The 1,153,433-nt window shown below is 41.3% G+C and overlaps 10 protein-coding genes, 5 long non-coding RNA genes and 1 pseudogene across 53 annotated transcripts in view; 9 read left to right on the top strand and 7 right to left on the bottom strand.

Annotated features, from left to right (window-relative positions):
- Positions 1-270,136: 270,136 nt before the first annotated feature.
- LOC309639110 (uncharacterized protein) lies at positions 270,137-461,927 on the bottom strand. 7 transcript variants are annotated; one of them, XR_014251476.1, is made up of 4 exons: positions 461,660-461,927; positions 460,358-460,461; positions 455,828-455,870; positions 270,137-270,173 (listed from the first exon to the last, which is right to left on the bottom strand). XR_014251476.1 is itself a non-coding variant. In XM_082415957.1 (4 exons), the coding sequence occupies exons 1-4, from the start codon at positions 461,808-461,810 to the stop codon at positions 330,344-330,346; spliced, it is 315 nt and encodes a 104-aa protein (XP_082272083.1). In that variant the 5' UTR covers positions 461,811-461,927; the 3' UTR covers positions 307,281-330,343. The 7 variants fall into 7 exon arrangements, 6 of the variants coding, with proteins under 6 accessions (XP_082272083.1, XP_082272082.1, XP_082272080.1 ...); XM_082415957.1 differs by lacking the exon at positions 270,137-270,173 and adding an exon at positions 307,281-330,360; XM_082415956.1 differs by lacking the exon at positions 270,137-270,173 and adding an exon at positions 368,388-368,898.
- LOC309639131 lies at positions 398,470-652,194 on the top strand. Its single transcript, XR_014251493.1, has 2 exons — positions 398,470-403,277; positions 651,919-652,194. It is a non-coding gene; the product is annotated as an uncharacterized lncRNA (long non-coding RNA).
- LOC309639482 lies at positions 462,265-463,982 on the top strand. The gene is made up of 2 exons (XR_014251679.1): positions 462,265-462,946; positions 463,275-463,982. It is a non-coding gene; the product is annotated as an uncharacterized lncRNA (long non-coding RNA).
- On the bottom strand, positions 476,310-491,505 carry LOC309639111 (ubiquitin-conjugating enzyme E2 D3 pseudogene; annotated as a pseudogene). Its single transcript has one exon. The product of its transcript is annotated as a ubiquitin-conjugating enzyme E2 D3 pseudogene (transcript).
- On the bottom strand, positions 498,398-808,504 carry FBXO15 (F-box protein 15). Of its 16 annotated transcripts, none has more exons than XM_082415903.1 (11): positions 807,809-808,032; positions 800,627-800,737; positions 795,842-795,946; positions 792,095-792,337; positions 791,321-791,530; positions 787,807-787,933; positions 786,577-786,659; positions 785,464-785,606; positions 767,558-767,682; positions 608,289-608,351; positions 498,398-498,486 (listed from the first exon to the last, which is right to left on the bottom strand). In XM_082415903.1, the coding sequence occupies exons 1-11, from the start codon at positions 807,949-807,951 to the stop codon at positions 498,481-498,483; spliced, it is 1,359 nt and encodes a 452-aa protein (XP_082272029.1). In that variant the 5' UTR covers positions 807,952-808,032; the 3' UTR covers positions 498,398-498,480. The 16 variants fall into 16 exon arrangements, with proteins under 16 accessions (XP_082272029.1, XP_082272037.1, XP_082272039.1 ...); XM_082415911.1 differs by having other exon boundaries at positions 498,405-504,083; positions 807,809-808,504; XM_082415913.1 differs by lacking the exon at positions 498,398-498,486 and adding an exon at positions 536,769-536,946 and having other exon boundaries at positions 807,809-808,504.
- Positions 808,505-808,647: 143 nt separating this feature from the next.
- TIMM21 (translocase of inner mitochondrial membrane 21) lies at positions 808,648-816,159 on the top strand. 2 transcript variants are annotated; one of them, XM_082415944.1, is made up of 6 exons: positions 808,648-809,269; positions 812,766-812,828; positions 812,925-813,022; positions 815,269-815,342; positions 815,429-815,534; positions 815,631-816,159. In XM_082415944.1, exons 1-6 carry the CDS (start codon positions 808,969-808,971, stop codon positions 815,724-815,726), a joined length of 738 nt encoding a protein of 245 aa, XP_082272070.1. In that variant the 5' UTR covers positions 808,648-808,968; the 3' UTR covers positions 815,727-816,159. The 2 variants fall into 2 exon arrangements, with proteins under 2 accessions (XP_082272070.1, XP_082272071.1); XM_082415945.1 differs by lacking the exon at positions 812,766-812,828 and having other exon boundaries at positions 808,675-809,269.
- Positions 816,160-828,290: 12,131 nt separating this feature from the next.
- On the bottom strand, positions 828,291-908,758 carry CYB5A (cytochrome b5 type A). 4 transcript variants are annotated; one of them, XM_082415949.1, is made up of 6 exons: positions 908,492-908,758; positions 888,391-888,519; positions 886,623-886,652; positions 883,108-883,142; positions 863,926-864,055; positions 828,291-829,677 (listed from the first exon to the last, which is right to left on the bottom strand). In XM_082415949.1, the coding sequence occupies exons 1-6, from the start codon at positions 908,618-908,620 to the stop codon at positions 829,561-829,563; spliced, it is 570 nt and encodes a 189-aa protein (XP_082272075.1). In that variant the 5' UTR covers positions 908,621-908,758; the 3' UTR covers positions 828,291-829,560. The 4 variants fall into 4 exon arrangements, with proteins under 4 accessions (XP_082272075.1, XP_082272076.1, XP_082272077.1 ...); XM_082415950.1 differs by lacking the exon at positions 828,291-829,677 and adding an exon at positions 861,539-863,027; XM_082415951.1 differs by lacking the exon at positions 828,291-829,677 and adding an exon at positions 862,278-862,334.
- On the bottom strand, positions 888,526-906,032 carry LOC309639112 (uncharacterized protein). Its single transcript, XM_082415959.1, has 4 exons — positions 902,509-906,032; positions 893,232-898,751; positions 891,959-892,059; positions 888,526-890,821 (listed from the first exon to the last, which is right to left on the bottom strand). The coding sequence occupies exons 2-3, from the start codon at positions 893,523-893,525 to the stop codon at positions 891,961-891,963; spliced, it is 393 nt and encodes a 130-aa protein (XP_082272085.1). The 5' UTR covers positions 893,526-898,751; positions 902,509-906,032; the 3' UTR covers positions 888,526-890,821; positions 891,959-891,960.
- Positions 908,759-908,921: 163 nt separating the features above from the next.
- Positions 908,922-918,667, top strand: LOC309640141. 4 transcript variants are annotated; one of them, XR_014252064.1, is made up of 3 exons: positions 908,922-909,441; positions 915,359-915,466; positions 915,768-918,667. It is a non-coding gene; the product is annotated as an uncharacterized lncRNA (long non-coding RNA). The 4 variants fall into 4 exon arrangements; XR_014252065.1 differs by having other exon boundaries at positions 915,359-915,621; positions 915,771-918,667; XR_014252066.1 differs by having other exon boundaries at positions 915,359-915,621.
- A 5,708-nt stretch (positions 918,668-924,375) lies between these two features.
- On the top strand, positions 924,376-974,283 carry LOC309639919 (uncharacterized protein C18orf63). The gene is given in 15 exon segments (XM_082417812.1): positions 924,376-924,557; positions 926,593-926,671; positions 928,616-928,672; positions 930,459-930,570; positions 931,535-931,576; positions 933,035-933,111; positions 935,104-935,130; positions 935,134-935,169; positions 935,171-935,203; positions 940,412-940,521; positions 943,165-943,261; positions 943,373-943,458; positions 944,655-944,838; positions 952,521-953,513; positions 953,702-974,283. Coding segments are annotated over 15 exon segments (2,124 nt in total). The 5' UTR covers positions 924,376-924,423; the 3' UTR covers positions 953,759-974,283.
- Positions 974,284-1,010,206: 35,923 nt separating this feature from the next.
- On the bottom strand, positions 1,010,207-1,029,240 carry DIPK1C (divergent protein kinase domain 1C). 2 transcript variants are annotated; one of them, XM_082417810.1, is made up of 4 exons: positions 1,028,791-1,029,240; positions 1,019,122-1,019,796; positions 1,015,627-1,015,791; positions 1,010,207-1,010,929 (listed from the first exon to the last, which is right to left on the bottom strand). In XM_082417810.1, the coding sequence occupies exons 1-4, from the start codon at positions 1,028,974-1,028,976 to the stop codon at positions 1,010,729-1,010,731; spliced, it is 1,227 nt and encodes a 408-aa protein (XP_082273936.1). In that variant the 5' UTR covers positions 1,028,977-1,029,240; the 3' UTR covers positions 1,010,207-1,010,728. The 2 variants fall into 2 exon arrangements, with proteins under 2 accessions (XP_082273936.1, XP_082273937.1); XM_082417811.1 differs by lacking the exon at positions 1,010,207-1,010,929 and adding an exon at positions 1,010,952-1,011,312.
- Positions 1,029,241-1,029,371: 131 nt separating this feature from the next.
- Positions 1,029,372-1,041,736, top strand: LOC309639920. The gene is made up of 5 exons (XR_014251923.1): positions 1,029,372-1,029,484; positions 1,029,733-1,033,185; positions 1,033,502-1,040,535; positions 1,040,682-1,040,767; positions 1,041,260-1,041,736. It is a non-coding gene; the product is annotated as an uncharacterized lncRNA (long non-coding RNA).
- Positions 1,041,737-1,057,321: 15,585 nt separating this feature from the next.
- On the top strand, positions 1,057,322-1,074,584 carry CNDP2 (carnosine dipeptidase 2). 2 transcript variants are annotated; one of them, XM_082417808.1, is made up of 12 exons: positions 1,057,322-1,057,411; positions 1,060,139-1,060,229; positions 1,061,303-1,061,446; positions 1,064,849-1,065,011; positions 1,067,115-1,067,203; positions 1,068,661-1,068,861; positions 1,069,116-1,069,200; positions 1,069,939-1,070,099; positions 1,071,925-1,072,089; positions 1,073,058-1,073,199; positions 1,073,412-1,073,559; positions 1,073,949-1,074,584. In XM_082417808.1, exons 2-12 carry the CDS (start codon positions 1,060,170-1,060,172, stop codon positions 1,074,016-1,074,018), a joined length of 1,428 nt encoding a protein of 475 aa, XP_082273934.1. In that variant the 5' UTR covers positions 1,057,322-1,057,411; positions 1,060,139-1,060,169; the 3' UTR covers positions 1,074,019-1,074,584. The 2 variants fall into 2 exon arrangements, with proteins under 2 accessions (XP_082273934.1, XP_082273935.1); XM_082417809.1 differs by lacking the exon at positions 1,057,322-1,057,411 and adding an exon at positions 1,057,492-1,057,982.
- Positions 1,074,585-1,084,867: 10,283 nt separating this feature from the next.
- CNDP1 (carnosine dipeptidase 1) lies at positions 1,084,868-1,130,357 on the top strand. 4 transcript variants are annotated; one of them, XM_082417051.1, is made up of 14 exons: positions 1,086,000-1,086,459; positions 1,086,628-1,086,740; positions 1,090,235-1,090,364; positions 1,092,930-1,093,079; positions 1,093,624-1,093,786; positions 1,094,475-1,094,563; positions 1,098,124-1,098,324; positions 1,100,716-1,100,800; positions 1,104,961-1,105,121; positions 1,106,242-1,106,406; positions 1,107,851-1,107,992; positions 1,111,097-1,111,244; positions 1,111,432-1,118,526; positions 1,129,794-1,130,357. In XM_082417051.1, the coding sequence occupies exons 2-13, from the start codon at positions 1,086,658-1,086,660 to the stop codon at positions 1,111,496-1,111,498; spliced, it is 1,584 nt and encodes a 527-aa protein (XP_082273177.1). In that variant the 5' UTR covers positions 1,086,000-1,086,459; positions 1,086,628-1,086,657; the 3' UTR covers positions 1,111,499-1,118,526; positions 1,129,794-1,130,357. The 4 variants fall into 4 exon arrangements, with proteins under 4 accessions (XP_082273179.1, XP_082273177.1, XP_082273178.1 ...); XM_082417052.1 differs by having other exon boundaries at positions 1,129,739-1,130,357; XM_082417053.1 differs by lacking the exons at positions 1,086,000-1,086,459; positions 1,086,628-1,086,740 and adding an exon at positions 1,084,868-1,085,089.
- On the bottom strand, positions 1,110,194-1,113,502 carry LOC309639640. The gene is made up of 2 exons (XR_014251779.1): positions 1,113,362-1,113,502; positions 1,110,194-1,110,517 (listed from the first exon to the last, which is right to left on the bottom strand). It is a non-coding gene; the product is annotated as an uncharacterized lncRNA (long non-coding RNA).
- The window catches only part of ZNF407 (zinc finger protein 407), a 519,604-nt gene continuing 484,629 nt past the window's right edge, over positions 1,118,459-1,153,433 (top strand). For all 5 annotated transcript variants that reach the window (XM_082417046.1, XM_082417047.1, XM_082417044.1 and 2 more), the window contains exons 1-2: positions 1,118,459-1,118,526; positions 1,143,525-1,148,259. In XM_082417046.1, coding sequence (XP_082273172.1) covers positions 1,143,585-1,148,259 — 4,675 coding nt within the window. In that variant the 5' untranslated portion in view covers positions 1,118,459-1,118,526; positions 1,143,525-1,143,584. The remainder of the gene's footprint in view (positions 1,118,527-1,143,524; positions 1,148,260-1,153,433) is intronic.

Here is a 1,153,433-nt window from a genome sequence, read left to right as displayed (position 1 = left end):
CAAGAACATACAATGGAGAAAAGACAGTCTCTTCAATAAGTGGTGTTGGGAAAACTGGACAGCTACATGTAAAAGAATGAAATTAGAACACTACCTAACACCATACACAAAAATAAACTCCTAATGGATTAAAGACCTAAATGTAACACCAGACACTATAAAACTCTTAGAGGAAAACATTGGAAAAACACTCTTTGACATAAACCACAGCAAGATCTTTTTTGACCCACCTCCTAGAGTAATAAAAATAAAAACAAAAATAAACAAATGGGACCTAATTAAACCTAAAAGCTTTTGCACAGCAAAGGAAACCATAAACAAGATGAAAAGACACCCTCAGAATGGGAGAAACTATGGACAAAGGATTAATCTCCAAAATATACAAACAACCATGGAACTCAATATCAAAAAAACAATCCAATTAAAAAATGTGCAGAAGACCTAAACAGATATTTCACCAAAGAAGACATAAAGATGCTCAACATCACTAATTATTAGAGAAATGCAAATCAAAACTACAATGAGGTATCACCTCACACTGGTCAGAATGGCCATCATCAACAAATCTAGAAACAATAAATGCTGGAAAGGGTGTGGTGAAAAGGAAACCCTCTTGCACTGTTGGTGGGAATATAAATTGATACAACCACTATGGAGAACAGTATGGAGGTTCCTTAAAAAAACCAAAAATAGAACTACCATATGACCCAGCAATTCCACTACTGGGCATATACCCTGAGAAAACCATAATTCAAAAAGAGACATGTACCCCAATGTTCATTGCAGCTCTATTTACAATAGTCAGGACATGGAAGCAACCTAAGTGTCCATCGACAGATGAATGGATAAAGAAGATGTGGCACGTATATACAATGGAATATTACTCAGCCATAAAAAGAAATGAAATCGAGCTATTTGTAGTGAGGTGGATGGACCTAGAGTCTGTCATACAGAGTGAAGTAAGTCAGAAAGAGAAAAACAAATACCGTATGCTGACGCATACATATGGAATCTAAAAAAAAAAAAAAAAGGTACTGATGAACCTAGCATCAGGGCAGGAATAATGACGTAGACATAGAGAATGGACTTGAGGGCACTGGGGGGAGGGGGAAGCTGGGGTGAAGTGAGAGTAGCATCGACATATATACACTACCAAATGTAAAATTTTTAGCTAGTGGGAAGCAGCATCATAACACAGGGAGATCAGTTCGGTGCTTTGTGACCACCTAGAGGGGTGGGATAGGGAGGGTGGGAGGGAGGGAGACACAAGAGGGAGGGGATATGGGGATGTATGTATGCATATGGCTGATATCTCCCCAAGGAGATATATACACACACACACATACACACAGTCATACTATAGCATAGCATATATTATTTTTAAACCTTTTTTTAGAAAAAAGCATATTTCCAGGGAGTCTTTTGTACTTGAATTTTTGTATGTACTCCTGAATTTTTATTTTTTTGTCTGTTTGTTTATATATGTAGGCGTCATCTGTCACCTTCCTCTGCTCTATGTCATTATGGGTGTTTTATGAGGTTTCAACTCTGATGTTACTACTTTTCTCTACCTATGCTTTGAGGTTCATAGTCAGTTGCTGGATGGCCTGAGCTGACAATGTCATTTGGAAATTCCAATGTCATCTGCCATTGAGGTCTGATTATGGAGCAGCTGGCCATCAGGGAACTGTCAGTTCACTGTCCAAGCACCAAGAGTGAGTCTATGCGTCCTGGTCTCCTGGTCAACTCCAGGCTCAGGAGAAGAGAAGTCTCAGCCCACTTGGTCACTGTCATCTCTTGCACATGTGGTCAGGGAATCCAGACAAATCGCAGTGGAAACAAGTGTTTCACTACATTTAGTAGATACACAGATATACTCAGTCCCACCAGGGACTCTAATCCGTCTGAGGTTCTCTAATGCCTGCCTCTGCCTTCCGCACAGAGTGGGGAAAGTCCTAGACTCAGGCTGGAAGGGAATCGTTAGTCCTGGGACTTGCCTTTCTCTCCTCCATTCTACCAGAATGCAGAAATACCAGTGATCCATCTTCCACTACACAGAGATGGGTGTCTTCCTTGGAGATAAAAGAACAGTTTAATTGAATAAACCTGGATCCCTTGATGAACTCGGGAAGAAGAGTTGCACAGCTCCCTGAAATGGGTGGACATTGACATGATAGAAAAATAAACATCTATTTTAGACCACTGTGTTTTGTGGTCTTCTTGTTTGTTTGTTTGTTTTTAATTATCTCTTAGTAAATGATAGGGAATATGAAAATGCCTCTTTCCTCAGACTTTTGCCAACAGTTATCAAACCTTTTGATTTTTGCTAACTGCTAGATAAAAGTGACATCTTAATGTCCTTTTCATCTTCTTTCTTCTTATAAGGAATGAGGTGAATAATATTTTATGTTGATTAAAAGTCAATCTTGTTTGAAGAGAACACTGACATTTCCTTTCCTCATTTTTCTATTGGTTTATTATTATTATTATTATTGATATATAGTAATATAAAGCTTACAGTGCCATATTTGTCACAAGTGTTTTTCTTCATTTTCATCCTAACTTTTTCTTATATTTGTGGTAATTTTTTGCCATGCAGAATATCACAATATTTAAGGTAATAACTTTTACCTGTCTTTTAAAAATGATTCTTGATTTCTGTTTCATGCTTACAAAGATCTTCCATACTGCAACTTTTTTCCTAATCTATATTTCTTCTAGTATTTCATGATTTTTTTTTCATGTGATTAATCCCTCTCCAATTTATTTTGGTAAAAGTGTTTTTTTTTAATTAATTTATTTTTGGCTGTGTTCGGTGTTCGTTGCTGTGCGCAGGCTTTTCTCTAGTTGCGGCGAGCGGGGCTACTCTTCTTTGGGGTGTGCAGCCTTCTCACTGCAATGGCTTCTCTTGTTGCGGAGCACGGGATCTAGGCACATGGGCTTCAGTAGGTGTGGCTCGCAGGCTCTAGAGTGCAGGCTCAGTAGTTGTGGTGCACAGGCTTAGTTGCTCCGCGGCATGTGGGATCTTCCTGGACCAGGGCTCGAACCTGTGTTCCCTGCATTGGCAGGCGAGTTCTCAACCACTGCGCCACTAGGCAAGCCCTATTTTGGTAAAAGCTTAAAACTTGTGATTCATTAGTCTCCTTCTCCAACTGGCTGCCTAATTATCACACTGTTTATTGAATAATCCATCTTTTAAATAGATTTAAATGACCATGGCATGGTATTAATAGCAAAACTTATTAATCAAATAAATATGACCCTGTAGACCAAGCATCAGAATCTAATATTATTTACACTGATAGTATAGAATGTCAGTTTAGGTTTTATTCCCCCAGGAAATACTTCTCATTTTTAGCTCAAACTTTACTGGGAGTGGATATTAGGATGCTGTTGAGAGCAATGAATAGAAAACAACTAAAGTAATAATTAAATATCTAGACCTAATAAAATTTTATTATAGAAGGTATTTTGCATTATCACTTTTCTCCTCACTTTTAGGAAATATTTGTAAGATATCTAAAATTTTCTTTGAATTTCTATTTTACTAGCAAAGGTCTAGATGTTTATTTCTTGGATATTAATTTCACAGTGTGAATTCACTGTGAATTATGTACCTGCAATACATATAGCACTAGTTGTTTTTTTTTTAACATCTTTATGGAGTATAATTGCTTTACAATGGTGTGTTAGTTTCTGCTTTATAACAAAGTGAATCAGCTATACATATACAAATATCCCCATATCTCCTCCCTGTTGCCTCTCCCTCCCACCCTCCTTATCCCACCCCTCTAGGTGGTCACAAAGCACCGAGTTGATCTCCCTGTGGCACGGACATATATACACTACCAAATGTAAAATAGATAGCTAGTGGAAAGCAGCTGTATAGCAGTAGTTTTGATTTAAAATATAGTTTGCTACTTTCATACAAATTTTAAAAATTGAGACAGAAATAAATTATGATTGGCAGGTGTTTACATCTTTATTTGTGTTAACTTCCCATGAATGGTTCATACAGGATAATCTACCTAAAGGACCTTCTCAAGTTTTTGGAAACTGTGTCAACTTTTCTTGGATGAATCTCTTTTATTCAGCATCATCAATGGAGTGTGATTGCTACTTGCTTAGAAATGAAAGGATGTAGTATCAATTCAAATTATTCTTTTCCAGACGCATAAGGATTCTCAAACCAGAAGAAAGTGAGAATAAATAATATTGTTAACAAAGCTTGCTACATTCAAGGAATCTGCCAGTCAAAACACTATTTAAATTGAATTGAAGGATCTGACATTGAGAAGGCTGTATAAAATTTCTGTAAGAAAATACAATTCATGGATGGAAGTGTGTGTAATAAGACTTTTGTAGGCAACGGATGAGTCTGTGAAGGTCAGAGGTCACATTGTGCAAACCCAGCTTGTGTTTTCTAAGTGAGGGGATGATTTAGGGTAATATAATGTCCACACCGTAATCAAACACAAGATTTTGTCCAAGCAAAGCGATGTGGCAGGGCTCCCTAATTAGGACTTCTAAATAATAATATATAATTTATGGTCTTACCAGTAAACCCAGTGGCTCAGGCAGTGGGTTGGATAACCTACCTCAGGAAGCCCATGCCCCTGACCTCTGACCTTGATGATCTGACTCGTCCTCCAAATTCCGCAGTAAGATCCTTGGTGATACAGAAACCTGTGAACAATGACCCCAGAGATGTCTGTCCCACCCCCAAATACCTCTCATTCCAGTCATTTTAAGGATATGAACACAAATGACATTCTTGAAAATAATAGAAACCAGGAATAAAATAACTTAAGTGCCAAATTCTACATAACCCATGTTAAGCAGAAATGAATATTAATCTCCCATTGCTCCTTTCTTGACATAAAATCAGAAAGCTCATGCCTTTATTTTCTCCTAATTTTTTCCTTTAAAATAGTTTTGACTTTTCTCAACCTGCAGAGCCATAAATCTAATCCTTTATATTTTCTTCTTTCTTGAGTTACTTGACTGCGGTGGCAGGTTTTGGTTGTTTTTTCAAGAAATCTCTCATGAATACGTCGTCAATAAGCCAATGATCTACGTTTACCCCAGTGTCCCTGCATGGCAGAGTCCCTCACACCACCCGCCTTCAGGGGTTTCTAGTTCTTGGGTCCTGTCCTACTGAGCTCTGTATTCTTCCCTTTTTTGTTCTTGGTATTCCTGACCATTCTGTCAGAGAGGTTGTAAAAGCAAATTGATGTCTCACTTTTTTCTATGCAGTTTCTTCAAGTCAATTTTTGTCCTACAAGATCTGTGGATTGCTGACTATTTTTATTATTCCAAATAGAGATTTACTGTAGAAAACTGAGCAATTGTCTTCTCCTGTATTTTCATGTGGCATCATGTACTTTTAATTTTTAAATGTTGAATATTAAAGTAAAAGGATCATATGAAAACAAAGGCATATTCCTTAGGTTGCCATTTTGCAGTGCTTCAAATAAAAAGGGAAAGTGGGCTACAGTGTTGAGTTCTAATAAAGGACTCAACTTTTCAGCATACAGGAATGATAGGTTTCTGATAATGTAAAATTTTTGAACTTGTTTCTCAAAATGGAGAGAATTTCGTTTCTAATGAAAAGCTGTATCTTGAAAATTATATATTGAAGATTATATACTAATGAAAATAGCAAAGAGACAACCTTATTCATTCAACAAATATTTATTGAACAGATGCTATGTTCAGACACACTTCTAAGTACAGGGGATACAGTCATGAACAAGCACGTAGAATCCTTTCATTGTAAAGACAATGAGCATACGTGAAGAGTAGTGGATATTAAATATTTAGGACACATTAAACACCCATCTATCTGAGAAGAGGCAGCCCAGCTCAAGTGAACTCAAAAACTGAATCACACTGAAATGTAAACTGAAGTAATGTTCCTGATCTGATGTAGACAACAATGATATCAACTTGCCTGTCTCCTTCTGCCAAATTGGGTAGATCCTCTTACCCTTGAGGTCTTGTGTGTGACACTCCATGTTACTTTCAGAGAATGCACCTGCCCTGTTGGGAAGACGCACCACAATCAATTTTAGGCAAATTATTAGCCCTTTAGCATGGGTGGGTGTGTTGGTGGCATTTGGTAGAGAGCAGCCACGAGGAATACTTTTCTTTCTCAGAATATCTGTGCAGTTATACATCTGATTCTGCTAACAGAATGTCTTCTGTCCTAGGCTTGAAATCTTTTCCCTTCTCACCATCTGCCTCTACGGCACTGCTAGTTTCGGTGATTTAGGAGCAATCCATGCATTCTGAGAGGGTGTTTTACCCTCATCGTCTCTAAAGAACATCATCTCAGTTGATATTGTCTCCAATTTATAGATGACGAAACTAAAACTGAGAGATGTTAAGTAAATGAGAAGATGCTATATGCATCGTAAGTGTCGGAACTGGGATTAAAATTCAGGGCTTGATCACTCCAAAGAGGATGGACGTTCCTCCAGACCAGAGGTTCCCAGATCTTACTGTGCATCAGAATCACTTGGAGAGCTTGTTCAAACACAGACTTCTGGGCCCCTCCCCAGAGATTCTGACTCAGTAGGTTTGGGTTGGGGCCCAAGAATTTATATTTCTAACAAGTCCCAGGTGATACTGACGCAGCCGGTCCAGGGACCTCACTTTGAGACACTGATGGATTCCATGCTGGCCCAGAGACTCTCTTCTGCTTTTAGAAAGTTTGAAATTTGAACTTTGAAGTTTTCGTTTCTGTTATTGTTTTTCCCTAGGGTTACCTGGTAGGTGTGAAAAAAGAAAAAAGACAAGGTCTCTGGGAACCATCTCCATTCTCTGAGGATTTGCCCCCCTCCATCTGCCACAGGGTGGGGTTGAAGGAACAATGGTAGACAAAGTTTTCCACTGTTGAAAAGCAACAATTACTTCTTTTATAGTTACAATATAAAGGGAATTCACCAGCTCTGTCACATTGATAGTGGCTTGTAGAGTGTACTTAACTCTCATGAGGAGTTTCAAATAATTAGCATTATTGAGTCACTCTGGGTTAGCTCTTTCTGCATAACCTGTTTTCATCTGAATTTGGAATACTACGCTGGCAGCTTGCCAGGCCATAGACATATAGCTCTTAAAAATCTCAGAAGATACATTGCCAAATACTTTTTATTTCACAACAGTTGAACTTAAGTGAAAATGAAAAGGAGAACAAATCTCTTGGGTCTCTTCTTTCTAAAAAATTATTTGGTGAAATATCCCATCTGCAGACACATGTCATTTCTAAGACTCCGAAAGACTCATCAAGTTGTGTCTTGCAAAGATACAGACGTCCAAAACATTTTGTAATCTAAAAACATTATAAGTTAATTTCTCATACCCTGTATATTAAGAATTTAATCAGTAACTCATGAGTAATTTATTTTCTCCTAATACCCTCCGGGTGGTTATTTGTGACCTTCTCTTGGATGGGGCCAAATTGAAGGTTATCTCATTTTCCTTCAGTGTGATGGGAAGGAGGTAAGATGAATAAAATTTCTAGATTTTGGAGGGAAAACAGATCCTTTCACTAAGTGCTTGAGCATTATCCTCTCACATTTAAATTGGCATCTTATGTTTTTCATCTCAAGTTTAAATAGTTATAAAGGACGTATTTTGCTATATTGGAAATATTGACATATGAACTACAACTATTTTCTCTCACTTAAATATACACCATAGATTATAGACACCAATGCCACTCAATACTCACCATAGCCCTTTCAAAACACACAGAAAAATTTCTTCTTTAACAGTTGTGAATTTTACATTGTTGCATTTTCCTTTTTGAATTTCTAATTGCATATTACCGTCCCTCCAGTGTCCCACCCTAAAATAATATGCTTTAATTTTGAAAATATTTTACTAAACACATATATATGTAGATATATATGTATTTGTTTGTATACTACACACACATATATAAATTTATATATATATATAACTTAAAATGTTCTTGTGACACTAAATTGTTGTCAATTTTTTTCTTCTTAATTATAATTATTATTGGTAAACAGATAATCAAAACAGTATAAATATATGAAACTTTTGTAAATTGCATAAGAAGCAAAATGTTATTGGAAATGTACCTTTTAATGAGACAGGAGGGATATATGTGTATCTTGATTAAAGACTTTTTTGACACCTCAGAGAGGCTTTCGCCTTTGGACAATGGCCATAGTAAGACTCAGGAGACAGATTACCTGGTGCCAGTAATTATTAGCTGTGTGATTGGGGGAAGTTAATTAACATCTCTGGGCTTCAACTTCCTTATCTACAATATGGAAATAGTAATATTACCTATCTCACAAGGCTCTTACGAATACTACATGAGTTAATTTAAGAAAAGTACTTAGAACAATGCCTAGTATATATTATAGGTGATACATACTTTACCTATTATTTTGATTAATGTCATTCTGAAACTTCTACCTGGTTCAAGCCCCATCCTTATCCCCTTCACTGGGCTAATAACAACCCTTCATTAATATTCTGTCTTAAAGTTAATTTTCTTTAGGAAGCATTCTCTTATTTATATCTTCTGAAGCCTGTATTGTCCATCCCACAGCCTTGATCACAGCTTTGTAATGGCATGATTCAAAAGTGCTTTCTTTTATAGGCGCTATGTCTTGAGAACTCTTGCATCTCCCTTACCTAAAGGTAGAAGACCCTCAATGTAAATTATTTTCCATGTATTTTAGTGATATGTAATCCACTAAGAACACTTGATATTGACTTGTTCTAGCATTTTCTTCACCGTGTTCCTTTTTGGTGTCATGACTAGAATAGTATTGTAACATAACTCAGTGTATTTTATGGCATTCTCACAAAAAATGATGGATTCAGTGGCTTTGAATATATAAACTTCTGCAAAGTGATGATGTTTCTGGAAGAAAAGAAATAGGCATTCATTAGCTTTCTGCTCTGTTTTTATCCGGTATGGTTGCAAATGGAATTGTGGCCAGTGGCAGCTGTCATTCTGTCATCATTCTGCAGCTACACGGACATCACCATAGGCAAAGCTCTCAAAGGCACTCACTTGCTATGTGGTTAGTGCAGAGAAAGCTGAGGACAGATTCAAAGTCCTACCACCCAAAATCAGCCTCGATAAAAGCTCTTTAATGACTGATTGAAATCTACATCTCCGTGAAACCATCCATTCACTTTTCTAATAGATTAAGCTAGACCTCTTATTTATTATTATTTTTACACTGGACTATTATGAGGTCTACAAAACGACTCTTTTTGATTAGAAGAAATGATAGCTTACTCAGAATCCTTCAACAAGCATTTCAAGGACATAATTTCAAAGTGTTTGGATATGATTTTAGTTGGACAAATAAAAAAAGTTTTAGCATGCACTCAAGACATTGAATATACTGCCTTATATGTATCAAGAATCCTCGCTGAATATTTCTGTATATATTTAAAGATTTCCACACCTCTTCAATTTCAATTTAAAATATCACAACTTGAAGAATAATCCTGTTAGCATTCTGAAAGCAAGACAATGTGTATCCTTCCTGTTATAATTGATCATGGATCATTTTGGATAGCTGTCCTCCATATGGATACATATTTATGTTAAAATGTAACAGTTTAATTTGTTCAGAGATTCCCCCAAATGAAATTCAGCATGAAATAAACCCATCCATAAATAAGTATAATAAATGTAAAATTGACTCCACAAATCACTAGAATTAGATTTTATGAGCTAATGATAGTCACTTTAATGATTGCTGTTCTTACTAGGACTGAAAAATAATACTGAGTTTTTCTCTTAAACCTATGGAAAGAGAAAATATGTTTATGTGAAATGGGGAATAAAATGTAACAAAACAATAGAAAAATTCTAATTTTATGATTAAAGTGAGGTATGTAAAATAAATTTTGTGGGTTTTTTTTTTTCATAAGTTGCTTTGGCTTAGAGTTCCCAGATACACTGGAGGTACCCATTCAGAATTTTGAGAAGCAGTGGCTCTATATTTTATCCCACCTCAAATTAAATTTAATGTATTTAAGGAATATATGGTATCTCTTTTTCTCTTTGTATGAAATCTCACACACACACACACACACACACAAACTTTCTATAGAGAATTTGAAATCTTTAAATAAAGGAGTGAGGTTTTAGTCTTTAGGGATATCCAAGAACAAGAAGAAAGGCAAGATATTTTTGGTTAGTAAGGTCCCTGAAATATCATACAAGATATGTTACCACACATTCTGCGACGATGCATGATAAATAAATAAGCAAAGGAGGAATTTCCACCCTTCTTCTGGAAGTGTAGAAATCCATCATTTATGCCTCGTTCTACAACAGCTACTAAGAAGTTTCGTTTATGACATTAAACAATAGTCAAAGCAGATCCATGGGAGGGCAGCTTTTTATTTGATTGGGCCAAGTCAAGCTCTTGCTTATTTTTCACTATCATGGTTGTTTCTCTCAATGCCTAGCAAAAAAATTGATAGCATATCATGGGAAAATAGCATTTTATTCATATTATAAGCAGTCAGGAATAACGGACAGTGAAGTGCCACAACCTCTAACTGACGTTCACTGGATACCTGTTAAAATTGGTTTATGAGCACAAGGGCCTCGACATGAGAAATCTGGTAATAGGCTAACGTTAACAGCATTTTTATCTTGATTTTCTTTACTCATCACTATTTTCAGTGGATAGGATATTTAATACCTGAAATTGTAACTTGTGATTGTAATTACAAACTTATAGGCCTCTAGAAAACCACAGTTTATATGTGTGGTAAGCTACAGAACTACCTATCCAGATTCAGGAGCACAGAGGTGAGTTTGACCATGAAAGGGAAGTAACAAAAATCTGGTCAGGCAAATCCAGATTGTCCACACAGAGGTGGGACCTTCACAGCCTGAAACCCCTACTAGGAGCAGAGCTTGGCACTAAAATGCTGTGAGATGAAGGAAGGGAGGCACCAAGAGGGAACATCCATACTCTTCCATCCCATTTGCCTTTAGTAAATATTAGAAATCTGTGCCATGCCTGACATTCCGTAAGCTATTGATTGGGCCTTTTTAGAATGACAATAAATCATCCTTGACAGAGTTTCAGGATACAGCTACCTTACCAAGTAATTAAATTTTTTTCTCAGACAAAAACTCTATTATTGAAAATTGTAAAGATAGAAAAAATCATTTTTAATTTTATTAAAAGTATCTTTAATTTAGTTATCTAACAAATCGGAAACAATAGTAGTAAAGATTCTACTTCCCATACAAAGCACCTCCATGTTAGTCAAATATAAAGGCATGATGTAAATTTTCTACATAGAGTAGAAAATAAAGAATGGGATGAGAAATGATATTAATTTTATTGATTTCAAATTGTTTAGTTGACAATCACTGAAACTGACAAATTAACCTTTTCCTAGTAATATCAGTTTAGATTATTTAAGAACTAATTCAGCACAATACTACGGAATTTCATTTTAAAGTTGATAAGGCACTTATTCTGAAAGCTATGATTTCAGAGGTATTATCATGAGTGTAGCTCAGAATGGACTTGTGCATATATTTATATTTTTTTTTGCCAATTTTAAATACAGTTTTCTTTAAGACATTGCATTTTCCACTTACAATATAGTGCTTGTAAAGTGCAATGCTATTTTCTTTCCCTGTGCCCACTTTCCATGCTCAAGTATCAAGAATGCCCAGTTTACCACAGCAGCTCAACTTTAAAACTGCCGTGGAATTTGCTGCAAATTTGGGTCCTTCAACGTTTTACGGAACAATGTGCATATATTTCTTAAACCTCCAGAGCCTCTTGTAGTCCTCATTTTGTCAGCTTGCTTCTCCAGGATTCTATAACCTTTTCCACGTTCGCATGAACTTTCATGGCTATTTAGTTTCGTTTTTTCATGATCCTTTTTATTTTGTAAGGTACGATCCCACTCGAGATGTTTTAAAGGCATCACTAGAATTCATTTTTATTCAAAGGACAGTAGATGATACTTCGCTGTTGACAGCATCACCAACTTATTTATTTATTTTAAACCTCTGCTCTTTTTGGCCCTCAGGTATTTCACATGTTAATTACAGACTTAAAATTCAACAAACCCATGAGAGTGTCATTGTAAACTCATAAGGATGCTGTGACAGGCGTGGAGTAAATCGTTCCTGTCTTTAGTCGTCGCTTTTAATCAGTGATGACTAAATCATGGAAACAGCATGTTAATATCTTCCACTGTGATTTTACATGTCAGGTGCTCTTTTTAATTCTGTTTTTCTTTTAACCTTGGATATTTTGAGGCTATTTTATTAGGCGCAAACATATTTAGACTTTTTATATATTCCCAATGCATTGATTTTTTTCTTATTATGAAATGTTTCTATCTCAGTAATCTTTTCTTAAAGAACACTGAGTCTGGTGGGGTTTTTTTTTGTATATTGTTCCCAGCTTTCCTTTGTTTCATATTTGCAACATATATCTTTTGCAATGTTTTTATTTTCACCCTCTAGCTGTAGCTTTATATTTAAAGGCTATGTCTTATAAGAAGCTTATAGTAGATTTATTGTAAAATCTAATTTGATAAGTTAGAGTTTTAATTGGATAATTTTACTCATTTATCTAATGTCATTACAGGTATATGTGCATACATCTACCATCTTCTTTGCACTGTTTTGTCCCAACTCTTTATACTCCTTTATTTCTTTTCTCCTATTTTTCAAATAACCAAATTTTATTGTATTTCATTTTCTTCCTCTATTATATATTATCTTACTAATTTTTAGGGTTTGATATGGAAAGTATAAAATCCATCATTAACATTAAAATCCAAATAGTAGACTTTTAACACTTAGTCTTTGCAAGGACCTTAAAACAATTTAACTCTTGGTTTACTCTCTGACCAACTCGTATTTTTTCGTTCAATTGTTGTCAGTTATTTTACTGTTCTATACATTCATATACCCAAGTCTTTATCATTAATGTTTTATTCAGTCAATAACCATTTAGATGTATCCACATATTTACTTGCAGTGGGCTCTGTATTCCTTGTGGCATATCCATGTCTCCATCTGGGATCATTTTCCTTCTGTCTGAAGAATCCTCTAATTATTTCCTTTCATGCAGATATGCTGTTCACTAATCTTCTAAATTTTCATTTATCTGAAAATGTACTCATTTGCCTCTCTTTTTCTGAGGACATTTTTGCTCCATATAGATTTCTGGATCAGCACTATGTTTGTTTGTTTTTTTACTTTGAAGGTAATTATACATTTTCTTAAACCTTCTACCTTTACTTGTTGAGAAGTCCATGTTTCTCTGGATGCTTTTAAGATTCTTTGTCTTAAATTTTAAGTTTTGCTGTGATATGCTTGTGTGGCGTTCTTTATATTTACCCTGTTTGGGGTTATAGAGCACTGTGAATATTTTTGTTTTTGTTTTTTTTTCATATTTGGGGGTGAGAGGGATTTTGTCCAATGCTTCTTCAAATATGCTTTTATCCCATTTTTTCCCTCCCTCCTCTTTTCTCAGATTCCAATCACAGTTGTTTCAAGACCTTTTCTTTATATTCTATTTGTATCTTCCATGTGTGTATATTTCATGTTTTTATCTCTATGCCTTTATGTGTATATTTTCTTCTAGCCTATTTCTAGCTTACCGTTCCTCTATCCATGTGTGTATAAACTAGTGTTAAAACCATTTATTGTCTTGTTTCAGTTTTTATATTTTTTCACAATTTCTCTTGATTACTTCTTGTAGTGTTTTATTTTCCCTTAATATTCTATATTACTCATGGTTATTTTAAAGTTCTTATTGGTGAATTGCAATATTGTCATGTCCCACGTGTCTATTTCTACACTTATTTTTATCTCTTGATTTTCGTCATTTCTTGTCTTTCTTATGCATTATTATTTCTGATTGAATAATGAGCCGTGTCTGAAAAATTATAAAGATAATTTAAGAATCTAGATGACTTTATTTTCCCCAAGAGAGGAATTATACTCCCAGCAACGGAGTTAAGATGAGGTCAGATAATTTTGAACCAAGTAAGGACTGAGGTACTGGAACCTGGCTTTGAGGTTTTTTTTATAACTGGCTTACCAGGTTTGCTTTTATTCCTACATTGTGGGCATTATTGGGTCCAATATAAAATCCTGGTGTGCTTACCTAGGCACATGCTCCTTGAAGAATCCCGAATTCAATCATTTTTCACTCCCACTACAGTTCCTTGAAACCACTGAAAGCTCTACTCAGTGTCAGCTGCTCCTTAAAATGGGCAAATGCGTCAATTGCAAAAGTATTGCCAAAGACCAAAGACAGGACTCCCGTCCCTGGGCCTCCTTTTTCTCTAAAACGGTGGGCCTTAATGTCAGTGCTGCTTTGGTTGCTCTGATGCATTTCAACAGATTCTTAAAATCACTTTTACAGCTCTTCTAGTTGTTATTGGTGTGAAGGCTGGTCTTCTAGAGCCAGATGTAAAATTTTTAAATATTTATTTTATAAAACAATCTAAAAGAGGTCAATTAGCCACTATTCTCAGTCTTTTCTAGTTTACTATGTATAATAACCTGACTTTTGCGTTAGAATGTATAAGCAAGTAATAATATAGAAACAAATCCAGTGTTGTATTAAGTCCCCATTTGACTAGCAAATTTTAGAAGTCTTGAGTAGGATTTTGATCAGTATTCCCAGGGAAATCATTGGCTCTCAACTGCTGAATACTGATTAACGCAGAAGGATGCCAAAGACTTTAAATATTGTATTCAATTAGTGAGTGTTAGGAAAACAGAAATTGATAATCATTTCCAGAACAATTTATCTCGAATCATATAATGTATGTTAGTCTGGCAATCTTTTATAGACCATTATACAATGTAAATTAGATGTTATGTAAAGAAATATGAGAAAATAAAAATAACTTGTTTTCATGAAATCAAATAACTGAGAATGATTATATTCTTTATTGAAATTGTAGGCACATAAGAACAAGTTAAGAATTTAGAAAACCTGAATTTACTAAGCATATTTCTTTTGGGTGATTGCTTTAATTATAAATTATTTTCCTTATTAAAAGAAAAGTCATTTATATATATAAGATTGCTTCGTACATGTAAGTGATTGCTTAAGTATTACTAATTACTTGAAGTGAATATGAAGAAGAGGATGCTTAAATTATTGTCTTTTTTACAATAAATGGCTAATATTTATTCAGTGTTTCCAATGTGTTACACAATGTGTTATTTATACGAAAGCACTTCATGGAACAATGAGGTCAGTTCCCTAATTTTACAAGTTTGTAGACAGATGCTCACAAATACTATCTGATTTTAAAGGGTATTGATATTTCTTTTTGATAGAAGCAAGATTTAATTCCAGTTCTTAGGAATACTAAACATTTTTTCTCTCCCTTTGACTAGGCTGTACCAAATTTAAGCGTGTTGATAATCATTACTAATAAATTATTAATCAAAAGTGAAGATAGTACAATACTCATTTCATTAAATGAAGAAATTCTACTTGGTAATTTTTTTCTTAATGGATAGGATGTGTTATTATATGGTAATAATTGCTTTCTAAATTTATGGAAAAATAATAATTGTTCATAAAAATTTCAGGATAAATAGGTAAACATATAGTTTTTACTTTGAAAGAAAAATTGTGTATTTTGAGGCTTTGTGAGATGGGCCAAGACAGGAAAAAAGAAAAGAATATGATACAACATTACATTTTCAGAAATACGTTACTTCTCAGAAAATGTGTGGGGACATCATATCCAAAGAGCGTAAATAACATTTTCTTCCACAAACTGATATTCGTGAATGTCATTCATTCATATTTGTCATTTACACAAGTATTGGTTACTGTTTGTATTTGTCGAAACACAATTGCTAAGCGAACATTTTATTATTCACCTCCATTTTCTGACAACAGATTTTTAAAAATAATTTGTACAAAATTACCTGAAATTTATGGTTTTAGGTAAAATAAAAATTTTACACAGTAGGAGATCAAATATAATATCAACAGATATATTAATCTTTGACTCTATACTCGTTCTTCCGACAGAATGTATTTCTCTGACCTCTGAAGTAGCTAAAATTTCTTTCTCAGACTAAATGCACTCACTGCTACAAGCATTCAGTATCGCACTGAAGTTCTATGAGCTTTATAGCACTGTATCAAGACAGATAAATAACACTACTCTTTCTAATCTCATGAGAACTAAATCTTACGTAATGAACAAAGCACGAAAATAGTCACTTTAATACTTAAGGTTTCTATTTCTCTGGAAGATCAGAAAAGTAGTCTAGGATTTGGGTGTTTTCAGCTTTAAGTCGCACATAATGATTGCACTTCAAGTAATACTGTCGGGAACACTGTTAACACGCAGTGGTTATGAGACACTTGAACAACAGTAACAGCTTCCGCTCACTAGCCAATAGCATGCGGATGTTCTGTGTTCGGCATTTAGCACGCGTATCTCTGTTGTTGTTTACAAAACACGTAAAATCACCATTTGTAGAAAGAAATAATGAAATTTAGAGAAGCTAAAGCATTTGCTTAAAATCACACAGCTCCGCGACAGGCTTAGAATGCCAACCCTAGTGGTCTGAACCCGAACGAAGGCTGAGTTACGATGTTATGATGCATCCACACTCGTTCCTAAACGGCTTTCAGTTTAATTACTGATCATTTTACATGATAATATTCACCCTTACTGATGTCTTTTAATTCTCACAAAAACCTGAGAAGGGGGTGGTATTACTCTTATTTTATGGGTAGACATGAGAGCTACAGGTCCAAGTGTCTCCTATGCAGTGAAGCCAAATTCAGATCTACCGTCCTCACGTCTGCCCCCATGCCTGTGCCCCTCACTCCTGCACAGATAATTCATTTCCCAGGCCCTGTCATTTCCTGTCCAAGCTACTTTACCATGCACACATTTTTGGAACAATTAACAGAGGAATCTGATAAAGCAAGGTTTGTGATCACCCTTTTTATCAATGCTCCTCAGGCTTGGCTATATGTCCCCAGAACCTGGAGAAATTTTATAGATGCTTATACTTAGGCCTCAGAATTCCATCAGAATTCTGAATCAGCCTGGAAGTAGAGGTGAGCATCAGTATTAACTAATATTTCAAGGGCATCTAGTGGTCAGAACCCCTGGTCTACCACCTTCAGCCCCTAAGGCTGGCTGAGGTGTGGGTAAGTCCTGAGAAACCAAACTGCACCCAGTCTGGGGTCTCAGTGAGATTCCCAAAGTCCTAGAGCTGAACCCAGCACGTTTGTTCTGCTTGGGTAAGGGCTGTACCAAGATAGAGTAGAATAGTCCTTGCCAAATTCAAGAAACAGCCCAGAGTTGCTGATTTGATTGAACACTAATAAGTCAACCTGGAAATGCAGAAAGCAAGGTACCTGAGAAACAAACTCAGGATACAAGAAATTTGCAGGGGGACTTGCCTGGTGGTGCAGTGGTTAAGAATCCACCTGCCAATGCAGGGGACACAGGTTCGATCCCTGGTCCGGGAAGATCCCACATGCCACGGAGCAACTAAGCCCATGCGCCACAACTACTGAGCCCGCGTGCCACAACTACTGAAGCCCGGGCGCCTAGAGCACTTGCTCCGCAACAAGAGAAACCACCGCAATGAGAAGCCCACGCACTGCATGGAAAAGTAGCCCCCGCTTGCCACAACTAGAGAAAGCCCGCACACAGCAACAAAGACCCAACGTAGCCAAAAATAAATAAATAAATAAATTAATTAATTAATTTAAAAGAAAAAAGAAATTTGCAGTGGTCTTGAAGATTGAGGCTAATAACTAAAACGATAATGTTTCCTTCTACCAACCAGGTCCTGTCCATCTACGTTACTCTTATAAGAGACTGTCGGACTCTACAAGGCTGGGCTCCTGTTCTCAAAATGGGCTGCTCTACGTGAGTGCCCTTCTATCTAATTTGTTACAGTCAACAGGTCTTATGGAACATGTGATAAGAAAAGCTACTACTAGAATAATAATCTAAAATATTGAGTATTATTAATTTAATTCTGGATGATAAAAAATGAATAGATCAAAGTTCTTCATTTAAGGAACTTACCAGCTGAAATGCAAATAAACAGTAGATAACATACGATTAATAACAATTAAACATGTATAAAGACATTATAATGTGGAGTAGGTTTGGAGCAATCATATTAGGTCTTGGTACCTTTACCCTGAAAATGTGGTTATAGAGATAATTATAAGTAACGCCTTTTTTGTTAATTATTTTACCATATGATATTTCCTCTCTCAATCATCCAATAGTCAAAGTTCAAATTTGTAGGTTATAGCTAAATAAGGCCTAAAAATGTGCCATAGCATTTGTCAAAGTAGTAGTTCTTTTGATTTAAAGGAATTTTTAGTACACTTAATAAGTTGATCATAGAACATGTAATATAAGAGGTGGAATGGGCAAAATAAAAGCCTAGAAATTGCATGCATACTTGAGGATATTTTGAAAATGAATCATAAATCAGCCCATGTGCTTATGTTATTTAAAGAAAATATTTTTTTCAGTAGAGCAATCGCTTGTAGAATTATAAAACAACAAATTGACATATGAAATAAGACATTTATGCTTATTTTAGAAACAGATTCTAAGCTGGGCCCTAACCATGATTTTTATTCATTGTTTTGACACATCCTATTTTTTGAGAAATCAAATTAATTATGTTTCATTTTTCTGTAGAAATTTGATTTTCTGTTCACAGAGTTTTCATATATTTCCAACTAAGCAGGTGCATAAGAACTTGCATGAATGTACTGCATGTGAAAACAGGCTCATAAAGACAAGTATCTGCAGACAAATGCATAATTTTAGTAATTTTTGTTACCGTGTCAGGGGTCTCCAAGACCACCTCCACCTTTGATGATCCCTTGGACTCAGCATATATTCATACGCACAGTTATGATTTACTACAGTGAAAGGACACAAAGCAAAGTCAGCCAAGGAGAAAAGGGCACATAGGCAAAATCAGGGGAATCCAGGTGCAAGGCAACAAGAGTTTTCGCCTGGTGGAGAGACTACACAGGATGCCCTCAGTCCCTCAGCAACAAGATGGGTTGACACATGTAAAAGTCTACAAGGAAACTCATTAGAGACTCAGCACCCACGGTTTTTACTGGGGGCTGGTCGCATAAGCACCCTCTGTCTAGCATGTACCAAACTCCCAGACTCTCAGAAGGAAAGCAGCTTCAGTCTAAACTATATTATTTGCACAAAAAGTTTAGGCACAGTGAGTTACTCTTATCAAGGAATGGTGGGAACTGTTCTGCAATCCAAGTTCCCAGACATCATCCAAGGGACAACCTTATAAGCAGGACTTTCTAAGGATCCAGTCTCAGGCCGGCTGTGTTAACTTTTTCTACACAGTCCCTTTGATTCTGTGGTCTTGTTTTACTTGTGATTTAAGGTCAATTCACATGGGATACTCATATTTAGCAATTACAGGTACATCAATTAACATAATGGTGAAGAAACAATAGTAATTTCCTTATAGCATTTTAAAGATTTTCTTAATATACCTCAGAGAACAGGTTTTGGATTTTTTTGGTGATTAGCAAAATGACATTAAAACTTTCCTTCACACAGCACTAATCACTGAGTTTTTCTCAAAAGCAAGTCTTTTACTCAAAAGTAGTTCAGCTGCATTAGTAATATTCTTCAGTTTTAAGAAATAATTCCTTCTCTGTATATATTTGCAAGAACTATTTAAAGGGTCCAAGTCAAATGTGATAGTTCTTCTATTTAAGGACTTTGTAAAAAAAAGGTAGTGACAGATATTATAGATAATGGCTAAATTTATATCAATAAAAATATTTTGAACACTCTTCAACTAAATCAACCACAATTTCTGCGATGATGAATTTTTGAAGTACTGATTTATTTGTTATTTACTTATGTGACATGTCACTCTAGAGTATTAGAAGTTCAAACTCTCAAATTATCCCTATGATATCGGCTGCATGATCTTCCTGTAAATGTCTCCTTGGGTGAGGTGTTTTTTTATTACCTTGACCTTTAAATTCAGAATAACTTTGATTATAATTATTCTCTCAGGCAGTTGAAGTTGAGGTGGTACTTAAAAACTCAATATTAATTTCTCCAGCAATATTAAATTTTAGCAAACCATTCTTTTGACCCTAAATAGGGCTAAACATTCTTAAGGAAGCATGAGCGACAAGCCTTAAGTTAGTTAGAAACATGTGTATTTCTTTCAGAATCATTTACACCAGCTGCTGTAACACTTAAATCACAAAATCTCATCGGTTAAACACAACAGTGCTTATTTCTCACCCTCACAACACCCCACGTGAGTCCGGCAATTTTCACAGATATTTGGGTTATTTTCATTTTAAGTTGCATCATCACCTCGCCCTGAGACCTCTTACAAGCACTGCCTAGTGAGAAAAGAGAAACGTGCAAGCACACTGGATTTTGAATCCCTCAGCTCCAAAATGACAGTATCACCATGAACAATCCATTCCTCAAATTGGCCACGTGGCTGAAGCCCAACTTCAAGGAAGGATGGGGAAATGTATGGGAGCAAATGAAATATTTGGTCAGCATGGTCTTTCCTACACCTGCTTTTAATGTCCCTTTTCTTCTTTCCAAATGTTGAGCAAAAATTCCCTTTCCTTCTTTTTCAGATCACTTACACTTTGTGATTTTGTATTCAGTAGACATCCAGGAAGAAACACAGACAAGGAAAAAGACAATTACCCAGTCTACTGGGGTGACTGTCACAATACAAGTTCCAACAGTGAGCATAGAAATAGAGTCAATGGTGCGGCTGACAAATAGAGAAGTTTGCCCAGGAAAAATGTCATTTAGACGAAAGTCCCATAAAAATATCTCCTCTTCCGACATTGATTCTCTGACGTGAGAGATAGTTTGCCCACAGCTCAGCCCAGCCATGCTTCTGTTGCTGTTCTTTGCACCAACCCTACTGTTACTTATGAACAAATACAGGAACAGTAAAGGCTGAGGGGTTGAGAGACAAAGTGCTTTCATTTTAGCCCCCAGAATGACCTTAAAACTCTTGAGAGAATAAGCTGTTTGATACATTCCAGGAGAATCCCCCTATAATTAAATATAACAGTATATGAGATAACTTTCCAGGTTCCTTCCTCTCTACTCTCCTAAGTGAAATCTATTTTCTAGCCAAACAGGTTTTCCAGATGTGCCAGACAGCTATGCTCTCTTTTACATCCATATGTTCCTCAAACAACTGCACTGTCCTGGAGTTGGCTTTCTCTTCCTCTTCTATCCAAATTTTAGTTTTCTTTAAGATGCAATTCAAGTCCTACGTTGTCATATATGGTTTCCTTGCTGTGAAATTTTTCTCAGCTCTCGTGACTTCTAAATATCACCTTTTGGATTTTCTTTCCAGCCTAAACTCTGTTTTCTCCATATTAGATTAAGACAGAGTATGAGAACGTTATACAAAACAGCCCTTCAATAGGTATTGAATAAATAGTTGTTTTTAAAATGCAGCTATATATTTCAAACAGTGTCTAATTTAGATCAAAAGTTAGATTCTGGCTCAGTAATTGTATTATACTTTTATCTCTCTCTGTATAGAAAACCTTAAAATGAATAACCAGTTTTATAATTTAGTATTTTAGTATTAATATTTTGATACAATGCTACACGTGATATTTTATTGACATATTAATTATTCTTTGAAGAGTTCTATGTATTTATTAATGTTATTAGTTTTTGCAATGGTCAGCGTCATTCACCATACACAAAGTTATAAATCTGAGAGAGAAATATAAAATCAATATTTTTAGTGGTGTAGAAGATTAAGAAGTCGTACAAGAAATTACAATTTCAGGAAAAATATAATTGAAATGTAAAGAAAGCTGGCATTTCAGTTTATAGGTGGAGTTTCAGCACTGGTGAATTATTAACTCAAGAACAAATAACGCATCAATCGCTATACTTTGAAATGATTTTAAACTCCCTTTTATTCACACTTTTTAAGATCAAGCCTGATATTTAACTTGTATAATTCAGAATGGTAATGAGGACAGGAAATAGGGAAGAAAACTTCATGTTTTTATTCTTACTTGATTCTGCACAACATTTGCAATCTATGATGCATTTATAATAAATGTCTTACATTTACAGCACTACTTTGTTGGGGCTCAGGAAGGGCTGCCCTAAAATGTGCCACAATGACATATTGATTATTTTTAAAGTTACTCAAGAAATGGCCAATGCAAGAGGGACACTCTGACCCTCCATACTGTCTCCCTGAAAGCAAGAAATAAATTTCTCATGTGAAAGGTGCCCTCCATGCATCTGGGAGTAGATCTGATACCCAGATCACCAGAAATAGGGAATTCAGGCTAAGAAGCCTGTAGTATAAACAAACCTTGTTACTTCTTTTACTACCTCAAGCCCAAACTCTGTTTAGATTCTTCACAAACTGAACACCCCAAACCTAAGTTTCTTTTGTCTTGTCACATCCTCACAAATGCATTGTTTCTTTATCTAAAATTATTAAAGCTGCCTGCTTTGACCACTTCTTAGGTCCCATTTCTATGAAACTCCTGTGCGCACAAATTAAAATTTGTTCTTTTTTCTCCTCTTCATCTGTCGTGTGTCAATTTTATTATTAGTCCAGCCACAAAAACTCAAGAGGTGTAGAGGGGGAAATTCCCCTCTCCTCAACAGTGTTATCCTTAGAAAGTTTTCATCTTTATTATTTTAGTTAAACTGATTGTATAAAAATAGCTTCTCCATCTCTATGTTAGAGAAGAATGTATTTAGATGGGTTCTTCTCATAACCTATTTCAGGAGCACACACCAGGGCATACCCACAGTCAGTGAGTGGGGAGTTTTAGGCTTCCATTCAGTTTGTGTGGGGCTGAGACATGATGAGTGGCCTTGGTATCTTCTCAAGTATAGGGAAGTCTCTTCCCTGCTTCCTACTCCCTTTCCCATTCTGAGTTATAACACAAATTAAATATCTTGCTTGGGCTTGAAAAATGTGAATAAAAGGGAGTTAAAGTGACTATCAAATCATTTAACTGTATGAAGACTGATGGGTTATTTGTCCTTGAGTTAATAATTCACCATTGCCTAAATCCCATCTATAGACAAAAGTGCCAGCTCTCTCTGCATTTCGTCGAATTCAGATGGATAGATGCATATGACGATGTCTCTAAGTCCGCCTCTTCTTCTTTTGCAGCGGCGAAGAACAGAATGATGAGGTGAAAGTTTACATGGAACTTGACACGTGAGTATGAATTATGCAGAGATTTAATCTATTGGAAATTTCAGTCAAGACCAGATAACATCAGCTCCAGATGCATGAAGCGACTTATGTGAGCTGAGGAGATGGGTCACTTGATCCATGTGTCAATTATGCCTATTGAGCAATTTCCAGTGAGTTATGGTCATTTTGGTCTGTTCTGCTATTGCATATTTTATACTTGGCCAGAGCTGACTTTGGTCCCCAAATAGAAGCTTCTTGGAATAGGGATTCCTCTATGTAAGGTGCCTTCTATGCTAAATTTTGATTTCTCCTCTTTCTTACCATTTTTAAAAGCAAAAGTAAAGACAAAAGGCTAAGGATATAGGATTCCAATAGTGTTAGCTGAATTAGACTGTCAGGACTCAGGCTGTCCTGTACCACTAACTGGTGTTGGTGTTGACTAAACAAGCTGATGGGGCTGTTTTCTAGGATGTAAGTCTTCAAGGATGGAGAGATTCCATCCAACATGAAGTCCACTTGCTTCCAGTAGAGAGCGGTCAACTCATGAGTCCACCATAAAAGGAAAATATGATGGGCAGTGTATCTTGAAAAATTAAATGCAATTAAAAGAACTTCAAATATTTGATGTCAAGGAAATGTCCTTATATTAGAACACTTTTCAGTTAAAGTATAAAATGTTATATTTATTGAATGTCTAGTCAATCTGTCAGGCACCAGGCATGGCTCCCTCCTTCAATCAGCAAAGTTTGGTAAAGTCTTTGAAGGTTTGTGTGTGGCCTCTGGGGAAGATGACTTCAGTTGAGTCCCCTTTTGTGTCTCCCAGGGTCTGCTTTGTGATCTTGGGCAACAGTTACTTAAAATGTTAATACCTCATAATCCTCACCTGTAATAAAAACACCTACCTCTGGAGTAGATTGTTATGGTTGTAATATGCCCTGAGCAGTGCCTGACTTCAGATAGAACACTTTTGCTTGTACGATTGTTTCAGATGAGGCTTGAAATTACTCACAACATGGGCGGCTGTGCGATTCTACTACTGTTGCCCTAGCTGCCCACTTCGATGTTCTTTATTCAAAACTGCATTTAAAATAGGTTTTCAATTTATAAGACATTCTGATTTTACAGACTAGTTGCTTTTGTAATTAGTTTCTGTGGCCACCTGAAAATAATATTAAATACTTAAAAATAAACGTGGATGACTAATAGAATTATTTAAATAACAGAAGGGGAAAAATTTAATTCTAATATATTCATACAATGCTGATCAGATTTAGCTTTTATGATACATAGCTAAATTGTTTGTATATCGATTCAGCTGCTATAACCAAGTGGCCCAAATAATAGTGCCATAAAAAAGAAGAGTCGTATCTGCTCCAAAGAAAAGAAAAACATATGCCCACACAAAGACTTGGAGTAAAAAGATGAAAGCAGTTTTGTTCATGACAGCCCCAAACTGGAAACAACACAGATGTCCATCAACACTTGAAGAGACAATCAACCCATACAACTGAGTAATACTCAGCCATAAAAAGGAACCAACTAATGATATGTGAAGCAAGATGGCTGAAGCTCAAAATCATTATGCTGCGTGAAAGAAACCAGTGACCAAGTGGTGTACCTATAATGTATGTGTACGTGCACCATGCATGCCAGATGATTCTATTTATATGAAACACAAACTAATCTATACTAACAGTGAAGCAGTGGTTGCCTGTGTCTGGAGGGTAGACTACAAAGGAGCTTGAGGAATCTTTTGGGGCTGATGAAACTATTCAGCATCTTGCTCGCAGCGGTGGTCTGCTGGGTGAAACAACGGTCAGAACTCATTGAATTGAATACTATAAATGGCTGTTCTCTTTGCCTGGTGCACATTCCTTCTGTCTTGGGTGCAGGTGGATGGTTTTGCCCTTGCAGGTAGTATTTAGTACAGGGTCCTTTGCATTTCCACGCCTCTCTTCCTGGTGAGACTCTAAGGAAGAATGGGAGCTGCTGTCCTTTGAACACTAATGTTTAATCCAGATCCTTATAACATACTGTTTGGATAACGCTTATCAAAGCAAACTAGATATTCATAGATAAACAAGGCAAAGCTCCTGACCTGGAGGAACTCAGAGACTGATGGAGAGATAGCTAACATGGCGAGGAGTGGGGAGCTATTAGGTGCTGATAAAGTGTTTGGCACAGGTGGTAAGTGAGAGCAGAAAGCAATGATTCTTCAAGGTCGAGCTCAACTTCCACTTCATTCTCGAAATCTTCCCTGAGTCTCACAGGGAATTTCTTTCTCTCTTTCAATTTTTATTGTACTTATAGATTGTAGCATATATTCGGTTCTGATGAGATGTTGTGAGTAATGTAGTTTTCCTGTATGCTTGGCTTGTCTTCTACAGAAATTCCAGTTCAGCTTGAGCTGAGAGCTTCTTTGTAGTTCCTTGTGTCTCCAGAAGCTCATTATGCATGTAGGTGGAGACCAGTGGCCATTTCTTACTGATCTCTATGTGTTCTTGACGACAGTTATAATCACTCCTTTCACTAAATAGGCTCCTATACATTTGAAAGGCTAATCTGCCAAAAACCATTATAAATAGCATGATATATAAAAAAGATAATATATGTATAACTGAATCACTTTGCTGTACACCTGAAACTAACACAACATTGTAAATCAACTATACTTCAATAAAAATTTTACAACAAAAACAAAAACAAACAAAAAAGGTATATGTGGCTTAAGGTCAGAGTAATTACACTGTGATTAACCCTCCTGTCTAGATTCAAGACAACTGTGAAAATCTCTGAATGGAGCCTGGCATTTGAATAAGCTTTTGTGGTATAATTATGCTTAAGTAAATATTTTATGTAAGTTTGCAGCAGAGGAACTATATTTACTCATGGGTCTATGATAAAAATACCAACACTCCTGCACTAATTTCAAAACACAAATTAAAATTAACTATCATTTTATAAATAAAAATTTAACGTGAATCGTATATCAACTACGTTCTGAATTCTTTTTGGTAAATTATGGCATTTGGGGAACAAAATACTTAATAGCAGCCCCTGATACTAGTTAATTTCAGTAATGGTGGTAACTTATAACTAGTTGTACCTATGAGAAGAATTTCTAAAAGAATCAAATAGGGCATCTGGGTTTCTGGAAATGCAGCCTCAATGAGCATGATGGTTCTTAAACTACTATCTCCTAGCTTCAAATTCATCCTGGCATATTTTGCTTTGTTAGGCAAGAGCTTGCTTCTACAAACCACATTACTCCTTTGACAGATACACAGACCCTTTCTCTGAGCTCCTGAGTGAGGGTCCTATTGAGATAGGGCTCTCCTCAGACATCTACATCCCAACTCAAAGGCCCACATTTCAAATGTCTAAATTCTAATGCTGTCACTTCCTGCCCTTTATTCTTTCAACCTTTTAAGAAGTAGCTGCTTCTGGCACTGCCCCGTGGTATCTGAGTTGCTTTTTTGTCTTCTCAGATTTCAAAAACTAGCTAATGATTATATGTATGTTAAATTCTTCCCAAATTCTGTTAAAACAACTGGTGTGGCTTCAGTGTCCTAATTGGACCCTAACTGATACATCTAAACAAACATCTTATAGATGGACTTAGTGTATGGTACTTGGGCTATACTGAATAGCTTTGGTGGTTGCCAAGAATGTGGTTCCACGACAAGGAAGTCAACACTAGGCTCACTCAGACGTGGGTTCAAATCCTTTTTCTTCCTGCCAACTGACCTTGGGAAAATTATCTGACTTCTTGTTCCTTTCATGTGGAACTATAACAAATGTGTTTAATGATAACCAGATAGCAGATTAGTGCAATAAGCACATGTACCTGAAAGCTCTGTGCACACAATACTTGGCAAATAGTAGGCTGTCCAGTCATCCCTTCTGCAACTGGGAATTACTACTTCCTGAAGTAGTAATCTATGTATTGTCCTGTGTTATTTCTACAAGCAGTTCTAATCCCTCCGTGCTAATAAGTTACAGACATATGCTTGAACTCAGGTAGAAGCCCAAGCACATCTCACGAGACCGTTCACTTCTGTGTTGCGTAGCCTTTAGGAATGTTGCCATAATCTTAATGTATTGTGAACATTTAATGTATTTCTTGTATGCACTGTGAGGTCCTTGAGGGCAGAGCCATGTGTCATTGGTGTATCTGCCATTTGTAATCAGACTTTATCACGTTGGTTAACACCCACCCTAAATTAGCTGATGCCTCCAGGCCTTAAATTAAAAGCAGACACTTGACTGTGATGTGCCAGTTTAATTTGATGCCACACTTTCTGTTTGAAATGATAGTTTGGTTAATTTGAGCTCCTGGCTTGTTGTTCAGACTCTTTTGTGCCTTGGGCCTCTGCCCTGTCTTTACCAGGTTGGTACAAGCCCTTTATAATCTCTTGGGCCAAGGACATTCCTCCAACTTGTCCAGGAAGTTTCAGGGAATAAAAGGTAACATTAAATGTGGATTTCATGGTGTTCATCCTTTAACAGTCACTATATTCACCAGACACTTGAGGAGTGACGAGTTATGCTTTACCTCCAGCTTGTGGAGTGTCTACAGACATAATTTGGAATTCTCCTTAAATTCAGAGGTTTTTCAAGCATGAGAGATTCTCGGACTGTTCTTCACCTTTAGTCAATTTCCAGAACGCTAAGTTGTTGCTATCAATTAGCATATAAGTAGGTGAAACTGTGTGGAATTCTTTTTTCATATCAATGCCCAAGAGAGCAGCCACTGCAGGGGACACACTGAGCAACTGGGTAGATTGGATAACTCGCTGAGTGGAAGTCAACCAACTTCCAAACTCACCCACCTCTCTACTTCCACGAGCTGCTCATCCTCAGAGCGACCATGGTGGCAGGTATGGAGCTTCATGAGCAACGTCTTAGTAGATTCTATCTACACTTCAATCTGCCAGCCAGTAGGAGGTGGCAGAAGCTCCTTTGGGTAATTTGTGCATCGTATCCTCTCCACTTTACGCTCTGCTTGAACAAGTCCTGGTCCCAAGGGGAGATGCTGGTACCAGGGACATAGTAAGTGATCACAAAATTCAAAGTCATGGCTGGCATCTGGTCACGTTGGGTTCCTCATCCCAGTAGGCCATTAGACAGTGAAAAGAGTTAACATACCGCTGGGGTAATTGACTCAGGTCATCAGGAGAAGAGAGGTTTCCTCCTTCGTGGTGGGCACAGGGAGAAGAATATCTGGAACTCAGCAGATTCATTGGGGTGCCTATTGGGGCTTTCATGTTCAAAAATAAATGTTGATGTGTAATTTCTGTAACAGTGGCCCCAGACACAACAAACAGGTACCTTGAGGTATGGAGACCTTAGTCATTCGGCTGGTCATTTGGCTGGGCGACCAGCACAAACCAACAAAGGTTAAGGGTGATGTAGAAAGGGTGGAAGAGGAAGGGGAAGGTGGACCTGGAATCAACTGAAGCACTGGGACATGCAGCTTGATCCACTAACCTTCTCTTGGGAGGCCCTTCTTTTTGTGTCCCCAGCAAAGACCATTTGGAAGAATCAGTGACATGACTGAGCAAATATAGCCTGAGCAAAACTGGGTCTGCATGGTGCAAGAGATGGGCAGAAGCAGACATTTTCTTGTGCTCTGTGCTCTGTCTCAGATTGTTCTTCACCTTTAATCAATTTCCAGAGCACTGACTTGTTGCTATCAGCTAGCATATAAGTAGGCAAAAGTGTGTGGAATGTTTTTTTCATATCAATGCCCAGGAGAGAGCAGCCACTGCAGAGGACACACTGAGCAACCGGGTAGATCGGATAACTCGTTGAGTGAAAGTCAGCCAACTTCCAAACTCACCCACCTCTCTACTTCCACAAATGTTCATCCTCAGAGCACCATGGCGTCAGGGATGGAGCCCGGGTACGAGCCCAGCAACACGGTCCCCTCAGCCAATACGCAGAGGTTTCAGTTGACACTGAACCACGCACAGTGAGGTCTCCCTGTATGGGCTAAATATTTTTAAAATATCGTATCTATTTAAGGTACACCTTTCATAAATTTCCATGGGTGTTTATAATTAAATGATTTTTTTAATGAGCCGAAAAGTTAAAACTGGCAAATATCATGCCTTTTATGTATTTGTCTGACGTTGCATTGTCCATATATCCGTGTTGTGTGCTTCCTCTTAGATTGTAAGATTCTGGATAGCCTAGATCAATTTGGTTTTTAAAAGAAATAATCTTTAAACGAGCACTTGAGAAATTATTTTCTATGGTGACTTTTCTAAAATCAAAATACAGCCACTTCTGGCATGTGATTCATGGTCTGCTTTGTAAGACTGAATCTTCATGCTAGCTCATCCTAGAGTAAACATTAGAAAATCAAATACCTTTCTGTGTCTGTAAACATCAGTCAAACAACCAAAGCAGTTTATGTGTCGTCAAATATGTCTTTGCTAACAGTGCTTGTGTATTACTGGAGAGATAAGATAAAGTTGAACAACATAAAAGTGAAGAGCAGCATAAAAATGAGTCCTGTGAGTGACAAGGCAATACAGGGAAGGTGTACAGTAGGCTGGGAGGTGAGTTAAACCTTTCTGTTATTAAGGAGTGGGACCAGCCTAAAGGTAGGTAAGAGATATAGCAGAGAATATTGACGGAAACACTAGATGTGAAGAGGCAACATGAGAACCATTTGCAGGTCACAATTCACTAATAAGATATCCATTCATTCAACTAATGTGCATTGAACATCTTCTGTGGAGGAAATAGTGTATGGATTGGACAAATTATTACAGGTGAGTTCAGCCTGTTTGGTGTCTGTTTGCAGAGGTCCTAAGAGTCTGAATTCCCTCTTGTATATCTTAAAATGTAGTTACAAATAGCAGTTAATTGTCCAAACAACCCCCATTGTTTACTGCTGCTATTATTTCCATTTCTAAAAAATTGCTTTGAGTTATGCTTTGAAGCCATGAAAGTTGACCCTTATATTTGGTTCAACTCTCGTAATGAATGTGATAAGAAAATTCAGTTAAACATTATAGATTTCAAATACTCATTTTCCACAGTTGTAAATGTATGTTTTATTAAAAAATCAGTTCATTCTAAATGATTATTTTACCATAAAATGTGTAATTAATTATTTTATTGATACGACAAATTTCTATCATGTACCTAGTGCATACATCATAAATCATTGCTTTATCTAGACAGTCTACAAAAAAAAATAAAACTTTAAAATATTATTTATTGGCATATAACTTTGAACACCTAAACGTTTATCCTGGAAAATCTATAGACTTTTAAAATGGGGAAAAATAATCACCTAGCTTAATATAACATATATTTAATATATATACTTTTTCTACTTATTTATCCGTTTTAAAGGAGATTTAAATAAAATTTTGTGCTTATCCATTCAGAAAAAATTCCAACCAGGAAAAAAACATGTGATCTTAATGAACTTTAACATCCTATTTAAAATATACTTGCTAATCATTAATGAGAATAATGAATATACATAGAATGGTATGCTTTGTTAATAATAAGTTATTTTGCAAATAATATCTTAGACCCAAAAATAATTTATGGAATTATATGATTTTAGCATTGCAAGAGACCTTTTGGTTTGTCTTTTGTTTGTTTTTGTTTTTGTTTTTATCCAGCTATATCTATGTTAAGTGTTTGGGCATTATTTGAAAGATTATAAAACTCTGGATTTTTTTGATGTTACCATTTCAGCAGTATTGTATATTTTCTGGAAACACACACTTCCCAATTTTGTTTAAAAAAATCAAGATATGAGTGTAGAGGCAACATATGCCGTATATGATGTGCTACTTGAACCCAGGCACAGAGTAACCCACAGGTTGCTCCCTCTGAGTGGGGCGCAGAGGAAGAGAAGGCTCTGCAGGAAGTTCAGGCTGCACTATGGGCTGCTCTGCCCTTCAGCAGTGCCAAGGTCCCTCCAAGTGTCTTCGGCCAATAGGGCCGTTGTGCAGAGCCTCTGGCAATTGCCAGTACCAGAATCACTGCACGCACCTCTCAGATTCTGGAACATCTGTGCCCTCTTCTGCAGATAACTTTTCCTTTTTGAGAAACTGCTTTCGGCCTTGTAGAAACTGAACACTTAACCATGGGCTATCAGGTGACCACGTGAGCTGAGCATCCATAATAAACTAGCTGTTGTCTGACCCACATACTTATATGGTTGGGTGTGTACAGAAACACTCTACCATCAAATAGAAAAGTTTGTAAGACACTGAGCTCAGACAGGTTGGAAGGTACAAATAAGTGGTAAGAACAGGTGACCCAGAGTCCTTCAACCAACCACTGTTGCATCACCTCCTCTCTCTCAATCCAGGCCTGCAGCCACCTGTGGTGTCTTTACCACCAACTTATTAAGAAACAAACTTGAGCCTGATTTACAGATGGGTCTCCCTGATATACTGGCACCACTTGAGTACAGAAGGTTACAACACTGCCGAACCATTCAGGGGGACCCCGGAGGAGAGTGATGAAGGAGCATCTTCCCAGCGGGAGGAACTTGAGCATCATGTTTGATTGTCCACTACTACTGAAGTGGGAGGCGGACGGAAGCACTGATTCTATTAGTTCATAAGCCATTACTAATGACTTGACTTGCAAGGAATAAGATTAGACTACTGGTGACAGGGAATTTGGGGGAAGAACTATGTGGCTGGAACTTTCAGAATGGGAACGGAGTGTGAAAATATTTCTGTCATCTGTGAGCTCTCACCAAAGAGGCGTCAACTGGAGAAGAGACTCTTAAAAATCAGGAGGACAAAATAATGCCCTCTGGGGGTGTAAGTCAGCCTCTTTCCGCAGTCATCCAGTGCTTGCTCAGTGTGTCCATGGATACTGTGGCCACGGTGGCAGGGGTGGAGGCCATTCATGGACTTTCCCGCCACCAAGACTGATCTGGCTACTGCTGGGTGCCTTATCTGCCCCCTCTATGAAACCATTCCCCAGGTAGACTAGCCTGACACCTGGTGACAGGTAGAATACATTGGTCATCTTTCACCATGGGGAGGGCCACAGTTTTCATCACCAAAATAGACACATATTCTGGATATAGATTCCCCACCACACCGTGCATGATGTTTTTTCTGGCACCACGATCTGTGGACGCACAAAAGCTGGATCCACCACCACGGCATTCCACACAACACTGTGTTGACTCACGTAACTTATTTCACACTGAAAGAAATGCATCTTTAGAGCTGTACTGTTTCAGTTTGAACCTCAGTGAAGACCTGAATAAAATAAGTAAGATAATAAAAACCGGTGAAGGTCCAGGAGGAAAACTTTCCAGACAGAGAAATGAGCAAGTTCAAGGAATGAGATTGACGTGTTCAAACACAAACTAAGATGGGAGCCATTGGGTCTGGAGTGGACGGAGTACAAGTGGTTTAGAAATGAGTTTAGAAGGGAAGATAGGAGCTAAATCATGTAGAGATTTTTAGATCATCGTAAGGTGTGTGGATTTTATTATTCCAAGCAATTACATGTTTTTGTTTTGTTCTGTTTTGTTTAGGTTAACCCTACAGCTCTTTCTGTGCCCGCATCCTTTCATGGGATAAAAATTTCCAATTATTTCCCCCCAAAAACAATATAATGGCTGATTACCCTCCAGGGAGATCATATTCTAATTGTCAGCATGCAATTCTACACATACAGTTCTTCTCCTCTGTAGTTATGAGAAGATATTCTGCCCTTGCGTTCCCTAAAGAAAACAAAATTTAAAATAGCATAATGCTCACTAATTTGGAGGCATAAGCTCATAAGAGAAAAGAGAGTAAACATTTCTTAAATCTCTAGTCCTAAGCTTCCAGATAGAGGAGGTATATGGGGTTTTCTAATATTTCACTCATTTTTACATTTCTTTTGAGACAATACAGTGGGTGGTAAATTATTTAAAGGAATATAGCTACATTATGCATGGATTCCACGGTTCAGTCAAACATCAGATAAGTGTTGGAATTTGCAGCAGTACTCAAAATCGTGCAAATATCTGCATTCTGAGTAACAGTGGGAGCAGCAACTCCAATTGGGCACGTAAACTCCCATATCTCTCCAAACAGGTTTGTTGATGCCAAAGAGTATTTGACATGTATAAGGAGCACTTCTCTGGTGGTTACTATGTGGTAGGTCTTTTCTGAGTGTTTTACCTTTGTTACCATTGATTCCTCACAACAAACTAATGTGGCCATTATGATTATGATCTTCTTCTCATAGATGGGGAAACTGAGGCACAAAGATGTTAAGTAACTAGCCCAAAGCCACACAGATTACAAGTGGATGATTCAGATCTCTTTGATTTCTCCAAATCCAGCAAAGAGAATGCAGACTTCCCCTTGATTGTTTTCAAGTATAGCTTTGATGTTTAAAAAAATAAGCATGAGTAGTGACAGATGGCTTTAGAATTTTAATGCTTTGGTGACTTTATTGAAAACATAATTCAGCCTAACGAAGATGTGAGAAGCAGCATGGTTGAAAGAGAATTGGTCAGAGAATCTTATTCAGGAGAATTTACTTTGAAAAACACCACTGATTGCTTTTTTTCACTGAAAAAGTCACTGACTGGTTATCTTCAGGAAATTATTACTCCTCATTTTCTTCTCTCAGAAAATAAAGTGCGCTCCTCACTCATGAACCAACAGTCATCTTTTATGGGGTTTTCTTTTTTGTTTCTGTCATTTGAATTTTGCTTGCTTTCCCTGTTTCTCCTCAGGTTGACCTTTAAGCTTTAGTATAAAGATAACTGAAATGTAATGTTAATCTATGCATTTCATGGGATTTAACCTTGGAGAATGCTATGAATGTTAACCATTAATTCATCAATTAATTGCAATCAATTTACAGATTATGGCATGACCGCATACTCCTGTGAGGATGAACTAAGCTGGGGTGGTCGGTGATACAGAGGACTAACTAGTCCTGGTCAGCAAGGCCCAGGAGTTAGGGTGCCTTGGACTCTTCTATTTCCTTTCTGAGCTCATCCCCTTAGAATTTTACTTTATGCTGCCTTTGAGCTGCCCACGTGCAATTGCTCTAACATTAGAACCTACCCTTTTTTTTTTTTGGCCATGCCACGTGGCATGGGATCTTAGTTCCCTGGCCAGTGATCGAACCCGCACCCCCTGCAGTGCAAGCGCGGAGTCTTAACCACTGGACCGCCAGGGAAGTCCCCAACCTACCCTTCTGATAACACAGAACTTACTGCTTTATTCCCTACCTCCCCGCCTTGCAAATCCCCTATACAAAGGTGCCCTAAAGATACACTTCCTCTAGACGGTACAATGCAGTGACAGCAGGACATGACAGCGAGATGGACATTATTGAATTTCAGACAAAACTCTTTGGGGAAATAACTTGAGTATACCAATGTTGTAAGTACCCTTTAAAATAAGGCTTGTAGGTAGACATCAGTACACATAGGTAAACTTCTTGGAAATAGATGTTAGCATAGACCAGTTAGACCAAGTTAGTAATTCACTAAACAAGGAATCCACAGACCTGAATGTCTTCTAGGTCTTACCTCTTGTTTGTATGATCTTGGGCAAGTCATGTAAGTCCTCTAAAAATCATTTTCTTTATTTACAAAAAGTATCGCTTTCCCTGCTAATTTCCCCAGTTTCTTTTAGAGATAAAAATATATTTTAAACTATTTCAAAAACAAGAGAGTACTATCATGTATGATTTAAAAGCAAGTAAAAATCTTTTGTGTTTTAATATAAAACAATTATTTGCACCAATGACATTAATAGCTGGAGATTTAACATTAACACAACTGAAATTTTGCAAAGTCCAAGAGTGTTTAATCAAGTAACTCCTAGGGCAGGAACCCGTCAAATTAAGTATGTTCGCTGGAATAATATTGAATTAGAATAAGTAAATTGCTTAAATAAAATGAATTTTAAAAAATGTTAGGTCAATGAGTTACACCCCTTTCCAGCCCTGTTATAATAGCTAGCTATTCTTATAACACCCTAAAAACCCTCACACACTCTACCCCATCACCACACAGTTTTTATTTTACTCATTGATGATAATGTATTAAATCTGCTAGTAGATACATATGCAACACAAATATATTTTGAAGTCTTCATGACATTTTAGATGTAAGCAGCCTAAAATACTAGGACATAAAAATGGCCCTGGGAGATATATAGAAAGAAGCGAGTTTGACTTTTACAAAAAAAGCACAAGGGCATCAGCACTCTTGCAAGTTTCGTTAAGTCCCTCTGAAGTAGATCAGTCTAGCCCTGCTTGTTCATAAAACCTTAGAAGGTGAATTTAGAAGAAAGAGCTTAGTCCTTTGGCGTGCATTAATCTTGGCTGAAGCTGAGGAAAGACATGAACCCAATGTGTTCTTTCCTAAAATAATAATATATATTTAACACAACAGTGAGGACAGAAATTTGAACTCTTTCACTGACCAAGATTTAACATTAAAACTTTTACAACAGGGGGCTTCCCTGGTGGCGCAGTGGTTGAGAGTCCGCCTGCCAATTCAGGGGACACGGGTTCGAGCCCTGGTCTGGGAGGATCCCACATGCCGTGGAGCAATTAAGCCCGTGTGCCACAACTACTGAGCCTGCGCGTCTGGAGCCTGTGCTCCGCAACAAGAGAGGCCGCAATAGTGAGAGGCCCGCACACCGCGATGAAGAGTGGCCCCCGCTCGCCGCAACTAGAGAAAGCCCTCGCACAGAAACGAAGACCCAACACAGCCATTAATAAATAAATAAATAATTAATTTAAAAAAAAAAACTTTTACAACAGAAAATTATATTTAACAATATATTAATAATTCCATTAACAAGAGTATAGTGTTTGTCAAATTGTGGATCTCCAGTCCTCTGCCCCAGGACTACTACCTGAGTTGTATGTTCGAGAATTAAGGTCCTGAACCACCCCCCTCAGAACTTCTGACCCAGTAGGTCTGAAGTGTTGTTCTAGGCATCTGCAGTTTAACAATGCCCCTAGTACCTTTCATGCAATGCAATTTAAGAACTATTGACTGCTCTGCTATCTTCAAACATGGATCCAAGTAATAAAATTCAAATACCAGCTCTGCCATACAAATGGCAGAACCTTAGGAAATATATTTGACTTCCTTAGATCTCAATTTATTCACTGGGAAAATGAAAGAGGATATCTTATTCACAGGACTGTAGTGATGTTTACATGTGTAATGCCTGTAAATCCTTGGTCTTATTGCCTGCTACACATTGTGTACTCGATAAGTATAGCCATTATTATTATTAATTCTATTTTTGTATTGTCAACTAAAGTAAGTATTAAATAAAATCAATTTACTCCTTGGGAAAACAATTTAAATATAATGCAATAGCTTCCAGTGCAAAACTCTTTGGAAAATGCCAAAGTAAAATTGGCATTGTTTCTACTGTAATTTTGCAGAGTTCCATTAATGACACAATATATGCACAATTGAGTGTTAAAATGCAGAAAACTTGTGTTTATTGTTTATTTTTTAATTTTTAAATTTTCAAAAAAATTATATGTCCCTTAAAACATTCTTATAAAAATTATGTATGCTTCTTTTTAATATTTTCCATATACATTTTATTGACTTTTGGTTCAATAATAATTTTTTCAACACTGATTACTCATCACAGCAGCCAAATAATTCATCCATAGTAGGTAGAATGTTGGATTTGTGTACATAGACCCTTATATCCCTATGCTTAATTGAGGATAAAATCATACAACATTTTCCTGGTTTCCATTGATGTTAAAAGCACAATAATCTACACAGGTTATCAGTGGCATAATAATGAAATAATATACGAAAGTTCTTTAAAATGTTAAGTGAGTCAAATCAGTGTAAGGTGTTATTATCTCTTCTGCCGTTATTACCACTTGTACTATTAACAGTCATGGCAGCCACATAATGCCCTTTGAGTGGGAGACAGTAATAATAACACTGTCATTATTAAGAGCTCACTTTGAGCCCGGTTCACCACTAAATACTTTATATGCATTATGATATTTAATGTTCTCAAGGACCGAATGAGATTAGTCACATGCCTATTTTTAAGTGAAGAACCCAAAACCTAGAGTGTTTAAGTAGTGTTTCCAAAGGGCAGAGCGGTGGCAAAGTTGGGCAGGGACCTCATCTTCCTCTTCCCTCCTGTTGTACCCCCAGGGCCCTAACCAAGCTCTGACACATGGCAGGAGCTCAATAATAAAGGAACACAATTCGGGGTAAGGTTTTTCCACCGTCTCCAGGCACCTCTTATCTGCAGTCTACCAAAGACCTCATGTTAGGGTTCTCCAGAGAAACACAACCAACATGATGGAATATACATAGCTGACCCTCAGACAACACAGGTTTGAACTGTGGGTGCCCACTTATACCTGGAAGTTTTCTCAATAGTAAATACTACAGTACTACGCGATCCAATGTTGGGTGGACCAAAGAATGCGGAACCTTGGATACTGAGGGTGGACATAAGTTACATGTGGATTTTTGACTGTGTGGAGGGTCTGCTGTATACATAAAGAGAGAGATTTCTTTCAAGGAATTGGTTCACATGACTGTGGAGGTTGGCAAGTCCAAAATCTGCAGGGTGGGTAGGCTGCAGACCTGGAGGAGTAGCAGTTCAAGCTGAAGGCCACCTGCTGGAAGAATTCCCTCTTCTTTAGGAGAGGTCAACTGATTGGATAAAGTCCACTACATTTTAGAGTGTTATCACCTTTACACAAAGCTGACAGATTAAATGTTAATCTCATCTAAAAAATAACCTTCACTGAAATATCTGGACTAAGGTTTGACAAAATTATCTGAGCATGGCGACTGAGCCAAACAGATATATAACATTAACCATCACACCCTGGCAGCAAATCCATCAGATCAGAGCAACACCATTCAATCATAACCTTACCTGCAGCAAGCCACTTGCTTTTGGGTTGAGTTTTGTATGGCAATGATACATTTTCCAAAATCTAACCACTCCTCTCCACCTCAATTGCTACCATCATCGTCCAATTCCCCCCAAACCTCTTCTACCTGCTTCTACTAGCGCTCCTGTAAATACAAAGTCAGTTATGACATTTCTCTACTTAAAAGTCATGCATTAATTTCCCATTTCACCCAGTGAAAATCCAAAATCCTTACAAAGACCACCCAGCTCTGTGTGATCTGCTCCCCGATCCATGTTTGCTCTCATCTCCCCTATGTCCCCCTTTCTCACTTTATTCCAGCCTTCTGGGCCTCCACACTGCCCCCAGCTCCCAGATTTTGCCCTATATTCATGCACTGGCTACTTCTCTGCCTAAAACACTCACACCTCAGATATTCACCTGATTCCTTCACCTTTAGGAATGCTTGTTCTGATGGCACCCTCTTAATGAGCCCTACCCCAGCCATGTCTTTAAAAACCACAATCCATCCTTGTCTCTATTAGCTTTTTTTTTTTTTTTTGGTGGCTGTTTAACAAATTACCACAAACTTAGCAGCTTAAAACAACACCGATTTATTATCCCACAGTTTTGTAGGTCAGAAGTCCAGGTGGGCTCAACAGGGTTCTCCCTTAGAGTCTCACAAGGCAAATCAAGGTGGGTCTCCTTTTAGGAGACAGCAAGTAGAGTGAAACCTCTCATGGATTTTTCTGCACATGGGAGCCAGTGGAGTGGTCATGGGAGAAGGGTTAAGTGTCAAAAGAGATGTTATTTTTAATGGTATGAGTTTCCATATCATGTTTTTGTATTGATAAAAATAATACAAAAAAAAAAAAAAGAAATTTTCCAATGATGCTACAGAAGAGAAAGGAGGATACTATAAGGGCAAAGTGATTGAGTAATCATGAGTGGGTAGGGTCTAGTGCAAGAGAGAGGTTACCCCCGGTGGACGCTGGGAGAGGTGAGACAGAGCACAGGGGTACAGAGGTAGGGTGGTGGTGGGATTGCCAGAGAATCCCTTGGAAATTCTCTCTGGATTCCTTCTTTTTTTCTCAGTTGATAGTGAGGAGTGGGTAGCATTGTTAGAGTATGGTAGAGAGAAGAGAAGATGTAAAATTCTCTTCCTGTTAAGAAGGGATTAGGGGTGTGTTGTAAGATTGTCAGACAGTGATGAGGGTCTATGTGAAGTTGGTGGCTATGAATTTAAAGTGAAACCATTTAATATGGTTTTTCTCTAGCCATAGTTGCTGGGGTACAGGTGAGGAAAGTTAGATTTAAAAGTGATAGAGATAATTGAAGGAAATTTCACCAGAAAAAGAAGTGGAAATCACTCAGAACCAGCCTAAACAACCAACCAAACAAACAAAAAAACAAGCAAATATTACCCCTCATATATGACTATATTTCAGCAAAAGAATATGCATATGTATACATTCATTGGACCCAAATTCTCAACTCTTTACAACTCTGCCAACTGTGCCTTGTAAAATTCACAGTTTGTCTGCTACCAACAATATTTTCTATTTGCTATTTAGAAGAAAAGTTTTTTGTGGTCAACTACACAGGATTAGAAGGGAATGTTCCTTAACAGAATTTTTTACATTGTTTACTATATATGTATACTGTGATTCTCTAAGCAGTTTGCATAATATACAGAATTTCTTACACCAATTTGAGCAAATTAAAACTTTTTTTTTCCCTCACAGACATCAGGGGATGCTAATATTCCAGGATATATCATTTAGAAGGTATTACTCTTTGTTTCTCACAGATTAATATCAGATCACTGCTCTGGATCTCCCAGTATCTAAAATCTTCCCCCTTTTAAAAAATAGTAATATTTCTTATTCTTCAGTTATTTGTCATATTAATAGTTTCCTAAGTTCTCTCAAAGATTTATCATTCTCAGACTATTGATATATGCAACAGCATAGATAAATCCCCAAATCATTATGCTGAGTGAAGGAAACTAGACACAAAAGAATACATACTGTATGCTTGCATTTATGTAAAATTCTAGAAAGGAAAGAAATCGATAGCAGGTGGAATTGAGAGTGGAGGTGAGGATTAATTCCAAAAGGGCATGAGGGGCCTTTCCTTACATCTTGATTGTACCGATGGTTACATGGGGTATACATCTGTCAAAACTCATCTAAAGGCATCCCTAAAGTAGTGTATTTATTGTATATAAATTATACCCCAATAGAATTGAAAAACTGAAATGCAAAAAAAAAAAAAAAAAAGAAAGAGAGATTGATCATTCCCGTGGTGATGACTGAACATTTTTTCCCAGTAATCTGGAACTAAATTATATTTATTTAAGAGAGCAAAGAATTATCTTAATAGTTCCCCATTGTGTTAGCTCAGGCTGCTACAACAAACTACAATACACTGGTCACTTAAACAACAAATATTCATTTCTCATAGTTCTGGAGAGTGAGAAGTTCAGAATTAAGCAAGGAGTTCGGGGTTCCAGCAGATTCATGGTCTGGTGAACCTGTTTCCTCCTTTGCAGCCGGTCACCTTCTAGTTGTCCTCATGTGATGAAGAGAGAGCTTTGGTCTCTTCCTCTTCTTATAAGGGCACTAATCCTATCATCAGCCCATAACATAACCTGATTACCTCCCAAGGGACATCAAATGTCCTCACGCAGGGGATTGGGCTTCAACATATAAATTTTGGGGAAGCATAAGCATTCAGTCCATTGTACACATCTTTCTTGAGCTTCAACAAATATGCTCATCCTGCTCTTTCTAAGTCAGTATTCTTTAATAAATTGTTGAAAGGAAATTGAAACATTTATTCACTTATTCATTTCTCTAGCTTTTTCTTCTGGGTAAAATTAAATGAAACTTTCAAATCAGATTGTTTTCCTTCTTGCACAAGTCATGAATATGATAATATCCTTTGAGTTTGAAAGGAGTTATTTCCAAACAAGTTGATCTAATTCTCTTTGAAAAGCAAGCTCACTGTTTAGTTGTATATGTCATCATTTATTGCATAATCATGTTTTTTTGGGTAACATGATAGTTTCTAAATAAACATCAAAGCCTCTGTAGTATTAAGTATACATTTTATCATTTAGGCACTTCTAACTACCAACATTTATTTTATGTGGTCAAAAAAAATCTTTGCTTTTAGAAATTTTATACTTAAGGTATCTTTTCACAGTTTTTATGAGACCATTAAAGATGTTTAAAATAAGATGTAGACTTTTGTAGCAGGAATGCAAACATAAAGTATTAAATTATGGTACTCTCTACAGTAGGGTACCTTGCTATAAAGACTAAGCACTGAGTCAGAAATCAGAAAACTCCGAGTCCAGTCATGGTATCTGTCAGTAAATAGGAAGGAATTTTAGAAAATCTAAACTATGTTGGGTCAGGTAGATTTTATGTCTTGATGCACTTTGTAAGTTGATGAAGTGGCAACAATGAACACCATTGCCTCCATTATTTTTTTACAGGCTTTAAAATTCTCAGATTTTAAAATTTTATAATAAATTTAAAACATGTCAGAATTCTACAGAAAGTCTATTGAAGATTATATTGTGATAGTACTTTGAACTAATAAAGCACAGACTTTACAAAGAATTGTAGATTAACAGTTCCCTTAACTTATCCTGGCAGTCACTATTTTGTATTTATTAAAATGAGGAATTCTCTCTCTCCCTCTCTCGATAGATAGATACATACACACACAGATAAATAGATACATGGATAGAACGGTGGGGGATCTGGGCAATGGGACAGGCTATGCACTTGTAGGGGAAGGAGGCATATGGAAAATCTGCTCAGTTTTGCTGTGACCCTAACACCATTGTCAATAATAAAGTCTATTTTTTTAAAAAAACGTCTCTGGAAAAGGCCGCTGGACATCGGAGACTCCTGGTCGTGCTCGTGGGTGAGCCTTTCAAAGAGATACTCACCCAGCCCAGCCTGCGGACCAGCCAGCCTACAGAGGTTGGTCAGGTGGTTGACCATCTTCTTGATGAGTTATACCTGCTTGTCCACGAAGCAGCTCTTCAGGGAAGTCACAGAGGTGGGAGTCTATGTGAACCCAGGGCACACAGATCCAAAAGGGCCTGGTTCAGGTTCTTCTCCATGAGAATGGAGGCCTCCACAGCGTCCTGGGTTTTACCCCATCATCTTGAGAAGGCTTCCACATGTCTTGGAAAAGGATGCAGCCACAGCACTGGTTTTGCATTTTCAAGAGAAGCTGGGCAACCTCACACTTTTCCTCAGCCAATTCCCGAAAAAAGTGGCCAATGCCGTGCAGAGCCACATCATCGTGGTTAAAATAGGAGCCCAGAGAGAGCTTTGTGGCTGACAGGGTCTTGGTGCTCCAGCCGGGTGTCAGGCCTGTGCCTCTGAGGTGGGAAAGCCAAGTTCAGGGCATTGGTCAACCAGAGACCTCCCAGCTCCACATAATATCAAATGGCAAAAGCTCTCCCAGAGATCTCCATCTTAACATTAAGACCCAGCTCAACTCAACGACCAGCAAGTTACAGTGCTGGACACCTTATGCAAAACAACTAGCAAGACAGGAGAACACAGCCCCACCCATTAGCAGAGAGACTGCCTAAAATCATAATAAGGTCACAAACACCGCAAAACAAACCACTGGACGTGGTCAGCCCACCAGAAAGATAAGATCCAGCCTCATCCACCAGAACACAGGCACCAGTCCCCTCCATCAGGAAGCCTAAACAACCCACTGAACCAACCTTAGCTGCTGGGGGCAGACACCAAAAACAATGGGAACTACAAACCTGTAGCCTGCAAAAAGGAGACCCCCAAAACAGTAAGTTAAGCAAAATGAGAAGACATAGAAACACACAGCAGATGAAGGAGCAAGGTAAAACCCCACCAGACCTAACAAATGAAGAGGAAATAGGCAGTCTACCTGAAAAAGAATTCAGAATAATGATAGTAAAGATGATCCAAAATCTTGGAAATAGAATAGAGAAAATACAAGAAACGTTTAACAAGGACCTAGAAGAACTAAAGAGCAAACAAACAGTGATGAACAACACAATAAATGAAATTAAAAATTCTCTAGAAGGGATCAATAGCAGAATAACTGAGGCAGAAGAATGGATAAGTGATCTGGAAGATAAAATGGTGGAAATAACTACCACAGAGCTGAATAAAGAAAAAAAATGAAAAGAATTGAGGACAGTCTCAAGACCTCTGGGACAACATTAAACACACCAACATTCGAATTATAGGGGTCCCAGAAGAAGAAGAGAAAAAGAAAGGAACTGAGAAAATATTTGAAGAGATTATAGTTGAAAACTTCCCTAATATGGGAAAGGAAATAGTCAATCAAGTCCAGGAAGCACAGAGAGTCCCATACAGGATAAATCCAAGGAGAAACACGTCAAGACACATATGAATCAAACTTTCAAAAATTAAATACAAAGAAAAAATATTAAAAGCAGCAAGGGAAAAACAACAAATAACACACAAGGGAATCCCCATAAGGTTAACAGCTGATCTTTCAGCACAAACTCTGCAAGCCAGAAGGGAGTGGCAGGACATATTTAAAGTGATGAAAGGGAGAAACCTACAACCAAGATTACTCTACCCAGCAAGGATCTCATTCAGATTTGATGGAGAAATTAAAACCTTTACAGACAAGCAAAAGCTAAAAGAATTCAGCACAACAAACCAGCTTTACAACAAATGATAAAGGAAATTCTCTGACAGGAAACACAAGAGAAGGAAAAGACCTACAATAACAAACCTAAAACAATTAAGAAAATGGTAATAGGAGCATACATATTGATAATTACCTTAAATGTAAATGGATTAAATGCACCAATGAGAAGGTATAGACTGACTGAATGGATACAAAATCAAGACCCATATATATGCTGTCTACAAGAGACCCACTTCAGACATACGGACACATATAGACTGAAAGTGAGGGGCTGGAAAAAGATATTCCATGCAAATGGAAATCAAAAGAAAGATGGAGTAGCAATTCTCATATCAGACAAAATAGACTTTAAAACAAAGACTATTACAAGAGACAAAGAAGGACACTACATAACGATCAAGGGATCAATCCAAGAAGAAGATATAACAATTGTAAATATTTATGCACCCAATATAGGTGCACCTCAATGCATAAGGCAAATGCTAACAGCCATAAAAGAGGAAATTGACAGTAACCCAGTAATAGTAGTGTACTTTAACACCCCACTTTCACCTACGGACAGATCAACCAAAATGAAAATAAATAAGGAAACACAAACTTCAAATGATACATTAAACAAGATGGACTTAATTGATATCTATAGGACATTCCATCCAAAAACAACCAAATATACTTTCTTCTCAAGTGCTCATGGAACATTCTCCAGGATAGATCATATCTTGGGTCACAAATCAAGCCTTGGTAAGTCTAAGAAAATTGAAATCGTATCAAGTATCTTTTCCAACCACAACGCTGTGAGACTGGATATCAATTACAGGAAAAAATCTGTAAAAAATACAAACACATGGAAACTAAACAATACACTACTAAATAACCAAGAGATCACTGAAGAAATCAAACAGGAAATCACAACATACCTAGAAACTAATGACAATGAAAACACGACCACCCAAAACCTATGGGATGCAGCAAAACAAGTTCTAAGAGGGAAGTTTATAGCAATACAATCCTACCTCAAGAAACAACAAACATCTCAAATAAACAACTTAACCTTACACCTAAAGCAATTAGAGAAAGAAGAACAAAAAACACCCAACGTTAGCAGAAGGAAAGAAATCATAAAGATCAGATCAGAAATAAATGAAAAAGAAATGAAGGAAATGATATCAAAGATCAATAAAACTAAAAGCTGGTTCTTTGAGCAAATAAACAAAATTGATAAACCATTAGCCAGACTCATCAAGAAAAAAAAAGGAGAAGACTCAAATCAATAGAATTAGAAATGAAAAAGGAGAAGTAACAACTGACACTGCAGAAAAACAAAGGATCATGAGAGATTACTACAAGCAACTCTTTGCCAATAAAATGGACAACCTGGAAGAAATGGACCCATTCTTAGAAAAGCACAACCTTCTGAGACTTAACCATGAAGAAATAGAAAATATAAACAGATGAATCACAAGCACTGAAATTGAGACTGTGATTAAAAATCTTCCAACAAACAAAAGCCCGGGACCAGATGGCTTCACAGGCAAATTCTATCAAACGTTTAGAGAAGAGCTAACACCCATCCTTCTCAAACTGTTCCAAAATATAGCAGAGGGAGGAACACTCCCAAACTCATTCTACGAGGCCACCATCACCCTGACACCAAAACGAGAGAAAGATGTCACAAAGAAAGAAAACTACAGGCCAATATCACTGATGAACATAAATACAAAACTCCTAAACAAAATACTAGCAAACAGAATCCAACAGCACATTAAAAGTATCATACACCGTGATCAAGTGAGGTTTATCCCAGGAGTGCAAGGATTCATCAATATATGTAAATCAATCAATGTAATACACCATATTAACAAATTAAAGGATAAAAACCATATGATCATCTCAATAGTTGCAAAAAAAGATTTTGACAAAATTCCACACCGACTTATGATAAAAACCCTCCAGAAAGTAGGCATAGAGGGAACTTACCTCAACATAATAAAGGCCATATATGACAAACCCACAGCCAACATCATTCTCAATGGTGAAAAACGGAAACCATTTCCTCTAAGATCAGGAGCAAGACAAGGTTGTCCACTCTCACCACCATTATTCAACATAGTTTTGGAAGTTTTAGCCACAGCAGTCAGAGAAGAAAAAGAAATAAAAGGAATCCAAATCAGAAAAGAAGAAGTAAAGCTGTCACTGTTTGCAGATGACATGACACTGTATATAGAGAATCCTAAAGATGCTCCCAGAAAACTACTAGAGCTAATCAATGAATTTGGTAAAGTAGCAGGATACAAAATTAATGCACAGAAATCTCTTGCATTCCTATACTAATGATGAAAAATCTGAAAGCGAAATTAAGGAAACACTCCCATTTACCATTGCAACAAAAAGAATAAAATACCTAGGAATAAACCTACCTAAGGAGACAAAAAACCTGTATGCAGAAAATTATAAGACATTGACAAAAGAAATTAAAGATGATACAAACAGATGGAGAGATATACCATGTTCTTGGATTGGAAGAATCAACATTGTGAAAATGACTATACTACCCACAGCAATCTACAGATTCAATGCAATCCCTATCAAACTACCAATGGCATTTTTTACAGAACTAGAACAAAAAATTTCACAATTTGTATGGAAACACAAAAGACTGCTAATAGCCAAAGCAATCGTGAGAAAGGAAAACGGAGCTGGAGGAATCAGGCTCCCGGACTTCAGACTATACTATAAAGCTATAGTAATCAAGACAGTATGGTACTGGGACAAAAGCAGAACTGTAGATCAATGGGACAGGACAGAAAGCCCAGAGATAAACCCACGCACATGTGGTCCCCTTATTTTGATAAAGGAGGCAAGACTATACATTGGAGAAAAGACAGCCTCTTCAATAAGTGGTGCTGGGAAAACTGGACAGCTACATGTAAAAGAATGAAATTAGAACACTCCCTAACACCATACACAACAATAAACTCAAAATGGATTAAAGACCTAAATGTAAGGCCAGACACTATAAAACCCTTAGAGGAAAACATAGGCAGAACACTCTATGACATAAATCACAGCAAGATCCTTTTTGGCCCTCCTCCTAGAGAAATGGAAATAAAAATAAAAATAAACAAATGGGACCTAATGAAAGTTCAAAGCTTTTGCACAGCAAAGGAAACCATAAACAAGATGAAAACCTTCAGAATGGGAGGAAATATTTGCAATTGAAGCAATTGACAAAGGATTAATCTCCAAAATATACAAGCAGCTCATGCAGCTCAATATGAAAAAAACAAACAACCCAATCCAAAAATGGGCAGAAGACCTAAATAGACATTTCTCCAAAGAAGATATACAGATTGCCAACAAACACATGAAAGGATGCTCAACATCACTAATCATTAGAGAAATGCAAATCAAAATTACAATGAGGTATTACCTCACACTAGTCAGAATGGCCATCATCAAAAAATCTACAAACAATAAATGCTGGAGAGGGTGTGGAGAAAAGGGAACCCTCTTGCACTGTTGGTGGGAATGTAAATTGATACAGCCACTATGGAGAACAGTATGGAGGTTCCTTAAAAAACTAAAAATAGAACTACCATATGACCCAGAAATCCCACTCCTGGGCATATACCCTGAGAAAACCATAATTCAAAAAGAGTCATGTACCCCAATGTTCCTTGCAGCTCTATTTACAATAGCCAGGACATGGAAGCAACCTAAGTGTCCATCGACAGATGAATGGATAAAGAAGATGTGGCACTTATATACAATGGAATATTACTCAGCCATGTAAAGAAACGAAATTGAGTTATTTGTAGTGAGGTGGATGGACCTAGAGTCTGTCATACAGAGTGAAGTAAGTCAGAAAGAGAAAAACAAATACCGTATGCTAACACATATATATGGAATCTAAAAAAAAAAAAAATAAACCAAAAAAACCCATCGTTCTGAAGAACTTAGGAGCAGGACAGGAATAAAAACGCAGACATAGAGAATGGACATGAGGACATGGGGAGGGGGGAAGGGTAAGCTGGGATGAAGTGAGAGAGTGGCTTGGACATATATACACTACCAAATGTAAAATAGATAGCTAGTGGGAGGCAGCCACATTGCACAGGGAGATCAGGTTGGTGCTTTGTGACCACCTAGAGGTGTGGTATAGGGAGGGTGGGCAGGAGACACAAGAGGGAGGGGATGTGGGGATATATGTATATGTATAGCTGATTCACTTTGTTATAAAGCAGAAAGTAACACACCATTGTAAAGCAATTATACTCCAATAAAGATGTGAAAAGAAAAAAGAAATACAAATACTACTACTACTACTACAAAAAAAAAAAAAAAAAAAGCTCTCTGAACAGACTCCCATGTTAGTGTCAGCTGCAATTCAGTATGAAAGGCCGACCTCTTTTCTGGATTGTATAGTACCTCCTGCAGTGGAAAAACACTCAGCTGTAAGGAACAGAAATTTGGTCTTATTAAATGACTTCCTGGGGGCTCCCATTTGCTTATGACAGTGAGCACATTTTATGGTTCAGCGATGTGAAAACTTGAGTTCTGTTTTTCCTGTAGCCACATTTAATGCTGTTTAAAAAGGACGTTTTCTACTATGTAATTTTATTTTACAGATTCAGTGAAAATGAGTAGAAATAAACTCTGGCATTTGATAAAACAATTCAATTTTTCTTTTCCTACATATAAAATATGCTCATATGTTATGCTATGTTATATTTGTAAAATACACATTGTATGCTATAGTAATGTGCAAAAAATTATGTTTATCATCTCCTGCTGACCACATCTGTATTCTTTTATACAGTGAGAGGCTAAATGGCTGTGCACTTATGTAGTGACTCTTACGGTGATATTTTTGTCATATCAGCATTAGCATTGCTTAATCTCCTTTTACTGTCTTTGTTGGACTTTACATATATGCTGAGAAACTCACATGGGCATATTATCTACCCAAAGTGGTTTGGATATACCAGTCTGTGACAATCTTTGGCGCTGCTTAAAGCAGTGTTGAGATATCTTTGGAGATTTCCTTCTGATCATCAGCTCACTTAGCTATGTCTTATTGGACCATGTTGCTGTGCTTCGCTATTTCAGGGATATCTATAAGTTTTATATATATTTTGCACATTTACACAACTACTGTAAATGGTAGTCAAAATATTTTTAATATTAATTCTGAAAGAGTACATAATTTGAAATGTTTCATCAATCATGAAAGACAAATTAATTTATAAGCAGTATAGGGAAAGTAGCATATTTAGTTGACAATACACATAGCCTAAAATTACCCATTTTCTAAACATGCTGAATGACGAGGTTTCTATTTAGTACTTATGCATGGTTTAGCACAGATTAAACCAAAGCTACTTAAATAAGTAAGAGAAAAGGAAATTTCGGGAATTCCCTGGTGGCACATTTGTTAAGAATCCGCCTGCCAATGCAGGGGACACGGGTTTGAGCCCTGGCCCGGGAAGATCCCACATGCCTCCGAGCAGCTAAGCCCGTGTGCCATAACTACTGAGCCTGTGCTATAGAGCCCACAAACCACAACTACTGAGCACGCGTGCCACAACTACTGAAGCCCATGCGCCTAGAGCCCGTGCTCCGCAACAAGAGAAGCCACAGCAATGAGAAGCCCGTGCAGCGCAACAAAGACCCAATGCAGCCAAAAATAAAAATAAATAAATAAATAAATAAATAAATAAATAAATAAATAAAATAAAATAAATTTATTAAAAAACAAGGAAACTTTTCTTCAAAAGAAATTTCATAACTAAACAGTGAGATAACATAAAATTTAGGGGATAATGAAAATGTTTATGACTCAACCATAACGATCTCTATTTAAGATGGCTGTGGCTGTTTGTGATAATCATCCTTCACTGCTGTGAAGCTCAGAGCTACAGATTCCATTCCATTGAGTTAGCAGATTTGTAAACCTTCTATGCCCAAACCAACTATTTTTCTTCAGAGCTAAGCTACTCAATGGAATGATTGACTATGAATATAGAAATAAACAAAGACCACTCAAATGAGATGAAGCAGAGGCCGTTTATTCAGAGTTTGCTATAGCAAGGGGATCAGCCACCATTACGATTAGCAGAGACTCAAAGGCAGGTGGGGCAGTGGGAAAGCTTCATAGTGAAGACTTAAGGAAGTGTTAAAGTCTGTGCTGATCGGAGTTTCTTGGCATGGGGAAGTAAGAAGCAGGTTGAGTAGAAGCAGGGTATCTTGTGTTGGGTTTGGGAGCATAGCTGGCTTTCCTGACTTGGAAGCTGGGTGAAAGATAAGGTAGCTGGCATTGACCAAAACCTGACTATTCTGGGCTAATTACTGAAGAAGTTGTGGCTGGGCTTTCTGGACTAACTGCTACTGATTGTGGGTCAGAATTCTACTGTCATGTACGGTCTGGTCAACGTCCATTTGTATATTCAGTCTCTCACAGATGCCATAACTATTCAACCAATATTGATTTTACGCCTAAAATATGCAACACTTTTTCCCTCAAAATAATGTATCTCTTTTCTTTTTTAAGACAGCTTGTCTTGAAGTATTCTTGGCATCTCTTCTCAATAGTCTGAGTGTATTAAATATGGTCTACTGCTGTCAGTGATTTGTAAATAATGAATTGTTCTTCCTAAATTGGTCCTGGGTAAATTTATTCTCTGGTTTAGATATCTTTCTCTAACACTGCTTAAAAATGTTCTTTAATCACTAAATGTATAAAGTATTTTCAGAGGTTTGGTTTTAAGCTTTCAGCTGATCTTCCCAGCAAAACTTTATAAAAAAGTCCTCATCCAAAGAAAAATATTTTTTTTAAATATCACTTGGAATTTCTTCCACAATCTTTTATTTTCCCAAAAATGGGGATTGGTGGCTGTGGGAGGAAAGAGAGTCAAAGACACAGTAGACACATTAATTTAGCAGAAGTGATAACTTGTGTTTATACGACTTATTATTCAAACTTGGTTGGTTAACCACAAGAGTGTAGAATATCCATGAGCTTGAATTTCAGACTGACTTTGCTACTTGTGATTCCCTTGCTCTCATTACATGTCTTGTTTTGAGAGTAAGTTCTGCTACAGTCTATTAACCTATGGCAATCAACTGGGAAAGGAGGATGTGACCAAGATATAAAGCTCCAGCTGCTTTAAAGAAGATATTTGAAACAAAACTGTAAAGTTTTGTGGTTGTTTCTTAACCACTCTTTTGCTTATGAAACTGGTTTTGCTTGTATGCACAGGGAACATTTTATAAAGATGATACAATAGTTGATTACAATGAAGCTAAGTAGAATTATGCTTAGGGTTATTTAGAGGGAGTCAACAATTGAATTGAGGAATAACCATTCAGATTAATGTCACTTTCTGTTGCATCAATGCAACTTACAGCAAACCGAGTTTACCATAAGATTAGAGTATAGACTCATCATCAGAATGACTAATATGCCTCATGACACATGAGCAAGAAACGAGCTAATCATAGAATCAACAGAAGGCTGAAGTGTATTCGTTATTCTTGGACATTATAAAAAGTTTCCGAAATTCCGAAGCTTTGTTTGTAAACAGAAAATACCTGGTTGATTTTTCTAAAGTTAAGTATCACATATTTGAATTAAGATCGAGGGTAATTTAGTGAAAAAGTATAACATTTTCTATTCTTTACAAGACAATAAGACTTGTTTTAAACCAGAAATATCAGTTTCATGGACAAGATTTTACACTCCCAAATAAAAAAATAAATGCATCATTTTTGTCAGTTGCTTCAACTGCATATTGATGTCTCCCATTGAAATGCAGGGAATTTCCATATTATTGTTCATCTCAGACAGGAATAAAATTTTTTCATTTTTTTCTTTATTAAACAAAACTTTGGATGCATTGTATGTTTTTTCTATTAAAATTATATACAGTAAACATCTTCTAAGTGTATATTTCTTGTGTATAAATATAGCTCATATAGTTTTATCCAAGATAATTGTAGTGCCCAGATAATTCACAATACTAGGTAATTAAAATCCTTTTGTATTTGGATCTGCAAAGCATGTTTCTATAGAATTGAAGAAGAATGCTGATATATTTTCAACCAAATAAATTCACACTTTACCCATGTTTTTTTTCCAGTTATAAAAAGGCAAGTTCATACTCAAATTTTGATAAACTAAAAAACTTTTTTTCCTTTTTCCCCGTTCCATCTCTGGCTTTCCCTTTTGTCACACTACCAATAAATTATTAAAATATCCATTAACATGCTCATTGTACAAAATCGGTGAAATGAGTACAATTCAGAAACTAGTTTGTTTGTGTGATGGAAATGTTATACAGACCAGTTCATGTGCTAATATCCTAATTTATTGTTTTATATCTAATGAACTTAAAGCAGATACCAGTATATTTTAGTCCTTGTTTATCAATTTTACTCTAGGAAAAAAAACTATAATATAGGTATGCTTAACATCACAAAAATCATTTCTTATCAGACTACTGCAAAATACTAATTGGGAAAAAAAACCCTAAATATTCTTTAAGTTCCTCACAGACTGAAGCACATGTGAAACTAGTGTAATGACATAAGTACACAGAAAACAACCGAATGATATATCTTAAAAAGATTTTGTTAGAAGACCTGCTTGAATATCTGAACAAACACTTTATTTCAGAACAACTTTTGTGCTCTTTTTAGCAAACTGTAGATACAGGATATTCAATTAAAATGAGTCAGCCAATTAGCCAAGTAAATAATAACCAAAAGGTCAGAATTCTGCAAGAGTCCCCCCCCCATATATAACATGAGTATTAAAAAGTTAAAACTACAAGATACTGAAAAATGGAAGATATTTAAAAAGAAAAACAGCAACAAGAAAAAAAATCACAAAAACAACAGTGTATGAATTTAGATGAACCGCTGATGAATTTGGACTATAAACTGTCATTTAAAAAATAGGAAGAAAAAGCAATGGTCCTTGGATTCAACAAGTAATTAAATGAAAAAAATCTCTGTGCTTCCCTTATTTTTTATCTGGGATAATTGTCTTCATTAATAATCAAATAATCAAACCAAAATGAAAAATGTATATAGAAATTGCAGTCTAAAGTAATATAAGGAGATATCAAGAATATATTCAACTTTGGCAAATGGGTTTAACGTCTTAGATTTAGACTAATTATATGTCATGGTGGCAAGCAAAATTGAAGATTTAATCAGATCCACCAGTATATTTGCAAATTTTTGAAGAATAGTAGATTTGCTCATAGACTGGAAAAAAATTAACTCCCAAGTATTAAGAGGGAGAAAAAATATTTCTGCAAATATAAGTTGATGCCAAATTATGGAAAATTTCTAGAACTTATCAGGCAGTGTGAGAATATTTTAACAATATTTACTAGTTAATAATAACTATTACTAGTTATTATTATTAGTTATTTGGGAGAGAAAAAAGGGAGTTGAAACAATTAGATTTCTTTATAAACATGCTAATGTTTATAAACATGCTAACACTGACAAATACACTAAAAATACCAAAGTAACTTAAATATATGAAGTATACACATGTATAGATATATATGTATTGATATATATAGAGAGATATGTATATATAGAGATATGTATATATAGAGAGATATGTATAAAGAGAGATATATGTATAGAGAGAGATATGACAAAAGTAGAACTAATTGATTACTGAAGGTATAATCAATAGAGGAGTGTCCTTTCTAGGTCATCACATCACAACCTCTCTATTCTCATCTCAGGGGAGAACAAATTCTAAACTACTGATGTCATGAAAAGACTTTATGCTTTGCAGTAAAGTAGAAAAGACTTGAATCGGGATCTTCAGTCTGCCACTTACTGAGACTTCCTAGAAAGATATCTTAAATTCTGTGAACTTACCATTTGTAAATTGTAGTTAATACTGGAGTTGCTGTGTGGTTAAAACGTAGGCATTGGGAATATGCCTGGCACATAGAAAAGCAAGGCTTGGAACAAGTGTCCAGCTGGAATGCCTGCGGATTTGTCTTCGATCAAGTTTTATTTCATATTTTCTTTGATATCTTAGATCAAGGTATAGTACTATTAGAATTTTAGAACTTAAAATATCAATATCATATAGATGATTGGATTATAAAAATTCACATGGTAGAAAGCTTGAGAGAAAGACTAATGTAATGGATGACAGGCAGACTCAAGATTTGGGAAGGAAGTCTTGGGAAGGCCACCTTTGGGGAATAAAATTATAGGCTCCATGGAAAATCTCAGAGTTTGAGAGTTTTAAGAAACCATAAAATTTATCTATTTATTCTAAAATCTCTTCTACTGGTGAGGAAGGCAAATTCAGGGAGGAAAGACTAAATAGAATTTAATATGAAATATAATGTGGAAGAACTTTTACTTCTACACTTATGCTAAGGGGCATGGATTACTGAGTCATAAAAAGGTGTTGTCAGGTGGCTGATACATGTTATATAAGATCAACTTTTTGATGTGATTTGTTGAAACATTGACTGGAAAATTCTCCCTTTCTAAAAATGCATATATTTCTACTCATTGCCCCTATAGAGAGGAAACTCATAATTCAATTGGTAAGGATTACTCTAGTTTTTAAGATGGCTACAATAGTCTTTAAATATATATATATATATATATATATATATATACACATACATATATATATATATATATATATATATATATATATATATTTAAATCCACTAGAGGGCTAATACAGTAAGCTATCGACTAGTAACATCATTTTGTCAAAGAGTACAAGCCCTAAGAACAGTTAAGAACAAGGAACTTTAAAAAATGAAATACATACCAGGTAAATTTTATTGTTGGGAATAGAGACAGAATAATTTTAAAACATCAGATAGTAGCAGAGCTTCAACTGCCTCACTTTTTTTTTCTTTCCTCTACGAGAGCTGGAGAAAAATCTGAGTTGGGGTCTAGTATTATGACTATAAAATGACATCCATACCTTTGTGCATATTCTAGGACTTATATTTACTGTTCAATAAATATGTGCAGATGTGGTCACTGAGATGGAAAGTAGAAACCCGAACACTTGAAGAATTCCAAAATTGTGAGAAGAAAATTACAGAGCTCTGTCCATTACAATTCTCCCATGGATACCAATGTGGATCTTGACATTCTCTACATTGCAGAGTCTAAGGCAACTGGGCAAAATTATCCAGATATGATTGTCAGATTAATTTACATCTTCCCTTTTCCAGATTCTATACCAAACCTTTTATAAATGTGGACTCAATTGTTTTCTACACGTTCTGTTCTTTGGTCATTTTTCATAAAGTACCACTTTAAACAGCCCCTTTGGGGATTTGAACAGAAATCTGAAATGAGTGGAAAGTGCCTGACTACTGTAGTCAACTCTATTTCACAAAATGATTAAAGTGAGGAAACCATCCATAGAGAATATCATTTTCAGACACCTTAGTGATAGGTATGCTATGGTTTTTAATAGCAAGTAGCACAGAGACTCACCTTATATTCTCAGGTTATGCTTAGGGCAGATCTGAGGCCATGTTACTCTTCCATCTAAAGACATGTAAATTCCATAATGAGCACTTGATTATTTCACAGTTATCTTGTCAATGTCTCTAGAATCTCAAATCTGTAGGAAGTCTTCAACACAGAAACTCCCAGAGAACAGTCATCCTTCCTAAAGACTAGCAGCTCTACCTGCTAGTTCTCTCTTTTATTGTTATTTTGTTTTGTAAAGATTCAGAGTAATTTCTTTGCTCCCTAGATGGCAGCCATTGTGCTTTCAAATAGACCAAGGTATTTATTACCCCTTGGTCCCCTTCTACTTTCCAGCATCAGGCATACTTTAGTATTAACAAACTAGCAAAAAAAGCAGGCTTTTCACTTGATTTTAAAACGAATAGACTCTATTTACTCATTTATTCAACAAATATTTTTGTCCCAAGCAAAGTACTTCTCTTTAGATGTAACATCAAAAGAAGTCTTTGAAAATTTCCTCTAGCTTGTAGTGTATTGAATAAAGCCTACAATGAAAAGAAGTACATAATAGTTAGAGGTGTGTAGTTTCATAGCATTCAACTTACTTATTTAAAATAAACTACTTCAAACATGGCAAGGCTCTAACTACAGTGCATTTGTTGTAAGAATGGTGGCCTGTGAGTGAATGATGATTGCGTTGTGGTGACTATAATCTCGTTTCCTGAATAACATGTTTATGTCACACATTTTACAGTCATTTCTTCTCTTTGACTCTATAGCCGCTGACTAAATAGAAGCTGGATCATGAAAACCTATAACTGTAATAAATCCAGCTAGTAATTCCCTTGTCAAGCATGCTTTCTGACAGTGGATAGATGGGACGAGGTGGAGAAAACTGCTGGAAGCATTTCACTTGTATGCAGGAGATGCCATTGGCTATAATCAACTAGGTAAGGACAGAAATGATTACACTTCTCAAAGCAGGCATTAAATATCTCCTATTCACCAGGCGTTTTGAAGACATTGTGCCATAACTCTTTTTAAAAGTGCCGAAATGCAGATAATTATTTCTTTTAAAATATTGTGTGGCCAGTATACATCTATTCCACTCTTGGAAATTAATTTTCATCTCCGCTATAGAACAGCAGTAATGTTTATGAAATTTCATTGACAGAGAACATTACATGGACCTCAGTAAATAAACTGTACAATGAAAAGCACTGACACATAACATGCTTTGTATTTTGTTTTATTTTGGCTATAAATGAATCTCAGCCAGACAGAATACATTTATAGCCTATAAAGGCACAAGATAAAGTAAATTGTGAAAAAGGTTAAGCCATTAAGGGAGCTTTTTATCGAATGTAAAATATGCTGAAACCTACACTTACTGTGTACTTACAAGAGTGAATGATCAATTTTAGGAGAGAAATAATGAATTTCTTCAAAGTTTTTCAGTACAACTTCTGAACAAAAGATGTAACAAAAAATGGTATATTTCTTATGTTTAATGTACATAAAAAACCCTAGAAATGTAACTTAATCTGTGTATTTGTGTATATTTATTTTCAGATGCCACTGCAAAAAGTAAGCAAACATTGTAGAGGTGAAAAGTGGTGCCAGACAGGATAGTTCCGCCTCCATAACAATATAGAACTTTCCTCAGTGAAGTGCAGTTTAGCCTGTGATTATGGCAGGGGCGCTGTTTTCCTTCATCACAGCTTGTACTGCAGACGCCCCTGGCTCTCATACTGGTCTGACTGCAGACTCTACACATCCACCCAGTTTCCGCTAGGACATCTTCATGAACTTCAAATGAGATTTCCTTAACCATGAGCCACTTTCCCCTTTCCTGTTCCTTTTGGAATTGCCTTCAGAATTCTTCATTTCTTCCTCCCCAAGATTCAGTTATCAAACAATGTCCCAGAAAGTAGTTATTTCTCAATCTAGTGATTAAACACTGTTCCTAGGCTTGTTTCTGTTCCTTAAATGTACCTCTTCCAGAGTTTCTCAGAGGATACATTCCCTCAAAATTGCCTCTTCTAAGAAGCATTTGATTCTCACTTCTAAGAGATCACTACTTAATTGTATTTTTTTTCCTTCTTCAGAAAATAATATAGTACAAGTTTTGAAATCCCTGAAGACAGTGTGTAGCAAACTAACAACAAAAGAATATAAATTAACAAAACAAAAGGAACAATCCTCCCTAAAACAAAACAAATTAAAATTTGCAATAATTGTCCCTAAACTGAGCATTACTTTATAATACAAGGTGTTTTGTTGTCAACTGATGTCTAAAAAAGTCTCCCAAACTTGCTGCTTTGAATAACAGCCATGTATTGTCTCTCCGTTCTGAAGATCCACCAGGCATTTCTTCTGCTTTGCTTGGCGGGGACTACAGCACTGGGATGACTTAGAAGGACCAAAGTTACCTCCTCAGATGCCTGGACGCTGATGCTGGCTGCTGGGTGGGAATTTGCAGGAAGTGCCTCTGCTCAGCTGTTCTATCCTGTGCTCTGCACAATGAGGAGGTTGGGTTCTAAGAAGGAGCTTTCCAAGAGTCAGGAACTACATTCTGCCAATCATCATAAGCCTTGGGATCCAGAATCTTTGAAAGCCACTTCTGCAGTATTCTATTTGTCAAAGCAAACACAGGGCCAGCACACAGGAGAGGGGAGATCTCCATCTTTGAAGAGGGAGCAGCATGTATGTGCAGAATGAAGCAAGTTGTGGCCGCCATGTTGGAGACCGTCTACCACAAAGAGCCTGAGAAACACAATTTTCCACACCACTCCTCTGAGAAAGTATAGTTTTTCCCCCTCTGACATATTTTATAGTCTAAATTATCCTACAGTTTCCTTCGGAATCAAACCTAAACTTTCTTCCAAGGAACTCTGACTCATGGAATGTGGTTAATTCCTCTCATGCCTGACAAAGCAACGCCTCTCCTTTGGTTTCAGTAAGTAAAACCTACCCAAGAAATACATTTCCTTGGGCTATTAAAATACTATCATGCTACGGAATATAAAGCAAATACAGCATGTGCTGATTCTCTTGTCATCAGAATGCCTCATTATGTCTTTCTCTTAATGAGGACCTTATTTGTGAGATTACTGAGCTGTGAAATACATTCTAATTAATTTTGGAATATTAATTGGTTTTAAATATTTTATACTTATAACAGGAAGAATACAGTTCTTTATTTGGCATAATCAATTCCATGTTGTAAGTGATTTATAGTTAATATGTTAGCTGACCATGCCTATAAATATGGAGGCATCCAAAATTAAAATGACAATACAGATATTTGAGAAACTTGATTTTATACCAAATTAAGTTTTAATGGGAAAAAACTATTTTTTTCTATTATTTCTATTTTTTTCAAAATTAAAAATGTATCTACATACATATGGTAAAATCGTTTTGTAGCAAATTTATATTAAAGGTTTCTATTAAAGGTTGTTAAATCATTAATGCTTATATACTTTGAAATATTCGTTTAAATGTTAGGTCTATCATCTCTCTCTCTCTCTCTCTCTCTCTCCATAGATTTTTTTTCTGTGACCGTGTATCATGGGGCCTCTTAGTGATAAGCTCTTAGTTGTTATTAAACCCAATATTCTCTTATTCATGGACATTTAGACTTTCCTGATCAGGACTCAATCACCACTTTTTCTCCCCGGCATCATAATACCAACATACTCAGCTGACATCAGGCATAATCATAACTTGAGAAAATACAAACACAAACAAGCACGCATAGGTGAACAATGAGCTTTTAGTAAGTCAACACCGATTTATAAACTAAGTTAGTGAAGGTTAAAAAAAAAAGTCCTTAAATTTTTTGATCTGATGCAAATACACATAGAGGTATTGTAACCCATGAAAGATGTAAGATAGCATTATTGAACAAAGAGATATATTTTTTAGAAATACATCTTATTGATAGTTCAAGAACTTCTTTTATGAAAGTATAAACATACACCAAAATTGGATATCTGTGGCCTTATAAAGTTGCTTAAATCTTCAACAAAGTCTGCTCCCCAACAAGCATGAATAAATATAGAGGCTAAGTACTTTTCATTGAAAAATGGAAAGTCGCTAAACAGTATGTTTACTTCCCCAAAAGAACAGAAGTCCAGTGGTCACTCTGCCTCCAATAAGAATTACCACATAAACCTTACTGAGCTATAATAAACATAATTATTGAATGCTTTAAGAGCAGATGTTGACATTTACAGGTTACATATTAGGAATAATCTGCACAAACTGCACATTCCAAATCTCACATTTGTTTGGGAAACCAAAGATTTCCATTGTTTTAGCGCTCTAGAGCTTCTTCCCTTGTACCTGATGTTAAACAGTTTCTTCCTGAAGTCACCCCTCCACCTCTTAAGAGCAGATTATTACAAGAAACTATTACCAGTTTGATTAAATGTGTAAACCTTGATCTCCGCAAATAAAAGACTTTTGAAAAGTTATTATCTGAAATCCAAATGAATGGACAGATGCCTCCATTATAGAATTAAACAGATTTTTTAAATATTGACAAATGCTTTTGGATAGTTATGTTTTGTGATTAAAAAAAAAAAAAATGCAAATAGGGCTTCCCTGGTGGCGCAGTGGTTGAGAATCTGCCTGCCAATGCAGGGGACACGGGTTCGAGCCCTGGTCTGGGAAGATCCCACATCCCACATGCTGCGGAGCAACTAGGCCCGTGAGCCACAACTACTGAGCCTGCGTGTCTGGAGCCTGTGCTCCGCAACAAGAGAGGCCACGATAGTGAGAGGCCCGCGCACCGCGATGAAGAGTGGCCCCCGCTTGCCACAACTAGAGAAAGCCCTCGCGCAGAAACGAAGACCCAACACCGCCAAAAATAAATAAATTAATTTTAAAAAATGCAGATAATATCAAACTCTACTGATTTTTCTTGAGAAGCCTGTTAACAACGTAAATGGAACAGGGACCAATGAATGATTGGCTCAGGAGGAACTCATGCAGATGGCATCAATGAAACATTGAGCCAAAATCTGCCCTGAGTCACACATCATCGTTTAAGGCTCATTTTAATGATAAATTTGCAGCCTTCTCATCACAAGATCAGTTTAATTTTTCCTATCATACGTATTTTTTTTATGTTCTCTCCATATCGCTACCTCTCCATATATAAAAAAGAAAAGAATGTCCTTTTGAAAGCAAGTTCTATAGCTGCACCAGTGTGTTTGTGATGTGGATAAACGAGAGTGTTCTGTCATAATAAGTGACAATAACGTCAGCAGGCATCTATTAACCAACCATGATGAAGCAGCGTCGCCAAGAGGAGGAAACAACTTCTGACCTCTTTCCAAGTGGGGTCTGTGACAAAATGACAGACTAAGCTGCTGCAATCATTCCGCTCAGCCTGACTGTAGAGACTAGTATTTATGGTAGACACTGTGTGCAATATTAAAACAAATTATCATTTTATTGAAGAAAAATATAAGCACACCGTAGCCTGGCAAAAATAGTGAGGACTCAATATATACACGTAGTTCTCGATCTTTCTCTCTTCAGTGGCTGAGAAAGACATGGAATTCAGGTGAATAGATTTTATGTATCAATTATTTTGAGTTATTAAAATATAGCTAGAATGCCCTACATCTTCAGAATGGGAAGCAAGCACATTCATATCTCTTTATAACATTCAAATAATGTTTTATGTCCTCTGTATGCCCAGAGTAAGCAGAAAGTTCACATTTTCTTCCTCAATGTCTTTCCAAACCACTGCACTGAATTGTCCAAAAAATGGGGGACTTGCTCAGTCCAAAGGGACAAGGCATAATGTAAAACAAGAGCAATGCCTTAGTCCATTTTGCCTGCTGTAACAAAACACCATAGACTGGGTGGCTTTTAAATGACAGAAATTTATTTCTCACACTTCTGGAGGCTGGAAGGCCAAGATCAGGGTGTCAGTGTCGTCAGGTTCTGGTGAAAGTCCACCAGAAAGTCCAATGATCTTATTGCTGTGTCCTCACATGGGAAAAGGGCTAGGGAGTTCTGTGAGGTCCCTTTTATTGTTTTTTTTAACAATTTTTAAAAATTAAAGTGTAGTTAATTTACAATGTTCTGTTAGTTTCAGGTGTACAACAAAGTGTTTGTCTGTAACCACCTTGGAACTGATTTGTAGTTTTATTGTCTCTTTAAATTCCAGATACTGAATAAGACTTAGCTTTGAAATATTCATAATATCCAACAAAGCTTTTAAATATTCATAATATACAACAAAGTAAATCATATAACAGATTTTCTGATAAACTGAATGGGAATAAACAGAAACAGTTTCTGGAGAAATTTGAAAATAGGAAACCTTTGTCACACTAAAACATGCTCAACTTTATGTATGAAAACTATTCTCTTTATAGCCAACATGCATTTCACCTTACAGTGAAGAAACTTTACCAGTATCTTCTTCTAATTCAAGGAGTAAACATTTGTCATATCTATTTAAAATATTGTTATCTTCCTACACACACCAGATCAATATAAAATTCATTTGAAGTGGAAAGGGAAATTGTTGAAATGCACACAACGGGTGCTTAGCTATCAGACTTGACACGATTCTGTTGACAATTTTTATAAATAAAGGTGGTCCTTTAATCATTTCATTAAAAATACAGAAATGAATCAAAAAATATTATGAGGTCACGACACAATTTATGATAGAGAGATTCTACATTTTTCACTTCTTGACATATACCACATATATGACTAGGCATTTCTAAATTTGAGACATGAATTTCTGCTTTAATTATTTAAACAGTAAACAAAGTACGATCAGCATACATTCAATGAAGTTTCCAAAGCAAAGAATTATGGTGAATTATATATCAACATTTTATTTTAAATAGATTCATTTAAACATCATTGAAGACATTTTTAAGATTATTATTTTTTACCCAAAAGTTCATTTGTTGAAATAAATAGAAAATCCATGTTTGCAAAATCACTCTGAGTGAAAAATTGAAAAATAGAGATATTCTTCTATATTAAAATAATTGCTGTTTTGCATTTTTTGGTCTCCTGCTTTTGGTTAAATATCTCAGACTCGAACACTTTTATTACATTTTCCTTAAATTTTCAAGTTTAGTCAATATTTTTAGAAAATTAACTGTGCTATCCTCCATATAAAGTCTTAAATTGATTCAGGGCCAATTTACTTTCCTGCATGGAGAAATTGGAAGAGCTGTAATTCAACAAAATGAAAAACAGCTGTAGAACAAAAATAATTTTTCTCTTTCCGTGTGATTTCTCAAAGTTCTTTTTAACTTAAGACTTTGGCACCTGTGACAATGGAACTACTATGGTGACAGTATCGATTGCCATGCCTTTCATATTGTAAGTGCAGATTATGGAGAGATTTAGATGAAAGGGTTGTGATTATTTCAGAGATTGGTTGTAAAAGAGGAGTAGCTCATTGAGTACCAGTCATTCAGCCTCATGGCAAAAGATAAAGAGGGCAGAATTAGGAAAGCAGGGTCTTAATGATAAGCATCATTTAATGTGCAATTCTTCCTAAGTTAGTCTGGAGTCTCTGAGTATTTTGATTACTTGAGCTTTCTGTGATTTAATCTTTGAACTGTTTTGCTTGGTAGATTTTTGCTTTACATTAATCTATTAAAAAGAGACTGTTGGTTCTGAAAAATAATGGGGCTATGAATGTGATGTGAGATGAAAAATTTTGCTGGCATTTTAAATCAGAAGTCATATAAACTATATGTAATATTTTAAAAAAGGTATACGAGGCTGACACGGAAAAAAGAATTGCTCTCAAGAAAATCATACAAATTTAAATACAAAATAGAAGGATTATGTTTATCAACCAAATTTATTGTATTTCCTAAAGTATATTAAGGCATCGTTATTGATAACTGAAAATTAAAAGAAGAAAAAATATTCGTGATATGTATCAATATATGTCTAAGCCTGTTTATAATGGAAAAGAACCATACAAAATATTCTACCTAATTAGTTTAAGAAATAATGTTGAAAATTAAAAATTTAGAATGATTTAGAATGTATTTAGAATGATTCTGGCAGGTCAGAAGCCATATTGACTAGTGATAGTTTAGATAGAAAACTAAAATATATAACCATCGTTTCTTTCTAGGTCTATGCTTATAAATCCTGTCAATGAAAAAATGACACAATGAACAGACTCTCCTAAGTTACCATCAACTTCTTGAATACTCCATTAAGGAAAATCTCTAATAATAATATCCCATGTTTATCCTGTTTTATGCTCTGAAGTTTCAAGAGACTTCATACATAATCCTATGGTAATTGTCATCAATATTTTAGAAGTAGCAAGCATTATTATTATTATTTTTATTTTCATTTTTACTACAACTACAGTTTTTGGGAGGGTATAATATATGAAAGTTTGAAAAACTAATTACACAGCACCTGTCATGATTCAGGTTAAGGATTAACTCTGTTATCTGGATTCAATGTCATAAATACAAGAAGAAGCATTTTCCTACCTCTAGCTAAGAACTTTGCTTCTTTCTCCATCTGAATTAGCAGAGAATGTTAAAATGCAAATAAAACGTTCATGTTAGGAGTTTTCAGTATTTCAACCAGGGTAAAAGGAAGCATTTCTGGGACCCAATGTTCTCTAATATGCTTTGAAATAATTGATAACAGAAGAAGTCATATTAACAATGCATGCTTCCATATAGAAACCCAATGATAGTCTAAATAGGACAATCATGCAGTTGTTTTTTTTTAACTCTGTGTAGCAATTGGCCAAAATTAACTTAAAGGAATCACTTTTTCTGCACATACACACCCTCTTGGGTGGAATATTAACTACCATATTTGTCCTAACATCAGTAGCTATGTTCCCTTCATGTTAGCTGTAGCATAACAGTAAAGATAAACAATAGATTCCTCAGGAAAATACATGTTTTCTCAAATGGCTTAAATGAATATTCAACATTTATTCTATGAATATTTATAGATAACATTTCATATGACAACAATCTTGTTCTTGCAATGCAAATGCTCCATGTAGCTTCGTCACTATTTGGGAAAATATGATATATTTATTCTCTGATTAGAAAATACATTATTCTTCAATAATCCCAGGGAGCATGCTTCTACATCAGAGATAAATTGATTTATCCAAATTTTCTCTGAGGACAGATGGAAAAATAACCATGTCTGAGGTTAAGCAATAGCTGCCTCAGTCCAGACAGCAAAATGAGAATAAGGGACAGGAACATCAAAGGTGTTGGTCCAGCAGATGAGTCAATAGCAACTATTTGAATACTCTAGGGTTAGGGTTAGGGGAAAATGTTAGGACATTTTTCTATTTACTATATAAGAGAGAATACATACTGAAAATATTTTAATGTAGCCACTTTCCGTGTTTCTAGTAAGAAATTAATGTAACCAGTCCATATGGTAGAGCTGTATTATTATTTCATACAGCTTTGTTCTAGCTTAGTTAGTGGCTTCAGCAAAATACTTTCCTTTGGAAGGTTTTAAGAATCTATTTAAGAAAGTAATATATAGGGTTTTTTTTTTTTTTTTTGCAGTCTGTTTTCTTCAAATAACATTTTAAGGCTGCTTTAGTTGGTCATTAGGACAGATAAGCTCCACCATTTTTCCCAATTCTTTCTGACACTGCTTGAATTCTAATACAACAAATCTATATGTTTGCTGGGTTACATAGCATCTCAAATTGCTAATTTTGCTATTTTTACTAGTTCACATGACCTTTAAAATGTGAAGAATGAGTCGGCATATATTAACAAATTCTGCCAGCAAATTCTAATCTTGTAATGTAAAACATATTCTATACCCTGCAAAGTCATTGGTATATTTGAAGACAATTTTCTTAGACTGGATCCCTAGAAAATAGCCTGAGGCAAGACTTTTTACTAATACTTTACTGGGATGCACAACCCCGGGGTAGCCAGAGGGAGAGAAATGAGGCCAGGAAAGTTGGGAAGCAAATGCAGGGTCATATGTCACCATGTTGGCCCCTAGTTCGTGAGGCACTACAGAGCAACCTGTTGTGTGCCCAGCAAGTACACCTGTGCTGCCGTCAGCAGCGTCTTGAGAATGGTGACGCTGTCCTCTAAGGTGGGCCTTAATCCAGTGAGGGTGTGGGAAGATGAGCTAGGGACTTGGCAAAGAAGCTGGCCAGCCTCAGGTAATGGAGCTACATGGGTTGAGCAAAGTTGGTCAGTTTTAGCATCAGTTAAGGCTGAGCAAGGTGAACAAGGGCCAGGGAGAGAGGTGTGGCCAAAAGAAGCTCTGGAGGTACCCAAGATAAGTCTGATACAGACACCACATTAGATCTGGAGCTTCTTGGTCCTCACATTCCAAGTCCTTTTCCTGAATGTCCAGGGCCCTCCTTCCACTTTTGCTGTGGGTTTGCTCTGTGATCTATACTCCAGATGCATCCCCAGCAGGGTTTCTCAGCCTGACCTTGGGCCGGATAATCCTGTATTGCAGGGGTTGTCCTATGTATTGCAGAATGTTCAGCAGAATACTTGGCTTCTTCCCACTGGCTGCTGGGAGCTCCCTTGACCCAGTTGTGACAACCCAAAAGGTCTACAGGCGCTGCCGAATACTTCATGGTTGGCAAAAGTGCCCTAATTGAAAATCTGTGATGTATACAACCCACATACACGTTCGAATCTACTTGTCCCATCTCCCAATTCCCTAGGTTTACCTTTACTTTCCAAAAAGCTGATCTATACATTAGTCAGTGAGCTTACACACAAGCTGGCTATAATTATCAAAAGGACATTTTGGTTTTCAAGGCATTGTACTTCCCTTGTTTTCCTTCCTCTTCCCTGAGCAGCCCTTCTCTAACTTCTGATTTTTCATCTTCAAGGACCTAAATAATTGGTGAGTACAGAGGCCCTGTTTCCAGTCCTGCAGCAAACTAACTCAGTAAACTGAATCCTTCTCCTCTTTTTTTTTTTTAAATTGGAGTAAAATTGCTTTACAATGTTGTGTTAGTTCCTGCTGTACAATGAAGTGAATCAGCTACATGTATACATATATCCCTTCCCTCTTGGACCTCCCTCCCCCCTCCCCATCCCACCCATCTAGGTCATCACAGAGCACCGAGCCGAGCTCCCTGTGCTATACAGCAGGTTCCCACTAGCTCTCTATTTTACACACGGTAGCATATTTATGTCAAACCTAATCCTTCTACTCTTTTAATCATCGATTATTTTGCATGGAGAGACATATGCGTAGGCTCCGAATCAAACTGGCTAGTTATGAATCCTGAGGTCACCACTTAGGGCTGCTGTGAAATTTATTATCAGCACATCCCCACTTAGGGGAGGTGTTGTTAATAAATAATATCTACCTTGGAGAGTTGTGGGAGAACTACATGACATTATTAACATAATATGGTTGTCATGCTACTTGGCTTATCTCAGACAATGAACATCAGCTATTATTGCCATCTGCATTTATATTCTGATCTCTCATGTAAACTTCACCCCTTAAGGCATCTTCACATGAGATTTAAATAATTCAGGAATATACTCAGTATTCTTCTAAGAACTTCCTCTTTGTGCTACTTTGCAAGGACATGTGCTTTTTCTACTCCCAGTTTTTAAATCTTGGAGGTGCCTTTCACTTTATCCGCATCTGGTCTTCTCATTCTTCCTCTCATACAGTAGCACCTCATATTTGGATTGTGCTTTCTGATTGGAAAGCATTTTCAATTTGTTTCTTTCAAAATTCCAGTGAGTCAGGAAGGACAAGTGCATTCAATATCAATTCAAAAGAAAAAATGTTATTTAGAAGCTGTTATGAAGCAGACACTATTTAAGTTTCCAGACAATGAAAATAAGAATCAGGTCCATGGATTACTGTAAGGTACCTAACTTGTTACCTTGACTGTGGGTAATGCCCTCTTTCCTCTCCTTCTTCCTGTCCCTGCTAGACAATCTGCCAAAACACGATGGCTTAAAGATCTAAAATCACCTCCGGTGTCGACCTAAGTGTTCTGCATCAGCTTCGAATACGGCTGGTCCCTCCCTATTTTTTTAAAGCATTCTTAACTCCTAAACTCCATTCTAATGAGGTAGACCTGCCCACTTTCTTTCATCCCATCTGTGTTTATTTCATTATTTTCCTCCCACTGTTATTTCTTTTTCCTGGAGCTGTGTACATCCTACATATTATTTAACAATGCAGTCCCCTCTGCCTACTCGAGGGTGGAATGGTATTTCGTGCGTCTTAACTCTTTACAGTGGGGAATTTCACCCAGTGTAACATTTAATTGTCCTCAGATCATTTCAAATGCTGTAGTTCTGTCTCCTGTGCTAGATTGTAAACCTGTGAAGATTGGGGCCATATGGATGAGTACGTATGTTTACCAGATACTTAGAATATGATTTCTAGTCTATACCTACTTGCAGGATGAGCATTTGATCTTTCCAGACATCAAGGATAGTGACTTAGTCCAAAGAGAAGCTATCATAGAGGGAATTTCATGTATGTTGATAATCTGGGGATTTCAGTGTCTCTAGAGACATAACATATGCCATCCACTTCTTCCATTTAACACTCAGATCATGCTCACTTTAGACATGTATTTTTGCCCTTCAACGTAGCTAATCACAGCAAAACCACTCCCAGGAAGTACTCTCACTACGGTCTCGGCAGCAACTCCTCTTCCTTTGCCAAGCCAGGAGTTACATCAGAATTCCAGGACTGTGTGACTCACTGATATCTAGTGATTGGTGCTGATGCACTATGTTTTCAAATGTAACAAATGAAAGTTGTGTTAGGACACATACATATGTCTAGGACATCCTTTTAGCTTCACTTGAATGATAATTTTTGGGAGAACTGGAAAATAAAGAGATTTACATTCTTGTAAAGTTGGTCTTAACATAAACAAACAGGTATATTTGTATTTTTCCTGTCTGTAACAATCACACCTGGCTGTACCTGTTATTCTCAGAAAGAGATTAGAAATGACAGTGGCAGTTAAAAATTGGTGTTACTGCAATTTCAGTCTTCACTTACAGTATTCTTTTGTACCAATCTCAAGCATTTTGACTTCCAGATCAGCTTCCTATTACCTGCATTTCGTTGTAGTACACAAAAAGAACGTCAGTGTTGATAGGGTTTATAAAGATAAAGACTTATTTTTTGTCTTTGATAAAGAATTTGTAATATTGCTCTGCTCTTAAAATGCATCCTTTTAGCTGATAAAAAAAATGCATGGTTTACGTGGGGTAAGTTTTAGTGTTATGAAAATAAATTACTAGCATTTAGATATTTTCCCAGGGTGCTTTAGAAATCGAACTGTATTTATACTATGAAAAGTCCAAAAGTACACTCTTTCTTTCAGCAGTGTGTTACTGAGATATTTTGTTGATTTGTCACCAAGAATGTTACCTCACTGTGGACTTTTGGAAAAAGTGAAGTCTATTTCCAGGGCTACTTTACGTGGTTCCTCAGAATACCAAAATCAAATTTCTTGATGATTTCCTCTTTCGTATTTTAATGTAAATATCAAGTATTCAGTTTCAGAGATAAAAAGTGAGTGAATGTAGAAGAAGTTGAAAGAGCTCTTCTTTTATGTGTGAGGGAACCAAAGGGTTATCTCGCTGAGTAAAAAGCAAAGGGAAGCTGGAGCCGCAGCAGGATTAATATAAGACTCTCCTCACTAGACACCATCTTAAATTGAAAGTGTTCTCAGGTCACCATGGTTAATGAGTCTTATTTACAGGAAGCAATTTAAGTACCGACTTAACTTCCCCATCATGCAGAACTGTGCCTTGACCTACAAAGGTAATAAATAAGAGTTGTCTCGATCTATAATAGAAACTGAGGTTACAATGCATGTCTTCTGAACTCATCAAAGGAACTGGTGGATGAGTAATTATTTCCTCCCCAGCGAACAAAAGGATGCCAGCCAGGAAAACCTACTCAGGAAGAAAAATAACATTTTTGGGTGCACCGCGGCTGGTTCCTTAACATGTGTTAACTGAGCCAAAAATACATTCAAGTGACTTTGACAGCTGAACAACTGGTTGAAAAGTGAAAAATAGATTAACTAGCTAAAGGTTTTAGTTCTAAGAAATCAGTTTGATTTTACTGTCAGATTACTGAGAGTGCTTCTCGCTTTGGGAAGCTGTTGAGTAGCGGTGACCACCGGCCAGTGACTCCTAAAGAAAAGAAAAGAGTAAGTAACAGGTACGAAAGTGACGCATCTCCAGGATCCAGGCTTTAACTTCCATGTGGGTTATGATTAATGTGCTTCCACCAACTACTCAGAACTTGAGCTCTCACTGGCAGCAGGAAGGGGGACATGGCGACTGACAATCTTTGTGTCATCTGAAGTGACAATGTGCAGGTAATTTCCATGGGTTACGGGAGCATCATTAAATATTTATCATAGTGGTTATTTGGAATTTTCTAAGTTTCTCAAAACTTGATTAGTGGTCACAGGAGTGACTGCAAATATTCTCGATAAACTAGTTTTTTAATAATTGAACTGAATTCCTTGTTTTGCACACAATATAACCTAGAATAGCATTTCTCTCTTGTCCAATAAGTGACCCTCACTCACTGTTAAACTCTCAAAACTCTTCGAGCATCATCTCCTTGACAAAATCTTGCCTCTCACTTCCTCTACTTCTTCAACAGATTAAGACGGTTTCCCTCATCCTCTATCTCCTTGCAAGAGAGATCGCCTCTATCTCCTATCTATTAGCAAAATTTATGACAATATAATGCAGTGAATTTGCTTGTTTTCTCTTCTTGACAAGCACTTTTCCTTGCAAGCTTGCTCCACAAGTGCTGGTGAGATAAACTTTGTGCTTAGCAGAGCAAATGATTTTTTAAATCCATGAGCCGATTGGTAGAGAAAGTTTAATCATTTCCTTTTAATTCCACATTTTCTCAACATCTTGAGTTTAAACTTCCCAACTCCAGTTTTCGTCCTTATTGGAAGTCATACTCCCGGGGATGTGGCACGTGTGCGTGTGCCCCTGTGGCACGTGCGTGTGGCACGTGTGCGTGTGTTGTGAATACATGCTTGCGCGTGCACGTGTAGACCAAAGGAACTCTTTCCTGTGCCTGGAAGTCTAGGAAATCAGTCCACCAAGTAATATTTCTGAGTGCACAACACCTCCGCTGTGCACGTAAAAAGCTTGTTGGACTTGGATTCAACAGCTGGGTAATTGTATCACAGCTTTTGCATTCACTAGGTATATAACCTCGGAAGCAACTTAATTGCTCTGAATGTTCATTCCTTCACCTGTAAGCAAGTGATGAAAGCAATGCCCACTGTAATATTAAGTAAGATAACTTTTGTGGAAATTCTTTATAAAATGAATCACTCAATTAAAATGAGGATTGTTTTCAGGTGCATGCCTTTAGACTTTCTCTTTCATTAATAATATCACTGCATTTTAATTAGTGTTTTCATTGCTATATCACCCCTTATATTGAGACCTTTTCAAGGGCAAACACTTTGTTTCTCTAACATTGCAATGGTATGTGACACATAGTAGATAATAAATATTTGTTGATTAACAGATGTACCCAGGATTATAGAGAAAGAAAATTAAAGCAGAATATTGTATTCTAAACTAGATCATGTCGCAAGGGCTCTGTAGCACTAGCTTCACTTAGGCTCAGTGAAAAGACTCTTGGAAAAGGAAGTCATCCTTTGAACACACAGATGCCCATTGCCTGTGACTACTAAAGCACAACCATGTGACCTCGGTCAAGTGGGAAGATCAACCTGAAAGTAACATTTATTTTATTTCCAATCTACTTGATTTAATTCTATTCAGTTATATTATTTGTAGTTCATTAAAATATATTTAACTAGTTTCATAACTCAATTAGTTTGCACCCAATTTACAGTGCCCTTTGTTGTATTTTGTGTGAATTTTAGAAACAACTTTGAGGATGGTCACACTAGATGATTAAAAAAAAAACTTTACAAATTAAACTACGCAGATCAGATGATTTGGTAACAGCTGGGGAAACAGTTGTAATGAGGACATAAAGTGAGACTTGACTAGAAAGAGGTGTTACAAGAAAACTGAGAAGTAACAGAAGTCTGGGCTTATAAGGAATGATTAAAGAAGTAGGTCATCTTGAGTATGTGGATCAAAGACTCTACAGTTTAAGGCAAAGAATGTTGTTAAAGGAGGGAGGAGACAAATCTTGAAATTGATGAAAATCTGAAGATTAAGTAAATCCTTGTAAATTCAACCCCAGATATTTGAGGTTACACTGTATGTTTTACTTAAATATTTGAAAATCTGAGCTCCAACTGTTGTTTCTGGACTCAGTTATGTATATATGTACCCACAGTCTGACTCTATTAAGTACATAATTATTTAATATCTACCATATGTAGGGGACTGTGCTTTTAATAAGTTAGGGATAAAACAATAGATAAGAACATCTTGTTCTAGCCCTAAAGAAACTTACTAATTTATCAGAAGGTGATAACAACAACAAAAAAATACCCTCATACGTGTGTTGCATTTTTGCTACAAAATGACTTTTACTGCAGTGGTTTTTAAATGAACTGATCATATGAATCAACTCAGTGTTTTATCAAAAATATGGATTTCTTTGGTCACAAAAAATATGCTGAAATTTTATAGGAAAGTAGACATTAAGATGCAAGTAAACTTTTAAAAAGCAAACATCAGCCATCACAAGGTGAGACAGAGCCATGAAAGAAATTGCGAAGCCTTTCTGCATGATGTCCAACATAAGTACTAATGACAAAATGTAGTGGGAAGTGGGGAATTTAAGTAGACAATAAATAGATGATAAAAAGGTTTATAAGGCCATGCCCAGATATTTGGAATCTAAGGCAACATGGAGCCATTGAAGACTTGGTGACAGTGAGTACCTGGGACAAGACTGTGTCTTAGCAAAATCACAGTAATGACAGCAGGAGGATGATCAAAGCTTTGAGAGTTGGCATGACAATTCAATGGTTCCAATCAAACTGCGAGAGCTGGAATTTGTTTAAATGCGCTGTAGACATGATAGGAGAGATTCACAAAAATTATATCAGGAATGGTGGATAGGATGAGGGGTGGGAAAGAGTCTATGATTTTAACTTTCTAGCTTGCAACTTGTATTATTGCATTAAGTCCACTAAGACATAGGCATGAATGATAAATTCAGATTTGAGCATTTTATGTGTCTAATACTCACATAACCACATGGAAATGTGCAGCAAAAAGCCATGTTGGTTAGACACTCGAGACAGAGGTGAAGACTGGAAATAGAATTTGGATATCATGTTTATTAAGATACAAGATGAAACAATGGGGATAAATGAGATAAGTGATAGAGATGTGGAAGAAAATCAAAGGAGAGAGAATCAGGGCAAAATTGAGTTAGAAGAAGAATAAGCAGGACCATCAGAAGTGTGCATTTACATGCACAACAAAGTGAAAAGCACTAAGAAAAATTTTAAAGGAATGAAGAATAAGAAGCCACAGGATTTGATAGTTAGGAGGTAAATAAAGTGCTTTTTTTTCCAGCTTCATTGAGATATTGACAAGTAACATGGTATAAGTCTAAGATGTACAGTGTGATGATTTGATACTGTAGACCTTGGAAAGTGTTTACCACAATAACGTTAGTTAATACATCCTTCACCTGATACAATTACCATTTTGTGGTGGTTGTTATGGTGAGAACATTTATACTCTGTTCTCATAGCAACTGTCAAGTACATAATACAGTGTTTTTGACTGTCATCACCATACTGTACATTATATCTCCAGATCTTATTCATCTTATAACTGGAAGTCTGTACCCTTGACCTTCATGTCCCCATTTTCCCTACTCCCCAGCCCCTGGAAACCCCCATTCTACATTCTACTTCTATGAGTTTGGTTTTGCAGATTCTACATACATATAAGTGAGATCATACAGCATTTGTCTTTTTCTGACTTATTTCACTTGAAGCGAATAACGATAAATGTCGTTGTGATAAATGTTGGTGCTTTTGCCTAATCAGAGTCCAATCCTCTTTCTTTAGGGACATAACTAATCTTTCTTCACTGTAACTGCTGGTGGTACCAGGGATGGAGGTGTTAAATGATGGAGAGGTACCAAAATTTGACCTATCAGAATCTCTCTGAAATGTGATTCTTGAGTCAAAGGGATCAAAATGATTGGAGAAGATTCACCCTTAAAAAGATTTCATGTGGAGATTGCCTCTTCATTTTAGCTGCTTTCTCCTTAAAGCTATCTCTTCTCAATTTTTTTTTATATTTTATTTATTTATTTTTGGCTGCATTGGGTCTTCGTTGCTGCGCGCAGGCTTTCTCTAGTTGCAGTGAGCGGGGGCTACTCTTCGTTGTGGTGCACGGGCTTCTCACTGCGGTGGCTTCTCTTGTTGTGGAGCACGGGCTCTAGGCGCACGGGCTTCAGTAGTTGTGGCACATGGGCTCAGTAGTTATGGCTCACAGGCTCTAGAGCACAGGCTCAGTAGTTGCGGCGCATGGGCTTAGTTGCTCCGCAGCATGTGGGATCTTCTTGGACCGGGGATCGAACCCATGTCCCCTGCATTTGCAGGCAGATTCTTAACCACTGCACCACGAGGGAAGTCCTAAAGCCATCTCTTTTTCTGAGGCCTTCTCCTTTGATATGCTCAGCTATCTCATTTTCTTCCAATATCTTTCTCTTTTACTTAAGCTTGTCAGAGTTAGTTTCTGTTGCTTGCCTTCACAAAATTCTAAGTGATACAGAAATTAATATAAGTGAGGGCTGATACATAGCAGAACACAGATGCTAAATGAGTTGAGGTAGGTGAGAGAACTGAGGACGGTTCTATTCTGATCTGGAAGTTGGCTGCTGCCTTTTGTATTTTAAGAAACTATGTGCCTACCAGGATTCTAGTTATAAAACTTCAACCTATTGAACTATGTTGGCTAATTATTGCAACTTCAGAAAACGTCCAACATCAAAGAGACAAGATTCAGTTGAAGTGGTCAGTATGATAATAAATAAGAAAATTAAAGTTAGGAATTCCTGCCTATTGCCAATGATCCAAGATTCTTGAGAGTCAGATATGAAAATTTGTAAAGTAGAAAAAGTGAATCATCCGTCCCAAGTTAAAGTCAGGGACTGAAAACCAGGGAGGGAGAAGATACGGGGCGTCCGGGTAAAGCCTTCCCTGCCTGCCGTCCACCCTCTGCACATCTGTGCAGCTCAAGAGAGCTGACCTCGCTGGGGTGTAGATACCTATATAGTGATACTGCCTTTCTGTGTTTCAAGGAGTAAATGGAATATGTGTGAATGAAGGAAAAAACAGGTTACTCTTAAGATAGATTTCGGTAAAGACACGGAGCAGAACTGTGGTCCAGGGAGTTATTGGTTTTCAGGCATAGAGAAGACATGAATATGCTTGTAAGCCTAAAGAAGGAAGCTGTGGAGAGGAAAAGACCAAAGCAAGAAAAGAGAAATAAAGGCATCAGCCCACAAAGGCAGAGGGAGATGAGGAGAAGAAAGGCACAGTGCTCGTTACGCAGGCGTCACTGAGGTGAGTGGAGCATCAGATAGACCGCGGGGGGTTTCCCCTCCTCGCAATCTCCATCCATCCTTGGAAGCTGACCCTGCACACCAGGATGCTTTTCAAAGTGTGTTCGGTATTCTAGTGTCTCTTCTAGAAAAGCTGGGCGCCTTCTCACTTCAAGAGCTTTATTGATTTCGGCCCCTCTTACGTAGCACTTTTGGAATCGCTGCCGGGGTGGCTGATCTGTGTGAGGCTGCAGGGGGCTGGGGGCCCCACGGTGAAGGCACCACGCTTGGCCTTGCAGGGCTTGGTGTTGGGGAGCGGGGATGGGGTCTGTGCACTGATAAATGCAGAGCTGCATTGCAGTATGATGTGGTCCTATACCGAACCCAGAGTTGGGGCAAATTAAAAACTTCTTGGAAGAATTGACATCTAAGGTAAGATGTAAAGGATGTGTTGAAATTATTCAAGGAGAGGATCTGGGAGAAGAGAAGCATGTTCAAGGCAAAAGAATGGCAGGTATGGAAGAAAACATAAAGGTCACTGAGAAAATGAGAACAAACCTGTACAAAGTAACAATGTGTAATCTAAATGGCAAAATTATTTAAAAATCTCTGTTTTTCTAAGTATAGTAAGTTCATATAAAAAGACTAAATAATTTAAGGAACATAACATGACCAGGTACAGCAGATAAACTGGAAAGTTTATCGTATTAGAAAATGTTAAATTGAATTATTTCAACATCATGAAATAAGTTATGTTCATCCTGCAAGAATGTTATTTAAAATTGTGTAAAGTAATATTATTTCCTTACTACAGACAGTTATTCTGTGACATAAAATGATCAAATTCTATATACACATAATCATTATTTTCCCCTTGTCTGTTATGTTTTATGTGTTTATTACTATGCATTATTTTTATATTTTATACTTATGATCATTTAAGCTTGACTTTGATCTAGAATATGGATGGAAGTACAGTTTGTAGTTTATTGTGTTTAAATAAATGCATTTACAACTCATTTCCAGGTTAGGATTCTGAATTGTATATGGACACTACTCATTCTTTTTTTTTTTTTTTTGGAAACCCTGTATCAATGTATTTTTAGTGTATTACTTCATTGTATTTTTCTAGTCAGGCTTTAATATTTTAAATTCCTTCTCCTTTAAGTTCTTGGTGTCTTATCAGTGTATGTAAATTTTTGTACCCTTTTATCTTTCAGAGAAGGTCACTTCAGTTTATTGAAAAGAGCAACAGCTTTGGAGCTAGAGAGACATTGGTTACTTTCCTGTCTCTGCCTCTTATTGGTTGATCCTAGGGAATAATACTTAAGTTATCTCAACTTTAGTCTCCTCAACTCCCACATGGAAAACACTTTTTCTCCCCTGAAATAATCTGGCACTTTCTGCTTGGATTAAAAATTTGCACATCCAGTTGAGAAATTCAACTATGGAGAAGATAACCTACAGAAATAAAAGCACCAAGAGATCATAAGTATGAGCAAATATGTTTGCTTCAAAAGCTTTCAAAGAACAAGAAATGGAAACAACATAAATGTTTACTACAGTGGAATGACTGAAAAAATATATTTCATATTTATGATGTAGTTATTATAGACATGTATGATGTAAAAGCAATTAGTTAGACTTACAGTTATTGATGTGGAGGCATAAGCATAATACATTGAGTGAAAATAGTAAAAAGAAGGTCACCATCAAATAGTTGTTGATTGAAATAGCCAAAGAAATGAATGCATGGATGGACTGAGCTGTGTGCGTGGATAGTAGAGCACAGCCTCTGGAGCAGCCCCAGGAGGGGTCACAAAGTTCAGGGTCATGGTGGTCATACTCAGGGTTGGGGGATGTGCTTTCCCAGGTTTGGTGGGGCAGAAAAGAAACGTGAAATCCACTGCCCCATCGCAGTGATCCCTGAGTGTACAGATTGCATGTCCAGGAAAATTTAAACAAATATTGGGCATTATCGCAAAATTTTTATTTTATTTTGTATTTTACCAGAGATGATTTTAAAAAGCACCCTGCAACCTACTCTTACATCAAAGAACACAAGAAATCACATTTTACTTCAAAATTAGCAAGAATCATGAACTACATGGTATTCCTACAAATAGTACATATACACTTTGTGAAAACATTCCTCTTCTGTTGTAATTTTCATCTTTTGGACTCAGACTGCTGAATACCTCTCATAATCCCAAACCAGCCCAGAGGCATGAGTCTAGGAGCCCCTGTCATGATGTGACCATTGCAGATCTGAAGAACGGACAGAAGTAGAGGAGAAGACTTCAGTGGGGAGTTATTTTGTTTGCTTTTAATAGATGATTTGACCCAAAGAATTTAAAAGGAGGATCTAGAAAACAAGCCCAGTTTCTACAGTCAAACTAAAACCACCATCAAAGCTATAGATTCTTGGCTGATCAATTAAATGTTGTGTGTTCTTTATATTAATCTAACCCAAATAAAGACTCAGGGTCAGAGGATGGTATGGACTGAAGTAAAAGGTGAGAGTGAATTGCCTCGGCTACAAAGATAACGGATCGAAAGGCAAGAATATAAACAGGTTATTATACTGGAGCTCAATCTAATGTATTAAAACAAAACAACAATTACAACTCCACCACAAAAGCAGGGCTAAGGGGACACAAAGCAGATGTCCTTGCCTGAGAGCATAGTACACACTACATGAATACGCCATGTGGAAATAGATGACAGTGGACACCTGACATTTGTTAAACTTAACCACGAGTGAGGTAATTATTTTTTTTAATTTAATTGTAAGCTGAATACTTCAGAGAGAAGCACATTCCTCATAAACACTGCTACATCTCTGCTTATGACTTTAGAAGCATCATTAACAGCCTTTACGTTTTAATTAACTTTTGATTGGATAGCTGAAAACCAAAAATGATATATATATATTTTTTCAGAATCTCAGGTCAGATTTGTTTTGATCCTATCTTTATGAATTTATTTTATTTATTAACTTCCCTGGGGGTGGGCACACTTTCTTTTAGAATATCATCACTACTGGGAAGTAAAAAAGAATAGCCTCTTTCCCTTTTCATAATTCAAGAGTATTTACTGACTCTTATAGTATTCTGCTTGGGCTGCCATAGCAAAATACCACAGCCTGGGTGGCTTAAATAACAGAAATTTATTTTTTCACAGTTCTGGAGGCTAAAGTCCAAGATGAAGGTACCAACACATTTGATTTCTGATGAGGGCTTCTTCCTGGCTTGCACCTTCTCCCTGTGTCCTCACATGGCGTTTCCTCTGAGCTCATGTGGAGGGAGAGAGAGCTCTGGTGTCTCTTCATCTTCTTATATAAGAACACCAATTCTGTGGGATTAGGGACCTACACTTATAATCTTATTTAACCTTAATCACCTCCATAAAAGCCCAACTCTAAATATAGTCATGTTGGGGGCTGAAGCTTAAACATATGAATTTGGGGGAGATACAGTTTCATCTATAATGAGATGTTTGTATTATTCATTGTTTCTTGTATCGAAAACTTTTTAAAAATTTTAATTAAACTTCTAAAATTTTGGTGAAAACTTGTGAGATCTCTGGTTTGGGTAAATAGCATGAAAATTCCTAAGGCTTGAATTTTGGGGCAAAAATCCCCTGAAACTAATCCTGTATAACCTGTTTGTGATATGTTGTGTATTTGGCAGCATTAAAATATTTAGAAATAAAGCAAGCTTAGCACAATTTATAAATACATCTTGTAAAACAGAGGAATCATTCACCATAAAGGACAAGTACTAAGTGTGAAAACTTAGAAATAAATGACAAAGAGATGGCTTATAGTAGGTTAGTCCCCAAAAAAGGTCCCAAGATGGCTTTGGTAAAGAGAAATGAAGGGCTGTTTGAGCAGATAAGGTGATGTGAGGGGAATGAAGTCTCATTTATTTTGTTTCTTTGTACAGTAAAGGGAAAGTCTAGAAGAGATAAACCAAGAATCAGAAAAGTTGCAAATACAGTCTTCATAAGAGTTCGAGTACGAAAAACTTTTCAGATAAAAGTCAGGAAATTTCATTTTCTTTCAACTGTTTTACTGAACTATTTTGTTGTGTAAAATTTAAAACCTGGAAAAAGTGTTCTTATGTATTTCATAAGAACAAATTACATTTTAGGAGAAAGCACAAAAGAGACTGGGTGTTCTACTCATGATGACGATTATAAATACCTAAGAACATTCCCACAATTTTGTCCCAAATACACTAAACAGAAATTAATGGCAGTCAAAGAACAATCCAGGAAAGTGCCCAGGAGGAGCTCTCTCATTTTCATAAAACTAGATTATACCCCTTGACCTATAATTACAGAAATTTTACACCTGTCAAGTTGTGGCCATCAGTACATTGTTTCACTGTGAAACCCAGCTCATTTCTCACACACAGTGGCAGGTTCAAACAAACCTGCAATCTGAATTTGTCCTTCTCACTTTTAACACACTTGCTGCAACTTTCCCCCTAGATTCGTGACATCTGTTTCTAGCCTGTAGTATCCTCAAAACATGGGTTATTTCAAGGGAAAACTTTTTAACATTTTTCTTAGAATATTTTTTGAGAGATGGCAAAGTGAATTTTATCTATGTTGCCTAGGCTGTGTGTTCCATTTGTGTTTTCTGGGTCCTAGATACCGGTCAAAGACCACCCCAGGGGACATAAAAAGGAATGGGAATAGTAGCAAAGGAATCAGCTTCTCAAAACGTCCACTGGCCTCTTGGTGAGAGCACTTCTCCCTGATGACTATATAAACATATTTTAATTTTGACCTCTAACACTCTGGGCCCCTGAAACAATGTACAGAGCTGTTCCCAACCACACAAACTCATTCAGGTCTTGCCCAATCATTTACCTCCTGAGCTGCTGGAGGGCATAATCCTAAAATCAGGAAAAGGCACGGATGTCCCCTCTCACTACTTATTTTCAACATCATACTGGACGTCCTCGATAATGCAAGAGAGCAAGAAAATGAAATACAAGGTATACGGGTTGGGTAGGAAGAGATAAAATTGTCTTTGTTTGCAGATGACATGATTGCCTATGTAGAGATTCTGAAAGAAGTGATCAAAAAATTCTTGGAACTAATAAATGATTATAGAAATGTGCAGGATGCAAGGGTAATTGAAAAATCAATTGTTTTCTTATCAACAATAAACAAGTAGAATTTGAAATTAAAAATGCATTACCACTTACAGTAGCATTCTAAAAATTAAATTTTAGGTATAAATCTAACATAATGCATATAAGATCTTTATAAGGAAGACTATAAAACTGTGGATGAAAGATATCAAGGAAGGATTAAACAAATGGAGAGATATTCCATGTTCATGGATAACAAGACTCAATATTGTCAAGATGTCAGTTCTTCCCAACTTGATCTATACATTCAACACAACAAAAATCCCAGAAAGCTATTTTGTGGATATCCACAAACTGACTCTAGAGTTTATATAGAGAGACCAAAGACCCAGAAGAGCCAAAATTATATTGAAAGAGAAGAACAAAGTTGGCAGACTTACACTACTTAAATTCAAGACTTACTATGGAGCTACAGTAATAAAGGCAATGCCGTATTGGTGAAAGAAAAGAAAATAGATCAATGAGACAGAATGAGGGCCCAGAAATAAACTGGCATAAGTAGAGTCAACTTGTTAAAGTAGAGATCTGTAACAGTAGCAAGGCAATAAAATGGAGCAAAGATAGTCTTTTCAACAAATGTTGCTGGAATGACTGGACATTCACATTCAAAACAAATAAACAAAAAAATGTAAAGACCTTTCACCCTTCACAAAAACTAACTCAAATGGATCACACACCTAAATGTAAAATCAAAAGTATAAAACTCCTAGAAGACAGGACAAAAACTTAGATAACCTTGGATATGGTGATGACATCTTAAACAAAACAAAGGTAAAATTCCTGAAAAAAACAAATGGCAAATTGCATTTTACTAAAATTAAAAATTTCTGCTCTGTGAAAGACAATTATCAAGAGAATGGGAAGAGAAAAAAGAACTGTTAAAACTCAGCAATAAGAAAACAAACAGCCTGAGTAAAAAATAAGCCAATGGCTTAAATAGATTCTTCACCAAAGAAGATATACAGATGAAAATTATGTATAAGAAAAGATGTTCAATATTAGATGTCGTTATGGAATTCTAAATTAAAACAACAATAAAATATCACTACATAAGTATTTCAATGGCCAAAAATCCAGAAAACTGACAAAATCAAATGCTAGCGAGGACGTAGAGCAACAGAAAGTCTCATTCACTGTGGTGGGAATGCAAAATGGTGCAGCCACTTTGGAAGACAGTTTGGCAGTTTCTTATAAAACGAAACAAACTCTTATCGTAAGATCCAGTCATAACATTCTTCAGTGTTTATCCAAAATTGAAAACTTATGTTCACAACAATACCTGCACATGAATGCTTACAACAGCTATATTCATAATTACCAAAACTTAGAAGCAACTAAGCTGTCCTTCAGTAGATGAATGGATCAATGAACTGTGGTCCATCCAGACAAGGAAATATTATTCAGTGCTAAAAATAAGTGAGCTATCAAGCCACGAAAAGATGTGGAGGAATCTTAACTGCATGTTGTTTAGTGAACAAGCCAATCTGAAAAGGCTACATACTGTATGATTCCAAAGATATGACATTTTAGAAAAGGCAAAATTATCACTCTTTCACATTTTGGGATTACTTATCTCCTACTTTATTGAAGATGCCATCAATTGTTGTGTCTTTTTTCACTATATTAATTGCTTTTTCTGTTTTGAATGGATAAGAAGACAAAATAATATATATGTTACTGCTAAGAACTTGCCATTTGACGACTGAAGATTTCACATTTTTTTCTAACATACAACTCAGAGGCTGACAGGATGACACTGTTTGTAAGGGGACTGTGAGAGCCTTAATATTCCGCTCTGAGTAAACTTCGCACAGGCTTCTTCCCAATTCTAGCCCCTGACCTCCCCTTTCTTAGAGCATTTTATTTAGAAAACTTGCAATTGTAAACTATCCCTTTGCCCCTTGGAGATGCAAATCTTCTTCCAGCGTCTCATCAGTTTTATAAACCAGGAGTGTCATTCTCAAGGACCCAGGAGCAATCCCTTTGAAACGCAATCATGTAGAAAGATAAGACCCTTATCTCCCAGTCTCTGCGGGAGGGCAGGAAAATAACCCTGATAAGTTCCAATCAGCAAAAGAAGATGGTTAATAACACTACCTGACCCTCCCTATAAAACTTACAGCAATTTTCCACCAGCTCACTCTTGCACTTTTAATCTCCCCAACTTTTGTTTCAGGGAGTTGAGTTCAACCTCTTTCCCCCATTGCAACAGTGTTGAATAAAGTCCTCCTTGCCTGTATCAGTGAAAAAGTGTTGCCTGCCATATCAGTAAACAAAGGATGTTGCAGCCATTAAAGACACCCCAACGGTGATCCCTGAGGGAACTCAGAATAGAAACAGGATGCCTGCCATCTAGCAGTCACCGCTGTAGCAACCACCCCACCCCTACCCTCTCCACCCCCCACCCCCCACCCCCATGCCCCAGTGCACCCTGAGGAGACACAGGATGAGAAAGCACAGGATACTGGCCCCAAAGAGCCGAGGTGCCTATCAAAGGAATGATGTTAGTGAGCTCAGACTCTTGCATCTTCCCATACACAGAAAAGCGTTAAATTCCTTAAGTTGAGGTGCCTGGTTTTCTTTAATTAACAGTAATCTTTTGTCGTTTCCCAACTACCTGGTCTTTGTTGCAGAAACTCCTATATATACTGGCTCCTCCTCTGCCTCTTGGGAGCTGTCTTTCAGAGCTATCCGAGGCTGTCTCCCAGGCTTAAGTCCTCAGTTTTGTTCACCAAATAAAACATAATTCTCAACTTTCAGGTTGTGTTCTTTTTTCAGTCTACACCTGTTTACCTTGTCTGGGACAATTTTCCTTTGACAAAGATAATCTTTCACAGGTTTAGAAATCATAACATGGAGGACTTTTATCTCTGCCTGACCTTAGAGGAATGTTTTTGCTTTCATGAATTTCTGATTCATTTTCAGAAGATAAAATTTCGCTTAAATTTGGAAGTCTGTATTTCTCTTGGATAAAGACCACACCAAAGTCCTTTAGTTTTCTCAGACTCTTAAATACATAGAAAGTCAGGCGAAATCACGTGTCAAAATAACTGGGAATCACACTAGGTGGATCAAAATCATTTTTTTAGAGATGAAATATCTTAATGAGATTGATTTGAACTATGGGGCAGGAAATAAAATGATTGAATTCTCTAAATTGAGGTACTTGTAGCTAAGCAATTCCTTTCATGCATGTCTTGTATTTTTCATGTGTTAAAAGGGATCAGCCAACAATATTAATAACAGTAAACACACACACACACACACACACACACTTTCTCTGAAATAAAATGAAAAGTGTACTTAAAGAGTTTCTGTTTATCTTTCGGAAATCTTTCATGAGATTCCAATCACCAGATCACACCTGGAAGGCAGTTTTATTTAAATTAGCTTTCCAAGTCCATCTTGACAAGGATAACTACTTTTATAGCTTTAGAAAGAGGTATACTGCAATTGCCATTTTAATGTAAAAAATAAAGAAGCTCCTTTTGAGAGGCGGCTGCTAGGTAAAGTAGTAAGTGATCCATTTTTTTCTGTCTTTTTTTTTTCTACTTCTTTCCAGAACTTTCTCAAAGTATTTACTTTACTTTACTCTCAATTTAGAAAAGTATGTGCTTTCAGATTTTGTGTGAGTGTTTATGACTCCAGGGCCAATTTGGGGCAATAGGCAGGATTTCCTTAAATCTATTTATGACATGGTCAGACAATTGTTTCCTTTCTAATGGGAAGGAATCGCAGTAATATAGCTAGCAGCCACTTTCGTTTGGGGGATGTAATAAAAGAGACTCTGTAGAATGTCTTTTGCATCTCATTATCAGACATTCTTCTAAAGTAGCTCTTTATAATGGAAAAAAAGGAGTCTTTCTCCTGGGACTATCTAAAGCTCCATGCTGTTCATTAATAGGGCTGAACAGAGAGGTCTCACATCTTTATTCAAAACCAACATTGGACAAGTCTTTAAAGAAATTATTAGGGCCCTCTTTGTTACCAGGGCTACCTTGTTTCTTTAACCTCGTTCTCTGGCTGTGCACAGATCACTCCAAAGAGGGCACATCCAATTCCCTTTACTGCAAATGAAGATGGACTCGCTACTGTGCCACATGAATATTAACCAGTCAGTGGGCACTGGCAATCTGGAAGTGTGTGCTGAGTTTATTTCTTTCCATTTCTAAAAGAAGTAAATGAATTAAAAAAAAAAAAGAATTCTTGACTGGGGCATCTGGGCCCAGGAACTCAAATTATGAGAGCTGTAAAGAGAAAATTAGTATGAGGTGTTGAAACTAAAGATATTCTAATCCTACCTGGCTGTGATGAGAGCAAGGTGTCAGGTGACAGGTTGGCTTAGGCCAAACTCATCGTTCAGAACAAAGTAATGCCATCTCTTTCTGTTCTGAAAATGAAACGTTTTCTTAATAAACAGTTGAAATTAACAATGCATTTTTAGATTCACCAGAGGATGGATAATCGACTTCATCTTCACCCGGGTGAACCAGTCTCCTTGGCCTTTTCCCTTATGCCTGGAACAGCATCCACGGCCATGAATTTAAAAAAGCAGCTGAAGAGAATATATTTCATGTAATTACCATCGACACGGCAGAAAATCCCACCTGGGAAAGGTTCTAAACCCTTAAAAAGACTACAAAGTGTTCACGTGCCGCCAGCATGCCAGCGGCAATCATCTGAAGCTCTACCGTTAAATTTAGAGAATGCCAAGGCACAGCGTCCGTGCATAATGAGAGAGAAAACTCCATCTAAAAGATGGTTTGTTTGTAATACTCCGTGTTAATGTGGACACACACGGGGCAGGGAATTGTCTTGCAAACTCTGCTGCTTGTGGTCTGTGCCTGGGAGCAGTCACACAGGCTCTAAATACAGCCTGCCAAGGGTCAAAGCCTGATTACCCTCCTTATTAACCTTCTGTGACTCACCTTCCTCATCTGTAAAAGGGGCTCAGTAGCAGTTTGTATCTCACAGAGATGTGGAGGTAAAATGAGTTATAGAATGTGCAGCACTTAGAATGGTGCCTGGCGCACTACAGCCCTCTGTAAACCGTAGTTATTATTTCTATCAGCTTGGTTCTACAAGGACACTTTTTCTCCTTGCCCCCCCCTTTACCTTTATTAAGCAAGTAACAATCATTGCAAAATTTTAAAAATGCAAGAAGTAAAAAGAGAATAAGATTACTCCTATTCCTGTTCCCACCATCAAAAATATACACTGGTATATAGTATCCCTATCATTTTTCACTGCCACTGTGTAATTTCATTGATTTGATATATATTGGGGGGCTTATACACACATTATTCTATGTGATGTTCTACATAAATAATCAAGCAAATACCGTGCCTTCAAAGACTTGACATTTTAGTGGATAAGAAAGACTGTTTAAAGCATACATGCCTACACGCATGAGTGAATACATCCTTAGATACATACATACACACATAAAATATTAAGTTAGGGAAGAGGACTGGAGAAGAATGCTTATTAAATGAATAGTGACTAATGGACAATGTTCTTTTAGGTAAGGTGGTCAGGAAAATGCTTTCTGTGGTGACACTGGAATAGAGACCAGAATTAACTGAGAGGGAATATCATGTAGGTATCTAGGGAAATAATTCTGTAGGCAGAGGGAATTGGAGGTAGAACAGTCTGTCTGCATGCTGGGAGTCTTTTAGGCACAGTAGAATTAGTGTGCCTGGAATTCTGTGAGAGGGGAGAAAAGAGAGATGCACTCTAGAAGTGGTCAGTTATCAGATCATCTCTGGGTTGTAGCTCATTGTAGGGACATCGAATTGTGTTTAAGCAGAAGAGATTCCATTGGTGGATTTAGAGTGGGAGAATATAAATATTTGTAAATATTTTAAAAGAACATCCTGTATGGCTCTGTAACAAGTGTATGCTATTTTGTAACTTACTTTATACTTCAGTAATATATACAAACATACATATAGTTAGGCATCAAAGCCAAGGCAATATTGTCCCAGCCTAATTACTATTAGTCTGGGACAATGTGTAAGGTGAAAACTTCCTGGGCACAGAAGGACCCAATACCTAAATAAGTCGATTCTCCTGTGGTGTTCCCTGCAGGATTTCCTTTCATGAAGTTGTGGCAATTCAAGTGACAAGAAAGCCAATATGGCTTTATAGGCACGTGCCTCGCTTATGTGGCTAAGCTAGGGGAGAAAAGATAGCAAGATATTATGAGTCAGAGGCTCTCAAGTCCACAAGCTCAGTAGATATACATCCAAGATGTATCCTTTAGGATGGATGAGACTGTGTGTTCTTCCTTTCTAAGTAATTATTTTTCATTATATTATTATTTATTTATATTTTACTTTTTATGAACATATATTGTTAATTATGTAGGCAGACAGTTGTCACTGTGATAAACACCGCCCTGTTGATGATTTTCATTTTACTTAATTTCCTACTTCAATTATAAAAATATTTTTATTTATAGCCCATTTTTATAATCTATATTTTTAAGTCTTAGTCAAGTCAATATACCTATAAAGAATTTGTATTTGTTCACTCCTGAAAAATCTACTTGTCTCTTGCACATTTTCAAAAGCCTTATTTACTTAATTCCTTTTGATTTCTCAGGTACTATTTGTATATCATAGATACTATTTTAAATATGTTCTAATTGTGTGTGCACCCAATCTGTTTTATTACGCTTTGTTTTTAAATTATCTGTTCAAAAATACATTTATTTGTGGCTTAATACTTCGAGCTATGTTCAGAAAACCTATCCTCCATCTCAAGATTATACAAATACATATTCTTTCATATTTTTAAATACTCCTCTCAAATTACCTTTGCATTTAGGTCTTGAACCATTTGGATTTCTTCTGTGACATGAAGTAATATTAGGATTTAGCTTTTACCTTAAAACACATAGTTTCCTGTCTCAGCGATGTTTCTGGGGATTCCGCCCCAGTTCATCAGCATCCTTCTCCAGGCCAAGAGATGAGGAAGCCTGGGTCCTGTTCCCCAGACCCCTTGCCAGATGGCTTCTGGGTAGGCTCTGTGCATGAGAGGCTCTGGCAGGCACCTGGAAGGTGCAGGAAGGAAGCAGTCATCTATTATCCTGCTCTCATCAGGCGCCTAGAGCAGCCGTGGCAGAGGGGAGGCTGCAGACCAAGAAACTTGGTGCTGGTTTCAGCAACACAATCAGCTGGACTGCCCGGGCGCTGGCCCCTCTGTTGGGCATCTCCTAGAGGTGACGGAAGCTGCTCCCCAGCAGATCTGGGGTCAGTGGGGTCAGGTGGGAGCCACTCCAGGAATGCAGCACTTTCCTGATCTGTTTTGCTCATCCAGTACCTGTCTTTCTAAACTGTTCAACCAGTGCTACGAATAGTTTTTGATCAGTTCTTTATATTAAGTATGTGTTTCAAACACCTGAAGCAGCTTCGATTATTTTTTGCCTGGGCCTTGACTAGTTGGACTAACTATTTCCCAAGCTGTCACTTTTATCTTCTATTAAATCACCTCCACTCTCCCTTACACCCCTCCTCAATGCTTGGGTTCCCTTTCATGTGTCCTACTGCAAACACCCTCCATCTCAAAACTCTCTAGTAAACCTCTCTGCAGCAAAGGGATCTTTCCCAAGTACAAATCTCATATTGTCATTCTCAGCTTTGCTGAAAACTTTCAGTGAATGACCATTTTTTTTTTCCACCAAAGACAAAACCCGTGAAAGCCTCTGCATGATGCTAAGCAAATGGTCTTTTGACTCCACTTCCTGACTCATCTTGAACTGTGTTCATTCTAACTTTCTCACTGTTCATACAAACCCGAGACAGGTTTTCTTCTAATTGTCATGCTGCCAAGCTTCTCTCCACCCCAGGACCTGTGTTCATGATGTTTCCTCTCCCTTGAAAGCTGTTTCTTCCCTTTGTTCATTTTGTTCAGTCATATGATGTGTATCACTTATTAAATCAAGACTTCTCATACCTCTCTGATTAGTCTAATCCTCTATTAGAGTTTATTTTATTACTGTGTACATCTCCTACATTACACTTGGCAAAATTACAAATTTAATATTTGCTGTGGAGATTATTGGATTAATATCTGGTATCTTTCACTCCAACCAGACTTAAAGTCTCATGCATGCAAAGGATGTGTCTGCTTTTGTTCATTCTTTAATTCCAGAAACTAGCACAGTGCCTGATATATTGGGTTCTATGATTACTTACTGTGGCCATTATTCCTAGATTCTGTGCTGGACTCATGTGCTGTTCCATTTCTATACTAGGCTATCTTATATAATTAGAGGAGTGTTGTAATGTCTTTTGCTCTATGATATAGCAAGCCTTCCTGCATCATTCTGCTCTTTTTTCATGATTTTATTGACTATTCTTGCGTACCTTTTTCCAGGTGACCTTTATAATTTTTTTTCTGATACAAAAACAATAACTAAAACAATAACCACAATGATAGAAATGATAATAATTAGGATTTTAATAAGAGCTGATGTTTTAATCTGTTTGTTTAGGAAAGATAATGTTTTCAAACAACCCTTAGCAGTGGGTATTGGGTTCGTTTGCAGTTGTTTTATATTATAAATAGCTTGTGTCCATATGCATGTATCTATCTTTTCAAAAGATAAGTTTAAATTTTATGCATTTTATTGTATGTGAATTTTACCTAAGAAGGGGAAAAAAGTGTAAGCACATGTTGAACCCTAGATTATATGCTTAACAAAAAATTTAAGGTATGTACTGGTGTCTCTCACTTACTTTTTTTTCTTTTTCTTTTATATTGGAGTATAGTTGATTAACAATGTTGTGTTAGTTTCAGGTGTACAACAAAGTGACTCAGTTTACATTACATGTATCTATTCTTTTTCAAATTATTTCCCCATTTTTATTAAAGAATATCAGAAAATGAGATGAGTTAATAAATGAATAGAGGGATGGATGGATTCAAACATGATAAAGTGAATTTTAGAAAAATAGTAACTATAAAATCTAGATGGTTGGTATATGAGAATTTACTATAAAATTATTTTAGTGTTTATGTATGTTTGAAAATATTCCTAATAAAATATTGGAGAAAAATAAATGAGAATTATAAACATCATAATCAGGATAATGATATTTGCCATGATTTTGTTTCTGGTACCTAAATTATATTTTTGAGGAAATATTAACGCATCATAGTGAATTTATAGAAAAATGACATAAAGCTAAAATTTTATATTTGACCAAATTTCCATTAATATATTTAAATAAAACTTTCATACAGTTTATTTTCCATTGACTACCAGTCTCCTATTCATGGGTTTTTCATGGATTCCAGCAAGATTCTGTTAATTCATGTTTATTTTAAAATAAATTTTCCTAAATAATTAAATGCATTATGTATTTTCTTATAATCATATATATATCAGCTTTATTCCTGTATTGACCTTTAATATAATTTTTTGTTTTACTATAATATTTTTGCTCATGTTTTCCATGTGAAGCTAATAATATATACTCTACAATTATTATTAAATAAATGGATACTTTCAAATATGGTTCACTTAAATATTTACATAACTTTAGTAGCCAAAGTAGTGATTTAAACATTTCTGGCAACACAATTGCTATATGGGCTGAATTGTGACCCCCTTCCATATGTTGAAGTCCTAACCTGAGCACTTCAGAATGTGACAATATTTGCAGATAGGGTCTTTAAAGAAGTAAGTAAGGTAAAATGAGGTCATTGGCGTGGGCTCCAATAGGAGTCATATTCAGTATGACTGGAGTCCTTATAAAAAGAGGAGATTAAGACACAGACACACAAGAGGGAAGACCATGGGAGGACACAGGGAGAAGACGGCCATCAGCAACCCCAGGAGAGAGTCATCAGAAGAAACCAACCCCACTGATGTCTGGATCTTGAACTTCTAATCTCTAGAATTGTGATAAAATAAACGTCTGTTGTTTAAGCCTCCCAGTCTGTGGTACTTTGTTATGACAGCCTTGGAAAACCAGTGTCGTGACTATCATTTCTCAAATTATTCTGCGGAACAAAATGTTCTTAAAATGTTTTAAAAGTTTCTCAAATTTGAATATGTATGAATATATATTATTTCTTTTGGAGAAGATCAAAGTATTCTTTGGAGAAGATACAGTTTCAAATGGCATTAATACATGGTCATTTTTGATGCTCATATAGGACTCCTGACAGAATGGGTTAAAAAGAAAACAAAAAACTCAATCTAGATTTATTTATTTTTTATTCTTGCTACAACATATCTATTGCAAAATTTTAAAAATTAATTAAAAAGACGGAACAGTAGGTGGTAATACTTTGTAAACTCCTACTGTCCTTATGGGTATAGTATCTGGATATTAAAATATCCAGTGACAACGTCATACACAAATTTGAAAAGTGCTGTAAATCAAGCAACCTGGATGGAATGGAGGAAAAGGTACTCTCAAAAAAATGTGTTAGATTACTCACACTGATGCCATAGATGTGTGTGAATAGCTTGAATAAAATTATTTTATGTAAGAGAGGACATATGTTTTAGATCTAAATTAATATGCCATTTATATGATATGTTAGTTAAATATATGACAAAGTAAATGAACCTTAAAATTAGACATTTAACTATTTCACTTATACCCTTAGAATTTAGATATCTATGTTCACCAAAAACTTTCTGTGTGTTAATGTACATTCAGTTTAAGCATTTGAAATAGGCCAGCAAAAAACAAACAAAAGAAAACAACAAATATAAGTAGAAATATGAATATAACTATACGTGTATATATATATATACACATATATATATGCAAAACATCTGTCATTCTAAATGTCTGATGCATTCTTTTGCCTTTATAACTAAAGAAATTGTCTAGATTATTTTTTTTTTGGAGTGGTTGAGGAAATATTTCAGCAAAAGATTAAAAACTGCCTGAAAACAGTTTAACTTGTGTTATCTTAAAGCCTTGCCTCTCTGTCATGTTTGCAATTTCCATGAGCTTTGCAATGGCAACAAACAATTCTAGCTTTTCCCCTTGTGCAAGTCTAGACAATAGTGACTTCACTTTCTGCTCCTTGCTTGCTAGTGTAGCACAAAGGTAATGGGGAAAAATAATGGATGTCCATTGTTTCTGCTATTTATTTGCTTTGCTCATCACACTTTTCCATTTTCACCTAGACTTTGAAATCCCCTGACTCAGGAAAGGGAGCTGGTGGCAGAAATGAGAAGGGAAACAGAAGTTAGTGCTCCTTTTTAGCTTTCAAGAGTCAAGGAGAGGACCGAAAGCAGCTTGGAAAACCAACTTCTTTAGACACTCCCTGACACTTTCCTTGGTCCTCCCCAACCAACAGGGATAAGGGATCAAATGATGTCTTCGTCAGGGTAGAAAAAGTATGCATAATTATCGAGGCAGCTGAGCAGTTTGCCCCTTGGAGAAGGGACCTTGAGTCTTAGGTGTCATGAGCCAGGATGAGCTGAGAGGGAATGATAAAACTACCAGAGAAATTTGGTACTCTAGGTCATTGAAGACCTGTCATTTTCTTTGCTGGGATTTGGGAAAGGGCTTAGCTGACTGTCCTTCATGTGACACCAGCATCTTGCAACAGCTGTGGAATTCAAGAGGCATCACTGTCTACAGCCAGATGCAGGGATGCAGGAGTGGCTTGGGCAGGAAATAGAGCCCACGGGGCTTCATGCGGTGAGGATGCGGGAGTAGACCCAGAGCCTACAGACCTGTGAACAGAAAATTATGGGACGTAACAGTGCTGCAGGTTGAGCGGAGGGGGCACTACTACCACAAAGGCAAATGAAAAATAAGACAAACTCCTTTTTGGTCTGCCCTAGAGAAAGAAAAGCAACAGGAGCAACAAGAAACAGTTGGACCTCAACCACAAAACTGATATAACAAAGACAATGCTGAAGTTAGCAGGACCAAGGACTACAGAACCACGTGTCGGCCCATCATCACACCACCATCCTTTGCACTCCTGTTTCTTGACTCACGCATCAGTAGCTGCACACACACTGCCTGATGCACGTGGGAGGGATGTTCACCCAGAGCACGGCCAGCGTGAAGTCACAACTCACTGGGATTCATTCCTACTGAGTCGGACCTTGTTGCTTGATCATTTCTCATTGGTTAAGAAGAGCACGGCTCTTGTCTAAATGAAAGGTTGTAATCATTAATCACTCTTACAGCAAAACCATGTAAGACTGAATTGAGGAGTTGCTCAAATACTGACATTTGGTCTTAATTATTTAACAGCCAGGCCACAAACAAAGGCGAAACCATGTATAAACCGCAACTATTAAGTAGCTAGCTTGTTTTTATGCATACGAACCCAACCAGCTAAAACCATATCAATCAGGCAGTTTTTTAAAGTAAACTTGTTAGACTTTTAAAAAAATTTTTTTAATTAAAAAATTTTTAAAAATTATATGTGTTTGAGAGCCAAATGTGTTTGTGTTGTAGAAACAGTGGGAATCATATTCTGCCCACCAAGCATAAGTTTTTAAAATTACTATGTAGTAGAAAATCCACATATGATCCTTATAAAAGTCGTAAAATTTCATTTTCTTTTTATTTTATGACCATGGAACAGACTTCTGAGGTAGTTAAAATTCTACACAAAACACTTGAGCAATGCTTCCTCCTAAACATGCTCTCCTTGATGTATCAGATGAGTGGTGTCCCAGAATTATTTAAAGGACAGATTAGGAATCTTTGATGAGCTACGTCCTGCTTCCTCATCTCAGATCACCACCCGCAGTTTCCTTCTCTGTCCTCCCCAAACCCAAAACATAGGCCTTTTTTTTTAAGTTTTTCAAAAGTGCCTTGTTTTTTTCCCACTTGTGAGTGTTTGCATCTGCTGTTGCATCTGCTGGAATCCCTGAGTCCCTGCGCAGTGATTCCCAGGTGACTTCTTTTCCTTTTGTAGATCCCAGAAAAGCATCACCTTTATCTGCTCTTTGTCTTTCTACCTCCCCACCCACACTGCCTCAGATCCCAACGCCACTCTTTCCCTCCGCCCATCACCAGACCAATTCACATGTTCTCACACCACTCACTGACTTTTTTCACAACATGTATCTGATTTTGCGATTTTAGTGTTTGCAGAATGATTATTTGATTAACACCTTTTACCTTCTCCCTAATTTGTAAGATTCTCGGTGGATCTTAGTGTTCCTTCTGTTATCATCATGTCTTAAGTGTGAGACATATGGTAGATGCACAATAAACATTTTTCCATATTGTCTGAGTCAGTCTGGGCTTCCAGAACAGATTGCCGTAGCAGGGTGGCTTAAACAACAAACATTTATTTCCCAAGATCAAGGTTCTGGCAGGTCTCTGTCTGGTGAGGGCATTCCCCCTGGTGTGCAAACATTCTTCCTCTCCTTGTGCCCTCACTTGTTGGTGAGCAGAGAATGGTCCTCTCTCTCTCATTTCTTTAATAAGGAGGGCTCCACCCGCATGACCAAATTACCTCCCAAGGACCCCACGTCCATCACCCTGGAGATTTAAGCTTTTACATATGAATTTCTGAGGTTGGAGGGTGGATAATACAAACATCTAGTCCCTAGCACATATATTTACCATATAATGCCAAATGGCAAACAATATAAATAATCTTAGATGTTTCCATAAATCTCTGAGTTTATTATCATCTTTGAAAAGGTGAAGAGCAAAGTAGATATTGATAATTATCCTAAAAGCATTTTGAAGTGCTAAAATCTGACCAAGTAACTGGTAGAGAGAATAAAGCACTAATGGAAATCTCTCATGGGGGTTTCTTCCCTTCAGCCTCTTAACCTCTGCATATCTAAAGATTCTGGAGAGTCACTTAACCTGAGGCATCTCCCACTACACAGGGCCCATGAAGGAGATAGTAGGTCTATCCCTCTCAAGTTGCCTTTGGGTATGAGAACAACAATGGCTTTCATTCTTCCAAGGGAAAACCCAAATGCCAAGACAAGGTCCTGAGTCCCATCCTGAGATGAGGAAGAGAGAAACACATAACATTCTTGAAATATTCTTCAGGTTCTAAAGAGGTATTAAGTAACTTGCCTCAGGCCATCATGGAAAAGCTACTTTTCTTTTTTGGCCACACCATGCAGCTTGCAGGATCTTAGTTCCCTGAGGAGGGATTGAACCCACGCCCTCCACAGTGAGAGCACAGAGTCCTAACCACTGGACCACCAGGGAATTCCAAGCTACATTTTTAGAATTTAAATCTAGGAGTTCACCCTGTCATCCAATTTTTGCCAAATGCTTTTCTTTTTTAGACAAGTATCATTCTGTTTTCCTTATTTTCTGAAAACCTGACATTAGTTCATGTGTTATGTCCATGATTATGTGATTTTCCCTCCTTGTAGTCCACACTCAATTACCCACAGTATTGGTCTGTCAAAATCGGTTTGTAAATAGAGAAAACAGATAAATTGCAATGGTAGTTTCCAAATGATACAGTTCCTAAAAATAAAACCAAACAATGAAGATGGAGACCAAGATGTCATATCAAGGGACAAATGTTGATTTGCATTTTGCCTTTTACCTATACCTTGTTCATCTTAATGAAATTGTTACACAGGAAGAGAGGGGGTGCCTAAAATAGTAGGCGGGGGATTACCGGAAGAAACAACCTCATGTGTTAAAGTCAATATGTAAACAAAATATAGACAATGCAGTTTTCAGAAATTATATTTTGTACTCCTCCTTTGCTTTTCCTTCATATTTTTAACACTACTCTCTTTCATTTATGAGTATTTTCTCTAGCCCTCATGATGATTCTTGCTACCCTATGTGTCAGGGTCACCTCTTCTGGGACTATAATCTAATCTTCTTAGTGTCTCATCAACTTACTAATTCACAAAAATCAGCATAGCCTTCCAACCACAATTCTTATAACACGACAATAGATCATTTTGTGCAAGGATGTGTCGTCCTATGATTCAACGTGAAATACATTAGGGGGAAGTAAAATTTGTCTGTAGCAAGATCGCCATAAAGCATTTCCATTAAATCCCCTCTCCTGCTCTCACTCACATCTGTTTGACATAAGAACACTTCTTAGGTAATAGGGGTTTTTTAAATGAGGGCATTGTCACCATCATCACCGTTGTTTATTTCATTTATGAATTTTCTACTCTGAAGAGGTCTAGGAAGTAACCTCAGAGGGTGGCATTGAGAATGTAAGGGTAGGAAACATGTTAAAAGGACTTGAAAAGACTTGCAAGAGCTATAGAAATATAAAATATTATCCTAGTAAAGCAATTCTTAGTTTTTAAACAATATCTGTAAAGATAACCACAGAAGTCAGAATAATGCCAGAAAGCAAGATAAAGCACACTTGTACAGGCAAGAGTTTCTGCATAAAGGAGTAAGTTTAGGATAAAAAGTTAAATAGCCAAGCAGACACAAGGCAACCACAAAAGAGAGAAAGAGATCAAGGAAGAGGAATTAACGGGAAAATCATTTAATGTAGCTCAGGTTAAAACCAGCTATGCAAACAGTTGTGGACACACCCTTGCGTGGATGAGGCCAAAGGGCTTATACAAGGGAATGTGTAATGAGATGCTTAGTTTTATTGTTGCTGTTTAACTTAGCTTTGGGTACCACAAGTTTGCGTTGGTCTTTTGGCCCTATGTGCCGCCAAGAGGAACAAACACTGCCACCATCCAGTATGGGCTAAGCCTGGATGCATGTGCAAGGTTTTAGCGGGGAGATCAAACTCTCCCATATCTCTCCAGGAAAGAAGAACACACAATTATTTTTACCTTTTCCCACATGAGATCTGGCAGTGGTATGGAAAATGCTTTTTTCCCACTTGGATTCGAAACTCTCAGGCAAAATTCCATCTTTCTTATGTTTTGAGCAGCCAAGTAGACAGTGGAACTTAGCAAGTAATAACTGCAAATGAAACAAAAACAATTCTGTTTGTGTTCTGCAGAGATAACAAAATATGCAGAAAAGAAGAAAGGGGTAAATGCCTCATGACCAGAGAACATTTTTTACAAACCTTGAATTGACTTTTTTTGTCTCCTTCCAAGAACAAGGAAAGCAAAAATGCTGTGATTAAGGACTCAGCAGTGGGCGGTGGATAAATAACATCCAGAAGGACCTACTAATGACCGTGTCTTACAATAAGTAAAAGCAATGTTTTGTTGGCCAGAAGCCATACCCTATAATTTATTACATTCTATCCAAAAACTATGTGGCATGATTCATTAAAAACAGTGAGAATGAGATGTGACGTCTGAAGGTATTCATGTTGAATAGTAAAACCAAAGCTAATTATTTGATAGTAAAATCAGGCGAGTAATGCCCACTCATTTTCTACTTGAGGCCATGAACCAACTTCATGGCAAGATCTCCGTCACTCCCTTGTTTCTTAAATAAGGATAAGGAGACACATTCAAAAACATTTGTAAAATGAGTGTTATTATAACAAATAGGACTTCTGGTCATTAAGTTATATTTATTTATTTATTTACTTTTTAGTTTATTTGGTCATTAACTTTTAGATATTATGTTTACTAATAGTAATTACTAATAGATTTAGTTTAACAGACAAGAATCAGAATGGCCTACAAAATTTCTTAGAGGACTGGGAGGAAAAAATCTCAGCAATTTTGGATACAAGAGAGAAAATAATCGGACTTTAAGGATATTCTCAACATCTTAGTTTTAAAAAGGCAATGATTCTTTATTTCACTAAAGTTTGGCAATCTTTTTAAAGAAGCAATACCTTGAATGAAGTAACAAGAGGCAAATAAAGAAAAATAAATATTTGTACAATGCAGTACTTATACTTTGCTACAATAATACACATAATAATTTTGAAAAAATTGAATTGTTTTTCAACAAGTATTTTTCTGTAGATCTTGTACTCGGACATGTCAGAAAAAAAAAAAAAAAAAACTACCTAAAAATTCTCAGCTACCAAAAATATCTTGATTCTTTGTAAACTGCCTACTTAAAATATAGCAAACTATTTACAAATGTTTTAAAGAAAGAAATTATACATTCTGGGTAACATTTCTCCTGTTGTTAAATTTTCTGTTATTTTCTGGGAAGCACTAAGCCTTATTTAAAGGAATTAATTACAGCTTGTATTTAAAAAAAAAAAAAAAGAAAAGAAAGGATTAAGGGAATGTTCTAACTTATACTTTAAGATTTCAGGGCAATACTCAGTGAGGTTGGCCTATCAGCTTCATATGTCAAATAACCTTCCATCCAATGATGAAAATACCAAATTATTCACTCACTGTTGTTTCATGTGAATGGAGCCTGGGCAAATTATAAAGGGAATGGGGCAATAGGTGGACTTTGTACTTTGACAACCATGATGTGACATTTGAAGTCCACAGAAAGTGCTGACAGTAGATAAGAATCAATAGTAAGAAAAATAATTCAGAGTTTCCAAACACCTTAGCATTGTTGACACATGAACGGGTTTGACTCCTGACAGACGTGATCACTAAAAATGTTATCATAGTGCTATGGACTCAAGATTTGTGTCTCCCCCAAATTCCTGTGTTGAAGCCCTAACGTGATGGTGTGAGGAGCACTTCCTGCTGCCAGAGGCCACCTGCATTTCTTGGCTTATACTCCGCCCCCCTCCATCTGCAAAGCCAGCACAACATCATAGCGTAGTTTCTGTTGAGTCTAACCTTTCTGCCTTCCTCTAATAAGGACCTTTGTGATTACATCAGGTTCACCCATATAATCCAGCATAACCTCCCATCGCTTCATTCTTAATTTAAACACATCTGCAAAGTCTCTTTTGCCATAGAAGGTAACATATTCCAAAGTTCCACGAATCAGGAAGTGGACATATATGGCAGGCATTATTCAGCCTGCCATAGCTCCCAAACCTAAACTGAGTCCAAACTTGTCATTTGGGTTGAACGATGGTCAATATGATGATGAGAATATTAGCTGATGGCAGTGCTGATATGCAAAATTTTATCGTAAGTAAGGCAGTGATATCAACCGACTCAGCCATGCACTGAGGCAGTACGTAATGAGTAATTAATGAATGTTATAATTAATTAGCTTAAAATAAAATACATGTAGCCTACCTCCAGTAAATGCAATTCACATTTAGATCTAGATTGTGATTTAGACGACGGTTGTTATTTACCATTTAGGTTTTATTTTCAATTGAAACATTGTTAAGAAAAATGTTTGGGTTCCCAAACTGGCCTAAAAGTCTAGATACCATGTAACATAGCCTTTTCAATCCTGATGACAGAATATCGGCTTGAAAGACTCACATCGTTGAAGATTGTGAAAAGGCAGAACTTGCTTTCATCAAGCCATAAATGGGGTTGGAGAATTCGGGGTTCTTTTTAATTTTCCTCTGTGCCAATGCTCTTTTACAATACCACCATATAAACACTTAATCTAATGTTTCTACATGAAGAATAGATTCTACTATCAAGTCAGTCAGTCTTTTATAAGTGCTAAATTGCCCTAACATTGTAAAGCCATTCCAAGCCCAAATATTTATTTCATTATTCAAATTTGCAAATGAGATTTAGGCTAAGAGAGGTTTCAAACTTCTGTCCTTAATAAGAACATATGAAGATAGAAATGTGCTATACTTTTTCTGCAAATCTTTAAAGAAAAAGCATACATAAAATGTACAGAAATGATTGCTGACAGGTGTGGGAGGCACCTAGATGCACCTACATAATTCATAATATCACGTCTTGGATTTGTTCCTATTCAACCCCACTGCATTTTATAAATTGTTTTGAATCTTGAAACAGCTACAAAGAAGGGTTTGCTAAGCAATTTAATGTTGTTAAATGGTTATTATTCCTATCGATATCAAGCGTGGTTTTTTATTTTTTTTCAAGATTTGCATTGTTCTTGACTGTTGTTTTCCTTTCTCTCACACAGATTGTTATACAGTAGGAACCTAATCCTTCAGTGCCCCAGGCAGAGGGAAAAATAAAGCCTGATACTTGGCTTTGTTCACTTACATTTTCAGCTAATTAAAAAAATAAAAACACAAACAAAAAGAAGAGTGAAAATCCTTTATTTTAATGTTCAGACTAATTATTTGACTCAATGATTAAATGCACATTTGCCAGTGAGGCTTCCAGATATTTAAGCAGCTGTGAAAGAACTCACAAAAATTCCAAACTAGAACGGCAAATAGAGCATTTGGGCGCTTTGCAATCTGCAAACAGGGACAGTCGAGTCTGACTGAAAACAAATTGAATACTGTTCTCTAATCTTTCATTTGTGTAAAGCCCAGACAGTCCCCAAACATCAGCTGATCACAGTGTAAGTGATTCAATGCTCAGGTTCTTGGGTGGCATCCATTGTGCAAAAACTCTTATTTGCACACATAACATTGCTTGAGTAAAGTGTACAATATCAAGCCATCTGCATTAAAAAAAACACTGTCATTTTAATTTCAAATATGTAAATCTTCAATACTAATAGATACTTAAAATTTTACAATATATTTTAGATAACTTAAAATACCTTTCTTCTAAACGTGCTCTGGTTGTACTACATTGTCTATTACACAGAGCGTGTCCAGACTTTTTTCACTTTCCTGGCTTTCTAATTTTTGCCCCTGGAGAGATCTGTACAAACCTTTGTAGTAAAAATAATCAATTGATTGTGACCAAACCAATTATAAAACAAGGAGGACATCAATCAAAAGCTTAGTGGTAATGAATACTGGTGTGTGTATGTGTGTGTGTGTTTGCACACATGCATGTTCATTGGCAAAAAGGCTAAAGCTGAATGAGAAAATAACTTGAAACCATCTAACCTCTAACGTGTTCCAAGGACAAGAAAGCCCTCATCTTCCCACATCCAAACCCAACATCCTAGATTCCGTACTGCCTTCCTTCTTGCTGATTCAGTACAAGGGCCCCTGCTTTCCTTTTTGGCAAACCACTGCTTCTGAGATCTGAATTCCAACATATCTCACTCTCTCAGAAACTTTGTTTCCACCTTTCCTTCCTCCTAGGACTTTACTATGAGCACATAAAACATGCTCTAGTATCTACTACATTAAGACTACCTTTGACTCCAAATGTTTCTGAACTATCAACTGCTCTGCTTACAGGAAAGTCTGTCCACACAAGTTGTGTCTGTCTCCCTCTTTCCACCCTCTCCTCAGCCATCTCTGATCTGGTTCCTGACCTTTGCAAGTCACAGAAACTCCGTAATCGATTCATCAATTCTCTCCTGGCTGCCCACACAAGGACCCTTTGGTAGTTCTGGTTTCAGATTCTCAGCACCTCCTACTGGACCAGTCCGTCCTTCTCAAAATGCTTATGCTTCTGAGAGATTACATTTTGCTGTATTTCTTTTCCCTTTGATTTTTCTCCTCCACACTCCTTTTAGTCACTTTGGAGACTTTATCAAGCTATTTTTATCAAACTCGAAATATTAGAGTATCCTGTACTTTTTATCTGAGGTTTTTCCTCTTTTCTACTTATATTTTTCCCACAAGTGATAGCATCGAGATGCATGGCTTTACAGACCATGAGACTAGTGCTAAATATTCCCAAAATATCTACTTGACATTTCCACTTCAGTGGTTAAGAAGAGTCTCGCATTTAATCTACCCAAAACAGAGCTCTTGCTTTCTACTATTCTTACTCCCTGTGCCCCTCACTGCTGTAGACATTCCCTGTTTTAAAAAGCACCAGCAACATTTTGCTCAAGCCAGAAACCTACACGTATGCTCTCCTTTCCCACATCACTCATAGCCAATTGAATAACACATTTTATTCCATTTCTCTCCATTTTCTCTGCTACCACCATCAAAGCTACCATGTTTCTTCTCAAGGACTGTTACATTACCTTTGCAACTGGTCTCCCTGCTCCCGTTCTTGCCCATTACAAACAACTCCCCAGGAGCTTCAAGATGGCGGCAGATAAGACGCAGAGATCACCTTCCTCCCCACAAATACGTCAGAAATACATCTACACAGGGAACAACTCCTACAGAACACCTACTGAACACTGGCAGAAGACCTCGGACCTCTCAAAAGGCAAGAAACTCCCCACATACCTGGGTAGGGCAAAAGAAAAAAGAAATAACAGAGACAAAAGAATAGGGACGGGACCTGCACCAGTGGGAGGGAGCTGTGAAGGAGGAAAGGTTTCCACGCACTAGGAGCCCCTTCGCGGGCGGAGACTGCGGGTGGTGGAGGGGGGAAGCTTCGGAGCCGTGGAGGAGAGCGCAGCCACAGGGGTGCGGAGGGCAAAGCGGAGAGATTCCCGCACGGAGGCTCGGCGCCGAGCAGCACTCACCAGCCCGAGAGGCTTGTCTGCTCCCCCGCCGGGGCGGGCGGGGCTGGGAGCTGAGGCTCGGGCTGCGGTCGGATCGCAGGGAGAGGACTGGGGTTGGCGGCGTGAACACAGCCTGAAGGGGTTAGCGCGCCACAGCTGGCTGGGAGGGAGTCCGGGAAAAGTCTGCAGCTGCCGAAGAGGCAAGAGACTTTTTCTTGCCTCTTTGTTTCCTGGTGCGCGAGGAGAGGGGATTCAGAGCGCCGCCTAAACGAGCTCCAGGGACGGGTGCGAGCCGCGGCCATCAGCGCGGACCCCAGAGACGGGCGTGAGACGCTAAGGCTGCTGCTGCCGCCACCAAGAAGCCTGTGTGCGAGCACAGGTCACTCTCCACACCGCCCCTCCCGGGAGCCGGTGCAGCCCGCCACGGCCAGGGTCCCGTGAGCCAGGGACAACTTCCCCGGGAGAACGCACAGTGCGCCTCGGGCTCGTGCAACGTCACGACGCCTCTGACGCCGCAGTCTCGCCCCGCCTCCTCCATACCCCTCCCTCCCCCCCGCCTGAGTGAGCCAGAGCCCCCGAAGCAGCTGCTCCTTTAACCCCGTCCTGTGTGAGCGAAGAACAGACGCCCTCAGACGACCTACACACAGAGGCGGGTCCAGATCCAAAGCTGAACCCCGGGAGCTGTGCGAACAAAGAAGAGAAAGGGAAATCTCTCCCAGCAGCCTCGGGAGCAGCGGATTAAAGCTCCACAATCACCTTGATGTACCTGCATCTGTGGAATACCTGAATACACAACAAATCATCCCAAATTGAGGGAGTGGACTTTTGGAGCAATGATATATATATTCTTTCCCCTTTTTCTCTTTTTGTGAGTGTGTATGTGTATGCTTCTCTGTGCGATTTTGTCTGTATAGCTTTGCTTTTACCGTTTGTCCTAGGGTTCTGTCTGTCCGTGTTTTTTTTTTATTACTTAAAAAATTTTTTTCTTAATAATTATTTTTTACTTTAATAACTTTATTTTATTTTACTTTATTTTATTTTATCTTCCTCTTTCTTTTTTTTCTCCCTTTTATTCTGAGCTGTGTGGAGGACAGGCTCTTGGTGCTCCAGCCAGGCATCATGACTGTGCCACTGAGGTGGGAGAGTTGTGTCCAAGTTCAGGACACTGGTCCACAAGAGACCTCCCAGCTCCACATAATATCAAATGGCGAAAATCTCCCAGAGATCTCCATCTCAATGCCAAGACCCAGCTCCACTCAACGACCAGCAAGCTCCAGTGCTGGACACCCTATGCCAAACAACTAGCAAGACAGGAACACAACCCCATCCATTAGCAGAAAGGCTGCCTAAAATCATAATAAGGCCACAGACACCCCAAAATACACCACCAGACATGGACCTGCCCACCAGAAAGACAAGATCCAGCCTCATCCACGAGAACACAGGCACCAGTCCCCTCCACCAGGAAGCCTACACAACCCACTGAAGAAACCTTACCCACTGGAGGCAGACACGAAAAACAACGGGACTATGAACCTGCAGCCTGCGAAAAGGAGACTCCAAACACACTAAGTTAAGCAAAATGAGAAAACAGAAACACACAGCAGATGAAGGAGTAAGGCAAAAAACCCACCAGACCCAAGAAATGAAGAGGAAATAGGCAGTCTACCTGAAAAAGAACTCAGAATAATGATAGTAAAGATGATCCAAAATCTTGGAAATAGAATAGAGAAAATACAAGAAACATTTAACAAGGATGTAGAAGAACTAAAGAGCAAACAAACAGTGATGAACAACACAATAAATGAAATTAAAAATTCTCTAGAAGGGATCAATAGCAGAATAACTGAGGCAGAAAAATAGATAAGTGACCTGGAAGATACAAGAGTGGAAATAACTACTGCAGAGCAGAATAAAGAAAAAAGAATGAAAAGAATTGAGGACAGTCTCAGAGACCTCTGGGACATTAAATGCACCAACATTCTAATTATAAGCGTCCCAGAAGAAGAAGAGAAAAAGAAAGTGACTGAGAAAATATTTGAAGAGATTATAGTTGAAAACTTCCCTAATATGGAAAAGGAAATAGTTAATCAAGTCCAGGAAGAACAGAGAGTCCCATACAGGATAAATCCAAGGAGAAACATGCCAAGACACATATTAATCAAACTATCAAAAATTAAATAAAAAGAAAAAAATATTAAAAGCAACAAGGGATAAACAACAAATAACACACAAGGGAATCCCCATAAGTTTAACAGCTGATTGTTCAGCACAAACTCTGCAAGCCAGAAAGGAGTGACAGGACATATTTAAAGTGATGAAAGTGAGAAACCTACAACCAAGATTACTCTACCCAGCAAGGATTTCATTTAGATTTGATGGAGAAATTAAAACCTTTACAGACAAGCAAAACCTACGAGAATTCAACACCACCAAACAAGCTTTACAACAAATGCTAAAGGAACTTCTCTAGACAGGAAACAAAAGAGAAGGAAAAGACCTACAATAACAAACCCAAAACAATTAAGAAAATGATAATAGGAACATACATATCGATAATTACCTTGAATGTAAATGGATTAAATGCTCCAACCAGAAGACATAGACTGGCTGAATGAATACAAAAACAAGACCCATATATATTCTGTCTACAAGAGACACACTTCAGACCTAGGCCACATACAGACTGATGGTGAGGGGATGGAAAAAGATACCCCATGCAAATGGAAATCAAAAGAAAGCTGGAGTAGCAATTCTCATATCAGACAAAATAGACTAAAATAAAGACTATCACAAGAGACAAAGAAGGACACTACATAATGATCAAGGGATCGATCCAAGAAGAAGATATAACAATTGTAAATATTTTGCACCCAACATAGGAGCACCTCAATACATGAGGCAAATACTAACAGCCATAAAAGGGGAAATCGACAGTAACACAAGCATATTAGGGGACTTTAACACCCCACTTTCACCAATGGACAGATCATCCAAAATAAAAATAAATAAGGAAACACAAGCGTTAAATGATACATTAAACAAGATGGACTTAATTGATATTTATAGGACATTCCATCCAAAAACAACAAAATACACATTCTTCTCAAGTGCTCATGGAACATTCTCCAGGATAGATCATATACTGGGTCACAAATGAAGCCTTGGTAAATTTAAGAAAATTGAAATCATATCAAGTATCTTTTCCGACTGCAATGCTGTGAGACTAGATATCAATTACAGGAAAAAATCTGTAAAAAAATACAAACACATGGAGGCTAAACAATACACAACTTAATAACCAAGAGATCACTGAAGAAATCAAAGAGGAAATCCAAAAACACCTAGAAACAAATGACAATGAATACAGGATGACCCAAAACTTATGGGATGCAGCAAAAGCAGTTCTAAGAGAGAAGTTTATAGCAATAAAATCCTACCTTAAGAAACAAGAAACATCTCAAATAAACAACCTAACCTCACACCTACAGAAACTAGAGAAAGAAGAACAAAAAAACCCCAAAGTTAGCAGAAGGAAAGAAATCATAAAGATCAGATCAGAAATAAATGAAAAAGCAATGAAGGAAATGGTAGCAAAGATCAATAAAACTAAAAGCTGGTTCTTTGAGCAGATAAACAAAATTGATAAACCATTAGCCAGACTCATCAAGAAAAAAAAGAAGAAGACTCAAATCAATAGAATTAGAAATGAAAAAGGAGAAGTAACAAGTGACACTGCAGAAATACAAAGGATCATGAGAGATTACTACAAGCAACTCTATGCCAATAAAATGGACAACCTGGAAGAAATGGACAAATTCTGAGAAATGCGCAACCTTCCGAGACTGAACCAGGAAGAAATAGAAAATATGAATAGACCAGTCACAGCACTGAAATTGAGACTGTGATTAAAAATCTTCCACCAAACAAAAGCCCAGGACCAAATGGCTTCACAGGCAAATTCTATGAAACATTTAGAGAAGAGATAACACCTATCCTTCTCAAACTCTTCCAAAGTATAGCAGAGGGAGGAACACTCCCAAACTTATTCTACGAGGCCACCATCACCCTGATACCAAAACCAGACAAAGATGTCACAAAGAAAGAAAACTACAGGCCAATATCACTGATGAATATAGATGCAAAAATCCTCAACAAAATACTAGCAAACAGAATCCAACAGCACATTAAAAGGATCATACACCATGATCAAGTGGGGTTTATCATAGGAATGCAAGGATTCTTCAATATATGCAAATCAATCAATGTTATTCACCATATTAACAAATTTCAGGAGAAAAACCATATGATCATCTCAATAGATGCAGAGAAAGCTTTCGACAAAAGTCAACACCCACTTATGATAAAAACCCTGCAGAAAGTAGGCATAGAGGGAACTTTCCTCAACATAATAAAGGCCATATATGACAAACCCACAGCCAACATCGTCCTCAGTGGTGATAAACTGAAACCATTTCCACTAAGATCAGGAACAAGACAAGGTTGCCCACTCTCACCACTCTTATTCAACATAGTTTTGGAAGTTTTAGCCACAGCAATCAAGGAAGAAAAAGAAATAAAAGGAATCCAAATCAGAAAAGAAGAAGTAAAGCTGTCACTGTTTGCAGATGACATGATACTATACATAGAGAATCCTAAAGATGCTACCAGAAAACTACTAGAGCTAATCAATGAATTTGGTAAGGTAGCAGGATACAAAATTAATGCACAGAAATCTCTAGCATTCCTATACACTAATGATGAAAAATCTGAAAGTGAAATTAAGAAAACACTCCCATTTACCATTGCAACAAAAAGAATAAAATACCTAGGAATAAACCTACCTAAGGAGACAAAAGACCTGTATGCCAAAAATTATAAGACACTGATCAAAGAAATTAAAGATGATACAAACAGATGGAGAGATATACCATGTTCTTGGATTGGAAGAATCAACATTGTGAAAATGACTCTACTACCGAAAGCAATCTACAGATTCAGTGCAATCCCTATCAAGCTACCAATGGCATTTTTCACAGAACTAGAAGAAAAAATTTCACAATTTGTATGGGAACACAAAAGACCCCGAATAGCCAAAGCAATCTTGAGAAAGCAAAGCGGAGCTTGAGGAAGCAGGCTCCCTGACTTCAGACTATACTACAAAGCTAAAGTAATCAAGACAGTATGATACTGGCACAAAAACAGAAATATAGATCAATGGAACAGGATAGAAAGCCCAGAGATAAACCCACGCACATATGGTCACCTTATCTTTGATAAAGGAGATAAAAATATACAGTGGAGAAAAGACAGCCTCTTCAATAAGTGGTGCTGGGAAAACTGGACAGCTACATGTAAAAGTATGAAATTAGAGCACTCCCTAACACCATACACAAAAATAAACTCAAAATGGATTATAGACCTAAATGTAAGGCCAGACACTATAAATCTCTTAGAGGAAAACATAAGCACAACACTCTATGAAATAAATCACAGCAAGATCCTTTTTGACCCACCTCCTAGAGAAATGGAAATAAAAATAAAAATAAACAAATTGGACCTAATGAAACTTAAAAGCTTTTGCACAGCAAAGGAAACCATAAACAAGACGAAAAGGCAACCCTCAGAATGGGAGAAAATATTTGCAAATGAAGCAAGTGACAAAGGATTAATCTCCAAAATTTACAAGCAGCTCTTGCAGCTCAATATGAAAAAAACAAACAACCCAATCCAAAAATGGGCAGAAGACCTAAATAGACATTTCTCCAAAGAAGATATACAGATTGCCAACAAACACTTGAAAGCATGCTCAACATCATTAATCATTAGAGAAATGCAAATCAAAACTACAATGAGATATCATCTCACACCGGTCAGAATGGCCATCATCAAAAAACCTACATACAATAAATACTGGAGAGGGTGTGGAGAAAAGGGAACCCTCTTGCACTTTTGGGGGGAATGTAAATTGATACAGCCACTATGGAGAACAGTATGGAGGTTCCTTAAAAAACTAAAAATAGAACTACCATAAGACCCATCAATCCCACCACTGGGCATATACCCTAAGAAAACCATAATTCAAAAAGAGTCATGTACCAAAATATTCCTTGCAGCTCTGTTTACGATAGCCAGGACATGGAAGCAACCTAAGTGTCCATCAACAGATGAATGGATAAAGAAGATGTGGCACATATATACAATGGAATATTACTCAGCCATTAAAAGAAACGAAATTGAGTTATTTGTAGTGAGGTGGATGGACCTAGAGTTTGTCATACAGAGTGAAGTAAGTCAGAAAGAGAAAAACAAATACCGTATGCTAACACATATATATGGAATGCAAGAAAAAATAAAAATGGTCATGAAGAACCTAAGGGCAAGACAGGAATAAAGACACAGACCTACTAGAGAATGGACTTGAGGATATGGGGAGGGGGAAGGGTAAGCTGTGACAAAGTAAGAGAGTGGCATGGACATATATACACTACCAAACATAAAATAGATAGCTAGTGGGAAGCAGCCGCATAGCACAGGGAGATCAGCTCGGTGCTTTGTGACCACCTAGAGAGGTGGGATAGGGAGGGTGGGAGGGAGGGAGATGCAAGAGGGAAGAGATATGGGAACATATGTATATGTATAAGTGATTCACTTTGTTATAAAGCAGAAACTAACACACCATTGTAAAGCAATTATACTCCAATAAAGACGTTAAAAAATAAAAAATAAAAAAAACTCCCCACACAGCACCAACTAGACTTTTGTACTTAAAAGTTTCTTGTGACTCTCCTTTGCACAAATGAAACGTAAACCCCTTTTTATAATGTGAAATAAAATTCATATTTTGTGGCAAAACAAGAAAAATTTAAACATAAAAATTTGGCCTCCCGTCTCCCTGCACTACGCATTGTTGTACCTGCCTTATACATCGACCAAACCTCCCCCATCAGCGGGAAAACCTGTTCAACCATAAACAGCAACATTCTCCCAGCATCAACAAGGCAACTCCTTAACAGATAACATTCCTTCTTGATCATGTAAGGGGTCACATGACCCACCAGGATGACGCTTAGATCTGGATTATGTAAATTGTCAATACTATGTCATTTTTTTTTTTATTTTTTATAATTGACTACAGGAGACAAATGCTCCCTGCTTTTTAAGTTTTATTTATTTATTTATTTATTTATTTATTTATTTATTTATGGCTGTGTTGGGTCTTCGTTTCTGTGCGAGGGCTTTCTCTACTTGTGGCAAGCGGGGGCCACTCTTCATCGCGGTGCGCGGGCCTCTCAGTATCGCGGCCTCTCTTGTTGCGGAGCACAGGCTCCAGACGCGCAGGCTCAGTAATTGTGGCTCACGGGCCCAGTTGCTCTGCGGCATGTAGGATCTTCCTGGACCAGGGCTCGAACCTGTGTCCCCTGCATTTGCAAGCGGATTCTCAACCACTGCGCCACCGGGGAAGCACCAATAGTATGTCATTTGATGTACAGCCCTCTGTCTCAAAAAAAAACTTCTGTAACTGTGCCTTGATCTCTAACCAGCAGAACAGTTCTCAGAGCTTTCTGAGATGCTCTGAGGGTTCTAATCCTCAAATTTGGCTTGAATAAATATTTCCAACTCTTTCTTAGATCGACTGATTAATTTTTCATCGACAATAGCAGGTGAAACTTCTCCCTCTGTTGTCATCATTTTGTTCTGTCCTCATTGTTCCCTGTACTCCTGACCCCCTGAATATTCTTTTATTCCTCAAAGAAACCAACTTTTGTTTTTCCTTTGGAGATTTTGCACTGGCTGTTTTGGCCTTCCTTTTCCCCAAATCTTTTCCTGACCTGCTCTTTGAACATGTCTGACTCAAATTTCATCTTTAAGGGACTTGCAATTATCTCCTCCAAGTGTGAATGTAGCTTTTCTTTGTCTGACAACCTATATTCTAAAAGACAAGTGATTCTGACCTCCAAACACCTTAATAGACAAACGCAAAAAAGCCAGGATAACCATAATAAAAACTGCCCCTCAGAAGATGGAATATGTCAATCACGTGTCAGTCTACAGCATCTGTCAAATCTCACTGGACTGATAAGGGGAAGACTCACTGGCCCTTTAGCCCATCTTTTATCCCGGACTGTGCTCTTCCCTTCAATTAATTATAACAAAAGATCTTAAGTAAACCTAATCTCTTAGGTCTTAAACTTGGCTTTTGTGCTCTGCTGTACCTCTTTCTCTCTCGAAGTTAAACTTAATGGGTAATTAAACCAATGGGTTTAGATGAAAAGGCCACACCCTTAATCTGAATTTTGCCAGGAGGTAAACTTTCATCTCTTCCTAATGGCCACTTTTCAGGCTGCTTCAGTTTGGTGAGAGTGGGAATATTTTTCTGGTTTGTTTATTGTTTTATATCAATTGCTTAGACTAATGCCTGATACAAAGGAGACATACAATATACATATGCTGAGTAAATGAACAGATTTATAATCTAATTTATAAAAACATTATACATTATTTATGGATATACTCATATGTAATAATATTACAAAATATACACAGAAATCATAAGCAGCAACTTCAGGAATGGTTACCACTCTGCAAGATGGGTAAAGAAAGGATTTAGGGAAATGGAGCTTTAGCTGTGTTTGTTACTATTTCCAATTTATTGAAAATTTCCATTTTCAAAACTAATATTTCAATTTATTAAACATACATTTAAAGGAAATATGGAAAAATAAGAATATACTAATATCTATTATCTGAAGATAACTGGTTACTTCATATATCATTTTTTAAGAATCCAAATTTAATCTTTCTTTTCCCTTTTTCAATTGAAGTATAGTTGATGTACAATATTACATAAGTTACAGATGTATAACTTAGTGATTCACAATTTTAAAGGTTATATAGTTCATTTATGGTTACTACAAAATATTAGCTATATTCCCTGTGTTGTACAGTACATCCTTGTAGCTTATTTATTTTATACATAATAGTTTGTACCTCTTAATCCCGTACCCCTATCTTGCCTCTCCCTCTTCCCTCTCCCTGCTGGTAACCACTAGTTTGTTCTCTATATCTGTGAGTCTGTTTCTTTTTCGTTATATTCATTAGTTTGTTTTATTTTTTAGATTCCACATAAAGTGACATCATACAATATTTTTCTTTCTCTGTCTGACTTAATTTAATCTTTAAAGCAGAGTTAATGAGAGTTAATTGACATAACTGCACCTATTAACATACACAACTTGATAAGCTTTGACTTAGGAAGGCACTTGTGAAACCATTATTACAGCAACCAAGATAATGAACATTTACATCAGTAGCAAAAGTTTCCTCTTACCCTTTTCTCCCCTTTATTTATGTCACTTTCTATGATATTAAAATAATTTACAGGAGCAGAAAAGGAAGCCATAGATATGTGAAATTAAAATGCTGGAAACGTACCTCACTGAACATCTATGCCTGCTGAGCAGGGATGGGTTTAGCTTGCCCAGCTTCTTGAGGACCTTCTTCATAATTGAGGCTTTAATGCCACTTGGAGGATAAGATGCTATTGGATCACTCTCCTCACTTCTTTTAAATCTGTCACCATTTCCCCACTTTTGATCTGCTTCCTTGTCCACAGTGGGGAGGATGGCTGTGTGTTAATCACCTCTCTTGGAGAAAGTTACCTATTGGACTTTCCATACAAAATACTACTCTTCCAGGCTTCCCTGGTGGCACAGCGATTAAGAATCCGCCTGCCAATGCAGGGGACACGGGTCCAAGCCCTGGGCCGTGTCCACATGCCGCAGAGCAGCTAAGCCCGTGGCCACAACTACTGAGCCTGCGTTCTAGAGCCCACAAGCCACAACTACTGAGCCTGCGTGCCACAACTACTGAAGCCCATGAGCCTACAGCCTGTGCTCTGCAACAAGAGAAGCCACCACAATGAGAAACCCCTGCTCACCACAATTAGAGAAAAGCCCACGTGCAGCAACGAAAACCCAACGCAGCCAAAAATAAAAATAAATAAAACTAATAAATTAAAAAAAATACTACTCTTCCTAATTGGACCTGGGTTTTCTGGATTTAGCTTTCATAAAATGTCTTTAAAACAAAAACAAAATCAAACCAAAAAAAAAAAAAAAACTCTTTGAGGTGTTTTAGACAGAAACAATTTCTCCATTTGACATTTTCTTAGCTTGGTTTTCCCATTAAGCAGAACCTGAGACAGGTATAGACAGGTATGTCAGGAAATGGGGAAGAACAAAACCCAGAAGGAGAGACAGCCCATCCAGGTGTGCTGGGGAGCTGTAGGTAAGGGTTTTTGGGCTCCTGATAAGCCCCAGGAGAGTTGACTCCTCTGCTCCCAAATCTGTGCATGTGGCTGAAATGCTCTCCCAGGCAGCCCATCCAAACAGTGTAAGTAGAGAAGCAGTAGGTCAGAAACCAAGAGATATGCAGTGCAGCAGTGGTGGCAGGAATGGTCAGGACAAAAAAGGAGCTCAGGGATAAACATGGTCCAGCAAAAGTATTAAGGTCCCTTGAGAATGCATGTGATTATATTTTATTTATTCCATAAACAAATACAGACTGGACACTTAGTGAATGACTATGCAAATATTTTATCACCTTCTAGGGACTGATATGTTATCTCACATAAAAGTCATGTCTAGCTAGTTTAATCCTTCCTAATATGTATTAAAATGTGCATTTATTATACAGACTGATTAATTACAATTAATTATATTAATTAAATATTTATAAAAGATTAGGTAATTAGTGTTCAATTAAATGAAACATTTTGTCATACTATCAAAAAGGAATCAGCTTAACAAAAGTAAATAGATAATAGATTCTTCAAGAAACAATAGCAATTACAATAATACTAATACTAGCAAACACCAATGCAGTGCTTAATTTGTACCGTTTTTAGATCTCTACATAGATTAACTCATTTAATACTAACAATGTCCTATGAGTTAAGTAGTGTTGATATCATTATTTTCAAGATAGTAAACTGAAGTACAGAGTGATTAGTAATTAACATTTTAGGAATAAAATAAAATAAAATGGTATCTCATAAACGATTACACAATCTTTTTTTTTTTTTCCTTTCCTTTTTTTCTTTCCTTTTAGGCAGCAGAATCTGGTGGTTAGATGGTAAACACACAAGCCTGTCTAGTGGCTCAGTTCATATCCTAACTGTACCCCTTACTAGCTCTGCAACTTTGGGCAAGTTATTCATTACTTTAAAAGTAGTACTAAAAACTATGTGTGAATATAATAACATTTTATGAAAAATAGATTCCCCAAAACAAAGAAATTAGCAAGAACATTGACATTGTTTTATAGTTTTTGCAAATGTGTTTAATGTCTGCTTAATAGAAAATAGCTATAATCTTATATTGGCTTCTGTACCTAATCTGTTGTGATAGTAGGTCATTGGTTTCTAGAAAATGTCACCGTACACACATAAGAGAATGAGCGAAAAGGCAACTAAAGTCTTATAGTTATTATAAAAATAACTGTGACCACATGAGCCCTGAAGGTGTCTGAGGGACTCTCCCATGGAATCCCCAGGACACACTCTAAAAACTGCCACTAAAACACCAACATATATAGTCAATTTAGACAATTCACTCAAAAGTAAAATTCCCTAGGAGAAAACTATCAAACAGTTCATAAGATATTATCTAGACAAATCTGACAACTGATTGGCTACACTTTTCAATTTTCCAGGGACTTCTGCTTATTTATACCTATGTATTTAAATTTTGTATAAAGACGTAATATGGCTCGTCTGATTTTCAAAAATTAATCTAGAGGATTAGTAATATTTCTAGAAGAAAGTTATCTTCCTATGGGATATCAAGATTCAAAAGCAAGAAATTTTCCAAATGCTTTAGAATTTCAATATCCTTGGCTTACTGATTTAAAAAAAACTTAGATATTTCTTTTGCTGTGGGGCAGAAGGAAGGTGGGTGTCAGAATTTCATGTCTCATAATACATGTGCAATAGTTCATTAGGTTGTACGTGCGACAGCCAATTAAATACTTACTATTAAAGGTCAACAGCCGCGTACAAGCTGCAGATCCTCTTTCCTGCTCTGTGGAAAGAACATAAAGAGCCTCATTTATAAACTCGTACTATTACCCAAGAAGTCGGTATTCTTTAAAAATCTAGTGTATTTTATTTTAAAATAACAGATAAGATATCAATTTGCCTCTTTGGTATATGTTTCTTTCTCTTAAAATGCTTAACATTTCAGAGTAAAAACATTTTCCAAAAGATCCTATTTAAAAATCAAAGGGTTTTTTTGTGTGTGTGTGTTGTTGGTAGTGGTAATACCCTCCACCCCAATTTTCAACCATTGTTAATTTTAAAAAGTTCAACTCATTTTAACAGATTTAACTCAATGGATTGATTCTTAAATTGTATTAATCAATTGATTCAATAGCTCTTGCTGAACTCACTTTAGTTCTGAATCACTTACGCAGAGAAACTGCCCTCAGGGCTATTTTGCCTGCATTCGAAAACAAGGAAAGTCATAGTAGCTTTATCTGCTTTCCATCATAATCCATCCCTTAAAGAACCAATCGCACATTGAACCGCATTATCACTGCGTGAGAAAATCTCGGATTTCCTCCGTAGTCTCATTCCACTGAACACTCTGGCCATTCTCATTATCAGCCTAAAATCCTGCAGTTCATAATTCTCTTGTATGATCATGCACCAAAACACTTCTTTCTGCATCCCGCAGCTGACTAAAGATTCTTCTTAAGCTGTGTCCCATTGGATCTCAATTTTCAGCCTTGCTCTCACTTTTAGTCTGGATTTCCTCACACATTTCTTCCTCTGTGGCCTCCACTTTTCCAACAGTTTGCTTGATATTGCCGATACGTTTTGTTAAAATCTTGTTTGTAGGATGCGTCAGTTTCTGCCGTGCATTAAAGCCATTAGACAGTCATCTCATTCCCTTGATTAAAAATATAAAATCTGGGCTTCCCTGGTGGCGCAGTGGTTGAGAGTCTGCCTGCCAATGCAGGGGACGCGGGTTCGAGCCCTGGTCTGGGAAGATCCCACATGCCGCAGAGCAACTGGGCCCGTGAGCCACAGCTACTGAGCCTGCGCGTCTGGAGCCTGTGCTCCGCAACAAGAGAGGCCGCGATAGTGAGAGGCCCGTGCACCGCGATGAAGAGTGGCCCCCGCTTGCCACAACTGGAGAAGGCCCTTGCACAGAAACGAAGACCCAACACAGCCATACATACATACATACATACATAAAAAAAAAGAATGTAAGCAGACAAGAATATCATTTAAAAAAAAAAAAAAAGAGATCATCTCTCAACTGGATACCTTGTTATTAAAAAAAATAAAATAAAATAAAATCTATGACAACAGGGTGTACTTTACTCTTTGTTATTTCCTGATTCATATATTGTTTTTTGCACTCAATAAGCAGCCAATGAATATTTGTTGACTTCAATATCTTACCCATATATATGTATTAAAAATATACTGCAACGTATGCTTTGTTTTGGCGCAGACCGAAATTTGAGAAAGAAAATATTTTTTACTAGATCTTTTAGTATCAAAAAGATTCTGAAGGTATAATACTATCAGTAATTTACCACATAAAACGTTTTTAGTCCATGAGAGCCATGGAAACTAGATCAAAGTGAATGGAATGAATATTCAAATGTGAAGCATCTCATAAGCTCTTGTACAGACTGGACCACATCACATCTACTCAAGCCGCCCTCTCTCTTTATATTCATATGCCTTAATTGACCCAATTGTCAATAATTTTTCAAGAAAAAAATCCCATTTTAAAACTATAAAAGATCATTAAAGTAAGAAAAGATTATAAATGTAATTGTGATTTTTTTAAAGATAGTCAATTTTGTTCACCTTTGATTTATCTAGGAATTATAAACTCAAAATTGAAATAAGAGTTAGAAAATCAGAATAAACCAAATGTTTTTCTTAGGGTAAATTGAAAACACTGTCAAATAATGACCACCTATCAAGAAATAAGACAAAGATAATTCTATAGACAAGTTCTTTTCAATCTTTAAGAACAGACAACACTATAATAATTAAATTGTCCTTGAGCATAGGAATATCAATGGCTTCAAAATTTGTTATTAGTGTAATCTTGATAGGGAAATCTTAAAACCTTAGGAAAATTTATAGGTGTCATATCTATTTTTAAAAGGAGATACAAACCCATCGAATATAATACCATCAAATAAAATAGGGTACTACATTAGAAGAACTACTAATGAATACATAAGATTTATTATAAGAATGTAATGATGATACAATTCTAAGAAATCTTTAAAGGGAGAGAGGGGTGAGTGAAATAGGTGAGGGAGATTAAGAGGTACAAACTTTCAGTTACAAAATAAATGAATCATGGGGATGAAATATAGAAAGAAAGAAAGAAAGAAAGAAAAAGAAAGAAAGAAGGGAGGGAGGGAGGGAGAGAGGAAGAAAGGAAGGAAGGAAGGAGGAAAGAAAGAGCTCTTTAAAGGAGAAAAACTTTATTTTCATTCTGAAAGGGAATTTAATGAAATGCAATATATATTACTGACTCAAATACTTTAATAAAATAGGAAGAGATATATGCTTCCTTGAATTATCCATCTGAAACAAGGTGCCAGCATTACAGATAGTAGTAAAAATTTGACAGCATTCTACTCACATTTCAAAAGAGGTATTTTTGCTGTTATTTCTGCTATTATTCATAAGGTATAATAAAATAATAGATGTTAATATCCATCTTGCCATTTACATTTTACAAGCATTCTGCTAAGCATTTCTTTAAATTCATTTGACCAATATTCATTGAGTGTCTCTGTTGCCGCTGTAGGTACTAGGGATTCATCAGTGCAAAGAGACAAAACACACACCCTGTGGGGTTGGCAACAGGCCTATCAGGGAGTTATTATGCAGTGGCCACATTTAACAGATGAAGAGACAGGCCTGAAGATGCTAATTAATTTTCTCAAAGTTACACAGTAAGTGGCAGAAGGGATTCAACCCCAAGGCCATTTAGCTCCAGATTCCAATCTCTTATTTATTCCCTATATTTTGTTTCCTCCATTCTTTGTAAATTTCTAGTCAATTCTGCACCCGAGAAAATAATAACATGTATAAACCTTATAAAGCAGGGGTGTGACCTTCCGTCACTCACTTCATTTCCTCCCATCAAAGAAAAGGAAAAAAATAGACCCCAGATTTCAGGACTGGCTGTGAAACACATTAAAGACAGGACAAAAAGTTTGCAGGGGGAAGTTTCTCAAAGAAAGACCAGTCTTACAACTCTTTCACTTCAGTCCTAAAAAAGACTTTTAGATTGACCACGTTGACCTGCCAGATATTTCTCCAGCAAGGATGTGTTTATTCAGGATCAGCAGAGAATTGCAATGCTGGGTCTGCCACCATGGTGAGCTGCATGCGTCCCCACATGGCAAGGGAAGGAGAGCCTTCTTATATAGGGCAAAGGAAGATGGGAGGGCTACAGTAAACAAAGAGCTCATGGCTCTTCACCTGCTCAGTCTTTGCCAGGAAACAAGAGGAGTCTTTCATCTTCCTGTTGGGCTCTGCTACCGTTAGGGCATGAGAGCGCCTCCTTCTGGCTCCCAACTCTATTTAACTGAGGTTTCTGTTTATTAATATTTTACAGCCACATTTAACAATATTTTTTTAGGTCATAGTGATAGTATTTCTTTCTTGGGAGAAAGAAGAGTCGTTTATCTACAGCTCTCTGATCTTTCCGTCTTTGTAAATTATTTCCTTTGATGCAGATGTTGATGTGAACTTTGCCTCCGACTGAGAAGGTCCAGGCTAGGCTAACGATGACAAGGGACACATTTTCTCTAATGATACTCATGTTTCGTGGGTCGCGTTTAGAGGCAAATCTGCCTCTGGTTTGCGCTAAAGAACTTGGTGGCAGAATCTAGGCTAGCTCACCGACTTTCTACATGGAGGCCAGATCCTATTAGCAAAGAAGAGTATTGACGGGCTGAATCTTCTAATCTGTTAATATAATTCTCTTTCAGAACTTTCAGAGATAAACGAAGATTTAAGGACAGGATTCTGGTCTTGTTGGGTTGCCCTGGATAAATATTATCTCTATATCAACACATTTGTTTACCAAAAAAATCTAGTAATTACATTCACAAGTTTTAGTATTTTAGATAACAGAATATTTCATTTGATTATATTCGGATATTTCACTTACCTTATAATGAATCTAAAATGCTGCTACTACAGCAAATTTTCTCAACTCCATAAGCTCCCCCAGGCTCCATCTCTTCAATTGTTTTGTATTGACTACAGAATTAATTTGCAAACCCTTAGTCTGATATGTACGGCCATTCCCAACCTGGTTCTGACCTGCCTTTACTGCATTTCCTTCTGTCATTTTAATTCAGTAAGATTTTTTTTTTGAAAGCCTTAATTATATATGCAAATATATATGTATATACATACATTAATTCACAAATATTTTATATATCTAATATATAAATAAATAACGCAGGTTGATATATGGTACAATAAGCTAACTGATGTACTTCTTTTTTTTTAAACATCTTTATTGGAGTATAATTGTTTTACATTGTTGTGTTAGTTTCTGCTGTAAAACAAAGTGAATCAGCTATATGTATACATGTATCCCCATATCCCCTCCCTCTTGTGTCTCCCTCCCTCCCACCTTCCCTATCCCACCCCTCTAGGTGGTCACAAAGTACCGAGCTGACCTCCCTGTGCCTTACAGCTGCTTCCCACTAGCAACCTATTTTACATTTAGTAGTGTACGTATGTTAATGTCACTCCCTCACTTCTTCCCAGCTTACCCTTCCCCCTCCCCGTGTCCTCAAGTCCATTCTCTACATCTGCGTCTTTATTCCTGTCCTGCCCCTAAGTTCTTCAGAACCTTTTTTTTTTTTAGGTTCCATATATATGTGTTAGCATGTGGTATTTGTTTTTCTCTTTCTGACTTACTTCACTCTGTAAGAGTCTGACAGACTCTAGGTCCATCCACCTCACTACAAATAACTCAGCTTCATTTCTTTTTATGGCTGAGTAATATTCCATTGTATATATGTGCCACATCTTCTTTATCCATTCATCTGTCGATGGACACTTAGGTTGCTTCCATGTCCTGGCTATTGTAAATAGTGCTGCAGTGAACATTGTGGTACATGACTCTTTTTGAATTACAGTTTTCTCAGGGTATATGCCCAGGAGTGGGACGCTGGGTCATATGGTAGTTCTATTTTTAGTTTTTTAAGGAACCTCCATACTGTTCTCCATAGTGGCTGTATCAATTCACATTCCCACCAAAAGTGCAAGAGGGTTCCCTTTTCTCCACACCCTCTCCAGCATTTATTGTTTGTAGATTTTTTGATGATGGCCATTCTGACTGGTGTGAGGTGACACTTCATTGTAGTTTTGATTTGAATTTCTCTAATGATTAGTGATGTTGAGCATCCTTTCATATGTTTGTTGGCAATCTGTATATCTTCTTTGAAAAAATGTCTATTTAGGTCTTCTGCCCATTTTTGGATTGGGTTGTTTGTTTTTTGATACTGAGCTGCATGAACTGCTTGTATATTTTGGAGATTAATCCTTTGTCACTTGCTTTGTTTGTAAATAGTTTCTCCCATTCTGAGGGTTGTCTTTTCATCTTGTTTCCTTTGCTTTGGTTTCCTTTGCTGTGCAAAAGCTTTGAAGTTTCATTAGGTCCCATTTGTTTATTTTTGTTTTTATTTCCCTTACTCTAGGAGGTGGATCAGAAAGGATCTTGCTGTGATTTATGTCATAGAGCGTTCTGCCTATGTTTTCCTCTAAGAGTTTTATAGTGTCTGGCCTTACATTTAGGTCTTAGATCCATTTTGAGTTTATTTTCATGTATGGTGTTAGGAAGTGTTCTAATTTCATTCTTTTACATGTAGCTGTCCAGTTTTCCCAGCATCATTTATTGAAGAGACTGTCTTTTCTCCATTGTATACTCTTGCCTCCTTTATCAAAGATAAGGTGACCATATGTGCATGGGTTTATCTCTGGGCTTTCTATCCTGTTCCATTGATCTATATTTCTGTTTTTGTGCCAGTACCATACTGTCTTATTACTGTAGCTTTGTAGTATAGTCTGAAGTCCAGGAGCCTGATTCCTCCAACTCTGTTTTTTTTTTTCTCAAGATTGTTCTGGCTATTCAGGGTCTTTTGTGTTTCCATACAAATTGTGAAAATTTTTGTTCTAGTCTTGTGAAGAATACCCTTGGTAGTTTGATAGGGATTGCACTGAATCTGTAGATTGCTTTGGGTAGCATAGTTATTTTCACAATGTTGATTCCTCCAATCCAAGAACATGGTATATCTCTGCATCTGTTTGTATCATCTTTAATTTCTTTCATCAGTGTCTTATAGTTTTCTGCATATGGGTCTTTTGTCTCCTTAGGTAGGTTTATTCCTAGGTATTTTATTCTTTTTGTTGCAATGGTAAATGGTTTCCTTAAATTCTCTTTCAGATTTTTCATCATTATTGTATAGGAATACAAGAGATTTCTGTGCATTAATTTTGTATCCTGCTACTTTACCAAATTCATTGATTAGCTCTAGTAGTTTTCTGGTAGCATCTTTAGGATTCTCTACGTATAGTATCATGTCATCTGAAAATAATGACAGTTTTACTTCTTTTCCGATTTGGATTGCTTTTATTTCTATTTTCATCTCTGATTGCTGTGGCTAAAACTTCCAAAACTATGTTTAATAACAGTGGTGAGAGTGGGCAACCTTGTCTTGTTCCTGATCTTAGTGGAAAGGTTTCAGATTTTCACCATTGAGAACGATGCTGGCTATGGGTTTGTCATATATGGCCTTTATTATGTTGAGGTACGTTCCCTCTATGCCCACTTTCTGGAGAGTTTTTATCATAAATGGGTGTTGAATTTATCAACAGCTTTTTCTGCATCTATTGAGATTATCATATGGTTTTTATCCTTCAGTTTGGTAATATGGTGTATCACATTGACTGATTTGCATATATTGAAGAACCCTTGCATTCCTGGGGTAAACCCCACTTGATCATGGTGTATGATTCTTTTAATGTGCTGTTGGATTCTGTTTGCTAGTATTTTGTTGAGGATTTTTGCATCTATGTTCATCAGTGATATTGGCCTGTAGTTTTCTTTCTTTGTGACATCTTTGTCTGGTTTTGGTATCAGGGTGATGGTGGCCTCATAGAATGAGTCTGGGAGTGTTCCTCTCTCTGCTATATTTTGGAAGAGTTTGAGAAAGATAAGTGTTAGCTCTTCTCTAAATGTTTGATAGAATTCGCCTGTGAATCCATCTAGTCCTGGGCTTCTGTTGGAAGATTTTTAATCACAGTTTCAATTTCAGTGCTTGTAATTGGTCTGTTTGTATTTGCTAGTTCTTCCTGGTTCAGTCTTGGAACTTTTCTAAGACTTTGTCCATTTCTTCCAGGTTGTGCATTTTATTGACATATAGTTGTGTGTAGTAATCTCTCATGATCCTTTGTATTTCTGCAGTGTCAGTTGTTACTTCTCCTTTTTCATTTCTAATTCTGTTGACTTGAGTCTTCTCCCATTTTTTCTTGATGAGTCTGGTTAATGGTTTATCAATTTTGTTTATCTTCTCAAAGAACCAGCTGTTAGTTTTATTGATCTTTGCTATCATATCCTTCATTTCTTTTTCATTTATTTCTGATCTGGTCTTTATGATTTCTTTCCTTCTGCTAACTTTGGAGTTTTTTTGTTCTTCTTTCTCTAATTGCTTTAGGTGTAAGGTTAGGGTTTTTATTTGAGATGTTTCTTGTTTCCTGAGGTAGGATTGTATTGCTATAAACTCCCTTCTCAGAACTTCTTTTGCTGCATCCCATAGGTTTGGGGCCATCATGTTTACGTTGTCATTTGTTTCTAGGAAATTTTTGATTTCCTTTTTGATTTCTTCAGTGATCTCTTGGTTATTTAGTAGTTTATTGTTTAGCCTCCGTGTGTTTTTTTTTTTTTTTTACAGTTTTTTTTCCTGTAATTGATATGTAGTCTCATAGCGTTGTGGTCAGAAAAGATACTTGATACGATTTCAATTTCCTTGACTATTTCCTTTCCCATATTAGGGAAGTTTTCAGCTATAATCTCTTCAAATATTTTCTCAGTCACTTTCTTTTTCTCTTCTTCTTCTGGGACCCCTATAATTCGAATGTTGGTACGTTTAATGTTGTCCCAGAGGTCTCTGAGACTATCCTCAATTCTTTTCATTCTTTTTTCTTTATTCTGCTCTGTGGTAGTTATTTCCACAATTTTATCTTCCAGGTCACTTATCCGTTCTTCTGCCTCAGTTATTCTGCTATTCATTCCTTTTAGAGAATTTTAAATTTCATTTATTGTGTTGTTCATCACTGTTTGTTTGCTCTTTAGTTCTTCTAGGTCCTTGTTAAACATTTCTTGTATTTTCTCCATTCTATTTCCAAGATTTTGGATCATCTTTACTATCATTACTCTGAATTCTTTTTCAGGTAGACTGCCTATTTCCTCTTCATTTGTTTGGTCTGGTGGGTTTTTACCTTGCTCCTTCATCTGCTGCATATTTCTCTGTCTTCTCATTTTGCTTAACTTACTGTTTTTGGAGTCTCCTTTTTGCAGGCTGCAGGTTCGTAGTCCTGTTGTTTTTGGTGTCTGCCTCCCATGGGTAAGGTTTGTTCAGTGGGTTGTGTAGGCTTCCTGGTGTAGGGGACTGGTGCCTGTGTTCTGGTGGATGAGGCTGGATCTTGTCTTTCTGGTGGGCAGGCCTGAGTCCAGTGGTGTGTTTTGGGGTATCTTTGAACTTAGTATGATTTTAGGCAGCCTTTCTGCTAATGGGTGGGTTTGTGTTCCTGTCTTGCTAGTTGTTTGGCATAAGGTGTCCAGCACTGGACCTTGCTGGTCGTTGAGTGGAGTTGGGTCTCAGGTTTGAGATGGAGATCTCTGGGAGAGCTCTCACTGATTGATATTACATGGGATCAGGTAGTCTCTGGTGGTCCAATGTCCTGAACTTGGCTCTCCCACCTCTAAGGCTCAGGCCTGACACCTGGCCAGGGCAGCAAGACCATGTCATCCACACGGCTGCTAGTGCTGGAGGGTCTTCTGCAGAGGTGGGAGGTGGCTGTGGCTCACCACGGGGAGAAGGACACTGGCAGCAGAAGTTCTGGGTAGTACTTCTTGGCGTGAGCGTTCCCGGAGTCTGCCATTAGCCCCACTGAAGAGCCTCTCAGTAAGATTTTATTTTTGTTTCTTGACCATGTCTAATGTACACCAAACTTTGTTCTTTGCTTAAATTGTTATCTTGATTTGCTGTGTTCATGCTTCTTTTCTTTCATCTCATTCCACCTATACTCCAAGACACAGTTGAGCACTCTTACATTCAAACTAGAAAGCGTCGATTTTCCCTAATTTTTAAAATTAATTTGATTTTGAACTCTGTATTTTCTTATATTATTTTAGTGCACATACATCATTACCCTATATAAATTGTGGGGGTCACGAGCATTATCCTAGATCTACTTATATTCCCTGAATGTGGGACAGTGCCTTGAATATATTAGGGCCTCATAATTTTTCATTAAAATTAATTACTATAAATTTATGATGGTAGTGTAAAATACAATATTGATAAATACAAATTATGTAGAAGAATGTTCCTTATAAAGACCCAGAAGTTACTGTCACATTTAGACAAAGGACAATTTATGGTGGTGCTATCAATATTTCAGAGAGAAAGATTTCTATTTATTTGAGTGCTCCAGATAATCAGAGAAAATTCATCTTTTATAAACTGAAGTGAGTGATCTTTTAGATGAGGTATCAAAAAAATAAATGCCACTTGTCCAGAAGGTGACTGAATTTAAAAGTTTGGGTTGCCAACCAGAATGTGGTATTTTCACAGAAATTTCACCAAGCATGTCCTTTGTGAAGCATGCCACTAATTAGGCATCTGTGAGCACCTTATGCTTGATGCATTAAGCAAAAAACAACTTCTCTTTCTTACAGAAAATACACCCACAACTTCCAAGGAAAAATTATCCACATCTGAAGGTTTCAAGACTGTCACAGTAATGAATTTTATTTATTATATTTAAACTGCTAAAGATGTTTCTGAATTAATAAAATCCATTGTAATAAGTAATGATGTCTAACATTTACTAAATGCCTCGTGTTGTTCTCAACATGAGAACGAACTCTTCACATTGTAAGATGGATGCAGGTATTATACTTACAGGTCCCCAAAGCTAGTACATGACAGAGTTGGGGTTTGAACCTAGGCATTCTATTTGCAGATTCTGTGTACTTAACCATGGTACTATATTATTCAATACGAAAAGGCTATATACATTCAATAGAACATTTATAGCAGACTGATGAACATGAGGCCTGAAAACTAACTTACCATGGAAAATTTAGAGAAAACATAGTATACCTTAAAACCAGGTACTAATAAAATTCCATTAAGCAAGACAGTCTTGTGGAAGGAGAGTAGTGAAATATTTGGAGTTCTTATATTTTACATTCTGTAAAGATTATACAATAAAGCTTGGAATTTAAGACAGCTGGAAGGATTAAAAACAAATATATTACATTTTATTGGGTACTTATAATGAATAGAGCATTGAGCTAAGTATTTTATATGCTATTTTACCTAATCCTCCCAAACCTTTAGAAGTAGTTACTACATTGAAGTCATATTTTATGCAAATTTTATGTTTTTAAAAACTTCTCATTGAGTTATAACATATGACATGCAATAGCACAGACCATAATATAAAGCTCAAACAGTTTTGACAAAATGAATACACCCATGTAACCAACGGCCATATGAAGAAATAGAATATAAACTACCTTTCATTAGAATATCTTGTGACCACACTTGCTAAACACCTGCCTTTAAATGTAAATACTATCCTGTTTTTCAGCGTCACAGGTGAGCTTTACTTGTTCTTGAATATTATATCAGCAGAATCATCTTTTATAAACATACATTACATCATATATTCTGTTGAATATAACGTTTATGGGATTCATCCATATATTGATGGCTAGAAGTAGTTAACGATTTCTTATTGAAGAATATTCCATTGTATGAACTTACTATAATTTATTAATTCATTCTAACATTGATGAACCATTTAGTTGTTTCTAGTCTGGGGCTATTATGCATAATGCTGCTGTGAAGACAGTTGTACATGTCTTTTAGTGCACATATATAAGCCCTTGGAGAGAAGCATACACTTAGCTGTAGAATTTCTGGCTTGTATGGTATATACATGTTCAGTTCAGTAGATTTTGACAACTATTTTACCAAAGTGACTATATCAATTTACAATCCCTTCGTCACTACAAGGGACTTCCAAATGCTCCACATCCTAGCTAAATGCTTACTTACTTTCCATCTTGTTTTCAAGTATTGTGGCTTACTATATGCACAGCTTTCCCTTGCTTTAGCAAATAATATATTCAGCTTTTTGATTCAGATGTTAAGTCATGGATTCTTTGAAAAATGGAGCTTCCACTGAGATATTTTTTTGCAGACCCTCATTTAGTAGCATTTGGTGGGACCCATACAGCAGCAGGTGCATTCTTCAGGTCCCTTGTTCCCACAGTTCAAATGTGCTGCCAATATGTTGTCAGGAACATCTCTCAACAACAATAAGGGTTCTGCCTTATTTTATTGAATCCTAGTTGTTGAATTTATTTTGTTATCTGAGAAGTTGTTAATTACACTCTTTGATTTGAAAGTGCACGATTTGGTAAATACTCTAACCATTATCCTATGAAGCCTTCCACTGCTCCCTTTGTTCTTTCTGCATGTTTGTCTGTCTATATTGTCTTGTTTCATATGTTTTTCTTTGTTCTTTGAAGGTCTTGAGTCTGATGAATCTATAAAGAAGTGCTCCGTAGGGAACAATGGCATCATAGGCCCCGTAAGTCTCCTATTCAAGCCAACTCCAAGAACTACTAGCTATGAACTCATTAAATGGGCACGCAAATTATACAAAGGTAATTGGTCAGAGGTTGGGTTGGGTCTCTCATAAAATCTATAGTTATTTTTTCCTTATTCTCTGGTTGCCTCTAAGAGTTTTTCTCTGTCATTGCTTTCCAATATCTTGAATATAATGTATATTAACCCAACTTGGGTTTCTCTGCATTCCTTTTACTTGTGATTTGCTGTTTTTAATTATATTTGAAAATTATCAGCCATTATCTCTTCAAATATTCCTTTTTATCCATTCTCTCTCTCTTCTCCTTCTAGTATTTCAATTTACATGTATGTTAAATCATTTGATATTGTCCCATAGCTCATGAACACTCTGTCTTTACCCCTTTTTATTCTCTTCCTGGTTTTCTCTTTAGTTTGTGTAATTTCTACAGATTTATCTTCACATTCACTCATCCTTACCTCCGTTGTGTCTAGTCTGGTGATGTTAGATTTATCATTAAATGTGCCCAGTGAATATTTTGAAAACTTTTTATTTCTGCTACCATTTATTTTTACCTCTAAATTATCCATTTGATTCCTTTTTATAATTTCAATTCTTCTGCTGAAATCTGTTAATGCATATTGTCCAATTTTCCACTACAGTATTTAACAAAGTATTCATAGTTATTTTAAATCTTTCTGTTTCTAAGACCTGAGTCATCATTTGGTCTAGTTTTGTTGATTGTTTTCTCTTGTTACAGTGGGTTGCTTTTGTTTTATTTTTCCCTCTAGACTTGCATTACATAATTGACCTGATTTAAGGCTGAGTGACAGTTTAGGTAATTTTAGCTTAACTTGAAATTATCTCTGTAGCTAAGGTGTACCCCACCAAGGTTGTCAACTTAGAGCCAGTTGTGATCAATATAACATTCCCTGTAGAGTTGTGAGCACTAATCTTTTTCTTTTAGCCACAATTAGACTGATGAATATATCTCTCTATCTCAGGGGTTTTCAGCAAAGATCTTTAGGCTCTCACTCCAAACGGCTTCAGAATTCAGTAAATGTCTGAAAATGTAAACTGATCATGCTTTGGGTGCCTTTTTTTTGCCATTCAAATACCCAAATATTGCATGTGTTGGGTGGACTTCTCTGTCCTCCAGCAGGAGTTTTCTTCTTAAAGGAACAACATAATTGCAGCCACTTGCTCATGCCCAGAATTGTCAGATATGCACAAGGACAAATCAATTGCAAAATGTCAACTTAATCCTTAAATTTCCTCTTCTCTGATTGTTAGGTCTTCTTTTCTTGTTATTTTAGCTACTGACTGATGCCTTCAAGCAAACGAGTTTTGTGTTTCAACAAAGTTTACAAACTTTTGTCAGTGGGACCATTGGAATGCCATAAAGTACTCAATTCTCTCCTGAAGCAGAAATTCATAGTGCTATTTTGAAATAGGGTGACATTAATGGTCTCATTTGTATGAGAAGATTGTTTTAATCATAATATCATCCCCCAAATTTTAGTCTTAATAAATCCTCATTTATAAGTTGGTACATCTTCCTTGGGAGTTGTAATTTGTTTATATTTTTGCCATATAATTGGGCTTCTTTAATTAGTAAGCATAAGTTATTTTTAGACCACCTGTTTATTTGTACAAATCTTCTATTAGGGTTTTGGTTTTTATGGTAGCTATTAGTATTGAAATTATTTTAATCAATATGAAATGTCATCCAAATATTTTCTTTGTTTGCAATTCTAATGTTAAAATTTGTACTCAAAAGTTGATAATATTGGAACAGAAACTGTATGTAATAAAGTGCAACAATATGTCCCGACAACCCCAATATTATTTTTTACTATTGTTCTTTAGGAGTGAACTTAAACATCTATAAGAGATAATGTCAAAAAATAAAAAGCAACATTAAAGTATGATATGTAGCATGTTTATAGATTTACACGCTCTGTTAATTTTCTCATTTACAACAAACCTGAACAAATTTGAATTACATAGTATTTTCAGAAATGTGTATCATGGAAAGAAAAGCAAGTAGATGTTTTCTTTCTTTTATAGGTAAGAAAAATAAAGTTCATTGAAATTAAATAACTTGCCAAAAATACCTATCTTGCAAATGGGGATATATTTGACTTCAATATCCATGCTTTTAATCATTATAATATACCAGGTTTCTAACCATTTTAATGGTTATGCTCCCTTGGTGTATGCAAAGAAATTTACTGAGCATCTACAAAGTTCCAGAACATATGGCATATCTGGGGATACAAAGATGACTAAGACCCATTTTCTGCCTATATTGAGCCAGGAGGCTATTAGAGAAATTCAGAGTCTAATAAGATGTCAAGATTTGATACTACTCAAAGGACCATTAAATAAAAAGTTGGATAATTTGATTTTTTTCTAAAAATTATTCTTTGGGACTTGGAAACCAACCAACGCTGCTGCAAAGGTGAAAGTGGTCACATTTATATGATGATTTAAACTATTTAAAAGATTAAGCATATGATCACTCCATTTTAGCATTAAAAGTAAATTGTTTTCCAGAATATTTACAAGCAAAAATATTTCTACTTCCATTCCATTTTTGTCATGTCACCAAATCCAGATTCTTTAAATTGGATGCAGTCAAAGCATTTGGAGTCCTCTCAGTTTACTGTGTTAATTCATACTTCTGTGCATTTGTTTCTCCTTCCTCTTCCAGGAATGCATTTTATGTTTTGTCCATCTGGAAAATAGCTACTCATCTTTCAAGGCTCAATACACAAGTCACTTACAGGAAGACTTTGACTCAATCCCACATGATTGCCAATGCCACAGAATTGACTCTTTGCTATTTTAGCATATTTACCACTTAATTGTACTAATTTGTTTTCAAGTCTTCAAGTTTCACATTTCATAAGTGTGAAAGCTCCAGGAAGAATATCTCCTTCAGTTTTATATTTCTAGCACATTAAACAGTTGCATTCTCCATTCAAGGCTAATTCATCAGCATTGTGTAGTTTGTAGCAAGTAAGTCCTCAGTAAGTTTTGTTAGATTTACAACTAAGTATTTCATTTTTTGAGTGATCGAAAATGGAATTATAGTTCTATTTTCAGTGTGTATGTGTTCATTACTAGCTTATAGAAAGACAGTTGATTTTGTCTGCTTATCTTTTATATGCAAACTTGCTGAACTCATTTATTAGTTCTAGAAGGGTATTTTTTGTAGGTGTCTTGGGATTTTCTATTTAGATAATCATGATATCTGTAAATAAGGACAGTTTTCTTTTTCCTTTTTGTTTCATTTTCTTCTCTTGCCTTATTCGATTGGCCAGAAAATCCAACACTTTTGAATGAGTAGTGAAAGCAAATATTCTTGCCATTTTTCTCAATCTTAGGGGAAAACATTCAGTCTTTCAACATTAAATACAGTGTTAACTATATTTTTGTGTGTGTGGATGCTCTTTATCCAGCTGAGGAAGTACCCCTCTATTCTTATTAGAAATATACACACAGAGAATTTTTATCAGAAATGGGTGTTGACTTTTGCCAAAGATTTTTCTGCATTAATTGATATAATCATATAATATGATCAGGTTTTCTTTGTTACCCTGTTAATAGGATGGATTACACTAATATATTTTCAAATATTGAACAATCTTTTCAAATCTGGAATAAAACCTTCTTGGTCAGGGTAGAAAAATAAATTGGGTTGCGTTCTCTCTTCTATTCTGGAGAGAGATACTGTGCAGAATTAATGTTAATCCTTCTTTAAATTCTTTGGAAGAACTCTCCAGTGAAACTATCTGGGCCTGAAGATTTCTTTTTTGAGAGCTTTAAAATTATTAATTCCATTTTCTTAACAGTAATGGGACTATTAAGACCATCTATTTCATACTGGTGAGCTGTGGAGGCTTGTGTTTTTCAAGGAATTGGTCCATTTAATCTGAGTTGTCAAATTTCTATGTGCAGAGTTGTTCTTAGTATTATTATTTCTCCTTTGGATGTCTGCAGGGTCTGTGGTGATACCCCTTGTTTCATTCCTGATATTAAAAATTGTATTTATTTCTTTTCTTTTATCAGTGTTGTTAAAGTTTTGTCAATCATATTGATCATTTCAAAGAGCCAACTCTATATTTCATTGGATATTTCTATTTTTTTCTGTTTTAAATTTCATTGATTTTACTTGTATCATTATTATTTCCTTCCTTTAACTTTCTCTGTGTTTTTTTTTTTTTTTTTGCTCTTCTTATGGCAGACTCTTGAGTTCTTGAGTGGAAGTTTAGATTAGTGATTTGAGACTGTACTTTCCTAATATACTCATTTAGTGCTATAAATGTCCTTCTCAGCATTACTTTATCTGTGCCCTACAATTTTTTATACAGTGTATTTTCTTTTTCATTCATGTCAATGTGTTCTTTTTAAAAATATTCCTTGAGAGTTTTCTTTTACCTGATATATTAGCAGCTCTTTATTTAGTTTCCAAGAAATCAAAAGTTTTCTGTTTTCTGTAATTGATTTCTATACTAATCCCACTGTGGTCAGAGAAAATACATTGTATGATTTAAATTCTTTTAATTTGCTGAGATTTGTTTATATCCTGGGATGTAGTCTATCTTAGTGTATGTTCCATGGGCACTTAAAAAGAATGTGTATACTGCTGACTTTTAATAGAGTATTCTACAAATGCTTATTATGACGCTGCTGGTTGATGGCAGTATTAAATTCTTCTATATACTTGCTGGATTTTTGCCTAGTTATTCCACCAATTGCTGAGAGGCAGATGTTCACATAACTAACTATAGTTATGGTTTTGTCAATTTTTCCATTTAGTTCTATCAGTTTTGCATCACATATTTTGCAGCTTTTTGGGGGGACACATACACATTATAATTACTATATCTTCTCCATGAATTGCCTTTTTATCATTACTTATGACTTTTATTTCTTTGCTCTGATGTCTACTTTACCTGATATTAATACAGCCACTTATTTCTTTTGATTAATATTTATACATTTTTCCATCATTTTACTTTCACCTTACCTATATCCTTATAACTGAAAGGATTTCTTGTATATAGTATATGCTTAGGTTATTGTCACTATTCTAATCTGCCAATCTCTGTCATTCAATCAGTACATTTAGATCATTTACATTTAATGTAATTATTGATATGTTAATGCTTAAGTCTGTCATTTATTTTTTCTGTTCTCTCCGTTTTTCATTTGCTGTTCCCCTTTTCCTGCCTTCTTGTGTGTTATTTGAGTCATTTTTAAAATTTCATTTTAATTTTTCTATAGTGTTTTTGAGTGTATCTCCTTATATAGTTTGTTTTGCAGTTTGTTCTATGTATTACATTATATTTGCACAACTTATTACAGCCTACTAGTATCATCATTTTATAATAAAAGTTCCAGAAGAGACGTGTAGAGACTTTTGTGAGTGGAAATTATTTATAAAAGTAAAGTCTGATGATTTACTAGAATTAAAGAAAACATGAGTTATAGAATCAAAACGTCCATTAAATTGACAGTAGGAAGAATAAAACTAAAACTACTCTCAGCCACATCTTGGTAAAAATTCAGAGCATACAAAACTAACACAATGTCTGAAAAGTACCTGAGAGAAAGGACAAATGACCTGCAAGGAAACAATATTTAGCCTGGTGGTCATTTCATCAGCAATGGCATATGCAATAAGAAGATGGAATACATATTTAAAATGCTGAGGAAACATAACTGTCAATCTAGAAATCAATATCCAGCCAACTTATAATTAAAGACTGAGGGCAAGATAAGGACACTGAGAAACACAGAGGTGAAGAAAGCTCTGTGTGGGTGCCTAGTTTAAAGCAACTAAAGCTTAAATTATGCAGGAAAAAATTCTGATAGATGATACTAGTGAAACATAGATAGTTAGATAACACCTTAATTATTCAAATTACATAAGATCTTTAAACTACCTTTTTTATGCACATAGAAATAATTTTGAAAAATATGTATCTCTTCACAATAAAGACCCATACATCGTTTTCTATTTTTTTATACATTCTATGCTATCTAGCAGAACATTGATGCTTCTCTTCTCAAGATATTATAAAATTATTCCTTTAGCTTTTGTAATCTTTATGATAAGAAGTAGAACTATAGATGCAGTTTCTATTAAGCCTGGTTTAAATAAAACTTGTAGAAATTCACTGCAGTACTATCTCCAAGGAGTGAAAGATGCTTTTTGATATTAATTTAGCAACACTTTATAAATCCATTAAAAATCCTTTATTTGAAGGTTATGCTTTGTATTTTAATCCTCACATACACAGGTAAGGAACTGCTTGAAGTAAAGGATAATGGAATAATGGAATTGGCATAGCCTTACACAGCTTCTGCAGCAATCTCCTGTTTTCTCTCTTTTTTTTTTTAAGTATCCATGTCTCATAAAATATGACATTGAAGTTGTGTCAATCAACCTTGGTGGTGCGCATATATGTTGGGGTTTAATCAAGAGAAATAGAGTGTCTAAGTGCGCTAAGTACTAAGTACACTACACATACTTGGGCCAGAGTTCTTAGGACTAAACTGAACTATATAAAGCTATATAAAACTTGCTTTAAATTGTTTTCTGTGGCTCAGTTTTTTCTTTAACTAAATGGGAAATTAGAATAGTATTTTTCTTAAACATATAGTGTATGTGTGTGTTTACATACATACACATAATGTAAATACTAGAATCACACCCAGTTAGAACATAATAAATATTAGAAATATTATTTATTATCATGAAAACATACAATGTCTATGTAGATCAAGAAGAAGAAAACAGAAAAAACAAAATACATATTTCTTTTACTTTCTCGACTAGCTTTCTATTCCCTTTAGCATGAACGCAGCAGTGCTCCACTGTGTTAATTCCTGAAGCATACTCTCAATTCCAATATTCCATCTCATGACTGATACTTTTAATGGAGGGGGCAGACAGTGGATATTACTCCAAGCTGACATCCTCCCTTTTGTTTAAGCAGAGTATATAACCTGCACAGAAGAAAGGTCAGGTGGAGAGCTGTACAGAGAAACCTAAATCAGTAATGTTGTACAATAAAGATCTCATAAGAAGCATTATCACTAGCAACTCCACCGCCACTCTTGACATCAGCCCTTCCGTGGCCATCTCCCACTTGTTTGGAAAGAGTTCCTAGTGCTTTTCATTTCCCATTAGGAGGTCAGATCGGCACTTAACTGTCATCATATTTACATTAGTTAAATGATGCAGTTTCAAAATGGCTCAGTTAGTACATTCAACTTTCAGTAGCGCTGAGCCAAGTGTTAATTTGATGTTGGTGACTGCTGGTGGCTCTCATCTTTCCCTTGGCATTCAGGTTGCTCAGTTCATAGTAGGAATCCCAGTCTTAGAAGAGTTCACTTTCTCCTCCTGCAATCAGAGTCCTAACAATTTTCCTCTTTACTATGATGTACCATTAACAGAGGTACTCAGTTGGTTCTTCCCAGGAACTGAGGGTAAGATTAGCTGTAGAGCGTATTCTATATGGCTTATATTTCAGGCTTCCATGAAACAAAGTCACCACTCAACAGAACGTTAAATTAGCATACTCAGGAAATCAAGAGCTCCCAGTGTAATTAGCATACAGCTGCTAATTATCAAGTGAAATGCTGCATTGAAGAGGGACGGGAGTTTACTGTCGATTTGGGTGTTAACATGAAGAGAGAATTATTTCAAGCCACTTTACTTCAACATTTTGGTTATTGAACATATGTTTCTAATTTCCCAGGATGCAAAATTTTATTGGAAAGATATACAAGGCAACTATTTCTTAAAGCACATCTTAGAATTGTTCAATAAGTTCATTTGAACGTTCTATTGTTATATACCCTTGCAGACAGCAATATGTTAAAATGGTGTTCTCTCATAAAAATTAACTATAATATTTTAAAGATGTTGTATAAGTTACAATGCTTTACTATGTATAGTACACACATATACAAATAACTTCTTGATAATGTATTTTAATATAGCCAGCTTCTCCAAATAAGTGACCAAGAGTTACATCTATTTCATTTTTCCAATTTATTACTTTAACATGTATCACCTTTGTCCTTAGAAAGTGAGTATTTTACTTTTCAGTGTCCCTGGCTGGCTCTTTGAAACAGTAAATTTCCAACAATTTCTGGGCTTTATTCTATTAAAAGGGTAACAGATTTATTTCCAAATTATGTTTTTGGAGAAAAATTAACATCTGGTCAGTTGAGGGCTGCCTTTGCTCCACTCTGCCCCACGTGTTGCTGTTGACAAGCCGTCTTTCATAAGGAGGCAGATAACTTTCCAGTCTGCAGCTATGCCTTTGATTGGGCACATCCTTGTGCAGGGTACAGAGGAACTGCATGCTTGGTTTCCAAGCAACAGTTGTCTTTTTCATATTCACATGGTCAACCACTGTTCACAAAAGCATGGGTCTCCAGGTGGTGTGAATGGGATATAAAAAAATCTAGAAGGAAGTAATAATTGTCCATTTTAGGTATGGCTGAAATATAAAGTTTAAGAAAAAGTATGTGGGTCTAAGAGAGTAATGGAGGTTTTATGTCATGATTGATCCTTTTAAGCCGATAATAATTTTGTATATTATTCTGTGAGAATATGTCTTGTGGGATGGGGTAAAAACACAAGGTGGAAACAAAAGACTAGGAAGAAAGTAGGTGTTCGAGTTAGTGTTGTTTTCATTTGAAAAATTTTATTTTTATTTTGGTAACATTAAGAAAATGAAATAGATCAAAGGTCTAAAAAGTTATTTGAATTTCCTTTTTACAAAGAGGGGAATATTTGTCACTTATTATTTAATATGTATTTTCTATTTCTAAAAGGTGGGGAGGAGGAGATAAAGGAGAAAGAACCATATGGAAGATGATGATGTTATACTGTTTCGGTATAACAGGAGAGAGATTTGACTCTCTTGGCCAAAAAGGACAACCGTGTAAAGAAAGTGGGGACAAAGGAGCTGACCCAACCCTGGAAATAGATGGAGTCTGTGAGACCAAAGACAAAAGGAACCACACAAAACAAAAACACAATGCACTGTGGTTGATACGATTGCTTCCTATGGGGATATAGGTTAAGAATTCTGAGACAGCTCTATGCGTATACTGAGGCTGAGCAATTAAGTAGATGAATAGCTCTGGTGGGAGCCAGATTTCTCACTACTGGAGGCAGAATTATAGATAAGCAGGGAAGGAGGTTACAAAGACCCATGTGGTCATTAGTGTTGCAGACTTCCATACGGACTCACGTTTAGCTTAATAGATACAGATGCTTACATACAGATATAGGTATAGATATGCATATATACACGGTTCACTATATACACATATGTTTATTTTTGTCAGCTGACAGCCTAGAAGCAACGATTAACTATGACATAGGTTATTTCTAACAACACTTCCCTTACCCTAAATCTCAGAATGTGCCGTATTTGATTTGCATATAGATTTTTGTTTAATTTGGGGCATTGTTTTTGAGATATATGACTTCAGCACATTGTAACCTTGAGTTTAATGTGTAATGTGTGTGTGTGAGAGAGAGACAGAGAGGAAAGAGAGAGAGAGAGTTTAATGGGACCTCTTTGCATTTACAGGGTTCAGTTCTGTGAATGGTTCAGTCCAGGACCTAGACCACTCTGATAGAATTGACTGAATGATAAAAAATATATAAAATAAATATTAGCACCTCCTAGAGTCATTTGTCAGGGATGATTAAATCCTGAAAAATGTAGTCTGTTTGAATAAGTCATCCTATCTACAAACCTAAATAAAAGCTTGGAGGGATACAATTTCAACCGTGGCTGCAAAACTCTGGGAAAAATAGCATTCTACAGTGAGTGTATAAAAGTCCAGGAGAAAGCAACTACTATGTTGACAGTAATCTAAAAATATAGATGAAATCTTTTTAGAGAGGTATTCTATCCTCTTTTACATCTTTGCACAGAAAAATAAAGAAAAATACTTTAAGACACAATTCAACATCGCCAGGCCTCAAACTTGTACCTTCCTGTTTGCTTGCATTTACCTAAAATATATCACAGGTATGTTTTCTTGCTTTAAAATGAGCATTTTATTAGTATTTCTTCTCCAAATATGCTTATCTTCCAACCTACAGCCCACACATGTGTAACGCTGCAATTACAATCCTCTTATATCACAAATTTAAGCTGTTTCCAGTCTGTACAATACAAATGAAATTATATTGTAGAAAACTGCTTGGGGTGTGACTTTTTTATAGGAACTTTTGGTCTGAGATAGAGGAGGATTCTGCTCCCTAATTAATTGGTCCTGACTGTGAAGCAGTGAGTTCTTTTGAACTCAGTAAGATGGGTAGCTGTCGAGAAAGGTCTTACATAAAATCCTCTTTTTCTTTTCTATTCAAGGCAATATTAAGTAATAATCAACTTTAAGTGCAATGGTTTTTCAGCCCTCTGAGGTTCTTTGCAATATTTTAAAAGTACAAGCAAGGAAAAACTCCCCTAAACTTTTCTTCATTCCTATCTTAAGAAGTACAGTAAACACAAAACCTCACCCTCAGTTAAATCGTGGGTTTCCGACATACCATTCCCATCGGCGGCAAGATATTCAGTCTCCTTTTTAAAATAATTGTTCTGATAGTGATGTCTTCCAATTCCAATGATTCCCATCTCATTTGGGGTCCTGAGGGGCACAAAATCTCTCTACTTACATACATAATGAAGGTATAAATTAGCATGCACACAATTTTCTCAGCATAAAGCATACTACAAAAATCTTTGCAGAGCTACTCATGGTTTTGTTCCCCTTGTTTTTGTAACTTAAACAGTTTTTTTCTTCTGGTTAATGAAACAATCCACACTTAACAATTCCTTGTGAATTATTCTCAAATCAGCATTTCCCCCAGATAAAGAACCAGTTGCCATAAGGCATATAGTAAAGGAACTATTTTGGTTTATGAGGTAAAAATCCTCCAAGAATCCCCTGGACCAGTATTTTAATTAATCCTGGAATCTATATAAAGCTAAACTAAGATGACAAAATGTTTAAAATGCTAAAAATAAGTTTCCGCTGATTTTGATCATTGCTACATTTTAAGATTTTATTTACTTATGCCAATCTCCAAATCATATTTCAAAGTCCCCTTCAGATCTAGCCCCAGTGATTTAAGTTGCCTATTGAGACTTGGTTACAAATGCCCAAGCAAGGAGTTTCATAATAGAATCAATATTGCAACTTTGCAAGCTCTATGTTTTAGCTGTCTTCGATGGAGACAATAAACGTATAAGAATGTGCTATTCACCTTGAAAGATATTAGTGAGTTGCACTCTTAATCAAAACTAATTATCATACCAGAGGTCACTATGGTGAAAAGTTATTTACAGACTGACAAACAGAAGAAGACAAATGTAGTGTTTGACAAAGACTTAAAAAAAATCAGCATAAAATTGTCAGAATACTAAATTTCTATTTCTCATTTTCTTGTTTATGAATAAAAATGTAGAACTATTACTTTTGATTTTGCAATAAAATTATAAAATCCCTTTCTTTTTGTTTTCTCCCCTAAGTTCCCTAGAACAAAAGCCAAAATTTGTGTTCACTGCTCCATAAATGTTCCATACGAGACTATGCCATCAATAAGCATCCTATCCCACACAGCAACTCCTCTGATGGAGGAACATATTTATCCATCAAATAATGACATTTCTTTGGGAATTAAGCTTTGAAAGAACTCTGCTCCATGCTGCCCTCTCTGGTACAAGAGTGGCCCAACGAAAGCTGTTAACTTCTCAAGGTGCCCCCCCTGAGGAGGCATGGGGTTAGGGCATAGGCTTGTTAAAATGCCACAAACCTCAGTCTTCTTACAGATATTCAGACATTTTTCTTAAATAAATGTTCTCTGGGTTGCTGCAAGCCTTTAGTTAATTTCCAGGGTTCTGAAATTGTTGATATTGACCATAGTTGCCAGTTTTTTGGCCGCTTTTATGGAAGAGTGGATGTTCAGAGGTCCATACTCTGCCCTTTGGCTGATGTTGGCTGAAGCTCTTATACAGAAAGAGCCAGCTCCCAGTTCCGCCGGGGGGCGGGGGGTGGTGGAGTAACTTCCCACTTTTGCTAGTTTCTTAATACATCACGATTCCATGATGGCTTTCTCAACCTAAACCACACCTCTGTAAATAATCTCTTTTTAAAATTATTTTTGTTTAAACCCTTTTCATTGCATCAAATCTTTCCTAACTGAACCATGACCAATACAGTAATAAAATTCAATAGAACCCAAACAGTTTAAGCAACAAATATGTACATACAACACAGAGTGCTAATTCTAGAGTTATTTTAAAGAGGACCACGATAGATTTTCTATGACAAAATAATTTTAAAACTTTGCCTTCTGATAAAATATTTCCTTTAAATCCACTTTGCTTTAGATATAATCCATTCAACAGGCATTTATTTTCCTTTAAGAAACTGCTACAGATTTAAAAAATAAACATACCAAAACAAAAAGAGAATAGCCTGTATTTCTCTAGTTATTATTGAGGTTAATATTTTTCATTAGTGTTTTGAAGGACATATCTATAAACATTTGAGGAGTGCCAATTATAAATGTTATTCTAATTTCCTCAAGTGATTTTACTTTTGAGATATAATATTTAGATAATAAATATTGTTTCATTTTCCTTAATTGAATACTGTTTATGTAACAGAAACATTTTGTTTGGGGATTTAATGTAGATGAAATAACTTTTTTAAAGATGCAGAGATTTCTATGTAAACAAACTTGAAAGGATTTTAATTGTTTCATTGTGTATAAATGCAATTATATAATGGAAGTCTGTTTCTACAGGTACAGAAGGGATGCATGGTACTTTAAATATCATTTACATGAAATAAATTATTTTCATGTTGTAATAATTTTTAAATAACAGTATGAATATGTGAATATGTGAAATAATAACGCATGAGTTTTCACTGGATGACCTTGCTGAGGATTTACTGTTTAATGGGAACAGAGTTTCAGTTTTGGAAGATGAAAATGTTTATGGAGATGGGTGGTGGTGACGTTTGCACAACATTCTGAATATAGTTAATACCACTGAACTGTACTTTTAGAAATGGTTAAGATGGTAAATTTTTGTATACTTTCCCAAAATAAAAAAAAATGAAGGAAAAAAGCATGGGAAAATGCATTCATGTAAAAGAAACAATGTAAGATTCATAAAGGGAGCTTTCAAATGAAAAACATAATTATCAAAATATAAAATCCAGTAGAGAGTGAAAAATGAATAGCCTCTAAAGAAAACTGGATTAGTAATATAAAGATCAGACCAGGAATTTTTTTGAGAACTAATTGAAAATAAAAAGAAACAATAAAAGAGACATGTATTATAGATCCTCAAGGCTCAATCTGCACATAATATGAATTCTATTAGGACTTTATGGGAGCAAAAATCAAGGAAATGAAAGTAGATACTCTGAAAAATAACTTGACTCTTGAGATGCAAATGATTCATCAAGTACCTGGGTAAAATTTTTAACAAATAGACTCATATATGGGCATGTCTTAATACTTTTCTTTTTAATTCCAGGTTATATAGGCAAAAAAAAATCAGGTATGTACAGAGACACACAAAACATACGCATACAAATATAGAGTTGGCTACAATGGAATCAAAAAAGCTGGAGTGTTGTTCTTCCTTTTGGTTTCTGGTATTTCTTTATATTCTTCAAGACATCCACACAATTTCTAAATCTTACACACTGGGTGTTCTTTCCGTACAGTGTGGGGTCAAGTGCATGACCCCTGCATCAGGCCGTCTTGGGCTTGTTTCTAGTGAGGATACTATTATGGCCCCAGACAAAGTCCATGTTTCTTGGGAGCTTCGGTTTATTCACCATCAAAAATAGCTTAAGTGTTATAAGGCTGTTATCAAAATTAATGGAGATGACACGTATCAGGAGCTCAGATGAGCTGGTGAGGGAGAGCTGAGCGTTTACAGGTCAGAGTACGAGTCCGTTAAAACAACGGGCCAAAAATGAAAGAGTACAGCCTTGAATCACTTACTGCAACGGTAGAAGGAAAAAAGCATGGGAAAATGCATTCATTTCGGTAGAAATCCGAGAAAGCACTGATCATCCTGGTCCATCTCCCCCCTCGGGATGGTGCACCAGGTGTATGAGTACAGACATAGGGGGCGTGGTCTCACGGTGGTGGGAGCTCGAACAAAAGCCTCTGCAGTTTTATGGAACCTGGGGTGGAGGGAGAGGATGAGGGGGAAGGGCTAAGAGTGGAAAAGCTTTGGGACTGAGTCAGAGTGGGGAAAAGTGACTTTGTTTTTCCAGAAAACCAACACTAAGTTTTGTCTTAACAGACGGATGAGGCTGGCCAGAGATTCTGGATGCCTTGCAAACCTTGGTGCTCATCCAAGTGGCCATGTTTGTTCTAAACAGCTCCCGGGAGATTCGGGTGTGACAAGTCCTGTCAGCCTCTCGAGGTGGGGTAAATGTGCTCCCACACATTCAGCCCCCAGGAGGACTACTAGTTACCTGCCCCATCTGCTTCCAGATGAAGGTGAGTTAGAATTAGAATTAGCCCAGCCCTCGGGTGGCAGTGGTGAAAGCTTGCATTTAAACCTCTCCAGGGAGAAACTGGGACCTCAGCCTTTTCTCATGGCCCCTCTGTGCTGAGCCCACGGGGATGGCAGCGGGAAGCACTCAAGCCTGTTCAAAACCTGCCTCTTTTTTCTGTGGTCCTGGGGGTCTCGGGAATGCTGAGGCCCATTGGCTTTAGAGCTGGGTGAGTTGATAGAAGTTGGGGTGCTAGATGTATGTTTCAAACTCTTTGGTCCTGAGGGAGAAGCTAGGGTTTGGGGGTTCCCTCTCAACTGTGAAGTGCTGTGAGGTTTATGTAGTTGAGTGTATGTCACCTTTTCCTGCCCATTTAGATGTGGTACTTTCTCAGTCACCTGATGTGCAGCTGTCTCTCAACTAATTTCTGGATTTCTCCCAGAGGGGATTGATCTGCGTGTAGCTGCATACTCAGTGTGCCTGTAGGAAGAGGGAAAGTCAGGAGTTTCCCAGTCTCCATCTTGCTGATGTCACTCTGTCTTCTTCTCCTAAGACCTTCAACTGATTGGACAAGGTCTACCTACCTCATGGAGGATAATATGCTTTACTCAATGTGTACTGATTTAAATGTTAATCACATCTGAAAAATACCTTCACGGCACATCTCGCGGTATTTGACCAAATATCTAGGTACTGTGACTTAGCCAAGTGGACACACCTAATTAAACAGCATGGTGAGGAAGTCTGTATTGGAACTCTGCTTGTTATCAGAGCTCCTACTAGTATTTGTTATTCTTTAAATTCATTGCACTTCCATCAACAAAGTAGTGAACTATTCTGTCTGTTAGGGACGTAAGTGAACCAGTCAGAATATATACATATATATCTGTGTGTATATATATATATATATATATATATATATGAATATGATGAAACTGTATGGAGAAAATGTTTCTTGTGATAATAGAAAGCTGCCATCTTTGTAGCTGTATTGTCATTAATGAAGTCAAGTAACTGTGAGGCCACCTGTGAACATCCCTGGTGAGGTCACACTGGCACATAGCAAATCAGGCAAAATTAAACACAAAGTTTGAGAAAAAGCAAGTAATTGAAATGTCAATTCCTTTTACTCCAAGTTTCTCAAGAGCTAAAATGCAGTATGTTCTTTTGCATTATTAATTTGAGGGAAGTGAATATATACAAGCCTTAGAAGTCAAGCTACACATATTAAATATATAGTTTTAAGATATTTTACAGTATTCATGAGTTGCAATTATTTTACAAATGATGCAAACCTACTCTACAAAATGGCCTGGGGATCCTGCAGTTACCAAAGAGAAGACTTTGCTTAGTGGTTTAAAGAACATCGTAATAAACTCCTGGGCGTAGTAGCCTTTGCTTCTTTCCCCTGTTGACAAGTTGATGAACACAAGGAGCCCTCTGGGATGTGGTTCACAGAATAAGCTGTATGGTAAGAAGACAGGGAGTCCAAGGGAAATGAGAAAAGGTCCAAGTTGTCCTGAGTGGACCCCAAACACTTTTAATGTCATAATCTGAATGAGACTCCAAACTCCCGCACTTTGTATTTGATGACTGAGTTTGTCTGGAAAGGATGGCTTCCATTTGTTTCTGGTGTGAGTTTTCTTGTTGGCTGGATTTCATCCTCCTTCTGTCCTCCAGGATACCTCTGAAATTTGTACACTGCTGCTGGATCCTTTATTATATTCATGGCAATTTATGGCTCTATTATGTTCTCTCTATTTCTCTCACTCTGTCTCTCTTCCTACACACACACACACACACACACACACACACACACACACTTCAACATGAGCTTTGTAAAGGAAAAAGGAACACAGTACCAAGTGTTCCACCCGCTAATCTGAACCATGTAATTTCAGTTTTGACTTATTCAAATATATACAACATAAAGATCTCATACCATACTTATTTCTTATTGGCAAAATGAAGTCAATGTGCCAATTCTTCTATGCATTGATCGACTGGGGAAAAATTTTCAGACACTATAAATTCTAATCTCATCTCCCTCCAAATGAGTCTACATCACGTAATGTATGCTTTACTGGAACTGAACAATATTATCCAGGCAAATAAGCAAACAAACATAAATCAAAATAGCTAGAGAGAGAGAAATAGAGGGAAAGGGTAATTGCAGTGGTGGAGTGAGTTGATCGACCCTGTCAGTCAATATGCATCAGTCCACAGAAGATGATGGCCTTCAAGACCAAAACAGTGGAGGCTTTTTGGTGAAACCTAAGAAGGATATATGAATAATTTTAGGCGTTTCTCATTATTGGCCAAGAGGTGAAGCATACTGTCAGGAGGGCAGGGAAGTAGATTGAAATGGCTTCAGGAAGAAACTGAAGAATTAATTAGGGGCCGTGGAGATCCCTAGATTAAAGGAGGGTTAGGGGAATTGACACAAAGAGCTGCAGAACAAGAATACCTCTAACAGGATAAACCTTAAATTGGAATCTTTATAAGTCTGATGTTATATTCTAAGCATCCAAAATTTGAAAATTTTAATTTTGAATAGTAATCTAGTAATCCTCTATAGAATCACAAAAATACCTATTTCTTTGTTCATTAAATACCATACACACATATTTACTATATTGGACTTGAGGAACAATAAAATATGTACTGTACTTTGAAAGTTTATTAATGTTCTATAGAGTTTTATAATGTTTTATAAAACATAGACTGTTCAATTCTAAAGCTATAAAAAAAAAGAACGTTATTTTTCAGTTTTGGAGAAATTACCTCTTTGTTGCATGTTAATATGTTAGAAATACCCTGTATCAAGATAAAGTTAACTTCTTGTTACTTAAAAAAAAAAAAGTTAAAAAAATAAGGAAAAAGGAACTTTTGCAGTACAAAAGTCTTTACAGTAAATAATGTAAATCCCTCTTCAGGCTCTCTGTCCTGCTCTACTTCTTTTTCTTTTGGAAACAGTGTGTATCCCTCCAGATTTTTTAAAAAGATCATTTTGAACTTGCACATTTCTTCTTCTATGTATAATTTAGCACCAAATCCCATCGTGTCCTAACACCATTCTAGCTTACACATTTAGCAGTTATACTTTTATGACTAATTAGTGAGGGGGAGGTATTGATATCTTCTTATTCTTATGATAGAGAATAATAAAATCACTTTTTTTTTTTAATTTTATTTATTTGTTCATTTATTTATTTATTTTTAGCTGTGTTGGCTCTTCGTTTCTGTGCGAGGGCCTTCTCTAGTTGCGGCAAGCGGGGGCCACTCTTCATCGCGGTGCGCGGGCCTCTCACTGTTGTGGCCTCTCTTGTTGCAGAGCACAAGCTCCAGATGCGCAGGCTCAGTAGTTGTGACTCACGGGCCTAGTTGCTCCACGGCATGTGGGATCTTCCCAGACCAGGGCTGGAACCCGTGTCCCCTGCATGGCAGGCGGACTCTCAACCACTGTGCCACCAGGGAAGCCCTAAAATCACTTTTAAGGAAGAGTTCACAATGGGTGATAGCAATTCTGCTCAGTACCAAATGATACATAAGTATTAGTAACTATAAATTAGGAACTCATATCTTTCTTAATAATATTTTAAACCAAGGCTGCATCTGTCCCATGCCAAGCTGTGACTGATAACTTAAAAGTCAAGTAATTTAGGCTTAATATTTTAAGCAGTCAAACCATTCACAGATCAGTTCAATCTTAAGAGTTGATTTTGTGATTCTAAATGGAGGGGAAAAAATTAGCCACCATTTTAAGAAGATTCTAAAGTTCTTCTCACTGATATATTTAACATTTGCATGATTTTTTTAAACGTAAAAGGAAAAGCATTTCAGAAATTTGAAATACTTAATATTTTTTGATATATAAAGCCCTACATTTTGGTATTTGTTCTATATCAATTATTCATTAACTAACTATAATCATATTGTAATACTATGAACCATTAAATCAATAGTAATTGATTGGTGTTTTATTTAAACATTTCTATCAGTAGTCACAATAAGTTCTCCTGACATTTATATGTAAGATTTCCTTCTTTGGTACTTCTAAGCTGATTTACGTTGCTCTTGTTTGGAGGGTATTTATTTTATTTTATTTTAAATGGCTCTAACCTTTTATTTAAATACTCTGAATACAGTGGAACATGCAGACAGATAAAGAGTTTTGTCCCAGCACTCACTGGTATCCACTGAAATTAGCATCTTTTAGTATCAGTATAAGACACAGTATCTGTATAATTATATGTCATCCTAATTGATTTTCTTCTATAAAATAACTCATTTTTCTGGCATACATGAATCCAAAATGCCTAAATTGAAACTAAGTATTCAAAGACGTGTAATTTCAGAATGATCACAGGAAGAGACTGAGAGGAGGTGGAAGTTGGCTTCAGGGGTCTTCTGCTGTCATTTGTCTAATTATGCAGTTCCCTACTGAAATTTAATCTAAAGAGCAGTGACTTGATGGTGCTGATTACTTAAGCAGATTTGGGATTCATGTGGCTAGAAAATTAGTATTATGTGTTAGATGTTACCTGGGAGATAAAGAGTTAAAAATAAGTTAATTCACAGCTACTCAAAGTTTATCTGATAATCGAGTCAGTCACTTTTTTAATTTTATTACTGTATGAGTTTGCTTTTCAGTGTGATTCTACACATTACGGTAAAAGAAATTGAAAGAATAATGAAAAAATGCATTCAAGTACATATCAGTCAAAGAATAAGGTAAAAAAGAAAGCTTGTAATGAGTCATGCTCATCAGGGCTATGAAAATATTTTTTAAAAGGTAAGATCTACCAGATATTCTGAAACAATACACAGAAGAAAACCTTCAAAACATGGAAGTGTGTTCAATGATATACATACATTCATGGAATTTAAGTTTTCCCCAGTGAAATTTGAAATAGGACAGATGCGTTAGATTTATAGATAATTTATATTTGCTTATTTATGTTTCAGAGAAATATCATTATAATAAGATAGCTCTGTTAACGGACATTTACCGAGCATCAAGATGACCAGTTAGTCAACCTGGCTGACTAGATTTTTTGTCACCTGTTATTGCATAATCTTTGAGAAAGTTTATTAATATTCCATAAAACATAGACTGTTCAATTCTAAAGCTATGAAAAAAAAAGAATGTTATTTTTCAGTTTTGGAGAAATTACCTCTTTGTTGCATGTTAATCTGTTAGAAATACCCTGTAACAAGATAAAGTTAATTTCTTGTTACCTAAAAAATAAACGTTAAAAAATAAGGAGAAAGAACTTCTGCAATACAAAAGTCTTTACAGTAAATAATTTAAATCCCTCTTCGGTCTTTCTGTCCTGCTCTACTTCTTTTTCTTTTGGAAACAGTGTGTATCCCTCCAGATTTCATACTGTACATTTACACTTAGAAACGGTAAGTTCAAAAATATGATTTAGATAAGTTTTTTTATTTACATAAATAAGGTCACTCATTTAATATGTCTCTGAAACACTTATTCTTCACTTAATACATTTTGGAATCTTTCTTTGGTCTTGCATACCAATCAACTCCATTCTATTTAATTTCAGCAGTTTCTTTACCACAATTTATGAAACTATTCCTCTACTGATAGATATTTTTGCTGTTAATGTTGCACCATTAGAAAAATGCTGCAAACATTCTGTGAGCGTCTCTGTGTTCATGTAAGTTAGTGTTTCTAGAATCTTACAGAAATACTAAGTTACATGCATAGATTTGTAATTGCTGAGCAAATTTTTATAAATACAACTAGATTGCTTTTCCAAAAGGCTTTCTGCAATGTTCATTCCCAAAATAATTTTTGAATATAGGCTTTCCCCACATTTTTGCCAATATTTTATTTGATCAGTTTGCTGCATAAAACATGGGAATTTTTAATTTTCCCATGCTCCTGGTTACTAGTGAGTTCTAACATCAGTTTATGGTTTATTAGCCAACAGTAAATTTAGTGAATTGGCTTTTCATGAACTTTATCCACTTTTCCTTTACTTGGCTTTCTTTTTTTGTGTTTATTTGTGAGAACTATTTATAAGTTAAGGATATTAACCTCTTGTCTGAAAAACATTTCCAAAATCTGAGAAGTGTTTAAAATTTTGAATATTTGTAATTCAAATACTTAAAATTTTTATAGTTATATTTTTCCTATCACCTTTTTTTGGTCTCCTGATATTGTTTTCTAATCTCCTAGGTTGGGCATGAGAAAATTAAAGGACGTTATAAAATAGTCTCTGGACCACATTGTTGCTTAAGAAAGACATTGATGCAGGGATCTTGTCCAGAGTTGTTTCTGACCAGAATCTGTCTTTGGGGCAGGACTGCCCTAGTTGAAATTTGATCTAAGTTTCTTTTGTAACCACAACTGGTTTGTATCGAAGAATCGTCTTTCTTGATATTATATAAGTCTAAGTATCAGTATGTTGGTATGGTACTTCAACTATATTATGAAAACATTTTTGTTGACATATAAAGTAAGTAATTTTCTACAACATTATTTCTATAAGAAAATGAATTCTAAGTTCCAAATAAGCTCATAATAAAAATACATTTTTTGAGTGCACTTCACTGTAAGTAAATACTTGGAGAGGTTAATGTAAATTAAGTGTGTGGTTTTTTTCAAAAAACAACTTCGTTGGCTATACAATTTTATTTAGGGTTCTTCTTAACAGGGGCAATAAGGCTGTGATAACTTTTTCTCACCATCTAGTGGCAGAGCATATACTTCCTAGAAGGAAACAGCCTAGAGGAAGAGACGTTGAAAATTCAAACTAACCATGACCGTGGCGATTTCATGACAGTCTGTTTTATTTTCTTTGAAAGGAACTCTCCAAATATCAGGCATATGCATATTCAGAAACAGAAATTGGGGCTTGGTCATGCTCTGGTTTAGGGTTTTTTTCCCTTTTAGTACAGAGAATAAATAGCAGAGCACCAACAAATGTATTCCTTTTCATTTATTTTACATTCACCATCTATTATATCTTAAATTTTAACATTTAAAGGACATTTAAAAAAAATAGAAATGTTCTACTGAGCAGGAAAAAACTATTTCTACTGTGTCCTTGTCTTTGGAATTCTGATGGTAATTAAAAAATAATTTTCGCTCATAGAGCCATGTTAATTCAGTGTTTCCTTCCTAATCACATTGCTGGAAGCATTAGGAGGAAAGAAAATAAACACAATAAGCTTATGAGTTATACTAATAATTAAGTTTCTAGTGTATTTTAAGAATGAAACAAAATAAGTTTTAAATACAGGGGTTTTTCCCTCCATAAAATATGACTGAGCTAGTTAACAAGTGACATTCTTATGTTGGCTTCTAATTTTGGAAGCCGACATTTGTTTATCATTTTCAAATGCTAACTTCTCGGTTCTCTTCTACTAACCTTGTTTTATCTCACTATCTTATGATAAACAGAGCAGATTTGCCCAGGTTTTGTTTGGCTTGGTTTTAGTTTTGGGAACTCTATCAGCAATGTAAGTAGTGTTCATTTTACGGTTCATAGTGACATCATTTTGTGGTTCTAGAAACACTCTGCTCTAGAGCTCCTGGGATGCCATCCCTACTTGGATCTTTATTTCTTTCTCTATCAAAAAGGAAGTACAAGCTGCTAAAATGATGCACCATGGAGAGACCCTCATTGGATGCAGCGGGGAAGTCTTCCCCCGGCTCCGTGTATAGCATCCAGCACTGTCCTGGGAGTCAGGTGACACCTTAGTGACAAATCCTGGAGCAAAACATTGTAACATGAAAAGGTTGGCAGGTTTGGAAAGCCTTCTAGGAGTGACACCAAATTAACGAAGTAATGTATGCTGCGATTTGCTAATGACTCCTTGCTGAGATAGACACTTTGAGTTGAAGCTCAAACAGCTATTTTCAAAGTGGAATTTTATTAAACAGACATAAGTTGCAATTATGCTAACATTATAATTATTCTACCTGCTAATTCACTTTCAGATATAAATACAATATAGTCGTCTGTCAGAATCATATTCATAAATCATGGGACCCAGCAGGTTCCATAGATAAATGTGCACTTTAATAAGGAAAAAGTGCTGTGAAAGTAAAATAAATTTCATGGTGCAGCCAGTAAATGCATTACAGACTCAGTCGAAAAGAAGAATTGTCACAGCAAACTCATTATATAGACAATAGGAAAGGACTTCACATAATAACAGTATGAATTTGGAAGAAAAGTGAAACCGTAAGGCACAATTATTGCCTTATTTTGTAGAACTGCAGGCAATGTCTCAACAGACTAAAATCTATTTGATGGCATTTTCCACATGCCTTCCTGCCTTGATAAAATACATTTAGGCATCACTTAAATAGATATATTATTTTAACCATATTATGGGGATAAGTTGGCAAAACAGTATATGGATATTGGCGAAGTTTTTTCTCACATTATTCACATGTTTATTTTCAGTTTTCTTGATCAATTCTAGTCTTTGTAATCTTCATATTTTACATTATTTCTAATGTTAATATCAGTAGTAACTGAATACCGCATTGTCTGTAATACGGTTTATGTATTTTATACATATATAAAATACTTATAGTTAAATATATATTTAAATAAACTTTATTTTTAAGCTGTTATCATATGTGCATGGGCATAAATATATGTTTTTTTATTTTATTGGATTATAGTTGATTTACAATGTTGTGTTAGTTTCAGGTGTACGGCAAAGTGATTCAGTTACACATATACATAAAAATATATGTGTTTATGAGCATGTGGGTCCATCCATTTATTTGACAAAATGTTTGTGTACCTAATATATGACAAGGCTTAGTCTCAGTATATTCTTTTTAGCTTTTTTCTTTAAGCTTCCTACACCACAATAGCTGCTATTTTATTCTTTTCTCCTGTATGAAAGAGGTTGATTGGCAGTGGTTGGCACATCTGAGGAGTGGCATTAAATGCTGAACCCAGGGTAACTATCTGAACAGTTAAATGCTTTAGACCTGTTCTGTGGTTTTGGGTGACTTACCTCGTTGGTGTGTGCATCTGTAAATTCCAATTTAACATTTATTATCAACATGGGAAATGACAACATTCAGTCATGATTATAAAATGTTTAGAAGATAAATGGAGCTGAATAAATGTTGCATATAATCATTAGACCCTGTGACTGAGAGTTCTAAGAGTCAGATAGGAATGTGTGACTGACTCAAGATCTAAGATGCATGCAATTTTTCGTAACAACTTTAATAATAAACTTTAATTTAATCCACTTAACATAATAAATTTTAACACAATTTTTCAAGGCACTGTCTTTTTGTCCCTCCTTCTTACATCTTTCCTACACTGCAGGGCATTCTTTTTTGTATAAAGGTAAAGACATGATTCTTGCCTTCCAAGAACTTAGCTTGGTTGATGAAACAGTATAGTTATAGCGTCAGTTAGTGATGTAAACCTTGGAACTGAGGGAAGAACCAAGTTAGAGAAAGAAAATTATGAGGAAACAAGCCAGGAGTTTATTGAAGTTCCCTGCAAGTGGAGTCAGCTATTGAATTATGCATAAGAAATGAGAAAGAAAATGCAAAAAGAAATATTGTGGTTAGAAAATAAAGAAAAATGATAGTGAAGTGTTTGTGTAAATTTGAGTAATGTATCCACAAGAACCTAGTTTGAAGCAGACACCTCAGAAGAAGAGTGCTGTCCACTAAGAGAAACGTTGAAATAAGGAGACATCACACATCTGGTGAAAGGTGTGTATTTGGCTCAGAAAACATTTGGGGTAGAACACCTCGTGGACATTTTAACTATGAAGTCGAATACTCTGGGATTGGGCTTAGGAGAGGTGCTGGGTTTGAAGGTAGAATTTCATGGGTAACTGTTACTATTTGCAGAAGCTTGAGGAGGGCTTCCTCGAGGTGACCGGCTTGCCTTTTTTCCAGGCACAAACGCCCAGGATGGCATGTCACAGGAAAGTCACCCTTGCAGGGGCCTCTAGCGCTTCGCGTTTGGAAACTAGATTGTTTATTACCCTTATGTGACCCTACCTGGGAGGTCAAGAAGGTCAATTATGTCATTTATAATGAGAATATCTGACACCAATGTTCTCCTTAAGGGAAAAAAAAAAAGAGCGAAACACCTATTATGGAATTAATAAACAGGAATTCAGAACAACAGAAAATGAGTAATTTAAATTATGAATGAAAATAAGCTATATAATCTGACACACCTATTCTGAATTGGAGAAAAAATATTGTAAGGACAAAGTCAATCCTTCCGGTCTTAGCACCCAGGATGTAAACCAAGAGCAGATTTGGTTTTATATCCGGTTCGTTGAACTCAATGTTATTTGGAATTTTAGGTGTTCTTAATTGAATGGCTTGTATTTTCAAATATAAAGTATTAAGTTCACACAATGGTAAAAACAACTTAATTCACTTTTCAGTAACAATATTTCTATTTCTTCCTTTCAGAAATGTCCTTCACACATCCATTCTTTCTTAACTTGGATACAATTTGCTTTTTAGCTACTATCTTTAAGAATATTTAGCAAATAAATTTTATTCTTTATGAATAATTAGTTTCCATGTAAATGTGCGGCTCTATGTGTTTTACAGTTTTGACGCTCAGACCCTCTCTTGAAAAAATGAGTTTCCATTCTTGAGTTCTTGGTTTTTATTCACATCTCAGGCAGCTGTAAACCACACTTTTCAGGAAGTACTCGTGCAAACCTGCAGAGCTGAAAAGCCTGTCTCACCCTGAGATTGCAAACATCGGCGTGGCTGGGTACAGCGTGGGAGGTTAGAGCATAACATGGTAATGGTTCAAAGTCACAAAATGTAGTGGTTTAAAACGCAGACCCTAGGGCTGAAAGATAAGATTTGAAATCCAACTCTGCTATTACTAATTGTGTGACTTTGGAAAACTATTTAACCCTGTGCTTCAATTTCCGCAGTGGTTAAAAAGTGATTCAATCATAGTTCAAACCTCATAAGATTTTTGTGAGGATTATGTGAATCGAGGTATCCAGAGCACTTACAGATGTGTCCAAGACATAGCACATTCTCAGTAAAGGCTAACTATTTAGTTCACAGAACTTTAAAATCATAACCATCACTCTCAAAGCCTGGTGTTGCTTTGTTGCCTTCTGTCAACTATTTCTAGCAAGGACCTTAAGGAGAAAAAGAACGAATCTTTACCGCCTTTGGTGCACACACACACAGTTTTTCTTCTTTTATCTTTAAAAGTTTGGGGCATGTCTAATTGTTTTCCTTTCTTTTAAATCATTTTCATCCAGTACTTGAGAAGTCCTTTTGATTTTGATAATACCCTAGTATTATTAGGCAATATTAGGTATCATTTTTTTATTTCTCACTATGGACTACTATATGTATTATTTCATTTAATTCTTACAAACACATAGTGACTGACAATCTATTTTCCAGAAGAGAAAGTTAGGGCTTAGAGGAGTTAGGTAACTTGCCCAAGCCCATACACAGAGAAAATAACAGAACTAAAATGTGAATGTAAGACTATATGATGTTGAAACCCAAGCTCTCATCCACAATGATAAGCTATCTCTCAGGAAAATATTTATGCATTTTGGGTTTTCTTCTTTTCCTATTTCTGTTAGTAATCTATCATCTATTTATCCATCTATCTACCTATTATCTATCTAGCCCATTGATTTCTGCTTCTTCTTATTCTGGTTTTCTTCCTTTTAATATATTATTTCTATTGCATGCCATTGTCTTCTTACACCTTGATTTAAAAATCAATGTATCTCTTTAATTTCACCTGTCTTATAAAAATAATAGATACATCTACCTTGGTATTATCATGGTACTACGTATATATTCACAATGTGATTATGGTTATTATTCTGTAACATAAATTTTGAAGGGAGAGAAATGAATCCAGAATCCTCTAAATATATAGAGATCTAAGTTTTCATCTCCAGTTTTTCTTTTGGTTTTTATTGCTGTGAAATATAAAAACAAGCACTATAGTTTTATTGCATTTTTTACCTATGTAAATATATTCTTACAAAGATTTTGGTCATTTATATTTCATTTAAGGCTACATTTTCACTGTATACTTATCTATGTGTTTAATTGATTTCAACTTTTACTATCAGTGTTTTTCTAGCATCCCATTCTTGATTTATTAATTTGATTTAGTATTTATTGAACTGGAACTGATCTTTGAGTAATGATTTTCAGGTTGGTTACAAAGTTCGCACATTTTCATATGTGAAAAAAATATTTTCAATAATATGTGTTAGCATATGGTATTTGTTTTTCTCTTTCTGACTTACTTCACTGTGTATGACAGACTCTAGGTCCATCCACCTCACTACAAATAACTCAATTTCGTTTCTTTTTATGGCTGAGTAATATTCCATTGTATATATGTGCCACATCTTCTTTATCCATTCATCTGTCGATGGACACTTAGGTTGCTTCCATGTCCTGCCTATTGTAAATAGAGCTGCAATGAACATTGTGGTACATGACTCTTTTTGAATTATGGTTTTCTCAGGGTATATGCCCAGGAGTGGGATTGCTGGGTCGTATGGTAGTTCTATTTTTAGTTTTTTAAGGAACCTCCGTACTGTTCTCAATAGTAGCTGTATCAATTTTCATTCTCACCAACAGTGCAAGAGGTTTCCCTTTTCTCCACACCCTCTCCAACAATTATTGTTTGTAGATTTTTTGATGATGGCCATTCTGACTGGTGTGAGGTGATACCTTATTGTGGTTTTCATTTGCATTTCTCTAATGATTAGTGATGTTGAGCATCCTTTCATGTGTCTGTTGGCAATCTGTATATCTTCTTTGGAGAAATGTCTGTTTAGGTCTTCTGCCCATTTTTGGACTGGGTTGTTTGTTTTTTTGCTATTGAGCTGCATGAGCTGCTTGTATATTTTGGAGATTAATCCTTTGTCAGTTGCTTCATTTGCAAATATTTTCTCCCATTCTGAAGGTTGTCTTTTTGTCTTGTTTATGTTTTCCTTTACTGTGCAAAAGCTTTTAAGTTTCATTAGGTCTCATCTGTTTAGTTTTGTTTTTATTTCCATTACTCTAGGAGGTGGGTCAAAAGGATCTTGCTGTGATTTATGTCATAGAGTGTTCTCCCTATGTATTCCTCTAAGAGTTTTATAGTGTCTGGCCTTATATTAAGATCTTTAATCCATTTTGAGTTTATTTTCATGTATTGTGTTAGGAAGTGTTCTAGTTTCATTCTTTTTCTTGTAGCTGTCCAGTTTTCCCAGCACCACTTATTGAAGAGGCTGTCTTTTCTCCATTGTATATTCTTGCCTCCTTTATCAAAAGTAAGGTGAACATATGTGCGTGGGTTTACCTCTGGGCTTTCTCTCCTGTTCCATTGATCTATATTTCTGTTTTTGTGCCAGTACCATGCTGTCTTGGTTACTGTAGCTTTGTAGTATAGTCTGAAGTCTACAAGAGGGTTCAGCTTTGGATTTGGACCCACCTCTGCATGTAGGTCACCCTCAGGCCTCTGTTCCCCACCCAGACAGGATGGGGTTAAAGCAGCAGCTGATTAGGGGGCCCTGGCTCACTCAGTCGGGGGGGAGAGAGGGGTATGGTAGTTATAATTGGAATGCAGGGCCAGCCTGCAGCAGCAGAGGCCAGCGTGACGTTGCACCAGCCTGAGGCGCGCCGTGCGTTCTCCCGGGGAAGTTGTCCCTGGATCACGGGACCCTGGCAGTGGCAAGCTGCACAGGCTCCCGGGAGGGAGGTGTGGAGAGTGACCTGTGCTCGCACACAGGCTTCTTGGTGGCGGCAGCAGCAGCCTTAGCATCTCATGTCTGTCTCTGGGGTCCGCGCTGATGGCCGCGGCTCGCGCCTGTCTCTGGAGCTCGTTTAGGTGGTGCTCTGAACCCCTTCTCCTCGTGCACCAGGAAACAATGGTCTCTTGCCTCTTCGGCAGCTCCAGACTTTTCCCCGGACTCCCTCCCAGCTAGCTGTGGCGCACTAGCCCCCTTCAGGCTGTGTTCACGCCGCCAACCCCAGTCCTCTCCCTGGGATCAGACCGAAGCCCGAGCCTCAGCTCCCAGCCCCGCCCGCCCCGGCGGCTGGGCAGACAAGCCTCTCGGGCTGGTGAGTGCTGCTCGGCGCCGAGCCTCTGTGCGGGAATCTCTCCGCTTTGCCCTCCGCACCCCTGTGGCTGCGCTCTCCTCCGCGGCTCCGAACCTTCTCCCTCTGGCCACCTCCTGTCTCCGCCCGCGAAGGGGCTTCCTAGGGTGTGGAAACTTTTCGTCCTTCACAGCTCCCTCCCAGAGGTGCAAGTCCTGTCCGTATTGTTTGTCTCTGTTTTTTCTTTTTTCTTTTCCCTACCCAGGTACATGGGGAGTTTCTTGCCTTTTGGGAGGTCTGAGGTCTTCTGCCAGCGTTCAGTGGGTGTTCTGTAGGAGTTGTTCCACATGTAGATGTAGTTTTGCTGTATTTGTGGGGAGGAAGGTGATCTCCACGTCTTACTCCTCTGCCATCTTGAAGGTCTCTCTATCCTATCTTTTTGAAAATAACTTGACTTGATGTGCAATAGTACTCATTTATTTATATATCTGTTACTTTCAACAATATTACTGATTATCTACTACATTCTAAGAACTCTGCTAAGTATTAGAAATATCAAAGGTAAGTAAAAAATTCCAAATATCAAATAGCTCAAAGTGTAGTTGCAGATATAGGCAATTTCGTTTACTGTTAGTTCTTCAGGAGAGAATAGGTAAGTACTTTGGGGAAATAAAGAGGAAACTAAAAACTCCCTTTGTTCTTTTTCTTCGCTTAAAACCACAGGGAGTTAAGTCATCAATATATTTTGAGTCATGATAAATTATCATATAGCAAATTTATGTTTAATAATGTTTCATGATTTAGGCATAATTCAAGGAATCACTGATTTGGGGAGAAGTATAATTGAGATATTATGTGTGTATCATCTGTGATTGTTACTAAAATTGATGTTATATAATCTCTGTAAACGTGGACTTGATATTTATTCCACAGACTGATGAATAAATAATGATGATATAATGATGACACAAGCATTTTGATTTCTTAAAATAGCATGTTAACAAAAAAAGTTTGAACTTCATATGGGGATATTTTTAGGATTAATGAGACACTTCCTCAGAAGCGGTTTATAAAACAACATTGAGAAACACTACATAAACAAAGTTGTCACCATTATTCTCTATCAAGATATTTGATAAAATCTGGAAAAGATTCAATTCTGCAGTTGGCTCTTAGACGTGGGAACACTTCCTTACTCAGCACTGCATCAAAGGATGAGATTGACTCCAAATGTTTGCCTTAAGGGTCTGGAGAGGAGCCAGAAATACACAGTCAGTCCTAAATGCAAAGCAGAATCCATTACATAAAGAAATTTCCAAAAAAAAGAAATAGTGAGAGAAAACGAGCATGCAGACAAAAATAGTGCATCAGAGAACTGTTGATAGATGATCCCATAGGTTTTTCTCCCACGCATACCAGTCATGTTTGCCCTTCCGCCCTGTGGTCATCCACACATACCCAGACCTCAGGGAGGGTTATGATGACAGTGCAGGGAAGGACAAAAGACACATATTCTTAGTTGTTTGGTTTTCTTTTTTAATTTCAAAAGTTAAGACTTCGATATAAGGTGTAAAGTTTGGGAGAACACACCCAAACCTGCTGTCTCTCAGAGAGGGATGAAAGATGAAGCAGAGGCTTCCAGGGGTCCATAAACTAGCAAATGACAGCACAAGGACCAAACTCAGCCTGCAGATTGTTTTTGTCAATAAAGTTTTATTGGAAAACTTTTATTCCTTTACGTGTTGCCCATGGCTTCCTTAGTTATGGCAGGGTCTATATGGTCTGCAAAGCTAAAAATATTTATTAGCAGGCCATTTAAAAAAAGTTTACCACTCACTGACCTAGACTTTGGTGCATTCTTGAGAAATTCCCCTTTGCTTTCTCTGCCCCACCTGCCTTCTGGCTAATCCTTAAAGGAAGGCTATAGGTGCAGGCCTCGGAGAGGTCTAAAGGTTTAATAGTCAAGGTAACAGGTCAGGAGATACAAATATAGATATAGATGATATAAATATCGATATATTTATATAAAATCACATACCTGGTTGCCAGTCATGAGATGACTCACGTATTGTTACATTATTCAGCAAATACAGGGAGCTATAATAAAATTACCTGTGTATGCACCTCCAAAGAAGGCATAAGGACCTGAGTCCTCTTAGGTATAAATTGTCACAGGAAAGCAGTCAGATGTTTCCTGGTAACCCAAGAAGGATGCAAATGTACTTAAGATAAAATCCTATTGTAGGAACTAGAAAGAAAGGACAAGCATGTTGATTTGGCAAGTTGAACCCCAATATCCATAGGATACAGGTGTCCACATGATTAGTTCAAGCAGCTGACACCCAATGACCACTTGTCCTCATCTAATATAGTCACAGGACAGCTCTCCTCTGTTTTCATCCCCACTGCAGGGACCTTACGTGCAAACCCAGAGGACTGTAAGACCCAGACATGACTGAAGGGATCCCGATTTGGCTGAGATGACCTAGAAATTTCCCTATCATTTAGAAGCTGTTTTAGCTTTAAACAAGGCTCGTTGGTGCTTTCAGGGTCTGGGGTACCACAAGTCATCTTAAAATTGCCATAGTTCATTCCAATGCTCACATCCTGCTCTTTCCAAACACGTGTCCTATATTCACGTGGGACCAGGCAAAGTTGTGATTTGAACTTACATGGGGATATGGCAACCCACGGGATCAATGTTTGCTTTGATTATCTACCATCTGACCTGTGTTCTAGAACTGACAGTTTGTTTAACACGAACATCTAAATATTGTTGTTGTTTTCTCTGTGTGCCTTGAGCAAAGACTAGGGGTTTGGGCTTGCTGTTTTTTCTTTAAGTTTCTCCATCACAGTCAGAACCAAGCAGTTAAGAAACTTTATAATCTAGTGATGAGGGCCTGGACTAAGGCAGTGCCAGGGAGATGGAAAAGAAAATGGATGAAAAAAATGATTTTGGAGATAAAACCTACTAAAGATGTGAATAATTTCAAGTGTGAATGTGGCCCATAGAAGTCACCCAGGATGACTCCAAGGTTTCTGACTTGAGTGGTATGGTCTTGCCATTAGTTGAGGTACTACAAAACTAAATCAGGCTCTGGATAATAGGATATAAAAATGATTTCAGTTTTGGAATTGTTGAGACAGGGTCCCTGTGGGATTCACAGACAGAAATTTGATTCTTACCTATATATATTTGTGGATTTTAAGGGAACCATTAACCCTAGAGATAAAGATTTGGTAATTAGCATAAGACTAGAAATTAAGCCTCTGTAATTAGAGGATGGATCAGTCTATAAAGTTCTGATGTTATCAGTTGAGCAGTGATTATTATTACTTTAACAATCAGTGGGTAAACACATCTCAGAGTTCCTTTGTGGTTGCTTCATTACTCCAGTGTTCTAATCACAATGATGCATACATCATTAACCATAGGTTAATTATGTGGTTGTACCTTGCAAATATAGGTAATGTATTTTATATGCATTTCAATAAAAAGGCTTTTAAACAAATAAATGCAGTTTTAAATTCTTCTTAATGGGAGAGGCAGTGTGATATAATGTAAAAGTCAGGTAGATGGGTTCACAAATCAGGTAGATTTGTAATTTCTATTAATTTAGAGCCTTCTCTTTAATTTCCTAATAAAGAGTGACAGGATGATTATTCCTGTACACCTAAAAGAATTGTTGTGAGACATAAATAAAAATGTAAAAGACTATTTCCAAGATATAAAATCTTATAATAGTGAAAGGCAATATGACTATTCATAACATGTCAATTCTCTGACATTTGGTATCTTAGACCATTGGGCCTGCTGTAACAAAATACCATAGACAGGATACTTATAAACAACAGACATTTATCCCTCACAGTTTTGGAGGCTAGAAGTCCGAGATCAGGGTGCCATCATGGTTGGATGAGGGCCCCCTCCCTGGTCCTGTCCTCACATGGTGGGGGGAGGAGAGGGAGCTCTCCAGAATCTCTTCTAAGGGCACTAATCCCATTTATGGGGCTCCACCCCTATGACCTAATGACTTCTGAAAGCCCTCCCCGCCTAATACCATCTCCCTGTGGGGTTAGGATTTCAACATACGAATGTGGAGTAGACAGAAGCATTCAGACCTTAGCATTTGGGTAACTGATGTTTGATTCTATATCTTTTAATTTAATACTTTAGCAAAATGCATAATTCTGCAAAGACTTGGGGAAAAAATCAAGCATTTAGTCTTTGTACATAGGCAGACATGCTCACAGGTTTGCTACTCCATCAGATATATAATAATTAAAGAGCTGAAATACATAGACTTAATTATAGTTTCTATTATTAAGACATTTACATTTGGTTGGCTTTGTGGTATTGTGATAACCATTAAAACATTTTTACTTATCATTTTAATTCTGATAAAACATTGCATTTGTTTTTCCCAAAGTAGTTATCCGTAATAATGTTAGGGTTTTTGTTTGGTTTTATTATCAAAGCAATATGGAATCAAAATCATTCATTTTGCTAATGCAAGTCAGACATTTGCATGCATAATTCCTGAGAGCCTAGCTTAATATGACCATTCATTCAACACAATGGAAGTGAGAGAAATAAAATGCCAGATGGATAAATAGGCAGGAACAAATTAAATTTACAATAATTTGACAATGGTTTGAAGCAAAAGGGAAGAAAAATACATTTTTAACATATCATATCTCAAAAAGTTATTCAGTTTTTATGGTATGTTAAACCAGTGTTCACAACCAGTGAAATTTAAATTTATCCTCTGAAACAAAATACATTTGTCATGATGACAAAACATTTATCAAAATAAAGCACTGCAAGGAACAATAAGAAGTGTGCTAAAATTAATGTCTAAACTCGACATCTAATTTGTGCAAGGCACAATGCTAAGTGATTTACATGCATCATCTCATTTAGTTCTAATGACAACTTTGAGGTTAAATATTAACGCTATTCTCATTTTAAGGTTGATGACCCTAAGGCTCAGAGAGGTTGATTAACTTGGCCAAAGACAAACAGCTCTTATGTGGTGGAATCGGGATTCAACTACACCCGCATGACTCCAGAGCCCCAGCTCTCTAATCACCACTTCTCAAAATATATGGAAAATTCTTCTTTCTTTCTTCTAAAAATTACGTCTTAAATGTAAAACATCTTAGAAACTTAACAAGAGTAGTAGAACGTTAACATGGATTGTAAAGATATTAAAGACCACAAATCTTCTGTTGATTGGTATCTGACTCTGTGGGCAGAGAAGTGATGTAATGACTTCGTATATTTTTTTATCTATTGATGTGCATTTATTCATTGTGTTAATCAGTCATTCACCATATATTTATTCAGTGTTTGCTATGAAGCAAGCATTTGTTCTTAATGAATTTGTTAAAACTGCCTTTGAATAACATTTGACAATTCAGAAGAATCCCCTGATAGATCTAAACACTGATAATTTGGTTGTATTATCACAAACAAAATATGTCCTTAATAGGCAGTTAGGCTTGGTATTTAATTATTTTCTCAAAAATGGCTCCGTGTGAACTATTCTAAAACTAAAATTATTATCTTTGGTTGAAAGTTAACAAAATGTAATTGGTTTCTATCAAATAATTCCATACAGCATGTTAATTTGTTTAGGTAGCTGTGGGGTACACTTTGTTCCTAATGCATCCTGGCAGGTTCACCAGGAAACCATGTTGATCTGTATTAGATGCTTCATGGGGAAATTACCGAGGATTTTGACATCTGCTATGAAAATTTTATAGGCTATTCTGCTTTGCTTTATGGAAAAAAAAAAAAAAAACTTTGGACATTCAAACAAGCAGCTGTTTTCATATTGGAACACTCTTAAAATTATTCCTAAGCAAAGTTTTTCCCTCAAGCAACATTGATGCAAATAGTGAGTTTTTCTGCCTTGTGGCATTCTTGAGAGAAAAATGAAGACAAATAAACAGATGCACCTCCGTTATTTTCTTTTAGCTTTAAATTTCCTTTATGGTTCCCTTTACATAAAAGATTCAAGCTAGTTAAAAGGAATATACCTTCTACTCATGGTGGTGTAGAAGAAAAAGAGGCATGAAATGATTATATCACGAGTTTCCTCAACTATATTCAATATCTGTTCTATGTGGCATGCAGTATTTATGTGGCAAAATACTTTATACATACTTTAAGGCATTTATTATATTTGTATATTTGAAAATAAAACCAAAACTTTGTGTCCTGGGAGTGTAGAAATTTGAAAGATATCAACTATAGCCTGTATAACTTACCAGAAGTATATGATCCAATTTTAATTTTGGGAAAAAAAGTTTCTTCCATAAGAAAACTGGCTGAAAGCACTCTAAATTAATGGGAATCACACACACAACCATTTTTCTTGTGGAAACAGAAAAACTGTGAAGTCACTTGACCTATTTGGGGTAATGTGGCCTGAGCAGATGAACATTTTATTTAGCACCATGTTGTGTTTTGAAGTTTGATTCGGGGTTTGTCTCTGAAGAATCTGTTGTTATTTTTCTCGGTATGATGCAAGAGGATTTTTTTCCTTTGCAAAAATGCAGATGCAGGACTCATTTGAATATTAACTATTTTTGTGGCATTGATTGAAAGGTCTTTGTTTTAAGAAATACTAGAGGGCTTCCCAGGGCTTCCCTGGTGGTGCAGTGGTTAAGAATCTGCCTGCCAATGCAGGGAACACGGGTTCGAGCCCTGGTCCGGGAAGATCCCACATGCCGCGGAGCAACTAAGCCTGTGGGCCACAACTACTGAGCCCACACGCCACAACTACTGAAGCCCATGCACCTGGAGCCCGTGCTCCACAAAGAGAGCCACCGCAATGTGAAGCCTGCACACTGCAACAAAGAGTAGCCCCCGCTCGCCGCAACTAGAGAAGCCCTGCGTGCAGCAACGAAGATCCAACACAGCCAAAAATAAATAAATAAATTTATTTTAAAAAAGAAAAAGAAATACTAGAAACTGCAAAACGTGATGTTGATTGGGTGAAAATGACCATACTAACCAAATTAATCTACATATTCAACAAAACCACTATCACAATTTCAAATGGCTTTGCTTGCAGACATTGACAAGCTGATCTTTAAATTCATATGAAAATGTGAGAGATCCAGAATAGACAAAACAATCTCTCCAAAAAGAACAAAGCTGGAGAACTTATACTACCCTATTTCAAAACTGCATACAAAGCCAGAGGAATCAAGACCGTGGGGATATATTGACCAGTGGAATAGGTTTAAGATTCCACAAATAAACCCTTACATTTATGGTCAATTGATGTTTGACCCAGTTGCCAAGAAAATGCAAAGGGGGAAAGTCTTAGCTATTTGGGATCACTTGGGGCCTTGATAAGACCTCTTTCATTTGAGTGGGAGAGACATAAATGTGATTGGTGGGTTTAACAGGAGGAGAGAAATTGGAGATAGCAAATACAAAGGACTGTTTTAAGGCATTTTTCTATAAAGAGAAAGACAACTAGGGCAATGCTAGAAAAAAATAGGGTCCAAATATAGATAGGTAGGTAGGAAGGTTGGTAGATAGATAGATAGATAGATAGATAGATAGATAGATAGATAGATTGATAGATAGATAGAGAGGAGAAACATGTTTTTGGAAAGTTCCTTTAGAAAGAGAAAAATAGAAATAGGAGGGACAGAGTTGTTTCCTGGAGCAGTGCTCTGAGTAGTTTAGAAGACCTGGCACCAATGCTCAGTAGGTACCTGGCTTTAGAGAGGAGCTCCTTCAGAGCTTGGAGATGGCAAGAGGTGGAGTGGAATCTGTGGGGATACCCCTCTGATTACTTCCTCTTCTCAGTGCAGTAGGAAGTTGGATCATAGGTGGCTGAGAATGAAAATGGGGAGAAGTAATCGAATGCCAAAGCAAAGAAAGGGCAATGGGTAATAGGACTAGCGATGGTTACTAGACTGCAGTAAGAACTAAACACAGTTTATATCATTACAAACAACCAGCCCAGATAAAGAATTAACACAATTTCCTAATTTCCTCACTTGTTACCAGTGAATGACTCGTGTAGAGAAGAATAAAGTATTAAGATATTTGAAATGAGAATATTCCATGTTACTGGATTGTTTTGTTTGTGAAAGTTTCCAGCCTGGTAGTCAAGAAATTCATGAGAAAACGTGGGCTAGGTATAATAGAAAGTTTCGAGAATTTTCTGAGGGACTGTCATACTTCCTCTCTTTCTGCAAAACTAAACTAGTAAATCTGACTACCAGTGATTGAGAAATGAGGAAGGAACAAAAAGACAAAAGAGGAACAAAAAATAATAATTATAAAAATTAGGGTCTAAGATGAAAGGGTTTCAGGCTTAGGTAACTTTTCCAGGGTCTAATGACTTGATTTTTGAAAGTGTCTTGTTTAGGGATTGGTGGATATTTCTTTTATCACCTTGAAGTCTCCTGGTCTCTTTTGCTTCTCGGGATACAATTAATATCATTGACGTCATCAAATAATACTTACTGAGTGATAAATATATAGCAAGTACTGTGCTAAGTCCTTCATAATTCTTATTTTACTTTGTTTGCATGATAGCACAATAATGTACAGAATATTTCACAGAAGAAGGCCAGTGAGGCTTCGAGACCTTAATTAAGTCAGTTGCTCTAGATCACAGAATTTCCTGTCTTGAGAGGCTCTGTCTTGGACAGTGTTGGAGTTCCATGTGGAGGGCCCTGGAGTCTCTGTACCAGCACCCATTCTGCCTGCACTCACAAGGCTGAAATGAAATATGCAACACCCACAGATGGGAGGGCTTCAAGACACACATGTTCAAAGGAAAACATGTTTGTGCAGTAGTCAGCAGTCTCTTCACTGCACAAGTAGAAGATGCTTTGTAGGCCTAGAGTGGGGCAAACATAAGTGGGGAAAAGTGTCGAAAATACTTTAGGAGCTCACAGAAGCACATGCTAAGTAATTAAGCAAATCTAGGCATTGCTAAGAAACCGTAGCTAAGACAGGCGGGAAGCCAGGCTGCCAGATACTGAGGCTAGTAACAGACTTCTGGAGCGAAGACACGGAGGAAGTCAGGCACGAATGGCAACTGCAGATCAGAGGGTTTGCTTTGCTTTCTCTTTGTTCAGTGTGAGAGATTGGGTCTGTGTTCCTACTCATATTTGAAATAAAATCTTCTCCATAGAAAAGACTAACATGTACTCAGAAGTGGAATTGCTGGATCAGATGGTAGTTCTATTTTTAATTTTTTAAGGAACCTCCATAGTGTTTTCAATAGTGGCTGCATCAATTTACATTCCCATCAACATAAGTACACAAGGGTTCCCTTTTCTCAGCATCCTACCAACACTTGTTGTCTTTTATCTTAATTATTCTTGCAGATGTGAGGTGATATATCATTGTGATTTGAATTTGCATTTTCCTGGTGATTAGCGATGTTGAGCATCTTTTTACATACTTGTTGGCCATGTATGTCTTCTTTGGAGAAATGTCTATTCAAGTATTTTGCCCATTTTGAATATTATGCATATATTTGTAATATATATTATATATATTTGTAATATATTTTTAAATAATATATATAATATATAGCACAGATATGTAATTGAATTGTAGGAGTTCCTTATATATTTTAGATATTAACTGCTTATCAGATGTACAGCTGGTTTTCAGGATCTCAAAGAGATATCTGTACACCTATGTTTGTTGCAGCATTATTCACAGTAGCCAAGATATGGAAACAAAGTGTCAGATGAATGTGGACAGATGAATGAATAAAGAAAATATGGTATAAACATGCAGTGGAATACTACTCAGCCTTAAGAAAGAAGGAAACCCTACCGTATTCAACAGCATGGATGAATCTGGAAGACATTGTGCTAAATTAAATAAGCCAGTCACAGAAGGACAAATGCTGCATGATTCCACTTATAAGAGGTGTCTAAAGTAGTCAAGCTAAAAGAAACGGAGACTTCCCTGGTGGCACAATGGTTAAGAATCCACCTGCCGATGCAAGGAACACAGGTTTGAGCCCTGGTCCGGGAAGATCCCACATGCCGCGGAGCAACTAAGCCCGTGTGCCACAACTACTGAGCCTGCGCTCTAGAGCCCGCGAGCCACAACTACTGAAGCCCGGGTGCTTAGAGCCCGTGCTCCGCAACAAAGAAGACACCGCAGTGAGAGGCCCGCGCACCGCAACGAAGAGTAGCCCCACTCGCTGCAACTAGAGAAAGCCCGCGCACAGCAACAAAGACCCAACGAAGCCAAAAATAAATATATAAAATAAATAAATTTTAAAAATAAGTAAAAAATAAAATAAAAGAAACAGAGAAGAGAATGGTGTTGCCAGGGGCTGGGGACAGGGACAAATGGGGAGTTGTTCAATGGGTATAGTTTCAGTTATAAAAAATGAATAAGTTCTAGAGATCTGCTGTACAACCTTGAGCCTAAAGTTAACCATATTGAGTTGTATACTTGAAAATGTGTTAAGAGGTTAGATCTCAAGTTGTGTTCTTACCAAGACCAACCAACCAACACAAACACACACACATACACACACACACACACACACAGGGGCAGGAGGAAAATTTTGCAGGGCATGCGTGTTTATTACATTGATTGTGGTGATGGTTTACTGGGTATATGCATATCTTTAAACTCATCAAATAATATAAACAGTAAATATGTTCAGTTTTTTAACATATCAATTATACCTCAATAAAACAGTTTTTTAAGCTACAGTAATCAAGACAGCATATTGGTAAAGAGAACAACATGCAGAGGAGAATATGAAGTCCCGAAATAGGCCCACACAAATAGGACAGATCAGTGATTCAGTTTTATATATATACATTCCTTTTCAGATTCTTTTCCATTATAGGTTATTAAAAGATAGTGAATATAGTTCCCTGTGGTATATAGTAAGTCCTTGTTGGTTATTTTATATATAGTACTGTGTATCTGTTAATCCCAAACTCCTAATTTATTCCTCCCCCTCTATGTGTCTTTATCTTAATAAGACTCCCATATCAACACTTTTCCACTGGACCTTGTACTTTCATGCTATGCCCATGTTAACAGTGTTAAGTGAATGATATGTGATACTATTAATGTGTCTATTTAAAATCCAGACTTTGGTTGGATTACATGTCCGCCATCCATATCCTAAATTTTATACACGACCTGTCTCAAATCTCAAACTTCAAACCAAATTTTCCAGCCTGCCTCAAACGATGCCAAACAGTCTCCATAATTACAGTTTTGTCTTTTTGACAAAGGCAGATATATGCCATATTTTTAAATGGAGAAAGAATATAGTGCTTCAATAAATGGCGTTGAAACAATTGGCTATTCATATGCAAAAAAATCTAAAAAGAACCTTGACCTAAATGGAGAATATATCTGAATGTAAAATGTAAAACTATAATATTTTTAGAAGAAGGCACAAGAGAAGATCTTTGTGTGCACCTGAAACTAACACAACAGTGTAAATCAACCACACGTCAATTTAAAAACAGATAAAGACACATAGACATAAGGAACTACTGTGAGGTGTGTACAATAAAAGGGCAGGCAGAAAATAGAGCACAAATTATAGTGTTCTACATGGAAGAAATTTTAAATCCATATGGTACACTAAGCCTTTAAATGTTCCCATCGTAAATTACATATTGTGTTGTCTCATTTATTTAGAAAATCTCATTCAGAGTGCTTGCTATATACACAAAGGTAATATTTTGGGAGAATTAACCAGTTTATTAGAAGTTAAATTTGTATGGTCCTAGATATTCCAAATGGAAATGTAAAATAAGAGGGCATAGGACAGAAAGGATCATTTCTCTTGTAAGAAAATCTTCTAGCATGGAGTTCAAGCTATACAAGATTAGTTTAATTCACTTCCAAATTATTTTCTGAAATAATTTTTTTAGAATACCTCTGCAGTTAAGCTGAATTCTGCACCTTTCCCTGAAAAGCTATAATATTTTTTAAAAGATGTCTAAATCAGTTTTTAAAATAAAAGATAGGTATTTGAATAACATTTTTAAAATAATGTAGCTATTAATGATTTGGTTATTTCTTGAATAATTCAGGTCAAATATTTAAATTTGAAAAGAATATCTTATTGTTTTAATGGCAACATTAGCCATATTATAAAAATATGGGTGATACTATGTTGTTTAAATTGAAAAAAAGAGCTTTTTGAAAATGAAGCCATGTTTGTTTCTTTTCATAGAAAGAAGTAGCTGGTTGTGAGTAAAGTATACAAACAATATTAAAAATTATATAATTATATTTGCTTGTTAAAAAAAAACACAGCTCTTCTGTGAAAATCTGGGTCTAAACAGCACTAAAAAAGCAAATCAAAACAAAAACTATGGAGCCAGAGAGGGTGGGGTGGAAACAGTAAAAAAGAAGAAACTCCTTTTATTGGGGATCAGTTTTATTTATACTGACTTTTTTTCTCCCTCTTCACCCTGAATATTTTATTATCTTTTCACTGCCTAATAATAGAAACAGATTCTTAGAATAACTGCATTAGCTCTGTTATTAGCTCTGCAGAGCTAATAACTGCATTAGCTCTGTCTTAAAAGTATATAAATATACTTTTATATTTTAATGGTAATCAGTGCCACATTAACATTGTTGGATTATTAAGGTGAATGTAGCCATGTAAAGAGATGTGGTCCTTGCATGCATGATGCAAATGCTATGTACACACATTTACTTTAATGTTATAACTTTGATGCCATCACTTTGATATTTTAGTACTTTTATGCCCATTTATACACTGTGTTCTTCCAACAATTTCTTCTGAGATATCAGAAGAGGTATATAATTACACAATATTAAAAGCAATATTTATTGAGCACTTACTTTGTACTACATTCTTTTATCAGCCCTTCATATGCCTTTAATCCTTATTACAAGCTTATTATTTAATTATCTTAATGATACACATTTTTGCAAGAAAGGACACTGAGGTGTTGAGAAACTAACTCATGGTGAAATGGCTAAGAAATGGAAAAGATGACACTGAATCCAGGCTGTCTGGCCACAGAACCTGTGCTCATTCAACGAAAGATGGGAAAATAGAAGTCTAGATTATTGAGACAGCTTAGAGGAACTCAGGTTATACTTTCTGAAAATCTAATGATGTCTTAGTAGAAGGAAACCAGTATTAAAGAGGAAAGTGCCAAAATATGTTATGAGTAATTTTCTTTATTAAGTAGTGTTAGGAATTTGAAAGTATATGAATAGAATAATGATTTAAAACTTTTAATATGATATGATGAAATTGAAGATAATGCTAAAGCATTGATTTAAAAAGTAGAAGTATAAAAAGCTGATAATGTTTATTTTTATCAGTATGTATTACCTAAGGGAAAGTTTATGATACAATCTTTGTGTGTGTGTTGGTGTAATATATTGAACTGTAGTTCACTGGCATTATGAAAAACAGGAGAATTAAACAGACTATCCTGATAAGTCTGATAATACCCTGATAAGTCTGTAATAAACAAACTGATTATTTGAAGTCTTAAGACAAGTCATCGAGTTTTAACTCAATCTTGTTCAAGGAATAGAAATTGCGCATTGTACAGGAATGAATTTTGGCCACAAAGGACTTTTGAAGGACTCTATTTAATGAATCCAAAGACATAGTAACTGTTAAATTTCTAAAATACTTCTTTATCAAGTCCTCCTCACATTCATCCAACCCAGTGGCTTGCCTGTTCCCTCCTACTCCCACTTCTGAGTACCTGGAACTTTGTTGGGAACAGAGTGGGAGAATAGGTAAGTAAACAGAGCCTCTGAAATTAGAACACTCATAGTCTAGTTGGGAAGAAAGCCTTGTAAAAATAATTGAAGTGCAACTCACTTGACAAATATGTAGGTGCTATTATTTTTCAGGAAGTCTTGCAGATGTGGGGCATATAGAATTAAATGTGAGTGACAATTTCTCTGCCCTCATGGAGTTTACATCTTAGAGGACGGGGCCGTAAAAATTTTTTTAATAAGCAAATTAAAGATAAAAATAACTTCAGATAGTGGTATGGTCTACAAGTGAAAAGTACAGAGCATACAGTACCTAGGAGAATGTTGCATTTCTGTTACTTATGATGGAAATATTTCCAACCAGTATAAACTCCTGGAACTATCCCTAAATTAATGTTGCATTATCAAGGAGACCTGAAAATCCAAAGGCTATGGGACATCATCATCTCTTTCTATAAAAATAGGCACTGCTAATCTTTGTCACTGTGATTCCTCTTAGTCAATAAAAAAAAAATTGCATTATGTAGATTGTGATACAATAATTACATATGTATATATTTCAATGACTGCTTAATGTCTCCCAATATTCATTTTCCATTCCATTGGGTAACAGAATTCTGATTTGAGCTGGGCATTCATGCTTAAGAGGAAGGCAATATTTACCAACCTTCCTTTTAGTGAACTGTGGGCATGTAACTAAGTTCTAGCCAATGGAATTTCAACAGTTGTGTCCTATAAGTCATAAGATCATGCCACAAGTAAAGGTATGTGTATTTCTGCACTCCTTCTTTACTTTCTGTTGGTTAATGTGTAGATGTAATGGCTGGATCTAGAGCAGCCATCTTGGGCCATGAAGAGATATTGAGAATGGAGGTCTGTATAGAAATTAACAAAGATGGAGAGGCTGAGTCTTTGACACCATGGCATGCTGTACCAACACTGGATCACCTAACTGAAATTCTTTGTAAACAGAAATAAGCTTCTACATTATATAAGCCACTTCTGTTTTGTTCTTATTTTCTATTATTTACAGCTAAGCCTAAGCCTAATAATACATTATCTTCTTAAAGACAAACACTAAACCATATCTCTATGTTTATTTCATATATCACTATTCTAATAAATTGTACATAAATGACATACATTAACTTTCAAATTATATTGTCATTAATTTATTTATAGATTCTTCTGGCCAAGGATTAATAAATGTACGATGTAATAGGCATTCTTATAGATTCTATTGATATTAAATATAAAGAAAAATAGAGTAGCTTTCACTCTGGTAAAGTAATTGTCAGTGGGTGCTTCTTGTACTTCTTGTGTTTTACCTAAATTATTTTTGTAACAAGAAAAACTCTACAAGGTTTCACTTTCCCCATTTCTCAAATGAGAAAACTGAGACATAAGATTTCAAGTATGTCAGCTAAGAATTTTAACTTAGGTCTCTTCAAAGCAAATGTCATATGCTATTCAATGCAAATATTCTTTTAAGAGGCAAGTCATAAGAATAAATAACTGTTGTACAAGGTATAAATTAGTATGTGCTACAAGAAAAGCACAAAGTGCAATGGCAATTCAAAAAAAAAAAAACCAAAACCAAAACAAAAGATCTAGTCCCAAGGAACAACTATTAACTTCTAACCATTTTCTAATGAATTTTCCTCCTTGAAGTAGTTCAACTTATTTCTCATACACAGAACACTGTTATATATTTTGGGCTTGCTGTAAAATCAATTTTATTGTAAAATTTCTCTTTTTGACAGAATGTTTCCTATTTTTTAAAGAAGACATTTTTAGTGTTCAAAAATGATTGATATATATTTTCATTCTTTACGATTCCAATGTTTCAGAGGTTGATGCCTAGAAATATGGATAAAATATACATGATACATTCTTAGCTAATTGTCAGTGTATTATTAAATCACATTGCTTCCCTCAAGGCTATCTAAATTTCATTAAATCATGAAATTCTCTACATAATTAATAATACTAGATTGAATGGCTTGTAGTCAAGTAATTGCCTATTCTCATTCTAAAGAAGGAACATTTATCATTGTTCCATAAGAAAGGAATTGCTGTTGAGGCAAGTGCCTAAGTGTCTTTCCTATTTATGGTGGCATGTAATACATTTGCTTGACTATAGAAAATGAGAAACAGCAGTTTTAATTTATATCACACTTAACAGGCTGAAACCAACCAAAAATATAGTAAAATGTTTACTGTTTTGGAGGTTCATTAACTCTTTCACGACAATAAGTTGAGATAGGAAAGATCTCTTTATAGGCATACTAGCCCCAAAGTAGTTGCTATTACTTTGGACACTTTTGGAAACATTTCAACATGTGAATTGTGTTTATTCCTCAATTCTCTCACTTCTTTTAGAAGAGGTTCATGTTAGTTTCCTTGACCAGTTTTGGAAAGTCAATTTAAATTTCCAGCTAAAGCTACCATTTGAAAGAGTTAACACAATAAGTCTCTCACGATACTGAGAAAAATTGAAATGATTTACCTTGACAACCAGCATCAAAGAAAACTATCAGTAAAGTCCATCAGAAGGAGAGGCAATGATCGGTGAAACAATAGAATTGGTGGAATGACCTTTTACACTTGCAAAGCTGTAGATTATTCAAAAACATGAATTCCACACAGAAGCAAAACGCTATTAACATTTTAATGCATGTTCTCACAATCCAATCTCAATGTATTTTTATAGCGTTTACATTATATTGATTATTTAAAACAACCAGTTCAATTCATGGCCACTGCAGAGTCAATAACAAAAACATTGATATTCTTTATTGCTAAGTGAGACCGGTACAGGAAAATTGTTTAGGTAATACAGATATCAACTCTTTACCACTCGTAGAACTGGATGCAATGGGCATGAATCCTAACTCTGTATCTTCTATAGATCCTCTAATGACTGTAAATACCTGCATAGGATTTCTGTATGTGTCTATGTGCTTCTACAGGTCTGACACATGAGCCGTTCTCAGAGCTTCAAGGTGGTCAGAGGCTGTATGTACTCAGTCCTTCCTTCCTTCCCTCTGTTGACAATTGGAAGACCTGCACTGCTATCCGAAGACATTCCCTGCCTACTCTCACTGATTCCTCCTTTATCCAAAACATCTCAGGTCCATCTACGCCTATCTTGGTGTCTGCTTCTTAGGCACGACTTTTACAGGTCCTTTCCAGCCCGGCCATCTCAGAATATCTAGCTTTGTACGTGGCCACAGGCTTTCCCTGGGTGAGCTCCCTGGGAGAACAAGGTGGGAACTGCATTGCCCTTGATGAATTAGTCTCAGACATTCTATAACATCATTTCTATCATGATTCATGGATTGAATCAGTCACATGATCACCCAAATTGAAATGAGACGTTCCAAAGAATTTGTAACATTTATTTAATGACTACAATGGTGTTCTTGTTTCTCTATACAATTTTAATGCTTTTCACCACAATTTCAATCAGATGTATTTAAACCATTTTATACTTCTGATATTAAGTTTTACTTATATTACATTGTGTCAGAAAATACAAATTACACAATCTATTTAGTGAAAATTTAGAAGTAAAGTTAGAGGTGAATACACCATCAATTTTTAAAATATTTCATGGAAACTTTAAGTTGTATATTTTGATTTCTTTTGCTATTGATTGGTTAATGTAATCTATAGTATGTTAATAATTCAAAGCCTTTTTTGCCAGACTTGCATTTCGTCTATTGTATCTGATATATATGGAGCCATGGTATGTAAACTTTCCATACTATAACTTGATTTTTAATGCTATAATTTAATGTTATGTAATTTGGCCTATGAACATTCATATTTTAACACTTTTCATTACTTTACCTTTTATTGGTCTAATAATATTTTAAATGACTATTTCTTAAATTATATATAGTTTGAAATTATATTGCTGTTTATACTTTGTGAGTTTGCCAATCACTTTAAAAACTTGGGATATATCTGATGAACAGAGAACAGCTTGACAAAGAAGAGACTGGATTTAGAGGGCTACTATCTGGCAGATAAAGGATTAAGCAAATAAAGGGAAAGTATAGGCAGGAGGGTGAGGAATTTAAAAAGCTAAAGACTTTATAAGGTTCTGCTATGTGAAATGGTGAAGTCAATGAATAAACAAGAGAGCCAGGAATGTAGGTGGTCAGAAAAAGGGTAGAAGATGGAAGCATAAAGGAAAATGAGGTTGGAAGATTCAGAATATTAAAACTGGAACACTTGGATGAGAGAAGGATACTGTTTTCATGTTGACAATTGAGGCTGTGCATGTCTCTACGTGACTTAGATAAGAGGTCGACCACCAGTGGCAACCTGGCCTAGTTGCTTGTTACAAGAAAACTTTACCTGGGAAAGATAAGACTGGAAACCAACAAATAACTTCACTGTTTGCTTCAGGAAATCCTACCAATCCATTTGTCAAAGACAGTGTAGTCCACCAACTTGGCCAAACAATTCTGTTATCAAGATCAGCTTCAGGACCCTTGCTTAGCAGTTTCCACCAATCTTAAACTATGTGTCATGAATTTGCCAAATTCTAAGTAGTTCCTTGTCTGATAGAAATGACTTAAAACTCTCATTCTTCCCACATGCAACACTGTTAAAATTGTCAAGATGGTATTCTTGTTAAAAAGAGTAAATTCTAATATACTCAGCTTCGATTTATTAACAGATTTCTTAGTGATATTTTTGAGAGTTCAGCAATCTGGTGGTTTCACCAATGCCTACTCAAGACCCCTTTGAAACCTGTAAATAGCGTGTTCCCCTGAGGCCCCTAGAGCTTCAACTGGAGATCTCTGTCTTGGTGAAGAGAATCAGACATTGCGTCTGTGCATCAATCTCTCAAATGCTATGTTTAGTTTGTCTCCTAGGAAAGAAAAGCCCTTTTAGCAATCCTTTGATTATCAGATCAGATTGGAAAGCTTTAATTCTCAGTAGAAACCTGTCTGCTATTTGTATCTATTGATCCTCAGCATGATTTTGGAACCCTATGAAGGATTTTCATAAGAAAGAGGGATGGGCACAGGACTTGATAAATCTGTTCCTTGATTTTGCCTTGGGACCTGAGGTATTCACAAAGTTTCTCCTTGGACTAGTGTCCTTTTCACAAATTGTATTTCAAGCCAATCATTAACACTCTATGCAAGCTGTTTTAGTGTTGTTGTATTTTGTTCACGAGAGTCTGGCTTGGGGAGATACATCTTTCCTTTTGCCAGGAAGCACAGACATAAGCCTGGGGACCCAAGACACAAGTGCAAAAGCAAAACTTTCAACTGACCATTGCCAGACTCGTGAGTTTTTCTCAATCTAACCCAAAGTCCATGACTCTTCTGTCCCAGACTCTTGCCCTTTACATATATTTACACTATAACTCCAATTCAGATGACAATCTGCCTCTTTGTTAACTTTGATTATGAACAAAATTGTTCATTTGAGAGAATTCTTAAAATAGAAAGTAAATTTTCGAATACAGTATACAATGGTCTGCAAAGGCAAAATCCTCTAAATCTACATTCTCTCATAAAATTAAATCCTCTTAAGAATATGAGAAGATTCTTAATTTTGGTTGTAAGCTCTGATCCCATCCTGAGCTGAGAACCATTGTCAAATACTTTACAAACCCTGTACAAGATAGACTAAAATTTACAGAATAATTTAAAATAATTTTAGGAACATGTAAATCTGGTCTTATAAATTTAAATCAGTTTCTTCATATGTTGGTAGAAAACTCCAATGCAAAAAAAAAAATTGAATAAAAAAGGCAGAGCAGGAACTTCCATGGAAAGATGATGATGATTTTTTAAGAGAAGAGATATACTAATGAGATTTATTTGTTTGTTTTTATATGATTTTTAAATTTTTTTATTGTTTCCCTTGGGACAGTCACTTAAACTTTCTGGGCATCAGTTTTCTCATCTGTAAGATGTATGCACCTTATAACGGCATTGTGAGTATTAGATATTGATGAATGTGAACTCCTCAAAGCAATGCTAGTAGTAAAATCCTCAATAAATATCCACCACTCCTTCTACTACTACTACTATTTCTTCTATGAAATCTTCATTAAAGATTACATTTTCTCATGATGTTTTTAGGCAATAGATTATTTTTCCACAAATCCAAAGAATGAGCATGTTTTCATCTTTGTGGATACTGGGTAAAAGTAGTGATAACTCATAAACATTAGCCAACCATTCAGACTGAGGTATAGTGGATGGCTCAGCAAAATCATGCTTCCTTTTTTTTCTGTTTTATCTTCCTTCTTTAACTTTCTCCTCCTGTTTCTTGTTGACTCTGTGCTCATCTAGTTCTCTAATTACCCACAGGACAAATTTTCCATTCATTCTCCTTTTGTACCTTTTACCAGCTCTCCCATATCTATTCCTTCTTGCTGTTACTTTTGGGATTATCCTTTATCCATGAATTTAACTATACTGTTGTATCACAAACTTTTGTGAAGCGGAAAAAGCATGGGATCTACAATTACTAGTCAGTGGCCTTGATGAAATTACTTACCCATACACCTTCAAATTTCTAATCTTTGGGAAAAAAAAAACAATATTAATAAATACCACGTAAGATCAATTTGAGAGCTAGCAGTGATGGATGTAATACTGGATGAATGTTATGCACCCAATAAATGGTAGTTCTGAGATTGATTTTTCTTAAGATTAATCTTAAATTTCTAAATGAATGTTTATCATACTCTCTACCTGAATATCTGTTTAGAATCTCAAATGCAACACTAATCCCCATTACCAGCTCTATTCTTTTTGCTTTTTTTCTTATTTATATAAATGCATCATGATATTAAAATTATGCCAGTTCAAAAGCTTGGAATAGTTTTATACTTTTTTTTTTTTGTCCCTTGAATTCAACCAATTACCAAATATAATTCATTAAAGAAAGAACAGTGATGCTACTATTCTAGTGTCTCTATTCTAATTCTTATGCCTTATATATTTTATTTACATTATTTCCTTCTACACACAGCTGCCATAATGCCTATTGGTAGAACTTTCTGATAATAATGACGGTCTCTGCTCAACATTTGCAAAAAGTCATCATTGTCTACAGAATAAAGTTCATACTAGTAAGCCTGGAATTTCAATTAATCCAGGACCAGAGCTCAACTATTCTTCTTCTTTTTAAAAAAATAATTAATTAATTTTTAGATATTTATTTTATTTATTTCTTGTATTTATTTATTTATATATGTTTGGCTGCATCGGGTCTTCGTTGTCAAGCATTCTTCTTTTACAGCACTCTTACTTTGTGCAACTTATATCAAGTGACAATGACAGTATCCTATAGCGTCTAACTTGTCTATTTGTCTATTTGTGTGCCTGATAATTCAATAAGTGTTTAATGTCTATCTACTTAAATTTAGACTCTCCACAAAACCTATCAGTGATTTAAATATAAAAGGCAGAATAATCAATTTCCGTTGACTCTTTAAGTACATCTACAAACAAAAGTGCAACATAATCAGAAGGATTAAATTAGAAACAAGCATTCCAAGGATTAAGAAAACAAGTAGATTGAATTACTCAGAGCAGTCATAAGTAAGGGAATAGAACTTAAAAACTAAAAATAATAAATGAAGGACCAGGCTAAATTTGAATTGATAATTTTGTATATTTAATCATATGAAAATATGAACATTACCCTACCCACAAGGTTAACTAGAGGTTTAAAGTACGTTAAATTCACCTATATAATACCCCAGAATCTTTGTTATAGAAAAGTCATAAAAAGGCAAGCGTGAGAGATGGTATGTGCCAGGATTTATTCAATTTATTTTAAGCTAAATTCTTTCTATTTTTAGATTACATACAATATCACAGTTAAATACACAGGGATGAGTGGTACAATTGAGTAGGATAAATAAAGTGAAGGCAAAAACTTAAGAAGAAAATATGGATAGAAAACATGTTATATGATCAGATTCTAAACGTGGAATCAGCTGGGCATATTGATCCTTTATTAAGTCCTTGAGGCTACCAGGGATTTATAGATGGTTTCTGTCTCTAAAGTTTACACAGAATTCCCTACTCTTTTTAAACCAACACTTTCACTCAAACCACAGACTGCAATTTCAATAAGTGCTGAACTTCACTATTTTGAGATCATTTAAAAACTTCATGATTTCCTCAAATCGTCCAGTGTCTACACAGTCTGCTGCTCTCTAGAAAATACTCCTCACACACACTTGATTTTTATGTGTAATCACTGAAGAAGCTACACACCTACTTCTCATGAAAAATGGGTTTGTTTGTTCTATTAGCGAGATCAGCAGAGCAGTGACGTACTGCTGGAACATGCACGGGGCTCAGGGGACAAATCTACACCCACTTGGTGTTTGTCAGGGTGAGAGAAGGTTGAAGTCAGTGGCTCCAGTAAGTAAGTATCTTTAATTTCACATGTACACTAAAAAAACAAGTTAGATTCCACTGACTAAAACATAACCAACTAACATGTATGAAAATTTCAAAAATGCTTAGGGATAAATGGCCAAGCAACCATTAAAACTAGCACGTTATTTACAATAAATGTATAATTATAAATCTTACTGATACAGATTCATTTAAAGATTCACATTTGAAAATTTAGAGCAACTTTATAAAGTTTGGCAAGGTTTCTTCAATAAAGGTGGCATTTAAATGATTTGGTGACTTGCATTCAATTCTCCTGGTGAACAATAATTACTCTGACAATTGATGTACAATAATCACATTGAGGAAAATTGTTTCATCAACTTCATTGTCTCTCCTGGTTTTTGTTTGTTATCCAGTCTTTCTGACCCCTTTAAAAGTGTGTCTCTGGCTGAGTGATCATTTATATATGTTCTTTCCCTAAACAAAAGGCAGTCTAGTGAATCCATTTATTTATTAATTAATTCATTAGATACCGAGTGCCTCTTCATGCTGATAATACAAAGATAAAGTGAAATGTAGCTTTGCCTTTCTGTCGCCCATATTCCAATGGGGAATGACAGTTCAGTTACTGAATCACCAGTATAACACGTTAAGTAGTATGATACATATATGTCCTGAATAATGAGAATTAGAAACAAAGAAGTTTCTATTTATCCTCATCAGTTTCCTCCCATATAGGTTATTTCCTCCCATACAGGTTCTTTCCTCCCATACACGGTTCTTTAAGCAAAAAGCTATGTGTTTTAATAGTGAAGCAGGGAAATTGTTGACATTTCTTTTAAAACGTGAGAACCTAAGGTCAAAACCAATCCAAAACACTTTCAGCTTGCTCCAGCAAAGGCTAATGGGGCAATTCAGGACCAAAAAATATCAAAGTAAATATTACAAATAAGGATCACAGTTATTTTTTAAAAGCTTAATTAAATAAATATAAAATAAATATATTTAAATAATGTAATTTCCTGATAAATTCAATAAAATCTTTACCTTTCTTTTTCATTTTTGTAAGTAATCCTAGCTCCTGAATCTTTAAATAAGTTGACGTATGTTATAAGGTTGTTAATCATAGACTAAACTTTTGGTTTACCAGATAAGGAATATGACTGATTTTTAAAAGTTAATTTCAAGCCAGTCTATTTGTCAAGAAATGAGAAATAATGACAGATGTCTGTTAGCTACCTACCTATATATAGGATAATGTTTAATATCTTATTCTATGACACCATGTTGGTGGTGGTGATAGTAGGGTTTTGTGGAGAAGAGAATGTAATTACAAATTAAAAAGAGAGGATAAATGGTATCTTTGATTTAACCAGATTGAATTTTATTACCCGTTCAGGAGTTCTTACCACAAAATTTAATTTTTAAGATATTATTAATAGATTATATTAATAGCATAGATAACAGAAACTCTATGTATTGTTTAATTAGTATCAGATTGGACCCATTGAAATAACAACTAAGGACAATTATAAATTACCTTATATTTATCCTAACATATTTCTCAATAGTGTATTAAGTGATCTAACTGAGTACTGCAATGAAAGTCACAACCAAGAATTATATAAAATTCCTCTTTGTGATAGATTATTGTTCTGAGAAGCTTAAACTTACAATATTCAAAAGAAAATAGCATAAGTTTAAGTGGCATGTTTAATAAGGTAAATCACGTAATCATATCCAGAAAGTCAATAAATATAAACAGTTTAGAAAGTAGAGGAGTGGAATTTCAGGAAGAAGGTAGAATGTCTGTCGAAGGGGCTTTCACTTTACTTGAGCATTTAGTACACCATATGCTGTCAAGGGGTGTCAATCAGGATCCTTTAAGATCTCAGCTGGAATCTACCAAATCCAGGACAGTCGATTTTGTTTGCAAAGACAGAATCTGGCTGGCAACGAGAATCTGAGCTATTATAGACTAACTTAGCAAATTCATGTTTTGTCATAAGTGCAATGTGGAATCTGATTGATTGTCTGACCTAATCCCAAACAGTGGTTTTCTTACATGACATCACCAACAGCAGCAATACCTAACCATGGAGAACTTCGTGCAGATCAGGATTGTTCCTTACCTTTGGTATATAATTTATTTAATCCTCACAGTGAGTCTAAGATAACTACTATTATTTTTCCCTTTTAACAATTGATAAGATAAATAAAAGAGGGTAATTGCTTAATATCACCCTTTAAGCTGTGGGGCTAGAATTCAGGTTCCAGCAGCCAGGCTTCAAAGGCTTGCTCTCAGCCACTGTGCAATTTTTTTTTTTTTTTTTTTTTCCACTGTGCAATTTTAAATTAAATGTATTACATATGGCATCTGTCTCTTCTTTTTCCCCTCTCTCTTTGCTCACTGTTCCTTTTTGCATATTATTTGAACCCTGCCTATAACTATCTATCTATTTATCTATATCTATTTATCTCTCTATCTATTTGTATGTATATTCAAAACTATTGGTTGGTGAAACAAAAAATTCATATACATTAAGATTAAAATTTACCTTGCATTTAAATTAAATTATATTAAAATATAAATGCTGTTCTGTCTATCACCCAATGTATCTACTGGGAATACCTGCAGGGGAAAACATACCATGTTTGGCCAATACCACATTATGAACCCAAGAATCTCAGCAAAATTATCATTCATTCTGTAAAATAGCCAATCCATGTGTGCTTTTCCTGAAATATAGCTGATCATCCTAATTTCTCAGGTAATTATACTTGTTAATTTTAACAATCTCTCAGGTTTGCAAGAGATCTCTATAGACACCAGGAATGTAAGAGTTGTTTATGATCATGCATATCTGAATGAGAATTCAGCTGGTAAAAATATTCATATGACTCATTATTATAAGTTTCTATTTTGAATGTGTGTACCTTGAAAGGAACAATCAAAACAGGTGGGCTAAGCAGGGTATGAAGTCACTGTGCCGGCAGCAAGGGCAGATTCACAAGCTGTGGTGTTGGGTCCTCTACCCTCTGCAAATGCGATCTGGACCCGGGTTAGAAAGCTAACTAAACTTCCCCTGGGACAACTAACTCAAGAAAGAGGAGGTAGAATTAGAGACAAGAGTAAAAATGCAAGTATTTATCCATTTTTAAATCATATTTCTCCACTGATTACATTTACTCCAAATAATCATCATGCTTTCACAGCAATGCCTGGACTAATATTATTGTATTCATAATTTTACTTCATCGTTCACGGGTTTGCTTGATATGAAACTTAGTGTATTTGAGTATTTAGTGAGGGATAAGTGCACCCCAGGGCTGACAGTTGCATTGATCCAACATCTCAATTCAGGGCACATTACAATCCTACAGGTGCAGAAAGCTTGCCAGGCAGAACTGGCTGACTGTTCATACAACTCATTTCTCTTCTTGCTGAGCTCACAATTTGATTAGCCATCCCCAGCCTTTCTTGCCCTGTTCACAACCTGCAGTGCACAGCCAAGTGTTGGGAGCTAAGATGATGGGTGTGCCTTCCATACGTGGTCCTTGAGAACCCCCCACTCTTATTCCTATCCCACTGACTGGGATGGAAATGGCTGGTGAGCGACCTCATGAGTCACTGGCTGTAGGTGGATGGAATCCCTGAATCACCTTGCCTGCCCATAAAAGTGTTCATTGAACTGCAATGTGAATCAAAAATAAAACTTTCATGTGTTAAACCACTGAGATTTCCAGGATTTTTCTCTACGGAAGTTAGTATTAACTGAACCAATTAAGCGCTTTGAAAACAATCCTTTTCTAATCTTTAACAATGACTCCCTTGTTCCCCAGAGGCAGCCATTCTAATGAATTTAGTAGTCTATATTTTTTCATATGTTTTCTTATAAATGCACATGTTTGAGGATATCTTGATTTCCTTCAGGGCGCTATATGTACAAAATTGTGTTTCTTAATTGTTTTTACTCAGCACTTAAAAAAAAATCCACCCATGTAACTAATATGCACGGCTGGAGCGTCACTCCTGAGTATTGCTTAGTCCTCCGTAACATGCACCCTTCACGTTTGCCTAGCCACACCTCAACCAGATTTCCTGCACCACAAACAACACTGGAAAGAGCATCTCCTTTGTGTCCTGTTACAGAACTATGTTAGGGTTTCCCCTGGGCTTTGCACCCAGGAACAGGATTACCGGCCATACGGTATGTGACTTGAACTTAATCTGTGTGGTGTCAAGTTGCTTCTCAGAGGCTGCAGCAGGAACTTTCTTTCCACTGTGCAAGTAGGTTTGTACATTCCTCCCATTTCCTAGTGTATAATGTATTTATCAGTGTAAGAAGTCCAAAGCAATATTACATCGTTCTTTTAATTCGCATTTTTTCTAAATACTAATGAAGTTTGAGCATCTTGGCATATGCTTGCTATTCTTCTGGGGGTTCCCTTATATAAAGTGCCTGTTTACATCTTCTTTTGACAATTTCCCCATTGAGGTTTTTGTCTTTTTAGCTTAACATTTTCTAGGATTCTCTTATATAAGATATTTGTTCATATCTAATTTTAGACCTTGCAAATATCTTTCCCCAGGTTATCTGATGGTTGTGAACAAACTCAACGCATAATCTGAGAATATTACACACATCAAAAATTCTCCTGTGTTAGAAACAAGCTAATGTAATTATAATTATGAAAAGAAGTATTGCCTGGACTCACTTTTTTGTCCTGAAGTTGTGTTTTCTTTTAGTAAATAGAGATACTTTCGTTAAGCAAATTTCCTTGATATCTCATGTAGTGAAATGGTATCTTATGATACCACCTTGCCAAAACTAAAGTTAAAAAAAAGCCTTATGCCACAAAGATTATTTATGTTTAGTAATATTTTATGCATATGATACATAATAGGCATAAAATAATATAATTCTAATAATAATATTTTTCTGCCACAGAAAATATTGAAATAAAAAGTAATTTGCTTTATAAATGTTATTCTAGTAAGACTATAGTAACTGTATGATTTTAGGAAAGTTGTATCTTGTAGATCCAAAGTTTTAAAGTGTTTAGATATTATTTATGTTTAGTAGATTAGGTAGTTAACCAGTTTCATTTTGCTTTTGAAAATATCAGTTGGTTTTGGCCTAATAATCATTCCATTTCAGGACTGAAATTTATCATCACCGAAGTGTTGTTTTTAAGTTGCATATTGAGACAACATGGGTGGTTCAGTTCAACAGTCACTACTTCTAAAAACATAGTTACAGTATATGAACTCTTGGCAATGAGCTAATACACACAGCATCGGTGCCCCTCAGCTCATGCTTTTCTTTGTCAAAACTCTAGTAGCACAAGGGTAAGAACCCTGGATGCAAATAGAAGCTCTGATCTTAGCAGCCGTGGTGCCCTATCTTGCTTTTCTGTGCTTCACTTCCTTCTCTTGTTAAATGGGTACAAGAAATCTTCACGTAATGTTTATAAAGAACCAATTATGGAACGGACAAAATATACTTAGAACACTTGGTAACTATTCGACAAATGACAATTATTAATATTTTCAAAAATTTCTCCCATTTCATGGCCAGAAATTTCCCACCTTCCTAAAGAATTCCTCCTTGATCATTTTAGTTTATAAAGATCTCTCCTTCCTCAAAACTTCTGTGCATAGATATGGTTCACAAAGAGTTTAGCATTTGATTATACTCTATATTGTATTCTTTAAAAAATATTATATGACCATTAATTCTATTTCTTTAAACACATCACAAGTTGCTAAAGATAGAGATCATTTTTTGTACTTTTCTTGTCTGTGCATAGATATGATTCAAAAAATTTTAACATTTGATTATACTCTATAGTGTATTCTTTAAAAAATATTTTATGGCCATTAATTCTATTTCATTAAACACATCACAAGTTGCTAAAGATCGAGATCATCTTTTGTACTTTTCTTGTCCTGTATTAGCCACAGTAGAGGTGAGGTAGTGACAGTTTCTGAGAAGCTAACAAAGAACAGCAATTAAGAAATAATTTAAGGGAGTATGTGTGTGTGTTGCAATAATTCTTATTTCATGGAGATTTTTTAAGTGACTAGTTTGCAATCTTTTATAAGTGTGAATATTAAGTCCCATGCCTGTGATCAAGTAAATATTTCTAAGGCAGCATTATAATCTCTTATCTTGATCTTAAGACAGCTAAAAGTGAAGGGTGTATTGATTCTGACCCTCTCCTTGATCTGTATGACAATCTCCTATGATGAAGGCACACATTCATGTGCAAATTAAAGGTTCAATAGAACACTCAAGAAGGATTTTGGTTCCAATGTACTTAAACAAATGTGGTATTGATTTTATTCAGTGTAAGATCAATTCTATATGCTGTCTCTGAACTGCCCCGTGTATAGGGCTTCAATGGCCTAAACTGAAAATCAACAAAATTTCTTACAAATCTTCTCTCTTTGGAAAAAAGAGTTTCTTTCAACAGAATCCTTGGGATCGAAGGGCGAGCAATATGGAGAGACAAGAAAAGGGAAAACTATTAAATTGGAAAGCAGGGTTTGATCTTGAAATGACTCAGTGATTTCCCATAATGATGCTTTCTGCCTTAAGACCAATTCTTTTCCCACACAGCTTTTCAAATATTCTAACAAGCGGAACAGACAATTTGAGTCCTTTGATTAAGATCTGTCAAAAGTGCCATGTGCCTATCTTAATGCAAACTCCTCAGCGTGGTGTCCAAGGCCCTTCATGAATATACTCTGCTCACAATTCATGTTTTGCCTCCACCCGAAAAGAACATGACGTAACACCAGGTGGCTCAGCCCGCAGGTCTCAGAACAGGACTGTCTCTAGGATTGCTGCGTTTTGCACACATTTGTTCCTCTGCCTGGGACATCCTTGCCTCTTTTCTCCAAGATTTATTCCCAATTTGTTCTTTAATGGTCAGGTAATCAGCTCTGCTTAAAATCCTCTTCTAATAACTAGGACCACTCCTTCCCAAAGACCCCCTTCAAATCCTCCCCCCAAGTTTCATGGGTATATTCACCAATACCCATGTTTCGTCGTGGTACCTATCAAACAGTGTTGTAGTTATTTGTGGGTCTCTCACACCTCTTTTAGACAGGGACTCTCTTCTTTCATACCTTAATTTACAAGTCCTAACCTTACTCCAGAGTCATAATAAATGTTCAGTAGATGCTAGTTGATTAAATGACTTAACTAAATAGCTTTGCATAAAACCGGTGACTTGTACGGAGATGAAAGAGATGAATGATAATACTGTACACTTTTATACCCTTGCTTAATCTTAAACTATTTAAACCACATTACAGAGAAAAAAGAAAAGAGCACCATCAGGCCTTATATGTAGTATAAAAACAAAGAAATATGTACCCAAGACCATGTCAGTGTAGAGAAGGGAAAATAATGTTCCTCTACCTTTCTAGGTTCATGGCTGAGATCCCCTTGTAATAAAAGACTGATTAACAGGAGAAAAGCAAACAGAAATTTAATAACATGTATACCTCCAGTATAAATGAGCGATACTGAAGTATACTCATGAAAGCTGAATAACTCTCCAAAATAACCCAAGCCACCACCTTAAATACCACATCCGGCTAAAGGCAAAAGATGTAGGGGGCTTGGGTAGGGAGCCAGTTTGGGGAGGTTATCAAAAAAGCAGAGCAAACAAGCATAAGGTTGTTGTATACATTTAAGCCATTGCCTTCTTAACTGATAAGAGTTTCTAGAGACTTAGTCATCTTCTTCCTGGTACGAAGAAGGAGAGACCCTTACAAATGAAGATTTCTCTTATAAATATAAATGAGTCATACAAAAAGGGTAATTTCTACTGTTTTCAGAGCTTCTCCTGTCTGTTGTTTCCTAAAAATAACCAGCTCCAAATAATCCTTATGCCAAAGAGGCATATTTTGGGGTGGCATATTCTGCTCCCCTTTGTCAGTAAGCAATGACAATCAGCTACCCCTATTCCAGAAGAGCCCTTTCACCTCTCCCATACACTGGAGCCTTAGATATCAATTTCCTAAAGCTCTTAATAACTGAAAAACACAAACATAAAAAGTTGATAGAACTCCATAAGTTTTTGGCACCAAATCCATTTAAATGAGGACTGATGAGAAAAAGTAATGCAAAGATATCAATGAATGAAAAAGAGTAGGCCACACACAAAAATGAAAATAGTCAAACTTCCTGTGAGAATTCAAGATGAATAAATTACAGTATTTACATAAAGAGCTAGTATCCTTCAAAAATTTTTGAATAAAAATAAAAGCTCTGGGAACATATATATATGTATAACTGATTCACTTTGTTATAAAGCAGAAACTAACACACCATTGTAAAGCAATTATACTTCAATAAAGATGTTTAAAAAAAAAGAGCAGCAGCATTCCATGAGATGTTAAGTGGTGTTCTTTGGGGGGTGGGGGTGGGGGAGGGGAGTAAAGAGGTTTTTTTTTTTAAAGGTTATATTCCATTTATAATTATAAAATATTGGTTATATTCCCCATGTTGTACAATATATCCTTGTAGCTTATTCTATGCACAATAGTTTGTACCTCTGAATTCCCTACCCCTATCTTGCCCCTCCCCTCTTCCTTCTCCCCCCTGGTAACCATTAGTCTGTTCTCTATATCTGTGATTCTGCTTCTTTTTTGTTATATTCACTAGTTTGTTGTTGTATGTTTTAGATTACACATATGAGTGATATCATACGGTATTTGTCTTTCCCTGACCGACTCATTTCACTTCTCATAGTACCCTCTGAATTAACTTTCTTGATCAAATAAGTTTGGAAAACACTGGGTTAAGCAACATCAAACAGAATCTTGTAAGACTTTTAAAAAATAAAAAAATAAAAGCTTTAAAAAATAAAGATAAAAGCTTTATGTATAATACTGGGGAATGGTACGCTGTCATGAAAACTATATCTATGCGTGTAACATAGTTGGGGACAAAACATTAATTAGGTGGAAGCAAGACTGCTCATCTTAGAATACTGAATGGCAGAGGAAGTGAGAAAATGCCACAAGTCTCATTTAGAAATGTGAGTTTTAATTTTTGTTCACTCGTTTGATTTTTAATGATTACCAGTGAAATTTTATCATAACTACAATTATTATCCTTATCTACTTGATGTAATTCTAATGGCTCTGAAATATACAGCAACAATAGCAGCTTTATTGTGACATCCTTTTCCCCAGTTACTACATTTAGAACTGTAGTGAATTACAGAGACTAAATTACAAATCGCACTTAGGAATCTATGTATTCAGCAATGAAACTTAGTTATATCCAGATAAGAATATATTATAGCAGATTATCTTAATGGTCAAAGGGGTCTAGAATTAATAAAATGCTAAAATAAAGATTCCATGTTTAGCCTAACATGATTTTTAGCATTTTATTTGGAATTTATTAGATCTATGTTCCTTTCCTAATCATATTCAAAATAAAATCAGTGTGCAAATTTTGATGTGATAATACACTTCATCTCAAATTCATCTCTTGATATTTCTGAAACTAGAGAATGTGGCAAATAGCTAACTAAAAGTGTGAGTAGTGAACCTACATACATGAATATTAAACATTCTCTTTGGGTCCCTAAAACCAGCCTAAATTAAATACTACATAAGAAAACAATGGTGCCCAATGAAGGCATTATGTTGGTTAAATCATACACACAGGTGAAAGGCAGGGAAATTTATTTAGAAAACTGGAACATAGACAAAAAATATGAGTATTTCAAGGTCAGCTGTCTCTCTTTTAACAAAATTGGTCAAGTTATCCTTCTTTGCCCCACTTCTGCTCACTTTTTTCAGTGTCCACTTTGAGGGTTTTCTTACAACCTGCAACTAGGTCCCCGGAACCCTGTCACCGACCTTTGACACCCTTTTGCCTTTGACACCCTATGTCCTGGTGACACAGACCCCCCCCCCCGCCCTCAGCAGTATATTACCAAGTCCATTTTCTGTGTATGTTACAATTCTCTCCAGATCCATTTCCTCTCCTTCAAATGCCTGCCCTCCGCTTAGCTAACCTGACAACTACATTCAGAGTTAATCTTCTCCTTTCTTTTTATTAGTGTTAGTGCCTTTGACGTCATCTTTTTCTTTCCTATATTCCCCTTTCCTTAGTCCCTTCCTTTAAGACTTCCTTCTCTCTTTCTTCCAACCAATTCTATCATCCCTCAGAGAATATGTGATGGGTAGCAATTATGTAGCCCATCCACTAACTCCTGGAGATACAAGGGGATTGCTTAGATGTGGTTTCTGTGCACACGGAACTTAGAGTCTGCTGAGAAAGACCCATGACAAGCTGGTAAACAAGCATAATCAAATGATAGAGTGATAAAATCTACACAAATTAAGACGTACGATTAGACAATAAAGAAAGCTTCTTTTAGACGTCAGAAAGTTGCTTTCGTTACTCAGCTCCTATGAAGCGCTCTGTCTGGGGTCCCCCGCACCTACACCTACACCAGTTTTCATCTGACTACTGTTTGTTTCCCATTATAATGAATCTCAAGGTGGGCCTCATTCACTTACTTAATAAAAGAAATATTAAGAAGTTATTATGTTTCAGAAATTTTGCTACAATTAGAAAATAAAAGAGCCATTGACCCTGCATCAAGAATTCAAGATTCAAGAATGCACAGGGGTCAATCAGGCAGGGAGGTACCAGTCAGAAGGAGTAGTGAAATTGGAATCTTAGAGCCAAAAATAAGCATGGTAAAAATGAGAAAGTCAAAAATGTTTTATGTGTAAGAGTGGGTATAAGAGGGAGAATTGCTTGATATGAGGAGATTCAGTTCTTTAGGGAAGTCTCATGTTTCTGCATGTCTATGCTTACAGGATACCATATTTTTCCAGACTATCTTTTCAAGGATGCTTGTATAGCAAAGGCCTCAGAAGATAGAGGCAGTGTCTCCCCTTGGAGCAAAAGGTAACTAATCCTACTCTTCAGTATAAACGATAAGGGTTCTTGACAAGCAGAGACAGATGTAGCCAACTCACGTGGGACTTGAGAAATGTGTAAAAGATGTTGGAATTTATTTAGGACTGAGGAAGCATCAATATGTTGCACTGAAGCATCATAATAAGACTTGTGTCTTTTAAAGAGCAAATATTGAGTAAATATTGAGAGGAGTTGGGAAAGAGGGAAAGTTTGGGATATTTGTGGTCTCCCACTGGAAAAATTGAGGGGGAGATGAATGAAAGACTATCAAGCTGAAGAGAGAGATTTAAGAAGGACAAATAGTTTGATGAATTAATAAAAATAAAGCTAAGGAAGTAGATACACTTTCTGAGAGAGAGAGAGAGTGAGGCCCGAGCAGAGCTGTGAATAATTCTAATACTGGATCTAAAGTTCTTATAAAGGGCAGTCCGCTTTGAGCTTTCACAGCAACTGTGAGGACTTTCTTCTTGGGGTTCAGAGCATTGTGGTCTTTAAAGTACGTGCTAATGTATCTTTTTTCTCCGTGAATAGACTGCAAGCTCTTCCACCGTATCTCATTTATCTTTCTATCTTGCACAATATCTTAACATAGTAGGCATTCATTTAGTTCCTACTGAAATTTACTGAAATAACATCCATGCTTTTTCTGCAGATAAGTTTTGGAGATATGATTCTTTATGCCAAAATGTGCGCTAAGTTGGTGGAGGATATTTAGTGTTGTGTGCTTTGAATCATGTCATTCTGAATACAGAGACAATAACTTATTGTGCCCACATTCAGGACTACCCCTCTTAGGTTCCTAAATTTCTTTTGCTTTTATGATTCTCGTTCAATTATCTCAATAATTTCCCATGATGTATTTAGACACAGCTGTAGTTCTAGACAGGAATAAAATGTGCCTCTAAGGACCCATATAAAAGGAAAGCTTTGAAAAATGACAGTTAACAAAAATACCCTTTTTCTAATTTTACAATTTATTCACAAACTGTTATTTCTTTTTGTGTAATTGTACAATGTTATTGTGATGTGAGTGAAATTCAGGTACAATAGATAGCATTTTATTTTATGTGTTTTGGTTAGTTTTTAATCCTATCATGCTTTTAAAATCACTTCAAATTATATTTTAATATTCAACCTGCTTCTCTGAGTTTCGTATTTTTAATATGTCCTAAATGGCGTCCTTGTATACTATTCTTTATCCGAGTACTGGGTTAGAAATGCAAAATTCTATACGTCAAGAGAACTATAGAAAATAATAATTATCTGTGCAAAATATGGGGCAATTTGAAGGTTGGTAGATACAAATAGGAAGAAGGAATAGAGAAAGTAAGAATTAAATCACCAAAAATGGTGTTAATCTATCAATGATAATTTTATCTATAATAATCCTTATTTTGACCATTATGACCTATTTTACCCTCTTGAGGTTTAACAAACTTCTTCTCTATAGCTTGACGGGTTTCTGTAACCGTTTATATCAAGGATGTTACCAGAACCTCAGAAGCTCTTGTATGTTCCCACTGAATCACTAACTCTGCCTTCAAAACACATAGTATGTTTTTGTCTCCAGTTCTAGTTCACACTTTTTTAACATTTAAAGGTATAATATTTTATTTTTAAATTCATTATCATTTCTATTTAGGGCCTCAAAATTTTTTCTTGAATAAATGTGGGTAGGTCAGTTATATTTGCTATGAATTCTATATCAGGATACATATTTATTATATCAAGGGGCTGTTGACTGACAAAGTTGAGGCTCACTGTTCCGGTTCTGGGTTTTGAGCTGATCCAGATTCTTCCTTTACTTGTAGTGAGCAGCTTTTTAACAGCATTCCTTACTATTGAATTTCCCAACATATCAAAGATGGATCTCAAACACATCTTCCTAGGAATGGTCCATGTTCCAATGCAAGTTTGACAATTTTTTCCCTAGGCACAGTCTTTTAACCCAAGAAGTTACAAAGGGCAATATTTGTAAAGCTACATAGACAAGTTCCCTTAAACCCCTTTTCCCATGGAATTTATTTACATTTAATATCAAAGATGGCCACTCAAGTGATATACCTTCTTGAACTCAAGCTTATTCTTCTGACAAATATTTTTATGCCTGACTATGGATATATTCTAGTAATCAAAAACAGACACAGTACCTGCCCTTACAGAGGACATGATTAATAAGATAGGAGCCTGACATCAATCAGGTAATTATATCAATAATTATAAGTTGCATTTATAGCTAATGCTAAATACAAAAGCTTCAAATGAAATCAGGAGGCAGAGCAAGCAAGGCCTCCCAGGGAAATTTACATTTGAGTTGTTAACTGAAACTTGAGGTAAAGTTAACATATGTGGAAATGAATGACAGGAGGTTGGGGTAAGGAGAGAGCACATTCCAGAAAGAGAAAAGCATATGTAAAGGCCCTGGGGTATGATGGAGCATAGACACAAATATTCTTAACCTGAATTATTCTCCCTTGACAAACAGTTTACCCTTAATTTATATAAATTTTTGTAGAACAAAATATATTTGTTCTAAAATGATATGGTTATCTTTTATATGCTGCTTCTTTAATTCAAGTGTTGTGTAACCAGACATCTGGCTAAAATGATTTCCATTTACCACATTTCTCAAACTTGTGAAAGTTCTCTGCCCCCGTATTAAAAATTTTAAAGAAAAAATGCAGTCTATTGTGGACAATTGTGTTTATAAGATACTACAACTGTTATAATTGTATGTCCCAATTTCAAGGTCAGAATATTCCTAAGCCCCAACTCTGTATTGTATCGGCCGCAGAAATAGAGTCAAGGGAAGCCCACTGGAGTTGGATAAACATTGCATCAGGAGCTAGGTAGTGACTGGAGTTCTTCAAGTGGCAAGTAACATTTAATCTTAATTAGTAAAACAAGACAAAAGACTTGATAGATTTGCATTTAATATTAAATAAGAATTAGGAGTTAAATTTTTTTTTTTAAGAGCTCCTGACTTATTTATTTAATTTTTTTTTTTTTTTTTTTTTTTTTTTTGGCTGTGTCTGGTCATCGTTTCTGTGCGAGGGCTTTCTCTAGTTGCGGCAAGCGGGGGCCACTCTTCATCGCGGTGCGTGGGCCTCTCACTGTCGCGGCCTCTCTTGTTGCGGAGCACAGGCTCCAGACGCGCAGGCTCAGTAGCTGTGGCTCACGGGCCCAGCCGCTCCGCGGCATGTGGGATCTTCCCAGACCAGGGCTCGAACCCGTGTCCCCTGCATTGGCAGGCAGACTCTCAACCGCTGCGCCACCAGGGAAGCCCAGGAGTTAAATTTTTGAATTTTATGATATAGAAGGGCCTTCATCATATCTTTATAAATGTTCCAAAAATACATTTTGTTGGAGTCAAAGTCAAGTATATTTGTTTTCAACACAAAATATCATGACCTGTACCAAGGAAAATACTATTTTTTTCTGTCCTCTTATCCTCTCTGCGTACAGGAGATAGATGGTTATGATCATATTACATTTAGACTGAATATCAACTTCTCTTTCTCTCACTGACTTGTAATCTGCTGACTACAGCATATTTTGAAAGGATATAAGGCTGCACGACCACCATCTGGCTATTTGAATTTTTCAGCAAAGATATTTTGGGCAATGAATTATTTTTCTGTTGAGATTGTCCTGGTTCATGAATAAATATCATCAAGAATTTTTGTCTTCAGGGAAGAATGACCTCTGTCTACTCAATGAGAGCGTTTGACCTTCCTAAATCCTTGACACAAAATACAATACGGATGCAAATGAGCTCTGAATTTCCGAAATAAGTTCCCTCCATGACATCCTCTATTACATTTTACAAAACCAGCCAAAGAGAGAAGTTCAAAGCACTCCATATAGCGAACTGAATTCCATTCTGTTTCCAGCTGCTCACAAATGCAGAGGCTAAATAGAATCTTTTAGAAAGCACAGGTCAGAGAGAAAGAAAAAGAGAGAAACTATTATGTAATTGAGTAATGAGACATATAGAGGGGCCAAAAACATGAAGTGAGAGAGTTAATACCTTCCACAAAATAATGCGTTGTTTCTTGTGCATGGAGAAATGCAAATTCTGTGAGATGGACTCAACACTTGGAAAAACGAAACTCTAGACTGAAGCCTGCGCTCAACAGTGATGTGGATAAACAGTAGATTTGTGCTACGAAGAAGCACATGGACTTGTGCAAACTGTTGGGACGAACAGGGGAAAGTTCAAAGCTGTGCCATGCCTAGATGAAAGGCAACCATGGTTCCACCCAGAAAAGGCTTCCTGAAAATGGGGGCTTGCTGCTGCTTCAATGGAAATCATGGCACTGTTAAGATAATTAGTGCAATATCAAGAGCAAACGCTTTTAGTTTTTGAATGAAAATAATCAGGTGAAATGATATTAAGAGGTGCAATGATGGTACACTAGAAATCAGGAACATGGAAAGGAAGGGTAATTTTGAGGCAAAACGGTAACAGGGATCAATGGGATAAATGCATCTCAAGAAGACAATGCATCTATGTGCCTAACAGTTCTTCCCTATGTTGCCCTTTTTAAAAATAAATCCCTAAAACTGTCATGATTTAAGCCATCAATACAATTTCCCTACTCATCGTTGCATTGTATTTGTTTAATGTCATACTGCTCAAAACACAACTTCACCACAGCCGAATGGTATTAGCAGTTAGCTAGAACACAGGAGCATGATTTTTTTATTAACACATATTTTTAAAATAAATGTTTTCTTCAACATGAATTTCTTCATCATTTTAAAGACACAGGATTTTATTATTTCATTTCTTCTAATACTCTTTTCAGTTTAGCTTGATTACCTTGAAAAACTTTTATACATAAAGTACAATTAAAAGTCTTGGAGTGAACACAAAGGCACATAAGAACATTTTTTCCTATTGGAAGCAAAAAGATACCTGTCAAAGATGGTTATATTTGTCTCTGAAATAATCAAATATACCAAAGAATATGAGCACATGAGACAGTCAACACATACCCAACACCATACGTCAAAAATTTGTGGGCTGGTTTTCTTAAATTAACTGAACTAATGAGAGGCACAGCTCACCCAATAAAACAGCAGTCTCCAAACAGTTTGTATTTGACCCTGAAAACTTAGTGGTATTTGAGTATGCTTATATCCAGTGATTTGTGAAGATCAAGTTGCAAAGCAAAATGATATATTCGTATTCCCAATTTTAACTCAAGAGGATCTGGAAAATCATTTCTTTATATCGCATTACCCTGCACCTTAAAATTAATCTTTATTAATTTGAATTCAATAAACATTGACATAATGAGGTCTCTTATAGTCCAGACTCCTCTGAACCCCATACTGGTGACACAAAATTTAAGAAGGCTTTGTGATTGATGAGATTGTAGCAAGCCATAGGACCCTCCACTTGCTCCTTTATTGCCAGTCTTTGCTCTGCCCCCCTCCATTCCAAAATCCTGCAATAAATCACAAAAGACAAAATCTTGGCTTAGCAGAATATGGTTTTGTGCTCTCCATCTGCATCTCTCAATAAAAGAGAACAGTGTAATTTTACTCACTTGTCTTAAAGAAATTGATCTTGTTAAAGATGTTATAGGTTCCTCAATTACACCACCTCTAGCCAAAGTTTTAATCTAACACATATTTTTTGAGCTTTACACCAAATGCTGAGATACTCTTGGAATTCAGTGATAAACAAAATAGATAAGGCTCCTCCCCTTTTGTAGTGTATATTCTAGTGTGGGGAGAGAAACGTAGAAAGCTGATGCAATAATTAAATAAAATCACAACAGAATGTGGAAAGACCCATTAGGAAGACATAATATGATATAAGGAATGTCAGGTCATAATGGACACCGCTTCACTATGAGAACTGAAATCTCAAGGATGAGAAAAAAGAAGAGGTATGGCCGGTGAGGCTTTGAGCAGAGCTGCTGGTGAGGAGCTTATGGGCCGGCCCCCAACCCTGAGTCAATGACTTCATCCCTGGATTGAACGTACCCAGGGTGGGAGTATTCATACAACAGACCTCAGCAACCTCCAGGTGTCAGAGAGATTTTCTTTCTTTCCTTTTCTTTTTTTTTCCCCAGAGAATCAGTTAAGAAATATTTCCTAGCACAAGAGCAAATACAAGCCAAGGGAAAGATACAAAGATGCTGATCTAAGAGGTGCATTTTGAGGGAAAAATATACATAGAAAGCTATTGTTTCAAACATGAAGAGATAAATGTATATTTATTATTAATAATGCATTTTTCTCTGATCCAACTAAATGAGTATTGAATAAAGTACATTTATTTAAAGGATACCAAATTATTACCTTGATCTTATTTACTCCTTAATCATTACTTCTTGGTAAAATGAGGATAATATATCACAGAAGTTTGTTATGAAGAATAAGTTTAATGCAGCATGTCGTACACACAACTTAAAGTCCCCAGCACATACTAAAGCTTTGGTCAAGGTTGGCCATTAGAATTAATCCTATTATTTTGAATTGCTCAATACACCTGGTACTATATCATATCAAACTCTTCACAGTCTCCCAAATGCAAAATACTATTTCCTTCTTTAGAATATCTTGGCTCTTTGGTTTTCTCTTAGGCGTGAAAATCCTTCTGCCTGGAAAACTTCTATTCACCAATTATTCCTTGACTCAGATTTCACATACTTTCTTTCCTCCGTTTCCCTTCTTCATCTCTCCTTTCATGATACCTCACATAAATGGCCCTGTTGTTATCACAGGAGCTGAGGCTGTAACTTACACCTTTTATTTACATCGTGTTATACTCAGTAGATTGAGTTCTGGAAAGAAGTAAGCATGTCCTATTTATCCTTCTAGTACAAGGCGAGGTGAAGTACTTGGTCCATGTTAAGTGGTTAATAAATGGTTTTTAAGTCATAATCAATTATAAAGTCATGTAATAAATGTTACATCACTCGTACACAGGAAATTTTTTTTTTTTGGCCTGGGAATGGAGTGTATGTATTAAAAAAGGTCTTTAAAAAGACCTCTTCTTTTTAAAATTGGCTGGAAAGAATAAGCAGGATATTATAGGTAGAGAAGAGGCAGGGATGGGAAAACCCCAGTTAGAGGCAATAGCATAAGTACAGGAGAAGAGTTACAAAAGTTGCATGACCTATGGGAATAGATAGTCTTGTGTAACTAAAGGACAGAGTCCATAGTAAGAAGGAAGTGAGGAAGAAGGGGCAGGAAGTGAGATTGCAATGATAAAAGTGGACCCAGGTTGTGAAAGATGCTGTATGCCATGTTAAAGATGTGAACTCCCGTATAAGCAACTGGAGAGCCTTCAATAGCTTTGGTAAGAGCTATGTTTTTTTCAATACACCTATGCATGATGGCAGTATAAAAATGAGATGTTCTTCTACTAGAGTGCATAAATGGGCAGTACTTGTTTGTGAATTCCTTCAAATTGTAAACTATGGCACGGGTGTGCGTCTCTGAGTTTTGCTGGGGAGAAGATCCAAAGATTTGATTGAGCTAAGGAACCATTGCCTTAAGGGCAGCTGGAGGGTGAGTAAAGCAAAACCTAGTTTTAAGGTGGGGACATCTTTCTCCAACATTCATTTCTTCCCAAGGTTCCCAAGAGTCTCAATCCATTTCAGCATCAGCTCAAAGTCCAAGATGCACCATCTAAACCAAAATCTAATCATCTCATTAACAGCAAGTGCAAAATTTTATGTAAATCTCATCAGCTCAAAGTCCAAACCTAAATCAGATCGAGGTACCCATGAGACTCCTGTGTATAATCCATTCAGTGGCGCTTCTGGAGCTCACTTCCTCTCTGACTGTGGGCTTGTGAAACTAAACAGATAAGTTACCTGCTCCCAACACTCCCGAAATACGATTGTGGAAGAGCCCGAGGATAAAAGCTACGGACATTCCTGTTCTGAAAGGGGCACGACGGAAGGTAAATGGGGCCCTTCTCTTCCTCCTCCTCCCTTGGAAAAACTTTATTGCCTTTGGAAGAGAAACAAAATCATTCTTATGGTACCATGTATTTTCTTTATCTATTTTTGTGGCAAAAATATTATGCATTAAATCCTTCGAAGCTAAAACTCCATAATTATTTTAAATCAACGTCCTGTTTGTTCCATGAGTTTGATAACCTATATTAAAACATTAAATCAGTGAACTGACTTTTTAATTTTGTCCAGATCTTCCCTTCCCTAATGTTAAGTCCAGAAATCCATTCATAGCTACTGTTTGAATAGGTGTGAAGGATCCAGGGTAAAAAAATCAGCAAGAATCAAAAACACTTCAATGTTGATCAAACAATGTTTGATCAAACATTTTTATATCTCTTTATCTCTACTTCTTGTTTTCTGTTAGATTGATTTTTCTAATTATCGTTTTGTTTTTCCCTTCTGTTGGGGTCCTTTTTTATTTTTAATTTGCCTAAGGGTTTTGTGACATTTGTTATAATGATTGGTGTGGCAAAATACAAAATTCATTTTTAATCTAGTTATCAGATGTGAAAATGTTACTTAATAGCTATAGAAATTATAGTGTTTTCCAAATTTTATTGCTTTGCATGTCTGGTGCTGTATAGAATACTCTAAACACTCTTTTCTTGCATATTTATATGTACACATTAATTTTATTACTTTATTAATTTGTTTATGATCTCTGTTGCATATTATATATATACACATCTTATTCTGTAATTCATTAAATTAACCTATATTTTGTATCCTAATCCTGTTTTGTATTCCTATCCTAATTTACCACAAAATTCATCCCTGAATTAGCCATCTAATGTAAATTCTTACTTAATCATTTTTAATAATGCTAGGACCTTTGAACATTTTATTTTCAATTACTCTCTCTCTTTTTGTGTTATCATTTTTAATATGACTTTGTTAATATCCCAAAGAAATTATTATTTTCATGTTCAGATGACTCAATTATAAATTGTTTGAAGACTGAATAATCAGAAATTTCTTACACATGACACTTAACAATATGTTACACAATACAAATTATTATTTAAAGTGTTACAAAGCTTTTCTGAAATCACTTTCTGTATAACATTATACTTAACATTAGTCATACAAATATCATTGCCACTTTGCAATTTTATAAAGAAAATTGTATTTATTTTTCCATTCTTAAGGAACACAAATGCATCTAAACACAGAACTACCCATCCTAGAAAACCCAGCTGTAGTTTTTAACAACGAAAAACAAAGTTCTAAAAATCAAATTTAAATTAGGATAAAATAAGATTGCCCTTCATTTCTTTTAGAGGTCTTGCTGATTCTTCTATATTCATTCCTTTATTTCACTTAAATCCATATGATTTCTTTTGAATTTACATAACAAAACTCCTAATCTCAATACTATATTTTATAAAATTTGAAGTTTTTACATGGAAGTTTTTTTTATCTTCAGCAGTACACTACACTACAGATTTTATTTCCAGAGCTCTCTCCCAATATTCTTAGTAGAACAGTAGCTTAATTTGATTATCCAGTGATCTTGGGTCACTTATTTATTCTCCCCAAAGCTGGCATATTTAGGGAACTCAAATAAAAGGGGGCAGGATAAAAACCACTTTCCTGTATATTCTTGTGACATCTGTCTGCACCTGCTTTCTTTCTTTACTCCTGGATGAAAAAAGTTTGCATTAATGAAAAAGTGTTTTTTTCTTTTTATAAGTACTTCTAATATACATTGTAGCTCAAAATCTATACAATGGTTGAAAGCAATAATCAAGAATATAGTTTCTGTGCTTATACACTATTCTTTAAAAAGTATTTATTCTTTAGGTTGTCTCATTTCTCCAATAATAGCCGGAGACTTCCTGTTAACTTCATAGACTAAATAGATAGATCATAGGTGTATATATAGATATATAGCTGTAGATAACCATAAACTTCTGAAAACTATTTATGAGTTTTTATTAAAGAAACTAACTTAAGAACTGAATTTCAAAATATTATTAATATTCCTTAACTCCTCCTTGAAACTAGTATACCAAATGGTAGAATTTAGTTATATTTTTTTCTTTCACTGTATATTAAGATTGGCGTTAAGGAGGATGGTGATAGGAGCAAGGTTAAGTGCTAGTTTCACAGAGGAACAAAGAAACTCCTCAAGGCCACAAAAGATTACGATGTGATCCAAGATCAGTAGTCTCTAAATTCTATTGCTTATTAGACCACGTGCTAAATGGAAACAGTCACGGAAAAGCCTCTCTAAAGAATGTTCTTTCCAGGGATTTAAGAGTACACGGCAACGTCAGAAGCAGTTTTTCTCCAAGCTGTCACTGTGGAACCCAGCATTCGAAAATGATGACAAATGCTCTGAAACACGTTGTCCTGCAGAGATGGGATTTGAGTAAGTGTCAGTTTCTTTCAGCATCAGCAATTACTCTGCTCTGGGAGACACAAGCTAAAATTTAAACATTTATTTATATTAAGAGATTTCAAAATTGCCCTTTAAATTGTTTAAGCTATTGATACATTCAAATTGCTTGTTTAAGGTTCTTTCAGATCCTCTGGTCTATTATTCAGAAATGTGTGTATAACGTTATTCAGATTCAATGTTCATGTGCCTTATTATCCTGGTTTCACCTGTAACAAGAATAAGAGTTAAATGAACAATCTAAGAAAACATCAGGGATCAGCAGGAAAAAAATCAAATACAAATGCAGAAGTGGACGAATATCACATACCCTGCCTGCTTTTGTGGCTCAAGCTCTTTTTACCCAACTGCAAATTTCTTAAGGTAGCACTGCTTCTGCCCCTTTTAGCTCTTTGCCTTTGGATTGACTTTTGGACGGAATTGTTGATGGCAAGAGAGACCTTCAAGTATTTGAACCAGTAAAAGTCTCCTCCTTAGAGATGGATGTCCCAGTAGCACCTCTTTGGGTTGAGTTTCCCCTTGGGAGACTTTATTGCTGGACGTCTTCTCTCAGCCCACACTCTTACATCCCTGGTGCTGAGTCTCAGTACTACCTGCAGATGATCCAGGAGGTCCTCCATCTGCCTTGTTTGTGGATGTTGTGGTCCTTGAGGCTGTGGCTGTGAACATCCTCCAGGAGGAGTGGGCTTTGCTGGATCCCAATCAAAGTCACCTCTACGGGGGTGTAAAGCTTGAAAATTCCAGGAACCAGGCACCAAAAGATGGTGAGACTCAACTTATAGCCAATAAGTAAGTTTCTCAGCATCATATTCATGAAGAAAAATTCCAATGAACAGAAAATAGAAAAAATCACAAGGAATTATTCCTAGTCCTCCAATTAAGAGAAACGTGGAATGCTATGGCACTCAAGTCCATCACAAGAACAAGAGGCATCGAGAAGTCATGTGATGGGTAGCCTCGATGAAAGTAAAGATCATCAATGCAGGACAACCTTCATCTAGATTTCAAATCTTATTATACTGCAAGAAAGTCCTACAGGGATAAAACCCTGTGAATGTTGTGAAAAATGCTCTCATGGATCCTTCATCCCATAGAGTCATAGCAGATCCCACCTGGACACAACTCCTATTACTATAAGGGACAACCCTACAAGTGGCCCTCATATTTGAGGACTTCTGTAATCACCTTAGATGGACAGGACCTTAGAAATGTAAGGACTGTGGGAATACGACTGTACATCATCCTTTAGGGCACACGTCAGAGGTCACACTGGAAAGGTTCAATATACACGTAAAGAAGGTGGGGAAAACCTTTGTTCGTTCCTCATCCCTCACTAAACCTATGAAAACCCCCAGTGGAGGGAAGCCTTATGAAAGTGTGGAATGTGGGAAAGCCTAGTTGTTCCTACCAACTTGGAGTATCTATAAGAACTCACAATGGAGAAAAGACTTATGAATGCAGGAACTGTGGGAAAGTTCTCAGTGAGTTTTCAAACTTATTGTACATGTAAGAACACACCAGAGAGAAACGTGATCTAAATGTAAGGCATGTGAGAAAGTCTTTAATTCACAACTAAAGAAGACATATAAAGATAAGTTATGTAGAAAAGCCTTTGCTAATTACTCAAATCTCATTGTGCATGCATCTCACATTGGAGAGATACCTTAAAATGTAAGAAACGTGGGAGCATTTACACATCTTTACTTTTACTTTAAAATTCGACTAAGATTATTTGAGCTCACACCCAGCATAATATGGGAATCCAAGGATCATTTTTACATACAATATCTCTGCATATTCCCAATGGATTTATATTTCCCTTGGATCCTACTAACCTTTATTTCTTTCTTCCAGGGAACCACTGCCTTCTTCTTACTTTTGTCTGCCATGGATGTCATTTTCTCTCTGTACCACTTCGAATCAAGCTAATCACTGCCTCCCTTCCTGTATTCCACAAAACCAAAACTAACACATAGTAAGGAACAGATGTTTACTGATGGTTAAATTAATAGGGATATTTTACAGTACATGCCAGTAGAGGAAAGAAAGCTAAAATTGAAAGCTTCATTGCTGGTGGGTATGCAAAACAGTACCATTTTGGAAGCTACTTTGGAAGGCAGTTTGGCAGTTTCTCACAAAACTAAACATACTCTTACTATATGATCCAAAAATCAAGCTCCTTGGTATTCACCCACATGAGCTGAAAATTTATGTCCAAAAAAAACTACACACAGATGTTTATAGCAGTTTTATTGATAATTGGCAAAACACAGAAGTCACCAAGATGTCCTTCAGTAGGTGAACAGATAAATAAACTGTGGTACATCCAGACAATGAAATATTATTCAGGGCTAAAAAGAAATAAGCTATCCAGCCACGAAAAGAAGTGGAGGAACTTTAAATACTTATTACTAAGTAAAAGAAGACAATCTGAAAAGGCTACATACTGTATGATTCCAACTATAAAACATTCTGGAAAAGGCAAAACTATGGTGACAATAAAAAGATCAGTGTTTTCCAGGGACTGGAGGGACAAAGGATAAATAGCTGGAGAACAGAGGAGTTTAAGAACAGTGAAACTGGCCTTCCCTGGTGGCGCAGTGGTTGAGAATCTGCCTGCCGATGCAGGGGACACGGGTTCGAGCCCTGGTCTGGGAAGATCCCACATGCCGTGGAGCAACTGGGCCCGTGAGCCACAATTACTGACCCTGCGCGTCTGGAGCCTGTGCTCCGCAACAAGAGAGGCCGCGACAGTGAGAGGCCCGCGCACCGCGATGAAGAGTGGCCCTTGCTCGCCGCAGCTAGAGAAAGCCCTCGCACAGAAACGAAGACCTGACACAGCCAAAAATAAATAAATAAATAAAAATTTTAAAAAAAGAACAGTGGAACTATTCTGAATGATTCTAATATGGAGGATACGTGCCATTATACATTTGCCCAAACCCATAGAACCTATAACAGCAAGACTGAAATTTAATGAAAACCATGGATTCTGAGTAATAATGATGTTTCGGTGTAGGTTCATCCATTGTAACAAGGGTACCACTCTGGTGAGGGGATGTTGATAATGGGGGAGACTGGGGAGAGGGGGTATATGGGAAATCTCTGCAATTTCCAATTTTTCTGTGAACCTGAAATTGCCCTTAAAAAATAAAAGCTTGTGTAAAAAAAAAATTGAATGCTACACATCAGATTTACTCAAGTTGCTTGGTCAGCACTGTCATGTGAAATTCTTTTTGCCTAGATCATCTTCAGGACACCTAGCTGCCCCAATCTGACAAGGTCTCTCTATGTCATGACTTTTTGATTTGTCTCTCATCTCCTCCTTGTAGAATGATACCTTAAAATCCAGGTGTGCACACACCACCTTATGTTGTGTAACAGTAAATTATGCCATAAAAAATCTAAAGTAGGCCCCAAAAGAGCTTCATATTCTCAAATTCTCAAATGAAAAGACTCAGTAAGACATCTTCTTTAGTAAATTTCCCAACTCTATAAAGAATATGCTCTTGCCTTAGAAGAAATCTCTTTTCTTTTTCTTCAAAATACCATATTTTCCTTCCAATTACCTCAGCATCCATGTAGACCTGAAATAAACTTCATTAACAACTTTTTCACAAATTTTTATACCTACTATATACACGATATATTAAGAGCAAGAACTTAAAACTCTACTTTTGTTAGACTAAATTTCATATGCTTTCTACCACAAAAAGATGCCTGTCCCTCCAAACCAATACCCATGGGATCTATGAATCTTAAAGAGATTTACCTTTTTCCCTTTGGGATAAACATGTACACTTGAATTTTAGATTATCATTGCGTGAAATTTAAGAGAATTAAAAATAATATCACTTAAAATGGGTTAAAATCATTCTAGAGGCATATCAATGCTAGCACAGCATGTAAATACTATGATCCTCAGTTTTTGTGACAAGCATAACAGAAATATTAACAATTATGAGATATAAACAAAGGCATCCATCTTTCCAACTGTCCCACTTTGTATGACGATTTCTGAAATATCTCTTCCTATATGCTAAAAAAATAGAAAAATAAAGTTAAGGATAAGAAATGTTACTGAAGCAACTCATTCTTTGCAAATTTTAAGTGAAGTGGAACTGGTTTAACCAAACACAGTTCTACATAATAGTTAGTTACAGTCACTTAAAATATCCATTGGGAATGCCCAGTGCTTATTTTAACGCAAAGCACTTTGGTTTGGTTAGTAGAAGGCTGCTGCATTCTTCCCACTTCATATGTTTTTAACCTTTCAGCGAAGTGCCATGTGGCGGAGGGTCTGTAGTGCTGCAGAACTGTCCCTGCTACCCCACCTGATGAGCGATCACCAGCATTGTTGGGTGTGGAAAATTCCTTCCCACACCCAGAGCACACACCCTCCGTGACGCACAGGGATAAGCCACCCCTGCAGAATAAACTGCTGGTTGGTCTCTGCATCCCCCCAAGTACCTGCCAGTTTGAAAACACACACATATGCAAACACACACACACATATTTTTAAGATTTTCATTTTAGAGGGACCAACCCCAGATTTCAGTCTTAATTGTGAGTCACTCATAACCAATAATGTATTTGATTAAATCAATGGAAGGACATAAAGATATGAAAGTCACATCTTTACATAATAGTCTTCTTTGATTTCATATATTCTGAGGATATATATACATGCACATATGTGCATTTTTCTCATATATCTGTATAATAATGTGACTACTAGACTACAGTATATATATATTTTTTCAAATGCCTTTAAAGTAAATTTCTGAACCTGAAAAGAACCATGACCACAATACTTTAGAGCCACTGAGTTACTTAACTGAAAAACCAGCTAGCTGTATTTGTGGGATTTGCTTGGGAAATATCTGGAGACAACTGTCAGAATTTTTTTTTCAATCTGAAACACACTAGACTTATTTGTATATGTAAGTTCTAAAAGAAAACAAGTATATAAATAAATTTTACCCTACATTACAGTAAGACACACACAGACACACAAACACACAAAGAGTTATATTTTATTCTCATCCTTCAACCACTCACACCAAACCATCACGGGATTCTGTCCGCTCCCCTCCAGACCACGTCCAAACTCCATCACCTGCACGACCCTCTCGCTCTCACCATCCGAGTGCAACCACCACTGTCTCTACCAGGCACGTGCATTTTACTCACAGCAGTTCTTTTCAAGTCTCCCACAGTACTGTTCACAAAGCAGGAACAATGACGGTTTTCCAGCTGTGAACATGATCCCATGATCCCCTCACCTGAAAACCTCTAATAGCTTCCCATCCGGCCAGATGTGTGACTCTGACTCCATTGCTTGGCTTATATGTGCCATCTGGTCACCCTGGTATTGTCCCATTCTCACCATGGTCCTATAGACTCCAGCCACACGTGCTTTCTGTTCCTTTATAACCCAAGTTTTTCCCTCAGCAAGTCTTGCAGTAGCTCCTCCTGTGCTTGATCCGCTCTCACGATTCATATTTGCCCAACTGGTTTCTTCTTGTCCCGCAGATTTTACTAAAATGTCAGCTCCTAAAAGTGTCTCCCTGACCTCCCAGTCTGAAGTATTCATCCAGTCATTGGCTAAGCAAGGCCCTTCTGTTACTCCTCACGTGAACTTACCAGTATCGGATATTTTTCTCATTTATTATTAATTTTTGTAGAACGTAAGCTTTATTTTTTTTAATTTTTAAATTTTTTCATAAATTTATTTTTGGCTGTGTTGGGTCTTTGTTGCTGTGCGCGGGCTTTCTCTAGTTGCGGCGAGCGGGGGCTACTCTTCGTTGCGGTGCGCGGGCTTCTCACTGCGGTGGCTTCTCTTGTTGCAGAGTACGGGCTCCAGGCACCCGGGCTTCAGTAGTTGTGGCTCGCGGGCTCTAGAGCACAGGCTCAGTAGTTGTGGCGCACGGGCTTAGTTGCTCCGCGGCATGTGGGATCTTCCCGAACCAGGACTCGAACCCGTATCCCCAGCATTGGAAGGTGGATTCTTAACCACTGTGCCACCAGGGAAGTCCCTAGAATGAAAACTTTATGACATAGGGATTATTTCCACCTTGGTCACGACCGTGTCTCTAGTGTCCATAATACTCTCTGGCACAGAGTAAAGTTTGCAATGTACTTTTAATTTATTTGGTGAAAGTATGAATGAAAGAACATGTGAACTGACTGAATAAAAAACATAATAAACAAACAATGACATAAACTAAATCTACCTCTTTCCTTTCTTTCCTATTTTAAATAAAGAGTAAAGTAGAAGAGAGAAGAGCCTTAAGGCTATATTCTAAACTTACCTTTAACGATTTTTGTTATAAATAGCATAATATAGATTATTCAGCCTTAAGTTATATGTTGACGCACTGGTTTGAAAAATACATCATTTACTCTGACTCACTGAAAAAGTAAAAAAAAAATGTTTACTTAAAAATACACAAATATATAGCAAAATTACTCACTTGTAGTAGGGGCTCAGTAAAATGCTATTACGTTTTTCTCTGTTTTCAGTTACATATATTATTAAAATATTCTTATCCATTTATGTGAATGTATTTGAGTAAACCAACATGTGAATATGATTCATTTTGTTTTCTCCTCTTTTGTTGATTATTTTATTTTTGCTATGTATAAACTGTCAGCTGTCTTCTTAGTTGGATTGTTGTTACTTATTCTATGCTAGTGATTTGCAACCCTAGCCGCTCAATAGAATTGCACCTAGGTAAGTTCTATGACTCTTTCTCTAAAAAAGCGTATTCAGGAATTTTGGCATAAGTCCAAGGAATCTGTACTTCTTCATAGGTGCCTAAGGTGATTCTGATGTATAGTAGATTCTGAGGCTTGAACATTGGTACCAAAATTTTATTTCATAACACTCCATCCTAACACTTTCTCTCTCTACAGAAAAGAAAGCATCTAATTAATCAAAATACTACAAATGAGGTTGATTTGGTTTTGCATCTTTAAGGCTTTCAAAGAGAATGTCTGTTCATTGTGATTAAATCCATGAGCATCTTTTAGGGAAGAAAATAAAAGTTATCAAAATTTCCTTCCTTCAGCTAGTAAAATCACATTTATCAGAAACAAATGAATGGGTAAAGCTGCTAAATGAACACAGTTTTGAGTATAATACAACTGCAAATGATGAGCTGAGAACTTAGAACTTGGCAAAATAGTGCATTGATGAATTTGTTATTTTAACATTCATCATCCAGATTATTTTTGTCACCCATTTTGTTAGAAATATCTAAAATCTAAATTTTAAACTTGGGAACAGTTTAAAGCCATAACAATGTATTTTCTTTTTTATACTAACATGATTCTAACAGTAAATTACATAAAAATTTAAAATTGGGTAGCTTTTCTTAAGTATTTTCTGCAAATTTTATGATTGGAAAAATGACACAGAAAATGATGCAAATGGAGAAAGTGTGCCTCTTTCTTGGCTCATTTCCTTATGCTGAGAGCTGTGACCTTGCTGGGTGGCATTTCAGGGATTCTCCATAAGCACTTTGGTGCTCTGTGAGACACGGCATCAGATAATGTAGGTGATTGCGAGTGGTCCGGAGAAGTAAGGGTAAACATGCAGTGGAGGGCACATGATGGGAACCTTCCAAGAGTTTATTTGGAAGGTTTAAAGATCTCTCACTTGCCCTCCCTTGCAATCCTGGGCACTTTAATGCAACTCAGGCACTGTGCATTCACAGGGGAGCAAAAGCGGCCCGAGGCGCATGTTCAGGACAAGTTCGGGCTATGCTCGTCGGTATACTCTCTATGCAGAGTGCGGTTCTAGGAGGACCCCAGGTGAGTCAGCACTCTCCATCACTGGTCCAAACCCCTCTCCCCACTTAACTGCCCATGGTGGTTATTGCTTCCCTGGGGCCTTCTGTGTAAATTGAGGAGTAAAGTATAACCTGTAACAGAGAAACCCAAGTAAACATTGACTTTAGTATTGTGGTAGTTGGTTTTCTTGACATCTCACTTGTGATCTATAAAGGAATATTATTTTTCCTCAAAGCTTATATAGTTGAGGGGACTTTTCATACAGTGTGGCATTTTCTCCTATCCCAAACATGGAACTAAGAAGTCACCATCAGGACGGCCCTGGTGGTCCAGTGGTTAAGACACCAGTCTTCCACTGCAGGGGGCATGGGTTCGATCCCTGGTCAGGAGCTAAGATCCCGCATGCCACGTGGCATGGCCAAAAAAAAAAAAGTCACCTCCTTACCACTGTATGCCATATCCCATAATAAACAGACCAAGCCACAGACCAGACAGTAAAGGGTGAGAATTACTTAGGTCTAGAAATGCCATCATCCAAGCTCTCTTCTTCCTGAGGTTACCACGATGCCCCGGTACATACTCAACCCAATATTATTCAACACTTGAAGGAAGACCCAGGGCAAACTTCAATTTGCTACCTGTTAGGCCTAGTATTTTCCTCATTCTCTTGATATTTTTAAAGCAAATATTGTATTTTCCATATTTTGTGGGAGAAGGTGCCCTTGATTTATTAAGGTATCAGATTTGTAAAGACTTTTTAGTCATTTGCATTTTTAAGAGGAGAAACAAATCCCTTAAACAGTGTTGGCTAGTCGAATCACTTTGTGATCACATAGAAGTATATAAATTGGGAGCATATTGTCTGAAAGAAGAATGGTTAATAACATAAGTATTTTGGAAAGGTCTTGCTAGCAGCTGAGGAGTGGTTCTGGGGGGATATTGTATGGTATAACGGCCAGGGACCCAGAGTGTATCCGCCCTACTCTGACAATCACCATCTTCTCCTGATGCTCCCAAGGCAAGGACAAGAGCTACTAAGGAGAGAAAAATAATCATACTCTGGTAAAGCTGATCTGACTTTGTGGCTTAGGTTGGAAATCTAAGTAGGGCTTCCATGTCCCCTACATCTATGTACTGGTGTTGATCCTGCACACCTTTTCAGGCATGGTGCAGGGGATGGGTCTAGTGGCCAGAACATTTAGTTCTGCATGATGGGGAAAGGTCAGTAGACAGCATCATTATTATTTTAAAATTTAGGGCCCTGCAGATTAGTAAATATCATCCAATTGATGTTCTAGATGCTGACTTCAGACAAGTCACTGCCCTGTGGAGTCAAAGGAGGACAGGTTGGGTAGAGATGGAATCAGCAATGGTGGGCTTAGCATGGAGAGAGGAAGAGAAGCATTTCCTCCTAACAAATATCTTGTGTTTTACATGATAAAACAAAGACCAAGAGAGAATTAAAGGCTTTGCCCAGATCATAAAGCTGCTATGACTTCCCAATTAAATAAAGAACAAATATACACGTTTTAACTCTTCTTCACAGTTCCATCCAGCCCAACAATTAATTCCTCAAATATTTATTGAGTACCAATAAATATTTATTGAGTAATATTGGCAATGTTTATTGCCAAAGTCTATATACCAAAGACTATGCTGGGTGTTAAAGGTATAGCCGTGAACAAAACAGACAAAAATCCCTCTTTCATGGAATGTATAGTCAACTGGCAGGAAAGACAACAAAATTGTATAAGAGTAAACTATACTGGACATTAGACATTGAAAAGCACTTAGCAGGAAAGTAAAAAGAGGAAATGATAGTATTAAAGATGGAAAAGGACTGCATCCTTGTGAGATCCTGAGATGTGGAACCAGCCAAGCCATAACCTGAGATAATAATTGGGTGTTGTTTTCAGCAACTCAGTTTGTGGCTATTTGTTATGCAGCAATAGCTAACTAGTACACACATTCATATGCAAATTCCTTTTGAAGACTTACATATTCCAATTCTATTTTCCCAGTTGAAATACAACGTGGTTTCCCTTTTTCTTCAACCTATTTCTCCAAATACTATGCTTTAGTAATACAAGAGCACAAGAAATAATAGATTCTCTTAAATGCATAGTTTCATCTATGTAAGGAGGGGATAGATAGAGAGAGAGAGAGATACTCAAGATTTTCTCTTCTAAATTAAAAATTATATGAATTGAATTTGGGGTCCTTTCAATAGCCTTGCTTATTTCTCCCCAAAGTTAGTTCACTTGAATTTTACAGCATTATGTCTCCTCCATGCACAATTCCAAATCTAGTAGTGTTTTCTGTGCATCAGGCTGAAAATACGCTCTTTCCTTGTTGTAGCAGCAGACAGCTCTTAGCTCATTGAAAACCAAATCTGGTAACATGTTTTCCTTTCTTCTGGAATGGTCTGAACACCACCTCATTTGGTATTTATAATATTACATTGTCATTATCTTTGCTGTCCTATTTCCTTTACCTTCTCAAATTGTACACATTTTAAAAATATCATCATTGCTTTGGTGACTGCCATGGGAACCTCACTTTTGCTTGGTGATGATGTAGTGCCTGCCAGCTGTCTTCCACTTCCCAGGCAGTTGGCTCTGCCATCCTTTACCATGAACCCTGAAATAGGTTGTTTCTTTTTCTCATGTTGCAAGTAACACAAAATTTCACGAAATCCTAAATTCAAAAGGCACATTTTCCTTCTTGTTTTGTTTTGTTTTTTTGTATTTCCCCCTTTTGGGGCAGTGTATATTTTTAGTCTATTATGTTTTGTATAGACTAGATCAAACCAGAGTGAAATCTCTATAAATCTCTCTAATAACTGCATAGCAACGTTGAATATTTCAACTCCAGTTGCCTCAGAATCATTTCATCATCATTAGCATTTTAGTCCTTTTTGTTTCTTTTTCCTTTTGCAGTTGACGCTTCTCCTAGATTGATTGCTTCCACCTGGACTTTTAAAATTTCCTTCTCATAAAAAGTGATTTAAAAGGAAATCTTATGATGGTATTAATAACATAGACATCGAAAATAATGTCCAGAATATATTGATCTACTTTATGGTTTGCAGAACACTGAATGACAAACACTAGAAATACTCTCTTTTAAGTGAATTTACATTTTGTGTTCATGTATCTTTCAATACCTCTTTCCTCCTGGGGTGCCCGTCTGAAAGCTACAGCTTCTAGCACCATACCTGCCGACAGAGGCTGAAGGAGGTCTTTACATTGTGGAATTGACATTTAAGATAAAGCCTCCAAGCCCCACCTGAACATAACTAAACGAGGCTGAGTTTCAGGCACTGAGAGAGGTCATGGGGAGAGAATTGAAAGCAGGGTGCTTGACCTGCATCCCTCTGTAAAAATAAGTGTAGCACAGCATGAGGACCGGACCCGTTCGGACAGAGACAGTCAAATCTCCTGTACTATCAGCCACTTGTGAGACTATGAACAAGTTCATTAACATTTTGATGCTCAGTTGCTCCATCTACAAGTACATCTGTAATGTGTATATATCACTATTATAGATTCAAAACAATTCTCTGAATATTTATTGATTCCCTGGCAACTTCCAAAAATTTACATTTGCTTAAAAAAACACACATAAAGCTGAGCAAATAAAAGTAAAAAACAATAAAATAGAAATATGTAAAATGATTTAAAGGAAGGAGAAAATAGTATTAGGAGCCAAAGAGAAAAAAACGATTCGCTTTTCCAAGAAGATAAGATAAACCAAAACACAGGTTTATGTAGGTTTCATTCAAAAAACAAACCTGAAAGCCAGACTCTGTGTGTTTGTGTGTGTGTGTGTGTGTGTGTGTGTGTGTGTACACATACATATACAACATGCTAAGTAGATACATATGGTATTCAATGTTAAAAAAAATATTGTGTAAAATCTCAAAAGAGACTAACTATGATAATGAGTAATATCCATCTGCAATTTTGCTGAAGATAAGAAAATTTTCTTCATGTGGCTATTTCTATATAGTAACCTTTGATAAAAGACAAGGGCACAGCCTTCCACTGCAACTCAATTAAGGCACTATTGTGGAGCACCAAGCCACGGTAGCCCAGACATGAGGTTTCAACTGTCTGTAGGAATAGTTTAGTAGACCTATAGTGATGGAGTAATATGTCTCAATATCTGTCTGTGTCCCTTTGATTCTGTTCTGCAATCAGAGCTTCACCTCCTTTTCAGTTTCTGTCCTTGCCACCTGGGCAGGAAGTGCAATCTCCTACCCCTGCGTCACTTATAAGTAAATCATTCATTTTCTATCACCCATTTCCTTCATGACAATAAAAACTTTATTTACTTTTTCATTTTCCTATAAATGTTTAAACAATCAACTCTAAGATTATGGAATCCCATATTTAAGACAAATATTAAAACTTTGTGACCACCATCCTTGCAAATTTTGGAAATCAGTAGTTTATATTAACACACCTATTAACACCAAAATGTAGGCAGATACGTGAAACTGACATATAGGTAGACAGGCAGGTACTTGAGTTTGCTGGTGAGGGAGCCAGTTTGTGTAAGAACTTCCTGGACCTATTGGTCTCACAGTTCCTGCTGCAAAGACCTAGCAAGTTCATTGCCTTGTTAATGCCCTTCTTCCCCTGATGTCCCATGCCACATTAAGAGCCCCTTTTGAAATCATAATACAGAGGCAATTCCTTGATCCCCAGCCCAGAAGTTTGGAGGAGTAGAGAGAATTCAAGAAGGAAACAAATGTAAACCCTTTCTTCCTAGAGGAAACAGAGAAAGATGTCTTCCCTCAATCCCTGATAGGCTTAATGAAGGAACATTTGAATTGTAACCTCTAGCTTCACTTTATGTATATATAGAAGTCGTCTGGACACATTTCCTTGGAGGCTGCTTGACAGCTTGTTCAAATGGTGACATTTTTCTGACCTTGGCTTTTATTTTTTCCACTTCAGAATCACTTGGGAGACTACCATGAGACATTTTAATTTGGGCTATAAGCGTTCTCATTCTGTCACACCCCGACACATGGCAGATGCACCGCCAAATGACCTAGCTTTTGGTTCTATCTTTCTAAGAAGAAAAAGTAGAAATTGTTACATTCACAGCTAATCTATCTGTCAATAACAGAGAAGTCACGTTATGTTTTTTAGAGGATACTTTCAAGCAAAAAAATCTAACCTTTATTTTTTCATGTAATTGAAATAGTCTGTCAATGAGAGATAGTTCTCTAAACCAGTTTAGTGTATGGTATATTAAAAATATCATAAAGATATTATTAAGGTTAAAATCTGATGGTGCTTGAATTTCAAAATACTATTATCTTTTAGAAATTTGTATTTAATATCTTCCATAAAAATTATCCATGAGTATCATTTAAATTTTGTTTTAATTATTATGGATACTGCTAACTATGGAATTCACAAGACTACTGGATAAAATTGTAAGCAATTGATTCTAGGTTTATTAGACTTATTACAGTATGGGAGAATGCCACCTTGATGGCCTTAGCGTTTTCTCAATACAAGGAAATTTGGAGAAAGTATTCATGTGATTTGGGGGCCTGAGCTGAGTGGTTCTGAGGTGGACATTGCAGGGTGGGGGACTGCTTGGAACTGGCAGAGTTCATTATGTGCTGGTAAGGCACAGAATGACGTCCTGAAGGGAATCTTGATGACACACTATTAGCTTACTTAATTTTAATATACTTGATATGTGTGTATTTAGACCCACCCAAGTATAATATAAAAAATCTGCTAGACGAGAATTTAACTTTGAACTTTAGCTTAAAATATTAACTTTCTTTGCATATTAAATAAATATGAGTCTCATTGAATTTACTACTTTAATAAACTGTAATAATTTTCTTAAGGAACCCATGATATTGATTTTTTATATACATATTCATAGTGTATAACCATTGTATCTAATATTGTTTTAACCATTTATATTATATTTTATAAAATATAAAATATTTTATATTTTACCAACTTTAACCAAAATATACAACTTTTGTTTATATGGTCACAGAACAAAACTATAATAGAAGACAGGAAACAGAAATTGTCTAGCTAACTGCTTTTCTATGAGTATACATTTTATATCACTTTAACAAATTTCAAGGCTGCCAATAAACATGTGTGCATGTCTGTGTGTGTGAGAATGGCACCTTTCCCCATGCATAAGAATTTTTATACCGGTTCAGGTAACCAAAATTTCCTTTGAAAAAAGGAATTTACGTTTGAGAACTTGGAAAAGGAAATTTAAGTTCAGACACAATGCAGGGCATGTATTACCATTGTGATCAGGGAAACACCACAGGGAGTGTCCAGACACCTCCAGGAAATGAGCAGTTTCCGAGCAAACGGTCTGAGCCGTGGCCCTGAGAATGACTCTATCTGATCTTAGTGGAACATCCAGAGTGCCTGACCATCAAGTTTTCAAAAGATCACAGAAAAACCTGTTGATCAAGCAAATTTTACTAGATTTACCGCAGTAAGGAAGAATACCTCTTTGCTGGAATCCTAGTAATACCTCAAAACAGGAAAATTTGGGGAGGATATTCATAGGGTTTTGCGTCTCACCTGGATGAGTTTAAACCAGATCGGGATGGGTCAGCGTTCAGGATGTTGTAGCTTTGGACTGGTGGACACAGGAAGGCAAATTTCTTGAAAGCAGCTGTGTTGGTTCCTTCACACGCTAATTTTCTAGGAGAAAGTATCTCCCAGAGCCACCGGCTCAGCGTTTCACCCGGGCCCAGTATGTTCAACAGAAGGACAGGAAAACAGGCCAGGACCCAGGATTGCTTAGTCGTATCAGTAAGCATTCATTGTGCACCAACTACATACTAGATATGGTGGTATCCAAAGCTAAACAAAACACCATTTAGTGATCGGTTGACAATCTAGTAAATGATTATCTAAATGACGTATCTAAAAATGATACGTGAACAGAAATAATGATAGTTCAGGGCAATCACTATAGTACCTGCCAAACGTGGTAGGTAAACTAAATGGTGAGGTGTCTTATTTCCCTTTATTAAATTTCTGTACATTAGCACAAATACTGCTTGTAAATGTATTTTAGGGTGGTAACAGAACATTGATGAGACTTGGTGATGCTTACCTCAAAATGAAAGTCTGTAATACTAAGGGGCAAACTAAACTGATTGTCATTGAGAAAAATTTCTTAAAAATCACGGTTTTTTTCATAAATATATTTGTGTGAGTCATTGCTTTATATTATTTTGGTATCATTGGCATATCAATTTTGTTCCTGATCTTATAGAAATACAATAAATAAAATTTAAATTTATTGTGTCTCATTAATTTTGCTAGGGTGACCCAATACGAATGATAAAAGTGATAATTTTATGTGACTTAAGGCAAATTATCACCTACCAAGGGAAACAACTGTGTTTTCTCTTTTTGAAAAATTACATTTTATGGTTCAAGGAGATCCTAACAGCTTTTGAAAAATGGTAATGAGCACTTCCTCCTGGGAAATTTTACCTTTGAGAACATTAAACTTCCTCATGGACCCATGGGGGAAAAACTGGTCCTCTGCAGCAATCTCAATAATTTCCATTTTATGCCAATGAGTAGCAGAAAATCTTATACGAAAGATAGCTCCATCAGTTGCTACGCCAAAGTATGCTATAATTTAAGTTGAAAATTAAGATACAAAGTATGGGGGGGGACATATTCAAAGAGCACTAGAAATAATGCATTTCTAGAATATTAAACTGTGAAGTCTCTGATATAATCCCATCTAATCCTTATCTCTATTTAACAGTCCTGTGGTGTCTCAAGGTTAAAAGACTTGTCAAACTCTAGCATCTAGTTCTTCCAAAGCCTAAAAGAGCCCCTGGCCCTCCTGAATGGGATAGTCACCTGTTCTTTTCCAAAACAAAGTTGTTTTTGTTTCTATTCCTCAAAAGATTGTTATTAGGCCTCTAATTCTGCTCTATACTTCTCAGACATTTGGGCCATGGGATTATTTAACTAAAAACATTCTTCAGTGAACGTTTTTGTTCCCATATTTGCATGTGACCTAAGATTACAGGCTTCCAGATAGAGGAATATCACTTTTGATCAAGTGCATGTCACTCTCCTTCTAGAAACTCCATTAAACAATGAACATAAACAGGCCTATAAACTGCACGAATATGAGATATGTCTATTTTAAAAACCTAGACATCATCTCCGAGTTCCACACTCAGGTATCCAACATCCTAGTTGAAGTCCCTCTCCTCTGAATGCCCCCAACCACGATCTTCGCTCCCTCTACTGCAAAACTGGTTCTCCTCCAGTCCTCCATATAAATAATGGACCCAAGAATCTTTTCATTCCATAAGACTAAGCTTAAGGTCATCCCCCGCCATTTCTAATTCACCAAAGCTGGGTCCATTTTATCAAATAAAAATCCTGAAGTTTAATTCATATCATTTCCTTCATCATAATGTTGAACTTCCAAACAGTTCTTTATAATGGAGCCAAATGATTATTTTAATATTAAATCTGTGGTCATGGCTGGCTCTGCTCACCTGAACCCATTCTATTGCATGTCTTCCTTTTTTTCAAGAACTTCACCGTGGCACACACAGATCTGTATGTTCTGGCTGTTGCTAACTTTTCCCCCGTCTCAAGCCAAGCTCTCCATGGGCCTCTGCACTCCAGACATTCCGGCCTTCATTTTCTTCGTCACTGACACTATTCTTCCTATTTTCATTTGCCTTTGCACGCATCAGAACTCTCACTGCACTTTAGTTAGTTTGAAATTATTTTTAAAATATTACTTGAAATTTTAAGATAAAAATTTCTGGTTATGTAAAAGTCCTGTTTATATCATAAGAAAACTGCATATATGGGGGCAAATAGACTCCCATGAAAACCCTAATGAGGTATGTAATTATTTGAATGTAAAAGAAAATTCATAATCTCTTAAAATAGCATATTTTTAAAGGAAGAATTAGACTGTGATTTTCTCATCTCTAAAAAGACTATGTGAAAGCACTAATGAGGAAGCAGAGACAGATTCCCTTTGAGCATGTAAATTATAGGCCACTTTCTGTCTGTTTAGATTACCAAATTGACCAAATATTTTAACAGAAGGCAAATATTTTCATTACTGCCATTGAGTACACCCAAAGATAGGTGTAAATGTAAACAGATGTGTAGTTGGCTACAGAGACAGAAAGGGGAAAAGAGGCAGTTAGGAGATGCATGAATATTGTCAAAACACCAGTTGCACGGAGCAAATTTAAAGAGGCAAGGAAGACCTTATTCAAGGTTATAGCCATAGAAAAGCGAGAACTCAGTCTGAGCTCAAATTTACTGAAAAAGAAAAGGGCTGGAGAATTTTTAAGAGCTAGGGTCGGTGGGGAATCTTAGGCCATCATGTTTCCTACCTAAAGGAAAAGCAAACTGTCTCAACACTCCATCATAGAAGGTAGTTTCACAAGTTGGCAAGAGGTGCCCATCAGAGGCAGGCTTACCCTGTCCCACAAAGACTGGGAGAGGGTGGCATCTTTCTTCTTGAGGATTGCATTTCAATGGGATGGCTCCCAAGTCACTGAGAAAGACATTCCCTGGGTCTTGAAGCTAGTAAAAGATTTTCTTTTATAGATTTATATCTCAAAGGGGCAGAGAAAGAATTTACAAGTTCTCTAAAGTAAATGCTCTCAGAAAAGGGAGGGGGGTCTGGGTCCTAGAATCAGGAAGACATTTGTCTAAAGTTTAGTCAAGCTGAAAGGAACATGGAGGGCTGGTGGAGAGATGGGAAGTTAAGTGGGGTGGAGGGCAATACTTATACTTGTTCCAGCACAATCTACTTCTCAGATTCTGTCCATGTTGCCAATGGCACTGGATATACTCCAGGGCATTAAGAGAATAACCGGTACAAAGACGTTGATGACAGTTATTCTCTTATTTTCATACTTTATCTTAATTGGTAGTCATGCTCCTTGAATTTGTCTTCAAGGACTCTTCTGTAACATCTTGTCCAGAGGTAATGTAGTTAAAGGTTTTATTTCTTGGCATTAATGGGCAAAGTTGCATAAAATTTATGAGGTAGTGTGTTAGAAACATCTTTTAAAACCATTTGTAGGATGGTTTATAATAACATTATAAATGATCTAACAAATATAGACAAAATATATCATTTAAATGGATAATAAGACATTATTTTGATTTTAGCTATGATCTCACTAGTTTCAACATCCTAAGTGGTATGAGGTTTATCCAATATTCCCAGAGTAAATTTCCAAAGAAAATCCTGGAAATCAAGATTCCAGGTAGTGTCATTAGTTTGTTTACAAATCAAACACATATAAAGAAGTAATGACTTGTTTTCATTACCTGAAAATACAGGACCTTATAAAAATTATTCACAGTCCTATTACAATCCCTATCAAACAAGTATGTGAAAATATACAATATAATTACTACACATACTACTAAAGATTGTAAAAACAACACCTAAGCATATAGAGTGAGGGCATGCACCAAACATTTTCCTCGGTGTGCTGATGTGTAATTTCATTTAATAGTAATTAAAAAATTATAATAGGTATCTTTTTAATGCCATTTCATAGGTGATAACTATTAGTCAGTGAGAAGGTATAACTTGTAAAAATCATGCCTAATAAGTGAAGATACCAGTAGGGTAATTACAATCATTTATATACCTTTGAGGAAAATGAGTCATTTATGCAAACACATGTTTACAAATGTAATTTGCCTTATGAACACGCATATTGTGTAATTTCCTCATGCTGTTTTCTAAGAGAAAAAGTATGATTAATTAACAGGAACCTAGATACTAAGAAGTTCCTCCATACAGAACAAAAATATGCATCCCTAATATCAATAAATAAATACGATTTTTATTGATTTGTCTCTTTTCAATGAAATTGATACAAAGCCAAGTTATTTCATTAGAAAATTATGAAATTATAAGCATTAATGGATGATTGTAAGTGAAAGCATTTGGTTAGAACATGTGAAGCATTTTTGACTGTAAATTGAGCAGTGAAACAATTGAATTTTACTTGATAAATTTTATGGCAAGATCTTTAAGGAAATTATAAATAACAAATCTAATGTTTCTGTAAGTTTGTATAACACATATTAGTTTACAAAATCCCACTTAACTGTGGAAATATCTATAAGAAATTCTCTTTGAAACGTAATTCTACTCCTTTTGTGAAATAGCTAAATGAAACGAAACCAAAATGAACATGAAACCAACTGAAAATTAAAACAAAAAATTAACAACTCACTGTTTGCCCAAGTCAGTTAGGAAATGAAAGATAACCTTTCAAAATCAAGGTTAAAAGAGAGATTTATTTTATTTTATTTTATTTGCATTTTGAAAATTGAGCAGCGTCTGTATTATAGCTAAAAAATACAGGAAAAATTATAAAATAGACACGGAAATATGTTTAATGATCAAATTGTATGATAAAAATAAAAAATTCTAGGATGCAATAACATACTAGAATCAATAATCTGCTGAAAATGTTATTATCAATTTTCATAGCTTTAAAGTAAAGGTAACAACAGCAGCTTTGTAATAATTAAATAATTAAGTGAATTCATATAAGTAAACGGCTAAAAATAATGCCTGTCATATTAAAAGTCAATAACTATTTTCTATTATTCTTATCTTCATCATCTTTACTAACAGGTATAACCTGAACTGACTATAGTTCATAGAGTTCAATAAATTAAAAAAAAGCATTGTTTGTTAGAGTGTATATAGGTCTAAACTATAGAAAGTAGTTTATTTAACTACTTATGTGTTATTGCACCGCAACTCTGGACATTAGATCCATTTAGTGACCTGCAAAAACAAACTAACAAACAACAACAAAAAACCATCAACTCAGCAAAACATAAAGTCAGCCATACTACTGTTTCATATTACCATCAAGATAAATTTTTCTGTGGCAAGAAATTTTGACAAGAAACATGCAAAATTGTAAAAACATTTTTTAAAGTTCTACCTTATGTGGCCATCCCAGCAAACACCCTCTCATAATGATCTAAATTCCTATAAATTTATCTCATGCTGGTTCAGATTTGAAGCACTGTTTGTTGACAATGCTACTATGACTAGCCCCTCAACTAAATTGCATGTTCCTAAAAAGGCAAAGATGACTGTATGTATTTCTTTGTATCCTCCACAGCACTTATTTTCACAATATTTTGATATTTTAATACATGTACAAATTAATTAATAAAAGTAGATCAATAATTAACGAAGTGCAATAGCTATAAATACATTAAAATTTGTTCCAAGTTATGCTCTATTTTTATAAGAAGAGGAGGAATAATATGGCATTTGGATGCTAGAGACAATCAGTAGTTTAAGTTGATATCCACTCTAGGTAAGAAAAGAATGTACACATAAGGAAGCAATTCACTTAAAGGTACACAGAGAAGCAGAGATAACGGCTATAAATCAATCATGTGCTTAATAGAAAGCTACTCTCCAAATCCTGACATTTGGATTCAGAAGATTTTACGTAAAAGGTATATGTGAATCTTAGTTCTGCGGTGGAGAAAGGAACAAAGATATTTTAAAATAAAAACATTCCAAAAGACTGGCAAAAGTAAAATGAGGCATTCGATGGGGTATTTTTTCCCACTGAATATATAAAAGACGAGTTGTTGTTATGTCACACTTTAGAATCAGGAATGAAACCACTCAGAGCCAGAAATGAAACCACCCCTAACCATCTTTACCATATCTATTGCAGCAACATAGCTTTGCTTCCTTGCAAATCGTTTTGGAAACCTCTTTTCTCCCCTTCTGAATCATTGTTTAGATTGCGCTGTTCTCACTCCCAATGTCCCAAGGCTGAGCCCAATCACTTCAGTGATTGAATCAGCAGTTGGCATGTGACACATTGTAGATTAAAGAGAATTTTATCAGAGGACTTTGCAACTGCTATTTAGAAAGAGAGGCTTTGTTGATCCTGTATCGCTGGTGAGAAGGAGGTAAGATGGGAATTGCCAGTGGCCATTCTTATATCACTCTGGAGGAGCCTGTCTGAGAATAATGCCAGATCCTAAGAGAGCAACGACATCTAAAGCAAGGAGAGGGGAGAAGAGGAGAGAAGGGAGAGGAGGAAGGGAGGGGAGAAAGAAAGAGAAAGAGAGAGAGCTCGGGAGGTGGAGGAAGGAACAGAGAGAGAGAGAAAATACATGAGAGATGATAGATACATAGATAGATGATAGATAGAAAAATGATAGATAATAGATAGACAGATAGATGGTAGACATTAAATTTTTTATCACATGTCACATTGTTTGGATCTCCTTGTACAGATCTTACCAGAGTCAACCTTATCCTTGTATTTCTTGGTTTCATGACTCAGTAGATCCCATTGTATCACTTGAGCAAAACTGCCCATCATTTGCAATTGAAAATGCCTTGGCTTTTATAACAAGGGCTATATATAAGTACATGTGCAAGTCCTTTTATTGATGTACACTGGGGTCAAAATTAATCTCACAAGAAGGGCACAATTTGAAAAGCTGAAATGGAAAATCATTTATTTTCATTCTTCTCAGATTATTGGAAATGTTCTTTGACTTAGAGATTAAATATGCTTGAATCATACTATCTGCCCCTTACAAGATTGATATCTACAAAATAATACCTTCAAAAATATGTTGTATTGATCCATTTAGTTAAAAATTTTTGTCAAGGGGCTAGTGTATTGAGGCTTCACTAATACAAGTACACTGACAGTCAAATATTGATATGTCTTTTACCCTTATAGATTTTATAGTTCAGTAGATGGGATAAACATGATAAAATAATGACATGTATTAATGAAAAACTGCAGCTATGCTTAGGATATAAGGATTTAATCTAATCATGAAGGTCAGGAAAACTTCAGTTTCCCTGATGGGTACATTTAAGAGCTAACTTAATTATAACTGATCTAAAGAAAGAAACACAGCAACACCCTCTCTGATGACATAAAACTGTCAAAATATAAATATTCAATGCAGCAACCAAAGCATTAAGGACATAAAAACTCTTAAAACACTGCAGTTAGCCATTTGTAAATATGCCCTACAAGCAAAATCTGTATGATTTCAAAGCATCTGTGTTTATTTTCTTTGACTTTTTTCAGCCTCATTGACTATGGTCAATGTAAATAACTGAAACTTATTTATATTAAATCCTGTTTGCTAAGAAATCGAAACCTTTCCTACCAATGTTTCAAAAAGTACGTGTTGAAATAATTTGTTCAAAAGTATGTTCTAGAATCAGAGGGAAAGCAAACTAAGTTTCCCTATTAATTCCCAAACTCTTAGAATCTATAGAATACACACACACACACATGCTTTTAAACACATTGCATTACAACTAGAAAATATGGTGTGAATCTTATCAAGCAGGATTACAAGTAAAAGAATGGAAAGAATGCAGTTTATAGATTTCAAGCTTAAGCAAGAAATAAGTTCTTGTTATAAGGGCTGAGATTTTCTTAACCACAATATAACTAAACCTATCATAGTATCATATATCTATGGCTGAAATAATCCTAATTTGGGTTTCAAAGGTCTAGGCAAGTTTGGAATTTATGGGATTAAATATAATGTGGAAAAAATGAAAAGAAATTCATTGAAAAATCATTAGTGTTTTGAAGCATTAAATAGAGAGCACCTCACAGACTGTGAAAGTTTGCACAGCACAAAGAATGTGAGGTTGAAAGAAAGAGACTCCTAACAAAGCTTATAAGAGATAGGAAATTTGAATAAAATTTATTTGGATTTTTGTCCTGCTAAGAATTACGTATCAGAGGGACATTCAGGTGATTTTCTCTGGCAATTCAGAATTTGAGAAAATCCACATTAGAGACAAATAAGATATTTATCTCATCTGGATTTTCTAAACACCTGCAAAGAGATCATCATTAAAGAAGGGGTGGAGGGAAGTATAACTGAAAGGGGGTGTTTAAAAGAGTGGAGAACTCAGAAAATGGCACCGAGAGGAGTGTCAGTGAGGCATTAGGTGAGGCCTCGGTGCTTATTCACCGTCAGAGTCAAGTTCTGTGTGGTGAGAGTATGACTGAACCAGCAAGAAGCAGATCTGTGCAATCAGGGTGACTGAACCATGACAATTAGACACTGAAGCTTTGCCTGGTCCATCAATTAGCTTCAGGAAATGTCCAAAATGAAGCCCATGCTTCTGAACAAGGAAAATAGCACCACAGATGAAGCACGAGGACAGAATGTTTAGGGGGAGGAAGATAATTAGGTAATCAATGTGCAGTTTTCAAGGATGCAGCTACTCTGTTTTAACCTGGGAGGGAGTTGTAACTGGACATCTATATGCTTTTCAGGATACAAGCCGCAGATTATAGAGTAGCCAATAATCCTTGAAGAAATTGTTAGGATGACAATTCTGGCATGTAAAGAATTACAGCCATGTCACCCTTTTAAAAGTTGTATTCACCTGTGAGTCTAGATCAATCTCACAAGGCAATTGCCTGTCTAGAGATATTTCTTATACAATAGCATGGTAATGCAGTAATCAATCAAAAATGCATAACTGTTGACAGCCCAACACCTGTGCTTTTAAGGTTTGCATTCAAAATCAGTGGCACACTGTCAGTAAAGATATCTTGAGTGGATTACTCTTAACCCTTGGGTTACTTTACATATATCTATGTTACTAGTCACAGTATGGGGTATGGAAATGCTTACAAGCTACAGTATGGCTAATAAAAATAGAAGTCATTACACATTCAACTCTATGCCATTTTATGCTTTGAATCTTATATGAATATAGCTTGAGATTTCACTTGAAACTCAGATTATCATGAATTTTTCAGAACTGAGTGCCTTACAGTGCCTTGTGACATGGAAATATTTCAGTAAATATAAGATGACAATTAAAAGAAAAGTTTTATGTGCATCTTAGCATCATTTCAGCAATTAAAAATCAAGTTCAATTGCCTTCTTATAGAAAAAGGATTGAGACTGCCAAAATACAGAAACAACACTAGAATGAAATAAAACAACTTCCACTAGCCTTAATTAGAAAAAGAAAAAGAAAAAAAAAAAAGACATAAATGTGATAATTGAGACATGAGTTTCCATGGATGACAGCATTTCTAAATTGCAACTAAATCTAATTTTGTGCATCTTGTAATCTCTGCTCTAGATGTATGCATGCAGCAGAGAAAAAAAATTGGTGATTTGATAGATTTAAATATGAGATAACCTGATTGCTGATAGTGTCAGAATTTACACGGATATTCTAGGAAATAACAAATACCTCTGGACATTAGCAATGTTGACTTAGATCTTCCCATTACAGTAAGCAATCACTGTGTTTAAGTAGGCCTGACCCCTTATATTCAATGAGAGAGCAACTGAGAGAGAGAGAGAGAGAGAGAGAGAGAGAGGGAGGATCAAAGAGAGACCTAAAGTCTATTGATCCACCAGCTACAGAGAATCTATACTCATGGGCTCACATATTTGGTCTTCCCCAAGCTTGTAGACTCTGCCTGGGTCTGACTACCTCTAAAACTAAGACGGAATAAGAAAGATGAGTTTGGGTTTTTAAGACAGAATGACATCAACCACCAATAATTATTCCAAAACATTGTCTGGAGCTCTAAATAGTCAAGTTTGAATTTTAAATGACCCTCTATTGGAGGACAACCAGGATGGAGTAATAGAAGCGTCTGTTCGTAAAAATGAGCCGAAATGTCCTTTCCCCCTATAATAAGTACTATTATTCCATTTACTAGATGAGGAATCAGAGGCTCAAATTGTTAATGCAACATTCCGAAGATCAAAGAGCAAACAGCAGAATCACATTCAAACAAAGACCTTCTTAACTCTTGATTTTTCTATGCCATAGAAAGATCTCCTGTAAAAGGGATAGAAAGATGTTTCCTACCACCTCTCTAAATGGATTATACTATTTCTAATACTAAAATACCAATTTAGAAAATAACAACATATGGAAGTAGGCAGGACAGAAATAAAATGAATAATAAGAATAATAGCCAGAACAAAATGGCATGAAAAGGAAATAAAAGGAATACAGAGGGAAAAGGAAGAAACAGAACAGCTCCTATTTGCTGATGATGTCTGGCTATAGAAAATCCCAAGAAACCTAAAAAAAAAAAATCCCAGAATGAACAAGTTAGTTAAACAAGGTCACAGGATACAAAATCAACACACAAGGAATCTTTAGGGGCAAGAGAGTGTGGCGTGAGCCTCTCTGCTCCCCCAGAACTCACTTTTCCTGCGTGGGAATCCAGCCTTCCTCATTAACCAGCTGGAACCTGGGACAAGTTACCCAATCTCTCAACCCTTCACTTTCCTCAACTGAGAAATGGGTTTAATAACAGTATCTACTTCTTGATTGTTGTATGAATCCAAAGAAATCCTGCCCTTAAAGTGCTGACCCCAGAAAGCACCTAATAGACTGAGAACATTATAAAAACAAGCAAGGACATTTACTCTAGGGACATAAAAATAATCAGTGGTGAAATAAAATGTGAGCAGAGTCACAATTTTATAAGCAATACGTTTACTTGATTTACGCTTTGTAAAAACCTGAAAGAAGACAATTAAATGTAGATTCGTGCTTTCTGGATTACACGGACTGTGTCAGAGGGCAAGGAGGAAGCGCTTGAACAAAGCTGCAGAGAGCCAGCCCTGCTGTATCTGCTTGTGACCCTAAGGTGCGAGACTGTCATCGCAGGTCAGCTGGACAGGACTGGCGCTGACACCGCTGGATGGCGGGGCTGTGGCTCCCAGGTGCCGGGATCACCTGGTCCTCTCCTTCTATTAGTAGCACAGTAGTGAGGCGATGCAGCAGTTTGCTGGTGTTATGGAAGATCACCTCTGTCTAACTCCGCCTCACAGGTGGACCGGAGAATTTTGTGAGCGGTTGTTTCAATGGACCAGGAAGAGCTCTGCGGGCAGCTGATGGCGTGGTCCAGGAGCGCACCACACCTGTGTGCCGGGCATCCTGGGTCCTTGCAGGCTCCTCCTAGCTCCCGCTAGATTTTCAGAGCCACTGAAAGCACCACGGTATACATATCACTCTGCCTCACTGTTATCACTCTTGGCATTACTAGCAAAGAGATCCGGACTGGAAAACAATGAGCTTTTATTGCAGGAGGCTTGTGAAGGTTGAGATCCTTGTGCTTTTAGCAAGTCCTGCTGCATGGAACGCTCCTTCTGCCCTGCGTTACTGCCAAGAGGCTGGAGACAGTAATGAGAATAAAAATATTGTTTGCAGGATAGGAACAGATAGATACCTGTTTTTTTTTTAAAGAATAACTTATTGGCTTACATGTCTTCACTGAATAACTAAAAACCCCAGAAAGCATCATCTAAAATCTTATAAATGGAAAGTGAATGTAATGAAGTAACTAGTAATAAAATTAATATGCAGAAATCAATGGTAAAAATGAAATAAGCATTTTAAGATATCAATATAATTGAATTAAAAATCCCCTTACAACAGTAAAAGAACACATTGAAAATAAAGATTGCCTTACAAATAAGAAAAAAAAAAGCCACAAACCTACCACAATAGCTAAATTTATTGAGTACCCATTGCCAGGAAATAGTCTATATCAAAACAACCTACACAAGTAAAATTTTAAAAGCTTTTGTTTGAATCAAAATAAAGATGTAAATAAATTTTAAAGCATAGCTTGCTCTTGGAGCTGATGAAATGAAACTCACAATTATCTCCTAATTGTGCTTAACATTTAATGGGATAACAATTTAACCAAACAGGGTTTATTTGTTTGGTTGTTCTTCTTTTTTTTTTTTTGCTTGAGGGTATTAAATTAATTTGCTTTTCTGAAAGAAAGAACAAACAAGAAGAGACAGAAAAAGTCCAAGAAATTTTCAGTAAAACAGAAAATTTTTTTCTACCACATTTTATTTTTTAAAGGTACAGAAACTTTAAAAATCTGATAGCTATGGAGGAATAAAAAGTAAATCAGTGAGTTATAGCAGAATAGATGAAATGAAAGCTCTGTGGGAATTATTCCAGTTATTTATTGCTGTAAAACACTCCACCTCAAAACTTCATATAGCAAATCTGCAATTTGGGCGGGGTTTAGAGGGGCAGCTAGCTCCTCTCTCTCCTTTTGCTGTCACCCACATGTCTGTAAGGCTGGTGGCTGAAGCATCTAAAGGTACCCTTGCTCACCTGCCTGGCCTCAGACTGGGAAGACTCAAACTGCTGGGGGCTGGAACACCTGAGTCCCCTCAGATATTTCTCTCAGTTTATCTGTGATCTCACCACTCAGCTTCTCCATTGGTGGGTGTAGGATGGTTGGACTTACTTTGGAGGTTCAGGACTCCCAAGGTGCATTAGCCTAGGAAGAAGCTCTAGTGTATTTTATGACCAAGCTTCAGAAGTCACAGAGTATCACTCCTGCCATATTCTATTAGCCAAATTGGATACAAAGTTGTTCCCATGTTGAAGGGGAGGGAACAAAGACCCATCTCTCAATGGAGGAGTGTCACTGCCATGTAGAAAGAAAAGAATGGAGAGTGGGATCATATTGGTGTGATTGCCATTGAAAAATCTGTCACAGACACGTATTCTAGACCACAGTATCATTTCAAGTCAGTGCAGAAAGGTAGGTATACAATAACCGATATTTCTAGCTACAGAAAAAAAAAACAAATATGAAGCTCTTCATTTACAAATAAATATAAACAAGATGAGCTCACCTTACAGCAGAATAATGTTCATATCAATCGAATAGCTAAAATTAAATAAAATGAAACCTTCAACATACAAGAAGTAACTTGGATAAGTTTGTTTCTAGTTCCGAAGTGTCAATGGCTTTCCTAGGAAGACATGAAATCCATAAAAGAAAAAAATAAAATTGTCTCCATATAAATTTAATCTCATATAGAGAAAATTGCAATAACTAAAACAAAAAGAAACAAGACACTGAGAGAGGTTTGAAAAACATAAGACAAACATAAGACAAATTGAGGTTTATATCCTCATTTTACAAAGATTTCACAGAAAAAAAACTCTACCAAGTAAAAAAATTTGTAAGGGATATGAACAATTATTTCACAGAAAATAGAAAAAAATTGGAAATTGTCCAGAAAACATAGGGAAAGTACTGAAAACCATTCATAATTTAAGAAATGCATGTCAAAATCAAAGGCTGCATTTAGCTACAGAGATGTTTTTAAAGATATCCACATATTTTTTAAACAGCAGAAATAATTTCAGGGCTGGTGTATAATATCTGTTCATCTATTTATAAGACCAAGGTTTTCTTTTACGCTCTTCTGCCTAGGTGAAATATTATTCCACACCAAAAGGTCACTGAATATTGCCACACTTGATACATGAATTTAATGCTATTTAAATAATAGAGGAGGAGATCCTGAATACTTAAATTTAAAAAATTCTGGAATGCATAATCTGAGAAAAATATTTAGGTGTGTATAGAAAATGTTCAGAACAATAAAACCTTCAGGCAGTTTCAAACCTTAGGACTTCAAGGTTTTCGTCCTTGTGGCAATAAATGGAAAGCACAGAGAAGAATAAATCTGAGTTTGCTCAAGAGACTGAAATGCTGTGATTTCAATAGCAAATGTAGATTAACAATAAGAGCAGATTCCTTGTCAACTGAGGTTGAAAACATCTGCTTTGTTGTTACCCTGAATATCTGGTATTGAAGAGTGTCTTTTGTTATTCATTTCTGTCATGTGTACATTCTTGGATTTAAATAACAAAAATGGATAGATGATTATGATGATAGATGGATAGATAGATAGATAGATGATAGATAGATAGATAGATAGATAGATAGATAGATAGATAGATAGATAGATAGATGTGCCTCTCCCACACACACTCCTGTGGGTGATAAAATTAAACCTGGAATGAACTGTCATTGTACCAAATAATCAATTTCTTTTCATTCTTTATGTTAAAAACAGAATTAGTAGCTGGAATCAGGAAAAAGATCTAATGAAACCAGGAGAAGATCTAGTGATAAACAAGGCATCATAAAAGCTTTGCCAATATGAATTTTGTGTTTCTTTTCAGTATAAAAGGAGAAAAATTCTAAAAGGAAGAAACATATGCTTTCTGCCCTCTCTTATTTCTATCTGTAGAGACTGACTCCATTCTCTAAGAAGAGAAATTCAATTTTGTATTTTAAAAATGTCCTAGACAGGCTGCCATTGAAGGATGATTAAACTTATCTAAAAGGTTCACATCAGGCTAACTGGCTTCAGCTCCTTTTATCATATTTTTTTATATGTGACTTGATTATCAATTTGTAATAAGTAAAATTGTCTACTTTTAAAACATTTTAGTGCTTGCAAAGGGCCATCTTTTGAGCCCCTTTAATATATCTTTTGATTTCTAATACACTTCTTTTTTCTCTTTATCATTTACTTCCCTTTGTCCAATGAGTGTATTCTGTGTCTTTTGCATCTGTCCCTGACTTCTTCATTTGGATGTTTGCATCATTATTCTTAAGTCTGAGCTATTGCTTATTTAAACTCTGTATCTAAAGCTCTAAATTTCCATAGTACCATCTTTAACTACATCACTGAATTTTGATAGGTAGCATTTTTGTTACCGTTCAGTTCTATTTTGCGGAAGAAAGACTTGAGCTCCTTGTCTTGAACATAGGCAGAAAAATACTAGCTGTGAGACCTTTATTCATCCCAATTCAGCGAAAACACAGAAATCCAGGTCTTCGCTAATGCTCATCTATTAAGGTGCCTTAATGTAATTCCAGATGAAATGCCTTCTGTCAAATGCTGACTCCCCAGAAGCCTTCAGAAAAACATGTTAATCAAGAAAAAAGAAGCTTATTAGATTTGGTGCGTAAGAGAGAACAGTACTTTGACAGAATCTTAATAATGTCTCAAATTGAGGAAATTAAGGAAGAGAATTTACAAGGATTTAGGATCCAGGCTGGACAATTCTTTCAAGCCTGGTATCTAGATGGGCTTGGGCAGAGTTTATGAGGTAATTCCCTGTAATTTCGAAGTTATTTCTTATTTGATTCATGAAATACTCTGAAGTTTGGTTTTCTTTTGGTGTTCAGTTGTAACTTTATCTTTTGGTATTGATTTCTGACCAATTGCATTCTAATCAAAGAACCTATCTTGTATAACCCTTATTTTTTTAAATGTGTTAACCTGTGGCCTATTGTGTATGCAATTTGTAATGTTTCACGCCTTGGAAAAATTCACATCCTCTAACTTGGCAGTATACAATTCTATGTATGTTTGTTCAAATCAGTTTGCATGTTGTTTAAATCTTCTCTAACCTTAAGTACTTTTTGCCAACTTAAAAAAATTATCTATAATAATGGTGAATTTGTCAGTCTCTTCTTTTGGAAATGACAGTTCTGTGTATATATGTTAGTGATATCTTTATTTTCATTATTTTGTCTACTTTCTCATTTCCCCCACAATATTTTATATTCTTATTATATGTTTCCCTACAATGCTTGTAACTTATAAACTCTGCCTTGCTTCTTAACAGACTTCCTCTTGAAATTTTGCTATGCATGCTTAAATTACTGAAGGCTAAAATGATTCATTATTTCTACTCCCCTTTTAAATAATATGAGAATATTAAAATTATCTTACTCTAATTCCCCCCAATATATCTTATATTATTGTTGGTATAGATTCAAAAATTGGGCAAAAATATTAACGTTTATACAGAAAAATATGTACTGCTGTCACTACCAATCTTTACCAATTTCTAAGTTCACCATCCCAAAAGTGTTGTGAACATTCTACTGGCTTTTTTCTCAGGGCAGTACTGGCTGTAACATTCCTTGTGTTATCTAGAGTGGAATATTTTTGTAGTGCTTTGATTTGAAATATGAAACATGATTCATCTACTAAGTACAGGCTTTTCTCATTCCAGATATTTTGATAGGTAATGTTTACATTGTCATTATTTTATAACTAGGAGTTTCTGAGGAGGGTCATTTTTAATTTTAAAGGGTTGACTTAAATATATGCATTTATGTACGTATAACGTTGTTGTTATTTCCTAGTAGTCATAAGTATTTCACTTTTAGGAATTTAGTTAGATATTTTTTATTTTATTTATTTTTAATTTATTTTTTATTTTTTTGGCCGCACCATGAGGCTTGTGGAATCTTAGTTCCCCGACCAGGGATTGAACCTGGGCCCTCAACAGTGAGAGCATGGAGTCCTAACCACTGGACAGCCAGGGAATTCCCTGATATTTTTTCTTTCTTTATCAATGATCTTTTTTTTGCCTCATAATAAATCAATGACCCATGCTCACTAGTCAAGAATATTTTTTCTCAACGCACTAAGCCTTTTATTTTCATATACATGGAAAATTTTTCATAGTCATGCATAAATTAAATAAAACTTATTCACTGGACAGTGTTCATTGCAGAGCTTCAAACCTCTTAATCCTTTTCCCCCAGGTAACAATCTGTTAAATTGAAAATTTGTTATGATTTCTATCAATATTCCTTTGCATTCTTTCACTCTTGCTCTGCAATATTAAACATCTATGTCTCAATTTGTTTGTTTATAACTACATAGCAATTAGGCCAAGCCAGGTGTTAATCTTCAGATGCAGGGGAAGGTTCTCCTGCATCCTGGTACCTGCACATTGTGCTGTGATACTAGACCACTCTGATCCACATCTGCAGGCAGGTCCCTTTAAGTAGACCCCCTTTCTATTCCCCAACTATCATGTCTTTCTCTAGTGCACCTCATTTTGCTTTGGGAAGAACACTTTTCCTTAAATCTCTGCTGCTTAATTAGGTCATGATACTGATAATTTCGTTAGAAAGAATAAAACTCAACTTGCAGCTGGCATTTTCCCTTTTTTGCCCCACCTGTAATGTTTTCTTACAGACGAACAGAAGAAAGCACTGCTAACTCCATTACCATTTACAAGGATTTAGAATTTCTGCTTAAAAGCATGAATATTGACAAATGGAATGGAGGTGAGAAAGCTAACAGGAAACACAGTGGATCCCCTTTCACAGGGCAGGACGGTAAGAGCTGAGTACCCCTGCGCCCCAGATCTTCCCTGTCAGACCTACCTATGAACTGAGACGCTTGTGTCCACATGACCATTCTGTTCTAGAAAATACTTGTTCAGGAAGAAAAACCTGTAAACCTTTGATTAACTTCACTGTTCACTTCAGGAAGTTTCTGCAAAACAATTTACCCAAACACCTGGGCAAATAGATTTCTTACCAAGGACACTTTCCTTATGAAGGAAACTCCAAAACTGCTGAAACCCTAAAACTATCATCCCTTTATCCCCGTTTCTGCTAAGATTCTGTTAAGGGGTTTCTCTGTCACTATAGTAAGGCTAATAAACCCAACACTGTTTTATCAACACTCTTCGTGGGTGTTAGGGAAATGAAAGTTAAAAGAAGAAGGGTGAAGGGGGAAATTAGTATATTTTAGGTGAGGGGATAGATAGGAGAAAGAGGTAGAAAACATCTTTCTACTTACTTCCAATTACTGTTTTTATGAAGCCAAATCTCAGTTCAATGGGTGATGAAATCTTTGTAAATTTCTCATTCCAGGCCCACCTACCTTAAAATTAGGATGAGGTCCTTCTAAATTCTAACACTTAATTATTAGTGCAGTGTTTGATATTATAATGTATTTTCTTTTTTAAAATTTATTTATTTATTTATTTACTTTTGGCTGCGTTGGGTCTTCGTTGCTGCGCGCGGGCTTTCTCTAGTTGCGGTGAGCGGGGGCTACTCTTCGTTGCGGTGCACGGGCTTCTCATTGCAGTGGCTTCTCTTGTTGCGGAGCACGGGCTCTAGGCGCGTGGGCTTCAGTAGTTGTGGCGTGTGGGCTCAGTAGTTATGGCTCACGGGCTCTAGAGCGCAGACTCAGTAGCTGTGGCCCACGGGCTTAGTTGCTCCGCGGGATGTGGGATCTTCCCGGACCAGGGCTCGAACCCGTGTCCCCTGCATTGGCAGGTGGATTCTTAACCACTGCGCCACCCGGGAAGTCCTATAATGTATTTTCTTCCTTTCAATTTTTTTTTCACATGTATTATAAGAACCAGTTGGGTGAGACTGCATTGGGGAATGTCACCCAGTTCTCATACTGAAATAAAAGTCACTAATTTAAAATCTTTCTCCTTGTCTCCAAAGACACAACATCATAAATATCCATGTCCCTTGGCATATCATAGGTGTGTTGTGGTTGCAACTGATACCAAGTCCAGAAAAGAACGGGGTTTGTTGTCTTTAAGAGTTCAAATCTATACTGCCACTTTTTAAATTTGATTTTAAAATTTTAAAGAGTGTGAAGTGTGAGGTGTAATGATTTGTACTTGGTACAATTTATATACAATCTTTGACGAATTTGAATATTTTCAAACTTGAAATTTATTTTTCTATTTTAATATTGAGATGCTCTCTTTACAAGAAATGAATGACTCAGAACATAAACATTAGTGGCACAATCTATTAGATGCCAAACGTATAACTTTTGATGACATTTTGCTTTTAGTAAATAAAACTACCAATTACTTGCCATTTATTTATATAAACGAATGTAATAGCTCAAGGAAACCAAAGAATCAAAGTACAAAATTTTAGGCAGATCTAGAAACTGTTGAATAAAAAATCATACTTTTTATCCTGCAGGGATTTTGAGGAACTTGTAGTTATTTCTATATATTTGTGAAACCAGCCACTAGCTCCTGATTATTCTGAATTACATAAGAATTTCAAGTGAGATGCCCTTGCCAACATGAAAAATATTGATCTATTAATTAATTAATAGGGTAAAAGTGGAGACAATTAAAGCAACGCCTGTACCTCTTTTGAAATGTGACACATTTTATGATTATTACCAAAACAAGTTTGTCATATAGAGCAGAAGATATTCAAAATAATCGGTTCTAGATGTCAACAGGCTAGGTTTGCTTTTGCTGGGGTTCAAAATACAGTCTAGTGATTTTATTTTTCCCAAGCATGATTAGCCTTACAAATGTCAGCTGTTAGGAATTAAGAGAGTTATTCGATATCCAGATGTAACCTTTGGCATCACATTCTAGAAATTAGTAAAAATTTTCACTTGGACTAAAAGGAAACATTTGTAACAACGTTTGAAGGCCCAAAAGGTTTTAATATCAACAGATGGACTGAGAAACATCTTTCAGGGATGGAGGATGGTTTATTCATTGTGTATTGACCTTTCTGTTAATTAGTGGCTTAAATGGTTTCACTTCATGGAGCAAATGAACTCAAGGGTGTGTGTTATTTTGTACAAGAAAACAGTAAAGTCTTTAAAATATATTAATTGTTGGAAGTAGTATTTGAGCATCATTATTCAAAATCTATTTGCGTGGCAATCAATATTCCATTAGATTATTTCAAATACAGATATCAGGATGTCTAATAAAGCACTTATTAACATATTTTTCTCTTAAAACTATCTTCATACTAATGAGTGATATTTTGATGCATTTAGTGACATTGTCTCATTTTCACAAGCATGTGTGTTTGAAGAATATATATCCAGAACAGAGCTTCAGCTTTTTGAAAGGCAATATTCACTCCATGGCAATATAGACATTATGATAACATGAACTGTTTAAGTAGAGAAACGTTTTGAATAGTTTTAGCGAGGTGTAAATGAGGCATTTTTAATGAAATTTCTCTCTCACTACATCCATACATTTCTTCTATAATAAAATTTGTTCTCATCTTGAATTCCATTCAAAAATTAACTAGCCTAAAATGATAATGCTGGTAATACTACTACAAGTAATAACCATGGTAACCTTATAAAGTGACTTCTGTGTTCCATTTATTCTTCTATGCCCTTTACATGTGTTTATCCATTTGATCTTCTCAGCAAGACTATGAGGTAGATACTATGTCGCTTCCAATATCACAGATGAAGAAACTGAAGTACAGAGTATGTGAGTACTTGCCCAAGTCAAACAGCCAGTGGGATTCAAATCAGAGCCTAGGATATATTATTCAGAATTGCACAATATTATTTCCTCATCAACTTCTTAATTATTGTTCACAGGTTAGAGATGGACAGATTTACAGCTGAAAGCAGCCATTCCTGTGTTAAGCAAATTCTCTTGTTTTAAAAATAAGAAAATTTCCTTAGAATCCAATTCATGATGGCAATTTATAGAGAACTTTGAGTGAATCTAAGCATAGAGTTCTTTAGGATTCCTGTATTGAAAAATACAGTCAATCCAAGCAGAGATGGAATCAACAGTGTGGGGGGATGAACAGTAAGCTACAGAATGTGACGCGGTCAAACAGGGGAGAAGATGAGTCTGGAGTAGGTTAACATAGACACTTGGCCACTTGGGATCAAGGTGCTGACTCATTTCTGGTGAGGGAAAACTAGCACTTTATTTCAGAATCTTAATCTATGCTATTTACAATAGACATACATTTATGTAAGTGTTAATGTAAAGCAAAATGCACATGCCTTCTATTTCATCATGGAAGTTTACTCATTTTCAACAAAACCTTAAGGAATCTTCAGAAAATCTGTAGCTACAGAACACCTTTAGCTCTTGTTATATATATAAACACCTACTAGTAGTGAACTACAATGTATCAGATACGTGCAAAACACTTAAGCCAGGGCTCAGCACATTACTTTGTTCACAATAACGCTAACGTAATTATAATTATAATCAATACTCTGATCTCCAGAAAAGATAAAATAAGAGTGTTTCATATTATAATGCAAATCAGCTTCTAAAAATTTCAAAGTAAAGGATTCTAACATACAGTCTCTAGAGATCACCATACTGGAATATACAATAGATTAAGGCACAGAAGATTGGAGAATACATCTAGGCTAGGGAAGGAGAACATGGAGAATAACTGTCAAATTGGTCATTTTCTCTTTTCCAATTTTGCTATTAATGTAGATAATGTTTTAATCCATGAAGAGATCAGCCATGTAGTTTGTAGACACAGACATACAGTCATAAAAATGAATCTTAAGATTTAGATAGACGTAGATATGAATATGTAGATACACGTTGGTCTATATATCTTTATATATAAAGAGGTGGTAGTGATAGATATGTAGATACATAGATACATGCTTATGTTCAAATTGATTATATTTATAAATAAAAACATATAGTGTGTGTGTGTGTGTGTGTGTGTGTGTGTGTGTGTAACCCAATATAGGGTATAATTATTTGAACGTAGGTTACAGACATACATACTTCAGCATGCATCTCTTAAACATAAAGACATTCTCTGCATAAATTCAGTGCCATTACCAGATCTGACACAATCAACAATAATTGTAAAATATGAGCTACAATCAATCCATGTTCAAGTTTCCTCTATGGCCCAATATATTTGTATAACTCTCTTGATTTGATCCAAGATATAATTAAGGTTTGCATGCTATATTTGGTTTTGATGTTTGGTCATTTAGTGAGTTTTAATGTACAAAAGTCACCCAATGTTTGATTTTTGTGACATCTTTTTTTTGAAAGTCAGGGTCATGCTAAATTGTTGATTTTATTCCCATATTCTGGGTTTGTCTATGTACCTCAGGATTGAGTTTCAGAGAAACAATGCTTCCTCAGCAATACTAGGTTATTGTTTGCTCTTTTTAAGTGTTATATTAGGAAGAATATCATCTTGAAAATGTTGGCCATGCCAAGTTTGCTCACTTGGTGACTGTGGTGACCACCAGCTCTTTCCAAGTACAGGTAAATGTTTCCCTTTGTTATTATTATTATTATTTTAATTAATTAATTTATTTATTTATTTCTGGCTGTGTTGGGTCTTCGTTTCTGTGCGAGGGCTTTCGCTAGCTGCGGCAAGCGGGGGCCACTCTTCATAGCGGTGCGCGGGCCTCTCACTGTCGCGGCCTCTCTTGTTGCGGAGCACAGGCTCCAGACGCACAGGCTCAGTAGTTGTGGCTCACGGGCCCAGTTGCTCCGCGGCATGTGGGATCTTCCCAGACCAGGGCCCGAATCCGTGTCCCCTGCATTGGCAGGCAGATTCTCAACCACTGCGCCACCAGGGAAGCCCCCTATCCCTTTGTTATTAATGAGTAAGCTTTGGGGGTTTTGGGGCCCCACTTGAATAACTTCTTCAAACGTCTCTCTTCCTGTCTTTTAGTATCTGCTGACAATCTCCACCAGAATCAGTTATTATATGGGCGGTTCCAAGATGATTTCTCTAATCTATCATTACTTCTATTTTCAATAGCTGAAATTAGTTTTATAAAGAATTGTTTTCTTCTCCCTTTCTCCTTTTTCATGTTGCAATAATTTCATGAATGATCTAAATTATATTCTACTCTGAATAAACATGCTTTTTATTGTTCCAGATAAAGAGTAGGGTTTTTCAAAACTCAAGTGATTTTACTTGAAATATCCCCACTGAGGTGACCATGCGGCACCTGACAATATGACCCAGGAGAGTCAATTTTTAAAAAAATCACAAATTACTGGTCATATATGGTAATTTATGGGAAATTTTTAAACAGATTTACTTAGACAAACAGATCCTTTAAAATGGTTGTGACTCATGAGTTGTTAAAATGAGAACAAACATTACTTAATTCAAAACGTTCACTTAATTGCTCATTATGTAGAAATATACTTATAGGGACATCTCACCCACTGTGTTACCTCCATTATCTTCAACAATGAACTTCCTGAATTTGAGTTTTCCCAATTAATGGTGCAAAATCCTGAAAGTTTCTGAAAAGTTTCAAATTGAACAAATACTGAAGTGATTTCCATACATTTAACAACAAAATTGATACAACAAAAATACATGAAATATCTTTACTTCATTGTCTTAATTTGTATTTTTGCTTTTGCAATAATATTAAAATAAGTTTTAATTATTTTGATAACACAATACATTATATTGGCACAAAATTAAATAGAAAATCTCCTTCTCACCTCCTTCCATGTACACTTGGCCACTCATTTATCTTTCCAGGGACAACTTTTCTTGGTTATCTTGAGTACTGTGTACACAAATCTAAATGTATTTGTATGAATGTGTATAAACACACACACACACACCCCTCTGTTATTTTTCACAAATTACAGCAAACTCTACGTAATTTCCTGTGTCTCACTTGCTCAGTTATCAGTATATTTTAGAAATTCTATGAGAGGTTATGCATGGATCTGACATAAATTTTAAGAGCTGCATGGCATTTTATTATATTAAAGCATCATAATTCATTTAACTACTTTTTATGAGGTATTTAGATATTTATACAATTCCTAATCCTTTAATATTTTAAAGAGTGCTGCAATAAATATCCTAAAAATAAATTCTGAGAAATGTGATGCCTGCGTGAAAGAATTTGCCTTTTAATTGTGCTGGATGTCTTCAAATTCCTTCCCATAGAAGCTGTATTATGTTATCCTTTTACCATTAAACATGAGTCTCCTTGCTAATCGTTTTTATATATTACACTCTTCTCCTTTAAACAATTATTAAATTACCATCTGTGTTTATTAGCATACATTAAAGGTTATTAAAATTTTACCAAATACCATTTGACTATTACCTTGTGCCCAGCATTGAGGTAGGTACTGGGAACAGTGCTGACCACCTCAATTAACCAAACACACATTGGTATTATGAGAAGAAGAGCACAAACAACCATGTTCATATTATGATTGACTCCATCAGTTTTCTTTGTCAGAGTGACACCAGTGAAATTGGGCAATAGAAGTCGGTGGAGGTGAAAGGGTCTCACAAAAAAACAGTTCCTAAAGCAAGTGCTTGTTCTCTGAGTGAAACGGATACAGCTCAAATTCCCCTATATTAATTTTCTTCCCTTCCAGCAAGAATAGAAGGGCCAGATTTGTGTTCCCCATTCTTCTCTGACCCCTAGAGACATCTCTTGGGAAATCATGCAAAACTTCATGAAAGGTTTGAAATGAATCTCTGTCACTACCAAGCAATTTTCCTGTACAAACAAAAGCTCTTTGCTCCCTGGGGCCAATCCTACCATTTAATAGTAAAGTTACAATATCTCAGTTTTCATTTCTGTGGCAGAATGGCTGCCAGCTGGTCTTACTGCAAGGGCTTACAAGGTTTTAAATTCCTCAATGTATATCATGTTCCCTGATAGCTTGACAATAAGAAAATAGTATTTTTTGAATTATTGGACACCATCTCTGAAATAACATGTAATGTTAAATAGTGGTCTGTTTGCATATAATCGGTAGTCACGGTTAATTAAGAAATAATCATAGAAAATAACAAATCTGTTAAGTTGTACCTGTAACCAAGGTTACTTGGAAAAACTGGCAACATCACACAGTGAGCACTGTAGTCTTTGTTTAGGTATTGATGACTTGAAAGATCGGGAAAATAACTAAGCAATTAAAAACAAACACATATTCTGTGCTAATCAGCAAATCAATAAATTTTCTTCCACAGAACAGAATGCAAAATTTATAATGTCGGTGATATCTGTTTTAAGCACACACATATTTCCAAATAGGTGGGACTTAGTATTTCCTTGTGAATCAGTAAATTAATAGTGAAAATGAAGAAATACTCTAGCAAACATGTCGATAAGATGAGGGGACAGCTTTCTTGCTCCTTGATCTACACTCAATTTCCAAATGGAAACAAGAATAAAATACATATGCATATTTTGAAATAATTTTTCTGCTTGATCTCAGCTCACTTCCTATACTGGTGAAAAGAAAAAGATGACACCCATAATTAAGTGGTTTGTTTTTATTTTTTGGTCATCTGATCACAAGTTTTTGAAAGCTTATAAAACTTCAAATTGAATAATAATACCACTTCACAAAGGGACGAGGGACTGTTTCTGGAAATTACCAAGTTTCCTTATTCTATTTCATTTTGACTCCTCTTTGCTCTCAAGTTATGATGGAAAAGGGTAGACTCAATTTTGGACTGGCTGGTGATCAAAATACTCATCTACATCCCAAATTTTCAATCTATTGTAAGTCAGTTCTGTGCTATGATCACTGTGTCAGGAAGAAGTTAGGAACACATACTAAAGCTGTGGATTTATACACTTTTATTCAGTAGAGTCTTTTTTTAGTGAGAATTCTGTGACTGCAATTCAGAAATTAATTTCAATAAATTAAGATAACAAAAGATGAAAAGTTAAAGTAGATTTGTTCTTTGACTAAAGAATATTTTGAAAGCCAAAGGAAACACACACATAAAATGCCTCTGAGTCTGGACATAGAACTAACATACTCTGAAATTCAAGGCTAAGAATGATAATTCCACCCCATAAAACAACAATAAGAGAACACTATCCATTATAACATTCTTGCATTAGTATTTGTCACATCTGCTATATAATTTTTTCACATTGTCTCACCTGTTAAAGTAAAATACAAAATGGAGACCACACCTGGGAATTTCCTGAGCAGGGAAAACCATTTAAGCTATGTAAGCAAAACTCATTGTAGCTTGATTCATGAACATAAGCAAAACTTAACTTAGGTTATTTCTTGTAAATGCCTCTGATCATCATAAAAGAAATGCAAGTCATTTTCATAAAATGCTATAAGATAACCACTTTAACCAATCTCCTGCCGTCTGGAAATCCCCATTGGAATAACCAATCATGGTAGATATTAAATAGCCTCCTCACTTTCACTTTAAAAACCATCTTGTGGGGCTTTCCTGGTGGCGCAGTGGTTGAGAATCTGCCTGCCAATGCAGGGGACACGGGTTCGAGCCCTGCTCTGGGAAGATCCCACATGCCACGGAGCAACTAAGCCCGTGAGCCACAACTACTGAGCCTGCGCGTCTGGAGCCTGTGCTCCGCAACAAGAGAGGCCGCGACAGTGAGAGGCCCGTGCACCGCGATGAAGAGTGGCCCCCGCTCGCCGCAACTAGAGAAAGCCCTCGCACAGAAACGAAGACCCAACACAGCCAAAAATAAATAAATAAATTAAATTAAATTTTAAAAAAAAGAACCCATCTCATAATTTGTTTAAAAAAAAAACAAAAAAACATCTTGTGACGTCATGCCTCTGAACTTCATAGCAGTTTGGGTTTGAGAACTCCCAGTTCACAAACTGCTCTTTTATGCCCAATAAACTCTGACTAAATATGATTTTACTGATCTGGTGGCTTTAATTTTGCTATTTCTAGATTTTTGGCACACCTATGAAGGCCAGTAGTTAACAAGTAGCTTGTATTCAGTTAAGGTTTTATTTAAAGACACATTTGTGCTTTCAAACCTATGAAAATACAGTTATTGTCATTATTCCTGGATTGTGATTCAGTATTTGCGAATCTGCGGGCTCGCCAAAATGCACTTTAACCTCAAACAATGTGTGTGTCACTTTCCAGATCATTTGCAGACACGTGCAGAGGGGCAAAAAAATTGAGTAGCCGCACGTGCCCTTTCCCACGTGGCGTTTCAGCTCATACTGTACATGTCCTTTTCTCGGTATGTTTTGTGCCAGTATTTTTCCCGTTTTGTGGTTTATGTTGGTGATTTCGCTATTTTAAATGGCCCAGGAGTGTCCTGATGAAGTGCTGTGTTGGGTTGCTAAGCACAAGAAAACTGTGATGAACCTCAGGGAGAAAACAGTTGGGTTAGATAAGCTCCCCGCAGGCATGAGTTACTCTCCTGCTGTCCGTGAGTTCAGTGTACGTGAATCAACAATAAATACTAAATGAGGTGTCTTTAAACAGCAGTACACATAAAGCAGGTTATGGATTGTATTGATTGATTGTCAAAGATATGTTGTGACCAGAGGCTGACAGAAACTTAATTCTGTATTGCTGAGGAACGATGGTTCAATATTTGCTAATTCAGTGTTTAAGGTGACTCTATAGAATAGAAGTACAGTGGATAACAAGAATCGCTGCATTTAGATATATTCAGATTATTTTTCAGGTCTTATAAAGAAAGTTTTTACACTCTTTATTCTTTTAAACTTGTTTTTTGTCTCTGACTTATCTAGCGTTTTAAAGCCTTGTCTAGAAGAAGTTCATGTTTGTTTTCTCCCCCATCTCGTGTCCACCTTAGTGCCTGACACATGGGGGTGTGGGCTGAATGAATGAATGTCTTGAAAGCACAAAGTTTTAAAACGATTAGCTATACGATGTTTCAGAAAACACAGATACTGAGAAGGTCAGCTATTTGCACTTGCAACGAATGCAATTCTTAGTTTGAATCATGGGGCAAAGTTGAATCTTGGGCAAAATTATGATATACACAAAATGTATGCTTCTACCTCAGTTGATATGTGTCCTAGCTCATTCTTAGAATGAAAACCATTATGAAAATCCTACTTGAGCTAAAATACTCATGATGAGTAACTCTTTGAAGGTCACATATTTGTGTTTTAATCATAAGCTTAACTTTCAAAGAAATAATGTGGGAATGTTTAGCTCATGAGTTGAAGGCAACTTTGGATGTCAAATAGAACCCGGAACCAAAGCTCTCACCAGGTATTTCCCAAAAGAGGATGTACAAACTGCTGATAATTAGAGGACTCCATGTTCAACTTCATTACTAATCAAAGAAATACTAGTAAAGTCAAATCATTGGCCATGTGTTATTGATTAACCTGGTTGTTGGTTACACATTTGTTTTTAAAGCATTTTTAAATCAACACCAATACATATTTTAAATATTCCGCATTTATGAAATATTTCACAACCAAAAAGTTAATAAAGAAATTCAGGAAGAGAAGCTGTTTCTTTAGAAAAACAGATTCTGTAGGAAGCTTTATCTTTTATAACTCCATATTCCACATAAACCAATAACTATGTGACTTCCCTCCTAATATTCAGAATTCTGCTGCATGGAACCAAATACAAAATGAAAACAAGCAATCAAAGAGTAGTAGAGCTTGGTTCCAAGATGTAAACTGAAACGTTAAGAGCTCTACCAATAGGAGAAAGATAAAGTAATGAAATTATTCCAAACACTTAAATTGTGTAACCAGTAAGTTTTACAAAAATATTACATATACAGATTAAAAAGTAAAAAATAAAATATTGCTTTTAATAAAAGGAAATGTTCTCTGGCCACAATGTTTTGCACTTGTCCTGCTTCTAGAGAGAATCACTTTATCTTTCAGGATGATTTTTGTTTTGAACATGTGTCATAAATGTGTCCAAGTCTCTAACTTGTATTTTTTTCACTATTCCTTCCATTACCAGCACACATGGGCATTTTGCTGTGAAGGCTAGACCCGCACTGTCACTAAACCACCTCCCTTCTCCTTGTCTTATCATTTCTGTTATCACCATGTTTATTTCCTCTACTGATTATGCATTTAAACTAAGTGATAGACCTACAGTATAATTTTCCATTCATCAAGTATAGATTCTATACCTTGGTGAACACTTTGTAAACTGGGAATATTAGTTCTCATTCCAATCTCTTAATTCTTTTATCTCATCTTCCTTTCTTTACTTTGACCCAATTTTTTTAGATCTGCTGTGACGTCTTCCTTATTCTTTGTTATCAAGGGATGTATGAGAGCAAAATTTATGGCCTCGTATGTCAAAAATTTGATTTTTTACTTAGACTTGATGAACATATACTTATGCTTTTAAAATGTTTCTCCAACTATATAAGGGCACTGAGATTTAAGATGAACTTTTGAAAAATAATAAAAAGAAGAGAAAGAGAAGAATGCAGACACTCACTCAAATGAAACCAATTGAATCTAAGGTTTATAAAATATTTTTTCCTATGTCCTATTACAGGAGTTATATATATATATATAATAATGATAATATATTTATATATTACAGGATATATATATATATATATTCCATAGACGCTAGAGAATAGGGATGGCAAATCTATGTTTAATGTAAAAGCCATACAGTTGTGTGACAAGAGAGGAAGTGAAAGCTGTGTCCACTATTTCTAAAAAAGTTAGAAATAAAGCCTAAACATCTCAAGGAAATATTTTCTAAACTTTTACTTATTTTTTTTTCTTTCCTTGCATTATTCACATCCTGTCTCTGAATGATAAGGTCTATTATAGATAGTTCTTGAATGAAATGAAAATTTCAGAGTGTGGAATTGGTGTACAGTGACCTATCTGCTAGTATCACTTAATTTTCTCAATAACAATGAAGAGAGAAATAAGAGAAAAGAATAACGAAGAAAGAGGGAAAAAAAGAAGGAAGAAAGCAAGGGAGGAATGAGGAAAGAAAGAAGGAAAGCGGAAGGAAGAGGTGGAAATGCCCAAGAAGGTAGCAGGCAACTCTCCAAATGAAGGGTTTCCAGTATGAATCAATGGCTCCGGTTCAAATTGTAGAAAATAATGTGCACAGACAAGACCATGTAGTGGTTCTCGGCCTTGAATGGGCATTAGAATCTGCTCGGGAGGTTTGAACTTACCTCTACTCAATTAAATCAGTCTTTAGATGTCAGGCTCAGCAACAGGTATTTTTTTTAAAGCCCCTGAACTGATTCTAATCTGCTGAAAGGCTTGAGAACTGCCTTAGTAGGATGGCTGAAAGAATACATACAATTAAAAAATAAAATTAAAATGATACGACACCTAAATGGAGGAAACTAAAGAGACACTGACATACTTTCAACCTCACAATTCAAATTTGCATTTTTCTGACCTAATCTGGTCTTGACAAATGAGTATAGTTTCAACATGAACATGGGCAGAGACAGAGGAGGGATTTGGGGGTAGTTTTATTAGACGTGGCTTTCTTTGTGTCCCAGGGAACGTGGCTGAATCTACAGGGCTGGGTTTTAGTGAAGAAAATTTCCATTGCTCCCTCTGAAAAGGTACCGGTCTCCACGAGGCAATATCAGTTTTGAGAAATTTTAGCTAAATCTTTCTCCTGTTCTTTGCAGAGGGAAAATCCGAACACGGAAGTTAAGAGCAGAGGAGAAATGTGATTGCTCCCACTCACCTTGCAGTAGTATGTTTTATGGGGTTTAGAATGACTACATATACCTTCCAGGTTTTTATCAACATGTGGTATAATTTTCCTCTAATTATAGTGATTTTTGCATAAAACAGTAAGCTTCTTACTTGAATAGCTCCATAGCTTAAGGTTTGTCCACATACCCGTGGGTCTACTGAAAAAACTTAGTCATCTAAGGTAAAATCACCTTGGTTTTGGACGCTGCATGTACACTGAGCTGTGAGTTTACTCCAAGGCTGCCATAGCACAGGGGCAGAAAAGAAAAGCTTGTGATTAATAAAGAAAGTTAGCTTCTGCTGCTGTCTGCCATTAGTAAGCAATTTACTGGTTAAATTGTGCTCATAAAATCATGACTTTATTATACATGCTCCATACAGCACTGGGGAGAGAAACTACATTGCTGGGGCACAGAGGTACCAACAAGTTCCTGGGTTCGTGGATTAGCTCATTTTCTGTTACAGTGATGGGATGTTAGTAATTAAAAATCAGGGGTATATTTTGTTTTCAAACGAAAGAAATAGCCACATTTCTTTTTTCCTAAAAATTAACATACTAAATAGGGTTCCTATTTTAAAACAAAATATATTATTTTGTACAGAATCAAGGAAATATTTCTGAACTTCTTAGTTATGTCATTTTTTTTTCTTTGAATTATCCACACCCTATGTCTGTGAATATGTGTGTATTAGAGATACTTCTTTGAATCAAATGAAAATTTCAGAGTGTGGAATCAGTGTACAAGTGACCTAACTACTGAATATCAATTTAATTTCCTCAATAACAATGAAGAAGGGAAAAAAAGGAAACAGAAGAAAGATGGAAGAAAGAGAGGAAGGAATCTTTGTATGGGTCTTTTAAAAACTCAAGGTAAAAAGTGGACATAATTTCTCTGGCACTAGTAAGTTGTGAAAGAAAATTCGTGTTTTCTCTGCTGCTGGGAAAGTTAAAGGGAGTTGCCAGGGAACATCTAGCCAAGACTCACAAGACCAAACTTCACACGTGCTCACAACGCCTAACAGTCAAATGTGTTCATGTAAACAATGTCCAACACACGTATAATGAAAACAAGCTACCAAATGAGTGGGCATCCTAAGACATTACTGTAATCTTAACCTGATAATTTATCTGTGAATGAGAAACAATTGATTACAGTTTAGAAATAACAGTTTTTCATGAGTGATTTACACAAATCCTTAAGGGTATGCCTATAATGTTTACTTTTATAAATGCTACAAGGAGAGTTGCACCACCTCAGGAATAATGTAATGTGAGACTGGTTTTATTCATTTTTATTTTAATATTTAACTAATACCTTTGTGGTTTTTTTTTTTTGGTTTGTTTTGTTTTGTTTTGTTTTTTTATTTAAAATACTTTCCACAGATTTATTAGACAAATGTATTATTCTTCCTTAAAGAAGAAGACATAGGTATAGAGAACAAACTAGTGGTCACCAGTGGGGAGTGGGGGAGGGGCAATATAGGGTTAGGGGAGTAAGAGGTACAAACTACTAGACATAAAATAAGCTACAAGGATATATTGTATAACACTGGGAAATAGCCAATATTTTACAATAACTATAAAAGGAGTATAACCGTTAAATATTGTGAATCACTATATAGTAAATCTGTAACATATAATATCATACAGCAACTATACTTCAATAAAAAAAAATTAGGTTTTGATGCTCCATTTTGCTCTGTTTTGTCATGTGCACCACGAATACCTTTGTTTTAATAGCATAGCAACTGATACAATTATAAAAGTACTAAGAAATGGAATAACTAGAAGTAGGAAATTAATATTCAAGTGTATTAAATTTTATTTCTTCATGCAAGCATTAATTTATGAAAACTTATAGAAATTTTTTAAACTTTTAAAGAAATTTGGAAACAATTTGGAATCAGCTGACTCTATGGAAAAAAGACATTTTACAATGCTTTCATGTAAATAATTTTTTACATTAAATATATATTCCAATGGCTAGTTGGAAGTAGGGATTTAGTTTAATGTCTCTTGATTGTCAAGATTATTACCTGTCTTCCTTAAAAAAAGTCATCTGTCAGCTGTTGTTGGTTTTTTAAAAATAAGAACAGATGGAATTTGCCCTTTCATTCCTCATTATTGATGTCTAATATTTAAAAAGTGGAAAGAAAAGAGATAGTGGGTATGAGAAAATTTGGCTTCTGCATGCATTTCCTGAAATCTGGACAGAGGCCTGAAGGTTAGTTAGTGCTGAGCAGTGCAGAGCAGCACACACCACAGACTGCACAGTTATATCATAGCCAGAGAACAGGGAGGTTTGTCTGAGCAGGTCAAAAGCTCTGGGCTTTGGCTTTACCTCCCTTTGGAAATCACAAGGCATGTAGAATCGGTAGACCTGGCCTTCCACTATAAACCATAATGGAATCCTTGACCATGTCCTAGGTGAGATGGGTCCTGGTCATCAGAGATAGGTCTAGAATGTATTAAGATAACAAGTAAGCATGAAGGACTACAGCAGATGAGAAAAGTGCTGAAAATAAAGGTGTCCCCACCATTGGGCACCCTAAGCTAGACCAGGACTCAAGAGGAAACGATTCACAGCAGTACTCATCCAGGTTTTTCTTCCTGGCCTGCTAAAAGAATTTTGTAAAACGCTATGCCATGTCCTCAAATTTTTGACAGCTTTACTAGAAAATAATTTGACATTAGTAAAGTGCACAATTCTTTGGTTGTTAGTATATTCATGAAGATGTATGACTATCAACACAAACAATTTTTGAAGAATTCATTATCTCATAAAGAAACTGTACCCACTGGGGCTCCCACTCCTCCCCCCAGCCTTAGGCCTAGAGGCACTAAAATATGTTCTATTTCTATAGATTTGCTTATTCTGGATATTTCGTGGAAGTGAAATCAACCAATATGTGGTCTTTTGTGACTAGCCTCTTTCACTTAGCATAATGTTTTCGAGGTTCATCCATGCTGTATCATATAGCAATATGCTATTTAATTTTATTACCAAATAATATTCGATTTTGTGGATATGCCTGCCACGTTTTGCTTATTCATTGTTGAAGGATGTTTGGACTGTTTCTGCTTTTTGGCTAGTACGTTGCTCTTGGGAGAACATTGTGGCCCTAGAATGAGGGCGGGTGGTAAGAGGGAGCCCTGTGAATTGGGCTGCATGTGACTGGCTTCTTGTTGATGAGCTGGGGATGGGGAGAGAGAAGACGAGGTGATCGTATTGTTATCACAGATTTTTCGTAGATGTTCTTGAACAAATGTTTCTTCATTTGGTGTATGCTTTTTGGATAATTTCCAGAGACTTTAAATGGTTATATAAATCTATATTAGTCGGGGTTACCCAGAGATACAGAACCAATGGGATGTGTCTCTCCTATCTATCTATCTATTTATCTATCTATCTATCTATCTGTATCGAGATTAATTGATTGATTTAAAGGAGCTGGCTCACATAATTGTAGAGGCTGGCAATTCCCAATTCTGCAGGATAGGCCAACAGGTTAGAGATTGAGAGAAGGGTTGCAGTTAGGGTCTGAAGGCCATCTGCTGGAAGAATTCCCTCTTCCTCCAGGAAAGTCAGGTTTTTGTTGTGGTTTTTTGATGGGGCTTTTTTGCGGTTTTTATTTTTAATCAAGTAAGGTCTTCAGCTGATTGAATGAGGCCCACCCACATTACAGAGAACAATCAACATCACTCAAAATCTACTGGTTTCAATGTTATCCTCATCTAAAATATATATTCAAAGAAACATCGAGAATAACATTTGATCAAATACCTGGGTACCACGGGCTAGCCAAGTTGATACATAAAATTCACCATAGATATTTATGATGAATTACATACATGTAATTTTCACTAGACGGTTTGTCATTCACATGTTTGGCATCTTGGAAGAGATGGCTGGAACGCCTGTGGGCTTAGTATCTTCTTACAGCCTCTCTCTCTCTCTCCACGTCCTTTCTATGTGGCTGGTTTGGACATCCCCACACCATGACTGTATTTGTTGGGCTGCTTACATGGCATCTATCTTTAGTGGGCTTTCCATGAAAACAAAGCAGACGTTGCCAGTCATCTCAGAGACTAAGCCCAGAACTAGCCCGGTACAATTTCTGCCATATTCTATTGGTCAACAAGCCAGCTTAGAATCCAGGCCTGGAGGAGTAGACTCTACCTCTCAGTGGGGAGAGGGAGATACTTTAGCACACTTTGAGGAAAAGCCACCACCGAGGTTTCTAGGGCGCTGTGGGGAGCAACAATTCCAGGTCACATTTCGATGAAACAAGATTAATGAGTCCATATCAACAAGCAGAAATAATCTGTTTCAGAAGAACTGGTACCTGCTTTTGGCAGGCGGATTAAAGACATTCTGAGGAATCCAAATTTCTTCTTGCCTTCTTCACTGGTTACAGAATCTAGCCATGAAGAACATCCAAAAAGAAGGTTCAAAGCTAATGTTATTTTGCACTAAATTATAGAAAAATATACCCAATGATCACAACATCCAACCTCGTTCCCCAGGGTATCTTAGTTATTTATGCAGAACTGGAAACTTGCGTTGACAATGACTCCTGAAGATTTCCATTTTTTAGTCCAAACATGCGATAAAATTGACCCTTTCGTCAGACAAGCCATCGGTGCACCGAGGAGACAGCAGGTGGTGTCTGGGACTGCAAACGCTGTTTGCAGTATTGGTTGGCATTTCAAGAGAGCACAGGAGTAGAAACCGAACACAAGAGATTTTAGAGGAATCATGTTACACCACTGTTACTGAGACATTCTCCTGACAACATATTGTAAGGAGAAGCAGAGCTTTTATTCCTAAATACATGGCAGGGCATATTATGTTAGTCATGTCAAATGGCAGGGGACGAGACTCTTTGTGTGTGTAGACGTATTTGTGCTCTATTTACATTTGAAAAGGGCCTTGAGAACAGCCACAAAGCCTGTGACACCTAGTAATTGCATATTCAAGTTTTATAATTACTGAAAATGTTGCTTGCAGACAACAATTAAAGTAACCACTACATGTGGTAGCGGAATCCAAGTGGAATGACTCTCTGACATGCATTCTCTTCTATTATTTATTTCTTTCAACGCGTCCTTTCATATTTTTGAAGAGTGAAAAATTAGCCAGCCAAGTTCACTTATGAAATCCCTGGGAGAAATATGTCCTACAGTGCAACATGATTTTTAACAATCTCTTCAAGTAACAAAAGGATAGATATTAAATAAATGTTAAATATGGTGGTTGAAGCTCAAATTTAGTGAACATGAATTTATTTTGTTATATTTTATTTCCCAACCATCCATGCATTTATCATTGTATGAGCCTGAATCACTTGGAATAATGTACATGTAAAGGGAAAGGGGACTTACACAGAACTGCTCGATGGAAGTAGGCAGACCTGGCTTTCAATCAAGCTCTGATATTAGCTATGAAATCTGAATTAACCATCTTTCTTAGCTTCGTTTTCCACAAAATGAGAATAATACTAACAATATCTCAGTGCTTTGGATAAAGTATATAAATCACTTGTGACATATTACAGATACTCAAAAAAGAATATTTAACTATTTGGGGTAGAAATTTTTCAGTTTTTCAAACTTTCGAAGTACACATCACAAATACCTTGAAATGTTTGGTAACACTTTGACTCTCTCAAGCTTGACTTTCTCCAGCTTGCCAATATTTGCTGAAATAAATAAATAAATGAAATACTTTTCACTGCCTTTGTGCTCTTTTTTATTTCATTTTAGAAGTTGGGATTTTAAAGTATACAGTCAAGTACTATTGATTTCATTATAAAAATTGCACCTGACCTAGACCACCATTTACGCTACTTTTTTTTTTTTTCCTGTAGAAATCACTGTCTTTCAGTATGCTGGCTATTTTTCATCTGTACCAGCCCCCAGCCCATTCCTTCTGTACACCCTCACTTTGGGTCCCAGAGACTGACCTGAGGACCCCTTTGATAGCTGTCTTCTAGCTGAATTTGGCCAGTGGGATGCAAAGGTAGAGCATCTGAGCACGAGAGAAGAAAGAGGACAAGGGGTATCTCTTCAGGCCCCTGCTAGCTTCACTCACACCTCTGCTGCAGGAACTGGGTCTCTGACAAGGGTTTTTCTCTCCTCCTCTGGTCCAGCCCTAACTGGGTTCATCACACAACTTCTTCTCCTGTCCTCTATGAATTTCATATGAAATTCATATTTCCATGTGCCATGAAGTGTTTTTCTGTATATTTATAGCTATTAAAAATTGCTGACAACATTTTTAGCTCACAGTTTGTATAAAAGCATTTGGTGGACTGCACTGTAGTTTGTTCATCCCTGGATTTTAAAAAAATAGAGAAAATATAAGATTCCGTGAGTCTACAATAATATGATAAAGAGAGCAAGAGACCAAGGGACCAAGAAAATAAAAGATAGAAAGGAGAAAATGAAAAAGTCTTATTTCTAGAAAAATGCATTCAAGAACATAGAAAGAATTATTAAAATAAAAGATCATAACACCAACACCAAAATTAATAGTTTAGTCCACAAAGCATCACCCTGAGTGCCAAAGACATACATACAACATATTCATATCATCTCAAAGCCTCAATCACATTATTACTTATAATTATGAAGGGAAAAATTTAGCTTTATCATTAAAGTAACCAGGTGACCAAGCTTAGCATAAGCATTAATTAGCAGGACAAGTGATATTATTTACTTTGTAATGGGAATAAAAATTATTATCTGTGAAACATATTTGCAAAAAGAAAAAAGTTAACTAAATCTAATAACCACGTGGAAACAATTAGAAAAATCATGCTACCAGAAAACTGCCTTAGACTATTCAAAAATGTCAGTGTCACGAAAGACCAAAACAAGATGTGGAGACTCTACCGGATTAAAAGAAAATGAAGAGACATGATGATCAAACACAATCCATGAACATTTTGGATTTGGCTTGAAAATTAGCAGCTATGAATATAATTTTTTGAAAAAATGGGTAAATTATTTATGAACAATATATTAGATAATATATTGAACTAATATTATGTGTCCTTCATGGGATCAAGGTCTTGTGGTCATGTAAGAGAATGTTCTTATTCTTAGGCAACACTTGCCAAATTATTAGGTGTTCAATGCCAAAATGTCTGCAAATTACTTTTAATTGGTTCAACAACAACATAGCAGATGGACAGAAATGGGAAAATATGTGAATATGTCATTCACTCAAAAATTAAGTTAGAGATACATAAAGAGCCTTAAATAATATGAAGCCCATAATAGAAAGAAACTGCTTTGTCCTCATCTCATTGTTAATTTCTACTCGCTATGTGATCTGAAGAACACTGCAATAGCTTTGCATCCATTCATTGAAAAGTGTCATATTGCAGATTGGAATCCCAGAACACGGAGTGGCGTGTACTTACTTCTCCTGATTGAATTCGAGTACATATCTGGTTAAGCATTGCTGTGGGTTGAATTGTGGCCCCCAAAGGATATGGTGTTGAAGTCCTAACCCTGGGTACCTAAGAATGTGTCCCTATTTGGAAGTAGGATCTTTGCTAATGTGATGAAGTTACAATGAGATCATATGCTATTAGTAATCCATAATGGGGAGTAATCCATTATGACTGGTGTCCTTGTAAGACTAGAGCACCGAATGAAGATGCAGAGACACTCAGGAGAAGATGGCCATGTGACAACAGAGGCAGAGATAGGAGTGATGCCTCCACAAGCTAAAGAAGGCCAAGGATTGCCGGCCCCCTCTAGAAGCTAGAAGAAGCAAGGAAGGATTCTCCTGTCCATGTTAGAGGAAGCGTGGTCCTGCAACACCTTGATTTTGGACATGTTGTCCCAACAATAGTCATAAAGATCAGTATAAAAGTATATAATTCATATAAAGGTAATAACAAAGTGGAGATTCATGTGCCATTCGTTTGTTATCTCTATAACGTTTGCAGCCGTTAACATTTGCTTTGGAAGACAAAAGGGATAACAGTTAAAAGCACCAGAAGAAAACATAAGAACAGTTCTATTCTTCATGGTTTTTAATATATTTAACAAAAAGTTTTGCTATTTTCAAATTCTCTTTTAAAAATCTATAGCCACCATGGGGAGTGACGTAAGTAAAAAACAAATCTAAATTTAGAACTGCTTCTATTATTCAGTGATAGCATGTCTTAATCACCCCCAGTTGCCTCAATCATACTAAGATTCATGAGCACTTATAATAAAATCCATCCGTCTCTGTATCTATCAATCTTACACTTCACTGTTATGTGGGCGATATACTTAAAATGGAATAGTTCAAAAGACAATGCTGTTTCATCCTTTATTAGAAAAAAACTACATAGCTGATGGTCATATATCTATCTTCATAACTATAAAGTGATAATCACATAGAAATATTTTCCTCGATGTCTATTTTTAGTTGTATTTGTGTCATTCTCTTAAAGCTTCCTATACTTTGGAAATTGCCACATTTATTTATTCACATAGAAAATCTGTAGCCCAAAAACATTATGGAAACTGGTAAAGAGGCATGATTGATTGTTGACAATAGGTAACCACAAGGGTCATATGCAAATGTGAACCTAGTACTAATGATTCTGCTAAATATCAGAGATTAACATATCCATTGCATACAAGTGTGTTGATTTAGTTGTCAGACAGACTGCAGGGTTTCGGTTCTGGCTGTGCCACTTACGAGTTTTGTGACCTTGAACAAGTTGCCAAACCTGTAAAAGGATTGTAGTATAATTCCCATACTGGGAGCAATAATGGCACTTTCAGAAGATTAAATAAGACCGAGGCATATATATTACTCAGCACTAAGCTGCACATAGTAAGTACTCACTTAATATTATAGTGTTATTTACATGCTTAACAGAACATCTGATTTCATTACTGATATAAGGCTTGCTATATTCCCAGCACCGTGTAAGCATGAGGACAACAGTGGTGGGCCAGATTGCAAACCCCTTTCATCAGGGTGTTTACAGTGGGGTTGGGAAGACAGACAGCCAAGCAGAAGTTATAATTCAGAGTGATAAGTACCATAACCCAGTAGTATATGGTGATATGAAATTTTACAGCAGGGACATCAAACTTAACCTAAATGTGTCAAAAAAGTATCAGGTGAAGTTAACAAGGGTATCTGAAGGACCAGAGGAGAAGTAAAAATTTCCTGAATGTGAAAAGAATGTGTGCTCCTGGAGAAGACAGCCACACGTTTAAAATCATGAAAGGCCAAGTCTTATTCAAAGAATTTTAAAAGTTCAGAAAAACAGGGGCATACGTATGGTTAGGGACATGGTATTGGACATGTCTTAATGCTAAATTATACTATTCCACCTCTACTGTAGTGAATAGAGCCAGTGTAGTACGGAGATCAAGAAAGGAAAACTTAAAATTATAATAACAAAAATAAAGAGCATTCCTGCTTAAAAAGAGGTCCATCATATCACTATGATTCTGATAAAATAATGTAGCAATACTGAATTGATGGAAAAATAGAATGTTTATTATCTTTTTCTCTAATGACAACCTTCTCTAAACCACTTTGCATTCTAAAATGTTAAATTCTATTTCTCTCTTTCACGACTTCCTTAAGATTGGTGGTATTGCTAATTATCTTTAAATTTCCAGAGACTATGTGGAGGCACTTATTACATACTTTAGTTATTAAATAAGTGAATGGATGATGATTTTTAACTAATCTGAGTAGTAATCATGATAGAGGTCCATAAGGCTATATGTGTTTAAGTGTGATTATTGAGTGTGTTATGAACATTGGAAATCATTTCAATAGGGAATATGTAATGATTGGTTACAGAATGGTTTCCATCCTCACCTTTCAGTTTTAACACAAAGTCCTCCTGATAAGACACGTGTCATTCACCCAGTACAAGAAGTAGCCATAGTAGACTCGTGCATGAAATTGACAAGGCTGGCCAAGTATTTAAACACATATATGGTCACAACTCAGAGAGTGCCCAAAAGATAATGCAAGAATTTTCAATTATTTACATTTTTAGGGACAGAATTTTCAAAAGCCAGATAAAAGAAATCTTATTTTCTACCTCCCGTGAAGCCGTCCATGATCAGGAGAATGGCTCTATTTATTCCCCTAGAGTTGTTCTGAAGGAAGAAACCCAATCTGGAATGAGCCAGCGGAGACACAAATGCTAAAGCACTCAAGAGTCTACAGACACTATTGTCAATTGAAGCCATAAATAAATGATTCCCCAGAGAGGAAACCTTCAGGCGAGACATGTAGTTTATTAATGAATGCTTAATGATATAAAGTAGAAAATTGTTTATCATCGTAATACAAGTACTTTGACTTCCTAGGGCATCTTAAGTAACTGAACTCTGTTAGACAAAAATAGTCTATCATTCCAAAAAATTAACTTTAGAGTATTTGAATATGCCTATATTCGTGATAATTGAATAATTTCAGTTTATTTAAAGCAAAATGCCTAGCTGTAAATCCAGTTAATTTCCAATAGGCAGCTTAGAGGAGAAATGCATACGATAATAAAATATACGTGAAGGTAATTAGGAGATCCTTTAGGAAAAAAACCCTAATGCTCACATTCATACACTCCATCACTCATGATTCACCACAACTGAATATTTACTTTGTGCTAACTAACCACTGCTCTGCACAAACAAATAAAAACTAAGAGAAAAACAGCCAACGAGTCTTTAGTATTTACTGTATACCTGGTCTTAATTTAGGTACTTTACATGTATTATTTTTTAATCCCCTCAATAACCATATGAAGTAGATATTATCATTATCTACTATCTATCTATCATATATATATATATATATATTATATATATATATATATATATATATATATATATATATATGTTAGATAGTTGCCACCAGCTTTTTGTCATGGATTTCACTGTGTGATTAACTTTTGAGCGTTTGACCCTTTGTGCTTTATAGCCCAGTTCTTAGAATTCTCTATATCTATACAAAATAATTTTGGACCAAGATTAAAACATTATTAAGTTCCATTTCTGTATTGGAATAAGGGGAATAATTAGCTCAAGACATATCTTTTATTGAAGATTTTTTATTAAAACAAATGTGTTTTTTATAATACAATACTTAACATTATATAGAGTGTGAGCTTTTAAAAAGCAAGGTCACATTTTCTTATTTAATCCATACAATGATCTTTTGAAGAAAATATTGTTACCACCACTTTATAAGTGATAAAACTGACTTTCTAAGATTTTATATTATATAATTTTTTTCCAAAGTTAACCAGCTAATAAGCAGAGGGCTAGGCCAGTATTTCATTTGGGTATTTTGATAATAAATTCTATACTTTTTTCCAATGCATATATTACTTTGATAAAATTAAAGACATTGGCTTCCTAAAAAAAGCAAAGCCTATTGTTCCCTACACATTTTTCTCCATTTCTTTGATCTGGCAATATCTATTGCTTTCCAACTTTGAAAGATAAACATTTCACAAAGAGAATAAGCGGTTCAAAATTTTTAAAGAATTTTAAACTATTTGAGTCAGAACACAAGTCCAGCTTTTTAGACTGATGTTCTTTGTTCAATGATCTTCATGAATCCAAGTAATCTTTGACCTCATTGCATTGCATAATGTCCTTTGCATTGTCTTTTTTATATTCTTCTACTAACAAAATACAGAAGAAGCCAAGGTAATTAAAATAAACAGAAATGGAGAAACAAACAAAAGCAGCAGCTGAGGCTACGGTGCCCACAGGGGTTGGAAGGATTTTTATGCCAAGGCTAGACTGGGTCTAGTGCCAGCACTCAGACCTCAAAGACTGGTAGGTTTGCACACATGATATGAATGATCAGAAAAAATAGTCTGAGCCAATCAGCCTAGAAGCATGCTTTGGTTTAGAACTTGTTGTGCTTTGTCGATTTTTTTTTATATTACATTGAAAGTGACTTTGGAAAAAGGGAACGATCCAAAGGTGCATTCAGCAAATATTCATTTAAGATGACTATGTGCCAGGCATTCTTTTATGAACTGGGAAAACCTCAGTGACCACAGCAGGTAAAGATCCTGCCTTTGTAATGAATCAGAAAGAACGAAGTCCGTTCTTAGATTACTTGAATACAGAGTCAAATTGTCACAGTCAAATTGTTGTGTCTTTATTGGATTATCACAGATAGACGTTCATGCATTATGCAGACATAATATGGAACAAAGAATTAACACTGCTTAAAAAGCACAAACCACAATTGATAAAACCAGAGTGTAAAGGTAGCATAAGATTCTCAAAAGATTAGGAATGGAACCATGACCTGATGTTAATGTGAGTCAGAACAGCCACTTACTATGAACTAAGGTAAGAATAGAATAGGAAGAGAAAATACAGATGTTCTATCAATATAGGAAATGGCTCAATATCCTACATATTAAGGAAATATATATTTAAAAAGCAGTTAAGAACCACCATATGACCCAGCAATCCCACTACTGGGGATATACCCTGAGAAAACCATAATTCAAAAAGAGTCATGTACCACAATGTTCATTGCAGCACTATTTACAATTGCCAGGACATGGAAGCAACCTAAATGTCCACTGACAGATGAATGGATAAAGAAGATGTGACACATATATACAATGGCATATTACTCAGCCATAAAAAGGAACGAAATTGGGTTATTTGTAATGAAGTGAATGGACCTAGAGTCTGTCACACAGAGTGAAGTAAGCCAGAAAGAGAAAAACAAATACCGTATGCTAATGCATATATATATGGAATCTAAAAAAACGGTACTGATGAACCTAGTGGCAGGGCAGGAATAGAGATGCAGATGTAGAGAATGGACTTGAGGACACGGGGAGGGGGGGAGGGTAAGCTGGACGAAGTGAGAGAGTGGCATGAACATATATACACTACCAACTGTAAATAGATAGCTAGTGAGAAGCAGCCGCATAGCACAGGGAGATCAGCTCGGTGCTTTGTGACCACCTAGTGGGGTGGGATAGGGAGGGTGGGAGGGAGATGCAAGAGGGAGGAGATATGGGGATATATGTATACATATAGCTGATTCACTTCATTGTACAACAGAAACTAACACAACATTGTAAAGCAATTATACTCCAATAAAGATATTAAAAAAAAACTTACTCCCTCATTCCAGATGAGACATGATGTAATACAGCAGTTAAGAGCATAAACCAGAATACAAATCCTTTATGTTTAATGACCTTTCTGCTTCTCAGTTCTCTCAACTAAATGTTTCTGGTATAGAGAAGACTACTTATATTGGCAGTTAAGCTCATTAATAAAGTGAGAATTATTAATGTCAAAAAAAAGCAATTAGATGGCAAAATTTATACATTTATAGTTTTAAAAGTTCTTTAACAAACACAGATCTCTCATATGATGCCAGGCACAACTTAAACACTTTACCAATATTACTATGACATTAATCCTTGTAACATTCTGAGGATGGGGTACTATTATCATCCCCACATTACAGATGAAATAATTTAGACACAGGGCTTAGAAAACTTAACCAAAGTACCCATCTAGTAAATGGTGGAGCTGAGATTTGACCCAGATAGTTTAATTCCAGCATGTTTTAGGCTCCGCCCTGTGCTAGGAGGAAAACTAGACTGATACTTGCTGTTAGGAGAATAAAATGCCACACTTTATAACGGAATCTCACCGTGTATACTAACATTCAAAATGCACACATCTTTTGGTCCAAAAATATTATTATATACAGGAGTTTATTTCGACAGAAATTATAGACCATATACAAGGATATTCATGCAACATTGAGTGTAGTGGCAAAAAATAAAAAATAAAAATAAAACAAACTAAACAAAAACACACACATCCCATCTCAAAAATAAACAGAATGATTAAGAGCAGGTAAAGTTTGGATGAATGATAACATGTTCATTTCAGACAACTAATATGATAGAATATTCATTTCAGACAACTAATAGATATTAAAATAAACCAGTTTGACGGAAATGTGTTTCCAAGAGATTATTAATAATACATTTCAGCAAACATAAAAGTAAACAAGATGCTGCAAAGTATCAATTTTATCCCAGATTTTTTATAGAAAATAAAATACAATTCGTGTGCGCATGTACACTTGTGCTTGTGCTGCACATGACTGTGTGTGTGTGTGTGTGTGTGTGTGTCAATATACACCAGTCTGTTAACACTGATTACTTTGAAAGTCAGGTTGGAGGAAAGGAGATTAGCCAATAACAACAGCAACTAACGGGCATTAAGCGCTTACCATGGGCCAGACACTGTTCCAAGAGTCCAGGTTAAATAATAAATATAAGGGCAATAAGTGATTATTGAGGGAAAAAAACAACAAATATTGGTACAATAGAGACAATTGACAAAAATAAAAGTGGTTTTTGTGAAATAGGTAACAAAACAGAATACCCTATGCCAAGACTTGATTTGTAAAAGACAAAAAACAAACAAGCAAAACACACAATGGATTAGGGGAAGTGAATCCAAACATAATGGCAATTTATTGTAAAATAATTTGGGCACCGATAAATACTAACAAATTCTAGTTTACATAATAAAATATGATTTTTATAAATAAAAATTTGAGGAGACTAACAATAAAAAAGTGGTAATAAGAGATCTCTCCTCAAAATAATCCAAGTCCAGATTGTTTTACAAGTTGTCTTATCAAACTTTCAAGAAACAGGTAATATCTATTTCTTTTATAATTTGATGTAAAATCAGAGAAAGTTGTCCAATTAATTTTAGGAAGACAGTATAAACTTAATGTCTAAATCAGATGGGGCAATACAACCAAAGATACACTTACAGACATTTTAAAAAGCTCATATAATATAACCTATATGAAAACCACCAAGGGCTGCCAATGATGCCTGGCTCACTATATTTGAAAACATGAATATCAACCAGGATGTTTGTTAAACTATTAAATAAATTATCTAGAGGCAGGGAGAAAACACAAGGCTACCAGAAATCTATTTTCAATTCTTTACACTCAGTAGATTTGAGTATTATGTAATAAACATGCAGAGGGAATTTTTCAGAATTATTTAGTCTGGTTTTCTGTCTCATCATAATGATTTTGAAATCCCAGAATATACCTAGTTTATCTGAGATTTTTACAATAACCACTTCCCATTTCAAATACAGCTTGCTACTGTATTAAGCCAAGTTGAGTAAAATACTTCCAATTGACCCTACGTTAATGCACAGTTAGGTCAGAGGGGAGCTGTTGAACAATTATGCTATTAGACGACCATTTCACCAAATAGTGGAAAAGAAATTGGAATTGTTCTCTGTCTCAGTGGCTACCCGAGGCTACTTGGTCTTCTGGGAGGTCTACTGAGAGACTGGGGAAGGCTGTGTTTGGGAGTATGAATTTGGTATCGGCATGAGCTCTGGTGAACCCTAGCTTTACCACTTAGTAATACAACATGGGTCACATTATTTAAAAATTTTTATTGTCATCTATAAAATGAGTTACTACTACGTGAGACTGTAGTGAGGACTAATGAAGTGAATGTAGGTAAAGCCTGGCATAGAGTAAACTAAATGAACGCACCTCCTCCCCTTCCTCCTCCTCCCCCTCCTCCTCCTCCCCCTCCCCTCCCCCTCCTCCTCTTTCTTCCCCTCCTTCCCCCTCAATCCATCACCTTCACCATCAAAATCGGTTTGAAGACCCACTCACAGAGGAGGAAGTCCTTCTTTGGGAGTCCCCCACCTCCCTGCAAGTGACTTGGTAGCTGTCATCTCTTCTAGTTTGTTCCCAAGATAATACAAAACATAGAAGATTCAGAAATAGACATCGAAAATTGGTAACAAATGGCCTGTGTAAGCTGGGCTCTGATTGAGTGGCTCTGATTAGTCAAGCAGTGGAAGCAGTCTATCATTTCTTTCTAATGCTTCAATTTTCCAAACTGTAAACCTTAAACTCACACTACCTTTCTCACATTTAGTTTTAGAATGCAAGAAATAATGGCCCAGATTTTGTTTGTTTGTTTGTTTGTTTGTTTTTCATTTGGAGAACAGGACCGTCTAGGACATTTCTTATGGGAAAAGTTCTGTTTTTGTTTGAATTTTGAGAAACAGAAGACAGTTCTCCCTACTAAGGAGAGAAAAGAGAAAAATGACAGAGGGCTTGGGCAGGTCCGCTGAAGGGTATTTTTATTTCTAAAGTGGTCATACCTTAAACAAAGAAGCCTCATGCTTAAATAGAACTGTAGTAACAAGACAAAAGATAACCTAGAAAAGCAAACAGAAAAATGTGACCTTCTTTACAAAATCATAAAGCGAGAGCCTATGCAATGCTGAGCTTTATAAATATAATTTTATTTTTTTTAATTCTAGCTTTGCTAGGTTAGCACCAAAGTCTGTATACTCCTGTTATAGAAACGTTTTTCAGACTAAGCATCTATTAAATAGGATATATATCAATACATCCATATTCTACCTTGACATCTTTATGTCATATGTGTATATGTTTGTGTATTTACCTATCACTAAAATAGACCTTGTTTTACCATAGTGGACTCTATCAAGATTTTGAAGCAGGTTAAATAATTTTTCTTTCTTTGAAATTTTCATTATAGTTGAATATCATTAATCTTACAGCATTTCGTAGTTTTAGGTAAGATACTAATCCAAGATTAATTTGATTTTATATTTAATTATTTCACTTACATAATAAATCATATTGCAAATGACTAAACTGTTTAAAATAAATGCTAATAATAGGTATACCAATATTATGTAGGTAGTCATTTGTCCACATTTACAGCATAGGAATTGAGTAGGTTGGGACATCGACTTTTAATTAATGAGAAATCAAGAATTAATCAGCTCTGATGCAGAAATACAAAGTAATCATCTGCTTTCTTTTGACTAGTAATTTTTCTTCATCCTCAATTTCTTTCTCTCACAATACTCTCACTTTTCATTTCTATTAGGAAAGCCCCTAAGTGATGATCTATATTGTAGGCTCTCACAGAATATTTATGCAGGATCATTAGCATCTAATTTAGGTTTTCATAAAACAGTCACAATGTTAACAAGAGCATTTTTTAAATAGAAAACTTATGAGAAAAAGTGTAAAGTTATATACCCTTAAGTAAGTTTTTCCTTTCTTTGCCAAGAAGAGAAATTCCAACGTGAATAATCACTAAAGTATCTTAGAGTATAACCCATTTGAATAAAATAAAAAGTGTTTTTCTAAATACAAAATCTCCACTCAAAACAAGCACTGATTTTATAAAAAACTGGGTGATTTCTTCCTTCAAGATTTTGCATATACAATTATTCCCAAAGGAATGCCTTTTCTTTTCAGCCAATTTATATTTTCTTTGTTCATAACCTCCCTCAAACACCCCATTAAAAAAGAAAAAAAGCTTTCCATCTTTTACACTGAATTTTACTACTCTTCTGCCCACCTTCCTCTCAATGTTATTTATGTCCCTTTTTGGCTGTTGACATTAGTACTAGCTTGGAACTCTAGCATTCAAGAAATATTTGTTGAAAGAATGAATGAAAGAATATAGGATTGTTGTGCGTGTGTAACTATATTCTACCTTATTTTTCAATCAAGAGGGTAATTATCTTACATCATTACTTTCTAAACTGATGATGAATTTATAAACCACATGGCTTTGTTTAGCACCAAATGGTAAAGCTACTTCATTCCTCCGACCAGCTGCCTCCTGAACTCATTGCCCTGATAACAGGCTCTGCAGGGGTCAAATCTGTTACAGTGTGAAGCCCAGGAAAGTTATCTTAATTTGCTACACCCATGAGACTAACAGATTTTAGTACAATAAAGTCGGTTTAACATATAGCTTCAAAAAATATGCCCACACAATGAAAGCACTTTAGTCAAGATTTTGTAATTACATTGAAATCTCTTTTATGGAGGTATTCAAGATTTAATAATTCTTAGGCATTTTGTATTTAATTGCTTCCAGCCTTCAAATATGACTTCTGAAACTTTTCAGAAAATGTACATGTGATTCTAATATTGCGGAGGCTACTGCAAACCTTTATTCACTTCTTTGTGAAAACTCAAGTTAATCCCGAAGGTTGTCTTTAAATGTCTTACAAAATGGCACTTATGTTTCATACAAAATTATAATTAAATAATCAAGATGCCTGCAACAAACCTTTTATACTGTCTTTATTTTCATTTTCTATTTCTCATAATCTTTCCTAATTTAAACTGGCAGTGATTCTGTTTCTCTAGAGCATAGGGATAATACTCTTGAGCATAATCTTTTAAATCCTGTTTATAACATTTCCCAATAGACACATTGTTGCAGAAATACCAATGACTAATAACTCTGAGGATTATGTTGCTAGGATAAATTGGATCAAGATACCAATTCTGAAGGTTGTAACAACCAGAAGTAATTTTTCTAATGCTGACGAATGAAAAAGAAAGTAAAAGATGGATTAACTGTGGCAAATTCTCTGATTTCTATCTATCTCATAACTGACCACAAATGTGAGCATTTTGGGGCTGATTAAACAGCCTTTCTGTGATAACAGAACAAGATTCTCCTCAGGACAAGAGCTCTTATGTTTTAGTTCCATATTATCCGCTTAAATACAAAATCTTGAGGAATGTATAATTTAGTATTAAAAGAAGCTTAACTACAAATGTTGAATCAATTACAGATATGAACTTGATTATTGAAAATCTAGGATAATAAATCATTAATGCATAGTTCATGTCTTCAAACTTTACATTCTTTCTCTTGGATATCCCATACCCTCCCACAGCTTTAAATCTCTTCTCTATGAGGACATTGCCCTAATTTTTACCTACAAACACAAGCTTACTTTGGAAATCTAGTGTTGCATTTCTACGTGCTTAGTGGATGTATCTCAAGTTCCACTGAAATCCCACGGTCAGCATGTCCCTCATCTCTCATCTCTAAAAACACGAAATATTGACTACATTCATTTAGGGCCCTTTATTCATTGAAATTAAAATACTGAAATTGTAATCAGTGGTAATAGGTAGGCTCTCTGCTGAGTGCCCAAACTATTGAGATTAAAATACTACTTTCTCCCTTCATGACTACATGCAGATGTGTCTGGGCTAGTAGAAGGAGCTCTTCGCTTGCAGGAGTTAGCAAAGCCTTCGAGGAGACCTAGAGATTGGATAGGTAAGTACAGGTGTGCTAGGTGCCAGTGTGTGGATTCATGCGAAGGCATAGATACCTGAGCGAGCACATACAACCTGGTGACTGTAAGTCTGTCTGCATTAGTTATCGGGAAGGGAGGGTGAGGAGAAAGGGATGAGGCTGGAGAGGTCCCCTGGAGCCAGTTTGTAAAGGGTCTTGTGTCATCTCAGTGTGGAGATCATCATCCCAGAAAATCAGAGTGACTTCTTCATGGGTCCCTCCATTTTCAGGGTTCCCTCTTCAATCCACTTATACGCACACCTGCTAATATAAACTTCCCGATGCACAGCTTTGATAACTCAGCTCCTCCATTTGTAAATCTTTAAGAGCCCATAATGCTTAATTAAAACCATAAAATATTGTGTTTTCTAGGTCCTAGCTTTTTCTTTCACTTCCCCCTACGTGATTTATGCATGTGTTACCTACAGTCCAAATGGCCAGAGATGCTCTCCTTGCTTCCACTTCCTAAGACATTCCTGCTAAGGCTGTTCTCCCCTCTCACGACAAATTCTGTACCTTTGTTGGCCTCATTCACCATCATCATAGTAATAACTTAATAATAAGAACTAACGTTAAATCATACCTAAAATTCATCTGTGAAACCCTTCCTTCATGACCCCTTTCTTAACTACCACCCCCAAAAGGTGTCACAATGTTCTTGTCTGAGCTCACATGAATAAACTGACTAAACATCTTAGGACTCTGTCATATCTTACTTCATTTTTACTCATTTATGTTATACTCTGAACTCTAAAATCTGAGACTTTGGCTTACACATTTTAAAAGATGCCTTAATGCATCCAATGTAGGTCACCTTATATAACATGTTCACTGTATATTTATTGAATGCATTTGAATTGATACTCAATTGAACCCAATCAATAGTCCATGCGAAGCCCTGAAGAATGTGTGCTTTCTGGGAGAACTGTTTTCTAGGTTTTTGGTACTGTGTTTGGGATTTCTCTAGGATTTGGATCAGGGGACCCCTAAGAAAAAGAATTAAAAAGAAAACAGGAGAAAAAGATAATACCAGCATACGATTTTAAACAGATTTATTATGTAACAGTTTTAACAGTACACATGCATGCACACAGTACAATTTGTAAATGATGTTACATATGTATGTATGTATGTGTGTATATGTATGTACATATCTATACCTATATTTTTAGAGAGTAAACAAACTCAATCTAATTGCCTTAGATTTGCTGGGTAATCATAAGTGATTGAAATGAGCAGATAATTGTTCCACCAATCACTGAAAGCCCTGCAGCACTTTATCAGCTATATTAACTTTATACTATGCTTGTGGAATGCAGAAGCCCTTTTGAGAACAACTAATTCCATCCTATCACTGGAAATACCCTAGGATGATCAGTGCTGAAATATGCATTGTCCACTCTCCTTGATTGCACTACCTAAGAAGACTTAGTCGGGGTTAGAAAGGAAGTGGACTTTTCCAAGTTTAAATTACAATAGGTAGTTTGCAGACAAGCATGGAAGGATTTGTTATCAGAATCTGGTTGTATGCTTGTGAAAATAGGAAGGAATAGAGTATATTTATGCTGTAAGAATCATTAGTCATTCTGAGAAGTCATATGGACCCTTCTGCTGCTTCTCCAATACATTTGAGAATTTTTCCCCCATAAACTTTCAGATGCTCCATTTTTAAGTCATTTTGGGCAGGATGTTATATAGCTAAGAAAACAAGAATGGGATGGAGAAAGCGGGAAAAGAGGAGGCATCGACAGATGAGAAAAATATTGCAAGTATAATTTAGTAAGAAGCTCTGCCCTCAGGAGACCTGCTGAATTCTCAGTAAAAGGTTTTTTATGACTAACAGAGGGAATAAAATAACTCTATCATCACCACTATCTCACTCACCAGCCCAAATAAATAAAAACTCTTAATCCGCCCTTCCTAAAATTCAGATAGGAAAGGCAAAGCATATCACCTGGACTCAGGTGAGTGGATCATATTGTTAACAAACTGCTTTTCTTCTAGTGATGGAAAAAATAAACAAATCCCTAAATAACTGGAGAGCTAGGCCATGTCCATGGAAAGGAAGACTCAATATTTGTGAGGAGATTTGCCCTACCCAACTTAATCTATTGACTTATCACTATCCCAGTAAAAATCTCAAAAAGTTTTTTTTTTTTGCAGACATTAGTGAGCTGCTTTTAAAATATATTCAGAAGGCAAATGAACAAGAATAACCAAAATAATTCTGAAAAAGAGCAAATTTGGCAGGTCCACAGTGCACGGTTTTAAGACTTGTTCTGAAAAAGACAGAATGGTACTGAGAATAGGAAATATGTAGACAATGGAATGTGTAGATAAATGGAAAAGAATGAAAATCCCAGAAATAGACCTACTAAAGCATTTTCAACTAAGATCGACAAATGTGCAAAGGAAATTTATTACAAAACGGACAGTCTCTTCAACAAATGATACTGGAAAAATTGGACATCCATTTGCAAAAACAAAAATAACATAGATACATACCTCAGACCTGCTGCTACAAAATCTAAATTTAAATGGATTATAAACTTGAATGTAAAACAGAAAACTTCTGGTAATATAGAAGAAAATCTGTGTGACCTTGGGTTTGGTGATAAATTTTTATATGCAATATAAGGCCAAAATCAAGAACCATAAAAAAGCAAATTGATAAATTGGGCTGCCCCAAAATGCAAAACTTTGCTCTTAAAAAACAAACAAACAAACAAAAACACTGGTAAGAGTTTAGAAATAAAAGCTTTCTACTGGGAGAAAAATCTTTGAAAACCTCATATCTGATAAAAGACTTGAATCCAGAGTGCATAAAGAAATCTCAAAACTCAATAATATGAAAGAAAAAGCCAAATTAATAAATGAGCCAAAGATATGAACAAATCTTTCATCAAAGAAGATATGTGAATGGCAAATGAGCATAGGAAAAGATGCTTCACATTATTTGTTATTATGGAAACTATATATTCTTAATAGTACCACTTGAGCTACAGCCTTCAGCAAGAATTTTTATCCTGGCTCTCATTTAAATTCATATTTATTTCTGGTCACTTGATCTATAATAGCTAACAAAAAACCCAGGTGAGGCATATATGTCCTTCAAAACCCAGATAACCTCATAAGGCATTGCACATCTTTCTTATTGGTAGGGTTTAGCAAAGACAGTCATTTGTCCTGTGCTGTCTGTGGAATGTCTCTTGGCTCTTTAACTCAAGTTGTATCTAAGAATTTAACAGATTAGGCTGGCCCTATATATTATCTGACCAAATAAACCAACCTCACCTAGTAATATGTGCTGTAGCAGTTCTCACAAACCCTTTGGCTTTTGCCATGATATTATCAATGTAATAAATTAAATTGTTTTGATGATGAGTCATAACTAAATCTTATCTCACCGGGTGATTGCAGTACACTGGAGAATTTAAATATTCTCAAGAAAGATAATGAGTCTTTTCTGTAGTCTTGCCTATGAAAAACAAATTGTGCCTATCTTCCTTCCATATTTACAATAGCAAAGAAGGAATTAGCCAAATCTCTCAAAGCGCATTAGTCACTTTTAGCCAGTTGAATTTTTTGAGTAGTGAAAGTTACATCTGTCTCAGCAGAACCACCAATGAACCACTTTATTTGTTACAGAACCAAATTTGGGTCCACTCGCCTGTGTGCAGTAAAGCCAATCTACTGACACCAGGTTATGGTGAAGGAAAGTACAGCACTTACTGCAGGGCACCAAGCAAGGAGAATGGGCAGCTCATGCTCAAAAGACCCAAACTCCCCAATGGCTTTCAGGGAAGGGGTTTTAAAAAGCCAGTGTGAAGAAGGGGACTGCCAGGTGCATGATCAACACATGCACAGTTCTCAGATTGGTTGGCATTGATTCTTTTGGGTATACACTCAGAAACTGAATTGCTGGATCATATAGTAATTCTGGGTTTTTTTAGGAACCGTCATACTATTTTCCATATCAGCTGCACCATTTTACATTGCCACCAACAGTGCACAAGTGTTCCAATTTCTCCACCTGCCCACCAACACTTGTGACTTTCATTTTTTTTTAAATAGTATTTATCCTAATAGGTATGAGGTGGCATCTCATTGTGGTTTTGATTTGCATTTCCCAATGATTAGTGACTATCTTTTACCCATTAAATGCTCTCAGCAACATTGTCAGTGTATATATATGTATATATATTCATTATATATTCATTATATAATGCATAAGAAAAAGTACAAATAGGTAAAGTATATGCATAGGCTATCTCAGAAGAAATATAAATGGCTAGTAAAAATATTAAAATAGGTTCATCCTCAGTACTAAACTGTACAATGAAAAAAAATCAAAATGTGCAAGATTAATAATATCAAATTATGAAAAAATGTGGAAAAAGGGGCACTCTACATATTTGTTTAAGATGGTTCTTTAAAGCATTATGGAGGGGAGGGATAAATTGGGAGATTGGGATTGACATATACACACTACTATATATAAAATAGATAACTAATAAGAACCTGCTGTATAGCACAGGGAACCTTACTCAGTACTCTGTAATGGCCTATATGGAAAAAGAATCTAAAAAAAGAGTGAATATATGTATATGTATAACTGAATCACTTTCCTGTACACCTGAAACTAATATAGCATTGTAAATCAACTATACTCCAATAAAAATTTTTTGAAAAGCATTATGTTAGCTAATAATTTAAAAACTGAATATTTGTCACTGAGCAAAGGCTACATATATTGTAATATATCATGTTATAAATACAAAGTGGCTATAAAATGAATAAGTTAAAATACATTAATGGATATATAGCTATATATATGAAAAAATATCTGTCTCATTGCTGAAAGAGAACACAATATATTTAATCCCATTCATAAAAGACAATATAAAAATGATATGTGTATATATGCATATATGGATGTAAAAGCACTAAAGGATTTTGAAATTGGGTCACTTTACTCTTGACAGTGGTGAGCCAGAAGGGAGGACCAAGGGCCTGAGCGTGTGAAGGGTAGGTAAGAGTGATTTCTACTCGTTGTATTGTCTTCTTTTACAGTTGGAATTCATTAAACTGTAATTTGTTTAATAAAATACAATAAAACCCTTTCCTACTATTATCTGAATAAAATTTTACTTGAGTATATATGTTCATGGTATTTCAAAATGTTAACAGAAGCACTGTTCTTTTCTTCCATCTGTTAGAAAATTAATCAGTGGAAGGCACTGCTCTGCAGAATGTTTTATATTCATATGCTCTTTGTAAATGAGGAGGTGAAAAAACTAGGTACTCATTTCTGAATTATGCATCTTACTTATGTCTAGATAATCTCCATATTCATATTTATTCAAAATTCAGGAAAACTGAATATTAATCATTCAGACTTCTATCTCAGACTTTATGATTGTTTCATCTACACTGAATGAATTTTAGTATCACAGCTGAAGGAATGGCTTAAAGTATAAACTACATTTCTCTACCAAATTACAAAATAACGCCCTTACCACTGGGATAGCTACATCTTAAAGGCTCCGTTTTTATGAGATAATATTTGTGGTTAACTGCAAATGGATCTTATCTCTCATAGATCTGTTTGCATTTGGATTTTATTCAGTTAGTCTGTAGACCTCTGAGTACCTGCTATGCAAAGCACCCCGAGAACACAGCTCCGAGAACACAGCTCTTAGAGGTAAATACGATTCTGGGCACAGTGTCTATAGTCTGTAGGTATGGGAAACAGAATGAAAATGATAACACTGGAAAATTATAATTTTGATACATTCTATGATACGTGATGCTAAAGAGAATAATTGAGTGGGAATGTACAATTCTAGATAAATTCATAGGAGGCCCTGATTAGGGGCAGGACATATAAGCCAATCTGAAAACCGAGTAGGAGCCAGTTCTGCCAAGAACAGGGAAGGTAATTCTCATGAGAAGGAACAGCAATCAAGAGGCTCTGAGGATGGGAAGAGCTTGGTACACTTGGAGAAGGAAGGGTAGTCCAAAGTACCTGGAGGGTCAAGACTAAGGAAGAGAGTGGTAGAGATTAACTTGGAGAGCAAAGACCAGACACACCAGAGCAGAAAGAGAATTCTGCAGCTGACACCTTACTTTCAAAATCACTTTGTATCTGGCTTCCCTCTGATCACTGAATTAGAAAATTCTACAATAGCTCCATTTTAAAACAACAGAGAGGAAGTAAGTAGCATTCACTCATATTATTATGGTTTTAATAATTATTCTAATCAACATGACTTTATTTAATCGCTCGATTAACAAAAGTTCATGAAATACTTGATTTAAGCTCTAAACGTACAATTCTAAAAATGGTATTATGATTAGGTTCCTGTCAAATAAAATGAAAACCAAAATATACCACCTCCTTCTTTATAGCATTTTAAGGAAAGCCTCATTAGAGGAAAATTACTGGTCTACATTATCTCACATTACAAGGCTTATTTTTCTCTGAAATTTCATTAAAATATTTAATTATTTGAATAATATATGGCATAGGGACTTCCCTGTTGGTCCAGTGGTTAAGGCGCTGCATTCCCAATGCAGGGGACCTGGGTTCAATCCCTGGTCAGGGAACTAGATCCTGCATGCGGCAACTAAGTGTCCACATGCTGCAACTAAAGACCCCGCATGCCGCAATGAGATCCTGCATGCCACAACTAAGACCCGGCGCAGCCAAATAAATAAATTTTTAAAAAAAATAATATATGGCATAAAACATTACTATTAAAATATTTAGGTATGTTATTAATATAAATCTTCAACTCCGAAATACACAGATATTGATAAACATTTAAATGGAACATTTAGATTTAGATGAAAACCCAATGTATCCAAATCGTGTATTTAACATTCTGTAGCTCACTGGCTAAGTGTCACTTTTACACTTCTTGTCAGGCATACCATGATGTGCCTCAATTATGCACCTGAAATTTAAAAAAGAAGAAAAATTTGTGAATATTGATATTTAGGATAACATGTAGAGGCTAAACAAACAAACAAACCAAAAGAAAAACAGTAGTGTACTTGGCACTATGAATGTTTTGTTGCATAGCGAAGATTTAAAAGTGTCAATGTTTTTCAAAATATATCATTAATTTAAATATTTGTATAGTTGATATCAATGAATAATCTAACTTTGAAACACAATCTGTACTATTTGCCTCTGATATGAGAGCACGTGAGTATTTCAGTAAATTTCAGTAAACACATGCCTACTTTAAACCTCACTCCCCAAATTCTTTGCCCCATTTGTCATAGTCCGTAAAATAAATGTTGCTTACTATTCAGTGACATTTCAGTAAAGGGCTCAAAACTTTGAATTCCTCTATTAGCGTAAAAGAAAAATACATTTTAACAGCTAGGGTTGAATTGATGAAATTGGAAAATAATTATTCTGTATTAGATATTTCAGAATATTTTAAGTGAACAATGGAAAATATCATACAATTACTGGAAAGTCATTCTTAATAGCCAACCTTTAATTAATATGGAAAGATACATTTCTAAATTTATATGATACATAATTTTTGAAAATTATCAGTGTGTATGTATATAGGAAAGGGAATTAATTGTATAAGCCATTCTGAATTGTATGAAGGATAGCAAGTAAAAATTTAATTAATTGCACAAGTCATATATTTGTCAGACATGATAATTACAACATTGCAATTACCCTTTCAAGTCCCCTCTGTCCTGAATACTTGCTGCTGGTCATCCCAGAATGAAGCTGATTTATATGGAAACAGAAGTCCACCTACCTCATTACATTTTCATCCTACCTGACCTTTTCCTAATGTTGAAATTTTAATCAAATCCCCTTAAATTGTGACCCTTTGAGGGTCAGATCCTGCTAATTGCCCACCCACTACCTAATCTCTCTTTTTTCCTTGTTAAAAGATACCTGGGTGTATTTGAAATTGCAATAAGTCCAGCTAAAATACTCAGTTTCCTAGGCACCAACACAGCTAGTGGAGCCTTGTGACAGAGTTCTGGCCAATGAGATTAAAGTGCAGGCTCCTTCCTCACAGGGCCGCTAGGAATGTTCAAGATCCGGCAGGCAACTTTGCCTTTCTCCTTTCTATGTTGGTTAATGTTATGCATCAACTTATCTAGGCCATAAGGTGCCCAGTTATTATATTACTTTATTCTGGATGTTTCTGTGAAGGTGTTTTGGGGAGGAGATTAGCATTTTAATCAGTAATGTACAGCAGATTGTCTTCAATGAAGGTAGGCCTCATCCAATCACTTGAAGACATGAAAAGAACAAAACGATGCACCCTCCTCCAATTCAGAGAACTGTCTTCAGACTTCCTCTGTACCGTCAGTTTTCCTGGGTCTCCAGTCTGCTGGTCCACTCTGCAGATTCAGACTTGCCAGTCTCCATAATCATGTGAACCAACTTCTTATAATAAATCTCTTCATATATCTATATATAATATCTATATCTACATATCTATTCTATATGTTAGATATATAGATATAGATACAGATATATCAGGAATTAAGGATGCCAATGGGAAGGTATATTAATCAAAGTTCTCCAGAAAGGGACTTCCCTGGTGGTTCCAGTGGGTAAGACTCCGCGCTCCCAATGCAGGGGGCCTGGGTTCGATCCTTGGCAGGGGAAATAGATCCCATATGCATGCCGCAACTGAGTCCGCATGCCGCAACGAAGATCCCGTGCGTTGCAACTGAGACCCGGCACAGCCTAAATAAATAAATATCTAAAAAAAAAAAGTTCTCCAGAAAAACAGAAACAATAGGATACATACAAACAACAGTATACATTCTATCAAGACATTTTACCCTGAGAATTTTGCACCAGGATCGTATTATTTTGACACTTACCAAGCTATGCTTTGGTGTTTTTCCATCAGTTCACAAGGAGGAAAATTCTAAGAAAAACTTCTAGAACATTCATTACTTTTCTTCAAGTAAGGATAAAACTTATTATTGATAATGTTATTTACAGGTCACTAAGATTCTTCTTGATGTGAACTCGTGGAGCATTTTCTTTCGGATTTCAGTGACAGAAATAGCCGTGCTTCTCCCGACCAAACCTTCTCTTAAGGTAGCTCATGAACTTGCGGTGAATTAGGTAACTGGATTGTTTAACGCCTTGCCTTCACTGGCTTCTAAGAAGCTAAATGTAAATTTCTACAAGCCATTTGAATGCTAAACTTACAAACGATTTCATCCTATTTTCTCAACCCTTAATATTATCTTTCCTAAGTTTGCTCATCTGCTTATTTTAACCTGTTCTGTTATATAGAGGATATACCTTTCCATAGACACCCTTTGAAGCAGGGCTATTTTTAAAGGCCAATTATAAAGAGAAGATAATGATTAGCATGAAGGAATAATTATTAAGACCATACTTTAGTCACTGAATAGAGGAAGGGGAAAGGATGGTCCCCACATCTTGTAATTCACATGTCGCTGATCGGTGTGTATGTACAACGTGTTCAACATTGTCTGAGATAATTGGCAATACCATTGCGCGAAGCAGTTGTGATAGGTAAAATTTGCATTGTATGATGGAAAAAACTTTACGTTCTAGAGCTGCCCAGCACACCGTGGCAAATATAAGTTTTCTATAATTTTAATTTTCTTGTGAAAGCTGGAATTTTATCATTTGTAACAAATACTCCTTTAAGTAGCAGGTTCACTTGGATCATTTTTGAGAAAATGTTTGCAGACCACCCGAGTCTGAAAAAACACAGTTTGTCTGCCAGTCATTCCTTCAAATAAAAATAGTGTCCAGGAGACAAGCGGCTGCTCAAAACTCGAAGAAAAACACAGATGCTCTTCCCAAAGGCAATTGTCGTCTTTCCTTAAGAAAAGGAAAGAAGTGCTTTTGGGTGCTTCCCATTTCACGTGTTATGAAGACACGTAAACAGGGTCAAGATTTATTCACACACACACACACATAGGGCACACACTGCCTCACCAAGTATGTTCTTATGTAAAAATTGGCCTTTCCCCCCACCCCCCCATGAGTGTGTCCTATGGAGGAATAAAATGACAGAAGTACGGTCCGCTATCACTCTCCTGTTTGTGCTAGCGCTCTAGTAATTCAATGATCATTGCTTTTGCAATATCAGTGTAAGTGTCAACACAGTTAAAAAGGCAAATATTATCTTACAATTATTCTGAAAATAGTTTTGACCGTGAAGACATCCTGAAAGTGTCTCAAGAACCCCAAGGGATCAACAGACCACACCTTGGGGACACCGAGTATGAAAAATGATGTCTTAGCATGCAAATTTCCTTCTCAGTTACCTGGAAGTATCTTTTGCTTGATAAGGTTTTTTTTTATTTAAATTTTTTAATTTTAAATTTTAAGGAACTTAAATGTATACTTTTTTCTCTTAGTTATTTTGGTGTTCTGTTTAAGAGTCTATTGTCTACTCAAATTCATGGAGATATTAATTCATCTCTTCTTATTGGAGATTATAATTTGAGTTTTCACATTTATGATTATGATCTACCTCAAATTACTTTGTGTGGGCTTTGAGATATCTAATGTGGATATACAATAGTTTCAGCATCATTTATTGAACAGGATATATTTCTCCCCCCTGAATTACACAGCACCAGTTTTTGTAAATCAGGTAACCATGTATGTATGCGTGGGTTGATCTCTGGATTCTCAATTGGTCCATTTGTCTTTTCAAATGCCAATACTTCATGGTGTTACTTATTTCACTCTATAGTATTTCTTAATAACTAGTAGAGTAAATCTTCCATCTTTATTCTTCAAGATAGTTTTGTTATTTCTGGCCCATTAAATTACTAAATTGGAGAAGATCATTTTTCATAAATCCCATGCATATGAATTCCCACAGGCATAAGAATCTGTCTGAGGCAACATAGTTGGGATGGGAAGAAAGGTAATGGGTTAAGAGGTCAAAATTTCTGGCAGAATGTTAAAATAGATAATATTTTAATTTTATTTATTTAATTTTCATTTTTTTTAAAGTTATGATTTTAAAATAAACATTCGTTAAATTTGAAATAAGGAAAGAGTCGTGAAAAAGGAACCGTATTTCCCTTTCTAAAAACATCCCTTGCGGAGACATTATCCTTTATTCCTAAATGGCTGTGGGTAAAGCTCCATTACGTCTTTTTCATTCCTGGCATTAAGTTCCTAGAAGTGATTAGCTCTATGATATGGCATACAGAAATAAACTGTAAACGACTCTGCAGTTGAGATCATGTATCCAAACATGCCATTGTACTTTTTGGCAAGGAACACATAAATGTTAATCATCACATCCAGTTTGCCAAGCAAATAGATCAAAATAGTATGAATATAATTACATATTTGTGAGTTAGATAACATCGTAGCCATCCCCTCTAGATTGAAGGAGGTAAATGTGGCCAATCCGGGTTCATCTCTGCCAATGTTTATTTATTTGTTGATTGATTCTCTGGCGGTCAATAGGTAAATGGCATAAAATCAGGAAAAAGAGATAAATATTCCAACGTCTCTTGCATGCCCAGTGAAATTAAAACACCTGATAAATAAAACAAAACACCCTGAGAGAAATAAGAGGAAAAACCAACTGGCCAGCTTCCATGAAAGGAATATTTGCCATGGGCACGACATGCCAGGTTGCCTACCTGTTCATCAAACTGTCTCTTTTGTTCTAACTGCCTGGCTGGCTTGGCACCCATAACAGCATCAACGTCCTACGAAATAAGAATGACCTCAGCTGTCAGGTCAAGCCCATCCAGAAATGGAATCAACAAGAGGATACTTAGTTAATCCTAGCTGAAAGAGCGTTATAGTTGACGAATGCCTGGACACATACATTGCCGCTGAAATAACTGTAAGAGAGCGAAGGAGAATTCTCAACATCTGCAATGAGTTGGCCTTGGCAGGTGGGGGCAGAGGAGAAAGGAGGAAAAGATGGCAATATCTCACAAGTCCAGCACTTCCACAGGACAAAATTAAGGCAGAGACCTCTATCAGAAGCTGCGTGAATGGTGAAAGAAAATGTCACTTAATTATTGCACATGTCCCCTCATGAAAAAGAAAACCTCTTTTGTTGGAGCCAGAAGGACATTTTGGGACACATAGGGGTCGGGAATCCTAAATGGAATGGAATTAGGGTACAACCTGGTAGATATCTAAACGCCAGTTTTATGGTAACTGCATTTTTATCTAACATAGTGTCACACTTTTAAACTGTAGATTCTGGGAAAAGAGTACAACAGCCCACTCTAGCTACGTCACGAAGACTTTGAAGTGAAGCTTGGGCTACATGGATAAATGGGCAGTCTATGGATGGTACTCTGAAATAAAAAGAGGTCCTCGCCTTCTCTGTTAGATCTGTCTTTCTAAGGCAGTTTGAATTGCCAAACAGAGAAACTGATGCACTAAAACAATCAGTGAAATCAATATGAAAAGGAACACTTAAACTTGTTTTAAAAATTCTGCTTTGGTGCACAGAAAACTCAAAAAAAAATTAAAAAAGTAAACACTCCTTCTTGGAGTAATATGTAATATATGCTATTTGGTCGAACATGTCTGGATGTTGCTGTGAAGATTGTTTTTAGATGAGATTATGATTTAAATCAGTAAGGCAGATTACCCTCCATAATGTGTGTGGTCCTCACCTAATCAGTTGAAGGCCTTAAGGAAAAGAGAGGTCCCTGAGGAAGATGGGACTCTGCCAGCAGATCACCTTCAGACTCCAGCTGCAGCGTCAACTCTTCCCTGGGTTTCTCTGCCAGCCACCACAACTGCATGACCAATTACTTAAATCTCTCTCTCTCTCTCTCTCTCTTTCTCCACACATACATCTCACTGGTTTTATTTCTCTGGAGAACCCTAACTACTACTAATATATACATATACATTATATTATAGTATAAATCTCTCTCTCTCTAAATATATGACTCCTAACCCAGTCAATTTATAGATTCAGTGTGACTCCAATAAAATTCTTAAGATGCATGTGTGTGTATATGTTTGTGTGTGCATAATTTTATGTAAAGTAATAAGCCTATTTTAAAATTTATGGGGAAGTTCAAAGGACTTGGAAAAAGAGGACAAGGTTAAGGGATTTCTCTTAATCTATATCAAGAATTAGTGTGTGGAACCCTCCTGTACTGTTGGTGGGAATGTAAATTGATACAACCGCTATGGAGAACAGTATGGAGGTTCCTTAAAAAAATAAAAATAGAACCACCATATGACCCAGCAATCCCACTACTGGCATATACCCTGAGAAAACCATAATTCAAAAAGAGACATGTACCACAATGTTCACTGCAGCGCTATTTACAATAGCCAGGACATGGAAGCAACCAAAATGTCTATCAACAGATGAATGGATAAAGAAGATGTGGCACATATATACAATGGAATATTACTCAGCCATAAAAAGAAATGAAATTGAGTTATTTGTAGTGAGGTGGATGGACCTAGAGTCTATCATACTGAGTGAAGTAAGTCAGAAAAAGAAAAACAAATACCGTATGCTAACGCATATATATGGAATCTAAAAAAAAAAAAAAGGTACTGATGAACCTGGTGGCAGGGCAGGAATAAAGACGTAGACATAGAGAATGGACTTGAGGATGGGGGGGAGGGAGAGGGGGAAGCTGGGGTGAAGTGAGAGTAGCAGCAACATATATACACTACCGAATATAAAATAGCTAGTGGGAAGCAGCCGCATAGCACAGGGAGATCAGCTCGGTGCTTTGCGACGACCTAGAGGGATGGGATAGGGAGGGTGGGAGGGAGACGCAAGAGGGAGGGGATATGGGGATATATGTACACGTATAGCTGATTCACTTTGTTGTACAACAGAAACTAACACAGTATTGTGAAGCAATTATACTCCAATAAAGATCTATTTAAAAAAAAAGAATTACTGTGTCATTTTTTTATGAATTAGGATAATGTGATATTAGAACAGGGAAGGCAAACTGATGAAAAAATAAAGAACCCCCAAAGAGACAAACCCCAAATAGAAATTTGACTAATGGCAAAGCTGGGGTAGCGAGTGAGTAGGGATATGTAGTCTGTAAATGAATGATACTGGGTCAATTCAGGAACCACATGGACAAACTAAAATTGAACGTAAACCGATGCCAAAATTATTGCCTGGTATATGAAAATTCCATTATAAAAAGCACATTTTCAAAGGCAATACAGAGCCAGATCTTTATGACTTATGATAGGAAAGGACTTCTTAATTAAAAGACAATAAATGTGATCCATATGAAAAGACGTTGACATAAATTCAACTATATTAAAATTAAGAGCTTTGGCTTCTGAAGAACCCAGAAATAACATCTTTTGATAGAGCCATTGTCACTGTTAACCAAGAAAATATATAGTGTACCTGACAAATAAGCAATGTTTTGTCTTTTTATTTTGAAGTCCGTTCCTTCTCCTTGCCCAGTCCGTGAAGACCAGTTGTTCAGGAAGGAGACTGGGAAGAGCCGGTGGTGAGGACGAGACGGTAGTGCCAGCAGGACAGTGAAGCCCTCCCGACCACTTCAGGGCTTCCAGGTGCCTCACAGACCTGAGCTGGGTGAAGGAGAGACATCTTTTGGAGTAGATGGAAGAGAGAAGTTCTGAAATGCACTGAACTGGATTTTCTAGATCTTGACATTGAAAAGAAAGCTTTGGTTCTGCCCAAACTACAGCGAAGTGGATATAAAGGACACTCAGAAAGAGCAAATTTAAGGAAGCGATTATAGAAAAATGAAGAGACGTGCCCTGCTGGTCCTTGGTACTCCGCCCCATCAAATAATTAGTTACATATATTGGCAAATTCATTTCCAGAGACAGAAGTTCCTGTGAGTAAGGAGAGGGGGCGCTATAATCCCAAATGAAGTAAAACAGGTTCCTATGCTCAATGGTCCGTAAGTCAACCACAGATACATTAATTAATCAGCACAAAAATCTCTTCTTCTAAAAGCACATACTGAGGTTGAGATTTAAGACGTATAAAATTAAAACATAAATACTGGCCTATGGGGATTCGTTCTTTCAAACATCTATCTGTTTTTTATGTTTTTATTATTGCTGAGTTTGTTGCTGGTTTATGGCACTGGAACCATAACCTAACACCTGACTAACTCAACAATTTAATTCCTCTGGCGTGACCCTCCGGAAGCATCACCAGGTCCGGGGTTAGACACCAGATCGCAGAGCCGAGATATGCGACGGAAGCAGGCTTAGACGTCACCTGATTTCCGGTTTGTTGAGGGGGAATGTTCCTTCAGAGAATTTAGCAAACGTCCACCGAGCATTGGCCAAAAGAACAAGTGCAGGTGGATTAAGTACAAAAGAGAATTCTGTAAACACATTTACAGTGGTGCAAACTTTGTTGTTCTGTATATTTAATTATAAGGAATTAACTGGTAAATATAAGCTACTGTTACTAGGAACACTCATATTGCTCAGGTGTTTGTCATGTATTTCTCTTTACTAGCACTAACACTTAGATTTCAGTGAGTCTATTTTATACACCAGAAGACCAGGCAAAAAGGCATTAAACATTGCTTGGCATTTCACACTTGAATATCATACAAATCTCCGTTAAAGAAGAAAATATGTACCTCAGATATCCTAGGGAGCTCGTGGGGTTCATGCTTCATTCCCTAGTTCGAGAAATGCTGCCCTAAAAAAGTAAATTATTATTTTTAAAATATCTTTCTACAGGAAATTATCATTAAAAATAACTTTAAAACATAAAATAGCTTATCTTTTATTGAAACCAACTTTTAAAACATTCTCAAAGACTTCATGAACCATTTATAAATTCCATGAAGCTTAGCTTCAGAAAATTAGTTTGTCTTATTTTCCATTTGACAGTTTTCCGCAAACAGTATTAGGCATCCAATCGCATCTCAGGGAGTTAGAAGGATAGCAAGGACCCAGACAAGTCAGACCTACCTTCTATCCATTGCACAGGTGCGTATTTCAGCCTGTAACTGCTTCATTATAAATTAAAGGGTACATTTTTGGTAGCAAATGAAAGCCTCAATTTTAATTCACCTAATACTTTCCTTAATGATATCTAATTAGAACATCTGTTAAGGGTTCACAATGTTACATCCTTCATTTGGTTTTTCCCATTAAATTAGCATGATGGTTATTTCGCTCTTTTATTAAAAGTTCATTATTAATGAGAATATATATATATATATATATATATATAGATGTGTCTGTAGTTCATATATATGTATATACATATATATGCAACTTTTATGTTGCTAGAATATACTTCCTAAGTAGGCTGAATGAACGTGTTCTTTTTTTAGTTAATAATTGGATTAATTTTATTAAGGATTTAGAATCTCCTTTCCCCTTTCTCAGAAAATTTCTAAATTGGAGTCGCTCCATAGAAGTTCTAGCATTAACTAGACATATTAGTTGACAATGACTCAATGATCAAAGTGATGATGTAATGAGGACACAAATATCTGAAGGGTTTTTTTCTTTTAAAATTCTGTTCTGCATTAGTATTACAGTAATGCAGCTTTGAAATATCTTCTTAAATGAAAAAAAAATAGAAATCATTTTTACCTCCAACTTATAAAGTTTATAGGGCCTAAAGTTTCTTTATAAATTACACACAATGGATCTTTGAAAACATCAATGGAAAGATATTCCTCTAAGATAATATATTTTCAGTCCTTATAGTGATTTTCTTTAGTCTTACAGATCATTATCAAACGAAAGGATTCAAATTAAAGTTCTGATTTTTTTTCACATAAAACTACCATGAAATATTTTCCCTTTTAAAGATATATCTAACTTCAATGTGTATCTGGTTTTACTATGGAACATTGATTATAAATTCAGCCTTAATCCATTCTACGTACGTATTTAATTCTCCCCATTAATTTTATAGGCATTCTGAATTATTATATTCTATTAATTACCCTCTAGTATTTAAGTTCACTGGGCAACTCTCTAACTCATTCTGGTCACTTACCATGTTCTTTGAATTAATATTATCATTCACATTTCACATAATCCTGTATTATCAGTTTCTATATAAGTCTATAGAAACAAAACAAGATCTCAATGAAAATGATGCAAGAAATGGTATTTTTTTGAAACATCTATTTTTGTATAAAACATGACAAATAAACCCAGGAAATAAACTATATTTCAAAGAATCAAAACACAGAGACCACTCATAGATCACTCAGAAAATAAGTAGATCACATTTAAATTACTGTTCAAAACAATCAGGAAGGAATTATTATACTTTCTAAAATAATGGCTTTGAACTGATTATAGTAATAACTCAATGGTACTCCTCCTGTTGGTATGCATTTAGAGAAAGTGTTTTCAAATAATGAGAAAATGCAAAAGTGTACATTTGTTTTCATTAGTAGTTTTAGAAATAATGTTAATTTTTTGGGACGTACAACCACTCAAACTTTAAATTTTAACTCAAAGCTTTAATTTTTTAAATCATAAGTATAGATGAAGAGAGGATAATATATAAAGACAGTTCAGACTTGAGACTGGTAAAGATGGTTACAATTTATTTGACACTCCTCTTATTGAAAAGTGGAATCTGTTTCCACTCTCCTTTAACCTGGGCTAGCCTGTGACTTCTTTGACATAAAAGTACAGTGGAAGGGGTGCTACAGCATTTCTGGAAATAGCCTTTAAGAGGAGTGCCAGCTCCCACCTTGGCCTCTTGAGCCCAGAGGTCCCGTGTAAGAAGTATGGCTGCTCTATTAAGAAACCCTCATGAAGTAGTCCAGAGACCACATGGAAGGAACACGGTTCCCATCTGAGTCCTGCCTCCCACATCCCCCCCAAGGTACCAGTCATCTTAGACAACCTGGTCCAGCCCCACAGCTGTCAGCTGAATACCACTTAACAGCAGAAGAACAAGGGAATTGCCAAGACCTGCCTGAATTTCAGACCCGCACTATCATGAGATTTAATACGTTGGTCACTATATTTAACCTCTAAACTCAGGATAGTCTGATAAGTGGTAACAGGTAACTGGACCAAAACCTTTCTGTAAAGGCAAGATTTTTAAAATGAAGTGATGCATGCTGTTAGTTTTCATTCAAATTGTTAATTATGAAAAATCTGCTGTGGAAAAATTAGCAAGAATTTTCACGCAGGTGATCTTTGAGCCACATACTGAGAAGCACTACTCCAGAAAGTGCTAGATCCCTGTTCTCAAGGGGATAGTGTTACTGAGAACTAGACCTAACAAATATAAGGTCCGATATATGGCAGATTTTAATTATTCATTGTTATGTAAAAATGTCTATGTCAGTGATCTGTGCTGTTTCTATTAATTAATCTTAGTAAAAGGGATTTTTTTTCTATTGAAAATAACAACTGATTAAAACCTTTCTGACAAGTGGAAAGATTTCCTCCACTAGATATTTACTGTAAGAATATGGTGAGGGATCTAAAGAAACTAATTATAAAGGAATAAATCCTCTATGGCAGGCAGACTACTATATAGAGTAATAAATATTTTTCAACCATAGAATATAATCTATTGTACCTAAAATAACATAAGATTCCAAGATAAATGGAACACTCCAAAAAATCAATGAACTTGACAAATTTTGAAGACTTTCCAGGAACCAATATTTTTCAAGTTGACAGATTGTTTTTTATAAAGTGGAGAAATTAGCAAACTTCTAGACATATACATGTCTCCTGTATGTGTCCTGAGGAATATATGTAAATAAAGAATTATTTTTAGGGGAGAAATTATGGTAATTCTCTTTATGAACTGAAAATTTCAAATATTGTTTGATACAAGTAGCTCTAATTCAAAATACTCATGTTAATTTTCTTTATGAAACTGAGAAATACATTTTTACAAATAGCAGCTAAAAGGAGAAAAGCTGGTTAGAGATTTAGGCAGTGACATAGTGTTAGAAAGACAAAAATTAGAATTCATGACTCCTCAGGAAGTTAGCATTGAGAATCAAAGTGATACCAAGCAGGACCCCGTGGGACTCCTGGGCACAAAAGCCTTTCCGTGTCCCCCATTTCTTGATTATAAGAAATAGGCTTCATGCAGCCTCAATGACCTTCCCTGAGCTCCAACGGGTAATTCAAACAGATGCTAATTAGGGAAGGGAGGAGATGTGGAGACAAGGGAGGAGCAGTCAAGAGAAACAAAAGTGCAGCCTTGGGGCAGGGTCCAGGTTCCCCCTCAAGCAATACACAGAACAATATCTTTGAGCTGTTCTGCAGATAGTGAAACCCCCGCCAGGTGGGAGAAGTTAACCGTATGCTGCCCACAAGCACGTAGACCCCAGACCGGTTGGAACCACAAGGTTGATGATGCTGACTCCCCATTACCTCACCACCGACCAATCAGAAGCATGTCCTCTAGCTGATCACACCCTCTTTGAACCATGACTATAGAGCTTCTCACTATCCCCTTCACATTAGGACACAGAGTTTTGAGAGCATTAGCCCACTGTGGTCCCCTTTGCCTGGCAAAGCAATAAAGTTATTTTTTCTACTTCACCCAAAACTCTGTCTCCAAGATTTAATTCAGTGTTGGGGTACAGAGGTCAAATGCAAAAGTGCCAAAGTCAGTAAGTACTTTGGTTCCACTTTTCCCTCAATGTAGATATATATCCCTAGGGCCTAGCGTCTGAGAAGTCTGGCAAAAAGCAATAGCTATGAGTTTGAAAAGCTATTCAGTGTTTTCAGTAGGCTCATGGTGCATGGAAAGAAAAAAAAGAATGTTCAACATACCTGAAAAGGAGTAAATCATGAAGAGTAGAGAAGAAAGAAAATATTTAAAAAGACAGAGAGGTACATGGAACAGAGTGTAAATTTGGAGTCCAGGAAAGGCAAATGGAACAGAAACACTCTCTGAAGGGATCATGATTGATAATTTTCTAAAATTGATGAACAACGTCACACTTCAGATTCAACAAGTACCACAAACTTAAAGCAGGGCCAGCAAATCTATAGGAATGAAAAGGTTGGTGGTTGCCTGGGATTGGGGCCAAGAATGAGGATTGACTGCAAATGAGGGATTTCTTTGAGGTGATGGCAATGGTCTAAAACTGAGATGTGGTAATGGTTGCACAACTCTATAAGTGTACAAAATATCATTGAATCGTACTCTTAACATCAGTAAAATTTGTATTATATAAATTATACATCAATAAACCTGTTAAAATAACCAAAAGTAGGATTCAATATGAAGAAAACGGTACCTAGAAATATGAGAGGGATGATGGAAAAGTATTAATGGATAATTAATATGTAAAATGTCTGAATCATTTTATACACCTGAAGGATGAGTTATAAATGTTGCTCAGATCATGTGGGCATTTTCATGGCTATTTATGTAGGAGTTAAAAAACTATGTTTGGTTGAAAGACGTGAGCTTATCAATTGAATTACACACTGAATTTTGCGTGGAAGAGCCTCAGTTTAGAATTTTAAAACCCAGTAAATTACATCATCTTTCGAGATTCTATATTCATGATGGTTACGACCTTGCCATTTCTGGAACCGCAAAATATATGTAGATAACACATTGAGCATCTGATCTTTTTTCCTAATTAATTCATTCTCAAGCAGAGCCACAAAAGTTGCAAATTAGTGCCAAGAAAGTACCTCCTGAAATAACATTTTGCCTCCAGAATATATTAAATACCTGTAAGAATTTGACTTTACAGTTCCTCAGATGACTAAACTTAAAATTCTAAATATCGTATTTAGCAAGTATATCAAACTTTTAAATTTTATTTAAAATTTTAATTAGAAAAGAGTAATTTTTTACCATAATTCCAGTCAGTTGTCACCATGATTGATTCAGGGATGGGCAGTAATCCTAGGTCTAGACCAATTAGGATGTGTCACTCCCTAGCCACAGGGGCGGGGGTCGGAGCATGGTTCAGTTAATCCAAGGAGCTGTCTCTTAGGGAATCCAACCAATCCTTTGATGGGCCTGGAAACCTCACAAAGAAATGCTTTGGAGATGCCCAATCTGGGCTGAAACACAAAAAGGCTATTCACTCTCCACCCCACCTCCATCCCAGGCCAGAACTTTCTGGGGAGGGAGGAAAGGCCAAAAACGAACAAATAAGACACAGGATAATTTCCAAGTTATATCATCAATAACCGACTTGTAAAAGTCACGGTTTTGCTGCCTCAAAGAGAGCTTTGTAGGTGACTACAGGTACATCACAAGCTCTTGGTTCCCCTAAGGAGTAGTTTACATATTAGAAGAACCTGGGCATTTAGGAGGCTGAATTCCTGGGGAAACAGGGATCTGGGAGTCATCAGCATGTCCCCGTGAAGAGTGGGGGGACCCCAGGGGAGCATTTGAGGTTGTCCAGGAAGAGCTGTAAGTTGAGTCAAAGTGAGAAGACCTGGTACAAACCCGGGAGGAGCAATAATGCCTGGAATGGACAGAGGAAAGAGTAGTAAGAGAGAAGACCGCCATCACCACACTTGTCCTGTTGCATCGTGGTGACACAAATGGGAGCAAATTGTCCCTCCTGCCCTCTCTCGCAGCCTGCCAACGTCTGGTCCACATTCACCTGTCAGATTCCCAGGGCTTTGGGGATAGAGATCTGGGTACTAGTCAGAGACATGGAAGGAAGAGGATGAAAAGGAACACACCACATTTTTAGAGATTTCAATAGAATCCTTCCGACACCATTAAATTTTTTCTTTTGAACTAAAAATAAGTAAATAAAAATTTAAAAAATTAAAAAACAGGCATTTTTGAAGCATGATCCACTATGATGTATAATAAGTGAAACACAGAGACAATAGAGGTGTTTTTATATCCATTCATCTGTTGTGAACAATTAATCTTTTCAAGATAAAGTAAAGGGGGAAAGTCCCATCTTGTATTATCAGGAAGTTTTTGTTGCAAATGACCAGTATCCAACACATTTTGGCCAAAAGGAGAAATTATTAGAAGAATATAATTAAAGATAGGCTTAAACTATCAAGGCAGTAGGGCTGCAGTTGGAATCAGGGGATCAAATATTACCAGATTTTGTTTTTGTTTGCTCTCTCTTCTGTTACTTGACAATCTATCACCTTCATTTTAATTATCTTTCTATCAATTCTGTTATCTCTATATATATCATATCATCCCTCTCTACCATCCTTCTTATATATTTGATCTTTTTCTCTCTTCCTTATCTCATCTCTTTCTCATACATATTTCTCAAAACTTGTTCTCATCCATGACATATAAATATAACTATTATATGTGTCTATATACACACATAATATATTATATATATGTATATCTCTCCATTTCTTTCTCATTTTTCCCTCTCCCCTTATCTGTTTCTTATTTTTCTCTATCATCCCTCCTCTAAGCTCTTTCCAACATTCTACTCCATATTTTCTCTTTATCTCCTCTCTTTGTCATTCGTTCCTATTTCCCTCTTATCCCTCTCTCTCACATCTCTCTATTTTCACTTTTTCTCTACCTCCCTCCTCACCTCTCCTCTCCCTTTCTCTTTTCCTCCCTCCTGTCTCAGTTGACTTAGATACTGAGCTCCAGACCTATGTCCAGAGGGGCAGGGCCTTATCAGTAGATGTGGCTTGCATGGCTGTCCCCTGAACCATGAATTGTGATTCCCAGGCATCGGGGGTGGGGGGCGGTGAACACTTGAAAACATCACAACTTTGGATAGATCCCAGATTGGTGGGGCATCAGTGAGGTGGGGTGGGCATGGGTGGGAGATGATAGTTCTTAGATGCTGGTTAAATAAACCCCAGACTGTCCAATGGAATCTCCAAAAATAAAATATCTCTTGGGTAAACTTACATGATATATTGGAACATCAATGGCATATCAATGGTAAAGTGAAACCTGAGGACAGTGTAGAATCAGAGATATGGGAGTTGACATAGCCATTACTTGATTAACAGTGTACATTAGAACAGTTCAAGGGACCTAGGAAACTCTGGCTTAATTCAAATAGCTATGGAATCCAGGAGATTTCAGCTAGTAGGGGACATGAGAACACAGCTGTCAATTAGCAATGAGACTGACATCAAAGAGGTGAGGACACACGATGCTCACAGTGAAGTTGCTGTGTAGATACTGGAGGCCACATTAAGTGGTGCTCTCAGAACAATACAATTAATTCCAGGGGAGGAGAATCCTTGAGTGTAACAAAGCTTGGTTATTATTTTTTTTAAATTGAAGTATAGTTGATTTACAATGTTGTGTTAATTTCTGCTGTATAGCAAAGTGATTCAGTTATACATATGTACATTTTAAAAAATATTCTTTTCCATTAAGGTTTATCATAGGATATTGAATATAGTTTTCTGTGCTATGCAGTAGGACCTTGTTGTTTATCCATGCTCTATATAAAAACGTACATTTGCTAACCCTAACCTCTCACTCCATCCTTCCCCCAGCCCCCTCTCCCTTGGCAACCACCAGTCTGTTCTCTATGTCCCTGATTCTGTTTCTGTTTCATAGATAGGTTCATTTGTGTCATATTTTAGATTCCACACGTAAGTGATATCATAGAGTATTTGTCTTTCTCTGACTTACTTCACTTAGTATGATAATCTCTAGTTGCAAAAGCTTGGGAACTGGGAGAAGCTGAATGTTTAATCAAGGTACACAGTACCTACAGCTGGAAAAAGGGAAGGAAACCAATGATGACAACAACAATTTTCTACATCCCATTGACAGAAAAAATATATATCTAACTGATAATAAATTATGGGGAAGTGCATATAATAGTATTTCAAAGCATACAGATAAGAATTTTTACGAACTGTTCCCAATGCCTTGGAGCTAGTGTTCCTTTCGAAATTGCCCTTGATGGTTTACCAACTTTGAATGCATATGCTTTATTGTAACTTTATTGATGCCCAGGTAGGCCTCAATGACAAGAGTAATTACACTGCATGTCCATTTATTTTTTAATTTTTTATTTTTTTTAACATCTTTATTGGAGTATAATTGCTTTACAATGGTGTGTTAGCTTCTGCTTTATAACAAAGTGAATCAGCTATACATATGCATATGTCCCCATATCTTCGTGCTCTTGCATCTCCCTCCCACCCTCCCTATCCCACCCTGCTAGGTGGTCACAAAGCACGGAGCTGATCTCCCTGTGCTATGTGCCTGCTTCCCACTAGTTATCTATTTTACATTCGGTAGTGTATATATGTCAATGCTACTCTCTCACTTCGTCCCAGCTTACCCTTCCCCCTCACCGTGTCCTCAAATCCATTCTCTACGTCTGCATCTTTATTCCTGTCTTGCCCCTAGGTTTTTCAGAACATTTTTTTTTTTTTTTTTAGATTCCATATATATGTGTTAGCATACGGTATTTGTTTTTCTCTTTCTGACTTAACTTCACTCTGTATGACAGACTCTATGTCCATCCACCTCACTACAAATAACTCAATTTCACTTCTTTTTATGGCTGAGCAATATTCCATTATATATATATGCCACATCTTCTTTATCCATTCATCTGTCAATGGACACTTAGGTTGCTTCCATGTCCTGGCTACTATAAATAGAGCTGCAATGAACATTCTAGTACCTTACTCTTTTTGAATTATGGTTTTCTCAGGGTATATGCCCAGTAGTGGGATTGCTGGGTCATGTGGTAGTTCTATATTTAGTTTTTTAAGGAACTTCCATACTGTTCTCCCTAGTGGCTATATCAATTTACATTCTCACCAACAGGGCAAGAGGTTTCCCTTTTCTCCACACCCTCTCCACCATTTATTGTTTGTAGATTTTTTGATGATGGCCATTCTGACTGGTATGAGATGATACCTCACTGTAGTTTTGATTTGCATTTCTCTAATGATTAATGATGTTGAGCATCCTTTCAAGTGTTGGTTGGCAATCTGTATATCTTCTTTGGAGAAATGTCTATTTAGGTCTTCTGCCCATTTTTGGATTGCATTGTTTGCTTTTTTGGTATTGAGTTGCATGAGCTGCTTGTAAAGTTTGGAGATTAATCCTTTGTCAGTTGCTTCATTTGCAAATATTTTCTCCCATTCTGAGGGTTGTCTTTTCGTCTTGTTTAAGGTTTCCTTTGCTGTGCAAAAGCTTTGAAGTTTCACTAGGTCCCATTTGTTTATTTTTGTTTTTATTTTCATTTCTCTAGGAGGTGGGTCAAAAAGGATCTTGCTGTGATTTATGCCATAGAGTGTTCTGCCTATGTTTTCCTCTAAGAGTTTTATAGTGTCTGGCCTTACATTTAGGTCTTTAATCCATTTTGAGTTTATTTTTGTGTATGGTGTTAGGGAGTATCCTAATTTCATTCTTTTTCTTGTAGCTGTCCAGTTTTCCCAGCACAACTTATTGAAGAGGCTGTCTGTTCTCCATGGTATATTCTTGCCTCCTTTATCAAAAATAAGGTGATGATATGTGCATGGGTTTATCTCTGGGCTTTCTATCCTGGTCCATTGATCTATATTTCTGTTTTTGTGCCAGTATCATAATGTCTTGATTATTGTAGCTTTGTAGTATAGTCTGAAGTCTGGGAGCCTGATTCCTCCAGCTCTGTTTTTCTTTCTCAAGATTGTTTTGGCTATTAGCGGTCTTTTGTGTTTCCATACAAATTGTGGAATACTTTGTTCTAGTCCTGTGAAAAATGCCATCGGTAGTTTGATAGGGATTGCATTGAATCTGTAGATTGCTTTGGGTAGTAGAGTCATTTTCACAATGTTGATTCTTCCAATCCAAGAACATGGTATATCTCTCCATCTGTTTGTATCATCTTTAATTTCTTTCATCAGCTTCTTATCGTTTTCTGCATACAGGTCTTTTGTCTCCTTAGGTAGGTTTATTCCTAGGTACTTTATTCTTTTTGTTGCAATGGTAAATGGGAGTGTTTCCTTAATTTCTCTTTCAGATTTTTCATCGTTAGTGTATAGGAATGCAAGAGATTTCTGTGCATTAATTTTGTATCCTGCTACTTTACCAAGTTCATTGATTAGCTCTAGTAGCTTTCTGGTAGCATCTTTAGGATTCTCTGTGTATAGTATCATGTCATCTGCAAACAGTGTGCATGTCCATTTATTGAAGGGATTGTCAAGCGAAACATCAATACATCTGTGATTACATTCCTTATCCAAAGATTTTCAAGCTTGTTGATTAGATTAATAATGAAAGGAGGCAGCTTCACCAAAAAAAGTCTCCTGACTCCAGGGCACTATCACTATCCAGAATAATTCAGATTCTCAAGAGAATGATAAAGGAAGGTAGGATACGATTTTTAAGCTGTTTGAACAAACTTTTACTCCGCTTTTTTCATGTTCTCCATAGTTTTGGATTTTCTTTTGTTGTCTAAAAATATGGGGGGAAACATTTTTCTCCTTTAGCTTTTGTGGGTTTTTTTAATACAATTTACTTCCTTAACATTGATTTTAAAAATATTAATTGAGATTGTTCTCTGTGCCAGGCCTGTCTGAGATATATTTACCAGGAAAATCCAAACCCAGTTGGGGATCATTTGTGAGGCAGCTGAGGATGTCTGCCTATCTCACTCCGGGGGGGGGGATAGACGTCAGTCAAGGGCATACGCCCCAGAGTGAGCAAAACTGCAATTACACTGGAGAGATCACAGGCAATGAATTCAAATTAACAAAATGTCAGAAAAGTCACCAAGAAGAAGGACTATGGAAATTGAAAAGTGAAAGGGCCCTGATAGGGAGTGAAAAAATAGGGTGACACTAGAGCTTGTCAATACAAATGCTTCCAGACATCAGCTTCAGATACTTCAAAATCCCCACTGGCCATTCTCTGTGTGTATTAGGGCTTCTCTGCTTCCATTCACACCCACCTCCAGAAGGGGTCTAATGACCCAGTCCAAAGACCCCAGAAGGAGTGAATGGAAAAAGAGTTGCTCAAAAGAAGGCAGCTAACTATGAGTTGTGACCTGGAGGATATACAATTGCCCCAATTTACTGAAATATTTCTGCAAGCCAGAAAGAGGCCAACTTTCTCAGTTTTGATACCCTTTCTTTGGTTGCACGTTACAATCCTCTTGAGAGATTTTAACAAATACGTGACTGAGCCTCACCCCAGAACTGCTGGCTCTGATTCCCCAGGAGTGGGGATGGGCAATCTGTTTAAGGAAAAATGCCTAACTACGTTTGACACAACACTTGAAACTAGGCTTTGAGGCAACCATTTGACATACTAACTAGAGAAATCATATGTTAAATACAATACTATCTAATATCTAATGGAAAACTGAGGCAATATAATTTAAAAAGCAACCAAATCTACTTATCACAATGTGGTTTGAAATAGGGGAAAACATGGAAATTACCTCAATGTAAAGGGGATTCATTACATCCATGTGGTTCAGCCATACAACCAAATATGACGTGGTCATTATACGACAAAGGTGATTCAAATGTACTGATGTAAAAGTTATCTACAAGGCTTCCCTGGTGGCACAGTGGTTAAGAATCCGCCTGCCAATGCAGAGGACACGGGTTCGAGTCCTGGTCCGGGAAGATCCCACATGCCGTGGAGCAACTAAGCCCATGTGCTGCAACTACTGAGCCCACGAGCTGCAGTACTGAGCCCGCATGCCACAACTACTGAAGCCCGCACACCTGGAGCCCATGCTCTGCAACAAGAGAAGGCCCCACTCGCCGCAACTAGAGAAAGCCCACGCGCAGCAACAAAGATCCAACACAGCCAAAAATAAATAAATTAATTAATTTTAAAAAATTATCTACAATATAACATGCTATGCAAAAAACAAAATGCTAGGGAACAGTATGCATGGTAGGGGCCCATTCTGAAACAAAGAAAGAAAGAAAAATAGCCTTATTTGTATATATGCATAACAAATGAAAAAGTCTTGGAAAATACATCATAATGGTAATGTGGTTTTTCTCCGGGTGATGCAATTATGGGAACTTTTCATTTCCTTCACATTTTTACTTTTTATGTAATGACTCATTTTTGTTTATATAATATTTTATTTAAAAATCCAGGACCCATTAGTAAACTATAATTGGTATCAGAGAAATATTCAGAAAAGTAAGAAAAAGTGTCTGGGGATCTAGGGTCGCTGTTGTCAGAGAGCACCAAGGTAGTAAATTGTCTAGTCATTCTGTAATTTCCACTGTTAGGAGCGCCTAATTCACTCCAAGAGGATCACTTTATGGTACAAGGAGAATTGGATCGGTATGGCCGCTTGTTTTGCCTGCTTCCTGATGCAAAGATTACATCCTGCTGTCTGGATTTGCCATGATCCTTAATAACAGCAAACAGAAGATGCACATAGAATAATTAACAACAAAGATATGTGACCTATCGTGTATGGGAAAGTTAAGAAAATCTTCACTAACCAATACATTTCCCCCACTCAATAACTGTTAGGAGTAGCCAATTATCGCAAGTAATTAGGCTACATTAATGTTTACCATATGCTTTTAATGGCCTTCTCAATGAACACAAGCTTTCATACAGTTCAATTTCAAATGTCTGGTTACATAATTAATGAGGTTATTCATTTTTGTCAGATCAGTGACCTGGGTCCATTATTTGCTTAAAAGGGATTGAGTGATCTGTTAACTCCAATAGCATCTCCAACAAGGAAATGTGCAATTGAAATCTAACATTGTGTATGTAGGAGTAGTGTCTCAACAGGCAGAAATCTGTAGTGAACAACGCTGGGGACCAGCAAAGCTGGAAGGGGAGCCATAGTTGCATTACAGTTTGCTGAGGAAGTAAACTTTCCATCTATCAAGTTTGGTTCTAAACTCTGAAAGGTCTTGATTTCTAGATCAATTCCAAGGTAGAGAAGACTTAACTTCATGCTAAGGCATCAATGAAGGTTTTTTCTTGGGAAAATAATATGATTAGAGTTGTGCTTTGAGGAGTTTAGTCTGGTTTGGTCATAGAATAAAGAAGAAAAAAATGATAAAAGGGATTGGCTAGGAAATTATTACAGAAGTGCAGTCATATTTAAGAATGTTCCAATATCAAGAAAAAAATAATTATGAACTGCACAACTTGTGTAAACCAGTTCTTGGGGTTTTTTTTTATGGTAAGGATAAGAGAACAAGATTGCCAAAACTTAATTAATGGTAAATTTCTCTTTGAGTTAATCTTATTGATAGAAACTTAGGGAGCAAACCATGGGAAGTCTGATCCCATGTTTGATTTTTAATGTTTCTGAAAGTTATATTTCTTCTCCTATAAAGAAATAATAAATATATTCAAACAAATGAATGTCCTGCTTATTTTCTCATGTACTGGCTTATTTCTATCAAAAAATTAACTACTGTTAATGGGACATCACCTTTGTTACAATTTTTATTTATTACACTCATCGTGAAATGCAAAAGAAAGGTAGTTCATACCAACAAGTTTTACAAAAAGACTAAATAATTAATCCTCAGAGAATTCTAAGAGAATGCTATTAGATCTTCGTTTTAGTTATTCATTGTGCCGTTGATACTGTTGTCTTTGAAGTAGAATTTAAAGATATGTCCTCAAATTTTATCAAGGGTTGCTAAAAGAAATAGCTACATAAACTTTTTAAAATTTTTTCCATCAAAATATAACTTACGTTTTGGGGAATTCCCTGGCGGTCCAGTGGTTAGGACTCAGCGCTTTCACTTCCAGGGCCCAGGTTTGATTCCTGGTCAGAGACCTAAGATCCCACAAGCCATGCAGCACAGCCAAAAAGATAAGAAAATAAATAAAAATAAAATTATAATAAAAACTAACTTTAAAAAAAATACATATATAACTTAAGTTTGGGTTATCCTTTGTATTCTAATAAGGACTCTTAGAATTCAGTAACAAAGGGAAAAGTTAGTTTCTTCCATAAAAGAAGTGATAAATTTTATCTAACAGGCAGTGTGATCCATGACAAAGTTACATTTCTGCATTTGTCAGAGCTATCGAAAAGTAGGAATAAATGACGTCACCCAATAGATGAGACATTTTCAGTATACTTTCTTGTAAAATGATCCATGTCAATTCTCTATTTTTCCTTACCTCTAAGGAACTCTGCATTCACTTTCTGATTTTAATGCTAACTGTCCTATCGCCTCTGTATTTTAAGTGTGCTATAACTTGTTTATTTCAAAGAACGTGAGACTTGGAGTCAGGAGACATCAAGGAATGAGAAGAGAAGTGGGTTTAGATGTGCGACATTCCAAATATAATGCAAAACTTATCATGATCTTTAGGGTGGGAGAGAGATGGAGCTTTGAAAGATGATAGGAAAGAATACTTTGAACTACATTGCTGGAAGTAGCAAATGTATAAAGCATGAATATATGGAAATTTGAATAATACATTAAGTAGATAAACTACTTTGGGAAGGTTACATAGCTCACACTTCATTGTTCCTTCTCTATTCCACACAGTTTAATTCACCTTACGAGTTCAATGACTGGTTAAATAACTGAAGGAAACATTAGCACATTCCTTTGTATTAAAGCTACATTTAGCTAGGACCATCCACTTCCAGTAATATTAAAACATATATTCTGTCGTTACTGTCTGTTAATATTTTCTTTTTCACTGTACAAGAAAGAATGCTTATATTGATTAGGTTTCATAAATTTCCCATGAACTGTCATTTCAAAGCATGCATGAATTTGGGGTAGTAATCTCATTATTTACAAATTCCTATGTCCTGCATTATCAATTCAATGGAATATTCTTGAGGACTCCAAAAGTATATAGAACAATGGTGTTGTTTAATATTGGAACTTCTTTCTCTGAATAAAAAGAATGACGTGCAGATGCTGATACTTTTTTCTCTTATTAAAAGCAAATTAAGAAATTCCTACTGAAAACTTTATGTTTAAATGCCTAGTTCTTTGGAGAGGCATCTGAGTCAGCCTGAATTAAGAAGTGGAGCACGACATTCATAGACCTAAGAACTAGGCAATGGTTCCTAAATTCGTGATTAACAGAAAATATAATAATTCTCTAAGGAGAAGAAATCATTCAAAACCAATTTTTAATTCCCTAAATGTGTTATTCAAAAAAGGCTCAATGAGCCATGTTGAATACTTAATTATTTTATCATAAAGTACACAATTATGATACATTCTGAGATAATTTAGAGAAGTGTTTTATCTTTCAGATGGAATAAAATTACCCATTCATTTAACCTCTAGCTGTGTAAACATTATTAAGTCACTTTATCAAATGATTAAATAGTTATCTTGTGTGGAGGTGTGATAAATGGAAAAATTAAATATAAAGAGTAAAAATATGCCTTAAACCTTGAAATTGCTATTCCCTTTTGGACTGGTGTAATTAAAGCCTGTAACCAAAAAAAAAAAAAAAAAAAAACTTCTGGTAAGAGGATGATAGAAGCTAATTCAGAACTCACGTTTCTAATGATTTTTGCCCTTACAGCAAGTCCCCTACATACGAACCTTCAAGCTGAGAACTTTCAAAGATGTGAACGTGTGTCCACTGGCTCCATGTCAGGCCCTGGATACCAGCTGCTGTACTATACTACTGTACTTTTCAAGGTACTGTACTGTAAGTTTAAAAATGTTTTCTTTATTTTTTGTGTTTATTTTTTATGTATTATTTGTGTGAAAAGTATTATAAACCTATTATAGTACAGTACTATATAGCCGATTGTGTTAGCTGGGTACCTAGGCTAACTTTGTTGGACTTACAAACTAATTGGACTTACGAACGCGCTCTCAGAACGGAACTCGTTCGTATGTAGGGGACTTACTGTTTTTTTAAAGAGAGGATCTAGTTCATTTACATTAGAGTATCTGTATCATAAAATACCCCTTTTCTAATAAAGTCTTATTAAAAGACCTAATGCTTTCTAGAGTGCTTCTGTGAAAAAAGTTAAGTGGCTGTGTTCCATGTAGACACACAAGCAGCACTCAGCCTGCAGATACCAGTATACAATAATGGTTGTCCAGGCCGCCTATCTGCTCTTGTTTGGCTGCTCATACTCTGAAACATTTTGATTATTACCCTTGTGTATTAACATTTTGAGATAATTATCTTCCATAAGACATTTTGGTAGCATGAAATGACTCACGTGAAAACATTTTCCCCCCAAGACTTTATTTACACAATTGACTATATGTTCAAAAATCAATAACACTTTATTGAAAAATCTGTGTGCCAGACACAGATAATACAAGGCATATAAGACATTTTCTCTGCTGTCAACAAGGACTTTATAATCTAGTACAGGTTTTCTCAAAGCAGCACTACTGACATTCTTCACCATAGAGGTCTATCCTAATTGCTGTAGGATGTTTAGAAGCATCTATGGCCTGTACCCACCAGATGCCAGCAGAATCCCTCATCTCCAGCTGTGATAAGCAAAAATATCTCCAGCTGTGATAAGCAAAAATATCTCCAGACCTTGCCAACGTTCCCTGGGGAGGCATTACAGCCTACAATTGTGAACCTCTAGTCTATCATGTGAAATAAGGAAGAAACAAACTATTAAAACGTTCCAGAGAGAAATTGCTAAGTGCTGCGGGAAGAGGGGTGTGGGTACAGAGGGGAAGGTTCTCTGTACAGCTACAGAGAACCTCAAAGTGGAATGAAAACATGAGTTGAATTTTGACGGCGGGTGGCGGGGGGAAGCTAGGGCATCAAAGTTGCTTTAAAAACTTTCAGCGAGGAAGGCATGCAGTCTAAGTCCACCTTTGTCACGCAGAGTCTTCAAGTACAAGTACGATTTAAAGGTTTTATCCTACATCTTAACTTACTATGCCATCATTTCTATCTTCCGTTTTATAACCATCACAGGAGCATTTCTTTAACATTTGTGTTTCCCAATCCAACTCTAATCCTGTATTTAATAATGTTATTTATAAGGTATTGATAATAACAATATTTACTATGCATCTATCATAGTTCTAAGTACTTCATGTGATTTAGTGCTTATAATAACTATATGCAGAAAGTTTTAATATTAACTTCATTTTATGGATAAGGAAAATGAATTACCAAATTCAAATTGTCCACATAGGTAACAAGTACTGAGTTGGGATTTGAACCCAGGCCACCAGGCTCTATCACCCATATCCTCCATCACTGTGATACCCAAATAAATAAATGTTCCTACTTTCTTTGAAGTCATCACTGATCAACACATGGCTTAATCCAGCCTCACAATCACCCCCTAGAGTGGTTTCAAATCTATGGCTTGACTATCCTATTAAATCAACTTGTGAAGGCAAATTTATTTCAAACAATATTTTTAAAATCATTAAAACTAATTTACTAGCCTTCAATAACCTGTAAAATATTTTCTTAACCTTTGAAACAGTTTTGTGCATAGGATACCACAAGCCCCACTAAGCTCGTTTTGCATACTGTCAAACTAAAGGAAAGGGAATGCATTTTCAGAGACCAGGTGTGGCAGGAGGATTAGGACACAAATCTTGTAAATGACGTTTCCTTGATTAGCTTCACGCCACACTGCCTCTTGCACTTACCCAACATGCTTCTATCACCTTAAGATTTTAGCATCCAGGGTAGATTTTATTGATCTGTCTTTTCTAATTTTAGTCCTGCAATCATTTTCTCTTTCACTACAATTTTCTTTAGTTACTCAGCTTTGTTTCAGAGCCTTATGAAATTCCTTCCTTAGCAAAAAAGCCTTCTTTCAACCTATTCTAACTTCCCAATGAGGATTTCCTTTCCAGATTTTACTGTTGTTTCTTTGAAGGACACCACCTTTGAAGACCTTGTTCCACTATTCGGACATATCTTTGAAGAAATCTTATATACCAAACATTTTAAAGAGCTACAGATTTTATTTCTATTTTTGTTGAACATATATTAGGTGATCACCATACTTTATCTTAAGTGGTAAAAATGCCAGCAACGCTGAATTTGCTTAAGTAACTTGAAGTTCCATTTTTCACATTGCTATTTTCACTTTTTTTCTCTCGTAGAGACCTGAGGTAGTGAAACAAGCCTTCTTAAATTTTCCCACAATTTCACCCAAAAATGCAAGAAATATTTTCACTGATATGGTGTGCAAACACATATCTGTTGTTATTATTAGTATGTGTGTGTAGTGTCTAAATGTATGTAATGTTACATTTTTATTTACAGATGAAATTATCTACATAAAATTGTTTAAAGTTAACTGGCATTCTTTAAACTATTTTTTAATCTATAGATAAAATTATTATTTGTGAGGAGTTTTATGTCCATCATTATGGAAGACAAGATTACCTGAAAAACTTTCCAGTAACAAACAACTAAAATCCTGAAGTGTGTGTGTGTGTGTGTGTGTGTGTGTGTGCACATGCAAAGGTATCTGTCTGTCTGGGAGAAAAGTAAGGAAGTCCTAAGAATCCATTTGCCTGAAAAAGATTCTGAAGCATGACTCCAGAGCCACATACACGAAGCGAGGAAGCTTACGTCAGTTCTAAATGCCTCTGCTCATCCTCTGTGGCTTAAAGCTTTCATTTTAATGGAGATAGGAGCAAAGTCTGGTTGGAGTTTCCAACAGAAACATCTGCGTGAAGTTGTGAAGACTGTAAAAAACTGTAAAAACAACAAACAAGCAAACAAACCCAAAACACCTCAAAGACAGACAGCATGAAAACTACTATCTCAAAATTGCGTCTAAGTGTGTATGGGTGGAGGGAATCTTGCATGGCCCCAAACCTTGCTTTCAAGTGGATTTTTCATCTGAATTAACACTATCCACATATATAAAAGCAAAAAATAAAGCAGGTAAAATTTTAACGTCATTGGGTAAGTCTGGGGAAGTAGCATGGTCCTGGTTATGTAATGATTTGTAGACAGTGATAAAGACCATTTTAATCTGCCTGGGAAGGTTTCTAAGTAAGGATTTAACATGATTCATTAAAGCTTAGAGTAATTTTTCTGGCTGCTGCATGAAGAATAGATTAGAACAGAACACATGTGAAACTTTGAAACCACTAATGAGGTTCTTTGCAACGTGGTTCTTTATAGTTGAATAGCAGAGAGCTGGTGACATTTCTATTTAGAGTGGTGGAAGTGAAAAGGTAGAAGAAGCTTAAAAATTTCGAGGAATAAATTCTATTATTTGCTCACAGATGAAATTTAGATAGTGAGGAAGAAATAAGACAAAGATAAGTCTCACATTTCAGGCTAGACCAGGTAGATGCAGGTTAGTGCCACTGTTAGAAATCATATTTGGATGGTGTTGAAAGGGAGATGAGGATTTCAGTGAGAAGGCAAGTAAGTAGAAGCTTGAAGCTTTGGAAGATCCCAGGAAAGTTCCTCTTGGAGAATTAATTACTGCATTTTTTATAATACTCCTTGCTCTCTTCCAGAGAATATTATCTTCCGTGTTGCCATTTACCCGTGTTTTCTTGGATATTCTTCAACCTCTGGTCTCCTATGAATTCCAGATTCCTTTTTTAAAGTTTTTTGAAAAGTCCTGTTGTAAACTTATTAGAACAGCACTTAATTCAGATATTAATTTGTGGAGAAGTCCCATATTTACAATATCTACTTCTACCATCACGACCACTTGTATCTCTCCTTTCGTTCAGATTTTATTTTCTATTTTTCAGCCATAAATAACTTGCACATATTTTTATTGACTTATTCATACATAGGAACCTTATAGTTTTGGTTTCTCCTATGGATATAAACATTATTCATCTTGCATTTCCTATTTGGCCATTGCTGTGGTTGGAAATACTAGTTATTTGCTTTATTTTCTACTCACCAAATTTATTAAACTCTCTTACTGTTCTAAGAGTTAGTCAGTAAATTATTTTGGAGTTTTCCATTGTTTTCATATGGCACATCATATAATTAAATAAATTTTAAATTCTTTCTTCTAATCTTTATCTCTTGGTGATTTTTATATAGTTTTGCAAATGGCATTGCCAGGAACCACAAGCCTCTGAAACCAGCTAAAACTCCCTCTGCTGCCTGCCCCTTGGTCAGCATGAAAACAGACAATCACTGGAGAGGTAAGATCAGGGCATGTGCCATCCACCAAATCCTCTGTTTATGAACCAAGGGGTGTGGTAGGTGGCACAATGTCAGTTTATATATTCTTCCTGACTGTATAGATGTGTCTTTTTCATTAGACAAAACCAAAAGTTACCCAAAATCTGGCAGATAACCAATCTGAGACCTGGTTTGTAATCTGAGTGACAGCCCTCGACCAGAAATGAAGAAATGGAGTCACATTTATACCCAGCACTTTTCCTGATGTCAGGCTGACAGGGAGCAGAGAATCAAGGCTTGCAGGGAATGCAGGGTAACCATGAGATTACATGGGCAGTTCCAAAACAAAGCACATATAGATACATGAAAACAGGATGAAAGGAAGAATTAAGTACAATGTTGAAGCAAATATAAGTTAACGACAAAAACAAAACTGGTATATGGGGAATGGAAGAAAGGGAGAAGTATGGGCAAATGGACCAAACCCATGTAAAGTATATGATAGATTAGCTTCTCTAGAGCAAAACAGAATAGTCATTTTATTTAATTAATTTCAACAACCATGACTGATTTATATTTGTATTGAAAGTCACTTTCAGTCTGTTTAGAAGTAGATGATTTTATGTCATGAAAAAATAAAATGCCATCATTAACAATAAAGTCCTCTGTGGTGGTGTTTTTTGACAACCAATTTTTGACAAGTTTAACCGCTCCAAAAGAGGCCCATGACACATTATAGAAAACTGTAGGAGCAATATGTAATATAAATCCGCTCTTTAAATAGTAAACAGAAACTTTGTGCTCAGAAGGTCAGCAAAATCAGAAATCTCATGATCCACAGTATCCTTGGATCAGGCAAGATTAACCAGTTTCCACTCAGGCAGCTCAAGGTTTGCTGGAACACAGCTCAAAGATTTCACAAAGGGAAAAAGGATCCTGCATTAGAAAAGGCTAACTCAAATTAGAATGAATATTCAGTCTTACAAAATTTCCATGGACCCGACGACAAGTACAATATTTATTACTCATATAACTTTTGATAAAACAGTTTGGTGACATTTATTACATTCACAGTGTTGTGTAAACACTGCTCTATTTAGTTTCCAAATGTTTTTATCACCCCCAAAGAAAAATGCAGACCAGCTAAGCAAACATTCCATTCCCCCTCTTTCAGCCCTTGGCGGCCACCAATCTTTCTCCTCTTAATTTACCTGTTTGAGATAATTTCATAAAAATGGGGTCATATAACACCTGACCTTTTGTATCAGATCTCCATCATTTAGCATAATATTTTAAAGGTTCATCCACATTGTAGAATGTATCGGTCCTCCCAACACCTTTTTGGCTGACTAGTATACTATTGCACATACATTTCATTTATCCATTAATCCATTGATGAATATTGGAATATTTCCACATTTTTGGCTACTGGAAATAGTGCTGCTATGAACAAATGTGCATAAATATTTGTTTGAGAACCTGTTTCCAATTCTTCGGGGTTTACACCTAAAAGTAGTGTTGCTGGGTCATGTGCTAATTCTCTGTTTAACGTTTTGAGGAACTACCAAAGTGTTTTCCATAGTAACTATATCATTTTACAATCCAAGAATTTATGAGGGTTTCATTTTGTCCACATCCTCACAAATTTGTTATTTTATTTGTTTTTTTAAAAAATAATAGCCATCCAAGTGGATGTGAAGTTTAAACAGAGCAGGACCCTATGGTCCTTGCCCCTCATGTCCTCAGCCTGACTTTTGTCTGTGGAGAAACTGTAGCCAAAAAATAAGTTTAATCAGAGAAGTGTAAAAATGCATAAACAAAAGAAAACAGTCTAACAAGACTAAATAATAATAGTTTAGTCATTAAGCATAGTCAAGGACATTTAGTTCCTTTTTTAGGGCTATAGATAATATTCTGAGCCATGTCCTGTGAGCTGTCTTGTAGATACTGAAAACCCCACCAGGTGGAAGAAGTTAACTACATGATGACCAGACTGTAGCCATGACGTAAGCTGCCACAATTCCGAGAACTGGCCTCAGGGAAAAGGGAACAAACCGACTCTGGAACTGAAGATTAACTGTACTTAAAACAATCAAGATGACACTGATCAGACCACTGCATGACCGATTTCAAGACGACTGTCAGAGCTGACTGTGCTGTTTCTGCACGTAGCCCCCTCCCTCCGTCTATAAAAGCTCTTGCCCCCTGATTGTCAGTGTCGGGGTGAGGGGAATCCGTCTTTGGACAGGAGGCTGTGTGCCCCGCCCACCCCGGTTGCCAGCCTCCAAGATAAAGCAAACTTTCCTTTCCACCAACTTGCCTCTTTATTGGTTTCTGAGTGGTGAGCAGCCAGACCCCCACTTTCAGTAACAAAGTGATATCACATTGTGGTTTTGATTTTCATTTTTCTAATAATTAATGAAGATGAGCATCTTTTCATGCATTGAATGACTGTATATTTTTTTGGAGAGCTGCCTATTCCACTTACATGTAAATGAATTACTGATAAGGAAGAACTTCTGCCATTTTGCTATTTGTTTTCTATATATATTTTATCTCTCATGTTTTTCATTTCCTCCAGTACTTCCTTCTTTTGTGTTTGATTTTTTGTAGTGCACCATTTTGATTCACTTTTCATATCCTTTTCTGAATAGTTTTCAGATATTTTCCTAGAGTGTCCCATGGGGTTTACTATTAATATCCTAAATTTATAAGAAGTTAGTTTGAATTGATACCAACTTAGATTCAATGGCATATAAAAATCTGCTCCTATACAGATATGGTTCCCCATTATGTTGTTATCAACACAAATTATATCTTAATACATTACATAGCCATTAACATAAATACACAATTATTGTTTTATGCATTTGTCTTTTAAATCATATGGGTAACAGAACAAGGGGTTAGAAACCAAAAAATTCAATAATGCTGGTTTTATATTTAACTTTATAGTTATCTGTACCAGAGTTCTTTATTTCTTCATATAGCTTTGAGTTACTGTCTAGTGTCATATTTCATTTCAGGCTGATGGACTGACTCCTTTTAGCATTACTCATGGGGTAAGTCTACTAATGATGAACTCCCTCAGCTTTTATTTATCTGAGAACATCTCCATTTTTTTCTTCACTTTTGAAGAATTTTGATGGATACAAACTCTTTGGTTGACAGGCTTTTTCATTTCAGCACTTCAAAACTGTCATGCCACTTCCTTCAAGCCTCAGTAGTTTCTGATGAGAAATTTCCTGTTGATCCTATTGGGGATCCTTTGTATATGATGAGTCACTACTCTCTTGCTGGTTTCAAAAGTCTCTCTTTGTCTTTTGACAAGTTGATCATATCTCTCAGTATGTGTCTCTTTGTGTTTACCCTTCTTGGAATTCACTGAGATTTTTTGACATGTAGATTCATGTATTTATAAAATTTGGGAGGTTTCAGCCTTTATTTCTTCAGATATTCTTCCTGCCCCATTCTCTCTTTCCTCTCCTTCTAGGAGTCCAATTATGAATATGTTGATATTCTTGTTGGTGTCCCATAGATCTCATAGGCTCTGTTAAATTTTCCTCATTCTTTTTCTTTCAGTTCCTCAGACTGGATCATATCAATTGATCTATCTCAAGTTCACTGATTCTTTCTTCTGCCTGCTCAAATATTCTGTCAAAAATCTCTAGTGAATTTTCCATTTCAGTTATTGTAATTTTCAGCTCCAGAATTTCTATTTGCTTCTTTTTTGTAATGTCTATCTCTACTGATATTCTCTATCTGATCATTTATTATTCTCCTTGTTTTCTTTAGCTCTTTGTCCATAGCTTCCTTTCTCTCTGAGGATATTTAAGAAGTTGATTTAAAGTTTTTGCCTAGTAAGTCCAATGTCTGTGCTTCTTCAGGAACAGTTTCTATTATTTTTTTGTGATTGGGTCATATCTTCTTTTTTTTTTAACATCTTTATTGGAGTATAATTGTTTTACAATGTTGTGTTAGTTTCTGCTGTGTAACAAAGTGAATCAGCTATACATATACATATATCCCCTCCCTCTTGCATCTCCCTCTCTCCTTGGGTCATATCTTCTTGTTCTTTTGCTTGCTACCTAATTTTGATGGAAAACTGGACATTTTGAATACTATAATATGGTACCTATGAAAATCACATTCTTCCCCTTCCTAAGGGTTTGGGGGTTTTTTGTTGTTGTTGTTTTGTTTTGTTTTGCTTTGTTTTGTTTTGGTTTCTGTGGGCTGTATATTTGTTTACTGAATTTTCTAAGATATTTTTGTAAAGTCTGTATTCTTTGTCATGTGAGATCTCCGAAGTCTCTGCTCCTTTACGTATGTTTAGCTAATGTTTTGACAGAGATTCCATTGAGTGCCAGGAGAAGGAAGGAAGGAAGGAAGGAAGGAAGGAAGGAAGGAAGGAAGGAAGGAAGGAGGAAGAGAGGAGGGAAAAAGAAAAGAAAAGAAGGAAAGAAAGGAAGACATAAAGAAAGAGTAAAAAAGGAAAAGAAAAAGTCTCCCAGTCTTTGTGACTTTGTGACTTAGTTTTGGGCACTCCATCAGCACGTGGTCAGACTTTTTATAATTCTACTTCTGTCTTTACTTTCTGCTTGCATCATGCCTAGTGATAAACTGCAGGTGGAAGCTTAGAGTCATTTAAGGTCTTATCTGAGCATGCGTCCTCTGCACAGGCATGAGCATACTCTCCAAATTCCTCAGTGTACATGTACACTTTTCAGTGCCTTAATCTCACCAAAGAATGCTTTCCCCAGATTTTCCTTCCAAGTTTCAGTTAATCTATTGTTCGTCTCAACTGTAATCTTTTGTTCCAGGAATCTGTGTGTTTTTCATTCACTCTATAATGTTCTCAAAGAATGCCTACTACTTTTGCGTCCTAAATAAGTTCCTAGTTAGATGAAACAAAGGCAAGTACCTTGCATCCTTTCTTCAGGTAGCCCTGGACAGATTAGAACAGACAAACACAACTCTTTGAGAGTGAGGTCTGTTCTGTTCCCTCTGAACCCAGAATCAGGGTCCCACACTGGGAACAAGGGCCGCCATCTTCAAGACTGACACCACACCAGGGAGGGGTTGAGTCAAGAGCCAACAAAACTTCCATGAGCTTTTCTACCATTTGTAAGTTACTTTTTTCTATTATTCAGTGTTTGCTTTGTGCCTATAAACCTTTGATTATTTTCCAGAGTTCTGAAAACATTGATTCTCACAACTTTTTCCCCAGTATTTTGGTGCTCTGTGCCAGGGTGGACCCTGGGAAGTTTACTCTGCTATTTTCACTTGATATAACTGGCTTATAGGACTTTTAAGTCCAGAGTCAAGATGCTGAGTCAGCACTCTCCATATAGCAAGATGACCCAGTGCCCTGCATTATTTGAAAGATAAACAAAATTACTCAGTGGACATCAGTTCTGTTCTGATAGCTCAATAAAGTAGATGTCACATTATTTCGAAGACCTTTTGCCAAATTGGTTGATTATACTGTATGCAAGATTTAAATGACTAAATAGAGAAATATTCCTTACAGAGCCTTTGTGAAGACACAGCATGCATCCTACAGAGAAGGTGTCATACATAGTCACTAATGGAGCATGGAAACCTAAGAATTAGTGAATTTATTCTAATAACTAAAAAGCTGTGTTCAAGGCATGCAAAGACCAGGAGAGTTCCAACAGAGCAATTATCAAGAAAATATTGTCAGATGAACAATGAGCTTGATGAAAAAAGAACTGAATATTATTCCATCTCTACTTTGCTTTTCCTCAATACACACAGTTATTGATGGCTTTTACATAAGTAAACCATACTATCTATTCTTCACAGCAACTAAACTAGGTGGCAACAGAGTAAACTGAGGTTCAAAGAGTTTAGGTAACTCCTCAGTAAGATGCAGACCTTTCATGTAATCCCAGGTCAGATGACTCTAAAGTCAATTTCTATTACATTTTGATGGCCCTTTATATTTTATAAATGTACCTTCTTTCTTAAGAAACAAAATGGATGAAGAGTTTAAGAATCTTCTTGCACTAGGTGCTTTCAAGCTACTGCATCCTTCTAGGAGGCTGCACCACTGCACTGCTGACTAATGGTGACTATGGTGACTGCAGTCTCACTGTGATTCACACACTTTGGCTGTGTCTCAGCGCAGTAGCAGCAATCAGTCCCACCCTCGCTGCTCTTGTGGGGTGAAGGTCCTGGCAGAGTTTGACCTTGACTCAGCTCATGCACAATTGACCATGGATGGTGCTGCATAGGTGCTCGAGCAGTCCTCACTCACTGACACATGTTCTAAGCCCTGTGTCTTCAGTTCAGAATTTCTATTGCCACTGAAAATTTCCAATGATTCATGAAGATCATATTCTTCTGAATTCTAGAAATGGTATCATTTTTCAGTTAAATCTCATTGTTGAGATTCGTAAGAAGTGAACTCACAGAAATGTTTCAGAAACTTTTGGATGACTCTGATAATTTAAATAACTAAATACAAAAGAAAGATAGAAGTACAGATCAAGAACTTTCAATGTTCATATTTTTTTACTATTCATTCAAATTTTATTAAGTGTCTATTATACATCAAGCTTTGTATGACACGCATATTTGAATTACATGATGATATTCTGAAATAACTTACCATTTGAACAATTTGAATAGTTCTCCTTACTCATGTAATACTATATTCGATCTTTTCATAATGAATTAGTGACATGATCTAAATTCATTTCTTTATCATATGTAATCAGTAGTCAGTAGATATTCTTAATAAATTAGCATATAGTCGGAGGAGTTGAGAACTCAGAAATGACCTTCAACATATCATTTTTGAATTTTCTTAAAATAGCATTAAATTGTATCACCCCTTTGGAGAGACAGTGACAGAGTGAGGGTGAGAATGAGAACAAGTGGGGGGGGATTCCTTAGCAATTTTAATTGAGACTTTAAAATCCAATTTCATGAGTAGACATTTGATTAACTACTACTGATGTGCTCTGATAGAAATACTGACTATATCTTCTCATATAAGAGGATTCTTAGAGTGTAAGTCTCCTCACCTCCCTTCAAGTCTTATAAAGGCCCAAGTTGAGGTTGACTAAGCCAATAGGGTTTTTAGCTACATTTTACTAGGATAAACCAATGAACTTCTGGTAGACACTTTGTGTTTATTTAGAATTCAGGAATCTCAGAAACAGAGTGTGTGTGTTGTTTCCATCGCTATAAAAAACTAAAATTGTATACTAAAATTGAAGTATATATGTACTAAAATTTTAAAATAGGACAAATCACCCAATACAAAATTGGCAAAATATTTCACCAGAAACTTCAAAAAAGATATGAATGGCCGTTAGCACATGAAAAGGTCATAATTCATGAGGGAAATGCAAATTAAATCTGTAATGATTTACAAACACATACAATAGTATGGCAAAAGGTTTTGTCAGGGGAGTCGGGTAACTGAAGTTCATCAGGGAGTGTAAAATAGTCTATATACTTTGGAGAACTCTTGGGCAGTTTTATAATATATGAACTAGAAATTTTACTCCTTGGTATTTAGCCAAAGAAATGAAAAAAGTCCACAAAAAGACATATAGATGCGTGTTTTATAGCAGCTGTGACCACGATAGTTTAAAAAAAAATCTTGAAACAATGTAAATGGCCATCCACAAGTGAGTGGATAAACCAACTGTGGCATGTCTCTACACTGGAAAACTACACAAATAAAATTTACACGTTTTAAAATGAATTAATCTCAGAAACGTGATGAGCAAAAGAAGTCAAACACCAAAGAGAACACAATCTATGATTCCGTGTATATGAAGGTCCAGAACAGGCCATACTGAGGTATAGTGAGAGAAAGTAGAGCAGGATGTCCAGGATGTAGGCGTGGAGGTGGAAGACTGGATGCAAAGGGCCTGAGAGAAGGTTTTATGAGTTGATATGGTGACTGGGAAGTTACATGGTTCTGTGTGTTTATGAACTTATACCTTTAAAATGGGTATATTTTCTTGAACATAAATAATATGGTAAAAATGTTGATTTCAAAATATACAGGAAAAACTTAAGGGTATATTTTCAGATGAATTACATTCTCACTTTTACATGATAGCATTCTCATATTAGAAATAAATAACTACTGGCAATGTGAACATGAAATGGCTTAGAGAGAGCCTGGCATTTTTCCTACCAACAAAAAGAAATGCTGCAGTTGAGTAACAAAAAATTCAAAGAAGCAAATTTGCTACTCAAAAGGAAAGCATATAGTTTCAAAACCCAAAGAGTAAAAAGCAAATAGATGGTCTTTAAAATATGAGTGGATTAATTATTTCTGTAGAAGCACATGTATCATTGAGGAAGCACATTGGAGAGGATAATATCAAACCTCAGTCATTTTTACAAGTGACAATCCTACATTGGAATCTCCTTATGCCCTACTTTCCATCAACCTTTTCCCAATTATAATAAAAAATTATCCTATTGTGGGGTTTGGGGGCCCGAATTTGAGAGGTTTTCTTTGACTTAATAATTTGTTATGTTTCCCAAAGATCAAAAGTGCATATATTCCCTTGGATATGTTCAGCTTTCTAAAGACTTATTTTTTTAAATCCTGTATATTTATTTCATTACAGTTGTAGGTAACATTTCATATATGTTACTGCCTGTGTGGAACATCTCTCTAATGTGAAGCAAAAGCAAAATTATACCCCATTCTCTCTCCAATTCAGTGGAAGACATCATAGTATAAATAAATTTTATATTAACTTTCATTGAAAATCATGTTACTAATGTATGTTTTAGTTGAGAATATTCTAAAATACCTCTTGAAAAATTATTTACAAATTAGATTCAAATCACTTGGAATCAACTTGAGAATTAAAAGCCAAATTATAGTATATTACTTTTGGATAGATTAATGATGAATCTTTGCAAAGCCAAAGTCCTACCCTTAAAGAGTAACAAATGTAAGGAAAACATAATGCAAATAAGTGATGAGAATCAAAATTTGCTCCAGGAATAATTGCTTATGGAATAAAATCATTTCTTGGAAAAGTATTATTTTATATAAACTAATATGTATTCTTCTTTTGATTTGTAATTTAAATGCTAATAATAATAGCCACCACTTTTGAGAACCTGCTGTTTTCAAAATAGTTCATCTGAGTAAGGAATATTGTCCATAATATCTCTATATTCAGATAAAGAAGCTGAAGACATAAGTCTAAATGACTAGCCCTAGGATACGGGGTTTGTCAACAGTGGAAGTAAAATTTGATCCTATATGTGTTTGATTCCATTGCCTTTTTCACCAAGCCGGACAAATTTACTGTAATTTTGAAAAGTTCATCGAGTGACATCCAGTATGTTTTAGTCTCTTTAGTTCTTTAATATTATACTGCTTATCGAAGGAACTATTTAGGAGGCATTTTATTTGTTCATTACAAGTCATTTAATTAAATTAATTTATTGTAACACATTTTTAAATGGTTTTTACAGAAATTTCCTAGAAATAACAACAAGAACAAAGAAGAGTTTGTTTGCCAGTACATGAGATTAATTGCTGCCCATAATTTTAAAAAGGCATGGTGACTATCAGAAACTCTCTAAACTGTACCTACCTATCTGACAAGAGATTGTGGAATAGCACATGTGAAAATGATGAACCTGTGAAAAGGTATTCAAGACATCACAGAAATGTGCAAACGGAGTCGACAAACTACTTCCTTCCCCTGTATTAACTGCATAGAATAATTACACATATTCCCAAGACCCTTTAGAACTTGAGCACATTTTTCTAAAGAAATGTCTTTACAGTTTATTTCTACAGTTACATTCTTTCTCTATTATAGTCCAATATATGTGCATGTATATGTGTGTATATAGTTATACATGCACATAGTTTTTTATATATATATATATAAAATTTCATCCTCAGAGCCCTTCTATGAGGTAGTTACCATTATTTTCCCCAGTTCAGCGTTTTTATAGCCACTGCCGTTGCCTGAGTTCCTGTATTTCAGTCTCCATCATTAAATAAACCCCTTAAATTTGTTGCCAACCCAGGTTAGACCTAAGCTAGCCATTGTCTCCTTGGACGTAACAATTTTTGTGATGTTCTATGTGACACATTCCTTGTCAGTGGCCAACCAAGAAGGCTAGCTGGGATGAAGTTGACTTCACTTGCTCTTGATTAGCCATGCCCCTTCTCCATAGCATCTCAGTATATGCCTTGCTGGAAAACTCAACCATCTTAAGCCAAATTAAAATTGGCTTTATAAAATTTGTAATCAAAGTCCAGGGTGAAATATTTAATTTACCAATAAGTAATGATATACTTCTTTATGTGTTCTGATAAAAATGATAATTAGTTCTGTCTCTGAATCTCTGCTCTTATATAATTTAAATATTTAAATTCAACTGTTCTCATCAAAAGAAAGGTTATCAAAATCTGAAAATAGATTTCTGGTTTTTTCCATAATGATTACATGAATCAAAATATTATATAAGATTCCAGAGTACATAACAGTAACGGAGAAAGAAAGGAGAATTCAGAAATCTTCCATAAATTGCTAATACATCTAAGTACATTTTCTACAAGTTAAGACTATTATAAAAGCATCATTTTGACATTAAATGCAATTTGAGGGCAAAGGGATATAAAACTGTCTATAATTTTGAGAACCACGTTAAGATTCCAAAATGTCTACATCTATCACTGCTGAGTTTTTATTATATACTCATTTATATATTTCACTGTAAAAACTGTCTAAGATCACTTCAGTCTTTGAAAATATCATATTTATTATCAGGAAAGGAAGAACAAGGAAATGGAAGGAATAGAAAAAATTTTCTCCAAATAAGACTTTTAGTTGAAAATGAGAAATATATGTTCTTTATTCCCTTAGGAGTGTTAAACAGCATAAAGTGAGAAAATGGTTGATAGCTAAATATCTTTCTGGTATACTGTCATCCTCTGGGCCATTTAATTCCGAAGACGGCAATGTAATTCTAAGCTGATATCACTGAGTTTTGCTTAGATTTGTAGCGAGTTGAAAAAAAGATTTCTTCCATTTTGTATGTAAAACTTTATGTAACATTATATATGTCATAATGATATGGCAGACATGAATTATTGTACAACATAGAGAGGAGGACAATAAATCCATAGCAGTTTCAGAAATTTCATGATAGTGCAAATATTCTGAAATCTTCACTATCCAATACAAAAGTTATACACATTTGGCTACTGAGCATCAGAAAAGTGGCTGGTGCAAGTGAAAAGCTGAATTTTTAATTTAGTTTTAATTGAAATAGCTATATATGGCTAATGTCTGCCTTACTGAATAGCACACTTGAAGTGTAACACTTGCATTTTAGATACAAAGAAGTTGAAATACATGGATAACTTGCTCAAAAATACAGCAAACTTAGCAGAAACAACAGCAGTCACCCCCATCTTATTATGAGCTTGATGTCCTTTCTTCCTTTAAAAACAGAATTGCTTACTAGAGCTCTCTGTAAAGATAAGAGTATATTGCAGGTTAATAAACTCTACAAAATGTATTAAAAAGTGACCCACTGACTCAAGGATGGGTGTGTTAGCTCATGCTATGGTGGTAATCATTTTGATATATATATATGCATCAAATCAACTTATTGTACACCTTAAACTTACACAATGTTATGTCAATTATATCTCAAAAAAAGCTGGAAAAAATAGAAGGAAAAAATAAAGCTGAAAAAAAATAAGTTGAATCTGTTTTTCATGTATATATTTTTTTAATGGCACCATGTTATCAGGATACCTTGAAGAGAGGGTACCAAATGAAAGTCAAAGAGATTCAACTGATGTCTCTGTATCAGCATTGGGCTTGGCCTCATAAGCTCATTATTGAGGTGAATAGGAATCTATACCATTAAAAGGCTCTTCTTTATTGCAGCTTTACTAGAAATATTTAACCCTATGCAATATACTGACCCAACAGCAGAAGCAATGGCAAAGTCTCTACTGAATGACAGGCTGTACTCAGTGCAGGTAAGATTCACACAGATAACTATTAAAAACTGCAGACGCTGGATGAGAGGAGACCTCCTAACCTCAGCTCAACATTCAGTAGACCATGGTAGAAAACTAAGAATTAACATTTCAACGGTTTCACAGGTAACTCAGCTAGAGGTGTCCTACTTTAAAAATTCAGCTCGGTGATTACAGCCCAGGCTCCATATTGACTGAGTTTGATTCTTGCCTTAAGTAGCTGTCTCACCTGGAGCAAGCTGTGGAATTAGACTCACCAAACCTCTGTTTACCCAGCTGTGAAATGAATACAAATGACATGGCAAAACTAAGTCAGCTCATAGAAATCACTGAGAAATTAAATGAGAATCCGTAGTGAATGTGCTCAGTGCAGTACTCTGGACACATGGCAGTTGTTTGATAAACATTTGATAGCTGCTTTCAAGAGCTTTGTTGAGAAATAATTGGCATAAAATAAACTGCACAGGTTTAGAGTATACAACTTGGTGAGTTTGACACCATGACATTGAAATTCTAGGTCAGTAAGTGAGGGCAATTAATTACAGGGTTCCCTTCGTTTTGGGTTTTCCTTTTCTCACGTACTGTCATCCCCAGTTGCCTGATGTCAAAATGGCTTGAAAACCATTGTTTCTTATATCTTGTCCCAGTTTTTACTTATTTTAGGCAGGAGGGTAAATCCAGTCCTCTCTTAATCCAACTTGGCCTGAAGTAGATGTCTGATTGTAATTATTGATCCATCTCAAATGCTTATATGGCAGCAATTTTCAAATCCTAAACACAGGTACTAAGCAAGAACAAACAAGTATGTCAAACAGTTCTAGATATAGCAAGAGTATAGCATTGAAATTTAGTACCTGTCTACACTACAAAGTGAGCACCACCACAAGTCTAGTTACCACCCATCCCCATAGAGTTGATCCCCTTCACCCATTTTGCCCGCCTCCCAACACCCTTCCCCTCTGGTAACCACTAATTTGATCTTTGTATCTATGAGTTTTTAACAATGTAACTTAATGCTACTTAGATATCACTCACTCTTATTTCTTTCACAAAATTTTGAAATTCTGATGTTTCATATGAGACAATTCAGAAAGCACTTTAGAAGAAGGAAAGGGACTAATATAACATTGTAAGGCAACTATACTCCAATAAAAATTAATTTAAAAATAAATTAAAAAAGAGGGAAAGAGAGATGGAGAGAAAGATGGCTCTTCTTGGAGAATTAGCTTTGAGGTTATTTTACCAAGGGCAAAACCGCATTTAATAGATTATAACATCCCACATGAGGTTATGATACTATGATTGCGTTTACTCTATAACTAAATGCTGAAATCTTCACCGTAGTGTGATAAGATTTCCCCAAATGCCCAAGACCTAATCTTAGGTCAACGAATATTTGTATGATGACCTGATTGGTATGAATATGAGGATGTTTATACAACTATAACCTGTAGCACGGGTACTATGTGACCAAGAAACAGAGAACGCAAGTCTGCAGAGAAAGAAAATGAGGCTTATGTGCAGAGACTGAAGGGGAAATGCAACGGGTGGTGCAAGGTACAACCTGGGTCCTGGGATGCTCTCTAGTTCCCCGATTCAGAAAATCCCTAGGGTGTTTGGATTTGGTGAGACATCGCTACTTTCCATAAGCATAATAAAAATAAGTAATTTATTTTCTTATTCATTTAACTGAAATTTATTAGTTTATTTTACACACATTTATTTTCAATAAAAGACTCCTAATTAATTCATGGCAGTAATGCCCACTCTCATTTCCTCCAGAAGTTAAAACCCTCAGTATCCTCCATTAGTTTTCTGACCCCGTTTACTTTACAATGCTTTCCCCAGTATTAGGTTCTCATTAATATCTTCTTCCTCTGCACATCAGAGGAATTACTGGCTTCATTATTGATGTTGACACTGAATTACACTTTCTTCAGAGTATGCTTTAATTCTGTGACGGGCTACTTTTTGGTCTCCTCAATTGGACTACAAACTCTTAAATGTCATATAATGTATTTGAAATATTCTTATACTCCTACAACCCATAATACCTTTTATATACATACTGAAGAACTTGGAACTATTTGTTGATTATGATACAGATGTGACTATAATAACAGTTAAGCAATTTGCCAGTGCTACTTTCTACTTAAGAAATAGTAGTATTTCTGGTACTAGTAGTAGCAGAGCTATTAGAAAACTGAAATTTTGCTGCTCCCAAGTACCTAGTGCTTAAATAGGAACATGTAATAATCCTCCAGAATATTACTGAGTACAATACATTTCTTATGAAAAATAAGATATAAAACTCCAAACTCTGAATTTATCAGATTATCCTAGTACACATGAATTTTTAAATTATTTGGAGCACATTTGGGTAGGTAATGCAGCTGCCTAAATCTGAATCCCTCTATATATCCTCCAAAACATGATAGAGAACAAACACAGTAACAAATAAATCACGTCTTCAGATTGACTGGAACACAGAGAACACAATAAAAAATCGTGAGCAGAAAAATACACTTTAATTTTCACTGGCATTCTCTCTCAATTTTTCACAACAGTCTTTGCAAAGAATGGGTGAGGGTCCAGAATATTTGCATGAAAGAGAGAATTAAGGAGCCTAAGTGCGTGTTGAAATGACCCAGCAGAAAATGTGAAAAATTTTGTATAGATAAGATCACCAACTACGGGGAATTGGCTGGAGGCATACGCAAAGTAATTGTCCTGGAAAGTGAAAATTATGAGGAAGAATGAGGTTAGAAGGAAAGGAGAGGCATCCTTTGGATTCTTGGGTGTATAGGGGGAAGAAAAGAAAGAGAAAGGGTGATGTCAGCAAAATGGCAGAGTAAGCAGCTCCAAGCTCTCATTTCCCCCCAAAAACATCAAAAAAACAAGCAGGGACCATCAGAATCAACTTTGTCAGAACTCTGAAAAACAGTCAAAGATTTACATCACCAACTAAACGTTGAGTCAAGAAAAAAAGACATCTTGAAAATAGGATAGTGCTGTAGCAGAAACTAGCTGAGGCACCCCTTTTAAGTTGGCCCTTATTCAGCCCTTATTCTTTCCGCCCATTCAACCGGTCTCCTTAGATGGTTTTCTTTTTTTCCTCTTCTCTTTCTGGCTTAATTGCACTCTGAAAATGATTGCCCTGTAGCTAAAGTTGTATTATGCACCTGAAGTTTACTTCTCCAAGACAACACTCCTTAACACTTTCCTTTGTGAGCATTCTTCATTCCACAAAGAAGGTCATGGAATGATAACCTCAAGGACCACCAGAACCTGTTCTGGAACCATCTGACGCCAGCCCTAATGATCTCAATGTTTCCAGGAGGAAAGAAGAATGCAAGACAACATCAGCCCCCATCCTTATCTACAGCCCTGTTTTCCACCCTGAAACTATAAGACCCCTTCCTATTTCCCAGGAAAGGCACAGTCTTGAGGGCATTAACCCACTGTGGCCCCCTTTGCCTGACAAAGTAAAAAAGCTACTCTTGTCTACTCCTCCAAAGCTCTGTCTCCGTGTTTCTATTTGGCACCAGTGAACAGAGGCTGGGTTTTTGGCAACAATAGGACGGAAGGCTTTGAGGTGTTTTACTCTAGAATTAAAAGTGTGGTGCTTATAGACAGAAAACCAGTAAAATAGAACAGAAAGTCAAGAAATAGTACATATGAAACTAAGAATAGAAAAAAGTTGGCATCTCAAACCATTCAGGGAAAGAGACTATACATAAAAATAATCTGCAAATGTATCAGATACTGAAATGTAGAAACAAAAAAAAACCTGAAGTCACACAATTACTAGGATAAAATACAGATGATTTCGCCAATAACCTGTTGAGAAAATCTCTTTCTACTGTCACCTACAAATTGGCACTTGCCATCCACCTCTACAAGGATCAAATTATGAGTCACGGCAGCTGCTGACCTTCAACATCTCCTGAAAGGAATTCATTGTGGAGATGAGGAACGAGGCACTCAGTGCTCTGGGAAAAACTGGCAGAACAGGTCTTCAGATAGATACTTTCAGGAGAAGATTTTATGAGCCCGATTCTTGCATCTCCGCGTATATAGAAAAGCACTAAAATCCTTCATGGTGACATCTGCTCCACGTGACTAGCAGTAACCTTCACGAGACTAGCAGAAACCTCTGCAAAATACATGTGCTTGATTGCATGTACTCCCCCTTCACCAAAGTCACATATATGATGACATTTCCCCCTACCTCTTCAGAGCAGTTTCTCAGCTATCTGAAATTCTGTCTCCCAGGCTATAGTCCTAATTTTGCCCCAAATAAAACTTACCTCACAAGTCTCAGGTTGTGCATTTTTTTTCAATCGACAGTAACTAAGACTGAAAATCTAGGTGCGATAAAATAAATAATTGATAAATTTGACCACATAATTATTTTTAAAGGCATGGTAAATTACATCATAAACAAAGTCAAAAGACAAATTGGGAGAAATTTTTTCACCATATATTACAGATGACATGCTTATCCCTAGTATCCAAAGAACTCTTAAAAACTGAAAGGACAACAAACAAAAATCCAATAGAAAAATGTGCGATTAATAAAAATGGCCCTTAAACATATAGAAATAAGTTGAATTTTATTCATGATGTCGACTAAAAAAATGTATTCACAGCCTAAAAGTTGAGAGTTATCTTTTATTCGGCGGACATACTGAGGACTTCAAACCCAGGAGGCAGCATCTCAAGTAACGCTGAGAGAACTGCTCCAAGGAGGCGAGAGGAGGGAGCCAGGATATACAGGAGTTTTGCAACAAAGGGCTGGTAGTCTGAATGTCAAAGAATTATTGTGAATTAAGAAACCAAGATATCTCAAGTTAAGGAATTGAGTGCTTTTCTATGTATGGGAAGATGCAAGAGTCTGGGCTCACTGAAATCATTCCTTTGATGTGCACCTCTGCTATCTGGGGCCAGTATCCTGTGTTTTCTCATCCTGAGTTTCTTCAGAGCTCACCTTGGGGAGTGGCTGCAGTCTGACGGCTGCTAGATGGCAGGTATTCTTTGTTTCCCTCCTGAGTTCCCTCAGGGCTCACCAGCTCACCATCAGTGGTGGCTGCAATGGCTGATGACTGTGGAAGGGAGGGGGCAGGTGGGCGATATTTTCCTGAACACACGTTTTTCTAAAGTTTTGACATTTGGAACATCGTTAATATTGTACATACACAAAAATAATAAAATAATAAAATCAAGGAGGATGGGGATAAAATCTAAAATAGAATTCAAGCAGAAACAAATCAGCCTAGCTGATTTTCTAATAAATAACAAAACTAAACCTAAGGGGGAAAGCAAAGCACTAACAAAAACACAAAAATGAAAAAGAAAAGAAACTAACTCAAATAACATTTGAATGTAGTATTTTAACTCTGTGCCCTCAAGGTAAATACAAAAATAACCTTAGTTATCAAAATATTGAAGCTTAGTACATTATTTTTCCACAGTAGTATGAGGTCAGAATTCAAAAACTACTTTCTGTGCATTCTAGGATTAAACGAACGAGTACGTGTGGAGGATATTTGGAGATCGGAATTTTTTACTCTTTTAGAAATAAGTTACAAATATGGAAAGGAAGACTAGAATAAACCTGGTGGTTTGAATTGGAATTTTATGGATTAGTGCAAATTCTTGTTTTCTAATGTTGTAACTTAATAGAGTGCAATTAATAAATGAATTCTTTTTTTCCAGTTTTTACATATATTAAGATTTTTTTACCTGCCCAAAATATAAACTTTGATTATTATTGTTTTTTACTGTTGGATTTCCACACTTTTCAACTTTCAGCATGATTAACTGGATTGTTGCAGCTAAGAAACCAGGACTAAAATAAAAATTCAGCCCCCAACTTGGTGAGTAATTTAAATGCTTAAATTTATTTCCTTTATATCTATAAATATATATGTATATATATATTTAACATGTCTAAGTGTTTAAAACTTATTCCTGCATACACTATATGAAAGTATACACAAATACAGGATTCCATTGGAACAATTAAAGTGTTTTCACATTCCACAATTTCTCAATTATTTTATTGTAGTGGAGGAAAATTTTCTGCTACCCTTCTGAATTCTTAGCTGAGACCCCTGTAATAAAAGCCAGGTTAACAAGAGAAAAACAAACAAGTTTATTAACCTGTCTGCCTCGTGTATACATGGGAGATACCCAGGGCAGAATGAGTAATTCCCCCAGGTGGTTTAGCATTCAGGATTAAATACCATCTTAATAAGGATGTAGGACTCTTAGGGGAGGGTAAATGATTTTTAGGAAAGATGAATGGGCCTATCATACCTCCATCTATTAGAATAGATGGAAGTATGATAATTTGTGAATTTGTTTGGGTGTGGTGTCCACTTCTAATCTCTTCTCAGCGAAAAAATCTTCCCTGGTTGATGAAACTCATCAACAGCATTGCACTTGGCCCAGTTAATCCAGGATAGACGTGGGGTCACTGGGAATTTCCTGGAGGCTAGCAGTCCAGCATTCTAAAAAAATGTTTCTTAAAGACCTCATCCTTTAATATTCCCCATTTAATTTTCCTTACATTTAGAAACGTAACTCTGGTGTGATATATGCATATGAGAGAAGGAGAGAGAAAAAGAGTGATGTGTGTGTGTGTAAGGGACAGAGACAGAGACAGTGAAGAAGGCACAGATTTTGCTAAACTCTTTTTCTAAACGGATCAAGGAATTGATGACTTCAGAATCTGCTATAAAGAAAAATGAGATTATTCACTTCCAGGTCAGTAGTTTGATTCAGCTCAGCTCGGTATTAACTCTAAGTATGAAATATGTGTTGTTTAGGTTGGTTCCAGAATAAAAATAGAATAGCCGCCCTATTCAGAGCTGAAAGCCATCCATATTCTCCAAATCAGCAGCACACCACTCATGACAAGTGAGGCTATACAAAACAGGGTGCAGTAAGCTGGCTAAATACATCACCTTACTCAGGCAATATGTAAATGGATTCTAAATCTTCTCGAGGCTCTTTTTATTCAAAATAGGAATTAGGTTCCATTCTGCCGTCGTGTCAATAGCGGAATGTATGACTCTATGCTTTACTAAGATTATAGAATGAAGGGAAAGACCTTATTTAGGCTGTAAAACTGTACTATTAAGTAGTAAGCTTTCTTCGGGGATGCACAATATACCCTAAAATTCAGTATATTTTTTCACTTTAATTTTCTATAATTATATTCTACTCTGGCATAATGCCTGGGTTCAAGGTAGATGTTCCTTAACATTTTTGTAATGGATGGATGAAGAGTCCGTCAGCTAAAAATGGAAATAGAATCCATGGAATATCCAGTTATTTTTATATAGCTTGAAAATGTATCCAAAAAAGCCTGAATTAAAAAGGACAGTTACCTTGGACACCAGCTGTCAGAGAAAGCACAAAAGTGGGGCAACAACATCATACCCTTCACCCATATTCTTCCTCTGAAAAGGCTGCATTCTCTTTTCTACTCTGTGTATTGACGCTAGAAGCGATATCTTTTGTCCAAATCAGATGCAACACGTCCTTCCTTCTTGCTTCGTCTTTCTTTGCAAACGTTTATACACATCCGATTGGTCCTAAGTCAGGATGCACTGAGTCCTTTCATGTACAGAAATGGAGTGTGGTGCTGAGTAAATGTTGATTGAAATACGTTGAATGAGTTGGTCCTATTTTCCATTCATTTTTTCCAAAACTACTTGAGTCTAGGGTATCGTAAGCACTGTTCTTGGTGTTAGAGTGGTGAACAAACCCGAGAAAAATCCCTGCCTGAACAGTGGAGGAGACCGATAATAAGCAAAATAAATAGGTAAGATCTTGGACGTATCCTGGAAGGGACTGTGTTGGAGTCGGGGTGGGGAGGAGATAGTTATAATTTTAGATAAAAAGATGAGAAAATGCCTCACTGATAATGTGACATTTGAATCAAGACCAGAGAGTGGTGAGGAAGCCAGCAATAGGATATCTCGATGAGAATTCCAGGCAGACTAAATGGCAAGTCCTAGGGCCTTGAGGTGGAAACAGGTTTAGGATGCAGGAGAAATTGCAGGAGGATTTGTGTAGCTGGGACAGAGTCTCTGAGGAGGATATTGCGTGCTACAAGGTCACAGGACCTTGTAAGTCAGGAAAACGGACTTGTCCTTGGAGGCAGATTGGAAGCCATTAAAAGGCACTGAGCAGAGAAACCTCATGATCTGACTTACATTTTCAAAAGATGCTCTGTTCTGTTGACAAGAGACTCAACAGTACCATCATGGGAGCAGGAAAACAGTGCAGATACCACTGCTGTAACCCAGAGGAAATCTGTCACCAACTTGGAGCAGGAGATGCAAAAAAAGACCAGCAGTGAAGATGGCAAAAAGTGATCGGAATATGAATGTATTTGGAAGTCGACTCAACAGTGATTTTCTGACTGTATCAGTCAGTGCTTAGTCAGGAATTTCAGAGAGAAAAAGATATACACTGCAGGCAATTATGTACTTGATGAAACCATCTGAGAACCTGGAAGACTGAAAGTCGGGAGGACGCTGTGGCTACCAGTGAAGTTTGTGTTCTGAGAATCAGGAAGTTGCTAATTAATGCCTTCCTGTCAGGACCTGCAGGAAACCACACTGATGTCAAAGCCTTGAATGAGGCGGTGAGAAGTTTGCTTCTCTCTCTTGTGAGGGAGAATGGTATGGCATTTGTGCCTCTTCCACCTTCCAAATAGAACCTGGGTATATCCCATTCACTGGGCTTGAGAAACGGTAAAACGAGGGGGGTCAAAGATTATTGGGATTGGAGTCACGGGGAATGAGCAGGAAAGATACGAGGCGGTGAGATGCTCGGAGCTGAGATTAAGGAGGGCTTAAGGGTATTGGTACTGACAAGACTCACGTGTGACTGTGGAGCTGAGTGATGGAGAGAAAAGAAACAGTCCTTGGGGGAGAACAGGTCACCACCCAGAAGGCCAGATGATTAGAGAGACGAGCTATGTAGATACTGAAATAAAAAATTATGGCAAAAATCATGCAGGAATTCACCAGAGGAATGTGTCCTGACAAGCAAAAGTGTCTAAATGTTTAAAACGTTTTTAAACCATTAGCATAGTGTTGGCACATTATAGACTTTTAATAAATGTTTGTGGAATAAATGCTATAACACTGATTTGTGTATGCAGAATGATACCAAATACAAAGGTTGGGGACACCACCTGACCACGCACTTTGAGTTTAGGTTACATTATGTCACATAAGAAAATGTGACTGGTGTGTGTGTGTGTGTCCCTGGCTGCTATTCCTGTGTCTTCCTGGTTGCTATGCTAGAAACTTCTTAACTAGCCTAACACATGCTGGTTGTACATTTATTCTAAGTATTTCTGATCTGAAGGATCTGATAGTTCTAGCTCTTAGACAGTAATACTTCCCAATTGCACTGACTCTTAGATAAATAAACACCCATAATGACTTGGGGAGGTGTACTACAATTAAGGCATTAAGATTCATCAAAGGAGAGTATACTGATGCCTGCTTGAAAAAATAAATTAGAGAAATATTTTAAAGTGTGGATGTACACAATCCTCTCTACCTTACTTTAAAACGCATTTACTCAACTTTTTATATTATATAAAATGAGCAAAGTCTTAATTGAAGCACTCTGTAGCAGATGAGCAATGAAATCATATATGTACTTTGTATTCAGTATAGAGTATAGTATTTAACATTCTATGTTTACAATAGAACTTTCACAGATGTATTTTGATTAAAAAGAGGTATTTAAAGAACTCAGAACAGTGCTTAACAGAGTCCGTGTTCAATAGGTATTAAGCAAGAAATAAATTGTACAGATAATCTTCTAAACATATGTTGTTTTAAAATAAACAAATTTTTTTTTTAATGTATCAGAAGCTGAATCTGCAAGCTGTTTCTTGGTTATTTTGATTCCATTCAGTTATGTAACACCTGAAGCATAGAAAACAGTGGTCAATTTCAGAAGAGACTTACCAGGCAATAAATGAAACAATTCATGTCCTCACATCTGAAGTTGAAAAAAGGGCAAAACCCAGAAACATGAAAAAAGCTGAATTATTGATGTTAAGATGAGAGCTTGACAAAATTGTCATTTAAGTAGTCCAGGTCCTTTGTCTGGTTTAAGAAACCTCCAATGAACAGAAAGATATCTGCAAAAAGTTCTCACTATAGTAAGATTATCACAGTGGGGCACCTTAATGAGACAGTTGCAAGAGCTGAAGAAAGAATTACATTCTCTTCTTGCTGTGAAGCCAAAGGTCAAGGAAGACATTTGAAAGGAGTTGTAAATTGCAGATTAGGCTAAAACCCCTTATCAAGTTTTCTTTGATGAATCCTGTGCTATCCGCTTTTAAATGTTACTGCATTTAGAGTCTTTTTTAAAAAAAAGAAAAAAAAAAAGACAGAAAAAAAAGAAAGAAAGAAAGAAAAAGAAAAAAAAAACCCATAATATAGCTGCTGTTGCTATAGAAAATGTTGGGAAAAAAATACCCAGCAATCATTGACTCTAGTTTAGTTATTTTGAAAAACAGACTTTTCACTGTAAAGAGGTGTGATCACTATACAATGAAACACCCGCTCAAGTTTCCCAGCCACTGGCTAATCATGATTAAGATGTGACTTAAGACCAAGCTTCTCCAATCAAACCACCTACTTTTATATGAGAGTTGAGCATGGGCCATGACTGTGTTTCCAAATTGAATAAGTAGTAGAGGGAAGATCAAGACGGGATTATCACAAGGGAAAAGGAAGAAATAGGCAGAGATGGATGAGGACAGGGAGACTACTTTTCTGAGCAATAGAATTGCTTGGTCTTCAAGACCACTTATTTTATCATTACATTTTCCACGTCTATCTAATGTACACCTGTAATTCTTGATGCTTTTATAAAAAAAAAAACCCTACTCACACAAAAACACGGAAAGCAGGAGGTGGAGAAGGTCATGTTGTTTTGTTTATATACATACTGTATTGCTGCTGTATTTTTCTGAGTGCCGCTATAACAAATCACCACAAACTTACTGACTTAAAACCACACAAATTGATTAACTTACAGTTCCGGAGGTCAGAATTCTTAAACGGGTCTTGGGGGGCCAAAATCAAGCTGTTGGTGGGGCAGCATTCCCTTTTAGAGTTTCCAGGGAAGGGTTTTCTTTAGAGGCTGGCTGCCTTGTCTCATGGCCGTGACCATGAGTCTTTGTCACATTACAACACTCTAAGGGGGCGGGGGGTCTTAGGCCTTCCTGCCCCCCAATTTAAAACTCTTGTGATTTATTAGCCCCACTTGGATAAACCAGGATAACCTCCTTAAGGCCAGCTGAGGAGCGACCTTAATTCCATCTGCAACCTTAATTCTCTTTTGCTATGTTAAATAACAAAATCACAAGTTCTGGGTCTCCTGGGTCAAAGGCCATTATTACTCACACCAATAGTGGATCCAATTTTTTTTTTTTTTTTTTTTTTTTTTAGGGCTGCCATAACAAAGGGCCACAGACTAGGTAGCTTAAACAACAGAAATTTATTTTCTTATAGTTAAGGTGGCTAGGAATTCAAGATCAATTTGTCAGTAAGACTGGTTTCTTCTAAAGCATCTCTCCTTAGCTTGTGGATGGCGTCATTCTCTCTGTGTCTTCACATGGTCTCTCTGTCTGTGTTCTAATCTCCTCTTTTTATAAGGACACCAGTCATATTGGATTAGGCCCACCCATATGATCCCATTTTAACTTCCTTAACCTCTATAAAGGCTCTATCTCCAAATACAGTAGAGGCACTGGTTAATACTTCAATATATGAAATTGGGAGGGGCACAATTCAGCCTGTACCACCAAAGTACAAGAATTTTCTTGCTCCAGTTCCTACAAGAAGCCATGAGGAGGGTCAAAGGACATCTGTCCACAACAAGGACTGTGTTACAGAGAAGGAGCCCTGAACTTAGGGAGCGCAGACCTTGTATAAAAGGCAGGAAGCATGCTTGCCTTGTATTCTGGAGGGAGACTCCTCCTCTATCTTCTGAAGCTGTTTATTAAACAAGCATCCTTAAGAGATAGTCCTGAAAAGAGGCAGTTGGTGACATAATGCTACGTGCAAGATGCTGAGAAATGAGAGCGCCCAGGAGAATTATCCCACAACAATATTCAACTCTGGGTGAATTCCATTGACCCGACAGAAGCAGATACCACATCCCCTAAATTTCTCTCATGTTGAAATTTTTAAACTATCAATAGCACTCCAAGCAGCCCAGTGAGGCCACCTTGCAGTGTTGACCTCAACCTTGTCCCTAGGGTCCCAGACCTAACCCACTGGAAAAATCCCATAATCTAATTCTACTTTAGAAAGCCAGGCAACTTTCTCCTTAAATTTCTGTGTTGAGAATTGCACTTGGCCTGAGACATCAATCAGATAATGTTAGATTATTAGATAATATTATTAATCAGTCAGGAATCTTAGAGATTGCACAAACCTGTCCTTGGGCTGCAAGGCGCAAATCTAGCACAATTCCATCCTCAGAACCACGCTGGCCAGTGAGTTGTGGCTGACTCGAACTTCTTCAAGACTGAGGTGGTGTCACTTCAGCTAAAGTTAGGTACAAATTCCACGTCACCTATTCCAATTGGATGACAGCCATTGTAGGTAAAACTGGATACAGGAAGGAGGAGCCAGTTATCTCTCTGGGATATTCCCGGAGCATCTAAGGGTGGCCTCGTTTTGGCGAGATCTCTGCCATCATTAATCAGCCTACAATGCCCCCATTCTTTCTTTTCCAGAAAGCCACGTCTTTGTCACCATCCTGTCATCATCTGCAAAACTGTCAAGAACTCTGAAGGGACTGGGGTTCTACTCTACTTTCAGGCTAACAAGTGAGCCTGCCACAGCTTCGCAGATGCTGGCAGGAGACATGAGATTTGCTGGGTAAGAGAGAAAGGACTTTCTCTGCAGTAACAGTGTCCAGAGTACAAGCATTTCCTTGTAACAGTTCCCTCTGCCTCAGTCCCCACAGGGTTTCATGAAGAACACCAATGACACTTTCACCCACAGAAGAGGAACCCCAAGCTCAGGAAGCCAAGAGCTAATGAGCAGGAGGTATATGCTTGACTTCTGCTTTGGAGGGAGACATTCTCTTTACCTCCCAAGGCTGGTCAACATTCAAAAATCTTTGAAAGAAGAGTCCGGGGCAAAGAGAACACAGCACCTCACCCACAAGACGTGCACAAATGTTGTAAGGATCCACGAGCACTACCGCCCAACACTTTCTTTGTTGCCAGGTATTAACAAGTGAGTAAAGGTTGACCAGTAGGCTGTAAAGATGTGTGTGAACCTCACTTTAAGTCCATAAGAATCTGCATGTTCTCGCCTTCCATGGTCCTTTTAACCTCTCTCTGGTTGGAATGTAGACATTGATGAGAGACCTTTGAGGACACCTGGGGCAGTTGCTTTAGATGCAGAGACGGACACTTGCCAGAGCTTCCCTGCAGAGAGGGTGCCTGTCTGACTGGACACCTCATAAGGATGCCCCCTAGACCATTATGAGGGAGAAAAACAAGCTTGTCTATTCTGTGGTCTGTGTGCTTCAGCAGCTTGGCCTCAAGCCTACCTAATACAAGCATAATCCTTATTCAGGGTATAATATCCATCGGTTATATTGGAAGAAAAATATCTATTTTTAAATAATATGTACTAGACAGTTTAAACTAACATATTGTGGTAGAGATTTGGATTCCTTAAACATTAACCAAAGAACCACTGGACTTTTTTTCTACTCTATGTTCAATTCAGTTTACTTCAAGTACATCTGGAATATACAAGAAAATCTTAAAAAGCAAAGGCAAGATGTACTTACAAAACATAAATCTTAAAATCAGAAATGTCAGCTTTTCTTAATGGTAACCACAGAAGGTAGGAGTGTTGGTGTAGCAGCTGCTATATTAAGTGGTTTATATCATTTAGATTTGTAGGAACTGGCCGAAAAAAGATTGGGTCATCATAACAAAGTGTCAATATACGAACAAGCAAATAAATTTGAAATGTGTGATGAGAGCCTCAAAAAGTAACATCTAGAGATAGTTGAGAGTAATCCACAAAAAAGTAATAACTTAAACTTCAAAAGTAGAAGACTAAAATAAAATAAATTTCAGAGAGATATTTTAGGTTAATGTGAAGAATCAATAATTAGAGATTAAGCTACCTAAGGAAAGAAGCCAGGGGTAAATATAGAGACAAATGATTAGAAAAGTAGACGTGCATTCAATTTTAATAGTTGTAGAAGGCAGGAGGTATTTTATATTCTAAGGCAGTGGTTGTCAAAAAGTGATCCCCAACCAGCAGCTTCTGCATTCCTGAGAACCTGTTGGAGATGCAAGTTCTCAGTCCTTACCTCAGACCCACTAAAGCAGAATTTCTGGGAATGAGAGAAGAGACTGACATCTGGAATTAATAATCCCTTCTGTGAATCTGACAACGGCCAGTTTGACAGCAACGGGTCTAAGGTGTTTATGTGATATATACTGATAAAAGGAGATAAATGACATTTATTTCTCCTCTCTGATAAATTATATGATGTTCTTGCAACTTCATTGGTCAACTGGTCCTAATGTGTTTTTCAAGATAAAGAGGGGGACCAATATTATCATTACTGTCACATTTAAATCATTAATTTTATCTCAACTCCAACTTCGCAGAAATATAAAGGCCTAAGATATACATTTACTCTGTATGGGCTCAAAATGTTTACTTTTTAATCATAGTATTTCCCCCTTTGGGGAAATTTAAACTTCAAAAAATAAATAATTAAGTATTAACATTAATTTGGGTTCAAAGATTCCTATACACGTCTATTATTTTTGTAAATATATTGAGTAGCTGTAATGGATTAGCATCAATTGGTTTCTTGTCTAATGTATGTTTTTACATATCCAATTGCTCAGAAAACTATAAAGAGATCAATACTGTTTTTCAATTAAATTCACAGCGGGTGATTCTAAATTTGACCTTTTTAATGACTCTATAAATTTCATATATTTGATTGTCTTGTATTTATTGTAATCATTTTCCTTTCACTCTGTCTTCAGCAAATTAATTTTTCAGAAGCTTATCTCAAACACAGTTGCTAGCAAGATTCTTTATTTGGTTCAGTAATTTGCTAGCACAAAATATTAACAAAAAGCCTAGGGTATTCTTAATCTAAAACAAAACAAGCAAACAAAAAAAAAAGTGGTATGGGAAAAACAGACTGTTATGCTATGATAGTTGCTATGGATACTAAGCTCCTTCACGGATTTGTAGGAGCATAAATATTTGCTATTTGATTAACTTGTGATTTTATTCAGAAATACTGCAATTCACATGCCTTATACGTTCTACCATAGATTAATGTCATTCACAGATAAGACAACTTTGAGAAGAAAACTCTCCCTCTCTGATTTACAGTTTATTTGGAAGAATGATTAGAAACACATCAAGAATATATGAAACTTTAAATAATAAATCCCATTCATGAAAACTTAACATCGGCAACATATTTTTTTTCCTTTACTATTTTGAAGTGGGAAATAAAGAATAAGGTTAAAGAAACCTTACAATATACCTTAGCAAAATAGTTTGAATATAGTAGTTTATAGTAAGGATTGTGAATAACAATATTCTTAGCAGAATTGTTTATAATACACAATGTTACCTTAAACAAGTTTCACTTATGTTTCATCTCTTTCAGTCATATTGTCAGTAAGATATTTGCAGTTTTCTTTTTTCACTCCCAGGCAGCATAACATTTTCTTTTATCCTTCATTTATTTAAAGAAATACAATCAAACAAATGTACAGAGTTATATTTAACAACAATTAATGCTCTGAGCTTCAACTATTTTAACCATCTAATGACAGATATAAATGAGTCATTACATTGATGTGTCTGACAGCACTGTTTTCTATCACTTCTGAGATTGTCCTGTCTTATATTAGAAACATCTCATTTCCCTGGCAAAGGGATGTGTATTACCTAACAGATTTCAATCTTTAAAAACAGATTGATAACCAACTTCAATCTTCCCCTCCATCTCCAAATCCATCCTAACTGTAGATTACAGATAAAACTGTCCAATTAAATACTTACAGTGGTCCTTTCTTGCTTAATCAGTTTACTTATCGCCACCATCATTTTCAAACTCTTTATTCTTCTTTAGCATTTCAGTATTCCACTCAGTTTATGCCATTTTAGATCAAAACACATTATCTGCGTATCTCAGCAAATTATGGTAGCTCTTGCTCATTTTGTGTTTAGGCAACTGCTAAATGAAAGAAACTTTTTTCTATTATTACCTTTTTTACTTTTCTTAATGTATCTTTTAAAAGTGTATTTTCTAATGTTAAAAACCAGAATCCTTGCAGATAGGTCTCAGAAGCTAGGATTGAGAAATAATTAGTGTGGAAGAAAAATAAATTATTTAGACTACTTTTCTTTCTTTAGTGTTAATTTTTGTACATTACAAATATATTAAATGAATATTCTAAAATAAGCTTTTCTCTCATTTTCACATATTTTAGTGGCACATAGACTATATAAGAAAGTAGTACATTGGGTCTGGTATAACATTTAAATTATTTAAGACTAGTTTTTTAAGATTAATTTGAAGTACTGTTTCAAACAAAAAAGGAAGAAATCTTTTGGCAAATAATTATTTTTCTACAAACTTCTAAAGAAATTTGTATTCTTTACAAATGTTTAGAAGTAAACATTATGAGAATTGGAAGGGAATAAAGATTATTCACTGTTTTGAAATTATAACATCTAATACCTAGAACATCTAAAAAATGTATAGCAAATTATAAGAATAAACAAGCTTACAAAACTATTAGGTACAAGATCCATATGCAAATACCAGTTGTATTTCCATATATCAGCAACAAAATTTAGAACGTGAAATAAAAAGATACCATGTACAAGAACATTACAATTACCATGTGGCCAGAAATAAATCTAACAAATGATGCCCAAGATCTCTACACAGAAAATTACAACACATTACTAAGAACAATTAAAGGTTCAATAAATAAGCAGAGGAAAATATAAGCTCATAGATGGTGAAATATGTATGACTGTGGTTGCATTGTAATGTATCAAGTTGTATTGGGTGACACATTGCTCCTCAGAATTCCTTTCCGTGTATGGTTTCCAGTTAGTATTGGTAACAGGAAATATGCTGCATGAGACACAGGGGGTAGAATTAAAGATGTCATTGTACATCTCTTTGTATCTATCTGCCTGTCAACTACCTATCTATCTATCTATCTACCTACCTATCTCTCCATCTACGAAAGATCCGTGCAAGACTCCAGGCATTGTAGTAGTTCCTGCTTACTGTGGCTTATTTGTGCCATGAAGCATCACTCAGACTCACAGCCCCTTCAGCTCCTTGGATTTCCTAGTTTGGGGTCAAGGGTGTGTGCAGCTCTATAGCAATGCAATCCAGCTTTCCCCGCAGGTCACCTTATAACCCTGGAGTTGGAGACAGCAAGAGACCAACACAGGTTCCAGGTTTTATCAACAGGTTCCACTTGTCCTTATGGGATCCAGTTTGGCCTCCACCTTAGGTTTCCTCCTCTGTTGCCAGTCTGGCTGACCCCATGCAAATTAAGGCTCACTATTAGATACAGAAGCAACTCCCCACATAGACCCCTCCTCTGGCTCCCACCACTGCATCATGTTTAATGCCTATAATAAATCCCTTATTTCGTATCCCTCATGGCATTAATCCTTATAATAAATCCCTAATTTTGTATCCCTCATAGCATGTCTGCCACTTTGATTGAACCTTGACTGATATAAAGTTCAGATATCAGTTCTCTTCCAAATTGTTTCTATAAGTTCAGCAATGTGAATCAAAATCCCAAAATAGATACTTTTCAAGATATTAGCAAATTATTTTATGGAATTGCGAGCAATCAAGGTTAATTTAAATGTCCTTGAAGAAGAACAAGGTGCAGAGGCTTTGCCACAGTAGCTGACACTTGGTCACTGCAGAAAGAGACAAGTAGACCTATGGAACATAACAGAGAGCCCAGAAACTTTACATATATCTACAAACATATGTCATCTGTGGAGAATGAATTTCTTTGCATGGTGTGGGTTGAATGCATATTCTTTTGGGGGAAAAATGAAAAAAGGGACTGTTCTCAAGATGGATATGAGTCCGCCCAGAACCAGTGTCATACTGTGCAGTTAAACATTTATAAATGCTTAAACATGAAACATGTGTGTGTGTATGTAAGTATTTCATAAGAGGGGACTGATAGTGGAAACTCTTAATTTGACAGAGGAAATAAAGCTTTTCTCTATAATGCCAAGTTAACTTAAAAATGTGGTAAAATTTCATTAAAATGCATAAAATTAACAGTTTAGCCACACATACTATAAAAAACCCATGTAATTTGAAATAAGAATTTCATGCCACCAGTTACTCAGTAAAAGAATGTCATTGTATAATGTTTTCTTAAAAGCAACTAAGAATGAAACTGAGGATAATGTTTTGGACATTGTAAGGGAGGAGGCTATAGGTAAAATAGAAAATATTTTAGGAAGGTATGTACAAAGTTATAATATAAATGAATTTGAAATGCTGTATATAAGTAACATCAGAAAATGACATGGCAAGTTTTATAAAGTGAATAAATACCAAATTGATCCAAACATGATATGAGATTGCTAATACAAAAAAGACTAAGTAAATGAAAAATTTTTTCAGACCCCTTTAGGGGATGATAATCAGTATTTAAAACCACAAAGGGCATAATTAATGTTGTTTTCTTTAATAAATCCCAGGAAGTTAATTTTGAAATGTGAGATTAACAGTTTAGAAAAATTAAAATTAAAAACTCATCTTTATGTATCATGTATTAACTTTCACAAATATTACTCTGTTGAATGGTATTATTTAAATACTTTTAGCTTCAGATACAATTTGGATAAATTCATTATCAAGAATTGGTATGTTAGTGATGGATATTGATGTACTTTAGCTTCCATTTTAGGTCCTGTGTGATTAATACTTGGGACATACCTGTGACATATACCACATACGAGCTGTTGTCTTTTAGAGATAAAATTTTGGCCTCGTTAAAAATTATTTCTTGATTTTTTCCAAATATATCTATACTCTAATAAACACAAAGTAGAATTCCTTAGGACTTGATGAAAATATCTAGAACAAACACAATTTCCTTTTAAAAGGAAGACGGATAGTTTCAGATTTATGTACAAAAATGAAAAAAGGACGTATATTTAACTTTAGAAAATAAAGAATTACTGGTATTAAATTTGAACATTAACTTCTTAGAAAAACTGGCAACATGTTTAGATATTTGTTACTTCATTTTATTTAAGACAGGAGGCAGACAACTAAAATTTATAATTGACCTTTAAATGAAGCGTTTATAAAATAAAACAAGTTTGGCAAGGTGTAAATGATAGAGCAAATTCCAAAAATCCTTTCGAAAACTAACATGTAACATTTAGAGAACATTTTCCGATGTTCCTAAGTTTAATTACACCTCATTAATAAAATCTTGAAAAGAAAATATGTACAGTGAACTTTTCAGTTTGTTTCTTTCCGTTGTTTTAATGAAATCGTTATTTTAAGTGATAAAGTCTGATTTTTGACCCGTATTATAGAGAGTCTGTATTATAAACAACCTCACTCATAGTCAGGTTATAATAAAAACATAAAGCAATTGATATTTCCTCTTGTTTTCTTATGATAACCACATTTAAAGATAATATTTGCCAAGGGAAATACATAGATGTAGTATATGAGGATCTCTCCAGGACTATTAAAAGGATAGGGCTAAGAAGTTTTGCATTTCAGAGGCTCTTGGTTCAATTTTCACAAAACAAACAGGAGAAAATATGCTGAAAACTAGATATATTTTCCCAAACTGAATATATAATATTGAGACTTTGCCACTTCAACAGAGCAGAAAATTAAACAATTGCATTAATTAAAATTGACAAAGCGCAAGCAAACCTGATAAATTATTACTACAGGTTATGAACGTAGCAAAAACAAATTTAGTAAAAGTTATTTTTTAGACTAGCAATAATACCTTGGAATTTCTTCCAAGTTCTAGGAAAATAATAAATCTTACATTTAATGTATCTCATAATACCCCACTGAAAGATGTAAAAAAGTATCTTTTTAGAAAATTATAAATCTATGATATGGGATGGATTTTTGATATGACTAAAGTACTAAGAAATAGAATTTCCAAGTGCTTTCTTAAAGTTGTTTTCATATAATTAATTGTTTGGCCCATATACAGGCAGCACCATTCAATGTATTCAACCAAAAATGAAGACTTAAGATGTCTATTTCCTAACATCAGCAACTCTGCTAAATTTTGGGCATTAGGCATTGCAAACTCCATCCTAATTGTCATGGAAAGAAAGCTTCCTGGAAGGTTTCAGTTTGGGGACATTTCTTTTCCAGGACTTAACAACAAATCTGCAGCAAAAACATGGCACCCTTGCAATTGAATCTTTCATACGGTTAGACATCACCAGCATCTTTCCGTCTTCTTCACCTAAACAGTCCCCATTTCTCCTAAAATGTTAACATGTTTCACTCAGGATCACTTTCACAATTAAGGAAAAGTACTCCAGATAACAGTAAATCCTAATTTCCATGTAAATGCTCCTCATCCCCCATATTTCTAAAATCATTAAAACCCAGAAATTTCAAAAAAAGGAACATTCTGGAGGTGGAATCCTCATAAGTAAAACGGTGTAAGGAATCATGGTCACGTTGAGTGTTGGATTCCACTTTCTCAGAGCAGATCAGGAAAAGATTCCAGCTCTACAGGACTTCACTGCACCTAATGAACGCCTGGAACAATGTGAAGTTAGCTTGCCCTCACTCCTGTAAAAATAAGATTTTATGTTGTTTTCCTAGTAAACAGACAATGGGACCAAATGCAATTTACATTGTTATACAGGGAAATGTGAATTCTAACCAATCTATGCATGTTTCAACCCAGCTCAAGAGTGGAAAAATTAATCTTGAGTCTCACCAAAATTCCTGGAAAACAGGAAAAGAGACCATAAACCCAAAGTTAGTAAGTCACTTAATTTCTGCATACATGGTGCCTCCCATGTCCTGACACCTCACTTATTTGACCTTCTTTTCTTCAGTCGCTGATTCCAGGGTCATTCCCTGGAATTTGTCATCGTTAAAAACTGAACACCCGGGCTTCCCTGGTGGCGCAGTGGTTAAGAATCCGCCTGCCAGTGCAGGGGACACTGGTTCGAGCCTTGGTCCGGGAAGATCCCACATGCCACGGAGCAACTAAGCCCGTGCGCCACAACTACTGAGCCTGCGTTCTAAAGCCTACATGCCACAACTACTGAAGCCCGCGCGCCTAGAGCCCGTGCTCCACAACAAGAGAAGCCACTGCAATGAGAAGCCCGCGCACTGCAACAAAGAGTAGCCCCCGCTCGCCGCAACTAGAGAAAGCCCGCGCGAAGCAACAAAGACCCAACGCGGCCAAAAATAAATAAATAAAATAAAAATAAATAAAACATTAAAAAAAAAAAACTGAGCACCCTATCAAAACGATCATTTCAAATACCCTCCTTCCAACCACAACCTCCTATTTTTCCAGCTCATGCCTTCTAACACTCTGATTCCCAAAACCCTGCATCCCAACCAGAATCCACAATCACTTATCCTACCGCCTCTGGATCATCCCTCACCCCCATCTATATGCTTTTGCTCCTCTCTAGCCTCCTTCAATTTCAAGGTCAAGCACTGTAATCATTACAGTGTATATGCCACCAACCCTGCTGCCTTATCCTACCCTCATCTTACTCGGGGGCAAAACCACATATCTGGTAAAAACCAAATTTGCTTCATCCATGCCTACACTTGAAAAGCTGAATATATTTGGAGATAAATACAACTACATTGACTTAATTTAAAGTCTTTTACTCTTTTAAATACACTGTTAAAAGAAGGAAAAGATAAGTCACAAATGGGGTGAAAACATTTGTATTTGCACCATTTATTACATGACATAGGTGTATAATAATGAGTCCATAAAATTCAGTCAAATTAAGTTTTGCATTGTTGTTAGTGATTATGTGTATGTTTTTATTTTCATACAGTTTTGATCAACTAGGATGTCTAAAACTTTCTACAAAGACACGATAGCCCAGCTCTACCACTTAATTGCTTCAGCACTGAAACATTTGTATGTGTGAAATACAAATAATAAAATTTAACAGGTGCTGTAATATCTTCATTTGAGTAACTCTAACCACGGCATACACTACTTTTCACCCCTACAATTAACACTGAGTAATAAGGATTGAATATTTATTATGCATTTTAACATAAAGAATATATTTGGATTCCTTACATTACATGGAAGTATTCTGGGCAATGCTCTGATAAAATAGATACTAATGATCCTGTTTATTAGTACATAAAATCCTAACTGAAATTTAATGTGGGGATAAGGCTGAATGAAGCTGTGTAGTTAAAAATGTACAGAGTCACAAAAGAAGTATATTTTGTTGAGTACCATATAATAATATATAGTATGTATTAGCCAAATTAAATGCTTTCTGGCAAATATGCTAAAAAGAGGCTCATAGCCTCAAAGGAGTTAATTTTTACTAAATTCAGAAAAACATTTTGTTCATTCACCTAACAGAGATGCGAACAACACCCTTAAAGAGTGTCACGTCAGTGAAAGTGATAAAGATGCAGTTTGATTTGTGGTAAGGAGAATTCACCAAACTCTGATCTACATCAGCTACTCTAAAAAATTCAAGCTAGTCAATGGAAAAAAAAAACATAAAAAAAAAAAAATATATATGTATATGTATATACACGCACAATAAAAAGAGGAACATTATATCTGTGAGGGTGACCTAGTTAAAATTATTATTAAATTTTGAGGGAATTTTTTATTAAATAAGGATTAGCAGTGTGCCTCATCCTAATCATAAAATAGCTGATGACTATCAGCTATCAATGGACTTGACGTCTTCTAACCTTACCACACTCACATCATAGCTGATCTAATTTACCTTCTCAAGATCAATCAGTGAAGCAAGAATATCAGAAAAGTAATGTTTTGTGAATGGTTATTATGTAAGGGCAGTTTATTTAAATTATCGCAATTAATCTTTACAGTACCCTGTGCAATCGATATTAACTGCAATTTACATATGCAAACAAGCTCAAAAAGGTTAAGTAACTTATCGATTTCAATCCACTCAGATTTTTTTCCTTAACTGATGTCATAATATACAAATGCTTATCTTGAAGAATCGCTGTTTTTGTGTCTTCCAAGAAAAAGGGCTGACTTCTTTATACCCCAGGTGAGTAGAAAGAAATATTATAATGAAGACAGTCAATTTTGGATAGTGAGGGGTGCTATCTTTTACTCATTTCATCAGAGCATACTATAAACAATTAAAAGATCGAGAATGGACTACACGGCCACTTGCTCTACTCTTGAGTACCCTCAATTCTGTCTGCAGGAGCCACCAAGTGTAATGTTTTGGATGTTTGGTGGTTCTGGGTAGTAACTGCCATGCCTTTACATATTCTTTACAACGTCACTTGCTTTTCAGCTTTATACAATATCTACTGATGGCTGTCATTGAAAGATGAGCATTTGGCTCATTCAAATGATTTCTACCTTCCCTCACTCTTTTCCCCCAGTGGATACTATTATTATTTTACACTGATCTACGTTTGCTTTTAAATTGGATGCACAATCTTCCATGTCACTTTCAGTTTTAGTTATTTCTTGTCTCCCCACTGTGTCAAATAAAGATACTATGACTTACTACATCTTTCTAACACTGCCCACCCCAAGATTTTCCTCTTTATAACTTTACTTTTTCAATGTCAAGATCACTGATATCACTTACATTCTGTTCTATAAAAAAACCACTAAATAAATGATTGTATACTCAATTATATGTCTCTGAAATGTCTAAAAATTTTTAAATCATTATTTTAAATAGAAATTACTAAGAAAATATTTGTCATTTTTGAGCCAAGCAGTAAGTTAAATTACATTTTATTACATTTTTAAGTATTTTATTATATTAAATCATGTTATCTTTAATCACATTTTTTTACCACTACTATGCCACACAAATAAGTCTGTTTATTGTGTCAGGGAAAATAATATTATCATTTTTACACTCCTTTAATTGCTGAAAATCATACCACATTTAATTTTGCATTCAACCGAAGATAATAAAATGGGTTGAAGAAGATTTATAGGATACTTCACAGTACAATGATTGATTATCTAAGATAACACTGAAGAATATTATATTAAGAAGAGGACTAAAATTAATGCTTACAGCAGCTCTCTGAAGTAGATATCAATATTGTTGTTATAAGGCTGAAAAATTCGGAGACTCATCCAACAGGCATAACTAAAGATGATAAAGCTGAGCTCCTTGAAGAGACCATAATTTACACTGTATTTTTTGCCCAATAATCAACACAAGACATAAAAGGTAGTCATAATTTACTGAATTTATCTTTTCACTTGTGTATGTCTTATTTTCATAGAATTGACTATATTACAATGATACAACATAAACTGGATACAAAAAATCACGAAAATGATAGTGTAGCTAGGGTAGTCCATTAAACTATTCAGTTTATTTTATAATTTATTGATATTTATTCAAGGAGCACTGAATGTAACAGAGCCCATATTTTCGAGGACCTCACAGTCTAATGGAAAATTTATAAACTAAAAAATTCAGTATAGTATAACACATACAGTAATAGAGGACCACAAAGGAGCAGTAGACATACAATGAGAGTTCAGGGAAGATCTTATGGAGGATCTTGCACTGAATTTGAAGTGTAAATGTATGTTGCTCAATCTGTCTAGGGAAAGAAACATGTTTCAGAAAAAAGAAACAGTATGTACCAAAGCAGATTCAAGAAAAACGATGGAGCATGTTTAAATATCTATGTACAAAAGCCAGGGAATAGAGGGAGTGAACAGAGATTATGGCAGGCTGTGAATGTGGTGGGTAGCCTCTAAGATAACCCTGCTGGTGCGAATGCCTTTTTGACCCCCTCCTCCTTATTGTGGTTAGACCTAGTGACTCTTTTCTAACAGGTAGAGTATGGCAAAAGTGACAGTGTGTCGTTCCTGAGATTGGGATCCAAACATAGCCTGACTTCCATCTTGCTTGTCCTTTCTCATTCTTTCTTAGAGCCTTAATTTTCAGGGAAAAAGCTGTCATTTTGTGAGTAGTCTTAACGAGACCAAAGTGGCAGAAACTATTGGTATCTGCTCAATTGCTAGGGAGGATCTGAGCTCTTTAAGACGACTCCACGCTGGTAGAAACTTGACTGCAACTTTGTGGTGCCAGAGGCACCAGCTGAGCTGTGACTAGATTCTTGCCACAGAAACTGGGAGCAGGTCTGTTGCTTTAATCTGCTGATCTTTGCTATAATATTTTATACAGTAGTAGATAACTATTACTATTGGATAGGGACAGATGATAAAGACCCCATAGAGCTCACACTGAGAACATTGGAATCTAACTCAAAAACAACAGGATATGATAAAAATTTCAGAAAGAGTGGCTGGATGAGTCCATTTGTATTTAACAAACATTACTTAAATGTCAATGATTATGAATATATATTAGCGGCAGGGGTGTCAGATGGAAGAGCCTAATAAGAGAAGAACTGGTCTTAGGCAAGAGCAATGAAGTTGAAGAGGAGGGCATGGTGCTCAGAAATATGCAGGATGTAGATGTAGCACAACTTGTCATCATCAATTCAGGGGAGACAAGTGAGGAGGAAGCGTCTAGGTTGATGCCAGTGTTTTCAATTTCAACGATCGGCTTGATGAAGGGGCCACTATTAATCTCTTCCGCCAGAAGGAGTAAGTCTGGGTTGAGTGAGAAAGGACAGAGCAGAGTGAGTTCCGTTTTACACCAGTCAGACGTGGGGTGCTTAAGGCACCCTAAAGTCGACTCGTGAATGAATGAAAGAATCTAAAGGACCAAAATGAGTCACCTACAGAGAACACCAACGTCTACAGGGTGGAAGGAAGACCAGGATAAGGCAAAAAGGACAGAGGGAGCGTCTGAAAGGGTCAGAAAGGGCTAGGGGGGCCCAGTGACATGGAAATCAGGGAGGAAAGAGCTGCAGAAGATGGGAGGAAATTGCCAAATGCAGCAATAAAAATAGTTGCGGGATGCCTGGCAAATGGATACTGAGAACCGGAAGCATCTGGCCAGCAGACCTGTAGCATCCTGTAGACACGCTTTCACAACTGCTAGAGATACACCTCCAATTGCTATCCTGTCTGTCTTCTTTGTCCAGACCCAGTGTTTTAAGAGTTCATTAACTCGTATTCCCCTTTATATTCTAAGATGTGTGCTACCAGAATGCTATGTGCCATAAGTCTATGGACTGTATTCGAAATTTTCCATGCTTTATATCAATGAGAAGAAACAAAACCCTGTCACCAAAAGTCTCTTCCTGGAAAGTTGTCAATTAAATCTGATATTAGTGCTATCGTACGGTTAAGAGGAGAGAGAAACTTTACTCTGGGAAAACTAGGGAATAAAATTTTTATGACCTACCCCGTAAGGAAAACACTTAGAAGAAAGGGCAAAACACACCAATGTGTATCTTCTTAATTCCTCCCTCAGACATTTTCCCTCCACCATTCTTCTAATTTATTAATCAAATAAAATATCTTCCCAATTGTTAATTAGAAAAATTATATTAAAGCCACACTGTTTCCTACTTGACCATCAGCTGATGCAAAAATTCCACTTGCAAAGTAGACCATTCTTTCTCAAGCTGAGTAATGCCCTCCTCCCATTTAGTGATACCAGGGTAAGGAAGATAATGTTCTCTTTAGGCCTTTCCATTTTCTCTTTCATCTGTTTTGTCTCTTTAGTTTTGTGAAATACTAAGGCAGAGGAAAAGTTTGACAACTCGCTCATGTGACCCAAGTAACAAGTTGCTATGTTTACCCTGGAGGTTGGAAGATAAGTTACAACAGATGCTGGAGCATATGGGCCTTAAGGCATGACCACCCTTGGGGTAGCGTTTTATGGGTATTTGGTATACCGATTGGCAAGTTAGATAGTTTTCCGTTTTCATTTATCCAGGGAGCATAAGTGCTCCAAAATCCATGAGGGGCTACAGTTGCCAAGTCCTGTGGTTCACGACCATAAGTTGTGCCCTGATGGTCCTGTACACTGCGTTCCTACTTAATAAAAGGGAAAAACATTCAGCTTTCCAGCAGGGTAGAAGCATATGATCAATGTGTTTTCCCTTGCAACTGAGGAGAAGATCTTTTACTTCTGCAATACCAGATGGATCCAAATCTAATTTTAAGTAAAACCCTGTGAGTGAACAGTCCTAAAGTGAGAATTCTGAAACACAGGCTCATTCCTCAAACGTTTTACAAAAGGAGGTATGTGATGGAAGTAAATGAAAAGTTTCACATATAAGTCACTATTCTCTTATTTTAGTTTGGTGAAAGATATTCAGATTTTTATTCCTTTCTTTTAAAGAAAACAGAGGCAACTTGAGGAGGGAGATTTATGTACAATAGACAGGCATTTTTAAATCCCCTGACATGCTGTTGTTTCCAGCTACTATTACCCAGATATGAAAATTACTTCTCCCATCAGCCCAGGACCTTGAAAATAAATGAGCAAGAGATTTGCTGGATATTCCTGAGCTAAAGTGCTTACCTCTCAAGAGCAAGTTTATGTTTTTTGGTTTGTTTTTAATATATTCTGATACCTCGGTCAAGACTTTTCCCCTCTTATTCCATTTGGGTTTTACACCACAATATTCTAAATGAAAGTTTTCAATTTATATTTATGTTTTAATTGTAAATTCTTGTAGACTTTTAAAAAAAATTTTTAATAAATATGTGTATTTATTTATTTATTTATCTATCCTTTTTTTAGCTGCATTGGGTCTTCGTTGCTGTGTGCGAGCTTTCTCTAGTTGTGGCTAGCAAGGGCTACTCTTTGTTGCGGTGGCTTCTCTTGTTGCAGAGCATGGGCTCTAGGCACGCAGGCTTCATTAGTTGTGGCACGTGGGCTCAGTAGTTGTGGCTCGTGCTCTCTAGAGCACAGGCTCAGTAGTTGTGGTACACGGGCTTAGTTGCTCCATGGCATGTGGGATCTTCCCAGACCAGGGATCGAACCCGTGTCCCCTGCATTGGCGGGCAGATTCTTAACCACTGCACCACCAGGGAAGTCCCTTTTTTATATTTTTAAATGAATGTTAGTAAACCAAACAAACAAAGCAAAACCTTAGGTATCACTTGTAATTAGAGTCCTGTCTATACAGATGGGATTAGACAATTTACTACCTTAATCATATTTTTAATAAAAACTTTAATTTTTTGAGAAGATTCAGGTTCACAGCAAAATTAAGAGGCAGTTGCATAGATTTCCCAAGGTACAGAGATAGCATTCTCCTGGACCTTGAAATCACCCAGACTTGGCAAAGCAGAGTGTGATATGGGTGCCAAAGTCTTGAATTAATGAGTGAAAACAATGAAAAAGTTAGTGAATGAGAATGGTCACAGGCATATGGCAAATCCACCCCTTATCCAATCCACGAAATTATGAATATTTTACCTCATATGGCAAAAGAGGCTTTGTGTAGGTGGTTAAAGTTACTCATCAGTGGACTTTAAGGATTTTCCAGGTGGGCCCCAGTAATCACATGAGCCCTTAAAAATGGAAGGCTCTGAGAAATTCAAAGCTCAAGGGGGATTCCATACACCATCACCAACTTTGAAGAAGGAGGAGGCTACATGTCAAGGAGTGTGGGCAGTCTTTAGGATCTGAGGGTGACACTATGCTGACAGCCAGCATATAAATGGGGACCTCATAACCAAAGAACTAGATTCCATTAGCTGAATGATGCTGGAAACAGATTCTCCCCAGACCGCCAAATAAGAGTCCAGGCCGATGGACCCCTGATTTTGGCCTTCTGATACACTAAGCAGAGTACTCAGCTGAGCTCACCAGACTTCTGATACTCCTGATCTCCAGAATTATGAGATAATAAATGGGTATTGTTTTACACTGCTAAATTTGTGGCACCTGGTTACGGTAGCAATAGAAAAGTAATTTCTGCCCCGTTGTAGGATCATTATGCCTTTTTATAAGGTGGTAAAGTGACAATAATATGGAATCAAAAGTGTGAACCACAGCTATACTCCAATAAAACTTAATTTTAAAAAATATGAACTAGAAAGGACAGTGACCCTCAGGAACATGGGACATACAACGAGATTTTAAAGAGGTAGAGGAAATTTGACATCCACAGGGAAAGAGAGGATTCCGTTAAGGTGGAATAGAGAGAGACCTTCTTAGAAAAGATTCAGGATACCGGAGACCATGAGAAGTCTGCCAGGTGGGTAGGTTCAGAGGCTGAGCTAGGAGTGATATAGAGCTTCCGTGCTATGATGGAAAGTCATTTTCTTTATGTGGCTTGGGAAGAGCAACGGTGAGCAGCATACATCTTTCGTGGGAAGATTTTACGACCTATTCGTGAAGAACGTAAAAGCCAGTGGTTCCATGCTAGGTGAGAGTGGGAGAGTTCACATGTGATGTAAATTTGATGTAAAAAAAACTCATTAAAAAAAAAAACAACAACCCAACATTGAGCTACAGAAGAAATGGACTTAGATATTTCTGTATCCCCTGTCCAGATACCATCTTAATCTTACCCTTTTCAACTTTGACCTTTGACCTTTTCCAAAAGTCAGAATGTTTGCGAAGCTTCTCTCTTATTTATTGTTGCTCTTTTTAAAATTTCTATTTTAATAATTTGTCATTCTCCTTTGCCACCATAACTTCCCTTTTTGATAGTCAAGGCACCAATGCATAAGTATTTTCAATGAAATTGCAATTCATATTTACATAGCAAGTTAAATTAAACATTGATCTCTAGCCAAGCAAATTTGTACTGTCAAATCTAGTCACTAGGGCTTCCCTGGTGGCGCAGTGGTTGAGAGTCCCCCTGCCAATGCAAGGGACACGGGTTCAAGCCCTGGTCCGAGAAGGTCCCACATTCTGCGGAGCAACTAAGCCTGTGTGCCACAACTACTGAGCCTGTGCTCTAGAGCCCACGAGCCACAACTACTGAGCCTGCGCACCACAACTACTGAGCCCACGTGCCTAGAGCCCATGCTCCGCAACAAGAGAAGCCACCGCAATGAGAGGCCCACTCACTGCAACGAGGAGTGGCCCCCGCTCGCTGCAACTGGAGAAAGCTCGCATGCAGCAGCGAAGACCCAACTCAGCCAAAAATAAATTAGTAAAATAAATTTCAAAAAAAAATCTAGTCACTAAATTATTTTAAATAAATATAATACCCTCAAAATTGTGAGAAGAAAAGTATATATTACAACATATCTGAAGAGGCTGTGTCACAGAATAGTGTATTATTAAAAAATGATTATGCAATATATGATTTTTGTTTCAAGGGAGAAGTGCTAAAATTTAGGTAAGAAAAGATTGTTTCTCCCTATGGACCACGTTTGGCTATTGGAGTCCATTTTAAACATTTTACTAGCCCATAAAACACTGCTAATGGCTGAATTTAGTGTTGTAAAATTCTGGTTAGTGAGATTTACTGTCTCTTTTGTAAGAGGTAGTTCAGTATTGGAAGTATTTTATAACGTTAAACCTTGTTGGTGGAGAAAAAGTACTTTATCAGTTAAGAGCTTTACACATTGTAGTGAGTGAACACACACTATAATTCAGATCATAGCTTTTTAAAATTTCTGTTATTTTCAAGCTGAAACATAAATGGCATTGTTTACATAAACTTCAATATCTTATCTATCTGCAAAAGGGAGCTTTGGGAGATAGATCATGTTTAATATATGTATATAAATTAATGCAGCAGAACTACATACATTAGTAATCATATTTTATCACAATTATATTTGTGCATAGCCTTATTAAAATATTTCTTTTAAAGAAGATATAGCCTGTGCTATTAGAAACATCTGTGTTCAAGTTACATTTCCATTTCCTCTTACCCTGGCATTCATCACAGTCATTACAAGTGTTGTTGAATATAGACACCTACCCAAAGTTTAAGAAAGGGATCAAGTTATAGGTTACTGCTCCTAAGCCGTTTACACATGACACTTGAGTCCCACCAGTCTTTGATTTATTGCCACTATAATGCAAAATATGATTTAATAAGTATTCAGCTGTCTGAGACCAGGTAAATGTCTATCCGCTTTATATGCAAGGTCACAGCTCACTAACTCAAGCAATTACATTTTATTCTAGATTACCCTAAATAAACATATTCCACATTTATTATACTAGAGGTTAGACCACAGATGTTCTTTGCAGACTAACATTTTATAATTCAGAATCACTACAAGTAACTCCAATTTTGTGAAGCCAGCTTAGACTTGGCAACTAAAGAGAATGCAGATTTTGAATGCCATTTGTACTTTGCAGTTAAATTTTTACACATGCCTTTTGGTCAGATGGAATTATCCACATGCTTTTTCTTTTGGCCCCGTGGACATTTTCCTCTTGTTAGCACTATGCAGGAGTCCTCTATTCAACCTTTAACCTATGCATCAAGAACTTTCAGGAATGGTATGACTGCTGATTGAGGGAAAATATTTTGCTGAATATATTGCCAACATTTCAGAAAATTTCTACAGAAATTTGTAATTGAATTTGTGCACATTTTTTAGCATGTCTTTCCAGAATTGCTCCAATCAAATCATATTTATTAAGCAAATAATACTCCCTCAGAACAATAGTACAGACTCTGGAGGAATCTTTATTATTTAAGGCATAGTCCATTTCTTTGATGAGATTCTAACCAATCAGACAAATAAAATTAAAACACATGGGAATTAGTGCTTATAAAGCAGTATATAGGCAAGTTCTGATCTGTGCCATAATGTTATCAGTGGTGGAAATTTTAGAGAAACATGAGGATAATGAAAAAGGAGATGAGAAATGCATATAGATTGAGAAGTTATAGCATAGAAATAAAATCCATGGACTTTGACCATAAAGTCTGGGGTATAACTCAGGCTAAAATACTTACAAGATGTGTGACCTTGAGCAACTTAATTAAAATTGCTAAATCTCAGGAGATTTTCATCTCAAAAAATGGAAAAGTGTAATTACTAACTCATAGGGTTTTGATAAAGTTAAATGAGATAATGGTAATTAGCAATTACAAAACACTATGTGCCCATCATTCTTCAAAATGTTGTACATTTATTAAGTCATTGAATCTTCCCAACAACCCTGTGAGATAGATACTATCATTTGCCCCCTTTTATAAAATAGAAAACAGAGATACAGAAAGTATAAATAACTAGTTTAAGGTCACATCTATTAATGGAGGAGCTGGGATTCTGATTCCAGATCTCATGTCCTTGGTAATGCTTTAACATATATATCCACATATTAGGTCTATGAGATCTGATGTGTGCATAAAATTATAACCATACCTTAAAACATTTTTTTCCAAAGGTTAGTCATTTTTCTTATAGATTTCTGCCCACATAAATGATATTTCTGAGAATAGGATACAGATGATACCCATCACAATTTATGCAACCACAAAGAAATCAACCAGATTGGTAATCCATTACAAAGTCTGTAAGAATTTAATTGTTTTGCTACTCCAGTTTGAGTGAATAGGTGTACGGGAGCTATCCAATCAAAGATAACTATTCGTGAAGCTTAAATTTTAGCAGTTGTTATTCTCAATGAAGTAATATTTTGTTGAAACATTGCAAGAGTACAAAATTAATTGCAGAGTCACGATTGATAGATTTCAAAGGGCGAACCCATATACAAGTTGAGTTTTCTCTTAGAGACATGGTAATCATCAACACTTGCTTCTTAACAACATACATGAAACTAAGAGTTTTAATATTCTCTGTTTGTTATTCATACTGTGCTGGACAAATTACTTTTCTCTCCATTTCATAACATAAAAAAAGGGAAATATTCTACTGCTTTTGTGTTTTAAGTAGTTTGCTACCTAACATTTTTATTTCAAGAGAGGAGAAACGATTGATTATATCAATCATGTAAATCTATTTATTCAAGTGAGAAATATAAAGTTGCCTCAGTCTTCTTACTTACTCTGGGAATTGAGTAACATTATATTGAGAAAGCACACATTTATATATAATTTTCGACATGACAGATTACTTACAGATGTGTCACCACTTCCGATGGATCAGTTTATTTCTAACGTAAATCGTAAAAGCTATAACTGCTCAGAAATGCAGATATTGTGCTAAAAATGTCAGATGTCAGTCTCAATTCTAGTAAATAGTATCTTCTGTAGAATGTCAAGCATCTTTAATTTTTGGAATACTAACTGGATATTCCTAGAGACGACATAGAGCTATCAGAAACACCATGATAATAGAATTGCTGTGTCAAGAAATTTGAAATTAATAGCATACAGAAGTGGCTTTAAAAATGTATTATTAATAGAGAAGCTCCACTTCTCAAATGCTTTTTTACAGTTACTCTTGCATTATAGAGAAGTAGAGACTTAATCATCTATAGCTTAATAATGCCTTGTAATTGGACATTTCCACATTCACCAACCTCAGAGTTGCAAAGTCCAGAATATTATCCCTGAATGAGGCATTAATCGATCTTTAAATACACGAACATCACGAAGTTTAATGTATTTTACTCCAAAGGTATTGAGAGTAACCCTAAGAGAGGTGAAGGTGAAGTCGTGACGACCTCCCCACCCACAGGACCATCAAGATGTGGTAACTCTTCCCCAGCTTTACATACACATAAAGGAAAAGTACCCGTCTACGGTCAAAAGAAATAGATAATAGTGCACAATCTTCTGGTTAATTCTGGAAAAAAAATTTTTTTCACCTTCCATCCTATCCTGTTTGTAAAATGAGTTCTGAGTGATAAGAGCAAGTCTAGTTGACATCATTAGAGATGGCAGCCTCGAAAGTGACAAATACTGTCGAATAGCAAAAGAACACGTGCAGGGCATGCTCAGTACAGACGCTGAAGGACAGATTCTATTGCAGCTTTGATAGCTGGAAATTAAACCTTTCTCAACATGTTGATGGGACTCATACTCTCCTTTGACAGGTTGGGTCACAAGAACTGCTAAGTAAAACCCAAGTAGCAACCTCAATTAACTGTTTCTTAAATATGCAAATTGAACAGTAGAGCCATGTATGTTTAAATCTTGAATTGGAGTGTTGTTTGTGCAGATGAAAGAAATTTCAAGACAAAATCAGTATTAATCATGGTAAGATTTTCTTCCAGACCCATGTCTGAATAAGAGCGAAAAATAAGATTGTTTAAACTTTCTGCCTTGCAAACAGTTTGCAATAGTTGTATTCAGATGGCTACAAATTGTGAACTATTAGTGATATTTATTTCTATATCCTACTTGATTTATGCACTTTGTAATGACTGTAAATGCACCAGGGGGTATTTAGTCTGTATCAGGTAAGAATATTTGATTACTCTTCTATAATTTTGATTTACATGGGAAGTGTTTACCTTACATATAAAACAACATAAAATCTATGGCATTTTTAAGTTTTTTCACCTGAGTGCAGATTCAAGAAAAGAAATAAGTACTCCACGTGTAATTTGAGTGTTACTTTTTTTTCTGCTCTTAGGTAAAGTAAATACATATACAAATATAACAGTCTACAAATGTGCAAATAAATCCTCAACTATTTTGAAAAAAAAGAATTTTAATCTTAGGATATCACTCTGAGCAAATCAGGAAGAAAAAGCCACTACAAGTTGCAGAAGTAAGAAAGCTTATATACAAGGACCAGAGAATGAAGGAAAATATAAGCGGCACCATGCCCAGGAGGGCTGCAAAGTGAAAGCTTGTGGAGACGCCCGCAGATCGCTTTGACAGTGGCCTGGTAGCCCCTGGGGACATGTGCGCAGCATCGGGCCTGTTGCAACCCCTGTACTAGTAGAAACAACCTCCTGTGTAAACATCTCTGAATCTTAGTATCAAGAAGCTTTCTGTTTAACTTACTGATAAAAAGATATATCATTAACTACAGCCCAGATGTCAGTGCTTCTGTAAAAGAAAAGGAATGAAATTAATGTAAAGATAAGCAGGTTGGGCCCAGAATAGTTTTTTCATCCACCAGGTATTTGAAGTTAGTGGAAAAATCCTATTCTCAGAGTGGCAATCTGACCTACGTCCTCACTCGTAATTGCCGTCTTGCACTTAATTCACAGGAGTGCTCAGATCAAAGCTTGGGCTCAGCTGAATCACCCTTCCAGGGATGCAATTTCCGGGAGAATTGTCACTTTCCCTGAAGCTTACATTTCTGGACATTGTAATAGACAATAATTTGCAGTTTACTAAAGGGTGTTTATGGGTGACTTTTTCATGTCGTTTTTCAAGACAGACTTATTTCTATAAGTGTATTTCAGCAATGATGGGGCACATTCAAGCTTTTTACCATTAAAGTTGAAACAAACAGAGATCAAAATCACCATAAGCAGCTGCTCTTTCTTCTAGTGATCAAGACCAGAAATTGTTAATTCAATAATAGAGTTTTGAGAGTATAAGACATTTAATTTGTTATCACAACTGTCAAATATAGCTTGACTGTGATTTCAGCATAAATAAGATATTAGAAGAAGGTAACTTTGAATTAAATAAAGACATAGACCCCATGCATACATGTCTGTATATGTACATATATGTTCTGCATGTTCTTTTGAGTGATGTGCAGACTCCCTGATTCATACCCTTGAATTACAGGTACCCATGACTCTAGCACTGCACATCTTCAGTAACAAAAACAGAAACAAAACAAACAAATAACTAAAAGTAATAAAAACCCAAGCGCCTCCTAACACCTCACATTCTCATGATAACCACTGTATATGAAAACATACTCTATTATATAAATAAACCATAATTGAAATAGTTCATTTCAATTTTTCATATGCTATGAAGCCATGGAAAACATGAAGAAATATGATGATGATAGATAGATAGATATAGATAGATAAAATAGGACAGTTTGAAAGGATATATACTGTATGATTTCAATTATATGACATCCCAGAAAAGGCAAAATCATAGAGACAGTAAGAAGATGAGTGGTTGCTAGGGGTCTGTGGGGAGATAGGGAGGATGAATAAGTAAAGCACGGGGGATTTTTTAGGGAATTTATACTATTCTGTATGACACTGTGATGGCAGATACGTGACATTATACATTTGCCAAAATCTATTGAACTTAACCAAAAGCATGCAAGTTAGAAAGTCATTGGACAGTTAGGGCATCCTGGGAAAGATTGTGACAAGAGAATCTAACTGTATTACAAATGCATGAAACATCCTCACGCCAAGGGATGGGGGTGAGGTGCTCATCCTAGAAACGTTGGAAATAGGTGGAGTCTGTAAGACTAAAGGCAAAATGTACTGTGTACAAGCACTGTCTTCTAGTTGATAAAGTGATTTCCAAGGGGATATACAGGTTCACAATTCTGATGCTGCTATGACAATTCTGGTGCATGCATACTGGCATTAAACACGTAAGGACAAAGAGATTTTTCACTGTTGGAGCAGGACTTCACAGACAAACAAGGAGAGGAGGCTAGAACGATTCACGTGGTCATGCATCAGAGTTGGAGACCTCAGTGTGAACTCATGTTTCACTCAATATGGGTACCGATGGTTACAGATACAAATATGTATGGATACTCACGGATTAGTACACACACAAATATATCCTTGCTCAGTCAGGTGAGATGATCTCAAAGAAATTATGCATCAGTAGCAATAAGCATATTCAGCTCCCAGATCTTGATTAATAATACTGTTCTCCAAAAATGGGAACCAGAGCTCCTTGGAGAAATGGCCGATTCCAGGATTGAGATGGGAAAGATACAAGATGAACTTGCAACATCTTGTAGAGTCAGAAAGTAAGAAAGGGCCAAACGTGCACACAAACACACATCCGTGGGGGATGGGAGTATGTCAAAGGACACAGGAGTCAACTGAAAGAGCTCCCAGGAGCCAAAACAAGAACAATTTAAGCAACAAAATAAATAAAATTGCATTGGATTATGACCCACCCAAAATATAAATAAATAACCACAAGCACCTATTGATAAACAAATGACTGAATAAATTAACAACTGGTGGAGAATTCCCGTGCCAAAGAATTCAAAATAATATACGTACGTTTTCCACCCAACAGGAAGGGTAGCCCAACTCTCTACTTTTTATGTGCAGGTTGCGCATAGTGATTTCCTTCCAAAGAATACAGCACAGTATAGAAGGGGTGAGGCTGGGAGTGGGGGACTATGCAATAGAGAAACCTGAGAAACTCAGCCAGGTGACCAGGTCAATATTAACAATGATAAGGTATTTTGACAGTCGATAGCCTTGATATGATGTGATGAAAATAGCATTTTACCTCTGTGCTTTTCATTCCCCAAACCCATAAGAGCAGTCTATTCATGAGACTAATTCCAATAGAGGAACATCCTACAATATACCTGACCAGTTCCTGGTATATACCCGACCTCAAAACTGTCAAGGTCATCAAAAACAAGGAAAGTCTGAGAAACAGTCACACTGAAGAAGAAATTAAGGAGACAGGACAACAAAATGTAATGTTGGGTCCTTGATGGGGTCCTGGAACAGAAATAGGACATTAGATAAAAACTAAGAAAATCCAAATAAACTATGGACTTTCGTTAATTATGTATTGATACTGGTTTGTTAATTTTAATAAATGTATCATAATAATGTATGATGTCAATAAGGGAAACTCTGTGTAGGGGTACGTGGGGGCTATCATCATCTCAATTTTTCTGTAAATCTAAAATGGTTTATAAAAAACACATAGATGAGGAAGAGAGGATCTCTGTTCTCTAGGAGCTCACAGTCGAAAGAGGAGACATACCCGAGAAATTATAGTCGAGTGTGGTAAGTTTTGTGATAAAAGGAAGCATGGGGCTTATGAGAGTTCAGTGGAGGTGCACAGAACCACGGGCTGCAGACCTATAGAATCTTGGAGGAGAGAATGATTCTGAACTGAATATTACAAGAATCAAGGAGTTAGGAGGAAATGAAAAAATGCAAGACGCAATGAAGTCTAACCTTGAATGCTTAACTTCCTTTATCACCAGAATCAAGAGCAAATTCCCTCGGCTTTTACAGTCATCCCAACTTTGATTGAAAGTTTCCTTTACTGCTCTCTGACTCTGCATCATTTTTAACTCTCTGCTCCTATCAAATGTGGGTGCATCGATCTCTTAAATAAGTCTTGCGCTGTCTGGCCTCTTCTGTACGTGTTCTCACTTTGGAGATGGTGAACACATTTTTACCTCTTTAAAAAGGCTATGCAGCCTTCAATATCTGACCTGTCTCCCTACTCCTGGAAAATTCCCAAAACTCTTCAGTTCATAAGTTCCAAACTTTTTCAAACGCAAAGCATTCTTACCATACTCTGAATCCAATTTGAATAATTCTATTATTTTTCTTAAAATATTGCATTTTGGAATCATTTGCATTTCCATTTACTTATATATTTTATCATCAGTTATATTCCTGAATTCTCCAAATCCTCAACTTGTCTTGGAATCATTGTTTTAGAATTATAAGACTCCTTGGATATCATCTTTCTATTATTTGACAGAAGGAAAGAATAGGAACTCATACTTATTGATAGCCAGTGTATCAGGAACCCTGTAAAGCTTGTAAAATATGTTAACTTTTCAAATCCTCCAAAATGCCTGTAAGTGTTGTTACCTCCATTTTCTGTGCAATAAAGCTATTGAGGGATACTGTAGCTGTAAAACCTACCCAGACATGTAGCCAGAATCCTGAGTGCAGACTCCAACCAGCAACAAAGCCCAGGCTGTCTCCGCTCTAGCATTTACTGCCTCCTCTGTGCAAGCTCAGGAATTGAGACCCATATAAGCAAACGTATTTCTCAACAGTGTAAAGCTGTTTAGTGTCAGAGCCAGACTGCTTCTCACTTCTGTGTAGCGGCTGCATTCCTTGCTAGACATATGACCTGAGGCAGTTTTTCAGCACCCTGGTTCACCAGTTTCCTCAATTTTAAAATGAGGCTTAAAATAGCACCTACCTCCTAAGGATGCTCTACAGAATGAATGAGATGATGTAAGTGAAGTGCTGAGTCGGCAGACACCTAGCAAACTCTGGTGCCATCATTGTTACTATCACTATACCTAGATGTCATGCTATTTCCTTTTTTCCCTTCAGTGCTCTGTGGCACAGAAAACATTCAGTAGTTGTTTATTTGCTTTATGGTTTCCGCTTTTACTTCTACCACAGTCCTCTCATTTTCCAGAATACAAAAACTGAAACAGTATTTGACTTCAGTTCAAGAGCTTGACAGTTTAGTCACATGTAAGTGCCGAAAGAAAAAGAAGGATGTAGTTAAGGCTGTCAAGAAAATACGGGGATTGTCACACAGCTTCGGGCAGGTAGTGACAGGGGCAAAGCTGGTGCATGTAACATTTCTCCCCCTTTCCAAACATCTCAGTGTACTAAGAAAGGGAACTTTGACATCGAGAGCATGCCGAGAAGAGATACTATTTCAAATGAAACAATAAAATGTGTGATAGATGTTAGTAATTAGAGAAACTGCTTAGTTCTTGTCTCACGTTTACTAGCTTCTCAAAGATTGTGAATAAGTTAAGGGAGTTTTTAATATTCCTCTGAAGTATGAACCCATGTACTACCTTGCATTACATAATTAAAAATGTCTTTGGTCTGAAGGGCTTAGATTTATCCTAGCGAATTAAGTGATGAATAGCTCATCTCTAGTAGGTTTTATTCATAAGGCAAACAAGCAAAGCAATCAATGCCAACTTTCGGGTGATGTTCCCTCCCCCGCCCCACAGAGGGGAAACTGAAGTTTCGTTCATCTCAAATATCATCCCACGTCAACCAAGAAGAAAGGCTGATTGGTATCACGAGGGTTATCTTAATTTTATTCATATCAGAACTGTAAATATGACTCAACTGATGTTGGGGTGAAAGTACACAACCAAAGACTCAGATAGACCCATAATGAGGGAGGACTCACCAGACACATCGCTTGATTTTGTCATTACCTCATGCAAACCCGAATTCATGTCACTAATGTCTCCCCAGAAAAAGACGGAACACTCTTCAAAATAGAATAATACTTCAGAGTAGAAAGTAAACAATAAATGCACGCGTCCGTATGACCATCGACGATGTCCTCCGTGGCATGCAGAAAATCGACCACCTCCAGTTGCTCGTGTTAGCTGTGTCCGGGGTCAATAGGTTTCGCTTGTGTAGGTGGGGAAAACCCAAAACTTAGCCTGAGGTTTGAGTCAACTTCCTCTCCCCCAAAGATATACAGGAGCTTTTTAAAAAGCTTTTATTCTATACACCTTTATACATGGAGATCGAAACTGAGATAGCTGCAAAATGCTTGATCTCAAGGAATCTACTTTAATTCCATGAATTACACTGTAGCTAAATCATGTAATTCTCTAGGATAATAAAGCATAGCGTTAAAATGTGTGAATCCTAAGAGGCAGTCCTGGCACCGTTATCATATGTAACTTTGCTGTGAATACTAAAACGACATTACAGGTGCTGATACTTTAGGAATGACTGCTATATATTTGTTGTATTTTTACTCTTTAAGTGGGCCATGCCCATAGCAGAGCAGGTAATTTCAGTCTGACCATTCATATGGTTTTATTAGAAGAACTTGGATGTTAGCAGAGACATATATGAATCCAATAGAGTAGTAAAGATTTGTTAGAAAGGCTAGGTTTCTATTTTGGATTAATAAAAAATGTTATTAATACTGAAAGAAAATATTACCACATCATTAGCTTTTCACACAGTTCATTTAAAATAGTAAGATGTTACCTGTAATTTATATTAATGTGTAACTGACATGCCCTATTGTGAAGTCACGATATTTAATAAATGAAACTAAAGAACAAATCAAAGCTGTTGGTTGAAGGATGTGGAGATGCCAGGGATTGAACCCAGGGCCTCACGCATGCAAAGCATATATGCTCTACCACTGAGCTACATCCCCAGCCCTGAGAGGAAGTTGATAGGATGATGAGTCAGTACATTTACTTCTCTTTAGACAATCCCTCCCTAGGGAATGAAAGAGCCCTGGATTCTTATAGTTTCAAATTCCCATCACAGAGACTTCTTAAGCATTCCTGGTGGGCCTATAAACTTTGTACCTTTAGTGCAGAATGCTCTTCTGCTTTATAGCTCAACATGTTGCTAGTTTCCCAAGCCTTATTTATAAAGCTGATGAAACCCCATCTCCCTTCAAAATTCGTCTTATTTATATGGTCTCCTACTCATAGATGCAAGAAAATCTTTTAGTGATAGTCCGTAGTTTCCCCGTTACTTTTATAGGAAATGGAAAAAAAAAAAACCTTTCTCCTCTCCTCCTGCAAGCTCTGTGACGGGGTACTGCAAATTAGACAGACAAAAGGCAGATGAACAAGAGAAAAACAGAGTTTATTAGCATGTGCGCCAGGTATACATGAGGAAGAAACCCAGTGATGAGTAACTCAAAGGGGTGATTAGAACTTGGGACTGTATAGCACCTTAACAAAGGACAATATATTGGTAGAAGACGTAAGAAAAGGGGTTTAGGCTTTTAGGGGTGCAAGACTATGGGAAGGTAAATATATGGAGGAGACTAACAGAAGATGAGTAAGGTTTGCGTGTGCAGACGCTTCTCCATGCACTATTGTCCCAGTGTAGGGTCGTTATCTCCTTTCCAGTACAGGGAGGGCGGGGTGGGGGGCCTCCACAAGGGGAATTTATGGTCCGCTTCCGGGCAGACAGGGGAGGGCAGAGAATTCACCCTTTGTCTACTTTTTCTCTGTTGTCTCCAGCTCAGAATAATCGTTATGCCAGAGTGGCGTAGTTGTGGGTAGCCTATTCGGAACCACTTTCATTTCTTGCCTGGTGTGAAGGTGAGAAGAGGGGATTTTGTTATGGAAAAAAAAAATGAGGAGCTTACTTGTTGCAGTGACAACACTTTCCTCAGGACAGGGAAATGTCATTCTGTTCACCAATAGACCTAAGAGTCCCCCTGAGTTCCATGGCATTGTAGTGGCCAGAAGAATCAGCATTACTATTCTCGGAGACGTCTAAGTCCAAGACATAGGAAACTGCCAGCACTTGATTTTTACTGGCTGTGATGATAAAGATGAAATAGTTATTTGATAAGTAACATTTTCACAATAAAAGGACAAAAAATACTAGAAGTAGATTGAAGAGCTCTTCTTTGGTTTCATCTACTTGATTACCGGAACCCAAAACACTGAACGCAGCATATCCTTGATCTGACCATTCACGCAGGACCTTGTAAATATTTGATGAGCTCATCAGAGCCTTACAGAAAATCTAATTTCCTAGTTATCACCAACAGCATATTCTGGCTCTGACACTGCTTCTCTTCCCCAGGAAGAGGCAAACTTTAAAGTACACCCTTGCCCTATCTTAACAACATTGGATGTTCTTGCCTAAGACAAAATACTAAGAACAACAAATTCATTTATGAACCAACCCAATGATACAGGGTATACTGATGTTAATGAAACTAATAGGAGTCAAGGTCCGAAATAATTCAGAATTACCAAGAAAAAAAAAAATCACCTCTTCTCTTTTCAGCTCTGGTTCCAATACAATGATGGCTTTAGAAAACCCTTATCCTAATATTATGTTTTCTATAATCTTAGATATAATTAATTTGAGAAATATATGCTGATATTCCTTTGGAAAAATATGAAAGTACAGAATAATTTAAATTTTGATTAAAATACATCCAAAATATTGGTAATCCCTCTTGAGCAAGTAGTAAATTACATTGCCATGGTAATCTTTACATCTTTTATTTTAATAATGTTGGGTTCTCATACATCAGTGAAATCAAAGCTGGTAAAAACAGATGTGAGGGGCTTCCCTGGTGGCGCAGTGGTTGAGAGTCTGCCTGCCAATGCAGGGGACACGGGTTCGGGCCCTGGTCTGGGAAGATCCCACATGCCGCGGAGCAACTAGGCCCGTGAGCCACAATTACTGAGCCTGCGCGTCTGGAGCCTGTGCTCCGCAACAAGAGAGGCCGCGATAGTGAAAGGCCCGCGCACCGCGATGAACAGTGGCCCCCGCTTGCCGCAGCTGGAGAAAGCCCTCGCACAGAAACGAAGACCGAACACAGCCAAAAAATAAAAATAATAAATAAATAAATAATAAAAATAAAATATTAAAAAAAAAAAAAACAGATGTGAGTGAGGTGTAAATTACTAATCTATATCCAGAACTCAAGCCTATATTATACTTTAAGAGACACTATACTAGTGATTGAGGGAACAGAACAGTTCCTCAAACTTTATCCTATCACTGTGGCCAGGAGGGGGCATGCAGAATAAACTTAAGCTATTATTAATGCTTCAGGATATTCATAGAAAAATCCATTTGTCTTAAAAGAACTTTGAGCCTGAAATGAAATGAGCAAGGACAGCAACATTCTGAACGTTTCACAGCTTCTTTCAGTCCATAAACATCATACACTTTCTGTAAAGTTATGTCTTGAGATTTATGCTTGTTTTGTTCCATATCTACTTAATTTAAATTCCAGAATCTCCGTACATGAGACATTCACCCTAGAAAGAGTGGGTTTCACTAGACTTTTCTGCTGAAAGATTATGGGATCTTCTCCAGAGTTAGACCCTGAATTGAGTTTCGTATTCTCCTCGCAGCGACACCCAGAGACTGGAAACACAACATCTCTTGCTGAGAGGACAAAAGCGCTCACACCTATATGTTCACATTCTTTCTCCCTCATCTTGCCTTGGGTTTGCTTCTCCCTCTGCCACCCGTTCCTACGTTAAGTACTCATACAAACCTTGTGACATGAAAATTAGCTTTCAAGACCTCTTCTTTTTCTTATCAGAGGGTTTGCAGTTTGAAAATTTCTGAGGAAGGTAGCAATTTAACTCTTGTTTTTGTTAAAAGTTATTGGATGGAATAATAATATTTTAGAGTTAGCATGCACTGATAAAATTTGATTGTAAAAAATGTATAGAAATATTTCAAACATCACATTTTGCAAAATATGCTCAACCTTCCTTTTGGAAGAGAACAGAGGTACTTGATGAACAGAACAATTGAGGGCACTACGTCAGCAAAAAGATGCTGTTTTGTTCATTCTTTTACTCTTTCAAATACCACAAGTGAGCCAAATATTCTTTTATCACTAAGAATATAATGAAAAGAACTACTGTTCTTTCTCTCAAAAGCTTACTGTCTGATAGAAAGAAAAAACATCGTTCATTTAAAATGGTAAGGCTCCCAGAAGTATAAAATAATAAATTTGTTTTGTTTTAAGCCACAAATCTGTGGTAATTTGTTATAGCAGCAATAATAAACTAATACACGCTGCCACCTCTATTGATTCTGGATTCTCTTTACCAGGGTGTCTGTGGGACAGGCTGTGATCTGCTTGGGGTGACAGGGTAGAGGGAAAAGGAGAAATCTCTCCCTGAGTCTGTTCTCCCATTCATGGTGCTGGTCCCCTTTGGATCTAAAATCTCCCATTTCCCTATGTTATGGGTTGAAGAGTGTCCCCCAAAATTCATATATTGAAGTCCTAAACTCCAGTGCCTCAAAATGTGACTTGTTTGAAAACACGGTGATTGCAGGAGTAATTTATTAAGATGAGGTCATCCTGGAGTAGGGTGGGTCCCTATTCCAATATGACTGGTGTCCTTATAAAAAGAGGTCATTTGGACACAGACACATAGGGTGATGTATCTACCAGCCAAGGAAAGCCAAAGGCTGCCAGGAAGCCACCGGAAGCTCCGGAAGAAGCACGGATTCTCCCTTACAAACCACAGAAGGAACCAACTCTGTTAACACCTTAGTCTTGGACTTCTGGCCTCCAGAAGCATAAGACAATAAGCATGTGTTGTGTAAGCCACCTAGTTTGCGTTGCTGTGTTGTGGAAGCCCTCGTACATCAGTGCACCCCTGACCCAGGACTCAGCCTTCTTGCTCCCCAGTGGATTCTCATACTTCTTAGGTTAGCCATCAGAATCCATTAAACTCTGTGTCCTTTCACAGTCTCCCCAGGGCTGTGTTAATGGGGAGTCACCCTCGCACTGCATGTTCTTCTCATTTCTGCAGAAACTGCCTATTTGGATTTTCAGCATGTACAGCTTTTCAGCGAGTAAACACGCACTCACGTACTAGTTCTCAGCGTTGAACACAAAGCTCCTTTAAGGACTGATCTCATTTATTATCAATGAAGTTTTCCTCTTATACTCTTTTGTTGTTGTTAATAATTTATCCCAGTATTAGAAATGGTTGTATCCTCTCTGACCCATTCGCCTTTAGTTTGTATTTTTATTAATAACTGTAAAGTCAGCTAATCCTGTCTCGTGTCAAAGTGAGTTCACGACAGTTACATCAGTTCCTATTTTCCCATGTCCCTTGGCATATGTGATTGTATAAGAGCATCAAAACAAAGGAAATCTTTCCTCCCCAGACATTTCTAGTCTTAAAAAGGAAACTGGCAAAAACTCATAATGGAACCAAAAAAAAAAAAAAATTGTTCTGAAGAACCTAGGGGCAGGACAGGAATAAAGACGCAGACGTAGAGAATGGACTTGAGCACACGGGGAGGGGGAAGGCTAAGCTGAGACAAAGTGAGAGAGTGGCATGGACATATATACACTACCAAATGTAAAATAGATAGCTAGTGGGAAGCAGCCGCATAGCACAGGGAGATCAGCTCCGTGCTTTGTGACCACCTAGAGGGGTGGGATAGGGAGGGTGGGAGGGAGACTCAAGAGAGAGGAGATATGGGGATATATGAATATGTATAGCTGATTCACTCTGTTATAAAGCAGAAACTAACATGCCATTGTAAAGCAATTATACTCCAATAAAGATGTTAAAAAATTTTTTTTAATAATTAATTAAATTTTTAAAAAAACCTCATAACAAGAAACCAAAAGGATTCAAGTGTGGCAAAGGATACTTTTCACACAGGCAAACTGGATGACATAAAAATAATTTGTGTCCACATTATTTTATGTATGAAAATGTTTATGACCAGGTGAAATAGGCAGAAGGAGCTAAATAAACCTTCTCAGTGTATTTTAGTGGTAACCATTATATCATTGTGAATTACATGAATTGCCTTTAGTTGGAACTAAACAGACAAAATCAAATTAATTTTCTTTTGCTTGTATGCATTAGAGAGCCAACTCTTATAACCATAATTTTGTTTATAACGAGTGTTATGATATTTTATGATTATTATGATTTTTTTGTTTTAGTTCTTAGATGCTCTAAATAACTAATGCTTTGTCTCTAGTCAGCATGTGTGGTTGAATTTTTTCACGTGTTTTGTAGACTTTCATCCAAATCTTAGCACTTCCTCGGGGTCTCTATTAAGCACAAAATCCTCCATACATACTTCTCAAACAATTTTAATGAATCTTAAAAACTGTAATGTGTATCCTTAAGTAGTTTACAGATTATTTCCTCACACATTTTATGTTCAGCCTTTTTCTTTTGAAATATTTTTTATTGTTTGAGTGCAAGATCATTGACTATGGAAATCAGCACTTCTATTTTCTTTGTGATAATGCCTTGAACAGGGGAAAGGCACATGTTGGAACGTAAGTATACATTTTCTAATTAACTTACCATATCAATCATATATATATGTGTATATATATATATTTATATATATATATTTTTTTAAAGTGATACTTCACAAAATGGAACTGTTTTATAAAAGTTTCATTTCTAAAAATATAAAATCCCACAGGAAAGTTAAAATTCCATTTCAAATTTCATATTCAGCTGCAGAGTATCAGAATACTTTATGAACATAGAATATTGTATCCTAGCATCAAGATTACAGAGATGTTTTTCTACAATTGTCATATATTTACATTTCTTAAAAAGTACTTTTGCATAAAAACTGGCATCTGTTAGTCCATCAAGAAGCATTTATTGAACATATACAGTAGAGGCAAGGATGTTATAAATCATTTTAGTATTTTCTAAAGTAGTTTTCTTGACATGACACGTTTTCCTGTGAGAATAAATGGCATGCCTCTTCCGTAATTAGCTAACCCTGATACATGTGACTGGTGTCACGGTTTTATTGAGCTATAAATGTTGGTTGGTTTTTCGTTTTGTTTTGTTTCTGAGAACATCATTTTTCTCTCTTACCGTGAAATGAAATGACATCTCAGAGCATGACTGATGGGACAGCAGGAATAATCAACCGGTGACATTTTTAGTGTCAAATTGAAATCGTAATTCTCTAAGTTCACAGATAATTCTGTAGAACTGTTTTTATACAAATACAGTAATTTTCTGCTTATGTAAGTATAAAGCGGCAAAAATGAGTTGAATATGAAGAGTATTATTAGTATCACATGAGTCACACATATCATCAAAATGTCACTTAAGGAAAAAAAAATGCAAAGGTCTGTCACGTGGAAGAGATTGGCTGGCACACACTGATCATCAACAGCCAGATGCAGAAGAAGAGGGAGGAAGCAGAGGCTTGGAAAGAAACTATTATTGTCCCTGAAAAGGAATTTTGTACTTCAGAGTGACTACAGTAGGGTTTGATTGTGTTAATTTTACCCTCTAGCATGATGGATGGTAAGTCTACAGCTGCGGTCAAAACATCAGCAAACAAGAGCATTGAACAGTTTTTACTATTGACATAATGCAAGATAGAAGGAGGCAAATACCAAGAGGCCAGGACCATCAGGTCACTGCTTCGAGGCTTTTTTTCAGGTAGAAAAAGGAAAGGCAGTGATTTTTTACCCCACTTTAATTGCACTCAGGAAATGTTTGACAACAGTCTTCATAACATAAAGTAGCTGCATCAGGAGGACACTAAGTGTGCATCTAACTGTAACAGGGAGACACCAGGGGGAGGCAACAGGTGGGGAAAGCATCAAACTTAAGATCAGAGAACTCTTCTAGTTTTTATGCTGTCACCTCAAGTGTTGGTTTGACTACCAAGCCAGACGTTAACATCACGAACCATTGGATTAGTCACAATAGCCAAGATACGGAAACAACCTGAAAGTCCATCCATGGATGAATGGATAAAGAAAATGTGATATCTATATCTGTATATGTAAATTGGGCTATTATTCAGCCACATGGAAGAAGGAAATCCTGTCATTTGCAACAACTTGGATGAACCTGGAGGACATTATGCTCAGTGAAATAAGCCAGACACAGAAAGACAATACTGTATGATCTCATATATATGTGGAATCTAAAACAATAGAACTTCAAGAAGCAGAGTATAATAAAAGTGACTAGGGACTGAGGGGCGGGGGAATTGGGGAGATATGATTAAAATGTTCAAACTTCCAGTTATAAAAGTTCTAAGGATCTAATGCACAGCATGGTGAGTACAGTTAATAATATATATTGTATACTTGAAACTTGCTAAGAGAGTAGATTTCGTGTTCTTACCACCAAAAGAGAATAAAAAGAAGGTAACTATGTGAGGTGATAGATGTGTTCATAGCTCGATTGTGATAATCATTTTACAATGTATACATTTATCCAACCATCATGTTGTATACCTTAAATAAATACAATTTTTATCTGTCAATTGTATCTCAGTAAAACTAGAGAAATGCATAATAGGGTAAATTATTTAACTCTTGTACACCTCTTGGCTTAGAAGATTAGAAAAGTCAGAAATATTTTTTAAAATATTTATTTCATTATTATCACCATCATTTGTCACCACATAAGATACAGAAATTTCAACAATGGAGCACGAACTTACACATAAAGAATGAACACCTCCTAGATAACTGCTTCCCATAGAACTTTCTGTGATGATGAAAATGTTCCATATCTACATTGTCCAGAACAGTAGTCACTGAACCCACGTGAATACTGAACACTTGAAATGCAGCTAGTGTGACTGATGAACGGAAGTTTTTATTTTATTAATTTAAGTAGAAATAGCCGCATGCGGCTACTGGCTGCTGTATCAACCCTTGCAGTTCTGGAGTCTTCACTCATTTTACACGCTCTACCTGCATGATCTTACCTACATCTGCAGCCTGCATGACCACCCGTATCCCGGAATCCCCAATCTCCATCTCACCAAAACATAGTATCTAACATGCATGAGACACTTCTTAGGTGCCAGGTGTTACCCTAAGAGCTCTGCATACAGCATCTCATTCCAGCCCTCCAGCATCCTTGTGCCATAAATACAATTGTTCCAGTTATGTTACAGACAAGAAGAACAAGAACAAGCTGATTCATGTTTGAATGAGAAGTGAGACAAAATAACCTTCATAATGCCATGATCTTGGCATATGAACCTGAGTTAAATGCTTTGCCTAAGGGCGTGGCTATTTCTGACAAAGCCAGGGCTAGAGCGCTCTCAGATTTCCTGCTCATTCTGATTTCCACACTGTTACACTGTAGAATGGATGCCTCCTGTATAAGCAAAAATGCAACAACAACAAAAAACCTCCACCGAGAAACTACAGATCCAGGCAAAGCTTACTGAGGAAATGGGGTGGACGTGAAAACAAGATGTTTTAAAAAATGATCCAAGTTTGTTAGGGAAAGTGCTGGTAAAATAAATTCTGAGTTTATAGAGGGTAAAACACTCTCTCTCTCCGAACCTCTTGTGCTGCACACAATCACACACACACATTTTAAAATAATAATAAAATGGGACTTTTCAACACCAACTTGAAGGGAATCAGATTAGAAATCAGTCTTTAGATTGTCCAGCTGTGGGTTGGAGTGTTATTCCATGGGACCATTGAAGACTCCTACCTCTCTGACTGTACGGGATGTCAGACATTAATTTGACTTTAATTTGAAGGGCTTGAAAAGCACGTTTGAAAAGAAGTCAGAGAAACTCAAAGTGAGACAGGAGAGAGAGAAACAATGTTTATGCTTCCTTTTGTTCAGTTTCAGAGAATCGAATATCTCTTGAAGCTATTAGAAAGAACATGAAAAAGGTCTTTTCTCAGCCAGTATGACAAGAATATATTTAATCTCCAAAACTTCATAGAAGAGAATTTTCTTCTAAGAGCTTATGCCTCCTCTTATTCTAATACGAGAGCACTACATTTAAGAGGTTAAATGTAATAAAACTAATGAGACATTTTACAAGTGACTTGACGGGGTACCATAGCCATCTGAAATACACAAAGAAGCAATTTAATTGGCTGGATTTATCAACAGGAAAATACTGGATTTCTTGTCTGGCAAACTATTAATTTATTTTAATATTTTTTCAAATTTCACCCAATCTCTTAATTAGTATTGAACTTAAAAATATTCAGTTGTTACTTTCATAAACCTCAAGGTAGAAATTTGATAACTCTGCCTAGACATAGATCTTCAGAAAGAGAGAAAATATTCATATTCTGGAGAGGAAAGCATGCCTTGCTACTGCAGAAATATAAGAATTTTCTGTTTTTTATGCAAATTTACAAACTTGTTTATAGTGCCTATACAGTTTTAAAATATCATGTCATAATTTACATTTTCACAAATACATTAGCCAAAATGAGCAGTAATCTTTATTACCTTTGAACGAGGTGTGGCTCTATTTTATAAACGGCAAAAGCTAGTTGGCATCCCTTCACAGGCTGAACGGAATCCTGTGATCCAGTGGCAGAAAGAATCAAGGCACAAAGAAGTTTCCAGAATCCAGGTGTTCTGACTCAATGAACAGAGTTCATTATTTGGGATCACACCTAATAAAACTCAGAGGATGTGCTATTACTACGCCATGTTAAGAATTTGAAAGACACCCAGAATTAGATCATTCTAATGCCTCTCCCTTCACAAATGTTGTTACTTTTATATTTCCCTTTGCTTAAAGTAAGCACACCAAAAGTAACACATAACATCTTCTTTCAGAAAGGCTTTTTGACTATGTCCATCAATTTGGGGAATCAGACCCTCCATATGCCCTTATGACCAACTAGCTATATGTCTGTCACTGCCTTTTCCATATAATAATAATAATAACAGTCTTTTTATGTATCTGCGTCTCTCACCAAACTTGGAGATTTTTAACGACAGAGACTGAACGTTACTTATCTTCTAATCCCTGATACCTAAAAAACTAATTTGACACTTAGTAACTGCTTAATTAAATTTCGCTCAGAAAAACAATAGGCAGGTGGAAGAATGAATGCATGAATAAATATAAATTTGATTGGCATAAAGACTAATGTAACTTCAGCTTTATGTGGAAAAATTGGAAACCAAAATAGTTTATAATCTCTCTTCTACCAAGAGTTTTAGATCCTTCTGTCAGAGACAGTTTAGAAATTTACATGCATTTATGTTTTCAACTTTCCTTTTAGGAAAATCTGTATTACTCCATTAGAAATTATTTTTGTTCCTCCAGCTGGTCTCCATCACCCCATCAAAGGGAGCAATTGTCAGGACTTCTCAGGCCATAATCAATTAAATTTTGATGATCAATTAGGAAGACATGGGTGCTGGGAATACAACTACAGCATCGCCTGAGCATGAGAAAGTGAACGGTGGGTATTGGGAGAACCGAGGTCTGAGGGTGAGAAGATGGTAATGAGATTGGCTGATTGAAGAATGACTATAAAAGGGAATAAAAGATCAGAGAAGGAATACTGCTTCCTGCCCGAAGAGCAGTAAAAACATGGAAGAAATTCCTCTCTTCTTTTAGTTTCTCCTTCCTTACTTTGCTTGGGATAACACGAGTTGCAGATGCAGAGAGCCTGAGAATTCTGACTTTAACATCTTATTTTCGAGTACCTTGCAGTGCAGTGATGGCACATCATGGAATGAACTTGATTCTAAGGATTACGTCATACCACAGAGTACATTTCTGCAAAATTAAAGGACTTCGTATTAACCCATAGTTTTTAAAAGACAAAAATTGAAGCAGACATTTTCTGTGGATGGGGAATGACTCTCTAAGCATGTCGATACAAGAAATCTTAGAAGAGTTGACCATTTTTAAAATTTTTAACATTGAAGATAATCATAAAATTGTAAAAGGAAACAAAAACTGGAGAAATATAATTTAGTCAAGTATAATTGACAAATTGTCACAAATAGAGGTCATAAAATCGATAAAAGAAATCCAGCATCTACTCATTAGTTTCTCCAGAGTAAAATCCAGAAGTCATACTTAATCGTCCTCTGGTTTAGCCTGCCACAGCCTATGCTTATAAGCAGGCCCCTTCTGACTCCATCTTTCTGGGTCCGATGGAGTAGGTGCTATGAAGATTCCCTCTTTCAGGACCCAGGCACACATCTCGAGGATCCCAGGAGCTTTAACATCATTTTGACATCACTGTGGAATGCATCTCTGAGAATCAGCTAAAGGGAACTTCCTCACCCGTTTGCTCTCTCCCGCTGGGTCAGGCACCTTGCCTTTCCTGGTGGACTTCTTTCCCTCTTTCACATACAAGACCCAGCAGCTCTGAATTCCGCAGTGCAGAGTGTGACACCCTCTTCGGATAGTGCCCGGGACTCATCGCCTACTCGGGGAGGTCTCACACACTCTGGAGGATTTTCACTTCCCTGTGAAAGCAATCATGTCACTCTATCAAAAGCAACATGTACAGTGTCCTTTGCAGACATGACCCTTCCGAATGCATCCTGTTCAGGTTCGTGTTCACTACTGGCCGTCTTCTTCCCCTAGACTATAATCTCCCTTATGCAGGGGTTGAATTGTCCTTTTCCTATACTCTCTGCAGCCCCTCTGTGGCAACGTGGAAGTGATGCTTGGATGTCCCTTCAAGAAAAGACTTCCCATTTCCCTGTGATGAGGGCAGAGAGGTGACACCCTCCAGTGATGGTCCCCAGGGTCTGCCTTAGCTTCAGGACAGAGCCGGGCTCTTCTACAGAAGCTCCTAACCAGTGACAGCATGTGGCTGATGGCAGGACCCGGCCATTTCTGCCCAGCCTGTGACACTTCCAACAGCAGTCTGTGTCCTGGAGCTCGGTGTTGGCTTGGCCAAGGCTGTCGCCTCTGGAATCGTGGTCGGAGCCCTTCCCTGCCCAATCCAGCTCCTGCCCTGCCCCGCCCCTTCCTTTTACGGGGATGTCAGATCAGCATCACGGTCTGCAGGCTTCTCTGACAACTAGAGCCAATTCCCATTTGTATTTCTCACAGGTTTGCTCCCTGATGCCCAGCAAACCCACAAAACTGCTGGCTCTCCTCACCCGTCTCAGCATCTGCTCCCTGGAGAACAGAGCAGGCAAAGCCTAGTGCAGCATCAGGCAAATAATAAGAATTTAATGGTGTTTGTGGCCTGAAGAAATCAAAAACCATTAAAACCACAGTAAAAAAAAAAAATGCAAAGAATGAAAAGAAAATTCACAGATGAAGAGACATGTACAGCCTTACTAGGAATCAAAATAGCATAACTTTGAAATAACCAAATTAGCAAAATCGCAAAGAGATTCCACTGTTGTTTTCCTGTTGTGGATGAGGAAGCTAAGTTCGTACATTTCGCTGTTATTCACAAATAAATTGTTCTTGTCACACTGCATTTCACCCTCGGGACACAGTAGTCACAGGCTCGGATGTGGGACCCGTGAGAATCTCACAAAAAATGATGGAGAGGTTTCAGTTCCCTTTCCCTCTGTCTCTCTGTCTCTTTCTGTGTCTCTGTCTCTGTGTGTGGGGGGTGTCTTTTTCAATTTTTTTCAGACACTTTGCATTTAGTCTTGCAGTTTAAAAACAAAATAAAGAAACAAAAACTTTGATGATGGACTGAAAAGAAAAAAAAACTTTACATTTCATTCAATGTTTAAGACTAACCCTTGAAATTCACTTAAACAACATCCCTAACTTTAAAGTTCTCAGGAGTCTTATGTAGCTCAATTTTCCACGTTGAAAACATGCCCAAAGATCTTCCCCACTGTGAGGAACAGCAACCTCATTTTCACCAACTTCAGTGACCAGAAGGACTTAATGCGTCTTTCTGAGCATCTTGGTAGATTTAGTGGTAAGAAAATCTGATTTTAAAATAAGAAGGCTTTAATTTAGAAATCTCAGATCTATTATTTAAGTAATCATTTAAATTTTAAAGTTGCTTTTATGAAATACTGTTGATCACAATTATAATTTAATTTAGATCAATCGTTTTTCAGACATGGAAAATGGGATATTAGCCTTGACAGAGCAAAATTTAACTGATTTAAAGTTATATCAAGTTTGAGGTGCTTTCCACTCACACATTATGGGGTGCGTGTATGTGTATGTGTTGGCGCATGTGGGAAAAGTGTTTTTTGAGAATCCGTTTGTCTTCATCAGCTCAGGCTGATGGTCTGTGTGGCTTAAACAACAGACATTTATTTCTCACAGTTCTGAAGGCTGGGAAATCCAAGGCCAAGGTGCTAGCAGACAAGATTCACTGTCTGGTGAGGGCCCTCTTCCTGGTTTGGAGGTGACCACCTTCTTGCTCTGTCCTCACAGGGCAGAGATGGTCTCTTTCAAGTCTCTTCTTATAAGAGCACTAAACCCATAACAAGGGCTCCACCCTCATGACCTAATTTTCTCCCCAAAGGCTCCATCTTCAAATACCATCGCATTGGGAGTTAAGGCTTCAGTATATAAATCTGGGGGGACCCAATTCAGTCCATAGCAATATATTTATTTAGTTTTTGAAAAACTCCCCTATCTAGATAAGTGAATGTATCATTGATTCTGATTGTCTAAATGTATGGCTTTACAATTCTAGATAAAGATAATGCTATATGAAATATTACCATGAAATGCATTCAAAATGAGAATTTTTAACTTAAAAGTTCTTAACAGTGAAATTAATAATGTTAATAACAGGCTGAATATTTGAACTATGAATGTGTCTGTTACTTGAATATAAAATATGTTTTTGTACTCAGTATTTTTTAGAAGAGAAATAGGTGCCTACTTTTTTGAGGCAATAAGTCATTTGTTATTGATTCAAAAATGCATCCACAGAAAATGTCTATAATCATAAGAAACAATATTGTAAGATACTATATAACACTCACTAGAATTATACATTTTTCTTTCTTTGTCAGGGTACTTGTTTGATGTTCTCAATAATATCACCATTAAATCGGTATTATTTTTAACACATATTGTGACAGTCATAAATAAACTTTAGAATCTGTACTTTTAATTATAAGTTCCTAATTAAAATCATAAAATCTAAGAATACTTTCTTAAAAGAAATTCTACTTTGTGATAAGGGCTCCCTTTGTTACTTAAACTCAAAAAACTCAGTGTTATTTTTTTTTTTTTACAAATGTTAATCCATAAAATTTATATCTATTTTATCATTTTATTTTCTTTTTTTTATCTGGGAATTATGAAGTATAAATGGTAAAATCAGTAATTTAACAACATTGAAATTATTATTATATAAGATGCTTGAAGGATGCATTCTAAATAAAAATTCTACCCTTGAAGTTGAAGAGCTAAGCCTACACATAACACCTAAATAGTTTATGAGCAAGTTCTGCCAAATGTTCAAAGAACAGATAATTCCCAACTTATACAAAGCATTCCAGAGAAAACAATGGAAAAATACCCAAATTATTTCCTGAGACCTAACTAACCATGGTATTGTGCCAGAAAATGATAGAAAAAGAAAGAAAATGATAATTCAATGTTAGTAATAAACAGGGATGTACAACACTATGTATTTTATCAAAATGCATTAAAATTAAAAAACACTCCATGATCAACTAGGATTTAGCTCTGTAATCCAAGACTGTTCAAAGTAGATCATATGATATTGTAATTTTCTACATTAAACTGAGGAGCATCCATGATCATTTTAGGTACAAAAAGAAAACAAATAAAACATTCAATAATGTTCAATATATATCACATGTAAGAAGGATTATTTAGGAAATATGACAAAATAATAAACTTAATAATTGAATGAAAGAATGAAAGTTTATGACAATTCGAATAAAGAGCAAAGGATGAGGTTATGTCTTTCCAAATACTAAAAAATATATATACTTAAATCTGTATGAATTACCTATTAATTAATTATGGTGTTGGTGTAGGAATAAACAATAGAATGGAAACAGAGAGAGAGGTTAAAAACAAGCAAATACATTCAAATTTGATTTGTATTTCTAAGAGTTAAAATTGCATTTGGTTGCATTTAACAGAAATCCTAACTAACACAAGAGTAAATAAATTATAGTTAATATTTCAGCCCTGAAAACAATGGTTTAGTGATGCCGTCAGAGACTTGGCTCTTTTCTTCCTTCCATTACACGGTTCTTTATACATCTTTGTCACACGTGGCTTCAAGATGTTTGCACCTTCAAACTCACTTTCATATTCTAAGCTCGAAGAACCCGGCAGAGCAAAGGCCAAAAGGGGCATGTTAGTTTGACCGGTAGATATACCTTTTGTAGAAACCCCCATTCACTAACTTCTGCAAACATCACCTTGGCGAGAACTAAATCACATGACTACTTCTACCTGCAAGGGAATCCAGCTTAGTGCATGTATAAGCCTTCCAACATCTACCATAAAGTGAAGCAAAGTGAGAAGGAGGTCTTAGCTGGCTTCTGTGTGGACAACCCTTTGACAAACTTAGCTAAGTGAGGCATTCTAATCAATGGGGGAATACTTTAAATGATGGTATTTATACAATTGTCTATTCATATGTAAAATATAAGATTAAAGTCACTCATCACACCATTAAAAAAAATTACAGATCAATTTAAAGGATCACAAAACGAAAATATGAAGATATAGAGAGTCATACTGGGTGAAGTAAGCCAGACACAGAAAGACAAATATCATATGCTATCGCTTATATATGGAATCTAAAAAAAGGTACAAATGAACTTACCTACAAAAGAGAAATAGATTCACAGATGTAGAAAACAAACTTATGGTTACCAGGGGGGAAAAAGGGGGGAGGGATAAATTGGAGATTGGGACTGACATATACACACTATTATATATAAAATAGATAACTAATAAGGACCCGCTGTATAGCACAGGGAACTCTATTCAATATTCTGTAATGACCTATATGGGAAAAGAATCTAAAAAAGAGTGGATATATGTACATGTATAACTGATTCACTCTGCTGTACAGCAGAAGCTAACACAACATTGCAAAGCAACTATACCCCAATAAAAATTTAAAAGAAAAGATACAGGGAGAAAATACTGACATGCTTGTTTAGGTGCTTAGACTAAACAGATCCTCTAAAGCAAAACACAAATCTAAAAATCCACAAAGACAAAGATTAATGCAATTTATTGCTTCAAATTTTAAAATTGCTTGACAACAAAATATATTATAAATATATTTAAAAGTAAAATGACAGATTAGGGAAATTATTTTAAAATAAATATCAAAGAATTCATATGCAGAATATTTTCAAAACCCTGTATATCTTTATGCAAAACCAATCCAGTAAAAGGAATAGGCAAAGGAACTGAATAATTGATTCACTAACACATCGCTGAGAACCCTAGAAAAAGAAGCTCAATCTTAGTAATAATAAAATGAAAAGTAAATAATGGGATATAATTTTCCTTAACTGCCAGATTAGAAAAATTAGGAAGTTTGAAGATAAAAATTTGTTGTGACAATGTGATAAATTTTTAAATGTTACATATCTTTTAGTGGGAAATTTTTCCTAGCCTAGTAAAAGTTTCCCGAAACAACATAGTATTCACATATCCCATGAAGATTCAAAAATTGCGAAATTTTGTATCTATTGGGGAAAAAATACTTGCACAGATACAAAAAATGTTTATAATGATGTACGTTGCATGATTGTTTGAAGCAGAAAAGTTGCAAATTACCTGAATTTCTACCAAGAGAGGGGTACACGTATCTAAAATATATGAGATTCTATACATAGAAATAGAAAAGCCCTCTACAACATGTTATTTGTTAAGTGAAAATAAGCAAGAATATTTGATAGTATCATTTATATTTAAAAAGTAAAATGACAGATTATACAGACAGGTACTTAGATGATTGATAGATACAGAAATATCTGTTGTTATGTATATATTTATATTATTCATATATATACACACACTATATATGTATATATATAGTGTGTGTGTGTATATATATATATAGAGAGAGAGAGAGAGAGAGAGAGAGGATTATAATTCACCGTGGCAATAGTGGCTCTTTCCAGGAAGAAGACTGAGATTACAGCAGATGACTGAGCGTCATTCTCAATCATTGAAAAAAGATCACTGAATCTTTTTTCAATGAAAATGCATCTACTTGCATAAAGGAGCAAGGTTAGAAAAAAATGTAAGAGAAGCTGGCACGAACACAAAATAATTTTCAAGACACCATTTTCTCTGGCACTGTCATAATGATAGAACGAAAGGTGAATAACAATTTACAATTTACATTCCCACATTTAAGACCGTCACTACCGCAGAGTTATGAAATTAAAGTCCAGAAACATGAGCAGAAAGGCAAACATACTGTGGACATTAAACAAGGACTTTGTTCTTAAAATCAGGTGACATCAAATACCAGAATGGCAAGAATGTTTCTACTCATTTAACGAAAAAACAAGAACTTTTCCCTCTCACATTATAAATGTTCATTTGTCATGAGAATCAGACAAAAACAAAGGCAAACAACTTAGATCACTGACCTACGGAATCCAGGCTGTTCCAGAAATGAGGTCACCGTACAAATCTGTCGTAACGTATGTTTTACTGAACCAGTATGGACGCACTGAAACCCCAGCTTCAACCACGGGCAGCCTCAGCTGACGTACCCTGATGCATCTGGGCAAACAAGAAACAAGGAAGGAAACCCATGTGCTAGGCTTTCCTAGAATCATTAAAAGGGTGAAAATGATACTGTTCAACCCCATTTGACATTGTGAACACTGGAGTAACGAGGCAAATGCCTAACTGCCAGCACTGAATAAAATGTAAATGTTGTTAGCGTACATGTTAACTAGGCAGAATTTTCCTTAATTACTCTAAGTTGATGACACAAAGGTTAATTTTTCAAACTTCTCCATGACACAGGCTAAACTTGAGCATGTATTCAAGTAATTAAAACTTCTTGGAGCTTCAGAACAGGTCATAAAATTACGGAAAATTCAAAGAGAAGTGCTGTCAACCAGTGTTTAAAAGGCGTATGCCTCAGGCTGAGGTTGGACCAGTCCTCAAAGCCCTGTTAGAGGTATCGTCTCTGCTGAGGTCACATCACTTAGCTCTCCTTCGGCATTTGATTGCATTTTGTTGATTGACTGACCAGAGTCTGAGGGTTGCCTTTATTTCTCCCACTTGTTAGCTGTAATCAACCCAAATAAATTATTATTTGGAGAAAAGAAACCCCACAAAAGTTGTAACATAGGAGGAGACGCATCACAGTATTGCTGCACAGGAATTTCCCAGTAGCTCTTGCGGTTCCGTAGTGGAGGCGGACTGGGGTTTCACAGTGATGCCCAGCTACGTAAGAGCAACCACTGCTTCCGCTAGAGCAGTCATCCTCAAAAGATAACTTCCCCTTCTCTTGCCTTTTCCATCTGCCTCCAGCTGAGGCATTCTATGTATTCTGCTCTATCATTCTGTAGAGAATGTTGCTTTTCCAATATATTGGTTCAGACATGTTGAGATTGCTGGAGAATTCCAAAATGCTCTAAGGAATAGACAGGGGAGACTCAGGAAGCCTTGCAAATGTGACCAGACGTTATGTCTGTGTCACAGTGATTTCACATAAGGTAATTATTTACTTCTTGGGATTTTTATTTGTTTCATTGAAATATCATTGACGTACAATATTATGTTAGTTTCAGGTGTACTGCATAGTGATTCCACACATAATATACATTATGAAATGATCACCACAGTAAGTCTATTGACCTTCTGTCCCCGTGAAGTTTTTACAATATTATTGACCCTATTCCTTATGCTGTATAAGCCATCCCCATGGCTTATTTATTTCATAACTGGAAGTGTGCACCTCTTGGAATTTTTAAATGTGTGCAGATTAATGACTTATAGATGCTCAAAGAATCATCAAGCATCATGCCCATGATATAGCCTCAAGTGTGACCCAAACATTTTCCATAGAGCCAAATGTTTGCTCTCTGATGCAGGAGTTGGTATTTTGGACCACGTACACAGTGTAATGGGGATCTATTTCCAACTTCAGCATTCATATCATCTCCTGCAACGGCATTTGACACCATACTTTCTCCTACTGGTAGATTAGAAGGCAATCCTCCCATCTCAACATTTATTCGTACTAGGTTCATAGTGATTTTGTTTTCCCTTCATTGTCTCTTCTAGAATTTCTTAACTTCCAAGGTTAAGGTAATAGGAGTATGCTGGGGAAAAGACAGACATACTTTTGGAATAATGAACTATGAGGTCTATGCTGGCTGGAGAATAAAACTTCCCTCCTCCCTCCCTTCCTTCCTTCCTTCCCTCCTTCCTGTTTGTGGTCTCATGCTCACATGTCATTCCCAATGGAGCTCCTGAAGTTTGGTGGTCATCACTATCAATGCATATGATATTGATCATCTTCAGTACTTTCCTTGCATGGCTCATTTCAAACTGTTTGAACAAAAATGCATCCTAAAAAATGTTAATGGCTTAAGTAGTTTATACAAGCTAGTATGTTTATCATTATGATTTTTTAATAATATGACAAATATAATAAACACAAATCCATAAATTAGGAAGAACAGTGAATGCTTAGTCAATGTTAAAAAGAAAAAAATCGGTGAACATATAACTAGACATAGCTTTTTCTTTGTCTCAGGGTAATATTACAATGGAGATAATAATAAAAGTGGGATTTGTTGATGCAAAAATAAACTTCCTACTTTTATTAAATGGAGTTTGGCAGAAATTTAATAAAAGTTATACAATGCTTTTATACTGTACTTAAAGAACTAGTCTGATAAGATACGTATTAGTCAATTTTATGATCTTGAGAATAATGAAATTGAAGAGGATTCACCCATGAAATAAGAGCATTGTCAACACAGCCTGTTTCTTAACTAATTAGCAAATCAGTCCTAAGTGGTATTTCAGCTTCAAATGAGCTTCTTATGGCTTATTTACTTCGGCCTTCCTGCATAATTAATCAAATTCATGATAATAGGAAACAATTAGAATGTCAATCTATTTAGAAGAATAATTTAATGCTGTTTTTCCTATTTTACATTATTCCATAGTGTTGAAAGCAAAGATTCCATAAGGTGAAAAACATTTACTTGGCATGTGGGGAGATCACGAGTCCCATGTGATCTTTACATTCCTTTCCTACACAAAAGTGGAACTCACCACAGGAGAAAATGGACACCAGGACCTACTCTGTTACTGTTACTCTAAGCAGGACATCTGGCAAATACACTCATGATATGAGCATGTCACCTTTCAACGTATTCCATGTGCCAAGGTTAAGTTACCGAATATACTTGGGGAGCTACAAAAATAACTTTGTTCCTGTTCAAATTTCATTAAATATCCAAATCAGGTCTTGCTGGAAGTTACTAATATATTAAAAATAGGAAAATATGTTATTTATCTACAGACCAGTAAATCGACCACATAGAAAAGTAGTCAGATAATCTCTTCCCTCAAAAAAAAAAAAAAAAAGAATGTTCCATTTTCCCTCCAGTTTATTTGTTAACTCTCTCTGCCTCAGGCCACATTAACTAACTGTATGGCAAGGGTTACTTAATCTACAGAGAGAAGAAAAAAAAAAATCAAATGTTCCTTCTGCATTTGCTTTTCTCTGATTCTCTAGCACTTACTCTGGAACCCTTTGTACTTTCATTTAATCATTTCATAATCATTCATCAATCCCTGCCATTGAGGAATGCATTGAATAGACTGAGGAAACAAAGTTTTCTGAGGTCCAGACTTACTTTATTCAAATCAAATCAAGCCCTCTGAATCAACCCTGTAGTCTCTTTAAGCACCTATTGAAGTTATCAATATATACACAGCAACTGGGCATTGCCTATACAAATTGTTCTTGGACCCTTTAAGATTTCGAATGACATTCAGAAAATATGTTCCCAGGTGAGCTGGCAAAAACAATTTGGGTATAAAAATCAGTAACTTTCTGTTTCACGCCTTTTGATCAGAACGGTACTTATTACTTGCACAGAAGCACACCTTGGGGCATGCTGGTTTATAGTAAAACGACAAGTGATCTACAAATGCATTTTGGAAATCATTCGTTTGCATGCAGCAGAGATGCCAAATAAAATTTATTTAAAACCTAAAGGACATTTATTGGTTCCCAGAACTGGAAAGGCGGCAATGTTCTCAAGCACAGCTTGATCCAGGACCCGGGCCCTCAGACTCCGGGTCATGACTGGTTCCCTCCTGTAGGTTCATCCCGGGGATTTAAACGGCCCCAGGCTCTCCCCATGGGGTGCTTGCTCTTAGAAGCCCCACTGTGTCCTTACTGACCAAGACCCTTCTAGACCTAATTGTGGTGCAATGCAAATGGGATACTATGATTGTTTTAAATCAGAAAAATCCAAAATGACATGAACAGATGTGGGGACGGTTGGTTACCAAAAGAAATTTGGGGCTCCATCCCCAGGAAAGATGGGAGGTGAGTTTGGAGGCAGTAATAAAAACATGTATCTATTAAAAAGTGTTCCATGACAGTTCTTTTATTAGAGCACGACACACACTGTCATATGGTTATCTAGTGATATGTCCTTTCTGCTTGAAGGTGATGTGTTGGAGGAGAGATACATCTCACTTTGAACTCTCTCTCTCTCCTCTGAGGATGGTACCTGATGGTGAGAATAAAATGGTCATTTATGAAATGAACAGATGGATGGATGAAAGAAATAGTGAATGAACAAGTATAACATGGACCAAGCTTGGATGAGGGATTTTGTAAGAAAATAGAGAACTATAGGAGTCTTAAGGCTGCATTTGAGGAAATAATACAACCCATTCAGTAGGGCTTCTCTTAGCCCAGCTTGTGTTTTTTCAAATACTTCCAGCCAAAGGCAGCATACACCCTTAAGGTTCTCAGGGCGGACCTCCACCTCTTCTGTAACAATGGCCCCAGGACTTCAGGGAAACACAGATGAAAATAGAGATAACTTAGTCACAGAATTATTGGCCTTAAGACATTCCCTGCAGCTTTGGAGTCACTTAAAAACTGGATTAAATCTCTCTCAGAGATATAAACTGTCACAGAAAAGTAATAAAATCTACAACTCTTATAACTTATCAATCTTCCTTAATTATCTCTCCTTAAATGTGAACCTCTAAGTATGTGGGTGGAGGAGGGGCAGTTAATGAGAAAAACAAACAAAACTGCTTTTTCCTGCAACTTTCACCCAGGTTAATTCCATTCTTACCTCTCTGATGACCACCTTCTCTTCTTTTTATACCCCAGCTTAGCCATTACCGAACTCATTGGCTACTGACGGCAAGCCCCTGAAATCCTACCTAATTCTACCTGATGTAGGTATGTACCATTTTGAGGAAAATACATACTCTTCCTTTTTCACATCTATAATCTTGTTGTAATCTTGTTGACAGGGGTTCTGCAATCTGGCACTAATAAAAAAAAAATGAAACCTGGCTCTTCTAAACAATTAGCGGGGAATAAAAAGAAAAGGAAAACTATTTTAACATTGTCAAAAACATCAATAAATTGGGTTCGAGCAGTTTTTCCAGAGTTCTTAGACTCTTCATTCTCAATATTCAGTTTGCACCTCAGAAATTCTAAAGTGAGGCCAAATGAGCTGTATTTTTTTGTTAGTTTGTTTTGGCATTTTATTTTATTGATTTAAATTTTTATTCATGAACATAATTTTTAAAAACTAAATGGTGCTGAAGACTCATGCTAACAGGCAGTGGTCCCTTGCTCTCATTCTTTTACTCCACGGCCCCTCCCCATCCCAAGCCCAAGGCGATTGCTTTCGACTCTTTCGTCCATTTCTTCCCTATTTCTAAATACTGTGCTTATTTTCCTATCTCTCCATTCATCAACCTGTCACAATATTGACTGACTTCTCATGTTAAACGAGGGTCTTCAGCCCTCCCTTCAAATGAGCTGTATTTTTAACAAAAACTTCAGGAGGTGCACTTTGAGAAATGTTGACCTATAAACAAAGTTAAAGGCAGACCTAGGACATACTGCAGCTTGGGCTCCAGACCATTTTAATAAAGTGAATATCACATAAGGCAAGCCACATGAGTTTTTTGGCTTCCCGGTAAATATAAAAGTTGTTTGGTTTCACAGGGCATATAAAAAGTGTGCTCTATTAAATGTGTGATAGGCTTATGTCTAAAAAAACCAATGTACATACCTTAATTTAAAAGTATGTTATTGCTAAAAAATGCTGACCATCGTCAGAGCCTTCAGTGAGCTGTAATCTTTTTTCAATAGTAACATCAAAGACTACTGATCACAGATCACCATAACAAATACAGTAATGATGAAAAAGTTTGAAACATTGTGACAATTCCCAAAATGTGACACAGAGAAATGAAGTGAACAAATGCTGTTGGGAAAATGGCACTGATCAACTTGCTCAATGCAGAGTTGCCACAAAACTACAACTTGTTTAAAAAAACAAACAAACAAAAAACCAGTATCTGGGAAGCACAAGAAAGCAAAGCTCAATAAAATGAGGTACGCCTGTACATAGTTATAAACATTGCTGATCATTTAAGATCATTTAGTAATCTAGCAATACGGGCCAAATCTATCATGTGATACAGTAAGACTGGATTGCATCTTATCAAGATCCTGGTGATTCTGGGACAAATACTGACATTAGTTGTAGACTGGTGACCCATCATGACAAGTTCCTACCCTTTTAATGACTCTTTTTATAAAAAGAAACCTACTAATAGAAAGTCACCACCACAGAGCAAAAATCATATGCAGCTTTTTTAGAGATTGACTCAAAATTATACCTGGAATAATCTAAAAAGATGACTTCGTGTCATTCTCACTTTAACACTCAGCCTCTCTTAACTAAGAAATTGGTGAGGCCACTTGCCAGACAAAACCAAAAGAGAAGTCTCTAGACTGAGCTGTTTTGTAACATCCTCCTTTTTCTAACCTGGTCCGTCTTCAGTGACCGTGCTATTTGTGTCATGCACCATCTGTATTGAATTGATCTTTTTCACAGATTGGAACTATCGGTTTGGTTTGCGCAAAATTCTCACTTTCTCCATTATTATTGAAAGGTCATACTTTTAAGTTCACAGTCTCCCTGACCTGTGTTTACAGTCATCTTCTTTCCCATTTGCACAGATATGGTCAATTTTCTCCTTTAAGGTCTTCTTGGTCTCCTTTAAGATACTTCTTGGCATACTAGTATCTTGAGCACCGGCGACATGCCCATGCTTGTAGCTCAGTCATTCCAACGCTGTGTGCAGCAGCTCTGATTTGTCCTGTCTCCTCAAGGTGCACAATCACAACAGAAGCGGCCGTGGAGCACCTGGACGTGGGTGGGGAGGAACAACGAGTAGGTTGAATGTGATTCAGACAAAGGTCCCCCGTCGTGCAGAAAAAAGGAATTTGGAATACCTCTTGAGTCAAAAATTATCATTCATACTTCCTCAATACAGCAGCTTACAGTTTTATCATTTTACCATGTTACGCTCCCGATTGACAAAAATACTTTTTCTGCTTCAAAAGGCTCTATTGAAAAAACAGTGTCTGTGCTCGAATTTATGTTCACCACAAAGCCAAAGTCTGGAGTGATGTACAAACTTATTCTAAATAATATTTGATTAGAAAATTAAAAGGAAGAACAAGCTGAGGGTGACCTCTTTTGACAACATCTGGGGGGGTGTGTGCGTGTACACATCTGTGTAATTGGCTTAGTGCCAGGAGGCTGAAGAAAGATTGAGGCCTAAAGAAATTATTAAAAATAAAATGAGGAATAAGTGCTTTTTTCTTCCTAAGCATACTAGTATCTTGAGCATTATGATCACTAGAATCTGTGTAATATTTTAATTAAATGTGTGTATTTATGAGTTAGATAAGTCATCCTCTGGAGTTCTGTCTTCCCTCTACAAGTCTAAGATTATGTAAAATTAAGCATGGAGTTTTAGCAATGAAGGAAATGTTCACAGTTAACTAAGTCTGATATCTTCATTTTATGGTGGGAAAAAAGCAAGGAACCAAAAGATTAGCTGTTAAATGTCACATCTGGGACATCTGGGTTGAGAACCCACACTTCTTTTCACTTCAAGAATGGTATTCTTTCCTCTCTCTTTTGACTTCTTTACCCACAGATACAAATACATGTTTTGAGTTTTTCTTTGTTTGAGTAAAGATAAAAGTGAAGCAAAATAACATGATTGTTCATCTCAAAGATATACAGTAAAAATTTCTTCTCCTTGGTGAGAGCTACCAGATATTAACTAATTCTACTTTGGAAGTTCAAAGCCCCAGACTCTTGTGTATTAACATATTTAACTAATCATCAGACCTCATTGTAGAGACAAAAGACAAATTTGTAATAAAGTGTGCAGGATGGTCAACTGCATTCAAACAAGCTGAAACAAGTTAATTCACTCCTGTTCAGTAGCTGGACTCCAAAGATTCCCTCCAACGAACCGGAGATCCCACTGTTCACATGCTGGAGTGGTCCCTCCCACGTGGGAGCTGAATTTGTCTGTTACTCAGGTCAGTGAATCAAATGTGGAAGAAGTGGACCAGTTCCAAGCTAACCTTTAAGTGGACTGACACCTTATGTTCTGTCCCTTTTGGAACACTGGTGTTTTGGGAGCCATGAACCACCCTGTAGGATGGTTCAGCCACTCTGCTAGGTAAGCCACGGAGCGACCATGGGGGACACTGTAGTTTTCCATTATAAAACAATAACATCCAAACCCTTTACTCTTAGTAAATCAGTGAAAGGCAGAGCAGCATATTCCACAAACGAAAGACACTCAAGTGAGGCAAAGAGGAAATTGAGCTATTTGATAGGTTTTACAGTAAGTGTACTCAACACCTTCCAGGAGAAACCGAAGGAATAGCACTGGGTTACAAGACAGGAACGCAAGAAAGGGAGGTTAAGAATTATAAAAGAACTGAGAAAAGAAAATGATTAATTTTTTATAATTTTCTAAGATAAAGAAACCATAGTAGATATATTGAATACAAAACTAGTCACCACTGAAGCATGAACTACTAAACTGGTAGATTTAATTGAGAATGCAGCTGAACACAGAAAAGAGATGAAAAATTTTTGAAAACAAATTTAAGCTATGAAGGCTCGATCCTTTAGCTCTAACATATACCTAATAGATAGAAGGTTGGGGAGGGAATTCTGAAGAGCTAATGGCTCAGAACTTCTCAGAACGGAAAGTTACAAGTCCTCCTTTTGGAAAAATCAGTGAGGATGCAAGCCAAATTAATGTAAAAATTACAGCAGACAGAATGAAATAATCTAAAGAAGGAGAGAGAGAAAAATTTACATCAACTAGAGAGAAAAAGCAAGTTGACCACCAATAGATGAGAGTGAGGTGGATGTCAGAATTCTCATCAACAACATCAGAATCTTGAAGACATCTATGATTATCTCTCTGCTTCTATCTATCGATAATTTATCTGCCCATCTATACCTTTATGTATCAATATATAGTTAGAAACAAGCTGAATTACATTTCTAGACAAAAATACCTTGGGAGATGGAAGTGGAGATATTCAGGGATATTAAAAAATAAGATTTTTGTCTTATTTGGAAAGCGGTTAGAGATAATAATTTGCTTTAACTCTGGTAATAAAAATGTGTATTAAATATTTAAGAGAAACCACAAAAAATAATGGTAGAATGTATAATTTCCAAATCACTAAAGAAAAAAATTAACAACAAAACATTTTTTTAAATAAAATAAAACATAGAAGCACACCATCAATCCATCTGAAGCTGAAAAAAAGAGAAAAAGCAGAAATAGGACATGGTAAATAGAGAAGATAAATATATAGGATGACAGAAATAAATTCAAATACATTTGTAATAAAAATAAGTAAAAATGGTAAACCACCCTAATAAAGACAGTAATTAATCAGTTAGATAAAAGCAACTACAGTATCAACAAGAGAAACAAAATTTATATGCTATAACCCAGTGACCAAAAAACAATAATACCAAAACATTGGGAAAAAAATCTGAATTGATACATGAAATATACACAAAACAGCTGTTATGACAGACTATTTGAAGAATAGAGAAAATTTGAAGGAAACTTTAGATGGATACATACATACATATACACATACACACATACATGCATATGTATATAGATGATAGATGGAAAGAAAGAAAGAAGGAAAGAAAGAAAAGAAAAAAAAGAAAGATAGGTATCAGATAGATGGGTAGGTACATATACAAAAAATGGAAACAAGTATATCACTAATTCTGAATATGGCTATAGTTCCTTATTTGAATTTTTCTGTATTTTTTAAGTTGATCAAAATTAAAAACATTACTTCATCATGTTTGTCTGTGTCTCTAATCAGTAAAAAGGCGACATTTTTAGATGCTTTGCTTAAGTAGGTTCAAAATCCCTCCATTTTTACTGTGTCAGTTCTGGAATAGCTCATTTTGCAAACACTGAGGAATCAGGATAAAAGAATTCGAGTGAGAAGCAGAAGATTTTTGTATGTCTTAGCTTAGGATGCTGTATCACTCAATTCTACCATAATTAGAGTGAGGCTACTAACTGTCCTTGGTCTGAGGACCAAGGCAGATAGTGGAAGGAAGACTTGACCATGAATTAGTCATAGGCTGTTTCATTATCCTGCCGGTTTCTCCCTTCCTGCTTCTGCCATACAACAAAACTATCCCTTCATTTCAAAAAGTAATGTGAGAGACCTAGAGAACAGCCTTGTGGTTTCCAAGGGGGAAAGGAGGTGGGGGAGGGCTGGATTGGGAGTGTGAGATTAGCAGATGCAGACTATTATATATAGGATGGATAAGCAACAAGGTCCCACTGTAGAGCACAGGGAACCATATTCAATATCCTGTGATAAACCAGAATGGAAAAGAATATGAAAAAGAATATATATATGAATAACTGAATCACTTTGCTGTACAGAAGAAACTAAACACAACATCGTAAATCAGCTATACTTCAATAAAATTTTTAAAAAATAATGTGAGAAAAGAGCAAACATATAATAACTTCACTCAAAATAAAGTATCTGGATGAGGTTCAACAAATCTAACCCCGTGAGGCTCCTTCACACCCACAGGTTAATGATGTGTGAAAAAGCAGACACGTTCATACTCTTACTTTCACACCCACTTCCTCTAGGTGAAGGTACAGGACTATTCAGTTCTTTCAACACAATTTAATTGGTCACTCACCATTGATTTTAATCCTTTAACAATTCTCTCCACCCTCTTTGGCTTACAAGAAGTCTAATGTAATTTTTATCCTGTTCCTCTCAATTCTGAACTGTCATGGCAACCCATGCGGCCATTTAGGTTTCTGCGGCTTGGCTGTTGCTGTTTTCCTTCTGATGGGTTCCTTCTGCAGGTGGCAAGTAGGGTATTCTGCTCATGCCCTGACCCAGAAAATCTCCTCAGGTGAGAAAATGGTCACTGGTGTCAGCTCACCTAAGAGTGACTGCTCACACTTTGGAATTTTAATTCATCTAATCATCTTTGCTCAAAGCTCTCTGGTATCTTTAAAAGCTGTAACTTTTATAATTTTCTTTATTTTGTTGATGAGGTAGCAGTGATGGCTTGCTGCTACCTGCTACCTACTATATCCCATTTATAAGTGGCAGATTATATACATATATATGAGGTTAAATGATTTTGCCACTTTACACATTTAATAAATGAAACAGTAAATAACTTAAAAGGCCATGTGGAGATGACCTTTAGTGATATTGCCACTAACGCTATGCATTCAACTTGGCTTGGGACGCTCTGCCTACATAACTGATTTAGAGTATACAGCCTGCAATCAAATGGACCAGAAGTACTACATCTTTCAGCAATTTTGCAAGAATGTATTTGTAGCGTGTAGAACAGGAAGCAGCTGCGCCCGTCTGCGGCTGTGTAACGTTAATGCAATTCCCTGATCTGAGCATGTTACTCTTGCCATTTAATGTAGACATCCGATTACAAAGAATGGCAAACAGCTGGAATCAGCGATGGTCTTTCTATCCTCACATACACTTAACTTTTAATTAAGGTATTTTAAATTTTTTTTCCTAGTAATGACATTAATACATAAAAGCATTTAGATCTGATTAGCAAAAATCTTCCCATCATTTAGGGAGGAGTTGTAATTACGTTCCAGTCTCATAGCTGTCGTTTAGGAAATTGCAAACACAGTTCATTAAAGGGCATTTTCATCAAGTGACTTGCTTTCCATCCAAGTGATTATTCACAGCAAAGACAGGTCTCTGACGTAAGTTTACCAAGGAAACCAGAATATCTTATTATTGCATGGTCAAGCTACCGTTCATAACACGTTCACCAGAACTGGTTCAGAGAATATTAAATCTCTACAATGAAAAACTGCTTGTTTTTTTGTTTGTTTGTTTTTGGTTTTTGATAGTAGCCATTCTAATGGATATGAGGTGATATCTCATTGGTGGCTTCGATTTGCACTTCCCTAATGATTAGTGATGATGGACATCTTTTCATATGATTGTTGGCCATTTTTATATCTTTTTTGGAGAAATGTCTATTCGAGTCCTTTGTCCATTTTTGAATTGTGTTACTTCGTCTTTTTGTTGTTGAGTTGTAGAAATTCTTTATATATTTGAGATATTAGCTCTAATCAGATATACGACTTTCAAATATTTTCTCCCATTCCATAGCTTGCCTTTTCATTTTCTTGATTGTGTCCTTTTATAAACAGAAGTTTTTAAATGATGTCTCATTTATCTACTTTTGCTTTTGTTACCTGTGCTTTTGATATCATATCTAAGAAATCATTGTTAAAGCCAATGTCATGAAACTTTTCCTGTTTTCTTCTAGGAGCTTTATAGACTTAGGTTTTATGTTTAGGTCTTTGATCCATTTGGTTAATTTTTATATGGTGTCAGGCAGGGTACAACTTTGTTTTGCATGTGGATATCCAGTTTTCCCAGTACCATTTGTTGGAGAGACTGTTTTTTTCCCCACTGAATGGCCTTGGCACCTTTATTAAAGATCATTTGTCCATATATGTAAGAATTTATTTCTGAGCTTTCTGTATGATTTCATTACATGAGGTATCCAAAGTAGTTGAATTCATAGAATCGGAAAGTGTACTAGTCATTGCCAGGGTGGGGAGAAGGAGGAAATGGGGAGTTGTATAGAGTTTTAGTTTTGCAAGGTGGAAAAGTCCTGTCACTCTGTTACATAACATTGTGAAGATACTTAACGCTACTGAACTCTACACTTAAATATGATTAAGATGGTAAATTTTGTGATGTGTTTTTGCCACAATTAGAAATAATAACAAAACAAACAACAAAAATAAAGTGCAAAAACTTACATATAGTATGATTTTTATTTGATAAAACAGTGACCTAACATTTGGTGTGTGAATGCATATATGTGAACTACATGTGGGGTGAATTGGAAGTGATAAGAGATAGAACAGAGAGATAAATATTGATAAAAGAGAGAATGTGAGGTATGATCCTGGAGGTAAGTGTGGCTTGCTGTACGCCTGGTGATTAAGACAAGGAAACACGTACAAGGGTACTTGCAGCACCATTTTTTTAATTTATTGTATTGAAGTATAGTTGATTTACAATGTTGTGTTAGTTTCTGGTGTACAGCAAAGTGATTCAATTATACATATAATAGCTTGCATTTGCTAACCCTAAACTCCCAATCTACCCCTCTCCCACCCCCTCTCCCCCTAGGTAACCACAGTCTGTTCTCTATGTCTCTGAGTCTGTTTCTGTTTCATAGATAAGTTCATTTGTGTCATATTTTAGAGTCCACATATAAGTGATATCATATGGTATTTGTCTTTCTCTGTCTGACTTACTTCACTGCGTACGATAATCCCTAGGTCCATCCGTGTTGCTGCAACTGGCATTATTTCATTTTTTTTATGGCTGAGTAGTATTCCATTGTATATATATACCATATCTTCTTTATCCATTCTTCTGTCAATGGATATTTAGATGGTTTCCATGTCTTGGTTATTGTAAACAGTGCTGCAATGAACATAGGGGTGCGTGTATCTTTTCAAATTATACTTTTGTCTGGGTATATGCCCAGCAGTAGGATTGCTGGGTCACATGGCAATTCTATTTTTAGTTTTTTGAGGGACTGCCATACTGTTTTCCACAGTGGCTGTGCCAATTTACATTCCCACCAACAGTGTAGGAGGGTTCCCTTTTCTCCACACTCTCTCCAGCATTTGTTATTTGTAGACTTTTTAGTGATGGCCATTCTGACCCATGTGAGGTGATAGCTCATTGTAGTTTTGATTTGCATTTCTCTAATAATTAGCAATGTCGAGCATCTTTTCATGCATGGCACCATTTTTAAAATAGGTAAGCTTCTGTGAACCACTTAAATTTTTATTAATAGGGAACAATTATCTAAAAACTTTGTAAAAAATGAATTAGAGCTATAACAATGTAGTATATCTCAAAAATATATTGATTAGTGAAAAAGCAAATTATCAGATAAGAACAATGAATAGAGGATGATACCATTTTAGATCATCTGAATGACTATTCTCTATCAAAATTCTATCAGATATTTTTGTTGTTCTTGATTCCATTTGTGTTTATGAATTCTTTGGATCCTCTTGTAAAGAGAAGAGAACTGTAATACGATTGATTTAAGCCAACTGAAAGTCAAATAATGTCATGGCATGCTGTGCTGATCCTATTTCTCTGAAGTTCATGGAGAAATAAGTGGCAGAATTCAGTCATCACACAGAGAACATGGCACTATGCCCAGATGCATTTTTTTTTCTTTTCTTTTTTTTTTTTTTAAAGTTTGCTGTTCTTTCTTTCTTTCTTTCTTTCTTTCTTTATATTTATGGCTGTGTTAGGTCTTCGTTTCTGTGCGAGGGCTTTCTCTAATTGTGGCAAGTGGGGGCCGCTCTTCATCGCGGCGCGCGGGCCTCTCACCATCGCGGCCTCTCTTGTTGCGGAGCACAGGCTCCAGACGCACAGGCTCAGTAGTTGTGGCTCACGGGCTTAGCTGCTCCGCGGCATGTGGGATCTTCCCAGACCAGGGCTCGAACCCATGTGCCCTGCATTGGCAGGCAGATTCTCAACCACTGCGCCACCAGGGAAGCCCCCCAGATGCATTTTTTGAAGAGAAAATTTATTTCAGCATTTCTCACACTAAATACATTTGTTAATTTAATTTTGGGTTTTTAAAAAATTTACTGTTTTCATAATTATATAAATTTAAGAAGTTTATTTCTCCTTTTGTATTAACATATTTAATTAAGATTATTAAAAAAAACCCTACACTGGGTGTCAATGAGGCCATTTCCCTTAAAACAGGTACATAGATTATTCTGTAATAATACTACTAAGAAAAACTAAATTTATTCAAATTTAATTCAAAGACAGCCACTGAATTAAGTGCTTAATTATCTCACTTAAACTTCACCCCATTCCAGTGGGAGAGCTGAATCTTAAATCGGTTGTGTCAGATAGTCCCATTGCCAACTTGGTTAAGCTGGGTTTGAAATGGCCAAAAACATGCTTGTGTGAGATTTAGGAGGTGGAATTGTTTGCTCCCAAAGTTTACTACTGTTAATATAGTATATAATCTAAATGATAAAAATAGGAGTTTTCTAATATATTTTTATGCATGTCTCTCAAAGATGGAAAACGTCAGTTCTCCTGAACATATAGGAGGAGGAAAGAGAGGAGGGGGAAGAGAAGAGAGTGTGGTTGATGGTGGTGGCAGTAGGTGGTGCTCGGGTTGGTTAAAGGAGCCTGGGGAAGAAAGAAGTGTGTAGAATCTGTCCTCACTACTACCAAGCCTCTTCTTTTTGATACTGACAATGGGACTGGAAACAATATGGAGAAACATGAAGAAGAGAGAGCCTGCTTCTTTTGCTTTTGATGTTGTGGGGAAGAATTCCACAATTACTAGTAATCCAACGCAAAATGCAATAATTGAAGAGGAAGTCACGAATTATAGAATTGTGGATAGGAAAGAATCAAGACCTACTGAGAGAATTAGGGAAAGCTTTTTGCAATGAATTGTGATCGAGATTGTTTTCAAGGATGGTGGTAGCCAGGAATTAGGGAGTGGGGGAAATGGGGAGGTATTTTAAATGATAGCTCATATTTAAAATTTGAAAGTATACAACCTTTCCAGCATTTTAATCTCACTTTTGACTCTGTGCATAGCTATTTTGTTATTATCTTCTCTATATTTATTTCTTATTACTCAAGTAATGCTTCTGCCTAACTATAGCATCATACTTTACTCACCACATAAATGCATTTTGTTACCAATTCTAACCCGGAAAATATCAGGTGCTCAATAAATAGTTGCAAAATATTAGCAACGTATCTAGTTCATTCATAGGGAGGGCGTTTGACACTTAAAAAGATAGTAAGATCACTTGCATTTGATAAAAGTGGAATGTAGTTATTTTATTGTTATTTTACAAACCTCCTAAGATAAATGGAGCGCCTGGTACCAGGCTAAGCATTCCTTATTTCTACATTATCCTTTGTCACCTTTCTTCTGATGTCTTTATCCACTTCCTAGCAAAACTATACCTCTCAACTCTGACGACGCAATGGAATCCCATATTTTAAGAAAGGATTATAGTTTCATGGCTCCAGAATCTTCCTTGCTTCAGTGAGCTGTTTACTTTCAGCTTAAATCCCTAACACTGCTGGCTTTGATCAGTGACATCTGTAGGATTGGTGAAGTGCTTAGTTAAAAGAAATTGTTTGCTTTATCAAGTGTTGAAGCACTTTTAGTGTCAACATTTTGGGGGATACTAATATATACCCTAATAAAAAGTCATTATTTGGGTTTATCGTTCTAATGCAAATCAGGGTTATAAAATTATATAAATCCAATTTTAAGAAACAAAGCAACTTTTGTGTACAATGAGTCTTACTTACCTCAAAGAGGTCACATAGAGAAGGTACATACTTAACCCATCATGATCCCACTACACAAAACGTTTTTTGAAAACCTTTTGCTTTTGGAATGACTCAACTGAGCCCTCAATGACACTCACCGATCTCTTCAATCATCTTGAGTTGACTTTCTCCAATTCTCCACAGCAGCTGTTCTAATCTCTTTCCACTTTTTTCTGCCTCCGTAATGCACTCATTTGGTTCACTTTCAAATGACATTGCTTCCTATTTTACTAAAAAAAAGAGCTCTCTTTACATACAATTTCTTTCACCTTCTGTCTACTTCAAATAACATGATTTAGTAATTCTTAAACTATTGAATCATGGACCACACTGAGACTCTAATAAAAAGCTTTCCAGAAAAAATTTTGTGTATAATGTCAACCCATCATGTTAAGCCAGCTGCTCTAGGGTCCCCTTCACCCTGCCCTCCTTCTGTGCCATCTGAAAGAATTAAGCGCTGCTCAGAATTTTAAAGCCAACCTCTCTGTGTCTTTAGTCCTAATCCTTCACACTTAGAAAGCACAAGGTCCAACCTAAATCCACGATCTTCACACTCAAGCATGCCCTCCCTTGATCCTGCCTTTATATTGTTTCCTGAGTTCCTGATGCCCCCTGAAATCTTACGCCTGTCTCTCCCTAGTTCTCGCCCTGCTTCCTACATTTCATCACTCAAGCACCGGGCAGCGTTTTACCAACGTGGGAGCCGCCCAAACGCCTCCCTTTCCTCCACTTAAACGTCCAATCAATTGTCAAGCCCGTTAAGTGTCGTCCAAACATTCTGCCTCTTGCAATCCACACGGCCACTTCTCCCCTGAGGTTCTCACCATTTCTCCTGTGGGCTTTGCTTAGAGCTCGATAATTGTTCTCCAAGTTTCCACTGGAGTTCCCTCCCTGAAATGTGTAATTTACTGGAGTACAACTCAGTTTCAAATACTCCCGTGTACCTCCAGCACCACAAGGATAAAATCTAAATGACCTGGTTTATTAATCCATCTATTAAGGCATTCAGGGTCGTACCGTTGCCAATTTTTCTGACTATATTTATGGAAATTTTATCATTTTTAATTATTATATAATTGGCATATAATAAAATGCATACTTTTTAGATGCATTTCTATGAACCTTGACAAATGATACACACATATACCACCATCCCAGTGAAGAGATAGAACCTTCCCATCATTCCAGAAATTTCCCTTATATCTCATTCTAATCAATTCTTATCTCACCAGCCAGCATTTTGTCATCCCTCCTCTCATCCCCTCCTCATCATCCCTCCTCTCCAGGGCAACTATTGTTCTGATTTCTATTACTGGAGATTAGATTTATTATTTCTAGAACTTTGTATGTACGTGTCTATCTTTCTTCTCTGACAAAGTGTCAGGATAGGAACAGATCCGCAGAGACCTAGGAGGGACATCCTCTTCTGACCCGCAGATGGACACAGGTAGGCCCCACCAGCCACAGCAGCAGTGAGTAGGTACCCATCCCACCTGGGGTAGTGGTGGCGGGATCTGCCAGCAGCAGAGCCTGGGACACGTCAGCAGCAGGCCCACCCTCAGTGGTGTGGGTGCCCCATCTACTAGCACCTGAAACACCAGCTGGCCTGATGTCCCAAGGCCCTTCACTCAACAGAGGAAATTGTTCAGGGCCAGCATCTCTTTGGCCTGCATGTAGCGTCTGAAAAGCGACCTGGATGAGAGTTCTTGAACCTCCCACACATATGTGCCTGCAGAGATTCAAATGGGAGACTCAGGGGCGCCAGAAGAAAGAAGCACAACAGACTAGTATTCCAAGGGCTCTGAAAACTAAATTGACGCTGGATATGAAACCAGGTATGAAGCCCATAAAAATATGCCAAGACCTACAAGCTAAACATGAACAGAGTGATGGTCTGCTAAAATAGATTGAAACAGATCAAGAGTCTCGTAACATCCTATCCAGAGTACAATCGAAAAGTGAACATCATACTCAGACCCAGGAAATAGCACACCATGAATGATAAAAGACAACTGTTGCCAATATCAAAACGAATCCCATGTTGGAGTCATCGAACAAGGATTTTAAATCAGTGAAATCGGTGAGATGCTTGAACAATTCTGAGTTCTCTTGAAACAGATGAAGAAGTAGAACGTCTCCACAACGAAACTAAAGTTACAAGAAAGGCCCAAAGATATGACCTATTAGTGTCTGTGTGCAAAGGGGTCTTCTTGTCAATCTCGGGGTGAGAGCTCTGAGACAGAGGCCAAGGCCACAGACATTCAGAAACGTGTCACGTGTGACACGTGGCTACACGGTTAGGTCAGCCTCTCGGGCAGGTGTCTCATCAGGGAGTGAGGCTTTCTTGCCAGGTGGCAGGTGCTGTAAGCCACCCTCTGTTTCCAGGTAAGAGGTGGGGAATTTTCAGACCTTGTTGTGGGGACAGAGACCTACTCGTGAACGTGGCTGAGGCCTCGGGGAGAAAAGGCTTGACCTCCAGTTCTGTCTTGTTTCCTTTCCACGATGGAAATTTCTTGGACTCTTCTCACGTGATGACCGATTGCAAGATGAGCATGTCAGGCCTGAGGGTCTCAATTTACCCCTACGTGAGACAAAGTGTTTGCACTCAGGCTGAGTACACACAAAAACTGCACTCAGAAGGGAAAAAGCCTTTAGGAGTGGGGAGAAGTCCTGAAGTCCAAATGTCTAAGGGCCAGTAAAATGCCAGATAAGTGTCATCACCAAAGGCTCTAATCAGATTTCAGGCTGATGCCAGTCACTTACAGCTCCGCATGAAAGTTTAAGAAGATAGAGTTTGTTGTGAAGTTGTATGTGGCTTCATTTGGATGTCTAAGCTTTGTGACATATTTTTTCTAATTCTTTAAATCCTCTTTTAAAATACAAGTGGGAACACATTACACTTACACTAACGTGTTACTAAGAGGATATTTCAACTCTTCGTCTCTATATTGTCAAGTCTTTATACGTCATAAAATATGTAAATATATTTTTTAGTGTTCTACCAACATAACTACGAGGTATGATTAAATTATTTATTGTCATTAATTGTAGTTAAGTAAGGCATTTAATTTTTAATTATTTTTCTAAAATCCTGGAATTGTTTTCTTTTCCAGCTTCCTAATTATTAAAGGTGAAATTATTTCAGTTATGATGAAGTTATGATGAAGCAGTGACTACACAAACAGTCCATTTTCTACTGATTTCTATCTGTTCTGGCATTTTATTCAGAAAAGATGCTTTTCTATTTTTAGCACTTCTTAGTCCTAACTAAAACAAGGATTTGGGGAAAAAATAGTCTTTTGTTTTCATTGCACCTCACTTGCTTTAAGGCATGATCAAAGTCAGAAATATGAGTCTAGAAAAAGTTAACCTGAATTATAATGTGTCCAACAATAAAAAGTTTTATTATTTTTTTATCAACTAATTTCCCTATGTAAAAATCCACTTGGAAAATCTGTTCATTAAAACATTTTGGGGTACTTTTTTCTTAAATTAGGAAAACAGATTTTATTTTTATTACTCTAATGAGATTAGTCAAGATTGAATTTCCCTACTTTAAATAAGTTACCTCCCCAAAATTTATTTTAACCAGGCATTCTAAAATTTAACTAGAGTCCATTTTTCTTTTGGATAATCTTAACTTGATGCCATGTTTAAAAACCTAATTAAACATCCAAGTCACTCTTTCAGTTACTTAAAACTGCCAGCCCAAAAGTATGACCTTAATTGACATCCAAGAGATTATATCAGAGTTTAAAATAAAATGTATACTGTCCTTGCTATACAGCTAAAGGTCAGCGTTGTGAGCATTTTTATCTCAGCTGTAGGAAAGTAAAAATACAATCAGGCTAAGTGGTTTCAAAAGCTCTAAACGCAAAATGAAGCCATGTCTTCCTGGAGTTTACTGGGATTGCACATACCATGATGTAATTAAGAGCTAGTCCAGAGATACTGAAGAAAATGATAGATATAACATTTAAAAACGCCAGTAAAAAATTGGCTCTTTAGCATTTACATCTGCAATAAACCCAAGGAGCTCAGAATTAGAAAGGAACTTAATTATCTTTTAATCCAGTGGTTCTCAAGGTTCATGGTGTGCATCCGAATCACCTTGGGTGAGCAGAAAACATATATTGTTGGGTCTCATTCCTAGGGTTTCTTCATTGGTAGGGCTTAGGTAGGACCCAAGATTTGCATTTCTAGCAAGTTCCCAGGTGAGGCCAATGCTTCAGGTCCATCCAGGGAGCACACTTTGAGAACTATCATTCTAGAGAATTAAATGTGATAACGTCTATTAGTTCTAAGATAAATGTAAGGCTCCGAGTAAGCCCTCAATAAATCCTACCTAGCTAATAAAAGTAGTCAAAGTAGAAGCAGCAGCATGGGGAGAAATAGCACGCATCCTTTATCCTAATACTACAGAAAAAAGTGGGATCTCTCTTCTGTAGACCTTTTCTCTGAGCAGGATGGTTTTGTCAGGCACTGGTATTTTCTACAATAATAGAAATTTCCTCTCACTCGCCAAGCTTATGGCTTCATATTCTCCCTTAACCATCCATAAGAAGGGTTATAGGCTAGGAGAACAGGGAGAATTTGAGTTTCTAATATTTCAATAAATTTAAAAATGTACTAAAAGTAAAATAGGAGGATGAGAAGAACGAGAGGTTATAGTTAGAAACCTATGTATTCTAGTCCAAAATTATGTAACTGGCCGAATTTTTGGTGATGACAAGACTCAGGAAATGGGCAGAGCAGGAGTTCCAGGCAGGAATGGGCTATATTTTCTTAAGCCATCACTATAAACAGCATTAATTTATAGAATGAATGAATTCAGGCAACCAAAGTTGATTGAAATTGACAAACATTGAATTCTAGAAGGTTAGGTGGAGGAACATCTGTGTGCTGACTGAGAACACTATAGCGAGCTAGGTACAGCGTCACTGCCACATGAAGAGAAGTGACCAGGTGTGTTACGAATAGCCCCAAAAAGAACGCTAAATGGAAGTGCCCCCAGATGGTCAGATCAGTGAATTGGAAGACTAGATGAGCCATTGCCTAAGAGAGGAAATGTACAATTAAATCAATAAGGACATCTGTAAAGGCTCACACTAGCCGTATGAACAGAGTGTTATGAGAGGGAGCCATCAATGTAACACCCATTGAATTGGGGAATATTTTAAAGAAGTGCAAACACTTGAGGGAGATCTCTACAAATGGGTAGGGATTTCATAGGTGGAGAAAGAAATACAATTATGCATGTTGGAGGGAATAGTGCTTGAAAATACATGAAAGCACAAAATAATAATTGCTGACCCAGAGGGAAATTAGAAATCATTCATCACAATAGAACAACAAAAATATATGTGTGTGGGTGTGCCCCTTGAATAAATTATAGTTTTATTGTAGGTGGGAATCATTCCCAGTTCCAATTACACAGGATGCAATCATCCAAAAGCCTGGCTTCTCTATTCCTTTGCCTACTCCAAGCCTATCCTCATAAGACTGAGTGTAGTTGAGTAAAAACACAGAACCACGCTGATGTGTCCCTTTTTAAATTATGGACACACAGTTCCAGTGATTCCTCTGCACTTCCCGGTAGCCCTAGGACAATTCCATAGTCAACTATATTTCTGCTCACTGAGATGAAAATTTCCCAGCCTGTCCTTCTCTCCTCCCCTCAGCTGGTGTCCTCACTTACCGTTTCACTGAGAGCAGCAATGATATAAGAAGATTATCTTGTTTTTCTGGCATTAAATCTAACAACCAACCTGTGATGGAACTCTGGGCAGGCTGAACACACGTAAGTGATGCTGAGAGCAGAGAAAGCAATTCCAGAAACACGCTCTTCCTTGAAGTCCAAATCCTAACCCAGGGCACTAGCAAGGCGACCTCTACCTTAACCAGAGCAAAGCTCTGATTGATACTTTTTGAAGTCAAACAGGCAGAATGAACAGGAGAAACAAAATTCACCCAGAATCTTTCTAGAAGTACACGCTTAAACCAACTCCTTAAAAAATTAATTCATAGCCTCCCACTCATGACACTATTCTTGACTCTAAGCCCCTCTTAACTTCTCACCTAACCTCCCAAAATGAAGCTAAGTGGACCCTAGGTGGCCCTGCTTCTGATGAACCCTTCCTACCTTTACATGAGATTTTAATTTATTAAATGCCACTGACGTACATTGAGACACAATATGGTTGGAACAACAGTGCATTTTTGACCAAGACTTTTAAAAGCAACTTTAACGGGACATCATTTATAAAAAATAAAATGAGCACAATTTAAGAGTACAGTTCATTTTTGACAAATGCCACCACCAACAACACCTTCAGTGCTAGAATATTTGCATCACCCTCAAAAGTTCTCCCTTTAGAATTTGTGTCTGATCAGTGACATAATGAAAGATAAGGGCTTTGGGGCTGAGACAGGATATCCTTTTAAACCTAGTAAGTTTCTCTGTAGTCACACAGGATAAAAGCAGTGTAAGGACCAGCATAACGATAATAAATGAGATGGATGTTATTTACCAAACAACACATGAAGTAAAAGGAAAAGAAGACAATTAAGTATCCAGCATTGCTAGAGACTGAATGTTTGTACACCACCCCCTGCCCCAACCCAAGGCCAAATGCACGTGTCAAATCCGAATGTGATGGTATTAGGAGGTGGGGCCTTTGGGAGGTGATTAGTTCAAGAAGGTAGAGCCTTCACAAATGGGATTAGTGCCCTTAAAAAAGAGATCCCTTCTTCTCTTGCCCCTTCTGCCCTGTGAGGTTACATCAAGAAGACAGTGTCGGACTTCTCTTGTGGAGCAGTGGTTAAGAATCCACCTGCCAATGCAGGGGACACGGGTTCAAGCCCTGGTCCGAGAAGATCCCACATGCCATGGAGCAACTAAGCCCATGCTCCACAATTACTGAGCCTACACTCTAGAGCCCGCGAGCCACAACTACTGAGCCTGAGTGCCACAACTACTGAAGCCCATGAGCCTAGAGCCCGTGTTCTGCAACAAGAGAAGCCACCGCAATGAGAAGCCCGTGCACCAGAACGAGGAGTAGCCCCTGCTCGCCACAACTAGAGAAAGCCCGCGAGCAGCAACGAAGACCCAATGCAGCCAAAAATTAATTAATTAATAAAAAAAAAAAGAAGACGGTGTCTATGAACCAGAAACTGAGTTCTCACCAGACACCAGATCTGCTGGCTCCTTGATCTTGTACTTACAGCCTCCAGAACTGTGAGAAATAAGTTTTTGTTGTTTATAAGCCATGCAGTCAGTGGACTAAAAGAAGCATGGTCTTAGAAATAAAATTTTTCAGCAGTTACCATTTTAAATTTGTTTCCCTGAAACATAAGGCGCTGACAGGGCACACAGTGTTGTAAATCAAGCCACATCAATATTTATTGAGTAAATGCTTCACACAAGACTTTTCTCACTGAGCTTAGCCAACATTGAAATGTATCACAACATAAAAATGAAACAAATTGCTCTAATCTAAAATGTAGCTCTTAAATTTTCCTACCAGCCATTTGAAAAGCTAAACTATCTGCTTTGGGAGAAGATAAAGCCAGAATTTGAAGTATCATCCAATGAACTCAAGTTGACTTTTTAAAGAAATGTTTTAAATCTTTTTAAACAAATTTATTCCATTGATTGCTACTTCAGAACAGTGAAATACCACTGTTTTTCTTTGTTTCTGTATTTCATTCTGATGCGGAGAGGTCCTTCCTCTATTAGGAAAATCTCAATCTCTTCTTGAGATGGTTGATCAAAGATGTAATTAGTGCTGAAATTCAGATGTGCTTTGAGTGATAAGTAATCAAAAATGACATGAGAAATTAGGCTAAAGTTAACTCAGAGAAAACATGTAAAATACAAATTACTGAAAGTCCTCTCTTTAATTTTAATGATATGTCTTAGAAATGGTCCAACTCATATAAATTCAGGCAAGACCAGCAGAAAAATCTGAAATATAAAGAGATATATTTGAACTTAGTTTAAAAAAGAAATCATCAAACTCTAAATGTTGAACGAAGCACTGACAAAATGACAAAAACTACTGGATGGTGATGGCGGGCAGGGACTCCATGCTCCTAAGTGTCTGAAATTGCTTTTGCAACTAGTATGTCGTTAGATATTCGTAAGTATCCTGGAGTAGAGGTAAGGGACAGATAAGGTGTGGGACAGATAACAGTTTCCCATTTTATAGATCGAAATATGTGACAGTGATTAATTCAGTGGCTTTCCAGTGTTGACAATGCTATTTATTGCCGGAGAGAGGACTAATATTCTTCTCATGATACAATACTCCTAGGACGTTTTTCTCTTTGTGATAATGATGAAACATTTAGCACTTATCATGGGCTCAGGCTCTGCTTTCCATGCAACACACGACCAACTATGTGTTTAATTCTATACTGCGTGTTCACCTGCCAAGCTTTGCACAAGATCTTGAGGAAGCCAAGATAACAAGGAAAATAAGAAATCGTCTTTCACTGGAATTTCATTCTACTAAGGTGACAGGCATCAAACAAGTAATCATTCCAAGATGTGTTTAATCTACTTAGTATTTGTGCATATTTACAAATAATTCAGGTGTAATTCTAGATCTATCTTTCACCAGCCGTGTACCTGGGCCACGTCTCAAAACCTCTCTGTGCCTTAATGTGTTCACCTGCACAATGAGGTTAATAACAGTGTCCACCATTTCTTTCTTTCTTTTTTTATAAATTTATTTATTTCATTTATTTATTTTTGGCTGCACAGATTCTTTGTTGCTGCACACGGGCTTTCTCTAGTTGCGGCGAGCGGGGGCTACTCTTCGTTGCGGTGCACGAGCTTCTCATTGTGGTGGCTTCTCTTGTTGTGGAGCTCGGGCTGTAGGCGCGTGGGATTCAGTAGATGCAGCACGCGGGCTCAGTAGTTGTGGCTCGCGGGCTTAGTTGCTCCACGGCATGTGGGATCTTCCTGGACCAGGGCTTGAACCCGTGTCCCCTGCATTGGCAGGTGGATTCTTAACCACTGTGCCACCAGGGAAGCCCAGATAACAGTGTCCACGATTAAATGAAAAAAAAAAAATGTGTGTGTGGTGTTATACACTACCCTGGACACCCAGCAAGTTTTCAGCAAATATTGTTACCACTCAATAATAATAACTATGATTACTACTCTACTTAAAAGTACTGTTCTTACATAGATGAGATGGATTTAAAGTAATATCTATACAATTGTTATAGATGAATATACACACTTATTCAAGGGAAGATTATAGTTTTACATAAATTTCTCAGTGAACCATGTTTTTTACATCGTGAAGGGGCTTTAAGAATCACCAACAAGCCATTACATTATATTTAGATCAATTTAAGTTGCGAGGTAAGGGACGTCCCTGGCGGTCCAGTGATTAAGATTTTGCCTACCAATGCAGGGGGTGTGGGTTCCATCTCTGGTTGGGGAGCTAGGATCCCACATGCCTCGAGGCCAAAAAACCAAAACATAAAGCAGAAGCAATACTGTAACAAATTCAATAAAGACTTTAGAAAAGTGGTCCACATCAAAAAAAATCTTTAAAAAAAAATATGCGAGGTAAATGTATTTCATATATAAAGTCGATTCTCAATAAAGTCATCACGAACACGGAATTGGCAGAACACTGAACCATTGCTCCTAAAGGAAATACAGGGTTAGGTTCCTGCAAGATTCTGGTCCCATTTCCCTCCACAGATCAATACATAAACTTGTTTTGCATGTGTTTGTGTTTGAAGAAACCTTATTGAATAGCTACTGTTGATTCATCAACCTTGAACTCTGGACCAGCAGAACTATGATTCATGCCTGAACCAAGCTTATCCAACACACGCATTTTCCCTGCCAGTGACATCCCAGCCTTCTTGAACTTCGGAACGCTGGGCAGCACTTCGGCAGCATATCTGGGGGCAGTTTTAAATGCAGAATCACCAACCAAAAGCACAAAAATGAGAAAAACATGACGCAAAATGGACCAAGAAAAGGACACGTGTTTACAGAATAAGAGCTGAAACAAGAAGGCAGAGTGTGACCTTGTACCTCGGCAGCTGTGGATGTGCATGTCAGGTGATTCAAACTTTTTTACCACTGCACATGCCCAGGAATGACCACCACAAGTACTGATTTGGGGGCTACAAATAAATTTTCTCAAGGAGGCAATTTCACAAATACAGAATCTGTGAAATGAGGGTCTTCTGTACTTTGCTCTTGTCATTGTTTTCTCTAAGTGAAACTTGGAGGAATTTAGAGTTTGGATAACACTGAGTTACACTAAGTGGGTAGAGGATTCTGTTCCCAGAGGGACCATATAAAACTGCACTGCCAACAGAAAACCAGTGTGTACATAAAAAAACTAGTTATAACCACATATGGGCTACGATTCCTTAAACTGGGGTTGATGGCCATAATCATCTGGTTACCTTTAAAAATATATATGTTACAAGTCTCACTCCCATTCTGCTGAAGTATTCTGAAGTATATCTTTAAGGACAGCGGGAAAATAGACATTTTATTTTTTAAAACACAGGCAGATTAGAGGATTTGCAGAGGGGGTCAATAATTACAAAAGTTTCTCAATATCTCATAAAACGTTGTGGTCTTTAATAAGTACATCAGTTATAATTAAGTATGCCAAAAAATGTCCCCTTGGTCATTTTTATTCCAGAGCATTGACTTAATTGTTTGACACTTAATAACAGATTTCATTTCAGTCGGACCTGATGGCCCAGGTTACATTGTTTCACATTATTATTTAAAGTTGAAAGAATCCTAAAGGAAGACATTCATCTTTAACAAGAAGCAAAACATTTTTAACACACAGAGCAAAAACAGAGTGCTGTTTCTTGAGACAGAATTTTGAACTTCCATTTGATCAATTTATGCAACATTGGATATTTACAAATTTCAGAATCTCTCTCTCTCTGTGGCATATACATCTGTTGGCTTGGAGAAAATTATGCTTTATCTAAAACTCTATCATGTTAGACCCTGAATAACATCTCCTATTCTTGAATTATTTTCTCATTTTACTTCTTAAACAACTGTTTTTCTTTTCTTTTTTTCCCCTTTCTTTCATTTCTTCCTTCATTTCTTTTTTCTATTTGTTAAATAAATTCCTGTGAAACAAAATAAATCTGTCTGGCATACTATAAAAGATTAAAATGTGTTTGTAGGTGTGTGTGCATGCAAACACACAAAGCACAAACATGTGCTTCTGGTCAAAACACAAGCACATGTATAATACTACCTTAAAATTCTAACTTCAGGTTGTACTCTAGCATTGATAGGCTGGTTAAAGTCGCCCTTAAAACGCTTTATTAATTTTTCACTTGACAGGGCCAATGTGAAAAGCTTAAAAATCATAGGTCAGGTTGGTTTCGTACAACAAGTGATTTTTAGTCAAACTAAGGTATCTCTTTGTGGTTACATTCTTTCTGTAAATCAGCATTTAATAAGAACATTCTCACTAAAACTTGCCTAAAAATGCAGTCTGACTAATTTGCCCTCTGTGTATAGCTTAAAATAAAATCTATTGTGTCCACAGGCATCTCGTCCCTCGCGGAGACAATAGATAATATTCTCCCAGAATATTATATTATAGCCCCCATGCTTTTGTAAATGCCTCCACGGCTGATGGAAAACAGAATCAAACATCAATGAAACATTTGTGGTGTAATGATTCTCTGAGGTGGTGGTTTTAGCATCCATTTATTTTTGTCAGTGAAATCTGTCCTCTGTTGATATGAAAGGATGTGTATCTTTGAAACTCAGCTTGCATTTAAATGAGGACGTAAAAACAATTAAGCACCAGGCTCTATCATTCTTCACCAGCTTCTCCTGCTCAGCTAAAAATTGAACATCTTGAACTGCGTGGTACCTGGAGATGGGCCATGCGGCTTGGAATCATTCAGCAAATCTGGGACTTGCCAATTACTCCGTCCTCCACATTCTGTCCCAGGAATTCTGATTCCTCCTCGGGAAGGTGATGCTTGCTTAGGACACAATCACCCATAAACTATAAGAACTGAGATTTTCTCAGTCACCCGAGATGAGGTTCACAAACACTTTTGAAGGACACGTCGTGCCAGTCCTCAAAGGTCAAGATACACAAATGGGAAATAGATAAGGAAATAATAAAAGTGTAAATAGTGTGATAAAAATAGTCATCACAGGAAAACAGCAGCACTACCAGTTACTAGAACTTGCTAAGCATTTGCTTTGTGCCAGGCGGAACCGGGGAGAGAGTTTTCCTTTTTCTATTTAATCATCACGGTGACCCCTTGAGATAGATACCATTGTCCCTGTTTTTGTCTAAGAACAAAAGCAATAATAGATGCCTGTACAAAGAACAGTGAGAACGGTGAGCATGGAAGAAAGATTGACTAACAGGAAAGAGGGATTTATCACCCAGTACATGCTTGTAAAAATTTCCACTGATCATTTCTACAGGGTCTCTACACATATTATCTTAGATTTATTCTCATGGAGGTTATTGCTCCCATTTTACAGATTTAAGAACTGAGGTGCATGGAGGTTAGTGATTGTCCCAAACACAAAAAGTCTAAGCGCTAGATTTCAAATTCTGATGTTCTGAGGCAGAGTCCTCCACTCTTTCCTTACTTTGTGTCCTCTCCTGAGCCACCTCATTGTAAATCCTCAATCTGTAAGTTTCTTAAAAGGTTTAGTTTTGCAAAATGACAGTATTACTGACTCAGAGAAAATCTGCTTGTTTGGTCGGAGCTTACTAAGAATATTGCCTTGGAGGCAACAGAATGACATTTCCGTGCCTAGTCTTTGAAAATCCCCTGGATGTTTCAAACAGTAACCTCAAAGATTAGTCACTCCTAGTCTTTCTTCTTCTCTACCTATGGAGTTTCCATGAATAGACTGAAAGGGTTACCCTTGAATATAAGAACATTTGGATGAAATTGTAACAATAAATCAACCGGCTATAAAGTTTATAATGGTTAGGCTTGACACAATAAGATAAGATGAAAAAGAAAGAGAGAGTGAGGGAGGGGGAGAGGGAGTTAGGGAGGGAGGGAGGAAGGAAGGAAGGGAGGGAAGGAAGAAAGGAAGGAAGGAAGGAAAGAAGGAAGGAAGGGAGAGAGGGAGGGAGGAAGGAGGGAGGAAAGAAGGAAGGAAGAAATGAAGGAAGGAAAGAATGAAGGAACAAAAGAACGAAGGAAGAGTACTGGCCTAGACTGACTGAACTCAAAACGAACTACTACCAGCATTTCTTACAAAGGGAAAAACTAGCAGGAAGAAAATACTTCAAACCCTTTAGAAATTTCCTAGAGGAAATGTCACTTTCAAATTCCAACGGTGACTAAAAAAGTATGCTCCAAGAGAAAAAAAGGCTCTCGTTTGCATCACTGTCTTTCTGTGTTGTTCATATTCCTAGGTGCGTTCACACCGTTATTAGAAGCAGCAATTTCCGGATAAGATGCGGTGCTCCAGTAGCCTTCCCTTTGGGCCTTCTCTGTTCATTAGCCCCTGGCTGTCTGTAATTGGAAATGCTCTTCCAACCATCTGTCAACGTGATTCACACCCTAACCTCTTTGGCAGGCTCTGACCAACTTCTCCACGGGATTTGTGCAGGGGCCAGACACTATCAAAGTTTCAGATGAGAACCGCCATCAGAAGTGTCAAAGGAGATCATCATCAGTAGCCACTATTTAAATATAAAAAGTGTTGAGAGTATATTCACAAAGAGTTGTTTCAACAGGCAAATTCATTCCTTAGAGTGGATTCTGAACTGGGGTGGCAGACAGAGAAGTAAGAGATGATTAGTAACCAGAGAGAGTGACTGATAAAATGTTATGATTATTAAAACTTTGTTTAAAACAATAGTAAAAAATTCTGCTCTTAGCAGTTATCTGATATAGTATGGTAACATAATATATGATATTTATAAGGAAATATATGTGTGTGCCTATATGTGTACATGTATGTACACATATACGTATATGTGTATATGCATATGCACATGTATATGTGTGTATTCCGTCATATTGGCAGAGCAATCAGAAGATCCCTAGCAATACTGTAAGTAAGTGTGTTTGACGTACAGTTCACACCTGCTGAAGAATATACTTGATCTATTAAGTGGAATGAGGTTATAATCACATCCAACTTCCCCAACAAATGTTTTGATATTAAACTATTCATTTCTGATATCACCATTACAAAACCTTAAAAAGCCAAAGACTTGTTCTTTCTCTGTCACCTGGGATGAAGGCTTATTACAAAGCGCATCCAATGACAAGCTGCCATTCAGGACTTCATATAGAATCAGTACTCATAAATATTTCATGTGTATTAGAAAAATATGCACATTCTGCATTTGTGATAGTTTTCTACTTATGTTCAGTTGGCCAAATTTGCAAATTTTATTGTTTAAAACATCTGTATTATCTTTGAATGTGTTTCTTCACTGGTTTTATCAGTCTTAAGAAGGTGTGTTAATATCTCCAACTTTGATTTTGAAGTGGTTTGTTTTTCCTTGTAGTTTTATCAATTTTTGCTTTATATATTTTGAGACTGTATGATTAGAAGAATACAATATTCAAATTGTTTTATATTCCTGGTGAAGTTGGATCTTTTATCATTATGTAGTGACAAGATTTGGTGTCCAGTTATTCTTTTTGCCTCAAAGCCTATTTTATCAGATAGTAACATATCTACACTAACTTTCTTGCTTAGTATTTTGTTGGTAATATCTTGTTTTGTTTGACTTTTAGCCTCTTTGTAGTCTTATGTTTTAGATAGATCTCTTATAAATAATTCATAGTTATATTTTTTAAGTCTGACTATACTACTTGTTCTGTATACCTTTTCTCTGTCTTCCCTTGCCTTCTTTTAGATATCAAAAAATTATTATACTTATTTTCTCTCTTATTCAGAAGTTAAACATTCTTGCTTCTGTTAATAGATTACAGCCAGCTTTTTTTTAAAGTATTTTTAAATTAATTAATTAATTTATTTTTGGCTGCCTTGGGTCTTTGTTGCTGCACGTGGGCTTTCTCTAGTTGCAGCGAGAGGGGGCTACCCTTCGTTGCGGTACGCGGGCTTCTCATTGCGGTGGCTTCTCTTGTTGCGGGGCATGGGCTCTAGGTGAATGGGCTCAGTAGTTGTGGCTCGCGGGCTCTAGAGTGCAGGCTCAGTAGTTGTGGCACAAGGGCTTAGTTTTTCCACGGCATGTGGGATCTTCCCGGACCGGGGCTCAAACCCGTGTCCCCTGTATTGGCAGGCAGATTCTTAACCACTGCACCACCAGGGAAGTCCCTAGCCAGCTTATTAATATATCAAAATTTAATATTAATCAATACCTGTCTATTCACCCAGGACAACACAAGAAATTGAGAACACTAATCCCATTTACCCCTTCCTGACTTATACACAGCTGGTGAAGTATTTTTTTTAATTATTTTTTTTAAATTTTATTTATTTTTTTTGCTGCATTGGGTCTTCATTGCTTCGCGCGGGCTTTCTCTAGTTGTGGCGAGCGGGGGCTACTCTTCCTTGCGTTGTGTGGGCTTCTCATTGTGGCGGCTTCTCCTGTTGAGGAGCACGGGCTCTAGGTGCACAGGCTTCAGTAGTTGCGGCTCGCGGGCTCTAGAGCGCAGGCTCAGTAGTTGTGGCCCACAGGCTTAGCTGCTCTGTGGCACGTGGGATCTTCCCTGGCCAGGGCTCAAACCCGTGTCCCCAGCATTGGCAGGCGGATTCGTAACCACTGCACCACCAGAAGCCCCCAACTGGTGAAGTATATTTTAATTCAATATTTGTTAAATACCATAGAGTATTATTTTATACAGTTAAATTAATTTAGAGTTACCTGCCCATTTGCCACTTCCTTTTTTTATTTTTATTTTTCAACCCAGAGCTACTATCAAATCAAGCTGAAGTAGGTCCTTCTGTATTGGCTTCAGAGTAAGTTTTCCCCATCCTCTCTTTTTATTCATCCTCAGACTTTCATGAAAGTAATATTAAATCTCCTTTCATCTCTATGACCCTCACTCTATCTTCTATGATTTTTCATTATTGTTTTCTCTCTGGGAAATTTCTTTTGACTTAGCTTATGTTTCACTATTTCTCTTTTCAGACATGTCTAATCAGTTTTTAAACTCTTATAGCGAGTTTTCAGTTAGAGTCTTGCATTATTTCTTAAAGGTTTATTTGAAATTTCTTGAATCTGTATTGACTCTTTTTGTAATTTTCACTTTATATGTATTCAAGCTTGCTTTTGATTTCTTTTAACACTCTCTTTGTGAGTCTGTTTTCTTTATTTGTTGCTGTGTTTTATTCAGTGATTCCAGATTGCTTATGTGCCCAGTTATTTTTGACTCTGTCAGACCAAATCATGAAGAAATATTTGTAGAAGTAACGTGAGGCTCACAGCAAAAAGTATTTTGCTACAGACAGGATTCGAGTTTGCTGTTATTGGTTACCTAGGGATATTATTTCAGGACAGTTCTAAGCCATGTTCAAGATTTGAGGTTTTCTTATAACACAGGGAACTGTATTCAATATCTTGTGATAAACCATAATGGAAAGAATATGAAAAAGAATATATATATGTATAACTGAGTCACTTTGCTGTACAGCAGAAATTAAACACAACATTGTAAATCAACTATACTTAAATAAACATTTTTTTAAAAGATTTGAGGTTTTCCAACACTTTTCAAGGCACACAAAACAATGCAAACAAACAAACAAAAACACCTGTAAGGCGGGATAATTTAACTCCAGTTTGCCCTGAAGTGTCTAGTTTAGGGATGTCAGGTGAAGAGTGGGAGGGGTGTTTATCAGTTTTCCCTCTTGGGTGGGCCCTGGGCTTTCACTCCCCACCTTCCGCCAGCTGAGCGGTCCCAAACCTCTACTCACAGGCAAATGGCCTCAAGCAAAATGGCTTTGAAGTCTCATTTGACCTCTGTGGGCGCTCATCTTCTCAGCATTTCTTACCCTGCCGTTCCTCCCTATCTTATTAGTTTATAGAAACTTTGGGGAGGTAAATATATCTCATCTAGATTTATAGTTGCCCTTAGCAAAACATTTTTCTTAGTTTTCCTAGTTCACCATGAGTTGAAGTAGATGTTCACCATATTTCTAACACATGAACTTCCAGCTACATTTCATGGTTTTTCTCAACTTTAACAGATTATTTTGAAGAGAAGTATGCGCTTTGGATTTTTCTGAAGATAAACATGCCCAGGCTGACCTCTAGGTATTCTGATTCAAAAAGTCTGTAGTCAAGGTCGGACGCTGATTCCCAGGGGATGCCGACACGAGCTCCCTGACTCCCGTCCCCACCAGCAACATCACAACTTGGAACCCCTAATACAAATCATATGTTCTTCACAGAGGGCTTCAATGTTTTCAAATAAACATCCTTGAGGCATTAACCCTTAATCGTCTAGAGCAGTGGCTCACGGCTACAAGGATACAAGGGTTTTTCTCACAGATAATAGAATCTTGGGGGTAGGTGGATTCTTAGTTTGGAAAAACCCAGGGGAGATGACAATGTGCTCCCCACCTGATTTGCATTGCATGCAAGTATCATCCATACCTTTCTATTGTAGCAGACTGCTTCTTGTAGCTAGACTACACTTTTAGAAACCAAGAAAACAAATAATAACGCTATTTTCTGTCCATAAAGATAACTGGCTGCCTTCCCCCTTCATGTATTCTTTGAGTATCATATTTATCATTCTGTTCCTGTTAATTTCAAATGGTGATATGGGCATGCAGATAACAGAAAAGAGATCTTTAGAGTTCCTTGTTTTCCCAAAACCTATCTGATGTCCCACTTGAAAACAACTTCACAAAATAAAGGGGGAAAGTAGGTAGTTTCTATTATTTTCTCCTCTTGGCTTTTATGAGCTTGGGAGGGGTGGAGCGGCAGGGGTCACAAATATCAAACAATGATTTCACACAAGAGTCACTGAATACCCCAGATCACATTTAACTAAAGCACAGTGTTTATAACAGATCTACTACCATCTGTCAATCGCAGAAATTGACAGAGAACAGAGGCAAGACAATGAAAGAAAATGATCTTTATGACACCTCGTTTTCAGGCACTTTTTCCTCACTCACACAGTAATTTCAAGAGAAGGCTAACTCAGATTGGGTGGGCCACACCCTGAAAGACCCCGAAGTTCACTCCAACTCTCCTTTGGGCAAGCGAGCATGAGTAACTATTCAAGCAGAAGAGGGAGAAACACAAATTACATCCCAGAGAGGCACTGGACAAATGATGGGTTGAAAATTACATTTTTATCCTCTTCTAACATTCTCAGCACCTCATACTGTGCTGTATCATCTTTGACAAAGAGTCCCCGCTCTGAGGGAAGGACTCACAAATGTTCCTTTCAGGAGTCAGCACACACAAAACGGGACGTTGATTTGGCTACAGGATGACACCTCAACAGCCATCATTTCACCCATTTTGTTAAGGACAATATATTATTTATGATAATGTTGATAATGGTTGCAAATGTTCTTTACTTTTTAGACTTGCAGCAAGACCAAGAATTTTATACCATTTCCTTTTTAAAACGAAGTACATGTGATATGATGTACTTAATGTGATGTGATTCTTAAAGATTTGAAATGTATTCTTTTGACTCAGCGAGATGATCTCTAAGAACATTTGCAGCTATATCTCAAGTTCATGCAGCCCTGATACAAAAAAACAGAATCAGGTGTCCTCAAAGTAATGTAGCAGGAAAGACAGCTTTACCAAAATATCACTATAGAATTCATTCAAATAGCAAGTTCTCTTAGTATAATTAACACTGGCTAGGATGGTGAAAAAGACATGGCTTTCTGGAAGAGAAAGGATGAAGGCATTGTAAACTGATTAATGGAATTCGTGGGATATCCACGGGAATCAGTAGGAAACATGTTGACCAGAGTGGATGGCTGACCTGGCAACAAATGGTCCTTCAGTATATTGACTATTAGTCAGGAGAAACTGGGGAGATAGTTACAGTTTGAAACCACAAAGGAAATTTAAAGACTGCTGCCCACATGATGCTCTGGCTGTTGCTGTCTTTCCTCTGGGTGGGAGGACTTCCTGGTTAATCTGGCCATAAGTCGCAGGTTCATCCCACAGTAATGACTAGTACTGAATGTTTTCCTGAGTGGGCAGAATATTCTAACTCCTCTCAGGCTACTGTTACAGAGATACACAATTGCACTGTGCATGATAAAATGAGAGGAATTCATGACTGCCATGGGCAGACACTAGGTGAACGGTTAGAACATTGATGGTTTGATTGGAGGATGACAGGTTGGGTTGCATAAACCTCTTAAAGAAGAATGGCCACACCTATGGCATTTTACAGTTTATGTCAAACCCTAACATCTTAAAAAAATGTACAGATGAACTTATTTACAAAACAGAAGTAGAGCCACAGATGTAGAAAACAAATTTAGGATACCAGGGGATAAGCGGGGGGAGAGGGACAAATTGGGAGATTGGGATTTGCATATACACACTACTATATATAAACCAGATAACTAATAAGGACCTACTGTACAGCACAGAGAACTCTTCTCAATACTCTGTAATGGCCTATATGGGAAAAGAATCTAAAAAAAGGGTGGATATATGTATATGTATAGCTGATTCACTTTGTTGTATACCTGAAACTAACACAACATCGTCAATCAACTGTACTCCAATAAAAATTTAAAAAAATAAATCCTAACAGCCAATGTGATGGGACCTTAGGAGGTGGGGCCTTTGGGAAGTGATTAGGTCAAGAGGACACAGCCTTCATGAATGGGATTAGTGTTCTTATAGAAGCAACGCCAGAGAGCTCCCTTGTCCTTTCTGCCACATGAGGTTACACAGGGAAGACAGCTGGCCATCTACGAGCCAGGAAAGACTATGTCAAGAAAATGAGAAGACAAGAAACTGACTGGAAGAAAATATCTGCAACCGACACATCTGATAAAGGACTGTTATTCAAAATATAAAAAGAATTCTTAAAACTCATCAAAAAACAAAAACAAAACAAACAACCTGATTAAAAATGAGCCAAAGACCTTAACAGACACCTTACCAAGGAAGATATACAGATGGTAAATAGCACATGAAAAGATGCTCCACATCATATGCAATCAGGAAAATGCAAATTAAATCAATAGTGAGATACCACTATATACCTATTAGAATGTCCGAAATTGAGAACACTAAATGCTGGTAAGGATGTTGAACAACAGGAACTCTCATTTTTTGCTGGTTGGAAGACAAAATGGTGCAGCCACTTTGGAAGACAGTTTGGTGGTTTCTTACAAAATTAACCATAATCTTGCCATATGATCTAGCAACCATGTTCCTTTATGTTTGCCTAAAGTATTTGAAGGCTTGTGTTCACATAAAATACTGGTACATAGATGTTTACAGCAGCTTTATGCATAATTGCTAAAATGTGGAAGCAACCAAGATGTCCTCCAGAAGGTGAATGGATAAATAAACTGTAGGACATCCAGCCAATGGAATATTATTCAGTACTAAAAAGAGATGAGCTATTAAGCCATGAAAAGACATGGAGAAATCTCTAAATGTATATTCCTAAGTGAAAAAGGCAATTTGAAATGGCTACGTATCTTTGAAATTGATACATAGTGTACCATTCCAACTCCATGACATTCTTGGAAAGGCAAAACTATGGAGACAGTAAAAAGATCAGTGGTTGCAAGGGACTGGGGTGTCAGGGAGGGGTGAATCAACAAAGGACAGAAGATTTTTAGGGTGGCAAAAATGCTCTGTATGATGCTGTAAGGATATTTACATGTCATCACACTTTTGTCCAAACCCGGAGAAGTCACAACACCAAGAGTGAACCCTACAGTGAACTATGGACTTTGGTTGATTAGGTTCAATTGTAATAAATCAATTGTAACAAATGTACCACACTGGTGAGCGATGTTAATAATGGTAGAGGCTTTGCACGTGTTGTGGTAGGTGATATATGGAAAATCCCTGCACCTTCCTCTCAATTTTGTTGGGAACCCAAAACTGCTCTAAGAAAAGGAAGTCTTGAAAAAAATGCAATCTTTACATAATGTTGCCCTATTTCTCTCTAACAGTTTGCAACCAGTCTCATATAATCCAACACAAGGGTATATGTAAGAATAAGAAACAGTGTGTCATTCATGTTCATTCTAATGTACCAGCAGCGGGTCAAACCAAATATGTGCTTTGCATGTCAGAAAGTTCTCATGCTGACAGGTTTAAACTACAGGATGCTTTTTTTCATAAAAGACATCTTATTTGCTCAGCAATGGTTGCCTTTTCCAAATGAATACCACCACAGAATTTGAGCAAACCCAAGAGGGTTTCTTCTTGTTTAACGAGTAAAATTAATTCAGCTGTATATGGAGTGATCATTATCTAATTCACTAGGCTAATATGAATTAAATGAAACACAGGTAAAAATGCATTGTAAGCTACAGGGTGACAAACGTATAGCAAGGTGTCAATTTCTTGGCTATATCTATTATTTCTGGGTAGGTAAGTAAAACTATTCTTACCAAAAGAAAGGTTAAGGACATATTCTTGAGTTTTGATCTCTACAGATTTTCTACATGCGTCAGACCCCTGGGGATGTTAGCTTGCTGTTGAAAATCACCCCTCACATGTCCATTTGCCCTCAACTTCAGTAAGGAGAAAAACATTACAAGCTTTATGAAAAATATATATGATCAAATGTCCTTTTCCTTAAACAGTCAATCAAGTGTGTTAAAACTGTCAAAAGTAATGGATGGCAAACATACCAATTCACCACAGGCTATATAGAAAAAGTCACTGAATTTAGCTCCATAGCAAGGGGACAATTTGAAATGAAAGAAAACATGTGCATGACTGTTCATAATGTTTATATAGAAACTGATATTTTGCTATACTGTTCACCAGTCACTTGTTTTTTTCTTCAGATTGAAAAAGTGAAAGATAGAATCCGTACTTCAATTTAGGAAACACAATGATAGAAAGATATCATTTCCCAATGTACCCATAAGAGTTGCCCTATTGCATTATAACATTTTGCAACCAATGTCACATACCCAACACGAGGATAAATGCAAGGATAAGAAATGGTGGATTTACGACTGATGGTTCCATAATTAGGTGTGCCCCAGTTAGGGTGGCCGAATTTAGTCAACCATGTGATACTTACTGAGTTCAAATTTCAGATAAAAATTTTTAGGACTATGTCTAAATATTGCAGATATAGTCCATGCAATGTTGGGGTCAAAGCTCTACTAAAAAATTATTCATATGTGTATCCGAAATTCAGATTTAACTGGGTCTCCTCTATTTGATCTGACAACCCTAAACCCAGTGAACTCCAAGTATTAGGTTAGCTTTGAGAAGAAACATATGGTCCACTGAATGAGGAAAGTTTGGAACATTTGATCAAATGATCACAAGACAACTGAAGCAAAACCTCATATAAAATTCACTATCCACTCACATGGATGAGCACACAACATAATCTAGTTTTAGGAGAGCATATTGCAGTCAAACCTTTAAGGTTTATATTCTGTGCTCCACCACTCACTAGGTGGATAATACAGGCCAATTATATCATCTTTCTTAGCCTGTTATAGCATCATTAATGTAGGAAAAATAACAATAATGGTAATATTTTGTCTTTGTTATTACCATAAAATTGTCCAAAGAAAACAGGTGTGATATAAATTATTGTTCCATTTCTTTTATTTTTATTTTGGTGAGAACAGGAAGGCTCTGGTGATTCCAAAATACATCTCTATTACTACGTTTTATTTAAATATACATCACTAGAAACTTTACTGGCTATAGAAGCTTTAGTCCCTTTGAAAATGGAAGTAGTCATCGCAACCTGATAACCCTCGGAGTTGTCTACATCTTAGTGGAGAGAAGCCTGGAAGATGTTTCAGTCTGCACTGGGAGAAGTCACCATTTTACAGAATCCTTAGGCAAAAAGAGGAGCCCAGATGGAGAGGCGATTTAGGAAAAAAAACAAGCTTGGGTTATGTTTCGATTCCTACCTGATCCACTCTATCTGTGACTATTGAGGTGTGTGTCTAGACAGCAAAGTGACTTCTTGGCACAATTTTATTCTGTGAAAGCTCTAACCTATTTGAAGCAAGAGATGTATCCAGAGACTCATTTCTGTCCAGCCCAGGTGAGGGTCCTGAGTTTTAAAACCATGTTGTGTGGTGACCCTGAGCCTTTACAACAATTCTAGGGCAGCCTAAGATTTCATTCCATTTTATCAGAACTTTACACGATCCTGGCTGGGTGTCTAGCAAAGCTTTCAGGATTTGTTATGTATGAGACTGCTCTGTGAAGAAGAGGATTGAGAAAAAGAAAAGATTTTTAAGAAATAAAGGTATGGGTTACAAAATGGATCACCTGTAATTTTCTTTCCAATATGTAAATAAAATATTGTGACTCTGGTTAATACTTTTGGTTTCTGGAGTGTGTGTGTGTGTTAATGGAATTCTTGAAGATACGGGGGCAATGGTCCCAACTATATATTAGAGTTACATCTGAAAGTGACATTCCTGAAACATCAAGGGATTTTGTTCAGACAGTAAAAGTAGCCAGAACTAGGAAAGAAAATAAAAGCTAGAGCATTTTAATTTTGTTTTCCTAAGGCCTGAAGAATCTAACATAAGATCCTAAAATGTTATGTTCTATAGGTAAGATATAATGAGTATAATTTTCACTTGTTAGTGTTTAAGATGTATGAGTTTTTAAAATGTGTTTTCTAACCAATGTCTATATATAACTTTGGAGGAAAGGTACCGAAATATGTATTTTCTACATATAAGTTGTATTGGTTTGAATGTTTGAATAAGGACATCCTTATGATTAGAGAATGTGGAAATTAATTGCTATAAATCTAATTGTGGATAGACAAAAGCTTAAACAAAGAGTTATTTAGTCATAAAGATATTTCTGGGTTTCTCACCATTGATTGCCAGTGCTAACATCCTCTGAGAGGTACCATGCTTAAATTATTGGAGCCATTTTTGAAGTGTAAACAAATATTCTAGGACTTTGATTAAAGAAAAATGAATAGACGTTTCACCAAAGAAGACGTACAAATGGCCAACAAGTATGTGAAGACATGCTCAACATCACAAATCATCTGGAAAACACAAATCAAAACCGTATGAGATATCATCTCACACCTGTTAGAATGGATATCATCAAAAAGACAAAAGAAAACAAGTGAGGATGTGGAGAAAAGGGAACCCTTGTGCACTGTTGGTAGGAATGTAAATTGGTGCAGCCACTGTGGAGAACAGGATGGAGGTCCCTCAAATAATTAAAAATAGGACTACCATACAATCCAGCAGTCCCACTTTTGGGTATAAATCCGAAGGAAATGCAATCAAGGTCTTGAAGAGATATCTGCACATTCATGTTCATTGGAGCATCAGTCACAATAGCCAAGCTATGGAAGCAATCTAAATGTTCATCGATAGGTGACTGCATAAAGAAAATGTGACACACAATATATATATACTGGAGTGAATAATGGAATATTACTCAGCCTTAAAAAAAAAAGGAGAAAATCCTGCCATTTGTAACCACAGGGATGGACCTGGAGGGCAAGATGCCTAGTGAAATAAGCCAGACACAGAAAGACAAATGATGCACGATCTCACTTACATATGGATCTAAAATTGTCAAATTCATAGAAGCAGAGAGTTGAAGGTGGTTTGCCAGGGGTGGGGATGTTGGGGAAAATGGGGATATGTTGCTCAAAGGGTACAAAGCTGCATTTATGCAAGATAAATTAATTCCTGAGATCTTATATAGAGCATGGTGACCATAGTTAACAAAACTGGATTATATACTTCAAATTTGCTTAAAAGGATAGATCTTAAGTGTTCTCACCATGAAAAGAAAGAAAGAAAAAAGGGATGGATGGAAGGAGGGAGGGAGGGAAGGAAGGGAGGAAGGAAGGAAGGAAGGAAGGGAAAAGGTAATTCTGTTCAGTGATGGGTATCTTAATTAACTTTACTGTGGTAATGATCTCACTTTGCATACATACTTCAAGTCATCATGTTGTACACCTTAAATATATACAATTTTTATTTGTCAATTATATCTCAATAATGCTGGAAAAAAAGATAAATGTGCTGAGTTTTGAGGAGCAATTTGAATTTAAGTAAATTCAACAACACTAAACGTTGGCAGGACAGCAGTTTGTCAGAAAAGTATTACTAGGTATGAAACTATATTTTGTTAATTTTTTATATAAAATATATGTAATCTGTTGTCATCTTGTCTATTCTAATTAGACTGAAGAACCACACAGAACAGGACACTTAGCACACTCCTGTGTTCACAGTGGGATATTTGTAGGACTCATTTAATCTTCGTATAATTAATCCTTTGACTTTTGAAATAACTAATTAGGTAAATTTTTAGTAAAGTACACTTTTCATTTTACAGGCAAACAATTATGGATTCCAAGTGGGAACCCCCTTTTAAAATAAGTTGTGTCTACGAGATAACTTGAATGCACGTTGTATGAGGTAGAAAATCTTCGGCAGGGTATTTAAGGGAAAACAACTGGGACACATCCACAGGTGGACACACTCACAGTTATTCTTTTATCAAAAATGCTCTTTTGGCTTTAAAAAAACTAGCTAATGAGAGATGAATATTTCTTTACAAAGAAATGTAATTTTTAAAATATTATAACAATAGGGGATTTATTTCCTACCTAGTGGGAAAGTCAACATGGAAGTTGCAGAATTTTGTCCCTTTCCATAAGAAATAGGACAGCTAGGACATTTCCTTTAGAAATCACACCTTTTATTTAGAGCATCCAGTTCAGAGATATTTGAGCTTTCTGCAAATAGAAATGTACAGCAAGGCTGGGAAGTGAGTACCTTTTGATTGACAGTAGTTCATGCTGGATTTCTGTCTGCTTCCTATTTTTAAAGTAGAGTAGTATTGTCTTTTTTCCCCATTTCCATCCCATTCTGACCCATCTATTACTAGAATTATTTCTGAGAAATTTAATTTCCCTTTTTTTTTATCAGCTTATCACAGCCTTGGTTAGTAGGATGAAATAAAAACTGCTTCTTTTTTTCCCCCTATTCCCCCAGCAAAAGGCTCTACTTTAGTAGATTATATGGCAACTGACAACTCATGTCATTGGGAAGGATTTCACTATACCATAGCAGTATTTTGCAATAAATTTTACAGCAAAAAATGCATTTCCAAGTATAGTACTCTAACCCCTAGACTGCTTTAATTTTTACTTTATTTCAATTTTTTTGTTTTTAATTCAAGTTATATATGACTATACAATTTGAAAAGAAATCATCCAAAGCTAGATAAGATTTTGAAAAACTTATCAAAAAATCCTAAATATACTTTGTGTCTAGTAGAAAATATTTAATAGCAGTTTGTCACAGTTTAAATAATTTTTTAGATTATTTGCTGACAGCTAACATCCCAAATTGAAAATTGAGGGTTATTACATTTCTTTATGTTTAATGAATGTATAGCAATTTTATTTTTTTAATTTAAATTTTTAATTTTATATTGGAGAATAGTTGGTTTACAATGTTGTGTTAGTTTCTGGTGCACAGCAAAGTGATTCAGTTATACATATATCCATTCTTTTCCAGATTCTTGCCCATATAGGTTATTACAGAATATTGAGTAGAGTTTCCTGTGCTATACAGTAGGTCCTTGTTGATTATCTATTTTATACACAGTAGTGTGTATATTTAATCCCAAACTCCTAATTTATCCCTCCCCCCTACATTTCCCCTTTGGTAACCATAAGTTTGTTTTCAAAGTCTGTGAGTCTGTTTCTGTTTTGTAAATAAGTTCATTTGTATCTTTTTTTTTTTAGATTCCACATATGAGTGATATCATATGATATTTGTCATCCCTGTCTGACTTACTTCACTTAGTATGATGATCTCTAGGGTCCATCCATGTTGCTGCAAATGGCATTATTTCATTCTTTTTTACAGCTGAGTAATATTCCATTGTATATTTATTATTACATTTGTAATCCTGCATTACACCTTCTATTCTCTGAGATCCCTGAAACATTATGTGCAACATTTCAGGGAAATCAACCATTAGTGTGCTATTTAGCCAGGATTTCACATTGTCCAATATCACTCCTCATCAGACAGCAACCGAAACTAGGAAATAAGAGACTAAAATTTTACTCATGATGGTGATGTTGGCTCAGATGCTTGGGCTGAGGCTGTAATTCAGAAACACAGTTTTATCCAAATATGCATTAAACACATAGATTTAATTAGGGTTTTTCAGCACCAGCACCATGTCTGTCACACAATAGAGAGTTAGTATCTATGAATGATGAATGAATAACTTAAAAAATATGACAAAATATTATGCTTGTATGTTTTGCATGGAAAATCCAGGGTATCATTTTATTAATGCATTCATTAAATGAACTTGCGTTGACTTCCAACTTTGTACAAATCATTGTCCTTGGCAGCAAAACATTTATATTCTATTAAGTAAAATACATTACTTCAGAAACTGTGTGACATCTGGGAACTGTGACCCACTGACTCACTTTTTTTTCAATTTAAGAGTTTTAGTGTAAATTAGCAAAACTTGATAAATGATTTTACTTTGAGTGACTTGCAATTGCCGACTTTTTTTCTTTCTGTTTTCCACTCTAGACCTTACTAATCGGGCATTACTAATGTCAAGTTCAGAGAATGGCTTTGACTTGATTAGAATTAAATTAGAAGTTTTAGGTGGGAACAGCCACTTTTCCCTCTAATGGGCCCACTAGCTAATTTTATAAGGAAGCAGAGGGAATAAGGAACTAGTCATCGGGCGGAGACATTATATGTGTGTTTTGTACTCTCTCCGCAAGCCCTCATTAATGCCAGAAAACACCATAGTTCATGTAAACTTTCTCTTATCCCCCAGATTATATTTAGAATGTGTATTTACCACAAGATTAAAATTGTCATCATTATTTTTCCAATAAAATTGCATTGTAATCTGGAGAGAACAGTCACTTAAAATGTAAACTATTATTAATAGTGACTCCAATAAAAATTAGAAATAATGGTTATGTTTATGTTTAATAGTTGGCAATTATGCCATAATTATGCTTCAGTCATTTTATTCATAATAATGTCACCTTAATTCTGAACCTCACTAATCCTAAAGTATAGTTTAATGAAGTGCAAAATGCATGTTTTATGTTTTAGATGGTTATAGAACAGAAGAAATGGACATATGAAACAGACAAAGTTATTTAAAAGGTCAAAAATCACAAGACACAAATTTTAATATAATAAATGATCTAACATCCTCAGCTAAATAGATCTAAATTTATTTCCACTGTGAAACACAATTTTTATGAGTAAATATTTTAAGCTCTGCCTTGGGTTACTTATTGCTACATGGTTCAGTTATAGCTCAGGTGAGTCTATGAAAGAAAAATGCAATGGAGAGCCACTAGATAACCAATAAATTCAGTTAAAAGCTTGGGTCATCTGGATAAATCTAATTTTTTTAAAAAAGTGAAAGTACACTTTAGTTTCAAGAAGATGGATTTTGTCTGTGTCACTCTTACATTTACCTTAATTTTTTCATTTATTCTAATCTATATAGAACACAAAATTCGCATCCTACAGTATGTCAACTCAATTCCTATGATTCATGGACTTGGAAAAGCTCGGAAAATGACAGCATTCAACATTATTCATCTGATGGTTGGCTCTTAAAAATACATAGCCTTGAGATTCTGCTTCTGCCGAGGATGTACAAAGACAGAGAGAGCGCCCTTCTTACCCTAACAGTAAGAAATCATTTTTCTTGATCCTATCAGAAAGCTGAGGGAAAGTGACCAAGTCGTCTGAAATTCAAGAGAAGATGGACCCCAGTGAAGAGAGAGAGGACCCGTGAACTGGATCATGTATGCATCTGTGCTTGCGAGGAAGAGGAGGGAACCACACACGTATGCAAGGATGCTCCTAAATTTGAATGAATTGGTACAGGCTGAGTGAAGGATAAAGTCACAGCAGAGAAACCATGGAAACCCCAGACATGAGGGGGAACTCCCGCTTACCCTTGGACCACGGGGATGCACAAGGGGGTCGTTGTGGACAGAGTGGCCACTGGACAGGGCCTCCTATATCTGTGTAGGAGCAGAGGAGGGGATGGCGCCACCCGGGAAAGGCACAAGGTTGCTCTTCCCTGCGGACCCCTTTCCTCCTCCGGAGCAGAGACCTGGAGGTGCTGATGGAGGCCCAACAGATGCTCCACTCCCAGCTCCCAGAGGAGACCGGCCGCAGCTGAGGAGGGGAGAGGCAGAGGGCACAGAGCCCTGACAATGTCCTGACCTCCTCTTCTTTCAAGAAGCCTTAACTGGGGGTGCGAGGGGGAGCAAAGCCTCTTTCCCAGACATCACAGGGTCTGGCTGGAGGAAGAACGGGCTGCTCTCCACCTGGGGGGGCAGCAGGCAACTATCCTGTGTTCAGGATAAGGGAAAAACAAACCCGCTACCCTGTGGGAGGGCCAGAAACATCCTGGTGCCTGGGGTTCTACTTTAGTGCAGGAGGAGGTCAGCAGCCACGGGGCAGGGGGAGGAAACTCTGGCCCTGAGAGAGACCCAGCAGAGGCATTACTGTGTGGCCACCGCAGCAAGGAGAGGCAGGAAGGGGGAGAAAGCCACACACACACACACACACACACACACACACACACACACACACACACACACACACACACACACACACACACGCACAGAGCCTGGCTATGCCCCTGAGCTGCAGCGCCGTCAGGACAACAGCAGACTCCCTGACACCCCACCACCAGCCTAGAAGGCTACGGATGGGAGATGGATAAGAACATGGAGAAAAGAAACCCCTCCTTAGTGCAGACACTGAGAAAATGCTAAAGGCTGCGGGTAGAAGAGAAACACTTAGACAAACCCTCAGGTGCCACAGCCGCCTCCTTAGACACAGCACAAAAGCCATGACCTGGGAGAGGGCTTTGAAGATTCTGATGCACTGAACATAACCGAGCATAACTGTGAACCCCAAATCCAGCCCAGATCCTGACCACTTCAATTCTAATAGGACGCACGCTCATTTCTAGGCGTAAATACCATTTGTCTCAGTCTCTGAGGTGCTTCATATGATATTCAATATTCAACCAAAACTGATGAGACATAACAAAAAGCAGAAAAAACAACTCACTGTCAAAACAAAACAGTGAACAGACCCAGATGCAGAAATGGTCCAGAGGTTGAAATCTAGTGGAATAGATGGACTTCACTCAGGAACAGATGCTGGATTTCAGCGGAGGAGTAGGCAGAAGAAAAGTGGAAGGCAAATGCGAGGGATGAAGCACGCCTTTGACAGCTCCATCAGCAGACTTGACCCAGCTGAGGCAAGAGTCGGTGAACTTGCAACTAAATCAGGAAAAATACCCAAACTAAGACCCAAAGAGGAAAAAAAATAAAAAGCACAATGAAGAACAGAGAAGCCACGGTGGTGGGATGCTATCAAAAGGTCTAATATGTATATAAATTTAGGTTCCAGAATGAAAAGAGAGAGAGAATGGGCAGAAAAAATATTTATATTGAAAAGATAATGGCAGAGAAACTTCAAATATAATGAAAAATGTCAAGCACAAATCAAAAGTAGCTCAGAGCCCGGCTCAAGCAGGGTAAATAGCACACAAACAGATAAATAAAAACTAAGAACCAAAGATAAAAAATGATAAAGAAAAAAATCTTTTGGTTCTGTTTCTCTGGAGAACCCTGATAACACAACACTTAAATTAGAAACAATTCAAGTCTCAAAGAATATTTTTTGGAATGATTAGAAAATAACAAATATCCAATGCTCTGGGTATTTAGGCATTTGATTTTTGAATTAGTATATAAGAAGTGGCATTAGTCTCAGTTTGTGAGATGCAGAATATCATGGTGGACAGATACACTGGCTCTAAAGACAGATTTACTACATTTAAATCACAGCTCCAAAGTGTCCAGTTATGTGTTCACGAGCAAGTTATATGATTTTTCTGTATCTCATTTTCTTCTGTGAAATGGGATAATAGGAGAATTCATCTCATATGGTTGTTATATTGAATGACTTAAAATATAAAGTCCTTCAAATAGTGCCTGGCACATAGAAAACACTAAAAATTGTCAACTAGATATTACTTATTATCACATACTGTGATATTTGTTTAGCAGAGACCATTGAGTTTCCTTTTCCTTTATTTAAATACATTTACCTTACATAGCATATTTCAGGGGATTATTATCTAATATTTGATCAATACTGTCCAGTGCCTTTAAGAAAAGTGATGTTCCAGTTTGTAGCAGCTTCTAGTATCAGGGAAAAAATATACAACTAGAAAATAAACCCTCTCTAAGAGTATTTATATCTTCCTGCAGATATTTTACTAACCCATAATGTAATTTGACCATAAAGTAATAAAGGTGGCTCTTACACTCTCTTCCAACTTTGAGTTTTGTTTTGCTTTTTAACTTCAGAAGTAATTACTTTCAAAAATTACTCTGATTTGATTCTATCTCACTAAAAAGTTTCAGGATCATTGTGTACACTAAATTGTGTACAATTCCAATTTTACAGTGCTTTACAGAGCGCTGAGAAATGCACTTCATCTTCGGAAATTACTGTGTTCTTTAAAAGGGTGCACATTTACAATTATAAATATACAATGCAAGGCAAACCTTCAGAGAATAATTCTGCAGTGACTATGAGGTATGGAATGATGCCTTAGATAAAACATGAGACCACCTCCTGATGTCTGCACTTAGATCTCACGTATCAAGCTACTTGTCCTTCTATGAGTCATTGTTTATTCCCACACTCTAACATGTAAAAAGAGTTTGCTAACTTTTGTAAACTTCTTCTTTCCAGTACTGTGAAGAGCCAGAGCCCTTAAGGGCATTTTATAACTTATAAACCACGATTCAAAGACAATATCTTATTTTGAATCACTCTATAAAACAAAGAAGCATTTATTTCCCATGTGGTTTAGGCTTACGTGACAACGGAAAATCCCAGATTGCAAAGCCATCTTTAAGCAAAGCACTGAATGTTAGTTTTAAAACTTCACAGAATTTCAAGTTTAGACGTTATTTCACTAAAGCAGAAGTTCTAGGGGTGCCAGTTCTGAAGTTCTTACTTTGTCTTCATAAAGAAAACTGATGGGTTTAGCCCCAGTTGGAATATGAAAAGTCCTAAATTCATTTATTTTTACCAGTAAATGGTAGTTTCATTTAGGGAAGTTTCAGACGTAGTTTACATTCATTTGTCAGTCTTGTGCTGGGCACATTCTCTGATTTAGATCCCCTGCCTTCATTTGTTCTGTGCTGGGTAATAGAAAGGGAGAGAGACTGATTACAAAGTTGTAATTTAACCTGTAGATCGTGATGATGTTTATGATATTATCAGTACCTCGAGATTAAATTACAATTTGCAATCCATCTTCCCTCTCTTTGCCCATTTGCTTTCCTAATATAGGGGAAAAAACTCAAAGTTTTGTAAGCCCATAGAAAAATAAAAAGAAATGTATCCTAAAGTTTCTGAAATGATGTAGCATTGTTATGGGTAATTAAACCACTTTTTCTTTAAGGAAACAAACTGATAAATTAGTGGAACATAAAATAAAAACACTAGAGCCGTCACGAGAGTGATTTACTATCATTAAAATTTTAAGCTCTATGGAAACTGTACTAAGACATAGAGCAATGATAACTTTTAACAACTCAGCGTAGCTTTCTCTGCACAACGGTAACTGATGGCAACTAATACTTCACAGTCTCTGTAAATGTGAGGTTCTTCATTTGCACCCTGAGCATCTAGAATCCTAGAGACTCTGTAAGGCTCTCCTTGGTCCTTCACTGCTCACTTGCATATGAAGAAGTTGAGAACAAGAACCGCTGATGAACTTGTCCAGGATGATCTTAAATCTTCTAGCTGTTTTATTGCTGTCTGGCTGATTTCTATTTAATAGTCTTGGGTAGGATACTGTTTCTCAAAATTGAATGTGCATAAGAATTGCCAGAAGTCCTTTTTCAAATTATACCCCACCTCCAGACAGGGGCTCAGGTGTCCACATATTCAACAATTATATTAACAAGTGACTCCAATGTACCACATTTGGAGAAATATGAGTCTAGAAGTATAGCACTTAATCAAAATATCATAAAGGAAGGGTTGAATTAGTTCTCAAATCTCTCCCCATTAGTAACTGGAAAAATATGATACAGGATGATAAAAATCTATCTCTCTTCTAAATCTAGATATTGTTTTTGAAGTACTCAATGTTATTTCTAAAGATGAAAAATTATTTCTTTGCTGAATAAAATACATTTAAATGAATTGACTTATTCTCCACACTCTTTGGAAATGTTTCTGCATATTCACTTTTGATATTACAACTGCTTTAATGTGTGTCTTCATTTGAATTTCCTTTTTTATCTTTTTAAATAATAAAATTGAACCATCCATATATCCTCATGTTTATCATATATCCTTATACTTATCCATATATCATATATCTTTATACTTACTACTAAGTAAGTAATAGAGTCTGGCTTCATTTAAAGTTCTTTGTCAATTGGTAGTTTGCTATCAGGATATTTTATTAAACTGATTTCTAAGTAAACTCTCTCAAAAGCATGTATACTGAGAACTATCATGTTCCTGGGCCTCGTCTGCACCCGGGGACCCCCTCCACGGCCACAGCTGCTCCTTGGTCACCTCTCCAGAGTCCCACTTCTGGAATCTTTAGCTCCATTAAGCCACCTCTTGCATAAACAATTAATCCTCAAAATCTCTCCCATTACATCTCTTGTTTGGCTTCATCAAGACCACTTCCCCTTTGCTTACCTCTTACACGTATTTTTTTCCTAATTTTCACATTGGCTGCAAAACCTTAGAAATCGCAAGTTTAGTATATTGTGGGTCCTGAAACATGGATTGCTGCTCTGTGGAACTGAGATACAAATAGCTACTTTTCAGAATTATTTTGAAAACTAAACAATCTAGCGTGGGCCAAGTTCTCACCACTGGTCTGAAATAGTAAAACTTCTTTGGTTAACTGTAGATGTGATGATGGTGAAGTGGAGCTGGGGGCCTTTGAACCAGATGGTGGCACCCATGGCAATAAAGAAGGGAATGAAGCAGGAGAAGGAGGAGGAGGGAGGGAATAGGAGGGGGGAGGGGAGGGGATGGGAAGAAGAGGGGGAGGGGAGGAGGCATACGTTACCTATCCCTAGATTATCTAGCTACCTAGCTGTTACCTAGAGCCATGAATTTGGAACTCAGGGTGAAGTGGAAATAACCAAGTTTGTAAGTGAAGGAAAAATACTAACATGAATATTAACGAAAATTGTGGTTTGTCAGGGAAAAGAAAAAGTACTTTATGAACTGAAATTTTCCTGGGAATAATCAGTTAATCTTTGGAATCAGAAGATAAAATATATACGAGTTATTATTTCAGACTCTTTATAAAGCTAAGCCGTGGGTACTCGTTACGAACATCCATGGCTGGAAAAGGAATGCATAATATACGTGTGACTTTTGTGTCTTAAAAAGAGCCACAGCCTGAGAAAAGCCCTCTGATGACAGAAGGAACATGAGGTGACATTTTCACACCTTCCGATTAACTGTTATGCCTCTTGAGCACCCACAATTGGAAACTAAGGATGTACAGTAAGTGAAAACTTTTTCACTTAAAAAAGCTAACGGTTTCAGATATACAACAAAGTATATAGATTCAATGTTTTTATACATTATGAAATAGTCACCACAATCAATCCAGCTACCATCAAGCACCATACAAAGTTGTTACAATATTATTGACTCTATTTCCTATGTATACATTACATCCCTCTGAAACAAATATAATATTGTATGTCAAGTATAGCTTAGTAAAAAAAAAAACTCCAAAATATCTGAGGCAAAAGTAAATAAAACTAGGAGAAAAAGACTACACATACACACACACACAAAAATCTAATGGTTGTCAGAGGACACAAATCAAAGCTAACTATGAAAAGGGTTTCTGTATTCTTTCCTCAGCCTAATTCAGTACATTCAACAAAAGATTAGAAATAGTCATGAGAATGAATTTTTCTTTTTAAGATGTCATCCTTATAACCAAGGATGGTTCCTCCCTTCTGTGCTTGTGTGTTGTGTGTGAGTGAGTGTGTGTGAGTTTGTACGTGTGTGACTGTGACCTCAAGGGCACAATACTGAGTGTCAGATTGTTTGGATTTGAACTCCATAATTTACTACCTGTGAAGCCTTAAGGAAATTGACCCCTTTGAGCTCAGTTTACTTTTATATAAAATTGAAATAGCAATAATGCCCACCTATAGAAATTTTATACATCTACCATATATTAAGCAGTCCATAACTGTTTTATTATTATTTGTATGTATACCTGTTTAATAAAGACACACATTTAACTCATTAATTCTTGTGTCATAAATGTTCAACTCAAGAAAAAAATACCAGGAAAACAGAATAAATAGCACAAGATAAATGTGATTATATACATATACATACACATATATTTATATATATATACATATACAGAATACATATGTAATGCATATATAAAATGTAAATATATACTAAAGAAAACTTTTATAGTTATATATTTTATATATAATTATATACAAATTATGATTTATGTATTATATGTATATATATTACACTATGAATTAAAGGGGATTCACACAAAAATGATGAAAAGTGGAAACTTAAGAATTGAAAAACACATTGTTTTTCAAAATAAAAATGAGTTGGTTTCTAATGAACAGCTATCAAGTAGATTTTCCTTTTTCCTTTTTATGTGGCATAGCATTATAAAAAATGATCAAACACTGTAATCAGAAAAACATCAAAAATAAAAGTAAGTTCCTTTAAAACTCCAGGATCAAGTTAACCTAACATAAAAAATAATTTTCAATTCAACCAGTTTCAATCCACTTGACTGCAGAAACTAACAAAAGCTTCAGATTAGAATGCTCATGATTTTTAAATTTGCCTTATTAGGGGAAATGGTAACCCTTTATTTTAATCTTAGTTAATTCATAAAAAACAATATATGATTAGTTTCAAATAGGAGGAACATTTTTTATCTCAAAAGAGTTTCTATCTAGACCTGCGTTAAGTTGTTAACTCCTTTTATTCGATACTAGACTCCATGCAAGTTCAAAGATGTGTAAGGCATGTGCCCTCCACAGGGTCAGATATAGTAGGAAAGAGAAAAAAGTCACAAAATAATGAGAACACAGAACTACATTCCCCTGTTCCTTGGTCCACTAAATGTCTTCCAAGATAGAGAAGAGTTTAATCAACGAGCTAGAAAGAGTATAATTAAAATCATTTTAAAATTATTGTTGTGGAATGTTTTTCATAATATACTTTTTCCCTTAAAAATATCAATGCGGTCCATTTTTTCTCTCTGGGGAAAAAAAGAGTATAAATTACTACACAATGAAGGAAGCCAGTATAAATTGTGGGCTTACCACAACTTTTGCTATTTCATCATTAAGTATTTCTCAGGCATGGGTATCCCTAAGGACAGCAGTGGAAATTAGCCCATGCTTTTAGGTAAACATCAAAATAATATTTTTTTAAAAAATAAAAGGTCAGATAATGAACCTAAAAAGATTTTAATAATCTGTTACTGGGTTAATGATGACACACTCTACATGATCGTCTCCGTGGCCACCAGGACACTGCAGGACCTGCTGACTGCAGCTGCTCCGCCAGCCCCACCCCTGCCGTGGCTGGGCAGCCCCCAGCTCTAGCTACACTGCTTCTCAGGTCTTTACATAAATGTCCTTCCTGACTTCGTAATCTGGGCACGCTAAGGCCCTCTCCCTTTTGCTCCCTAACCTGCCCCTCCGCCAGACTAACTCCTGCTCAATCTCCTGGTCTAATGAGGAAGGAAGAAGACAGAGTTCTTCAGAAAGACTTCCAACCCCCCCGAGAGGGCTGGACCCCTCATATATGTTCACTGTGTCCATTGGGCATTTTTTTAATGGCACTGTATTGAAATGACATAACTGTTTCTGCAGTGGCTTTACCTGTTTAATGCTTGACCTCACTGACAAACGATGGAAATATCCTCGGGATTACAGATAATGCCGCCAATCTACAAACCTCTAAATTGCAGAAACACACCTAACAGTGTGTAAACACTTAAGGAGTAGTTTTCTCTCTGTGATGTACACTGTGACGCACAAGAACACGTGTGAACACCCACTACACTTAACAATGTTTGGAAAGCTCATCCTCTCCCTTATTTCACGGAGAGGCAGGTCTGGCCTGGGATACAGGAGTGCCCTTGCAGGTTAGTCAGGACTCCACAGGACTTCAGTTAGCCGGCTAAGACACGTTTCCTAGCGGCCGTGCACCGTATCATATACAAGATATGATTATATCCTCCGTAAGATTCTGGTGTGAGTCTGCAGGAAGAACCTAGTCCTGGCCCCGCCTCACAGACGGCCAGAGCTGGAAGAAGCATCACTGGAATTGTCGCTATTCCCTTTCCTGGATTCTAAGCCAGTGTCCTTGCTACCGACCCACCCTATGTCTAACCCCTTGGAACCTTCAACTCTGGATCTGATTTATCCAGTGTTTTTGGAAGACAACAGAGCATTAGAGGAAAGGACATGCCTCCCTCAGTTTCTATCATATGATTGCCAGAATTTCTGGTGGAATTGGACGGTGGTAATATCACGTGGCTGTTGGTATGCATTTACATGTAAGAAGCTCACATTAAAATTTGGTAAATTTAATTATAGAAATAGATGCTCAGAATACTGTCTTTATTTCCTTCCAAAGTTCGGATTGAAAAATGTACGTAAGGAAGGGTTGCTTTTTCCAAATAAGTGTATATTGTAGACAGAATTACTGATGAGCAGAATATTAGTGTAAATATCTATATATCTTCATTAACATCTATTTCTATTTTCTATCTATCCATTTGCCTTTACAATAAAACTGCTTCTTGAGTTATTCTCAGCATATTGTTTTATCCAATAAAAACACAAAACCAAGTCCAAAAAAGCCTAGAAAATTAATTTAGCTTGTTACTAAAAGTTACCAAACAGAATGATAAGCAAGGCACCTGCCTTCATCGAAAACACAGGCTCTGTGCGCTTTAGAGCCCACGAGCCACAACTACTGAACCCACGCACTGCAACTACTGAACCTGTGTGTTGCAACTACTGAAGCCCGTGCACCTGGAGCCCCCGCTCCGCAACAAGAGAAGCCACTGCATTGAGAAGCCCGCGCACTGCAACTAAGAGGAACCCCCACTCGCCGCAACTAGAGAAAGCCCACGTGCAGCAACAAAGACCCAACGCAGCCAAAAACAATTTTTTTAAATAAAAAAAAAAAAAAACAGGCTCTGAAATCAAACTTCCCAGGTTCTTACACCTTCTCTGTCACTTGACCACTTGACCTCTCGGTGCTTTAGTTTCCTCATCTGTAAAATGAGGATAATAACGGGTCCTGTCTCATCAGTGGGAGTGTTAAGGGAGTTCATTTAAAACTGCTCCTGGTGGGTTGACTGCGGTATTGGTAACGTGATGCACTTTGGTCAAAATACATAGAACTGCACACTTAAAATCATGGCTATCCCCACATATAAATCATACCCAGCAATCCTGACATTAAGAACTGCTCCTGTTTTATATGTAGGAGTTTGTATCTCTTCATCCTATACTCCTTATTTATCCCTTCCCCCTCCCTTTCCCCTTTGGTAACCAAAAGTTTGTTTTCTATGTCTGTGAGTCTGTTTCTGTTTTGTATACAGATTCATTTGTATTATTTTTTAGATTCCACATATAAGCAATATCATATAATAACCTATAATGGAAGATAATCTGAAATATATATAGCAATCACTTTTCTGTATACTTGAAATTAACACAATATTGTAAATCAACTATACTTCAATAAAAATAAACTGTTCCTGACACAGGTAATAACTATATTCAAATTACTACATCATCATCATCATCAACCTCACACAACTCAGAAAAAGGCTTCTGGTATGGACTGAATGTTTGCGTCCCCCCAAATTCATATCTTGAAACCCTAACCCCCAATGTGATGGTATTAGGAGGTGGGGTCTTTGGGAGGTCATTAGGATTAGATGAGATCACCAGGGTGGAGCCTTCTTGAATAGGGTTAGTGCCCTTATAAATGCCTCCAGAGAGCTAGTTCTCATTCTCCCTCTCTCTCTCTCTCTCTCCCTGCTCTCTCTCTTTTTCTTTCTGCAATGTGAGCACACAGAAAGAAGACAGCCTTCTACAACCAGGAAGAGAGCTCTCACCAGAACCCAACCAAGTTGGCACCCTGATCTCTGACTTTCCAGCCTCCGGAACTGTGAGAAAATAAATGTCTGTTATTTAAGCCACCCAGGCTATGGCATTTTGTTATAGCAGCCTGAACGGAGTAAGGCAGCTTCCTAAAAATTCGATTTGTGTTCCTCTTTCCTGAATTCTATATCTCGAGGCTGCTGATCGCTTTCTCTCCTCTCTTCTCACTCCCACTCTTGCTGTCTTACCTTCTCATCCTCAGGCTGATCCTTCTCCCCATCACGCCTCCACGCCTGTCTCACTCCTCATGTGCGACAGCTTGGAACCTGACGAGGGGAAGGAGCATGGTGTACCTGTAGTACTGTACCTTCATATGCATATATGTGTAAACATATGTGTACAGGCATTTAAATTGAAATAAACTGTGAACTCAAACAACCTCGAGCAAAGAGGGGAATTTTTTTAGAAAAGTCCTCTGTTATTGCATGGAAAAATGAAGTAATGGGAGCATCTAGGCTCTTGGGTACGTCTTCTACTACCAGTCCTTCAAAGTCAAACTACTTCATTCAGCTCTTCACCTTCATAGCCTAACAAACAGGACACCTGCTAAAGAAGGTTAAAACATATTTGTGGAAAAGAGCTGAACGTGCATAAATACTATTATCTAATCATATACAATGGAAATAAATAATGATGTTCACTGTTTTCCTTTGATTTTGTCTTAAACTTTTATTAACACTGGACCCCCAAGACTTCACTCATCTTTATTTTCCCATAACATTGTTTCCTTTTCCTTTTCTTCTCTTATTTTTTTTCCACTTTCTCCAGCTTCACTTTTTTTTGGTTTCTCTTTTCTGTCTATATTTTTGCTTTAAAAGAACTCCTGAAACATATTCTTTTCTGCTTCAAAAATTGTCTAATTCAGAAAGTCTAAAGGTGTCTAAGTTATTCACGTATGCAAAATTATTTGAGAAAATCCACATTCTTGATGTTGAGAGAGTGCACAAAGAGTCTTATGATTTTAAAGATGTTTTAATCTTTCAGTTGATTTTCTTCAACCTCTCCTATTTCTCCTAATTCCCCTCCTTTGGTGCTGGACTATTTTTATGTTTAGTTCCTATACGAAAACCCGTAAAACAAGCCTGTGGAACAATATATTTTTGATCCTTATGTGATAACAGTATCAACCATGGCTTTTTTTCAGTTGTCTAGGGAACAATGGGATGTGTCTAATATTCCCTGGAGGATTTTCTATCTTCCTTTCTCATTTCCTAGAAGCATCTTTGGTAACCTTGGAGATGCAACACTCATGAGTAATTGCCAAATGCCAGATCTCTATTAGAAGTAACATTTCATGAAAATATAATCTCATATGAGACACTTAACAAGAGAATAAACACTAATGAAAGATCAAGGTTAATGGTTTAGAAGATGCTGTGACATACCCATTCTTAGAGAATGATTAAAATCCTGGGGTAAATAAGCTATTTGTATTAGAAACAGCAGTCCTTAACCTATGGCATTTAGGATGTAACTCTAAAAGCTCTGCATAAAATCTCCTGTCCACTATTTTACCTGCTGTCAGAAGAAATAAACAGAATAGAGATTGATACCTTAATTACAAAGCTAGAATAAATAAGAAAGCATTTTATTCAATAGTGAATAGTCTTTGGGACGAAAGACAATCAGATGAGTGTATAAACTTTCTTAGTAGAGAGGTGCTGAAAATAACCACAGATAAATTACTGGTGCTTACTTTTAACAAAGCCTCATTGAAAAAAATGTCCCCATATCCACTTCTGAATATGCAGGTACAAATACAAAGGTGAATCAATTTCAGTTTCTACTAGGAAGTTAGATTAAAAAATGATCTCTTGTCTCTCCTTTCTTTTCAGCTGTCTCTTCCCAACTGTCACTTCTCTTCAGAATGTAAACATATTCGTCTCACTTATCCTAAAATTTAAAAGTCCTCCTTTATCTCTTATTCTTTCATTTATTCACCCAGGAAATAGTTATTGAACACCTTCTCAATAACTATTTCATCCAGGAACTAGTTATTGAAAACCAGCCACCTTAACAGCATTATTGAAATATAATTCACATACTACAACTTCACCCAATTATACGGTGTACAAGTCAATGGTTTTTAATATATTCACAGAGCTGTGCAACCATCGCCACAGCTGATTTTAGAGTACGCGTAAGTGTAACTGGGTTGTTTGCAGAGAACAAATTAGAGAAGAACACGAGTGGAGATGGGAAACCCAGTCATGAGGTCTGATCCAGGAAAGATGATGATGGTGTGGATGTGGTGTCAGGGAGACTGGAGAGACATGTCCTGGATTTGAGAGAATTAGGAGGTAGAATTAATAGTTTGTTGCCAAAACAATGGGCTTCCCTGAATCATTAACATTGCTCCAGGATTAATCTCCTCTTCCTTCTTAATATCTTCCTCTTGTTCTTCGAGGTTGTCCTACTTTAATGGTTCTCTCCCACCTTTCTGATCATTTTTCTTCATGGATTCTTCATCAGGTGGAGTCTGTCTTCAACCCACAGCTTCTCTCACTACATATACTCCCGGCCAATCCAACCCAATCATCCAGATGCCAACAACTATTAAGTTTATGTCTCCATGCATATCATGCAAGAGAAGGGTGCTTTCTTGGGTGGAACCAGGAAAGGTTTGAGGACTGGGGGGTTTCTCTTTCTCTCCAGAGGGTCTCATCTCACATGTCAGCTACCATTTTGGAAATCCATTTCCTAGGTCCACCCTTGGTAACAAATGCTGCATCATTCATGGGCCCAAAAGAAAAAATGGCTAACTCAGAGGGACAATTAATTAAGTAAGAGATTATTTACAGAGTTATAAAAGATTTAATGGAACCAAGAAGGAATAATGAAGCATTCAGGGGCTAGCAACAGTAGGAAGGCATTATTTCTGCAGAACCCAGAGAGAATGACAGCCATGATCCAAAGAGAGCTGCGGCCACAGGGAGGGAAGAAGTGAGAAGGATGAACTCTCTGACCTCATTCTCCTTCCTCCTTCTCAAATTCCTCTGCTATCTCCCACTGACCAACTCAACTAGAAGCCAGAAGGTGGCGGGTCTGTGTGATGTAAACAATAGAGGACATCATCTCACACCACAAAGCGGGTGAGAAGAGAGAACAAATGTAAGATAACAAGCACATGATTTAAGCTACTCACCAAACCTCTGTAGTCAGTGATTGCTTATAAACGATGCTATAGCAGAGAATGCTGTTTCCTTATTTGAGGTAAGTCACTCAATATTCTCATTCCTCAATGATGACAATAAACTGAGAACAAATAAGCCATTTGTCCTCCATCACAGAGCTTTTCAGATGGTAACTACAGCTCTGAATTTCAGATGGGGCAAACGGTTAACAGGAAGGAGGGGTTTGGACTGTTGTTCAATTTGAGCTCCTCATTTCCCACTCAGTCCAGAGGACAAATAGGAAGTTTACAATAAACACAAGAAAATTAGTACCTGGGCAAAAGTATCCCTCAGAATGGTATTATTATTTATGAATTCTTCATAACAGTTATGGGCAGTCCCTAAGCCATCAAGGTATACAAGGTTAAAACACTTGAAATCGGTCATTTCTCAACTTGCGTGGGACCTGGGAGAATTAAAATGCATTTCTCATAAAGTATGTGTGTCCTCTTCTTTAGTATTAAAAATTTGCATCCCCTGTAAAGGACTAGGAAGTTTCTAAATTATGTCTTCTCCAGAACCAGGAGCACGTGTGTCCTGGACATGGGAGCCTCTTCTCACCCCCTCCTCCATCCTCCCCCAAGCCCTTCCCCATCCATAAACCATTATGAAATCATCCCAAGAGAGAAATAAGACTGAAACATCAAAACCTCTTTTGATCTAGCGAATACTTTTGTAGTGCAACACATTACATGTTTAATTGCCTGAAGGAAGGAAAGGAAAGCAAAGACTAAGCAGAATGCTCATATTCTAGTTAAAGGAATGTTCTATTGCAGTTTCTTCTTTCACTATGCTAAAACCAGATGGCAAGCTGAAGTGTTCAGAATACCTAAGAACTACAGATAACCAAGGCACAGTCACATAACTTTTGGCTGACAACATAAGTGTTTAATAGGAGGGCTGGGCCCAGGCAAAATAAAGATGGCAAATTTTGGTTTTGATTGCTTTACTGTTTTCAAAATCCCATCTTTTTCAGCATTGACCCTCCAGAAGTTCCTAACTTCTTCACTTATACAGATATCCAGATCTGTTGCCTTAGATCTTTACAGTATTCCTAACCTTAAAGTCATTCAGAATTGATGAGCAACTAATTCATATTGGGTGTTGTGATTGCTGCAGCCCCTAATTTAAAGGATGACATAGCAGGAAATGCGGACAAGAATCAATAAAAATGCAAGGTGATAAGAAAAGTGAAAGCTATGTACCAAGAGCATTATAAACATACAGAAGAGGAGAAAACAGAAAACACTTACAAAATAAGTGATGCATGAATATGGTCTTGAAAACTAAATAATAGCCATAGCTCCACCATTTTTTGGAGTGACAAGATACTACTGACTTTATTTAGTATACATGATCATTTGTTCTTCACAGCAACCCTATGTGGTAGATATTTATATATTTACTTTACAGATGAGGAAATGGAGGTACAAAGAATTCATTAAGCTCTCTGCTCAAAGTCATAAAACTACAAGTTAAAGTTGAAGGGCTAGGCTAACGGAAGAATGTGTCTTAAAGAAACAAACAAAAGGGGGTGTGATAGTAATGTGGTGTGAAAGGAGAACTTTGTATGCTCCCTAGACCTAGGACTTAATTATGAATAAAGATAAATAAACCTGGAATCAGAGCTCTACTGAATTTTCAGTAGAGTCTAAATTGGATTTTAGAACCATTAGTCCCGGGAAGTGTCATCTCGTCAAGAGTGGAGATGGGGAAGGTACGTTTCCTTGGCCATCCTTAAACCATCCCTTTAGGATCCTCCCCGGGTTCTCATTCAAAGGAAGATATTCGATATTCGTTGAGCTCATAATACATTTCAAGCCCTCTGCTAGGTATGAAACACAAAAGTGAGACCAAGATGAAGAAAGCACTAAGACGTTATACTAACTTGTACGAAATTATATTCGTTTGTTGCCTGTATCTCCTCTTCTTTCTAATGCACATTTAGACATCGGCTCCCTGAAGACAGGACTTGCCAGTTTTGCCTAGCCCATAAAAGTGACTTTGATGATAGGAATTAAAGATCAGGTAAGGACAACAGTGACAATTTTATTATAAAGAGTTGCAATGGGGGTATTTAAGGCAGCTGAGGCCAACTGGTGACCTTGGGTCACATCTCAGATGCACTCCCTTTTCTCTGTTACTCATTAAATTGGCTTCCTTGGGCTGCTGTACAAAGTGCCAAAACTAGGTGGCTCAAAACAACAGAAATCTATTGTCTCACAGTTTTCAAGGCTAGAAGTCCAGACCAAAGTGCCACAGGGCCATGCTGCCTCCGAAGGCTCGAGGGTAGAACCTTCCTCACCTCTTCCACTTTCTGGTGGTTCCCAGCAATCCTTGGTCTTCCTCAACTTATAGACGCATCACTTCAATCTCTGCCCCTGTTATCACGTGGCCTTTTCTCTGCGTGTTCCTGCTTTCACAGTCCTGTCTTCTTACAAGGACATCTGGTCATAATGGATGAGGGGCCCACCCTAATCCAATGTGAGCTCATCTTAACTAATTACATCTGCAATAACTATTTCTAAATAAGGTCACATTTTAAGTACCGGGGTTTAGGACTGCAGCATGTCAGCATTCACTAGTTACTTGATAAATGTTTGTCAGCTGACTAAATGTGATGAGGTATAATCATCCGTTTCCTTGAGAAGAGAAAGTGTTCTTTTTTTTTCCGGAAAATGTTCTTTTTTTTAGCTTGATACTTTTCTAATTGTAATTCAATTATTCTTATCTCATATTGGGCATACTAATTAAACAATTAAAAATTAATATTCTTTTAGGACACAGAAAGACTACTATAAATAACTAGGTTCTTCAGCCACTTTGAATGAGTTGTACATTTTTTAGTGAATTGTAAAATCTATTTTATGTGTGTAAAATGTATATTACACAACCAAAATACGAAAAGTTAAATAATGGAGCAAGGATACAGAAATTAATAATCTCTGTACTAAGTATCCTTATAAAAATATAATGATTGATGCATTTGTTTTTAGACTTTTTATACATGTTGTATGTGAATGTGTGTGTTGTTTCTAAAGAGAATCACATCTACTTAACTTCTCTTTTATAGTTATAGTTGGCGAACAAACGAAAAGTAAACAAACAAAAAAATTCCATGCTTTGGGTGAAATTTGACTTTTAACTTCTTTATCAAGTACTGTTTCTCTTTATTCTATGCCCTTCAGTCAAATGCAATGTATGAATTATATACGTTGGTGAAGACAATAACCACATATTAGAGGTACAAAGGGCAATATATTTTTTTTATTTTTTGGCCGTGCCCCTCAGCATATGGGATCTTAATTCCCCGACCAGGGATCCCCCCGGCAGCCCCTGCATTGGAAGTGTGGAGTCTCAACCACTGGACTGCCAGGGAAGTCCCCTGAAGGGCAATATTTCTGATACTGAACATAGGGTCCTTTACGTATGTGTTAAACCAAACATAAGAGCTTTATGAGATTAGCAGATAAGTGATAACATTTTCAATCTGAAGAACTGGTTATCTCAGGATTCTAATTGAAATTAACTCAGCAGTCCAATAAAGGGAAAAGGTTATAACAAAATTATGCCTGGTAATATATATATGAAAATTTTTTTATAAATGATGGTACTAACACACCTTTTGTAGCACTGAAAAAGAGTAACTAAGCAAATAATTTTCTGTGTATTATGTTAAGTGACTACTTGAACTGAACACCATTGGTGCCCCATACATTTTAGACCAATTCCTAAAATTGCCCTACTCCACTCTTACAGCTTAAAATAATTAAAATAGAAAAATATTAAAAGAAAGATCTAAGAGTCCATCTCCGTGTTTAAAATTTTATGACCCTGATTGAAACTCTGAAACTAATACATCAAATGTAATAAAGTAAGTGATCAAAAAGTGTGGCAAAAGCAAATAAAGGTTAAAATGTAAACCCCAGGGTCAATACTCTAGAAAATGAAAAACAACACGGAAAGACGTGGGGCTGTGGAGATCTTTGTTAAGTTGCTGATAGAAGCATTGTTACTAATAGAATGACTTCAGTAAAAGATCTCCTCTGCTTGTAGGAGCTATTACTTCATTATTTAATGGACAGTGCTGTGATTATTAAATAAAGTTAGCATCAGTTATAATAATATTTTCAAGTTTACTAACTTTTTTTTCAATCTGGCGTTTTTTCTCTATGTACACATCTGAACCCATCTAAACAATATTGAAAGTCATCTTTATTCAATATATGTATTTATAAAACTCAGTTTAGTAATATCTTGGCTAGCAGAGCTAAAGAATAGGATATTTGATTAATGAATTTTTTCAACATAACTGCCAGCATCACATGATCACAGACTTTCTAGTAGTTCTCTCATTAATGGTAAACTATTTAGCAGCTGAATTATAGCAAATTTCCAATCTAGAAAAATACTAAAATTTGGAGATGCTTATCAAATAATAAGGTTGATTTTTTTCTTTAAAATAAATGTAGAGGAAAAGCCCACGAAGCATTTTATCACCTAATTCAATATTTTTTTTTTGATTGGTTGTGTTGCTAAAAGAATATCAATTTCTCAATGTCATTTTTTTCTAGCTCCTCATCTGCAGGCTTCAAGTATTGTATTAGGTACTGGCTATAGAGTAATAATCTATCTGCTTGAAAGCATCTGAGGTTCACACTAGAACTGTATCTAGAATCAGACATCGTTCCTTTATCTGATTTAAGCAAAAATAAACCTTGCTAGGATTCATTCCTTCTGAATGAACCCTTCTTGTTTATCAGGTAGCAAGGTCAACAGGAAAGGTGTCACGTCTCTAGCTGACACATCAATCACTTTATTTATACATGGAGAGGAAATACAGTGTACTGCGTTCAACAGTCAATGTCAAAATTTGATCTGTTCTGCCTTCAGCTTGAGTCAATATCAGATAAGTCATATCACTGAATGTTTGTATTAGAAGAGGTTATCTGAACAAATACATAAATGCTAGAACTAGTAAAGATGCACGTATTGTATGTGGAAAGGGAAAATACAAGACGCATTTTTATTTCAGAGGATATTTTGATTCTTTGCAATTGTTTGAGATTGAAATCTTCATTATGATAACTGCATTCTAAATTTCTATATTCATGGTGGATTAAAAATAACAAATTCTTTCCACCTCCTTCCTGTGAGGAAGTGAGGTCTACCCCTCTCCTTTGTATGTGGGCGGACCCTGTGACCTGCTTTGACAAAGAGGATGTGGCAGAAGTGATGCTGTGTGACTTTCGTGTGTTGGTCTGACCTTCCCACCCTCTTGGAATGCTGCCTGTCACTTTGTGAACAAGTGAGTGCTAGTGTCAACGAGGATGAGACACCAAGTGGAGAGAAAGGTCTCTTGGGGGAGAGGTCCAGCAGTTCCAGCCACTCTAGACACAGAAAGAGGGTCCCAGACCCTCCGAGAGGGACCAGCCATCCCTCGTCTACACTCTTGACTGACTGCAAGTGCATGAGTGAGCCTGGCCGATGCCACCTGGAGCAGTAAATATACCCACTTGAATCCAGACCAGACTGTCAGCTCAGAATCCTGGACAACCAAATGGTGGTGGCTTTAAGTCAGGTTTTGGAGTGGTTTGCCCCATGGTTAGAGATAACTCACAGAATATGTTTCACAAGGTCAACAAGAACACACTTGTAAAATGCTTCAAACATCCAGATAAATATCTGTGATCTTAAATGAAGCTCAACCATAAACAGACACACACACACACACACACACACCATCACCACCACCACCACCAACAACAAAACTTGGAATTTAACAGTGATTCGTGCTTTTAATGTGTACTCAGCATTCCTTAGTTTAGATGCTAAACTTAGGAATTCAAGTGTCAGAAACTTATAGCTATGAAGAGCAAGCTTATAAAAATGACCAGGATGCAGTAAAATTATCTTGAAAATGAATCCATTGCTTCCTAAGCAGATGTGTGAAAGGGGCTGACTTTATATAGTGAAAGGGGATGACTTCATATAGTGAAAAGTTTCAGACTTTGAAATAAAACAAACCCAGCTCAAATGCCAGCACTGCCTTTCTCTAGCTTTGAGAGCCTGCTTCCACTAGGTTTGTTACTTAGTATCTCTGTCCCATCATTTGTAAAAATAAGATTACAGTGCCTACTTTAGAGAATTAGTGTAAGGTTTAAAGATACAATATATAGAGTTTGCCTAACATTGCCCCACACACAAAACAAATATTAGTTTCCTTTCCTGGTCCTGCTATTTATCTGCAGTGCTGAGAAATATTGGAAGCTCTCTTTACATAATCCATTATAAATATACTCTTTAAAGATCTAAGGAAAGAAATTGAAAATACGTAAGAAACATGTAAAATAAATGCATAACATAACAAAAAAAATATAAAATATAAATAAATGAAAAAATATATAAAATATGTAATAAAAATTGATTATATGATAGATTGCCTGTTTTTAGCAATGCCCTATAAATAATAAATATGTTAGAATAATAGAAGTTGTTAAGATTACCAACAGCTCAGGAGCAGCAGGTGGGATGGCTAAAATTTGGATGGTAGCCTCAGACCTTTCAAGCCTGGAATCAGGTAAATTGATTGTCTTGTAGCCCATTAAGACATAGAAGAGGCTAGGAGAATATGAAAGCCCCGCCATACAAGTGAAAATTCTAGACCAGCTGATAGATCTACCCGTGCTTCTAATCTGTCTTCTTACTGTTATCTCTTGCTAAATCTCTCCAAGAAAAAAACTGTACCCCCTGTGGTAAAGCTGAGCTCTTCAGAGTAATGACCTGCTTTAAACACCAAACACCCAGAAAGCATGTACAAATCCTGTGTGAATAACGTACAGATGGCTCTTGGACAGCACATTCTGTACTCTTAAGCAGTTGTGTCAACCAATTTTTCTTGAACATCTTTCACTCATTTAAAAATCTAGACATATCTCTTCTTCACAGACTTAAGCAAATGTGAAGGTCTAGATTTTTTTATATTGTTTTACATCCACATAAGGGACCAGAATTACAGAGAAATGCACAGCATGTTAGTTTACAGAAGAATCAAAACTGTAGAGATTTTTCAGTTTTACTTTTTGATCAGTTTCTTTAGATTATTCATAAACGTCGTTAATAATCTGCAAATAACAGTAGCAAACAGTTTATTAAACAAATGTTATTTATATAATAAAATCTTACTGCAGAAGTGATATATTTACAAATGTTAAACAGTGCTTTTCACCTCACACTAAACTCTGCAACTTATCTGCAGCTTTTAAAGCATTTTCAAATATAGTCTAGACATACAGCCAGATATTTATGCTAATTTATTCATATTGTGGAAATGCAAACATAATAATTAGCATGAAAATTGCCATGAATGGAGATGGGAAGTATATTTTATAAAAGGAATTTAGATGTATCACAAGTTGATAAATGTGTTACCTATTTAAACATCCCATTTGAGAGCAGAAAGGCATGCATATGTATTGCACAATTTACATCATTAAAACAGTTTATCCAAAATATTGGTTTGTACTTTATAAATTATCACTTATAAAGGAAGTAAATATTTTTCCTTACTGAGTTATCACCATATGCACAGTAAATACGTTATTAACAGTCAAATAGTCATTTATTTCATCTTAACCATTAAAATACTCCTTTTTACTACGTTTTGTTGTCTTTGACATCTGAAAGAAAATTTAATAGAACTTATTGCATTATTCTTATGGGAATATTATATTTTAGGGTCTGCTGACTGTAGAAAACTGGATAATAGCATTTGAAGCAGCAATCAAAGTTTATTTGGAATGTTTATGTTTTGGTTTTTGTAGCTCTAATAAAACATCTGTCTAGTTCTTTTTAAAATAGTAGTTCCCTACTTAATGTAAAGTACTTATAACATTTGAGACACACTTAAGTTAAAGAAAAGATGCAGCATCATCTTCATTTAGAAGGTTTGGTAAGTATGTTGCAGATTTTTAATTTAAATGCATGTCATTTCGTTGCTCCAGGCTATCTAAAGAAATGATGTTGAATTCCTTATGGCAGAAATATGGAAGAAAGAAAACTTCCAACTTTTCTCTGCCCTCCTTGGATATGGTTTCAATTATTATCTCTCTAGCTCTCTCAGATATTCCCGTGAAACATTTCCTTTTTCTATGCCTTTGACAGCCCTCTCTTCCTAGTTTCAAAACAGTGAGATTGATTTCACTGATCCAGTTTCTTTATCTCCAAGGCATAGTGGTCTCCAAAGTGTGAAGGGTATTTGTACAGTTCAGGGAGAGCCCAAAGCGACCCACTGAGATACAGGAAGGAAATGTTAAACCTCTGCTTATATTATTTCATCGGAAATAGGAGACACACATTGGGCTTCCCAACTGCATGAAGTATAGGTTGACACTGGCACATCCACTTGGTTTAAGTATCAGATAAGCTCACACCGTTCGGATGCAAGATCCTTCCCAATAGAAGAATGTGAGCACCCAGGGTCTGCCTATTGGCTCAGCTGCCAAATATGTCTGTTCCCTTAAAGTTTATAGTTTAGATGCAACCACTTAAGAGGATTTAAGAGTTTGGATGACCTAATTTTAACTAAAATGATCTCTACAAAATAATTTTTAGTTTGAGAAGATTCTTGAAAAGGAACCATGGAAGAAAAGACTAAAAGTGGAAACCTAGGCAAGGCTGGTGCTCCGCAGGGAAGTACAGGGTCTTCCCACTAGAGTGACATCTATTCTGCAAAGTCGGGCATCATTTTGATTGATCACTAGAGATGTTACAGCATGAAAAAGGCAAAGCTTGACCCGCTACATTAAAGGGAATCTTCATCAGCTCCACGGTGAGTTTAAACCAAGTGACAACCTAGTCTTTAACAGATCTGATACAGGATCCTGAAAAAAATTATCATCACTAATAGAAACGTGGGTTTACATCCAAGATTATTAGCAATGATAAGGCCCTAAATGTACGTTATGTTGTGAGATATCATTACCTTTTGATGTACAAGCCATCACAATTAGAGCACAGAATGAAGACAAACCTCTACGATTTTTTCAGCAATGTTAACAAAATTTTGTGACTCTTAATGTTACATATTTGCAAGTGCCTGTTACGATTTTTTAAAAAAACATATTATTATGGTCCTACATGCATATCATTTGTAAGTAACAAAAGGATACTATCACAGGTAACCAAAAAGAATATAGGATAAGTAATGTTTCAGGATGCTGTTCTATACCATTGACTATAGAATTTTGGTGTAAACCTTGCTAAAAATAAAGATTCCTGACCTACTCTTAGAGAATTCCAGGGCAAATCATTGGAAGATCCCATGCCGAAATTTTTTTTCCTTGAAAAGCCTCCTGATTGGTCCCTTTGTAGCATGTTTGTTTTTGGAGACAGTAGAGGTGTTTCTGTTGCCCTTTGTCTATTGAAAGTCATAAAAGTAAGAACAGAGTATATTTAAAGTAAGATGAAGAAGGACGTTCTGGCAGAGATCTAACCGGAGTGACTGAAGTGGGAGAAACAACACACACAAGGTTCCAAAAGGAATCTCTTCCAAGACTCCAACTATTCTGTAGGCTCTTTACAAATACTGGTTAAGGATACCCCACGCGGAGATAACAGACCATTTTCAAATGGTAGAAAGCCATCACACACATGAGCATATAAAATAACCCAATTGGCTGCTTTCCATTGGAAGAGGCTTTGAAAATGATTGCTTCCTTTCCATGTGTATTAGAAAGTACTTAAATGCTAGGTATGGTTTTTAAAGATATTTTAAAATTCTGCTGAGAACCCTTACTGTGATATCTGAGTCTCATCCATTTTATGCCCCCTACCTCTGACGAAATGGAAATATCTTTGGGCAGTTATGTGAAATCATAGGAATTCAAGCTGAAGTTAGAAAATAACTTACAGATCTGAAACATATATATATTTATGGCCATCAGTCTAATTAGGAAAACTAAATTTAGGGTCAATTGCACAGCTATGAAAAAAATACAGAATTACAAAAAATAAGCAATTATGATACAAAAAGCATAATGTTTGTACTTCTCAGCTTTATGGTATAATTATCTTTCTGAATCTGATTTCCCCTAAAAAGTTACATGAGGTTGGCAAGTCACAGTGTCTTAGTTTGCTTATTTTTATATTGAGAATAATAATGACACCCAACCCACAAAATTGGTGTGAAGATAAAATGAGGTACTGCTTATAAAGATATTCTGAAATATGCACATATGTATAAAGCTCTACGGAAATATTACAGACACATAAAATTTCATGTAGACAAAATGAGAAGATTGGGATAAGTTATTCGTAATATTTTTGAAATAATTTTGGACACTATAGATCTATTTTGAACTCGTTTGACTTGAAGTCAAGAGAAGACCTGAATATTATTACACAACTTGCCTTTTGCTAACTGTGGAATGCTACATAGCTAACATTCTTGCAGTTTTCATTTGTAAGTATGATGGGTAGTATATACATTATAAATTCTACAAATTTCTTGAAATTCTCCAACACTTTACTCTTTTTTAAATTTAAAATATTTTTTATATATTACCGTGTTGCTTTCATTATTGCATTAAGAAGCTTTACCCTGAGAACTTGCAAAGCTTAATGGATAATAAAAACATATGTGCTGAAGAATATTATTTCAATGGATGACAAGTATTTGCTTAGAAGAAAAGATTCTTAAATCTATCAGTGCCCAATTATAAGGATGAAGTTTTAAGGATATTGTGCCATGGCAAAAATGGCAAATCTTTTTGATTGAGAAAATTTTGCATTTGTCGATATTCTCGCATAAATTTTCTATCTAAATCAAATCTAGGTCTAAATCATCATATTTCATGAGTGCCTGCTTCTGAGTTCACCTGTTCTGCGTCGTGACTTACGCACATCTTGCTACCAGGGTTACCATGACGTATGCCATGTAAAGGTGAGCACATATCTTTCTGCAGTAACAGTGACACACAACACGTGCCCAGCACAGTCATACGAGAAGGATGACCATGTCGTCCTTACTCCATTGCCCAAGTGCTTAGTCACTATTCACTAAAAGAGAGAGAGCCTCTGATATCAAGTTGTTTATCTTGAGTCTGAAAAGGAGACCACTACCAAAGAGTGTTAGAACTTAAATTCCTGCTTGTCACACTGCTTTCTCTTCAGTTTTTCTCTTTTAAACCATGTTATGCGAGGACCATCGCCCTTTTGTTTTGATCTGTGCATTTTTAGACAATTCGGTTTATTTAGTGTAGAGTTAGATGCATATGTATCAGAGTTTTGTGTCTTGTTTTTTGTAATAGTATTTGTCTGGCAAAACAGCTGTCTCTTGCTTAGTGTATTTTATTTATGGACCAAAAAACCTTTTGATGAATTGTAGCAGCAGCCAATGCATAAATTGCATTAGCATTGGTTCGAAAAGAGAGCTGCTATTTCAAAGGCCCATATTCCATGACGCTCAAATTAGTCGGTATCGTTTGAGGTAAGAAAAATATATTGTGTAACATCCTTCTATCATAAACAATGCATATTACAACCAGCTCACTACACACAAGCCAGTGGAGATAAGAGTCAGGATTTTCGTGCCAAAAGGAGCCCTGCAGGAGTTAGGAGAAAAGAAATCTTCAATTAAAGTAGCATTAAGTTTAATAACTTCTCTGTGGACCAATAATTAGAGAATGAAGAAAATCACAAAAAATTTGCGTCGGACCTAATGGGCCATCCAGGAAGCAGCTGTAGTGCCCTTCAAACAGAGAATCGTCTCCTCTCTTCATCTCTAACGAGCATCCACGGCCAGACGTTGCTCACATTGCAAGACTGAAGTGCATTTATTGTCCTATGATTAGCAATTACTTCCATTAGTTAATGGAAAATAAATGGAAAACCCCAAATAAGGTCAAATTGCTACATTAACTAAACCATTTTCTGGGTCTGAGAGTTGAGATAAAATTTCTCTTATTCCCTCAAATTACCCAGCGTTTGTTTTTTTTTCCCAAACCGGGAACACTGCTGCTCTGCGTATTTGTTGTAGATTTTTGCTAAATCAGTGGCCCGGCTCTTCCTCTGTCGCGAAAACTGAGCCATGACGCACGTCGGTGGCTCTCGCTGCGTCCCCGCTGCGCGAGGCCACATGTGGCTTCGGGAAGCTGAGGTCTGGGGCGCTTTCCCCCCAAGTCTCCTGGATCATGTCCCCCCTCCCTGCACTTTTGCGGGTCCCAGCATCCATGCCTAGACACGGCAGGCAGATGGAAACCACCCCGAAGGCCTCTCTCCTGTTGCATTTGTAGCAGGTGTGCGACATTAACCTCTCTCCGTGTCTAATGTGAAAAATCTCTGGTGCAGTACCCAGACCTCACCTCCACACGCTATCACGCTCTGCCTTTGCTCACCCCCAGATCCCCAAACTAGCTGCGCTATGCCAACCACAACATATTTTAAAGGTAAAACGAATTCACAGTTTTATCCTCTGTGTCCTTAATAGTTTCCCTGTGCTTTCCTCTCCAGCACCAACTTGTTTCTTCTCTATTTATTATCACATCAATCAGGCACTTGGATGACACACCTACAATTTTCATCACCTTCTTCTGCCCAGGACGTGAATCGTGGCGAAAAGTCCCCAGATATCACGCCAGTAACTTAAATTATTGATGCCACCAAAACAGTGCCTTTAAAGTCTTTGTCTGTTTCTCCTTCAGACATTTTCAGAGTGGAGGGAAATCCCTCCAACTCTCTTCCTGAATGACTCCATCCAGGGAGTTGTCTTTGGTGGTGCTGTCTTACCTTCAGGTGCTTAACCACATGGGATAAGTACGTACTAAGTACGGTGTTCAGATGGTATCATGGGGCTTTTTTATTGAAGGAGCCAGGTATGCATTTATCCAGGGTCCCAGAAACAGTGCAAGGAAAAGACAGGACTCCAAGCTTCCCCACTCCCAATCCCCCAACACACTCGAAGGATGAGCTCAGTGTCCCCAAAAGGCACACACTTACTTCAAAAATAGTAGAGGGCTTCCCTGGTGGCGCAGCGGTTGGGAGTCTGCCTGCTAATGCAGGGGACATGGGTTCGAGCCCTGGTCTGGGAGGATCCCACATGCCGCGGAGCGGCTGGGCCCGTGAGCCACAATTACTGAGCCTGCGCGTCTGGAGCCTGTGCTCCGCAACAAGAGAGGCTGCGATAGTGAGAGGCCCGCGCACCGCGATGAAGAGTGGCCCCCGCTTGCCGCAACTAGAGAAAGCCCTCGCACAGAAACGAAGACCCAACATAGCAATCAATCAATCAATCAATCAATCAATCAATCTTAAAAAAAAAATAGTAGATAAAAAGTTGTGGTTCTTCCCCTAGAACTACCTGGTCAATTATTCAAGTCATTTCAGGCCTTAGCGGCCTCTTCCGTACAAAAGGCAACCAGGATTGTCTCACTCATCCTTTCTGCAGGCAACCTGTCAGCGTAGAGATGGTTTTCACATCAGTAACCAACAGCTCGGGGCAGATCAGAGCCCCTGCGGTGCAGACGGCAGGGGTTATACAAGTCACAGATGCCTGAGGATTGGGGTGAAACCCACGGGTTCCTGGGCAGAGAAACTCCGGCTGTGGGGACTCAAGAGTGAGCACAGAAAGCAGCACTTGGAAACGTCAAAGTGAAATTCATTAAGTCCATTCTTACTCCACAGCCCTCAGCTTCTCTTTTTTGAAATGTTCTCTTATTGGGGAAAGAACACTTAACGTGAGCTCTACCCTCTTTTTTTTATTGAAGTATGGTTGATTTACAATATTGTAAGATTGTAGTAACATATAGTTTCTGCTGTACAGGAAAGTGATTCAGTTATACATATATATATACATTCTTTTTATATTCTTCTCCATTATGGTTTATCACAGGATATTGAGTATAGTTCCCTGTGCTACACAGGAGAACCTTGTTGTTTATGCATTCTATATATAATAGTTTACATCTGCTAACCCCAAGCTCCCACTCCATCCTTCTACTCCCCCCAACCCCGAGCTCTACCCTCTTAATAAATGTTAAAATGCACAGTGGATCTTTGTTGACTCCAGTCTGTGGTGGACGGGATCTCTAGAGCTTATTCATCTTGCTTGGCTGAAACTTTATGCCTTTTGATTAGTAACTCTTTACTAATGGATTTGGGTGATATTTTTTAGCCCACGTCCTTATTTTAGAGCTGAAGAAAATGAGACTCCAAACGGAGAAGTAATTTGCCAATCAGTTTAGTGGCAGAAATGGGACTAATACACAAATATGAATTTCCAACTCCCAGTTCAGGGCTTTCTCCAATACCCAGAATAAGATGGTCCTGGCCCACATATATGAGGAGCACTTTCTTGTAAGTAGGGGGAAATGACATTCTATTAGATTCCAAATAATTTATTAAGCTCTGCTGGGTATGCCTTCCAAGCTCTCTTAGAAAATTGTTACCTCTTACTTAGGGAAAAAAAAGGCATGGTGTTTTAATGCTACTAACAAGCCCATCAGAACTCATAGGGTACTTTTTAAAATATCTGTCTGGTTTTTTTAATTAATAAACTTATTTATTTTTCGCTGCGTTGGGTCTTTGTTGCTATGCGCGGACTCTCTCTAGTTGTGGTGAGCGGGGGCTACTCTTTGTTGCGGTGCGCAGGCTTCTCATTGTGGTGGCTTCTCTTCTTGCCAAGCACAGGCTCTAGGCTCGCGGACTCAGTAGCTGCGGCACGTGGGCTCAGTAGTTGTGGCACGCAGGCTCAGTAGTTGTGGCACATGGGCTTAGTTGCTCCGCAACACGTGGGATCTTCCCAGACCAGGGCTCGAACCCGTGTCTCCTGCATTGGCAGGTGGATTCTTAACCACTGTGCCACCAGGGAAGTCCTATCTGTCTGTTTTGATATAGGAAATAGAAGAAACAAAATTTCTCATTTTCTACATATATGCATACAATATATGTATATGTTCAAATGTGTATTTGGTATTTTCTTTAGGTATATTCATAAAAAAATCAGTGTAATAACTTCTGGTAATCAAGTAACATGAAATCTGAGGGGGTGGCTTTTTTCTTCATTTAGCCTTATATAATTTCCATTTTGAGAGTTAATCGCTATTTTTTTAAAAATCTCACTTTAAACCGGAAAAAAAATATTCTTTTTCTGCATAAGTTATAAATATGTCAGTGTTTTCACCACAAGTTATTGCAAAACAGCTGACTATATTAGCAAACATGTTTGCTAATGCTATCACTTCTTTCCAGGTAGAAATTCAGAAGCCAGATTGATTACGTTTATTTCTATCACACTCTGCTAAATCTGATACTTAGCCTTCAAAGCAGAAGCACCAGGAGAGAGAAAATGTCTCGGCCAGGCCGCTTCCTCTCCATTAAAATCTTCCTTTTAAACAACCCACGGGATGTAACCGTTGGATCCAGATGGTCTGTCTACAGAATGCTGTTGATCTCCCAAGCATTACCAAGCAGGTGACAACACTGAATATGCCTAAATCTTTAGATTTAAGATGAAAAGAATGTCATCAGGAATATGGTGTGCAAGACAGATGTGACATGAGTTTTGAAAAATAAACACCCGGCAAGTACTCATGCATGAAGAATTATGTAAATATAAGAACTTCACATATCCTCGGTTTAGTTTAAATAGTCATTGTAACAGCTGTTTTTTAAAACATCTCAGTGGATGAGAAATGCTGAATCCTCTCTACTTGGCAAGAGCTGTGTTTGCAACAATTCTTCTTTAAGGAAAAAGGCTAGAATTTTAAGTCTGTAATTGGTAGGTCAGCTATCACTGTGGGGTGAGCAAAGGACTTCTGGTATTTTGAATATATTGGCTTAATTTGGAAGAAAGGTTTTGTATGCATTTTCTCTAAGGGGTTTTATTGGCTTAACTTGGGTAATCTAACTTGATTTTGTCCAGCAATGGAAATGGGGTTATAGTGGAGAAGTGTAATCTTCAGTACATTATTAAAGTCAACATTTTATATTAAGAATAATACTTTCCAAGTTATAATAATGTTCTAAGGCATCATTTATTTATTCCTCAGGTAATGATGGAGCAACTTCCCTATGTCACACGCTGTCTGGTGAGTGGCATGCAGAGATGGGTAAGACATAGCCGCTTGCCCTCAAGGAACTCAGAATTTAGTGGCAAAAACAGACACTGAGTGAATAATGCCACTGCTGCGGTGGAGTCCAAGTGTCACAGAACACAGAGAAGAGAGCTGTTTATATGGGAGAATTAGGGAATATATGTATATATATTGTATATAACATCCCTTGGAATGTTATCAGTCAGAGGAAGGAAAGCTAGGGTGGCATCCTGAAAATCAAGCAGAGGTATTTGAGGGTGGAGTAGCTTCAGCGTAATTGTAAGCAGAGAAGTAAATAAAAGACGAGAAGAGCAAGCCTGTAGGAAGGGCAGTCATTGCTGCAGGAACATCCCAGAGAGGAAAGGGATGAAGGCATAAACGTAGAGAGGCTCATGCGGATACACAGAAGAACGGGGATGGGCAGGAGCGTGGCTGGGGGAGTTTATGCCCATGTGTCTATTGCTTCTGAAAGAAGGCAGCTGGGACCACCGTCATGGGGAAGGGAAAACAGTTGAGAGCAGGAGACTGGTAGAAGGATAAACGTACAGAAAAGTGAGTCTGGGGAGTGGGTGAGAAAGGCAGCTCCATGTGATACAAGGTAGCTGAGAAGCCCTGAAAGGTCACCTCATATGGAGAAAATGTATGAAATCAGACTGCTTAGAGGAAGATCATCAGTGATGCTTGTTTTGTTCTGTTCAACGGACGTGTTTCAATTCCTTTCCGAAGTATCAGTAGCATTCAACATTTTGACTTCTCCTCCTTTCTTGAAATGCTTGTTTTTTCCATGAAATCGTACTCTCTTACCTTATGGCTCACTCCTTCTCAATCTGTTACTCCACTGCACAATCTCTGAAATATTAACATTCCTTCGAGTTTGGTACTAGAAGCTTTTTAAATCCACTTTTGTCCTGTATGATTCCAACCACTCCAATAGCTTCATATCCCATCCAAACGCTGATGACTCCCCAACTTGTATCTCCTTTTGCCCAGACCCATTTGCCCAATGACCACGCTGACATCAACTTTTGTGAAGGTCTTACAGGGGTCTCAAATAAAATATGTGCCCTTAATATTTTTTCTCAAAATCTGATTCTCTTCCCATCTTCTGCATCTCTGTAAAATGTAATTCCATCAACCTTATTGGTAATACCAAAAATCTTATAGCTACCCTTCAATTGTTTATCTCCCTTCCTTTCCATCCAATTCAGGTATCAATCTGAATTCCAGAATATATCATCACCCATCCATTTTGCCCATTTCCAAAGCTATCACCCTACTCCACGTGCAATTCTCTGAAAGCTACAGTTTCAGGCAAGAGCTTCCTGAATGGCCTTCCTGACTTGCCTCAGTCTAACCAAATTATGTCGCTCCTCTGCTAGATAGGAAAACGAACATCCATGGCTTCCCAATACGTATAAAATCCCAAATCTTTTACTTGGCTTCCAACATCCTGCATCTCTCCCAACACCACCTTCTCAGGCTCATCTCACAAAAATACCCACCCACCCACCCCCACTATCTTTTGAACACGTGGGTCTTTAAGTTCCTCCAGGGTACCATCTTATTTGCCACCCGAGAGCCTTGTCACACCTGAGCTTTCTGCCTAGGACTCTCTTCTCTCTACTTGCCTGGCTCACTTCTATGTGTGCTTTAGCTGTCAGCTCACGTTTTCCTCTTGACAGTCGTCTTCTCTAATATAAACTATATAAATTAAATCCTTCCTTTATTCTTCGTATTATTATCTCTTATTTGTGTGATTACGTGCTTCTCTCTCCCACCAGACGGTCAGAAATGCATGTGTTTTGCTCACCACTGAAGCTCCAGTCCCAGCACACAATTCCTGGCATAGAGTGGGTGCCCAGGAATATTTTAAAGGAGCAGGAAAAGAAGAAAAAGAGGGAGAGAAAGAGAGAAGGGAAGAGATGAGAAGAAAGAATCAGACAAATATTTTAGGTCAAATAATAAGTTCTGCTCTGATCAAACAAGATAAGGGACTAGGTAGCCCTAAGGAGTCAAAGCTGGAAGGAGATTAAAGTAAGTAAAAGGAAAGATGAGGGGATTTACTGGAGCAAGAGCTAATTTCCCTCATGGATTAGAGGTTCTTCATTATTCATTAGACCTGATTATTCCAGGATCTTCCAGAATACCAGGAGAACCTGGTAAAGAATTGAGCTCAAATAAGAGCATGGGACTAAAATTAAATGATGTGCATATTTTATTTATCCTTATTTATGGGGAGCTAGATCATTTTTTTTATGTTTCACTGGGGGGATTTCACTAAGTCACCATCCTGTCGACATGACGGGATTGTAGAGACAGAGCATGTTTGTACATGATGGTGAAGTGTGTGGCCCAGAAAAGAGTATCACAGTTTATTTGATTAGGACTCTTGCAGATTTTGTAAGTTGTCTGGGCCAGGTTGATAGTTACACCCTGCAATCCAAACACAGACAGTATCACCTCTTGGAATAATTGTCTAAGCTTATCTCTCTTCTGATCTGACAGTTCATTAAAGATGGAATTCCAGAGACTTCAACAGGTCTGAAGACAAGAGAAAGGAAGAAAAAAACCAAGTGAGAGTGAGTAGGGCCAGTTCAAGGCTTTAACTATATCTGATTTCTGTTTCGCCATGAAAACGATTGAAAAGCAAGGTTTGACACACTGTGAATACAGACAGTGGATAGTACTTAGCCTAAAGTTTTTGATATTTCTGTAAGTAAAATATGTGATTTCTCACTTGATCCTTATCTTCTTTCTATCATGGACTGTATCCTCTGACACGATTTTTTTCCTTATTGACTCACCTATGGGAAAGCTGTCATTCAGAGTGACAGCTAAAAAGCATATGCTGTTCCATTCCAATTCTAATGTCATATTAACATTTAGCTATTATTAATGCAATCACATCTATTTTCTCCCTCCCACTTAAAGGAAGTCTGAGAATCAGGTAAAGGCTGACATTTCAGGCAGATATGTTGCCCAAAATAAAATCCGATTCTCTGAGAGTCAAATTATCAGATCTGGTTCATTAGGACCTTTCTGTTACCATGAATGAGGGAGAGAATAAGGGGGGATTTGGCAACGTTTCATGCAATTTCTTCTCACACTTGTAATTTTGGGAGTACGGTGCTCCTGTCATTTTAGATAGAAAATATCTTCAAGTCAAAAAAAAAAAAGCAGAGAAAAATAAAGATGGAATAATTTTGGAATCAAGCTTATCTTCACATTTTAAATAAGCTTTTAAACTCTCTGGCACACCACAGTTTACACCCACTGACATGTCACTGCCCACATTTCTCTGCATTTTTATCTTTAAGAGCATATTTAAGAAGCCACATCTTACAAAAGTAACAACTAAAGGGTTTATTATTTTAATTCCGTGCCACTTATTAAAAAAAACAATTTTACTTTTAAGACCAATAAATAATTTAAAATAAACTATTGTAAAAATAGAAACTGAGAATTAACATGAATAGGTATGAGATAGTTTGGGCATGGTTTTGCCTGAGTTTGTCTGTGTGTGTGTGTCTGTGTGTTTGTGTATGTCTGTGTGTATGAAAGAGAAATAGAGACAGAGATTAGATGGACTTTCACAATTGATCCCAAAACCGTGCTCAGAGATTAGGTCTTGAGTAGGTAGCACTGGCACAGAATAAGATCTCCCAGAATACTATTTTCTTATTTTAAAGAAATTATTTGGTATTTTCTAAAAAATTATTCTTCAGTAATCCAGAGAAAGCACTTTTCTCATTAAAGTGTTTTTATTTGCTCCTTTATTATGTATTCATCTAGTCCAGTATTTAGGTTCTTACCATGCTTACAGACACTCTTCTAGGGGTAAAAAGAGGAGCAAGCCATTCTGATCCCTCGGTGCCAACTGGGGACAGAGAGCCGAGTTTCAGTGAGGACAGCCGGGGGCTGACGCGACTGCTGCAGAAGCAGCTCCCACGACATCTGGGAGCTGAAGAAGGATTCGTGGAAAAGGCACCTTGAGCTGGTCCTTGAAAAATGGATAAGAGTTTTTCAGGGAGGCAAGAAGAGGAACGTGCTCAACTCAGAAGACCCAACATGTGGAAAGGCCCCAAGCGGAGCAAAGCATGGCGCTCTCCGAGACGCTGGGATCCGCCCCAGGAAGCAATGAGGAACATGGCAGACAAAGAGCTTGAAGGACCTTTATCCCGTGCTAAAGAGTCCTGTGAGACTGGGGATGGCTCGATCCAATTTCTTATCAAGGAAATAACTTCAAGAGCAATTAAAAATGAAACTGGAGTGGGAAAAAGACTGAAGGTGAGAAATTAGAAAAAGACACAGACTTCTGATTCAATATGCAACGACTCCATTCTCCCCAATCCTGACGAAGTGGCAAAAAGATAAAAACTCAAATTAATCTATAGTAGCACTGGGAATCTTGCAGTGATTCTAATCAGAATATCAGCATAGTTTTTAATTTCTGAAGATATGCAGTGTGACGTATATGGTTAAATACCTACCTAAGATTCATGTCCTCCTTCTCCTCTGATGATATATCCCTGTTGTGTTTGTGAAGCTATATGACTATCCCCAGGCAGAATACTTGCTTTCTCACTCTCTCTTGTACATGAGGGTGGCCATGGAGATGTAAGCAAATATATCTTGCAAGGCCTCTGGGAACATTGTTGTCTTTCTGATAAAAGAAACACCCATGTGGTTGGTGCTTTCTTCTCATCTGGAATGTGGATATGATGGTGGATGCATCAGCAGCCATCTTGTGACCATAAGGAAGGGCCTATACAATCATACAGATGCTCAATCTAGCATCATTAGGCTATTATCAACCACTGCCAGAAGACACTAACCTTTGAGAAAAATAAACCCATATTTGACTGAAACCCTCCAAGTTGGATTTTCTCTTACTCAAAGGCAAAAGCAACCCTAACTGATATAGACAGTGAATGGGAACAGTGTGAACACTCGGAAAACATGAGAAATGTAATCTCATAAATTAACTAAAGAGCATTTCCATAATGAACTAATTACAATCACCATGAAACACAAATTTCATGCACACAGTTTTAGCTGTCTGCCAAACTATCAGTTAAGTATGTAGGAATCTAATTAAACTTTATGCTTAAAGCAGAAAGGAAGAGAAGCTGCTGGTTGGGAACTGGGAAATAAAAGAAAAAAACCCAGCATGAGGGAAGGTTTCATAAAATTAGCGATGGGAACGGGTTGGGGAGAAAGGAGAAGGAAATGTGTCACAATAGAAAATATAGGAAAGGGTAAAAACAAACTCCTATTTTACTTACAACAATTAATGAACGATATTAAAGACTTCTCTTAAAAGATGAAAACTATCAAATTGACAAATACAACCACAGACAAAAACAAAATTGTGGCAGACGCTGCTAATTTTCATCTCCCTTCTTCCTTAGCAATGTGATTCTGTTTGGATTGAGAATGTGCTCACCCAAAAGGCAAGATTACTACTAGACTTCTTATTGTGTCTGATAAATCAGCGCTTATTTGGTTAAGGGACTCGTATTCGTCAGGGTCTAAACAGGAAATGGAACTCGTTCTTCATGTTTCGAGAATGAGAATTTAATAGGAAGAAAAGGGAATTAGACACACATAGATGATGAGAGCACGTGGAGACGAGTTTAAGAGCACCCTGGCCAGAGAGAAGGGCGGGCCAGGTGTTGCTGCACCCCCGGCAGAAGTGGAAACCAAAATGGGCCTCCCCAGGAGGAGCTGGAGCTACGGAGCATGTGCAGCCCAGGTGGAATTTACACAAGAGACTGAGATGGGGGTACAGTGCCCACCACCGCCCCCTTCCACCTTGGGCACCGAGAAAAGGATTCAGGCTTCTGTGTCATCACATGCCCTTTCCTGGGGGCCTGCGGAAGGATGGGGTGGTGGCCGGGGGCGGGTAGACAGAGGGAGAGGGAGAGAGCACACAAGCTCTCCGGTGTCTCTTCTTATAAGGACACTAATCCTATGTGATCCGGGCACCACCCTTTTACCTCCTTTAATCTCAGTGACTTCCTCAGAGGCCCCTTCTCCAAATACAGCTACACTGGGTATTAAGGCTTCAACCTATGTATTTTGAGGAGACACAAACATTCAATGCACAACACAATGAAAGGGAAAGCAATTTTTCCCAACTAATTCAGAAGGTATCTAGCGTAGAAATTCAGATGCACAAATCATCCAATTAAATATATAGCACAGTAACTCCAGTATTACAATAAAAGATTATTGCAGGTAGGGTTTATCTCAGGATGGTTCAACATTAAGGACTTTACAACTCTAGACCGTGATAAAATTATGCTTTGTATTTCCCCACAATGACAGAGACAAGGATGTGTAGATCAACAGGGGAAGTAAACGCTTCCCGCCACCTTGACAACTGCAACGCGTTTGCCTTGGAGTTTGCCAGGTTGTTTAAGGTGTTGTAGGTAATTCGTGCTTCACTGCAGGCTTTTGTCCCCTCGGTCAAGACGACTTGAGGATATGGGGAGGGGGAAGGGTAAGATGTGACAAAGTGAGAGAGTGGCATGGACATATATACACTACCAAACGTAAAATAGATAACTAGTGGGAAGCAGCCGCATAGCACAGGGAGATCAGCTCCGTGCTTTGTGACCACCTAGAGGGGTGGGATAGGGAGGGTGGGAGGGAGGGAGATGCAAGAGGGAAGAGATATGGGAACATATGTATATGTATAAGTGATTCACTTTGTTATAAAGCAGAAACTAACACACCATTGTAAAGCAATTATACTCCAGTAAAGATGTTAAAAAAAAAAAAAAGACACTTCCTTTCTGCTGACGTTACTCACGGGTAAATGCTTTAATCTGTTATCAGCACTTGGTGGATACTGTTCCCTTTAAATGCTTAAACTGCACTTATTTGTATAAGTAATGGGTTTAGTAGGTTGGCATATTAGCTGTTAAGCAAGAATCTGTAATTTCTAATAAAAGAAGGTAAAGGCCAGTTAATTGCAGATTAAATAACCTACCAACAACTCACTTTACATGGAATTTGAGATTTCAGAGTTAAAATGGAACTTAGTATTATACAGAAAGAGTCATTCTCAAGGTGATTGGCTTTTTTTATACACAAGTATTTTTTTTCTATTAAAGGTCGAAGATCTTCATTTATTCTTTATCCCTGCAGGCAAATCCCTGATCCCGGCTTTAGTCATCTTCATCCTGGATTACTTTAGAACCTTCTGTACTACAAAACTAGCACTGGTTCTCATGTTTTTTTTTATCACTGTTAAAAGCTACCTGTTTATTTTTTCTTTTAAATGTATTATTCAACTTTAAAACCAGTGTTTGGGTTAGATACTGTCCTTTGTCCTCTCTATAAATCTATAAATTTATAATGGGTAAACTGAGACACAGAGAGTTCAGGGGCTTGTCTAAGTTCTCAGATACAGAAAGTGAAGGACCTGGGAATCAAAGGTAGGCAGTCTGACTCCTAATCCAAGCTCACAACTCTGCTTTCTATCACCAGAAGAACTTTAATTCTAGGGGAAGCTAACTGCTTTCCCCAATCCAACTTTACCTAAGGAGTTGGAGAAACTCAGTGATGATCAAGGTCAGCATGGGTCCTCAAGGGGTCCCCAGCTGTCTAGTAGGAAGCAGTACACTAATTTAGTTGCCTGTCTTTAAAAGATACTCTTATTGAGCTTTAGGTTTTTGATCCCTTAATTACTGGAGGCCGAGAACATAAGTTTATGAGTTTCTCTGTTTTAATATGTGTTTGTTTGTTTGTTTGTTGCCCTGGTGGCTCTTACTGTGGAAATAAGAATCTGTTTACATTGTAGACATCTTTTCATTCTGGGAGTGACGCTCAAGATGAAGTTGAAATAATACAAAGGCAAATATATCCACAGAGGTGTTGTTTGGACCATACAGATAGATAGGGGCTATCACTGCCAGTCTCTGAATTGTGAGTGGGGAGAGGAGGCCTGGCAACTTCCATGCTTAGGAACGTTTTTGGCTAAAACTTTACTGGTATGAATAAGAGCTTGTACATGGGCATCCTCTTATGGTAGAATGACTGGGCCCATGGGACTGAGACCAGTTTGTGGGCACAGATAAAAGGAACTGAGGAGAGAGCCCTCTTACCTGTCCCTAGAGTAGCCCTGCCCAGTGGACTTGCTCCAGGTCTGGAAATGTTCTCCAGCTGTGCTGTTTAATGTGTAACCACTCATCAGAGGTGGCCATTGAGCACCTGAAATGTGGCCAGTGGGATCAGAGAACTGATTACTTAAGTATTATCTGTTTATTAATTTAAATTTAAATAGACACGTGTGTCAAGTGGCTACTGTGTTATACAGCACAGGTCTAGAGCACAGGTTCTCAAGCTTCAAACTTTTCTGTGCTGGGAGAGAAGTGAAGAGAAAGGGATGGAGGAAGGACACTCCAGGCCCAGGAGTTGGAACCCAGCATCTGGAGGTGAAATAATAGTAAGGCTGGACCTTCTCAAACTTGCTCAATTATAGTGTCCTTGGTGTCTCGGTTTATTTTTTTTTTCACCGTGGCCCTAAGCCAAGAGAAGTACCTAACCATCCCATGGGCTACATAGTTAGGTCCAAACAATACAGTCATTTTCACAGGATGCTCAACAGATGTCCCTGTGCTTCCCCCAAACGTTTAAACTATGCTACGGTTCCCTTGAGAGTGTATTCTGCAGCCTGGAGAGACCCATGAAGCCAGGCCATGGGATCCCCTACTGAATGGGAACAATTTCACAGAATATGAACATCAGACACAGTCACTCTGGGATCATGTTGGGACAAAACTAAACCCAGGACACCCTGTTCCCACAGTAGCGAAACATCTCTCCCTCCTGCCCGTGACACCTTAAGCCCCGCTTCATTGCCCTCCCTCCCTCATAAACAAGGTTAAGATGCTCGATCATCAAATCACCACTGCTTCCTGGCACCATCCAATTCAAAATTAATTTCCTGACATTCTCCCCCAAAATCCAAATTTCAAACTAAATGACAAGCCCACCACCACACGCTTCCTGAGACACCCTATGGTTGCCCACAGTGTAGGAGCACATTAACAGACTTAGCTTTGGATTGCAAGTGTGTTTCTGGTGGTCTCTGGACACTGGGGTTTACCAGATGGATTCTAAAATTTCCTGTCATATGACAGTTTATATGAGAAGCATCCTTGTGGTTTAATAAAGGAATGATGTCCCCCTTTGTAACTTCACTTGTAGAGGGATACATGGGTCTCTGTGTGAGTCAAGAACCATTGCTTTGGGACTTCCCTGGTGGCGCAGTGGTTAAGAATCTGCCTGCCAATGCAGGGGACACGGGTTCGAGCCCTGATCCGGGAGGATCCCACATGCCGTGGAGCAACTAAGCCCGTGAGCCACAACTACTGAGCCTGTGCTCTAGAGCCCGTGAGCCACAACTACTGAGCCCGCACGCCACAACTACTGAGCCCACGTGCCGCAACTACTGAGCCCACGTGCCAAGAGCCCGTGCTCCGCAACAAGAGAAGCCACCGCAATGAGAAGCCCGTGCACCGCAACGAAGAGTAGCCCCCACTCACCACAACTAGAGAAAGCCCGCACACAGCAATGAAGCCAAAAAAATAGAACCATTGCTTCAGCCTTTTGCAACAGTACATTGGAAGTAATAATTCTTACCTCTTTCCATTTTGTGAGCTAACAAATACTTTCTTTAATAAAAGGGTTGTTCAATTACCTCCTTCAATGGATTCTTTTGAGAGGCTGAATATACAAACAAACAATATCCAGGCCTTATATAAAAATAGAATCTGACCCACAATCTGCAGCAACTATTGCAGGAAATCAACCCATTGTCTATGGTAACCATCCCAGGAAGCCAGTCTCTAATCCAGAAGTAAGACTTGTAGGAATCAGACCATTTTAGCAATATGGTCCAGGAAGCCAAATAATAATCCCTGTAACAGTCAGCCTAAAATGGCCAGGAATTGATTAATAACTGACCGCTTCCCTAATTTTTGTCCCAGCCCCCAACTTTGGACCAATGAGAGAAAGCCAAATATGCATCCTTAACCAATCACAAAGGATGCCCCCCTTGAAGCTAGCACACCACTGGTTCTCACCCCCCAGCCCCACAGCCAACAGCCTCTATGCAGGGCACACCTGAAGCCTTCCCTTTATTAGACAGCTTTTCCTCTATTCTGAGTCTGCTAAAACACAAGGGATGGGTAGCTGACTCCCCTGCCATAGCAAACTTGAATAAATAGCTTTTGCCTTTTCTCATTTGGTTGGTCTCCATCTATTTCCAGACCTATAATTAAAATCCTACTGTATATTTCAAAACCCACCCTCCAGGATGTTTGCACCAACTTATATAACCACTAATGTGCTTCAGATTTCCGTTTCCCTACAACCTCACTAAATCCTAGGATTTATCAATCTTTTAAATCTGGCCAATCTGTTAATAGGCATTGGCTCATGATTTTACGTGAATTTATTTGATTCACAGAAGGTGAACATCTTTTCACGTGGTTATGGGCCATTTGTATTTCCTTCTTTGTAAACTGCCTGTTCTTGTATTTGGCCCATTTCACAGGAAGATAAGAACTTTGAGGCCAAGTTCCAACTCTATAATTACTACCTATTACATCTAATTGATTCTTATAATTTTCTACTGTACGCCCAGTAGAAATCCAGCTGAGAATGTTGTGTTTGAAGAGCTATGCCTTGCAGGGAATTCCCATCAAGAAACTGGGTGTTACTAGACCTAAGAAGTAAAAACTATGTCCATAAAAGAGATGTGAAATCCAATCCCAGGGAGGATATGAATGCCAGACCTGGACAGCCCCAGGGGACATTTTTGGCCAAAGAAACATGCACCTTTAGTGTATGAGGCTGTACGGATACCAGTGCCTGTCAGAGCTCATCTGAGGACCAGACTTCAGTCACTGGAGCTCAGAATGGTCCACCCTGCCACGCAACGACGTCCTGCAGCCTATAAGGGTAAGTAGGAAGCCCTAGACATTGTTCAAGGCATCATTTAACAATCCACTGTACCACCAGCCAATCCTGACTGATTCTCCAGGGAGACAGGATGCAGCAAATGCAACAAGGAATTAATCTAAGGGTGATTTAAGTCAGGAAATTATGGCGAATGCAAAGGGATTTGACTTCGTCACACACTATAGAATGAGATGCTTTTCAGTTGCTTGTAAAATTATGACATTGTCAAGTGGGTTATCATTTCACTTTATGGTTTCAACTAAATGAAGGAAGTTCTCCTCTCAGATTCTGCTGGTCCCTTGTGAGCTGAACCATTCTTTCCTACACATACTGGGTGAGTTTCAGAACCTTGTCACTAATGGGATTCTAGACCTTAGTGTAAAAAAAAAAAAAAGAGTTTAAACCACAAACACAAGGTGTCAAATCTTATGTTTTTGATCTTATTTGAAAGAATAACTCCCTTTTTCTCTGGCTTCCCTCACTTTCCTCCCCTTAAAGAAGACTCTCAGGCCCTTTGCAACGTCACATTTTTGTAGACATTAGGAGATATTCTGAATCTTCTTTCTAAAAAGGCCAGACCATTTTCACGAATAGAAAGTTAGAGTGAAACTGGTGCCTGAAAGGAAGCAAATGGAACGGTAAACCTGGCTCATTAAAATATATAAAACCCCACCTAAATGGGCAGCAGAAAAAGAAGTTAGGCCATATGAACAGATAAACCACAACTATAAAGAAAGTGATGTTTTGCCTGTATTGGTGTGCTGCAAATTCAAATTGATTAGCCATATCCTGTCAAGAAAATGCATTGAACAAATCAATCAATTATGAGTAGAACTGATGAAACTGGCATCATAATTACAGTGCAGTATGTTACAGAAGCTTGCAAATGCTTGGGCTTCACAACAGAACCGTCAGCAGAATCCTGGATCATATATCTGCTTATTGTTCTTTCTGGACACAGAAATCTTTTGCTAAAACCATATCAAAAAGGTAGATAATTCAGTTCAGGCTAATGAGGAGTTAACTGTCATTTTCATTAAGACATAACTAGATTAATTAGTAAAAAAAAATCGTTTTCAACTTTACAGTAATTTAAACCATTAAAACAAAAGGAAATATGTACTCAGTAAAAACAAACAAAAAATCATTCATGACCGAATTCTCCAGAGATGTTGACAAATCCATCCACTGCCCTTTAGTCACAGAGTTCGTGTGTAGGTCTCTCAGCTAAAAGATGCTGAAAATCTCAAACGACACTTTTAAGGCCCAGGCGGCCACGCTTCTGAAGGGATTTAGAAGAGGGTAAGTTTTTCTAGTTAATGTCCATAGGAATTGATGCCCAGCTAGAGAACTGAATCTACAGAGTTAAAACCACACTGTTGGGAAAAGGGAGAGCTTGATTTGGGGAAGGACCATGAGCTAGTTTCCTCCAGGACTTACCATTAGCTGGTTTTCCTTGGACTCGAAGCTGCCTCTGACGTAGCTGTGATGAAGAACAAAGACATTTAATTCAAAGTTATCTCTGCATCCATACTCTGACATTTTTTTTTACATCTTTATTGGAGTATAATTGCTTTACAATGTTGTGTTAGTTTCTGCTGTACGACAAAGTGAATCAGCTATACGTATACATATATCCCCATATCCCCTCCCTCTTGAGCCTCCCTCCCACCCTCCCTATTCCACCCCTCTAGGTCATCACAAAGCACTGAGCTGATCTCCCTGTGCTATGCAGCTGCTTCCCACTAGCTATCCATTTTACATTTGGTAGTGTATATATATCAGTGCTACTCTCTCACTTCGCAGTAATCCGACATTTTTAAATGCACGCACTAAGAAGTCATGCTGAGTCTATTTTTTCCCAGCTACAATAGCCACCCTTTCTATTTGCAATTTACTTTACACAAATAAAGGTTTCCTAAATTTAGAAAATTTAACTTTGTTGAAATATTCTGGAAAGCGCTAATAAAAACTGTACAGCCATCGTTGGAAATTAATTCAAAGAACATAATGAATAATTAAGAATATCTTTCTCTCAACATTCCAGAAATGCCCCATGGATCCAAGGAAGACCATAGGCTTTGCCCCGTCTCAGGAGTAAAAATGGGTCAAAATAAATGTTATTTGTATTTAAGTTATTTATTTGGGAGGAGGGAATCTAGATAAAATATAAACAAAGTAAACTATTTGAAGGTACTCTTTAAACAATGTTACTAAGACAGGCTGGTTAAAGAAAAATCTCACATACCACCCAAAATAAGCCAAAAAATGATTCAGCAAGTTTGACGCCAAGACTGTAAGTGACTTTACATAATTTAATGAACTTCAAATACAGTGAAATGGTAAAGCATTTTTACTCAAGTATCTATTTCAACAATTTGAGCTACTGAGTGAGGGGAAAAAAAATGTCCACAATGACCTTGCTTAGGTGTTAATCTTGAGTTTCCTATTAAATTAATGGGTGACTGTTATTTATTTGCATTTGTAATACAAATCCAACTCTAGAAAGGTGTTGGCATCTTCATGTTTTCTTTAGAAAGTAAAGAAAAAGCTTATATATTAGTCAAATGACTGATTCTCCCCGATCTGAATATTGTAGTCTATTCTCATCGCTCCTTTTCCCTTTCTCAAAGTCTGCCTCTGTGAAGAGAGTGAGGGAATCAATGAACTGTATTCTTTTAAAATAATAATAGTAACAGACAAGCCACAACAACAAGAATTTCCTTCACTGAGCACCTTGGCTGTCCCTGGAGGGAACTGGGGAGAAGAAAGAGATGCATGATGAGGTTTTCTTTTGGGCGTCATATAAAGAGGTTATTTTAAAAGACTTATTCAACTAACATCTTAGTTTTTTAAAAAATCATGTGTTTATTGTTTAAAAAATAAAATATAGATAGACAAAGAGAGTAATAGCAGGGAAGAGAGAGGCAGTCACCCAGCATCCACCCACCCAGAGAAAACCATTTCTATACATGAAAATAAAAATACTGCCCATTCTTTTTAATTTCTATATTTCTATTTAACAGTATATTGTGAATATCTTGCCAAGTCAGAAAATTTATTTCTATCCCTGCATTTTAATGAGCACATTGTACAACTTGGCAGGGATTTCTTCAACTATCCATCTATTGTTAAACCCTTAGAGCATTCCCATTTGCAGGCTATCACAAAAAGACGGTGATGCTTTCTTCGTAGCTGCTTTATTGTATGAACATCTCCAATTATTTCCTTGGGATAGTTTCCTAAAAGTAGAATTGCTGAGTCAAGCGGTAGAGTCTCTTAATAAATACGGACAAATGGCTTTCAGAAAGTTTATGCAAATTTATATGCCTACCAGGAGCATAAGAGAGCCCTACATCCCCATATCCTTATCGACATAGTTAGTACTCTTATTAATCTTCCCCATTTTGTAGGTAAAATGTATCTCTTACATTTCATTTCCACTTCCTAAAGGTAAGCTGGAACAACTGCATGTATTTATTAGCCTCTGAGTTTAAAAGAATCTGGTAGCATACATGTGGGTGACTGTCCTCTAATTGTAGGTGAGCATACTGAGGGTCTATTTCCCACCAAAGAATAAGAGAATACAGAGCCTACAATTTTAGTAGGTGACAAAACGATGTTAAAATATATTTCATTTTGGCAACAAAAACATAGACACTCCCCACATATGTTTAGCAGTTTAAAGAACAAATGAGCAGATGAACAAAATACAATTATTCTCCCTATCAAACGGATTTATAAACTGAAAGCCAGTGAAATATTGATCAATGAATGGAAACCCATCTAGGAGAGCAGCTGAAAGATTGGGTCATTCCAGCCTCGTCATACTTCCAGGTGCATCTGCTGGACGTTTGGAGAAGGTTCATGATTCTCTCGGCACATTTTTTCAGGATTCTTAACCAATTCTTAACCAAGTAAGGAAGACTAGCAGATTAAGAGCAAAAAATATCACATCTGCTGTGCTACAGAAAGTGGGATAAGGGTGCAGCTTGCAGGACTCAATACTTGACATGCCCAAGCCACAAGGGAGTAAACCGGAGAGCAGGAGACCAGCTGAGGAAGGGCTCACACCATCAGCTCCTAAGTAAAGAGCATCAAGGGCAGCCCAGCCCCTCAAGGTAAGGGAAGGGCAGGGGCTCTACCCAGTTGCTATGAAATCAGATGACTAGAAAAAAATAAAACAGACTAAATAAATTGTCTCAAAAATAAAAAAGGAGCCACAATTGCTCCTTTAAAGTTTGTTTAATTAGTAACAACTTTGTTCTATATAATTTTTATACATCTAGAAAATATTCAACTGGGGGAAAATAAACATTCTTTCTTAAGCACCTCCTAGCAAATGTTTGACATGCTTGTATTAAGTGAAAGTATAAGAACCAGAAAGTGAAAATAAGATGACAAATGAAAATAAACACGTGTCTTGGAAAGAACTTCTGGTGAACAGTCCCACAGGACGATCACAAAGGCCCAGGTTGCCTTTGTGGGTCTGCTTGCCTTGGTTGATGTCAGCAGCACAGGAATCCAGGAGGGCTTTTGATCACTCCCTGGGTTCCCCCAGGATACACAGAAGGAAGGTTTCTCATATCAAGAAGCTTTAAAAATGTTAAGCTTGAGTGGAGCTAAATTGATTATTTGATGGCCTGGCAATCTATGGACTTTTTAAAAGAATGGATGGTAGCTTTCAATTTTATAAGGCTGTAATTAAAAAATACTTTCACGGGCATGAATTGTCAGGGGGCATTGGATCATCACTTCTGAGCTGGAGAAACTGAGTCACTGTGTTGCTATGTGATTCAGCAGAGCCATGGTTTTATGACAGAGTTAGGATTCAGATTCACACATTTTGATTCCCTCAATCCAATTTTACTTTCATTACATCTTAGCCAATTCACATTCAAGTTGAAATAAACTGTGTAATAAATTTCAACTTTTTTCCTTACCCTTTCCTTCTACCCTCAACCAACCATTTACAAAGTCTATCAATCAGGGTGTTTGTTGAACACCCCAATTTTCTGACTGCTTAAAAGGCAAGAGTTTGCTTTTATCTAACCCCGATTATTTGGAGGCAAAGAAATGAAATTTGACCTTCAGAAGTTTTCTAAGATGACAAGCATAAAAGCTCCAAACTGCTACCCTTTTTCCTTTTTATTCTTTTTTTTTTTTTTTTTTGGCATCCTTCTCAGAGGTAGAGGAGTAGAGGTGAAATTAATGTGACTGCTGGGTATATCAAGTGGCTAATGGAAGAAATCAATTTCAAAGTAAGATTTACCTTATTGATGAATTCCAAAGATAAGAGCATAGTCTTTTACGATTAATATTTGCTGGGTGCAATGTGTCATTTTATAAATAATATAAATTGCACTTGATTGGACTGAAGATGAAATCCATATCATCTAGCATTCCACTAAAACATAAGGACAGCCAGATTTGAAGGAGAGATTTTGTTTCTGTTTTAATAGAAAAAGAATTCAATTTCTACTTTTATAGACATCTCCTGGGACTTTCATAAGAATGTAATAGTTACTATGAATGAATCTGAGGCAAACGATTTTTAACTAATTAAGGCAATTTGATGGATGATGAATAAGGGGAAATTTTGGGAGGGTCTTAAGCATGTTGGGTAATATTATGAGTTCAATTTTAGGATACTGGGATGGAGATGCTTCTAAGACATTCGTGGGAAATACTATATATGTATCAAAAATACTGACCCAGCATTCAGAATAAAAATCTCAGCAGGAGAATAAAGTAGGAAATACTCTGTATTTCAGTAATCGAGGCTGTAGGTGTATATGAGATTGCCTAAGAAGAGGGTAAAATAAAAAGAAAAGGTAGCCTAAAACCGAATCTGGAAAAACACCAATGTTTAAAGAATGGACGGAGACAAACCACCTGGTTATGGGGGAGAGGGAGGGAGAGCGTGGTAGGAAGAGAGTCACAAAAGCCAAGAGAGAAAGGAGGGTTCACCTGTGTTGAAGATGATGGAAAAGCCGAGTCTGCAATGAGTGAGTGTCGCCCGCTGGCTTCATGGAAGTTGGTATTATTGGGTCCCCTAAAAATGTCAGGATCAGCTGAGCAGTGGGGCAGAAGCAGAAGAGATGAGTGACATTGAAGAATGAGTGACATTGAAGAGTGAGTGACAAAGAAAATTAGCTGGTGTATACAGCTGTTTCTTTCAAAAAGTTTAGCTATGATTAGCCAGAGATGACATGGTCGAATGACATCCAGGAAGAGTTATTTTTGTTTCATTTTGTTTTTAAAATAGAGACTAAGCAGCATTTCAATACTGATGGGAGGATCAAGAAGAGAGAGAAACTGAAAACAGGGAAGGAAGATAATCAACAAGGTAAGTTTATTTAAAAAGCATAAAGGAAGTCTTTCCCTCCACCATCTACCAGTGGAAGAGGGAAAAGACAGGTGTGAAATATTTTTATTTGTTTATAGATACAGGAAAGTTAATGCAGTTCCTATCTGATAACTTCTGTTTTCAGGGTTAACTAACAAGAAGGGTCATCAGCTGAGAGTCAAGGTAAAGTAGGGAGGCTTGCATGTTGGAATAACTGGAATAGAGTTTATAAAAGTTGAAATGACTGTTTCAGAGAGAGGGAGAGAGCAGGCCAACCATGGGAAGATCCAAGAAAAGCCAAGCAATTTTGAGAGAATCCGTTGAGTTTAGTGACTGGGAATCATAGCACTGTCAATTTGCCAGGCAGTGTAAATCTAAACCCAATGTTTATATAAATAAATGTCAGTGCTCAAGTTGCAAGAAAACTCAGGAACAAAAGAAAACAGTAGTTCCTAACACCACAGGGGACCCATTTCAAATGATAGCATGAAAGAAGAACTCTCATTAAATAGACAGATAGGAGGGGGCGGGGTCAAGACAGCGGACTAGGAGGACACGGAATTCGCGTCTCCAAACAACCAGGGCGGCTGGGGGAGGGGAGGAGTTCCTACACCCACTGGGACCCACCCACGGTTAGGGGTTCAGCGGGGATGGGGGAGACGCTGGGAGAGACGTGGGGGGGGGCGTGGAGGAACGGAAGGGAACAGGGCCAGTGCTTTCCCCGCCCACTCAGGCACCGGGGAGCCTGCTGGGCTCCCGGCCTAATCCCCTGCCCTCGGAGCCTCCCTCCTGCCGTGCAGAGCCCAAGCCCCGCCCCTACCCCCCCACCAGGGCCCCACCTCTACACTCGGAGACCCCCTCCGAGACCCCCTCCAATGTGCTGGGCCTAAACCCCACCTACACACCCTCACTCAGGGCCCTACCTCCAAACTCCGGAACTCCACACTCCAGAGGCCCTCCTTTCCACGTCCTGCCTCTCCCCTTCACGCAGGTCCTAAGCAGAGGCCCCGCCCCACGCTTGAACGCGGCCCGCCTGGGCCCCGCCCCCAGGGCCTTTTCCAGCTGCAGCTGCATGGGTCCTGAGCCTAGGCCCCGCCCCACACTCAAACGTCACCCCCACCCTAAACCCTGCCCCTGCCTAAGTTCCACCCCCGCCTAAACTCCGCCCCCATAGCCAAGGCTTTTTTTTTTTTTTTTAATAAAGTTGGGCTTATCCTTTTTTATTTATTTATTTATTTATTTATTTATTTCTGGCTGTGTTGGGTCTTCGTTTCTGTGCGAGGGCTTTCTCTAGTTGCGGCGAGTTGGGGCACTCTTCATCGCGGTGCGCGGGCCTCTCACTATCGCGGCCTCTCTTGTTGTGGAGCACAGGCTCCAGACGCGCAGGCTCAGTAATTGTGGCTCACGGGCCCAGTTGCTCCGCGGCACGTGGGATCTTCCCGGACCAGGGCTCGAACCTGTGTCCCCTGCATTGGCAGGCAGATTCTCAACCACTGCACCACCAGGGAAGCCACCAAGGCTTTTTTTTTTTTTCTCTCCTTTTTTCCTCTTTTAGTTTGGGGCTCTGTTTCACCTTGTTGATGCATTTATATTTTTATTTTTTCTAATAAATCTTTTATTTTTCTAATTTTATTTTATTTATTTATTATTTTTTTTAATGTGATGATCCATTTATTTATTTATTTATTTATTTATTTATTTTTTTCAACAGGGAAGGGAGACAAATGCAAAGAGGGGGGTGAGACAAATGCAAAGAGACACACAAATAACTTTCCATATCAAACTTTCAAATAAATCCCTCCATCAGGCAAAGGCTGTTTGCTCCATGCCAGGCACTTGGTTGTGTGCTTTATATACTTCATCTCTTTTAATCACCCTTGTTTTATAGACACGAAAAAAGAGGTTCCAAGGAGTGAAGTGCACAAACAGGACTTGGAACCCGTCTTGCCGAGCACACCCAGACCGATATTCTTGACCGTGAACTACACTGCCTCTCAGCATGTTTCCGGCACGCACCCTCTGATGCTGTTCAGGACCTTCCTGCATGGCCACAGGCTGCTTTCAGCTGCTGACCACTCTGAGTGATGGCTCCTGAGACTAGATGTGAAATTTGAAGAAGTGAATGAAGCTGAACCCTCCTGCCTTCTTTAGCTCAGGCCACTGTGAGTTCTAGGAGTCACTGAGGACTCCAGGGCAGCAGAGGAAGCCAGGTTGCAATCAGAAAGCATTTCTTTTTTTTTTTTTTTTAAATATTTTTAAATTATTTATTTATTTATTTATTTTTGGCTGTGTTGGGTCTTCGTTTCTGTGCGAGGGCTTTCTCCATTTGTGGCAAGGGGGGGCCACTCTTCATCACGGTGCGAGGGCCACTCACTGTCGTGGTCTCTCTTGTTGCGGAGCACAAGCTCCAGATGCGCAGGCTCGGTAATTGTGGCTCACGGGCCTAGTTGCTCCGTGGCATGTGGGATCTTCCCAGACCAGGGCTCGAACCCGTGTCCCCTGCATTGGCAGGCGGACTCTCAACCACTGCGCCACCAGGGAAGCCCCAGAAAGCATTTCTAATTAAGCATCTTTGGTACACTGCCTAGAGGTCTTCAAGAGAAAGGACCGAAGCCTCCAAGTTTCTAGTAATTTGTTGTGATTTATTTTTTCATTCTCAGTAAATATTCTCTATCATGCCTAATTTTGTGCTTGTCATTGTATAGCTTTTTTGTTGTTGTTTTTTTTTTCACACACACACACGGTATTTTATTTTTACAAGAGATAAATAGACTGACACCAAGCATTGTACATGGATGACCACAACAAAAGCAACAATGATTGCAATTACCAGACCTGAAACACACTCATACTGTGTCATAATAGTGACATTCAGTCCAGTAATCCTCCACTGTAACAGCTCCTTTACTTTGCAGTGAAAATTGCTTTGTATATTCTTTGCCTCTGAGTCCTTGTGGGATTTTTTTTTTTTTTAATTCAGACAGACAGTCACAAAAATTATGCTCATCCTCATCAGTTCACTGAGTCCCATGTAATTAAATTTTTTTTTTCATCTTGATCTTTTGTTAGCACTTTTTTGAGTTCCTCAGTTTTTCATTAGAGTTCTGAAAATGCTTATTCATTCAGTTCAGCAGTACAGTCAGTTACCAGAAACCTGTACTTGTCAGAGTCTTTTCCATGAATTTCTTGAAGATGAAACCCTTTTATAGGAACATATTTGCAAAAGCATCAGAGTACACCCAGAACTGTCTGTCTGTCTGTCTGTCTGTCTGTATTTATTTATTTATTTATTTATTTATTTATTTATGGCTGTGTTGGGTCTTCGTTTCTGTGTGAGGGCTTTCTCTAGTTATGGCAAGTGGGGGCCACTCTTCATCGCGGTGCGCCGGCCTCTCTTGTTGTGGAGCAAAAGCTCCAGACGCGCAGGCTCAGTAATTGTGGCTCACGGGCCTAGTTGCTCCGTGGCATGTGGGATCTTCCCAGACCAGGGCTCGAACCCGTGTTCCCTGTATTAGCAGGCAGACTCTCAACCACTGCGCCACCAGGGAAGCCCCTCTAATTTTATTTTATTCTGTGTACTTTGTTATTGTTTGGCTCCTTTTGGCTTGTTCCCCTTTTTTTCTTTTCTTTTTTCTGTTGTGATTTTATTTTACCTTGTTGCAGTTGTTTCAATTATATTTTTATTTTTCCTAATATATTTTTTATCTTTCTAATTTTATTTTGTTTTTCAGTCTTTGTTATTGTACTGCTCCTTCTTCTTTTTTTTTTTTGGCCACACCACACAGCTTGTGGGATCTTGGTTCCCAGGCCAGAGGTCGGGCCCGAGCTCCTATGGTGGGAGCTCCAAGTCCAAACCACTGGACTAACAGAGTACCTCAGACCCCAGAGAATATTAATCAGAGTGAGGCCTCCTGGAGTTCCTCATCTCAGCACAGAGACCTGGCTCTATCCAACTGCCTGCAAACTCCAGTGCTGGACGCCTCAGACCAAACAACCAGTTAGACAGGAATACAGCCCCAGCCATCAAAAAAAAAAAGGAAATGACAAAAAAATATGTTACAGACGAAGGAGCAAGGTAAAAACCCACAAGACCAAATACATGAAGATGAAATAGGCAAACTACCTGAAAAAGAATTCAGAGTAATGATAGTAAACATGATCAAAAATCTTGGAAACAGAATGGAGAAAATACAAAAACATTCAACAAAGATCTAGAAGAACTAAAGAGCAAACAAACAGTGATGAACAACACAATAGCTGAAATTAAAAATACTCTAGAAGGAATCAATAGCAGAATAACTGAGACAGAAGAACGTTTAGGTGAGCTGGAAGATAAAATGGTGGAAATAACTGCCAGGGAGCAGAATAAAGAAAAAAGAATGAAAAGAATTGAGGACAGTCTCAGAGACCTCTGGAACAATATTAAATGCACCAACATTCTAATTATAGGGGTCCCAGAAGAAGAAGATAAAAAGAAAGGGTCTGAGAAAATATTTGAAGAGATTATAGTCGAAAACTTCCCAAACATGGGAAAGAAAGTAGTCAATCAAGTCCAAGAAGCACAGAGAGTCCCATACAGGATAAACCCAAAGAGAAACACGCCAAGACACATATTAATCAAACTATCAAAAATTAAATACAAAGAAAAAATATTAAAAGCAGCAAGGGAAAAGCAACAAATAACATGCAAGGAAATCCCCATAAGGTTAACAGCTGATCTTTCAGCAGAAACTCTGCAAGCCAGAAGGGAGTGGCAGGACATATTTAAAGTGATAAAAGGGAAAAACCTACAACAAAGATTACTCTACCCAGCAAGGATCTCATTCAGATTCAATGGAGAAATCAAAAGATTTACAGACAAGCAAAAGGTACGAGAATTCAGCACCACCAAACCAGCTCTACAACAAATGCTAAAGGAACTTCTCTAAGTGGGAAACAAAAGAGAAGAATAAGACCCACAAAAACAAACCCAAATCAATTAAGAAAATGGCAATAGGAACATACATATCGATAATCACCTTGAATGTGAATGGATTAAATGCTCCAACCAAAAGACACAGACTGGCTGAATAGATACAAAAACAAGACCCTTATATATGCTGTCTACAAGAGACCCACTTCAGACCTAGGGACACTTACAGACTGAAAGTGAGGGGATGGAAAAAGATATTCCATGCAAATGGAAATCACAAGAAAGGTGGAGTAGCAATACTCATATCAGATAAAATAGACTTTAAAATAAAGACTGTTACAAGAGATAGGGAAAGACACTACATAATGATCAAGGGATTGATCCAAGAAGAAAACATAACAATTATAAATATTTATGCACCCTCCATAAGAACACCTCAATACATAAGGCAAATACCTAAGGCTAACAGCCATAAAAGGAGAAATCAACAGTAACACAATAATAGTGGGGGACTTTAGCACCCCACTTACACCAATAGACAGATCATCCAGACAGAAAATAAATAAGGAAACACAAGCTTTAAATGACACAATAGACCAGATAGACTTAATTGATATTTTTAGGACATTCCACCCGAAAGCAGAAGAATACACTTTCTTCTCAAGTGCACGTGGAACGTTCTCCAGAATAGATCACATTTTGGGTCACAAATCTAACCTTGGAAAATTTAAGAAAATTGAAATCATATCAAGCATTTTTTCTGACCACAATGCTATGAGATTAGAAATCAATTACAGGAAAAAAACAGTAAAAAACACAAACACATGGAGGCTAAACAGTGCACTGCTAAATAACCAAGAGATCACTGAAGAAATCAAAGAGGAAATCAAGAAACAAATGACAATGAAAACACGATGATCCAAAACCTATGGGACGTAGCAAAAGCAGTTCTAAGAGGGGAGTTCATAGAAATTCAGGCTCACCTCAAGAAGCAAGAAAAATCTCAAATAAACAACATAACCTTACAACCAAAGCAACTAGAAAAAGAGGAACAAAGAAAACCCAAAATTAGTGGAAAGAAAGAAATCATAAAGATCAGAGCAGAGATAAATGAAATAGAAACAAAGAAAACAATAGCAAAGATCAATAAAACTAAAAGCTGGTTCTTTGAGAATATAAGCAAAATTGATAAACCTTTATCCAGACTCATCAAGAGAAAAAGAGAGAGGACGCAAATCAATAAAATTAGAAATGAAAATGGAGAGATTACAACTGACACTACAGAAATACAAAAGATTATAAGAGACTACTACAAGCAACTATATGCCAATAAAATGGACAACCTGAAAGAAATGGACAAATTCTTGGAAAAGTACAACCTTCCAAGATTGAACCAGGAAGAGTTAGGAAATATAAAAAGACCAATCACAGGTAATGAAATTGAAACTGTAATTAAAAATCTTCCAACAAACAAAAGTCTGGAACCAGATGGCTTCACAGGCAAATTCTATCAAACATTTAGAGAAGAGTTAACACCCATCCTTCTCAAATTCTTCCAAAAAATGGCAGAGGGAGGAACACTCCCAAACTCGTTCTATGAGGCCACCATCACCCTGATACCAAAAGCAGACAAAGATGTCACAAAAAAAGAAAATTATAGACCGGTATCACTGATGAACATAGACACAAAAATCCTCAACACAATACTAGCAAACAGAATCCAACAACACATTAAAAGGATCATACACCATGATCAAGTGGGATTTATCCCAGGGATGCAAGGATTCTTCAATATATGCAAATCAATCAATGTGATACACCATATTAACAAACTGAAGGATAAAAACCATATGATCATCTCAATAGATGCAGAAAAAGCTTTTGACAAAATTCAACATCGATTTATGATAAAACCTCTCCAGAAAGTGGGCATAGAGGGAACCTACCTCAACATAATAAAAGCCATGTACAACAAACCCACAGCAAACATCATTCTCAATGGTGAAAAATTGAAAGCATTTCCTCTAAGATGAGGAATAAGACAAGGATGTCCAATCTCACCACTATTATTCAACATAGTATTGGAAGTCATAGCCACAGCAATCAGAGAGAAAAGGAAATAAAAGGAATACAAATTAGAAAAGAAGAAGTAAAACTGTCACTATTTGCTGATAACATGATACTATACATAGAAAATCCTAAAGATACCACTAGAAAACTACTAGAACTAATCAATGAATTTGGTAAGGTTGCAGGATACAAAATTAATGCACAGAAATCTCTTGAATTCCTATACACTAACAACAAAAGACCAGAAAGAGAAATTAAGGAAACAATCCCATTTACCATCACGACAAAAAGAATAAAATACCTAGGAATAAACCAAACTAAGGAGGCAAAAGACCTGTACTCAGAAAACTATAAAACACTGATGAAAGAAATCAAAAATAACATAAACAGATGGAGAGATATACCATGCTCCTGGATTGGAAGAATCAATATTGTGAAAATGACTGTACTACCCAAAGCAATCTACAGGTTCAGTGCAATCCCTACCAAACTACCAATGGCATTTTTCACAGAACTAGAACAAAAAATTTCACAATTTGTATGGAAACACAAAAGACCCCGAATAGCCAAAGCAATCTTGAGAAAGAAAAACGGATCTGGAGGAATCAGGCTCCTGACTTCAGGCTATACTACAAAGCTACAGTAATCAAGACAGTATGGTTCCGGCACAAAAACAGAAATATAGATCAATGGAACAGGATAGAAAGCCCAGAGATAAACCCATGCACATATGGTCAGCTTATCTTTGATAAAAGAGGCGAGAATATGCAATGGAGAAAAGACAGCCTCTTCAATAAGTGGTGCTGGGAAAACTGCACAGCTACATGCAAAAGAATGAAATTAGAACACTCCCTAACACCATACACAAAAATAAACTCAAAATAGATTAAAGACCTAAATGGAAGGCCAGACACTATAAAACTCTTTAGAGGAAAACATAGGCAGAACAGTCTATGACATAAATCACAGCAAGATCCTTTGTGACCCACCTCCTAGAGTAAGGGAAATAAAAATAAACAAATGGGACCTAATGAAACTTCAAAGCTTCTGCACAGCAAAGGAAACCATAAACAAGACGAAAAGACAACCCTCAGAATGGGAGAAAATATTTGCAAACGAAGCAACTGACAAGGGATTAATCTCCAAATATACAAGCAACACATGCAGCTCAATATCACAAAAAACAAACAACCCAATCCAAAAATGGGCAGAAGACCTAAATAGACATTTTTCCAAAGAAGACCTACAGACGGCCAACAAGTGCATGAAAAGATGCTCAACATCACTAATCAGTAGAGAAATGCAAATCAAAACCACAATGAGGTATCACCTCACACCAGTCAGAATGGCTATCATCAAAAAATCTACAAACAATAAATGCTGGAGAAGGTGTGGAGAAAAGGGAACCCTCCTGCACTGCTGGTGGGGATATAAATTGATACAGCCACTATGGAGAACAGTATGGAGGTTCCTTATAAAACTAAAAATAGAACTACTATGTGACCCAGCAATCCCACTACTGGCATATACCCTAAGAAAACCATAATTCAAAAAGAGTCATGTACCACAATGTTCATTGCAGTTCTATTTACAATAGCCAGGACATGGAAGCAACCTAAGTGTCCATCAACAGGTGAATGGATAAAGAAGGTGTGGCACATATATACAATGGAATATTACTCAGCCATAAAAAGGAACGAAATTGAGTTATTTGTAGTGAGGTGGATGGACCTAGAGTCTGTCATACAGAGTGAAGTAAGTCAGAAAGAGAAAAACAAATACCGTATGCTAATGAAGCCATATGGAATTTTAAAAAGTGGTACTGATGAACCTAGTGGCATGGCAGGAATAAAGACACAGACATAGAGAACAGACTCGAGGGCATGGGGGCGGGGAAGGGGAAGCTGGGATGAAGTGAGAGTGGCATGGACATATATACACTACCAAATGTAAAATAGATGGCTAGTGGGAAGTAGCTGCATAGCACAGGGAGATCAGCTCGGTGCTTTGTGACCACCTAGAGGGATGGGATAGGGAGGGTGGGAGGGAGACACAAGAGGGAGGGGATATGGGGATATATGTATACGTATAGCTGATTCACTTTGTTGTACAGCAGAAACTAACACAACATTGTAAAGCATTTATACTCCAATAAAGATTTGAAAAAAAAATATAGACAGATAGGAATAGAAGGGAAGATTCCTCTATCCAAATGAAAGTGAGGCCACACAGTTTTCCTTCACTTCACATTAACCTGGATTCCTTCTCCACCACCTGATTTCGCCAAGTTGTGACCTTTAAGAACTCTGGCTGGGCAGGGGTGGGTGGCTATCTGCACAATTCTCCTGTCCAACAAAATACACTCTCCACCTACTCTGCCTCTCCCCCAGAACATAATTTCAGACGTCATATCATTTTATCCTTAAATTTTACATTTGCATCTCCAGAAGACAAGGACTCAAAAATAACTGAAATATTATTATCTTCTTAAAATTAATATTAACTAACTCCATACTATCCTTAAAATATCCATGCAGTATTCAAATTTTCCCCACTGCAAAAAAAAAAAAATTTATACAGTTTAAGATCCAAATAACCTTCATTGTTTGATATGCCTACTTTCAATCCATAGTATCTCCCTTCTCATTTGTGCTGTTTTAGTCTGTTTGGTTTTGCTTTTGTTCACAAATTATTTGTTGAAGAATCCAGACTGTTTGCTCCATAGAATTTCCTCCAGCCAAATTCTCTAGAATGTTTATCACTGTGGTTTTATTTAACATATTCTTCTTTGTATTTCCGGTAAATTGGTGGATTAGGATAGACAATTGGTCAGACTGGTTTGACTTTTTTGGCAATAATACTCCATAGACAGCGTAGTGTACACTCATCTGGGTCACAAAATGTGTGATTGTTTTTCTTTTCATGAGATTTTTAGCCATTGATGATGGCTACAAATTACATAGATTCATTACTTCATTAAGTGTTGCAAAAAAAGCCATGTTCTACATCTGTCATTTCTTCTTCCTTTATTATGTGGAATAATTCCATGAAGAGAAAGCCTTGCTCAGCAACCAACTGTCTGCTTGCCTTGAGGTACACTTCATATAGAAAAAAACACATTTAATGTCCTTCGATCCACTGCAATAACCATCTTTATTGATGGTCAAGTCCAATTGACACAAGACTGGTAGCCTTTCATAACTACCTCGCTTTCTGATACAATAAGCTGTCCAGCCTCATTTGTACATTGGACCTAGAATTAGCTGTTTCTCTCAGAACTTCTCCCTTTAAATGGGAAAGGACAGAGGCTACAATCTGGGTGTTAGGAGTTACTAAACCTTTGAGCACTGTTTCAGCTTAACTGATTCTTTTCTAAACATTTTAACCACATTTGATTTTTTTCCTTCGTTTTGCCCTCGATGGTGACAGTACGATAGCTCTTCCCAAAGTACACAGACATTTTCTTCCCATGGAGAACTAGTGATGCAGACAGACCGACCCCACTGAGAAGGTTCGGGGAAAATATTCGTGGCACAGAGCAGTGACATAGCTTCTTAGGATAAACTTCTCCAGCTGTGCTCTGAAGTAGGTTGTCCTTTTCAGTCATCCTCTGCTTTGGGGGTGAAGTTTAAGAGTTACATCACGGTGTCTAGTTACTGTTCTTTGACTCATGCCTCTCATCCACCTCTTTATGAAACTGTAGTGTCCTCTACAAACCCGCAGGAGCCCTGAGCCCAGTCACTTAATGAAATGATAGAGTCAGCTGGATCAAGAATTGTAAAACGACTTAAAAGCGTTTGACGTACTGTGCCTTAGGCTACATTGGTCTATAGCATTTAAACCATTCTGACTTGAGTGAGACTCTGGCTCTGCCAGGAAAATTGGCCTTTTATGATCCTGAAGATGAGAAATGCTTTCTCTCTCTAAGGTTTGCACATATACAGAAGACGATGTGTATGTTTAAAGTAATAATAAGCGTTTTTTTGCTGGAGAAGGTGTGGAGAAAAGGGAACCCTATTGCACTGTTGGTGGGAATGTAAATTGATAGAGCCACTATGGAGAACAGTATGGAGGTTCCTTAAAAACCTAAAAATAGAACTACCATACAACCCAGCAATCCCACTACTGGACATATAGCCTGAGAAAACCATAATTCAAAAAGAGTCATGTACCACAATGTTCATTGCAGCTCTATTTACAATAGCCAGGACATGGAAGCAACCTAAGTGTCCATCAACAGAGGAATGGATATAGAAGATGTGGCACATATATACAATGGAATATTACTCAGCCATAAAAAGAAACGAAATTGAGTTATTTGTAGTGAGGTGGATGGACCTAGAGTCTGTCATACAGAGTGAAGTAAGTCAGAAAGAGAAAAACAAATACCGTATGCTAACACATACATATGGAATCTAAAAAAAAAAAAAGGTTCTGAAGACCCTAGGGGCAGGACAGGAATAAAGACGCAGACGTAGAGAATGGACTTGAGGACACAGGGAGGGGGAAGGGTAAGCTGGGACGAAGTGAGAGAGTGGCATGGACATATATACACTACCAAATGTAAAATAGATAGCTAGTGGGAGGCAGCCGCATAGCACAGGGAGATCAGTTCGGTGCTTTGTGACCACCTAGAGGGGTGGGATAGGGAGGGTGGGAGGGAGACGCAAGAGGGAGGCGATATGGGGATATATGTGTACGTATAGCTGATTCATTTTGTTATACAGCAGAAACTAACACAACATTGTAAAGCAACTATACTCCAATAAAGATGTTAAAAAAATAAAAATTAAAAAAATAAAGTAAAAAAAGCATTTTTTAACGGAGCAACAGTGACGATATACCCTTTTTGGACAAATAGAAACAAGGCTTCCTTATCTGAGTTATTTCCTGGAGGTTCTCTCATGCTTCTGATGAATATTTGGTATGTTTTCTGACAATGGGTTAGTACAGAAGTTCGTTTGAGAGATAAAAGTGTGATTGAGTCATAAGTTGCTTAATTATTTTAATATAAAGTTAAAAGTTGAAATTAGAAGACAGCCTACATTGTCGACCCTGACCAAGAACTTATTTCTCAACCATTAAAACCCACCTAGATCTTATGTCTCTAATGCAACTTTTTCTGGTCACTTATGACATATAAATTCCCAGTCCACTGGGAATCGCTGCTTGGTCTTTACTCATCTTCTCTGTTACTTTGACACTTTTAAACCTTCACCCTTCCTGAAACGCCTTTACAATTAGTAACACCACAGTTTTCTGAGTTTCCCTGTCTATCATCTACATAATAATCTCCTTCGTTGAGTATGTTCCCCATGTCTGCCCCTCAAGTGTCACTGTTCACCTAGGTCTCCATCTTGGTCTTTCTTTTTCTTTATCTTAAAGATAATGAATCATTTTTGACCCACACCTGCTCTTCTTCCTTATTCCCTGTATCACTGAATGACGCCAAAAGTACCAGGCTGTTCACGCAGAAAGTGATGGTCACCTGGATCTCTTCCTCTCCCTAAAAATCTCTTTAACACATCCTCTCATATTGATTCCCATGGCCATTGACTAAAACCATGCCTTCATCACCTGTGGCTGGCTTGCTTCATCAGCTTCCTTCTTAGTTTCTCAGCCTCTTGGCCTGCCAGCCTCCAATCCAACACTGCCCCATACAGTAACAATGAGTCATGTGTGGCTCTTTAAGTTCTAATTAAATAAAATTAAAAATTCAGCTCCTCGGTTGCCCTGGCCACACGTGACAAGTGGCTACTGCATTAGACAGCACTTATTTAAGGCATTTCCATCATCACAAAAGTTTCTGTTAGACGGTGCTGTTTCAATTATCCACCCAACGTATGCTCCATGGATCACTAAACTAAATCTTTCCCCTCATTAGCTAACACCTCAAAGCAATCTCAGTCTCCAGGAAGCTTTCTCTAACCCTCCAAGGGTATACGAGGTGCTCCATCTCTGAGCATTCGTGACATGCTGGGCTTCTCTTGATTATAAAGAGCACTAATCATGTGCTTGTCTATTTCTTCCACAAGGATGTAACCCTGAGGACAGGAATTAAGTCTGTATCTCAAGATAGTGATATGTGCATTTAATTATCCATGTATTAATTCCACAAATATTTACTGAGCATTGCTAGGGACTGTACAACATTAAGTATTGAACAATTTAAAACTTTTTAAATGTAGGTATACTCTAGGTGTTCAGTAAGTGTTTGTTGACTGAGTAAGTAATTTTGACTCTGATCCTAGAGAATCAATAACATGTAAATCAACTGACACATTTTTTGACATAACATATTTGGCAGTACCGTCATAAATAGACCATTAGGTTACACAAAGTATAAGTTTACCAGGCAGAAATTTCTTTGCTTTCATTCTATGAAAGAACAGATTTTAGGGGGCATGGTCATCCAATTGACTATTATCTTCAGAGGAGCAGAGTCTCTTTCTTTTGCTCAAAATTTTATCCTGCACCTAGCCAAAAATGTAGCAAGTCCTCGATAAATATTTGTTGGATAAATGTTAAGTGAACACAGGTATCAATTAGTTTCTTTTTTTATATATGTAAATGATTTTCTTTTTTTAATGGACTTTATTTATTTATTTATTTATTTATTTATTTATTTATTTATTTATGGCTGCATTGGGTCTTCGTTGCTGTGCGTGGGCTTTCTCTAGTTGCAGCAAGCGGGGGGTACTCTTCGTTGCGGTGCACAGGCTCTAGGCACATGGGCTTCAGTAGTTGTGGCATGCAGTCTTCAGTAGTTGTGGCACATGGGCTTCAGTAGTTGTGGCACATGGGCTTCAGTAGTTGTGGCACATGGGCTCAGTAGTTGTGGCTCGCGGACTCTAGAGCACAGGCTCAGTAGTTGTGGCACACGGGCTTAGTTGCTCCGCGGCATACGGGATCTTCCCAGACCAGGGCTCGAACCCATGTCCCCTGCATTGGCAGGTGGATTCTTAACCACTGCACCACCAGGGGAGTCCCTCAATTAGCTTCTTGAGTTCTTTAATCATAAACCAAAAATATTTTTTAAAATGTCCTCTCCTAACATGATTCAAATATCTTAAAATCTCTGTTTTTGGAATTAAAATCATTTTCAAGTATTTAAAAGATATAAGGAACATTTGGAAAAAGTTAAAAGAGAAGTCGTAGAATAACAAAGTCAAAGTAAAATGCACCTTCGTTAAATATTGTAGAATCACTATGCTGGAAAAAGTGCCAACTACATTATCCATTTCATTAAATTGGATAGTTTTCACCATAAGATTCCTCTTTTGTTATGTGTCCCTAGAGAGAACTATAATTGTATAGATATTGTAATAGTGCAGTGAAGATCATGAAGCAGCCGGAATTGTACAATGCCTGCTCCTAGAATAATGTGAGGAACATACATATAGTGTCATCAATTGAAAAGTTTTCAGGGGATGAAAATACAATAGTAGATTATGGATCAAGGGTCTCGTACCGTGGCTCTCAGTAGTAATTCTTATAAAACAGTTGAAAGCATATGCTTGAAATGGAAAAGCGTCACTGGCCACCACCGGCAATGTAAAACTGAATATATTGTTTGAATGTCGGAGCTACTTGTTGGCGACATTCAAAGCTCCATTTTTGCTGTGGAACTTAGAAACTTCAAATTCTTATGTAATTAATTGAAAATAATCTAAAAATAAATGTTCTTCCATTTAATAGACTAAGCAAATCATTATATTACATACCATATTGCATGTTATTCATTAACCACGAGCAAAAACAGAAGCTGTCAACGAGGGCTCATATGACAAGTTCAAATGGTTAGTGGAATGTGATAGACTCTTTTTTTGTTGTTTATGCAACTTTACTGAAGAAAAATAAATCAATTACTAGCAGAGCTATTACCTGATCACTCATCCATTGACAACTTGCATCATTTATTCAGTGCTATATTAAACAGTGTATTGGAAGATAAGAGTAACTAATAGCTCCAAGCTTCCTAACAATTTAAATGAAAATTACAAAATGTTTGAGACCCTATTTTGGAATACAAAGGGTGTTTGACTTCCAATTTCCATTCTCTGTAGAACAAGAACAGGTCATTCCTTTATTGACATGCATAAAATACATCACATTTGCTGTTCTGCTGATGCTATAAATTCAATACCAATTCTCCAGCCACATCAGTTATGAGCATAAAGTATATCATGTAACCTCAAAGCTCTAACAGTGGAAGGCTTAAACAAGAATGGATGCTGCTAGAATAATGCTGCTTCCTTTGATGTGACAACTCAACATCCATCTCCCTCCCCCTCTGCTGATTCTTCAGCATGTTAGAGCAGTGAGGAATGGGTTTAGTCTCATAACCAAGTTAGAGTGAAGACATTGGCCACATAATACACATGGTCCATTTTTTTTTTTTAATTCTGAATCTTGGGCAACTGTTCTCTTGTAACTACTTTACAGTTTCTAAAAGCAGTTATTTCCAAAGCTGGAAGAACTGAAGTCTTCTCAGATGAGCATGTGAATGAACGGAGGGAGGTAAACAAAAAATAAAATTAAAAAAGATGAGGTCTGATAAGAGAGCAGCCGGATAAGAAAATCAAAAAAGGAACAGTAATTTAAAGTTTATTCCAGCTATAATGCAGGTTATTCTGACTTTAAGGTAGCATCACATGGCATACTTCTGAGTCCGTTCCCGAGATATTCTGTTGTACTTATCTCTGTCTGTTTTATAGATCCGTGTAATCTCTGGCACTAGGGGGTCATCTGGGTTTGGATCACATAGCAGTGAACAAATGGATAAAAGAACTTTAGAAATAGTTAAAGCAGGAGACCACTGTGATCTTAGCAATATCGAGACAAATGCAGCCATGACTGTTAATATCTGGATGATAAATTCTTGTTGTAAATGCAACCTTAGGTGGTTTGAAGGGGTAGTCTGTAGGAAAATGAACTGTCAAAAAGAATACACCGCCTTGATACGGGCTGTCATTAGGTCCCATAATCGTGGCTTGCCAATGAAACATATCATCCCCAACTGGACCTGCAGAACATTGTGCTGGAGGGTCACGGGCCAAATCACTAAGTTCCTTATTCATCCGTGTCAGCGCCATAGTCTGTGCTTTTCGTCTGGCCCCTCACTATCTCGGTGTGTGTTCAAAGTTCCGGCCAAAACTCTTGATTATCCGGGCGGCTGGGAAGGATTGTCTCTTGGTCTCACACAGGCTCTGCCAGACGCAGGCGCAGAGGGGCCGGGCCTCCCTCAAGCTGCGGCCTCGGCCTCCTCCCCGCGCGGCAGCTTGTGATATAGACTCTTTAAATTATTGAAACTGGTCTACAGTATATGTACGGTCTCAACTTTTCTTATTTTTCTATATTAGTTTGAAATGACTTAACTCTTATTTACTTTCTGTCATTTGTCCATTATTTGGAACAAATCCTATTTCCTCGGCAACTTTCGCAATGTTTTTAAATCCCTAAACTAGGCGAGTCAACGAGAATATGACAAATGTATCCCTATTTGGCTTTTATCCAAACCCCTCTACTTCGTTCCATTTAAGTTCGGCAAGCTGTGTTAGCAAATAATGAACTCAGAAAAAACTTCACAGACCATATGGCTACGATCGACTTGGTTCCAAAATAGGGTCTTTATATTTTTATTAAAATAAAAAAGATATTACAGAATATAAGCCCAGTAAATTTTCCTTTTTTAAAATTAAATAAAGGAAAATTAAACAAAAGAAAAGAATCTGTTAAAATGTTTGGTTCTATATATGGTCACCAAAATCTACAATCAATTTGCTTTCAGTCAAATATACACACAGAGACATAGACACAGTAAATACACACACACACATACACATTCTAATTAATGTTTAAGATATTAGGAACATCAAAATATATTTGTGTATGCTTCTCAAACTGGGCTTCCTATCATCTTGGATATATGGTGCTGTATCATTCCATGTTATATAAGTTAATGCACTATTTATATTAATACAAAGTTATCATGGAATAGAATGCAAAATTTGCACACATTTTCTAGCACTCAGAAATTATCAAACAAATATTAAGGAGTTGACGAATCAATGAATTAGGTTTTAAGGTAAAGCATTTTGAGCTTGCTGCAAGCCAGGTACTTTCTCAGACATCCAGGCATTCATTCTCATCTGGCTTTAAAAATGTTTTAAGATAATATAAGAGAGGTTCACCGATCAAATGATACGGCACAAAACTAAAATCCCACAAATCAGAATAATAATGCTTTCATATACATCATCAGAATTACAAATGAAAATAGTAGTATATCCCAGGAAGATTGACACCTCATTATTGCCAACAAGCCATATTACTCTCAAAATTGCCCAAAGAAGTGACTAGGAGTATAAATATAACTCAAGTAAATTTATTATGTGAAAGAAAAGTGTGAAAAGGCTAAGTAAAATGAAGGCTCAGAGTTTGGCATAAATGAATAAATTATTCATGCTAATTCAAGATAGGTCAATTGCTACTAAAATACGTGCCAGAATTTAATAACTAACTTTTACATAGTGATCACCATGTGTTAGCCCTCTTCTAATTACTTTGCTTACATCAATTTATATCATCCTCATGCTAATCCTTTCACTTATGTACCATTATTATCCCATTTTACAGAGAAGAGGAATCAGGTCCAAAAATGTAGTAACTTTTGTAGAGATTCACAGCTGAGCTGGGTTATGAATCCAGTAAGTGTGGGTCCAGAATCTGGGTCTCTAATCTTTATACTATTCATCCCCTCTATGTATCAGCAAAAAAATCTGCCGATTTAAGAAAATATACTGTTAAGCCAGTTGTATGTCACAGATATTTGTTCAAATTATTTTATAGTTACACTTGCATTTTTAAATGTATAAGTGGTGTTATGTTTATCTATGTGCTAGTCCTTTATTAAATAGTGTCACACAAGACCAATGATGATTTATGATTCAATTTCTATGCATAAGGAAACAAAGACACAAACACAACTGTATGACTTTACTAAGGTCATTATGAAATGACGTTAGCAATAGGACTCAAATCTCCTTGTAACCAATTTATATGCCCACATAACTTTTCTCTGTGAACAGTTAACAGAGACCTTCAATCTCCTTCTGATATTCTGCGGGCTGATTTAGGATTGCCTTATTCGACCCACAAGGTTTGGTATAAATAAATGGAAAAGATGTGTGTGCAGGTATAAAGTCATAATGTCACTGTGATAAGCATCACTATTTTCATTATTGTTGTTAAGAAAGAAAACAGGACAATTTACAAAAAGGAAGAGAGTCTCTTCCTCATCTTGTTAATCTGCAGCGATGCCGCAGTGCAAAGAACGGTATTTTCCTGAACATTTAAATATTAGGAAACAGTGTTGTTAACAATCTACACAAGGGTTTTGACTTGGTGTCTGCGACAAGCCCCTCTTCCAGCTCAGCAATGTTTGACGTACACACATCAGTACATTCTGATACACTCCTCTCGCTATAATTCACCATTTTTAAACAATTGGCTTGTGTCTTTGTGAATATCGTCAATTCTACCTGTCTGATCTAAGGTGAAACTTAGGGAAGTATCAGCTATGTCAGTTCTTCTTCTTTTTTTTTTTTTTTTAAAGCTGTGAACAATTTTATTTTATTTTATTTTATTTATTTTTAAAATTTATTTATTTATGGCTGTGTTGGGTCTTCGTTTCTGTGTGAGGGCTTTCTCTAGTTGTGGCGAGCGGGGGCCACTCTTCATCGCGGTGCGCGTGCCTCTCACTATCGTGGCCTCTCTTGTTGCGGAGCACAGGCTCCAGACGTGCAGGCTCAGTAATTGTGGCTCACGGGCCCAGTTGCTCCGCGGCATGTGGGATCTTCCCAGACCAGGGCTCGAACCCGTGTCCCCTGCATTGGCAGGCGGATTCCCAACCACTGCGCCACCAGGGAAGCCCTGTCAGTTCTTCTTGACATGAGCAATGATACTGGCTCGAAGGCAACCACAAAACCATAAGGGATAAGATGTCTCTTCTTCACCCAGCCGCATCTTGTAAAATGGATAAAGAAACGTGAATATTTTACTCATCACCAGGCGCTTCTACAAAGAGCTCATATCTCATCTCTTTGCAGCAACACTTGATCATTCATGCCTTTTAGGGTTACTGCTGACTAGCTTTTGAGTAATTCTATGACTGGTCTCAATGAGGCATTTACTAGGGAAAACATTTAATAAAATTATATACATATTTGCTGGTCTTGCACCATTCATCGAATTCAAAAAGGAAAAAATACAACTACAACTTCATATTTCCATTAGATAATTATCCACCATTTGTAATAGCCCGGTTCATTTATCTTGTGGTTTATTTTCCTGTCTCTTTCCTCCGTGGGCCAGTTGTCAAGATGTTGCTCCCTCAAATGAGTCAGATTTCCTTTCCCGATTTGTGTTTGATGGAGTTTTTCTTTGCTCCCTTCAAGCTCATTGTACACATGAAAGGACATGCCTGCAGAGAGGCTGTGAGCATTCAATGGCTCTACTTGCAGGGATTTAGTTGGTGCAAATGAACCTCAGAAGGTCTACTTGAACCTGATAAATTAATAGTATGACACTTGCTTTGGAGACTAAAGCACTTAAGAAAATAAATCATCTCATGGTAATACAGAAAAAAGCACAGCTTTAATTCATTTATCATAAATTACTAATTGGCAGTACAATTCAATGAATAAAAATGATCACTTTTAAACGAATGTTTAAAAGTTGAATATGTTCAAGCACATTTGACTATTACATATTTTTTAATGTTATATGCATATACAGGATATAAATCATTTTTATATAATATATGCCAGGAGCTTCACTTTATTCATTTTTAGGTACCAGCAGCTAAGATGTTCTCATACATGCTTCTCAGACTCCTCTTGGCTCCACTGCGCCCCAAATGCACCCCTTTTTCTAGAGGCAGTCGCCACCTTCTGAAGACACATCACAAGTTGACTTGACTTTTGCCAACCAAGTAGGAATCTTTCCGTCCCCCGATCAAGTCCAGGGGACAAGAAGGACACTCGTATCTGTGAAGGGAACTCAAAACAGATTTCACTAAATCTATCATGAATGTGCAGGAACGTCTGGAAAATGGAATGTTTCCCTCTACATCTTAATGGTTTGTCAGTGCTTTCTGCAAGATTTAATATCAAGCCTACTTGTATAGGTTCAAGAGTGATAGTACACAGGCCAGAAAAATTAAGGCTAACTTTCCTTCCCTTCTTGTAGCTCTAATAGATGTTGCAGAAGAAGAGGATCAGCTTTGCAGTATTTAATTAGGATTCACACTAATTGCTTGTATTGGGCCCTTTGAGCTTTGACTTCAGAATACCTTAAAAAAAATCTCTCTGCCTATATGAGTAATATGAAGTTTCTTACAGGTATTCATTTAACAAATGCACGTAGGAAAGAATGAGGTTGCAAGTAAATTTATGAAATCAATGTCACGGAGGAATTAATGGGATTTATTATTCCACCGGAATTTTTTATTGAAATATAGTTGATTTACAATGTTGTGTTAATTTCTGCTGTACGGCAAAGTGATTCAGTTATACATATTGAGATATATATATATAATTTTTTAATATTCTTTTCCATTATGGTTTATCCCAGGATATTGAATATAGTTCCCTGTGCTATATAGTAGGACCCTATTGTTTACCCTTTCTATATATACTAGTTTGCATCTGTTAACCCCAAATTCCCACTCCATCCCTCTCCCCCCCATTCCTCCCCCTTGGCAAGCACAAGTCTGTTCTCTATGTCTTCCACAGGAATTTTTTGATGCATATATTGGAGGATTGATTTTTAGCTCCTGGCTTATGAACGCTTTAACATAAAAGAACATGCAGACATGGTGTTGATTCTTTCACAAGGTAAATATGGCAGGTAAATAAGTCTATGAATCACCCTGGAAACCTTGTAAAAAGAGACTTCATTTTCCTTTGTTTTAAATATCTTAGCTGACTTGCAGTTCATTTTCAGAAAGCATGTAAAAACTTCTGAATTGTATACTCCTTTCAAGTACAATTTTGAAATACAGGCCAATTAACTGCAAGCTTCTACTGCAACTTGATACTGAGAGGTTAGGAGGAAAAGGAAGGTTAGAGAAGGATTCATTAGAATTAGGATATTTTACCAAAATGTCATATCTCCTTTTCCCTAAGAGAAAGGCATCATCTGTCGCAAATAGTTAAGTTACATGGTCCTTAACAGTTAGTGTCTATATGAAAAGAAAAGGAAGATTAAAAGTTGGTTAGTACCTGAAATCCACTAATTCTGTATTACAGGGCTTGTAATCTTTCCCCAGGCACCTTGCAATCAGTAGTGCTGTGAATACTATTGTTGTTAGTGGCACTACTATTATTATTATCATCATTACTTCCTTTTATTAGACAGCAAATCAATGTTATGACATAGAATTTTAAACCCTCAAACTCTAAAAATGTACTTAATTGTTCATCCTGTTGAATTCATTCCCCAAAGGAGATATAGCATGTCCTTAAAACAGCAATGGTAAACAACAAAAAATAATGAGAGAAAATGTGTTTGGTAATGGGGTGCATTCACAGCCTTGTTTATACTCCTGATGAGTGCAAGATAAAATTTGCAGTTGTGTTTACTGAACTTCAGGTCCCTGGGATGGGGAAACGGTGCCTGAAAGGAACAGAATTCCTCAGAGGGAGGAAGCCTTCAGGCAATCGTGACTCACAGAATTGGCTGTGGTGGGAAGGAGAAATTACCAAGGCTTGTGATGACAAAAGTGAATGCTGATACAAGGAAATCTAAACAGCCACTGAGTCCAAAAATTAAGTCTAGAAGAGCTTCATTAGTTCTTAATAAGATGTGACAGAATGGAACATTATTCATGTACACTAATGAAGTAAAGTTTGAGAGTTGAGTAAAGGTGATAAAATGTGTGCAGATGCTGGAAACACCTGGAAATTTTTACACTTAGAGACTCAAAGGGAAAGCATTATCAAAAAGGATTCTGAAATATTTGGAGTAACACAAGTCAAGGTTGATACATTTGTCAACTGATTCAGAGAATACCTTTATCATAAGGCTGCTGAGCAGTTTAAAATTGTTGAAAATCCTCTTTCATAGAGTTTGCAAGGATATGGAACTTTTCTACCTATAATATATGGAGTATGAAATTTTCTAAAGTTGAGTGTTTGCATTTTAATTGAGCAAATGCCTATTTACTACTATTGAACCAAATATGGAGACAATGTGAGTTATAGGTTTCATACTGATACAGTGATACTCTGTACTCCCTGTATTTATATTTATTTTACTTATTTAATTTATTTTATTTTTTGGCTGTGTTGGTTCTTCATTGCTGCCTGGGCTTTCTCTAGTTGTGGTGAGCGGAAGCTACTCTTAGTTGCGGTGTGTGAGCTTCTCATTGCGGTGGCTTCTCTTGTTGCAGAGCACGGGCTCTAGGCACGCGGGCTTCAGTAGTTGTGGCTCGTGGGCTCAGTAGTTGTGGCTCGCGGGCTCTAGAGTGCAGGCTCAGTAGTTGTGGCGCATGGGCTTAGTTGCTCTGAGGCATGTGGGATCTTCCCAGGCCAGGGCTCGAACCCGTGTCCCCTGCACTGGCGGGCAGATTCTTAACCACCGCACCACCAGGGAAGCCCCATGTACTCCCTTTATTTTTATGCCATTTGCACTGTGTTCCCTGTGTTTTGTGTCTGCTCTCTACAGTGAACCGCTCTTCTCAAAGTGAGAGCCCACACGTGTTGCTCTGTTACCTCTAGCCCTTTCTTTTGTTAACACACGGTAGGTGTGAGTGAATGTTTCATAGATAAAAGACGGAAAAAATACTTCTACAAATCCATGAACATTGATAGCTATAGATTCCGCACATGTGTATTTTTGACTGTGTGCCATGCGGTAGATCCTGCTTTTGGGAGCAGTAGCCTGTTAACGGAAAGTGTGATTCGATAAACAGAAAAGAGTTTGGGGAGGGAGATCCTGCCTGCCAGACCTTGCCCTCCGACTCCTCACGTGGCCTCCTCTGACCCCATACACAGACTACCGACCTCTAGTCAAACTGGATTATAGTTTGTCATTGCCTGGGCTCTTGTGGCCTCTTTATAGGTGAATATGTTTTCCCAGTTAACGCTGTCACGCTATTTTCCCTCCTTTGGCTGAGAACTATATGCTCCTTGGATATCAACCTTCTCTGGGAAGCCACATATGCATGCCATGCACCTGGGCCAGGTTCCCTTCTGAAATGTTTCTGCAGTTTTCTGTGCCTACACTGTTGGTCTCATTTATCATACTGAATGCAATTTGCTGTTTATGACTTTATCTTTCCCCATAGCCTGTGAGCTCTTTGATTGCATATTATATTTTGTGCTGAAGTGTATTTCTAGAATGAAATGCAGTGCCCGACACCAAGGGATTGACCCTCTTCAAGGCTGACGCCCCTCTCCCCCTGCAGCAGTCCCTGTCTCCCACTTCAGAGACCAAGGAAGGCAGACACTCTCCCTTCCAGCCCATCATCCAGCAAGGGTGTGGGGTCTGTGACTCGGTCCTATATGAAGGGCTCTAAAGTGGCCTTAGGGGAAATGTTTCCTTATTCATCAGAAGTATCAAAAGGAAGAAAACACCCCTCTCTTCTTTATGGGGCGCCAGCCTGTCTGCCCCGGATGGCTGCAACCCTCTTGCAGCCAGACCAGAGACTGATGGGCTTAATGTAGCAGAGACACAAAGACAAACAAAAACCAAAACCAAAAACCCCTGAGTCCCTAACAAGATTGCTCAACTGCTGTCCTGACTCTGATACCACCCTGTTTCAGAACCATGGAAAACGTGAGATAATAACTTCAGTATTGATTAAGCCCCTAACAGATCCAGGGCGGCAGCCTTCAGGGCTGATCACAGGACCCAGAGCCCAGTTCAGCGCCATCCTCGGCCTGGGAGGACAGAGCATCAGACACACCAGCCCAAGCTAATGGGCTGAGGACAACACGCCCTGACTTGGCTACGGTATAAAAATCCATCCACCGGGGCTTCCCTGGTGGCTCAGTGGTTGAGAATCTGCCTGCCAATGCAGGGGACACGGGTTCGAGCCCTGGTCTGGGAAGATCCCACATGCCGCGGAGCAACTGGGCCCGTGAGCCACAACTACTGGGCCTGCGCGTCTGGAGCCTGTGCTCCGCAACAAGAGAGGCCGCGATAGTGAGAGGCCCGCGCACCGCGATGAGGAGTGGCCCCGCTCGCCGCAACTAGAGAAAGCCCTCGCACAGAAACGAAGACCCAACACAGCCATAAATAAATTTAAAAAAAAAAAAATCCATCCACCACACAGGGCTCCATCAGAACTGCTCCCGAAGCTGCAGGCGCTTGTCAAGCACCCACACTTTGTTGAATCCTAGTGAACCCCAATGATTTACTGCACCCAGAATGAGGCAGCCCGTCATCGAGCTGGGGTGAGAGTGTGGCCTGAGGCAAAGGTGAATACATGAAACTCAGAATATTTATCATTTAATGTTTATACCATGGCTTTGCTTCTAACATCTCAAGTGTAAGTTATATAAATTGATATTATAGTGTTCAGAGTTTGATGTTAATACAGTAAATCCTATGGGGCTATAAAAGATACTCATGATGAAAAATAATAACAGGCAACACCTAAATCTATATGTAGGCAATATTCTAAGCCCATCACATTTATTTATGTCTCTGAGTATATATTATTATTGTGATTTTTCTTCTCATTTATAGGCGTGGAAACTGAGTTACAGAGAGGTTAAGTAACTTGAGCAAGGTCACACAGCTAGTAATAGGCCAAGTGATGGTTCAAATCCAGATCATCTGGATCTAGAGCATATATAGACTGTTCTACCATTTCTCCTCAAAAATCCGAACAATACAAGAACAGCATATGATTGAACAGCCTAAGGAATATTCTAGAAAAACGAGTGTCAAAAAGGCTCCATTTCTGGGCATCTGTAAATGGTCAAGTGCCATATGGTTGTTTGGATATCTGATGCTGATTATATAAGTCAGAACTGTGCCTGAGTATAATTATGATGAGAAATGCAATGGACAGTACCAAAGGAAACTCCTTACGTTCATGAAAGGGGCTTTGTAACTTCAGTGTGTTAGTAAAGCATCTCCTACTGACATCATTACACAGAGAAGAGAGCTGCCTCTGATAAAACATTCCTGAGCAGGTGCCCGGCTCTGTGCCTGACAGAGTTGGAACTTGCCGTGTTTGCTGTCATGCCAACGTTGTCTCAGTATTGATTTCTGAAAATGCACTTTTGAGTTTAGGATTTAGGATTCCGAAAGAACACTGAAGCCACTGATGGGTAAACTATCCTTATTTAGAAAATATGTTGGAAATGGCTGCAAACGCTCACCTGTCAAAGCCCAGGGCTGGTTTTCCCGCAGTACCATGAGGAGCAGCCCAGGCTGTGACCGGACTTGCCCTTGACCCAGTGACTTGCTAGCGTGGGGTCTCTGCCACTTGAGCCTCAAACCCTGAATCTGAATGATGATATAATCCCACTTTTTTTTTTTTTTAACAATCTTAGGCTATGTAAAGAGTAAACTCTAAAAATGCAGTCAAACTGCCAGGAATTTGAATAATACTTTAGTCTTTTAAATATGCATTCACAGCCGTTGCTTATTCATTTATTGGAGACGCACTTGACTGAATGCCTTGCCGCTGCTATGGACTATTTGAAACTCAACAGCAGTGGCCAAGACAGACAAAATCCTCACCCTCAAGGGGCTTACATTCTAGCAGGAGTCAGCCAGCAGAGAGCCAGCTGAGGAACTGTGGACAATGCAATCCAGCTGGGATCCGGGCCTGAAAGGCTACGAGTTAGTGCCTTGCATGGGGCGGGGGAAGAGACTCCTTCAGTCCCTACAATCAGGGACTGTTGAAGGCAGTACCTGAGTTGAGACGTGGAGGATGGAAAAGAATGTCAGGCAGAAGGAAGAGCAAGTGTAAAGCCTGGTCACAGCAACAGTTCTGAGAAGGGCAGCTGGGGAAGGTGCCGGCTCCAGCTAGGATGAGCAATGGGGGCACCGGGGTGCGGGGGCAGAAATTACATTGAAGGGGCTGGAAAGGAACCAGATTACATAGGCTGCTAGTGAGGGCATCAGATTTTATTCCAAGTTAAAATCACAAGACATTAAAGGGTCTTAAGCAGGAGAGTGAAATGAACTGATTCAAAATTGAAAGCATCATTTTAGCATCGCATTTTCATAATTTTTATTCTAATCATAACTGCAGGAGGAAATTCATTGCTGCCTCTATTTGAAACACCAGGAAACTGAGGCTCAGAGAGGGTGTATCTTGTCCATGAAATTCAAAGAGTCAGAGAAGGAGACGGTACTGAGTCTGAGTACCTTCTCATCCGGGGTTTCTTGCTACTTTCTCTCCACCCCGGTTGCCTCCTTCATGTCTGCCTATAACCCAGTTACATGCAACAAAATCAAACGTCAAATAGGAACATTTTCTTTAAATGTCCGCATACCTAAAATTATTTCAGATTATATTTGTGGTATTAGGTTGAGCTGATGAGAAATGAAAGCATGGCCAAAAATGCGCTTAAAGTACTCTACAGCAAGAATAATGACATGGTTTGAAATAAAAAGATTTAATCAAATTGACTGAAATAAATTGCCTGTGGCCAGGCTAACAAGGCTATATTTCAACACTCTACTTTAACTCATTGCTTTCCATTTCTTTTCGCAGATATGAAATAATCTGTCTGGAGCTCCCTCTACCACAGCCTGCAGCCTCCTTCCTGGGCCCACTTCTGCTCAAGGTTGGCCATCCCCACTGCAACAGTCACTCCACGTTTCATCCTCTCCTACTCTTCATATTACATCCAGCACCTACCATGGTCCCTACCACAAAGAAAAAAATGCAGTAAACATTTCTATAATTAATGTCATCACTCTACATGCATCAAAAACACAAGAATATAAGCAGTTAACCTACTGAGACAGAGGTAGAAATTGCTAGAGTATTGTCCAGAAAAAAAGAAACAAATGAGGATATAAAAATTAGAGAAGACTATCATAACTCTTAAGAATTAAGATTTTTAAGAATTTAATGACTCTTACGATTAAGAAAGAAAGAAGCCTTTATTTCCAGCGGTATGGATATCCAGATATACCTTGACCATCCTTTGGCTAAAAACCATAAAAACTGTGGAATAAAATAGAAACATTTATTTAAATACCCTTCACTTTCTGTCAAGAATTTCAGGAATAGTCAGGACCCCTAAACAAAGTGAGAGCACGACTCCACAGAGGGAGACACAGCGTGGAGACCAAGCTTTCCCTTGAGGACACTTCACAGAGCTGGATACATTCACGTTAGGTCCGGCAGCCTGTGGGTTGTGGAGTCAGGGGACACGCCAAGGTTTGCCCAGCGTGGGGCTATGACAGAAGACGTCTCTGCAAGTACACCCAAGGTATGAAGTCTTGACTGTGAGGAGACTAAGAACAACAGTCCCTCTTGAACCTTGGCACAGAGTGGAGAGCTGAAAAACAAAGACTCAAAAAGAATTAGAAGACCCAGACGGTCCCATAATCACCGTCAGATCTTTATCAAAGATTTTCCTCCAAAAAAAACACCAGTCCAGAGAGATCACCAAAAGTTCTATCAAATATTCAAGGATCAAATGCCTCTTGCATAGACCATTTCAATCATAGAAAAAGACTCCACAGATGTGGTCAGCGTGAGCTTATAATACTGACCCTGACAGGCTCAACGCAAGAAAGAAAATGGCAAGCCAGCCTCGCTTGTGAACATTGATGCAAAATCCGAAGTGATATTACAAACCAAGTCCAACAATGTATGAAAAGGATAAAACAGCAGGAGTCTTAATAGAAAAATTAATAGTCAAAATCAATTGAATTCTATCACATGAATATATAAAAGGAGTTAAATTCCATGATCATCTTATTAGATGCAGAAAAATTATTTGAGAAAATTTAACAGCCATTCATAATGAAACTGGAAAAGAACACGTGACTCTCAAGGTAATAATCCTCCAACAAAAATATATAGCAGTTTTCATGCTTAATGTTTAAATGATTATGATGAGGAACAAGTCAAGAATTCCCTCCTAATAGCAGTTCTCTTCAGCCTTGTCCTGAAGGATATTGCCAGTGCAGTGAGGTAAGAAAAAAAGATAAAAACATAAATATTTGAAAGAAAAATAAAAAGTATCACTATTTACATATAGAGAGATTATTAGAATTAATGAATGAAGCTATAAGTTGGAATCAAAACCACTATGTAAAATCTGTACATAAGTAAAAGTTAAGAAAATGTAATAAAAAAGAGATCAATTGCAATAAATATCAAAATTATTACTTACATAAAAATAGATCTTAAAAAAGGTACAAGAATTTTATGGAGAAAATTGTAAAACTTTGATGAACTCAAAGAATAAATTAAAAAGAGGGTTATATCCAACTAATGGATTTCAAGACTCAAAATCATGAGGCTGTCAACTTTATAAATATTTATCACAACTTGTCAACTTTTTATAGAGATTCAAAGCAATTTTCTGGAAATCCCAAACAGAATTTGGGGTGAAACTTGACAAGCTCTTGTATCCCGGCGCCAATGCCATACTGGCCCGTGGTCTTAACCATAAAGGCTTTATGACGATTCTCCGTGGGGGACACTCGGACCACCAGCGTACTCCTCACCCCCTCAAGGCTGGTACGTCCACTACCCATAACCTCACTGTGGTCTTTCTATTTTTTTCCATTACAATTATTATCGTCTAACATATAATTGTGAGCAAAAAATCAAGTTGTATACCACATGAAATATAATTCCATGTATGTAAAATTCAATGCAAATAAAACTAAAAACATATTGTCTCACTACCTATGTAAATAGTGACATATCCACAAAGCAGGGTCTTGATAAATACCACATGCAGGGACATAGTTACCTCTGAATAGGAGGGAAGGAGATGGTCTCTGTAGTGTAAGAATAAGGGCAAAAGCAATTATTTTTCTTAATTATGGGGTAGATTTTGGGTCCTAGCTATATAATCATTATTTATTCTTTATGCATAATCTAATTTTTAAATTGTAAATAGGCAATAACTTAAACGGTTACTATAAATCAAATTCTGGACTACAAGTATTCATAGCTCCTATTTTGTTTAATTCAGGTAACAAAAGCCCTGTGACTCACTATTACTGTTCCCAGTTTTTACAGATTCTGCAGCTCTTGTGTCCCGGGTGATCAGGGCTGGAAGAGGAACTTCACTCAGACACTACAGTTTCAAGGCTCCTGCGGGTGGGCAGCCCAGCCTGAGGCCCGTCAACGTGAATGGACAAAGTACACAGTTCACCTGATGTTTATTTATTTTTATCTTTATTTTTTAAAACTCTTTGGCGTCGCAGCGAGGCATGTGGGCTATTAGTTCCCTGACCAGGGATCAAACCTGCATCATCAGCAGTGAAAGCGCGGAGTCCTAACCACTGGACTGCCAGGGAAGTCCCTCACCTTATATTTAAACACAACAGTGAAAGCAAACTAGTGCTACGCTTCTTCAGACTTTTCATGATCTTTTCATTTAAACTTGTTCTATCTAAGACAGTGGTAACTGGGGGGGAAGCAGAGACAAACTTCCAGCAGCCTGATTTTTTAAAACAAACCTGGATGGCTGATTTAGTTCATCCACAAAAGGGAATGCAATTGGCCTTCCTCCCTTCCTCCCTTCCTCCCTTCCTCCCTTCCTTCTTCCTCCTCTAGAAGGACATTATCAGCAGAGACGTGTCAAGTGCTCAGGAAGGAAAATACATGTACCTGCAACAAAGATAAAATGTTCAAAGATGCCACAAACGAAGAAAATCATCTTTGAATACACACTATTCAAAGTAGTTTGCATAATTTGCTTTTCTCAATCATACCTTTAAGCAAATTCCCTTTAAAACGACTTAATGCCCTAGCCTCCATCACAACAGCACGGTCCTCATGTCCTCATTCATTTGCTCATCCGTTCAATATGCATCAGGTCATTGTTCCTTCCCTTCGGAGGACAGTCTTGTCTCACCACTGAGTAGGGCACTTTTTCAGAACTAGTTACCCTAGTTGTCAATAACTCAGGAAGTATGATCTTAAACTAATACTGTCAGTAACTGTTTTTGAAAATCCATAAGCCAATAAAGAAAGTCTTAGGAAAAGCTTAAGGAAAGTCTGTGCTTTACAAGGCAGTATTTTAACCATCCTGGATTATGCTGTTTATATTGAAAGGCTTGACTGGGACCAGAGGCCCCCAGTGGGCCTCTAAGAGCTTGTCCCCAGCCTATTCACTAAGGTCAGCCAGCCAGCCAGACAGACAGCTAGCCAGGCTTTGTTTCACCCCAGCAGTTGTGATTGTCAGGGGAAGAGCACTCAATTTAGAATTAGAATACCTGGAATTCAAGGCATGCTCTCTTGCTTAGGAGCTTAGAAAATTACCCAGAATTTCCGTTTCATACTTGTAAGTCGGGGATAAAAATATCTACCTGTAAGTCGGGGATAAAAATATCTACCTGACAAGGCTTCCTAAGACTTAAGTGACACATTTTACCAGAGTGCCCGCTGAAATTGAAAAGCTATACAGGAAATATGAGGCATTAGCAGGGCAAGGTGGTAGCCTGGATAAGTGGAAGGGAAAAATGGAAAAGTATTACCTTTGACCTATACAGTGGTCAAGAAACTGTTAAAACAATGAAAACAAAAGCTGAAGTTTCAAACATGGGCACATCAAGAAACTGTAGCCAAAAAAAAAAAAAAAAAAAAAGAAATTGTAGCCATACTCAATTACAGATGTGTAGGATTTGCAAGGGCATTACAGTGGGTAAGAAAATCCAGGTGCCAACTGCCAACTCCACACAAGAGAGAGAGCAGGCCGACTCAGAGTTATTCTGAGAAAAATAACAAAGTGGAAACCCCAGTTTGCCAAGCCAAATTCAGTTGTTTTGTACAGCAGCTGAGTAGTGATTTAGGTTGGAGATTATTTCAAAGACAATCTGCAGAGAGAATAATGATACTGCTGATTTGGGTCCACATAAAATGTACATTTTTAAAAATTATAAATAATTTAAAATCTCTGGATTTCACAACAGCAGAGAGAACTGGCCCAGTGCAATAGCTATTTACAATATAAGTGGCAAGGCCCCTTTTCTGTATTCCGAGGGAGCAAAACAAGGCAGACAGCCGTCATTGTGATCACTAATGTATGTGCACGACGTGCTTAGATTTTGATGGGAAACAAAATGACAACCTCTCTATTTGTTCAAGTGATGAGAAGGAAATAAACTTAATTGAAAATTTTACTGCCATCATTGTGTGTTTATACGAAAGAGATTCTGTGTACATTTTATCCATTTCCCCCAATATTAACATTTTGTAAAAAAAAAAAAAACTAGAATACTGTCATAAACAAGAAATTTACATTGACAAAATTTACACTCCTATTCAGATTTCCCCAGTTTTACTTGTACTGTGTGTGTGTTTAGTTCTATTCAATTTCAGCATCTGTGTAGATTCCTGTATCCACTATCATAATCAAGATACAAAATATTCCATCACTCCAAGGATCTCTCCTGTTACTTTTTTTTATAACCACACCTAACGCCCACCCTCAGTCTAATCCCTGGCAACCATTAATTTTATCACCAAGTCTCAAATTTTGTCATTTCAAAAATGTTATTTAAATGGAATTACAGTGTGCAACTTTCAGGACTGAATTTTTTTCACACAGCATGACTACTTGGAGATTCATCCAAGTTGGGTTTTTTGTTTTTTGTTTTTTTTGGTAATAGCCATTTTAAGGGTGTGAGGTGATATCTTGTGATTTTGATTTGCATTTCCCTGATTATTAGTGATGTTGAGCACCTTTTCACATACCGTTGGCCATCTGTATGTCTTCTTTGGGGAACTGTCTATTCAGATCCTCTGCCCATTTTTTAATTGGATTGTTTGTCTTTTTGCTATTGAGTTTTATGAGTTCCTTATATGTTTTGGCTATTAACCTCTTAACAGATAAATTATTTGCAAATATTTTCTCCCACTTGATAGGTTGCCTTTCATTTTGCTGATGGTTTCCTTGGGGTATTGTTTTTAATTTTGATTTTCACATGTTCATTGCTAATATATAGAAATGTGATTGATTTTTGTCTCCTGATCGTATATCCTAAAACTTTGATGAACTCCCTTATTAGTTCTAGGGTTTCATTTTTTGTAGAGTCCTTGGAATTTTCTACATAGACAATCATGTCCTATGTAAATAGAGATTTGTCTCTTTCAAGTAATTGGTTATGTGAAAGAAGATGGAATAAGACAAAGTGGAAAACTTTTATATTGCATAAAGCCTGATGAGATGACAGAATAAGAAAAAATCAACAGTTCTCAAGAATAGCTATTCTGTGAAATTCCAGAATTTTTATATGCCTAAAATTCATGAGAGGAGAAATTTTATGACTTTTAATATCACAAAGTATCTCTAAGTGACGTAAGAAAAAACCTAGGGTCTAATTCTTGCTGTACATAGAGCCATATACTACTGATGATAATAACTATTTTAATTATTTCCAATTATTGAGCATCTAGTATGTGCCAAGAGCACATAGCACAACTTAACCAATTTTCATTAAAGATTAGATCATACTTGCTGTCTCTAATCTTTATTTTTTTCTTTTTTTTAATTGAAGTATAGTTGATTTACAATATTGTGTTAGTTTCAGGCGTACAGCAAAGTGATGTATATATTCCTTTTCAGATTCTTTTCCATCATAGGTTATTACAAGATGTTGAATCTAGTTCCCCATGTTATACAGTAAGTCCTTGTTTATCAATCTTTACTTTTCTAATCCTCACTTTTCTCCTTATTGGGATCTACCTTTCACCCTTGTCACACCATTGTGATAACTCCGGTAGCAGTTAGCACTGACGTCCGTGTTATAAAATTCAAGACCCATTTTTCTCTTGCGGAGCCCCTCTGCTGCACTTGCCATTGATGTCTTTCTGAAATGTTCTCACGTCCTTGGTCTCTGGTCTCCTCCTAGCTTGTGTCTACACCTTGGTCTCCTGTGCAGGTACTTTGAAGGTTCTCGCTCCTTTGCTGGTGGTGTTCTTAAGTGCCCTGCTCTTGTTCCACTGCCTCTCTCTATATTCCAGAGTCCTGGGCGATCCCATGTTAGTCTCACAGTTTCATCCTGTTTGCTGGTGTTGCCTGGGATGTGATCAAGTTCTGTCTCCTCCGACTACCATTGGTTCAAAATGCAATCCCCTCCCTGCGTCTAATCATGTACCCTCTTCTAAGCTGAAACCTGAAAGCAACTGAATATCACCCTCAGGATTAATCGTAGAGGCTTCATGACAACCATTTATTTTTCCTACGTCCAAGTTCTGGCCCATGTTCTAGCCACAGCTGGCCTGATGAGAAGTCTGACTTCCAGGAGAACAGGATTGACGCTAATGAAAAATGCATTGTTGAGAAGCAGAAATACCTTGAAGAGAAAATTACTTTGTTTCCCAATGTGGACAAAATAAGCTTAATGGTCTCTGAAAACACCAAATAAAGAGGGAAATAATTGCTTCATCTTGTTGAGGGTAGTGAGCTCTGAAATTGGATGAAGTAAAACAGAGGAATCAGCTTGTTTTACCGTCATCGTCATGCTGAAAATTAGCAAAAGAATACTGACAAAGGAATGGCGCTATCGTAACCCATGAAAGTCAGCCTATTCATTTCAGACATAAATATTCTTTGTACTTTCACTGAATAATAATAATAATATTTTAAAAAATTAAACTAATTCTAACATATCTGTGAACTACCTAACATATAACATTGAAAACAATTAATTACAGCATGACTAGGAGAATGTACGGATTTACAATCATATGAGCACATAAAAATGAGAAAAAAATTTTGCTAAATGTTGCCTTAATAACTGCAGTTATATCCACAGCAATGAATAGATTTCATTATAGTGAATGTGGGATAAATTATGTGAAATATTACATTTCAATTGTGGGTCTGCTTGAAAGCAAATCAATTTACTGTTGACACTGACAAAGAAAAAATGCTTTATACCACTTGAGATAGTACCTTTGAAACTTTAACATCAGTACTTAACATACTTAGCAAACAGTGCAAGTAAAAACTGGAAGAAATGACAGGAAATTTCCACTCCCCAACCCCCCAAAAAAGCAAATCTCTATAGGGTAACAAGAAAAATTGGTCAGCTCATCATGACAGGCTTAATATTTCATTGACTGAACATCATGTTCTTTTCTTAAGCAACAGAAGTTCAGATTGTATTATTTTCATTTGTTTTATACCCTAGTCTTTCAAACAAGCTTAAAAGCACTTTCTGGGAAGGAAGTATGTCTTCTCTTTCTTTTTATAGCCCAACCATATTCACTACAATAATATCTAGTACAATGCTTCAGGCATTGAATCTCTCACTCCCTAGTAAAAACTGAAATTAGACTTTGCTTTGTATTTTGTGAGTTTGATACCCAGAAAAACCTCTTGAGTTTAGCTCAAATAAACCCTTAAAAATTTTAATGAGAACAAATTAGTTTTACAAATGCACATACAGATTGAACATAAAATCAACTGTCTCTGGGGACATCATTTCCAAAGACACATAATTAATTATAGCCACGAAATACAATATAAATAATGCACATTCATATTTTTCACATTTTGAAATGAAAGTACAGACATATTTGATTCATTCTACCTGACAACCCAGCCCCATCCAAATCGAATAGCAGCTTTTTTATTACAGAGCAATCAAGTCTCTAATTAGGACTGGCATTTCACCCATCATTCTCCTATCATTTCCACTGCAGCTTGTGCTTCTGACAGCCTAAAAAAAAAGCCAGATGGAAAAAATAACAGGGAAAAAAATGACTTTTTTTTTTTAAGAAAAGAACTGTGGTAGGAGTGCAATTAAAACAAAAAGTTCTAAAAAAATTAGATAAATTTCAAAAGACAAACATATATGGTTAACCATAAACAATTAGAATTTTTTGAAAAGGGAAATTTGTACATCCCTTAACCCAAACACAGTGGTCACAGACAGCAATCTGTTTTAATTACTATTTTATGAAATAATGGCCCAACCTTTGTTTTCCCAGACTCGTCCTCTCTTCTAAACTTTGCCCTGCACCACTGAAGTCATCCTGCCCTCTATTTACAAGAGCCAGGACATGGAAGCAGCCTAAATGCCCATCAACAGAAGAATGGATAAGGAAGATGTGGTCCATATATACAATGGAATATTACTCAGCTGTAAAAAGGAACAAAATAATGCCATTTGCAGCAACATGGATGGAACTAGAGATTGTCATACTGAGTGAAGTAAGGCAGACAGAGAAAGATAAATATCATATGATATCGCTTATATGTGGAATGTAAAAAAAGGGTACAAATGTTTTGTTATTTACAAAACAGAAGTAGAGTTACAGACTTAGAGAACAAACTTATGGTTACCAGGGGATTGGGGGGAAGGATAAATTGGGAGATTGGGATTGACATATACACACTATTATATATAAAATAGATAACTAATAAGAACCTACTGCATAGCACAGGGAACTCTACTCAATACTCTGTAATGGCCTCTAATGGAAAAGAATCCAAAAAAGAGTGGATCTATGTATGTGTATAACTGATTCACTTTGCTGTACAGCAGAAACTAACACAACATTGTAAATCAACTACACTCCAATAAAAATTTTTTTTAAAAGTTAGTATCGTCAATGCAAATTTATATTTGGGTAATGGGTAATGTATATTTTTCTGTTATGGGACTCATGAAAAAATAAACATGAAAAATTATTTAAATCAAAAAAAACAAAACAAGAAAAAGAAATGGCACAACCTTCTTCCCACACAGCTGCCCTTGAGACTTTAAACTCAGCTGTAATCCTTCCACTCGGTGGCCGACCTGGCGATATTTCACTGCTTTGTTCTCCTCTGTCCACGTCCACTGACACTGCCTTGTTCCATGTCCTTCTCACCAACCCCTGGACTGGCAATGGCTCCCCACCAGTGGACGACACCCCACCCCACCCTCCTGCGATCTCAGTGTAAACACGGTCAGTGAGGTTCCTCCCTCGATACTGTGGATTCTCCCCTGGGCCCTGAAGAAGTGCTTTCAAGCACTGTGCTGTGTGGAAAACCAAGCCTAGAGATATTTCGTGGAAAGTAAAGGAGGGGTGGGTTCTGTGGGCATGTATTTCAGGAGGCCGTCATGACAAACAAAAATCGTCGCTTCGTTACAGACTTTGAGAGTGTAATGTGAGAATGAGCGCTGGCAGTCTCCTAGCAGGAAAAAATAAGGCTCAATGTTTCCTAAACTTTATTTGACCAACAAATCCTTTCTTTCTTTTTTTTTTTTTTTTTTTTTTTTTTTAGTAGACTTACTAGTATTTAGAGGAATAGAGTTGGGATATGTTGGTTTACAAGATTTACTCTAAGTTCCTTAATTTAAAAAATTTCTCTTGAGTCATATGTGACCAGAATTTGAGTTGGGTCAAGAAGAAAGAAAGAGAAGGATTTCAACAGAAAAATTCAGAGAAGGGATCATTATAGAGATAAAGTAAGGACTTAGACCTGGAGAAGTATGCCTGTTTGAAAGATGTGTTAATTGTCAGCAAGGGTATTCAATGCTTTTGTGCCTAATTTTTAGACTGTAGATTTTAGATTTTTTTTTTTTTTTTTTTTTGATCACAGAAAATTGGAACAGGATTTTGGAGGAAAATAAGGATCTGGACCAATTCTTCCAAACTGAACTGTGTGCATCTGCTCCTTTGAGGCAGTTCTTCATCCGTAGTTCAACTACAAGCTTTGAGATAATTCAAGTAAATATGGGATTTTAGCTTTAGAATGACTTGAAAATTTATTTCAAGTTAGCCCATTCACCTTTAGCCCAGCTAACAGTGCTGGGCTGTGCAATTAACATCTTGTGAAGAGGGCAGATCTTATGGTAAGTTCTCGCTGCAATAAAATAACATAAAACTTAAACAGCTGAAATCATTTTGCATTTCGAATTTGATGCAAGAATCACTTGCATCAAATTCACTGTCTCAAAGCAGTGGCTTCAGAATGCCAGTTACCCTGTTCTTCCATCTCCTGTTTTGTCCTGGGGATGATCAAGACGGCAGTTAAAATTGAAAACCTACCACCTGTCAGGCATCTGGTTAGCTCTGTGCCTGTATTATCTCATTTAATCTTCTCACGGACTTTATTTTACAAATGAGGACTGAAGCAGAGGGCTGTGTAATTTGGCTGAGGTCTTGTACATAGCAAATGTCATTAAGACTGAACCAAACAGGCTGAGTGCAGAGCTCACGCCCTTCACCACGCAGAGATAATATTTTCTACCTGTGCCCCGTGAAAGACTTGAGTGAATCATTCCACATATCTGAGACCCATCTTCCACTAATAAAACAAGGCTTATTTTGCCTGCACAGGACATCATTTTTATAAATGCTTTCAGGATGCTATAAATGCAGAGACTAGTAATAATGACAGTACCAGAAATAGTAAGGACCTGCCAGCCTTGGTGACATGGCTTTATGTCAACATCGTATTGACACCCCACATGCCCAGGTCCATGTCCAATGAGCCAAGGACCACGTCTGCAGCAAATCCAGCTTGTTTATTCTTCCACGATTTCCTAAGAGGCAGAATTGTCTAACTCGATTCCCACAGCAGCTGATTAGTTCTACTTCTGGAAAAATAGAAACATAATCAATACCTTTTCTTCTAACGTAGAGATTCATTTAATGTAGCCATTCTCAGTGCCCTTTATCTCTCTGTGCGTTTCTGCCTGAACAGCTGCTGGACATCATGGTCTCAAACTTGTTAAATTCAATTGAATTAGAGCAGGAGAAACACCTGAAGCAAAGAGGAATCAGCCAGGACGGCAGGAGGAAATTCCCCACCGTGCAGGACACACAAGTTCTCAGAGATCCTTAAGGTCAAGTGTAGCCTTCAGAGTGAGAGAAGGCCTCTAATTGCAACAATTCAATCTGCAACAGTTTGACTTCGTTGGGGGAAAGGTAACGTGGTGTCCTAGCTCACCTGACTGTCAAGGTCTGTGGCATTTCGGGAAATCACTCTGTCCTCAGAAGGGGACATTCCTCATAAAGACCCTCCGCCCCCCAGTTTTTTCCTTTCAAAGCAGAAGAGTTAACCGAGAGAGGCAAATAACATGTTTGCTCACATAGCAGATAAATATCTGCAGATTTAGAATGCTCTCCTTACCCGTAAATATTTGGAGAATTAAAGAAAAGCAAACATTTAGGGAAAGAACTAGTTTGAAACTAGACACACATCCGAGCAAGGTCAAAGCAGTCGTGTCTCTACCGGGCCATGTGTTTAATGGCCGGGCGATGGCTGAGGAGGCGCTGCAGTCACTCTGGAGCTCTCCACTTGTCTTTCTTACCTGCCAGGGGGGACAGGTCAGCTTCGGTACATTGCAGCCACATCCAGATGCCTGGTGGTGTTTGCAGAACGGCTGAGGGTCATCTGTGAGGAAAACACTGGGACCCCAAGGAGAGGGTTATGACACACCCAGCAGCGCACCATAGGGCTCTTATCCGGTCAGTGGCTCCAATGAGGACACGGCGAACCCAGGGAGGGCTGACATTTATGAAGGCAGAGTCTACGAATGCCTGAGCTTTTAACCTTGCTTATTCAAACGCCCAAATGTCTTTTTGATGAGGTAGTAAGGGAGTAGTCTTGATTTCATTGAGCCATGATTAAGGCCTTTGGCAAAATGCTGGACATTAACACACAGAGCACTGATGAGGAAGATGGAATTACATGATTTCCTCATAGCTGGTCGTAGTTTCAAACGCCTGATTGTGTCTATTTTTCTCCATAAGCCTTTATAAGCTTCATTACTTTAGTCCCTTTACTGTTGCCTGGAATACAAGGCTAAATCCGGTTTTCCGGGCCCCATCGAGTCTTATTTTAAACATCCTCTTGTTAGAAGGCATGCATCACTATTACACGGGAACATTCACCCACTATAGTTAAGGTTGAGCTGCAGCTTCTATTTTAAAAAAATAAATAAAATTAAAAATAAAAATAAAAAACAACAACACTGCTGTCTTAGTTTGTTTGGGCTTCCATAACAAAATAGCATAGACTGGGTGGCTTATAAACAACAGAGAGTTCTTTCCTACAGTTCTGGAGCCTGGAAGTGCAAGATCCAGGTGCCAGCAAGGTCAAGTTCTGGTGAGAACACTTTCCAGGTTACAGACTGCCATCTCCTCCTTGTGCCTTCACCTGCCAGAGGGCAGAGAGAGGAAGTAAGCTCTCTAGTGACTGCTGTAAAGACACTAATCCCATTCACGAGGGCTCCACCCTCATGACCACATCTAACCCTAATCCCCTCTAAAATGTCTCACCTCCTAACACCATCCCATCTGAGGATAAGGTCTCAACTTATGAATTTGAGGGGCACATAAACATCTAGTCCATTACACTCATACAAGGTAGTGCTGATACAGGTCCATAACTATCATACAAGTCCATAATAATCATACACGATAATGTTCAACTATAAATTGATTCATATATACATAAATACTTTAAATCTGGGATTACTGGGTATAGTTACAGTAGACCTTAAGATACTTTGTAGAGCTATTTCATTATTCATTTTACAGGATGCACAGGGCAGATGGACATAATCTGACTGAGGTGAAGGCAGTGCAGTGGGTAAAGGGAGGAAGTGCATTGATGCAGAAAATTTGAAATGAGTAACTGAGCTGACTTAAATCTGTCTGCTTTATATTATCACCATGAACTGGCAATTCTAAACAAGGTCAGTGGACTTCCCGGGTGGCACAGTGGTTAAGAACCCGCCTGCCAATGCAGGGGACAGGGGTTCGAGCCCTGGTCCGGGAAGATCCCACATGCCGCGGAGCAACTAAGCCCGTGCGCCACAACTACAGAGCCTGTGGTCTAGAGCCCACGAGCCACAACTACTGAGCCCACGCACCTAGAGCCCGTGCTCTGCAACAAGAGAAGCCACCGCAGTGAGAAGCCCATGCACCCCAAGAAGAGTAGTCCCCGCTCGCCACAACTAGAGAAAGCCTGTGCACACCAACGAGGACCCAACAAAGCCAAAAATAAATAAATAAAATAAATACATTTATTTTTAAGAAAATAAAAAATAAACAAGGTCAGTGGTAAAATATACATCCCTGGAGAAAAGCGAGAGATATTTTGTTGATGTAAGTTCTAAAGAGTTTCTGTGGTTACCAGTGAATTTTAATAACATATGCAAGGTACAAATTTACACATTTTTATTCCTCTTCTTTAATAAACATCATGGTCGCCATGAAAGTTAAATTTAGGGATTCCCCATTATACAGTCATTCTGTGACACTGGGGGTACAGAGTAATGCTGCAAAAACAGTATACAGGAAAAAAAAAACCCACTATAATGCAGTGATGGTAAACTGAGACACTGAATCGAATTACTTCTGCTTTCTCATTCTCTGTGACCACTAAGAGATCTTTATTTGTGTTTAAATTTTTAACACTGTGTAACAGAGCCTTCAGTGTGAGGTGTAGTATTTTTGTTTCCTAAGTGCAAATTTTAGTATAAGCATAAAACATTCAGAAAACATGTCACTGGATTTAAATATTGCCTTTATAACCAAAGTGAGTCTTCCTTTATAACTGTTCATCTTTGTTTTAAAAAAATGTATGAACCAAGAAAATGAAATGTTTCATCAGTGGTATGATTTAGCGGCTGTGCAAACTGTTGTATAGAGAAATACCTGTTGGAAAGTGATCTGCTCAGGGTGTCAAATGCACTAGGGATGCCATTGTCTTCAATGTTTTTCAAATTATTGAGTTTGACAAGGTGAATTTCTTTCACTGCAAGGAAAACCTTAGGCTCCGTTCTAGCTAATACTGATCGTGATGAATTAACCTAAAGGTATGGGGAGTCTTGGTGCTAATGAAATTTGACACTACATTTCCAAACTGATTTCTGCAAACATGACGTGTCTCCATAGCACGAAGCCCTCTTGGCAATGAGGCCATGTGTGTGATGTGGGAAGTGGATATCTTGTCTCTTATCTTCTGCTTAAAACACTCTCAGAATCCAGCACCTGCTGGGCTCAGTTAAGCACCATGGGAGCTCAATAAAGGTGACTGGTGATGCATTGAACTTTCTAGGCAACGTGCAAACCGCTTAATTTCCCAAGTATCCAGATCTCCGTCCGTAAAATGGGGATAGTGGTATTTGTCATTGCCATGCTTACAACTGCAGTAAGAGTTTGTAAACATATTTCTCTAAAATGATTTTTGACTCTTAAAACTAGACACATATTTGCATAAGTCTCAAAGCGCACAGCTTAAGAAAAATAGTTTCTCAGGCAAGTGTGAAAGAAACAGGATTCTTCACTCCTTTGGTTACCCAAACAATTCAGATGACTTGCATGTAGTACAATAAGATTTTATTTCTGGAGAGATCAAGAGTTTAAATGAATTTTTAATCTCATAAAGATGAAAACACATTTCACCCTTGATTTTCTGCTTATCTAATGTCACACACTCTTTCTCGGAAGTAGTCTCATAGTTTCAGCTATCAACTGTATGCTGGTGACTCTTAAATGTTTATCTCGAGCCCTGACCCATCCACTGAATTTTCAATGTACACACACACACACACCCCCACACAGAGGTAGAGAGAGAGAGAGGTCTGTAGAACGTCCCCTCCTGGTTATCTATCTATGGGCACTCAAAGTCAACCAAAACTATTTTCATTCTTTCCTCTGTATTTGTTCTTCTAGTGTTTTGTTCCTCGGTTTCCAAAACCAGCCCCAGGACGACTCCGGAACTCCCGCTGGAGAACTTTTTCCCCTTCCCTTCTGCCTAGTCAATCACCGCGTCTTACAACTTTCCGGCCTCGAGATCAAATATCTCCAGGTCCTTTCTCTCCTCTCCCTCCCTCTGTCACTGCCCTCATTCCACATTTACATAATATCTCACCTGGATTATTGCTGTCGTCCAATAACGAACGGTCTTCTCACCTCCCACCTCATGCTCCTCAAACTCAAGTCAAAAAGACTCTAGGGGACTTCCCTGGTGGTTCAGTGGTTAAGACTCTGAGCTTCCACTACCGGGGGCACGGATTCAATCCCTGGCCAAGGAAGTTCCACATGTCGTGTGGTGCAGCCAGAAAAAAAAAAAAGACTCTAGAATGATTTGTCTACACCCAAATCTAATTACAAGATTCTCCTGATTAACACTCTACTTCTCATTGTCCAAAGCGATATTTCTCGGTAGAGGTGTACCTGCTTGTTTGGAAATGTGCGTGTGAATCGTTGGCTGTCACAACGATGGGGCCAGATGGCCATGGCATTTAGTAATGAAGCCAGGCGTTCCAGATGTTTTGCTCCATGTGAGCTGTTTTGCCCATAAACACAAAGTACTTGCAAGGTTTTAATATATGCTGATTTTTCCAGGAATGCATCTATCTACCTTGCACTTTGCTTTATTCTGAAACATAGCAAATGTTACTTAACATTTTAGAAAATCACATCACTGAAATGTTCTCCCCGCATTTGAGTCATCAATATGATACACGTGTTCCAGTCTGCATTTGGAGCTGTCATGTGTACCATTATTCTGTTTAATTTAAGCATCTCACAGTGTCATCATGTTTCTTAACGAGGATATATTCAAACGTTTATATACTTATATATTATTTTATTACAAATTAATTTTCTTTTACATTTTCTTCATATTATATCAAGTTTTAAAATTAAGATTATAGGTAGGTTATAGGATCTGCAGATTTCAGGACAGTAAAAGGAGCATTATTAAACACCTGTTGTAAACAGCCGGCAAGGTGTCTGGTAGGGATGAGAAGTTCTGTCTCACTCGTGAGGGCACACAGGCCCCCAACGACCAGCCAGCTACCTCCTTCTCCAGAGTCATCTCCTACCAACACCAGCCCATCTTCCTCGTTTCACGATTAAGTCCGGTAATACCGACTGGTAATAATTCTCCAGTACACAATATTATCTCTCACCACGTGCCTTCTCTTATGCTTCTGCTGCCCACAAGACCTTTTCTCCATTACTTTACTGGGCTACCTTCCACTCCACCCTTGAGACGTGATCTCATTGGGCACCAGTGCATGATGGGATGACTGCATCATCAGATGTACCAGGTTGTCTGTGCTTCTCTCCCCAGTTTACTGTGAGCCTGTTGAGAGCGGTGTCTCTGTGCGCTATTCAGCCTGGGATCACCAGTGCTCACGGAGTGACTCACGGGTGGCAGGTGGTCCGTGTGCTGGACGTATGCATGGATGTGCACACGGATGAAGGAGTAAATAAGTGAAGAAATGTGAGCTGCTATTAAGGAAACATAATAACAATGAAGAGTCTCTCATGTGATAGCAGAATGGACGCAGCCATCTCCTTAGTAATGGTCCAACTGACAAAACCCACAAGACGCAGCTACGTTCCTCCAGGAGCATGGCGGAAAGAAGACGGCATCAACATGGTGCAGATTCAGAGCACGCTGAAGACACACGCAGGGACCCTCACTTCAACTTTCCATGTATTCTGCCGCCAGAACCCACTGAGGTAAAACATTTATGTTTGCAAACCATCCCGTCACCATTGTCTAAGCCATACTTGGCATTAAGTGTCAAGACAAACTCACTCAAGCCGGGTTTGTGAAATGCATGGGCTGTATTGGCACTGAGGTGAGCCTCTCACGGCATCTGGAAGACGGTTCTACTTAAGATATGCGTCATCCTGGCTCCAAACTGCTGTGTGCAAAACAGTCAATGAAAGGGCCAAGGAAGAGACAGAAGAAAGATGCTGAAAGTGAGGGGCAGTACAGCTGAGAGCAATGTACCCAAATACAAGCTGTGTAAGTGGCCACCCCATGCACAGGATAAGGAGTGAGCGCTCTCTCTCTCTCTCTCTCTCTCTCTTGCTCTCCCATACAAGGCTTTGTGCAAAATGGTAGTCAATAACTGCACACACGATACTCAACGCTCATCAGTTCCAACAATTAATAAAAACCTGTAAACCTTGTTGCCAGATGGATGTAATTTAACGTGTTTAGAGCATCATCCTTAAAAAGCCAAAATTTAACTTTAATACGGTCAATTACCTACGAGCTCATCCATAAACAAACAAAAAATCAACCCTTGACTCAAAGAAGCCGTGTATAAATGTGAGTATTGATAAGAAAAAAATAGAAGGTTGCCACTACGAGGAAAACACCTAAGAATAGATTTTTTTTTTCCAATAGTGGATGAATAATATTAGCTTCATAATGAGAAAATCTAATTGAGTGTTATATTGAGTATCACACAGGTCAGGCCATACCACCAACAGGCAAAATTTCTCCTTTCAACTTAGCATTTTATTTTGGCATTATTTAGACCTAGACTAGAGAACAGGAACTACACGTAATAACTGCTAGTCAATCCTGAGACTAGTATGCATGAGGCATCATGCATCGAACTTCCTTTCACATGGTACAAATACACATGTAGCCAGAGAAATCACTACTTTTGGTGTAAGACTGAATTAGTATTGAATAAATATTGACCTTAATTTCCTATAAAACACAGGTGTGAAAGAGAGGACAAGAGATTTGACCCAGGGCACAAAGAAGATGAGGATGAAAGGACAAATAGTACTAACTTTTTACCCTTTTACTGGTTTGGGAACATAATAAACACCTAGGAATGTTATTTAAAGAAGTAAAGAGTCATTTGGCCTAAAATTAATTCAAATATATGGTCATAGAAAAGAAACATTCTAATTTGAAGCAAGTTTGAGAATTAAAATTAAGCGGTCCAAAGAGTTTCTGAAATAGTCTTAGAATCAGTGCAAAAAAAAAAAAAAATTCAAACAAAACTAAATTATTTTTTCAGTCTTTTGAAATTAAATGTAGGAATACTGTCATTATATATTTTAAAACATTCCAAATATGGAAGAACTATGATTTTTTTTTAGGGAATTTTTCTACTGAACCATAGTCAGATTGACGTGGATAATGTGTTTCCAAGGTAGACATTAACCAAAAAGAGAGAGGGAAAAAAATAGGGAAAGAGCCAGAAAAACCCATCAGAATTCTCACAGGGATCAATAGACTATGATAAGCTACGTGCTTCAGTGGTATCAGAGCCAGGGAGCTAAGGAAAGATGGGTAAAAACAGTTGGATATTCTCTTTTCGGTTACCTAGCATTATGGGCCAAACTTTATCCCCCTCCAAATTCATATGTTGAAGTTCTAACCCGCCAGACCTCAGACTATGACAGTATTTGGAGACAGGGCCTTTAAAGAGGTAATTAAGATAAAATGAGGTCAACATGACCTCATAAGGCAACATGACTGGTGTCCCTTTTTTTTTTTTTTAATAAATTTATTTATTTTTGGCTGCGTTGGGTCTTCGTTGCTGTGCGCAGGCTTCTCATTGCGGTGGCTTCTCCTGTTGCGGAGCCCGGGCTCTAGGCGCGCGGGCTTCAGTAGTTGTGGCTTGCGGGCTCAGTAGTTGTGGCTCGCGGGCTCTAGAGCAGAGGCTCAGTAGTTGTGGCGCACGGGCTTAGCAGCTCCGCGGCATGTGGGATCTTCCCGGACCAGGGCTCAAACCCGTGTCGCCTGCATTGGCAGGCAGATTCTCAACCACTGCGCCACCAGGTAAGTCCCCTGGTGTCCTTTTAAAAAAGAGGCTTTGAAGACACAGACGTGCTTGCACATAGAAGCAAGACCGCGTGAGGACGTGACAAGAAGTCAGAAATCCGCAGTCCAAGGGGAGAGGCCTCGGCAGACACCAGCCCCGTCAACACCTGGATTCTGGACACCCAGCCCCCAGAACTGGGAGAAAATACATTTCTGTTGTTTGAGCAGTCCCCCACCCCAGTCTGTGGTATTTGTTATTGCAGCACTAGCTAAATAATACACCACGTTTGACAGAAGTTCAATCAGTTCAGAGATTAATAAAACTCAAGGTTCAATGCTTCCTTTACACTCCTGGTACTCAGAGTGGCAACTGGTCGTGGTAAAAGTGTTACTTGAATCAGCAGGGTGGAATGTGTACACATAATTTAATCTCTTTCTATGGTTAACTTATTTAATATTCTTAACGCTAGCATGATCCTTAGATTTTATTATAAAGCAATGTATATAAATTGGCATTATGTGCAGTATCAGCTGTGACCCAGAATATTTATAGCATGACTCATTTTAAAATTTCTAGAAATGCCAGAACCTCAGCAAGCCATGAGTGCTTTACATATACATCTTTCTCTACACACATATACTCCCAGATTCTCTCTGCTGTCCAAAACCTACTCCATAATGTCAATATTCTAACACAGCCTTGCCCAGCCCAGGGATAAAATATACAAGGATCAGGGCTGGCCCTGGAACGTCACAGCACAGAGGACATAAGAACAGCAGTCATCATCATGCTACAGGCAATAAAAGGCACTTAATACATGTGCTTGATAGTAAATATTTAAAATTTACAACAATGCCTCAAAGAAAATATAAACCCCAACGAACAGTTGTTGAAACGGTATTATTTTGTAGATATTGCCTTAAATAAGATATATTACTAAACTTTATTTCACTTGTTTCTTTTTAATTCATTTGGATAGTGCTGATCTTGAAAATTGGGTTTCAGGTTCCGGTCGATGGCGACGAGAACTGTCAGGAAGGGAGAAGAATGGAGATGCTTATGGAAGAATGAAGGTTTCTTAAATCTGAACAAGAAAATGAAGCCGGAAAGGAAAATCAGATAATTCTTGATTGGGGAAGCTTTTTGGTGCATTGAAAGGTGTTGAACAACATCCCTGACCTCTATCCACTAAATACCAGTAGCACCCCAAATTTTGACAATCAAAAATACCTCCAGACATTGCCAAATATCCCCTGGGTAATGAAACTGCACCCTAGCTGAGAACCGCTGCAATAGAGGCAGGTAAGGTATAAAAGGAAGGTATTTCCTTGTAGCCCGATCAGAAAAAAATGACATGAAATAAGTTAGAGGAAGGTTATTTAGGAAACCCTCTAAATAAGTTAGAGGGTCACTAAGCAGGGACGTTATCATATAGATATTCTGCTTTGTAAAATAACTCTATCAAAGCAAAATACAAGATTGGAAAAAATAATGACATCGATGGGTGGATCAGTGAAGCAACTGGTGACTTTGACCCATGCTGCAGCGAAGTAAGGAGTGACGTTAAACGTCCCAGAACTTGCTGGCTCATTGGGCCTCAACAACCGTCCATGTGCTTCAGGAAGAAAAGAGCTAACACTCATGCACTTTGGAGTCATCATAAAATTGGAGTAGAACAGTTCATACAGCCTGCCCATGCTTTGTGATTTAAATACACTTAAAGTTTCAAAGACTTAAAAGCACAGCCAATTTATTTATAGTACTTTATTTATAGAACAGAAACAAAAACATTGCAGATTCTGTTTCTAGTTCATGATTTTAAATCAATTCCAAATGTTCAAACTTTGGGCAAAAATCTCGGGCTACCACTGCCAGGATTTAGAATGCCTTGGTATACTCTACAGGCAACTTTTTATAGTACCTATTGTCTCACTTTCTTTTCGGAACTACTGGAGCTGAGGAACAAATTCCCCCACCTTCTTATAAGTCTCTGGAGCCCCTGCTTAGGGAGCTGGCCTTGCCAATTGGAAAATCTTTCCTCATTCTCCATCCACCACCCCATTGTACCACGTTCTTAATAACATTTAGCTGTAAGGTGTAATTTATAATTTGGGGGTATGAGGTCCAAATAACGTGTGTAAAATACTCAAAGCTTACAATCAGGAGCAGGTAACAATCTGTGTGGCCTCTTGCAGAATGAAAATGTGTGGTCCCTTATTCAAAAGTTATTAAAATTTCAAGGGGGAGGTGCAGCAGAGCATTATACCAAGCCTGGGGCCCTTCTTGGCACAGGAGGACGCCATGTATCTGCACAGGACTCAGGCTCTCTTATGACATTGAGTTGCCTCTGCCACTGATTTTCTGTGTAGCCTTGGGGAAGCCCCTTAGCCTCTGCACATTGTCCCCCCCCAACTGAAAACACAGAAAATGATGCCTTCTTAATCCAAGTATGATGGGTATTAATAAGATCAGTTACTATAATCCTCTCATATTTGGAAATCCATAGCCCAAAGGCTGACCTAGAATATTTATGAACATCAATATTCAAATCATTATTATTTCTGCCCTAAACCACTTCGACCTGGCTTACATTAATATGCCTTCTGAATAAAGGAAGAATTAAGTGGGACGTGTCCACGCTATAGATAAATTAGACCTATGAGTAATGAGAGCCTTTTTATATGCCACGGAGGAAAACTCAGTCTCATTACAGCGTGACAGGGCACAGACAGATATCGTTCCTCTTTGTAGTCGGGGATTTCTTTGGCTGTGAGGGTTTTTATCATGGAGAAAAATATGACTAAGAATTGAGAGAGCCTCCTGTCATGTGGTTCTTCTGTAAAGAGCCTGCTTTCAAAATGTACAGCTGCAGCCATTGGCTAAAGAGTAGATTGTTATGGGAAGCTGTGGCATTGATAAGGACAGTATGGGAATTTAGAATGCACACTTCCCTGAAAGAAGAAACGCTGAGTACCTAAGGCTCTCTTTGGTGTTTGATATATACTCCTTTAAAGGGCCTTGGAACTGGAATTTAGGTCTGTTGTAAAGCTGCTTAGATGCCTAAGTAAAGATGTCGTCTTAGTTAGGACTGCTATAACAAAATACCATCCACTGGGTGCTTAAACAGTAGACACAGTTCTGGATGCTGGAAGTCTGAGATCAGGTACCAGCGTGGTTGGGTTCTGATGAAAGCCTTCCTGGCTTGCAGATGGCTGCCTTTCTGCAGGGAGAGGAAGCTCTAGTCTCTCTTCCTCTTCCTGTAAGACCATTAATCCCATCATGGGGGCTCCACCTGCATGACTTCATCTACCTAGTCGTCTCCCAAAGGTCCATCTCCTAATACCATCATTTTGAGGGTTAAGACTGTAATGTATGGATCTTAGGAGGAAACACACGTTCAGTCCATAACAGGGATTATCCAGAGGGAATGAGCCTTTTCCATGTAACACTTTGGGAGGAGTCTGCAGGGATGGGTGGGAAAACTTGTAAATGGACCTCTTAGCATGTGGACACAGTATGACCGAGGGAAGAGTCTGGGCTGAACTTCAGCAGGAAGGATGCCTGGGGGCTGCTCCAACTGTGTGGGTCGGTGCGTGTTACCAAAGGCAACTCAGTTTGAAAAGACATCCGCACGAGCCAGCTTTGACGGGGTGGAGCACCGAGCCAGGATTTCAGCTGCCTTTTTCGTTTGGTTCGGAAGAGTAATGTGGAGTGAGCTGTCCTCCAAGAGACGGCGTTGCTGTTCAAAGTGGAATATCTCAGGCGTAGTCCCAGGGGCCACACGTGCAGCCATAATTAACCATCAGTCCGGGGCAATTGTCACCCAGAGTCATTCTTGAGGGAAAGAATTCAGGTTTATCACCGTATCGAAATGGGTCAAAACTGTTGGTCTGCAGCTATACCCTTCATAACTACTGCCCACCAGGAAAGTCGGGCAGTGGCAGATGTACTGAATAGCTACCCTGAGGAGGAAACTGGGACTCTCAGGTCAAGTAGAATTTCCAGGTGGTGGGGAGGGGTCATGAAGACAAGCTAGAGCATCTTAGCAGGCTCAGCTCAGCAAGGACGAGCAAATGGGGTCCTTCATTTTGACACTGCACCGTGTTTGTTACCAGCGAGTCAGGAGAAGGCTCGGGAAAGGAGGGAGGGGAGGGGTTGGGGGGTTTTGCATTTATTATTCCAACTATTTCATTTTATGTTCGTTTTCTGTAATACTGTTTAGACTGGAAAGAACCTCTTCCGTTTACTGTCAGATGGGGAAAAGCATCATGATATTAATAGTGTGATTTGACCAGACACGTGTCACAGGAGGTGGTCTGAACAACTGCAGCACCTCACGTCATCGGTGCTCTGCACAGACAGGTGGATGGATGGACAAACCCATCCCTCAGCCTTGCGAAGGCTGACGACGACTGCAGATACTGCTGTTTTATATCGGTGCTTTGCATTTTAGTGATTCATGAGACATACCTCTCTGGAATTAAATTTTCTTAGCAAATAGTACATTTGCCTCTTAACGCTGTGAATAAAAACATGCCTGGTGAAAAAATAATCACAAAGCCAGAAAGTATTAAAACTGATGGGGACTCTCAAAATTCTACCTCTTTGCTCATATATCTTTATTTTGTGGAAAAAAAAAAAAAAGGATGGAGACCCAAAAGGCCAGTAGGTTTTATAAAACTGCAATGGGGATTCAACCTCCACAGCTCCGTTGAAGCTGTTCTAGCTAAGCTCATCAGGGACCCTCTAATTGCCCGATTTGATGGACATTTCCTTACTTGAAACTCCCTATCCTCGTGATGGCCATCACACTCTTCTGGGTATTTTTTGACCCTCTGTAGTCATCCCTTACCTATCTCCTGGTGACAGACACTAAGGTGGCCCCATGATCTCCACTCTTGCATAATACCCTCTACTTGAGACTGGTGACTTGCTTCTAACCAACAAAAAACACAAGCGTGACGGGGTATGTGTGACTTATGTGTATGTGATTACATTACGTCCTGCCAGGAGATTCTCTCTCTCTTGCTGGACATCTTGGGGGCCCTACATGACAAGAAACTGAGGGCCGCTTCCAGGGTCTGAAGGTGGTTCCAGCCAACACCGATCAAGAAACTGGGATGCTTTGTCATTAGCCTGCAAGAAACGGAATGTGCCAACAATCCACTAGAGACACAGCATTAACCACGTGACCTGCTAAGAAAATTTTCCCCAGCTGAGCCTCAGATGAGAGTGCAGCTCCGGTCCATGCCTTGACTGCAGTCTTGTGAGACCCCCAAAGCAGAGGGCTCAGCTAAGCCATGCCTGGACTCCTGACCCACAGTGTTTTGCTTCAAGCCACTGATTTTGTGGTAAAATTGTTGTACTATGATAGAAAACTTCAGGGGGTTTATTTTTTCGTTCCTTTAAATATTGGTATGTCTCAAGGTTCCGTGAGAGGACCATTGCCTTTTTTCACTCCACACAACCGTCCTTGGTGGGCTCATCTACCCAAGAGCTGATGATTTCCGGATTTTTATTTCTAGCCCAAATCTCCTCCTTGGGCGTCAGACTGATGCAGCTATCTGATACCTACATTCCCCAGAGGCAGCTCAAATTCAGTGTGCCCAGACCATGCTCCTCGTCTACCCGCCCCCCTCCTGTCGTCTGTAGCTCCATCGGTGGCCTTGTAATAAAACCCAAGCAGGGAACTGCGAGTCACTCTGCACCCTCCTGCTCTCTCCCTCAGTCATAGTTCATGCCAATTTACCCATGTAGGGTTTTCAGACTCTCTCTCTTCCTCTCATTCCCATCCCCACTGTCTTCACTCAGGCCCTCAGCATTTCTCCTCCCAGCAACTCCTCATCCCCTTACCGTTTTCCCCTCTCATCAGCCTCCAGTGGGAACAATATCCCCTGCGGAAAACACACCCTTGGCTCCCTCCACACGGTGTCCAACCCACACGTCTAAGCCGGCTGCCTCTCAGCCTCACCCACCACTACCTAACCGTGTCCATCCCAGAGCAGATGCGTGGTCCACCAGAGGCAGGAAGGTCCTAGCCCTGGCCCATTCTGCTTCTCTCCTCCCTTCTTGTCCTCTAGCTCATCAACTGCTTTCCATCCCGCAAGAAATCTTCTGCCACCCCTGGCTCTCCCCCAGTGGGCGCAGGGCTCACCTGTGTGCTCGCATAAGCCCCGCCTACCTCTCAGCCTCGTGAGGCGACCATCGGTTTCTCTGCTGTCCTTCCATCTGGATGCACCGGTGCCCTGCCTGCCCTCTGCCTGTGTCACTGCTCTGTTCCCACATCTGAAGTAACACTAGAGGGACACAAGGGCTTCCTGTCCTTACTGTTGTGTCACCGGCACGTAGAAGCACGCCTGCAACAAGGTACTGAATTTTTTAAAATCTGTTTAATAAATGAAAATTAAAGCCATATTTTTAAACTAAACACAGAAATTCTCTCTTGTACCCTTAGAGAAATGTTCTCAATGTGTCAGAACATGCAAACTGTATGTTTTCTTTCTTTTTTAATGGATTTTTCTCTAGCTTCATTGAGGTATGATTGACAAATAGAAGTTGTGTGTATTTAGGTTACACACATGATGTTTGTGCTTTGTTTTGTTTGTAAGGTACATACATATACATTGTGCAACGACCACGATCAAGCTAATTAACACATCCATCACCTCACGTAATTACCTTTTTTGTGTGGTGAGAATACTTAAAATATACTGTTTTAGCAAATTTCAAGTATATAATACAGTATTACTAACTAGAATCACCATGCAATACATTAGCTCCCCAGAACTTTTGATAATCACACATAAAAATACCTTCTAGTCATAAGAGAAGGATAAAAGTAAAGACGGTCTCATGTAAAGGACAACTGTTCTTCTAAGTTTTTCCAGAATAAACGCAGTCCTTCCATTTCTTCCATCTTTCCATTCAGGTATTAGAATATAAAGCAGGACATGAGCAAATAACTTTTCATTGCCTTTCGAGTCTCCTTTATAATTCCTCTGTCACCCTTCATATAATGACCGGATACACTCTAGAGATTACGAGTGATGACAAAGTGGGCAAATTAGTTTAGAATAAAAGTAAAGCTAGTGCTATCGTCTGAAGCGGTAACATGAAAGCCGATGCAGTTTAGATGGCAAAGTTGCTCAGAATCTAAAAATACTCTTCTGGAAATTAAAGAAATTGTAAGGATTATACACTCATAAATGTTAGTTGAATGAATTCACTTTTGAAAACCATTTTCCAAACCTTTATAAGTTCTGCTTAAATGGGCATTAAGTTTTATATTATGGACCCAAGGAACACTTTATGAATGCAGTTTCAAGAATCAACCCCTAGAAAATTAAGAATGGGTTTAAGGAATACATTTAAGCATCTGTTAGAAACTTACAGACTCCAGCTTCAAGACAAGGGAAAACCAACACAGATGACATAATTTCCATAGGAAAAACTCTGAGAAATAAAGATTTTAAGAGCTAGTCATGTCCTTTCCCTCTTATTTCTGCAGGAGGCAAAATTCATAGTGGACCCAAGCTGTTGTACAGCAAATTTGGTCTAAGGCTTATATGAAAAGTAGCAGAAAACAATTTTATGGGAAAAAAACATTTCGATGGCCAGATTTCTAACATTGTAAAAAAGGAATAGAGACATAAGCCGAGAAAAACTTAGAGTTAAATCCTTTCTAACGCTGTGTAAAAAAACAAGCTTCAGTTTAGGAATAACACATCAAGATAGGTTCCTACTATGTCTAATTTTATTTGTGTAACTTTATTTCTCCAAAGCTTATTCTAAATGTCACTTTATTTTCACAGGTAACAACATCAATAAATTGTGTGCTTTGATGTCTACAAAATTTTATTTTTGTCACTTTCTTCAATTAAAGCTTTTTGTTACTGTTAATTATTGCACTATATAAAGTAGGAATTCCTTTAGTTTGTTTGAAATTGATCACTTCTTTTACTATTAAGGGAAACCCTCATTAAGGAGGTTCTATCCTTCAGACTACAACAGATAGACATCCCGGGTAAGATGGAGAGTCACCAGCCTGTGCCTAAGGAGGTGTGTGTGAGTGTGGGTGGCTGTGTGCATGTGTGTGGTTGGTGTGTGTGTGTGGGTGTGTGCGTGTGTGTTTCAACACTTACACACAGACGCTCTCCTTACCTATTCCAAGGTGAGCTCATCTTTTCTGGGTATTTTCTCCTGACTCACAAGCAGCCAGTTGCCTCTCTAGGTTGTAAGTAGTTGGCGATAATGAACAGGTCGGCAGTGAGACACACTTAGCTATTTAATCTGACTCCGCATGTTTACTGGGGACATTTGAGGCACACAATGATTAACAGGATAAAGCCACATAGGAGGGAGGTGTCCTGGCGAGTAGGGCTCAGGCGGGCAGCCGGAGGTCTGCAGGCGACAGGTCCTGGGGGGCATGTGCGTCTCCACCCCAGGGGATCCAGCCTGGGCTGTGAAGCCAAAGGTTTGGCTGGCACAGGAGTGGCTGTTAAACTCAGCTAAAAGTTAGGCCTGTTGTGCAGATGCTGTCAATTAAAACTCCTCTCCCAAAATAATTTGGCAAAACAGAACTGAATGCAAATCAGTCTCTCCTCGCAGCTATTAGACAGTTTTTCCCACCCACTTCTGTGCGCTGCTATTTCAGAGCTCAGAGGCTGAGGGAGGCCGTGGAGAATTACGTAACGTTAACTGTGTAGAAGCTGTAATTCCTGAAGCTTCTACCACCATCCTAGAGAATCATTCCCACAGTCAGCCGTGAGACAGCACTAAAGTGGTCCTGAACAATGAGGTGATAAGATTTCTTTTAAGGAAAAAAAAGTCTTTCATCTACTTTTCCACGTTTGCTTTCTCCAAAGTTACACCTATAACTGAAGAAACTTCATACTGAAACTGCCATCAGGTCATTAGATGATGTCAGTATCACGTAGATTGTGGCCTGCATTTTCCGTGCTGGTTCGCCAGCCCCCAAGCTCTGTCCTCTGCCCCGTACCTGATGCCATACGTAACTGCCCTGAGTCGCTGAAGAACATACTTACCCTTCCAAACACCCAGGGCAGATTGTTGGAATCTCTAACTACCTTAAACTCTGTATATTTGACCCCAAGCTCCTTGCAGGAGGGACTATATCTTGAATCCCTCTGTATCCACTTGGAGTATTTAATGTACTAGATTACAGTGGTGAACAAATGCTGCTGTGAACTAATGGTGAAACAGAAAGAGTAAAAAACAACCAATTTGTTTACAAAAATTTCACGATGTTGATGAAGATATTGACGCCAACCAGGTAATCAAATTTATATGAGATAAAATTATGTAAGATAAAGCTGCTTTCAAAAGATAACTAATAAGAACCTACTGTATGGCACAGGGAACTCTATTCAGTGCTCTGTAATGACCTATATGGGAATGGAGCCTAGAAGAGAGTGGATGTATGTATAAGCATGGCTGAGTCACTCTGCTGTACAGCTGAGACTAACACAACATTGTAAAGCAACTGTACTCCAGTAAAAAATTAATTAAAAAAAAAAAAGATAAAGCTACTTTCCTGCCAGAACGGCCAAAAAATTTAACACCTACTTCCAAAGTCAAAACTTGGGTTGGAAATCCAGCCATATAGATTTGAATTCATGCATTCACCTTTTTTTAAACACATGAGACCCTGCAGTGAACAAGACAGACAAGATCCTTCATCGATCATAAGTTCAAACATTAGTGGCTGGAAGAGAGATAGACAACAGAAAGGATATCAAATAATCATGCAATGGAGTGACAGACAGTGATAATGCTGATGAAAACAACAAAAATTGGGCCAAGAATCTGAGACAGATTGGGAGGCAGGCTGGTGCTTAGAGAGAGCCTTTCGTAGAAGGTCAACCTTTGTGCCCACATCTGAATGGGGGAGGGAGGGAGTCTTGCAAGGATCTGCAGGAAGCACAGGAGCAGCAGGGCAGAGGCTCTGACAAGGGATGTGGAGGAGAATAAGTCTGGTCTGGACTTGCTGACTTTGAGAGGCTAAGGCAGCAGCTAAAGTTTGGGGGATGGTTGGGAGCGTGGATGGGGCCAGAGATATAAATTTGTGATTCACGGGTTAATCGATTGCATCTCAAGCCATAGGTTCATACGAGGTCGCTCAAGTCGTCAACGTCTCCAGAAGAGAAGGCTCAGCACTGCTGCCTTTGAAGATTCAGGTATTTGGAGACGAGGAAGCAGAGGCAGGACCATCAAAGATCAAGAGGTGAGAAACAGCCGGCACAGGAGAAGAAAGATCAAGGGAGTTGTGCATCCTGTAAGCTAAGAAAGGAAAAGCCCCAAGAATGAAGGAGATGGCTTCCTCGAGACTGAGCGAAAGACACGTGACCTGTCAGTGTGGACACTGGTGGTTTTAGTGGGGGTGGGAAGGAACACCTGTGTTGTGATGCCATCTAAGTACTTTTACACGTCGCGTGCATTTAAAAACTTTCAGGGCCACAGGACCTTGGATACATATCTATTGCGGCATGTCTTACATCAACCATGAACAGGGGGTTCAGAGAGAATGTCCATGGACGGTTCAAGTAGAGCAAAGGCTCACTGTGCACAGATGTCTCTGTATAAATAAGAGTCAGCTGAATCCTGCAGGAAACCCCCAGGAGCTCCTAGAGGAGGCTGGTGCTCTTAAAAGGGAGGGGGATGAAAGAAGAAAGGAAAGCTGTTGTCTACTTGCACATTTCTCAGATTCAGACGGAAGGGGATTAGAGCCAAGCTAGATCACTGGACAGTCGTGAACCTGAAGGTGCAAGCTGGCCCCTATATTTTATGTCTGTCTATAGCACCTACCATACATGAATTAATAAATAACTTTGGTGACCAAAACCCGACAATTAAGCAGTTAAAGTAGGGAAATGCATTTTTTATTGTACTCGCGTAAAAAGTACTGCGGCATATTCCTAGATCCTCCTTAAAGCAAACAGTGACAACAGCGGAAGCCATTTTTAAATTTTGTTTAGACTTGTTTTTTATAGACTCATAGGAGACTGCAAAGAAGTGCACAGGGAGATCCTCTGCACCCTTCCCCCAGCCACCCCCAACGTGACCATCTTGATTAACTGTAGTAGGATTCCAAACTCAAGAAACTGGCACTGGTACAATCCATAGAGCTTACTCAGATTTTCTTATTTGTACCTGGACTTATGTATATGTATATGTGTGTGTGTGTGCATGGAATTTCATCACATGTATAACCTTGTGTAACCATTACCACAATCAAGATACTTCCCCTCGTCCACACAAGACACCCTCTCGTTGCCCCTTTATAGCCACACCCATCCCCTTCCTCCACCACCCCAACTCCTGGCAACGAATAATTGATTCTCTGTCTCTAAAATTATGTTATTCTGTGAGTGTTACATCAACGAAGTCATGCAGTAGGTATCCTTTTGAGATTGACTTTTTCCATTCAGCATAATTTCCTTGTATTTCATCCAAGCGATAATAGTTTATCCCTTTTGATTGCTGAGGCGTTTTTCACGGTATGGGTGCACCACAATCTGTTTAACCATTTACCCACTGGACATTTGGGTCGTTTCCAGTAGTTGGCTATTATGAATAAAGCTGATACAAACATCTGTGTGCAGTTTCCTGCATGAAAATGAGTCTTCATTTTCCTGTGATAAATGTCCCAAGGTGCCATTGGTAGGTCATATGCTAACTCAATTATTCATTTTGAAAGGAGCTGCTGATGCAGAAACCATTTTTAATATCATCTCAAGAGACAGATGCTGATTCTGCAGTGCTTCCATTTTCTTTTTTCTGCCTCCTAAATATTTCTTTCCAACATCCACAATCCTAAATAAATTACCCTTCCTCACTTCTGCCTTAACTGTTCCAAGAGCCTGCTAATGCTCTCCCTACCTCCGGTATTTCCTGATTCCAATAGTTTGAAGCGATGATCTGGAAACAGATTTCCAGGGAAAGGAGTGATAGGAAGCTGTCAGTCCCTAACGTGGCTTTAAGAGCCGCAATGCTCATCACCAACCTCAGTCTCACCATTCCACCCCAAACCCCTACACTCTGAATTGGATCACTCAGAGCTTCTTTTAAATGTCTAACAGGGAATGTTTTCTCTCACCACTTCGCTATTGTGTAGTACTCCTTCTTCCTGGAACATTCTTCTTCTCCTACTTACTGCATCATATATACGATGAAATACTCAGCTGTGAGAAGAAAGAAGTCATGTTGCATGTGACATGGATGGACCTTGAGGGCATTTTGCTAAGTGAAAGAAGTCAGACAGAGGAGGACAAATACTGGATGACTTCACTTACATGTGGAATCTGAAAAGGCTGAATTCATAGAAATAGAGGAGGATGGTAGTTGCAACAGTCGGGGGTGGGAGAAATGTAGAGATCTTTGTCAAAGTATGCAAACTTCCAGTTATAAGATGAATAACTTCTAACGTACAGTATGGTGTCTAGAGTTAATAAGACTGTATTATATACTTGAAATTTGCTAGGACAGTAGATCTTGAATGTTCTCAGCACACCAAAAAATAAATTAAAAGATAATTATGTGAGGTGGTGGAGGTGTTAAGTACCCCTATAGTGGCAATCAATTCACAGTATGTAAGTGAATCAAATCATTATGTTGTACATCTTAAGCTTACACAAGGTTGTATGTCAAGCATATCTCAATAAAGCTGGGGGAAGTCAGAATTCAGAATTCAAAGTTGTCTGCAATAGAAACAAAGGTTAGAAGAAAAACAAAAGATGGATTTAAATTAGTAGAATTTGGGAAAAAACATATACACCAAATTTTGAAGATTTAGAACCAAAAAAAGGAAAGCATTTCAGTGATACTCTTTTTGGATGTATAGGGTTCAATAAAATATATGATTCAAGTTAATTTTACCTGTTTCCCTTTAGGTTTTTTTTAATGTGGTTACTATAAAAAGTAAATGTACATATGTGGCTCAAAATATATTTCTATTGCACACACCACCCTAGATTATTACCTCTTTAGAAATATATATATTATTTTTTCACCAGTTTATGTCCTGTACCTAGAATAGTTCCTGAATATTTAACAGATATGGAAGAAGGAAGGAAGGAAGGGAGGGATGGAGGGAGCGAGAAAATGAGGGAGGGAGGGAGGGAAATGAGTTTAGGAATGATTTTACACATATAAAATTTAAGTTGCCAAGTGCAGCGTAAAGGATTCTTCCCTTCCCTTTGCCTTTCTACCACACCTCAACTGGCAAGTAGTTGATTTATTCAGGAAGTTGAGCAGAAAGATGCTGATACTTTTGCATTGTACCTCCAGGAAAATTAAGAAATGACTCCTTTCATGAAAGGATTCAGTAAAGTGCATTACAGAGCTGCACTGTGAAAATCTTCCAAAGGCTTTCGGTCATTTGGGGCAGACGCTTTCCCCACAGGCAAGCAGATCTCTATTTGGAGATGGCACATCCGCTCCTGGGACCACTGAGGGCCCCTCCTTGCCCTGCAGGAGCTGGAGGCCAATGGATTTCTTAAACGCTAGAGGTGGGCTTCCTTCAATTGTTCCACTTCTTCTGGGTTAATTTTGAAGAAGAATGAACCAAGGTGACTCAGCCACAGCCCTGCAGGAAAGGAACAAACCTAAGTGGCATTAATGCATGGTTTGCAGAGTCAACTTTTGAGAGGAATCAACCCACCCTGATTCTCTGCTCCCTTAAAAGACTTTTCTTCTTCCTCCACCCTCAAGTCTAGTGAAGGACTCAGTCCTGTCCAACCATCAACAGGGAGAGAGTCAAGATGAGAGGGACACACCAAACTTTCTCTTCTATTTCACTTTGGTTTTAAGAAAATCCTTGAGTGATTTCTCCAGTGACTATTTACCCTTCCTGTTTCTATAGCCTGTATCTTAGTATATCTGCTTTTTATTCTTAGCTCTTAGTCTACAAACACTCTTCTGAATTGCTAATGTGAGCATATATTACCATTCATCCACTTCTTTGCTACCTGTGGCCGAAATTGCTATGCATTCAACAAAACCTGTTTCCAGTTCACCGGAGCAGATCGCTAGATAACACTTCTCAAACTTCCTCAGAGTTAGATGTGGCCAGTGCTCTTTGCCAATCTAGCACCAGCCACCTCCATACCTGGCTCCCATCAACCTTCCCCACAGCATCTTTCCACCTCCATCCTTCCAAGATCGGAGGCCCCAGCAAGGGACCCTGCTGCCCCTGGGGATGGCCGAGCCACAAGATAAAGGGGCCTCGTTTTCTGAAACACCGCAGGAATGGCCACTGAACAGCTCTGTGAATCTAGCCCTGCAATAATTAGGAGGAAAATTCACAATTATCCTAAGTCTCTACTACAGAGGAAGTGGATGAAAGAGTGCTGGTGTGTTGACAACTGTTGGCCGACATTAGTAGGAATCCAAAAAGAAGCGAGCTTCGGAAGAGTTGGCTGGCTTTCCAGCAGAGATCAAAGGAAAGAGAGCCACAGATTCAGAGCCATACATGGTTGAAAAAGCCACCTGCTAAGAGAAAGTGCTAAGGTGTGCACTGGTCTCAGTCACAAAGGCCCGATAAAACTTGTCAGTAGAACAAAGAAGCTCAGCTTTGTAGCGAAGGTCAGATCAAGGGTGTCACCAAAGTCTCTTATTTCAAATCAACCCAAGCTGTGAGGACACTGAGAGCCATAGGGTCCAGGGAGCAATGAAACAAATCAAGCTTGATGATCATGTCTTGGAGCAAACTCTGGGTATGGTTATTAAGGCACGTGGAACTAACTAGAAGCAAATACATGAGAAACTTACTGAATTTTGAGGAAATGTTATTGACAAGGAAACTGTAAGCACAGTTTTCACACTTTTTATGTTTCGATGCTTAAAATAAGCTTTGGGCCCCAAAACTCACCTGAGCAGGTAGCAGACAGTAAAACCTGTGCACAGTCAGGGAGAACTTACTCACCATCCGTACTTCAGGTGTGGCCACCAGGGGTAAAGGAGAAAGGGCATGAAACAACGAACGTATGCCCAGGACAGGAATGCCAGCTTGGAGGATTTCAGAATGAGTATGGACGAGGGGCTGCCCTATGTATCCCATTTTTCCTTTCCTAGATTTGAGTTTTATCGAGATTACACCATCCCTTGTTTACCACCGTACGTGGGGTGAGGAGAGAGGCCCGCACATCCTCTGAAGAGGCTGGGCTCGGCCCCGGGTGCCCTGGCTGCTGGGACTCGTCCTGACTACACTGGGGAGGTGGCCAGAAGACTGAAGCACACCTTTAGTGGCCGAGAAAGTAGAACAGGGCTGGTGTTTTCAGGCGTTCACACACCCACTCTCCTTCTCCTGCTAACTGGTGCGCAACGGGTCTTTATGTCCCACCGTCTTGCAGACAAGTGAACCCATGTGACAGTTGTGGTCAGACAAGATGGGCAGAAGCGATGGTTCCTTCTTCCAGGATTGATCCCACAATGATCCTCCACTCTCTCTCCTTTTCTCATCGGCCGGCTGGCACCGCTGATTCAGCAGGAGGTGCCAGAGCTCCAGGAGCCACAAGACGGAAGGGGCCTGGGTCCCTGAATCACCACCTGGAAGGCTGCTTGCTGAATGTCCATATTGTCCTGTTACATGAGGGAGAAATAAACTTCTACTGTGTTAATCCACTGAGATCTGGGGATAGTTTATTTTAATAGTAAAACTACCCTATCTAATAAAACTTTTCTAAAGGACCATAATTTGTGAAAAGTTGACTAAACACCCATTCTGTAAGAGAAGTTTTCTGATAGTCACAAAATACAGGAGCAAGAGATGGTCTCTGTCCTCCAAGTGCTGATAGTCTAGTAAAAGCCATCTTACATCCACTTATAGAAGTGGATTTATTATCCAGGTATTTTTGTTTCCAAAATCCCTTTCATATGACAGACGAGGATAAAAGGATAAGCAAATTGCTTTCCAAAAATATGAGCAGGTTGCAAACTAAACTCACTTAAATTTCAAACCCTTTCCCATCCTCTCAACACCATCCTGCAAGTGCACAAAAGAAAAGGCCAAACAACAAAACCAGGAGGAAGAGAGGGACCGTCTACAGAAGAAAATCCTCAGTTCAATAAAAGGCTCTGATTTCTCATCCAGCCACCACTTCCCAGGACATTATTAAATTACATACTTATGTGATTACACAACTCCAGAACTGGATAGAATTTTAAGGATGCTACAAAGGCGTTAAATGACTAGATCAGCAGAAAAATGACAGAGACTGAAGTCCAAGCTAATTCCAAAGTCTGCATTCCCACTCTAAGGAGGCTGTGATATCTTTCTGTGCTCATGGAACTATTAGCAATTTCCAGACCATCCTCAGCAATGATCATCAAAGAAACCTATTGTTATTTGTCACTCTTCCTTAAGGAAAGTATGGGGCCACTTCCCCTTCTGCATTTAGAAGAGCCCAACTTTTTATTGCTGTGCCTCTTACTAGAATAAAGAAAGAATCTTATGTTATGTTGCTTGAGGCTACATGTTTTTCAAACCAAAAGCTTTTCCATCCCTGATCGCAAATACTGAACTCGAGCTCGCTACCCATCTGAACTTCCCGGTCCATTTTGTAGTCCATGATAGGTTTCATTCCATGATTTTCAAATCCTCTTCCCAGGATCTTCAAAGAGCAAAGAAATGTTTGGGGTGGCAGCAGTAATCCACGAGCACAAACGACTTAGCGAAACTGCTGAAGCCAGAGGCAATGTAGGAATAATATCGTCCTCTTGCAGAAAGGAAAATGAGTAGTCAAATGCAAAGTGGGAGGAAGCTAAGCAGGGATTGGAGGGAAGTTGTTTACACGTAGGTTTTTCACTTGATGATGAAATGCTTTAGTTTGTTGTACAAAACAAATAAACAAACAAACAAAAAACAAAGAATTATTTTACACTGGGAAGAAAATATGGAACGAAGGCAGAGAGGTTGCTATGATCTTTAGCCACGTTAGGCATGGCTATTTGAATTTGTAGGGTGTAAATGCACAGAGAAATATATAGAGTTGTTAGTTCCTTTGGTTCACTCGAAAAGTTATTATTATAAATAACTCAGGACAAGACCAACCCACAGCCTGTTTCATCCTCTTCTGCACTCGAGCCACAGAAAGTGGCTGAACAGGGTCCAAAGCCTGCAGGACTTACCAGGCTGATGTGCTATAGGGGCAAATCCACCACCCTGGGAGCTCAGTCTGAGTCTACCCTGGGTCTCAGCTTCTTCTTTACAACCCTGGAGACCTAGAACTGATGTTTGTGGTCAGGCTTCATTTCAGTTCTAACATCTCACGACTCACTACCAATTCATTTTTTCCAGATTCAGTAAGACTCTTGCTGAAGCTCAGGAATTATATATTTTATTTACCTCTGATGGATTTTCTGGAACACACCTTCAATGGCTATTCGAAACTTTTTCTTTACCTTGTTTTATTAGCATGATCCTTTTTTCCTAGGATCTAAAATTGTCTTGCTTACTAATCAATTCAGCTTCCAATTGATTATAAATGAGAAGACTGCTTTTGTTTAACCCTTGGAATTGGGGGTCTACTTAGATCTGCAGGGTCCCTGCCCCACCTCCACTCGGATCCCTCACATGCCATCACGGTTTCCTCTCTGCTGTGCCCTGCACCCCTGCCGTGAAGGATTCCCACCCTGGGTTCCAAACTCTCCTCCTTCCTGCATCCGGCCCCAGCCTCCCATTCATGCTCATCCAGGCTCAGCCCTGAGCACCGGCCTCTCCATCTGCCCACCCTTATTCCACTGTCAACATAAACATAAAAACCAAAATACAAATCTTACCTTTTCACATCTGTGCTAATCTCCCCTCCACCACCTTCTAACCTGAAAGGGCACAGCCTTTCCCCACCCCCCTTTACAATACAAGCTCCTCTCCAACTTCCCAAACTCTTCACCTTAACAAAGGACCCAAAGCACTCCTCACTCTTCTCGGCGATTTCCCAGTTGTGGTTCCACCGCCATCACTCTAGAAACCATTCTACTGAAAGTTCGAGAACCAGCGTGTCTCCCTGCTGCTCCCAGCCCCTCATCGTTCAGAATCCTCTGTGCAGAGGTCCCTACTTAACTTCCCGTGAGATGCTCATGGCACCTTTGGTGAAAGTACTAAACAAGATTCTCAACAAAAGGGCCTGGTCAACAGTCTTTTTAGCCAGTGTTGATACGATTCTTATGACCAGGCAAGTAATACTGTTACTGTCTTTCTTAACAGTCTTAAGAACATACAGTTCAGTTGCTCCATATTAGTCAACCTAGAGAAAGTTCCATAATAAGGCTCTAAAGCTTTTAATATTTAAAATGGGGATAATCACTCCGATGTGAAAATTAAGCATAAAAATTGCTTATCACACAACCACTATGGAAAAGAGTATGGAGGTTCCTTAAAAAACTAAAAATAGAACTACCATATGACCCAGCAATCCCACTCCTGGGCATATACCCTGAGATAACCATAATTCAAAAAGAGACATGCACCACAATGTTCATTGCAGCACTATTTACAATAGCCAGGACATGCAACCAACCTAAATGTCCATTGACAGATGAATGGATAAAGAAAATGTGGCACATATATACAATGGAGTATTACTCAGCCATAAAAAGAAATGAAATTGAGTTATTTGTAATCAGGTGGATGGACTTAGAGTCTGTCATACAGAGTGAAGTCAGTCAGAAAGAGAAAAACAAATACTGTATGCTAACGCATATATATGGAATCTAAAAAATAAAAAAAAATGTTTTAAATGGTACTGATGAACCTAGTTGCAGGGCAGGAATAAAGAGGTAGACATAGAGAATGGACTTGATGACATGGGGTGGGAGGGCGAAGCTGGGGTGAAGTGAGAGTAGCATCGACATATATACACTACCGAATGTAAAATAGTTGGCTGGTGGGAAGCAGCAGCATAGCACAGGGAGATCGGCTCGGTGCTTTGCGATGACCTAGAGGGGTGGGATTGGGAGGATGGGAGGGAGGCTCAAGAGGGAGGGGATACGGGGACATGTGTATGCATATGGCTGACTCGCTTTGTTGTACAACAGAAACTAACACAGTATTGTGAAGCAATTATACTCCAGTAAAGAGCAATTTAAAAAACTGCTTATCACATCTATCATATCATAACTGCTTATTAGTTATGACCACCCACTCAGGAAGTTCCAACAAAGACATCAAGAACGAACCACAGCGATGACCTCCCACATCCTGGCCTCATGTTCTGTGGTCTTCTTGACTCTCAAAACCTCAGATCTCTTTCTGTTTTCTACGAACAAGTCTACACTTTGGCCTTTGAGAAGCAGACACTAAAGAGTCAAGAAAGAGAACCGCTAAGAGGCAATAGACTACAATGGTGACAAGCACAGAGATTGTGGTCAACAGAAGGTATTTCAAACTCTGGTTTTGCCAGTTTCAGCTAATTAGCTTTAGACAAACTACTTAATGTTTGTATGTCCCAGTCTCCTCAACTGCAAAGTGGTGGTTTATAAAAGTTTGCTTTAATAAGTTGTAAGGATTAAATCAGGTATTTATGTATAGCATTTATTAAGTCTTAAGTACATGGCAGCTAGGGTGTTGCTGATGGGCTCGGTGACATATGTGGATAGTGCTGGGGAAATATAATTAAAGACAAAATCTCTTCTCAACCCAGAAAACCTCTCCACAAAGCCAGAAGAGAAAAAAACAATCATATTATTGAATAAGCATTAAACAAGAATGCGACGTGCATCACAGACAATCTGCTAGGAGATGTAGGACAGAAAGGTATCTCACCTTTTATATAGTGCAGCAGATTCCATCCATCACACACACATTCTCAAAATAAACAAGAACCAGTTCTTAGTGAGGAGACTTGACAGCACCTCTGTCACAAGCAGCTCATTGTAGAGTCCCCTGGTAATTGGGGTGACCACCTGTGTTGCCTACCTGGCTCTGTACAAAGGAAAACTAAACTTCTCATATCTTCATAACAGGAGGTAGTCTGGCAACTTGGAGAAAGGAGCCTGCTGAAGAGACTGAGAAATAGGGGTGCTTTCTTCCTTAATGATGACATTTTAAAGGGGTGGCCCTGAGGTCCTTGAGAAAGACAGTCCTGGGTCCCAAAGATGGGCAGAGTCTTAATTAGCTTTTAAAAAGATCTACATAGATTTCAAAGAGAGAGGGAAGGAACTTAGTTACATGTTTTCTACAGGAAGTGCTATAAGAAAAGGAAAAGAGTAAATCTCTTCCCTTATTTTCAACGGTGAGAATTAAGCCTCTTATTTGTAAATTTGGTATTTGTCATTACAATAGGTTAGCTAGAAAGAAAAGTAAAGACTTCTAAGAGGAAAGGAGAGAAAGAGAAACGCTGAGGTAACAGGAAGTGTGTTGATATGTCACCAATATCATGGCCTGAAATATCAATGATATAATACGCCGTAAGAGTATCTGCAGGGAACTGAGAGAAGGAGAATTTGGGAGCGTGAACATTGTTTTGAATAAACACGGTGCAGGAAGTGCCTCAGGACAGTGTCCAGGAACAGTCAGAACTCACTTCCTGCGCCGGCACCGGACTCCGTACTGCTGATCCGGGGTGAGTGAGATGGACGCGGTCAGCGCCTCGTGCAGAGTCTAAGTGAAATGACATCACAACCGAACAATGACCATCATCTATGTGCTGCAGAACCGCTTGGCCAAGTTGCCTCAGTTGCTTTAAACCCGGGTGTAGACACAGTAATGGGTAGGACAAAAGACTGAGGTTGGATCAAGCCTCGAAAATCTGCCAGAGGGTAGAGAATCAACCAAGATTTTTGTATTTTCAGAGATTTATTGATTTTGTCCTTTATCAAATCTGATGCCTCAAAAAAAGCAGAAAGGCAAAGCACAACAAAAAGCCACTCTGCCTGGAGATTGAGCTCAGTTCATTTTCCTGCTCCTGGCCAAAACACAGTTTTGCCCACCTCTGAATGATTTAGTAACATACTACGTAAGTAGCAGAAATTAGAATCTTCCATGGGTATTTCTAATAAAAGTTTTTAGGCTTTGAATTGTAACTCTTGGACATGTTTGGCTATGTCCTCAGTCTTTGTTTTGTTCTTGTTTTTTTTTTTAAATTAATGTCAATATATTAAGCTATGCTAGCTATTCAAGGCAATCAAAGTGAATTGCAATATCATAGGGCCATAGTATTGATATCCTTGGATGACAGGATATTTGACTTTATTCCCCTAATCAGTTGTTTTTACAAGGGTTTCCAAAATGCCCCCAAGTCGTACTAGTTTCTAGATTCCTTATTAGTCCCTCAGTCTTGACCACGCTGAATCCACAGCCAGGTCTTCCTGGCTCCAGCACCTGTGCTGTCCACCTCTCCACTCTGTCACCTCTCGCTCCATCACGCCATCTTTGACCTTTACCCCAAGACCGAGCCAATGCACCTGGACCCTCACCGCTTGTATTTGTTACAACAGACCTTCCCGTGTCCTCACCACAGATTTGCCACATCTGCTCAGAGACGTACAGCACTGATTTAAACATTCAGTGATAAACAGAGCAGTCAAACCAAAGCTGGATGCCAGAAAGCTAAGTCTGCCTCCAGGGAAAGTCCACAGTACATATTTGCTACCTCTGTCTTTATCTATGCCCCAACTTTTCTGCCTGAAATATATGACTAGCAAAGAGTCTCAAGACCAAGGTTAGCTTGACTGCACTTTCTGAGATTGTGACAGGCGTAGAGAACTGAAACTGCTGTTCTAAACCCTTGGCTATAGAATCTTACTCCATGTGTCAGAAAAGAGGCTGATTTAACCATTCCCTCTCTCCTCTTCTGTACCAGAAGACGTGCTAACCAGATCCCAGAGAAAGTCCTTTTTACTCACTTTCGTCCAAGTCTAGAAAGTACTGAGTTTCCCTAAGTCAGTGGTTTTATTAGCAGTGGAACACTTTGTTCAAACGATAGTTTATAATATGAGCCTTTTTCAGAATCTTTTTTTCCTGGGGACCAGAAAACTCTTTATTTTGATGGGTGTCACTCTGATGGAGAAAGGACCGGGGGCCCAGCGCCCCCTGACTGTCATCCCCCGGCCCACCTGATGCTTTCTCTGTAGAAGCCCTGCCTCTCTTGGCAGAGTTTGAAACCAGTGACCTAGATAAGAAGAAGGGCACCTCTGAACGGGCACTTCGATTTGATGGCAAAAGTCACAGTGACTGCACTTCATTCCCCCAGTGGGCTACCAGCTGCCACGCCAGGCCACTCCACGTACATATTCAGGTCATCCCCTTTGCCTGCAGTGGCTCTAAACCTCTATACAACCTTGGAAGCTCAGGTCAAAGGTTGTGACCTCAGAGAAAGAAAATAATCCTTCATATTTGCTTGTATTCATCAAGTTTAGGACCCTTCGAGATAGGCCGTATCTTGTTTATTTCCACCATTGAACTTCCTGTTTCTTCAGGGTAAAGACAGTCCTCTCAGCAACATTTCTCAACAATTCACATAGCGTGTAGCATAAAGCAGGCTAAATTTTATCAAATTGCTTTGAATTGAATGTTTCCTAAAAGCAAGCAAATACGCTGAAATGTGTCTTAAATTTTGAGCTGCCCCACGTCCCCTTCAACTTATTACTGGGAAACAGCATGTAACCCCATTTTTCCACCAAGGAAAGACTGATCAGTACCCTGTTGCCCTTTAATTCTCTGTTAAAAATGAATAGAGTCTTCCCCCTATGTTAAGAACTGCAAAAACACTAGGAAAATGTCTTCGGCACTTGGAGCATCTGGCGTTAAGAGTATGTCTCGTCTAGTCGGCATTGGGTTTGTACTTCTGTCTGTCTCCACGTAAAAACAGAGCAGGCATTTGCATAACTTGCAGGATTTACAGCTACTTCTCTGTGATGGGTTCCTTTGCCATTAAAGGGTTTAGAGTCTGGTTTTCCTGACAAGCTCCCTTTAATCAACAGACTGTGCGAAGCAGCAGCAGGAAAACAGAGAGGAGCATGAGGGCTGAGCAGCTATTTCCATTTCCTGGTAAAGGAGTCATGTAAAGCCGGATTCGTGGAGCCAAATGCACTTTCTCCAGGAAACATCTCCACAAACAGCATACACACTCCTGAGGTGGCAGAGATGGGTCAAGAAGATTCCGGCAGCAGACCTGCCAGATTACGGAGAGAAACATGGAAAGAGCCTATTCATGTTAGGCGTGGACCCTTGCGCTGTGAATGAATGAGCTGGAGAAGAACATTCTGGAAACTTCTAGATTGCTTTTAGCACCATAAATTTTGTCACTGACATAAACAACGTCTGAGGGTTCTAGGGTTAGCAATTCGATCCTGATGCAAATGTTGGAACGTTATCTTCTCTAGGGAGAAGATCATTGTATCTAATACAATCTGATTAATTAATTCATCTCATTAAAACCATGTTTTAAGTTTCCAAATAAAGACACTTTCCTCCAGAGTGTGTAGAATCCAACTCTGCAGATGATGGGCTCCCCCACAACATTTATCACATCTAAGAATGACAGAAGTGCTAATATCTGACCTCCCAGGACAAGTAAATGTGAAATGCGAATAGGGATTCGGCCAGAAGTTCGGCCAGGGTCACTGAGATGCTCCTGCATCACTGGGAACCGCCCCGAAGGCGACCAGCGCAGTAACAGGCGCTGACCCAGCAGGTACGGGACCGAGCAAAGAACTGGGCCTTCCAGGAAAATCTAAAGTTAATCTCCCCTGATGTACGACTTAATCTGGGGGCTGCAGGGGAGGGGATAACGGACACAACCTCTCCACTTTCACACTGCGTACGACTTAATCTGGGGGCTGCAGGGGAGGGGATAACGGACACAACCTCTCCGCTTTCACACTGCGGCGCTTGATGTCATGCCACGCCCCGCCTTAAGCCCTCAGTCAGCGCCTGTTAATTTCCCCTGAGGTCAGACCTCAGTCTGAGTGCAATTCCCAGTCCCTGGCTGCCTCCAGCCTCATCTGCCCTCCCCTCCTCCCTGATCGCTAAGCCCCAGCCACTCCGGCCTCCTGTTCCCAGATGCGCTAAGCCCTGACCATCTGAGCAGCTTCACACGGTATTCGCTCCCTCTCTCTTCCTTGGCCGCATCCCGCTCACCTTCAGCCCCCAACAGAGGTGGCGCATCTTCAGAGCCGCCGCCCACCACCAGCCTAAACCAGGACCTCTTTCGTTCTCTGCTGCATCTTTTTGCTTTTCTCGTGTAGCTTCTCAGACTCTGATTCTGTGTTTAGTGGCTGCCCCACTGGTACTGTAAACTTCTGGAGAACAAGGGCCATGCTGACTTCACCGCTGCACTGCCTGGTCTCGAATCACACTTGGCAAATGTGGGGACTTAGTCATGTTCTTCTTTTTATTATCATTATTCAGTGAATCCATGAATGAGTTATACACCACGAATAAGAAATGAAAAAGAAATGTAGTCCCGACAAGTGTAGACCAGAGTGAGTGGGTCTGGGGGCCGCTTCCCAAGGAGAGGAAGCAGCAAGTGCAACGGCTGTTGCTGACCAGAAAGGCCAGAGTACAGTGCGTGGTCGTCCAGGGAGAGAGTGGCGTGGGACAGGGTCAGAGTGGGGCAAGGTCTCACGCACACACACCCCTAACAGAAGATGTGCTGTGATCAGTGTCAAAATATACACTAAAGCTTCATCGGGGAGTTAATTCCGATAGGGTGAGGCCATGGGGGTAACGCATCAAGCAAGAGGTCAGATGAGAGCTAAAAGGGAGGAATAGACAGAAATCATGGTCTTGCAACAAGATAGCAGAAAACTAGATGGTTTTCCTGAAATGCCAGCCAAGGGGCCTCTTCCTGGGCTTCAGAGAGTGATGCTGGGGCACTTGGCGTTCTCAATGCCGCGAGAAAAGCGTGGACCAGAAAACCGGCTCCTAACCCCCAGGAGAGAACAGAGGTGCACAGAGCAGCCCCAGGGAAACCCCGACTTGCTCCTGCTGCAAGGAAGGCCCTTCCCGAGCTTCCCGGCCACACGGAGCTGCCCCACCGCTCGGCTCTGAGAAAGGCCGGTGAGGGGGACGGGCCGGCCTGGTCCCGGGAGCAGAGGGCAGCGTGCAAGCTGACCAGGCCCGCGGCCTCCACCGGCCTCACACGCTCCTGGGAACCAGGCGACAGGCACCGTGCAATCCAGGGATGTCCCTGTGGAGTCATGCAGGTCACCTTCCCAGCACAGCCGACCCAGCACAGGTGTCCTCCAAATACCGCTAGGAAGCAGCTGCCTTCGTGTGATGGAGGGAGCCTGGGCTGCCCCACAGAAAGTGGCTTTAGGATGAAGAGACCCTCGTCACTGCCAGCCTCCCTTCCCGATGGCTGTCACACCCTCCGCCAGATTTTATTACAGTGAAGGTCTATTTATTCTCAGAAAGACACTCAAGATAGTGTGGGAAAACAGAGAAAGGGGGTAAAACTCCTTCTTGATTATGACTGACCCACTAAGCCCCATGGATTTCCCGTCAAATCATTTCCAGGTGGCCTTTTTCCTAACAGTCACCGCCACAAAGGTCTCCCTTCCACCTCCAGAGGTTACACAGGGAAATTTCTCCACTCCCAGTGGGAGGAGCTCCGTGCTCTGAGCTGGTGGATCACAGAGCAGCAGCCCCGGGGGACAGCCTGCCGCTCTCCTCCCGAGGCTAGCATCCTCTCCACGGCCTGTGCCAGAGCCCAGGGCCACCGCTGATCCAGACAAGGATGCCTGCTCCAAAGCACCTCTGCCATGTCCCAGCGCTCGTGTCTTCAGCCCGAAAGGATGCTGGAAGCATAGGTACCTGATGCTCCGAACAAAATCCGCCCCAGGACAGTGGCCCAGGGAGAATTCTAGAGCATCCAGGGGGTGTTGAGCTCTTGAGCTCTACCTGGAGCCACGATTCTCCTCCTCACAGGCCTATGAGTCTAAAAATCATTTTAGCTTTCCTGGTGCAAATGGAAAACGCGTGCACGCGCGCACACACACACAACCCTGAACAGGGAAATTCGTTGTCCTCTGTCTGCCCTTTTACTTGATGACTTCTAGTGACCAAGAGGCCTTGATACCGCCTCACCTTGACTAGACTTTAGACAGGCTTCTTCCTGATGCTTGGCCCTGCCCTCTCTTCCCTTACAGCATTTCCTGTAGAAAACCTTGTAATTGTAAATGCCTCTTTTATATATTTTTAAAAGCCTCTTGTCGGTTTTACAACCGAAGACTACCTTTCTCTAGGACCTGGGAGCCACCCCCTTTAAATGGGACCTTTGAGGAAGAGGTTCCCCACCTCTCAGAGGGGCCTTCCTCTAAGTTGTAAAACCACCTTCTGCCTGAAGATATGAGAAAGTTCACTTTTTTTTTGCGGAAGGCAAACTAGCAAACACGGTGGCCCAGGACTCCCTCACCCCAGCTCTTAAAAACTGCCCAGCCCATGTGTCCCTGGAGCTCAGGCTGAGTTCTGGCCCCTCCTCTCTTTCGCAATAGCCATGAGTAAAGGCTTCCTTATGTGTCTCACTATGTCTGGTGCAATGTTTGCTTTGACACTATAAAAGGTTTTGGAACTTGAGATATCCTCCATAATTTCTTAAAACAAAAAGGAGAATTTACATTACCAAATGAATTGTGTTGGGTTTTTATGAAACAAGAAGAAAAAGGAAACTCTTTACATTAAAATAGCATTTGATTTTTTTCCTAAGTAAATGAAACCTATTTTAAGACGTGTACATACTTTCAGAATGGCTCCAGATTTGTGAAACGAGTAGACACGGAATTGTGAGCTGCTTCCTTGGTTTCACGTGGATTCTGGAGAATACAGATTCACCGGATTGTATGAGGAACGGGGTACGTTCTGGATAACTTAAGGTCTGGGTCCACCCCGACAGCACTTCGGCAGCCCTGGTGCAGCTCCTCCAACAGGTCACTGATGTACCAAGGAAGACACATTTCAAGATGAAAATGAAAGCCCATTCACGAAATGAATAAACAAAAACAAAACCAGCAGTTAAACTGACTTAGTCTGTTTTCAGAATCAGAGGAATTTGGACTAAATCCAAAAAGAATCAAAATGGATGAAGGAAAGAATAAAATCAGTGACAAACTACTCTTTCCCACCAGTGAGACGAGCCCTGCCTGCTGGGAGGACACAAAGGGATGGTGTCCACCCTCAGGTCCACCCCTCACGCCCCGCCTGGATGCCCGCCCCAGCTCAGGGTCCAGAGCAGCCCGCGGTCAGACAGCCCGTCCTGGGGGTCCTGCTTCTTAGGCATGTAAGGCGTTGCCCCAGACTCCCACCCCTGCCTGTCTAGTCAACTCAGAGTCACAGGCCGCTCACGTCACCAGGACACCCTGGGCCAGGGCCGGGCCATGAGGCACTGGATTCCGAGCTGTGGTCTCTCCACGTGAAGCGGGTGGGCAAGGGGCAGGAACCAGGGGGCTCTGGGACATCAACGGAGGCTCTTGCGTCGTGAAGGGCAAGGAGCTTTCACCCCCTGAGCTCGTTCTCACAGGGCCTTGCAGGCCCCTGGCTGAGGACCTGCTAAACAGGCCGGAGGGGGCGCACTCTGCCCTCACTGACCCCGAGAAGCCCCGGCTCAGCTCGAAGAAGGAGAGTATTAAAGGAGGCTTGGATCTCAGGAGCTAGCAAAGGGGAGCTTATGCATGCAGACACATGCCCGCACACATGTGTACACGCATGGGGAGCATGTGCTGGTTAGGACAGAGGAGGTCACGTGTGCAGACACATGCCCGCACACATGTGTACATGCACGTGCAGGTTAGGACAGAGGAGGTCACGCGTGCAGACACATGCCCACACACATGTGTACACGCACGGGCAGCATGTGCTGGTTAGGACAGAGGAGGTCACGCGTGCAGACACATGCCCACACACATGTGTACACGCACGGGGAGCACGTGCTGGTTAGGACAGAGGAGGTCACGCGTGCAGACACATGCCCGCACACATGTGTACACGCACGGGGAGCACGTGCTGGTTAGGACAGAGGAGGTCACGCGTGCAGACACATGCCCGCACACATGTGTACACGCACGGGCAGCATGTGCTGGTTAGGACAGAGGAGGTCACGTGTGCAGACACATGCCCACACACGTGTACACGCACGTGCAGCACGTGCTGGTTAGGACAGAGGAGGTCACGCGTGCAGACACATGCCCGCACACATGTGTACACGCACGGGCAGCATGTGCTGGTTAGGACAGAGGAGGTCGCGCGTGCAGACACATGCCCGCACACGTGTACACGCACATGCAGCACGTGCTGGTTAGGACAGAGGAGGTCACGCGTGCAGACACATGCCTGCATACATGTGTACACGCACGGGCAGCATGTGCTGGTTAGGACAGAGGAGGTCACGCGTGCAGACACATGCCCGCACACATGTGTACATGCACGTGCAGGTTAGGACAGAGGAGGTCACGCGTGCAGACACATGCCCGCACACATGTGTACACGCACGGGCAGCATGTGCTGGTTAGGACAGAGGAGGTCACGCGTGCAGACACATGCCTGCATACATGTGTACACGCACGGGCAGCATGTGCTGGTTAGGACAGAGGAGGTCACGCGTGCAGACACATGCCCGCACACATGTGTACATGCACGTGCAGGTTAGGACAGAGGAGGTCACGCGTGCAGACACATGCCCGCACACATGTGTACACGCACGGGCAGCATGTGCTGGTTAGGACAGAGGAGGTCACGCGTGCAGACACATGCCCACACACATGTGTACACGCACGGGGAGCACGTGCTGGTTAGGACAGAGGAGGTCACGTGTGCAGACACATGCCCGCACACATGTGTACACGCACGTGCAGCATGTGCTGGTTAGGACAGAGGAGGTCACGCGTGCAGACACATGCCCGCACACATGTGTACACGCACGGGCAGCATGTGCTGGTTAGGACAGAGGAGGTCACACGTGCAGACATATGCCCGCACACATGTGTACACGCACGGGGAGCATGTGCTGGTTAGGACAGAGGAGGTCACACGTGCAGACACATGCCTGCACACATGTGTACACGCACGGGCAGCATGTGCTGGTTAGGACAGAGGAGGTCACGTGTGAAGACATACGCCCGCACACACGGACACACACGTGCCATGTGTGTGACTCAGAACAGAACTGAAAGGAGTTGCTGATGTTCCTAATGAAAAAGAGGATTAATGTCCTGACCAGGGCAGCGCCTCCCAGTTTCTTAGTCTGTCTGTCTGTCTGTCTGCCTGTCTCTCCAGCCTCCTCTTCAGTGATACGTATTCTCAGTATGCCTCCCCTGCAGACCTCTCCTCTCTCCCCCGCTGCCCTGGTGTCCACTACCCGTCGGTGCTTTCTCGGCTGGTCTTATCTCCTGGTAACTTTTCAGTTCAAATTCCTACCACGGGACAACTCTCTTCTCTCTCTCTCTTATTTGAACTTTTTCAAGAAGATCATTTGTTTAGTCACTGAGCAGCCTGGTCAAATAAGCTGTGGCCTGGCTGGGACTCAGGTTACGTCATAAACAGAAATGCCGTCCAGAAGCTGGGGACAACGAGTTTCCCTACAAAGGCCGGGGAAGAGGGAGGTAATTAAACTGGTCAAGGACATCCTGGCAAAGGTGTGTTGGGGACTGAAATTATTTCTGTATTCCACAATATTGACAGTCAGGGACCAGGCGACGGGGCTGGGATGAGCCTTCCCTCATCAGGCAGAGACACGGCGTCTAGAGGATGAGCTTGGAGAGAACTTCCCACAGCCCAGACGACATTCACGAGATAAGACAATAGAAAGAGACCCTCGGACACACAGGCTGAGAAAATACTTCCCACCAACGATTCTTGAGACTCTTGGAAACAGACCATAACAAGAGCAGGGGCATGACAGTTAGACATCAGGAAGCTGTCACTGAAGGAATGCTATTTATGCTGACACACAGAGGATGAGGACATGCATGAGCTTGGAAAAGCATATACAAGTGTCGGGAAAAGCTTGGCACGTCTAAGGAACCAAAATACAGCATTTAGGGGACAGCCAGAGATGCAGTGACTTGAGGACCACCATAAGGAGTTTAAGAAAACTTGCTACCCTGTGGAAACGAAATTTTAGGGGGCCAAGGGGGGAGACCGCTTAGTGAGACCACTTAGAGGGTTGTCCTCATCCAGATGAAAGTTTATGGTCACCTAGACCAAGGGTGTGACAGTGGGAATCGACAGAAATGAGTAGATTTAATAAGTACAAGATATAAATCATTTGAGATAGAACTATAACCACTTGCTAATAGTTTGGATGTGGAGGGTGAGGAAGAGAGAGAAATCAGGTACCGTACTTCATTCATACTAAGACACCTGAAGTTGGGATGCTCCTGAAATCACAGCTTACGTCACAGAGGCCGTCGTTAAGCGGTTGCCATTGCCTGTGAGTGCGAAGCACCGCTCGCGGAATGATCTCAGCAGCTGGGAGGAGACATTCTGAGATCCCAGAGGGGCATCACTGGTCTGCCCAGCTGATGATGGTGTCGTGGGCACAGATGATGAGGAGTCTGGACGACCCAGAGGAGCAGAATTCCAAAAGTGAAAAAAATTCAGGAACACCCTACGTGTATTTTACTTATGCTTTTATTTTTATCTATACAAAGCTAATATACGATGTTAAAAGCTGTATCTTAAGGGACTCTAAATAGATTTTAATAAGTTATAAAAGAAAAATTACAAGTGGCAAAACTTCTTTTGGTCACAAGCAGCATTTTCTTCTTTCTTACTGGTACATAAACTAATGGTATAGTTTAAGAGTAATGCTATCTTAGATTCAATGAACTAGGTAACTCTTAAGTTGCTTGAATAACTGGATAAAAGATTGTGTCGTTTACTGAAGTGTAGGAGAAAGAGAGAGATTGGTTTCAGAGCACTGAAAGAGATAAAAAGCCTCTCCATTCATCTTATAAAGCCCACATTACTCTAACATGAAAACCTACAATTGATAAGAGAAGTTGACTGTAGTTCCCTTTTACTTATATAATAGAAGCAAAAAATTCAAAATAAAATACTTCCAACCTAAATCAATATAACATATTAAAAATTTACCCTGTGACCAAGTAGAAATTGAAGGACAATAGAATATTAGGAAATACATAAATGTAATGAATCATATGAAAATATTCAATAAGAGACTTAGAAAAATATGATAAAGTTAAAAATATGAGAAAGTTAAAAATCTCTTGGGAAACCAGGAATTATAAGATGTTTTCTTAAACTATTATTAACAGCTATTAATAGTTAATTAATAATCAATTAATTATTAGCTTTAATAGTTAATTAATTGGCTGGTAATAAATAGATAGTTGGTTAATTAATTAATTAATACTCATTTTTGAAGTTCTAACTAATATAACGACCCATGAAACAAAATAAGAACTATAACTATTGGAAAGCAGAGAACAAAATGGCCTTTATACATATGGAAATTGATTATGCGCCATAGCAAGCATGAAGAGAAAGGGGACAAAGGGAGGAAGAAAAATAAGTATTTACTGAGAGCTTACACTCTGTAAAATATACTGTGCATGTCATTTAATCCTCCCAACAATGCTATAGAATCTATTAAAAAAATAAACCCTTAGAATATATTTTTTGAAAGTTCACTTATGCAGCTGAAACAAAATAGACCAAAATCCTTTTTAATATATCAGCAGTCAACAATTAGCAAATATAACAGTAGGGGCTTCCCTGGTGGCTCAGTGGTTAAGGATCTGCCTGCCAATGCAGGGGACACGGGTTCGAGCCCTGGTCTGGGAAGATCCCACATGCCGCGGAGCAACTAAGTCCATGCGCCACAACTACTGAGCCCATGTGCCACAACTACTGAAGCTCGCGTGCCTAGAGCCCGTGCTCTGCAACAAGAGAAGCCACTGCAATGAGAAGCCCACGCACCGCAACGAAGAGTAGCCCCCGCTCGCTGCAACTAGAGAAAGCCCGCGTGCAGCAACGAAGACCCAACGCAGCCAAAAATAAATAAAATAAAATAAAATAAATTATAAATATGAAAAAAAAATATAACAGTAAAAGAATCAATTTATAATAGCAACCTATAAAATAAAATACCTCCGAACAAGCTAACAAAAAATAAATTAGGAACTAGGAAGCTTTACTTAAAAATATAAAACTTTTCTGAGAGGTTAAAAGAATATTTAAATAGAAGGAGAACCACACTGTGACACTTAATGAGAAGGCAGCATAGTGGAAGGATAAAGATTCTTCCAAAAATTAATTTATACATTAACTTTAATACCAGTCAAGGTCTCAATATGCACTTTGGAGAATATAACAGAATGATTATCAAGCTGATATGAAAAAAGCACACCTGTTAAGAATAGCAAAGAAAATTTTAAAAATTAGAATTGAGGGGTGTTCTAAATGTTATATACGTTAAGTGTTAAATAATGTTATTTTTAACGTTACAATAATTAAGCACAAAATTGCAGATAGATAAACATCATAAAATCAGTAGCTCAGAAAGAAAATTAATATAAATACATTGGTTTTTAAAAATTAACGTAGACACTGTGCACAGCTATGGACCCAGTGCTGTGCTGGCCCTGGGGGTGCATCAGAAAACTAAGGAGATACAGTTCCTGGCCTCACAAATCTCTCAGTCTAGCGGTGAAAACAGATGGAAAACAAGAAAATAATAATATCTGATATAAAATTTTCAGTGCATGCCATGAAGAAAAGAGGACAGAGAAAGCCCAAGTAAAGGGCTGGAGAAAGAGCACGCTCCAGGTGACGTGGTAAAGCAGAGACTCAAAGTGGAGAAAGGGGCTGATGTGTGCAAGAAGCAGCTAGCACAGGCTTTCCGGTGGGGACCGCGAGGTACATTTGGGGAGGGAAAGAAAGCCCCTCCTTGAGGACACGCTGAGTGAGTGTGTCAGGAGGGAGGGACTGTGGCAGTCACCACAGACGCAATGGCTTAGGACAGCACACATTGATCTCGCAGTTCTGTTAAGAGTCTAAATCAGGTCTCACTGGGCTACACTGAGGTGTTGGCCGGCGGCATTCCCTCCTGGAGGGAAGGGGGAAGCGTTGGTTCCCTTTTCCTGAACGTTTCCAGTGTCAGAGGCCACCGGCATTTCTTGGCCTGTGGGTCTCCTCCACATTCAGAACCAGCAATGGAGGGGTGAGTCTAGCATCTCATCCCTCTGACTCTTTGCCCCTCTTCCACTTTGAAGGATTGCCTTGATTACATTGGGGCCACCCGGAGAGTGCAGGATAATCTCCCTAGTTTAGGGTTAACTGATAAGCAATTTTAATTCCATCTGCAACTTTAATTCCCCTTTGTCATGTAAAGTAACACACTCACAGGTTCCAGGGATCGGGATGTGGTCATCTTTGGGGCCATTATTTTGCCAACTACAGCCCTAAATGTCATTATATCAATTTGAGAGGGATTTGGTATCCTTTTTTCCTCTTCTTCACCCAGAGGGTTGAGGTGTTATCTTGTTTTCTCTCCCTTTTTCTTTTTAAATATTATTATACATGTCCTGCATTACAGAGGAACGTGAATTACCAGATAAAGGCAGCAATCTGTTTGCAAGGAAGAATGGAGAATGAATTTGGGGTAAGCAAACAAATGTCAGCTACCTGCCCTCTTTAAAAAATCGGTTTAGAATACTCTCTTCTGGTTATCAGTAGTTTTTTTTTTTAACAGGACACCACACACACACACACCCCAACCAACTTCCTCTTTCTGAAGTGGCTTCAACTTCAGACATTTATTTCTAAACAAGCAAACAGACAAAAACGAATAAACGAAATATCTGGCAGAAAGAATTCTGCACCCCTCCAGTGTTTTACACAACTGGCGACAGTTTGGAGCTGGAACGCAGCCAGGAAACTAGAGGTTAACTAAGAAGGCTGCTTGATTGCTACTAACTGATGCGTCTAAACATCTGCACAGACAGTATCAGGGCCGCGACAGAACTTCCACTCCTCCCAGCCCCGGCTAAGATAGGACCGACGAGCGAGCCAAAAATGGAACGGCATTTGCCCCAAATGCCAGCTATGAGCATGGTTTATGGAGCCACGTGAGAAGTCAATAACGCTTACCCAAGACTAATCAACATCTGGCAGTGCCATGCCCTGCACAGGGCCAGGCTGCCCTGGCAGAAACTTCTGATGGCAATGCTAGCTTCAATTTTCTCAAACTTCTGTACAAAGACCCTCTCTGATTTCTCTGTTCCAACTCCTAGACTTCATTCCTGGACTGAAGAGGCAGGAGTCAACGAGGGCTCTTTTCAATTTCAAATCTCCTATTATAATAACCTAGGAACTGACCTATTAGGGTGTCTGTTTTCCCTCTTTTGTGCATCTTGGCTTGTCTGTTTATCTCTCCCTTTCTGGCTGTACTAGCCAGAGAGAGGTCTTGGAAGCAATAAGCACTAAAACCTATCAGATATGGAGCCACAACTGTGTGCCTGCCTTTTATATGCAATACATTTAACTCTCCCAATAATCCCTCAAATTAAGTTAAGCCAAAACCAGGTCAGTGGTGTTAGAGATGGAACAGAAGGAGGGTTTTTCAGAAATATTTAGGCTCCTGTCCCACCATCCCGTCATGCACCTGTGTTTATTACAACGTGAATGGGAAGAGTTCCCTTCTGATTAAACACAGACTTATTTTTGAACTAAACTTCACACTGACTCTCTTTTGCATTCTCATCATCTCCTTTGTATGGGAGTATCCTGTCTACCGGAACAGAGTACAAAGAATTATTACATGGACCAACTCTGGCAGAACTACACAAGGGAAAATGGAACAATATATTTTTAGTTTAATAAAATGTATTTTGATAAAGCACACCTATTATTTATTTTATACATGTTTTAAAATACAGCTTCTATCTATCAAGTGGATGTATTTTTAAGAATTTAACAACTGGCTCATTCAACTGTACTACATGAATGACAATGGAAAACCACTTATGACTATAGTCATTGCAAGCAAAATCCGTACGTGTTCCATTTCGTAACTATCTCAAAACTGACACACCATCAAGATGTCTGACTTGGTTGGTGAATGACCAGAAATGATTTTATGAAAAAAAATAAGTTAAACCAAACTGTGTCTACTGTTTATCCGCATTTGTCTCTTGAAGCTATACTGTGCTTAAACATGGCTAAGTTCGGGCGCAGTCATTCCACCATCGATAGGTACCTAAACCATATCTGTGGGCACCAAACCTGTCACAGTGTTGTATTTGATCCTCTGTGAGATAAACAGTAGAGGTGATTGTCATCCTCATATCACAGACAAGAATTTTATTTTCAAAGAGGTAATAAGACTAGCCTGAGGTCTCAGAGAATTTAGCCAAATGTTAATAAACAGAGAGCGACTATCTGCAAATTCATTCATAGCTAACGCTTACCATCACTGAGCACTTGCTGTGAGCCAGACACTGTGCTAATAAGAAATCAGAACATGCACGTGTGAACTCATGCAATCCTCACAGCCGCCCCAAGGTTAGGTACTGCTGTCTTCATTTTACCAATGGGGGAATCACTGCTGGAAGACAGGGGAGGGTCGGGGTAGAGAGAAGTTACCTGTCCATTAAAATCCAGTGTGAAAAGTGCCATCAAGGGACCTCAACCCTTTGGTAATTCTCAGAAAATCGCAGAGGACAGAAGAGCTGACGGACCGTGGAGATGGCAGATGGATCATTCCGGATGGGGAGAAATCACGCAACCCAGAAACTACAGGTGAGGAAGATGGATGCTGACACCTGGCCAAGTTTTACAAGTTCTTTTTAATTGATTGTTATAAAGGTAAAAAGATGCTTACTAACCACTTTTAAATGGCTCACTACACTAGAAGATAGGGAAAATATCAAAGAAATCATATGAATTGATTTCATCAAGACATTTTCGCCGCGTTCTTTGTGATATTATTTTGAATCTTATAAGATGTGGTTTGGAAAGTACTTCAGTGGATTTCTCTCTGTCTGAATAAATAAAGGTAAAAAATATCATTCTTATCAACCAGGAGAGGAAACTCCAGAGAGAAGTTGCTAGTTGGATGAAGATACAGGAATCATCCTTATTAAATTTGCAGCTGACACAGGCTAAGATAGATGGCCAGTGCCTCAAATGACATAAGCAAGATCCAAAACAATCTTGATAGACATGAATGATGGACCGAAACCATTAACGTGACATTTGACAGGGATATGTAAACTCTTACTTACACAAGATGGGTGAGACTTGACTAAACATCAATTTTAGTTAGGGGAAAAAAAATGTCTATTTTGCTTTAGTTTACTATAAGCTCAAAATGAATAAACAATGTGCCACAGCAATTTAAATCTGCTCTAATAAGAGAGGAATATCCAAGAAAACAAGGGTAGCAGAATAGTACTATGCTATATGCTGTTTATATACCCCATCTGAACCATTCTATTCTGCTTCAGATTCCTTATTGTAAGAGGAACATTAAAAAAATAGATTTGCTCAGAAGAAGGTTATCTCGTTGAAAGTTCTGGAAACCTCCCCACTTGAAGAATGAAGGAAATGGGAATAGAGCACGTTAGCTGTCTTCAGACATTAGAAGGACTGCATAGAGAGGATGAAAGGAAGCTTTTAAAATTCAGTTCTAATTGTGTCACTCTCCTGCTTAAAATCCTTCAAGCTACCCACCTCTCTTAGAGTAACTGTACATTTCTTTCCTCATCTTGCAAAAGCCCTTCAGATGTAGCCTCACCAGCCTCTACGTTCTGTTTTCTTACCATTTCCTCCATTCCCCGGCCCCTGTCCCCGGACTGCTCAGCCGCCAAACCCAATATATTCTAGGCTCCAGCCATACTGAAGTTCATTCTGTTTCTCAAAAAACCATTCTCTTGTTTCCAGGCTTCTGGGCTTGCTCTTCCCTCTGCTTGAGACACTCTTCCTCACTTTTCTTTTTTACTGGGCTAAAGTAGGTATCTGCTTGATAACTTCCTCTAAGAAGGTGAACTTGGCCCCAAGTCCTCCTACGCAGAGACCAGGCTAGGCTGGGGGCCTCTCCCCTGTGTTCTCAGAACATGAGGCCCCTCCCCCAGGATAGAGCTTTTTATACTGATTCCCAATTGTCTGAACCCCCCTCACACACACCCATAAGCTCCATAAGAGCAGAGGTCCAAGGCTCTGTCTCCCATCATTCTAGCCCCAGTACCTGTGCGGTGAGAGAATTAAATAATAGATAATCTATTTTTCAAGAGAGGGAAAATTTAAGAACAACGTGGGAAAGTGGCACAAAAAATTTTTTGCTCAAATTCAGAAAGCACTTCCTCTGTTCTCTGCTTTGACCTGCTGGATTGAGACACCTGCACCCTTGGGACTCGGCTCTCTCAGGGCCTCGCACCAGCCCACATTAGCAAGGAAAACTTGTTTCACGCCCTGGATCCAGCCCCAGACAGACTTCTGCTCTCCTGTTGCTTTCTGCACTGCAAATAATTTATGAAATAATAAGAGAATTTTTCTTTTATTCTTGAGGCAATTCCATAGAGAAATATGTGTTCTTTCTGAATGATTGGCACTTCACATTCTGAATCTAAATGCTTCTCCAGGTAATGAAGTTTAAAAGGATTAGTAAACCCATTTGCAATATGCTATATTTAGCATAGCAAAAATAAAAGAATTTTATTTGTTAAGAACTAAATGTTTCTTCAAAAATATACACTTCCACTTTGTAAGAACCTTGAGGAGTAACAAAGTATACTAATTAAGTGTGTGGGTATGAGAATCTTTTATTCAGACCTTTATTTTTACCCTTGAAGTAAGAAACCAACAGAAATTATTTATATGAATCAATAGTTTATTGGTAATCTCTTAGTCTATATAACATAATAATAACATACCATGCATTAACATAATAACGATCATGCATTTTACTTATACTTTATGCTCCCCAAGGTATGCGAGGTAGAACATGACAAATTCCCCTGTGTGGGTGTTCTCTTCCAAAATTAAAGAGATGTAAAGAGATGTGTATGCATGTATGTGTATAGTTTGCTTATAGTAACATCAATTAAAAATTTCCATTTCATTAAAAAAAAGTTGGTAGAATTAATTTTGTCTTTTGTCTTTCTATCTGCTTGAAGCACAAAATATTGATTTCGAATCGGATCCCAAAGGCAACTGGGGAAAACAGATTTAAGAGATTCCATTTTGGGTAAGTCTGTAGGACACACACGTCTCTTGGTGCTGTAATTTTTGTGCTCTGACTTTAATGCCCACTCAATGGCAGCCAGCCAACCTCCCTACAAAGGTCACTCTGGGGCAGGGATTAAGAAGCATTAAAGGGCTTAAGAGGAGGAGAAGATAATTACCAAATATCCAGTGCATTTTATAAAAACCTAGTGAAGTCTAATAATAAGATGTCCAGATTATAAATGTGGAATTATCTTTTGTAGCAAACTGTATTCCAAACAACACAGGGAAAGTGAATTGCTTTATCTGCATCTAATCACTACACAATATAAACTTTTCAATTCTCCTGAAAGTGCACAACTTATTTTTTTTCTGAAAAGAGCATTTTCTAAACAAATTCTGTTAATAAATTTCTGTGCTATGTTTAGTCTTCAAAATTAGGACATTTATTTTCTGAGAGTCTTCACCTGTTAATTCTGGAGACCCTTGTGGTATCCCTATATTAACTGTAATGTCCTTAGAACCAAAGGTCACTTGATAATGATCTGCCTTTGATTTGAATTCAAACTGTGTGGGCGTCCCTGAAGGGCTCCTGTTGGTTTTATTAAAAACAATCACATATCTAAAGGAATTTTAGAAGTAATTTTTAATGTCTTTTCTCAACGTGAGAGAATTTATTTCTCGTACTCTCAAAAGACGCTCAGAAGGTTAGAGAAGAAATTCTCTGCTAAAAGGGTGAGCTCTTATTGCTGTCCTAGGTACTGACAAAGGGGCTGTATAGGGTTCAGCTGAAATTGTGACCATCATGAAATAACCACGCACAGGACCACACCTGCAAAAGCGCATTTCAAATGACTCACACACAAGGCCCTTCTTAACTCTGCAGATCTTGCTTCAGTCTCCCAGTACAGAGTAGAACGCACAGTATAAGACCATGTGAAACATTTTTTCTTCTTGAGAATGCTCATTGTGGATGCTATAGTTATTCAAATATAAAAATTCATTTACAATGTAAAAATTCATTTAGAAGAATTTCTTTATGGAACAGGATACAAATCACATAATAAAAATATCAATTTCATTACTTTTACTTGCTCAGCTTTACTAATCAGAAACTATAAAGTTTGTCTTGATTGTTCTTATTATTCAGTAGAGTTGGTTTTATTGTTATTTCTCTTGAGTCTTTCCAGACTTAAAATTCACTCTCTGATGATGAAAATTTACTGTCTTTATGAATATTGGAAAGAATGTGCTGATGTTCTCAGGGTCATCCCAGAAGGTCACCTACGTGTCATGTTCTGAACTGAAACACCTCCAGAGGAAGATATAGGCTCCTAAGGTGATCACTTTTGAAAGAGCATTGCTTAATCTGATGTGCAATTATAGGAGATAATTAAGGAAATCATTTGCCCAAATATATAAAGGTAAATAAGTTGTAATATTGAGTGAGATTAGACAGAACTTCTGGAATTATTTTTGCTACTCAACATAACTTATACCATATCGCTTAAGGCGTTTGTCTCACAATAGTATGGAGAGTAGATTCCAACCACATGATAGTGCTTAATTATTTTGGACACCAATATCTAAGATATTATACAGTACTAAGCAGGGTATTACAGTTCAGGAATTTTCTCTGATACAATATTCCATTGTTTCACTTCAAACAAGAGTGGTGAGTAAAGCAAATCCACAAAGATTAGATAGAACCCCATCAAAGCTTTCTTTTTTCATGGATTAATCAGATATGCAGAGCTGTGAAATTCTTCTTTCACTTTTTCAAGTCACCTTATCTAGAAAATTATTCTCTGCCCTTAAATTATTAATATCTTTTTTTTTTCCCTCATCTGAAGTGATAAAAAGTTAGATTGGAAGTGAAGGAGAAATTAGGTTTCAGAAAAGATGTTGGAAGATGCAAGTAGAGAGAAACATCATTTTGCCCGTGTTGGAAAGAGGAAAGGAGCAACTGCTGTAATTGACATGACTGAGGGGTCTGTGGGCCATAAATGTGATAACCCACATCTCACCTCTCAGTCCCTGGATGTCTGGCTCCGCATCCCGTGCCTTTTGATGTAGAGCCTGCAGGTTTCTGTGCTTGCCCCTGAAAACCAAGCCAACCCTGCAGTACTCTCTAAGTCAGGAAATGCTCCTACGCAGCAATTCACTCTGCTTTCATTCCCAGCTGCTGCTGTGCTGGCTCCTACCACTAGCCTTGGCAGTCACATCCCAAAACTATTTTTACATGCCATGCCGTTCCTCGTGAATTCGTTTTTGGGAAAAGTGCATACCTAGTGCTGAAGTTTGATGTGGCCGATAAATCATACAAATATATGTGGGAACTTGGCTAGGGGGCCCTTAGGGTACTAAAAATCCAGGAAACTAACACAATAGGTATTTGGTCGGGAGCCACATAACTTTCTAGGCACAAAATTAACCTTCTGATAATCTGGAGAAAAATGGGGTAAGTGTGGCAACAAGAAGAAGAGGAAATACAGGAGGAAGAGAAGGAGGAAGAGGAGGAAACGTCAGTGAAGGAGGAATAAAGCAAATGTGATTATTTTCTACAGTTCTGAACAGTCTTATCTGCTGTGTGATGGTGCTGGGTATGAACATCATCTGCCCTTGGTGCTGAGGTCAAGGTCACAGTCCAAGTTTCAATTAAGGAAGTCACTTTTCTTGACCAAATGCTGTCCTAAAAACCTGAGATCACATTCCAGTAAGTTACTACTACTACATACATACGTATGTCTTTGTGTGTGTCTGTGTGTCGTGTGTGTGAGAGAGATGTAAGAGATATTAGGAAATATATCACCCTACCATTCTATAACTATTGAAAATGTGAAGGAAGAATAAAGGAGAAATAAACATATATTCAAGCAAATAAAAACTGGGAAATTTCACCCCAGCAGACATCACAGACAAGCTGAAAATCAATGGGCTAAGGAGAATTCTTTCACAAAGGACAGCAAAGTACGTTCAAAGAAAGTGGAAGAAGGAATATAATAAAGATAAAAATATAAACTATAAACAAATATGCAAGAGAGATGAACAACAAAATCAAACTTGGCCTCTTTGAAAACTCCAGTTAAACTGATAAACTTTTAATGGTAACGATCAAGAAAAAAAAGTTTCAAATAATATTGTAAATGAAAAGAGGAATGTTAATGAAAACTAAACACACTGAAAAGATTTTAAAAGGATGTTTGAATAAATGTGTGCCAATGAATATTCAAATTTAGATGAAATTGGCCAATTTCTAGTAAAATGCAATTTACCAAAGCTAATTCAAGAAGAATTGGAAAGCCAAAATAGTTCTAAAATGTGCAACATCTCCACAAAGAAAAGTATACACATTATGGAAAAAATTAAAGAACATGTAAATGAATAAAAGGACAAAACTAAAAGACTCAATATTCTAAATATAGCAACTTTCCCCAAGTTGTTCTATATATTTAATACTATCCCAATAAAAATTCCAATCAGGTATTGTGCACGAGTATGTGTGTGTGTGTGTGTAAACTGACAAACTAGTTTTGAAATTTATCTGGAAATACAAAGTGGCATAATAGCCAAAACAATATTTAAAAAGAAGTACAACATTTAAATGCATATTTCTAAGTGAAATAAGCCAATCCGAAAAGGTTACAATACTCTCTGATTCTGGCTAGAAATGACAAGTATGGAGACAGTAAAAAGATCAGTGGTTGCCTGGGGTTTGGGATGGAGTGGGATGAATTGGGGGGAACAAAGGATTTTTAGGGTAGTGAAAATATTCTGTACGATACCATAAAAAGGGTATATGTCATTACACATTGTCCAAACCTATAAAATGTATAGCACCAAGAGTGAAGCCTAATGTAAGCTGTGGACTTTGAGTAACTATGATGTGTCAATGTAGGTTCATCAACTGTAACAAATGTATCACTAACGAGAGATGCTGATAGTGGGGAGGTTATGCATGCGTGGGAGCAGGAAGTATGTGGGAAATCTCTGTACCTTCTACTCAATTTTGCTATGCTTTAAAAATGAAAGTCTGTAAAAAAAGAAGTATATGGTTAGAAAGGTTACTTTACGGGTTATCCAATTATTAGAATGATATAGTAATTAAGGCAGTGTAGTATTAATGCAAGAGGAGGCTAAAGACCAATGGATATAACAGAGTTTTAAAAAATCAACAGGAGAAGCTACTATACGGTGTTAGGATAAAGGCTGCCTTTGGGAGGAAGGCTAGGTAGTGATCAGGAAGAAAGCACAGGGTCCTCTGGGTACTGATGGTGATTGTACAAGTATGTCCACCTGGTGATAATTCATCAAGCTTTACACAACACTTTACAAGTGCCCACTTTATAACTGACTTGTGCCCTTTTTTGTATGTAGAGTCTATTTCTCCTAAAAAGTATTTATGGTAACAAAATTATCAAATATTTAACAATAACAAGATATATGAACTCTCTCCAAAGAGAAAACTACAGTGTTTCGTTGTAAAACATTCAAAAAGACCTATATAAACACAATTATACCATGTTCTTGACTTGGATTACTCAATATTCTAAAGATATCAGATCACTCCAAAATGATCTGTACATTTAGTACAACTTCAGTCAATATCCCAAACCATTGCGGGACGTGTGTGTGTGTGTGTGTGTATGTGTGTGCCTGTTTATGGTTTTATGACATAATTTTTTTTCACTGAAAAAAAGGAAACAAATACTCAAGACTGTTTTGGAAAAACAAGAGAACAAGAAGGGTAGCCTTGCTATACGGGATATCAAGATTTATTAACAGAGCGTGATTTTGATACGTGGTGGAAAGTAGCCTTGGAAGGGAATTCAGAGCTCAGAATCAGTCCTAACCACATCTGGTGATTTTTTTTTTTTTTAAACATCTTTATTGGAGTATAATTGCTTTACAATGGTGTGTTAGTTTCTGCTTTATAACAAAGTGAATCAGCTATACATATACATATTTCACCATATTTCTTCCCTCTTGTGTCTCCCTCCCTCCCACCCTCCCTATCCCACCCCTCTAGGTGGTTACATCTGGTGATTTTTGATAGATGCTTGAGGTTTTACTTCAGAAGACAGGGTTAAAAGACAGACCCAGACTAAACCTGTCATCAGATCAATAAATGGTGCTGGAATAGATGCAGGTGCATATGTAAAAATTAAATTGGATTGTTTCACAACTTACACAGAAATGAACTGTGGATCGAGTATAGATCTTACATGAACAATGAAACATTAAATCTTCTAGACAATAATATATGAGGATCTCCTCATCATGACCTCTACCCAGGGAAAGAGTTCTTAAATAAGACCCAAAACAAACATTAATATAAAGAAAAAACATGATGTGCTTTACTCCATAAAAATTGGGTTCCAGTAAGTTAAATAAGTTGCCTAAGTTTGTACAAATATCGAGAGACAAAGCAGGCCCTTGGACATTCAGGCTGTTTCCCAAGCTTCTGAACTGTGATGGAGTTCCCTTTGGAAGAGCCAGGTTGTAACACTGGGTTTACTGTATTTTACTGCGTTTCTTTAGCATCCATTGAGTGCTAGGGGCCCAAGAAACGACCTCCTATTAAACTATGCATCATGTTCAGACAGCTGTTTCCCTAATTCCCCAGGAATTGGCCCAATACAATTCCCATAAAAATCCTAGAATAGGATTGAGCCACTGGTTCACGATGACAAACATAACATGTTTCTAAACCCTCATGGAAGTAATTTTCTTCATTTTCAGTCAAGAAGCACTAAGATTGAAATTCATTTAAATTCCGTAAAGCAGACCAATTTTTATCACCCTAGACTGTATCTTACAGCATTCAAAATATGGAAGCCTATTTCCTGCATTAACCTTCAGCAAATGCTACTTTCAGATCCTGAGGAAGTCAAAGTCCAGAGCAAGAAATTATAGTCATTACAAATGCATTTACATGCTGAGGTTGATCTTTAAAAGTCAGTAATTCTACATCCATATTTAAATGGGAGAGTGGAAGAAAAAGAAGTTTTGAGTTAGCTTTTTAACAGAACAAGGATTTTATTCTTTGGGCACATTTAAAAATCATATAAAAATACCAAACCTGTTAAACTGAGATCATCAGTTTTATTCGCAGAGATAACCCATGAATCAGTGACAATATATTTAGAGGAGCCAGTCTGAGAGTGCCTTGGGTATCAACCTCCAATCCCTACGCCTGAGTACCTGAATTTAGTAAAAATGTTGCAAGATTCTTTGTGTATATGCAAGAAACGAATATCTTGATTATTAACCAATGCATGCCTACCCTGGGAATACTCCAGATGAGATTTAACACAACAACAATACCAGAATAAGATGGAATTCATGTTGAGGAACTGAGAAGGAGTTAAGTGAAAGGATTTTTTTTAAGCAAAAGAAATGATGCCGTTAGACTTTGGGAGGAAATTTTAAAAGACTGAATTTAGGAATAAATGGTTATGTTTTCTCTACAGCTTTGTAAACTATAAACTGTTATGCAAATGTTGATGTCTCAAGGTGATAATTTTATTACGTTCACAGTTGGCACCAGAATTAGTTTTGGAACTCCTGTTTCTTGACAAGTTGGGACCAGAATTACTCTCCTCCCCTTTCCGTGCAAGAAGTTAGACATCATGCCTCCCTCTGCAATCTATTTGCCGGGGGCTCTGGATGTTTCCAGCGGCAGAGGGGAATATATATACCCTCAGAATATATATCTTTCTGATTTGAAGCTAGACACCCAGGTTGTGGAATCTTGTCTATCACTGGGGTTTGGAGCTTAGACCAACAGAGGCGTGACTGTCAGATGTGAGAAGCTGGGAACAACGAAAGCCAGATGGCAGAGATACAATAGGGTCCCTCAACACAGATTTACTGTGAGTCAGAAAGACTTGACTATAAAGGGCAAACATTCATTCTGGGTACCATGACACCAAATTCACCCCAACCTGTTCATTCTAGCAGAGTATGTCTAGGTTTGAAGGAGTGAGGTGACTTGCGGGGCTAAGAAATGTCACTCACCCTGGGTTCCTGCAAAGCTATGGTTCCCACAGCATCCCTGGCGGCAGAAGTACCTGCAGCAATCCAAACCATGAAGACCAGTCATTACAGCTCGACTGTAATATGGCTTTGTGGGTCGTTAGGAACTTGGACTTAGCTAACCTCGATCGTGGTACGTGAAATAGCTACAACATAAAATGCTCAATACTGTGGGGCTCTAGCCAGACCCTCCTCTACCCATAAACGATCGTAAGACAAGACAAAATTGTTCACTTCGCAAGAGCAATGAACCTGCACGTGACAAGGGGGTGATTCCTCTGTGGAACTGAGCCTGAAGCTGAGGACAGGTTTCTCGTGGACACAGGTAAACACCTCAGGGGATGCCCAGAGCTTTGTACACAACAGGACGTTTCACTGTCAGGCTTAGGGGAGGATGGGTCTCAGGACATCAAATTTTCACTATTTGTGTTCCTAGCTGGTGACACTGAGGACTTCAGGCTAAACAGATTGTGGAAAGGGTACCATTTAAATTTAGTGAGTAGATTCTCCTTTGTCAGGAATGCCAACCCGCTCCCAGAGCAGAACAGAGATAGCAGGACACCCTCCCGCCATTCCTATCACAGAAACCACCACCAGTGTGTGTGTCCCAGATGCTGACCTGACCACCAGGCTCTCTGTCCTGACCTTCCAAAGACACCTGCAGACATCCGCATATACCACTTTCTCTCCCACCGGACCTAAACACCTAGACAAACTCTTACAGCCCTCCATAGCAGCACTCTGTACAAACAGAAAACTCTTGATTTCAATTACAAAACAAGTGTTTTCTAGAACTTCGACACTATCTAAAAATGAAAGTGCTTCTCCAGTATTAGAGAGAAAGAGAGAGAGAGAGAACAAACTCCCCCATCCTCAGTAAATCTCAAAATAGAAAAGCAAACTTACCCAAGTTTACCATCTGTTGGCTGGTGACCTGCACATAAACAGATGGTAGGATTGTTCTTGTGTCTGGTATGCAGTAGTTACTCACATCACAAGAGCCATCGGTGCTCCAGGTAGAGGGGATAAATATAGGCTATCGATCCCCTCGTGTTTAGAGCCTTTGCCTTCCAGAAATGCAGAACACTTGATGGCAAAGGTGAAAGACACTTGCCGGTATATATTCTGCACATGTTTTTTAGGGGAAATTAAAGACTCTAATTTGAAGTAGTAAAAAACCAACCCTCTTTGAAAGGTCTAAATTCAGCAAGGGAGAAAAGAGAAGTATATTCTTGCTGAGAAAACAAAAAAATCAATTTAACAAGCAGTTAAAGCTGTGTCACAGGGACTTCCCTGGTGGCGCAGTGGTTAAGAATCCGTCTGACAATGCAGAGAACACAGGTTCGATCCCTGGTCTGGGAAGATCCCACGTGCCGCGGAGCAACTGAGCCCGTGCACCACAACTACAGCGCCTGCGCTCTAGAGCCCATGAGCCACAACTACTGAAGCCTGCGCACCTAGAGCCCGTGCTCCGCAACAAGAGAAGCCACCGCAATGAGAAGCCCACGCACCGCAACGAAGAGTAGCCCCGCTCGCGGCAACTAGAGAAAGCCCATGCGCAGCAACGAAGACCCAATGCAGCCAAAAATAAAATAGAAAAATAAATATAGCTGTGTCACAGAATATATATCAAGATTCTATTAAGATTATTCTTTAATTAAGAAGTAGAATTTGCTTTAAACTATGTTCTCTTTCGTACATTTCAGTAATCATTTGAGATTGGAATCCAGGAGATTTTCCTTATTCTCACATCCCTTTTGGCCCTCATTTCTGCATTTTATTGATGCCCCTGAGGTGTCCGTGCTCACGTGGGTGCCTGGCTGACAGAGGAGGGGCTTGTGACCCTCTCCTCCAGCTGCATTCCTCCCTTTTCCCTCACAACAAAATTTATCTCCCCTTCAGACCCTCCTGGTGGCTAAAAGTAAACTGAAAAACAATTCACAGTAAAGTACTCCTGCTGTGTGATGGTGATCTGAGGTCATCTTTAAGGACTTATTTGTTTGCATTTTTATTGATCATCACTGGTCAATGGTCGATGTGGTCCATTGCCAAAAAGTCACCCATACTGATTTCAGATGCCACAGTGGATGTAGCTTCAATGTATTGACCACTGTTCATGAGGCCAGTTCTGTTTGGTATCTTGAGGTTTTAGAAATGCTGGGTTGATCTTTTAGCTTTACCTTTTCATTAATATTTATTTTACTTAAAGTATTGTTCACAAATAGTTTTAAACAGTCAATAGTTCTAAGAAGCTTATAACAAAAACTAACACCACATTGTAAAGCAACTGTACACCAATGAAAAAAACAAAACAAAACAAAACCTCTTCACTACCCCCTCCAGGTCGGGACACACAGTTTTGAGGGCATTAGCCTGCTGTGGTCCCCTTTGCCTGGCAAAGGAATAAAGCTATTCTTTTCTACTTCACCCCCCGCATCCCCCCCCCCAAAAAAGAAAAATAATATTCCTTGTCTCCTGATCTTCCACTTCTTTCTTTTCCTCAGAGGAAACTAGACTCTCCCTGATTCTATATATATATATATATATATATATATATATATATACATACACACACACACATATGTTTTTCTTATGATTCAGTAAGGTTATGCAACATTAATCCAAAATTTCAGAATTGAGAATTTTAGCACACTTGCATGCTCTTTTTCTCTCTTTAACCTTTCAATATAATTTAATTTCATTTTGCATTAACCCCAAATTAGTATTTATACAGTTGTATACATGTAATTCTTTATTTCTAATCAATATGTATTGTAATTATATTTTCATTTTTATGCCACCTTTTGCTTTACCTGCAGTTGATATGTGTATCCTTTTGTCATTTTTTTTTTCATTTTCTTTGCATAGTTACTATGTATTTTTACACCCTCTGGCAGTTGTGCAGAACTCTCAACATCATTTTTCCATATGATCAAATGCATCAGAAAACCCATCAGTTCCCTTTACTTTTCTCCCCATGTCTCTCTCTCTCCTCAGTCACTCTCTCACCATGACGTGTGGCTGTTGACCTGAGATTTGCTTTGCTATCATTGGCAAGCCCATCTCCCTCTCTCCTCTGTTACATTTTCTGTTCCCTAAAGCCCAAGTCTTTTCTCTTTCTTAGTTCCCCCTGCCCTCCTTTTGTTGAAATATGCCTTCTTGTGGTTTCCTGATAAAAGTTGCCAAAGAAGAAAATTCTTGACACTATACATCTCAAGATTTCTTTATTCTACCCTCAATCTTGAATAGCAATCTATCTAAATATTAAAGTTTAGGTTGAAAATAAGAATTTTGCAGGTGATTTTTCTTCCTCTTCTAGATTCCAGGGTTGCTATTGATAAGTCTGATGTCTCCCTTTTTTAGATTCTTTGACCCATCAAGTTTTTTTCAGAACTTTTCCTTATTGTTCTGAAATTTATGGTGATATAACCTGGGATAGGTTTTTTATATTATTCACTGTGCTGGGCATTCATTGGGTTATTTCATTCTAGAGACTAATCTTTGGTTCTGGGAATATTTATTACATTATTCTTCTGATAATTTTTCTGTACAATTTTCTGTTTACTCTTTCTGGAACTCTTACTATCAGATATTGGACCAGCTGGATTGATCCTCTAATTTTCTTTTTTTCTCTCCAATGTCTATTTCTATCTTTTTATTCTAAAGCCTCAAGACTTTCTTAAACATTATATTTAGGCTTTTATATCTATATCTATATCCATATCTTTATATTTATATTTAGAAGAGCTCGTCTTTGTCAGTCGAATATTTAAGGAACATCGTCCTCTTGCTTCATGAGTGGATCATCTTCATCTTCCAAGGATATTAAATACGTTAAATATTTTTATGTCAATATTTTTCAGCTCCCTATTTTCTCTGCATGCCTTTTTCTGTTTATTTGCTTTTAATTTAGCCTTTTTTTTCCCAGCCCTCCTTGCATATCTGATGATCCTTGTATGTCCAAAACATTGATTGGAAGTTCCTAGGGCAGGCAGAGTTGTAGACTGGTGAACAAATGGGGAATGAACTGGATTTATTTATATTTTCCTGTGATGTACAATATATCCTCATTGTTTATTTATTTTGTACAACTTCAGACTATATTACAAAACTACAGTAATCAAAACAGCTTGGTACTGGCACATAAACAGACACACAGATCAACAGAACAGAATAGAGAGCCCAGAAATAAACCTACACACTTATGGTCAATTAATCTATGACAAAGGAGGCAAGACTATACAATGGAGAAAAGACGGTCTTTTCAATAAGTGGTGCTGGGGAAACTGGGCAGCTATGTGTAAAAGAATGAAATTAATGAAATGAATTAATGAAATGAAACATTTCCTCACACCATATACAAAAATAGACTCAAAATGGATTAAAGACCTGAATGTAAGACCTCAAACCATAAAACTGTCAGAAGAGATCATAGACCGAACATACTTGGACATAAATTGTAGCAAAATTTTTTTGGATTTGTCCCCTAAGGCAAAAGAAACCAAAGCAAAAATAAACAAGTGGGACCTAATTAAACTTAAAAGTTTCTGCACAGCAAAGAAAACATGAACAAAACGAAAAGACAACCCACCAAATGGGAAAAAAAAAAAGCTGGATTTATTTTTGTTGTGGATCCCTAATTGCCAATATCTGTAGATCTTTTCTTTGGGGTATTTCAGTTTCTCCAGAGGAAGATCCTCTATCTCTTATCTGGAGAAGCATCATCCTGACTATGATCTGTCACTGGGTGGAGGGGGAAGGAGAGATTCACCATCCAAAATGCAGACTGTACTTAACACCTGTGTGTCCTTCAGCCACTCTCGTCCACCCTCCTCTGTGTCTGAGACCCACGTCTGGAACACTCTGTCCCTATGAACCTACAGGCCATAATGGCTGGTACATCCCACTCTCAAGTCTTACCAAGGCTGTGCATGGCGAACCAGCTCTTTCATCACTGCTCTCCACCCCACACTACCATCAGAATTGTTCAGCTCCTTTCTAGTTTCTCTGATGGTGGACTCTGTGTTCTCTGTTTCCTTTTCCTCTTGTATCTTGGGGTGATTTTTGAGAAAAGCAGAGGAGAGAAATAGCTTTACCATGCCATATCAAAACCTTGAGGCAATGGAATTTTTATTTAGTTTTGTCTTTTTAAGTCAGTGTAAAACTTGTTATTAATCATACCCTAGTATTTTTTTCTTCTTCTAAAGCAGCAAATAACATGGCATTCTTGGTGTAAATATGGCTTACATCTAAGCGGGTGCAGTTTTGGGCTATGAATCATTTTGCTAATTGAAGTGACAGGAAAAATTCTTTGACACTGGATCTCTTAGGCAGGCTTGTTACCATCAGAATAGAAAAGGAGAATATAATATTTTTCTGGTGGATTTTTTCGTAACGAGCAGGAAAGATCATTTCCATCTAACCACTAAAGCTGTGTGAATAATTTGGGATCTGAAGTTACTGGAATGTCTACTTAAAATAACCCATTTCTGAAACAATCATTTTACTTTCCACTTCCATCATGTCAGATCCACTGATCTTTAAATCTTATGTTGTCTGAAAAGCGTGACTTCTGGTGAATGCAGGCAAGAGCTCCCATAATATGGCATGGAATTACATTGTAACCAAATGATTGACAATATCTAAACTTGACAGATTTGTGTTCTTTCTGTTCGGATTTTTAGAATAACAAGTAGTTTTTAATCATGTGTTTGATTTGAAAGTCTGAGATATAATCAGAGATTATACTTCAGATTACAATCCACATTTCTCAGAGGGGATATATTTTTTAAGTCTTAAACCTCCCATGTACCTTTCATTCATGTAACAACAATGCTGTGCTATCATTGGTCAGAAAAAAAAAAAAATCAAACATAGTTGGTGTTGAGAGGGAGAGACAAAAGGAAAGGGAGAAGAAGATTCACTGCAGCAAATTAAAGGGAGATTTTTGACCTTTGCTGCAGGAATCTTGCCATAATAATTCATATTGCAGCATTTCACAGAAAACATAAAGTTTTCTCACTTCCCTCCTTTCAGCCAGAAATCTATGCAACTCCAAACACAGGGAAGGTTTGAATTGAGAATTATTTGCCACTTTTTTCTTGCTTTACTAGAAATGAAAATACTGTGATAGCGATGCAATTATTCTTGGGGTTTTCCTTTGTTGTTGGGAAAAATAGGGTTTAACTGAAATGATGTAAACATAATAAACAGTACATTGCATGTGCAATTTCATTAGTATTATTGTTACCTTATCAACATGTCTATCAATTTATTACAATGTGAAAAAGATATGTGTTGAGATACAGGAATGTATGTCAAGGAGGAATAAAATAGTCAAATATATTTCAAAATGAGAAGTTCAAATGTGTGCTTTGATCTATACCCTAAAGTTTTCCACCAATTACAGATATAGGTTTCATCGTCTTCCCCCTTCTACTTTTAACTACTACCAGAGAACTTGAACAAGGAGTCAGGAAAACTGTAATCCTCCTCTAGACAGAGACGTGTTGATCGCACACATAGGCTGGGTCAGCTTTCCCCCAGGCAGAGTAAGCGGCCCTAATACTACCCTCCCTCTGCCATCCCTGAGAACTCAATGCATTAGTCACCCTTTTGGGTTAAAAACCTGCAAAAAGGACACAGTGGACTGTTGCCACCTTCAAACAAAATATTTCCATGAGCAAATGCGATGCACACAGGTAAATGTGGGTTTGTGACAGTGGGGACTTCGGATACAAAAATCTACATCTTTAACAAGCTCTGGAAGAGACTTTCGTGCACACAGCCTGGGGCCATTTTTTGAGGAACACTGGTCAGAGCATGGAAATGTGGGATGAAAGAAATGTGGGGTGAGAACAAGGGGTTTGAAGACACAACAGATGGAGTGAGACAGACAGACACATCGGTAAGAAGGAGAAGCAGGGAAAGGATGAGCATTTGACGCAAAAGTGAAAGACAATCACTGGAAATGGAGATGTCGTAATAAAAATAAGCAAAAATTAAATAATCCATGAGGATTTCTGGCCCAGCCTATCTGCAGCTGTTCATTTATTATGCAATATTTTGACCTGAGAATTACATCACTGACCTCAAAGATATTAAACTGTATCTACTAACTAATAACACAAGTGCTTGACTCACAATCAGTTCCTGAACCAATTTCCCCTTGTGTAATAATCTTCTCTCCTGAAGTATAAACTTTCTTTTTATCTTGTGGAATTAATGGTAAATGAATGAAATGAACATCAAATTACAAAAACTTCTGACGTCCTGCAATGTACAGTAGTAAAAGAGAAGTTGAACTTGATCTTAATAGTTGCTCTTTTTGTATTTAGTGTTAATACATAGATCTCTAATTACTCCTTGGCTCTCAGAATGTTGGTGGTGAAGGTGCAGAATCCCGGCCTGGCTGCCCAGCTGGCCCACAGCGGTGCTGAAAGGACAGTTGGAGCCACACGTCCTGGATGCCTCCCTGACCCTCTCAGCACTCACCCCAGGCCTAACTGACTAGCCCAGATACCGCTTGCCCATCACACAGCAATTGTGACTTCCCAGTAAGGAACAGTGTGATGGCTAACGCTATGTGTCAACTTGGAGAGGCCCCAGCACCAGGTATTTGGTCAAACGTCAGTTCAGATGCTGCTGGGAAGGTGTTCTCAGATGAGTTGAGCATTTAACTCAGCTGACTTTGAGTAAAGCAGATGGCCCTCCATCCTGTGGGTGGGCGTCATCCAATGAGTTGAGGCCTTAAGAGAAAAGACGGCTCTCCCCCACGGAAGAGGGAATTTCTGTCAGCAGGTGGCCTTTGGACTCAAGCTGCCACAACAGGTCTCCCCTGGGTCCCCAGCCTGCCTGCCTGTCCCGCAGATTTTGGACTTGCAGCCCCCCAAGCATGGGAGCCAATTCCTTAAAATGAATCTCTCTCTCTCTGTATATGTATATAGAGCGGGTGAGGGTCTGTGTTTCTGGAGATCCTTGACTAACACAGAGACAATGGTTTTCAGCTCTTAAAGACCGTCTGTGCCCTTGTCTGAGCTGTGTCCATCAGAGCCTACTATCTGTACAGTGCTGGGTTCCCTAATTGGCCATAAAACTCGTTCTCAACACTCAACATTGGTTCCAGACCCTTTATTTTCTCTAAAACCGAGGAGAGCTTAGAAATTTTCTAACCCAATCCTGTCATTTTTATCTCAATGAACTACCACCCAGAGACCTGAATCTGCTCACCCAGGGCCAGACTAGTAGGACCCGACAGAGCAGAAATGAGACCTGGGTCTCCCGTCCCCCAGCCCTGGCCTCGTCCGACTGCCTCGTGGCACCTGTCCCTCCTGCCCCACATCGGCCTTGCTCTGTCATGTCACAGGGAGCTTTAATGCACTTCTGAGATCTGGTTAACCACGCAAAGGCGTCAGGTGAATTACGCGGATGTTTTAGCTATTTATTTACTACTCCTAATGCTTATAGATGATATTTAGGGACATGGGGGGAAAATTAGGTAATCTCTCCACTGCAGACATGACAAATTTGGTTATACTGAAGTACGGATACTGTCTGAATTAGGTTGGTTTTCCCAAAATCAGAACCTGAGGTTTTGATTTACGTAAAAGCGATTTATGAGAACGTGTCCCCAGAGAGAGCCAGTTGGGAGTAGGGAAGGAGGAACCAGCCCAGGAAGGAAGAGAGGCAGGCGGAGCAATGGTGAGACACCAGGCAGAGTCCCTCAGAGGCCAACGCTGGCTCCGGCCCAGAGAGACCCTGCAGTTAGTGTGTATCACAGCCGAGGCTTGTCCCCATCAGAAGACACCTCCACACCCATCACGCATTGGTTAAAAAGGGGGTAATTAAAATCTCAGAGTCTCCTGAACTTTATATGCCTGGCAGTCGTCCTTCAAAGAAACACAGGTGATGACTGCTGGGAGTTCAAGTACAGCAGAAGCTGACGTTCACAAAAGTGGGAAAGGCATCCTGGTGTGAGGGTGTCCGAAGGGAGCCTTGCAGGGTTGGCTGCACCCTCTGATAACTGGATCAGAGCTCATACAGTGTCTGGAAAAGGACAAAGTCCTCTGACCGAGCCCTGACTCACCTAATTGGAGGTACTGACACATACACCAAGAAGATGTGCCCATCAGAGAGAATGATCACTGCAGAGTGATGGAAGGAGAGTCAGAAGGTCAAGACTGTCAGGGCTCCTCCAGGCTGGCCCTGAACCACTGACTCACTGACAAGTTCATGGCCGGGGTCCTGATGTGAATGTGGAACCGTCTTCCTGATGACTCTTGCCTTTGGAACAAGCCAGTCAAATCTGCTGACTCTCACCTATTCTCCCCAAGCAGCCTCTGAATTCTAACACGGCCTTGAGGAAATCTGCGCAAAGCGAGAGAATGTGTAAATCCACCCAAACACACTTGCAGTTGTCTTTACAAGAATATGTTTCATCAAAAATAAGTAAATGGGCATTCTCATCGTAGCCATTAATCTACGCAAGTGTGGTTCGTCGGCCCCTGAAAAATGGGCCGTCACCTACGCTGAGTGACACTCAACCCAACACCCAGGTTTCCTTTAAGCTACAACAGCAATGTGACCCCCACGGTCAAGGGCAGTTCAGAGAACTCTTTTTCTACGGAGACTAATGAGATCATGCCAAATGTTCTTGTTGGAGCTTGAATTGTGATAACCTTTTCTGAAGTTCAGGCACAATTAAGGAATCAATACACGAGTTGGGGAACAAAATGTCAGCCTTATTTGTGGCTGGATTGGAGAATGATGCTCAGCTCCCAGGTGTGGGCTACTGTCTTGGAGGTGCACCCGCCAGCTCAGGGGGACAGAGTCAGTGGGAAGAGGGCAGCCCTGCTGATAGGTACAGGTTGGAGAGAGCAAGACCTACAATGTGCAGGGGGGCTGCCTGGAGAGAATAACAGGGAACCAAGCCAGGCAATTAAATCAGCCCTTGTCCCAGGGGGAAAAGGCAGGGAAGGGATGGAGACAAACATTCAAGATTCCACCCCAGAGCTTCCCAGAGAAGCAAAAAAGATTCCTCTTCATGGTCCAAGGCAGAATAGTGGGGGGGGGGGGGAACTGTACCTAGTACATGACCATTATCAGTCTAGCAAATTTCCCATATACACCTATTTCCAAAGAAAGTACACAATATTATTTTTGTATTAGTGGGTTATTTTTTCTTGAATGATTCAGAAGATAACTTAGAACTGCGATGTCTCTGAAAGGCCTCCTGATCATCCGTAGCAATATCTAAGTTCAGTAGTTCATTTTTATAGCTTTTACAGTTTTTAGAAATTTATAGTTCTAAATGTTTATCTAAATCTTCATAAGTTCTGTAAGTTCTAAGTCTTTACCCCAAATCGGCAATCCTCTGGATAAAACTTAAGTCTGGGGTAGATTCCTCACTTTGAAAATAAAAAGTTAGCTGAGGGCTTCCCTGGTGGCACAGTGGTTGAGAATCTGCCTGCCAACGGGTTCAAGCCCTGGTTCGAGCCCTGGTCTGGGAAGATCCCACATGCTGGGGAGCAACGAGGCCCGTGAGCCACAACTACTGAGCCTGCGCTTCTGGAGCCTGTGTTCCGCAACATGAGAGGCCGCGACAGTGAGAGGCCCGCGCACCGTGATGAAGAGTGGCCCCCGCTCGCCACAACTGGAGAAAGCCCTCGCACAGAAACGAAGACCCAACACAGCCAAAAATAAATAAATAAAAAAATTTATTTTTAAAAAAAGCTGAAAAATCCTAATCAGGTGTGCTTCTGGTTCTTTCCAGTTCAGATAATAGAAGTCAAAAGTCTCACCTTTGTATTCCACTTGCGGAAATTGAGCATCTATTTAGCTTAAGGTACAAATTTTAGTCTGGAAATAAAGCTCAATGCTGTGTGTTGTTGTTCACAGACACAGGGCTGTAGGAGAGGAAATCCAGATGCCCGTAAAGACCGGAATAAGCGAAAGAAGCCAAAAAGAGAGCTTATGTTAAAGAGACGGAGCCTCCTACTCTACAACGCACTTACTGCAACGGGTGGAAATAAAAAACAATGGTAAAAAAGAGAGCGACAGAAGGTCCAGCCTGACTTAATCTTCGGAAGTGTTTCCCATAGGAACCAGTTCCTGTCTGTCTAGACTCGCTATATCAGAGAGGGGCTCAATGTAAGAGAAGCCTTCTTTCATTCCAAGAAAAAAAAATCAAAATGTGATCAGGGTAATCCTTAACTTCTTAACTGGTGCCTGTGAAGACAATTTCATTCATTCATAACATCTTCTAAACTAAGTCTACAAAGAAAGGATAAACTACAGAGGAAAGCAAAACATTTATTTTCAAAGCAGGGCTAATCCCAAGGGTCTTCGGCCCTGACTCCCCTGCTTGGTCTTTCAAGATCGAGTTGCCCCTTCTTGCCCCACTGGCCACTGCCCTGTGCTTTCCACCTCTCCCTTATTAAAACGTGTTTTAGATGATCTGATGAATTCATTCACCTTAATGCCATGCCTATTAAGACTAGGTAAGGAGTAAAGCTACTTGTAGCTTTACTACAAGGTATTGTAGGGTATATCATCAGGGTATTTGCATTCTAAACAGGGGAAAAGCCTCAAGCAAAGGAAAGTGCTAATGGTGGCATTTCGAGAAGCACGTAGAACGGCTAAGATTTTTCAAGAGAGGGACTCTTGGAACCTGAAAACAGTTTATAGACATGTACTCGATCTTGATATATAGAGAATATTTATTAATGAAGCCATTGTCTAACTGTAGAGCATGATGTGAGTTTCTCTAATCAAAGGCTAAAGGTCAAAAAATAACTCTGGATCCATATTCCCCATCAGAACCCTTCTTGGGGAAAAAGCACAGCAAAATAACTTTTCTCCTAGTAGCCTCTGTAATTTATTCCTGGCGTGAGAAGAACATCTGCTATAGATTATGTGCAGACATTTTTGTGATGTTAATGTGGTCAGAAATAACCAAAACGCATATAAGCAGATGAAGACATGTTATTTCCATTTCAAATGGGGATTTAATTCTAGAAGAACCACTAAACAACAACAAAAACAACAAAGACTTGTATTTATGTGGATCCGTTATAGACTCATTTGTAAAAATTGGGAAATGAAAAAGAGGATCCAGCAGAGGAGTTAGGTTCCATAATTATAAAATCTTCGGGGGAGAGGTAGGGGAGGCATTTGGTATCAACCTTAAAATAACTATCTCCTCTCCCCTTCAAAGCCTTAAACCCAATGACATAACAGCCTCTTGAAATTCTGCCTCCCCAGGTTTTGAGTAATGTCGCTTTTAAACTTCACAGGATTGATGGCTCAACACGATGATCTATGGGGATAAATGTTAGGAAGTCGTGAGAAATCGCTTCACCTTGCACCCAGTGGCAATCCCAGGAGATCTACCTGGGTACCGTGCAGTTAATCACAGCATCCTATCCCACTTGGCTGGATTTATAATGGCAGTTCTCATACTCTCCCAATACCACCTTTTTTACTATTTGGGAGAATTGTATCAGAAGGACATCAAGTTTCACATTTTCAGATGATTTAAGAGTTTATGGAATAAGTCACTAGAAAGGAAAAGATCATTGAGGTTTAATGCAATAATTTTGATAAGCTGTTGCTGTAAAACCTCACCCCGACCCAAACAACTCTAAGGCAATGGAATAGGAAGATGAGAAGGATTTCAAATTCAATCCACTTCAGATTCTTTGAGACACCAGGTTTCCCAGACTCTATTCCCATACTAGAATGACAAGAACCAACAGATGTAAAAATTGCCCTTACTACTAGAGAATGTTTAACTCAACCCATTAAATTATTTGTATTGATATTATCTGTTTGAATTATTAAACTATGCAGGATTGGATGAGAAAAGGCATATCTCTGTTCATATGCTATCCCCCTTTCCTTTCAATTCAATAAAGAAGAATCTCAGTGTCTTAAAAATAAGGATAAACCTCATGTTTATATTGGATAAAGGCCATTCACTAATAAAGGTCATTCCAAGGCTCCCTCTGAGCAAAAGGCACAGGCACCCGTGCATAACGTTCTATGCATAATAATTCACTTTCAACAATTTTTAAAATCAAATATCTATCAGTAAATTCTCTTCTTCTCCTACTTTTTGTTCTGCATCCATGACCCATCTTTCCCTAAATGGTCCTGTTTCTCACTGTGGGGTCCACCTCAGACATCCATCCTTGATTGCCTTTACGTTTGTTCTAATGCACTTGATTTACCTGACATAATAACATACACTTCTTTATATGCATATAAGAGAGAGATTTTATAATGATAAAGGGGGTCAATCCATCAGTAAGAATTATAAACATATATTCACCTAATAACAGTGCCCCAAAATACATGAAGCTAAAGCTAATAAAATTGAGGGCAGCAATAGACAATTCAACATTAATAGTTGGAGACTTCAATACCCTACTTACAATAATAGAATGACCAGGCAGATAATCAACAAGGACACAAAAGACTCAAACAATGTTACACACAAACTAGAATAACAGACATCTATAAACATTCCACCCAGCAAGAGAAGCATACACATTCTTCTGAAGAGCACACAGAGTAACCTCCAGGATAGACCATAATCTAGTTCATAAAATAAACCTCAATAAATTTAAAAGGATTGAAATTATACAAAGTACATTCTCTAATCACAACAGAGTGAAATTGGAAAATAATAACAAAGAAATCTTGGAAATTTACAAATATGTGGAAATTAAACAACATGCTACTAAGTAACCAATGGGTCAAGAAGAAGTCACAAGGGAAAGTAAAATACTTTAACATGAGTGAAAATTAAGACACAACATACTAAAACCTAGAGGATGCAGCTCAAGGCATGCTTAGAGGCTTGGACCCAAATATGCAAAAACTCTTAACATTGAACAATAAAAAAAACCAACCCAGTTAAAAAGTAGGCAAAAGATCTGAACAGACACCTCATACTGGCAAGGATACAGAGCAACAGGGACACTCACGCATTGTTGGTGGAAATTCAAAATGGTGCAGCCACTTTGGAAGATAGTTTGGTAGCTTCTTACAAACCTAAACATAATCTTACCATATAATCATCAATCTTGCTCCTGGGTTTTTACCAACTGATTTGAAAATGTATGTCCACACAAAACCTGCCTGTGAATGTTTATATAGCAGATGTATTTATGATAGCCCGAAACTGGAAACAATCCAAATGGCCAGCAATAGGTTAAGGGATAAACAGAATGCGTTTATACATACAATGGAATACTACTCAGCAACAAAAAGGCATTAAGTATTGATATATATAACAGCATTTATCTTGAGCTAAAGAAGATAGATACTATGGGGCTTCCCTGGTGGCGCAGTGGTTGAGAATCTGCCTGCCAATGCAGGGGACACGGGTTCGAGCCCTGGTCCGGGAAGATCCCACATGCTGCGGAGCAACTAGGCCCGTGAGCTACAACTACTGAGCCTGCACGTCTGGAGCCTGTGCTCTGCAACAAGAGAGGCCGCGACGGTGAGAGGCCCGCGCACGGCGATGAAGAGTGGCCCCTGCTCGCCGCAACTAGAGAAAGCCCTCGCACAGAAACGAACACCCAACACAGCCAAAAATAAATAAATTAATTAATTAAAAAAAAAAGATAGATACTAAAAAAGTACATGATTCCCTTGATATGAAGTTCTAGAAGAAGCAAAACTAATCAAAAGTGTTATAAATCATATCACTGATGGCCTGCAGAGGGGGTTAGCGGATTGTCACAAAGGATCCCAGGCAGTTTTTTGGAGTGATAGCATTGTTCTGTATCTTGGTTGGGGTCGGAGTTACATGACTGAACACATTTTTTCAAAATCCATCCAACTGTACACTTAAAACGAAAACATTTTATTTTAGGTAAGTTATGCTTCAGTAAAGTTGAAGAGAAAATTCCATAACAAGTAACAGCTACATGTGAATGAAGAATCATGTAATTCTCATTTTCGATTCTCTTCCAATACTCTGAAAACCTTTGTTTTGGTTGTCAGCGTGACCATTTTCTGGCCATTTGTCTTGGGTGATATGATATCAACCCACATGCCCTTGGAATACTGAAAAATATATGAAAAAAGTCCATCTTAACTAAAAATCCCAATAGGCCAGATAACCCTCATTCACCTTTTCACAATTTAATCCTGATTGGTACTAGGAAGATCCTTTAGGTATCACTTCTTTGAAGCAATTTATACTTCTTTTCTCTTCTGACTGCAAAACTTCCCACCTGTAGAATTCTTACGATTCCTCTTATATTGGTCATGGCAATGATTCCCCCAGTATGAGCTCCATTTGACTAGCTAAGCAATAAAAACCGAAAATAATTCCCTAAAAACCTGCATGTTTCGTCAACTACATAATCCTCCTTTACTGGGTTTTATAACTCTAGATATTTAGAAGAATCCAAATTTTTATGACTATTTCTTTACCATCCAAATTAAGTTATCATGTAAATCCAGCCATATGTATTACCTAGACTGTAGCAGATAACCTCCTGCTTTTTCTGCTGTCTCAGCCCCTATTAACTCCCAGGAAATTTTCTCCTTGTCATGTGAACTCACTGTTACCTAATTAAAAACAGATAATGAACACTGGCTCTCTTTAAAAGCCATTTTTTTCAGGGTGGATTTTGTTTTTTAAAAATTCTTGCCACTATAAGGTTATCATTTAGAAACATTTTGTGACTTCCCTGAAGACATTTACTATTTAGTCTATACTGCCCAATACACATGTAATTCAAGCCGTATATGTAATATTAACTTCTCTAGCAGCTACATTATAAAAGTAAAAAAGAGGTAAAATTAATTTCAATAATGCATTTTACCTAATATAGCCAAAGTATATTACCATCCAACATGCAACCAACATAAAAATTATCAGTAAGATATGTTACATTCTTTTTCCACAGTAAATCCTGGAAATTCAATGTATATTTTATGCCTAAAGCACATCTCAATTCGGGCTAGCTATATTGCAAGAGCTCCATAGCCACATGGGGCTAGTGGCCGCCATAAGGACACTGCAGCTCCACAGAGGTGAGTTTCTTTAAATGGACTGCACACTTGGTTCCAGCAGCAACTGACTTTGTATGGCCCAGAGCCAAATCAGGTAGAGTCTATGCATAGTGCAAAATCAGCACCTTTCCCTTTGTTTAGATCCAATTCTTTCATTTAAGGGGAACTCGGAGGCTTTTGTAAATACTCTCCTGGAATTAGGTAAAGGTCTAGAATGTTTTAAAAACCAAAATTTCGATACACAAATCTGCTTGTATCTCTAAGGCGGCAGCCTGGAAAATGGAAGAAAACATCTGACAAAAGTCAGGGTGAGAAGAGTGAAGATGGAACGATTGGGACGGTAGGAGGTGAAGACTGTGGGCGGTTATAGAAATCATGACATTTGCCGATCTTTTTCACAAGTTGTACACCTTCAAGTTCCACTCCCTCTCACGTTCCTGGCCTTGCAAGGGGTGAAAAATGATCTTATGGAAATATGATTGGCACGATGTGCTTCTTACAAAAAATGAGAATAATTTTTTAAGCACTTTAACTTTCCACGGCACACTCAATACCGGGCCAAATACCAGGGTTACCTCAAGACATTGATGAACTGTCCCTCCTGAGCTCCATGTATGGACACTTATTCCAGGCTGATGGATTCTTAAGCCCTTCTTCTGATCAGGGACCAGCTTCCGACTGCTTTTAGGACAGCTGTTAGGAGCTCTAGTCTTCACTGACGAGGAAGAAACCAAAAGGTCAGCTCCAGGAGCCCCAGCTGACACAGAAAGCCACCTGGCACAAATGGTGAATGTCAGGACTGCTCATAAGATAGCTTAGGGTGAAAGCAGAAGGAGGAGGGTGAGCACACAGGGCTCAGCAGCCTGAACTCAGATGCAGCCCAGCTCTGATAGAACATTCTGGAAACTCTATTATCTTAAGGTCAATATTACCTTAAATGTTCCTTTTTCCCTTACTTTTTCACTAGTTTATCAGTTTCTGCAGCATGATTTACTAGGACAATTATATAACCAGATCTTTTTGGTTAAATACTTTTGCCAAGTACAGTATAGTCTACAGTATTGACAAATATCTAAATTATACATTCTATAACACAGCCATAGTCACAAAAACTTATCTCATTCAGGCAAATAAACAGAGTTCTCGCATATCCACAGGCTTGATCAACAGGACTAAGTTTCCCAGTTTTCCAGCTGCTATGATATTGGTGGACTTTCTTACACCTCACTTGGACCCACCTTCTCAACTCAGTTACTGAGTCTCCTGTATTAGCAATAAGCTAATTTCACCTATATTTGTCCTATACATTGAAATTTGTCCATTTTTCAATCAACAGCCTTAGCTGCCAATTCTTTTCAATTCCTTCCTGGACTCAAAGATGACCTGTGCATCATTTAAAATATTATGTTCCAAAATTACACATATGCTTCCCACATCCAATAAAGTTCAACTCATTACATGCTTAGACCACGTTCTATACTCCCTAATTATTTAAATGGAAGAATAGTGATGACAAAGGAGCAGGGCAATATCTTCACCTCACTGACCGTGGTGGGGACTTGCCAGCTACAAAGGCAGCCCTGAGAATCTGGGACGTCACTTAAAAGAAATTGCCTCAAGGTCTTGGCTCCTAGACAATGTAGAAAAAAAGAAAATGACCACTTTGCCAATTACTGCTTCTATATCTCCACCTGAAATGCTGATGACACGAGCTGAAACTGAAAAGATATAGTAATCATCTAATTAAACCAGGAAAATGTACCTACCGTGAGCACCATTATTATGCTGTGTTCATAACATGAGACTCAGTCTTAAACCTTGCCAAGCGTTTCTCCTTCCCAAACACACTATTCAGGACAGGCACTAGGTAAAAAGAAGACTTCCTTTATCCTCCAGGAAATGCTACAGAATCCAGGAACTTCTTACCTCAGCCTACCCACTACTACAGGAGCATCTAATGGCCACATCCTCAGGTTTCAACACCGTCCCCCAACCCTCACAACTAAACCAAGTGCATCCCACCTAAGATCCTTAAAGCTACTCTTTGTCATTTTGGTGACGCTTCAGGCCACCAAAGAGATGACATTCTGAGGCCAATCTTATCTTCCTGGAGTGGAGCCAGCCTGCTCACATGACAGCCTGTTCTCCTGAGCACTATTAAGCAAGCCCAGCACAATCCTCCCGCTCAGGTGACCTTCGCAACCTGTCAAAAGTGACCTCGTCATTTCCATCGACAGAGCAAAATGGCTCAGAACCGTGTCCCCGGGCATTGCCTTCCATTCCAAGAAGAAATTAGATGTGCGGGAAAAATTCAACGGCCATAGTAAAGAGTGAAAGAAACTCACAAGAGGAAAGGAGGTGAGGGCTGTTCATAGACTTCTATCAAGCCAGCCCTGCGCTACCCCAAACCAGCAGGATTTGTGGATTCTAAGCTTAAAAACCCCACATTACTAGAGTTATAAAAAGAAAGTACCTCAGTTCTTGAAGTGACCAAAGAATTGGAAGGTATATGATTATGCCTTGCTTGTTTCTTAACCGTATAGCTGCTGTGACCCCTTTCTAGCGCTCGTGGTCACCGATAATGGATACTTCCAGTGGATAAAGATAAGCAAGTGTACATCTGAAAAGTACAGTAACAAGGCTAATATTTAAGGACGGATTACTCTGCGCACTCCCTTCAGTGAACACATTTAATCCTGACAACAACCAAGTTATTATCATTCCCATTTTACAGACTAGGGACTGCAGACACGGAGGGGTCAGCACACTCTCGAAAGCACCCGCTTAAGCCGGGATTTGAACCCAGGCAGCCTGGCTCCAGACTGTAGATACATATGAACTGAGTTACTGATGTTCTGAACCTTCACCTGGGACCCAGTCATGGTCAGAAAGTCTGAAACCAGCGGAAGAGCTGTGGCTTGGAAGCGGATCTGGACAGTGCAAAGGGGCGGAGCTGCAGCCACTAGGGGGAGGTACCCAGCCTTCCACATGGCTTCTCCCGGCTATGGGACCTGTAGGAAGGGCGGGTTCCCTACCCCCCTAAAGCGATAGTGAGACACCTCCTTCCTCTCTCCGCAAAGCAGCACAAACTCTGCCACACTAAAAGATTTATTAGAGGGATAACTTTTATTCTGAAACTGTTAGCACCAACACATTTCTAATCTCTCTCTCTCTCATTTGCATATATATAACAGTAGTGAAATTCACATAATTGTTCAACGTTACCTTTTAACAATCTGAACTTGACTCTGCTATTCAGCCAATTTTCCTAACTGAAAAATGGAGGCAATAAATACATCCTTGTTTATTTTTTAACATTCCAAGGTGTATTTATACTGAATTGTTTACCCAATACCTAGAGAGCCATTATGCTTTGAGAGAGACTGGAGAAAATTCTGATCACTTAAAACCTGGTGTTACCAGTAAATTATTTATTTACACACTAGGTATTTTATGAGACTTTTTTAGACCATTATTGCTTCCCACCAAATTTTCTCTGAAATTTAACACTTCTACCATGGGCAAACATTAACAGTACATTCAAATCAACCTCTCTCTCTCCACACACACACAGAGACAGACACACACACACACAGACACACACTCACACACAAAGACACATGCACACACTCACACACAGACACACACACAGACACATGCACACACTCACACACAGAGACACACACACACACACACACAGAGACACACACACAAAGACACACACACAGACACACACTCACACACACAGACACATGACACACACACTCACACAGACACACACTCACACACAGACACTCACACACAAAGACACATACACACACTCACACACACACACACACAGACACACACACACAGACACACAGAGACACACACACACAGACACACACACGGACACACACACACACTTTCAACTTACTCATCAGCTCTGCAGAACTAACATAATTCTAATTGTTTGTTGTACAAATAAAGGTAAAACACCCTCACCTCTCCTACAAATATTGACAATATGCTGGTAGTATCAGAGGTGGAAGTTAAGCCCTTTCCCCAGAATCCCATTCTTTAGAGGAGGGCAAGGGCAAAGGGGTGTAGGGGAGATGACAGCATCTCTCTCCCTGAGAAATGTACATACCCCCTTGATCAAGCCCAAGGCATATGGAGTGAGGACTGGCCCTCACCAGGCTGGTGGGTCAGGACCTGTGCACCCACTAAGATGCCAGCCCAGAGCCTGCTTCCCAGGCACAGGGCCCCTAGCCCAGTCTGCAGACTTAAACAGAGACCCGCAGTCGTGGGCAGGATCAGTCTCTGCTCTCAGGATTTATCAAGGGAACAATATCCAGTGATCATTTGGCTACATTCTCAACTTCAGCTTATTTAAAATTTCGCTTTAGATACAATTTGTCTTAAAAATATTTAAGACATTTTAAAATATTAAGACATATTTGATACACTCTAAACTTATACCATGTGTGGATTTAAAAATACACTCAAAGTTTTTGCAAACAGGTGACTCACTAGTCTTCGGCATCTTTCATACATACTTGTTTAACCAGGACAAACAGGTGGGTTTTTAAAATTTATTTAATTTGAATGTTCTTAGGCAAATTATTCGTGCTCTAGTTTGTCACGGTCCTTACCGCTCCCTATGGCCCAATACTGGGTCACTATGGCCAAGTATTCAGGTCCCAATTTATGTTCTTGCCAAGCCCCTAGAACCACAAGAAGCTGTGGCCCCCTTCTAGTTATAAGAGCATCTCTTTGATAAGTCAGAGACACTGAGGAATGTTTCAGTTGACAGAATTTTAAGCCATTTTTGAACCATTCACACATTTAAGATTCTAATGCAATTTCCAAGCACATACATCTTAATTAGCAAAAATTATAGTTCAATTCCAGAAATTAGATTGAAAAATTGGGAGAAGTGGATTATTACTTAGAAACATATATAATGAAGCTTAATGTCTCCATTAAAATCTTCTTTAATAGAAATTAGGCATTAGGTATTAGGTACTTTCTTTTAGGAACTATAATAAAAATACTTTAACTAATTTCTAATTTGCTTCATTGTTTTGCTCATTTTAGATTTTTAGATTTATAGCCTTGTATCTTCTTTGTCTATATTTAAAGTCATCAACTCAACCAATGTTCATCTATAGAGAATGTGTGAATTACAAAAGACTATTAAACATTTATTAAGAGGATCTTAATGCTTCTGAAATTATATCGTTTTATATTCTAATTATTTAAAGTAGGCAGACTTCTTTTTCATTTTCACCTGATAGTGAAAAATGCCTGGCTACCATCTATATTTTAATCTCAAAAGAAAAGATTGGATTCTCATCAGTAAAACTGAATTTCCTACTGGAACCTGGACCCACATTCTGGATTCAATGCCCCTGCTTCATTGTGAGCACCAGGGACAACGTGGAAGCAGGCTGTGGCTGAAGAAGCCAAAACTGAAGAAGTAAGACAGGACAGCGGTTGAGGAGAGGAGAAATCCCAGCAGGGGAACCCTGGCCAGAGGTGGGTACAAACGCAGAGCCTGGAGCATGGAACCAGCTGAGCCATGTGAAGCAGAAGTGAGGAAGATAAAAACCAGACAACAGATGTTTCTTGAATAACACCACGTGACCTGTAGGTGCCAGGGGTTCAGCAGTGGCTACAACCTCTCCTCAGTTGGAGCCCAGCAGGTCGTATACAAAAGAGGAACATCTGAACAAGAGATAGGGCCATGGGAGATGGGGATCACAGGAGCTAAGAGAAAAGCACCCAAGCGTCCAAACTCCCATCCAACAGACAAAACGCAGGTTTTAAGCGAGAGCCAATGAGACCCGGTTTAATAGGAACACAGGCCCTATGAAATCGGGATCACCTGTCATAATGAAGAGGGGTGTTGAGGCTTAGAAGAGTCTGCCTGGGGTCCAGGGGTTTCACAGGGTCACAGTACTGTGGGCCAGGGATGCATCTCCACTCAGGGCTCTAGCTGACCTCAGACCAGGCTTGATTGTATAGGCAAGAAGGTCTGGACAGCAGCTCTCACGATGGAGGGGTAAGACATCCAAACTGCAGGGACAGGAAAACTGCCAGGGGGGAGAGGAAGGTGTTCTTATTTGCCCGAAAGTTCAAGACTTATTGATGCACATGATCCAGAGTGCCAAAGCTTTCCTCTAAGGACGGCTGTCTTGGAAGGACACCAAACCACCGAGCCCGAACTGTGACTGAATGAGGTGCTGTGGTTTCTAAAGATGAATTTCCATTTATCCTGCAATCAAGCCTTCAAAGGAGCCTCACGGAAAAGCAATCTTTAAACAGGATTTAGAACAAATGAGTCCTCACCTTCCTCAGAAGATATTAATCCTCACTCTGGCTATTCCTCCCTCTTTGATTCTTAGGTATAGAATCTTCCCCTGAGATGCTTCTTTGCAATGAGGCCACACAACACGTCTGTACACACATGGCAGGCGTCCAAAGCACTACAGACCTCGTGACACGCTTCAGGATGCCATATAAACCCCCTTGCTTAGCCTGCCAAAACAATACCAAGATCTACATACAGCCATGGAAGGAAATACGGCTTTGAGGGCCAAACTTAGAGCGGATCTGGGAAATGCACATATTCACTGAATTTTCTCACAAAGACCTCAGGCATGTTTCCATATTTTTTAAAAGTTAAGATTCCAAAGAATCACTGTGCTTGTGGGACTTAGATATCACAGTCCTCCTCTATTTTGTCTGAATTGTTGATAAAATAAAAATTTGAGCACAGATATTTCTAGTATCTCCTAAAACCCAAATTAACAGAAAACACATTTGTGGTAACAACCAATGACACTTATATGATGATGGCACGATTTTTTCTACATGAAGATCTTGATCAAAAAAAATTTCTGAAGAAGTAAAACTGTCACTGTTTGCAGATGACATGATACTATACATAGAGAATCCTAAAGATGCCACCAGAAAACTACTAGAGCTAATCAATGAATTTGGTAAAATAGCAGGATACAAAATTAATGCACAGAAATCTCTTGCATTCCTATATACTAATGATGAAAAATCTGAAAGAGAAATTAAGGAAACACTCCCATTTACCACTGCAACAAAAAGAATAAAATACCTAGGAATAAACCTACCTAAGGAGACAAAAGACCTGTATGCAGAAAACTATAAGACACTGATGAAAGAAATTAAAGATTATACAAATAGATGGAGAGATATACCATGTTCTTGGATTGGAAGAATCAACATTGTGAAAATGACTATACTACCCAAAGCAATCTACAGATTCAATGCAATCCCTATCAAACTACCAATGGCATTTTTCACAGAACTAGAACAAAAAACTTCACAATTTGTATGGAAACACAAAAGACCCCAAATAGCCAGAACAATCCTGAGGGAAAAAAAAGGAGCTGGAGGAATCAGGTTCCCAGACTTCAGACTATACTACAAAGCTACAGTAATCAATACAGTATGGTGCTGGCACAAAAACAGAAATATAGATCAATGGAACAGGATAGAAAGCCCAGAGATAAACCCACGCACATATGGTCAGCTTATCTTTGATAAAGGAGGCAAGAATATACAATGGAGAAAAGACAGCCTCTTCATTAAGTGGTGCTGGGAAAACTGGACAGCTACATGTAAAAGAATGAAATTAGAACACTACCTAACACCACCTTACACAAAAATAAACTCAAAATGGATTAAAGACCTAAATGTAAGGCCAGACACTATAAAACTCTTAGAGGAAAACATAGGCAGAACACTCCATGACATAAATCACAGCAAGATCCTTTTTGACCCATGTCCTAGAGAAATGGAAATAAAAACAAAAACAAACAAATGGGACCTAATGAAACTTCAAAGCTTTTGTACAGCAAAGGAAACCATAAATAAGATGAAAAGACAACCCTCAGAATGGGAGAAAATATTTGCAAATGAAGCAACTGACAAAGGATTAATCTCCAAAATATACGAGTGGTTCATGCAGCTCAATAGCACAAAAACAAACAATGCAATCCAAAAATGGGCAGAAGACCTAAATAGACATTTCTCCAGAGAAGATATATAGATTGACAACAAACACATGAAAGGATGCTTAACATCACTAATCATTAGAGAAATGCAAATCAAAACTACAATGAGTTATCACCTCACACTGGTCAGAATGACCATCATCAAAAAATCTACAAACAATAAATGCTGGAGAGGGTGTGGAGAAAAGGGAACCCTCTTGCACTGTTGGTGGGAATGTAAGTTCATACAGCCACCATGGAGAACAGTATGGAGGTTCCTCAAAAAACTAAAAATAGAACTACCATACGACCCAGCAATACCAGTACTGGGCATATACCCTGAGAAAACCATAATTGAAAAAGAGTCATGTACCACAATGTTCATTGCAGCTCTATTTACAACAGCTAGGACATGGAAGCAACCTAAGTGTCCATCTACAGATGAATGGATAAAGAAGATGTGGCACATATATACAATGGAATATTACTCAGCCATAAAAAGAAACAAAATTGAGTTATTTGTATTGAGGTGGATGGACCTAGTGTGTCATACAGAGTGAAGTAAGTCAGAAAGAGAAAAACAAATACTGTATGCTAACACATATATATAGAATCAAAAAAAAAAAAAGGTTCTGAAGAACCTAGAGGCAGGACAGGAATAAAGATGCAGACGTAGAGAATGGGCTTGAGGACGTGGGGATGGGGAAGGGTAAGCTGGGACGAAGTGAGAGTGGCATGGACATATATACACTACCAAACGTAAAACAGATAGCTAGTGGGAAGCAGCTGCATAGCACAGGGAGATCAGCTCGGTGCTTTGTGACCACCTAGAGGGGTGGGATAGGGAGGGTGGGAGGGAGAGGCAAGAGGGAGGGGATATGGGGATATATGTATATGTATAGCTGATTCACTTTGTTATAAAGCAGGAACTAACACAACAATGTAAAGCAATTATACTCCAATAAAGATGTTAAAAAAAAATTCTGAGAAACTTTTTTCCCCTTTCCTTTTCTCATAATAAGATTTGGTCTCCAACCTGTCCTCTCATGTTTTCATTTGAAAAGCAAATACTGGAATGTACTGAAGATGTGTTTGCACACTGTCTTTGGTTTTGACAATGCAGCACAACTAGCAAATTAGACTTCCTCCAGCTAATCATTTCACTCTTCCAGTCTTCAGGTGCAAAGCATTTAAGGTGGCACATGAGAGGGTAACTGTGCCTTCATCTCCTAAATCATTACCTGAAGAATGCCCAAGACACCTTCCCTGATTTTAACAACTTTATACGTCTTTGATGATATGCTACTGCCATGCTGTGTAAACTAAATATTTTCCAACAGATGAACAACAAAATTCCTCTTGGTTGGAAGAGGATTCAGAAGGGACTTGATCTTACCTTCTTAAATTTTACCCAAATTTTTAAAAGGAACAGTATATTCATTTATTTAACAAACATCTGCTGATTGCCTACTGTATGCCAAGCACTCTTCTAAGCAGTAATGATACAGCAGTGAACAAACACAGGTGAGATCTGTTGATCACGGTGTCTAGATCCTGTCAGGAGGAAATATAGTGTAAACAAGTAAGCCAAGAAGATAGGTGCTACGAAGCATCACATCAAACAGAAAAAGGTAAGAGTGATGGGATGGGTAAATCTAGCAAGCATGTCAAGAATGCTCCTCTTTGGAGGCAGCATTGGAGCTGAGACCTGAATGCTAGAAGGAAACAACCACATGAAACTACGCAGAACAGTATAACAGACAGAGGAATCAGGAGGAGCGGTGGTGAGGAGGGAAAACGTGTGGAAAAGTCAAGGAATAGGAGGAAGAAAGTGTGGCTTGAACCCACTGAGTACTGGGAATTATACAATGAGATAAAGCTAGATACCAAATGTTGTAAAACCATGAAGGTTTTGGATTATTTTTGCTCTGGGTTATAAGAGGCCACTGGAGAATTTAAGAAAAAGAGATTTCCATTTTATAATATCAAAGCTTATAGAGATGCTGTTCTAAGAACTTTAACACGGTTTTATTTTTCTTCAGAGTAATTATCACTCCTTGGCATTATGGCATATATTTATTTGTTTACTCTTTTGTTTCCTGCATCAGTGAACAAGCTCCATGAAGACACAGGTTTGTGTCTGTCCAGATCATCTGTATTAGCAGTATCTAGATCACCTGTATCAGCCAGTGTCCAGATCACCTGTATCAGCAGTGTCCAGATCACCTGTATGAGCAGTGTCCAGATCACCTGTATGAGCAGTGTCCAGATCACCTGTATGAGCAGTGTCCAGATCACCTGTATGAGCAGTGTCCAGATCACCTGTATGAGCAGTGTCCAGATCACCTGTATCAGTAGTGTCCAGATCACCTGTATGAGCAGTGTCCAGATCACCTGTATGAGCAGTGTCCAGATCACCTGTATCAGCAGTGTCCAGATCACCTGTATGAGCAGTGTCCAGATCACCTGTATGAGCAGTGTCCAGATCACCTGTATGAGCAGTGTCCAGATCACCTGTATCAGCAGTGTCCAGATCACCTGTATCAGCAGTGTCCAGATCACCTGTATGAGCAGTGTCCAGATCACCTGTATCAGCAGTGTCCAGATCACCTGTATTAGCAGTGTCCAGATCACCTGTATGAGCAGTGTCCAGATCACCTGTATCAGCAGTGTCCAGATCACCTGTATTAGCAGTGTCCAGATCACCTGTATTAGCAGTATCTAGATCACCTGTATTAGCAGTGTCCAGATCACCTGTATCAGCAGTATCTAGATCACCTGTATTAGCAGTATCTAGATCACCTGTATCAGCAGTGTCCAGATCACCTGTATTAGCAGTATCCAGATCACCTGTATGAGCAGTGTCCAGATCACCTGTATGAGCAGTGTCCAGATCACCTGTATCAGCAGTGTCCAGATCACCTGTATGAGCAGTGTCCAGATCACCTGTATCAGCAGTGTCCAGATCACCTGTATCAGCAGTGTCCAGATCACCTGTATCAGCAGTATCCAGATCACCTGTATCAGCAGTGTCCAGATCACCTGTATGAGCAGTGTCCAGATCACCTGTATGAGCAGTATCCAGATCACCTGTATGAGCAGTGTCTAGATCACTGCTGTAGTAGCAGTGTCTGTATCACTGCTTGGCACATAGTCGGTACTCAGTACATATTTCCGGAAAAAAAATTGAATAAAGGGATGAATGATAAAGACCTGAGAAGGAACAATTTAGGAGATGAAAATCCAGTGTCTGTTTTGGTTATGCAGAGCATGAGATATTTTCTCAAACACGTACACGGAGATGTCAAGTAAACAGTTTGTAATACAAGTATGGAGCTCAGAGAAATCAGGACCAGAGAAATCAATTCTGGAATTATTCACATACATATAGCCATGGGACATGGTGAGATAGCTGAAACAATTGAAAGAAAATTCAGGTACTAATAACAATAATGTCATTATTTATCTGGTGCTTGAGACACGTCAGACTCTCAGCTAGAGAGGCAATTCTTTTCCCTTGGCTTGTATGGAATCGCTTCTCATTTTGCTTTTTATTCCTTAAGTCACACCTTGCAAGTCATAAGGGATCATCCTTTTAAAAATAATTTGAATGGAAAACTTCCAAAATAATTAGCTTCACCCTAAAGGAAATGAAAGCTTTGACTCCTTGAGAGTATAGAAGGAAATGTAACTTTTAACGTCAAAATAAATATAATAATGGGGCTGAGTCTGCCTTTGGGAGCAGCAAAAATGGACATTAGCAGAATGTATTCGTAACTGTCCCATTCTGGGTCGGAGGCCAGACCAGAATGATGCATTAAATGAAAATTTCACTGCAAGAGAATTTTTAACACTCTGCCCACCTCAATTCTCTTCCATCCCTATGTGAAGATCTGGCTAAAAATCTCCTGTGAGTTGTATATGTTTGGCTTTCCCTTCAAAGTGCAAAACACTTTTACTGCTACTTCCCACACTTCTGAGGAGGAAGAACCCAGGGACAATTCTGACGAACTTAGGGGGGCTACTTGATCGATGTCCAAGGTCATTCAGTGAATGAAGTGAATTATGGGGGTTAAAAACTGGCTTTATATGGTCTTTGTAAGTGTATTGCATCTTTTATAACAATCCAGGAAGCATATAAACTTTATATACCTTCTATGACTGCCCAACACATTTTCAGAGACGCCCAAACTCAAGTGAGTCATCTAAAGAAAAAGAAATCCCCAGGGAGGGAACTGGAAATATCTCATCCTGTTTATGTAACTGCTTCTCCCTCAGTTAGGTACCCATTAGATCAGAGTATCCCTATGCCCGTCCATGGTTCTGGAAGGTTCTGTCATCTGGGACTCATCTGGACTCAGTCCGGATATTGAACAGTGAAGTGGCGTTTTGCCAAGCGTTAGCCTCTCTAGATTTTTTTCAAACATAGAGAGACCCTCAGTTCACCTGCACCATCCCAGGTTATAGCACTCGTCCCAGGATAATTCTTATTAGTGCCCTTTATGCTACAGAAACGACCCTGAGTGGGTAATAAACTACATGGCCATGCTCCTCGTGTGGGGTTCATTCGTGCTCACCCAGCTGGAGCACATTTTATCCCAACACTAAGCAAGTCTCCCCAGTCCCTGACAGGGAACTCCCCTCCCTCATAGACTTCAAAACCTTGAATCTCTGTGATGGGGTTTTCTTTTAGGGCTGGAAAAGATTTTAATCCTCTGATAATGTGACAAGTACATATTTCCCTTGATCCAACAGAACGTTTCATTTTAACTGCCTTTCTTGAAAGGTCACATTCCCTACTATCCCCGTGGACCACCTCTGTGTTAGGACGCCTCTCTGGTTTATGTAACCTGTGTGTATTTGTAGTTTGTAGATGTGAGTCTGTGGCCCATCGTCGCTTCTCCCGTGAATAAATATTACACATACTCAGTTCCAATAAGGTGGGGTTTGTTTTTCAAACCGGTGGTTAGAGTCAACAGCCAAAGAATTAAAACAGATCTAGATGTTTAATCAGCCAATGAAAGATCAGGTTAAAACCAGAAGGCCAAGACAACTTCCAGCTGGCGTCCTGTTTGTCCTCGGAGGATGTGGATTTTGCCAGTTAGCTGTGGTGCAACTGTTTCAATGAGATTCTCTGTCTGTAAGAAATGGTCAGAAAGAAGGAAACTCCCTCCCTATATATTATACACTCATTATGTACTTTCACTATTGGAAATGATTATAATGACAACATCGCTTTTATTTCTTATGTGTTTAATTTTTTAAGTTATTCATCATCACCCCTCTTAGAATATAGTAATAACACAATACTAATAGCAATGACTAACATTTATATAATGTTTACTATGTGCCAGGAACTGCTCTAAGTACTACAAAAATACTAACATTCATACTCCCTAGAGCCCTGGGCAGTGGGTACAATAATCATCATCAATCTGCAGACACAAGGGCAGAAGCTCAGAGACGTCATGCGACCTGACACACGGCGAACAGCTGGCGGAACTGGGACAAGCCCGGGCTCCAAAGTGCATGTCAACCTCCTGGCTTTAATCCCTTGCTTACTTTACCTTGATCTCCCTCCCCAAGTTTACTTTTATTTTACAAAATAACACTGAAAATGACCACAACAATGAGCAATGAAGGTGAGTGCCTTAATTATGCCATTGTCCCTGGCAGATGACGTGCAGGACTGCAGGCTGGAACTGCCCAGGGGGCCACCTAACCCCTCATCCGTGCTCATCATGGGGGGGGGTCCCTTTCTTTTAGCTCTAAACTATGTGTCTCCAAAATGCACAAATAACATATGAGCGATATTTGGAAAGTTGCTTTTGGGAAGAGTGTGAATGCTCTAAAATGTGCACCAAGGCATCTAGAAAATAGCATCATATTAGCTGTAAAAGCTTAAAAAATCACATCCTTCTGATATTATTATGTACTTATCTGACTTTACATGGAGAATCAACGAAATGAAAGACAGGAAATAGAGTAGGTAAAATCCTCTTATGACATTTTCCAAAGGACTCTGAAAAGCAAATATTATAAAGGGAGAGGAGAAAGGATATTACTGGATACATCAAATTCTGGGAGCGCTTTGGGTTAGGTCTTCAAGATCTATGGGGTAAAAATGGTTTAAATGAAATTGCTGATAGCGGACCTTGCTTTATAAAGTTCTAAAAATTTATTAATTTCAAAATCCACCTATCTAATTATAGCATAGATAGTATAATATATAGTATAAGTATATATTATATATAAGTATATAATATATATTATATATGGCTTAATATTATATGTTATAGCATTATACTACATATGCATATGTATAACTACACTATACATACACATACGTATATATCTATATTATGTTATATTATGTATTATTATATATGTGTATATATATACATATGTATATGATCTATACATATGTATAGTATAACTACACTATACTTATATACTTATATACTTATACTAAATGATACTTATATATACTTATATAAATGTATAAGTATATATATAAGCATAAGTATTTAGTATAAGTATATACTTATAAGTACAAGTAGTATTTGAGGCTTTTCTCAAGCGGAGAGCTCTGTGTCTGTAGAAATGTACACGTATATGAGTGCGTGGTTGGCTTGATGGGAAGAGTCTCACTTTACCCCTTTGCCGTCCTGTAAGAACAGCTGTCATCTTCCCTTCCTTTCACCACTGCTTAGTAGCACCTCGAGACTCCAATAAAACACATTGGTATACACAACACAGATTCATTCTCTGATTGAAATGAAGATGCCTTTTTCACTCTGACAATGAAATATAAAGCTCCACAGGAAACAACTGAAAATTATCAGGGCTGGAAATGCACTTTCAGAGTGACTAATTCCTTACTTTCATCATGATGGCTGATGTGTTATATAACAGCAGTGACTTGAAAATAGCTGTTTAGAAATGGCAAATTTATTAATGCCTAAATTCACATTCCTGGAACTACAAAAATCAATGTATATATATAGTATCACAATAATGATGTTAACGTTGCAATATCGAAGCTATATTGAAAATCCACAAAAAGAATAATTATAACACTGTAATTGTTATGGATTGAATTGTGTTCCCCAAACAGACATACTGAAGTCCTAAGCCCCAGAACCTATGAATGTGACCTTATTTGAAAACAGGGCCTTTGCAGATGTAATCAAGTTGAGGTCATAATGGATCAGGCTGGGCCCTGCTTCAGTGATGTGTCCTTATAAGAAAAAAGAAATTTGGACACAGACACACAGAGAGAAGATGATTATGTAAAGATTGCGGCATAAGTTGGAAGTATAATGCAGCAAGCCAAGGAACACCAAGGATTTCCGGAACCACCAGAGGCTAGATAGAGGCAAGGAAGGATCCTTCCCTGGAGACTTCAGAGACAGCATGGTTCTGCTGACATCTTGATTCTGGACTTCTAGCCTCCAGAACTCACTCTGAGACAATAAATTTCTGTTGTTTAAAAAGAAAAGAAAATCTATATCGTAAGCCTTAGTGATTTAATTTACTCAACAGATAGATGTGTCTTTTTAAAGGACTAATGATGGCATATTCTGTACATCAAAAGTATGAACATTTTAATTTTATTAGCAAATAAGAGTCAATATTCTTCCTCATTTTAGTAGACACACAAATTCCTTAGGAATAACTCCTGTAAATATACTCAACCTCCACTAATATTAGCTGAAAACCAGATGCAGTTCACCCTCAAAGAGGTTTGGACCAGGTGGGGAGCAGAATAGAACCAATAAGACTACTCCATCAGAACCTCCTGGATCCAAGATGGCAGCCAGAGGTCAGCCGCAGGGTACCAAATGCCCTAAAGAAACCCTTGGCATTTTCATGCATGAAACCAACCTGGGTAGGGTGTACTCACCAGTTATTTATAAATTGATCTCCCATAGACAAGCACTTTGGGAGCCTAATTTATCAATCACACAAAATAGGGCTAAAAATATAGTGCTTTTCTTATCTGCTTCAGGGTTTTGGTGAGACTGAAGTAGGATAATATAGATAAAGTTGTCTTTAAATTATAAAATTCCAAATGCTAACTATTTCTATTAGATTCAAACCAACTGGAAAAAAAAAAACAAAAAAAAACTCTCATCTTCTTTAATCTTCCCACCCCTTTAGTGAGTGTTTTTGATGACGTTGATTTTAGACCAGAATTCAATAATAAAATAACAGCAACAGGACTTCCCTGGTGGTGCAGTGGTTAAGAATCTGCCTGCCAATGCAGGGGACACGGGTTCGAGCCCTGGTCCGGGAAGATCCCACATGCTGCGGAGCAACTAAGCCCGTGCGCCACAACTACTGAGCCTGCGCTCTAGAGCCCGCGAGCCACAACTACCGAAGCCTGTGCGCCTAGAGCCCGTGCTCCGCAACAAGAGAAGCCACCGAATGAGAAGCCCTCGCACCGCAATGAAGAGTAGCCCCCGCTGGCCACAACTAGAGAAAGCCCGCGCGCAACGACAAAGACCCAACTCAGCCAAAAATAAATAAAAATTAAGATGAAAAAAAAAGCTTAAAAAAGTAACAGCAACAGTAATAAAAATATTAATGATGTAGCGTTTACAAGTCCTTTCACACACATTGATTTATTTTATACCACAGTAACCCACAACTCATGGAGAAGTCCGGTGTTACCTTTATCAGCATTGTACAGTCGAGAGCACTGACATTCAATCCGTTTCTAGAAATTGCTTAAGAAGGCTCAGTAAGAACCGGAACCAAATCTCCCTGTCTTTCATCTGCCCCACACAGCCCAAATCTGCCGTGATCATTTTTAATTATATTTCATTGGTTCAGTTGGGAGGAAAGAAACCCTTTCTCAACAATATTTGAAAGAGTCTGAACACACCATCCTGACGGTTTGTGAGTCTCAGCCATGAAAGGGATTGGGGAAGGCTTGCCTGGTGCAGCTAGAACTTCCCGAGACCCCTCCGTGCATCGCTTCACCCTCTTGGACCTTGTTCCTTCTGAGTTCAGGCATGAATTATCTCCACTCAGAACTTAGTGGATATTCAATAAATGTTTATTGAATAAATCTGGCATTTTGAGGGTATGGGTAATTGCAAACATTTTTATCTACGATTTTGTTATACTTGAGAAGAAAGAGAAATCACTTACAGGAAAACTGATGTATGAGGCTCATTTGTGCCTTTGAGACTAATTTTTTCATCAGCAAAGTAGGGATAATAGCACTTGATGGAGGAGGCTTTGAACAGGGAGTGCAAAGGATTAGACGCACATTAGCACCATTGTTCTCCTCGGTCTTTTGTCTCATTATCTCAGAGTTGTTAGGTGAGTTTTTCCTTAGAATAAAAAGAGAATGAAGTCTAAAAATTGCCAGAACGGAATCCATTCCTTTAAGCCTTGTTATGCAGAATGCAATTTTGATTCGCGTTAGCTGGAGCAAAACAGCACAAACGGAAAAGGTTTTCTTTAATCATTCAATGCTTCACAATGTTCCCTCAAAGAAAAAAAAGTCAGTTAATAATGTTCAAATGCAGCAATTGCACAGAAGTAAAGTATGAGTCCCTTTGCTTTTTGTTCATTTAAGTAGAGCGTTCAGTTCCTGAAAAACGACCTTTCTTTTCCAACTTCTACTTTGACAAGCTTCCTCAAGATGGACGGAAGCAGTAACGGAAGCAGTAATCACATAAGACCCTGTTTTCAATCTCTTTGTGCCTTTATTTTAAACAGACAGGGAATTGGAAGACATAAAGTTTACATTCGTGCAAAGGTGTACGAAGGCAGATATTTTATTTAGAGACCCATGGAAAAGAGAGGGGTGTGATTTTTACAGAACAGAGAAAAAGAGAACATTTGACAGAAGGTCCAGGTCATTTCTCAGAGTGGTCAGATATACACTGTTAACGTGAAAGTGCATGAAAATCCATCCTTTAAGGTGGGTGCTATATCCTCTTTGAGAGGAGAAGAAGCATTACTTTTCTCACCTTTATTGAGGTATATGTGACAAACAGGAACTGTATATATTTAAGGTGTACAACGCGATGTTTTCATATACATATACATTGTGAAATGATCACCACAATCAAGTAAATTATAACATATCCATTGCCACAGTTACCATTTCCTCCCTCCCTCCCTTCCTTCCTTCCTTTTCCTTTCTCTCTCTCTTCTTTCTTTCGTTCTTTTTTATGGTGAGAACACTTAAGATCTACTCTCTTAACAAATTTCAAGACTATAATACAGTATTGTTAACTACAGTCACCATCACCAGAGCTTATTCATCCTGGTAATTGAATCTTTGTGCCCTTTGACCAGCATCTCCCCATTCCCCACCCCAGCCTCTGGCAACCACCACTTTACTCCCTGCTTCTATGAGTTCGTTTTTTTTAGATTCCACATATAACTGAGATCATGCAATATTTGTCCTTCTGTGTCTGACTTATCCCACTTAGAATAATGTCCTTCAGGTCCATCCACATTGTTGCAAATGGCAGGTTGCTTTCTTTTTTAAGGCTGAAATATACATACACACACACACACACACACACACACACACACACACACACACATATATATATATATCACATTTTCTCTATGCATTCATCCACTGAAGCAGCACTACTTTTATTGACCTCTGCGCAGCTGTGACTCCATGCCTGCCCATGCTAGAGAGACTAAACTTTTTTTAAAAATATCTTTATTGGAGTATAATTGCTTTACAATGTTGTGTTAGTTTCTCCTGTATAACACAGTGAATCAGCTATATGTATACATATATCCCCATATCCCCTCCCTGTTGCGTCTCCCTCCCACTCTCCCTACCCCACCCCTCTAGGTCATCACAAAGCATCGAGCTGATCTCCCTGTGCTATGCAGCAGTAAGGGAAAGAAACTCTATTTACAACATAAAGTCTGGGTCCCAATTCTACTTCTACCAATTACTAACTGCGTGGACTTGGCCATAAGTGACTCCCTCATTGGAATGGGGTCAGCTAAGAAGGTTATTAAAATCATTACAGGAGAAATACAAATAAAGCTCTTAGAGCAGGACACCACAGATAGTGAGTTCTCGGCAGGGTGGGGCGTAGGGTGAGGCAAGTGACCATTCTTTATCTGATCGCTGAATTTTTTGGCATCCTCTCAAACTTTGTGCCTGAGGCAGTTGCCTCGCTATCTTCATCCTAGTGCTAGCCCTGGTGTTAGTTGTCGTTATTATGATGGCGATAAAGATGATGAAGTTTCTCTCACACCTCACGGTATCCCAGCATCTAAGACAGACCCCACAGCAGGTGCTTAGTAGTTTGAGAAGGAAGACGAGGATGGTAGCACCCAGCTTTTTATTTTTTAAAAATATGTAACATTTAAAAACCAATTTAGCTGGTTTTCCTAATTCTATCTAAGTGACCTTGAGAGAATAAGATTTTATCATTCATTCATCAGTTCTATATTTTATAAACTTTAAGATGGAGGTGAGTTTTTTTAAATTCCAAATTATATAAAAATTAAATAATAATCAGATTTTGGTTTTGGGATATATGGAACACAGATCATTCAGAATACTATATATATTCTTAATTTGGTTAATTAATATAGCTTTGAAATGGCAGATAGTAAAAAGAAGATACACTCTATAAAATTTTTTTATAAATATTATAATTTGTGTATGTTAATATTAAAGATTCACATTTCTTGTTATTCCTTAAATGCATTATGAAGAGCAGAATATTAGCTGAAAAGAGGTGGGAAGTTTTCTGTTAGAAATATAAATTTCTCCAGAAAAAAACATATCATTTACTTTTTTAGCATCTGTTTTAACTTTGTGCAAAGAAAGCAGTTGAGACATAGAAAGGGCATAGAAAAGTACTTGCCTAGCAGATTACAAGTTACTGCAGGCATAAAAAGTATACGGGAAAAGGTGTGTTTTCTGTTCCTATTTTTGATCCCTATGCCATCTGAACTGACTTTCTTCAGCAAAGATTCTTGATGCCTATTTGAATTTTAAATAAAATAAAGTTTCCTCTCGCTATTCTTTTCACTCCTCCCATGCCAGTAAACACCCCAAGTAATAATCAAAACTATCTCCTGATTGGAAGGATCTAATTTGTAATAAAACCTGTGAGAAAGGTTGTGCAGAGTAAAGACAGTGCAAAACAAAAATGAGCCTTCTTCAAAAGATATAAGCTAAAGATTTAAACACATTTAAACAATTTCGTTAAACATGGGCCACAAAAAATGCCATTAAACTTGGTCTATGACAAACTGGCATGTCTTCAGAAAATGAGGATGCAGTTCTCATTACAAGTACAAACAAGACAAATACAGGCCAGCACTTCCTATTGGAACACTAGATGGTTTTTATTGTTCATTATTTATTCACAGTAAGCAGGGGATGGAGAGGCAGCTGACCTCACCTTGGACCTCAGACAGCTTGAAATGTTAGGGAAGTGTTATGGTTTCATTAACAAGGAATAAAGAAGTACAGATTATTTCCACTCCTAATACACAGAAAGCAAAAGATCAAAAGCGTAGAAGTATAAAAGTAAAAGGAGTTAAAACCCTATAGCTTATTTTCATGATGCCTAAGGTCAAGCCATTTAAATAAAAAAAAAACACTCCCTCTTGATCCCCTTCCAATCTATTTTATAGACGCGATTTCTCCATGTATCGTCTGAGTGTGGTAGAGTGGGTTCCTAGCGCTGGGCTTACTTAGAAGAAATGGCTCTGGGCCAAGAACAGAGGAACTTCTCAAAATGAATAAATCCAAATTCCTTTACCAGGGCACCAATCATTCTAGCTCTTTCTCAGATCATCTTAGTAGAACTTTCATGGAACATTTGATTTTAAACATGAGGAAATTTTAACCATCCATTTTTTTAAACATCTTTTTTTTAATAGAACATGATATTTAATAGAACTTTTTTAGATTTTATATTTTACAAATTTATAGACAATTAAATTACTTTTCTTATTTTTAAAGCTATATTTAGGTAGGCTGATGCTTCATCAGAAATGTGTTCAAATTATACCACCGTTACCTCTGGAGAGCAATGCAGTGTGAAGGATATTAAGTACAACCCTCACCTCTAACCCAGAGCTGAGGTGCACATAACAGAAAATACTAAGACCAGTGAAAGGTACAGATATTTCCCGTGCCTTCCTGCCCCAACACGGACACAGCCTCGCCCATCGTCCACAGCCCCCACCAGAGTGGGCATTACTTGCAACTGATGAACCTACATCGACACATCATTTGCCCAAAGTCCATTGTTTACATTACAGTTCACACTTGGTGTTGGACATTCTATAGGTTTGGACAAAATATAATGGCATGTATTCACCATTACAGTATCATACAGAGTAGTTTTATTGCCTTAAAAATTCTCTGTGCTCCACCCATTCATCCTAGCAACCCCTGGCATCCTCTGATCTTTTTATTGTCTCCAGAGTTTTGCCTTTTCCAGAATGTCATATATTTGGAACCGTACGGTATGTAGCCTTCCCGGATTGGCTTCTTTCACTTAGTAATTTGCATTTAATGTTCCTCCATGTCTTTTCATGGCTGGATAGCTCATTTCTTTTCAGGGATGAATAATATTCCATTGCCTGGATGTACCACAGTTTATGTATCTATTCACCTACTGAAGGACATCTTGGTTGCTTCCAAGTTTTGGCAATTTTGAATACAGCTGCTATAAACATCCATGTGCAGGCTTTTATGCAACATAAGTTTTCAGCTCCTTTGCGTAAATACCAAGGAGCATGATTGCTGGATCCTATGGTAAGAGTGTGTTTAGTTTTGTAGGAAACCATCAAAGTATCTTCCAAAGTAGCTGCACCATCTTGCGTGCCCACCAACAATAAATGAGAGCTCCTCCTGCTTCATATCCTTACTAGCATTTAGTGCTCTGGACTGGCGACATTCTAATAGGTGTGTTGTGATATCTCATTGTTGTTTTTATTTGAATTTCCCTAATGACATATGATGTGGAGCATCTTTTCATATGCTTATTTGCCATCTGTATATCTTCTCTGGTGAGGTGGTCTGCTAAGATCTCTGGCCCATTTTTTTAATCAGGTTGTTTGTTTTCTCATTGTTGCGTTTTAAGAGCTCCTTGTATATTTTGGATGACAGTCCTTTATCAGATATGCTATTGCTCCAATAAATTGCTTTCATTGCTGACCCAGTGGCCTTATGGATGAAACTTTGGCAGCTTAGTGTGTTGGCTTGCAGCAAGGGTAAAGCTTCAGACCCTGCACAGTTCTTGACAACAGCTACTTTGAAAAAATTTTTGCAGTATCTCTAAAGCTAAATATAACCCGCCAATTCCACTCTGGGGGATGTAGTCAACTAAAATGAACCCTTCTGTCCACCAAAGGACATACACAAAAATGCTCGTGGTGACATCACTCAAAATATTCCAAACCATAAGCAGTCAAAATGTCTACCAACATAGAATAAATATGTTGTGGCATATTCATACAATAAAATACCACGCAGCAAGGGAAAGAAATAAACTGCTGATATGTATAAGAATACAGATGTATTTCACAGACAGAATATGAGTAAAAGAAACAAAAGAGAAAATAATCTATGATTCCAATTACATAAAATTTTAAATAATGTAAAACTAATACATGAGGATAGTGTTTGGTGGTGGTGGTGGGTACCGATTGGGACAGCATTAGAGCCGTCCGGACGACGGGAAACGCTCTGTGCTTTACCTGAGTGTAGGCTGCATGGATGCAGACATATGTAAAATGTCATGTAACCATTGAGCTTAATACGTGTGCTTAATTGTAGTCATAACTCGATTTTTAAAAAAATCTAAAATGGAAAATAAAGGAATGGAAACACAAATCATACCCTTGATACCCTTTCTCACCTGTCAAAAGTTTACAAATTTGACCACCTGCTACTGACAAGTCTAAGAGGAAAGAGATGTTCCCATACATCCCGAGAGAAGCGCAGAATGAGTCAACAGCTGTGAAGGTGAATTGGCAATGTCCATCATAATTACAAATGCATGTGCCTTTCCCTTTCACCCAGGCACCCCACTTCTGGGAATTTATCACACATGAAATGATGTGTGGAAAAGGTCATTTATTGCCGCATTGTTAGTAATAACTAGAAAGAGACTGGGGACGCCCCAAACGCCCATCTAAGAGGAAAATAGTTAAACACACCCTGATAGCTCAACAGAATGCAATACTATTCAACTGAAAAAGCGGGTGAAAAGCTCCCTGTGTATTCCCTGCAGGAGAAATAGTCAAGTGAGAAAAGCAAGGCTCCAAGCAGAATATATGAACATGTTATTTATATCTAAGAAAGAGAAAATAAGAATATATATTTCCCATTGTTTTATTTGCAGAGAGAAACATAGAATCACGTGTAAGAACTGATTGCCTGCATGGAGAGAGGAGGGTAAAGGGGGCAGAGGTGAGAACAAGACCACTCAGTATGCGTTTTATAACATTATCCTGATCTTCAAACCACGTGACTGTGTTACCTTCAAATAACTATGTGACATTTCTAAATGGTGCTGGCTCAGATAGTGCCCTCTCTCATACCATACCCCCCCAAAATCAAACTTGTAGAAAGCAAACTTTAAACTCTGAAAGGAAATATAGGAGAACATTTTTATAACATCAGAGCAAGGAAGGATTTCTTTAAAACATATAGAAACAAATCAAACATGAAGGAAAATACTGCATTAAATTTAAAACATATATAGAAGAAAGACAACATAAATTGAAAAGAAAACCACAGACTGCTGCGAGATGATATTTGCCATGTGAATACCATAAACCACAAAGTGTTTTTATAGAGAGTCCATAAAAAGCTCTGTCAAACCAATAAGACATAAACCAATAACCCAAGAGAAAAACATGCAAAAATATGAGCAGGCAATTCAGAAGGAAAGAAACTTGAATGACCAATAAACATAGGGAGAACAAAGATAAGGGTGGAAATAAAACTCGGGAAATGCAAGCTAAAACAAAAATGAGACACATAAGACACTTGTCAGATAGGTAAACATTTTAAATATAAGTACAAATGTTGATTAGGACGTAGGAAATGTAATCCTTATTCTTTGAAAAAATAATACCAACAGTTTGGGGCAACTTGATATATCTGGCAAAGTTCAAGTTGCATGTAACTTCTGGCCCAGCAATTCCATGTCTAAGGGTCTAACCGGGAGGAATTCTCACACGTGTGCATAGAGAGACCCCTCCCTCCAAAAAGTAAAAACAACTACAGCTCAGTAGGGGAATGAATAAATGAACCACAGTTTATCCATTCAATGAAACACTGCACAGTGGTTAAATCAATGTACTGTAACTACACGTATCGACATGGATTCATCTTAAAGACACTTTGGGATCAGAAAAGAAATTGCAAGTTGCAAAAGGTTATGTACAACAGGGCGCCATTTACATGAAAATTCAAACACACAAGTTTACATGAAATGTATGTGGGCACATAAATACGTGATAAATTTAGCAAGTTCAAAGTAGGCTTGACACAAATGAACTTAAAAATAGTAGGTGCTCTTGAAGGAAAGCCATCTAATGCAGCAATCTGGTCGCCCATCGACAACTGTGTATGAAGGACTCACTATGTGCCAGAGACATAGGTGTGAGGGATGCCGTGTGAACAAGGCAAATTCACGAAGTTTACAGTCTGGGGCAGGGGATGTGAGCGAGACAGACGACAGCCCGTAAGTATGCAATGATCTCTGTTGTATAGGAGCACGGGGGAGGGAACCACGGCCGAGGGCGGCTGTTCCATCTGGTGTCCTGGCATCAGCAGTTGGGAGCCGCACGGAAAGTGCACTACGCTGATGGGCAGAGCTTCTACACGGTGTGGTCTCCAGAGCTAACGAGCGAAGCTTCACTACCGAGCCTCCTCTCCCCCCACCAGCAGAAATCACACCCTCCGGCCCGTGCTCATGACCCCTGTAGACCCCTGACGGAAGCACGCGAAGCCCATCTGTAAAAGCACCTTTGTTTTACTTTCACGTCACGGAGAAGAGGGCTGCGTAACCAGCACAGTGTCTCACGTGTCGTACATGCCCCGGTTTCCGGTTCAGCATCTTTGGACCAGATACATCATCTCTGTGCACTGTCTTCTCCTCTAGGGAACAGGACCTGCTCACAGGGCTGCTGTCAGGATGCCTGTGCCTAAAGCTCTCAGCACATCACAGAAAAGCAGGAAAGAAAAAGGCTGTTCCTATTCTGGAGTTTTGCTCTCATAAAATTACCTCCACGTGGGAAGGGAAGTAAGTTGGAGCAGAATCGCCAGGAATGGGCTCTACAGAGCTTGGATTTCTTCTCGGCTCCCACACCTGCTCCAGATGGCCAGCCCCACGGCTGGGGAAGAGTTTGAAATCTCAGCGCAAGCCACGTCTGCCCTCGCCTTGGTCCTCAGACGTTTCTGGAGGTTGGCATTAAAGACTCTGAGTGTTGCTGTTTAAAAGTCAAAGCACTTCTCAGGATCCCTCCTGGCTGGAGCCGCTATTTCAAATCTCTTAAAACCAGCAAATTTAGCAACCCTGGGAAGCAGCCCCAGGTTAACTACTTGCTTTGGGCAGATGCATCAAAAATGAATCCAGGGCAGCCTTTGCCTGCTGTTCGTGGGACACGAGTGGTGAAATGTGACCACAGTGTGAGGTTGTGATCAACACCCAACAGAGGGAAGAGTCCCCTGAGACCACGAGCCAAGGTGATGCTGTTTGTAGCCAAGAATCAAGAGGAAATCTTTCCCATCCTATTGTCAAGTCACAATGTGCATTTTAAAAGATGTACTTTCCTTGAACCCAGCACAGCTGCCCAGCAAATCGTGCTTTTGTTGCATACTGTCTGTGGACTTCCACATGCCTCAGAATTTCTGATTCTGCAGAACGCTGATTCAGTCCGTTCTTTCCCAGGATGTTGTCAGAGTTCCTTGAAAATCGTCGTTTCCTGACTAACTTATGTAAAAATAAAACTTGGCAAAGGTAAAATATGGCAAAGAAGACATTGGAAATGTGTCTGCAACAGATTCGCAGTTCTGTTCCAACTTGGGAAGGTCCTGTTCCAGTGGGGCTGCTCGGTATATTCTGTGTCCAAAGTGACACATCCTATTTCACTAGAAGAATGGCCAAGTCATGGCGGGGTCTGGTTGCAATGACCCTTTGGATTACAAGAAAGATTTCCACGAGTGTTACTCTCAGGAGAAAGCTGCAAGAAACAGTAGAGGGGGCTTTGGATTCAAACTTAGGGTTCTGAAACATCAGAACTGAACCTCTGGAGCAAAGAAGGAGGGCAGCCTGGCAAAGACAGCAGTGAGGGGAGAGACACAGGACACTTGGGGACAGCAAGTGCTTGTTAGGAAGGCACGGGCCTGGGCTGGTCACTGAGTGTGGCCCCTCACACACCTGCCCCTCACACACCTGCCCTCACACACCTGCCCCTCACACACCTGCCCTCACACACCTGTCCTCACACACCTGGGGAACCTGCCCCGAGCTCTCGATTGGAAAGGGCAGTACAACTGGAAATGCAGGCTCAGGCTCCTTTGCAAGAACATGAAAATCAACGTCAGGGAGAAGGGGGAGCCGGGGAAGGAGTTGCAGAAAGACCCCCTGGGCCATTCAAATCTGCCACTTTGTCCTCAATAGATCCCAGAGTACCAACCAGCAAATGCCAGCCTGGGAGTTCCCAGAGACGGGCGAGTTGGAAGCCAGACCCTCAGGCAGCAGCTGGAAAAGTCAGGTCCCCGGTCGGGTAGCCCAGCTCCTTCCAGGGAGCAGCGGAGGGCGGGCTGATGCAGCTACAAGACAGAGCCAAGGATTGCCAGCAACCGCCAGAAGCCAAGAGGGTCAAGGAACAGATTCCCAAGAAGGAACCAACCCTGCTGACACCATGATTTCAGACTTCAGCCTCCAGACTGGGAGAGAATAAATTTCTGTCATCTTAAGCCACCCGGTGTGTGATAATCTGTCATGGCAGCCCCAGCAAACAAATACAACATCATTTAAGTTTTTCCCCAAATTCATAAATTATAGGGTCTGGGAAGCAGTGGTTAATTCAATCATCACTTAGGCGAACTGAGTGCGCATAACTGTCACCAACTGTTTTTGTCCATTGTTTTACCTGTATCCTTCATAATTCCCATCTCTGACCCAGCTGTCTCTATGACCCTGGACATGCCACTTCCCTGACAGCGGTGGCTGTGACACAGAGCAGCAGGGATGATGGGGTAGAAGGACAAACGGGGTCAGTTCAGATGCCTCTAAATGCTGGCTCCAAACAACGATGGGCTTTTCGTCGTCTCTTCTTTTCTCTCTCTTTCTTCTTTCTTTCTTTCCATTCCTTCCCTACTTCCCCCTTCCCTCCCTCCCTCCTTCCTTCCTTCCCTCCCTCCCCCCTTCCTTTCTTCCCTCCCTCCCTCCTTCCTTCCTTCCCTCCCCCCTTCCTTTCTTCCTTCCTTCCTTCCTCTCTTTCACTCCTTCTTCAACAAATACTCCTCAACCGCTGACCAGGGGCCTGGCACGATGCTAGATGCTAAGTGTGGGGTGATGAACGCAATGGGCTCATCCTACCCTCAAGCAGCTTGCCCTTGGGAGATCTTCTAAGCAGCATCTTAGTCTATTAGGCTGGGCCTGGAGCCCCAGAGGATGTCATTTTGTCTTTATTTCCAGAACAGAAGAGAAAGCACCTACACCATAGTCCTTCTGCCAATAGAAAATAGCTGTCAGTTGATATCTTTTTCTTAAGGCAGCTTCTTTTTAAAAGAAGGCAGGTGAAGAAATATTCAGATCGATAGCAACGGAGTAGCGTGGATCAGTAAACAAGCTCTCCATGGCGGCGGTGGGCATGGCTGCTTCGAGTCGCCAGAACCTCAAGCGCTCGCTTTACCTGGAGCGGGGTACCGGCCACAGGAGATTCGAAACAGACCAGGAAATAGTTTACATCCAGGAAATAGTTTACGAGACAGACCAGGAAATAGTTTACGAGAGAGCCACTGCTTATACAGAAGGAAGAATTCCATCAAATTATGCTTTTCTGAACTCGAAATGTCCTTGGAGACACAATAAACAAATGAGAAAGAAAACACATGAGAACATTCACTGGAGAAAACCAAAAACAAGTACAACCTAGTTCGTAGGAAGTTCACTGACTTGGGTTAACTGAAAAGCTGGTATTAATTAGTGAAGGGCTGAAACGGAGAACCGACCTGAGAATACTTTCATTAACGTTCCCTGGGAAGCACGCACTGACCTGCAGCTGCCAATAGCCTACAGGGACGGTAACCAATGCACCGAGAGAATTGGGAGGATCTGGGGGAGTCTGCCTGACTCTGGACTTCTCAGATGCACAAGCAGCGCATGGAGACTCTGGCCGTATCTATGCGAGAAGGAGGAAGCACCCAGAGCCCAGCGCTGGCACCGGGGGAGCCCCGCAGCAGGGCCCGGGCAGCCAGGGCCCCAAGACTGCGTGCGGCTCAGCAGCCCACAAGCGCCCTGAGTGCAGGCGGGGAGGCCGGTTGCCCTGGGCGCCAATCCCACTTTGCTTCTCAGCAGCTGCAGATAAACTGGGGCAAGTCATTCAACTGCTCTTTGCCTCCGTCTCCTCCTCAGTCGGATGGCAAAATGGTAGCACTCCGTCCCGTCGGGCTGCCGTGAGGTGTGCAGGGAGTGTGGAGTGAGGCCGGACCTTCCGCCCCACACCTGCTACCGTCACCACGGCCTCCACGAGGCCTCTGTAGCTGAGGCTGGACAAGGACATCCCCGCCGACCTATTGTCCACGCACCCCACCCACCCAAGTGCAATCCTAAAGCCTCTGCCACAGAACTGGACTTTCCCCTGGTCCAGGCTCACCCAGGGGTTACCCCAACTGCGGCAAAGGGGCCACTGTGCACAAGCTGCCCCCGTGCCTGGCCCTTGAGAGAGTGCCATGTCACTCTGCTGGTGGCGGGTCAGGCTGGCAGCAGTGGCAGCGTCTAAATCAGCCGTGGTGGCAGCTTGTGCCTGGGCTTTGTGCCCATCACCACTCACGGGTCTGCTCCCAAGCACTGGAGCTGTGGACAGAGGGACACCCAAAGGACAGTCCCCGTCTCTGCCTCCAACGTTGTGATCTCAGGTGGCATCGGCATCTCCTGAGATGCTCCGCTGTGTTCCCACTGCCAGAAGACCGTTCACGCGTCTCTTCCCCCCCACTTACGTGTGTCCCGTCTTCCTCGTCCAGGCCCCTCCCCTGCAGACAAGCCATCGACACAGGTCAAAAACCTGCACACACAACCGTCCCACAAGCATGTCTCTCCCTTCCCAATGAGCGACGGGGCTCCCCATCCTGCCGGCCAGGGGGATCCCCTTCCTCACTCTCCTCCGAGCTCCCCTGCGTGAGGCTGCAGTGGGCCTGCTCCACTCTCTTCCAGGACCGAGTACAGAGCCCACTGTCTGGGAACCAGGCCCAGGTCTCTCTGCCTCCGTCAGTGGGTCATGGGAGGCCCCGAGGCCACAGCTGTAGGCTGAGATGCTGGTGTTACAGAGTCTGTGCTGTAAATGACAATGTAAATGACAATACTCTAGACCGTCCGAGAGCGAGAGCGAGCAATCTCCAATGAACTGTCGTCAGTGCAGGATCTGATGCTCCCTGCCCGGCCCCACGGCCCGAGGGACCTGATACCGCCCAGACCCTGATGGGCAGATGCAGCCACGCCCTCAGCCGGCGGCACGGTGCTTTCCCAGCCGGGAGCCGCTCTCTGCTGCAGAAGGCCTTGCTCCAGATCTCCGGGGTCTGCACTGCCTCTCCTCTTGGGGGCTCTCCAGACCTCTCCCCAGCACCTCTGTCCACCACGGATGCCTCCAGAACCATCAGACTTGCTGGCTCACACTCTGCGATCAACAGAGCAGTTTGCGATGCGGCTGGACCTTCAGCAAAGCTCAGTTTTGTTCCGAGAAACCCTCAGAACTGGGAGCATCTGAGTCACCAGATAAATGGGTTGAAGTGACACTTTGCTTCCAAATGCCAGAGAGTCTTCCCAAGCCACATGCCTCTTTCTTAGTCATCTGGAAGGTGAATACAATCACTGGCTATTGATCCCAGAGGTTAAGACAACACGCCTCAGACACTGGCACCTGAACCTTCACAGCTTCAGCCAGTGCCTCGCCAAGGGGCGCACCTCCCACCTTCCGGCATTTGTGTCTTCTTGCACTTTTCCAAGATTCTTCAAAGCACTAGTGTTTGACCCTCCAGCAGGCTTCCCTTACTGCTTTATTAAAAGGTGTGTCCTCTGGGCTCCCCAAGGAACACGACTGTGGTGACAGATCTCCTGCTCTCACACAGCAAACACATCCCACACCTCTTCTGCCCAGAGCCTTCCTTCTGATCCCATCTCAGTATGATACCAAGGGGCTCAGGGATCCCTAGGTCACACCTGTAGTGCATCACGTGTGTCGGCCACCAAGGGCCCTGCCCTGGTGTCCCTGCAAGGATGCTGAATCACCAGTCAAGGGAGAAGGCTTTCATGACCACAATTCTCTCCCACTCTGCCTGATTTTCTGCCCTCAGTGGCACGGCACTTTCAACCTCCCCTCCCCGGTCCCCTGGGTCCTTGCCAGTACGCGTGGCCTTTCCATGCTTTGTCCTCCTGGTACAGGGACTTAGGTCCCCGCCGCTGTGCCCCGGATACTGGACTGTTGGCAAGGTGGGGAGGTGGGGCCAATGTGGGGGAAGCCAAGTGCCACGCGCAGAGTCTCCAAGTGAGTGGAGGACGCCCTTGCCTACGAGGGAACGCAGCTGTTCCCGGCAGGACAGAGGCTTCCGGAGACTGCAGGGCTTTAGGACTGTCACCTACTCCTGGATCGCCATCCCAGGTCTCAGAGCAACATTTTTCTCCATCAGGACCCTAACTTTGGCCTGGGGATGAAGTCAGTCTCCTTTGTAGCTCTGCCATGTTTATTGTTAAATCCTGGGTCTGGTTTTCAGCACAGTCTGCTCTGCAGCCCAGGTGACAAAGATCCCTGGCGGTTCTTAATTTTGGCTGAACATGGGAAGCCTTCAAAAGCTGCTGCCTGGGTCCCCCTTCTAGAAACTGTGAATGAGTCGGTCTCGGACAGTGCCTGGACCACAGATTATGTGAGTCTGGTGTGAAACCAAAGCTGAGAACAAATGTGTTAAAAAAAAAAAAAAAGGCTGCCTGGGAAGCCTCCACGGTTCCCAGCGAGCCTTCAGTTGGCAGTTACCTCACCTGAGCCCATCACTGTCGTCCAGGCTTCTCAAGAGCCGCTGACCTAAGCAAGGCAGCTCCACCATCCTTGAGTTACCACTGCCTCACGCACTCACGTAACCAACGCTTGCATCCCACTGGTAGCTTAGCCCAGCTGCACTTTGAGTCACTGGGCCACCCCTGCACACCAGGGCTCCTACACCCCATTTACACAGTCCTCCCGGTACACGATCCGGCTCTAGAACACCATCCTAAAGACCACTTTCCCCTTGTCAGTTTCCAGAAAGCAGAGCCGGAGATCAACCCCAGTGCAGGAACTGTTTGGAGACACGTGATCTCAAGAACAGAAGTGGGGGGCTGGGAAGGAGGGAAAACTAACACGCAGGTATGTGTTGGGCTGTTCGTCATTGTGGACACGAGCTCAATCCTGCTGGGACATCCTGAGGAATGATGTCTAATGTGTCTCAGAATCGGTCAGAACAGGAGAAAGTTTCTGCACCAGCTCACACTTCGTTTGTCAATTGTGATCCAAGAGGTGTGAACCCCTCACGCTGCTGGGTTTGCACCCGGGTCCAGACTGTGAACCCCTCACCCTGCCAGGTTTGCACCGGGAGTCCGGGTGTGAACCCCTCAGCCTGCCAGGTTTGCACCCGAGTCCAGATTGTGAACCCCTCACGCTGCCGGGTTTCCACCCGAGCCCCACATCTCAGTCTCAGAGAAGCCCTGGAGCAGACAAAGAGAGAGACTTCCTGAAACCACATGAAGCTTAGTCAGTTACACCCACGCGAAGTGGTTTCCGGAGACATGAATGGAGTGGAAGACGGGCAGAGAGGGTGTGAGGCGCCAGCATGTCCGATCCACAGGCAGGGCAGCTTAGGGAAAGGATGCTGAAGGAGCAAATGTGGTTAGCAGCTTTCGGTGCCGTCCAGGCTCACAGCAGAAAGAGCCTGGATGTGAGCCGCACGAAACAGCCCGCCGCCGTGAGCATGGACGTGTGCGTCACGTGACTCACTCCCTTGTTCTCAACCCCATGCTCACCAGGTTACCATCTGCTATAACCCGGCTTCCACGTGACTCAGCTTCAGGAGGAGAACGTACCAGAGAGAATGGATTTTCTTGTCCAGTCTCCATTATAAATTAATCAGGGCACTAGGACGGGATGCACAGGCTCTCAGGAACTATGAGACTGAGTCAGCAGCCCCAGGGCCGGTAAAGGCGAGCAGGATGGAGAGCTGAGATGAAAGTATGTCTGTGCTGAGAGGAAGAGAAGCCGGAAGAGTAGACTGCCCAAAGGTCCAAGTCACTAAGGTTCTAATGAACCTGGGGGAGACAGGCCACTAAAACTGCATTATTTGACTTTATTTGTGCCAGTGGACTGTTAAGTCTTGGAAAACCTCAGATTACAGAATCCGTATGTAGTGACTCGGTTTCACTAGCTAAAGCCTCCTTTGAATTCTGGAGGCACGGTCCTAGGACATAATTTGCAGTGTAAATGCTCCACGTGAGGAGTCTTAGTAAGTGTGTGCACGTGTGCGTGTGTGCACGTGCACACGTGTGTGTGTGTGTGTGCTTGTGTGGCTAGAATGCTTATGAACATGAGACCCACCCTCTTGACAAGGTTTGAAGTGCACATACAGTGTTGTTATCTGTAGGCACAGTGCAGTGTTATCTACAGCAGAGCTCCGGAATGTATTCATCTTGCATAACTGGAACTTTATACACAGTGAACCGCAACTCCCAGTTCTCCCTCCCCCAGCCCTTGGCCACCACCAATCTACTCTCTGTTTCTATAAGTTTGACTACTTTAGATACCACATATAAGTGGAATCATGCAGCATTTGTGTTTCTGTGTCTGGCTAATTTCACTGAGCATAATGTCCTCAAGGGTCACCCATGTTGTCACAAATGGCAGGATTTCCTTCTTTTTTAATTCTGAGTAATGTTCCACATTTCTTTACCCACTCATCTGTCGATGGACATTTAGGTTGGTCAATGTCTTAGCTATAGTGAATAATGTTGCAATGAATACAGAGTGCTAATATCTCTTCAAGATCCTGATTTCAATTCTTTTGGATAAATATCCAGACGTGGGATTGCTGGATCACATGGTAGTTCTATTTTTATTTTTTTGAGGACCCTCCCTACTGTTTTCTGTAGCTGCTGCACCAAATTACATTCCCACCCACAGTGCACAAGGGTTCTAACTTCGTCACATCTCACCAACACTTGTTATCTTCTTATCTTTTCAGTAATAGCCATTCTAACTGGTGTGAGGTGATATCTCACTGTGGTTTTGATTGGCATTTTCCTGACGATTAGTGATAGTAACCATCTTTTCATATATGTGTTGATCATTTGTATGTCTTTTTGGAGAAATGTTTATTCAACTCTTTTGCCCATTTTTAAATCAGTTATTTGATTTTTTTGCTATTGAATTATTGAATATTAACATGTTATCAGATACATATGATTTGCAAAAATATCTCCTATTCCATAGGTTGCTTCTTCACTCTACTGACTTCTACTTTTGCTGTGCAGAAACTTTTTAGTTTCACGTATTCCCACTTGTCTATTTTTGCTCCTGTTGCCTGTGTTTTTGGTGATAGATCCAAGAAATCATGATCTAGACCAGTGCCATGAAGCTTTTTCCCTGTGTTTTCATTAGGAGTTGTATAGATTCATGTCTTACATTTAAATCTTTAATCCATTTTGTGTTGATTTTTGCGTATGAAATAAGATGAGGATCCAATTTTATTTTTTTTTTGCCTGTGGACATCCAGTTCTCCCAACACTGTTTGTTGATGACTGATGAGAATTCTTGGAGGCTAGTAAGCTGGCCTCTCCTGGACTTCACATAAGTCTTTTAATCAGTATTTTTACAATCTGAGAATATACAAAAATAAAACCAGGAAGTAGGATTTACTACACGCAAAATACTGCGCATAAAAGAAAATAGAGAAACTTAAGGCAAAAGGCTGAAGGACAAAACCACCCAATTAGATGAAGAAGTGACCATAAGCAGCATAGTATCTGGGCTGTCAGATATTCTGTCTTTATCTTCAAAGTTCTGGGGTAACAGTGTATCTGCCTTCAGAGTACAATTGCAATTCACATAGTAGCCATGGAGCTGTAGATCCTATCTCCCTTTGCTTTCACATTTCCTCCTATTTCCACTACAAAAGAGTAGCCACCTTGGGGGGAAAAAAAAAAGATCTGATTTCTCTGATAAGTGGATTGAGGTTCTTCGGTAAATATAGATGCTCTGTCACTATTACAGAGAAAGTTCCATTTGCCAGGAAAATAACCACACCCCTTTGCTATCTCCAAGCACCTTACTCTTTGGGATGTTTTGGCATAAAGGGCTATTTAAACAAGTGCTTCTCTTGCTTTTAGGATGTGAAGCAATAAACAACAGCTGTGATTACTTAAATGCTGAAGTAGAACTGAATCAGTTTAATTAATCACAAAAGAAATTTACTGCCAAGTAAGCTGCAGAGGCAAAGCGATGGTTGTGACTGCACAAAATAGGGGAAACCAGAGAATATCGTTCTTAACTTCCTTGGGAGTGGTTTGAAAATACAGATACATCAGCCCTTCTCATTTGCTCTGGTAATTTACTGTACATATTTCAGGGATATATTTAATGCAGTCACAACGTTAACTGGGTAAGAAAGAGTGCAAATCATAAGAATTTTCAACAGAGTAGAGGTTTTCTTACTCCATAATTCAGGAGAGATGAGCCTTCGTAGAAAAGATCTTGATAAAAATTATGATGGTTTTTTTAAACCAATAGAGGATGAGGGACAGAGAAAAGGAACTCTCACTGTCAAGGTATTTTTTAGAGAAAGTGTCTCATAAAAAGAACCCGTTTGGGCTTCCCTGGTGGCGCAGTGATTGAGAATCTACCTGCCAATGCAGGGGACACGGGTTCGAGCCCTGGTCTGGGAAGATCCCACATGCCGCGGAGCAACTAGGTCCGTGAGCCACAACTGCTGAGCCTGCACGTCTGGAGCCTGTGCTCCGCAACAAGAGAGGCCGCGATAGTGAGAGGCCCGCGCACCGCAATGAAGAGTGGCCCCCAAATGCCGCAACTAGAGAAAGCCCTCGCGCAGAAGCGAAGACCCAAAGCAGACAAAAATAAATTAATTAATTAATTTAAAAAAAAAAAAAAAGAACCCGTTTGAGTCTTGGTCTTAGAGGTACGATTGCCAGATAAACTTGAATTTCAGGGGGACGAAAAGGTTATTTGTTGTTTATTTGAAATTCAAATTTAACTAGGTGTTCTGTATTTTTTGACTGTATACCTGGCAACCCAATTTAGAGTCACTGATCTCACCGAATGACGCTACCAACAAAGGATCACGTTTACTGAAAGAGTCGGTACGATGCTTAAGTATTTCGGCCAGTTCCAAAAATAATACCTACTGAGAAGAAGAAGAGAAATATCATTTGTCCGGGGTGGGGTCAGTGTCTTGTGGAGCAGTGAGCACAGAGGCCCTGCTGGGGCCTCCCAACCCCTCGTGTCCCCCCTGGAGGGGGGGGCACCAAGGGGCAAGGGGGGAGGTGGGCTCCTCCCTTTGGAGGGAGCAGGGGAGGGTTTTCTTCTTGTTCCTGGACCTCATCCTCTAAGCTCCATAAAACACAACCCAAATGCAAAACGTTAGACAATCTGACCACAGGCCGTACGGGAGACAAGTAAGGAAAGAGCAAAAGAGACCCTGAGCCCCCAGGGGCAGCTCATGAGCTGAGATGCAGAAAGGAAACTGGTGCGACAGAAGTGGACCGACACCCCCTCCCCCCGCCCCCGCCACCCGGTAACATTTCAAAAGCAGGAGACGGCCTGCAGAGAGGGTGGCGGACCACGCTCTCCGCTGGGGCAGAGGACGAGCTTGCTGTGGAAGAATGTGCAGAGGTCATCGATTCCTCCATCTCTCTGGGAAACAGAAAGCTTGAGGATTACGACTGGTCTCTTGATTCCCTCAGAGTTTTGCAGGGAGACCCCAGGCATCTCCATCTGAGAATCACGGTCAGCGAGTGGTGACAGTGGTGATTAAACCAGTGCCATGTCCGGGAGAAGTAAAGCGAGGGAAAGCCACCCCCCTACCCCCAACCACGGGGAACGCGATGGGGTTATCTGGAGCCGGCTGCCAGAACCCACGGTGAAATGGTGGCCGATGGTTACGTTTGTTTTATTTAACTCACTTCTGTTCAGGAAATTGCTGAACCAACGTCTGAAATAGTCTCCTCACCATAAAATCCCAGCGTCTTTGACGGAGTCCTGCAGCCGCCGAATCAAACCAGCCCCGTCCTGACACTCCACAAGCAAGTCTCCCTCTGGCACATTCTCTGCAGCTCACTTAATCCAAACATTGTCAAACGTCCGGGACACGTGGACGCTGGCCTGGTCCAGCCCCACTGCAGTCCTCTACCCCCTCCTCACCTCTGGGAGAGCCAGGCGCCAGGCAGTGTAGTTTGGCTAAAACAACCAGTCTTCCTAGAGCTGGGCGGGTGGGGAGATGGGAGGGAGTGAAAATAAACTAAAGACAGATAGCTCGGCTTTATTTATCTAACGGAGAAAAAACAGAGATGCGTAAATAACAGAAAGTGTACCAAATGGCTGACTGCACGGATCTTACACAGAAAGACACAGTCAAGGTTGCAGCTGACTTATTATCCTTGACTTGGAATTCATCAAATGGGCCATCCTTGACAAGGCACGGACTCTGTGGCCCTGTCCACTGCATAAAAAGGCAGCCCCCAGCCCGGGCTGCTACTAACTGAGACGCGGTCTCCATTCCTCCGCAGGGCTGGGGAAGCTCCACGTGGGTGCAGGACAGGCTGCTTGTGCCCCAGCAACCAGAAGCAAGCCCTCGACGAGCCGTGTGGTCGCTCAGCCGGTCAGCGGGCACGTCTCCAACCTGTTAGGCGCAAACTGCTCACGTGGCACCGCCTCTGTGCTGCCGATTCGGGGAACAATAGGGCAGAAGTAATTCTAAAAAACGATGGCAGCAGTCTCTGCAGAGTGAGAAGGCCTGGTCTCTGCACCCCCCTTTTTCCTTAGTGAGGTCGTTACGGAGCCAACAGTCTAATTCAGGCAGTCGTGTCGCCCAGCCCTGTGCGCTCCTGGCTTCGAGAACTCTGGGTGTGCAAAGCCACAACTTCCCAGAGTCTAACTCAGCCTTAAAGGTAGAGAAGGAGGAGCAGAAACTTGGGGGAAGCTGGAAAGTTAGCTGCGAGCATCACGCGCGTCCCGGTGACAATCCTTGTCACGTTGGAAGAGTCAGCAAGTCCCCGTGTCCCTCGCACCATACCGCAGCGGGCCTGGAGTCCACAAGCAGTGGCGTCAGCGATGCGCTCTCCTGGAGAGGCAGTGGCTGAGGCATCCGTCGTGTCACTCTTCCAGGCGGTTCCAAGGAGAGCACCTCCGAGAGCTGGAAACCACTGCCCAGGACCAGGGGCTCCCGGCCCAGGGCGAGGCAGCAGCTGTCACCGTGCTGGGGTGGCTCTGCCTGCATCTCGGCTGAGCTCTGGCCAAGTGGGGGCCGAGAGAGCAACAGATGCACAGCACGTATCTGGAGGAGAAGCAGGGCCGCGGCCTCAGAGCACAGGGAGGACACGAGACTTCTTGGCTCTTCCACAGTAGACGGTTCACACTCAGCTCTAAGGCATCAATGTCAAGTCCCGGGAGATAGTCACAAATGCTCCTAAACCATTCAGGGATACTCGGACGTAGACGCTGAATTTCAGAGAGTAACCCAGCCAAGGAAACCCACTGTGTTTTAAAAATAATGTATTTATAGGATAAAAAAGAAGACAAATGGAAAGAGTAATAAAAATGAAGAGGAAAAGTATATTTCCCCCCTTCCCCTTGGCTCCATTTTCTGAAGATAACTGTTACCATTTTCTTGTGTGTTTTTCCAGATTTTTCCATGCTCTCCAAGCATACACACATCCATGTATCTATATAATGAATGGATCCTTACTTTTCATACAAATGGTACCATATCATAAATACCATTCTGCATCGTTTTTCACTGAATAGTTCTTGAACATTATTTGAGAATTATCAACAGAAGGATGATACACCAGTAAATATGAGTCAATGTAATGAATCCCCCTGCATTCCCTGGTATGGATACACTCTCATTCATTTAATCAGTTCCTTAGTGGTGAACATTTAGGTTGAGGCTTTTGTTCCTACAAACAATGCTGCAGTAAAAAAAAAAATCTTCACACATATACCTCTGACTCTGTGTGCAAGCAAGCATGCAAGTTACATTCCTAGCCCTGGACCGGCTGCATCAAAGGATACGTGTATTTTAAATGCTGCTGTATTGGCCACATTGCTCTCCAAAGAGATCATGACTATTCATGACTACCCATAATAACAGCTGAGCTCACCATATAAGCGACACCTCTTCTGCAGCCAATGCAAAGAGTCTGTATCAGTAAAATGTAAAATAAAAGCACTGAGAAAGTTCACAGTCAAAATGCTAGCCAATAGCACTTGGCTAAATTCCTGAACGGGAGCTTAGATCAGACAGGCTGTTAACAGAAGTAATCGCAAACAAAATGTAACCTTCCGTAGGTAGGAGTGGGGAATGAGAGCAGGGTGTGTGGGCAGTGATCCTGTGGTTCAATTTCAGAGCGAGTTTGTCCCACTGGCTCCTGCGGAGATTTCACCCTTTGTCCCTCAGTAGTTTCGTGCCACTGGCTGGGTGACCCAGTCATTCCACACCAATCAAGATGCCTGCTTAATGGGAGAACACGGCGATACCTGGAATAGGTACTGAGCATCACAAATATACCCAGCTGCTCATTGCTTCCACTACCAGGGAGATAATATTGTGCATGAAAAGTTTTTACAACCTTAAGTTTAAAACCAAACAGGACAGAGACCTCATGGGGAAGGTTGCATTCATACATATAAATGAAGACAATAAGGATTTTTAAAAAATTTTTCTTTCTTAACTTTTTTTTTGCCTTCAGAAAAGTTGGAACTACTCTAAATAAAAAAATAAAATAAAATAAAAAACTCATGCCTAAATTTGAATCAAAAGTCTGTCTCCTCCTGATGTGCTTAACTAGAAACGTAATTGATTTTGTGCTGGACAGATAGGAAGCTGTCAAGCCGACCTTTCATTCCCAAGATCTCTACCAAAGTTGTCAGAAAAGGCAAACAGTCATTACTTTATTCACAGACCCATCAAGAGCCCCATTATTTATTTCTTCAATCATTTTGGAAGCTGAATGCAAATGCTTTCTCACTTGCTCCATCTAGCGGATCACGTGAGCAATCGCAGCTCGGATTGTTCCCTTGAGGCAGAGCCCCAATACCAGTGAAAAATCTTTATCAGTGTATTAATCTGTTTAACTCTGACAAATATTTAATAATAAAATTTACAAGCTCAGGTTGAAACAATAGCCACCATGAAGACGCATTTCTATTTCCCTTGGAGAGAAGAGAAATGCTGTTGTCAAGATAGCAAAAGGAAAAAAAGACTGTTCAGCTTGTGTGGTAGCCACAGCTCCCTAAAGAATCAATCAAGAGTGTCATCAGAAAATGAATATAAGATAGTTGGCATGGTAACCAGAATACTGAGGCAGTTCTTTATTATCTGTGTTCACATGCGTTTAGAACTCACAAATCATCATCCCAAGCAAGCAGGGGAAATCGCTAATTAATAAGATGCCATCTGAGTATCATGTACTCCATGACCACCATGGTTCGTGCCAGCTCTCCAAAGGAATGTGACTGGATAATTGCCCTAGTTTCTAACCTAATGATGTTATCATCATCTCTGCGATTCCATGACCAATTGTGTTCGCCACCGTCTCGGAGCATAGGAAAATGGGGGGAGTTTGATAAACTCAGGCTACGTGTTAGAAGCAACAGGCTACATTCCACTCAAAACTCCCGATACCGGGGATCACAGATGAGATGCAAGCTTTAAGCACCAAGCAGTCAAGCCTGTACGGCAGGAGTCTAATAATTCCCATAAATGGCAGTCTAATCAAATGCTTTACTCCTGCCTGGAGTGAGCTCGTCGTGACTCACAACCACACGTCAGCCAGCAGTGGTTTCTACCTGGTGCAGCAAGACCCTCACCCTCCTGCCCACTCAAGGCAAGGTCCCCATCGACAGGCGCGGGCCCCCCAAGGAGCTCTTCTAAACAGGTGGCTGGCGTCAACCCCAAGTCAACACGGCAAAGTAATTCCAGGTAACAACCAAATGGAAAATACCTTCCACAGCTTAGTTTCTGACACAGAGGAATCACGACGCCCATAACACAGCCAAACTCAGGATCAGTTCCGACAGAAACTGTTCCCCGTTTCAAAAAGATACAGACTGCAAGCAAAAGGGTTCTAAGAATCCCACCGATTTCCTTAGTCGTTAATGCTCACCATTCTGAGATGCATCTTGGGGCCACTTATAGGACAGGATGGAGGAGGAGTTTCTGGAAGTGCCTGTAGGAAACAGAAAAAAAAAAAAAGAGAGAGAGAGAGGGCATCAGAAGCTAGTTTAGACAAACACATGTAGGAAATGACCACACTGATATTTTTTGTGTTATGAAAACTGGAGGGTCTGAGGCTTCATATGACTAAGTATACCTGTCCATAAGTAAAATAATAAGCTACAAGAGAACATTACCCAGAAATGCTCCTGGGTCATAGGATGAGTTTGCTGGGGCTGCCCTAACAAAGCACCACAGTCTGGGTGGCTTAAACAACAGACACTTATTTTATCACAAATCTGGAGAACAGATCCGAGATCAAGGTGTCAGTAGGGTTGGTTTTTTCCTGAGGCTTCTCTCCTTGACTTGCACACGGCCGTCTTCTCCCCGTGTCTTCACATGGTCGTCCCTTTGTGTCTGTCTGTGTCCCAATCTCCTCTTATAAGGACACCAGTCATAACGGATTAGGGCTGAAGGGGCTCAGAACACGCCAGCCCAAAATATGTCACTTTGGTGTATAGATTATTTTGAACTAAAGGCAATGGAGAACCAGCAGACACAGAGAAAGCTCTTTAACTCCCCCTTACCTGCCTAAAATAAAGTACAAATTTCTCCTTTTGTAAAGGAAATTTCCATTAGTTAAGGTGTCTGTACCAGGGTGAGAGCTACTCCCAGAGCCCAGTTTTTCACTGGAGAGACTTTTATCTCCATAACAAGGCAAATCTTTTCATTTCCTCCCCATCCCATAATTTGCCTCTCCCATCCCCCAGAAGCTCCAGGCCCCTCTTTCTTTCCATAGCTCAGGTGGCATATGTCTTAATCATCTGGGCACCCGCCCCCTTGAGTCTCATATTTTGGGGAGGCTGTGCGTTCATAAATATATAATTAAATTGACTTTTTTTTCCTGTTTATCAATCTTACGCCAATTTAATTTGCAGACCAGGCACAGAACCTAGAAGGGTAGAAGGAAGACTTTTCCCTCCTCTACAGGGCCCACCCTAATGACCTCATTTTACCTTAATTACCTCTTTAAAAGACACTCTCTCCAAATACAGGTGCATTCTGAGGGCCTGGGGGTTAGGACTTGAACATACAGATTTGGGAGGGGCACATTCCACCCATCAGTCATTTACTTATGTGCCCTGGGAGCCTGGGAGATGGGGGAAGCTGATTGAAGAAACGGCGGGGAGAGGATTCCTCCCCAGTAAATGAGGGAAGTAGGCACAGACCACCTTTCTCAAAGAGTGTCCAAGAAAGAAGGCTCAGGAGTCTGGTTGGAGGGTGGCGGTCTCGGGGTGATGGGACAAGGAGAATCAGAGCACGGTGTGGTGACCCGGCGCTCAATGCCAACTGGGAAGGGAGGGGTCCAGAGAAAGAGCCGAGGACCTTCTAAGGCTCTGTGGGAGTGCAGTTCCTCTCTGCCAACAGGACTGGACTCCTCCAGCTACACCCCATCTCTTGCTGGGAAGATATGAGTAAGAACAAAATGTCCTCCCAACCCAGAAACCCACTCCACAAAAGTAGAAAACAAAGAAGACACTCTTATTATTGAATAAGCCTTAAACCAGAATGTGACATGCATCACAGGCGATTGGCTAAGAGGCTGCAAAGACAGAAAGAAACCTCACCTTTCATGTAGCCAAGCAGCTACAAGCCATTACAAACATGTTCTCAAGGTAACCGATAACTAGTCCTCAAAGAGAAGACTAGACAGCACCATGGTCACATACAGGTCATCCTAGGTTCTCCTGGTAATTGGGGTGACCATCTGTGTTAGCTAAGCGGCTTTATTCAGGGGAGAAACAAGCCACTTATATCCTTAGGACAGGAAGTGGTTTTGCAACTTGGAGCAAAGGCCCCGCTGAAGTTGGCCCCATCCTGGCGCAGAGGCTGGGAGACAGAGGTGCTGTGAAGACAACCGCATTTCCAAGAGGCGGCTCCGAGCCCTGGAGGAAGACAGTCCTGCAGCCTAAAGCTGGCTGAGACCTAGCTCATCCGCGAAAGGATTTACACACATTGCAGACAGAGGAGAAAGTACTTACAGTTCCACGTTTTCTAAGGTGACTGATCTAAAAAGAAAAGGAGACAGAGAAGTCTCTTCCCTTATTTTCAACAGAGAGAATTAAGCCTCTTATCTCTAATTTGTATTTGTCCTTATGCCCTTAAACAAGGCTCTGCCACGTCCCTCCAGGACAGAGTGTTGACGGAGCCTTCAGGGTTCAGTCGTGGCCAGGGATGCTGGGCCCCAGGGATGGAGGAGATGGGGGAAGAGGCGAGGTCAGCGGTGCCCCAATGGGGGTCAGCTGCAGCCCCCCGCAAAGCCCTTAGTGGGCGAGATGGCACCACCTCACTGCCTCAGAAGCTGGGATGGGAATGGGAGACGTGAACTGGTCAGTGGTTATTCTGCTGTTCTGAGAAACGGCTGGAGTGGTTAAAGACCCAAGCCTTACACTGATCCATCTAGGGATGCTGGATAAAGCGAAACTGAGGGTGACGGTGCATCTAGGGATGCTGGATAAAGCGAAACTGAGGGCGACGGTGCATCTAGGGATGCTGGATAAAGCGAAACTGAGGGTGATGGTGCATCTAGGGATGCTGGATAAAGTGAAACCGAGGGCAGTGGTCTGGGTTTTGTGAATCCCAGCACTAACCAGTCACAGGGTGGAGCTGGGCCTCCATCCAGTCTGTTCAGGGCTCCCCTCAGGGTCTGCAGGGGGCCCTTCACCATTACGCGCCTGTACAGCTCTTTCCTCTCCAGGGCAGAGCCAGAGGGAAGAGAAGGGACAAAAAGGGAAGTCAGACAGTCTCCTCGAGCACATCAGAGACTGACAAATGCGCTGTGCTACATCAAAGATAGCGGGTGAGAATTACATATTGTTTTAAAAGTCAAGAGGTGAGAATTACGTATTGTTTTAAGATCCAAGAGGAAGCTTCATAAACCCAGCTTTCAACATAAGCTTGTTGAATATATACATTGGTGCTTAATGCATGTCTTATTCTCCAAACAAAAGCCCAGACCCCAAATACCTCTTTTAAAATGGTCATTGCCACTTCTCAAGGATGTTTTGAATAGGAATCACAACTTCCAATTGATCTGGTGAAATGCATGAAAAATGTTTGAAAAAGGTCGGATTGTAAGTTTCTAAGAACACCGATGGAACATGATATGTGCTTGGGCTTCCCCAGCAAAGCTACCACATACTTGTCTTAGGAGTTACTTAGCGTGTCAAGGCAAGCATTTGCGGAAGACCCCCCACCACTCCAGCTGGGAGTCAGCTGATGGGCGACCTCATCAGCGGGACAGGGGCTCAGACCCCAGCTCTCCACGGAAAGACCTCAGAGCCAAGGTTCTCCGTGAACCTGTGAATCAGGATGACAACACAAATCATGAGGTTCTTGGAAGGACAGAGTAAAAGCACGTGAAATATTACCTATTCTATGAATTATAGATAGTATAATAGAAGAGTGCTTGGCAAGAAGTAAATGCCTAATTGGTAAATGGTGGGTATTATTGAAATTGTACATTTTCCACCATGTGATAAGATGCCTAGCATGCTCACATTAAACACATACACGAAAGGTTTCTGAAGATGTGTTTATTTACCCCAATCCTACCACGTGGCAGTCTGCACAGATGCTGAGCTTCCTTTCTGTCACAATGCTAACTGAAACACCTTGACGATGGGGTTGCTTTCATCTTTTCAGAAAGCACGTTTTTTCCTGCATCTGTTGATGGAGATTCACAGTTTCCTTCTGCTCTCCCTCTGACCTTCACTGTGTCTCCGTGTTCACTCGTTCAAACAGCCACCATATGTACACTTCTTTCTTTGAAAATCCCACAAGTTCGTCAAATCAAAATAACCTCATCTTCAAAGGATTTCATGTTAAAATTGAATTCAGATAAATATGGACACCTAAAATATAGGTTAGAAAGAAAAAGGGGTAGGATAAAAGGAAAATTCCATTTATTCTAAATCCGTAACGTGGATTCTCTGCGCCTCAACGGAAGTGCTGAGCCCTGGGGACAGAGCTGGGCCGTGGAGAACTCTAAGAAATGTGCAGCGGTGACTCACGCCTCATCCCTGCCCTCCCACAGACTTTGATGTAAGCAGGGATCACGGGAACCGGCTGAAGCCCTGCCAGGCTGATGCACTCAGAAGGCAGGGAATCTCCCCTCACCTTCCGCTGACAGGCTCTCTGTTTGTGGGGAACCAGACTTCACAACGAACGGCCAGAGAAGCCATTTCTCCATCTTGCCCACTCACAGGCACCCATGCAAATCCCTTTTCCGTCTCCAAAAGCAAAATAAATGAAATGTCTCCTTTCACATCACCACCAAGTGACTTCTGTTCTCATCTGAATCTCAGCTTAGGCTCCAGCTGAAAAGCCCCTCTTCTAATAAAACCTTGTCCACTGGAAATAAGGGGGAAATGCGAGTTTGCCCCCCCCTCCATTATAAGACACATCAGTACAATATGGTCACTTTCAAAATGAATCCTACCCCTTAAATTTAACAAAACACATTCAGTATTTTTTAAGCCAGGTGTTGTGTAGAAGGCGTAATGGGTACAATTAATAAAGACCTTACCTGAAAGCTTATAATCTGGAGGGGAAATCAGACAGAAGCACAGAAACTATGTCACAAGGAGTTAAAGAGGATGCAAGGCTTCTAAAACTGAGTGACTAGGGAAATGTAGGCTTCCATTAATAAATGTAGAGAAATCAAAGTCTCTATTTTTGGACAGGAGAGATATAATAGATTCAATACTGGTGACGCTGTGTTGTTTGCTACACCACGGACTTCTGTGTGAGTCTGGAGGAGAATTGTCCGCACAGAGCAAAAGGGAGCAGAGCAGAAGAAACCTGACTAACACCTAGTTTTGAGAACAGAAATTATGGTTAGTGAAACAGTTGTCAGAGAGTTAGAAGAATCAGTAAAATCTGATAGCCAAGGAGTTGAGGAAGGAGAGAGCTTTAGAGAGACAGACTGACCAGTTGTATCAAGAGGGGTGAGAACGGAGAAAAAGATGTTCTAGTATATTTACTGATTAGGTGACCCATGGTCCACACAAGATCCCAATTCATGGCCTCTATTTTAGTAACACTGGCAGCCAGGTTACCTGATAAATCCTGCCGAGCAGAGAAGGCCCAGCACAAAAAGAAATCCAGAGAAGGAGCAGGGCAGACCTCCAGCCAGCATCAACCAGCTGGACCATTAACAGAGTGGGGGGAACCTTGCCAACTTCATGTCAATTTTGGGGTGTAAGCATGCGCTAAAGGAGTCCGGAAGAGATGTGAAATTGTAATACCCTGTGCAGTTTCCACCATCCTCGTGCAACAGGCGTGAATGACCTCGCGAGCACAGGTAATAGAAAAATGTAAAATAATTAGGAAGCGAAGAGTTTGGGGTATTTACTACTTTTGTTTATTTTTAATACAGTTTTAAACTGTAAGCTTACATTATTTAATGCGTAATAATTGTTGTTTAAAAACCAGTTCACAAAATTCCTGAAAATTTAACAATTGGTTCTCAAAAGCCAGTGCACCCAACTGAGCATGACCGATCAGATCGTTAAATATTAATTTTTCCTTTCTGGTTGTTAAATGGCCACTGCCACAGGCTACTCCAGTCCCTCTTCTAGAACCTCCTGGACCTTCCCATGATTCAAAAATTAAAGAGACAATTCCTGGGGGAGGGAGGGTGCAGACAACCTTCAGGAGCCCTCTCCAATAGCGCTATGTTCTGGAAGGGTCCGCTCTGAATGCCCAGTGCCCCTGTCACTAATTATTACCTAGTCTGAATATCACTTACATAGGCATCTATGGAGAGGCTCTCTGTTGCTGATGAGAGAAACCCAGAGAACCACTTGTCTGTATAAAAACATTGTATGTTTCCATCACCCAGCAGTTTCCTCTCTGCTCACCCTCCTCTGTTCCCTTTAACATGAGATGCAGAAGACCCCTGATGAGCAACTGCCATCATCTTCCAGAGCCATTCCTTTCCAAATGCTACTGAGTCGCTCTCCTTGTTGCTAAGACCAGCTCTTAGAAAGTCACAAAGGAAGGAAACTATTTTGAATGGTTCATTGCTACAAATTCTACATAAGGAAAGATCCAAGAAAATTGTCCTAAGATACAACATCTTTGGGCCACCCTCAGCTCTGGCTTAGAAGAGAGTGAATAATGGAGCTGGCCTCCTGGCTCTCAGGATGCCTGTTTTGCAGCCAAGCACCTAAGAAAACAGGACAAATCGGGCCAAAGAACAGTTGAAGAACCAATGATGAAAATAATTAAAGTTCTTGGTAAACAAGAACTCAGTTATCAAGGGACATGAGTCAGTAGTAAGCTGAAGCCAAAAAAAAAGTCTGCCTGGGGCATTACTGGAATTCTTGCTTACTTCAGGAAAGTTCTCTTTTCAAAGAACATCTTGAATCTAAAAATTTGAGCAACGAGGAAACACAATAAAGAGATAGTTCTGCAGGGCTCTCTAATTCGGATATAGACAGCATCAGCGATTCTAGCTTCAGAAGGAAGTCAGTACAGGAATTAAAAGGTGGTCAGTGGAGGGTTAGAAGGTTCTTGCCCTGGTTTTGCTACTAGCTACTGAGTAACCTCAGGAAAAACACTCAGCGATTCTGGGCCTCACTCTTCTCGACTATCAAGAAGACAATGTAAAGATCCATAACACGCTGCAGAGTTTATCCTCAGTAGTAAATAGTTTTCAATATCTTTACGATCTGTCCCCAAATCTCCAGCTAGCTGACACGAACGGTGTTGCAGTTCACTTAAGATCAAACAGGTAAATGCAACAAAGAATTAAACAGAGCAAGTCAAGTGAGTAAACATCTGTATGCATTTTTCCTCTGATAACCAGACCCAACTTGACAGCCACTTGAGATGCCCTACGTATTTGAATCGCTCCAATATAAAGGATTTTGTTAACATATTCACAATGTATAATACCAAGGGGGGAGGGAAGCAAAGATCCAGCTGTGAAATCAGAGTCTGTTCTTCATTCCCAGAGCCCAGCACCAGCATCCGCAGGCCCCTGCAGACCCCTTGGAGTTTATGGAGCTCTGCTTGGGAAGGCCTTCGCCACAATCCATCCCAGCCGCGTACAATCTACATTTTTCACACGTGCTCCAAACTGATAGATTTAACTGTGTTAACCAGGTCAGGACTTTGAACATGCCTTTGATTTGGAGGCATTTTTCCTTCTTTGCAAAGAATAAATATGGCACAAAAGGCTCGGTCCTGTTTGGTTTTTTGTTGTTGTTATTTTTCAATCTAGTCAAAATCTAACTGGGCCATCTCTGTGGGCCGTAGAGTCATAATCTTGCTAAGATGCTTCTGTCATTTAGGGAAAAGCCAAATTTCACTAAATAGACTTTTAAGGGGCCCTTTGTGTAAATTTAATTTTACAAATAGGGATTAAATGATAACAAAAGGTCTGTGTAGCTAAAACCCCTTCCCCAGACCCAGTTCTGAGACTGGACCCACAGGCATAACCCTGAATGCTAGCTACCATGTCTTGGGGTCTGTTTCACTCCATGACCCCCCCGCCCTTCCAGTGGCTCAAGGTCAGGTGGTCCCTAGCTGCCCCCCACTCCCCGGCTCCTGCAAGAGGCCTGCTCCCAGCTCAGGCTACTCTGGGGTAACTGGTTACGGGTGCACCAGCTACAGGCACGTGACCTTGATAACCCTTTGGTTGGAAAAGAAGTGTTTTTGACATATAGTTAGGGAGGAACCTCGGGGAATGTGGTCTTAATAAAGTCACCCTGAGGCGGGTCACGCAGGAAACATCTCTTGGCAACTATTTCTTCAAAGAGGCGGGGTGACAGAAAGAGAAAATGAGTCTGTCTCCATAAACTAAAGCCAACTAAATGGTGGTGAAAATTCAAAGCTTGTCTTTAAAGCACAGGATTTCTGACGTGAAATTTCTGCTGATAACTAATGGAGATTCATTACGGGCTGAGAGGCTGTGCAAATCAGTTGTTTTCAAAGGAAAATCTTTCTGAAGTTTGAGTGACTGCAAACTGATTAATATGACCCCTTCCACATTTTTCTCACCATTAATTCTCCTTAGATCTTCCCCCTGAATTTAGGTTTTGGAAGACTGTTCACTCTCCCAGATCACAGGCATCCACCATGCTGAATAGACTGTCAGCCAGGGACCAAAAGTTCTAGAAGATGGACATTCCCCCCTGCATCCTGATTAGGAGACAGGCACCCCAGCTCTTGGAAAAGCTTCTCGCAAATGACACCGACTTTAACAGTGGGTCTTGAGCACTATCACGAACTCAGCTGTCTCAGGTCAGTGGACTAGACCAAGGTCAGACATGGAAACATGTCACGGTTCACCCAGCATCTCTCACGCACTTCCAGAGCGGACAGAACTGAGGCTGTGTGATAAGTTCTCCAGTGTGAACGTCCCAGATTTCTTTAAATGTGAAAAAAAGTACAACTTTTGAAAAAAGCATATTGGGCTCCGGAAGTTCCCGAAGAGTATAATATTAATGAGAAATTAAATGGCAGCATAGGTTGCCCCAGGGACATGCGGAACGATGCAAGCAGGTTGACATTTAATTTCACACACAAAGGCCTCATTCCAAATGTCGCTCACCACAGCGTCAGCGCATGCTGGGAGCAGGGAAGATGCCAAATGATGCAGGAGAGCAAAACGTCTGCAGGAGGCTCACGAGTGAATCTCCATAACAACCCCTGTGCTGATAATGGTGAGTCACTGGTACGCACTGTATTACAAAAGTCCCACCAGCACTGCTTTCTTAGAACGTGTAGTTTGGCAGGAAAGTTGTAGACTGTCTAACCTGTCTGAGGAAACTGAGGCTCAGAAAGACGGAAGGACTGCCCCCAACCATGGAACCAGGGCTGTCCCCGGAGTACAGGCTCCATCGGTTCTCTTTCCTTGCCCATTTACAAAAGGACTTTAGAACACGTATATTGACTACAAGTCCTAAATGGGGTGTTGGGGGCAGTGCCGACAAAGCATGTAAAATTGCTGATAATCAGTTGTTCTGACACATAAAAAGGCATTTTCATAAAGTTCAACTTGATTGAGGCTCTTTTTGAATTGACCTTTGCCCAGTGGAGCGGAGCCAGATTCCAGGCTCCAGGCCCCCATCCATCACCCAAGAATCACCCAGGTGTCTGCCCTTTCCCGACACACCCCAGGTCCTCACAGGACCCTGCCATCCGGCCTCCCTCTGAACTCCCGCTGCTGCCTGGGAACTAACCCACGACCAGGAGCAGAGCTTGCCGATGCCAGTTTTAGAGAAAAAGCAATTTTCTATCCACATGCCTAAAAAAAAGTCCATTCATTTCATTTGGGGTATAGTTGCCTGTTATCTCCAAGCTCTGTCAGAAAATCCAAAGTCATTTATACAGCAGAGCTTTGCAGAAACGTCAGGTGGAAACGTGAGTTGGTAAAAGTGTGTCTCATAGCAATTGCATATTCTCTTCCTTCAACCCCAAGTTCATTTTGTGCTGCACCCAGAGCCTCTGCCTCAGAGCACGCTCACAGACGGCGCCACCAACCCGCGCATTGGGTGGGACACACACGACTCACTATCCCTGGGTGGTTTGCTGCCTCAGTTATTTTGACTTCCTTCTCTTCCTGTGTCATGATATCAGACAAAAATCTATGATCTATGGCTAGTAGAAATCTATGGAGAAAGAATTCCTCTCCATGGGTGCAACCTTAGTATTTTCTCCTGTTGACAGAGACATCGGTCCAGTTCCTAAAGATGCCGTCTAGGGAAACATTTGGCCCTCTGGCCTCCCACGGGGGACATTCACTAGCAATTCTAGCAACAGACAGAATGGCTTGCCTGGTCCTGCCTTGCCAGTGAATAATCCCCAGGCCTAAATATGAAATTGGCATTGATCTGATACCGTTGAACTTATATCTGACATTTACGAGGGAAGAACACTTGATGCATGAACAGCGATCTGTTCCACTCTAATGAGAGAGCAAAACTTAGCAGGTGCAGCAAAAGATTTTATTTTCTACTTTCTAAATGAAAATAGTACAGAGATCTGCATTCCTTTCAGAACCATTTCTAACAAGAAAAAGAAGGGATGGATCTTGTAGATGTGCCTATGGGGACCTGAGGGGGGTACAGCCCAGGAGGTCATTTGGAAGGGGATCAATATCACAGGCTGACTTGAACTGCCTAAAGCCCGAGGCCAAAGAAGCATCCATGTCAGCAGGAAGTGGCCATGCTCCGTGGTAAGACCTCACCCCGTATTCCAAGCTGGGGTTCACTTTGCTTATCCTATGAGTGGTGGTGAAGGTAGTGTTACCGATCCTTTTATCATTCTTCTTCTCTTTCCCTATCGTATCAATCTTGTTGGACTACCAATGTCCATATCTAGTATCAATCGCCAAAACTCACAAAATTGTAGAAAACAAAATGAAAATAAGAAAACATGATGTCTGTGATAGGTTGAATTGTGACCTCCAATAAATAGATATGTTGGATTTTAACCCAACACATATCGGAGGTTGACCTTGTTTAGAGATGGAGTCTTTGCAGAGGGAATCAAGTTAAAATGAGGCCATGGGGGGGCCCTATTCCAATATGACTGATGTCCTTATAAAAGGGGGAAATTTGGACACAGACACACACACAGAGAACGCCATGTGATGATGAAGGCAGAGTTCGGGGTGATGCTTCTAACAGCCAAGGAATGCCAAGATTGCCAGCAACCACCAGAAACTGCGAGACAGTCATGGAACACATTTTCTTCACATCTTTCAGAAGGAACCAGCCCTGCAGACACCTTGATCTTGGACTTCTCACTTCCGCAACTGTGAGATAATAAATTTCTGTTGCTTAAGCCACCCGGTTTGTGGTACTTTGTTATTGCAGCCCTAGGAAAGCACATTCTCAAAGGAGGGGATATAGCAAAGGGCAATGTATCCTATTCATTCATTCATCAAGAATATATCTGTCATGGAAGATGAATATGGAATATGAAGGTACAATTTGTGAAGGAAAAATACAGGGCATGATGGAAATACACAACAGGGTTTGTGTACGTCAAGGTGAAGAGTACAACCTGTCCTCAAAATGCACTGTCTAGTAGAGGACACAGACAAGACAGCCAACCACTGTGATGCGCTTGGTGCACCATGAAGTCCAGTTTCTGAAGAAAACCTTTGTTGTGCCGGCCGCCAGGCACCCACACACCTCCCCTCGCTAGACTGGTGGGGAGTGAAGAGGGAAAGACGTTTCCTCTCCCTGCCACCTCCTGGTTTAAAAGTGGGCAGGTGGCCAGACGGCTCCGCTCAGACTCTGGTCCCAGGGTAACTGGAGGTGATGGGCTCCAGCTGCACTGAGACAGAGGGCCACTGGTGAGGCAGCTGAGCTCAGTGGGGCCACACCAGAGGGACCCCGATCAGCCTGTGGCAGGAGCTTGTCTGTACGTCACCTCATTGAGTCCTTTCCAGGGCTGACTCTCCAGGTTTTTCTTTAATTATGGGAGCTGTCAGACGGCCTTCCAATAACTCACTTTTATTCTTGCAATAATGGTTGGTACTTAATTATTATACACTGGTTCAGTTTGACCAATGGTTAAAACATTCATCTAGTTCTACGTAGGTTAATTAAATACCCTGAATCGCCATAATACACATCCACTCCCTCCAGCACCATCCCCACTGATGAAGTCCTCACTACGGTTCAGAAAGTCTGACACAGACAGACCCCCCTCCAGAGATGCACCAGGTCATGGAATCCCTTCTTCTTGGTTGGCATCTGTATACTTCCAGTTGGTAAATATTTCTAATACCATCCCCACTTACAATCACCAACACTGATTCATACAATTCCTGAACTCATGTTTGAGCACTCCAGAACTGTCTCCCCCATGCAGCATGTGGAAAAGAATGTCCTTTTCCTCCTTTTGTAAACAAGATGGAGACTCATTCTTAGTGGTCACTACTGTATGCACTATGTTTCCCTTCTTGCAACTCAAGAATCTACAAGTGAAGCCGACCGTAGCCTTGACCAGAATAGAACCTCCAAACCAGTGGAATCCTAGGCATCACCGGGGCACAGTTTACCATCCCCCCCAGGTGGAGTGGAAGCCAGGCCATCTGCTGTCTGAGAGACCTTGGTGAGTCACACCTACTCCCAGATCCACAAAGCGGAGAGCACATTGCCTATCCTAACAAAGTAACAACCAGGATTCAGTGAAACAGCAACAGGAAAGTATTTTTTTTTAATTGAAAAATACAAAACATTCTGTTAAGATGATGGATGTTTGTGTTTTAATTTGATTGCAGCTCGTTTTTTAAGTGGGTCTTTTGAAATTACTTAAATCTGAAATTGTACTAGCTTTGCCGTGATAAGAATCCCCAAATCTTAGATGCTTACGACATAACCGTTTATTTCTTGCTCAGAGGTTAATGCATGAGGTGCTGCATGCATGCCGCGGGCCCACCACAGCTCTGCTCCAAGGTGCGGCTCTGTCGCGTGTGTCCCCTCAGGCCAGGGAGCAGCCTGCGCGTTGGCCATGCCTGTCCTCTGGCAGAGGTGACGAGCTATTGCATTTAAAGGTTCTGCCCTGACCCAGCATATGTTAATCCACTCATAGGCCATTGGCCAAAGAAGTCACGTGGCCAAACCTGACAAAGAGACTGGAAGTCCAGTCTACCTACAGGACGGTAGTGACAGTCACATGGCTACAGGTGGGAAATGTAACCCTCCTACAGGGAGGGACGTGAAGAGTTGGAGGCCATAACATAGTCTATGGCTGAAATGCTGCCCTCAGTGGTCCTTTCTGGCTTTGTCAATATTCAACTTCCCTGGCCTTGCCCACCAGTACCCGCTCTTCCCACCTCCATCACCACCAAATCCTGGTCCGTTAGACTATTCTGAGTTCAGAACATTCAACAGCTCAGCAGAGTTTCACTCCTTGGTCCTTACCATCCTCATTCACGGGCCTCTCTGATTTTCCAGATTAAAAAAAAGAAAAAAGGGGAATTCCCTGGTGGTCCGGTGGCTGGGACTCCACGCTTTCACTGCCAAGGGCCTAGGTTCAATCCTTGGTCAGGGAACTAGGATCCCACAAGCCGCACGGCACGGCAAGAAAAAAAAAGAAAAAAAACAAGCAGAATATGCATATACTTCACCTCAATTCCTGCATGACCTCAGGGGGAACCAGAAAAGGGAAGAGAAAGACAAATGGTATCTTCTATTTAAGCATCAAAGTTGTCTGAACAATCTCGGAACAATCCCCAGGGGGTTTCTGAATCTTGACCTGATCTTACATCTGTTTATTCCAACATTCGGTGAGTTCTAAGCCAGGCAGGTGCTTGGCAATAGAGACATAAAGAAGAACGACACAGTACCTTCCCTCAGAAAACGCACAGGCGGGTGGACAATGCAATGAGCATTTGTATGCGCTGCGATGGGGGATGTAATGAAGGATCGTCCGCCTGTACCAGGTCCACCCAGGAAGTTCTGCCTACACCAAGATCAGGAGGACAGGTAGAGAGCACGGTGTCAGGAAGAGAGGCCCCATCTCTCATGGCTTCTGTCCCAACACCACCTGCTCCAGCCAGGCCAGCACAGTCAGCGTAAACGCTCACACATGTGGGTCTGTACTTGTGTTGTCTGCGCCATTGTTTCCTCCATCTAAGATGCCATTCTCTGTCTACTGCAATCCTAATCATCTCCTGAGGTCCAACACAAATGATTCCATCTTGACTTGGCCAGTATCTACAGGGGAAACAGAATTTCAAGTGTCCTGAAATGGAAGTTCATTTGAAAATTAACGGTTCCAGGCCAGATGGAATTATTGCCAATGGGCTCTCAGGCATGAGCCGGTAATCCGCTCTAATTCCAGCTTCCATCCCAGACTGGTCCTGGAAGTGGCCAGTTTGCAGTGATTAGGTTGGCTGTGCTAACACCAGGGGATCTGGAATCTCCCTTATGCACTGGGTTAGGCTGTGGCAGTATATTTGGCAGGTACAAACGTGGAGGTCTTACTAGGAATGAATGAAAATCATATTAACCTTCGAAATTATTTATCTACAAGATTCTTGCTTGAAATGTTCCTTATATTTTCTTCTGCTTTATAAATGGAGATTACAGTGGGTAACAGCGTCCCCCCAAATTCGTGTCCACCTGGGACCTCAGAATGTGACCTTATTTGGAGGTAGGGTCTTTGTAAATGTAATTAGTTAAGACGAAGTTATACCAGACTAGGGTGGGCCCTAAATCTAATGATTGGTGTCACGTAAGAGGAAGGAGAGGGAGAGTCCAAGCAGACACACAGGGTAGGACACCATATGAAGACAGAGGCAGAGGTGGGAAGGATGCAGCCCAGAGGTACCTAGGATGGCTGGTAACCAGCAGAAGCTAGCAAGAGGGAAGGAAGGGTTCTTCCCTAAAGCCTTCAGAGGGAGCACAGTCCTTTCAACACCTGGATACCAAACTTCTGGCCTCCAGAACTGTGGGAGAATAGATTATGTTGCTTTTAAAGAAAATTAGCGTTTCCTAAAGAATTTCTGAAATCACCATCTGTCATTCCATTATGGGCCCTATACCCAATACCTCCCCCAAATGTGGTCATCCGCAGGAGGTCACATCCCACTATTACCAAGTGGCCGTAGGCAAGGCCCCCCAAACTCTTCCTAATGACTTGGGGAGGCAGCAGTTAAAACCTAACTGGTTGCATGGAGAAGTACGCTCTAACAATCCACCCCCTATGTCCATAAGGGTTGCTTTCAAAACTTGCAAGTCGTCCTAGGAAATACTGTGAGTTTATAACAAGTGGTGCCAGAGTCCCTATGTTCATCTTGAATATGAAAGAAATGGAGATGATTATTTCAGGGTTTAGAATATGATTTTCCTCAGAAACACGTGCCAGTAAATCTATAGTCCTATAATTTCAAGCAATCCAAAGTGATAATTAAGTGTCTGCATTTCCAATTCCAAGGGAGAAAAGTACATAGGGTTCTGATTGAGAGGTGGAAGCCAGTGAAATGAGTCTTTGGTTTGTGGTAAGAAGAACCTGAATGGTGTGTTAGTGAGAGTGCTGGTCTAGAAACTGGGAGAACAGGCAATTCTGCTTCCACCTTCACAGCTCCTGGATCATGACCAAGGCAATTCATTTCTGGAGTCTCCGTTTTCTTATGTATTAAAAAAATAAAAGATTATTTTGAGGATTACATTTAAAAAGTGCAGGTGAATGTGTTTTGTAAAAATATAAGCACTCTAATACATGCTTTGATTTTACTCTTCCTAAAGCAAGTTTACAAAGCATTTTCCAAATCGTTAGCTCATCTAGTCTTCTCAGCAACCATGTGAGGAAAGCCCCATTAATTACATTTTATATGAGAAAAGTAAAGCTCAGATAAATGTCATCGTTCACCCAAGTCAACCAGTAAGTGGGAGATAAGAAATAACATCTATGTGCTCCTATGTCTCGTTTTAAGTCTCTCAATTCCCAGGCTGGTTCTCGACCAGTATTTTTTTTTTTTTTTTCGGTTGTTCTTATTGCTAATCCACGGGTGGTCACCAGTGCACTGGGAGCTGCTGGTCACAAACAGGGTCCATCCCCAAGGGAGAGGACAGGGGCTCATTCTCTGTGGCTGCCGTTCCCTTGGCAACCTGCCCAAAGAAACAAAATCTGAGTGTCTTGCTAATGACCGGAGCCTAAGGGCGCATTGGGAAAAAGTCAATCTAACAAGCAAGGGATGTGAAATAAGCATTAAGCTTGGGAGCAGGAACGTGGTGATGCACAGGCCTGGGAGGTTGGGATTATCCAAAACGAGGCTGCTCTTGATCACTGGGAAGGATTTTGCACGACTGGATCAGTTCTTTAAAACAGACGATCCCCGGACGGTGGAGGTGCCAACCCTCCAGTTAACCTACTTGGTTGAGAACGTTTCTTCAGATCATTCGGCTCCTTTGCTCCAATTTTCTGCTCATCAAGCAATCTTCAGATCTGTAATTTGGTCTCTTGAGTGAATTCTGGAAGAGGGCCTTGCAAATGTCTGCTCGTTATATCCCTGATTAAAAACTCTTCAATGTGTCCCCATCAGCCTACAGGACCAAACACTCTCAGCTAACTTTTAAAGCCATCATGAGGAAACCCTCCCTCCTTTTCCAGAAGGCTGTATTTCACCACCTCCCGTTGCTTGAGATCCACGCTCCAGACATACTGGACTCTGTACAATTTCTCCAAACACACCAATTTCTCCAGGCCTTTGAATATACTCTTCCCGCTGCAGGAATTCCTCCCCCCGCTGTTCGCATCTGGAACTCATCTCAGCCCCAAACCCCCTCTGGGTACCCATTCCCCATATAGTCTGGACTAAGGGCCCTCATACAGGTTTCCACAGCACCTGACTTTGCTCCATCGCTGCCTTTTACTATCTGTCTCTCTGTCCAACCAGGATGTAAGCGCCTTGAGGGAAGGAAGAAGGTCTGATTTATTATCGTCTCCCTCACATAGTTCAGCACCCGACGTACAACAGACACAACCTAAGAATTTGACAATGAGTGAAAGATAAAGTCTCAGGTCCTGAGCCAGACTCCTTTCCTACTTTATTCAACAACTGATCTTAATCTCCCGATCGCCATCCCGGATGCAAGCAGGTTTCTGACATTGAGTCACTTGAGAGCCTTTGGTGGCCTGGGAAAGATACAGATGCACGAATGTGAGGCCTGTTCCCTGGCTGAGCTTCAGAGCAAAACTACTGAGACAAGAGGAAATTAAAAACACTGAAGCCACAGCTGTCAGCAGTCTCTGAAACCACAGCAGCAAGATCACACGCAACGTGCAGTACCTCCCCAATACGGCACTGGGATAGAACCACAAAGTTACAGAGAGTGTAAGGGGTCTTTCTGGTTTACAGCGGGTGCTGGCTGACGTGGTGTGACGGCTCCTGACAGCAGCTTACCCCCTCGAGACAAAGGAAGCCTCTACTCCATCCAGTGGGGGTGGGTCAGTGCTGGGTTTGAAAGAAGCTGTGTCTCATGGGAGCCCCGGGGCCCAACAAAGCCTGTCCTCTTTGGAATACAATTGACAGCAGTATATAGTACTTTCCACGTAACTCACTTTTCAGACTCACAATACACTTGGATTTGTTTGCAGGATCTTCTACTAAAATGATTGTAGGATGTGATTGACTCTTTGCTCTATAAGTTGCCTTTTTTTAGGTTAAAGTATTAGCGTAACTGTTTTTTTTCTTTTGGCCGCGCTGCACTGCATGTGGGGTCTTACTTAGCTCCCTGACCAGGGATTGAACCCACGTCCCCCGCAGTGGAAGCACGGAGTCTTAACCGCTGGACCGCCAGGGAAGTCCCCTAAAGTGTTGGCATAACTTAAAAAACTAAAACAAACATCTCTAGAACTTTTTACTTATTAAAAACATCCTTTAGCCCTGAGACAGGTCAGAAGCAATACTGGAAACAGGAAAATAGTACCAATCACTAACACGTCTTAACAATGATCAACATTTTCCCAGTGCTTACTTTGCACATGGCATTTTGCAGGGCATGCTGCAGGCACTGTTCCCTTGCAATGGAAGCACGTGATCACCCCTGGTCTACAGATGGGCAAATGCAGTGCAGGGAGGGGGCTTCCCGAGGCGGGTAGCTGGTAAGGGGGTCTCACACCAGGATATGTATCTCCCGAGAGCCAACTCTCAGACACCACGTGACAGTAAACCCTGCCGTGGGTGGGGCAGTGTGCACGGGGGGTCTCTCACCCCTGCAGCCATGCTTCGCAGTGGACAACTGTTCCCATTTTACCAGTGAGGGGACTGAGAGTCAGGGCTTCGATAGCTGTGGGATGTCCCAGGACTAGAGGGTAGCTGAGTCTGAACCTGACCCTGGGCTTTCTCCTGCCAAGCCTCTGCCTTAGCGCTGGGCTCCCCACTCCTACACTCGCTCTTCGCAAGTGCCCCTTCCTTCCTGCCCCCCTCCACGCTCCAGCTCCCGCTCTGGGCAACCTGTGCTCACACAGTGCGTGTGGCTGACCCAGGAGCCCAGGGCTGGGCTCTAAGCAGCACCGCCTTTCCCAGCAAAGCTCCTGCCTCAGATCAGCATCTCAGATAAGCCTTCCTGCCTTGACTCACCCAGAGAAAAATGTGCTGGCACCCTTCTCATCAAAACCTGCTCTCTGCCAAACACACACACACACACACACACACACACACACATACACACATATGCACGTGTGTGCTGGAGTGTGTTACTTTATTTCTGCTTATTTTATATTTATTATTATTTATATTTAATTTAACAGAATGCATGTGTTAAATATATAGTATGCTAAATGTTGGATAAAATTTAATGTAATAAATTATATATTTATATTTATTATTATGTCTTATATTTTATGTCATGCTATTTTTATAAACCACAAGCTGGAACCATGCCCCAAGTCATAGTTCAGTGTCAAGTCCAGCTGCTGGAATTAAAATTCATTGGATGGAGAGAAATGTGAGTCAAAAGCAACATATATGGCAATGCTCTGGGGTTCTAGTCGTCTTCATGCTCAAGGTGAGTCAACAGGGCAATGACAAGATGGGCAAACTAATGTACATCAGAGTTCAATAGCAGGAACGTAATATTCACGAAGCAAGAATGGTGTCCAGCCTGGCCTGAGTTGGCCAGCCCCACCCTGGGCATCACCTGGCTCTGGAAGCCATGGCACCTGAGGGGGGCAAGGGGCACCCACAAAGTGGGGCACATCCAGTCCCAGCCATCAGGAGTGTGACGTGTCTGGAAACCGCTTGCTAAGAAATCATTGACAATAATTCTATGTCAATAAGTCAATGGAGACCTTGTTAAAATATAGAATTGTGAGGACGTCATATGTATAGACTTGTGGGAAACAAAAAATGTGTTAATGGAAATTCACCAAAATATCAAGGATTTAGCCAGCTGAAAATAATTTCAACTGAACTCCCTATTTTGAAGGCTCTCCTTCCAGAAAGGACTGATCTGATGTCAGACCTTTTAAAAACAATAACTTCATAAGACATTCTGTACCCAAAGTTCTTGGAGCCTGGGACAGCAAAATCACTGATGTAAACAGCAGACCTACAAAATTACTCACCCGCTCAAAACTGCCAATGCCACAGAGAGCATCTCCACACACAAGGAAGAATGTGGGCATCCCAGATAGTCTCTGCAAGACCCATTAAAAACACACACACAGCTCCACTTCGACTTGTCTCAAGGACCTGTCATTGAAACTATAACTGAATCTGATTGTTTCTTCTCAAGCGTGTGTGTGTGCACAAGTAAGTGTGTGTGTCTGAGTGTGTCTGAGTGTGTGTGTGCGAGTATGTGAGTGTGTGTCTGTGTGTGTGACTGTGTGTGTGTGCGAGTGTGTCTGTATGTGTGAGTGTGTGTGTGTGAGTGTGTGTGTGTGTGTGTGTGTGTTGAGAGACAGAAAGAGAGATGGAGACAGAGACAGATTATGCTTGTAGAATCCTTTTTTGGTGCAGAGACAAGAATTATGTTCCATCAGTGATCTTCCTTATACTAAACTTATACTATTTCTTATGAGATTCCCTCCGAGACATCGGGAGAGAGAGAGAGAGAGCCATTGAGGATGATCTGTACTTATCATCTCTTCCTCAGTATCCACTTCCATTGTGCTTTCCTTTTCTTGATGAGAAGTGTAACCATCTTATCAATTTCCTGTCAGAATTCTGATGGTCACTCTAGACCCCTCCATCTCCCTTGCCACACCTAAGCCCATTTGATGATAAATCCCTTCCAATTCACTCTCCTAAATACCACTCTAAATTGCTACCTTTAACCTATTCTGCCAGCATCTCAGCTTGGGCTTTTCAACACCTCTCACCTGGATTCTGTGGTACCTTCTAACTGGTTCCAGTATGAACCCCTTTCAGTCCATTCTCCTCTCTGCCACCAAAGTAATTCTTCTAAAAGGCAAACCTAAACATATCATAACTCTCATTAAAATCCCTCAACAATTCCCTATAACCTCATGATAAAACCCCAGTCCCTTACAAGGGCATGCAGGGTCATGTCTGAGTAAATCCCACCTACCTCTAGATTGCACCCCCTTCCTACCTGCAGAACCTCCCTCAGTACACATGCTCCAGGCACACAGGCAGTATACCAGTCCAGGCCTCCAAGTTTTCATGTGTGTGTCCTTCTACCAGCTATGCCATCCCCACGCCTCTTCGCTTAACCAATTCCTTCTTACACTCCAAATACAGCATCTCTCTGCTGAGCACTTTCTCTAGATGTTTAGGTTCTCAACAAGGACATGATAACGAGTGACTGAAGACTTGATCAAAGCTTAGCATGGAGAGCAGAACGAGAAGTGTAGATATCTGGGGAGGTGTAGAGACAGAAAATTGAAAAAAATGATGTCTTCAAAGGGAATCACCGAGGGAGAGTCAGAAGAGAGTCACAGGCAAAACACTGGAGGATGTCTGTATTTAATATGCAACAATATTGAATGCATCTCAGAAGCTGAGTAGAATACGGGCCAATAAGGGACTTTTGAATTCAGCAATTAAGAATTTGTGAGTAGCCTCTCAGAAATTTCAACAGTATTAGAGGTGGTTGTTTTAAATATTTACTACTCTTGTCTTGTGTCTCTGAGCTGTTCGTTTACATTACTTCCCACATGCTATTGAAACCTACTACCAAAGAAATTCCAAAACACCCATACAATTTCCTGTAAACTCATCAGAGTTAGAGGCAAACTGTCAACGTGGACTCTGTAAGTCATGGTTTGGGATAATTTACTCAAATACGTCTTGTTTTGTTTTGTTTTTCCAACCAGGTAGACTCCACATCAGGTCCCTCTGGCAGGGCTGGCTCCTCTCCAGCTAGTTCTGCAAGGAGTAAGCTAAAGTAAAGCACCAGGGTCTTATGTTTACAAATCTGAGGTGCCAAAAAATGTGTGTCTTGGATTTATACCGTTGATTTGCTGAATATCCTAGCACACAGGGTCTTGCTGGACAGCGCCTCAGGCATGCTCTGAGCTGGATGCAGCTGGACAGCTTCTCCCACATGCTTTGAAACTGGAAATGGTACTTTAGTTGAAAGCCTTCCTTCTTTTCTCATGCCTTGATTCCATCATTCTAGTTCTACTCTTTGGCTTTCCTCATAGTTACAGAAGTCCACACTGCAGGTGCCCGTGTTTTAGAGTCCCAAGTCTTGCTGCTATTGCTTTTCCCTGGTCTCTGCTTTTCCCTTGGCTCTTCATTGCTCCTTCTCCCACGCACCACCCCCGCCCCATGTGACAGGCTGTCCCTCATGCTTTCCCAGGCTTTCCACGTCACTTCTAGGGTCTGTGGACAAGACTGACTGCCTCATGCCCCATTGAGAGGTTCCAGTCTCACCACAGGATGGCTGTTGTTCCATACTTACATCTCCTCCTGAAGATCAACTGTCCCTCCTGGCTGAATTCACGAACTTGAAACCCAGTATGCTTTTATAAATTTTAAAATGAACTCTTGGGGGTTCTTCCAAGATGCTGCCAAAGTTGCCTGTGGAAAGTAGTCTCTTCAAAACCTACTTTAAATTCAGAGTTTTGTCCATATTGCTGTTTATTGCCTCAAACTATCTTTAAGCAGAGGCATTTTTCTTACATGAATAAAAATTTCAAACACTTTAATGGGGACATTAAATCTGGCTTCACTTGGTTCTCCCAACTGCCACAGGTTTTTGCCGAAAGCCTTGACAGGAGCACATCTCTCTTTTTTTGCATTTTTATAAGTAACTTATTTACAGAAATCTATGAAATAAAAGGCTTCCCCCCTGCTTCGGTGATGTGGCCAAGGGTGATTTATAGTTAACTATTTTGATGCAGGTTGAAAGACAGTGAGATTCAGGAATAATTCTAATTTCACTAGCTCTTGTCAATGTGAACAGCAGCTGTGAATTCTACAGTGAACGGTTACGTGGGGTTTGAGGAATGAGGTGTGTCAAAACATCACGTGGGTTTAACATTCCTTCATTCCTTTTGGTTGTGCTTGTAGAAAATAAATATTATTCTCACTTTATTTTTCTTTTTACAATAAGCAGCTAGCTCATCATTTTTCTTTTGGAATTAACACTTATAACCATTAAAATTTCTTATAATTCCAAAACATTAATAATGCCAGCTCCAATTCAATATTAAGGGAAAAGTCACAGTTACTGGAAGAAAAAAATCAAACCTCCTGGACTTCTCATGAGAATAGCAATGGCAGAAGAGTTTTCCAAAAGAACATTTTTGAGGGCAAGTAACCATTCTTAGCTCCTCACACAGCCCCAAACTAGAAGACTCCAAAGCCCCACAGGACGCTGCACATGCCACAGGCAGGGAGCCACTTAAACCTTCTGGTGTCCCAGCAAAAGGGGACGCTGCTCTGGGCTTCCCCAGGCACACAGTAGCCACGTGGCTTTTCTAAGAGACGATGATGCCAAACGAGGCCACAAAGTCACTAAGAACCAATGCTCTGACAGATAAAATGTGTCACATGTCCTTCACTCAAAGTCATTGATTGCAAAGTGGGACAAGAAACTAACTAGACAAAAGCAAAAATTTCTAGAAGACTTTTTAGGTCCCACTTCAGGCTTCTTCTTCAGCATTTCTGTTCGTATTCGATTCTCTTCTCCTTCTTCTCAATCCACATCTGCCTACTTGATGTGTTCTGTTCCACGCCCACACCCTTTTGCTAAAGCCACGAGTGCATCCACTCTGGAGTTAAAGTCTCTGGTGTCAAAGCCCACTAAACAATGACGGACAGTATTGCCAATGGGGAAATACCTCGAGTACACATCTCTTAAGACCTGTAGCTTCTGGAGCAATGGTCCCAGGAGGCCTCAATGGTCCCTGTACATGTGGATAGACCTACAGCCATGGGATGAAGAAAAACCTCTCATGGAATCACCCTGACAACATGAGTATAACTTGAGGCACTGCTTTTTCCATGAACCGTGTAAAACATAAGGGGGTGCACGCATCTTTTAAGCCACTACCTTTCAAGCTTTAAAAGTAGGGAACATGTTTTCCTTTTTTTCCCCTCTCTTACTTTATCAACTCAACATGATGGCTGCAGTAAACCTGTCCACTAAATCTTGATGTGAGGCAAGAATAAATGTGTGTGACTTCTGCAGCTGTCAGAATTTAATGCTGTTCAGAAAATGCAGTCTGTTTTTTCAGGTGTAGTGGTGATTACAGATAGCCTTGAAAGAATGCTCCTCTTATTTTCTCTTAGAATTGCTGAGTTTATGAGATTGGATCTTCTTTCACTGCAGCCTTTCTTAGCATCAGCTCTGCGAATGCACAGAAATAAATGAAACTTTCTCTGGTTTCCTATCAAAGACAGCAGTGCAGAAAGGCTACCCATTAGACCAATGCAACCCTAGTCAGAGGACACACAGAACTACTAATAACCCTGAAAATAAATCAGAATTCATGAAAGTGGTTCTACCACAAGCAGACAGATGGCGATCATCCATTTGAGGGGAATTCTCAGAGAGCCATTAATTGCCTAGAAAAAGATACAGAAAGTCATGTCATAACGGCACTAGAATCTTGTTTGAAATAGGGTGGAGAGTACATCCAAATCAGACCCACCAATACCATCACATAATGTGGCTTTCGTTGGTGACTGCTGTTTAATTGATTCATTGTATTCAATAGTCATGCTCAGCAGTTCTCAGTAAATTATTTTCCATGCCGGCGCAATCACTGCATGTTCATGTTATTTACTGACAGAAGCTAAGCACACCATCACAGGAAAAAAGTCAGTCTTGATGCTATTTGATGTTAAAATCCACTCCTGAGAGTAGAAGTTTCACTTCGCATGAGGAAAGGATGGACCATAAATATTCTTCACCCCGGTAACCTTGTCTTCTACCACCTTGTTCACTCTCCACTGGATAAAGGGCGGCCCTCCATTTGCAGGGCCACTGGATAGATGTCCCCAACTCCTTCCTTGGCTGGCTGATGACAGTAGTTAGTGGTGGAACAGGAGAATGCAGCGGGTGGCGGGTGGAGGGATGAGGTATCAGATGACACCCCCCCGACTCACTGTAAATGGCACCTGCAAATGTCACAGCACCGTGAGGACTTACAGAATGAACTGTCTCAGACTTCACCTGATCTGCTAATTTTTCTAACTCTATTCTAATTGAGCCCCTCTGGTTCAACACTGAGGCACATTGGGGTATTATTTGAGAGCTAAACGTTTCAGTGCCCAGTCTGGAACGCAGCCTTTTGCCTACCAGAGTAAAGCATCTGAAGCCTGCTTTCATCTCTGCAGACACCGACTGTGTGACCTGGAGCAGAGGGTCATTCTTGAAAAATTCATAGGGTGCAACGGACAAGTCCTTCGTGACAGGTTTAGAGGCGGAAGACAGGAATTCAAATCCCACTTGCCCACTCAGAAGCTATACGACCTCGGGCAAGTCAGAATCCTCCTCAGCCGCTATTCTACTCTTGTATAAAGTGATGGTAATTATTCCAGCTCACAGCAAAGGTTGTTGGGAGGATCACTGAGTAACACTGTAATATGAGTGCCCTGCAGGCCACAAAGGCCACTTACAACAGAGGCATAACGTGACGCCTGCTATATGCGGGTGTGCACACGCACATACGCGCACACAGAGGCACACGTATCCTGCTTGTTGATGTGATCAAGTCCACAGGTGTACCCTCCAGGAAAGGGGTGCGCATCCACAGTCGGGGGGGCGGGGCAGAGATGCAGCCGCCTGTCCCTTCCGCCAGAGGGCTTCCCTGTCGCCCCAGTGTCGCCACATCCAGGACGGACTGAACCCTTGGGCTGAGTGCTTTCACTCTACTAGGCCCGGGAGAAGTGTAAGAAGCAGCAAGTTAATGCTGGGGTGACAACCACTGCACCTACCCCAGAGCCCTTCTCCAGTGCGTGTGTGTGTGTGCGTGTGTGTGTGTGTGTGTGTGTGTGTGTGGTGTCATGGTTAGCTAATTACGTGAATTAAGGGACATGCGACAGTCCTTAAGACGTAAGGCGCGCCCCCAGCGAGGTAACAACTAGCTAGTTTCCTCGAAAAGAGCCCTCAAACCAAACCTCACCAGAGACAACGTCCGTCAAGGGCTCCCTAAGCAAACAGCACCTCGCGTGACCCGGGAGCCCGCGCCCTGACCAGCTCTTCTGAGGCGAACCCCACGGGGCAGACCTTTCTAGCCGCTTTCCCCAAAGTACATTTCCTTACGAGGAGGGCACGGTCCCGGGATATGAAGCTTCTCGCTCTGAGAACAGTTACGAGCTACTACCCTGTGCTGCGCACTGAGAACCAAGCCACAGGACGCGCCCCCGTGCCAAGGTCTCCCCACCGAGCGCGTGCGCGGGGACGCAGGTGAGCGCCGGCCGGAGGTGTGAACAGGTGCGCAGCGGGGCGGGGCGAGTGAACCCGGGGAGCGGCAAGGGATACGGCGACCAAAGCTGGAGGCGCGGGTGAGGTCTTCCCGGAGGAACGATTAGAGTTAAGCCTCATAGGACAAAAGAAAGTTACTCAAGGACGAGGATTTCTCTAAACAGAACAGCATGTACGAGGCAAAATGAGAAAGAATGTGCTGGAAACACTGAGTATGAGGTGGGGATGGCAGAGATGAGACTGGGACGTAATAGGAGGCGTGTGGAGGAAGCCCTTCCGGTCGATGGGAAGGCACTGGAGATCGTCAATCTTCGGGGGAGGCCAGAGCGCTCTGATGACCTCACAAGAAGCTCTGGTCCCTGCGCCTAGAAAAAACGGTCAGACACACATGCACACTCGCTTTCTCCTCTAGGGCCTGGGGAGCTGGAGGGCCCTGGCCACGGAGCTCTGCTCCAGGAAATAGGAAGCTCTTGTAGGCTCTCCGGTAGGGGGTGGGGAGAAGCAGAGCTGGGTTTTGCGATGTCGGCTCTGGCAGGAGCCGAGGAGAACGTCTGATACTGAAGCGGCTCCGGGGACCAGAGAGCCCAGGGCTATTATTGAGTCAAGAGATGGTGAGGGTGTGGGCAGAAGCAGTGGCAGGGAGCTTGAGGGGCAGCGAGCAGACCCTGGGGAGAGGCAGAGGAATTGCGTCCCGGGAGGGGGGAGGCGAGAGGTACCCTTAGGTGTTGGTCTTTGGGAGGAGGCTTTGGACAAGAAGAAGCAGAGGTCAGCTAGGGCGCGTGGAGCTGGAAGTGCCAGCAAGCCATTCCCGTGGAGGCGTGTGGAGGCAGGGGAGTGGCCAGGTCTGCAGCTGTGGAGGCGACCCTGGGCTTGGACATGTCTGGACACCACTGGCACGGAGGGACCAGTCAAGCCCTGTGGGCAGATGAGCTGGCACAGGACAAATGCACAGGGACCGAAGCTTCAGGAACACGCAGATGAGTGCCTCCATGGGGGAGAATGAATTGACCTTAGAATTTTAGATATTTCTGGTACTTGCAAAACAGAGGCTGAGAGAAGGAAGAAACAAGAGGATGACAGAAGAAAATAGTGTGATGGGAAAGAGGCAGACAATAGTCTGGAGTGGGGAGAAAGCAACAGGGTGGGAATGAGGAGGAGGAGAGGTTGGAGAAGGAAGAGGAGGGGAGAATGGGAATGAAAAGGTCCCCCAAATGTTCAGAGACGGAAATGGGTAGTAGATCCAAACCACAAACGCAAGGAGATGCGTCAAGAGGCGAGCAAAGGGCTTTCCCGGAGAAAGACTGAAAGAAGTAAACACAAAATCAATCTCAAAAATATTCAGAAGGCACAGAACATGGAAAGGAAAGCCAATTGAAACAAATACCCTTGTATTTGCATTGCTCCTTATAGACTTCAAAAGGATATATAATCATCTATCGGGTAATAGTATAATCATCTATTAGATAATATTAGAGTAAATATTATTACGTCATTGTCCTGATTTTACAAAATTGGAAACCCACAAAGGCTGAATGCCAGGCTCAAGGTCATATGTCTAGTACATGGCAGAATTACAACGTGAGCCCAGTGTTCCTTGGAGTTCAGGCCACATCTCACTGCCTGCCAACGGTGCGTGGAAAACCGCTGGACACAGAAGGAAAACAGCACCAGAGAGATAAAATGCCTGCCTTTATCTTCTCCCTTTTTAAAAACACACTTAAACTTCTAACAACTAAAAAAAAGAAATATATATATTCTGGAACTGAATAAAATTGATGCCAGGAGATAAAGTAAATATTGAAGGAAAAGGGAAAAAGTTGTTAGAAATATGTTTGTGTTGAAATCTTGGAGCAGTTAAGTTTATTTTGTAGTGGGGAAGAATAACAACTGTTGGTAAAGCACATTAAATGTGCTGAGTACTTGCTGTGCACAACAGCTCCAAGTGCTCTGCCAGGGCTCAGATGAGTCGCTGGGCAGTGACTGCACATCAGGCCACGTACCACGCACCGTGGCTGAAATCAATCACCACGCGCAGGCCCCGTCAGAGAGGCATCACACAAGGCTTTGACAAAACAGTACCGACTCTCATAATCTGTTCTCCATAAATAAACTTGCAACACGTCGATGGTAAGTACTCCTTGACTGAAGATGAGGAGGAAAATATTTTGCACTTTTCAGGGTTCCTGAAATATACCCACCACTGGCCCCTCTTTGATTTTAAACCAGCGTCATGGTGTTTCCGAACAGGACAAGGTCAGAGACAGTCTGCCTCAAAAAAGTGGCAAGCAATTCTGCATAGCTTCACGAGTCCAAAACTCTTTACAATAAAAGAAAATCAATCGTCCTATGTGTGCGTTGTGGTTTTGCTTATGTGTCTGATCTCAAAGCTCTTCAAGAATTTTTTGATGAGAACCACGGGTACTCGAAACTCAATCGGCATGCCTTAAGTCTCGTATTTCATTCCTGGAAACAAGGCTCAGTGAATTAACCTCTACGTGCTTAGGGCTGTAATCAAAAAAGTATTCTTAAATAAAAAACTTAGCCTGGGGCCTCCCTGGCGGCGCAGTGGTTGAGAATCTGCCTGCCAATGCAGGGGACACGGGTTTGAGCCCTGGTCTGGGAAGATCCCACATGCCACGGAGCAACTAGGCCCGTGAGCCACAACTACTGAGCCCGCGCGTCTGGAGCCTGTGCTCCGCAACAAGAGAGGCCGCGACGGTGAGAGGCCCGCGCACCGCGATGAAGAGTGGCCCCCGCTTGCCGCAACTAGAGAAAGCCCTCGCACAGAAACGAAGACCCAACACAGCCAAAAATAAATTAATTAATTAATTAATAAAAAGAAAAAAAGTTAGCCTGGACGTTATAAGACTAAACAGAAGCACGCTCTTTGGACTTAAAAGTGTCCTTTACAAATAGAATCAAGAACTATTTATTGTGTCCTTTCTACGTGCAAAGTACTATGCTACGCACTGTAGGTGATACAAAGAAGCGAAAGATTTCATCTCTATCCTCGAAAAATCACGAGCAGAGGACAGAGGCAGGGGGTGGGAGGCGGAAGGGGGGGTGAAATGCATGAAAAGGGTCAAAAGGTACAAACATCCAGTCATAAAACAGGTCCTGGGAGTGTTCTGGACAGCATGGAGACTACAGTTACCCATATGCTGTTGTATATTTGAAAGCTGCTAAAAGAGTGGCTCTTAAAAGTTTTCATCACAAGAAAAAGATGTGTAACCCTGTGTGTGATGGATGCTACACTGGATTTAGTGTGGTGATCCCTTCACAATATACACAAATATCGAGTCATCATGTTGCACACCTGAAACTGACATAACGTTCCACGTCAGTGATACCTCAGTGAAGAGAACCTCTTACATGTGTTAACGAAAAGCATTTAGGTGACAGAAGCTCAAGATACAATACAAGGTTCAAAGAGGAATAAAGCAGGATGAGAAAAGCTGAGGTCACGTTGCAAAGCGAATGCCTCTGCTCTTTTTAATCCGCGTGCGCTGCACGATTCCCAGCCTCGGTTTTGTCAGCTCTGAGGGATGGCGGTGGAGGCATAAGCAACAGACCGAGCTCCTCGCGTGCAGCTATGCACGGGGCAGGCCCTCCACATAGGTAGGCATCGGGTGTTAGTTTCTTTTATTCTAATACTGGTAATAGCTACTTCGGCTCAACTAGGTACCTCCCCAATAGAGTCCCAATTGTAAGCACTGCCTCCATCCTCTTCCCTCAGTTCTAATTTCTGGAGGGAGGGGTGATTACTGAAGGAAAGAAAAATATAAAATCTGATTAGGTCGCCCTTTACATGCCCACAGAGCTCCACGCCCTGAGCCAAGCCCTGGGTCTGGAACCCTCCCTCCCATCTCAGACTGTGTAGAAAACCATGTAAAAGAATCTTGTAAACTGCCAAACACTCTCCAAGTATCAGGTGTAGTCACTGTTGTACAGAAAATTAGCCTGGTGGACCCACACCCCACTCCCAGCTCTTCTCTGCATGAACCACGTGGCACAGGGCAAAGATGCCTCACCTCACAGATCTTCCAAGTCCTGATACACAAGATTGGACTGACAATGCAGTTATAAGGGTTAGATACCAAAATGTTTCCAAAGCATCTAGCATAAAGCCTGGCACAAAACGGATTCTCTATTATATTTTTCTTTTCCCTTATAGGCCCCAGGGGGTTTTGCTCACTGACTTTCTGATTGTCAACATTTAGCCTTCCAGACGTAGAATGGGGACTAGTTTTATTTCAGCATCCTGCCCTCCTTGACATCTCCAAAATAAACACAAAGCACTTTCGGTTCAGTGTTACGGGATGTTACTGCTCACTACCTGGAAACATGTAGAAAACATCAAAGTCAGCAGACCCCTAACTTGCTGTCTTGGGGGCCCCACCCTTACAGCTAGAGGGCAGACTCATCACGATGGATATCCTGTTCTCTGACTTTGGCTATTTTTAAATTAAAAGACAGGAACATCTGTATTCTGCCTCCAATTGGTGTTTGGGCATCTTCACAACATGGGAACTAGAAGTCGTTATCTTTCCCCTGTTTGCCATACAGATGGAACTTTCTTACTTGCCTTATCCTGCCCCATGAATATGGCATTCTGATAGTACACATGTGGGTTTAAGCGGTATGCTTGGTGCTAAGATATCAGGAAAGCCTGTGACAATCTGAGAACTTTGGAGTTCACTGAATGTGTGTTTCACAAAATGCCAAGAGCAAAGAAGAGGAAGGTAAGAGCCCAGAGTGGGATTCTTGAAGGAAACCATCAAAAGGCCCCCCTGGATGGAATGAGTATTGGCATGGTGAAGGGTGGGGGGATTAATTAAAAGGGGTTCTTAAAAGGTACTGTGATATGGAAAAACACACCATCGATATAAATGCCAAGAACATTTGACCAGCTGAGCAGAATGGACAACGTGGTAGCTCTTCCTCTGATGCTCTGATGCGTCACAAGGTCAGAAATGGTCCCGAAGACTCTGAAACCCAACCTGATCCTCATCTACCCCACGTTACCCCACAATGTAGGGTAGTTGTGGCTCTGAAGGATGCTGGGGGTGGGGAAGCGTGGAAATTGATCACTGGTGGGTCAACAACCTGTGTGTCCTAAGAGGGAAAGACAGCCACGTCTTCAACACTCCATCACTTTAACAGACACCGTTCACAGGTACGCTGATGCTAATTCTGAAACTTTCAGGATTTTGAAGGGCAATCAAAGACACTAGGGGAAGATCTGGCACCACCCCTAATTCCTATTTCCCAGATGCAGAACCTGGTCTCAATCTAATTTGGAAACTTCATTCCTAATTACATACTAAATCAACTCTTCCACTAGACTGTCCAAATGGTTCCTGAAAAAAATACATGTCTTGGAAATATTGCATGTATTAAAGGTACAACCCTTTAGGGACAAGTGTACATTGTGAATATATAATTATAGGATCCCAAAACCAAACTCTGGTTCCGGGAGTAATTTAGTAGAGGTATAAAATTTCACTCGGTGTTGGATTTCGTACTTTGGAGTCACGCATCACCCATTCGTCTCTGGGTAATTACGGCCGTGTTTGTCTCTTATCATTACCAGCAAAAGTCCCTATTATTTAATTGGATATTAGACACGTAGTCACCGTCCAGAGAACGCATGAACACTTTTCAAAATGCTGGTCATCTGGAGCGCCAGCATATTAATTTCTGGCACAGCATTTGAGGTGTGATTGAAACTGTAGAAGTGACATTTGCATTCAGTTAACGTGAGGGATTTGCAGGGCAGAGGACATTTGAAGTTCGCCTGCAGCAATAAGCACCCAGAGGAGGACTTCCTGAAACAGGAGGCAGCTTCACAGACTGCTACTGGGACAGTCCGTAGCCGGCCTCAACAGCTCTGGGGCATAATACGGCTTTCCGGGCAAACCAACAAGATCGGGACAGCGGAGAGAGACAGAAGGGAAACTTGTTTGAAAAAAAAAAATTAAACTGGGACATTCTAACGAATGGTCATAGTAAACTTATTTCTAGAGCCTGATCTGGATGTGGTCTCCGTGCTCAGATGAAGGTGTGGATTTGTATCCAGTGAAGTGGGAACAGGAAATAAATGCAGAGATGGCAACAGAGGAAGCAAAAGGAGAGTAAGCCATTGCTCATTAGCAGGCAGCTCAGTGCACAGTGAAGGTCAGTGAAGGGAAACCAGCCCCACAGAACCAATGAGGCACAAGGGGTCTTTCCCTAACCCTGAGGTCCACTCGCCACAGGACTGCTGTGGGGTCTCAGGGCACGAGGCGCACTGAGCGAATCTGGATCACACAAGATGGACAGCAAGCGTGACCTCAGGTCCCCGGGCCACGTGCACGGCCCTCCCACGCCTACATCCCAGGGGCACTGAGAATGTGCCGATAAAGTCAGACAAGGAGAGACGTTTGCTCTCTGCTTTATCCAGGAACTCTCACGTCATTCACTATCCAGAAGATCCTAATTCTAATTTTGTGCATCTCAAACCACGGCTGGAACCAACCTCATGAAAGCGCACACTTTGCTTGGGAGCTCATCCACTTAAAGCTGTGTTTCCCAGAGTGTGTGGCATGCAGCACATGTCCTATGGGATATTAATTGCTGTTACTTGGGGAAAAAATAAAAAAATAAAGGTTGGATGATATAAACTTATGCGCGCATAGACTGCTTATCTGTCTTGGTCACAGCTGTATCCCTGGGTCGGGAAGACGTGACAAGCCCTCAACTAAATATCTGTTGTGTTAATAACTAAACTTACCAATGATCAAAACTCAGCAATTGAGGTCTGATTAGAATATAATTACATAACGTTAAACAGGTTTCTTTACTAGAAGTTTCCTCAGAGCCTATTAATTACTAGGATACACAGTAAATCTTTAAGAAGTCATCAAGTTGGCATGTCTCCCAAATATAATGTACCACAGAAACATTTTATTTCTGATTGCCTGATGAGACTAGTATTAAACAGAGCACACCAAATTCATAGTATTGAAACTCTGAGGGCCGTTCTTCTCTAGGCAAAATACACACACCATGTTTAATAGTACCTTGAGATGTGCAGACCATTCCAGTACTATATCGATCTATCAATAGAAAGAAAGAGCTACGAAGGGCCATGTGCGTGTGTGTGTGTGTGTGAGTGTGTGTCTGTGTACATCCCATGCCTGGGTGTGTGTCTATGTGTGTGCCTGTGTGTGTGGTGTGTGTGTCTGTGTGTGTATGTGTGTATGTGTGCATCATATGCAATACTTCCTCTCCTGGGGTCTCTCATTCTGGCAATTATTTTGTTTCCTGGCAACAGTTTGGAGGATGTTGGATTGTGGGCGGTGCACAACTGAGAACATCAGACCTGCCACCAAAACCCAAGGCAGGTCTCACGCCGGCTGTTCAACAGCAGGTCACCACCAGGGCTCGGGAGCCTTCAAGAACGTGGTCAACAGGGAAAAAGTAAAACGGTGATGTCAGCCGGCAGCCCGCGGTGGGTGAGAGTCCTCAGTCTTTATGAAAAGCATCGAAGTACCTGGGGCAGGTAACTGCAGAGCTGTTTCCACTCCTGGACTGAAGGGGCGGAGAGGGAATAAGGGACTTAGAAACATCAGGACCGCAGGACAGAGGAGGCGTCCCGAGAAGGCAGCCCTGGTGTTAGGAGGTGAGGATTTGGGATGTGATTAGGTTGTGAGGGTGGGGCCCTCATGAATGGGATCGGTGCCCTTACAAAGGGACCCCAGAGAGGCCCATCACCTCTCCCGCCATGTGAGGACACAGGAAGAGCACCGGCTGTGAAGCAGGAAGATGTCTCCACCGGAACTCGACCAGGCTGCTGCCTTTACCTTGGATGTCCAGCCTCCAGAACAGTGAGAAACAAATGTCTGTTGTTTATAAGGCACCCAGTCTGTGGTGTTTTGCTATGGCAGCCCAAACAGACTAAAACACAAGATCAATGTGCTTTTATGAAAAATAACTATTTTCAAAAAATATAGTGAGAAAGGCAGCATTGCTTTTACATTTCGCAAAACTCTTTAATGCCTGGCCTGACAGAAGGGAGCTATATTCTCAGATCTGCTTACATTCAGTCTGATGCAAATCACATGTCACGTAACCTCTGGAAAACTCCAGCATATCCTCATGAGAAAATAAGAGTGAAAAGGGCAAATATCACCTTACTATCATGATGAAATTAGTTTTGACCTCATAGACACTGAGAGGGTCTTGGGGCCACAATGACGATGACTACAGCTATGAGACATGAGGTCCTCGAGGCAAGAACTCCATCCACGTCACCCTAGTGTCCCCAGGTACACAGGGTCACATAGCAGGTGTCCAATAAGGGCTTACTGAATAAATGGGTAGACTGATGCCTTTAGCAGTTAAAAGAAATGTTTGCATTAAAACAAAATAGAGTTTCATCTATTTAAAAATATAGCACCAAAGTCTTGACTACATATAAATATATAAAATGACATTTTGATAGCTCTGTTTCACTCCATTGTCCTTAATGAGTCATCAACAAAAATAAATCGTATCTACTGATGAGTAGTGACCAGAGCTTTAGAAATGTTTTCTTTCAAGGTACTGACCAAAGGGCAGGATGTGTGGAGGCATTGGGTCATACGGAGAAAAGCGCTGGGCTGGAAGAAACTGGATTCCAACCCAGTTCTATGCGAGCCAGCTGTGTGGCCTGAGGAGAGTCTTGCAGAATTTCACTTTCCCATCCATGAAATTAAGCAGGTGGTCCATCTGACCTCCACTCCTTTGCGGTTCTGATTTCCACTCCCTAGTGGAATAGCCACGTCTGTGATCAGAATCTGACACAGAACGATTTTTTTTTAACAGAGTAGGGCAGGACCTGGGAAAAAAAGTTTTGTCATTTTCAAATGATTGCTTAGCTTCCTTCAAAATTATCTCTCTGAAATAAAAAGAGGAGTATTTCTTCGATGGAGAACTTTTTTTTTAAAGTCAGCCTATATCTCAAGAGGATCTTCTTTTGAAACCTCGGCAATAGCAGTATTCCTTTCCTGCCAAATTCAAATGCCATTTTGAAGAGAGTGAAAAGATTACCAGCTGAGTTATGAAATTCATTTTTTTTTTTACTTATGAAAAGCCACTTATTAAAAATTCAGAACTATCTTCAGCTAATTCAAACTCATGGACCTGCGCAGTTCATATTTTAAAAAATAAATAAGTAAACTCCAGGAGGAAGAAAACTTACGATCCATACTTAGAGCCTTAATGACAATAAAACATAATCATTTCATGGATTTATTACCATATCGAAAGAAGCAGCATGGGTCACACACCAGGAGGCTGAGCTGGGAGACAGGGTACCCAGCATCAAACTTCCGAGTAGAGGGGGCACCCACCCGCCCAGCATTGGCAGGCCAGTGGCAGGAATTATCCAGGGCTCCATCTACCGTGCTCCACACGCACCACCCTGACTCACCTTGCCCACCCCTCACTTCCTTTGGTTCTGACTGTAAGTGCTTGACTCTGACCTTGGTATCCCGTATCTGCATCCCAGTCTGTCCGAGACATCAACCCTCTACCCTAGCTGGACCCCACTGCTACCCCGGGCCCCAGGCAGGCCGGCCACAGTCCATCCTCGGAGGTCAGAGAAGATCTGTTTTCTATTCTAACTCCCCTAGGACCCACCAGCCTTGTGATGTCACTTGCTTTTGTCAAGGCATAATCTCTCCGGGCTTTAACTGTCATCTGCAGAGTGGGGACAGCGATACACAAACTGACTGCAAAGACCAAAGTGGCTACGTGAAAACGCTGCACGAATTTAAACTGTTTTTTCCTTGGATCCTTAAACAAGCCTGATAATAGCGCTTTAATCTAAGGGATTCAAAAGAACTGGAAAACGTGGTCTTTTCTCTCGTTAACTCAGAGAGCTGTGCTTCTCTTCATCCTCGCACACGGCCGGGTATGGAGGGCAGTGAATGTCATGTGCAGCTTGGGAAACTGGGGTAGCTCCGAGGTCGCTCAAGGCCCTTGCAGACAGCCCTCTAGCAAGTTCGGCTTGGATGATGGATTTGTTCCCGCCCAAGTCACACTGCAGGACGCCCAAGCACCAGGCACGGGACAGCACCCGCCAGGAGCCGTCTTCTCAGCAGAAACTCTGCCGAGAGCTCGGGATCCGCCAGGCTGGGGATGGCAGACCATAGCAGGACCGGAAAGAATTCAGCCATCAGGAGCTCTGCCCTTGCCTGCAGCCTGTCCTGGCCGAGTAAGAGGGGACAGTTCACTCTGCATCAGGAAACACTGCTCTTCAGCCTGGGAGGAGGGGCCTCCGAGATTCCACTGTTTCCTGACTACCGCCACTCAGAGGGCATGTACAAGTCCCGAAACTGTGCACACTTACTGTGGCTCATTGTCACTGTTAGAGAAGGTGAGGAACCCATTTACTGAGCATTATAGAAAGAGAAACTGTGATTAGTTACATGAAAGAGCTGGAACTATGGCCATTTAGGAATCCACGTGCCACACCTCCTGAGTCTCCACTTGGACATTTGTCCCCTGGGCAGGCGTCCCCCGTGAGCACTGACGAGGCTTAAGAGAACCCATAACGCAGAAGCTCCAGAGTCTGTAAGTCTCTAGAAGCTCAGGCTGCTGTACTAATGGCAAGAGATACGGGGCCTGGAGCCCTGAAAACACCCCAGCTTCAGCCCTGACTTGGGCCCCGAAGAACCAGACATAAGGAAACCTAGAGGTGATGGGAATGTCTATCACCTTGACTGTGGTGATGGTTTCACGACTTATGCATCTGTCCAAACTCATCAAATTGTATGTGTTAAATATATGAGGTTTTTAATATCAATTATATCCCAATAAAATTTCGAAAAAGTAAAACAAAACCCAAGCCAGTTGCATCGGTCAGCTCTTCTCTAGACCACCTGAACTGCTAGGTCACTGCATCTACTTAAGATGCTTCTAGTCTTCATAAGTGTGAAAAACCAGCATAAGGCAGCTATAAGTGAAAGGAAAAATATGAAATGAAGGGCAATTTTAATTAGGTTAAAGCTCTATGTTCAGGCCGATATAGTGAATCTCTTCTTTTGACTATGAAAAGAGGAACATACAAATTTTTTGCATAAGAAAGGAGACAGCTGTCCACTACTGAGCAAATATTTAAGGAATATCCACTTACCGGGGCCCACCTGGGCCACCTGCCTGCACCAGTCGCTCTGGGCCCACAGAGCAAAGGCACCTGCCTTCCCCGTTCTGAATTAGAGCAGCTCCCTTATTCGGGAAAGAGTTCCTCCACATTGGGGAGAGCCCAGATCAGTAAGGAATGGCACCTGACAAAACCCTGCCTGCATGATGTTTGACTGGGTCTGACTTTGCTTTCCCAGCCCCGCACAGCAGCAAAGAAAGACTAAGCTAATGCACCCAGTAGCGCAGGGGCAGGGCGCCCCGCCGGCCCCTCCAGGGGTTTCCCTGGCCGTGACGTGCCAGGAGCATTGTCACAGGCGTCCCCCGCCAGACTTGCCTTCCCGGGAGGCACCTGTGCACCAGGCCTGGCGTCCTCTCCCCGGCTGGCCTGTCTGCCCGAGGTGAGAAGGATGCTGAGTTTTGAGCCTGCGGCTGGAACCTTCTCTACAGTCCGCGTCAATGCATCCTCACCCTATGTTGCTGTTTCTTTAGTCCCGCCAGTGTTTTCTAGGCGGAAGGTTTGAATGCCTGCCTTTGCACGTCCATCTTTTCCAAAACACAGTGCTTCCTGCCCTTCAGTTCTGTTCTGAACAGCCCTTTGTCTCGGGTCTTGCTGTGGTCAGTCCCGGTTCTGAGCACTGACCGGTCGACAAGGTTTAAAGCTTAATCAGGGCTCTTGAAACGATGCCTTCTGAGACCTACCTCTTGCTCGCTGCCATCCCTCACACTCCCGGTGACGCTTCAGGAAGACGCGCTGGGTTATTTTCATTACGGGGCGGTGGACTTGCACTAAGCCACGCACACTCACGTGGCCTCTGTGATGAACGGCTCACGTTCCTGAGAAAGAGCAGAAAACCGCCCGTGGCAGCCAGGTGATGAGAGAGGAAAGGCCCGAGGGACCATCTCCCCTCACCCCCGCACATGCATTTCTTTTTCACCTAAAGACAGATGTTTAGTAATGGGGGGGTAGCTAGAACATATTTTAGGCACTGTTAGAACAAAGAAACAATTGGAAAGAATCTTATCATTTTCAACCAGGATACAAGAAGAAAAACCAAATGTTTATTTTCAGGCATTACAAGATACCACTGTATTTAGGAGCCGTGGGTCAGAATTTATGGTAATTGTTTTATTCAAAACCATTGGGTAGAACAGTCTACATTTGAATTCCAGAACTTCCCTCCACAACTTTCTAAGAATAACACACCTCAAGCTCCATGAACCCGGATTTAACACCAACATGAAACCAGCTCCATGGCAGGTAGAGTTTTCAGACAAGGCTGCCCACGCCCACCACGTTTATACTCCAGTGGACAAAGTCAAAAGGAAGCTTTCCGACTTTTCTGTTTCTTGATACGTAGATGCTATTTATTCCATGGCCAATGACACCTGAGTTGGGATAGCCTTCCTAATAAAACCGTCTAACAGATTCATTTAATGTTTCATATTTCAAGGAAAAATGCATCTTTAAACCTTTGTGGGTCTACAACAACATATAAACTGTGAGGCAGAAGACAGAAGGCCAATTACTACATTTATCTTCAGCTTTGCAAATACACAGGAGGGAAAACCGAAAGGAAGACAGATGAGATGGAAACTCAGGAATTAATCAACAACAAACAGATGTACATTAAGTTAGATCAAAGGTGGAGTAGGCTGTGTCTACAACTGCATGCCAGGGGAAGGGAGTCGATTCTGATTACTAATTTATTTAAAATTAATCCAAGAGACCAACGTGCTGCAGTTCAGACCCATAGAACAATGCTGATGGGAGAACAGAGAGTCGTGACACAAGACTGACTCCACAGAGGGGGTTTCCCAGCCCTGCCAGACGACACACCGTAGGGATGATCTTCCTTCCACATTTTGAGCTTACAGAGCAGATTCGCTGAGAGTATCATACTTCGATCTTGTTCTTTGGTGGTGGAAGATGAGTGTAATTATAACGAAAGGGCTAGCTGGCATCCGCCACCAGTGGAACATTCCAAAACAGGAGCCCAGTTTGTCCTCACTCCCCCGAGAGAGGTGGCTTCACGGCAACCACCTTAGGGGACACATAGAGAACCCATAATGTCACAGCCTGGGGGCTGGAGAGCGAAGCGGGGTTTGAACCCAGGCCTCCCAGGCAATAACGTCGTTATTTTGTAAACTTCGCTAACTTACATATCTAATTTTGAAATGCTGTTTAACTTTTTAAGGTAGAGACATAAAAGGAAATATTCTTCAGCCTTAAAGAAGGAAATTCTGCCACATGCAACAACATGCGTGAACGTGGAGGATATCACACTAAGTGAAATAAGCCAGTCACAGAAGGACAACACAGGCTCTAATGTAGTTGGACACGCAGACTCAGAGAGTACAATGGTGGTTGGCAGGGGCTGGGGACAGGGAGAAACGGGAGGTTGCTAATCAATGGGCAGAAAGTCTCAATTTTGCAAGATGAAGATGGGTAAGTAAGTTCCACAGCCCCGCCTGCAGTTAACAATACTGTATCGTGCACGTCAACATTCGCTCAGGGAGCAAATCTCATGTTAATTGTTCTTATCCTGGTAAAATGTAATGGAATTGAATTGAATTGAAAGTGTAAGGTGTTATCATATTAGTGAACGAATGGATAGAATTCTGGGCCAAGTTATTTGCCCCATGATTATTAGGTGGGGTTCCTGCAGCCTCAGACCCCTGAGCTTTGCTGCAGCCATTTGGCTATTCAGCCCTACCCACGCTTTCAGCAATAAACCATCTTTATGTACTTTTGCCTCTCTCATAGATAAAGGGACCCTCTTTAAAGCTGGCTCCATCAGAAGTCAGGGAGGATTTAGTCCTGGCAGGCACCACCCACAGAAGGAAAACAGTTCCTGCTCCTGCCGTGCCCGTTCTAAGCCAATCCTTTTTCTTCAAGGCACATGAGGGGACCTGCCCAAAGCCACCAGACCCTTGGTTGAGAATCTACTTGGTAATTTCTCACTTTTTCTCTTCACGGGGAAATAGTGCTCCTGTGAGAGAAATCTTTGATCTTTGTTTCAAACCTGCAAACATTTTCTAGATAATAATCTTTCTGATGGTGAGTCCTCAGATTTCTCACATGTTCATGACAGGGTCCATGAGATGAAAATATGAATAGGTCAGGGCAGTCTCTGCCTTGAGGTATAGGAACAAGTGCAGTAAGAAGGCTCCAAAATCGCCCAGAAGTGGAACCCAAGACCCTCCTACTCATGGCTCTTCAAAGGGCATGCTTGGCCAGCCCACTAAGTGGCAGGGTTAAGAAAATTAATTTCTATCCCAATTGATTTGGCTGGAAAAAGTGGGATTTCAAATTTGATCTGCAGAGACAGAGTGTGACTCTTAATGGCCTGTTTTCTGAGGGGACCACATGCCCTCCTGTCTCTCTATCCCCCTGATCCCAAGGTCCTGGTCCTACCTCAGCCAGCCAGCCCCTCCTCCCTTTCCAAAATGGTTTCATGCAGTTTGCCATAAAAATTCAAATAGCAGGAGCAAAAAAAAATGAGCCAAGGAGACTGGGATTGAATTCCAACTAGACATGCCAGCGAGCAGAGCTGTGTGACCTTGGACAAGTTACTCAACCTCTCAGAGCTTCAGCTGCATATCTCTAAAATGGACATAGCAAGCTCTACTTACTCCAGTAGACCTTAAAAAATTAAACGAAATAAAAAAGACTCCTAGTGCAATGCTTAGAACACAGTAGGCACTCTTTAATTAGTAGCTGCTTTGGTATTTTCATTATTGTCACTGTTAGCAGTCATTCACCGTTTTAACGTGAAAGAATATTCTAGATGCTTCTTGAGAGTGGGTTTTGACAAGGGAAGAGAGTGAGTCCAGAACAGCAACAAATTTATCTCCTCACGATTTTAACTAAAACCAGCCCCCTGTTTCCTAAACAAGCATTGGCTTCTCATTGTCCCACAATAAACTCTAGAACCTGAGCACAGGGGCCCCCTATTCCTGGGGCCTGTTAAAAATTACTGCTATTTGCCGGTAACACTCCTGACACCTGGCTTCTGCACTCTGCAGCTGAAGCCACTTGTGCTATTTTCACCCCCCGACGAGGATGTGAGGATGTGAGTTCCTTGGTGAGTGGGGAGGGGGAAAAGCAACCCTCTATTTTCCATGATATGTTGCTTGGATGATCACCGGTTGCCCACACACCAGGCATCCCCATGAGTAAGAGTAGATTTCCACCCCAAACCTTGGGACCCACCCCCTTCTCAAAGCACAGGGGAGAGGACGGTTCCCTAACAGGACAGAGTCTCCTTGGCTCCCCGTAACGCACTTTACTGTTTTGTTTCTGAACTGGAAAACAGCACCCTAAGTAACAGTACTGTAAACAGTACCCCTGTAAGGCTGGAAATCCTCTGGAAATCCTCCAAATAGCATCACCACTGGAGCGAAGGTGGAGTTTGATTAGGGTGAAGGTGAGCAGTGAGTTTAGAGAAGTTCATCTTCTTTTCTTACTTTGGTCCTTTGTAAATTTCACACCAACCACAGCCTCTCTGGGGAGAAGGGGAACCAGACCCAACTCAAGAGTCCTGCCTGAGCTTGCCTTGCCCAGCAGGCGGCCAGCAGGCTCGGAATGCCCCAGCAGAAATGTGACGGGTTCAGGGGATGGCTAGTTCATCCATTCACTCCTTCACTCCACAGATAATTCCGGGAGAGCCAGGATAAACCAAAACAGCCATTATTGCTGCAAGAAAGATACTTCAATGCTGTCAGAGCTTCCAGAACACGGAGATCAACATTGGGATGATATCAGAAATCACTTACTTCTCGCACCCTGAAATCTTTCTTGATGTCATCCCAACCCTGGGGCCGCTACCACACTCACGCCTTTCCCATCCAGTTCCAGAGCGCTCACGGTACTTTGTCTCTGACAAAACACTTATCACATCTTACTGTCATTATTTTAATATGTCCTTGTGTCCTTAAGTCACTGTATACATTGTGAGCTCTCCATGGGGAGGAAAATGTAAAATGAATCTTGCTTGGCTAAGTGCCCAATACAAAGCTCATCGCATAACAGGTCCTCATTCCCTCCTAGAATACGAGAGTGTCTGACCGCATGAACACTTCCAGCTCGAGGTCTTGTATCCACCCTCTCCAGGCTTCCCATTTTTTTTTTTTTTTTTTAATTTATTTATTTATTTTTGGCTGTGTTGGGTCTTCGTTTCTGTGCAAGGGCTTTCTCCAGTTGTGGCAAGCGGGGGCCACTCTTCATCGCTGTGCGCGGGCCTCTCACTGTCGCGGCCTCTCCCGTTGCAGAGCACAGGCTCCAGACGCGCCAGCTCAGTAGTTGTGGCTCACGGGCCTAGCCGCTCCGCGGCATGTGGGATCTTCCCGGACCGGGGCACGAACCCGTGTCCCCTGCATTGGCAGGCGGATTCCTAACCACTGTGCCACCAGGGAAGCCCCAGGCTTCCCATTTTAACTTACTATAGGGTCATTTTAAACATTTACTCTTTAAAATTGTATTCTACGAAATCATTTGAATAAGTGATTTCCAAAAATTGGTTCTAAGATTAATAATAATTAATTAATAATTAAGATTACTCTTCAGTAATTTATCCTCTAAAGTTTTTTTTTTTTAACGTAAAGTGAATAACTGCAACCTTTCCTTTTTCCCAACGCGCTTGCCTTTCTTAACCGTTTGCTGATTCCCTTGGCTGCTGTGTGTCATCTTCTGAGAATCACCTCCAGTTCACCACACAGACCATCTCTGTGGTCTACCTCCCCGGGCCTACAGCCCACCCTTCTCTGCAACTACAGCTTCAGTAACTGGCTCCTAGCAGGTGCAGGCTGAGGACAGTGGCCCTGCCTGGCCCCGGCTGCCCTGCACACGTCTTGCTTTCTGAAAGTGTACGGTTTGCTGAGAACCTTCTGTTGCACACGGCAACCCCTAAAGAGGGATGTGTCACTTGATCGGAGGCAAATACAAGGCAGCAGATACATGACCGCCTCCTACGGAGCTCAGACAGATTCATTCTGAGGCACCTTCTATTGATACAAGGCGCCTCAGATGAATCTAACCCTAAGTGTCCACAGCAGTGATCAGCTTGGTGAAACACACTTGGGTTGGCCTTCCCCCCCTTCCCGATTCTACTTCCCAGGCCCTGCTCCTGTTCTCAGGAACCACTTTCCATCACAGGTCTCCTGTGTGGCAGCCTTGGTCTCATCTCTGCTTCCCATGGAGAAGGGCAGGCCAAGACATCCAGCAAGTAGTGAGCTGAACCTCACCAGCGGTCTCACGGTCAGTGCCTGCTATTTCTTTAACAATTTCAAAGTATGTTTTCAAAAGAAAACCCCATTATAAGTGTCCTTCAGGTAATTTCTCAAGCCTTTTTTTCCCTATGTTTCCTCATGTACCAGAAGTCCCAACGTAAATTATTTATGACAAAGGGAAAAAACTATACTGCTATTATTAAGTAAGAAAGTTGAGGGTTGGGAAGAGAGAAAGTATGTTTAGTAGAGGATAGAGCAGCAGATCTTGCACTTCAGTCTTGGAAAAATAAAGGAAGTTGAGAATTTAAAAAACAAAACCCACAGGCCTTTCAATTACCCTATTGTTTGATTCCTGTCTATTAGGGGAAGGGTAGGAAGTAGAAAGAGAGGCGGTAGAGGTATTCCTCAAGGCTCAGCATGGAATGAATGCTCTATGGTCTTGTGTGCTGGAGAGGGGCTTGCAAAAACCCCTTAGCTTGCGTAAATTATTTCTTCTTGGTTAAGATGACCTACACATGTTAATAAATATCACACAACGCATTTCCTAATAAAAACATTGACGTTGCTCAGTGCCTCCAAAACCATGTCTTCCCAGGGAGAAGAAACCAAAGCAGATGGTAAAGAGAGAGTTGAGGGACTTCCCTGGAGGTCCAGTGGTTGGGACTTAACCTTCTGAGGGCCCCTCTGATCCCTGTTCAGGGAGCTAAGATCCCACATGCCTCACGGCCAAAAAACCAAAACATAAAACAGAAGCAATATGGTAACAAATTCAGTAAAGACTTTAAAAATGGTCCACATCAGGGGCTTCCCTGGTGGCGCAGTGGTTGAGAGTCTGCCTGCTAATGCAGGCGACACGGGTTCGAGCCCTGGTCTGGGAAGATCCCACATGCCGCGGAGCAACTAGGCCCGTGAGCCACAACTACTGAGCCTGCGCGTCTGGAGCCTGTGCTCCGCAACAAGAGAGGCCGCGATAGTGAGAGGCCCGTGCACCGCGATGAAGAGTGGCCCCCGCTTGCCGCAACTGGAGAAAGTCCTAGCACAGAAACGAAGACCCAACATAGCAATCAATCAATCAATCAATCAATCTTAAAAAAAAAAAAAAAGGTCCACATCAAAAAAATCTTAAAAAAAAAAAAAAAAGTTGAGACAGGGTCAAACAGTGGCACAGATGGTGGGCAATGCAGCCAACACTGCGAATGTTGCCCGAATCTTAGAACAGAATGAAAACTGAAGAGCAAGAAACACTCCCATCCTGAACACTTCCTTGGATGTGAGCATTTCCTTAGGCTTCTCTTTGGAGCAGAGTGGGAATCTAATCAACTCTCTGAAGTAGAAACATCAATTCAGACACAAGGCACGAGGCAGCAAGTCAGACCTTTTGGTACGAGGTCAGAGGGCACATTCAGTCCGTGTGCTCCATCCCGGGTCTGCGCCACCCCAGACCACCCGGCCACACCAGCCAGGACTACCTGAGGTCGCCAGGCCTCATCCAAAAGGAGAGTTGGATGTTATTATCCGGTGTGGGAATAAGTTCCTGAAGCTTTCAGTTCAAGATCAGCCCCCTCCCATGGAAGGGTAACTATACATACAGCCAGTGTCCGTGTTTAAAGGGCTCATGTCCCGAGGAAACTTTTAAAATCAGGCAGTTTTCAGAAGCCTGAACATTCTTTGTTTCTTTTTCTTTTTTTTACTCCTTTCATTAAAAGTGTCGTTTTCTCCATCTTTTTCAGGACATTTTCTTGACAGAGGGTCACTAGATGTGGATTTATTGCTTACAGAAATAATTATAGACTTTGAGTATAAAGGATGTCATAGCAATAAAGAAACAACAGGCTTATCTAATTGTCTCTCTTTATTCAGCCCTTAGGTTTAAAAAAAAAAGGAAAGAAAACCAGGTATAATCCATTTGTTTCCCCACAAATCTAAGGAAAATAGAACTACTTCGTAAGATGAGACACAGCTGCCTCCATGTAACCATCCATTTTCTTTCCTTTCTGGAACCCAAACTCCATAAATGGTACTGAGCTATAGAGAATTCAGAAGAATAACTGATAATATTTCTATCTGTCACCGATTTTGATAACCGAGTTGGGAATCAGAAAACAAGAAAACATTCTTATGCCTTTATATTTCACTCCACTGACGTTTTTACTATTCAAGAATGGTTTGATGATGATAAAGAAAATTTATACACAACCTTCTAAGTTCTTCCCAAAATGATGGTTATATTATTAATTTATACAGTAGTACTTTTCAGTTTTTAAAGTGTGTTTTCCATCTACTAACCTTGTTTTTCCTAAAACCAAATATATTTTTCAAAACTATCTTTAATCCAGGACCTGGTCACCAATATAGAAATCATAATTTTCTAAATGACAGTCTTTGATTGCAACGCTCAGAAGCTACTGTTTTAATTAATGAATAGAGAATATAAATAAGTTCATTAATGCGATTTCCCTCATTCAAGTAAATGATGGCAAAATCCACCAGCAGATGACATCCAGAAACTAAAACGTCCTGCATCCCAACATGGACCAAGCACTGGACTGAGATAGAACAAGACAACAATGGATTTTACAGTCAAGCAGAGAAAAGAAAAAGACATAAACTCAGGTGTAACGAAATACAATGAAATATGATGACTTTATGTAATGGAAATGCATTTTTTAACACTATATGAATTTCTAAGCTAACTGACTTAAAATACTTAGGCACAAATTCCAAATGCCAGTGGAAAGGGGTGTTTGACCCTGGTTCCCAGAGAGAATCAAGGGCCTCAGTAACTTCCGTGTAAAAGAAAACCTTTTTGCGTGCCGTGCCATCCTCCTGACAAAAGCCAGAATAGACACGTGAGCTCCCCCCCAGCCCCGGGGCTGAGGAAAGGGCCCCCGGTCAGAGAGCGATACCACCCTGCACAGATGGAGACTCAGTCTCTTGGAATAAGCAATTACAGGCCAACTGGTATTCAATGCAATACCAGCAAGTAATTATTCAGGAATATGATTGCTCTGGACAAAGGAAAGATTAATAGACAACATGGAGCCAAGATGATGAAGAAAAATCAACTGGTCTTGGACTAAGACGGATGATTTCCTCTAGTTTTGTAGTTGGGAAGAATTGGAAATTAGCAGCAGAGTCCCACAACAGTGCAAGCCTCTTTAGAACACTTGCTGCACACCAGTGGTTTTCTAAGAAATGAGGCCATCCATCTTAAATACATACACACACACACACACACACACTCATACACACGCACACAGCTACAATTGTGCCTAGGTTAAACAAGTAAATATCTGTGTGTCTGATTCTATAGTAGGGTTTCAGTCAATCTCAATAATGTTTTGGTCATCTTTACAATATCCCAAGTTAAAGAATCTCCTTCAGTCTCTGTTTTAACCATTTTTGTGAACACAGCACAGATGAACACTAGCAATGAAGATTCTGGTAAACAGCACCCTCTTACCAAATTTGAATTTAAGGACATTTCATTTTCTGAGGGTCCCACAGTACATGCAGGAAGAAAGAAAAATCTAAATTAGTATGTGGGTACAAAGATTTTATTTGCAAAACCCAATTTGTGGACATACAAAGTCAGGAAGTAGAATAAGTTCCCTTCAGGCTCCATTAGTCCTGTAACAGTTGAAGGTGTTTTGTCCAGATCCTTCACCAAGTTTCTATGTGACCTCTGAGAGCTCAGTAAGCTTCCCTTCAAAACCTGATGATCAAAAATCAATAAAGACTTAACAATACTGAAATCCACTTCTATCCAGGATAGGAAATATCTGATCAAAAGTCATGCCACATCTTAATAATCTAAAATTATAGAATATGATGGAATTGCTGTCGTATGCCTAACTGAAGTAGGGAAAGCACACAAATACTATTTTCTTAAGGGTTATTAATTTTCTGGAGGGCAGCTGATGCTTTTCAACACCCAAAAAATGAATGATAAAGTACCTTTGATGCCCTTCCTGAGATCTGTCCCTTTGTCCTGTGATACATGGATTCGCAAGACAGAAGCCCCAGGAAATTCACAAGCACTGACTGGGGAGTAGATGTTGCTGCCATCAGCAAGGAGAGAATAAAAGATACAAATAGGAATGTCAAAACCCTAAGAAATAGGGCTTTACCAGATTCATTATGCTGCCTGACCAAGGGCTTCCGTCTGAAAATTAATTTGATATTGATAACAGGGTTCAAACAGGAAAGCATTTTCAGAAGTGACAGGTTATTTTTTTAACCACAGCCAGGTTCATGCAAATAGAATACCAGAGGTCTCAGTGGTCTAATGCCCACAATTATCTTCCCAGAAAGACCTGAATACTCTTTTTTTATTTTTCAAAATGAAAAAACTTTCTTGCTGTATATATAAATTGAACATAATCATGAGAAAATTTTCAAGCGATACATAAAAGTTGAAATAAGTACAAGTCACCTAAAAGACCACCATTCTAAAAGGACCACTGTTCACATATGGTGAACATATTTCAACATCTCCCTATAAACTCACATCTGCACACATACACACATGCACAAATAGAATTATATCATATATGATGATTTTATTTGTATGGCTTCCCCCCATAACTCAGTTGTTTGTATTTTCAAAAAAAGATAAAATATGCTTTGCAAATTTTTTCTGTCATCATTTGCCTATTTTCATTTTATATGTGGTATCTTTCTTTTATAGCTTCCGGATTTCTGTCTTTCTTAGAAATGTGTCCTCAATTCCTAGTCATCTAAATTATCTCTTAAGATTTAAGTGTTTTTATTTTTAAGTTTTGAAATCATCTGAAATTTTGGGTTTGTATATGAGGTAAGAGTTTAATTTTATTTCCATTGGTGCTAGCAACATTTATTAAGGAAATATATAACAATTGTTTTGGAATGCTAACTTTCTCACATATTAAATTCCCATATATCTGCCATCTATTTACGGTTCTCTGTAACTTATATTATATTTGGATCTGTGTAGTATATTTTAATATCTGGCATTATTTTCTTGTTTATTTTCGGATATTTATCTTCCATAGGGAGCATCTATCTAATTAAAAATGTGGCTCTCATTAGGGTTTAATTACCTGTACATATTAGTTTTAGAGGAATTGATTAATAATGTTCAGTAATTAAAAATTTCCATCCATGGTCAAGGTATACGTTTGTGCTTGTTCAAAACGTTTTGTTCACCCCTCAAAAAAATTTTTATAATTATTTTTCATGTTGATTCCTTCAATTCTTAGATATTTCATAGCTTTCGTTATTATCGTGAATTAAAATTTTCACGTTACCATGTTTAGCTGGTAATCGCTAATAGTTAAGAAACTATTGATTTTTGTGTTAAATCTTACATTTGTTTTTTTAACTCAAGCTTTCTGGATTTTCCTTTTATAAAATTAAATCTCTGGCCAAATGAAATATTTTGCTTTTTCTTTCCACTATTCAAGAAGCAGGAGTGTCCAAAAGGGACCCTGCTCCTCATTCTGGGGTCTCTCCCTTCTCTCAGCAAGAGTGGCTTCACTAGAACTCAGTTTGGAAACGTTCTCTCTGGGGCTGAGATCACTGTAAGGCCCATGGGTACCAAGGTCCACACCTTCACCAGAATCCTCAGGGGCAAGCCAACTGGATTTCTCAGAAACTGCTGGGAGTACTTATCAGTTCCCACCCAGACTGCTTGGTTTCAAATGGCCTTTGTATTCTTCCACTAACAAAGCTACTTTCTCAGGTTCACCTTCTGGGAAAAGAGATCCACAGAGGAGGAGATTCCCTCTACTGGAATGGAACTCGTGCCATGTCCAGGAGATGCCTCAGGCCCACCACAGCTCTCCATGATGAGAAACTGGGGGACTGCATGCATCTCTCTCTTACAAACTCTGGACCTTGAATTTTCCCTTTTATCAGTAAAACCTATTCCTTAACTAATGCCATGAGACCTGTGGAATTGATCTTCACCTCCTCCAGGACAGCAGGCAGTCCAGAAGGGGTCCTACTGTGAGGATGTTTTATTTTCCGACCTGTATAACATTGTTTCATTGTTTTTCTCCTGTGAAATTCAGTAGAATCTTTCAAACAGTTATGTTTGCATTTATTTACTCATTTTCAATTATTCATTGAAAAATAAATAATTTTGTCTCTGATTAGAAATCACCCTGTGATTTTACATTTTAGTTATTGACAATTATTATTGATTGGAAAGAGATCTCAATATATGTAAGTAGTTTCTATTTATTTGTATCTTACTCAGTATTTTTATTGTATCAATACAATAAAATTAAAGATTTTCTTTATTGTATTATATCAAATACTTTTGATACCTCCTGATATGACATACTGGTTTTTCTCTTCCAGTTTTTGATGTACTTTTTAAAAAATTTTTTAAAATTTATTTATTATTTATTTGGTTGCACCAGGTCTTAGATGTGGCAGGGGGTTCCTTAGTTGTGGCTCACTGGCTCCTTAGTTATGGCACGTGGGCTCCTTAGTTGTGGCTCACCGGCTCCTTAGTTGTGGCATATGAACTCTTAGTTGCGGCATATGAACTCTTAGTTGCGGCATGCGTGTGGGATCTACTTCCCTGACCAAGGATCGAACCCAGGCTCCCTGCATTGGGAGTGGGGAGTCTTAATTACTGCACCACCAGATGTACTATGTTGATATATCTCCTGATATTGAACTTTCCTTGCGTTCCTTGAATAAGCCCAATTTGGTCAGTATATTATTCTATGTATTCATATTTTACTTAAAATTTTCATATCTTTTTTCATAAATAAAATTGATCTAGATTATTTTCTTTGTACTATCTCTACATGTTTTGGTATTTAATTTTTACAGCCTTCAAAAACAAATCTGAAATCTTTCCATCTTTATATTAATCTGGGTTAGTGTCAGGGACTTTGGTATTATCTTTTCTTCAAGTGTCATATAGAACTTGGATATGAAACTATCAATTCTTGGGACTTTTTTAATAGTAGATTTTAATCCCATTTCTAATATCTTCTAAAATCTATTTGAATTCCTTATCTCTTCAAGTTGATATTTATTGTTGCTATAAAATCATCAATTGTTTACTATAAAATCACCAATTTCCTCTAGGTTTCCAAATTGTTGCCAAGGAATGCACATAGTTTTCTCCTATAATTATTTTTATTTCTTCTGTTTGTCCTTTCTTTTTTTTTTTTTTTTTTGTCTTCTCTCTCCTTCTTTCTTAATCTTGTATAATTTTTATCTTTTTCCTTCGAGGGCTTATGTATTTTATTTGGCTTTTCAAAAAATAAGATATTTTTCATTTATCTTTAGTACAATTTTTCTCATATATTTCAACTTTTGTTTTTGCTCATTCTGCTTTTTACTTTCTTTTGTTAACTTTGTTCTATTATAATTTCTCAAATGAGCATAAATTCCTATGTTCTTAGCCTATACTCTTTATTAATCAAGATATGTGGGTTAATACTTTCACTGTATCTCATATATTTTTGTGTGACATGTTCTTTCCATTTTTTTCTAGATTTCCCCATTGATCTCATGTTATTTGAGTGTATTTTATAGTTTTATTATTAATTTATACTTTTATTTGATTATTATCAGGGATCATGTCCTGTAAAGTATCTTGGTTGCTTTGTAAGGTTTTCCTTATGGTCAGTGCATGACCAATTTTTTAATGCTTCCCCAGATATAAGGAAGAAAAAAAATGTGTATTCTTAATCCAAAGATTTAAATTACACATTCAAATTTGTTTCTTATTTTATTCAGTACCTCTGTCCTTATTTATTTTTTACTTACTAAACCTGATTCTGAAAGAAGCACATTAAAATCTTCCACTATTTAATCAAGTTTTTGTTGCATTTCAGAAAGGTTTTGTTTATTATTTAATTATTATACTGATGAGTGTGTATAAGTTCAGGAATTTCTTTTTAATTAATGAGTATTTTATCATTGTAAAATGTCCCTCTTTGCTATGCTTAGTCCTTTTATCTTTAAATTGCACCTTGTCTAATATTAATATTGTCACTCTTGCTTTCTTTCTGTTTCCAATTTTTTCCTAGAATTATTTTCCCATTCTTTTACTTCTAATTTTGGCTTTATTCCTTCCATCTTACATTTCTTTTACTTTCTGGTTTTCTCTTTTTCTTTTTCTTCTGTCACTGGTTTGATCATGCAAATACTCATGTCCTAATTACCTATCATTAATTTTTAAAGTTTTCCTGTCTTTTGCCACTTTCCTACTAGTAACCTCTCATACAACTCATTATCAAACACACACTTATTTTGTATTAGACAAAAAACAGCCATCAAACATTTCTCTGCACCTAACATTCTACTCTCCCATCTTCTTCTGTTCTTTCCCCTACTGTTGTATTGGGTAAAATCTTTGGAATGGTTTTACTTCGTCTTTTCCTAAATGAGAACTTTCAAATACTCTTTCTCATTCCTACCCCATCACTCCCAACAATAACGCCTAGACTTTAATGATACAATTTAATACTTTTGATGCTTTTCCTTCTCAACTGTCATTAGATTTTAAAAATCAGATTGTTTCTTCTATTTCAGAATCCTTATTTAACACATCAGGACCCAGTCACCCTCTGTAATCCGTTTAGTTTAACTAACTGGATATGACCACTGCAGGATTTTTTGCTCACTTCTGCTATTCCTTCTCCTTTTAATCCTCTCCCACATGCAAGTCTCTGTAGTGATTCATTTATTGTACAGTTAGAGTCTATTTTTGAGTATTGTCTACAGATGGGGTTTGTGGATGATACAATCTCTGAATCCTGAATATTTGTAAATTTCTTTCACCCTGGCAGGTGATATCTTTGTTGCGTATAGGCTTCTTGGAACAGGAGCTTTTTCTTGGAAATTTTTACATTTTATCTGATAAGCTTCCAGAGCTGCAGATGAGCAGTTTCTCAACTTTCTTTTTTCCCTTGTAAGTAACCCGTTCATTCTGTCTTAAAATATGAATATTTTGTCTTTATCCTTGGGAATCAAAAATTTAACCAGAATATGTCCAGGCGTGTCCTTTTTATCAGTCTTGGCTGAACCTCAGTAACACATTTCACTCTGCAGACTAAAGTCCTACTTCAGCTCAGGGAAATATTCTGCTTTATTTGCTTAATTATTGCATTTCCTCCAGAAGGTCCTTTCACAACTGATGTTACTTGCGTGTTACATTTCCAAGATCTGTCCTTTTCATCTCTCTCTGTAATTTTTGTTCTGAGTTTTGAGATATCTCTTTCTCTTAATCTTCCCGCACTAATTCCATTCTCAACAGTTTTTCTTTAATAATCGTGTTTTAGCTCTCAAAGTCTTTGTGCTATCATAAATCTCCTTATATGTTCTAATTATTTTTGTAATTTCATTTGTCATCTATCCCTTTTTTCCCTGTTTGTCATTTTGTTTGTTTTTACCCACTTGCTGGGGTTCAGATAACACTGCTGAGAAGCTTCAGACCAGAGCAATCTCTCCTGTAATTGTGTGTGTGTGTGTGTGTGTGTGTGTGTGTGTGTGTGTGTGCGCGCGCACGCCCGTGTGCACGTGCGCAGAAATCCCTGTCTTTTCCTGTCAGCTGGAAGTGTTCCAGCAGGTAAGCTGTAGTCCTTGTCTGAGGTACTAAGAGGAAGACTCTCTCCTGCCTGGCATCCTTAGCAGGCGCCATCCTAGAGAAGGATCAATAAAGAGATTTAGTCCACACACTCAGCAATCTCTCTAGAGATTCTAGCACATGGGAAAGCTCTAGCCATCTTCTGGGAAATTCACAGGGCTTCAAAAGCCAAAGTTTTCCGTGATCCATCAAATCCCCATTCCAGTGATCTCCTTTTTTTTAAATCTCCAGACCCAGTAAAACTGAGTCCCACTAAAACCAAGTTTCCCTGCTGAGTTTATGATTAATCTCTCTGTCTAAAACTTTAATTTCCTTTCTTGTCCCACCCCTGTTACCCTTAATATTGAGGAGTATCAAAGAAAAGGGCAATAGAAACCTAACAGGACCCCATGGAAACTTCTGGGTAGAAAAGTCCCTCTGTGCCCCCCATTTCCTTTTTGTAAAAAAAAAAAAAAAAAAGGCTTTATTCTCCTAGGCCTTCCCTGAGTTCTCAGGAGGAGACTCAAGCTAATTAGGGAAGTGAAGTGAGGGAATTCAGGAACAAAGGGAAAGCAGTCAAACAGTAAAAGTAATGATACCTTAGACAATAGTCCAGCAATAAAACAGAGTCCTAGTTCCTCTTCAGGAAATACACATAACCATCTGACACAGATCTTTGAGTTGTTCTGTGGAAACTAAGGCCCCCACCCTGGTGGGCAATGGTGACTATATGCTGAACACAAGCACACAGACTGGCTGGGACCAGAAGGTTGATGATTAAGATTCTCGAAACATCACACTGTTACCTCACCACCAACCAATCAGAAGAAAGTTCATGAGCTGCAACCCTTACCCCAAATGTTGCCTTTAAAAACCATTCCCTGAAAGTTATCTGGGAGTTTGGGTCTTTTGAGTGCAAGCTGCCCATTCTTCCTGCTTGGCATCATGCAATAAACACTGTACTTTCCTTCATCACTACCCTGGTGTCAGTAGATTGGCTTTTCTGTGAGGCAAGCGAGAGGACCCAAGTTTGGTTTGGTAATACCAAAATGGGGATGCCTGGTCCCTGGCAGAGCCTGAGCCTCCCTCACATCTGGTGGGCCACCACTTTTGATAGCTCCAGCTCCTATTTGACTTGGAAAAGGTCATCAGTAGTGAGTAGTTGAGAAAGAAGGGCATTAGAGATATATTCAAACTTCTATCTTCCCAGAATCCACAAGGTACATGCTTGTACAAATACTGTGTACTCCACAGTCAGAGACAGATAGGGAACTTAGAGCAAAAACACAAGAAGTCCCAGAAATGTAGTATGTAAATGTTGAACTAAAAGGAGAATATTTAAAAAGAGAGGGTAAAGGTAAAGAAGAACACTTTATGATTTGCCCAGAGCAATCAGGAGGAAATGTTTGAAAAACAAAACCAAAATTCTGTAGACTTTGCATTATTTCACATTTGTTTAGGTTCCAAGAAAACATTTTTTTTCAAAACATTTTAAATCTCTGAATATGGCAGAGCTATTTTCTGTCATGCCTCAATTTGGTAGCATATTTTATTCAGTAATTTTTATACTGCAGGTGGTTTCTAATTTAGACCTACAAAGTCACTTAATTTCCTGAAAGGTTAAAACTTGGCTAATAATTGCTAGCACAACACTTCTAAGTTATCTATGTGTAAGAAGGCAGAAAAATCAGGAATATTGTCAAAGTGCTTGTTTTTGCTAAAAGACCTCATTTCACCCTTTAATTCCATCCACAATGTCTACGTGTTTTTTATGAGCTAGAAGAGACAACCTTTACCTGGAACTGGCTAACATCCTTTGAATTTCGTCTGGAATTGAAAGAGAAGTCATTTGTCATGAAGAATAAGTGAAAATTTAATCAATTTGAGATTCCTCACATTTTTTAAGGTTTGAGCTGACACCTTTCCTGCCCATCTATGGAATAAAATGCTAGACATACTGGCTGAAAATTAGATTTTATGACTTTGAATCAAACATTCAGGTCCAGAAGACAACAGTTTGCAAAAGTGACCTGTCTCAGCTTCCATTATTATGATGATGAGGACAGCTGCCTTTCAGCCCCAAGCAATCAAATGGCCAGAAAGCTTTTCTCATATGTTCACTTAAATGTGAAAAAAAAACTGAGAACATGTTCATTGTTCTCAGCTGAACAGGGTTCTCTTTTGACTAGAAAAGCAATCTAAGGGCATTCAGTGGAAGCTCCAGCAGAACACTGTGGCTTCCTGAACTTATAATGCAGCAATAGAGTCCAAGTAGGAGAAAATGCGGTCAGCCAAGTAAGGAGCTGAGGAGGTCAAGATTATAATTTAACGAGAAACATCAGTGGCTTGACCAGCGTGATGGGGGTCCTGATCAACAGTGAAGGCGAGCTGGCAGCTGGTTGAGTACCAAAGCCCAAGAAGAAAGAGCTGACCAGGCAGTCAATGGGGTGAGCACCATGGACAGCTCCACCCAGCCTTCCCTTCAAGCCTACTGTCTTGGCCAGCCCACATCTTCACCAGCAAAGCCACGGAGAATTCTTTCTGAGGCCTCTCAGGAACAAGTAAGTGTTGGTCCACAATAAAGGACCTACTCCTGGTCCACAAGGAGTTCTCAGTTGACAAGTTGGGGGGCTAATTTTCAAGCCCAGGAGTCGCTGCCAGAAATTCTTCCTTGTTCCCTTGGTCAGTGCCCAGCTTTCTCAGGGCTCTGTCCACGTTTAGAGTCAGGTCGTGGGTCTTTGTGGGAGGCTCCTGCCCTTTATTTAAACAACAAAGGTGATTATCCAAATAAGGAATGCACAGAAAATTCTAATAAATTACGGAAAGTATAGGAATCACAATTGTGAACAACAGATGAAAGAAAGCCAGGAAGAAAAAAAAAAATCAAAGCCCTTTTCCTCCGTCAAAATAAGGTCTTTAAGGCAAAGGGGTGCTCTCTTCTTATTCATCAGGATACAGGGCCTTCTTAATGTTAGGTGTTTGTATAAGGAAGCAATAGACTGGGGCTTCCCTGGTGGCGCAGTGGTTAAGAATCCTCCTGCCAAGGCAGGGGACACTGGTTCGAGCCCTGGTCCGGGAAGATCCCACATGCCGCGGAGCGACTAGGCCCGTGCGCCACAACTACTGAGCCCACGAGCCACAACTACTGAAGCTCGTGCGCCTAGAGCCTGTGCTCCACAACAAGAGAAGCCACTGCAACGAGAAGCCCGCGCACCACAACGAAGAGCAGCCCCCACTCGCCGCAACTAGAGAAAGCCCGCACACAGCGACGAAGACCCAACACAGCCAAGAATATATAAATAAATTAAAAAAAAAAAAAGAAGCAACAGACTGCAATCTCTAGGAGAGAGAAGAGCATTAGGAAACCCAGGTGGCTGCTCTGGGGGGTGCCAGACCCTGTTAACACGCCCACCCCCACCCTAATCTGCTGCAATCCCAAGGCACAATCATGTAGCACAATAGCCAGCATGCAGGAGCTTGTGCCACTGGCGGTCTCGTCCTAAGCCCCTTATTCTGTGTGCCGTGGTAAGCGTACATCACTTCCCGGATAGAACCATACTATAGGTGTCTGTGTACGGGATTGCCTCTGTTTGAATAACCCTTTCTCCAGCTCCCTGCCACATGTTCTTGGCTGACTTATCAGCTCAGAAGTCACTTCCCCCAGGAAGTCTGTCCCTCTTATATGTTCCGTGCTTAAACATAGGGTAGCATTTATTATACACAGGGTGTAATTGCTCCTTTAATGGTCAATCTCCCCCACTAGACTGTCAAACTCCTTGAAAGTAAAAATTATACCTTGTTCACTGCTGTCTTCACAGCCCCTTCCATTGTACCTGGCCACTAGGTATTTATATTTATTGAAAGAATGGACCTTTCTGTCCACCAAGTATAGGTTTCCTTTCTAACATAATCATAATTTCATTGCTTTTCAGACTCTGTCAGTGGTCTACAGGCAGAAAACTCCAATGAATCTGGCTTAAAGTTAAAGTAGGAATTTGGGGTGTGACTGCAGTAAAAACATATTCATTGCTATGATACTTGGATGCCATCATAAGGCGGATTTCTCCAGCTATAGCACATTCTATTGCTGTAAAAATCCCTATCCCAAATCCATTTCTTCCTACCACATTGCATCTTTTAAGTGTTCTCACATGGTCCTTGGAAATATCATGTGCCTTAAGCAAAGCCAAGAAAGCTCTGAAAAATCTTTAAATATAATGGATCTTTCAAGAAGCATTGAGTTTGGAAAGGTGAGGTTTTGTGTACCTAAGTTTTTTTAATAAAAAAAAAAAACTTCTTTCATTTCAGATTTATTATAACACAAATTATTGTGCTCAATTGCAGGGTATTTGGTAGCTGAAGCACACTATTAGATTAAATGGTTCGGCAAGACCTTCCATGATGTACCGCATTACCTCACGCATGCCACGATTTATTTCAATCTTTAACCCACTTTTAGGGGTAGGTAGCATTTCTGAGAAACTCTATGACACACACATCACAAATCCCTGGATCATCTGTTATTTGCCTCTTCAGCTCAACACCATCCTCAGAGCCTAATAAACTGTCTGGGATTTGTCGACACACAGGTATTAAACAGAGAAAACCAAATGACATGTTGTAGGTGATGAATTCTGCTGGGGAGCTTCTTTGCATTACAAGTGGGGACACCTAGGAAAGCCAACAGTTGAGATGAGAAAGAAGAGGATACACAGCAAGTGATTTTATTTTTATTAAACGGCCTAAGGGTAGATAGTTGCAGTCATTATAGGCTTAATTTAGAATTATCCTTACCATAAACACAAGTCCAAAATGAGGTAGAATGGCATGAATAATAAGCTTAAAATTATACTCATAAAACCTTGATACTGAAGTTTATACAAGTGTAAATCAAGGGACCTTTTTTTCCTCAAATTCTCTGAGAAAAAGAGCCTCAGTATTAAAATATATTTGCTGGCTGAACATAAACTCTTTTACTTGTAAAAACAATAACTGGCCTTTGTGAGGATTCCGTAATCCTTAGAAACTCATTAAGTAATAATAGCTAGTCTTGTCTGACCTCCCTATATTTTGGTACTTTGCAGACAAAGACAATGCATTAATAATGAGAGAATTTAAACCCAAATGCACCCCTACTTGACATATACTTTTGGAGATATCTCAAAGGAACATCCAAGAAGGGAAGGGAAAGGAAGAGAAGAAAAGAAAAGGAAAGAGAAAAAGAAATCAAAGGATTTTCATCCTTAAGTAACTAAAAAGAAATGTCTAATCCAGAATTTTAAAATGTCTAAACTAGACTTTTAAGATACATTCAATGGCCAAAAGGCACATGAAAAGATGCTCAACATTGTTAATTATTAGAGAAATGTAAATCAAACCTACAATGAGGTATCACCTTACACTGGTCAGAAGGGCCATCACCAAAAAGTCCACAAACAATAAATGCTGGAGAGAGTGTGGAGAAAAAGGAACCCTCCTACACTATTGGTGGGAATGTAAATTGGTACAGCCACTATGGAGAACAGTATGGAGGTTCCTTAAAAAACTAAAAATAGAGCTACCATATGATCCTGCAATCCCACTCCTGGGCGTATATCTGGAGAAAACCATAATTCAAAAAGATACATGCACACCACTGTTCACTGCAGCACTATTTACGATAGCCAAGACATGGAAACAATCTAAATGTCCATTGACAGATGAATGGATAAAGAAGATGTGGTGTGTATGTGTGTATATATACATATAGATATACACACACACACAATGGAATATTACTCAGCCATAAAAGAAGAAAATAATGCCATTTGCAGCAACGTGGATGGACCTAGAGATTATCATACTAAGTGAAGTAAGCCAGACAGAGAAAGAGAAATATCATATGACATCGCTTATATGTGGAATCTAAAACAAACAAACAAACAAACAAAACAAATGAACTTATTTCCAAAACAGAAAGAGGCTCACAGACAGAAAACAAACTTATGGTTACCAAATGGAAAAGGGGGGTGAGGGGAAGGATAAATTAGGAGGTTAGGATTAACATATACACACTACTATATATAAAATAGATAATTAACAAGGACTTACTGTATAGCACAAAGAACCATACTCAATATTTTGTAATAACCTATAAGGGAAGAGAATCTGAAGAATATATATATAACTGAATCACTATGTTGTACACCCGAAACTAACACAATATTGTAAATCAGCTATACTTCAATAAAAAATAAAAATAAAAAACAAAAAATAAATAAAATAAAGAACACACAGGGAGGAAATTTCTGGAATAGCTGCATAAGAAGGACCACATACCTTTCCCCAACAGAACAATTATAACCGGTGAAATTTATTTTTTAAAAAAACAACCATTTAAAATCTCTGCAAATTTTCCTCAGGGCATACAGAAAATAGAAAAGACATCTATTCAAGAAAATCTACTAAATCTCAGTAAAACAGCCAGAGTCTGCATTTGAGCTACAACCCAACTCAGCACGATGGAAACAACTGCTGGCCAGCGCTGCCAGCACCACAGGGCTCCCCCCACAACAGCTCCTAGTGCAGGGCTATGAAATCCGGCAGAGACCCCCGAAATACATGGAGCAAAGACTGACAGAACCGAAGGGAGAAATAGACGATCCAACCATAGTCACTGGAGACTTCACCACCCCAGTATTAGAGGGAACAGTGGATAGAATAGCTAGGTAGAAGCTCAACAAGGAAATTGAAGACTGAAGCGCTGTAAACCAAGTAGACGTAACACGTCTATAAAACACGGCACCCAACAATTCCCGAACACACTCCTGTCTCCAGAGCACATGGAACTTTATCTAGGATGAACCCAATCCTAGGCCACAAAACAATCTCCCCCAAACTCAAAGGGCTGAAATCATGCAAACTATGTTCTCTGACCACACTGGAATGAAATTAGAAATGAATAAGAGAAATTTCGGAAATTCACAAACACGTGACTATTAAAACACTCTTTGGGGTGATGAAAATGTTCAAAAATTGATTGTGGTGATTGTACAACTCTGTGAATATAGTGGAAACCATTGAATTGTATATTTTAGGTGGATAAATTATACAGTATGCGAATTAGACTTCAAAAAACCTGCTTATAAAAAAAGAACATATGCTTCAGTACACACAAACACACCCAGTGCCTACAGCAATTTAAATAAATATGTGAAAGGGAAATCTTATGAAATAAAAAACTGGAAAAAATTATTTGCTTGAAAATATTCTTTTAGTTAGTAAGCTCCTTTGTGCATTCAAAATAATTCTATTCACATAATATTTCATAACATTTCTCTGACCCATGCACGTGTCCTGAATATGTTCCAAGGTTTTTTGTTCAGATTAAATAAACCTTACATGAGACTTGTTCTCATCCAAGTTCATTTCATTTATACATTTCAATGACCTTTTCCCATAGCAGGATAACAAAAAAGCCTCTAGAAACATCTGCAATTCAGAGGGCCCCAGTACCTTGAAAAGAGTGAAGAAATTATTCTGAAGTTGCATAGTCAAGACTTTCTCTACATTTGAGAAACTTAATCGCAGATTAAGCCCGTTACTATTTAGTTATGGTGGTAATGACACAGCAAATTAAAGCATCATTCTTCCTTTTTCTCCTATCAATGTTTTTAAGGTTATCATAAAATTTAAGCAGAAATCTATGCACAAATAAAATCTCAACAGCAACATCTAATCTCTTCCAGAGAAGGGCTGGAAGCTATTTTATACCAAGCCGTTTCCATTTAAAATCTTTTAAAAGATCAGTCACAACAGGCAGAAAGCGTAGAAGCATATCACAGCCGCCGTTTACTGAACACTTTCTGCCGGCCAGGCACTATAGGCTCAGCACTTTTTCATGCATTATCTCATTTAACCCTCAGGGCAACTTCACAAAGTATGTATTACTAACACCCTTATTTCCCAGATGAAGGAACTGAAAGTCAGAGGTAAGCCAGTGTGCTCAAGGCCACTACTTTGACCAAGATCAAAAGCCCGTCTTTCCGCAGGGCAGGCAGCCCATCTTTGTACAGCTGTACCAGGTATTGAAATGCTGGAATAGTTTTGTACTGTTTGGTAAGTGGCCACTTCCCAAGCCCTCTCTTATCCTGTGCTTCCGGCCCCTGTTCCCATTGTCCCAGCCAGCCTGGCACGTTTCCGGGGCCCTGCCAACTTCCCACAACCGAGAACGAGCGACTTGGCCCCGCCTCCATCTCTACCTTCTGACGGGTTGTGCCCATGCCCCTGCCTTACTGGTTGCTAAATATTTTAATACGACCCCTGCCTGTCAGCCTCCAAAGTCCGGGTACCTGTACACACTTTCTCCAGAGATCCTGGGAGAACACAGCTGATGACTGAGCCTACACGGACTTCAGTCCCAGTCTGTTTCCTGTGCACGCGGTCTTCCTCACGGGTCAGTGACGCTCACTGCCATTGCAGCAGGACCCCAGCTCTCATCACTGCCCAACACAAACCCAGGGAGCGCTTTAGCGCGGGGGCACCCTTCCCTTCCGCAGCATTTAGGCCTGCGCGAGCCCAGCCAAGTTAGGAGAGGAAATCAGAACGAAAGCATCAGAAACACCACTCCCCACTAAGGGGTCTCCTGCACAGTTGTTCTCAACAGTGCCACACCACCAGGCTCTCAGAAAGCTCGTCGCTTTCAACTAAGCAATGGAGACCTTACTTATCATCTTACAAAAATCATGTAAAATAGGTTAACTTTGCCCTCTTGGAAAGGTGAAAGGCCGAATACTGTGAGGGTGAGCAGCATTCCCAAGTCTGGCAAACTGTGAGAAACGAATCGTGCTGCCTTTCACTCATTCATTCATTCATTCACTCATTTATGGCTGCCTTGGGTCTTCATTGCTGCACGTGGGCTTTCTCTAGTTGCGGCGAGCAGGGGCTACTCTTCGTTGCAGTGCACAGGCTTCTCGTTGCGGTGGCTTCTCTTGTTGCAGAGAACAGGCTCTAGGCACGCAGGCTTCAGTAGTTGTGGCACATGGGCTCAGTAGTTGTGGCTTGCGGGCTCTAGAGCACAGGCTCAGTAGTTGTGGCTCACGCGCCTAGTTGCTCCGCGGCATGTGGGATCTTCCCGGACCAGGGATCGAACCCGTGTCCCCTGCTTTGGCAGGCGGATTCCCAACCACTGTGCCACCAGGGAAGTCCCCGTGCCGCCTTTCTGATTTGAACTGCAAGAGGAAAGTGAAGTCATAGTTGCCTTAAATATTTCAGTTCAGGAAATGTTTTGCTTGAAGTAAGCAACAGAGGAAAAAAAGAGGAATTTTCTTTGGTTAATTTAGTTATAATTATTCTTTTGTCTACTCACTTTCCCTCTAGTGAATACATGAGTGTCAGAAGAAAGAGGATACACATAAAAAATCTGTTAGAACTAATAAACAAATTCAGCAAAGTTTCAGGATACGAAATCAACATACAATAACCAGTTGCATTTCTTTACACCATCAGTGATCTATCTGTAAAGGAAATCAAGAAAACAATACTATTTACAAGAGTATGAAAAAGAATAAAATACTTAGGAATAAATTTAACCAAGGAGGTGAAAGATCTGTATAAATTTTATCTGTAAATTGTACAACCATTATGGAAGACAGCGTGGAAGTTCCTCAAAAAACTAAAAACAGGTGGTGCAGTGGTTGAGAATCCGCCTGCTAATGCAGGGGACACGGGTTCGAGCCCTGGTCTGGGAAGATCCCACATGCCGCGGAGCAACTAGGCCCGTGAGCCACAATTACTGAGCCTGCGCGTCTGGAGCCTGTGCTCCGCAACAAGAGAGGCCGCGATAGTGAGAGGCCCGCGCACCGCGATGAAGAGTGGCCCCCGCTTGCCGCAACTAGAGAAAGCCCTCGCACAGAAACGAAGACCCAACACAGCCATAAATAAATAAATTTAAAAAAAAAAACAAAAAAACTGAAAACAGAAATATCAATCCCTCTTTGGGGGATATACCCAAATGAAATGAAATTAGCACCTGAAATAAATATCTGCACTCCCATGTCCATTGCAGCATTGTTCACAATTGCCAAGACATGGAAATGATCTACGAGTCCACTGACAAATGAACGGGTAAAGAAATTGTGGCGTGTATACGTAGAGTGGAGTAGTATTCCACTTTAAAAAGGAGATTCTCCCCTACGTCACAACACGTATAAACTTGAAGGAATCACGTTAATTGAAATAAGTCAGAAACGTAAAGGGAAAAACTGCATCATCTTAGCCAAATACTTAGAAGCAGAGAGTAGAAAGGTGATTACCAGGGGCGGGAGGTGGGGGAAATGGGGAGGCGTTGGTCAAAGGGTACGAAGTTGCAGGTATGTAGGGTAAGTCTAGAGATCTAATGTACAGCACGGTGACTATAGTTACAGTTAATAATACGGATTGAATACTGGAAATTTGCTAACAGAATAGATGGCAGGTGCTCTCACCACACACTCAAAAGGTAATATGAGGAGATATGCCAATTGCTTGGCTGTAGTAATCACTTCACTATGTATATGTATATCAAATCAGCATGTTATACACCTGAAATATACACAATCCTTATTTTTAAAATAAAATGAAATAAAAGGGAAGATGTACAGTAAATATAACAGAGAATTAAGGTTGAAAATAAGCAAGTATAAGAGACTGGAAGATCGTTCACACACACACACACACACACACACACATATGCCAAAAAATATATCATAGTCATTAAAATATGCTACTTACTGGAAATGGTTTAATGTGACTCTGCTCTATGGCAACACCATGCATTGGACAGGCATATGGGACTGTTTTCCTTGTAGAGCAGAGGATTCTGAGGCTGGAAAGGGCAGTGAGTTGCTCAAGAACCTGCAACCAGCAGTGGTGGGGCAGGGACCAGTGGTACTCCCCACGGGGGCTGCTGGGAGGGAACAGGGAGGGGACCCATGATCTCTAAGAGCCCCCCTCCCTTCCCCCTACTGTCACCTCTACAGCTGTCCTGTAAGGGTCTTCACTGGGACGGACTCAGCTTTCCAAACCTCTCTGTCCAGAGTTCTGTCCATTCGTCGCACTACCGGAGCCTCCAGGATGCACCCCCCCCCGCCCCCTTCTCAGCTGGAGTTTAAACTCTAAATGTCAAGAATGGGTATTTCAGACTCCATCCCAAATGCCCCGAGAAACTGAAATTTATCAGGGCTGGCTTTGAGTGTTTCCTCTTCGCTGCTGAGATCTGCAGTCTCGCTGTGTGCCATCTCGTTCGTCAGAGCTCTGCATCTCCCCTCCACTAACACGTGGAACCAGGGTCAGTGTGGGGTGTCACTGCCCGGCACGGACACTTAGGAAGAAACAACCCGGTGGATTTGCACAATGAGTAAGGGAGCTGGTACGGGACCACAATGGCCGTGTGCACGTTCCGATTCTATTCAGCAGAGGTGCCGAGGTAAATCGGCCATCAACCTTTGTCTTTGATCTCCAAAAACCATTTGAAGATTAATTTAAACATCAAAGGTAGATCACATGAATAGAACGCCTTCCAACTTCTGCAAACTTTTATGATTTTTTTAAAAAAAAAAATGAATCAGGTGCTTCAACTGAATTCACATCTAGGATTAACTCACCTTGCCTTCCTCAAATTCTTTAAATCTCTGTTAGAAAACTCTAAGCTGTTTAAACCTTTAAATCAAAACAGTGTTGACTTTTAAACACCTGAAGCTAAAGTAAGCTCTGAAGAATTTAGAAAAACTCTGGCAGCACATAGCTTAGGCTTAGCCGTCACTGGATCTTCCAAGTTTTTCATTAAATTATCAATTTGCTTTTCCTCCAGAGTCTTTGTAATACATTTCCTGGATAAAAGCCTAAATCTTAAATTCAGCTTTATTGAAGCTTGTACACATCTCCAGCAAATATACAAACACAAACACACAGAGAAGCCCATAACCGTGTTCAAAGTCTTAGCTCATGGTTTTAATGAAAAGTTTTGGCCTTGATTCTACTATATTTGTATACACTTTTAATGTTTTTAAATGTATTCTATAACTGGGCACACATTCAAGGATGAGCAATAAATATTGCTTTCACTTTAGTTTCAATCATCTTGGTCAAAATAAGATTATGAAATAATTTCTCAGAATTTAATGTTTCTTTCCTCAGATAATCTCTTTGGTATAATTAGATTATTTAATCTTGTATTTTAATCTCCTTTTATTCCTAGGCATCTGGACTAAACTATTTCTTTGATAACACAGAAATTATTCCATTGTTCTGTTCTCAAAGGCAGGACTGCATTAAGTGTCTCTCTGTATTCAAATGCCTAAAACAGTGCTTGGCTTACAGCTGGTATTCAATAAATAAATGTTTGTAAAATGAATAACAATTCTAAAGGACTGGTCTTTGGGGGAAGGAAATAAGAAGCTCATTCAACAAAAACTGTATAATAGAAGAGCTTCAAATCATTTTTCTGATGCATATGTGAGAAACTACATCTTCAGTAGAAAACATTTAGATATGAAACACATGCCAACTTACCTAGCTTGCATATTTGGTATATATCTAATTTTTTTTTTTTTTTTTTTTTTGCGTATTGGATATTTTGTCTCAAGCTTCAAATTTTCAAAACTTCAAGCCAAAACGAGTAAGTGGAGACTGAAAATCTGGGAGCATACGAAAGCATTGAGTTTGTAGTGTGGATTTGAGATGGCTGAAAAGGAGACTGCATCTTCCAAAATGAAAATATAATCCCCAGAAAACAATAGCAATGTTAATTTTTGAAAGTGAAGTTTGTCTTTACACAATCTGGCTTTCGTGTTTTTTTTTTTCCCCACAAATGATAACATTTTATTATAGAAAAAGCATCCCAAATATAGGATTTCGTAAACACTGGTAGGTGAACAAGTGCAGCTTCAAAAGTAAATACAAAGGAAAGAGGCAAAACCTACAAGCATTTTGCCTTTGAGAGAAAATGTAATGTTCTCCTGCAGAGGTGATCCCACCCAGAGCACGAATGTGGCTCCATCCCCCATAAAGGCATCAGGTTTGCTTTCTGAACTATGCCCAGTTTAACAATTTCAAAATGATGGCAAGAAGTGGCATTGAATAAATCACTAAGACTGATTCTGAACTGTCTATTGACTCTTACTCAATAAAGGCTCCCCATCACACTTTGACAATTTGAAGCCTGTGCTCTGATTGTTTTTACTTACAGAAGGACCTGCTGGAACACTGTCCATCCTTCCTGGGCTTATTCCACAGTATCTTCATAGACCTGTATACATTAGGTATCACACGGAATTTAGTTCAAAATAATACTGGCTATTGCATATCGTGCAATAAATCCAGCTACTTTCTAGCTTCCTTACCATTTTTTTTACTGTCATTCTTTTAATACCTTTTTCCACTTTGGAGAAACCATTAAGTAATCTCATCAGACACATTTTAACACTATCTCCTTGCCTGCTCCCATTTCCTTAATGGCAAATGTTTCCTAATCAACAATAGGTGATATGATGCAGACACAAACTCAGATCCTAAACCTCAAATTCAGGTTTATCTTGGCCTGCTGAAATAGATACCTCTGAATAAGACAGTCTGGGTAAAACCATTTTCTTATGAAAATGTTTCCGTATAAACAGCCTGGCTTACTTATTTAGGCACTTAGGAAAAAACACCAAACCTGGGTTCCCCCTTTTTAATTGGAAATACCTCTTGCCCAGCTGGCCAGAAGGGAATGACTGCAACCCAGCTCTTGCCCCTGCAAGAACTGCGAGGTCCTGCCACCGAGGAATGTCCTGGCCCTGGGAACAGAGCAGCCGTGGCTGACAGGAGCCACCAAGTCACAGAGATGCTGTGCTCTGGGCTGGGAAGGCGTGGGGTACAGAAGAAACGTCCGTTCCATCAGAGGGAACCTGTGGGCCCAGTTTTTCCCTCCGTCACTACCACCTGGCGACACTGGCAGATTTACCTCCACAGATTTCCAGCTCACTCAAACCCCGAGGGTTGGGGCCAAAAGCACATTAACTCAATTTGGGGGGAAAAAAAAGACCTAGTTTTTGAAAGCCTGAAGAAATTAATTATTTACATAGAACAAAGTGTTAAGCACATGCCACACTTTCATACCTAGCTTTTTACCTAAGCAAGGACTAATTAGTTTTAGAGTGTTAGCTGAGACATATCCACCCTTAAATGTTATATAAGCTATAAAACAGAAATTATATATACTTATTATAGACTACACAAAAGTTAATTCAAATTTCCTTTGTGATGGCATGGAAGTCAACTGCAAAGTGTAAAGGAAGCACCATTAAACAATTATCTGGGCTGGTTGTGGGTATGAATGTAGTACCGGTAAGGTCAAAGCCAAACCTGACTTCAAATAGCCAATTCTTTTCTCAGACATAAAAAGCTACCGCCAGCTACAAAATAACGCTAACCCTAAACATTAACCCTGGCCATCAGCCTTACAGATGGATGCCAATGATAATTAGAATAACTCTGTGGCTGGGGGATGGCTCGGCTTAACCCCTTACTACTAATTTTTCTGAGTAAGGAACACAGCGTTGATGTCCCCTGTGACACTGGCCCTGGTCACATGCACAGAGAATACACGCCTTAAGAACACTCTTTACATGGGACTGAGTGAACTGATGAGGATGATTATAATTTTTGTGACTTTCTGTTTTTGAATTAAAAAAAAAAATCCCACAAGGACTCAGAGGCAAAAAATATACAAATCAATTTTCACTGCAAATAAAGGAGCTGTTACAGTGGAGGATTACTGGACTGAATGTCAATATTATGACATAGTATGAGTGTGGTTCGTGTTTGGTAATTGCAATCATTGTTGCTTTTGTTGTGGTCATCCATCTACAATGCTTGGTGTCAGTTGATTTATCTCTTGTAAAAATAAAATACAGTGTGTGTGTGTGTGTGTGTGAGGAAAAAAAAGGAAATGATAATTTTAATGTCATGGAGGCAATGGCTAATGCTATACTGGTAATCATATTGCAGTATATAAATTTCCCAAATCAAAACACTGTACATCTTAAAGTTACAAGATGCTGTATGCTGATTATATCGCAATAAAAATAAATAAAATAAATTCAAAACTAAAAAAAAAAATTAAAAAAAAAAGAACACTCCTATTCTTCATGGCTTTCGTGTTTTAATGTTCATCCAAGATAAGCTCTATGCACACACAACCTGGTGTGCACAGTGGTTTGTTCCACCAGTGGAACTTTGGGGAACACTGGCCTCACACCGGACATCTTATTCTGATGTTCCTGGAATAAGCATTCCGCCCAGAGGCCACAGCACACACGCACAGTGGTGTGGCCCTGCTCAGTGTTAGGTTGCCATGACTGAGCGTGCACTGCAGGAGTATTTTCAAAAGTAGCTATTTATTGTCAATTATGGCATGAAATTGCTGACGATCACCGAAGGTCTAATTTATTCATTTAAATGTGAGATTGGGTCAATTATTGTCCTGCCATTTCACATTGCTGAGCTCGGGTCCTGTAAGGAGATGAGGAATCTTTCATTTCACTCTTAAATGATTTCTTGGTCATCCAAGTAAAAGATGATGTGCTCTAGGAGACGGCAGCTGGTCCTCTCAAGGAGACAGGCTGAGGGTCTAAACAGGGACGTCCCAATGCCTTAAAATGTCCAGCCTGGTCTCCTCGCTCCATCCCAGCCCTCCCCAAGTAGAAAAGACAAGGAATAGTGGATGCTGTCAAATAACTCCCAGATCCCAAGGGCAGCCGTCAACCTCAGACCACACACCACACCAACCAACCAGGCCTAGCCCCACAGAAGTTAGTCGGGCACCTACCATCCTCTGCAGAGAATGCTATTCAGAGCCTGTAGCATAAGATCACTGACACTGGGCAGGCATGACCTCCTAGCACAGCACCTGGCCTGAAACACATGCTCAATAAATGGCATTTATTTGTTAACCTCGTGTCCCTTATGGAAGTGAAACAATATCGTATTTGCGTTTGAGAAAGAAGAAAGATTATAAAGCGTCCACACACCTTAGGAGAAGGACGTGCCCTTCATTTCACTGGAGTCTTTGAGAGGAGCGTTATGATGAAGTGGGGGGCAGGGCCTGAAACGCTGACTGGCCACAGCCAGAGTGACATCTGCCCTGGGGGAAGGGTCATGGCCAGCCAGCTTTGCTCCTCCCTCCTCAAGAATCCTAAGTCATTTCTGGAGGGCAGACTTGACAGCTGCAGGGACCTGGGTGACCGAATGGGAGCACGGCCACCCTAAGAAGGTGACAGTGAGTCCACTGCTGCAGAGAAGCTTCGCAGGGGGCAGGACCTTGGCCCCTGATGGGCGGGTGACACTCATGCCATATCCCTCAATGGGGTTCTGCTGCTCTACACTGGGACTTTCACCCCGAGCTGTCCCCCCAAAGGGATCACCTGTAAGAGTCGCGTTTCCCAAAGTGCATTCTGACGTCATGATGTGCTCCTCTAAAAAGAGTCACTTGGTCCCATTATTTGAAAACAGCCCCCTTGGAGCTCTAGAATAGATGCGAAGGATCTTAAAAGCTCAGCAATAAAGGCATTTGTTTTCCTTTGTTCAGCAGAGCATGTTCCAAGTGTCTTTCAAATCCTAACAGCCATCAGCAGCCCATCTCCCTTTCAGAAATATCTCAGGAGGCTGCGGAATGAACACAATGGGCCCTTGGATGGGAAATAAATTACATCTTTATATTCACTCACCACTAATTAAAATTTAGTGTTTCCTTCAATCATGAATGCAGGCAACCTACTGAAGTGAGGGGTACCAGTGCCTTTACCACCAAGAGAAAAAAAATCACACTTTCATTTTACGTACAATTGTTGCAAATACCATTCGCGTTCATCACTACTTCTAAATCACCTTAGTCACCAATGCATGGCCAGGTGTCAATTAATTCATCAATAAAGCACATATGTTAGTATATCATAAATTTATTTTCTAATAGATACTGCATGCTAATATAATCCGTTTCCTTTGTAAATTTAGTGTTTTGTACATTTAAAAACATTATTCTAAGGAGGGGTCCATGCACTTCACCAGGAAGCCAAAGAGATCCAGGGCACAGAAAAGGTGAAGAACCCTGTTTCACGGGTCTTTGAACGAGATGGCGAGGCAGGTAGGTCATGATGTACTATTTTCTTAAAAGTCTAAGGCTACGTCAGAACCACCCATGCAAACACGAGACCAGCACGAGGCCAGTAAACAGGGACACTGACGTCTGTAAAGAGCCAGGAGGACCCTGCGAGGAGGTGAGCGAGGGGCAGGGCGTGGCGTCAGGACCGGCTAAGGGGCCACCTCCGCCCTCACTGCCAAGAGCGCCCAGGAGGTCTCAAGGTCCAGAGCTGGACCTCCATAGGCTACCACCTCCTGCAGACAAAAGAAAATGTGCAAAATGTAGAAAGGACAGGAGCCCTTCTTAGACTGCATTTTTTTTCTATGACTAATTCTAAATTTAAAAGGACAAGGAAACCTCCAAGGCTCATCTGAGAGCAAATGTTGGAAAGACACAATCACTTCACTGACACCAGGGAATATGGGAGACAGCCGAGCCGCTGGCTGGCATGAGGGCCCCTCCTGCGGCTTGCGGGGCAAATGCAAATTTCCGGCACCACTGGAATTCGTTGCAAGTTCTCCTACAGCCCTGGAAGTGTTAAACCGCATTGTGACTTTGTTACTGAAGATGAAATGGTCATGAATGTGACTGAAAAACAGGATGAAGGTCACCAAAACGCCATGTTACCACACGACAAATAATTGTAGAATAAATATTTGTTGAGAAGTAATTGTTACACAAATCTTGCTTAAGGTAGAGAAGACAAGCCTGGCAATAAATACAGTCATTGCATTGATTACATCCACCGAAAGAAGGGAAGAGCACGCCTCACCCCAAAGTAATGGTTTTCCTTTTGAAAATGGATATTTTAAAATCACCAACGTCCGGTCCGCCAGCACAGAAAAGCTGAATTAGACTGCAGTCAGTACTCGCATGTTTCTCGAAGTTCCCAGGAGATGTTAAAGTGCCTCCAGGGCATCACACCTTAGACCCGCTGTTAGCTCAACCCGCCAGCTGCCTGAGAGCTTCTCAGTTCAGAGGCCCCAAGAGGGCCAGGACGCCAAACAAGCTAACCAGCCCATCAGTTTCGGTGCCAGCACTGAACCCAGCAGTGTGTTAGCAGCTATGGTGCCTTTACTAGTACCAGCATGCAAACTCACTTCTCCCACATTAACTGACCTGTACACACGTGCTTCCCAGAGCTGTAATACTGCACCCCATACTAAACCCTAGCCTGTTTGTCACATTAGCAACATTTCCACTCTGCCTGACGCTTGCTGATTGAAAAAAAAAAAAATCCTCCTCTGAGAAACCTGGGGGAGGGGAAGGTTGAAAAGAGGGTGAGCTTCAGAGTCCAGAGAAACAGGATCCAAAGTATGGATTTCCATTTAACTGTGTACCTTTGAACCAATTACTTAACTTCTCAGAGCTGATTTCTTTATTTATGAAATAGGGATGATGAAAACTTCAATACTGGATTTCGCAGATTAAATGGGAGAATGTGAATAACTTACTGGCATATAGTAAATAAGTAAATTGGGAGAGTTTTTTCCCTAGTAAGAAGCTCTCTCTCTCCCCTATTTATTTTCATTATAATTGAAGCCAGTTTCAATGTAGTTCGTAGTTGCTGAAAATTGAAAATATCTCAACCTAAAATTTTAAAGTTATACACAACAGGGACCCACTCCACTGTTCCCCAGGAAAAGAAACTGAGATCCACAGACGGTGTCTGAGGTCCCACAGCCGGGTAATGTTCCTTTACTCAGCAGCACTCAAGCAACAGTCCTAAATGGACTTTGATCTTGATTTATTTATCATTTATTTTGCTAGGTCATCACAGAGATCTCAAGTATAATAGGACATGGTTTCGCAACATAATTACTCAAGTTAGGAAGAAAAATAAAAACGAAAGCAGCATTTGAAAAACCACAGTTTCATACTCCTTGTCATTTGGTATATTTCATTTTTCCCTAATTATATGCATTTAGTGACTTAGAGCAAAATAATTCCCTTAACAAATAGACCTTTTTCTCTAACTATATCTGTGTGTAATGAGAATAGAATAAAAATAAAAGTTCTCTTCCAATTTACTCTATTTTTATCAAGTGCTAATTGAGAAGGATATAATTTGCATATTTTAGAAGGCTGTTAAATGAATTAGCTTATGAGTAAGTACTTCTGAATTTAAAAACTAAATAATATTAATAGGAAAGAGAAAGCACTTCAACCGTTCTCCATTTCAGACCATCAACCAAAGAGGAGGACAGTAAAGAATAATAACCTCACACCAGTCAGAACGGGCATCATCAGAAAATCTACAGACAACAAATGCTGGAGAAGGTGTGGAGAAAAGGGAACCCTCTTGCACTGTTGGTGGGAATGTAAATTGGTACAGCCACTATGGAGAACACTACGGAGGTTCCTTAAAAAACTAAAAATAGAATTACCATATGACCCAGCAATCCCACTCCTGGGCATATACCCAGAGAAAACCGTAATTCAAAAAGACACATGCACCCCAATGTTCATTGCAGCACTATTTACAATAGCCAGGTCATGGAAGCAACCTAAATGCCCATCGACAGACGAATGGATAAAGAAGTTGTGGTACATATATACAATGGAATATTACTCAGCCATAAAAAGGAGTGAAATTGAGTCATTTGTTGAGACATGGATGGATCTAGAGACTGCCATACAGAGTGAAGTCAGAAAGAGAAAAATAAATATCGTATATTAACACATGTATGTGGAACCTAGAAAAATGGTACAGATGAACCGGTTTGCAGGGCAGAAGTTGAGACACAGATGTAGAGAACAAATGTATGGACACCAAGGGGGGAAAACTGCGGTGGGGTGGGGTGGGGATGGTGGTGTGCTGAATTGGGCGATTGGGATTGACATGTATACACTGATGTGTATAAAACTGATGACTGATTAAAAAAAAAAAGAAGAATATGAAGACTGTGTGTTAGAAACAGGAGTAACAGTAGTGTCACGAAAGGTTCCTAATGTTTGTACGCTCGTTGCTTATAGAAATTATGCTGATGACTAAATCAGCAGTGCTTATGTGGTAAATAGTCAATGACTGAATTGCTTTACTTTCAGAGAGAATTTTGCTCAAGTTATCTATTGCTGCGTACAAACTAGCCCAAATCTAGGCAGTGCCTCTCTGACCCACAGGATCTGGGGCAACTGGGGGTGGAGGGTCCCTTTCCAAGATGGTGCCTTAGTGTTCCTCAGTGTGTGGTCTCTCCTCTCTCCCCCTCTCCCTCCCGCCCTCCCTCCCTCTCTGACTCTCTCATAAACACACATCTTCCAGAATCTCGCCACACCCCTTGGATCCTCACAGCGTGGCAGCCTCAGGGCAACCAGATTTCTTACATGTTGGCCGAGAGCTCCAAGAGCTCCAGGGTCCATGCTCCTCTAGGCCTGGGCTCAGAAGCTGGCCTGGCATCCTCTGCCATATACTTTCGGTTAAAGTGATCACAGAGCCCACCCAGATTTCAGGGGACGTAGACCGTCTCAAGAGTCAAAGCACTTGGGGTCGTATTTAATCCACCACAAATCTTTAAGGGACTGGTTCTCAACCAAAGCCAATTTGTCCCCTGGGGGAAAGTTAGTGATGTCAGGAGACAGTTTTGGTTATCACAAGGGGGGAGGCGGGCGCTAATGGAATCTAGTGGACAGAGGCCAAGAAGGTTACTAAACACCCTGAAACTCACAAGGATGGTCCCCCAACAACTAAGAACCATCCGGCCCCGAATGGCAGTGGCGCCAAGGTTGACAGGCATCACTTTAAGGGTTTTTTTCACACTAGAAGCGAGGAGTTATTTCACTCTCTCCCCAAATGCCCCTTGGAGCTACAGGTTGGGTTTCAGAACAAAGATAGAATCCATAACAAAGACAGCATTATTCAATGATTGTAATTCAACAGAAACACTGAATTTCTGGTGTGTGCTGCATGCAATGGGTAAACCAGAGGTTGATAAGACATGGTGCCTGACCTCAGGAAAGGCATAATCCGGTGGTGAAGAGGCGAGAAGAGCAGCACGACAGGTGCGCAAATCATTATCTGTGATACAAAGAAGATGAAAGGAATCCCCGATAAAAGGTAAGTTCCATGAATTCAGGAACTTTGGCTTATTTTCTACTCTATTTCCAACACCTAGATCAGTTCCAGACACTTTATAGTGGATCAGTCAACATTTGTTGAGTGAATAAATGGACCTGAGCACCTATGTAAGGGACAGAATTTGAGAAAATGCCCAAAGGGGCTCCTTGTTGCAAAGGCCAAGGGCACGGAGTGTCACCCTATCCAGGAGGGTCTCCAGGGTGCCACATGACCTTTCTATCTTGGTGTCCCCTAAAGGCAGAATCAAAACGTTTTAGGGCCTGGTGGATAAAAGAGGTACAAACAAGAGCTAGGGTTCTCAGTGGGAAGCTGGGAACAAAGGTTGGGGATCCCTGCTGTGAGGTTTCCTGGCTTTCCTTTGTCTGTCATTTGTGTGATTACTTGGTTATTTCTCCACAGTGGTAAGCAGTTTAACTCTCAAAAAAGGGCAGCAAGCAAGGGAGGATATGATAAAATCTCCTCCTGAGTAACCAAATGATGAAGCAGAGGGGAAGAAAAGAGAGGCCTGGAATCCAGGAGAACATCCAAACTGGGGTCCCAAATTGGATGGGAAGCAGCCTCAAGTCAGATGGGAGGCTGAGATGCTGAGGCCTCGAACAAGGGGGCGAAAAAGCCCAGTTTGAGCCATTTGCTCTTGAGGAAGGGCCAGCATCTTTCCTCTACGTTGGAGCAGAGGCCGTGTGCCTCTTGCTGGTCAGATGGCTGACTCAATGCAGGAAGTGGGGGCAGATCTTTCAGTAAATAGGGAAGGACTGATTTTTCAGTCAATCAGGAACCAGTGTGGGGAAACTTTGATTCTCTCTTATGTTAGGTTGTTTAAAATTTTCATCATAAAAAGTAAAACCATACAATTCCTAGAAGAAAATATAGGTAAATATTTCCATAACTCTGTGGAAAAGTGTTTTTTAATTCTGACACAAAAGGCAGAACCTATAAAGAAAAAGACTGAAAGCTTAAATACCTAAAACATATTCAAAAGTAAAAGCATAACCCCTGTGCATAAATTCCATATAGTTAAAAATCAAAATGCAAACTGGAAAAAAATCTACTGAAGAAATACTATGCAAATGATCAATATGCTTAATAATATTTTTTAAAATTCTTAGAAATAAATAATATAGAGGACCATCCTGATAAAAACATATGTAAAGAATAGACTAATTATAAAAGAATCTCCAATGAATTTATGAAAAAATGTTCTTCACTAATAAAAAGTACAAACCAAAACCAATAAAATGTTATAATTATCCATCAAATTGGCAAAAATGTAAGAAGAAAATACAGAATACAAATTGTTAGATTTTTCTGAGAGCAATTTAGCAAAGGCATTATTAATATACAACCCTTTGGCCCTAAAATTCCACTTCTAGAAATCTGTCCTAAGCAGATTATTGCTTAATAAACAATGAGCATGGGGGCTTCCCTGGTGGCGCAGTGGTTGAGAATCTGCCTGCCAATGTAGGGGACACAGGTTCGAGCCCTGGTCTGGGAGGATCCCACATGCCACGGAGCAACTGGGCCCGTGAGCCACAATTACTGAGCCTGCGCGTCTGGAGCCTGTGCTCCGCAACAAGAGAGGCCGCGATAGTGAGAGGCCCGCGCACCGCGATGAAGAGTGGCCCCCGCTTGCCACAACTAGAGAAAGCCCTCGCACAGAAACGAAGACACAACACAGCCATAAATAAATAAATAAATAAAATATAAAAAAACAATGAGCATGGAGAGGGGATATTTATCATGCTGTTTATAGAGAGAAAAATTTATAAGCAACCTAAACGTCCAACAATTAGCAATTAGTTGAGTAAATTATAAACAACATAAGTCGTGTATTGATAATAATATTTTTCTTTATAATGATCACATAAATGTCCATGCACTGATAGGGAGAGATGTTTATGACCTATTAACTGAGAAGAGCAGAGTACAGAAAAGTATTTGTAATATGATCCAGTTTTGTTTCTGAATTGATGGTTGGAAAGAGAACTATAAAGCCCTGAAATGTCCAGAAACTTAGTGGTTTTCTCTGATTGGTGGGTGAGATTCTGAGTGAATTTTGTTGATTTATCTGAATTTTCTCCAATGAACATGATTTGTGTAATTCAAGTGCTTACAAGAAAAAAAAAAATCTTGATTTTAGTGTAAGAGTCCAGCAGGTGTATTTTAAGACTCTTAAGCACAGGTGGAAAGCAGATGGCAGATTAAAACGTGACTATCTATGACTGGGGTTTCCTGTGTAGGGGAGGAAAAACCCTTTTCTCTCTTCCTAGGTTCTCAACTGGGATCCTGTTACATAGACAGATTAACAAGAGAAAACAAACTGATGTTTATTAACATGCATATCTCATGTACAGGTGGGAGAAACTCTGGGAAGAGTAACTCAAAGATGTGGCTAGAACTTGGGCTTCAGGACCTCCTCAGCTAAATCAAAAGAAGGATGTGGGGAGGTGAGTTCTGGGAAGGTGGCCAGGAAACTACGGTAAATGAGGTAAGGTTTGTTATGCACATTTAAGCCAGTGTCTTCTGCCTGGACCAGGGTCTCTTAGGGTTTAGACACATCCTCCTCTTTCTGGTACAGAATGGGAAACACCCTTACAAGTGGAGATGTCCTTTATAAATATAAATTTCCCTTATAAAAGGGTAACTTACACTCTGTTATCAGAGCTTCTTCTGTCTGCTGTTTCTTTAAACGTCAGTTCAAAATAATCCTTAAACCACAGAGGCATATTTGGGGTGGTGTATTCTGGTCTCCTACAGCTTTTAGTCCTTTAATAAGCCAAGATTAAGGCTCATTGTAAGATATCCACACCCAGTCGGGTTCCCAGCCACAGAAAGACTTTATTATAGATGAGCACTGACATTTACAACTTTCAATATTAACTGGACTAAAACCATGTTAATTCAAGACAAACATTTGTTTTTTGAAAATCTAAGGCATTAGCCTATCTTAATTTTTATATGCACAATGTTATTATATGCACAGAGAAGTTGTCAGTCATTTTAAAAAGAAGGTAAAACATTACCAAGTTTTATATTTTGTCTTTAGAGTGTACTCCGTTGATTTTTTTAATTTGAAAAATTCTGCTCCAATTTATTTGTCATCACTTTTGGTGCCATCTTGAAAATTCAACAGGGATCATGCTGACCTCTTTTCCTTTGCAAAGAGCTTAATAAAAACTAGATAAAATACACATTTTAATAGCAGTAATGTCTTAGCATTAGAAAATGACTGTCTTTCTAAGTCTGCAAATAATCCTTTTGGGTATTTTTTGGCCTTTATTTCTAAATAGACCCAATATTTGAGAAGTCATTTATCCACTGCCTCAAAAAACTTAAAATCTCCATTAAATAATGAAAATGAGTGTTGTTTTGTATAATGCTCCTCTCCCCTTTGAAGACGGTGCTACCTGATAGGGGGCTGGATTGGGAGGCTAGGAAACAGCAAAGTTCCCACAAGGGATCCAAGTGCCCTCCCTGCCCCGAAATCCTTACCTCTTCTCCTGTTTTATGTCTGTTCAGTTAGAAAAATGAGGAAAAACAATTTCCCTCTCTTTCCCGCCTCATAAGGATTAACTGGATAATCGGTCAACAGCAGGAATTGAGAATACTGAGCTCTGTAGAGTCCGCTTTCATACTAAATGAACAAATTGAACTAAAAGTGTAATTTCACGTTTAGAGAAGGCTCGAGCCCCTGGGGTGACGCCAGGGCAGGTCAGTGGGAGAAGGCCCCTCTGCAGTCCCTACCTCTCGAGTGGATTGGAAAAATAAAGCCAGGTGCCGTCCCAAAGGAGATGTTTTAACTCAAAGCCATGCCTAATAATAGGCCATGTTTTATTTTTTAAATACCATTTACCTGTGACCTTATGGGTACCAGAGATGCCAACACCACTTAAAACCAGCAAACATTACGATGATGGGCCAAACTAAGAGGAACTAAGGAATATGAATGTTAAAAAAAAAAAGCTAACTTCCTGCAACGTGAAATGAAAAATATCTATTAAGCCCCTGCCAGCACTAGTTTAGGCCATAGTTCCTGCCTTCAAGGAGCTTGCGGTTTTGTCAAACTTATGTAGTTTCAACAGAGAGAAAGAGATGGAGAGAGACAGAGAGAGAAATCTAATATATGTACCAGATATCTGTACCCCCATTATCTCTCCAGTTCTCCAGATCTACCAAAAAAAAAAAAAAAGCAAGATAAAAAGTTCTAACCCCCTAAACTGAAGAGCTGCCTTCCTATATATTTTACCTTTTCCTGCAAGGAACAACTTTCTGGTAATGTACTCTGCCCACCCAGGCAGGAGAGTAAGTGGATTTGAAATGCACACACACACACACACACAAACATACATTCTGTAGGCACTACACAAAAAGCCAAAAGGGAAATAAGCTATCTGGGTTTAATGTATGTTTTCTTTGTTTTCTCAGCTGTTTTATTAATGCCCTGTGACTTGTTAAATGCAAGTATATGAAAGGAAGGTGCTCATAGCAGAGGAAACGTTTAGTTCAAAACAACTATGACTTCAATCTATCATTTATTGCGTTTGAATAAACAGAAAAGCCATCTAAACCTTTTGAATTTTAATACACTTTAATGGCCTCTTTATATTCTTCCAAAGTGCCTTCATAATATAATAAACTAACCACCTGATTCAAATTCTTTCACTACCTAGTTAGCTGTGGAATTTGAGTTAGAGGGCCAGCTGGAGAGAGTAAAACAGCTGTTGTAAATTCAAACGCATTTTTATAGGAAAAGATACAAACTTCACACTGGAATAGTTTATTGTGCTGTTTATTGCACACCTGGGGACTGAGTTTCATGAGCTGCCCACCCTGGTTGGAAATGGAATAAAATGGCCATGAATCAGCCTGTGTGAAAGAGGCATGTCATCTGTATCTAGTTATTGTAAAATTAGTTCAATCCAAATAATGAGCTAAAAGGGGGGCTGAAATGGAGCCATTCCTTAATCAAGCAGGACCAATTCCCCAATGCAGAACAGCTGAAAGCCTCTGAATTTCCCATATTACCCAGGAAACCGCTGTGAAGGGGCAGGGCTGGTAGTCGGGGGCTGGCCAACATCACCAGCCCTAAATCTAATGGCTGAATGGAAAGCTGAGTTTGGCTCCAATAATAGAAAGAATATTGGAAAATGTCTAAAAGGGATCACAGCAGCATTTCCTGAAAACACTCCTTACACTTTTAGAGATTATTTTAAGAATGTGCTGAGAGATAGCGGTTGTCTCTCTAGCGGTTCAAGGGCGTCCTGAAGGAGGCCACGACCCAAGTTAAGCTCCGGCATGAAAGGTAGACAGTCACTTCTGAGGGTCCGAGAATTCCCTCTGCCCTCATTCGGAGCGTGCACAGTGCAGAAACTCATTAAAAATAGTGCTGATGGCCCCGAAATGCGTATCTTTGTATCTTCTGAATAATCTTCACAATAACCATGCAATGGGTGTTATTAACCCCAGTTCAAAATCGTGGAAACTGAGGCTGAGGGAGAGTGGATCCGTATTTGCCCAGGACACACAGCTAGTAAATGGCAGAACACAGCCTCGACCCCAGAACCTGGGATCAGGTGTCACCCTCCTCACTGTGGCGCCCACAGCGGATGAAGGAACATGACTTCAATGAATGTGAAAGCAGCTCTTTTGCCCCTTTCCTGTTTGCCCATTTCAATCTCCCTCTAACCTTAAAAGAACCTAATTTTAGGAATGAGATCACTAAGCAATTGAAACTACCTCGTGACTTACGCTCTCCTGAATGCACGCCACGCCTTGTCTAACCTGTTGATTCTTTTCCTAGATAAAAAGAAGGAAGACTAGCTCTCTACCCGCAACAGCCCCCCTAAGCAATCCTGCAGGCAGATCCCTTGGGCAGGAGAACATCTGAAGAGAGCCAGCCAGCCTGCACGCAGTGTAGATGCAGAACCCAACCTCCTGCCTCGAGGATTCGCTGAGATTCTTCCCCCTCCATTTTTCTCTTTAAAAACTGTCCTGGCTGAGCAGCACCTTTGGAGTTAGTCTCTGGACACGAGTCCACCGTCTCCCCAGATTGCTGGCTTTTCTGATTAAAGCACCTTTCTTTTCTACTGACACTTGCCTCTAGAATTATTGGCATATGAGCAGTGAGCAGCCAAACCTGGGTTCAGTTACAAATCCAGCTAACAAAATAATGGACCAGAGCACCTGGGAGCCTTAGACCTCAGCCCACGGAGGCTGAGACCGTCCGCGTCTCCAGCCGGGGTCTCGGGATGCCAGGACCCTGCACGGCCAACGGGAACGCAATGCCGGGCGTCAAACCTAATCCCCAGTGAAACCGTTTACGGCATCATTTTAATACCTGCCCTCAATCTCTGGGCCATAAATTTAAAAGGGAGTGGGAAGAAAGATGCAGTTTTCATGAGCATTTTGGGACCAAGAAATACTCCATTATCAGTTATTTGGAACAAATAACCAAATCCATTATTCACATTTTATTTACACATCCCCTGTCACGGTCCAGAGATAACTGAAGGCAACTGTCCAGATTTTCTAATTCAACCCCGGAAAGATTTTTGTTAGTTTTGTTTTTATTCACCAGTTTGGCACTCTCTGCGGCCTACATTTACAGCATGATTTTTATGCTCGCTCCTGCGGTTTGTATTGTGCAAACCTGCCACCTGACAATGAAACGGGTACGTAAGTAATTTACAGGTGCAAGGTGCCAAGAGGTTGTGCGCGTCAGGGCTGAGGAGTAGAAGGGCAAGAACTGATCATCACAGCCTGGCAAGCGGGTATGTTCAGACGTGGGAGGACGTGTGCACACACGTGTGAGCATGTGCCTGGGCACGTGCACGCTTTAATTAGGCTCCTTCAGTCTGCAGGGACAGAGACACGAGTTTGCACTGGGTGATGGGATTTACTGGACAAATATGTGGAGAAATAAGAACGCACAGGCAATCCTTTCGCAGGCGGACAAGGAGGCCCCTGGAGAAACAAAATCCCATTCAGGACACGGTGTTTGTCGCCCACACTGTTCGCTCCCAGGTTACTGTGTCTGTGGTGTCTCCACTTCCAGGCTCCTCCACGGTCCCGTCCCCCCTCCCCTTGACCGGATCAATCGCCCCCAATTTGGGGTCTCTCCAGCCAGGCTGACCTGTGTCCTGCTGGGTCCAGGAGAGGGAGGTCACCATTTAAACGGTGATGATCCTGGAATGAAGAACCGTCCCCCAGGGGTCCCCACCAGGCTCTCCTGAGATGCAGGGGTTTGTTCTTAGGACACTGGGACCACATTTGAGAGCCACTAAGGATCAAGGCAAGCCTCTCTCTTGGAGCTGTAAAGGCACCTCTGTGGTCTCCTGGTTAAAGGTCTCTGTCATCTCTGGCCTCAAGTCCAGAGGAGTCAGTCTGGTTGGCTTATCGGGCCAAGCTCCACCCACCAGGCCACTGCAGGAGCTGCCAGGTGACAACTGGATCAGGAACGCGGGGGACTGTGTCACCAGCCAGGCCCCGCCCCGCCCCGCCCCGCGCGGCTGGGACCACCTGCCCCGGACGCCTCTCTTCTGTGGGCTCCAGGCTGGAGGAGCCACGGTGAGAGCAGCCCTCTAAACACGAACCACGTGATTAGCAAACGACCCAGCATCTTCCCCCCAGGCACGGACCGCAGAGGACTGCCAACAGGGACTCAAACAGAGCCCCGCGTGCCACTGACTGTTGCAGAATTATTCGCAACAGCCAAACGGTGGAAACAACCCAAGTGTCCATCGCACACGAATGGGTAAACGAAACGTGCTCTATCCATACAATGGAATGTTCTTCAGTCACAAAAAGGAACGAAGGACTGAAAAATGCTACAAGATGGATGACCCTTGAAACAACATGCTAAGTGACAGAAACGAGGCAGGAGGGTCCTATTACAGGATTCCACTTGTAGGAGAAACTAGAATTGGCAAATTCGCGGAGACAGACGTGGACTCAGGTTACCAGGGGCTGGGGGAGGGGGTGGGAGTCACTGCCTCATGGTTAGAGGTTCTGTTTGCAGTGTGAAAAACATTTCTGGGAAACAGCTAGAGGTAATGTGTCAACGTAACTAATGCCACTGCGTTGTACATTTTAAATGGTTACAGTGGTGAAATTTACATTTTATTACTGTATCACAATACAGTGGGGAGGGGGGGGGACCTGCAGGGGTGGGGAAACGGAGGGCCAGCAGCCATCACTGCTGGGATGTCGCCGCATCCCGTGCAGACGCAGACGTTTGCAGAGACGCCCGGTGGTCCCCAGGGGTCCCCAGATGGCCCTCGCTCTCCCCGTCCAGCCCATCTTCCTGCCTGAGGGCCCTGCTGACAGCAGAGCTCTGGGCAGTCACTAAGCGGAGGCCCCCAGGGGCCAAGGCTCTCACGGAGCTGCAGAAGTTTCTGCAGAGCCCCCGTTTGGGCTCCACACTGGCAGCCAGCCCCGCATGGCCTCCCGCACTTTCCCACCAGCTCTGGCTGGTCCGCATGCAGCAGCGCAACCATGGGCGGGGGACTGTTTCTCCACCCCTTCCAGACCTCCCCCTCCCAGCCCCTCTGCAGCTGGGGAGGCTCCTGCACCCACACTTCATCCCTTATTCCCAGAACACTTGAGGGGCTCCTGGCTGGTAGAAAGACCCCACTCCTGGTCCCACTGAGGGCTTCCCTTCATGAAGAGCAGCCCGCTTCTTCCTCTCTGACCAGGGAGCTGCGGATGGGGTCATGTCAACCACTGTCCGGGGAGCACGGCACGGCTGAGAAAGAACTTTCCGTGTGCGTCTCATCTCCACCACTGACAGGGGCGTATGATTAATCTGATAGGAGGAAACAGAGGCTCAAAGAGGTCAGGCGGCCTCCATGGGAAGAGAATCACCAAGTGGTGGCGGGGAGGCTGGGCCTGCCTCCCCTCCCCTGGGGCGTCCCCTCGTTTCTCCGGGACACGGGGCTCAGCAGTGCTCCCGGCGACCGAGCGAGGGGCCCACACGGCGCTCCGGCTCACTCTTCCCCCAATTTCCAGGCTCAGGCTCCTTGGCGTTCCGAATACACACAAGCCCCCGGGAAGCCTGGGAAGTCGGGACGTGTTCTACAAACTATGATGATGGAGCTCATTAGTGTTATCCTATCTGTCTTTCACTGTTGTTACTGATTTTCAGACTCACCCATCACAGAGCATCTGGGCACATGTTCAAGACAGCTGTGCGCTTAATGAAACCCGAGCGTCCCCACCCTGTGCTCACACATTTGTCCCTGAATAATAAATCGGGCAAATGTCAGGGTGGTCACAGGGCCGTGGAATCACGGGCAGTGAAAGTGGCTAAACTCCAGTGGGTCCCTCCAACTTTAGAAGTTCACTGTCAGTCAGACACGTTCCTGTAATGTGCCTTCAACGCTGGGACCACAGCAGCTGGGAAGCGCCTCACCTCCGACTCACCGAGACGGACGGGCACGCGACACGTGAAGGTTCTCACTGTGGTGAGACTACCGGGTGCGTTCACCCCAGTCCCAAGGTCTCCTGAGAACAAAGTTGCTGCTTAAACTGCGAGGCCCTCGAGCAAGGCTCTTCGTCATGCCCCGTGTGTCCCCCAAGGGGACACAGAGCTCTTGATGGCAGCAGCTTGAAAGCACGTCCAGTTTCTGTCCCCACGTAGTGACAGATTTCCCACTCTCCCCAGGGAACTACAGTAGGATATCAATCCACCTCTTCCAAGGGTGTAAATTTCACTCACAGTCTAAAACTTTGGACCAGAATCCTGTCCTAACTGGGGGCCACTTTGCCCACACCCAGGGGACATTTGCCAATGACTGGAGACGTCCGGGGATGTCATAAATGCATGGGGTTGCTGCTGGCGTCAGGTTAAGGGAGGCCTGGGGTGCTGCTCGCCATCCTGCCGTGCCCAGGGCCGCCCACACAGTGAAGCACCCGGCCAAGTGCCAACAGGGCCACGGCTGAGAAACCCCGCACGAGGGAATTCCTACCCCAAACTTATTGTTCTAAAGACTTTTAAAGGGTGAAAATAATGACAGTTTACTCCATGTTTGGGGCTCCTATAACAAAATATGAAAGACTGGGTGGCTTGTAAATAACAAAAATGTATTTCTCACACTTCTACAGGCTGGAGTCCTAGATCAAGGTGCCAGCAGATTCATGTCAGGGGAGAGCCTGCTTCTTGGTTCACAGACACCGTCTTCTTGCTGTGTCCTCAGGTAGCAGAAAGGAGAAAGGAGCTCTCTGGTGCCTCTTTCATAAGGGCACTAATCCCATTCATGAGGGCTCCACCCTCATGACTTAATCACCTCCCAAAGGCCCCACCTCCAAATACCATCACATTGTGGGGGGTAGGATTTCAGCCTACGAGTTCTGGGGGGACACAAACATTCAAGCCTTAGTACAAATTACAAGTTGAACATTTTTACTTCTACCTTCAAACCAATCTGTTTATCAGCACAGATATAATCTCCAATATATTTAAAGATGTTGAGCCTGTATTTGTCAGGCATGTTTTTAATTTACATCAGGGTTTTTAAGTATTGCCTTCCTCATTTGAACTAGGAATCTATTTACTGTATGTGTGCTAGTTCATTCCCAGAGGGGCACGTGATAGACAGAATATACCTTTTCTCCCCCAAAGAGAACCTAGTTCCCTACCACTAGGAGTGTGGAACTAGATCTGCCCGTGGAAAATAACACAAAGTGAGAACTTCTGCATTCACCTGGGGCAGACAGAGCTATTGGCACACGGCAATCAGCACGGGGTAAAGTGAGGCTTCTCAGAGGTGGTACGACTTGACCTGGACCTTCAAGGAAATGTCAGGGCTGGGAAGGCAAGGGGGGAACAACACTGAACAATGCAGGGCACAGAGGCTTTGCTAAGCAAACTTAACTCAGAGCCCGGATCAAGAAAACAGTGAGGTGCAGATTCATACTGTGAGCACCAGGACCTAAATTTGGAAAGTGAGTTGGCAACCAGATTACAACGTGCCATGAATACTAGGCTTAGGCTACTACAGAAGTAGTTTGGGCAACATACTTATAAAATGAAAGTATTTTCGTTTGGATGAAGTGAGACTGGAGATCAGGAGGATGGTGAGGAGATACCACAGTACCTTAGGAGTGATGAAAAGGGCCTTGATTAGGGTGAGATTTTGAGTCTGAGAGGAGAATAAACAGTAGTTGTGCTTGCGTTCTAATTAAGAAATGAGAGGTCAGCAAAAGTGGAAAAGGGAACAGGAGAGGGATGAAGGGTTGTGACAAGTTCTTTGCGGGGCGGAGGAGGGTGGACAGAAGATGCTGTTTCCCATCTTTTGACCCTTCCATCATTCCTCCACCCTATGAAACCTGGTGCTGCTCCCATCCATTTCCACTTTACTGAAACTACTCTGATGACAGAAGACACACGACCTCGTAATTGGCCAACCCAGTTGCTGATTTTTCAACCATTACCCTACTTGATTTATCTAGTCTTTTTAGCTACTTGAACGTCCCAAAACCTCCATCCAGACCCACAATGCAACTCTCCCCCGACCCCTGGCCTCACCTCCTCCTCCTCAGTGTCTTGCTGGCAACTTAAGCTTAATAAACCCAAATCTGACCTTATTTTCCTTCCTCAAAGAAAAATGAAAGAAAAACATAAGAAACAGGCCCTCCCTGTCCCCCACCTCTGCGGATGGCATTATTCTCTACTCGGACCCCAAATGGGGGATCCATCCTCCTTCGCTCCTGAAACCCGGTCATTCACGAAAAAGTGTCGACCGCATTTCAGATACAAGCCGGCCCAGGCTCTCTCCTCCCCCGCTCAGTCCCGACCCTCACCTGCAGGCTGACACCCCCAATCTTCCCAAGTCCGGCAGCACCTCCATCCACATCGTACAAGGGCTATGAGTTTAGCACAAGGAACTGACCGCTGGCAGCAGCTGTGAAGCATCTGCTGGCCCCGGGTCTGAGGACACGGGCCTGAACTTGGCCCTGAGCCGGGCACAGCCTGATGGCCGCCCTGCTCCCGATGACTTTCCTCCACCGAGGTTGCGTCCCGTCTCCCGCCGCCCTCGCGGGTCTCCCCACACCTGCCAACCCCTAACTCCCTGCCCGCGCACCTGCTCCCCCTGCCTGGCCACCTCTCTCCAGGAAAGCCCTTATCTCTCCAAATGCCCGTTTCCTGGGGCTCCCCCCGCCAGCTCCAGGGGAGCTGTGCGTCCCTTCTTGCAGTCTCCCTCGGGCAACGCTCACAAATTTGTTGTCACGTTTACACGGTGTTTTGCAACTTCTGCGTGGGGTTGTCTGTATTTGCAAAAGTCCCCGACGCCCTCTTTGAACCCTTAGGATGAGCGAGGCCAAGGGGTGAGCCTCCTGTGGGGAGGCAGTTCTGAATCCTGGCCGCACGATGCAGCACCTGGGACCTGTCTTGAACACACGCCTGCCTGGGCATCCCCCGCAGGGACCCCGGTTCAGCTGGTGGGACAGGGCCCGGCTACGCGAGGTCCCTGGAGCTCCCCCGGGGAGGCCGCACAGCTCGAGCCGAGGACCAGGTGCGCAGCAACGAAGACGCACTCTCGACAGAGCTCTTCCCTCTGGAGACGCGGAAAATGCGAGTGACGGGGAGCGGCAGGAGGACACGCGCCCTCAGGGGCTGCACAGAGGCTGGTTCATGGCCCACGTGACTTGGCAGGGAGCTGGAGGCAAGCTAGCCGGAGATCCCGTTAGGTGTCTGAGGGGCTGGAATCCGCCTGGATGTGCTCCAACCAGACGGAGAAACTGCAGGTGAGAAGATTCTATGTCGTGGGGAAGGAGAGGCGTGTGAAAGGCCACCTTCATTCTCCTTACACTGAACCCTTCTCCCAGGATCCACACGCAGGAAGGTATAGTTTGTATTAAGCAGGTCCCACACCTAAAACCCAAGAGGAAACGTTCCCCCTGCCCCACCCCGGGCCCACAAGGTGCTCTGAAGGAGTCTCGGGTGCTTGAGGGCAAGTCCATCACCAACAGAGTGAAGGAGGCGCCAGCCCTCAGAGCCACTCACGTACGAGGCCCCCTTCAGCTGGCTGAGTGTCCCGCTCTCTGTGCCAGGGGCCCTCACTTTGTCTTCCTGTCCTTGGGATTTATTCCCACCGATTCTCTCTGCCTCTGCTTCCGACAAAGCAAATGGATCCGCGTGCACGTAAACAGCGACTTCTGCTCTCCAGTGGTGGGAACACTCTGGGCCCCAGCACACAGAGGACCATCAGCTCAGCAGGGGCTGCCCTTCCACGGCCCCGTCGTCCACAGAGAAACCAGCCACGGAGACATCTGAAATCCTCAGCCGTGGAAAACGTGTGTGTGAGGAGAGGATGACATTTGGGAGAGAACAAAATAGCAAAACATGTAGGAAGTTGTGAGAGAAGGATTATTTAATCCTCTTCCAAAATGCTGGCTGGCCTCCAAGAGCAGTAGGCAGAAGACCAGTTTAGAAAAGTGAAAACTAATCTGAATAATGATGAGAGTTCCAGTGTCAGGAGCTAGCCCAGCAAACTCATTTATAGCCTCATAAGTGAGGGAATAATTGAATCTTCCTGTGAAAATGAACATGCTGCACAAAAGGAGATCAAATTGGATTTCTGTCCCCAAGTCATAGAGCCGCAACTCCTATTTATGCCATACGCAGCAGATAAACAATTATATAATCAAAGGAAAAGATCTCTTTCCTTTAAAGCCTTACAAAAGCCATTTCATTCCACTCTGTATGTCAGATTCCATTTTAACTCGCTCCAAGTTGTGTGGTCTGCACCCAGTTTTTTCTTAAGTCCTAAAATAATGCTGCATCTGAGGTCAGATTCCGAAAGATATATTCTTTTATCAAAAGCAAAAATAGGGGGCTTCGGGCTTCCCTGGTGGCGCAGTGGTTGGGAATCTGCCTGCCAATGCAGGGGACACGGGTTCGAGCCCTGGTCTGGGAAGATCCCACATGCCACGGAGCAACTGGGCCCGTGAGCCACAACTACTGAGCCTGCGCGTCTGGAGCCTGTGCTCCGCAACAAGAGAGGCCGCGACGGTGAGAGGCCCGCGCACCGCGATGAAGAGTGGCCCCCGCTCACCGCAACTAGAGAAAGCCCTCGCACAGAAACGAAGACCCAACACAGCAAAAATAAATTAATTAATTAATTTAAAAAAAAAATAGGGAGCTTCCCTGGTGGCGTAGTGGTTAAGAATCCGCCTGCCAATGCAGGGGACACGGGTTCGAGCCCTGGTCCAGGAAGATCCCACATGCCGCGGAGCAACTAAGCCCGTGCGCCACAAATACTGAGCCTGCGCTCTATAGAGCCCGCGAGCCGCAACTACTGAGCACACATGCCACAACTACTGAAGCCCGTGCACCTAGAGCCCGTGCTCTGCAACAAGAGAAGCCACCGCAATGAGAAGCCTGCGCACCGCAATGAAGCGTAGTCCCCGCTCACCGCAACTAGAGAAAGCCCGTGCGCAGCAACGAAGACCCAACGCAGCCAAAAATAAATAAATAAATAAAATTTATATTAAAAAAAAATAACAAGTGGCCTTCCTTAAAATTGGCTATGGGTAGTGAGACCCTGTGTTCATCCTTGAAGGAAGAAGCCCAGGTGCTTGTGCCTGGGATGCACACCTCTGGCAGAAGCACGACCCTGTCCACTTCCGCCTTGTTTGCAAATGGCACAAACACAGGGAACACAGTGACTCAGGTCTGCCCCCTTCGCTGGGAGATGGTCGAGAGCCTTTCCTAAGATTAACAGGAAAGCAGGTGGGCTTGAACTTGAAATGCACCCAGGGCTGGACCAGTGAGGGGTCCCGAAGGGCAGCGGCCAGCGTGAGCCGGTGGAATCGGACTGGTCTCACTGTCAGAGTCAATCTCCCCTCCCCTCCTCGACTGCTTAGAACAAAAATATTGTTTTAGAACTAAAATAGCTCACTTGTCTCAGCACCCCTGGAATCAACTGACAGGTGCTATGTAAATAAACTACACAGAGGTCATTTGTGACCAGAAGAAAAGACTCAAAAATCATCATACTGAAAGAAAATCACAGGGTAAGAGTTTCTAGGTCTGGCCGCTACAAGTCAATTTTCTATGAGGCGGAACTTTGCTCACAGGGTCAACACCCTGGCAGTGACAATCCCCATGCTTGCTGAAGAGCAGACAGCGGTCCAAGTGCCGGGCGCGGGCAGCTCCTTTATGCCTCACAGCGCCACCAAGGGGCAGGGACTCTTCTTCGCTGCACTTGGTGGGCAGTGGTCGAGGCACAGAGGGGTTACTTACTTCAGTCAGGATCACACAGCTAGAAAGCCAGGCAGCCCAGGGCAGAGACCACGTGCTTAGCTGCCACGCTATGGGGACATGTTTTATGGGGACCCTCCTGAGCCAGAAACTATACTAGACATTTCAATACACACTTCAAAGGTGGACACTTATCAACCCCAATTTACAGATGAGGAAAATGAGGGTCAATGGGGTGAGGGTAATCCTGAGTGCAACGCCAGGGCATTTAGCCCCGTGTGTGGATGGGAGGCACCGAGGCGAACCTCCGGTTGTAAAAGAGCTTCAAAGGTGTTCACACACCTCAGTGTGCGCAGCCAAGGTGGCCGCCGCTCCTACACGTGAATTGTTTGGGGCGCCCTCAATCCTTGACTTGCCAGTCGTCCCCCAGTACAAGTTCCCGCCATGCTGCAACTTTCTCAGAAATCTAAAATTCCACGTCTACTTCAAAGCTCGGCCCATTTACACATTCCCTGGGACATCAGTTGTAGATGCACGCACGTGGGTACACATGTTATACATGCATACACACACACACACACACACACAAATGCATGTACATACACAGGGCACACAGTCTAACCATTGGCCCACTTTAGAAACTTCACTTAGCTTTCATAAGAACAGAAAGTGAGAATTGGTCTTTCGAATCATGGCTGCCTGCTACAGAGGGTGGGTACCACTCAGAAGAAATCCCTTTTCTTTGGTGGAACACCACGATGAGTTGGTCATCTGGATCTGGGAACAGGAACTGGAGAGAGATGATTTTTTTTTTTTTTTCTGCATAAGAGAAGGATAAAGGTTGGAATTCTTGATAAGATGAAAGAAGAGAGAAGGGTCAAGGAGATGGAGGGCCGAGCAGTGTGCAATGTGACTTCCCAAATTCTTAGTCAACCCCACTTCATGCTTAGATGCTCCATGGGGGCTACTTTGGGGATGGGGAGCTATGGAAGGCTCTAAGGTCTACTTAGGAGTAGTGTGGGTCACAAACAGCCTATGAGGAGTGTCGGGAGGCTGAGAAGGACACAGCTCGTTGACCACATGTCCTGGGGGGAGCCTGGGGCCCTCACATGCCATGGAATTCATGAGCATTAAAGCCAGTGTTACCTGGAACTGGAGGAGAAGGAGGGGCCCAGGGGATTCCAGGGTGCATCTATGTAGAGAATGCACACGTTAGGCTCAGAAGCTTTGGGTATAAAACAAAGAGCATAGGGGATAGGACAGGTGCACGTGGTAGAGAGCAGTCTTCTGATGGTGAAAGCCTTTCCTCTGCTCACTGCCCCAGGAAGGAAGAAAGGTAGAACTAGGAGACTGTGCCCTTTTCTACTAATAACTGGGACCTAGAAGGCCTGGATGATTAATATTCACCTTTGATCCCCAACAAAGTAGCTAACAGGTGTTAGATATTAAACCCATCTTTAAGTCAATAAAGGAATTGCCAAGCAAACCTTTCAAGCCTTGAAGACAGTCCATCCACAGACAGGTCATCCATTCCAGGCTGTGCAGCCCAGGAAGAGCAATGGAACCATTGTGATGCAGAACTGAAGGATTAGAAGCGCTTCTGTCACCTCTGTGACCTGGAGACCACCTGGTGCTACTGGCTAATGGACCTCCCTCCCCCAATGAGCCCCACTCCAGACCATCAGCCACAGGGCGGCCTTTGTGGACCCCTCATTGTGAATGAAAATCCTATTTACAAACCTTCACCATCTGGCCTCCAGTCTACCCCCTACCTCATCTCCTGCCACTCTATCCCACACCCCAAAGCCCCTCCACTGAACCCCTTTCCACAGGCCTCGCTCCCCACCACCCCATTTACCCAAATGAGTCCCACTTCAATGTTTCTCTACTTATTTGCCTGCCAAATGCATTATTATTCTATTATCCTTCCAGATCCAGACGTCAGCTCCTCCATAAGCTTGGCCCTCCCACACTTTTTCAGGTAATCATTTAATAACCTCTGTCTGCTGGATGACCATAATAATTTGTTAAAACTTCCATTATACTTCCTACTACTGGTCTGAATGCATGTGTATATTCAGATGCTACTTAAATAGATGATTAGATAGATAGGTAGAGAGACAGGTAGGTAGATAGATATTGACTGGTATACATTGATGAATATATAGAGATTAATACAGAGATTAAAATATTTCTATATAAATGTATATATGTATGTATAAATGCATCTAGACAGGAACTAATATTTCTCCACTCTGTATCTGCAGTGCTAACTGTGGTACGTAGTATATATTAGGTGTTTGAAAATGTTCAGTGACAGAATGGATGGATGGGAGGATAGATGGAAAGAAGGGAGGGAGGGAGGGTTGATGGATAGATGGATGGATGGATAGACGGGGTTCAGGTTACAGCTGCACTCCTGTGAAAAGAGGCCATAAAATCAAGGAGGAAAGTCTGGGAGGGAGTTTCTTGTCTTGAATTGCAGTTTAGCACCATGATTAAAAATTCAGGAGAGTCAGGTTGTGGAGACAGACTGACTGGGCTTAACTATTTCTCCACGTTTACTAGTTGCTTATCTCCTCCATGCTTCAGTTTCCTCGTCTGAACCACGTGGGTTATAAAAGCACCTCCCTCCTAGGGATTAAATGAGCTAATGCACACCAGGCAGTGAGCTCTGCACCACGCTCCACACCAGGTGACGACACCTACTCTACAGCAGATTCCATACCAGGTGATACCATTTAACACCATGACTAAAAATTTGGAGATGCAAAGAAGATGGTCCCCTGACCTTGCAGAGCTTGGTCTGGTGAGGAAGAAACAAGATGACATAAGTACACAATTGTATCGAGTACCATAAAGATAGACTCAGAACACCGCAAGAGTCCCCTGCGGGTGACCCACCCTAGGCTGAGGGTCAGAGAAGGTCTCCCTGAGGAGATGACACACGTGCAGAGGCTCGACAGCTGAGAAGGCGATCACCAGGGTGAGAAGGGAGAAAGCTTTCCCTGCGGGGTCAGAGCTAGCACAGGATGACACCAGAAGGATGACACTTCGGGACCCTACGGTAACCACCACAACCCTGGGCGAAGCAGGCAAAGGGCAGGCAGGCCGTGCTGAGGATTTTCTTTCCCGTAAATGAATAACGAGAAACACCTCAACAGTTTTAAGCAAGGTGTGACTGTTTCTCTGCACACAATGGAAGAGATGGAGAAAAAATGACCTATGTGGCCCAGTGGGAAAATGAGACTCACTTGGAGAGAGATGCTAGAGAATTGCTGCCAAAAACCAAAGGATTTTGAATGGAGCTTATATTTCGTTTAAAACCACCTAACGAAGAGAAAAATACGAAGGGGTTCCCTGTGCCATCCATCACTCTTTGGTGCTTCAAGCTTGGCTTTCATGTCTGTCTGAAGGTCAACATAATGTATAAGGCCTGCCCATCACAACACCTACACTTATCACCTTAACGAGCTGCATCGTGTCCAATTTAGTTTAACCGCTATGAAGGCATCATTTTTCTTTTAGGAGCTTCTTGTTTCCGTTATTCCAATCAAATGTATCATCTCTTGCTTACTTTGGAGGTGATCCCGTCTACCAGAATGTCACTGGCTACTGCTCTCAGGATTTTTATTAATAAATGCTCGCTGTGCTTATTATTTCTTTGCTCAGACCCATTTAATTAACCTCCCAGGTATCATCAGCCTGTGCTCCACTTGCGAGCACCGCTGTTTGCTCTACTGTGGGTGAAAGTCATCTATTTATTTGTTTTCTCCATTCGCCACCTGGGAGCAGGCTGAAGGGTGGATGCCTGGATGAAAAAAATACCTTCAACACCATTATGGTTTCCATTTTTCTGCCATTTTCTCGTCCTCCCTTCATTCATCACTTATTATGCCTTTCAAAATACCCGTGTTGGTTGACCCCAGCAGACAACTAACTTCATAACCTTTAATCGTATTTTCTAAAGCTTCCTCCTCACATACCTCCCCTGAAATCTCTCCCCACACTGATTCCCCATCAAGCAACCTCCTCCACAGACATTTTCAGGACAAATGAACACACACAGCCTTTTTTTTTTTTTTTTTGCGTAGACAGAGCACAGATCCCTAAATAGAAGTAAGAAAATATACTCACTGAAGAACATCAAAACCAAGATACATAACTTATAATGTAAGGCTGGTCACAAAATTGAGAAGTAATTTGGCCATCAACAGAAATGATGAATGTCTTTTCCAAATGGAAAGGCCCAGACAGCGACGCTATAAAAATCACATTACTATTGTTACATATTCATGTGACTAGAAATTCATCAGCAAACAGACGCGTGAGAGGCCATAGATCTGTACATATGGAGACCATATGCCTCAGGTTTTCTGGGAAAGAAATATTATGTCCTGTGTACCCATACGTACAGTCATCCTGGCTGAGGCATGTATTCCAATTTTTGGCTGAGAAAATATGGCCCCCATAGCTTCTATTACTGCAAACCCCAAGCAGTGTAAGGAGTGGTGTGTGTAGCTAGGGAGGCCCTGGACCCACGTGACTCTGGGGTGGAAGTATGGAGTCTCTCGTAATTATCACATGACATGGGAGAGCCAACAGTATATATTATTTTAAACTTTTCAACTACAGCAGCGCAGAGAAGAAACAACTAGAAGCCGCCATAGGCATTCTGCAGAAAAATGTTTTGTAACAAGCATCTCCAAATACATTTGCATTGGAGGGAAGTCTCGCCTTGGCATTGTGGAATTAGCCGTTAAAGCACAGAAATAGCCAGAGAATTAGAAATGAAGTTAAGGAAGAGCTTCAAGGCTGAACACTGAGCAATTGCAGTCACGGGCAGCATGAAGTCACAGGCTGGCAATTCTGACGACCTAGGCCAATGGCCAGGAGTGACCTTGGCCAAAGGACAAGAATAAGAGCGGGCATTTCCCTAGCTCCTCCAGAGATGAAAGGACAGCATGCTAATATCAGAACTGCGCTGTAGGCTTATCTGACTATGATTTATTTGATATCATGTAGGGTTGTGTCTAAATTAATCATTTGCTCAAGTACAGATGATTCTTTTCAGTTAATACCTTCATCAGAAATCACAGTTAAGATTCAGCCTCTGGAAGCAGATTCTGTGGCTTTTAGACCCAACTTCATCAATGACAAAGTGTTACTTAACTGCTTTAAGTTTTAGTTTTCTCATCTGTAAAGTGGAAAATAATTGCTGCAGCAATTAATTCTGGCCTTTGCCTTCCGCTCCTGGGAAGCGATCTCGAAGCCCTTGGCATGGTCTGCCTGCATTTTGCGGGTGTCATTAGACAAGCACACGAGCATTGAAGGAAAGGCACAGCTGTACGAATTTTTAGCTAGATCAAAAGAAATGTTACTGATGACGTCTACGTATTTAGAGGAACCAAAAAAAAGTTCCCTAATTTAAAGACTAAACTTTGAACAGTTGCAGGTTGAAAGTCTGGTAATTCTGAAATCAGAATGCCAGTCACAAGGGACGTGTAAAAAGGAACCCCATAGTTAAACATGTTTGAGAAGCGCCCCTTGTATTTTCATCCTCTTGGAAGGCGATTACGCGCAGGGAGTCCAGCGCTCAGGTGCGTCTGTGCTCCTAGCCCAGGCACCTCCGTTCCGAGCCCCTTCACTGGGGCCTTCAACAGGGACCCTCCTCAGGCACCTCTGGGAGACCTCCTTCTAGCGGGAGGGGAGAGGGAGCCGTGAAGATGCTTTCTCCACGATGACTCCCACATCAGGACCTTCCCCTCCCAGCCCCTCCCCTCCCCAGCAGCCCTACGTCCATAAAACTGCCGGAGCCTCCTGCTGGGGCTCCCTCTGCAACGGGAGGGGCTCCCTCTGCAACGGGAGGGGCTCCCTCTGCAACGGAAGGACGCCCATGTCTGTGGTGGTCCACCTGGACCTCGACCGGTGCGGTGTTTCATGAAGGAAAATGGGCTGGGGGTCGTGCTCTCTCTGGCTTAGCCTCTTGCTTGCATCATGGCAGTGAGAGATTAAAGTCTTGGCTGTTAACTTTCATTTTGGCTCCTGGTCTTAATCCACTGCTCCAACACCCGGCAGCTCAGCTCCCCCTGGTCAGCTGAACCCGACAATGCATATTAGAACATGAAAGGCCCCAAGAAATATATTACAAACCTCTTTGATCATGGAGCACTTCTGTTATATGACATTTACCAATAATACTCTTTGTGAAGTATAGAATTTCAATATAAACTCTGAGAAAAGAAAATGCCACATAACTTGCTGCAGACCAGCACAGGCCACACAGAGACACTGGGAGCAACGAACAAAGATACACGTCAGAAAATCGAAGCTGCCTAAAACATCACTGGCTCTGTAGTTTATAAGTCATTTAATTTGAAAGGATGGTTTTTACCACCAGGACCACATTAAAGTTAACTGTCCTTGTCTATTACTCTAATCGGCTCCATTCTGGAAAGCACCGTGAAAGAAATAGTTAATCACAAAGTATGGATTCATGCTTGCTCAAAATACTTGAGTGGCTGGTATGACGTCCTGAATCAAAGAACGCCTCAGATTCGGGAGTCGACCCAACCAGTTCTAGAGTAGAGTCACGGGCAGCACGATTGGTAATCGGATTGGATAAACCAGGCCAGCTGCCCCTTTGCAGAATGCAGAGTCGATGGGGGACGAGCTGTCTCCTTCAGTCACACAGAGAAGCCCTAAGAGGGGACACAGCCGGCAGCAGGAGCGCTGGCGCCCCATCCAGTGTCTGTGGACTGAGTGCCCAGCACTTGTTACTGTGCCAGGAGCTGGAAGTGTCTTAAGTGTAAGTTGCAGGCCCTCTTATCAAAGAATGTGAAGTCCTCGTGGGGATACAAAGCTTTCCACGTGAGTTGTCAAAATACATGGACAGGAAGCAGTGCAAAGAGCCCCGCGACGTCAGTTCAGGTTCAAGGAGACAGATGTCATCATGAGCTGGAACCTGTTTCTAAAGTAGCTTTGTGCCCCCAAGCGTGTGGAGAACGGGAGCCCGAGAGATGGGGCAGGAAGGACATGTGTTTAGCCCTGAGGCTCTCTCTAAGGCAACATCCCAGCATGACGTCACAGGACATGGTGCAGAGGAGAATCACCCACTTTCAGGAAAGATCAAGACGCCAGGTCCCCTTACCACAGAGCTGGGAGTAATTAGAAAAGGTGCAAAAGCGACTGAAAAGGTGTCTCTTATGACAGCAGAAGAGATTTAGTACCAACCACATAAAAGGCGAGATAAAGTTTATTGAGAGCGTTAAATTCATGGTGAGAACGAGAAAGGAGCTGGGACGAGAGCTCTGAACAAGCGAAGTGCAGCGGGGCGTCTGCACTCAGGGCTGGGAGAGGGGCACCAAAGCTCCCCTCGCCAGGTCGCAATATGAAGAGACCAGCGATTCCTAAAGAATTACACGGCGCGCCAAGAACCAGTGTCTTAAAGTATCTTAAATTTTCAGATGAACAACCCACAAACTTTGGTCTCGAGGACGTGCTGAGGGTCCGCTGTGGACAAGGTGTGACGGGTGTTGGCACAGGTGACAGGATGCACGCAGTACAGTGTTATTAAAAACCCTCCTGCTACCATCTCAGCTGAATCGGTAATTCCTCTAAGTTACTAAAATTCCTCAGGGCCCAATGTTCCCATTGATCGCAGACCCAGGAGTGTTCTCCAAAGCATCCTCTACAGTTGGGTTTATGGTGCAAAGGCAAATACTCCAGGGAAACGAGAAAATAAAATGTGCTCAGCCGACAAACCAGGAGTGATGCTTAGCCCCGGCTTTTAGTCCTCAAAATGCTGAGGGAAGGTGGTGGCACTTTGCTTCCCCGGCCCCTTTCTACCACAGTCATCGCCCTGCCTACCTCCTTCCCTGGAATTTGGGGGCTCTGACTGTAACAAGAGCTATAAAGGGCTTGAAATCCTCCGAGGAACTGTACGTAGTTAAGGAGAATAGGAAGACACTCCTCCTCATCCTCCTCAACCTCGACCTTCACAGCCAGCGTCTGCAGACTGAGTGCTTCTCACCAGGTATCACTCTGACCGCCTCTTCTGCCCCCTTTCCCACTTTTCAGAACCCCGGTAATTACACCGGTTCCCCCCAGATAACCCAGCATAATCTTCTCATCTCCAAATCCTTAACCTAATCACATCAGCAAAATCCCTTTTGCCACGTAAAGTACAAACAACAGGTTCCAGGGATTAGGACAGGGACATTTTTTTTTTTAATTTCCCACTTATTTATTTTTTTAACTTTTTATTTTATATTGGAGGATAGTTGATTAACAATGTTGTATTAGTTTCAGGTGTACAGCACAGTGAGGCAGTTATACATATACGTGTATCTATTCTTTTCCAAATTCTTTTCCCATTTAGGTTGTTACATAATATTGAGCAGAGTTCCAGGACAGGGACATTTTGAAGGGACGTTATTCTCCCTACCGCACCGGACCTCCTGCAACTTCACGTTCATGGGGAGCCTGCCACCCAGCATTTCCAGGCCGACGCGGCCCAGCCCACGCTCCTCTAACCTGACGCCCCCAGTGGAGGCTTGTACCACGGTAAGGCGGGCAATGTGCTTCCTCCTAGGAGCTGAAGGGAGAGTGGGGCTGCTGGTCTCCCTGTTATGAGCATCTCCCGCTTTAGGTGGGCAGAGGCCCCAGCAAATTAAAGCCCAAACCCTGCATCATTACTCTGTATCAACTCCATTACTCAGCATACACAACACACAGGAATTTAACCTCAGGATTCTAATTAACGTTTGTGAATGAACCTCGCATGGATAATTCGTCACATAAAATATTTACTCCTTGAGGTTCTCCTGTTACTCTAATTGTCATCATGTGTAAATTACGTTGTTGCGGATTTCTTAGTAAATCGTTCATGGTCTAAGGGGCTGAGCCAAGGTGATTACTGTCAACCTACTTCATGGCCCTGAAGTTAAGCACTAGAGCAGTTGGTATGTAACAACATTTAACTTTTACAGTCATGTCAGCACCTGCTGTCTTATATTTCACAGTCAGCAAGTGAAGGTTTCCCAGAATGCAAATAATCATTATTTGGCTCCAGAAGTCCGTGTGTAGGACTAACAACGCGCAGACAGTCTACGTCGTGAGTGAAACGCTGAAATCGGGGTGGGGGAAATGAAGATCTCAGCTAGGGCAAAGGGCTCCACTGACCAGAAGCCGAGGTGCCTCCTCATCACATGGAAGCCACACTACACCAGCCACAGCTCCCACCCCACAAAGAGCCGGTTTGCGGGTGTGGAAGCCACGCTCGGAAATCAGGAGGGTCTAGGTTGGAAAGCTGCCCCACCCGTGGGGCCCCAGGCCATCCCCATGTTTGTCACCTCCTAAGAGTGACGAAGAAGCCGGCTCAAGTCCCTCCATCGGCAGAATGAAAGGGTAGGCAAGTGACGGGAGAAGGCCTTTCCAGAGCTCACTCTGGACCCTATTATCCTAACAGGTCAGTGAGAGGACACACTTCTAGGCTTGATCTTTACAAAGTGGGCTCACGTCCTGGAGGCTACAACTCAAGGGGTCTAGTGAGCGTCTAACGAGGGTCTAAGAAGGATCCAGGCACCATCGCGTCCCCTGATACACGGAGCCGTTTGGGTCTCCACGGACTTGCTGTGCGTTCTGCCTCTGGCTCTCTTCCCCCTCCCTCCCTTAGTGTCTGGGCCTCTGTTCCCTGCTCCCTTGAATCTGGGTGGATCTCATTCATCCCTCTCTTCCCGACTAAGTGACTGGTCTCTGAATCTGTAAATTCGAATTCTTTTCCTTTCTCATATGGAAAGCTCTCCAGGCATAACTTATGGTTAATCCTTTCCTGTTTCTCCAAGTCTATTCTTTCATTTAAAAACACCTATTTCTGGACTATCTCCTTTTCCTGGGATAACTTTCCAGCATCTTCTAATAATACGTTACCAAGAAGTAGATTTCACATCAACCTTGCTGGCTGTACCCCCAAAGAAGCATAACAGCATTCATTGAGATATCACTTGGGGAAATATTTGTGAATGGCTTCCAGAAATTAGCTAGAATAGGCTAGACTCTGCACTGGTAACAAACCCCAAATCTCAGTGATTCAGCAGAAGTTACTTCTCACCCACACAACACTGAGGAACTCAGGGCACCTCTCCACGTGGCTACGCATTTCTCTCAACATGCAGACGCCTGTGTTGCTCCAACTAGGAAAAGAAGGACCTAGAAAACTCAGACAAGCTCTGAAGTGCCTCAAACTGGAAGACCCGAGGTCCCCATCTCCTGTGTTTCATTGGCCAGAACCAGACACAGGCTGAGAGTCTTCTCTTGTGCCCAGCAAGAAGAGAAAGAAAGGCCTTGGTGAGCACTGGCCATCCGCAGCCTTCTAGTGAAAAGGAAGCGGGGTGGTGGCCCCGACAGGAGGGAGCCCTGACGTCCCCCCGTGCGTGACCTCAGGTGCTTCTGTGTATGAGTGTGGCCATCTGAGCAGCCAAGAAGCCAGCACACAGTGGAGGACGTGGAGAGACAGGGAGCGCTCGGGCGGCAGAAGGGCTGTGAGCGGAGCGGGAAGTGAGACGTGAGCCCCAGGGCCAGGCGGGGTCAAAGGGCAGAGTCGGAGAGCAGAGGGCGGAGGAGAGTGAAGGGCCAGGAGGGCAGGACCTTAACATAAAGACATTCAAGTTCGGGTGTTAGAGGCTGGAAGTGTTCAGCCTCCGAATACCATCTACTGACTTAACACTCATTGACTCTGGTTAATTTAACTTTTACTAACCCTGTCCTATGATTACCAGGCGTGCAGGCACCGCCCTGTATTCCCTGAGATGCTGGAAGGGGAAGGGCCACACAGATGATATTTTCAGAAATGAGAGTCTGCTCTTCTCTAGACCTTTGACACAGAGCCATTCCTCGGGGAGCAGGTAGGGGTCCCAGACCGAGAACTCAGCTGAGGATTACAGGGGGCCGGGGGCTGCACTTCCCAGCGCTCGCAGGGGCGGGGGGAGTCCCCCTTGCGGTCTCTGGGGATCTGACCACCCAGCTCACTGTGTCCCTGTGCAGAGCACACCTCTGTTCTCTGCAGGCGTCGAAGGATAACCAGGAGGTTCTTAGGACAGCGTCCCGGTCGCCAGGGAATAGGACGAGGCAGGGGGGAGGACGGCCCAGTGAATACATCACCATGTGGTCCTCCTTCCGACACGTCAGCACCACTAAGTGTGTCAAAACCTAGACGCCCTCCACCTGCCCGTGCGTGCGCAGTAAGGTAGGAATTTCCCCGTCAGCCTGAAGGACTCGTGCCTCTTGGCAGGAGCCCTGAGAACTGAGACGGCTGCACTAGATGGAACACCTCTAGGGAGGGTGTCAGGAACCACAGGGTGCCCTTAGACCAGCCCATGGACGACTCCTTCTGGCCCACGCGGCCACCCCGAGTCAATCAACTACGGCCACTGGAGCAGTGGATTTGCCCATATAACAAAGCAATAATTACAAAAATAGCCAAAAAAATATTAAGAAATCAGCTGCTACTAAAAAGGCGGGTATGTGTGTGGTGGGTTCTGAAGCTGGACGCTCTCAACCTTGGCTCCCCAGCAAATTGAGGTTCCAGAATGTAATGTGCCAGGCAGCCTGCAAGGAGATTAACTGCTACACAGAGAGCATGGTCCCTGCCCTCAGGGGGTTCTGCACCTCTGATTTCACCAACCGAATAATTTTCTATGTATTAATGAGATGAGATGGCTATAAATTCACATTCATCCACATTCTTAACTGGTAAATGTACCAACAGCTTGCTTATTAAAATAATCTGTCTCTATCTGTGTCGGGATGCATTAAAAGTATAATTAATCTCCCCAGTATTATTTCTCAGAATTTGTCCTAAGAAAGGACATATCATTTCTACCAAGACACAGTTTCTTGCTCCCTAACTGCCCCTCCCTATTCTTCTATGTGGATTCATTCTCCAAGGCCCAGATCAAATCCCACCTCTTCTCTGAAGCCTTCTCAGACCAGCCCAGGTGGTCTTTTCTCCGAACTCTGATAACATGACATCTTGGGTAATTCACTAGTCCTCTTTTCCTGTGATTACATCTTACCACGTCTATGGGAGTATAAAATTCTTCATGTCAAAAGGCATCAGATATATCCATCCATAGTACCTAGCTTAACATCTTACCAAGAGTGGTTGCTATAGGCTGAATATTTGTGTCCCCACCCCCCTCCGAATCCATATGTCGAAGCCCTAACCCCTAATGTGACAGTATTAGGAGAGATAATTAGGTTTAGGTGAGGTCATGAGGGTGGCGTCCCCATGATGGGATTAGTGCCCTTATGAGAAGGGAGCAAAAGCTTCTGTCCCACAACCCCCTCTACCCACCCACCCCCGACACGCTCACCCCAGAGCCACGTGAGCACTCAGCAGGAAGGCAGCCGCCTGCAGGCCAGGAAGAAGGTCCTCACCTGAACCCAGCCGTGCTGGCACCTGGTCAACTTCCAGCCTCTCAAACAGTGAGAAATAAACTCCTGTTGCTTAACCACAGGCTATGGTGTTTTGTTACAGCAGCCCGAGCACACTAGGGCAGCAGTGCTCAAAAAATAGTTCACTGTTAGATTCATTCAGAGGACTCTAGGGCCATTTGCAATTGTATAATATTATTAGCGATGACAGCATGGAGCTAGAAAGACTGTAGTTCAGTCTTAGCTCCCAATTTACCAGCTGTGTGACCTTGGGCAGCTTAGCTCCTTTATTCTGTATCTATAGAAAGGAAATGATTGTGCCTATTTAAAGGGTACTTTGGAAGGTTACAAAGATACTAGCATTTTTGAAGATGCTAACAGCTACCTACTCAATATTTATTCTCTCCTTTCCTACTGGCAAAACCCCACTTTTGCTCAATATAACTAGACACTCGGTTGGAATACTTCATAGACTCAGTTCTAGCCAACAAGACACGGGCAGAGGTTTGCTGGGTGTTTCTGATTTTTTCTTTTTTCCTGAAATAGACACTTCTCATTTCTTCTTCCTCTGTCTTTCCTTTCTCCTTGCCTCTTCCTCCTTCTCTTTGTCTTGTCGTCTTCTCTTCCTGCCTCGGATATAGGTGTGAGATCGGAGAAAGTGCAGCTACTTCATAACCATGAGAGCTATGGGGGCCCAGGGCAGGCTGCCCCAAAATCTGCCTCCACGGCATGTTGATTATTTCAAATTGAAGTTACTTGAAAAGCAGCCAGTACAAGAGAGACAGTTTGACCTGCCTTTGTCCCCCCTGAGACCAGGAAATAAATCTCCCTGTGAAGGTGTCTCCCTGTACCAGGAGGCTAAGAAGAGCCATCCCTGTCACCAGAGACAGGGACTTCAGGGCCGAGAAGCCTGTATAAACAAACCTTGTTACTCTTTACTAATCACCACCCAAGCCCAAACATTGCTTCAATTCCTTACTAATTAAGCACCCAAACCTAAGCTGCTTTGTCCCATCAACGCCGCACCGATGTACTGTCTCTTTATGTAAAAAGACATAAAAGCTGCCTGTTGTCGGTTCGTCTCCAGGCATCATGCTCATGACCGCCCACGGGTACCAAATTAAATGGGTTTCTCTCCTGTGCATCTGTCTCACGTCCATTGAATTCTTAAGAAGAATTTAGGACGGTGGAGAAAATTTTTTTTCTCACCAACAGAGGAAAGTTATCATTAATTGAGCGAGTGTTACTGAGAGCCTGGCGGGCACAGGGCATGGTTCTTGGGGCCTCGGGGAGCCCAGGAGACAAACATGGGGCTGAGGTTCTGGAGGTGAGAGGAAGCAATAAACAAACGTTAATTAATGAGTCAGAAAGTATGCCAGATCCAGATAAATGCCGTGGGGGAGAGAGCAGGGGACAAAGCTTGGACGTGGGGTGGGGGGAGGTATCAACCATCAGCAGCGTGATGAGGGGGGACCTCCAGGAGCAAACTCTTACTTGGTTAATCTGTGCGCCTTTCCATTGCACGGAGCCCAAGGAAACACCTACCTTGGACCACCATGAAGGTTTTCAGCACAGTGCCCGCAGGTGCCACACCTGGAAAGCAGGTGCTTAATAAATGTCTGGTTGTGGTGGTCTTTAATATCGTCAACACTGCAGTTCCAGAAAAGCAGCACTGTGGTTCAGCAAAGGAAAATCACTCCGTAAAAATGTGAGGGGTCTGAGATTTTGCCCTTCTTGGAAGCAGTAAGCTAACCTGTCACTCTCTCCTGGAAGCTGGCAGAAGACACAGGACTCCCGGGTCAGAGACAAAGGGCTTCACTGCTCACGGCAACAGCCAGCGCTTCGTGTTCTCCTCAGTTCCCCAGAACCCCACGCCTCACGCAGGCGACGCGGCAGGCCTAAGATAAATGCCTGCGTGTAGCGTGGTTGCATTACAGGAAAGAAACCCAGGGCCCAGCGCTTTTTGAAAAGGAGTAAACACCTCAACAAGCAGCAAACAAGCCAGTTCCCACCCCTGGGGAGCACACGGTGGCATCTCCAGAAATGGACCAGACAAGCCTTGCAGCCCCGCCCACTCGGCAGGACTGTGCAGGGACTCTGGGCCAACCACCTCCCCTGGCACTCTCTCAAATGTAAATTACGTTAATATTATCACATTAGATATTCTAGAAACCGCTAGATACCGAGGCATATCCAGCCAAACCGCAATTATGGGATTTGTTTATGGAACTAAGCTTGGAAATGTTAAGATATTGGCAAAAGATTTACACGTCTTCAAGAGGCTGTCAGAGTCATCACCGATCACCTTCCCGCTCACTGACGCCGAGGACCCAGCCCCACTCCTGACTGTGAATTATCTGCACCATCGCTAACTTGTATGGTGGCCAAATGCTTGCCTTTCAGAAAAGACAGAGGCGCTTTTGCTGATTCAGGACATACTAACCGCTCATGAGGTGCAACTTGCTCCCAGTTGCTTATTAAGATTTCTGAGAAAAGGACATGGTGCCAAAGGCTTTCACAGCCAGTATAAAACATCAGTGAGGCTCAGAAATAAAACACACTGTCAGCCTTCAAACCTAGAGCCAAGCCCAAGAGAGTTCACAGTGCTGAATCATAAGATAAATCCTGTGATATTTTTCTAATATTTGGCCCCATTAAAACATACAGTATTTTCAAGAAATATTTCCTAAGCCCTATGGAAAAGGCTGAATGGTTCCCAGAAGTGGGGATAAATGAGCTGGGATAAAGCACTGTCTTCCATTCTTGGACATACTTTGTACATGAAAAATAAATTATCTTATGGATAATCGGCCCATATAAATATGTAAAAAGTGTATGGCGACATACAAAATTTTTTCAAAAGCATTTGGAGCAAGATTTAAAGAAATGCTATCATGGAAATAAAGCAGTGGGTGAGTAGAACACATGTAACAAAGGAACGGGCGCTGGCTAGGAAGCCGGAGGCCACAGGACAGGCAGTGGGGGAGATGGCCCCCAGGAGCAGGAGCTGAGGCTTTCAGTCCGCAGGCAGGTAGCTGGGGAGGAAACATCGGAGCAGCGGGAGCCCCACCACCGCAAGCTGCGCTGGGACTCTCCACCTTCAGGGAGAGCCTCGCTCCTCTTCCAAAGGGCTTCCGTCTGACTAGGTTGCCCACCGAGCTTCGTCTCCCCTTTGATTAACTCAGGGCTAACTAGTCGAAGACTGTAACACCTCTGCAAGGGCCCTTCACAGCAGCACCGGATGAATAACCGGAAGAAGGTATGTGTCTTCTACAAGCAGCTGCCACCTCCCGTGTAGCCCACACTCACTGAAAATACACCGGAGCACCTGAAGGTGTCGCTCAGTCCAGCCAAGCTGACACATCACACCCTCGTCCCAGCGTGGAAGACACAGGTTCAAATCCCAGCTCTGCACTACACCTGTGAATTTGGGAGGTACTTGGGTTCAGTCCCTTTGTCCCTAAGCTGGGAAGATGACATAAGTCTTTCTGGGTTGTCTGTGAGGATTAGAGCTACTTTATGAAAGTCCTCAGCTCAGTGTATGGTAACACAAGAAGGGCCCCAAAGCATCATTAATATCATGTGTGTGCGCTCCTGGGCACACCTGCCTGTGTTTCTGAAAAAGTATCTCCCTTAACTTCTAACTAGGTTTTTCTCCATCATCCGAGATAACTCTTTGACCTCCAAGAATTAGCATGCCTAGAGCACTTCGTAAAGATGCTTAAACCTTGACATGAAAGCCTTCCAGATACATTTCCCTGACCCTTGCATTATACCTGTGTTCTGCGATCCATCCGGTACCTGATCCGCTGCATAAAGTTCTCTCCATTTAGTTTTTGCTGAGAGTTGCATCCCTATTCAGCCCCTACCTCCAAAGAGAAATTCAGCTCTTGCAGCCTTTCACTTATAGGGCCCGAACAGAACATTCCTGGCAAATTGGGAGTTCTTCTAAGATTCACCCTCCAATCAGGATATGTTTGCCTGAGCAAGCAACTTACCAAAATGGGATATTTGTATCTACTGCTTCCTTTGCTACTTTTGGAAAGAATGATTCTCAGTGTAAAATTTAAAAGTTATGCCACGTATTAATGGTGACCCTGTTCTCTGAACAAAAATCTATGTTCACAGTTGGACGACAATTTGTATTTTTGTACTTTTTTACATTAAAATTTGTTAAATGTATGAAATTAAATCATAATCATTTAAAAATAAAATAGAATGAAATCACTAACTGAAAACTTTAGGATTTCACAAGCTGCTTTTAACAAAACACAACATATTTATACAGGAGCTGTCTGATAGTTTGAACATACAAATTGCTTCAAATATAACAGATAACAGCAGAGAAGCAAACTCGGCACAGATATAAAAGTTGAATGTTCTATAGAGAAATATAGGACATAATCTATGGCCTCAAGGAACTTAATAGGACAAATATACAAACGAAACAGTTAAATGAGGAGGAAAAAAATGTTTAAAAAGAGGAAGGATGGGAAGATGTCAGGGCTATGTAATTGGCCTAGTCAGTAGTTACTGAAGTATTAATCGTAATGTCGATTGGGTCTTTTCGGTTCCAGAATTTCTTCTTAATGTTCTACGGAAATACTTTTTCATGGAAACTTTACAAGGATAAGAAGACCTTTAGTGAGAAAAAAATGTCATACTATTGACTATTCCATCCAAAATACGGGCAGCACTTATGTTTTAGTATTTATGTAAGTACCTTTCTAATATTTCTCAGCTAATAACACTTAGATTTATTTTTTAAACATTGTACCCAGTGTAAAAGCCCAAAACAGAAAGTCTTTAAAACAGAGGAGAAAATCTTTATAACCTTGGGATAGGCCAAAATTTCTTAGGATACAAAAAGTACTAACCATGAAAGAAAAAAAAAAAATTAAGTGATGTAATTCAATCTTAAACTTCTGCTTTTTAAAAGACACCATTCTGGGACTTCCCTGGTGGTCCAGTGGTTGAGACTCCACGCTTCCAATGCAGTTGGATCCCTGGTCAGGGAACTAAGATCCCACATGCCGCACAGAGTGGCCAAAAAAAAAAAATTAAATGAATAAACAAATAAAAGATACTATTCCTTCTTAAGGAAATAAAAAGACAAGATTCAGAATGGAGGAAATATTCTGGTAAAGGACTTGTATCTAGAATATACAGAAAACTCCAAGAGCTCAATAATAAAAAGAGAAGCAACCCAATTTTTCAAAATGGTAAAGACTTAAACAGACATCTTACCAAAATTAAAGATACAAGACGGCTAATATAAGAATAGCTCACTCATCATCAAGAAAATGCAATTAAAACCACAGTGAGATACCACTGCCGTGCACTACAATGACTAAAAGTTTTAAAAATCTAGTGCTGGTGAGGATGTGGAGCAACCCTGCCTGCATATGCACTGCTGCTGGGAGTAGACAGTGGTACAACCATTCTGGAAGACTATTTGGCAGTTTCTTATAAAGTTAAACATACATTTACCGTATAGTCCCAACAATTCTATTTCTTGGTAATGACTCAAAAGAAAGGAAAACATGTCCACAAAAAGACTTGCAGGGCTTCCCTGGTGGCACAGTGGTTAAGAATCTGCCTGCCAACGCAGGGGACACAGGTTCGAGCCCTGGTCCGGGAAGATCCCGCATGCCACAGAGCAACTAAGCCCGCATGCCACAGAGCAACTAAGCCCGCGCGCCACAACTACTGAGCCTGTGCTCTAAAGCCCACGAGCCACAATTACTGAGCCCAGGTGCCACAACTACTGAAGCCTGCGCACCTAGAGCCCGTGCTCCGCAACAAGAGAAGCCACCGCAATGAGAAGCCCACGCGCCACGACGAAGAGTAGCCCCCGCTCGCCACAACTAGAGAAAGCCCACGTGCAGCAACAAACACCGAATGCAGCCAAAAATAAATAAATAAAATAAATTAATTTTTAAAAATAATTTTAAAAAAAGATTTGTATATGAATGTTCATAGTAGTTTTATTCATCATAGCCCCAAACTGATAACCCAAATGTCCACCAACATGTGAATGGATAAACAAATTGTATTTTCATACAATGGCATACCACTCAGTGATCAGAAACAAAAGAATATATTTCTGATACATGCAACAGAGAGGAGTCTTGCAGGCCTCGTGAAGGAAAGTCATACACAAGAGAGTACATACTATGTGATTCGATTTATATGAAGCTTTAGAATTGGACAAACTAAGCTACTGTGATAAAAGTCTCAACAGTTGCTTATGGGTGGGCTGAAAAGAAACATGAGGAAACTTTCTGGAGTAATAGAAACATTTTAGATGTTGATAGGGTGGTGTCAAAATCTCTCAAACTTACACTTAAACATCTGTGTATTTTATTATGTACAGATTATACTTTTAATAAAATAAAAATTGCTGTAGCACTTTGGTATTTTGAAGGTTTGGTTAATGATCTTTAACTTGCCCACAACTTAACTTAAAATTAAAAAATCACACAGAAAATACATTTACAAGCCCCAAATAAGTTACTTTATTGGTATTTATAGATTGCTTTCCTGTCCTCCTAAATGCATTCTTTTGTTCTGGCTGCTAGTCATAGAAGTAGAAAAATTTATTAATGTCAAATTTATGGGGAGGCCAAGTCTATATTAATATGATGCATCAATTATTCATAGATCACATATTATATACAATGTGGCTATGTATAATTTCTCCTTATGAAATGATGTCAGTCGGACATGTCATTTCTATAATAGTGCACATGATTTCCTTTAATTTATATAAAGCTGTGAGTAGACAACCATGCTGCATGCATAGCAAGTAAGCGTGTAACCAACCAAGTGTGCAAGAAAGGTGATAATGTATATAGACTAGTCCTTCTGCCTTGCGGTAATTAGGCACAAGTGAAAATTCACTCTAGTGTTTACTTAAATTTTTCTCTTACATTTTCAGTTTCTCAGAATGCAGAGTCTACAACATCATCAACTTTCCCTGACAAACCATACCTTCAATCACTGCCTAAAAGGCAGAGAGAAACTTGCCTCTCACACACATTGGACGACCTCGAATCCCGCCCTCACACATGGGCAGTACTCCTGTGACGTGTTAAATGTGAGGAGGTGTTAAACTGCATTATTTTTGCAAGTATTAGTATTAATGTGAATCATGAGCTCTATGTACTCGGGAGAGTATATTATTCTTTCAGTGTGGATTACATATGCTAAAATTTTACTGAGAATTTTTATGTCTTTGCATGCATAGTGGGCCTGGGATTTTCCTCTGGTAGAAGTTAGTATTTTTCCTGATCATGTTTCAGGGTCTGAAGTAAAAGAAAAATGAATTTCACCAAATCTTCTCAGGCTACAGATGTAATAAGGTGACATTATCATTAATATCCAGAATTATCAAACCCATGGCCCCTACCAATATAACTTCCTCCATCAAAGTCTTTCAGTTATTTCTGGGAGTCTTCAGGAAGTAACCGTGCATTCTAAGGAGCAAGTCTCTGAGTGCCTCACTCACATCTGCTTAGAGAAGAGCCACCGGAGGATGACCCCCCCCCCACTAGGAACACGGCTTCCAGCCTCTTCCACGAGAATTCTGCAGACCTTCCCCCAGCACCTCCCACACTGCACATTCATCCAGGTGCTCCTCACAGAACTGGGGAGAATGTCCTTTCCCCACTGAGCTGGCGTCCTTCCTCACCCGGGGCCAAACTACTCACCTCGCAGAGCCCCCTATGATGGCAGCCCCTCAGCTTCAGGGGGCAGCCCCTCCTTCCACAAGGGCTCCATAAGACAAAGTGAGCCGGTTTCTGGACCTGACCCCCACACGGTGGCCTGTATCTACTAAAGAAGAGAGACGCTTAGTCTTTACAGAGGCTCCAGCACATGAGACAGCAGGAGTAGGAGTTCTCAGCTGGGAGTTCCACCAAACTCCCTGGTCCACGGAATTCTGTGTAAGGTGAGATCATGGACTTTTGGTCACTGTGATCTTTCTTTTGACCAAGAAGGAGGACAGTCAAATGTCCCTTTAGGTAGGAATCGAAGCTCAGCTGCGAGGCCCAGCGCACGTCCCCCTTGGCCAGGGCAGTTAGTTCACCCTCCTCCTCACGCCCTCATCCCGAGGCACAGCCGGGAGTCAGCTGGGCAGGTAAGACCTCTCATGCTCCTTGGCCTGACTGCCGATGTCCTTCCTGTGGAAGATAAAGTAGAACAGGAACCTGGCACCATGGGTGTCATACCAGCTCGTGACCTGCTGGCTTCCAGGAAGAGTCTGTCTGTTGCCAAATGTCCAGGCGTCATCAACTCATGCGAACGTTAACACGCCCTTGAAGAGGGGACCCAGCCACGGTGGGCCACGCGTACACAGAAAGAAGCTCTGTGGGCTAAGCTCTCCAGATGTGCCAGGCCTGGACCTGGGTCCCTCAGCGCCTTCCTGCCCTGGCCCCACTGGGCAGGCACCGTGGAAGTGGGGCCCTGGGTGCTGCTCTTCCCGGCTCCCGGGCCTGCCGAGTTCAGCCACGGGTCCTGTAGCTCCACCGCCTCCTGTGTCTTCCCGCCTTGGGTGGTAGTAGCTTCCGGCCGTCACTAATCTCTGGGGAGCCTTCACAGCATCCTCGTTCCCTAGGTAACGAACTCATCCCATTACGTCCCCTGCGATGTAAATACTTGAGATGGTATCTCGGTTGGAAAATGCATTTCTCGAAGTGGTTTCCCGGTTACACCTTCCCCCACTCCTTTGTGGTGAGGTAAAAAATGACGTGTGTAATTACCAGCTTTTCTGAAATATTTTCAGCGATTGTTTTAATGATAATTAAATACTTGACCTAGAAAAGCTTTCCAGTGAATTTGTCAGATCTGTCTTCTTATTTGTTATTCTTGTAACTTTTCTTATTTTGCTTGTGTTGATAATTCATGAATATCTGCATTTCCTATCACATCAATTTTAAAAGATTTTATTTCTTATGATGCCACCTATTTATCATATTAATTAGCCCACTGGTGAGAACAACACTCTTCCTTTTTTGTATTAACTATTAGGCTCCTTCCTTACTCATAATTTTATTCATTTGCTCTTTTATTATTTAGTTTCATAAAACCATACCGATTTCATTAATTTTTTTCTAAAATAAGTGGATTTCGTTCATCAGTTCTGTTCATTTCTTGCTGTTCACTTCTGCTCTTATTTCTTAACCTGATTTAATTTTCTTTGTTTTTACTTTTTAACAAATGCAAGTATTTGAGATAACATATTTTTCTAAGTACTATTTTGGTGGCGTTCCTTTAGTGTTGACATGTGATATTTATATTTTTATGATATTAAATACTCTATTACTGTATTTTTGATCTCTTACATGATGGATATTGTTTGAATTTTTGTTGCTGTTGTTCCATAGAATGGAGTATCCTTAAATTTCATCATTATGCATTCCTAATCCTTCTTCACATAATGAACTTTGCCTTTTGTTAATGTTTTAATCCACCCTCCTTCTCAGATGCTTAATCTGTTCAAGTGTCTGCGGAATCTTGGCTGCAGAGATTGCTTGGCAAATGTTCGAGCACGTTAGAAATATTCTCTCAACAGGCAGAGGGAAGAGTCCATTTGGTCAGGCACTGCACTCCTCAACTCTGTCTTAGAAACAACATCAAAAGTTACTGTCATTTGACTACTTCAGTTTTTTCTACCTTCTTCTTGTTCTTAGACCTTCATGTCTTCACTGGGGTCCACTCAGTAATGAACCTCTTGGAAACGCCCCTGTTTTCAGGTCATTTTTAACCCAATGTCCATTGTTATCCTCCTAGGTATGTTTCATTCCTCCTCTCATTACATGTTTATTTAACAACTATGACATGCCAGGTGCTGTTCTAGGCACTGGAGATAAAGCAGTAAACAAGGCAAACTCCCTTACGTCACAGAGCTGACATTTCAGAGGGGCAGCTGGACCACCCAGCATGTCCACAAGTGTAAAGTGCTCAAGGAAGAGCAAACTAGCGTGGGGGGTTTACCCGTTACAGGGACATCAGGAGAGCTCTGGGACAGGAGGGCTTTTGAGAAAAGGCCTGAATGAAGGAAAGGTTTGCACAGCTGGTCTGAGTCTCCTCTGGAATCTGTCCTTCGGCCAAACCCCTTCGCTGGCTTTTCCTGGCCGGTCTGTTCCTCTTCTGCTGCATCACCACCATCTGTGGTTTACTTGCCAGGTGACTTCCACGTTGCCCACCCACCCCTTTCTCTGCACATCATGTCCGCCCTTCACCTCCTGTGGCATCTTCAGAGTCTCTCTGGGATGTAGAGCACCACGCCTACTTTCAATAGCATCGCCTGTACACATTTGCAGTTAGTGTTTCTTCTCAGTAAGTTAGTATTTCTTTCCCAAGGGACAGTTGGCATGAGCTCCTCAAGTGTATCACATTCAGGGCAGCGCTGCAAAGCCAACCACTGAGTTTCCCACCCTGGAGCTTGCCCTCAGCAGCTACAATAGTTGCTACACTCCTTGCTGTATCCCACCCCTGCTTTCCCTCTTCCCTTCCCTTCCTAGACAATGCAGCCAAAAAGGCATCAGGTGAGGCCGAGGGAAGCACACAGCTCCCCGGGGAGAGGGGACGGGGAGGAGGGCAACCCCAGAGCTCAGAGTGTGTGCTGGAGCTCAGACAGACAGAGGCCGAGGTGGGCGGAGGGCACAGGGTGTCAGGGCCCCAGGGCTGGGGGCTGTCTGCAGAGGTGGCTGGTGGCTCGGAGGGTTGGAGCCTGAGCAGGGAGAAGGCTTCCATGCTGGGGGGTGTGGGGTGGTGATGGAAGAGTGGTTACGCACACGGAGAACGCCCAAATAGGTAAAGATGTTCAGGATAAGGAAGGACGGATTTCTCATCGTCAGAGAAGAGAGTTACAGATGTGGAAAGGAAGAAAACTAGAATAAACCCTGTGGTGTTGGAGTAGAATTGGATGTGCCAGTGCAAACTGTAGATAGAAAGACAGGCAAACACACAACTAAATACAGGTATAAACGTGCGTGTGTTTCCATGCACGGATCCTGTGCTCTGCCCTCCGAGAGAGCCTCGGAGCAGTGCTTCCCCAACAGCAATGAACACACCTCGTGCCCAGCACTTGGTTTCTAAAGGCACCGTTCCCCACGAAAAGGAGCGGGCACTGAAGGCGGGAAACGGTTAACCCTACGGCTGGAGCAGGAAGAGCGCAGGGTACGCCTGGAACATCTTGCCATGTTAGAAAGGAGGCGCTCAAAGAAGGATGATGGATGATTATCAGGAGGACACGGAGGGAGACAGAAGGGCCCCCCGGCCGGCCGGATATGGGAAAACACAGGCATCAGGATAAATGGTAAGAATGAATTGTAGCTCCCTGAATAAAATGGGAAATCCTTACGTCAGACTCACCTAGTAAAATATGTGAATAAATTGAAGTTTGGTGAGGAAGGGGTTATTTGATTAATCTAACATATCAAAGGAAAAGAGCAGCTTTCCCGGGAGAAGACTGGCAGACACGACCTCCATCGTCAAGCAACGCAAGGGAACGCCAGCAGCAACGGGGCAGGCTGAAATCGAAGGCCACCCGATCAGGGGCAGAGAGAACACAGCACCACCCCGGGAGTTCCTGCAAAAACCGGGCATCGGAGTCTAATCGGGATGAACATCAGTCAACCCCACATTGAGGAATATTCTGCAAAATAACTGGCCTGTGATCTTCCAAAGTGTTAAGGTCACTAAAAGCAAAGAAAGACTGAAGTATTAGCCCCGTCTGAAGGAGACTAAAGACACATGACAACACCTGCAACATGTGATTCTCGACTGGACTGTTTTCCCATAAAGGGCATTGTTGGGACAATGGAGCAGTAATAACATGTAGACATTAATTTCCTCGTTTTGAGGATTGCATTATACAGGAAACACACTCCAAAGTATTCAGGGGTGATGTTCACATGAAATACATTTCATGCTTTCAATATTCCACCTTGGTAGATCATTCATACACAGTTCACGGCCATATAAAAATGAGGCTGTTAGAAAAGCATTCTTTTTTTTAAAAAAACATTTATTTATTTATTAATTTACTTGGCTACGCCGGGTCTTAGTTGTGGCTCACAAGATCTTCGTCGCGGCATGCAGGATCTTTAGTTGCAGCATGCGGGCTCGTAGTTGAGGCATGTGAGATCTAGTTCCCTGACCAGGGATGGGAACCCGGGTCCCCTGCATTGGGAGCCCAGAGTCTTAACCACTGGACCACCAGGGAAATTCCAGAAAAGCATTCTTAATTAGTGCATCCCTCATGTGGCAGGATTGGGGCTAATGAGGTAACAACTGCTAAATACTCCCCTCTTGTTTCAATCCTTTCCTCTCTCTTTGTTACCTGACCCCTGACATGGTCAGGGACAAACTTTTTCATGGCCACAGAAGTCAATGTTTTTTCCTGCACAGGCCTAAGATATATATTTGCAAGAAAAGGAATTAAAATGTTTTCTCAGTATTGAACACAAAAAACAAACCAAAAAGTAAGTAGTGTCCTTTTGAATATTAAGGTTTTGGAATTGAACGTATGTTGTCAACTTCTGAAGAAAAATCGACTTACTCCATTTCACGTTATGCACGTTGTAAGGGAAAATACTCTGAATGCTGGAAAGTGGCTACCATCCTCAGATGACCAATGATCTAAAGTTATAATTTAATGCACTAAATGTTTTGAACATAATCGATGTTGTCTTTATGTGTACAAGGTGTACTGAATACCTACTTCTCTATGCCAGGAACCATGCTAGGGAGTGGGAGAAAGAAGACAGATAAAAGGAGAATTCTGTCCTAATGACTTCACAGCCTAACAGCAAAGGAGCCCAGAGGTCAGGGCAGACATGCTAAGAACTCTGATAGGTCCAGTGGGCATGCAGAGGAAGGAAAATTAGCCCTTGGAATGAGAAGTACTGCTGGAACCACGTCCTATAGGAGTTCATGAGGCAAACTGGGAAGGACAGAGAACGGAAGAGCATTACAGGCCCCGGGAGGCCCAACTGCTGGTGCCTTTGGGAGCAGCGTACAGTTCAGAGTGGCTGACGGCTGAGTACAGGGCAAGTGCTGGGACATGAGACTGTGAGAGGGAAAAAGCCACATCTTCCAACCCCTCACTTGCCATGTTTAAAGAACATTGACTTCAGTAGGAAATATGATCGTTTTTAAGATCTAAAACTATAAAGAGTCTCCCAAGTGGGTACAAACCTCAGCCCACTGCCTTAAATCAGCCAGCAAGGGTCTATATGAATCCCGTAACTTGTCACCAAACATATGTTATCCATGCGACAACGGTCTGATCTGCTTTGCTCCAAACTGGTTTATTGTTATTCTGTGAGGAACTGACTGGCTTGGTGTAACATCAAAGGCTAATCAGCAATTGGACTGAAAAGATTTCGTTCTTTTTGGTTCCTGCTGTCAGCCAGCCAGCAGAGAGCCTAAACAGAAAGTTGACATCACAAAATTTCACTCATCTAGTGAATCTGGGGGAAGCATTTAATACAGTTGAACAACACAGGGGTCACAGTCAAAAATCGACATATAACTTTACAGTCGACCCTCCGTATCCCTGGTTCCCCATCCACTGACTCAACCAGCTGTGGATCAAGTCACGCTGTAATAGTATTTATTGAAAAAAAACAGGGTATAAGTGGACTCGTGTTGTTCAAGGGTCAACTGTAATATGAATTCTTAAAAGCCCTGAATTTTTATTTATTAATGGCCTCAGGTACATAAGCCAGCCTAGTAAAGAGCAAGGCAGTGGATACACTGAGAAGTCATGACGACGCCTACATGAAGACATTTTGAAACTGGCACATGGCCCCATCTCCTTCCTCGTCCCTGCCAAGCTTCTCCAAGGACAGTCCTGTGTGTGGTCCTGGTTCCCTTCCTGACACTTGGTCCTCAGATGAGCTCCCACTGTTCCGAAGCTGCTCCAAGCTCACCTGTCAGCTCCCACTGGATTCTCATCCCGTCTAACCTCTCTGCTAGAGTGGCAGCCTGTATTTTCAAAGGAGAGCTACGAGGGGCTTCCCTGGTGGCGCGCAGTGGTTAAAAATTCTGCCTGTCAATGCAGGGGACACGGGTTCGAGCCCTGGTCCAGGAAGATCCCACATGCCGCAGAGCAACTAAGCCTGTGCGCCACAACTACTGAGCCTGCGCTCTAGAGCCCACGAGCCACAACTACTGAGCCCGCGTGCCATAACTACTGAAGCCCGTGCACCTAGAGCCCGTGCTCTGCAACAAGAGAAGCCACCACAATGAGAAGCCCGCGCACCGCATGGAAAAGTAGATCCCGCTCGCTGCAACAAGAGAAAGCCCGCGTGCAGCAACGAAGACCCAAAGCAGCCAAAAATAAATAAATAAATGAGAGCCACGAAAAGATCTCCCATTTCATGTTCTCTCCTTACAATAGGACCTTATGACCTTGTCATGGCCACATCAAGAGGTGGGGTCTATGTCCCCTCCCCTTGAACTGGGAAGACTTTGTTCACCATCTGGACTAACAGTGCAACGAAGTGCCACTATGTGACTTCTGGGGCAGGGTTACAGAGGGCAGTACAGCACTCTCTCTCTCTCTCTCTCTCCCCCCCTTTTCCTCCCTCCCTCCCCCAGGGCACTTGCCATGAGGAAGTCCAGGCCACAGGAAGAGGCCGTGATAAGACAGCCCCAGATGACATCCCAGTAGACGGCTGGCACTAACCACCAGACATCTTTCCTTAAGGAGTGTCCACCCTTATGTGGGAAGACAAGAAGGAGAAATGTCATGATAAGACTGAGTGATGAACACCGTGGTGAGGGCTAAGTGAACAAACCGGAGAGTCCTAGCCCAGCCTGGGAGGGAGGGGCAGGACGGAGGGGAGGAGGAGGAGCTCCCAAGGGGAAGTGAGAGAAATCCCCCAGTGAAAACTGTTTCACTCCAGGGAAACGAATCCCTAAGCTGAGACCTGAAAGGTAAGGAGTGGAGACGGGGTGGGGCGGGGGGACTATACATCCAGGAACCTTCACAATCGAACCTCCTTCTCCAGCCTCATTTTCTCCTTATTCTCTCCAGGCCTCGTACTAGGCTGTACACACGACTAGGTGTGTAATCACAGTATTTGTTCAACAAGCAAGGACTGACTAAGCATCAAGGGCCCGGGATTACACTGACAGATACGGTCACTACCCTCAGAGAGGTCACCACCTAGTGAGAACGTGAGGTCACTTCACCCAATAATTCGTCTTCACTGTAAACATTTACTGAGTGGGAGGATGCAAAGATGTCTGTCTGGTATGCGGGGCCATAACCCAAGAGTTTAAAAAGAGCGGGTCTGAGAGGACAAAGAGTACATGTTTCGGAGAAGCTGAATTTGAGATACCTGTAATCATTTAACTGGAGAAGTCCCACTTGAAAATAAGGGGTCCAGAAAGCAGTCCGGGCTGAAGATGGCAGTACAGCCTAGTGGTGGTACAGTCCGGTGGCAGTATAGCCTGGTGATAGCATGGCACAGGCCTTAAGCACCCACAGACTGGCACCAAACTGAACTGAGTTCAAATCCGAGCTCCACCTCCTCTCAGCTGTGTGACCTTGAGCAATACACTTATCCACTCCCAGCCTCAGTTTCCTCATCTGTAAAATGGGGATGACAGTAGGATCTCCCTCAAAGAGCTTCTGGGAGAATAAAATATGATGGCACTGTTATTCTGGAGGCATGTTGTTTACCATTATGTATGGGATGACTCAAGAGAAACTTACTCCTTAGCATTTGGTAAGAAAAAATAATTTGTCTCCCTTACATTGGGGCATTCTTCATATCAGCTAAAGATAGTTATATAACCTCATCAGTTCCTTCTGATGTTGGCTTCTGGGAGACCGAGTTAAATGTAATATTCAGCCATGGAAACCAGGTACAGTACATTAGCACAGACAGTATTTAGCTTCCTCTGCTTTCCTTATCACTTTGATTTTCTAGTTGAATGGTTTTCCTCAAATATCACTTTATACCAAATTGCTTCAAGCCCTTTTTGGGAAGCAAATGTAATATAAATACATAAAATTCATGGAGGGAAAATAACTTTGTGATATAAAAAATTCAAGATGCTCTGCAATGCCTATTTGAAATAATGCAAATCCTGTGGCACATATATACGATGGAATATTACTCCACCATAAAAAAAACAAAATTGAGTTATCTGTAGTGAGGTGGATGGACCTAGAGTCTGTCATACAGAGTGAAGTAAGTCAGAAAGAGAAAAACAAATACCGTTTGTTAACGCATATATATGGAATCTAAAAAAAAAAAAAAAAGGTACTGATGAACCTAGTTGCCGGGCAGCAATAAAGATGTAGACATAGAGAATGGACTTGAGGACACGGGGTGGGAGGGGGAAGCTGGGGCTAAGTGAGAGCAGCATGGACATGTATACACTACCGAATGCAAAATAGATAGCTAGTGGGAAGCAGCCGCATAGCACAGGGAGATCAGCTCTGTGCTTTGTGACCACCTAGAGGGGTGGGATAGGGAGGGTGGGAGGGAGGCTCAAGAGGGAGGGGATGTGGGGACGTATGTATGTATATGGCTGACTCACTTTGGTGTACAACAGAAACTAACACAGTATTGTGAAGCAATTATACTCCAATAAAGATCTACTAAAAAAAAAAAAAAAAAAAGTGGTGCTCTAGCTGTCCAGTACAATACGCGACACCACGCTCACCCGTAAACCCTCCGACCTGCCCCGTCCTTCTTGCCCCATGAGACCCTCCTCTCCTGGCCTGTTCCCTCCGGCCTCTGCTCTGTCTGCACTCTCTCCTTGGTGATGTCCCATTTTGTGGCTTGAAGTACCATTTTCACAAGGAGGATTCTCAAATCTGAATCACCAAGCTTCCTCCCGGCGCTCCAGGTTCACACATCCATCTGCATCCTTAGCATTTCCACCTGAGGCGCTGATCATCATTTTAACCTCAGCACAGCTAAAGCCCGGCCACTGATTCCCACCTTATCACCACCCCAGCTCCCACTGGATTAGCTCCTCCCACAAGCTGACCCTGCCTTCTCATCTGATCTCTCTCGACCTCCTCCGAGCTGCCACCATCGTTCGACTGGATGGTTGCAACAGCCTGTCTCCATGTGCAGCCAGGGAGCCTGGTTAAAATGACTGGATGGTTGCAACAGCCTGTCTCCACGTGCAGCCAGGGAGCCTGGTTAAAATGTAACAGGCTCACGGCACCTCTGGCTGGTGCTCCCCTCGCAAAGCGAGTAACATCCAAACCTCTGATGGTTTCCACCACGAACACAGGAAAAGCTAAGCCTCCTGCAGGAACCTGCGAGGTCCTCCCTGACGAGACACGGCAAGCCTCTAACTTCAGCCCTTATACCCGCCTCGTCCTTATTTGGACACCTCCCCACCCTACCCCCAGCTCTCCCCTCCCCCTCTCTCCCTGCCGGCTCCTTTCTGTGTCTGGACTTTCTGGTTACAAGGGTCTCTTCTGGGCTCACCTGGCTGCATCCTCTCACCACTCGGATCTCAGCTCAAATGTTACCCACTCGGACGGCCCCTAAACCTCCCCAAATTACCGTCTAAGGCATTGCTCGACCTCTCCGAACACCCTTCCTACTTTGGGGGAGTCTCAAGACGTCTGCTTTGAGGCTGAGGGCAGGGGACCGAGCTGCTCTCTCTCCTGTCCCCTAGGAGCTGGAGGGGCCCACGCTGAGGGGTCAGAGGTTGGCGGGGGCTGCATGAAGTTGAATGTCAAGGACGGGGAGAGGCTGGGAGAGGAGGCATACAGTCGCTTCTACGCCGGGCTCTTGGCTGCGTCTGCCTCTCGCTCCTGACCTCCCCGCAGCGGATTCTGTGAGCAGCCTGACACGCTTGCAAAGCTCCTTTTCCGTTGCAGTTGATGGTTCTGTGCTGTTTGCTACCAAGGACTGGTTCGTACCTACCATTACCCAGGATTATCTTATTTCTGTATTTTTCACTTTTTTACTATCCCTCTCACCGTCTGAAAGGTCAGCTTGTCTTCATCAGTATGATCCTGATACACGATAGGGTCTCAAATCCTTGTCAACTGGTTGGTTGGCACTTATGGACAGAAATATTTGTCACTTCATCCGCTCTCCTTGTAGCCCCTAAGATGTTTGTGTAGATTTTAAAAAGAAAGACACAATTTATATTTAAATTCTGGAGAAAGTAAGATTTTTAAAAAGTTTGGAAATGATTTTGAGATGGTAGAGAAACTAATGCCAAGACCAAAAGCTACATATTTCTGATTCATCCATTTGAATCCAGGCCAGAAGCATCTAAAATGAACTATACATCTGGGAGCCGGGAAATGATCTCACATCTTACAAGTGCGAGCCATTCAGCAATTTGCCCACGTGGTAATGCTCCCAGTCGCCGTCACGCACTGAGTGGCATCTGGGGAAGATCAGGACCGGGTTGACAGTGAGCCTCCTATGCATCCAATGATTGAATGTACCAGGCACACTGGTCCTGTGAGCCCCCTCCTTCAGGCTTTTCCAGGACTTTCCATATTGGTGCTTACCCAGACCAGCAGGTTTGGAAGCACCCCCTTTCCTAAGGATGCTTCAATCAGGTGAAGTATGTTGCCTGCAGGAGACGAATTGGAAATAAGAGTGACGGAGATCAATTAAATTCAAGGCTGCATGACTTGGGACAATACTCAGCTCTCTTACCAGAACCACAGAGAACCAATTAACGCAGCACAAAGCCATGGTCAGTGTTAGTAAAAAGCTATTGAGAATATGAATGAAAGGACCAGAGCTTAGGCAGTTCTCCCTACTTTGGGGCACTTCCTAATAGAAGTGGTTAAGTTGTTTATGTCACGAATTCCCTCAAGGGAATATAATGGATGCTCTAGACCCTTATTCCTGAAAAGTGCACCGATGGAACAACCCTGATGGATACTTCACACAATATAAGTGCCTTCATGGTGCATCTGAAGCAGATTTCTGGGGTCCCTCAGACCCAGTTTAAGAAGCTGAGCCCAGGTTTCACCAACATTAAAAGAGTCTGAAGGAGCGGGTAGGGGAGGAAGGTGGTAGGGAAGGATCAGTCTAAGATTTGGGAAATGAAGGTGCAAGAATCAGAGCAGCTCGGGGGTCAGGAAACGTCATCTCCCATCCTCAATCTGCCCAACACGTGCGGTGGGGCCCTGGAGGGACCACCTCACTTTTCTGCACTTTGCCTTTTTCATCTGTAAAATGACGGCAGTTGGGATGGCTGACTCCAAGATCCCTTCCAGCTCCCACATCCTACAACACGTTACACTCCTGGCTGAAACTTTCCTGTCAAGCCATCATCACGTTGACAAAGTTCTCCAGGAACAAAAAAAGAAAAGAAAAATCGCTACAGCCTCCTACTCTTTTAGGAAAAAAAAATTCCAAAAATAAGGTGTTCCCTTAAATAGAGATCTGCCTGTCTCAGTAGGTAGCTGGGAGTTGTCACTTGAGAATAAATGTGAAAGAGTCAATCAAGAAGCTTCATAAATATTCCCGGCTCCAGCTCCTACCACCTCCGTAGAGCTCTGCGAAGCGCTCATTACAACAGTGAGCGCCAGCGGGTCTGTCCCCTTCCACGGGGGAGATCACTGCAGGACCACCGATTGTGCTACTTGGAATTAAGCGGTGTTGGCAACTTCAACAAGAAGTTGGCCTAAATTCCAACTTGCCTTAAAAACTTCATTTAAGTTGAAACACGAAGCTCCCCAGCTCATGCGCCACCTCTGAAAGGTGGTTCCAGCCACACATGGTGACCAGGGCTGAGAACCTCTATGCAGACGCCGCCGGCATTAACTATGGTCTGTAGAATGTCTCCTTGCCCCGAGGGAAGGGTGCCCCTAAAGTTACTTTTCCTGGGGGCTAACATGGCAGAGATTTTCTCATCCGTGGGAAAGTCTCCACTGATGTTTTAGGCAGCCGGGCAGTTCACACAAGCTAAGTGTGAAAATGCTTTTCGAGAATCTCTCTTTTCATTTGGCACGTTTGAGGAAAAGAAAAGCCGAAATCCATTGTCATAAGAGTAGAAGAAAACTCACTGCAAAATTTCCTTATGTCCTATTTTTCTTCTTTACTGGTGGGTGTTAGCATCAGACCAAGGGTCTAATGATCTCCTCTTCCAGGGGCTTGCAATTCTAAGTTCGTGGCACCTCCCTTACCCAGATCTCATCTCACTTCAGGGCTGGTAAGTAGCACAGATCCCTCTTCCCATCACTCGGCTTTATTTCCTAGAGAGAGTCCCATGGAGCTGGTTGCTCAAAAAACAATCATTTGTTTCAGGGCTATTAAGGAGTTTCCATTAAAAGAAATGGACCAAGGCAGGCATCATTTTTCTAGGGTGAAAAGAGAAATTGTCATGAGACGCAGCCATGGCGGAGCCGGTGGGCAGGGGGAGGCGCGTCCGTCCTCCCGGCTGCCTGCAAGGTCAGGGCGTGCTGGCCTGGGATGCCCTGCACCTTGGTCCGGCCTCGTCAGTGCAAATCAAGCTGAACTGCCCCCCCTCCCCCTCCAGCCTGGCCAGGTCCCTCCCTCACTCTGAGGCCGTGCGACTCTGCTAACGGAGTGATGAATTCTTTGGACAACATCGACTTGGCGCTGGTGGGTCAGCATCGTGCTGGGCACCGGAGACCTACAAACACTCTAGACACACAGTTCCTGCTGCGTCCGGTGGAAAGAGACGGACAATGAAGACGTAAGCAAATGAAGAACGAGATCCCATCAGCGAAGGACGGTTCAGTGGATCCAGGGGGCCTCAGAGCGTCTCTGAGGTGGAGGGGTGGAGGTGGCCGCCTGCAGACTGGGTGTCCAGGGCCCCTCTCCGTGGACGTGCTCTTTGTGCCAGAAGCTGCACGGCCCCCAGAGAAGGCCGCGTGCGGAGCTCTGGACTGGAGCCCTACGCAGGTGTTGGTCCATCTCTCGCCTCCACCCGCAAAATGCAACCGGGCAAAACCATGAGGTTCAGAAAGTGAGACTCAACAACGCTGCCCGCACCTTGTCAAAGTGATGGAGTAGGCGGTCCTCGTTAACGCCTGTGGTCGCAGGTAATGTTAATACCTCCCCCCGAGCCGCACACAGCCCCCCAAATGGACCAATTTCGATTGTAAACTGTCAGTTCCTCCTAAATATGGTGCGCCTCGCCTGGGCCTGTCTCTGCCCTCATCGACACCTGCCCTCCAGATGGGACCTCGGAGAGGATCTGATTCCACCTCTTGGCTATTGTGAGCAGTGCTGCCGTGAAGACTGGAGATCTAGTATCTCTTCAAGGTCCTGGTTTCAGTTCTTTTGGATCAATACCCAGAAGTGGGATGGCCGGATCATATGATAGTTGTAGGTACAACTTTGAGAGGAAGTATGGTTCCACTTATATGAGGTTTAAAATAGTCAAGTTCATAGAACCAAAGAGTAGAGCAGTGGTTGCCAGGGGCTGGGGGAGGGGCAAGCGGAGCTGCTAATCAAGGGCATTAAAGTGTCAGTGAAGCAAGATGAGTAAGTTCTAGGGACCGGGGAAACCACACCGTGGCTCCGTCCGTCTGCAGTAAACCCAACGCACCTCCGTCTACAACAATGCCTGGCGCGCTTCAAATCTGTTAAAGAGGGCAGATCGCACGTTGTGTTCTTACCACAATAAAATAAAATTTAAAAATAAAAAAGAAAGGACTTGACAACTAATTCACACAGAAGCGTTAGTACTGGTAATGGCAAAGCGGTTCACCACTTAGATGCATTTGTATTAACACTAAGATAGGGCTTCAGGCAGGGGGTGCAGCTTCCTGGCATTCCTTGAAACACCCCGTGACAACACTCCCCTTCTGCCTGCAGAAGGATGTCCCCAGCACAGAGACCCACTCAAGAAACCGTCATCCCTGCTGACACAGAGGCCCCATTACAGTCCTTTCAAAGGGAATTTAACCAAAGCCACCAGCAGGTTGAACCTGTGTGTGTGTGTGTGTCAGTCAGCTAGTAGGCAGGTCAGCGATGTCTACCAACCACCCGCTGGGATGCGAACGTCACCAGCAAGGGTGCTGACAAGTGGCGCTAACATGGAACCCACCCAAATTCACGGTCAAAAAGCACACTGAGCGTCCACGCCGCGCCTGCGTTCTGGAATGAAACATGTGTTCCACACAGTGTAAAACACCTGACTAATTTATTTATCTTTCTTCTAAGAGCAATTCTAACGGAGCAAAACAAGTTAGAAGGCAGAGGGCCTGGGTCTGGAGGTAATTTATTCAGACTTCATACTCTCTAAGGATAATAAAAGGCAGTAAATCCTAAACTAAACAGAGTCAGCGGCAGGGAGCCACTCAAAATTTATTCTATTCTAGATTAGCAACGATTAAATCACACCGTGAATTATTTTAAAATGCAGTGATTTTCAGTACTGCATGCATTGCAAACGTTCAGTTTTCTTCTTCAGCTTAAAACAAAGGACACAATCCCTTCATTTTTTTCGACAATAGTTCTTAGATGTTTCTTCGCCGTCACAGCTGAGAAAGAGCTTTCTCGGCTGAAATACAACTTCTGCATCCATAAAGCAAGTAAATTTGTTCTCTATTACATATAACTATAACGCATGAGAATGAACATGATTTTGCAAGCTAGGAACTTTCCATGAATTTTACAAGGGCATTGGAACTTTCCATGAATTTAGTGAGAACTTAAAGAGCCATCTGCATAGACAAAGCCGAGAGATTAATTATTGAATGTAGAGCAAACTAGAGAAGTGGGGTACACCCACCTCCCGGGTTGCCCCTTCACTCCCAACGTCTCTGCGGGCTGATACCATCCTCCAGGAAAGGCCTAAGAGGAGGAAAGCAGGGAGCCTTGGGTCCTGACAGTCAGTCTGGGACGGAGCAGACTAGAACGGGCTCTGAGACCAAGGGGCGAGGCAGATGAGCAGACAGCACTGGTCCTGCCCCTGTGGCTCCCCCTTCCCCAAGCCCTTCCCCAAGGATTTAGTCTTTTCAGGATGCTAGTGAAGTGGAGAGCCTTTTGCATCCAGCACAGCTGCAAATGCAGGTTCCCAGTAAGTATTAATGGAATTGAATGCATTTCCATTTGATAAATATACAGTGAAGAGGTAGCACTATTTACAATAGCCAGGACATGGAAGCAACCTAAATGTCCATCAACAGAGGAATAGATAAAGAAGATGTGGTACATATATACAATGGAATATACTCAGCTATAAAAAGGAACAAAATTGGGTCATTTGCAGAGACGTGGAGGGACCTAGAGACTGTCATACAGAGTGAAGTAAGTCAGAAAGAGAAAAACAAATATCGTATATTAACGCATATATGTGGAATCTAGAAAAATGATACCGATGATCTCATTTGCAAAGCAGAAATAGACACAGACAGAGAGAACAAATGTATGGATACCAAGTGGGGAAAGGAAGGGTGGGATGAATTGGGAGACTGGTATTGACATATATACACTATTGATACTATGTATAAAACAGATAACTAATGAGAACCTGCTGTGGAGCTCAGGGAACTCTACTCAGTGCTCTGCAGTGACCTAAATGGGAAGGAAATCCAGAAAAGAGGGGATATATGTGTACGTATAGCTGATTCACTTTGCTGTACAGCAGAGACTAACACAACATTGTAAAGCAACTGTACTCCACTAAAAATGAAGAGCTGAGAATTCTCCAAAGGTCTTTGTGCTGTACGTTGAAAACAACGTATAAAAGCTGAGTGAAGCTCATGTTGGCCCGTCCACGTGAGGCGTGAGACAGGCACTTGCACGTGAGGCCATGTGCGTGCATTTTGGAACACTGAGCTCTGACACACGGGCCTTGGATGCTCCACTGCCTTCTTCCTTTCCCAGGGCACAGGGGCCCCCAGACCCCACCCTCCAAAGCGGCACGTTCAGTGACCCACCCCTACTCCACACCACTTACTTCAGCCCTAATTTATGGCAATTAGGGCGATAACATTCTATTTATACCAGAACCCTCAGGAAATCTCTACAGTTTTTTACGTATTTAAGTTAATATATAGTAAAATTATATAGTTCTTATTTTAGAATATGAGATTAGTCATTCCCGACAAATCTTTGCCTCCTTTTCTATAAAGTCCCAAAGTAAAGACCCCTCCTCTCGGTATTGCTCACAGGTAGATGCCTGGACCCAGCCGGTCCCCACCTGCCTGTGATAGCAGAGACTCGGCCCCAAAGGAAGAGCAGCAGGTACTTAACAAGGTCATTGTCCTGGGTTTGCTGCTCATTACAGCGGCAAAGGGTGGCCCTGAGGCAGACCCCCCGGTGGGAGGATGTCACAGGAAGCGTACGGACCACGCGATTTCCCTCAAATTGTCTTAAACATTTCCTGTGTCCAAAAGCACCTACTAAGGAAAGCATCTGAGGTGATACATAATATACTAGAAGAGATTTCTCACAGAAAGTTGGATAACTATACCTCTGAAATGGCTGAAATACAATCCTTCTTAAAGACAGGAAGTTGACTAGATGATTTATTAAAATAACTTCCCACAGTAATACATATAAACCATTTCCAGCAAAAGCATCCTGTTTTTTTAAATGCCCTACAAATAAGAATCTATGTGCTGGGCTTCCCTGGTGGCGCAGTGGTTGAGAATCTGCCTGCCAATGCAGGGGACATGGGTTCAAGCCCTGGTCTGGGAAGATCCCACATGCTGCGGAGCAACTGGGCCCGTGCGCCACAACTACTGAGCCTGCGCGTCTGGAGCCTGTGCTCCGCAACAAGAGAGGCCGCGATAGTGAGAGGCCCGCGCACCACAATGGAGAGTGGCCCCCGCTTGCCGCAACTAGAGAAAGCCCTCGCACAGAAATGAAGACCCAACACAGCCATAAATAAATAAAATAAATAAATAAAATAAAATAAAATAAAAGAATCTATGTGCTTTCCTTATCAGCTTCTGCAGGAAAGCTTAGAAGTTCTGATGTTACTAGTAAGAGAAGTAACAGAAGTGGTAATATTCACTAGTAGTAGAGGTTCTACTTCTAATCTCCAAGTGTTTCTAAACTTTTCTGAAGGTCATAGGCCTTGTTGAGAATCTTCTGAAAGTCACAGACATCCTCCTCAGTGTGGTGGACTGATGTACATATGTATTTTGATTAAATAAATACAAATAAATATTCATAGCCTGATTATAAAATATGAAGAATGATTGTTATGGGTTGTATTGTGTCCTCTCAAAATTCATATGTTGAAGTCTAATTACCCAGTCCCTCAGAATGTGACCTTGTGTGGAGAGAGGGTCTTTAAAGAGGTGATCAAGTTAAAGTGAGGTCGAGAGTACGGGCCCTAATCCAACATGACTGGTGTCCTTATAAAAAAAGGGAAATTTGGACACAGACACAGACAGAGGGAAGACCGATTACAGATGCACAGGGAGAAGACAGTCATCCACAAGCCAAGGAGAAAGGCCTGGAACGGATGTTTCCCTCACAGCTCTCAGAAGGAACCAACCCTGCCAGGACCTTGATTTTGGACTCCTGGCCCCCAGAACTGTGAGACAATAAATCTCTGTCGTTGAAGCTGCCCAGTCTGTGGTACTTTGTTAGGACAGCCTTAGCAAACTGATACAACAATCTTGTGAAATTCTTTCATGTTAATATGCGTACCTATAATTCGTTTCCCCTGCTGTCTGAACATACCAGAATTTATCTGTCCATTCTGTGGCTGGTGGATTATTTCCAGAGTTTTGCAGTGTTGAATGATGCTGCTATGAACATAGTAATGCATGCTTCCCAGTGGGGAAGTACAAGAAAATGCCCAGGACTGGAACTGCTGGATCAAAAGGTATATGTTTCTTTTCTGCAGATTGTTTGGAAAGTGGATGGACCAATTTTTATACCCACCACTAGTGTATAAAGGGTTCCCTGTGCTCCTCAAACTTGCCAAAACTTAATATCATCACAGTTTTTCACTCTTACCAATCTGCCTGGTGTCAAACTGTATCTCATTAGATGGACAGAGAGACAGCTTCATTAACTGACTTACATTTAATATTATCGTCATCGTTATTTATGACTTTTATATATTGATTTTTCAACTCATAAACAAATCATGTAGTATGATTTGATGTTAATATCTTCCGTCTCAAAAGCTGTCAGTTTATGAGGTGAGCATAGTTCCAAACGAGGCAACTCGTTAGCAGCCTTCCCAACACTGACCACGCTCACTGACTCCCCAGAATGTTCATCTCCAAGCAAAATTATACGTTCCGGGTGATCGTCACACTTATAAGATGCAGGCCTGAGCTGGAGAGTTTGTGGAAAACAAGTGCTATGCTGATGTAGTGAGTGTCAATTCACATTTATGGCTATAATTTTTGGTTATTTTATAACTTGGTATAGTAAGGGTTTGGGGTTTTTTGTTTTTCATTTTTGATGATGATTAAGTAAAACTTCAGCATAAATAATTTGAAAGAGACAGAGAGCATACAGAAAATGTACATATAAACCTATAATCACACCACTAGAGAAAATGGCTTTTAAAATTCAGGTGTACATTGCAGTTGATAATCTCCCAAGGTAGCTGCTATCAATTCCTTTCCATCCTGAGGTGCATTCCCCGACCCCGACCCCTTGAATCTGGCCTCGTGACCCATGCTGACCAATGAAATGGGCAGAGGCAATGCCGCGCCAGCTTTGGGTCTAGCCTTTCAGAGATCTGGCAGTTTCTGCCTTTTTCCCCGGAGACGAGGGTCCACCGTGTTAAAACCCCCAACCGCCCTGGACCTGCTACATGTTGAGGAGCCTCAGCCAGCCACATGGAGAGGCCACGCGGAGGAGGGTGAAGGCTTCTGGGACCCAACCCCCAGCTGGACACAGTCAAGTGAGGGACCCCACCCCAGACACAGCTAAGTCCGCCCAAGCTGCAGAACCATGAGAAATAACAAGTCGTGGTTGTTCAAAGCTGCCGCATTTTTGTGGATTGCCACACAGCAACGGACGGCGAAGACGTCACCCTCACACGCGTCCCCCGTACCCACGAATGTGTGCCTTTGTGCATATGCAGGAGCTATGCTGTAGTCTGCTCGTGTCCCTCAGAAGCACTTTTCATTTTCACTAATTATCCATATTCTTCTCTCCTGTGACATTTTCAGTGGCTCCACAAGGTCTCCTCGTGTGGCCACATCCTACTTCACGGGATGATTCTGGGCAAGTGGGTGGTTCCACATTGTCACCACTACACCTGCCATCTAGTGAGCGTTCCTATACACAAATCTGTGCACAAATATTCCACCACATCCTTTGGATGAATTCTGGACATGTAATTAGAGCCTCCAAGGGTTAAACATTTTTGATGGCTCTGGTCAAATTACCTTGAACAAAAATTGCCCCAATTCCTCTCCCTCCAGCTGTGGACGAAGTTGCTGGTCTCCACACCTGTGAGCTAACGATGCCACGTGCTTTTTAAATTAGCCTCTTTCAATTTGGTGGATGAGAAATGGTTTCTGGTTGATGTTTTAGCTTGCCCTTCATTAGTAGAGGGTTAGAACTTTCTTCGTCAGGGTCACCGCACTCTGCTGCCCCGACCATGCGACAATGTCGTACACAAGGTCATCTGACAGCCAAGGGCAAACAGATGACTCCACGAGGAGAACCGTGTGATGCAAAGAATCCTTTAATACACGGATGACAGGGATAACTTTATAGCAGGGCCGAAGGAGTCATAATCAATTTTTCTGACAGAAGACTTTCACAATCCATTGATTTAAAATCACGTGGACGGACGACGAAGTTTCTACAGCATTTGTACCTGCCACTTATATTTGCTACCTATGTTTATAGGAAACTGCAAACCACTTCTTGACAAACCATTAATTGGGAAAATACATTTCAACCAGATTAAACTTCTAAAACCATTATTTTATGCTATGAAGTTTTAGTAATAGGAACTAATTCTCAAAAATACCTGAGATACTTGCACGATTTGAAAGCATCTCCACAGCGCCTAGCACACGATCAGTGTTGGTTTCTGTTCTTTTTCTATTAAACTCTATGATTGGGTAAAGAGAACACAGAATTCTAAAGTTGCACAGACATTCCAAAAAAAGCAAGTTGTTGTAAAATCTTCAAAAAGAACAAAGGGGCAGTTTTTGACTCCCATATAATTTAAAACAAGTTGGAAAATAAAGTAGGAGGCACATTTTCAAAAGCATCAAATATGTCAGAAATGGGAGAAAACACTGTATCATCTCTAGATCGTGGGTTCTAATGCAGTTTGTAACTTTTCTAATAACTCACTTTTATGGAGAGACCAAGTTATCCTCAAAGGAAATGATATCCTGTTAGTGTCTTATTAATAACAATTACATTCTTCAAAAATTGATATATAAGACAGAATTCAATTGGTTCAGAAAGATACAACTTCGACTGTATCATTTGCTTGGAAGTGTTCTGGTCACAGAATGCCCTTAATTACTGTAATTCTCTTCCTTGTTTGAATCTGAAATTACACTGCTGATATCCCTTCAGTGACAAAAGCACTTTTAACAGACAAAAAAATCTTCAATATGGCTTGTAAGTCTCTTTTGATTGGAAGTTTGTTGACTGCAGCTGCAATATTTCCGAGTTAAGCTATGTTCATATGTTCTCATTTTGGCTGGAACATTTCAGACTCCGTTGTTTTGATTGCAATATTGTCCACCAGGCTGGGCTTATGATTAATTCACATTATTAAGATGACTAATGCTCCTTTCAGATGGCAGTTGAAAACCCACGGCAAGAGCAGCCTTGAAAGTGATCTGACTGCAGATGTAGGGGGAGTGGAGGTTATGTACTCTTTCCTTCTGTAACTCAGCAGTATTGAAGCAGGATGCACGTAGCATCCTTAGGTCGTTGTGCTTTCTCGAGGACCCTGGGAGTGGCCGGGGAAAAGAGTCATAGTTGCTGTGTTCCCAGGGGGGAGCACGTGATAAAGGCCTGGACACAGTCGGTCACTGACGAGATGAGCAAACTGGAGTCCCAGACGGAGGGACGTTGGAAGTAGGATTTTCGCAGAAACACATCTGAGGTTCCTGCTGAGCCCACCCCTTCTTTAGAATCCCACCCGCGTCCTGCGTTAGGGGGAGGCTCTCAGAGACACCCAGCATTGTGCCAGAGCGGACACTGACCCAACTGGACTCACAGCATTATTTTTTTACCTTAAGAGTTTGAATTAAAATTTTTTTTAAAATCCCACCTGGGCACGATGGTGCTGGGAACCGACTACGTGAGCTCGTATAGAGGGGGGGACACGTCTCACACCCAGAAGCCACTGGCTTGCCAATGTCACGAGGGGACAAGAGCTAAAAAGCCCGCGGGGAACCAGACTAGAGATATAACATCGAGAAGAAGCACCAGAGAAACAAGCTTCTTCGGGGCACAAATGCTCGGGACACTTTCCCACATCTCCACGGCCCACTTCCTACAACTGGGGGCTACGAGTCTCTGCTGCAGCACCACCTCATTCAAACCCAGGATGACTGTGAAACCCCAAGTACCAAAGCCTCGGGCCACTTCTGCCCGTCTCACCACCAGCTCAGGATGGTGCTGATGGGCACCACGTGGCTAAGGGAAAGCCTCTCCCACCGCGGCTCTAAAGTGACCCTCCCAAGACCCTTTGGCAGCTTCGGGTATAACTGAACTATGGCCTGAATCTCAAATCAGGTTTTTAATTGGACGTTCTTTCACTATCTTAAAATAAAATTCTTTCTCTGAGTTGCTTATTCCGGATAATGCAAAAGTATAAGATTTGGCTTTATCAACTCCTAGCTTTATCACTTCCTGTCTGCGTGTGATGGGAAATTACTTAGTCTCCCTGAATTTCTACTTCCTCCTTTAAAAATAGGGATGATCAATTGTTCCTCTTCTTACCTCCCTTCGAAGCCCTCTCTAACTGCCCGCGATGGAATTACTTTGAGTGGAACTTGGTTTATTTCTCTATGACAGCAGTGGACGCTGTGACGGCTAATTTTATGTGTTAATTGGACTGGGACACAGGTGCAGAGACATTCGGTGGAACATGATTCTGGGTGTGTCGTGAGGACGTTTCTGGGTGCGACAAACACTGGACACAGGACCCTGAGTAGAGGGGACGGTGCTCCCCTTGTGGGTGGGCCTCACCCAATTACGGGGGGCCTGTACAGAACAAAAGGCCGACCCTCCACGGACTGCCTTCGAACTGGAACCTTGGTTTTTCCCCTGCCTTTGGACTCCACCTGAAACATCAGCTCTTCCTGGGTACTGAGCTTGCAGACGGCAGGTCGTAGGACATAACCTCCATAATCATGTGAGTTAATTCCCTGTAATAAATCTCTTTTTATACACGTGCACACCGTATTGGTTCTGTTTCTCTGGAGAACACCGACTAATGGATGTGACAGGTAACAATTCTCTGTGCATTTTGGTTTTCTCCATCAGACTGTGAGACCTTCAAGGGCAGGAACTGTCTCACAATTGTAAGCACACAGCACAACACTGGCACAGAGCAAGTGCTTAATAAACGTCGAATGAATAAACGACTACCTTTCAGATTGGCTTTTCGGCCACTGGGAGGTATGTATAAATAAAATATGTGTAAGTACTTTGAAAATGGTACAACTCTACACAAGAATTAGATCTTTCTCCATATCAGTCCCAAAACCCATTCTTCCTGGAGAAAATCAAATCAAACTGAGAGTCACTCATTTCTAACCTTTCTCTGTATTCCATTAATCTTGACCCTTTCAAAATATAATTCATGATTGCCTTTTGTGTGTGTGGCATTGTTCTAGGCACCGAGGACAAACTATGTAGACAAGGTCCCTGGGCTTCTATTCTAGTCAGGGGAGGGGAGGAAGAGGGGAGCGAACTTTAAACAAATAAACATGTCAACAAACAAGAAGGTCACCGCTAATGATTAGAACCAGGAAGGAAGCAGTGTGGTCATCCTGGGTGCAGGGGCTACGTTCAGTTAGACCACCTTCCCCACTAGGAGAACCCTCTTTTGCGTTTTTCCAGTATCTTCTCAGCTCAGTTTCAGTTTCTCCCACCTCAGAAAGGAGCTTTAAGCAAACTCTGAATTCATTCAAATTAATTTTTCTAAAACAGAAGTTTGATCACATCATTCTCTTGCTTAAAAAGCTGTGTTGGTTTCCCTTTTCCTACAAAGGAAAGTCCAGATGACTTACTGGCATCCCTCTGCAGCCTGGTCTAAACCCATCTACCCTTTGCCACTTTGTTCATCTTTGGAGATGCCGCCCACGTTCGGCTTCGGGAGCATCCGCCACCTCAGCTCCAAGCCTTTGTCACTCCACCCCCGCCCAGAAGTCCCTTCTTACTTTCCTCTGACCTCCATCTTTACCCAGAGTCCGTCTTTTAAGATCCAGATGACTGGTCTTTGTTTAACATTATCTTCTTCATAAATATTAGCCCCTTCCTTCATAGGCAGAAGAAAACATTTGCCCCTCCAAGTCGTGTAGCACGTGGCCCAAAAATCCCTCATGGCATTCTTCTGGCTTTGCCTGATATTATCATTTTTTAGGGACAGCTCACATCTTCCATCTGGATTATTATTTCCTTGGGAGAACAAATTGTTTTATTCAACTATGTTTTTCCTGTAGTCCAGTACAAAAGAGTATTCAGTAAATGTCTGCTGAGTGGATGAGTTTGGCGAATAAACAAATGGCCCAGCAAGTAAAGATGAAGCCAGTCCCAACTTTTTCGTACCTTTCTATTTCAACTGCTGATGTTATATTTATAATAAGTCTTATGTAGATACATTCATCACCCCTTATGGAGTCTGGTAATAAACAGTCATCACAGAAGCTCTGAAAGTAAGAATAATTTCTTTTTACCAAGAGTGATCATTTTGGTGACAATTCAGAAAATTACACGCTGGGTATAATTATGAGCCATTTCCAATACAAAACAAAAAATGTAATTTTGAAGTTCTCTTTTACAGAAAATTCTAAGGTTTTGACTCTGGTGATTCCACTACACAATTATCATGCTAATACTTCCTGGCAATAACACACCCAAGACTCTAAAAGTAGCATCAGGGTTTGCACGTCCTGCCAGGTGCTGGGACATGTAGCCCAGGAGATAGCCAGCATGGCAGGGAGGCTGCCTTAGGTCACTGGGCCCCAGGGAGGCGACCAGGTGACCACAGCCCCACAGGGAACCTTAGGCAAGACCAGGAGGACCGCTCAACTCTCCTGCTGTCCCACAGAATCACGAGCAAGGAAAATAGTTGAGGCACAGACTTTGGGGGTATTTTGTTTTTTAACATGAGGTAATTGATGTGCTGTCTATAAATAAGGAATGAATAAGAAATAGGTGGGAAAATACATACCGAGGATCATGACACTCTAGTTAAAAGCCGCAAACTAGGTATACATTCAGTAGCATGAATAGATGACCAAAAAAAAAAAGAAGTAAGAATGAGATTTCTGCATCTACACCATTTACGTGAACTAAAAACACAAAAATCACCATCTATTTGACAAGGATGAATGTATATTTAAGGATAATCAACAAGAACAAGAATCTATGGAGGGGTGACAATAGGTGATGAAGGGTAATGGTTTCATAATACAACACGATGTAACATGGGTGACAGAGTTATACCTTAGAGTAAAACACAGACAGGAGCTTGCATGGACCATTACAAACCTGTTATCACCTGAGGAATGAGGATAACCTAACTCTCTGCAAATAAAAACAAAAATTATTGCATGTTGAGGGATGCTGAACTTAGATTCCTTTGCAAGTGTCTTTAAGATCTCAATCCACTTTAAAGAGATTAACACTAAAAAAGCATAGCTGATGAACTATGCTGTGGTTTATGCAAGAAAGAGGACACAGAATTGGAACCTGTACTCAGAGAATATACCAGTGCTGCCTCAGGACCGCAAATGAAAGTCTGCACTTAGGCTCTAAATCAAAATAAAGTATTTAGAGTATCAGGCATCATTTCCTTAAGATTCCCCCGATTAACTGATTTTTTTTTCAATTAACTACCCAAATATTGGATTATTGTCGATTGTGGGTTTCTTCTGCATTGGATATTGTACAGCACAGACTTTGAGGAGGTGTTGGATTGTGTCTTGCCTGTGTGGTGAGAGAGTCTATGCCCCGAAGAAAGTGGGTGCTTTATAATGCACTTCTCAGTACAAACACGGAGAAATGATAACTGTGTTAGTTGAACATTTACTATGGGCCAGGTGCCCCATCTCATTTAATACCGCAATCCTGTATTATCCAGATGACACTTTACAAAGGACAAAAGTGAGACTCAAGAGAATTAAATCACATACACAAGGTTACTCAATTAATGGGTGGCAGAGCGCAGAATGGAAGCTGAGGCGATCAGATGCCAAAATCAATGCTCTTAGCCGTTGTACCAGCTGCCTCCACGCCGAAGGTCACTGACAAACAAATGAAAGCCAAACTTGAAAGACAACTGGTGATTTCTCCCGAAAGTGACAGACACTCCTCCGTTTTAAAAATTATCTGATCTCTACCATAATTTTTTCTTCATTCTCTTCTATTCAGATCACTACATCAAAATAAAGTCATGTAAAAAAATTAATTTAAAAAACTTTTCTATAAACTTAAGGAGAAAATATTTGGTGAGGAGACTAGGCAACCTTTTCAATTGTATCGTACTCTCTTTGTTTCTCAAAACGTTTATACATTCCCTTCTCTTCCCTAAAGGTGACAATGCATTTTTCTATTAAACACACACACACAGTTCTCCTGACCACTGGTCATAATTTTTTCTCTTTTCCTTCATTAGCACATAGAGGTCTCCATACTTTCACTTTCTTATCTTGTCTCCTAAGAAGAAACAAGAAGTATTGTACCAAACATGACAGGCAGACCACTCTAAACACCCCATATAAACAGCAGTCCTAAAACATATTTTAAGAAACGTAGTCTCATGACAATATGCCTCCTAAAATTCTCAGGGTGCTGATTACAGAGCACAGCTAAACTGGGCAATTGCGTGATTTAGTCACATCAGTGCAGTGTCACCCTCATGGTCCCTTGCAACCGGGGGGCTGGAGGAGTAGCCCTTTCCTTCTGTACCCTACAGGCATAAGCAGACTAGCTGTCACATCCAATCACACAGTACAGACAACACCGGGACATCCAGAGCTTCCGGCACTGGACATAGCAGCTTGTGTCGTTACTATTACGTACAATAAAAACACAGTGCCGTCAGCTGCCATTCTAACGCAAGTGAAAAAGCCAAAGTAAAAGCTTAAAAGTACACTCATCCCCTCCTCCTTCACAGAAACGTATACACACGCTTATCTGAGTGTGTGAAGCCCTTGGTGCAACAGTGGCGAGGTGGCAGGTCACGGAAAGTCTTAGTTCCCCCTGAACATCCTTTGCAGCCCCACATGCATTCAGATTTTCTAAGTTCCCTCTGCAAGAGGAAAGCATGCAGGCGGGGCCAGGTCGGTACCTAGGAGATCTCCGTGATGGTGAGTCTCCATTCACTAGGTGCATGGGAGAAGCGTGACGGCACCCGGAGCCCATCCTGGTAATTGACAAGGTTATGATTTGAATCTGATTTGCTGAGGCTCCCAAGGGCCATGCCTTCCGCTTCATTCTCCAAACTTCACAGTTTATAAAGTACAGTTTCTCTAAGAAACGCAGATTGTTAAAGGGACTTTATTTTAATATACCCACAGCCAGAGCGCAAAGGCAGGGGTAACAACGCTTTCCTTCAGGGTCTAAAGCTCCTCGATTTGTAGCTTTGGTGGGAATCTTCCCCTCTCGGGCCCTCCTTAGGCCCAGCTCAGCTGACCACTCTCTGCACCTGGCCCAGCAGAAGCCCCTACTGCCCTTCTCTTCGTCACACTGACTACCTTGCGGGCCTTGGCAACAAAAAGCAAATGATGGAGCTTCTCCATTTCCTATCTCTCCTGATGAAACATGCGAGCAAAATTATAAGGCCACCACCTTTCATTTATAAAATGCTTTTATCTTCTCCAAAGCACCTGCCCACTGGAGGCATCCTTGCATTTATTCTTTCCAGGGGCTTTAGGGCCTTCTGATTCACACTGAGCAAACTAGGGTCAGAACCAATAGGCCAAGCCAAAGAATGAAATGGAGACAGGATAATAAAGCTACGAATACAAAGCCTCGGGACTGTCCTTCACTATCCAAGACATCTCTTTGCTTTTCAAATGTTAAAGAGCAATCATCTCCTTGACCTACCTTAAGTACAAGAGTGTTAAAGAAATTTGCCAAGCTGGTCAGACAGGCCGCTGTATGTTCAGACATAACACCGCGCACGTGCTAGCCAGTAAACCGAGTCCAGCTACGGCCGCAAACTAATAATGGATTTCCATTCCTTTGTTCATCAAGTAAATTACATTTTATCGGGCATTTACTGTGTGCCAGGCACTGTGCTTTACCCGTGCTCCAGGGGAAATAAGCTGCTCAGTATCTCATCTGCCTTCCCCTTCAGCACCCTCCTTCATCCAACAGCTGGAGAAAGCCTCCCAGCTGCATCCAGAAACAGACGTGGTGAACGACTCTACCTGCGGGGTGGGGGGCAACACCTCACTTCTAGTATCAGCTTATGCTGCACTTGCAGGAGGAACTGCTGGTGAATGAGAGAGGGAACCTTGGGAGCTTTAGAAAGCTAGGAGCAGATATTAGGTCAGATGTTTTCCAATATTTTTAACCAAAGTTCCATCTTTCTACTGCAAGGTAGCATAGTCCTATTTGCAGACCTCGTTTCGAGATCCCAAAGTTGATGTGACTGCCCTTGAAGTGCATCTCTAACAAGAGAGCAGCGGGAAGTGTGCCCCGGGGTGGCACTCACAGCAAGCCCACTGATTTGTTCACCACCTGAAACGACGCTGCAAATTGGTACATAGTAATGATGGGCCCCAGGGTGACTCAGGGCAATTCTTGCCTTATGAGATTTTGTAGTTCTTCCCAGTTACATCTGGAAGTGACAGCAGAGCTCCGAGTAGGAGATATAAGGACCCAGCCGTGCACCACTGGTCACTTTCTCACAGCAGAGATTACGCCTGTTTTGCATCCATTCTAAAGCTACATAGAGTTGTTTCTTCAAATCAAAGAATAAGGGACCTAGCGTAGTCTAAGGTGTGGTAATCTCATGTTCAAAGGAAAAGACATCAAAGCAATCTCATTGTTGTCTTGTTGGCCTGAAAAATTTATATCTTGAAACTCAGACCACAGACACTTCCTCAATCCAGTTGTTCTATTTGAGGTTTCATTTATGTTCACAATATCCTCTGTTCAGACCTTCAGGTGAGGGATTGGCATGGACGGGCTGGGGGAGGAGGGGATTGTATGAAGGTCAGAGGAAGAGACTTCCATGCACTTTTGTTCTTTCACAGTGTTCTTGAGAACTGCCCACTGATGCAGTAAACGAGATTATAGGTGTATGTATATATATATATTGCAAAGCTTTCTAAAATTTAAATAAACCCAAACTTTATATACATTAAACTACAATCAGGAAATCACTATTTAATATAAGTCTGTGAAATATAGTATGTCCTTACTAAGAAACACTAGAGATCTTAAAATCTAATATAGATAGATGATGGACGATAGATAGATAGATAGATATGGATGGAGATATGATACATATTGATGACAGTTTTAACTGCCATATGAAATATTTCAAGCATAGTCACTTGGTCACTTCTTAATATTTTGCCGTGATAAATATCACTTTATTTTGTTAAGTATTCTCAGTCCCTCAACCCTCTTTCATCTCTCTCTACCCAAATTTAAGCACTTATTTGAAGTTTATCATTCTCATGCATGTTTTTAATGCCTTAAATGAATTTTCTATGAATGCATGTTTCCATAAAGTATATGCAAGCTGGTTTTGAAGGTTTTTAAATTTTATATAAATTGTATCACACTGTCATGCTATGTCTTTGAGATTTGTTCATGTTCATGCATGTAGCTCCGGTTCATTCATTTTAACTGCTGTCTTGTGTTAAATTTTATGAATATACCACAATATCGTGTTCATTTTCCAGTTGATGAACATACAGGATTTCTCCAATTTCTTGCCATCACAAACAACAGCGTCATAAATATTAAACATCTCTCCTTGTGCACACGTGCACGAATCTCCCACCGATATATACTGAGAAACGGAATTGCTAGATTGTAGAGTACGCAAAATTTAAACTTATTAGAGAGGCAAAATTACTTTCCAAAGTGGTAGCATCAAGCCCACCAGCAGAGCATATGAGCTTCTAGTCTCCGCGTTCTCACCAGTACTTGGAATTGTCAGATCTTTTCATTTCTGCCAACTGAAGAGTGGGAACCAGCTCTCGCTCGAGTTTAGTCTGCACTTCTCTGATGCTGTGGATCATCGTTCGTGCGTTCAGGGTGGATCCACAGTTCCGCCCCTGTGACTTGTCTGTCTATAGCCTTTGTCAATCTCCTATCGAGTTTCTGGTCTTCAGCTTACTGCTTTGAAGGAGTTTTAATATATCATAATTAAATATATTTAAGTATATTTACTAAAATATACTTATATATTTATACTCAATAAATACTTTAATATATTTATCAGTTACGTGTTTTACAAATCTCAGTCTGTGGTTTGTCCTTTCATTTGTTTATGAATGGAAGGTTTGTTTACATAGTCGATTTAATCCTCATTTTCTTCTATGGCTTGTATTTTTTATGCCTTTTTTAATTTAAAAACCATCCCTACACTGAGGTTAGATATTCTCTGACGTTTTCATTTCAAATTTGAAATGCTGCTTATGTCTTTGGTCTACCTAGGATGTATTTTTGTGCAGAGTGTCTAATTTTAATTTTAATTCTTTGCATATGGGTTTCCAACTGTCCAGGCACCATTTATTGAATAGTCCACCATCATCTCCCTTCTGATTTATAATGCTACCTTGCCATAAATTGTTTCCATTGTACATTATTTTGCTTCTGCTTTCTCAGTTTTGTGTGTTTATAAATCAATGTTTTACCCTTGAGCTAATTTCCACGCTGATTTGATCACTGTCACTACAAAATAAGTCTTGAAAGCATCTCCAGCTACCTTCTTCTTGAGAACTGTCTTCTCCATTCTTAGTCTTGTAGTTTTCCATATGGCTTTTTATAATAATTAGCTTATTAAGTGTAAAATATTTTTTGCACTTAGATTGCAACAGTATTGAATTTGTAGATTAATTTATTGGGAACTGACACTGTTAAGAGTCTGTCTTTCCATCTATAAAAATGGTAACTCTATATATACTTAACGTTTCTGTTGATGTCTTTTGAGAGAGTTGTAAGTTTTTCCATAAAGGTCTTGCATATCCTTTGTTGGGTTTTATCCCAAGTACCAGAGAGTTTTTGTTTTGAGTGAATTTCTTGGCAATTACAATAATATATTATATAATTAAACTTTCTGATTGTTGGTTTTTAAAAGGAATTAAATTGATTTTTACAGGTAGATATTTTATCCAGAAGTCTTGATGAAGTCTCTAATTTTAATAATTTCCCAGTGGGCTAGTTTGGGGTTTTGATGTAGAAAATCATGTCACTTGCAAATAACAGTTTGATTACTTCTTTCTAATCCTTATTCATTTTTTTCCCCTCTTTTTCCAGTCCTACTGCACTACCTTGGACCTCCATCCAAAACATTTACACAAAGTTCACCAATGGACAAAACTAAAGCATTTAGGAATGCATACTTCGATTAATAAAATATGAGGAAAACTAAGGATGTGACAACCTAGAAGTCAGGAAAGCGGTTACCTTAGGGAAAAGAGAAGGGGTTTTGATGGGAAAGGCACCTGAGGAGAGTTGTGGTAATACTGGGTGAGGGTCAGTCATGGTTTTGAATTATAGTGATTCATCAATCCGGGTATTTTTCCCGCATGCAATTTTTATATATGTGCTACAATTTACAATTTTTAATTGTTTAAAGATGAACTGGACAGCAGTCTCTGTTTTCACACGCTCCAGAACAGTTGACCAATATTGGTATTATCTGGTCCTTGAATATAAAGTGAAAACTCAACTTTAAATACTTTGAACTTGGTGGGGTTTTTTTAAATATGTGGGTTTGGTTATTAATTGAATTTTTTAATGATTATATTCGACTCACATGTTCCATTTCTTATGGAATCAATTTTTGCTGTATCTTTCCAAAAAATTATTAATTTTCTCTGTTTTCCACTGAAATAAACTAGTTCGTAATGTTCTCATATTTTTAAGTTTCTGTCATATTGGTACTTTTGTCCTCTTTTCATCGCTATTATTTTTTTATATCTACCCCTTTGAGGGTGATTTTTATTTTCCTGTATGTACTTCGCTTTGTACTTTTAAAATTTCTTACAGGGCTTCCCTGGTGGCGCAGTGGTTAAGAATCTGCCTGCCAATGCAGGGGATGTGGGTTCGAGCCCTGGTCCGGAAAGATCCCACATGCCGCGGAGCAACTAAGCCCGTGCGCCACAACTACTGAGCCTGTGTTCTAGAGCCCGCGAGCCATGGCTACTGAAGCCCATGTGCCTAGAACCTGTGCTCCGGAACAAGGGAAGCTTGCACACTGCAACGAAGAGTAGCGCCCGCTCACCACAACTAGAGACAAAGCCCGCACGCAGCAATGAAGACCCAATGCAGCCAATAATAAAATAAATTAAAAAAAAAACATTCTGTAACAAAAACAAAAAACTTAAAAAAAATAGTAATAGAAAAAAAATTTCTTACAAAAAGCATGTATTACTTTTATAATCGATAACAATCTAAAAAGTCTATTTCAAATTTGGGAGGAAAAAATTCAGGCCTCTGGGAATTCTTTCATATGTGAAAAAGCACCTCACCAGTCAAAAAATCTCACACTAATGTGTCTAGTTCACAATCTAACATTTCACAGATCAGATCTGTTTAAAATGTACTTCCGTGCGTGAAAATGGATGTCACGTGACACCTTTTAAAATAACGATGCGGGTACAGGGATGACTCTCTAAGGAAACAGATTCACCTGTGTGTCTGCATTGTCCCAGGGCTGCGTTGGCTCCTGGGCGGAAAGGGAAGCTCATTGACCCCGTGTCCTCACTCTCGGTCCTGAAGACACCGTTTCACTGTCTCCATGACCATCGGCCGTGGTGTCTGGAGTAGTGATTTATGACCTGTAAGGTTCCCAGATTACCATGAGGAGCAATCCCAATGTTTCTTAGGTGAATTGCATCCCAATCATGTACCTCCTTCCAGAGACTGGCTCCGGCTGAGGAATTTCACAAGAGCTACGTTCCCCCAAAACAAAGCTATTAGCTTCTCTGGACACACACGACCATAAGATGTGCTGGGAGCAGAGATTTGGACACAATTTCCAGTGTTCATTTGCCTCTAAAAATAACTTGCCTCATCCCATAAACAAAGCACCGCTTTTCCAACGGATATACCAGAGATTTAATGGTTTGAGTCAAGTCAGGGAAAGACGCGGAGTTGCATTCGCTTCTACAGACTCACTTGGATGGGACATTTGGTGACTCCCTCCCAGGTGACAGACGACGTCAGTGCATCCCACTAGCTCCTCTCCTTTGGCACACTTGAAGGAAGCGTGAGGCCTCACCAACTCAACGCGCCCCGTCTGCGGGCTTCGTGAGCACGCCCTCCTGCTCAGCGTCCGCCCCTAAATGCCATCCTCGAGGTCACTCTGAAGGCGGAGCGCAGAGCCAGAGCCAGGGCACAACACCCTTCACTCCCACGTCGGTGCGCAGCTGGTGGCTGGGAACACTGCAGCCGCAGGGCAGCCGCGATGCTCTCAGCCTCCTAAAACGGAACGTTCTCAGCTGCATCCCGGCTCCCTCATCCCCACGGCTCACGTCTCCCTTTCGAGTCCCCGAGCTTCGGGTGCTGAGGAGGAGGGGGTGGATGACGCGGCAGCACCCACGCCATCTGCAGCTGGGTGTTCTATATATATCAGCTTTCCGATCCCAGGATCCCATCGCTGGCTTCCTTTCACACGCAACAACGTCTCTGAGATTCCAGTTCAGCAGGTGGAGAACAGAGTTACGAGCCCGTTTTTAATTCATGGGGAGTTGCGATTTCCTCCCTGAAAGCTGTCCGGGAACTTTCATTTGAGCTCTGATGATTTCGGCCTATCTTCAAGTTAAATAGACGTTGAAGGGTGAAAACAGGGAGATTACTGTTGGACCGTAGACCAATTTTATTACAGGCTGCGGCAGAGTAAACGCTGTAAAGACACAGGTAATAATTTGTACCCGCTCCGTACTCAGTAAACATCGGTTGTGTTGGATTCAACGACTTGGGAAGCAGCCTGAATAGAAGCCGCTCTCCTCACTCTACCACAGCTGTGGTGTCCTCTGTATTTCTCGGCACTGGACCCTGCCCTCCACCGGACTTTCTAAGGGGGCACTTTATTAGCTCCACTGGGATTTCTCCTCTCATTACTGCGTGATGTGTCAGGCTGCACACTGCACCAGTGGGACAGGAAGAACACAATTATCTACCTGGTGGCCTTGATTTACAATTCAGAACTCTCAGGAAATACTTTCCCAGAAAATTATCTTTGTTAATGTTTCTAGGGGAAGGAGGGGGAGAGGGAGTTTGCAGGCACAAGATATGTTGGTACATTGAGAGTTGCATTCGGTGTTTGTCTGCCAGTGACTAAATCCACACCTACCTCTACCCCCCCCCTCCCCCCGGCGAATTTTATACAGGGAGGACCTCTGTCCTGTGCACTGTGCTTGGGCCACACCAGACGTTTTTACTTTCATCGCTCATTGGTTTCTTTGGAGAACTCCACTCCGCGGGACACAGGACACGCGGATCCTCGCCGTGTAGAAAATGCACGATTGCCTGCTCAGAGAGCGGCGTACTCTGCCCATCATGGGACCACCGAGGGAACAGCACTGACCTCCTGGTATCGAGCTCCCGGAACGTTCCCTTCTGGCCTCCTCTTCCCTAGTCAGGCGGGGCCCTCCTGGCGGCAGGAGATGCCTTGGCTCAGCCACAGCATGGACACTCCCTCCTTGGAGGTCACAGTTCCCAAGAGAGGCCCTGGCTAGGCTGTGTGCATCTTGAAGGCAGGGAGGGTCTGCGGTATCCCCAGGTACATAGACTAACACCCCCATGTGCTAGGAGCTTAGTGAGGGTTTCGTGAATGGATTAATGAATGAATGAATGAATGCACACATGCATTCCTCTTAGATTCCTTCTGCTAGTGGCAGTTTCTCAGGTGGAAACCTACAAATGTCAGTTGTGCCCTGGCGGACTCAGGGCAGACAGAGAAGGAAGAGTCTTCCTGCCCTGACCAAGCATCATTACACAGGATCGGATATCCATTCGTGGCTTTCAAGAGGGACGTTATGTTTATTCAACGAGCCCTTACCGAGTGAGTCTTTTATGAGCTAGACCAGCGTGAAGCTTCTGGGACACTGTCCCAGAAAACCAGCCAGGGTGCAAGTCATCTCACCCAGCCTCTGCGTCTCTTTCTGAGCCCTTCTTAGGACCGTTTCTCGCTGGGACTCCCCACTGCTCCCTCACCCCCCAATCTTCTTGACCATGACCCCCGACCTGGCTCACTCCACACCTGAATTAGGAAAGAGCTCTCTCCTGGAGTCAGGAGCTCCGCGTAACCTCTCCTCTGCTTTGGGTCCTGACGCTCTGGTGACGAAGTCGGCCGTGAGGGGCTGCCTGGAGACGGGTTCTCGAAGTGGGGTCCCAGGAGCAGGCCGGGCTGCATCCAAGAACCCGCTGGCAGGGCAGGCTCCGGGGCCCCGCTCCAGGTGTCCTGCATCAGAAATTCTGCGGTGGAGCCCAGCGAGGGCATTTTAACAAGTCTCCCCTGACTCAGCCGTGAGCTAGACCGTGCGAGCCCCTGCTCGAACCTAACCTAACAACCCCCTGAGACCCTCCTGGGTGACTCTGGCCGAGAAGGGCAGTTCTGGGCCTCGGATGAGCCCTCAGGAGGGACGCGCCTGAGTGGAGGCTGAGATGGGGGCGACAAGCGCTGGGGACGGGAAGTGGGGACACTGTGCCACCAGGGTCCCCAGAGGATCAGTACCAACGGGAGACAGCACGTGTACGAGTAATTTGAAGGAACTGGCTCGGTTGTTTGTGGGGACTAAAAAGTCCAAAATCCATTGGGCAGACCTGCAGACTGGACCCTCGGGCAGCAGCTGTGCTGCGGTCTCGGGGCCGAAAGCCACCTTCTCTGCAGGAAACCTCAGGTGACTCTGAAGCGACAGTAAGATAACAGAGGGTCACCTGCTTCACTTCGCGTCAACAGACCACAGGTGTTAACCACCATCTACAAAATTCCTTCCCAGGAGCAGCCGGGTTAGTGTCGGATGAAACCACAAGTACCCTGGCCCGGCCGCCGTGACACGTAAGACCACCCACCACAGACTCCAGGGTGGAGATTTTCTGAGGTCCAGCAACAGAGCAGACGGTCCCATCTAAGACTGCAGTTCCCCGGGGACCCCAGTCCCAGCAAAGGCAGAAAACCTGAGGTTTCAGCATTACGTCTCAGCCCAAGGATCACATGGCCCGAGGGTAACATCAGATCAATTTTGCTGCCGACACGAGTAACTGAAGTCAAAAAATAGTTATTGAACAGCGACTAAAGACACAAAATCAGGCACTGGGGATATTCAGTATGTAAGATAGAATCCCTAACCTGAAGGTTATTGAAAATCATTAGCATAATTATTAAGGAATCTGAGTTTGATGAATATTTATTAATACATTGTGTTCTTCATTAGTCTATCTACTGCTTTAATCATTTAATTACATTAATTCCCCCCCATCAAGAAAAATAGTTGAAGAATTATGCAAGGGGGCATAATCTCCTTCCCCAACATTCCTGGAGAAATCTGGAAAACAGGACAAGCACTTTCACTCCCAAATTTCATTAGGAAGCTAAACTGTCAGAAAGTACTACACAACGCACAGGGTAAAAAAGAAGCGTTCGTGCCAACTTGTAGGGTGTGGCTTAGACACAAGGCAGTGGGTGAGGGATCTGCCTCCTCCATCCCCAAAGTCCCCATCGCCAAGTTCAGGGGCACAAACTGTTCCGAAACGTCCCCTGTGCCCACCTAGCAGCTCCACGTCTTGCAGAAACAGTGAAAAGGGGGAGCACGGGAGGTGGAGTCTGGCCCCAAGGCCACGTCCAGTCTGTGCCTGAGGCCAGAAGCACAGCGGGGACAAGACCCAGGATCCTAAATTCAGGGCACAGTAAGCTACCCTTCTGTAAACAGAGCCACTCCCTCTAATTAGGGCCTCACTATTCCAAGTGTGATCCCCTGGGAGCTGGTGAGAGATGTGTTAGCTCCAGGCCCACCCGGACCTACTGGATCCCAAAATGCACTTTATCAATATCTGCAGGTGAAGCATCAGCATATCAGGACACACCTAAGAGCTGCCAGTGGGCAGATGCGAGGAGGTGAGCAGGGGGAGAGCTGGAAGGGTGAGGGGCAGATCTTCTCCTTCCAGACACCCCTCCTTTTAAAACATATTTAGAGGGCTTCCCTGGTGGCGCAGTGGTTGAGAGTCTGCCTGCCAATGCAGGGGACACGGGTTCGAGCCCTGGTCTGGGAAGATCCCACATGCCGCGGAGCGACTAGGCCCATGAGCCACAACTACTGAGCCTGCGCGTCTGGAGCCTGTGCTCCGCAACAAGAGAGGCCGCGACACTGAGAGGCCCGTGCATCGCGATGAAGAGTGGCCCCCACTTGCCACAACTAGAGAAAGCCCTCGCACAGAAACGAAGACCCAACACCACAGCCAGAAATAATTAATTAATTAATTAATTAATTAATTTTAAAAAAACATATTTAGAGATTTAAGCCTGTAAGCCTAACAAAACCAACCTAGAGTAGGTGCTGTGCTACTCAGAGGAGAACCTCAGCTCCTGGGGAACTCAGACACCTTGCCCCCCAGCCCATCTCCCCACCCCCCCCATTCCCTACACACCCCATCCACGACCGCAACGCACGCACGTTTCCTGTTGCCCTTCATCACCTTCCCGGGCTCAGTTCAGCCACTGCCTCCAGTCTTCCCTGACTTGGATCAAAGCATGGCAGTTATTAAGTTAAATCTAAGGCAACAGCCGCTTCCACGGAGAGGGGCGCTGGTCTGCTTTCGCCCCCTCCTAGACAGACAGGGTAAGAATTAACCTCCCTGCTCACGCCAGCCCTCGCACTGCATCGAGAGGCCCCGTGGCCCACAGTGATCACCTCTGGAATCCACTGCTCCTTTCAGGGGTAGGGACAGACTTTGACAACTAAGGGAGGTTAAGAAACCTGCCCAAGGTCACAGAGCCAACGTGTGTCAGAGCCAGGTGTGAGCTCAGACCGTCCTGCGTGGGCCGGTACCCTCCAGGCCAGGCCGTGACGCACGAGGCCTCCTAAACCATGACCCATAAATATCCCTTCCAGCCCCACTTGTTGTTAGACTTTTGCACAAAAACATGTTTCACTCTATTTATACAAGACGGCAGGAAGTGTACACACCTAGGGTCATTTACAAAGGGAAAACATTATGGGTTGTCATGTGTGAAATCAACTAAACTGGGTCCTGTAACATATTAATTTAGAAAAATTAATGACAACGAACTGTATAACGTACAAACTCTTTCAATGTTATTTCGATAAACTGTGCCCACCTGAGCTGCCGGGCGACACCATCACAGCCTGTTGTCCAGGACTCATCCACACGCATCGCCCCTAACACACAGCAGCACTGACAGCACCTGGGAACCCCTCCTGCCTAGCGGGTACCAGCTGGCAACGCATACGCTACCCAGGCACCGGCACGGACTGAAAACGGGAACTGCCGAGATCACTGACAAACATCAACGTGGTAAGATTACACCCCAAAAGGCCTGTGAGAGACACTGTAACAAGGATAGTATATTGACTCCACTGAGGGAAAGGAGAGGCACCCCTGGACTTAGGGGTGCAGCCTGCCCCTCATACCACTTCCCCCCACCCTCCCTGCTCTCTGAGCCCCCATCCCACCGCCCCGCCCCCCCTTTCTCTGTTTCCCGCCTCTGACTCTCTCTGCCCCACCCTCTCCCTGGCCTCCACTTTCCCTTTTCACGCTCTTGTTCAGAACCTTTCATTGAGGCTGAGCATCTGGATAAATGAGCTCCCTCCTCAATGTGGAAATCAGGTCTACTGAATATTGAATAGGAAACCACTGGGGATTTCTTTCACATCTTTTTCATACATTTTTTTTCCATTTTCTTTCCTCCCCTCAGGCCCTTTTTTATGCTCTTCTCCCAACCCGACAACCTCAATCTTACAAAACAAAAATCAACCGGTATTTCAAGGTCCGTGGCGTCTTCCCAGCTCCCGCCCACCGAGCCCGACGACCCTAGGCCAGGCGGCTCTACGACCGGCTTTGCCAGTCAGCGCGGTACCTCTTCAGCTTTGCTTCTGCAGCCCCCAAGGCAGTGCCTCAGCACCCAGGGCAGCGCCTCGCGCTGAGTAGGTGCACAATAAATGTTTGCTGGGTTTCCTCCTTAGGGTCACTGGCCGTTGCTGAAGGGGAAAAAGCTTTCCCCTGTGTGGTTTAGGATGAGTGCCGTGAGGTATGAGCAGGACCTTGCAACAGAAATGTGAGTATTCGCTGCGGCTCAAGGAGAACCCACGCGGCTGAAGCCCAGAGCCCGCGGGGAGTCAAAACACTCACGTTCATCTGCCCTTTCTCAAATTTCATAGACTTGAAGGCAACCCTCAGTATTCTGTCCAAGGAGTCATATGCCAACTCCTGACACGGGGCCAGGTTTCAAGCCCACACAGAACATCAAGGGGGACAGTTCCCTCCGCAGCCCAGGCACCCACGGATTGGTGGGGGGACACGCCACACACATGGCGTGATGCTCCCCGCTGCGATTAGGTTTTTAACATAAATCACAGTGATTAAGACGCATGGTTATAATTCCTAACGTAACAACACCCTCGCGGAATAAATGCAATGGTGACATAAATCCGTGCGATTACATCACCTGCTCTCTGCCTCCAGAATGAAACTTTTAACCTTTCCCTAATTCCAGTGTGGAAGGAGTTCCATTTTTGCCCCCCCCCCCCACCATGCAACAAAGTTTTGCCACCTGGGGACTTTCTCCTACAGAAAGCTTTGAGAATCTCTTTAAAAGATAGTTATAAATGTCCCATAATTATCCCCTCGTGCAAGAGAGAAGAGAAGAGCCTCCAGCTCACGCTGGCCTGTTTCAGGGGCACGGAGAGCACGTCGTGAAGGGGAGCGTCAGCTTGGCCCCTTCAGAGAGCTGCACAGAAACAAACCCCTCCTGCGTGACCATTCACTCCACACACGAAGCACGGAAAACCGGGGCAAATTAGCAATTCAGTTGTGGAACAGCGGCCGACAGAATCTTATTACAGAAAGAACGTATCTTGTTCTGGAAAAATGGGCGGACGGGGTTTATAAACCTGTATGAAATACCACTTAGTATCTTATTCCATGACAACTGCGATTTCTTGTGCCCTAATCGAAGGCAAGAAATCAATATGCATTGGAAAAGCACAAGAACCAGGGGCAACAGAGGACCACTGGGGTGTAGGTTGTATGTAAATAAAAGATCAAATACTTTTTTTTGCAGGCCCCATAGTCTAGTTACATTGGAATTTAACAGTAGCGTTCATATTACCATGAACTAAATTTCAGATTTTTAAGTATTTTATTACATTATAGCAACATTAATAGAATTACAAATAAAATGTACTCAGAATCCCATGACTTCAACAAATCAAATTGCATTTATTTGTCCATTTCTCCTTCTGGTCCCTGCTAAATAAAAATATATAACTTTTGCATAGCTTAAAGCGCACTTCAGTGAAGAAGTACTCGACATTTTAAATCAATACAGAATGTTTTAACCCCATCATTTTGACCCTGAGGATGTTTAGACTCTGTTTGTTTATCAATAAAAACATTTTCCTTAGAATTTAGCAAGATTAAATGCCATTAAATCAACATAATCCTTTGATCAGCTTTCTAGAGCACACAAGTAAACTGTGTGCATATTTTCATTTTCATCAGGACCAATCCTTTCCTGTGTATATTTCACAGCACAGATTTAATGCACTGATTTTTTTGGGTGCCTATCAAATTTAACAAATTAACAGTTTTTCGCCACGAAGCATTTTCTTACATGCTCATCATTTCTTCCAAGTCTAATGTTCTCAGGTGACGATTTAGCTACTATCAGTCTTATTTTGGGTTTACTATTTCCACCAAGTCTAAATTGCCCTAATAATGTATGTAATCAAAACATCACTGCAGCTAAAATGGTCGAGTCCAGACACTCGGCTTTATTTATGCATACATTATGTAAATAGCCTTCTCTTTTTTCTCGCAGGGGTAATCACCCATGACTGACTGAAGTCCCCTCAGTAACTCAGATTACTCCTCAGGCTTCCTCAGCTGATGCTTTGAGACCTGCCTCAGCTTCCCGGTCAAAACAACAGAGGAAGGACCAGGTGGGATCTGACTTACTCTGTGCATCTCTGTGGGGCACTTAGAGGCCGGTGTTGGCACAGCACAGGGAAGAATACTCAGCACGAGTTATCAGAAGAGGGAGTATGCTGAGACCTCCCCGGCGGTCCAGGGGTTAAGACTCCGCGCTTCCACTGCAGAGGGTGCAGGTTCCATCCCTGGTCGGGGAACTAGGATCCCGCATGCCGCGCAGCGACCAAAAAATTAATTAATTAAAAACAAAGAACACAAACACGAGTAAGGATTGTTAAAAAAACAAAACAAAAAAAGAGGGAGTATGTTTCTGAGACAATGAGGGTCATGTTTCTAAAAGAGTTAAAAATGGTGCCCGAGTTGAGTGCCCACCAGGGATGCCGGCACGTGGAAATACTGCCCAGGCTGTCTTTTTTTAATAGTGGTAAGAACGCTTAACCTAAGATCTACCTTCTTAATAAATTCTTAAGTACGTAATACAGTATTGTTTGTTAGCTATGGGCACCATGCTGTACAGCCGAGCTCTGGAACTTATTCATCTGGTGTATTGATACCTGGAACTTTACACCCACTGGACAGCAACTCCCCATCCCCCCTCCCCCAGCCCCTGGCAGCCCCCAATCTACTCTCTGCTTCTGTGAGCTTCACTATCTTAGGTGCCTCATGTAAGTGGAATCATCCAGTATTTGTCCTTCTGTGACTGGCTTATTTCACTTAGCATAATGTCCTCAAGGTTCACCCCTATACGGCAGGACTTCCTTCCTTTTTTAGACCAAATAGCATTTCATTGTACGTATACACCACGTATTCCTCACCATTCATCTGTTCGTGGATATTTACATTGTTTCCGTATCTTGGCTACCGTGAATAGAGCTGCAGTGAACGTGGGGATGCAGAAACCTCTTCGAGAGCCTGATTTCAATTCCTGAGGCTATATACCCGGAAGTGGGATTGCTGGATCACATGGTAGTTCTAGTTTTAATTTTTTGAGGAACCGCCATACTGTTTTCCATAGCGGCTGCACCATATTACATTCCCACCAACAGTGCACAAGGGTTCCAGTTTCTCCACATCCCCACCAACACTAGTTGTCTTTTGGGTTTTTTTTGATGGTAGCCATCCGAACAGGTGTGAGATGACATCTCATTGTTGTTCTGATTTGCATTTCCCTGATAAGTCGGGTTGAGCACCTTTTCACATACCTGATGGCCATCTGTATCTCTTCTTTGGAGAAATGTCTATCAAGGCTTCCACCCGTTTTTTAAAGCAAGTAATCTGGGGTTGTTTGTCTGCTTTTTGCTCTTGAGTTGTAGGACGCCCATACTGTCTCCCAGAGGCTTTCTCATTTTGCTCTTCACACTTAGGTCTACAGTCTAGCGGGAATGTGTTTCTGAGCACGGCGTGGGTGGGTTCCTTTTCTTTCCTCCAGACCGCCACCTAGTTGTCCCAGCATCAGCCATTAAAGTCCCCTCTCCTCCTCTGCCCTGATGCCACCTTTACGGTCAAACACATGTCTGTGTGCGTCTGTTTCTGACAGAGTCTGGGAAGGCTCTGTCTTCTGCTCCGTTTGTCCCTTCTTTCCTTGCACAAGGGGCACCCTCATACTTCCCAGCTTTATGCCGAGCCTTCCTCGTGGTAGAGCAGGCCCTGCTCCTTGGCTCCTTCAGAGTGACTGGGTTACTCTTAGTCTTTACATGGGTATATGCCAGTTTCACTGGTTGAAGGCGTAACCCCTTTAAACAGCTGTATACCTGTTAGGCAGGACTGGCTTCACTGTACGTATTTATTTACGTGATGCTGTCTACTTGACGGCATTTTCTCGTGTGTTAAACGTCCCCGATGGTGCTTATACCTCCCGGAGCAGCGGGGCACACGGCAGAACACAGTCCGCGGACGCGGCACTAGTGAGGGCACCGGCTTCGGACACAGGCAGGTCCTGGCGTCGTGCACCTCTGGGCACTTAACCTCTGAGCCCCGGCTCCTCCCGGATGATGTCACTATCGTACCATCTACCCCACAGGGCTTTCTTCAGAAGGTACCGGTAAAGCTTGCTGCACAGTGCCTGGCACACGATAAGCTCCCAGTTTTCGTAAACGGAAGTTGTTATTATTAATCATGGTGAATTGCTCGCTTTCTCCGCAGGCAGCATTAAGTCGGTGAGAGATCACAGGCGTTTCATCTCAAGTCCGCGGACACTTTTCTGAAGCAGACACATAAAAATGAATGTATGTCTTACACCCATTTCACTGTGACTCAGTCACATGACTGTATGTCAACCAGCAAACACACATTTGCCTTTGCTGCAGTTCCAGGAGTTCACTGTATCCCCTGAGAGGCTGGAAAGTGAAGTGAAGGGGTTAACTAAGGTCAGCAGTCCCGGCTGAGGCTGAGCCAGCTGAGGAAGACTCTAAAATCCCACCTTCCAAAAGCAAATCCCGATTTCTACACATTTCTCCGAGGATGCACTCATCCTGTGTGTCATTTTCAGGGACAAAGCGGCATTTTCCACGCACTTGAAATGATACGTGTGCGAGCCCGAGTCACCGCCTCAGTAGCCGGCTTCTCTTGCTCTGCCGAAGGGCCCACCACTGTCTACAGCTGGCCTCTCAGCCCACCGTGGCCCCAGACCAGCCCTGCCTTTTCCCAGCCTCCCAGCAGTGGGAGATGCAGCACGGAGCCGCTCCTGGTCATGCCTTACTACGTCACTCCACAGCAGCCCCTCGTTCCTCTGGGCATCCCACCACCCACCCGCTCCACCCACCTCGTGCTGAGTCCCACCGTGCTGTGCTCAGTGAGCACGGCTTTCCACCCCAGTGGCGTCTGCAGCCCAGGGCTTGCCTAGCGGGAGCTCACAGAGAATCCAGGTGTTATTCCTTGAAACCGCAGGAGACCACAAAAGACGCCCTGTGCTGAAGCTGGATGTCGTATTATTCCACGTACAAAATACACCCGGTGTGTAAGACCAACACTTCTGCATGCGGTTTTTTAAAGGCACATTTCTTTACACTACAAACACTGGAAAGACATTTTGCACAGAGAGACCTTCCTGTGTGAACATTTTCTTTCTGCAGCAGTTATATTCATTAGACTTATAAGGAGAAGTTAATAAAAATAATAGACAACTATCAAGTCACATATAAAAATCATCTTTGCAAAGGCCAGTCAGATCTTTGGTGTGATTTTAAATCAGACAAGATTTTACGTGTGGCGTATACTTCAAATAAAAGTATGTCTCTCTGACTGCACACTAGTGGTAGCTACGTTTCTCTGTGCGTAACTCACACTTGTTTCCTTTGCCAACTGCGTAAGGAAGGGTTTGCACCCGTTACTCTTCTTGAATTGACTCAACGAGCCCTGCCCCTCGATCCTTTGTATTTAAGATCTCCCAGCCTAAGTCCTCTCGCTTTGCAGACAAAAAGGCTTCCTGACTAAGGACTATGATTAGCAAACGCTTTTATTTCATGCCTGAAACCGTAATTTCAATACATGTAACACTAAGATGGCCAGCCCCCAACAGGGCTAACTTATTTATACTGAGCAGAATCTGTGGACATTCACGACGTGCAGAACTAACACGGTGTCAGTATGTCAATCCTTGAGAAATCCCACCTTCCCCCTCGTCCGTTCCTGCAGCAGGTGGGGTGCGGGACCCGCATGGCCCAGGCAGGGTGCAGAGGCTGCACACGCAGGAGCGGGGGCCCCCCGAGGCACGAGGCGCTGGGGCCCTGGCAGAACGAAGAGGGTTTCCTCAGGGCGCAGCACCCCACCACAGCAAACGGGAAGCGGAGAGGAGGACGCGCGGGCCGACAGGAAACTGGGTTGGGATGTAGCCTTTCCGGGTCCCTCCACTGTGGACTCACTGTCCTCTCCTTTGTTAACAGTATGTATCTTGTGGCAAGATACTCTGAGACTACGTCAGTATCCTGTTTCTCATCACACTTTCACCCACTAACTTAGGGCTGATGATTCCTGCTGTAGTTTTGTCAAATGGTGAAGATGAAAACTTTTTTGAAAACTAAAATTGATAACCCCAGAGACTGGTGTGCGGGGTTGCAAACTGCCGCCTGAAGGCCAAATTCAGCCTGCACCTGTTCTGGTAAATCAAGGTTTTGTGGAACGCGGGCCCTTCACTTGTGTACTGTCCGCAACTGATTTCATGCTCAACGGCACAGCGGGGTAGGTGCAACAGACACCGTACGTTCCACAAAAGCCGAAATGACCACTGGTCCCTTTACAGAAAAAGTCTGCCAACCCCTGCCTTAGAGAAAAGACTGCATGTATGAAGCAGGTACAGAATGTTTTATATGGAGCTAGAAAAAAATTCGTATAAAGTAAAAACCTGGTCATCAAAATAAAAAAGAAAATTAGCTAAAAGGGTTGAAAAACAAAACTGAGACACTATTACAGAAAGCACAACAAAGGACAAAGAGACAGAAGATGGAAAAAATAAGAGACTTCACAGGATCAACCCAGAAAATCCCAGCTGACTGGGATTAGTTGATTAATAAAAGTTACAGAAAAATACAACAGAGAAAATACTGACAGGTTTTTTTAACCCATAGCTGAAATACACAAATTCTTAGATTAAAATGACCCATAATGAAGGATAAAGACCCACTCCAAGGTACCGAGCATAAATTCCAAAAGCTTCCAGAGAGAAGAGAAAAAGAACAGAGCACATGCAAAGGAAGACCAACCAAAATGGCGTTATATACGTCAAGGACAACCACAGGATAAATGCTCACGACAAAATGCCTTCTAGGTTCTAAGAGAAAATATTCTTCCTGCTACAATTTGTACCCAATGAAACTATCTAACAGACGTTCTCAGAAATTCATGGATCCCAAATGCATCTCTTGTGTCACTTTCTTAGAGACTTATAGGAGAACGCGTGCCACTGAAGAAAGGATATACAGCTGACCCCTGAACAACACTGTTTTGAACTGTGCGCATCCACTTATACTTGGATTTTTTTCAACAGGAAATACGACTGCACTACACAATCTGAGGTCAGTTGAACCAGCACATATTGAGAAAGCTCGGATACGGAGGGCTGACTTTATGTTATACTCAGATTTTCAACTATGTAGAGGGTCCACACAGGCATTGTTCAAGGGTCAACTTTAAATCAAGAGTGAAGACAAGATTCCATAAGGCAGGATTCACACAAGAAACTTCCCAGGATGTGGGCTGTCCAGTAGGGCTAGAGAGAAGTTTAGATTAAAGCAAACAGAGGCAGATCTTAGGGGATGAGCCTGGGGGGGAAGGAGTAGTAGAATTTAGAGATTATTTGATATGTTTAATAAGCATTTGGGGGGGAACACTGAAACACTGACCAACATATGAAAGACTGGACAGATCTTTAAGGAAAATTTTAGGTACACTGAAAACCATGTAAGTAAAAAAAGAAGGCAATTACTAATCCAAGAAAAATAAAAAGTTGTAAAAGAGAGAAGCGTCACTGGGAACAATATTACAGTCATAGTAACAAACCACAACAACGTATTTTCAGCTGCAGGAATTATCTGGTATGATGCAACAGGGGAAGTAGCTGGTGTAAAAGAGATATATTTTACGTACTGTAAGTCAACATATGCCAAAATTGACAAATCCAGAAACAGCCACAGATTATCATTTAGAAATATGAAGACAAATAACAGCTTTACGAAGCTGAACATTATCCCAGACCCGTGAAAAGGGCAAGTGGGGGCGAGGCTGAGTCTTCAGCATCACTTGGTGACGTGTGGTGTGCGCACGCGGCTTTGGGGAGGCGCCATGGCGGTGACTACCTCGCTCACCCCTCCCCCAACACCGCCCAATAAACCTTCCCTCAGAAGTTAGCTCAGGTGGGACGGACTCCCATCCCCACCAATCCCTGCCTCCTGCACGCTCCCACAGCTGCTGGTATACCCCTTACAGTAGTTTCCATGGGTGTAACGAACAGCTACTGAGGGTGGATTACGAGCCTGGCGTCGCAGGACCCGGACCAGCCGACTGGGATGCAGACAAGTGTGGTAACTGTGAGCCCCCGCCTACGAGCTTCCCCACGGTATTGCCAACGTGAATTACCCGGATCCCATTCCATCCAAATACCACTCAACCGGGGATAAAGAGAGCAGCACTCTTTCTCCGGGGCCACCTCACTTCTACCACTATTTTCTAGGACATCTAGTTCCTCCACCATCTAACCCAGTGAGTTCAAGGAGTCACCCCACACTATTCTGTGGTTGTTTACAGTTCAGTCCTGCTGGTGACGCATGGCTTCCGCCACCTGCCTCTTGGGGCATCTTGTCCTCTTCTACCTTCATCTTGATCTCACGGCTCAAACCACTGCCTCTCCACCCCCCAAATGCCGCTCAGGTGGGGCAGGTGCTCCACATCCCCTCCTTGGCGAGACCACGAAGTAGGATCGCCCCGTGCTCTCAGTGTCTGACATGGATCTCATATTTCTCCCTCCCCAACATCTGCAGCCCAAGACCTAGGAGGGCAGGAGGGTGAGGATGGCTTCAGAGCAGGGATCCTTTTTACTCTCACGTTTCTTTGGTCGAGAACCTTTTCTTTTATTACTGTCTTCAAGCTCTTTATTCTACACACAAACAAACACCTCTCAAGAGAAAACTGATCAGATAATTCAATAAGAGAAAAAGAGAGATAGAGGGGGGAGGAGTTTAATCGTGTATGTCCCTGTGGGAGCACCACAGCATTTCAATGATCACTTCTGAGAACAACTTTAAGTGGGAGATAAAAATATGATAGAAGAAGATAATCAATACAATCTCAAACAAATTTAGAACCAGGGGCTTCCCTGGTGGCGCAGTGGTTGAGAATCCGCCTGCCAATGCAGGGGACAGGGGTTCGAGCCCTGGTCTGGGAAGATCCCACATGCCGCGGAGCAACTGGGCCCGTGAGCCACAACTACTGAGCCTGCGCGTCTGGAGCCTGTGCTCCGCAACGAGAGGCCGCGATAGTGAGAGGCCCGCGCACCGCGATGAAGAGTGGCCCCCGCTCGCCGCAACTAGAGAAAGCCCTCACACAGAAACGAAGACCCAACACAGCCAAAAATAAATAAATTAATTAATTAAAAAATAAAAATTTAGAACCAAATCCCTGAAAAACGTGATTAGATGAATGTTACCTCCACTTGAACCCAAGGTGTCTGCGGATCCTCCTAAAGCATTTCTGCAGAGGGCATGTCCTTCCCTCCCTGTCCCCCTGATGCAGAGCTGGGTGTCTTAACTGCACGTGCATCACGCTTCGCTCTTCTAAGGGATAACAACTTCCCCTGATGATTACAGATGCATCTTTCCTGGTGAAGCAGGTCATCTGTCTATTTTACTTTGCTTTATTGAACACTAATGTGGCTGCTAAATGCCATGAATGTAGCACTTTCTAATTTTAATGAATTCCATGAAGTTCATATTTAAATATATTTCTTTATTTGGGGTTCTCACCAATAAAGAAAAAATCCTACGTATACAACACACGCACGCACGCACACGCGCACACACACATCCTCAAGAGAAAACCAATCTCTTTTCAGTCTGATCCGTTTTCTTGTTTTTTTAAAGTGTAAGTGCAGAAGAGAAGCAAATACCTTTTTTCTTTTTATCTTACACGAATTTCCACTGTGATGTGCTATTTTCACGTTTTTAAAATTTAACTTAATCTTCTAACCTTAACTTTAAAATGACTCAGAAATCATGACTTCTAGTGTGAAATAAGAGGACATCGAACAGACTACTGCTTTATTTTAACTTCCAACAAACACCAAGAACAAACCCAGTTAGTCCAAAATAAACAAATAGCAACAGTAATTTGCCACCTACTGCTAATGCTCAGTATTTGGTCCCAAACCAGTGGTTTATCTTTGCCACCCGCAGGTAGAGCGCCAGGCTGACGATAAAGTACTCTCCCGTCTCCTCGATCCACACCAGCTCCAAGTGCACCCTTCCCTCCGTGTCTGCGTAGTCCACACGGTACGTCTCCCCCAAGAAAGTAGGGCCGTCAGAGGGCCCGGGAGAGGGTCTCATGCACACCGGGGAACTGAAACACCAGAAGGGTTTCCCATATTCTTCCAAAAGAGTTAAGTCCATTATAGAGCAACTCTACAAAATAAACACAGATGTTCATAAGTGTAAGCATAAAACGGCCAATTAGACCTGACTTAGTAAATGCAGATGGAGCCTCGTCTTGAAGGATTAAGTGAAAGAGGAGGGAGAAGAGGAAAGAGAACAAAATTACAGGAAGAGGGAACAGCATGTGATGAGCATGTGACAGTCCTCGGCACGGGGCAGGGCGTGGGGGGGAGGCGGGCGGATGCGGGGAGGTGGGGAGGGCGGCCAGGTCAGCTCCAGCCATCACTGAACTGCTGCGCCCGCGTGCAGCAACCGGTACCAGCAAACGCAGAGACTGCCTTTCTAATGGTCAGAGCTGGGATAAAGCTTTGTTTCCTGTACAATTACAACGCTTCCCTTCCCGCTCCCCAGTGGGAACTGAATATCTGCTTCTCGATTACCAAGGAACACAAAACAAATTATATTATTTTTATATTATGCTGACCCTTTAAGTCTGCCATGTTGATATTTTGCCTTTCTTGGTCCTCCAGGTCCATTGTAACTTCAACATTTTAGCACGTGTTTTTGTAAGACTCATCTAAATCCATTTTAAAAAGTCAGGTCTGTGCTCTTGAAGACATGAAATAATATTCCTTTGTGTGTGATAAATCTTTACCGAGGTTTAAACATCTGCTCACAAATAAACAGAATAAAACATCTCATTGTAACAAATAGCAAGTGGATCAAGAGAGAATCCTTAATGATACTGAAGTGCTGCTTTTCACGCTCAACAACAACGCTGCTCTTGGCCTCAGTCATCACCCCTAGTCATTGTCACAAAGCATCCATGCTCGTAGGCAGAATTCAGCCAGCTTAACTGGGGCCCTCTGCATCCACAGCAGATCCATCCTGTGGAAATCCTGTTCATCCCACAACACAAAGATGGAGAGGAGTGAGAACCAGGGCACCCACGGGCACAGGGATCACAGGAGAAGCGAGACTGGGTGAGAACCCCCTCCTCCCCCCCGCCAATCCTCCCTCCCCTCCGTGTGGCTGGTTTGTGATAGAGGTAAAAATTGATGTAACTGTTCAAGGAAAAATCTGTATGCTGGAACTTATAACTGCAATAAACTTTAAATTGGTGTCCTAAGATGTAATTAAGATGTTTTTGAGTAAATGCTACTTGCCTGGTCCAACCTACGGCTCCACTCTTTCTCCACAAAACAAACAGCCAGAAGGACTTTGAGGGAACAGAGGGGTGCAATCAACACTGCTCAGCAACGTGCTGCGTGCCACCTACCCGCCAACTCCACCACGCTCAGTGGAAAACGAAAGGCACTCAATACGCGTTGGATAAATCAATCAACTGATTGCCACTGGCTAAGAGGACGTGCGCAAATCTTCAGACACCAGAACAATAAATCTAGGACTTTCAAAGCAGCATCAAACATATACATCAATAGACACGTTTGTTATACAGAAACTAGGTACTTTAAGAAAAAAAAAAACAAACAAATTACCTTTATACAGCCATCAAAAATATTAGTTTTCCAAGAAAGGCCAACTTTTCCAATAAGAGGTAGGTGTTCTGTGCTATTTTTAAAACTTATCACACTGAGCTTCACATATTCATTTTCAATGTATCCTGAAAAGATCAAAGATTTTTAAAATTACTATATGCCAACCAATGCAAGACAACAAGTCAAGACCCCTCAGATCTGCTGCTCTATAAAGGAAGCCTCGTGGAGCTAAGTGCTGGGTTCAGGGGTGGAAGGAGACCCTGACACAGCTGACGCAGGCGTCTGGCTGAGGCGAGGGCACTACTATATCCACCTGCATTCCTGAGACAGAGAAATGAGCTTGTCTCAATGGTGAGACGGGGAGAGGCCTGGGGTGCACAGGACAGCACCCTGTCACCGATGGGGAGACTGCTACGAGGCAAGGGTTCCACTGATTTGATTAAACAAACCGCTAGGAAAATGCGAAACCAGAGCTGCGGAACTTAAGAAAACAGAGGCCAGAAACTGCACAGAAAAAGGGCATTAGACATGAGGGAGGGGAGAGACGTCCAGAGGAAGGAGGGGTGAGAGCCAGTGAAGGTGGAAAGCGGTCAGGGAAGGAGCCCAGCGCACGTCTTCGCAGGAGCATATGAACAAGCAGAAATCCCACCACGTGCTGACCAGGAGCTGAGACCAGAGCCCTGCCCTCCCTGGACCAACGCCGAGCTGCCCGGGAGCAGCCTCGCCACCCAGGGCTGTCACGGCCCAGGTGCACGCACGCCCGGGGGCCTGCAGGACGGCTGAGCCTCGTGCGCCCACTTTAGCCCATCCTGCAACGGGGAGCGTCACCCGTGACGATGTCACAGGCCTTCACTCGCACTCAAGCTTTCCTCAGAGGCGGCACCTGATCAAGGGTGAGATGTGAGTCACGGGCAGAGCACAGAAAGGAGAGCAGAGAAAGGCACATGCTCTCTGACCCCATGGCTGCTTATCTCACGGGACAAAATAAAACCAAAACCAAGCTGCCCTGGGAGCCAGAGCCCCATTCTAGAAACTCTAGACAGTGTCCTCACGGAAGTGCAGCCAAAAGATCAGGACCAGGACATTAGCTCTGAGCGGGAGTCCCATTAGGCAGCGCAGCTCCAGCCCTGGAGGGCCTGTTAGCCCGTCTGGTCCAAGGACAGAGGCTGCCCAGGTTCCCTCCCCTGCTGCTGAGTGCTCAGCAAGAACCGTGCAGCTTGTCAAGCGAGGCCTCGGAGGAGGCGAAGCAATGACATCCCGAACAGCAGATGTGGCTCTGCTCTGCCCTTTGTCACCACACAGCCACGTGCAGGACTGCTGGCTTGTCCTCAAGACATGGCAGAAAGTGGAGCCCAAGGTACAACAGCCAATAACAGCTCAACGGCAATTGTCTGAGTTGATAAACATGAAATCTCTGTAGGAAGCGAGGACTCTTGCTACTCTGTTACCACCAGACAACCTCCCTGTAGGAAAGCTAGAACACTGTGGTATCTTAAAAGGTCAGAGCTCTTCCCACTGACCCTGTGTAACTGCTTGCTTTCTAAGACAGAACAAGGTGAAGCTCTCTGTACATGTAAGCAATCTGCACACAGAATGCATATGTGAAGGTGAATGCAAATAAAATAGGTCATGTTTTTGAGTATTTACTGTACACCAAGCATATGTTACATACTTTGTGTACAGCAGCTTAAAAGAATACCTTAGAATAGTACTATTAATTAGACACTGCAATTCTCTGAGCTCACAGGTGAGAAAGCTACGCGCCGAGAGGTGAGCAGTGCCTTGCCCGAGGCCACGCGGTGGTCAGCAGCAGAAACGTGACCCAGACCTGTTCTGCGTCTGGAGTCCATGTTACAACAGATTAAAACAGATATGAACGTGGGGACACGTGATCACCTATTGGTTTCAATACTAGCTGAGAATGTATAACGTAGATCTAGATTCTCATGGAGTTTTGTTTTCATTTTACTGCCAATAGAGAAAAATCTATAAATGCACAGACAGATGCGCTGGGGAACCGTTTATGGCTCCCAAAACTGTTGCTGATTTGTCCATGCTCACTACCTCCCGTTCCCAGCCCTCCTGTAACCAGGTCGTGAGTGGCCTGGCTCCTTCTCTGAGACGCGCCCCTGCTCGCCTGGGTCAGAGTGAGCCGTGGGAGCGGGTAGAGAAGGGAAAACGCCTCTGACAGACGCAGGGGCAGAGGCCCAAGTCCTCGCGGAGTGGGCACGGGCAGCACTCTGGGGTCGACTACTAGGTGTGACAGGGCGATGTTTTCACAAGAGAAGCCACAGTGTGTCACACATATACAAACGCAGAGTCTAGCTCTTCCAGAGAGACTATGAACTACCATATCCTTATACATTCCTGTGCTGCTTAAACCATTCAGAATAAATTCTATTGTTGGAGACTCTAACATTAACCTACCAATACGTAAGGCCATCCCCAAAACGCAGAGAAATACAATGCAAGGCTCACCACTATTGGCTTCCCGTGATATGCACGCACAAGCACGGACTTCAGAGTCATAAGGAACTCGTTCCAAACCTGCCCAGGCATTTGCTAGAGGTATGACCATGGTCAAGGTCCAAGCCAAGCAAAATGAGACACAAATAGAGAGTACTTTATAAAGCTTTGTGATTAATGGAACAAGCAGTAAACATTAACATTACAGGGTGAATTGTTATAAATGCCAGACTAAGGTTGCTAAGCACTTTAACGTACTATCTCAACCATAATACTCCATCTAAAGAGCCAAGCCCACTGCCAAGCAGAAAGATGTACCATGTTCATGGAATGCAAGACTCAATACCGTTAAGACATCCGTTTACCCAAATTGATATACAGACTTAATACAATCCCAATCATAATCCCAGCAGGCATTTAATAAATAATTTACAAATAAATCATAAGATGTGACAAGCTGATTCACATGGAAATGCTAAAGACCTAAAATAGCCACACAATCTTGAAAAAAAGAAAAATAATTGACTTCAAGACTTACTATAGAGCTAAAGCAATCAAGACAGTGTGGTATTACTATAAAGATACACAAATAATAGATCAACAATATAGAACAGATAGATCCAGAAATAGACCAACACTTTTACAAGCAACTGATTTTCGATGAAGACATCAAAATAATTCAATGAGAAAAGAAAGCCTTTTCACAAATTGTGCAATAACAACTTGCTATTCATATGGGAAAATGAAATGAACCTCAACCCTTACCTCATACTTCACACAAAAATTAATTAGGGATGGATCACAGACCTAAATGTAAAAGCTAAAACCATAATACAGCTGGAAGAAAGATTATCTCCATAACCTGGAGTAGGAAAAGTTTTTAAGACAGAAAAAAGAAAATAATACCATAAAACAAGAAAATAATAAATCAGATATCATCAAAGTGAGAAACTTCTGATCACTAAAAGATACCACTAAGAAAATGAATAAGCAAGCCATAGACTGGGAAAAAATATTTTCAAAACATGTATCTGACAAAGGACTGTTATCCAGAATATATAAAGAGCTTCTACGTTTGAGAAATAAAGAAACAAATACTGATTTAAAAAAAATAAAAATTACAAAAGGATTAAAGACACTTCAAAAAAAGATATGCAAATGAATAATAAGTACGTGAAAAAGTGCTCAGCACTATTGGCCATTAGGGAGAAACTACTACTACCATACACCAGATGAGCTAAAATTTAAAAGACTAATAACATCAATGGTTGCCCAGGATACGGAGCAACCAGAACACTCATACACAAATGATAGAGTGTAAAATGGTACAACAACTCTAAAAAAAGAAGTTTGGCAATTTCTAATACATAAAAATGTCTTATACATTAAAAAAAAAAAAGACTGGCAACTTTTAATCCATAATTAAACCTGCCCTAATTCGACTTCCCAGTCCTAGGTATTTAGCCAAGAGAAATGAAAACATATGCTCAAAAAAAGACTTGTACAAGAAATCTATAGCAGCTTTATTCGTAACAGCCCAAAACAAAAAACAACCCAAATTCCCTCTCTATCAACAGGAAAACTGGTGAGCAAATTCTGGTATACTCATTCAATGGAATACCGCTCATCAATAGCAGGAATGACTATCAACCTTGCATCAGTATAGATGCATCCCAAAGACATTATGCTGAATGAAAGAATCTGGACACAAAAGAGTACATACGGTATGATCCCATTTATATGAAGTCCTAGAACTAGCAGAACTAATCTAATGTGGGAAAAATAAGAAAAATGTGTATGGGAGTTTTTGGACTATTCTTGTAATTTTTTCTAAGTTGGAAAGTATATCAGAAAGTTACAGAAAAAGCAGCGCTCAATAAAGGTTAGTTGTTAGCTGTATCAACCTTCCTCCGAAGGCCCCTCTGCTTTTTTTGCACTGGCCCCTCTTTTCCTATCCAACCTATAACTCTGGGCATGGCCCACCTGCATCCTCAGATCTTCCTCGTCCCCCATTGCTTTAGGGAGTTTATCAGTCACCCCTGTGGCTGACAGCACCTTTCTACCTACATTAATCTCTTCCTTTCCTAAACCCCTGTACACTTTAACATTTAAATATATTGGACTGCTAGATCTGTTTCCTGAAATAATCTACCATCTTTGGGAATAAAGGTCATGTCTTCTGTGGCATATTAATGGCACTACTAATAACATTTCTCATTTCTCAGCTTTGATTAGAGTTCATTTTTTGCATCATAAATAGAACACAGATAAAGTGGGAAGTAAAGAAAGTGGGGAGGAGAGATTGGTGACTGAATTTTCCTGAAGCAAAGAGAAAGAAGAGGGAAGGGGGTTCAGTTAGATTAGAACTGCCTGAGGCAAGGACAACAGAGCACAGGTTAACTAAACAGATAAGCTGAACGAGACAGAACCCTCGATCACCATCTGGAGACCAACTCAGGGACACAAATAAATGGAACGGCCATCAGGAGGCAACTCTCAGGTGTCTCTAAGTCTTGGATAGAGAGGTAGGAAGACCCTATAAACCTAAAAATAGTTGCCACAGAGCATTAACAATTTACAGCAGAGACCTGATGCTACAAAGTAATAATCAGTAACAAGATGGTATAATCATTAGACTCTAATGACCAAATAGAACTGGCACTAATTCTTAGGGAGAGAAAATCTTTAGTATCCCGCCATTCCCTGTTGGTTGTCTAATGTAAATCTGCCCTGGCATATACATGGCTCTTCTATTTCTCTCAGCTAATTATTTTCAGATACCTCTGTTATTTTCCAAACCCCTGATACACGTAAAATGTAAATAGTTAAATACAATCATAGATCAGGTCCCTGAACACGAGGAGGATCAGAGCTCCCTCTTCCACTTCCGTTTCGTATGTAGGCTGCAAAAGGGAAATGAACTGGAGCTGTACTGGTGGGAGACTGGAAAAACAGAACTTCCAAATCTTTAGGACAATTTCCGTCCTCGGTTCCGGCTTGGACCCAAACAATGTCTGTCTTGGAGGATGTGACGACATCAATAAAATCTCCAATAATCTTCTGAGAAGCGGGGGCAGTGGGGGGGGGGTCTCTACTTCTTTCATGTTAAGTAGGACTCCCACAGGCTACATTTTCTGGTGGTGTCGTTCCTGATATTGGTGACAATTAACTTGATTTTAAAGAGAATAAATTGTGTATTTAGACTCTTTAAAACTTCACTGTTCATTAATTCAATGGTGTTTGAAAATAGTTTTTTCTATTGCTGTATTCGAAGGTTCAGACTGGTATTTTCACAAGACTTGGTTCAATTTTCCTGCCTTTGGCTCAATTTTCTATCAGTCCAGTCCATCTGAGTATAATTATTTTTTCCTAGACTAGTCCTTCCAAAGACGTTTAAGGGGAAAGTATGCAGATGTTTGTTTTGGGCCCTCCGACGCCTGCTCTGCTTCTCTCGCTAAGAACAGCCCGGTATCCTCTGAGGGACACAGCCAGGTCGGTGCCCATGCTTCAGGTGCGAGGAACCAGGCTCGGTCATGGAGCCCCATCCATCTGGCCACTAACTGAGTCAGGGGTGGTCCATGACCCGACCAGAGCCAGGGAGATGCTCTGAGACTCTTGGGCAGGCTGTGGGTGGAGCTCGGCAGCAAGACCTCGGCCTTGGATGTGGGATCTAGAGCTCGTTAGAGCTGCCCTGGGAGGAGGAAGTCCGACTCAGAACCCAGCGAAGCAAGAGTCGTGGGAATGGGAGCGAGAAGGAGGGACGGAAGACTGCTGGACACGTCCAGTCCCACTGACACGCAACAAGCCCACCCGGCAAACGGCACTGGGAAGGAGACCTACCCCTGGGTTTTTCAACATGAATCCTTCCTGCTAAACCAGCTTTAGGTTAGGTTTTCTAGGTAGAAAATTAGGTTCTAGGTAGCTTTCAAACAAAAAATAATTTTCCCATCTATACAGAAGTGGTTTTTTCTTTTAAAATAATTTTCAAATCAGAAAACATGAATACATTTATAAGTGGAAGAGGAGTTGATGGAAAACTGGTTTGAAATAATGAAGAGATAAGAGACCAAGGGCTAAATAAAGGTGCCAGAACAGGCAGGAGCAGATATATTTAGGAATGGAAATCCTTTGGAAAGGAAATCTTTTGGAAAGAGAGTGAGACATCTTTTTCTCTGAAATAGGAAAAAAACAAGCCTACAAACAGACTGTGGTACCGTGAAGATGTGCTGGCAGATGAGGGAGAAAGAGCAGGAAGTACAGTCATTTTTCTTAGCACGGCGGGTAGCGAGCCTTGAGAACAAGGAAGATGAGTGCGACTGCATTTAAACAGCCTTTCTGTGAAATACAAGGCGGGACTAACAAGAGTTGATTAAAAGACTTCTGAGGAGCAACGAGGGATGAGTTGAAATCTGACAGCCCCAGCGGACATGCATTTGTGATTTCCTGCAAGGAACTGCCGGGCATTCATGAAGTAAGACTCTCAAACAGAGTCAAGAGTCCGGAAATGCAAAAGAAGAGGAAAAGCGCTCACGTAAAGGCTCCTCCTCGCAGGTCCTGTGTTACCGGCGGGGCTGGCTTCAGGGGCCACAACCTGTGCGGATACAAGGGACCCCTCCTGGTTTAATGTGCTGCTGTCAGCATTTTGAACTTAATAATTTCCTAACGAGGAGCCCCGCGGTTTCACTTTGCACCGGGTCCCACAAATCACATGGCCTCTTCTGCTTCAGGGCAAGGACCACTGACTCCCTGTGAGCACTGACATAAAACGTTTGGAGATCAGTGTTCTCCTGCTCTGTGAACAGAATCTGTAATGCTGATTTTTCATAATGAGTCACCAAAAGTACAAAACGGGAAAAAATGTACTAACAACTGCTGATGAAGATGCTCTAAAGAATTATCTGTTCTAATTTTTCTAGATAATCACCACCTAGAAAGTACTGTACTATTTCTAATGCCTTCCTGTTATCATAAATGCTTAGAGAGAATAATCTGACCTAGAAACATAGAAAGTAATTAGTATCAAGGAAGAGAGGGAACAAAAAAGTATCTATTTTTGGAATCACAAAAATAAAAATGGGATAACATGCTATATATGAAAAGTATCTTAAACAAACACTAAAAACTTTAAAAGTAGAATTTCTTAAAGAGAAGTTATTTGGGCTAACCAGTGTCTGCTGCTCAAAAGTTGAACAACCCTACTTTTTTCATAGAATAAAAATTAGTTTCTCAGGTGCATAACTTCTTTCAAACCCCTCAATATTTTCTACTGTGTCTTACAGAGTAAGGCACTGAATATTTATCACTTAATCAGTACTTTAATGAAAAGCATATTGCAGAATCTCTATAGGAGATAGAACAAATCTAACAACAGATAAAGGAAACATAATCTAAACATATTCCTTCACAATGGCAGCACAAAAATGAGTTGAGAAAGGTGAAGGACCTACATAAGAAAACATTTCTCCTAAGGGCAGAGAAGAAAACTTAAAGAAATGGATAGTCCAAAACCCTAAATAAAAACACATCAATTCCTTCCAAATTAATGTCCATATTCAATACAAATCTGATCAACATCCAAATAAGACATTTAACATCTGGCCAGGTGATTATTAATTATATCTAAAAGAATAAATGGATGGAAATAACTGAGAAATGCTGGATGAAAGTTCACTAGTAAGAAATGTTACATCGGGGGAGGGACACATTTTCATAATACAGTTCACAAGTAAAGCTTGAACTGCCTTCCTGCCTGGTGGAGATACAGGGAGAAGGGGTGCCAATCCTCAGCAGAGAGAAAGAGCCCGAAGCGGGAAGGGCACGGGAACCTGCAGGCTGCGTGTAATCTTTATGTTAATCAAAAGGAAGTGTGGGTTTAAAAAATGAAGAGAAATAATGTAAAGGAAACAAAGGTGAATATTCACCTGATCTTGGCAAGTGAGTACTTTCTACGTGAAAAAAATTTTGGAAGAAACAAGAAAGAAAGGACTGATTACATACCATTAAAAACTTTGGAAGGATCCAAAACAACATATACCAAATTAAAAGGCAAAAGACAAAATGGAGAAAACACCTGCAGCAAATATAACTCATATAAATCTTGTAAACATTTAAAACAATGGAACCAACCAAACACAAACAGATGGAAATTCAATCAGGAGAGAAATGTAAAAACAAGACAACACTAGCACATGCCCACCTCCTGGAAGCACTCCTTACTTCCTCTTATTTCCTCACTTTAGTCCTCGGGGAACCTTACGTGGAAGGTTCTCATGCTACTGCACCATCACACACTTGTGACAGGTACTCCGGAATCTGGATCCTACGAAGACGCCCCTGAAATAGCCTACCGGATAGCTGCTACAGTAGCCATAAACCTCTGCTACAGTCAACAGGCTTTTTTAAATAGTCAACCTAACATTCAACATTTGCAAATTTAAAACAATCAGATGTCATTTTCACCTCTCAAATCATCAAATATTTTTCAAATTAATGCTCATGATAATAATGCTATAATCATGAAAATGGAGACCTAAATGCCCAACAGAAGGACAACGGGTCAATAAATCCTGATAAAACCAAACAATGGGTTGTCACACAACTTTTCAAAATCTAATTTTTCCTATGACTACTACTTAGTGACATGGGGGAAAAGCAAGCACTGTTCACACAATGTGGTCCACAAATATAAATATAGCTACAGATTTGAAAATGGACCAAAATATAAACCAGAGTTGTCCTTGGGTGACTTTTATTTGCTTCTTTAGAAGTGTTCATATATTCAGAATTTTCAAATCCCATAATAAGAAAAAGACATTCGTTTTTACATGCATTTTTATAACAACTCAAATAAATGACAGAAGCAGCATACTTTGTTATTTAAAAATTCTTTCCCTTTGCTTCTTTACCATGACTCTCCCTCTCAATACTGATAAAAGACTACAATCTGCTGTACTATGCAAAACCTTTTTCCTTCAGCTTCTGAAAATTGGTGATAATTAGCCTGATACAAAGATCAAAAAATATGCATTCTTTCATACTTTGCACTGCCGATCATGCTCTTTTTCAAGCTCTATTCACACTTCAAAGACACAACTGGACTGCTTCCTGTCTGCTCTTCCACTGGGCTGTACCCATTCTCATCCTGAGACCGTCTGTTCTTAGAAAGGCCTGCCTGCCAGGCTGGCCCTTGGCTGGTGCCTGGGGATGGATTTCAGGAGTGTTCCCACGTCACCATCCCTCACTGACAAGAGTGGGTCACCTGCCTGAACAGTTTGTACCAACAATGTGGTTCCTGCTGAACATCTTTCCACCTGGGAGTCTGGAATTTGGGCGAGCCAGGCAGCAGGTGCCCACGTAACGAGCCCCAAAAAGAACCCTGGGTGCTGAGTCTCCAACACGCTTCTCAGGTAGGCAGCATTTCGCAGGTGTCCTCACGACTCCTGTGTGACTTCACATCCTGGGAGGGGACCCTTGGATGCCTGCACCTCCTTCCCCTAGACTTCACCCCTTAAGGCTTTTCCCCTCCACTGACTTTGCTCTGTACCCTCTGGCTGTAATAAATCTTAGCCATTAATAAAACTATACCTGGAGACCTGTGAGTCCTCCCAGCGGATCACTGAACCTCCCAGCAGATCCACTGGGTCTTGGGGACCCAAAGCCAACAGTCTACCCACATTTGCAAAAGAACAGAAATCATAATGTGCACAGGAAAACCCACACTGCACTTGAAGAAGCTTACTTCAAGTTTCCATTTACAAATTATTTCGCTTATAAATCCAATTCAGGTAACAAAATATGTCTTCACTTAAACTTCCTTTTAGCTTAATTTTAGTGGCAATACCCAAAGAAGCAGGTAGCAAACATGGACAGGCTCAGGAATCATGAATCTTCCTTTGAAAAAAAAGGTAATACTGTTCCTTTTAAGAAAATTCTTAACGCAGCCATGACTGGTCAAAGTGACAGAACACATGAAAATACAAAGAGAAAACATCCCAGGTCCTCGGGGGAGGAATATGACAAAGTCCCAAGGAGAAGCCGTCAAATAAACCTTTCGGGAAAGAAGGAAGGACCTGGATTCTCTGCATTCGCCATCAGCAGCGCTGAGAGGTAGGACACCGTCTCCCTGGACAGCGTCTGACTGAGGAGAATAACGTCTAGAGCTCGAGCTCTGCATTAGCAAACTGGAGGACCAGGCAGAGCCGCCAGCACGGAGCCTGCTCTGACCCGAAAGGCAGACAAGGTGAACAGTACAGCAGGGCGTGGCGTCACCACGTGGGAGCCGAGCCCACCAGAGAAGTGTGGCGCTCTCAGCCCAGAGGCGCTGGCTGTGGCCTCACAGCGCTGGCCGAGTCAGGGCCCCAGGGCGCTCATCTCCCAAGGGTGAGCTCTGTGTCTCAGGGATCTCACTCCAGCTCCAAGAACCAACGAGGGTCTTCTGGTTTGATTTTAGTAACATGTATTGCAACTACAACAATAAAAATCCAAAGAACCTTGTAGCACAGTACATGAGACAGAGTTAAGAAAATAGAACAGAGGGATATTTTATTCAGAGAAAATACTGTGACCAAGAGGTAGAGAGCATCAAGTGGCCAGTGCTCACTCTGGATGCTTCACTGGCGTTGCTCTGTATGAATATAAACATGGCGTGAATCCTCTGATTATCTGTATTCCCTGCATATGAACTGACTGCACAGTCATTTCTAGAGATCTTTTTAGCCCGTCGTAGGCAAATTATTCTACACAATGCATTCTATACTAAAACTCTAAAGAAATATATACATTTCCTCTAAAGGATGAAGACATGCTCAGATTTATAGACATATCATGGTACAACTAATTAAAATAGCTACTAATTGCTATAAGTCCAATATTTATCAGAATACCTGACAAGAGAATCTGGAACTGCAAAAGATGTGCACGGTATCTTGGGCAGCTGCTGCTTCAGTGATCCCATGCTTTCTCAGTCACTGTAGTTTTACTGTGTGTCTAACATTTGGTAAGACCAGTAGCCCTCTTATTATTTTCAAAATTTAATCAAGACCTAGATGGTGGTCACACGGTTGTTTGCTTTATGATAATTTGTTTTACGCATTTCTCCTTGTGTCGTTTCACGATACAAAACAAGTTTAACCACACAGGTGGCTTCAGAGTTATGGGTAATGGTCTACTTCTTACACTGTGTGGCAGGTACATGGTTTTTTTTAACTGTTTAATTGTTTCTCTGTAGTCTAAACACATCGTACAGAGAAAAGATGACACTACCTCACACTTAAACATTTAAAACAAAACTTTTATCAACTATTCCATATTCATGTGTATTTCTAAATGGATTTTAGAGTCAACTTGGCAAGTTTCATAATAAATTCCCTTTGGGATTTTTTAAAAGAACTGTAATGAATTTGTGGACTGAATTGGTACAGCCTCAAATGTTTTATTTAAAGATGGAATGCTGGAAGCGGTCCTACGAAATGACCAAACTCAGGCTCTGTTCATCAATTACATCATATTTAAAGTTGTACCTTTCCACTCCTTCGAGACCCCTCCTAACTGGGTCCGGCCCACTCCCCGTTAACCCGTCTGAGCGCCACCACTAGTCGCTTTACGCCGGCCCCGGCCCCCCTCGGCCTGCCCCTCCTCAGAGCCCTCCGGGAGCCCCTGGAGCCTGCAACCTGGCCCAGCAGGCTTCTCTGCACCCGTCACGGAGGGCAGGCGACGCGCGAGACGGGCGCATCCGCCGCCAGCACGCCCCCTGCATCCCGCCAGCACCTGTCAGTGCACGCGCCAGACACACGGACGGGCCTGGTCCCCTCTCCTTCCTGCCACTCCCCGTAGGCTGCCCCCTCAGAGCCAGGCGAGGACGCTCCCAGCTCCAGGGACTTGACGACAGAACGTTTATCCTTGACGGTGCTGTCACCCCCTCCTGCAATGGCATCGCTGGAATTTACTAAACATACCCCCTGGTACCACAAGAGAGTTTCTCAAAAACCGTAGCAGGCGTTTGAGTCTGTACTCCGGTGAACTGTGACAACTCTGATGGCAACGGCGCCCCCTGCTGACCCTCGTCGCAGAACTACACGCAGAGGAAGCACCTGAGTCTTGTGCGAAGTCTTAGGGTGAAAGTGTTCCTCACTGTGAAAACAACAGATTGAATTATTCCCAAAGAAGTTTCCTGTCCTCCTTCACTTTACCTGGCTTCCTGTGTGTCCTAACAACCATCTCAGCTTCTCAGGGGTGTGTCAGCACTCCAGCAGAGAAGGGCCCCACCTGACACCCGTACGATGGCAACACCTTGAAAAGACAGAGCCACACACACAAGAAGATCCACTCTAGAAGCACATCACTGCAAAGTACAGTGGAGAGGAGGCAGCGGCCAGGCTCGGGGGCAGACGGAGCTCCGCCGCGCACCAGCTGCTCGTGATTCAAGAACTGGCCTACGGTCCACTTCGGCCGCCCTGTTAACAACACGGGAGAGATCACAGTGCCCAGCCCACAGGCTTGCCGTGGAGGTTAATATAAATATGAAACGTTCAGCAAGCACCTCTGATGAGTGCGCATCCGTGTTCTCTGTCACCATCGTCCCGTCCTCATCATCATCACGGGCACAGCTTAGGCGTTAGGGACACACACAAAGCTTCATCAACATGATGCTGTATTTGCTGAGAACGAGGAGAGGGGGAATCCTCTCCTCTGAAGTCCTAGCACCCGCCTAAGACAGACCTCGACCCAACCCCTCGAGAACAGAGATCCTGTCAGGTAGGAAATGCTGGAAGTGAAGGGCCCCTGAGGACGCAGGGCTGGAGCCCCGGAGAGTGAGAGAACAAGTTCTCTGCCAACACCAGCCCCAAGCACACGAGTCTGTGCCCTGGGTATAGACAGGGGGCATGTCAGCAGTCCCCTTGACAGTGTATACCGGGAAAAGGGATAGATTTCATTCTCTATTTTAAATAACAGAATAAAGGTAAATGGGTTAAAGTACAAAGAAGATAATTTGGGCTCAGTGAAAGGCCGAATTTTCACACCTTCACAAAAGCGGGTGGGCTGTTTCCGGACAGAGCAAATTCAAGCCCAGGAGGGGTCATTCTCTAGATCACCTCACCAGTCCTTCCTAACTCTGAGAGTCCAAGATTCCGGGCATAAAGACCACTGAAGAAAAACAAGAAAACCTGAAAATTAAACAATCTAAGCAGTCAACTCAAAAAAGCTAGAAAAAGATCAAAATAAACCTAAAGAAAACAGATGATTTCTAGAAAATCATATAAATACTAAAACTGATTCAATTAAAAGTAGAAAACCTGATTATAACGGAATCAGAAATAGATTTAAAACATAAAAAATAAAGGAAAACTGTACCCTGAGTTTAAATGGAAAACACTTGAAAACCAAATAACTGAAACCAGTACCTTAAAAATAAGCATACATATGACAAGAGAAGCTTAACTTAGGGATTCTAGGATGTTAACCAATAGAAGATATATTAATGAAATTCACTATAATAGTGTAAAGGAGAAAAAAAATCGTATCATCAATAGTTGCCCAAATGTATTTGATAACATTTAACAATTATTCCTGATTTTTTTCAAAAAATCCAACAAATCCAGGAATAGAAACTTCCTTAACTTGTAAGAACGCATAACAAAAACCTAGAACAAACATACTTAGTGATAACGTATTTTATTAACTTAATTCCCCATTAAGTTGTTAATACCCTCATAAGAGGGGAATTTGCCAGTGATCTTCAAAATTACATTTGCATTTACCCTTTGAGCTAGCAACCCTATTTCTAAGCAAGTCTCCCAAAGACAAGCTGCCAAAACATGAAGCAATGTGTGAACAAGGTTATTCCTTTTATATTCGCTATTCCACTGTCTGTAACAGCAAAGACTGGAAACCACGGAAAAAGACATTAACAAACTACCTACCTGTGGATGTTTTAAAGAGAATGAAAAAGATCTGTATCTCATTCTAAAGACTAATCTCCAGGGCTTCCCTGGTGGCACAGTGGTTAAGAATCCGTCTGCCAATGCAGGGGACACGGGTTCGAGCCCTGGTCCGGGAAGATCCCACGTGCCGCGGAGCAGCTAAGCTCGTGCGCCACAACTACTGAGCCTGCACTCTAGAGCCTGTGCGCCACAACTACTGAAGCCTGCATGCCACAACTACTGAAACCCACGTGCCCACGTGCCTAGAGCCCGTGCTCTGCAACAAGAGAAGCCACTGCAATGAGAAGCCTGCGCACCACAACGAAGAGTAACCCCTGCTCGCCGCAACTAGAGAAAGCCCACACACAGCAACGAAGACCCAACACAGCCAAAAATAAATAAATAAATAAACAAACAAACAAACCAACATGCCCATTAAAAAAATAAATAAATAAAGACTAATCTCCAGAATAAATTATTAATTGGGAAAAATGAAGGAACTTAAAAGGGAGTACAGTATGCCTCATTTAAAAACAAAATGGGAGAAATATGAGTATATTGATATATAGCATTATGTAGTCAAAAAGAAACATTTAAAGAACAAACCTTAGGCTAATATAAAGGGTTAACTTTGAAGGGAGGAAAAGAAGAGAAGTGAGGGGACAAGGGTAGAAGTAAATGTCTCTGAACTACATTGTTTTGTAACTTCAACTTTGGACCATATAAATGTTGTATGTAATTTTTAAATGTAAAAATAGAAGCAAAGCAATCCTGAAAAAATAAAAAATCAACTGAAACAAATCATTCTAATTGTATATCAAAGAGGTAGCATAACCACAGACAGCAGAATTATTTTAGGTGACTTAACTTTTTCTAACATGACATATCTTAAACACATAAAGAACCACAAGGAAAATCTTAATTAAAATAACATTCAATAGGTTATTGATAATAATTTCAGTACTGTTTTTGAAATTATATATTTTGATGTTGTTTGGAACAAAGACTTTCAGCAAAAGAAAAGAAATATAAGTATATAATAAAAAAGGTTAATTAAAAACCCCAAGATCTTTAATTTAAATGAATGCATGATTTATTTCTACATATTATAAAATCTACAAACCTCGTAGCTCTGCCTACTGAAAACCTTAAAAGAAATGAAAACCCAAGAGCAATGTGCATCCCTAGGATCCAGATTATGGTCTCTAAATACCATAGTGTAGTGGGAACAAAAAGGAACCAGAGCTCCTAGGGAAAATGGCCAACTCCAGGTCTGGGTAGGAAACAGACAAAATGAGCTTGAGGTATCTTGTCCTGTTAGAACACAAGCAAGTTACCAAAGATGACCACACTCATATCAAAAGAACAGGAGCAGACGAGATGAGATGACAGCACAATTTGAACATCACAGTAACAATAAAAAGAATAATGACTTCAAGTGGACTAAAATACATAACCTCTATTTTTTTAATCCATGAATTCATAATAATACCTCCCCCCAAAAAAACTTACAAGTCATCTTCGAAGACTATTAGAGCATTCATCACTATGTTGTAAATTAACGAAGAATTAAGCATGTACCATGCCTTTCCTATATTAATTATATTTCATGGTAATTAAATAGTTGATAATAGAAAACCCTTCTTTATAAAAGTGCTAATAATAGATGTAGAAGGAATGACAGAATTAGGGGATCATCATTTTACAATCTCTAATAATATAATGGCTATAAGTACCCATCATCTGGTAAACATTCATGGAGAAATTTACAGTAGAAGACGCAGGCTGAAAAATCCCTGAACCCACTGATCAATCTTAACCTATTTAATATTTAGGCAAATTGCTTGAAAGACACAACATACCAAAGCTCACACAAGAAGAAATAGATAACCTAAATAGCCATACATCTGTAAAAGAAATTGAAACTGTAGTTAAAAACCTTCCCACGAAGCAAGCTCCAGGCCTTGATGGCTTCACAGGTGAATTCCACCAACTACTTAAGAAATACTGCCAATTGTATCCAAAATCCTCCGAAAAATTCAAGAGTTAGGAATAATTCCCAACTCATTCTATCAGATCAGCAGTGGCCTGAGACCAAAACCACACAAAGATATTACAAAACAATTAGGAGATATAATATCAGAAATAACAAAGATGAAATACTTACTAAAAAATCTTAAGAAATGTGCAAAATTAGTATGAAGAAAATTCTGATACACTCCTACAAGACATAAAAGTATTTCTGAACAAACTGAAAGACACTCCACATTTATGGGTAGGATAAATCAACGACGAAGATGTCAATCCACCCTAAGTTAATATACACATTTGTCGTAATTCTATCAGAAGTGCCATCAAGCACAGAAAAATCTAGAAATCTTCCCGAGACAAATGCAAAGACGGTTCAGAGAAGAAAGGAGGTTATGAAAAGGGCACAGAAGCCAGCCTGAAGTGGATCCCACTGACCAAACTGGGGACTTCACAAAGAACAAACTTAGCTTCACAAAGAATAATGTCTGTAATTGATTATAAATTACTGAGTAAATAAAAACCGAACAGTCCAAAGTGACACTAAACAAGAAAGACAGAGAGGAGAGAGTGCACTCAAAACCGTTCCCCACCACAGGAGGCGACAATTACATCAATTTCCTAATCTGAAAATTGGTGGTTAAAAGAGAAAGGATGCAAGCATTTACCCTACCATTACAGGAATCTACCCAGTTGATGAAGGAAAGCGCTTTACAAAAGCTCAGCTAATAAATGTGGACACAATGACATAATTTTAAAACCACCATTTTCTAAACTCAAAAAAACTGATTTAGGCAAGGAGTATTAATGGATGTCAAATCCATTAACTAAAAGAATTCTGGGCAACAGGATATTCAGAAACGAAGTGCATAGTTTCGCCTATAAAATATTCTTACGACAGATGTTAAACTTCAGTCTATGCAAGTCTCTATACCAAACTTCAAGGTCTTGGGACACAGAGCAAAGAGAGCAAGAGGAACCAGTCAGAGAAACCAGAGCAGAGCACACTGCATTCCCTCTTTTCCTCCTCTTGACTGGTGTCCCTTCCCTCCTCTGTCCACCCCAGTCCGTGTCTCGGCTTCCGTGAGCGTGATAAACGCTGGTGCAGTACAGAGGGCTCGCTGCCTTTATTCTCATCCTGGACGGGCTCTACAGTGGCCCTGCTGGCAAATCTACCAAATTCCTCTGAGAAAGAAGAGAAGAAGCTGGGGTGGGAGAGGGGGAATGTGGTAGGGCAAAGCAATAAGTACCAGTAGAAAGGTTGAGCAGAGAATATTCCAGAAGGCAGAGCAGGGGTGACGGCGATGACGGAGACAGAGCCAGCATCTGAGGAACTGCACAAGTCCTAGTGATCAGGGTCTGGGAGGACGGAGGGCCAGGACACAGTTAAGGGGCCAGCCAGGGGGCAATTCTTAACTCAGATATACAACGTGGTCCCCTCGCCTCTCCAGCCTTGGAATTCCACTCTGAAACAAAAGACTTAGTGAGTTTCACCTTTGCTGGTGGAGAGGTTGCGAAACGTGCCACACAGGCAGAAAACTCCCCCGCTGTGCATATCAACATGGAGTTGGTAGTCACTCAGTCCACGCTCTGGGCTGTCATCCAAAAGGGGGGTATGAGGAGGCAGCTCGTAGGGGCTAAAAAGCAAAACAAAACGTATCTGTCAACACCAGAGCTAAAATGCTTGAACTGGAAATACTCTTTAAAAAATTAACACCCCTTCAAAGCACCAGCTCCCATCAACCCTCTATAGATTGCCAATCACGTTCAGTACCACAGACGCAGAAGAACGGCCCCACGTTCCTTCTACCAACTTCCATACAAACGGGCAGAAGCGCGTGTTCCCTGCGCATCCCCGGACCACCATGACTGAACATGGTTCTGAAATCCGCCCGGGGCAGCAGCTCCGCTCCGCAGTGGTCTCGGCATCCAGAGGGCTGAACGCGCAGCAGGAAAATGCACCCAACAACAGACCTACAGCTCAGGGACTCCCCCGGAAGAAGACCAAAAGCCACAATGAACGAGTTTTCATTCAGTAAGGAACGCGTTACTATATAAGGCAACAAACTCAGAAGCACTGGGGAGCAATTCACGTTAAAAAAAAAAGAAAAAAAAAAAAAAAAAGGCATATGGGAGTCTCAGCCCCAGGGGAAGGGTGAGAGGAGCAGGGAGCCGGAAAGCATGTCCCCCACCTGATGACCCCAAGTTCATTAACAGACACACTGTCCCAACCAAGCAAAAACACATCTGCAGGTCAGGCCAAGCGGGCCACGGGTCTGCCTGCCTTTCAAGACAGGAAAATGCAAACTACTGCAGAGAACTTGCAGCACCTCAGTGCACTAGCATCTTGTAGTAATGAAGCTTCCCTGCCCTATAAATCACACTCCACAAGGTGCGTCACCCTGAACCTGAACAAATAAAGCAAACAGCTACTGATGGATAATCCAATGTTTTTAGCAACAGCTACGTAATTTTGTCTGTTGGCTTCTGTCTACTGATTAAAGACAGAATGTCTTTGTAGCTATTCTCAGGATACTAAGATGGTATCAACTCCGAATCCTTCATGCTGACTGCACAAAATTTAATACACCACATACAGATACATACATAGCAGCCGAGCCTAACGTGCTCCGCTCCACAAGGTGATGGAAATGAAGATTTGCCATAACAAAAGCCAGTTCTTCCTCCCTCTGAAAAAGAATACATTTTTCAACTGAAATATTTTAATTTTTCATAAGGTCATTGTGAAGATCACAGCACATTCATCTTACAGATAGATGTGGTTTCTTACAACCTAAGATTCCTACAGTGCCAACGCATTATCACTGTCTAATATGACTTATCTGTCACATTCATAGCAGGACCACAATGCACCCAAACACGCAGAGCACGTGGTACCAAAAGGATTAACACCCTAGTATTTATGAAACATCAAAGTGCTGTCTGACACATGATGACTGTGGAAATATATTTTGTTAGCTCCAGGTTGTTTCAAAGTCTTTTCAAAGATAAAGAGAAGGCTGGTACGAACTTCACAAGGTTAATCCCACACACACTCAGCAGCCACGGCAGGACCTGTTTGACTTCGCAAACCCGGTGGGAGGGATTAGACTCCAAGTCCACTCATCAGCAGGTCAGGCAGCAGGAGCCAGGACGGGACGGCACAGGAGCTGACACCGTTTCTCCCCGGGCACAGCTGCCCTGCCGGGGGAAGGTGACCCAGACGGCAGCCTGAAGCTGCCCTTCTCCAGGGTCAACCAGAGTCCTGGCATCCGCTCGGCCAACCCAGATGGACCAACTCAAGAGCCCAGAGCGAGCCAAGTGCTGCCTGGCCCCCAGTCACCTTGTACAGAGGGAGTGAGCGAGAAAGACGACCCGACGGCCAGAGCAGGACGAGGGAAGAAAAGGTCCGGAGGCTGGCGTGGGGACCTGGGTTCTGCCTGGCCGCCGTGTAGACGTGAGTGCTATTCCCACAGTCAACTTGGGAGCTGCCATCCTTACATGGCTCCAGGCAAGACGCGTCTGAGGGCCCCAGGTTAAACGCACAGGAGATGCTCTGGCAGAGGAAGGGCGTGAAAGGAGAAGGATGGAATGTGGACCGGCTGGAGGAGGAAGGGGAAAGTCCCAGGATGTTAACGGGGTAACGTGAACCAAAGCGCCCGGCGGGAAGGGCTGGTTCGTCACAGGCGAGGGTAGAACGGCAGACCTGCCGCGAAGGCGTGAGGGCCAGGCAGCCGGGAACGTGAGGTCCGTAGGAGGTGGCTGAACGTCTAAAGGACTTAACCCTTGACCCCATGCACGACGGGAGCAAACGTGGCAGGTACGGTCCGGGCTTACCTTCCAGAGCCCCACCACGAGGCCCGGGTGCAGGCAGAAGATCCGGATCAGCCTGTCACAGCCAAGCATGGTGGACTCGGTTAAGTGACTCAGGTTGTACTTTGCAATTAAAGAATGCCATCGGGGTCTTTGAACATCATGCCAAAGAAAGGAGAGAGAAAAATGAGCTCTGGCTTCCCCCGTGTTGTCGATTCTCTTTGGCACATCTAAAAAGACTATTAAGAACATGCTAATCATGTACACATTGCTAATAAGGAGAAACAACTTGTATAAATAAAAGGCAAAACGGTAAGTCCAAATTTCTCACCATCTATCTTACTCTCCCCACCCCCGCTCTTACTGTCAACTCTACGGCCCCGCCAGCAGTGAGCTGAACAATCACACAGGTGAGGGAGAGGGAGAACCGTCTTCTATCCTCTTCCCCTCAAAACCCAGCCCAACGCTACGATCAGCAGTAGATTCTCAATGTACGGCATGCATAAGCAAAGATGAAATCCCTTAAATGACAAAAAAGTAGGGGGTCTCGTAGGCTGCCTGAAAGCAGGTTTACCTTTTAAAGTTATTATCAAGAATAGCTCAGAGATAGTGAAAACTGTAACGTCAGAAAATAAATTTAAACCAAAATCATGAGTGTTTTCGTGAAGGAGATACAGCATGAACTCGATATTAGAATTAGTGTCTAAGAGCAAGTAACTCAAATGTGTAAGAAAACACAACTCAACTCTACTGTTCATCATGACACATGAACAGAATGAAACATTCTGTTCGCTCTATCATGACAGGCGGAGATGTCTGTCATTCCCAGAGGCAATTCAGGACACCCTGAGGGAGAGGCGATCTCAGTGGTCAGTTAACACAGCTCAGCACCAGAGGAAAGTCTCCAAGGAGCTGGGGCCAAGGGTGCGCCTCCAGCACCTAAGACACACGCCAGCAGGTGACAGGTATTCAACTGTTCATTAAGCAGAAGTTAAAAGCCAAGGCATTCGGCCGTGCACTGTTTCCAAGCAGAGGGGGCCGTAAGCGTGGAAACCAGATGCCTGGCTGCCAGAGCACCCTGGCCCCTCACTCAGGGAGCTTCCTGCGCTGAGAGCTACACCGGTCAGGGAGAGGCGGTCGGTGAGCGAGAACCTAAAAATACGCTCAGCGCGGGAGAGCAGACTCGGGGGAAGCTGAACGCCAGGCTGGGAACCGGAGCTGAAACCTTAGCTCCAGCCCTACAGACTGCCTCAGCGTGACCTTCACCTGTGTCCCGGGAGACGGCCCCACCTTCGAGGGAGGGAAATGAAATGAGAGAACCTCCCCAGAGCGCTCGCAGCAGCCACTGCTGTGACATCATCAGTGTGGCCACGAGGCGGCGGGGCTGGAAGAACACCCCTCAACTCGCCCGAAGCCCGCACCCTCAGACGCAAGGCTCCAGACCAGCTGCACGGACTCCACAGAGAACAGGCTGGTCCCCCTTTGCCTCGGCCTCACGGGTTCGTCCTGGCGCAGAAACTAAGGCTGACATGTACCCCACGTTTCTCAGAAGTTCGGGACGCAGGGCGTCACCTGCAGAATGGAAAACGCTGGCCACAGTGACAGCGCAAAGTGTCCAACCAGGAAGGTACATATGACAGGGACACGCAAACTGCAAATTACATAGATAAGGCTTTCACTGTTTTAAAAAAAAAGTCTCACGGAGGAAACAAGAAAGACCCAAATCAGAATCACCGAGTCTCTCCTCTGCTGTCACACAGACGCGCACAAGGATTTGTTTCCGCACGATGAAAGCATCTGCTCACAAACTTGCGATAAAAGTACCGATCAAAAGAGATTCCTGAAAAACACTTTCAGTGTTTGTTCACCACTGTTTATCAAGAGCTGTCTGAAGTCCACTGAGTTTTAATGTAAATAAATTACATAAAATGAATTTTCCCAATGAATTTTGGCATTTCTGTCACTGTGCAGTATCTAGTATTCCTGACCTGGATGACAATTTCAGGAACATAGTATCTTTAACTGAGCTTTACAATTCAACACTATCCATTTATGAACTTTCATGATCATTTAATTGATGTTAACAATTCTGTCCTAATCCCTGTAAACAATATCTCATGATATCAAATAACATAGTGTTCAAACTAGTACAGAGGTTGCAGACTCACTCTCCAAATATAATTTCATGGTGCATAAAACCTAAAGACCGCATTAGAAAAATCTGGGGTCCGTCATGATACCATATAGAATTTCAGAGATTTATGCAAATAAAGGTACCATTCAAAAAAATTACTGGTTCCAAAATATCTTCAGTTAACATAATCAGGGAAAATAATCCCCGTGTTTTTCTTCACGGCAGTAAGGATATTTTCGGAATGCAGCAAGACCTGGATTTACTAGCACTAGGAATACAACGCCTCCACGTTCACGGCACGACAACCAGACCAGCGATCACGGAAACAGTCCCCAAAGAGCCAGCACCAGAGGGAGGGACCACAAACAAAGTCCTCAGGGACAAGTCGCAGAAATGTGTCTGTACGCAGGGGAACCAGCAAAGGAGGTGGTTCTTCTGTGGAGATGCAGACCCTAAAGTGAGATCTCAACACCTTCCGTGGCAAGGGCTGGGAGAGAAGCCCGCGGTGGGGTTGCAGCTCACAAGGCGTAAGAACAACGTCCGCAGATGCCCTGCAAGGTCACAGGGGCCTGAAAGCGGGAAGGAGGAGGCCGGGGACAGGAAACCAACACTGGAGAAGGAGAAGGCAGCTACCTTCGCGTTTCCATACATTTTATGTCAGGAAGTCAGGGTGCTATGTGTGCCACAGTCCAGCTTTTGGAAGAAAACGACTAGTGGTGAGAAAAGTGAGCATGAGAGCGTTCTTGGGAAAAGCAAAAGCCTGATAATGAGTATGAATCCGGGGCAAAGCCACCTCGTGACAGAATAATAATAAGTACTCAGTAAGCATCAGAATACGACACACACGCATCTGATTTATGCATTTGATGATGAAATGTTTCGCTCTTCTTCACAGCAGCCTACATCACGACTGTCATCACCCCATTTTACAGATGAGAAAACAAAGGCACAGAAAAGTCACCTGCACAAGACTGCATATCTAGCCAAGTTCAACACAGAAGCACATAAAAAAAAATAAATGACTTTATGATCTACTGTCTAAACTATGATTACTGTATCCCTTACTAAAGAAGGAAAATATAATAGTTTTATATATCTTTGTGTTAAAATGGTTAAAACTAAAAACTTCAAAAGGCCGGCCATCTATCATCCAGGAAATTATTATGAGAATATCATTCCCTAAGTTATAGATAACCAAGGTATGAGGCGCCTAAGCTCAGGCTTAGTCATCAATGTGATAAGCCCCTGCTTTTCCTACATGATAGTGATCCAGAATGAAAGAGAAGGCTTTAAGATGCAATCAAATTAAAATACACCACTGGTTTTTTTAATGACAAAAGGAAGGCCAACTGGCACTTACATATAAGATGTCCTCACCCAGAAGTTCTGCTGATTAGTACTTACCCGTTTTTGATGGGGGTTTGAGACCGGTTCATAAACACTGGCGTCACCCCACACAAATCTAAGGTTGACAGTGTGACAAGACGTGGCCAGTCTTTGCCATACCACATAGCCGTGACTGATGAATCGTTGATGGAAAGATCAACGTGTTCCAGGATGTGTTCTTTTCCACTATTTTCTTTCAATATTATTACCCAACCTAAACCAGATATTCTGAAGAAAGAAAAGCAAGCAAAAATGTTTGCCTAGTGGAAAAAAAACCCAAAAAACAAAAAAACTGCAGTCTATCACATGTCATCTCTAAAGCACCTGGTACCCTAAAAGCCAAAGCCAAAGTTCCTAGAACACGCCCGATGTAAATTTTCAAGTCACAACAGTTCTCTCTTAGGACTTGTCTCCTCACCTAACAAACACTCACAGAACAGCTGCTTTGTTCCAGGAACTGGCAATACACAGATAAAGAACACAAAGGGCTCTGCCCATGGAGGGATGCCTTGAATGAATCTCCTGCTTTACTACAGCTGACGACCAGGCTGCTTCTGCTTTTCATAAAACCTTTGAACCAAATATATGGAATAGGAAAATACTATATATTTTATAGATACACAAAAGCACAAAATATCCAACAGTCCCTCACAATACAAACCACACATCGGTTCCATACACACAATACTCGGAACTTACACCACCCTTCTTCTTTAAGGTGATGGTGTATCTCAGTGTTTAACGGCCCTCTCATGACCACCACGCCCACCTCAAGAAGCCACGCCTGCCTACCTGAGGGCCTCTTTGGTCTTAACTGGGAGGCCTGTGTAAGGGTGGAGAGGTTTGAGAACCCGAGCTAGAGCTGCTTTTACAGACGCTATTTGTTTTGTAATATATTCTTTCTTCCAATATCCAGCTTCTTTATCCCCAACTGACAGTGAGTTCATAGACACGGCTGTCTTCTCTACTGAATTAACTTTCCAATTAGATCTTTTAGGTGAAAAGGCAGTTGAGTAGATTCTGATCCAAATAAAACTGGGGGAAGAGAGGAAATATGTTAACTGTCTAAGAGACACTGTAATGCACCTGTAATAGGAATATATTAAATTAGAGATATGCAATCATTTTTAAATAGTCTATTTCCATGAACAAGTCAAGCTGAACACTTACAGTTGTTCATATGTTAAACTGAACTGTAGTGTGAGGTAAGCGTTTTAGATTCACCAACCCACAGGAAAAGCTTGCTTCCCGGGGCTGAGTTAAAGTGAGTGATCTCATATTATTTGGTACCATCCCTAATAAGAACTGCCGTCTTACACCAATAATTGAATAGAAGATCTACTATAGAAAAAAGCAGGAAGTGTATACAATAAGATTCCCTATCTTAAATGCATACATGTTTTTGAAAAGAGAAGAAAGGAGTTTTATATAGATAGATAGATAGATACAGATATATACACACACAGAGAAATGCCACCAGTAACTGACATGTATGGAATTGTATGTTCTTTTTCCTTTCTGTATTTTAATTTTTCAACAATGAACATGGACTGCTTGCTCAAAGAGGAAAAAAATAAAGATGATTAATGACAACTAACAGTGACAGTTAACATTTTTGAGCACCAGGTGTTGAGCGCTGCTTCAGCACTTCGTATGCATTAACTCACTTCATCCCCACAGCAAACCCATGAGGCAGCAACTACTACTGTCCCCGCTGAACCGATGATGTGACTGAGGCCCAGGTGCAAAGTGCCCTGGCCCAGATCTGTACGTAAGTGACAGAACTGCCATTGAATCCACGCAGCCTCAACCCCTGCATGTCACTGCCGCTTCAACAGCACAAAGAAATGGGTCCAGACAACTGTATCCACGTTCAGAGAGCCAATCAGCCACAACGCTGGAATTCGACTCCACACCCTCGGTTGGTTACAGTAACCATCCTAACACTCCTGTGATGAACCATTTTCACACAAGTTATCTCACTTAATTCAAGGTCAGTGGAGCCTCAGGAGAATGAAAACGTCTTACGGAATTAAAATATTACATATATTGTTCCCCTTGATTATTTATAAAACACAAAGTTCAAGTTTAGGATGCTTTTGACAGTCGCCAAACCCAAATACATTCATTTCTTGATCACAAAATGCTCCACCTTGTTAAAAAGCTAAAGCAGATTTAAGGACAAGAGCATATTTGTCTAATCTGACTATCAGTCAAGCACAGAAAAACTTCAGTCAGGTTGTTCAGGACATAGGGCCAATTTAATGTCTTGATAAAGTGTTTCCCAGAGGGCTGGAAAATAGCCCCCCACGTGATGATCCAGATCCAGCCCGATGTAGGCCTCCCGTTACCCCACGCAGAGACTGGTGCTCAGGCCAAGGGCTGCCCTACGCAGGGCAGGGAGGCAGCGCCACCGGAACGGCAGGGCGCCAGGGAGACCCCACCCTTGCAGCGTGTCTCCCGAAAGTCAGCAGTGTAATTGGCTACAGCAGGGCTCCTGCCCTCTCCTCAGACAATGCTTAGAAAGTACCATTAACTTTTTAGAAACATTCATCATTTACCTATCCAGTTGTTAATACAACCTTTTATGAAGTCTGGCTATGAAAGCACACTCTTAAAAATACAATTCAGGGACTTCCCTGGTTAGCTCAGTGGTTAAGAATCTGCTTGCCAATGCAGGGGACACGGGTTTGAGCCCTGGTCTGGGAAGATCCCACATGCCGCAGAGCAAATAAACCCGTGTGCCACACTACTGAAGCCCACGTGCTATAGAGCCCGTGCTCTGCAACAGGAGAGGCCACCGCAATGAGAAGCCCACGCACAGCAACGAAGAGTAGCCCCGGCTCTCCGCAACTAGAGAAAGCCCGCGCGCAGCAATGAAGACTGAACGCAGCCAAAAATAAATAAAATAAATAAATTTTAAAAAAAATACAATTCAACTGACACAATTAAGATTCTCCTCCAAAAAAGGAAACAAACTTTATTAAGGGTAACTTCCTAAGAAGCTCAGCTTTTTAGAGGACAGCTACTTCCAAGAAAGTGGGATGGGCAAGTATGCAAAGACTCTCACTAGAGCTGAGCCCACAAATGCACTGAGAGGCCCGGTGCCTGCCCCGTGTGGGTCTTGGATAGAGGCGATAGAGACTAAGAAACTTATAATTTATTAGTTTATCTAAATAGTCTGAGTTCTATCCTTGAGTAAGGTAAGAACCTGCAAAAAAGCTACAGTTTTCAACATTCAGTTGACCCCCCTCCTTGAAAAATGCCTCACTGCACTTTGCTTTAGTGAATGTCTTCATCTCTTACTAAGGGTCTTTAAGGAAGAGACACACAAAACTTGCCCTACATCCATTCTAGAACTATTTCAGGAATTGACACTATGCACATATACTGACACGGACGTGTATTCTCTAATACAGGAAATATCTTTTTAAATTAAGAGATAAGAAAACCGCCCTGCCCAACCAGAGAATAATACACGTCCCCTTCTCATTATGAGAACTTGGCTGCTCATTATACGACCTGGAGAAATTTTTAACACAGATTCTAGAACACAGAGTTAAAATCTGCAGAAATCTACATACCAGGGATCCAAATATTTATTTGAACTCTCCCAGCTTTTCTAATGCAGCCATTCCATGGACCAGCATCTGAGAACCACTGTACAGGCGTTTCCTGCTCACTGCGTTCCAAGATTCAACAATATCACAGCCCTCCATCTGTTACTCTCCGTTTCCTCACCCTATGAAACCACCAGTGAAATCCGCATTCCCCCTTATCTTGCTCTTTTCCCTGGTTGATACGGGGGTTCCGTGTGGGATCAGTATCTGTCTGATCTTTCGATGTTCAAGGACAGAGGGACCTCAAAGCCAAGACACCACAAATCTCACCAGAAGTTTGCAGGATTCCACTGTCTCGCCCCCAAGATAAACTTCTGAGCTGCAGACAAAGATCAAAGCGACAAAACAAAAGAAGGGGTTTCATCCCTCTTTTCATAGATCTCCGCTAGCCCAGGGGCGCCCCACTGGCCTCCTGCTCCCAGGGCAAAGGCTCCCTGAGCGCATGTTCTCTCCTATCCCGCCCGCGTTACGCTTCCCCACCAAGCAAGTTCCACGGCTGGCAAGTCTCGGTTCTCCCCACACACACCTAAGGGAGGCCCTGCCTTGTCTTTCTTTAGGGTCTGCCCTGCAAGGCCCGGGCGGGGGTGAGTCAGGGGCAGGCTCCACAGTGCCGCTGCAGACTGTGTGGGTAAGTCTGCCTGCCTCGGGGACAGCAAGCCCCCCCGGACAGCAGACCAAAAGCCACTTTCTCCAACAGTTACACCAGCAACAAGCTTCATCTTTTTCAGTTCACGCAAAGAGATGCAGAGAAATGCAAACCTTTGAAAATATCACACATTAGACATATTCCTACTCATGTATAAAACTACTCTTGAAATTCTTTTAAATTCTAAAAAATGGTTAAAAAGCTCCTACTAGTTTTCACGACTTCCATCAAAACACCATCAAACACGACAGAGAGCTTTGGTTTTCTCCTTACTTGTCATTGGCCAGGTGATAAAAGCGCCTGTTCACACATCCGGCGCACAGCAGGGCCACCGCATCCAAGTAGGACAAGATCTTCAGCAGGATTTCTGAAGGCAAACTGAGAGAGGGAGGAATCAGAGAAACATCCAGAAAACAACTGGCCGTGCATCTCCAAATGGAAGGCAACAAACACACGCTTCCTGTACAAGAGGCACACTGCAGCCTCATCTTCAATCATTTCTCGATTGATACGCTCTGCTTATTACAATTCTCATGACGTAAACCAATGCAGAGACCCAAAGGTACAAATAGCTAATTTCCGTGGTATTTTTAATCAGGTTTTCACACTGAAAATGGAAATGAAAGACAGAGGATGCGTTCTTGGCTATAGGCAGACCTCAGATATTACTGCAGGTGGGTTTGGTTCTAGACCCACCACAATAGAGCGAGTCACAGGAATTTTTTGATTTCCTGGTGCATATAAAAGCTATGCTTACACCATACTGTAGTCTATTAAGTGTGCACAGCATTATGCCTAAGAAAACAATGTACATACTTTAATTAGAAAAATACTTTATTGCTAAAAAATGCTAACCATCATCTGAGCTTTCAGTGAATCGTAGCAGTAACATCAAACATCACTGATCACAGATTGCCGTAATATAGTGATAATAAAAAAAGTTGGAAATATTGTGAGAATTACCAAAATGTGACACAGAGACAAGAGGTGAGCACATGCTGTCAGGAACAGGCGCTGACAGACGTGCTGACACAGGGAGGCCACAAACCAGCTGGTAAAAAACGCAGTATCTGCAGAGCACGATCAAGTGAAGCGCAGTGAAACGAGGTCTGCCGGATTAATGAGAAAAACACAACCACCCCCACTTCCAAAACATACGAGCGGAACAGGATATGTCAACTTGTTCTCCCCTAGCCCAGGCGACGCCCCTGCACCCTCCTCCCGCGAGACCTCACGCCTGTGATGCTTCCTCTGGGGCTTCAAGGAGACGCCAGGCCCCAGAAAGTTCTCTGAAGTGTCCTTTTCATTTCATTCATCTGCCTAAATAAATACGATGTTGAGATGCATCCTTCATCTCCCATCTATTTCTATGATCTTAGAATTTTACAAAACACTGTAAGAATCTGAAATGCCTAGAAAGCATGACTGGTGTTAGGAAGTCAGGAATGGGCACTTTTGAACCTCAGGCGAAAGGAAAAATGAAAAAGCAGCTACAGGAGATTGTACTTGGTGGTGGGTCAGGGGGAGGGGGGAGGGCGTGTCTAGGGATACAGGATAGGGAGTGTAAAACCCTTCGACCAGTTTATTTATTTATTTTTTTCCATCGATCAATTTAAAACAGTTTGCCCATTCTCTCCACCTGTGATTTTAACTGTTTTAAATTTTTTAATTATGATGAAAACCAGGTTAACAAACATTTCATAGGGAAACAGTCAGTCCTAAAATTCTGATAATACTGAGACAGAATGAAGTGGATCCTGGAAGAAAAGACGATTAAAACAAGACATACTTGATACAACGTGTTACTGTGCAAGTGCCACCCCTGCTCGAAACTTTCTGAGATATTTAAGCAGAGGCTTTCTGAGAGCTTAAACATGTAGCCATGCTTAGATATTAGTTAAATCCCTACCCTCCAATGAAATTCTGTATATTCAGAGTCAGTAAATTAGATGCTTTTCGTGAGAAAAGGTCTCTAATGCTAGAGATAGCAAAGGTGCAAGAAAACACATTTCGTGACCATTTAAATTATCCAGTGCATATAGTTTTCATATTTTGATTTCATAAAAATTCAGTTATTATTTTTTAAATCAGTTTAAGTTTTTTCTAAAACACAGAATTGGGCTTCAAGAAAACATCTCAGAAAGGTATCCAGCAACTGTAAGAATTATTTAATTGGACTAAAATCCCATTCAAGATGGGCATTAGACAGCCTTTACTCTCCCGTCCACCAGACTAACATGATAAGGGATGGGAGGGTCCTGTGTAGGTATTTCCGGCAAACGAAGAAAACCTCCATTTCATGTTAAAACAGTCGAGATCAAAGATGTTCTCAACCACTGTTCATATGGTTTCCTCAAAGCTGGTGCAGTCCAAGTTCACAGCCATCCTGCGTTACCTTCTTTTGGATTCTAGTTACTTCACATCACACCGGCTAGGGCAGGGGACGGGGGAGAGAGGGACAGAGGAAGGTGAGGCGCAGGACAGTCCAAGAAAGCCTCCCCGAGAAAATTTAACCTGTGCGCGCTCGTTCGCCGCGTGTGGGAATTCACGGTGCACAGCGAGGAGCCTCTGCGATCCCCACTCACGCTGTTCTTGCTCTCTGTCCCCACAGAGAGAGCCCAAGCCCTGCAGAGCCGCATGCGGCCCCACGCTCAGGTGCCCAGGCCCGTGTGCGTCCAGGGACCCAGCCCTTCCAGCCCTGCCTCCCCTCCGGCCGCTGCTCTTCCCCATCAGCCACATCGGCCTCCGAAGACCCTGCACCCTGAGACAGTGCTCTCCTCGTCCCCCATCTCCTCTCACTGCCAAGCTTCTGGACACACCTGCAGCCTCCACTACCCTGCCTCCCACTTCCTTTTGGCTTTCTACATTTGGTGTGAAATATGCAAACACCACACGTGAAATGAAGTCCAGCCCATGGCCCGCCACTGGCCTGGAGCAGCTGCAGACACTGCCCTGCCAGGCGGCCTCCCGCCGTGGCCCCGCGCCCAGCCCCGCTGAACCAGCCACCCCTGTTCTCGCAGCCAGCTCCTCTCCCGGGTCACACGCCACCCCCCTCCCTATCTGGGACCTCGCTGGTCTTTCCTGCGCCCTGGTGGTTCGAAACGTCCTGGGCCCTCTGAGCTCACCCCTGAGGCCCCTCCACTGCCGCCTCCACACTCTCCCCGGCGCCACCGGCATCCTCGCTGCCTGCGTCCAGCGCCCGGCTGTCACTCTGCCTCCCACCCCCAGCACTTCCCAACCCCACACGCAGCACCTCCACGGACACACGGACACACCGCTCAAGCCAACAGTCTGGGATTCCCGCTTCACGTCTGTTTCCCCGAACACCCATGTCTGGTTCATAAACGAGTCATGTCACTTATGCCCCAGATGTACCTCAACTTGGCCAGTGTCTCTCCATCTCCCCTCCTCCTAGACGAGGGAGACAGGTAAACAAGTAAACAAGGTAATGTGAGAAATCAAATGGCATCACACCTCCATGCTTAAAATCCCACATCGTGGACTTCCCTGGTGGCGCAGTGGTTAAGAATCCACCTGCCAGTGCAGGGGACACGGGATCGAGCCCTGGTCTGGGAAGATCCCGGATCCCACATGCCGTGGAGCAACTAAGCCCATGAGCCATGACTACTGAGCCTGTGCCCTAGAGCCCTCGAGCCGCAACTACTGAGCCCGAGCGCCACAACTACTGAGCCCACGTGCCTAGAGCCTGTGCTCTGCAACAAGAGAAGCCACCGCAATGAGAAGCCCGTGCACCTCAACAAAGAGTAGCCCCTGCTCGTCGCAACTAGAGCAAGCCCAGGCACAGCAACGAAGACCCAACGCAGCCAAAAATAAAATGAATAAAAGAATAAATTTATTAAAAAAAAAAATCCCACACTGTGGATAAGGTCCAGACTCCTCCCCACGGCCCCCGGGCCCCTCCCCCTTGCCCACCGCCCCTGCTCCTGCAGCAGGTCCAGGCCCCCTCTCTGCCCACCTGGCTTCCCCTCTGGATGCTCTTCTCCAAGCCCTTTCACCTGTTTTCAGTTCTCAGCTTAAATGTCAGCTCCTCAGCAAAGTCTTTCCTGACGATCCTAGCCCACTAATCTGGATTGTGGAGTCCGTTTGTTTTCTTGATAGCACGTACCCCAGTGTATAATCCATTCCTTGTCTTAACCTGTGTCCCCCCCACAAGACCGTAAGCCTCGTGAGGACACGTGTGAGTGGCGCGCCACCTGCATCCTCCTGCAAGCGCAGCACCTGGTACAGAGACAGTCCTCGGATACGGATTGGAGGGATGAGCTGGAGGCGTATTTGCCCTGCTTCTCCTCTCAGGTTATCCTACGACGGAGTCTATTCACAGAGTACACAACGTTTCAATCAGTGTCCTTAAGTACATCTTTCTTTTTTGTCTTTTTCTTTCTTTTCAAAATCATAGTGAAAGTATGTACACTGTTACCTGAGCTAATTATGACATGGTGTTAAAAGCCCAAAACTTGAAGTCGGGCAATTTACGTTGGAAATGTGCAGACCAGGTGCACCCCCCGCCCTCCACTGTAAGACGCTACAGCAGCGCCAAGCTTCCAGGACTCCTCACGACACTGAGCATACAGCTGGTGCTCCAGAAACATTAGTACAGTACGAATCCACAAGCATTTCAGCACCAATCTCAAATAATAAATTTTTTTTTAAAGTTTCTACAGATCTTGCTGCTGAGGGTCACAGTACAGAACCTGCCGTAGCAAAAGGGGCTCCCCAAATCCTGAAAGCTAAAAAAGTCAGAGATCTCGTAAGCTTTCAGAAGAACACACTTTCATCTTCTTTCTCCTTTTTCAAGGGTCTTTATCAAATGGGAAGTGAATAATTCTGAAGAACCTTTTTGAAAAAGGACAATTAAATTTACTTGTCACTTTTAGAAGTTCAGCTTCATGAAACTAGTCTAATAATGACAGGCTGATGACTCACAATCATACTCTCCGTGTTGTGCATTCTTCCGACACAGTTCTATTCTTAGAGAGCTCAAAAGAGCAACCCGGTATATCCAGCCCCGCGGAGTGGCAGAGCACCTCTGCTCCTTACCCGTCCAGAGACACAGTGCAGCCGGTGCAGGATTTCCCGCAGAGCTCATCCAGGCGGCCACAGTGACTCAGAGCAGCACAGCCCGCGGCCAGCCTGACACCTCGCCCGGATCTGAAAACAAACATGGAAAATACAAATTACAAAGGCGCATGTCCGTTCCCCTCTACAAAACATAAAGGATTCATAAACTCCAAAGACCACTCACTATGAACCTTCATCTACAGCAAGGGAGGGAGGGAGGGAGGGAGGGGAGGAGGGAGGATGGTGAGACGTTCAGGGTCCTGAGTAAGCCTGAAAACTGGACTTACTCTGACTGACGTGTTTTTATTATAGGCTGTCAGCGTATCAAAGAGCTACTATAAAGTGTACTGAATGGAAATAAAAAGGGAAAAGATAAAATGCATCCGCTGTCCAGTGCCAATAACACAACAGAAGCCTAATAAAGATAACATCCATAGAGTAAAAAAATGTAAATTTGTGAACCAGAGCTGCCACCACAGTCTCTGAGTTTGCCGATCTTTGAGGAATAACGGCTGGTTCCAGCTCTGGCAGTCACAGCCACAGGAGGACCAAACTCTCATCCTCAAACTCGCTTACCCTTTGCATCTCACATTCAATGGAACACGTTTTAATTGGCATTCTTTTTATTTTAGTGGTAAATAATAAACGTAAAATAATAGTGAATCTTACAGTCAATGGCTTTTAAGACTTAATGAGATCTAACATTTTATGCAGTTAGTCCTTTTCAGAAGCTCCTAAAACAAATTTTTATTAAAATCAGTCCTCAAGACCAGCAGTACTCAACAGCAGCTGGGCAGGGATCTGAAATGCCCAGAAAGTGACCAAGTTCAGTTTCCCACTTCTAGGCAGCAGTCCACAGAGAGCGCTCCTGGTGGACACACGACTTCTCTTGGGAAGATCTGGAAGCTGCCTCTTTACCCCCTCCCCAATACACACACCAGTAACTGACCCACCTCCCGGCCAGCATGCTATTTCAGAAATGACTAAAATCTAGAGTGCGCGAATTCTGTATGCTTAGTTCACCAGCGCTACGGCTCTGAGGATGTCCTTTGTTCACCAAGGGTTTAACCACTCCCCCACCCCATTTTTCCCACCAAGATGACTTCCTGGATATATTTAGACTATCACTCAAAAAGGCTATGGGCAATGATTGGGGGCAAAAGGAGAGGGGCCTAAGAACTTGGAAGTAAGGGCAACAGTCTCTCTGGAAGTGGAAGAACGAAATCCACAGGGCAGATCTGAACAGAGGGTGGCCCTCGACCCCAAGCATGACCTGCTCTTAGGAGGCACGAGGAGTGTATCACCCACGGATTCGGAGGAGCCCGGTGCCTGCCACGGGGGCGGGCACGCCAAGGCGCACGCGTCAGCAAGCGCTCAAGTCGCCTGACGATTCCCCAGGTGACTCTGAGCAGCCAGAAAATGAGCTTCTCTTCCCTTAACAGATTTTTCTCTTCAGAAACAAGCATAATGGCTGGCACACAGTAAGCCCTCCATAAACATGAGATATCCTCTGCACGCTGGCACCTCAACCCAGGAGAGGCTGAATACAGTAAACCATTCCAGATCCTGCTGCTACCCACGCCTCTCCATCCCAGCTTCAGCAAAAGGCACTCAAGGTGCTCTTCATCTTATCTGACTTCCTAGCCAAATGCAGAGCAGTAGGGAAAGGGCAGGGAGAAATGCTAATTTGGAAAGCTTTGCAATGCCCTCTCCCCCTTTGACCAGAGAATTCCACCTGTGCTGTAATTTTATACTTCTGTTGTTTCAGCAAAGATTTCCACAGTGGAAAAGCTTTAAGTCCATTGACCTAGCTCTAACAGTAATCAGAGGTAAAATACAATTTCCTAATTGTATTAATTTCCTAGGGCTGCCTTAACAAAGTACCTTAAACTAAGTGGCTTATTGTCTCACAGACCTAGGGGCCAAATGCCCAAAATCAAGGTGCTGGGAGGGCCGTGCTCCCTCCCAAGACTATAGGACAGAATCCTTCCTTGCCTCTTCCAGCTTCCGATGGTTGCTGACAGTCCTCGGTGTTTCTTAGCTCGTGGCAGCTAAGCTAACAAACTCCAATCTCTGCTCCCTCCTTACAAGGCCATCTTCCCTCTGTGCGTGTGTGTCTGGGTGTCTTCCTATAGAACAGCAGTCACATTCAATTTAGGACCCACCCTAATCCAGCAGGACTTCATCTTAACTAATTACATCTGCAGAGACCCTATTTCCAAATAAAGTCACATCCTGAGGTTCTGGGTGGACATGACTTTGCAGGGGGAGATGGGGGCACTATTCAACATGATACACAGTTTTTTAAAGTATTTTAAAATGATTTAAAAGCATTCCTTATTTTAAGTGGTTAACTAATCCTGCAAACTCTATATGACCTGTGTTACAGATTCAAAGACAATATCTGCAGGAGACAAAGGTTTCTGACACTTAAGCTTTAAACAAAAGGAATTTCTTTTACCCCTCCATCAAATAATAACAGTATCTACCCAGAGTCCCCAGGTGGTGACCCTTAGACCACTACAAGTGTGAAGGGTCGTGTCGAGAAGTCTAAGAGTCTAGACACACACTGATGAAGACTGAGCAACGACTCTCCCTGATACACTATTTTTTAACTTACATGAACACTGCTGTGGTTGATCAAATATAAATTTGTCTAGAAGCATTAGTAAATTGATAACAGCTTTTTGCCATTATGTATTTCCTCAATCAAAAGATGCAAAAAAAAATCAAAACTATTATCCTAAACCTTTCCAAGGGAACTGAAGAAAAGCAAATCAATATCGATCAGTTTCAATCTAGCAAGTTGGCAAAGACCAAATAAATGATAAGGACAAGGGCAGCTCTGCTGCAGACAAACAGGCATTCTCCTTCACTGATGGGACCACAAATTGGTGGAGACACTATGGAGAGCCAAGTCCTTAAAAGGCACATGTTTTTTTAAGCCAAGAATCTCACGTCTAGAAATATAACCCAAGGCAAAAAAATGAGCCCAAAGACTTCACTCAGGAATGTCCATCTCAAAGCTGTCTGCACTGGGAAAAGTACTAGAAACAGCATAGACATCGGTTAAACCCCATGACCTCCGTAAAGTGAGCCACGTTCAGCCAATAAAAAGGGACAGTTTCAATACAGGTGGAAGTGTTTGCACAAAAACAAGTTCGTGGCATCTCCCAGATGTCTGCACGGCCCGTTCCCTCACCTCCTGGATACAGGCCGCCATTCAAATGTCACCGTCTCCCTGAGATCTTCTAGCCACGCTCTCTAAAAAACTGCAATCCATATCGCTCGCGCGTGCACACACATGCGCACACACACACACACACACACACGATGCCCCCCAGCACCTACCGCCATCCGACACCACACATTTTGCTTGTCTACCTTGTTTGCTGTCATTGGGGTGTAAGCACCATGCTGGCAGGTCTTTTGCACGAGTTTTGTTCCCTGCTGATTCCTCGGCACCCACAACATGCCCAGCATGCAGAAGGCATTCAATAAATATCTGCTAAATTAATAATATCAACTGAAAAAGGTTATATCAGTATATACTACATAATCTTATTTTTGTATTTCTCTCTTAAGGGAAAATGTAAACACATACATACAAAGAAAAGCAATCTTCGAGGAAAGATAACAAGGTATTAACAGGTAATACATCTGATTCACAAGATTATGGAATTACAGGTGGTAGTTTTTAAATGGGGGCTGGAAGATTGAAGGGACAGAACACCATGTACTTTCTAATGTTTCTTAATATACTGAAAATGTAATGAATTGTGGGGTTTTTGTTGCTTTAAAACGAGAGCCCACACACAAGAAGGCTTGGGAGCACAGTTTCACAGCACCATCCTTTAGGCTGGAGCCGTGGTTTTCAAAGTCCTCCACAGCATTCTGGGTAGCAGGCCCCCCGAAATCTTGGAGCACAGCCTGCAGAAAGCAGAAAACTTCTTTGAAGTCTCTTATTTAATACTAAAAATTAATGCAAATATTGCATTCTACTGGATAACATCAGTGTTTGTCTTATCATAAAAATGTATTATATGACTCACCAGTTATTTAACATTTTCCCCCAAAGCTGTTACGTGAATTTTCCACGTCAGGAAGGTGCCCCCTGCCCACTGGCTCCTATCTGTTCGAAAAGTACAGCCTACTTGTTGCTGTTTTGCTTTTCCATAATTAAAACAGATCTCCTGAGTCCCTCATTTCCAGAGCAGGAGACTAAGTCTCTAACGAGGCAGCCAACAGTGACTTCTTCAAGGTCCCAAGCTAGAGGTCAAGAGCCCCAGGACCCTCCCCTCCTGACTGTCCTCCAGAGCTCCTTCCACCGTGTTACTATAGTTACTCTACATCTTATCAGTTTGGATTTTGGTACCATTGAAAGCACATCTCCATCTCTCCATAAAATAAACTAACTGCACATTTTTAAGGGCCACACAATTAACAATCAGTAAGTTCCATGCGTGTGCTCATGGAGCTCGATCCCAAGCAGGGCCCTGTGGGGCTCCTGGACACAAAGCCTTTCTGTGCCCCCCATTTCTTTGATTATAGGAAATAGCCTTCATCCAGCCTCCATGACCTTCCCTGAGTTCCAACCGGCAGAGTCAAACAGTTGTTAATTAAGAAAGGGAGGGGATACAAGACAAGGGAGAAAAAGTCAAGAAAAACAATAGTTCAGCCTTGGGGCAAGGTCCTGGTGCCCCATCAATGGATACACACATCTTTGAGCTGTTCTGCAGATGCTAAAACGTCCTCCAGGTGGGAGAAGTTAACCATTAACTAAGGCATGCTGCCCACAAGCACCCACCGAGACACCAGACCAGTTGGAACCAGGTTGATGATGCCGACTTCCACTTACCTCACCACCAACCAATCAGAACAATGTCCACGAGCTGATCACGCCCTCTTTAAACCATTACTATAAAACTTCTCACTACCCTCTAGAAGGGGGTCACAGTTTTCGGAGGCACTAGCCCCCTGTGTTCCCTCTTTGCCTGGCAGAGAAATAAAGCCACTTTTTTTCTTTCCTCTCTGTATTTCTTTCCTTTCTGTCTCTGTATTTCTATTCAGCACCGGTGTATAGAAGCCAAGATTTCGGCAACAAGCTCTGTTTGTCTACAAAGTTAAGTACACATTTAGCTAATATAATTAGTAAGATGACATTTAGTTTAAAACTGCCTTTTTTCAAGTGACAAACTTTACCTGATTGCTTTGAATTAAGTTTGGTATTTTAAAAACCTACTTTCTGGGCCTGATTTTTAATATCTGATAAATCAAAGAAATTAGACCAAGTAGAAATTAAGCCAACTTGATATGCTTTCTGCTATATTTCTTACAGTTTAAGGTATTTATTTATACAAATTCACATTTTGTGTTAAAAAGGTTTACACATATCACACATTTTGTGTGATTCCTTGTTAAAAACTAATTCTTCTGCACTAAGACATTAAAAATAACCACCTATGTAGACCATAATCATTCTTAGGAGGTGACTTTTCTTTACCAAAAAGAACTTACATCTCACCAGATCACAGGTTGAGGTGCAGACTCCCATGCCAGACATAATTACAGGCATTCTAATTACATCATTTCAACAAAAAGTTCACTCAACTTTCAAAGTAATAAAAGATTCATCATATAACAATCATTCCGCTTCCACTAAAAGAGCATTATATATAAAGACTACTTTTAGTAATAGTGGCAAATTAATGTAAAGTTCAAGTTTCCTATTTTAAATTCCTGTCTTTCTCTCCTACATAATAGAAATTTTGCAGGCATTGTCACCATTTTGTCACGAGGCTTGTGATATGTCTAGCATTACAGCTATTTTCAAGAACCAACTATTACCGTAATACCAAGGGAGGGGGCCCTGCTTCTGAAACCAGGGTAAGTAGGGTTAGCGGACCCCAGGATGGACAGAGGACACAGTCCTGGAGATTCAGGGGAAAAAATATACCTTAATTAGTTGAGCTGGTAAGTAACAGAATCCTTTTCTATGCTTAAACACAGACATCTGGTTTGCTAGAAGGCATATTATGCCTGACTTTTTATATCTATAAATGGAGAATACCTACAAGGAAAAAGACAGTCCTCAAGAATGCAAACGGTCCTTAGCATTATCCCTCCACCTGGTAATCTAACTGGGACGATGGGTGCAGAGCTGGGACCAGCTCACGATAAAAGAAAGGGATTTAACAAGGCATCACGACAGCACGTGGATATTTCTGACAAACTGGATCACTCGCTTTGTGAAGTGAGCCATTATCCTTGGAGTTAAGCTGAAGTTCCTTTTGGAAAGCAGCTGCCGGCTCCCACTACCCGCTCCTTCCCCAGCTCACTCCTCGAAGTTGCCTTCTCTCACTGTGCAAGAGGACCAGCCTTCAGGCCCATGGTACCCCAAGAGAAATGGAACGGAGACACGAGCCTCCAGACACCAGAACAAAGACCACCACACGCCCCCGCGCTTGGACATGAAGACGGCAGAAGAGGATTAGAGGCTGAGCACCGAGGGGTGACTGTCTAGAAGGCGTCCCTCCAGGGTTTGCTTAGAAACTCAGACCTGGCTTTGACGTCGGAGTTGCAGCTCCCCGACCAACCTGCCTAACAGAGTTACCTGGTTAGGGGTTGAGGCCTCCGTTCATGAACTGGGAGCGGGAGAGAAAACCGATAATGTTTGATAAGCAGAATCTACTTCTCTAAGTTATAAAGTCATAAAAAAGACAAAAGGTGACTCCCGGTCCCAGAATTAGGAAGCAACTTTGGGAACGCGTTCTGGAGGGGACCCTGCCAGCGAGCCGCGGGCGGAGCGCGGAGCTGCGCAACTGCCCCCGCAGGTGAGCGCGTCCACGCGGCGGTTCTCCGCGAGGGCTGCTCAGGGTCGCCGGCCTCGCACGCCGCCGTTCCCCGCAGGGCCCACTAACTGAACGAACTGAGGAAAGAATATTCCCGGGAAGCTCCTCTACTTGTATCATGACTTGGGGTAACCCCACGCTTCCAAGTTTTACAGACTTCCTCCCGCCGTCCTTCCAGACCTTTCCCGCGCTAAAGGAGCGGCGAGCGACCCGCCACGGCGGAACCAACGAAAATAAAGGGAAAGGGAGGCGGGGGAGTGAAGGGCTTTCCTCGCAGGGTCTCCCCGGGCGCGCGCCCCCCGAGAGTCACCTGAACCCCGCGCCCCCGGCTGCCTTCCCCGCTCTTCCGCGGGCCGAGCCGTCGCCGCCGGGCGGCGGGAACCGCGCCATGAGGCCGCGCAAGGGCGGCTGCAGTAGCCGGCCGCGTCCGGTCGCCATGGAGACCCAGCGCATACGCTGTTCGGCGCGCTCCTCCTTCCTGCCGTAGCACCGCCCCTGGCCACGCCCACCCGACGCCAGCGCGCGCCCCCATGCGCGTGCGCAGAAGCGGGGCGGGGGCCGAGGACACAACCGCTTTTCCACGGGCTCCAGGGGCGGTTCTAGAAACTTCCGGGGCCCGGCTTCTACGCACGCCCGACGTGCTGACGCCGAGGACGCCTGGCGGCCAGAGGCCAATCCGACTTTATGGCACTGCGTGAGCTTTGTAGTGGCTTTGTCCCTTCCCACCTGCTGGCTTTGGGGTAGTTTGCGCGGTTTCCTGTCTGGTTTCCTTAGGAAGAACAAACGCAAAGGCTACATCATCTGCCCATAAGGAACATGATAGCGACAATCAAACCGAGAATTTCTGTTTATAGGGGGCTTTCTAGGGGTCGGAGGAACAAGCAGTTTATAATTGCTAACTTGACTTCTGCAAGTTCTTTTTGAATTACACAGCGCCAGGGGCACAAACCCCGCCCACCACCAACACGGCCCCGCCTTCTTGCCGCGCCAGGTACTGCGGCGCGTGCGCAGGGGCCCGCGCAAGGGAGTCTGGGAGGCGGCGAGAGGTCAGCGCGCGCTCTGGCCGCCTTGCACTGTGGGAGATGTAGTCCTTATGCCTTCCCCGCTGCGGCAACTCTGGGAGAAGAGACGCCCTCAAACTACTATTCCCAGGACTCCTAGGGGTTTCCCCGGTTGCTTTGCAAAGGCCTGGCGGGGACGGGGTGAATGTCTGCGTAGAAAGTAATCAAACGACTTTAATTCCAGTAAAAAGAGGGCCGAAGAGAAGGGAAGGAGGACATCAACTCTTTTCGAGAGACTTTCTGTCTTGATTTACGCTGCTGGAGCCAGCGTTTTTTCCGAACACGCCGTGCGGAATTACCGGTGTGAACGCGAGGACTGGAGTCCGTGTTCGGCTGGGTGTGTGGTGGGTAGTGAAGGTTTGCTCGTCACAGCTGGCATCTTCCCTAAGCGGAGCGGCTTTCCGGGAACATGATTTGTACTTTCCTACGAGTTGTACGGTGTACGGAGAAGCTGCACAGGTCCTCGGGGAAGCGGTTGTTTCTGGCACACTTTGTACTTAATAAAGCTTGCTTGAAGACTGAGCCCAATTGGAGATGGGGGCCGCAAGAGCAGAAGAGAACGGTGCGACCTAGGTGTATTTTGGGAGTCACCCAGAAAACCATCTGGACGCAAGGACAGAGCCCGCAGAGAGCGAAGGAGGACGGCAGCAAACAAGTGTCTGCGTATAGAAGTCAGAGCGGGGAAACCGCCATCTCAACGTCACAGAAAGGTAAAAGGGAAGTCCCTGTAACGATCAGTCTTTCAGCAAACGTGACCAGAGCTGCCAGTGCCCTTTTACACAAGTTCAGTGCTAAGAATAAACAGTTGACACAAATTAAAAGGTAGAACCGTTAAACACAGTTTAGAACCAGAGAATACAGGCTCACAATTTTCTTCACAGATCTGAACTCAGATTTGAAAGTTGGTTTTGATATAACTTTGCTGAATTATGTCTATAAAATTTTTCTCAACTTTTCTTAGTTTGGTGACAGCTATATAAAACTTAACCATTGTTTAGTACTTTATAATAAACAAGTAGATTTCCCAGATGTTTCTTCATCTCATTTGAGCCTCAAATTTACTGTGTGAGACAGACATTAGTACTCATTAGTATGTGTAAGGCATATTTCCCCAACTTCACACAACTAAAAATTGAATGCAGATTTTCCCAGTCTCAGTTTTCTGATATCCAGGACAACCACTCCTGTATCTTTAGTCTTTCAGAATAGCACTGTCTCTGGCATTCCCCCTTAGATGTGATACTGCTTTTCATTTACTATTTTGGTCAGTAGGAGGCAGTTTCACAGGCTTCCATTGGACTTTACCCATTATGGTAGCTTTTAACCTGCCTCAAGGGAACTAAAGTAGGGACTGTTGTTGGCAATTACTGAGTATGTCCATTCCAGTTATATGTTGGGAATCAGGGAAATGACTGCCAGGTAAGTCCATGGACCCAGCTGTGACCCTCTTACAAGCCAGGCTTTTTATTACAGAGCCACCGTATGTACATAACAGAGGGACCATAATGATTCCTTGCGGTATTGATGTCAGCTCAGACTCTGTCCAGCAGACCTTGACGTGTTTGGGTGTCCCCCTTTTCCAGCATACAGTCACCAAGTGAATGGCCGTAGGGCTCTGGTGAAGGACCAGGGGAATCACATATACTTGCTCAGTATAGAGGCTGGCCTTCCTTCGGTAAATGGATTCCAGGTCTGAAGGCTGATTCATGTCCAGAAATTGAGCCATTCATTATCATGGTTGCTCCCACCTGGCTTCAGTGCCACTGCTGTTCCCATGGCTGTCAGGGTGCTTTGTTCTGTAACGATGTGAAGTGTTTTCCAGGCCCTCCTACAGGACAGCCGGCTGGTGGATTTTGCCACTCTAGCATGCCCACAGTTTTCCATGGCAGTTCTTTCGTTTTTACTTCACTTAAGGTGGACCACGCTCTTTCCGTCTTTCCAAGAGCGAACCTAGCCATGCACCAGCTCCCAGGCTGCTTGTCAAACTTGAGTTTTTGATCAGAGGAGAGTACTGCCCTGTCGATCAGCTCTCACTTGTCCGGTTCTGTATTCTGTGACCCTTCACGCTGCCCTTAGGATACAGCCGGCTCTGCTGGTGGGGCTTCCAGCCCCTTTGGGGATGGCCCGTTTCCTCTTTCCTCCCAGTTATGTTGTAACCTGGCCAGAGCACATGTCTCGCTAGATGGAAGCTCCCGCCAGGTCTTCAAGGAGGAAGAAGAGCTAGCCTTTAACTGGGAGGCATGAGCTGCTGCTTCACGCCGGAGGGTTCAGGAGAACCTGCGGACTCAAGATTCTGGAGTGCGTCAGCCTTGATACCCCTCTGCCAAGCTGCAGGCTCCCTCTCCTCCCAAGTCACGACCTTGGCCTTGGCACAAGAAACCTGGTGGGGTGAGAGTCCAGCCTCCCTGCTACTCTTTTGCCCTGGGCCTGGCCCTCAGCTTTTTCTGCCCTCTGGGTGCAACAAAGGAGTCTCCTGTTTTGCTGTTGAGGAGGCGTCTGACTTTCACACTTGACCTTCATTGGTGATCAGTCACCTCGTCCTCTCACTACCTTTCTCCAGTGCATTGGCAGCCCCCTACCACAGCCATCAGTCCGACTCCTTATAATTGCTTATTCCCCCTAAATTCCCAAAACACGACACCCATCAGTGCATTCCGTCCCACCAGTGCTCCAGGCCACCATCGGTGAGAGCCGCGACAGTCGTGCGACCACTCCCTGCCGGGCCTCTCAGCTCCTCCCGCCACCAGGGACGAGTCCTCGAGGCCAGCCGGTGGCCAGTGATCCAGCTCCAAAATCCCAGTTTGGAGCTGCTTCCTGGGACCACTCCTGTAGCCCCATCGTAGGGCGAGTGCCAGGGAAGCAGACTCAGTGGGGTCTGCGGGCAGGAGGTTTGGGGGCCTCCCGTGGGGAGGAGGGAGGCTGGGCTGGGCAGAGGGAGAAGCTGAAGCGCGGGGCGTTTGCGATAGGGCCTCCGCCGGTCCTGCGGGAGCGCGGGGGCTGGGCTGGCCCTTGCAGTCCTCTCATCTCAAGATGTGGGGCTTGGGCACCATCCAGGCACTGGGTGTGGGGAGGGCCAGGGCCTTGGATGCAGGGATTCCGCCAGCCAGCAGCCACGTCGGCTCCCCAACCCGGGGAACGGGAGCCCTGGTCCTGCGGGGAGCACGTGGGTGGTCGCCACAGCACCCCTCATTGCAGAGACAGATGGCAGGAGGGGTTTTGTGTGAAAGTATACGGTCTGAAAGGGTCAAGAAGCGGAAGGTAGACGATGAGCAGCTTCTACTGAAGACAACTATAACATGACGCTTAAACAAACTTCGAGAATGCGTGGGCTATTAGTGATACTCGGCGCGGGCTTTGCACGCAGCACATACAGTCGGTGTTTGTGGTTGAATAAATGGGGAAGAGCCTTCCCGAGAGCCTAAGCGAAGCAGCGGTGAGTGTGCCGGGCGGGAATCGGGAGCAAAGGTGTTGGGGCAAAGGCCTGATTTGGGTCACGGGGAACATCGCGGCTCCTGACCACCGCACTCAGTGTCGTGTTCTCAGCGTGCCGCCGGGCTCACAGCTGGCAGGTAATGCTTATTAAGTGTGTTTTGTGACCTTGGTAGAAACTAGAATGAGATGGGGTTTTTTTTAAAAAAAAAAGTGCAGTATCTGTGCAGGTTCTGTGCAGGTTCTTCATTTTCTAAAGCATTTCGATTCACAAATCTGCCTGGCCAAGCAAAGTCCTGTTTTGTTGTTTCACAGGCAGCAGGGTGGCAGGCTGGGAAGGTCACTGACTGTTGAGGGCCGAGGCCCGTTTTGATCCCTTTGACTGCAGCTGACAAAGCCAACACGTCTCTTAATGTGTGAACAGCAGACCGTATCCAGTGGTGCCTAATCAAGGACTGTTGTTTCCACTTAGAGGGACTGGATCACTCGTTCAAAGGGTTTCCTCATCTTAGACGATAAGGAGGCATTAAAATCATAATGCTACCTGAAGTAAAGAATCTATTCTTAAGCCCTGCTCCCAGAATCCTGCTGCGGTTCTTTCAGAAAGTTTCTTCAGGTGGTCCTGATTCACAGAGAGATTTGACAACAGCTGCTCCAGAACATGTACCGACCCCCTCAGGTCCTGAGCCCACGTCTCACCTGCTAGAGATCCTGAAGCCAGAAGCATCCCGGCTCACGTCCGGCACACGTGTAACCAGTGGTGTTTTCTCTTTACAGTGAAAGAAGCTGGAAGAGATTTTACCTATTTAATGGTGGTGCTTATTGGAATCACCATTACAGGTTGAAAAACACAGCAAGTATAAAACCCCTGAATATCTTTTTCACTTTCCGTTTGTCTTGCTCTTGCTCTGCTTGAGCTTTTTCTTTGATTTTCAGGTGGCTTGTTTTACACGATCTTCAGAGAACTTTTTTCTTCATCCAGTCCTAATAAGATATATGGGAAAGCCCTAGAAAAATGCAGATTACATCCCGAGGTTAGTCCTCAAGATTGAGTTACACAGACTCTGATAACAGGGAGAAGAATGTTGTGGTGGGGAGGGGCAGGCAGAAGTCATGTGCTAGTTCTGAGACTAATGAATTCATATAATAATAAAATCGTAATGGTTGGATTGTGATTATGTTATTAGCTCTTTGTACTTGAAATGCTTTCATTACGAGTAGCACCCAAAGGTCCATGGGGGGGTGTTTCCATCCTAACGGTACAAGAGAGTCGTTTTACTAGTTGTCATCAATAATACATGCTTAGAACATACCAGAGTATTAAACTCACTAGTCTTTTTAAAACCCTGATTCATAATCTTGTGATCATAATAGTAACTGTTGATGCTTATTGAGAGCATATTATGCACCAAGCACTCTGAGCTGCTCAGTGTTTGAGCACATCGTCTTTATTCAGTCTCAAAAGAACCACTTGTGTTGGGTGCTACTATTATCCTGTTTACAGAAGGAAACTGACATTTAAAGAGATTAAGTAACTCAACTAAGATGACTGAACCGGTGAGAGGGAGAGCCAGAACCTCAATCCCAGTCTGGGTGATTCCACATCTTAGGCTCTTAAGCACAGCCTGCCTGAGCCACGCCCTGGAAGATGCAGATGTGGAAAAGCCGCCTCAATTCTTTTAAGGATCCCGTCCAGAGGAAGCTTTTCATAAGGCTTTCCAGTCACAGACAGAAAGCCAGTGTAGCCCGTGCGGTGCCAGATTTTACTCCTGGGTGGAAAACTTTGGCACTGAAACATCTTACTCATTGACATCTTAATTCTTGTACTTTGAAAGAAAATGGCAGGTAGCATCATAAATATCAGGGCTGTTTCTCACACAGACCCAGGAGGAATGTCAGAGAAACAGAACGTGAGGTCCCTGGGGAGGGGAAGCTTTCGAACCCTCAGATCCTCTCAGCGTCCATGCCCTGCCCTGGGTTTCCCTGGGGCACCACCTCCAAATGCTCCATGAGTGTCTCTAATCATGTCAGGGCGGAAACGGCAGGAGCTAACGGCCTCTGGCATCTTTTTACTGGACTCGGGCAGTCTGAGAACTGCGGAGGAGAAGGCAGAGGGGGAGGTGTCCCTCTGAGTTGAAACTCAGCAGGGAGTAAAGGAGGTTCCCATTAGTTACTGGGAGTCCTAATTATACCTAACAAGAAACCCTTTACAGGGTACAAAACTAAACATGAGCAGTTGCATAATTAAATGTTACGGTGCATCTCTAAGAAGAGATGAAGAGTTGCTGTGTTATTCCCAAACTTGGCCTTTCATAGATCTTCAGCCTTTTGAACAAAACAGAACTTCACAGAATAAACACAAAGAGCGAGATATTATTAAGGTCATAACTTAATTTGCCACCTAAAAGAGCTCTACGAAGAATAATTAAACTTCAACAATTCGATTTTGTCAGCATTTATTAGGGGCCTATTGTTTGCTGGGCACTTTGCTTGGTTGAAAAATAGAAAATACTTATGTTTTGATACAGACATGTTTAATCTATTAAGTTGTTTGAACAATCATTTCAGCTACACAGTTCTTAAATATGTCTCATCTTACAAATTAGTCTGTATATGTGCCTGAAAATTTTGATACTGAAGATGCCCAACAGACCAAATAAGAAAAATTTTCAGAGTTGAAGCAATATTTTTTTAGTTTGATATCAAATTTCTATTTTTTTGAAAAGGTTCCAAAGTATTTGCATTTTAAATTCAGTAAAAATTACATTTCCACTTCATTGTGAGTTTTCCCATTAGGAATAATGGATTCCTACCTCTAGATCCGGTTTGTTTTAAATAAATCATTACTTGTTTTTATTTGTGTATTTAATGACCAAAAAAATATTTTGATCTCATAGCTTTTAGTATTAGACCCCATTGGGTAAATTTCACTAAAACTATTCAGACATTTAAATATTTGAACACTTTGTTACATCGTGTTTCTTTTTGTAAAAGGGGACTGGAAACAGCTCCACTTCAGCCTAACTGTTCTGAAACTACAAGTAACACCATAAAGTTACCTATTTCACTCTCTGTGCATGAAAAGTTTGAGTGTTAATTACGGGATGATTTTTGCATAATAACTCTTTTCCCACTTTTCTTATCATTGGAGATATCATTTTGAAAGAGTCCCAGGCTTATTTTTTTTTCTAAAATAAATCACTCAGTTTGTCAGAAAATAGTTCCCTAGGAAGCTTAAAAAAAATAGCCCTGACTGAGGAAGCATCACCTTACTCTGCAGGTCCTAAGTGTCTTCGGCGAGCCCATTAAAGGCTACGGGGAGATGACAAGACGTGGCAGAAGGCAGCACGTCAGGTACTGCAGGCGGCTTGGATTCGAGAGCTTGGGGTGATGTTTAAGTGGGAGGAATTCAGGCTTGTGCGTTTTCATTGTCTTGACAGTTTTATTGAATACGTAAAAGATGGGCTGAAACACATGCGTGTGAAATTCTACATCCAGGGCTCCGAGCCCGGGAAGCAAGGAACCGTGCATCTTGAAGTGAAAGAGGTGAGATCGTGTGGGGATGGGGGTTTCTTGAACACAGACTCAACGTAAAGCGCCAAAGAGCAGGGCAACACCTTGACACTCATTTTTTTTTTCCAGAACCCGGAAAGTGGCGAATATGAATTTCAATATATATTTGTAGAGCTCGAACCGTATTCTAGAAGAACTATTGTCATTGAAGATAATCGATCTTAAGACAATTAAAAGAACAAGCAACCACGTGTTTCCTGGCGGACGTGGAAAAATGCACATGAAGGCTCTGATCTTCACAGCCCTCTTCCAGAGTCTATTTCGAATAAAACAGGAAGGAGTGTAGCTCATAAAAGTGAAGGCAACTGGGTAGTTGTTGCATTTAGACAAACTGAATTAGAGATTTTCTTGTACGGTGAGAAATCGTGAAATAGAGCACACCTTATGTTAAATCATTGAATTGCTGATCATGAGCAGTGTTTCTGCTGTACTTAACATCATCTTTTATGATAAGAAACTTTTGTTATTAAAAATTTTACACCATGTAAATAAGATAATAGAGGTATTTAATGCTTTTTCATGTTGTATAACTGTAAAAAGTCTGTGAAATAAAATTGAAACTAACAGGAAGATGTCAGAAGCAGCTTCCTTCCACGTATTTTGGAATCTGACCTGAGGAACACTTGAAAATATTTGAGAACTATAGGGAACCAAGTGATACACTCTTCAAAATTATCATAGATAGGTGTATGCGTTGCATGGTTTTTAGTAATCTAGTTTGTCTCATGTTTCCCCCCCTGTGAGTTGGGGGCCTCGTGCACGGTAGGACACGTGCACGCTCTAAAGTTGGGTGGACCTGGGCTCTCACCAGGTGTGTGGGCCTCTGCAGGTACCTTAGCGTTATCAGACCTCGCTCTGTCCCATGTACCCGGAGCCAAGTACAGGATACGTAAGAGCAGAAACCTGGCAAGTTTGGGTGGAAGGATGATTTTTAAGATACTGTGGTATGCAATCTCAGTTACGGTCTTAATGGTTGTGTCCCTGCAAAATTCATATGTTGAAATTCTAAGCCCCAAGGTGATGGTGTTGGGGGGGGCGGGGGGGGTGGGGTTGGGAGGTGATTAGGTCATGAGGGTGGAGCCCTTGTGAATGGGATTGGTGTCCTATAAAAGGGACCCCACATCTTCTAATAAAACTTTTTTTGTTATGACAAAAAAAAAGGGACCCCACAGAGCTCCTTCACCCCTCCCCCAAGTGAGGACACAGCAGGACGTCTGCAGCCTGGAAGAGGGCCTGAGTGTGTCCTTAGCCTAGTCTCAGCCTTAGATTTTATCTACCTTATTACCCTAAATCCTCAAGTCTCCCCAGACTTTATGCATCAGTACACAGGTATGTCAAAACCCTGTTTTCTGGTCTTCTCCACTATAATAACATTGCGTGGTTCTTTCAGTAGCCTAACTTGTGTCTAATTTTACCATTTCGGCTACGCCTTTTTTCTCCTCCCTCCCGTTCGTTAGTTGTAGCCCCCCCGCTGCCCCCGTTCCCGCCGCCCCTGTGTGCTGGGCGCTCCCAGAGGCCTTCGGCCAGGAAGCTAGAATCGGCTTCCACACCGGTCTCTGCCCCTCGTCTCTCCCCAGCTAACCTCCCTCCTCATGGCACAAGAGCCGCTTCCTAAACTCTGGTCTGGTTGCGCCCTGTCCCCACTCACATCCTTCAGTGATTCCCAGATGCCCTGAAAACGGTAAATCCCGTCAGGTCCCAGTACTCTGCCTCAGTCCCCTCCCCCTGACCCACCCTCCCCCAGGCCTAGTCCAGCCACCCTGCACCAGCTCAGACTCCACGGGGCCACTCCTTCAGACCCTTAAGTTCCAAAGTTCCGCTGGTAGGCTGTTTTAAGAAGGTTATGTGTGTTTGGCTACTAAACATTCTCAGGCACTTGGAATTTTCTTAATGCTTAATCAGGCCAACCTTTGGCGGGGTAGGATTTCTCCTCCCCTCAGTGGCATTTTCAAAAGCCTTCTGCTGCATTCCATAAAACTCCTTGGGGTCACAAGGCATTGTTTCTGCCCCATAATTATTGACAGTGCATTTACAGCACACGAAGAAGTAGACCGCCAAATCTCCCACAGTCCCGGCCGTATGTTTGCATAGCCAGAAGCACCTCTTGCCAAACATTCTCTCGTTAGGTCCTCACAGCTATAGGGGCCTGACTAGGGGCTCTAGTTTTACTGATGGGGAACATGGGGCTTTATTATTTGTTGGGAACCAGAAACCGGATTTCTCACTCATCCATTCAACCTTTTAGCGTCTTTTAACACCTGCTGGGTCTACCTGATGTGGAACAAGAGTGAGGGGTCGCTACCCGCTAGGGGATTGGGACCAACCTCTTCTGATTCCCACTTTGTTTCACCTTCCTTTGCACCTCCCAGACGCTCACAGTATCTCAGAAAGGACATATACACTACATGCCAACCAAAGCAGGAGACGGTGACAACAGAGGGAGCACCGCTACGGAAATGGTCCAGGCGAAGGTCATGGGGCTGGTGAACACTGGCCCCATCACACGAGAAGAGTCAGGACGAAACCTCCAGGAACAGGAAGCCTGGGGCCAAATCACGCTCCACCCACTGAACCGCATAATCCGGGATGAACTCATCCCCTCAAGACCCCCGGCTTATTCACACCTTTGGCCTTATAAGGTAATATTCACAATGTGGACTTACCTTTCGGGGCCCAGCATGCAGGAGCAACCAAGAGCATCTGCTACAGCAGCAAGGGGCTCAAACTCATCCACTCTGTGTGACCTCGGAACCTGGGATATGAACGGGTTGGTCTGACTCAACGTCCTAAGTGTTTAACCTGATGTTGCCTTTCCCATTTCTTTACCTCTTTGCAATTCAGTTTCCTCGTCTCTCAAATGAGGACAGTAATACCACCTTGTAAGGTTTTTATAAGGATTCCATGTGCTGGTGCAGAGGCATTTCCTCGACAGCTGGCAGCTGGTTAGATTGCAGCTATTGGAGGATCTCTTGTCTTCCCTTTAGGTTTAGATGGTAGACAGAGGAGGTACCATTTTCATTTTTGTACCATCATTTCTTAGCATATTTGGACGATAGTACGTTTTCAAAAGTTCTGTTAAACCTAAGCCTTAGAAGCATCTATAGACACTTCTAAAACATAGGCAGCACAATTCTCAGAAGGTGACTTTAAAAGCTGCTGAAGTCCTAGTATGCCAGTTCTAAGAAACAGAAGACTGCAAAAATTATGGCTGCAGCCTTGTCACAGTCAAAAGCATTCCTGCACCAGTGAAACAAAATAACAACCAAAATAACAGAAATCTAATGCCTTTAAAAGGTTGAAATTCCTCTAGGAGCAGGGTTGGAAAAAGGAAAACATACATTCCTCTTCAGAACACACACCAGCAAAAGATGGTTCATGGAACAACCAACTTGTAAAACCACTTCATAATAAGATAAAACAAAAATGCAAAGAAAAGAAAGTAATATTTTGATCAAATAGTTAGTAGAACCACGGTAAATGCTTTGATTCATGTCTATTGATTTGACTCTAAAGTGTTTTGTGCACTTTTAGAAAAGAATGTTTTTGTGGTAAAACATTTCTTTGCAGTGAAAATTGTGTAACTATTTACTCAAAAACTCCAACATAAGCAGCTCAGAATAACCATTGGCATTAACCAGACTCGTTGGATATTCTGCAATTATCCACGGACTGTGCAAGGTGGCATCCCGGCGCCACCCCTCTTCTTACCACGAGGCATGTGATGCTGCCAGCAGTCAGTGATTTACACAGAGCTTGTAAGGAAGGTGCCCCCCATCTCCCCTGACACCCAGACGACTTGCGGAGGTACTCTGTCCCTCTTCCACCAACATCCCATTTCCAAATCCCCCACCCAACCTAGAAAAAATTAGTCAGTGCTTCTGGTTTACAAACATCATACTAAGATCTCTGGTAAATTATAAAATGCCTCTCCTTCTCCTCTTTCTGTCCTCTCCCCTTCTTCATGGAATTAATGGCAAACTTTTGTTAAAAACAGTTAACAGGGGACTTCCCTGGTGGCGCAGGGGTTAAGAATCCTGCCAATGCAGGGGACACGAGTTCGAGCCCTGGTCTGGGAAGATCCCACATGCTGCGGAGCAACTAAGCCCGTGCGCCACAACTACTGAGTCTGTGCGCTAGAGCCCGCGAGCCACAACTACTGAAGCCCGCGCGCCTAGAGCCCGTGCTCCGCAACAAGAGAAGCCACCGCAATGAGAAGCCCGCGCACTGCAACGAAGAGTAGCCCCCGCTCTCCATAACTGGAGAAAGCCCGCGCGCGGAGATGAAGACCCAACGCAGCTAAAATAAATTAATTAATTTAATTAATTTATTTTAAAAAAAAACAGTTAACAGCAATGCAAAGACCTCATGAGATGATTAACATGTGTCAGTTCCATTGATTAAGATCTGAGCCATTTAAAAAATAATAATAAAAGGAAGCATGCCGAAACGAAAAGTTAGTTGAAAAGGTCAAATTCATCAGCTGGAGAATCCTGACTTTACTGCAGGCAATCGGGGCATGTATTGCTCACGTTGTATTTGATAGGTGTTGTAGCATCGAATTACGGGAAGGAGGCAGCACAACAATGAAGAGAAGAATCAAATGACTTGTCAGTAATGATGCTTCAGTCCAGGGGAGCCTCGTTTACGAGAACCCACTGTTCACATTCACGTACTGTTCCTGCCACGTGAGAACGTGGCAGTGGGAATGTTCATTTATTTAAGCAAAACTGTCAGCACTGTTTCAGAGAGAAGTAAACAGTATAAAACAAATGCGTGCTGAGCAAGGCACATGGCTTTCTGCCTACAGAGGAGACACTAAAGGACTATGTACTGACTTCACAAGGACCCAAACAGGCACAGACGACGAAAACCAGCTATTATGTTTTCCCAGGAAACCACCGTGTGTGATGGGCTGCCAGTAAATGCTGCCAATTTTGTTTAGGAACAATTCAGATAAAAACCATAAACCTATTAAGCTAAATGTCACAGTCATTGGTATCAATTGTATTTAACCTACACTTATACAAAATGGACATAATACGTAAAAATAATATGTCATTTCAAGTAGTTTCAAATAATCGGATTGTAATAGGTTTATTGTTTTTCATATCAGAGTTATAAAAATGTTAATTTTTGTCTTTATCGAGCATGACGGCATCGTTTGTGTTATTATTAATACTGATGTATTTTATTTCTAATTTATGTAACCGGGGCGTGCCAATGCGTGTGCCCAGCTTCTCATTAGTGATGCCACCTGGCAGCTACCACTCTTGCAGGGCTCGCCTTACGCTCTAACAGTGGGGGACAGGAGTGCAGCCCGTGGCTTGACTGCTTCCGGTCTTTGAAGCGTTCTTGATTTGGTTCCTGTGGTTGCAGCCCCGAGGACATGTTTTAAGTGGGCTGCTGACACTCCTTCTATACAAAGGGCACCTGCAGACTTCTAGAGGCTGGATTAGAGATTCAGGATTCCAGGGAGGGAAGCACACAGAGGCCACACACTCCAATACCCAGGCGGCTTCGCACAGAAGCTCATGCCCCGGGGAAATGGCAGGATGCAGTCTCTAACTCTCGTCTAAAACCCATCAAGCCTCAGTTTCCCCCACATTCTTCCTCAGTGTGTCCCCTTCTTTCTATCACTCTCCGACTCTCTGTCTCTGTTCTCTCCAGCCTCCCTCCTCCCTCCTCCATTTCTCCATCTTCTCCCTATTTGCTCCTTAACAGACTGTAATAAAGACTTACAAACATCCACGTTCCTTCTTCCTGATTTAAATTGGGCAAGATAGATCTTGTGGGTGTCACTGGATCGGGAGAGGTGAAGATGAGTCTCACCAATTGGAAGAAGCGTAGAATTAGAAACGTGTCATTTCATTAAGTCAGTTAAGTGACACTGAGAATCCCACCGATCTTGCTAACGATCTTGCACCAGGATCCCATTTTATTCTCAAAGCAGCTGCTCAAAATTTTGTTTTCTTATTTGCAGTGAATAGGTCCAAGGACTCAATCTACTTTTCTTAAAAACCTATTCAGTTTTATGATCAAGCATTTGGGCTCAGGACTCAGAAAATCTTAACTGAGTTAAAGTCCCAATTTTGCCCACCATTGTGTGATAGGTAATTTACTTCTCTGTAAAATGGAATAATAATAGTGCCTATCTCACAATTTCTTTTGATAATTATGTGTAAAGTGCTTAGAAAACACCTAGGAAGAAACATATCAAGAAGCACACAAGAACTTCATAAAGAACAATTTAACATTCTATTGAGGGAGATTAAAAAAAAAAAAGACTTGAATAAAGGAAAAGTCATCCTCTATTTTGAGGACAACATATGAATTCATTAGTGTAGATCATCTCACTGTGCCTGCACATACTAAACACTCAGTAAGTGAAAGAAACATTGAGATCAAGAGTGACAGATCCCCACAGTCCCAACTAGCCTTGCAGCAAGCTCCAGCATGTAGAAACAAAAATATAAACAAAGTACTGAAAAATAAAGCAGACAGATGGCAAATAAGCATATGAAAAGATGCTCCACATCATATGTCATCAGAGAAATTCAAATTAAAACAATGAGACACCACTTCACACCTAACAGAATGGCCAAAATCCAGAACACTGACAACACCAAATGCTGGCGAGGATGAGGAGCAACAGGAACGCTCATTCATTGCTGGTGGGAACGCACAAGGGTGCAGCCACTTTAGAAGACAGTTTGGCAGTTTCTTACAAAACTAACCTCTTACAAAACATATTCTTACCACACAATCCAGCCATCACGTTTGGCATTTACCCAAAGGAGTTGAAAATTTACGTCCACACAAAAACTTGCCCACAGATGTTTACAGCAGCTTTATTCATAATTGCCAAAACGTGGGCATACTTGTCTTGTTCCTGATCTTAGAAGAAATGCTTTAAGCTTTTCACCATTGAGGATGATGTTAGCTATGGGTTTGTCAAAAATGGCCTTTATTATGTTGAGGTAGGTTCCCTCTATGCCCACTTTCTGGAGAGTTTTTATCATAAATGGGTGTTGAATTTTATCAAAAGCTTTTTCTGCATCTATTGAGATGATCATATGGTTTTTATTCTTCAATCTGTTAACATGGTGTATCACAATGATTTGCATTTACTGAAAAATCCTTGCATCCCTAGGATAAATCCCACTTGATCATGGTGTATCATCCTTTAATGTATTGTTGGATTCTGTTTGCTAGTATTTTGTTGAGGATTTTTGCATCCATGTTCATCAGTGAAACTGGCCTGTAATTTTCTTTTTTGTGTGGTATCTTTGTCTGGTTTTGGCATCAGGGTAATGGTGGCCTCATAGAATGAGTTTGGAAGTGTTCTTTCCTCTGCAATTTTTTGGAAGCAACCAAGATGTCCTTTAGTAGGTGAATGGATAAGTAAACTGTGGTACATCCAGACAATGGATTATCAGTCAGCACTAAAACGAAATGAGCTATCCAGCCATGAAAAGACATGGAGGAACCTTAAATGTGTCTTACGAAGTGAAAGAAGACAATCTGAAAAGACTCCATACTTTATGATCTCAACTGTATAATATTCTGGAAAAGGCAAAACTATAGAGACAATAAAAAGAGTGGTTGCCAGGGGTTGAGGGGGAGAGTTGGGGGGGGCGGTTTGCGGGCAGGCATGGGGGATGAACAGGTGCAGCACAGGGGATTTTTAGGGCAGTGAAAATACCCCATAGGGTACTGTGATGAATACATGTCATCATACATTTCTCCAAACCTACAGAATCTACTCCAAATAAACACTAATGAGAACTACAGTCTTTGGGAGATAAGGATGTCACTGTGGGTCCATCAGTTGTGACAAGTGTACCATCTTCTGGGGGTGTCGATAACGGGAGAGGCTGTACCCTGCGTGGGGACAGGGGTTTGTGGAATATCTCTGTACCTTCCCCTCTACTTTACTGTGAACTTAAAACTGCTCTAAAAAAGTAAAGAGTTGATTTTTAAAATAAAGCAGAAAAATGTCAAAAATAGAGAAGTCAAATTCTGAGGAACTAAAGAAGGAGGAGCATCTATTAGGCGGTGGCATTGCAATCCACACCTTTTCCATGAGCCGGGCCCAGCGGGGCAGGAAGTGACCAGGGGCTCTCGGCCATCGGAGGGCTGAACCGTAAGGTCCCTGGAGGGAAGCCGCCGAAGGTGGGGTAGGAATGTCCGCGTGGTCCCCCCTTAGCTGAGGGTCGGGTCTGCATGAAGGATGCACAGTGGCGAAGCTCTCATTCTCCCTGCCGCCTCCTCTCGGCCCTGCCACGCCCCCCAAGCTCCCCTTTTCTTCCCTCCGCTGCACCCCCTCTCCCGTTTCCCTCTGTCCCGGAACCTCTCTTTGGCTCTCAGCTCGGCCACTGCTCTGCCTTCTCCTCACAGCCCAGCGCTGTGGTCCCAAGGTTGGTCTCCCAGGTACCACCGTGCCCCCTGTCGCCCTGCCCGAGCCTTGCCCCACCTCCAAGCCTGCTGTCCTGTTTCTTTTGCCTCCCGGAAGCCTCCCGGGGCCTCACAGCAACGCTGGGAGGGAGCCTGGCTAAGAGGAGAAAGGGCTGGTCAGGAAAATGTTCGCTCCTTTGCTGAGGAGATTTCACCTCCTCCTCCAAGGGAAGGGTACCATTGAGAGGTCTTAAGAAAGAAGGTGACTTGTGTTGAAGATACTCTGGCAGCAAAGTGAAGACTGGATTAACGAGACGAGACATTAAAAAGAGGGAGGCTCGCTCAGAGTCTGTGCAGAGGTCGCAGGAGGTGACGGAGGCCTAACGGAAGGGCGATGGACACGGGGATACCGAGGCAGAAGGAGACCAGGGAGATGTTAGGAAGGAGGACTGACGAGGAATGGAAATGTACACAGGAGAGACGGAGACCAGAAACCCGAGGACCAGCTGTGGGCAGGGCCACGCCCCTCGGGGGCTCCAGAGGGAAAGCAGCATCTTGCTCGCCTCTGTGCACCTCCGGTGCTCTGGCTGTTCCTTGGCTTGTGCTGCGTCACTCCCATGGCCGCCCCCCGCATCGCATGGCCTCCTTCTCTCTGCGTGTCTCTGCCCCGCCGCTTCCCTCAAAAAGACACTTGGGGGCCTCCCTGGTGGCGCAGTGGTTGAGAATCTGCCTGCCAATGCAGGGGACACGGGTTCGAGCCTGGTCTGGGAAGATGCCACATGCCACGGAGCAACTGGGCCCGTGCACCACAACTACTGAGCCTGCGCGTCTGGAGCCTGTGCTCCGCAACAAGAGAGGCCGTGACAGTGAGAGGCCCGCGCACCGCGATGAAGAGTGGCCCCCGCTTGCCGCAACTAGAGAAAGCCCTCGCACAGAAACGAAGACCCAACACAGCCGTAGAAAGAAACAAAAGGAAAGAAAGGAAAGAAAGAAAGAAAGAAAAGAAAGAAAGAAAGAAAGAAATATAATACCAGCTAGACATGTAATTGAAAAATTAAAAAAAAAAAAAAAAAAGACACTTGTCATTGGGTGTAGAGCCCACCCGTACGGGATGGTCTCATCTCAAGATCCTTGATTACGTCTGCAAGAGACTCTAGATTATCCACAAGGACCTACTGTACAGCACAGGGAACTCTGCTCAATATTCTGTAATGACCTACATGGGAAAAGAATCTGAAAAAGAGTGGATACATGTATATGTATAACTGAATCACTTTGCTGTACACCTGCAACTAACACAGCATTGCAAATCAACTATACTCCAATATAAAAGAAAAAGTTTAAACAAAAGAGAGACTCTTTCCAATAAGGTCACAATCACAGGCTCCAGATATTCCAACAGGGACATATCTTTTTCCAGGGGAGGCACCTTTTAATCCATGACAGGGCCCAAGAATCTGTCATTTTTAATGGATTCATATCCAAGTAACACGGACCAGTTGGGAACAGCCGGCCAAGGGAACGCCCACCGTCAGCTCTACCTGCTGTAGCAAGCTATCACTCTCTGACTTTCCTGTTCATGCTGGTGTCTCTCTAAGGAGGCCATCCTCTTACTGCGGACGAGAGCCTTAGCAGGGGTTCGGTAAACACACAGTCCTGGACATCCCTGGGTTGTACTCGCACAGCTATTTCTCCTGAACTCAAATGTCACGTCCTTGTCCCTCCACAGCCATGCTTCCCAGGGCTCCGCTCCCATCTGCTAACAGGACAGCTGCGGTCATTTAATAGACACTGGCACACAGACGGTAGCTCAGTTTGGGAAAGGCAATTAACCTGCCACAGAAGTAAATTATTTGACTATTCCTGGTGAGAGCAAAGGTTGCCTTGAATGCAGCTTCTGTCCGGCTCCCCGTGTGCCCGAAGGGAAGCAGCAAACAAAGCCTTTTCCTCCAGCCGAGCTTTCCCTGTGCTCCAAGCAGTGGAAGAGCCATTTAGAGCCAAGTGTCGAAAAGGAACAGAGAGCAGACTGTAACTGACAAAGTGCCACCACAATCCTGACCCTAGTAGAGCTGTCTCTTTCTTCCCCTGAAAACCCTAAAACCACAGATGATGTTATTCCACAATTCTGCTGCCCTATAATTCAGCTGATCGGACGTTAGGAGCCCTGGTTAGAAATAACTGAAGGGATTTAATGGTAGATTATGGACACAGCCACTCATCTGCTCAAGGTTAAAACTGCAGTGAATTTCTTGAGTTCAAAAAAATAATTCACGTCTTTGTCCACCTTAATGCCTTTTACAGATGTTACCATGAAGTCCCCTAACAGGATTGCCAGAGGGAAATCCCACATGTGATTTTTCTGCTTACCTGCAATGGACTTCAGAAATATCCTTTGGCTCTTTATGGAAATTGTGACATTATGAAGTAGTATTCAAAGAAACCAACAGTACATTACACTCTGTAGGAGACCAGCCTTCAGATTTGAGCATATTTGCAGAATGAGAAGGAAGATAGAACTGTTTAATGTGCTTAAAGGGTTTAGCTTAATTAGATTCTGTCTCTTCGTCAAAATAACTTACATATCAAAAAAGAAATAAACCCTTAGCTCTGAAGCATTTTTAATATGCCATTCAAATACCTTGGTCAAAATTACATTGAGCAGAACTATTTGGAGAAGAATTAAAGCTGTTTTGTGTGTCTGTTTTAAAACCTTGTCATTGAGTTCAACTATATTTTAAACTTAGGGTCTGAATTTATCCCTGAAAAGGCGAAATGGTTTCTTTGTGCTATGAAGTCCTTCCTCTGCATACTGCATAGAACATTTTCTTTTATCATTATGACTATCTCCTCCCACTGCCCTGGTTTGTTATTATGACTTTACTTGTGGGAGTCTGGTTTTGTCCTGCCCTGGGATTGTTTTCACATGTGAGGGGGCATCAGCTATACAGTCCCAGAAGCATGAGGAGTTGGGGAGACGGGTCCCCGATCTCACACTCCCACTCAGCGTGCTGGACCAGGAGCGCTGAGCCACTGGCTGGCAGGAGAAAGAAAGATGCTCCTCCTTGTTGCTTTTGGCTGCAAGATAGTGTTAAACTATGATTTGAAGATCAGTAAATGTTTTTTTTTAATCTTTAAAAAAATTTTTTTGACATATAGTTGATTTACAATATTGTGTTAGTTTTAGGTGTACAACAAAGTGATACAGTTATATATTTTTTTCAGATTATTTTCCATTATAGGTTATAAGATATTGAATATAGTTCCCTGTGCTGTAGAGTAAATCCTTGTTGCTTATCTATTTTATGTACAGTAGTTTGTATCTGTTAATCCCATACTCCTAATTTAGCCCCCTCCTTTCTCCTTCAGTAACTATAAGTTTGTTTTCCATGTCTGTGAGTCTGTTTCTGTATATAGATTCATTTGTATTAATTTTTAGATTCCACATATAAGTGATATCATATGATATTTGTCTTTCTCTGCCTAACTTACTTCACTTAGTATGATATTCTCTGGGTCCATCCATGTTGCTGCAAATGGCAATATTTCATTCTTTTTTATGGCTGAGTAATAGTCCATTATATATATTCCATTATATATATGATCTCACTTTGTTTTTGACTTTTTGAATTTTATTTAATTTATATTTTTATACAGCAGGTTCTTATTAGTTATCCATTTTATACATATTAGTGTATATCTGTCAATCCCAATCTCCCAATTCATTCCACCACCACCTGCCCCCCGCCACTTTCCCCCCTTGGTGTCCATACCTTTGTTCTCTACATCTGTGTCTCTATTTTGAAAATCAGTAAATGTTTTATGGTCAAGTAGCTAGGGGCACAGCAACATAGACCCAGAAATGGAATCCTTGTTCTGCCACTGACATGACTGAGTGATGTGGGTAAATTTACTTAACCTCGCTGAGTGTCAATTTATCTGCAGGTGACACAGAGACCAAGGAGTGTGAGGGTCAGAGGTGAATATACATATTCAGCTGAGTATGAGGCTTGGAATACAGTATGTTTGTAAACAGGATCTGCAATTACCACATCATCTACTTGCCTTGTTCAAAAATAACTATCCACATTGACTAAGACTAGAAGTTTTGAAATTAATGCCACATTTTTCTGTACAGTGGAAATGTGTGACCACAAGAATTCAATTTTATTTTCCAGGGACAGTCTAACATATGTAAACCAAGTATGCAGTGTCAAAATGCAAAAGGACGATGTAGAAATGAGAAATTGGGAAAAATCCCACCACCACCACAACAGTATATTTTTAAAGAAAAATGTGCCCTTTATCCTCCTTCTACTTTATCAAATGTCATTCAAAAAAAACTATCTTTTTTTCTTATTATTTTCCCCCTATAAATGACCTTCCCTCTAGTTAGTGATAGCTACTGGTCCTGGTTTTTAAATACTTGGAGAGTAGCAAAAATTTTGATTATTTTAACTGAAGCTGTGAACAATATAATGATTTACAATAATACATTTAGCAACTCTGAGCTAACTCATAATTTACCCAAAGGGAATATACCTTTAAAGGAAAGTAGCCCCCATAATTTCCTTCCCCAATCAGCATACTATAGGACGTGTTGCTTCTCTTTCATTGCCATAAATTCTCAAATTGCTACATCACAGATGACCCTAAGAATTTTAGCCTAAGAATAAAGATGGCTCTGACACAGTAAAGGAGCTCGGAGGTGGCCCTGGCTGGTAGGGGACAGAGGGACAGAGCAAAAATGAGTTCATACTGGATACACTAGACTTCAGTGTCAGTATCCCGGTATCCCTTTGTGCTGGGATAAAGGACAGGGAGCTGAACCTATTAGACTTTTGCACAGCTCAGGACTGGAGACCAGAACTGCATGCATATGTGCTTATGCAACCTCCCGGTGTCTGATGAGCCACAAGAATGAGACTGAACACCACCATCTTACTCAGGGCGAGACTGGACGAAGAGCAACAGCCTGATGGACATTGTGGTCAGAGCCGCCAGTGGACATAGGGAACCAAAGACAAGCCCCACACTGATCCTGTATTGCATTAAAGAGTGTCCCCAAAACTCCTGTTCGCCTGGAACCTCAGAACGTGACCTTAACTGGAAATTGGTTCTTTGAAGACGCAATTAAGGTAAGGATTGAGGTGAGATCATACTAGGTTAGGGTGGGCCCTGCACCCAATGACAGCATCCTTCTAAGACACAGAAAGAGGCATCCAGAGAAAGGAAGGCCACGTGAAGGTGGACACAGAGATTGGAGGGATGCAGCTACAAGCCAAGGAACACTGTCAGAGAAGAGAGCCGCAAATACGAAAAGGGAAAAACCAAGAATGAGCATTGTGTTGTTGAATCAGAGATGGAGGCGCAGGAAGAACCCATGGCTGTTCATTCACGTGGATGGATGTAGAAGTAAATACAGATTTAACACGTATGAGTACTGTGTACTGTGGTTGTGTATTGTAACTGTGTACTGTGCTTGTTGTGTACTGTGGTTGTGTAGGTGTATTCATTTGCAAGGGTTGTCACAGCAAAGTACCACAGATTGAGAAGCTAAACAACAGAAACTTACTTTCTCACAGTCCTGGAATCTAGAAGTCGGAGATCAAGGTATCAGCAGAGTTGGTCCTTCTGCGGCCTCTCTCCTTGGCTTATAGACGGCTGTCTTCTCCCCAGTCCTTTCATGGTCTTCGCTCTGTGTGTGTCTGCATCCTGATCTCCTCTACTTATAAGGACACCATACTGGATTAGGACTCACCCGTATGACCGCATTTTAACTTAACTACCTCTTTCAAGATCCCATTTCCATATGTGCAACAGAAACAAACACAGTATTGTGAAGCAATTATACTCCAATAAAGATCTATAAAAAAAAAAAAAAAGATCCCATCTCCAAACACAGTCACGTTCTGAGGTCTTGGGGGTTAGGATTTCAACATATGAATTTTGGGGAGACACAATTCAGCACATTAAAGTAGGAGAATATCCTTATTTGTAGGAAATATTCAGTAAAGGATTTGGAAGTAATGTGACATCATGTCAGCAGCTTATTCTCAGATGGTGTAAGAAAAAAGAGTTCTTTGTACTGCACTTATTTGCAACTTTTCTGTAAGTTGGAGACTGTTTCCAAAAAAATTGTTGAAGAAGAATACTCAGAGAGGAGAATTTAAAATGTGGTTAAGGGGCTTCCCTGGTGGCGCAGTGGTTGAGAGTCTGCCTGCCAGTGCAGGGGACACGGGTTCAAGCCCTGGTCTGGGAAGATCCCACATGCTGTGGAGCAACTAGGCCAGTGAGCCACAACTACTGAGTCTGTGCGTCTGGAGCCTGTGCTCTGCAACAAGAGAGGCCATGATAGTGAGAGGCCCGCGCACCGCGATGAAGAGTGGCCCCCGCTCGCCGCAACTAGAGAAAGCCCTCACACAGAAACGAAGACCCAACACACCCAAAAATAAAAAAAATAAAAAAAAACCCAATTACTGATTAACAACAACAACAACAAAATGTTGTTAATAGGTAGGTAAGTCTACCACAATGAATGAAATGATGGCGTAGCACTTTGAAACCTCAGCTCTGAATTTCTTCAAGTTCTTTCTTCCTATCCTTTACCAAGCAAAGTATTCTTCAGATAACCCATTACCAGCTGTCGGCATGAATTCTTAATACTCTGAAAGAAAATGATCCTGGAAAGTATAAAATATTTACGGCCTGCTGTCTGTTCTGCCTCACTTGAGGAAAATTCTCATCTGTACACAAACGTTCTTCAGCTTTTGGGAACAGATGGTGGAGAGTAATAAAAAGACTGAAAAATTAGCAGCAGGAGTGGAGCACAGAACCCAGCCGAGGGAAGCCATGTCCTGTGGGGAGCAAGTGCCTCTATGGTCTTGAGATGAAGAACCTGAACTGAGAGCATCTCCCCTCTGTCCCCTAAGGATGTGTTATTCTGCATACTGTCATTCATTCCCTCCCCTCTGCAGGACAGGTGACCTTCACGAAGAGACCACATGTGCTTTCCCTGTCATGAGTAGACCCTCTGCTATACCATCACCTTCTTCACTCCCCTTTGCTCTACTAGGAACTGCCGGCAGTCCCCACACGAACGCCTGCTTCTTACTTTCTTCAGGTCCGTCTGACCTAATCACAATATTGCATCTTCACTGAGATACGCTGTCAAGAGATTCCACCGTCACATAACCAGCTTTGTTTAGGCTCGTTCATCTAGGTAATGCCACCAAACAAGAACACACCCGTACTTCATAAATAGACGTGGACCCAAAAGAATAACCACTCGTGCACTCATACACTAACAGTCCCCTACTTTTAAAGACCAATGAAAATCAAAACATGCCCTATTGCATTCACAGTACTTTTTGGTACCTTTGATATTAACTTTTCCTCCCTGAGTGTCATTACAAATTCACAGACTTTCAAAAATTTATCTTACTTGAATTAAGGGTGCCATTTTCTTTGTGATGCTCAAATTGTTGCAATTAGATCAGCAGAAAGCCCTTTGTGCTAGTTCCTTTGTCCTGATATCATTGAGACCCCATCTATGGAGTAGATTACCTCTCTAGGAGCGCTGGTGGGGCGGGTATAACATTAGAGCCTATCGTCGGGACACCTAGTGTACACATGGGAGTGTGCAGGTGGGAGAGGACAGACGTGATGCTCCTGCTGCCCTTACTGGGCCACTTTTCATGATGAAGCTGGAGAAAATATTTCTTTTCAAGGTCATACTTTTAAATTAAATTAATTTTAACTTAATCAATTACAATTGAAATTAGTTTAAATATTGAACAAATATTTTTAAATTGTTAATTGTGTTTCTGTTTTATTTCTTCTAAAACCTATCTCTTTTAATTTTTAAACCTCTCTTCAAAACCATAATCATGCCTCCTTCTCCCGAATAAGCTCCACACTACTCATTAACCACCATTCCGTAGTCAGGCCATTGACAGCTCCATTCACGAAGCCCATCGTACCTGTGTTTGCGGAATTGAAATCTTACACCCAAGTACAGGAGCATAGACTGTAGGGTGCAAGGCACAAACCAGGGAGGAGGGGGGATTTTTAGGAGAACTGACCCTTCCCAATTTCTCTCAGTCCCTCCACCATGGGTCTGGTCACTCTGGCCACCACCACAGAACAGGGCTCAAGGATTGTCCCTCTAAAGCTGCCATTTTGAGAAGCTCTTGGACCATCCTGGCTCAATGAGGCCAACGCACGAGGTATTTTCTGTCTTAGAGAAATTTAGCAAAGCAAGGTTCTTTCCTTTGGTTTCCAGAAAGCCAATGTAGCAAGTTTCACTGCTCATGTGTTTTAATAAAGGGAAATGGCTTTAAATTTTCATAAGTTCTTAGTAATGATAAGATTTCACTAGGCGTATTTTGGAAGATCTTTTTCAACTTGCCTCATTACTCTTGAACACATACCTATAAGTAAATGAGCCTTGCTCCTTAGAAGAACAAGAGGAAAACACTCTTCTGGAAGTGTGACAACTGACAGACTTGAAAGGGGCAATTTGCTTGATTTTATTTATTATACTTCTTTTATTGACTGTTCTTCTCTGAAAAAATCTGAATGCACAAATTATGGAGCGATGACGTGCACCATGGAAGGATTCTTCTCTTCACCAAACATTTCAACCTAGTTTCTTAATTAATTAATTAATTCTGAAAGACCTAATAGCACAAAAAGGTGGAGAGTGCAGGTCTGACCTTTTCCACCAGCAATGCCACCCCTGGTGGAGCTGGTGCTTCTCCTTCTACCAAGAGCGGCAGAACACCCTAGAAGGTCTGGATGATTGTAACTTAGGATAGGTTCAGGCCTGTGAGAACTGGGCAATATGGGAAAGGTGAAAAATGTGTGCCTTTCTTGGTGGAATATTAAATGTAGGTAATTTGGTACTTTTGAGGTTTGGCATGGGCACCTAAGGCCTCTTTGAAATATTAAAAAGATTGTGAGCTCATCATGGTTTGGGGAGGAGACTTGAAATGAGAGGATACAGGAAAAGTTTGGAAATGACTCTGAGTGAGGCTTGGTCCAGGATGATGTTTCCACGGCAGGTTGATTTCCAGTAATGATAAAAATCATTATCATTTTTAAAATCCCCTAAAATTCTGCCAGGCAGCCAAATGGTGTCTATTTGATTTTACAATAATAAATGGCATGTACTGAACAGTTACTATGTGTCAGGCATTATGCTAACTTACTTTTTATTCATTATCTCATATAATATTAAGTTATGTAGATGCCATGATCATTCTCATTTTACAAATGAGAAAGTCAAGGCACAGTGATGAAGTTCCTGTAGAAAGCCACAGGGACAGTAATTTTAGATTATCACCCAGAATGTTAAAAAGCCTATAGTGGGGGGCTTCCCTGGTGGTGCAGTGGTTGAGAATCTGCCTGCTAATGCAGGGGACACGGGTTCAAGCCCTGGTCTGGGAGGATCCCACATGCCGCGGAGCGGCTGGGCCCGTGAGCCACAACTACTGAGCCTGCGCGTCTGGAGCCTGTGCTCCGCAACAAGAGGGGCCAGGATAGTGAGGGGCCCACGCACTGCTATGAAGAGTGGCCCCCGCTTGCCGCAACTAGGGGAAGCCCTCGCACAGAAACGAAGACCCAACGCAGCCAAATAAATAAATAAATAAATAATTAAAGGTGCTAATAATTAAAAAAAAAAAAAAAGCCTATAGCGTGGAGGGCTAGGACCCATCCTTGTGGCTCTAACAATTGATATAAATAACAAATAAGCCGAGATGCTGATAGCGTTGTTCAGATAATGTACGTCTTTGCTGAATTCTGGTCTAGTTGCTCCACCAATTTCTTGAGAGAGAAGTGTTAAAATCTCAGGTTATATTATGGAATTGTCTCCTTCTTCCTTTAATTCTGTCAATTTTCACCTCTCAAATTTTGAAGCTCCATTATTGATCACACACAGGTGAATGACTGGCATGTGTTCCTGTTCAATTGACCCTTTTATTATTATGAAGTGTCCTTATTTATCTCTAGTAATGCATTTTGCTTTGAAATTCCCTTTATCTCGTATGAGTACATCCACTCCAACCTTCTTTGCCTCCTCTGTTTTTCATTCCTACGTTTCTCCTTTTCTGCCTCTCTTGAATTATTTTGATTTTTTTTTTAAAGAATTCACTCAAGCCTGTTAAAAGTGTGATAAATCGGATAAGCTGATCCTCTGCAGGTGAGAATCTCAATGGACACAACCGGCCAGAAGGGAAATCTGGTTGCATGTATCAAAATCCTTCATAATGTACTGTCCTTTAGTCTAGCTAGTCTACTTCTGCACACTTATGTTTTAGAAAAAATAATAAATCATAGATCCAGTCTAGACCCCAGACTTATTCTTCTGCTCCCAGAGTTGACAATAATTGCTGATATGATAGTAATACTGTGGATGTACTATCACCATGTAACATGTCATAATAACTGTTGACAGTCCTCACCTGCTCCCCCCCACCCTGACCTTCCACCACTTTCCCTCTGCTGCTCATCTTAACATCTCACTGGCATAAAATTGACAGTATACCTTTTAAATTAATTTTAACCCTTAGAATGTCACAAATTAAGAAAAAAGTTTTAGAATAAGTGGTACTTTCTTTGAATTATTTAATTATGAAATTCTTCAGGCAAAGAAAAAATATCCTAATAAACACCATGTGCCCATCATCTAGGTTAGGAAATAAAATTGTTTGTGAGCCCCTTCTCTCTTGACGTCCTCCACTGAGTTTTCTCTCCTCGTCATTCCCAAAACTGCTCCTGTTAAGGTCACCGACACTGTCCCCGTGGCTAATCCAGTCATCCCATCAGCCTCCGTTACACCTGATCTACCAGCAGTGACAGTAGCCAGTGACAGCTCTCCTGTCCTCCACGTGCTATTCTCACGGGCTTCCCTCATCCTCTCCGCTATCCTTCTTCATTGCTTCAGCTGGTTTATTCTATTCTCTTTGACCTCTAAAGGTTGGAAAATCTCACACCTTGGTCCACAGCCCTCCTCTCTTCTTGGTCTGCACCCTCTCCTTAGTCGATCACCCTGGTCCCATGGCCTTTAATAGCGTTGATCTATGAATCCTGTTTACCCTCAGCACTGAGGAGGTGTCTTCAGCAGCAGATTCTGGGACGTCTCCTCTGGGGTCTCTAATAGGCATCTTAAACCTAACATGTTCAAAGCAAAGCACTGAATCGCTACCACTCAAAAAATTCCCTCCTCCAGCCTTCCCACCTTGGTAAGTAGCATCACCACCCTCACCGTTCGTACCTCGATCTAACTTTTCAACAAGTTTTACCAGCTGTCCCTTCCAAACAGCCCAAGTATCTTTCCTTCTCTCCATCTCCACCACACCCTCTCCGATCCCTCTGCCTGCTGGTCCCAGCCCCTCTCTCCTCTCCCATCTGTTCTCCGCACGACATTGGAAGGGGTACTTTTAAAGGTGCAAATCAGCCCATTGGTCCCCCTTAAAGCCCCGAAGACAGAATTAACTAAAGCAATCACGACGTCTGTCTCTCTGTGGAGCCGCAGATGAAAATTTTAAACGCTTGGACAGATCCCTTGGGTAACGACTCAGAGTAACAGCCCAAGCGTCCTCACTGTCAATCCAGCTACTTGTTCAAGAGGCTCCTTGCACATTTACAGTTTGTCTCCTCATCCTTTAGGGGTCCCTCAGAGGTTTGCATTGGGTAAAGATTAAGTTGTGGCAGCCCTGATTCACAATGTGGCCACTGGCAAGTCAGACACTTAGTGCTGGGCTCCATTAATTCTCCCCATTGTCTTATTTTCCACTGTTAGACCCACTCCTGAGTTTGGGCCTGTATCAAACAAACTCTTTCCTGTAAATAGAGATTTACCCTAAAGGGACACTCTTGGATTCAAATAGTTGTTATTCATTGAGCCTAAGGAGTTGAACATTTTCAATACGGTTGTAATTCAATCTATAACATTATTCAAGCATTTTCCAGGTGTTCCCAATTGCCCTTCTGAGAATGTCATTACTCTGCTCAGTAATATGCTGTGTTTCTAAACTGCCTCTCAAAGACCAATGTCCACCCTCCACCTCATACTTCGAGAATTCTCTATTTCCCACAATATCCTGTCTCCAGAGCCAGCTACGATGAAGCCACTCTATTCACGCACCATCTTTCACTTTCCATAGAATGCTATCTTTCCCACCCCACATACCATAACTTCAACCCCCTTCTTTGCTTTAAAAATAAAATCATTCTAACTTTCAAATCTCGATTTTAAAAGTGCCTTCTCTTATGCTCTTATTGTGGAATGAAAAAGTGCTTTTCACATATTTCAAGAAAAAAAAAAGTGCCTTCTCTGGTGATCCTCCCGTTAGAAATGTTCTAATCACTTCAGCAACAGTTTCAGCCTGCATACTTGCAAACATTCTCTCTCTCCCGCCCCACACATACATATGAAAATCTCTAATATCTGAAAGAAACACACACATTACCACAAAGAGTAAATTATAAATCATCCAAAACTGAGGGGAACATAATGCTTCTACTTCCAAGATCATAGAATTCCCAACATGGCAATAATTACTAAGTAATCATTCAATGTTATTTAACTCACCATCACGATAGGAAGAGGAGCAACAAAAATACTAACAAGGAGCATTTTCATAGTAACTCATAGTAACATAGTAACTTTGCTGATTTCCCCCAACCCCATGCTCGTGTTCATACACTATATGGGACTTTAAGTTAAAAAAAAAAGTATCAATACATCCACAGAGAATATATCAAAAATATTTCATTGTTAGATTTATCTTGCTCAAGTGGCTTTTAAAAAGTAATGGCTTCTATTCTAACAATCAAGGCTATGGAAAACACCTCAAAATCAGAGAAGAGGCTAAACACCAATATCCAAAAGAAATGTTGGAAATAACTCATAATAAGAGCCATTATCAATAAGGAAATGAAGATGTTTCTAGTGAGGATGTAGACCAAAGTCCTCTTCCTTCATTCCACAAACTTTGAGTCCCTACTTTGCACCAGGTTTTGGGCTAAGTCCCGGGAACAGAAAGGTGAGAAGGAATCCACTTCTGTCCTGGAGGAAACCACACGTTCGAGTGGAGAAGTTGAGAAAACAGCCATCATCAGAGTGTGAAAAATGCCCCCAGAGGGGCAGGGAGATATCAGCTAGGGGTGCGATATCTAAGCGGAGGACAAAGGAATGAGTAGGGGAAGTGTGGGGCAGGGAGGAGAGGGCATTTTAGACGCAGGGGCAGGCTGTGCAAAGGCCCCAGGGGAGGGGAGCTTGGTTCAAGCAGCCGGCTGCAGGGCTCAGGGGCCCGTCCCGCTGTGAGAGCTACAGGCACGCCACACCCAGGGGCCACCATTCCCATCGCAGACATCTCCACTATGCTGAAATGTTTTCTATTCTTAAAATAATTTTGCTAACCCCCAAAATGGACATTTTTTAATGTTTATAACCATTTTCTGACAGATGGTAGTAAAATCTCTCCTTCTAACAAAAACTAGTGCATTATGACAACATTCTGATGATGAAAATTAACTATTATTCTAAATTATAAAAGCATATATTATTATAAATTATATGTAATAGATTATATTATATTATGATATATATTATATATGTAACAGGACATGATATATATAATATAAATTCTGCTCCAATTTACTAAAGAGGACTACATGTGATCATCAATAAACAAGAGCTGCAACTCTAGCTAATACTCTGATTAGTAAGCTTTTTTTTAAAAATAAATTTATTTATTTATTTATTTATGGCTGTGTTGGGCCTTCATTGCTGCGCGCGGGCTTTCTCGAGTTGTGGCAAGCAGGGGCTACTCTTCGTTTCGGTGCGCGGGCTTCTCATTGCGGTGGCTTCTCTTGGGAAGCGTGGGCTCTAGGCGCGCGGGCTTCAGTAGTTGCAGAACGCAGGCTCAGTAGCTGTGGTTCGCGGGCTCTAGAGCGCAGGCTCAGTAGTTGTGGCGCACGAGCTTAGCTGCTCTGTGGCATGTGGGATCTTCCTGGACCAGGGCTCAAACCCGTGTCCCCTGCATTGGCAGGCAGATTCCTAACCACTGCGCCACCAGGAGAGCCCCAGTAGGCATCTTAAAACTTGAGAAGAACCCCCATTGGCGTGCGACGGATGGGGAGGTATACTGCCTCACACTGCACTTCTCAGAGTGTTTACCTGGATGGTGTTGCTGAGAAGCCACCTTAAGTCTTCCGTCACTTTCACTGTGACACTTTTCTATGCAATAACATCCATTTGCCATGATAACCCACGAGGCAAGGATTACACATAAGTAAGTTAGGTATATTATAATAACACACTAAATGTAGCAATTGTTTATTTGTTGTTACAGAGTTTTCATCAAGATGATAATTAAATGCTATTAAAATTTAGAAGCATGTTGCATATTGTTATAATGTCTCCATTTCTAAGATAAAATACTTTTTCCCGGTGTCAGAAAGTAAACTTTGGATCAGAAAATAGAAAACGGAAAGCTAGTACAGAAGAAAATGAAAAACGTTATTGAACAAATATTTGGAGATAATAAATGAAATGGCAGGGAAAGCATATGTCACATCGTTAACACAACAAAGGATGAGGTTGAATTAACTACCATCATCTGCTTCCTTGTCCACTATAATTGACAAATTTCACCAAATAAGGAAAAGGGAAAACAGACAAAACTACATTAAGCTAATTATTATATCCTGGGGACTCTGAGTTCCTAGTTATTTTGATTAATTTTTAAACCTCCAATTGGGCTCAACAATTTGATTTATATAATTTACATAGAATGAGACTGCTCAGGATTCCGACCCTCTCTTCTCGACGCCGCCCACCAACAGACACTTCCTCCAAGTCCTGGTCCTCCAGCTCTGTTGAGCACCCCAGCCCAGCCCTTGGTGCCACACGATGAATTCTCAAGAGAGAAGGGGGCACAGCCACCCTCTCTCCTGCCATCTTAGAACTGAGACTCCCTGAGGAGCTTTTTAGACCATCCTCACTCCCTGTCTCCTCCCACTGTTGAAAACTGCCAATCTACAATCAGAATTAGTTTTAGAGGATAACAAAAAAGCAAACGGTAAGAGGAAATAATAATGTTCTTCCAAACATCAATATAAAGGAACAAGTCCTTAGGCCATCTTCCTGTGGCTCTTCCATCTCCTGCATCTGAAGGGGCAGCAGACAGTGTGCAGCACCTGCCCGGTGGCAGGAGACTGTCAGGTGCTGTGTGACCTGGATGCTATTCCCTGGGTACAAGATGGGACGCAGCCCATGACATCCTCCCACAGCTCAGACAAAAGGGGGCCACAAACCAGACACAGAGACACACGCAAGGATGGAGAGAAAAAGAGGGAGACTATTCTCAAGAAGATCGCTTTTCAGAGCAACACTTCACAGTCCAACAGGGCAGGGATCCGCACAGGAGCAGTTTGGGGACAGAACAGGGAGAGTCAAAGTCCTGGGTGACTAGAATGAAAGCTCTGTTCCAAGGACACACCCGTCCTACGTAGACTGTCAGTCCCCAGAGGCTCTGAGAACAGTGAGAAATTCAGTGAGAAAGGATCTAGAAGGGACCTTCTGACCTTTGGTAGTGTATGCATTTTTATAAACTGATTCAAATGATAGAAAGGAGAGAAACAGAAATAGAGGAAGACAGGCAGACAGACAGAGAGCTAAGTCTAACAGGATTTTCTGGCGGATAATGAGTTCTATTTTGGGTGTATTAACTTATGAAATAACCATGGGATATCTAGGTGGCAATACTCAATAAAGAATATATAGATTGGATGAAGATTTGGAAAATCCTTTCCTCCAAAAAGATTTGGAAATGCATATAAATATTAACGCCATGGAGGCAGCTGAGATTACTAAGGGAAATGGTAGAATGAAAAGAGAAAAAAGATCAAAAAGAAAAGGAGGATGAGGTGCTATAAATAATTAGCAGGAACTTCTTTCTGGATTCAGGAAATACCTGCTTGAGCTGCCTGAGGGTAAGTAGAAGGTTTCTTTCCAAGTAGATAGCCTGATACCACTTGTCTCACAGTTGTAATAACTTCTTGCTCTTATTTCATCAGTTTCATTTAATTCTTATAGTAGTTCTAACTCCCCACCTCAAAACAGAAAGGAGGAAATCAATATGAAATTATTTAGCATCACTACACGTCCTTAAAGAATGACTAATTGAAATATGGTCCAATCAAGCAAAAATGTAAGACTGTGTCCATAAGACAACCCATGTTCCATCTGCATCTGAAACACCCCTCATCACACACCCTGGGGCTTGGGCAATAAATCCATTTATTGTGACCTCGTGGTACATTTTGAAATTATACATAGGTGGTTTACAAAATGAAGTGTGTGTCTGACTGCTGTTCCTCCCCACTGCGTGTGTGCACATGCGTGTGTGCATGTGCGTGTGTGTTTGTGTTTCCATCTTGTTCATTGAGAACTCTGGCCAACACCACTGATGCCCACCTGTATCCCCACTCTCACCAGTTTAGTGTTGTTTCCCAGTATTAACTGCCAGCACCTGTAGATGTTGGCAAGGCTCTCAGCACCACCCCAGCTTCCGCCATTTGGAAAATATTCATTTTTATTGGTTGCCATAACAAATTTCCACAAATCTAATGACTTAAAACAATACAAGTCTGTCATCTTACAGTTCTGTAGGTCATTAGTCCAACTTGGTTCTCACCAGGTTAAAATCAAGGTGCCAGCAGGGCCACAGTCCTTTCTGTAGGCTCTAGGGGATGCCGACTTAAAAGAAATGCACAGCATGAGAGTTGTGAGTTAAGTTTTATTGGGGGCAAAATGAGGACTATAGCCCAGGAGACAGCATTTCAGATATCTCTGAGAAACTGCTCCAAAGAGGTAGGGGGGAAGGTCAGTGTATATGTGACTTTGGTGAAGGGGGAGTACATGCAATCAAGCACATATATTTTGCAGAGGTTTCTGTTAGTCTCGTGAAGGTCACTGCTAGTCACGTGGAGCAGATGTCACCATGAAGGAGCTTAGTGCTTTTCTAGATAGGAGCAGATACAAGAATTGGGCTCATAAAATCAGCTCACTAAAGTTACTGTCTGAAGACCTGTTTTTCCAGTTTCTGCCCGAGCACAGAGTGCCTCATTTCTGCTCTCCACCCTGAACCACTTTCAGGGGGTGTTGAAAGTCAACAGCTGCAGCAGCACATGATTTAATCCTTGTAGAGGTAGATGGCAAGTGCCAGTGTCAAGTGCCAATTTGTAGTTGACAGGGAGGGTCTGTTCCCTTGCTCATTTACTTGTAGGCAAACTCAATTCCCTGAGGTTGTAGGACAAAAGTCACTGTTTTCTGGCTGGTTGTCATTTGGGGGCCATTCCAAGCTTCTAGGGGCCACTCCCATCCCGCAACTCCTGGTCCCCATCCTCCATCTTCAAAGCCAGCAAGATGGGCGGCATGCCTCTCGCGCCCCAAATGAATCTCTCCTCCTTCCTCCCTCTCCTCTCTCCAACCTAGCCAGCAATGATGCTTCACTTTTAAGGACCCACGTGATGAACGTCGACCTATGTCAGGCACCTAGTAAGTAGCAGCACCTGGTTTGAAACCCAGGTATCTCAACCACGGACACTGGGCCCTTAACCACTCAAAGACGCTGATTTCCTAACAAAAAAACAGCAAAGGGAAAGCGGTGCCAGGCCGAGCCACACTGGAGACTGAGGTGGAAAGAAAAACCAGCTCTACGGATCCTGTCTTTACCTAAAACGTTGATATTTTGTTTATCATGGATATTTTGCATTCGTTTTGATATTTTAAATATTTCATGAAAATGTTATTTATCTTGATTACTCTGTATTTGGCACCTCCCACCCCCAACCCAAAGCATGTGCCTGAGGTGAGGGTCTCCCTCTCCTCACCCTCCTCCGTGGGCCCTGAGGGAAAAGAACACACTGCTGCCTGCCCCGTGTGTGAATCTAGGTACGCAAGCAACTTTCCCAGACCCAGAATTATCAGCTGCTTAAAAATAATGATTCCACATGATGGAAAATGGGAAGTGGAACCAAAACAGCTCATAATATTCTGAAACATACAGAGTAATAAATCTTATCTTTATCTTACCCGTTGATCCAGAGGAGAGATGAGCAATGCAGGTAAAGAAGACAGGACTCATTCTCCTCTTTACTGGGGTGTGTTTCACTTTTCTGGAAGGGCCCCAAACGTGTTCAGAATTTCATTTCCTCAAAAGAGGGAGCTCTTGCTTTTTGTTTCCCCAGCACCTAAGGCTTTGGGGTCTTTGTTTCCTTGTTTTGTAAACAGAGGAAGAGTATTAAGGAGTCTGTATAAAAGGCCAAGTCACCGTTCGAGTTGATCACACCCTTCCTGCTGGGAACATCTGTCTTCCTCCGACCTTCGGATCCTTCTCTTCTGTCTCGCTTCCCCTGTGAGCTGCCATCTTGAGGGAAGTTTCCCGAGACTTTAACCCTCTGCGCCCACTAGAGGGCCACAGACACCCACCAAAATGAATTTCAGATGCATGAAATTCAATAAATTGGCAATTACTTACTCTACAAAGGCATTCTTTTAAGACAATCGTTTCTTTTAGATGGTCTGTTAAAGAATTTGTTTCTTCAGTATTCATTTTATATATAGTATTCATTTCAATCTCAAGATCGCCTAAGAAGTCCAATTTAAAATAAAAAGCTATTCACATAGCCTCCTAGTATTCAACAAACATTTAAATGCTGCGTCATGCATTCTGTAAGAGTGAGGCCACAAAACGGAGAAAGACTCAATCCTTGTCTTCAAGAACGGACAGATTAGAAGCGTAAAGAATTCATTACAGCATTGGATGGCAAGCATCAGCGTAGACACAGGAAAAGGCAGTGCTGGTGAGAGTGGGCTCAGCAGTGTGTGTGTGTGTGTGTGTGTGTGTGTGTGTGTGTCAGCTAAAGACCAGGAGCACAGAGGGAATATGACCTCTGACCCCGATGTAAAGCAACATGCGTTTCCTGTGCAAAGTGGGGCAATCTATATACTCCTCAAGTGTTTATTACTTGAGAGTTAGGGAGTCTGTAATCACCCCACACTGTCCCAAAGAGATTTGTTCACCATTGGATTGATCAGAGAAAACAAACATACAAACAAAAAACCAGGTTCATCCCCAACACCTGACTGCATTAGAAATCTAAAGAGGCCTGCTCGGCACCATAAGAAATGGAAGTTTTTGAAACCCTTTAAAAGACATTTTTAATTTTAGAAAGGGTAAAAGCAAAATGTATTTTCTCCAAATGCCATGCCATGTAGCCTGACAGGGAAACTCCCTCCCCTCCTGCTTTGAGAAGCCAGAGAAATCCGAATCCGGTGAGTGTCACGCTGTGTCCTGCTTGGTGAAAGGGAACGTGCCTTCTCTTTGGCATAAGGAGGAGGTGATGGAGAACCTGAAGAAATGAAATGCCTGCCAGTCCAAAGGTAAGGACTCTTGCTGTTTGTCCCACTTACCTCTGCCCCAGGCTCCGAGCCAGCTCAGATCAGAGAACAGTCAAGGGAGTTCTAAGCCCTGAAAGGCCTTGGTTCAGTCCTTTGTCCCCAGGAGCTCCCAGGACTGGAAACCAGGGGCAGAGGTACCTGGGTATAGAGACCCACCTGAAAAACCATGTCTGATACTGGGTTCTGGCCCTCAACCATCCAGCCACAAGCTGCGGCAGCACCCAATGGGCCCCCCAACTCCAGACCCTGGGCCAGCGGGGGGATTCGCAGGCAGAGGGAGAGAAGGGCATCAGAAGTGCTGGCGAAGCCCCGCGCGGGGGACACACAGCTCAAGTCAGGGGTGTAGGGGAACAGGTGCCTCCAGAGCCCTGCAGTTCAGGCTCCTGAACGGACTTCACCGGGGCAGCAAACGCTAAGCTTTCAGGCAGGAAGGTGCGTGATCAGAATGGAAGGTATCTCTGGGCATGAAGCGGAAGAGGATGATGGGGTGAGAGAAGACGCTGTGCCTGAGGGCACCCCCCCCCCCCAGGAAGGCTGGCTGGGAGGACACAGTCCAGCTCCGTGAGTGACCTCTGGGCCCTACGCACTTGTATTTAGGCCTAAACCCCAGGGTCCTGGCAAGCAGGGCCCGGACACGGTCACTTAGATAAGCACGCAGCTTCAGTGCTCAGGTAACAGCGGTGACGCAGACTCAAAGAGCCGCCCGCCTCTGCCCCCCAACTCTGAACCCAGCGCAGCTGCAGGGCATGATGCCCAAGGTGGGAGAGCCGACCCGGCACGGAGGAGTGACCCAGTCTGGCAGCTCCTGGGCAGATGCTGGAGGCCAGCAGACTCCGCAGCAGGGGGCCTGGGAAGGAAGTCAGCGGTGGGCCCCCATGAAGTACCCAGGCTGTCCGGGAGGCCAGACATGCCCTCTGGGACCCGCAGACATAATTATAGGTGCTCTGATGGGGGCTGGAGGTCCTACACTAGTGGGGTTGGGGGACGGCGGGGGGGCCAGGGAGGCCCAGGTGATGTGTTGCAGCGGTCTCTCTGCACACAACGCAGAGGATGAGCTGAAACCGTAAGCTCCTTAAAGCGGGATCCACGTGTTCTCCTTTTTGTGTCGCTTTGACACTTCACGCTGTTGTGCAAAGGCGGTAAGCAAGGCTGCTCCCGGGCAGGCGGGGTCGGAAGGAGACGGTGGGCGCGGCAGCAAAGGTCCAGGGAGCTGGCAGGGGCTGGGCTGGGGCCACAGCGCTGGTGTGCCACCAAGAGAGGAGGAGTTTGGCCAGTAAAATGAACAGAATTTGGTTTCTGAATGACTGGGAGGGTTGAGGGTTGATTCGAAGATGTCAGCAAGTTTTTGAACTTGGACACCAAGGACAGGTTGTCAAAGAGGAGTTTGGTTTGGGAAACATTGAAGGCAAGGGGCTGGGGAAAAGGCAGTGTGAAGTAGTAAAAAGCTGGAGGATAATATATGTCAGGTACACATCAGGGTGATTACTATCAATTATACATAATAACTAAAATCAGGGTTAGTTGATTTTAGAGTCGAGTCGAGTCTTAGGGGACTCGAGCTGATGAATACACAAGAACGACCGGCAAGTGGCACCCTGATTATAAACTATGCTTCTGACACACTTGAGGGCACTTACAAACATTCCATCCATCGTTTCAGCGTTTAGAAACACCTTTGAAATTGTATTTATACCACTAGCCTGTTCTGCCGATGCAGAGACACCATCCTGAAAAGCTCAACTTAGCTCGCCCCATGAACAAGTTCATGAAGGCTGAGGGTGACTGTCTAATATTTGACAGGTATCTTAATAAAGGAAATGCCCAGGGCTACTGGAGGGTGAAACCTTGGTGATGGAGCTAGAGGGCCAAGAGATAAAATGGAGGATTTTTAGATGCTGCATTCCAAAATAGCCTCTTATTCCTCTAAAGATGGGCTCTTTGTTCCTGGGACTATTTTTAATTTTGGATTTCATCTATTTCTACTCCACTTTGGTGCAATCAATTTCCAAGAAGAGGCTCGTAACCTCCAAATATTTCAATTAGGAAGTACAGAGTAGAACTGGAAAAGCCTTATGCCAACATGGGGCACCCTTCAGAAGCATTTCCAGCCTGTCACTGAGGTGAAGAGGTTACAGAACTGGTAAGAGGACCAGAGCTCGCACTTTGAAGTGTCTATCTTGCCCCCTCCCCACACCAGGCACAAAGCTGACACACACACCACTGATTGGAGAACTGTGGACCCACTGATGACTGTCCTGTCTCAAACTCGAATGCCCTAGGGACACGGGAAGTGTCATCACTGTGCTGGTGTGGCCTCTTTCTCTAGGTTGCTCCCCCCAGCTGCCTGAGTGAAGGTTTTTATTGTCTGGGGAGAGGACGGGAAGGCAGGGAAGAGTGCAGGATGATGGCAGGCTAGACTGGCATGCCATTCTGGAAACCATCGGACAACGCATAGAAACTCTAAACATTCCCCTGTAATTATTTTACCTTGGATGATGAGGAGAAGAAAGCAGATGTCACCTTGGACACTGGGAAGCTTCCTGCACAAGGAGACTCATGGTGGTTAAAAGCATGGAGCCTGGAGGTCTTGTTAACTGAGAGACTTGGAATAAGCTCCTCAGTCTCTTGGTAGCTCTGTTTCCTCATCTGCAAACCAGGGTATTTGCAGTCCCTTCAAATCTTACTGGGAGGAGGGCAATGAGAGAGCAGACGTCGAGCACTCAGACAGCGCCTGGCTCAGCAAGTGCTAACAGTCATTGTTATAATTACCTTCTCCCTGGAAAGAGAAGTAGAAGTCATACCAGTCACGTGCGCTGTGTGACAATCAGCATAACGAGACAAGAAAAATGTGTCTTGGTATAATAATCTTATTTCACAACAGTCACGTTCTGTGCCAGTGAGGCTCAGGCTCTTCAGACCGGTCGTGAAGGAGATAAGCCCCTGTTATTGGCAAGAAGAGATGGGAGAGAAGCAGGTCCTACCCTGCAGGCCAGGAGCAGGGGGCGCTCCATAAAAACGGCTGAGGTTGGGCTAGTGGGGCGGAGCTCTGCCAGCCAGCACCCTCTGCTCTCGGTCCAGCAGGAAGCACGATGCTGGCAGGTCTTCCCTGGGCTCTGGGCTCTGGTCGGCGGGGGGGGGGGCAGAAGGTGCCACTTCTGTCTTTGGTCACAAAACTCAAACGCTTAGCTCTCCTGATTTTCTCAGGTGTCTAATGTAAGGAGTGCTCAGTTTAGCCAAGATCCATGAGAAAAAATAAAGACAGTTTTTTAAAATCTGTGGGGAAGGAAAAGTTGGAATACGGTGTCTGTAAATTACTCAGATTACTACCCCACTGTTCACAGCAGCACTACTCACAATAGACAAGACATGGAAGCAACCTAAATGTCCATCGACAGATGAATCGATAAAGGAGATGTGGTACATATATACGATGGAATATTACTCAGCCATGAAAAAGAATGAAATGATGCCATTTGCACCAATATGGATGGACCTAGAGATGATCATACTAAGTGAAGTAAATTAGAAAGACAAATATCATATGATATCACTTATATGTGGAATCTTTAAAAATGATACAAATGAACTTATTTACAAAACAGAAATAGACTCATAGACATAGAAAACAAACCTACAGTTACCAAAGGGGTTGGGGAGGGGAGGGGAGATATAAATTAGGAGTTTGGGATTTATATATACACACTACTATACATAAAATAGATAAACAACAAGGACCTACTATATAGCACAGGGAACTATACTCAATATCTTATAATAACCTATAATGGAAAAGAATCTGAAAAAGAATAGATATATATACATGTATAACTAATCACTTTGCTGTACAGTTGAAACATAACATTCTAAATTAACTATACTTCAGTTAAAAAAGAAAAAGAAAACGATGTAAATTACTCAGATTCCTGCCAGGCGGAACAGAAAAGGGAAGGGAGGATGACCCAAGAATCTCCCTTCCTGTTGTTTGGAACAAAAGCTCTTCCGCAGGCCTCCTTTCCTGGGAGAGGCGTGAGGTCAGAGCATCTGTGTATCTTCACTAAGATATTTGTTAAATAAGTAAAGTGGCTTGCCCTTCCTCACATTCCTCCCGATTTGCTAAACATCACAATGACAGAACAAAAGGCTCTTGGACTTAACATTCTCCTTGTCTTCTCTTAGGCCGTGCATAGTTTCTCTTGCTGCTCCAAGACCTTCCAGTCGCCTGAGTGTTAACGGGAAAGCCTAGGCGACAAGGTCCTGTGGGTTCCCTGCCTCTGGAAGGGCCTCTCCCCAAAAGCAGAGCCGGCTCTGCAAGGGTCCTTGCCCTGGCCTGCTGCATGCAGCCCGGGCATCACCGGCAAGACTGATCTCACCGCCCAGCTGGCCTCGTGCTTGGGTGTCGCTCCCACACGCAGGCTGTGTTGGCACCTTCCCTTATAACCAAATGCTGTGGAATCGTAGCTGAGTTTGTTGTGGAGAAGCTTTTGTGCAGGTGCTACAGGCCTGGAAGCAGACTGCGCTGTGGGTGAGGGAGGGCTGATGCAAGCCGCTGGGAGGGCTGCCCCGCCCAGCAGGAGGGGCACTGATTCTACTTGCACAGAGTTGGCTTTGAATCCCGCCTCCTACAGACGAAAACCTGAAAAATGACTTAACCGCGCTACACGTTGGCTCACTCATCTGTAAAATGATGGTAACTCTTGGGGTTAGGTGTGTCCCCCAAAAGGATATGTGAATGTGGCCTTATATGGAAATAGAGTCTTCGCAGATGTAATTAATATGTAAATTAAGATAGGTCAGACTGGATTAGGGAGGGCCCTATATCCAATGACTGGTGTCCTGACAAGAGGAGAGGACAGAGAGACACGGGGAAGAGGGAGGTAGACTGGAGTGATGTGTCCACAAGCCAAGGATCACCAAGGATTTGCCACCAGAAGGTGGAAGAAGCAGGAAGCGTCCTCCCCTAGAGCCTTCAGAGGGAGCCTGGCCCCACCGACACCCTGATGTGGGGCTTTTGGCCTCCAGAACTGTGAAAGAATAAGTCTTCCTGGGATACTTTGTTATGGCAGCCCTGAGAAACTCATACAGTAACCTAGTTCACAGGCAGGTTGTGAGGATTAAATGTGATTACGTAAGTAAATGCTTACTGAGTGTTAGATAATCGTCCCTTTTCTTTCCTCCTCCCTACGGACTGGGAATACAAATACTTTCAGGAAGGGCTTTGATAGCCTTGCTGTCACCTGAGAACTCAAAAGTGAAAGCCCCTGGGCTTTGATTAATCCTCTTTCAAATGCACAAATTACACACAGCTGCGGGCAGCTTCTCCCCTGCATCTTGCCTCACAGGAGAGAGTCTAGGTCCGAGCTGGTGACTGGATGCTTCCACTGGCCCAAGTCCTGCCTAGCTTGGCCCGGGAAGTCTGGAGGTGAGCAGAAAGAAGGTATTGAGCTGACTGTCCTCCTCTGTGATGGCAGAGGGACCTGGGGGCAGTCCCTCCCAGCCTCCAGTGACAGGTCTGTAAGGTGAGGGACGCCAGCCAGATGATCTCCAAGTCCTCCTCAAGCTCTGACTTCCATGGCAGCAGGAGTCCAAGATTTGGGGGTCCAGGAACTCCAAAAGACTGGCCGCCAGGCTGGTGGCACCTTACCAGTTGTGCTCTTCCAACAGGAACATTTCAAAAATGTTCAAGAGTTGTCTGCTTTGTTTCCCAGGTTCTGAGACAAAAGTATCCAACTTATTTTAAAATGCAAGCATATCCAAATATAAAAGGTACTAGCGAAAGCACATTAATGGCATCAGGGAATAATGGTAGTTTGTTATAATTGAGCAGTTAAATAACTTATAATCATGAAAGTCTCCCCAAAAGGGAAGTTCTCTAATGAACAAAAGTCATGAGACAAAAGTCATGACTGTGAAGTTACTGAAATTCAGCAACAGGCAAATCTCTAAATGTGGCAACTTAGCTTTGTAGATCTCATGCACTGAGGAGGGGAAAGCGTCCTTATATTGAGTTTTTATTAAGAAATAAAGAATACATCCAAATAAGTTGGAGTTTTAGATTCCTTTAAGCTTGGAAATGGTTTAACCAAATATCAGTCTGAGAAGAAAGTTAGCATGTAGCTACACACCAGGAAAAAAATCAAGTACCTTCTGAGAATATTTCTAAAAGGAAACTATCCAAGAAAGATAAGTTTAACATCTCCTTATACATCTTTAGAAAGCAATCATCTCACTTAAAATGTAATTTGATAGTTGAATATAAAAATATATGTTTTCACAAATGGTAGGATTTCCTTCTTTCTCATGCCTGAATAATATTCCACTATATATACATATATAATATAATAATGGAATAGTATATGTATATATTTGCCATATTTTCTTTGGCCACTCATCCACTGAAAAACACTTAGGTTGTTTCCATATCTTGGCTATTGTGAATCACACAGTAATGAACATGGGGGTGCAGATAACTCTTCCATATCCTGTTTTCATTTCCTTTGGATATATACCCAGAATTGGAATGGCAGGATGATATGGTAGTTCTGTTTTTAAGTTTTTGAGGAACCCCCATCCATAGTGGCTGCACCAATTTACATTCCCATTAGTGGTGCACCAGGATTCCCTTTTCCCTACACCCTCACTGTCACTTATCTCTTTTCTCTTTGATGGTAGCCATCCATACAGGTGTGAGGTGATAGCTCACTGTGGTTTGATTTGCATTTCCCTGATGGTTAGTGACGCTGAGCACCTTTTCACGTACTGTTGGTGACAACCTGGATGGATTTTGAGGGCATTATGCGAAGTGAAGTAAGTCAGAGAAAGACTAATACTGCATGGTATCATGTATATGTGGAATCAAAAAAAAAAAAAAAAAAGGGCTTCCCTGGTGGCGCAGTGGTTGAGAATCTGCCTGCCAACGCAGGGGACACGGGTTCGAGCCCTGGTCCGGGAAGATCCCACATGCCGCGGAGCGGCTGGGCCCGTGAGCCACAATTACTGAGCCTGCGCGTCTGGAGCCTGTGCTCCGCAACAAGAGAGGCCGCTATAGTGAGAGGTCCGCACACCGCGATGAAGAGTGGCCCCCACTTGCCGCAACTAGAGAAAGCCCTCGCACAGAAACGAAGACCCAACACAGCCAAAAATAAATGAATAAAAAAAAAAAAAGTCAAACTCATAGAAACAGAGAGCAGAAAAGTGGTTGCCAGGGGCTGGGGGTTGGGGGAAATAGGGAGAGGTTGGTAAAAGGGGACAGATTTTCAGCTATAAGATGAATAAGGTCTGAGGAGCGAACGTACAACACGCTGACTAAAGTAGACAACACTGTTGTATAACTGAAATTTGCCAAAAGAGTAGGACTTAAATGATCTCACACACACACACAAAAGATAAATATGTGAGGTGGTTAATTAACTAGATACATACACACTCCTTCCCCAGCGTATATGTATATCAAATCACCACTATGTACACTTCAAATATCTTACAATTTTATATGTCGACTAGACCACTATAAAGCTGAAATTTAAATAAAAAACATATGCTTTAAAAATATGTCTAAATTAAGAAGGATGATGTTACACTAAGAAATGTGTTTAGGAGGCTGGTGAGCTGCACAGATTCTAGAGAAAAGAACACTGGAAGGTGAGAAGCCGTCAGCTCGTGTGTTGCAGGCCTGAGAACCAGGGTTATTGGAAGACCTGCCGCCATGGGGCAAGCACAGCCCAGATAGATCCCCCTTCTCGGAAATCTGCTCACCTTCCAAGTGCTAACTCAGCTTCTCGGGTCAGACGCAACACCCATACGTATCTGGATGGACGCATGGGTGCTGTTCATGAGTCAACTGACACCATGCGCAACAGATTAATCTCCTGCAAGTCAGGCTTTTAGCTTCAAATGTCCGAAACCAGATCAGCAAGTTTGGGCATGAAAGACATTGAACAGCCCCTGGAATCTGGGCTTGAATAGCCAAATGTTAGGGAGGTCACCTCCCTGCCCACCGCCTCTGAGCTCAGGGGACCGGCTCCTTCTCAGCAGAAAGTCCTAGGAGACAGCCACCCCCGACCACCACGTGTGGTCTTAGCGGGAGCCCAGCAGTTGCGCCAGAGCCACGTGGTTAGAATTGGAATGGCAGGGGGAGGGGGAGCCATTCCCCAAATAAGTGGCAAGCTGTTGGGTGGGGGTGAGGAGGAGGGAGGATGGTTCTCACCTGGCAATGCCCAGACGGGTGTATCCAAATGACAAGTATGTAAGCTGATTTGGGGTGTTTATTTTTTTAAGACAACTTCCTGGGGTCAGATCATACACAACTCAGTTTTTTATCCCTTTTTTAATCAAGAGCGCTCTATGTAGAGACCAGCTATTCAAAACCACCTTTCCTTCAACAGCCATTCAGGGTATGCCTAGCGTACTTCAGGGCTTATGACCAGTGCCGAGAGTACATTGATCAGGCTAAGTGGGAGCCTCTTACATGGTCACTGGGTGACTTAGCCTCGCAGAACCTCAGTTTCTTCATCAGAATAATTGAGACCATTAACACCACCTTCCCTTTTGCAACAAGGAGACATACGGCGTAGTGCCCCCCACTCTAAAACATCCGCGATCAGTTATGTTCTATTAACTGGTGATGTTAAATATGTATTATTCTAATTTATTTTCATTTTGGAAATCCAATCATGGTAAATATTGTTTACCTTCCATTTCCCACAATATTAAATTTATAATGATGATAATTGTAATAAATTCAAATTACATTTGAAACATAATTGACAGTTTGGGACAGTTCCAGTTATCTAATTAAAGTAGTTAAGAGTTCATCAAAGATATCATGTCTCAATTATTCTGAATAATGAGGCTGACAGTCATAATAGCCGGACAAGAAAAATTAAGTCTTTGTAAGTGAAGTTAAAGAAAGGAGAGTTTAAAATAATATTTAAAATATCGTCAAGTTTTTTAATGTGAATAATGTCACTCAAGTGTAAGAAACACTACATGAGGTGCAATGAGGTGGCTTTGACCTTACTGATATATTTTTTAGACAAAACTTAATGAGAAGTTTTGGTCATGGTCTTTAGGTTTTAAGAGCACTTTTGAACTTCCTGGAGATTAAAAGCTGCTATGCTTAAGTGGTCTGGGAGTGAGCAACTCACTTTTTCTCAGAGCCATGAGATTAGTAAAAATTTTGTCTTTCACTGACTATGACTGAGCACCCAGGAGTCCCTTCTAGAAAATTCTGCCACATAAAGGGCAGCAGGGACAGGGGATGGGAGGAGGTGGCAGAGGACAGTAGCAGGTTCATGCAGACATTGACACCAGGGTATTATCAGCATGAGTCAAATTGTGAGACATTTAGTTTTTCTTTTCCAAAGAGCAAATGCCTTAAGATCTTGAGTTTTGTCAACCAAAAATAAATCAGTGTGGAAGAATGAGAAATGGCATCTATCAGAAAAACTATACCATGTGTGTGATATGGGAATACTATTTCTAAGCTCATGACATATAATCAAAAGAGAGCAGCATGTCATTCAAATGGTAGAAATTAAAAAGCCCAGGGACTTCCCTGGTGGTCCAGTGGTTAAGAATCTGCCTTCCAATGCAGGGGACTCAGATTCAGTCCCTGGTGGGTGAACTAAGATCCCACATGCCGCAGAGCAACTAAGCCCACGCGCGTCCTAGAGTCTGCACACCACAACGAAAGATCCCAGATGCCGCAGCTAAGACCCAACGCAGTCAAATAAAAAAAAAAAAAAAAAGCCCGGAGAAGACAAGGTCCAACACTCTGGTTCAGTAAACAGTAAACAGTGAAATTGCTCCTATTCGCGTCTGCTCAATTCCACTCAGTGCTAGAAGCAAAAGCAGCTTAAGAAAATGAATACCCACGTTTGATAACAAAAATGCTGAGTGTTTAACAATAATTTTATTTAGTTTCTTGTAAACATTCATCAGTAAGGTGATATACTTGCATTATGCTGTAAGCACTCAGAATTAAAGATCTTCATAGGAGAGAAATAAAGTAAAATAATAGAATTATTACAGAATGTTTAATTTGAACTAGTGCCTGCTGTGTAATTCATGTTACCTTTGAAAATGCAATTATATATTAAAATAACCAGACATAGTTCTAACTGTGGGACATGATGTATAAAAGAAATCTTGTTTTTAGCTGTGCATGTCCAATAATGGTCTTATTATTGCAATCTTGGCCAGTATTCCAGATTTAGAATATTTTCCATTCTCAAAATAAAGCATGTATTGGCATGTGAACTATATCTCAATAAAGCTGTCAAAAAACAAAACAGGGCATGTACTCTATTTAAAACACAAACATACCAACAAAAATCGCAGATAAAGCATGTATACCTTCAAGGAGTATTTTCTAAACTATGGTTCATTATTTAGATTTCATCAATCTAAACATGTTAAAACTCTGGCACAGAACTTGTGCCTAGATAGACATCACCTTACTACCAAAACCCAGGTAAACCCATTTATTGAACGCCTACTAAATACCACGAGATGCTCCAAACCCTTTACATGAACTAGCTCACTGGATTCTCACAATTACTTCAAGAAGTAGGTGCCATTACTGTCTCTGTCCTATGAAAGAGGAAACTCAGACACAGAGTTTGTACAGATTGCCTACGGTCACCCCGCTGGCGAGGGACAGAGCCAGCCTCCGAGCTCAGGCAGCGTGGCTCCAAGTGCAGACACTTAAATCGGGTCTAGGCTAGTAGAGCCCGGAGAAATGAGGTCAAGTGCCTGCTCTGTCATCCAGTCAGAGCCCACCTGGAGTCGAGGCCTCCCGGTGGCCCTCTGGCCATACCCCCACAACACTGTGTGCCCTTTCAAAGCTCCACACAAGATGCCGTGGAAAGGCATTGAACTGGAAGTCAGAGTAAGGGCCTCTGGAATCAAGTAGCTGTAAAACACCGGGGTTGGCCCAGAGGAGAGCTAGGACACCCATCGGCACTACCATCACTGGCATCCTACAGCCCTAGGAACCCCATGGACTTCCTTCCAGAGTTGATCTGGATCAGAGTGCCCTCTAGGAATGAATCTGGACCAGGGACTCCCAAGGCAACACGGAGCAAGGCAGGGCTGCATGACTGTCCAGTGACCAGGTGCTACGTTGGCTCCACCACGGGCTGGCTGAATCCGAGGGCTGCCAGCTGCACTGTCCACGTCAAATGCTCCCCCGGGACCACGAGCCTGGAGGAAGGAAGCAGGGCCTGCTCCCTCCCTTTCCTGGACCCTAAAGAGGGAATTCTGGAAGTTGCTCTGTGCATTCTTCTCCATCCCATCGCTATTCCACCCTGAAGAATGGAGGGACCCACACGGTCCTGCTGCATGTCTCTGATGGGCTGAAAACTTTCTAGAGAGGTTACTCGGCTGTTCCGGAAAGATACACCAATGTTTAGCAGGTAAAGACATCCCTAACTAGCCCTAAGCCTCCCTCCAAATCATAATGTGAAAACATGAATCAGTAAAGGTGCCCACCTTCTCCCCACTTCTGCTCTAAACTCCTGCTGCTAATTAAGAATTAATCTAATTACTGCTTTGTCTTCTGCATTCAAATATTTTCATGCTAAGATTTATTAAGAGTTTATCTAATGTCAACCCTTCCCTCCAGGTGATCAAAACATGGTATTACTCCACCTTCAAACCTTCCCAGTTGATAAAAAGGTAGCTAAACAAAGTTTATCTAGAATCTCTCCTGTAAGGCAAGATGCAGGGGAGAAGCAGCCCGTGGCTGTGTGTGGCACAAGGAATTCAAGACAATCAGGTGGCGATCGAGGTAACTTCCAAATTCATGGAACCATGGTGGTATGTCCCTTAATGGAAGCTTTCCTCTTTTTTAAATTTTATTTTACTGAAGTATAATTGATTTACAATGTTGTGTTAATTTTTGCTGTGCAGCAAAGTGACTCAGTTATATCTATATATATATTCTTTTTCATATTCTTTTCCATTATGGTTTATCACAGGATATTGATTATAGTTCCCTGTGCTACACAGTAGGACCTTGTTGTTTGAAGCCTTCCTCTCTTGCAATGAGAACTAAGGCATCTAAACCAGCAGACCTCAAGGCTGTGGGAACAGAAAGCAAAAACTCTTCAGTGGGTTATTAGGTCCCACCCTGTTGTTCCCAGACTGTGGGACAAAGAGCGTCATCAACCCATCACTGGCTTAAGACATACACCACGTCCCGTAGGATGGTACCCAACTTCCCAAGGGGCTGCCTCCCAGCCAGCACCGGCTGCTCCTCTGTTCTTTCAGGCCACTGAAGGGGTACGTGATGGTGGCGTACATGGTGAGAAGCGAGAGGCCCAAAGCTGCACTTCTTCACCTGAATGGACAATGCTCCCCCATGCAGGGTTCCGTGACCACGGGCAAGGGGTGTCTGAAGTCCACAAAAGCATTTCAGGCGGGGAGGGCAAAGCCATACCCAGAAAGGATGCCTTTCCCTTCAGGACGGATCCATCACGATAAGATGAGCATAACATCATCAACTGACCGCTAGGTTTCCAGCAGCCCCTCCCACCCCTGCCCGCCATGACCACCAGGCCACAGCATCCTTTCAGGGACTCAGTACTGGCCTTGCTGTTGGCAGATTGGGCCCTCAGCGGTGCTGGTACCCAGGCTGACTTGAGAAAGAGGATGTCCGTGCTGAGCTGTAGAAAATCTCCGTCCCCGCTGCCATGGCCCACTGAGCCTCCAGGTAGCTGGAGGAAGATGCTGTTCTCCACGGAATGGACCATCTCGTCCACTGATTATTGAGTCTTCTCTGCAGCAGAGATCCTTCTCTGCAGCACTTACAGGGAACAAAGATGCTGGGACCCCCTGTAGTTGCAGGTCTGGAGGCCAAGACAGCTGGTGAGAACAGACCTCAACACACAGTCCTTATGCAAGAAAGCCTTTCCTCAGACAGGGAGGAATCTAGCAAGACAGGCTGGAGGAACTGGGGGTAGCGGCTGTCAAGGTTCTTAGTTGAGGCCACTCAAATGTCTCCTTCCCGAATCCCTGGGTCCTACCTCTCCCCAACGAATGCCACCAAGTTAACATAAGGGATTTAGTATGGTTGTCATTTCTGCTGCCCACACAATTAGTTATTGGGCCTGATTCCCAGCCGTGCCTGCCTTGTGGCTACAAGAAATGAATGATTGTTTCAAGGCTGACCTCTGGATGCATTTGTGCCTAACCCAAGACTTCCAGCTCTTGCAATTCAGGATTGTCGTTTGGAAACTCTCCAGCACCATCCTCGTGATCATTATTACTGCACATCAGTGGAATGCAGCCTCTAGTTAGTAGCCCAACGTCCTGAACCCAACCAGCATTCCGACTCAAACAACAGGTGATGGTTTAGGCAGTCACGACACAAATCCACGTCCTCAGTGAGGATCCCCTCCTCCATCTGCAGGAAGGGCACCACCGTGTGCTCAAGCAGCGAGGCAGCCCAGTCCCCCAATCCCACCCCGAAGATCTGATTCTGGCACTAATTCTCGTAACAAGAACTCGATCAGCCGGGGGCCAACTTGAAAAACAAAGATCATTTAAAGATTAAAAACAGAGGGAATCTCATGAAAGGAATTGGTTATACAGGTGATGGAAAGGCAGAGAAGCCAAATCAAGGACCCAAAGAGATCAGTCACACAAGAAGACACCCCCATGATGGGCTGGAGGGACAAAGGGAAGAGGTGGGGCTCCTAGAGCCCAGGGAGGTGGGAACCATGGCAGGCCCATCCGACAGAAGTTAGTACCAAAGAGAAAGTGCAGCCACTGCCTGAGACACCCCAGGAAACACAGGGAGGGAAACCCCTGCGGCTTGTCCCTTCCCCCTGCTTGGCCAGTCTCCGACCCTGGTCCCCACTGGCTGAATCAGCTCTTCTGAGAGTCTAGGAAATGAAGCCTGCCGGGGTCACCCCGAAGTGACACCGAGTCAAACAGGGGACAGGTGAGGAATAGATCTGATAGCAAAAACTGCCAAGAACCAGCGCCCTGCAAGGCAGGCTTGGGATGAGTAGAACCCAAGTACGTAAAGCAGGTTGTGCTCAAAAGAAGCGCTCTGGTGTGCAATGACCCCAAAGACTTGGAGCGATGCTTCTGAATGAACTCTTGTGACTTGTAAACAGAACTACTGAATGTGAATAAATGTCAAGAGGAAAGAAAACATGATGTAGAAAAAAATCGAACAAGCAAATATATATGTCAGATAAGGAGTTCATCATTCCCACTGTGATGTTCTGGGCCCAGCAGATCCCTTCAATACACAACGGAGGTGCGCATGGACTTGTTCTGGGTAGAGCTGGAACGGGGCTGGCCGCTTAGCCCACTCATCAAGTTCATGGTATATTCGGAACTATGCACAGGCAAACACAGGCCACAGATTTCAAACACCTCTTTTGCAACCCTGTACATATCATTTCAAGACATATCAAGTATCTCAAAACATGTCAGACCGTCAATGCTACCGGAGGCTAGAATAGTGGGGGTCAAACTTATAAAGCTGCAAGAGGTCTTAGGATGACCTCATCTAATGAGGAGTCACCTGCAAGCAACACACTATTTTCAGGAGAAAGAAATCTCAGAAGTTACATTCAAAGGCAGATACAGTGTTGCGATGCCTGATTTTAAAAGTTACCGTTTCTTTCCTCTTTCAAAGGAGACCTGTCAACCCTGTTTTCCTTAAACTGGCTCTTGTGCAACAAGATGTGCTCATCCCCGTCCACTGCTCTACAAGTGAAGAAATCTGTGCCCAAAGAGGAGCGTGGCTTACTGCCCAAGGTCACAGAGTCAAAGGCAAAGCCCAAATTTAAAACCCACCTCTCGCAACTCCTAATCCAGTGCTGCTTTCTGTTTCAACCAGTGGTGGTTGCCAAGAACAAGAGAAGTGCTCTCACTTACAGCCCGGGAGATTAAAATGAGGCAACAGCCATCTTGCCTGCCCCAGTGGCCCCTGAGGCCAGTCAGCCCTGCAAACAATTGCACCAGTCCAATCTGTGTCGCAAGAGGGCTTGAAATATCAATCACGATTGTAACAGACAGTACATCAAATGAAAAATTTGAGAGAAGGCCAGACTTGGGACAACCCTGGCTCTCATTTGGGAAGAAAGTGCAGGGTACAGTATTTCGAATTCTGCGTGTCACGAACATTTAGTTATCTTGTCTGCTTCTCATTCTGGGCTCTCATGGAATATGGGGCAAAACGTCTGTGACAGCAGACCACTGCCCTTCCTTCCTGCACCTGCCCTCCACCTGCACTAGGTGCTCACAGTTCTGTGCCTCTAGAAACAAGTGGTTCCAACACACAGTAGCACTTGAGAAATACCTGCTCAATAAATGAATGCACAAATGAGTAGAAGGCGATGGCCAGTCATTACACTTTCTGGAGACTGACAATTCCTATAGCTCTAAAGATGATGTGTCACCTGTACCTATTTTGCTGGTATCCTCAATCAACCAGGCAATATATGTGAAGTAGTGACAAGTTAACAGTCCTTGATATTGATTTCTAATAAACCTAGAGCTGACAAGTATAATTCCTAAAATATTTGTTGGAAGAATATTTACAGGTAGTTTGTTCTTGTCATATAATAATATTATATAGCATTATACCTTAGCACTATATAAAGGGCTAATGTGAACATTCTTGCTTCTAATTCAGAAATTTTTCTTAAGTATGTTAATATGCCCTTTGATATCTTGGTTTTTTTAAATTAAGATTTCATTGAGTGATTTATTTAGAAAATTATTTCTAAAAAGGAAAATGAAAAGATAAACTCAGTGAACATTAGCACAGACACAGACTGGATGCAACCTGAGTTCGTGAGCTTGGGCTGTTGCTGGAGGAGCCCGTGGTCTCAAACTGGGCATCCCCAGAGGTCGACCCTGGGACAAGCCCACAAGCGCAAGGAGTGAACGTGGGAGGTGAGCCAGGGAAGGGAGCACAGGCAGCGAAGGTTGTGACAGTGAGGCAGGGACACAGGCACAGGTAACAGGGACTCGGCGAGGGCGTCGAGCTTGCCTCAGCACCATCCCGCCCGGAAGCTCCCTGGCACTTTGAGCCTGCCCACCGGCCGGCCAGCCACGGTCCCAGGAAGAGCCAGAGAACACCCTCAGGCAGAGAGATGCGGGAAGCCGACAGCCCCGAGGAGAGCAGGCCTTAGAGGACCCCTCAGGTAGGCTGAAAAGACGCAGGTCAGATGCCCTGCCCTCTGCCCTCACTAGGCTTGCGAACCCCGGGGCATCTACACAGACTTAGGCATCATCGAGGTCTCTTCACAGGTGAATATCCACTGCAGTGCCCAGTCATCCTCTAGAACGCACAGGGCCCGCCCGAGCTTCCGGGACGGTTCTGACCGCCCCAAGTGAGGGGCGCTACAGCGCGGTCCAGTGATGGCAGTGCCGCTGAAATACTACACTTTTATTAATGAGACCCACGCACGCCAATTATATACACTTCTGGATCAGAAATGCCGTTTCAGAAGCAAATATTTGAGAACCCAGGACACCAAAGGAAGAGATTCACTCGTAAAAAACAAAACCAGGGAAGCTAGTCATTAACTACTCTCCAATGTCAAATGTGCTAGAAACAATATGTCTTTTAGCTCACCAACTGGCAGCCCATCTACTAAGTAAGAATGAACAGTTTGTACCTTACGGCACTTTTCAGGGAAAACTAGAGGAGAAGAGAAGGACTGGCCTGGGCTCGACTGGAAAGGACGGAGGTGCAAGGAGGGGTCAAGGGCGAGCAGCGTGGAGGGCGGACCAAGCAGGGCAGGCGTGTCCCGGCTCCTGACGGGCAGCTCCTGGAAACACGTGTGCAGCGGACACGGAGAACCCAGTCCCGCCCCAGGGCCCTGCCAGGGCTCACAGCACACCCTGCAGCCACTGTGAGAAAGACTCCAATCCCTTCCTACCACCAGGGCACCATCTGTATTTTGATTTTGCCAGTGGACCCCCATAGCCTTTTACCATTTTTTTCCTTCAGCACAGCACAGCACCCAGGATCTGGTACTGCATCCATTCGCCACGTCTCCTTAGTCACCTTTACTCTGGAACATTCTGGAACATTCCAACAGCTTTTAAAAAAATCTTTTATGACACTGCATTTCTGAAGAACAATTTCCTCCCCCCTTTTTAATGGAATTGCCCTCATTTAGGGTTTGATGCATTCCTGGCCAGTAAACCACATAAGCGATGCCGCGTCCACTGCAGACGTGCGGGGTCCACTGACCCCTCTCTAGCAGTACCCATCACAGGCATCACCCAGTTTCCCGACTGCGTGGTTCTACTGCTTCCCCTGCAGTGAGTAAGCAGACTGTGGGGAGACACACGGAGGCCGGTCCTCATAAAATAATCCCCTTAGACTCAGCATCCATCAGTAACTCTTGCCTGAATCCATCTTTACTGAGACGGCTGCACACGATTTCCCATCTCTGGCACTCCTCACGCATCACCAGCCAACACTCGGCATTCCTGTAACCCTCCTTTCTCTCCCATTTATTTATTTATTTTGTAAAATTTATTGTATTTTTATCTTATTTTTGGCTGCGTTGTGCCTTCGTTGCTGCGCACAGGCTACCTCTAGTTGCGGCGAGCGGGGGCTACTCTTCGTTGCGTTGTGTGGGCTTCTCATTGTGGTGGCTTCTCTTGTTGAGGAGCACAGGCTCTAGGCGCGCAGGCTTCAGTACTTGTGGCTCGCGGGCTCTAGAGTGCAGGCTCAGTAGTTGTGGCGCACGGGCTTAGTTGCTCCACGGCATGTGGGATCTTCCCAGACCAGGGATCGAACCCATGTCTCCTGCACTGGCAGGCGGGTTCTTAACCACTGCACCACCAGGGAAGCACCCCCCATTTATTTATCCTTTAATTATCATTATGAACTCGAGGATTCCTATTTTTTTTGAACAGTTAATAAGTCACTACTGTACTTGTTTGGCTGCTGAAATTGGGCCAGATTTAGCCAATGAGAGTCCCATCAAGTTGGCTCCTGTGTCCTTCTGACATGCCCCATCTTTTTTTCTTTTTTAATCACTCCTTATTTTGTGGCATAAGGTACCCCACGCTCATGGACCTACACTGTCTTAGTCCTGAAATCAGCCATTTCTTGGAGGAGTCCTGGCTCCTTTGGGTGGGAAATAGTATTTGACACCAAGGTCTGGGTACAAGGTGTTCATTGCCACCGAGGTGTACTTGCTTCTAGGCCTTTCAGTGGACACAGCACTCAACAATGTCTTGAGTGACTGAACAAATGAGTGCATTTCTATCACGGGGTGTCCTTTCCAAGGTCAGCTTTTATTGGAACCAGCATTATATAACACAGTTCTTTCTATGTTCTCTCCCAGGAACAAAGAGGCCTAGAGTTCAGGCTAAGAGGAAAAAATCAATAAGGACACTGTGATAAAGGACTGGGCTCCCAGTGCAAAAGGGCACCACTCTGAGCAGGGGCTACTGGGACCGAGAGCCCCACTCGGGACGGGGCTTTCAAAATCTGATCCCTGGCACTGGTCACTGGATTTGAATCTTTCCCGTGACTTTGGACAGCAAGACACCAGGTTATTTTAACTAGAAAACGGAGAAGTGAACTTTCTGGGATACTCGTGGAAATCACAGGGAGTTCCTTGAACCCCTCACCTGCCATCATGTCGATGAAATGAATTCCAGGATGCCCATGCACGACTCTGGGGCAGCACCAGCACCAAAGAGCACGTGGCCCAGGTCCTCTTTTTAAACCATTGTATTATAAACAATTTCAAACACACGCAATCGTGAAAGAACCTGTATGGCCTCACCCACCACTCTTAGTTCATCCACACCCCTTCCTCCCCCATACATTTTGGCAAAAAAATTTTTAAGCAAATTGTAAACATACTTCAATATGCATCTCCAACAGTTAAGGACAACACTATTATCATCTGCAACAAAATGAAAAGCAATAATCTCATTATCTAATATCTAATAGTACCCAGTCCATGCTTAATTTTCTCCAATTATCTCAAAAATGTCTTTTTATACTTGGTTTAAATGAAGATATAAACAAGGCCCATACATTCAACGTGATGGATCCATCTCTTAAGAGTATTTTAGCCCTTAATAGTGCTCCCTCTTTTTTAATCCCAGTTACTTGTTGAAGAAACAGGGTTCTTACACAATTTCCCACATCCTGGACGTGGCTGATTGTCAAATTAGCTCTTAATATATGAGGAATGTTTAGCTCAGGAGAAATTATCCAGTGACCCAGTGAGTGGTAAACCCAGTGGGTGATATGGTGATAAGAAGTATGAGAGAAAGGGTATGTTTCTGGGGGCCATTTAGCAGGTGACAAAAGTCCAAAGGAAGGGACAGAAAGAAAGAGGCATTTCTAACTAAGGAAAACGCCTCTAGGAATTTGACACGGGTTCAGCTGAAAGGCGGCCCCCACAGCTAGTTGACAGCTGGGCACCAACGAACTGGTGCACCTTGATCGCACGAAACCCAAGTCCTCTTTTCCAAAGCTGTGGAAGGAGAGTCTTTCACAGGCTTCCACCGTGTGGCTGCCAGAGTGCGTTTCTGGTAAACTGCTCTCCCGTGATGGTTCGTATTACAGACAGCGTCGCATTACCATCATCCTTAGCACGAACAAACAAAAACATACTAATTTTACAGCCTTTCAAACAAAACGAAACACTCCTTAAAATTGCCTTTTAATGTTCATTCTTACCTAACTGACACCTTTTCTTTAATCTTTTTTGTCTGTTTAAATATCTGGATTTGTTATGAGGCCAAGATCCACAGGTACAGAGAGACGCATGACCGGTTATCGTGCGGGTAAATGAGGGCTGTTCAGATCCTCCTAACCAGCCGTCTCAAATAGGGCACATCCCGGTTTCTCCCCTGATTTAGTCTCCTGGGGCTGTCATAACAAGAGGCCACAAACCAGGTGGCTTAAAACAACAGAAATTGATTCTCCCGCAGCAGCTCTGGAGGCCAGAAGTCCAAAACCAAGGTGCTGGCAGGGAGGGGAGGAGCCTTCCTGCCCCTCCCAGATTCTGGTGGCTGCTGGCAGCCTTTGTCATCCCTGAGCTTGGGCTGCATCCCTCTTTCTCTCCCTTCATCAGCACAAGGCGTTCTCCCGCTGCACCTGTCTCCACGTGGCCGTCTTCTTATAAGGACACCAGTCATTGGATGAGGGTCCACCCAGCTCCAGTAGACCTCACCTTATCACACCGGCAACCATCCTATTTCTGAATGAAGTCACATCCTAGGGTACTAGGGCTTTGGACTTCAACATGTCTTTCTTCGGGAGACGTAATTCAACCTATAACGTTCCTCTCTCACAGATGATGTCAATATAAATAAGCACACAGGTGTAGCTCCAAATAAAGTACAGATTATCAACCTCCCCACGACTTAAAATCATATGTCTGCCTTATCCAGACCGACATGTGAAATTCTACAGGCCACCAATACCTGGAGGTCTTATACAATGCTGCTATCCTAAAAACCAGGGCATCAACATTCCTTTACCTGTAAAGAATAAATGTAGGAGCTCCTACAAGCCAGGCTGGAGGAAAGCTTGCCAGGGAGGAGCACAGAGATGCTGGGCACCAGAGGCGAAAAGGATGCAGAAAGCAGAGCCGGAACCAGAAGACTGCACCTGTGTGAAGCCAGAAGGAAGAGGTAAGACTCAGAGACGCGTGGGCCCTCCGAGCCGAGCTACCTTCTGCAAGTCACCGAGCTTTGCTGAATTTCAGTTTCCTTCTCCGTAAACTAACTGCGCTTGCACGGTTGTTGGGAGGGTGGAGTGAAATGATGGATGCCCAATGCTTAGCACGCAGTGGTCGGGAAACGGTAGGTACGGCCACCTGCTTCCGTCAGGCACAGACAGCATAGAAGAAACGCTGGAACCCGATCCAAGGACTTGCATTCCCTGGGGGAATGTCTGTGCTCCCACCTCCTCCCACTTCAGAGGCAGGCTCAGTGGGGACGTCATCCCTGCAGGGGGCCGAGGGGACACATGGCAGGCAGCCCTGTCACGGTAGCCTGGGGCTTAGAGAGCCATCGTGGGTGGTTTGAACCTCAGACCAACAGAAAGGAAGCTTGTGGTTCACCCAAGCAGCACCTCGACCAGGTGCTCATGGACTAAACATTGACATTTAAACTCTGCTCCATGGAGAGATGTGGAAAAAACAAAGATGACCAAAGGGTATGTCTGGGGCATTTGTGAGAAGGTGAGATGACCGGCCAGGGATACTCCTGCAGGCGAAGTGCCTCGTCAGCTGGGGTAAAGAGGTGGAGGAGAGTAACAACACTCCTCGTGTGGATGAGAACTAGGGTGTCCACTGGTGCACGTGGACGGAGGTCGCTATAAAGGGAAACGGTTCTCAATTCGGGGACTGACGTACATTGTTCCATAGAACCATTGCCCCAGACACAGGCAGAAATGAGCAAGAAGGCTCTGGGGACTGCAAGTGTGAGAACGCCGTGTAGTAAAGTGACTGAGTTCTGCACCAGATGCTTCCCGGGCTATTCCCCAGTCCAACAAATTGCACCCACTCCGAACTGGAGGTAATGATCATGCGTGACCAAGGATTGTATCAAAGGTCTAGATGACGCAGCAGGAGCCAAGAGCAAATAAACACCATACTGATAAGACAGAGCGAAAATCAAACAGGCGTGCAGTGCCTACCAAAGGCTTTCGACCACCCTGCTTAACTTGAACGCACTCGGCGCACGCTGACTCTTCCTCAGCTGAACCCTGCTGAGCAGCCTAAGGGGGCTCACGCCCCCCACTGCACACCTGTGACTTCCATCCTGCATTCACTGTGGTGCACGTATCAACAGATTCATTACTTCAGTGTACACTCTGGGGGAAGTGTCTCCCCAAAACGCTATAGGTTGTTCCAAGTTAGGGGTCAACATGTGAAACGTGAGAAAAGATGTATCGTTCTTTGGAATCGAATAATTTATATTCATATGTAGGAGGCATGTGAGTTACAGGTTCTCAATGCTATCAGACCCCGTATTCACCCTTTTAAAACTAAGATTTTCTAATGCCATCTTAATCTGAAATAAGATCCCTAGATGATATCACTTGTACACACTTTTGAAAAGAATCATCATAACAACCTAAATCTAATATAAAGGGAAAATACCATGAAAGCAGTTCGTAATTGAATAATAATATATACTTTAATACATAAACGCTCGAGGGCAGTTTTGCCAGAAGACAAAAAGGGCCCCACACGTTTCCAAACCACCCCCCAGGAGGAAGTACCACTGTCACCGGGAAGCACTAGGGCTGCACGCTGTGACCAGGGCCACCCATTGGACTATGGAGATCCCCCGACCCAGGAGGTCTCATCCATGGGGTGCAGAAGACTCTAGCCAATAGTTAGCAGAGCCAAAAATGTCCTCCCAGCATCTGTACTAGAGAATGCAAAGCATATCGGCCACCAGAAGTAAAGAGAAGGGCTGGGGACAAATTCAGTGGGCAAATAATGGTACAAAAAGAGAGAACGCGACAGAAATAAACAGGAAGCCACTTGACCCTGGAGACGGCTCTGACCCTGCTGGCTCCCAGCTCCGGCTCCATCCCATACTACTCACTCTCCTACCTTCTCTTTAAGATGGCTTGACTCAACTTCTGTGCCCAAAAATCAACATGGTCAAAATTTTGGAGTGAAAAGGAAGTTTTGACAAGGTTTGTTTGTTTGTTTGTTTGTTTGTTTTAATCTACTCCTGTGCTGGCTTGAGAAGTGATTTAATGGCGAGGTGAGCACCAGCGGTGAGGAGTTGTAATTTCTAATACTTTGTCAGTCACAAACTCAATACAGAGCTGGAGGCAAAAATACATAACATCGTATCCACTGCAAACACCCCTTCCTCCCAGGTAAAGACTGATAATCCGATTCATTTGACTACTAGAGACCTTGAGATTGGAGTTGCTTGACACGCACCTGTACTACACCTGCTCAGAGCAGGTGTGCCCACAGGCCTGCCCGGGTCTGCCCGTGAGCCTTGCAGCACCTTTCAGCCAAGCTCTTCTCCCAGTGGATGCTGAGTCATCTGCAGGGAACTGCCAAGCAGGGAAGAGGTTGCCAGCTGAGAAGGGACAGCAGAGCCTGGGGAGACCACCTGTGGCCCAAACCATCCATGATGAAAAGATGGAACAGCGTAGACGTGTGGGATTTTATTCTGAGCTCCATTCTGTTAACCAAAATTTTAGAAACAGAGGCCTGATTAGGTTGTTATGATGACTCTTTTCAAAAAAGTATGTATAAGTGATATCATCTAGGGGTCTTATTTCAGATTAAGGTGGCATTACAAAATCTTAGTTTTAAAAGGGTGAATATGGGGTGAAATTAAAAGGTGTTTATTTGGAGTTTGTTAGGACTGCAGCCCTGGATACACAGATTCAAGAAGCACTTGAATTGTGTTCTGCCGGACTAAAAAAACGGGGCGTTTATAAAGGTAAAAACCACAAGATTACAGTTGGTTACATGAGTTGTTTATCAAGAATTATCACTGGAGCTGGCAAGAAATGGGGGTGCTTGTTAAGTCAGGGTTGGCTGGGAACTGAAATGGTTGTATAGTTACAAGGGGAGGCCTTGAGACCATAAGGTGACAGCTGGCAGGTGTTGCTGGTGGTGTCCTTGGTACAGTTCACAGGCAGTTCAGATTCTCAGTGGTGCACACATGTGTCTGCGACCAGATCCTCAGCGGCCATCTGACTCCATTTTTGCAACCCTGAACTGTGATGACTTTATTATAATCTCCCTTTGTCGTCACTGCCAAGTCCTGGTGCTTCGCAATTTGCAAAACACACGGCGGCACACCTGCTCGCTTTGGAGCAGTGTTCTCCGTCGCAGCTGAGGTCTGTTTCACGTGCTGCACCTTCTACCTGCCTTGCTCTCGGCTCACCTGGGTTTTGTGAGGTCTCCTAGGACCAGACGGAGCCCAAAGAGCTGGGTGACCTGCAGAACCACCTGCCCTTAAACAGCGCTACACATGCTCCTCCACAGAAGACGTCCCACCCAGACGGCTTCGGGCAGCAGCCCCTGCACGAGCGGGCACTAGAGTGCTGTCACAATACCACTTTCCCAGGACAGGCATGCCAGCCTGGCTCTAGTAGATATTTCATTTTCATTGCTTTTCTTTCCCCTTATGAGAGGTCTAACCAATTTCTGGCACAGTACTTTTCTGCTTTAAAAATTAATTTTAAAAAAATGGGTCCTGGGTCACATTTTCCCTGAAAATCTGGCCCAACATAAGGTTTACTCATGGTTAGGGGTTGAATTGTTTCTCCCCAAATTCATATGCTGAAGTCCTAACTCCCAATGTGAACTTATTTGGAAATAGGGTGATTGCAGATGTGAGTAGTCAAGATGAGGTCATACTGGAATAGGGTGGGCCCTAATCCAATGACTGGTGTCCTCATCAGATGGCCTGTGAAGACACAGACACACAGAAGGAAAACACCGTGTGAAGATGAAGGCAGAGATCGGGGTAATGATTCCACAAACCAAGAACACCAGAGTGCCAGCAAGCCACTGGAAGCTGGGAGAAAGACATACACATGTAACATTTATATATATAACATAAATCTTATTATTTTCTCCTTTGGCTATACTTAAGACCAACCCTTAAAGTCAGGCACACTGGGCATTAGATACATCATTTTTCTTCTCTCCTGCCCACAGGAGAATCAAAGGCAGCTTAAAGCAGTGCAAAGGAAGGAGTTGGTTCTGCCTTTAGCCTCTAAGGGGAAGAGATTAAATTGAGAATACTCATCTCATCTGAATATCAAACAGTGCTGCAATTCTGGGGAATCAGTCTCCACATCGGGAAGGTGAATGCTAAGAGATGCTCAGAATCTGACTCTCACTTTAATAGTGTAATTCTTTGTTTCCACTCCTTAGGCATAAGGTGGATGGATTTTAAAAAATATTTATTTTATCTATTTTTTTTTTTTTTTTAATTTTTGGCTGCATCCGGTCTTCGTTGTGGCATGCAGGATGTTTTTGTTGTGGCACGTGGGCTTCTCTCTAGTTGTGGCGTATAGGTTTTCTCTCTCTAGCTGAGGCGCGCGGACTCAGTAGTTGTGGCGTGTGGGCTTAGTTGCTCTGCGGCACATGGGATTGTAGTTCCCTGACAAGGGATTGAACCTGCATCCCCTGCATTGGAGGGCGGATTCTTTATCACTGGACCACCAGGGAAGTCCCAAGGTGGATGGGTTTTAATAGTCCCCCGACCATCAGCCTTGGCAATGCAAGAGATTGCCTAACAGTATGTGTACCAACAAGTTAAGCTGTCCCCTGTGGGTTTTGGCTCAGTAAGGGGCATGTGCACTTTTTTTTTTGAGACAGAGTTTGGAAACAGACTAACTGATGTCATCGACAGCAAGGCAACCATCTTCGACTAATAAACAGAGCTAATTAAACCTCCCTGACTTGAGAAAAGACCCATGAAACCAAAAAATCAAAGAACCTTTGATTTGAAATGTTTGGGCTCTGAGGCTTTGTCAGCAACGTGTTTCATCACATCGTTGTGTTCAAGTTACTCTTTGATGAGTGGGAAAGCAAGAAGTGCTAGAGGCCTCCACTAACCTTTGCTGGACTGAGAAAAGCCAATGATTTGCCTTCTTTGGCTTATGAAGCAAGCGTTGTCCCTCCTGGAGACCAGCTCCTACCCCAGCAAGGGGCAGGGGGGCAGGAGGTGAAGAGGCCCAGGGCACAGGTCCCAGCAGGGTGGCCCTACCTGCCCAGGCTCCTGCTGGCTCCGTCAGGAGAAATGAGTCAAACAGACACTTTATGGAGGAAGCGCATGTATGCAAACACTGACTTAGGATTCCTCTTCCCTCACATAAGCAAATGACTGCTACCTGATGAAACATGTTGGGTTGATACTAATGAACTATGGTTTCAAGAGAAGCCGGCAGCTTACTGAGCACCACGAGCAGGAAAAATCCACTGCCTAAAGCGCACATATTCTAACCTGGAAGAACTTCCTTCAGCCCGCAAAACTGGCATCGGTCCGACTTACCTCGCCACACCAAAATCCCTTCTGGCTATTCCCAAATATTCACTTTGAGTTAAAAATTCAGACATCTGCGGGCACCTGGAGGTCCCACCATCCATCCTGCGGGCACCTGGAGGTCCCACCATCTATCCACATTTACGGAAGGAACTCTCAAAGAGAGGTGTCTGTCTTCCTCAGCCTCTGAGCCTGCGGACATTCCCCAAACACAGGGGGACTCCTGTGCGTGAACTCACTCTGACTGGCTGTGCTGAGCTGGGATTTGCTCCAAATCATAATCCTCCCGGGGCTGGGGCTCATGGAAACCTGGGGTCGGTTAAGCCAAGCCCGCCCCCATCTGTGTCCCTTGGGCATCATCAGAGCAGCCGTGGCCATCGCTGCTACAGCAGCAAACTGACGCATCTCTTGTACTGGCCAGGTGTCAGCAGCAAGAGACACCACAGAGACGTCTTGGAGCAGTCAGCACCCGGGGTTTAGGGGTGAGCTTCTCCTTCTCTGGGCATGGTTCTGAGTTCCAACTTGTCTTAACTACAACTCACCTCAAACTGAGTTAGACAGTCAAGGGGGGTTATGAATGTTGACTCGCAGGTTGAACCAAAAGAAACTGCTATTCTTCGCAGTGGTTGAAAATCTGTCTGCTAATGCAGGGGACACCGGTTCGAGCCCTGGTCTGGGAAGATCCCACATGCCGCGGAGCAACTAGGCCCGTGAGCCACGACTACTGAGCCTGCGTGTCTGGAGCCTGTGCTCCACAACAAGAAGGGCCGCGACAGTGAGAGGCCCGTGCACCGCGATGAAGAGTGGTCCCCACTCGCCGCAACTAGAGAAAGCCCTCGCACAGAAACGAAGACCCAACACAGCCAATAATAAATAAATAAATAAATAAATAAATAAATAAATAAATAAATAAATAAATAAAAGAAACTGCCATTCTTACAAGTCAACATTTGTAAATTTATCAGCAGTATTATAGGCTTCCGACCTGAAAAAATGCCCCATGATCTGGAAGAGAGGCATGATGCAGCAGCTTAGTCAGTGTCTCCAAGAAGTCAGATTTTCCCAGTCCTTCCAATCTGCCTTTCGTGAGGACAGGCTCATCCCCAGACCTCAGGAGTCCCCACCCCAGTAGGACCCAAAATACCTCATGGTGCCAAAGTGGCTGCGGCAGTCCATGACATACATCTTTACACCCTATCATCCAGGAGAGGAGAGATGGTCTCTTCTGACAGCACACACAGAGGAGGGAAGGTGTTTCACTTTCCCGTGAACACTGGCAAACAGCTCTTCTGCCTCCTTGGTTCTGACAAAGCAAAATATCTTCCCACTATGGCCAAGAGATGGAATTTTTTAGCTCAAGCAAATCTGGGTTCATACTAGATTTAGGAGTGGGGTCAATCCTACCCATATCACATCGCTGAGAATGACGAGGCTGGTCTCCTAAGAGTCAGATCTGGGTCGTGTTACCAGAAGCACTTGAACTGTGTTCCCCAGGGCTACAGTCCTCAGCTTGGCTCAAATAAATGTTTCTTCTATTCCTCATTATTATTATTCCTTTTTCTCCTCCACCACCTCCCTCTGTCTCTCACATGACTTCAGGAAAACAGAAGACAAGAGGCATGAAATTCCAATTTCCCTATCTCCCATCCTGGCCTCCTTGGCCCTTTCACAGTGGAAAGCCCTCCTCCAGGGCTGAGCTCGCCCAGGGACCTGTGGCCACCAGTCAGCCCTTTTCTCAACCTCTGCCTATACGCAGCTCCCAGCACTTAAACATGTGTTCATATCTCCCACTTCTAAGTTAAAATAAAGCAAAAATCCCCCCACCCCCTGCCCAGCCCCTCCAGCTAATACCCCTCCCTGTCTTCCTCTCACAGCCAAGTTTCCGGACAGGCAGTCTCTCCCTTCTATCTGTGACCCGCTCCCACCCCTTCTTCTCCAGGGAGCTGCTCTCCACAAGGCCTGCCACGACTGTTCTGTTGCTGTTCTAGGGGAAGTCTTCAGTCTCAGTCTTGGCACACTGGTTCAGAGCACGGACCTCAGGGCCAGGCTTGCAGGAGTTGGGTCCCGGCTTTGTCACATGTTGGTTACCTTGGGAGAGTTCTCTCTCCGCCTCTGTTGCTTCATCTTTAACCCAGAGATATAGCAGGTTTCTACCTCCTGTGTGTGTTACAGGATTAGGTGAGGTCATAAATGTAGCACCCTTCAGAGGGTGCCTGGCCTGTGGCAAACCCTACACAGGTGTTAGTAGGGCAGCACCTGCTACTATCCGTGACCCCCGGGGGACACTGGTGACGCTGAGCGCTCTGCACGCCTGTGACCTGCCCTCTCCTGGCCCCCCTCCTGCTCAGCCTCCTCCCAGGCCTCCCCTGTCCTCACACGGGTCCCACCTTCTCACTCCACACGTTCTTCCCAGATGATCCCAAGCAATCAGTGGCTTCAGTGACCATCTGTAGCGATGGCTCAGCCTGTGTCTCCAACCTGACTGGAGAGCATGGCCACCACCCAGATGCCCAAGCCAGCCCCTTGGAACTCCTCCCACTTGTTCAAATGTACCCTTGGGGCTTCCTACAAAAACTGACATACGGAAACTTCTCAATATGCTGGAGATGGATGGATGGTCTCTGGTTAAGAGATTCAGAATGAAAGTACAGCGTCATAAGATTATTCTTAAGTCATAACAACAGTTGACTTCCTCTGAGCAGCATGAATAGAGAAGAGAAGACGGCACAAGACAGGGCCTTAGGGAGGACCCCATTCGGGTGGTGGGGGAGGGCTATTCCTCTGCAGGCCTCCTGGCCAACCCCACTGAGGCCAGTGCGTCTCCATCTCTCAGGTGGGGCTCGAGAGTCTGCATTTAACAGACTCACTGCTGCTGCTGCTGCTGCTGGTCTACAGAACACATGTTCAGGAGCCAGGGTGCAGGCCTTGCTAATTTCCCTTAAAAATTAATACATGTATATTTTACCACAATAAAAACAATAATAGTACATAATGGATCACATTCAATAGTGAGGAAGCCAAAAAAGGGACTAGAAGAAAAACAGAAGACAAAAGAAAAAAATAATAATAATGAGGAAGCCTTTTGCTTTTTGATACAGACCGAGTTCTGCAATTTACTGTTGAGTGAAAAAAATCTTTCCACTGTGATTCCACTTATCTAAAGGAATGTGAGAAATAATTCTGGAAGAATATATATATTGAAATGGTAATCACAGGTATGTTTAGCTGGCCATCAATTAAAATTTTCTTTTTATAGATTTCTGATTTATATGTCGTTTCATTTTTCTATCAATATATATAAAAGTAATACTATAATTTTAAAATTCCCATTTTGAAAAATTTAAATACATAGAAATGTATTCATAAGTACATGTATTTATTCCTAGGCTTAGGCACCTGCTCTTGGCCACCCATATAATCTCCAGATGTATCCCTCTAAACGTAAATCAGATCATGTGTGTTGAAGCCAGGCTGGCCTCCTCGTTCTTATTCAAATGTCAGGCACCCTGCTGCCTCAGGGCCTTTGCACTTGCTATCCCTGATCTTGGGGATGCTTTTCGTGAGAAATTTGCATGGCTCATTCCCTCACTTCTTTCAGGTCTCCACCCAGATGTCTCCGACTCACAGAGGATTTCCTAATCACCTAATTAAAATCACACTCCTCTTCCCTTTAGAGGGCCTGCTTTACTCTTTTCATAATACTTTTCACTGACTGATGTTCCACGCATGTCTCTTTATTTACCCGTTATCTGCACACCTCCCACCAGAATGCAGCTTCCCGAGGGCAGGGACTGCGGCGTCCTGGTCAGGGCTGGGTCCCCAGGCCCAGATGGTTCTGGCTCATAGCAAGAGCCCAATGCATAGTTGGGGGATGGATTTTAGGCAACAGTTGTGAAGTGAAGAGGAACACTTTTTCCTTCATTCTTACACTTATGTAACGAGTGGCTCTTGATCTTTGGGGAATAACAGACCCCTTAAGAATTTAAGAAAACTTACTAGTACCCTTCTCAGAAAAACATGCACATGAACAGGACATTTCATGTAATTTCTGGGAGTTTAATAACCGCTGGAGCTGCTTTTTAAAGTCGAAATCAGCTGCTCCAAACTTCAAGTGCCACTCATTTAAGCCTAATTGCTATTCAGCTGGGCCAGAAGTTACTAGAAAGCTCTTTCCTTTGGGTTTCTCCCACTAACAGATAACTACTGCTGTCACAGGATGGCAGTTGATTATGAGAAGGCACATAACACCAACACACATTATAAATGAAAATTTACAATTTGAGCTTGAGATGGGTGAGAATCAACAGGCTAGATTCAGCAGTATAAATTATAGTAGGAGCTCTATCAACCTATCTCCACTGAATCTAGTCACCAGATTGTCTCTTTCCTCGTCCTTTGAAATACTTAACCAACGCCCATGACGCACTGATACGGTCAACTGAGTCTGCCTTCCTGAGTGCCTGCACATCCCAATTGCAACTAGTTAAATGTAGGTTTATCAGTTGCGTTAGTTCCCAGTCTGCTTATCGTAGCTGTATCTATAATTGCAATTACAATATTTAATTGAATGTAATGGACCTGTTCTCAAACAAAAGCACTGGACAAAAGAATGAACATTTGAATGAACTTAAAAAAAACATGATGATGACGTTCCACTTTACCCCACTTTGAGTAATCAACCATCTAACCATACAGTTAAAGGGGCTTCGACTACATTCTAAAAATAGGAAGAGGAGACAGGCGACCCAAAATCAAAAAGGAAAGAAAGGAAATCCTATGAGCATTATGGAATTAATTTTTATAAAGATGTAATGCATCAGAGCTGTTTTGGTTTTCCCCTGGCATGACTCAGCAAACTGAGGAAGAATAGGTCTTCTGTAATCCCTCAGCGGGGGAGAGCTTTAAACAGAAGAGGGGCACAGGTGAAAAGGGCCACACATTGGCTCTGGAGGGAACAGGTTCATGAGAAGAGAAATGAAAGGGTTATGGAATCCAGTTTGAACTTGAAAAATAGAGAACCAACCAAGAAGGGGCATAATGCCCAGGAGAGATGATTCTGAAAAATAACAAGCAGTGAACAGCACTGGAGATAAAGGCAATGGTCAACTCCATGATTTCCCTAAAAGGATTTTGTTCTAATATATGAAAACTTTAGCCAAAAACATTGAGAGATGCTCCTAGTTGTATCTGCTGGGAATTCTCCTACGAGTTAGTCAGTGTTTCAGTGTCTAGGGGTAAATCAGTGACCAAGCTCACACTAAGAGGAAAGAGAAATATGCTTTCTCTAGTTATTGTTGGCCTCAGTGGTAAGTCTTGAATGCTGAAATAATCACTGTGTTCCCAGGAGGAGAGTGTCACTTGGGGCCCCTAAAGCCTATAGGTTTTAGTTAAAAGGAAGGCTTTTAGGGACTGGGCTTACTGCCAAGTAAACTTTACCAGCTTGGAAGAGTCTACAGGCTCAGGTCTGGGGCAGGTTTGCTGAAGTCATGAGATACTGCAGCTCAGCAGAGATAAAGAGTAACTAGCAGAAGTTAATCAGACTCAGCTCCAAGAGCACAGAACTTTCCTGACCTCTGGGTGTGTAACCAGCCTTGCCCTCCTTCCTGTTTGCAACTGATAACCTTCCACCCTCCCTCGCCCTCCATTTTTGGACAGGCTCCAAGGTCTAGGTACTAACCTAGCCTCACCAGCTAACAGGATCCGACATGCTAAGAATATCAGGGGCTTGTCAGATAACGTCATTCTCCGCCTCTTGCCACTGCTGAGAAACTACTAGAGTCTAAACGCACCTGTACTCCAATATACGAAACTGGGAGCCAGCCTTCTGGCTGCAGTTCTTAAAGCTCAATATCCTTACAGGCTGAGGAGCAGTCAGCCAAGTACCTTCAGCACCACCTTGGACTTGGTGTTATCGCCAAGGCTTTTGGCCAAGAGTGATATCAAAGTGGTGTCTTAGTAAAAATAATCCGATAATGGGAATAAGAGATTAGAAATAGAGATGTGAGGTGGGAGACCAGCTAAGGGACTTCAGTCATTTGTTAGTTTAGTTATTCAGTTAACAAATAGACACCTCCTATGTCCCAGGAATTGGACAAGCCTTAAAAGATAGGCCATGGAACAGAAATAACAGCATGGACAGATCCAGATGGGAAAAGCCAGGAAGGATTTGCAGCAAAAATTTAGAAGAGCTGAAGGCCTGAACTAAGGCAGTGACACTGCAGGTGGAGAGGGGAGATGGATTTGGGTAGAGAGTAGACAGACCATTAGAGCTATTTCTTATTTTTAATTGCAAAAGTCATACACTTTCATTCAAATAATATATGAGGACAAAATATAAAGTAAAAAAGCAAGAGTCCCTTCTCTAGCTTCACATCCCACATCTTACAGGAGGCCACTTGTAACAGAGTGCTGATTTCAGGAAATGATGTTGTGGGTGAGCGGGATGTGAGGAACTCCCGCTGCTGGCATGAGTTGGGTGGATGCTTCTAAGACAATGAACACGGGAGAAGACCAGTTTCTTGGGGGTAGGGGATGTTTACTTTGTGCTGAATTTTTAAAATAACTGCTTTATTGAACTATAGTATAATCCCACACCATACAGGTCGCCCATTTTAAATTATACAATTCAATGTTTTTTAGTACATTCACGGATATGGGCAACCATCACCATAATCAATTTTAGAACATTTTCATCACCACCAAAAGAAACCCCATACACATTAGCAGTCACTCCCCATTTCTCCCCAACCCTAGGCAACCACGGCCTATTCTGAGCATTTCATATAAATGGAATCATACGGTATGTGGCCTCTCGGGACTACTTTCAAAACAGAGCGGGACCCTATGGTCCTTGTCCCCGCACCATGTCCTCTGCCTGCCTTTTGTCTGTGGAAAAACTTTAGCCAAAGAATAAGTTTAATCAGAGAAGTGGGAAAATGCAGAAACAAAGGAAAACAGTCAAAGGAGACCAAATGATAATAGTTTAGTCATTAAGCATAGTCAAGAACCTTTAGCTCCTCCTTAAGGGCTATAGATAATATTCTGAGCCATATCCTGTGAGCTGTTTTGCAGATACTGAAGCCCCCCACCAGGGCGAGGAGGATGACCACATGATGACCAAACTGAAGCCATGACAGAAGCTGCCACAATTCCGAGAACTGGCCTCAAAGAAATGGGAACGAACCCTGGAACTAAAGATTAACCGTACTTAAAACAACCAAGGTGACGCTGATCAGACCACCACATTACTGGTTTCAAGATGACTGTCAGAACAGACTGTGCTGTTCTGCTCCCTCCCTCCCCCTGAAACTCCCCTTTAAAAGCCCCTGTCTCCTGAGCAGCCATCAGGAGTTGGTTCTCCGACAGTGGTCCACCCTCTCCCTGGGCTGCCGGCCTCCGAAATAAAGCAACCTTTCCTTTCCTACCAACACTTGTCTCTCAAGAATTGGCTTTCGAGCCTTGAGCAACCGGACCTGGGTTCGGTAACACTTTCACTTTGCATACGTTTCCAAGATTCATCCATGTTGTAACACGCACGGTACTTTTTGTTCTCAAATAATTCAACATTGCATGAATATAACACATCTTTTATCCATTCATCTGTTGATGAACAAATACTTGGGTTGTTTCCACTTTTTGGCTATTACGAATAATAATGCTGCTGTGAACATTCATGCACAGGTTTTTGTATCAGTACCTGTTTTCAATTTTCTTGAGCATATCGAATTTTGGGGTCATAGGTAACTCTATGTTTAACTTTTTTTTAATTGAAGTATAGTTGATTAACAATGGTGTGTTAATTTCTGCTGTACAGCAAAGTGATTCAGTTATACATATATATACATTTTAAAAATACTTTTTTCCATTATGGTTTATCATAGGAATGTTTTTTTAAGGAACTGCCATGTTTTCCACAGTGGCTGTACCATTTTACATTCCCACCAGCAATGCACAAGGGTTCCAATCTCTCCACATCTTTGTCAACCCTTGCTATCATCAGATTTTTGTATTATGGCCTTCTCAGTGGGTGTGAAGTGCTATGTCATTGTGGTTTTGACTTTCATTTCCTAATGACTAATGCTGTTGAACATCAATTCATTTACGTGCTCATTGGCTTTGAACATCTTCTTTGGAGAAGTGTATAATCAGATCTTTTGCCAATTTTTCAAATGGGTTATTATTTTTTATAGAGTTGTAAGAGTTCTTCAAAATTTCCTCATTAAATATGATATGCAAATATTTTCTCCCACTCTGTGTGTTGTCTTTTCACTTGCTTGATGGGGTCCTTTAAAACACAGAAGTTGTTAATTCTGAAGAAGTTCAGTTTATCTATTTCTTCTTTTGTAGTTCGTGCTTTTGGTATCATTATCTAAGAAACCATTGCCTACTCCAAAATCGTAAAGAACTATGCCTATGTTTTCTTCCAAGATAATTATGAATCTTTTATTGTTCTTGAACTGGTTAACTGAGAAAACGAATGTGAAAGTAATGCAATTACTTATATATTAAATATTTCCATCTGACAATACTCAAATGACTTCTTCCTGAAGAGCTATTGACGTGACAAGCATAATCATAAAGGTGAAATAAATTCAGTTTATCAATAAAATATTAGGACAATGAAACAAGAGTTTTCAAAGTTGTTGAATGTTCACCACAGGATAAATGTTACTTAAAAGTATCAGGTAAATTCTTTCTACCAGAACTTCTAATTGTTCAGTTATTTCTAGAATTCCCCCATGGCTCCAAGAATATTAAAACAAACAGAATTTTCTTATCTAAAAATGACAATATGTCATTTTAATGGTTTCTTAAATTAATTTGGATTGAAGGTGAATTTTTTGCAATTGCACTTTTTGCATCATTTTTCTGGAGGACCTACGCTGCAGACACAAGCAAATTCGTTTCACTTGCTTCTTTCTTCTTTAAAGGGAATGATGAAGGTGGAGCCAACCCACAGCCCCACCCCTGGAAGTATAACTGTTTCAAGGCCAACCTGAAACCTTGAGTCAACTTCAGCTTGGTCCTTGAGATGCCAAATACCACCAGATGTGGAGAGACCACCCATGGGATCAGAAAGACCTGCTGCCCACCCACCATCCTTAAAACAACTAGCCTTTACTTAAGAAATTCTACTTCCAAACTTCACATGGGCTTTGTTTGGTTCATAGTGAATTTCATGACTTATGGGATTCTTTGCGTCACCTGCCTTAGTAGGAAAAAGGAGTGACTAGGTAGAGATACCTGGGCATGAGGCAACAGTAGAGAGAAGCAGGAATACAAGGGTTACCTATTTCTCCATTTTTTAGGACTTTCCCTGACAGGTGCATCATTCCCACCTACAACTGGGGCTTCATTTTCTATCTTGATGGAAATGTTCACATTTGACATTCAAAAAACACATAAGACTGTGATTTAGTTTTAGAACTTACATAATGATTTCGTAATCGATGAACTTCTCAAACATCTGTTGATCTTTTACAAAATGTGCCTCCAGATGAACCCTCTGCCCCTCCCCCACTCACTACGGGAATCCCTTGTTATCTTTTTCTACTGTTTCTGAGACTGACGCCAAGCTTCCTGCATAAACATCTTCCTCGCCTGTGGCCCCTCCCCCAGCCTGCCCAGCCTTTGTGCAGCTGGACGCAGCAGACATAGAAGTCCAGCCCGATCCCCACCATGATGTCTTCTCTTCCATGCCTGCTCCTCCCAGGAACTTGGTAAGGCTCGTTGAGAGCAGGGACAATATGAAAGCTTGTCCTTGCTAATGCCGATGGCACAGGAGTGGACCCTGATCCCCAAGAGCAATGCTGGACTATCTCAAGTACCAGAGCTCCCCACCCTGATATGGAACCAAACCAAACTGGGCCTCCAGATAAGGTGACAGTGAACACACATGCAGTCAGAGAAAAGCAGAAAGGAGTCTGGAGGCTGGGTCGACCCAGCCTCACAGAGATTTCTGCACACGGACAGGACATGGCTTTTAACTGTAAATTCGCTATTGTACGATTTGCTTTGTTCAAATTTCACACACCAAGTATCTCATCCAAATTTAAAGCAAGCTCTTCTCTAAGAGATCCAGATGGGGGACATGCAAACATTCACTGCACGTGTGGGCCAGGGAGAGGAGTGCAAGCTTGGTGGTCATTTCATTCCAAGCTTCAGAGGAACCTGCAGAGCCCCTATCTATGGCGCGGTGGGGTGGGGGAGTGGGAGAGGGCAGATGCAGAAACGCTCACCAGGGCACTAATTTCTTGCCTTAATCCCTTTGGTTATACTGTTTATTTCCAGACACACCCTTCATAATGATGTTGAAAACCACGCCCGGAGCAGTGAACCGACTGCTCTCCTATCTTAGAGGAAGAACTGTGGAACTCGACATGGATATCCTTGATACGGTAGCATCAAAAAGCAGAGTGAAGGTCCCACAGTCATTTTTATTTAGCTACTGACCTATCCATGATTACACAGTCATGACAGCACGTTACAGCAGAGCCTGCTGACTCATCTGTCGATGTATCAAAACGCAGAGGGATGTGTCGGGCACTTCAAGTCCATTACAAGAGGCATGATTTTGTTCCAGGCTTATGTTTATTAAAATCTAAACAAAGGATTCCTCTGCAAGGTATTTTCCCATGTGATAGAGACAGCTGCCCCACTGGCCTCCTACATTCGCTCTAACTTCCAGTGACAAAAAAGGCAGAGGGTGATACATGTCATTGATTATAAAAATCTATGCTCTGTAATTTAAACAAATTCCTTTCCAATGTGTTTAGTTATTTCTGAAGAACTCCATGGCTCGTCAGTCGGCTAGCAGGCCAATGGACAATCATCGCTAACTACAAAGTACTTCGAGTCTATAAATTCATCTCTCAAGTTTCGACATTTAAAGAAAAAAGCACTGGGCAGAGAATAATAAACAAAGACGGGATAACTGAATCAATCCACTGAATCAGTCCATACCAGAGTTCTTCATGGCCCATCACCAGAGCTAAATTTCTTCAAAAATCAGATTCCAAATGTCCCACAATCTCTTTCAAATGTGTGTTTTTACAAATTAGGGAATCATCATTTCTTTACAGGAGCACGTAAACAGTTTTCACCTCTGAAGGAGGGGTCTGTAAAACCTGAGAACCCGCATAACTGAGAATCTCTTCGGAATGACATGTTTACGCTGAGAGAAGGGACAGTGGTAATGTTCTCTCATGGTTCACAGGCTTTTGTTGATGTTGCTGGTGTTTTCAATCAAAGAAAAGATGGAGTATCTTTTCTAGGTCTTGCAGGCCACTTTCTCTTTTTATCATCTATATGATTGTTCAAGTAGAACAATTATTAGAAATCTTTAAGCTATTATTTCTGGGCCTTCCTTAATTTCCTTGTAAAAAAAAAAACTACACTGGAAACATGCAATACCTGATTATTCAATTAGATGAAGCAGCACAAGAAGAGATCCAAGGACACCCCTACTCACATCAGACAGACAACTTGGACCTGAAAGATTAGCACATTAAATGACTGCCAAATAATCAGATTCCAAACATTAAAGACAATTACATATCAAACAGACAGCCAAACACAGTGGTATGTTTTAAAAGATTGTGCCCACAATAAGCAAATGACATAGTGATGGAACATCAAAACAAAGCTGATGAATAAAAAGGCACACTCTAAAAGTTCAGGACTAGAAAGAACAGTTCTTTTCGGTTTGTTTTGTGTCTAATGTAGGAGGAAAGGAAAACAGGTGTATTCAAATCATTTTCAGGTGAAGGGTTCTGTCAGTTGAAGCAGTTAACGGTGGCTTCTTTCTCCCCAGACCAAAGCAGTCTTTTCTTCCATTGGCTTCTGAGAACGTGTTTAGTGTTCCGATGTGTAGAAGTGATACATCAGGGCTACAACCAGTGCTGAGATGGCTGGGATCACCCAGTTGGTCCACCAGCTGGAAAGAAACAGCAGTGACGCTTGCATGGTGTTCGAAGGAGGGGACTCGAGACTGTGCTCCTTCTCTTTACCATGGAAGTCACCACGGCATGTTTTTATTACCTCGCTAACCTTTTTGGATGAAAAGGTAACTCTGAATTGCTGAAAGTGCAGTGAGTACAACACATGTCCTGGTGTACTGGCAACTGGTCTGTCCTTCCAGCCTTATAAGAAAACTAATGTCCTCCCAGTTCCATTTAGATCTGTTTCTATGTACTTATACAAAGAGCTATGAATCACTCCCCCAACAGATGCCACCTAGAACTAGTGACTTATCGAAAAGACATCAACTCTGGGTTATACATCACAAGTTCACGAAAGTGAATATTCCTAGCAGGTTTTATTCTAGTTACACCCGTAAGTGAAGAATTGAAAATGGCACTGAACTGAGAACCAGAAGACCAAGGTTCTCATTTCAAGAGAGCCATCAGCAAGCTCTATAGCCAAGGGCAAATCACGTCTCCTGAGCATAAAGTTAAGGAGTTTGAAGCATGGGATTACTACGGTTGCTACTAGCACCACAGCTCAACATTCTGTGATTTTGTTTTGAAAATCTACTCTTTACATGTGTGTAGTAGGTTTAACGTGTTAATAAACAACATGCCCAAATTATTTAATCTGTGGTCCATAGGTGTAAATTCACAAAAATCCCTAATTTACACACTGTTCAGTCCTGATGCATAGAATTTTTGATCTACTATAAATGACAGATGATATCAGGGGCAGGGTTAGGATGATCTTCAATACAGATTTGAACCTATAATTTCTTAGAAAACAGAAATTAATGTATAGGTTTTAGAACCTGAATAAAGAGCTGGTAACAGCTACGTATATATTTTCTGTCAAAGTTTCTACCCTTTAATATTCTTCACATATCAACCCATTCAAAGATCAAGTTCAAAATAAAGATTTAAACTACAAAAGGATTACAAGTGTAATTTGGTAGGTTTTCAGTTTCCATTTAGAAGGAGACTGACATTTCAGCGGAAAGCAAGAAGAAATAAGGAAATACTGCAGGGAATGTACCAGAACACCGACAGCCTGGGGGCAGCAAAATTTGACAGGGCGAAATTAATAAGCAGGACTGTGTAGCTTTGAGCTTGGGTCCAAAAAAGATGTATATAATGGCAATTAAACAAGTCAGGATGGTAGAGCTGCCAAAAATGTCACTATGATCTTAAAGTATAATAAAGCAATCTAGTCCCTAGAACAAGTGATTCATGCTACACTTGGATTACTGGGTTCAATTTTAAGACCAACCTAGAAAAGGGACAAGGGAAAACTGAGCCATGCTTAGGGAGATATAATCATGACAATTTAAGAAACTGACCACATATCAAATGAGGAAGGAAATGAGGAATGTCTGCCTGGAGATTAAAAGATTGCCCGGGCCACAGGACTGCCACGGGGGAACAGGAGACTACATTTGTTCTGTTCCTTAAGGTAGATGCAGCTGGAGGGTGAGCTCCGGGGTCGCTCTGAAGTGTCCACGGTCGGAGCTGTCAGACGGTTGAGGAGGGAAGGCCCTAGGTAGTCTGGGTGCTAAGTGGAGATGACCCCTGGCCTGTCCACTGAGAGGCACATGGCGGGAGCCGGAGCAACAGAGGCGCCTTGGATGAGGGGAGAGGCCCCCAGTCCAACTCTGATATTAGGAGCCTTCTGACCACAGTAATGCTTTTAAAGAAAACTACCACATACCTGGAATTAGAATCAATAGTAGTAATAAGAGTTTCCTGAAACACAAGAGAAAAAGTAAAGTAAGTTAAAGGGAACATCTAAACATTTATTCAATTGACTAAAACCTGTTTTAAAACAAGATCACAATAGTTTATTCAATTCATTCTTCTTATTCAGTGCATTCTTCAAAAAAAGTTGAAAGGGAAAATTATATCATAAACTTCTCACCTGAATACCTAATTTCACCATTTTTTCAGAAGAAAAAAATTAGATAATTTGAAAGAAAATGTTAAAAATAGGCTACCTAAAATATTCTGCACATCTAAATACTTTAACATAGAAACCGAACACAGGTATCATTTATACATACACAGAACCTATCACTGTCTTTAAGGTTTCATTATCTTTAAGTTTCATTCTTCAAAAGCATGAATGAAATGTTCGATAAAAACATCAGTTACTTCATCAAATCTCATATGAAGTAAAAGTGTACCCAGATTATATAAAAAGACATGCCAACCAAAAAGAAAAAATAAGAAGTATCATTTAAATTATAACAGTCTGGACCACCTTTCCTGGCCTTCTTTAACTCTGTCAAGAAGGCTCTAAAAAGACACTGGAGGCCTCACAGGCTGACTTCACACTGTCACCCACCAAGAAACCTTCAAATGCCACGGTCTTTCACAGCTACAGCCTGTATTACTTTCCAGCACTTTCTGAGAGGGGTCCTTCCTGTCAGTACCATGAAAAGGAACTATGGATGGCTCTAGGAAGATGCATACTTCCCCAAACAGTGGGGTAACTAAGGCCTAGTGAAATGTAAGCTTTTTCGGGCTTAAAAACTTGTTAAGAAGCATTCTTTTGAAGCGCCACACCAGCAGAAGTATTAGTGCCTCAAAGAAAGGTAGCCAGAAATAAGGCAGCTTCACAGAGAGTTCTATCTCTGTAGTTTCCCAAAACACAAGATAAAAAACCGTTAGCAAAACAATCAGCGATTTGCAGTGAGGCAGAGCTACACACAGCAAGGCGAGTTAAAGACATTCCCGTGAAAAGGCAGAAACCTTCCAGGAAGAGCAAGCAAAGCAGTTATGAGACCCACCAACCTGGTAACATGGCCTTTAAGATTCCTGACACAGGAGGAGGGAAAAAAATAGTCATTTAAAAGAAAACTTCAGTTATTATCTTTTTAAGCAATATTAAATCTTAGAGACTACAAAAAGTATTCGTAACTACTGCAAGATTAGGTTTCAAATTTCGTATAGATGAATAAAATTAATAAGGATTACTAGAAGTAACTGGACAATGAGAAAATATTATTTAGCTATTAGAGACATATAAAGAAAGACATAATCAGTTCTGAAACAAATGCAACAGTTCATTTAAGGTAAAATGTTATTGTCACACTAGAAAGCTAAGCCTGAAATAGTAAACAGAAGGCAAACACGGATCTGTTATTTTGTTATACTGAGCACATGCATTTCACCAAACATGCTGACAACTCGGCATGGAAACTTGGCTGGCTTGCCTTCCACTACTAGTGCATCGTCACCACCAGTAACAACAATGATCCTCTAAAGAGCTAAACTGTAAAAGATAATATGCATGTTTGATTGCTTATGATCTGTTAGGCTCTTAACCCAGGGATGCTTAAGAGTTAAGGCAAGTTTGAATTACCACTTAGCACTTGGGCCACAGTTGGGTTTTGGTATGTAACTAACAAATTTGTCAGAACAGGGGAAAAAGACTCTGGTCTTTATTACAGGCTGTGCCTTCTGTTCACTCCGTGACCTTGAGGGGTTCAATTTCAAGTAGGAAAAGGTTAATAATAAAATCAGTACATGATAAGCTCTCAATAAAAGCATGCAAAGCCCATCGAGCTTTTGCAAATCAAAAACACCTCATTTATAACTTCATCTCACTTAGCCTATTTCTTCACTGGAAGGCTTTCCTAAAAATACTGCTGATGGAGTGATGCCTTTTATGCAAAGGCTAGAGCCTACAGAGGCATGAGAGACTTGCAACTGCCAAGCCTTAAGTGGGTGCTAACAGTGGTTCTGCAGTGTGTGACCTTGAACAAGGTCAAAGCTTGGAACAAGGTTGAGTTTCATTGCTTTCACCTTCCCTAGAAGGTCCAGGGATTCCCCCATGATATCATGAGAACCAAATCAATTCACTAACAGAGCAATGTTCTGAAAACTGCAACCACAAAAATCTATCAGTAGGTATTGCCACTAATGATATCATCCATGTCAAATTGATAGATATGGATTTGCTTACTTAAAAAATGCGTCTCTGTGTCTACAGATATCTTAACTTGGCAACTTCACCTGTTTCCCTTTGGGCAGGTTCAAGCTAATAATCTTTGGTGCAGCTTATTGCACAATTCGAATATTTTCAGCAGGCAAAATTTCAAAAATTCAGACCACGGCGTACATTTATCAGACTGGAGATAGATGGAATGGTTATAAGACACACCCAAAAAGGAACACTCTCTTCTGATAAACTAGAAGCACAGAAAAGATAAATCTAGGAAAGTGGTCATGTATTTTCTTTCACTGTGTTTGCTTCTGGCCTCTAAGAAAAATAGCAAGTTCCTGTCCCATATTCCTCCAGTTCTGCTCTAAAGTCAGCAAAGTCACGTATGTTCTAAAGGAAGAGTCTGACTCTCAGAAGTAAAACAGTTATGTAGGAGATCTTAGCTCTAACTGGTGCTTTCTGCTGGTAGGAATCGTGGTTCAGGACATGGTTGGACCTACATTAGTTCCAAGTTCAGGTAACAGGCCTTAGCAAATCCTTGTTTTACTACAGCTGAATGATATGCACCAAGCTTACTAACATACTGAACACCTAATGGGAAAAATTACACTTTTTCCCTGACAGACGTTGGAGAAAAAGCAAAAAACTTCATGTATCACAGAATTTCAACCGTCCAAAAAGGAGCCTCAAAAAAGGTACTAAGTCATCTAAGTGAGGTGATCAGTTCAGAGAGAAGGGCTAGTGAACCAGGGCATAAAAGTAGCACTACTAGAATTATTTTCCTTTCTTAAGGAAAAATATATCAAAAAGTTCTTTAATTAGCATTAAATTCAACCAACAAACATTTACCGAACACCTACTATGTCCCAGAGACGTGGAGATGAAGAAGACATAGGTAGTGTCCTTAAAGGTTTAAGTATTAAGACCTCTGCTCAGATTTTAAGTTCTCTGAAAAGAAGGCTTATGTCAAATCTTTCAGATCAGAAGCACAATGCTACTTATAAAAAGTAGCTCTTCAAAAGGTATCTGTTGATAATTATGGTGAAAAAGTTATTTTAAGTATTGAGAGTCTTGTGAAGAGAACACACAAGCTATCCTAATGAAATATACTGACCGGCCTAAACAAACAAAAAATTTTGCTGAGACAACAGGGTACATATTCATCTAACCTAGAAAGACCTATGCTGGCCTCAGGTAAATAAATGCCTTCCAGTTTGACAGGTATGAAATACAGTGCAGATAACTAAAGCCACCGAGATACTGGAGATGGTCACACTTACCGAAGGCTTGGTTATCTTTGACCTGTCATCCTGCAATTAAAAAAAAAAAAAGTAAGCTCCATTATGAAAGGAAAAACTACCATTTCCAAAGTAAAAAAAAATTATTATTCAGTAATTAGCATTTTAGGTTCCATCTAGGTTATCAAATACACAGTTTGATCCATCTGACTGCAAAAATTAATAGCAGGTTAAGTGCCTAGCTTTATTTCAATCTGGCATTCCAAAGTTTAAAATAGCATCCATGATAGTCATATTTATATGCTGATCTGTATATATATTTATGAGACCCGGATTCTGATCTGTAATTCAGGGAGCAGCTGAGACCTAATTAGATTCTTCCCTTCTACCCTCTGAAATTCACTTTGAGGTGGGGGGGTGGGGTGGGGGGGGGTGTGTGTGTGTGTGTAATTTGTGTGGTATCCTCAGTGAATTCCTGCAGCCTCCCAAGTATAGGGTTTATCATCGACTCTCTAAAGGGTGACCACAGGTGAGGCAGAAATGCTGCAGTCACAGCCTGAAATCCCACCTGCTCTACCCTCACAAGCTTTGGAATGGAAAGAATAAGGACAGGATGCAACATTTTAAGGGCAGGCCTTTCCAATTACCATACAACTATTTCGCTTTGGTGACACAGAAGATAAAGATGAAAATATGTGGATGAATAAACCTTCCTGACACATGAAGCTTCCTTTCTCAAAGTACCATCTCCCACCACCAAAAAACCCACGTCCCACTCAACGGAAACTGCTCTAACACAGATTTCCTACCTTCAGGCATTCCCCAAAGAGCCTACTTCAACCCTTCCTTTTTTCACAGTCGCTACAAGAAGCGTCAATCAGACGCAACAAAACTTTTTGCATGGCTGTTTTTCATATGGTTTCTAGGTGTGCTCACTGCGGTGGAGGCTATTTGCTATGTTTTCTTCTTGTTGGAGCCCGCTTCTAGGAGCACCTCCACCCCTTCAGGTTGGCCACTGGTAACGTGCCCAGAGCTGGGGGAGGAGAAAGGAAGGCACTGGCTCGGAGGAGAGGTCCAGGCTCTCTCTAGAGGTGACAGGGATCTACCTGTCTGCTCCAGATTCCAAGTTTGCACATCTCCAAGTTTGCAGCTATATTCCGGATAACTTTGGTTGACAGACAAGTGGAGTTATAAATGTACATTTTGAAATGCTGCAGAAGGGCCTAAATTCCTATTACAGCCCTGGGTTTACATAAAAGCCAAAACAAGCCTACGTTTTTGCAAAATCAGTCCATGGCTTGCCACCAAAGGTGATGTTCTCAAAGGTCTCAGGTAGAGTGAGAAGGATGAGGACCACGTGTGGGTTTTACAGAAGGCAGAGTTTATTGATTTAACATAGTTGATTTTTTTAAAATTTCTGTATCATTTTTTAGAATTTAAATATCCTCAAACTAATGAAAGTAGAAAGGAGCTTCTTAAGAAAAACATTTTGGTCAAAAAAGAAAAAAAAGACAAAATAACACTACTCTGGGTCAATACCCCCACCTTCTAAAATCTGCTGCTCAGGGAAACTTCAGAGTCTGAGATGCACCGTCCCCAGGACATGACCCTGGAGTGAGAGGATTCTAAGTGCTGGTGAAAAGTGCAACCAAGGAAATACAAAGAAATTTCTGGTCAATTTATTTCTAAAGTCAGGAGCAATTGTTTTTTGCTTTTTTCCTTTTTAAATTTTGTAATATGCAAGTCTACAGATTTGAGTAAGGTCAACCCACAGCCTTAAAGAGAAACAAGGCCCCCAAAAGGTGCTTACTGGATGCAGCTCCCCAATGATAAACGTTTTGGACAATTCTCGAGCATCCGTAGAGTGTCCGACATCCTCAAAGTTTTCAGTAGCATCACCTCCGGCTTGTTCCCTTAAGACTTCTTCCCCACCGGGGTGCTGTTTGAAGGACAGACAGACAGAAAAATGAGTATGTTTTCCAGGCAAATGAATTAAAAGGAAGTGGCCAGTTTACTTAACCAAATAGGCTACTCCAGAAGTCACAGATGACAATGTAGCGAAATAAATCATTCATAACCTGGGTGAAAACAATTCCTTTGTATTCAGTTTCCTACTTGAAAGTGCAGACAAACTTTCTCCAATAGTAAGACATTTATTTCCCGGTTATTCACATGGCAATAAAACCATTAGGCACACATTTTTCATCCTTTGGGAATGTCCTCTTTGCTTGTCCATAAAGCTCTCAAAATCTCAAAAAGTTTTTCTCAGTCTTTATCCAATCTACATCTTGTACGCATTTCCACACTTATTTAAAAGCCTTCCACTGGGCCACAGAATATTAGAGTCCACTTAAACATGGGAAGCCGCCCTGGAGGTACAGGCTGTTGACTGGCTCACTCTGAAAGCCAGCTTGAAGCTTCCTGATGCATCCCCAAGACCGTGGCAATGACAAATGTGGTTTGTTAATTCTCGAACAGTCTGTTTATTCTTAGGCACAGCCTGACAGGCACAGAAGCAACAACGTGGGAGACACAAAATGACTAACTTACGCAGCACCCACAAATTATGCAAATTCACAGATTGTTGTTTCTCTGTGTGGGTGGCTTAATTCATGAGTTCCTTAACTTTTGGGTCCTGTTAAAGATATGTGACCATAGACAAGTCTCCCAAATGAAATCATTATTTTCCAATTACAGCCTATCTTCAAAGGAAAATTTCAAATGAGGTTAAAAACATAGATTGGCCTTTTGTAAACAATCATAAAATTATACAAGTTTTAAAAATACAGAATTTTGGGACTTCCCTGGTGGCGCAGTGGTTAAGAATCCGCCTGCCAGTGCAGGGGACATGGGTTTGAGCCCTTTTCCAGGAAGATCCCACATGCCGCGGAGTATCTAAGCCCGTGCGCCACAATTACTGAGCCTGCACTCTAGAGCCCAAGAGCCACAACTACTGAGCCCACGTGCCACAACTACTGAAGCCTGCGCACCTAGAGCCCGTGCTCTGCAACAAGAGAAGCCACCGCAATGAGAAGCCCTGCACACCGCAATGAAGAGTAGCCCCCGCTCGCTGCAACTAGAGAAAGCCCACGCGCAGCAACGAAGACCCAACACAGCCAAAAGTAAGTAAATAAAATAAATTTATTAAAAAATATATATATATAGAATTTTATCTTTAAAGTGCTAAAATGAAGTAAACATTCTACTTCATAGACAGTAACACAATAGTCTTCACCTAAAGCAAAAGGACAACTTCTCAACTTAATTTCTCGTCAAGCACAGGAAACAAAAAAGTACGTGTCTACATGTATGTATGCACACATGCATTGCATGTGCAAGTGTGCATGCATTATGCATATGTGTATGCATGTACACATGTAACCATTTATGATTTAGACGCTGCCTAAACCATTTATAAGGCAGTTTTCTAAGGAAAAAAAAGAGAATGAGAGAAACATCTTGGGTTATATTGGTTTGAATGACCACTGTTTAGGAAAAAATATAGAATAAATGAATTGATGCTAAAATACATTTGTTCTACCTTTTTAGATTTTTTTGGATTTTTTTAAACAATTAGTAAGGAAACAAAGCCTAAAAATTGATTTTTGGAAAAAAATAATTCAAGTCTTGATAAGACAATAAATACGGGACTGGCTTGTTATGTGCAGGGAGAGACAAACAGAGAGAGACACATTGCCAAGGAAATCAGGTCTAAATCATGATGGTGTGGAACTCCACAATCCATCTTGTCACTGTCCTCACTCTTGTGACTAAGTTCATGCTGCCGTTTTAATAAGCACCCGTCACATTTGAAGACTAAAAGAAACACTCTTCCTTACCTGCTGGTCCCCGAAAGTCACAAAGAAAACTGGGAATGCTGGTGTGGGCGCCATCTTGGTTATTCCCAGAGACGGTCTGTGTCTCCCATTTCTTTCCAGAAACTCTCAGAGAACATACTACTATCTTTGGGGCAGGTTATAGAATTTGGGGTAGCCCAAAGAAAAGGCAAGGCTTTGAAAAAGGAAAGTGATAGAAGAACAGGCATGCAAAGCAAAATCATCTGAGGATTTTCTAAAAGATTAAGGAAAAGACCAAAATGCCTAGTTACAGGCAGGCAAGATTAGAGGTAACAAAAAAGAGTCTGAGACAAACTTTGGTGAAGTCTGTATCAGAAATCTGTCCTGGTAAAGAGTCACTCGCTAGGACCTCCATTCATCCCACCGTGTGCAGGCAGTCAGCCGCTGTAGAGCCCAGAGAGAGAGAAAGACGGGAGGGAACGTCAGGGGTGATGGTAGGAGGACCCAGGAAGGACAGAACCGGCGGCAGCCGTGGCAAAACAAGCCATTCCCACTGGAATTGTCCTTCTCACAAAAAATATCCCATTTTTCCAGAGGAAGATTCCATTTTCCATGTGCATAATTCCCTGTCTGCTTCTGTGAAATCTCTACTTATTATAAGGTCCCCAAGTACCACCTTGCACTGATAACATATGAGAATCTCCAGATACAAACTAGGGAATACCAGTAAAATAACTGGAAATAGCTTTCATTTTTTACATCTTTTTGTATATAAGGGTTATTTGCAAGCAAATAAACAGGAAATAGATTTTAAAAGATGAAACACTGGCATAGTCCATAATTCAGAAGACATCAACTGTCACAATCTCTACCTATTCCTAAGAACACTTTCAGAAAGACACGGTAAATTCTTGTGGTATAAAGAGAATGGTGGCTACCAGGTCCTGAAATTACAACTGTCTTTTCTACTGCTCACGGCATAAATGCTTTCAGCGATGCTGGCACAGTGGATCTGTTCTCCTTGAAATGCTTTCTTCAAGTGGCTTCCAGTACAACAGGCTCTCCTAGTTTCCCTTCAACTTTATTTCCTCTCCTGATCTTCTCCGAGTCTCAACCCCAGTGCTCAGTCCTTGGCGTTCTCCCATTCCACCTGTACTAGCTCTCCTGGTGATCTTACCAGGTCTCCGACCCAGAATATGACCTGTTCTCTAGTGAGTGCAGTTCATTAGGCTTCCTTTGAGCTCCAGACTTCTCCCACATGCAACAGCCTACTTACCTGTTCACTCAATGTCTAATGAGCATCCTGAACATAACATAACCAAAACCGAACGTTTTACTTTGCCCCCAGATACACTTCTTCCCAGTCTTTCTATTCTCAGTGAATGTTGCCACCACGCATACAGTTGCTGCAGCCAAACATCAGAAATCAAACTTCATTCCTCTTTCCTTCTCACTCCCATCCATCAGCAAATCCAGCTGGCTATCTTCAAAACATATTCAGAACCCAACCACCTCTCCCCACTTCCAATGCTACCACCTTAGACCAAACTAGCATCTCCTGAATGGACAACCACAACTGACCCCTAACGGGTCTCCTGCTTCTTCTCGATCCTTCCCACGATCGACTGTGCTTCCTCCATCATGCCGTAAGGATTTTCAGATGTCAGCTTAGTCCAGGGTAGCTGGTCATAGTGGAAGCGAGAGAGGTAACAGGTAAAATCGAAAAGCAAAACAGACACACTTCAGTGACAGGTCTTCTGACAGGCCCTCAGACTTGCCAAACTAGTTCCCCATCTCAGAACCCCTACGTTTGCCTCTGTGTGGAATGCTCTTCCCCCAAACCTTGATGAGATTTCATCTGTCCCCTCGTTTATCCCTGCTCACATGTCAGCTTTTCAGAGCCCTTTGCTGAGTTGCCCGTCCAGAAGGGCCTGCCCCGTCCTCACACCACGGTCTCTATCCCCTCCCTGCTCTTTCCTTCACAGCACCTAGTACTCCTGAAGCTGTATTTTGTCAATCGTTTGTAAGATTCATGAGGACAGAGGCCTTTGTCTGTCTTACTCATTTCTGCTGCCCAATACCTAGTTCAATGCCTGGCACATGGCAGATACAAAGAAATATTTGTAAGCAAGTTTGGATAAATAAAGGAGATGTACACGGCTGATTACACATTGGTCTTAGAACTAGTATATACAACTGGTTAAGTGACTGACAACAACTTTCCCATTCCAACTATTCTAGTTCACACCCCTTTCCTTCTCCTGAACTATAATAGTTCTTACCATTCAGAAACCATATAATTTCATATTCAATTGTTGTTTAATTCATTTAATCAAAATATTTATGAATACTAAGTGCAAAGCATTGCATGGGACACACAAAAGTACATGAAAAATAGACATGATTTGATCCTGAAAAAGCATACAATTAATTTGAGGTCAAAGAAGAAAAACACAGGGCTTCCCTGGTCGCGCAGTGGTTGAGAATCTGCCTGCCAATGCAGGGGACACGGGTTCGAGCCCTGGTCTGGGAAGATCCCACATGCCGCGGAGCAACTAAGCCCGTGAGCCACAACTACTGAGCCTGCACTCTGGAGCCTGCGCTCTGCAACAAGAGAGGCCACGATAGTGAGAGGCCCGCGCACCACGATGGAGAGTGGCCCCCACTTGCCCCAACTAGAGAAAGCCCTCGCACAGAAACGAAGACCCAACACAGCCAAAAATAAATAAATAAATAAATAAATAATTTTTTTTTTTTAAAAAGAAGAAAAACACAGATATAGCCTCATAGTTTTGACTATTCATGTGTGACCCACGGCAGTGATTGCTACCATTCTGTCTTCCAGGTCACTTACCCGTTCTTCTGCCTCAGTTATTCTGCTATTGATTCCTTCTAGTGTATTTTTCATTTCAGTTATTGTATTGTGCATCTCTGTTTGTTTGTTGTTTAATTCTTCTAGTTCTTTGTTAATCATTTCTTGCATCTTCTCGATCTTTGCCTCCGTTCTTATTCCGAGGTCCTGGATCATCTTCACTATCATTATTCTGCATTCTTTTTCTGGAAGGTTGCCTATCTCCACTTCATTTAGTTGTTTTTCTGGGGTTTTACCTTGTTCCTTCATCTGGGACATAATCCTCTGCCTTTTCATTTTGTCTATCTCTCTGTGATTGTGTCTGCCCTCTGGTGGATGAGGCTATCTAAGAGGCTTGTGCAAGCTTCCTGCAGGGAGGGCCTGGTGGTGGGTAGAGCTGGCTGTTGCTCTGGTGGGCAGAGCTCAGTAAAACTTTAATCCGCTTGTCTGCTGATGGGTGGGGCTGGGTTCCCTCCCTGGTGGTTGTTTGGCCAGAGGCGCCCCAGCACTGGAGGCTACAGGCTCTTTGGTGGGACTAATGGTTGACTCCTGGAGGGCTCATGCCAATGAGTACTTCCCAGAACTTCTGCTGCCAGTGTCCTTGTCCCCGCGGTGAGCCACAGCCACCCCCCGCCTCTGCAGGAGACCCTCCAACACCAGCAGGTAGGTCTGGTTCAGTCTCCTGTGGGCTCACTGCTCCTTTCCCCTGGGTCCTGGTACACACAAGACTTTGTGTGTGCCCTCCAAGAGTGCAGTCTCTGTTTCCCCCAGTCCTGTCGAAGTCCTGCAATCAAATCCCACCAGCCTTCAAAGTCCGATTCTCTGGGGATTCCTCCTCCCATTGCCAGACCCCCAGGTTGGGAAGCCTGACATGGGGCTCAGAACCTTCACTCCAGTGGATGGACTTCTGTGGTACTGTTCTCCAGTTTGTGAGCCGCCCACCCAGCGGTTATGGGATTTGATTTTATCGTGATCGTGCCCCTTGTACCGTTTCATTGTGGCTTCTCCTTTGTCTTTAGATGTGGGGTATCATTTTTGGTGAGTTCCAGTGTTTTCCTGTCAATGACTGTTCAGCAGTGAGTTGCGATTCCGGCGCTCTCGCAAGAAGGAGTGCCAGACATTAGAAATTTGGTTTCCAATAAGATGTGACTTCAGAAATGGCTTGGAATAGTGATGTAAATGATTGCACCAAATACCCTATCTGTATGGAAACAAAGAAACAAAAACGTGGTTCCTTCACAAAAGCTGCTTTAGTGAGAGCTCCAGATTTGTGCTTAGAATGTTTCGCAATGATAGAAATGCTCTATATCTACACTGTCCAGTATGGTGGCCACAAGTGGCTACTGAACATTTGAAATGGAGCTGAAAAGTAATGTAAAGTTTATTTAATTTATTTAAATTTAACTAGCGATTTTTGTCTATTAGCTACCATACTGGAAAGTGTAGCTACAGACAATGCAAACATTTTTCAAGAGACAGAGACAACCTGGGTGAAAACCGAAAAGGCATTTCCTTTGCAGTGAAAGACAAGAACATTTATTTACCGCGCGCGCGTGTGAGAGTAAAGGTGAGCTCAGTCCACTGAGAAGGGCGCTCCTTTGCATAATGTGGTGATGGTTAAAGAAGTGGTGGCATCAGCTTTAATCTGAAAAACACGCAGTGCAGGTGGAGTTCAAGTGTTCCTGGGATTGCTTCCTTCAGCAGAGATACCAAGGTTATCAGGGTTAACCCCACATTTGCAGCACCTCCCACCAGGGACCACATGATAAGCTTCATTCATAACCAAAGTTCCAAGAATCTCACGCGGCCCACTGAAAACTGCGCAGCTCTGTGGTGTATCCCCTAGGACATAACAAAACAGTACGTGACCCAAACCTGATATGCAATGCCCTCATGGCCCAGCAATGCTACACCACACTGTTCAAGAGGCGAAGGCCAGTCCCTAGGAGGATTGCACCTCGTCCTCTAACCCCTGGATATGCTCCACTTCAGGGATAACTAGTACTGAGAGAGAGACCACATACAACATGTAACTTTTTTTCAAATAAAAGTAAGAGTCCAGTTTCCCACATACAGGGGAGAAAGAAAAAAAAAGAGAATATCAAGAGTAAAAGAGCAGAAGGTGCTTTACCAGACCACAAAAGTACAAATATATAAGGGGTCAGGTACAGAATAAGTGTTACAATCAATGAAGGCAAGGTCTTGGATAACTTTTGTATGTTACGAGGCCAAGAATTCTAAAGTCAACGTAATGAGAGTTATGCCTCACGTCCTTTTTAGAATGAAGCCAAAGAGAAATGCTAAATAAAGCAATAAATGCATTATTAGAGATTCCACAAGATCAAGGATTATTTTATATTATAGGTAAATTCTACTTCATATTTAATAGTACAGTAAATAGCAATAATACATTAAAAATGGATCTAGAAAAGCTGGGAAGATAAAAAAGATAAACTTACATGCCACTCCTGATACAGATGCTTTCAATAAATACTTAATATGAAGGCAGTAATCTTAATCAGAAAGAAAGTGTTGTGGGTAAAATCAAAATGTTGAATCACTCTAGATTCGAACATGCAGTCTGTAACTACTATTAATTGGGAAACTGATTATCGAGTGAAAATACCTTCCAGGTCCATTCTGCATTCCTACTGTTTGCTTCTATGGCCATTTACAGTTCCTTAGATTCTCTACCCAGAAAATAAAAATGGGTCTATATTATCTCTTTGAAATTGTCTTTGCTAGTTATATTCCTCTTTAATACAAATAATTTCATAAATGAGATACTTTTAGGCTTGATACAGAAAAATATGTTTTACTTATTCTTTGAACTTAACTCCTAGAATTCCTACATTTTAGTGGCTTTGGAAAAACAAGTTATAAAATTTCGAAGTCAAAGGTTAGAAGGTCTTGTTAGTAAGACAGCAAAGCCCTACATTCTTGTAAATAAACCAGGGAAGTGCTTCTCTTCAAATTCATGGCTCCAGCCACCAAACTAGTCTTCCCCTCTCCGATCCCTCAGCACATTCTTAACCATCTTATATATTGCTGCTAGAATATTCATCCCCAAATATTGTTTTGACCCTCCCCCTACCCACTTAAACTTTTAGCTGGGAAATGGCTACTTAGAATAGAAGATTTTCCCAGCCTCCCTTGCAGCTGGGTATGCCATGTGATTAAATTCTGCCTAATGTGAGCAGAAGTGTCAGGAGAACCTTCAGAGTGATGTGCACCCTTTGCCCTTTCTCTTCATCCCTTCCTTCATCTTGCTGTCTGGAAGGGGAACGCAGCCTTTGAGAATAACGATGAGGGCCTGACTCTGGGGATAGGTGAGAAGTGAGCCAGAAGGAGAGCCCCAGGGGACTTGATGGAACACAGCTAGCACACCAGACCTGGACTGCAAAGCTCATTTCTTTATGACAGATGAATAAACATCTACCTTGTTCAAGCACAAGGGGGTTCTTCTGAGCTTAATTCTAATTACTACATCAATCACTTTGTCAAAAAAATACCATGTGGCAGGCACTGTACTAAGTCCTGAACATATAAAAGACATAGATAAACATACTCTGTGTCAAGAAACTTAAAACCAAATTAGGACAATGATCTTTATGTACATTAAAAAATTAGAGAAATATTAAGGGATCATCTTAATGGTTGACTGAACAGAGTAGAAGTCTAGAAAGGTAGATGCTTTTAAAAAATAATCTAGGCTGCTTTAGGAGAGTTAGTATTTGGATAAATAGAGTAGATAAAGATGAATAAGCTCAAGAGGAATATGAACACGAATGAAGGCTTACTGGCTGAAATATGCATGGCATACTTGGGGCAAATGAAGAGATAAGTGTGAATAAAGTAAAATACGTGAGGCTGTGTGATGGCTTACTTTACATGTCAACTTGAGGTGAAACTTGATTTCTGGGAGGTGTTTCTAGATGAGATTAGCATTTGGATCAGTGGACTCAGCGGAGGAGATGGCCCCGCCCAATGTGGGCGGGCACTATCCAATCCATTCAGAGCTTGAATAGAACAAAAGGTGGAGCAAGGAAGAATTCACCTGTTTTCCTGTATCATTATTTGAGTTGGGATCTCTCATCTCTCCTTCCCCTGCCCTCAGCCTCCCATTGACTCCTCTGGTTCTCAGGCCTTCAGACTCAGACAATCACTCCACCAGCTCTCCTGGGTCACCAGCTTGCAGATGGCAGACTGGGGGACTTCTCACCCTCCATAATCATGGGAGCCAATTCCTTCCAATAAATCTCTTCATACATAAATATATATATGAAGTATGTACGAGTATCTCCTATTGGTTCTATCTCTCTGGAGAACCCTAACACAGGCTGGATGGTTAGAAGGACCAAACCACTAGGGCCTTGAGAGCCAGTGTGACGTGGAAGACAATGAGGGCCACTGTGGGCTCCTGAAGAGCAGAGCGACCATGACAAAATGCCGGATGGACCTGTCATGGTTAGAGCAGAGAGGCTCAAAACCGAGACAGGGAGAGCACCACTGCAGACATGCAGCAATCTGACCAGCATGAACAGCACAAACCCCTCACTCTCCCTCTGCCAGCCCACAGGCACCAGTCTTAATAATAAGCCACTCTCGGCTTCCTGAAAGTCGGCTGTCCTCCACCTCACCTGTGAGCACAGCACCAAGAGCATAAAACTCAGCTGGAGATCCTAACTCAGGCACTCTAAATACCCGGTTTCACATGGATAAAAAGGCACCGCTTGATCATTTTCTCATTTGTTTTTGTTTGGGGGAGGCAATGAGAAAAGAGAATCAAGCACATGTCACCTCCCAATTACTATCGATAACCCTTCCCCATATCACTCGACAAAATGTTAAAGCAGACCCCTCAGTAGTCACGTATTTGGCCATAAGCCCCTGCACCTTTGTTGCGGTTTGGTCTCCAGCTGTCTTGGCCTCCACGTCCAGGCAGTACTGTGTTACGGAAGAAGCCCAGGTTTGGAAGCAGAGGAAGCTGAATTCAAGATCCGGCTCTGCCACATCCTAGCAGAGCGACCCAGGAAGGTAGCAGCTCTTCCTGAGCTTCCATTTCTCCATCATTAGATACCTCTCCCACTTACACTACAGAGATTAAGTGATATAACTAGTACAATACCTGGCATGTAATAGGTGTTCCATCAATATCAATTTCGTTCCCTTTCTTATCCAATACTGCCCCATTCAATACTGCCAGAAAGAACCTTGAACAGAACCTCGCACAGTGCCTGGTCCCTGTAAACTGCTGAGGCCAAGTCCAGCACCAAACCCCAAACCCCAAGGGACCCCTTCTTTCCACCCTGCCCTTCAAGAGATTTCTGTGGATTAAATCAACTGGCTTGAACCTACTAAGCCACAGACCCAATGACAAGAGTTAATAGAAACAACATACCATAAGGACAAAGAACATTCGCTACATGAAATAATTCTTAAAGGTCATTAGGATGAGAACAGATAAGCAATGCAGCTGTGAGCTGGTAACTATCCTGCAGAGTGCTGTTATAGTGTTCTCTCCTTGAAAAGAAAGAGAAGCAAAATCATTCATGGTTACTCTTAGAGTTGAGACAGTAAATGTTTGGCCCAAAATTTACCATGAATCAAAGATAATTTTGCATTTAGTCAGTGTGCCCTGATCAATATTTTTAATTCTACCGTCACTAAACTTATCTCATTAGGTAAAATAAGTGAGTTCATTGGAGACGTAACAACTCCTGGGATCTCTGAAGGGAAGAGTAAGTCCCAGACTGAGAAGTAAGGACCCTGGGGTAGAGGAAGGGGCAGGGACAGGTCTGCCTCCGAAGGACAAGAGCAGGGGACACCGAGGCCAGGAGAGTTAGAACACACACCGCTTGCCTTGTGACCCAGCTCAACCCAACGCTCCTCATAAGAACAAGCAAAGCCACCAAAATTGAGGGCCCAGTGGAAGATGGGTTATGATCTAAGAGGGGCTATTCCTCTATCTACGCTAGGATCCATCTTGAGTTGGAATGGCCAAAAGATGAGAGGACAGGACAGGCTACAATTGAGACTGAAAAGGAGGATTGAGGGTGGAACCAGTCCTCCTCAATACCAAATCATTAGGCCTATTTTTCCTTTTATATCTAGTGTTAAGAATAAAAAAATTTGGCTAAAACAGGCAACTGGAGGCAAGGGAGAAATAAAACAAGCTGTCAGGAAATTATCCACGCTGGCCCAATAGCCATTCTGCATTGATTTTCTAATATTTTACACTTGTAAACTTTCGCTTATTCATTCAATAAATAACTATTTATTGAGTCTTTTCTATGTGCCAGCATTGTTCCAGTTGCTGGGATATATCGGGGAATAAAGCAGAAAAGAATTCCTGCATTCACAGAGTCTACATTCCAGTGGAGGGAGACAGATAAGCAGTAAGCATGAGAAATAGGTTACACGGTATGTTAGAAGGTGACATGTGCTATAGGAAAAAGAAAAACCAGAGCAGGGTGGTGGGGTCCAGAATGCAGGGGGCTGAATGCAGATGTCCAGCTGTAAATGGGGAGTCAGGAGAGGCCTCGCTGAGAAAGTGAAGGAGTGAGCATGCTGCTATCTGGGGGATAACCTTCCAGCGCAAAGGGTTTTGGTGGAAGGGTTCCTGGCATGTTCTTAGAAGAGCAAGGGCATCAGCATGCATGACGCAGGACGTGCCAGAAGGCAGTGGGACCTTGTAGCTGCCTTACAGGCTTGGCTTTAACCACGAAAGAGAGGGAGCTGATGAACGTGTTTTTTGTTTTAACTCTTTATATTGAAAATAGCTGCAGAGAGGTGCCATGCGCCCATCACTCAGATTCCTTCAATGGGCAACATTTTCCATAACTGTAATGCATCGTCAGAACCAGCAAATATCTTAAATAGGAGTCCCTAGACTGACTCAGAGTTGTTGTGTGCACTTGTGTGTCTGTCTGGTGTATCTTTGGGTCCTGGTCTGTGGCACTTTCCCACATGCAGATTCACAGAACACAGGACCATTCTGTCACCACAAAGGCGCTCCCCCTCCTGCCCCTTTGCAGTCCCCCTCCCCCGCCACCTATCATCTGTTCTTCACTTCTGTGACCTTGTCATTCTGAGAACGTCACAGAAATGGAAGCACACTGTGTGCAGTCTTTTGAGACTGTCTTTTTTCACGCAGCGTAATACCCTTGACACCCAGTCAGGTTGCTTTATTCCCTTTTTACTGCTGAGTTGTCTTCCCTCTACGCATGTACCAGTCTAACCAGGGACCCACTGAGGAACATGTGAGTTGTTTCCAGTTCGGGGCTTTACAAATAAAGCTGCCAGCCCAACAGCCACTCTGTATCAATTGTCTGATACTGTTTACACTTATAAACTTTTATTCATTCAATCAACCAATACTGAGTCCTCTCTCTGTGCCAGCATTGTTCTAGTTGCTGGGATTTGCATACAGGCTTTTATGTGGACATAAATTTCCATTTCTCTAGGACAAATGTCAAGGAGTGCTACTGCTGGGTCATATAGTAAGTCTATGTTTAGCTTTTCCAATCAATCAATCAACAGGTAGATTGATTTCCAGAGTGTCTGTACCATTCTGCATTCTCACCAGCAACGCATGACCAATTCAGCATTTCTACATCCTCACCAGAATTTGGGTTACCAGTATTTTTTATTCTAACAAGTATGTTATAGTATCTCACTGTGGTTTTAATTTGCATTTCCTTAGCAGCTAATGATGTTGGACATCTTTTCATGTATTCATTTGCCATTCATATATCTTCTTGGAGGAAATGTCTATTCAAGTCTTTTTCCCATTTTCTATTTGGATTATTTGTTTCCTTATTGTTGAGATTAGAAAATTCTTTATATATTCTGGATATAAGTCCTTTGTCAGATATGAGAAAAAGTTTTCTCCTAGTCAATGGCCCTGTCATTTCATTCTATTAACAGGATCTTTTAAAGAACAGCATTTTTAATTTTTATTAAGTCCAATTTATCCACTTTTTCTTATATGGATCATGCTTTTGCTGTTGTGTCTAAGAACTTTGCCTAATCCTAAGTAAGTCTCTTCAAAATTTTAAAATTTTATATTTAGATCTATGATCTACTTGGGGTTAATTTTTATATAAAGTGTGAGGTTTGGGTCAAGATTTATGTTTTTGACTACTGTTGTCCAATTGTTCCAGAACCATTTGTTGAAAAGGCTGTCCTTCCTCCATCAAATTGCTTTTGCATCTCTGTCAAAAGTCAGAAGTATTTGCATGGGTCTATTTCTGGTTTCCCTACTCTGTTCCATTGATCTACGTATATGTCTCTTTGCCAGGACCACGCTTTCTTGATTACTGCAGCTATATCCAAAGTCTTAAATTGGGTGGTGTCATTAGCCACTGAAGGGTTTAAATAGGAAAGTGATAGAATCTGACATCTTAAAATAGCACTCTACTACCAAAAGTACACAGTCAGGGGTGAGGGCCACCAGGCTGGAGGTGATGGTGCTCAGAGCAGGGAGACGGCGTAGAGGGGGAAAGATTAGTCGGATTCTGACTCCTTTATAAAAGTTGAGCCCACAGAATGTTCTGGGGGATTCAGTGTGGGAGTGAGAGAGAGAGAAGGATCAGACATGACCCCAGGGTTTTCGACCTGAGCAAATGGGTGGAAGTGTCATCACTGAGATAGGGAAGGTGACAGCAAGATGTGTGAGGGAAGGTCAGTTCAGTCTTTAACACGTTGGGTCTGAGAGGCATGTTAGAGATCTGAGTGGAGATGCGAAGTGAGTTGCGGATACAAGAATCCTGAGTGTAGGAGAGACATCTTTGTGACCTGGAGATAAAAATCCAGGAGCTGTCAGCACATTTAAAGTCGTGACACTGGATGAGATGGCTGAGGGAAAGTGGAAAACACTGGGCCCCGGGGCCTCCGACACTGCAGGATGAGACAGAACATCCCCCTTTCTGGTAAAAGACATTGGGCGGTGACCTGAAGAGGGTGGTGAAAGGAGGGCACACCAGGCAGAAGGGAAACTGCACAAAGGTCTTAAGGCAGAAACAAGCCCGACTTGTTAGGGACACAGAAAGGCGTGGAGGGCAAGGCGACAGTGTTACCAGCTGAGGTGGGAGAGGAAGGAAGGGGCCAGATCATGCAGAGTTTATTACACCAGGAGAGAGATGGCATTTTATTCTAAATGCATTGGGAAGCCATGGAAAGGGACTAAGCAGAGAAATGACAGTCTGTTTCTACAAAATGAAGTTTTTTATGTTCTTCTAGAAATTACATTCTTTAACATAATAACAACATACATTACCTGAACTGAAAACTCATAAATCAACAACAAATGTGATGGAACCACTGAAATCCTGAAGACTATGTCAGGACACGAGCTCTGAAGAGGAAGATAGTCTAACAACTAGAGCCACAAGAAAGGAAGGTGCAGACGGATGACAGTGTGAAGGAAGGAGGGAGAGACCCTTCCCGAGGCCCCCAGGAACCACGTGTAAGTGAGACAGGGAAGTTGGCGGACAAGGAAACACGGTACCACCCACAGCTCAGAGGGCAGGAGGGAAATCAGCGAGGGGGTGGGAAGGGGAGGGCAGGGGATTAGCTAAATCCACAGAAGGATTTTCTCAGAGCAGTAACCTCATCAGATTTCCACTCAGAACAAGCCCTTCCAGGCCAGTTATTTAAGAGGCCTTTAGAAAACATTTAACCTCTGCACCCATGCCCAACAATCTCTTTCTTGAATGAAATAATACAGATTCTTAAAATCATCCAGATGTCATCTGTGTTAGGAACAAATGGCATCCTTGAAGACTCCTCCAGAACTTTCTCTACTTAAAAACTCCCCATGGGCAACTGGAATGGCTGTTTTCTCCACCTTCTAGAAGGCAGCACAGTAAAACGACAGCAGATGGAAAGAAAAGCACATTTTAGCCCTTTGACCTTCCAAAGGTTTTCTTTTTATTCTTTCACAACTCCCCTCTGCTTTCTCCCTGGTTCCTATGGAGAACCCTGGATATGGGGGTGGGGGGGAATCTCAAAGCAAATAACAGCAGCTGTGTACCAACTGGATGTCTGTTTTCTTTTAAAGCTGTACTAGTTATCTTAGGTCCCCTGCCCTAGTCACAGAGTTAGTGTTTTCCACTTTCCCTCGGCCATCTCATCCAGTGTCACGGCTTTAAATGTGCTCACAGCTCCTGGATTTCTTCAACATATAAATTCTCACATTCACCATTGTGAGATGAGGCTCTGATGCCTATTTACGCAAGATGCCTGAACCACCTTTACCACCAAGGATCCCTTTATATTTTCCTCCTATGGATTTCATATTTGCTGAGTTTTATTTACCAAACTATGTATGTTAAATAATAATAACTTTTCCATTTCACACTCATCAAAGACATATTTGCAACTGCAGCTTTTTAGTAGTATAAGATTCAGGATATTATCAAACTTCCTTGAAAAAAGCAAAGGCATTTGGGATTTTAGCACTAAATATGACAGTCCTACCAACAGTAAAGATGTAGGGTCCTCTGTGTTTTTCAAAATTAAGGACACTGAGTTTCAAGCACCCACACTCTCTTCCTGGCCCCCCAGGGTACTGAGGTCCCCCAGGCTTGGAACCACTCATCTCTGCAAAGCAGGCAGCCATGTTCAAGGAAAACAACAAAAAGTAAGTCCCTAAAACAAAACCTGCTATAGAGAATACTGCCTAAGACTCAAAAGGCAAAAGTGAGTCAGAAGCCAACAGCTTTGTAAGGCAGAATGCTGTTAAAGAACATCTAAGATGCAGATACAGAGCATCAGAATCCCAAGATCACCAGAAAAAGTTCTACAGAAACAAGTTTCCATTTTGATCATGTAAAGGAGGAGGACAACTTGACACAAAATATTATTCTTTATAATATTTTTCAGGAAGGTGTCTATTTCACAAATTAAACACGTAAAGACTTAAACTGAAAGCAAGTTAATATTACTGCCATCAATTATGTGATATTTTCTTCTCATATTCCACAGCACTCATAAAACCTGAATAAATGCTACTGCCCAAATCACAGAAAGGGAAAAGCAAACCATTTTTCTCCCTGGCCCCAAATGGCTGCATTTTCATTCAAAGTTCTACAATCACTAACCTTGCTAATAATATAACCAGAAATGACAAGACTCAAATTCACAAACATAAGTTCAAAAACTATAACTCAGAATTGAAAAACAAAACCCACCTACTTCAAAATACGTAGGCAGGGACTTCCCTGGTGGCACAGTGGTTAAGAATCTGCCCACCAATGCAGGGGAAACAGGTTCGATCCCTGGTCCGGGAAGCTCCCACATGCCGCAGGGCAACTAAGTCCGTGCACCACAATTAGTGAGTCTGCACTCTAGAGCCCATGAGCCACAACTACTGAGCCCACATGCCACAACTACTGAAGCCCGCGCGCCTAGAGCCCGTGCTTCGCAACAAGAGAAGCCACTGCAATGAGAAGCCCGCGCACCGCAACAAAGAGTAGCCCCCGCTCACCGCAACTAGAGAAAGCCCGCGCGCAGCAACAAAGACCCAACGCAGCCAAAAATAAATAAATAAATAAATATTCAAAAAATACGTAGGCAACAAGGCTCATAATCTCATAGATCAGTATCAGATAGTAACTGAACACCTGCTGCTATTGAGATTGCCAGTAATAAGGAGCCAATCTTCCCGCTCAGGTATCTACCCTTCTTTGGAAAACAAAACAGCTTTATAAGGCTATTATTTCAGGAGGTGGAGCTCACTGAACAACTTAGAAACTTCACTTGTGTTCTTGAGCAGAGGGTACAATTTTTATAATACTCTCCTGTTTCACACCTTCACCTAAAATCTCATGTTAGCACTCAGCTGCACATGATGCTACAGAAAGAAAGGCACACCCCACGCTGACCTGTACAGGTATGGGAGTCTGCATTTACTGTGAAGACCATACACCTGCCATTGTGTTATATCTTTAACCAGCATTATTTTGTTTCTTATCGTAACCCCTCCAAGTTGGCACTATTGTCATCCTCCCATTTTACGTTAAATAAGGCATATGAGGCATAGAGAGCGTAGGCACAGACTAGGACCCCCTTCCACCCATCACAGTATATACTGTCTCAACATGAATACACACATGCATATACATCTATGATATATACGGAGATGTAGCCTATAATGAAAGTTCACTATTTAGAGGTAGGAAGGCAAAAAACAAAAAACTTCTTTCATATTTGGGTAAGTTAGGGAAAGTAGAATATTCTTTAGTTACCACGCAAAAGCTTCATGAATTTCTGGAGCTTTTAAATGATGGAAGAAAGGGGGCAGGGCAAGGGAGGAGAAACAGATCTTCTGGGCTCCTTTCTCTGTTTCAAAAGAAGGGATGAGATAAATAGCACTGCCCTAATAAAGTAATGGAACAGGAGGAATCTAGGAAGAAGTGAAAATTCTGGCAGAGCGCCCTGCAGGTCTCTGAAGGAGATGTGTGTTGAAGATGCAGGAAGCCACTGGCAGGGAATCCTAGGATGGCTAAGCTGGGGCAGGAAGCCAAAGCCTAGGACACTGCATTAATCAGAGATGGTCACAAAAAGTGAAAACAGATAGTGAAAACAGTAAATAGAACATATGTCCCCTAAAAGTATAATCAGATGTTCTGGGGAGGCTGGCACCGCCGATGACCAGCTAGAACAGGTTGCGTGAGCCTCCTCCTCGCTGCACACCTTCATCCTTCTGATCGGTCCCATTTCACAATGTCAGCCACTGTCCTGTTCTACCTTAATCCAGACCAGCTCTGGGAGCCGGTCTGTCACCGCTGATGTTAGGCCCTACTCACCAGAGTCAATGCCTGACGCCTCACACGGCCACTCCGGGTCCACTCCCCACCACTGAACTAGACTCTGGCTGATACAGCACAGCTTTGTGTATAATAATCCCTGCCCATTGCATTGTTTTCTGTGTTATTCCAGCTTCCTCAAACGGAAACTTCTGAGAATAGAACTGATATCTCTTCCTCTCCAGTTCCACAGTCTCCACTATAAGAACTCAGCAGATACAGGATCACTGATCAAAAGGAAGGGCGTGAGTGAGTACCAGAGAGCAGTGGTGTCCCAAACACAAGTCCAGATAGGCTATTCTGGGGAGTTTCTACCAAGAAGCAATTAAGAAAAGTTTAGTTTATAGGAACTGCTGTAAACTTGTTTTTATGTATCTCACTATAAACAGTAGTTTTGAGTTATCTTGCTATAAGTATTAGTTACCAAATATTAGTGATAAACTCGACTCATCGCATTTTTCTGGAGAGATGTTCTCCCCAAGCTACTTTTAAAGAAAGAGTATTGAAAACTGAGTGAAAAATAAAGGAATTTGCTGTCAGCTAATTCACCCACTGAGCAGCTGGTTTGCATCTCTTCCCGTTTCGCTTAGAAAACCTTGTGCAATTCCTTTTCTGCCTCATAAGAATGAAATGTAAATGGTTTATAGTAAAGCTTCATAATCTTCTCTTCCTTATCTCCTGAGAAATGTACCCATAAAAGTTATGCAAAATATATCTTAGGGCAGTGATTCTTGACTAGCAGTGACTTTGTTGTCCCCAAGGGGACATTTGGCAATAGTTGGAGACATTTTTGGTTGTCACAACGAGGGGAGGGGGTGATACTGGCATCTGGATAGGGGGAGACCATGGAGGCCCCCTGTACAACACAATGAATAGAACCCCACAGAAAAGAAAGAAAAAAGTGGCAAAGCTTCATAACATAAAATATCCTATTACTTTATAAATGCTATTCTTTTTTATAGACACAAATAAAGAAAGCACACAATGGATCTTAAAATTCTACAATTACATATACCATGGGAAGGGGGAAGGAACAGTTTTAAGCAGACATCTGGTATCAATTAGACCTGATGTTATGATGCAGGATTATTAGTTCAAGAATCTCTAATAGCAAATAAGCTCTGTAGCTCAGCAGAAGGAACAGGACAGATCAGATCTGACCCCCTACTATAAACCACTCTTAACCAGATCAGGACACTATTTTATCTTCTGGCACATCACCTGAGGACAATTTAACAGTAATATATCTTACTAATAACCATCAACTTCAACCTTTAAAAAAAATTTTTTTAAAACATTCTCTACAAAACCAATGTCCTTTGATATAAATTGTGATCCAGCTCAGACCAGGCCTCTATCTTCATTTTCCTCACAAACTATGTAGAAAATTCCCATTACTAAAGCATTCCTGTCTATTGTCTGGGGAAATGAAGGAGAGTAAGTGTAAGATTTATGACTGAAACTCCCCCACAGTGATAAAACACAGCCAGAGGCAGCAAAGAAAAACTCCTTAGAATTTATTGCAAAAATTATAATCAACGCAAAGAATCTTATCAAAGGAATTTTTTCCTCAAAGTTAAGCAGTTACTTTACAATTCCCAAAGCTGCTTAAGGATGAAGTCGCACTGGCATTTTTCACTTCTCTGTCCCTCTCCCTTGCTTCTCATCAAAGCCACACACATACCCCCATGCTCACTCGCAGGAGTCCAGTACTGTACCTCACCGAAGTCGTCATTGGATACCTTAAATATCACTGGGCGCCTTCTAGGTGAACAGCGGGTGGGTGGGCGTGGATGGTGGGGTGGGCTTGTGGATGCCAGGGGGAGAGCCGGCGCAGACCACACCTGGACCTCCGAACTCAAGGTCCCCTCTTGTGGGGTCCCACAGCTCTCAAGGTGGGTGGTCTCCAACCGGCTCCAATTAGGAATCCACTCCAGGAATAATAAGTGGGACGACCCCTGTCCTAGATGAAGACCTGGTCTATGCACACTCAAGGATAAAAAGGATCTTCAAAAATCCTTCCGTAGTTGCGCTCTCTCGTAGGAAGACAGCTCCAGATGAGATTTTGTTTCCCACTAAGTGCGAAGTGGTGCTCTCCCACATGCCCGCGCAGGGTCTCGGGAGACAGTCTCTGCCCTTCAAGGGCTGCTAAACTGGTTCACCTCGCCGCGGCACTGACTTATGCACCTCCAGGTGTGAACACGCGGGCGCGCAGCCTCAGGTGTACAAACTTGGGGTCCGCTCCCAGGTGTACAGACTCAGGGGGTGCACACACAAGTATGCAGACGCGGGGAGCCGCTCCCAGGTGTGCAAAGCCGGGTGCGCACGCACTGGTGAACGCACTCAGGTGCGCACGTAGAGCCGGGCAGGTCAATCCCACCACGCTGCGAACGACAGGTCTCGACAGGGAACCCCCAAACTCCGGTCGGCATCCTGCCTCCACCAACTCACCTCCTCCAAAAATTTGGTCAAATCGTACACCTTGTAATGCAGGATCAGCCAGGTGCTCTTGCTGTCGTTGTGCTTCTGGATCTCTTCCAGGGTATAGTACTTAACGGCTTTGTCGGACTCCTCTGCCATTTCGGAACGCGTCGAGCCTCAGGCCCTAAAAGGAGCAGCGGAGCCGGGCGGAGTTCAGCGGGCGTCTCCGCGAACTCGCCCCGGGACATTCCCCAGGGCCCTGCTCAGCGCCTGGGCAGGGAGGCAGGCACTGGGGTGGGGCGGGGGGGGGGAGACCGAAGCAAGGCCTCCGATGATTGGCCAAAATTCGTGTCACTCAAGGGTCTCGCCCTCGACCGACACTCCACCAACTCCAACGGGCCGCGCCCAGTGCGCGAGTGTTGATTGGCTGCAGAAGGTGCCCTTCACAATCACAGCTGTAGGAGCACGCGGAGGACGGGGCTCCCTTTGCGTCTGCGCAGAAGGTGGTGCCGCGGAGATCCAGCGCCAGGACCTGCGCCCTCGGGTGTGGGTGTTCCTGGCGGACTTGGCAAGGTGGCCGGAGAGGGAGGGTCCGACGGGGCGGGCGCAGAGTCCATCTTGTGCAGGGCAGCGACCCCACATCAAAATCGCCGCGATTTCCCAATCAGGTCAGATCACGCAGAGCTGGGCGTTAATTTGTAACAAAGTCGTTCCGCTGCGAGTGTCGGGGTGGACTGTTAGTGTGAGAGGAGATGTAAACGAGCCTCGTGGACGTTAAAAGACGCAGTTACCTCATTTAGCCTCGACAAAACAAGTGTGCTGCCCAGAACAGTGCTCTGTAATTGCCCGACCCATCCCCAGAACTGCCCCATTCTCACAGGATAAACAAACACAGGGACATTGTTCTATAAAAGCAAAAACGTCCTAATGTGCGTAGGACGTATGTCGCTCTGAAGTTATTCGCTATTGACCCTGACTAGGCGAGTACTTGTATTAGTGCCTCCTGTCTATTCTCAACAGTATATTGTTTAAGGTAAATCCTAAATAACTGATTGCCCTTGGAATAGAGTCTGCAACAGTTACCTCCCCAGCTGGGCACCCATAGGAAGATTTACAAATGTTCTATGTTAAAAAGGCGGGGGAGAGAATTCCAGCATATTAAAAAGTCGTCTGATATTTATTAAGGTCTTTTTCGGCAGTGGTATTTAATTCCAAAAAGAACTACACAACAGGTTACACATGTAGGTCATCCTCCCAGAAACTAAGCACAGTTCTTCCACACTAGCTGCTGATGAATGTTAGCTTCCTGTACCCCTGCTTACCTCTTCCATAGGAATGCAAGGCCATGGAAAAGACATTTTTCGAAACATTCCAAATAGTCTTTAGCCTTTTCATATGATGGAATACACTGATTTTCAAATACTGCACTAGCTTTGCATCTCTGAAATAAACCCCACTTGCCTACGATGTATAATTCTTTTATTTGCTTTTAAAAAAAATTGTAGTATAGTTAATATACAATGTTGTGTTAGTTTCTGATGTACAGCAAAGTGATTCAGTTATACATACATATATATGTTTTTTCATATTCTTTTCCGTTATAGTGTATTACAAGATATTGAATATAGTTCCCTGTGTTATATGGTAGGACCTTGTTGTTTATCTATTTTATATATAATAGTTTGTATCTGCTAATCCCAAACTCCTAATTTATCCCACCCCCTTTCCCCTTTGGTAACCATAAATTTGTTTTCTATGTCTGTGAGTCTGCTTCTGTTTTGTAAATATGTTCATTTGTATCATATTTTAGAGTCCATGTATAGATATCATATGATATTTATTTTTCTCTGACTTCATTTAGTTGTTAATCTCTAGGTCCATCCATATTGCTGTCATAATTTCATTCTATTTTACAGTTGAGTAGTATTCCATTGTACATATATGTGTGTGTGTATATATATATATATATATATATATATATATATACACACACACACACATATACGACTTCTTTATTCATTCATCTGTCAATGGACATTTAGGTTGCTTCCATGTCTTGGCTATTGTAAATAGTGCTGCTATGAATATTGATTGGGGTGTATGTCTCTTTTTGAATTAGAGTTTTCTCTGGATATATGCCCAGCAGGACTGCAAGATCATATGGTAACTCTAGTTTTTTTAAGGAACCTCCATACTGTTCTCCATAGTGGCTGCATCAATTTACATTCCCATGGTGTAGGAGGGTTCCATTTTCTCCACACCCTCTCCAGCATTTATTATTTGTAGACTTATTTGTATTGTTTCTGACCTGTGTGAGGTGATAGCTCATTGTAGTTTTGATTTGCATTTCTCTAATAATTAGAAATGTTAAGCATCTTTTCATGTGCTTATTATCCATCTCTATGTTGAAGAAATATCTATTTAGGTCTTCTGCCCATTTTTTGATTGGGTTGTTTGCTTTTTTGTTATTGAGTTGTATGAGCTGTTTGTATACTTTGGAAATTAATCCCTTGCTGGTCACATTGTTTGCGAATATTTTCTCCCATCCTGTGGGTTGTCTTTTCATTTTGTTTATGGTTTCCTTTGCTATGCAAAAGTTTATAAGTTTGATTAGATCCCATTTGTTTATTTTTGCTTTTATTTCTGTTGCCTTGGGAGACTAACCTAAGAAAACATTGCTACGATTTATGTCAGAGAATGGTTTGCCTATGTTCCCTTCTAGGAGTTTTATGATGTCATGGTTTATATTCAAGTCTTTAAGCCATTTTGAGTTCATTTTTGTGTATGGTGTGAGGGAGTATTCTAACTGCATTGCTTGACATGCGGCTGTCCAGCTTTCCCAACACCACCTAATGAAAAGGTATGTACTTCTTTTTATGTATTGCTGAATTATATTTTGTTAAGAGATGTTCTGTCTATATTTATGAGAGATATTGGTGTGTAGTTTTCATTTTATGCATTGTATTTGTCTGGCTTGGCTATCAGAGTAATACTGGCTTCATAGAATGAGTTGTGAAGAATTCCCTTTTCCTCTGTTTCTCTGGAAAAGTATGTGTAGAATTGGTGTTACTCTTCTTTAAAAGCTTGGTAGAATTCTCCAGTGAAATCATATGGGCTGGCAGATGTATTTTTCAGGAAGTTTTAAACTATGAGTTTAATTTCCATAACAGTTATAAGACTATTCAGATCTGTTTCATACTGGCTGAGCTGTGGTAGTCTGTACTTTTCGAGGAATTGGTCCACTTCATCTGAATTGTCAAATCTGTGTATAGAGTTGTTCATAGTTGTCCCTTATTATCTTTTGATGTCTGCAACGTCTGCAGTGATATCCTCTGTTTAATTCCTGGTAGTAGTAATTTGACCACTCTTCTTGTTGTTATTGTTGTCAGCCTTGCCAGAGGTTTGTCAGTTTTATTGATTTTTTCAAAGAGCTAGCTTTCTGTTTCTGATTTTCTCTATTGTTTTTCCTTTTTTTTTTTTTAAATGTCACTGATTTCTGCTCTTTATTGAGTCCTTCTTTCTGCTTGCTTTGGGTTTCTTTTTTTTTTTTTTTCCCTAGTCTCTTGGGGTAAGAGTTTAGATTATTGAATTGAGACTTTTCCTCTTTCCAAATGCATGCATTTAGTGTTATAACTTTCTTAAACGCTTTAAAAATAGTAAACCAGGGACTTCCCTGGTGGTCCAGTGGTAAAGAATCTGCCTTCCAATGCAGGGGATGCAGGTTCAATGCCTGGTCAGGGAACTAAGATCCCACATGCCACAGGGCAACTAAGCCCTTGCGCCACAACTAGGGAGAGAAAAACCCACATGCCACAACTAGAGAGAAGCCCTAGTGCCACAACAAAAGATCCTGCATGCCTCAATGAAGATCCCGCGTGCTGCAACTAAGGGCCAACGCAGCCAAATAAATAAATATTTAAAAAAAAATAGTAAACCAGATTATGTATACTATTTTCCTAACAGTTCCCTGGTCTGCTGAACCTCCCCGTGACTCTGGCAGAGCAATGAGTCTCTTGAGTGCATGGCTACCTCTATAATCCAACGTCAAGACTGTTTCAGATTTCAGTCCCAGTTCCAAATAACTCCATAAGTGGTTAAAACAAAACTTTGGTGCCAGTGACCTGGTCCTATCCCTGGATTAGTAACTTATCAAATGCATGACTATGACTTAATCAGTTAACTCATCTAAGCCACTGCTTATAAAATGCTTAGCACAGGGTCTGGCACATAGAAAGCAATCAATAGATTTTCGCAAGTGCTATTATCAATCCAGACTTCCTTATTCTAAAACACAGGTATAAGGAAACATTCTACGTGGAAGGTGCTCCAAGGTGAAGTAAATTTAGGCAAATTTAGAAACAAACAAACCTGAGAAATTTAAGGAACATAAGAATTTATAAACTCTTCCTGACCTCCCCTCCAGCAAAGAAATTTTAATAAACATTTAGAAAACCAACTCTACTCCTAAAGTTCCTCAGGTAAAATATACTGTAGAAAGCACTCAGTCTTCTAACATAAAGCACAAATAAGCAAACATTATTACACTTTTTATTCCTTTTCTAATTCTTTCTGCCACTAATGCACAAGAAACACTTCATCAGCTCTTTCCTTCCCATTGACAAATCATTATATTTGCCATAACCATAGAGAGCAGGTTCCCCCTTAACAAATAGGCACTCTAAAAAGATGGACTCCAAATCAAATTATCTACATGGACAATTGGTATCAAATCCATGTCTTTTAAATATGTTAGCATAGGTTAACTTTTCCCTTCTAAAAGTATCTGTATCTCTAGTATGTGTACCCTATTTAGTTGATTTCCAAACAATTCCCCATCTATTAGCAATAATATCCAAAATTTTCTAAATTTTTAAAATTTTCATTCATTTTAAATAAAGCATTTATGTCTTGAATTTTTCTTAATCCATGCATATTTATAACATATCAGAATGTCAGTTGATAATCTCTAATCAATTGAATAGCAAAGGCAGAAATGAGCAGAAAACAATAGATATCTGATCACAAAGGCAATACAAAGGTCTTAAGTTCATTGCTGAGGTAGGGCAACTTTCCTCAGTAACTTCAGACAAAGAAAAGTTAATTATATGTAGGACATTTTATTGTAAATACGTCTTAGGCACATTTTCCTTGTATGTCCATCTTTAAGTAGGAGCAGGTAAATAAAAAGATTAGATGTTTGATTGTACATGGTTGCAATATTAAACTTCTTTTTAAAAATCTTTTTGTCTCCAGCACAAGTAAACAGAACAAGAGTAAAATGGTATAGATAAGGAAAGTTCCAGATATCCTATTTAACTCTGTAAAGGCTTCAGGGTTCTAGACAGTTCTATGAAATACAGCTGATAGTGTTATCATCATCAGGTCACCCAAGTCAGAAGCTTGGGAATCAGTCAGGTCAGTCTCTCCTCTTTATCCCTACTACAACTGCCCCAGATTTGCCTTTCATGATTACCTGCCTATCTGCTTACAATAACTTCCTAACAGGCTCTTTTGCCTCTAGTCTTGAATTCCTCAGACCCATCTTCCATGAGTAATGGATCCAAAATTAAAATCTGATAATATCACTATTTGCCTAAGACATTCCAGTGTTTCCCAATAACTAAAGTTCAAATTCCTTACCAGAACATCCAAGATCATTCAAAATCTGTCTCTCTCTCTCTAGCTTCATCCTTTGTCATTTCCCCCTCAAGCCTTATAGCCTAGAAACAGTGAGCTATTTTTAGATCTCCAACACACTGCATTCTTTCCTCATTTCCATACCCTTGCTCAAGCCCTGTCCTTTGCCTCTTACCTTAAGTTTACCTCTTACCTCTTACTCTCCTTACCTCCTTTCTCCTACTTCCTTTATCCTGGCCAAGGACTCAGGATCCTTTTTGACTCAGCTTAGGAGTCAACTGTGGAGGAAGCATGTGCTGACCACACCCTTCCCCTCCAAGTAGCGCCCTCTCTGCTCCTTTATTCCCCAATCATGGCTATCATGCACTCACTACATCATCGGTCAACATGTCTGTCTTTCTCACTGGACCAAGAGTCCCTAAAGGACAGGAATGGTTAGTCACATCTGTATCTTCAGAGCCTAGCACAGTGCCTGGCACTCAGCACGTGCTCCATAAATGTTTTTGAATGAATAATAGTATAAATGTGATATAGGAGATGGCATGTGAGTACTTGGAAAAATCATAATTACACTATAATCATACTGAGAAATGTGGATTCATTTATCTGACACTAGCAAGAGTATTAGCCAAGTTTTTAACTTTTCCCAGGACACCTACTGAAACGGGGTGGGGGGGGTGCTGGTAATCATCAGCTAGATCCATTACACCTGTAACTTGCCATCACTGATCAAGCTTGCTTTAATTGTTTTTACAAAAACTTGCATGTACTCCAAGTGTCAGCCCAAATAATAAGAGATGTTTGCCCAAGTTGTTTATTAGGAACTTGAAGTCAGCTATGTCCAGTTCAAGCTCCAGACAGTTAAGACTGCTTAAGATGGGGAAAATGTCTCATGTCAGAAGGCCAAAAACTCCTCCCTCAGAACATGCTAATGCCACCATTTTCTGAGCACGTGTCCAAAGAAGACGCCTGTAGCTTAGTTGCACAACGATGATTATCTCACCTTTTTCTTGTCTCTAATTACTTTTCCTCACACTCCCCGTGCTCCTGACACCCCAGCTTTATTCCATAAATATCCCAAGTTCCTTGCCTTTGGGGAAGTGGATTTGAGATTTGTTCTCCCATCTCCTCACTTGGTGGCCTAAAGAATAAACCCTTTCTCTGCTGCAAACCTCAGGGTCTCAGCGTTTGGCTTGCATGTCAGACAAACAAACCTGGCTCGGTAACACTACAAAAAGTAAAACTGTTTTTCTTTCTCAGTCTAGGAAACTGGGGAAAAGAAGCTAAATGCAGCAGCAGCAGCATGAAAATAGTTTAAAATGAATGTGTGTGGACCTAACACCAGTCCAAGGTGTTCAATGCAGCCACGTAAGTGTACAAGTAACATGAATGATGGAGAGGGCAGTGGAGTTCTCGAAAGCTGGGAGCCCCATATCAGAAACACAGCTACCTACCTAAATAAAAATACCATCTAGGACCTCTAAGGCTGACACTAGAAGGAAGTAAAAGTTTCTTCTTTCTAGGTATGCAACTGCATCCCTCCATATCCTTCTTTCCCTGATTCTCTCACTGATTACTGATACCACTCCCCACTGCCTACCACTACGCTACTCTCTTTGACACTCCAGCATAAGTGTGGATAAAGAGCCCTTTCTTTGCTTTCCTACAGCAGAGCCAGAATATTCAAATGAACTTTGCTAAAGGATAACCTAAAAGAATTTTCCACTATGAGAGCCTGACATAGTTCATTCACCTTTAATAAATGAAGCAGGGCTTCCCTGGTGGCACAGTGGTTAAGAATCCGCCTGCCAATGCAGGGGACACAGGTTCGAGCCCTGGTCCGGGAAGATCCCACATGCCGGGGAGCAACTAAGCCCGTGCGCCACAACTACTGAGCCTGCGCTCTAGAGCCCGCGAGCCACAACTACTGAAGCCCGCACGCCTAGAGCCCATGCTCCGCAACAAGAGAAGCACCGCAATGAGAAGCCCGCACACCGCAACGAAGAGTAACCCCTGCTCGACGCAACTAAAGAAAGCCTGCACGCAACAACGAAGACCCAACGCAGCCATAAATAAATAAATATAATACATAAATAAATTTATTAAAAAAATAAAAAATAAATGAAGCAGTGATGCCAATTCAAAAAGTCTGTCTGATTGTCAAATCTCAAATGACTGTGAGGTGCACACCCAGTGAGGACCCTTTTTAGGGACCCTTCCAAGTCCCAGTCTCCCTCTGTATGTTTGAGGGCAGATGATTATACTCTACCCATAAGTACAATCTTAGACATCCCAGTTCTTCGAATTCCAGGCCAAGGTGCGTGCTGAACCCAGCCGTAACGCCCATCTAGGTCTTGTCATCTTAGTTCCAGTTTCCCGTCTAAAGATCTGACTCTTCCCCAGGTAGTTCTTCTGAGAAATGACCTTCATTTTCATGTGGTACTTGGCTACCCACAAAGTATGGGCTAATCTTTGCATGTCCTAACAGTTTAAACATGATTTAACACAATGCAAGAATCTTAATCTTTATAAAAGATACATACAGGTAACTAGTGGGTGGAATCCTTAAGAGCATTCTTTCCCATCTTGAATGCCTGTGAGTGAGATGAAGGGAAACTTAAGTAACTCATATACTTGGAAAATTGAATAATCTTGCCCACAAGCTTGTCATCAAAATGTATCCTGTGAGGAAAGTTTTTCCCTGGATGAAAATTCTTGCTGGCCCTATAACATTCTGTGGTTTTTTGTTAATTAAAAATTATGATGTAATGTTTTATACATATAAATGGATGTGCATATATATTTTGAAGCATAGTACTATAAATGAACACCAATGAACCCTTCACTTGACTTGGGGACAGTCGGCTCCTCCCATATCCCATTCTTCTGCCTCCCCAAAATCATTATTACCCTGAATTGTGTTCATGATGTCCTTGCCTATTAAAAAAATTAGTTTTGCACGTATAGATATATCAACAAACAATTTACTCAGCTTTCCTGGAGAACTATTGAGTTTTATAAAAATAGGATTATACTGTATGTAGTCTTCTGGAACTTTCTTCTCCATTCAAAATTATGTTTTAAAAATTCATCCATATTGAATAGAAGGAAATACAAAACAAAAGAACAAGAATGGTCTTAGCAGCATTCTTCATAATAATTCTAAACTGGAAGCACTCAAATTGTCCTTCAACCTCAGGAAGGATAAATATATACACACAATGGAATCCTATCGAGCAGTGAAAATGAATAAAATGCTGCTGCCCTCAACAATGTGGATGAATCTCATGAATATAATATTTACAAAAGAAGCTATACACAAGAGAGTTTGTGTTGTATGATTCCATTAAGTTTTCAAAGCAAGCATGTATGGTGTTAGCATCTGGGACAGTAGTTACCTTAGAGGAAGTGGGTAAGTGGCTGGGAGAGGGCATGAGGAGTACTTCCTGGATACAGGTAATGTTCTATCTTTAGATCTGGGTGGTAGGTATATAAGGGTGGTCATTTTTGAAAAAAATTCGAAAAACCGTCTAAGTGTCTACAGTAAGTCCCCTACATACAAACCTTCAAGTTGCGAACTTTCAAAGATGCGAACGTGCATTCACGTGTCCAGTCACGTAAGTTAGTTCACGTGTCTGGCATACATTGTCACGTGTGTGCATCCTCTACAAGTGGTTGTGCTTTTTTGTACTTTACTGTACGGTACTGCTGCTGTGCAACACAAGGAGCTTACTAATGAAGACCCGATGGAATTGGAGGCTCAGAGAAAGGACGAAGAGAGACAAGAGGAAGAAGAAGTAACTGAAGAACCGAAGAGATTCACGACGCAGGAAATGGCAAGGGGATTTTCTTTATTTGAGGAGGCAATGTTAGTTTTTGAGGCACAGGACCCAAACGTAGAATGGTACACGAAGGTTGCAACAGCCATTCAGCATGCAATCCAGTATTACTGTCATCTGTGACGAGAAAAAAAGAGCGACTACCCAGACATCACTGGATCATTTTCCAAGAGGGTAGACAGAATTAAATCCAGCAAGGAACCAGAACCTGTGCCATTAATGTCAGGCCTGAGTGAAACTGCAGCTTGCCCTCCGTCTCCTATTGCTGACGATCCTTCAGCTCTACCATCTCCCACCTCCTCTCCCTCCTCCAGTCAGTAACTTCTGTTCACTCGATGCCAGCCCCTGTATGCCAGCTGTTGTACTATACTACTGTACTTTTCAAGGTACTGTACTGTAAGATTTTAAATGTTTTCTTTATTTTTTGTGTTTGTTTTTTATGTATTATTTGTGTGAAAAGTATTATAAACCTGTTACAGTACAGTACTATATAGCCGATTGTATTAGTCGGGTACCTAGGCTAACTTTGTTGGACTTACAAACAAATTGGACTTACAAACGTGCTCTTGGAACAGAACTTGTTCGTATGTAGAGGACCTGCTGTACTTATGATATGTTCACGTTTTAATTTTGAAAGTTTTATCCATATTGTTGCATATAAAAGTAGTTCATTTTTTTTTTCTTTGCTGTATAATATCCAATTTTGTAAATATAATTCAATTTATCTATCTGTTCCCTTGTCCCTGAACATCTGGGATTTTGTTTGTTTTTTGAAGTTACTTATTTTATTCAACAAACAATGCTGCTACAAACATACTTCTTGGTGCACATATGTAAGAGTCTCTTTAGGGGAAGTGTATATAAGGAATTTCTAAGTCTAAGGGTATGTTAATATTCAACTTCAGAAGATTACATCACATTATTTTCAAATTTACATTCCTACATTCCAACGGTGTATGGAGATCTTATTCTGCATCCTTACTAACCCTTAGAATTTTGCCAATACTATGGTATTTCGCTGTGGTCTTATTTAGATTTAATAATTAATGAGGTTGAGTATCTTTTCATAGACTTATAAGCCATCCTGTTTCTTCCTTCTGCAAAATAACTGTTCATGACCTTAGTGCTTTTTTCTATGACTGACTGTCTTACTCTAATTGATTTGTGAGAGTTCTTTATATAATCTGGAAACTAATCACTTGTGGGTTACTTTTATGAAAATATCTTCTCCCAACTTGTGGCCTGTCTCTTCACTTTATTTTACTTTTGAAAAACAAAAGTTTTTTAAAAGCTTTTTATTATAGAAAAGTTCAAACACACCACAAAAGTGGAGAAGATAGTAAGATACATAAAAGCACAGATAATAGGAACCTTCACTCATTTTCAACAATTATCAAAACATGGCCAATTCTGTTACCTCTTTGTCACCACCCTCATCTCCCATGGGATCATTCTAAAGCAAATCCCAGATATGTCATTTCATCCATAAATACTTCTACACATCTGTGAAATAAGGATCTTATAAGTATTATCTTTAGATGTTATTTTGCCATCTAGAAAATAATTCCTTAGTACAATTAAATATAGAGTATGCAAATTTCTAACTGTTTCATAAATAGTTTTTATAGTTTATTTAAATCAAGATCCAAATAAAAGCCATACATTTCACCTTTTATGTGAAGAGAACTGGACTATTTAGTACTTGGATGTTTGATGTAAACTGTTTGTCATAGGAGGCTGATTTTACTCACCAACCTTTACTACAATCTCCCAGTTGGGGTTATAAGTAACCAAACAATATGTAAGTATTGAGCACTTCGTTACCAAGTTAGGATATCTAAAAGCATTCCTCTTTGCCAAAACTCATTTTTCAAATAAAATAAGTAAATTACTCTAATAGATCAAACATTAAACACAATACAAAACCTCATTCTTTCATAGCATAACTTCTCGAACCTGGTAAGATGTGAGGTTGAAAAGTGGCAAATCTTCTCTTACTTGATAAAAATCTCCTGACATTCCACCCATGAGCTTCCTCCTCCTCATCTCCCTGAACTTATACAGGAGTCTCCCAGGATTCAGTGTGAGGACTTCTTTCTTTCTACCCTTTCACTCTCTTCCAGATCTGTTCTGATCTCATGATTTTAAATACCATCTATTACATACAGATCTCTCCCCAGAACTCCTCCTCTTCACTTCTCAAAGTTAACGTGTCCCAGAACTGACCTCCTCTTATTTTCATCCACAAACTTTCTCCTCCCAGTCTTCCCCTTAAGTTAATGGCAACCCCATCCACCCAAGTCAGTACAAAGACCCTGCGGCTATGCTTAACTCTCAGACTCCACATCAATCCATATCCACAGCCTATTAGATCTAACTTGAAAGGATCTTCACAGTGCAATCCCATCTCATCACCTCCACTGCCTCTGCCCTGACCCCAGCCGCATCTTCCCTCTCCTGGACCACTGCCATTGCCTCCTAGCTGCTCTCCTTTCTGTCCCTCTGTTCCCTTCAGGCCATTCTCAGCACAGCGCCTAGGTGCGCCCGTTACAGAACACACGGCTTATCAAGCCTAACACTGTCTGACCCGCTTTAACCTCCCGGCCTCGCGTCCCTACCTCTCCTTCCAGCTCCACTGCAGCCAGCTGGTCACCCTCCCGCCTGCCTCAGGCATTCTGCTTGTACTCGCGATTCCCTCCCTTACAACGTCCTCCCCCGACCTCCCCCGACCTCCGTGTGGCCGCCCACTCCCATCTCCTTTCTGTCCTACATGTCACCTTCTCCATGAGGCCTCGCGACCTCCGAAAGGGCCTCTCCCGGCACTCCGTCTCCCTGTCCCAGCGCACCTATCACCATCTTCCAGACCGACATTTTGCACACTTATCGTATTAATCTATCCCCCAACCCTCAAGAAAAATGTAAGCTCCAGGAGGACAGGGAATGCTCTTAGTTCAATGCTCCATCAGTGACTCCTAGAAAAGCTCCGGGCACACAGCAGGCGCTTAACAAATACCTAGGAACTAGCCCTTGCGCCGGGCTTCCGCTCCACGCCACGCTGCAGGGCGCCCCACTCAGGAAGTTCCACCGCCAGACATTCAGCGGATCCAAGGGCCGCCCTGCGCATGAGGCCGGACAGCCCGTCAGTGCAGCGAGCGCGGGGCTCGGCACCTGTGGCTCCCCACCGGCCATACCGCGCGGATGCATCCTACCTCTCTCTGGAAGACAGCAAGGGCCTCGAGACGGGCCACACCCGGGCCAACGCCGGCTCTTCTCTCGGGGAACCACGGGCTCCGGCAGAACAGCGCAGGCCGCCAAAAGCTTTGGCGGGAAAAACTGGGGCGCGCGGGGCATTCTGGGAGCGCTCGGGGGTACGCTTGGGGTCGCGGGGCGCGCGGGGCATTCTGGGGGTTCTCGGGGTAGGCTGGGAGCGCTGGCTGGGGGATGGTGAGGAAACCGCTGAGATCGCGGGGCATGCTGGGAGCGGTACCTCAGAGCCGCCGGGAAGACGCTGAGGAGCGCGGGCCCGCGGCGCGGGAGACTGAGGTGAGGAGGCCATGACCCGGGAGACCAGCTTCTTGTCTGAGCCAGAGACTGAGAGGGCGAGCGGGGGAGGTCGCTGCAGGCCGGACCGCCTCACCGCGAGGCTCGTGCGTTCGCGTCAGGGGGCGACGGCTCTGAGGGCGTGGCGTTGACAGGACGCGCGTGCTGAAGAGCTAGTTCTAGCTTGTGAAAAGGAAAAAGGAAAGGAACAAAGAGTCATTCTTTCACGAAGGCCCACAGGTTCCATTAGTAGGGCACCTTATTTAATCGGTAACTTATAGAACCGCCATGCTGTGCGTTAAGAAGACGGGGCCCGGCGGTGCGGGGGGGAAACTGGCCTGTTGACCTTGGAAGCCATCGGTGGGGCAGCAGGAATCCGACCTGCAGGCAGGCTGTTTCCCACCGAGGGCCCCAACAGAGGGAGAAACTGCAGCTCCAGAGGGGCTGAAAGTTGCTTAGACCTCACAGCCTGGGCGTTCACAGCAAGTTTGGGTCTCCTGGGGTTTTTGAGTCATCACATGGAGAATCTTCTAGGTACCTGTTCCTTACTGGTAACGCTTCACCAAGGCAGAAATGTGGTCAAAATTTTATTTTGGAGTCAGCAAGTTTTCCATTTGTCAGCTTGGACGTGAAAGATGCTAGTCTCTGATCAGTATGTTAATTAACAGTTCATCCGTATATGTTATACGTAGTATATCCGAGTTCCAGGCCTTAACATTACAGTTCGTATGCAATCTAGGGAAAGAAAACAAACTTTTAATTTGTAAGTTTTGCCAATTATGAACTGAAAAAAAAAATTGTTTTAATGTAGTTCTAAATAGTAAAATTAAATAAATTCTCACCTATTCCTGAACAGGGCAGTGTTGTTTACATACAATTTTCCGAGCACTCTTGGAAGATTGACAAGAGGTGGGCAGGACCACTCACAGGAATTTCTTGGTGACTTTGCTGGAAGATATTTAAAGGAAAAGTGAGGCAGAAAGTAATTTTAGTGGGAAATGTGTTTTAGAAATGGAAGTAACAAATCCCTAACTTTCGCCCATGTCTTTGACCTATTTCCATTAAAATATGCACGGTTGTACCTCTGGGCCCAAGCCATAATCAGTTCTTTGTTTTATATTTTACTTTATTTATTATTGATGCCCTTTACTAAAACGCTTCAGAGGAAGTGAATTTTAGCAGAACTGTGAAGTAGATTGTGTTGGCCTTGGAACTTTGTACTTCATTTTTTTAAAATTTTATTTATTTATATTTTTGGCTGCACTGGGTCTTCGTTGCTGCGCTCGGGCTTTCTCTAGTTGCGGTGAGCGGGGGCTACTCTTCGTTGCAGTGCGCGGGCTTCTCATTGTGGTGGCTTCTCTTGTTGCGGAGCATGGGCTCCAGATGCGCGGGCTTCAGTAGTTGTGGCACGCGGGCTTCAGTAGTTGTGGTGCGCGGGCTTCAGTAGTTGTGGCTCGTGGGCTCCAGAGCACAGGCTCAGTAGTTGTGGCGCACGGGCTTAGTTGCTCCGCAGCATGTGGGATCTTCCCGGACTGGGGCTCGAACCCGTGTCCCCTGCATTGGCAGGCGGATTCTTAACCACTGCGCCACCAGGGAAGCCCTGTACTTCATTTTTTTAAAAAAATTTCACAACAGTAAGCATTTACATAGGCGAGAGAGTAGAAAAGCAGAGAGAAGGAAGGACTGTTTCTATTTTTAATATCAGAAATCATCTTGATTAGGTATTTAACACCTTGTGTGACTTTGTTTGTGTTAATCATTTCCAAGAGTACTTCCACTTTTAAGAGAACCTAAGTGATCTTTAATGATGAAAATTTCAAGCACTGTGGTGCTTGAGTGAGAAAGATGTGTGGGGAGCAGAAGGGCATTGCCACTATTCCTCCAGTGGCACCACAGAGGCATTTGGTTACTGAGATCAGACCTAAGGCTGGTCACACTCCAGGTTCCAGGACTGATATGTTACTACTTTTCTTCTTAAAGAGAGAAAATATGTAGGTGTTTAAAGGTTTGAAGTACTAGAATACCAGTTACCTTCCCTGGATGTATTTGTGTGCCCTAGAGAAATTGAGCTTAGATTATATGCTTTACTTTTACATTGCAGTTTTCCTTTCTGTCGTACATAAGATAGACTCCAAAGGTATGCCCTGTGAATTATCAACTCTAAAATGTGTCCCACGTAGAAGTTTGAAAGCCAGATAATTAGTGGAAAAGGAAAGTAGATAAAAATTTAGAGATCTCAGTAAACATTTTCTTAGGTGTAAAATAATGAAAATATATTCTTCAACTTTGAAGTGCTTTATAGAGATAACCTGAAACAGCAGAAGACTTTGCTATACATTTTGATTTTTTAAAAATTATTCTTGTCATAGGAAAGATTTCATTTTCCTGAAAACAAAATGAAACTTAAGAATAGCCAGAAACTTTAGAAGGAATTTGTTAAATAAAAACAATATAGTAGAAAAGTATCTAGTACCCAGAACAGAGTAGGCATTTAATACACATTGCTGGGAGTTTTTTGTATTATCTGTACTCAAATTATTCTATTTGTTGTATAGAACTGCAGGTTTAAAATTCTAGCTTATATTTTTGGGGTGACAAAAGTGTCCTAAAATGTATCGTGATGGTTGCAACTCTGTGCATATAATAAAAACCATTTAATTGTACACTTTAAATAGGTGAATTGTATGTTATATGAATTACATCCTTATAAAACTTGTACCCACCCCCAAATTCTAGATTATCATTAGAAAACCTCAAAGGTAAAATGTGTATGATATTTAACTGCTGATGTTTGCTAACTTGTTTTTATCATCTTATACTAACACAATATCAAATATTCTGTAATGGATTGGTATTGAAACCCTATTGGTAAAATAGTTTGCTACCCTTTTATTGTTGTTTATTTTTAAAGGCCTGATTACTGAGACATTCAGTCAACAAGAAAGTATGAATGACTCTAGGCAGCAGTCACTGTTCTTCATCACACTTCCAGATTTACACAGACTCTGTGCTGTCAGGATAATATTGAGTAATGGAGTGGCAGATACTGAGATGAGGAGTACACAGGTGAAGATATGCAGGTAAAAAAACACATCGTATAACTAAGACTTCATAAACTTTTTGAGACCTTTAAGAGCTGTTTTAGTAGTTTCTCCTTTAAAGCAAAATACTCATTTACTTAATCTGTTTATATAATTTTGAAATAAAGGAATTCAGTTTTGTTCTAATCAGGTATATTGAATTACATTTAGGGGAGGACTTGAAATACTTGAGATAGACTATCTCACTGTTGAGTTTTTATATTTGTGGCTTCTTGTGTGATATTTTAATTTAAATATTTTATAGACATTGATGAATTAAATCAGGCTCCCAAAACATAGAGATAGTAATTAATAAATATATATGAAGTACCTGCTGTTTATGAAGCGCTTTAGGAGATACTGTAAACATTTTAGAATAATATAATTTTTAAATTTTCAGGTTGATATAAGAGTATTTCTGAAGAGTATTTCTCCAAGAACTATCTTGAAATATCTGACCCTAGATAGTCTTTGAAAAACAGCTTAGTTGAAGCCTAAAGTGTAACACTGTGATTACTGAGGACCCACCATGTATTAGTCCCTTAAATTGTTTGAGACATTCAAAAAAGAACTCTTAGAATACGTAACAATATTATATCTGTAACTGAATTTCTTGGAGAGGAACAAACACGTATAAGATTGCTAGTGGCCGGAAATAAGACACTCTTGGGGTGTCCTGCATTTTGCTCTTATTTATAACACTTTTCTTCTGCCCACTGTATATTTTCCCTCTCAAGTGCAGCCAGGAGTCTGTACCCTTCCTGCTAAGGTACAATTTGATACCCATTGAGCATTCACTTGTGACCCCTTTGGGAAACAAATAAGTAGAAAACCTTACGAGAGATTTTTTGCTGTTCACCCTCATACGGGTCATGCCCATAGAGAGGAGTGTTTTGACTCATCATTCCAATCACTGACAAAGAGGCTGGAACCGAGAGAGCAGAGCCGTGGTTGTGTCAGACAAAGGCAGGCCTTGCAAAAGCACGTACCTGCTGCACCACAGTTCCAACAAAGACGAGGCCACCAGAAACAGATCGACCCATCTCACTTTTTGATGTAATCCCACACACACACACTCCTGGTTTTTAAAATTTGTTTCCTTGATGATTAATAATTTTGAGAATTTTTACATTTCCACCTCTATTCCCTTTTATGTTTTTCCCATTTTTTCCAACAAAATTATTGATGGTAACTTGAATTGTAATGATTGTTGTTGTAAGTTCATTTGGCTTTTGAATACTGAAATAAAACCGCTACCCACTTCATTCTGACTTGGAAAAAAATTCCTTTTTGAAGAAAAAGAATCTAGTCAATAGTTCTCACACTAAAGTAGTTGATAACTTCGCTGGTGGGTGAATCCTTAGACTCTTTCCTCCAGTGCTTCTGACCACTACTTTAAAAATTAAAAAAAAGGAAAATGGGAGAAACAGGAATTCAAAGAGCTGGATTCTTCACAGTGGTTAGACTTTTTCAAGTCTATACTTAAGATAGAATTGAAGTTTTAAAAGAGAAATTTGGGGACTTCCCTGGTGGTCCAGTGGGTAAGACTCTGCGCTCCCAATGCAGGGGGCCTGGGTTCGATCCCGGGTGGGGGAACTAGATCCTGCATGCATGCCACAACTAAGAGTTTGCATGCTGCAACTAAGAGTCCGCATGCCGCAACGAAGGTCCCACGTGCCGCAACGAAGGTCCCATGTGCTGCAACTAAGACCTGGTGCAGCCAAAATAAATAAATAAAATTAAAGAGAAATTTTGGTTCACAGATGAAAGGAGTTAGGAAACAGATGCATGGACAAGTTTTCATATTAATATATCTAAAACTTTATAATTCTCTTAATTCAAATCTTGCCTGATTGCTTACAATGTTCAAGGTAACATGCTAAGCGTGGGGAGAGATACAGAAATCTATAATACAGTCCTTGGCTAGAAGAAACTTAAGTTTTTGATTGGAACTAAGCAATTTTTAAATATTCTGGTAAAGTAAAAACAGAGAGTGGGCAGTCCACTTTAAAATTAATACATTTCATCTCCACAGGCAATTGCTGTTTTTGCACCAAGATATCCTGACATCACCTGTACCTGAAATATTTACCCAAATTTGGGTGGTGATGGCGGTTAGTATTTTAACATTTTATAATGTATTATTACTAATTATTGGGAGCAATGTTGATAAACATTAATTCAGGTATTAATTATAGCTCAAATTGAACATGGTTTATGAAGACAAATTATATTGTGTTGTAGGTTGATCAAACCATTAACAGACTTTAACTTTGATATACCTGATGTTTAAGATCCATTTTTGTGGCTCTAAATTAATATTTAGTTTTCCCTGTCATTAATGTTAAGATAAAGATTATCAATGAATAAAATACGTTACAGCATAATTTTTAAGATAGCACAGACTTTTCTTATATTTTATTCTTTAGAATTACATTTAATATAAAAGAAGTTTCTTGTTCCAGCAAATCTCCAATTGTTTTTAAAGAACTTAGGTCAATAGGTTTTTTTTTTCTTTTGAATATTTGAATTTTATTTTATTTATTTTTTTATACAGCAGGTTCTTATTAGTTATCCATTTTATACATATTAGTGTATATATGTCAATCCCAATCTCCCAATTCATCATACCACCACCTGCTCAATAGTTTTTTGTAATTTGGAAATTTCATTAAAATTTTTTCTTAGTAAAATTAGAACAAGAAATATATTTTCCAGTGCTGTATATAACTGGGAATGATAAATGAAGTACCAAGAATCTTTATAAAAATTATATTATCCTGAGATTTTTGTCAAAAATCTTTCTGAAAAATCCTCTTTTTCTGAGATTTTAATTCCCCAGAATCCAGTGAAATCAATATTTAATAACAATGCTGATAGACCATTCAAAATCTTCTTCAGGTCTTTTATTTCTCTTCTAGGTTTTATGGTTGTATGTCCATCTTTTATCTTTTCATCTTTAATATAGCTTTTAAGAAAGACAAGCTGTTGGTGAACAAGTAGACAGTAAAGTCTCTTATTTGTGTTCTTTTCTACCTGAAAAATTTATGAAACAAGGAGGACATTGTTTTAGCGTTCTAGTAAATTCTAGTATCCTAATCTTAGCAAGAATAGTAAGAGGAAAATTGCCATCTAAAAATATGTTTTACTTTCTTACAAAGATATTACATGCTGTAAAAATTTTTACAAAAATATTTAAAATAGAAAATGGGATTATTATACATACTATTTTGAAACTTACCTTTTATTTCCCCTTTAACAGCCTGGGTATTTTTCTGTGTCAGTACATATATTTTACTCCTTTTTAAGGATGTGAAATATTTCATTGTATGGGTATATAATAATTTATTACCTTCTAATGCTCATCTGAGTTTCTAGCCTTGTGCTATTATAAACAATGCTTCAGAAAGTGGAAATTATATCATTTTTATTTATCTGGTAGTTTCTGTGGGTTAAAGTCTTAGAGGTTGGATTGCAGTACATTTCAAACTATAATCTACATGCTGCTAAATTGTGCTCTGAAAAGCTTGTACTAGATTACATTTAATAAATAGTGTACGAGGGAACCTATATTTCCACATCCTCACAAACACTGAATATTAGCAGTCTTTGCATATCTGCCAATTTGTTAGGTTAAAAATATCAATAATATCTTCTTTTAATTTCTGTTTCATTGGTTAGTTGGAACACCTTGGCCTTTTGAACTTTCTCTTGATCTTCTACTTGTGTCCATTTTCCTTATTCACGTCTAAGAAGTTATTGTTTATTAAGAAAGGTATTAAATATTTATTATACGAAATTTATTGGCCTTTTCATTTATATGGTTTCTGGATTCAGGTCACTCCCAGAAAGGCTTTCCTCACTTTGGAATGTACCCACAGATTCTATTTCAGGAAGAGAATGATTATTACCTACTTCTTTCTCCTGGTCATAGAAACTGTTAGGATGATGGCCCTCTGCTTTGCTCTGCTCTATAATGTTTAAATTCTTTATGTAGTGCATTATTTAATAATATATTTATGTTAAGTCCTTCTTATCAATGTGGATTTTTTTAATAGATACCATTTTATAAAGCTGGAAAACTTAATGCCTATATTGAAAAATATGGAGCTAAGGTAAGTTTTAAAAAGGATAATAATTCCAGATGTTGTTTATATTGATTTTGTATTCAACTTCTTTTGTCAGTAAACAAAAATTAGAGTATCTTTCTCATAAGTTATTGCTATGCATGTGAAAGAACCCAACATTTTTTTTCCCAGAACAATTATTTTATGCCCATTTAGTAGACAAAGAGGGGAAGAGTCTTAATTTTGTTGGGTACTTCCTTGCAGGCATTTTATGTGGCATAATTTCACTTATCATCTGTATCTTCCAAGAAGTGAATATCCCCATTTTTACAGATGAAGAAAATGAAACCCAGAGAGGTGAAAATATTGTCCACAATCATATAGCTAATAAGTAGGGGAACAAAACAGAATAGATTGTATTTCGCATGGTGGTGAGTATCTGGATCTTAGCAAGAAAAAAAAACGAATACGTGGAGTTGAGCACCTGTCATGTCTCAGTTACTCAGGCCGTGGAGACTTTGCTGGAGCTCCCTTCATGTCTCTGCATTGATCTCTGAGGCACTGTATCCTTGGTTATTCTAGCAGTCCATCCAGGCATCACTGCTGGCCTCTGTTCCTAGACCTAGTGAGGTTCGGGTTAATGAGGTTTTTAGTCATCTCCAAGATGAGATGCTTTCTTTAAGTTCTAGGAGGATGATAAGATCTCAACAATACCCGGAGATTCTTTGCAGTTCCCTGCGAAATGTTTGAATAACCTGAAAGCTGGTTTTAGCCATCATTTACAGTCTGTGGGAAGGCAGTATTCTTTCCCACCCTTGTGGAGCCTTCGTGATTATGCTCAATTTTTCTTTATATAGATATTTTCTACATGATAATAATCACAGCAAATATTTATTGCACATCTATAATATACTGAGCACTTTACTTGTTTCTGGAGATAAAGCTGTGAACCAGATAAACTTCCTGCCTTCAGGAATCTTAAAGTAGGAAATAATTCCCTCCTTTTTACTTATTGGGTGACACTTATCTTTGGCTCGCTCACTTTTCTACATGCTAGCAAAGGCAATGGCAGTGTTTTCTTCTGGGCTACATTTGTAAGGACGTTTGTATAGCAGACAGCCCTGAGAAGTTTCCTCATATGCGTGTGCTATTCCATATGCAACTGAATACTCAAGGAGGGACTCCGCTGATCTCAGAGTTTTCTCTCTATGCAGCTCTCTTCTCTCAATACTTAACCCCCAAACGCTAGCTCCTTTGGCCTCCCTGGACTCTCAGTTCTGTCTGCTCAACCCACAGAGCCCGCCTCTTCCAGGATTCCTCCTCCCTGCACTGCAGCCTGGAAACCCTCTTTAATCAATATGCTGGGGGTACTCATGAGTTTCCCATCTGATCATTAAAAAGTCTGTACAAGTAGAGATACTCTGCTGGTTGCATGTGTGCCCATGTAAATATTTAATTGTTTTCTGATATTGAACTAGAGTGAAACATAATGAGAAATATTACAATATAGTTCTGGACTTGTTTCCTTTGTATACAGCAAAATACAAAGTAAAGTTTAAGGTCCTAGCACCGGAGCTCCAAAAATTTAGGCTTATTGAGCCAGGATAAGCAGGTAGAATTTGCCCATTATAGTCATAGTTTCAAAGTGAATATATTTTAACACTTCTTTAACTTTAGAACCAGGTAGGATTAGCTGTAGTGATGACTGTAACTTATATCCAGGATAGCCCAGTTTGTTAGGTGATGATCTAAACACACAGACATTTTTCTCTGAGTTTATAGGGACATAACAATTGCTGTGAACTTGCCCATATTTTGTGCTTTAATATTTTAGGTGGAGGCTCCACAACGAGTAATTCCTGTAATTCTTCAAAACTGCCTTTCATATTCACTCACAGCTAGACTTGCTCCAGCCTGGAATAAAGCTGGCCATCTCTTGGTGCAAGGTGACTTTATCTCTTTCAGTCATTGGGGCTTTCTGAACTAGCTTACTGCTATTATGTACATGTGTTTTTAATTTTTAGGTATGTTATTTTTAGGGAATGGTTCTTAAAGCATAGCCCCAATCAAGCATTCTCAAGCAAGCCCACATCAACATAAGTGTCATGTCCTTACTTTGGGATTATATCCAGAGGGCTCCTAGTGTTTCTTTGAAAAAAATGTTTTTATTATAGAATACTTGACATTTAAAGAAGAATAAATATAAGTTATGGAGCATTATAATAAAATGAACACAAATTACCAGTATTGTTGGACCCAAAAGTCTGTTCGAATTTTGTGTTGAGATCTAACTGTTTTCTAAATATTTTATACCAGGAATAAATATTTGAGGGAAGAACTGGGTATTTCTGTCCTTTTAATTGAAGAGATACTTTTTGAGTGATTATATTTTTTCTTTGAATTGTCATTAGATATTCATATAAAACCTCATTTTATTTATTTTTAAAATTTTATTTATTTATTCATTTATTTATTTTGGCTGTGTTGGGTCTTCATTGCTCCGCGGGCTTTCTCTAGTTGCGGTGAGCGGGGGCTACTCTTCGTTGCAGTGCGCTGGCTTCTCACTGAGGTGGCTTCTCTTGTTGCGGAGCACGGGCTCTAGGCACACGGGTTTCAGTAGTTGTGGCACGCAGGCTCAGTAGTTGTGACTCACGGGCTCTAGAACGCAGTCTCAGCAGTTGTGGCACATGGACTTAGTTGCTCCGCGGCATGTGGGATCTTCCCAGACCAGGGCTCGAACCCGTGTCCCCTGCATTGGCAGGCGGATTCTTAACCACTGCACCACCAGGGAAGTCCCTAAAACTGTATTTTAAAGCATTTTCCATAGCTTTGATAATTTTACATAAAAAGGTTATATTAAGCATGATTTATAAGTTTTAATAATATGGCATATCCTATGAATTTTTTAAGGAAGAGAATTTCTTTCTCAGACGGGAAAGCAAAGTGCTGTTGGTAAGTAAAAATACGTAAGTTAATAGTTAAAACATTAATATAATAACAGTTGTTTAAAGAATGGTACAGATGGTTAGGTTGTTAAAATCTTGATGATTAGGTTATATCAGAATTTAATCATATATTGTTATAATCGCAGTTTTACTCAGGAAATCACCTCTGGTTCAAAATATACATTCTACTTACATAAGAAAAAAAATTCTCTTAATTGGAATGAAAGCTATATTTTTAATTTCTCTACTTAAAGAAAACTGTGACCCAAAAGGGGTCTAATTCTGCAGGCATTTATAAAGTGTAGTTTCCAGAGCTATATCATAAGAATTCTTTAGTACTGTTGTAAGTAAGAACTTTATTTTTTTTGAGTACATGATTCTTCTTCTTCTTAAAAAAAAATATTGTCTAAAGAGACACAGATGATCTAAAATACACAGTTTACAATATGGTTTAATCTAATTCTTTCATTGATGTGCATGGTTGTATTGCAGGTAGACATGTTCCTAAATAGTAGTCCAGAGATAGCAGATAGGGGGAAATCCTGAGCCAAGTAGAGATTATTGTCAATCATGGTAGCTTTTACCACCATTTGGCCGTAGCCTTAAATCTCGGACTAGCACCTACAATCCACAGAGTATTTGCTCTGAGTTGACTTTCAAGCTGAAGCCTATTTGCCCTCCTTGCTCTGGTTTTATGTTTATGTTGGACAGTGACAGTCACTGTGCTTTAGCTCTGGATGAACGGGTTCATTACCTAAATTTAGTTCCATCCCCAAACACTGTCAGGAGACTACAGCTGTCGGAGGTTAAAGATAACAGCTTAGGAGAGCAAAATTCCTCACTCGTGTTAGAATTTTTTCTTCTAGTTTTACTGAATGTAATATTCTATGGCAAAACTGACAAATTGTAGATGTGTAACACTACCAGTACACCAGAAGCCCCCTCGTGCTTTATTCCAGGTACCACAATCTGACTTGTATAAGTAATTTTAATCACAAGAAAGCAAGATAGAAGCCTTGGGGCTCTGAAAGATCTGGAATATATCTGCCAGTATATTTGAGGACATTTGTTAGTAAGACTAGTGAAGTCAAAATCATGGCCTGGTACCTCTTCTAATTTAAGAAGAGCCTTCATCTTTCACATATAATAGATGTCAGACTTCTAAAAAGTATTTGTTGAGTTTTCCTCTCAATTGTGGGGTGTCTCATTTTTCTTATTGTAACCCTACCTTACACATACATACCCACATATACTTTTGTCTTCTTTTAGATGTCTCATCTATAGACCATCAAATATTATATGGTGATTATTTGAATTTTACCATGTGTGAAAAAAATCCGTTCTTAACTGAGTTTCCAACTTGAATAAATTGAGTTAAATTAATTTCTTTTGTTACTAAAATACTTAATTTGATAGGATGGAGTAATAATTCCAGAAAGTTCACAGTTAATAATTTTATTTTCAGTATTAGACATCAATGTAACAGAAACTCAAGTTTGTCTAAGCATAGAAGCTTACACAATCAGACTGCCACCACCTCAGGTACCACATATTTTGATTTCTATAATTAACCTTACTATACTTACTATGTAATTAATATATTCATTATTATTACTGATATGCTAGGCGGTTTTAATTTTTAACAAGAAGAGTGATAAGAAAGTTTTTATTATCAAAATCCATATTATTAAATGCTTGCTATATTGATATTGTCCTAAATCTGTTTACCAAAGAAAACACGACTCTGTCAGTTTAACACAGATCGAATTATATTACTCCCTTGCTCAAAAATCTTTTTAGGTGGCGTTCAAGACTCCACAACCCTGCCCTGCCTCGGCACCCACTTCGTGCCTCTTCTTTCATCTCCAAATATTAAAAATGCTATTTCAGCTCATACTAAATGTAATAACCCCCCACTGGCTTTTTATAGCTTTTTTTTTTCCATCTATTTTTTACACATAACAGTTTTTTCCTTCTTAGTGGAAGGATATGTCTTTTATTTTGCTAATTCTCGTAGCACCCAGCATAGAATCTTACACATTAATGGTAACTCAGTAAATGTTATTTTCCTTCTTCTATGACAGTGGTTCTCAACAGAGAAGGGTGGAGGGCAAAATTAGTGATTTTGTTCCCCGTGAGACATTTGTAATGTCTGGAGAAAACTTGGTTATCACAAAGTGGGAGGGGTGTGTTGCTACTGGCATTTAGTGGATAGAGGCCAGGATGCTGCTAAACATTCTACAGTACACAGGACAGCAACCCCACTCCCATCCCCACAAAGAGTTTTCCAGCCCAAGCTGTCAGTAGTGTCCAGATTGAGAAACCCCACTCAGAGCACAGATGACTCTTCCTTTGCTTAGAGTGCCCCTCTGATTGGCTATACATTATGCTTATTCTTTAAGGGCCAGCTCAAATGCTGCTTTATTCATTTCTCTATAATTTTTTGATTACCTGTTATGTTGAGGCAATAGACAAGTCAAAAATGAATAGGATCTACTTTCTGGCCCTTAAGAGTTATGTAAGCCAGTAGGAAAGCTGACCTGAATATAAATAATTGGAATTGTTACTGAGTCAAAGCTCATACTGCCCGCTGCACGACAGTCCAGTAAATTGAAAGATGAGGCATTGGGGCAAGGAGTAGTCACTTGCCAGCAGACCGAGACTGTGGTGGGCTAGTGTCCCAGAGACCCATCTTACCCGAGTTAGAGTTCAGGCTGCTTTTATACTAAAAAGGGAGGGCTGTGGCTAGTTGTTGCAAACTGCTCGGTGCCCGAATCCTTTGTTCTTGCAGCAGTCCATGTAGGTCAGGTCACGATGTTCCTGTAAACCTCCAACAGGACAAATGTTATTCTCTGTTCCACAACTTTTTATCTCTACATGAACGAAAAGTGTTATACCTTTAAAGGTCAAACCTGGGAGGCAGAGCCTTGAGAATGGGCCATCGTGTATATTTCAGGTTTGTTCTTCTCTGTCACAGAATGGGCGGCATAACGTGAATATCTGGTACTGATGAGGAACCTTCCCAAGGCTCCAAACCCACTGTGATCTCTCACCCTCTTTTAAACCTTCACACTACTCTTCACCATGCTCACATACTTATTTGTATTTTTATTTATCTATTTACTTTAATATTTATTTATTTATTTGGCTGTGCCAGGTCTTAGTTGCGGCACGGAGGATCTTTGTTGGGGCATGCGGAATGTTTAGTTGCGGCATGCAAACTCTTAGCTGCGGCATGTAGGATCTTGTTCCCTGACCAGGGATCGAACCCGGCCCCCTGCATTGGGAGCTCGGAGTCTTAGCCACTGGACCACCAGGGAGGTCCCCCTCTTTGTATTTTTAGAGTTATACTCATTTCTGTATCTCCAACTTGCCTTATAATAAGCTTCTTAGGGACCAATATTGTGTCTTACTGCCCTTTGAATTTTCTACAGATGATACTTCTGTTTTATATATATCTGAGATTTGAACCAATTAGAGAATGACAAAGAAGAGTATGACATATAGAGATCAGAACACCACCTTTATTACTAGGATGAGAATATAATTTATCATCCAAAATGAACACTTTTGAGAGTGAAAAGGACACTAGCTAACCTAATGGGATACTGGCCCAATGTGTATGAACTGGGATATGTTAAAAATTAAAATCAGATCAATCAAAATTGTATTTATTAAGAGTTTATTGTGCATAAAACTATAGTTTGTGAACTGAGAGTCTTCGAACCAACAGTGGAATGAAGCTCAGAGGTGTGTTGTTATAGGACAGCTTATATAGCAAAAATGTGGAAGCTGTTTAATCTTTATAATGACTGGTTATAGCAGTGGGGTTTCCAAATGACAGGGGATTGGTTAAAAGTTATTGTAGCATACCACTTTGGAAAACAGTGTGGTTCATTTATGATTTTTGGAGACATTTACAAGAAATAATCTAAGTTAAATTTTGCTTGTGTTGCAGAATAAGCTAAATTAGGCTTTGCCTTTGTAGCTTAACTGGTATTGTCTGCCTAAGGAATTTTCAAGTTTGGTCTCCATTTAAATTATTTTAACAGATACACGGTCACACTGTTTATTACTGAAAAAGAAAAACAGCTACTGGAGAATGTGACCTGTCTGAACCCTAGAATTAGGTAGATTGACCCACCAACTTATGGCAGTAACAGAAACCCACAGATTCACTTGGGAGATCAGGCACCATTCCCAGTATGACTGAGAGAATACAGAACACCACTCTTTGCCAGCAGGCCAGCTCCCAAGAGGACGAGGTAGGAGTTGTCCCAGTTTTACCAACCAGATAAGCCATCCCATCTGCCCTGGGAGGAGTGAATGAAGGAGGAGAGTGACATCATGAATATGTGTTAGTAGACCGTTCTCGACATGGAAGCAAACACCAGAAATGGGGGCGATACGCTCCTCTCTTCTGTTCAACATTTACACTCAACAGATGCTTGTTCAGTTTATTTAAATTGATTCCCTAAATTATAATTGCTCATCAGTTCCTCTAAATCTCACTTTACTTATACTTTTGATATGTCATTTTTCACCTCCAGACTGCTATAAAAATTAGTTTCATACATGTCTATGTTCCTACTAAGTTGTAATTTCTCTGAGAGTCTGGGTCCTGCCTTATTTACCTTTGTTCCCAATATACTAAAAGATAATTGGATTGAATTTTCATTTTATCAAAATCTAGTATTGGTTATAGGTCCGGAGCGGGGAATAAAGGTGAGGAGGAGGATATTTACCATCTCTCTCCTTTCCAGTTCATCTTCTACACTTTCATTCTCCTTATTAAAAATCTACCATGGCTTCTATTATCAATAAGATGAAATCTCAACTCTTTAGTATAATATACCAGTTGACCCAAATTTACCGTATGCATAACCTCATCTCCCCCATCATTGCTCTCCAAGTAGCCAAACTGCTAATTGTTTCTCAAAGATAACATGGTCTTTCATACTTACACGTGTTTGTTCATACTGTTCTCCAAGCTTGTCGTGTCCATTCTCTGGCTCATCTTCCCACTCGTCTTTCAAGGCTTATTTCAGATATAACCCCTCTGTGAAGACTTACACAGCTCCCAAGACTCATCTCTCTCTGTGCTCCCCTGGCCGTGTGTATCACATATTCTTGTCCACGTAACTATCTCATTAAACTTAGAAGTCTTAGAAGGAAGGGCCTGTGTCTTATTGATTTTTCTATCATCAGAGCCTACCATAGTACCTGTCACTCCAGTAAATATTTGTGGAATGAGTGGAAGGTTGAGTGGGGTGGAAGACTAATTTATATGTTGAACTAAGTGACATTTGTTTCTATATCCTATTTAACTCCTGTGGGCTACAAATTGTAGTAGTTTTCTAAATTCTGATCTTTGATCCTATCTAGGCAAATTTTAAGACAGTTTATCATAATTCATTATGAGAAATGGGATTTTAGCCTTTATCTTTAGAGTTTACATGGATTCAAGAAGTATTTGAAACAATAATTTACTCATTTATCGAATTTTAGACTATTTTAAACTTTAAAATAATGCATTCCTGACAGTTAAGTGTTTAAAAAGAAATGTATATGCATAAACTGCCATTTTACTGGTTGATGCTTTGAGATTATAATTGAATCCACAGTTACATGAGGAATATATTCCAGAATAGCATTATGTAATCTTAAGCTATTTGCCTTGATCATTTAATTATATGGAAAATTTGGGAAATGGGCACCTGGAAACAAATTTGTATTTATTCCATAGACAACTATTTATTGGTTGTCATTATGTATATGTGCACGGTGCTGATGGAAGACATCTTTTCCTTCCAGAAGTTTTTATCTTGGTCAGAAGAAAAGGCATGCACACACAACTTACCAGGAGAAAGAAACATTTCCTCAGCACCGGTTAAATTCACACACCGAAAAAATTCAGTGTAGGCTTAGAACTACATTGAAGTCCCCAGTTCTGCACTTATTAGCAGTGCCTCTTTGGGCATGTTACTAAATTGCCCTGGATCTCTTATAAATTGAAGGTAATGATATTTACCTCATACAATGTTAGGAGGTTAATGGGATAAAGTACATTAAGTGTACATAGTAGAGGTTCAAAAAGGATGGCTATTGTTATTACTTTATAAGTAAATTGAGACACAGAGTTTAAGTAACTTGCTGTAGGTCATAAAGGTAAATAGATTCAGGATTTAGATTTTGTCCTTCCACTCTCTTCTTTCTACTACACTACATCATACTTCCTTTACCTAGCCTTGGGTTCCTTGGCTCAAATTTTTATATCCCAAAGAGCCTTACAGAAGTACATACCTAATAAGTATTGAGTAAAAAACACAACAATTGAATAGCAGTTTTTTGGCAATAGAGTATCAAAATAATTGTTATAGGAACTATGTTTCTTTAGGAGTTCAGAGAAAAAGGAGATGTCTGAGGGAATTCATATTTGAAACCTTTGGAACTTTGACAAAGTTTTCCTCTCCTTGAATCAGCTCCTTTTTTTTTTTTTTTTTTTTTTTTTTTTTTTTTTTTTTTCAGCTCCTTTTTTGATTTCTCTGAAACTGTTTTGTTTTTTTTTCCCCAGAATCTCCTCCATTCATTCATGGCTCATCTTTCTCTTATCACAGTGTAAATGTTGCTTATCACACTGTAAGTGGAACCCTTGGGTTCCATTTTCAGCCCTCTTTTCTTCTCCTTCACAGGCTCACCCATTCCAGTGGTGAACCTATACAATGATACCTTCCAGACATCCTTGTATAATTTCAGCTTGTCTGTCCTTTCTCTGATACTTTCACATGAATATACTAATGGTACTCAGACCCAGTTGTGTCTGAAACTGAATTATTTACTTGTCACCCTCCCCAGCCCCAACTCTGCTCCTCCTTTGAATTTACTCTTTTGGTCACTGGCATCAACAGCCAGTAAGTTACCCAGCCAGAGGCTTCAGGGTCATCTTTGGTTCTTGCTTGCTATATCCAATCGCTCTTTAATAGTCTACCTTTGTCTCTGAAATCTCTTCCTCTCTGTCTTCATTTCCAGTGCTCTAATTTAGACTCCTTTCCTTTGCTTGAACTATTAAAATGGTCTCTATTTTGGCCTTCCTGTTTCCAGCATTTTTCCTTCTTGTTCTGTAAATTTTCCTCACAGTGTCAACAGAGTTCTCTTTCTAAAACAGAGGTCCCCAACGTAAATATCTCTAGTATCTCAATGTTGCCTAGGGAAGATAAAGTCCAAATTCTTTAAGTTGGCATTATAAGGAGGAAGTGATATTTATTGAGTACCTTCTTATGTGGGTTTGCTCACATAAGGACACAAATATTTTTTAAGTAAATAAATGCAAAGAGTTAATAAATGATAGGTAAATCAGAGTCTGTTGGGGTGTATAGTGAAGAGGTGAGTGGTTTGCTGGTCTTCAGAAAACTCTAAGTTGAGAAAGACCAATATAAACATAGTGCTCGTATCATGGAGATCCTGCAGCAATTGCCTTGAGTCCCTGAATAGTGTAGAAAATACTCAGAAGGATATAAACTCAAGCTGTGTAAGTAGATGTATGTGAGAACTCATGAACTGCAAACATTAGGAACTGATACCCACCTTCTCTGAATTCGATTTCAGGTTCTGTTTTCCCTTAAATAATTTATTGATCCACCTGCAGCCAGTCTTTTCTAACAGTAATAGCCATTCCTGCACTGACCATCTTTTTCTTAACACACAGCTTAGGCAACTAATCTCTTAAGCACAGAATATCACAGCACAAGATTTATTTCCAGTGTACAGCACAATAGGTATCTTTTCATTCTTGGTGTCCTTTCAACATGACCAGCGCTTATCATCTTCCTCTTCCTACATCCATGGTTTTTTGCTCTGTCCTGCTCCCCATTTCCATTAATCTAATAAATGCAATGGAAATTTAGAGAAGGGTAAGTCACTGAATGTGGAGGAGAAGGGTCTAGATTTAGGCCCGTAAGGTTTGTATTGGTAGAACTCAGGTAAAGCAGAGCGGGGGCAATGCTTTAAGCCAGTGCATTGTTAAAATGCTTATGACTTGTCCAGGCAATAAAAAGTTGGCCAGGTTAGCTGGAGTTCATTGAAAAGCAGTAGGCAATAAAGTTAGAATGTTGTTTCCCAAAAGATGAATGATAAGGGCAAACGATTGTGAACCGTTCTCTCTAATCTTAATACAGTGTCCTCTCACCCATTAATACTTATTTTCCACCTCACTTGAGGTCTCTCTAATCTCTGGCTCACTGTAAGAAAATGCCCCACACTTCCCAGGGTGAGAAAACTGTAAGTGGCAAGTTGTTGGCTGCCTACAGACTTAAATACCCTACAGACAGGGCACCTGAGGACCAGAGAAAAAAGCATTCCAAGACATGGAAAAGGGATACAAAAGGAGAGTGGGAGTATTGGCTCTGTCCTCTCCCCTCCAAAAGACCAGATAGAGGTATAACTCCCTAACAAATCCTCCAGTTAAAAAAATTTTTTTAAATTTAGTTCAGATGCTATTCTGACAAAATGTAAATACCTTCCTCTGGACAGAGATTCAACTTCTTATAAATTAACATAATTAAAGAAACTGAAAACCAGTTCAAATAAGTACGAAATAGGAGTTTGGGTTTGGAAGATAAGAGGGAAAGCATGAAATATTTGATATACTGTATAGAGGAGAAACAGGGTGAGCTGAAACACTGATTACATTATGTAAAGTGGTTATGTATGATTCAGTGTAATAGCCTTTGAAACTATATAATGCATAACTGACTCTGTAATAAATCTGTGTTGTTTAATGTTTCTTTTTGTTTGCCAAATTCTTTTGAGGACTTATGCATTAAAATCTTATTTCTATTAAAAGCTAAGAGAATTTGATATTTCTCAAAGTATTATAAAGGATTTTGAAACTAACAAGAATGCTGTTATTGCGGGACATTCGATTTTGAGCAACTGGTGCTATGTTTTGCCAAGGTGAGATTTCAATTTGTAATATCTAGGGTGGGTTCAAGATAGTAGTTGTCTCTTATTTTGCTTCAACATTGATATGTGCAAAAGTATAAACCATTTTTGTGAATTTCTGAAACTGAATTATCACTTTAAAAAGGTATTGAAACAATATTGTCATACAGAAGCCATCAAATTACTAAAATAATTTTGTTATACATCTACATTTTTTTTTTTGCTGAACATATATCCAACAAAGCACCTTTACTGAGAATACATAATATATTGAATATATAAAGTACTCTTATAATTCAACAATATACAATTCATTTAAAAAATAATTAAAGATTTAAACAAGTAATTCACCAAAAAGATATATGGGTGGCAAGTAAGCACATTAAAAGATGCTCAACATCATTAGCAGTCATTAGGAAAATGCAAATCAAAACCACAGTAAGATACTGCTACACACCTACTAGTATAGCCAAAACTAAAAAGCCTGATATAATATTGATGAGAATGTGGAGGAACTGGAAAACTTAAACATGATTGGGAGGAATGTAAAATGGTACAACCACTTTGGAAAACAGTTTGGCAGTGTCTTTAAAAAGTTAAACATATACCTACCATTGCAGTTCAGCCATTCTACTCCTAGGGGTTTACCCAAGAGAAAGGAAAGCATATGTCCATACACAGATTGACATGTATACACTGATGTGTATAAAATTGATGACTAATAAGAACCTGCTGTATAAAAAAATAAATAAAAATTAAATTAAAATTTATCTAAAAAAAAAAAGACACAAATGTTCACAGCAGCTTTATTTGTAATAGCCAAAAACTGGAAACAACCAAATGCCCATTAAAAAGTGAATAGGTAAACAAACTGTGGTATATCCACACAATGGAATATTATTTGGCAATAAAAAGGAATGAAATATTGATACCACAACAACATGACTGAAGAATCCAGACCAAAAAATAGTACGTATTATTCCATTTATATAAAAATCTAGAAAATGCAAACTAAGGAAGAATTAGAGGGAGGGATTACAAGGACAGTTTGGAGGGTGGTGAGTATGCCTGCTATTTTGATTGTGGTGATGGTTTCATGGTGCACACATAGGTCAAAATGTACCAAGTCGTACAGTTTAAATATACATAGTTTATTGAGAGTCAGTCATACCTCAGTAAAACCGTAACCAAAAAACTACCTTATTTCAACTCATTTTTTGTTTTTTTGAGATTATGAAATGTTCTAAAATTGACTATGGTGGGAGTTCCCTTGTAGCCTAGTGGTTAGGAATCCAGGCTTTCACTGCTTCGGCCCAGATTCAGTCCCTGTTCGGGGAACTGAGATTCTGCAAGCCACATGGCACGGCCAAAAAATTTTAAAATAAACAAAAATAAAATTGACTGTGGTGATGGTTGCACATATCTGGGAATATACTAAAAACCACTGAATTTTATACTTTAAATGGGTGAATTAATTGTATGGTATGTGAGTTAACATCTCAATTAAACTGCTTAAAAATATCTACCTATTGGGAATTCCCTCGCGGTCCAGTGATGAGGACTCTGCGCTTCCACTGCAGGGGGCACGGGTTTGATCCCTGGTCGGGGAGCTAAGATGCCACATGCCACTGGGTGTGGCCAAAAATATAAAATATCTATCTCCTTTTTTTTTTTTTTTTTTTTTTAATTTACGTAAGAGTTTAACAAACTTTTTTTTACCTGGAGGAGATACTATAGGCAAGTACATGATTAAAAGTGGGAATGTACATATAGCCTAGAATCTGACAATAACAAGTAGAAACAAGAACTCAAACAGCTCCCCACTCTGGGTCAGCAAACAGCTTGAAAAACCTCAAACTGCCATGAAGGGAGAGCATCATTTTACTGTGTACACGTAGTACCTGGGACTATGCTGATAAGCCAAAAATGCTACTCTATTTGGTAAACTCTGCTAAACAGACCACGTAAACACAGTACACTTTAGAGAGAGAATCTTAAAGTGCACGACTCTAAAGGCCTCTGATATACATTTACATTTTTATTAGACCTAGTTTTAAAACAGTAAAATTTCTAGGTATCTCATTACGAAATTACAACTATTATAATAATATCAATAGAATCTTATAAACTTGTACATATAATTAATGATTCATTATCATTTGATATGAGCCGTTTTAAGTTTATACTGTCTTCAGGGGAAAAAATGACTTGTTATTAACATAAATATGACTATTGGCATGAAATTTTAACCTGATTAGGCAAAAGAACTTTCAAGCAGCATATGCACAATGCCTTGATCATTGAAGCCAAGGAGAGGTAGGTAGGGAACACAGATTTGACTGATTCATTCAGGTCTTAACAGACTTTTCCCTAAAGTCTAACAATTACCAGGCATACCTCTGTGTGGCAACACTGTATTAGTCATTAGTTTGTGTTTATAACTGGCTTATTGTTTGCATCAGTTCAACTTAGTTTTTTCTAACAATTCTAGTTGTTAAGAATTTAGTACAATGTTAATTTAAAACTGGGAGCAAATGAGTAGCTTATTACTTATGTGTTGATAGTTGCTAAAATTTTTGAATGCTTTCCAAATTGCATAGTTAAACTGTATCTAAGCATTGGCTGATAATACTTCACCACCTCTATCTTTTATAGTATGAAAATGGGACAAATAATAAGTATTCTTCACACCATACCCCCTGACTGTCCTTTTCACTCATATGAAGATTTCCAGATGCACTGGGATGACCTGGTAAGGAATAGAAACATATATTACATTAGTAGCTACTTGACTTTACTTCTTGTAATTTAACCTTAAGTTTAGCTTTCTCAAGAGAATTTCAACTTTGTTCTTAATTTTTAGTATAGCTATAAGCTTCCAGAAAATTGTGGAACTACTAAAATATACTGCAACATCTACTTCAAAATGATAGGAAGAAGGATCTTCACATATCCTTTACAGATGCTCTCTGCCCACCTTATGATCCAGGCTTACTCCTGCCCTGCTGTCATCATTTTCAACCTTCTCCAAGTTCAAATGAAGCTACTTTCCCTCTACTTTTTATCTGAATAAGTGTTTTTTGTTTTCCTTAGAATTTTGCTATTTTTATTTGAGGATGAGCTTAATAAAAATATTTTTTCCCCTTAAACACTACTGCAACAATTCAGACGGCAGAAGAAACTTTAGAGTAGATAGGAAAAATGTTTACATGATTCCTTGTAGAAAGTAAGAAAATAATTGCAGGCTTCTCCTTAGCCAAGGGCTCCCTCCTGTGGCATGCTGGATATTACTGAAAGGGTAGAATTAAAAGAACTAGTCATTTAATGAAATTTTCTTTTCAGAGTAATTTTACGGTCAAAGTTTAGAGGATTTGAGTTGCACTTAATGCACCCCATTGATACAAGAAAATATTTTTCTCAATGTTATTTTTAAAAATCTACATACAAAAAGAGCACAAGCGCTCAGGTGAAACTCTTCCATCTTAATTCGTACTTACTTCACCATCTCTGTCTCTTTGTATTCTGACCAGCTGGAGTTTCCAAATGGAAGAGGGAGGAGCCTAGTGTTCTCTTTCTGTATTCTACATTTCCTAACCCAAATCTTAATATAAAGTTGAGGTTGACAGGTATCAATTTTTCCCCTTCATTAGATGCTAAGACATTATTCCAAGTCTTCAGAATATTTTTCATCTGAAAAAGTAGCTGCTTTTCTCAGAGAACTGCTTTCAGAGCTTGAATACAATCTAGACATGTTGTTTCTCTGTACTGAATTTTTACTGCTCTTAGAGATGCAACCTGTTTATTGTTTACTGTAAACACTTATTTGTATAATCTGTAAAGGTCATAGTATCTTTTTTATAAATCATTTTTTTATAAATCTTAGTTTGCCAGTCTGTGTAGAAAGCCATATAGTAAGGGTACTGTGAGTTGTCTTTATTGTGAGTGTTAAAATTTAAGCAATTAAGATTCCTGTGAGAAAACGTTCTCTATAGCTTTGGATAATAAGGAATAAGCAATATATAAAATAGTTAGGATTTAGTTGTGTGCCTTTTTAGCAGTTACTATTTTAAGACCTTTTTACTTCCATTACAAAATGCTGTCTTCTATCTACAAAAAATGTCCCACTGTTCTTTAACAATGTTCAGATACCCTCTCAGTTGCATCAGAAGTCAGCCCACACAGTTCTTTCCAAGGGTAGATATGGAAAGTGTGTTGAAAAGTTTTGTTTCAGATTTAAAATCTAAACTGCCCCATATATGTGGATTTCCCATAAAGATGACAACTAAACCGTGCTACTACACACAAGAACTAACTAAACTGTATCTGCAGGTAAGAGATTTCATATCCTACCAAGTCCTCTAAGACATGCTATGCACCTTTTGCCTTCAGTGATGGACTACGTACCCACTGTGCTATAAGTCTTTTCTTTCAGTTCAGTGTTTCCCTAATACTATTTGTCATTGTTGTACTTAACCATTTGTTATTGTCATTCTTATTATTATTGTATTTAACTTGGTATTATGGTAGTAGTTGTTTACTGTTCTATTTCTTCTAATTTAACATGACTTCCTAGAAGGCAAAGAGCATATTCATCTTCTTATTCCAAGTTCCTGGTACTTAATAGGTATTCATTAAATGTTTTTTCAAAGAATAAATGAATAAGTGATCATATAGGATAGTTTGGAAACATTTGCCTCATACAAATCCAAGTTTTCTTTGAAATTCTGCCACTTCATTTGAGTCTGATTGATTGAAAAAGCCTTTGAATAATTCCATTTATAGAAATTGAATTAACTTGGTAGCATTTTCATTGTAAGATGATATGCTAAGTGAAATCTTATTTATGAAAAAAAGGAATAAGTAGGAATTAAGCAATATTGATGAAGAAAATATGATGGCCTATCTTCACACTCAATAAAAGAAGATTTCTTTGTCAAAAGGAAACAAAATTAAAAGGGAAGTTTTTGAAGAAAAGTGGAAATTCAATTTAAATTTTTCAACAATGATCTTTCTTTTAAATGACAAATATGTGTGTTTTCATCAAAAGGAAAGATGGAGGTTTGAATAATTTGAACAGTTCGAAATGTAATATGAATTATTTCAATATTTCTGTGTCTTCTGAGTCTCCTTTCTTGACTTATAATACTAGCGTCTTGTTTTGTTGTAGCTTCCACTGCTCCAGTGATTTAGGCTTTCATGTGGTGTTGACTTGCTATGGCTCAAACACTATGCCTCATGGCATTTTTGCAGCTTTTGCTGCCGTACTACTTGCTTCATTCTCTTTATAATCCTCAAGTAAAATTCACCAGAGCCAGTATTTGATAGACCCCTTTTATCTTTTCTAGCCGGGTCACACATCTGTCACTAGCCACTAGCCTGTGGATCTGGTATCCTTGGGTTAGGGGCTAACACCTCATATAAATGCTATAAAAACATAACAGCCAAAATATCAGGTGCTATAGGCAAGGCCATTTCCTTAGAAGGGAGTGTGGGTGGACAAATACCAATTGACATCTTTATGATCTTTATGAATCTTAAAATTTTTCCCTGACATAACATTTTAAAAAGTTTAGTTGTTGGCCAAGTCCAAATCTGAGGAATTTAGAAGATATGTCATTACATCATGCATTTTTATTGAATATATTTATTGAATACCTTATATTTCCAGCCTACATCTGTTTTGAAAGTGGTGAGTCCAGACAATATATTTGTGAAAATTTGCTTAAATGTAAAATAACACTTATTTGGAAATTCTGGTCTTTATAGTGCTTCTGACAATTGGTACATTGACAATAAGATTTTCTCCTCAGTTTTATTGAGTGCCTTCTCACTTAATCATCAAAATAGACTCTTGGGGTAAAAAATTGTTTTCTCAGTTTTGCAGAAGAAGAAACTTGAAGCTCACAGCATTCAAGTAATTTAACCAAAACCACACAGTTTAAATACATTGCAGAATTAAAACTGAAACCCAAAGAATGGATTCTTAGTTCTAAAATTGGAAAAAGTTTAGATTTGTGGTTAAGAGCCAGGCTCTAGAGACAGGCTGCCTAGGTTTGAACTCCTTACTACTTGTATAATCTTGGGCAAGTTATTTGATCTCCCTGTGCCTCAGTTTCTCCAGTTGTAAAATGGGGCATAGTAGTAGTGGTAGTAATAGCACTTGTCACAAATTGGGCTCTCTAGGAGGCCTACTCTGAAATGGAGTCCAGTGCGTGTGATGCTTATTGAGAAGTGCGCTTGGAATCAACACCTACAGACAGCAGGGAAGGAAGAAGAATGGGTAAAGGGAGAAGTTAAAAGCAAAGCAGGTGCCATATAGCCATGGCCAACCTTCTGAGGAGCACAGTGGCTAAAACGGCCCATCACAGTGGTTCTGCATTGGCCAAAATAGCCAGGCCTTTATACCTCTTCCATCTGTTGTTGGATTTGGGCCACCTGGAGACAGGCAGGTTCTAGGGTGAGATGGGTCTCCATAACTGAGGCAGTCTCTGCAGGGGCTGACTGCCAAAGGTGGTTTGCTGACAGTACCCCGGCAGCGGGGGAGCAGCCCTTTCTTGAAGGGGATCTGGGCAGCACATCACCATTTCCTTCCCAGTACTTCATAGGGTTTTTTGTGTTTTGTTTTTGGATTAGATAATCCTGTTTGGAACAGTTCCTTGTACTTGAGCTCTCAGTAAATGTTAGTTCCTATTATTGCTACAACCTTGTTAGCTCTAAGATTCATGAAGTACTAAAAAGAATAAATTTTAAAAATGAAAAATAAATTGATCAAACTACTTGATAAAGCTCAACTGACTTAAAAAAGTAAATTAGCAGGAGTGCTTAGCCAAACTAGCTTTTTTTTTAACTTACAGGAATTCTCCAAGATACATAAAAGAAATTACTATAGTGTAACGAACTCTTGCATGTCTATCATCTGGCTCCTCCTTGACGGATTTTTGGGGTGGGGGTAAACTGTAGTCTTTTAAAACAAATCCAAGATATGCTGTTATTTTAATCTGTAAAGACTTTAGTATGTATCTTTTTCTGATAAGAGCTTTTTAAAAATATTATGTAACAATAATTCATTAATATCACCTAATACCAGTTCATACTGCAATTCCCTGTTTATCTCAAAGATTTATTTTAGAGGTTTCGTTTAAGTCAGAATCCAAGCAAGGTCCACATAATTTGGTTGTTCTATCTCTTAGATTTCTTTTATTGAATAACATTCCAAATTCCCCTCCCTTTTATTTATGCCAGTTATTTGCTGGGAAAACTGGATCATTTACCTGGAAAATATCCCATATTTTGCATTTGAATGATGGCTTCCTTATTGTGTCATGTCTTTTAAACTTAACACATTCTTCCAAGCCCCATATTTCCTACAAACCTGTACTTAAATCCTAAGCTTAACTGAATCGTGGTTGGACTTTAATCAAGAAACACTCAGGTGGTGCAAGACACAGAACCAAATTTTAATAGAAAAAAACACATTTGATCCATCATTTTGATCAGTCCTCAAGCTTCATTTAATAATTTCCTTAATTCTAGGCCTCCATTAGATATCCATTCATATCTAAATATAAATTAAAGCTTTTGGTTTCCCGATAATTTTATGTTAATGTACAAAGTTATATAAATTGTATGTAAAGTTCTAGAAATTAAAAGTCAACTAAGCCACACTGACACCTGGCAGAATAATGGTAATAATGTGGTAGAGTGTATGTTTTTTTATTAGGTTATGACTTCTCAAAGCTTTGGTTTGTTGACAGTTTAAGTATTTTAAGTTCTGTGAATTACTTATGAGCTCATCTGCTGTTTACACTGGCCCTTTTTGTAGTCTTTTTAAAATTTTTGAATGTAAACCTAGAAGAGGTTTCCCCCTTTGGGCTGTTTACTATATTTTAGAAATTGAAAGAATGAGTAAATAATACATTGACAAGCTACGGAGCAAAACAAGCTCCTGGAAATTATTTCCACCAGATATATATTCCTGAGAGACAGATGAAGATGAAACTGGGTGTGAATATAAGCGTTTCAGATACATATTCTAGATAAGTTTTATATCAAAATACAGGTAATCTATTCTTATATGAATCTGCCTAGAATGAGTTTTTCTTTTGCTATCTCAAGTAGTAGGTATATTGTTTAACAGTTATTATGGTTTATGAAAACCAAGGGTCTAAAAATGTTCTTTGATTTTCTGTAATTGATTTCAACTTAGTTCTTGACCTGTTTTTTCATTAAATGGAAAAAATTCAATCTAGACATTTTAAGATGATTCAGCCGCTTCTGACAAAACATCTTTTTGAGGTAGAATTTCATTCAAATTTAAGAATCATTCTCCCCGTGATAGCATCTACGTACAGAGGAAAGCCTACATAGGGTGAGGGCATTTGGTGTGTTTGCCTCAAATGGTCCACATCAGGAGAATGAATGCCCTAAGCTCTGTTTCCAGACACCTGCAAAGCTGGTGAGTGGACACTGGGGCTTCTGCTAACACTGCAACTGAAAAACCAAAGGCATTCATAAGTAAACTTTTCAGCAGAAACTACAGAAGTATGGCTTTACCTCACTTCTTTCTTCCAAATATTGTATGAGTGCATCTGACTGGTTGATCCTAAATCACTTCCTGAACCCTAGCTGCAAAGGAGAAGAAAATGTTCATTTTAGATTTCCAGGCTCCAGAAGGAATGCTAGAAGGAGGGTGGAATAGGTATTGAACACCAGTCCACTGTATCCGTCACATCCATCGCACAGTCACACCTGAGTAGTGGAGGGGAGAGGGCAGGCATTAACTTCTTGACTTGCATTAGTCTGATGTTGCTGGTCTCATATGGTATCTTGACAAAGATGGTATACAAGGTGTTCTTCTAGCTCCTTTGTACAGATGGTCTTCAGAAGAACAGCTGTACCCCCTCTTGAATTTCTCTAGAGCTACATGTCAAACCCTATTATGGGTAGAATTGTGCACCCCTCCCCCCCAAAAAAATTGACATGTTTAAGTCCTAACCAGCAGTACCTCAGGATGTGGCCTTGTTTGAAGTAGGGCTGTTACAGAAATGATTAGATACTGGCATATGTGGGCCCCTAATCCAATGTGACTGGTGTTCTTATATAAAGGGGAAATTTGGACACAGACTCATTTGCAGGGAGAATGCCATGTGAATATGAAATGGCCATCTCCAAGTCAAGGGAAGAGGCCTAGAACATATCCTTTTCTCATGGCCCCAATTCTGCCAGCACCTTTTTTATTTTGGACTTCTCACCTCCAGAACTTTGAGGCAATACATTTCTGTTGTTTAAGCCACCCAGTTTGTGGTGGCTTTGTTATAGCAGCCGTATCAAACAATACAAACCCCTTCTTGATGCGTGCTTTTTCACTCAGCCTAGCAATCTACTGGCATTATAAACCGTTCCTCAGTTAGCTTCTGCATCACTTCACTCAGGGTCATGAAAGCTGGCTAGGTCCTCTTCTGTGCCCTCTGCAAATTATGAGGAAGTAAAGAGAGGTGTCTTCTTGCCTTACTGACATGGATAAGACTCAGGCTTGAGAAATCTACAGACAAAAGTGAACCCAGTCACCTACTTTGAGCATCACCCAAACCTTACCCAGGACTTTACTGGGGACTTCCCACTTCTCCCACGAATAGCCATGGTGGGAGAAGGAGCATTGTTCTCTGTGGTGACTTTGTATTATGTCAACTTGAGTACGCTGTAGGTATGTGTCCTTGAATTCCTTCCTACATCGTTCTGGCTTAGGGTGGCACGTGATTGGGAAGGTGGAGGCGAAGCGAGAGCTACGTTCACACAGAGAAAGTCTGTGTGAGGCCAGTATTGCAGCTCAGCCTCATTGGGATAAGCTATGGCAGCTTGTTGATATGGAGCAGAAGTTGGGCCATAGCTCCATCTGCCCTGACCACATCTCCTCCTTCAGCTCTCTAAATCCTGTGTCGGGTTTGTATGCATCTCCATTGCCAAGTGCACCAGCCCTTTTGTAGGTCACCTGTACTATGATGTCAGAGACTTGAAGTTGGTAAGAGACCAACTGCTCTCTGACATCTACTCCATTTTTCAAGGTGGCCACAAGGTCACCCAGTCACATGCCCTTCTGACCAGTGACAACTCTTCTATTGCAGTATGGGGTCTATGTTCCCTCCCTTTGGGTCTGGGCAGGCCTGTGATAGAAGTGATGCTACATGACTTCCAAGACTAGGTCATTAAAAGAAAAACAGTTTCTACCTGTCTCTTGGGACAGTTGCTTTGCCACGTGTGAGGGATCCCAGTCTACATGAAGAGGCTACCTGTAGGTACTCCAGCTGACAACCAGTGTCGACCATCACACATGTGAGTGAGGAAGTGATTCCAGCCCCAGAGTCATCTAACCACAACTGCCTGAGAGACTCAGCTAAACCATGTCAAATCCCAGAATCAAAAAAAAATTTTTTTTTAATCCCAGAGTCATTAAAGATAAAACATAATTATTTTTGTTTAAAGCCACTAAGTTTTGGTGTGATTTGCCTAATAAGTAACTGGATCACTCACTTTTCCTCTGCCTGTTCACAACTCTTATCTCCTAAAATTCTGTCCTACTGTCCTCCCAACTATATTCAACAACTGAATCTCCAGTAAGGGAGAGAAAAACCAATTGTTCTGGTTTGAATATTGTTCCAGATTGTTTTTTTAAATTTTATTTCACGTTGTGAATCTATGTGTTTTTTATGTCAGAGGGTGAGAAAAGAACTCTGTGTTGAGTGTTTCAGATTATTGTCACATGTCTCTCTTTTACAGACACTAAGACTTAATAGGTATGTATTTTAAAAGACTATAAGCACTTCCCAGCAACAGATGAATAGATAAACAAAATGTGGTATATACATACAATGGAATATTATTCAGCCATAAAAATGAATGAAATTCTGACACATGCTACAACATGGATGAACCTTGAAAAGCTAAGTGAAATAAGCCAGACACAAAAAGACAAATATTGTGATTCCACTTACATGGAATACTTAGAGTGGGCAAATTCATAGAGACAGAAAGGAGAATGGTGGTGACCAGAGCTGTGAGGAGAAGGAAACGAGTTATTGCTTAAAGACTATGAAGTTCCTGTTTGGGATAAAGATAAAGTTTTGGAAATAGTGGTGATGATTACACAACAGAAGTACAGTGGGGAATGTACTTAATGCCACTGAATTGTATGCTTAAAAATGGATAAAATGGTATATTTCATGCTTTATATTTTTTTACAATTTTTTAAGAAGACTCTGAACACTTGTTTCTCTTTGATGAGTCTGACAAGTCAGTTTGACGAGTACTTGCTGAATTGCTTCCAGGTACCAGGCACTCTAGTAGGCAATGAGACTGCAAAATGATTAAGACACAGTCACTGCCCTATACTCAAAATCCTACTTGTTCTGAAAGGCGTAGTGTAGATTCAACCACCTCCTCCATTTAATTTCTTGAGTAAGTGTTTTGTTAGTAACTGTGTGAAAGATTTAAGAATGTGAAGGATGTAAGAATAAGTAACTCATAGTTCCTACACTCAAAGAATCTAGTATCTACTTAGGGAGACTGAACATGCACACTAAAAGATAAGAACATTACCTTGTCCTATTTTTTTGGTGACAAATAAATAGTAACTGATAGAAGATCCTTGGGAAGTTGAGAGGGAAAAAATGGAGAGAAGAGGGAAAGACATTCTGAGAGAGACAGCAGAACGAGCACGTTTGGAGGACGATGGTAGCAGCTAAGGGTATAGTTTTTATAGTTGATTTATATACAATTTAGAATATAACTTCATCTTAAAATATTATCTTGAAAGGATGGTATCTAAAGAAGTATACAAATCATAAGAAATATACACATGTCCTCACTAAGGCTCATTTGTTTTTTGTTTTTCTTTACCTGTTCTATGTATTGTAGTGTTACTTTTTATCCTTATTTTGATGATATCTTATATCTTATTTCTTTTCCATTAAGGACATTATTACATTTTCTAAATTTCCTAATCTTTATCCTTTCAGGAAAACAAAGTCAAGCCGCCTAATCTAACCACTAAACAAAAGCTCAGGTCCTCTCTGGCTAGGGCCCCTTCCACAAGACCCGCCCAGGCTCAAAGTATTCCACTTCATTCAGTAGCCACGGACCACAAGGTGGAGCTTTCGATCAGCCAGCCGAAGCCCTGCACCTCAACTCTGCACCTCCAGCCAGAATCTGTTCAGAGCAGAAAGAAATCCCTTCCTGACGAGGCAGCACAAGTACATCTGGAAGTACCAAAGCTCAATAGAGGAAATAAGCAAGTTCAAGACACAGATTTTAGCTCCCAACATAATATTGCCCCTAAATTCATACCAGTTTTCAAAAATCGACAATTACAGATGAACAAAAATATCTTTGAACCTGACAACCTGAAAAGAAAACATGTTACAGAATCTAAGTTGCTTTCACTTAAAACTAGTGTGATCCAGGATGATAAACTGAATTTAGATCCAGCTATTAAAAAAAGATCCAATCGCAGCATTCAGATGAAGACTTATAGATCTCTGCAAGAAAAAAACACTGAGTCCTTTGAAAATATGACAGAAAATCCCCCTTCTAGTGGAAAATTATCGGTCATGAGTTTAAGTAAAAGTAAACAGCTATCTAATACTTCAGTATTTCGGATGTCAAATAACAAGTTAGGGGTAATAAAAAGTGCTGTTGACTTCCAAGTGAATGAAAAAGAAAATTTGACAAGCAAATACATAACACAAATTTTAGGGAAAGGCCACGAGTCACTAAAAGTGAAAAGACCACCACACATTTTTGAATCAGACACAGAAACGGAAGATTCCCAACTGCTGCAGCAACAATCAGTTGATCAAACTAAAGAAACTGATGTAAGTGACCACCGATTAATAGTAAGCAGAACAGCCCACAAGTCTAAAAGGAAATTATGTCAGGACTCTTCAGAAACTTCAAAGAAGCCTCACTCCAATACTATCTATTATGGACAATCCAGTTCTTCTAAGAACCAGGTAAAAAACCTAAAAACAGTTTTAATCTGGGGATATTGACCATGTGATAGACCTTTAAAACCCCTAAATAACGATTTAAATGATTTGCCGAAGATCATCTAGAAACACATTAAGAAACAATATCTAACACAACTGCAAGTATATACAGTTAATTTATAACAAAATGTGATTCTTTAATCTGGTTACAGATACATAACTTGGAAAAATCAAAACCTAAGAAATCTCTCATCATTCCTAAAGCTTAGGACATGGATGTGAAAGAAGGAACTATCCACCAGGTAACTTAGGTGATATCTTCTGATTGATTGATTGATTGATTGATTATTATTTGGCTGTGTTGGGTCTTTGTTGCTGCGTGCAGGCTTTCTCTAGTTGCGGTGAGCGGGGGCTACTCTTCGTTGCGGTGTGCGGGCTTCTCATTGCGGTGGCTTCTCTTATTGCGGAGCACGGGCTCTAGGCGAGCAGGCTTAAGTAGTAGTTGCGTGCAGGCTCAGTAGTTGTGGCTTGCGGGCTTAGTTGCTCCACCACATGTGGGATCTTCCCAGACAAGGGATCAAACCCTTGTCCCCTGCATTGGCAGGTGTATTCTTAAACACTGTGCCACCAGGGATGTCCCTGATTTATTTTTTATTACATTAACAAAATAGGAATTACCAAGTTTAGGGATCCCCTATCTCATGTACCAAAGGAGCTACTTTTAATTCCTTGAAGCCTTAAAATCAGCAAGGAAATAGAAAATGGTGGGGACAGTACAATCCTTGACTAAGGACTGTACACAGCATCTGTAACGTGTTGTAAAGGCCCCTAAAGAAGGATGAGGTAGAGAGAGGTCCCATCACTGGCTCCCACCCACTCTGTTCTGGGGTTTTTGCAGACTAAGAACAAGGCGTGGCGCAAACTGCCTAAAGATAACAAGATTTCATAGCCATTAGAACACCTACCTTTTGGACTCTTACCCAAGATAATTAACCTTAAATAATGTTTCAGACGTTAATCATTAAGTTCAAGTTTACTCCAAAAAATTTTGCAGTGCTCGCTAAAGTTAAACTTGAGATTTAGCTGATAAGACTGAGTCCACAGCACTGAAATCACAAAACCACGCATCTGGAAATTGCATTTTATTCCGTTCTGCCATCTGTTTAATCTAACAAACATATTACTGAAATACCCACAAACACTTTTTTGCATAGAACTGTCGGAATATTTTCAATTTGAATTTATTATGAACAAACTACAAAGCATTTTCTTATTTTATTTTCCAAATGCTATTTATTTCTATAATTAATAGAGTTTTCAGCCTGATTTGAATTACCAAAAGATACTTAAATCTATTTTCATATATTTTATAATGTTAAGTTTCATGTAGTTTTTGATGGCTTACTATATGCAGTCAGTAGGTGGTTGAGGAAAAAATGTATATGCTAGAATGCCTTAAAATTTTTTATTTTCATTTTTAAAAATGAATGAAATCTACTCTAGATTTCATATTGTTTTAGAAGTATAGCACTTTCCCACTTTGAATTACTTAAGACCTAACACAGTTTTTAACACAATTAAAACATCTGTCCATCAGCTAGAAAGAATAACATAATGAGAAAAATCATAGGATATCATAATAGAAAAGAATTTCCCCCAAATATAAATTAATATATACCCCTCTAAAATTGTTAAATAATACAAAACAGTTTCAAGAAAAAAGTAAAAAAACAAAAACAAAAAACCACGTGCAATTCCTCTTTGCAGAGATAACCACTCTGAACAGTGGACGGACACACACACACTCCTGTGAACATGGAATCAGGCTCCATACGCTGCTGTGGAAACTCTTTTATCACTCAACAGGTTTCTTCATGGTTGGATAGTGTTCCATTGCAATGTGGATATCCTATATTTAACTGTCCCTACTGATTGACATTTAAGTTATTCACAACCTTTCACTATAACAACGTCATATAATTAGTCTAGTACAGATCTTTGCAAAATGCCAGTTATATAGTAGTTGTGTTAGTTGGAAATATCTTTATTTTGCCTTTTTATTATTGAAATGTATTTGAATTAATTATTTTTACTGTTGAAATTTTCAAACCACACAACATGCATAGTATAAAAAACCTCTCAGTACCTATCACCCTGCTTCAACAATTATTAATATTTTGCCACTCTGTTTCATCTATTTCTCACAGATACACTTTTTTTCCTATACTATTTTAAAGCAAATTCAATATGTCGTATAGTTTTATCCATAAATACTTTAGTGTGTATCTCTTACAGATAAGGTGTAGCATATTTTTAAAGAAAAAAAAGAATGTGTATATACGCATTAAATTTTGGGGGTCTACCATATCTTCATTGATTCACTAACTTTCATTTTAGTGTAAATATGCAAACTAACAGGAAGCCCTCAATAAAAATAAAATCTATTTCACAGAAGAACTAGAGCCTTCAATCATATAATCAAAATATTGGAGGGAGATTTATTTGTTCAGCCTTATTTATTAAGCCTATGCTATGTGCCAGGTAGTAGGTTATACACTGGGTTACTGAAATAAGACTGCAATCAGCCGTGTGGTCTATTCTCCAGCAAACCCATTCTGGGTGCCTGGCAAAGACATAGGAGTATAAATGTATTGAAACAAATGTCAACAATGATATTTGGTCCATATTACAAATAAATTATCAAATATATAAAAAGAGGGAAACAGAAATGGAGCTTCTCTCCTAACTAGTATTATTCTGGCTTTCAAACATTTTAGATATTTGATTTGCAAAATGTGATATAATTGTTGTGGTAAGGTATTTAAAGAAACCAAAATCCTCATAAATATTCCACTGAAGTAATCCTTCATTAAAAAAGAGCCAGCAGAGAGTCAAGTATAAGTTGAACTTAGATTTTTTTAGTGTGACTTACTGCTTTTGCTACTTCACTAAACGACTCCAATTAAACGCAAAAATGAATACAAACGTTACTTCAAAATTGTAAATATAATTCTTTTTCTTGGAATTGTGCCCTATTAATTTACTGTATACCTTTACTGAAAAAGTTTCTATTTTCCAGAATTATCTCTATTTTATAATTATTTTACCATTTGCATAAGGAACTACATCTGGTTTAAAGCCTATTTTGAGTGTGCCTTTCTCATTCTGAAACTAGTATGATAGATAACTAGTAGACTGCAGTAAAAAACAGTATGTCACTTTGTTTGTGAGGGCGTGGTGAAAATATTTGTTTATGAAGGTGCTGTTAATAAGGATATATATTTGGTCACTTGGTCAGTCGGCCATAGCCTGCACTCATTCTTGAAACCAGTCTTCCTCCTGCTCTGTGTAGCTTTAGGCTGCCTTCCTGCTACTGTCCAGTTATCATGTCTCAGGTAATAAAAACTTATTTTACTGCTAGACTTAGCAAAATAATTTAAAAAGATAAATCCAATGCTTAAGTAGAGTGTAGTATCTTCCAATTCTTTATATAAATAATCTTGATAGCCCCTCCCCCACTCCATTAGTGTCTAAAACTTAGAATTTTTAGGAAAGCACTTCTTTAGATAAATATTAACTTATATGGCAAAGTCTGCTTATGTTAGAATCAGTCTATTTTCTGATATAAAGTAGGTTTATTTTTCATCTTACAATATTTATCCTAATGAAAATTTACCAACAAATATGTATACACATATAACATATAAAGACATATACATATATGTGTGTGTGTGTATATATATATATATATATATATATATATATATAAAATTTACTGCAAAGATAAATTGATTGATTGATTATTTACTACTCCATGTTCAGAGACGAGAGTCCAGACCAAACTGTTGTGCTCAAATTCACTGGAAGATTTTGGTTTATTTTAAAGAAGATTTTGGTTCCTTGTTTTAGTTTATATGCATTGTGGAATACCCCTTACCCTGCCCCCAAATCATTCTTCACATTCCAATTGTATGTCAGTTCTAGAACCATTACAATTTTAAAACCATAAACAAATGATTTTCTTTGCCTATGTATAGGTCAGCCATTGCATTTAAAAACCGAGTATGCTGAAATTAATGCTAAAAATCACCTTCATAGAAATGTAAAAAAGCTTTTTTTGTACCTTTCATATTTTAAATTTCACAGTATTTGTTGCTTACTGTGTTACTATTTATTTTTATTTATATTTTATTAGATATTACTATAATTACTATACATTATTATATATTATTTATATTTTATTTGTTGCTTACATAGCAAATAAGTAAAAAATACGGGTTAGTCAGTGATTAGCTTTTATCTGACTAACCAGTTCACTAACCAGTTCTTGCTCTCTTTTTCAAATTGCTCATCATCTGCTGTTACGCTGGAACTGACAATGTATTGGGTATTTATTGATACTTAAGAATGGTCAGTATTGATAAATGCTTAAAGATGTCATGGTCATTATCTATTGATGCTTAAAATATTTATGCTGTATCCTACATAGTGTCATAGTGTCTTATTTTTAATTAAAAAAACTATTTCATATAGATGTATTTTTCTATGTCAGAGTGACTATATAGGAATGAAAAGGCTTAGATAAATTACAAATTCTTTTACCTCTATGGTTCCATTTCTTCACATGCATTTGCTGCTGGACCCACGTAAACTATTTTAGGTTCTCACCACTTTACAGAACCTTTATTCTCAAAGTCTTTCATTCTTTCATACAACAGACATTTATTTAGTATTTGGCATGTGCCAAGAGCTATTGTAGATGCTTGGGATATATCAGCGAACACTGGCAGGGAGAGACAGACAATAAACATAACAAATAAATTATATAATGTATTAGAAAGTGACAAGTGTAGGAAAAAAGAAAAATAGAGCAAAGTAAGAGACATGGTTTAGGTAGGCTTCCTTGAGCAAAGACATGCAGGAGGAGAGGGAGTTAGCCACATGAATATCTGAAGGATGAGCTCTCCAGGCGTAAGGAACAGCCTATATGTTCAGGGAGACATCAGGGAGCCCAGAGTGGCTAGAGTTAAATGGGCTGGAGAGAAGAAGCCAGGAGATATGACCTGATCAAGAACACATACTTTTACCCTGAGTGAAATGGAGTTGGGACCAGAGGGGTGACACATCTGACTTAGATTTCAGCAGCATCATTCTGACTGCTGTGTTTAGACTAGACTGGGGTAGAGGAGAGTTCAGGAGAAGAAACAGGGAGACCTGCTGAGAGGCTGTTGCAGGAATCCAGGCAAAGATGAAAGTGGCTGGTAGCAGAGGAGGAGATGGGAAGTGGCTGACTCTGGTTATGTTGTGAAGGCTGAGGTCCACAGGATTAGGAATGTGAGGGAAAGAGGTGCTGAGAAGGGCTCCAGGGCTTTTGGCTTGATCACTTGGGAGGATGGAACTGTTATCAACTGAGATGAAAAGGAGCAGGCTTTGGAGTAAGAGGAGGACTGGGGATTGACCATTTCACAGTATGGAGGTCATTGATGACTCTGACAAACAATTTCTGTGTCATGATGGAGGTGAAAGCCTGACTGGGTGAGTGTAAGAGAGAAGGGGGACACAGGGGGGGATTGGAAATCATGAGTGTAGACTGCTCACTTGAGAATAGTCACCAGTGGACTTTTCTAACTCATTTTCATTTACTCCTTAACAATATTATCCTGTGATTACCCCTTTCTTGAAACACTGTTCTCCCATGGCCTCTGTAATCTTACATCTCTGGACACAATTTTTCTGTTTCCTTTACTCACTGGCATTGAATACCCCAGAGACCTTGAAGGATAAACAGTGGTTATGCCTGACACATTTGGGACATGGGAGGAACAGTAAGAAGGACATTCCAAAGAGAAGAACTAAAACAAACAAAGGCCCGATGAGGTTACATGTGTTTAAGGAACAGTGAATACTGATTCTGGTGTGGTCAACATATGCTTCATACAGGGACCAGAATGAGTGTAGACTGGGCCACGGTGGTCAAGGAGAGTTTTAGGCATGTAGAAATCATCTGGAGACTATTCCAGAAACCTAATCCAAGGAGCAGAGAATGGAGAATAAGACAGTACTAACAGACCTAGAAATGGCTGGTCAGGGAAACTGGCTGTGGATGGCACATGCTGGCGAGGTAGGCTCAGAGATGAAGCTGCATTTTCAAACTTGACTAATGCAAGAAGAGCATTCCCCTTTAAAAATACAGAAATGAAGGAGTGGTAGGGAAGACGTAACAGGAAGATGACTGATTCCGTCCATCATAAACTGGGTTGGACTGAATCAGTAGACAACTAGATTAAAATTCAGGACATGGTGTCTGGGGAGTCCACATAGAAATGTTAGTTGAAGGCATGTGTGAGCGTGTAAGCAGCTAAGAGAAGAACACAAATGACAATTTTGAGGACAGGATATCGACGCATAAGGAATGGGGGAGTGGGAGAAGGTGCAGAGAAAAGCAGTCGGGATAAGGTCAGAAAGCAGAGGTGTGGAGTCCCAGAGCCAAGGAAAAGGAGGGTGTGTGGTGGCAACATTGGTGTCAGTAAAAGCCCAGGAGAAGGAGGCCTGAGAGGCAGAAGGCTTCGGTCTCAGAGGTCCCTAGTGGCTGCTGCGGTTCAAAGGTGAAGCACAGAGGATGGTCAGGTGTGCAGGAAGCAAGTGCTGGAGTGTTCTGTGAGAAGTTCGGCTGTGAAGGGAGGACGGTCATTGGAAGAGATGGCAAGATCAAAGGAACATTTGTGATCTGAAACAAAAGTACAAACACTTCAAAATAACCAGAAAAAAAAAGAAACGCTGAGAATATAACAAATGAATAGGATTTTTCAATTTTAAGCTTTTCATCTATGATTTGTAAAATTTCTGAAAACTGCTACCACTAAATATTAACAGAAAACTCATAAACAGTTGATCATCTTAGTTTATCAGCTTGTTTTTTTAAGAATGCTCATGATTGATTTTTTTTAATATTACATGTATCTGTCATATGTTTTCTGCCAGTGAAACTTTTCCTAGTTTCTACAAAAAATAAAATGCATTAATGTTTTATTGTATTCCACAGAGATCATCCTTGCTACTTTATATTTATTAAATTTCTGAATTTAAATATTCAAGGAATGTTTTACTGTTAACATTCAAAGATGAAAGAAATTATGTATAGTATGCAAGTAATATTTTAATATTTTGTTCCACTAGCTTTTTTCCAGAGGATCAATAGGAATTATTTACATTTGGTACCCTACATTCCTGTATAAAAAGCAGAAATCTGCAGTCATATTCAAGGAGAAATCTGGCAAAACATAATGGGCTCTGTGGTTTATTATATATGTACTTATCTGATCATTAAAATAGTTTTGGAATAAAATATTTAAATCTCTGAAGAACATGAGTTAAGCTGCTTTAAGATAAAATCCTGGGTCTGCATGTAGGGGGAACATATGTCAGTATAATCATTTAGCTAAGATGTATGACATAATGGAATTTTATAAACATGCTGTTTCAACCATTATAAGGTTTTATTGCTAAGAGTAAAGATTTTATATAAATTGTCTTTTTCAAATTCATTTCTAGCCCTGCTCCTTACCAATACTGCTATACTGAAAAAAGGAAATAAATATGGGACTTTTATGAAGCAAAGACAGCCTCACTACCCTCATTTCCCTTTGGTTCTCAACTTGGTAAATGCTTGTTTTAGTCTGAATCAGAATTTGAAAACTAGCTTCCTTTCTGGAGTTCCTGTTTTTGATAATGGCAAGCTAGGTTATTCAAACTAACCCTCTCATGGAAAGCAACTAATAATGCTGGATGAATTTTTTAAAGTTCATGAAAACATCCAAGAACCAAAATGACATAAGGAATTACAGTCTAAACACTAAGAAAAAACCAGAAAAGTAAACAGAGTATTCAAAAGCACTTTTGCTTATAAGATATATGATAATCCAGAGCTGAAACTAAGCTGTTTTGATGCCGTTGAGGAGTGAGGGGAACAGAAATGTAAAAGTCCAGAGCCTGCAAAGACGCAAAGCCTAACTGGAGGTGCCCACCACACCCTGCAGCACACACACTTTGCCGGGATCCTGAAGCCTGTGCCCATGGCAAAGGTAAGCCGCCAGTAACTAGCTCCATTCTCTTCACCCCCAGCAAGCCACCAGGGTGCACCACCTTAGTGGGAGAGGAGTAGGCAGAAAAACATCCCTGTAAAGGGGCCCCCAGTGGATTTCTGCCCAAATTTATATCACCAAGGTGATCCAAGAAACCTCAAACCAAGAATTTAGTTTAAAATAATACCAGAAATATAAAATTATCAGAAATACCAAAACCTTTAGGGAGAAAACTAAACTTTATTGAATTATATTAAAGAATATCCAAGTAAATGGAGAACTGTCATGTTCATAGATTGGAACTCAATAATGGAAAGATTGAATGCGATTTTGTTCCAAATTTCAACATGTTTGTTTTAAAACTTGATAAGCTTATTGTAAAATTGATACGGGAATGCAAAGGCAAGAATAAACAAAGGCTCTTAGAGAAAAACAAGAAGGGAGAACTTGCTCTCCAGATAGCAAGATTTATACAGAGCTGTAATAATTAAAACAAAATGGGGGACCTCCCTGGTGGCGCAGTGGTTAAGAATCCGCCTGCGAATGCAGGGGTCACGGGTGCGAGCCCTGGTCTGGGAAGATCCCACATGTGGCGGAGCAACTGAGCCCGTGCACCACAACTACTGAGCCTGTGCTCTAGAGCCCGCGCTCTAGAGCGCGCAAGCCACAACTACTGAGCCCTGTGCCCCTAGAGCCCGTGCTCCACAAGAGAAGCCACCGCAATGAGTAGCTCGCACACCGCAACGAAAGCAGCCCCCGCTCACTGCAACTAGAGAAAGCCCGTGTGCAGCAATGAAGATCCAACACAGCAAAACATAAATTAATTAATTTTTGAAAAAATAGCCAATACGGTATTGGTATGCAGATTAACAAACCACTGGAACAGAGTCCAGAAATGGGCCGATACATATACGATTTCATACTGTCACTGTTTATAATAGCTTGAACACAATCTAAGTGGCCATTATGAATCTTACAAACATAAAAAAGCAAGACGTGAATGAGCTTCCATTCATGCGTAGTCCAAAAACAGGACAGATTCAACCATCCTGTTTAAGGATGCATATATAAGTGTTAAAATTATAAACAAAGGCAAGACATTGTTTAAAAATCCAGTATAGTAGTGCCTTATGAGGGAGGGAAGGAATTATGACTGGGGCAGGTAGATGATAGGGATGGTAGGGAGGTTCTTCTGGAACAGTGGTAGTATTCATTTTACTTCTTGTCCTGGGTGCTAGTTATATAAGCATTGACTTTATAATTATTCATTAAACTGTACCTGTATGTTTATGCACTTTTCAATGTGTGGGTTATATTTCATGCGGTGTGTGTGTGTTTTATTTTGCGAAAAATAATACCAAAAAAAAAAAAAAAAACCCTCACACAGTGTAGAAGCCTGAAGGGTCTTACCTTTGGGGCTGTAAGGTAGTAAAATGGGGCTGTAGTTCATAACAATTGCATTCTGACAGTTCTCTGAAGGATGGTGGACGCCCAGGGCTCTCAGAATGTAACAATGGCTTGAAAGCAGAATGAGGGGCTTTATGGGGGGTTGTGGGGATGTGCAGTGAGGGCAAAGGGCAACAGAATGCAGCATGAATTGTGGGGTCACAAGGTTGTTTAGTCCTATGAGGCTCACCTTTTCCTGCCTAGAACGATGTGGGGTTAGGATATTTCTTCATGCTTTTCCATCCAACAATTCAATTTCTAGAGGTTTATGCTGACAGAATCACTGGATAAGAAATCAACTATGTATATACATGGTTGCTAACATTGTTTTAGATGGTAAAAAAATTGGAAACACTACAGATACCCATCAAAACAGTATTGTGTCCTTATAATGGATCCCTACACACTATTAAAAACTATGCCCATGATAAGTGGAAATGCAAGTTGCAAAACTGTATGTGATATGAACTGATTTTTACTTTGTTAAGTGTGTATAGTCATAGAAAATGGAGAAATACATGCTTAACTATTAAAAATAGTTTTCTTTGGAGAAAGGGTGAAATACAGGTGATTTTTGCTTTCTATTTTATACATGTCTGAATTGTTTGAATTTTTAAATAGGTGTTTTATAATGAAAAGATTTTTATTTTGGAGTAAAAAATGTTTTATTGTCATTGAATGCAGTATAAGTGATGCTGCCACCTGTAAAAAGGATTTCATGGAACTAGTTTTCGTTAGACCTGCTAGGATGCAGCAGTTCACTTAGCATTTTCTTCCTTGGAGGTGCTTGATGAGTTTGTTTTTGGATGGTAACAGACTGCAGTTAGAAGACTTGTAACATACACTGAACACTCTTTGTGTATCAGGCAACAGTCTAAATGCTTTACAGTAATAATTCATTTTCCTTCACAATAGTCCTTTAAGGTACACACTGCTCTTGAGTCTTACAAGCACTTGCACGCTCATTTGCCCGAGGTACAAACCTTTCTTCAACTAGTCATTCTCAGTCTTTTCTCTCCTTCACTGCTCCCATGTAAACTCACCCCCTTTAGGAACATTTCTCATTTCACTCAGTGCATATCAAGGTGGAGGGTGAGGGTTTAGAGGTGATGCATGGAGCTTATAAGTTTGAAAAAGCCCTTCAAGGTCCAAGGTGTGTAGGAGGGGAGCTCCTTCCCCCTTCTCCTCTGTTTCCCTTGAAAATCACTCTTAATTGGTTTGGGCCAGCACCCAGAAGTCTTCCCAGTTTACTGCTCTGAGAACTATTTGAGAAACCAGTGTAAATAGTTATCAGCAGAAAAGCTAGTCTCCTCAGAGGTCACGATCAAGGCTTCCAGAGTCCAGCTGGTGTTAAGAGATTTCCCTGCTGACCTTACCCAGCCCATGCAATTGCTTTGTAGATGCTGAAGCCATAGGACTGCAGAGCCATCGACGCCCACCCGAGCCCATGCGTTCTACCACCTCAGAAGATCCCCACGTTCATAGAGCCTGCTTTGGCACCCCTATAAAAGGTAGTTAATGATTATCACCTAGGCTTTTATGGCATATCTATAAAACAAAGAACTTTTATATGTTATAAAATTGAGCAAGCTCTGTTTCCTAGAGCAATAAATACAGCCTGCCTTTTCTAAGAACTAGTTTTAGTACTTTGTAAACTAAAGAAAGGCACGATATATGTGGGGCTGCTGAGATGAAACGAAGTATTTTTAGTCATATTTTTCTTTAACCAGATTTACCACATTTCATTACCTTGCTGCCTACTATTGCTCTGCGGTTCCTAAGGAAATAACTAGATGAAATTGAGAATAAAAACAACATAAAGTAGCATATTCAATACCCCAGGTTGCATATACCCAATCGGGTTGCACAGTGATTAAATTCAGCTTTAGTTAACCTGATTTCAAATGCAGTTCAATTCTGGGGGCTATAAGAAACACAATGCTTGCTCTACATTATCACAGAATACTTACATTGAAACATACGGTGTTGAGTTTCCCTTCCATATAGGAACATTAACACACAACAGCTGGTTATTCTTTGAGAGATCACTGAGTATTGTATTTGCACTGTCAATGTGATGAAGATTTTATTTGGCCAAGGAGAGCATTAGCCCAACATTTCTAGCTGCTCCCCTCTCTACACATGCATACGACCTGTGGCATCTCCGCCCTGCTCTGTGCTCTAGGAAGGGGTATGGAGATCCATCTGGATGTTGGGGACCATGACGTTTCTAACAGGCAGCTCTATTTAGACTTAGTCTCCCAAGACTTTTCAACTTTGGATGTATTATCTCGTTTGAAAAGAGGCCCCAAAGCATAGAGCATCTGCGTAACTCAGAAGGAAGAATTTTCAGACATTCAAAGTTGATTATATAACAAGGCTGTGTAATTTCTTCCTGGGAAGAGGAGAGTAGGATTTCTAAATCAAATTGGGTCACTTTTGCCTGGACTGGCTTTAATTAACTGGTAATTCTTCTGGAGAATATGGAGATAGACTAGAGGTCCTCTCAAGGTTCCTTCAAATCTGCCTGCTCTTTGCTGAATGACAGAACATAAGATCAGAAAGAGATCTTGGTCCAGTTCCTTCACGTGACAGTGGGGGAACCGAGATACAAGGTGTAAATGTAGTTCACATTATTATTATAATTATGAGGAAAAAATAATTATGTTGCTTTCTAGTCCCATCTTGCTCTTAAAAAAAAAACCAAAACAGAACTTCTCATTGTGAAAAATACCATAGATTCAAAAGAGCTTATAAAGTATATATGTGCAATTCAGTACCTCAGAAGCTTCCTAAGTGCCTCTTCCCGATCTCATTCACTTCCTGCTCCCAGAGAAGTAACTATGCTCTTGAATGGTTTGTTAATCATTCTCATGCTTTTCTTTCATTCAACATTGTTTTGAGGTTCAACCACGTCAATGCTCTAGTGTTTGCTTATTCATTTTTTTTTCTATATACTATCTCACTGTTTGAACGTACCATCATTTATCCATTCTACTGTTGATGAACTTTGGATTGTTTCCAGTTGGCATTTTTGTTTGTTTGTTTTGATTTGTTTTGTGTGTGATTTGCATATGTACAAGTTTCTCAACTCTGGAGTTGATATATGAAGGGAGAGCCAATCATTGGAAAAGTGACGTTTGAGCTGAGTCCTGGAAGGAGGCAGTCATGTGAAGATGAGCAGAAGAATGTTCCAAGGAGAAGGAACAACATGCAAAGGTTCTAGGGTGAGAAGTCTTGGAATGCTAGAGGGAGAGCAAGAAGGCCCAAGTGACTAGAGCATTAGGAACCCGTGGGAGAGTGGTAAGAGGTGACATCTAAAAGGTAGCAGAAGCCAGATAATTTAGATATCGTGTCAAGGAAGATGCAATGGGAAGCTGGTAATGAGGCCTCTTTGGGTGATGTGTGGAAAACAGGTTATAATAGGGACAAGACATAAGGCCTGGAGAGCAATGAAGAGGCTGCTGAGGTCCTCCTGGCAAGGCATGGTGAAGGCTTAGATAAGAAAAGAGGTATTGGAGATGGAGAGACTTGACTGAACTCAGAAATATTTTGGAGATAGGTGGGTTGGATATGAAGGGTGAGAAAAAGAGAGCAATGTAGCTGGAATCCAACATTTTTACCTTGCAAAACAAGGTGACTAGTCATAGGAGTTACTGAGACACAGAGGGCTAGGGGAAGGACAGAGGTATTTTGGAGAGATGGAGAAAATAAATGTTTTTGTTTTGGCAGTGTTAGGTTTGAGATGCCCAATAGACATCCAGGGGGAGTAGCCGGTAGGCAGTTAGATCTATAAATCTGTAGAAAGGTCTGGCCTGGAAAGGTAAGTTTGGAGTCATCAGCATATCCCTGGGATAGAGTAGGATTGCCCAGATGAGGGGAAGAAGGGAAGAGGGCCAAGATATAGCCCTGAGGTACCCCCAACAGTTTTTGGACAAGCTGAGGGAGGAGAGCCAGCAAAGGATGGGGAAGCAGGAAGAAAGCCATAAAGGTATTATGGAAGCCAAGAGATGAGACTGTTTCTGGAAGGAATGTTGCCAAAGGTCAGATAAGATGAGGACAGAGAAATGGACAGACAGACAAAGACAGACGGTGTCCTTGGAAAAAGCTTTTTTACCTGAGTGGAGGGATGATACCTGACCAGAGTGGGTGTAAGTGAACATGAGGTAAGGAAGTGGAGAGTGTGACCAAGATCGAATATGGGGACTAGATCAATGAAGGGAAGGAAAAAAGAGGTGGGAGCTGGAGAGTGGTATCAGGTGGGAGGGGGGCTTTTGTTTGTTGAAGATGGAAGATGTTAGAGAACGTTTGCATGCTAATGGTAAGAATTCTCTAGAGAGAGAGAGATGCTGATGGCAGGGTGGCTATAGCAGGAGGGAGCCCTTAAGAAAGTCACAGAGGATCCAAACACAAGAGGAGGAGCAGACCTGTGATTCGAGCAGAGGTGCTCACGAAGATTTATATTGAGTATGCTCTTTATGGAGTAATTTTTAACAGAAAAAACTGGGAAACAACCTACATGCTCAACAATAGGAGACTCCTTTCTTAAAAGTTACAGCATAGAGGGGAGGAGTCAAATGACCGTGTGGGAAGAGATGGAGTTAGCATCTCCCCACAACTAGAGCACCTGCCGGCCACTGGTAGGGGACTCTGACCCCCAAGGAGACGGGAGGAACCCCAAAGTGGGATGTAGGGGGACCGAGGGAGGAAGAGATGTGGAGGCCAGACAAGATCAGCGCCCCTGAGGCCAGGGAGATCAGGAGAGGCAGATGGGAGGGACTCTCTGGGAAGAGCAGGAGAGGAGCAGAGGGCGATTGCCCTGCCAACTGGGGCCCAGGGAACATGCTGACCTCCCAGGCCGGACCCCTGCAATCCAGAGCCCCCTCCAGGCCGTCTGTGTCCTGTGGGCATAGGAGGGAGGCTGGGGAGATCAGGAGAGGCAGGCGGGAGGGGCCCTCCCAGACCAGAGGAGCAGGAGAGGAGAGGAGGGCGTTTGCCCTGCCCACTGGAGCCCAGGAAGCCTGCTAGGCTCCCAGGTGAGGTCTCCTGCCCTTTGAGACCAGGGGTGGGGGGCACGCCTGGGCCCCTTCTGTTCCTTGAGCCTAAGCCCCACCCCCCACAGTCCCCAGGGCCTTTTCCAGCCCTGTGGGTCCTGAGCATTGGCCCCGCCCACCATCCAAACCCCACCCTTGCTTAGGTCCCACACTGCACAGCCAAGGCCTTCCCACCCCCCTATTCTTTTTCCTTTCCCTCCTCTTTTTTACTATTGTGGTACTAAGGTACCTTCCAGTTGTTGATTCATCTCTATTTTTATTTTTACATTCTTTCTAACATATCTGTTAGTTTCCTGGTCTAATTTTATTTTTTACTTTGTTATTTTGGGTTTTTTTTTGCCACCCCACGTAGCTTGTGGGATGTTGATTTGCAAGCCCAGGGTTGGGGGGAAGCTTCTGCAGTGGGAGCTCCAAGTCTGAACCACTGGACTAACAGAGAACCTCAGACCCCAGGGAATATTCCTCAGAGTGAGGTCTCGTAGAGTTCCTCATCTCAGTGCCAAGACCCAGCTCTACACAATAGCCTACAAACTTCACTGTTGGAAGCCTCAGGCCAAACAACCAGTAAAACAAGAACACAATCCCACTCATTAAAAAACAAAACAAAAACAAAAACAAAAATATATGTCACAGATGAAGGAGCAAGGTAAAAACCTACAAGACCAAATAAATGAAGAGGAAGTAGGCAATCTACCTGCAAAAGAATTCAGAGTAATCATAGTAAACATGATCCAGAATCTCAGAAATAGAATGGAAGCACAGATTGAGGAAATACAAGAAAAGTTTAACAAAGATCTAGAAGAACCAAAGAACAAACAAACAGAGATGAACAACACAATAACTGAAATGAAAAATACACTAGAAGGAATCAATAACAGAATAATGGAGGCAGAAGAACGAATAAGTGAGCTGGAAGACAAAATGGTGGAAATAACTGCTGAGGAGCAGAATAAAGAAAAAAGAATGAAAAGAATTGAAAACAATCTCAGAGACCTCTGGGACCACACTAAACGCTTCAACATTCAAATTACAGGGGTACCAGAAGAAGAAGAGAAAAAGAAAGGGTCTGAGAAAATATCTGAAGAGATTATAGTGGAAAACTTCCTTAACATGGGAAAGGAAATAGTCACCCAAGTCCAGGAAGCACAGAGAGTCCCATACAGGATAAACCCTAGGAAAAACACACCAAGACATATATCAATCAAACTAACAAAAATTAAATTCAAAGAAAAAATATTAAAAGCAGCAAGGGAAAAACAAAAAATAACATACAAAGGAATCTCCATAAGGTTATCAGCTGATTTTTCAGTGGAAACTCTGCAGGCCAGAAGAGAGTGGCAGGATATACTTAAAGTGATGAAAGAGAAAAATCTACAACCAAGATTACTCTATCCAGCAAGGATCTCATTCAGATTCGATAGAGAAGTCAAAGCTTTTCAGACAAAAGCTAAGAGAATTCAGCACCACCAAACAAGCTTTACAACAAACGCTAAAGAAACTTCTCTAAGCGTAAACACAAAAGAAGAAAAAGACCCACAAAAACAAACCCAAAACAAGTAAGAAAATGGTAATAGGGACATACATATCGATAATAACCTTGAATGTAAATAGATTAAATGCCCCAACCAAAAGACACAGACTGGCTGAATGGATACAAAAACAAGACCCATCCATATATATGCTGTCTACAAGAGACCCGCTTCAGACCTAGGGACACATACAGACTGAAAGTGGAGGGATGGAAAAAGATATTCCATGCAAATGGAAATCAAAAGAAAGCTGGAGTAGCAATACTCATACCAGATAAAATAGACTTTAAAATAAAGACTGTTACAAGCGATAAGGAGGGACACTACGTAATGATCAAAGGATCAATCCAAGAAGAAGATAAAACAATTATGAATGTTTATGCACCCAACATAGGAGCACCTCAATACATAAGGCAAATACTAACAACCATGAAAGGAGAAATCCACAGTAACAGAGTAATAGTAAGGGACTTTTAACACCCCACTTTCACCAACAGACAGATCATCCAAACAGAAAATAAATAAGGAAACACATGCTTTAAATGACACAATAGACCAGATAGCTCTAATAGATATTTATGGAACATTCCATCCAAAAGTGGCAGAATACACTTCTCAAGTGCACATGGAACATTCTCCAGGATAGATCACATCTTGGGTCACAAATCAAGCCTTGGAAAATTTAAGAAAATTGAAATCATAACAAGCATCTTTTATGACCACAATGCTATGAGATTGGAAATCAATTACAGGAAGAAAACTGTAAAAAACACAAATACATGGAGGCTAAACAGTGTGCTACTAAATAACCAAGAAATCACTGAAGAAATCAAAAAAGAAATTTAAAAATATAGAAACAAATGACAACAAAAACACGATGACCCAAAACCTATGGGACACAGCAAAAGCAGTTCTAAGAGGGAAGTTTATAGCAATTCAATCTCACCTTAAGAAACAAGAAAAATCTCAAATAAATAATCTAACTCTACACTTAAAACAACTAGAGAACGAAGAACAAAGAAAACCCAAAGTCAATGGAAGGAAAGAAATCACAAAGATCAGAGCAGAAATAAATGAAATAGAAACGAAGAAAACAATAGCAAAGATCAATAAAACTAAAAGCTAGTTCTTTGAGAAGATAAACAAAATTGACAAACCCTTAACCAGACTCATCAAGAAAAAAAGGGAGAGGATGCAAATCAATAAACTTAGAAATGAAAAAGGAGAAATCACAACTGACACTGCAGAAATACAAAGGATTATAAGAGACTACTACAAACAACTATATGCCAATAAAATGGACAACCACGAAGAAATGGACAAATTCTTGGAAGGGTACAATTTTCCAAGACTGAACCAGGAAGAATTAGAAAATATAAACAGACCTATCACAAGTAATGAAATTGAAACTGTAATTAAAAATCTTCCAACAAACAAAAGTGCAGGACCAGATGGCTTCATAGGCGAATTCTACCAAACATTTGGAAAAGAGCTAACACCGATCCTTCTCAAACTCTTCCAAAAAATTGCAGAGAGAGAAACACTCCCAAATTCATTCTACAAAGCCACCATCACCCTGATACCAAAACCAGAAAAAAGATATCACAAAAAAAAAGAAAATTATACACCAATATCACTGATGAACATAGATGCAAAAATCCTGAACAAAATACTAGCAAACAGAATCCAACAGCACATTAAAAGGATCATACACCATGATCAAGTGGGATTTATACCAGGGATGCAAGGATTCTTCAGTATGCACAAATCAGTCAATGTGATACACCACATTAACAAATTAAGGAATAAAAACCATATGATCATCTCAATAGATGCAGAAAAAGCTTTTGACAAAATTCAACACCCATTTATGATAAAAACTCTCCAGAAAATGGGCATAGAGGGAACCTACCTCAACGTAATAAAGGCCATATATGACAAACCCACAGCAAGCATCATACTCAATGGTGAAAAACTGAAAGCATTTCCACTAGGGTCAGGAACAAGACAAGGATGTCCACTCTTGCCACTCTTATTCAACATAGTTTTGGAAGTCCTAGCCACAGCAGTCAGAGAAGAAAAAGAAATAAAAGGAATACAAATTGGAAAAGAAGTAAAACTGTCACTATTTGCTGATGACATGATACTATATATAGAAAATCCTAAAGACACCACCAGAAAACTACCAGAACTAATCAATGAACTTGGTAAGGTTGCAGGATACAAAATTAATGCACAGAAATCTCTGGCATTCCTATACACCAACAACAAAAAATCAGAAAGAGATATTAAGGAAACACTCCCATTTACCACTGCAGCAAACAGAATAAAATACCTAGGAATAAACCTGCCTAAGGAGGGCTTAAGACTTGTACTCAGAAAACTATAAAACACTGATGAAAGAAATCAAAGATGACATAAACAGATGGAGAAATATATCATGTTCTTGGATTGGAAGAATCAATATTGTCAAAATGACTATACTACCCAAAGCAACCTACAGATTCAATGCAATCCCTATCAAACTACCAATGGCATTCTTCACAGAATTAGAACAAAAAATCTTACAATTTGTATGGAAACACAAAAGACTGAATAGCCAAAGCAATCTTGAGAAAGAAAAACGGAGTTGGAGGAATCAGGCTCCCCAACTTCAGACTGTACCACACAGCTACAGTAATCAAGACAGTATGGTACTGGCACAAAAACAGAAATATAGATCAATGGTACAGGATAGAATGCCCAGAGATAAAACACACACACATATGGGCACCTAATTAATGACAAAGGAGGCAAGAACATACAATGGAGAAAAGACAGCCTCTTCAATAAGTGGTGCTGGGAAAACTGGACAGCTACTTCTAAAAGAATGAAATTAGAACACTCCCTAACACCATACACAAAAATAAACTCCAAATGGATTACAGACTTAAATGTAAGGCCAGACACTACAAAACTCTTAGAGGAAAACATAGGCAGAACACTCTATGACATAAATCACAGCAAGACCTTTTTTGACCCACCTCCTAGAGTAACAGAAATAATAACAAAAATAAACAAATGGGACTAAATTAAACTTCAAAGCTTTTGCACAGCAAAGGAAACCATAAACAAGACGAAAAGACAACCCTCAGAATGGGAGAAAATATTTGCAAATGAAACAACAGACCAAGGATTAATCTCCAAAATATACAAACAGTTCATGGAGCTCAATATCAAAAAAACAAACAATCCAGTTTAAAAATGGGCAGAAGACCTAAATAGACATTACACCAAGGAAGACATACAGATGGCCAAGAGGCACATGAAAAGATGCTCAACATCACTAATTATTAGAGAAATGCAAATCAAAACTACAATGAGGTGTCACCTCATGCTGGTCAGAATGGCCATTTTAAAAAAAGCTAGAAACAATAAATGCTGGAAAGGGTGTGGTGAAAAGGGAACCCTCCTACACTGTTGGTGGGAATGTAAATTGATACAACCACTATGGAAAACAGTATGGAGGTTCCTTATAAAACTAAAAATAGAACTACCGTATGACCCAGCAATCCCACCGCTGGGTATATACCCTGAGAAAACCATAATTCAAAAAGAAACATGCACCACAATGTTCACTGAAGCACTATTTACAATAGCCAGGACATAGAACCAACCTAGATGTCCATCAACAGATGAATGGATGAAGAAGATGTGGCACATATATACAATGGAATATTACTCAGCCATAAAAAGAAACGAAATTGAATTATTTGTAGTGAGGTGGATGGATCTAGAGTCTGTCATACAGAATGAAGTAAGTCAGAAAGAGAAAAACAAATACCGTATGCTAACGCATATATATGGAATCTAAAAAAAAAAAAAAAATGGTACTGATGAACCTAGTTGCAGGGCAGGAATAAAGAGGTAGATATAAAGAATGGACTTGATGACATGGGGTGGAAGGGCAAAGCTGGGGCAAAGTGAGAGTAGCATCAACATATATACACTACCAAATGGAAAATCGTTAGCTAGTGGGAAGCAGCAGCATAGCACAGGGAGATCAGCTCGGTGCTTTGTGATGACCTAGAGGGGTGGGATAGGGAGGGTGGGAGGGAGGCTCAAGAGGGAGGGGATATGGGGACATGTGTATGCATATGGCTGACTCACTTTGGTGTGCAACAGAAACTAACAAGGTATTGTGAAGCAATTATACTCCAATAAAGATCTATTTTTTAAAAGTTACAGCATATCCACCAAATGCAAGGTTGTAAAAATCACTTTGGGGGGTCCTATTTTATATAGACAAACATAATATACAAAAACATACACTCGAATTTTAAAAAGGAAAATACACATCTGTGTTACATGTACAAAAACTTCTGAAAGGTAATGCATTAGAACATTACCAGTGGTTACTTTGTGTATTGTTTGGGGGTGAACCCTTTATTTACATACATTTTTAAATGTCCAAATTGTCCATAATAAACATGAATTGTTAGGGAAAAGACAATTCTTGTTATTTTAAAAAATAGATGGAGCTTTCTCAACCATAAAAAGAACTAAATAATGCCATTTGCAGCAATACTGATGGACCTAGAGACTGTCATACTGAGTGAAGTAAGTCAGAGAAAGGCAAATATATGATCTCGCTTATATGTGGAATCTAAAAAAAGGGTACAAATGAACGTAGCTACAAAACAGAAATAGAATAGTAATAAAGAATAGTAATATCTTTCCTGTTAATTGGAATTACAAATAAGATGTTAGATATAAAGATGTAGGCACGCACAAGGCAATGCCAGTAAAATATTAATCAACGACCAAATACAAAGAGGTTGGGAACGCGTTCAAATTCTGGGCTCAGATAACCATAAAATGCACCAGCCCTTGGGCCTGCCTGGGACCATTTTGAACACTCGGGCTGAGCTGAGCTGGCCTGGAAAGTGCCACAGAGCCAGTGGGGCTACAGGCGTGCCTTGGAGAATGCAATGGGTTTTGATAAACAATAATGCAGATGCAATAGAAAATTCTGAAACTGGAAAATCCAAACGTGTTTAGGGAATTGGTTGGATTCACACACAACTTTTCGGAGCACAACACATCTATTGTGTGAATTGAGGTGCGTTTATACTGTACAACTCCATCTCAGGTGGCAGAGAGGCTGGATAGCACTTCGAATAAATGCACAAAACTCAATCTGTATGGACCTACTGTGGGTCCAGACAGACGAGGCCTCAAAATGCCTTTCAATTGCTACTGGTTATTTGTATCAGCCTGCATAAGGGTTGTTAAAGGACTGGTGCAGTCTTCATAACAGTGGTTCCCCAAACCAGTGCCTTTGGTCTTCTTTTGTCAAATTGAGTTTGGGAATCCCCAACAGACAGAATCACTGACTCTGATGTTCAGTCTGAGGATGCCAGTTTGGGGTTGGAGCTTGTAGCACGGAGTTTGGGGAGCACAACTATTTCTCAGCCAGAGGCACAATCGAGTTGACACAGCTGAGCTCTCTAATGAGAGGCACCTGTTTAACGTAATGGGGGTACACGTGGAAGCTGCCTTCCCCAATGGCAGCAAGACTAAGACTTTCAAATTCTGTTCCCAAGCAGAGCGCAGGCCTGCCATTCAGACAAATGATGCTTACTGTTCCTTCCTGCCCTCTATTGTGACAGAGTCTGAAACCTGGAAAGAAATGACAGACCTATGATTTTCACAATTTCTTAGGATTTAATTGGTGTCAAAGTCTGTTCCTGTAGTAAAATAGGCTGTTTTCAAGAAGTATTTGCTCAGCTTCTTGTAAGGAAACTTAGTTCGTCCTCCCTTCATTTATCATCTGACACCCACCAACAAATTCTTTCCCCTTATTTTTCACCTTCCTACTCTGATCCCCCAACCCCGGCAATTCATCTTTGACTTTCCCTAGACAGTGAGGAGAAGGAGTGAATCCCAGTGCAGCCAGCACACCTTCTGTTAGAAAGCTGGAGATAGCCAGGCCCCAGGGCTGCAGGGAGCTGCATTTCTGGGCTAAGTCCAAGGAGCATTGCTGCATAAAATTACCCAGAATCCAGACCAGGGCCCCAGACTGTCAGCGTGGGAGCCCAGAGCACTGAGGGGCAGAGAGCAGCGGCAAAGCCAATGTCAGAGAGGACCTGCTTCCTCCCTGTGGGCAGTGGTCCTCTGAGAGCACAGACAGTGTGCTTCTAATGATTGCATGTCTCAGCTATCCTTTTAATTAGGTGTGAAAATTACAAATGGCAGAAGGTTTAGCATTTGGGCTTTGATTATTCTGATTTGCCAAATAAAACCACCAGAGAATTATCTAAGGGAAAAAATGCCTACATTAGAACAAGTTAAGCCGCCCAGCACTGTTTCTATAAATATTTGTTGAGTGCATATGTGTTTTGTGTAAAATACTATATAAGCCATATAATGCATTACAGCGAGTTTAGAAAATAAATGGAAAAAAATTACTCATAATCTCACCACCATAACACAGCTATTATGGTTTTTGTCGTTTTTCTTTTACCTTTTATGTACATTTTGTTTCATTCTCATCATCATGCTGTTTGGTTTTTTTTCCAGCTTAACTTTATACTGTGATCAGGGTCCTATGTCCTATCTATCTATCTATCTATCTATCTATCTATCTATCTATCTATCTATCTATCTATCCATCATCTCCTGTAGGTTCTGTTTCTCTGGAGAACCCTTCTGGGCACAGAGATCCTCATCTTTCTTCCTCCATGGTGCTCTCAGAACTCTAACACCAAGCCTAAGTCCTCCAGGCAAGAGACTGAAAAATACTTTTCTAGGGAATGTAACCAGCTCAAGAGGAAAATCCTAAAACACAAATACTGGTGTCACAGGTTCCCAAGTTACAAAGATCAGCAAATCTCCCCACAGGGAGCCCTAGATCCACAAAGCCCACCCAAATCCTCCGAGCTACCGATCAGCTTCTTAGTCCCTGATCCTTAAATGTGAGGATCACCAGACATCTGCCTCTCTGACATAAAAGATGGAGAGCAACAGACAGGAGACAACCACATGGAGGAAACAGAGATTCTGGGGGAAGAAGAAAACTTCTTCTTCACAAATACTATCATTAGCATTCTCAGAGAGGTAAGGGAAAATATTTCACTATCGACAAGATACTGTTTTTCAGAAAAGGAAAACTCAGAGAACAACAATAAAAGAACTCAGATATTAAAATATTATAGCAAAATGGAAAACTCAGTAGAAGAATTAGAAGGTAAAAGTGAGGAAATATCCAGAAAATAGAGCAAAAAGAAAAATATGGAAAATCAGAGAGAAAAGATAGTAAAATGGAGAATAAGTTCAGGAGGTCTAATATCTAAAAAAGAAATATCTCTATATATTATAAGATATCTATAAGAAAGGAACACATCAAAGAAGTAATTCAAGAAAATTTCCTAGAAGTAAAGGACATGAGTTTCCTGACTAGAAAAGTCCACTGAGTACTTAACACAGTGGATGAAATTTCCCATCGTTGTGAAATTTCAGAACATTGGAGGCAAAGAAAACATCCTACAAGCGTCCAGAAAGAAAAAATAGGTGACATACAGATGACGAGGAATCAGGAAAGCTCCGTAACTCAACAGCAGAAGTGAAAAGACAATGGAGTCCAATTCTCCAGCATTCTGAAAGAAAAATAAATTTCCAACTTAGAAGTCTGTGTCCAGTCAAACCATCAACCATGTGTCAGAGAGATCAAAGACATTTCAGGCATGCAAGGTCTAAAATAAATTAACTCCTGTGCTCCCCTTCTCAGAAAGCTACTGGGCCTTACAAGCTGAAAATGGGAGGGGACCTCCGAGGGCTTGGGAAAACATTTATCCCAGTATTCCCAATACTATTTCCCCCACACCCTGTCATGTGGTGTGGGTGGTCTTATCTTGGAGGGGGCTGAAATTGGGAGAAAGTTTCCTTGTGAGTAATATAAACTTTGGTCAAAAATGTACACCTTTCAGATTGGCTCATGGCCAACAGGCCAGGACTGCTGAAAGAGGACCAGCATCTCTGAGAAGATATTATCATCATCTCCTTGTACAGAAAAGGAGGCAGGATAGCATTGCCAGCAAGCTGCAGAGCCAATATTTGAAAACAGGTCTGTCTGACTCTTTCCACCATTCTATGCTGCTTCTTTACCTTGAAATTTTTAAAGGCCCCTGTGATGGTTAATTTTATGTGTCAACTTGACTACATCACAGGGTGCCCAGAAGTTTAGCTAAACATTATTTCCGGGGCTGCCTGTGAGCATGAGATTGGCATTTCAGTAGGTGGACTCAATAGAACAGATTGCCCTTCCCAAAGCAGGTGGGCGTCTCCCAATTTACTGAGGACCTGAATAGTACAAAAGGCAGAGGAAGGGCAAATTCTTTCTCCGTCTGCCTGACTGGTTGAACTGGGACATCTCGTCTCATCTTCTCCCACCCATGGGTTGGGGCTTATACCATCCAATCTCCTGGTTCTCAGGACTTTGGATTCAGACTGGAACCACAGCACTGGCTTCTGTGGATCTACAACTGGCAGAAGGCAGATCATAGGGCTACTCAGCCTCCATAATTACGTGAGCCAGTTCCTCATAATAAATCTCCATATGTGTGTGTGTGTGTGTGTGTTTGTGTGTGTGTATAATAGGATAAATATATATTTCATATATATATATATATATATGCATATATCCTATGAGTTCTATTTCTCTGGAGAATGCTGACTAATATAGCACCTTTCTTCAAAAGAGTTCTGAGTTCTTTCATGAATGTTCTACATTTATATATTTCTACCCTATCCTGTAATAGGAACTGTGAACCTGTCCAAAGCATCCCGGTTTACAGGGAGGTGAGGCCGAATACAGGTAAGCTGCTGCCCAGGGTTGTGGGATGCCTCTGCTCCCTCTCACAGGGCCCGCTTCTCTCCATAGCTGGCACACATCAGGCTCTCCCTGCCGCGCCCCGAGCAAGGGCATTCCTAACCCAAGTTGAGAGCATTGCACTTTCCTCTTTACCTGGAGCTTAAGATCAGAGGTTACTAGTCCTCATACTTCGGAAATTCAAATACACATTCATCGCGTGTGAAATACTTTTAATTGTGTCTCACAATCACATAAAGAGCAGGAAAACGGCCAGACCGAGGAGAGGGGCCAGCAGAGCTGGGGACATAAAGGTCAGGGCTCTCCCAATCATTAACATTTCTTAAGTGTCCGCAAAGAACAGCTGTTTTTGTTTTGTTTTTCCCCTTGAACTTGGGCATGGCCATCCCAAAGGCACCAAGCTAAAATAAGGGGAGAAAACAGGACTGGGCATATTGATGAAACACCCACATTTTATGGACTTTTTTACAGGGTACAGTTCTTACTCGATTTAATTCACCTTGAAACTTTACCATCGTGTGCTTTCAGGCTATTACTCCTCATGCATGACTGAGACCCAGAAGACAGAAGACAGCGCTCGGGTTTTCTGTGCGCTGGAACCGGCCAGGAGGACTGTGCAGTGGGGCAGCGGGAGCTCCGAGCAGCCCCTCGCTCCATCCACAGCCTGTGCTGTCACCTGCTCGCCTCGGGCTTCGTGCCCCTCTCTGTGCATTCCCACACACTTGGCCTCACTGCGCTTCCTCCTCTCCCACTCCTGCCTCACCCTCCGGCTTGGACGCGGAGACTTGTCCGCCCAGGCGTCCTCCTCACCACCATCCCTTGGTTCCAGACAGGCCGCGGCAGCTGAGGCCCTCCAGTCCTGCCAAGTGCTTCTTTCTGTGCCGCTCCCAGGTTTGCCAACACTCTCAGGGCAAAGAGTTCCATGCTGACTGTCAGCGTTCTGTCCCCTAACCTAGAAGTCAGCTTGCCTTCCTGAACTTAACACAGGTGACAGACCCAGCTCAGGGAGGCCAGGGTCATGCATCCAGAATATTGATTTGGGCATCTCGTTGTGTGACAAGCTCTGGGGACACAGTGAAACGAGGCTCATGAGGGTCCTCCCATCAGAGCCTATGGCCTGGCAGCCCCTGATCTGTGCACAGGTGGCATCACCCCCAGGGTAGGTGGGCACCTTGTACCTGGTGGGTCACCAGGGAGTAGAGTCATGGATGATACAGCTGAGCCCAGAAAGATCAGTCCACTCCTCAGTGTCCAGAGGGGGAAGCCGGAGCCTGGAGGTCAACATCGCAAGCTGGGATTTGCCCAAGACCACTCAGAGAGGCACCAGGAAAGCAAGGACTAGGAAGCAGACCCCCCAGCCATGGGCCCAGCGTCCTCCCACCCCACCATCCTGCTCAGGCACACAGTTAAATGCCAGGAGCACCGTGCATTCGCTTCTAGGCCAGCTGCGGCTCATCAGGCACATGCCAGGAAGAAGGAGGGATGGATCCCAACAACATCAGAAACAGAGGAAAGAGAAGTGCTTCAGGACTGTAACACATAATGTTTTCCTATTTCTTAGACTTGCAAATGTTTGCCCAGCCCCAGATCTCTGGGCACATTCTCAAGAAACACTGCTACTTACATCTATTATAAGAGCTCGCAGGGAGAGCGTGGTTGAGCACTTAGGGTTCCAGTTTATGTATTATGGTCTCATGTTTCCCAACTTGAAATACCACAGTTAATGTATCAACATTAAAAACGCAGTACTCTAAAAAGAAGAAAACAAACCAAAAAAACGCAGCACTCAAGGTATTTACTAATGTTTAGTTTAATCTTACACATCTCTGGCACCTGGAGAAATTAGGAGCCTGGGGAAAAGAGTGACTAGCAACCACTCAAGTCTTAGAGGGCCCTGCAATTGCAAAAAGCATTTTTAAATGCTTTTTAAAATATGCGGACTTCCCTGGTGGCACAGTGGTTAAGAATCCGCCTGCCAATGCAGGGGACACGGGTTCGAGCCCTGGTCCGGGAAGATCCCACATGCCGCAGAGCAACTAAGCCCGTGCGCCACAACTACTGAGCCTGCGCTCTAGAGCCCGCGAGCCACAACTAATGAGCCCACGCACCACAACTACTGAAGCCCGTGTGCCTAGAGTCCATGCTCCACAACAAGAGAAGCCACCGCAATGAGAAGCCCGCGCACCGCAACAAAGAGTAGCCCCCGCTCGCCACAACTAGAGAAAGCCCGCGCGAAGCAACGAAGACCCAATGCAGCCAAAAATAAGTAAATAAATGTTTAAAAAATGCATTTCTCAGCACCTCTCCCATGAGAAGGTAGCTCTGCTCCAGAAAAGTTAAACTGGGTAATTTCCACAAAGTATTGTACAGGTGAGGGAGATTAGAACTCTCCAGATTTACAGTCCAGGTTCACCTCCTTGTGTAAAATTTAGGGGGGCACTTGCTCAGCACAAAGCTGAGTATAAACCCAGAATCAAGGGGTCACCCTCTGCAACTCTCCACCCCATTAGCAATAGAAGAAGGAAACCCCTCACCCTGGTAGACTTTCGTATGCAGAATGTGCAGATCACTTGTATTATTTTTCTCTGACACGGTAAATCCTAACTTCCTCATACTTTTTCATGTCATTCTATAACATTAAAATAATTTAGAGGGCCATAGTCTTTCAAATGACACAAATATCCTTGCAGGAGCTGTGGCTCTCTCTCTTCAGCTGTACAATCAAAATAGCTGTGGGTCTGAGTGTACCCTGGCGGTCCCAGAAGGAGCACAGCATAAGTGTAAGTGTTTTTCAATGTCCCTTATTTTAAAGGGGGAGGTAATGCCTAACATAAAAGGAATGCATTGCTAATTGTGGAATTCCATGTATCTGCAGGGGTTGGGGAGGCTGGAAGAGGGATCCTGTCCTTGACCATCTCAACTCAGACAGTGCAAGCTGGCCCTGAAGATGACAACGGCTCCTACGGACTAGACTCCTTGACTGTACTAGAGGAGGATGGTTCTCAAACGTGTCAGTCTGGGCTGGGACCCGCATTTCTTACACGTTCCCAGGTGATGCTGCTCTGAGAACCACTGGGCTGCGAGCACCTTTCTCAGGTAATCTCATGTGCTTGTAAAAGCATCTAAACCTGCCTTCTCTCTTTACTCACTGTGTTGACAAGCGTCGGATTTGAACCATGATGTGTGCTGCAATGCCCACCTGCAATATTGTGATTTACAGCAAAAATGTGTATTTGGCCATCCGGATGAGAAACAGTATGAGAAATATATATTTGGTCATTCATCCACAGTTCCTGGCTCACAGGTCCCAAAACCCTTGGAATTCCCTGAGCGATAAGGGCAATGAGATAATATTCGGTCTCTTGTCCTCAGTTCCTGAAAACACTTCAGGGAAGGTGACTTCTGGATCCCATGCAGGCGTGGAGGCTGGTTGCCATGTGAACCTTGTGATTAGAGAATGGAACTTTCAGTCCCACCCCCTGATTTCCTGGGAGGGGAGGGGGCTGGAGGTTGAATCAATCGCCAGTGGCCAGTGATGTAACCAGTCGTGCCTGTGTAATTAACCCAAGAGGACGGGGTTCGGAGAGCAGGGGTTGGTGAACACGTGGAGATCCGGGGAGAGTGGCGCCTGGAGTGGGCATGGGAGCTCCACAGCCCTTCCCAGTACCTTCCCCACTGTATCTTTTCATCTGGCAGTTGATTCTTATCCTTTAATATCCTTTTGTAATAAATCGATCTAGTGAAAAAAACAGGTTTCCCAAGTTCTGTGAGCCATTCTAGCAAATTAATTGAACCTGAGGAGGGGCTCGTGGGGACCTCTGATTTATGGCCAGCCGGTCAGAAGCACAGGTAACAACCTGGACTTGGGATTGGCGTCTGAAGTGGAGGGCGGCCTTATGGAACTCAGACCTTAGCCTGTGGAATTTGATTCTCTCTCCTGGTAGATGGCATCAGAATTGAGTTGAATTCGTCAGCTGGAGTCCAAGAATTGCATGTTGGTGTGAGGGAGCCTGCACACGTGTGCTGGAATCGGGTCTGGGAACCCAAAAGGCATCCCACCCCCATATTTTCTGTATTTAAAGTGATTTAGGCCAAATAATTTAAGGGGGAAAAAAGCTTTTAAGGTGAAAAACAGAGACTACGAACTGCTTTGGGTTTTGTCTTTAAAGAAAATTCCTGGGCTCTGGAACTGTCACCTTTAAGATGGAATCATGTCCATCTATTCCTGTGGAGAATCTCGAGCTCCCCAAGCAACGTGTTCTTTTTCTGCTTCCTAATCTTAAAATTCACACTTCCTAGACAACTGCTGAGCTTATCTTGTCTTTCCAGCCACTGAATTATATAAGGGCTGTTACTGATTTTTTTTAAAGGAAGAGCAGAGAAATATTGAAGAGCCCCGTCTAGTAGAGGAAAAAGTTAGCAGATACAGAAATGACTTGAAGTTCTAGCACAGTTCTGTGCTTCAGAAAGCCAGTTCCAGGCTGGCCCATTTGCCACACAGTGACCCCCTGACTCTACCCACAGCTGCGTTTGGGGAACAGAGTCAGAAGAAACATCGTCCCTCAGTTAGTGGTCCTTCTCCTCCCTTTCCGCTGGTAAGTTCTGGAAGTTTCTCATGCAATCAAAATACATGAAAATGAGGTGGAAGTTGATAATAGAGAAATGAAGATAAAAAACAAAGAAGGTGGAGGGAGGGCCACGGGCCCTCCGAAGACAGCGCAGCCATCATTCTGTGGAGGAAAATCAATGTCCAAGAGAAGCCATTTATCAGACTCAGTCATTTTACACTTACCAGCCATCCAGCCATTGGAGGTAGAGCTGCCTGCGCTGGACTTGGGGGTGAGAAGGGTGGAAACTAGAAGGACCAACACAGGCCTTACCTTCAGGGTCTCACAGTACACGGGGAGGGGCCAGAATGTTGGCCCCACTAATACGCACCGACCTAATTCCCAGAAACTCTGAATATGTCACCTTATGCGGCATAAAGTACTTTGCAGACGTGATTAAGTTAAGGGTCTTGAGAGACCGGGGCGTTATCTTGGAATATTCGTGTGGGTCCATTGTAATCACAAGGGCCCTTCTAAGGGAAAGAGGGAGGCAGGGGAGTCAGAGGAGGAGATGTGAGGATGGAGCAGAGGTGAGAGAGAGAGATTTGAAGATGGCATGTTCCTGGCTTTGAGGATGAGGAAGGAGCTGTGAGCCAAAGAATGAGGTGACCTCCAGAGGCTGGAAAGAGCAAGGATCCCCAGAGCCTCTAAAAGGAACACGATCCCGCCGACACCTTGATTTAGCCCATAGGACCCATTTCAGACTTCTCCAGAACCCTAAGATAATTAATATGTGTTCTTTCACAGGTAAAGTTGGTGGTAATTTGCTACGGTGGCAATAGGAAACTGATACAGAGGGACAGGGAATTAGAGAGAAAATGTCAAGCAGCCTGAGGCCCACACTCCCAGCCCAGACTGGGGCGCCAGCCCGAGTCCTGTGCCCCCAGCCCTGATCAGGGCCTGGGCACGGTAATCGGTTCCCACCTGGTGACTGGGGGTTGGGCACTGACCTGGGTTTCCATTTGTAGTGGAAGCAGCCCTGCCCAAGGGTTCTCTTCACCCACAAAACCTGTAGTTGGCCCCTTCACCTCCATTGTTGACCAAAAATCTTTAGAGACTTAAAAGGCCTTATGCTAATCTGGGTAGATTAGAAAGTGCGGAAACTCCAGTGCAGTATTTTTCAGACCTCTCCCTAGCACCCCATGGAAACGGGGTCTGAGAAATAGCTCCTCCAGGGGAGAACCCACTTAGAATTCTCCATCAGCCCAGGAAAGCAGACTGCACAGCACCCGTGAGGAGGGAGCTGGCTTAGGGACAGAAAGATTTATTAGCAAGGGACACTCTCCAATAGTACTATGAATACTACATGTGGACAAGCCCTATATTAAGCGTTCGGGTTAGAAGAAATTGATGTAAAGCCATTCACTGAATGAGCCAAAAATAATTGCCCAAGAGGCTTGGGATAAAAGCCAAGAAAAGCACAGAGCAAAGCCCACAGAAATACATGAAGCCCTGACATACATTTGCTTCAAAATTTGTAGCTCACCAAACAATTGGAGTTGGTCCTCCCTGTCCTGCTCCCTGTTTAGGAGGAGACCAAAAGGAGGAAACACATGGCCCCCCAAGCGCAGGTCAAGAGGAGTGAAGAACTCCCGGTGGCTCTGAGCATAACCTTGGTTCAGCCAGTTTCTTTTTGTGGCAAAGAGATCAGACTTATTTGCTCTGGAGGCTGCAATAGGAAGTGTGGCGACAGGAAAGTGGACCAGGAGTTACTGAACTCTACCCATCATTCGTTCCTCAAGCTGCCAAACACCGTGCTGGCCAATGGGGACACACAGATGCAGGTGGCAGTTCTGTGCATTCCACACCCTACCATGTGATATAGGGGGTGGGAGTGGAGTGGCTGGAAAGGTGTAAGCCATGAATTATGATCTAAAATGTGGAAGAATGACATGCAGCCCCAGAGGAACATACCTGGTGAGCAATTGGTGGTCTTGTCTTGCTCAGCAGACAGCCGGGCCAGAGTGTGCAGGTTGACAAAACTTTGAGGGAGAGTGGGAGAAAAGAATGGTTGGCTAAGCTTAAGAGGAGATATGAGAGAGATAAGAGGAGAAAAGGGACGGGAGAGAAAAAGTAGGAATGAAACAGCTGCTGTAGGGAAAAAGAATCTTGGAGAAAGAATTTTTTTTTAATTAATTAATTTATTTATTTTTGGCTGCGTTGGGTCTTCGTTGCTGCGCGTGGGCTTTCTCTAGTTGCGGCGAGTGGTCTTCTCATTGTGATGGCTTCTCTTGTTGCAGAGAACAGGCTCTAGGCTCGTGGGGTTCAGTCGTTTTGGCACATGGGCTCAGTAGTTGTGGCTTACGGCCTCTAGGGCGCAGGCTCAGTAGTTGTGGCGCACGGGGCTTAGTTGCTCCGCAGCATGTGGGATCTTCCCGGGCCAGGACTTGAACCCGTGTCCCCTGCATTGGCAGGTGGATTCGTAACCACTGTGCCACCAGGAAAGTCCCGAGAAAGAACGTTTTAAAGAGGATTTTAGGAATTCATGTGATTTGCGATATAATATCCCTCTCCAGCATAAGTAAAATCAACATTACTCATCCATGCTGCTGGAGTTTGTGAGGGAATTTTGGGGTGCAAAGATATGCAAGTGTATCACTTAACATTAAATTTAGGCTGCATATAACAGGAAAATCCAAGACCTTTCTAACTTGGGACCAAATGTCATCAGCAAGCTCCTGCTCAGAGCCCAGCACTATCCATGCAAAGCCCAGGCCCCTGACAAGACCACATGCAGGTGCTCAGGGCTACATTCATACCAGGGCCTGACTCATGAGGGAAGGCGCCGTCTTGGAAGTGGGCCTTCCTGCCTGTTCCTGCTGTTTTGAGTTTGGCTTTCTAAACTCTAACCCACAGAATCTGTGAGCATAAAAAAGTTTGATTTTTATACTACCACAGCAGTAGCAACCATGAGGGAAAATAAACATATTTACTGTATGTCTTTGAATATATGTAAATCTTTGAATACATGTAGATCTTTGTAGGTCTCTGCACTTACTTAAGTCTCATTTATGTCCTTTCTTAAAATTATGTCTTTTCTTCATAAAGGGTGTACACATCTTTTATTAGATTTATCACTAAAGACTTTTGTTGTTGCTTTTGCTATAATAAATAACATCTCTACCAAGTACATTTTCTAACCATTGTTTGCTTCTAGCAAAAAGACTAAATTTCATATTAATTATATTTAACTCTTAATTGATTGATATATTTTATTCTTTAATTCATTTGAGTTTTCTAAATAATAAATTCTTTCCAGTTTTTTACATATGCAATCATGCAATCTAAAAATACTGACATTTTTATTTCTTCTAATTTTTATAATTTTTATTCCTTTTTCTTGTAATGTTGCATTGGCTCACACCTGCATTTAGTACAGTGGATTTATTTCTGCCATGTCATTTTGTTTTCTGTCTGCCTTCCTTTTTATTTGGCTCCTTACTTCACCATTTCTATTTTCTATTGGATTTATCAAATTTTCTTTAGTTCCCCTCCTTTTTTTCTCCCGATCGGGAAGTTACAGTTTGTATTTCTAATCTATTTTAACATGCATTCTTAAAAAGCAATTTCTTTTAAACGCTCTAAATGTTAACCCCCGATCTATATTCCCCTCTGGGCAGGCTCAACACCCTGGAATAGTCTTTCTGGCTCACTCTGAATCAAGTTGCTCTGAAGGACAAGGCATCAGGAATAGCTTCAGCCTTTTCCAGTCTAGGAGATTCTGGTTTCTGGAGCTCTTTCCAAGCAGTAATGCTAGGGAAGACAAGACGATGGGGGAGATGTTGTATATTGATTTATTATCTAATGCTGTTTCCACTCAAATCATTGATCAGTGATTGCCTCTGATTGCCTGGCGATTGCCTCTCCCTTTCCTACTTAATGCTCACAGTATTTTCAGAAAAGTGGTTAGCAGAGATTGGCCTCTGATGAGTTGCCACTAGACTCCCAGTTTCAAATGGCTTCTACCAAAAAGTCCATGATACATCCCCCAATCTTTCACTAAAATACTGGGGAGAGTAAACATCAAGGTTGCCATTCTCCTTAGCTAAACTAAACAAACACAACTCACATTCTCCTAGAGTTGCATCCAGGTGGTCAGAATCCATTTCAATATTTATTATTGAAACAGGAGACTGGAATTCCAATTTAATAATAGGACGGTAGCTTGACTTTTCTCCCCTCAAGGTCTGGCTGACTTGAATTTCCTAATTTAACTCCTTTAAATTTTAGTAGCTAAGCTAAATTCCTTTCTCTCCCTTTGCACAGTAGGTTTCTCCATCAATTAAATCTTCTGCAATTAATTCTTCCCACTCAGACTTAAATTTAGTTAAAATTTCTATCATTTTCTGGAACAAAACCACTCCCTCAGAATGTCTTCATTCCCAAGTCCTTTCCATTTCCACATTATTTTTTGTCAGTTATTTTAGTTCCACCTTGTTTTTAAGTTTCTCAAAATTCATCATTTTTAACAAATTGGGTCTTGCATTGCCCATTGTATTTTAGGGGTTCCACTTTCTTCTCATTACCCCTTAGTAATTCTCTCAGAGAGGGTTTGGCCTGGCAAATGTTTTAAACTGAAAATGTTATTTTACCCTCATTCTTGAATGATAGGCAGCTGAATATAGAATTCTAGGCTGACAATTATTTTCTCTCAACATTATTTACTGGCATTTATTATTACTGATTGAAAGTCTGTTTTTAGTCCAATTGTCATTCCTTTGTAAGGGATGTGTGACTTTTCTCTGAAGGTTGTTTATCTTTAATATACCATAGTTTGTGTATGATGAGTCTAATGTGGAGTTGTTTTTATTTTTCCTGTTCAGGACATTGTGTGCTTCTTCAACTTGAAGACTTAGGTCTTTCTTAAATTCTAAAAATCCTCAGTCTTTATTTCTTCAAATAGTTTATCTTCCCTGCTCTCTGCATTTCTTTCTTCTGAAGGAAACCTTGTGGGATCCTTCCTTTCTGAGCCAGTTGATATATTCTGTAGATGTGTTGAAAGTTTTCATTCTGTCTTTCATGTTGCTTAACGTCTCATATCTTCATTCTCTTTAACTCTGTGTGCTGTAAGGTGACTTCTTCAGATCTATTTTCCAATTCATTAATGATCTCTTCAGTGACATCTGCCTTGTTATTTTGCCCACTATTGAGTTTTCATTATAATAACTGTATTTCTTATTCCTAGAGTTTCTACTCATTCCTTTCTAAATCTTCCTGCACTTGTTTCATTGCCTCCCCTCCCTTTTGAGATTTCAAGCACATTTATGATGATGTCTCTTCCAGATTGCTCTGTCATTGGTGCTTCCTGGGAGGTTCTTTATCCCAGTTGCTACATCTGATTACTCTCAAGTGGTAGTTTGTTTCTTCACATGATGTGTACTGTTTGGCTGTGAAATCAGCTTCAGTATGCGCTGTCTCCACATGCAGCCCTGCACCTGCCCTGGGATGTGGGAACATCCCTTGGGGCTCCCTGGGTTTCATCGTTTCTGGACCAGATTCACATGTTAATTTCTCAGCTGAGGGTTTCTGCACCTCATAGGTGGTGTGATTCAGACTCTACACCTGCAAGTAGCCCAGAACTCTGCTGACTCTTTTTGCACCCATGACCCAGAGTGAGTGGTGTGTTTCTGAGCTGCGTCCTCAGTCAGATGAACAGAAGTTTCTTACCCCTGCTCACCCCTAACCTTCAAGGTGATTAGCTCCCTACTGTAGGGTCCTTCCCTGGCTCCCCAGTGAATGTCAAATCCCAGCTCTGTGCCGAGAGTGGAAGAAGGGCACCTGTATCTCCTCTCCTTCCTTCTTGCAGGTGGAATCAGAGGTCCGAGAGCCTCACAGCCCATTAAGTTTCCATCCTGGTTCTCAGCTATGGCTTTGAGTTCCCTTCTTTCTGGCACTGGGGAATTTTCAGGCTGGATCTGAGTTTCCAAATGTGTTGTTGTTTTATCAAGCATTTTTGTGTGTTTTTGGAGCGGGGCCATCATGGAGTGGGGGGTGTCTCCCATATCAGCTCCATTCACCATGTGTGTGTTGACCAGAAGTCTGAGATCAGGGGGCAGAATTGGAATTTTCAGTTAATAAAATAACCAAGTCCAGCTTGATACGAAAATCCAAGGATGCTGTCCTAGTGCCAGCAGTTCACTCTTTAAGCCTGAAAACTGCTCTGCTCCCCTGGGCTGTGAGGAAGGGGCAGTCTGTGCATCTCCCTTGAGTTCCCGGGTCCAGCACTCCGTGCCCAGCCTACGTGCTCAGACAGCAGCAGCTGCTGTCTGCTTATGCTTCACAGATGTCTCCTCTGTTGCTCCTAACTTTCTGAAGTCGGTGTGTTTTTAACCCCCACTTAAAAATGCAGAGACTGGGACCCAGTGAGATTAAATCACTTGCCCAAGGTCATTCAGCCAGAAAACAGCAAAGCTGGAAATTCTATCTGAGGCTTGTCTGAGCCCCAAGTCCATGTTTTTGACCTCTACTGCTCTCTGGAATCTTCCAGATGTTTGCTGAACAAATGAGTGTAGAAGAGGAAGGGGACCTACTCTGCACAGCCTCAGTGATAAAATGAGGTTAATGGGCAGAAGCTAAATGGAAACTTATTTCGATTCACATTAGAAATTTTTATACCAGTTAACACATCCAAATGGGCCTCCTTGGATGATAATGAGCTCCCGGTCATTAGAAGAGCTCAGATACTGACTGGATAACCTGCAGAGATATTGCCAAAGGGAATTCCAGCAATCAGCTGAACTGAATGATTAGACTGGAAGGTTTTAGGTCCTCTGCAATCCCTGGATTCTGGGACTCTGGGACTCTAGCAAAAGCTGTTTTCACATCTATTCAGAGACGGCCATTCACTGCACTATAATGCCTCTTTGATCTAATTGATGACCCAAATAGCTTTAAGCAGCTCTCAGCAGGTGGCCCAGCCATTGTGCAGGGTATCCAGTTCAGGGAGCTGCAGACACTGGGAGTGTTTTCTCTCTACCGTGGGCACGGCCTGGCAGCCCCACAGTGTCAGGCTAAAGGAGATCTTTGGCTGGTAGGGCCCCAGCCTGTCGCCACGTGACGGTCCACGACCTCACCAGGGAGCAGAGGGGAGTAGAACTGAGAAGGAGAAAAAGAAGAAAAGAGAGAAGGGGGTAGGGAGGGAGAGAGAGCCTCTTGAAAGTGTTTCCCAGCAACTGATTTTGATTACCTTCCACCTTCACCCCTGCGGAAGGAAGCTCACTTTGCTTGTGCTGACTCAGGGGCTCAGGTGACAGTATTGATGCCCAGTTAGTCCCCAGTCCAACGAGAGAGATTAGCTCCCTGCTCTGGGGTCCACAAGGCAGGACGTGCCTGTCACGCAGGTTGAGGGGGCGAAGCCCCGAGCGAGCGTGACTGTCCAGCAGACTTGTTGATGAGCAGGGTTGCTAGATCCAGCTCCGGCACTTTCTCTCAGCCGCACACAGAGCTCAGTGCCCTGTGTCTGAGCCCCGCGGGACAGGGCCTTAGTGGGAGCAGTTATGGTTCCTCTGCCGTTTCCTCTCATGCTGGCTCAGCCTCAATGCGGCTCCATGTGGCGCCTTCACCGTCGGCCTCCAGGGGCCCTGGCCTCCATCCCTCCCCTCCCCCCAGGGTCGTTGACCTTGGGAATTCAAGAGGAGGGCCATAAATGTTGCCATGGCTCTTGTCTTAGGAAGGCTCTCCTTCCTGAAACCTGCACATGGACTGACATTCCAGAATTAACATTTTAAAGAGGATATTGCTATGGTCTGAATGTTTGTGTCCCCCCAGAATTCACAGGTTGAAACCTAACCTTTAAGGTGATGGTATGAGGAGGTGGGGGCTTTGGGAGGTGATAGGTCATGAGGGTGGAGCCCTCATGGATGAGATAAGCATCCTTATAAAGAGACTCCAGTGAGCTCCCTTGCCCCTTCCACCTTGTGAGGACACAGTGAGAAGACAGCTGTCTAAGGACCAGGAGGTGGTCCTCACCAGACACCGAATCTGCCTGGATCTTGGACTTCCTGCCTCCGGAACTGAGCAGTAAATGTCTGTTGTGTATAAGCCCCCCACCCCAGTCCGTTGCATATGTTCCCTGTAGCAGCCTGAATGGATGCAGACAGCTACAAAGTGCTGACGAATTTATCCTGGTCAACGCTCATCTTCAGATCCGGGGTTTACTCTAGAGGACTGCCTACAGCTACTTAAAGAGCGAACATTTCCTGCTGCTCACGGAGCCTAAGACCTCTGCACTGAAAATCGGCTTTTCCGTGTCATCCTGATCCAAGCGCTGGGACAGACCAGGAAGGAAGAACCCTAGAAAGAAGTAGACCCACACAGTTCCAAAGATGGAGATTCCCATTATCCTGCAGGGCTCCCCGCCCTGGGGGCCTGCTGGGTTTGTCCCTTGCAAAATACACTTTTATTTCTTTCAGGTAGATGTGGTCTTGTGAACCACTCACGAACCATTTAGGAGTGAATCCCTGTGTTTTTGTGGGTGAGACTCATTTGTAATCCGATAAGCTCTCCAGGCAGCAGCTAAAGGGCTGGTATTGACCAAACTCCTTAATGACGCAGGTGGGCCCCATTCGGTTTCTCAGTCGGCTCCTAATGGCCCTGTAGCATTGTTCCTCTTGACCCTGCAGCCTGGCCTCGGCTTTTCCCTGACTTCTGTCGTTTGACTTGGACGAGAGCCAGGCCCCAGGGCCTCTCTCCCATGTTGTTGGTGTCCAGCCACAGGGCCACTTTCTGGCTAAAACCTCCAGAGCACCGAGCCAGGACATGGAAGGCCCCAGATCAAGTCACTGAACATGGAGGCACGAGTCCCCTGGGTACTTTAGCCCAGGAGCCACAGCCCCTCAAGCAACTCTGCAGGCCAGACCCGAACCAGGGCAACAGGAGGGAGTGGCAGCTAGAGAAGGGGCCCCGGAGCCCCGCCCCCCAGCTTCAGAGCCAGTGTCAATGGGGGCGTGTCCCCCACCATGGCTGCGTCGCTCGGTTTGGGTAACAGTCCTTGCGTTACCGTGTTGTGTGAAGAGAGCCGTCCATACAGCCTAGAGACAAGTTAGAGGGGCCATTCCTAAGTAGGAAAACTGAGTCCTGGGACGGGAACGGCTGTCCATGGAGTGCTCTGGTTTGGAAAACACTGTCACAGTCGTTTCAGCACCACCCCTGTGCCAGGCACTGTGTAGCGCTGGGGAGCAGACAGCCACTCGCCCAGGCCCTGGCAGCTTGGCAGGCATTGTGCCCAGTGCCCTTCAGAGGTCACAGTGTCCGATCCCAGACCAGGAAACTGAGGCACACATCCACGAATGGTGACATGCACACTTCAGCACTCTACCTTATTGCCTGCAGACCCCTATGAAGTTTGGGGGCACTGGATTCTACCTTATAAAACAAAAACAAACCAACCAACAAAAACAGAGCTCAAAAAGAGTCAGTGTTCATTCAAGGTGTTGGACCGCACTCTGCAGAACTGCAAGCCTTGTAGTTGCCCAGCCTTGAGACCGAAGAAAGAGCCGGGAGACAACGACAGAGACGTCAATGGCTTAGTGGACAGGGGACCTAACACACCCAAAACAAAGGGTCCTGGAGCGACGCCCCACCACGTACGGTAGACGGCAGGCAGGACATGGCAGCAATCTTTGCTACTCGGGGAGGAGGCTACAGTGTACAGGGGAATTGATGTCAGGTGGGCTCATCAGTTACCAGGGAAACCAGCAGCTGGGGCACGTCCTACACAGCCCCGCAGGTTAATGACCATCAGGGCTGATGTTTCCCTTTTATAAACTAGCCGGTTGGAGCCGTTCTGGCCTGAGGATTAGAACAGTCACTAGCTGGGGCAGGGGACAAGCGGTTCCTGTGAGTAGTGTCGGTGAGGCAGGGAGTGGTCGGGCAGGGGATGTACAGAGAGCAAGAAAATAGCCATCTCGAGTGGCCTGACCCCCGGGCCAACAGCAGTCTGGGTGCGGGTCTTCAGTGCCCTAGGCAGCTCCCTGCGGCCATCAGACCAGCACGCAGCCCTAACCCAGGCCGCTCCCGGGGTGGGTACGCAGGAACCAGGGCCAGTCCCCACGAATCATCCCACATCCTCCTTAAGGACACAGACTTGAGAGGGTTCTTTGAGAGACCCCACCCCGCTCCCCAGGGGCCCTGCTGACGATAACCTAGCTGAGTTCTCCTCCTGGCTTTGTGCTGGTCCCACAGCGCATGTGCCCTTTGGGACACTCTCTAGAGAAGAACACATTCCCACACACTCAGGGTCGGGGGCACGGGCGCTCACGTCTAAGGCAGTTCCAAGCATTAGCAGCTCGAAGGAGCTTTTCATCTTAAATGACTTTATTTGGTGTCAAAGACAAAAACATTATTATTCAAGTATTGCTTTAAGGAAAAGAATGTCTCTTTTTAAAATACAGTTATTTAAGTTCCGTGACCTTCTATTCATAGTCTTGAGGCACTTTTTAAAAATACTCCCTTCCCTCCGACCTCATCAGAAAGACTTGTGGACAGGCTCCTGATGATTTGTAACCTGCTGGTCTCCATTTCAATATTTGCAGCTGCGACGCTTAACAACTCCCCCCATCGTTGGCGTTAGTGAACTCTTGCTTCACAGAAGAATAAAGTTTCTCAGAGCAGTGTGATTTTAGGTTAAAAGGACAAAAGAAAAAAAGTGAAAATTGAGTATCTCCTTTTGGGAACTTGATAGCTCAGCCCAGAAACAATCTTCGGAACAGGTTGAAGCAATGATGATATAATAACTACCACGTGGCCCAAGACGTGCAGGGCTGTCCTTTCCCGCGGGCCTCGCTGTCACACGCGCATGACCGTCCTCTCCCGCGGGCCTCGCTGTCACACGCGCACGACCATCCTTTCCCGCGGGCCTCACTGTCACACGCGGAGGCGAGCAGAGCAGGACCCTCAGGCGCATCCCTGCAGAAGCTGGGGGGCCTTTGTCCCTGGGGCTTTCCTGCCCTTCTCCTCCCACTCCCACCCCTGAGCTTTGCTTTCTAGCCCGGGAGTCCGGAGTCCACTAAACTCCCGGGGAACCCAGCATCCTCTGCCTTTGTTTGCACCGCCCAGGCCTCCTCTCAGCTCTACAGCTCTCCTTCTCATCAAACAAAATGCTCATCACTCTCTGCAGCTGGTTTGGCTTATATTTAGGAAGTCAGTGAATTTGCTAAATGCCTGCATTTGGTCCTTCACTCAGACCAGTGTTGGGGTGTGCTGACTAGTGACCACCCCCCCGCAGAGGCCCACATCCTAATTCCTGGAACCTGCGAACGCTTCCTGATGTGACAAAAGGCAGAGGTGATCAAATTAAGGACCTTGCAATGGAGAGATTATCCTGGATTACCTGGTGGCCCTAAATAATCATAAGTGTCCTTAAAAGAGGGAAGCAGGAGGAGATCAGACTATGGCAGAGAGGGAGGTGAGGTGATACGGGGAGGGATGCGGCCACAAGCCGAGGGGAATCGGCAGCCACCAGAAGCTGGAGGAGGTGAGGAAAGGGCTTCTCCCTGGGGGCTCAGGAGGAGCCAGCCCTGCCGACACCTTGACTCCAGCCCAGGGAAACTGATTTTGGACTTCTGGCCTCCAGGACTTAAGGGAATAAATGTTTGTTGTTTTAAGCCGCTAGATTCGTGGAAATTTGTTACAGCAGCTGCAGGAAACAAATGCAGGTGTATGATATGCTACTTTATGCTCCTGGAAATGCAGTATTTGCTTCTATAGAGGCGTGTCCTTGCAGTGGGGGATTCATCTGCAGGTGGTGGAGTGTTCGGCAGAAGGAAGGGCAGATTTGTGAGGGGCGTCCTTCACCGAGCAGACCCTGCCTCAGCTCACTAGCATAAGGCTGGCCCCCCGCCTCCCCAAAGGACTGCACCAAGATCACTTTGAACAGGCCAGCGCCAGCCAGTTTTTAAAGACGTCCCACTTGATTGTTTTTCTGTACCAACATTTGGCAAACCAACCTAGCTGATCATCAGAATCACACGGGGGGAAGCTTTTGTAAAAGGTCGGGGGGAGGATTCCAGAATCGCTGCCAGAGATTCTGGTTTAGAAGGTGTGGGATGGAGCCTGTACCTTTGCTGTCTTGGAGAGTCTTCACGCTCAGCCAGCTTGGGGAAACATTGCTGTGCATGCACCAATATTCCTTCTTCTGAGAGCATCGCCTCACTCTATTTTTATAGCTAACTGCGCATCTACTGCTTTCCCAGATCAGATAATACCTAAGAAACCGTTTAGTCACGCTGCACACCCCGCACTTCTAGCACTCAGGAAATGCGTGTTCAGTCGCACCCTCCAGAGACTTGATGGCATCCTGAGGCAGGATTTCACCATCAGTTCCAGAGGCTGGTAATGGGCGCGGCATGGAAACCCTTCAGGGAACCCTCAGCTAAGTTCCCTATTCTTTAGTTTGTCTGGCTCATTCATCCAAGGTGTTTATTGAGCACCTGTTACGTGCCAGGAACTCGGAATATAAAAGTGAATTAACACATACAAATCCCCGCCCTTTAATCCACATTGGGGCATCCCATCCTCTCACCCACCAATCTGAAAGGCCCCCTAAAGGGGCTGACCACTGTGTCTGATTTCTCCTTTCAAGGATGAAGAAACCCAATCCATCCTTTTATTCTTTGACCATCTTCCGGTCCAGCCCTGACTGCAATCCACCCATCAAGCTTATGGCTCTTTCCTGCATCCCCCTCCAGGTTCCCCTTCTTCCTTCGTGAATAGGTGGAGCACCGAGGATTTTTAGGGCAGTGAAACTACTCTGTATGATACTGTGATAGTGGATACGTGTCCTTGTACATTTGTCAACACCCATAAAGTGAACCCTAATATAAACCGTGGACTTTGGTTGTAATGATGAGTGGATGCTGGTTCATCAATTATAACAAAAGCACCACTCTGGTTGGGGGGGGGGGTTGATAGTGGCAGGGTCTGTGCTTTTGTGGGACAGGGGGTATATGGGAACTCTCTGTACTTTCTGCTCAGTTTTACTGTGAACCTAAAACTGCTCCAAGAAATAGTCTTTTCTTTTTCTGGATGGCATGGCTTGGTGTAGAGCTAGCGTGACTCAATTCAACGCACACTAGCTCCAGCAGCTCATACTACTCCATGTTATCCCAGCTGGCACTTGGACTTTTTCTAGAGGCAATGCAGATTTTAAAGCCAAAAAATGATGAGATTAGTGGGTTTTAGGAAGATGGTTGAATGGGGATTAGTTGAGCTAGCAAGGAATCCGGGGACCCATCAGGACTGTGTGGCAGGCCTCCTCCTGCCTCAATGCTCCCAAATCGTTTACCTTAGAAACATGCGGGACCAGCAGAATTCCTCCACGGGCCCAAGGAAAACTCCTATCTACTTTCTCTTATCCCTGAATTTTGCCATAATGGATTCTAGGCATCCTTCTTTTGAGAGAGGAGGAAGCACCTTACCAGTGCTGGGTCATTAACAGAGATGAGTTCCACCCATGAGTTAGTGAACCCAAGTTCAGGAAGCCTTCAGGGTAGAGCTGGCATGCATGGCAAAGCACCCACGTATGACTGGTAGATACTTGGCCACCCCCTTCGGGATGAGGGATAAACTCCAATCATGTTACGTTAGGCATCCAGAAAGGGTCTCATACGACTGTTGGTCTTTCTCTACGGCATGCTCCTCTTTTCCTGCTCAAATGTCTGTCTCCACCATTTTTCATTTACTTTTTTAGTTTTTCTTTTCCCAACCAATTTCTTTGTTTAGGTCTCGCTGAGTCTTATTTTATTGATTCCCATTTATTTCTTCCAAGGAATCAGAAAGCTTAATGTCAATTTCAATTTCCAAACCTGGGAGCAATTGAGAAAAGTGCTTTCTTCAGATCAATACTTCCTCCTGACTTGACATTGAGCTATTAATGATTACTTGGTGTATGATTTCACTGGGAAAAAAATAGGAGCCAATAAAACTGCAATCAATGGATATAAAACTAGCTGGTTTTCCCTGAGATAGGTTTTATGGAGAGGCCACAAATGCTCAAAAGAAGCAGAAAGATACTCTAGTTCACTGCACTCCCATTATCCACTAAGCTTGTTATCACCTCCAGAAATTAGGTCCATTTGGCAAGAGTCCCTTCAAGACTTGTTCTGCCAGCTGTGTGTGGACATCTCTTCTCCTCCCTGTGATGTCAAATGGACGACTTTGCCCGCCATGTCAGCAATTTACTCAGCAATTATAAGTTATTTAGAGTCGCTAATTGACTTGTTGGGGTCCTTTCTTATTGGACCAAAAAGGTTTCGATTGTTTCCACTCTAGGTGTGAAGTTCAGTCATTCCTCCAGGGGCGCCCCCGGGTCCTTCTGCAGCTGCTTCTCCGTGAGCACCCCCTCCCCCCTCAGCTTTCTCCCCAGAACTCCCTTCCTGGACTTGGGGACACCACATGCTCCTCTCGCAGGCAGAGCAGAGGGAGATGCTGGCCTGCCCCCCTGCCTCTCTGCCCAGCCCCCATTCTGCACACCACCTCCTGATTCTCCTGAAGGGTTTAGAACAACAACTAAAGGGAATCACACGGTGGAAGAAGGAGGTTTTTTGGGTTTTTTTTTTTTTTTTTTTTGCTGCTTTGGGTCTTCATTGCTACACTTCCTCTAGTTGCGGCGAGCGGGGGCTACTTTTGGTTGCGATGTGCGGGCTTCTCATTGCAGTGGCTTCTCTTGTTGCAGACCATGGGCTCTAGGCGCGCGGGCTCAGTAGTTGTGGCACGCGGGCTCAGTAGTTGTGGCTCGCGGACGCTAGAGCGCAGGCTCAGTAGTTGTGGCGCACGGGCTTAGTTGCTCCGCGGCATGTGGGATCTTCCCAGACCAGGGCTCAAACCCGTGTCCCCTGCATTGGCAAACAGATTCTTAACCACTGCGCCACCAGGGAAGTCCCAAAGAAGGAGATTTTTAACAGTACAAGATGGCATCACGTCCATAGGTCCAAGAGGAAGAGTACCCAAAACAGGCGGAGTCCTTCACAGGCTCACCCCTCCTCCAGGCCGCAAAGCTGCCCTGGGCACGGAACCCGTCCTCGACCCAGGGGTGCCCGTCCCCTTCCTAGAGTTTGCCTTCAGAATATGCCCTGAGGGTGTTACCGATGGAAGAACAGGCTACGCTGGCGTGGGCTCCCTCAGTGGCCCCCTCAGGTCTCTTCATCCTTTCCTTCCAAACATCAAGCTGGTACCAACTGGTACAACATACGGACACACACACATGTACACCCATGCGCACGCACTAAAACACGTGCACACCCGCTCCCAAATTCAACCTCAGTGAGGAGTAACGGAGTCAAATCCAAACAGAGGAATGCAAACGTTTTCCTAAGAACCCCACAGCTTTCAAGGTCGTGATGCCATCAGAGGGGTGGGTGCGTTGCTGCATCTTGTCTTAGTGTGTTTGCTCACCCCCCCACCCCCCACCCCCCCCAGCACGTTTTCAGGTTATGCTTCCTTGGGCTGGAGAAATGAGCCCATTTCTTACAAAGGCATAGGGGGCTGGGCCATCCTCTCCAGCTGGGGAAGAGGGGAGGGAAGCGGGAAATTGAAAGGGAGTGTGATTTGTTCTTTCACTTATACACGGAGGGTTTGCATTTTAAAAGGAAACTTCCAAGATGGGGAGAGGGGTCCGGGAGGGCCTCGCTCCTGTTCCCCCGGCTCTTCTCACCTCTCCTCTCAGGAACACTGAGTGCTCTGCAAGCACGTTGGCTCAAAGGCTCCACCAGTGCCTTCATGAGGACTTGGCACCCAGCTGTGGAAGGTTTCCGATTCCCGTGCTGATCTGTCATTTCTACTTCCAGTGTCTCTGTGGATTTTATTTCCCAAAAATAGTACCATTCATTTCATATTTTCTTTTCTTCTGTACAAGCTATTTTTTAAGGAAAGAGTTCAATATATCTATCTTAAATATAGTACATAGATAGATAGATAGATAGATAGATAGATAGATAGATAGATATAGATACATGATGGATGGATCCATGCATCGACGGATAGCTAAGATAATAACTTCCGTCTCCTAATCTAACACATTCCAGCCACTTCCTTAGAACAGGCGCCTAAACCTTCTGGCTGTTCATTAGTTGAAAGTGGGCCTCCCGTTTTAATCTTCAGGCTCAGCTGAAGAGGAGCTTTAGCGAAGCTGGAGAGGAGATGGCTGCGTTGACAACTTCATCAGGGATCTCAGGCCTACGTGTTCCCAGGAAAACCCACGTTAGAACTTATTATGAGCCCACGTGGGCCCGGGGAATCAGCGGCGCGAGCAGTTGTCTTCGGAGGCCCTTGCCGATGGGCCTGAATATCAGTTGCACCGCTGGCCTCGCCACCCGCCCTGCCGCGAACTTTCCGAGTCACCGTACGGCGCTTCCTGTCCTCCCGTGAGCCCCTCCCATAACGGTCCCCCTGTGGGGAGGTTCCAGTCCCCGGAAGCTTTGGAGAACAGAGCCGCAAAGATGGATCCAAGAACAAAGGTGTGGCCAAGACGCAGATGTGCTGGTGCTCATTTCCAGCAGGCGCCTGCACCCCAGCTAATGCTGGACCCAGACAGATGCGCTTAGTCACCCCTCTCCTCTGTCCGAAAAGCGTTTCAGGGATCACTGTGGTACAGCCTTCGGGTTTGAAAGGGAATATATTTTCTCAAGAATCCTTAAGCAGAAAAATCAAAAACCAAACCAAAGCAAAATAAGGTATCAAAGGCCCCAAATATACTTCTGGTGAATTACCTTCAAAGTTTTACAAACCTGCTTTCTTCGTCTGCCATGTCTGGTTTTTTCTCCCTGTATCTTGAAAATTTTAAGAAAAGGCTTCACAATGCCAATGTCCTTGATCAATTATGTTGTAGCAGCAATCAGAAACTTGCCGCATCTTTGTGGAGAGAGAGGGATTTGAAAGACGCGTCTTTTATCTCTACTTATATTTAGGTATATAGTCTACTTGTCCCCCCCAAATAAAATAGGTTAATTACTTCAGAAAACTGCAAAACAAAAAAAAGGCAATATCAGAAGTAAAGTCAAATTCCATCCAGTCAACATAGTTCAGTAAATAGTGCCTTGAATTTGAAAGCATTTCAAGAATGAACAGTACATTCAAATAATGCAGTTTTCTCTCAAACTACGAGCATAGCCTATCATAGACGCTGTGTTTATGTAGGATCGTATTCATAAATATAAATTCTAAGTTTCAGAAAATATGAAACCAAGCCCCTTCCATGAAAAGAAATATCCATGTACCCCTTATGTTATTCAATAGGTAGCACATATTTTGAGTGTAAGAGCAGAGTTGCTTTGCTTCCCAACTCACAGAACAGTTCTGTACTAAGGATCCGAGCAAAAATAACCTTGATTTTTATAGACTTGTATTTTTTTCTAAGGCCTTGGCCCATAATATTATTAAATTTAACAGTTTAAAATAAGTTTCCCTGGGAAACTTTGAAAACTGACTCTTGGAAAACTTTGAAAACCTTGACTTTTAAAATATGTATTTGTTATTAATTTTTAATTACCAAAAATGATTATTACCAAAAAATCAGAAATAATGCAGAAGGATATAATTTAAGAAGTGGATATCTATCCTTCCCACCCTCTCTCAGAGATAATCACAATCAGTAGTTTTGTGTGTATACTTTTAGAGTTCTAAATACATATATTTGTATATACATATATTCTCAAATATTCGTATATACACACATGCACACAGAGATGCTTTTTATTCTTTAAGAAAAATTGAAATGTATGCTAAGACATTAGATCTTAATTGTTCCTGCCACAAAAAAGAAATGGTAATTATGTAACATAATAGAATTGTTAGCTAACACGATGGTGGTAATCATAATATAATATATATTATATGTTGAATCATATATATTATATTATCAACATGTTGTATACCTTAAACTTACACAATGTTATATGCCAACTGTATTTCAACTTTAAAAAATGAAAAAAAAAAATTGGATTGTAATATACCAACTGTTCTGCAGCTGGCTGTTGTCATGTCAGGATCTATCAAGGCCATCTCTCCTGGGTGGTGGAGGGCAGGCAGGGCGGGGGCGGTGAGCCCCCCAGGCTGTACCCCAGAGGGAACAGAGCAGTGGGGTCACCAGAGGCGCGTGCTGCAGACGCTGGCCTGAGGACGCGCTTTACAGAGGCTGCTGGAAGTGCTCATGCCCCAGTCCAGCCCGGGTCCTGCTGTCCCCACCGCCTGCTCCCAGATGCCAGCGGAACCAAGCAAACAAGGGGCACACCCCTGCCCTCAGCAAACTGGGTTGTGAATACCCCCAATGACCCAGATGACTCTACTTTTAAAGTTACGCATGTTATGCTATTAAAGAAGAGAATTTGGCCATTTTCCCTCCAAGAGGCTGCATAAATTACTTTATTATGGAAAGCAGAGCACTGTAATTTGTTTTCCAGGCTACAGCCTTTCTTGGTGGAGTTGCTGCATTAGCTTCACGCCCCTGTCTTCTGGAGTGTTCGCAGCTCTCATCACTCAGGCCAGCCACGCTTCAGGTCTTTACAAATAGCTTTTCCTCTTTGCCCTTTCACCGCTGTCTGTGGTAGCTAAAGCCTCCTGTTCTAAATGATTGGGATGCCCTCACTAATAAGTAGGAGGGAATCGATTGTTCTTTCAAAGAAGGCATCTCCTCTAGAATTAGACAGAACTCCACCTGCACTGGGCATCCCCTCCCCCATTTCTCTCAGACTCTTCCAAACAGAGCCTGGGAGTGGGGGGCCCGTCATGTTGGGAGAGGGGCCTCATCGTGTACCCTGTGTTCCCCACAGCACAGCTGCCCCTGGCCATGGTCCTACTCCCACTGTCCATCTGTCAATATCTTCCAAAACCCACTTGGAGTGATGGTGCTTCTCCGCCCCAGCAGGACAAACTGGCACACCCACCTCAATACACCACTTGGGGAGATCCCATCCTAACCCTGGAACCTTATGCTACAGCTCTGGGCTATGTGCTTCGTCCTACACTCTGAGCTCCCATGACCACAGTCCCATCTTAATGACCTGGTACCTGGATCACGACGCCTAATTGTGTCCTGTCCTCGGTGCTCTCCATCCCGGACAGAGGGGCAGGGCCGGAGGCAACTGAAGACGCAGTGGTGAGAGGGGCCGTGATGGGCAGAAGCAGCAAGAGAACGTCCCAGCCTTCAGAAAGAACAGGTCGGCCCCTAGAAGCCCAGCTTCCATGGGAGAGGACTCAGAACCAAAATCACATGGTACAATCGCTACAGTTGCCCATACCACCTGGTTTTCTTCCTGCCAACTGAGCCTGGGAAGGCAAGCATCGCACACGGTAGAGCTCTCCGTCCTTGATCATGGGCCTGTCATTCCTTTGTTTTCTGATGAGAAGGTTGAACCCCATCATCTCAGGAGCAGCATCTGGCAATGATTGCTGCTCAGTCTGAAAGCCTTGGAGCCGGAGCGCCCAGGGCCCAGGCATCAACCCCATCGTGTACAAGCTGCGTGAATTCAGGCAAGTTATTGGCCTTTCTACACCCTAGGCTGCAACTCTGGGTTATGTGCACGTTAGTCATCCATCCCCGTTAGAATCGAGATGATTAAATGACATAACACATGTGGGGTGTTTACTTAATGCCTGACCCATAGTTAGTGCTGAAACAATGTCAGGCACTGTTGCTACTATGACATTTTCTTCCCATCTAAGAACCTATGGTGCTGTGACTGAGTGCAGAGAACTTGGTGGATGCAAACGGGATAAAAGGGGCATGATTTTGCAAGGTGCCGCCTGGTCCTGCTAAGCATGCCGGCCTGAGGGAACCTGCGTCCTGCAGACACAGACCTCCTCCGTGCAGGGCCACTCTGGGGTCTTCACTCTTTGCCCGCCCCGTCCTTCCAAGCCTGGTGGTCGGTCCAAGCCTGCATCCTAGACCTCCCAGGAGTTTGGGTTCAGCAACGGTGCTCCAAGAGCCCTGTGCACCCTAAACGTCCTGGAGATGCAGAGAGATTCTGCTGGTCCCCCTGCCAGAGCGGCCCCCGAGAGAAGCGTTTACTCGCAGTCAGCTCAGAGGCCCCTGGAGTTCTCTGAAGTACTGGAATCGTGGCCACCACTGGCCCCACGCATGACGCGTAGGTGGAGTTTGATGAAGCGTTTGATCTCTGTCCAGTGGAGGCCAAGGTCAAAAGACTGAGGGTTTTCTGCCTTGGACAGAATTCGGATTTGACCTCACATGTTGTTTTCTCATCTCTAATACGAGCTCGTTCCAGCCTCAGTGTTGAGATGGGAATTAAATAAGCCCATGTTCGCAGAGCACCCACACGGCGCGGGACCCTGCTCTACGGTGGGTGACGGGGAGGGTCACAGGAGCCACTGCCGGGTGCAGAGTCCCCACCAAGCCAGGGTCCACACTGCCTCGGCCCAGCAGCCCCAGAGCAGGCACGAGTCTCAACTCGCAGATGGAAACGGTCATACAGCATCGTCAGTGTGCGTAATGCTACTGAACTGTACACCTGAAAATGGTAAATCTTATGTTCTGTATATTTACCACGAGAACAAGACCCACGGAGTGCATCGATTTTACTTGTCAAGCGCGAGCTGCACGTCCCTGCCTGCTCTTTGCCGCTTTCTTTCTCAAGCGTTGCTGTAGACCTTGGCCTCCTTTAGGAAAACGTGTGGCTATGAGGCGAGCTCCCAGGTGCACAGAACTCCACAGAACGTGTGGGAAAGAAACGCAATGAATCAGAATCGCCTGTAAAAGCTTTGTAGTTTGCCTTCCTAGAACTGAAAGCCTACAGCGTTAACACCCGTGGAACAGGACGCTCTGCAAGGAAGAGGGACCAGGAGGCCCCTCGGCCCCTCTGCTGCTGCAAGCGCCCTGACCCCGAGAAGCTGTGCTCGTGGGATGCGGTCTCCCCTCCCCTCCCGGGGACCCAGCCCCACCGCCCACAGAGAGGCTGCTCCTCACAGGGCAGCCCCCGAGTCCCCTGGCCTCTGCACAGCAGAGCACCCACAGGGCCCGGGGGCCCGGGGGGGTCTGGGGAAGGCCGGCTTGCAGCGGGTTCAGCCGAGTATTTTCAGAGGGAACAGCAAGATTAAAGGTGTGGCAGGAGCAGAAGGTAAGCAGGAATTTTTTATAGTGAGTCGAAGTACTGATTAAAAAAGCACTAATTTGCAGACTTTTGTAGCTTTCTCAGAATGACATGCCTCCTTGTTAGACGTCTCCAGTTTCATCTCCCTGCCTTCAAAGGCCTGTCAGGAGGCTGGAGAGGATAAAAGGAAAAGTGATTGGAGAGAAGGAAAATAGTAGCAAAGAAGGAAGTTTTGAAGTGCCGAAGAGTCTGAAGAAAGGAGGTTTGGGGATGATATGCTGCCTTCCGTGTGGGGAAGCAGCGTGATGACATAATACGAAGCACTGCTAATGAGCAGAGCCTGGCCCACTCTTGCCAGCTCTCTGAAACCGTGCGGTGCCTGCAAGACGTGGTTTGAAGGAAGGCGAGGATCCAGGCCAGCCAGGTCCTCTCCAGATAGGCAGATATTTCTAGAACACCCACAGGTACCCTGCTCAGGAAAGGAACAGGTGAGAAGGGATGAATGGCCCCGAGTTTCTCATCATCACCACTGGAAAACCAAATCAAAACACCCACAGTCTTCAGAAATGTGAGGGAGGAAACGTGGTCCTGCTAAGAAGAAGGGGAGCAAAAGCATCCAGGGAAGACCCTTCCATAGCCATTGAAAACAGTCATGCAGTTTCTTGAGATGTGTTTTTAAATGTGACAGCTGGTAAGTGTCCTAGACTCTGCTTGTCCCAGGCCAGAGATTTCTTTCAGGGCACGTCAAGCTTTGGCAACAAAGGTGGAGTGAGAGAGAGTTAATGAGTTAAAATGATCTCAATGGAGTTGGGGGGAACATTTCTCAATCAACAATCACACAATGAGTGGGTGACTACATATTTTCTGTCCTTGCACTGAGCAAGGGGCATTCTCTTAGGACGGTGAGAGGGAGGAAGCAAGGAGCGGTCAGAGGGGGTGCTTCCCAACGAAATGGGGACAAAGTGGCACTTCCTCGGCCAGGACAGGCAGCTGAAGGGTCAGGGCAGCGATGCTTCTGGACCACCAGTCGGGAGTTTGGTAAACGGGCTGGTGACAGTTGACGTTAAGGAATAGAAGTTGGAAGGACAGAGGTCGTACCTCCATGTCTATTATGCAAAAGTGATTGGTCCGCAGGCCGTTATTTTATGTAAAGATGATCCTTTGTAGAAAAACTGACTCAATGTCCTGCAGCTCAGAGGAGCTTGCTTGAGGAAAGACCTTCTGTAGGCGTCACACTCCAGCCAAGGCCCCTGGGAGCCAACTGGTAACGGCCTCCGCAACGATAGACTTAGAAGCTATCCTCAAGGTTTTGGGGTGCATCGGAAATCATGGGGGTTGGGGACAGCCTCAGCCCCAGAGACCCTGATTCCAGACCCAGGAATTTTCACTTTGAAGAAGCCTCCAGATGATTCTGGGACGACTCACAGAGAATCACTACTCCACAGTTTTCTGTCAACCCATCTCGTTCAGATGGAGCTGACATGATGGCAGAGGTTCCAATATGTCTGTCAGCAGAATTTTGTGACTGAGACCCTGCTTTGCACCAGACTGGGTCCAAAGTAGAATTCTTCCCTCCAGGATTGTCTGGGGCCAGTTCTCCTTAGCAGTTACAGTATGAGTGGCTTTTGTAGAAGTTGTAATAGTGATCGAATCATACTCGTAACCAGCTACACTTTCAGCGCGACTTCTATGAGCCAGGCCTTACTCTTGACACAAGAGAAAGAGTTCTTTCAGTTGTAAACTGAAAAGATGAGAGAAAAACTGACTTCGGGGAGTTTAAAAAATATCGGTAAGTAGAGATGCTTTCTGTGCCTATCAAGGAATGAATGCCTTTTCCCAGCTCTGCTCCAGCCAGCCCCACAAAGGGCCACATCCAGCAGACCCCACCGGCCTCCACCCCTTTCTGCTCTGTCCTTGCTCTTTGGGGAGCCCCCTTCAGCAGCATGGGTCAGAAGGGATTGACTTACATGGTTTAAAGTGGATGAAAATGCAGGTATTTTTAGAGGGAAACATTTGCATCTGTGCATTAATCCCCTGCCAAGTTCACAGACTCTTTCACCTACTTTATCTCATTCAATTCCCTGAAGAACATTTATGTCACATTTTGCAGGTGAGAAAATTGAGGCAGAAGGTAATTGCCTCATCTAAAGTTACACAACTAGTTAGCATGAGAACCAGAACCTTAACCCCAGGCTTCTGGCTCCAAGTTTGGGAGCCTTCCAATAAGCACATACTTACTTTCATTCAAATGCCAGGTCAATTTGTATATCCTGACACACAGCAATAAAATAAAGCTGGGCCTAAAGAGAGAAAATAATTTAAAGTGGCTAAGAGAAAATTCACTCCTCTTGTGAAAACCTATCCAGATGACAAGCTGCTTTGGAACAACATAAAAATGAAGAGTGAGGTGTTTCTCACAGTGCTTTTCTCTAGAAAGTTCTCTAAATGTGCTTTGTTTCCTTGTTCTCCAGAAATGTGCTGACCAATCACCTTGCAGTTGCCAAGGCAGTTGTAATTTCCATTAAGCATATCCCTTTCCATAAAACAACTCGGTAAATGCTTTGATTGTGTACTTTTCAAGTTAATACATTTTGAACATCAGAACTGACCATTTGTCCTGACTCTTGCTTCATAACTACAGTGCATTCCATTCCTCCTCTCAGGTTTCTATTGGGGAAAATAAAGGACAAAGCAATCAAGTGAGCCCAAATACCCCAGTTTAGTTTCTTAACCACAAAGTGCCACAAGCATCTCCCTGATCCCTGCACACAGCCCTGGCTCCAGTGTCTTTCTGAAGCACTAACAAGCTCAGGGCATTGAGAGCAAACGGACACTGCAGGAAAGCAGCTTGGCAAGGAGCGTCAAGGCACGGAGGCCCTTGCAGGGTCAGAGCCTCCCAACACGCAGAGGCACAGATGTTAGCTGGGAGTCCGCGCTGTCTACATTGGGAAGCGGGGCCTAGGAGGTGAGGGAGAGACCGTTCCCGCAGGCAACCCTCCCACCGGGTCAGACTTGCTGGGGGGCAGCTGGCTCCCTTCTTCATGGCCAATGCCATTTCCAGCAGCTCTGCCCAGGAGGCACCTTGGGCACTCCCAGGTAAGTGGCAGTTGGAGACTCTGACAGCCCCGGCATTGCTCCGCTCACACCCTAGCAGGCTCTCTGCCACGCACCCCTGCACTGCTGAGCCCACCGCTCTCAGGGAGGGTCAAGGACAGCGTCCAGGGCAGGGCAGTCCTCTTAGTCAGCCCAGGCTGCTATAACAAAATACCATAGACTCGTGGGAAATACAGGGGATGCTGGCAGTTTTAGAAGAGGAAAGGGAGAAAGGCTGAACCCAGAGCACCACGAGGAAGAAGCAGAGAGAAGGGGGAGCATGGAGACTTCTCCCAAAGACAGGAAGAAAAACCGGAACTCCGCACCAATCAGGTGCCCCACCAAGGGACTCAAAGTGGGCCCAGCAAATGCATCTGCTCTTAACATTTTCCCACAGGATTTCTCATGAAGCTTCACTTAGCGATCTTTAAGAGGAATGAAATACAGTCCACTGGAAAAGCACAAGGAGCAAGATTAAGGCCAAAGTCAAGAATCAACGTCTTCAACACAGGTTTCAGGACCCAGAAGGTGGGAGAAATCATGTACGTTACAGAGCCAGAGTGGCATTTTTCCCCTACACTGCAGTTACTAGCACAGTAAATGTTACAGTTTCTTTATATGTTCCTTGGTTTCAGAAATATCCAGCCTAACTCTCCCACCCCAGCTGCTCAAAAAACAGCTTCCAAATCAAGTTTTTTAAAATAGCTGCTCTTCCAATAATTTAAGTTAAAATGCTAGGCATTTGTTCTGGGTGTTCCCAGGTGGCTGGTGCCGAACATGAGGGCAGACCCATGGGAGACAAGCCTAGAGGACTTCTTGGAGGTGGCACATCTGTGAACTGCTTGCTACTCACTTCCTGTGAGGAGATAAGAACTGAGAGGAGGGTTAGAAACATTTGTGGCCACTTGACATCCTCCACCCCTCGTGGACCAGTTCAGGTATCATGCGGTCATAGCATGTGGCCTGAGCTGCCTACAATTTCTGTGCAGTTAAGGTTTGTCACCTTTAATCCAACAGGGCATAAAATCTGGAATCATTTCATCAAAAGATCATTTTAACTATAATTCATTAAGATAAATTGTGAAAATTGACTTCTGATGAGGGATTATAAATGAATAAAGCACTTACTTGCTTTAATTTGGATAAAACTTTAAAAGGAATAAACCGTGCTTGCTGAGCTCACTTTATAATCTCTTCGAGTCCCATTCGCACAGCACTGAGCGTGTTTTGTCTACTATGCATGTTATTAAAACAAAACATAGAAATATTTAGGCAGACATTTTCCCCTACAAATAAGGTGGTTGTTTAATCAGATAAGCAAGAAACAATCTCACTTGTCACATTAAAAATATTAAATACAGATACAGTGTTTGTTTATTGTATTATATAAAAGTATTATTTTGCAAGGGTTTGAAAATTGAAAAAAAAACAAAAAACAAAAACTGAACTTCACCACAGTCTAAGAGATACTGCCATAGAGGGAATTCTCCAGGCGGGATGGGAAAGGGGCGTGGTGTGTGTCTGTGTGTGTTTGTGTGTGAGATGCGTGGTCAGACACAGGGGAAGGAATAAACTTCACTTTTCAGCAATAAAAACACTATTGTGTTGGGTAATTACATATTGCACAGCCTCCATGACAAACAGAAACATTTGTTTCCATTCTGGTTGAAGTGAAAAGGAACCTTTTCCCTCCACTGCCTGGGTGGTTAGCTCAAAGGCCAAGGAAGGGCTGTAACCCCAGGGCAACCACAGGAGACCCATGTGCCCTCACAATGCAAAAGCCGACTGTTTTGAGGGCACAGACCGCAAAGCCCCTGCGCCTCCCTCCCTCACCGTCTATTTCTCACCGTCTTCGTGGGAACCTTTGGCTCAGAAAGAGAACCTGCCCCGAGGGTCCCGAGGCTCATTGAGACCCTCACCACTGCAGACACAACCTCAAACAGCACAGCTCAGGTGCAACAAGCCTCCGCTGGGCACACCGCAGCCAATTCTCTTTTCTTTTAGAATCTACTAATCCAGGGCCTGTGCTCAAACTTTAGTTTTAATTTACTTCTGCCACAAAAGTGACAGGCGTGGATTTTTACTGCCTGCTAGGCAGAGTGGGTCGTTCATATATTTGATTAGAGGAGGCCGTTGATGAAATTCAAAGTCCAGAGTGCTAACCATTACACCATGGGACCCGCTCGTTGATGAAATTCAGAGTCATGTGGAAAATGCCAGTGGTGATGGGGGAGGGGAGGGGGGTCCTTCCAACCAGAGTGTGGGGAGTCACAGAGTTAGAACTGGGGGGCCTTAGACTACACCCCCCAACACGTCCTTCCTCAGGGTGAGTGGAGATGCAGCCGAACCAGCATACACAGGCAATTGCTCTTTGTCTGCATCAGAAGGGGTTTGGGCAAGAAAAAGAGAAATACTTGGAATTTGTCAATTTGTGATATTTTAAAACTTCAGATTAATTTGTCTTCTCCTGTTTGTCAACCATCAACAGAATCCCTAATCCTCTCTTGGCGTCTTTCTGGGTTTACCTTGAGGGTGGCCTGTGGTGGTTTGCTGAGCTCTCACCCTCCCCAGATGTGGACTTGGCCTGTGACCCCCCCCCCAAGGTGGACAGACCTCTGGCCGGCTCCACGTGCCCGACCCGGGGAGTGACCAGCATGCGGTTTCCTCCCGTTTGCTCTCTTGCAGCAGAGCGGCAGCGTCGGGAACCCCCTGGAACCAATTCTGCCAACAGGTGACATGGGGCCTGCGGCCTGGTCTTCACTGGAGCGGCAGAGAGGCGCCGGGTCACAGACAGGCACTGAGCACAGGCCACCCGGCCCTGGCTCTGCCTTGAATTCACCAAGCCGGCAACCCCTGCTCCCAGGGAGGATGTGCTGTGATAAGAGATGAAGTGCTCCCTAAAACCGATGTTACAATCCGTAAAATCCATGCATTCCTCAAAATGAAAAACACTGTAAACGGTGCTTTCACAGCCTCGCCAGTACAAACTACAGTTCCCAGAGATGAGACTTGGGTTTTTTATTGTTTTCAATTCCAAAAGCAAGGTGACTCTTCTCTACTAGCGAGGCCCGCGGTGCCAGTGGATATGCCACAGAAGGCACCTTCCTCGCCCGGAGGCGCACAGGCCCACACCCTCACCCGCTCACACCCACCTGCTCACACACGCGTGCACGCACGTCCACACACCTGCGCAACTCTCACGGCCACGTGCGCACTCACCCTCGCGCATGCGCGCGCGCACACGCAGGTGCGCTCTGTGACGTGATGACGTCTGCAGGGACGCGGCAGGGCTCTTGCTCCAGCACAGCGGAGCCTCCTTCCGAGAACGCGGCGCGGGGACCCTCTCCCTCGTGTCACTTCGAAGGGGTGACGGGCGAGGCCCGGAGGGGGTCCTCAAAGCAGAGCAGAGGGAGGAGGCGGCCGAGGGACGAACAGCGCCGGGCGGCCCCCTCCGCACACAGTAAGTGTCCCCGAGGCCCTTGTCCGCGTCGCGGACGCGCTCCCTTCACCGCGCGGGGGCCGCGGCTACTTGTCTTCCTGCAGCTCCCGCAGCGCGGCCTGGAGGAGGCGCCGCAGCTTCGCGAGCACGCGGGGCGCCGCGTCCTGGGCCCCCGGGGCCGCGCACTCGAGCACCGCCGCCCGCAGCTGCCGCCGCAGCGGGGCTGACACGGCGGGGCTGCGGCGCGGCGAGGAGAACCAGTGGCGGAGGATCTTGTCGCAGACGACCTGGGGGAGGGCGGGAGGGGGCTGTCAGCTCAGGCCCGGGGGCCTCCTGGAAGGGCCCCTCCTGGACTCTAACCCGCCCAGCGGGGAGAAGGCCACCCCGGGTGCGGTGGAAATGCCGAGGGGGAAGCTCCGGGTGACACTCAGAAAGAACTGAGGGCACCGCAGCAGAAGGTCACGGGGGCGGGGGGGGGCTGCTGCGTAAGGACTGGGCCCTGGGCAGGCCCGAGGCCGCAGGCCCCGCCGTCACCGCACCCCTGAGGGCGCACTTTCTTATCCATAGGTTGGTCACGGTGACAGTCATCGCCACCTGGCAGGGTTGTCCTGAGGGCCCCAGGACACGCTGGTGACAAGGGGTATGCAAACGTGATAGTACTTGAGGCTCACTGAAAAAAAGGTATATTGGAAGGGAAAGGCTGCAGACTCTTTCTGAGGAGACTTTGAGATGTTTTATTTTAGGAGAAGTAAAAATTAAGCCACTGTCTCACAGCCTTTAATTCTCCTTGGGTATGAAATTCACTGAGGCTGAAGATCTCTTTAAATTCTGCATTTAAACACGCTGTCCGTTTTACAGCCTTCATGGTTTCCTCCCTGTTGGACGGAGCGCTGCATAATTAATATTCTGCTCCATTTTTCTATGTCACACTTTATATTAGACTCAATTAACAAATGCCTCAATTTTATAGAGCTACTGTTTCTATAATTTTGACTTGTGTTTCCCAACCTCTGCAAGACTGAGGATTCTGTTTAAAAACAAATTATCTTATTTCTCTTTTGAGTTGATAATACATTTTCACGGGCAAACATTGAAAATGTCCCAAAAGATAGGCTGTAATCTTAAGTCTCCATCCCACTCCTGACAACCAGACACTCGGCTTCTGGCTCTGAGAGGCAACCACTCCCTTGAATGTCCTTCTGGAGAGTCTATAAATATACATGCATTTCTTTTTTCTTTTACTTTACATGGATGGGAGTATATTACACACACTGTTCTATAGCTTCCGTTCCCATTTAACGAAATATCAGGGAGAGCCTTCCAAATCAGTCCTTATAAGGATATTCCATTTGTTTTAATGGCTGTACCTCAAATGCATATCATAAATTATTTATCTGGTTCCCTATTGATGGAAATTTAGGTTGTTCACTAACTTTTGCTATTATGAAAAATGCTGCAATACATATCTTGCAGATATTTCTTTTTTATTTTGCATATGACTAAATTTCTGGAAATGAAATTTCTGGGCCAAGGGGTATGCACATTTTTTGTTTTGATATTGCCAGATTGACCCCATAAAAGTTGTACCGAGTTACACTCTCATAGCAGCGTATGACAAGAATGCCCTCAACAACACGTGTTGTCTTTCTTTTTTTGTCAACTGTTGAATGAAAATGGTTTAATTTGTATTGCTGCTCTTATCAGTCAGGTTGAAAGTATCTGTGCTTCCTTTCCAGTGAGTGGTCAAGGTGATGTTCTTTGCCCACATTTCCATCAGATTGTTAACTTTTTTCATATTGATATGTAAATGCTCTTTATATATTAAGGACATTAGTCCCCTGCTTAGATTGGTTTCCTGGGGAGCAGACTGTAAGGTGGAGGTTTGCATGCAGGGATTTATTGAGGGGCGTTCTCAGGAACCATCTTTCCATGGAACTAAGGGAGAAGGAAAACTTCTGGTACTGGAATGGCCTACAGAGTTGTTCCTTATAGAGGCCAGGGGGCTGGGCTTTGCATTTCCCCCCTCCCCACTGACCAATCACTAGACACTGCCCCTGGGATGTGGGGTTACCGTGAGCCAAGGACGATGCTGGGGGATGCTCTGAGTCTCAGCAGCTCTGAGTCTCAGACAGATAAGGGCTGTCTCTGTCCTCTATGCTCCTCGTCTGTAAGAGCAGTTGCAAATATTTTGCCAATTTTCTCAGTTAACCTTTAAATTTGCTCATATTTTTTGTAACTTTGTTTGGTTTTTGCCATGTGGATTTTTTTTTTAAATGGTTAAATGTGTCAGTTGTTCCTCTTATAGCCTCTGAGCTTTGTTCTGTACTTAGAAAGGCCTCCGAACTCTAGGATAATACTTTAAATTCTCCCAGTTTTTTTCTGGAACATTCAGGATTCCATTTTTTAGGTGTAAGTGTTTGAGTCATCTGGAGTTTAGTTTGATATAAGGAGTGAACCAGGAGTTAATGTGATCGTTTGTTGTTGCCGAATACCCACTTTACCAGCACCACTCACTGTATAACCCAGCTTCCCTCCCACTGGCCTGAGAGGCTGCCTTTATAACATACTAAATGCCCATATGTCATTAGGTCTACTTCTGCAATTTTAAAAAATTCTATTCCTTTGATCTGTCAATCAGCTGATGCAGGGCAGGGATTTTTTTTTTTTTTTTGAGTAAAAGTGTAAGTTAGAAAAGTAATACATACCACCGTAGAAAATTTATAAAATTTTAGGGCAAAAGGAAGAAAATTAAAATTATCTGTAATCCTATCATCCGTAAGTAATTGCTTTTGACGTTTTGATATCTTCTTTCCCAATCACATACTACTTAACGAAAATGAGATCATGGGTAAATACTGATTTGTAACCTGCATTTTTTCGCTTAATGAATGCTTCATATTTTCTCATATCCTTAAAGGAAGCGTAATTTCGTTTCTAGGTCTTTATTCAAAGGCAATAATCGGAAAAGGTGCACAAATGAAATTGCTCAGCTAAAGAGAGTATTTCCAACAGTCATGCACCCTCCAGAGGGATGTAGAATTTTACAATCACGTTAACAATATAGACTCTTACCTATATTTCTCTGAAGCCTCACCTGTTAATTAATAGCATTTTAACAACTATTCCCAGTAGTTAAAAGTAAAAAATTATTATCGCTGGGTTTTAATATGCATGTCTTTGAATAGTAAGATTAAATATTTTCCAGGTTCTCTGGCCGTCTGCATTTCAGCTCCCGTGTATCTATCATATGTTCTTCTCTTGCCAGTTGTGTGTGTGTGTGTACCTCTCACCGCTTAACGGCTCTGTAAGAGCCGTTTATATGTTAAGGATACAACCCTAGTCTCCAGTTATGCTGCAGAGGGCAGGTGTTAGTGTTCCCACTTTGTGGTTTGAGGTCACAGGGTGGTTGATGCTCTAGTGAACGCATCTTGTTCCCACATCTGGAGAAGAATGGTTGCGCTGCAGACCCGCCGAGGGTGTGAGCCCATGTTAAGTTGGAGAGGCTGCCAAGCCAGGGCCTTGTTCAGCCTGGTCCAGGACCGCCAGGTTAACTACACAACCGTCCAGGTCTCCCCAGGTCAGTCCTCTGTGCCGGCGTGACTCAGCCCCAGGCTCTGGCCCCATCACCAGGTGTGCACCGGGGTTATATTGGCCTTATGGGCTGGAGGGCTGTAGGGAGGAACAGACTGTGGTGGAGGTGAGACTGCGGAGTGGACCGGATGGGAGAATGACAGAGTAGGAAGGCTGACGCTAGAGCACAGATCAGCGGTGGTGGAGGTGCGCCCAGCTTCCCTGCCATGACCTCTTCCTGGTTGGGATCAACACCTGTGAGCCCGGCTCATCCACACCCACCCGAGGGCCTGGAGTGAGGGCCGGGGGCAGACAGCTTCTGCCGCAAGAGGGGAATGTCTTCCCAGTGCAGGGGTCTCCAGCCCCACATCTGGGTCTCCCTCACTCTAGACCGGATCTGAGAGCTGGAAGCCAGGATGGGTTCCTACTTATCACTGGTCTCCTGGATGTGGGACCCATGCACTTTCTCCCTCGATTAACCACCTGCTGGCCTAACCCCTTGCCTGTCGGATCTGTGGTGTCGCCCACCCTCTCTGGTTTGGCCAGTTTTCAGGACTGCTTTGCCCTTTTTCTAGATTTATCCTTGGTGACTCTGTCTCTGGGTGCTCATTCTGTGTGTGTGTGTGTGTGTGTGTGTGTGTGTGTAGATGCAGAAATTAGACCCAGAGAGAAGGGCTGCCCAAGTCCCCATGGCTGTGGGGGACCCAGTAAAGGCTGTGCTGGGAGCACCATCCATTAGCCCCATGGGGTCACTTGGCCGACAACCTCCGGGGTAGACGCCTAAGAACAAATGATCCCCGTCTCCCACCATCCCTGCCCTTACTGGACACACCGAGCCCAGGTGATATGGCAAGGGTGATGACCTTCAGCTACGTCACCGGGATGTCACAGTGTGGCAGGCAGAGGCACCCAGAGAGGACAGGATCCCCCCCAGAGAGGACAGGATCCCCCCCAGAGAGGACAGGGTCCCCCCCCCAGAGAGGACAGGATCCCTCCCCAAAGAGGACAGGGTCCCCCCCCCAGAGAGAACAGGATCCCCCCACAGAGAGGACAGGATCCCCCCCCAGAGAGGACAGGGTCCCCCCCCAGAGAGGACAGGGTCCCCCCCCGGACAGGACAGGGTCCCCCCCCAAAGAGGACAGGATCCCCCCCGCAGAGAGGACAGGATCCCCCCCCAGAGAGGACAGGATCCCCCCCCAGAGAGGACAGGGTCCCCCCCAGAGAGGACAGGATCCCCCCCAAAGAGGACAGGGTCCCCCCCCAGAGAGGACAGGATCCCCCCCAGAGAGAACAGGATCCCCCCACAGAGAGGACAGGGTCCCCCCCCAGAGAGGACAGGGTCCCCCCCAAAGAGGACAGGGTCCCCCCCAGAGAGGACAGGGTCCCCCCCAGAGAGGACAGCAGCATTGCTCACCTGCAGGTTGCTGTTGGTTCTCTGGGCTCCACACCTGTGCACTCGCAAATCACACTTTGAAAAACAGTCAAAGAAATTGCAGTCTTCATCTCCCGTGCAGTTCTGCTCAAGAATCTCCCTCATTTTAGGTTCAAAAAAGGCCATGTCCACGTCAATAGCCACCACCTGTAATTGAAACAGCACACGCCTCTCAAGAGGACCCCCAAGGCCGCAGCACAGAGGGAGCCCTGCAGTACCACCCCACCCCTGTGCCCCTTTGCAGGTGCAAGTGTCACAGACTTCAGGGGTCACAGAAGTCTGCCAGCAGGGAAGAGGAGCCAGGTTGTGCTGGGGACATAGAAGCCCCTGGCACAGATGGTACGGCAAGGCTTTAACTGCAGAAAGGACCTTTGTGGTCACTAGTGAAAGCCTAGAATGTGGAACTAGCATCACTTTTCATCTTTAAAAGTTTTCTCAGATTTAAAAGTTGAATCTCTGAAGTATCTTTAAAATGAATTGATTTCCCCTTCTGTTGCTTTATCACTTTGGTTTCTGACATTCAAGGCTCAGGAGTACAAAAGTTGTGAGACACAGATAATCTATCCCTATGAATATAAGCAACAAAAGAAGACTACGTTCAAGGGACAGTTGGAGCGTGTGATGGTGAGAGTGGGGTGGGCAGTACGTAGGCCATCTGTTTATGCTGTCTGTTACCTGAGTTGACTGGTTTCCAGCTGCGGGGAGCAGGGGGAGTGCAGGGAGTGGCAAAGCCAAAGTTCCCAAATTAGGGTCGATACATATGGACCCTGACCCAGCAGCATCAAAAACTAAGTCCCACTATCAGCGTGAAAATGTGATGAGCCCCTGGAATTTCAGATTTATCTTCCTGGCTTCAACCCAAATAGGCTTCAAAACCAGAAAAAGAATAATGTCTAAATTATGCAGATGTTCCTCCACCACCTGAATTAAAAAAAAAAAGATGAGCTCAAACCTGAGAAAACCTGGACTGTGCCCAAATCAAGCAGTGTATAGCTTCAAGGGATTAAAGAGAAGACGCGATGAGGCTAATGGAGGCTGTGGCCTTTCACAAGCCTTCACAGGTCAGCCTCAAAACATCAGCCTTCTCCCTCTGGTAGCGGCTCAAAAAAGTGTTCATTTACATCTCAATTCCCTGCAAAGTCAGGAGGCACATTCCCAGGTGGTTGTTTCTGTTTTTTCCTTCAAGATTGATGCCAGAATGCAGTAAAGCTTCTTGGGGATTATTCAGTAAAACAGAGGAGGGAAAATACTTTATTTCAAAATATGTGGAGAATAATGAAAATAAAGAACAGGGAACTCTTCCCTATTTAAGAGCCTTGTCTAATTACTAATTCAGGCTCTGCAAACAGAAATTATCATTTTAATCAATTTTTCCTATCTTATTATTCAGACAAAAGAAAGAGCTCATTTCATTATTTATACTGGTTAATACACTAAAAATATATGAGGCTGTGCTAATGAGTCTATTGTCTTTCATAATTTATTTGGGGGGCTACAAGACCCTTCTCTTCTTTTGATAGTTCCTGGCCATCTCCCCAGCTTCCCCTGGGCCCCTGGTGGAATTTCAGCTCCCTGTTACTTCTCTCTTCCAGCTCTGATTGTTCCCTTCTCATCTCCCAGGAAGAGCCAGATTTATTTTTTAAGTTTAGTGTATGCTGTAGAATGGATTACAGCTACTGGAAGCATAACTCTATGCACCTAAAATAAGAACAGTAACAAAATGAACAGAAAAACCTGCCTGAGGTTTCTTAGATAACATGGGGAGAATCATAAAATTTTTCCTGCACAAAATTACCTAACTTGCATCATCTTCAGACATGGTCCTAGCATCAGACTAGAACGGATTGATGAGGATTATTTCATTCTCCACTGAAAAGTGTGCCTCTAGAGCAGGAAACGTCATCTGTTTGAAAAGAGCACTTTCTGGCAACAGTTTGGGAGCAAGAAGTAAAGATGTTTTCCTAGTTCTTTTGCAACCGCTGGACAGATTCTCAAGACCTGCAAGGGGGGACCCGAGAAAGTGAATGACTGCGAGTCATCAATTCTTACATGTTACCTGAAGGACAGCGCTCCTTCCCCGCTGCAATGCAGACCAAAGGGGGAACCCACCTGCTGGTGTGTCAGTTCGCTAGTTCTCACACTGAACGCGCATCAGAATCACCTGGAGGGCTTGCTTTTAAATTTATTTATTTATATCATTATTTTTGACTGTGTTGGGTCTTCGTTTCTGTGTGAGGGCTTTCTCCAGTTGCGGCGAGCGGGGGCCACTCTTCATCGCGGTGCGCGGGCCTCTCACTGTAGTGGCCTCTCCCGTTGCGGAGCACAGGCTCCAGATGCGCAGGCTCAGTAGTTGTGGCTCACGGGCCCAGTTGCTCCGCGGCATGTGGGATCTTCCCAGACCAGGGCTTGAACCCGTGTCCCCTGCATCGGCAGGCGGATTCCTAACCACTGTGCCACCAGGGAAGCCCTGGAGGGCCACAGCCCACCTGGAGCGCCAGTCCTCCTGCTGCTTCCCCACCTCGGTTCATTCTTTGTAGGCCGGCACTGCCTGGAGTGGGACATAAAACTCACCTGCCTCCCGCAGAGCCTGCAGAGGCTGACGTGTCCCCCGGGGCAGGACTTTCCCTTGTGTAAGGCACCAAAACGCCAGTTGTTCCTCTAGAAGTCTTACCCACAGAAGGGAAACTAGAACCTCTCCAGAAGAAAGTATTAGAAAAGTTGCGGGGCTTCCCTGGTGGCGCAGTGGTTGAGAATCTGCCTGCCAATGCAGGGGACACGGGTTCGAGCCCTGGTCCGGGAAGATCCCACATGCCGCGGAGCAACTAGGCCCATGAGCCACAACTACTGAGCCTGCGCGTCTGGAGCCTGTGCTCCGCAACAAGAGAGGCCGCGATAGTGAGAGGCCCGCACACCGTGATGAAGAGTAGCCCCCGCTTGCCGCAACTAGAGAAAGCCCTCGCACAGAAACGAAGACCCAACACAGCCATAAATAAATAATAAATTAAAAAAAAAATTTATTAAAAAAAAAAAAGAAAAGTTGCCCATCATCCTAGAGCATGGACAGCTTGAAAACTGTCCCCCTACTGAGCCTTTGTACAAAAGCCCCCAAAGGCCGGCCTCCCTCCTCATCCTCCGAGGCTCCTCGTCTCCTGAAGACTGTTGCTGCACAATTCGCTTGCTTTCAGAATAGCCCTAAGAAGGCGCTAAGTCGCTCTGGAGACAACAGAGCAGCCCTCGAGGAGGACAGACCGCGCCTCCCGCTGCGAGCGGCTGTCCTCGTGGTTCGGCACCGGGCAGGCGCCTCCGTTCTTTAAATTCTCTCATTCCCACTCGGAAGGTTTGGCAGGTCGAGGTTGTCCTGGCTAGCAGGTTGCATAACACTGCAGGGTCTCCCCCGATTTCAGAACCCCCCTCGTTTAGGACCACCCGGACCCAAGCCTGCCCTCCACGGGCGAAACACACGCCGCAGCCACTCACCGTGAAGTCGCTCCTGATGGCAAAGTTCTCGGGCTTGACGTCGCAGAGGTGCAGGCGGTGCGAGAAGTCGTGCTCGAAGTGGCGGACCATGTCCAGGAAGCTGAGCGCCACGCCGCTGAGCGCGCGCGCCTGGGCCCGGCCTCCGCGGGCCGCGCCGTCCAGGGGGAAGAGGGCCCGGAGGCGGGGGCTGCCCGCGGCCAGGTGCTCCACGGCGTAGAAGTGGCCGCAGGAGCCCAGCACGGGCGGCGCGTGCGGGCTGCGGCCCCGCAGTAGGCTGAGCAGGACGAACTCCTCCTGCTGCAGCAGCGCCCACAGGCTGGCCAGCTGACCCCGCAGCCGGGGCCCCCGCCGCCCCAGGCCCAGCCGTCCCAGGCCGCCCTCGGCCAGCTCTAGGCCCAGCGCGCTCTTGACCTCCCCGGCCGCCAGCAGGAGGAGCTCTGCCTCCGGGAAGCCGGGGCCGCCGGCCTCGGGCTGGCCGTCCAGGAGGCCGAGCGGCGGGAAGCTGGAGAAGGCTTCCTCCTTGGACTTGAGGACCACGGGCCGGCCGCGCCAGTCAGCCTGCAGCACCTTCTTGCCCCGCTCGTAGTACAGGCAGCGCCGGTACCGTAGCTGCCCCGCCACGCACAGGTCCTCGCACAGGTCTCCCCCGAGTGCGCCGCCCCGGTAGTCCTGGCACTGGAAGGAAGGGGGCAGTGGGTCACACGGCGGAGGGGCAGCGCATAGACACGAGGCTGGTCCCAGCGCCCAGCACGCTCCTAGCAGCTGTGCAGAGAACCTTCACTGGAGTGAACCACGCGGCTGCTCGGGTCAGAGAGGAATGATGAAGAGAAAGTCGTGAGGGCTTCCCTGCTGGCGCAGTGGTTAAGCGTCCGCCTGCCGATGCAGGGCACACGGGTTCGAGCCCTGGTCCGGGAAGATCCCACATGCCGCAGAGCAACTAAGCCCGTGTGACACAGCTACCGAGCCTGCGCTCTAGAACCCACGAGCCACAACTACTGAAGCCCGCGTGCCACAACTACTGAGCCCGTGTGCCACAACTACTGAGCCCGCAAGCCACAACTACTGAAGCCCGTGTGCCACAACTTCTGAGCCCACTTGCCACAACTAGAAAAAGCCCGCACGCAGCAACGAAGACCCAACGCAGCCAAAATAAATAAATACATTTAAGTTAAAAAAAAAAAAAAAGACTTGAAAGAGCGCCTCAAGTTTGCTATTTTCTCCATCAGGCCCAGGCCCAGGTCTTAGGAAGCAGGTCTCTACTCTCCCCCACTTCCAGCTGAGGTGGGGGATGCTGGCAAAGTCCTTCTGCATCTGCGTTCAGTTTCCTTGACTATCAGTGAAAGGGCTGGGCCAGGCCCGTGGTTCCCAACTCTTGGCTTCACGTCAGGGTCACCCAGAGAGCTTTCAACCCCCGGTCAAGTACAGGTCAGCCAGACCTCGGGAGGTGGGTCCCCGACGACCCCAGGAATGGCCCTTCCTCTAGAACCGCTCCTTGCGCCCATTGTGGTCGCCGGGAAGCGGTGTGGCTGTAAGGCCAGCAGGCTCTGGGGGACTACGGGGTCTGGAGAGCCCACTGCAGGAAACAGGAGGTAGAAGAGGCCTCGTGGCTGGCAGGGCAGGCACCGGGCACCTGCAGAAGAGGAGCCCTGCAGGGTAAATTCCAGAAGCGGGGGGTGTTCGGTTCCTGGGGGTGGTGAGGAAGGCACTCAGGGACCCTGAAATGGGGAACTTCTCCTAAACGTCAGGCTCTTGGGCCCAATGGGGGACCTGGTGACCCCACCACGACACTACAAGCATCCGTCCTAAGAATACGGTCCAGCCAGGCCCTGTCCTTCAGACCTGCTAGAGGGGGAGCAGGAGATGCCAGTGTGAAACCGATTGAAAGGGAGGATTATTATTCTGTTCTCTTTCTTTTTTATCTCTTTCAGGAAACCTAAACCTCTGGACCCACGTTTATTAGGGTTGAGCCTATTTCCTGACTCCACCTGTTTCCCCCCAGATGCATCTTCCTCCCACGTGGGCAAAGGCAGGTCAGGTATGTAATTATACGCTGGCCAGACTCTCTGGTTGTTCCGTGCTGCTCAGCTTTATTAACCCCAAGTAGATTATATACAGCTCCTTCAAGTCAGAAAATATACCTCCAATGCTTGGATATGTGAATAATCCCCAAATCCAAAAAGCTCTGAAAACTACAAGTTTTTCCATGACTCTTTCGCCCTCATGGAGTGTCAAATCCGACTGAAAAGATGAGAGCCTGTTTATGGTCTGAATGTATTTGACCTGTGACTTTGCATATACTTTGCTGCAGAGTTATTAATCAGCTGGATTTGTTTGATTACTGGTGCTGCCTCATATGCAAAATAGAAAGTATATATATGCTGCATATTATCTAACACCCAAAACAGTGTGAATTCCAAAACAGGCCTGGCCACAGAGCATTGGATAAGGAATTGTGGATCTTTATAAATACTCTCAGTGACTTGTTCAAAGCATATGACCAAAACACTTATTAAAAAGATATACTCCCTGTTCTTGAAACAAGTATCTGGATTTCAGGGACCGTTTCAGGCAGTAACTGGACAACAGCCCAAAAGGACCAAGACAAGCCCAGCTTCCTGCTGAGGGGCTCCCGCAAGCTGCTTCTCCTTTGCCGCGTTAGATCTCGGCACCGCACCGTATTGGGTGGTGGGGATGTCACGCTTGCCAAACCCAAAGATGCACGCGATGGAGTCCCGATCTTGGAGTCTGGGAGTGCCCCCTGTTTGCCTGGGGCTGGCTTTTTGTCTTTGGAAAACAGGCAACCATAATGCAGCTGTATTAATAAACACCCATGAAACTGTTTTAAATACACTTGATGCTGTGTACATCTTGCAATTTAACTTAACACCATTTTGGTCAAATGCCATCCTTTTACTTTTCATCCTGGTACCTCTTTCCAAGGCATGGGGTCATGAGGAGCATCAAAGGCATAAGGACCCTCTGAGTGACTCTCTTTGCTTGGAGTTGCCTCCATATCACGGTGCCTCGGAAGAAAGCATCAGCTGATTCTGGTTCCTCTGAGACCTTTCAGGATAATCTTAGAGGTAAGGTGGGAATGAAAGGTTTAAATGATTGAGACTCCCAAGAGTAAAAAAAGATGTGAATGACGGAAGTAATGTGGGGTGTTCATTTTACTTGCTGCAGCTTTGTCCTATTTTATCTGGTATTTACAGAGTTTCACATCTCTGTAATAAGCCTGATAAGAAAAGGCAACATTTTTTTCTTTCTTTTTTTTTAAAAATAAATTTATTTATTTTTGGCTGCGTTGGGTCTTTTTTGCTGCGCGCGTGCTTTCTCTAGTTGCGGCGAGCGGGGGCTACTCTTCGTTGCGGTGCGCGGGCTGCTCATTGTGGTGGCTTCTCTTGTTGCGGAGCACGGGCTCTAGGCGCGCGGGCTTCAGTAGCTGTGGCTCACGGGCTCTAGAGCGCAGGCTCAGTAGTTGTGGCGCACGGGCTTAGTTGCTCCGTGGCATGTGGGCTCTTCCCGGACCAGGGGTCGAACCCGTGTCCCCTGCACTGGCAGGTGGATTCTTAACCACTGCGCCACCAGGGAAGCCCAACATTTATTTCCTGATTGCCTTATAAAGCCCCTAAACCCTTTGAGTATATCCAAAATGGTTTAATTCAATTCCATAATCCTTTTTAGAGTGTCGTCAAATTTGTAGTTTAATCAAAGGTGTTTTTGTATGAAGGACAGAACAGAACTGGAAAAGAAAGAAAAGCAAGTGATACAATCGAGTTTGGTAGGAGGAGGTGGGTACTGAGCTGCGAGCTTCAGAATCCTGCTGTGCTGGGCAGAAGGGAGAGGGGAGGCCGAGGAGAGACGTGATGAGGGCAAGATAGGAGCGTGGGCCCTGGCTGGGACACAGCACGAGAGCGGGGAGTGCTGAGGGTGTCAGCTGTGACTGCCCAGGGCCTTCACTCTCCTCATCTGGAACTGCGGCCGAAATTGTCACTGGCCATGAGAGACACCTGTGGGCCCAGAAGCCCACTCCACACCCCCGGGGCGGGGAGTGGCCGTGGGCAAGCTGCCTCGGGCACAGCCAGCCACCTTCCAGCTAACAGTGCCGTGTGTGAGCTGAGCCACGATGCAGCTACAGGTGCCCGGCTCAGGCGTCACAGAGCTAGGTGGCTGCCTTTCAGACTCCTCAGATGACAGTGGAGTGTAAGCAAGAAAGGCACATGGCCAGGCCTGGCTTTGGGGCCAACTGGGTTTGCCTCTGGGCTCAGCCTCTTGCTGGCCTGTGGCTTGTTTCCAAGTCTGTAACATGGGATGATGACACTGTGTCGTGGGAGACCTGTAAAGGTCAACCAAGGTCATGGGTGCAGAGGACCTGGTGGCCTCTGAATTCTAGTTCCCTCCAGCCCTGGTCATTAGAAGGCAGGGGCCCGGGGAGGCTTCCTCCTGGAGAGATGCACCCGAGCTCAGTTTTTTTTTTTTTTTTTTTTTTTAATTTTTTTAATTTATTTATTTATTTTTGGCTGTGTTGGGTCTTTGTTGCTGCGCACGGGCTTTCTCTGGTTGCAGTGAGTGGGGGCTACTCTTCGTTGCGGTGTGCGGGCTTCTCATTGCGGTGGCTTTTCTTGTTGCGGAGCACGGGCTCTAGGCGCGCGGGCCTCAGTAGTTGTGGCACACGGGCTCAGTAGTTGTGACTCACAGGCTCTAGAGCACAAGCTCAGTAGTTGTGGCGCACGGGCTTAGTTGCTCCGCGGCATGTGGGATCTTCCCGGACCAGGGCTCGAACCCGTGTCCCCTGCATTGGCAGGCGGATTCTTAACCACTGCGCCACCAGGGAAGTCCCCGAGCTCAGTTTTGAAAGATGAATTGCGAGTCTGCCTAGCGGACCAGGAGGGAGAGGGCAGGGAATGACCTGCTGCGGAACCCACAGATGCAAAGTCGCTCGAGTGTTCAGAGAACCAGACAGTTCAGGGGAGCAGAGGGCAGGGTTAGAGCAAGTGCCAGTGCGTCAGGGACTGGGCATCCTGCCCAAAACGCCACTTGCTGTGTCTCCACCTGACAGAATGCTCCCCCCTGCAAGGGTCGGACGCACCTTCCCTGGGAGGCTGCCCCACCCGCCAGTGGGAATTCTTGTCTCCTCTGCCCCAGGTTCCATTAAATAACCCCCGTGAGCCACCGCACCATCCCCTGCCCCCGCTGGCTCCCCACAGCATGGTGTTTTCTACGAAACTGTACCGCGTCGATGAAATCGAATTCAAATCGAACCCATACGAGATTTGCCCCTGCAAATTTAGAAGGCAGTTCCAAACAGGGGATGTAAGGAAATTTGGCATGTAGTCTGCTGATTTGGGCGGGGAACATTACCTTTGGCCATTTTTCTGAAGGTCAGCACGTTGAGGTATAGGCATGCCTCCAGACGGCTGGCAGCTTGTGGGGAAGCTACGGATGAGGAAGGGCGGGCGGTGGGGCTGGGCGCCCAGAGCCCTGCCGGGCCACCGGCTACTGGAGGTGTTGTCCTAGGTTTCTGACCTAACTTTCCGTGCCCCGGCTACCTCGTTTGTCATGGGAGATGGCTTACACGAAAGCAAAGTGTACGCAAGTGCAGTTAGTGCAGAGCTGTTCTTCGTCGTCACCCTTTGTGATGAGGCCTTTTTGTCATGTCAGTCCCTACTCTTCTGATACAGAATGTAAAATTCATCCACTGTGGCTCTTCCGGTTACCAGAGCTCCAGTGAGTTCTGTGGGAGCTTTCTGCATGCCTGTGCTTGCTAAACTCAGAGAAAGACTTAGCTCGGCTTTTAAAAACCAGTAAATTTACAGATTACAAGTTTACAAGCTAATTACAGTGTCATCATTTCACAAGAGTGAAATTACCTTATTAGCAGCATGTCCTATTGAGGTAGCTCATCTTTTTAAACTCAGTAGAAGTAATGTACTTTTAACTCCATTTAAAAAAAATCACTTTCCTCTGGATATGAGGAGGCCCTAACTGCCATCTTGAACAGGTACATTTCTGTACCCAAATGTGTTTGCATACAAAATCCACAGGTATCAGATTTTAAGATAAGCTGGGAAAAAAACCAAGTTAATAAAGTCTCATTGTAGTTAACTGGCTTTTTTTAAAATTGATGAAACAGCGAATTCATATTTCTTATAGGTTGTGTGCAAACGTGCAAACGCACACTCCCAGCAGCCCCAGTTCTTGTAGAAAGCATTCTCAGTGGTGGTTCCTTAGAACCTCCCTCTCTGGCTTGTATCTCGGTTCTCAGGCAAAAACAAAACCTGTCCTTTCTAGTCTGGGAAACCGGTGACAGGGTCTCAGAGGTCATGCCCAAGGGCTGGGTTTTCTTTTGTGTGTTTGTTTTTGTTTTTAAGGAGAATTAAGTTCCTATGCGGTTAGCAGCCCTCATATCTCACGATGGAATTCCTTCACGGAGCAGTTACGCTGTGCATTGCAGAATCTCAGAGCAATTAGCCAGGCCACTCTGCAACCCCTCTTGACCCCTGGACAGCTTAGAAGATAGACATTACAAATGTGGCCAAAGCACTCAGGAAAGTAGAGTCATTCCCTGCTATAATATCTCTCTGGGTATGTGCCCTGGATGCTGTAGTCCCGCTGGGACCTTGGGTTTCTATCAGAGCAAAGAAAGATAAGCCTGTCCTGTTAAAAAGAAATTCCAGATGTAGGCAACTAAATTGAGTCACATCAAGATCTAACTAGCTGGGAGGGACGTAAACCTTCTGAATAACAGAGAGTCTGTGGGAATCTTTTTGAGATGCTTTGAAAGTGATGCGCTATGGAAGGGTTCAGTATGCCCAGTTGTTACTTATGGTTTTCAGTATTGGAGGAGCCAGTTCTGTCACGGGGTCTCTACTACCAGAGTCACATCCTGGCTCCACGACACAGTAACCGTGCAAATCGGGACAAGTTACTCCACCTCTCTGCGGCTTGGTTTCGCCATCTGTGAAATGGGAGGAATAAAAGTACGCGTACCCCCCAGAGGCTGAGATTAGATGAATTAATACGTGTAAAACTACTTAGTACAGAGCCCGCCCCGAGTGAGCCTCAGCGGGCACCCGCAGCACACGGCCCCGCCGCCCTGGGAGGCGCTCTGCCTGCAGAACCGGAAGCCGGGCCTGTGAACAGTCAGACCCAATGCTAGTCAGCCTGGCACAGCCTGCTGACACGGTTCCCTGGGAAAGTGGGGCTCTGGAAACCTCACAGAGATGTCTTGATTACGGGGTGAGCTGAAAAGCCGCAGGAAAAAGGAGGGCTGCCGTCTGCCCAGAAAATTCTGAAGCTGGAAGACCTGGGCTTGACTCTGGAACCAATCCAGCTGGCTCTTCCAACACTGTCTCTTGAGACTGGAGTGTGGTGGGCCCCCTCCAGAGGTGGAGTGAGGCTCGGGGGGGCACCAGCACCCATGACTCCCCGCTCCTAACCAGCCCCTCAGTTTCACCCTCAGACTCCTCCACGGGCCAGCAGTGTTCACCTGCCTGGCATGAGGGCCTGGGAACGTGCTCAGAGGTTCACAACTCCGTTGGCTCCGCCCAAGGGAAAGGGGTTCCCTCTGGCTCAGCTGCAGCTATTCCTTCTGCACTCTGGGATTCAGAGTGAAAGCTAATGAGAGTCTGGAGGCCAGTCAGAAAAATAACAGCCAGTTTTATTATTAAGGATAAAAGCCAGGCAGAATGAATTGAAAGGACCGGGAGAGCTGAGAGACAGAGGCTCGATTCAGTCCTGGGAGGCCACAGTGCCACAATGCCAGCCTCTGCGTGGCCGCCAGGGCCCGGCAGAGTCTGGGATGTGGAGACTGGGGTCCTATTCAAACCTCAGTCTAGTTCACAGTGTCCTGGGTGAAAGGGAGCCACGGTGCTGTGTGGGGTTCCTGCCAGCAAATCCAGAATGGAGAGGGTAGAGAGGGAAAGTCAGGTCCTGAGCAGAGCGTGAGAAACGGCGGCCTCAACGGGGGCCTCCAAATGATGCTCCCCCCAAAATCAGGTCATTGAGAACCAGTCAGGTGAACTTCAGACAGACAGACAGACATGGTATTTCAGATTGTTCTTTTGGCAACAGGGAAGATTGGCTGCCACAGGAGATATGTTGGTTCAGCCTCCAAACAGAATTGGTTTTAATTTATGAGCTGGAATGCTGGGAAAGTTATGATTAGCAGTGACTTAAGTTATACTAGATTACTTAATTTCCATTAGGCCTTCTCTCACCAAAGGTAAAGAAATGAAAAATAGTGTTTGTTTTTTATTTTAATCTAAAGACTATTATTTTTGGTACATGGATATTCATCCTGGTCCAGGTATTCATTTTTCACTATAATTAGTCAATCAGTCTCCCCAAAACAGAGGGAAAAAAATCTTTATCAGTGAAAGGAATTTTTAGAGGAGTTATTGAGAAAAATCAATGAGCTCTTGTAACTTAAAGAAAACTTGATAGAACGTCAGTGTAACAATGAACAGATAAATGGATAGATTATTGATAGATAGGATGGAGGGAATCGATGAGTATCTCACCAACGCTATGATCAATTCATGAGGACACGTCAGACTCAATTAGGAAAAATGATTTGGTTTAGCTTGTCCGTTTCACCTCATTCCTTTAGTTTTTCCAATCTCACTTTAAAAAAAAATCATTTAGTTGAAAGCCTTTATGCTACCACGTTTTGAAAACCTACAATCTCAAAAGGCTCACCCAGATGCAAGCAATTGGACTGAAAACTTCCCATGCGTTTCTTGAAGGTCTCTTAGAAAATAGATCATTTTTCACACCAAATACTTACATGTCAGTATTTTAGGAAGTGAACACTCAATCAATGTAACAATAGTTGCCGTTACCTTCACCTTTCTTGGCCTTCCTTTTAGGGATTCCTACCTTTATCCAAGTCTCCTAATGCGCATCATCTTACGAACCAAACAGACCAAAGAGCAGCCAGCGTTCGGAATCAACTAATGAGCCTCTGGGGCCCAGAGCGCGCAGCAGCAGCCTGCAAGCACAGGCGTTTCTTTCTCTCCCTAATTGCCGGGCTCAGCTATGGAGACCCCCGGCCCTCCCCTGTCCGGAGACCCCGCTCGGACCCCAGGGTCCGACCGCCTCCCTCGCGCTCCGCTCGCCTGAACGCGCTCTGTCTTGGGTCCCGCAGACCGCGCCGGGGAGAGCCGCGGCTCTGGGGCGCAGCGGGGCGGGGGCCCTACGAGCCGTCTGCACGGGGCTCGGGGAGGTGCAGCCCAGGCTGGACCCGCCGAACAGCGGCCGAGCGACCGAACGGCGAGTCCAGCGGCAGGGGCGTGGTCTCCCCGACCCGAGCCCTCAGCGGCCCGCGCCCCGAGCCCCGCTGTCCGAGTCGGGAGACTGGGAGCAGACCCGAACACTTGCTTTAGGAGCGCGGGCTGGGGGCGGCGGGAGAGCAGTCGGGCAGGAAGACTCTCTTGGGACAAAGGACCAATTTGGGCGAAACGGGGGGAGACATCTCCGCCCGCGCACGGAGGACTCCCGGACAGAGTCCCACACTGGAGACCGCATCCCACGCACCGTGTCCGGGCCCCCTCCCCTCGGCCCACGGCCGTGCCCGAGTCCCCGGCTCCCGGGGCCCGCGGAGGGTGTCCCAGCCCTGTCCCCGGGGCGCGCGGCGCGGGGCAGTGCGGCGGCGGCGGCGGCACCTACCAGCGCGGTCAGGATGCGCCGGCTCTTCTCGTCGGTGCAGCGCTCGGAGAGGACGCCCGGGTGCGCGCGGAGCAGCAGCGCGGCCGCCAGCACCCAACCCGCGGTCCACGCGACGCAGACCAGCAGCGCGCCCCGCCCGCACCGCCCGGGCCGGCCCCGCGAGCCCGCCGCCCGCGCCCGCGCCATGGCCCGCCCGCCCGGCGCCCAGCACCCCGCGCTCGCTTCTGGGCTCGGCGGCCCGGCGGGGGAGGGACGCGGGGGAGAGGCAGCGCGGGCGGAGGGGAGGGGGCGCGGGGGAGAGGCAGCGCGGGCGCCCGGCCCGTCCTGGGGGGCGGGGAAGGGGGGGTGTCCCGCGGCAACAACCCGCGCCCGCCCGAGCAGCCGGGGTTCAGTGGGTGTCCACGCGCGGGACGCCCTGCTCCGCCCGCCGCACCCCGCCACCGTTTGCACTTTTTTTTGCACCTTTTCCCCAAGAAGACCAGCTCCTTCCTGGTACCGACTCTGCGTAGATTCAGGCTCGCCCCGGTTTAGACTCCTGGCTCCCCTGAAGACAAGCTCTCGCCCCTTCTCCGGGCGGCTGCTCGGCGCCCTGCACTCTCTTTTACAGACTCCCGCCCCTCGGACCCCTGGGCGCCCTCGGCTGCAGCCCTGCCCCCCATCCCCCCACTTGGGTCTCCTCCGAGCGCTTCCCGGGGTGAGATCCTGAGTCGGGGGTCCGGGACAGTCTGGGAATGTCGTGGCGGCCCCCGCCCGCCCTTCCCAGGCAGCTCCTGAATCCCACCGCCGTCTCCCAGGCTGCCAAAAACTCCAGGGCGTCCTTGCCAGGGGTAGAAAAGCGCCGCACTCTCTGAACGTTTCCCTTCCCCCTGGCGAGGAGAAATGGTTCACTGAATGTATCTAACCCTGTGTTTCTGTGTATTTGCAACGTTCTCTGGGGAGCAGGCTTCCATGTTCCGTCGCAGTCATCGTATGAGGTCGGCAGGAGCCCCGGCCTTCAGAGCTGCCCCTGGTTCTTTCCAGCCCTCCCCGACCCCACCCCAGCTGCCCTCCGCTCCCTAAAAGCATTTCTCCCCTAAACGGAGAGCCAGGGCGGGGGAACTGTCACAGCTGAAGGCCTCTGAAAGCTGCTCTGCCCCAGAGGCTCCTGCATTCACTCAACAAAAGCCTATTCAAGGCCTGTTGTACAGCCAGCCCATCCCAGTAGGTCAGGCCCTACCTGACCGCCCTGCACCTAAATTTCACATATTCCCACCCTCCACCCCCAGTGAGGAGATAACAGGAATTACTCTCGCCCTGATGGAACATCCTGTAATCATCCCTGAGGAACTGGCTTCTTAACCTTGTCTATTCTGCAACTTGCTGGTTTAGCTTTAAGTTTCGTGGCCCACTGGTGAAGTTCTCCAGGAATTATGAAGCATCCAATTAACAAATGCTCAGCCCTCAGGAACACTTTGGGTACACCGCAGCTATTCCCTAATGCAACAGACACTTGGGCTTTGGGGATCACTTGGCTGGTAACAGTAGTGCCTGTTCGAGTTCCTTCTGTGTGACTGTTTCTCCCACCTCCACCCTACCCGCCCCCCCCCCCCAGGGCACACCCCACCATAAGAACCACGTGGGAATATTTCCCTAGGCTGGCTGTACGAAAACTTGGTCTCTTCTTTTAAAATATTGCAGTTGTGGAGTAAAGGAGGCATCCTAGGACGCTGCTCTAAAATCTTGGCTTGATGGTGTAAAGCTGATTCCCTGTCCCAAGAATTTTATTGGGAGGGGGCGGGAATAGGAAGAGGAATAAGATACAAAAGTGGTAACACTTCTCCTTTAAAACCTAGGCGTGAAAACAACAGGGGAAAAGCAGAGCATGAAAGCAAAATTAATATTAGGATTTGCAAGGTAAGTTCTACTTTCGTAAGATTTAAAAATACGTTATTAATAATACTTCTTTTGGCATTTTTATAAAGAAAAGTATACCAAAGAAAATGATAATCCCACAGTAAAGAGATCCTTTAAGCATTCAGCATATTTTAAAATGAAATATAGTTGACATACATGAGCATCATTTTAATACAGAAGATATTGTACTCTCTAGAGCCAAAACAAAACGCTTAGAATGCAGAACTTACGCCGGCTGCCACCCTCTTGTGCAGTTTGTACGCTGCACAAAGCCACGGAGGGGTGGATGGGGCTGAAGTCCACCAGAGCCCAGGCCACCAGGCCCTTTTCCTGGGGGCCCCATCCGACCAGAGGGGATGCCTTTTGAAATGACCTGTGCAAAGGGGGCTTTTTTGGGGATTCGCATGACAGTGCCTTACAGGCCAGCTGTACCCTTGGTACTAGATATTCCCCTAGAGCAGCAAACAACTAAACAGATAATTACATTAGCAATAAAACGTGAAGCTTTGGCTTAACAAGCAAGGTAAAATGAGTCTGGTCTCATCTCCCAGGAGCCCCGCGTGCTGGTAGCACCAGCACGTAATTCCCGGTGACTGGCAGCCTTGGCGGGGCCTGGCAGGGAGCCTGCGGGTCAGGATTAGGGGACAGGCAGAGCTGGGGGGGTGGCTTGGCTCAGTGCAGGCTTCACATGGAGTTGATCTGAAGAGTCTTTGACTCCTTCAAAACATTGTATGAAATCCAAGAACCACTTTTCCGTGCTCCCTTACCCAGACTGTGAACACTGAAGTCATAACACTAGAAATGGCTTGAGTGCAGTGATCCTGCCAAGCATACTCTGGTCACACAGATATTCACAAGGTGGTTTTCCTTTGTCTTGAAGGAGATGGAGACGTGTCTCTTTATAACCACACGAGGCAAAAAGTCCTCTGAGCTGGTGAAAGGGGCCCAGGGTTCCAGGGCCCTGTGCCCACACTCAGGCACCACCACAGCCAAGCAGAGCGAGTGTACTAACCAGGGTGTGTCTGCTTTAACTAAGCACTTAGACTAAACTGTATTTGTTCACTTACTTCTTCCATCAGACCAGAGGCTACTTGAGGGTAAGGACTGCGTCTCCCAGCACCTAATCTGGTACCTGAATCAAAGGAGGTCCTTAAAGACCTGCTAAAGAAATGAGTGGAATATGTATCCTAGCTTTTCCTCTGAAAGATCAGAAAACTTCGAGCACTCTGGAATTTTTCTTGAGAAAGTGCTTTTAACACATAAATATTTCTCTCTGATTTCCTCAGGCTCAATGGAGCAATCCAGACACGTCACAGGGTTAGGAATACGTTTGAACATATCCTTTGGATTCTGAACTCATCTACTGGCAGTTGAACTTGTCGCTGAGAACAGAATATGAATATTTTGCTTATAGGCCTTTCTTGGAAGAAAAGGTAAAATTCTATAGTTTCGACTCTGATTATATTAGACAAATAGGTTTATTAGTGCTCAATTCTACTACATTTCTATGATCTCATAAAAGTATTTTTCTTCCTGAAAGGACTTTGACAGCAACAAGTATCCCTGTGTTTCTATAGTACTTGGTATATTCCCAGACATTAGCTCATACAATTCGCCTAGCAACCTGGTAGGGTGGATTGAGTGAATGTTGTTATCTAATATTTCATAGAAAAGGGTAAGGGCCTTTTTTTTTTTTTTTTTTACTATCATCTGTTAGTGGGAGTGACAGGGTTAGAGGCTGACTCACCTGCTTCTAGGTGTGATATTCTAACGCCTGTTTCCGTGTTGGAGTTGCCCACCTTAGAAATGAGCGGGTGAAGTGTTCTGTGCATCTCACAATCATTTATTGACGTATCCTGCCTCAGGCCAAGAAAGTTTCAAACATTTATCAGCTTTACCAGTCATTTGCAAAATTACAGTTGGAATAGGATTTTAGCTCATGCCCAGCTTTGCCACTGTCTCTCTGGCCCTCTCCCAGCAGTGGCGACCACATTTGCACAAGGGTCAAAGTGCAGGAAAGGGGAGGCCACCTTTCGGAAGGGGGCGAGTTTCCGATCACCTGCACGGTTGCGGGGTGAGGGAGGATAAGCCTGAAAATGAGAGCCAGCCAGACTTCCCTCCCCACTCAAAACCATCTCCCCTCAAACTCATCCCACACTTCAGCAAGCTCAGCTACTCCATGCTTTACTTTATCCAGATACTTACCTTGCTTTCCTCCGAAGCGAGACCAGCCTGTTTTAAAATGAGAGTTTTGTTTGGAAAGGAAGAAGTTACTTCTTTGTCTGGGACCAGCCTCGGGGTGGGGATGGGAGATCTGGGTGTAGGTCTCACTGGGAGCCCTTTGTAACCGGAAGCCTGGGTTCCAAGAGCTGAGGAGACAAGAGCTTAGAATGGTTAGCAGAAAAGTGGGGCTTCTCTCGCAGTTTTGCCTAGACTTCCAAAATCATCTAGTTCATAAAGATCAATAACTGTTTTACCCTGATTCGGGAGAATTAAGAATAGGTGAATGGGCTTCCCTGGTGGCGCAGTGGTTGAGAATCTGCCTGCCAATGCAGGGGACACGGGTTCGAGCCCTGGTCTGGGAGGATCCCACATGCCGCTGAGCAACTAGGCCCGTGAGCCACAATTGCTGAGCCTGCGCGTCTGGAGCCTGTGCTCCGCAACAAGAGAGGCCGCGACGGTGAGAGGCCCGCGCACCGCGATGAAGAGTGGCCCCCGCTTGCCGCAGCTAGAGAAAGCCCTCACACAGAAATGAAGACCCAACACAGCCAAAAATAAATAATAAATAAATAAAATTAAAAAAAAAAAAAAAGAATAGGTGAAGGATACGGGCAAAGGTGTAGTGTTGGGATTTCCTTTCCAGCACAGTTGCCAACAGCAACAGCTGGAAGTTGCCTCAGTGTGTGTCCCAGGGGTTGGGTTGATCAACGGTAGTCATCCACCAGTGGAACCATGCGTACTGTCACCAGAGGCTGGACATGAAGCCTGTGTTGATAGGAAAGGTGTTATTGGAGAAATGGTCCTTTTTCCTGGCCCTGCACCGTCCCTTCTCAGTGCACACCCCACGTCTTCTTAGGGAATCACACCTCTCACGCTCCGTCCTGCGGTTTGTCCCGAAATGCAGGGGTGGTGAGGGCTTGTGAGAAAGCCCGCTGAAGAGAACAGAGAGACAAGCTCCCAACCGCAGGGTTGGTCTGGGCTCCCAGCAGGCCAGCGGGATGGAAGGGACTCACTTCTCAGCTGTGTTGGAACCGTTGGGAAAGAGGAGGCTTCTTCCCCCTGAGGATGCCAATGCCGGGCTCTGAGGGTGCGGGGGCCAGAGGGCCATCGCACGAGGATCTGCTGGAGGATGAGACCAACCTCGAGGAAGGAGGGGATGGGGAGCAGGATTCCTCAGGACTTCATGTGAGCGCCTGACTTTTTAATTACCCAGTGGATAGATTCCCTTTGTGGCTGAAGCCAATTTGGCTTGGGTTTCTGACATTTACAATGGACAGAGTCTTGGTCAGTAGACATTCATGATACGTCATGGAGTGAAAAGGCAGGTTTCAAAACATTATGTTCCGTCTTAGTTTTTAAAAGCATACCATATACTTATTTATAGACACAAAAATTCTTGGAAAGAGACATCACAATGTATGTTATCTCTAGCTGGAGGAATGACAAGTGATTTTTCTTTTCTTCTGTTAATTTTCTAATTTTATGTAAGACAAGCATGCCTTATTTGTGTAATGAAAACATTTTTATTTAAGGAGATGAATTACAGGAAGAGAAGCAGACATCAGGGCTCTGGGATCAGTAGCTTCTAGTCTCAAGAGCTGCTGTGATGCTGGACGTCTGAGAGGTGCAGCCCTTGGCCATCCTGAACCACTTTGTAAGGGCTAGTTCGTCTTCTGTGACCTCTCAGCCTTGTTCCTTTTTCTGTAATAATGCTTACCGTGGTGGGAGTTCATTCATTCATTCATTCACTCTGTAAGCGCCACTACTCTAGTGTTAAAGACGTCAAGATGAATGACACAGGGTCTCAGTCCTCCTTTGCTGGGAGCACATACTCTACAGCATGGAATTCTCTGCAACAGGATCTGCTGCATCTCTGCTCCTCTCTGTTCCTTCCTGACCACCCGGGCCCTCTGAGGGACCCTGACAAAGGACAGGTCTGGGGCTGCTGTTGCCAAACCTCTGCTGGACCCAGGACCACCTGCTAGGCCTTGCGCTGCACGTGCACACGGGGATCCCGCCAGGACTGGAGTGGGAGCCCCAGGTGGGGAGGGGCTGTGGGCCAGGCCATGGGATGATAGAGGTTCTTTTCTCTTTCATCCTTGTCAACTTCCAGGAGCCAGAGAAAGCCTCTCACCATCTGCCCGAAACTCAGGAACGGCTCCTGCCCCTCCCAACTCCTGCCTGGAAGATGAAGGGACACAATTTCCTCCTTCCTAAGGGCAGGTAGACTCCGAGATCAGAGACCCTCCACACCTTAGGTTTTCAGATTGCTGGGCTATGGTCGTCGTCATTGTTTTTTAACAGATTTATTGAGGCATGTTTTACATACATGAAATTTCCTCCATTTTAGGTGTACAGTTCAGTGATTTTCAGTAAATTTACAGGGGCTGTGCAACCACTCACACCATCCAGTTTGGGAACATTTCTGTCACCCCAGAAAGATCTGTCTCGGGCACCCATTTGCATTTGCTCCCTGTTCCCACCCCCAGCCCCAGGCAACCACTGATCTGTCTCTGTAGGATTGCTTCTCTTTGGACATGTCATCTAAATAGAATCGTACAATAGGCGTCTTTTGCTTCTGGCTTCTTTCACTCAATTTAATGTTTTTGAGGTTCATCCGTGTGGTAAGAGTATCAATCCTTCATTCCTTTTGTATTACTGGGTGGTATTCTATCGTATGGATAAGTCATGTTGTTTATCCATTCATCAGTTGATGGACATTTGGGTTGTTCCCACTTTTTGGCTGTTGCGAATAATGCTGTTATGAACTTTTATGTACATGTCTTTATGCGAACATATGTTTTTATTTTTCTTGAATTCGTAGGGATGAAATTGCTGGGTCTTATGTAAATTTACCTCTAGCTTAAGGAACTGTCAAACTGTTCCAAAGTGGTTGTACCATTTTACATTCCCATCAGAAGTTACAAGGATTCCAGTTTCTCCACGTCCTTGCCGACACTCATTATATTGGTTCTAGTGGCTGTAAAGTGGCATTTCACTGTGGTCTTAAAGTGCATTTTCCTCATGAAGAGTCATCGTCTTATCTTCCGTGGCCAGAATTGGCCCCACGATTTCTGTGATCACTCTTTCCTTGTCCTGCAATTTGGTCCTTTTGTGATAGAACTGCATTTCAGGACCTTGAGTGCATCTCCTTGTCCTTCAGTCTGGAGCACCGGTGATGCTGGTTAAAGGGATGTGAGCTAAAGGCCGGCAGACACTCAGCATGATTTCCTGAGTTATCTTGAACGTGAGACTCTGGAACCACCCACTGCAGTCTTTGCTGTGCTGTTTTGCTGGTGCCTTTGCTGTGTGTTAAGGTTGGCCCGAAATCTTTGCACAGAACAAATCACTGTGTTCCTTGCAGGGTTCGCCTTGGTCGTATAAGCCTTGGAGTTTCCTAACCCCCACACAGTTGCACTACATTGTTTGGGACAAACTTTAGGAAATCTCTGACCTTTTTTTGGCCTCGTTTCTTGCATTTTCATTTCAACTCAAGACACAGCTGCTGGTTGGGATTTCCCTCCAGTACGAGGGGAGCGATGGGAGTGGTCACACTCCTCCCTCTTACCCGGAGCCCCTGCTCCAGCCCACATCGTGTGCGGTGCTGTCTTCGAGCAAGCGCACGTGAAAGGTCGGTATCACGCCCATTGCATTCATGTGAAAGCACCTCGCTGGGAAAAAATGCATCCTGCGATCTGGCCTTGAGACTCCTACACAAGGGCTCTTAGGAAAGGGTGACATTCCAGAATTTACTTCCCTTTTGGCGAATGACATGCCGCTCTGCAGGGAGCGTGCTCCACCCTAAAGCGTGTCTGAATTAGTCTGCAGCTGGAACTGCTCACCTAGCTCAGAGCTGGGTCCCGTTAAGGGGGTCTCCTTCACCAGCAGATGAAAGCAGAAGGCCCTCAGCTCTGGTGGGTCCAGGTTGCTGAAGTCGGGAGAGCCTACTGCCTTTGCCAGATATGCGTCCTGAAAATACTGATAGTTCTGGGATGAGAGTTTTCTCACCGGGTTATTGGATGTCAGCCTATGAGAAGACACAGTGTCAAGTCACCCCCATTTCCCCTCCCCCCCATTAACCTTGGCTCTCCAAGTGCTGTTGAGAGACAGCGGTGGCCTCGTGAGTGAAAAAGATCGCATTATTACATCCAAGAGATTGTGCCGCCTGAGCCCCACTCCCCAGAAAGCATCTCCCGGCTTTCACCTCCTCAGGGTAGCGGGCTGGACGCCGAGGAATTCAAGATGAAGAGACACTGCTTTTCCCAGTTGGTGGGAGAACCAGGTTTGTAAAACACAAACACACACACCCAGGTGTTCAGACAGTGGCGGGTGGAGCAAGGGGAGGGGAGTCAGGTGAGACCCTGAGGAGGTGGTCCTGGAGGGGACTCTTGAGGGTGGAGCGGCGGCCACCAGTAATGAAGGAGGACCCGGGCCTCCACAGTGAAGACACGGAGGTGCAGATGGAGGGCCTGGGGCGGGGCCCGTGCAGCAGGGGGGACGGAGCGGCCCAGCAGGCAGCGCATCGCAGAGCTATCGGGACCCTTGGTCTGGAGCGTGGCAGTCGGCTTCCTTGTCCGAGAAGATAACTCATAGCCCTATTTAGGCGGGACTGGAGGCCGCCTCTGGGGAGAGGAGGGGCCTTCATCCTGGACGGAAACCTGGATGTGAGGCCTCAGAGGACCAGCTGAGACCTTTAGTGGCCTCCAAAGCGCTGAAAGGGTGGTGGCACCCTGCCCCCCAACTAAATCAGCATGAAAATAACCCTCAGCCATAAATTAGCTGCATGGAAGTCTAACAAATTTAGCTTTCCCCGTGATGATTATTCCATTGCTTCCCATGAAATATCCAAAATAAAATTAAATACTTTCAACACATATTTTGAGTTTTCGTGCCATGCATATGTCCTAAGCCTGTGCTCACAATCCCCACCGAAAAGTGCAGTCAACATCGTATGTGCTTAGGGGATTGCAAATTAAAACAACAGTAAGCTATCAGCTATCACTACACATCTATTAGAATGGCCAAAATCCAAAACACCGACAAAACCATCCTTCTGGTGAGGATGTGGAGTAATAGGAACTCTTTGTTTTTTGCTGGTGGGGATGCAAAATGGTTCCATCCACTCGGCAAGACAGCTTGGCAGTTTCTTACAAAAGTAAACATATTCTGACCATATGATCCAGCAATTACACTCCTTGGTATTTACCCAAAGGGTTTGTGTCCACACAAAAATCTGCACCTTGATGTTTATAGCAGCTTTATTCATGATTGCCGACACTTAGAAGCAACCAAGATGTCCTTCAGTATGTGAATGGATAAATAAACTGAAAGGTATATAATTCCCCATTGGGAAACATTTTTTTATTGTGGTAAAATATATATAACATAAAATTTACCATTTTAGCCATTTTTAAGTGTATAGTTCAGTGGCGTTAAGTACATTCATTTTGTTGTGCAAAGAATACCACCATCTCCAGAACTTTTTATCTCCCTAAACTGAAACTCTGCCCCATTAAACAATAGCTCCCATTCCTCCCTCTCCCCAGCCCCTGGCAACCACTATTCTACCTTCTGTCTCTATGAGTTTGACTACTCCAGTTTGACTACTCCAGGTACCCCATAAATGGAATCCTACAGCATTTGTCCTTTTGTCTGGCTTATTTCACTGAGCATAATGTCCTCAAGGTTCATCCATGTTGTAGCCTGTGTCAGAATTTCCTACCTTTTCATGGCTGAATCGTACTCTGTTGTATGGATAGACCACATTTTGCTTATCTATTCATCTGTCCATAGACACCTGGATTGATTCCACCTTTTGGCTGTTGCGAATAATGCTGCCCTGAACATGGGCGTTCATACATCTGCATGAGTCCCTGCCAGAATGCATGATTGTTAATAAAGGAAAATATCAAGCGATAACGAAAGTGAGCCTTCTGATAAAGCACGGTTGCTTCTGTGAAATCAGAAAACGGATTCTCTGTAAAGCACAGATTATGGCTGTTCTGATTGCAACTAACATATACCAGCAATGGTTTTTTTTTTTTAAGTTACAAAAACTATATTTTACGTGCTTGCCAAGATACAGGATTACTCAGGAAGAAAATCTCTCGTACAACAAATGCCAGTCAATGCAAATAATCAAGTAACTCCAGCCAAAGGGGGGAAAAAGTTGCCTTTTCGTCGTGCAGACCAATTACCTCACCTAATTCCCTGACTAGCAGCTTCCGCCAGCCTCCCGGCCCCCTTTCCAGTCTCATTGCCAAGGTCTTCTCATTCTGTCATGTAATTTTTTCCCTTACCCACTTGCTCCTTCCGCCAAGTGCACTTACCCTTTTGCTTTCACAGATTGCCGTTTTCATGGGGAATTTCTGCTTACTGGTCCCTGAGCCTTGCCTGCCCCTCACATCCCAGTCGTCTTAGACTGTGAATTCCAAGAAGGCAGCCAAGGTACTGGTCTTATTTACTTTGAGCTGGGAAGTTGCCTGCGTTCCCCGCCTCTCCAGCAGCCCTGGATGGTGGATGCACTGAAGGGAACCAGGGTGGGGAAGTCTCAGAGCAGGTCCTGGCCCCAGGGCTCCGTCCCCTCCTCACATCAGAGAGTGGACATCTCACCAGCATAATGAATGAGCTGGTCTGGTTCAGAGCAGTCAGGAAGCAGATTTCTGGGTGTTTCTTTTCCATAACATGTAGTGTTTTCAGTGCTCCTGGCTCCTGACATTTTTGGCAATTCTCACAGCTTAGTCACTTTCGGTGCTAAACAATAGCCTATTTTATAAGTAGTAAAGAATCTCATCCTGTTGAACAGTAGTGCTCCAGAGTTCACTTACAAATCCCCTCCTTTCTTGGCTCAGGTCAGCCTCGGACCAGAACATCTGTGCTGAGGAGGGGGGTGCGATCTCTTTTCTTTGTATTTCTTAGCCTCCCTTCTTCCCTACTTGCAAGTAATGATGGTGTGATTTCATCCCTTCCAATCCTTCTGTCTTTAATTTTTTTGAACCTCCTGTCAGTCTTGTTTAGAAGTAGTAGTAATAAGCATCCGTGTCATACTACTACATTATTTTTCCCTGTGACTAAGTCAAATATTTTATTTGTATAACTGAAGAAAATGGGCAACTGGTATTGGGCGCTTTAAGGAATTTTGCTATAATGAGGGCCTTTCTGATGCTGATCATTGAAAGTACATGGGAATAATCTGTGCAAGTTCTAACTGATCTTAGCTTCTACAGTTTGATTTCTAAACCAACATACAGTGGAACTGACTTCTGTGTGAACGTGTGTAGCATTCTATAAATTTTCACACGTGTGTATATAGAGTCAAGTAACCGTATATACAGAATAGTTCCACCATCCAAAAAACCCCCTCATGCTGCCCTCCCCCTCCACCACATCCCCTGGTAATCACTGAGTTTTGTCCTTTTGAGACCGTCACGGAAATGGAACTGATCTCAGGTGGCCTCGGCCTGCAGCGGCTTGAAGCAGAGTTTCGGTTCCTGGCCAGAGATTGAGGTCGGGTCGCGGCAGTGAGAGCACCGAATCCTGGCCACTAGACCAGTGGTCAGTGACACGGCCCTGGCTCTCTGGCTCTGCAGAAAAAGAATTCCCACAAAGATGGAAAGTAGTGAAACATGTAAAGTATTTATTAGGAGAAAAAAAGAGTACGTGTGGATAGACACACGGGCGGACTCAGAGAGTTGTGCCCTCGCAGCAGTTTAAATCACTTATATGGGGCATTTCTTCCGTGTTTCCTTTGTCCAATCATTTTGCTTTGCCTGGTTCAGACTCCATATTTGATGTATCTCAGGATTTTCCCATGTGTGCACACGCATCTCTTAGCCAAGATGGATTCCACGGAAGAGGCCTATGGGTAAGTGAGCATCAGTTGGCATCACTCCGCTTTTGACCTCCAAGGAGCCTTTCTGCGCATGTGCAGTCGGGGAGGTCTCCTGACTTCAAGAATGAGGAGTATGTGGTCTCTTATCTTCTACCTGGGCAGGGCCCAGCCTCCTCTCTCAATTGTCCTGTTATTCCCGTCTCGGAGTATTGGTCCACAAGGAACAAACTCAAACTGTTTGCCCTGGGGGCCCATCTGTCTCCTGCCCCAGAGCCATACATTTTTGAGACTAGCTTCTTTCACGCAGCATCATGCTTTTGAGATTCGTGCAAGTAGTTGCATGTCTCAGTAATTTATTCCTTTTCTTTATTGAGTCATATTCCATTGTACGAATGTTACCACAGTTTACCCATCCACCTGTTGAAGAACACTTGAGTTGTTTCCAGTTTGGGCTGAATATGAATAGACCTGCCAGGAATAGTCATGTCCAGGTTTTTGTGTGAACATACATTTTTATTTCTCTAGGAATCTCATACCTAGGAATGGGATTGCTTAACTTTACAAGAAGCTGCCAAATTGTCTTCCAAAGTGGCTATGCCACTTTACATCTCTACCAGCCGTGCTGAGAGTTCCAGGGGCTCTGCATCCTCACTAGGACTTGCTATTGTAAGTATTCTTTTATTCCAGCCATTGTAACAAGGAACAAGTCCCCTGCCCTCTTGGAATTTACAGTCTGAGACACCATTGTTGTGAAGGGGCCTGTAAGGCTTGCAGACAACACACTGTGGCCTTAGTTTGCATGTCCCTAACATCTAATGGTGTCGAACATCTTTTTATGTGCTTATTTGCTGTCTGTAGATCCTCTTTAGTAAAGTGTCTACTCAAGCCTTTTCTCAATTTTTTTTTTTAAAGAGATGCCTTTATTTATTTATTTTTAATATTTTTAAAATTTTTTTGGCTGTGTTGGGTCTTCGTTTCTGTGAGAGAGCTTTCTCTAGTTGCAGCAAGCGGGGGCCGCTCTTCATCGCAGTGCACGGGCCTCTCACTATCGCGGCCTCTTTTGTTGCGGAGCACAGGCTCCAGACGCGCAGGCTCAGTAGTTGGGGCTCACGGGCCTACTTGCTCCGCGGCACGTGGGATCTTCCCAGACCAGGGCTCGAGCCCATGTCCCCTGCATTAGCAGGCAGATTCTCAACCACTGCACCACCAGGGAAGCCCCCCCAATTTTTAACTGAGTTTTCTGACTGTTGAAGTTGAGGGTTCTTTATGTATTCTGGATAAATGTCCTTTAATGGCTACATGGTGTGTAAGTATATTCACCCAGTGAGGAGCTTGTCTTTTCATTCTCCTAACAGCTGATTGCAGTCTTTGAGTTAATTTTTGAATAAAGCCAAAGGATGTCGGGGTCCCTTTTCTGCGTATGGGCGTCCCATTGTTCTAACACCAGTTTTGAAAAAGACTATCCTGGTTCCACTGAACTACCTTTTTGCCATTGTCAAAAATTCACTTGGCCATATTTATGTGGGTCTAAGTCTAGACTCTGTTCTCTTCCATTGATCTATGTACTTATCCCTTTGCCAATATACACTGTTGTGGTTACTGTTGTGTCTATAGTAAGTCATAAAGTAGGGAGAAGTATGATTCCTCCAACTTTCTGCTTCTTTTCCAAAGTTGACTTGACTATTATAATTCGTTTGCCTTTCCATATGAATTTTAAAATTAGGTTGTCTTTATCTGCAAAATAATCCTGCTGGGATCTTGCTCCGAATTGCATTAAATCTGCAGACTGTTCTGAGAAGATTTGACACCTTTACTATTATGAGTCTTCCAATCCATGCACACAATATATTTAACCATTTATTTGGCATTCTTTGATTTCTTTCATCACATTTTTAGTTTGCAGCATACAGATTCTGTATGTTCAGCACACAGATCCTGTTGTTTCCAGATTGTTGTTTCTAGCTTTAAAAGAAATAATTCTGTTTCCCATTTATGATGATTTATGTTGTAAGTTTTTTTACAGATATTCTTTATCAAGTTAAGGTACCTTCATGAATGGATGTTGAATTTTATCATATGCATTTTTCTGCATCTATTGATATGATCATATATGGTTATATATAACCATATATGATCATCTGATCTCTTAATGTAGTAAATCAAATGCATAGACATGAAAATATTAAAGAACCTCTGAATGCCTATGAATCCAACTTGATCATAGCATGTTATCTTTTTTAATGTGCCGTTAGATTCAGTTGATATTTTATTAGAATCTTCGTCTATATTCATGAGTAAAATAAGGCTCTAATTTCCCTTTTACGTACTGTTTTTATCTGGTGTTGGTATCAGAATTATACTGGCCTCATAGAATGATTTGGAGAGCATTCCTTCTGGGAGAGTTTGTATAAGATTGGAATGAGCTGGTTCTTGAAAAGTTGGCAGAATTTTTTGGATATGGTATTCTCTTGTGGGAAGATTTTTAATAACTCCTATTTTTCTTAATAGTTACAGGATTATTGGGGCTTTCTATTTTTTCTTGCCACATGTAGTAAATTATTATACCTTCTAATAGCTCCTCTGTCTAGTCCTGTCCTCTTTTTCATTTATAGCATTATTTATTTATAACTGCTCTTCTTTTTCTTTAATGAATCTATCAGAAGTTTTAAAGGACCACATTTGGCTTGATCAGCCTTCTTATAGTGTTGTTTTCTGTCTGGCAATATACGGTCTTTTGTTTATTATATCCCTTCTTAGATTTTTTGGAGTTCTTTTGTTCTTTTCCTAATGTCTTTTTTTTAAAAAATTGAACTATAGTTTGTTTTTCCTAAGTTCTTAAGTTTGAAACTTGGCTCACTGATTTTTTACTTTCTTCTCTTTAAAAGATACAAGTATTTAAGGCTATTAATATATAAATATTTATATAAACATACAGCATACACATACAGGCTCTGAAACATCTTGTTCACTCTACTGACAACCTTGCTGGGATAAATCCCACTTGGTCATGTTATATAATTCTTTTTACATATTGCTAGATTTGGCTGGCCAGTATTTTCAGGGTTCTTGTGTTAATATGCCATAAAGTATATGGCATATAGTTTTCGTTTCTTGTGATCTTTGTCTGGTTTTGGTGTCAGGGTAATACTGGCTTCATAAAATGATATTGGAAGTATTTCCCCCTCTTCTATTTTTTTGGAAGAGCTATGAAGGATTGGTTTTCATTTTTCTTTTAACATATGGTTGCAATCACCAGTGAAGCCAACTTGGGCTTTTCTTTGTGGGAGGTTTAAAAATCACTAATTTAATCTCTTTACTTGTTATAGGCATATTCAGATCTATTTCTTTTTTTTTAAGATTTATTTTTATTATTTATTATTATTTTTTAATTTATTTTTGGCTGTGTCGGGTCTTAGTTGCGACACGCGGGCTCTTCATTGAGGCATGGGGGATCTTTCGTTGCGGCACGTGGGCTTCTCTCTAGTTGTGGTGTACGGGTTTTCTCTTCTCTAGTTGTGGCACGCAGGCTCCAGGACGCAAGTGCTCTGTAGTTTGCAGCACGCAGACTCTAGTTGAGGCACATGAGCTCAGTAGTTGTGGCGCGTGGGCTTAGTTGCCCTGTGGCATGTGGAATCTTAGTTCCCTGACTAGGGATAGAACCCGAGTCCCCTGCATTGTAAGGCGGATTCTTTACCACTGGACCACCAGGGAAGTCCCAGATCTTCTGTTTATTCTAGAGTCATTTTTACTGGTTTCTGCCTACCTTGGAATTTATCCATTTAATTGAGGTTTTCTAATTTGTTGCTATTCAGTTGTTCATAGGATTCCCTTACCGTCCTTTTTATTTCTGTAGAGTTGGTAATGGTGTCCCCTCTTTTATTCGTGATTTTAATAGCTTACATCATCTCTCTTTTTATCTTGGTCAGTCTAGCTAAAGATTGTTGATTTTACTGGTCTTTCCAAAGAGCCAGCTTTTGGTTTTGTTGATTTTCTGTGTTGTTATTCTATTCTTTATTTTATTTATTATGCTCTAATCTCTAATTGTTTCCTTTCTTCTGCTTGATGTGGATTTTGTTTACTTTTTCTTACTTCTTAGGATAGAAGATTAGGTTATTGATTGGAGATCTTTTTTCTTTTTTAATATAGGCATTTACAGCTATACATTTCTTTCCTTTAGCTGCTTTATTTCACTGCTTTAGTTGCAGCCCATAAGTTTTGGCATGTTGTAGTTTTGTTTTAATTCATCTCAGAGTGTTTTATAACTCTCAACTTATGATTTCTCCTTTGACCAGTAAGAAGTGTGTTGTTTCATTTCCACATATTTGTGACTTTCCCAAATTGTCTTCATTTATTGGTTTCTTATTTCATTCCCTTGTGGAAGAGAGGTGAGAAATCGTGCCTCAGACTGTGCACTACATAACTCCACAGGGCGACTTTCACACGTATATGGCAGCCTCGGGAGGAAGAGGCCGTAGTGGATGAGGACGGTTGTCATTTGACACTGGGGCCCTTGAGAGACGGCATATTTCAAATGCTGATTTCTTTCCTCAAGAGATGCTTTATCTTCAGAGATAACCCTCCTGGGGCTGGGAGTCTCTGACCCACAATTTCCTCGGTGGTCTAAGACTCCCTCTGGTGTTTACACTCCATCTTCTGCCCTGTTCTAGGAGCCCCTCCTCCAGGTGGTTCTCTTGGGTATATTCTCTCTCCACATGATCCAGACGGGTTCCCTTCTGCAGGGTCCACATCTGGCCCACAGGAAGCTCTGGAAACAGACCACTCCTGCCCCAGACACTTCCTCTGGTTTTTCCACGGATGTGAGTAGAGTAAAAAGGAAGCAGCCAGTGGCTAAGCCGAACTCCCCGGGGGGGGAATGTGACCCCACGTGGTTGTCTGGACACTGCCATGTTGGACTTTCAAGATGGGTCTTTTTTTTTTTTTTTAAGATTTTTTTGATGTGGACCATTTTTAAAGTCTTTATTAATTTTATTACAGTATTGCTTCTGTTTTATGTTTTGTTTTGTTTTTTTTTGGCTGTGAGGCATGTGGGATCTTAGCTCCCCGACCAGGGATGGAACCTGCACTCCCTGCGTCGGAAGGCAAAGTCTTAACTACTGGACCGCCAGGGTCCCTCGAGTTGTGTCTTTGATCTGAGCTTGTTCTTCTCCCAGGAGACTTTTCCACTAATACTTCACACGTGGCAGGAGGCTGAATAATAACCCCCACCACACACACATGAAGATGTCCACATTCTTATCTCTGACGTGACTCTCTCCACGGAAAAGGGGACTTTGCAGGTGTGACTAAGGGAAGGATCTCGAGATGGGGAGTTTATCCTGAACTACCCTGGGGCCCAATGCACTTGCAAGAATCCTTGTGAAAGGAGGTAAGACGGTCGGAGTCAGAAAAGGAGATGTGATGGACCAGGTGCTGGCGTGATGCACTTGATGGACCAGGTGCTGGCGTGATGCACTTGATGGAGCAGGTGCTGGCGTGATGCACTTGATGGACCAGGTGCTGGCGTGATGCACTTGAACAAGGAGGAAGGGGCCACAGGCCAAGGGTGGCCTCTAGAAGCCGGAAAAGGCAAGGATGTGGATTCTCCCCTGAAGCCCCCAGAGGAGCCAGCCCTGTTGACGCCTTGATTTTAGACTTCTGATGTAAAGACCTGTGAGAGAATGAATTGCTGCTGTTTTAAGTCACTAGGTCTGTGTTGGTTACAATAGCCATGGGAAACTAATGCACACGTCTTTTACTTGGAGAACTGTCTCCTATAAACTGCCAACAGACTTAGAGGGAAAACTGGAGCACTTCAACATTTAGCAGAAATTCCATCTTGGTTTAATTTAGGGATGAGTTCCTCACATCCATAAAACCAAGTTCCAATTCCTTTATTTTTTTGAACCACAATGAATAGTGGCACTTGAATTGTGAGTGACAGCAACTGTTTACAGTTTGAAAACTTGCAAAATCATCCATGAGCAGATGACGCCTTTGAACCCAGCACTTAATTTACCTTGCCCATGTTTGCCCAACGGGAAACAAATGCTTTAAAAAGAAATAAAACTTTGTTCAGGGTTCCCGGCAGCATTCAACAATGGAACCCCATCTATTCAAATAAAAGCTTCACTTGGAAACTTGTCGTCTTGGATTGCATCGACAAAATTCTTTAACCCACCAAACTGAAAAAGAAGTTCCTGTTACTGCTGGCCTTATGTCCCGGGTCTTAGCAGACCATGATGACAAACCAAGGATGCACTTCCTCTCTCTATATATATACATGTTACAGCTGCACAATTCCCCAGACTGCTTGCTGCTATAAACACCCACCTCGTGGTGCCCCCGTTACTTCTCAGTGTCCCCAGTGGGGTGACCTAGGGTCCCACACTGTCCTCAGGCTGCAGGCCGTCCTCGCGCCCCCTGGCTCTTCCTCATCTCCAACACCTGTTGCCGCATGGGCGGCCCTGCCTGCAGAATCCCTCAGCCAAGCCTCACCCATCACCAGGACAACAAGGTCCCCTGTGGGAGCTGACGTCGGGGGGCTCAGGAGCCAGGCGGCTGCTGGCCTGGGGTGCAGGCCGGAGAATGGCTCCTTCCCCAGCCCTGCAGCAGCCCCTGCCCACGGAAAAGCGAGTCTACCTGGTCTGGTCCAGGGCTCCCTCCCCACAGGTGCTCAGAACCCATCCACACGCGGCGTCCTCCCTCCCCTGCGCCCCCCACATGCTCAGAACCCTCGCTGGACCCACAGCTCCCGAGGGAGGAAGGCCTTCCCTAGGAATCTCAGCAACGGGTCCTGAAGGAAGTGTAGCCGAGGGAAGAAACCATCCACGCTCATCTCCACCCCCGTCACCCTCCCCAGGTGGACAGAAATCCCCCCACTTCTCCCCTAACGGCCTCTCCTGATGACACAACCACGCCAGGCAAACAAACTTGGATCCTCTGGGCAGCCCCCAACCCGGGAGCCTGGGAGCTTTGGGAATCTTGGGTCCCAGCCCCGCAGGCTGCACGAGAACCGCCGCGAGCCCACAGGGAGACACTGTGTTTCCTAAATCTTCCCAGGGGATGTTCCATAGGCTGAGATAGTTCTCGAAGATAATCAAGAGGCCAAGCTAAAAGTAACTGCAGAAATGCCGATACACGTGGTTTCTTCCATTTTATTTTCTGTAAAATTAAGTACAGTGAAAAGCTAAATGGGTTTTTAAAAAATAGCACAACTTAAATCACGAGGAGACGGCAGAAGCCTCTGGGATGAAGCCCACATGTCGTGCAAATGGCGATTCCAGGCAGCAGCCTGGATCCAGGCTGGGGGGCCTTGCACACCTTGCCGGGTGGTCTGGGCAGCTGTGTCCTCCCTCGTCAGCCCAGCCTGGACTAAGGTTCGTGGGACCTGACGTCTTAGAATTTAGGGGATCTCTTTAAGAAAAGGAATACAGAACTGTGAATAAAAATTAAGCACAAAAGTGGATACTTATTTATTTAGAAGGGGCCTGCGGGAGAGGAGCCCTGAATCTTGAATGTCACTGATTTCAAGGTAAATAACTTCTCCGGTTAGTCCCAAATATTCCATCACGTTCTGGCTCTACTGGTGCCCATCAGCCAGGCGTGTGCCGATGTGTCCAACCTTGGTTGCTTCCTCGTTGTGATGACCTGCGTGGTGTCCTCAGCCCTCTGGGGAGGGACTGGCATGTTCCACGTTCACTGGGTTCTAGACAGCGGGCGGCGAGAGCCTTATCTTCCAGGAGCGCCTGACACACATGGGGGTGGGGTGGGGTGATGACGTGCCATGGGCCCTACTAACAAATACCCCAGTTGAGTAAAGACTCCACCTCTGCCGTCATCCCACCTGCTCTATTAGGCTCCAAAGGTGCACTCAGGACCCGGGGATGGGCAGGTCTCACCACCGGAACACGTGTGGCCGCTGTGAGCCTGACCGCCCGGCTTGCTCTGTCCTCTCCTTGCCTTGGGGCCTCCTCTCCACTAGGTGTTCCTTTTTCCCCCTATTTTTCTTCCTCTTTCTGTTTCTCTTCTTCCTGCTGGAGTACGAGTAGGAGTCAGAAACTGCTCTGGACACTGATTATCAGGGTGTCTGTTGGGCACACTCAGTGGATGGAGACCCAGCAGAGTGGCATGAGGGCAGCTGCGGCTTCCTCGAGGACGGGGGACCCGCAGAGTGAGGTGTGTACCGTGCGCACGTGATTGTGAAATACATGTTCACTGGCTTGAGTAGTGTCCCCCCAAGTTCCTGTCCCCCTGGAACCTCAGAGCAGGGCCTTATTTGGAAATCTGTCTTTTGCAAGTGTAATTAATTAAGATGAGGTCTGACTGAATTGGGGGGGGCACCCTAAATCCAACGACTGGTGTCCTTTTGAGAAGAGGAGGGGCCGTACAGGTACACTCAGGGAAGAGGCCATGGCAAGACAGAGGCAGAGACTGGAGGGCTGCAGCTGCAAGCCTGGGAACACCAGGGGCCACCAGAAGCTGGCAGGGGCAGGGAAGGAGCCTCCCCAGGGCCTTGTGCCTTGATTTCCGATTTCTAGCCTCCAGAACCCGGAGACAGTACAGTTCTGCTGTTTGTCAGCTGCCCAGTTTGCTGCAGGAGCCCCGGGAACCTAACATGCACGGAGTAAGTCACTTTGAGAAGCAGTCTCAGGGTGGCTGAGGTCATGTGCAGTAGCAGGAGAGGAAAGCCCTACCTGTGTTGATGGCTGAAGTTTTTTGACTCGGCCTTTGTTTCACAGTCAGAGGTAAGACCTAAGTGCACATGGGTCCAGGAGAGGCAATGTACCGACGTAACTGAGGCTGAAAACGACGCTCTGGGCCAAGCAGCCTTCTGAAACCTTCCTGTGGACACCAAAGGTGGCAAATAACTGAATGTGAACAGACGTTTCTGTCGCATAACTGGGCATTTCTCTGTACATTTGGTTATTTTGCTTTTCCCAAAGAAGAAAATGAAAATTTCAGTCTGGGTTCGCAGATTTTTGTGCAGTAAATAAAGAGAATTGTTTAGTGGGCTTCACCTACCCCCCATCCGTCTATTCCTCCAGCTTTGGACAAATTGTTATCACTCAAAACACACAGAATTCTTGATATTTGCTGGAACATTAGACCATTTCAATTTCCCTTTGCTTATCTGGGGGCCTTTAAACTGTTTATATTCTGAAACAGGATGGGTTTTATTGGGTTTTTTTCTTCCTCTCACTTAAAAAACAAGCTGGGAAATAGCCTCCAACTGCCAATGAAATGTAAACAAATCATGAATTTTTAAAAATCCCCAAGTACGTGCTTTGCTTCTCAGATAAGAAATTGAAAGATAACTGGAGAGTCGGTCAATCAAAAACAAAAAAGGAAAATGGAAACCCTTATCACCTAATTGCACTGGCTTAGAAATAGGTGAAGATGTAACAAATCATGGACCACAAAATAGAACATATATTTAGAGAACTGTTTTGGCAGAAATCTACTGTGAGTTATTGCTAAATGGGTATAATTTCTGGTGAGCAAACATGTTCCATTATGTTTCATAATTTTTATTTTAAATCTGAAGTAAGTTGCAACAAGTGGTGTATGCTTTTAATTAGACTCAGCATTTGGACCCTTTCTAAATAATCAGTGCAAGATGGGGAGTGCGGGAGTAGGCTTAAACATTAAAAAGTTTCTTCTTGATTAATTAGTAAATATAACCCTTAAATATTTGGATATTTTAAAAATATAATTGAGAAATGAATAATAGTATTCTTGCAGCCAAGAGAGATGATATAAGCCCAGAAGAGTTATCACCAGCTCACAGGTGAGTCCTGAAAATTTGTCACCTTATAAAAGATGACAAATCTCAAATAATATTATTAGTGGCAAAGCTCCAAGATCAGTTTGAAATTCTCATGATAGTGTGGAAATTGGCACACATTATTAGAGTGGAATAGATGCAAAAGACTAAAATGAAAAATCATTTTTATTGAAGTTAGTGTCATAATAAAGGTAGACGTGTAAACAGAACCCTAACAGGTAAACTTGATAAGCAGTCCTCCTCATCCCTGCTTCCAGACCTTTCCACCCTGGTATGCTGTGACCGGGAGACATGGGGTCTCAAAACTAACTCCCTGTGCTGGCACGTGGGGTGGGCTGGCCCTGCTTTCCTTTCAGATCATGGGCCACCATGACTTCGGTTCTCTTTTTCCTTGGTCAGATATCTACTTACAGATGCTGTGCCACCATTTCTCTTTATTGGACAAGAAGCTAATGTTTTTCTCTAAAGTCTAAAAAAAATGAAAGACTTTGTGAAGTCTGTACTTAAAAATGCCAAATGGTAATTAAAATACTTTTTGAATTGTTTCCACATCTTGGCTATTGGAATAAGGCTGCAGTGAACATGTGAGTGCAAATATCTCTTCAAGATCCTGATTTCAGTTCTTTTGGATAAATACCCAGAAGTGGGATTGCTGGATCATATGGTAGTTCTACTTTTAATTTTTTGAAATAAGCTAAATGTTCACTGACAGATGAATGGATAAAGAAAATGTGGTATGTACGTATAGCAGAATATTATTCAGCCATAAAAAAGAAGGCAAGTCTATCATATACAACAAAAGGATGAACCTTGAGGACATTGTACTAAGGGAAAGAAGCCAGACACAGAAGGACAAATACTGCATGATTCCACTTATGAGGCATCTATCGATAAAATAGTCACGCTCACAGAGAGTAGATTGGTGCTTGCCAGGGGCTGGGGAGGGAGAAATGGGGAGATGTAATTCAATGGGTATAAGGTTTCAGTTACGCAAGGTGAATAAGCCCAAGAGATCAACATGGTACCTATTTGTGCACTTACAAATCTGTCCAGAGGTTAGATTTCATGTTATTGTTCTTACTACAGTAAAAAAGAAACTTTCTGGAAATTCTGCCAAAGTTAACTTTTTTGTATATTGAGAGTCATAACTTTTTTTTTTTTTAAAGGCAAATTCATGGATTCCATGAATCCATGAATTTTAGGGTTTTTGTAAGAATCAAGGTGATGCTGTCACACCTGTAGACAGAAGACATCCAACACAGGAAGACTCGGGGAAGGGAGAGCATTGTAACTTTCCTTCCCGGTCGCTACACCTATAAGATATACCTGTTGAAGAGGACCATCCGAGGCAGGGGAGGAAAGAATGATAGAAAGAATAGCTTTATCCGTCCATTCATTTGTCCACTCACTCTCCACGTTTAGTGAGCACCTACTGTGTGTCAGGCACTAGACTAATTCAGGACTTGCAACCCACATTCAACGTTCTCAGTTCCTACAGCTTTTTGTTGATATGACACAACCGTGATTTTCAGAACACTCTTTCCAAAAGTGTTACATTGTGAAGATCTGTGTGGCAATTGAGATCATCAACAAAAACATATCTCTGAAAAGGCAAACATGAAAAAAGAAAATTCAGCGCTAAACTGACAACAAAGCCCCTTTTCAGACACACAACAGCCGAACTCTATCTCTAGTAAAAAATACATGGCTAAGAACACCTGCCGTAAAAGAGAGAACAGACTGTCCTGGGTGCCTGGACATGACAGCACAAGGCAGAGAGCCAGAACTACAGAGTCTAAATGTTAACCGTGGCACGTGGATATTTATTCCAGTTCCACGGTGCTTTTATTGACCTTTGTAAAAAGCTCATAAATATTAGAGGAAACAGCAAAGTCTTATATCTTGAAGCTCTTTCAAGCTCTTTGAACTTGAAAATCTTTGGCATAGTCAACATAGACATCATTGAATTAGAGAAAATTACAGGGGGTTTTATGAATTCACCCAACTGACGTTCTTAAATATACTCAGAGTTAAGGTGTCACATAATTGTTCCAGGCCAGAGAGCAGGAAACGCTGATTTCAAAGGTGAAGACCAGGCTCCGCTGCAGCTGCTGCTGTTCTAGTTGTTTTTTAGTTTGGGGGGGTGGGGAGGGGGGAGTCGTCAGAATAATTGGAGTTTTCTTCAAAGTCGTGGCTTAAAAGCTCTCGTTTCCACCTCTTACCTGCCTACTCACATTTCTCTGCCCAGGGTGGCACCTCCAGGTTCTTGGATGAAAGTGCTGTCCTGGAAACCATTAAGTCAAGAAGTCGGTACTGAGTCGGCAGTAGCTTTTGTCTTGAGGTTAAAAGCAGTCCTGTTTCTTCAAATGCTGGGACAGCGTCCTGACCTGACCCCAAATTGGAATGGAAGCTTCTGTCACTTCTGCCTGAATCCCAAGAGAGCCAGGGCCAACTGCCCCCAGAGTCCCACCTGCTAGAAGACTCTCCTGTCCCGTGTCCTGTACGCTGGGGAATAGGCCAGGCCAGGCAGGGGCCGCAGTCATGCCACCCCGTCCGCAGTCAACTGCAGACCGCGTCTGTCTTGGGCTCCTGCAGCACAGAGCGCCGCGCTGAGCTGGGACGTCGCCCCCTCGGCCAGATTGGGGTTGCACCAGCTGGGGAGCCCGACCCAGAGGCAGCCGTCATCATGCAGGCTGCTGGCCTGGAGAGAACCTGGCCAGACCTTCTGCCTGGCAGGGGAATTGACTCCTAATGGTGACTTGCTAAACCAGTCATATGCTCTCTTTTGAGAAAATTCAACTTGAAGCAAAGGAAATGAATTCTCAGTGTCCGAGTAGAAAGTGGAAGCAGACTCACGGGGAGCAGGAACCAAAGGCGTGAGTGCCGTGGACTCCTCGGGTAACTGCTGGGTCATCAGGGTGGACGTTGGCCATCCAGTGGCTGTGGCCATGCGTGGCACCCAGTGGTCTGTGGGCAGCTCTCTCTGGGAAGCCCCTTCCGTCTTAGCACCCGTGTGCTTCTCTCTCCCCCGGGAACTAAGGGCCTAAACCCGGGGCTCAGAAGACACACTGGGCGCGGGCCTTACCCTGGAGTGATGTGTAACCGGTGAGGAATCAGAACAAAGGAAGAGTGTCCTCAGTAGGAGCTGCCCTACCTTTCCGCATTTTCTTATTTTTGAAATATCCTCCTGGTCAGGAATAGGAAAACATGAAGATATTTGTTAAGTAAAAAACTATTGCCCACAAAGACTGCTGCATGCCCTGCCTGTGAGAGCCTTTGCTCTGGAGAGAGGGGTTCTGGACGGAGACCTAATCCCCGGCTCATAGGGAGGATAGAGGACACCAACCGTGGCTCCTGGATGCTCTACTCGGGGACGTGGGCGGGTGGGTACGGCGGGTGAAGTGTGAAACGTGACTCCTGGTTACGCGGAGCCCGCGGCCGCTACGTCTATGCTGCTGCTTCCGCTCTGGATCAGGCCTTCCGTCTCCCTGGGATGGGGATGGTGAGACCATAGACAGTTCACTCTCAGCCTTTGAATCTCCAAGGGCTGCTTGGTCCCTGTCATAAAGAATGGGGGGGCGCTGGGCTTCCCTGGTGGCGCAGTGGTTAAGAATCCGCCTGCCAATGCAGGGGACATGAGTTCGAGCCCTGGGCCGGGAAGATTCCACATGCCGCGGGGCAACTAAGCCCGTGCGCCACAACTAATGAGCCTACACTCTAGAGCTCAGGAGCCACAACTACCGAAGCCCATGTGCCTAGAGCCCGTGCTCCGCAACAAGAAGCCACGATGATGAGAAGCCTGCGCACTGCAACGCAGAGTAGCCCCCGCTCGCCGCAACTGGAGAAAGCCCGCGCGCAGCAACGCCGACCCAGTGCAGCCGAAAACAAATAAATAAAATAAATTTATTTATATATAAAAAAAAAGAATGGGGGGCGGTGTGACAGACACACTGAGGGAGACCCGCAGAGACCACTGTGGGGGGACTGGAGTTCAGCAGCCCCTTTGGGGCTGAGGCGCGTGGAGCAAGGCTGGCGTCTGCTGCCCCCTCCTAGCCTCCTCGCCCTCTGTTCTCTCTTTGTGCCATCCAACTTGGCAGGCATCCTCTAACGTGGTGACCTACCACTTCTCTGCATCTGGGTTTCCGAGAACAATTAGGCTCTCCAAAGTGGCCCCTGTGCTCAGGAAAATTCTCAAACTTCCAGGGTAATGGGTTCTCCCATGGTCTGTGTGCTTAGTTAAGCTTGGTTAAACAGAACTGCCTGGGAGTCTGGAGACTAAGCTCTGTGACCGTGCTGGGAACTGAAAATTGTGGTGATTGGAAGCACGATCTAATGTTGTATCAATGGATCTGTAATCAATAGTAACTTTCGTGATGCTGATATTCCCTACGTTCTCAGAATAAGTCATGTCATTTCTCTTTCTGAAGCACCCAACCTCTGGTCACCCGACCACGTAACTCTTTCTTTGTCTTCTCTCATAGTGTCCCTGTTCCCCAAAAAATCCAGCAAAGAAGAGAAACCTGTTTACTTAGCTCCTTAAACTAAGATCAGATTTGTCAATACTGAGCAATCTGCAAAGCATCCTTTACCCAAGAAGGACTGGATTGCATCGCCACCTGCTGGAGATTTCCATCGGTGCACCCTTAGGTTTAAATATTAGCTCATTTACTTAATCGCTGGGTAAGGCAGTGGTCTTCAGACTGAAATACCCATGGGCACAAGAAGACTTTTAAAGAAGGGTTCAGAAAGTTTTAAGGGCACCAGTTTGCAGCTGCCCCAATTCCATGTTTTCTCTCTCCTACAGCAGATAAACCTGAGAACCTGCTGGCAGTGGAGCCACCTGCTGTCCTTCCTGCCTTCCTGCACTCCTTTACAAGACACTCAGAGCTACAGACTGCAGGTTTGTGTCCTCCCAAAGTTCGTATGTTGAGACCTAATCCCCAAGGGGATGATATTTGGAGGTATTTGGTATTTAGGCCTTTCGGGAGGTGATAAGGTCATGAGGGCAGAACCTTCATTAATGGGATTAGCATCCTTATAAAAGAGACCCCAGAGAGCTTTCTGCCATGTGAGGCTGCATCGAAAAGACAGCATCTATGAACCAGGAAGCGGGCTCTCAGCAGACACTGAACCTGGTAGCACTTTGATCTTAGACTTCCAGCCTCCAGAACTGTTCGAAATATATTTCTGTTGTTTATAAGCTATCCAGTCTTTGATATTCTGTTATAGCAGCCTGAGCAGACCCAGACACTCAACCCTGGGCATCGTTCTAAGTGCTGTACATTTATTACCTCTTTAAAAGCCAAAATGCTCCAAACAAAGGGACAATTTGAAATACAGTTTGAAAGTATGTTATTGGAGAACGTCCCCTCACTCAAGACCACCTGTCTGTTGCATGTTTTGCTTTATTTCAGGGGGTAGGAGGTAGAAAGTTCCACCTTCTGACAATTAACATTATATTTCCAAGTAGAAGAGTTCTGTATCAAGATTAAATTGTGCATTTTCTTAACTTTTATTCAGATTTGCAGGAGAAACATTTTCATTAACTTTTGTCAAATGATTATTAGGTACTGTAAATGCACATTCACTTTTTACTTGGACCGAAACTTCCTCTTTGCTCTTATTTATTTCTACCACATGCCCATAAAATTTTAATATATGGGTAATGTATTATGGATTTTATTCTAAATCACCTTTTTTTGCTGCGTTTTTCACCGAATCCTGTCTCATTCGAGCAATAATCTCATTTATAGATAACTAATTTTTTAAAAGCCTAATAGATATGAGTAAAGGATATATTTCCAATAAATTACTTTAAATAGCTAAAAATTCTTTACCAAAGCATATATGTAGGTGGTTTTTTAAGTCAATCATGTACTAATAATTGTAATGAGAATTTAGCCCAGAGGAACGATTTAACACTTAGAACTTTGTAGCTATAGTAAAGTAAATACTAATTTAAATTTTTATATATATTCTGTTGCAGAGGAGTATGATAGTATCATCAATAAAAGACTCTCAAGTATAAACGTGTTATAATTTGGCAAAATTCTGTGAGGGATATGGATGGAAATAGAATTTCGAAGGAAAAACAAACCATGTAAAAAGTTAGGTAATTTTATTTCAAAATATTTACAGGATGTGGGAAACTACATCCCTTGCAACTATTAAACTTGTTATTAAAACAACAAAGAATGTGGGAGGGGTAAAAGTTTTGCCAAATTTTGGGGGAATACTCTAACGGAGATAATCGTACCCCCAAGGATCCTTGTAAGGGTTAAAAAGAGAAGTAGTAGATGCTGAATAAGTAAATGGTGGGTCTACTTTCTTCATTAACCCCTAGGATTATTGGAAGACTAAATACTAAAATATTTCCCCCTCTCAGCAATGGTGCTGGTGAAGGCTTGGCGAGCGAAGTGCCAAAGCTACGTGAAATTGCAACGCGCGCCCCTCAGGAGCCTGCGGGGACGGGAGCTTTCGGCGGGAGGGTTCGGGGTGTGTGTGGGCGCCCCCACTTCGGACCACCTTGCACTAAAGACCACTTCTCGGGCCTCACCGTGAAAGCACTAGGCGATGGACGGAGAGAGGTCGCCGCCCAGGCAGGTGCTTCGGAGCCCCGCCTCCCCGGGTCTCAGCCCCGCCCCGCCCCGCCCCGCCCCGCCCCGCCCCGCCCCGTACCGCGCAGTGGAGGGGCGGGGCGACGGCTGGGGAGGGGAGACGCCGTCTCCAGCAAGGCCCGCGATTGGTGGACGGCACGGCGGCGGGGGCGGGGCGACGCCAGCTCTCCGGACAAGGGCGGGGATTGGTGGGCGGGACGGCAGCGAGGCGGGCCCGCGCCGGGGGCGTGACCGGGGCACGTGATACGGAAGCGGCGAGGCGGCAGCGGCGGGCTGGTGAGCTTCTGTCACGGACCGCTAGGCGGGGAGGCCCTGAGGGCGGTGGCAGCGGGGAGGAGGCCGGGAGCGTGGGGCCCCGGGCCGCCTCCGAGGGAGCAGGGGAGGCCGGGCGCGGCTGGGGGGCCGAGGACGCAGGCCCGCTCCGCGCGTGGCCGGCCTAACGGGAGAAGAGGGTGTCGGGTCAAAAGGCCCGCTCGGGGGTCCGGGCTCTGGGGCGCCGGGGAGGACGCGCTCGCGCCGGTCTCTCGACCCTCCCTCGGCGAGGCCCGCAGAAAACTAAAGCCTGTGTCTCGTAGCAGAGCCCTTGGCGGAAGCCTGAGTTTGGTGTCGCGGGACGGCCTGCGCCCGGGGGTCAGAGGCCCGGTGTCAGGGGTCTCTAGCCCCCGCCCACATTTAAGGCTGGGAGTTTGCAGCTGGCCGCCCTCAGGCAGCCTCCGTTTTCTCACCTGTCAAGCGGAGTGATGCCTGGTCCCGGTTCGGCCTGCACCGAGTCCTTGAGACCCTGGGCCTCGCGGGCAGGGCCTCCGAGCCGCCCGCGCCGCCGACACGGGATCCTAGTGCTGGCTCAGTGATTTGGTGCAGGTTTTACTCATGCCTTTGTCGTCCCTGGTGTTTGCAGGGAGGGGTGGCGAGAAGTAATTCTGTAGAACTGTACGTTTGGATTGAAGGTCTAGATTGGGCAAACCAGAGGTCTCCACAGCTGTTTCAGTGGTTTTACACAGACTTGAAGCCCTGATTCAGGCGTTTGTTTAGGGTACCATGTGCCTTGAATCAGTGCGGGACAGGATGGGGGCACTCAGAACTGGGAGAATCATTCGTAGGCATTGCTGGATGGTTCCAGGTGCCACGGTATCACTTCTTCCTCTCACACTAGTTTCACTGTTGAAGTTATGTTACTCCCCAGAACCTTAGATGCCAAGAGGAGAGTAAGGCTGGCATTTCTTTCTAGAGGGTAATATTTGCTTTTGCTCACTCCAGCTCGGTGCTTTCACCCTAATAAATGGAGTTCGCCAGGGCATATAAAAGAAGTGGTGGTGAAACGGGAAAAACCAGAACTGTGAGTGGGAGGGAGAAATGGACCTGGCCTGACCTCTCTGACTGGGTTAGCAGTTCAGAGGAGCAGTTGCTTTTTCTCCAGCCTTGGTGAGGTGGCCTGCAGAGCTCAACAGTCGGTCTTGGTCTCTGTTTACTCTCCTTTGATAAAAGGTGCAGCTTAGATAGTTGAATCTTTGACCTTTGCTGGAAGGCCATTGGTTAATTGGGCCTCAAAGAACATAATATTAATGAGAATATATTACAGTGAGTGTGGGATTTGTGGCATTTAATGACCAGAAGCTCAAAAGTACCTGATGTAGCATATTGTCCTGCTAAATAGGGTTTCTTTTGTGATTGAAAACTTTGACTTGTATGCTGTGCCTCTGCATTCAGGGATCCCTGTCTTTGAGGTCAGAGCCTCAGCTGAAACCCTCTGAGTTGGCTGGAAGGTTTGTATGCTCTTTTCTGGGTGTGGGAAGAGGATTGACCTTACTGAACTCACACTGCACTTCCTCGATCTGTTGCCAGGCTTCATGTCTCAGTGGATAAAGTCTCTCCTGTCTTTAGAAGTCACTTCAGAATCCTATACCAAGAAAAAGATGCTCTTTAACTACAGTGTGTCCATACGCAGGCGCTTTTCTGGCGTCCTGCTCTGTAACTACAGAGATGTGGTAGGGTCTTGTGACGCTGCAGCTGCAGTTCTGAAATACTTCCTGTCACTGCTGAGGTTTGAGTCTTGCCACGTGATGGAATCTGAGTTGTCAGTTGGAGGAAGGGGGGAGAACCCATTTTGAAAGTGCCAATTCCAGGATTTTCTGTGCTTCATATTGATTCCAGTTTTTAAAGAGGATGAGTCGGGACTTCCCTGGTGGTCCAGTGGTTGGCACTCCGAGCTTCCACTGCAGTGGGCACAGGTTCAATCCCTAGTTGAGGAACTATCAGTAGGATCCTGCATGCCTTGAGACACGGCCAAACAAAGAAAAAAGATGATGAGTCCCATGATTTCTTTTCCCCTGTATTTGTAAGGTGGAGCAGGGCGTGTTGGGTCTCACAGAGCAGAAACTGGATGTTAGAAAATGCACCTGGGAGGCTGGAAGTTTCTTTAATCTTAATCGGCCCCTAGTGGAGTTTCATACGTTGTCTTGGCTGTTTCTGGGCCCAGGTTGTCAGTTTCCTTAAACTGAATTACGATCCTTTCCTCGGGCTTTGTTTGCTGTGTTGTTGGTTTGTGGCATAGAGACAAGATGTGACATTTTTGGTGGAAGCCTTGGAGTGATTATTTCCTCTGTGGTAATAGTAAGGGGGAAGTTGTGTGCTTTAAGAGAGTAAAATTAAATTTTAAAAAACGTTTTAAAATGCCGGTATGTCCGTGCTCCTGGGGAGTACCTGCTTTTAATTTATATCAGATTGTCTTCAACTCAGGCCCTTCCTTCGATTACCTTCCATTTTGACATACAATTCTGTGTACCTTTTCCTTCTGAAAAAAGAATGGAGATCAGCCTGAGCCTCTGACTGCTTTCCAGAACCACTGTATCTGCCGAGGTCACTTGCTGGAGTCCTCGTGACGACTGCGTCCAGTGCTGGTCGGGGGGTGGAGTACAGTTTATGATCCTGCACAGGTGCCTCCAGGCCTGTTGATCAGTTGGACCCCGTCTCGAGGCAGCACTGACAGATTCTTCTTCCTTCCAGGAATCTCCAAGCTCTGCGGTCTGGTTGAAAGATGTCGGCCCTCACTGCCCTGTTTAAGTACGTTGATGAGAATCAGGATCGCTACGTTAAGGTAAGGGAATGTTTATTCTAGTAAACATTCAAGTTCAGTTTAATTGCATGGTACCCAGAGAAACTTTCAAGAAGCTAATATGAATTATGCTGTTCTAATCAAGTGTTACAGATACTGTCTAGATGGAGAAAGACCAGCGCTAGTGTGATCTCACATGTGGAATCTGAAAAAGTTGCGCTCAGAGAAGTTGAGAGTCGAACGGTGGTGGTCGGGGGGTGGGGAACTGGGGAGGTGTTGGCCAGAGGGTACAAACCTCAGTTACAAGGTGGGTAAGTTCTGGGGATCCAGTGCACTGCGGGGTGATTATAGTCAGCAAAACTGTATCGTGTACTTGAGTAGATCTTAAGTGTTGTCACCGCAAAAAAAAAGTAACTGAAAATGTGTATTGTCTAGAGGTCTTTTCCTCTGCTTTCTCATTACAGTATATAAGTTGGCTTTTGACAGAAACTCTTAATACCTGTTTCTAGAAATGGCAAAGCTAATTGAAGATTTTTGTTTATTCTTGTGGTAGATATAAAGAACTATTTTACATTTAGCATGTTTTAAATGATATGGCAATGTTATGTATTAATCTGTTTCTTGATGTTAACTTAAAGAATCGTGCGTTAAGATCGCCCTTGGTAGACATGCTTCAGGTGAAATCTTTAGAGTGCTCATTCTAAAACTTCTGTTTTTGAGAACGTGGCCATCGTCAGGGTGGTAAATAAGCCAACTTGGACTCTGAAAATATTGGGTATTTTCTGTATCTTTCAGTTGTAATTTTGTCAGATGCAGATGTAAACGTGTTTCTGGAACTTTGTACATGTTACACGCACGTCATGCTTTACGGTTAACGATTTTCCTGTCATGCTGTATAGTTCTTGGTGTAGGGTCAGTACAGGCAGTCCCTTTATATCTTAAGCAAAAAGCAGATGCCACGGAGCTCTTCTTCTGCGTCTGGGCAGCACGTTCCAAATGGAGTGGCCGCAGGTAGCAAGTGACCTCTGTGGGCCGGACAGTGGCACCCTTGTGAGTACCTTCCTTCCTCAAGGAGCACCTTTTCAGAATCCCTTCTGCTTATCATCCACAAACAGAAACTTGCGGAATGGGTGGCCATCCAGAGCGTGTCTGCGTGGCCCGAGAAAAGAGGCGAGATCAGGAGGATGATGGAGGTCGCCGCTGCCGACATCAAGCAGCTGGGGGGCTCCGTGGAGCTGGTGGACATTGGGAACCAGAAGGTATGCGGCCGGCACTCTCCTCGCTGCAGAGCCACAACGAGCAGGTTTACTGAGGAGTTGATAGGCCTCGGCTAGTTCTTACATGTCTTTGCTTCAGATAACCTGCTGGTCTTTCAAACAAACAAAGAAGGCCTGATTTGGATGCTAAACTGTGTGATTTCTTGAGCTGAATTAGACAGAGATTTGTGATACTCATCACTCTTCTCCAGGAAGGAGAACTGTTGAGTGTTATCTAAGCAGAAGTTAACATAATGGCCATTCTGAGGCGAGCTGGCATTCCTTCCCAGCAGTCAGTCAGCCTTCAGACCAGGAAGTTGCTCTTTGCCAATCAGATGCAAAACTAATGGAGACTCCCACTCACACCCACTGTGTCTGTCCCCAGTTGGTAGAAACAGCACTTTTCATGACTTGGTTCCTGGAAAAGGGCTACTTTATGTGTGGGACTTGGGGCTCAGTTGCATTTTAATGCAGGATTCTGACAGATTCTAACTTGAATGAACAATCTCACTTTTTGGTGCATTATTCCACTATTTTCCTTTCAGATGATTTCAGTCCCGTGTTAATTACATGTTTCGTGGCATGCATTTTCGAAGTTTGTAACGCTCTTTTATGTTGCAGGGATAACTGGGTTTGGTTTATCTTGGTTCTCTTGCCTGATGATTTATGTGTCCGTTGAAACCATATCCTGGGATTTCAGATATGGACATTCAGCTCTTTTCATAAATGGAAGGACACAGAGGCCCAGGTGGGCTCTGTCTCCCTGGGAACCAATAATAGGCCCATGGCAAAGGAGGTTAAAATCTGGGCCTTCCGATTCCCAGTCCAGTGTTGTTTGTGTGAGATTTCTTCTGACCACAGACTTAATAGTTAACTGAAGATTACTTAAGGCACATTAGAGCTTCCTGGCACTTTGCCCACTCATGAGAGGCTAAACCAAGTTTCTTTGAGTTAGTGTCTGTTAGGAGCATACTTGACTTTCTTCCTCTTCCTTTTTTCCTAATATATTAAAAAAAAAACTAGGTGACAAATAATTTTTAAGAGTTGTTTTGTTAAAATAGATGGATCTATTCTGTTTAACACGGATGTTACAGTGCGGTTCTTCAGAAAGGGCCTTCCAGGAAAGACTAAATGACTGCCACACTATTTGAGTTCCATGATGCCTACTTTTATCAGGGAAGGAGTTGGCAGCTTTCATCACTGTTAGAGAAGCGCTGCCGAGGTCCTCGTGGGGCGCAGCCATAGCACATGTGGTCCCCTCTGCCCATCAGTTCATCCGGCAGTGGTGTTGCCCTTTCCTGGAGTTGGTGGTGACTTGGGGCAGGTGTGGGGTGGCTGTCAGCACTTGTACGCGCAGAAGCTGGGGTGCTTTCAGGCTCACAGAGGAGAGATGTTGGGAGCCCGGTCCCTGCTGGGCAAGGTTCAGGGGCCGATGTGACGGTGGGAGGGCTGATCTGGGGCTCTTGGGGCCTCCCTGCCAGGGTTGGTGCAGGAGCCGTCACGTCCGGCCTGCCTGCAGCCCAGCGCTGCCCCGGGCGGTGGCGGGCCCTGTCCCTGAGGGCCCGAGCGCCAGACAGAGGAGCTCAGCAAATGGGGCAGTCATGGCTCCTGAGCAGAGCAGTGACGGGAGAGCCCCCGGCGCCGGTGCAGTGGGTCAGGGGTCGGGAGCTGGACTCGTGTGGTGGCCGTTAGAATGGGTGGAAAGGAGGGAGACGTGAGGACCCCTTGACACAGACTTGTGCCCAGACGGATGCTGGTAGAGGACAGCGCGTTCTCCCTGTGAGCACATCACTGTGTCTCTCGCCCAGGCCTTGTCCTGTGACATCTGAGTAAGTGGGGAAACCCAGAGAGAGATTTGCAGTTTGTGGCATGAATATCTATGGGCCCAAGTGGCTTCTTAGAAAATGCTAAAGTGTTTCGGAGGAGCTACCTGGAGCAGAGATTTATTTAGAGAAAATCTGTTTTTAAAAATCACTTTCCTATGAGGCAAGCAAAGGGCCAGCTGGGACCGCAGCGCCCCGTGTCTTGTGTGACCAGGTCAGGGCGTTTGGTTTCGAGAACGGTTCTTTGCTCTGGTGGCTACAGGCCGTCCTCGCGAGGACACAGCCCCAGGGCAGCTCGTGTGGGTGGGTGGCGAGGTGGAGTCCAGGATTGCGCGTGGGCAGCTGCAGGGTCAGCAGCAGTTAAGTTGGCATTTATGAGTAGGGTGTACTGGAAGGACAGATCCCGTATCCTGAGAGAACTCGGCGGCCTGGAACGTTCCCTGATGGGCACGGAGACGTAGAGGTGCTCAGTGCCCCCGGGAGTTTGGCGAAGGACACTTTTACCGGCCCATCCCTTGTCCCGATTTGCTTGTCGGTTTTAGCTGCTGCTCATTTTACCTCTTAATTGTAAATCGTTACCGTAGCTTCATTACCAGTTTGGTTTGTGTGTTCTGTTTAGTTACGTATGTTTTCAGAGCGTTTTCTAGTAACTAGCCTGACACCCAGGTGTGTGATGGCTCCTCTGTGACTCTTCCTCGCTCCTGCAGTTGAAACTCAGCACGTGCTCCTTTCACCCTCCCTGCCGTTGGTGGCACTTTGTAAGGACCTCGGGTTGTCCTCTTAGACTGCAGGAACGGGGCGAGGAGGATGGGGTGCCGGATATTTTGCAGGGCCTTCGTGGGCCATGGTTTACCATGGAAGGTGCAGACGCTGAGCTGATGTGAATGTTGGAAGGGACCTGAGTTTGATGTGGGGCTTGGCACTGGCTTGCCTTCGTACACCTGCATTTCTACCCTAGATGAGGAGAGAATCCTGTGATTAATATCTGTCCCCCGCTCGTAGGGGACTGGGAGGCTGATACGGCCTCTGGGAGAAGGCTCAGGAGGAGTCCCAGCTACTGCGGCTTCATGCAGTGTGGCCTCCTGCAAATTACAGTTCATCATACCCTGTCTACGGCCCTTTCTGTGCATGACTGTAATTTACATAAAAAACTTCAAAATGTATCTTCTGCTTTAAGATTACCGTAGTTTTTATACATTATTTTAGAAAATAATGAACTAAGCTGCATCCCAAACTCAGCCTTTGTAATATGTTTTGTTACATAAAAGTTTTTTTTCAAAAATCAACCTTTAAAAATTTACCAAGCCACCTGCAGTTAGTAAACATAATTCACTCTCTGTGCTCTGATGAGATGGGGCATGTTCAGGGTGGAATGGCCGTAGTCCAGTCTCTGTGCTCCGGATTACGGGAAAGTATATTCTTGTTAATTAATGACTCGGTTGAACAGTATGATCTTGAACTCTGCAATAGAAGTGGTTGATGAGAACACATAAGATTGTCCAGGGCATGTTGATAACATCTTCTGTAAACACCACCCTCTTTAAACAAAGCCTGTCCTCCATGGCCTCCTCTCCTCCCCCAGCTCCCTGATGGCTCGGAGATACCACTTCCGCCCATTTTACTCGGCACACTGGGCTCCGACCCGCAGAAGAAAACGGTGTGCATTTATGGACACCTGGACGTGCAGCCGGCAGCCCTGGAGGACGGCTGGGACAGCGAGCCCTTCACCTTGGTGGAGCGAGACGGTAGGGACGCTACCCCAGGGACGAGGACTTGTGGCATTTGCTTAGGAGGTGCACCCGTGGCCTCTGGGTTGTCTTTCCAGAGCTGGCTGTTTGTACATGATCTAGAAATTGGGTTCTGGAAGCCTCACGCGTGTGCATCCATCCTTGAAACCTCCGAAAGCCTTCCTTTCTTTGTTGGAACCAGGTCTCTGGGGCCTTGGGCCTGCTGGGCTTCCCTCTCCTGCTGACACTTTCCCAGGAAGCCCGATCTGAATTGAGGTGGTGCAGCATCCCAAAACCTGGGATCCAAATCTGATCCGATTCGTAGCTGCTTCCGTGGCGCATTTTAGCAGCTCCCGTTAGGGTTTAGGGAAGCGTTGGCCTTTCCCCGATGCCTGCTGCCCTGGTGAGGATGGCAGTGACGGCTCAGTGAAGCCATCGAGGGCTCCCGGGCTGGGCCCCGCGGGCACCTTGCGCACCTCTTCACCGCCCCCCGCACTGACCCCGCTTCTCGCTGCCCCCCAACCCGCCCCGGGTAAAGGCTCCGCCTGCCTTCGTCACTGAACCTTCACGTTTCCGCGCTGGACGCAGCCTTTCGCCACGTGGAGCAGCCCCTTCATTTGTGCCTCGTCCCCTTGGGCCGAGTGCAGACCGTCTTTAAGTAAAGCCTTTCTTGCGGGACACGCTGAGTTTCTGTTGGAGCTTCCCCGGCTCAGGGACAGTCACGCCATTGCTGCGCACAGCGGTCCTCAGGGTGCGCTTGCTAACGTGTCCTCAGTCCAGAGCCTGGGCCCCCGCCCTTCCTCTCGTCCCCTCTCCCCTCTCCCAGCGGCGCCCCTCCTCCCCACCCCTGCACCAGAACCCCCCGGAGGTCGTCCTCATCCCGCCCCTTCTCTTCCCCCTTGCAAGGCCCTCCCCTGGCCTGTGGAGGCGGGTCCTGCACCGCCTCCCGCCCTGCCCCACAGCGGTGCCTCTTGGGGGACCCGGTGGGCCCCATCTTCTCTCCCCTCATTGCGCCTCTTTCTGCGCCAGCCCTGGTCACCTACTGCTCAGCCCCTCCCTGACAGCCCACCCCCAGACAGACACACAGACACGCAGGACAGAAGAACCTGGAGCGCCCCCGTAGCCCGGAGAAGCTGCCCACACATGCCTGCTGGCGTGCCGGGCCGGGGGTGGGCGCTCTCGGCCTCTGTCCGCCTCGGCCCACACAGCCCCGGCTCCCTGGGGTCGCTTGGTCAGTGTTTGCCACAGGGACGAGGATGCGTCTTAGAAGAGCTCTTTAGCTTTTGTGAAAAGCAGATTTAGTTTAAAAAAGAAATCCCCAAGGCAGTGATGGCTTTAAGCCCCACGCCGCTTTGGGGTGGGTCAGGTTGACCTGCCGAACGTTGAAAATGGGCTAAGGGTGAGGAGGACAGGGGACCGACCGGGACAGACTGAGGCCGGGAGGGGCCCCTGAGCACACGGCGCCCGGGGCTCTGGCCTCCCTCGGGCCTTACGCTGCATCCGGTCCGGGAGGGGGGTCTGGGCGTGTCTCCCTGGTGTCCTTCAAGATGGCCAGGGCCCAGCCCAGACACCCACCTTTGTACGGGGGTCCCGGAGGTGGCTGTGCAGGGGGGAGGTGACCGGTTACACTGGGGAGGGGCAGCGTCCTGTCCTTTAGTGATGACCTAGAGAGGTGCGTGACGGACGTCAGTTCTGTTCTTCATCAGATTGGGCTGTGGTGTGGGTGAGACTGTGGTTCTCCTTGGTCGGTGCACCTGCATCCAGCCAGGTCTCCCTCCCCCGCTGCTGCCGGCTGGCTGTGGACTAGATTTTAACACACTAGCCAAGTGGCAGTGGTCCCGCGGAGCTGGGTTTGCAGCGCGTGCCCTGAGACGGTGGGGACCTTGGCCGCACTCCCACGGCTTGCTCTTAGATCGGGCGAGTTCTCTGGAAGAGCCTAACGATCATGTTGGGTGGAGACTCGGGGCTCCTGATAGAATGGAAATGGGGCTTCTGACACGAAGAAGAGGCTTAGGATGGCTGCGTGGGGTCGCGCTGGGATGTCGTCAGATGTTCACCGAGAGGTGCTCCTTTCTGTGCGCTGCGACCGTCACCTGATGAACTTGCTGATTGCTGTTCTAGGCAAACTGTATGGGAGAGGAGCCACCGATGATAAGGGGCCAGTGGCCGGCTGGATGAACGCCCTGGAAGCCTTCCAGAAAACGTGTCAGGTACGCCGCCCACATCTAGGGCCCGATTCACCTGCTGCACCTGGGGATGCAGAGTGGGACGTTCTGTTCCCAGAACAGCCCCTAAAGATCAAAGAGCGCGGGCCAGGAGACAGCAGGCTTGTCATCTTCCAGTTTATAGGCTGTTTTCCAGTTTGGGGAAACATTGAAGGTGCAGTGGTTTTACACTTGTCCCAAGGTCACCCTGTTGGTGGCTCAGCAGGGACCCAGGCAGGTGAGAGTTCCGGGCTCTGACCGCGCCTGGGAAGTGGGCGCTTGCCAGGGCGTGACCCGGGCCCTGTGCTAGCCGACAGACCCTTACTTTCTCTGTGTGGTTTTTATCCTCCTAAAACTAAATTTGATTTTTAAAAATATATTTCCTTAACTGAAACATCTGCTCCTTGTTGAAAGTTTGTAAAATACAGAAAAGTAGAGACAAAAAAGAGGTGCCTAGAATCCAGGCCTCAGAGACTTAATATTTTGTTACTTACCAATCTTTTCAAGAATTCTTTTTAATCTGATTGTGATCATAACATATAGGCAGTTTCTGCATCTTGCTTTTATCTTGTGTTGCGATAAGAATGATAAGACAAGCATTTTTGTCAGGACATGGGGTGGTAGATCTGAAAAGGGTTCGAGGGAGCTGGGCTCAGGCCGGGAAGGCCCCTCTCCTCCAGGGCCCCTGGGATCAGCGGGTGGCCGAGCGGAGGGGTGGCCGTGTGCAGGGCAGAGCCGCTCAGCGCACCTCCCCTCACCCCTGTTCCACTGGAGTGGCAGAGGGGCGGTGCGTGTGGTGAGCAGCGCTGTCTGGGGGCACCTCTGAGCTAGGACCCTGCAGACGTGAGTCCGTACGGGCCCAGCCTTCCATGGCCTTTGGCACCGCCTCGCTCAGGTGTGGCTTCACGTTGTCTCCTGTGGAAGGGCCGCGTGCTTCACAGCACAGCCTTGGGGAGACCTGGAAGCCCACCGAGCAGGAGCCACGTGGCATCTTAGGGTCACTGTCAGCTCTGGAGGAGAAGGGCTTGCAGTGCGTGGAGCGCCTTCTGAACTGGGGGAAGCGCGCTCTCGCTCTTGGCGTGCACTGCTGGTGGCCACGCAGATGAAGGCTCTGGCTGTCTGTGTCGTGGCCTTTGTTTTAGAGAGGGCGGCTCAGCTTTGCTGGAGACGGTGATTCGCGCTGGGCGAGCGCAGAGACCCCGATGAGTGGCACATGTGGTCGGGCTGGGAGCTCCTTGGAAGGAGTCCTTCTAAGGGTGACCGGCCGAAGCCACGCTTGTCCCCTGGTGGCCCAGCGCCTGGGGACTGAGGGTCTCTGTGGGCCACACACAGCCCGCCCAGTGGTCGGTCTGGAGGAAGTCACTTATTTGAAATTCGTGACTTCCCAACATTGGGTGGCTTCCTGGCTGTTGCTTCTAAGCCCGTGAGCTCTGAGTGCCTTCCTTCACCGGCCTCCTGCCCAGGAAGTCCCCGTCAACGTCCGCTTCTGTCTGGAGGGCATGGAGGAGTCTGGCTCCGAAGGCCTGGATGCGCTGATCTTTGCCCAGAAGGATGTGTTCTTTAAGGATGTGGACTACGTCTGCATCTCTGACAACTACTGGCTGGGGAAGAACAAGCCCTGCATCACCTACGGGCTCCGGGGCATCTGCTACTTCTTCATTGAGGTCTGTGCCGAGTCGTGCGGGGAGCAGCTGGGAGGGCTCTGGGTGCCCATGCGTTCTCCTGTGGTTGGCGTTTCCAAGAGGATTTTTTGATTGTTGCCAGAGTTCTGGCATTTAGGAAGCACCTTGCTTTGCTTGTTGAGGGAGCAGATTTTGATTTCGAAAATGGTCGTGTGAACGTTCTTTGCTCACTTTACTGTCGCGCGGTAAGAACGGGCTCCCGTGAGCAGCCAAGCAGGGTGGCCATGTGTCCGCAGGTGGAATGCAGCAACAGAGACCTGCACTCCGGCGTGTACGGCGGCTCGGTGCACGAGGCCATGACCGACCTCATCATGCTGATGGGTGAGCGTGGGCTCCGTCACCGCGTGGCAGTCGGGCGGGAGGTTGGTGCAGGCACTGCTTCCAGGCTGCTTCATGCCTTCTGTCCCTCCCTCCCACCCCCCGCCCCCCGCCGCTGACTGGTCCCTTTAAAAGACCCCCATGCTTCATTTCTGCCTCCCCTCCCCCCCATGTCGTCTCCGCGGCCCGACTCGGGCACCCCGCCTGCCCTGTCACGGCCGTCCTTCCTCTGGACGCCGTTGCGTGTCACGTCCCTGGAGGGCGTCAACCTCGGTCTAGTTGACACTGTGACTGGCCGCAGCAGTCTCCTGCGCGCTCAGCCCTGTGAGAGCGAGGCCACGGCTCCCTTGCCTGGTGTCCCCCTGGCGCACGGCCTCGGCCCGCCGTGTGCTCAGTCCTGTTTCCTTCCATGGCGGGCGGCGGCGGCCGTGCACAGAGCTGACTTTTCTGGGACTGGAGTCTACCCTGCCCCACTCGGTTTTCCGCCCTCAGCGTGGGAGCAGGTAGTTTCTCGTGGGACGTGCCTTAAACAGGACATGTTGGACAGAGGAGTGGTTTTCAGGGCGGGCCTGCGGGAGCCCGTTTGCTCCGTGTGTATCCTGCTCCATGACCGTGGACGGCTCACCAGCCTTCCGTGTGTTACACGGCAGGTGCCCCCGCTCTCCTCCCTGGGTTGTTACGGTAACAGAACGCCTTACGGAGCGCATGCACGCTGAGCGCTCACCCTCCCCACTCCTCCAGGCTGCCTGATGGACCGCACGGGGAAGATCCTCATCCCGGGCATCAGCGAGGCGGTGGCCTCCGTGACGGACGACGAGCTGGAGCTCTACGACAAGATCGACTTCGACCTGGAGGAGTACACCCGGGATGTGGGGACACAGACCCTGCTGCACGGCTGCAAGGTGCTGCCCGGGCGCCGCGAGGCCTGCCCCCCGCCGGGCTTGCAGGGTCCCCGGGCCGGAGGCTGAGGGCTGGATGGACTCGGGCGTACCCCGGGCACGGGAGCAGCCAGATGGTGCAGGCGCTGGAAGGCACCACGTGCCAGGCTGGGAGCTGGGAGCTCTTTAACGTGTCACATGTCGACTGTGGAGAGCTCGGGAGCTGGGGGACGTCTGCAGAGAGGCAGGGGCTTTTCCTCATTTGCACATGTGGGGAAGTCACTTTACCACCTGGCCAGAGATGATTTAAGCCATTCCTGACAGAGCTGGGTGCTAAGGTGGAAACCATTTGCACAAAACATTTACTTAACTGTCAGGAGAAAATCGTGTTGTGACTTTTCTCTTAATTAGCTTAGTTCCTGGTTTCTAAGGTGTGACTATAAGTTCACGTGGTTAACTAAGCTTTAGTTGAACCACAGCGGCAGGCCCTGGGGATGCAGGAGGAGCGCAACCGGGCTTGGCCCTTGAGTGTCACCTCTCCAGGTGACAGACGGGCAGAGAAGCTTAGGGGGTGTGCGGAGGCCACCGTGGGGTGGTCTGGCGCCTGGGGGGAGGGGGAGGCCTCCTTAGACGGGAGTGCCACCGGGCCTGCAGGAGACAGGCGGGGCTGAGCGGCAGAGCAGGCCTCAGCTGTCCCGCTCGTGGGCGGCCAGTGAGGCCCGGGGTTCGGAGTGAAGATGCCTGACAGAAAGGCCTCTGATCTGCTGAGGAGGTCGTGCACTGTCCTGGAAGACGGCGGTGTGACTGGTGTTGAGTAGAGGGACGCGCTGATGAGCCCTCGCTGGGGACAGACTGCGGGCAGGGGGTGTGGCGGGATAGGAGCTGAGGCGCTGGGGCGGGGGGCACTGGGGGGGCGGGGAGGCGGGGCCGGGGACCCCTCAGGCTCAGGACGCATCGGAGAGGACCGAGCGGGGTAAGGATTTCACAGGCGGAGCCAGACGGGGTCCTCGCGGGCAGCAGTCAGTTGGGTCCTTACGCCGTGACCAAGAGAGACTAGTCCCAGGGGAGAGACGAGTCTGGGGAAGGTTGGGCTCTGGACACATTTGTATTTCTTCCTGCCCCGCTGCCTTCCGGTAACATTTGCCTTTACGTGAGGTGTCTGCTTAAGGGCCGTGTCTGCTCCTTCCGGCCATCACTGGGCTCTTTGGTTCACAAACACGTCCAGAGTTACGTGCTGAGTCACCGAGGAAGCCCAGGGGTTCGGGCGGCAGCGTGTCCTCTCCTGATACGTCACGTGCCACCGCTGGGACGAGAGGGGCATGAGAGGCGGCCGTGTCAAGTAGACGTTCGCGAGACGGGGGGCTGCCTTGTGCCCATCCCCACAGCAGAGGCTGCCGGGCTTGTCCGTGGGCACCGGCCTAGGACGTGATGCACGGCCTGGCTTCCCCTCCTCGGGGAGCTCGCCCCACACTCGGTGTCCTGTAAGCCCAGGACCTAGGATGGCCGGGGTCATGCCTCCCTCCCCTTCCTGGTGCCCCTGGCTCTGCAACAGCCCTCATATGGGTGGGGCTGGCCAGAACGCCGTGGCTCCTGTGTGGTCAGTTTTGTTGACCCGGGCGGTGCGGACTCACTGGGAGGCGCGGAGAGGACACGCTTGCGGCCGTCCTGGGCGCGCAGAAGCCCCTTGGGGGGCTGTTGTAGCGGCTGCCGGAGCGCCTTTGGGGCCGGCTCATCTACCGGCCCTGCCGGGTCGCTCCTGCCTTCCTGACGGTGTGTGGACCCCAGGCCGGCCGGGCTCCTCCGTGAGCAGGCGGTGCCGTCTCCGACCCACTTTGTCGTTTTTCTGCAGAAAGACATCCTGATGCACAGGTGGCGGTACCCGTCCCTCTCCCTCCACGGGATCGAAGGTGCCTTCTCTGGGTCGGGGGTCAAGACCGTGATTCCCCGCAAAGTGATCGGCAAGTTCTCCATCAGGCTCGTGCCAGACATGACTCCTGAGGTGGTCACCGAGCAGGCACGTGGGGTGCTGGGGCGTGGGCGGGGCGTGCTGCGCACCCGGGGCCTGTCAGCGGGGCTCTGGGCAGCGGGAGGGCGCGCCTCCACCTGCACAGCCCTGTCCTCGGCTCTCGCCAGCTCAGCGGCTGCTGGAAGAAGCAGTTCAGAGCTAATCAGGGATCAAGGTCTCGTAAAAGGGCATCCCGTGCGAGTGGCCTCTGTCACTGCTGAGGCGTGCTGAAATCTCATCTCTGACCTCGTCCCGAGGCTCAAGGCAGTTGCTGACTTCGGGCTGCCTGTGTTATGGTGGGAGTCCGCGGGCCTTTGGTCCCTGGTGAGCAGCAGAGGGGGAAGCGTCCAGGACTGGGGGGCAGCTTCCAGAGGGGGTGGATCCAGAGTGGGGCAGCGTCTGGTACCTGAGAGTCAGCCAGGCTTGCGGGGGAGCAGTCCCTCGTCCTCCCCCGGGGGGTTTCATGGAGAGACGGAGTCAAGACCTTCCCTGTTGGGAGGGGAAACTGAGGGCCGCTCTCCAAGCCTAGGACTGAGATGTTCTCATCACGAGGTGACCCTGGGTCAGCACCTGGGCTGTTTTTGCTTTAGCCGTAATCGTTTTTGTAAAGCAAGTCAAGGGGCGTTTTCTTTAAACTTGATTTAAGTGTTACCATCATATGGGATTTAAATATTAACATCATATGGGAATATCTACGTAAAGGGTGAATTGCTTGAAATTAAAACATTACCTTTTACCTTAAATAACTGAAGTTTGTTTCATGATAAAATCCCTTTTTCTGTTATCGTAGTTATGCAGATCAGTGTTTAGCAGCAGCAGATGAGACTCATTGTAGACCCATAGACTCACTGTAGACCCCTTATAGACCCATTGTAGACGACTGTGGACTCACCCCCAGAGACTGTTGTGGAGTAGATCCCCAGCACTAGGTCAAAGGCCAGGCTTGTAAGACACTGTCTCTCCTGCCTGTGCTTCAGGTTACGAGCTACTTGACCAAGAAGTTTGCTGAACTGCACAGTCCCAACAAGTTCAAGGTGTACCTGAGCCACGGCGGGAAGCCCTGGGTATCCGACTTCAACCACCCTCATTACTTGGCTGGGAGAAGAGCCCTGAAGACAGGTCAGACGTCCTCTTTGGGGGCGGATAGGCGCTGGCGGATCGTGGGCGTGTGGCTGTGTCGGCTCTGTCTCTGTGCGGGCTGGGCTGTGCCACCTCCAACCTTGAGAGCAGGGCTGCTGATCTGGACTTGGGGTTGCGGGCCAGTAGATCTGTGGCGGATCCCTGGCCTCGCAGCCCTAAAGCTCAGTGTCTTTTATTCCATTCTCCCTCAGTTTTTGGTGTTGAGCCGGACTTGACCAGGGAAGGCGGCAGTATTCCTGTGACTTTGACATTTCAGGAGGCCACAGGGAAGAATGTCATGCTGTTGCCCGTGGGGTCAGCAGATGATGGAGCCCACTCCCAGAATGAAAAGCTCAACAGGTGAGGGCAGAAAAGAGGGGCCGTCTTGGGGTGACTGGGGTGGGCCAATCAGGGACTGAGGCAAAGAAAGGCCCTGCTTGGAGGGCAGGGGGAGAGCACAGAGCCCTGGGTGTTAGGACACAAGGTGGAGACCTCGCATCCGGACAGGGAGGAGCTGTGGTCCGGGTAAGGCCCTTCACACTAAGTACCGGCTGAGAGCCACGCGTTCCGTTAGACCAGGACCAGGGCTGGTCCCTGGTGGGGCAATCGGACTGGACTTGAGAACCAAGGCAAGCAGTGCTCAGGGCCAGCACACCAGGCCGGTGGGATGTCCACTTCCGGAAGGAACGCAGTATTTGTGCCCGGCCCTCGGGACACCAGCCAGCGTGATGACTGTTCCTCCCTGTCAGGCACAACTACATTGAAGGCACCAAGATGCTGGCTGCATACCTGTACGAAGTGTCCCAGCTGAAGAACTGAGCACCGCCCTCCTCCCATCACCTTGCGCTCTTCCTGTCGCTCAGGAACGCGGAAGCCCGTCTCTCTCCTTTCCCTCTCGTCAGATTCTCCAGGCCTCCAGGAGTGGACGCGAGACCACCCACCTGTCTCAGGATGGAGTTAACCTATCCCGGCAGCGATAAATGTTCAGCCCTGGGGGCTTGTAAACGACCCTGGGTGACAGCTGAATTCTCAGTGGTGTCTCCAGAAAATAGCCAAGGCCTAAAAGCACAAGTTCTTCTGTAGAAAGTTCTGGTCGATGTCCACTGGGCTAAAGAGAGGCCTTGGTGCTTCCTGGTCCCACCTCTGCCCCCAGAGTCAGGGTCACACACACTTGGAACATTGAGTCGCGGGCACCTGGTGCCTCGAGGGCCATCCTTTCTGTCCTTTGCTGTCTTGGGCACATTCTGTCCTTTTCTCAAGACCTTAACTGTTACTGGTGTTCCACATCTTCTGTTTATTACGATCCCTCAAAACCTCAACCTACTGGGAGGGTTATTTGATCTCAACCTGAGCTGCTAAATAAAAAAAGCTGAGCTTCTGGAGGAGCTGCCGCCTGTGCGCCTTTCTCTGCGCAGCCGCGTGCCTGCACGCGGTGAGGTACGCGGAGCGGGCTGGTGGGGCTGGGGCCGGGCTCAGGACGCCGGTGCCCGTCTCGCTCGTCCTCTCCTGTCCCCGCTCCCGGTGCTGCCGAGCCGCAGGAGAGCCCATCCGACCGGGTTAAACAGCACAGTCCCCCGGCCCAGCCGACGGAGGAGGCCACACTAAACTCCCCCGAAGGAACCGGGCCCTTGTTGATCGTGAGTGAAGCCTGTGTTCTGTCTACTTTGCTGGCCCTCCTGACTCATGGGCCGGGACTGGGATGGGGGACGGGGGTGCCGGTTATTGGGCCCTGTCACGCCTGACACCTAGCGGGCGGAGTGGAGCCACACTTTCCGCCCCTGGGTCTCTCCTTCACTGCCCGGGTCCCCCTCCTTTCCCCTGGCGGCACCTCCACAGCGTCCTCGCGGCGTCGGGAGCCGCAGCCTCCTTGTCTCCACCCTCACCACCCATCCTGCTGGTCCTCGGGGAGGCTCACCCAGGAGAACAGTCTGGTACCAGGCACCCTGCACCCTGCGGGGCCCGAGTCCTTGGAGCTGCCTGCTCAGGCTCTGTGCACTTTAGTTTCCAGTTAGGGGAAGAAGCTTTACTCAGTGCTCGTGAAATGCATTCATCCCACTGTTCTGTGGGAGGAGAGGCGTTCCCCAATTGTGAAATCCCAAACTTGCCCTGAATGGTGTTACTCCACGGCAGGAAGCTGACTGCTAACAAGAATCCCCTGCCTGGTCTTATTTAGAAAAAGAGAACTTACTGGGCTGCATTCTTGACCCAGAAGAGAGGGAGCCGAGAGGAGTCCCGGCCTGAAGGAAAGCTGAGCGTCTCCGCGCGACCAAGGGAAAGTCGAAGTTCCTTTTGCTCTTGCTTTTTGGCCACGGCATCAGGAAAGGGTGGTAGACGTGTCAGGATCCTTAAACCACATGTGTTAGTGAGGCCGCTGTGACCACGACGACACAGTCTTCAAGGTGATGACAGTTTTCTCGGGCAGGCGGGGCTCCCCGGCTTCAACGTCAAGGTCGTGGCCTCTGCTCCAGCCTGCAGCCCCAGCCTGTGGGAAGGAGGGATGGGGGAAGACAGGCTTCCTCGCTTCTGGGCACCATCCAGAGTTTGCATCTTTCTCAGGTAGTCACACAGCCACTCCTAACTGCACGAGAGGCAGGAAACATGCATGGATGACATTTCTATCACTGCAGGAGAGGAAAGACATGCTGGGGAGTCAACCTTTATGTGCCTCTGTTGCCCCGTGGTTATACCGTGACCTTTGTCCCAAGGAAAGCAGAGAAAAAAATGAGTATCTAGCATTAGAAAGAGGAAGGACTCCAGGAGCACTTTGTCATTCACTTTTCAGAGAGAATTTTAACATCTGCATCGGCCTCTGGGGCTCTAGGGAGTAGCTGAGTGGAGGTCAGGATGGTGTTCCCAGCCTGCCTGCCTTCTCCTTTGCACCTTTTCACATCAAAATGTGACTATGGGCCGTCTCAGGCTCACAGTGGAGCCAAGTGCAGTCTGTTCCTTTCAGGTCGACGTTGGGCATCATAAATCTGCTGTATTTAGTAGAACCCATTCCCCCACGTCGTAAGGGAATGGCCCTGAAGCGGACTGCTGTGTGAAGGTACTGTTTGCAGAACTCCTTTGACGTGTGTTCCCTGAAATGGCCTTGCAGGAGAGGCTGGTTCAATGCACAGCTTGAAAGGAACAGTCATTTAGTAGGAGCTGAAGTTCCTCAGGACAGCAGACAGTCCAGGTCAAACCCACCCAGGAGGGAACAGTGTGGACCAGGACCCAGACGTTGGATGGATTTGGTCCTGTGGCCCCAGCCGTTCATGTGGGAGAGACCAGGGACTAACCCCGCCCAGGGATAACTCTGACTCCCAGGCCTGGGGTGATTTGAAAGGTCTCTCTAAGTGCTTTGGAGACTCACAGCCTGTTAGTGGTTGAATTGCATCCCCTCAAAATCCGTATTAAAATCCTAACCCCCAGTACCTCAGAGTGGGACCGGATTTGGAGACGGGGTCTTTGCAGAGGTCATCTGGGCGGGCCCTAGTCCAGTATGACTGGTGTCCTTATGAAGGGGGACGTGTGGACAGGAATGTACCCAGGGAGAGGGCCACGTGAGGGCGAAGGCAGAGGCTGGGCCATGCGTTTGCAAGACAGGGAACATGGACAATCGCCTGCAGCCCCTGGAAGCTGAGAGAGGCCAGGCAGAGATCCCCCTGCCCTCAGGGAGGAACCAACCCTGCCAACGTCTTGATCTTGGACTTCCCGGCCCAGAACTAGGGGAGAATGGATTTCTGTTGTTTAAGCCACCCGTTCTGCCGCCCTTCACTGTGGCAGCCGGAGCAGACTGATGCCCAGCCTGTCATGCTGACGCGTTCTAGGGTCACAGTGACAGCACAGGGCCGAGGTGTCACCTGCCAAAGGTAACAGTGTGTGTTCACGTGGCCTCCCTCAGGTCTGCCAGCCTTGGGCACGTGCGCCTGCTCCCTGCCAAAGGTGACACCCTCCACACACGCCAGGCAAAGCCCCTGGGCTGTCACCCACGGCCTGGGCTGGCCTCGATGGCCTTCAGTAACATCAGATGACTTCCAGGCCGCTGCCTCATCCCATGTCTGTGCATGTGAGATGCATTGTCTCTCCCTCTGCTGGCGAGTTGAACGCATGTCTCTGAAGCAGCTTTGTTTTCCGAATGTGAATAGGTCCACTATTCCAGCTTTGTCTTCCCTCTGGGGGAGTGGGGAGGGCGCAGACAGGCCCTTCGTGGGGGGATGTTTAATGTGCCCAGCTGAGGGCCTTGGTGAGACCTCCTCTTCCACTTTCCTTCGAGGTCCGGGGGAATTGCTGAGACCACAGAACTGCCGCCCAGTGGATCCCAAAGTAGGAAGGATGGTGAGTAGACCCTCCAGCGCTCAGAGTCTAGGGGAGCAGAGTGCTAGCCTTCCGCTTGCCTGACGGTGCGTGTGCACGCCGGCGAGGCAGGTCACGGAGCGGATCCCCACCTGCACTTAGACACGTTCTCAGGTGCTCCCTTTCTCAGCCTGAGCGACGCGGCATTTGGAAGTAGTTTATCGGCACGCTTTGGGTGGCTGTACGTTCCAACAAATAATTAAATGGCATTATTTTCAAGCATCTTATACAGTGCCTGGAAGGCAGTTCCCCTCAGTGAATGCTGGGGTCCGGGGTGCTGACGCAAGGCCCAGGCAGGTGGGGTGAACTAGACGTTCAACAGCACACTTCTCCATACTCGTCTTTTCTTCCCACGGAAAGCAACATTCTTATCAAAACCACGGAGCACAACGTCCAACTGCTGAACGCAGCAGTCCAAGTACCACTTAGAGGGTGATATGGAGAGCTCTACACACCCAGGTACAGTTCGCCGCCCTTTCTCACTGAACTCTGAACCCTGCTCTGCTTCCCGCTGCGCCCCCCCGCCCCGCACACACACACACAGAACATTAGTGTGAACAGTTTTGAGCTGGAGGTCTAGGAATCTGCATTTTTAAAGCATGGAATTCAATAATTTTTAGTATATTCACAGATATATGTGACCATCACCACAGTTCATTTTAGGATGTTTTCATCACCTCAAAAAGAAGTCCTATACTCCTTAGCGATTACTTTCCTATTCCCCTATTCCTGCCCCAACCCTAAGCAGCCCCTGATCTACTTGTATCTCATTTAGGGCTCTCTGTGGTGCAAGCAATGACCTATTTAATAAGAAGCATTTCTAAGGAAACAAAAATAAAGGTTAATGATTAAAACAAACTACAAATTCTGTTTTTGAGTCCAGAGGGCAGTCGGTCAAGAAAACCTCTGGCTGTTGGGCTCAAAGCATCTGTAGATGGTGGAGTGAGGGCAATTCTGGCAAATTTCCTGGTTTGTAGTTTGAATGACTCTGGGATGGTGTTGGGCATTCTGGTGAACTTTCCGAGTGGCCCACCCAGCAGCAGTCAAGCAAGTTGTCCATACGTGATTCATCATGGTGATTTCTCTGAAGTTTATATCAGCTCCAGTTTGTAGGGCTTCAGGAAAAGGGCAGCTTTAGTTCTTAGTGACTCCAAGTTAGAAGGGTAGGAGAAAATTGGAAATGTTAGTTTAAAGAGTTGTAGCCAGATATTGGAGGAAACTAGCAGAATTCAGGGTCCAGTTTACGAATAGATAACAAAACCTCAAAGAGAGTGAATAGGGCTTAGATCTGATAATGGATGTACTATAGTTTTTTATTGTAACATAATGTTCTCTCGACAGTGACCTCCATTCCTATCAAATATAATCAGAGCAGGACTAATTGGTAAACAGTCTAGTCTCATTACACTTGGCCTGATTATTTGCAGAAGTGCTGCAAGAGTAGTGTTTGATCATATCAGCTCTTAAGTCCACTTTACTGGAACTTTCAAAAGGAATCTCAGATTAGACTTGTAAAAGCTTCTCAAGGCCAGGAAGCCAAGCCAAGTGTCACCATCAGACTTGACCTGCAATAACCAAGATTTGGGTGAATTCCCTTCTTCTTGAGGCCTCCAGTATACCTAAAGATTCCTGGGTCTGCCAGAAAGTGACCTGTCTTACTCACCTGTAAGAGTAGGAACTCTGTAACAAGGCACCAGGCTGTCTTTTCAGGAGGCTTTATTGGCTCAGTAAAGTCAAGTTTAGTTCCTTAAAACTTCCGTTCACATCTGATTCTATGCCTATCATTCTCAAATATGGCATCTCAGCCAAGGCCCTGGTAATAAACCAATGTTTTCAATTTAGTCCTGTTATACAGAGAAAAGATTCTTATTTAACTTATGCATTTGCATATATATGAACTACAGTGTCATGAAAATAAGAGCACTCAGTAAAAGTTTATAAATACTGGAGGTATGAGGGAGAAAAACATAAATGTTTCAATTCTGTTTACAAAGATACAATTTATCAGATTACTATAAGTTACAGATAGCTTAAGAGAAAAAAAGTTTTCCTTAAACCTGGAAACAAAACATTAAAGAACTAGCAATATTTCAAACAAAAAGTCACAAAAATTGCAATCATTGTCATCAGTTCATTCAGTCCCATGTAATGACTTTTGTTTTGCTAAATCTTGGGTTACAAGTTTTATGAATCCGTCAGCTTTTCCATTAGTTCTGGAAATCCTTGCTCAGTCCAGTGGCATGGTCTCAAGGTTAATTCAAGTGATGTCATCGTGCTGCTTCTTGCCTGTAGCTGATTATAAATGTTTTCAGAGAAGAATCAGAATAAAACTATAACTCTTTGTGAATGACAAAAGACTTTAAATAGCCATGGTTAAAGATATGGTGAGAGTTCATTTTAAAAAATGACTCAGTGGACAAGGAAATTTGATTATTTCTAAGGCATACAACGTTTTAAGATAAAAATTGGAATTATGATGATTAATTGGACAGCAAGGACACTGACAAATTTCCAGGAATTTTTGCACAATTTTGAAATACTTATATTAGTAGCATACACCCATACAAATATAACCTGTTAAACATCGCTTTTATTTGACAATGCTTCTCATGTAACTTAACATATCAAATAAGCCTAATTAGTTTCATATCACTATTTTTATAAGGAGAGAGAACAAATCTTTGATATTTTCTGGGGGCCCTCTGGAAAAATCCCAAAGTTGGTTCTAGGTCAAAAAAGACTTCATTTAAAATTTGACTTTGGGAGGTTCTCAAATATGTCAACAGGTTTAAGACACTTGATTCAATGTGATCACAAGTCACCATGAAACAATACTTATTTATCTCTTTTTTTTTTTTTAGTTATCTCTAACTAAAGTGACTTAAAAGATTTCAAAGGCATGTTCAGAAAGTTGCATAGTTATAAAAAGACTTTAGTTCTTTTAATATTGAGAAGACTCAGTTTTCTTAAGTCATCAAAGAGCTGATTAAAACAACATGAAATACAGGAAATTATTTTGATAAGTGCAGAATCTATGTTTTCTAGGCAGATTATTCAACAGGTGAAGAAAAATCTTTTGCAATAATCCAAGAAAACCTTGTCCTTTTAACAGAGTAAGAATGTTGAATTCTAGTTTTGCATAGGCACACTGTTGATATTAAAGATCTTTTTTTAAAAAACAAAAATCTTAGAATAAATTCATTTAGTTTTAGCCAGCTTGACCACACAACGTAAGATTTTTTTTTCTCACTCTCTCTTCTCCAACTTTTTATACCTATTTATTTTTTTGTCCTTTATTCTCCTTAAAAAAAATGAAACAACCATTAAATAACCTCTACACTAGGACAAAATTATTCTCCTTTTCCCTTAACGAAAACACATCTTCATACCTTATACTTTTTTTTTTTTTACCAAAATCACATTTTACATCCTTGCATACTCTGTATATAGAGATTTTTTCTTTACCCTTTTTATTTCTAGTAGTTTCACTTACATATAAGACTAGAATTCTTAACCCTTAGTAATTAACATCTAGTGAAAACTAGGAGGTAGGCAATCGTGAACTGTTTGTCACATACAACATTCTGTAGTAGGTGAGCAAATTTACATACATATCATGTCATAATTTCTAGGGGCATATGCTCCCTCATAGTACAGGTTATTTTCAGTGTGGCGAAAGAACATATTTACTAACAGACTCAAATACCTTTAGTCTCTCGGTAATAAGCCAAAAGTATATAAATTTAAACTTATGTTTAGAAATGTCAGTGTTTTATCTTATTTAGAAATGATCTGGATATTTAATGATCACCCATCATTTAACTTAATGTAAATTAAAGGTTTAAGTTACCAAAAAGATTTCGGAACCTATTTTTGAGCAGACGTATTTTATAAAACCTAATTCTCACTTGGGTTGCTGCGGAGGAGTTTGTTGACTGGTGCTGGGAGCCGGGCCCTTGGAGGTGTCGTGGGAGGGAGAAGAGGTGGTGTGAGTCCAGCCTCGGTCCTCTGACCCCGTCAGGGCAGCCAGCACAGAGCTCCTGCCTGAAGGGAAGTATGGGCACATCGTCCGGGTGGTGGAGCCCAGACAAGCTGTTATACGTTTAGTCTCACTGTCTTGGGGCAGATGGAGAAACACTGGAGCCAGGGAATTGAAGCCTAAGGACATCCTTGTCCCAGCCCAGTGCACAGGACAGTAGGTAACTCCTACACACCAGAATGCGAGGGGTTCCTGTCCCCAGAGGGGATGCGTTTCTGATGGGTCTTCATGTTGAGACTGTTTACTGAGGCTGGCACAGGGCCAGGCTATAGAGATGAATTCGTGGTAGGGTCTTCTGATCAAGATTCAGTATGAGTTCACTCTTACTCTCTGCCATCCTCTTCAAACAGCGCAATTACATGTACTTTAAATGTTTTAATTAAAAAGACATAGACTCAAAAACAGAATAAATATCTCTACTGAACAGAAATAAAACAAAACACACAGTGGTCAGTAGGGGCTGAAGCTGTGGCTTTGCTGGACTCTGGGTCCAAACAGACCATGGCACCTGGGAACGAGATGCCTGCAGGGTCACAGGGACCAAAAGACCCCCAGGCACAGAGGGCAGCCAGAGCCAGCGCCGCTGCTCGGAACCCAGGGGTGGGGTGGGTCTCCGTGCTGAAGACACAGTGCCGCCCCCATCGCACATGGGGAGTGCCAAGCCTCCAGCCTGGGACCTGGCCCCGGGCTGGGCGTCCTGCAGCACCAGGGGGAGGTAACCCCAGATTTCTAGGCACAAACCATTGCAGAGAGAAGGAGAATAAACCAATTGTCGTCGTTCAAGTTGAGCCCGCAGGTTAAATTTCTGAAGTATGTTAGAAACACTAACAATAAGAAAGATAATCCACAAAATTAACTGGGAAGTGAATTTACTGACACTGAAATGCAAACAGTAGAACGTGCTTCAAAATGGATACAAAGTACGTTTAAAATCTTCAAGAGATAAATGAAGGACTAAGAATAAGAAATTATAAAACAAGTGGGCACATATGAGTCAAGAACAGATGGATAGGAAACACAACCAATTAGCAACCCTGCAAATGGAAACTAGTCACTGCAGTAACTCAGTAGAGGATGTTAATGGCAACTGGCCACAGCCGAAGAGAGAATGCATGAGCCGGACAGCAGGACTGAGGAATTCACCCAGGAAGTGGAGCGCAGAGAGAAAAGGAAAAAAAGACGGAAAAGAGAAGAGAGCTGGAGGACATATGAGAGACTGAAAGCCAGCTGTAGTAGCAGTCCTAGAAAAGAGAGTAAAGGAAGTGGTGGAGAAGTAATGTGAGCACATAGGGTAGGGGGTCCCCGGAGGAAAAGAACCAGATGCAGCTTTTTGACAGAAGAGAAGCCATTTTAGCCTAAGCCATTTTGGGATCTAAGCCTGGCCACCATGCTTGCCCTTGAACAGGTCTCCGTAATTAATGATCTTAAGGGAACGGGAATGAAAGGAGGTGGGAACAAATGACTGTCATCAGGCAAGAGAAGTAAAAAGAGTGAAGATAATAAATCAGTTGTAGAGACTCCCAGTTCCGTTTCAGTGATAAAGATTAGCCTGGAGGCTCAACCCCGAGACCAACTGGAACCTCAGGGGTGATAATGTTGACCTTTTCTGACCCTCGTGACCTCAGTCAACTAAAACTTGGACTCTGGTGACCTTTGCCCCAATTCTGTGCTGAAGCCCCTTCATGAATATGCATATTCCCTTAGCTTAAAACTTTCCCAATTTTGCTGTTTGGGGGGACACTGCTTTGGGAAATATCCCTGATGTTCTCCTTACTCGCTGCAAGTGATAAATCCTTCCTTCTCCCACTCTCTGTCTTGGTTGTGTCCTTTGGCTCGACACCCACCAAGAGGTGGGTGAACCCAGTTTTCAGGTAACAGTGATATTAGAGAATTACTAGGCATTTTACAGAATAAAAAAAGACAGAAATGAGTCTTCAGTTTGAAAACAGTGATGATTGAGCAAGATGTGTAAATATGTCAGTCAGACCCATCACAGTGAGGTTGAGGGCATCAGGGAACAAGAGCAAGTCTGCAGTCACTCAGGGAGGAAGGGGAGCGGCACTTGGCGAGGTGCAGGCTCTGGGCTCCGTGGGATGCACAGGGGGGTCCCTGTGAGCCTGGAGCAGCTGGCATGGCTTTGCTGATGGAGAGCTGGGAGGCTGGAGGGGACTCCCGGCAGGCAGATCAGTGAACAGAGGTGCACATGTGGGTGTTTGGGGGTCTGCCGGGAGGGAAAAGTCTGCCCAAACTTGACATGCACTTTTTCCCTTATTCGGGTTTACAGCTGGAATAGTTTTATTAGTAGACAGATTTTGCATTTTCTACACAGTGTTGAAGTAGAACTAGTTACATTAGTGAAAATCAACTACTCTTGGTGTCCTTCAAGGCTATGCATGTAATTATTCAGTAAATACTGGCTGGACTTGGTCTTGTTCTGTGACAGGCACAGCTTAGGCTCTTGGGGACCTGGGACATAGGAAGACCAAGTCCCAGTTGTCATGCAGCTTATGTTCAAGTGAGTCAAATGATAATTATTAAATAAGCAAATAAGAGAATATTAGTGACAAGAGACTAACAGAGTGTACTGGGTCAGATAATGGCCCCAAATCCATGTCCTCCTGGAACCTCGGAATGTGACCTTACTTGGAAGGAGGACCTTTGCAGATGTAATTAGTTAAAATCAGGTCCTACTGGATGGGGTGGTCCCCAAAGCCACTGCCTAGTCCTTCTTAGAAGAGGCAGGGGTATGCCCAGGAGAAGGGCAGGTGAAGACAGAGGCACAGGTGGCAGGGATGCCGCTACGAGCCAAGGAACACGAGGATTGCCTGCCACGCCCGAGGGAAGAGCAGGAGGGACCCTCCCCTGGAGCCTTCGGAGGGGGTGCGGCCCTGCTGGCACCTTGAGTTCTAACTCCAGAACCGTGAGTGTTTGAACTCCTGTTGTCCTAAGCCACCCAGCCCGTGGCACTTGGTTCTGGCAGCTACAGGAGCGTAGTACACAGGGATTGAAAAGTTCCTGCCCTGTCCTTGACATGGCCCTCGTTCTTGACTATTCACGTGTTGAACTTTCGTCCCCAGCTGCACAGTAGCCTGTGGCACTGATTCAGGAGGAGACCAAGCCTGGAATTCTTCCTTCCCTTTATCGTTGGGACCTTGCTTCCCAGTGTTGAAGGTCATAAAGCCCCATGTTTTGAAATCAAAACAAGTTTGTGCTGTGAACTTCAGCTTTAGAAGATAAGATTTAAAGGCGTATCTAGGTAAAAAGCAGGCGTGCTCTCTGGTGACAGTTCCGTTTGGCCCATCCTGCCAGCACCCTGTCCTCTTCTCCCGACTCCCGGAGGCGTCGCTGCGCCTCCCCAGTCACCCTTCTGCTGCTCTGAGTCTGGGTCTCCCTGCCTCTCGGGTCCCACTGACCTCAGCCCCGCCATCCCGTTCCCCTACTCCCTCTCGTTATGCCGCCGGAACGCCCCGAGTTCACCTCTTGTGCCCTGAGATCATTCGGTCACTCCTACAGGTATTTTAGATTTATTCTGTTAACACTCTTATGCAAAAATGCCTCAAACGAGATCTAGAAGAAGGAAAAGGGGGCAGCGGCTGTGGTGCAGCCTCAGCCAGGAGCTCTGGAGGTCTCAGCCTCACCCCAGGTTTGGGCTCCAGGCCGGGCCCAGCACCGCTGATTCCCGGGGGGGACACCCTCCCCTCTCGGGGCGGGCGCCGTGGGCTCCGGTGCGGGATCAGAGCCCCAGGCTCACCTCTGAGGAGCTCAGCGTCCAGCTCTAAGTGGTGGCAGCGCCCTCACCGTTTCCTGCCCTCTGTCCCGACCTGGGGGACGCGGCTGCCTGTCTGGGGGAGAAGCAGCAGGGGTCTCTGGGAGCTCCGGCCCTCCTTTGCTCCGCGTATTTGCCTCTGTGCTGCCGATGTTTCCAGAAGACAGAGGCTCCAGAGGCAGTGAGCCCGGGCGGTCCCTCAGGCTGATGTCAGGAGAGGCCCAGGTCCCTGGCCAGACGGGGAGGGTAACACGGACGGAAGAGGTGGCCTCGCTCGCTGACAGGCCAGCTTCCTCCTTCCCGCGGCCTGTGCAGGCAGCCGGCTCCCTGCTGGCAAAGACCCCAGGCGGTGAAGAAACGCGCCCCGTGCCGTCAGGAGCCGGTCTTTGGCCGCCTGCCGCCCCGGATTGAGCATTCCGGAGCCCCGGGCCTCAAAGGGCCGGCCGCTGTGGGAACCGACCTCGGGCCCTTCCTGGCGGCACGTGGTGGTGCTTTGTGCCTGTTTCACAGCCTGTGCCCCCTGCCCGCAGCCGGCTGTCGGCCATCGGGAGGGGCAGAGCCTGTTCTCAGCTCCACGTGCGCCCCGGGCTGGCGCCCAGGGCCTCCTCGGTCCCCGCTTCTGGTGACCTCTGCCCTCCGCGGCCCTGCGGAGCCTGTGCTGGCATCCCAGCCGCCTGTGTGCGGCGTGCGGGTCACCTCTGGGTCTGGGAGTGAGGCTCGGCCACTGACCCCTCCTCTGGGGGTCAGACTCGCCCGGCAGACCCCACGAGAGGATGGTGGACACACTGCAGTTCTTGGGACTTTCTGGGGTGTTCCGCTCCTTGAAACGGCCTCCTTGGCCCTGGCGTGAGTCCAGGCTGCCCTGTGAAAGCCACGCCCTCACCAGCCTGCAGGACTGGTTAACCTCAGCAGGAATCGCGGGGCTCCGTTCAGAGCCCGCAAGGGAATGAACACAAGCCGGAAAAGCCTGTGTTTTGGTTTGGAACTTTTGTTTTTAATCCTCTCATGGTGAGATAAACTAGGCTAACAAAGCATTTTTCCTGTGTTATAAAGTTCATCAAAGCAGACACCAGCAGAGCGACCTCTGTAAAAGTCACACCAGACTCTAAAGGACTTGGTAAGTAGAATTCTTGGCATCCAGGTTGACGCCGGCACTAAAGTTTCTTACGGGCAGAAAAGGGCTTGGCTGATGGGCCATCGTGTGTACCCGGGGAGACACCCTTGGCCCAGGCTGTGTGCGGTGAGAGCGCTTTCATTTTCTGTTCTTTATTCTGTTCAACATCAGAAACTAACCACCACCCAGGCTCCTTTGGAGATGCCTGCTGTTTTCGTGGCAGGAGATAGAGAAGTGTCATCGGTTGAGGCAGCTCATGGGATCTCAAGGCCACTGTCAGCTAGGTACACAGCTCCTCTAACTGTCTCCAGTTGTTGGCTGGGGCTGGGAGAGAGCAGAGTGGCCACTGAGGCCTGCGTCCAGTGGGAGGCAAGGCTTTGAGGAAGTGAAGCTCTTTGGATTAGGGGAAGGACGGGGTGGGGGATGGTCACACCGCAGAGGTGTGGCCTGACTTTGAGAAGTCAGGAAGTCCTTACATTTAAATGTAAGTACTCAGCACAGGGGCACGTGGAACTTCGGTTCCCAGTGTGAGAACAACCAGCTGGAATTAACAGGAGCCCCAGGCTGGGCCGCCGGGCCCCCGGGAGGACGCTAAGACCTGGGCTTCCGTCTCTGCTCCCTGACCCTCGCCCTCACCTTGCCCTCTCCAGCGACTGCTCCTTCCTGCGAAGGCCAAGGCCAGGAATACCCTTTCTAAGTCCCCAGGGTTTTGTTGGGTGATTCGTTCAGGTCAAGCATGACTGTAACCCAAGAAAACAAACAGAAAGGTGAGGAACACAAGAGACTCAGGAGGAGACCGAAGGATGCCCAGGGGTCCCACCTGGGATCCTAAGAGCAGGATGAGCGCCCACAGCCGGTCTCTGCGGGCCTGACGGCGAATGGAGAGGGGAGACAGACGGGGGGAAGGCTCTGGGGCTGAGGGGTGCGGTGGTGCAGGCCCTGTGGGCAGGACCGCGTCTCCAGGAACAAGCCTGATGGAAGCTCAGTCCTCAGGAGGGACTCTCGGTCCTCTCAATCGAGGTTTTTCCTTCCTATCCTTTTCCTTTGGCTTCCTTTCCTCTTCACGTTTTCCTTTCATATTTCATTGGAGAGGAGCACCAAATAATTTTTCTAATTAATTAATTTTATTTATTTTGGCTGCACTGGGTCTTTGTTGCTGCGCGCGGGCTTTCTCTAGTTGCGGCGAGCGGGGGCCACTCTTCGTTGTGGTGCGCGGGCTTCTCATTGCGGTGGCTTCTCTTGTTGCGGAGCATGGGCTCTAGGTGCGTGGGCTTCATTAGTTGTGGCACACGGACTCAGCAGTTGTGGCTCACGGGCTCTAGAGTGCAGGCTCAGTAGTTGTGGCGCACAGGCTTAGTTGCTCCGCGGCATGTGGGATCTTCCTGGACCAGGGCTTGAACCCATGTCCTCTGCACTGGCAGGTGGATTCTCAACCACTGCACCACCAGAGAAGCCCCCCAAAATTTTTTTAATGCAAATTGAATGAATGAAGAATAAAAATAACAGTTCAAATATTAATTTAGATGGATCGGCTGCAAAAAATTTCCTCCTCCGCTTGCACGAACCTCATGGTCCTGCCACTGTGGGTCTGCAGGGGCCTTTTCCTCCTGGGTCCTCGCAGCCCCTGGCTCTAGGCTCTGCCCACGGGACTTAGCGGCCCTCAGAAGGGGAACTGGGAGCCATGGAGGAGGACGGGGGAGATGCTTCACAGCTCACTGGCGCCATCTGCTGGGCCAAGTGCTTCGTCCACTCACGGAGGAGCGTGGCTCGCTTTGACCCTGATTTCACCCTCACCTTAGCTTCCTTTATAGACATTTCTCATATGCAGTAATATATTTGTATTGTTGAATGAGTGCTTACATTTATTATTATTATTTTTATAACTACTGTGTTACAATACAATTCATTTTCCCTACAATCCACCCGCTTACAGAGTGCATTGCAATTCAGTGGTTTTTAGTGCATTCAGAATTGCACCATGACTGCCACGATCAACTTTAGCACATTCTCATCACTGAAAATGAATCCCCAACTCATTAGCAGTCATAGCCCACTTTCCCCCAACCCTCCCAGCCCTAGGCAACCACCAATCTACTTTTGTTTCTTAGGATTTACCTATTCCAGACATTTCACATAATTGGACTGATCCAACGTGTAGTCTTTTGTTTCTGGTTTCTTTCACTTAACATGTGTTCGGATTCTTTTGTACTGTAGCACGTGTCAAAACTTCACTTCTTTTTATGGCTGAGTAATATTCCATTGTGCGTCTGTACCACATTTTGTTCATTCAGTCGTTCATTACTGGTCATTTGGATCGTCTCCAGCTTTGGCTATTACAAGTAATGCTGCTGTAAACGTACAAGCACAAGTTGTTGTGTGGACGTATGCTATCATTTCTCTTGGGCACACACCTCGTAGTGGGATTGCTGGGCCGTAAGATACGCTGCGTTTAATCGTCCGAGGAGCTGCCAGGCTGTCTCCAAAGCAGCCGCACCACTTTACATCCCCAGCAATAGTGCGTGAGGGTTCCAATCCCTCCACGTCCTCACCAGCTCTCGTTGTCATGTGGCATTTTGATTGTAGCCATCCTGAGTGGTGTGAACTGTTGTCGCGTCGCGGTTAGATTTGCGTTTCCCTGGTGCTAACGATGTTGAGCATCTCTTCATGTGCTTGTTGGGATTTGTATGTTTTCTCTGGAGAAATGTCTATTCAAATCTTTTGCCCGTTTTTAATTGGGTGAATTTGTCTTTTATTATTGAGTTGTAGTAGTTCTTGATATTCTAGACCCAAGTCCTCACCTTGGCTCTGTTGGTGCCTGGAACTGGAGGCCAAGGGAAGAAGCAGCCTGAACCTAAGATGTCTCTAAAAACTAAAGTCTATTTCAAAAATGAACAGAGCCAATCCAGAAGGAAGAGTTGGTTTGGAAGAAGATAATTAGTTTAGTCTGCAACCTGGAAGTCCTACTGTCTTCTGGACCCAGTTTTTCTGCTCTGCACCCAGCCTGGAGCCTGCTGTGGGAGTCCGAAAGAGACTAGGAAGGGATCACAGGGAGAGGGAGGAGGGAGGAAATGGGGTCTTGGGCAAAGGAAGGAAGGGACCCGTCAGGGATGGAAGCAGAGAGGCCAGATTGGTGGGAGGGAAAGAGGAGAAAGCCACGGACCAAGGGCTCCCAGGCAGAGACTGTGGCCAACAGTGTCCACATGATCGCCCATCCTGCAATGTTATTTATCACGGCGTGGCTTGTAAGTTTCTTCTCAAAGTATTCTAACCTCAAGAGCTGATGGAAAGAAACCCTACAACACTGCACAGGATTTTAGTCTTTCCTTACTTTTTTAATATTGCATGAAGTGGTTAATCACACAAAGAAGTCTTGTTGCTGTTCTTTTTGTTTGTTTTTTGTTTTTAATTATCTCACATTTTTCTCTCTTATAAATGTTACCCTTAACACCTGGGATGTAGGGAGCCGACTTAGCTTTATAGGAAGTGAACCCATAGGAAAGATTGTATCATAGGAAAAAACCGAACAACAGCATTGCTTAAATACAAGCTTGTTAACTTGGTTTCTATCTTATTAAAATTCTTTAGCATTGCAAATGAAGGGTTTCGGTGAAGATATAGCAAAAAATATATTTCCCATTCTACTACCTTGTGTTATTTTAGTTCAAAAGACTGGAATCAGCTGTGTTGGATAACATTAACTTTCTTGAAGTATTTGAAAGGTGGAAAGTCCAAAACCTGGTCCTTATTTTAAAATATCCCCCCTGTTACACGCTCACAGGCACCATCTCTCCTTCCTTGCTTTCCTGCTGCTGCTGGACGGAGGCATGTTCTCACCGTCCTCCCCGCCCACCGAGCTGCTAGAGAAGGTCTTCCAATACATCGATCTCCATCAGGATGAATTTGTACAGGTGAGAGACACGGCACACACAAAATGCTTGGATGTGCCCTTTGGGAATCTGGGAGAATGGTTATTTGCTGGGAGATGTGGATTTTTTTTTTTTTTTTTTGCCTTACAACTCCATTTAAAATGCCTGTGACTCCTCATTGACTTAGAATAATAAATGTTGGTTAGATTCAGGTAAGAGATCCCTTCCGGCCATTCCTTCCAAAAAGGGCATTCCCAGCACGTTTGATCTAGGGATGGCTGTTTAGCAATGACCACCGAGCTCCACTGAGCTCACCTTTACTCTGGACCATCATCAGGTGGCCCATCCTCCCCTTCAGAGACCCTGTCCACCTGCAGAACTAGCTGAAATGCATCCTCCCCGTTCCGTCACCCCCTGGCACGTCCCCCTCCTCCTGCTGGCTCTCCTGTGCCCCCGGCACGCCTGGCCCGCCTCCGCTGCCCGGGAACTCCCTGAGGCCGCCCTGGACCCCGAGCCCCCGACACCGTGTCTGGCACACGATGTGTGTTCAGTGTACATTTACTGGGTCAACCAACCCAAGTCAGGAATATTACTGTGCAAACAGATGTGAATCCCCCATGATTCATACTAAAGCACAAAGCTCAGTGCCCAGGCTGCAGTGCCTAGGCTTGACGTTCATGGAAGCCTTCCTCTTGTGGGCGTGTTGACTTGCTGTAAGTGCCTGTTGGGATGTTGAGACCTGACTGGGGCTCGCAGCGCAGGCTGGAGCTCACAGCGGGGAGAGAAGAGGCGTGCGGTGGGAGCACGCGCCAACGTGGGCCTCTCAGCCCGAACGCTGCTCTGTGCGGCGTCCTCGGATACTCCCGGTGCGTTGCGTTTAGCGCTAACGTGGCGGCATCCGCCCTATAAGTTCCAGTTTAAAAATGTAAAACACAATATTCCTTCAGATCAAACACATTTCTTTACAATAAAAATAGAAGTGCTACAACCAGGATAGAAATCAAACTAAAATAAGTTAGGAAGTAGAGTCCAAAATGACAGGTACGGTTTCTAATAAACACTGCGGCTGTCCCAGTGTAAGCAGCTCAGGTGCAGGCCCCGGAATGGGAAGGATCGCGCCTAACGCTGAGCGTCAGCAGCGCTTACGGAGCACCTGCGGGGCGAGGCTGCGGCCTGGCCTCCGGCGCACACGTTCTCACTCCGCCTCACCTAGAAAGACGTGTTTCCTCTTCTGTCCCCAGAGTGTGGGTTTCCTGCACAGCAAGCAGGTCTCCAGTTGTCTGTGGGCCCCCCCGGTGTCCTGCGACGTGGCTCACCTCTGACACTGTCTTCCTGGAGGTAGCGTCGCCCCTACCCCAATGCCGACCTCAGACGCCAGTAGCTGGTGGTGGGTCGCCAGGTTGCCCACACTCTGCCTGACTCGGCTACAGATCAGGGCCTCTGGTGGCCCCGCCTCCGGCTCATCGTTTGCTAGAAGAGCTCGCAGAACTCAGGGACACGCTTCCACACGTTTGCCCGGGGCGGGAGCTTCTGTCCTGTGGGTTGCGGGGCGCCCCTTCCCAGCCCGGAAGTTCTCTGAACCCTGAGCCTCAAGAATGTTTATGGGGGCTTCGTCACGTTGGCATCAGCGATTCTTAGCTCCGTCTCCAGCCCGTCGTCCTTCCCCCGAGGTGGGGAGCTGGGGCTGGAGGCTCTGAGCATCTGATCGCGGCGGTCTTTCTGGGGACCGGCCCGCACGCCCAGGAGCCTCCAGAGTTCCTCGCTAGAACAAAAGTGCGCTCCTTTTCACCCGGGAAATCCCAAGGGCATTAGGAGCTCTGTGTCAGGACCCGGCGTCGAAGACCAAACATTAGAACAAGAGATGCTCCTAGTACCTTAGCGCTTAGGAAACTGTAAAAGTTTTAGGAGCGCTGGCCGGGAACCGGGGAGAAAGACCGAGATGTGCACGCGTCACTGCCCCACAGCATTACACCCACCGTAACCCGCCGCGAGGGAGCCTCACGCCCCCCGGCAGCGGAGAAAGCCGAGGCTGAGACAGTTTCAGGGGTGTCCTCGAAGTCCCCCGCCTGCAGTGCGCAGAACCAGGACCAGGGACTCGGGGTGTCTGCCTGCGCGGCCCTGAGTTCAGACCCGGGGTTACACCCCCTCCCGGATCCTGCAGGTGCAGCGGGGGGACCTCAGAACTGAAATGCACGGGATGGTCACGGGGGCTCCTGCAGCCTAGCTGAGGCCACCGTGGGGTGGATCAGAGTGACCTGCGAGGGACGTTTGTGGGAAGCCGAGCCCTCGAGGGGTGGCTGCTCTCAGTTCTTAGAGGCCACGAGCGGGGCGGGGACCCGCGCCTTCTGTATGAGCCTGGTGGCGCCGCGGGGCCGGCCAGGCTTCAGAGGCGGCCTTCCGCCAACCGTCCCGCCCTGCGTTGACCAGACGTCGCTGGCCTCTGGGCTCCTGATCACACCTCCCGCTGTCTGCCACTTGCTGTGAGTGTCGTGTGTCTGCCAGCTCGGTCTCCAGGTCAGATGAGGGCGCCGGGGACCCGGCGAGGTGCGCCCCCAAGAGTGGACGCGGATGAGCCGCGTGCTGACCACCTGTCGCCTTTCCCCCCAGACGCTGAAGGAGTGGGTGGCGGTCGAGAGCGACTCGGTTCAGCCCGTGCTGCGCCTCCGACGAGAGCTGCTCAGAATGATGGGCCTGGCTGCAGAGCGGCTCCGGCTCCTGGGAGCCCGCGTGGACTCGGTGGACGCGGGTTTTCAGCAGGTGCTGGCATCCCCCCCGCCTCCGAGCTGCCGCCTCCCTGGGCATGAGCCAGGCTTCCCTTCGTGGCGGCAGGACGGGGCTTTGCTTGCCCCGGTGCTCAGAAGCAGCACCGCGACTCCCAGTAAGGGCGAAAATCGCCACCTCATCCCACCAGAGGCTGCACCATCGACCTCTCGTCCTGGCGGGACCGGGGGGGACGGGGGAAGGTGGAGGGGGCGCGCGAAGGCCCCCACCTGTGCTGTTCATGTCCTTCACGTTTCTCCCAGATGGCCCTTTCCCTTAAGTTCAAGTGCCTCTTTCTCGAAGGACCCAATCCCTCATCAGAATCAAGGCTTATTACTGCCCCTCGGGAGTAGATGGATCTTTAATCTACCCTCCCCGTGTCGCCTGCTTTAGCACTGACGAATCTGAATAGTCTGTTTCCAGGACTGTGTCCACCTGATTGGAGCTAGTAACAGACTCCTAACGCCATCCATGTCTTTGAATTTTCTGGAAGAACCAAATGGCTTTTTTTCGAAAAAAGTTATCCGTTTTCCGTCTGCAGCTGCCTGATGGTCAGAGCCTCCCGATACCTCCCATCATCCTGGCCGAACTGGGGGATGATCCCAAGAAGCCCACCGTGTGCTTCTACGGCCACTTAGACGTGCAGCCTGCCAGACAGGAGGACGGGTGGGTCACGGACCCTCACACGCTGACGGAGGTGGACGGTCAGTGACGCCTCGTGCTGGGCTCTTCTGTGGGTGAAGGACGGCTCGTAGGGCTTAAGAATTCGAGATGTGACTGCCCCGGGCTCCAGGCCTTACCTGTCGTTAGGAGTGCAGAGAACGCTGCCCTCATGGTCCACCGGTTGGTCCAATGAGGCTGATTTTCTTTCAGTTGTGAAAGAAACCATGAACCTTTGTGCCCCTGGGCAAATTAAGTCCCCACGAGGAGAGTTCTTGGGTTTTGAGGAAAATAGTTGTGTAGGTCACATATTTTCTTTTTAAAAAACACCAAACGTAATAATGTTTTATAAGGACAAGAAAAAGAAAGGTTAATGGAGACACACATACAACCGTTTTCATTGTCCTGCTAATTGTAAAATCTCAGAGTGAGAGGCTATATACCTGACATTCTGCAACAAACCCGCAGGTCTTCTTCCATGAACTTGGATAAAATAGCTAATTACTGTTAAGGCCAAAGGGATCTGTATATTTCAAATTAGCTTATGTTTGCTGGCTAGCATACTATTTGTACATAAGAAACAATACTTTGTGATTTCAGACCAAGACGTCTGCCTAGAAAAATAGAAAGCACCATTAGAACAATTACCCGTAAAACTACCTTTAGTTTTGGCTCACTCAACTTGGCAGAGGTGTCCATGCTTTTCTGAAAATTCTTCGCCCATTTTTAAAGGAAAACTGTACGGCCGAGGAACGACAGACAACAAAGGCCCTGTTTTAGCGTGGATCAACGCTGTGAGCACATTCAGAGCCCTGGACGAGGTAGGTGCCGGCTGTGCTTGGGAGTGAGGATGATGATGGTGATGGTGATGATGATGATGATGGTGATGATGACGATGATGATGATGATGGTGATGATGATGGTGATGATGATGATGGTGATGATGGTGATGGTGATGGTGATGGTGGTGATGGTGATGGTGATGGCGATGATGGTGATGATGATGATGATGGTGATGATGATGGTGATGGTGGTGATGGTGGTGATGGTGATGGTGGTGATGGTGATGATGGTGATGGTGATGGTGATGGTGATGATGGTGATGATGGTGATGGAGGCAGCTGGCTTTGAGCTGCATGGTGTCCTTTACTCTTCCCAGCAATCTGCAGAGGAATGTGTTACAATCACACGCATTTTACAGATAAAGAAAGAGAGGCTTGGGAAAGCAAGGGAACATACTCAAAGCCACCCAGCTGGTCCGGGGCAGGGTGATACCTTGATCCCGTGCTGTTGACATGCAACAATGAGACACAACAAAAAACATGATGAGCCTGTGGCTACATCACCATCTGCTGGGACTTGTCTTTTTTATCTTCAACTTACTCAGCTTGTCTTTTTTATCTGCAGCCCGCTCTTCTTATCACAAAGTATGGTTTTGTTAATAGAGACAGACATACGCTTTAAGAAATATATTAGGTGCTTTGCAGATTATCAGGATAGCGATCTCTGGGGGTGACGTTCTGTCTGAATCCTTGAGTTCTTTGCATTCTTGTGGGAAGTGGTTTCAATCCGTCCAAGGAGGGGTTATGGCGGGGCGCAGCTTTGAGGGGAGGGCTACTCTCTCAGACCACCAACTAAGACTGTGTCGTTCCTTTGCTGTGCTCACGAGGATGGCTTCATCTCGCACTGCTCTTTTCTCCTCTGGTAGTGAGCGTGCTTACACTCCAAACAGGGTCCAATCTAGCTATGTGGCCATGGGTGGGAGACTTAACCTCTCTGGGCTTCAGATTCTGTTCTGTAAAAGTGAGGGTGTTGATATGGGCGCCGGCCCTCTGACACTGGCTGGATTTGATGGTGTGATTCCAACCCTTTCATACAGAAATGGCTCCGCTAGTTGGTGAGCTTGAGCCTGTGCCAGGGAGACCAGGCCCAAGGATGAGACCCAGCCCATTCCAGTCTGGGCTCCACAGAGTATGGGCTCTGCAACCTGGGGGTGCAGAAGGAGTTTGTGGGGTCACCTTAAAAATGTGCAGCCTTGCTACCTTTCCCTCATCTTACTTGTGTGGCTGAATTGAATTAAGCACTTCGGAACACTGGAAATTTAAGAGGAAGTGGGGCCCATTTGTTGGGTTCATGGACAGAAAGGGACGTGTCGGCAGTCACAGGGCAAACCCCTGCCAACCATCCCCACCCCGTCCCCAAAGAGGCTCTGGGAGCAGCACACTCCTTCCGAGACAGAGGGGTGCGAGGTCGGGCTGGGATGTGCCTGTCTGGGGAGGACTGGGGGGGTCCACCTCCGGGCAGCGTGTCCACTTGTCCACAAGACAAGTGGAGCGGCCCAGCTGTTGCCCGAGGTTTAGGTCCCTGATGCTGCTTCTCCCAAATCCTGTCCTTCGAGCAGGTCCTGACATTGCGTTTTTTCTTTCCTGGAGGTGATTTCATCAGACCCCAGGGGCTTCTCTCATGAGTCTGTTGTCTCCTGAGACATAAGCGGAAGAGAGGGTTTAACTGCTCTGACTTGACTGCTTTATCTCATTGAGGAAGACAGGCTTAGTGAATCAGGACGTTTTTCTGGCTGGGCCCTGCTGACCACTGCAAGGTTGTCCTCTTGTTCATGGCACTCCCCTAAATAAGCCCTTGGTTTCTCTCTCTCTCTCTCTTTTCTTTCTTCCTCCCTCCCTCCCTTCCTTCCTTCCTTCCGTCCTTCCTCTCTGTCTCTCCCCCTCCCTCCCTCCCTCCCAACGTCCCACCTTTCTCTCTCGTTGTTTTCTGTCCTTCTTTCTTAAGAAGAGGAAAGCAATATTTATAAGACAGGTCCTATATAAAGGTCAAAATCTGCTTTGCTTTTTAAATTTCAACTCTGAAACATATAATCGCAAACAAAACCTAAGGAATCCCCACTGCCCTTAGAAAAACCAGCTAATCTCCCTGAGGCTCACTCTCCTCATCCGTGACCTAGGAATGATCATATCTGTCTCCAGGCTTGTCGAGTGGATTCAGTGAATAGGAAAGGTTCCCTGGAGCCTGCGAGTACTAGGCCCTTTATGAGCTCTGGTTTCTTCCTTCCTTGTTCCCTTCTGCCCTCCATCCCCTCTTTCTGTCTTGCTTACAGAGCACTTAAATGTACATCACCTCACTGCATCATCTTACCAAGAGGCAGAGCAAGTATTAACAGAGAAGTGGGCTGCCGAGAGGTGAAATGGCTGGTCCTGGGTCCCTGGGTGTCAAGGGACAGAGCAGAGACCAAAGCCCAGGCTTGGCTGCCAGCCCCACGTCCTCCTCCAACACTTAATAGCTATTGACTTGTATTTTATTAATCACATTTTGCCAGAAAATTCTTAGGCTTTCCAGCTACTTCTTGGGAATTGTTTTCTAGTTAAACGTTAATAAAGCACTTTCAAACATTAAGATTTCAGAACTTTAGCTTAACTTCCTAAGACACATAGAAGTGTATTCAAGGAATGCATTGAAAAACTTGTCATCCCCAAATGCCCTTAAGCAGCTGAATGACTGAAGGTCACATTTTCTAATACATAATCCTCCACCCGTCCTGCTTTTGTTAATCTGGGGCTGGGCAATCCCACTCATTAGAGCTAATGAGTGTGTCTGCACTGTCTCGTCTGCATAGAATAACTTTTCACCACCCTCCCCGCCCCACCCCCACCCCCCCACCCCCCGCTGCACGCGCCTTATGCTCTAGGAAAAGCCATCGACCTCTCTTCTCCACACGGCTCTCAAAGATATGAAGTTATAAATTATACAGATACAAAAAGATCAAAACCAAATGGGGTAAAGGCACATGGTAAGAATTGTAAAGGCGCTATTCCATGTCCTAATATTAGAGAAAAACTCAAGGTCCGTTTTGCTGCAAGATCAAAGCCTTTGAATAAGTTAAAAGGCAGATTGAACTCGTAGCTGAAAAATAACAGATACTTGAAATGAAAATTATCCTGAGGCTTAAACATTAGACAGCCTTTCAAAGGAAAGAGTTCTCATTTATCATGCTCAGAATTATGAGGACAGAAAAGAGATTTGTAACTGAGTAACCTTTCTGGAAAAATTCCTTCTGGGGAGAAGGAGGAACGGGCTTCTCTGCAGGGGCCGAGTGGAACCCCATATGGTGGACGCAGCCTTTTCTTTAGGGATGCCCTGCCCAGATCCTCTGTCATCAGTATTAGGTTGATGGCTCCCTGGCCATTACCTTGAATTCTCTGTCACAACCTGAGTTAAAACTCCTTCGTTATAAACAGAGCTTTGGGGAATGTATATAATAATTCAGTGTGTTTAAGTTACATGCAAACAAATCTGGATTTTAAAAGGTGAAAGGGCAAAAAGGTGTCCACTTTTTTTGACAGCGTGGTTTGCTCCACTGTTCATTCAGGATCTGCCCGTGAACGTCAAATTTGTCATCGAGGGGATGGAGGAGGCTGGTTCTCCTGCCCTGGAGGAACTTGTCCAGAAAGAGAAGGCCGGGTTCTTCTCAAGCGTAGACTACATCGTGATTTCAGACAATCTGTGGATCAGCCGGAGGACGCCCGCGCTCACGTATGGAATGAGAGGCAACAGCTACTTCATGGTGGAGGTACTTGCCGACGGCAGCCGCCTGGAGGTGGATCCGTGCTGGGGTCCCAGAGGGGAGGAAGGAGAGCAGACACCGCCCCGGGGGCATGGCCCCGGGGATCACGGGGTCTTGGGACTGGGGGAGTTCATGAAGCCCCCAGCCGTGAACGCATGTGCTGTGTACGTTTTTCTGGAGAGAAGATTCAGAGGGGTTTGTGACTCACCATGTTTTAGGAACTCCAGCTGTGAAATTTGGAGGCAGGCACGGGGGCACTGGGGTAAGGAGACTGACCGCCTGATCGGGTTCTGGGGATGCTGTGAGCGGGCGTTACCTGCTCTGCCCACCACGTCTTGGACAGAAAGAGAAGGGGTGCCAGCACTGACAGGGCCGGCACCCGAGGTCTGGCTCATCCGGCCAACAGCCTTGAGCGCACCTTACCCTCGGAGCCTCTTTCCTTACCTCTGAAGTGAGCACAGTGATCCTCCCAGGTCGCTGTGATCACTGAAAGCGGCCTCGAGTTCCGCCCTGACACGCAGTCTGCTTGCTGCTCCTTCTCTATCAACGCGGACGAGCTGTGACGGAGCCTGCACGTTAGAAGCAGAAAGTCCTCCCTCGGAGAGCAGCGGGAAACCCCAAAGGGGAGGGGTGTGTATGAGAGCTGGAGGGCGGGTGCGGTCCTGAGCCCGGCAAGGGCTTCCGCTCTCCCGCGGGGGTCCCGGGCAGCTGCAGAAGCAGGGCAGGGTCCGAGGCGTGAAGGCCGGGGAACATCTCACTGTCGTTGGCCTCTTTCTACTGCTGCGTCAGAAGGAAGTTTCTCTGCAGAGACATGTGCTGGAAGTGGTCTCTGTGGGGAACAGGTGGGCACGAAGAAGTGGCTGGCGGGCAGGTTAGGGTGTTTAGTCCCCTGTCCGAGCAGTGGGATATCGTTTGCAGCTGTGCTCAGGAGCCAGTGGTGGAGACGCCCCAGTGGGCAGGGTTGATCCAGGGCTTAGGCTGTGCCCGATGGTGTGATGGAGAAGGAGGCGAAGTCAGTCAAGACATCGCCCACGGAGAGGCTGAACGGATGCACAGAGGCATTCAGGTTGATTGGGGAGAAAAGAAGGACAGGAGGACGAGAGGTGGGGAGGTCTTGGATGGGTCAAGGGACTGGACTTCTTGCTGTGGCCAAGAACGGGGGAGGGCAGGCTTGTGACGAGGGGGCCAGGAGGAGGGAAGCTGTGAGCGGAGGTGGGATAAAGCGGCAAAGGTTTCAGAGGTGGGGCTCTGCAACCCCACAGGGCTTCGTTAGCATCACTGCCTGATGAGATAGAGGTCTTAAGCTACGGTGACTGAATGGAAGATTCACCGGGCAGGGCTTTAAAGATGGCGCTAGAGGCAGAGAATGGCCAGCCGGGCAGGAAAGGTGAGAGGGAATGGGTCAAAGAGAATTAAAAAACCCAGACTCATTAGAACTTGGGAACCGATTGGACGTAGTGTGCCTGGGAGAAATCCAAGATCATTTTTTTTCAAAGATTTTTTTTGATGGGGACCATTTTTAGAGTCTTTGTTGAATTTGTTACAATATTGCTTCTGTTTTATGTTCTGGTTTCTTGGCCACGAGGCATGTGGGATCTTAGCTCCCCGACCAGGGATCGAACCTGCACCCCCTGCCCTGGAAGGCGAAGTCTTAACCACTGGACCACCAGGGAAGTCCCCAACATCATTTTAAGGGGATAGATTTATAGGACTGGCATCTCTCCTTGTTTTGGAAACGGCAAGCTAGGAGGAAGTAATTGTAGAAGATGTTCCCTTCTAGACCTCCTCAAGTTCAGAAGCTGGGAGCGCACCAAAGTGTTATGTACCATAGGCGACTAGAAGCTTTAGGTCTCGTGAGTAGGTCAAAGGTCAGACCTAGGGAAGGAGCGTTGAGAGTCTGGAGGTTGTGAAGGAAGTCCCGTGGGCCTTGAAGCTCTGTGTGTAGAGTGATCCCAGGATTAAGCTGGCGGGCGAAAAGACAGAAAAGAAGTTATCAGAGGAGACGTAAGTAGAATGGTCCTGCAGCCAGGAAAAGAACAAGGAGAAGAAAGTTTCTTGGAGAATTTTTCTGGAAGGAGCGCTGAGCAAGAGATGGCATGAAACCAAGAGGAAGGCAGCTGCGTTACACGTCAGTCGTTAGGCCGAGGAGGGGCTGGTGGTCTGGGATTCGGCGCTGTTGGTGGCAAGGTCGGGGCTGAGGTCGGTTTCGGGGAAATCAGTGGGACCTGAAGACATGGGGGGCAGACGCTCCACATCGTGTGACAGAAGCACGGCGGTGACAACGTCAGCGGACCCCTGAGCCCTGAGGGCCACCCGGGGCGGGTCGGCCGCCCGGTGAAAGGTGTCTCTGAGCAGCCGCGGCGGAAAGCAGCTGCCTTCCCGTTCCCTGTCTTGCAGGTGAAGTGCAGAGATCAGGATTTCCACTCGGGGACCTTTGGTGGGATCCTTAACGAACCTATGGCGGACCTGGTCGCTCTTCTTGGTAATGTCTTCTTTCGTTTCACTTTTTAAGCATCAAGGAGTCTGCTAACGTAGTTCTGTTGGACTCGGCTGTCTCCCCCTTGGTTTCCAGGCCAGCCCTGAATAAGGGCGGAGCGGAGGGAGACCAAGGTCTTAGCTTCCCCCTTGGCTAAACGTTTCTTAGGCTTGTTACGTCCACGTTGTTTCTCTTCATGGACTGACACCCTTCCTCAGTCCACCCCCTTTCCTTTCACCGGCTGTTGTGACACATCTGGCTGCACTTGAGGGTAGTGGCAGAGAGACCTTTCTGGAGAAGCATCCAGAGTTGGTGCCCAATCTACCCACGCCTCTTGGCTTCCTTCCTGTGAGTCCCCGCGGTCCCACGTGGCTCAGCGATGCCAGTGAGTTTGCTCGTTGCCCCTGCCCGTGACCTCCTCAGGTGGTGGGCCTGGTGGATGCAGGCGGGAGTCATGTGTGTGTGTGTGTGTGTGTGTGTGTGTGTTTCCAGAGAGCCAGCTTGCCCACCTGACTCACCTGGAGCTCTTGCCTACATTCCGACAGCCCAGCTTCCGGGTGGATCCCGGAATGGAAGGAGGCTTCATCTCCAGGCCCTCGCTTGCACAGTCCTGGCAGGGACACTGCGCGTTCATAGTCACAATTTGGTTCTTTTTAAAAAAGAGGTTTTCAGGTTACATAAGCCTCAGACCTCGCAATACCTGGCTCTTTCTCACCTTTCTCACCGTTAAAGAACGAAGAATATTTGTTCTTTAACGGTAGTTGCATTACGGTTTTCACCTTATGAGCCACGGAGCATTTGGTGAAGCAGATAAACAAACCAGAAATGATCACGTACATCCTGAGATGTTCTTCCAGCAGGTCCGCTGATTAGCTGTGTCCCACAGCCAGGTGTGATGTCCCAAGGGCGACTTTATGCAAATTTTACAACATGCCCCTTTTGGACAAACTGCCATAAAGCACTCCCTCTTTGGGGCTCAATTAGGAAAAATCTCTCTTTTTTCCATATTGACACAGCTCTGCCTTAGCCACGCCCTCCCGAAGCCCCTTGGCCTCAGCAGCCTCCGACAGGGAACCACCGGCCTACGGGGCGGGGCGACCTGTTGGGAGGTTGCCTCTGGGTCTTCAGTATCACCTTTATTCTAGAGCTTCCTGCTCCTTCATTGTCTAACTAAATCCATCTGTCTATCTATCTACCTATCTATCTCTCTATCCATCCATCCATCCATCCATCCATCCATCTATCTATCCTCTCCATCATCTATTTATCTGTCATCTACCTATTTGATTTATCATCTATCATCTGTCTATTCTTTATGGCCTTCTAGTTTTCCTAAAATACAACTCTTGGACAATATTGTCCATGCTTGACACTTTTAGACAGAAAACAACAAGCCATTTTTCTTTAAAGTGTTTAAATTGTTTCCAAAGAATTCAGATAGCATGCAAGTTAACGTTCTTTTGCCGGGGGTGGGGAGAGAGAGAAAATAATCTCGAGTTTACCGGAACTCATTTCCTCCTCCCTGGGAATGGCATCACCACTTCTGTGGGGCTGCATCTCGATTCCCCCCGAGCGTGATTGCCGCACGGCAGCCTGGTAGACTGATGGTTTCACCCAGGCATAGAATCCCATTTAGCCCCGCAAGCGCATATTGCTCTGCTAGGAAAAGTCAGATCGGGCTCATGCGCAGAATGAAAAGCACATGGTTTCACTTTCTTTGATTTTTGAAACAAATCAAATAATCACTCCTCCAGCCCACGCTGGGAAGGCTGCCTCCATCCTGAGAAAACAGCGATTTAAAGCCACTTCGAGGGCTGGGCCCTGGGGCAGTTCTGCTGGCGAGAGTGAGCTGCTCAGATCACAGGCTCATTTGCTTAGGACGTCTGTTTGAATCACCCCTGCCCCCGTTACAGGGTGATGTCTGGCAACACCAGCGAAACCGGCACCCTACCACGGACACTGAGCATCCCGGCTGCTGGAGTAGCTCAGGTCTCTCCTGTTGTTCACCTTGACGTTTCAAACACACACCTCTGTTCTCACCACCGAGCCTCGGCTGGCTCAGGGCTCGTCTGCCCACGTGGGCCCACAGCTGACTCTTCACCTGTGTCTTTCTGGCTGCATTAGGAGCAGGGTCTGCTCCCATTCACCTCTGCGGCTCTGTCCTTGCAGATGAGCCCGGCAGCAGAAGCTTAGGGGTGCGTACTAAAGGGAAGACTCAGTGATGTGTCACTGGCGGGGCTTTTACGTTTTGCTTTCGTGAGGGTGACAGGGTGACCTGTGACTCAGGGACAGCCAGTCCCGGTCATCTGGTGCCCAACTTAGTTTTTGACCTGAAGTTTCCTAATGAGTTTGTATCATGTATTTGATATATGATACACTTTATTGGGCTAAATGAGGCAATTCATAACTCAGGACCCGCAGGGAGGCCAATACGCACACAGCACCTGCAAGTACTGTCCCCGGAGTGCGGTTAGAGTTTTGTTCGGAGTTTATAATGAATGTATATTATATAATATAGTCTTTAATTTGTTCTTTATAATGAATATTTATTCTTTAATGGTAGTTGTGTTGCGGTTTTTACCTTACGAGCTATGGAGCATTTGGTGAAGCAGATGAACGAACCAGAAATGATCACGTACATCCTAAGACGTTCTTCCAGCAGGTCCGCTGATTGACGTTATGCGTCGAGTTGGGTGTCGGCGGTGTCATCCTGATGTTCTGTGTGTGTTACACCCCGTGAAGAGCGTCCCTGTCTGCTTCCCACAGGGTCATGTTCATCTTATTACTTAGAAGGCTCGGAGAAGTGCTGGGGGAGCTGGAGGGGGGCCGAGGGGGCTGAGGCTGAGAACCAGGCGGGGAAGCTTCTCCTCGTGCTTTGCTGCCTTGACGTCCTCACGCCTCAGGGCTTCGCCGTCAGTGATCGGCTCAAAGCGCCGGGAAGCCCCTTACGTTCCACACGACTGCCACCCTGCGGATTTTGGTGGGATGTTTACTTTGTCTTTAGTTCTGTCTACACAGGCCGAAGCACCTGCCGTCCACTCATGGGGTCACGCTTGTTATTCAGCCCCGTGTGGTCAGAGACGTGCCCCTGTGCTGGAAGGCGGGGTCTTCAGTGCGGGTGGGTGCCCTGCGTTCATGTGGCGTCCAGAACACGGCAGGTGTCGCACAGCCAGGTGTGACGCCCTGGGTCTCACAGGGCCCTCCGCCCCGTGCTTTGCGGTTGTCGACTTTAACAGAAAGATTTGAAAATACAGTGCTTCACAGTAATTTTCTGACACTGTCAGGTTATAATCACATGAAGCATGTGGCACATATTTTTATGAAGTGCCTTCACTTGAATAAAAGGCCCCATCTGGACTAAAGATGAATTTAGCTGCCTTGGAGACATTTCCGTCATTTTATTTTTAGTCTACTTTCTGGTTGCATTGGGCCTTTACTGTAAGTCCTTTCTCAAGACAGCAAGCCGTGTTTACCCAATCTCAGCATCTGCTTCTTTTATAGATGCTCATTGATGATTTTTCACTCATTGCTGTTAATCCCCAAACTTTTTCACAAATAACATAGCAGTGTATCTGCTTCGCCACTATGAAAGCTTTCATGGTTATGACGTGTAGCTCGTAGACTAGACCTCAAGGCTGTTACGTTTTTGATTAAAGATGAGTATTTATTATATTATTGTGGTGTGTGTAGGAGAGAGAGGTTGAGAAGGAACGATGACTTTCAGTTTCTCAGGTTTGTACGTATATTCACATACATATATATTAAAAATTTTTTTCTAATGAACACATTACTTTTTAACTCAGGATAAGATAAAACTAAAAAAGGAACCTTGTTTATGATGTAAGAGTGTAGCTGAGAACTTGCATGTAACACAGGTAAGTCACTCCAAATGTAACTGACTGCAGAGCCGTGTGTTTCCATCCCTCTGTCGACGAGGTGGACATTAAAACGGGTCTGACGCAGGCCGAGTCTTCCTGGTGACCGGCTCCTTCCTCCCACCGTCACATCTGGGACGTGAGCTACTGACAAGTGGCTCTGCTGTAGGGCCCAGGGCCGGTCGCAGGCCCGCTGCAGCCCCAGGAGGGTCCCTGAGGCTCTGCTCCAGGGCCAGGACCCCACGCACCCGTAGCTTCCACCTGCCTTTGTCTCCTGTGTGTCTCTCATAGGCAGCCTGGTGGACTCTTCTGGCCGAATTCTGATCCCTGGAATCTATGACCACGTGGCTCCTGTTACAGAGGAGGAGAAGAGAACATACGAAGCCATCAATCTGGACCTCGAGGAGTACCGGAAGAGCAGCCAGGTTAAGAAGTTTCTATTTGACACCAAGGTAGGTCACACGTTGACGGGTAACCTGGAAGAGGAGCGATGAAAACCCCTATTTCCCCAGTGCCTAGTTTGCTACGTGCTGCTGCTCCGCACATCTCAGAGCTGAGAGCACATGCTAATCAGGGGCAGGTTTCCCTTCACGAAACCTCGTGGTGCTCGTGGTCTAGATCAACTGGTCCTTTTCTTGGGGTCCGTCTGGCACTGGCCTCAGGCGCCTAACCACAGGGCAGTGATTCACTTCACAGCCGTGCGTTTCCAAACTGGCTTATGAGGCTCAACCTCACGCCAGCCCTCAGCCAGTGAGCTGGGCTTCCTATTTGTTTAAAGGTTGAGAATAGTCTGAGATCATTTCAGCTCCAAGACCCCTAATTATTCATTTTTTAAAAGACAAAACCAAGAGCTTTACGGGCTAATGTGTAAATTGCTACGTTGCTGTTTGAGTGTAGTAAGTAAACCCAGAGCCCAAAGCTTTGGCTACTGGTAAATTTAGATTTCGTTCTTTTCGCTTCTACTTCTCCTCCTCCTTAAAATAACAACAACAACAACAACAACAAAAACCAAACCAAACAAACAAACAAAACCCTTGCCTGCTGTGGTGTTTGGTAGCTCTGGCTGGCTCCTGGGCAGACACTCCAGGAGAGGGAAAAATGCCGAATACAAGTGGGGAGTTTACTATTATGAAGTATGTCTCTTGCCTCAGACTAGCTCTCTGGTGGCCACTGACTCAAATGTCTGTAGATTTCTTTGAAACCTTCTGGAAAATAAAATGCATTTAGCATATAAATTGCCATCACGGCAATGACGGGATAGAAATTTACAATTGAACCCCAGTTTTGGAAAGGGCCCCTTTGCCATCTATTAACTGCAAACTTCAGAGCTGGCGTGGTGAGGGGCTCTTGTCAGTGGAAGCAGCTAGGGCAGCTGAAGGCAGCAGAGGGTCTCAGGTCCTGAGGGAAAAGTCCACCTGTACTATTAGTGCAGACATATCTAAGTACGGTGGTCACTAACTCGTCATGAATGGTGTCACAGATGTACAGAAACTGGTGATACAAGCGATATAATTCAACTGGGTTTTAACTAAACACTCCTCTATATAGTAAAATGATTTTATTTTACTTTAGGAGGAACTTCTAATGCACCTGTGGAGATACCCATCTCTTTCTATTCATGGGATTGAGGGCGCGTTTCATGAGCCTGGAGCCAAGACAGTCATCCCTGGCCGAGTGATAGGAAAATTTTCAGTCCGTCTAGTCCCTCACATGAACATGTCTGTGGTGGAGAAGCAGGTAACCAGAGTGCGTTGTTCTCCTGCCCAGTGGCAGTCCCATTCTGAGCACCACACATCACAGTTTAGCAGGCAGTTCAGCTGTTCGCGTTGAAGTATCATTTTTTTTTCTTTCTTTCAATACAAAAGGGACTGGAACAAATGTCAAGAAACTGATAAATTTTTGTTCGGTAAAAATCTCTTTGCTCAATTATACGCAATTATAGTAGTCAGATAAGTAACCGTTTGGAGTTGGAGTGATGGGAAATTTTTAAAAATTAAATGGTAGCTATGAAGGCAAGATTGGTTTTACTCCCAGATGGAGAAGCTAACTGCCTACGGCTGGGCTGAGCTGGGAAATCTCAAGCTGCAGTCATCAGTTTGTCTGTGATGTCTGAAATCTACACTCTGAGAGCAGCCCTTTTAATGAAAACGTTCGTTGTCTGGAGGGAGTGCGTGTCTCAGTTACCCACCAGTCATCGGTTCACCTCAAGTTTAACAGAAAGTAGACTCTGAACAGATAAGCTCAGGAAGCACCTCATCCCACCCCCGTCTACCCCACTGTCCCTTTCACTGTCTCCTCAGTGCTGATTACATCCTAAAAGACTCTCCATCCTTCCTCCCTCCCTCCCTTTTTGTCCCTCTGTCTACAACATACGAATTCCACGAGGGCAGGACCGTCCTGGTCTTGCTCACAGCTGTGACCCCAGCACCCAGAACAGTTCCTGCCACTTGACAGGTGTCCATTAATATTGGTTGAAGCAAACATTGGAAGGATTTTTTTTTCTTTTCTTTTTGCCACACCACACGGCCTGTGGGATCCCAGTTCCCCGACCAGGGATTGAAACTGGGCCCTTGGCAGTGAGAGGGAGGAGTCCCAACCGCTGGACTGCCAGGGAATTCCCTGGAAGGACTGTTTTAGAGTATGGAGTTGTTCTCGGAGGATTTCCCTAGTAGCGGATGGAACAGAGCCAAGGAAGAGAAGGGCGCTGACGACAAGGGTCCTTCACAGCTTAGCTTGGAGCTGGCTCCCACTTCTCAGAAAGTTCCAAATGCATGGTATTCCCCGTAAGAGTCATTAAGGGGCTGGTAAGTCCAAAAAGAGTGATCAATCGTCAGATGGAGAAGTTGTACTTGTATTGTGTTTCATAATTACCAAAATTCATAATAACCAAACGTTAACAGTCAGACACCCTGGTGAGGATGGGGGGGAGGTCAGAGCTGGGATTGGAGGGTCTGGGGACGGAAGGGGCGTGAGAGCTAGTGTTCCTCCCACTGGCGAAGCTCCCAGTCCTGGAGACCCTGCTCACTCCACGCCACCCCTCCAGAAGAACTAAGGTAAAACCAAAATACTTGAATTTGTTGGGTTGAGATTTCATCAGTTTCTTGATGAAAGACGACTGTATGTTCATGGTATGAGAGAATAACTTGAAATTTTCTCTTCCACCTGAAAATGTTCCTTTTAGGTGAAGCAGCATCTTGACCATATATTCTCCAAAAGAAATAGCTCCAACCAGATGACTGTATCTATGACGCTAGGACTACACCCGTGGACTGCAAATACTAGAGATAATCAGTATCTTGCGGCAAAAAGAGCCATCAAAACAGGTTGGACTTCAGATATTTTTTTTATTTAAAAAAATTTTTTTAACATCTTTATTGGAGTATAATTGCTTTACAATGGTGTGTTAGTTGCTGCCGCATAACAAAGTGAATCAGCTATACATATACTTATATCCCCATATCTCCTCCCTCTTGCGCCTCCCTCCCACCCTCCCTATCCCACCCCTCTAGGTGGTCACAAAGCACCGAGCTGATCTCCCTGTGCTATGCAGCTGCTTCCCACTAGCTATCTATTTTACATTTGGTAGTGTATATATGTCCATGCCACTCTCTCACTTCGTCCCAGCTTACCCTTCCCCCTCCCCGTGTCCTCAAGTCCATTCTCTATGTCTGCGTCTTTATTCCTGTCCTGCCCCTAGGTTCTTCAGAACCATTTTTTTTTTTTCAGATTCCATGTATATGTGTTAGCACGCGGTGTGTGTTTCTCTCTTTCTGACTTCCTCCACTCTGTGCGACAGTCTCCAGATTACAGAGGGGGTGGCGCCTGGTGGAGTAGTGGATACGGCAGACGAGTTTAAAACTTCAGTATCGACTCTCCTTTTTATACGGGCTGTATTACCGTGCACAGCGCTCTAACTCATGAGTCTTCCCAGCAGCCTTTCCCCATTTTACGGGTTAAGGCTTGAGGAGATTAAGTAATTTGCTGAAGGGCACCCAGCTATTAGTGGCAAAGCCAGGGTTTAAGCTTACACCAGGAGATTTGAATTTGGAGCAAAATGATGGACTTGAAAACCTCCAGTACTCCTGGAAATGATGACCAACATTTGAAAACATGCTTTTAAAAGCACAGCTGAACTTGCATGAAAGTAAAGGAAATCTTCTGGGATTAAAAATGAAGAAGGAGTTAAATTTAGTGGACTGAGCAAGCTGACACGGGGCCGCCCTGTGGGGACTTGTTCTTCCTGGTCACAAGGGGGTGTGGGTTTTAATGGTCTCGGGTCAGCGTGAAGCAGAAAACGAGACCCACTACATAAAGGCCTCGCTCCAAGAGCCACGCTCACCCTGGACGGGGTGTGTGTGTGTAAGCTTGACCGTCCTTGCTTGGGTTTTCGGTGAACACAGAGTCTCCCCTGAGAGTTTTTAACCACGGACCTATCTTGGCATGGGTTTGGGTCTTTAATTACTGTGTGTGGTCCTGTTCTTCCCAAGCCCATGCTGGACTGCGTGGCTGGTGCAGACAGCCCCACGGCAGGCCATGTGAGCTTTCCACTGAAGAAGCTTCCTGGATGTGAGCTCCTTGTATAAAATTACAGAACACACGAGAAACTCAATTCCAGCCTATCCGACTCTAAAACCAGCGGTCTTTTCACACTCTGCTTCTCCAGAGGTAGGGAATAGCTTTATTTGTAATTTCCTCAGCGGTGCCTGTTTTGACTTCACGTATTTCAAAGTCCCAGACAGGATACATGGTTGGGGAGCAGGGACACAGGTCTGGGCTTCTGGCTGCCTGGGGAGAAGGAACAGCCAGTCTTTTTTGCAGCAGGAATGGGACACTGCCAACAGTTGAAAAGTGGGGAGCTCTCCTAAAAGCAGGGGGAGTTTTGGGGTCTCTCCAAACGTTAGGCGGGCAGACACTGGCAAGTGTTTAGATAGACTATGCACTGTGTTACAGCTGGGCCCTGGGCCACACCCCCAGAGATGCTGGAGCTGGAACTGGGGGTGCAGACCTCCTTGGAGCCCTCACTCCCTGTCCGGATTATCACTACAGGGACACAGACATTGATAATCACAGGACAAGTCCAAGACTTAGAGGCGTGCTTCTCTGCGTAATCATTCCCGCTGTCCCAACTGTAACAGCATTTTGCCAATTTTGGAGTGATGAAAAGAGGAAGAAGGGTTGGGAAGATAAATGTAATGCCACTGAAGAGAGGCGTGTGGTTGAAATGTCAAGGCCTGACGTACTCTTGCAGGAAAGCATGGGCACCTTTGGGCCTGTTTGTGTGCTGGACCAGTTCTGCTAACAAAGTCCATCATCTTTATTCTCATTCACGCCTTGCTCTGTGGATAAAGAAGGTCGGGCACGCTCTCTCTTGCGACTGTTTCATTTTTCATTCCTGCTCCGTCACCAGCAACTTGTCCTCTAGCCTAGAAGGTTTGAACTCATCTCTTTCCAGACCCTAGGATATCCGTTAAAACTATTTCTTGGGATACCTTGAAAGTTGAGCACAAACGCTGAGACATTCAGGTGACAGTTGAGTACAGCTATTTATTTGTATATTGGTTACAAACAAAAAAAACAGATTGTCCCACCTTCGCAATATTTAATTCATGAAGCAACCATACAAGTGGGTATACCATCCTGTGGTGCTCCTGCCAAAAATGCATGACTTCTTCCAATCATGAGAAAGCATCAGACAAACCGAAACTGAGAGACATTTTACAAAACAACTGATCAGTACTCTACAAGAGGGTCAAGTTCATGAAAGTCAAAGAGAGGCTGAGAACCTGTCACAGACTAGAAGAGACTTAGAAGCAATGACAAAATGCAGTGTGGGATTCTGGATTCAATCCTGGTATAGAAAAAGGGAAAAAGTGGTAAAACTCCAATCAGGTCTGAGTCTACTTAATAATATTATTCCAATGTTAATTTCCTAGTCTTGATAATTGTACAATAGTTATATGTTAACATTAGGGAAAGTAAAGGATATATGGGAACTCTGTACTGTTTTTGCAACTTTTCTGTAAGTATAAAATTAGTTCAAAACACAAATTTAAAAATATTTTTTAAAAGTAGATAATTGTACTTCCCTGGCGGTCCAGTGGTTAAGACTCTGTGCTTCCACTGCAGGGGCCGCAGGTTCGATCCCTCGTTGGGGAACTAAGATCCTGCATGCTGCATGACCAAAATAAATTAAAAAGTTTAAAAGTAGATAATTGTAAAAAGGGCAACCACAGTTTTCTTCTTGACTCTATTGATGATTTTAGAATATAAATTACGTGAAATCAAGAAGCTTACCGAACCCAAGTATCAAATTAAATGATTAAAAAAAAAAAGAAGAAAAAGACAAAGCAAACACTACATTTGAGGAGATTACTGGGGGTAGTCTTGTCATTATTTTATTCAAATGCCTTCTTCTCCTGTGTTTCAGTGTTTGGGACAGAGCCAGACATGATCCGAGATGGCTCAACCATACCCATTGCCAAAATATTCCAGGACGCCATCCAGAAGAGCGCGCTGATGCTCCCGCTGGGCGCCGTTGACGATGGAGAGCACTCTCAGAACGAGAAAATCGACAGGTCAGTGCGTCCTGTGGGCGCGCAGCCCTCCCTGCACGGGCCTGGGTCCTCGCACCGGGAACCTCCACACAGGCCGCACACTGCCGGTGCCAGTTCTGTCATCACGTCTTCCTGTTTAAACTGCAGACTACTTACCCTCTGTCATCTGAATGGGAATAACAGTGTCTCTCTCTGTTTCTTTTGTTAGGTGGAATTACATAGAGGGATCCAAATTATTTGCTGCCTTTTTCCTGGAGATGGCTAAGCTGCATTAATCATGGTAGAAACCTTCCAGCCTAGGTCTGACCTACTGACAGATCCCCTTTCACACAACCCTGGGCAGGAACAAAATCTAACCACCCAGAGGAATTTGGTCCCCAAAATAATGTTTTCCCTTGGACATTTGGACCAGTAATAAAATATTTCCAAGGCGCAGACATCGGACGTGGTTTCGTGTCACCGTGCACACCTTTCTAAAGACACAGCCATCTTCAACGACCTGATTTCCCCGAGTCCTGCTGCGGCCGCCCCAGGCCTGGACTCACGGTACCCTTCAGGATGAGGACAAGTCTCTGATGAGAGTCTCCGCTTGCAATTTGATTGGCGTGATCACTGCAGTTTGCGTTCTAGGCCTCTAAGTGCTTGACACACGGTCATCCCAGCCGGTGACTGTCCATCCTACATCACCCTTGCTTTTACCGCTTGTGCCGTTTATCTTATTGACAGACGTGTTGTTCTCCAGCACTGCCTGCTGTAATTTCCCTGTGGGCTCATTTTCAGAGGAGTTACTAAAGCATGATACCGCATTAACCTCTTGCTTCCCCTTCATTTATTTTTCCTGCTTCTTCAAAAGTGTTGAAATGGAAATGATCACTATTCATATCCTTATGCCATCTGGGATTCCTTGTGCGAAAATGAGTACTTTTTAAGTTCCAAGCCTCTTTACCTTTGCTGCAATTGATGCCAACCAACCGCCCCTCCTGCGGCCTCTTCTTTCTTCCTGCCCCGTCAGTAAAGGCCTGCCCGCTCTCCAACATCTGTGCACATGTCAGTTCGCCACCGCAGAATTAATCCTGATAGAACTCCTCTCACCCTGCTGGAACTGTACTCGGTGACTACATCTAATAAATTGCTCAAAGCTTTTAATAGCATCGGTTTTAGATAGAGAGCTAATCAACCCCGACATCAGTAACACATCCTAAATTTAAAGCCATCAGCTAATGCTGCGTTCATTAATCATTTTAGTTAACCATCTTGTTTGGCTTGATTGGATTTGACAGTGTAAACAAACAAAAAAATGCAATTTTTCTACAGTTGAGTATATTTAAACAAACTGATTTAATCTTTATAAATTCATTATTTAAATCACATTAATGGAGAAGAATTTAAAGGTCTGTTAAAAATGTTTCTCTTAGGATTCTAAATAAAAAACAAGCATAACACATTCCATTGCTTCATGGGTTCTTGAAATGTCAGTTTTAAAACTTGCTGCACCTCATCTAAAATGGCTGGACCAGAGGGCCAGTAATTCGGCTTGTCCTGAACCGCGTCACAGAAATGGGACCCAGCTGAGGCTTTAGCCACTTTTCCTCTGATGCTGGAGAACATTTAAATGCTGTCTGTTGAGTATGGGCAGGAATTTGATATTTTTTTGCTATTAAGCTTCGTTTGTGCTTGCCAGATTACATAGAATCTTTTGACATTTTGGATTTTGTGGGACCTAACTGGTGTATTTGGCAGACTTCTCAAGAACTAAATATACAGTAAGTTTACGATCCCCATTTATATTTTTAAAAGGGCGTTCACATTAGTCAATTAACAAGGCTGGTTAAAATGTATTGTAACCACTTCTGAGCAATGTAACATCAGTTTTACCAAGCAGCTAAATTATAAGATTACTCATTCAGTGATATACGTTCCTGCTGAATCTCTGAGACCTGCAACGTCTGGTTGATTATTCAGCTACCACCAGGCAAGGAAGGCAGGACAAAGGCTGAGGTCACTGAGTCTAGGAGATCCCAACCTTGGAACGTCTGGGTGCAGAGCCATGGTTTTCTGCCTCTAGGGGTCACGATGAGTGTCCCCAGCTCTCCCAGGCCCGTCAGGGTTTTCTACCCAGCCCCAAGCCAGGTGCTTACCTGGGTTCTGCCGTGATCTGGCGTCAGAAGGGAAGTATTTTCAGGGCGGTTACACACACACACACACGCGATAGAAATCTACCCGGTTATTGGCCAGGAGGCCAGGTAAAATTTTTAAATTTTCTCTATCTCCAATCTCTGTCTTCCATTTCCAACTCATCTCTGTACTTCAGGGGTCCAGTGAAGTGCGCTGCACACAGTAGGTGCTCAACATTGCATGCTAAAATCCTCCTCTTGGTTCCGCAGCTGCATTTTTGGGCTTTCCCTGGCCTGGACTTCTATCCTTATGCTCTTTGCCGCACATCGTTCCTAGTTGAAACTGTCTTGGGAGCAGCTAGTACTGGGAAAAAGCACATGAAACAAGTCATACTGAGGTGCCATTGACTGATAACAGCGCCTGTGTATCCTCCCAGGCAGCACGTGCTGTCTGCACAGGGGCCACAAACCAGCAGCCCGTGAGCCCCATACGGCTGCCTTCAGTGCGTTTCACGTGGCCTGCACGTTGTTCTAAGCACTTCTCAACTGGATGCCAGCATCTCAAAATCAGCAGGTCTCACCCAAATGATTTCTCTTGAGCAGCGAGAAGACTGGGTAACACCGATCTGCGGCTCCTGCAGGTTGACAGCCAGCTGCGCTGAGGCGAGGTGGTGCTGAGCATAGTGCCTGGCCCATAATATGTGCTCAGTAAGTTTCTTAGACGCGGAATAAGAAGGAAGCTCACGAATAATGCAGTCGTATTTGGCTTCTCACTTCTACTGATAAGTTAGTCTCACTTAAAAAACAAGCCCCCAAACAAATACCATTTTATGATAGGTCCAAATGATTTTTAAATACTATACTATTTTAAATATCTAGTGTTATATGTATTCAATGCCATCTAGCTATTATTTTTAAATTTTATGTTTCAATTCAAGTTTGAATACTAACTGAACATGCAATAGATAAACAGTTAAATAATGAGTTGCGGACTTGATTATGTAAGATGAAATAAAATATTTGTTTCAGTGGTAATGTACCTATGGTTAAATCTAGCATAATTATATTATCTATCTGTAATACCACTGCTGTTCATGACAAGCAGCAAACTTAAACCAAGACCTAATACCTGCACATATCATTCTGTTCTTCCACTGACCAGCTCTGTAACATCTGCATTCTATATTGCAGGCCACTTAACTGGTAAGAAAGATAATCTCCCTCTTTACTATATCAAAACAACTTTCCTCTTTGGGAAGCAAGCTCTGGGAGGCCGAGGCCGGCTTGGGGGTGTTCTTTGTTCAGCTGTCCAAAGGCTCAATCAGTCGATGAAGTACAAAACCAGAAATACAGATTTTCTGAAGCAATGTGTTTTTTCTTTCCAGCATGATGTGGAAGAGAACGGATTAATGACTATAATTTCTTAACAGTTATGATAAGTAAATAAATGCTTCTGAGCTTTCTTCGACTAGGTAGATTGAAGAAAAAAAAATTGTCACTACGTGGAAAAATTTTATTTAAAAAATTATTCTAGTGTAATTTCTTATTGAGAATGAAAAAAGATGTCAGAAAAATTATGCCTTTGACTATAATAGAAAATATGAAGTTTTACATCATCTCACCTCCCACATTGAAATTCACCAAAACAGCATTCAAAGAGAACTTAGATTTAAAATTCTAGCGTGGGTGGTTAAGTGTTCCTAGAATACTTTTGTTGTTATCATAGGTAGGCATGTGAATGTAGTGGCAGAAATCGTTAACTTAAAGGAAATAAGAACTTTAAATGACACCGTTAAAAGTAAATTAGTCATTAAGAATGGTTAGTCACCAAAAATGACCAATGCTTCCTTTTCAAATTTTAAATAATTATAGTCAAATAAAGGCAGCTATCTAAATTTTATTTAAAACCCCACTTGAAAAACTGGAAGGCAGACTTCAGGGCTCCTACATCAGTACAGAGTGAGGGGAAGAGGTTTAGGAAAGGACAGCCACAGAGGGGAAGCAGCACATTCTGCATGCTCTGCCTAAGTCTCTGGATGACCTCTGAACCATGCCTGTGTGAGGCGGACGAAAGCCTCTCGGCTAAGGCTGAGGGAACTGAATGTGACTTCAGCTGCTACCATGACAGGAGAGACAAAGTTAAGGAGTAGGAGTACAGCCAGAACAACTGCCTGTTATAACGACAACAACCAACCTCTTCAGAAGAACAGAAGTGAATTCAGAGTCTCTACATTATATTACTGAAATATCTAGGATACAACCAAAATTACTGGGCATTTAGGAGAAAGGGAAACATGACTCACAATCAAGAGAAAAGAGCAAATTAATGAAGATTAACCCCAAGATGATTCATATGCTGGAATGAGCAGACAATATGTCAAAGCAGCTATTATAACTTTGCTCAAAGACACAGTGCAAAATATGCCTTTAGTAAGTGAACCAACAGGGAATCTCAGCAGAGAAATAGAAATGGTAAGACAGAACAAAATAGAAATTTTAGAACTAAAAGATACAATATCTGAATTAAGAACAAAAATATCACTAGCTTCTTTTAACAGATGATTGGAGATGACAGAAGAAAGAATCAGGGAACACAGAGAACAGATCAATAAAAATGCAATCTGAAGGTCTGAGAGAAAAAAAAGAATGAAACCAAAACAAAAAAGGACAGAGCCTCAGTGAGTTATGTATAATATCAAGAGGTGTAATATATATTTAATTGAAATTCAAAAGAAAAAGATAGAATGGTGAAAAGTAACAGTATTTGGAGAAATAATGGTCCCAAATTCTCCAAACTTGGTGAAATACATAAATTTACAGGTGTTCAAAGTTCAGAAAACCCCAAATAGAATAAATATGAAGAAAATCATGCCTAGGCACATCACAATCAGATTGCTGAAAGCCAAAAATCAGAGAAAATTTTGCAAGTAGCCTGAGAAAAGTGACAAATTACATATAGGGAAACATAAAAGGGAGAAAAACATCTGAATGACCTCTGCTCATCAGGAAAAAATGGAGGCCAGAAGCAATGGAAAGACGTCATCTTTGGCAAACGTGTCTTAAAGAAGCTCCAAAGGAGCTTTATTTTATATAAAATCTGTATATATATAAAGGATATACATATTATATATAAATCTTCCTAGAGACACAGAAAAACAAATTTTTCCTATATTCTTGGATTCTCTTGAGCATTGCATGACACGTAGTAGGTGCTTAATAAACCACAGCTATCACCGCTTTTAGTATTATCTAATGGGACACAGTCTTTTAAATGTTTTAATGAGAGTAACAGTATTAGACACTATTACTGTGGCTTAGAAATTTTAAAACCTCTTCTATTTATATTAACAGAATGACGAAAGGCGGGAACTTTACCCTAAATGACTAATTTTATACACGAGTAAGTCAGGTTGACTTCCTTAAGGTCACTGTATGATGCAAAGGTCCTGTCTCAGTAAAATACTGCATGATGGGGAACTGAAAAATAAACTCAGATTTTATTTCGCTGCTCAAAGAAGGAAGATGAAATGTTAACTCAGTTCCCAGGGTAAGAAAGGTAGCAAGATCAATCTCCTACAAATCAACAGAATGCCTCTTCAACATGGAATACGGTGCTAGCTACTCTTAAGTGCTGAGAAATTCATCACCTTCTCATCCAAGACTAACACTCTTGAACTAGCTGTTCATTAAAAGATGCCCGGTGGACTGGAAAAGGTTGGCTCTGGAGTTTGGAAAGTGAGTTCCACCTTTACTAGCTGTGTGATCTTGGAACAGTTATTTGACTCTTCTAAGTTACAACTTCCTGTTGTGGGTGACGGACATGAGAATTCATGTGGATTACAGTAAAAATTCGACCAGATAATGTCTACGAAAAGTACTCTGTAAACCAGTATTTAAAACGTGATTATCACCTGTATATTGACTTAAATAGCGTTGAGCTGGAACTGGCCTTGAGAGATGGGTTTGGTTTAGAAAGCCTACCATCATTATTATAGGACCATCCTTTAAAAACTCCGTTTACCTAAAATTATACAAATCCAATTATTTAAGAGCTTTCCCTATACCTACAAGATAAAGTCAAAACTGCTGAGCAAGCGGTGTCTCAAGCTGATCGCAAGTGGGATGTCGCCGCTCATCTCCATATAGGTGTCCGTCAGAGCACTTTGCAAGCCGCGGTCTTCCTTCCTGGATCTCGAGTTTCCGGAGAAGGGCTGTAAGCTTCAGGTCCGCGGATGCTCCCGCAAGAGGGGCAGGCGGCGGCGGGGACGACCACGCCTCGGTCGTGCCTTACTTTCTTCCTAACAATTCTTGCGCTGCGTCGCTACCCTTATAAAAACGGTCCGGCGGGGGCTTTTTAAACACCCAGGGCGTTTTCGGCTTTTATTGCCAAACTGGCCGACCACCACACTCGGCTGCTCTGCCTCCCTTTTAGTATCGGAACTCGGCTCGTGGCTCCCTGCGGCCCGTGACTCCGAGGATCCTTTCTTGGAGTCCACCGACAGACTGTCCTCAACATCTGGGGTTGCGCACGCGCCTGGCCCAGCAGAGAAAGCGGGTCCCCGTAGACGGGCGCCTAGAAGCGCCGGGCACCGTTCGGGCCCCGGAAGGCCCAGGGCAGCGGCCGCTCGCCCCGCGCCGCCCTCTGCGCTCCCGCGCCGCCCTCGGGGTCCTCTACGGCGGGCGGGCGGGGGACGGGGTAGGGTGAGGAGGCATGGGGCACGGAAAGGGCGTACTGTCCGGAGGAATCCGCTTGGGGACTCTCCGCAAACCCCACTCGGCCCTCCGCCTCAGACACCGCCAGCCTTCCAGCCGGACGCGTCTCCCCTTCTTTAGATTGACTTCTTCGGCTTTCCGTTTTCCTCTTTGGGGAGGGGCGGGACTTCCGGTTCCATCTCCTAGCAACTTCCGGCGAGAGCTGACAGACAAAAAAAAAAACAAGAGGCACGTAGGTGCCCCGGCCAGTCGGGACAGAACAAGGGAACTCGATGTGGGTTTTACTAATCCAGTTCCAGGATCCTGCTTTTTGGTCATGGTGTCCGGCGCGCAGTCCACGAAGGAGTCGTCCTGAGGACTGCCGGAAGTCGCTCAGCGGAGAGACAGGAAGTCCCTCCCCTTCCTCCCAGAGGGAAGACGGTGAGCCGGAGGAGTCAGTCAGAGGGGCGAGCAGGAGCGATTCCGTCGGCAAACAGGTAAGTTATTCTCTGGCCGGGGCGGGGGGTTTGGAGGCGGGGACCGTCCAGCGTCAGCGCGGGGCCTGGGGGCGGTGGCTTGAGGGCCCGGGCCCGGGCGGCTGGGCGCCGGGAGCCCCGCCAGGGCCCTTCGCTCTTCCTCCTCCCCCCTTCCCCCCGCCTCCGCCCCTCCCCGCTCGCCGGTCCCTCCCGACGCCGCCCAGACTCACCCGACACACGCCCGCCGCCCGCGCGGCCTCGCGGCCGCCCGGACTCCGCGCCGCCAGCCGCTGCTCGCCCCGCGGCCGGGCTCACACGGGCCTGGCTGTCAGGGCGGAGGCGGCGATCCCGCGCGCCCCTGCCCGTCGGGCGCTTCTTACCGCCGGGCTTCCCCCGGGTGAAACGCACACGCCGAGCTGCCGCGTGTCGGTTTCCTCCAGCTGCCCGCCTGCCCGCGCGCCCCCTCGCCCCCTCCCGGTCTCCCGGAGCCGCGCCGCTGCCACCAGCGTCGGCTTCCGTTAAGGACGCCGGGCCGGCGGGCGGGCGGGCGGGCAGCGGTCTGGAGCGCTGGTGCCCGAGAGCGGTACGACCGGAAGGGTGGGTCCTGGCCGCTCGGGTTCAGCCGCTCCGCCCTGGACGGAGACCCCAGGCTGCCGCACACCACTTTTTGGAGCAGCGGGTACCCCTCTTCCCAGCTAGCGGGCACGTCCTGTGTGTGCTTGTCCGCTTTCTGGGGACCAGTCTGGTGGAGGCGGGTGGCAGGAGCGGCTGACCCCTGTCGGCTGCGTCGAGGTGGGAATAGCTTATTTTCAAGGGAGAATTCTGGAGTGGGATATCTTGGCAGGGCTGGCATCCAGGGACACACGAGTAGGATTTCTTTTTTTATAGGTAACCATAGCCCTAATGGTGACTGAGGTATATAACGTTACAGCTCGTGCCCGTGGAACTAATTACAGTGTGCACCTGTTCTGCGGTGAGGTGTTAGTCCAGCTGGAACACCGTACAGGGAAGGGCGCTGATTATCTGTTGACTAGAACATCATTAGGAGAACTCATTTGATATATACTCTGTATACTTTATTTAGCACAGCAGTTTTGTAGAGCAGGAATTAACCCCTTTCCACCAACTGAGACCCAGATTAAATAACTTGACCAAAGTTAACGTCCGGATTCAAATCTCAAATGTTTGTTATTCATTCTTCTTCAAGTTTGCTACATGTGAAATTACCAACTCCTAGTGTCACGTCTGGAAAACACTAAGGCGGGGACTTCCCTGGTGGTCCAGTGGGTAAGACTCTGCGCTCCCAATGCAGGGGACCCCGGGTTCGATCCCTGGTCCGGGAACTAGATCCCGCATGCATGCTGCAACTAAGAAGCTGGCAAGCCACAACTAAGAAGCCGGCATGCCGCAACGAATGATCCCTAGTGCCGCAACGAAGACCCGGCGCAGCCAAATAAACAAACAAACAAACAAAACCCGCCAAGGCAAGGCTCTGTAGTAGCTAATGTCTTCTTAAATGATGTGTAAGACAGTTGTGATGATTGCTGATAGCGCAGTTGCTATTGGTGCCTTTAAAAAAAAAAAACCTGTGATTTTGGAATAATTTCAGATTTACACAAAAGCTGCAAGATAGGACAGAGTTCCACTGGTGTTTAACAAAGCAAAGTGGCTCCACTTAATAATCACTGGTTCCTGCTTCATGCCAGACACCATTTTAGTGCAGGAGAGAGTAACATACTGCCCTAGATGATTTCAGGGTCCGTTGGCGGAGACAGATACATAAACAAATATAAAGCCTTTTGCCAAGTGCTGAAATGGAGATACGGGAGCACGGAGGAAATGATCACTGCTGGGGTAGGAGTGGTGAGAGCTTGCAGGATATATTTGAGTGGAGATCTTAAGGGTTAATGGGTATTCACTTGATTGATGGAACATTTTCCCTAACATTCATTCTAATTAGGTTTGTTTTATTAGAGGAGAACTCTCTTTTATAAAACACTCTTCCGTTTGATTCACCTCCCTCTCTCACAGCCCCTCTAAGAAGAGATTTGTTTCACAGGTATCACAGGTTGCGAGAAGCATCCCAGTTTATAAATCCATGAACAGGAGGATAAATGAAAACTGTGTAGTAATGGAAATATCTAGATCTATACATTTTAAAATTCTTTGATTTTCTGGCTTGTGAATACTTCCTGTGGTTCGATCACAGTCGTTATGAGAGGTCACGGAGCACAGTTCTGCACTGTAACTTGGCGTGTTAGATCCCCGCACCAGAGGGGACATGTGAGTGTCTTAGTCAGCTCTTGCTGCTATAACAAAACACCATAGCCTGGGTAGCTGAAACAACAAACATTTATTTATCACAGTTCTGGAGGTTGAGAAGTCCCAGATCGAGGTGCCAGTTCCTGCTGAGGGAATCTTCCTGGCTTGCGGATAGCCACCTTCTTGCTCTGTTGTCACATGGCAGAGAGCGAGAGAACTCTGGTCTCTCTTCCTCTTGTGAGGACACTGATCCCATCTTGGGGGCCTCACCCTCATGATCTCAGGTAAACCTACCTTCCAGAGGCCCCGTCTCTAAATACTGGCACATTGGGCAGTAGGGCTTCAACATACGAATTTGGGATGGGGGCTGGGGGCGGGAATTATAATTCAGTCTGTAGCGTAGGTTTCTTGGAAGTTTTGTTATTATGTGGAATTCCTCCAAAATAGACTTGATACAGAACTAAATAGGAAACTGTAAAATTAGAGTTTATATGGCTTTCACTAAAGCAAAGTTAACGCAGTTTTATTTAAAATAATAAGAAATATGATTCAGAGACCAGTTGATGAAAGGGAGAAATTTTAATTGTTTCATTTGGATGAAAGAGAAATATGTGAAATGCTGTGGTTCTCTTTTCACTTTTAGGCCTCATAGAGTTGTCCCATTTTAGAGGGCATAAGGACCGTGGCAGTGATCTATTTTCATTCTCTCATTATCTGATGAGGAGGCTGAGCCCCCCAGAAGCTAAGTGACAAACATGTCTCAGAAATTAGTGGCAGAACAAGGATTAGAATCAGGCCCCCTGATTTATAGGCTAGTCTTTCTGCTCTTGGAAGCATCAGTAGTTCTCAGATTTAAGGTGCATCAGAGTCACTGGGGGGCTTGTGAAAACACAGATGCGGGGCATCACCCAGGGGCTCCGATTCAGCAGGTCTGTGCTGGGCCTGGGAAGCTGCACTTCTGACAGGTGCCTGGGTGATGTTGAAGCTGCGGCCTCTGAGGCCACACTTCAGGAGCCCTGGCCTCACGTGATGTTGCCTTTGATCTCTCATAAGAGGAGAGTAAGTAAACCTCCGCAGGTTTTACCCGCCTCACCTTCTCCCTGGTACTCAGAGAATCAAGTTTTTAAGTTTTGTATCACAAACAGTAACGCATAAACAACATATGATTAGATGAAAAATAAGGACTGGAAATGGAGTATTTCTCAGAGTCATTTTGGCATATTCAAGGGTAATTTTTGGAGACAATTCTAGTGGTCAGAGCCACTTACTACTGAAGGGGCTACACATGAGCTGTGAGAGCCCCCAGTCTTACCAACATTCACACTGAAAAGGGTGTCCAGGTTGATTGCTAGGTTGTATGGGAGTAAAAAGTTACTTCCAGGTTTGTTTTTCTATGCTTTTCTGTGTTGTTTTGTGTACTAAAATGTTCTTTTCTTACATATCAAAATCTTGTCGGGCCCAAGCACAGATTACATGCCTGTAATAGATGTTGAAGAAATGTAAGTTGAATTAAATTAAAAAAGAGTAAGGGGGAAAGTAAGGTAGGTCGTTTACCTGGAAAGTTACTCTGCTCTCTAGATGATCCCAGTCATGGGCTTTTCTTGAATAATTGCCATTTATTCCAGTTTACGCCTTAGTTGCAATTATTGGGATTTTTTAAAAGCATAGTTATTGGAGGAGGTAGCTAGCATATTTTTATGTTAGAGTTAATGAGCGATCCCCATACCTTTTTATCTTGCATCTTAAATGATTTTTAAAAACTTTTTACTTTGAAATAATTGTGGAATTACAAAAAAATTTCAAAAATAGTCCAGAGAGTTCTATGTATCTTCTAACCAGGTCTCTTTGTTAACACGTTATGTAACTGTAGTGCAGTTACCAAAACCAGGCAGTTGATACAATTAATCTAAAGTCTTGATTTGAGTTTCACCACTGATGTCCTTTTTCTGGTTCAGCATCCAACCCAGTATCCCACATTGCATTTAGTTATCATGCTTCTGTAGTCTCTTCCAATCTGTGACAGTTCCTTTTAGGTTTATATTCCATGACCTTGATACTTCTGAGGAGTACTGGTCAGTTATGTTGTAGAATGTTAGTGGGTTTGAATTTGCGTCGTGTTCTTTCAGGATTAAATTGAGGGTTAGGCATTTTTGGCAAGAATACCACAGCGGTGAAGTTTGCCCTCAGTGCATCGTATTGGAATGCACGTGATGTAGATATATTTTATCAGTGGTGAATATTAACTTTGACCTCTTGGTTGAGGTGGTGTCTGACATCTTTCTGTGCTCTAAGATTAAACATTTTCTCTTTGTAATTAATGACCCTCCTAATTTGCCTGATTTTGGTGCAAAAGTTTAAAATAAGTGAATATCTAATATCAGAATCCTTTGAACCTGACCCTAACTGTGGAATACTTCTTATCTTGGGAGGCTTCAGTACTATTTGTTGGACTCAAACATAGCTGGAAAGGGTAGAGGTTTCACTGCTGGAAGAACAGTTATTTGCTCAAGAACTTGTACTTGATCTCGGGCAGTATTCGTCTTGAATTGGCAACAGTGGAAGCTGTTTGTCTGATTGTTTTGCTTTGGTTCTGTGACCTGTCTCACATGTGTCTTCCAGTGCACGACTTTCCATAATTGTGCTGCATTTCTTAAGAATTCTCCCTGGAACATTTAGAAGATGGATGCACTTCAGTTCATCACGAGGCAGTTGCTCCTGGTATCCCACTGCTTACCCACTTGCCAGCCCATGGAGCTGGGGCACGTGCTTTCCTTGCTAATGGAATTGCTGGCTATATTACACATATAAATTATCTCTATTTCCGAAATGCGTGTGCCTTTAATATCCTAACCTGAGTCAGTTGGAAGATACATCCCTGGTTTGTCTCCTCTCAGTGCCTGTAAGCTCCTTGGAGGCAGGGGACAGATCCCTCTTTCTGTTTACTCAGTAACTTGCTTGGTACCTAGCACATAGAGGCACTCAATAAATATTTATGAGTAAATGAATGTTGTATGTGCATCTTGTTAAGTGTTTTTATAAGCTACTGGAATACTGTGACCATTTCCCCCTGTCAGTACAGCTCTGTAATCTGCACAGTATGCCAGTCTATGGATGTGCCATGGCGGCTTCATCTTTAACTGGTACCTCATTGCTGGATATTAGGTTGTTCCCAGTTTTTTCTCGTGTAAAGAGTTCCTTGGTGCATATCCTTAAACACATATTTTGTCTGGTTATTTCTTTAAGGTAAATTCTGTAAAGAGTCACTGATAGCTCAAAGAAGATACACATTTTAAGGTTTCTGATATATAAATTGTAAAATTACCCTCTTGAAAGGTTGTATAGATTTATATCCTAACCAGTACTATTGAGAATGCACATTTTCCCACACTTTCCCCAATGCTTTTTTTTTTTTTAAGAATAATCCAACATTTTTTTGGTATTTTTTAAAGATGCTTCTTGGAGTGTGGTGAGTGGGGATCATATTCTGACTAATTTGCTAAAACTTTCCAAGTTTTCATGTTGAAAATTTCCAGTTTTTTGTTTTCCTCAATGAGAGAGCAGAATAAACCTCAACAAAACAGTGATTAACATCTAACCAATATCTCACTTGGGGCACTTATTGTGTATAGTTATTGTTGGCCGTATCTGTGGCCCTTACCAAACAGGAAACTTCTTAGCAGTGGGATATGTTTCTAATTCACATCATTCACCAAAATCAACTACAGGTCAATTAAAGGCTTATATGTAGAAGGCAAAACTATGAAACTTTTAGAAGACAATGTAGGGCAATAGTTGTATTACTCTGTTAGAGGGAAAAGGTTCTTAAATTATAGAAGGTGCAAACCATAGAAGAAAGGATTGATGTGTTTGACAACCTTGATATTGACAACTTTTGTTTATTAAAAGAAACCAGCAAGAAAGTGAACAGACAAGTCACAAGTGAGAATAGATCTTTTAGTACATATTACTGATAAAAGTTTAGTGTCCAGAAAGGTGAACAGCTGCAAATCTATAAGAACAATAGGCAAATGGGCAAAGGACCTGAATAGGCATTTCACAGAAGAGGAAACCTGAATGCAGAGATTCTCAACTTCATCAGTAATTAGAGAACTGCAAATTAGGACCAACATGGTATATAGTTTCATACATGCTAATTTGGCAACAGTGTAAAAATCTGACAATATCTGCTGTTCAGGAGGGTAGGAAGCATTCTAGTGAAGGCTAAGAGGGAGTGTACATTGGTACAGTAACTTGGGAATTAACTAGTAAAGTTAAAGAGGCGTGTACCCTTTGACCCAGTAACTCTACTCCTATGTCTTTATCCTAGAGTGTTGCTTCTGCGTTGTGTTCCCATCGTCTCCTGGGAAGTTGTTAGAAACGCACATTTTGGGGCCCCACCCTAGACCTGCTGAATCAGAAACCTTGGGGATGGGCCAGCTTGCTGTTTTAGCAAGCCCTCCAGGTGATTTGATGCATGCTAAAATGGGCACACCACTGCCCCAGAGAAACTCGGGTCCGTGAATGACTGGAGACATGTACAGGAATGCTCACCCTTGCACTGTTTGTAAAAGACAAACCTTGGAAGCCACGCCCATCACAGGAGAATGAATAAATTGTACTATATTCCTGTAGTGAAGTACTGTGCAATTGTGAAACCCAATGGACTTCAGGCACATGCATCACCAGGGATAAGTATCAGGAACATTAACTTGAGGGAAAAAAAGCTACTTGCAGAAGAATGCATCTAGTATTTTTCCCTTTTTCTTTTTTAAGTTTAGAAACATGCAAAACAATTGCGTATTGTTAGGAATACAGGTATGGCAAAGTAGTAAAGAAAATAGGTAAATTATAAACAGAAAATACAAGTTAGTGGGTAGCTGTGTAACAAGAGGGAAGGTGATAGGCACACCAAGAGGGACTTCAAAGACAAGAATTTAATTTTCTTAAACTGTGATCTGTACTCAGGTTTTTGTTATATTATGCTTAATATCTTTGTACACATTAAAATTATTTTTATATCTACCAAATATTTTAAAAACAAACTTTCTTTTTTGCAGTGTCCATCTACACAGGGACTATTCAGTTTGTATGAAAAAAATAATGATGGGGGTGACGGTGGTCAAGATACATTCTTGTTGGACTGTGGTGTGACAGTGCTCTCCGGAGTAGAGGTACCAGGGAGGAGACTGGTTTCGAGGGCGGGGAGTGTGAACGCTTGCTGGGCGCTCACTCTGCACGCACACTCATTAGCTGAGGATGGAGCCACCCAGTGAACCCGGGGTGGGGGGGTCAGGTCACTACCGCCCCGTGTCACAGAGGTGGGGAGGTCCTGTGGGCACACAGGGGGAAGAGGTGGAGGAAGTCTCTGACTCTGTCAGAGAAGGTCAGAGGAAGACAGTCGTAGACAAAGCAGAGTTGTGTCCCAGAGTGTTGTGAGTTACAGAAAAAAAGGCACAGTCCAAGTAGGAATGGGAGTAGAGAGCAGGACTGGTGAAGGGTGTATTCACTCCCATTTTCCAAGTTACTTGATTTTGCTAGGTTTGTTTTTAAACCAGTGTACATGACTTTATTATTCTAGTAAATGGCAAGTCTAGAAAGCAGAAAAAGTAATTGTATTTTGTTGTTAGTTCTGAGGATTGCATCTTCCAGTTCATTAGGAAGTTGTAGTATCGTGCCATAGGATTTAGGAAATCATACTTCTTTGCTTAGGCTGCTAAAAAAGTCACTTTTGGGAAATCTACCTTTGCCTATTTTGCCTATTTTTTTTTCCTAGCCTTTGATAAAAGTTTTTGGAGTATCATATGTATCCCATATTACGAGGACTATTTTTAAATAAACATTACTTATGCCGTAAACCTTTTTAAGCCATCGTGGTATGACAGTCGCTCCTTGAAATGAGCAAGTATAGGAAAAATAAAAAGATGGTTATAGAAGCCCTAAGTCAAGTTACACGTCCTATGGAACCAAATAGTTGTACTATTTTTGTTTGATATTCGGAGTGCTAAATTTGTCTAAAGCAGAACTGTCAAGCATTTGTAATTATGTAATGTCATACTTTCTAACAGAGCCAGCCCCTCACTAAGAAGCTGACAGCCCGTGAGAGTCCTTCCATAGCAGGATGTCTGCATTTCAGACACATATAGTGCTTGTCGCAGATCCCTGATGGGCAAATGTAGAAAGTAGGCTTCTTCAAATGGGTTTTAGGTACTTCAGCTCTTCTAGTTTCAGCTGTATTTTGCTAAAGCTAGACAATCTCAGTCTTAGTTCTCAGTGTTTTTCAATGTGTTTGATGTTCATACTTTTGTTTTCTCTTATATGCTGTACTTTTTACTTTTTATTAAAAAATAAAATAGTTTTAAATAAAAACAAGTAAGGTAATAAGAAGCCTCCTTGGGAAAAGATATTGCTTAACACAGTTGGAGTAGTACCAGGTTACATCATCCAATGTAACCAAAGCCTAGCTTGCTTGTCAGTTACTAAATGTAATGGAAACTTTGTGTTTTGAACCTAGAACAAGCAACAAACCACTTCTTTCCAAGGGTACAATTCATTTGTGAATTATTGTGAATTAGGGATCAAAATTTGATATATAATTATTGGATCAATTATTATAGAATGGGGAATCACAGTTATACGAGTGCATAAAATTATAAAACTGTTAGAATTTAAACTAAGGTGTAATGTACGTTTAAAAATAGCCTAGAAAATTTAGATCATTCACAAAGTGGTAGTAGAAATTATAGTCTTTCAGAAAATGAGATCAAACGATTTTCATTAAGAATCTTCAGGGTCCATAATCTGGTTTCCTGTAGGGGTAGTGTTTAAAACCCTAGAGTTTCAGGGTGGTAGATTGAGACAGTGTTTGCTGAAAGTCACACTCAGAATACTGTTGTGTGGCCGGTTGTTATATAGGCAAATGAGTTCGGAATCTGGTGTGATGGCCCTGTTTAGTGCAGTACATTTTTCTCCTTCCTGATTCACCTTTCTTCCTCCCCCTTTTTTCCCTCTCCTCCTCTGCACCTCACCTCTGTCTGGTAAATGTATGTTAAGTATATATTGGTTCTTTTTGAGGTTAGGAGGGACTTTTATCCAGTGCGTCCCAAATCTGGCTCATCAGAATCAAACAGGGAGCTCTTTAGAACTACAGGCTTTTGTCCCCACCCCAGACTTTCTTAATCGGAATCTGTCCACGTGTAGGTCCAAGGGATTCATGTTTTGATGATTAGCTAAATTTGTCAAATGACTGATATTGTCTATAATTCCCTTGTTTTACAAATGTGGAAGTGGTAGCTCTTAGTATGCTCTTCCAGGGGCAGTTGCATTTCTCAAAACAGGTCTTGGTTAAGTCTTACAAAGATTAAAAGCCTTCATTAATGGTAGACTGACAAGTAGTGTGATAATTTTTGGATTGGTGTGTGGCAGAGATGGCTAGCTGTCCACCTAAATCAGTTCTTCCCTTGCACAAGGGACGGTTGCACAACTCTAGGTGACATTTTTCAGATTTCCTTGCAGCGAAGCAGGAATGAGTGGAAGTGGTAGGTGCCACTTTTGAGCCAAGGCTTTTAAAGAAGCAAATGCCCTGCCTCTTTCATGCTTGCTGTCGTGTTCTGTCAGCTGGGTGCAGAGAATGAGGAAGCTCTGAGTCAGAGCATCAGGTTGGAAAGAGCCGGGATTTCTGAATCAGCTGGGAGCCGCCTGCCTGCAGACCTGGAACACCTGCCTTGGGAGTTTGCAGGAGTGAGATAGGAACTTGTGTTGTGTTTGAGCCATTTTCAAGTCCACTTATTATAGCAGTTATGGAATTAGGGCATTAACTTCTTGTTAGGGTGAGTCTAGCCACTGTACCCACATCTGAAGGAAAGGCAGTTTATGAATATGTAGAAGATTAGTATTCTGCAGTTTTTCTTCTCCACATATATAATTCTCTTATCTATTCCTCAGGCTGCAGAAGCGTAATGTTACAGAGTTAGGACATTTTATTAGGCCGCAGTGTTTTCTTAAAGGTATAGTCTGAGGTAGCCAGTACTTGTGTGAAAATTAATAAGTGAAGACTTGTGATGCCAGCTATGAAGGGTTGCCTGCCATGGGGAAGGGAGGGATTTTCAGAACACTCTTATCTACAGATGAATTTAGAGCTGAGAATCCTTATCGATTTTTATTGACTTCTTAGAATTTATACAAAAAATTAGTAAATAAATAAGGTATGAATGTAGAGTTTTCCACACTTTAGTCATTTATTTATTCCTTCATTGTTTTTGCTATATTTTACTCCACAGTATTTTACCTCACTTTTTATTTTTTAAATTTAGCCTTGTCATAAGAAGTAATGTATGTGGAGTCATAGGTTGGTATGTTATTTTTTTCCCCTAATATTCATGCTAATAATACACACTTATTTAAAAGTCCTTACTTGTGGTACATAACTTTATTTTAAATGCCTGTAGTGTATTTCTGTCATACTTGGGAAATACTGTTCACATGATGAATACTATTTTAGTGTCTTCAGTGCTTAATCCATAACATTCTTATTGATTGATTGATTGATTGCCACACTGAGCGGCTTGCGGGATCTCAGTTCCCCAACCAGGGATTGAACCCGGGCCAGGGCAGTGAAACTGCCAAATCCTAACTGCTGGACCACCAGGGAACTCCCCATAACATTCTAGTAGAAGTAAATGCAGTCACCTGGAAACTAGCAGACCAGCTATGTCTAGTGGGACTGTGGGTACAGTGTTTTCCTATTCACACTATAGACTGTTATCAGTACTCTCTTTGCTACTGGAAAGAGTCATTAGCATCCTTAAATCTCATCACGTTAGAGAGCCAATTCCAGAAACCTCAGTTCCAATTCAAGGGAAAATCCTATTCCTCTAGAACCACTCTCAGTATCAAAATCTGTATCAGTCAGGATTCTCTAGAGAATCAATAGGATGTATACAAATATATGTAAGAGGGGATTTTTTTTTTATAGGAGTTGGCTAATGTGGATATGGAGGCCTAGAAGTCCCACATTCTTCTTTCTGCAGGCTCGAGAAACAGGAAAGCTGGTGATATAATTCAGTCTGAGTTTGATGGCTCAAAAACCGGGAATGCTGATGTCTGAGGGCAGGAGAAAGTGGACGTCCCAACTCAAGGGAAAACAGCAAATTTGACCTTCCTCCACCTCTCCACCGTCTTGTTCTATTCAGGCCCTCAACAAAGTGGGTGTTGCCAACCCACACTGGTGAGGGTGGATCTTTTTTATTCAGTCTACCATTCAAATGCTTATCCCTTCCGGAAACACCCTCACAGATGGACCGGGAAATAATATTTTACCGGCTGTCTGTGCATGCCTTAGCCCCACACGTACAGTTAACCATCACAGTACTTTTGGTCAGCTGACCTAGCATGCCCTTAGTGGCACGTTTTCCTGCCACCATAGGATCCAGTCTGAGAACACATAGCACGTTTAGTTGTCATGTCTCCTTAGCCTCCTTTAATCTGGAACATTTCCATAGTCTGTCTTTGTCTTTTATGACATTGACATTTGTGAAGAATGCAGTCCTCCCCACATTTTTTTTTTGTCTTCAAATAAAACATTCCTCACTCTGTGTTGTGTGCTGTTTCCTCTTAATTAGCTGCAGGTTCGGCATTCTCAGCTGCAGTGATGCACAGGTGTCCTCTCCTCCTCAGGGTGTTATATCTGCAGGCATCCCATGTCTGCCTTCATTGAGGATGTTAATTTGATCCCCCTTGGCAAGGAGTAGCTGAGTTATCCACCGTATAATTACTGAATTTTTTTTCTTCCCTTGCAGCAAATAAGCAGTTTGTAGGGAGACGGTTTAATGCCATTCAAACATTTTGCACATCACAATTGCCCCCCTAGAATTGGCATCCATTGATAGTTCTTGCCCGATACGGTCTCTGTCAGTATGATTTTCTATCCCCTCACTCCCTCCACATTTACCAGTTGGCCCTCAGCATTCTGCTGTAACCTTTGCCCTGTCAGCCCATCCATTTGTCTGTCTAATCAGTCTCTCTGTCTCTCTCCCAGCCATCAGTATGGACTTCTTCATACCTGCTTTTAATGGTTTACTGGCACTAACGACTCTGGCGCTCACGTTGTCCCAGATTTAGTCAGTAGGCACCTCTTCAAGCTGACTCCTGTGTCTTTGTCCCAACATTTTCTAAAAACATTTCTCCCCACTTCGTGACATGATAAGATGCTCCAGGCTCATGGTGTACTGACCCTGCCCCCGGCCTAGAATCTGCCATTCCTTGAGGAGCCGGGTTCTGTTTAGTGAGGAGGTATTGGAGGCCGAGATGTGGGTGCCAGCTACTGGGCATATACCCTGAGAAAACCATAATTCAAAAAGAGTCATGTACCACAATGTTCATTGCAGCTCTATTTACAATAGCCAGGACATGGAAGCAACCTAAGTGTCCATCATCAGATGAATGGATAAAGAAGATGTGGCACATATATACAATGGAATATTGCTCAACCATGAAAAGAAACGAAATGGAGTTATTTGTACTGAGGTGGATGGAGTTAGAGTCTGTCATACAGAGTGAAGTAAGTCAGAAAGAGAAAAACAAATACCGTATGCTAACACATATATATGGAATCTAAGGGAAAAAAAAAAGTCATGAAGAACCTAGTAGCAAGACGGGAATAAAGACACAGACTTACTAGAGAATGGACTTGAGGATATGTGGAGGGGGAAGGGGAAGCTGTGACAAAGTGAGAGAGTGGCATGGACATATATACACTACTAACCGTAAAACAGATAGCTAGTGGGAAGCAGCCGCATAGCACAGGGAGATCAGCTCTGTGCTTCGTGACCACCTAGAGGGGTGGGATAGGGAGGGTGGGAGGGAGGGGGACACAAGAGGGAGGGGATATGGGGACGTATGTATACGTATAGCTGCGCTTGTTATTGGTCTTCCTCCTCCTCTCTTGAGATTAGTGGGAGCTCTGATGGCCGTAGGGATATTTCTTGGTGTCCCTGGGTGTTTGACCAAAATTAGACCCCAAACATGTCCGACTTTTACAAGTCACCCCTTAAATTTACTTTTATTTGTAAGGTTTTGATTCTCAGTTTATTCTTAGAACCACAGTCATAAACGTATCTCTACCTGAGGGCTTGCCCTTCCCTTCTTGAGAGGAGTTATTGTTTTCCGTTACGTACCGTGTGTAGAGACTTTTTTAAAGCTGCCCCTTTAGTTTCCTCCCCCCCAAAGTAATATATTTAGGAAAGAGTATAGGAAAAAGCCAGGAAGAAGAAGAAAAAATTACCTATAATTTCATCACCCAGAGGAAAATAAAAACTATTAACCTTATTAGATAATTGGACTTGGTTAGAACTATATCCATTTTTAAAATTTAATACTGAAGTTTTTCTCTTTTCTAAATATACTTTCTTAACGTTCATATCTTTGATACCTAATAATTTATATTCCAAAAATCTTGAAGCTTGATAGTTTTATATCATGTGTTGGCTTATCGACATTTGGAATTACAGTGTTTTCCAGATTTCTTCCAAAGTTAGTAGTTTTAGTCTGTTTTCCTTGCCGTTCTTTGATTAGCCATGGTATTAATCCATCTCTTCAGTGGACCTGAGGAATCTGTTTAAGCAAGAACAGTGTGGAATGTGTCTTTAGCTGTTTTTTTGTTATTTTTCCTCCATTTTTACGTTTTGGAAATAGCCTTTTTCTTCGTATTATTCCTGCTGGAATGAAAAACAGATCCATTCTTTTTTCTACTGGTTGAGTGTTCAACATTTTTTTTATTGTGAGTGAGGGATTTTCTCATGGAATTTAGAAATCTTAGTCCTCTCTCTCACTTTGCAAATGAGGAAACTGAGGCTCAGAAAAGTTAACTGTTTGCCATGTGTCCTGCAGTGTATTGTTAGAATAGTTGGGCCTCCTTACTTGTACGTGAATGTTCCTTTTCACTAGTGTTTAACATTTGCAGTGTAAATGCATTGTGTTTTTTAAATTTTTTTCTCCTCATTCTCTTCCCTTCCTCAGCATTCGTATGCTTTGTGCTTCATTTTCTTGCCTTTTGAAAAAGATGAAAGGAAAATTTAAGGAAAGTATACTAACTTTTACTATGGAATGCTTTTTTTTTATGGCTGCATTATAAATTCTTGAAAATAAAGGGCCTAATGGAAACACTTAATGAGAAGGCAGGGGCTCTATCACATGTACCTCCCCCCCCCCCTTTTAGTGAATAGACTGTTTAAACTAAGTTAAGTAAAGGGTATAAATTCTGTTGTTTCAGTTTTAACATTTCATGACTGATTTTATAGATGAAATTATGTTTTACAATAAATAGGAAGAATTTATACAGCCTGTTCTATTTGATGTGAAACAGCAAATCCCATTTCTCTGTAGCTGTAAAGAAAATTCATTATAATGTCTTTAGTTGTAAGAGATGGTTTCATTGTGATTAGTTACACTGATAATAAAACAACCTTTTCATATGGCATAAGATACAAATGATCCTATGTGTCTGCTTTTAATGGCATTGAATTTTTTCATTTTCTACTTTACTCATAGAATCTTCATTCCTTTTATTGTTTTTCTATTCCAGTAAGAATTTCCTTTCTTAAAAAAAATCAAAACAATTAGAAATACTAGCAAAAAGTTGATTTTAAAAATACTTTTTGAAAGGAGATATATTAAATACCATAAAAGGTACATTTGTCAGAGATGGTTGATATAAGATAGTCATAAAATTAACTTTATTATGGGATCGATTAACGTATTTGGAAAATAGTACTTGAAGTGTAGGAAGATTTTAAAAAAAGAAATAGCCAGGTAAGAAGGCTGAGCTAACTTTACAGTATATTTTTGTCCTGTGATTTGTTGTTTTTTATTGGTATTAATACATCTTCACAAGTAGTGTTGGAAAGGTGGCAATCTTTGATGAAGGGATGACGATTTACTTATTCTGTTTTGGTTACCATGGTTTGATCCCTTTTAGTATGACTTTTTAGTGATTGTTTTAGCTCTCACTTAGGCACTAAAGAAATATTCTAATTTTTAACTTGCACACAGAATCAAATTGGATATTTGAAATAGACCATGGGTACCCCTGGAATAGAAACAATATTCTATTCTGACTTGAGTGAGAATTTTTTTTTCTCCATCTGATAGTTTTACTTTACTCTGACCATTTGGGCTTAGGAGCACATAGTTCTAGCCTGCTTGTCTTCAGTGTGTCCTTGGACTGGCTGGGGAAGGTTCTTTTTAGGATTAAGCTGGACATGGCACGTGAGATGCTTTGGAGGTGAAGCTTAACCAGGTACAGGTCCTGTGGCCGGAGACCCCTGCATCTCCTGAGCTTGGATGCCTCCTGCCAGGGGAAGGTGGGGGAGTTAACGCCGTCTGGGGGCCAGGATTGCGGCCTGTTCAGCCCCGACGACCTGTGGCTGTTCATGCGTTTACTGCATGGGCCGCCTTCTCAGGTTTGGGGAATGTTAGGTTGTAAGCTGCTACCAACCCGACTCTAGCTGGAAAGGAACTCATGGCTACCGTTAGCTCTGAGGCAGGTCGCTTGCTATCAGTGAATCTGGGGGCCTATAAGAAGGAAAAGCCTCCTCCAAAATGAGCAGGTCTTTCAGAAATATTACGACTTTTCTTTTATTCCATATAGATCTAAATTTAGAATTCCACCTCATCTCTTTAATAACTCTTGATTTCATTACACCACTTTTTCACTGTAAGCTATATCAGATCTGATTTTGGTAGTGGGAGAGGCATCAATGTAAATGTCAGTTTCTTAAGTTCTAAAATCTTAACGGAAGTTTGATAGGAATTCTGCCCTCGATATGCATTTCGGAGTATACTTCACTTAACATTTATTGACCTCCTCCTGTGTAGCTTAATACTATTTTGCTAGTACAGAAGATTCCTGTTAAAGGTTGGAGCATATAGGAAAGGAAATTATGTATAAACTACATATAAAGGAGGGGTGAACTTGAGCCGATCTGTTCCTGACAAGGTGTAAAGGGAGAGAACGGGCATTATATTAGTAGTCCAGTGCTATATAACAAATTACGTCAAAACATGGGGCTTCAAGCCAGTTTCTGCGGTCAGGGATTTGGGAGTGGGCTCACCTGGGTGGCTGTGCGCCAGGTCTCTCGTGGGCCGCGTCCCTGAAGTGCCTGAAGGCTCGCCTGGGTCTGGAGGAGCTGCTCCCTCGTCGCTGGCGGCAGAGTTCCTCTGGCTCTTGGTGGTGAAGCTTCAGTCCCTGGCCACCTCCTGGAGCCTGCCTCGTAGGCTGCAGGGGTGACCTCCCGCTTCCCCGGACAGGGTGCGGCAAGGGAAGGGGGCAGGCCCGAAGCACGGTGGAGCTCCCTCACTCCCGCTATTTCTGTCCCTTCTAGGCAGGCCGGCAGGCCAGCCCACACCAAGGTGAGGGCGAGCCCCACCCTTTACCGGGAGTGCCAGAGAAGTCTGTGGACTCACTTTGAACCACCACAGGCTTTTTCCTGGGTGGGGAGAAGCACAGGTTTACACACATAGCTGAGGAGAGCATTGCAGCCAGTTCTCGGGACAGTGAGGAGGTGGGTTTTAGTGGACCCAGGTGTTCATGTGCTGGTCCCATTGCAAATAAACCACAGCTATATTACACATCCATATGTGGTAAACTGCCTCCAATGTTATCTAGTAAATGGTTTTTAGGGTGTTAAATTATACTCTTTTGTCATGGAAGAAATTATTCAACTTGTGAGCATTTTCATGGAAAAGTGGTTTTCTTTTTTTTTTGGGTAGGATCAGATGCTTTGTTTTGTGGTCTCTGTTAGGCATTGATGCTTCTGATGGGAGAGTTTGGTGAGAGGAGGATTACATAAAGTACCCTTTTAATTACCCTTATGTTATGCACTTGGTGTTTGTAACCACAACGGATGCTTCAGACTTTCTCATTAGCAGCCTCTCCATAGGGATGTGGTGGTACTGTATTAAGTTAGTGATAGTATAATGGTAAGAGACGTATTTTCAATAAAAAGTCCAGTTGAAATGGTAGGTTAAGAAAGAGATCTGAGTAGTCCACTAATTTCCCTTTATTCTCGTCTCAGCTGTCGCCACTGCACATCATAATAGGCTCGTAGGGCGTTTTACCTGTCCTACCTTGACCTCCCAGGTCCAAAGGGAAAGGGCGAAGACCGTCGGGAGTTTCTGTATATGCCTGTGTGTGCACACCTGCCCTGCCACACATGTGTCCCCTGCTGTGATTTTACTCTTGGCCTGGTGCCAACGCGTGCCAGCTTCACAGCGTTTGCATCAGGAATTTGGGTCGGTCTAGGAGGGATGAGGGTGAGCTGGCCTGGGGTGGAGGCGGGGAGAGGTGTTTCCTGTGTGGGTGGCCTCGTCATACTCCTGGGTAAGTGTGTCCCTGCGTGTGTGAGAGACATAGCTCAGCCTCACTTACTGTACACTCAGCACAAAAGAGGGACGGGATGAAGAGAGACGCGGAGTCGAGATGCTGTGAGAGGTGGAGCGAAAGGGGAAAATTTCATCCGTGCTGCCCACAGTGAGGTTAGCATATGAAATGGTCGAATAACTGGTATGTTTCTCTACTAGTTCCTGAAATACTTTCTTAAAAATGCTGAAAAAAACTTCCTGTGAGAAATGGCCACCAGGTGTCATCAGAATGCTGCTATTGATTTGTTTTAGTATTCTCTTTTTTAAATTTTTGAATTTTATTTTATTTATTTTTTTATACGGCAGGTCCTTGTTAGTCATCAGCTTTATACACCTCAGTGTCTACATGTCGATCCCAATCGCCCAGTTCATCCCACCACCACCACCATCCCCCGCCGCTTTCCCCCGTTGGTGTCCATACGTTTGTTCTCTACATCTGTGTCTCTATTTCTGCCCTGTAAACCGGTTCATCTGTACCATTTTTCTAGGTTCTTATTATTGTTCTTAAAAAGTATATGCATGTTTTGATTTCTTTCTTGCACTTTTTTTTTCTGTTTTCTTTTTAAACTACAGCAGAGACTATTTCAGTTAGAGTAGGGACTTTCTTTTGGGACATCTTCTTGGTGAGCTAATAATTTTTTATAGGTAAAATTGAAGATCATTATATAAAACTTATTTATTTATTTATTTATTTTTAGTTGAGGAACAACTACTAGTTGAGGATTTGGATGAGAGTAGAAACTATAAATGGAATTGCATATTTGAAAATCTTTGGCACGGTGAGGATGTGTGTTGAATGGTAATTGATGAATTTGTGTAGGAACTGTATGCTTTAAGAAGATTTGGTTTAATAATATATCTCATTATTTTAGTCTAAATACCTACTAAGTCTTCTGAATTTTGAAACCTTGCTGTGGGAAGAAATCGGAGACTCACTGGCTTCTCCATTGGGTACAAGTACCAGGACTTTCAGAAAGAACAGGGATTCTGCCTTACTTACTTTGAGGGTTGACAGTGAGTCCCATGCCTGTTCTGTTGTATTGCTTTGTTTACAGAGAATTAAAGGTGCTTTCTCGTACATGGTACGCTTTCCATAAATGTTGAGTGAATGAATTAAATCTGCCTCCAGAAAAGAGTCCTTGAACTTTCCCAGTTGGGTGATTTTTGAATTCTGCTATAATAACCTAAAAAGCTTTCTGATGAAGGTTTTTCTTTAAAAAAAAAAAAAAAAAAAAAAAATATATATATATATATATATATATATATATATATATATATATATATATATATATATATATATATATATATGTAAAAGGTTCCTCATTTCTGTTGAATCCCCTCTCGGTCACTTTAAGATACTTACTAAATCACCTTGCACTCCCGCTTACTGATGTCATTCTAGTTCAGGCCTTATAACTTAAACTATTATAATGCGCTCTTTCTGCCTCTAGACTTTCTCTACCCATGATATGTCCTGCATACTGAAAAATGAATCTTCCTGAAGCAGTGCTGTGTTTTGGTGACCCCCCCACTGACACTACTGAATAAGTCCCAGTTCTTAATTCGGAGCCTCCTATGATGTGGTGTTGGTCATCTGCCTGGGTTTTAAGTTGCCCTGCAGTAGAAAGCCAGGGCTGTAGCTGTCTGCACTGCTGACAGTCTCACGTGCTCATTGGGTGTGCTTTGCGGCTTTGCTAATCCCTTTTTTCTACTTGAAATGTTTAACTGTTCCTACCTGCCCCCTCAACAAAAGAAAAAAACAGTTTTAGTGTCCTGGGGTTTAGCTCAAATGATATTTCTGCTCTTTTAGCCAAATAGTCTACTTGGCAGTATGGTCCCTTGCTCATTTATACTGCTGTAGTTCTTAGTTTATATCACACACGTGATCATATGTGGCCTTGTATTAGAGTTCCTTTCCATATATGTCACATGGCTCCTAATAGAATATGAGCCTGCTGAAGGCAAAGGTTGTGTTTGTGTCATTATAGTTCCTTTCATTTTCTGGGCAACTCAGTATATGTATTTGTTGAATGTTTGTTGTTCTTTCTTGGTATAATGAGATGTTGAGTTATTTCATTAATTTAAAAAGTCAGTTGGGAAATAACAAATGTAGAAGCATTTTCTCCTTTTGTTTTAGAATTTTTGGAGCCATTCTATAGAAGATAGTGAAGAGCCTCATTATTTTGCTTCTGCATATTAATGTAGTCATTCTTTTGTCTCCAAAAATGTGTGAGTCACGTGCCATCTATGGAGCATTGACTCTGAATAGACGTACGTGTGTGGGTCTTCCGTGGGCTGGTGTTTGTGTGTTCTGTGCATGTGCACCCGCTAGTGTCCATAGTGAAGGTGGTGTAGCCGCAGGCCACAGCGGTGTCGGAAGATGAGGAGATGAAAGGACTCATTATTGAAAGAAATTCTCACCGTTTTAGATTAAGCATTAAAAGGTTTTTAAAAATAACTCCTGTTATGAATGTTTTCAAACATATATGTATGCAAACACATAGAAAATTGATAGGATGGAATACTGAATCCCCATGTATCTGTCACTCAGCTTTCAGCACTGTTGGTACCTAGCCTTCACTAGGCTCCTGGACCAAAGTGTATCTCAGACACTTTTCATTTCATCAATAAATACTTAGATAGGAGACATTCCTTATTTCACAGTGAGATGTTTGTTCATTCTAGTACCTGTTGTGTGCTTGGAATTGTTCTAGGCTCTTGGGACATGTGAGTGGATAAAATACACCAGGCCCTTACGTTCTAGCTTGGGAGACAGAAAGCAAGCTAGACACATAAATAACCAGAACAAGGAAAAAATTGATTTCATCAAAATTTAAAACTTCTGCTTATCAAAAGACAACATTTATAAAATGGAAAGGGAGAAAATATTTGTAAAACATGTATCTAACAGAGGATTTATATCCAGAACACATAGCCTCAATAATAAAACAGACAGGTGTTGTAAGAAACGGGCCAAAGGCTAACAAGGACTTCACGGAGCATGTAGCGTCGTTTAGCACCGTCGCTAGTTACCGGGGACATGCAGAGTAACTTCACACACACCCACTAGAAAGACTAAAATTGAAAAGGCTGACAGTGTCAAATGTTGGTGAGGAAGTGGATCAGTCACAATTCTTGACACTGCTGGTGGCCGTATAAAACAGTACAGCCACTTTGAACATCAGTCAGGCAATTTCTCATACAGTTAAGCACACACATCTGCCCTCCAGCCCAGCAAGGCCACCCCTAGGTGTTTACATAAAAGAAATGAAAATCTATGTTCATGAAAGACTTGTACAAGAATATTTATAGCAGCTTTATCATAATAGCCAAAAAGGGAAGCAGCTCGGTGTCCATCAGCAGAATTGTAAACCTGTGCGCTGGAATAGTGCTCAGCACTGAAGTGGAGCACGTTGCTGACCCGTGCAACACAAGCATTGTGCTGAGCAGAAGAAGCCAGACCCTGCTTCCCGCCAGAAGTGTATATGTTGTCTGATGTCATTTATATGAACTTCGGAAACAGGCAAAACTAATCCATTGTGGAAGAATTCTGAGCAGCGGTTGCCTCCGGGTGCGGGAGGGGGGAGGGGAGTGGGTTACAGGGACTGAGCATGAAGGGCTTGAGAGAGTTTCGGGGGAGAAGGCAGTGTTCTCTGTCTTGAGAGGGGCAGTCCTGAGGGACCCTCTGCAGCTCTCTGGGCTTCTCTTTCTGCCATCTCTCCTCTCCTTTACTCTGCCCCGCAAGCTCTAGCTGCCCTCCTCTCTGCTGGGAGGTCCCTGGGCTCTGTCTGTGGCCTGCGTCCATTCTTCAGGCAGTAAGCTGGCGTCCACCTGGTTTGTTTCTCATCTCTCAGGATCACTGTCTTTTGGTGCCCGATCTCCAGTGTCTTGTGCTGTTGTTTCATAGATTCTGTTTTTTTTCTTTTTTATTTGTTTCATGCATGAGAGTAAATCCAGTCCCTGTGACTCTTGACCAGAAGTCGATGTCCTGGACTGGACAATATATCTATTAAAAAAAAAAAGTCTCACCCCTTAAAATGTAAGGCAGAGGTTTTGTGTTTTTTCTTTGCTTTAATTCCAGTATCTAGTACAACCAAAAATACTTGGCATACAGTAGGCCCTAAGTGAAGATTTTGGAACAGACACATGATTCATTCTTTCTTACTTTCTTTCCTCCTTTTGCTGTTGCATTACAAATGTTGAATAGCAAACCCAATGCTTTATCTAAAACAGCATTTTCTAAAAGGTCCTTTGGAACACTGGCCTCTTGATTCTTTATAAACAAAGGGCTCTGTAATGAAATTAGTTTGGGAAACACTTATGTACTGAGAAATTCTGTGATAAAGACACTTGTTTAAACCAGAGTTTTCTACACTTATGTGACCAGGGATATTTTTTCCCCTCAGAACACCTATTGACCTTTTATATAATTTATATTTTCTGGAACACATTCTGAAGAAATGGTGATCTGATGTTGTACATCTTGTAAGTGTAATAAAACTATATACATTTATCTTTTTCACTCTTTTACAAGAGTGATACAATATGTTACTATATTACAATATATTGTAATAAATACAAGATATTTTTGTATGTAAATTACATATGATAATTTATATATTTTTAAGCAACTTTATTGGGATATTCACATACCATACAATTCACCCATTCATACTACGATTTAATGGATTTAAGTATGCTCACAGACATGTGCAGCCATCACCACAGTAAACTTTAGAACGTCTTCATCACCTTTTAGCTATTATCCACCACCGCTACCCCACTGTCTCCCATCTCCTGTCCCGTGCTCCCGCCCAGCCCTAAGGAACCACTATTCTACTTTGTCTCTATAGATTTGCCTATTCTGGGTATTTCTTATAAAAGGAATCATATAGTATGTGGTCTTTTGTAACGGGCTTCCTTCACTTTGCGTAATGTTTCCAAAGTTCATCCATATCGTGGTTTGTATTAATACTTCATTCTTTCTGTGGCCGATTAACGTTATGTTGTACGGATGTACCTCATTTTGTTTACCCGTTAATCTGTTGCTGAACATTTGGGTTGTTTCTACCTCCTGGCTATTGTGGATAATATGGCTATAAAAATTTGTGTCCAAGTTTTTGTGTGGACGTATGTTTTTATTTCTCTTGGGCATATACCTAGGAGTGGAATTGCTGGGCTGTAAGATACACTGTGTTTAATTGTTTGAGGAGCTGCCAGACTCTTTTCCAAAGTGGCATCATCATTTTACATCTCCACTAGCATTGTATGAATGTTCTGATTTCTCCACATCCTCACCAACACTTGTTATTACCTGACTTTAAAAAATTTTTCTTTTTAATTTATTATTCATTTTTGGCTGTGCCGGGTTTTAGTTGCGGCATGCGGACTCTTAGCTGTGGCATGCATGTGGGATCTAGTTCCCTGACCAGGGGTCGAACCTGGGCCCCCTGCACTGGGAGTGTGGAGTCTTACCCACTGGACCACCAGGGAAGTCCCTTATCTGACTTTTTGATTCTAGCCATCATAGTAGGTGTAAAGTGGTATTGCATTATAGTTTTGATATGCATTTCTCTGATGACTACTCATGTAGAGTATGTTTTCATGTGCTTTTTGGCCATTTGCGTATCTTCTTTGGGGAAATGTATATTCAGCTCCTTTTCTTTAAAAATTTTTTTAATTTTTTAACTTTTGGCTGCATTGGGTCTTTGTGGCTGTGTTGGGTCTTTGTTGCTGCACACAGGCTTTCTCTAGTTGCGGTGAGCAGGGGCTCCTCTTTGTTGCGTTGCGCGGGCTTCTCACTGCGGTGGCTTCTCTTGTTGTGGAGCATGGGCTCTAGGCACGAGGGCTTCAGTAGTTGTGGCTCACGGGCTCTAGAGCACAGGCTCAGTAGTTGTGGTGCACGGGCTTAGTTACTCCGCGGTATGTGGGATCTTCCCGGACCAGGGCTCGAACCTGTGTTCCCTGCATTGGCAGGTGGATTCTAAACCACTGCACCACCAGGGAAGCCCTGAGGGAGCCCTCAGCTCCTTTTAAAATTAGATTTTTAAAAAAGTATTGAGTTATAAGTTTTTTTTTTATATGTTCTAGATTAAGTCCTGTATCAGATATTGATTTGCAGAACACTTTTCCCATCCCGTAGCTCGTCTTTTCACTTCTTTTTGGTGGTCTTTGAAGATAATGTCATTTGAAGCTTTTAATTTTGATAAAGACCAATTTATTAATTTTTTCTATTGTTACTCATGCTTTTGGTGTCATTATCTTATGTATAATTTCTAGTCCCTACTTTTAGCAGAGTCAGAACAACAGCCTTCATTTGGTTTGTCATCGTGACAAAAAAACAAAAAAAAAATGGTTAAAATAGTTAAAAATAGTTACCATTAGCTTTGAGGCCATAATACTTGATGAATAATACTTTTTATTAACAGCAAATCAAATGGCATTTGGCTGAGAATTCTATTCATGGTGTAAAGTAAATGGAAAATGATATGTTTTAATTGAATTAAATAGCATAATGAAAAATAAATGTTATTGATTTTAAAACATTTTCTTCAATAAAATTCTCCCCCCCCCCGCTAAAATTTACGTTATTAATTCTACTCTATCAGTGACATTTCACCTTAACCTATTAACCTTCAGACAACACAAAATGACTGTTAGATGAAGAAATTGGTGATTGACAGCTGGAACAGGAGTGGCTGTTCATTGGCAACAGTGCTTGAACATGAACCATGATGTGTGATGAGCACATGCATGTTGTTAATTAGGATATACTTAGAAGGATGATACTCAGACTCTTTGCTCTAGGGGAAGAGGATGAAGCAGTTGTTTTAAAATTATGTTTTTTTACACTGGGACTTGGGCTTCTGTTGGGAAGCTAAAGAGGGGGAGGGCTGGCTCCCTGACTTGTATCACAGCAGTTTTTGTTTAATCTGTTTTACAGAATGGGAGTTCACGGAAATGTACTTTGAAAAGAGGGCTTCTCTGTTTTTTGGTTTTTTTTGTTTTTTTTTTAAAGTAGTAAATTGAAATGTACCAGTAAAAAGAATTAAAACATGGGAGTTTTTTTGTAAGCTGGTTGAAAATTACTTTTTCTATCAAAGTGGTGTAGCATTGCTTCCTGAGTCAGCAGTATGACGATGTGGTATGCCCCAAATCTGATTTCATGAATTTCATAAAGGACTTTGCACACGCGATCAAATCCATCTCAATGTAAAGGAGACCTCGAGGCTAATTTGATGATATTTTTCATCTAGTGTGCCACTTTATGTCGACTTTTGGACTAACTTGTGTGTCTTTTCTTTATGTTCAAAGGTTTTATGCCGTTTTTATTTTCTTCCCAGGTTCAGTGTGCCCAGTGAGCCACCCCTGACACGAGAAGCATCATCAGCACTTTATTAGTGATGGATACTGAGACGAAACCAGAGAATGATGGGGATGACGGTGTAAACAAAGGCGCAGAGGACTTGAGAGACAGTTCACCCCAGGATGTAGATTGTGGGCCTGTATCTGAGGTGACAGCAGAGTCCTCTGAGAGTTCCACAAGCAAAAGAGGTTTTTTAGAGTCATCAGACTTTGACAGCGCTGTCGTGGAGAACGATGGAAACGAACACGCTTCCAAGAGAATGAAGTTAGCTGAGGCAGAGCCCCACCAGTCGGGAGAGCTGGGCATCCGCGGGTCAGAGAGGCCTGAGGGCGCCGGCCCGGAAGCGGGTGTCCCGTTGGCGGGGACAGGGGCGGGGGCCCTCCTGAGTGACCCTGATGGAGGCGTGTGTCTTCCTGGTGCCTTCGCCGCCCCCTGCAACGTTAGCCCCATGGACTCTGCTTCTCTGGAAACAGACTCTGAGAAGAAGCCCGCTCAGGAAATGGTTTTCCTTGATCCAGGAAGAGAGCTTTCCTTCTCCCGGAACGAGATGCATGCGAGCGGTACCCTCAGAAGCGTGGATACAGTTCTGCAGTGCGGCGCGTGTGGTCACTCGTTTGCTTCCCGCTCCGATTTGGAGAAGCACGCCGAGTGTCACACGCAGCAGCCTGAGGACCACGCGTGCGGCCCCTGTGGCCACAAAGTGGGGAGCAGCGCGGCCTCGCATGTGCATGTCAGGCAGGCGCACGGGCCGCAGAGGGTCTTCTCTTGTGACCTCTGTGGCTTTCAGTGCGTGGAGGAGAACCTGTTGAACGCACACTGTCTCGGCAAAACACATCTCCGGCGTCAGAACCTTGCTGCTCGTGGAGGGTTTGTACAGATCTTAACCAAACAGCCTTTTCCTAAGAAGCCATGTCCCACGGGAACAAAAAGTGTTCGCACAAAGCCAAGAGCGTCTAAGCCAATAGCAAAGAATGGCGGTTCAAAAGGATTACGAAACGTTGGAAGCAAATTTAAAGATTTCAGAGGAAGCATTTCTAAACAAAGTGGAAGTGGCAGTGAGTTGCTGGTTGAAATGATGCCATCCAGGAATTGTTCGCCAGAAAAAGTAGAGATTGTTGAAGAAAATGTAACCTCCCTCGATATACCTCGGAATCCCGAAAACCAGAGTAAAAAGTTAGGAGACTCAGTCACCTCAGAGGGTCTCCTAGAGCAATTGGAATCTACCAGAAACACCCTCCAGGCGGCCCACGGTGTCAGTACAGCCTCAAGACCCAGACCTGAGCGGAACATCCTCCTGCTGGACGGCAGCTTCCGACGACGCAGTGGCACTTTTGCCTTAAGGGGCCAGGCGAAGAAAAGGTTCACTCTTTTAGGAATTAATAAAAGAGGCACTACTGAAACTCAGAGGCTGTGTTTGAAACACTTTAGAACACAGATGAAAACAAGTGCTGCCGAGTCAACACCTCAGCATGCAGAAACCGGTGGCAGCGTCCAGGGTCTGTGCGTCACGTCCGCAGAGACCCAGGACCTGAAGCAAGACAGGAGAAGCTCCCACCTCCCGTGCTCCTTTGACTCGCTGGCGGTGAGGCCGCCTTCTGATGACCAGGTGTTGTGTATGTGTACAGACTGTGGACACACAGCCACAAACAGGACCGAGTTGGAAATCCATGTGAAGAGGTGCCACGCAGGAGAGATGCAGTCTCAATGCCAGACGTGTGGCTTTTCCAGTGCGTCCAGGAGGGACTTGGCTGCACACTCGCACAATCACCAGCATCAGCAGACCGCCCCGGGCCTCAGTTGTCAGTGTTGTTCCTTTACTTGCTTGAATGAAATGTACCTGAGAGACCACATGAAGGAAAAGCACAGTAGGGGTTTCCTTTGCACGCCTTGTAATCTGTTCTTCTCGTCTGAGAAAGACATGGAGGAACACAAAACAACTGAGAAGCACATTCACTTGTTGGGTCAGCCAAAGACTTCTCAATCATTTAACAATGATTTGGTTTTACAGACTTTACCTTTAAGTACTTTAGAATCAGAAAATACAAAAGATTCTGTGAGTGAGTCAGGAAAAGCAGCTCAGGAAGAACCAGTTCAGTCCAGGGTAAGCCATGGAAATGAAGTAAGACATGCGAATAAGCCTCAGTTTCAGTGTAAGAAGTGTTTTTATAAAACAAGATCTTCCACTGTTCTCACAAGACACATAAAACTCCGCCATGGTCAAGACTATCACTTTCTTTGTAAGGCATGTAATCTTTACTCATTGAGCAAAGAAGGAATGGAGAAACACATTAAGAGAAGCAAGCATCTTGAAAATGCTAAGAAAAATAATATTGGCTTAAGCTTTGAAGAATGTATTGAAAGGGTCTGCATAGGTGCAAATGACAAAAAAGAAGAGTTTACCGTTTCTGGGAATGGAAGGATAGAAGGCCATGTGGAAGGTGTGCAATTCCAGGAGCACGGCTGTCTCGACAAGAGCATGCTCCTTCCCCAGGAACTGCCACAATCTGGTGTAATCACCAAAGAGGCTGAATTAGCTTTGACCACTGCCCCAAAGAGAGGGAGACCTAAAGGTAACATCTCACGGACGTGTTCACATTGTGGTCTTTTGGCCTCGAGTATTACAAACTTGACCGTGCACATTAGACGAAAACACAGTCACCAGTACAGTTATTTATGCAAAGTGTGTAAGTATTATACTGTAACTAAGGGAGACATGGAACGTCACTGTGCCACCAAGAAACATAAAGGACGTGTAGAAATAGAAGCGAGTGGAAAACCAAGTTCAGATATCATTGTTGGCCCGGAAGGGGGTAACCTTGAAGCCTGTAGGAAGAACACCACTTCAGCAGTTTCGGATGTACCTGCCAACGAGTCAGCTGAAGCAGACACCTCCGTTTCGGAAAAGCCAGTACTAGAGCAAGGGAATCCAGTCGAAGTCGACGTTGAGAACGTATTTCATTCTACAGATGGGGAAACTAACGGTCACATTCTTGAGAAAAAGGAACAAACGTCTCTAGAACCAGAGGACCTTATCCATCAGGGCAATGCCTGCTCCCAGGGAGATGACGCAGGTACAGGAGACAACAAATGTGCGCACTGTGAGTTTAACGCTTACTCTTCTGCTTCTCTAGAACTGCACATAAAACGGAAACATACAAGAGAGTTTGCGTTTTATTGCATGGCGTGTGATTACTATGCTGTGACTCGGCGGGAGATGACCAGGCACGCAGCAACGGAAAAACATAAGATGAAAAGGCAGTCTTACCTGAACTCTTCTAACGTAGAAGCCAGTTCTGCAGAAATGTCCAGAACCATCATTATTCCTGAAGGGCAGCATCAGCAAAGTTCTGAAGAATTTCAGATAATTTCAGACCAACCCTCTGAAACTCTCAAAACTAGAAATGCTGCTGATTGTTCTATTTTGGATGAGAATACTAATTTAGATATGTCCAAAGTACTCTGCGCTCCTGGCTCTGTAGAAATTGAGACTGAGGAAGAATCTAATCTCAGCGAAGATCATTCCTTTTGTGAAGCTTTCCAGCTGCCCCTTGCCAAGGATAAAGTTATGAAACCGGAGGAGATGGTGTCCCTTAATATTTCCTCTAATTATGGCTCCCCAGGCAACTTTCAGAATGAAAATTCAGGAAGCTCAGCTTTGAATTATGAGACAGCAAAGAAAAACCACAGTATGTTGAATGACGTCAGTGATCCAAACACACATTGCAAGAGTGATGACGGAAACGTAGGGGACAAGGCAGATAAAGTCCTTGGCAAACGTGTGCGCCCCGGAGCTCTAGAAGGAGAGCATTCGGCTGAGAGCACCGTGCTGAGAGTAACTGGAGAAGCGCTCAACCTGGGTAGCAGTGGTCAGAACAAAGTTGGAAGTGTGCAGAGTTCAGGGGATTTGAAAGATGTGCCAGAAGATCCCGTTCTAGAGAATAAGGAGATTCTGATGAATTCCCAACATGAAAGTAAAATAATTTTGGAAGAGGATGGTCCAGCTTCTGATAGCACCGTTGAAAATACTGATGTTTATGAAACTATAATCAGTATTGATGATAAAGGACAAGCCGTGTACAGTTTTGGCCGGTTTGATTCTTCCATCATAAGGATAAAGAACCCCGAAGATGGGGACCTGTTAGACCAGTCTGAAGAGGGGCTTATAGCAGCAGGAGTGAGAATGAGTGAGTTGCCCTTAAAGGACTGTGCTCAAGGTGTGAAAAAGAAGAAATCCGACAGCGGTTCCTTTGCGGAATCCACACGAATTCGTTGTGATGATTGTGGCTTCTTAGCAGATGGTTTGAGTGGACTGAATGTTCACATAGCCATGAAACATCCTACAAAAGAGAAGCACTTCCACTGTCTGCTGTGTGGAAAGTCCTTCTACACGGAGAGCAACCTCCATCAGCATTTGGCCAGTGCTGGTCACATGAGAAATGAACAGGCCAGCGTCGAGGAGCTTCCCGAGGGAGGGGCCACCTTTAAATGTGTCAAGTGTACAGAGCCCTTTGATTCTGAACAGAATTTATTTCTGCATATTAAAGGGCAGCATGAGGAACTGCTCCGAGAGGTGAACAAGTACATAGTGGAAGACACTGAGCAAATCAACCGCGAGAGAGAGGAAAATCAGGGGAACGTTTGCAAGTATTGTGGGAAGATGTGTCGCAGTAGCAATTCGATGGCATTCCTAGCACACATTCGCACTCACACAGGTACGTAAAGTGCAGCAAACCTCTCTTTACCCGCCAGGTGCAGAGGAGTGACAGAGTTCGGACATTTGTTCCCACCCGAATGTGGAGTCCTTAACTGCATTTGCCAGTCGGCCTCCACCCGGTTCACCTCCCACTGCCCTGTGGCTCTGGACGCTGCCATAGTCTTTGTTGACACTTAACATTTCTAAAGGTAATTAATTGAGCCTTAGTGATTCCAAAGGCACGATGTTTGGCAGATTTCTTTTATCAAGAAGCCTGGTCCCTCTGATGGCGTTTGTTAAATTTCTGTCTCTCACAGCTTTTCAGTTGTCTCTAAGTCCTAGTTGTTTGGTTTTCCAGGGTGTCTATTAAGTGGCACTTTGGGTTTCAGAGGACATATTAAGTGGCTTTTGAGGAGTGGAATATGAAACTTGTCTTACAGTTTTAGGGATTTAAATGTATTCATTGCCAGATAGTTTATATCCCAAAGTGTAACTCCCAGGCAACAAGATTCTGCTTTCAAGGATCAAAATTAGCCAACACTTTCCAAAGTTAATACGTCCTGGGGATTTGGTTTGCATGGAGGTAGCACTTGATTTAGTTTCTGTGCTGTCACATGTAGTGTTCCATTTTAATGTTCAATTTTAGGTAGAAATTTTTTTAAAAAACTTTTTGTGGAAAATACATAAGCCACTATTCTAAATTTATGTAAAAATTCGCTGCACTGTTTCTATAAACCTGCCATACATTCTTTATTTTAAATGGACAGCTTTTCTAAATCATTGTGCTCTGCTTAGACAAGTTCTGTCTCCATGGTTGAATTTATGAGTGGATTTGAATAATAAATTCACATTTCAATGAACATATTTTCATTAAAACTGTAAGGTTTATTTTACTGTACTTTTAAATAATGGCTTATTATTAAAGCTATACTTTAAATTCATGCAGTTTTTGAAACTTAGTGCACGGTTACAAGGAGGAAGACAAAAGGGTATGAAACATTATTAATAGTTTAGGGTGATTAAAGATAGATAAAAGTTTTTCGTTGAAGAAAGTAACAGGGCAACCTGCATAAGATTAATCTAGGTAAATATAAACACTGTACTCTTGGTCCCAGCTCTTCCCATGTAGTAGAACCACTCCTGGAGAGTAAGGTCGAATACTTATTTGTTGGCCTTATTAATACCTCTGTCGGTACCGTGTTGCCGCTCACTTTCTGAAATGATATGGTTTTAGAAATCAGGCTCGTTCATGTGTGCAGAAAATAGGTTCTTTCTTAACATGCCCTCTTAAGGCAGATAAAACTGAATAAAACTAAGAGGAAGATGCTAATGGAGCTCTTTTTAGAATTCTTTATGCAACTGTCTGGTCAAGACATGTTGCTTATAATTGATGTGTCCATTACTTGAATTCTCTTGTAATTATAGTCAATAAGTCTTGTAAATGTGTTAAAGCTCACTAAAAGCATACAAATTCAAGAACAGAGTAAGGCTAATAATTTAAAATAATCAATGTAGGCATTTCAGCACTTAATTTCCCTTGTGTGTTGATAGCTGATCATTCTTAATCCATTAAGATTTATTTAGTCGTTTACAATGCAAAATAGGTTTGCACTGGTCACTTGTGCCATTTGAAAATGTCCACCAGGTTAAGTGCAGAATGTAGTCCATTAGTCTTCCTTGACTATATGTATTAATTGCATTTAAAATCAAGTTAATGTGGATGTGAAAGTGAGGTAACTATCAATATGTGACAGAGTAACCCTACTTATATAAGTTACATCATTGATTGTAACATTTAGTAAAAGTTAGCATACTTTTTAACATCTCCTGTTGGCTTATCAGCAAGTACATTTTTATTGTGTTCTGAGGCACCGCAAAGAGCACTCTTCCTGAGTCCCCAGTGCCAGCCTGCGTTTCAATTTTGCAAGTCATTTTTTGGGGGGAGGTTGCTCTCCATGTTTTAATCCAAGGTTTTTTTGTTGTTGTTGTTGTTGTTGTTGTTGTTTTTTCCTGGGGGCATCTTAAAATGAATTGCTTCTCTGATACTTTGCTTATGTCCATGAAATAGTAATTCAGGGACTGTTATTAATGGTTAACTGGAAAAGGGCTTATTCTTCCAATCCCTGTTTTCATATTTTGTGATTTACTATATGTTTTATGTAACCTTTTCTTCCCATTCTTAACACGATAAAAGCAGCACTAGAAGAAACAAATGAGTTTTGGTTATCAAGGACTGTGGGAAGAAAGCCTCCCAGAGTTTTCCTGAGTGCTCGCTGGTATGAAGCCATCCACATGACCAGAAAGAGCAGTGTCTCCTTTCCCTTTGCGTTAGTAATACAGGAAAAGCTGTTCATTTTCTCTCCGGCATTGTTCTGGTAGTTAGAGCTTTAATTTCCTATACCAGAGGTCATTAAGTCGGAAGACTGTCTGAAGCCCTTAACTTCCTGTTCAGAGCGTGCTGGTCCCTGGCGCTAATTGGAAATGTCCACACGTGGGAGAACGTTAGGGCTGGTGGTGTTTGTACCTTAATAAGTGACGGTTTAGAAGCCAGATCAGCTTGGGAAGAGGCGGTTAGGGGGAGTTAGTGCATCGAGCTTAAGCGCAGTGAGGGCAGGGGCTCTGCTTTGCTCACTGCTTCACCCCCATGTGGCGCTGGCTTTCAGTGCTGTTTGTTGAATGAAGGAGTAAACAGATGAGCAGAGGAACCAGTGAAGTGTTCAGTGTAGGGAGGCTTGTGGAGTGGAGAAGCATTAATTAGATAATGGGTTATATCCATCTTACTTGATTCTTTAAGACCTAAAGTCTTCTTTTGATTCTTTAAGTGTCAGTGTCACATCCATGTATGCATAGCAGTTGGCAGTGAATGAAGTTGGGGAAGGCCAGTGCAGGTCTGAGGGGGAGGCTTTGTTTTTAAAGTCTTTGGAATTCTTTAGGTAACATTGCTAGGTGCCAGAAAGCTAGAGACCCTCTTCCATTTTTCCCTTTCAGAAAACCTCACAGGCCAAATTAAAACAAAACAAAACAAAAACTACTGAGGGTAATGCTGTCGCATGGAGTGGGACTATTTAAAATAATATTGACAGTTTATAATAGTCTCAATATGCCTGAGAGACAAATTTAGAAATATATGGTTTTGCACATTTTGCCTTAAAAGTACTATGCCTGGATTCATTTTGGAATGGGCCTAGCAGGCTTAAAAATGGAAACGCTATCAGGAAAAAAAAAATGGGACATTTCTTGTTTTCTTATACAGAAAAATGTTACCCCTAGTCCCATAGTATTAGAATTTTTATGGCCAGAAAGGAGATGTTAACACATCTCTGCATGTAAGATACAAAAAGTAGTCAGGGCCTCCGTGATTTCTACATGGAAACAGTCAACAGGGTGACTCGTGGACGTGTTGTCAGCGCACCAGCAGTGATGGCTGAAACCCGAAGGAACTGCGGTTTCCACCAGGGAGCCACGGACAGTCCACTGAAAGCGCTGAAGGTCTGTGTCCGGCCCCCGTGGCCCGTGTGCCGCCACACAGAGGAACGCACACCCTGTAGTGCAGAGCGAGCACACAAGGGCTTGAGTCACGAGATATTTTGGATCCTTTCACCAAAATTGTAATAATACACGTGTTGAGAGAGCTTTATCTTCTTCGTTTAGAGTCCTGATGTTATTGTTGATTAATAATTTCCTAATTACCTTTAATGCAGTTTAATTTAAAGTGCAGGTAAATTGGTTCTTCTCACTCTTTTCTTTTACAAGTCCCTTTATAGAATGCTGTGTCAAGATGAAATGTTTCAAAGTAGTGATAGGCTTAGTTTTATCAGAATCATTTAAATAAACTGTAGTTTCTAATGTGACTGATAGAATGTGATTGCTGTAAGCTGCAGTCTCAACCTGCTTGTGACGTTTAAACATATAAAGCTGACTAGATATAACCATTCAGGTGCTAAATATATTTTACCTCTACTTCTAACAGTAGAAATGGAAGTATTAGAAGATCTGGCTTCATTGTCTTTGAACTGTGAAATATTCAACCTTGTCTGCCCGTGCTTAGTACTGTTGACTTTTTTATTTCTGTTAGAAGATTAAAATTAAATGCTTCACTTTTTTTGTCAGCTTTTGGGAATTAAATTGAAATTTAAGACTCTAAAATTTTTTACTGAGCGCTTCAATTTCAACAGAGTATTCTTGGAGGATTTTTTTTCAAGGGCATTGTGCAAAGTTCCATTGATCAAAAATGATTTACTGCAACATTTTTATTTGAGCTCTTTTTATATATTTACTAAAGTTCACATATTTCATATTCTGTCTAACTATATTAGAAGAGGTACTTCACCAAGTAGGTACTAAACATGCTATGAAAAATTTGGAAACATTGTACCAATTTTAAACTGTGTTTTTTTTTTTATGATTTTATTTTCTTGAGGATTTAAAGGTGAGAATTAGAAAATGGTATATACGTGTTACACTTTGAAAGAGTGTTGCTTCTTGTTAATATGGGTACTGATTATCAATTAGTAACTATGTTCCAGTTAGAATCTACCTATTACTGGCAATAAGTTTGTGGACTCTGAAATAATTTTGTCTCCTCATTTTTGAGTATAGATTAATCTTATTTCTTTATGAAATAAAAAAATTGTTGGTACTGTGCCTTTTATGTTGAAATATTTGTTCTTGAAATCAACAATAGCCAAAATGTCAGTAATTCTGATTTGCTGAATCATCACAGATTTTTGGCTCTAAAATGATCATAAAAGCAAGTAATTTATCCACTATATATTCTTATATTTTATGGTATTGAAAGAGTAATATCGTGAATAATTTGGGATAAATGTTAGAAAAAGAACTGAAATGTTAATGTGAAAAAATTCAAAGCTGTAGAAATATGAGGGAATGGGGATGTGGCCACTGAGAAATTTATTTGATAATAAATATATTTAAAAAAAATATCAGCTGCTCTGTATACATTTATGTTTTAAAAATGTTCCATTTAAAATGTTAAATGACTTTTAAAGCTATTTTTGTGAATTGTAAGAAAAATATTTGAAATTATGTAGCTCATCTCATCTGCTTAGTACTGCTCAGGTGTATCACCTTTGACTTTAAATTTTAGAAATTTTATTGAAAGTTAGAAATACTCATTGGAACATTAAAGTCTTCTTGGTGGAATAATTGTGGAATGCATGTCTGTTCAAGTTA

This window comes from Balaenoptera physalus (genome assembly GCF_965194825.1).
Source record: "Balaenoptera physalus genome assembly, chromosome: 12".
Taxonomy (NCBI): domain Eukaryota; kingdom Metazoa; phylum Chordata; class Mammalia; order Artiodactyla; family Balaenopteridae; genus Balaenoptera; species Balaenoptera physalus.
This window is presented reverse-complemented; position numbering and strand designations above follow the sequence as displayed.

Bases quoted from the DNA above. Each gene is read 5' to 3' on its own strand.
- CYB5A (XM_082415949.1), bottom strand. From the start codon at position 908,620: ATGGCAGAGGAGTCCGACAAAGCCGTTAAGTACTATACCCTGGAAGAG. The intron at 888,520-908,491 runs GTGAGTTGGTGG...TCCTTCAAACAG, and splicing joins TGACCAAATTTTTGGAGGAG to CACCCCGGTGGGGAAGAAGT. The intron at 829,678-863,925 runs GTAAAGGAATGT...CCTTATAAGTAG, and splicing joins CCTACATTTATTCTTTACAG to AGGAGATCAGGATGCAGACA.
- LOC309639110 (XM_082415953.1), bottom strand. From the start codon at position 461,810: ATGCAGCTGCAGCTGGAAAAGGCCCTGGGGGCGGGGCCCAGGCGGGCC. The intron at 455,871-460,357 runs GTGAACCCTCCT...TCTTCATCACAG, and splicing joins TTCCATCATCTTCAACACAG to CTACGTCAGAGGCAGCTTCG. The intron at 447,411-455,827 runs GTAAGTCCTGGA...CCATTTTTCAAG, and splicing joins CCAAGGAAAACCAGCTAATG to GACCAGCTCAAGGTGCCTTT.
- TIMM21 (XM_082415944.1), top strand. From the start codon at position 808,969: ATGATTTGTACTTTCCTACGAGTTGTACGGTGTACGGAGAAGCTGCAC. The intron at 812,829-812,924 runs GTTGAAAAACAC...TTTGATTTTCAG, and splicing joins TATTGGAATCACCATTACAG to GTGGCTTGTTTTACACGATC. The intron at 815,535-815,630 runs GTGAGATCGTGT...TTTTTTTTCCAG, and splicing joins TGCATCTTGAAGTGAAAGAG to AACCCGGAAAGTGGCGAATA.
- FBXO15 (XM_082415900.1), bottom strand. From the start codon at position 807,951: ATGCGCTGGGTCTCCATGGCGACCGGACGCGGCCGGCTACTGCAGCCG. The intron at 795,947-800,626 runs GTAAGGAGCAGA...TCCCTCTCTCAG, and splicing joins TGCACTGTGTCTCTGGACGG to TTTGCCTTCAGAAATCCTGC. The intron at 785,607-786,576 runs GTATGTATCTGT...TTTGCTTTTTAG, and splicing joins ACGTTAGGCTCGGCTGCTAT to CCCCTACGAGCTGCCTCCTC.
- CNDP1 (XM_082417051.1), top strand. From the start codon at position 1,086,658: ATGCCTGCTGTTTTCGTGGCAGGAGATAGAGAAGTGTCATCGGTTGAG. The intron at 1,090,365-1,092,929 runs GTGAGAGACACG...CTTTCCCCCCAG, and splicing joins ATCAGGATGAATTTGTACAG to ACGCTGAAGGAGTGGGTGGC. The intron at 1,111,245-1,111,431 runs GTCAGTGCGTCC...TTCTTTTGTTAG, and splicing joins CAGAACGAGAAAATCGACAG to GTGGAATTACATAGAGGGAT.
- CNDP2 (XM_082417808.1), top strand. From the start codon at position 1,060,170: ATGTCGGCCCTCACTGCCCTGTTTAAGTACGTTGATGAGAATCAGGAT. The intron at 1,070,100-1,071,924 runs GTGCTGCCCGGG...GTTTTTCTGCAG, and splicing joins CCCTGCTGCACGGCTGCAAG to AAAGACATCCTGATGCACAG. The intron at 1,073,560-1,073,948 runs GTGAGGGCAGAA...CCTCCCTGTCAG, and splicing joins CAGAATGAAAAGCTCAACAG to GCACAACTACATTGAAGGCA.
- DIPK1C (XM_082417810.1), bottom strand. From the start codon at position 1,028,976: ATGGCGCGGGCGCGGGCGGCGGGCTCGCGGGGCCGGCCCGGGCGGTGC. The intron at 1,015,792-1,019,121 runs GTGAGTGGCTGC...TTTCAATTACAG, and splicing joins CCATCAGGAGCGACTTCACG to GTGGTGGCTATTGACGTGGA. The intron at 1,010,930-1,015,626 runs GTGAGCAATGCT...GCCCTCCCCCAG, and splicing joins GAACCAACAGCAACCTGCAG to GTCGTCTGCGACAAGATCCT.
- LOC309639112 (XM_082415959.1), bottom strand. From the start codon at position 893,525: ATGAAAAGGCAGAGGATTATGTCCCAGATGAAGGAACAAGGTAAAACC. The intron at 892,060-893,231 runs GTAAGTGACCTG...CACTATGACCAG, and splicing joins TAACTGAGGCAGAAGAACGG to CTACCCTGGACTAAGCTGAC.